The 1,153,433-nt window shown below is 33.3% G+C and overlaps 12 protein-coding genes, 2 long non-coding RNA genes and 1 pseudogene across 35 annotated transcripts in view; 8 read left to right on the top strand and 7 right to left on the bottom strand.

Annotated features, from left to right (window-relative positions):
* Positions 1-39,909: 39,909 nt before the first annotated feature.
* Positions 39,910-55,507, top strand: LOC126884574 (uncharacterized). 3 transcript variants are annotated; one of them, XM_050650556.1, is made up of 3 exons: positions 39,910-40,331; positions 54,619-54,872; positions 54,993-55,507. In XM_050650556.1, exons 1-3 carry the CDS (start codon positions 40,169-40,171, stop codon positions 55,134-55,136), a joined length of 561 nt encoding a protein of 186 aa, XP_050506513.1. In that variant the 5' UTR covers positions 39,910-40,168; the 3' UTR covers positions 55,137-55,507. The 3 variants fall into 3 exon arrangements, with proteins under 3 accessions (XP_050506513.1, XP_050506512.1, XP_050506514.1); XM_050650555.1 differs by having other exon boundaries at positions 39,924-40,331; positions 54,619-55,507; XM_050650557.1 differs by lacking the exon at positions 39,910-40,331 and adding an exon at positions 40,402-40,465 and having other exon boundaries at positions 54,619-55,507.
* Positions 55,508-106,540: 51,033 nt separating this feature from the next.
* On the bottom strand, positions 106,541-109,374 carry LOC126884573 (uncharacterized). Its single transcript, XR_007698097.1, has 2 exons — positions 107,248-109,374; positions 106,541-106,920 (listed from the first exon to the last, which is right to left on the bottom strand). It is a non-coding gene; the product is annotated as an uncharacterized LOC126884573 (long non-coding RNA).
* A 588-nt stretch (positions 109,375-109,962) lies between these two features.
* Positions 109,963-120,448, top strand: LOC126884572 (uncharacterized). Its single transcript, XM_050650554.1, has 2 exons — positions 109,963-110,249; positions 118,528-120,448. Exons 1-2 carry the CDS (start codon positions 110,102-110,104, stop codon positions 119,226-119,228), a joined length of 849 nt encoding a protein of 282 aa, XP_050506511.1. The 5' UTR covers positions 109,963-110,101; the 3' UTR covers positions 119,229-120,448.
* A 35,041-nt stretch (positions 120,449-155,489) lies between these two features.
* LOC126884571 (interferon regulatory factor 2-binding protein 2) lies at positions 155,490-224,774 on the top strand. 2 transcript variants are annotated; one of them, XM_050650553.1, is made up of 4 exons: positions 155,490-156,505; positions 204,708-204,974; positions 211,885-212,165; positions 215,536-224,774. In XM_050650553.1, the coding sequence occupies exons 1-4, from the start codon at positions 155,692-155,694 to the stop codon at positions 215,659-215,661; spliced, it is 1,488 nt and encodes a 495-aa protein (XP_050506510.1). In that variant the 5' UTR covers positions 155,490-155,691; the 3' UTR covers positions 215,662-224,774. The 2 variants fall into 2 exon arrangements, with proteins under 2 accessions (XP_050506510.1, XP_050506509.1); XM_050650552.1 differs by having other exon boundaries at positions 155,495-156,505; positions 211,882-212,165.
* A 19,877-nt stretch (positions 224,775-244,651) lies between these two features.
* Positions 244,652-312,768, bottom strand: LOC126884570 (histone H2A deubiquitinase MYSM1-like). Its single transcript, XM_050650551.1, has 8 exons — positions 312,582-312,768; positions 311,739-312,150; positions 290,674-291,102; positions 271,167-271,541; positions 262,079-262,235; positions 251,917-252,463; positions 247,793-248,162; positions 244,652-244,908 (listed from the first exon to the last, which is right to left on the bottom strand). The coding sequence occupies exons 1-8, from the start codon at positions 312,641-312,643 to the stop codon at positions 244,795-244,797; spliced, it is 2,466 nt and encodes an 821-aa protein (XP_050506508.1). The 5' UTR covers positions 312,644-312,768; the 3' UTR covers positions 244,652-244,794.
* Positions 312,769-319,335: 6,567 nt separating this feature from the next.
* On the top strand, positions 319,336-484,566 carry LOC114342691 (dedicator of cytokinesis protein 1). 12 transcript variants are annotated; one of them, XM_050650541.1, is made up of 26 exons: positions 319,336-319,574; positions 363,162-363,430; positions 366,073-366,345; positions 379,126-379,356; positions 381,338-381,579; positions 383,501-383,618; positions 385,237-385,443; positions 386,529-386,979; positions 392,522-392,813; positions 395,117-395,440; positions 397,869-398,043; positions 418,006-418,116; positions 420,004-420,159; positions 424,388-424,444; positions 426,605-427,031; positions 429,194-429,639; positions 430,329-430,577; positions 439,293-439,629; positions 444,680-444,868; positions 449,059-449,262; positions 449,617-449,879; positions 452,840-452,934; positions 455,691-455,798; positions 473,031-473,274; positions 475,977-476,127; positions 480,747-484,566. In XM_050650541.1, exons 1-26 carry the CDS (start codon positions 319,529-319,531, stop codon positions 480,998-481,000), a joined length of 5,919 nt encoding a protein of 1,972 aa, XP_050506498.1. In that variant the 5' UTR covers positions 319,336-319,528; the 3' UTR covers positions 481,001-484,566. The 12 variants fall into 12 exon arrangements, 10 of the variants coding, with proteins under 10 accessions (XP_050506498.1, XP_050506501.1, XP_050506499.1 ...); XR_007698095.1 differs by lacking the exons at positions 475,977-476,127; positions 480,747-484,566 and adding an exon at positions 460,001-460,144 and having other exon boundaries at positions 473,031-473,163; XM_050650544.1 differs by lacking the exon at positions 418,006-418,116.
* Positions 484,567-494,401: 9,835 nt separating this feature from the next.
* Positions 494,402-503,536, bottom strand: LOC126884569 (cathepsin L-like proteinase). The gene is made up of 5 exons (XM_050650540.1): positions 503,482-503,536; positions 502,411-502,501; positions 501,938-502,267; positions 496,525-496,810; positions 494,402-494,769 (listed from the first exon to the last, which is right to left on the bottom strand). Exons 2-5 carry the CDS (start codon positions 502,489-502,491, stop codon positions 494,510-494,512), a joined length of 957 nt encoding a protein of 318 aa, XP_050506497.1. The 5' UTR covers positions 502,492-502,501; positions 503,482-503,536; the 3' UTR covers positions 494,402-494,509.
* Positions 503,537-534,375: 30,839 nt separating this feature from the next.
* Positions 534,376-549,279, top strand: LOC126884568 (cathepsin L-like proteinase). Its single transcript, XM_050650539.1, has 5 exons — positions 534,376-534,431; positions 536,997-537,087; positions 537,246-537,575; positions 545,064-545,349; positions 548,898-549,279. The coding sequence occupies exons 2-5, from the start codon at positions 537,007-537,009 to the stop codon at positions 549,161-549,163; spliced, it is 963 nt and encodes a 320-aa protein (XP_050506496.1). The 5' UTR covers positions 534,376-534,431; positions 536,997-537,006; the 3' UTR covers positions 549,164-549,279.
* Positions 549,280-557,102: 7,823 nt separating this feature from the next.
* Positions 557,103-913,037, bottom strand: LOC126884565 (C-terminal-binding protein). Of its 7 annotated transcripts, none has more exons than XM_050650537.1 (7): positions 912,757-913,037; positions 643,991-644,650; positions 627,769-628,078; positions 597,746-598,051; positions 587,462-587,637; positions 570,961-571,008; positions 557,103-570,898 (listed from the first exon to the last, which is right to left on the bottom strand). In XM_050650537.1, exons 2-6 carry the CDS (start codon positions 644,471-644,473, stop codon positions 570,967-570,969), a joined length of 1,317 nt encoding a protein of 438 aa, XP_050506494.1. In that variant the 5' UTR covers positions 644,474-644,650; positions 912,757-913,037; the 3' UTR covers positions 557,103-570,898; positions 570,961-570,966. The 7 variants fall into 7 exon arrangements, with proteins under 7 accessions (XP_050506494.1, XP_050506490.1, XP_050506489.1 ...); XM_050650533.1 differs by lacking the exon at positions 570,961-571,008 and adding an exon at positions 675,885-675,934 and having other exon boundaries at positions 587,452-587,637; positions 912,757-913,033; XM_050650532.1 differs by lacking the exon at positions 570,961-571,008 and having other exon boundaries at positions 587,452-587,637.
* LOC126884566 (aurora kinase A-A-like) lies at positions 563,899-564,821 on the top strand (annotated as a pseudogene).
* On the top strand, positions 697,977-699,466 carry LOC126884567 (uncharacterized). Its single transcript, XR_007698094.1, has 2 exons — positions 697,977-698,145; positions 699,152-699,466. It is a non-coding gene; the product is annotated as an uncharacterized LOC126884567 (long non-coding RNA).
* Positions 913,038-913,496: 459 nt separating the features above from the next.
* On the top strand, positions 913,497-1,021,535 carry LOC126884564 (WD repeat and HMG-box DNA-binding protein 1). Its single transcript, XM_050650531.1, has 15 exons — positions 913,497-913,809; positions 918,206-918,449; positions 929,360-929,609; positions 945,880-946,164; positions 948,691-948,921; positions 960,267-960,549; positions 973,136-973,425; positions 985,947-986,119; positions 998,576-998,833; positions 1,002,862-1,003,041; positions 1,008,914-1,009,042; positions 1,014,400-1,014,441; positions 1,019,432-1,019,515; positions 1,021,107-1,021,259; positions 1,021,316-1,021,535. The coding sequence occupies exons 1-15, from the start codon at positions 913,733-913,735 to the stop codon at positions 1,021,409-1,021,411; spliced, it is 2,775 nt and encodes a 924-aa protein (XP_050506488.1). The 5' UTR covers positions 913,497-913,732; the 3' UTR covers positions 1,021,412-1,021,535.
* Positions 1,021,536-1,025,567: 4,032 nt separating this feature from the next.
* On the bottom strand, positions 1,025,568-1,090,244 carry LOC114336651 (mitochondrial enolase superfamily member 1-like). Its single transcript, XM_050650530.1, has 7 exons — positions 1,089,971-1,090,244; positions 1,074,851-1,075,069; positions 1,061,453-1,061,726; positions 1,039,524-1,039,681; positions 1,034,872-1,035,178; positions 1,032,796-1,032,977; positions 1,025,568-1,025,755 (listed from the first exon to the last, which is right to left on the bottom strand). Exons 1-7 carry the CDS (start codon positions 1,090,070-1,090,072, stop codon positions 1,025,633-1,025,635), a joined length of 1,365 nt encoding a protein of 454 aa, XP_050506487.1. The 5' UTR covers positions 1,090,073-1,090,244; the 3' UTR covers positions 1,025,568-1,025,632.
* A 16,527-nt stretch (positions 1,090,245-1,106,771) lies between these two features.
* On the bottom strand, positions 1,106,772-1,136,494 carry LOC114336645 (uncharacterized). Of its 2 annotated transcripts, none has more exons than XM_050650528.1 (8): positions 1,136,358-1,136,494; positions 1,130,754-1,131,000; positions 1,124,790-1,125,037; positions 1,124,677-1,124,736; positions 1,122,300-1,122,388; positions 1,121,069-1,121,252; positions 1,113,524-1,113,786; positions 1,106,772-1,106,877 (listed from the first exon to the last, which is right to left on the bottom strand). In XM_050650528.1, the coding sequence occupies exons 1-7, from the start codon at positions 1,136,419-1,136,421 to the stop codon at positions 1,113,536-1,113,538; spliced, it is 1,143 nt and encodes a 380-aa protein (XP_050506485.1). In that variant the 5' UTR covers positions 1,136,422-1,136,494; the 3' UTR covers positions 1,106,772-1,106,877; positions 1,113,524-1,113,535. The 2 variants fall into 2 exon arrangements, with proteins under 2 accessions (XP_050506485.1, XP_050506486.1); XM_050650529.1 differs by having other exon boundaries at positions 1,130,754-1,131,060; positions 1,136,358-1,136,479.
* A 16,170-nt stretch (positions 1,136,495-1,152,664) lies between these two features.
* LOC114336646 (uncharacterized) overlaps positions 1,152,665-1,153,433 on the bottom strand; it is a 23,978-nt gene continuing 23,209 nt past the window's right edge. The window contains exon 4 of the mRNA XM_028287008.2: positions 1,152,665-1,153,433. This exon is cut by the window's right edge and continues 9,500 nt beyond it. The gene's annotated coding sequence lies outside the window, so the exon portion shown is untranslated.

Genomic DNA, 1,153,433 nt, shown 5'->3' with positions numbered 1-1,153,433 from the left:
TAATAACTTTTTTGTAAAAGCTTATTGTTTTTTAATTATATGTACGTGAAAACACCTTTAAAACATGCATTTTTTTTGCGAAAAAAATATCTAAAAAGTATTGATTTACATTAATAACTTTATATAACAAATTTTAATAAGAATTTATCCCTCTACCGATTTATGGTATTATTTTTAATAAAATAATTATCACCCACAAGAAGGGGTGACAGCCACCCTCAGGGTAAAAGCGCAAGTTGTTGTCATGTCACCTTTGTTCCTTAAGGTATTTTCTAACTAGTCACCACTTTTCATGAAAATCGATGAAGGTTCAACGAAATCGGAGGTGAAAACCTTCAGTGACTGCACTCGACTTATTATATTCAATCTGCTAAGACACATTTGCTTTGTGGCTTAAAAAATAGTTCAAATTAGGAAACATGATGTTTTTGATATCTTATGATAAATATTTCATCTTCAAATTGTAATTAAGCTGATGTACATCGTTTGTTACCTCTTCAGAGTTCTTAGCATCAAGAAATGCTTTCCTGTTCCCTTTATTTCACTCTCTACTCCACAACCATTCAGTCGACCTAAAATAAAAAGCTTTTTTCGGATCAATACCTCGTGGACCAGACGCCACTCCTCAGAGTAGTGCAAACGTATTGATTTTCGGATGTGTAGCAGCACTCACACACTGTGAGCACGACTACGTCGTCGTGGATGCGATGGGAAGGACCTACCCCTATAGCTTTCCATGCCGGCGAAGGAATCGATTGCGAAGGACATTTTCCCTCTTCACTCTATATTTCAATGAAAACACCCATCGCTGATCGTGGCAATTTGATAATGTTGACGTGAGCGTTGGAAAACAAATCTTTCGATGTACAGAACATTGCACTTTTTCGCACTCAACGACGAGTTCAGATATTTTTAAAAAATTATAAATAGTTTTTATTTGCTAGTTTTACTTAAAAGTATGAATTTTTATATATGTACTATGCTTGAAAATACATCGAAGAGTGCAAAGCTTTTTCTTCTTCTTTGTCAGCCATTTTCCATTCACTCCTGAATGTAGGTCTTTCCCAATTACTTCCATCTTTCTTTATCTTGCGCCAATATAATTCACTGTTTGGCTGCCACTGCTCTTATGTCAACTATCCATCTCTTTTTAGGCCATTCCATGCTTCTTGTCGTCCTCCTTGGTCTCCGTCAAATCTAGTCATGTAACAGACCCAGCGCCATTCCATTTATGAAATTTCTCCCACGATATCCCTGATCTTCGTTTTAAGTCTTATTTGGTGTTTCTGATCTTGTCTCTCAGTGATATTCCAAGAAGTATGAATAATTCCTTTGTCCCCTGCACCGTTTCTAGTTTTTTAGCAGATTTTCTGATAAGGACTACAGTATCCAGGCCATAGGTACATGGAGACTGTAGTCTATGTCCTCTCCTGCGTCCTGTCTTGAGGAACCTTTCTTTCATCGATTACTTTAATAAATAAAACATTTTTTAATACCTGTTTGTTTCATTTTTCTTCCATCAATTTTCAACATTTCATCCTCTTCCGAACATTATTAGTTTTAGTTGATTTAGGGTCAGAAGTTTTAAGAAGGCTACAAAAGGATTGCGAGGTCAAAAAGAAGATAAAAACAAGAAAAAACAGAAATATTCAGGCCACTTTACCAGAGGTGCGAAATATGAGATATTGCTCATAATAGTGTGACCAACTCTAGTTTAGAATAGAAATATAATAGAAATATGCTTTATTGTCACTGAAAATTTTTACAATTTTATGGACAAAGCTTACATACAGTCAAAAGAAAACATAATATCAATAACAAATAACAACTACAATTTACTAAAATTAGATAAATCGTCAATATGTGTTCAGTATAATATAAGATATAAAAGCCAATACAAGACAAAAACAATTTATTGCAAAATTTATATAAATTGCAAATTGAACATACTTACAAATAATAAAATACAACATAAGGAACTGACAAGTTTATGCTATAGCGTATGAAATACAATTTTTTTTTGTTATTCATTAAGAAATTCTTCTATTGAATAGTATGGTCTTTTAGATAGATAGGCTTTTGTCATTTTACAGAACTTTAGGAAAGATGTTACAGATTTAAGTTGTAAAGGGAGGTGGTTGTAAAGTTTTTTTGCGGAATATAGTATAGATTTCTTTACTAACTCAGTGGATGGGATCGGTAAATAAATATCAAAGATTGAATTTCTGGTGGAGTAAAGATGATTGGGCCTTGCTGGAAAGGCATGAAGGTGTTTACGAATTAAACAAACTGTTTCTAGAATATATAAAGATGGAAGTCAAAAATGAATAACCATTTTCAATTTCGTTGCAAAACGAAAATACAGCCGAACCATATTCTAGTCCAGTCAGAGAGTGCAGCAAGCACCTCTACCGGTTTCGAAACTTATTAGTCTCTCATCAGGAGGCACATATGCTGCTCTCTCTGATCCAACCAAAACAAACCCCAGCGTGCAGTCCCGGATTGCAACGAACGAAATGGCATAGATGCCCTAGTGGCAACTGCTAGCAAAAAGACTATAACAAGCAACTGCTAGTTATATGCCACTAGAGTTTTCACTCTAATGGCATATAAAACAACATAATGCTATTCTACATCCCACCAGAGAAGGTTCCCATTGTTTTCATTCTGGTGGGATGTAGAGTAACATTATGTTGTTTTATATGCCATTAGAGTGAAAACTTAGTCTTTTTAAAGATGGAAGTGTTAAAATTCCGTGATCTCTGAAGTAACTTCTGCAATGTGTAGATATTCTGAGGCCAAACAGATATCTTCTTGCTCTTTTTTGCAATTTAAAAATAACATCAAATTGGGCAGCTGTACTAGAACCCCAAAAAGGAAGACCATATCGAAGATGAGACTCGAACAACGAAAAATATGTTATTTTAGAAGATGCTAAATTGAGTTCCCTTGAGACAGATCTTATTGCATAGCAAGCTGAGGCGAGTTTCTTACTTAACGAATCGATATGAAGTGACCATCCCTCCATCTCCATCCAGTTCTCCACGGCCATAGCTTTCATTCAGGTCTCGTGCTATATTATCTCGCCACCGGAGTTGAGAGGGCGTCCACGTGCTGTTCTTCCAGTTGGGACTTCTTCCCATAGAAGCCTTAGGGTAAAAACATGCCGAAGATACATGGATGAGCGCGGTGTACGTCGCGATCGCGGTCGAGGTTTACAGTTCATACGTTTATAACGATCGTTTCCACCTCCAGTAGTTTCATCTCTTTTTGTTTCGCAATGTATTATGTTTTCCATCTTTTGCGCTATTTTGCCGGTTATTAGCGTACTTATCACTGTATATTCTATTGTATAAAACAGCAGATCATCTGCATACATTAAGCACCAAGGTATGTTACCCTGTAGTTTCGCTGTTATCGGATCTAAATCTAATGATAATAAATAAGGACTAACCACCGAGTCTTGGAGCAATCCTACGTTCACATGAAATTTATCAGTCTCTCCCACACCTGTCTTAACACTAGTTGTTACTCCCTCTAACCATATTCACAATCTTTACATATTCACCGGAGACTCCTTTCTTATTTAAAGCCCAGCACATAATCTCTCGAGGAACTCTATCATACGCTTTCTCAAGATCAATGAATACCAAATGAGCGTTTGTTTCTTTATTCCTGTGTTTTTACATCACTGCCTTCTAATGAAAATTGCATCTCTGGTTGATTTGCCCTGCATAAAACCAAATTGATTATCGGATATTTCGGTTTCTTCACGTGTCTCCGCGTGTCCGTCTATCAATTATTACTCTTTCCTATATTTTCATGGTGTGACTAAATAGTTTTATGGCCCTGTAGTTTGTGCATTGTTGTACATCTCCCTTGTTTTTGTAAACAGGTACTAATATACTGCTTCTCCATTCGTCTGGCATTTGTACAACTTCCATAATTCTATTGGATAAACTGTTTTTCGACTAACCCGAGTGGACTAAATGAACTAGTGCCAGTGGCGGATTTACAGGGAGGGGAATGGGGAAATTTCACCCCTAACAAGGTCCAAAATTAAAGAAAAAAATTGTTGAAACATAAAAATATATTAGCTGACATGAAACTTAAACCACAGAGAGACAAATTCAACCCACTAAACATGCTAGTTAGGAAAATCAGGAGAACTTATTCATTAAGTTATTATTTATGTCTTTTATGTAGTTTGGGTTTACCTTTTTTATGTCTTTTGGTTGGTGTTTCATTGGAAGTTCCCCTCTAAGGCAAATGTTTCTCCTCCCAAGCCAAATGTCTAGATCCACCACTGACTGGTGCAAAGTAAACCTCATTTGGCCTACTTTGCATCACATTTGAAATTAACCCGTATTCTAAACCCCGGTCAATGTATTATTTCTTTATTAGGTGGATATGTACTTTAATCCATCTAGTATTGATTTGTGCAATCACAAAATCTTTTGGATTGTAAGCCAAACATTGAATAGCAGTCTGCGTGTTATTAAAAAAGGATACGGTACAAATTGGGGAGATGATTAATTGATTCTCGACGCTATTGTTACTTCTACATTGACCTACAGCATTTTCTTTTTAATTAGATCCGTCTATCTTCCATCCGCAGGGGTTATATTTAGGTGCTTCTAGGTATATCAGGTTCACAATTATAGTGCCTAGACTTAAGCCACTAGGTGGATTAATGTCCACCATTAATCTTTTGGCGGCCTTTGAAATTTGGCTGCACATACGTACACTAAAAATACCATGGACGGCTATGCTGACAGTCCCTAAGAGAGCAAAGTTGGAAAGAAATTGGATGCAAAGTGCTCAAAATAGAGCACAATGGACAAAAATGAGGGAGGCCTATGTCCAGCAGTGGACGCAAAGGGCTTGATGATGAAGAGAGCAAATGCTACTCGCGAGCTGCTGGATAATACCAAATGTAGAAAGATGGTCTATTTAGGACACGCAGTAAGGGGAGACCGATATAATTTATTTTTATTACTTTACCATCATTTTTAAGAGGCCATTAGGGTAATGAAGCCACTATATTTGTGAACCTTCTATACAATTCCTTTGGCATCAACACAAATTTAAGACTCGATGTTTGTTCATACACATACATGAGTGTTGATCCTTTCTTTCCGACACTATAATCCGTTTGAAAATTATTGATAGCACAATTTTTACGACGCAGGTCATTTGTATTGTATGTTGCATTGTATTCGAAGTAATGCAACTGTACAATACAAATGACCTGCGTCGTAAAAACTGTCCTTATTAATAATTTTCAAACGAATTGGAGTTATATATTAGTTATTTATTAAATTATTCTTTCTTATAAATTTATTAATATATTAAATATTAAAAATAAATTCTTTCCAGGTGAAAAATACCAGAAATATTTATATCAGCTGTAATAATAAGAATAAGACTAATAAATCAACAACGGACCAAATCTTTACACTGAGGCAAATTCTCAAATTCTTGAAAAATAATCCTAGAGTTCGGCCTCGATACCCACCACATATTCGTGGATTTCGAAGCCGCGTGCGACTAAGTTAATAGATATAAACTTCTTATGGCTGTGGTGGAATTCTATATACCGTATCCTCTTATCCAACTAACTGAACTTACATTCATAGGAGCAGCGAGCATGGTCAAAATCCAGATTTCAATATCCTTCCAGAAGATGGACTAACACCGGGTGATTATTTAGTCTTACACTAGAAAAGTTAATTCGAGACTCTCCGATTAACACAAATAGCAATATCTGAAACAAATATGTGCAAGTTGTTGGATATGTTGGTTATGCACATCGATCAGGGTTGGTCAGGGTTTTTTTTTGCCGATTATGACGATATTAATTTCATGCTTTTATGTTTATTTAATGTTTTTACGTTTTTTAATGTTTTTACGTTTTTACATAGTGTGTTAAATTGTTTAAATTTGTTAGTACCTGTTTGTATATCTTTTCATTATAATTTATAATATTTATCTTTTAAATTTTGTTTAAGTTTTATAATGTACGTACTCTTTTGACTTGTCAAAAACAAAAGAAATTTTGTATATTTGATTCAATAAATTATATTCTATTCTATTCTATCATACTTAGGTTCACACAGAATCTCTGACTGATGCATTTTGGTCGTTATTGTCTGTTGGTCGTATTATGGTGTTATATCTGGATTTTTGTACATCGTGAGAGAAATTTTGACTTCTTTAGATATTGCATTGCAAAGAAAGATCTGTTGATGATGAAAATATCTCCTACTAAGCAATTACAAGAGCGATTCGGCGGAATGGAGCAAACGAAACAAGCTACAGCTGGTGCTGAAGGAATGTGTAATACACGTAACGTTATACAATAGCTTCTGCCTGTAGTTACATAATTAACTTCACGTGCAGGGAAGGAATTAATTCATCATAAGCAGACATTTAAAGGAATTAGGTCATTTAAATTTTAATGATATTCCAAATCTGATGAATGAACTGAAGTACCTTATCAGGTACCATTTTCAAATCTCAAAAAATGGACTAAGATGGGCTATTGTGTCTTTTCTAACTCTCGACATCATGGCTAGGTTTACACAATCACTGACTGAAGCATTTCGGTCGTTAAGAGCATCTGAGCATCTTCACAAAGAATGGGACTAAATATAAATGCCCAAAAGCCCAAATATATCTGTTATACTAGGTCAATCAAACGGACATCTAGAAGAATAATAATTGACGATTTAAAACTGAAAGGTGAGGACACCTTCACATACTCGCTCGCTGTTGACTAAAGATAACAACGTCAATGCAGAAATTAAAAGAAGGATAATGCTTGCCAATAAGTGTTACTGTTGCTTGAGAGGACAAATAGCCTCAAAACTATTCAGAAAAGTTAAAGTGGCTCTATATAAAACACTAATACGACCAGTGCTAACATATGGAGCAGAAACGCGGTCACTTACACAGAAGGACTAAGAAGTGCTTAAAAAATCCTAAGAATATATGGAGGAATAAAAGAGCAAGGTTTGTGATGCGGGCGTTGCAACTTTGAGTTGTATAGAAGTTTCGGGGAACCTGACGTTGTAAAATGCATTAAGAAAGCACGCCTTAAGGCACGTATCCACTATGTTCGCGCTCCTCTTGCGCTCCGCGCTCCTGTCACTGCTCCACATAGTGGATACTTTGGCGCTCCCGGACCGTGCAACAGTGCGAGTTTCGCCTCGGCGCTCCAATCGGTGGCGGTTTATATGTAGAGGAGCGCATGCCGTATCCATTGGAGCAGTTGCAGGGATCGCGAATCTCAAGAGGCTCGCAAACATAGTGGATACGTGCCTTTAGATGGATAGGACATGTAATCACTTAATCAGGCGAGAAGAAGGTTTAAGTCAAAAAAGTTTTTGAGCGAAGAGGGTCAACTGCACAACGAGCCAGAAGGAGACGAAACCTAGGTAGACAACTTCTTCTTCATGTACCATGTATATTTTAAAATAGTTACTTCTTCATGTACCATGTCCTTTGGTACGTTGGTAACGTAACGTTGGTTACCATCATAGCTATCTTAATTTTATTCGCTGTCACCCTAAATAGCATGCTTGTATCAACACCATACCAATCTCGCAAGTTCTTCAACCATGAGGTTCTTCTTCGTCCTGGACTGCGTTTACCTGCTATTTTTCCTTGCATAATTTGCAGCAACCTATATTTGGGACCTCTCATTACATGTCCGAAATACTCCAGCTTTCTCTGCTTGATGCTTTTTATGATCTCAGTAGTCTTGCTGAGACGTTCTAGTATTGTGGAGTTTCGAATCTTCTCCACCCAGAAAACTTTTAAAATTCTTCTATAGCCACCACATTTCGAAAGCCTCAAGGCGATTTAGGTCGATTTTATTCACAGTCCAGGACTCTACACCATAAAGTAAGACCGAGAACACGTAGCTGCGAAGTAGGCGGATCCTCAATGATCAATGCCAATTTTAGGTCTCTGTTACACCTTGGACATCCTTCTAAAAGCGGCTCTGGCCTGCTCTATCCTAGATATAATTTCGCCGTGACTTCCTGCGTTACAATTTAATTGCTGTCCAAGGTAAACGATTTTATCAACTTGCTCAAGTTTAATATTATTTACATATATAGACGGTTTTATATGCTATTGTTTACTTATTACGAGTATTTTGGTTTTCCGTATGTTCAGATCCAGACCTGCCTCCCTACAACTCTCAACGACACTATCAAGTAGTGTTTGCAGATCTTCTTGACTAGAAGCTAAGAGTATTGTATCGTCCGCATATCGCAAATTATTGATGACTTCACCGTTCACACTTATTCCTTCTCCTTTTTCAGAAAGTGCATTTCTGAAAATTCTTTCGGAGTAAACGTTGAAAAGCAGGGGTGACAAGAGGAATCCCTGCCGTACTCCTCTTTTAATATTAATAACGTGTGATTCCACACCATCTACTAAAACTGATGCTGTTTGATTCCAGTACAAATTTGCAATTATGCGAACGTCTCTGCCATCCAAGCCGGTGTCTTCTAGAGCTTCGATCAATATAGAGTGCTTAATACGATCAAATGCCTTTTGGAAGTCAATAAAAAAACAGTATATATCTACAGATATATCTCGACATCTTTGAGCAAGTACGTTCATCCCAAACAATACCTCTCTCGTTACAAACCCGTTACGGAAACCAAACTGTGTGTCACTTAGGTATTCCTCGCATTTATTGTAGATACGACCATGTATTACCTTCAGAAAAATTTTCAATAAATGGTTCAACAAACTGATGGTTCTATAATCAGCACAGGTTTTTGCTGTTGTCTTCTTAGGTAGAGCTATAAACAGTGAATTGGACCAACCACTAGGTAGTTGTCCGCTGTTAGAAATGGTATTGAAAAACGAAGTTATAGCCTCTAATACATTGCTATCGTTTATAAGCTTGTATATTTCAGTTGGAATTTCATCAGAACCTGTCGCACTGCTATATATTGGAGTTAGAGCATGGGGAGGAGTTGCCACAGACGGGAGCCAATCGAGGATTGTTCTGAAGAAGGCTTTGGCTCATAACGAGCTGTGATGCCACTGATAATGATGATCTTCCACTACATTGTTTGATTTGCTTGTCTGGATAATGTTCAGAAGAAATGCGTTCAATGTGCTTCCCCGTTTAGGATTTTGTCCTCTTCAGGGTTTGAGGTGAATGTATTGTGTTGGCAGCAAAAGCAAACAGTCCGAAAAACACACTGGGGCAAGCGCCGTGTCCTGGTGTTCTTGGATCCTGGGTTATGCCGGACGGTGGTGTCCAGAAGGCTAGAAGTCAACAGAGAAGAAAGTTTGATGGATTGTTGTTGGTTCCATAGACATTTACGTGTACTGTCCGTGCTTTGCTCTCGACCAGTCTCCCTAGAAACCATTGTACAACGACAGGCGAACCTGCGTCCCTCGTCGGCGGTCAGGAGGTGGCTTTGAGCGCAGCGTGGACAGTGTGCGTTCGAGTGGAGAAAATAGTTGCGGCTATTTTCTTGGGACGAACAGGTATAATTGTGCAATGAAGTTGGGAAACCGCAAAAAACCAACTTCTCCCTGTTCGGGGTAGGGAAGAGGAAATGTTAGAGGTGGGTACGGTAGGCTAACGGGGTAGCCTCAAGGATGTTTTCGTACTCCACCGGGAGTTCGTCAATGCATGTTTGCATTAGAGCGGACGGTACATGAATCTTTTTGCGTTTGGGCTTTCGGTGGAGTACGTGGCCGGAAGATGAACAGGAACATTTGAGAGATTCTTGTGTGTCGGAAGGGGGGCCGTGAAGTTCCTGTTCAGAGAGTTTATTCTCTCGGTGATTTTAGGGGTGTTCGAGATGTTATGGATTTCGTTTGAGGGATATCGCCAGTGCTCATAGTTACATCTACGCAAGACTCTACGTTCTGTCCTCAACAACCTCTCTTGTTTTTGTCTTGAACAAAGAGAGTAGATACATGATTTGTACTCCATGACGGGTCGAATAAAGGTCTTGTAAGTGTGAATGAGAGTCTTCTTGTGTGTCTTGCCAATTTTTCACGAGAGAGCGTTGAGAAGTCTGGCCCTGTTCCTTACCCTATCTAAAGTTGCCTTTAGATCTGCGTCCCAGTTGAGAGTCCTGGTAAACAGTACTCCCAAATAGTTCGCAGTCGGGCTAACAACAAGCCTTTCTCCCAACAGTCTCAGTGGATATTGGTCGTCATCATTGCGTATGATTCTATTTGACACAGAAGGGGCGCGAAACACAATTGTTGTTGTTTTGTTCGCGTTCAGCGTGACTCTCCACTTACAACACCATTCGCCGACGCCGTCCAACAGAGCCTGGGCTCTTCTGAAGAGGAGTCTTGGGTTGTATCGAGAGGTTGTTGAGAGCAGAGTCGTGTCGTCCGCATAGAGAAACAGCCGAGTACCTGGGATATTTTGGTTAGTGATGTCGCTGTTGTAGATGATGTACAACAGCGGTGCTAGGACTGAACCCTGGGGAACTCCAGCTTGTGGAGTGAAGGGGGTGGACCTTTGATCGCCTATTTTAACTCTGACAGTACGGTTGTGGAGGTAGGAGTGTACAATTTTGGTAAATTGCAATGGTAGCCCGATGTCCAGAAGTTTCCGAACAAGCCCGTCGTGCCAGACCTGGTCGAAAGCCTTCTGCACATCCAGAAATGTGGCTATGGCGAATGAACCATCGTTGATGGTTTGAGTAACTTTGGTAATGAAATCTATTAATGCATGTTTAGTAGATTTACCTGACTGGAATCCGTATTGGAATTTTGGTATGATATTGTGGTTTTCGAGAAAGTCATTGAGCCTCTCTTTTAGGATTAGCTCAAGAACTTTACCCAGAGTATTGATTAATGAAATTGGTCTATAGGATTCCACGTCGGTTGGGGGTTTGCCTTTTTTCAAAAGCATGATGGTGTTGGCCACCTTCCAAGGAGTAGGAAAGTGGCTGTTTTTGAGACATGCATTGAATATTTTAGTTAGAAGAGGAATGATACTCTCTGGAAGTTTTTTGAGGCACCTTCGGTTGATGCCATCAGGTCCGGGAGCGCTGTTTTTGCCGATTTGGCAAAAGCTCTCCGTTTCCCTGTCTGTGAGGGGGTCCATGATAGGATCATAGACTGGAATGTAGTGGTTGAGAGTAACATTTACAATGTATTCTGTGTTGAATTTAAATATGCGATCAAAGTTCGGGTTGTCTGGGGTTTGAAAATTGTTTTGAAGCGAATTTCTGAATGCTTCGGCTTTCCCTTCTGGGGAATTGACTATGTGATTATTGACCAACAGATGGGATGGTTGAGATACTTTTTGTTTTGTTAGGACTTTGAATTTTTGCCAGAATTTACCTCCGTCTCTGTAGTCCAGTTTTGAGGTAGCATCTTCCCACCGGCGAGCCGTTAGGACAGATATCTCCCTCTTTATCCTGGCACAGATCCGGTTGTACTCTGTTTTGATTAGTGGGTTTCTGTTGGCCTTGTATTGACGTAGAAGACGTCGTTTTTGTTGGATTTTGGCAATGATGTATTGTGGAAGTGCCGGTGATGTATAGGTTATTTGTTTGAGTGGAATTGCGTGCGTGATCGCCTCAGTGATGAGGTTCTCGATATCGGTTGCACTGGTGTCGATACTATCGTTAGTATCGAGTTCGCCTAACATAGGGAGATTTTGTGTGATGAAGTTTTGGAATTCAGTCCAGTTAGCGTGACGATAGTCTCTTATAGATCTTGGAGGGTTTGGTTGTTTTGGAATTAGTATGTCGGTGTCGACAAGAAGAGGTAAGTGGTCTGACGTTATTGAATCGCCTATGTGGCATCTATCCCCGAACCGATCCAGAATGTTACTAGTAACTAGGATGTGGTCGACAATAGAGGCCCCATTGGCGTTCATAAACGTGAATTCAGTGTAGGTGATTCTTGAAATGGGAAGGTCTAGTAGATAATCCGTGAGGCGGATGCCTTCTGGGTTTTGACGGTGATCACCAAACTGTGTGTGTCTACAATTGGGATCGCCCATCAACACAGCTTTGCCGAGCCTCGAAAAGTACTTTAGCAAATGCCTGTTGAGTGGTTGATCCGGGTGTTTGTAGTAAGAGACTATCGTGAGGGTTTCGTTATTGGGGATATGCACGTCAATTGCCAGGAAGTCCACATCAGGTGGACGAAAATTTTGTGGGAATGTGTGTGTGTTGTGCGGTATTCCGTGTTTCACGAGAATACCATTCCCACGTGAAACCTGACAGCGGCTTCGATGGATGATCGAATATCCTGCGAAGTGTGGATCGTTTTTCGACAGAGTATCTGTGAGTGCGAGGATCTGGATGTTATGCTTCGACAGGATATTCTTGATGAGGGGTCTCTTTTTGGAGAGACCCTGACAGTTGACTGTGCCTAGGGTGAAATCCATAAAGGGAGGGTGTTTAGTGGTTGGAGCGGAATGTCACCGTGACATTGCTCCCGTACCCGTGGACCACTGTCGAGTGGTCGTAGACTTGGCTAATCAGATTAGCCGTGATTGCAGCGATATGTTCACGAAGTTCGGGCAACAAGTTAAGCAACAGAGCAGTCTGAATCGACAAGATGTTCTTTATTTCTGTAGGGAGTTCGAAAGGGGGGAATGATCTTTCGATCGTAAGTGGCTGTATTTCGTGTTGGGCGGAGGGGATGGTGTGTCTTTGTGGACACTTGTTGGAGTATGCGGGGTGGTCACCGCCGCAATTCGGGCATTTGGGTTTCTGCTGTTTGGTGCAGGCGCTGGATTTGTGGTTGCCGCCGCAGTGGGGGCAGACGAATGCTTTTTGAGGGCATTCGTCGATGGAGTGTCCGTTAATGCAGCATTTGCTGCAATATTTTGGGGTGGGGATTGTAGGGTCGGAGCCATGAGGAAGTTCGGCATTGTAGATTTCACCATCTAGAGTTATGCCTCGGCTCAATGCTGACGTGAATTTCTCCAAGGATTTGGTCACCACCTTGATCACTTAAGAGTCCTTGCCTGTTTTGTAAGCTTTGACTCTCCACAGTCTTTCGACTGGGAATTGCTGTTCTGTGAGCAAGTCGGTGACCTCCTGCTCGGAGTAATCCACGTCGATACCAGTAATGCAGAGGAGGTAGGTGGGCTCTTTTGTGGAAGTGTTAGCATTTCTGCTACGGCTGTGAACCGTAACCATGGTTTGGCCAGTTGCTGTGTGGATAGCTTTTTCTATATCCCCTGCATTTATCGGATTGAAAAGTCGAAGGTGTGCGATTCCATGTGAGAGTACTTTGCAAGAATGAATTTTGTTGGATAAGAGAGTGGTGGCATTTATTTGCCGAAAGAAGGTGCGTTTGTTACAAAGATCTTTTGGGAGATCCTTGATTAGATATTCGGACAGTGTAGGATCGTTTATGGCGTTAATGACGTTTTGGTTTCTGGCTTGGGTTTTGGGGCGTGGATTGGCTGCGGCATTGGCGTAAGACATTTGTCTTAGTTGTCTTCTTTGGAAGACGAAATCGTTGGGTTCAGGATTGTTTGAAGTGCTGATGGATGCTTGTTGTTGAGAAGAGGGTTGCTGTTGAGAGGGTTGTTGTTGAGAATGTTGGGGTGCTTGTTTTGACGGTTGGGTTGGAATTTTTGGTATAGCACCATGTCTATTCCGAGCGCTCTGACGCTGAGGACCAGCCTGTGCTGGTGTTACTAGAGGCGGAAACTCGTTTGCATATCGCTGCAGAAGGGGGTTGGAGGCGTCGTCCCGCTCGATGCGGAGGTAGGCCTCGCGATACTTATCGCGGACGATTTGCATCTCCGCGCTAAGCGTCTCGAGGTCCAGCTCCGCCGTGACACGGTTGTAGCCTCTGGATGGGGGTACAGTGCCTTCCTGTTGCAAGGAAGAAAACTGGTTGGCTGTAGTGGTGGTGGTAGTGGTGGCAACGCTTGTCGAGGTCGTCGTCCGAGGACGAAGCGACCGGGTGGAACTGACGGACCTTACAGATGAAGGCATGACAAATGGGAGGATGCAAGTCTAGCGATCGGAGGGCACCTCAGCCTCAAGGTGTTCTGGGGGGTAAACCCCAGGGATAAAGGTGGCTTGTCCACCCCTCCGTGCTTTTCCGGCGTTTGACAGTGACTATAACTACCTGATGGGTGCAGTTTACCCTGCTGCTGGTGGGTCCCTCGTTGTAAGCCTTTTTCGCGATTAGTTTGGCCCCCTTACTCGCACTTGTTCTTGGAACCGTATGTGAACACTAGGTAGAGTTCGGGGCGAGCGAACTCGCTCGAGCCCAGGGCCAGAGTATTCCTCTGAAACCCCGCAATCCGTCTACCTTTTTGGTTTACACGGCCAAGCGTCGTTGGTTTTTCACACTGGTTCCAAACTAATCGCTTAGGGCTAACCGTGCGCCGCTTCTTCAGCACTTGGTGCTCTCAGGCTTCTCGCTGTTCGTCGGTAAGAGTGGGGTGTGCTAGCAGTGACCTTACTCTTCGACGTCCGGGACGAGAATGATGATCTTCCATCCGCGGGGCAAGCAAGCAAGCAATTTGATTTAACCCGACCTGTGGGAATGTCCACCCTCTCGAAAGAGTACATTCGGGTGTAACAATTCATTGGGGCGAGGTGTTTTGACCCGAGTATATACATGGATCACCCCACCTCGCTCCAATGCCCCAGGCCATCCCTTTCCCCCCCCATAGCACGCTGATGCGCGATGGGGGCACAACTATCGTAGCCAAATGCTCTTCACAATGGAATCCTGGGTAATAAGATTCCAATGTGGTACCCTAATCGAATGCAAAAACTAGGCCAGCGTGATGCGCTCTATGCCTTTATCTTCTTTCTTACTTATCCGCGGAACTAAAAATTGCTTGCTTGGGCCCCGAGTCATCGTGCTGAGCCCTAGTGGGCTCCGCCCGATGACTCGTTGCTCGAGTTTGTATGTGTTTTATGGTTTTTTATAATTTTTTTGGGGGCTTTCGCCATTTTTTTATTTTATTTATATTTTTTTGGGGGCTTATGCCCTTCTGTAATTTTCTAAAATTCTCTTACCTTAGAGGCGATCGTGGTACTTGATCTTCGTATGTAACGCTGTCTTCGGCACTTGTTTTCGAGCTACGAACTCACTACTATCACTTATCACTTTTATACTCTTATCCCACTATTTGTTGCTTCGGACGTCTGTGCTTCCATCGGTGGAACTCATCATACCTTAGCGTCTCTCGCAGTATGTAATTTGGGTGGTGCTCCAGTTCCGCGAATTTGGTCCTTGCCTTATCTGTCATGATTTCGGTGACTCTCACCTGTTGGAGTTCTCTGAACAAGAATCTTTCAGCTACATATCTTGGGACTCTGGCGGCCTCCCTCAAGCTGTTGTTGTGGGCTGCTTGGATCTTCTTCTTGTGTGTGTTACTTACATGTCCCCATGCGAGAGACGCGTATGTTAATACCGGTAGGATTATACTATTGATCAGTCTTAACCTTGTTTTCAGTCTTAGTTTGCTTTTCCTGCCTGTGAGTCCTCTTAGTGTTGCTTTTGCTATGTTGGCCTTCCGGACTGTGGCTTCTATGTGTTGTTGGAAGGTTAATCCTTTGTCCATGATGACTCCTAGGTATTTAGCTTCGTTTTTCCACTCGATGGGTCTGTTCTGCACCGTCAGCTGTTCCTCTGGCTGTTGTCTTCCTTTCTTGTATAGAACCGCTTGCGTTTTATCTGAGTTGATGGCTATCTTCCATTTTATACTCCATTCTTCTATTTCTTCTAACGCTGTTTGCAGGTTGGTCACTGCTATATCTACATTTCTATGTTTGGCCGCTATCGCTGTGTCGTCGGCGTAGAGGCTCATGAGGGTACCTGGTGTTCTAGGTACATCAGCGGTGTATATCGTGTACAGCAGGGGTGACAGGACCGCTCCCTGGGGTACCCCAGCTTCCGGGTTTCCGAGCTCGGACATGACTTGTCCTATCCGAATCCTGAAAGTCCGGCCGCCCAAGTACGACGAGATTAGTCTCGTCATCGCCCCGCTGTACCCGTAATCACGCATTTTGTATAAGAGCCCCTTGTGCCAGACTCTATCGAACGCTTTACTTACGTCCAGGAACGCTGCTCCAGTGTACTGCTTGTCGTTGAAACCAGCTGCTATGTACTCGGTTAGTCTGAGTACTTGTAGCTCGCTGGAGTGCTCTGCTCTGAATCCGAATTGAGCTTCTGGGATGATATTTAGTCTGTTCGTTTCTGCTTGCAGTCTGCTTAGAATGATTCTTTCCACTATCTTGCTGATCGCTGGAAGTAAGCTGATTGGCCTGTAGTTCTGCGGGAATGTGTGGTTCTTGCCAGGTTTTGGGATCATGATGACATGGGCCTCTTTCCATCTGTTTGGGAATATCTTGTATCTTAGTATTGCGTTCACTATATTTGTGAAGTACACTATAGCTTTTCTGGGCAAATATTTTAGGGCTCTGTTTGTTATTTCGTCTAAGCCAGGCGCTTTTCTCGGCGAACTGTTTTTGATGTGTTCGTTGATTTCTTCCGGTGATGTTGGGGGAATGAAGTCCTCTGGGTCTTCTGGTCCTTCTTCTTGTTCTTCAACTTCTTCCAGGAAGTCGTCGTCTTCGTCTTGGTGGTAGTTTAGGTCGCATTCCCTTTCGAGTGTAGCCCTCATCGCTTCTGCTTTATCCACTATGGTGTATACCATACCGTATCTTCCATGTAGTGGGGGGATGGGTTTTCTGTCGCTTCTCAACATTTTCTGTAGTTTCCACACATTTTTCATGTTTGAGTCTTGTTCTTCCGTCTCTTGTACAAAGTTGTCCCATTTTTTACTACGGTGGAGTTGTAGGGCCGTTTTGACCTCTCTGTTTAGAATATTTGCCCAGGATTTGTCTACTCGATTTCTTGTTCTTCTTGCTGTTTGTTTTGCTCTATTTTTTTCCCTTATCAAATCTTGTGTTTCTTGTGGAATATCTTTGAACCTTCCCATGTAAATCTCGACTTCTTCCTCTGTTGTGCTGCTTCTGATTGCCTCTTGTATGATGTTTTCGAGCTCTAGGACTTTTCCTTCTATTTCTTCTGGATTGTTTATCACTGGCACTATATTTATTCCTTCACTTACTAGTCTTTTGTAGTTTGTCCACTTTATTTTCTTTTTTGTTCTTTTTGGTGGGTTTGTCTCTTCCCATGTTCCGATCTCTAGTAGGATGGGGTGGTGGTCAGTTGATCCTTCGTTCAGCGTAATTAATTCTGATTGCAGTCCTAGGTTTTTGGCCACAACTATGTCGATATGGGTTGGAAGTCCATTTCCTGGGTAGTGGGTAGGTTCTTCTGGGCCCATTGCTATTGTGTCTTCATTGTTTTCTATGTATCTATTTAGTAGTCGTCCGTTTCGGTTCGTAGCTCTGTCATTCCAGATGGGGGATCTTGCATTCAGGTCTCCTATTATGATGGATGGTTCGGCGATGTTTAGGAACGCATCTAGGTCATCGTCCATTAAAGGGTCTTGTGGTCTTACGTAAGCTGATCTGATTCTTACTGCTCCTTGCCTCATTTTCACTTCTACTGTTGTAGCCTCCATGTTGACCAGTGGTGGAGTCGTGAATCTGGTGTGTCTGATTCCCTTTTTTACTAGGATGGCCGTTCCTCCTGATCTTCTGGTGTGGTCGTTCCTGTATACATCGTATCCAGGGAATTTTAAGTTAAAGTTGTTAGTTAACTTGGTTTCCTGGATTGCTACGATGTCCATCTCGTATCTACTTGCGATTTCATCCATGATGTTCTGGTTTGTTGATATTCCTCCTGGATTCCAGGAGCCTATCCTCAAGTATCCCCTGTCTGTCAGCATTACTTCTGCGCTTCCCTGGTGCCTTGTATAACTTCTCTAACTACCCTAGTCACTATTCTGACTATGTAGTCTTCATCAGGGATCGCTGTTTGGTGTTGGTTGTTTTGCGTGGTCTGGGCGTAGGTGGTGCCGGTGGCTTGTGGTCTTCTTGCCTGTGGTTGTTGTTGTTGCGGCCTCCTTGGTGGGGGTCTTCCCCACGTAGGGCATCTTGGGCATCCTCTGTAGCTGGCTGGATGGCTGCCTTTACAGTTGGCACATGTAGCTTTAACTTCTTTGGCCCTTTTGCACATCTTAGTGGGGTGATCCTCACCGCATTTGACACACCTGGGGTCCTTGTGGCACGCGTTCTGGGCGTGGTGGTAGCCTTGGCAGTTGAAACACTGCGTGGGTCCTGTCGCTTTTCGGAGATCCTCTACCACGACCTTCATGTGGCACAGGTTGGTTATGCGTCTCGCCGCCTCGACGTCCCCCTGATCCAGAGTTATGACGAACATAGGTAGCTGTCTTCTTGGGCCGGCTCTTGTCGACATATTCTTTGCTGCTTGGCAGTCAATGTTATATTGATCTGCCATGTCATTCTTGATCTCTTCCTCTTTGGTATTCGTTGGTAGCCCTCTTATTACCATTTTAGGTTTTACTTCTTCCTCGAATGGGAAGGCTATCCATTGTAGTCTCTTCTTGGGATCTTTTAGGGTCATGTTCTTTGCGTAATCCTCAATAATGTGTGTCATCTTTCGATAATCTTCCGGGCTTTTCGCCTGGATGAGGGTTTCCCTTCCGCTTCTGGAGATCTTATTTGTCGTGATTACGCCTTGTTTCTGGGCTATACTGAGGATAGCCCCTGTCTCGCTCACGCTCTGTAATTTAATTACAGGCGGCTTACGTTGACGGGTTACCTGTTGTTCAGGTAACGCGGCAGCTTCTTCTTGCTGGTTGGTCTCCATTTGGTTCGACTCTGAATCCTTGGGATGCCGTGCGGCAGGCGCATTTCCACCCGTGCTCGTAGATGGATGTATTGGTGGGGTATTTCCTCGGGGTAGGTTGAAGGAATCTTCTGGTGGGGGTGAAGCAGCTCTCATGGCGTTTCTAGCTTGATTTTCCCATGATGTCGTCTCGTCTTTTGAGATGGGTGACTTCAGTTTTGGGAAGTCTTCTTTATTTTTTGGATTCTCTCGTATTTTTCTTAGTCTCTCCTCTGCGGGTGACCTTTTGGCTTCAGGGATTGGCTGCGATTTCTCGACTTCAGAGACTGGCATCTGTTGGAGATTCTGTAGGAGTCCGTTCATCTTTATTTGTTGTTCTGTCATTGTTTTTTGTTGTTCTAACAGATATTCCAATTGGGCTTGCAGTTGTAGCATCGTTTCTTGTTGTTGAGAGATTTTGATTAACAATTTCTCGTTTTCGGCCTTTTGATGGTCTCTCTCTGCCGTCATCGCCTCTAGCATCTTCCTCATTTCTTCTTGCTCGTTTGTCTTGAGTACCTTCTCTTTCTTGTTTTCTTCGGCTTCACTCTCTTTCGGCTTCGTTCGTTTGGTGGTGCCTCTGACTGCCTGCTCTGCCTCATCATCCATGGGCTCTGCTGTTGGATTTTCACCGTCCTTCTTCGCTTGAATTTCTCAATCTACTGACCTAGGGGCCGGGGCTGCATCAATGTAGATTCTCAAAAGCTACACCCTGCAGTGTCGAGGTGCAGTGTTTTAAACTACACCCTTCCCTTACGGAGGCACAGTAGATCCATCCGCGGGGTTATATTTATACTGTGATTTATACCGTTCTTCTAGGTAAAATCTCTCTTGCGTCAATACAAAAGGACTCGATTTTTGTTTATACATGTATTGATCCTTTCTTTTCGACACTAGTTAATTTTAAAAATAAATTCTTTTCAGGTGAAAAGTACCAAAAAAATTACAGCGTGTCTACTTAAGTTGGAAACATATGAGAAACTTTTTATTATTAATTTTACGAAAAAAAGTTATTTTTCATGAAAAGTTCTGCATACTCTAAAACCTTTGATTCAATCATCAGATATAAAATTTTATCAATATTATACGAGGTAGGTATGTCAAAAAATGTGAATTTCGTTCAATAGTAAAGTATGGTATGTTAAACAGTAAATGGTTAAGTTCAATTAGTTACCACTATAAACAGCCCGGATTAACCGATAATAGTATAAAAGGCCCGGTTTCAGGTAAAATTTATTTTAGGCTTTATTATGGGAGTACCGTCTAGTCAGTGTTAATTGCAAAAGACCAACTCTGTCTACCTCGGTGGTTTATCGCTCCGGGTGGGTCTGAACAATGGGCCAGGTCAGATAAATTTAATAATATTTACGACCGCACTAATTGAACTCAAACCATTTACTGTTGAACAAACCATACCTTTATTTCTCTCAATATCGAAAATTCTTATTATGAAAAGTTGTTTTGAATTAAAAACTAAGATCAAAAATATGCAATTACATGCTTCTAATTGAAAAAAAAAATTCCCAAATTTTTCTCAAATTTATGGATACTTAACTTCGTTTTTATTTATTACACATATGATAACTCTTTTATTATTAATTTTACAAAAAAAGTTATTCCTTATAAAAAGCTCTGTATGTCCTAAGACCCAAGATGAGATATCACATTTCATTAATTTTATACGAGGTATGTCAAAAAATATGAATTTCACTCAGGAGTAAAATACCTTTATTTTTCACAATATTGAAAATTATTATTACAAAAAGTTGTTTAGAATTAAAAACTATGTTTCAATATGCAATTGCATCCTTCTAATTGAAATATTGTGAAATATAAAGGTACTATTATTATACTCACGAGCGAAATTCGTATTTTTTACACACGTCGTATAAAATTAATAAAAGTTGATATATCATGGTTGTATCTTAGATTTTAGACCATGCTGAGCTTTTTATAAAGAATAACTTTTTTTCGTAAAATGAATAATAAAAGAGTTATCATATTTGCAATAAATAAAAACGATGTTGGGTAGGTATTCATAAAATTGAGAAAAATTTGTAAAATATTTTTTTTAATTAGAGGCATGTAATTGCATATTTGATCTTAGTTTTTAATTCCAAACAACTGTTCATAATCAGAATTTTCGATATTCAGACAAATAATAAGGTGCTTTACCCTTGAACGAAATTCATATTTTTTGACATACGTCGTATAATGTTGACAAAATTTGATATCTGATGATTGAATCTTAGGTTTTAGAGTATGCAGAACTTTTTATGAAGAATAACTTTTTTTCGTAAAATTAATAATAAAAAAGTTTCCCATATGTCTCCAACTTAAGTAGACACGCTGTATTGTATCAGTATTGTATGGTATCAGCTGTAAACAAGTAGGTATATTTATGACTTACATATAATATGATTAGATAACGAACACTTAACACGAATGAATGAAATTGAAATAATAAAAGTACAAAGTACTACAGGCGATATATCACCTAAGAACATCAATTTTCATAACACCCAGGTGCCCAACCAGGTATAAAGCTTAAACAATACCAAAAAGAAGAAATGTTTTCCAATAGGCATGCAAAATTTAAGTTATATTTTCTTGGCAATAATTGTGATTGTGAATATTCATCAACATACTACGTGTAATGGACACTCCTTGGAAAAACATATTTCGCGGAAAATGGGAGAAATCTATTCGCAGATTCTCTGGCAACACGGCATCAGCTACAAAACCAGTCGGATTTTTATTGCAGCAAGTAAAACCAGAATGGAGTTCAAGGACTGATGACGTATATCATGCCGTGTTCCACCCGCACTTGCAAACTTATTAAACAACGTTGCCAAATGCGGATAAACTTCTAAACAAATAACTCGGCTGATTTGTTGGGCTGTTATTCAACTAAAAATAAATTTATTCATTTAAATTCCATAGGCATAGATGTTTCACCCTCAACTGGTGTGGAAGAGGCGTGCTTGATATAGTCGGGTCATCTATAAATAGTCAAGGCGGGATCTGTTTTGAATTGGACAATTTCCATAGCAGTTTATTTTTTTTGAAATCACTTCAGGATGTATGCAATAGGGCTTTTCATCGATTGTCATTTGTTTCGAGCTTCTGTCATGTGTCACATAATATTAATCATGGACGTATAAACACAGATCTGTGTTTATACGTCCATGATATTAATATATCTACGTCATACGTCTTTGGTTTGTATCATTGGCAATACCAATAACGTATGACGTAGATATATTAATATTATGTGACACATGACAGAAGCTCGAAACAAATGACTGTGAATGAAAAGCCCTATAGATACCTTCTATCAATAATCAAATCACAATATGCGCTAGTAACTAGCACACTCTGTGCTTAATTTTATATTAAACAAAATCGAGAATTTTTGTCTCTTGCGCCCATATTTTTGCCTATAACTCCAGAGATATTGCTCCAACAAAAAAAGTATAGAAGGTAAAAGTGATATTTATCAATTATTACTTTAATTTTACAATTACAATATAGCCTAATAAAATAAAAAAAGTCAAAATGTAAATTCGTACAGGTTAAAACAAATTTTATATCAAAGTTTAGGTGGGTACAAAAGAAATTTTCAAGAAAGTATCCAAATCATACAAGGGGATCATTGTTTAAATAATTAAAAAGGGGTTATTTTTGCAAAAAAAAATACTTTTTTAACTGCTGAGGTAACTCACTTATTAGTGAAGGTCTATGGGATTTTTGTCTGCAAAGTTAAAGAGAAAATCTTTCACATAAGACTTACTAAATTAAATTTGACCCCCTATTTATTTAAATAATTTTATATAAAACTTTAAAAACAAATTTGCAAAAAAATATTTTTAGCGTTTTAAATAAGCACTATAAAATATCTCTTTTACAGACTAAGTTGCGCTATGTTACCAGTATTAATCAAAACAAAATTGGTCAAAAAATATTTAATATTTTTTGAGATATTGAATTTGTTTATTAAATGTTACTATATTTTCAATTTCAAAAACGCGGTTGTTGCCAAAGAAATATTCACCTCCTTAAGATCTCATTATTTTTATTTTTATGTATTTTTCGATAAATGTATTGATAAATTCAAATTTCAATTAAACTCCCCCCTAAAATGGCATTTGAAAATTATTCAAATTTGTTTATAATTTGTTTTCTTAATAACGTCACGGGGATTAAGTATTTTGAAATGCCGTTTCGATAATTGGGTTCCTGGGAATTTTTTACTAATTAACAAAATTTTTTGTCGTTTTTTCGTCTTCTTTTTTTTGGTGTTATATTACTACGGGCCCTTTTAGGGTTAAATTTTATTAAGAATGCCGAATCTCTGAGTTTAGATTCTAGATCTAAAAATATTAAGATTTAACTAAAATCTCTTAAATAAAATGTGGCTACTTACTGAGTTACAGGGTGTTTTATTTAAAAATTTAAAAATTATTTTTACCAAGTACTTTAAAACTATTTGACGTATCCTTATCATACTTGGCAGAAAGTGTAGCTATTATACACCCTACTAAATTTGATTAATAAACGTTTCTAGCTAGTGCCAGAGGCGTACGACATGGTATAGTGAATGATTGACCCTTCCCAAATTCTACGCCACTGAGTGAATTACTATTTTAGCGAAATTTTTCGATTCTCCAATACTTTGTATGTAAATAACTTTATTGTTATCGATAAAGTCATCAGTTTGAGAGATATTGGAAGTTTAAAATGAATGAATGAATGAATTAAAATAACTATGCCGTTTCATTTTTAACGTCCTATATCTCGAAAACTAATGACTTAATCGTTACCAGTAAAGAGTATATTATTTACATAGAAAGTATTAGAGAATCGAAAAATTTCGCTAAAATAGTAATTCCCTCAGTGGCGTAGAATGTGGGAAGGGTCAACAGGGGAAGGATCCCCTGTCGTACGCCTCTGGTAGTAGCTAGAAACTTTTGTTTATCACAATTTAGTAGACTGTATAGTACCCACACTTTCTGCCAAGTATGATAAGGATACATCAAATAGTTTGAAAGTAGTTGGTAAAAATAATTTTTAAATTTTTAAATAAAACACCCTGTAACTCAGTAAGTAGCCACATTTTATTTAAGTGATTTTAGACCAATCTTAATATTTTAAGGTCTAGAATCAACAACTTAGAGATTCGACATTCTTAATGAAATTTAACCCTAAAAGGGCCCGGAGTAATATAACTCCAAGAAAAAAAAAAGAGGAAAAAAAAAGACAAAAAAATTTGTTAATTAGTAAAAAATTACCAGGAATCCAATTATCGAAACAGTATTTCAAAATATTTAATCCCCGCGACGTTATTAAAAAACAAATTATAAACAAATTTGAATAATTTTCAAATGCCATTGTAGGGGGAAGTTTAATTGAAATTTGAATTTATCAATACATTTATCGAAAATATACAAAAAAATAAAAATAATAAGATTTAATACAGGTGAATATTTCTTTGCCAACAACCGCGTTTTTGCAATTGAAAATAGAGTAACATTTAATAAACAAATTCAATATCTCAAAAAATATTAAATATTTTTGGACCCATTTTTTTTATTAATACTGATAACATGGCGCAACGCTAAAAATAGTTTTTTGCAAATTTGTTTTTATAGTTTTATGTATAATTATTTAAATAAATAGGGGGTCAAATTTAATTTTGTAAGTCTTATGTGAAAAATTTACCTTTCAACTTTGCAGAAAACAATCCTATACATCTTCATTAGTAATTGAATGACGTCAACAGTTAAAAAAGTAAGTTTTTTTGCAAAAATTACCCCTTTTTAATTATTTAAACAATGATCCCCTTGTATGATTTGGATACTTTCTTGAAAATATCTTTTGTACCCACCTAAACTTTGATATAAAATTTGTTTCAACCTGTACGAATTTACATTTTGATTTACATGTAGTGTAAATTTATTTTACTATACTAATATTTAACTAGCTAAAAATGAAAATTTAATGTTTACTGTGTGAAACAGCAATAATTGGGAAAAAAGTGCAAAAATGGAGTTTTTGCTTTAAATTTTTTCGACTCCTTTCGAACATAACTTATACCCTTCATATCCCGCCTAGCGAAATACGACTGACACGTGTACCTACCAAATGTTGTTAGGATCGGCTTAATAGTTTTTGCACAATAATTTTGCAATCCAAAATCTGCAAAAAATTGCAAATTTGCAAAATTATGTTAGGTCCAAAGTAAGCACTTTAAATAGTCGAAAATTGTTTTACATATTACATGAAAGGCTCATAGTCGAAAGTTGTCGAAGCAATAAAGCACTGAACCTCCGAAAAAAAAAAAAGGAGAAGACGGACATTAATAATTATTTTTGCATTTGATTCGTGAATGCGCCAGGAAACTTTGTGACCCCGAGCCATAATATAATATTGAAAAACTGCATACAAAGAATGCATTCTTAAAGTGCATCTCAAACAGACAATAAAATAATTCAGAACTCGTCAATTATCGGCGGAAATGAGTTCAATATTGTTACTCTGAGAGTTTTCGGGGTCGCTGAATACGAATGTGACGTCGTAAGTGATCTCCGGAGTACCTGGTGCCAAGGGTACCTACTGTTTACCTCGTCATTACAATTCATTAAAAAATTAATCAAAATCATTACTCTGGGGGTGTTTAGGGTCACTAACGACAAATATGACATTGGAAGTGATCTACAGAGTACCTGGTGCCCAGGGTACCTACTGTTTACCTCGTCTTGTGGAGTTTTCGGCAAACAAATTATTAAAAAACTAGTCAAAAATCATTATTCCGGGGGTTTTGGGGTCGCTGACCACGAATATGACATCGGAAGTGATCTCCGGAGTACGTGGTGCCCATGGTACCTACTGTTTACCTCATTTTGTGAAGTGTTCGACAAAAAATTTATTGAAAAACCAGTCAAAAATCATTACTTGGGGGGTTTTTGGGGTCGCTAACGACGGATATAACATCTGAAGTGATCTCCGGAGTACCTGGTGCCCAGGGTACCTACTGTTTATCTCGGGACTAATGATTTTTGACTAATTTTTTAATGAATTTGCCGAAAACTTCGGAAGACGAGGTAAACAGTAGGTAGGTACCCTGGGCATCAGGTACTCCGGAGATCACTTCCGATGTTATATTCGTCGTCAGAGAACCCAAAACCTCCAAATAATGCATTTTACCTAATTTTTTAATGAATTTGCCGAAAACTCCAGAAAACGAGGTAAACAGTAGGTAACCTGGGTACCAGGTATTCCGTAGATCACTTCCGATGTCATATTCGTCGTCAGCGACCCAAAAACCCCTGAGTAATGATTTTTGACTAATTTTTTAATGCATTTGCCGAAAGAATGATTTGGTTGGGTGTACTCATAGTTATAACAAAAATTTTTAGATTCTTCAATATAGAAGCCGATACATATTATATTTTATTGCTATAGCCAGTAAACACATTACTATTCATTGGTCGATCTGACAGTTCAACTTTCCAATGTTCACAAACTTGTAGATAACTTTTTAAAAAATTATGGTTCAATTAAAATCAATAATCAAATCCTCACTGCCCGCAAACTAATCACTCCAAGTCAGAGAATTGTTTTATCCAATGTGTGCCCTAGCACACCACATTCCATTTTAGAAGCCGAGCTGATAAAGCTAGGTCTAAATCTGTTATCACCTATCAACTTTCTTAATAAATGCCTCTCGTCCAGAATTTAGTCATATTCTTAGTTTTCGTCGACAAACGTATATTACTCCATTAGAAAATATTGCAACATTACCAGCTTTTCTCATAAATTTTGACAATACATCATACAGAATTTTCCTAGCAACCGACAATCTCGAATGTTTTTCTTGTAAAAAATCAGGTCACTTAGCTGCAGTATGCCCACTTCTACCACATAACGAGCCAACTTCATCAGATATTTTCACCCAATGCACAGAAGCAACCAACACTATAGGGTTTAATGATGAATCTCACCAAAACATAAGCGCAACTCCAGTCAATCAAGATATCAGTGTACATTCCAAAGAGCAAAACGAAGAGAATACTGAATTCACGAAAACATCTGAAACGGTAGCCCAAGAAACTCCAACGGTTTCCGTTAAACGACAAATGTCAGAATCCACACCGCCGCACGAAGACCTCGAAAAACAACTCACATTTCAAAAACCCAAAGCTAAGAAAATAAAACCAAACAAATCCATTCACGATGAAATGCAACCATTACAACGAATTTTTAAAAACAACAAAAACAATTTTACACTGAACTTTAACCAGACTTTAAATTTCTTTGAAGCAGCTCCACAAAATGCAAACATACTGGATCTTTTTAAAACATATACAGACAATGTACCAGGTTTTATTAATGATCTTGACACTATTATACCCTCAATGCTCAAGAAAGTTGAAAACAAAAATCACAAACATTAAACGGAAATTACACCATCAAATTTATCAACCCGATAAACCGACACCAAGGGACAACGAACTCTCATCTTCACAAGAATCCTTAAATACTTACCATTCACATCTATAATACAATGGAACCTTAACGGGTACCAAACCCGTTGCGAAATGTTACAAAAGCTAATTGCTCAACAAAAACCGTCAGTTATTTGCCTCCAAGAAACTCATTTCAAAGATTCTTACCATGCTAGGTTAAAAGGTTTTAAATGCTTTTACAAAAACAGGACCAATAGAGATAAAGCAAGTGGTGGAGTAGTAATCTATATCAACCAAATTTGCGAAGCAGAACCAATACATTTTAAATACATCTTTAGAAGCTTCAGAAGCTTTAGAGGAAGGCACTTTAGTGCCTTCTAAAGATGTATTTAAATGTATTGGTTCTGCTTCGCAAATTTGGTTGATATAGATTGCTACCCTACCACTTGCTTTATCTCTATTGGTCCTGTTTTTGTAAAAGCATTTAAAAAACCTTTTATCCTAGCATGGTAAGAATCTTTGAAATGAGTTTCTTGGAGGCAAATAACTCACGGTTTTTGTTGAGCAATTAGCTTTTGTAACATTTCGCAACAGGTATGGTACCCGTTAAGGTTCCATTGTATTATAAATGTGAATGTTAAGTATTTAAGGATTCTTGTGAAGATGAGAGTTCGTTGTCCATTGGTGTCGGTTTATCGGGTTGATAAATTTGATGGTGTAATTTCCGTTTAATGTTACATTCGTTGTAATGGTTGCATTTCATCGTGAATGGATTTGTCCGGTTTTATTTTCCTAGCTTTGGGTTTTTGAAATGTGGGTTGTTTTTCGAGGTCTTCGTGCGGCGGTGTGGATTCTGACATTTGTCGTTTAACGGAAACCGTTGGAGTTTCTTGGGCTACCGTTTCAGAGGTTTTCGTGGATTCGGTATTCTCTTCGTTTTGCTCTTTGGAATGTACACTGACATCTTGATTGACTGGAGTTGCGCTTATGTTTTGGTGAGATTCATCATTAGATCCTATAGTGTTGGTGGCTTCTGTGCATTGGGTGAAAATATCTGATGAAGTTGGCTCGTTATGTCGTAGAAGTGGGCATACTGCAGCTAAGTGACCTGATTGTTTACAAGAAAACATTCGAGATTGTCGGTTGTTAGGAAAATTCTGTACGATGTATTGTCAAAATGTATGAGAAAAGAAGCTGGTAATGTTGCAATATTTTCTAATGGAGTAATATACGTTTGTCGACGAAAACTAAGAATATGACTAAATTTTGGACGAGAGGCATTTATTTTAAGAAAGTTGATAGGTGATAACAGATTTAGACCTAGCTTTATCAGCTCGGCTTCTAAAATAGAATGTGGTATGCTAGGGCACACATTGGATAAAACAATTCTCTGACTTGGAGTGATTAGTTTGCGGGCTGTGAGGATTTGATTGTTGATTTTAATTGAACCATAATTTTTTAAAAAGTTATCTACAAGTTTGTGAAAATTGGAAAGTTGAACTGTCAGGTCGACCAATATAATAGTAATGTGTTTACTGGCTATAGCAATAAAATATAATATGTATCGGCTTCTATATTGAAGAATCTATAAATTTTTGTTATAACTATGAGTACACCCAACCAAATCAGAAATATAAACTTCGATATATTCATATATATAACAAAATAATAACTTTTTCTTTCATATCGACTTCAAAAGTTATCAACAAAATATAACTTCTTTCGTTCCTCTCACTGTAAAATTCTTTAGTTGTCTTCATCATTTTTGTATCCTCAGTTACATTTATGTGTCTTGTTCGTTATGTTGTGTGTCTGATTCTATACCTAATATATTCATCAAAATATGTCTTCTTATAAATATATCTTATCTGTATCCTGTCTTATTAGATTTATTAAGTTTTCGGTGTCGTGTCCTTACTCAGATGTTGGCCGTTATTATGTTTACAAGTTCCGGAAACCTTTCTATATCGGCTATTATTATCTATTGACTATTGTCTAATATTACGCAACCATGAAAGTTTCTTTCGACCAATCATTGTCTTTCCCTCCACTTTTCCTTGTATTATAAGGCGAAATAGATGGTATTTAGGTCCTCTAATTATGTGGCCGAAGTATTCTGTTTTTCTCCTCTTTATGATGTTTATGATGACGTTTACCCTTGTTATATTATCATCATCATTCTTCTTATTCTCTTCAGAAGAAAGAAGGCACTACCAAAAGAGACATCGAAAACATAACGCAGCAGCGCAAAAAAGCCGTAAACATTCTAAGCTCTTTACTATGGTCCAAAGATATAGGTAAGACACAAACCGAAATTGACAATCTATCGAACCTTGCTAGAGCCTATTATGACTTATGGGGCAGAAGTTTGGCAGATCACGAAAAAAGATAGAAAAAGAATAGAAGTAGTAGAAATGGATTATCTAAGGAGAGCGTGTGGTATGTATATCCAAAAAAGATCACATCAGGAATGAAAATATTAGAAGGAGGACAAATACTGTATATTCCAGTGTAGCTGGAATTGAAACGAAACAACTAGTGTGGTATGGTCACGTGAAACGAATGAAGGAAGATAGATGGACAAAGAAAGCTTTAAATTATATACCACAACAAAGAAGAAGAAGGGGAAGGCCTTCAGTTGTGTGGGAAGAAAATGTACGGCACATAATGAGAGATAGAGCCATCAAAGAAGACGAATGGATGGACAGAAAACGATGGCGGTCGAAATGCGAGAAGCGTCAGTGGACGTAGGAACGTCGCTTATAAATAGGGAGATATCATCATCATCAGTAGTGCTACAGCTCTAGTTCAGCCTCGGCCTTTTCCCAGTCTACTTTCATTCGAATTTCATATAATTCGAAATTATATCGCCTTCTCAAAATACCATTCTCGCAGATTGCGCCCATTATTCTTCTTAGTATCTTCCTTTCGAAGACAAGCAGGCGATTTGCGTTTATTTTGGAGATACTCCATGTTTCTCACCCATATGTCAGCACTGGTAGGATTGTTCTTATATGTATATTGTTACTTTAGTTTTTTGGTTAAATATCTGTTGTTTAGCTGCTTGTCTAGACCAAAATATCATTATTTGTTCTCTAGCAGTATCCTTCGTTTTACTTCTTCATATGTGTCGTTATGGTGCCATTATCGTGTATTATATTATAACCCTTGTTTTACTTGTAGTTTGTAAAAATATGTCATCATCATCATCATCATTCTCTTTGCCTTATCCCTATGCGGGGTCGGCTTCCCTAATTGCATTTCTCCACACAATTCTATCCTGGGTCATATCAATATTAATCCCCTTTACCAACATGTCCTGCCTAATCGTTTCCCCCCACGTCTTCTTTGGTCTTCCTCTCCTACTCCTTCCAGGAATCTGCACTTCAGCTACTCTTCGTATTGAATGATTAACGTCTCGACGCTGAACATGGCCAAACCATCTCAACCTATGCTCTCTCATTTTGGCATCAATTGGTGCCACACCTAGACTTCTCCTAATATACTCATTTTTAACTTTATCCTTTCTTGTCACTCCACTCATCCATCTAAGCATTCTCATCTCCGCCACATGCATTCGTTGTTCCTCTTTCTTTTTCACTGCCCAACATTCAGTTCCGTACATCATAGCCGGTCTTATGGCTGTTTTATAGAATTTTCCTTTCACCTTCATTGGAAATTTTCTGTCACACAACACACCACTCGTTTCCTTCCACTTCATCTATCCAGCCCTAATTCTACTGCATGCATCTCCATCTATTTCTCCATTACTCTGTAATACCGATCCCAGGTACTTAAAACTATTGCTTTTTCAATCAGTTCATCATCCAAAGATACCATTTTATTTGTAGTAACTCCATCTTTAAATGAACATTCCAAATACTCTGTCTTTGTCCTACTAAGTTTTAACCCTTTTTCCTCCAGAGCTCGTGTCCACTGTTCCAGTTTTTGTTCTAAGTCTCTTTCACTATTTCCTACTAACACGACATCATCAGCATACATTAAGCACCATGGAATGTTACCCTGTAGTTTCGCTGTTATCTGGTCCAAAACTAATGATAATAAATACGGACTAAGCACCGAGCCTTGGTGCAATCCTACTTTCACATGAAATTTATCAGTCTCTCCCACACCTGTCGTAACACTAGTCGTTACTCACTCATACATATCCCTCACAATCTTTACATATGCACCAGGGACTCCTTTCTTATTGAGTGCCCACCACAGAATCTCTCGAGGAACTCTATCATATGCTTTCTCAAGATCAATGAATACCATATGAGCGTTTGTTTCTTTACTCCTGTATTTTTCCATCAACTGCCTTATAATGAAAATTGCATCTGTTGTTGATCTGCCCTGCATAAAGCCAAATTGATTCTCGGATATGTCGGTCTCTTCACGTATCCGTCTATCAATTACTCTCTCCCATATTTTCATGGTGTGGCTAAGCAGTTTTATAGCCCTGTAGTTTGTACACTGCTGTATATCTCCCTTGTTTTTGTAGACAGGTACTAGTATACTGCTTCTCCATTCGTCTGGCATTTGTCCAACTTCCATAATTCTATTAAATAAACCTGCTAGCCACCTTCTTCCTGTCTCTCCCAATGCTCTCCATACTTCCCCAGGAATATCATCTGGTCCTGCCGCTTTTCCTTTCTTTATTTTTTGAAGCGCTTGAGCCACTTCCTCGTTTGTTATTTTGGTGACCATTGCTGCTACTGTCTCCATTGACTCTACAGGCTGTCTGTCATATTCTCTATTTAATAAGCTGTCAAAGTACTTTCTCCATCTCATTTTGACATCCTTTTCGTGAACTAGTATTTTATTATTTTCATCTCGGATACATCTAATCTGATTAAAATCTTTTGCTTTCTTTGCCCTCTGTTTGGCTATTTTATATATCTTCGTTTCGCCTTCCCTGGTATCAAGTTGATCGTATAGGTTTGAATACGCTTCTGCTTTAGCTTTTGCTACTGCTACTTTCGCTTCCTTTTTCGCGACCATATAGTTTTGAAGATCTGTGTTGGATCTGGTTTCTTGCCACTTTTTATATAATTTTCCCTTCTCTTTTATTTTTCCTTGAACTTCGTTTGACCACCACCAAGTCTCTTTATCCTCAAACTTTTTTCCTGACGTTTTCCCCAGTAGGTATTTCAATAGCAGTCTCTCTAATACTACTGGCCATTTTTCTCCAAATTGTAGTAGGGCTTCCTTTCATGTTAGGGTTTCCTTTCATGTATGTAAAAATATGTGAAATGTGAAATATATTTTTTAAACTTGTCCTTGGATCTTATATTTAGATTCATATTTACGTTATTACATGGAAAAAATCAATCAGCGGCAACATTGTCGTGATACGAAATTCGTAGTCTACCTCAAGAATATAAACGCGAATGTTTCTGGGAGCCATCGTTGCCAATTTTACGCAGACAATGGGTTATTTATATCCCGTCTAAAGTGATTTGTGTAAATTTAACATTTTGGAAAAGTGAGCCTCCCATTGAATGAAAATGAATTTCGCTCGTTTTCCAGAGGAGCTCATACGTACATACGTGTGTGAGGGCGTTGTTTTTTTGGAATTAGGTACGGGATAAAAATAAAATGTGTTCAGTACCTAAATTCAGAAAGTAATAAACCGAGAAATTGTTATTGGAGTCTGCTTTTTTATATGTAGTAGACGTATATTAGCTGATATGTTACTTTATACTACTCTTATTTATATGATTTCGGTAAAATTTCATTTTCGCAGAAGAAATATCTATTATAATACAAAAAAGAGTACACGAACAACAAAAAAAGCAAAAGTAGAAGAGGAACTAACTGACCCAATTGAAGTCGGCAATGGGATAAGACAGGGGGATTCCTTGAGTCCTTTATTGTTCAACCTGATTATGGATGAAATAATAAAAAAGTAAGAACTAAAAAAGGATACCAAATGGGAGAAAACAACTTAAAATAATCTGCTTTGCAGACGATGCAATACTAATCTCTCAAAGTGAAGATGATTTACCTACAACGTATGCTGCACCAATTTAACATGATAATTTCCCCAAAAAACCAAAATGCATGGTTATGCCACCAAATCCAATAAGATGTAAATTGGAGCTGGAAGGTCAGATAATAGAACAAGTGATGGAGTTTAGATATCTAGGCATCACACTAGCTACAGAAGGCTCGAAACAGAAGTGAAAGATCAAGTGAATAGAGCAAACAGAGCCGCAGGTTGCCTGAATGACACAATATGGAGAAATAAACATATCGGAAAAGAAATGGAAGGCAGAATTTACAAAACAGGCATCAGACCAATAATGACATACGCGGAAGAAACATGGCCCGACACAGAGAGGACAAAAGATGACTCAGCGGAGATGAAAATCCTCCGAAAAGTCGATGGTAAGACTCTATGGGACAGAGCTAGAAGTACAGATATACGACGGAGATGCAAGGTGGACAACATTAATAATTGGGTAAGAAACAGAAGATAAAGATCGAGAAGGCAAGATCAGCCTTCGTCAAAATGAAAAAAATCTTTAACAGCCACGATATAAAATTGGAAATAAAAATTCGTTTACTAAAGTGCTACGTATTCTCCGTTCTTTTATATGGCGTGGAGTCATGGACCTTAACTGAAGCATCACTGAAGAGACTCGAAGCATTTGAGATGTGGTGCTATAGACGCATGTTGAGGATTTCCTGGATAGACAGAGTTACCAACGAAGAGGTTCTACATAGAATGGGTAAAGAGCGCGAACTAGTCGTAACCATAAAACGTCGCAAACTGGAATACCTGGGCCATGTAATGCGCAATGAACAACGATATGACCTACTTCGGACCATACTTCAAGGTAAAGTGCATGGGAAAAGAGGTCCAGGACGAAGAAGAATATCCTGGCTGCATAACCTGCGAAAATGGTTTAACTTAATTACTACCGGACTTTTCAGGGCAGCAGTCAACAAAGTCAGAATAGCCATGTTAGTGTCCAACATCCGTAACGGATAGGCACCATAAGAAGAAGAAGAAACAGAAGAATGGAATGGAATGACCACATAAGCTGAATGACAATAAATAGAGTAGTAATGACAGCGAGAGACGGTTCCCCAATAGGAAGACGATCAGTGGGAAGACCACGAAAACGATGGAACGACAACTTACTAGAGGCACATTGAAAAAACAGACAAAGTCATGTCTATACAAAAAGAAGAAGAAGAAGAAGAAGAAAAAATAGTAAGAGGCTATGAAACAAAGATCTCTTTTAAGCCACTCAAATCTTCACAAAGAACTTCATGTCAATTCACGATATCACGATTAAACTATAAAAAATATTTACGAATGAACCCCATTGCTCTTGGTCAAGGGTTGGTAACAAGGCTTATACAAACAGAATACACTGTATTAAAAGAAGCAATAACGCCAACTCAATGCTTGTTTGGTACTTTGAAATATTTTGCGTCTGACTTATCTTAGTTATCTTAAAAGCTTTGTTTTTTTTTTGTGTGAATTTGATGGCCTTATCTGAGCCAATTAGCCAGACATTTTATTTTAAAAACAAACATTTTTTTTTCAATCAGAGGAATTTTTTCTGTATTTCTAACTCTAAATATATGTACATAATAAACTAACATACTACTATCTCAATAAATACATTGTTTTGGATGTAAATATTTTTTTGTATATATTTTTTTATTATATTTTTAATTTGTTTTTTTTTTCTAAACCCGGTTCAACTTCTCGGAGGTTTACATCTTCTTCGTTTTTTTCCTTTTTTCTCTTTTTTTTTTCTTTTTTTTTGCACTTTTTTTTTCTTTTTTTTCTTGTTCTTTTTTTTTTCAATTATAATATACAATAATTACTTAAATCTACAGGGTTAAAAAAAATAACAACAAAACAAACATGTTTGTTTTGTTTTAACAAACATGCCTGTTTTGTTTTAACAAAATTACTTAAATACAGGGTTAATTATATTGCTACAATTTATATTTACAGTTTTTGATATAGTCCAGAAAGCCACTGCGCATCCGCTAGGAAAAATATTCTAATTCGGATTTTTTGCACAGTCATACTCAAAAAGGACTCCTTTTAACAAATTTGCATGTTGCCAGGACCAAAAGGTGGTCAAAAATTTTTTAAACGTTTTTTTTTGTTTTTTCCTAAAATTATCTTTTTTCCATGGAAAAAAGTTTTTTTAGGTTTTTTGGATTATTCCAAACAGAAAAGGTCTTTAGTGACTTTTCTCTAAAAATTATAGTTTTTGACATATAAGCGATTAAAAATTGAAAAATTGCGAAATCGGCCATTTTTAACCCTCAAAAACTATGTGAAAATCTAAAAATTTGAATGTTGCCAAGGTAGGCAGATATTCTTTATACATCGATTGATGAAATCCTGAAGAGTTTTTTGCAATACAATATTCAAAACTCCTTTGTTTTTTGATTGCTAATCAAGCATGCGCGACACTATTTTCCACCGACAGTATGGCGCAAATGAAAGGAATAAATTCGTTCTTTCGTAAACCGGCGACTTTAAGGAAAAATCCCGAAACAGGTCGATTTTTATTTTTAAGTTATGATATTGTGGCATATATGGTATACTAGTGACGTCATCCGTCTGGGCGTGATGACGTAATCGAGGATTTTTTTAAATAAGAATAGGGGTCGTGTGGTAGCTCATTTGAAAGGTTCTTCAATTCTCTATTTAGTAATGTAAACATTTACATAATTATTTATACAGGGTGTCCTTCTACTTCTTTTTTCTCAAATAATTTAATTTAATAAAAATTTTTTGGACACCCTGTATCATTAATTATGTAAATGGTTATATTACTGAATATAGAATTGAAGAACCTTTCCAATAAGCTAGCACATGGCCCCTATTCTCATTTAAAAAAATTATCGATTACGTCCAGACGGATGACGTCACTAGTATACCATATATGCCACAATATCATAACTTAAAAATAAAAATCGAACTGTTTCGGGATTTTTCCTTAAAGTCGCCGGTTTACGAAATAACGAATTTATTCCTTTTATTTGCACCATACTTTCGGTGGGAAATAGTGTCGCGCACGCTTGATTAGCAATTAAAAAATAAAGGAGTTTTGAATATTGTATTGCAAAAAACTCTTCGGGATTTCATCAATCGATGTTTAAAGAATATCTATCTACCTTGGCAACATTCAAATTTTCAGGTTTTCACATAGTTTTTGAGGGTTAAAAATGGCCGATTTCGCAATTTTTCAATTTTTAATCGCTTATATGTCAAAAACTATCATTTTTAGAGAAAAGTCACTAAAGACCTTTTCTGTTTGGAATGATCCAAAAAACCTAAAAAAACTTTTTTCCATGCAAAAAAAATAATTTTAGGAAAAAAACAAAAAAAAAACGTTAAAAAATTTTTGACCACCTTTTGGTCCTGGCAACATGCAAATTTGTTAAAAGGAGTCCTTTTTGAGTAAGATTGTGCAAAAAATCCGAATTAGAATATTTTTCCTAGCGGATGCGCAGTGCCTTTGTGGACTAATATGTTCGTAAATTGTTTTTAATGTATTAATATCTTCAGAAAAAATCAAATTGTTTAGGTAGGCGGGAAGTGGAATTTTTAAAATATTAAGATTATCATAAAATTTGTTTATATTTACTGATTGATGGGAACATTCGAGGAGAATATGTAGTAAGATCACCTTCTTTTCCACACTCACAGTTTGGTGACTCTGTGAGATCCAAACTGAACATAATGAAGGGGAGTAAGAGCGTGATTACATCTCAATATACTTATAACTCTTATGAAACCATCTTTTTATGGGAATTTCAGGCTACATTTGTTTGTAATTACTTCCAGTTCTGGTGTTTCGATAATACGTTTGCCAGTTTTCTTTTTGATGTCGTTTACTAATAATATCAATATCCGAAATGGGTAATAAGTTCAGGGGAGGTTCTTCTGTCTTCTGTTTGAAACAGCGAATATACTCAAAAGAAACTGCAATTTAAGCGTTTATTTGAAAAACAACACTTGTGTAAAAATTAAAATTTTGACAAATCAAGAAAAACTTCCCAGACGTCTGTTGTTTTGCTAAAACTATGCAAATGTTCTATGTAGTTTACTCCGGCCATCTGAGATTTTTGAAGCTATACTTCTTTACGATCGAAAGTGAAATTTTATAATGCCGGGCGCATGCGCACACAGACAGTATGTAGTTGCTAATCTTTCAAGATATGTATGTATCAGCGCTGTCAGCGCAAATAAGTCATTGAAAGGATATATTAGTGTTTTTAGTAAATGTATGATTTATTATAATTTTTGTGTCTTTGGATTTGTCTTCCTCGGGAATAAGATATTTTATAATAATAGTAAGTACATATATTTAAAGTATTTTTGTATACTTCACTTGGTCTATTAAATTTGTCAGTATGTATGAGAAATCTTGTAACCTGTCAAAGCAAAGAAAATATAGCTCAGGGGAAGAGCGTTTGACCGGAGATATAGAGATCCGGGGTTCAAATCCCGGACGATTCATCTTCTTTTTTTTTATTTTTGGTATCGTTTTAATAAAATTTTTTTAAAAGTGGTAGGTAAGAAAGTTAGTTTAATATTTAAATAAAATACAAATAACCTGTTAAGTATATTTATTTCTTTGAAATTATATAATAGAAGTATAACTTCTTACGTGCGTACAAAGTACACACACATTCTTTTTACACAACCGAATGTGTCAGATGGATGAAGAAACTTGTAATGATCTTGTCCAATGCGAAGCTCTCGAGTAACAAAATAAAGTCGAAGACAAGGTTCATTTCATCATCATCATCCAGCCTTCTGCATCCAAAGTTGAACATAGGCCTCCCCTAATTTCTTCCAGTTTTGTCGATCTTGGGCTTTCTGCAACCAATTCCCAGCAATACTTTTGACGTCGTCTGTCCATCGTGTAGGTGGTCTACCTCTACTTCTTCTGTCTTCTCTTGGTCTCCACACTGGAATTTTTTGGGCCCACCTCCCGCCCTTTATTCTGGCTACATGGCCTGCCCAATTCCACTTCAGCCATGCTACTCGCTCTATGACATCTGTGACGCCTGTCTTTCTTCTGATTTCTTCTTTTCTGACCCTGTTTCTGAGAGTCAGTCCAAGTAGTGACCGTTCCATTCTCCTTTGGGCCACTCTAGCACACATTGGTTGAACGTCTTCCTTTTCAAATAATTTGGCAAGTTGCTCTTGAAAATGTCTGATAGAGCTCCATATGCGGCCCATGCTAAGGTGATCCTTCTCTGTAATTCGGCACTTTGATTGTCCCTGGCAATTTGGATTTCATGCCCTAAGTATTGATATTTATGGACCAATGCTATTTCGTTGACGTCGACTTTTGGATTTTCGTTTGGTACCAGGTTTGTCATGTGTTGTGTCTTTCCAAAATTTATGTTTAAACCAACTTTTTTACAGGCGGCATCTAACTCAGTAAGCCTAGTTCTAATCTCTTTTAAGTTGCCAGTTATAAGAACTATGTCGTCTGCGAATCGTAGGTGGGAGAGCCTTTCACCGTCGATATTTATTCCTTTGGCGTCCCACTCCAATTGATTGAAAGCATGTTCAAGTACTGCCGTAAAAAGTTTGGGAGATAACGTGTCTCCCTGTCTAATTCCTCGTTTGATTTTTATAGATTTGGTAACTTTGTGTAGTCGGACGGTCATGGTTGCATTATTGTATAATATGTTCGCTATCAGTTTGGAGTACCGATAATCTATGCGACTTTCCTCCAATGCTCTCATTATGCTGTTGATTTCTATCGTATCAAATGCTTTGCGAAAGTCTACAAAAGCCAGGACCAATGGTCGGTTGTATTCGATAGATTTTTCTATAATTCCTTTTATGCAGTGTAGGTGGTCGTTAGGGCCAAAGTTTTTCCTAAAACCCGCCTGTTCTCTAGGTTGGTAAAAATCCAATTTTGTTTCCAGTCTATTTGTTATTATTCTTGTGAATAACTTGTAGAGGTGGTCTAATAGGCTTATGGGCCGGTAATTCTCGAGGTCTGTTGGATCTCCCTTTTTGTGTAATAAGATGGTAAGTGCACTGTGCCATCTTGTAGGTGTTTCACTTTGGTGCAGACATAAGTTGAACAATTCCTTTATGTTGTTTAAAAGTCTGTCTCCTCCAATCTTTACGGCTTCTATAACGATATTGTCTTCTCCCGGAGCTTTATTTCTTTTCATTTTTCTCAATGCGTTCCTGATTTCGTCTGTTGATATATCAGGCATCAATTCCGATCCTTGGTTAACTAACCTTTTTCCTGAATCTTCTAGTGGCTCATCATGGTTTTGTTGGCTGTTATATAGTTCTGTATAGTATAGAAGTCTTCTACTACCCTCAATAATTCATCTCTGTTGATGATGATGTTTCCATCTCTATCTGACATTAAAATGACAAAAATAGAGAGGGGTTGTCTAAAAATGTGACGTTTCCGGTCAAGGGTTAAAAACAGATTCAAAAACTTCCAGAGATATAGTCGACACGTACCACGTACCTATTATTTCATCATAGAAATTGAATGATGATATTTGTGCAAAAAACCAACGGACCGGCTATAATATAGGCATAATAGACAATAATATTTATATTTTCGTAGTTTATTACTTATGTATAAGGAGACTTAAAAAATATGTACTGTATGTCATTGATTTTTTTCTTCACAAATTCGTAGTAGGTATTACCTTTGTTTTTTTGCTTGACCCTTTAGTTACAGTTCTTTTACGGCGTAGGTAAACGAGCAGTACCGCGTCGGCGCCACCCGTGATGTAAACAGGCCGTGCTGATCGTACCGCCTTCGGTCGAAAGACAACGCTTTCTCCGCATCTCCGCCGTGTTTTCAACGCTGACGCCAGTACATGCCAACCTGTTGACATAGAGGCAGGTACGACTCAATAAGCGGTTCTAGCGTCGTGTCGCCAAAATCATGGGGGAAAACATGGATTACGATATGAAATTAATAGAGGAAGTGAAGAGATATCCCGAATTGTATGACAGTTCCCAGAGAAACTTCAAAAATAAAGTTCTGAAGGCGGCGTTGTGGAAAGACATCGCTTTCAAAATGAGGAAACAAACGGACGAGTACTCAAGTAAGTATTGCTGATAAAAATATTCTTTGTATTTCTTCCAGCGTGTATTTAGTTATTAAATGTGGTGGTGGTTAAACGTTTGGTTGCTGCTTACGACGAGAAAGTGTGCTTATAGCTGTAGCCTGCCTACCTGAGTACGTACGTGGATGTTGTAAACCGGATAACTGTTTTATTTTATTTTTGCATGGAGTTGTTTTTGCAAAAGACATCGAGGTGGGACCGCTTACGTGAAATTGGAACCGTGATTTAAATGAGCCGTTATTTTTCCACAGTTTGTATTTTATACAAACTGTGGAAATATCACTATGGGCCAATATTAACCGGCCACCTTAAAAATGAGTCATTTTTTATGTCTTATATCTCATAAACCTGTTGTCCGATTTAAGTGATTTTTTTAATATGTTATAGCCTTCTTCCTTGACAATATCGTTATAATAATATTGTTGCTAAATAGGTAAATTTTCATTGTATACTGGGTGTATGAATCAAACTGTGTTTTTTTCTTAAAGTTTGCATCACCCTGTGGAATATTCTAGCATTTGTAGAATACTGAAATTACAACCTAACTATAGCCTCATGCTTTCTCAACGTTTTCTTGTTTGATTGATTCGCTTATGTTGGATAATAAAAAATTTAGGTGTTTTAACAACTAGACAAGTTTTTATCAATACAGGATGTTTAAAAAAAATTGGCAAAGTTTAAGGGGTAATTCTGCATGAAAAAATAATGTCAGTTTGCTTTATAAACTTATGTCCGCAAATGCTTCGTTTCCGAGATAGGGGGTGTTGAAATTTTTCTGATAAACTGACGATTTATTTATTGTTTTAAAACCGGTTGAGATATGCAAATGCAATTTGGTGGGTTTTATGACGTAGTTATTGCATATTTTTTGACATACAATTAAGAATTTAATATTTACCACCATTGGCGCGCGCAAAAAAATGTGCAATAACTACGTATTAAAACCCACCAAATTTCAAGTGCATGTCTCAACTGGTTTTGAAGTAATAAATAAATCGTCAGTTTGTCAGAAAAATTTCAACACCCCCTATCTCGGAAACGAAGCATTTGCGGACATAAATTTATAAATCAAACTGTCATTATTTTTTCATGCAGAATTACCCCTTAAACTTTGCCAAATTTTTTAAAAGACACCCTGTAATGATAAAAAACATGTCTAGTTGTTAAAGCACCTAACTTTTTTATTATACAACATATGCGAATCAATCAAAAACAAAATGTTGAGAAAGCATGAGGCTATAGTTAGGTTTTAATTTCAGTATTCTACAAATGCTAGAATATTCCACAGGGTGATGCAAACTTTAAGAAAAAAACACAGTTTGATTCGTACACCCGGTATACAATGAAAATTTACCTGTTTAGCAACAATATTATTATAACGATATTGTAAAGGAATAAGGCTATAACATATTAAAAAATCACTTAAATCGGACAACAGGTTTAGGAGATATAAGACATCAATAATTATCCATTTTTAAGATGGCCGGTTAATTTTTGCCCAGAGTGTATTAATTTGAATTATGTACATATTTTGTATAGGAGTATACAATGTACAGTGAAAGTTTTTATTTATTAGAATTCCTCTTTGTTAAGCAATTCTGCTTGTGCTTTGGCGCATTGATACCTGTATGGAAGTTTGTTACCCCATCCCATCTGTTATTCCATACTTCTGCCGATTGATGATTTATATCTTCCTATTTTGACCACACGGGTCTCACCCATTCTGCGTATGTGATTATTACATTCTTTTTTCTATTTAGGGTCCATTCGTTTATACACTGTATGTTACATCCTCTTCTAATGTCTTCATTCATTTTTCGATCTCTCAGCGGATTGCCTGTAATTCTTCTCAGTAAAATACTTTTGTACTCTCGTCTCTGCTGTTTCCAGTAGTCTTTGTATTGTGGCTGTATTGGATTTTGTTTCTGATTCATATGTCATTATTGGCCTTACACCTTACGCTGGATTTATAAATTCTTGACTTCCATCTTAGTGTTAATATGACGGCTTCGCCATATACCTAGTGTTATTAAGGCATTCTATCAGTCTACTTTCTTTTTGTACTTGATCTCTCACTTCTTTGTCCAGGTCTCCATAGCTGGACACTTGGACAGAGTAATTCCAATAAGGTATTTGATTGCCATTACTTGTTCAATACCAATGCCATCAATTTCTGTTTTACATCTGATTGGTTCTTTGCTGATTACTATTGTTTTAGTTTTCTGAGATGAGATTTTCATATTAAATTCTTCTGCTCTTATGTTAAATCTATGGACTAGTCCTTTCATCTTTGGCTATCAATATTGCGCCGTCTGCGTAACAAACTATTTTTTACTTCTTTGTTTCCCATGATGTATTCTCTCCCTTTGTTGATACTTTTGATGATTTCATCCATGATTAAATTGAAGAGCATAGAGCTCAATGAGTCCCCATGTTTTATTCCGTTAGGTACTATGTCTAGTATGTTCTGTAAGCCCATCTAGTCTGACTTACATTTTGTTGTTTTGGGAGATGTTTTCAACAGTTTTTATATATAGAGGAACTTCACTATAATATAGAAGATGGATTACTACCTCTTTGAGTCTTACTCTGTGAATTGCTTTCTTCAAGTATGAAAACCCTGTTGTTCATCTGCTAAACTTATCCTCTGATTTATTAGTTCTTGTAAAATTTTTGTTGTCAGTTTTAGGGTAGTGTTTAACCAGTTTATACCTCTGTAGATTTCTGGTTCATTTTTATCTCCTTTTTTGAATAGTAGAATTAGTTCGATCGATCTCCATTCTTCCGGTATTTTACTGTTAATTTTGTTAATTAATGTTGTCAATCGTTCTGTCCTTACTGCTCCACAATATTTCAATAATTCGTTCGGTAATCCGTCTTTACGTGCAGTTTGCCGATAATTTTTGTGATACCTACCTCCTACCTATTTTCTTTTAATAACTGCGGTCCCACCTCTGTATAATATGCTGCATGACATACTGACGCCCTGTGTACTTTTCTTATGTGGTCTCTTGTTGTTTCTCCATTCTCCTACCATTGTTAAAATACTTTTCATACTTTTGTTGGTGGATATTTTTTTATTTTAGTAGTACCTATGTATTAGCATTTTTGCAGCACATAGGTATAGGTCAGTATCAAAAGTACAGCTGCAATATATTGTTTTTATTCTTGTCTTTCATTATTTTATTTAGTTTGTTTCGTTTCAAAAATTTACTGCTCTAACAAATATATTTTCAATTTAAAAAATATATGAAAATATCATTCATAACATCAAGAAAATTCTCGCTTACTATTGTTTTCATAATCTCTCTTACGAATTTCAAAATGCTATCCAATTATTTCTTCTTCTCTAAATCCTCTTCCTCTATATTCTTCTGCTCTTATGTTAAATCTATGGACTAGTCAGAGTCCTTTCAGACTATCTTCATCTTTGGCTATCAATATTGCGCCGTCTGCGCAACAGACTATTTTTTACTTATTTGTTTCCTATGCTGTATTCTCTCCCTTTGTTGGTACTTTTGATGATTTCATCCACGATTAAATTGAAGAGCATAGAGCTCAATGAGTCCCCATGTTTTATTCCGTTACTATGTCTATTAGGTTCTGTAAGTCCATCTAATAGTCTGACTTACATTTTGTTGTTTTGGTAGATGTTTTCAACAGTTTTTATATTTAGGGGAACTTCATTATAATATAGAACATGGATTTACTATCTCTTTGAGTCTTACTCTGTGAATTGCTTTCTTCAAGTACGAAAACCCTGTTGTTCATCTGCTAAACTTATCCTCTGATTTATTAGTTCTTGTAAAATTTTTGTTGTCAGTTTTAGGGTAGTGTTTAACCAGTTTATACCTCTGTAGATTTCTGGTTCATTTTTATCTCCTTTTTTGAATAGTAGAATTAGTTCTATCGATCTCCATTCTTCCGGTATTTTACTGTTTTATAATTTTGGTAATTAATGTTGTCAATCGTTCTGTCCTTACTGCTCCACAATATTTCAGTATGTAATTCGTTTGGTAATCCGTCTCTACGTGCAGTTTGCTCAGTTTGTTGCTAATTTTTGTGATACCTACCTATTTCCTTTTATCTGCGGTCCCACCTCTGTATAATATGCTGCATGACATACTGACGCCCTGTGTACTTTTCTTGTTGTTTCTCTTGTTTTTTCTCCTACCATTGTTAAAATACTTTTCATACTTTTGTTAGTGGATCTTTTTTTATTTTGGTAGTGCCTATGTATGTATGTATTAGCATTTCTGCCGTACATATGTATAGGTCAGTATCAGAAGTGCAGCTGCAATGCATTGTTTTTATTCTTGTCTTTCATTATTTTATTTATTTTGTTTCGTTTCAAAAATTTACTGCTTTAGCAAATATATTTTCAATTTAAAAAATATATGAAAATATCATTCATAAATTCATAACATCAAGAGAATAGGGAATATATTTTTAAATATTAAAATAATATTAAAAAATATAAGGTAACATGATCTTAAAACGCATGCATGCAAAAAAATCAAATATTTTTAACTCATACGCTTATTACGTGGCTTTGAAAATGCTATAAAATTCAAATTTCTTCAGAGACGCGTAAACGGGTCTGACGTCACGACCCACGGTCTACCTGCAATCGACAACAAAACCGCTAGGATATTTCGAAAATATTACATATTTACAAATTCATTCACATTCACTTAAAACTCTTATGTAGAAGTCGAGTGTATAAATAAAAGTTCAAAAGAAATAAAGGTTGTTTTGGGGATTGTATTAACTCCATTTTAATCGTATTTAATTGGAAATTCCAAGGTATTATTTGTGTTCTTGTAGGTATAGTTCATAATCAGTTCATTTAGTTTCAAACTAAAATTGATCAGGTGTTAAGACAAATAAGTAAGAATTATTAATAAGCATGTTTATAACAATAGGTTTTAGTTACTCTTACTTTTATTACAAAAAGTATAATATTGTATTGTTTATTTTTAAGTTTTTTGTTTCTTCTTTGTTATGAATCTAAAATATTTATAAATGATAGGTTTTAGTTTTGTTTATTACAAAATATTACGACTGAAATATATTATGTATTCGGAAATAGGGATGTTCACAAAAAATTAAAAAGTCATTTCAAACATGTAAAACGATTAAGAAACACCCTAGGAATAATTGTCGAAAATTTCAACAAAATTGAAAAAGCCTTTCTATAAAAAATCTTTATTAGAAATCTAGCATTATTTTAAATTTCAAGAACGCTTTTCTATTGGCCTGACGTCACTAGTTGCATACCGCAAGCGCGCGCCATTCTCATAGTGTTACTGTTTACCTGTTTGACGTTTCAGGTCATTTTATTTTGTTCTCTTCTTGTTTTATCAGGGTTAAAGTTGAGTTTTATAGTGAATTTGTTTAGTTTAAAGTGGATAGACTGTTTGTAAGGACATATTTTGGGTTTTACAAAAATAAACAAATAAAATGGAAGAAGGTTTTCAGAAAGCCGATTCGTATAAACTACCGACTGTAGTGTAGATGTAACAATGGTGTATGATTTATTGGCATCTTGTAAAAAAATAAATCTACCACAGCTTTACTGAGTGTATATTCCATATAATTTTCCATGTCTTCTTTAAGCTAAAAAAATAAATGCTTAATACTCCACAAAAAAAAATAGAGAAAGTTGTATGCATGCATTGTACGCATGCATATTGTATACATACATACATTGGCTGGTTATTACTTTACCTTGGTTAGGTGTATTAAAAATATTTTTATTCTTCTTCATGTGCCTTGTCCGTTGTGGACGTTGGCTATCATCATGGCAATTTTAATTTCATTTGAGGCGTTTCTGAATAACTCGATCGATTTTTGTCCAAATCATTGGCGTAAGTTTTTAAGACATGAGTGTCTTTTCTTCCGGGTCCGCGTTTGCTCTCTATTTTACCTTGCGTTATCAGTTGGAGTATACGATATTTATCATGCCTCATGATATGACCGAAATATTTAAGATTTCGTTTCTTAATTGTAAAAGAGATTTCTTTTTGTTTTCCCATTCGACGCAATACCTGTACGTTGGTGTGGGTGGCCCAGGATATTTTGAGGATACGTGGGTACACCCACATCTCGAATGCCTCTAGCTTTTTCATTAATGTTTCCATTATTGTCCAGGCCTCTGCGCCATATAGCAAAACCGGAAATAATAACATTTTAGCAGCCGCATTTTTAGTGGGAGAGATATTATGTCGCAATGGGTGAAAATATTTCTCATGCATATTGTTAAATGTTATGTCCTTTTCAACTCTAGATCTTATTTCGGTTGTTTCGTATTTCGAGTTGACAACTGTTCCAAGGTAAAAAATATTTTTAAACTTGGGTATTATACATTTTCATTTCAAACATCTTTTCACTAAATTATTAATGATTTTAATATAATATAAAGTCATACCTACATCCACATGTAGTTATTTCAAGGTTTACTTTTACTGTATGTATTATTAGAATCCCGTTTTTAGGAATATCCCAGTTTAAGGAATACAAATTTGAGGTCCCGAAACTTTTTCATTTACTCTTTAAGGGGGTAGGTGCAAAATCTTGGTCCACTGCTATTTAAATTCATTCATTTTTTTCGAATCCTGAGAAAACTAATAAGTATTTTTGAAAAATGTAAATGCAAAAAGAACAATTACATTATTACTAAGGGCCGAAAGTCTCTGGAAAACTTCTATAATGTTTATTTTATTAAGTTAGTTCTTTAAGTTAGTTATTTTAAGTTCTAGCTGCAACAAACCATTTCTTTTTCTGTTTTAAATTAGCTGGAACGGTAATAAAAATCTTGTCAGAACTGTTTTTTGATGTATTTACACACCCAGGAACAAAACACCACTTATTTGGCTTTATTTTTAATAATTAAATACGTAAAAAACTGCGCACATTCAAATACACTGAGTAAATAAGTATACAAAACTAGTCGTCGATCAAAGACGTTACGACTGCTGACGTCACAGACCGTAGCCTCGCTGCAGGGTACCGTTTTTCTAGCCTCCAAGAAAATCAACATTATGAACTCATTTATCTTAAAAAATATACATTTTTAAACAGTTTTATGATTGTTACGTTTTTATATACCTTGTAATCTATTGAATTTAACTATATTTAAAAATTAGTGAACATCCCTATTATAATAAGAATAAGGGACGAACGTTTTGGATTTAAAACGTTGTGTTGGTAGAAAATCGAGACCGAGGGCTAAAATCTAATCTATCAACCAAATAACCAATGCACATGTACAGTTGCAAATGTTTCTATTTAGGGCCGGTTGTTCGAACGCTAATCAACAATGATCATTATCAAATATTTAATTACTGTCACCAACTGTCAATGTCAACTTTGTTTGGGTTGCTGAAAACATAATTGATTACAATTATGAAATTACTTAATCAATTGTGTTAATCATTGTTATGTTAATCTCATAATTATAATCAATTATGTTTTCAGCAACCCAATAAAAGTTGACATTGACAGTAGTTGGTGACAGTAATTAAATATTTGATAGTGATCATTGTTGATTAGCGTTCGAACAACCGGCCCTTAATCTAACAATAAAACACTGGAAAGGTTTGTTTTCTATACTTCCACAAAATTTATTACAACTAAGTGACTACAGCTGTTTCGGCAGAGTGCTTTTCTCAATGAGACGTTTGTTTTGAGAAACAAAGTTTGTTTTGAGTGGCTTTTTTCATCGAGAAAGGCATTCTGCCGAATCAGCTGTAGTCACTTATATAAATTTTGTGGAAGTAGGTATAGAAAACAAACGTTTTCAGTGTTTTATTGTTAGATAAAATGAACTTCCATCAAGTAACGGTCGAATCCATCAATTGTTTCTATTTAAAAAATAAGTGTTTTTTGCGTAGCAGATACAGACTTTGAAAGTAATTTAAAATTTACTTATAAATATTTGGATAGAATATGGCGCAGGTCTTATCGACAGTTTGATTAGTATTATTGCAATAGCACAAGACTTTTGAAGTGTAAATATTTTCCCCCATCTATTTGGCTCTGCTAATAATTATTAAGAATAAATGGAATAAAACTTTGATAAAATAAAGTTTTATCCATAAAATATTTTTTATTTCTTTATGTGAGAATGAAATTCAAATTTTAAACTAAATATACCTATGCCTATTTATATATTTTAATAAAACATTTCTTTTTATATGTAATTTTTTAGTAGTATGTATCTATGTACGTACTTACATAACTTTATAATGTAATTTGGCATTTGAGATACATAGGTTGTAAAATAAAAATGTATTTCCGTAAACTAAAAACAATATTATAAATAAATGAAAATCTGGAAATAAATGAAAATAAAATAAAAAAAAATAAATAAAATTTCAAAATATTGTCTTCACAGTGCACGTCTGGCACTAGCCAAACGAGAACATTGGCAAATATCATGGTTGGTGACGTCAGACCCAATCGCAGGCTTTTGAAGTTGTTTGAAATGGTAAATTAGGGCGCGCAACTATTATAAGTTATTGTACGTAAACTATTAATTATTAAGACGTAATATTTTGAACATAATATTTTTAAACATAAATTAACAATTTTATGCAAAAATATTTTTATGTGCAAGTTCCCTATTCTCGCCTGCTATTATTTTCATAATCTCTCTTTCGAATTTCAAAATGCTATCCTCTAATTTTTTTTATTAATTATTTATGTTTACATTGCATATCTAAAAACGGATCTTATTTTATTTTTGTTGTTTTACATACTTATTAATGTCTTGCTTCGCGACAGATTTGTGTTCACGCCGTATTCGCTGCGTGCATGACTGACGCGACACCTAACGTAGTCGCCACGACATCTTTGACGACCACAATTTGACGTTAAACATAATATGATACACATATGACATATTTGACGTTAATATGTAATACCTATTTATTTACCATTTTTGATCAAATTTGTTATACAAACAATAAGTAGTGTGTTCGCGGAGACAGTCAGGGACGAAATAGGTCCAGATGCGGTCGTTGCATATGCGGTCAAGGTAATTTTCGTTGCAAAAGCGGTCAATCCAAAATATTTTGGCAGGTAACGTTGCACTTGCGATCAGACATTTTACTTAAAAGCTAGAAATGTAATGGAGAAATCTTACGACTAGGTCGAAGCGCGTGAAGCGACATTCTGAGTGAAATAAAAAAATGTAACAGAAAAAGATACAAACTGAAGACGGGATTCAACCCTACGTTAAATACAGTAAACGCAATTTGAAAAAGAGAAATTCCTCTCAAAATTTTGTGATTTACGATCCTTGAACAAATACATATAGTTATTTATGGTGAGCGTTGAGTGACATGGGTTGGTGGTACAGGTATACATTTCAAAAACCCTTTCAGCTGGGCAAACCAGGGAATACATCAGTGTCGTCGTAATTTTGTGGTCTAATTACGTTGGGTTTTAATTTTTATCATTGTGTGAATTAACCAACTACTAATATTTTTAACGGCCCCACTGGCGCGGTGTAATAAATATTCTTGAAGGTAGGATGTCCAACCATGTGTGTGACCCATCTTATCACAAAGTAAATATTACTAATTTTACAGTCCTGTGGAGTTGTACTGTGCTCTCTGTCGTTCTCACTATATTATATTATTATCTCTCTTTGCCGACGTCTAAATTTTTAAATACCTGAAGCTCGTATCAACACGCGCTTCGACCTAGTCGTCAGATTTCGTCTTAAGAAGGTCGTAAATTAGTCACCACCCGAGTTATTAGCAGGCCCGGTCGATCCTATTGAAATATTTTAATCCGCTTATCTATATTTCGAACAATAGGTAATGAAAACAGTAATGACTAAACCACAATAATCCCCTCATTACGGATTTTTGGAAAGTTTGTATTTGCTTAATTATAAAGGTTGGGGGGAGAATTGCCAAAATCTAAATATAAAAACAAATGCATATTATTTGTATATTGTTAGTTTGAGAGATTGTTTAGTGCAGTACGTAACAACTTTTAATAATGGAAAATTTTGAAATGATTGAAACCACCAAGGGAAAACCTTCTGCTCTTCACGCTGGATATGAGTATCGAAAATATAGGAAGAATAAGGAAGATGTTGTAACTTGGGTATGTGTAATAGAACGTCATGTCACCACAACTGTAAAGGGAGGATGAAGACAAAACTCACGCAATTACTCGAAGTCAACCAACACACTTGTGTCCCCGATGTAGCTCTCTTAGAAGTAAAAAAGGCTACGTACATTTCAAAAATAAAAAAGGCTACGTACATTATTTCAAAAAAGAGAGCTCGAGAAGAAGACACTCCAACCCCAGACATTTACAGGGAAGAGTTCGAAAAACTATTTACAAAAGAACTCGATTTTGTAAGTGAAATTCCTTTGTATGCCTCATGTAAGTCTACACTTTGTCGTTCAAGACATTTACAAACTGGTGTCGGACCAGAACCAGCGTCGTCTATTGAAATAGATATCCCACTGGAAATGTTGACATTAGAAGGTGGTCACTGTTTTTTGTGTTTTGACGGTACTGAAGAAGGAGAAAGAATTTTATGTTTTTCGAATTCGAAAGCAAAGGAAACGTTAGCAACAAAAACAGATTTTTTGTCGACGGTACATTTAAGAGCTCCTCCAAACAGTTTACACAAATATATACCATGCATGTTGATATGGGCAGCACTAACGACGAAACAAGAATTGTTCCTGTGTTGTATGCGGTTCTACCAAACAAAAAAATGAAAACGTATAGAAGGCTGTTTACAATACTGACAAAAAAACTAGGCGGATGGAAACCAACAACAGTGACGCTTGATTTTGAAGATGCTGTTATTCAAGCTCAAAACTGTTTCCCAGATGTTATACTGCATGGATGCAACTACCATTTTAATCAGTCGTTTTGGAGGAACATTCAGTCGATCGGACCGACAACACAATACAATAACGTTAGACTTTATTTAAGAATGTGTTCTGCATTGGCATACTTACCTTTGGAGCAAATAGAAGACGGGTGGCTAATTATTCAATCCGATTCTCCGGAAGATGAAAATTTGACAAAATTTTATGATTACTTCGTTAACTAATGGCTAGAAAATCCAGTGATTAGCATGAATATGTGGAACTGCCATGGCCTCCGACACCGAACAAATAATGCCGTGGAAGGATGGAACAACCGGTTAAACAGAATGTTAAAGAAACTTCATCCAAACATATAGATTCTCATAAAAAATTTAAGAAAAGAAGCAGAATATTTCGATTTCATATTAAATAGAATGGACCTAAACCTAGAAAATAATAAACGAAAGAAAATGTATATTCAACTGGATAATAGGATAAAGAGTGATAAACAGAACTATTGCAGCGCTCTTGTGTTTCATTGAGAAAGTAACATACGTTAACTGTAGAAAGAGGACACTTAGGCAGTCTCAAAAATACCATACTTAATGGGTCTTATTCCATTCATAACAAAGATACTGGGTGTTTAATCTATATTGCCATTTTCTTAATTGGTTCATAACTTTTTAACCACAGTGTATATTTATTTTATATTTGGCACGCAAATATCATTTAAGTTGTACAAAAAACTAATTTATTTACAATTGTAAAAAATCCAGGTCCGGATTAAAAAATATTGGAAAAATGTTCCGACCCAAAAACAACACCGGTTTTTAATCCGGTCCTGGATTTTTTACAATTGTAAATAAATTAGTTTATTGTACACCTTAAATGATATTTGCGTGCCACATATAAAATAAATATACAGTGTGGTTAAAAAGTTATGAACCAATTAAAAAAATGGCAAAATACATAAAACACCCAATATCTTTGTTATTAATGGAGTAAGACCCATTAAGTATGGTATTTTTGAGACCACCTAAGTGTCCTCTTTCTACAGTTAACGTATGTTACTTTCCCAACGAAACACCCTGTATAAAATCAATTTTGGTGTCCGTGGCAAATATTTATAAATTTCACTAAAAAAAACATTAAAATAAAAAAATTACAAAAAAACAAAGATAAAAAAATAGATAAAAAAAGTTAAAAAAAAAGATAAAAAAAAACAAAAAAAAATAAACATGCCTATGATTTATCATAGCCAGCCCTACCCATTTTTAAATTTATAATACTTTTTAACATTTGACACAAACAGTAAGGTAGCTAATTTATATAGAAATAATCAACAATTCGCTAATATTTTATTTATGTGACACTAAGGTTTATTAAATCAACTATCTTCACTTTTTTAATTAGTTCACATAATCTCACTAGACTCTCAAAAGGAGCAAGTTTTTTTATATCAAAATCCTTTTTGCCGTAATAAAATTATTAGTAAGCATTTTCTCCTCTTATCAACGTCTATGGTAAATATTATTTAAATCTTACAAAAAATTTGGTTATAGAATTATTAATGTGATAGTGGTAGAAAAAGGTAAAAATATTATTTGTTTATTAGGCAATGACCGCACATGCAACGATAAAATCAACATATTTTTGTATGACCGCAAATGCAACGATAATAGCCGTGATCGCAAATGCTACGACCGCATCTGCAACGACACCGTCAGGGACTGTATGTACCTATTGTTAAATCCAATGGGGATTATGTTGAAGGGTGCCACTAGCAGAGCTGGATGACGAAGAATAAAGCATTTCAACGTAAGAAAGAAGATTATCAAGATCGTATACTTTTGGGGCATGTCTCTTATTATATCACTAATTTTTTAAGTGACTATTTGTGAATTTGGTAACTAATTTTTGTTAAACATGGAATAATCTTCGTATTTGCAAAATTTTTGATTTCCTTTCCTTGGTAACTTTCGTTGGAATTAACAATGTTGTTTCTTTGTTTCTACAATCTTTCATTTGGTACATTATAATTAAATATACAGTGAGCACGTAAAGGTTGGAATAAATTCATTTTCTCGAGAATGGACGATTTTGGAAACAAATCCTGAAACAGGTCAATTTTTATTTTTAAATTGCGACTTTTTGACATATGTGTCATACTAGTGACGTCACCCATCTGGGCGTGATGACGTCATCTATAATTTTTTTAAATGAGAATAGGGGTTGTGTGATAGCTTATTTGAAAGGTAATTCAATTCTCTATTCAGTAATATAAACATTAACATAATTAATTAACAAATTGAGTACAATATAAACATTAACATAATTAATTAACAAATGTACCAGTAAGAACTTTCAACACGAAAAATCTCAGTTTTAAAATACTATTTACCATTTTTAATTCTTATTAAATTGGTGGATTCTGCATCTGAGATTCTTCAATTTGTTAGTAGATGTCGCTGTATCGCGTCTGATGGGAAATTTGAATTATTTTTCAGATTCCCTTTAAAATGATGGTAGAGCTGTTTTTCGGTCCAGAGGTAGGCACACTAACGAAAGCTACTGAGGACGCCTGAAATGGTAGAAACAGCCTGTCTAGCTGGTGTGCAACCCTCTGAATCGAAAACAAGCAAAACCATCATTTATTATATTTATTATTAACATAATTATTTATACAGAGTGTCCAAAAAAATATTTTTTTAATTAAATTTATTGACATAAGAAGAATGTGTGTAATTTATTTAACTTAACATTTTACTGCTATCAGAAAACAGGAAGTAATGTTTATTTAACAAATAAATATCGTTTTTTTTTTGTTTAAATTCAATATTAAAGCCTTGACACTTTCTTGAATCATTGTTTGACAGTTTGAACATTTAATTTAAGGGAAAAGCAATGATTATTTTTCAGATAAACATTTTTTTCTGTTTTCTAAGAGCAGTAAAATGTATTTTGGACTAAATAAATTACATACATGCATTCTTCTTTTTATGTCAATAAATTTAATTAAAAAAATTAGACACCCTGTATAAATAGTTATGTAAATGTTTATATTACTGAATAGAGAATTAAATTACCTTTCAAATGAGCTATCACACGACCCCTATTCCCATTTAAAAAAATCATCGATGACGTCATCACGCCCAGATGGGTGACGTCACTAGTATGATATATATGCGAAAAAGTCGAAATTTAAAAATTAAAATTGACCTGTTTCGGGATTTTTTCCCAAATCGTCCATTCTCGAGAAAATGAATTTATTCCAACCTTTACTTGCTCACTGTATACATAGTTAGAAAGTTTTAGCAAATAAGGCAGCTGCAGCTTTTCCCTTATTATTTATTTATCTATGTTACCATATAAATCGATTTTAGTATTATAGTATAAAGTGTCGTTATTTTTCTTTTTAGTTAAAACAGTCCGCATGAGATGGAAAAGCCTACGAGACTCTTACGTCAAAGAAATTAAATACAAAATGGCAGTCAGCAGTGGACATATCCTTAAGCCTCGTAAAAACTGGCGTTACAGCAACTGTATGACATTTCTTGCTCCGTTCCTAGCAATAAGTTTTCCAAACACCAGCAAAATAAAAGACGAATCCTGCGAAATAAAAGAAGAAGTTAGTGATCAAAGTGAGCCAACCGATCCAACATATTTCTTGAATGTAAGTTCGGGCCCAGAGGAAAACTACGGCCATTTTCTAAGTGCTTTATTGGACTATTCTAATAATCATAATTCTACTGTGTTCAAAACTGATGATGGTGATATCGATTCGTTCTTTAAGGGTGTTGCTGATACAGTAAAGAAGCTTAGTGCTGTCAACCAGGTTTTTATCCAGAGGAGTGTAGTAAATATGGTATTGGATATTAAACTTAGAGAAGCTCATGAAAAAGCAAATATTCTTAGAGAATCTGGCGACAATGATTAACTTGCGTTTAGATCCCGTTGATTAAACAAAATATCTAAAGGTAATTTACCTATCTAAATAAAAATATCTGAATCAGATTTTCTAAAAACTTTAGATAAAAAAATCTCAATATCTAAATATTTTAGTAGATATTATTGTAACATATAAGTTTTTTAAATGCCGTTCATTGCTGAATTCTATAGTATTGTAAACTTTTGTACATTTTGTACTCAGTTTTGTATTTTGTTCCTTTGGTATTTTTCTCATGTACTTAAATTGTCTGGCTAGGTTGTCAGATCTATGCAACTTTGTTTTATGTAAACTACAGTGCGTCCATAAAGTAACGCATAAATTCATTATTTCATAAACCGGTGACTTAAATAAAAAAAATCCAAATTTTGGCATATATATCATACTAGTGACGTCATCCATCTGGGTGATGACGTAATAGATGTTTTTTTTAATGAGAATAGAGGTCATGTAATAGCTAATTTGAAAGGGTATTTAATTCTCTGTTTACTAATGTAAACATTAACATAATTATTTATACAGGGTGTCCAAATTTTTTTTAATTATATTAATTGACACAATAAAATGAATGTATGTAATTTGTTTAATTCTAAATACATTTTAGTGCTGTCAGAAAACAGAAAAATGTTTTATTTAAAAAATAAACATTGATTTTCGCTTAAACGAAATGTTTAAATTGCCAAGAGACAGGTGGGTGGCAGCTTTAACATTGAATTTAAGCGAAAAGCAATATTTATTTGTCAAATAAACATTTTTTTCCTGTTTTATGACAACAGTAAAACGTATTTTGAATTATATACATTCTTCTTTTTGTTTCAATTAATTTCAATTAAAAATTTTTTTTAACACCTGTATAAATATTTATGTTAGTGTTTATATTAGTGAATAGAGAATTGAATACCCTTTCAAATAAGCTATCACATGACCCCTATTATCATTTAAAAAAAAATCATCGATTACGTCATCAATCCCAGGTGGATGACGTCACTAGTATGATATATATGTCAAAAAATCGTAATTTACATGTTTTGGGATTTTTCCTTAAAGTCGCCGGTTTACGAAATAATGAATTTATGCGTTACTTTATGGGCGCACTGTATATTGTCTATTTTTCCTGGATTATATTCAGTAGATTTATATTTTTTGCCATCATTATCATACAATCTTACTAATAATCATCTTTGACTGCTCTTCTTCATTTAGTTAATTTTCTAATCAATCTGTTATTCAAGTCTGCCTAAATCAGGTTGTTCCGTAGTTTCAAAATTAGCATGCTTTTTGGAACTAGAGATCGTAAGTTTATATTTACTATTTTCATTGTTTTCTTTATCATTATATCAACATTCTACCTTATAACTGATAATTTTTAATTACAATTGCTAATTCAGTTAATTGTATTAAGTATTACATAAATAATATATATCCCATTCTTCATTTCACCTGAACTTTATTTTTCATTACTTTTGTTTTAGTCTAAGAGCTAGTGAACCCTCCGACTAACGGTCGTCCTGTAAGGCTAGAAATTTTTCTAGTGATAATTCATAGCACACCAAGGCTAAAAACCATAATCTGGCAGGCATCAGCGGTGCACGTGCATCTACCAGGTGAATCGAAAAGTGCAAATTTAGGGGTTAAAATAAACTTTCTCCTGTAAGGTTTAAATTTAAGTATGTGTTTGAGTAAGTCATTTAGAAGAAATGTGTACAATGACAGGCGATTCTGAAGAGCATAAGACCTTGCCAGGCGAGGGGAAAGATTAGGGGTTTTTCCTAAAATAATTTTTTTTGCATCGAACAAATTTTTTTAAGTTTTTTGAATCATTCCAAAAAGAAAAGGTCTTTAGTGATTTTTCTCTTAAGTTAATAGTTTTTGAGTAAAAATAAATGAGGATGGCAAGAGACTCGAATTGAATCAAAACGAAAACGATTCTTTTCTTTTTAATAGTTTTTGTTATATAAGCGATTGAAAATTTTGAAAATTGCGAAATCGGCCATTTTTAACCCTAAATCGGACATTTATCTAAAAATTTCAAATTTGCCAAGGTTGGTAGATATTCTTTAAACATTGATTGATGAAATCCCAAACAGTTTTTTGCAATACGATATCGGAAACCCCTTTGTTTTTTAATTGCTAATCAAGCGGTCGCGACACTGTAGTGTGAGGACGTTTGAGTTGGCATAAATTCATTATCTCGAGAATGGGCAAATTTCAAGAGAAATCCTCAGACAGGTCGATTTTTATTTTTAAATTAGGACTTTTTGGCATATATATATAATACTAGTGACGTCATCCATCTGAGCGTGATGACGTAATCGAGGATTTTTTAAAATGAGAGTAGGGGTTGTGTGATAGCTCATTTGAAAAGGTATTTAATTCTCTATTCACTAATATAAACATTAACATAATTATTTATACAGGATGTACAAAAAAATTTTTTTTATTAAATTAACTTTGATTAAATTTGACAAATAGAAGAAAAAAATTTTTTGTACACCCTGTATAAATAATTATGTTAATGTTTATATTACTGAATAGAGAATTAAATAACCTTTCAAATGAGCTATCCCACAACCCTTACTCTTATTTAAAAAAAATCATCGATTACGTCATCACGCCCAGATGGATGACGTCACTAGTATTATATATATGTCAAAAAGTCCTAATTCAAAATTAAAAATCGACCTGTCTGAGGATTTCTCTTGAAATTTGCCCATTCTCGAGATAATCAATTTATGCAAACTCAAACGTCCTCACTTATACTACACAGTGTCATGCCCGCTTGATTAGCAATTAAAAAAACAAAGGGGTTTTCGATATTTTATTGCAAAAAACTCTTCGGGATTTCATCAATCAATGTTTAAAGAATATCTACGTACCGTGGCAACATTGAAATTTTTAGATAAATGTCCGATTTAGGGTTAAAAATGGCCGATTTCGCAATTTTCAAAATTTTCAATCGCTTATATAACAAAAACTATTAACTTAAGAGAAAAATCAATAAAAACCTTTTTTGTTTGGAATGATTCAAAAAACCTAAAAAAAATTTGTTCGATGCAAAAAGAATAATTTTAGGAAAAACCCCTAATCTTTCCCCTCGCCTGGCAAGGTCTTATGCTCTTCAGAATCGCCTGTCATTGTACACATTTTTTCTAAATGACTTACTCAAACACATACTTAAATTTAAACCTTACAGGAGAAAGTATATTTTACCCCCTAAATTTGCACTTTTCGATTCACCTGGTAGATACACGTGCACCGCTGATGCCTGCCAGGCCATGGTTTTTAGCCTTGGTGTGCTATGAATTATCACTGGAAAAATTTCTAGCCTTACAGGACGACCGTTAGTCGGAGGGTTCACTAGCTCTTAGACTATTTGTGTTGTTTTCGGGTGTAATTGATACCGTTGTTAATGTATCATGTAGTGTGCTCATCATGAAGACTGCTTAGATAAATCTTCCAAGTTGATTTTCTGATTATCTTCAGATTATCATAAGGATAATCACATTTAACCTTTTGTCTTGCCTTGATACTGTACCTATATGTTCGTTTAGTTTAGTTATTTCATCGCTAGTAGAAGTAAATCAAATAAATGGTTTACCAGTTTCAAAGTTTCCGGATGACTGCTTTGTTTGTTTTTTCCTGGTCATTTCTTGTTCCATCGTGTCCCACATACCCGAAGAAGGCTAATGAAACCTGGATGGCATCTGATAAAGTTAAGTTATAGTTATTAAGTAAACGTTACCTTCCACTATTTTTCAAACCTTTATTATCAACCAAAACCGTACATGAAGAGCCCTTCTACCACGACAATGTCTCACGATTTTTAGTAGTGTTGTATAAACTCTGTAAACGGTTGTAACATTTTTTTTCACATAATTTCCACCAATATTAAAATACAAACTGATCTTATTGAACAACAAATTTTTGTATTCCATCATCATAGAGGTTTCCTGCATTATTTGGTAGCTATTGCAACATGGTCGTGTTAAGACTAGCGTCTTCGTAGGTTCTTCATTTGCAGAAACACTGGGTGCTAAATCGAGGCTATATGGAGGATGATCAAATTTTTCTCATCCAAATAATTTTGAATTTGCTTATGGGCATCAACATTAGTTTTTAAAAATTTGAAATTTGTAAATGTCAAAATGAACGAGAAAAATTTCCTTCTACTCGTTCAAAAGACTATCACTAATAGTAAAGGCTATCACAAGAACTTACAGCAGTATTCAACTTATATGACTGAGTATATTGTATTCTGCTGAATTAATATTTGCAATATTATCTTTAAATACTTACATTTTTAAATAGCTTTACTTCAAAATAACGTAAGATAACTCACATCAAATTGAGATAAAATAAGAAAAATGATCTGCTGCCTACTATTGCAAAGAGCGATAATCGAAATCCATATGTTTTTAGTAAAAATACAGTAAACATATGTTTTTTGTTAACATTTATTTGGATATTAATAAAGTATTGTTATATGTATTAGAAAACTATTATAATAAAGAGACTGATCTCTTTTTTGTGATTTAGAATTGTAAATGTTTTATTTTTTGTATTTTTATAACTATTTTGAAATAAAATGTTAATAAATAATTTTTTTGATATAAAAATGTTTTTTCTTTCCTATCTCTGATTTTTACTTTGATTGAACCAGTGGGGGATCTACGGGGAAAGAAAAGAGGAAAATTCCCCCCTCCCCTAACAAGGTCCAAAATCAAAGAAAAAAAATGTTGAAACATAAAAATATATTAGTTGACATGAAACTTAAACCAGAAACACAGACAAATTCAACCCAATAAACACGCTAGTTAGAAAAATTAAGGGAACTTAATGCATATAAGTTATTATTCATGTCTTTTATGTAGTTTATGTTCATCTTTTTTATGTCTTTTGGTTGGTGTTTCATTGGAAGTTCCCCCTAAGGCAAATGTCTAGATTCGCCACTGGATTGAACTGTCGTCATTACCATTTATTGCCATTTTTGAACGTAGACCTGATTATAATTTTGGTAAACGTAAAATTATTAATTAGCATAAAAATGCACTCGTAGATCCTATTACAAACTCATCACCTCAATAAATCAAGGATTTTAAAATAGACCCAGAGAGATTTGGAAACTGATCACTGACCTATCAAATCGCCGAGGTTTGATAATTTGAAAGAAAAATCCAAATCTTCAGTGGCGTAACAAGAACTTCCGTCGGGCCCGCAGAATTTGAAATGGGGCCCCTTTAAAAAAATTACTAAATGCAACATGTGTAACAAATACCTATATATGTGTTACAGTCCAGTAAATGAACGAAAAATATGGCGATACCGTGTAAGTTTCAGTGTCACCACCGAAGTGGTCAACTCAAGTCTTTTTGAGTTACTTATGAGTAAAATGTTTATTGTTCAACAAAAAACCACGTTGTTAGGCGATTTTTCGCAAATAATTAAAAGAGTAAGTATTTGCTTATAAAAAAATGAAACAAAAATGAAGTCTATCGACCCAGTAATAGAAAAGTTGTAGCTCATGACAAGATTTTCTTATTCGTCAAATTCCAAATCGAATATTTCAACGTGAAATACTAAAAAATGAAATACTTTTCGGGGAAGCTCATTAGAAGTTTTTTAAAGTGTTTAAAAGAAGCTTTATTTTTTACAAAAGTTTCTAGCATCAAAACTAAGCCAGTTACGCTTAAAATACAGTTAGTCCCATTTTTTGGTAAAAAAAATTGTGAAAATCTCCCCCTGTTTAGCACCCCAAACGAAACTATAATCATTATCGCCTTACAAATTACTAGACTTAGGCAAATATGCAAATAAAAACATATGAAATATGCGCATAAATTTGCAGTATTTTATACAAAAATATGCATGTTTATCTAGAAAATATGCATATAAAAATAAAAAATAAAAAATACTATATTTAAACAACTCAGAAAGTATTATCCATTTTATTTATAAACATATTTAAAATATCTTCATAATTTATAGTAATTAATATTTTGTATTTATTTTGCAAACTATGCTTCGGTATTTACCTATTTAAGTATTTTAACAAATAAAGATATTACGAATTTTTTTAACAAAAACTTATGGCTTCTGAGTAGGTACATATTACAATATATTTTTTAAATAAAAAAACTTCTTTCTACATCAACCGATGTTACTGGGGCATTTTTCAAATTTACGGTAATCTTTACTTTCACATTAAGAGTTTCCTAACTAAGAGTGTCCCACCTAGTACCTACTTGAACTAAGTACTTCAAAAAGGACCTGGTAACTATTCTCATAACAATTAAAATCAGGAATCTTGAAAATATCGAGATAATATGACTGTGAAAGCAGGAAGGTCCCCCAAATATGTACAGGAGTTTCTTGGTTTTTGTTTGTTTATCTAAGAAAAAATACTACGAGCCTAAATCTAAGCACACAACTAAAGGTTATTGTACGAGAAAACAAGGTTAAGCGACTTTTCAGTACATTATTGAATGATTTGAATTTTTAAGATGCTATTTTTTCATTACAAGAAATAAAAAAAATGCCTAAGAAAATAAGAAATATATCGATTTATTGCGAAGTTGCCTTGTGTCAGCACATATTAGAAAATATTCTCGTATAAAATAATATAACACACAATTATGTAGTACTTCCAGTTTTACCACAAATTGAGCAGTAAACTTTATCCTTATCCGTAGATGTAGGTTTTATCCAAATTTGAAGCATTGTTTATTTTCGGTAGTTTCAAATTGCAATTCACAATATTATTACAAACAAAGACAGGTGTTACCGGTTCCAATTTTACAACATAATTGATTTGTAAAACAGACCATCTCACGAAAAGATTTTACCTAGAGGTATAAACTAGCAGATTTTGGAACCCTTATTCAAGGACAAAAATACAACAAATATCTAGAGATATTGAAACAAAATTAAATATTCGGATTTCCAAGCTCTTGATTTATTTGATGAATATCTATACACCTAAAATTTCAAGTTATATGCACTTTATGCACACTTCTATAGAAATATACAAAATTTGACATTTTTGTATATTTTATGCATAATATGCAATTTGCATATTTGCCTAAGTCTACAAATTACTTAACTTTTTTATATGATCTGTAAGTTTCGCCGGTTCAAAGTGCTTATTTTTAAAAGGATTCTAGTTGAAAGGGTTTTAATTAGTCACTAATCACGAGTATATGCAAATTTTAAACAGCCGTATCTTAACCAATTTTTGTCTTACAGAAAAACAAAATAAAGCCAAAATATTTATAAAAGCAAGACCTACATTTCTTTACTCTTTGAGATCTTTCGTATCACTAATACTTACTTTTTAAGTTATTTTTAAAAAAAGGCATTTTTCCAAAATAAAAAAACTTTTTTTACTATGAAACCAAATTTTTTTTGACCAGTTCAAAGAACTTTGAACTGGTCAAACTTACCTACAGATCATATAAACAATAAATATTTAAATGAAGTAAAAGTCAGACTTACTCTCATTTAAAATGAACTTTCACATGCAACCCATTCAAGATTTAAATAAATATTTAAAGTAAATGGTAAAGCGCTAACGATAAATTTTTTTGGGGTGCGAAATAGGGGCAGATTTTCACAATTTTTTTTACCAAAAAAAGGGGTCAACTTTATTTGTGCGTAACTTGTATAGTTTTTGTGCTAGAAACTTTAATAAAAAATGAAAATAAAGCTTTTTTTGAAACATTTAAAAAAAGTTTTAATCAAGTAGTTTTTCCCGAAAAGTGCTTCATTGTTTGGTTATTCCAGGTTGAAATATTCGATTTGGAACTGGACAAATAAGAATAATTTTTCATGAGCTTCAACTGTGCTTTTACTGTGTCGACAGACTTCATGAATAAGTACACCATTTTTTTGTATCTTATAACTACATTTTTGCTACAAATATTTTTTCGATATCTAATATTTAATTCGATAAATACTTATTTTTGAGTTATTTGCGAAAAACCCGTCTGAAAACGTTGTTTTTTTTTGTTAAAAAATAAACATTTTCATTCGCAAATGACTTTTCCATTTCCGGACTAAACGTACCTATGATTTTCACCCCAAGGAGGGGTGTCACCCCCTCCTGGGGGTCCAACTTTGAAGTGGAGTGTACTAGAACCAAATCCAAATTGTCAAGCAAATACGTCCATCGTGACGTTGATAATTTCACTCCAAAACTGCCATTTACTGAAACTTCATTTTCAATACTGCACTGCTTAAAAAACGTATGTATACAAATAATATAACAACACATTTTTACATATTTATATTACACGGCAAGATTGGGCCCTTGACATATTGGGGCCCCCATAAGCTTGGTAAGCTTAGGGCGTGGGGGTCTCTGTTACGCCTCTGGAAAAGAGAAAACCCATTTCTAGATTTAGAAATATTGTTCTAAAATTCGGCAAATTGCAATTCTCAAATCTTACAATAGTCACGTACAAAGCATTATAGTTTATTGTCGTCACCATAAAAGTTCTTGAGACCGGAAAGGAGTAAGTTTCTAGATATGAGATAATTCACTTGCCGAATACGCCTATTTAGAAATTTACGTTTTTAAATTCAAACACACAAAGTAAAATCATATACCTATAACAGATTTTTACATAATATCAGACGACAAGATGGGACCCTGATCGATTGGGGCCCCCGCAAGCTTCACGCTGCGGGGGCCTCTGTTACGTCCCTGCAAATCTTGATGTTTTAAATACATTGGTTGGTATTTGGGAACTCCACTCAGTTCTATTGATAGCTACCTAAAATTATAAAAGAAATTTCTCTTCTTTTGCCCTTGTTCATTCAACATGGATAGTGAACTGCTCATTGATTACATTCTGAGTTAACGCAGACGAAAAATAATTTCAATAATTGCGAAATACTCTAAAAGGGAATTGACTTATGAGTTTTTTTTTTGTTTTTTCACACTGGTATTCGTGGACCATTATTATCAAACAGAAAAAATTAGCTTAAGTTCTTTATGTCCAGCGCTGGAATGCCACTGGAATAATGTGAATCTGCACTGGAATGTACCATTCCAGAGATCAATCCAGTCCAGTTGACTGGAATGACGGTCTCAGTGGCGGCTGGTCAGAGTCGGCAGTGCCGACCTACACATTTATGGACACATTATATATTTTTTAAATATTTAATTTAATCAGAGTTGATGATATTAGTTTCTGTGAAATAAAAAAAATATCTGTGGGATAATACAGACTAAATTTTATTCATTGTTTTTATAAGAATTCGATCGATCCCATACGTTAAGCGTTAAGTGATCCCTGTGCGCTGTGCGTAAGAGACTTTTCAAAAATGATCCTATAGCCTTGCACCAGATTGCGATTGTGTGTTTTCGGCAAGCCGTTCCCAGATTAAAGATTTTCTTGTAATAAGAAGCTATGGAATATTAGCCGATAGGCAACCAATTATACATTTCCCGTATTTATTTGAATGGCAAGTACGGCAGAAACCAATCTGCCGAGCGGTGATCTGCAAACGGTAGCAAGGCACGTACCTAAGCGCGCCCGGGATAAAATTATGAAATAGGTAAGTAGGTAGTTTTACGTCGGTTAATGATTGATATTGTAATTTTTTTAAGTTGTTAGGAATTACCATTTAGGGGACAGGATGAATCGGTGGATTCATTACATCAAGTTAATTATAGAGAACAAATAAAATTGTTTAACAAATTTGCTAATTTACTTTCTGACTAGAAGACATTTAGCGACGTACCTAAAACAGAACAGAGTGAAAGAATCAATTAGTAGTTACATTTTGATGCTTTTCGGTAGAAGTAGACGAAACTACTGATAGAGGTAACATGTCATTCACAAGTATCAATTGTTCTTCGATACGCGTTACGTCTAATATTTATGAGAGGTTTTTAGGTTTTCAGACGTGACTAGAAGCCATAAGACAGAATATATTTTTGGTGTTTTAAAGGACATATTAAAATTTTTTGATATCAAAAATAAATTGGTAGGGCAAATTTATGACGGCGCTGCCTTGATGTCCGGTGAATTGTATGGTCATATTGCACCAGGCAAAACTATTATTTACTCACTGTTATAAATCATTGACCTCTTTGACGATTCAAAATTTAAAAGTTACGCCAAAAAATTTTCAAAATATCTATATTAGACAAGTTCATTAAAAATTATCCATCATTCTTTAATCAAATAAAATAAGAAAATGGATTAACAGGTTTATATGCTGATCCAAATATTTTCGGAAGGTGGGATAAGTTACAAAATATGTATAATTTTATATACTGCAATTCATTAGGTACAACAAACTGTTCCCGAAATTAATAAATTATTGTGCTCAAATGTGGGCAAATTCTGCCTCATAGTATAGTACATTCTTTCACGGTTTTTGCTGTAAATTTTAAAGAACCACTTGGATTGACATAAAATTTGGCATACGCATAGCTAACATGTCAAAGAAAAAAAGTGATATGGTGCCAATGTGTGCTTTTGCCCTGGGGGTGAGTTTCACCCCATCTCGGGGGTGAAAAAATACATGTCCAAGATAAGTCCCGAAATGGATAAACTGACTAATTTTAAGCAACTTTTGTTCTATAGAGTTTTTCCACCAAATCAATACTTTTAGAGTTATTTGTAAGTGAATATATTCATTTTTCAACAAAATAAGTAACCAAGTTTTTAGACGGTTTTTCGCAAATAACTCAAAACGTAAGCATTCTGTCGAAAAAGATGTTCTTAGCAAAACTATAGCCTATAAAAAGGTGAAAAAAACGGTGTATATATTAGGTCTCCATACCTAGCAAAAGCAGAGTTATAGCCAATGAAAAATAGGTTCATATTCGAAAAATTCCAAATAGAATAATTCAATGTGAAATATCCAAATACTGAAGCATTCTTGGGGAAAACACATTACAACTTTTTTAAAGTGTTTAAAAAAGCTTTATTTCTGTTTTTATAAAAAAATTTCTAGCATCAAATGTAAGCAAGTTACGCTCAAATTAAAGTTGGTCCCTTTTGTTTTGGAAAAAAAATCGGGAAGATCACCCCCCAATTAGCAATTTAAATGAAATTAATCGTTACCGCTTCACAAGTTACTTTACTTATGTTATGTTTATATGATCTGTAAGTTTCATCGATTTAAAGTGCTTATTTTTGAAAAAATTTGGTATTAAAGTAAAATTTTTAAAAATTTTAATTTTGAAAAAAATGCTTTTTTTCAAAATAACTTATAAATCGTTAGAGATACCAAAAGATTCGGTGTTTCTAAATTTGCATACACTCGTGATAAGTGACTTGTTCAAGCCCTTTTAACTACAGCTCTTTCAAAAATAAGAACTTTGAACCGATGAAACTTACAGATCATATGATCAATACATACGGAAGTAAAATCTTGTGAAGTGGTAACAATTAAGTTCATTTGAAATGCTAATTAGGGGGTGGTTTTCCCGATTTCTTACCAAAAAATAAGTAACTTATTTACTTTTGGTGCTAAAAATTTTTTTCAAAAAAAAATAAGCATTTTTTAAGCAAAAAAACACTTTAAAAAAGTTAAAATGAATTTTCCCCACAAAAATGCTTCGTTTTTTGGTTATGGCACGTTAAAATATTCGATTTGGAATTTGACGAATATGAACCTATTTTTCATTAACTCTGCTTCTACTAGGTATACTGAGCTAATATATACACCATGTTTTTCACTTTTTTTATGTGCTATATTTTTGTTAAAAATTTTTTTCGACCAATTACTTACTTTTTGAATTATTTGCGAAAAACCGTCTGAAAACGTGGTTATTTTGTAGAAAAATTAACATATTCACTCGCAAATAACTCGAAAAGTATTAACTCAGTGAAAAACATTATAGAACAAAAGTTGCTTAGAATTAGTCATTTTATCCATTTCAGGACTTATTTCGAACATACATTTTTCACCCCAAAAAGGGGCGAAACGCACCCCTAGGGCAAAAGCACACATCGGCACAATATCACTTTTTTTCTTTGACTTGTTAGCTATGTGTATGCCAAATTTTATGTCAATCCAACAATCCAAGCGGTTCTTTAAAATTTAGAGGTTTTGCAATATTTTACCTTTAAAGTAATTTCTCTTGTCTCAAAAGAGTCAAAACGTATTGTTGAAACACCATGAAACAAGAGAGAATGTCAAACTTGTCTCAAATTTCAAATGTCAATAGAAAAAACTTTTAAAATCTCTCCAAAGCAATAATAAATTTTACAATGACGTTATAACCCATTTTGCTACTTCGAAACAACATAGACTAAATAGACTTAATTTATAAACAGGTTTAGGTTCTAAATTTACAGGACAAAACAAAAAAAAACAAAAAAAAAATAAAAAAAAACAAAAATTAAAAATCTCCTAATGAAATTGAAGCCTTTTAATTAGATTTCATACCTATCTGAGGAGACAAAAGCTTGCCGACCCTGTCCCTAAAGCCACGAGCCGCCACTGGACGGTCTATTTTTCATTCCAGCTTGCCCATTTCAGCGCCACTGGAGTATTATGAACAGCCAATCCAGTGCAGGATTATTGCATTAAGATTAAAGCATTATTACTCTAGTATTACCGATCTTACAGCTTTCGAAGCACTGAGTCTTAGTGATGTTGAAAAAGTAACTATTCGTTACAAAGTACTCGTTACTTACGAATACCGAAAGTAACGATTACTATACAGAGAGGCAAATCGTTACTTTGATTACTCTGATTACTTCGTTACTCCGTACCAATCGTATCAGAGCTAGTAACGACTATTGTATCTACTTTGATTACTCTGATTACTTCGTTACTTCATACCAATCGTATTAGAGCGAGTAACGACTATTGTATCTACTTTGATTACTTTGATTACTCTGATTACTTCGTACCAATCGTATCAGAGCGAGTAACGACTATCATATCTACTTTGATTACTCTGATTACTTCGTACCAATCGTAACAGAACAGTAACGACTATTGTATCTACTTTGATTACTCTGATTACTTCGTACTTCGTGAAGGTCGTTATTATATCGGAATACCTATACAAAATACCTACTTACTGAGAAATATTTTTCTCAATATGATTACCGGTACTCAAATGCAAAAGTAATCATAGTAATCAAATCATTTTTATCCCTTCCTTAAACAGATTGGTGAAGGTCGTTGTTATATCGGAAAACCTATACAAACCTACCTACTGAGAAATACGATTCTCGATATGATTACCGGTACTCAAATACAAAAGTAATAAAAGTAATCATAGTAATCAAATCAGTTTTATCCCTTAAACAGATCGGTGAAGGTCGTTGTTATATTGGAATACCTATACAAAATAGCTACCTACTGAGAAATACGATTCTAGATAATGATTACCGGTACTCAAATACAAAAGTAACAAAAGCAATCATAGTAATCAAAGTAACGAATACTGTAAATGATTACTTTATACAAAAGTAACGATTTGTGACGAATACTCGAAAGTAACTATAATCAACATCACTAATCACTACTGAGTCTATCTCATAGCACTGTATTCGATAACTCGCTGGATTTAACGCTGAAGTTAAACTGTACACGATGCTTCTTGTACATAGGTTGTAGCAAGGTATAATAAAAAAAAATATTACTTTTTTGTCTTTTTTCGATCTCATTTTTAGATTTCTGATTACATTTTGAAATGCACATATACATATGTGGAGTCTTAGTTATATCATTTCAGAGTTATGTGCTTCACATAACCAAAAAAGTGAGTATGTAATTCTAATTTATGGATTATCTCAATGAGTAAGCCACATATGGTTGACGTTTCACCTATGGATATGGCGCAAAAGATTTTCCTTTTTTTGGATTTAATTAAGTTTGATTGTTAGTACACTTATTAGATTTGAATTGCAATAGAATAAGAAAATGAATATCTACAAAACACTTGGTTACAAACCAAAGATCTCGGGTGCCATTAAGAGAGAAAGATCCGATAACAATTAAATTAAATTATAATAAGTAATTTAACAAAAATTGGTAATGTGAAAATTCCAAATGAATTATGAATTACTAAAATTCACAAGTATTACGGTATAATAATTTAATTACTATTACCACTATTACCAGTATATGTTTTCACATTATTCATCTTATTCACCTTATTCTATAAAAAGGACATAACTTACTATCGGAGTGGACAAAAGCACATATTAGCAACTTCAGAAAAGATCGAAAGAATTATACAAACTACAAAGTGTCATAAACTCACTCTCAAGACTCTATAGAAAAATAATAAAAAATAAAATTGATGACAGATGTCGAAGAACAAAATGGCTTTCGTGCAGGCATATCCTGTATGGGTATGGGCAGCATAATTTCTCTAAAGCAGGTTATTGAGGAAATAATAGCTCACAACCTTTCAACTCATGTGCAGTTTTTATAGATCTGACAAATGCATAGTGCATACAATAGTGCACCAATTTTAATGCTCTAGGTAGATATGGAAAAAGAAAGAATAAGCAAAAAAATATACAAGCAGTACAACAGCTTTACAAAAATATGATACTAAACATTAAAAGTGGAAACAAATTTACTAGAGAAATGCCTATTAATAGTAAGTGCATAAAGCAAGGCTGCTGCATAGCATCTACCTACACCCTTCAAAATACTTATATGTGAATGAGGCGCTCTCAGTGTGGAGAAGAAAGTGCTGCAATGTGAGCATGCCGATCAAAAACGAGAAATTGTACACGATACACCTCGCTGACGACCAAGTCATTCTAGCTGAAGACTAGGACTAGAATAGTGATATGATATAAACTACATGCTTAGAAAACTGGAAGGGGAGTACCCCAAGTGGGGCCTCACAATTAATATACAAAAACAGTTGTATCTACTCAGTTGCAGAAAAAACAGTCAGAAACCTACAAATTGAAATGAGATAAATTACTTTTAATGGGAAATAAGCCACAATGTTACCAAAAATAGTACATTGTTTACCGGGTAGGAAAAGCTTAACATTCCTGGACGACTGTGAAGATTGCTAAGTCGAGGCGCAAGCCGAGACTTAGCAACACAGAGTCCAGGAATGTGGCTTTTCCTACGAGGTAAACATACTATTTTTCCGCAAATCGTTTAAAATTCGACAGATATTGATTGATTTAAAAAAAACGCGATAATTTTATTCCCAAATAAATGGTGCTTTGAAATTCCTAATAAAATTACTTGGGTTACTATGGAAACGTATTGAGGTTGAATTGTCAAACTAACAACTGTACGAAAATATCATTTCCTTACAGTAAGGAAATGACATTTCCTTACAGTAAGGAAGTCCTGACTTTTTCTTCAAGAAATTTTGACAGGAATGTCAAAATTTCCTGGCGATTTGCGGAAAAATGATTTTATTAACGTTTCGAAGCCCAAATCGGGTTTCGTTGTCAAAGTACAACGTATTTGGTATTTTGACAACGAAACCCGATTTAGGCTTCGAAACGTTAATAAAATCATTTTTTTGGTAAAATTGTGGCTTCTTTCCCATTAAAAGTAATTTATTATAAAAATTCCACAAGAAAATAGCTTCAGAACAACATTGAAATGAGAATTATAAAACGAACTGAAATCTTCAAATACTTGCGAGTCCAAATAATATCAAAAGCAGGGAGTAACGAAGAAATACACTCCAGGATTGGCCAAGCAAGATCAGCCATAGACAGGCTTCACAGACTACTGTGGAATAATAAAATAACAAAAGAAATTAAATGAAGCATATATAAAACAATAAAGGAAAGTATTGGGTTGTACGGCGGCGAACTCTGGTAAATAAATTAAATAAACTAATTAAAAATTAAGGCCATGGAAATGAACTATTGGAGACGATGTTGCCGTCTGATTAACACTCACCGAGGACTCTTGCTATTAAGCGGCCACCATAGAACATCTCGAGGAACTCTATCATATGGTTCCTCAATATCAATTAATACTATTTGAGCGTTTGTTTCTTTATTATAGATACTGCCTTATAATGAAAATGGCATCTATTGCTATTGTTGATCCGCCTTCCTGCCTTGCATAAATCCAAATTGATTTTTGGATAGTTCGTTATTTTCACGTATATCTACGGTGACCATATGTACTTATTTAAGTAGGACAGTACTTATTTTTAAATATTGTCCTAATGTACTTTAAAACCTTTCTAAGGACACACGAATGTACTTATTTTTTCTAAAAAATTAATATTTTTATGTTTTACTACTTTTAAATAAATTTCTTTGTGTACTGTTCCAGGTATTGCAGCTTTTGTGTCTTGATGGTTTCCAGTATTTCCATTCTTTTGTTGACTCTTCTCATGACTTCGTTGTTTGTTACCGGCTCGGTCCATGCTATCTTCAGGTAAATACCTTCACCCACAGTTCAAATGATTCCAACTTTTTAGTAGTCGTCACGTTAATTGACCATGCTTTTATCCCGTAAAGCGGAGTCGAGAAAATGTAACACCTTGCCAGCCTAACTCTCAAGTCTTAATTATTTCAGTTCTCTTGCACAAACTACCTTTTTCATTTTATTGAAGTTGGTTCTTGCCTTCTCTATTCGAACTTTGATTTCTTTGGAGTAATCGTTTTTGTGTGATTAATTATTGTGCCAAGATAGTTGTAGTTTTCAACTTGTTCTAAAGATTTACCTTTAATTGTCAGGCTTGTATCATTATTTTGGGTTTTGATATCCTCATAAATTTAGTTTTCTTGATGTTTACTGATAATCCATATTGTTCTCCATACTCAACTATCTTTTTCATTAGCTTTTGGAGGTCTTGGAGGTTGTCTGCTATTATGATAGTGTCGTCCGCATATCTAATATTGTTAATTGGCGTTCCATTTAGGTACCTTTATTCCTGCTGTTTTTCCCTCAAGAACTTTTTTCATAATTTCTTCAGAGTATGCATTTAATAGTAGTAGTAACAATTAATACACACCCCTGTCGCACTCCTCTTTTAATTTAGAACTCTTCTGATGTGTGTTCGTTAATGCGTATGTGTGCCTGCTGTTTATAATATAGATTTGATATAATTCAAAGGTCATTGTATTGTAATTGTTTTGCTTTGAGGACGTCCATTAGCTCTTTGTGGCGGACTTTATCGAAAGCCTTGTTGTAATCTATGAAACAGACGTACATATCCTGGTTCACATCCAAGAATCTCTGAATTAGTAGTGTAACTCCAGAGTGAGTTTCTTCAACATCCATATCAAGTGTTTGGTAAATGCGTTTATGAATGATCTTTAAAAACATTTTAAGTGTGTGAGACATCAGGCTTATGGTGCGGTGGTCTTACACAAAACTTCACTGCACAAGTGAAACATTTTTACACAAAATGTGTAACCTACCTAGAAAACCGAAGTACAAATTTTCGTGAATTTAAACTATTCAAAAGCATAGATCTAAAGCGGGCTCCACACTCTCGGCGAAGTTACTTCGCCAAAGTTGACCGAAGTTCGAAGTACCCTCTCTACACACTCGTTCTACTTCGCGAGGAAGTACGATACCGACACAGAGCGGTGCGATACCGACAAAGATCCCTTTGACCAAACCGACAGATAATGGAAGTAGAACGAAGTGAGGCAAAGTTACACAAGGTGGCCGTCTCCACTCTCGTACTTGTTGAACCTCGATCGACTTCGGCGAGAGTGTGGAGCTCGCATAAGAAGTGAAATAACATGGAACGATGTTTGTTATTCTCCCGAGAAGCTTTTCTCTGCTAAACAGAGGAGAAAAAGATAGTCAGGATCGATGGCTTAAAGTTTGTGTAGATCAATTCAAACTGAAAAACTTACAAATATTATGCGCATTTATTTTTTGTCTTCCGGGTACTAGTGCGGCTATCGAGCGTTTATTTTCTGTAATAAATAATTATTATTGGACGTCGGAAAAGTCACAAATGTCCATATCCACTCCCAAGGCAGCGATGCTGGTGTACGCAAATCTTGATGAGATTCGTATGAAATGTTTCATTTACTTCAGTAGAAGCCGGACATTCTTAAAATAATTTTAAGTTCAGAAAAATAATGTAGCGGAAGAGAAATCTTGGCCGATCCCCGTATAACAGTAAACACCTCGAGAATGACGTAATCGGATGTGCTAGGCCTCGCCGGAGAATTCTGGAAGGTACGTCACGTAGGCGGAACAAGCCGATAGCTCGAGATGGGAGTCGATTGTTCCAGAATAACAACTGGGTATAAATACGGGCATATTTTGTGAATAAGTTTAGTGTATAAGATAAATTCGTCTGTAACTTATATAAATAAAGTCGTATATAAATTACGAACCGCTAGTTTTATTGTAATTAGAAGTAATTACACTAATCACGCTACAGTTGGTGTCGGTGTTCGGTTAACTTAGTGCGATATAAATAAGTGAATTACAGAGAGACTTTAAAAGACTTTTGAACTTTATTCGTCGGGAATAACCGGAGTGCGTTAATTGTTCGGTATTCGGAAAGACTTTAAAATACTTTTGGACTTTATTCATCGGGAATAGTTAAAGTGCGTTGATTGTTCGGTATTCGGAAAGACTGTTAAAAGACATTTTGGAAAGTACGTGTGTGCCGACCAAATATGTTGCTACAAGAACTTACAGTAAAACAGCTCCGTGAACAGCTCGAGGAACGGGATCTGGACAGCAGTGGGCTCAAGATAGTCCTACAAGCACGACTCGAGGATGTCCTCACGAAGAACGGAGAAGACCCAAAGACGTTCCACTTCCAGTCAGCAGAACAAGCAATCTTATCGAAATTAAAAACTGTTTCTGAAACGATCGATGATACTTCTAAGATAAATAATGAGAAATTCGAAACCATTTCTCAAAAGATCGATGAAACTTCTATAAAGAACAACGAGAAACTTGAAGAAGTTAGTAGAAAAAGCGACGAGAAATTCGAAAATGTTGCTAAAAGATTCGATGAGACTTCTCAAATAATTAAAGAGGTCTGTAGGCAAAACAACGAAAAACTAGAAGAAGTTTGTAAACAGAACAATGAGAAATTTGAAGAAGTTTCTAGAACATTCGATAAGATGCAGAAAAGTGTAGAGACCGTAGAAGAAAAGATCAAACAGCTAGAGAGCAGGATAACCGATACAAAAGTACAACCATCAGTTAATGCAGCAACGTTAGATCCTTTAGTGAAAGATGAACTACCGAGAGACGAAACGTCGCATAATATGAGATTCAAATTACCACCATTTGATGGAAAGTCCTCTTGGTCCATATATCTTAGACAGTTTGAAGCTATTGCGACCGCCAATCATTGGACCGAACAAGAAAAGGCTGTTTCCTTGACTGCTGCTTTGCGAGGTGATGCTGCAGATATATTAAGATCAATTCCTAAGGGTCAAGAAAAATGTTACCAGACCTTGTTCACTCGTCTAGAAAAACGCTATGGAGATGCCCATCTACAACAAGTATACAAAGCACAACTGAGAAATAGAAGTCAACGAGCAAGTGAGAATCTGCAAGAATTTGAAGCAGATGTGGCTCGTGTGGTGCGGTTGGCTTATCCGGAGGTGCCAGACAGCGTTTTAGAAGAAATTGCGGTAGATACCTTTGTCAATGGGCTGAAAGATAGTGAACTACAGAAAGCTTTACGACTAGCAAGACCGAAAGTTTTAGATGAAGCACTTGCTATTGCCTTGGAACACGAAGCAGCTAGCCAAGCTTCACGAAACAATCGAGTAATAACCGTGGAAAAAGGCGATAAGAGAAAAGATGAACGTTTGGTGGAAATGGTACGGAGGGTGATTCGTGACACGATGCCGAAGAGACGCATGAAGAGGGCTGGAAGAGTTGGTTCAAATACAGATGCTTCCTCGATACGGCCATGCAGTGAAAGTTGTAATCACCGGCTTAAAGTAGATGAACAGCTTTGCCCTGTGAGACGAACTACCGTCGTTAATGAGCAATGGCAGCCACAACAGTTACAAGAAGCCCAAGGAGACGATCCATGTATAAAAAGAGTATTGGATTGGATGCGTCGAGGTGAGAGACCTAGTTGGCAAAACATTAGTGCATGTAGTCCGGAAGTCAAGGCCTACTGGAGCCAATGGAATTGCCTGATACTAAAAGATGATCTTCTGTACAGAACCTTTGAGAACGATGATGGTACAGAATCTAAGCTTCAGTTGATTGTACCTAAAAGTAAAGTGTCAGAAGTATTGCGTCAGTTGCATGACGGTACATCAGGTGGACACTTTGGTATTACGAAGACTCTGCAAAAGGTTCGAGAACGGTTCTATTGGGTGAACTGTAAAGATGATGTAAGAAGATGGTGCCAGAAATGTGAACTGTGTGCATCCGGTAATGGTCCAGTTGGTAAAAAGAGAGCACCCATGAGACAGTACAATGTTGGCAGTCCTATGGAAAGAGTAGCAATCGACATTGCAGGTCCATTTCCAGAAACTGATGCTGGAAATAAATACATCCTGGTAGCCATGGATTATTTTACGAAATGGACCGAGGCCTATGCATTACCAAATCAAGAAGCTGCTACCGTTGCAGAGGTACTTGTTAAAGAATTCTTCAGCCGATTTGGTGTTCCCTTGGAGATCCACTCCGACCAAGGGCGAAACTTTGAGTCAGCTCTTTTCCAAAACGTTTGTAAATTGATTGGTGCCAATAAGACCAGAACAACACCCCTGCATCCTCAATCAGATGGGATGGTCGAGAGGATGAACCGAACGATGGGTAAACACTTGTCCAAAGTTGTATCTGAACATCAGCGAGATTGGGACCAACACATTCATTTATTCCTGATGGCCTACCGCTCGGCCGTAAATGAAACTACAGGTCAAACACCAACCTGCCTGATGTTGGGTCGTGAAGTTCGGTTGCCCTGCGACCTAGAGTTTGGCTGCGGACCTTCCGAGGAACATGTTGCAGGCGAAGACTACGTTGACCGCCTGAAATTACGAATGAACAACATTCATGAACTTGCCCGACAACACATCCAGATAGCCAGTGACAGAATGAAAGATCAATATGATTCTCGATGCAAGAATGAAAGCTTCGAAGTAGGTGATCTTGTCTGGCTTTATAATCCGCAACGTCGTCGAGGCTTGTGTCCTAAACTGCAAAGACAATGGGAAGGTCCGTATGAAGTTAAGAAGAAAATAAATGACGTAATATATAGAATTAAGAAGTTGCCAAACGGTAAACCAAAAGTTATTCACATAAATCGTCTTGCACCATATGCTGGCTCAAATGAAACAGAAGAAGCACGAGTCCTCCAACAGGAGATGAAAGATGTCGCACAGCCAAGTTTTAATCAATTTATGTCAAATTACGCAGCGAGAAAGAGTGCTAGATTCGGCGTGACCACAGAAGTTCAGCAAGATCTGTTTGGTGTTCCAGAAAACGTCTCTCTGGCCCACTGTGTTGCCCAAGACCTCGAGATGACTAAAGGAATATCGTCCGTATTCAATAGAAAGTTCGGCCGCCTGGACGAGTTAAGAAATCAGCAGCCTAAAATTGGAAGAGTACTGCGATTGGAAGATGGTCCTCGATCTTTGCTGTATATGGTGACCAGAAAGTCTTATACGGACACGCCAAGCTACGAGAACATATGGCGTGCTCTAACTAATTTGAAGAAAATCGTGTGTAATTATGACATCAAAAATTTGGCTTTACCAAAAATAGGCCATGCAGTAGAAAATCTGGATTGGAAGATTGTGAGAAGCATGCTTGAAGTGGTCTTCAGAGGAACTGGTGTACAAATCACTGTGTGTTGCATGAACCCGAAGATGTCGTACCCTTCAAAGACAGTAGACTGTTATTTCTTCTTGAAGGGTGTATGCAGAGCTGGAGAGTCGTGTAGATTCCGCCATCCTGGGCCTTCATTTAGAGTTGCTGATCGAGACGCTCAGATCTTAAGAGGGGAGCAGTGTAGCGGAAGAGAAATCTTGGCCGATCCCCGTATAACAGTAAACACCTCGAGAATGACGTAATCGGATGTGCTAGGCCTCGCCGGAGAATTCTGGAAGGTACGTCACGTAGGCGGAACAAGCCGATAGCTCGAGATGGGAGTCGATTGTTCCAGAATAACAACTGGGTATAAATACGGGCATATTTTGTGAATAAGTTTAGTGTATAAGATAAATTCGTCTGTAACTTATATAAATAAAGTCGTATATAAATTACGAACCGCTAGTTTTATTGTAATTAGAAGTAATTACACTAATCACGCTACAATAAGAATGATGCAAAAAACCGGAAGAAGATGAGGCTATTCCAGGTCCCTCATCTAAAACCTCTTAATTACAGGCTTGTAACTTTTTCAAAGTTAATGAAATGTGTTATGTTTAGTTTAATTGATATAATTTTTTATGTTCAGCTACATAGTTTATTTATTTTTAATGCCAAAAAGTTATATTTGCCCAATAACAAGATACATTTTGCGTTTTTAATACATTTTTGTTTTTTGTACTTTTTTTTCTTTAAAAAGATATGGTCACCGTACGTATATCGCATATCCATATTTAGGTATTAAAAACGTAATCTTACATATCTATACCCACTAAAAATGCTTTATTGTTTGAATCAAATCCTCCTTCACATTATCTTTATTATTATTTCCAATTACCAAATAAATCAAACAACTGTTGTTTATGTAAAATTTAGTAATAACATTGCTGTCATAGATTACAAATTAAGGCTGCTATTTATATTTAAATACTTATGTAAGGTTTTTGCCAGTTTATTTTGACTATAGTTGTTTTCTTCTTGTGTAAATCATATTATCACGTATACATTTGATATCTAAATCACTGTAGAAATGAATGTCTGCTTCACGTGATTTTTGTTCCAAGTTTAAAAAAAATACAACAGACGAATGAACCCAGATAACAAAAATCATTGTGAGTTGATAATTTATTATTAATAGTACAGTAAATAGTAAATACGTTGTTATTAAAAGTCCAACCTTACGATTTTAAAGGTAGTTCAGAGAAATAAGGAAAAAAATAGCCTGTTGGTGACACAACCCCCTCCAGGCCGAAACCAAATTTTTTGAGTAATATGGACATCTATAATAATAACCTATATATTTCCTGCAGCCGATTTTGATGATATATATAGTTATAAACAAATGAAGATCAAAAAACGGTAAATTTTCGCTTTTTTCGTCTATTACTAAGAAAATAGGCATTTTTAACAAATTTGAGAGTAAGAAACTCATAAACGGTATAAAAAACTTCAATATGGCGTTCGCTTAATATGTCTATCCTTATTGGTTGCTTAGAAAATTGCAAAATAAATCATAAATTTTGACTTTTTATAAATATTCATAACTTATGTAAAAATTAACTTAGAACCTTCTTATTACACAGAATGCTGAGACTTATGGTGCTTAATTCATGCCCTACATTTCGAAGAAATTGGTCAAATAGTTTAAAAGTTATTTAATTTGTTTATCCCAAATTTATTTTTTTTTGCAACACTGTAAGTCAGAAAATGATGAAGCTACAGTAATACTTTGGAGAGTTTATGGAAGAAGGAAATTTACAGTATTAATTTAATTAAAAAAAATTACAAAAAATAATTATAAATATTGCAAAATTATTTTGCAAAAACATGTGAATTAAATAAATGGGGGGGCTAACTTTGTCCCTAATTGTTCTAGGACAGTTGTTTTTCTTTCTAAATGTGTATAAAAATTCAGTCTTTCTAAATATGAAAAAATAATTTTTCTACAGGTAACGGTTAAAAAGTTATTCTAATTGTTTATAAGTAAGCAAAAAATCGACATGTTTTTTCAAAATAATTTTACACTGTTTAAAATTAATTTTTGTCATTTATTTTTAATAATGGTAATAGTATAAATGTTCTTCTTTCATAAACTGTCCGAAGTATGATTGTAGCCTCATAATTTTCTGACTTGTAGTGTTGCAAAAAAAATGAGTTTGGAATAAACAAATTAAATAACTTTTAAATTATTTGACCAATTGCTTTGAAATTTAAAATATAATTTAAGTACAAGAAGTATCAACATTCCGTGTAATAAGAAGGTTCTAAGTTAATTTTTACGTAAGTTATGAATATTTAAAAAAATTCAAAATTTATGATTTATTTTGCAATTTTCTAAGCAACCAATAAGAATGGACATATTCAGCGAACGTCATATTGAAGTTTCTTATGCGATTTATGAGTTTCTTATACTCATATTTGTTTAAAGTGCTTAACTTTTTGGTAATAGACGAAAAAAGTGAAAATTTAGCGTTTTTTGATCTTCATTTGTTTATGACTATGTATATCATCAAAATCGGCTACAGGAAACATATAGGTTAATAATATAGATGTCCATACTATTCAAAAAATTTGGTTTCGGCCTGGAGGGGGATGTGTCACGAGAAAAATCTTATTTCTCTGGACTAAGGTAGCGAGTTTTTGTTTTATGCATGCTGTAGAATTAGCCAGAAGCCTTATGCTGGGGCCACAGTAACGTTAACGTCTAACGTCCATTATCGTATTAATTAACACACCAAAAATAATGGAATAAACTGCGCGTTAAAGTGACTGGCCACACTTATTTTAGCGCGTAGTCAGCAGAAAACGCGTTTTTTAACCCAATAATTTCAAGATGGAAGTGAAGCTGCTACGCTGTTATATTTTATGAGTGCTAATTATTATTTTATGAATTCGTATTATATTCGTACACTGAAAAAAATATTGTACATAGTACCAATGAACGCCAATCATTGACTTTTTTTACATTGATTCAATGAAAATTTCGTTAATACTATAAACATGTAGTCATTAAGTAACGACCATAATCATTATTACAATGTAATTCTATTCATTAAAAAATAATGAATAGAATCATTATTCCAATGAATCTTTTTATCTATCCAATGACTTTTTTCATAATACTAATAATTTGTTCATTGTATATATAAAATTATACATCAGGATTATGCGGTTAAATTAATGAATATAAAACGTTGCACTAATGTACAGTGTTCTTTAAATTACGAACTCGTTTATTGAATGAATGTTTTCGTAACATCAAATCAATGTTTTCGACTTTGATTAATAACTCGATACATTGTTTTGATGTAACGCAATCATTGTATTGATGTAATATACCTGAATCAATGATCAATTCATTGCAACAATGATCTTGTACATAAACCGATACATTTCTTAAAACTCTATAAGTGTTTTTATTGGTGTAAAAAATCACGTGACAACAGTTGCAACCTCCTAGCAGACAGTCACCCTGCAGACTCTAAGGAGCGGTGTTTGGCACTAGTGATTTGGTTGATTTTTCTAAGGTATGTATTTACATATATTTTTAACTATTTATAAATTATTTTGTTGGATTTCTATAAAAATAAGTTGTAGTTCTATTTCCACTTTTGCAGATTGATATGGACTTTGGAGTGGCATTTGGAAATGAAAATGGACTTATTGATGGATGGGACAGCAATAATTTCGAAAGAATTATCTCCTTTCTTCGGTGTGAAAGTCATATCAAGAATAAAACAAATAAATTTTTATTTGAAAAGATTACCCATGAAGACATTACGGAATGTAAGTACCTATTTCATTATTCAATCCTGCATATTTAGTATTAATTAATTTTTGTTCTCTGTAAATTTTTCAAAAGCTAATTCGACACATAGGTAAAAGAAACTATGAACCATTTGAAAATATTTCTAAATGGTATAATCTTATAAAAGATTAGTTAATTAAATCTTTAGGTGATTAAACCGTAAATAATTAAAAAATATTATTAACTCTTGCAGTCGGTAGTATCTGTCAAAGTAAAAATAAACATCTCAACATCTAGCAATTTTTTTCAGGATAAATTAAAATATTTCTATAAAAAAAGTGATACCCAAAAATACAACTATGTTCACTATTTAGATTTATTTTTTTATAATAATTATTAATATAAATTGTAGATGGCTAACATGCAGTTATTCTTTAGGTTCTACATCGATATTTTGTACGAACTAATAAAATATACCATCAGAGATTTCCAGTAATCATTCTTACATCGGGAAGACCCAGCAAGAAGTCGAAGATCATATTAGATTTTTGAAATCAAAGAAAAATGCCATTCAACCATTTGTTTTTTGTATGGGTGGTTATAATTAATCCCAGAGAGATGTTGTATTTATGGAGATGTTATTGTAGATGTATTTATTTTCACGATATCAGGTATACATTTTTTATATAATATAAATATATTTTTATATATTTTATAAGAAGAATCAATTTCTGTTGTATTTATTTATTCAGTCTTTTCCAAATTACATTATAAAAAGTTGTTTGTGTTAATTAAAAATATATGTTTTTTTTTCTTTAAACTTATAAATATTATTTAACATTATTTTGAGAATCAGCAAAAAATCGTTGCTTCAACCTATATTTGTAATATTTATGTAGATATTAAGTCGTCATTTTGTTTACTTATTAACTATTTGTATGTTATATACAAATATACACGAAGATGACATTCACTGAACCAAAAAAGTACGTAAATATAATGAAAAAAACATTGATTCAAAAACGGGGAGCATTAATTTTCGTCCAATGATCAGTATCGTTGGTCCAATGTATGTAGATACATTAACTAATGCTCAAAAACATTAATCTTTATGAATTAGTACGTTCATTCAATGTACTTTCGAGTTAAGAAATAATGTACCGATACATTGATTCAATGTACCGATCCATTGATTCAGTGTACCGATACATTGATTCTTAACTAGAAAGTACATTGAATGAACGTACTAATTCATAAAAATTAATGTTTTTGAGCATTAGTTAATGTATCTACTTACATTGGACCAATGATACTGATCTTTGGACGAAAATTAATGCTCCCCGTTTTTGAATCAATGTTTTTTTCATTAAATTTACGTACTTTTTTGGTTCAGTGTATATAGGTTTAAGAAAACTATGCATGGCATCAAATGCAAACCAGCTAACCAGCTTGTTTTATATAGGTACCTCATTCGTTCCCATGCCAGATTTTAACGATTTTTTATATTTATTTAAATGGGTCCTATAGTAACCCATAAGTGTGTCTTTTCTTTTTCAAATCTTCTACCGTCGCTGGAAAAGATAATGATCGCACAATTCGACGCCAAGCGTTACCATGAACACCACAATTTTTATGTGATTTTTGTCGGGGATCCCATAAACAAGGTTCCGTTTCAAACAAGTTTCAAACACTTAAAAATTCAATTATTTTCTCATTACTCCACTACATTTTCGTAGAATAGTGTGTACCTATTTCACAAAACAAATTACTCTGATGCGCTGCAAGCTAGAACTTGTTGAAACAGTGTAGCAAGTGTAGCCACAACAACGCGATAAGTAACGGAGTAACTCCTTTTAAGTGTCGAAAGAAACCGCCACTCGATCTATCGCCTAACGTTTAACGGCATTAATAATGGCAATAACAAATTAGCTCGCGAAGTCGTGGCCAGTGGCGGATTGTCCTATGAGGCAGGTGAGGCAGTGCCTCACCAGTATATCAATCGACTATTTACGTTATTTCGTTGTTTTATAATCAGTTTTTTAAATATAATTTAGCTTTTTGAAATTTCCTAAATACCTTTATTTTTATGAAAAAAATTAAAATCGGGACGGCCCTGACTCTTTATCTTCTTTATATATCCGTCTTCCACGTGCAATTCCAACTTTCTCAAACCATTAGCCCAGCCGCACACCAAAGAAACATGAAACGAAAAACATGAAACATGAAACGAAAAACATGTTTCATGAACCTAAAACACTGCTAAACAAATCTCAAAGTCCGCCTACCAATGAAACGAGTGTGATTCATGCTCATGACACATTTTTATTTTCGGAGAGTTTCATAAATGGGCGGACGTTTATTTGTTAAGCACTGTTTTATTTCCATGAAACGTAATTTACGTTTCATGTTTCTTTGGTGTGCGGCTGGGCTTACAGTTGAAGCTAGCCTCACACCATCTGCAACAGTATGGGACAACGCCAACAGTAAAACCGGGAAAATTTGAAAAATGTGCCACCGATTCTAGGAACAAAATTCATCCATCCTTGAGGCTTGCCTCAGGCTCCGCGGAACGGAATATGAATAGCCGAACGGCCTCAAGCTCCGCGGAACGGAATGGGAATAGGCGAACTGAACCGACTAGTACAAGCACAAGTCGATTGCAGATCATAGCTTTCTATGTACACGCGGTTTATACGAATGGATTATTATATTTTAGAAGTTTATGGATATGTATTTAAAACAGTGTTCATTTTAAATCATTGTTCATCATCACCTAATATATTGTTCTGAAGCTATTTTTTCTTTGTGGCATTTATGTAATTTATTATTCTACATGAGACATAAGATTATACAATTTAACTTAAAAAATTATTTTATTAACGTTTCCACTTCCACATCGGACGTTTACATACAAAAGTAGTTTTTAAGTGTTTCAAAAATATTGTATTTTGTGTTTGTGTTTTTTTTTGTAAAATTTTTTTGAACATACTTATTCAAATCAGAGTGAGCAAAAGATTTAAGCGAATAATATTGCAACATGATTTCCACAGCCTTAGCTCATTCCCTGTATATCTTCCACGATTTTTGAAAAAACGCACACTCTTTTGTTACCTATGTAAAATTTGAAGTTTTCAATATGGAATTGGAATTCAAAATAACTCTAGGCGCTGAGGCTGAAAGCATTTGAACGATCGCATTCACTGGAAAAGTTTTAGAGAATTAATCGACAGCAAATATTGCTTGAGGATTTTTTGTCCGGAATTCTTTGTGGGGATATTTTGAATAAAAAATTTTTGTAGATTATTTGTCCGGGATTTTTTGTGGGGATTTTTGATCCGGGGATTTTTGTGGGCATTTTTTGTCTGAGGATTATTTATCCGGGGATTATTTGTCTGGGGATTTCTTGTCCAGGGATAATTTGTGAGGATTTTTTGTCCGGGATTATTGGTCCTAGATTCGTTCTAGCGTTATGACGTCATAAAATCGACCTTCTGGCCATTAAAGAGAAGCTAACCATAATATAAAATTCCTCAGGTGTAGTGTGCCAAACCCAGGGGCGTCATTTGATAGGGGACAGGGGGGCATTTGCCCCCCCTGACCCTGAAAATTACTGAAATTTACAAAAAATAAATCAATTTTGTATTATGTTTGCATATAAATGTATTGTATATAAAATGCTTGCCCCCCCCCCTATCAAAATTTCAAATGACGCTCCTGGCCTCACCACCTTATACTATCACGAGCCGCCCCTGGTCGTGGCTACACCTCTCTTTAATGTCAAATAACGCGTTAATTAACGGCATTAGACGTTACTGTGGCCCTAGCATTAGGAAGAAATCGCCAAATCTATAACCATACGGGAAGAACAACAAGGTTTCCGGAAAAATAGATCTATCATTGATGCAATATTTGTTATCAGACAGACAGCTAGCGGAAAAATCCGTAGAATTTAATAAACCTGCATATACAGGGTGCGCCAAACCTCTGGTTTTCTTTGATTACGGCTAAATTATGGGATATACAAAAAAATGTTTTTAACAAAATTAATGTATATCGAAGCCGTCTATAATTTAAAATTATTTTCGATTATACAGGGTGAGTCAGAACGACGTTACAAACCAAAGTTTTGTTTTTTTAAATGGAACACCCAATATATTAAATAATTTTTCAATATATTTTTTAAAAATGTTAAGAATTTATATAAGTTATTATAGGCCTAAAGTTAACAATTTTCGAAATATTTACACTTTTATTGAGAAAAATGGTAATATTCAAAGGGCTGTGAATTAGGCTTTCAAGGTAATAAATATTTAAATGACATGTCAAAGTTTTTTTAGTATACTGTTATTTTTAAATAAATTAACATATTTGACATATAGCCATAAAATATACAGTGTGATCACTATTTGCAAATACAAAATTTTCTCATTTTTTTTAATGGGACACCCTGTATATTAGTATTGACTTTTGTAGTAAATATTACAACCTTTCTTTTGGTATAAGGTTGTATCTACCTAGCATGTTTCGTTTTGTAGATATTAAAAAAAAAACTATAGATTTTACGTTTTTGCGGATTTTTTATTAAAAATTGTTTTTGCAAAAAAAATAATTAAATCTGGTTTTAGAAACATACATCAAAATATCAAATATGAAAATAAAAACGTAATTAAAGATTAAAATAAATCGTATACTAGTACAATTCAATTGAATTTAATAATTTAAAATTATTTTACAAAAAATAGTTTACCGTACTAATGAATGCATAAATTAGTTACTAAATTAAATAAATAACCAAATTTGATATCTACCCTAGTAATTTTTCTACCACAGCAACTTTCCTGTACCAAATTAATTGTTAGGTATATTGTATTTACGAGTAAGGTCAGTTAAACTTTTAATTTACCTTTTAAATTTACTTACATCTTAAGAACATAATTATAAAGTATGCTTTGAAACAAATGAATGTTAAATGTATTAGACAAATAATTTATTAATATAAATAGTATTAACTGGTGTCACAAAAACTGGTAATACTTTTCTAGTTGAAATTTTTGTAACAATTTTTTATATTTTAAATTTTAATTTTTCAACCGAACAATTGATGAATATGACATTTGTTTTGGGCGAAACCATTCGAAATTATTACCAGCTTTTGTGACACGAGTGCATAGATACTATTTACTTCGTAATATACTTTCTTCTATAACGTTCATTTGTTTCAAAGCATACTTTATACGTTCTCAAGGTGTAGGTAAATTAAAAAGTTATTAACTGATCTTACCCATAAATACAATTTAACTAACAAAATTGGGTACAATAAAGTTACTAGGGTAGAAACATTTCTAGCGTGGATTTTAAAATTGGTTGTTTAATTTAATAATTAATTTATCCATATTAAATACTTATTAGTAGGTATGTAAAACAATTGTTTGTAACATAATTTTACAGTTATTAAATTCAATTAAGTTGCACTTGCATACGTTTTATTTTAATCTTTAATTACGTTTTTATTTTTATCTTTGATATTTTAGTGTATGTTTCAAAAATCAGATTATAATTTTTTTTGCAAAAAAATTTAATTAAAATTATCGCGGATATCAAATATCCGCGAAACGTAAAATCTATAGTTCTTTTTTAAATATTTACAAAACCAAACATGTTATGTACATACCAAAAGAAAGGTAATATTTACTACAAAATACAATAATAATATACAGGGTGTTCCACTTAAAAAAAATGAGAAAATTTTGAATTTGCAAATAGTGATCACACTGTATATTTTATGGCTGTAAGTAAAAGATATTAAATTATTTAAAAATGACACTATATTATAAAAACTTTGACCTACTACTTAAATTTTTATTACCTTGGAAACATAATCCACAGCCCTATAAATATTACCATTTTTCTCAATAAAAATGTAAATATTTCGAAAATTATTAACTTTAGGCCTATAAGACCTTTTACAAATTTTTCATATTTTTAAAAACTATATTCAAAAATGATTTAATATATAGGGTGTTCCATTTAAAAAAATACAACTTTGGTTCATGCCGTCGTTCTCACTCAAGGTTTTGACAGAGTGCGATTAAAGGACGTGTTAGAAATAATGGGAGAAAAAGGGCTAAACCACAGTATGGTTTATCCCTTTAGCCTAGTAGCTTTAGAGTCGTTTGCTACTCTGACGATGCTGTCCTTATCACCGATTCTGAAGACAATCTCCAACCAAAGGCTACTGCATGCATTTAATACTAAAGCTAAAGAACTAAATATGCTCATCAACACCGAGAAGAGTAAGTGCCTAGTATTTTCCAAAGAACCGATAAGATGCAAATTGGAAATTGACTTCAAAACTGTGGAACAGGTGAATCACTTCAAATATCTTGGAGCGGAAATAACAAGCTATGGAAATCTCTCAAAAGAAGTCAGAGAACAAACAATGAAAGCAGCTAGATTCTCGGGATGCCTGACAGAAATCGTAAGGAAGAACAAATATCTAAATACTGAAAGCAAAGTAATAAAGTAAAAATAAATAAAACAACAATAAGACCTATTATAACAAACATATGCGGCCGAAACAATACCAGACACAAATAGAACGTTACAAATGAAGAGAACAGTTGAAATGAGAACACTAAGAAGTATATAAGACAGAATAAGAAGTGACGACATCAGACAAAACCGCGGAATACAGGACATAGGAAGATGAGTCAGACAGAGACGAATATATTGGAACAAACATAGAAAGAGAATGGAGGACAGCAAAACGAATAACCCAGTAGGTAAAAGACCACAGCGTAGACCACCGAAACGATGGCGAGAATGCTGGACCTCATCGTCCGAGGAAGACTTGATGGCAATGAACAGGCTGTAGCCTACTAGCATCACCGATCATGTTAGAAAGAAGAAGAAGAAGATCAGGCAATTTCATGAAATAATAAAGTTTTACAATGGATAAAAGTTTAAAACGAGCACCACACTCTCGGCGAAGTTACTTCGGCAACGTTGACCGAAGTTCAAGTACCCATCATCACTACACACTCGTTCAACTTCTCGAGGAACACATTCAAGCGGTGCGATACCGACTTTGATCCCTTTGACTCGGAAGCGCGAAACCGACAGAGAACGGAAGTAGAACGAAGCGAAGCAAAGTTGCAAGAAGTGGTTGTCTACACTCACACTCTCGTACTTGCTTAAATTCGATCAACTTCGCCGAGAGTGTGGTGCTCGCTTTTTACAGTATTACCTAACCCCATGTTTGAAGAAATTTATCAAATCAATAATAAAATATAATTACATACACATAACTATGCAACAATTAAAATGCTGATTGATTTGTTACCAATGATAATCAGAAGTGGATGACGAAGTAGTCATTGTAGAGTAATGTAAATATTTCAAACTTAAGACCTAGAGATTATTGATTGGAATAATACAATTAAAAAAAACTTCTTTCTTATTAACATGTTATATACATATCGAAAATATCTACCAGAACAACACTAACACAATAAAAGTAAAAGTAGAAGGAGAATTAACTGACTCAATTGAAATTGAAACTGGCAATGAGAAAAGACATGGGGATTCCCTGAGTCCTCTAATATTCAATCTGACCTGATCATGGATGAAGTAATAAAAAAAAGTAAGAACTAAAAATGGATACCAAATGGAGAAAAATAACAAAAATAATCTGCTATGCAGACGATGCAATACTGCTCTCGAAGTAAAGATGATTTACAACGTATGCTGCACCAATTTTATAACCGCCAAAAAATTTAACATGTTAATTTCTCCAAAAAAGTCAAAAACTGCATAATTATAACTGCAAATCTACTAAGAAGAAAATTAAAGCTAGAGGGTCAGATCATAGAACAAGTGATGGAGTTTAAATATCCAGGCTTCACATTGTAGCTACGGAAAGCTCGAAACAGAAGTGGAAGTGCCGCAGGTTACCTGGCACACAGAACCAGGTAGAATGGAAAAGAAATGAAAAGTAGAATTTACAAAACAGTCATGTAATTAGCGTCTGGATGTTGAACATGCGCGAACTATCTTAATCATCTATGTTCTCTCATCTTGGCAATTAATGCCACCCCTAAGTTCTTTTTTATAGTTCTATTTTATCCTTTTCTGTGACTCCACTCATCCATATAAACAATCTCATTTCCGGCACATGCATTCGCTGTTTGCTTTTCTTCTTAACTGTCCAACATTCTAACAATAAAACACTAAAAACTTTTGATTTCAATACTTCCACAAAATTTGGTCAAAAATGACGTCGGTCAAACTGCTAGAACCTTTGACAAACGGATAGCAGAACACAAAAGGGCTTTCAACAATAGCAAAACAGATTCTACATACGCACTTCACCTTCTAGATCTAGATCATAATCATTCTTTTAATGGGCAGTTTCAAATCCTTCATATTCAAAATAAAGGCCATAAACTATCTTCATTAGAATCTATGGAAATTAATAAATTGCAAAATACAGATATAATTCTTTCTGAGTGACCAACTTGAGACAAATACCTATTCAGTTGGAGTTGGAGACTTTAAAATGCAGAATCACATAGTAAAATAAATCACTTGAGAAAGGCGCTCTGCCGAAACAGCTGTAGTGACATTAATTGGTAATAAATTTTGTGGAAGTATTGAAAACAAAAGTTTTCAGTATTTTATTGTTAGATAAAATGAATTTCCATCACGTAACGGTCGAATCCATCAATTGTCTAACATTCATGTCCGTACCTACATCATAGTAGAGTTAGTCTTATAAGATATATGTAATATATTATAGATATATGTAATATATGATCTCGTTGAAGACTCCATCCTATCCACAAAAGCCATTTTCAACAAGGTGGAAGGAGCAACAAGCGAAGTAGGGCTGAGGATTAATGAAGAGAAGACAAATATATGTGTATGAATAGATCGACACGAAGAAACAGGATAGGACAAAATGTGACGGTCAACACCTTCAATTTCGAAAGAGTACAACGTTTTAAGTATCTGGGGGCCGTAATTACAGCTGACAACGATGTTACTGAAGAAATAAAAGACAGAATCCAATCATCAAATCGCTGTTTACTCGCACTGGATAAGCTTATAAAATCAAAAAATCTTACAAGAAGTTCCAAGATCAAAATCTATAAATCCATCGTCAGACCTGTACTAACATATGGTTGCGAAACGTGGACCATGACCAAATCAAACGAAGAAAAGCTCAGACGTTTTGAACGAAAAATACTTAGGACCTCACCACGATATTAACACAAACCAGTATAGGATCAGAACCAACTTCGAATTAAAAGAACTCTACAATGACACCGATATTGTCCAAGAAATTAAATCACAACAACTAAGATGGGCAGGCCACGTGCACAGACTTCATAACGAGAGACTTGTAAGACAAGACTGGTATGGGAGGAGATTCCTACAGGCAAAAGACCACTCGGACGTCCCAGAATGCGATGGAGAGATAACATCCAAGCAGATCTCCGAAAAATGAACATCCCATTTGACCCTAGGTTGATGGAAGACCGAACAAATTGGAAGAAAGTTGTACAGTCACCCAGGACCCACCCAGGATTGTAGTGCTACGTGATGATGATGATGAATATATTATGGCAGTTTTACAGAATTTTCTTCCAGAATCTTTCTGTCACACAGCATATCACTTGCTTCTTTCCACCTCATCCATCCTACCCTAATTCAACTGTATGCATCTCTATTCTAATATCATTCATCCTATCATATAGATTTTTAGATGTTTCTGCTTTAGCTTTTGTTACAGCTATCTTCTCTTCCCTTTTTGAACGGATGTATCCGACATAGGCGTAACCAGGGGGGCTTTGGGGGATATAACCCCCCATTCGGATGTACTTTGAGCTCTATACGCTTAACACCATTACTATTCCATATCCCCCAGAGACTATAAAGTAGTTGTAACCCCCCCTAGGATCATCCTGGTTACACCTCTGGTATCCGACCTATTTTCTCGCCACTGTATATATAGTTTTCTCCTCTTCTTTATTTTTATTGAACTTCTTCATTTGACTGTCAGAAGGTTTCTTTATTCTCAAACTTCTGTTGTTCCAAGTATTTACATTACCAATAACTATAATAATATTGACCATATTCCTCCAAATGTTATTAAGTAGGACTCCGTTTCACGTTCCAGCATATTTTTTCTACTATGTTTGCCCTGAATAGACCTTCTTACAACTTGTACTGGGTTATCCTTCATTTGTCTATCAGCAATTGTACCATATCCATTCCTAGTATTACTTTTCCCTACATAGCAAAATTTGTATCATTCACACATTTTCCTCCTTTGTACTTTCCACCTCGTCTCTTGAATAGAAGCAATTTATGCTCACCTTATTTTCCACGCATCTACCAACTCCACCCTTTTACCTGTAAGACTTAAACTCCAAGATTCCAACCTGTAAGATTTCAAGACCCAATCTTGATTTTTGTAACCTGTAATGGCGTTTCCCCTGACATGTTCCTCGCCCAGGCTCAGTTTGCTTCCAGAACATTTTATCTCGGGAGATGCCACCATTTCAGTATAATGTTTGTTAAATTGGTTGTATTGCAGAAGGTCTTTACTTTTTGACCTGAATAGATTTTCGAACATTTAATGCCTGATTTTCTTTTCAGTACCTATCAGTATTTACCTATCATGTTCTGCACGATTTTGCCAACATACCACCAATGCAACCAAAGTGCAGTATTGTAAGGACTGCCCTATAAGCCAATGTATTGTTGACCGTATTCCGCTAGTAATAGGAGGCACGTAGTTCATATACATAGTATGCTGAAGGTATTCCACCTCAATTCCATCATCTTCCAGCTTTGGATGATTCTATATGGAGTTAAAAATATAATTAGTAAAACAAATTTTTGGTGTATTAAGTATGAGATTGGACCCTTTTATATGAGAAAATCAAAAAATTATGTAACATTTAATAGTAGATTATACCACGAGTCAATAATGATGGCTATTATTCCCGAGGAATATTTACGAACCGAGCCGCGTTAGCGGCGAGGGAGTAACATTCCGAGGGAATGAGAGCCATTATTGCGAGTAGTATACTCTACTTTATCTACGACAAATTAATTAATTTAAGATTTTTAATGAACAACTTTATTTGTTAAAAACATTAAAATTAGTAATAGTACAATTAATAAACTGAATTGGTTGAGAATCATCATTAACTTTAGTAGAGTTTTTAATACAAATATTTGGGATCTCGATTGCTGTAGAACAAGAAGATGGTACATTACTGTTTATCTCTTTAGCGATAGTATCTGCTGTAGTTGCCTTGTTTCTCATAGACTGATCAATGTATCCTTCAGCTACCTGTGTTGACTTCGAACACGCCATTCGTTGAAGGTTGCGTACGTTTTATTATAAATGGATTTCGATGTTTCAGGTATTAAGGTAAGTGCCGACCACTGGACTGGTAACACGCGTGCGAGCGGAGCGGAGCAGAGAAGCAGCGAAGAGAAGCCAACGAGTAGTGGGGATTGCTCGGCTGGGGACTTTTTAGTCCTACCTTGAATGTAAGCGAGGTAACAGTTGAGCGTTTTCACTCTCCGAGGCGAGAAGACGACGAGGAGCCAACGGTGAAAGAGGTTGTACGACTAGCAGGAATTTTCATTCCATCACGAATGTAAGCGTGATAGCGAAATCGTGCACTTCTAAGCCTTAGGCAAGAAGGAGAGGCAAAGGCCGATCGACTGGATGTGGTGAAACTTAGGGAATTTGATTTTGTTGGATTCTCTGAGACGCCGCAGCTAGAGATCGGTTAGCAGAAGAAGCAAAGCGGGCTCGACGGGAGCCCGCTACGGGATATCTACTGTGCCTCCGTAAGGGAAGGGTGTAGTTTAAAACACTGCACCTCGACACTGCAGGGTGTAGCTTTTGTGAATCTACATCGATGCAGCCCCGGCCCCTAGGTCAGTAGATCGAGAAACTCAAGTGGAACCCGTACCCAGTTCTGTCTGGGTACGTGAACAACCGCGAAATTGTGCAGGGAGCCAACCCTGAAACCGATGTGGTGTCGGGCCAATCGGTAGACAAAAAGGCTTCATCCAAAATTAGGACCGTTCGCCCCCAACCAATTGATCGAGCTAGGTCTCGATCACCGCCCCGATCCATGGCGCAACCCCCGCCAATTAATGAGAGCCTACGCAAAGTGGGCTCTAACCTGTTTCAGCACCTGCAGACTGATAACGAGGGGTACTCATCCTCATCCATGGACGAGAAAGACGGCTTCAAACAGCCTAAGAGCAGCGACAGGAGGAAGAAGAGGGAAAAGAAGAAAAAGAGCGAGGAAGAAACGAGGAAAGAAGAGAAGAAAAAAGAGGAGCCCATGGAAGACGAGATAGAAGAAACCAACAGAGGTACCACCAAGCGTGGAAAAGAAAGCGACGGTGAGGCAGAGGTTATGTCGGAGAAAATAACAAAGACGAACCAAGACGGCGATTTGAGGAAACTCCTGGACGAAGTGACCGCACAGAGAGACCAACAAATGAGTGTAATAAACGGAATGAATACCGAGATGGCCAGGATGTCTGAAGAGATAAAACAATTGAGGGGAGAATTGACAGCCCAAAGAATATTCTTCGAGGACCTCCTCGCACACGCACGGAGCCAAATTCCAGTGGTTTCCCAGCCAGTTGCTGACACTACTCAGCAGAGGCCAATCGCTGAAACCCAACAGAAGCCAGTTTCTGAAACTCAGCAGCCGATCCCTGAAGCCAAAAAGCCGTCAGCGGGCGAAAGGATCCAAAAAATCAGAGGCCAAACTCCACAGAACAGAGAGGAATTCCCACCACTCCCAGAAGAAGAGAAGAGAACATGGGAAGATAAAGCCAAATCCGCCATGAGTGCCGCTTCACCAAAAGTGCAGGATTCCTATAATCTGCCCCGAGGACCACCCCCCATCCACCCAACTACAGGCACAGGTGGAGATGCGCCTGCCGTACGGCACCCCAGTGTTACAGAGACGAACATGGAGACAAATCAGGAAGAAGAAAACACCGCGTTGCCTGAACAACAGGTAACCCGCACAAGAAAACCGCCTGTAATAAAATTACAGAGCGTGAGTGAAACAGGGGCTATCCTCAAAATAGCCCAATCACAAAAAGTGATCACTACCAACAGGATCTCCAGGAGCGGACGAGAAACCCTCATCCAGGCGAATAGCCCAGATGACTACAGAAAGATGACGCATATCATCGAAGAATATGCAAAGTCACTGAAAGACAGGAGACTCCAGTGGATAGCCTTCCCATTCGAAGAGGAAGTCAAGCCAAAAATGGTAATAAGAGGGCTACCCACCAACACGACAGAAGCGGATATCAAAAACGACATAGCATAGCAGTACAACATCGACTGCCAAGCTGCAAAAAACATGTCGACGAGATCAGGTCCAAGACGACAACTCCCAATGTTCGTCATAACCCTGAACAAGGAGGACGTCGAGGCGGCGAGGCGCATCACCAACTTGTGCCATATGAAGGTCGTGGTAGAAGACCTTCGAAAATCGACAGGACCAACGCAGTGTTTCAACTTCCAGGGATACCACCACTCCCAGAACGCGTGCCACAAGGACCCCAGGTGCGTCAAATGCGGTGAGGACCACCCCACGAAACAATGCAAGAGGGCCAGAGAAGTCAAAGCCACTTGTGCCAATTGTCAAGGCAGCCACCCGGCCAGCTACAGAGGATGCCCCAGGTGCCCTACATGGGGAAGACCCCCACCAAGGAGGCCACAACAACAGCCACAAGCAAGAAGACCGCAAGCCACCGGGATATCCTACGCCCAGGCCGCGCAGAACGCACAACAACAACAAACAGCGATCCCTGACGAGGAATACTTAGTCAGACTAGGGTAGTCAAAGAGGTCATATTAAGCACCAGGGAGGCACAGAAGTAATGCTGACAGACAGGGGATACTTGAGGATAGGCTCATGGAATCCAGGAGGAATATCAACAAACCAGAACATCATGGATGAAATCGCAAGTAGATACGAGATGGACATCGTAGCAATCCAGGAAACCAAGTTAACTAACAACTTTAACTTAAAATTCCCTGGATACGATGTTTACAGGAACGACCACACCAGAAGATCAGGAGGAACGGCCATCTTAGTAAAAAAGGGAATCAGACACACCAGTTTCACGACTCCACCACTGGTTAACATGGAGGCTACAACAGTAGAAGTGAAAATGAGGCAAGGAGCAGTCAGAATCACATCAGCTTACGTAAGACCACAAGACCCTTTAATGGACGATGACCTAGATGCGTTCCTAAACATCGCCGAATCATCCATCATAATAGGAGACCTGAATGCAAGATCCCCCATCTGGAACGACAGAGCTACGAACAGAAACGGACGACTACTAAATAGATACATAGAAAACAATGAAGACACAATAGCAATGGGCCCAGAAGAACCTACTCACTACCCAGGAAATGGACTTCCAACCCATATCGACATAGTTGTGGCCAAAAACCTAGGACTGCAATCAGAATTAATTACGCTGAACGAAGGATCAACTGACCACCACCCCATCCTACTAGAGATCGGAACATGGGAAGAGACAAACCCACCAAAGAGAACAAAAAAGAAAATAAAGTGGACAAACTACAAAAGACTAGTAAGTGAAGGAATAAATATAGTGCCAGTGATAAACAATCCAGAAGAAATAGAAGGAAAAGTCCTAGAGCTCGAAAACATCATACAAGAGGCAATCAGAAGCAGCACAACAGAGGAAGAAGTCGAGATCTACATGGGAAGGTTCAAAGATATTCCACAAGAAACACAAGATTTGATAAGGGAAAAAAATAGAGCAAAACAAACAGCAAGAAGAACAAGAAATCGAGTAGACAAATCCTGGGCAAATATTTTAAACAGAGAGGTCAAAACGGCCCTACAACTCCACCGTAGCAAAAAATGGGACAACTTTGTACAAGAGACGGAAGAACAAGACTCAAACATGAAAAATGTTTGGAAACTCCAGAAAATGTTGAGAAGCGACAGAAAACCCATCCCCCCACTACATGGAAGACACGGTATGGTATACACCATAGAGGATAAAGCAGAGGCGATGAGGGCTACACTCGAAAGAGAATGCGACCTAAACTTCCACCAAGACGAAGACGACGACTTCCTGGAAGAAGTTGAAGAACAAGAAGAAGGACCAGAAGACCCAGAGGACTTCATTCCCCCAACATCACCGGAAGAAATCAACGAACACATCAAAAACAGTTCGCCGAGAAAAGCGCCTGGCTTAGACGAAATAACAAACAGAGCCCTAAAATATTTGCCCAGAAAAGCTATAGTGTACTTCACAAACATAGTGAACGCGATACTAAGATACAAGATATTCCCAAACAGATGGAAAAAGGCCCATGTCATCATGATCCCAAAACCTGGCAAGAATCACACATTCCCGCAGAACTACAGGCCAATCAGCTTACTTCCAGCGATCAGCAAGATAGTGGAAAGAATCATTCTAGGCAGACTGCAAGCGGAAACGAACAGGCTAAATATCATCCCAGAAGCTCAATTCGGATTCAGAGCAGAGCACTCCAGCGAGCTACAAGTACTCAGACTAACCGAGTACATAGCAGCTGGATTCAAAGACAAGCAGTACACTGGAGCAGCGTTCCTGGACGTAAGTAAAGCGTTCGATAGAGTCTGGCACAAGGGGCTCTTATACAAAATGCGGGGCTACGGGTACAGCGGGGCGATGACGAGACTAATCTCGTCGTACTTGTACGGCCGGACTTTCAGGATTCGGATAGGACAAGTCCTGTCCGAGCTCGGAAACCCGGAAGCTGGAGTACCCCAGGGAGCGGTCCTGTCACCCCTGCTGTACACGATATACACCGCTGATGTACCTAGAACACCAGGTACCCTCATGAGCCTCTACGCCGACGACACAGCGAGAGCGGCCAAACATAGAAATGTAGATATAGCAGTGACCAACCTGCAAACAGCGTTAGAAGAAATAGAAGAATGGAGTATAAAATGGAAGATAGCCATCAACTCAGATAAAACGCAAGCGGTTCTATACAAGAAAGGAAGACAACAGCCAGAGGAACAGCTGACGGTGCAGAACAGACCCATCGAGTGGAAAAACGAAGTTAAATACCTAGGAGTCATCATGGACAAAGGATTAACCTTCCAAAAACACGTAGAAGCCACAGTCCGGAAGGCCAACATAGCAAAAGCAACACTAAGAGGACTCACAGGCAGGAAAAGCAAACTAAGACTGAAAACAAGGTTAAGACTGATCAATAGTATAATCCTACCGGTATTAACATACGCGTTTCTCGCATGGGGACACGTAAGTAACACACATAAGAAGAAGATCCAAGCAGCCCACAACAACAGCTTGAGGGAGGCCGCCAGAGTCCCAAGATATGTAGCTGAAAGATTCCTGTTCAGAGAACTCCAACAGGTGAGAGTCACCGAAATCATGACAGATAAGGCAAGGACCAAATTCGCGGAACTGGAGCACCACCCAAATTACATACTGCGAGAGACGCTAAGGTATGATGAGTTCCACCGATGGAAGCACAGACGTCCGAAGCAACAAATAGTGGGATAAGAGTACAAAAGTGATAAGTGATAGTAGTGAGTTCGTAGCTCGAAAACAAGTGCCGAAGACAGCGTTACATACGAAGATCAAGTACCACGACCGCCTCTAAGGTAAGTGAATTTTAGAAAATTACAGAAGGGCATAAGCCCCCAAAAAAATATAAATAAAATAAAAAATGGCGAAAGCCCCCAAAAAAATTATAAAAAAACCATAAAACACATACAAACTCGAGCAACGAGTCATCGGGCGGAGCCCACTAGGGCTCAGCACGATGACTCGGGGCCCAAGCAAGCAATTTTTAGTTCCGCGGATAAGTAAGAAAGAAGATAAAGGCATAGAGCGCATCACGCTGGCCTAGTTTTTTGCATTCGATTAGGGTACCACAATGGAATCTTATTACCCAGGATTCCATTGTGAAGAGCATTTGGCTACGATAGTTGTGCCCTCATCGCGCATCAGCGTGCTATGGGGGGGAAAGGGATGGCCTGGGGCATTGGAGCGAGGTGGGTTGATCCCTGTATATACTCGGGTCAAAACACCTCGCCCCAATGAATTGTTACACCCGAATGTACTCTTTCGAGAGGGTGGACATTCCCACAGGTCGGGTTAAATCAAATTGCTTGCTTGCTTGCTTGGTATTAAGGTAGATGCTGTTGCTGTAGCTAGTTCTACAATTTCTGGTGGTGTACAATTAAAAGATTCTTCATTTTCGTCCATCTCAACACAAACTGTCAAATATACTATTCGTTTGACAGTGACACTTTTTGAGGTTGATTATTTTGTTTCCGTGATTTTGTGATTGTTGTGCCAGAGGGATTAATAGCTATTAATCCCGCATTATTAATCCCTAAGGGATTATTATATGGCATTATATTGCAAACACCACAAGTATAATACATATATTATGTATCAGTCGTAGATAAAAAATGTAAATCCACGATCTGATGTCGGATTAACTGCACTAATTTTATATTACCTATGTATTTTTTTCGTATATTTTACGAAGATCTTTACAAATACATATTATAAAAAAATACAGATACTGACGAGGATCAATATGAAAACAATGCATGTGCGTCATTAACGCTGATAATTCGTGGTTATTAATAATATTTATCTAATCTGATAACAAGATCAGTAAACATATTTTTTGTGTCAAATAGATGATAATGTTATATGGAGATTTTGTGTGCGCAACTTTATCTACTTAACTTTATACTTTTATGAAAGGAGATAATAAAAACAAACTTTATAAAACGTCTAAAATTATATTATGGAAATATTTTGCTTTATTCTTATTAAATATTGGGTGTGAATTTGGTTCTTGAACCTTAATATATTTTTTTACAAATGTTCTTGAGCTTAGGCTCATAAAAAAGGTTGTCTATGATATTATGACATTTTTATTCACTTTTTTTCGAGGTTTGGGCAAGATATCCCTGCCTTTTTCAAGAAATATTATTGATTCAAAAACAATTTATCAAAAAAATATAATATATATTAAAAAGAAACTTTTACTTGCCAAGCATGCAAAAGTTGGTTGCGAAAAAACAGTTAAACATCACAATTAAAACAATGTTAAAAACATAGGACAGACCCACTAAGTCATATTGTTCACAATATATTTCAAAATTAGTGTGGTGTTCGTTGATGATTGATTTATAATTTAAACTTAAACAATCAATTGTTTCCATATTATCATAGACCTGTTGAAATTATTCTTTTGTGTATTTTAGATTAAATTGAAATATATTTTGTTTAAAATGTTAACATCTTTTTTATCATTTATTGTATAATTTTTTTTAATAGGGAACTTGCATAAAATTTTAAATTCGAAAAAAATGGTATAAATCACAACAGAACATTAATTTAGAACCTGTATCAAAGATAAAAAAGTTTTGTTTGTCTTTCGTTTGGCCCTTAAAGACGACTAAAAATTCAACTTATACCAGCCACCCCAAAACGCGTCGTGACGTCACGGGGTTGTATGTTTACATTCTACACCAATTGTATGTTTACATTCTACACCAATTGTATATATAATTTTAAATTAGACATTATAAACGTTAGTAAAAAATACAGTTATGTGACGTTAAGTGTTTTTGATCGTTTGAACTATTCATAGAAAATTTGTACTTTTACAAAATGGTTTTATTTTCAATAGTAAACCTTCTTTCCATTCCTTCAAAAACTGTATCAAACTCCAATCTCAACAAACTGGTATATATTATTACAACGACATACGATAAATGTCATTAGAATATAAATATTTTTCCTTTATTCCCCGACGACGAGCTGGCCAAATACCCAAGTAGGTAGAGGCCAATAAACTAAAGAAGAAGAAGAAGAATATACGTAAATATAACCATAAACGGAACCACATAGTTAAACTCTGTGACGTCACGGGTCGTTTGAACTATTTTAAGATAAAGAAGACTTTAAATTTGTACTTCTAAGTTATTATGAGTTTTTGAAGAGTGAAATTTTGTAAATCTCATTTTTAGACAAAACTGAACATTATTATGTACCTAATAAAAAAAATGTGCAAGTTCCCTATTCTATTGATTCCAGGAGCTTCCTCTTTTTTCTATTGTGTTCACTTTTTAGGATTTTAGTTTTGTCAAAATCAAATTTATGTTTCTTTTCGTTTTCATGTTTTGTGAGGGCTGTTGATTTTTTTGTCATATTTGTGAAAATGCAATTTTGAGTTTGAGTTGAGTAGATGACTGGTTTCTCCAATATATGTATAACCGATCACAATTTGAGCAGGGGATTTCTAGTTAACACATAAAAGGGAAAATACTAGTTAACAAGATAAAAGTTTAAAATTAAAATTAAACCGTATGTTAAAACCAGATCTTAAAAGTTTATATTATTTCTTATTTATATTTCTTAAGAATGGCCAAATTCTGTTGCCCTTTATTGAGGGTGCTTTTATCATTGACGGGTATTACGAAATTTCGATGATGAATGCCCGCGGTCGTTTAAGAGAATGGTAGGTATAAAGAGATATAAAGAACGGGTATTTATATCTCTAATGAGATGGAAATAATGAGCCGGGATTCAGAATCGGTCGTTATATGCAGGTGGTCATTTTATAGGAGTGGTCGCTTAAAGAGGGTTTACTGTGTTATTTTTCGGTATAGGTGTAAACAATAAAATTAGCCATTTTGAGGTATTCTCTTCTTCACGTGCTATATCAGAATTATCCGACGTTGGCGATCACCATTGCGAAGGATTCTTGACATTCTGCATTCTGCAATAAGGAATAATTGTCCTGCATATGATATCTGAGTCTAAGAACTAAAACTTTGGTTTTGTTTGAGTTTATTTTAATTTTTAATGCCCATTTCCTCTCCTACCTCGTGAATACGATTTAGACCAGTAAGGATCTGCGAAAAAACGTCTATTTTTGGATGTGAGAGGTGGCATTCGGATTTTTGCAGATAAAGTTAGGTGACACCTTTAGTAATAATAATTGACTTATGCTCCTTCTCAAATATGCCCGGAACATTAATAAAAAAAGAAACTTAAAATATTTAAAAATTTCGAAAAACATCGATTTTTTTCTGCTTTCTTTGCTTATAAATTTAAAACGATTCGTTTTGGAACAAAATCGTAGAAAAATAAAATAAAGATAATTGAATTTTGTATGATATACGACTGGTAAAAAATGTCTTAAGGTATTACCTTTTCTGCAATATAGCAATAAATACAAAATAAGGGGGCAAAATAAGTGTTGTTATTCAATATTTTTTAACCACTTTGGTGGCACTTAGAACCTTAGTAATTCGCTTAGGAAATTCTTTGTAACATACCTAAATCGTGTATTACATTAAAATCGACGTAATAAATTTTGCATAATAAATTTGCAATCTAAATGTTTTTAAAAAAGTTCAAATTTTTTAAAATTTTTCTGAACAAAAAGTAGACCATTTAGAAGTTGGCTAATTTTTTTACATATAAAGAGGCTACCTATCTAATACACTTTACATAATTAAAATCGGATTATTTAAGGGGCCTCAGCAATGTTTTAAATTTATAAACAATTTTTTGGCTTATAAACAAATAGCTTTGTTTAATAATAAAAAAAATTAATTTTTAGCAATGCAAATAATTAAAACCGGTATAATTTGACTTAAACTTTCAAATGCTGTCAGCAGAATTGCTATTTTATTTTTGAAGTTATACTTCTTTACCGGCGATAGAGGGTGATTTTTTTATATGTTAAAACCTATCAGCCCGGCGCATGCGCATTATAACTTTGTTCTGATTGGATGTTCAAATGACATGTCAAAAATTATCCGATATGGCAGCTGTGGTTTGGAGGTAAAGGTAAAGGTAAATAAATGTATAATATATTAGTTTTATTGTTGTGAGGACAGAAACAAAAAAGTTTATAATATTGTAGTGACTTTTAAATAGTTTTTAAAAGCAACAGGTACGTAATAATTGTTAATGTATCATGGGTATAAACCTACCTATTTGATCTGCCAAAATACATAGTATGTAATACTTTTATTTATATAATTTGATTACCATCAAAATTTCTATCAATATTCACCTAATATATTGTTTTTTTACTCTATGTTTTGTTGTATTTTGTCAATTCTAAATCATTTCAATTCAAAATTAAAATAATTTGATCAATTTTCAAAATATCACAAGTTTATTCCGTTTAGTTAGTCGATCTTCGTAAATAATGACACATAGTGTCCGTGGCTAAGCGGAGAAGGCGAGTGAATTCCAATACCAACCGCTCTTGTCAGCGCTGGTTCGAGTCCCAATAGAAACTTTCTTTTTTGTTTTTTTTAATACATTTTATGATTGTAAGTATATTTATTATATCATTGTATTTTCAGAAAATACGTATTTAGTTAAAAAAATTTTCGACAATTAATGTTCAGACATCATTTGTGGCTTGTTTAATGTGTTTGTGTGTGTTTTATTCTTTTATTATTTTAATTTTTGGCACTGTTCTAATAAAAATGTTTGAGAAGTAGTAAGTATAAATTAGTTTAATATTTAAACAAAATATAAATAAAAAGTATATTAATTTCGTTTAAATCATATAATAGAAGTATAACTTCTTACGTGCGTACAAAGTACACACACATTCTTTTTTAATCAAACGTTATTCGCGTTCAAAAATTGCAATTTCTCGATTTTTTGAAAGTTCCACCGCGTTTATCTCGAAAACTATGAATCCTACGAAAAAACTTGTAAGAACATTTTTTGCTTAGAATTACCCAAGAAATACAAAAAAATGTTTTATTTTGCGAAAAATCGATGTTATGTAATTCCTCAAGTTTTTTGTTTATAACAATCTTATCGACATCCGGATCAACTGTTACCCAAAAAATTCGTGTTCTACGGGTCAAAATACATAAAAAACTTGGATAAGTCCATCTAAATAAAGGAGCCCGTAGCACCCCCTCCTGGCCACAGCACTAATTTGTTTATAAGCCAAAAAATTGTTTATAACTTTAAAACATTGCTGAGGCTGCTTAAATAATCCGATTTCAATTCTGTAAAGTGCATTAGATAGATGGAGTAATTCTTTATATGTAAACAAATTGACAAATCTTTGTATGTTCTAGTTTTTGTTGTGCAAGATTTTAAAAAATTTTAATTTTTTAAAAAAAGTTTAGATTGCAAAATTATTATGCAAAATCTAGTAAGTCAATTTTAATGAAATTTGGTGTACGGTTTTAACACATTACAAAAATTTTCTAAGCGAATTAGGAAGGTTCCAAGTGTAACCTAAGTGATGGAAAATCATTGAATAAAGACAGGCTTGTTTTGCCCCCTTATTTTATATTTATTGCTATTTTGAAGCAAGGGTGATAAATTAAGAGACATTTTTAACTAATCGCGTCTGATAGAAAATTTAATTATATTTGTTTTATTCTTATACGACTTTGTTCTAAAACGAATAGTTTTAAGTTATAAGCAAAAAAAGTAGAAATAAAAACGAAATTCTTTGAAATTTTTAAATATTTTATTTTTTTTATTAATGTTCCTGGCATATTTGAGAAGGAGCATAAATCAATTATTATTAACGAAGTTGTCACCTAACTTTATCCGCAAAAATCTGAATGTCACCTCTCACATTCACCTAAAAACAGATCCTTACTGGTCTAATTTGAGGTATGTCCAATGTCCATTAAATATGGTTGTATGTATGTATTTCTAAATGCTCATATATATGTTCCTTCCATTAAAACTTTTGCTCAATGTTGATCCATCCTTACAGGTAAAGATCTTGTGTTAATCACGCTTTATTTAAGTTGAAAAATGATGTCGTATGCGGTTTCTCTTTGTGTTTTATCACTGTTTTAAAAATAATTTTTTATACAAGTTCTTAAGTAGATAAGGATTCGGTTTTTCGCATGATATTCTTATTTTTATGTCGAAATGTTGGTTAATAGTAGCCAAGTTACACATAATTTGATTAAGATTAACTTCAATTCTCATTATTAAGGAAAATTTTTGGTTTCTAGAATTGGTTTACTTACTATAAAGCCATGGTTTATAGTAGCTAGTTTTTTTTTATAGCCATGCATCAGAACCAGGCACGTAGCCAGGAAATGTTATTGAGGGGGGTCCAAATACAACTCAAATTCTATGTTAGGTTAGACGGTAAGGTATTGAAAAAAATATTCAGAATACATTTTAGATCCATATGCAAAATTTGAAAAACTATTTTAATATTTTAAAAATTGCAAATAACAAGTGTTTACTACTTTACTAAGATATAACATCTATATGACGACAATTTCACCCTAGTAAAGAAAGTTGTTTTTAATAGCTAATTTCACCATTGTATCTTTAATATCATTTTAGCTTCTCTGATGATGTTAGTGACTACTAACGAAATATAGAATTCCTTAGAAAAGAGTATACTTATGGTCTTCTATTCAGCTGTCTACTCAATAATTTTAGGTTATTTGATATATCATCATCATCCAGCCTTCTGCATTCAAAGTTGAACGTAAGGCCTCCCCTAATTTCTTTCAGTTCTGTCGATCTTGGGCGTCCAGCAACCAATTCCCAGCAACCCTTTTGACGTCTGTCGATCGTGTAGGTGGTCTACTTTTACTTCTTCTGTCCGTTCGTGGTCACACTGTAATTTTTTGGGTCAACCACCGTTCTCCATTCTGGCTACATGACCCGCCCAATTCCACCTCAGCTATATGCTATTCGCTTTATGATATCTGTGATGATGATTTGATATCTATATATCTGGCTTTCGACGTTCCAATGAATGGAACAAAGAGTCAATAAACTGAGTTTTTCGTTTCCCATCTTGTTTCTGAGTAAAATTTTTTGCTCGTTTCATTGTTGAGAACGAAGGTTCTACACTGACCGTTGTGACAGGTATAGTTGCCAAAATTCTAAGGAATTTGTAAATGTTTAGAGAACAAATCTTTATTACAATGTTTCATTACATGGAGAACTTAGGTATTTGGTTCCAAAGATGATATTGTATATTGTATTACAGTTACACCATAACATATACATATTCAGCTTTTATTGCTGCAAGGGAAGTGTCGCGGGTGTAATAGACAGCCAAATTTTCTAGCAATTTTGCTTTTTCTCTAGAGGCAAATGCATTTGAAAGACTTTGAAATGCCGATAGAATATTTTCGTTTTTGCTAAATCTGATTTTTAAATTGGATGTAAGTTGATCCGTACACTGAATAAAAACAGAAATAATCCTAGTAAAAAATAATAATAATTACGTTCACTTTTTCAAAAATGTTAGTAAAAACTTGGGAATAAACTTGCTGCCTTGGTACAAAAGCCGAGGTAGTTTTGGGAGGGGTCCGGACCCCATGGACCCCTCCCTTGGCTACGTGCCTGATCAGAACGTTACAAAATTATGTACTTAGTTGTTAATAAAAGTTTAGAGTGGTTTGAGGAAGGCGTAAACAAGTGTGAATCTTTTTCTGTTATAACGCCTCTTCATTATTTATATTTCATTAGTTTTCTGAATCCACTATCTAGCTGTATTGGTCTGTAATTCTCCTTATTATTATCCTCTCCAGGATTCTTATTTTTTTTTCATATTTTTGTGGTTTCAGCACCATATCTACCTACTGGTCTGATTGTTGCTCTATTGATTGTGGTGAGTTATTTGTTTTTAAATAAGAAGTCGGTCTAGCTAGACGGTCCAGTTAGCTGAGGCGCAGTCGATCGACAAGTTTAGTGGATTTGCGATCGCTGGTTATCGCTGGTTCGATCCTCAGCTAGGTCATTTGAAATTAATAAAAGGCCAACGCCATAGTATAAAACTCAATAGAGTCAGAACTAACAAGAATTGTTAATCACATATACGAAACTTGAATGATGTCACAGATATGGTTAGAGTCTACATTTATTCCAGTCCCAAAGAAACCTAATATATCATCATGTAAAGACTTTAGACTAATTAGTCTCATGAACCACTCTTCAAGGCACTTCTTAAGGTAATTCTTTATAGAATCAAGCAAAAATGTCAAGAGACAATGGGAAACCAACAATTCGGTTTCAGAGAAGGACTGGGACCAAGGGAAGCTTTGTTCTCAATGCTAACATTACTTCAACGATCATGGATGTACAGAAACCAATTTACGTTTGCTTTAGAGATTTTGAGAAGGCGTTTGATAGGGTTCAACATAATAGGCTGTTTGAATATCTAGAAATGATTGGAAGAGATGATAACGATCTGAGAATTTTACATCTATATTGGAATCAAGAAGCTTCTATTCTGGTAAATGGCAAAGAGACAGACAAATTTTGGATTCAAAGAGGTGTCAGACAGGGTTGTGTGTTATCCCCAACTTTATTTAACGTATACTCAGAAATAATTTTTAACGATGCCTTGGAAGGGCAATGTAGAGTTCGAATCGCGGGAGAAACTATTAACAACATCAGATATACAGACGACAGCTTGATCATGGCTGAAAGTATTGAAGATCTTCAATTCCTTATAGATCGAGTCACTAGAGAATGCTCCAATAACGGACGTAGCATAAATACAACAAAGACAAAGTTACTTATGGTTAACAAACAAGACGTCGCGCGTCGGCCCTATGCTACTAATTGCCAGTAATGAACCGATAACAAAAGTTAATCATTTTTAACCCCACGTTGGGCGCCAAGTGTAACCTAGTGTAACCCTTACAAAGGTTATTGGCTCTAGCTCAGCCTGGCGTAGGTTCTGCGCTGTGCAACAATGAATCACTCTTCCAAGGATCTAAGGGAGGTTATTCAATAAAATTCGAAAGGTTCACATTTCATTTATTGACCTTATTAAATCAATTAAATACACATTATCGCCATTCAAAATACTGAATAAAGGAAAATTGAAATTTATTAACAAAAAAAATAAAAACTTATTGTCAAGGAACTAGTTCGTTTAGTAGCACTTTGCGAACACCTGACTGCAAGAGGCTACTTATCTTATGCGACCGTCGAGGCGTCGAGGGATCTCCGTTGCTGTCTTCAGGTCTTGGAGGGACTTCGGCTCCACGTGGCCTCTGTTGACTGAAGGTGGAGGTGTTCGGGTGCAGGCCCTTACTGTAGTTTCATGGTCACCGGTGCAAAACGGCGGCTAGATGGTATTTGATTTATATAGCCTGGTACATGGGCTCTCCCCAGCGACTAATAAAAAAACAGTGCGTATTACTAGGTGTCAATAGCACATATGAGGTCCACGTTTGGCAAGGAGACCCAGTTCGCGTATAAGTAGACCGTCCTACCAAAGTCAAACGGTCGCAACTAATACCACTGAACATAATCTCCTTGCCAACGAGGGTACACAAAGGAAAAAAAATTGTAATTGAAAACTGAATAAAGTTAATAATGGCAATAAGTGTAAAAAAAATAAAGATAATAATAAATAAAAAAACTCAAGCATTTCTAAGGATCGCTCACCAAAACATTAGCCGAAAAGCACAAGGTAAATTATAATCAAAAAAAAATACTCACCCCAAATAAGTTGGGAAACACCTCTTGTTACAGATAATATTACATTGGTTTTACTTATTTCAAGTTTTATTCAAAAGAGAGCAAATTTTCCGAAGGCACTCATTTTTAAGTGGATAACATATTGGAGAAAAACTAGTACTGACGAATATTTTAATACTCGCTAATTACAATAAATAGTTCAGGTTTCAGAAAATTATTATTTGAAGTACGTTAAGGGAATAGGACAGGAGCTAGAACAATTGAAGTGCGGAACTTAATTTTTGCATAGCGAATGGGAACTTAATTTGAATGGAAAGACTGTAGAATGAAATGTTAACTAAAACGAAAAGGCTTGGAACGAAAATTAACTCAAATGTCAAAGAAACAAAATAAAGAGAAAATCTATATATGAGAAGTAAAACACAAAGGAAGACAAAAGGACGAATTATAGAAAGGAGATGGAACATTGTAACGTTACAAAATACCTAGGATGTTGGATAAACGAGACACTAAATCCGGATGAAGAAATTAAAGCTCGTATAGAAATTGCAAGAGGAACATTTACGAAACGTAGATCTACTCTGAGCAACTCTCAGCTGAATTTACAACTAAGAATCAAGTTCCTAAAATGTTATGTGTATCCTGTATTATTATATGGATGTGAAACTTGGATCTTGAAGGTTAACATGATGAACAAATTAGAAGCCTTCGAGATGTGGTCATATCGTAGAATGCTCAGAATATCTTGGGTTCAACGCACTTCAAACAGAGAAGTCTTAAACAGAGTAGGTCAAGGCGAAGGTGACTTAATCAAGATGATAAAAAAGAGAAAACTTGAATATCTCGGGCATATATGAGAGGTAGCAGATAGAGAATGCTGCAGTTGATACTCATAGGAAATATCGACGGAAAAAGTGGAATTGGTAGGAAGAAATATTCATGGATCCGAAACCTTCGTCTTCGTCAATGGACTTGCTTATCAGCAGATCAACTATTACATGCCGCGCAAGATCGAGAACGATATCGGCAAATTGTCATGGAAGCTACCTACGCCAAAAATTTGGGCACGGTACTTAAAGAAGAAGAAGACAGATCAGAAAAGTTATTTCATTTAATAAATACATATTTTTGTTATAAACAGACTTGGGTCTCTAACGACAACTCCACACGAAACCAAATTAATCACCTAGTTGTCGATGATAGACATGGAAGTAACATTCTGGATGTAAAAAGTCCCAAATTACAAAAAATAATAACTCTTATATCGAATTAAGAGAAAATAGTAACAAAATAGTCAAAAGTGTAATAATCCGTACACATAAAAGGGGAAACAAAACCAGGTGCAACAAATAAATAGAGGAATTTTCCTACTTAATACGGCGTACAAAACCTTATCGAATAACCAACACTTTCAGCTCCGGGCCAATATCAGATATCAGATATTTGTCTCATTCTCATGTGCCCATTTTTACAGTCATTGAAAAATTGTTGAAATGTAAAGAGGGTAGCCTTGTCGGTGGTCAGGGTCGGGCCCCTGGAATGAGACCGGGCCGCCCCCCCCCCAAACCCAGTTGAACGAAAATTCTCAAAAATCTGATAACTCATAAACTGGGATATGTAATAGTGAACACTCATGCTATTGACACAGGAAGGAAGAAAATTAAAACAGTTTTAACAATTAAACTTTGTTTTTAATTATTTACAATAGAACTGTTAGTTACAACATAACTTTTCTTGCTTTCATATCCGCAAAGTTTTGGATCACGTGGTCGAAATTAAGAGTTTTTGCAAGTTTCGACTCTATGCTTAACAGTCCCAAATCAGATAATCGTTGTTGACCCATAGTAGATCTTAAACTTATATTATTGCCTTATTGCCTTTTCCAAATGCATAATATTCCTTATAATAATTTCATAATTAAAACCGCAAGCAAATTCAATCTGTTGTAAAATATTATAATAAAAGGAATTTTTTTTAAATTTGCTAACGGCCGGGCCCGGGCCCCGGGGATTTTGCCCCCCTGCCCCCCCCCCCCTCTGGTCGGGCCTGTCGGTGGCACCTAATTGACAACAGTGTGAACACGGGAGTCGTGAAAGACACCTACTAGAAAGTAGACTAAAGGTCGCTGCATATTATCATGCACGTACCTTTTCCAGCACGTAGCGTTTAGTTTCCGAAAACTATGATTAAATGGGAAATAAGCCACAATTTTACCAAAAAAATGATTTTATTAACGTTTCGAAGCCCTAATCGGGTTTCGTTGTCAAAATACAAAATACTACTCATTAAAATAATTTTTTTAGTAAAATTGAAATAGAAACGTTAATAAAATCATTTTTTTTGGTAAAATTGTGGCTTATTTCCCATTAAAAGTAATTGATTATAAAAATGCCACAAGAAAATAGCTTCAGAACAACATTATCATTAATTGGTTTTAAATATGAACAATTCACACTGTCTGGAACGTATCGCATCAGACACCTTTCAGTAAAATAAAGTTTTTCGAAGTCTACGCTACGTGCTGGAAATGCTACGTGCATGATAATATGTAGCGACCTTTACACCTTTTGTGTAAAATTTCATAGGGGAATACCCGCCAATTTAAACTCAAAGTATGTACATTCAAATGGGGGGTATAACCCCCAAAACTATCACCCTGGTTGCGCCACTGGTATGGTGACCGTGTGGCAGGTAGAATTGCTTGACGTGTTTGTAGTCGCACGTATCGTATAAGGTCGTAGCGGAGTGGTGGTATTTTGGAAATGGCGTGGCGCCAGTCTCTTGCCACTAATCGACAGTCGGTTAGTAATTTTCGAGTGGTCACCACGTTGAGTTTGTGTTGCAATTTATAGGAAGTACTTAAAATTTTAAAATCATGCAAGACGATCAACAATTTAACATAAAATTTGTAGGCCTTGTAGAGGCTCATCCATGTCTTTATGACAGTACACTGGATGAGTATCGCATGAGTCATTTGCAAGAGCGAGCCTGGACAGAAATTGTTAAGAACATTGGAGAAGGAGGTAAGTAGAAAATACAGTATATTTAAAATATATTTATGCGTTTATTAAAGTCATATTTTTTGATATGATATCGCCCAGAGAACGGTAGTTCTCGCCAGTGGCGCACAACCCCCTACATGCGACACTATATATATATATATATATATATATATATATATATATATATATATATATATATATATATATATATATATACACGAAATTTTCGATGTTCTAAATCTGACTGAATTGAAAATTTGGACAAATCCCATCTTAGGAACAGTGGCGTAACTAACGCCAATGCAACCAATGCGGTGCATTGGGGCGCAGGCCTTAGGGGGCGCCAAAAACTGACAATGACCTCCAAACGCAAAAGAAAAGTAAAGACTTTTTTTGACGAACTTTCTAGTGACTATGAGCATTGATTAATAAGTACAGGAATATTTATAATCAATGCTATGAGTTTAGTGATCCTGTGCATTGCTTTAAAGTTAAGGTATTTCTGAAAGCTGTTGATATTCTTATTTCACAGTTAAACGAAAGGTTTAAATCTATGGTATGTATAACTGACACGTTCAGTTTTTTAAACCCAGATAATTTATTATATTTTTCTGACGAACAACTTGTAAAGTCAGCCTCTGAGTTTTGTAAAAAATATGAATCTGATGTGACTCATGCTTTGACCAATGAATTTGCTTTAGAAATGTAGTCAAAGACGATATCAAAAGTAATAAAATAAGCAAAATCAGCCACTTGGTTGATTATCTATTGATTAGGAAATTTATTGCATCAAGTGTCCCAAACGTAAGTAAAGTATTAATAATGTTTCTTACATTACCCGTAACTGTGGCAAGTAGTGAAAGATCTTTTTCTAAACTAAAAATAAGAAAGAACTACTTAAGGAACTCTATGTCCAATACTAGACTGTGTGATCTTAGTGTAATTAGTAATTAGTATTGAACATGAAAGAGCTCGGTCTTTAGATGTAGAAAAGTTAGCAAGACTGTTCCTAGAAACAAAGAGCCGCAGAGGCTTTGTCAGGGAATAGGAATTAACGTACAGTGTTGTTCCAATAAGCTGTAGGTAGGTTTGACTGTAAGAATGCATCATCTAGTAAAATTAATCAAAGTTTGAGAAACGGAATATAAACATTATATTGTTGCTTGCGATATCATGTATACTATATTGTATAGGGCACTAAATAAATAAAAAATGTTGAGTAAAGTAAGTAGTGTATATTTTATCGTCCTAAAAAGTACATTAATTAATTGTAAGGATATAATGTGATCCTTACTTCAGTTATATTATTGGTATTTGGAAATGTTCAGTAACTTAAAGGGCTATCCTAGTGTAAAAGTACGAAATTCATATAAGTACTTTTTTTGGGAATTCCTAATATAAAAAGTACTGTGCCAATTGTTTTGAAAATTGGCATAAGCATGTACTATAAAAAGAAGTAAAACAATTTTCATTAAAAAATATTAAAAATTAAACGATTTATGCGCCAGATACTGGCACCGTGAAAATAAAAACATAACCTATTTCCTATCTATACCATCAACTATGATTTTTGAAAAATATTAAAATTTGGGAAAATGACGAAGTGTTGAATTTTTTTTAAATTAGCTAAAACATTTGCAGTTTTAGAAACCGCCAAATTGACATTTTTTATCCGATCAAATACCCCTAGTTGATGGTATAGAAAATAACTTATATTTCAATAATAACTTTGAAATGTCATGTTTCAGGGTCTCTATTAGTCCCAATCACTGCAGCAGTGGAGCTATGTTTTTATTTTCACGGTGCAATGCTCATGCAAATTTTCAAAAAAATTGGTACAGTTCTTTTTATTTTAGAAATTAAAAAAAAGTATGTGGATTTCGTACTTTTACACTAGGATAGCCCCTTAATTTTACTTTCAATTAATTTTTTGAATAATAACTTTTTAATAATTAACTTTAATAAAATTACTGTTATATGGAGAAATGTTGTTATTCGTTGGAGGTTGGGGGGGGGGGTGGAGAATAAGTCTGGGAATAGGGGCGCACGAGGAATACTTGCATTGGGGCGCAGGTCAGACTAGTTACGCCACTGCTTAGGAAAAGACTTGCCCATCCATATGTCAACAATCCATTTTGGTCCAAGGGTATGGATTTTACGGCCCTTCCGATTTAGGGTCTGTTTTTCCGAAATTTAAGTCCGACCTTTGCTGCTATAGATAGAACTTATCATCTCATTACCTTTCAAACGCATATCTAATTTTGAAAATCGTTTACATCATTCAAATGTTACCGAGCTCAGAAATATGACTCAATTTCTATTTAACAAGGGGAAAATGTTTTTGGGTAGATATGTAAGTAGGTATGTATGTACCTATGTGTGTGGAAAAGTTACACCGATCTGAATTTTTTTCTATGTTTCAAGAGGGGGTCAAGGCCGATTCAGAACCGGTGTAGTTTGTAACTTTTGACCACCCATAAGCCAGCTAGAGGACTGGGTAGGTACAAAATGACATATTTTTTGGGGGTATATATCTTAGGTTCAAGGAGAGACAGGAAAACCGCAAATACACCAAATCAATAGCGTTGAGTTAAGCTTTCAAATGGTGCCTAAGCGTTCAGGATCGGACATACACACGGCTCAGTATAGCCGAAAAACTGAAAAATTGAACTTTAAAAATTTTTGTTTTTCGACAATTACTCAAAATTTCAACCTACAAATTGCGCCAATAACTGAAAGTTTGTAGGAGGACTTTAGACGTGTCTAACGGCATATACCTCATATCTTGGAAAATTAGAATTTTCAAGTTATAGGCCTCATAAGTATGATCAAATCCAGTTCCATGGGGAAAACGGTTTTTCAACCTCACTAAATCCTAAAATATCTTCAGTGATCATATTTGACCTTAGATGCATCAGACACTACTTGTCAATACCTTTCTAACTCATGTTAAGTGATCAAAATCGGTTAAGCCATATAGAAGTTATCGAGCTCCAAAGTATAATCCCCATTTAACCATTATCGTAGAAATGTTCTAGTTGTAGTGGTTACGACGCTAAATTTGATCGGGCAATCCGAGTTCATTTGTCAGCAATCACAATATTTTTTCAATCTTTTTCGAATAGAAAAAAATCTAGTGTATATTCGATGCACACAAAGAATTATATTGAAAAAAAAAGTATTGGAATCGCTGGGATATGAACTCGGATTGCCTTATCACAAGTTTAGTGTCGTAACCACTAGAACATTTGGACGATAATGCAACGAAGGCGACCATTTTTAATGCTTAACGTGTAATCGAGAAACATTACATTTAAGTTCATACATATAAAAAAACTTTGAAGAACTCCTGATACAAGAATAAAAAACCGCTAAACGCCGTAAAAATGAGTGGCGCAAACAATATTCCAGCTACAAAAGAGCTGATATGAATATTACGTGGCGCAAAAATGTTTTATTTTTAAAGATTTTTCCATAATATTTGCTAAATTTGGAGTAAAACACGCCACAAAAGAGCTTCAAAATGCAAACTGTATTAAAGTTACTCTTTTATGGCACGTTTTGCTTCAAATTTAGCAAATATTATGGAAAAATCTTTCAAAATAAAACTAGAATTTTATTTTTCATCAAAATTAAAATACATTTTTGTGCCACGTAATATTCATATCAGCTCTTTTGTAGCTGGAATATTGTTTGCGTAACTCATTTTTACGGCGTTTAGCATTTTTTAATCTTGTACCTATATATACATACACTGCGAGGCATATTTTAGGGATATAGAAAATTATGCTCATTTTCATAGTTGATTTTTTCGTGAACAGATTAACTGATTCCGCTAATATTTTTTATTATTTTAGATTTTTCTTTAGTATTTACACAGTTTTGAAAAGGTTTACTCAATCTTCTTTTTTGTACTTATACCGGGTGGAAGAAAAGAAGTATTTTTCTTATGTTTAGTTTGAGGCACTCTGTAGGGAGGACGAGGTATCAGAATCGTATTGTAGTCTTATGTTTTGTGAACATTTTGGTTTTGAATGAATAATTCTGATATATTTAAAAACAAAGAAAAGATTATGTGGTTTTACTCTTTAACATGTGTTTTAAATGAAACAAAACTATATTAATCATAAAAATAACAGTTAACACAACTTTAAAAACAGAAAGGTACAAAGGTAAACACCTATGAGTTATTTGTCGACCTGGTAAGCGGTATGCACAGCGCAACATAAAAGAGACGAGATTGTTTAATGGGGGCTCTGTGATGTTTTGGGGTGGAATTTGCTTGAAAGTAAGTACGGATTTGGTGTCTACGTGGAGGCTCTTTAAATAACTAGAGGTACATTACACAGCTTTTTTTTCTTTGAACCACTCTGTTCCTTTCGCACTATACATATACAGTGTGTCTACTTAAGTTGGAAACATATGGGAAACTTTTTTATTATTTATTTTACGAAAAAAATTTATTCTTCATAAAAAGTTCTGCATGCTCTAAAACCTAAGATCCAATCATCAAATATCGATTTTTTTCAATATTATACGAGGTATGTCAAAAAATATGAATTTCGTTCAAGGGTAAAGTACCTTTATTTCTCTGAATATCGAAAATTCTTATTATGAAAAGTTGATTGGAATTAAAAACTAAGATCAATGCAATTACATGCTTCTAATTGAAAAAAAAATATTTTACAAATTTTTCTCAAATTTATGAATACCAACATCGTTTTTATTTATTTCAAATATGATAACTCTTTTATTACTCATTTTTCGATAAAAAGTTATCTTTTTAAAACGCTCAGCATGGTCTAAATTCTAAGATGCAACAGTGATATATCAAGTTTTATTAATTTTATACGAGGTGTATCAAAAAATATGAATTTTGCTCATGAGTATATGTAGTACCTTTATATTTCACAATATTTCAATTAGAAGGATGTAATTGCATATTATAACATAGGTTAGCAGGTTATTGCATAATAACCTGCTCGGATCACAGAACAATATCTTTAGTGAGTCACACACTTAAAACATTTTTGAAAATAATACACAGTAGAATTGTTAAAACTCTCGAATATGAAATCAGTGACACACAATTTGGCTTTAGAAATGGTATGAGCACACGAGATGCTTTGTTCGGCTTGAATGTGCTGGCCCAGAGATGCATGGACATGAATCAGGATATGTACTTATGTTTTGTAGACTTTGAAAAGGCATTTGATAAAGTTCAACATAAAAAGCTTGTAGATATATTAAAAAGCAAAAATATTGACAGTCGTGACATGAAAATTATATCTAATATATATTGGAATCAAACTGCCAAGATAAGAGTTGACAACCAGGACACCCAAGATATCAAAATACAGAGAGGAGTCCGTCAGGGTTGCGTGCTGTCTCCACTACTTTTCAATGTCTACAGTGAAGCGGTATTTCAAGAAGCGCTCTCAAATTCAATAGAAGGTATATCTATCAATGGAGAAGTTTTGAACAACTTACGTTTTGCAGACGATACAGTAATAATAACAGATAACAACAATGATTTACAGAACGTAATGCAACGCCTTAATGAACGCTGTCATGAGTACGGACTGAAGATGAATTTAAAGAAAACTAAATGCATGATCATAACTAAATCGGCACACGTAAACATCCAATTAACTATTGAAGATACTGTGATTGAGAGTGTGGATAACTACAAATACTTAGGAACATGGATAACATCAAATGTAGACCAAACCAAAGAAATTAAGACACGTATTGAAATAGCACGTGCATCATTCATTAAACTTAAAAAGTTTCTTTGTTGTCGGGATATAAGGTTAGAACTACGCCTAAGGATGCTTCGATGTTACGTGTTCTCTACTCTTCTTTATGGCTTGGAAGCGTGGACGTTGAAACAAGTCCATTTGAATAAGTTGGCCGCCTTTGAATTTTGGTGTTACAGAAGAATCCTACGAATATCATGGATTCAAAGAATGTCGAACGTGGAAGTAACTAGAAGGATAGGAAATCAACCGGAAATAATACTAACTATCAAAAGACGAAAACTTGAGTACTTGGGACATGTGATGAGAGGGCAAAAATACTCATTATTACAACTTATTATGCAAGGCAAAATCCGAGGAAAGCGAAATGTGGGAAGACGAAGAACATCCTGGCTTAAGAACTTACGGGAATGGTTCGAATGCAGTAGTGCAGAGATATTTAGAGCGACAGTCAACAGGGTCCGCATTGCCATGATGATTTCCAACCTTCGATAGAAGATGGAACTTAAAGAAGAAGAAGAATTGCATATTGAAACATAGTTTTTAATTCTAAACAACTTTTTGTAATAACAATTTTCAATATTGTGAAAAATAAAGGTGCTTTACTCCTGAGTGAAATTCAAATTTTTTGACATACCTACCTCGTATAAAATTAATAAGATGTGATATCTCATGGTGGATCTTAGATGTGAGGACATACAGAGCTTTTTAGAAAGAATTTTTTTTTCGTAAAACTAATAATAAAAGAGTTATCATATGTGTAATAAATAAAAACGAAGTTACGTATCCACAAATTTGAGAAAAATTTGGAAATTTTTTTTTTTTTTAATTAGAAGCATATAATTGCATATTTGATCTTAGTTTTTAATTCCAGACTACTTTTCATAATAAGAATTTTCGATATTGAGAGAAATAAAGGTACTTTACTCTTGAACGAAATTCACATTTTTTGACATACCTCGTATAATATTGATAAAATTTGATATTTGATGATTGAATCTTAGGTTTTAGAGCATGCAGAACTTTTTTAAAAAATAACTTTTTTTCGTAAAATTAATAATAAGAAAGTTTCCCATATGTTTCCAACTTAAGTAGATGCACTGTATAATATAATATAGAAAATAATTTCATCTTAGCGGTATGATAAGACCTGCCCCCTCACGTATTGCATGTCGTCAGTTAAAAACACATGGAGTAAAACCGTCTAGTTTCTTTGTTATTAAAGATATTAGAGAAATTAAAAAAATAAAATGTTCACAAAATATGAGACTACAACATAATATCGATGTATACCCACATTTGTACGTTTTCTTCCCTACAGGGTGTCTCAAACTTTTGTATCGGAAACATTTATATTCAAGAATAAAACCGTCTGTTTTTTTTTTTTTGTTTCTAAAGATATCAGGGACATTCAAAAACAAAATGTTCACAAAAGATAACCTGCCATTGAACACTCTCTTCCTATTTGTTAAGCCTCGTTTAGGGTACGGCTTCATGATGTTACACATCAATGAAAAAGCTTCGGCTGCAATAAAATAAAATGGAAAATCTGTGTATTGTCCACAGACAATTTTTGTTCCTTGATATTTTCATAACTTTGGTTCTCGCAGTATTGATCTTCATCCCCATTTTTTCACAACTCTCATTAACCCTATTTAACAGTATCTGAAGACTATGGTCCGAATCGGTCATTAAAACCGTGTCATCTGCATAACGGATGTTATTTACTCTTTGACGGTTTATCCTGGTTCCTTATGAAGAGTGCGATAAAGCGTTCGCAAATATTACCTCAAAGTAGACGTTAAAAAGTATCAGTGACAGCACACAACCCTGTCTGACACCTCGTTGTATTTCAATTGTCCTTGACGTGTTACCACTGGTCTTTATGATTGCTGTCTGATTCCAATAAATGGCTTCTATAATTTAGAGTCTATTTTGTCGCCTCCGATGTCGTTCAATCTTTCTCTCAAGGTACTGTGATGCACTCAGTCGAATGCTTTTTCGAAGTCCATAAAACATACAAAAAGGTCTGCTTGCTGATCTTTGCACCTTTGTGCCATAGTTTGAAGACAGAATATTGCTTCTCGCGTCCCCATACCTTTCCAGAAGCCAGATTGTTCTTGACCACTGATCTCCTCACATCTTCTATATATTCTGTTCTATACGATTCGCAAGAAAAGTTTCAGAATGTCATTTAGTTGACTTATAAGGCGGAAGTCCTGGCGTAATTTGGGGTTCTTCTTTTTAGGCAGTGGTATGAAGACGGATTCACGCCATCTTTTAGGGATCGCTCCTGTACTGTAAATATCATTAAATAGTCGAAGGAGAAGGCCTAAATTTCTCCTTATGTTCTTGTCATTAATTGATTTAAATTTACTGGGTTTATTATCATTTTTTTAATTTTAATAGGAGAAGGCTAGTCGAGAAATAGTCGAAGGAGAAGGCCTAAATTTCTCCTTATGTTCTTGTCATTAATTGATTTAAATTTACTGGGTTTATTATTATTTTTTAATTTTAATAAAGATTTATTTTATTTCCAGCTACTATCGCAGAATGCAAAAATAGATGGAAGAATCTACGAGGAAGCTACACCAAACATTTGAAGAAATGTGTAGCATCTGAATCTGGCGTATCAGTACCACGACCCTACTATCTAGCAGAATATATAGGGTTCATTTTACCCTTCACAAAGACACGCCAAGCTAAACCAAACAGTGCTGTACCGAGCAATACAGAAAGCTGCTCAAGCAATACATTTAATGAACAATTTTATACTCAAGAAATTTTAACCGATGAGTCTTCACATAAATCTGGAGAAGGGGAAGAAGAAGAGAGAGAAGAAGTCAGCCAGTATGATGAGCCAGAAATAATTTTATCGAACCCACAACTTGTCTTGGAAAAAGACTATTTTCTAGAAGATCTTGAAAAAAGGACTCTTTCAAAATCATCAGTGATTACTGAAAGCAAACTTAAAAAACTTAAAACTGCTCACGTAACATTAGAAGATGTTAATAAGGTTGTATTGGACTATTTCGAGGAGAATAAAAAGAAGCAATCAACTAATAGACCATTTGATTCAGCGAACGATGATGCAGATGTTCAATTTTTGTTGAGTTTATTGCCAGACTTGAAAAAAATGACGGACAGACAGAAACGCAAATACAAAGTCGGAGTTCTAAATCTTGCCGGTCAAATCTTGGACGAATCTGAAATAGCCAATACTGCAGTGAATCAATTTTGACCAACATAGAGCAGCTACTCGTCGACACATGTTCACGGTATACCATCTAGCCGGCGGCCCTCACATCATGCAACCTCTTATGTCCACTGCTGGACATAGGTCTCTCCCATTTTCTCCACTCTCCACGGTTCTTTGCGTCTTGTTGTCATTTCTTGGATATTCGTTTAATGTCGTCCATCCAGCGTGTTGGTGGTCGTCCTCGGCTGCGTTTGTCCTCTCTTGGGCGCCAGTCAATTAGTTGTCTGGTCCATCCAGTCCGAGTCTTTTAGTCTCGTTAAGTGACCTACCCAATTCCATTTCAGCTTGTCTATACTCTATACGTTCGACGACATCAGTGATACCTGTTCTTTTCCATAGGTCTTGGTTCCTTATTTTGTCTTTTTTTGTCACGCCGAGAATCGGTCTTTCCGTGCGCCTTTGTACCGCATTTTTAGTGCTGTTGTTTTTGTGAGCGTGAGAGTTTCTGCTCCGTATGTCATAATAGGAAGAAAACATTGGTCAAATGTCTTCCGGTTCATAGCTATCGAGATGCGTGATCGGGATGTTGCTCTTAAAATAAAGATGTCTCTTAGTGAACCATGCGCGCCGCCCAAGCAAGTTTTATTCGTCGTTGAAATTCACAGGTCTGATTATCCTTGTTTATTCAGATTTCATGACCGAGGTTTAATGTACTTTTCTGTCAATTCTACCACTTGATTTTGGATGCATGTACCAACTAATTATATTACACCTGTATCTCAGGCAGGCTGCTCATTTACGATAAAACTATCCAGACGTTTCGTTTCATCATCATACAACCTCTTCTGTCCACTGCTGGACATAGGTCTCTCCCATTCTTCGCCACTCTTCACGGTTATGTGCTTCTTGTTGCCATTTCTTGGATATTCGGTTAATGTCGTCCATCCAGCGTGTTGGTGGTCGTCCTCTGCTGCGTTTTCTTCTCTTGGGCGCCAGTCAATTAGTTTTCTGGTCCATCTTGAGTCTTTCAGTCGCGCTATGTGACCTGCCCAATTCCATTTCAGCTTGGCTATACGTTCAACGACATCAGTGATTCCTGCAAGGAAAAGAACAGGACGTTTCGTTTACGACAGGGTATTTAGCACCATCACCAGTAGAAAAAGAAACCGTAATAATAAATATTCAGGATACTTACCAAATAATTTTTAAAATAATAAATTGTTTCTATCTATTTGATTAATAAATACTCGTATGCTAATTAACTTATTGTTTACTATATACTTAACACTTAACGCAATGTTATTAGAAGTATTTCTTCAGGAGAAACACAATTCCTAGTATCTGTTTTTGAAGGGTAGGTCGCAGTTTACTCGCCTGATTATCCAAGGTAAAGTTGAGAGCGAAAGATGAATAGGAAAGAAAGAATGAGTAATTATTTTTCATGAACAAAATGTGCAGGTACTACAAGTTAGTTAATATAACTATTAGCCCAGTCGGGATAGCATTTGACCTTGCATTAGGAGCTGCCCCAAATTTTATTTTTCTAATCTTTAGGGAGGATCAATATTAGTATAAATTTAAAATCTCGACTGAATTCCACCGTTGTGTTAGCCGCCATCTTGATTTTAAACGAGCACCGTTTTTGCTCAATATCTCCGCCATTTTCAATTTTTTGACAAAAAGTGTAGAAACTGAAATTGTTGAAAATGCGATTTTCTATAATTTCATTTATTATAATTTTTTTCGTGCGATCGATATTTTCCGAGTTATGAGGGGAAAATAGTGACAGTTGTAGCATAATTATTGAATTATCTCGTTTATTATTAGTTTTACAACAAATATTTACCTATACAAAAATGAAGAGAATTAAATTTTGTACAATTTTGATACCGTTCATTTTTTTGATAAAATCAATATTTAAGGTATTACGTGTGTGGTAAAGGTGCGAGCGTAAGACATGATTGATTTTGTAGCAATTGTTTTTGTTCAATATCTCCGCTATTTTCAACTTTTCGACAAAAAGTGTAAGAACTAAAATTGTTGCAAATACGTTTTACTACAATTTTTCGAGAGAACCAGTGGCGGGTCTACAAAGGGGGAAATGGGAAAATTCCCCCCAACAGGGTACAAAATTTAAAAAAAATTGTTGGAACATCACGATATATTAGCTGACATAAAACTTAAAATATCAACAGACAAATTCAACCAATAAAACCCGCTAGTTAATAAAATTAAGTGAACTTAATGTATATAATGTCTTTTTATGTCTTTTATATACTTAGTTTGGTTGATGTTTCATTGGAAGTTTCAAAAATTGTATAAAATATAATTCTCTTTATTTTTGTTTATGTACAATTATGTCGTAAACTTAATAATAAATGAGACAATTCAATAATTATGCTTCCCCTCCGATTCCATTATTTTCCCCCTTAACTCGGAGAATATTGATCGTATAAAAAAATTGTGCCAAAGAAATTGTAGGAAATTGTATTTCCAACAATTTTCTTTCCCACCATTTATGTCGAAAAGTTGAAAATGGCGGAGATATTAAGCAACAACAGTTATTATTTAAAATCAATATGGCGGCTAATGCAACCGCGGAATTCAGTCGAGATTTTAAATTTACACTACTATTGATCTCTCCTAAAGGATATAATTATAAAATTTGGGGCAGCTCGGATACAAAATTCAATTCAATAAATATGCTCCCCCCACCACTTTTTATTATTTTCCCATGTAACTCGGAAAATATCAACCGCATGAAAAAAATTGTTAAAAAGAAATTGTAGGAAATTATATTTTGAACAATTTTAGTTGAAAATGGCGTAGATATTGAACAAAAACAATTGCTATAAAGTCAATCCGGTCTTACGCTGCTTACATTAAAAAGTTTTATAGAGTTTTTCCCGAAAAGTGCTTAATTTTTTAGTTACTCCAGGTTGAAATATTCGATTTGGAATTTGACGAATAAGAATAATTTTTCATGAGCTTCAACTGTGCTTTTACTGTGTCGATAGACTTCATGAATAAGTACACCATTTTTTGTATCTTATAAGCTACATTTTTGCTAAAAATATTTTTTCGATATCTAAGATTTAATTCGATAAATACTTATTTTTGAGTTATTTGCCAAAAACCCGTCCGAAAACGTTGTTTTTTTTTTTTTGTTAAAAAATAAACATTTTCACCCCAACGAGGGGTGTCACCCCCAGAAGTAAAAGCAACCAACGGCAAAGTCCATCTTTGAAGTGGAGTGTAACTAGAACCTAAATCCAAATTGTCAAGCAAATACGTCCGTCTTGACGCTGATAATTTCACTCCAAAACTGTCATTTATTGAGCTATTGGTACATTCATGCATTGTTTATGACGACTTACATTTTTCATCTTTATTGGTATAGAATAAAATAGAACAAAAATTACTAAATTATTACAATAGTACATAGTATTATTCTATGAGATGAACAATTTTCTTCGTGCACTACAATCAGCGAATATACAATATTATATTATTATACAATTTTATTAATTCGGATGAACTTCATTTTCAATACTGCACTGCTTAAAAAACGTATGTATGCAAATAATATAACAACACATTTTTACATATATTAGACGACAGAATGAGGCCCTTGACATATTGGGGCCCCCTGTAAGCTACATGCCGTGGGGGCCTCTGTTACGCCTCTGGATAATTGTATCGAAATACTAAACGTAGGTAAATATTAAAGAGAAAACCCATTTCTAGATTTAGAAATATTATTCTAAAATTCGGCAAATTGCAATTATCAAATCTTTCAATAGTCACGTACAAAGCATTATAGTTTATTGTCGTCACCATTAAAGTTCGTGAGACCGGAAAGGATTAAGTTTCCGGATATGCCGAATACGCCTATTTAGAAATTTACCATTTTAAATTTAAACACGCAAAGTAAAATCATATACCTATAACAGATTTTTACATAATATCAGACGACAAGATGGGGCCCCTGATCGATTGCGACCCCCGTAAGCTTCACGCTGCGGGGGCCTCTGTTACGCCTCTGACTGTGGATCCACAAAGTGGCTGAAACAGGCGATTTTTGTAGCCCCAATGATTTTGTAATGGACGCCACAGTGCTCGGCGACCGTGGCCAGCCACTGTCGTTAGCCATTGTCGCTCGTGTGGAATGGCACGTTTAATTTACATAAGAATTTACGGGTAATCATCGAAAACTACTTTGTGGACCCACAGAGTAGCACTGCAGAGCGGTTCGTCTGTTTTTGCCCTACAGATATTAACAAATCGCATAACAGAAGTCAGTAACAGATACGGACCACTGACTAGCTCTTAACGTAAAGTATAAAGAAGACCAAAATGACAATAATTAGTAAAAAACAATACTAAACGCTCAACTTACAATCAACCAACAGAATATCGAAAGAGTCTAGCAATATACATATCTGAACACCAATTTAAATAGCCAATGGGACCAGTCAACAGAAATTAAACAGCGAATAATAAAAGCAAAAGCAGCATTTGTTAGAATGACACCCATTTTCAACAGTCGAAACATATCATTAAAAACAAAATACCGTTTGCTGAAATGCTACATACTCACAGTTCTGCTCTACGGAATGGATGCGTGGACACTAATTGTTGCATCTATGAATCGGCTCGAAGCTTTCGAAATGTGGTGTTATAGGAGCATCTTACGTATATCCTGGGTTGACCGAATTACTAATGTGGAAGTCCTGCGTAGAATGGGGAAAGAGTGTGAAACGCTCATGACCATCAAAACTAAAAAATTATACGACCTTCTCCAACTGATCCTCAAAGGGAAGGTAAATGGTAAAAGAGGACCGGGAAGAAGGCGCATTTCCTGGCTTCAAAATTTACGATAGTGGTATAACACGACTACCACTGAACTGTTCCGAGCTGCAGTAAACAAAGTCAAGATAGCCATGATGATCCTCAACATCCGGAACGAAGAGGCACTTTAAGAAGAAGATATTATTTAAAATGAAGTAAAAGACAGAGCTACTCTCAATCATTTATTGTAACTTCCGACGACCGGTTTCGCTCTCTAAAGTATGCAGAGCATCTTCAGGTCAACGGTTACAAGTCACTAAATGATTCGGATACAAGGAGCTACTACCTCAGTATTCATTAACATGATGTTTTTGCTTAAGTTATGCTAACGGGATATGGTGGAATAGACGGAGAATGTTGCAAAGGTAAACAAGTTTATGGGATTTGAGAATTCTTGAGGGTGAAAAGATTGTTGTCGAAAAACAACCAACAAATATGTGCCTGTTGTTATGTTTGTGAAGTAAGTTTTTTCAACAACTATCTCTTCACCCTCAAGAATTCCCAAATCCCATAAACTTGTTTACCTTTGCAACATTCTCCGTCTATTCCACCATATCCCGTTAGCATAACTTAAGCAAAAACATCATGTTAATGAATACTGAGGTAGTAGCTCCTTGTATCCGAATCATTTAGTGACTTGTAACCGTTGACCTGAAGATGCTCTGCATACTTTAGAGAGCGAAACCGGTCGTCGGAAGTTGCAATAAATGATTGAGAGTACGTCTGTCTTTTACGTCTTTTACTTCATTTAAAATGAACTCTCACATGCAACCCATTCAACATTTAAGATATTATTTCTCTCAGCAAAAAAATATCTATTCGTTATGTTATCACTAATATACATAATGAAAAACCAGATAAACATTAACGTAGTATCAGTAGACTGACGCACGTGTAAACATCAACTGGAAGGACTGTTATGATCCAATAGCCTAAAAGTGGAAAAGATATGTTCAACACGTGCATATTGGTCGAAAATATGTGGCAATAACTCGTTATGATAAATAATTCGTATAAATAATACATAATATTTTGTATATTCACTTTGCATTTATTTTTAATAGATTATAAGGTGATAACCTAATAACCTAAACGAATAAAAAGTCTTTGAAACAAGGCAATTATTCAACACAGTATAAAAATAATGCTGATACCAGTTCTCCTAAATTTTACGTTGTCACTGCCTTGGTTGTACTGCTATAGATGGATCAACAAATGTGAACATTATAGTTTTGAAACATGTTCTTGTGGAATTTCTGTAATCTATTAATAAACATACTAGATAAATGTGAGCAAATATTTTTATCAGACTAAATATAATTTTATCTTGCTTTTCTTATAACTCTTCGTATGCATGGCTGCAGTTCAATTGCCCAATATTACTGAAGATATTATTGATTATTTCATACCAATATTTCATTATTTCATACCATATTCCATAAGGAATAGTACAATATGTACATACTAGGATGAAGCTACACAAGTGGTGTATTTTATTAACAATTTTCTGCTACTGGTGAACATAAAGTAGCTGATGATTTGCTCCAGATCCTAGATGTTGGCTGCTAGAGGCGAAAGCTGGATTGAACTGTTAAACAAGTTAATTTGTAAAAATCTAGCATATAATATATATTATATAGCCCCTAGAAGTGCCTGGCTAAGATATTTGCATTCACCAGTAAAGAGGTGAAACTTGGCAAAACCCCAGGTTTGAAGGTATCCATACTTAGTTTCTCATCGACTGTGGAAAATACGCTAGAGAATGCTTCAACACATTTTTACACCACCATACTGAAAACGGTAAAATGCTTCACACACTGAACTCAATACTGTCAAAAACGTCGCAATCCTAAAACTGGACAGATCCAACAACATTCTTAAAAAATAACGCTCTGTTGAATCCTGAGCACGATGTACAAAAGGTTAGAGAGTTGGAAGCGAAGAGTTTTAAAATTGGAATCGGCACAATTGACACACTTCACAAGCTCTGCTACTCTTGGAGAGGTATCCAGAGGAGAACAAAACAATGAACTAGTTTTTCTCGATCTAGAAAAGGCCTTCGACCTAGTATGCACTCATATCACACCACGTTCCTGAAGCCTACGTATTCTGGGTAAAACTTCTTTACACTAACGTCACAGGCTCCGTCCGATGCTTATCAGGAATATATTTGCCTTTCCCTATCTATGTTGGTGTCCACCACATGGATCGGCTCTATCCCCGCTCCTCTTTGTAATGTATATGGACATGCTCACTGCGGACCTTCAAGAATCACATACATGGTCGCTGTTGTTTGCCTACAACGTCTCCCTCGACGGCACCGCCAGGCACGAATTGCAGCAGAAAACGCAACAATGGAAGGCACAGCTCGACTAACAATATATTGTTATATAGGACTCAAGTTTCTTTACCCACAAAAATACGCGGTCACTTTTCCGTTGGTCCACTTGTCAAAATCGCCAAAACTTGTCTGAAGAACTTTGACCCTGCGTCAGTATCTATCCTTTTTTCTGTTTCAGAGTCCATTGTCCAACTTTCGCAACCATGCGATAAGACAGAAAAAATGGAACATCTGATCATTTGAATTTTGAGCTCTAGACTACGTCTGATCTTGTAAAAAATATATACTTTCATGTTCACGAGAGATTTCCTCGCTTGTTCGATTCTTGATAAAATGTGTTTTTTTGGTTACACTGGCTGTTAATGTCCAAATATTTTATGGAAGGTCTTATTAGGTATTAAGGTATTATATTATGGTGTGGTAGTATTATTGTACCAATACACAAGAAAGGAAAAAAGGAATTATGCATGAATTACAGAGGAATCTCATTCACTTATCAACACTATGTATACAATATTGGCTTCGATATTATTAAAAAGATTAGTACCATACGCCGAAGAAATAGTTGGTGACTACCAGTGTGGTTTCAGGCCTGGCAGATCGACTATTGATCAAATATTTACAATAAGAGAAATGCTTGAAAAGTATTGGGAATATAATCAGGACGTTCATCAGATCTTTATAGACTTCAAACAGGCTTATGATTCAATTAATCGTGCAACATTATGGAAGGCAATGATCGAGCTCGGCGTACCCAAGAAACTAGCTGCGGTAACACAAATGTGTGTAAGTAACTCCTTTGTACAAGTTAGAATAGGGGGGGAAATATCAAATGCTTTCTGCGTAAATTCTGGACTGAGACAGGGAGATCCGTTGTCCCCATTGTTGTTTAACCTGGCCTTAGAATATGCCATGCGAAAAATTTATCCAAAAATCAAACCAGACAAAACTGCTCGGGAGCAAAAATCCTACTCGCCATTGTCGATGACGTAGACGCAGTCAACACAATCAACAATCAACATTAGAAATTAAGGTCTCGAGCTTTGAAGAAGCTGCATTAAACACAGGTCTAAAAATAAATGAAGACAAAACAAAATACATGGTCGTCTCAAAACAAGAACGACGGCGAATAAGGAAAAATATTACTATAAACGATCATTACTTCGAAGTGGTTAAAGAATTTAAATATCTAAAAGCAACAATCACAAATGACAACAAATTAGAGCGAGAAGTTGAAACGCGAATAATGGCAGGAAACAGATCTTTCTTTGCAATGAAACATCTAATGAAGTCAAAACTTCTTTCACGAGGTGCAAAAATCCAGATATATAAGACCATAATACGACCAGCAGTCGCGTATGGAAGCGAAACATGGACGCTACCAAAAAGAGAAGTAAATAAATTGCTGGTGTGGGAACGTAAAATCCTTCGAATGATATAATATGGCACTTGCAGAAACAGCGTGACAAACGAATGGAGGCGCAGATACAATAATGAGCTTGAGTCTCTATTCGGAAAAGAAAATCTAGTCAGATATATAAAGGCTAATAGACTCAGATGGGCAGGGCATGTGATACGCAGTAACGACAATCCCTTATAAACAATGTATTCTGGGAAAGGCCAGATGGAAGAAGGTCTGTAGGGAGGCCTAGAAATAGGTGGAAAGATGCAGTCAAAGAAGATCTAGAGAAAATGGGAGTGCGACAATGGGAATTAGTGGCACAGGACCGACAAACATGGAAGGCAATAGTAAAAGCGGCAAAGACTCACGAAGAGTTGTAGCGCCATTGATGATGATGATGTATTATTATATTATGATGTTTGTTTATGATTTACCACTTCTTGTAAATTCCTACATGGATGATTCAGAGGAAAGTTTTAAGGCAGTGAAACATCAAGCTTAATATTCGATAACTATCGAATTGTGAAGAATTGGGTTTTTTTTTTTTGGTAATGTTGCGAATGTTGATTTTAGCCAGTCTGATATTTTGTCTGTGTCGTATTGTTGCTATAAAACTCAACGCAACACAACAAGTTTTTTAAGGACTTTATAATATAAATTAGCTAAGGGAAGAACTAAATTTAGAAGTTTGAATTGACTAGCTGCAACAGTTAAAAAAAATAATAGATGCATGGTTTAAACAGCTCCTACCGTATACCATTACGGGTTCTCCATAACTATGTAAGTACTTTTCATAGAACCATTCCGTGAATATTGCCGTTGCCTCGCATCTTTTTACAAATGCTTTTTTAACCCGCATATCTTGACTCTACTATTACACTTGGTACAATTTGAGAACCTGATTATATCTGGGGAAGGTCACGTCTCGTTAAATAAAGAACTGGTTAACAGAACAGTCATGGCGTCGACGTATCAAATATAACACATCCGAAGCAGACCATGCGTAACCAAGCGTAGCAACAACTTTCCCATGGCTGTTTCCGACTTATTTTCTTTAAAAATAGTCCTTTGGAAAACGGGAGGTATTAATAATCATTTTGCATTATTTGCATTCTTCAGTGGGAAACTATACTCCAAAAATCGAAATACCTAGCCGTAAAACAATAGGGATGTTCACTAATCTTTAAATATAACCAGAACGCAGAGTTAATATCTAATGTTGTAAAGTAATTACAGTTTACTGTTTTTATTATTAAATCTTCTATCAATGGAAAAGGCTGTGATCGAGGTGTGACTATTTTGTTAAGTTCTCTAAAGTCTATACACAGTCTTGATTTTTTCCCCTCTTCTTTTTTATATGCCAATGTAACAGGAGCAGCAAAAGGACTATATGATTCTTCAATTAAACCCTTTTCCAATAATTTTGCTACTTGATTTTCTATCTCTTTTCTGTCCTCCATTGTGCATCTGTAGGGGCGTTTGTAACAGTATTTTTCTACCATTAGATCAATGTGGGCTTCATAATCTTTAACTGTACCAACATCATATTTATCCTTGGCAAATACCGTTGCATATTTATCAATTATTTCTTCAATTTTAACTTGTTTATCTAAATCTAGATGATTTTTTTCTATTTCAAATTGATCAATATTTAAATTTTCATTGAAATTAATTTTATATTCTTTTTTGTTTATGTCACCTAGTACATCAGGAATTTTGACATAATATTTACCTTTTTCTGGTGATTCTATATTTCTATCATTGTTATGTATAATCTCTAGTCTCTCATTGTGACTTATATTAAATTTTAAACAACAGTCCAAACCAGCTAAAAAATCATACTTAAATTCTTCATTTTCTATAACAAAAACATTCATTTCATTTTCAACGTCTAAAATTTTTAATTTTAATGTAACCATACCTTTTGTTTTTGAACTACCATTAATTGTGTTTAGATTAACTGAATGTTTATTATTCCATTCCTTCTGTTTTATTTTCAATATTTTTGAATTTATCAGTGACACATTGGATCCTGGATCATACAGTGCATTCACATTCAGTATGTTGTTTATTTTTACGTTGAACACAATTAATGGTATTATTGTAAGTTTTTTGGATTCTCGTTGCTCAATTCCACTTCTAACATTGCATTGTTATTTATTGTCCTCACTTGACCAGCTTTATCTTTTTTTTCTTTAAACCAGCAATTCTCCTCAAAATGGAACCGTTTTCCTCTATTTGCATTTTCACATATTTTACAAGGAGTTTTTTCCTCTGATTGTTTGAATTTATTTTCTGCATATTTTTTCTTTTTCATTAGACTTCTAGTTGCAAGGTGTTCAAGTTTACCTATCTCATTGTACAAATCTTGGGTACCTTGTAATATTTCTCTATCAATTTTATCTGCAACATTATTTGGTAGGCCAATGGCTATTAAATCTATTAATGTGCTTGTGTCAATGGATTTACTCACCTGCAGTAGTAGCTTTTCCTTTTTTATTGCATATTCTAATAAGGAACCAGTCTGGTATTTAAATGTGTGAGCATATCGGATTTGACACCACCCTTTACTTCCAAAAGTTTCACAAAAATTATTTTTCCAGTCTTCCCAATCTGATTCTACTGTAAATTTTAGTATCATACAGCTGTACCAGTCTATACTTGCCTTTTCAAGGAAAAATTTTAAAATTTCAATCTTTTTCTTTTCTTCTAGAATTAAACAACGTTCGCATTCTCTTTCAAATTCAGATAGCCATTGGTTTGCGTTTATATTTTTTCCATCAAATTTTTCAATCATAAAATCTTTTGCTATTTTGCTTAAATTCTGAATTTCAGATGTTTGTTCTTTATTTTCCATCAGTTTTTCCAATAGTTTTTGTATTGTGTCAACTTGAACATCTGATGTGGGTTCACTATCACTCTCTGTCAGTTCTTCTAAATATTGATTCTCAAAATATAAATTTTCATCTTCATCTAGATAGATTTTTGATAATTCTTCTGTTAAGGTTATCCACACTTTTCTAGATTTATTTCTTTTCTTTATAGAGTTTTTTATTCTTGCATATACCTGTGTTTTGCACACTTCTTTGTGCAAATTCGCTGGCTGAAACTCATCTGGTAACAAAAAGGTTTTTCCATCTGGTGTGCCAATTGAAGTTATACACATCATATTTGTTTTTCCATCTTGTGCTCCTACCATTTTAAAGTCAAACCTTAATTTTTCCATTTTTAAGTGTACTTAAGCAAAATTGTTGTTTTGTAATATGTTACTTTTTACACCACTATAGACTGGGACTTGGGACTTTTGACTTTTTTTAAACTAAATTGATGTTGCTCTGAAAATACAAAGTTTATTAATTTTACAATATTTACAAACTTAAAATTATACTACCTGAAAATACAAAGAAACAACAATTTAAGCTAATTATTCTACGTTAAAAAATTCTTAATCATTTATGACATTAAGTAATTTTAAGAAAGTTTATTCATGACATTTTGTCACTGTCACTTCACTTTATCTTGCTACTTGGCTAGTGTCTCAGCTACTTGCTTTAAACTTAAATTAAAGAGAATCTTGACAGCAGATATTGTATGTCGGGATTTCTCTTTACATATAGTTAAATTCAATAGATTATAAGGTATATAAAAACGTAACAATCATAAAACTGTTTAAAAATGTATATTTTTTAAGATAAATGCGTTCAAAATGTTGATTTTCTTGGAGGCTAGAAAAACGGTACCCTGCAGCGAGGCTACGGTCTGTGACGTCAGCAGTCGTATCGTCTCAGTCGTATCGTCTTTGATCGACGACTAGTTTTGTATACTTATTTACGAAGTGTATTTGAATGTGTGCAGTTCTTTACGTATTTAATTAGTAAAAATGAAACCAAATAATTGGTGTTTTGTTCCTTGGTGTGTAAATACCTCTAAAAACAATTCTGACAAGATTTTTATTACAGTTCCAGCTAATTTAAATCGTAAAAAGAAACGTAAAAAAGAAGTATATGTATCAATAAATCCAAGCTTTTCTCTTGCGAAGATCACTTATTTATTGTAGGTTATGGATCTTTTCCTAAATAAATGGGTTTTTAAATTAAGTACTCATTTCTACCCAATTATATGATATGTTTTAGATTTAAGTTAGCTTGGTTATGAAAAAAATAAATTATAAAAATTCTTAATACCTACAGTCGAAAACTTCGTATTTTGGACTTCTAAATATATCTGTTTCTAAATATTCAGGCAACGAAATAGGTTAGCAAGAAAATTTTTACAAAAATAAAAAGTATTACCTACCTTTATAGTTTATGATCTTTCAATTTGTCTGGAGGTTTAAAAGACTTGGTGTCCATATCAGAGTAATAAAGTAGGTATCTATTTATTACCGACAGACCCTACAAAGTAGACATCATTTAAATTAGTAGGGCAAAATCTATGCAAATTCAATTTAAATGCATTAATTTTTTCGAATCCTGAGAAAACTAATAAATATTTTTGAACAATTTGAACGCAGAATTAAAGATTACATTATTACTGAGGGCCGAAAGTCCATTAAAATAAACAAATAGTTTTCTTTGAATGAAATATTTGAAATTAAAAATCACACTAAATTTTCTCTTTTTTTTTCACCCCTGTACCTTATTAAAATAAACATTCCGCTACTCTGTGGTTGATTTATTTCTTTACAAGACAAGAAATCAGACACCGTTGTTACATGTACAGTACGTAGGTTAAGCGAATCAGCTATTTTAAAACCTCTCATTGTATTTATTTATTTGTACCACCCAAAATATGTCCTTAGAAACAGTCTATCCACTTTAAACTAAACAAATTCACCATAAAACTCCACGTTAGCCCTGATAAAACAATAAAATAAGAGAACAAAAACAAAATAAAATGACCTGACCTAACGTCAAACAGGTACCCAAAGATAAAGAATACTGTGGACATTGGACATGGCATGGCGCGCGCTGGAGTATACGAGTACGAGTACGACTAGTGACGTCAGAAGCGTTATCTTGAAATTTAAAATATAGGTAGATTTCTAATCAAGTTTTTTCATAGATAGACTTTTTTAATTTTCTTAATATTTTAGACAATTATTTCTAGGATGTTTCTTAATCGTTTTACATGTTTAAAATGACTATTAAATTTTTTGTGAACATCCCTAAATTAAAAAACTGAACTAATTTGTATTTAATTAGAAATCAGATTTGGTCATTGTCGTGCCTTAAAATTAATCTACAGACAAGTAGAAAAATAAATAGAAATGGATAGTTTTATGCCTTTACCTTTTAGAGTTCAAATAGGTCAAGAATCACCAAAGAGATCACTCTGGATAGATTCTTGAGACTCAGTACATAGTTCCTTTGGAACATAAATACACGGTGTGTTATTTCGGGTAAAAATGTAGGTACAGAATTTATTAAAAAATATGCTTTACACCTTCTAAGGGTAGGTTGTATGGGAAAATTATTAAAGAAAGATTGGAGGAACAACTGCGATCTTCCGAAGAACAGAGTGGTTTTCGTCCCGGGCGCTCATGTACTGATAATATATTTACATATTTTTTATAAAACAGCTCATAGAAATAACAATATCATTCAAAGCTGAAATGCACATTGTATTTGTTGCACATTGTATTTGTGGACGGGAAAAATTACGTCGGAAAAGGAAAAATGGGAAAAATTACGTCTTTGGTCTGTAAAAACTGTCTGCAAAAATATCAGTTAGGTCACATACGCTAAAAACCCTCTTTAGAGTCAGACACTTCAACCAGAGTAAATTCCAAACTAGAATTACACATAAGTGACAAACAGTTGCGTTCTATGACCTCGTAGTAACAAGAGGAGTATTATCTATTAATATTCTTATTTAAAAAATGGCAGATATTAATTATCTCATATACTTCATATATTAAAAAAGCCTTTGGTATGTTTGAACATGATAAACAGATAGAGATTATCAGAAACAAAAACCTAGACAAGCGAGATACATAATAAGATAATATATCTCGCTTGACGTAACATGAAAAAAACATTAGGCTTCTGAAATAAAAGTTAGAATTGAAAAAACACGGTCCAACTTTATGAAAAATTAAAATGTTATTTACAGCAAAGATTAAAAAAAACAGTTAACTAAATTTTACGTAAACAGTGCCCTATATTATGGAATTAAAAGGGGATAAAGTGGTGGCAAGAAGATTTCTATACATCTAGCAAAATATGGGTCAAAAGATGTGTGGAATAAGATGAATACAATAGCTGAGGAACTTCAAACAATGTATGGTTGCAGCTCAAAACAATTTTTTTTAGAATAGCTGTTTCGAATTAATAGGTTTCGAAAGTTAGAGGAGCCATGATGATTGCCAATTTCCTTAGCGAAGATTGTGGTACTTGAAAAAGAAGATGGCATAAATCCCATTAGAAACTTGTAGGATATACTTGATCGACATATTCGCAATTGTTCAGCAACGTTAAATTATACGTAATATAATTTGTACCCAATAAGAATGGCCCTCGGCCATATCTCAGGAACCGTTTATAGTACAGCTTTGAGAAAAAAATATTTATAACAAAAGTTGCCTCAGGAAAAGCCTGGAAATTTTTTTCATAATTGTAGGTCCACCGCTAGAGGGCGTAATTGAATATCAAAAATTAAAAAATCAAAATTTTACAAAATTTGCCTAATGAAAGGGCACTGGAAATCCCATCATCGTATTCTTCATAAAATTCTGCGCATATTTGATTTGACAAGTTTAAGTCTCCGTTTTGCAAATAAGAGGTGGGGGTGAGTGGGAACCTTCTTATGAAAAAATGGCTGTAAGTCCGGTTCTGCTGAATCGAATTTTGCATACTTGGTCTTGTTGAAAACAGCTCTTTTTCATCAATGTAAGTGTCTTACCTTCAAAATAGCCTAATAAGTAATATGCAAGCTAGGAGGTGTTATTTAATTATTTTTAGAAATCTAGTTTTCTTTCGAAAATATTAAATAAAGTATGCATTTTTAATCCTGTATTACAAAATTAGACCAAATTAGCAACAGAATACCGAAAACCGCATGTCGATACCTTTTTTCTATCTCGAGATATCTTAAGAAATGTGTAAATATTAAACAACTGTTGTTACTGTCACCGGTAAACGAGGTTAAGGAAAAGTAGTGTGCTATGGAAAAAACAAATAAACATTTAATAACAAATAAAAACAAATAAACAACTACTTACTTAGTACTTAGTGACTGCCTAAATGTTCAAATTGTTGCCCATCATTTTCAATGCAAGCATTTACTCTTTCAAGAGTAGATTGAATAGCAACAGATTTAACTGTTTAGATTTTTATTTATGGGGAGGGATTAAAGATCTTGCTTTTTCCGCTAGGCCCACTACTCGAGAAAACATGATCTAGAAAATACGAAACGCCATTCAAAGCATTGCGAAAGCTGAAATTGAGACTGCTGTTCAATCTACTCTTGAAAGAGTAAATGCTTGTATCGAAAATGATGAGCAACAATTTGAACATTTAGGTCGTCACCAAGTAAGTAGTTGCTTTTATTTTTCTTTGTTATATTTTATAGTGTTGTTTGTGTTATTGTTGTTTTAATTAATTATAACTATATATGTCTATATCTAGGAAATGTTTCTTTGTTTTTTCCATAGCACACTACTTTTTCTTAACTTCGTTTACCGGTGACATTAACAGTTGTTTAAAATCTACAAGTTTCTTAATATATCTCGAGACCGAAAAAAGATATCGACATGCGGTTTTCGGTATTCTGTTGCTAATTTGGTCTAATTTTGTAATACATGATTAAAAATGCATACTTGTATTTAATATTCTCCAAAGAAAACTAAATTTCTAAAAATAATTAAATAACGCCTACTAACTGGCATATTACTTAGGCTATTTCGAAAATAAGACTCTTACATTGAATAAGAGCTGTTTTCAACAAGACCAAGTATGCAAAATTTCGATTTAGCAGAACCGGACTTACAGCCATTTTTTCATAAGAAGGTTCCCACTCACCCTCACTTCTTATTTGCAAAGGTAGACTTAAACTTGTGAAATCAAATATGCGCATAATTTTATGTAGAAACGATGATTGGATTTCCAGTGCCCTTTCATTTGGTAAATCTTGTAAAATTTTGATTTTTTAATTTTTGATATTCAATTACGCCCTCTAGCGGTAGACCTAGAATTATGAAAATAATTTCCAGGCTTTTCCCGAGACAACTTTTGTTATAAATAATTTTTTCTCAAAGCTGTACTATAAACGGTTCCTGAGATATGACCGAGAGCCATTCTTATCGGGACACCCGGTACAAGCGTGAGATGTGCTGGGCGTTTAACAAGAAGAAACAATGCCAGAAGAATGGAAAGAAGGGATTATTGTACCAATTTACAAAAAAAGAAAAAAAAAGGCAATATATTGTCGGGGAATAACGCTCCTAAATATCATCTACAAACTCTTTGCAAACATCCTGTTAGAAAGAACCAAAACATACACAGAAGAAATCGTTGGGGATTATCAATGCGAATTTAGACCGGGCCATTATACTATTGACCAGATATTCACAATAAAACAAATACCTAGTGGAAAAATGGTGCGAGTTTGATCGCGAGCTTCATCAACTGTTCAAAAATTTTCAACAGGCATTTGATAGAGTATGCAGGGTTAGACTGTGGACAGCAATAAGAAACTAGTCAATTTGATACGATGTGTAAAGAACGGTTACGATGTAATATGAGTAATGGACAACAATACTCAGAGACATTTGAAATAAACGATGGACTAAAACATGGAGATGCACTTTCCCCCAACTCTTTAACTTAACTCAGGAATAATCAGAAGTGCAAGAATCGAAAAGCTGACTACAGTGTTTCATCAAGAAGGACCAAACTTATTGATATTTGCAGACATTATCGATCTGATAGGAAACACCAGAATAAGGATGAAGGAGATAGTGTTAGTGAGCCGCAATAATCAGAACAGATAGAATCGGACAGTACATCACCATCGAGGACTTTAACCTTGAGCGCCTCAGAGAATTTGAGTATCTTGGAACAACAACAATAACTGAAGACAATAACGGATCACACGAAATCGGGGAAGTCGGGGAATAACACTCCTAAATACCACCTACAAAGTCTTTGCAAACATCCTACTAGAAAGAACCAAAACATGCACAGAAGAAATCGTTGGGGATTATCAATCCGGATTTAGACCGGGCCATTATTTATACTATTGACCAGATATTCACAATAAAACAAATACCTAATGGAAAATGGAAAAATGCTGGGAGTCTGATCGCGAGCTTCATCAACTGTTCAAAGATTTTCAACAGGCATTTGATAAAGTATGAAGGGTTAAACTGGTAAGAGCAATAAGAAACTAGTCAATTTGTTACGGATGTGTAAAGAACGGTTACGATGTAAGATGAGTACCAAATAAGGACCAAACTTATTGAAATTTGCAGACATTATCGATCTAATAGGAAACACCAGAATAAGGATGAAGGAGATAGTGTAAATGAGCCGCAATGATCAGAACAGATAGAATCGGACAGTACATCACCATCGAGGACTTTAACTTTGAGCGCGTCAGAGAATTTAGTATCTTGGAACAACAACAATAACTGAAGACAATAACGGATCACACGAAATAAACAATGATACAAGCCAGCAACAAATGTCTTTGTGCCCTTCAAAACCTTATAAAATCGAAACAACTAACAAGACATACAAAGATACAACTATATAAAACAATCATGCGACCCGTAGTAAAGTGATATATGGTAGCGAAACGTGGACGATAACAATGGCAAACGAAGAGAGACTTCTCCTTCTTTAGGCGCCGTGTCTGTATTCAGACGTTTTCCGTCATCATGTTTACAATTTCCTGAAACCTCTCTCTAGCGGCTGCTGCGCGAAATAATTCTTCTACTGTGCAGCCACACCATTGTCTAATATTACGCAGCCATGCAAATTTCTTTCGACCAATCCATCTCTTTCCCTCCACTCTTCCTTGTATTATAAGGCGAAGCAGATGGTATTTAGGTCCTCGAATTATATGGCCGAAGTATTCTGTTTTTCTCCTCTTTATGATGCTTATGAGCAGACGTTCTGAATTCATCATTTGAAGAACATCTTCATTGGAAGTGTGCGAAACCCACAATATATTCAGGATTCGTCGATAGCACCACAATTCGAATGCTTCTATTTTGTTTAGCATTGTGGTTTTTAACGTCCATGTCTCACAACCATACAATAGGATAGACCACACATAACATTTCAGGACCTTCTTTCGAATATTCATCGACAGGTTTCTGTTACATAAAACTGGTTTCCAGGTCATAAAAGCCTTCCGTGATATTTCGATCCTAGTTATTATCTCTTCATCAGAGTCACAATTTACATTTAACCAGCTGCCAAGGTACTTGAAATGCTTCACCCGTTTTAACTCCTCTCCATCAAGAGAAAGCTGAACTTGATCTATATTAATCTTTCCAACTACCATCCACTTTGTTTTTGAAATGTTGATTTTAAGGCCTCTCCGATAACTTGCTTCACTGACTAGATTTAGTAGTGTCTGAAGATCTTGTAAATTTTCAGCAAGAATGGCTGTATCGTCAGCGTATCTAATATTGTTGATTACTTCTCCGCCTAGCCTTACTCCCTCTTGTCTGTCATCCAAAGCCTCCCTAAAGATTTCTTCAGAGTACAGATTAAAAAGGGTGGGTGATAAAACACAACCTTGTCGTACTCCACGTTTTATCGGTAGTTTTTCAGTACCACTGTCTCCTATTTGGATAGAGGCTACTTGGTTGTAATATAAGTATTTCAGCAGTCTTATATCGTAGTGGTCAAGTCCTGCTACCTGCAGACAATCGAAAAGTGTATCGTGTTGTACTCGGTCGAATGCCTTCTCGAAGTCGATGAAACAAACATAAACGTTCTTTCCGAATTCACAACTTTTTTGTAAGAGAACGCGCATACAAAATAGTGCTTCTCTAGTTCCTAGACCATTTCTAAATCCAAATTGCTTATTACCCATTCTAGTTTCGCATAGAAGGAATACTCGGTTTTGTATAATACGTAAAAGTATCTTGAGTATGTGACTCATCAAACTGATTAGTCTAAAATCGCTCCATTTGGTGGGCCTGCTTTTCTTTGGTAATGTTATAAACAGTGACTCCAACCAATCATCTGGTATTTTTCCTTTGTTGTGAATTTTGTTGAAGAAAGTAGTCAAGTAGGTAATGTTTTCCTCATCTAAAAGTTTAAGTAGCTCAACAGGGATTTGATCTGGTCCAGGTGCTTTATTGTTTTTGGCTTGTTGTATTGCTTTTATGACTTCCAACTTCAATATACTGCGACCTCTGTCTAATTGGTTGTCGCAGGTAGTATTTGGAGCATTTTCTCGAGAAGCATCGTCAAAAGGTCACTGATGTGTCTCTCCCATTCTTTGCACTGTTGTTCGTGATCACAAATTTTTCCGTCTGCGGTTTTAAGTACGTGAGCATTTTTCTGTTTTCTAATTCCGGAGGTATATTAAGTTTCTTGTGTAGGTTGAAACTGACATGCTTTTTTTGGAGGTCTTCTATTTCTTTACATGAATTCTCGAGCCAGGATTCTTTGGCCTGTTTAATTTTTCTTTTTATGAGTTTGTTGATTTCACGGTATTTGATAATATTTCTATTTTTGTATTTTCGTCGAACTTCCATCAGGTCAGGTCAGTTCTTTGAAGAGAGACTACGTGTTAGGAAAGAAGAATCCTTAGGAAGATCTTTGAGCCTGTGTTTGATGAAGCAACAGGATAATAAAGGATAAGAACTAACAAAGAACTCGAAGAACTACATCCAGACGCTAACATAAAAGAAATAAAGTCCAGAAGACACCAATGAGCAGAACATCTCAGAAGACATTCTGACAAAAAAAATAGTAAGGCTAATATGGAAAGAAGTTCCAACTAGAAGAAGACCACGTGGACGGCTTCGACTCCGGTGACAAATTAATATAGATAGCAGGAGACCTTATGGGCGTGGAGAATTGTATGGAGATTGCTCAAGACAGAGAGGAATGGAGGCATGTTGTCTAGTCAGAAAGCCACGAAGGGTTGTAACGCGATGGAGTAAGAGTAGGTAATTAAAAACTGGATAGAATTAAATCGAAAACTTTAAAACGTTTAGTTAATTTAAGTAATTTATCTAGTAATGGCCCTCAGGCACGTAGCCAGGAAAAGAAATGTTCTTGAGGGGGGTCCAAATACTTACAACTCAAATTTTTTGTTAGATCACACGGTAAGGTATTGAAAAAAATATTCAGAATAAATTTCAGATCCATATGCAAAATTTGAAAAAACTATTTTAATATTTTAAAAATCGCAATAACAAGTGTTAGTGACTACTAACGAAATATAGAATTCCATAGAAAAGAGTATGTCTTCTATTCAGCTGTCTACCCAATAATTTTGGGCTATTTGATATATCATCATCATCCAGCCTTCTGCATTCAAAGTTGAACATAGGCCTCCCCTAATTTCTTCCAGTTCTGTCGATCTTGGGCTTCCAGCAACCAATTCCCAGCAACCCTTTTGACGTTGTCTGTCCATCGTGTAGGTAGTCTACCTCTACTTCTTCTGTCTGTTCGTGGTCTCCACACTGTAATTTTTTGGTTCCACACCGTTCTCCATTCTGGCTACATGACCCGCCCAATTTCACTTCAGCTGTGCTATTCGCTCTATGACATCTGTGATGATGATTTGATATCTATATATCTGGCTTTCGACGTTCCAATGAACTTAACAAAGAGCCAATAAACTGAATCTTTCGTTTCCCATCTTGTTTCTGGGTAAAGTTTTTACTCGCTTCATTGTTGAGAACGTAGGTTCTACACTGGCCGTTGTGACATGTATAGTTGCCAAAATTGTAAGGAATTTGTAAATGTTTAGAAAACAAATCTTTATTACAATGTTTATAATTGTAATATATTTGTAATTACGTGGAGAACTTCGGTATTTGGTTCGAAAGATTATATTGTATTACAGTTACACCATAATGACCATAACACATAACATTATATACATATTCAACTTTTATTGCTGCAAGGGAAGTGTCCTGAGAGTAGAGGTAATAGGCAGCCAAATTTTCTAGCAACTTTGCTTTTTCTGTAGAGGCAAACGCAGGTAAAAGAATTTGAAATGCTAATGGAATATTTTCGTTTTTGCTAAATCTGATTTTTAAATTGGATATAAGTTGATCCGTACACTGAATAAAAACAGAAACAATCCTAGTAAAAAATAATAATAATTACGTTCACTTTTTCAAAACTGTTAATAATAACTTATGGATAAATTTGATGCCTTGATACAAAAGCCGAGGTAGTTTTGGGAGGGTTCCGGACCCCATGGACCCCTACCTTGGCTACGTGCCTGATGGCCCTATTTTGATAAGTATAATCTTATATTGATTGTGACCTTTCCTATGATATTTAAAATTTTATATAATAAATATTACTTTAACACTATTTGACAGTTAATATTGAATCCGCTGGTATCAACTGACATCCATAACTTCCGTGAGATGAGGGCTCGGGAATAAAATAGTGCAGCTATTCTCCAACCGGAATTAACTTGCTTCTGCAGGAGTTAATTTAGTGCCCGTTTGAAACGCTCTTTATTCATTCCAAGATCGGTCTCGAAATGAAGGAAAAGCGGGGATAATATTTGCATTACAGGGTGCAGTGAACGAGCATTGCTCAGTGTGTAAGTGGTTAACTCCGTCAGATCGATTTAAGGCTAGTCTCTGTAAATATTCATGATGTAATCGTAATGCTCATGCGCTGGCTTGTGTTCCCTAGAGCTATGTCAATTAGAGCCTGCTGGAGCAGTTGCCAAGTTTTCAGTTCGCAGGAATTTTTGCCCAAACTATTATATGTTTACCATACATACGTAAAGTATAAAATCTATATATGGGCACTTTATAGATAATGAGTAAGCACAGTAGACTATTTCTCATTAATAACGTTAATCCTTGCCTACTGTTATAAGCCGTGAATGTGTCTTTCTTCTGCCAAATACTACAGTTTGTTTTTAAACCAGGAGGAGTAAACTGTAAACTAAAAAGACATATTCACACCCAAGAAAGTCACTAGAACAATTACAAAATACATCTTCTTTTTTGGTTGATCATGTCGACCTTCGACGGTAATCCATAAATATTATATTATACTAATACGCCGGTAAAAAGTTCTAAAAACAAATGTTTTTTATATAAAAGCAGACTAAAAATCTAAAGGAATAACGCAGAAAACACAAAAAATCGCGGATATAACTTAATTAACCTATGAAATGTCTACTGTCAAAATTTTATAAATGTCATTAGTATCACAATTTGATAGCAGTGGAGTAATCTTGCCTTGCCTGAGTTTGGACCAATTACAAACAAGCATTACGGAGCGGTAAATTTGAATTACTGGTCTTGGTATAAAAACAGGCCATAACAAAAGCAAATAATAAATCAGAATAATGGCATACTAACTTCCATTCTTCCCCAGATCCTTGTCTATGGATGTTCTTTATAGAGTTACCTGTAGTAAATTAACGTTCTTCTTTTTGTCTAGAATGACTGTCTGCTTTTCATTGTGCCTCCAGTAAGTTGCCATTTCATAGTTTTCGTGACCTTCCCACTGATCGTCTTCTACCTCAGGAGTAAAACTACCTCAGGACTTCGATTGGGCAGGAACGACTATCAGATTTGTCGTTGATGGCTATAAAAGCGAAAATCTAGAGAAATTTAGCTAGCTACGCCACTGGGTCTGATGACTGTTTTTTCAAAATTTGCCTTTCATGTCGTTCTCGATATTTTGATTTCTCCATATTATAATATTATTATAGTATGATACAATTGATCCAAATAATGGCACAACCCAGACATCCAAAGTGAAAATTATCCTTTAACACCACATTGTTCTATATGGTCCACATAATGTTCAGAAAAAAGTCACACCATTTTAGCGTCGGGTTTGGGGGGGGGAGGGGGGGGGGGGAGAAATCGGTAAATTCGTAGTTTTTTACGTTTATCGTCAATATTTCTAAAACTGCGCAGTTTAGCATGAACATAATGAACAACCTTCTATACAAAAATGTTCTGCATTAAATTTGAAATAAAAAAGGCCCTATGCATAATCCTAAAATAAACGGTTCCAAAGTTACGGAGGTAGTATAGTATAATTGGTCCAAAAAAAGGCCTAACCCAGACATCCAAAGTAAAAGTTTTCCTCTACCATACCAAATTGTTCTAATATGGTCCACATATTGTTCAGTAAAAAGTTACACCATTTTGAGCGTCCGGTTTGGGGGTGGGGGAGATGGGAGAGAAGTCGGCAAATTATTAGTAGTTTTTTTAAGTTTTTCGTCAATATTTCTAAAACTATGCTTTAGCGTAAATAATGTTCTACACAAAAATGTTCTACATTAAATTTAAAACAAAAAAGGTCCTATACATAATTGTAATAAAATAAACGGTTCCAGAGTTACGGAGGGTGAAAAGTGGAGGTTTTCGATAATTTTTATATTATTTGGCCAATTGATGATGCTTTTGGGTGTTGAGGTTGACGTTTCTTCAAGGGCTTATCACTAACATACCATCGGCCACTGAAATTGCAAATTTTATTTACAAACACAATCCTGTTAAAAAATATTTCTTTCATCAGTAATAATATTGCCCAAAAAATATAAAAAGTGTCGAAAACCTCCACTTTTCACCCACCGTAACTCTGGAACCGTTGATTTTATAACAATTACATATGTATAGGACCTTTTTTTATTTTAAATTTTATGTAGAACATTGTTTACGCTAAAGCATAGTTTTAGAAATATTGCCGAAAAACGTAAAAAAACTACTAATTTACCGACTTCTCCCCCATCTCCCCCCCCCCAAACCGGACGCTCAAAACGGTGTAACTTAAAGTTTTCCTCCAACACCATATTGTTCTATATGGTGTGACTTTTTTCTGAACATTATGTGGACCATATAGAACAATTTGGTGTTGAAGGATAACTTTCACTTTGGATGTCTGGGTTTGGGTTTAGTTATACCATACTAATATTGTTCCATTCAGGCGTACTGCGGCTCTGTTTGCTCTATTCACTTGACTTTCCACTTCTGTTTCGAGCCTTCCGTAGCTAGATACTATGATGCCTAGATATTTAAACTCCATGCCTGTTCTATTATTGACCCTCCAACTCCAATTTACATTTTAGTAGATTTGCTGCTATAACAATGTATTTTGTCTTTTTTTGGGGAAATTAACATTTTACCCTAAAACTTACAACTAAAATTTTATAAGAACTAATGAATCAAAAGTTTAGCAGATGAACAACAGAGTTTTCGTACTGGAAGATCGTGTAAAGATGCAATATTCGTCATAAAACAAATTACTGAGAAATCACTAAAGTATAATAGACCAGCATTTCTATATATAATAGAAAAGTTCCCCTAAATATCATAAAAACTATTGAAAACATCTACCAAAACAACAAAATGAAAGTCAGAATAGCTGAATAACTTACAGAACCTATAGACATAGGCAGCGGAATAAGCGGTATCGCTATCCTCTGCTTTTCGATTTAATCATGGATGAAATCATCAAAAATGTTAACAAAGGAAGATGTTACAGAGTGGGAAATAAAGAAGTAAAAACAGTCTGATACACACACGGCGCAATATTGATATTCCAAGATGAAGGGAAGGTAGTCTGCAAAAACTAGTCTATAGATTACAGATTTAACATACGATCAAAAGAATTTAATATATCGTCGTCGTCGCTGCAAAAGTCACTAAGTCCAAAATAACAAATCTGAGAAAACGAACATTTAGTGACTTCTGACTGACAACAAAATGGTAATTTTTTATTTATGCATATTCAGTGACTTAGGGGACCATCTCTACGTACTTTCTAGGACTTCGTTATTTCTGCCAGACTATGAAACTTGATATTGTGAACCGATTAGGATACTTAACTCAATTTTAACAATTCGAGCTAGGATTCTGAGATTCGGCTATGGAGAAAGCATTCTACAAAGTGCGACATGAACAATTAATGCATGTCCTGGAAACAAAGAAGCTGGACTACAATGACCTCAGGATTATATCGAATTTATACTATAAGCAACGAGTACGTGTTAACGACCAGCTGTCAGAGAAAATTGAAATCAGACGTGGAGTGAGACAGGGATGCATGTTGTCGCCAATTCTTTTTAATGCCTACTCGGAAGAGATCTTGAAAAAAGCTCTTGAGGGTGAAACAACTGGAATAAAGGTAAATGGAGTTCCCATTAACAACATTAGATATGCGGATGACACTGTCATCTTAGCTGAAAATATTGGGGATCTTCAGAGGCTGGTGACCAAAATAGCAGAGTTTGGACAAGAATACGGGCTAACAATGAATGTCAAGAAGACAAAGTTTATGAGAATATCGAAAACTCAAATAAATAACGAAAATCTCTTCATAAACGGATCCAATATCGAACGAGTCGACCAATATGTATACCTTGGAACAATGATCAACTCCACAGGAGATTACTTACAGGAAATCAAAATCAGAATAGAAAAGGCTAGAGCAAATTTTAACAAAATGAGAAAAGTGCTCTGCACAAGAGATTTGAAGTTGTAGCTAAGAGTTAGGTTGGCTAGGTGCTACGTTTTCACGACTTTGTTTTATGGAATGGAAGCTTGGACCTTGAATGCTGCATCAATGAAAAAACTAGAATCAGTCGAGCTGTGGGTGACCAGAAGAATTCTGAAAATATCGTGGACAGAACACGTCACAAACAAAGAGGTTCTGAGAAAGATAAATAAAGAAATGGAAATCCTAAATACCATCAATCAAAAAAAGAATATGTGTGTACTTTATACGCACGTAAGAAGTTATACTTCTATTATATGATTTAAACGAAATTAATATACTTTTTATTTATATTTGATTTAAATATTAAACTAATTTATACTTACTACTTCTCAAACATTTTTATTAAAACAGTGCCAAAAATTAAAATAATAAAAGAATAAAACACACACAACACAAACACATTAAAAATGCCACAAATGATTTCTGAACATTAATTTTCGGAAATTTTTTTAACTAAATACGTATTTTCTGAAAATAAAATTATATAATAAATATACTTACAATCATAAAATGTATAAAAAAATAAAAAAATAAAAGTTTTTATTGGGATTCGAACCAGCTATCAGCGCGGTTGGTATATTGGGGTTCATTCGCCTTAAACGCTTCGCCACGGGGGCAATGTGTCATTATGTGAGAAGATCGACTACTAAACGGATTAAGCTTTTGACATTTTTGAATTAAATTAAATTATTTTGATTTTGAATTGAAATGATTTAGAATTGAAAAAATACAACAAAACATAGAGTAAGAAAACAATATATTAGGTGAACATTGATAGAAATTTTGATGGTAATCAAATTATGTAAATAAAAGTATTACATACTATGGATTTTGGTAGGTTCAAATAGGTAGGTACCTATGATACATTAAATTTACAATTATTACGTACCTGTTGCTTTTAAAAACTATTTAAATGTCACTACAATTATAAACTTTTTTGCTTCTGTCCTCACAACAATAAAACTAATATATTATACATTTGTTTACCTTCATATTGAACAATTATTTATTATTGACAGATCATTTCAACACCCAATCAGAGCCCGTATAACGACTAATACCATACTGTCGGTGCGCGCATGCGCGCAGATCAATATAAATTCAACCTCAATCTCAATCGCGCCTAAAGAAGTATAACTTCAACAAGAAAATTGGAATATCTCGGACATATTGCACGTGGAGAGAGATACAGCTTGCTCTAATTGATTATGCAGGGAAAAATTCAAGGAAAGAGAAGGATAGAGAGACGCAGAATATCGTGGCTGCGCAACCTGAGAGAGTGGTACGGATGTATATCAAATGAACTTTTCAGAGCAGCCGTCTCTAAAATACGAATAGCTATGATGATTGCCGACCTCCGCCGCGGAGATGGCACTTAAAGAAGAAGAAGCTATGGAGATCTGAACAAAGGAGTGAGGGATCAAGTACTAGAAATAAATATACTGGCAGGGTGCTTTAATAACAATATGGCGAAACTGCCATATTAACACTGAGATGAAGTCGCAAGAATTTATAAAGCTAGTATAAGACCAATAATGACATTGCATCAGAAACAAGACCCGAGAGAGCAACAACACAAAAACTACTGGAAACGACAGAGATGGGTGTACGGTGTACTGAAAAGAATTACAGGAAATACGCTGAGAGATCGAAAGAAAAGTGCAGACAGTAACGCACAGTGTATGAACGAACGGACACTAAATAGAAAAAAAGAATGGATTAACCACATCTAAATGGAGGGACGCGTGTGTTCAATATTACAAGAGATAAATCACCAATCGGCAGAAGTAAATTATTATAGAAAGATGGAGTGCCAACCTTCCATAGAGGTATCAATCCGCCAATCAACAAGCAGAATTATTGCTTTTAAATAGGAAGAAGACTATTTTGGAAAGAGTGGCAAAAGAAGTCCGAGAATGACGAGGAGGTAGACTGCATTAGAGGGTTTAAAATGGTTGTTAAAAAGGCAACTATTAATATGAACTAAGGTATAAAACTATGGATATATGGATTTAGGGAGGCTGACAGCTACACCAGGTATGAATTAAAGAAAAGAAATTGATGATAATCTTTAAAATTAATGTAGAAAAAATTTGTTTGTATAGCCGCCACTGTGACTAACTCTTGTGAGGTAGTTTTAAATTTTAAATGCACTAAACGTAAAATATTTAGTTAAATAACAGAAAAATAACAGATAAGAAACCAAACTGTTGATTAAGAATCATCATGTCCACCTAAACTGATTAGACTAAACATTAAACTGATACGAAATTTATTTTATATATTTGTCGAATATAATTCAATTCTGGGTACAATAACATTTTTGGCGTTATTCCAAAGTTTGTTTAGTTCATAGTACATAATATAACCTCTTTTGGTTTGCAAATACCTTGTTATTCAAACATGTGTGTGTGGAAATTATTCATACTGCTCATTGTTTATATTGATTACATTTACATAGCTCTTTCTATTGTTGTTTTGAAATACATACCTGATTTGCTGGCCTATCTGAGATTTTTTCCAATTATGCATTTGAAATAAAGAAAAAATATTCTTAGTCATTATCGCTCCTTTTGTTCACGTGGAAATAATAGCATTATTTAGCTATTAGACAAGGCGAAAACGGCGGGTTCGTTGTAAAAAATATTCCCATGAGATTTTTTTGCATAATCACATTTGTAATACACCCCAGAGTAAGGTTCCAGAAGTCGCCCTCGAGAAAAGTGGAAAAGTGGTAAAAATTTTTTTTAACAATTTTTTTTAATCAAATTGCAAAAATTATTATTTTTCGTCTGGACAATTTTTTTTAGGTTTTTTAGACCATTCTGGACAAAAAAGGTTTCTTGTAATTTTTCTCTAAAGTTGATGGTTTTCGAGTTATAAGCAATTTAAAATTTGAAAAACGCAAAAAGAGACTTAATAACTCGGTTAAAAATTATTATTATGAAAGTCAGAAAGTGACTAAATCAAAGTTTAAAGCCCCCCCCCCCCCTACATGATCCTGAAGAAATTTGTGTCATTATTTTATTACTAAGCTGTTATTTTTAATTATTAACAATAAGCCATAAGAGCGTATTGACGCGGCTGTAAATGTGAGTGCGAGCAAGATGCCCCATTGGACTACCGGAATGGCATCTCTCTCGCACTCACCATAGACGACCGCCTAATACGTGCTGGCGCTCATTATTATTACTTAAAAATAACAGCTTGGTAATAAAATTATGACACAAATTTCTTCAGGATCTTATAGGGGGGTTTTAAACTTTGATTTAGTCACTTTATGACTTTCATAATAATAACTTTTAACCAATTTATTAAGCCTTAAAAATCGCCAATTTTTCGTTTTATCAATTTTAAATTGTTTATAACTCGAAAACGATCAACTTTAGAGAAAAATTACATGGGACCTTTTTTGTCCAGAATGGTCCAAAAAACCTAACAAAAATGTATTTGTACGGGGCAAAAATATTGATTTTTGCAATTTGATTAAAAAAAATTGTTAAAAAAAAATTGGACCACTTTTCACGTGGGCGACTTCTTGAACCTTATCCTGGGATGTCTCACGAATGTGATTATGCAAAAAAATCTCATGGGAATATTTCTTCTAACGAACCCGCCGTTTTCGCCTTGTCTATATATACACATATGCATTTATTGACTGTATTATTATAATCATAATCTATAATATACAGTATGTCCCTGTAAGTTGTATCCATATGGAAAACTTTTTTATTATTAATTTTACGAAAAAAAGTTGTTCTTTATAAAAAGCTCTGCATGGTCCAAAACCTAAGATTTAACCATCAAATATCAATTTTTTTGAATATTATACGAGCTATGTCAAAAAGTTTGAATTTCACTCAAGAGTAAAGTAGCTTTATTTTTCACAATATTGAAAATTGCTATTATAAAAAGTTGTTTGGAATTAAAAACTGTATTCTAATATCTAAGTACATCCTTCTAATTGAAAATTTTTTTTTTTGAAAAATTATGGGTAACTAACATTATTTTCAGTTATTTTAATTCAGATAACTCTTTTATTATTAATTTTACGAAAAAAAGTGATTCTTAATAAAAAGTTCTGCATCGTCCAAAATCTAAAATACAACCACCTTTTGTCAAATTTTATCAATTTTATACGAGGTATGTCAAAAAATATGAATTCGCTCAAGAGTAAAACACGTTTATTTTTCACAATATCGAAAATTGTTATTAGGAAAAGTTATTTAGAATTAAAAACTATGTTTTAGTATGTAATTACATCCTTCTAATTGAAATATTTTGAACTATAACGGTACTTTACTTTTGATCTAAATTTATCTTTTTTGACATACCTCGTATAAAATTGATAAAATTTGATATAAGATGGTTGTATTTTAAGTTTTAGACCATCCAGAACTTTTTATTAAGAATCACTTTATTTCGTAAAATTAATAATAAAAGAGTTATCAGAATTTAAATAACTGAAAAAATAATGAGTTACCCATAATTTCTCAAAAAATTTTTTTTTCAAGTAGAAGGATGTAATTGCATATTAGAATATAGTTTTTAATTCCAAACAACTTTTCATAATAGCAATTTCCAATATTACGAAAAATAAAGCTACTTTACTCTTGAGTGAAATACAAACTTTTTGACATACCTCGTATATTATTCAAAAAATTTGATATTTGCTGGTTAAATCTTAGGTTTTGGACCATGCAGAGCTTTTTATAAAGAATAACTTTTTTTCGTAAAATTAATAATAAAAATGTTTTCCATATGGATACAACTTACAGGGACATACTGTATATGTATTTGGCTTTTGATGTAGAACTTTTTAATACCTACTTAGTATTTTTGCAAATTTCTGTTCCGTTATTACAAAGTTGACACGTTACGAAACTAGTGGTCAAATAAAGATTTTGGTCGCGACATATTGAAAGAATTATGGAAATATGTATAAAAATGACTAACTAGTTTGATGGAACCGAGCCGGAAAAAACCCTAAATTAGAGTTTTTTCGGAAGTCGTCTGTTATAAACCACCTTCCATTTGTTTATTATACTCATTCCAGAATTCTGGAACCTTGATACAGTGGGTTGGTACCATGTGTTTTAGGGTCATTTGGCAGTGTTCCAAAAAGAGTTTGAAAAATAAGTCGTGCGAAATATAGTTGGATGTTTAAGTTCGCGGACGGTGCCTACTTTTGGCACTCCTACAACCTACTCTGGACTCTGTTAGGTTTCGCAAGTCTATCGCCAACGTTCAATAATCGAACAGGGTACTGAAAGAATACGGTAAGGATCAAAATTTTCTCAGCATTCCCAGACAAGCATAGAGTCTAACTTAAGGTTCCTGTAAGCATCGGCTTGACTATCTACTGCAATATATGTACTGATCCGCTTAAGTTCGAAAACCTTCATGTCATGTTAATTTCTCTTGCACAATGCAAGTTTGTATAAATCACTGCCTGGAATACAGAGGCATATTCTCCTAATGGAATAGAAATGTTTACATTTCCACCACTACAGTTTTAGACCAGATGTTCAGATTACTTTGTCTGCATTAACGTTGATACTTCCCTTAATGTGTGCTTGGATCTTGATATCATTACGAAATAGTCAACGTACGCCAGGATTTGGTAACCCTTTGTCTTTAAAGATTAAAGGTGCTGTTCTATTTAGTCCACTCTTTCCTATTACTCATTGTCTCATTATATTGAACAGAGCTGTAAATTGGCGATCCCCTTGTTTTAGTCCCTATTTTGTTTTGGAACGATTGGAAAGCTGTTGCAGACAATTATGTTCTACTTCTCAGAGTTCTCTCTTCTGAAGCTCCAAGAATGTTTTTGCGCACCGAAGAAAAGGTTGTAAATAGTCTTTGGCTTTTTGGTCTGTAATATTTTCCCAGTAGGTTACACAAAGTTCCTTTTCCCATTTTCGGACATCCTCCTCTATGTAAGTTTTTGGTACACTGCAGAATGGTTTTTGTCCCATAATAGGAGTTTACCGTCATACCTGATCTTTCATCGCAATAAACGGACACATTTTAGAACAATTCAATAGATTTAAGTATGTACCTGGGATGTTGGATCCTGGATCGATAGCCTAAATCTTGATATAGAAATAAGATTGAGAATAGAACAGGCCAGAAAATCTTTTGGAAAAAGATATAATGGTCCGTTGGTGTATGTTGACTGAAACAATTATTTGAAATAATAAAAATAAGTGTAACAAACGAACAGTAAAACATTTATTTATTTTGGTAACAAAAAAAGGTGTTTGCTTAGATCTCGGAAGAGGGTCCATTGTTAGCGAGCTGAGGGTTTGTCTGCATTGTTCGCATGCTGTGAAGAGACTGACTAAAACCACAACACTATTATATCGATGTATGCCTTTCTACAATATAGCCCGAAGAGGGCAATAAATTATTTAGATCTGGCGTTTAAAAAAAGAAACACTTCTGCAGTTTTAAGAAACGTCTCGAATGCATGTCCTTTGTGAGTTGTTGACACATATGGTCTGATATGGTAATTCATTTATGGGGAATTCATTTTGTTAAACTGAACACACCAAAAACCATATGGTTAGGGATGCATTTCGTTTCGTAAAACCGTGTCTTTCTTAGCATCTGGTTTGTATATTAAATGTGACTTTTATATGACCCATATTATTTCGTTTTGAGAAAAATTATTAAAATTAAAATGAGCAAAAATAGTAATTAAAGCGTATCGCTATAAAGACAAATGTGATTCTTGATTCTCTAATAAAACTAGAAATTCTTATCAAAATGCTACTACCTATTGTACCTACGTCTGGTCAACTCTTCTCTATGGAGTTGAGATGTGGACTCTTAAAACATCAACCGTAAATAAATTGGAGGCCTTTGAAATGTGGATTACCTCAAACGAAGAAGTGCTGCATAGAATATGCAAGGAATGAGAACTTCATCAGAGTGAAAGTTAGAAAAACATCATACCTATTGTAGGCCATATAATATGTAGGTACTGAGAAACAGTAAGTAGGTATAAGTACCAATATGCTCAACTAATAGTGAAAGAAAAGATCGAGGGAAAGAGAGAGAGAACATCAGACAATGGACAGGTCTAAATTTTGAACAGCTGAAGACGAATAATATCTTCTTCTTATACTTGCTGTAGATCTGTCGGTCTGTTAATTCCGACGTTGAAGTATTTCTTGAGAGGTAGACTGCCAGCTATCTCTCCGTCTTTTTGTTGGTCTCCCCGATGGACGCTTGCCAGCTGCTCCTCCATTCTTTTTACGTGACTGAACCATTCTCTTAGTCTTTGCCTGCCCCATCTTATTACATCTTGCACGCCACATTGTTCCCTGATGATGTTCCGTATTCTACCCATCTTTGTCTTCCCTGCTATTCGTCTTAGTGTCTTCATTTCGACTGTTCGTAGCATGCTTTTGGTTTTATTGGTGTCTTCTCTTGATCTGGTTTTCCTTCTAGCGCAATTCTTGGTAGTCTATGCTCCTCCATTCTTTTTACATGATTGAACCATTCTCTTAGTCTTTGCATACCCCATATTATTACATCTTGCACGCCACATTGTTCCCTGATGATGTTGTTCCGTATTCTACTCTACCCCTCTTTGTCTTCCCTGCTATTCCTCTTAGTGTCTTCATTTCGGCTGTTAGTAGCATGCTTTTGGTTTTATTGGAGTCTTCTCTTGATTTAATGCCATAGGTCATTGATCAATAATAACAGTTTGCAATACTTATTGTAGTAGAGTAGCGTAGCCAACCTTCATTGAGGAGATGACACTTTAAGAAAAAGATCATAAGCAGTCACTATGCTATTATTTCTAAAATCAACTTCAGACTAACACTATGTCGTAGAAAAAAAAAGGTTTCCCAGGGCCTATTTTACCACTAGGCCAGTGAGGCACCTGCCTCGGGCCCGCATTTTAATGGGGCCCGGAAAGATCATCAAAAAATTTTTATTGCAATAAAACAAGATAAATTTTCAAATTTGTCAACTGTGGTCTTAGAACCACATGAGCCACACTTTGAAAATCTTTCTACGTATCACCCACAGTAGGATCAGAGATAAATGTGAAGAAGACCAGGATGAAACACAATTTGGCTTCAGAAATGGACTGAGATCCCGGGTCGCACTCTTTGCACTAAATGTATTATTGCAGAAATACCTAGATCAAAGAAAAGACGTGTTTGCTGTATTTATTGACTATGAGAAGGCCTTTGGTCGAGTACAACATCACAAATTAATTAAAATATTAACGGATTAAGGAGTTGACAGTCAAGATGTACGAATCATAGAAAAATTATACTGGCGTCAAACAGCGACAGCTTGCATAAAAAGAAAATTAACAGAAATATGCAAAATACAAAGAGGTGTCAGACAGGGTTGTATACTGTCCCCACTGTTATTCAATTTATATTCAGATATTTAAAGAAGCGCTCCATATTTTGGAATGGAGTGTGAAAGTTAAGTAATGGAATTCTGTTAAATACAATCAGATATGCAGACGATACAGTTATTTTAAGTGATGATATGAATACATTACAACACCTTTTAAATGCCATTGACACAGTGGGAAGAGAGTTTGGCCTAAACATAAACTGTTCAAAAACAAAATACATGGTATTTAGCCGTTTGGCCCATCAAGATTCACAGTTATATGTTGATGGTCATATAATTCAAAGAGTACCCACTTTTAAATATATTGGTTGCCATACTGAACAACTAGATCCAGATAAAGAGATAAAATGTAGAATCCAGATAGCCCACACGACATTTTAAAACATGAGGTCATTCTTCTGTAATGATAACTTGCAACTTAATTATCGAAAGCGCATGATTAAATGTTACATTTGGTCAGTCCTCTTGTATGGTGTCGAAGCATGGACATTAAAAATATCGACCATTAATCGTTTGGAGGCCTTTGAAATGTGGCTGCACAGACGTACACTGAAAATACCATGGACGGCTAATCTGACAGTGGCAGTCCTTAAGAGAGCAAATGCTGCCCGCGAGCTGCTTGATAAGATAACATCAAATATAGAAAGCTGGCCTATTTTGGACACGTAGTAAGGGGAGACCGGTATAATATTCTTCAACTTAGGTATTATGATGGGTAAAATCGAAGGACGCAGAGGAATTGGTAGAAAGCAGGCCTCTTGGTTGAAGAATATCCGGGAGTGGACAGGAATAAAGAAAGCAGAACAACTATTTAGAATAGCTAGAGACAGAGACAGTTTCGCCATGTTAATCGCCAACGTCAAGAGGACTTGATAGGGCACGTTAAGAAGAAGAAGGTCTTAGAACAATTAAAAAATTTGATATCAATATTAACTAATTAACTTAATTAATATTATTATTAAATTATATTAAGCGGCCCGAAAATTATGTAGTGCCTCGGGTCTGATTTTAAGTAAAATAGGTTCTGAGGTTTCCTTTTCTATGACCCAACAGTAATCAGAATATAAATTTTAATGCTAAGCCTTGATAATAATATGACATTCATGTCTTTACTCCTCGCCCTCGTAATATTGTAACTACAAACTACATACATAAATAATATAACAATACCAGAATGAGAATGGTAAAGAAGCATAAAAATAATTAGCTATTATAAAAGATTAGGTTGCAATGCTGGAATGCACATACGTTTAAAGGTATTTTCTACATAACCTTGTGTATTTTAAACAAAAAATACTTTATAGTATTTTTTCTGTTTACCATTAAGCGAATCAATATTTCTACTCTCAAAATAAACCTAAATAACTGTTTATATCCCGCTTGACTTGAGCCTACAAGACGGGTTTAATCTTTTAATAAAATAAACAAACATTTTTACTGGTTAACTGGAATTAGAATAGAACGAGAACGATACACACGATACACAACGGAATACTCCGCTCCGCTCCTGCTATCATCCATTGCAGCGCGCGCAAATAGTGACGTAGTGCATATCGCCATTGGTCTTCCTTACAGCGTGACGTCATCGGTATAACGATTACCAAACCAGACCCCATAACCCCGCGCTTCCGCTCGTTCCCCGCGCGTTTAAACCGTTTGTTGGGTTGGATGAGGCCAGGCCAGTGCATAACGCGAGAACTAGCAGAGTGAGGTGAGGATTCAATTCAGTTAGGTATAACGCTTTGTTTAGTGTGAGTTCCGTTATGGCGTAGTGTTTCAAAACGCGAAATTTAGTGACGATATTGTTTAAGTGTGTAAAGAGATTGAATATTAATGGTGAAGATGTCGGTAATGCAAATTCAGCAGGCCAAAAGGCAACAGTGTTATCTTTGTGACCTTCCGAGAATGCCATGGGCAATGGTACACGATTTTTCTGAAGCAGTATGTAGAGGATGTGTTAACTATGAAGGTGCTGACAGAATCGAAATAGTTATAGAAACTGCTAGACAAATGAAACGAGCTCACGGATTTCAGGAGCAGCGATCCGCTCATAATGCAAAGACCCACAGAAGTACCACTTCCTTAGAACACCAAAACGGTGAAGTGGTAGCCTCGTCCAGCAGACAACAAAGTGCTCCTCATCATACTACCACTTACGGACTTCACCATTCGAGGTCGAATATATTGGCAGAGTATCAAGCTGCTCAACAACAAGCTCCTGTGCCTCCCAGAGGGAGAACACAGCTAGAAGCTACACAAGAACACGAAATTGTTGCACGAACCTCAGTGAGATTGCCAACGGCAGCCCATTTGGCTGCTCATCACCAGTTGCAAACTCATCATCATTCTAACAATAGCAGGCCCGGTACGATACCCCAACAGGGAATTAAAAGGGGGTTAGCTTCGACAGATGACGATGATCATCATGGTCATCATCATTCCAACGGAGATATCGGCGGGGCTAAAAGAATGCTTTCAGTTGACGAGCACGGTAATGCCGTCAGGCCCCCATTAACTAGGGGAGACTCCCTTCCTGCTGTTTCACTTGCACAGCCTTTTGTTATTTCGACGGAAAGAACTTTTAAACAAGAGAAACACCCCATTCGAACAGCTTCCTTTGACGCAGGGACTGCATTTAAACCTAATGGTAAGTCATTACGTCAAAATTTTGCTTAGAATGGTATTTATAACAGACCAGCTGTCGAATTACCTAATATATAAACATTTTTCTGAATATAATGCGTATTTCGAAAACTTGAGAATGTGCATATCCAGCCAATTCCTTTAAAAACATATGTATAAAGAATGTAGAGATAGTGAGTTGCCAGTGTTGTCATATTTTTATTTTCAGACTTGATTTTTTTCATTACAGTAACTCCAAGAAACTGATTAGTTTGTTAATTTGTATTATATTTATATGAAGGAAACACAGACAGAGAATTGTTATGAAAACTATTTGTGTAAGTTCCATATTTGTATATCTCCGTGACTTCCGCTCCCTTATCAGCAACAACTGAAAAAATCTACATTTTATTCTAGACAGAAAAACCCAAATATACAATCATTAACCATCTTTATAACCAGCAGCACACGGGATGTAGATGATGAAAGTATGTAGTTAAGTGCTGATTAAAAACATTTGGGCGATAGCAGTTCAGCTACACAAATATAACAATGACGTTAGCGTCATCCTTACGTGTCTAGAATAGCGTGACGTCATAGCACTGTTTTAAAGGAATTGATATTGGCTGACTGGTGTATTATTTAAGTTTATTCACTCCTTTCAAATTTAAGCATTCGTAAATTATGATGATTGCTAAACGACTGTTGCAATTAGGATGAATGAGATTATCTAGATGTAACATCCTTAGTTATAAATATTAGATGTTCATGTTCCAACAACTTTCTAAAGTTTTTATTCATGAATAAATGACGTAAAAATGAACAGGTGACTAGGTCGGTCTAACGGCAAATTGTTGGCTTCCTTAATTAGTTCTAATGCGGTATATTATATGTTTTATTTTCTACTTTTTGAGCTCGATCCTGTCTTCAGTTAACCAAAAGCAATATTTTCATCGAATAAACTTTTATAAGATGTTAACTATTATTATTTTACAACTTTTATTTTAATTGACATTCATCATCATCATTCTCTTTGCCCTATCCCTATGCGGAGTCGGTTTCCCTAATTGCATTTCTCTACACAATTCTATCTTGGGTCATATCAATGTCAATCCCCTTTACCAACATGTCCTGCCTTATCGTCTCCCCCAGGTCTTCTTTGGTCTTTCTCTCCTACTCCTTCCAGGAACCTGCACTTCAGCTATTCTTCGTATTGGGTGATTAACGTCTCGACGTTGAACATGACCAAACCATCTTAACCTATGCTCTCTCATTTTGGCATCAATTGGTGCCACACCTAGACTTCCCCTAATATACTCATTTCTAATTTTATCCTTCTTTGTCACTCCACTCATCCATCTAAGCATTCTCATTTCCGCCACATGCATTCGTTGTTCCTCTTTCTTCTTCACTGCCCAACATTCAGTTCCATACATCATAGCCGGTCTTATGGCTGTTTTATAGAATTTTCCCTCCAGCTTCATTGGAATTTTTCTGTCACACTACACACCACTCGCTTCTTTCCACTTCATCCATCCAGCCCTAATTCTACTGCATGCATCTCCATCTATTTCTCCATTACTCTGTAATACCGATCCCAGGTACTTAAAACTATTGCTTTTTTACAATCCGTTCACCATCCAAAGATACCATTTTATTTGTAGTAACTCCATCTTTAAATGAACATTCCAAATACTCTGTTTTTGTCCTACTAAGTTTTAAACCTTTTTCCTCCAGAGCTTGCCTCCACTGTTCCAGTTTTTGTTCTAAGTCTCTTTCACTATTTCCTATTATGTATCAATAATTTTGACATCACTCTGATTCTGATCATTCTGACATCATTCTGATTTCCTATAATTAAGGACTCGCAACGCAACAGAAAAAATAAGCCACTTAATTGGCAACCTTAAAATTACCATTCCGAAAGTAAATACACGTTGAACAGATCCAAGAAATAAGTACTTTCCATGAGTTTTGTTGTTTATTCAATACCTACATCAGTTTTGACAATGCTTCTTCTTTAAGTGTCATAATATCAGAATTATGCGATATGGCGCTCATCATTGAGAAGGCTTCTCGATCTTGTGGCAACTTGGAATATGTAATTATTCTGAATTTGACATCTGGAGTCCACTCACGAATGTTTTTACCAAGAAACTTGTTTTCTTCCTGACCGCCTTCTATTGTGTCTTTAAGGATCAGTTGTAGTATTCTATTACATATATCGATTTCCCCTGGGCCCCGGGCAGATATTATTTCAGATTTTTTGGATCATTTTAAACAAAAAAGGTCTTTTGTAATTTTTCTCTAAAGTTGATCGTTTTCGAGTTATAAACAATTTAAAACTGAAAAAAGAACCAAAGACTTTCATTCTTCAAGTTAAAATATATGAACAAAGAAAGTTTTTGCTAAAAAAAGTGTTATTTCAAAGGATAGAGTATGTGTTTTTATTTTGCAATAAACAAATTTATTTATTTATATCGAAATGTAATAAAAATGAAAATGTATCAATCATTATCAAAGGTCATTGAAATGCCCAATCAGAGCAAACTATCCGCTGTCCTGCGTGTAGCACCAAAAATTAATGTTTATTTAAAAAAATTCCTGACGCCGTGGTAGTTAATTGATTTTAATTTTGCAAATTGCAAATGAAAGGTACAGTACACTTCTATACGCACAAAAAATTAAAATTGCTAGCTGCTTTATTTTCAGTCCTGTAAAATTTTGAAAAAATGAATTTTTTTGGCGAAAGCTGGATTGCAAAATTTATTTTGCAAAATCTATTGAACCGATCTTAATGAAAGTTACAGTATTGTTTTACTGTATCATAAAATTTTTCTGGGTGAAATATGAAGGTCCTAAGTGTAGCATAAATGGTTGAAAAACGTAAAATGCGAATACTTGTTTTTGTATGGTTTTTTCGCAATTATTGCTATGTTGCAACAAGGGTGACTATTTTTTAAATTTTTAACCAATTGTATATTGTAGAAAGTTTAATTACGCAACTTGTATGTCAGTACAAATTTTCTCGGAAATGAATACTCTTAACGTTATAATCAAACAACGAAGAAAAAATCGATTTTTTCGAAAAAAAAAAATTTTTTTGCAGAAATTGCTTGAAAATAACTCAAATAATAATATTAGAGTTTTCCTCCCTCTCAAAAAGGCCCGGAACATTGTTTAAATAATCAAAATGCCAAAAAATAAAGGAAAAATTCGATTTTTTCTTCGTTTTTTGATTATAACGTTAAAAATATTCATTTCCGAGAAAATTTGTACTGACATACAAGTTGCGTAATTAAACTTTTTACAATACAGAATTGGTTAAAAATTTAAAAAATTGTCACCCTTGTTGCAACATAGCAATAATTGCGAAAAAACCATACAAAAACAAGTATTCGCATTTTAGGTTTTTCAACCATTTATGCTACACTTAGGACCTTCATATTTCACCCAGAAAAATTTTATAATACAGTAAAACAATACTGTAACTTTCATTAAGATCGGTTCAATAGATTTTGCAAAATAAATTTTGCAATCCAGCTTTCGCCAAAAAAATTCATTTTTTCAAAATTTTACAGGACTGAAAATAAAGCAGCTAGTTGAATTTTTTTGTGCGTATAGAAGTGTACTGTACCTTTCATTTGCAATTTGCAAAATTAAAATCAATTAACTACCACGGCGTCAGGAATTTTTTTAAATAAACATTAATTTTTGGTGCTACACGCAGGACAGCGGATAGTTGCTCTGATTGGGCATTCCAATGACCTTTGATAATGATTGATACATTTTCATTTTTATTACATTTCGATATAAATAAATAAATTTGTTTATTGCTAAATAAAAACACATACTCTATCCTTTGAAATAACACTTTTTTAGCAAAAACTTTCTTTGTTCATATATTTTAACTTGAAGAATAAAAGTTTATTATTTTTAAACATATGCAATTGTTTAAACAATATTTCACAAACAATAATAAAATTAGTTTGATTTTTGTGGAATTAAAATATTAAAATACAACAAAATATAGAGTAAGAAAATAATATATTAGATAAAGATTGGAAGAAATTTTGGTGGAAATCAACTTGTGTGAATCGAACACCGCTGTTCTGTGCGTAGCACCAAAACATTATGTTTATTTAAAAAATTTCCTGACGCCGGCGCCGTGGTAATTAATCGATTTTAATTTTGCAAATTGCAAATTGAATGGTACAGTACACTTCTATAAGCAAAAAAAAATTCAACTTGCTATCTGCTTTATTTTCAGTCCTGCAACATTAAAAAAAATGAATTTTTTTTGCGAATTTTTTTTGCGAAAGCTGGACTGCAAAATTTATTTTGCAAGATCTTCATGAAATTTACATTGTTGTTTTACTATATCATAAAGTTTTTCTGGGTAAAATATGAAGGTCCTAATAAGTGTAGCATAAATGATTGAAAAACGTAAAATGCGAATACTTGTTTTTGTATGTTTTTTTCGCAATTATTGCTATTTTGCAACAAGGGTGACTATTTTTTAAATTACTAACCAATTCTATATTGTAGGAAATTTAATTATGCAACTTTTATGTCAATACAACTTTTCTCAGAAATGAATAGTTTTAAAGTTATAATCAAAAAACCAATAAAAAAATCGAATTTTTCCTTCATATTTTGACATTTTGATTATTTAAACAATGTTCCGGACCATTTTGAGTGGGAGGATAACTCAAATATTATTATTTGAGTCATTTACAAGCAATTTCTGCAAAAAAATTTGAGTCACCTCTCAACGTCCATCTCAAAACAGATGCACCCTGGACTACAGCCCAACTAACAAGTCTACTTGCGTGTCCCTTCTACAAAGTACCTTTCTCAGTTTGATGACGTTTGTTTATGCTTTTTCTGTTCATATGAAAATATACTTTCATAGTAATGTTTTTGATTGATTATAGTGTCAAGGTTAGGTTAATAGTCAAGGTGACTGTTAATGTTTACTTGTTCAAAACTCTTGCTGTTAATTATCGTGTGTGTGATTTTTTTGGCCAAATTTTTCTTAAGGTCTATCCATATTTGTAGATATTGGCAATTCATCTATGCGTCTATTGTCCGGAAAGAACCGTTTTGAAGAAATCGCAGTTTATACATTGCTCAATGAGTGTAGGCTAAAGGCTGATTTATCTCAGGACGGAACGTGGATGACACACGGCTGTCTTACGGGGCACGTTGAAAAATCGTGTAATATGAAAAGCATTGGCTAGTTTATAGTACAACGGAATGGGACGACAACGGGGACATCTATTGTTCTACGGCCCGTGCCGTCCACGTCCCGTCGTAGATAAATCAGGCAAAGGCTAAGCGTACGGCTCCACGGGCGAGAAATTGACGCTAGTAGTAGCAGTAAAATGAACTTAAGGTTCCTATTCCGTTCCGCGGAACCTAAGTTCATTTTACTGCTACTGCTAGCGTCAATTTCTCGCTCGTGGAGCCGTTCGCTTAGGCCGGACACGCGATAATTTACGGCGCCGTAAGAGCCGGAAAATCAAGCGCAAAAATGGGTCCCACGCTGAGAATAGTAGATGGCCAGACTGAGCTGTAAAATATCGCGCAGCAACATCGAACATCTTTGGCGTCGTGTCGCAAACGAAGGGACGAATTCATTTTATTAGCCGTCGCGTAGTACACGAAACAAAAAATAAGCATCAAGATACCTAGTATGCAGTGTACTAAAACGAAATTTGTAGCTCATCTAGCCACAACAACGACCAAAACGTTGTATTTACACCTCGCGGCACGCGCCGTAATTTACATCCCCGTCTGGCCATGCTTTTTACAGCTCTTACTGCCGCTTAATTCTACCAGCGCTTAGGCTACGGCTCCACGGGCTGGAAATTGACGCTAGCAGTAGCCGCAAAATGAACTTAAGGTTCCGCAGAACGGAATAGGAATAGCCGAACTGTACCGACTACAGGACTTGTGCGTAGTCGGTTCAGTTCGGCTATTCCTATTCCGTTCCGTGGAACCTTAAGTTCGTTTTACGGCTACTGCTAGCGTGAATTTCTCGCCCGTGGAGCCTTAGCCTTACTGCTCTGGCTAAAGCCACACGGGCGATAATTTACGGCGCCGTAAGAGCAGTAAACCTGACGAGGCATTGGTTGACTAACTCCTATTATTTCATCTACAATTGGTGGAGTTAGTCAACCAATGGGTTTACTGCTCTTATGGCGCCGTAAATTATCGCCCGTGTGGCATTTCGCTAACGACGCCGTAAATTATCGCCTGTGTGCCCCTAGGGTTAATATAGCCGGTGTTTTCTAATCGTATACTATTAGTTACATGGTTTTAAGTAGTGGTCTATTAGAATTATGTCTTTCTGGCGTTTCATCTGCAATTGCTGCAGACATGATGCGACATCCGTTGTCGCATCGCATTTAATAATGTATGTCGCAGTAGCAAACGAAACTTCCGGAATAAAACAGACCACAGCTTAAACCCCGAAAACCAAAAATGTACTTTTATAGATTACTGCGGTTAGATTAAATCATAATTGCAGAATATATTATTATTATTGCCGACCTCAGACATAATATGATTTAAATTAAGTAAACTCTCTGTAACTTAATAAACAAGTATGCAAATAATATAGGAGAAAAACGACTGACGACAATCCTGTACTAAAATGAACAACTCTTGGTGATAAATTATTTATATATTTCATCATTTTATGGAACTATAATCTTTTATCTGAAATACCACATTTGTATAATGATAAGATATGATTTATTTTTAGATTGGTTGCTATTCTAATAGAACATCTTTAAATTTTACTGTATATACACATTGATTGGGTAAATGAGGTGATTTATTTTAACTCTTGCTACAATACTCCTTTTTGATAGATAGATACAGCTAAAGGCGCCAAAGTCTCTCATACTTCCACGTTCAGCTTTGTCCTAATGATAATAGTAGGTTCTTTAAAGGTAAAATATTGCAAAACCTCTAAATTAGTTTAAATTTTAAAGAACTGCTTGGATTGACATAAATTTGGCATACACATAGCTAACAAGTCAAAGAAAAAAGTGATATTGTGCCGATGTGTGCTTTTGCCATAGGGGTGAGTTTAACCCTCTTTTGTGGGTGAAAAATATATGTTCGAAATAAGTCCGGAAATGGATACAATGACATTCTAAGCAACTTTTGTTCTATAAAGTTTTCTCACCAAGTTAATACTTTTCGAGCTATTTGCGAGTGAATATGTTAATTTTTCTACAAAATAACCACGTTTTCAGATGGTTTTTTCGCAAATACAGTACAACCTGCCATATCCGGACCTGTCATATCCGGACCTCCCCATATCCGGACGGTTCTGCGCCGTCCGGATCTACCGAAATCTACCAAGAAAGGTAGTCCTGCTGTTGGACAACGCACTAAAAGAAGAACTAAAAGATGGCGAAATAATGTATTATATAATCTATAAAACGTGTCTATCGACAAAAGTTATTGACGGCGTTGATTACTGAAATGTATGAAGGAGAAAACCTTTCAGAGACTGTAAAAGAAGTAGTGGTCTTGATATCCGGATTTTTTCATATCCGGATCGGTCTGTCGCCACATTGATCCGGATATGGCAGGTTTGACTGTAACTCAAAAAGTAAGTATTTGGTGGAAAAAAATTCTTATCAAAAATATAGCACGTAAAAAAGTGAAAAACTTGGTGTATATATTAGGTCACTGTACCTAGTAGAAGCAGAGTTATAGCTAATGAAAAATAGGTTGATATTCGTCAAATTCCAAATCGTATATTTTACCGTGCCATAACCAAAAAACGAAGCCCTTTTTTGGGGAAAACTATTTAACTTTTTTAAAATGTTTGAAAAATGCCTATTTTTGTTTTTTAAATAAATTTTTTAGCATCAAAAGCAAATAAGTTCCGCTCAAAATAAAGTTGGTCCGTTTTTTTTGGAAAGAAATCGGGAAAATCACCCCCTAATTAGCATTTCAAATGTTATTAGCATTTCAAACTTAATTGTTATCACTTCACAAGTTTTTTACTCGCGTATGTATTGATCATACGATCTGTAAGTTTCATCGGTTCAAAGTCCTTATTTTTGAAAGAGCTGTAGGTAAAAGGGCTTGAACGAGTTACTTATCACGAGTGTATGCAAATTTAGAAACACCGAATCTTGACCAATTTTTGTCTTACAGAAAAACAAAAAATACAAAATATTCAGAAAAATAAAGCCGACTTTTTTTTTTATTGTTGAAGACTTTTGGTATCTCTGACAATTTTTAAGTTATTTAAAAAGAAGCATTTTTTTCAAAATTAAAATTTAAAAAAAAATTACTTTAAAACCAAATTTTTCAAAAAGAAGCACTTTGAATCGATGAAACTTACAGATCAAATAAATACAACATAAGTAAAGTAACTTGTGAAGCGGTAACGATTAATTTCATTTAACCTTTTCGCCACTGAATGTATTTTTACATGTAAGAGACTGAAACTATTCAGTTTCAGTCAGAAACAATCAAAATGATTAATTTAGATAAATATATAATTAGTCGTAAAATTCTCATTTGTCCATTATAAGGAGGTGGGAACTTTTGGCCCCAACAGTAGTTTTGACTGGGATTTTAAGGTCCCATCAGTAATAAAAATGCCATGCACGTGTCAAAATACATGATGTTAGCTTAGGAAATTCAATCATGTTATGACACCAGTGCGATTGTCGAGGGTAGACTATCAATTACTGAAATATTATTTCATTTGCACATAAAAGCGGTTATATTTATAGCCATCAGTAAACCTGAACTAGGGGCCAGGAACTATAGTTCCCCGCAGTGGCGAAAGGGTTAAGTTGCTAATTGGGGGGGTGATCTTCCTGATTTTTTTTTGCCAAAACAAAAGGGACCAACTTTATTTTGAGCGTAACTTGCTTACATTTGATGCTAGATTTTTTTTATTAAAACAGAAATAAAGCTTTTTTTAAACACTTTTAAAAAGTTGTAATTTGTTTTCCCCAAGACCAAGAATGCTTCATTATTTGTATATTTCACATTGAATTATTCTATTTGGAATTTTTCGAATATGAACCTATTTTTCATTAGCTATAACTCTGCTTTTGCTAGGTATAGAGACCTAATATATACACCGTTTTTTTTTTCGCTTTTTTCTAGGCTATAGTTTTGCTAAGAATATTTTTTTCGACAAAATGCTTACGTTTTGAGATATTTGCGAAAAACCGTCTAAAAACGTGGTTATTTTGTTGAAGAATGAACATATTCACTTGCAAATAACTCGAAAAGTATTGATTTGGTGAAAAAACTCTATAGAACAAAAGTTGCTTAAAATTAGTCAGTTTATCCATTTCGAGACTTAACTTGAACATTATATTTTTTCACCCCCTGAGATGGGGTTTAACTCACCCCAGGGCAAAAGCACACATCGGCACCATATCACTTTTTTTCTTTGACATGTTAGCTATGCGTATGCCAAATTTCATGTCAATCCAAGCGGTTCTTTAAAATTTACAGCAAAAACCGTGAAAGAATTTACTATAATGGCCTTTCAAATAGCCTGACGTTTCCGGTTTTTCTCAACAGAGTATTAAAAATGGCTGCCTTGACCTGCCTTCACAATGGTATAATTCTATAATTTACGTAATACCGTTTCAATTTCTTCTAAACACAACCGATAAATCATCCTCTCTTGTCAAGCCTTCTTCATCTTCTAGTACTATTTCCGCGACGGAGGTAGGCAATGCTCATAGCTAATTGGACTTAGAGACGGCAGCTGTGTACATCCGTACCATTCTCTCAGGTCTTTTTCTCAGTCTCCCTATGCTTCTTTTTCCTTGGATCCTTCTCTGCATAATGATTTGGAGCAAGTTGTATCTCTCTTCAGGTGTAATATGTCCGAGATATTACAATTTTCTGGTTTTGATTGCATTTAAAACTTCCATTTCTTCATTCATCTTTTTCAGACCTCTTTGTTTGTGACATATTCTGACCATGATATTTTCAGAATTTTTCTATACATCCATAAATCGAATAATTCCAGTTTTTTCATTGATGCCGCATTCAAAGTCCAAGCTTCCATTCCATAAAACAAAGTCTAGAAAAAGTAGCACCTAGGCCAACCTAACTCTTAGCTCTAACTTCAAATCTCTTGCGCAGAGCACACTTCTCGTTTTGCTAAAATTTGTTCTAGCCTTATCTATTCTAATTTACTGGAAGTAATCATTTGTAGAGTTGATATTTGTTTCAATATATGCATATTGGTCTACTCCTTCGACATTGGTTATGTTTATGAAGATTCCCTCTAAATCCCTTTAATTCCTCCTGGTAAATTTTATGATTTTGGATTTAGAGGAGGCTTATGTTAGCCCTACATTTGAAGTTCCTTTTGTAACCACAGTCAGAGCCTGTTGGATTATATCTTTGACTATGCTGTTAAAGCCATGGGCATAATGACCATGGCTCTATCGTTGCCGAATCTAGCTATCAAGTCATCCATGCCATGACCATATTCCACAAGAGAGAAAATATGACTCCCTGTGTCCATTATTTGGCTACCTGTGCTGCACCCAGCATCATCTCTTGATTTTCCGGAACTGACACCACCCTCCGTATGGAAAGATGCAGTGCCATTTCTGTAGAGAGTCCTGCTGGATAAGAATACTACACTGGCCCTGGTGTATCAGACTTTAAACCAATACACTATCTCTAATGTGCCAATCAAGCAGTTTTCTCAGAGTCTTCCATATAGAAGACACAATGTATATACATAAATGACACCAGACTTATCGACCTCAGAGACTCAGCTTTTTTCTTATCTGGTTTTGCCAGGATTTGGTATAAAAGCTCCCTTTGGTATGTACCTAAATCCTAAGCTAGTCTGAAGTAGGTATCACACATCACACCTAACTTTTCATACAGAATGCCAATTCCCTTCTGTAAGATTATGGACAAGTCCTGTCTGGATTCAGTGATTTATATGGCTCAAATGAGACTATTGCCCATTTGATTTTGTTCTGATCTGCCACTTTTTTGCCACACGCCAGTTCTCCTAGAACCATATGTTAGTGCTGCCAAGTGCCCAGTAGAATCAGTTGGAAAATTTACTCTGAAAAGTTCCTTCATGGTCCCTTTACCAAAACAAGGAGATGAACTGTATCAAATAGGTTTAGTGATAAACATATTAGTTTAAAAATAAACTGCTTTGGTTTAAAAATAAACAAGTTTCTATTAGCAAGATGAAAATTGTGTGCTATAACACGAATTTATTTTTAAATTAATTTTTATTCATACCAGATTGATATGGTGTGCTGTAGGTGGTAGTAATATCTTGATTTGTTTTACTGCTTGGTTGGTCTGTGGTAATTGATCTGACTTTGACCTTTGCTTTTGCGATTTTTTATTTAATATTATGCCCACTGGGAATTCTTGGTTAATATAAGGAGACTCATATATATTTGTTAAGATTATTTTTTATCCTCTGTTCATACATTTTTCTTACGTAATGAGTATAGGTAGAACAACAAAAATAAGAAAAGGAAATATTTGACCAATGTTGACCAACTTAAAAATACTATTTTTTAGGCAAATTACAAACAAACTTCTCTTTTTTTTTTCATTTTTGTAATCTTTGTTTCAGAACAGAATCAGGGAATACAATGATTTACACTTTTTCTAACAGATGCACCTTTAGTATCAGTGTTTTTACTCTTTTTAAGATTCCGTCTTCTTTCGAAAGTTCTGGATCGAAACTGATATTTTGTTCCCTTGTGGCATTGTAGTTTAAAATTTCATTATTAAGTTCTGTTTTTCTTCTTCTTAGACTTCTTAATTCGTAACTGTCTAGGTAAAATATTCACAGGATTCTTCTATAAAGCCACATCTCGAAAACTTACACTTTTCTCATTATCGCTTTAGCCAGAGAGGCTGCCTTGATCGGAGGATTCTAGAGATGCGCACTTTTATGTTAGTAGTAAAAGTTCTGTTGCAATGTTCCCGGTTGTAAGTTCATTTGCAAAATTATTATTCTCGTCCATTAAAGTTCCATATTTATACACACGTAGCCATTATTTTACCTATTTGCCTTTATTTTTCCTTTTGTATATGGTATTCCTTGATCCCTTCTCAGCAGTCCACACAGCTCTATCTACACATCATTATGGAATTATCACATCAATATGGAATGGCTGTATGGAGGTCATACATAATAGGTACATAATAGAACATTTTCCTGAAAAGAACATCACATAAGATTACTCAGTAACCAATCTATAAAAAAACACCCCAGATGAAGATATCAAATTATTTTCATTAACAAAACCTAGTAATTGCCTTAAAACTGAGTTAAAAAAAAAGTTATAGACTAAGAGCCGCTATAGGTGAAATTTCTTAATCATTTTAGGCACGATGGGACCCTATAACTTAAATAGTAGAACCTAAAAGAAAACGTTTGAACACTGTGCCGTCACTTTTCAGAGGCACATGCGTCGACAGTGGCGCATCAAACTTTCCACTTATGGACGGGATAAATAAATTAAAAGTTAACAGAACTTACTAACAGAATTTATTTTTTTTTATTTTTTTAAGTTATATGTGATTAACACATAGGATTTATCGTGATTTTAACCCACCACCCCCTTCCCCCTGCCCCCACCATCAAACACTTCATTTTTCGTTTTTATTTTTTTTTTGGTGGGATGCAATCAATTTTAAAATTTCAAAAAATTCACACGCATAGTTGAGGCTTTTATAAAACATGCCTATTTTTTATAGACCCATAGGTAGAGTGTACATAACCTCAAAAAATTAAAAGAAATTTTTTTTTTTTCAAAAAAGCGTATAACTTTTTTTGAGGAATAGCTGCCGGTCTAATTTTTTCTTAATCTTGTGTATTTTATCAAACACTATATTTTAAATTTTTTTCAGATTTTTTCGTAAGTCTCCCCACCTTCAAAAATCCGAAAAACTGTTTTTTGGGGGGTTTTGGGGGATTTTCCCTATTTTATAGACTTCATAATATATCAAATCAATTTTGTTTTTATAGGTTATATGTAACTTGAAGTAACTGAGTTCTTTAGAATATTTAAAAATCATAAAAACACGTTCAAACCCCCCAAAACCCCCTTAAAAAACAGTTTTTTGGATTTTGAAGGTGACCAACGTTACAGAAAAATCTGAAAAAAATTAGAAATATAGTGTTTGATAAAATACACAAGACTAAGAAAAAATTAGATCTGCAGCTATCCCCAAAAAAAAGTTATATACTTTTTTTCAAAAGAAAAATTTTAAAATTTTTTTGAGGTTATGTACACTCAACCTACAGGTCTATAAAAAATAGACGTGTTTTATAAAACCCTTAACTATGCGTGTAAATTTTTTGAAATTTTAAAATTGATTGCATCCCACCAAAAAAAAATAAAATCGAAAAATAAAGTTTTTGATGGTGGGGGCAGGGAGAAGGGGGTGGTGGGTTAAAATTACGATGAATCTTATGTCTTAATCACATAAAACTTAAAAAAATGAAAAAAATTAAATTCTGGTAATTAGGGAGGGTATTTTTTAATTTATGTATCCCGTCCATAAGTGGAAAGTTTGATGCGCCACTGTAGACGCATGTGCCACTGAAAAGTGACGGCACAGTGTTCAAACGTTTTCTTTTAGGTTCTACTATTTAAGTTATAGGGTCCCGTCGTGCCTAAAATGATTAAGAATTTTCACCTATAGCGGCTCTTAGTCTATTAACTGAGAAAAAGTCTGGCAACACGTTATTTTCTCGGATACCGCTGAAACGATTTTTATAGATTTTGGTAGGTAGGGGGTCTTTTAATGCGGCCGATATTATAGTGGTAATAACATTGTTGTCAAATCTTCCTTTTTTCTGGAAATCTAATGAACTTTCTTATTTCAAATGGAACACCATGTATATTTTTTAGGTTTTGGAATCCTTAAGGGATACTGATTATTTTTCATATGATATTCCCTATACATAAATTACATTAAAAAAAATTTAAACAATAATTTATAAAAATTAATTTTTTCGACCCGGATAGACATTACATACTTTAGGTTCTTTAGATCATTGGGAACAAAAAATGTCTTCTGTAATTTTTCTCTAAAGTTAATCGTTTTCGAGTTATAAACACAAGTAAAAAAAAGAATGTGTGTGTACTTTGTACGCACGTAGGAAGTTATACTTCTACTACATATTATGTGATTTTTAAGACAATACCAAAAATTTAAAAAATAAAAGAATAAAACGCACACAAACACATTGAAAAATGCCACAAAGAAAAAATTATTTCTGAACGATAATAATTGTTGGCAAAAATTTTAAATAGGTACGCATTTTCTGAAAAAAAAAATTATATAACAAATATACTTACAATCATAAAATGCATAAAAAAATAAAAACTTGCATCGGGAATCGAACCCGTGAATTTCGGGGCGCTTTGATTCGTAATCGAAGCCTAGTCTCACTCGTCCAATTCCACATTATTTGTCATGTGGAAAAATAGGGTAACTGAACGTTTTACTGTTTGACAGTTGTTTTGAATATAATTAAATTATGTAGTTTAAATTTTGTGGATGAAAATATTAAAATACAACAAAACAGTAAGAAAACAAACAAAAAAACAATATATTAGATGAAGATTGGGAGAACTTTTGTTGGTAATCAAATTAAGTCTGTAAATCAAAGCATTACATACCTACTAGATAAATAAATCTACGCCAACAAATCATAATTTAAAAATAAAAATCGGACCTAATTTGGGATTTCTCTCTAAAATCCCCATTCTTGAGAAAATAAATGTATGTATTCCAACCTAATCCAAATGTATAATTACAATATGATTATAATAAAAACTACTTACCAAATTAGAATGAGTTTTCCTTGTCCAAAATAGTCCAAAAGTTCAAAAATATAGGTATATGAAAACTATTTAAAAAGGCAGTATAACTATTAACTAACTTTGTTTCTTTTCCCACAAATTTCAAAACGCAACAACCATAAATAATCAAACTACGTACAGCTGTGCCACAGCCGCCATATTGAATAATTTTTGACATGTCATTTGAACATCCAATCAGAACAAAGTTATAATGCGCATGCGCCGGCATCATAGGTTTTAACATATAAAAATTCACCCTCATATCGCCGGTAAAGAAGTATAACTTCAAAAAATAATTTTTGAAATTACAAAGTACCTAAATTCAAGATCAAGCCTTCTTCGATCAGATATCTATAAAAATGATTGGCACGTTTTATTCTAACATATATTTTTTTAATTATTAATGAAGCGCATATGATAGAACTGGCGATCGCATTAACAACTAAAAAATAATATTTTTAAATGAAAAAAGATCAAATTGCTTATCGGTAACTGATAAAAGGCTTGAACTTGAATTTAGGCACTTCGTAGTTTCAAAAGTAATATTTTATACTTGTGGTTTTGAACCTAGAAAATGGTCATTTTTCGATATTTTTTCTGTTTTAAATTGTTTATAACTCGGAAACGATTAACTTTAGAGGAAAATTACAACAGACCTTTTTTGTTCAGTTATCCAAGGAACCTAAAATAATGTCTACCCGGACCGAAAAAATTGATTTTTATAAATTGTTTTATTTTTTTTTATAAATGTAGCGATAACTCCGAAATTATGGCACCTAGGTATAGGGAATATCATATGAAAAATAATCAGTATCCCTTAAGAATTCCAAAACGCAAAAAATATACAGTGTGTTCCATTTGAAATAAGAAAGTTCATTAGATTTCCAGAAAAACTGAAGATTTGACAACAATGCAATTGCCACTATAATATCGGCCGCATTAAAAGACCCTCGCCCACCAAAATCCATAAAAATTGTTTTAGCGATTTTCGAGAAATTACCGTGTTGCCAGACTTTTTCGCAACCCTGTATAACGCAAATATGCGAAGCAAGTCTTGACAATTTGGCATTAACGGGCAGTATGAAATAACATGTAAACGTGAACATGTCAACGATCACGTTAGTACGACGGAGAAAGTGTTTCCGTTGTAGCAGTTTCGCTCAGCCTAATCAGTGGCTACGTAATAATAACACAATTTGTCACTACGTGTTCCAGTAATGGGACTTGTTGAAAACTTGTAACTAAATTTGAGGTGTTCCAGCACAGTTAAAACTGAGCAGAGAATTTACAGCCGCTTTATGATGTATTTCGAAATCTACTGAACATTTTATACAAAATGGAGCATTCTCCTCTAGATCCATAACACGCTTTTGAGAAAATAAAAAGATACCGATTAAAAATAGCTAAAATAGTAGATATTTTCAGTTAATATGCAAGATTTGCATAGGAAATGTCTGCTTCGCATAACATACGGCCTAAAAGTGAACCTAAAAATAAAAATATATGATAATTACAAAAAAAGATGAGATCAAATGAGTTGGAGGACCAAACAACGGACGTGTACTAACTCATCATTTTATAGCACTCCAAAATTATTAGACCCTCCGAGATATAGCTAACTCGTCACCGGCATCCTTTGGAGACCCGTAAACTGATCACCGCAGAAAGGTGTTCTGTTGGTGGTTTACGCAAAAATAATTATGAAATTAAAGTAAGTGTAAAACAACGAACAGTAATATATTTATTTATTTTGGGTAAACAAGCGTGCTTCGTAAGGGTTTGTTATTTTAGCGAGGGTGTGACTGCGCTGCGTGCCCGCTGTGTCGATACTGACCGAGACCACAACACTATTATGTCATCATGTATGCGGTTCTACCATGTGGCCAGAAAAGGCGATAAATTACTAAATCTGGCGTTGTAAAAGCTGAGAACCTTTCTATGGTTTTTAAGAAGTTGACATAAAGAGCGTGGCCAATCTGGCAATTTGTGTTTCCCTGAAAAAACATTAATTTTATACAATCTGGTTTTGTATTTTAGGAACGAAAACACATGTGAATTTAACATGAGACATATTCTTTCGTTTTGAGAAAAGTTAATACATATTTAAAATTAGCAATTAAAAAAATAATAAATGAAGCGTGTCGCTATATAGGTAAACTCATCACCGGCATTTTTGCTCCAATGCGCTGGTTTCTATTTTGCAGAAGATTGCCTATTACTTGTTACACTTCTGGTTTACGTGGTAATCAATTAAATTCAGAAATTATTTTAAGCTGATTGCTTAAAAATTTAACTGTTTATAGGCCTGGATCCCGCCTACCAAAAAAAAGTTTATTAATAGCAAGCTGAAAATTTGTTAATAGCCTAACGGTGCCTAGTCGGACAAACTTTGATGTATGGGAACACTAGAACATATGAAGTTTTAATTGTGGAACAGGTTACAGGTTTGGAACATCAGACAGGTTTCAAACTCTCATGCAAAAATCAGACTGTTATTTATCACCAACTGGGCATTTTAATAAGTCCGACACGTAGACCATGTTAAATGACAGGAATTCTGTTGGTGATAAGTAGCAGTCTGATTTTTGCATGAGAGTTTAATGAAAGGGTAACAAATCAATAGGGCTTTTCATCGATTGTCATTTGTTTCAAGCTGCTATCATGTGTCACATAATATTAATATATCTACGTCATACGCCTTTGGTTTGTAACGTAGATATATTAATATTAGACGACACATGACAGAAGCTCGAAACAAATGACTGTGAATAATCCCTATTGCAAGTTCTGTCCGACAAAATACATGTGACGTTTTCGTAGTCTGACGTTCGAAACCTGTAACCTGTTCCACAATTAAAACTTCCCCTGTTCCAGTGTTCCCGTACATCAAAGTTTGCCCGACTAGACACCGTTAAGCTATTAAATAACAAATTTTCAGCTTGCTATTAATAAACTCTTTTTTTTTGTACGCGGGACCCAGGCCTGTCATATCGGGTGTCCCACGATGTGTGGCCTATTGACGTATCTGCGAATCTAAACCTATTTGAGATCTGAAAATTCAGCTGCATAGATTTTCGATACTAAACTTTTTATTTTTGGTCACGTGCTTTTCCGGTTATAACTTGTAAGTATTCGGTATAATGTATAGTAATTTTTTATTAAGTAAACTCTATTAAATTTACAATCAAGATGCAGTAGAAATAAACAAACCAATACACGTTAAATGCTACTTAGGAGCACTCCCGAATCATAATTTACAATGTGTAAACTTGGAAATCATGATTTGGGATTTACAATGTATATACATTGTAATGGACCAACTAGCAACGTCGGAAAAAAAATCATTTTAAGACGGCTGATTCTTTCATATATTGTTCTATCTATATGCTTCCTCGAACACCGTACCGGTCATCGGGCTACTGATACAGGTTGCGTTCATTACTGCGCAGCACACTTGTACACGTAAACGTATCGAATTTAAAATTATTGAAGACGAAAAATTTTTTTGTCATTACTTTTTAAACATTATTAGAAATATGAACTGTAATTGCCAGACATTTCTGTGGTTTAAAAAGTAATGAGAAAAAAATTTTCGTCCTAAAATAATTTAAATTAATATACAGGGTGCTTGATGAGTGTGATGAAGCTCAGTAGATCCGCTATAGCAATAGATAGCAATAAAAGTTAATAATAAAAATTGTGGCCAACTTTCAGCTTACATTACCAAATTTATTAGATTGTTACAGGGTGTTGATAACATAGTGGCAGACCAAACTTATGTTTTTTTAAATGGAACACCCTATATTTTATTTTATATTTGAAATCCTCTTAACTTGCCCATCACAAAAATATAAAGGTTTGTTATGTTATATAGGGCTTTTACAAAGTTATAACCATTTTTTTATGAAAATCGTAACAAGTTCAGCTCCCTGTTTAAATAAAAATAGCACAACAGCGATGGTTTATTGGTGCCATATTTTTTTTTTATTGTGAAAATTTTTAAGAATTGTTGATATTGCTAATTTTCTTTATATCGAATACAGGGTGAGTCAAAACGCAAGTACATTCTTTTCTCAGAAATTTTAAATGAAACACCCTGTATTTTATATTACTATCGAAAAATATCATTACCGTACTTTAATTTTTGTATAATATTCCCTATGCCTAAATTTGTCAGTTTTCGAGATATTTTCATTTTTCAGGGCAAGTTATTAATTAGGATGTTCAAAATTACTGTGAAAATAATGTACTTGCGTTTTGACTCACCCTGTATTCGATATAAGGAAAATTAGCAATATCAACAATTCTTAAAAATTGTCACAATCAACAAAAAAATATGGCAACCAATAAACCATTGCTGTTGTGCTTATTTTTATTTATACAGGGAGCTGAACTTATTACGATTTTCATAGAACATTGGTTATAACTTTTGTAAATACCCTGTACAACATAACAAACCTTTATATTTTTGTGATGGGGAAGTTAAGATTTCGAATATAAAATAAAATATGGGGTGTTCCATTTAAAAAAACAAAAGTTTGGTCTGCCACTATGTTATCGAACATCCTGTAACATTCTAACTAATTTTGTAATGTAAAGCGCAAAGTTAGCTACAATTTTTGTCATTAACTTTTATGGCTATAGCGGATCTACTAAGCTTTTTCACACTAATCAATCATCCTGATTTTGTGTTTACCTGTACAGGTGTGCTACGCAGTGATGAACTCATCCTGTATCAGCAGCCAGATGGCCGGTACGGTGTTCGAGGAAGCATAGGGAACAATATATGAAAGAATCAGCCGTCTTAAAATGATTTCTCGAAAACGTTGCTAGTAGACCATAAATTATGATTCGGGAGTGCTCCTAGTAGCATTTAATGTGTCTTGGTTTGTTTATTTCTACTGCATCTTGATTGTAAATTTAGTATAAACGCCTTCATTGACACCAACACAATCTGATGTATAAAACAAGATACATTTAAAAAATGACTTAGGTACTACATGTAAAGTGATAATGTTTCCGTTTCTCTCTTCGAACTTCCGCGACCACAAACAAGACACCTGAATGGCATTTTACTACACCTGGAGATTTTTCGTTGCTTAATGATTTGGAATATTAGGTATTTTTCTCCTCTCATCACATGTCCCGTATATCTCAGTTTTCTTGTCTTAATTGTTAGAAGTACTTCTCTTTCCTTATGTCTCATTACCTCTACGTTGTTTATTTTATCTACACATGAGATCTTCAGTATTCTTCGGTACATCCACATCTCGAATGCCTCCAGTCTCCTCACGTCAATTTGCTTCAGTGTCCACGCTTTCATCCTGTAGTATAATACGGATACAACATAGCACCTCAACAGTCTAATTTTGAACTTAGGTTTAAGTCCCGACAGCAGAGGAGCCTCTTCATTCTTATAAATGTGCTTCTGGCCTCTTCGATTCTGATTCGTATTTTTTGAGAGCTGTCATTGTTTTCATTAATGGTTGTATTACCTAGGTATTTGAATTCTCGTACTCTTTCTATAGGTTGATTCTGTACATATATCTTACGAATGGCTTGAGTTGTCTTTGTTATTATCATATATTTCATCTTGCGTATGTTGAGTGTTAGTTCACTTATATTCTTCACTTTACCGCGGTCACTTTATTAAGCAGTCCCTGTAGGTCTTATCCCCTATCTAAGCTTACGTTTAGTTCATCCATTGTCTTACTTAATATGTCTTTCGAGTATATATTAAATAATATTGGTGAAAGTATACACCCTTGTCGAAAACCTCCTTGTATTTCTATTTCTTCTGATGTTATGTCTTCTTTTTTCTAATGCTTCAATCAGTTGGTCATGCCTAACCCTATCAAAAGCCTTATAGTCTATAAAACACACGTATAGTTCTTGATTCATATCTAGAATAAGCATAGCATGATATTCTAACAAACAATAAATGGTGACAAACACAACCAATGACGTAAGATCTTTTGATTACATGTGTTAGTAAAAAATCGTGAACGTTTGGTGCAACTTGGTACAAAAACATTTATTTTATTTATTTTTTTATTTATTTATTATTTATACATATGACCTGGCCTCTAGTGACTAATCCAGGTCGTTTTTTCCTGATGGGATTACAGATATTTTTTTTTTATATTTTTACATTTTTTACTCAACTATTAAATCTATTTTTACAATTAACAATTTGCCATAATCTATTAATTACGTTTAACAAACAAATTTAAATAAACAATTTAAAATATTTTTGGTACTATCAACTCCCTTCTAAGCTATAAAGACAGTCCCTCTATTTTCAGAAGAGAGTTGGTAGTTTTCTTTTTTTTTTTTTTAATTTCATGAATTATGTATTGAATTATTATTTTTATTTATTTATTTTATATTGAATTATTATTATTATAATTGTAAATATCTATTTTTGAATTTATATTTTATTTTATTTATTTTAACTTTATCTTACTCAACTTCATCAGGGTTGGATTATTGGTTGTCTTCTTCTATTATTATAGATTTCTTGTTGTTTTTTAGATATTATTTGTGTGAGATTGTTTAATATTTCACAATATTCTTCATTTTGTAATATATCTCTTATTTCAATTCTTTCTAATTTTCTTCTCATTTCTCTATGTTCTTCATTTTCTATAGTATTTTCACAATGTAACACTAACACTATATGTTCTGGTGTACCTAGTTCTCCACATTCACAATATGCATCATATTTTAAGTTAAATCTTTCCAAATATGTTGGGTACGGTCCATGTCCTGTTAAAAAGTGTATTAAACCTTGTTTTGGATTAAAATAATTTGGAATGTTTTCTAATATTGGTATAAAATTGTATAAACGTCTAGATTTTGTTGAATTTTCCCATTCATTTTGTCTTTTTCTATTTATTATTTCTTTTAATTCTCTTTTATTTCTTATATCTAATCCTATTATTTGTATTATTTTTTCATATTTTTCTTTTTTTAGCCAATAATTACATGCTCTTTTTTGTGTTTGTAAATGCATTGGCATTACTCCAGTTAAAACTGTGAGTGCCTGTGTTGCAGTTGTTCCAAATGTTCCCGTCATTCTTACAAGAAATCCTCTCTGAGCTCTATTTAATTTTTCTACATTTTTTTATTTATTAATCTATGTGCCCATACACTTGAACCGTACCCTACAATTGATGCAAGATTGTACTTAGGTATATTCTCATCTGTCGGAACGAAATTCTATATTCCTTCTGTGCTAGACTAGCAATGCTATGCATGATCTTTGTTGCCTTTTCACAGACACAATTAATGTGTTTTGTAAATAATTTTTGTTCGTCTATTATAATACCTAAATATCTTGTTTCCATTTTTCTTTTTATTGTTTTCCCTCTAATTTTTATAATTGGATCTCTTTCTAAATTTCCTTTTATTAAACTATATGTTGTTTTTGAAAAAAATAACAGTAAAAAAATAACAAAAACAGTAAAAAATAACAAAGGGAATCATGTTTGTGACACTTTATACACCATTAGCTGGGTCCTACATGTTATACGTCATAGGTAGTGTGACCAACTCCAATTCAGTCGATTTCGGAACAAGGCTGAAAAAAATATCTGAAATCCGGGACTTTTCAATGAAAATCCGGCCATTTTTTTTATAGAACTTTAATATCATCATTTGGTTGATATGATGACAAGCCACAATTGGTTGCAATGATAATTACATTTTTGTTATTTTTTTGACGTTTTGACTTCCAATCCGGAAATCATTCTCAAAATAGGAAAAGTTAGAAAATCAACTGATGTTGGATTTCTATGTAAATATTATAACCTTGGGTTAATATAAAAATGTAATTATCATTATAACATAACCAGCTGTGGCTTAATGCCATCAAAAATATAATTGTCAAACATGCCACAAGAAAACAGCTTCAGAAGATTTTTATGTTGATTACTTCTTATCATTATATTAATACCTTCAATCGAACGATTAAATTTTCGTAAAAATAAGAAGAAAACCTTTAAAAATAAATCCATTAATGTGAATTTTTGGAAAAAATAACGTATTCCAAGGGACACCGCACCATCTTATGGAAAATATAATGTCACTCAAATTTAATAAAATTTATACGAATAGATTCGTTTTAAATTAACGGCCAATTCTTATCATTGCGCCAACTCTTAATTATGATTAATTACGGCGCAAATTACAATTAAAGTTTATCGAAATCACATTTTTGGAGTCCATAAAATGTCAGTTACAATAACTATTGCTCTGGGTGCTATTCAAAACAGCTTCAATCCCGCTGGGCCTAAGCGGATTAGTGAAACTAATCCGCTGATTTATGGAGTACCGATAATTTGGGTACATATTTTAAAATATTTTTTCTCTCTCTAACTTATGTACGCACCCATTTGATTTCATATTTATTTATTTCAATTTCTGCTCTTATTATTGAAAATTCAGAGTTAGCGCAATGATAAGAATTGACCGTCATTTTAAAACAAATCTAATCGTATAAATTTTATTGAATTTGAGTGACATTATATTTTCCATAAGATGTGTGCGGTGTCCTTTCAAAATAAAATTTTACCAAACGTTGAAAATTCGGATGGCCCGGAAACCTTGTCCGGGACGCCGGGACACGACTTCGTAATTCGGGCCATGTCCCGGATTTTTCGAATTAGTTGGTCGCACTAGTCATAGGGTATAATCTGTTTCAAAGATTGTATTGAAGTAGGATATATTCTGGCTCCATACACCTACGAAAATGGTTGAATAAAGTCAGGATAGCCATGTTAGTATCCATCAGTCTTAACAATAGGCAGGACAAGAAGAGGAAGTTAACTTATTTGTGGAATCTGCCAAATAATTAATATTTAAAATTTTATATTGTTGATGGGTCCGCTCCTGTACGTGACGTCAGTCAGTCATACCAAATAGTTCGCCAAGTGTGAAGTTAATACTGAAACCGGTTTTAAAACTGGTCATTTGACCAGTTGTTTCATCAATTGTACCTGTTCCTATACATGTCTGCTACGTCACGCGCGGCGTTGTAATATTGTTGTAAGCTTTCACATCCTATGTTGCCCTACTGGTTGTTATGACAGAAGCCAACTAGCCTGGCTCTCTGTACTTTAAACATTATGTTTGTGTATCAGGCAATAATAATTTCAATGATTATAAAATGTTTCTGTTCATAGATCGACCTTGAAATCTACTTTGTACTGAATTTGATTTTGTATTTTATTAATAGAACAATTATTGTTTTTTTTTTACATATCCGCTTCACAAAATGTTTTGTACTAACTGAAAGACGTACTCTATTAGATTAAAAACAAAAATACACTAAGCATGAAAATAACGCACCACCTTAAAAAAGGTACATTTTTGATAACTCATATTTTCTAAACCTGTTGTCCGATTTGAGTGATTTTTTTTAGTATAATATAGCTTTGTTCTTCAAGAATATCGACGTAATAATATTATTGCTAAAGAGGTAAGTGTCATTGTATACCGGGTGTAACAGTGATAGTGTGTTTTTTCCTCAAAGTTTGGAACACCCTGTGGAATATTTTAGCATATATAAAATATTGAAATTAAAACTCAACTGTAGCCTTAGGCTTTCTTAACATTTTGTTTTTTGATTCATTCGCTTATGTGGGATAATAAAAAAGATAGGTACTTTAACAACTAGCAATGTTATTTATCAATACAGGGTGTTTCTAAATAAGTGCGACAAACTTTAAGCGGTAATAAACATATGTCCGCAAATACTTTGTTTCCGAGATACGGGATGCTGAATTTTTTCTTACAAACTGACGATTTATTTATTGCTCTAAAACCGGTTGAGATATGCAAATGAAATTTGACAGTACATATTTAAGAGGCAGTTATTACGCATTTTTGACATACAATTAAGAATTTTATATTCCCCATAAGTTTGTCTCACTTATTTAGAAACACCCTGTATTGATGAATAACATTGCTAGTTGTTAAAATGCCTAACTTTTTTATTATCCAACATAAGCGACTGAGTCAAAAAGCAAAATGTTAAGAAAGCCTAAGGCTACAGTTGAGTTTTAATTTCAATATTTTATATACGCTAGAATTTTCCACAAGGTGTTCAAAACTTTGAGGAAAAAACACACTATCATTGTTACACCCGGTATACAATGACACTTAGCTTTTTAGCAATAATATTATTACATCGATATTTTCGAAAAACAAAGCTATAATATACTAAAAAAATCACTCAAATCGGACAACAGGTTTAGGAAATACGAGACATCAAAAATGTCCCATTTTTAAGCTGGTGGGTTAATTTTGATGCTTACTGTATAAATTGTAGACACTTTACACTGACAAAGACTTGTCTGTAGATACTTGATTAGATTTGTGGTATTGTCCTTTTCATGAGCATTTTTCAGTGCGTAACAAATGATAGGAAAAAGGGTAAGTCCGTGATAATACACATTTATGACATTTATTCTAACATGACATTTTAGTTAAATCTGACAGTTGTCACATTTTATTTTCAATTTGGAATAAAAACAAATCAAATGTGTTTCTTGCATTTATAAAATGGTATTTTCTTTGATTTGTATAGTCTTATAAATTATACAGATTATATTTGTAATATTATTATCTAATTAAAAAAAATATTTTTTTTTATTATGGCGCCATCTATCGACAACTAGAATAACTAGAATAAATGTCACCGACGAAATGTAATCACCGACGTGCCTTTTTTTCTGTCACATACAATTTAATGCGTTAGAAAGAAATCGAAAAACTGTGACGCACTGAAAGATGATCATGAGAAAAAGAATAATATGTTCCCACATCAAAAAATTGTGTTGAAACAAATGATGAATTGAAGATTTGTGGTATATGTTCCCACATCAAAAAATTGTGTTGAAACAAATGATGAATTGAAGCGTTTCTTTGAAAAACAACACTTGTCCAAAAATTAAAATGTTGGCAAATCAAGAAAAACTGCCCAGCTTCAATTTATTTCAAATCTTACATTTACTAAGATATTCATTGGAAGGAATGTGGATATCAAAATAATGTAAAAGCTGGTTTCATATTTTTATTGATATTTTAAGTAAAAAGAGGTACAAACTTGGCAAAATATATTGGAAAATATAGAGGTGAACAGTTTCCGCCACGTTGAATCATTCGTAATACAAAAGAAACAAACATCACCTGATACTAACGAAGAACGCAAACAACTGATAAATTTACGGATAAGATCATTCACGCTTAGCGATGACCGTTGACTAAAATGGGACAAGTGTTGTTTTTACAAAAAACCGCATGGACATCTGTTGTTTTTCTAAAACTATCAAATTTTCTATGTAGTTTACTCCGGACATCTGAGATTTTTACACAACTGAATGTGTGAGATGGATAAAGAAACTACTGTTCTATGAGAGCAATACACAAAGTCGAATTTGCGAAAAATGGACATGTCTGTGTTGTTTTTCAAATAAACGATCCAATTGTTTGCGAGTCCATTATTTGCTCTGTTTCTTTTTGCGTAGCCATGACTGTCTGATTTTCAATGTGCTGTTTTCGGAGTGGAGATCGAACCGTCAAACATCAAACATTAGTTCATTAAAAATGTAATTTTCATTTCAGCAATAATTGTGGCGTAATCCCATATAAACATAATACATACTTAAATTATTTTTTTTATTTCAATACATTCACTTCTGTTTTAATTATGTGTAAGTATAGTACACAAATAGTGTGAAGAGCCATTGTAATGTACCTCTTATGAAGTCTTGTGGTGAGACGAACACTCCTTCCTATTTATTATAGCTCCCAACTCGTTAGCTTCCATAATTTTCCCACGTGTGCGTAGTAATTTTTTTTTAAACACCGAATATGCTCTAGACTCATTGGTTCCCAACCTTTTATGTCTGACGACCCATCTTCTGATGTTTTTTCATATTCGCGACCCATCCCTCACCTGCATCGGTTGTACGCCAATGTACGCCCGACACATTTGGACCAATTAATTCCACTTTCGCGAATAAAACTATCCAAGGAACCAAAAATGTCTTGGCCAGTTGTAGTGGTGTTTAGAAAATAACATAACTTCTCCAACTGATCCATTGAAATTAAACCTCACTAAACATAACAAATTAACTTTGTCAAGGTCGCGGCAGATTATCATGCACGCATCGTTTCCAGCACAGCACATATCGTAGTTTCCGAAAAACCTGATTTTACAAAGAGATGTCTAATACGATACGTTCCTGACAGTGTGAACTGTTCATATTTAAAACCATTAAAATCAATATTTTTCGGAAACTAAACGCTACGTGCTGGAAATGATGCGTGCATGATAATCTGCCGCGACCTTTATCCTAGTCGTATCATAGGCTTGCTTATAATCTATGAACAATGCATGAAGGGTTACCTTCTTATTCTATCATACGCTTGTTTAAAATCTATGCACAATGCATGAAGGTTACCTTCTGTTCATCGCAGGTAGTCTGGATTTGTTAAATTATGTAAAAATCTGATCTCTCACTGATCTAATAACTCTAAAATCGGCCAGATACTCGCCTAGTTTATCTTCAGCAAATCTGTTGAGTCTCTCTCTTAGCATCTTTGCTAAATCCTTGTAACAAGTATCCAACAGAGCAACATCTTTGTAATTTTCACATAATCCCCCTCTTTGTATATGGGGCATAATAAAGCTTTGGTCCAATCTTTGGGCATATTTTCCTCTTCATACATTCTTTTTTGTAGTTCTTCCACTCCATTCTTTAGCATTTCCGCAGCAATTTCGTTTTCGCCCGGTCTTTTGATATTTTTGAGCCCATTAATTAGGTATACTTTCATTTGGAAGTACTTAAGTGTAGAAAATGTCTTCTTCTTGTAATAGGACTACGTCCTGTTTCTTCTGTTACAGTCTCTGCTGCGATCCGGAGCACCAACTCTCGTACCATGGTTTTTTGGGTCTTCCTATGGATCGCTTGGTGTTGGGCTTCTGTGTCTTCGCCCATTGCGCCATACGTTCAGAGTCCATCTGATCTACGTGGTCTCTCCACATGCGTCGTCGTGCTCTTGTCCATCTCGCTACCTCTTGAACGCCTAGCTCTCTCAATGTGTCTTCGTTTCGTATTCTATCTCTGAGTGTGATACCTCTTATGGATCTTAGGGTTTTCATCTCTGTTGTTCTCATTATTTGTTTGGTCTTTGTTGTCTGACCTTGTCTCAGCTGCGTATCATTATATCAGTACACATGTCTTATTAAGGCGGACTTTGCTTTCGGTGTTCATATATTTATTCCGCCAGATTATATCCCTCAGAAAGCCAGATATTCTCGCTGCTTTCGTTGCCTGCTGTTTTGTTTCTTGCCACAGATGCCTGTCGCTAGATATTTCCACACCCAAGTTGACCTAAGTATCTTCAATACATTATACCTGTTCGATTATATGGTCGTCCACTACTAATTTACATCTAATTGGGTTCTTGGATATTACCATCGATTGGGTTTTCTCTGTGGATTGTGTCAGGTTATACTTTTCAGCGGTTATTTTAAATTGTTGTAGTAGGCGTTGTTTCTTCGTTTTCCGCTATTAAGATTGCATCATATGCGTAGCAAAGTATTTTCATGGTTCGGTTACCTACCCATTTTGTATCCCTGATTCATTTTGTTAACAACATGTAACACATTTTGCAGAAAATGTGTTACAAGAAAAACTGGCACCGCTGCTGGTACTTCAATCGGTATTCAATTAACAAATGTAAATCCATTACATTTAAATTTAAAAATTTGTTGTTTGAACTCGGTTGTCCGATAATAATTACGTCATCGTCTATTTATATTTAATATTGGTTGAATTTTCGAACTAGAGTAAAAATAGCTGTATTTATTACTACTTGTTGCTGATTGAGTACATTTTTATACTCTTCTGCTTATCCTAATGGCGCGAGTGGCTAAAAATATGCCCCATTAGCCCCACACTGTAAAACATTCGATTATTAACATTGATGTAAATTTTGGTTGACCGGCGAATATTCAATAGTAGGTAAAAACGTGATATTAACAGATCATAACGGTACTATTAACTGAACTTACTGGTTATGGCCAACGTAACAGTTAAATGGGCAATGCCGCGCAACCATGGCCCAGGTTGAATCCTTTCTGATTATGGTGATATTTTTTACCTGGGTGAAACTGGTACTACTACTATTATAAAGATAATTAACATCTCTTGTATCTTTTACCGTTAGAGCGATGTTTTGGTACTTCTACTGGTTTTTATTTTTGGACAATTTGGCAGTTCTTATTGGAAATAGTGAATATAGTGGGAACAATTTTAAATAGGGATTGAAGGTTTTTTTTTCGAAATATTAATCCCTCCTATTTTAAACTTCTAGATTTTCTTTTTTACCTATTATTGGATTCAACAATTTCCGTCTGTATTTCCATGCAATATATCGTCTAATGATCTTTCTTATCCTTTCACTTTACTACTAGAATTACTCCTCCGTCGTATATCTGTACTTCTAGCTTTATTCCATAGTGTCTTACCATCGATTTTTCGAAAGGTTTTCATCTCCGCTGTTTCGAGCAATCTTTTTGTCCTCTCTGTATCGGGTCGTGTTTCTGTCGCGTATGTCATTATTGGTCTAATGACTGTTTTGTAAATTCTTCTTTTCATTTCTTTCCCGATATTTCTATTTCTCCATATTGTTTCATTCAGGCAACCTGCAGCTCTGTTTGCTCTATTCACTTGATCTTCCACTTCTGTTTCGAGCTTTCCGTAGCTAAATAATGCCTAGATATTTAAACTCCAGGACTTGTTCTATTATTTGACTCCTCAGCTCTAATTTACATATTAGTAGTTTTGCTGTTATAACCATGCATTTTGTCTCTTGTGGGGAGATTAAAATGTTCAATTTTCTGGCGGTTATATTACATAAATTGCTGCAGCATAGTTGAAATACTCTTCATTTTGAGAGAATAGTATTGCGTCGTCTGCATAGCAGATTATGTTAAAGTTGTTTTTTCTCCCGTTTGGTATCCGTTTTTAGTTCTATTTTTTTTATCATTTCATGATCAGGTTGAACAATAGAGGACTCCGGCACCATGTCTTATCCCATTGCCAGTTTCAATTTAGTGCGTTAGTTCTTCTACTTTTACTTTTATTGTGTTGTTCGGGCAGATATTTTCGATCGTTTTGATTATCCTTAGCTCTTGTTTACACTAAGTGGATAACGTCCTTTAATTTGACCATGTCAAATGCCTACTTAAGGTCAACTGCTCAACAAAAAGCGTTTAATTTCGACAGAAAAATCAGTCTATAGATAATTTAAGAAGTGAAGCTGAAACAACTAATAAAAAATACAACAAGGATCAACCAAGGTTCCATTAACACTATAAAAGCATGTGATATTTATTCTAAAAAAAAATGATTTTTGGTTTACTTTCCTTTTTTATCAGCATCACTGTATAGAAGAGCATTAGTTGCGGGAAATTGGGATCTTTTTAAAGACCCGATATAATAGCCCTGAGTCAGTAATCCGGGTTTCAGGCCTTTCGGATCTTTACTGATGGATACCATCTGCAGACTTCATTATTAAGGAATAAATGGATACTTGAAGGCTACTAGTGATAGCCTTTTAATGATTCAAAGGGAGATTTAATTAGGTAAAAAGGGTATTAAATCGTAATAAAATAATATAAGGCGAATAAAAGCCAAAAGAGTAATAAACATAAAATTTTTAGATGTCTCTGTCTTCGATCTGGCAATCTGGTCCGATCTGGTTTCATAAGCCTCAATAACGGCGAAACATACAGTGTGTACTAAAATAGACTTTTAGAGAGAATATAGGCGTTAACGCTTTCTGGCACATAATAACTCTAAAGGTAGTAGGTATTTCATAAATTGTTTCTGGAAAGAGGTATTTTCAAACAATTTTTTTTATTTGATTAATGCCTTTATATTGCCTTTTTTAAACAAACGTCTGCAAAAATAAACTAAATACGAACGTCACATTGAATATTCTCATTGCAAAGGGACAGATGCAAAATACGATAAAGTATTGTATCTGTCTAGTGAACTATTCTATCCAGATACTCCCTTATTTTCGTTAACTGTGCTCTTATTATTTCTACTCCCATTGAAGTACCTACATGTATCGTCTATATTTTCATTCTTTCACTACCAATACTTCTGCATTTCAACTTCAGGTATGTTATTGATCATAAAGCAAATCCATCAATATCCTGTTAGTGCTCTCTGCATTTGTTCCGAAAATCAAGAAACCTCCAAGGCACTAGTGTACTATAAATTGAGTTCCGCCTTGGTGCTATGATGTAGGACGAAATACTTAAAACGGGTCAATACCAAAATGGTGAATCCTTGCTTTTCGGAAGCAGTATGTTATAAATCGGTATTACTGCTGACAACTAACTTCTGTACCCGCTTATACAAGTTCAGCACAGTGTTGGTATTACCATATATATTTTTGGAGCCACTCGATAGGCTTCAAAAAGTGTTTGTCGCCTGCGATCACTTGCCTCGCAGTCATGCAAGGTATGGTTCACTATTTCAAGTTTTCTGCTATAGCCTCTGCGCCTTAAACCATATGAAACAGGCTCATTGCATGCATGAGTTCTTTCACTGGCACATGTCCAGTAAGAAAGCCTGTTATGATTCTGAGCAGATTCATACTTGTTTCCGCAGTAAGTACATACTCCAATCCTTTTCGACTGAAAAAGTTATATATTCCCAGTGAGAATTATGTTCAGAGTCATCCGATTCTGGATCAAAGTATTTTGTAGCTGATGCTGATCCTCACCTGGAAAGGTCATCGGCTAATCGGCTCGTTCATTGCCATCTATTTCCGATGAGGTGACACCCATACCAGGTGACACTGTTATGGTCTGACAGCCTATTTAGTTCTCGCCACTGTAACACTAGCCTAGAATTCACCTTAGGGCTCACAAGAGCCCCCATAGTCGCATGCTTATACAATCATCTCCATATATTGATCTAAGTCTGTTAAGTTTCTTTCTAGATTTCTTTGTTTCATTGTTCCTGTAAGTAGTACCAGATTTCTAAGAAACTCATTAATATGCATCTCAGCGGTGTGCAGTTGTTTGAGGTGTGGAATTCCATAAACAAGGGATCTACCTGTTATTAAATGATCCCTTGTTGATATAATTTCACACCTCAAACAATAGCACTCCGCTTAGCTGAATATTAATGAGTCTCTTAGATAGCTGGTACTCTTATTTATACGTCGTGATTGTTTGTACCTACTTACTTGGTTATAATTACATAATTAGTTATTCTCCTTTTCGTGTTGAAGTTACAATGAACAATAAAATTATAAAACTTCAGTTTACCCTGTTTTTAAAAAGATACTAACAATTTTTCAATTACGTAAAAATATAAAATTGCAAGGTGCAGAAATGTCGGCCTATAAACAGAAGTGTCTACATTTTATAATATTATAAAAACAATTTATCGTCCATTGACGAGCGACTCAAAACCGGCAACGTCGAACTCACATGGCCTGTTGGCCGCGATCTTAAAGCAACAAACAAATTCAACATAGCAACACATTTTACAGTTGAGACGGCGATAGATTTGGCAACGCCGGCCGTGACGACGTACACTCTGTTAAAAATACAACGTAACCGAGAAAAAAACTCGCCGCGGTCGCATTCTCGTAGTACGGATGCTGTCGATTCGAGACGAACCGAGCCGAAGTCTGTATTTGTCACAGTCTACGTCACGAGACGTAGAAGGAGGTCACGTGAATAGCTACAACACGACCGTAGACAAAGGGGCGGAGGTGGACGAATATAAATATAGAGATAACAAAATCATAAATGGTGTTTCAGTATATTGAGTGAGTAGGTATTATATCTTTATGCTCTGGTTGGTTCTCTTTGGATAATTATTTTATAAAGGTTACAATGTACATGTATACTAAAAACTATTTCTGTAGCGCTATTAAATTTATAATCTGCTGCAGACGAAGTTTATAAGTCAGTAGTTTTAATCACATAAGGAATAAATTCTCAAGTGACTATACAGAACTACAATACGGTAGTTTGTCAGGCTAGAGTTTTCTAAAGTGATCTCCTTTATATGGACAACTTACAGAACCTATAGACATAGGCAGCCGAATAAGACGGAGACTCATTGAGCCCTATGCTCTTCAATTTAATCATGGATGAAATCATCAAAAGCGTAAACAAAGGAAGATGATACAGAATGGAAAACAAAGAAGTAAACATACTCTGTTACGCAGACGACGCAATATATATAGCTCAATAATGGAAATAAAATATCTTGGAATTACATTGTCCAGCTATGGGATCTGGTCAAAGAAGTGAGAAATCAAGTACAATAAGCAAATAGACTGGCAGGATGCATCAATAATACTATATGGCGAAACCGATATATTAACACTGCACTGAGATGAAGTCAAGAATTTATAAAACCAGTGTAAGATCAATAATGACATGCATCAGAAAGAAGACCCGACACAGCTACAACACGTGCATAGACTACTACTGAAGACAGCAGATAGACCAAGACATTTTAGCATTAAAAACACTTAGAGACTTACAACTTTTTGCATTGTGTTCAGGATGACGACAGGGACTACGCTATCAGAACCGACCTGCGGATCACCTGGTGCCCAGGTCACTGCTAAGGCCCATCATGTGGAGTTTCGTGAGTTATCGGTATTAAATTGATGCAAACAGATTACTTGGAGGTTTTTAGAGTCGCTAAATACGAATGCACTATCAGGACCAACTCTTGGAACACATATTCGGGAGTATTGAGGGTTTTCGGCAATAAATTGATGCAAATAGATTACTCGGGCGGTTTTTGGAATAGCTGAAAACGAATACGCCATCAAAACTGACACCCGGACCGCCTAGTATCTAGGGTCACTTCATCTTCTGGAGTTTCAATGGATTTTGGCACTAAATTGAAGCAAACAGATTACACGAGGGGTTTTTGGGGTTACCGAACACCAGTACGCCATCAGAGCTGACCCCCCGTAGCCACTGGTGCCCACGGTCACTGCTAAGGGATGTCTGCTTCTGAAGTTTCAAATGTTTTTGGAGTCGCTGAATACAAATACGCCATCAGGACCACCTGGTGTCCCAAGGTCACTGCTAAGGAATGTTATCTTCTGGACTTTAGAGGGTTTTTAAACACCAGATGCTCCGGGGGGTCGTTCTGATGGCATATTCTTGTTTAATGATCACAAAAACCCCCAAGTAATCTGTTTTCATCAATTTAGTACAAAAAACCCTCTAATGACGTGTCTTTGCAGTGGCCCTGGGCACTAGGTACTTTGAGGGTCGGTTCTGATAGCGTATTCTTCTTTAGCGACCTCAAAAACTCTCCGAGTAACAAAATCTGGTCCTTAATACACTTGGCATGTTTATATACTTTTGGATAAAGAGAAGTGAAGACATTAGAAGAAAATGCAATGTATAGTGTTTAAACGGATGGACACTGAACAGAAAAAAGAATGGAATAGCCACAAAATCATAACGGAGGAGACCTTGTAGTCAAGAGATAAATCACCAATCGGCAGAAGAAGTATCGAACGACCACCCAAAAGTTGGAGTGACAACCTTCCATAGAGGTACATAACTATCAATCTGCCAATGTACAAGCAGAATTGATTGCTTATAAAGAGCAAGAAGAAGAAAATAGCTTCCGAACAACAGCAAAAGTAGAATTTCAGTAGATTCAAAATGTTATCAAAAGGAGTCAAATGAACATGCATTGCAACATATTAAAATAATCAAAAAAGCACTGTAATATATATTTTATGTAAAACTATAGAGCCCGATAACATAAAATTCGCTGATGATAATTATTGTTTTTACAACTTACGTCGGTGCTGATTTATCTTCAGCTCATAACCGTCACTTGTGTGCGCAGTAAATTCACATTTAGCATTATCTCACGTCCTTGGGATAACAAAAAGTTTATCACGGGATACGAAGAATATTGCGAAAAATGTAAATATGACCCGAAAACAATAAACGTAGTCGTGGTCGTGATTATAATAATCGCAGCTACATAAATCATCAACCCGTAAAAAATGCGTAGAATTAAATAGGTATTGTTTTGAGCAGAAATCTGAAAACAAGTACTGTCTAGAGTAGAGGAAAACTATGTACTTCATTAATAAACAACGCACATATTGTATGCTGTATGCGTGTGAGGCCAAGACTTTACTGTTATAGAAGCAATACAGAAAATAAGAGAAGGATGGGTACCTATTCATTTTTGAACAATACAACACTTGGAGGAATAATAAGCCCCAAACTGTCTCTGAATTGTAGAAAGGGAGACAGTAACAAACCAAAAAAAATCAGAAGTCCTGATGAGAAACAAGAATGTGTGTGTACTTTGTACGCACGTAAGAAGTTATACTTCTACTACATATTATGTGATTTTTAAGACAATACCAAAAATTTTAAAAAATAAAAGAATAAAACGCACACAAACACATTGAAAAATGCCACAAAGAAAAAATGATTTCTGAACGATAATAATTGTTGGCAAAAATTTTAAATACGCATTTTCTGAAAAAAAAAAATTATATAACAAATATACTTACAATCATAACATGCATAAAAAATAAAACCTGCATCGGGAATTGAACCCGTGAATTTCGTGGCACTTTGATTCGTAATCGAAGCGTAGACTCACTCGTCCAATCCCACATTATTTATCATGTGGAAAAATACGGTAACTGAACGTTTTACTGTTTGACAGTTGTTTTGAAAATTAAATTATGTAGTTTAAATTTTGTGGAAGGAAATATAAAAAAACAGTAAGAAAACAATATATTAGATGAAGATTGGTAGAACTTTTGTTAGTAATCAAATTAAGTATGTAAATCAAAGCATTACATACCTACTAGATAAATAAATCTACGCCAAAAAATCATAATTTAAAAATAAAAATCGAACCTAATTTGGGATTTCTCTCTAAAATCCGCATTCTTGAGAAAATAAATGTATGTATTTCAACCTAATTCAAATGTATAATTACAATATGATTATAATAAAAACTACTTACCAAATTAGAATGAGTTTTCCTTGTCCAAAATAGTCCAAAAGTCCAAAAATATAGGTATATGAAAACTATTGAAAAAGGCAGTATAACTATTAACTAACTTTTGTTTGTTGTTTCTTTTCATACAAATTTTAAAACGCAACAACCATAAATAATCTAACTACAGCTGTGCCACAGCCGCCATATTGAATAATTTTTGACATGTCATTTGAACATCCAATCAGAACAAAGTTATAATGCGCATGCGCCCGGTCGCTAGGTTTTACCATATAAAAAATTCACCCTCTATCGCCGGTAAAGAAGTATAACTTCAAAAATCTAGAAAGCAAACAAGAGTAACTATTGGCGACAAAAGCTGCTGTACATAAATAACTTGTTTAGTATGCACGCTGAAGAAAGCAAAGAAGGAAATGATCAACAAAATAATTTTAATATGTAGCGAAGCCACCACTGATAAACATACAGTGTCTCACAGCTTAAATGATGCAATGACTACTCAATAGGGCTTTTCATTGATTGTCATATTTGTTTCGAGCTTCTGTCATATGTTGTATAACCTGTGTATATTAATATACACAGATTATTCAGTATATGACAGGAGCTCGAAACAAATGACTGTGAATGAAATGCCGTATAAAACTAGCTTGTGCCAGTTGCTCAATATGTATTAAAAAAAAATTACGTACTGAAAACTGAAAGTAAGTTAGTATGTCTTTTAAAATAGCATAAGCTGTTTTGGAGTTCAAATATACCATACTTAAATTGTAGTTGTTATTTGTTATTTATATTATGTTTTTCTTTTGACTGTATGTAAGCTTTGTCCATAAAATTGTAAAAATTTTCAGTGGCAATAAAGCATATTTCTATTCTATTCTATTCTAAATAACAAACAGTAAACCTTTGAAATAAATTTAATGATTTGGTACTCGCCATAGTAATGAATATAGCTAAAGATACATTTATCCAAAATGGTAAATAAATGTTCATCAACAGTAGAGCACATTATTCAGCGTTACCAAAATGAAAACTAAAATGAAGAACTAAAATTAAAAAATGAAAGCACGTAGGAGGTGGAGTGATGATGTGGGGGTGTATATTGTCCGCAGGAGTACCTAACATGCATTTTATTGACGGTAATATGAGCCAATACATGTATTTTGATATACTAAGACATTTCATCAGGACATTGATTCAAAACATATTATGTTAAGTATATCGTTTTCGTACTTGGTTGCTTTAAAATTATGTATCGATGATAATTACCAGTTTTATCAGGACATTGATCCAAAACATACTGTTCATATTGTCATTAAAATAGCAGCCCAGTCATCAGATTTGAATGTTATTGAAAATTTGTGACATTAAAAAATAAAGTAAATAGTACCCAAACTGTACCCCAATTTGCAACGTTCAGCAATTAGAAGCTTTTGAATACGAAGGAAAACATAAAATATATCGCCAGTCTAGAATCCAGTTTATTCTTTTTCTTCATGAGCCGCATCCTTTAAGGACATTGGCGATCGTCATGGTCTATTTCAGGGCTTCCGAAACTGTGCGTCGCGACGCCCTGGGGCGTCGCCGAGTTGTCCCAGGGGCGTCGTGTGTCAGAGCGGACTTACAGAAAATATATTTATTACAATACTCATATCCTGCAATTGTCAGATAAAATTATTGGGATTCAGAAGAAGTTGCTCTTATGGAAAGAAAATTAGAAGATCAAACAGACTGTTTCTCAACTTTACAAGGTATTCTACAATAAAAATCGATAGAAATCCTCGATCCCTCTTTAAAAAATATGTTTACACAACACATAATATGTTATCATTGAGCGAACACTTTGAGAAATATTTTCACGAAGATCTGGAGTAATATGACTGGGTCAGAAACCCGTTCATTATCCACATTCCCCATTATCATTGACACTTTCAACAGAGGAAGAAGAACAACTGACAGAATTGTCCTGTGATTCCAGCCTAAAGCTTCAATACGACAAGGACAAACTGTTTGAATTTTGGAGCTCAGTTTCTCATGCATATCATGCCATCAGCACTGCAACATTGAAGGTTTTATTACCATTTGCGACTTCGTACTTGTGCGAAACGGACTTTTCTGCAGTGACAGTAATTAAAAACAAGTACAGGTCAAACATAAACTTAGAAAAAGAAATGAGAGTGGCAATTTCCAAATTGGAACTCCAGTTTCATAAGACGTGCTCAAAAAGCAAGCACATCCCTCACATTAACTAGCTAGTTACATAAAAAAATATCCCTTTTTCTACAACCACTATTCAAAGTGCACTTTTCTGCACGGTTTTATGTTAGCAAACTTGATATTTTCTCACAGTATAAGATATTTGACATTAGTGTGCAGAAAAGTGACGTTTCTGTGCCGCAAAGTGACGTTTCTGTGCCGCAAAGTTCTTTTCTGCACAGTTGACTACCTCATTCTGAGTAACGTTATATTCTGTTTACATCCGTGGACTACCGCATTCTGAGTAACGTTATATTCTGTTTACATCCGTGGTTAAACTTTAGATAAATATATAACCTATAAGACAATTATTATATTTAACTATAGCATAGAAACTAAATTATGGATGTTACAACTGTTTTATTTTACAATTTTATTCTTATTAAACATTTTATAATTATCAAATAACCAATAAGGATTTAGCAACCTGTGCAAGAGACGTCGAATGAAGTAGGTTTTGTGTAAATCCGTGACTGGATAAATATAATGTCAATAATGTGTAATAATTGTTTAAATTTAAACAAATTAAGGCAGTGCATTAATTTTTTAACTGATTTCTGTGCAATTTATTTAGGTATAAGGAATTTAAATTGATTAGTAGGTATTAATTAAATACAGTTTAAAATTTATCACATAGGTACCTATTATAATTAATCGTCGTTTGGAAATTGTGATTTTTATTTTTAGGAAAAACTGTGCTTGTAGAAAAAGTATAGTGTGAAACACGTGCAGAAAGGTAATTTCTCACTCGTTTGAATTGCGGCACTCGCTTGCGCTCGTACCGCAACTTTTCAAACTCGTGAGAAATTAGTACCTTTCTGCACTTGTTGCACAATATACTATTTTATTATGTTTTCGTGCTTAATTTCTATTAAAAATATAAATGTTTTAAATGCTTTAAATTTTTCAACTAGTAGGTGTGTCGTCTTCCCGCTCCTCTTTTTCCTCCACTTTCCCTTGTATAACCAATCGCATTAACTCATATTTTTCATTTCTTTAGTATGTGACCAAAGTAGCTCATTTTTCTTTCCTTCATAGTATTTTTTTTTCTTTTTTCATCCTCCGTGTTTGTTATGTACTGTATATTTTCCACATTCTTCGATAACACCACATCTCAAAGCTGGCAAGTCTTTTTTCAGTTACGCTCTTAATAATTGTCCAGGCTTCAACTCCATACAAAAGGACAGAGAATACGTAACATCTCAATACTCTAGTTCTAATTTCTATTCCTGGTTTTCCATTGAATAATACTGTTTTCATCTTATTGAAAGTACCTCTGGCCATTTCAATGCGTCATTTTATTTCAAGGCAGCGGTCCAATAATTTTGTGAATTTCGCTAACATCCCAAATAATAATTATTGTAATGTCGGTTCGCTAAACTCGATCGTTGATCGAGTTTCGAGTTTTCTCTAGCGTCTAGTGTCAGTTAAAGTTGATCGTTTTCGAGTTATAAACCATTTAATACTGAAAAAATAACGAAAGATGACAATTTTCAAGGCTCAAAAACACAAGTAAAAAATATGATTTTTGTAATTATCGAGTACATAAATTCAAGTTCAAACCTTTTTCTATCAGGTTCCGATAAGAATTTTAGCCATGTTTTATTCTAAAACATATTTTTTTAATTGTTAATGAGGAAGGTTTCTTATGGGGAGACGGGCATTAACAACTAAAAAACAATATTTCAGAATGAAATAATTCCAAAAGCCTTATCAACAGCTGATAGATTAAGGTTTGAACTTGAATTTAGGTACTTCGTAATTTCAAAAATGATATTTTATACTTATGTTTTTGAGCCTTGAAAATCGTCATTTTTCGTTCTTTTTTCAGTTTTAATTTGTTTTAATCAGTTTAACTAGAAAACGATCAACTTTAGAGAAAAATTACAAAAGACCTTTTTTGTTTAGAATGACCTAGAAAATCTGAAATAATATCTGCCCGGGTCGAATTTTTTTTAATTTATAAAAAAGTGTCATTTTTTAATTATTAATTAATTAGAGTTAGAACAAGATTAGAACGGACAGCCCTTGTTTTTTGTAATTGTTAACATGCTAAATTACATTTCCAATAATTTTTATCCATTAAACAGATCGGCAAGGCGGATCCAGGACCGATTTTCGGGAGGGGCCATTAACCTTTTTTTCGGTGGAGATACCGGGGGTCTGGGGGTAATTTTTTAAAATTAGAGTTAAAATGGTTAATTTTAAGGCACTTTCACACACTTTTAACTTATCCTTATTAAAGTATTAATAAAGTCACTACCGATTCCTACACATTTCTTCACATCCAAGTGCAGTTCTTTTAACAAGTTTAATACTATTTTTTCCAATGCTTCTCCTGTCAGGCCTTGTTCTTCCCCTCTTTCTTGATTTTCACTAATTATTTTTATGTTCTCATAAGAGGCAATGAACTTGACCGATCTTCACTAATGTTGTTATTGTGTGTACCTAGCTCAAATTCAGAGAAAGCTGTTTCACGTGAGATACGTGGGTCGTTTTGTCAAATATGACAGAGTAATAATCTGCACTTTGAACCTGATTCATTATTTGTTCAATAATTTCTTCACTTCAACATTTTATCTATCGATTTTGACTGGTGTTACTAATGTATGTTGCTCGGGAAGATGCTGTGGATACGTGTTGTTTAAGAGTCTTATCTCCTGATGTGATTTTAAACCTTAACAATTCCCCTCATTGCTACATCCAGCATCTTCGGCCAGAAGTAGAAGGCCACCCACAGGATGGCCTCTTAGAGGAATATTTTGTCGACCTAAGAACATTACTATTGGTCGTAGTCTTTCTCTATTTTCTTGTATCTGCTTAGACCTCTGAGAGTCTATCTGGATAATGACTTACTTTTGCGGGTTGCGATAACTTTGGAGAAAATCTAGCTCAACCTGAAGGCACTGATTGTGGTCTAATTGATGTTTTTTCATGGGATTGTATCGCTTCGTCGTTGCCCATTACTTTGGCGAAAGATGTTAAAGGTTTTGTGACAAGGCTTTAGGCTGTCATCCCCTTTATTATGACCATATATTTTTTCATTAGAAAAATAAAACGCAATGCTTGCAAAACAATCCTTTTTGAATGTGCGAAAGTACCAATCAACTCCTTTGTTCTAAGTGCTGGTGACCCAAGTAACGTTTCTTTTTTTTTATTTGTGTGTACAGAGTATCGAAATTTATACGAATTTGATGTCTACCAAGGTCGTTCTAACCATTGGCACTTTGTAAAATTATCAACATTTAGATTTACACAGCATCCTATGTCATTCTTGAATCTTCTGTTACTGCTTTCATTCAGTTCTAGTCCAGAAGATATAGTTATCCCCTGTTTTGTACATACATAATATATATGTGTTTGAAACTGAAAACATTTGAACTACAAATATTTAAATTTATATTTTTTTTATTCTCGGAGGGGGCCACGGCGGCGGATCCCTGGATCCGCCCTTGCAGATCGGTGCAAATCGACCTTATATCGTATCTTAGACTATGGGACTTTTCATTTCTCTCTAAATAATTTATAATTCACATTTAATAATTAACTTATTTGAAGATTGAGTGATAAAATTAGTCATTTGCAATGAGCAATGGGCAATTAAACGTGCTTATCTTTGAAACATAAAGAGTTATGATGTTCAGAATCTTTTTGATCTGTACTTTATGATTTATATTGTATTTTACACTTTGCTTAGAACATGACTGCTGTCAAGGTTACTTACGAAATGTTTTGTAATAAAAACTAGATTTATATGCCACTAAGCTTAAATAAAAACGTTTTGGTAGGTCGGAAAAAATTTCACTTTTGTTTGTTTCAGTATGGATTAGTTTTTCTTCGTTTTATCAGCATAAATCCTGATACCAGTGGCGGCTTGTCACAGGAGGCTTAGTCTCCCCATAAATTTTTTACACACGCTACGCTGTTTTCTTTATCTTGAATCGCGAAAAACAACAAGTATTCTCACTATTATAATATAACGTGTAAATTCCATATTATCACTAAATATCTATACCCACGGAGCATTAGCATTAGAACGCATGATTGCGTCTCATTTTTTTTTATTATTATTGTAGGCAGGATCCTGGGTTATCCCGAGATGCATGAACGGAGCCGAGAAGCCGGCCAGCCTCCGTTGCTAATGCTCCGCGCAGCGCAACGGGCGTTTAAGGTGACCCGGTCTCCTAAGGCTAAGGCTCCACGGGCGACAAATTTACGATAGCAGTAGCCGTAAAACGAACTTAAGGTTCCGCGGAACGGAATAGGAATAGCCGAACTGTACCGACTACAGGACTTGTGCGTAGTCGGTTCAGTTCGGCTATTCCTATACAGTTAGAATAATATTTGGAACAACTTGTTCAAATAACTTTTTCCGATATTTGTAACGCAAAGCAAAATATCAGTCATTTATCATGTTTTTGGATTCGCAGTAGGCCGCGTTTAGAATTAAAAAAATTCAGTTGAGTATCTTAAAAAATGTGAACCTTTAACCTGTATGGACTGCAAAACTTCAAATCTGTATTTATTTATTTTGATATGCATATCTACTTACAAAGATGGAATTGTTAACAAATAAACGACAAAAACTTTGGTATTAAACTTTTACAATTAGACTAATTATTTTTAAAATGATATGATATTTTGAAATAATGAATTATGCTTGATGATGTTATGAAATGTAAATAAAAAATGGGTCCTTAGCATTTTTTTGCTAGTGCAAATTTGTCTAGATATTTTACAGTTAGGTATAGCCTCCCCTGTTGTAAAAATCACGAGCCGCCACTGCCAGATACCTTTATAATAAGGTTCTGAAACTATTTTCTTGTGGCATATCTAAAACGTCGTATTGACGTGTTCAGGAATGCATATTTTAGATTCCTCATATCCGTGCATTTATCGCCCTTTTTCTTTGCAAATTATAGGACAGGGTATAGGTGAGAGTCAAAATTGTTTTCCGACCTAAGAAATATTTTAGATTTTTATTTTCAATTATTTGGAAATGGAGGTCTCTTAGGTTTCACCTATCAAAAGAAATTATAAAGCTAAGTATTTCCTCTGTCATTCACCCCTGTTTTCTTCTTGTTTTTACATTTGTGCACCCGATCTTGTTATTCCTGAATGTTGTTTAAGAGCATACAGTAGCGATCAACAGGTAGCAACAAACGCGGTCCAAGATTGCGGCTGTAATTTTGAATATTTTGTAGAGATATTTGGCACACATTATTCATAATATAATAATGAATGGCGGTACAGAGCCAAATTTCAGAAATATGTTAGTATGTGGAAATTACTCGATAAATAAATAAAATATTGCAAAAAGGAGCCTAAACCGCCATTAAGAAAGACAAAAAAATACACTTTATTCAAATAAACTTTTTTATCCCATGCCTAGATTTTGTGTCACATTGGATCTAGTAAAAATCGATTTTCTATAACAAGAAATCGAACGTGACTGACTCGGCAACATTTCGCGCCTATGAGTATAAAAATTATTGTTTTTGATAGCATAAAAATGTCATTGTCAGTGTCGAATTACCGACGCACTGTTGCCTCACTGTTGAAAGTTCGCAGAACTTTCGAAAAACAAGAATATTGATGACGCCCTACTGTTTACTCTTAATATTAAATTTGTAATTCTCTTTTAGCGTTCCTCAATACCTTCCCTCTCTGCTTGGTGTCCACTCAATTTTTTGTTCTAGTATGCTGTTATTTCTTGTTTTACAATAGCACGTGTCATTTCTTCTCTATCAATAATAACTATTTGCTTTGTCACCCATATAATCTTGTTTAATCTCAGTCTGATTTTTCCTACAAAAATATGGTTTCCTACAAAAATGTGGTTTCCTTAAATAGTGCATGATCTTCTCAGTTGGTTTTTGAGATATTATTTGCATCAATTGTAATTTCAGGTGAAATATTATCAACTTTCATATTGGTAGGGGAGCCCAAGCGGGGATTTTTGCAGTTACTCGAGGGCGTCAGATTATCATATGGGGAGAAACCTTGTACCCTATAAATGTACCCCTACCATATAATGGATCTCAATACAGGGGTGTTTTACCTCGATCTCAATACCCGAAAAAAAATCTATCCTTAAAAAACTCGAAATCGTCAGATTAAGATAAGGTAAGTTAAGCACATGCAGAACAGTGTATATTTAAAAAATCTGAAGGTGTGAGCAGGGCGTAAGGAAATGGGCGAGTCACAAAGTTTCACAAGAAAAAAAGCGACTAATTCGAGAAATAAACGTCAGATCGAAAAACTAGAAAATACTTGTTCAATATTTTTCAAAAATTTATCGAATGATACCAAACACGACCCCCCACGGCAAGGGGTGGGGGGTCAATTTAAAATTTTAAATAGGAGTCGCGCGATATTTCGCGAAATGAACATCAGATCGGAAAACTGCAAAATACAAGTATTCAATATTTTTGAAAAATCTATCAAATCACACCAAACACTGCCCCCCACGGAGGCGGGGTGGGGGTTACTTTAAAATCTTAAATAGGAGCCTCCATTTTTTATTGCAGATTTGGATTCTTTATGTAAAAATAAGTAACTTTTATTCGAGATTTTTTCGAATTATGGATAGGTTGCGCTATAATCGGAAAAACGATTGTTGAAAATGGAATATTAAATTAAAAAATGGAAAGTTCCCACTTAAATGGAAAACTTTACTTAACTTTTTTTGGTTTTAGGACCTACTCTTCACAACCCAATAGGTTCCCATAACGCTCGAGTAACTGCAAATTTAGCATACTTTCCTCCCCTACTATTTTGTAACGCACTAGATTTTTCAGTCATTTTTAAAAATTTTATTAAACTTTTTTTATATATACTATATTAAACTTATTTTATTAAACCAGGATGTCGCATTTATATCTGATTCCAATAGCTTTGTTGGTTAACTGTTTCCCTTCTCTTTTGAAGATTACTCTGCGATTTAAAAATATATTCCGGTGTACATTACTTTACGATTTGATAGACAAACAAGAAGATGAAGAGGAAGCTGTCAAAACTTTAAACATGTTTTTCTTAAAACTGCTTTTCAATGGCGGTGGACATTGTAACACAAAAACTGTTTGACCAATCCACTTGAAATTTTGCTAACATTATCGATATATACATATTTGTTTTTATGCTTATTTTTTGTTAAGTAATAGGTACATAATAAATATGTTGATTTTCACCCTTTTGTTACACAGAATTTCGTTTTTTTTTACTTTCGAGTGATACCAAGAACTCAAAAATAGTTAAAAATAAAAAAAAAATTTCACATGATGCAGTGACGAGTTCTAATGTCCACCGCAAAATCCATTTTTGTCTGCAAAAATTTGCCACCGTTGGCTTATTTTTCAATTTTTTTGTATTATTCTTTGAATTGTAGATACTTGATAAGCTTATTTAATTTAAAAAAATTACCATAGTTTCAAAAAAAAATCATAAAAATGTGCTTGAAATGTTGATTTCAAAACCATACCCCCTTCCCCCGCTCCCACATACCATACCGAATAATAAATTAAAGTTAAGGCTGATAATGTGATTATACGAGGTCAAGTTACCTTTTCTTAGAGATATGAATAGATTTGGATTTTAATAACCTAATTTTATAATATTATCTTCAAATTATTTTTTTCCTGATGTCGGATATGCGAATAAGGATATGCAAAAATATGCGAATATTCACGAATGCGAATACATATTCGTTAAATCACTAAAATAATTATAGGATTTTATAAATAAGAAAAGTGTTTTAGAATAAAATAGTCTACCTCAAAAGTAAGAATTTTTAGTTTCTATTTTTAAAAATGGTATCAATGGTCGTGAAAAAAACCGTATTTATGTAAATTTGCGTAACTGCTGTTCTAAATAGGTTATCAGTTTGTTATCAACCCTAAAGAAATTCCCATCTGTGTCTTTATATTGTGTGTTACGTTAAAAAGGGGCTAGGGCTAGACGATAGAGCAGATGTTTTCCGCTATTTCGATAGTAAGATGCAGATTCTCGTCCAGGTGCATTGTCGTCTTTTATATTATTCCTTAACAATGGCCTTTATTATTATCAAAGACTTTTTATTTACGATAACATGGATTTTAGAGCAATATAAAATATGAAATACCTAGAGGTTTTAAGTTTTAACAGAGAGTACCTAAGTATACTTTTAACATTATCTAAAAAAAATAAATAATATAATTATAGGTACGTCTAGTTTTCAAAAACCGAGTTGGTTTTCATTTGTTCTAAAAGGTCTTTTGGCTTCTACTAAAAAAGGAAAATATCACCCATATAAAATTTATAATGTCCAACATCAATGAGGATGATTCAAATCGCTGAATGCAGTTTGGCGAAATAATGTAAGATTTATGTAATCAAAATTCGCGCTCATTCGCCAAACCTTTTTTTCTGATGAAGCAACCGCGTGTTTATATGAAACGGTAAATAAATCAGCAAAACTGTAGGTCTACCCCCTACATCTCTAGATCTTACACCACTTGGTTTTTTCCTACGGGGTTACTTAAAATCAAAAGTTTACATCGATCGACTACAAAATTTAAGAATTAGTTAGATTGGACATTCGTAATATAACTCTAGAAATATGGTCCATAACGTTCAAGAAGATTGACCGCTAAAATGCAAGTGGGAGGCAATATTAACTTTTAAATCAAAATCAAATCGTAATTAGTCAATTTTTCAGTATTTTTTATAAAGCAGTAAAATGTATTTTATGTTGAACAAATTAAATATATAAGAAGTATGTAATTCAAAAATTAAATATGTTTTGGCCACCCTGTAGAAATAATTATGTTAATGCTCATATTACTTAATATAGAATTGAATAACTTTTCAAATGAGTTAGCACAAGACCCCTATATACCAAATAGTCATCATTTAAAAATAAAAATTGATAATTTCATCCCATTTTTGTCGCAGAAAAGAATATGGACCAATCATATTTTTGTCATAACTCCCTTGGGATTGGTGCTAAAGACTTTTATCATCATCATCATTGACTGGATAACCCATGGTGGGTCTTGGTCTGTTCCAGAAGACTTTTATAACAAATATAAATAAAACATTTTTCAAGCACTATAAAAAAGGTCTATGAGTTTTCCAAGAAAAATGCCTGGGTTTCTTCATATTTCACGTTGAAACTTTCAATTTTTGGCGTTTCATGAAGAACAACCAACTTTCAATAAGCTATTTCTCCGCTTTTATTGAGGCTACAGACACCGTAAACACCTTTTTGTTTTTTTATAAGCTACATTTTTTATAAGAATGATTTTTTTGATGAATAATACACATTTTTTGAGTACCTTGCAAAAAACCATTTGAAAAGGTGCTTTTCCTGGGGGTGGCATCCCCCCAGAGTAAAAGCACTCTACGGCACAGGTTCAGCTTTGAAGTAGAGTGTAAGTAGATCCTATTATATAGCCAAATTTTGGTACAAATCAGTGCAGACTCACAAAATTATAAGGGAAATGGATTATCCACTGGACTATAACAGCAATTTGCAAATATTCGTTGGTTCCAAATATTATATGCTCTGTTTTTAAACCAGGAAGAGTAATTCAAATTTTCCGCGCCGTAATGACTGTTTGTAATTGGTCCAACCTCAGGCAAGTTTACTTCACTGTTATGAAATTTTGACACTACGACACTATTGAAATTTATGAAATTTCGACACTATTGGCATTTGGCATTTCATAGGTTAATTAAGTTACATCGGCAATTTTTTGTGTTTTCTGTGTTATTCCTTTAATTTTTAGAATTTTAGTCTTAAAAAAAGATGTATTTGGTGATTTTTTTAGTCACTTTTTTGGGCGTCAATCTGTCTTTTTAGTTTACTCCTACTGGTTTAAAACAAAGCATAGTCGCTAAAACTTGTTTGCTTCTTACTTGGCAAATGTTTAAATTTGAATTATTAAGTACATACTTGCACTTATTATTAATACTAAATTACCTTTTTACGTTTGATCTTTTTAATTTACGCATAATTTCTTTCCAGCTCCCGTCTCGATAGCAAGTGCGAATGGGACCTCTTCGAATTCTCCATTAAATAATAGAACCGGTTCCCCGCCAGAAGCTAACATGGCTGGTGCGACACCCCAGGCTCAACCTACTACCGGTTCTGGCCAAAGTCCCATGGCAGCTTTGATATCAGTAGCAGACAATCTACCACCCGGAAGTCCTCGATCAACTGGAGGAAGTCCGCCTACAAACGTTGCCCCTCGGTCTGCATCGAGAGGATCTCAACATTCGCCTAATTCAACAGGTAATCATTTTTTTAATAAAAAGTGAATTTTTCAAATTTGTATTACAAAATAACTATGGTTCATACAATATAAATACCGTTGCACGTCATCCGCGTCATAGCAAGTGACGTCGCGTGATACCAACATAAAATATTTAAGTCGTAGGTGTGTTTCTTTTTAGAATCGTTTAGCCAAGTACACTGAAATTACAGTCACTAGACATATTTTATTACATAGGCTTAGAAATAATACACATATGTCCAAAAGTTTGGAATATTGGAATATTTCATCTTTTTATTGATTTTTATATATAAACTGTTCTAAATAGTTTAACATCATTTTGTTTCAATTCTCAACAATACTAAATACATTTCAAAACCAGATAAACTTACAATGTACAACTTACATTTAAAAATAAATTAGTATAGAAAAAAATAATTTTTAATAAAACTAATAATTAGTATTTCCTCCATTGGCCTGTATGCATGCCTGTAGGCGATTTGGCATGCTGCCGATTAACTGGTCGAGCTGGGCTTGCGGAATTCTCTCCCATTCTTCACGAGCAACATCTTGTAGTTCTCGAAGTGTAATAGGAGGATTGTTTCGCTTCTTGATGCGTGTTATCAGAATGTCCCAAGCATGTGCAATAACGTTCATGTCGGGGGAATTCGAGGGCCACTGTAATGTAGATATTCCTTCTTCTTCCAGAAAATTTTGTACTGCTGCTGTTCGATGAGGAGGTGCGTTGTCATGCATAAACACAAATTCATCCCCTACTGCCCCTCGGAATAGACGTACAATAGGATTTTAAACTTCCTCGATGTACACAGCACCAGTGACTCCTCTCTCCAGAAATAGCAGTGGCGCCCGAGTACCACTCATAATACCACCCCAAACCATAATACTGCCACCTTCAAATGGGGCAGCGGTTGGGCTGTTTCTAGTCGGGCTTGTCGTCCTGGGGCCCTCCAAAGCAGTGTCCTTCGCGAATCAGATACCAAACCAATTTTTGACTCATCAGAGAACATCACGTTATTCCAGTTAAGACCATGATGCACCATTTCTCTAGCCCATTGCAATCTTACTATTTTGTGTTGGTAGGTTAGTTTAGGAACATGTAGGTGTCTTCTACGATACATATTTACCGCATTTAGTCTGCGTATTATTGTTTGCCGTGAAATATTCAGTCCTTGAAGCCTAGAAATTTCTCTGGATATACCACTTGTAGATTCCAGACGATTTCTACGAGCTATCAATGTTATCTATCGGTCTTGCGCTGCTGTTGTACATCGACTTCTACCACTTCTGGGATCCTTGACGTCATTTGTATCTTGGAATTTTTTTTTAATTTTCGGTACAGCACTCTGAGTAACATCAACAATATTCGCGATACCACTTTGACTAAAGCCCTGGTTGCGGGAGCACGCCAAATAGAATTCTATTTTAGTGACGTCAAGTTGCCTAGCAACCGTCGATTCTCCCATCATGAAATTCTACTTTGTGACGTCAGCAAAATAGAATTCTATTTGGCGTGCTGTAGTGGGAGCACGCAAAATAGAATTCTATTTTAGTGGCGTCACGTTGCCTAACAGCCGTCGATTCTCGCATTGTGAAATTCGATTTTGTGACGTCAGCAAAATAGAATTCTATTTGGCGTGCTCTCACTACTGGCCCTGTAGTAACAAAGCAATTACTCTAGATCTGTCAAAATGAGATATCACGTTTCTAGGCATTTTTAAACGGTTCAATTCAACTTTAAACAAAGAAGGAAATAATGTGTAAATACGCTAATCAGTTGAATGTGACCAAAATGATACAAAAACGATTGAAATTTTTTGCCATTTTCATTTAAAAACGCTCTAGAATGAATATCAATAACAGTTTTGAAACCACCATAGGCGTAGATATATTATTTGTACTTATTCCAAACTTTTGGACATTGTGTGTATTTGAAGATTTCTATTAATGTAAACTTAAAGGAAGTGCACCATAACTTGTTGCATTTAATTATTTTTATAAGTAGATTATAAAGCGTTTTTATGAAGCACATTTGTCTGGATAACACTATAACTGCGATCGAACGAAGGTAACATTTTGCAACCAATAATAATTTGACAGATGCGGTATTGACCCTCCAGATTTGTTTTTATTATTTACTATGTAGGTATGTAGAGGTATATTGAATATTTTATATATTGTTTTATAGTTTATTCTTTTTATTTATTTACATTGAATAATAATTTGTTTAGTTGTATAATCCACTTCTAAAATAATATGTGATAATTTGATTTAAAATGAATTCAGGGTTTTTTTTTGTAATTTGGCAACAATGTCAACTTAAATCTCTGGCATAGATAATGACGTGCAACGGTATTTGTCCTGTACCAACCACAACCAACCATACCTTTGTATGTCTATGCACCTCTTGGCTGAAGTTTATTTTCCACGTGTTGCGAATGTTTGTAAAATTAGTATACAGTATAGTCTCCCTGAATACCTATACGCTTCCACAGCTGTTATAGCCTCATAATTTAATAAAAAAAAAATTCACGCATGAATTTCTTTATGTACTGAAACAGATCGAACAGAAACAATTCCAACTTTAATGTATAAATACCATAGATAGACCATGGTTAAAATGCTCATATGACACAGTGCATTGTCCTGATAAAAAAGGATATTTTCCTTCTGCAATGCAAACCGGGCCTTTTTCACGATTTTTTTTCTTCAGCTGGTCGAAAAGGTTACAATAATATCCAGAATCCACAAACAAAATTTCTTCTTCTTGCAGTGCCGTCTCCTATCGGAGGTTGGCTACCATCACAGCAATTTTAACTTTGATGGCTGCAGCAAAATTCCTCTCGCATTCTAAAAAACTTATGCTAACAAATTCTTGGCCGATTTCTGGACACAAACTCGTTTCGGAGCCGAAGAACCAGGTTTATACCACTCTTTAACCTCTTGTTTTGATTCAGGATCATGGTGATAGACCCAAGTCTCATCTATGGTGATGAATCGATGCACAAAATCTACTTTATCCTTTCGAAAATTCTCTAAATGTTGTTGAGAAAGTAACGTTCGATTGTGTTTTTGTTCCTTTGTTAGCGAATGTGGCAGCCACTGTGAACACAGCTGTTCATTTGAAACCCAATACTTCAGTTAAAATATTGCTTACACTGCCAAAATGAGATGGCTAGGCCTTCTACTAAATCTCTTTCAGTCACTGGACGATTTTCCAATACCATATCCTGTATTTTTTCTACGATTTCTGGTGTTGTTGCTGTTTTTTGACGTCCTTGACGTGGATCGTCTTTAAGGCTTGTACTTCTTCTTCTTGCAGTACCGTCTCCTGTCGGAGGTTGGCTACCATCACAGCAATCTTAACTTTGTTGGCTGCAGCTGTGAACAATTGTATTGAACTGCACTCTCTTAAATTTCGCAATCAAGAAATCCTCCTACATCCCACATTTCTCTTTCCCGAGATTTTTCCTTGGATTATGAGCTTTAGCAGGGAGTAGATACTTTTCCCTCTCATTATGTAACCTAGATATTCCAGTTTTCTCGTTTGTGTGGTTTTTAGACTTCGCATTCCTTCCCCATCTTCAGCAAAACATCTTGATTAGACAAGGCGAAAACGGCGGGTCCCAGAATAAGGTTCAAGAAGTCGCCCACGTGAAAAATGGTTCAATTTTTTTAACAATTTTTTTAATCAAATTGCAAAAATTAATATTTTAGGCTCGGACAAATTTTTTTTAGGTTTTTTGGACCATTCTGGACAAAAAAGGTCTCTTATAATTTTTTTTCTAAAGTTGATCTTTTTCGAGTTACAAGCAATTTAAAATTTCAAAAACTCGAAAATGACCCTTTTTAAGACTTAATAACTGGTTAAAAATTATTATTATGAAAGTTAGAAAGTGACTAAATCAAAATTTAAGGAATCCTCTACTTGATCCTGAAGAAATCTGTGTTATAAATTTATTACTAAGCTGTTATTTTTAATTAATAACAATGGGCGGTTAGATCGTATTGACGCAGCTGTAAATGTGAGTGCAAGTAAGATGCACAATTGGATAGACTACATTTTAGGCACGATGGGACCCTACAACTTAAATAGTAGAACCTAAAAGAAAACGTTTGAACACTGTGCCGTCACTTTTCAGTGGCACATGCGTCGACAGTGGCGCATCAAACTTTCCACTTCTGGACGGGATAAATAAATTAAAAGCTACCCTCCCTTACTAACAGAATTAATTTTTTTTTTATTTTTTTAAGTTCTATGTGATTAACACATAAAATTCCGCGTAATTTTAACCCACCACCCCATTCCCCCTACCCCCACCATCAAAAACTTCATTTTTCGTTTTTATTTTTTTTTTGGTGGGATGCAATCAATTTTAAAATTTCAAAAAATTCACAAGCATAGCTGAAGATTTTATAAAACATGCAAATTTTTTATAGACCCATAGGCAGAGTGTACATAACCTCAACAAATTAAAAAAAATTTTTTTTTTTCAAAAAAGCGTATAACTTTTTTTGAGGAATAGCTACAGGTCTAATTTTTTCTTAATTTTGTGTGTTTTATCAAACACTATATTTTAAATTTTTTTCAGATTTTTCTGTAAGGCTTCCCACATTCAAAAATCCGAAAAACTGTTTTTTGGGGGGTTTTGGGGGATTTTCCCTATTTTATAGATTTCATAATATATCAAATCAATTTTGTTTTTATAGATTATATGTAACTTGAAGTAAGTGAGTCCTTTAGAATATTTAAAAATCAGAAAAACACGTTCAAACCCCCCCAAAACCCCCTTAAAAAACAGTTTTTTAGATTTTTAAAGGTGACCAGCGTTACAGAAAAATCTGAAAAAAATTAGAAATATAGTGTTTGATAAAATACATAAGACTAAGAAAAAATTAGATCTGTAGCTATCCCCAAAAAAAAGTTATATACTTTTTTCCAAAAAAAAAAAATTTTAAATTTTTTGAGGTTATGTACACTCAACCTACAGGTCTATAAAAAATAGACGTGTTTTATAAAAGCCTTAACTATGCTTGTGAATTTTTTGAAATTTTAAAATTGATTGCATCCCACAAAAAAAAAATAAAATCGAAAAATAAAGTTTTTGATGGTGGGGGCAGGGAGAAGGGGGTGGCGGGTTAAAATTACGATGAATATTATGTCTTAATCACATAGAACTTAAAAAATGAAAAAAATTAAATTCTGGTAATAAGGGAGGGTATTTTTTAATTTATGTATCCCGTCCATAAGTGGAAAGTTTGATGCGCCACTGTCGACGCATGTGCCACTGAAAAGTGACGGCACAGTGCTCAAACGTTTTCTTTTAGGTTCTACTATTTAACTTGTCCCGTCGTGCCTAAAATGATTAAGAAATTTCACCTATAGCGGCTCCTAGTTTAGGACTGCCGGAATGGTATCTCTCTCGTACTCAGCAGTTTCGGCCGCGTAAAACGTGCATGGCGCTCATTATTATTACTTAAAAATAACAGCTTAGTAATAAAATAATGACAAAAATTTCTTCAGGATCTTGTAGGGGGGCATTAAACTTTGATTTAGTCACTTTCTGACTTTCATAATAATAACTTTTAACCGAGTTATTAAGCCTTGAAAATCGCCATTTTCCTTTTTTTTTCAATTTGAAATTGCTTATACATAACTCGAAAACGATCAACTTTAGAGAAAAATTATTATAAGAGACATTTTTTATCCAGAATGGTCCAAAAAACCTCCAAAAAAAATATTGTCCGGGCCAAAAATATTAATTTCTGCAATTTGATTAAAAAAAAAATTGTTAAAAAAATTTGGACCACTTTTCACGTGGGCGACTTCTTGAACCTTATTCTGGGACGTCTCACGAATATTATGCAAAAAAATCTCATGGGAATATTTTTCCCAACGAACCCGCCGTCTTCGCCTTGTCTAGATAGGCTTATACTACCAGGGCCTAGATTCCGTGCACTGTAGATATCTACATGTCGCTTTCTATCGATATTTGAATATCAAAATATATGAATTTTTAGCTTTAATTGAATTATTTTCTAGTTTTGCTCTAGTTTATCAATTAGAGTATAACCTAGCAAAACTAGAAAATAATTCAATTAAAGCTAAAAATTCAAATATTTTGATATTCAAATATCGATAGAAAGCGACATATAGATATCTACAGTGCACGGAATCTAGGCCCAGGTTTAAATTCAGCAACCCATCTGTCTACTGCACTAATTGAAAGCGAAGAGTCCTTATACACTTTCAACATTCGTTCATAAATTTCCTTTGCTTTTAAACCTTTCAAAAATAAAAATTCAATCACTGTAAGTACGATACTTCATTATTTCCATTGTAAAAAATACTGTGACGCGTCGATAATTAATGGCTTGTAAGCAAAAATGAATTGACAGATTGAAATAAAACTTCACACACGGTCATATTATGAAGAGTGTACCAATTAATACTTCTTAATACTCTTCATACCATAATATATTTTGACCAATTTGTTGATTTGAAACCTTTTCATACCAGGAAATGAAATCAAACGTGAAAGTACATCATCCTATCTAACTCCTCTCTTAATGGGGATGAGATTTGTATTTTCGTCTAGAGTTAGAGGGAAATGCATCGGAAAAAATAAGTATTGTAGAAGTAGTGAGATAGGATGATGTACTTTCACGGTTGATTTCATTTCCTGGTATGAAAAGGTTTCAAATCAATCTTGCATAATGTAAAAAAGCACGGTGTCATCGTTTAAACAAACCATTACTGTGTTTTATTATGTATCTTCTTGTGTTTTGTTTTCGTTATATTAATAAGTTGACTTATGATACTGACTCCGTATTTGTTCCGTGACTAATATATCAGCCGTACAAAAAATATAAAATACCTTTATTTTACCAGTTTATTAATTTTGTTAGCAGGTTCTTCTAGTGGTAGACGTTCGTCTGGATCAAGGCATGTTTCTTCGACGACAGTAACATCTACAGAAGCTGGCACCATGTCGGCGAATAATAATGAAACTTTAACCGGTAGCGGCGACAATGTGGCCACTACTCCTACGGCGACAGCAACTTTGAAATGTACATTGTGCCAAGAACGGTTGGAAGATACACATTTTGTTCAATGTCCTTCAGTGCCACACCACAAATTCTGTTTTCCCTGCAGTAGAGAAAGCATAAAACGACAAGGAGCAGGATCAGAGGTAAAACTTTTCAAATAAAATATCTTTTTAAGTCGTTCAAGTCTTTCAAAATATATTTGAAAAACTGTCCTCCTCCTCCTCATAGACAAAGCACACATACAGCCGTTTTTGAACCTCAAGGTACCTTTCTGCCATCACTGTCAATCCCATAATTGCTTCTCTGGTGCCAGTATCTTTTTTAAAACCATATCTTAGCGGCATGACTCATTAGGGATACAGTGCGATTGTCTTCACATTTCCTTGTTTCTTGTTTTTTAGGAAGAGCTACGTATTCTCTTCTGTTTTATTCCTTCAAAATTTCATCTATAAGTCTTTTCCATTTTTATCTATTTCTTGCTTCCTATTTGATTTCTCTCCATCTCACACCTATTCTTTCAGGGTCTCTTACAGTTCTCATCCAGCTTTTATCTGGTCGTCCTCTTCGTCTTCTGTGTATGTGATGTTCGAGTGCCTGTCGGGTTATATTATTTTGGTATTTCCTTAGTGTATATCCTCTTTTAATCGTGACTGATATTTTCTTTCATCTTGTTCTTCTCCATAGTTCTGGGTTTGTTATTTTATCAGGCCAGTATATTTTTCGAATTTTTCTTAATGATTTATTTATAAACGTTTCTAATTATTTGGTAGTTTTTTTTTGGGCCCCCAAAATTCTGCTCTATACAATAATAATATACTCTTAATAGTCTTAATACATCAAATCTATTAAATAATATTTTGATTTTGGTTAATTCTAATATGTATATCATGCGTGTTCCAAAATTTCTTTAAAGAGTTATATGCATGTTGCTTTTACTATGCTTTTTCTACATCTGGTCTACTACCGCCTTTTTTCCATAACTGATCCCAGATATGTAAAGTTATCTACTTCCTCTATTTGTCTTCTATTTATTTTAAGTTTAGTGTCTTGGCTGTTGTTTTTTAAGAGTTTCATTTTTTCTGTATTTATCTTAAGGCTAATTACATTGGAGTATTTTGCAAGCTTGTCGATCTTCAGTATGTCTGGTGTCTGTTAAATACCAAATTATTATTTTGCATCTAACACAGCTACTCAACATTAGTTTTTTATTGTCGCATAAGTGGAAGATTTAGAATCTTTACAAATCATTTGTCTTATCAATTTTTTATTAAGTAGCTATTTTCACTTGTTTCCGGAAGCTTATCCGTTTCTGGTTTCTTCTATTCTTTAAATAGTTGTTAATATCTCTTGTTTGTTGAACCATTTTAGTAAAACGTTTTCAAATCAGTTCATGTATTCGTTCAAAGTTTGCTAGTAAATCACCTTGTATTCATTCTACAACGAAAATTCAATTTACTTTATATTCAGATATAAATGGGTAGTTATCAAGACAATGAAATACCTAATACATAAAATCAACAATCATGGTAGCATAAAAAAATACTCCAAATTGCTAACACCTGGTGTGATGTCTCGGTGCTCCGATAAAGAACATGTATTCACCCCTCAATCAGGTCAAAGGAAGCTTCTTATAAAGACAACAAAAGATGAAGAAAGGAATAAATTATCGATTTTTAGAGGGTTAAAGTGTGATGAAAAGGGTGCAAGAAGTCTCTTTATTGCACACTTAAATATCTTACTCAGTGAATGTATGTATAAATGACTGCCATTTAGTATGACGTCACAGTACACACGTAGGAACGATGATCAGGGTTTATGTTAGCTGACAATGTGCTTATTAAAATTCGTTACTTAATTAACTGATGATACAACGCACTATTGAAGCCTTTGCCAAACATCTAACCGATGTTAATCAAGACTTCAGAGCGTAGGGGCAAATATTTTACGGCTATTTCTTTTTCTTTCTTTACACGGCAAATTACATGTAGTAAAATTCTCACTGGTATGGAAGCTGCAGGAGATGTACACATTAATTGACAATAACATTGTTATCAGCAACATAGAGATGGCTATTTCATTTAGTTTTTGAATGTTCTTGGATAACCGTTACTTGTATAATCGCTTAAATTATTATAGTCCTGTCGCCAGGAGGGGTACAACGGCCTCCTTTATTCAGATGGACTTACCCAAGTCTTTTTTATGTATTTTGACCCGTAAAACACGAATTTTTTGGGTAACAGTTGATCCGGATGTCGATAAGATTGTTATTAACAAAGAACTTGAGGAATTATATAACAGCTATTTTTCGCAAAACAAAATATTTTTTTGTATTTTTTGGACCATTCTAAGCAAAAAATGTTCTTACAACTTTTTTCGTAGGATGCATAGTTTTCGAGATAAACGCGGTTGAACTAAAAATCGAAAAATTGCAATTTTTGAACCCAAATAACTTTTGATTAAAAAATAAAATAGCAATTCTGCTTACCGCATTTGAAAGTCAAGCCAAATTATATCGGTTTTGATTATTTGTATTCCTAAAAATTAATTTTTTTATTGTTAAAACAAACTATAAACACATAGTGCTTGAGTGATGTTTTCAATGCATCTCCCATATAAAATCGAACGAGTAGGCGCGCTTACAAACAAGCAATTTGTACGTAGCATACATTAAAACACTATATGTTTATAGCTTTGTTTGATAATAAAAAAATTAATTTTTAGCAACGCAAGTGGCCAAAACCGATATAATTTGGCTTGAACTTTCAAATGCGGTAAGCAGAATTGCTATTTTATTTTTTAATCAAAAGTTATTCGGGTTCAAAAATTGCAATTTTTCCATTTTTTGAAAGTTCAACCGCGTTTATCTCGAAAATTATGCATCCTACGAAAAAACTTGTAAGAACATTTTTTTCTTAGAATGACCCAAAAATACAAAAAAATGTTTTGTTTTGCGAAAAATCGCTGTTTTGTAATTCCTCAAGTTCTTTGTTTATAACAAACTTATCAACATCCGAATCAACTGTTACCCAAAAAATTCGTATTCTACGGGTCAAAATACATAAAAAAAACTTAGGTAAGTCCATCTGAATAAAGGAGGCCGTTGTACCCCCCTGGCGACAGCACTATTAATTATCTTAATTCTGTAGCTTGGTTCTAAAAGGACCAATGTCAATATTTCACTTTTTTGTACAGCTTTATTTAAAATTTAATATTGACAAAACAAAACGCAAAAAATTGACTTTGGCCATTTTAACAGCAAGCCACAGCATGTAACTTTGTGTTAAAATGGCCAATGCCAATTTTTTGCGTTTTGTTTTGTCAATATTAAATTTTAAATAAAGCTGTACAAAAAAGTGAAATATTGACATTGGTCCTTTTAGAACCAAGCCACAGAATTAATATGATCATTTTGCTTTGTAGTTTACCCAAATTGCATGTAGTCTACCATAACATTATGTTTATTTTACATTATCTTTGTTGATTCAAAGCTGATTAAATACTCTTTTGTTGCAGGTATACTGTCCTAGCGGAGAAAAATGTCCATTGGCGAACTCGAATGTACCATGGGCATTTATGCAGGGAGAAATAGCCACGATATTGGGTGAAGATTACAAAGTGAAGAAAGAAAGGGAATCTTAAAGGCAAGCGAAGTCATGTTGAGCGTGAAACTCTTACTCGATAGAAGTCGAGGAAAAAATCTCTTGACCAGAGATCGAAACCTAATGGAAAATATTGATGAAGGCAAGAATTTGGGAGTCAAGATGCCGAAAGGATTGTCTTGTACATTAAACTGGAAAAGGCTGTGTCAAAATGTTTAGTTCTTAAATAACGGATGGTACGCGAATCTGTAAAATCCGTCTTATGATTGTATACCTACCGAATTATAACAAAAAAAATGGCTAATTTCGCCGAATATTTGTAAATAACGACAGCGACCATGTCTGTAGCTTTTAAAATGATTTGTTGTCTCGGGTTTTTGCGATTATTTACTGGTCTCTTTTATTGTAAACGACTTTTTGTAAATATTGTACAATAAGCAAAAAAAAATTGGAAGAAGTGTATAAAATATATTATGCCAGATAGATTTAGTTGTAGAATTTTTGTATTCGAGATAGCGTGATTTTCTCAAAGTAATTTGGAAAAGTTGGATTCGCAGTCGATGTCACGACTTGATTGAGCAGTCGTAACTCTAACGTAAAACTCCTTGTTCCCGCTAAGGGAGAGGCTCGTGCATTTTCTACAAAGCTGTAAATATTGTATATTCATCAGCTGATTATAATAAACAGTATAAAAGTCGGTTTAGATTTTGAATATTTAAATGCCGTCTTAGGCTGTATTGTATAATGATTTTTGTGGTACATTCGGGCCATTGCTTTTATTTATGGAAAGTACACTAGTCAACAAGTGAAGTAATACTACTTCATTAATAGGAACTACAAAACTCGCTGGTAATGTAAGAACGATATAAACACTTTTTCATTAATAACTATCTGTCTACTTAAAGCGTTCGTCTTCTTTGCTACTCGATCCTCTGAGTATCGAGTATGTGTAAGACTCTAGATGAATCTTTAGACCTGTATATTTATACAATATTTAATATTAAAGGTACTTTCTGTAGAAGCTATGCGTATATCTTGTTATGATATCTACAGAATTTGTTTTTGAATAGTTTGCTATTTTGTATTATATTCATGGATGTTTTTTTATTAAACTTATATCAATCCAAATTTAGTTCAGTTTGAGAAAATTTTGACATGTTTTAAAATACTTTCAGAATCTTTAGAACCGAAGTTTGTTCCAGAAAATTATCATTAATGAAACGTTGACAATCACCGTAACTCAAAATATATTTCTTTTCGTTTTTAAATACCCTTCAATTAACAAATGCGGGCAATACATAGTTATTTAGAGTTTGTTAAACACAGAAATCAACTGCCATATATCCGTACCGACAAATTTCAAAAGTCTTAAGTACATTTTTTTATTAATTGCGGCTGTGAAAGGTAAAGTGGCGCAGTCACCTGAACATCATTTTGGTATATTTAAAAGTTTAGGGCCAGAACCCACGGCCCGACTACTTTAACCTTTAGTCTCCCATCACTTTTAGATTTTTTTGACAGTTACTTCCCGACGGTACTTTTAAGAACTTATTTTTTCAGTCATAACTTTTTAAAATAAGCTAAAAGCATGGCTTTTTTCCAACGATCCTTTAGACACTTTAGAGTACCTATAAATCTTATTGTGTATTTAACACGAAATCGTTTGAATGACATTTGAAGTATTAAGCATCAGCTGATAACTAATAAATGATATTTAACAGAACATTTGTAAAAAATCTACTTCAACACTTGGGATATAAGGGTACCCGAATTTGGTGGTACTTAAAAGTACCGTCGGGAGACTAAGGGTTAAAACTACGTTTTATTTTCCTGTCACCTACCTTTAACATATACAAGTTATTGAGTTAGGTTAAACCACCTTACTGCCTCAATACATAATACATCTAAATACGTATATGTATATTGTTTTCCACCAATGCAAATGTTCAATATTCTTCTAACTGGGCCAGGTTCTCGGTTGTACTGTTCTGCTGAGGTTTGGTTATGTAAGTGTGTGTAGTAAGGGGGTGAATAAACAATTTACACAAACAATTTAATATTTCCAACAAGAGCATTATTTAAAATTCCTTGTTCCCGCTAAGGGATAGGGACTTCACATCCTAGCAGGGGGCGTTAAGACGCTAGAAAACCGGAAGATAAGTATAGCTATCACAGAAGATATCGGGGAAGAACAGGTATGTACATCGGTTATGACTATAAATATCTGAAAAATACATAATACATACTTGTAAAGTAAACACCACTCTTACCATTTTCTAATATTATCTAAGTATTGACTGGACTTTTCTATCTGCCTCATGAATAATGAGATAAATTAGAATTTCATTTATTTTGCATAAAAAATACATGTAATTCCGTTATCATAAAATAATTATAGGAATATCTACCAATATTATTACTCTGGTTCCGTTATATCTATCCTTTTTTTCTACTTTTCTACTATTGGATGAGAAAATAAATTGAATTTTAAAAACAATTTGTTGTTATTCCTAGAGGAAATATTAAATTTTATCTACACATATTATTATGTATGTGTAGGCGTAGTAGTTAACATATTATTATTTGTTGCCAATTATAAAAATATCATTAATTCTGATAGTAAATATTGTTATCCTTCACGGTCATCTTTATTTTTATATATTTTGTTTTGATTGCAGAATTATGTTTATATTGCGCATTATAAAATTATGATTATAATATAAAACTTTACCTGCCATGTAACACAAATCTGGCTTAGAGTTCAATATTTGCTTTGATAGTAGAAAGAAAGCAAGTACATTCAAAATAAATTCAAAGTTTGTACTGAGTAATAAGTGATTATTTTCTGGGACAAGCTTCACAAAAAATTTTTATTGTAGAAATTGAATTTTTGAATATTGAATTGAATCGATAAATGTCATAGAATTTTTAAACCTGATATATAGGAGTATATATTATACTTCTACAAACAATTTTGTCCTAATACCACACTAATATCTTACGATATTAGTTTTTTGTCTTTGTGAATAATTGTGCTTATACGCAGTTTGATGTCTTGAATAGATTTGTTTCTAAGAACACCAGTTGTCATTTTTTTAGAAAAACAGTTAAATTGACCTACCGGCAAAAAGTCAACCCCTATTTTATGTCTTAAAAACAGGTTCTATATTTACAAATCCATTTTTTGATAATTTTGAAACTGAAAATTAGTGATCAGATTCTATACTTTAATTTTTGTTTATCATTGAAATCATCTACAGTCGGAAAAATGAAAGAATACCCATTAACAAACATATAAAACACGCTGTATTTTCCTGTCACCGTGTCACAAAGAAAATTGTCCAGTGCAAGTACATGTAACAATAATTATTACAATAATAATTATTGTTACATGTACTTACACTGGACAATTTTCAATAATTATTACAATAATAATTATTGTTACATGTACTTGCACTGGACAATTTTCTTTGTGACACGGTGACAGGAAAATACAGCGTGTTTTATATGTTCGTTCATGGTACTATCAAGCATATACTAAATAGAGGCAGCTTTTCAATTTTGAGTTAGAGGCGTACCAACAGAGAGAGCGAATAAAACTACATGCGCTTTCTGGCAACCCATCGGTTCGACTTTTGTACAGAAATATAGAGGTATTTGAGACATGTCAATCAGAACGAGGTGCAAAGGAGATAGCATGTAGTTTTACTTGCCCTCTCTCTTGCGATACTCATCACACACTCAGATCATGAAGGCTGCCTCTAGTTAGTATCTGCTGGAAGAAACTTACTAATTGAGTTTATTGAATATATTCTTAAATGACCTTCTAGTAATTTGCTGTGAAGGAATCAAGTAAAATTGACCAATTTCAAATATCTTAATAAAATATGGAAGTGACTTTTTCCCAGTGTGGGTAATTTTTGGATGGCATTAAGCGGTAAAAAGTAGATATAGAAATTAATAATTTGAATATAAAAAATATTTATAAATTAAATAATTATCAACATTTTTTTTTGAAAATATAAAATATTTTTGAAAATAAGTGTATACTTTACATATTATGCATATGATTGTGGTTTATTGAGTAGTCGATATCACGTTTTAGTACATAATTTGGTTAAAAAAATAGGATAAATGATAATTTTAATGATAATGTTAAAAATAATACCATGAACTTATTAAAAAATTGTAAAATAACTGTTCCCTCGAAATTTTAATTCAAAAAGCATAATAGCTGAAGTTAGATAAAGCTAAGGTTTTTAAAAGTATGTAACGGAAAAGGCATGGGCTGAATTTATATGAAGAGATACTTGGCTTTTTGTTTCGATAGATCTCTTATTTTTTGTTACTTTTACATACAGGGTGAGGCAAATAAATGGCCTATTAGAAATATCTCGAGAACTAAAGGCAAAATAATCATGAAAATTTAAATTAAGGGGTTTTGAAGAGTCATCTATTTAATGAAAATATTTTCATCTATTTGCTTATACCGGAAGTTGCTTATAACTTCGTTTTTTTAAATGGGACACCCTGTCTTCTTTCTTAAAATATGAGGTTTTGTAATGTTATACAGGGTATTTTAAAAGATAATTACGTTTTTTTATTAATTTCGTAGCAACATTCACACCCTGTAGAATTGTAGTAGTTTGACATCTAAAACTCTACTTACGTTCAAATGATTTTTAGTATAGTCTACTATTGTTAAGAATCATTAGTATAGCTAAATTTTTAATTTTAGTATACAGGGTTGGTCGAAACTCAGAATGAGTATTTTCTGAGTTTTCTTAAATGGAACACCCTGTATTTTAGTATTGTAATGAACTGATATTTTATGGTACTCTTTTATTTCTTAAGCATTCCCTATACCTAACTGCTTTAATTTGTGCTTAATTGTTAATCACACCAACAATCTTAACTACGTAGGTATTTTGATAGCTAAACCATTATTGGTAATTTTATGGATCAGTCTGGATTAATATGTATTTATTTCTGAAAAATTATTTGTGATTGAATTTTTTCACGGCCAACCTAATAAAATTTTACGTATTTTTTGTTGCAATTAATGTTTAGCTTGAATCACCAATAACTCACAAATTAAAGCAATTAGGTATAGGGAATACTTATAAAATAAAAAAGTACCATGAAATATCATTTCATTACAATACTAAAATACAGGGTGTTCCATTTAAGAAAACTCAGAAAATATTCATTTCGAGTTTCGACCAACCCTGTATACTAAAATTTCAAAATTAGCTATACTAATGAGTCTTAACAATAGTAGACTATATTAAAAATCACTTGAACGTAAGCAGAGTTTTTAATGTCAAACTGTTACAATTCTACAGGGTGTGAATGTTGCTACGAAATTAATAAAAAAAACGTAAATATCTTTTAAAAACCCTGTATAATATTACAAAACCTCATATTTTAAGAAAGAATATATTGATGAGAATCCAAAAATGTAAAAATATACAGGGTGTCCCATTTAAAAAACGAAGTTATAAAGAGATGAAAATATTTTCATTTAATAGATCATCCTTCAAAACCCCTACATTCCAATTTTCATGATTCTGTTGCCTTTCTCGAGATATTTCTAATAGGCCAGTTATCTGTCTCACCCTATATACTTTTGGATATAATGTCAGGTAATTAGAAGCAATAAAAATATCAGATTTTAGATAAAATGGCGGACAAGATACATAAATAAAAACAATTATCAAAAAATTATAATATAATACATAATATATTTAATAATCTAATATTAAAATACTTAATATGAGTATAAATTTGTTGGTCGAACTGTTAAAGTTGTCTTTATGTCTTTGTTAGAAAACTATAAAAATATAAATTACAAACGATAAATATACAAATTTCATAAAACTATATTTGTCCATTCCTTTCACAAAAGATTACCGTCCTCTCCTCTACATATATTAAGCCGAGATTCAACGGAAGGTGAAGCGACGGTCTTCATCGTTATAACAGTTGGAGAAAATAGGTAATAGAAAAAGACAAAATTTAAAGACGGGAATCGACGAAACGTGGAATACCGTTCCTCCCCTTAATATTTGTGGTTTACGACCTGTGGAATAGGACAGACCTGTCGGATTTATGGTCAGCGCGTGCGGTCCCGTCATTTGTCACGTGTATCAACCCAGTTCAAAGGAAAGTCAGAAGCTGATGCGCAGGTTTACCCCTCTAACCCTTCTGACAAGGCTAGGCGCAGGTATTGTCAGGTTCATGGTAATTTTACTATGGAGTGGTCTAACGACGTTGTGTTGGATTTTTTTTCATTTTGTGAGTTAACCAATTTACTAAAATTCCGATCGCCAACAGTGGTGGCGTACAACAGCCTAAACTAAACTTTCGAAATTCGAGGGGACACGCTCCATCGGAATGGTCCGACCACATTTTGGGGTAGGTGGAGTGAATTTATCAAAAAGTAAATCAAAAAGTGCTGTCTTTTCTTTTCACTATTATCTATTTTTCTTCGCTGACGTGAACTACGTGTAATGTGAAAGCCGCTCACAATCCGTGGGATATCGGCTTTAAAAGGATTTTGAGTAGAATTGTTGATCTCTTTGTGCATTGATAGGTCAATTTTGCAAACAGTCTTTATAATTTAATGAATTTAAGTTTTTGTTACACTAATTCCTGGACAGAGAAAACACACAGAAAGGGGACATATTAAAAAAATATATTTAAATTCAATTAAAAAAACCTGTTATCTGACTTCTTCTAAATTGCTTAAAATAATTTAGTAGCAATTATATAATATAAAAATAACTAAGAAATCATTTTGTACTAAAAAATTGTATTCGCTAAATTATGAAGAACGAAAAGTAATACTGTGTAGATTGACTGTTTTATTAGAAACATATTCAACAGGAAATATTTTTTTTCTTATATCACGAGATAGACCTGGCCGTCACATTTACGTTCCCCAAATATAAATTTTCAGAATATTATATTTTATCCATGAATAATAAATTTTGATTTTAACGAGTATATTCTTTCATATCCGTGCCCCTAGATAATTATTACTTAAAACACATTTCAGGTGTTATACCTTCAGTTCTATCTCTGGCCCTTTCGATTTTCATCGCTTTTCATCGAGTCCTTATTGAGGACTTCACGAGATGATTGTGCCGTTTTTGAAAATCTATGGTTCTTTGAGTTCCATGGTTAATAAATGTTCGTTCCAAGATTTTTGCATCTCAAGCGAGGGTGTATTTTGTTTCTATAATTATGTTCAGCATCAGTAATAGAAACATCCATCTTAGATATACTGATAACACGTTTATTCGCATTCCTAATTAACAACATAATTTATAAAAAGCAAATACAGAGTTGTCTGTAGAATATATCATAGCAGTCTTAATTTTAACAAAAACTGAACTCCCCATAGAAATGTCTGTTTACCATTCTACTGAAGTGCTTGTTTCAGAGGTGATTTTCATACTAAAAATACAAATATGTAAAGTTTGTTTAGCAGTAAATGGTTGACTTCAAATAGTACCCACTATAAACACCTGAGTTAACCGATAATAGTATAAAATGCCCGGTTTCAGGTAAAATTTAAATATGTTTGAATGTTTGTTTTTCTATAATCTTAATTAAAATAGATTTAATTTATTTGAAAACATTAATTTCGAGCATATAAGGCAAAGCAATATATTTTACATTCGTTTTTTTGTTTTTGTCGTCATAATTATTGTAAATTTTGTGGATCCTTTGCTTTATTATAGGAGTACAGTCTAGTCAGTGTTAATTGTCAAAACACCAACTCCGTCTACCTAGTTTGCTTATCGCTCCGGACTGGTCTTAACAATGAGCCAAGTCAGATAAATTTAATAATATTTACGGCCGCACTAATTGAAGTCAACCATTTACTGCTAAACAAACTTTACATGCATGTTTGAAGAGAAGTCCTTCATTACACTTATTAACTTATACTTTCATCTCTTGTTTTTGTTCCGTATTGAAACAAAACAACCCTTACAAAGAACTTCTTTATTATCTGAAATAAATTAGCAAGTAGTGCAAAAATTAAATATTATTAAATAAATTAAATAAAAATCAAATGTCTTCCAGTGTTTTAAATCCCATATGACTTATATTTAAAAGATTATGCCAGATATGTTTTATAGAAACAATATTTATTTGAATGCATGACTCCTCCTTGTACCAATTTTATCAGGAAATATTTCGCATGGAGTCAGTGAAACTATAGGAAACTCGGCATTCATTCAGTAGCGTATTTTCAACAGGGTACGCCACGAAACTTCACCATAATTATTGGCGTTTGCGCTACAAATAGAGTAAAATATAGAGATAATTTATTTAAAATATAAATTTAATCTTGTCCTATAAATGTAACATATATTAGCTCAGATAATCAGATTAAGTGTAGCAAGGTTACACTTTGGATAGCAGTAATTAATCTGTATTTTAAACCCAAAATTTGGAAGAAAAAAAAGAGCAACAAACTTTTAGTTACGTACTAAAATTTTTGTTGGGATAAATTTGTTCTTATAAAGTAGTAAACGTGATCGTATATGTACTAAAAAATAATCTGTGTTGTATGCAGTATTACTTTGTTTTAAATTGTTTTTGTTGTTTCAATATATTCGTAATTTTCTTTATCTGCATTCTGTTTAGACAGAAGCAAAGGACTTTATTTATGTAACAGGAGATTCTGCATTAAATGTATAATTCGAATTGACATCACCGAACTAAATATTTCTAAAAATTATTTCAAAATCATACAACGTTTTATTGTATGAATGTAGTCTCATTTTGGTGATGAGATTGGGCGAATACAAGGTATTTAGTTGTGTAACATTTGTCTTTTTAATTTCTTTATTGTACGTTTGTAGTTGGGTGATTTTGAAATATTTTTGGTCTATGGATTATTCATTTTAATTGATGTATTTATATTATAGGAAAATCAGTCTTAATTTTTTAGATTTAACTTATAACCATGAGTTTAAACAATTTGTGACTTGTATTCACAGACAGAACTGTATTGACAATGTCAGATTTGTAAATTGTAGTTGTTAATTTATATAACGAGGACATCTTCTTGTTTAAAGCTTGTACAATCTATGCTGTTGATGTCAAAATAAACTGAAGGTATATTACATGTAAAAAGCGTTTTATTTTATTTTTGAGTAATTCCCCAAAATAAATAATATAAACACTGAAAATATTATGGTAAAGTAGAAGGAATATATATGTTTGAAGACAAAAATATAAGTCTTGAAAACGAAAAGATAATGCATCTTAAAAGTATATAACCTCAATAAAGAATTAAAAGAACTAAAAAGATTGATAATGGTAGAAAAAATGCAATCTTTCAGCAATATTTGCAAAAACTAGATGCAACCATACCACTGACTACTCGTTATGGAAGGCTACAAGTACCTTAAAAAAGGCCGAATTCCACAGTAAGAACACAAACAGGAAAATGGACGAAAATAAAAAGTCGAAACATTTGCGACACACCTTCTTAAAAGGTTTTTACGCCAAATGACGGAAAACACTACAAACTCAAAAAGATTCCAGTACGTACTCACAAAACCTTATCAACTAGAACTTTCTGAAAAAATGAAGTAGAAATCATTATACAACACAACATTGATCCAAAAAGACCCCAGGATACGACCTTTATTATTACTAGAAAAAGTTTTCAGTAACTCCAATTTCTGACACAGTTATTTAACTCTATAATGAGATTACGTCATTTGCCAGCATAATGAAATTAGCTCAGATAACGATACTAAAGCCAGAAAAGAATCAGAAAATGTCCAGTCCTACCATCCCATTAGCATTCTTATTAGCCCATTACCCACTAGACTAGCATTACCCAGCGGTATTTCTGGTAAGCCTGGCATAAAGGTCTTGTATAAACTAAAACAGAATTTACCAACAATTACTATATAATCTTAAAGTTTTGTATCATCAAGCATACAACAAATTCTCACTGGGGTGCCCAAGGAAGCATCCTAGGACGACCCATATTATACTTTCTAGTCACTGCTGGCCTACCGACAGATACCACAGATAATATCACGCACAGCTACATTTACGGATGATACGGATATTATCGTCTAACAAAAATCCCAAAATAGCCTCTGAAATACTACAAAATAATTTAAATAAAATACAACAATGGATGACAAAATGAGTCAAAATTAATAAAAATAAATCCAGTACACCTAACATTTACCACGCGTAGGGAAATATGTTTGACTGTATATAAACGCTGTACGTAGCCTACGGCGTCTATTGGATACCACCGGCTAAGTTGGTGGTCACTACAATTCACCCCATAATTTGAATTTGTTTTAGAATTACTCTTTTTTAACTATTTTCGGTTGTAAGATAGTTTTTGTCCTTTAAAGTTTACTGAAAGTAACGAAAATGAACAACTTTCCTAGGGCGTGACGCTGTACTCAGCCTACAGCGTCTATTGGAGACCACCGGCTAAAGGAATCCCACAGAGGGATGGAGTCGAATATTTAGGTATGTACTTGGACCGAAGATCAAAGTCTAAGATCGAAAACAACTTGGTCGTAAGTTGAGGAAATGTATTGGTTATTTGGCAAACACAACTATCAAATTAATGAAAATATACAAATCCAGTTTTGGATTATGGGGAACCGTCGAACATTCCAACATTGAAACTATACAAAGATTTCAATCAAAAACATTAAGATCAATATTAGGAGTTCCCTGGTTTATAACCAATGAAGCCGTCCATCAAGACGTCGGACTAACATACGTCGAAGATGATATCAAAAAGTGAGCAAAAACACAGAGAATTAAAGTGATTTGAGTGTGCCCTCAAAAAGTTAAGCGAATAAACTGCATACAGTTCCAAAGATAAAACGAGAAAAGTTTCATTAGAGTTAGTTAGTTTCTGTCTCTATCTCTCCTATGGCGCTACAGCCCAAATCGGGCTCTGGCCTTCCCCAGCATCTGCCTCCAAGTATCGCTGTCTCTGGCTGCTCTCCTCCAGTTGTCCACCCTCGATATCTCTGGAGCATCGGTTCTCACTTTATCTATTCACCTCTTCCTACTGGCCGACGCCCCACCATAGTTCCGCTAAGTGTTTTACTAGGTATCATGTCGGTTTTCATTCTTATAAAGTGACCTGCCCAGCGCAATCTTTGTATTTTTGCATAACTTGCTATAAAGGATTCTCTGTAATATTGGTATAACTCGCATATCGTATAACTTATTCTCCATATACCGTTGTCGCAAATGGGTCCCAGTATCCTCCTTAATATCTGTCTTTCAAAAGTATTAATAAGGTTTATTGTTTTTTTCAGTCATGTCATGATCCACGTTTCTACACCATATGTTGCTATTGACCGTATGATGGTTTTAAATAGTTTAACCGCTGTTATACCGCATTTATACTCAGTCCTGTTGGACAGGGAAGTGGACAGCGTGAACGTGTAAATAGCTCACTCGCGCTGCTGCTGCTCATGCTACTGCCGTTGCACGTCGCTCCCTCAAAAGTCGGTTTTCGAGATGGAAGTCAAAGGACTGGCAGCGCGAGCGAGAGTAAGCATTCACATTCAACTACTCTCTCTCTCTCACTTGCCGCCGGCAAAGCGGCAAGTGAGTAAGGGAGCAAGACGATGCTGTCGTCACATTCATTCTTGAAAGTCGTTCGGTAAATGAGTTGTGACGACATTGGCGAGGAACTGATGTGAACACCTCACTCGCGTTGATATCATATTTCGGGCAATTTCCGGCAACTGCAGCAGCAGTGGCAATGGCTGAGTAACACTTTCCATAAACGTCGAATTTTACCACAGTAGGGCGGTGTGGTATGCAAGCGACAACCGTCCGTCTATGATTTCGGCATGTGCTATGTGTATTAAAATATTTTAACTTAGTAAACATAATTTTCAGTTTGAGACTTCAACAGCAATGTTGTAGCGCCGACGTTGATAGTTAAATATAAAGAAATCGGTAAGTAAAAACATGTATTTTGCTATAATATTTTCAGAATACATTTAGGAAAGGTCTATTTACAATTTAGAAGATACAGTTACTTTCTATTTTGAGAAGTTTTAGCAAAAAATTTCACCTAAAAAGTATGTTGCTTAGAATCAACGTTGAGGCTAAGTGGTAATGGTAAACACATCAATTTTCTTTTCAGAAATATGGATATGTCGACCACATGATATCACTAGGAAAGACAAGGTATTACTCTGGCTTATCTATGTACCAAAAGGAAGATGCAGATTTTACAAGAACGGCTAAACGACAATTCTGCGTCAAAAATGTGACATAAGACTATGGTTTACACCGACCAAGAATTGTTTTTTTAATTTTCATAACTCTCCATAAATTTTTATCTTTCCGTTTTCTTGTAACTTTGTAAGTATTAAAGTACAAGTTTGTTTATTTCTGTAGTTTTTCTTACATATTCTAAGCTCTCTTTTCTTAGTAGTGATCCCTCGTTTGCACGATACAAAAATTTTAATCTCAAACTCTTAGTGTTGCTTTGGAGCAACGTTCTCATTATACCGCTCAGTGCCGGCGCTAGGGTATAAGGCGCCCGCCTGCAAAACTAGCACAGGCGCCCTACATTTTTTAAATTTAATTAGATTTAGGTATTTCATTTTTTGGCAATGGTACAAAATTTAAATGAGATGTAAATAGGTAAAAAATATATTCTCCTTGTTTCAATGTTTACAAAATTATCAATAAGATTAATATCTAATTTATTACCAAACACAATTTACTACAGTGAATGAACGTAAAAATCAAAAATTTGTTACATCCGATTTCGGTGAATCTTCATAAAATTTCATGAAAATTGGCGAGTAGTTAGAGGATACCTAAAGAAACAAAAGTGATATGGTGCCAACTTGCGATTTTACGCTGGGGATGAATGCCACCCCTTCTCTGAGGTTAAGATTGTTTTATTAAAAATAAGGCCAGAAATCGATATAGAGACAAATTCTAATCAAAATTTGGCTATATAGCTATTAAAATAAATCTTTAAACTATAAATACAAAAACTATAAAGCTTTACAAAAATTCAAGCTAAAAAAGAAATTAATTTCTTACTTGAAAATTCTTTTACTATTGAAGCTATCAACTTCTTCTGAAGCTCATTTCATAGGTATTTCTGAGTATTTTGATAAGTGTTTAGTAAGTATATTTTATAAAATGTATCGTTTTCCGTTATTTAAACTTGAACACTTAAATTCTCAAGTAAGGAATGTTTTCGATTTTTTATTACCATAAATTTGATGGGAACGGGTAATGATACTTACTTTGTAAAAACTTTTGAGTTATTTATGAAAAACCGCTTTAAGACACGCAACTTTTTCACGAAAAATTAAAATCTTAAATAACTCAACAAAAATTGATTTATTTTAATAAATTTATATGACAAATTTTAGTTAAAATTTATCCCTCTATCGATTTATGTAGCTATTTCTAATAAAATAATTTTTATCCCCGAGAGAAGGGGTGGCATCCACCCCCAGGGTAAAAGAGGAAATTGGCACCAACTCACCTTTGTTTCTTGAGGTATCCTCTAACTACCCATCAATTTCAATGAAAATCGATTGAGGTTCAACGAAATCGGAGGTGAAAACCTTCAGTGACACAACTAATTTTGTATTGAAATTAATGCTAAACTATCAAGTCTAAACCAGATTTTCTTTTCCATTTCTTCTTTTTCGGCTCTCGTTTTTCGATTTTGCACCCTGGATAACTTTTTTTGAATCAATTTTTATTTAACTACACACTACTTAAATTAGATAGGCCACAGGGGACAGAAACAGCTTCAGAACCATGTTTATTTTACCACAAATCATTAATGTACTCTCCTATAACTGCTGACACAAAGATTATAAACAACTTGAAAGAAATTTGAAGAAAATAAACAAAATATCTTGACCAATAAATTTTATTACGATAACGTAGGAATACAATTCTATGCGTTGTATACGTTTATATATTTACGTGTGTGAGGTGCAAAAATAACAATCAAGGTTAGCGATATCTGGAACTTCAACCATATTTAAAAAAATAATTTTTATATTTTAGTTTATTATATGATATCAGCAGAAAAAAGCTCATTTTGGCGCCCCCCAAACAGTGGCGCCCGCCTGCAGTGCATCCCTTGCAGGCCCGCTATCGCCGGCCCTGTACCGCAATACCGCTAATGGACAATGTTACTTGAGGGCAACATTTTCAAACTCCACTTTTTATACAAAAATTGCATATACCAACCCCACTGATGCATTCATAGTCGCTTAAAAAACACACTAATTTTTAGAATTTTATTTCAATGATTTTAAGGTGTGAGGGTTACAGTTACCTGCGACAAAGAGAAGTATGCTTTATTAGCAAGCATTATCCGTTTCCGTATTTCTTCCTCCTCGTTGCCATTCTCAGTTATCTGTACACCCAAGTATGTGAGCTGTTCTACTATTTCTACCAGTTAGTTTCTATAGTTGCATAAATAGTAAAAAAGCGATGTATTATTCAGACGAGAACAAAAAATATATTATACCTCCAGTTTTTATCACTTCCGGTTAAAAAGTTGTAAGCAGAAGTGAAACATTATTCGCGGTGTGCAAGTACTTGGAAGGGAAACGAGAAACGACCGTGCGCGAGTCGCGGAGAAATATTGCAACTATCTTAAATAATTCATATTGTCAATTGAAATTGTCAAATTGACGTATATTTCATACCTTCTGTCATTGAAGCAGAAAAATTATATATTGCTCCACAATATTGATATGATATGCAATTATTATACAGGGTGTAACAAAAATACAGGTCATAAATTTAATCGCATATTCTGGGACCAAAAATAGATTGATTGAACCTAACTTACCTTAGTACAAATGTGCACGGAAAAAAAGTTACAGCCCTTTGAAGTTACAAAATGAAAATCGATTTTTTTCAATATATTGCAAACAATTAGATATTTTTTATTAAAAATGGACATGTGGTATTCTTATGGCAGTAGTATTTTAAGAAAAAATTATAATGAAATTTGGACACCCCATAAAAATTTTATGGGGGTTTGGTTCCTTTAAACCCCCCCAAACTTTTGTGTACGTTCCAATTTAATTATTTTTGTAGAGCCATTAGTTAAAGATTCTCATCCAAATCTCAGTATTCACTGATTCAACCTTCTGTTCCAAATATATATTGGTTTAAAAATTACGTAGTACCTCGAAGATATATAACAACATTAATTAGAATGAAGTTTGGACATGCATGTTTCCCTCTACATCTAGCAAGAATTAAAGTTTTTGATTCAAATCTTTGTACAGAATGTCAGAAGGTTGGTGACTTAAATCATACTTTCTTTGAGTGCGCAAAATATATTCCATGCACATACCGGGTGGTGAATTGGAACACGGGCCATAGGAAACTCAATGTAAAATTCTAAACTGTTGAATTCCTGCTTCCCTAATTATTTGACATCAAAAGTCATAAGAAACTATTTGTAGAGAATTGAAATCTGTATTGAAAACAACTGTTAATATTGTTCTATGAACAATAATTATTCAAAATTTTGTAAAAATATAATACAATTTTCAGAGAAATACGCCAAAGTTACGCCACACACAGTGCAATAATGTGTATAAGATTGCATTCGGTGACAATGAATTTATTATATTAACAATTTGAACTGTCAATTTCTTTATTTATTTTATCATTTATTGTTTAAAACACAATAAAGTTGATCAGATATCCTCAGTTAAGGAGAAAGTATGAATAATAAAGATATTTTCTTCAGTCAATAGTGTGCTCACTGTCAGTTAAATAGTAACGTGTGGCTTAACATGCCCACACATACCTACTGCGGTAAATACATTATATTTTTCAAAATTTTGGAATGTGTTTAAATCGTAGAACAATTGTAACTTCTGTTTTTAATACACATTTCAATCCTCTACAAATAACTTCTCACGACTTTTGATGTAGCATAATTAGGGAAGCAGGAATTCAACAGTTTAAAATTTTACATTGAGTTTCCTATGGCCCGTTTTCCGATTCACCACCCGGTATAATTTAATCCAAGATTTAATAAAATGTAATGTTTTTCCACCTTTCAATGTATCCTATCTATTGTCTCTGAACAGCAAGAACATATATGATTGTTTAATGAAATTTATCTGCGAAACTAAAATTAATCTCTAAACTTGTCAATCCTGATAATTTGGTATATTATGTACATATGAAAAAAGAAGAAGAAGAAGAAGATACATAATGGAAAATGTGGTGAGCAACTTGGACAGTCCATATACATATAATGTTCTTGAACTCCTAAGTGGAGCATAGAGCTTCAGTGAAAACGCGCCATCGGGTTCTATTTTGCGCTAGGGCCTTCACCTCATTCCAAGACTTTCCTTGACTTCTTATCTCGTCCATGATGGATCTTCTCCAAGTTTGTGCTGGGCGACCTCTTTTTCTCTTTCCTTGGGGATTCCACTCTAGGGCATTTTTTGCAATACTGGAACTATCTTTTCGGAGTGTGTGACCTATCCACCCCCACTTTCTGTATTTTATTTCATTTTCTACCCTCTTTTGTTGGGTCAGGTGTAGCAGATCTTCGTTTCTGATGGTGTTTGGCCAGAAAATACGAACAATTCTTCGTAGACATTTGTTAACAAAGACCTGCAATTTGTCTGTAAGGTATTTTGTCACTTTCCAGGTTTCACATCCATAGAGTAGAACAGACATAACATTTGACTGGAATATTCGGATCTTTGTCCTTGTAGTATATTCTCCAGACCTCCAAACAGGGTTAAGCATGCTGAAAGCTTGTTGAGCTTTTCGTATCCTCATACGAATATCATCTTCTGTACCTCCGCTTTCTGTTATGACACTTCCAAGTTACGTGAAGTTCTCCACATTTTCAATCTGCTTGTTGTCGATATTAAATAGCGTGTTGTTCCTTGCATTTATTCTCATCGACTTGGTTTTACCAATATTGATTTTTAAACCTATTTTATTGGCCTCAGTGGATAGTGTTTCCAATTGGTCGGCCACATCCTGGAACCTTTGTCCTAACAGGCAGATATCGTCGGCGTATTCCAGATCACTTAGGCGTGTGGTTAACGTCCATTGTATCCCTTTTGTGTCGAAGTCTAGTTTGGAGAGAACATAGTCCAGAGCTATGTTAAACAGAAACGGAGAAAGCACACATCCCTGTCTGACTCCAGTAAGTACGTCAAATTCGTCACTGTTGACCCCATTGTGTGTCACGCTGCACGTCGCCTCAGTGTACAGTGACTTTATAATGGAAATTATTTTATGAGGAATGTTTCTTAGCTCTAAAATTTTCCATATAGCAGCATGAGACAGGCTGTCAAAGGCACGTTCGAAATCGACAAAGACCATGTATAGAGGTGTGTTCCATTCAACCGATTGTTCCATTATTACCCTCACTGTATTAATGTGATCTATGCAGGAAGATTCTGGTCTAAAACCTGCTTGATTCGCTCGAAATTCAACCTTGTTTGTTAATCTTTTATGTATGATGATCGTAAAAATTTTATTTATGACGGTAAGCAAGGTTATTCCTCTCCAATTTTTGCACAGTGTGAGGTTGCCCTTTTTTGGAAGCTTAATAATATTACCTTTTTTCCAGCCCGCTGGAATGCGGTTTGTTTCCCACACCTCTCGGATTATGGGGAGCAAAAGTTCAGCGGTTAGATGCGGGTCAGTTTTAAGTAGTTCGGCAGCAATGTTATCGATTCCCGGGGACCTGTTATTTCTCAGAGATTTGATAGCTGTTATTATCTCCATTTTGGAAGGGGGCTCGCAAGATATATGCAAGTCTACATTCTGCGGGTTTTCGACAATTTCATCCGCGTTATCCCTGGGCGTGCCTAGCATCTCCTGAAAGTGCTCTTTCCATCTCTCTACTTGATCATTCGTTGTAGTAAGTAATTCACCTGTCTTGGATCTTACAATGTTCGAACAGTTGGGCCCATTTTTTGTTAATCGTCTGGTAATTTGGTACAGCTCTCTAGTCCTGTTGTGTTGTGCAGCTGTTTCTGCTTGTTTTGCCAGTTCTTCAGCCCACCTTCTTTTGTCTCTTCTTGCATTCCTTTTAACTGCTTTATTTAGTGTTTCGTATTCTTGTTGTCGGTTCGTTCTTTCTTCTACAGTTCTTGCTTGCAAGATATCTTTTTTTCGTTGTTTTCTTTCCTCGATAAGATTCCAAGTTTCATCTGATATCCATGTCCTGATATCCAGTCCATAGCGGCCAGCTTTTGAACTGAGTAGAGAGCTGTAGAAGAGTTTGCTATGGAACTCTAAGGACCTCATTGCCTTCCTTATGTATGAACAGAAAACAAAAAAAAAAGTTGTGACTGGCTAAATGACACCCAAGTCAATGCCATAAAAAACAAAAAAAAAAAAAAAAAAAATTAAAGACAAGTTTTTAAAAACTTTTTTGTCTCCTAGTACTTTTTTCAAAAGTCAGTTTTTATCGAGATATTTGAATATTTGTCAAATCCACCACATATTTGTATATGGTAAAGTACGGTTATGGAGACTTGGTAATAATAGAAAATTTATTTATGATTTACATTTTTAAGTATATTTTGAACCATATTAAAAAAGAAGCCACACTCGATAAAAGATGCTTTATCAAAAAAATACACAGAGGCAAAAAAGTTTTAAAAACACTGTGTTTAACTAATGGTACCGCAGTAATAGTTTAATTGGAACGTACACAAACATTTGGGGGGTTTAAAGGAACAAAACCCTCATAAAATTTTTGAATTTAACTAATGGCACCACAATAATAATTTATTTGGAACGGACACAAAAGTTTGGGGGGTTTAAGGGAACAAAACCCCCATAAAATTTTTATGGGGTGCACAAATTCCACTATAATTTTTCTTTAAGATGTTCTTTCCATAAGAATGCCACATGTCCATTTTCATCAAAAAACCTCTAACGGTTTTCGATATATTCAAAAAAATCGATTTTCATTTTGTAACTTCAAAGGGCTGTAACTTCTTTTGTGTGCATATTTGTACTAAGGTAAGTTAGGTTCATTCGAACTATTTTTGGTCCCAGAATATGTGGTTTAATTTATGACCTGTATTTTTGTTACACCCTGTATAAAGGTAAATTTAATTAATTGTATTTTGCTTGCAGTACTGCATTTTAATAACTAATTTTATTTACTACATACAATTGTTTACGTTTGCATAACATAACCTGCATCTTATTTTTTCTTATTATTTTTTTGGACTATGGCCTTGACAATTATCCAGCAACCAGGACTAGTATAATTGGCCAATATAATAATTAAAAGTGCGAATAAAAGTACAGAGCGTAAAAATAGAGGTCGCTTTGCCGAACTTGCACGGTCCCAATAGTCGAAGAAATGGTGCAACGCGTATTGAAAAGTCGAGATTGAATATTTAGTATTTGAGTGTGTGTTTTTATGTGATCTTTATGACTGCGGATTACTTAATTCATTCGTTTAATTACAAACAAAATGTAGAATCGTTAATTTGAATAATGGTGATACATATTACTGTTTTCATTTTTATTCAAATTCGATTTCATTTTTACTCAAATTAGACGGTAGAAGTTCATTATAAAGGCAAATAAATCGATATACACGTTTATTTAACATTTTAATAACATATTCATTTCATATGCAAAAATAAATAATTATTTAAATCTAACAAATTACATTTTTAGACAATAAATTCATATTATTTAATTAGTGAACAATACATATTTCCCAAAATCAAATGATGTCAAAAACAAAAATATACTTGAAAAGTGATGATGGATGGAGTTGAAATATTGAAGCTAATAGATACCATCTAGAAACATAAGGGTACTAGAAAAATAAAGGCTGTGTAACCGATTACTGCATATATCTTGTAGAGATAATAATATATCGAATACTTAAGTTTTCAAAAGACAAACATGAGACATTTTGCAGCCCATTTTTTCTGCTTCATATCGATACACCAATTCCAAAGAGTAATAAGTCTGAATTTTAGTGATTTGGAGTTAAGTATTGGAAAGTGCTTCCATAACCAATATTTACGAGTTCCAAAGGATAACAACTCGATAATAACGTCCTGTGAAGATGTCATATTTACACATATTTAAGAACACATATTTTGTCATAAAACGGTAATTATTTCAGTTCCAAAGTATAACAATTCAAGTTGTTCCCCAGTTTTCTCGCAACTAATGATTTTTGACTTGTTACACTTTGGAAATGGTGTATCGAATGACTCCACCGTCATCTCCTTGACCGTATCTAATTTTTTAAAATTTCCATTACTACCGTGTAATTTATTCGAAAATGAATTTTGACCTACTTTGAATTTTGACCTTTTGAACTTTGACCTACCAAAACACAAATATTTTACGATTTCTACTGATCTTGTTAAAACATTTATTCCATGTTTCATATCTATATCCGCTATAATTTGTTCTTTATATCCAATTCTTTCCATTTCAGACAGTTTTTCGTGTGGTTATTTATTTATCGTATGGCATAGATACAACAAGAACACATAATTTAAAAAAAAAAAGTATATAAAACACTACATGAAGTATCACAAACGAACATCTAATGTATTAATATACTGTAAAACATTTTCGGTCGCATTCAGGAACTCATCGAAAACTCCAGGGTATCGCCTTCGGGGGCATTCCTCAATAATGTGGCGGATGGTCTGCCGTTGCGCACCACAATCACACTCAGGAGTAAGGGCCTTTCCCCATCTATGCAAGCTGTCAGCACATCTACCGGTCCTTGTTTTTATTCTGTTCAGCGCCGTCCATGTATTGCGGGGCAGTTCAAAGCCTGGCGGTTTCTGATCGATACAGGCCATTTGGTGTGATTCCTGTGGTGAGTCGCTCTCCCATTGTCTTCTCCAAGCGTTGGTGAGGTCGAAATGTTCCTGATGTAGGGAGGTGGCCCTTAACAATGGGGGATATCTGGAGCGCAGTCTTTTCATTTCGATATCAAGCTTATCATGGTGGATGGGTAGTTGATGGTTAGCCTCGATTTTTCGATATTCTCTGAGAAGAGAATGACTTCTTCTTAGTTTAGGCGGTGGAATGTGACTCAGAATGGGAAGCCAATAGTTCGGTGTTGGTCGAATTGTACCTGAGATCATTCGCATTGTCTGGTTTAATTGGGTGTCAATGATCTTCGTGTGTTTGCTATTGAGCCATACCGGCGAAGCATATTCAGCCGCCGAGTATACGAGTCCGAGAGCGGATGATCTGAGTACGGAGGCTGAGGACCCCCATGTGGTGCCACATAGCTTTTGGATTATATTATTTCGCGTCTTCAGTTTTTCTGCCGTTCTTTGTAGGTGTTCCTTAAAACTTAAGGTTCTGTCAAGAGTCACTCCAAGATATTTTGGTGTTGAGTTATGAGCGAGTAGTCTGTTTTCAAAGTGAACGGAGAGTTTTTTGTTGGCTTGGGCATTATTAAGATGGAAACAGCACACTTCAGTTTTCGTTGCATTGGGCCGTAGCCTCCATTTGCGAAAATATTCACCCATAACAGCAAGGTCATCCGTCAGTATTGTCTCTGTAACATTCATGTTATTATGTCTTGCTGCAATGGCCCAATCGTCAGCGTACCCAAATTTCTGCGAAGTTGTCCTAGGTAGGTCCGCGATGTATAAATTAAAGAGTAAGGGTGCCAAAACAGATCCCTGTGGCAGTCCATTGCTGAGCTTCATTTGGACACTTCTTAAGTTGCCCATTGTGACGTGAAAAGGTCTGTCGGTGAGCATGCTATCAATGAGTTTGGTTACCTTTTGGCACGGGATGGCACGGATCAGTTTGCAGATTAGTCCTTGTCTCCAGACGGTGTCGTATGCAGCTGATAGGTCAATGAAAGCAACGGATGTTTTTTGCTTTCTTTGAAAACCTGCTTCGATATGTGTTGTTAGGGATAGGATCTGATCTGTGCAGCTGCGGTTAGGTCTGAACCCTGCTTGCTCAATAGGTATCACCCCCAATATGGTGTTACTAATTCTGTTGTGGATTAAGCGTTCCAACAGTTTATAGACACAGCTCAGCAGTGCAATCGGTCGGTAGTTTTGGGGTTGATCATTTGCTTTTCCTGGTTTCAATATGGCTATAATGGAGGCCTTTTTAAGGAAATGGGGGATTTCTCCTGATTTTAATATATCTGTGTAGAAATCAGCCAGCCATTTCCTAGCATATTTGCCACAATGGAGTAAAAATTCTGGATGTATTTTATCGGAGCCGGGTGCCTTTCCAGATTTAATTTCTGATATTGCTGAGGTAATTTCTTCTGGAGTAAACTCGTCAGAGTATTCAGATGTAGGCGGGCATGCAGACTTTAATATTTTTAGGTCTTGTTTTACTTTGGTGGTGTGGTCACGATCTCTAGGTGCCCTTGAGTTTGCTACAATGTGGGAGGCCACTCTGTTGGGAACTATTGGTACTTTGTCTCTAGTTGAGTGTCTGCTACTACCAAGTTTTCTAAGTAAGGACCACGCTTTTCTGCTTGATTTACTAAAGTCTAGTTTTTCCACAGTTTCCATCCATTTTTGCCGTCTGGCTGCATCCAAACTGTGCAGCAGTTCGTCCGCAATTTCTCGGTCTTGGCTTTCGTTGTATTCTTGATACAATTTTTCGCATTTTTCATCCCATCCTGGGACATAATCTCTACGATATCCTCTGGGTATAGTTTTCTTCGCTGTAGATATAACTGCGCCAACAAACCTCATATAGTTTGTACGTGTTGGGGTTATCCATCCGAGACATTTGTCCAATCTCGCAGTAAAAGTCGCCCAGTCTGCTTTTTTAAAGTTCCACCTAGGTCGAGGGAAAGATGTTATTATTGGTATTTTGATGCCAACTTCTATTACAACTGGTCTATGTTGGCTATGTGGAAAATCTGGGAGCACTGTACGTGAAGCTGCCAGGGGTTGATTGTTTTCGTTTGTGGAGACAAAGGATAGGTCTGGGTTGTATTCTCGCCTCCAGGCTGCAGATCGAAAAGTTCCCCTATCTTTAGCGTCAAAGACTAAATACGTCTTTGACGCTAAAGAGGTGTAAAGGGGTGTAAAGCTAGTTCGCGTCCGTAGTAGAATACTACACGTGCACCCTGGGTAATGCTAAATGAACTAGCACAATAGGCAGCCAGACAATCTATAATCTCTAGATCTCCTGGCAAGGAACACATTAAAATAATTTCGTGTGGTTTCTGCATGTTTCGTGTAGATGTAAGGTTTTCGATAAGTTTCCCCAATTTTTAAATCCTTCGATAAAACTACTAGATTTTGCAGAGGCAAAAACTTAACAACAAAAGCAATAAACAGAATTTAAATCTACAAGGACGAACTTTCTGTAATTGGCTGTATACCATTAATTACAAGTGAAATTTAATAAAAAAATTTCTTCTTGGTAAAAGGTATATTAGTTTAAAAAGCCCTAAAGGGCTACAAACATATGAACAAAACGTTTTCGCTCTGTAACAAGAGCATAATCAGTGTTACCTAAAATAAGTATAACCACATTAATTAAGCAAATGAAGGGTACAGGGGAAGAACGGCAATAGTCCATTTGGATTTTTCTCGAGCGGTAAGGTTTATTAACTTTTTATAAAATCAAATTTAAAGAAAAATAATCAGTCAAATTTAAAGAATAATTGTTATTCTTTAAATTTGACTGAATATTTTTCTTTAAATTTGATTTTATAAAAAGTTAATAAACCTTAGAGTTCAGTGTGCTCGAGAAAAATCCAAATGGACTATTGCCGTTCTTCCCCTGTACCCTTCAAATATTAAAGTTAAAATGATGACCAAGCTAAAAGGAAAGTTTGGTTATACTTACAAGAACATGGTGAGCCAACCAAAAAATACAAAGGTCAAAGCCTTTCAAAAAACAGACAAAAGTCTTATATAAATGAAAACATCGAAAGATCCAAAGGATGGATAAAATTCCTAAGGATACGGCCCTAGGGCAACACATGACTCCCACACGTTGTAAGTGGGTCAAAAGGTAACTAGGTCATTCTGTTATAAGAGATGGCAGGCAACTAATAGATGAGGATGAGACTTCAAATGCGAATCTGTCTGATGTCAGGACGACAATTGTCAATGATTGAAGTTTTATGAAATTTTTTTTACGCAGCTACTAAATTTAAAGTAATTTATGGTACAAGCAATGATAACAGCTAAAATCAGTGTGTTGGAATTATAAAATTACAAGAACTTAGTGCGAATAAATTATCTAAGATTTATAAAATAATGGGCGAATTTGAAATTCCAAAATCATCAATGAGGTGTATATAAATTGATGAAGTGAAGATAGGCAAACCAAAATACAGGTGGCATGTTTTGCTGTTTGTGTTAAAATTAGATAATTAATACTTGTGAACCAACACAAATGATGGTTGATAAAAAGGCTGCATGAAGATGAGACAAGTGAATAGGGGTTGTGATCTCAAATGCTGAGGAATATTGTAAATGCAAAAAATGATTGATCAATTTCAATTCAATCAAATTTCTCACATCAAGTTATTCTATCAACCCACCTTCTACTCACATCATCAGGTTTGTTTGGTCGTTGGGTCTCTTGAGTTCCCAGTCTCTCAATAATTATAATCATTAATTGTCATAATTGTGATATCAAACAATTTTTTATCCACAACGTCATTTATCTATCAACCGTTCTTTTATTCTATTTTACCTTTTAATTTAATTAAACTAAACACATTTTTAAAAAAAATTTCCCCATTTACTCAACACCTGACTTCATCTGACCTCACGTTAGACATAGCCTAGATACTTTTATCCAATTTTATTAATTTTTCTTTGCCCTAGATGTTATTTTACATAAAAGGACAGAATAAAGAAATTCGGACTAAGCTTTAAAACAACCTTTTCAGTCATTTAAATTGGTGTTGATGAATCCATCTATATCCTATTAACTATAAACAAGTTTTTTTTTGCATTTACAATATTCTTCAGCATTTGATATCACAACCCCTATTCGCTTGTCTCATCTTCATGCAGCCTTTTTATCAACCATCATTTGTGTTGGTTCACAAATATTAATTATCTAATTTTAACACAAAACAGCAAAACATGCCACCTGTATTTTGGTTTGCCTATCTTAACTTCATCAATTTATATACACCTCATTGATGATTTTGGAATTTCAAATTCGCCCATTATTTTATAAATCTTAGATAATTTATTCGCACTAAGTTCTTGTAATTTTATAATTCCAACACACTGATGTTAGCTGTTATCATGGCTTGTACCATAAATAACTTTAAATTTAGTAGCTGCGTAAACAAAATTTCATAAAACTGCAATCATTGACAATTGTCGTCCTGACATCAGACAGATTCGCTTTTGAAGTCTCATCCTCATCTATTAGTTGCCTGCCACCTCTTATAACAGAATGACCTAGTTACCTTTTGACCCACTTACAACGTGTGGGAGTCATATGTTGCCCTAGGGCCGTATCCTTAGGAATTTTATCCATCCTTTGGATCTTTCGATGTTTTCATTTATATAAGACTTTTGTCTGTTTTTTGAAAGGCTTTGACCTTTTTATTTTTTGGTTGGCTCACCATGTTCTTGTAAGTATAACCAAACTTTCCTTTTAGCTTGGTCATCATTTTAACTTTAACATTTGCTTAATTAATGTGGTTATACTTATTTTAGGTAACACTGATGATGCTCTTGTTACAGAGCGAAAACGTTTTGTTCATATGTTTGTAGCTCTTTAGGGCTTTTTAAACTAATATACCTTTTACCAAGAAGAGAATTTAAATATTGGGAATAGGGATGGACTCGAGCGGAGCTTTTGACAAGCTTGAGCTCGGCCCGAACATATATTTTAACATATTATTACATATTTTTAGTATGAATTACTTATTCTCAAACAAAAGTATCAGTCGTAGCAGAAATAAAATGAATCAGAAACAGTATAAGTATTAGCTGAAATATTGACAAGCTCGTTAAGAAAAGCTCGGCTCGTTTGGAATTTAGCTCAGCTCGACTCGAAAAAAATTTTATTCGGCTCGCAAGAAACACACAGGCTTGAGCTCGAAGCTTGGCTCGTTAAACGAGCCGAGCTAAGCTCGAGTGACCATTCCTAATTGCGAATATGTCAACCATGTTCTTAAGACAATATCTTCACTTTCCGATGGAAATAAATATTGTTGAATTTTCGTCCTTTTGATATTTGATCAATTTAGCTTGGAAAGTCTTTTGTCGATTAAAACTACTGTGATTTTTTGGTAACTTTTGGCCATTTCCCGATATCGTCTAAAATTTCCATTGATTCTTGAGATATTTTATGGTCTGTAATAAATAAATTTATGGTTTTTCTGCCAATTTGTAACACAATATTCTGGGTATTTTGATTTGGAAAGAGTAACATCTTACAATTCCAAGAAGAACTGTGAGAGAAGTTACTGAAGATACTAATAAAGAATGGCTTAGCTCAAAGGAAAAAAACGGCCAGAGAGACACAAAATCTAAAGGGAAGATTCGGGCTAGCTTTACTAAATTGAAGTTTGAATTTTGAGATAGGAGGAAAGAGAGGTTGGATATCAACCATATCTGTACTGTACATAGAAGTGATTGGATGTGAATGTGGATGCCTCCGGTTCCCCCGATACATAAGTTTTTGTTGACAAAACCTTCAATATGTCATTGTCATTACTCAATTCGATTAGTTGGTCTCCGCCTCTCACCATAGCACCACCTGCATTTCGAGCAGGGATGTGTACATATCCCCTTAATAATTTTAATTCCTTTAACATCAACTCAATGTCGTTACGTTCATTAATTTAAATACTTAAAAAATGTAATTTAACGGTCTTTTGGCCCATTTCTGTGGCTTCCAATTACCGATGTACTTAGACGTAAGTAACCACATTTTTTGTAACAGTCAAAGCTTTACCGGTTGCTCTAACATAAAGTGATTTTAATTATTTCTAGGTTCGCATTGATGATGGTCTGATATGACCAAAAACGTTCTGTGATATTTTTTACTAATCCATTAAGAGCCTTATAAGCACCATATATACAGGGTGTCCGCGAAAATAGTGCGTTCCTTTAAGGTATGGATATAATACACAATGTAGAACAAAAAAGTCCTATAACATTTTTTGAAGTTATACTTCTTTACGCGCGATATGAGGGTGAATTTTAATAGGATTAAAACCTTTGATCCCGGCGCAGTCGCATTACAACTTTGTTCTGATTGGATGTTCAAATGACATGACAAAAATTATCCAATATGGCAGCTGTGGCACAGCTGTGGGACTGTGGTTTGGTTATGTATGGTTGTTGCGTTTTAAAATTTGTAGGAAGAGAAACAACAAACAAAAAGTTAGTTAATGGTTATACTGCCTTTTTAAATAGTTTTCATATTATATTTTTGGACTTATTAACATAGAAGAGATGATTGTTGCATGCCAATGTGAAAGCCCATCAAACTGTGACTAGTATGAGTGCCGCAAAATTACTAATAAAAAACCTATTAGCTCGAAGGCGTAGAGAACTGTGGATAACAACAATCAACCGGGACGATCTACGATCTCGCTTATTCAAAGCTGAAGAATCTTACACTGGAAGTGTTTTAAAAATAGTTGATCAAATTTTGTTATGATATTTGAACATAGCCACTTTGCACGATGCAAGTGATTGCGAAATTTATTAGTCGTTATACGGGCTCTGATTGGGTGTTGAAATGATCTGTCAATAATAAATAATTGTTCAATATGAAGGTAAACAAATGTATAATATATTAGTTTTATTGTTGTGAGGACAGAAACAAAAAAGTTTATAATTGTAGTGATTTTTAAATAGTTTTTAAAGCAACAGGTACGTAATAATTGTAAATGTATCCATAGGTACCTACCTATTTGAACCTACCAAAATACATAGTATGTAATACTTTTATTTACATAATTTGATTACCATCAAAATTTCTATCAATATTCACCTAATATATTGTTTTCTTACTCTATGTTTTGTTGTATTTTTTCAATTCTAAATCATTTCAATTCAAAATCAAAATAATTTGATTTACATAATTCAAAAATGTGTTTAATCCGTTTATTTAGTCGATCTTCGCACATAATGACACACTGTCTCCGTGGCGAAGCATTTAATGCGAGTGAACCCCAATATAACGCCAATACCAGCCGCGCTGGTAAGTTGGTTCGAATCCCAATAGAAACTTTTATTTTTTTTATACATTTTATGATTGTAAGTATATTTATTATATAATTTTATTTTCAGAAAATACGTATTTAGTTAAAAAATTTTCCGACAATTAATGTTCAGAAATCATTTGTGGCATTTTTGATGTGTTTTTGTGTGTTTATAATATATATAATCATATAATCATATAATAGAAGTATAACTTCTTACGTGCGTACAAAGTACACACACATTCTTTTTTTCTAAAGTTAACCGTTTCCAAAAAAAAATTACATTGTTCTCCATATAAGCGAACTTTTATTTTCATAAAATTAACTAATTTGGCATCACTGTACAAGAACTGTTTGTGATTTAGTTTATTGACACCACAAATGTAGGTCAGACAGGTACACCTGCAAAATAATTGTACCACAACATGTTTGAAAATCCAACAAAACAAGAATTTGTTTGTTTGTTCATGATGAAGACAGAGTTTAATGTAAATACTTATGGCTAAAATGCTGCAACTATTTTTGAATTGTTATTATCTATGTTTAGATTTTTGTATACATAGTTGTCAGATTTCAATTTGCATACCAAAATGTATTTTGGTTTTTTAGCCAAACAGTTGCATTTAGAAAAAAAATGTTATAAGATTTTTTTGCTCTACATGGTGCATTCTACCTATACCTTTAAGGAACGCACTATTTTCGGGGACACCCTGTATAGTATGTACAGGTAGGAGATAATAGTTATTGTCCTCAAAGGTGATAATACTGTGTCAAATTACACGAAAGTTACAATTAAAAATAATTTTCCGAGTATATTATTGCGTTATTTATTTAGAATTTGAAAAAACGCACTTATAAACTAAAAAGCAAATGAAGTGGAAATGAAACAATGAGTATTCTTGCATATTACAAAACAAAACGAATGAATAACGAATTACTTAAATTTCATTTTGAACTATGTTCCATGCATATTGAAATTATTCCATTAACGGCGCTTTCGCACGTCGATTTGGACAATGTTCCCAATTTGGCTAGATGCATTCGGACGCTGGTGATATACTAAAAATAAAAGGCATAGGTTAATTTTTAATATAATGGAGTATAAAAGATAATAGTTAAGAAATCAATTAAATTTCACATTAAATAGGCAGACATTAAATATTTGTTGTGTGTGGTTTGATAATTTTTAACTTTGGGAGAAACGAGTCTCAGAACCAACGCAAAAATACGTTTTTCTATTTACCATAAAAGAGACTAGAAAGATTATTTAAATCTACAGACCCCGGGGGAGTAAGTCAGGCCAAGTACTTGGGTGCAATATTTGACCAGAAACTGATGTGGAATCGACACACAGTCGATGTATTAACAATATCCCACAGAAGACTACAATGGCCATTAGCAGATGTAAACGACTGTGTGGGAAGAAATGGGGACTAGCCAAAAACAAACATACGCATGCTAATACACGGTCAAGCTCCTATAAACATAAAGCAAGAATCCGATCAAACAAGGCTAGTAAAGCTATCAAGTTACAGGCGGGCCCCGTTCTGGTCATGCCTGTAGACAGAATCAAAGGTACAGCTTTGATGAACACTTTAATATCATAGTACCAAAGAGCGAAGATTAAGAAACAGGTCCGCCAGTTATGACAAACTCAAGCTGGTATACAGACGGCTCCAAAACTGATAAAGGTACAGGGGCTAGTAAATACACCGTATTTACCAGGCAGAAGTTGCCACTAGAAAAGGTCCTATGGAACTAATATGTCGGCAAGTGGAGAATGACTCAATCGTGATCTAGACCGGTAGTCAAGAAGCTCTAAAAGCCACCAGTCCTATGCCTGTTGATTCAACACTTTTATTAACTTTTTGGGTACCCCCTCCGAGGATGCAAGTCGGAATAGACTAACACTAGCCTGGTTTCCGGGACACAAAGGCTACGTTGTATACGAGAATTGCTTTGTGGTTGCGAATACACACAAAACAGCAGCTATTTATAAAAGAGTATAAGGAAAGTCTTTGGAATGGTGGAAAAATGTACCAGGACAAAGGTTAAAGAATTTATTAAGGGAATTCACCCAATCGAAAGACTCTCGAGGACGATAGTGGGGCTGCTGACTTTACATTGTAGGCTCAATAAGCCTTCGAGTCGTATGAACTCGACGGGAGAAGATAATTATCAGTTTCAGTGTCAGCCTCAACATGAGAAGCTCATTAAGAGAGTAGGGCTGGATGAGGACCTTTAATTGATAAAGGAAAGAATAATAGCAGCCCTAGTTATAATCTACTATTAATTTTCAATGGGAAATAAGCCACAATTTTACAAAAAAAAAAAGATTTTATTAACGTTTCGACGCCTAAGTCGGGTGTCGTTGTCAAAATACAAAATAATACTGATTATTATTTTGTATTTTGACAACGACACCCGACTTGGGCGTCGAAACGTTAATAAAATCATTTTTTTGGTAAAATTGTGGCTTATTTCCCATTGAAAATAGTTGATTATAAAAATGCCACAAGGAAATAGCTTCAGAACAACATTAGTTATAATCTGTAATGAGGCCCATTCCTTGTAATCGAGTCCTAGGTAACCTGGTATGCCGGATTATCTCCAAAAAGTCTTACGCATTAATTATGTCTTACGCATATGGATGTTGAGAGTAGTATCGCTTTGGGCATGGTCTTATAAAATTGTTGATACCCAATTCTGCTATGGTCTCTACGAGGTTCTTCTGCATGACACCAGTCTATGTTCTGTATTTGACTGTCCATCTCGTTCCATCTTTAAATGCTAATACATCCCAAAGGAATGGGAGGGACTAAACTACGACATCTTAAGATATATCTGTTGTATATTTATTCTTTGGAATTCCTACTTCGTATGAGCTAACAACTAATTTATATAGAGCACATATAAAGAATGAAAGAACGAATGCAAAAGAAAACGGCAGTCAGTTAAACCAATTAAAATAACGGAAAGAGGAACCGTTGTAATTAAAAACATCATCGTGAAATAATGATAGAAGCATAAAACCCCAAAAAGGACATATACCTATGCATGGGGTACTGAAAAACTTTCTTATATGCGCTTAAGAAAACTCAAGAGTAACAAATACAACATGTTTCATTTATTAGCTGGGTCCTATCAATCTTACGCTATGATCGAAGGTATGGTATCTATCTATCTATTTCATCAGGCCTCCCTGTTAATCTCCATTGATCTCTATTCTGGGCGATCTGCATCCAGTCCTTCCTGCCGTTCTCTTAAGGTCGTCCATCCATCTCATCTGTGGTCTTACTCTTTCTTTTCTGTTCCCATAGTCGCCAGTGTAGAATTCGCGTATTCCACCTTTTATCTTTTTGCCGCAGAGTGTGGCCGGGAAAGTTCCATTTAAGTCTTGATACATCGTTCACCTTTGTTTTTTCTTTGATCCATGAGTTTTTTTTTCCTGTCTTTAAGACCGATGCCCAGCATCCATATCCCAATACCCAGCTTTCCATTGCTCTTTGTGTTTTGGATATCCTGTCGATGTTCTCCTTTGTGAAGTCCATGTTTGTGAGCCATATGTGATAAATGGTAATATGCACTAGTTGAATACTTTCGTTCGCATATATTGAGGGTACCAAATGAACAGGAATTACTTATTAGAAAGAATCAGTTTGAATAATTTGGTTCTGGCAAAGTTCTTTCCATTTTAAGAAACCTAATCTGGTATGAAGGAGACATTAAACATTAAAAACATTTTACAGATTTTAGAACTACATACCGTCTACACCTAGGAGAATATGAACTTTCAAAAGTTTTAGATGACGATAATGATGAATTAATTTCTAAAGTAAATTGGCTTTTACTATTTATTCGATATACATATATTATATACCTTTCATTTTAATATCTTTCAGTGTATATTAACTGAGAGAAAGAACTATATAAATTAACATACCTTTTCTAAAAACGTAATATTCGGACTCTGGAAGCAGGGTTTGAGAAAATCAATTCTATGCGCTTCTCCAGAACCTAAATTTGTTCTAAGAATTCTCCTCAAGTCAACAAAGAAATTTTCTAAGTGAAAATCGTCGGCTACAACGTCAACCTTAAATTTATAAGGTACTAATTGGTCTTCAAAGTTCACTTTTTTATCGACGATCAAACATCTAAAGGGCGAAGCAATAAGTGCACCGTTTAAGCTGAAAGGGGACATAATCATTCCAATGCAGGGTTTATTTTGTCCAATCCACTGTTGAACATATTGCTGCGTTTCCAGATCTTGATTGGATGGTTCAGGTGCAAATGTAGGGTGAGAATGAAACCATCTAAAATGAAATAGACACAATAAAAAGAGTTTTTTAAGAATAAAATGAAAATGGTACATTTCATATCAATCACTCAAACAAAAACTTGAGGATCTCCGATTTGTCTAATGCCGCGTCCTCACTGGTAAAAATTTGAGTCGAACCAGCTGTTCGTCGCAAATATTTGCGTGCTCGAGGTAAATTGTGCTAATGTGGACGTGTACGACGCACACGCTCCATCGGTTGTCGGTTTTTAGCTGCGTCCTCATTGGTAAAAATTTGCGACGCAAACTCTTGCGACGAACCATTAGTTCAATACGCACGAAAAATTTACCAGTGAGGACGCGGCTTAAAACTTGGTGTATAGCATTGTTTTAAGTATAATTTTTAGCGATTTTACAGTGATTTGGTATTGATTTAAATAAATTTGTATATTTTATCATAATAATATTATATATCAGTGGAAAAAATAACGTTTAAACAGAAGGGACTCAAAAATGTACGGCATTAAAAATACGGCATTGTAACAAGTTATTTTAATGTTTTCGATGCAATTTTTGTGTAGAAAACGTTAAACACCATTTCTTACTTTTTCTCAATTCTCAAAATACATCCTTGGATTTGGCTGAAAATTTGCCCACAGATAGCCAAAATACAGGACTTTAGGTGATTAACCTTCCGATGACCAACCTTTTTTTGTTACACGGATGACCAAGGGGGGGGGGAAATGACCCCAGGTCAAAAATGTCTAAAAATGACAATTAACAAAAAAATGAAGTTTTTTTTTTATTTTTTTTTATGGCATGGACTTTATGTCATTCAGCCAGTCAAAACGTAAGTATTAGTGTCATGTGTAGTGTGTATGTTGAGTAAGTGTCTTGTTACTTTGCAAAGTCGACGTCATTAGCGTAAAACTACTTGGAATTACACGTAACAGACGGTATTTTACTAAACATCAACTCCAGAATATATTTTTTATTCGTAAAATATAGCGAATTTTTTTTATTTCAAAATATGAGGATATCTAGAATGATATTAAAGTCAAATAAAAAAATAATGAGTTAAACATTGAAAATACTTTTGAATTTATTAAAGAAAAACATACGCTGGGGTCACAATTTCCCCCGCTTGGTCATCAGAAGGTTAAAAGGATTTTTATGTTTTTACAATAAAAAAAGTTTCAAAAATATAGGCGTCTACTGTAAGTACAATTAACTCGGAGAATATCGACCGTACGAAAAAAATTGTTAAAAAAAATTGTAATAATAATTATTGTAAATTATTGTACAATTATTGTAAATGCGATTTATTTGGAATAATTTCAGTTCCTACCATTTTTGTCAATTGAAGAGATATTGAACAAAAACAACTGATATAAAACCAATCAGGTGTTACGCTCGCGTCTTTACCGCATACGTACTACCTTAAATATTGATTTTAACAAAAAAATGAAACAGATCAAAATAGTATAAAATTTAATTCTCTCCATTTTTGTACAGGTACATTTTTGTCATAAAACCAATTATATATAATTTAATAATTACGCTCTGTCACTATTTTTCCCCTTAACTCGGATAATATCAACCGCACAAAAAATTTGTGGAAATTATTATATTTCCACATATATTATATATAATTATATTATATATAATTAAAGAAATTATAGGAAATCGCATTTTCAACAATTTCAGTCCTCACACTTTTTGTCGAGTTGAAGTTGAAAATGGCGGAGATATTGAGCAAATACGGATCTCCTTTAAAACTAAGATGGCGGCTAACGCAACGGCGGAATTTATTTTAAATTTACACTACTATTGACCCCCCCTAAAGATTAGAAAAATAAAATTTTGAGCAGCTCGGAATGCAAGGTCAAATGCTATCCCGGCTGAACTATATATTTTTTACTCTGATATTATTGCATGTTAACTTTTTTATCGCAAAAATATAAAAATCCTTTAACCACTTACAAGTCCTGTAATTTGGCTATCTGTGGGCAAATTTTCAGCCAAATCGAAGAATAAATTTTTTGAGAATTAAGGAAAATGTAAATGAGTTTCTTCTGTTGAAATATTATTTGCCATTGATACTTTATGATAAAATATATAAATTTATTTAAATAAATACCTTAAAAATGGGACATGTTAGATGTCTCGAATTTTCTAAACCTGTTGTCCGATTTGAATGATTTTTTAGTATGTTATAGCCTTATTATTTAAGAAAATCAATGTAATAATATTGTTGTTAGACAGGTAAATGTCATTTTATACCGGGTGTAACAATCATACTGTGTTTTTTCTTCAAAGTTCGGAACACCCTGTGGAATATTCTAGCATATATAAAATATTAAAATTAAAACTTAATTGTAGTCCTAGGCTTTATTAACATTTTCTTTTTTGGTGCATTTGCCTATGTTGAATAATAAAAAATTTAGGTACGTTAACAACTAGCCATGTTTTTCATCAATAAATCCTCATTTTCTGCTTAGTTTAATAGACAAGCCTAAAGTAGGCTATGAGAAATTACCAATTTAATAGATGTCAAATTATTAACAGTCAAATTGTGTCTGGTTTGTCGTAAAAATTAGTAGATTTATTATTTAAAGATTCAATTAAGTCCGTTTTTTCTTGTTCGGTGGAAATGGAACGCGCTACAAGGAATTTGACCCGCGATGAGTGTGTTTAAGCAGTAATCTTACACAGCGAAGGACTTAGCTACCACGCTATCGGCTAAAAATTTTTTGCTAATGCACGATAATGCAAGACCTTCACAAACTGTAATCGAATATTTACAATTCGCGGTGTGCAAGTACTTGGAAAGGGAAACGAGAAACGACCGTGCGCGAGTCGCGGAGAAATATTGCAACTATCTTAAATAATTCATATTGTCAAATTGACGTATATTTCATACCTTCTGTCATTGACGCAGAAAAATTATATATTGCTCCACAATATTGATATGATATGCAATTATTATATAAAGGTAAATTTAATTAATTGTATTTTGCTTGCAGTACTGCATTTTAATAACTGATTTTATTTACTACATACAATTGTTTACGTTTGCTAAACATAACCTGCATCTTATTTTTTCTTCTTAATATTTTTTTGGACTATGGTCTTGACAATTATCCAGCAACCAGGACTAATATAATTGGCCAATATAATTAAAAGTGCGAATAAAAGTACAGAGCGTAGAAATAGAGGTCGCTTTGCCGAACTTGCACGGTCCCAATAGGTAAATCTTCGGACTTTGAATCGGCCATCGCATAGTCCAGATCCTAACCGATCGAACGTTTGTGTGACATAATTGGCAGAAGTCTACGACAGCGTTTGCCACCTCCTAGAACCTTACAAGAGGTAGAAACAGTAGCTCTCGAGATTTGGAATAATATTGATCAAAACGAAAATGGCATACCTCATTTGTAATTTAAAAGTACATAACTCTTTTATTATCGAACATAAGCGAATGAATTAAAAAAAGAAAATGTTAAGAAAGCCTAAGGCTACAATCGAGTTTTAATTTCAATATTTTATATATGCTAGAATATTCCACAGGGCGTTCCGAACTTTGTATGATTGTTACACCCGGTATAAAAGATATTTATCTGTCTAGCAACAATATTATCACAACGATATTCTTAAATAATAAGGCTATAACATACTAAAAAAATCACTCACGGAAAACAGGTTTAGGAAATTCGAGACAGCTAACATGTCCCATTTTTAAGGTGTTCCGTTAATTTTGCCGCTGTGTGTAGAATCACCCAAATACATACCCCAGAAGATCCAGTCCTTTTCCGTGTATGGCATCGGCTGCCTTAGCTTGCGAAATTGGACACATATCACAGTGAGTCGTAGAAGATGCCATATTAAGGCAAGGTTCATAATGGCATATGACCATAATCTTGTTTTGGGAAGACCAATATCCAGCAATGAGGCCCATAACTTCGGTAAAACACGTATGAGCATGCAAGTCCATTATTAATAAAGTTGATAGACTGATCCTGATAGTGTAAGGTTGGGTTATTTCATCTCTAAAAGGTCGGCAGTATATTAATCTAATTGGTGGTTTCTTTATATATGCTTTTGGTTTGGCTACAGGATCTTCATTAATGACGGTGTGCTTTATAACTTGACCATGTTCATCGTGCGACATAGTGTATCCGCCCTCGCCGTCATTAATAAACTTCGGTTTCATTCGGATTCTATTAGTGGAAGACGGTATATCTTTTGAAGCTAACTTTATTTCCTGCCGTTTCTTTTCTTTGGGTGCCAATCTTTCTTGCAGAAGTTCTAGTAGAGGTCGTTCATAACTGACTTGTTCTGAAAGCAGATGAATACATTTATAAAAAATACTAAAAACAAAATAACGGATTTATATTGGCAAATATAACCATGGCAAACTACCATCGTGAGAATTGTTTACATGAATTCCCCGAAAATGACAAATATAATAAGCTTCGTTGTTTTGGGGAATGTCAGCGAAATGTCTGTATGGAATGTTCTGGAAACAACAAGACCATCACCAAAACTCTCCTGGACCCAAAAAATTCAAATTTAAGATTTTTCTGTACACTATGTGATTCGCCTAGCCTCAGATATTTAAATGAAAAAACAACAAATCTATCAAAAAATCAGATACCACAAGAGAACTTTAATGCCTTAATTCAACTAACTAAAAAATTGACTGATAATTTGCCCGTTTTCATGGAGACATACGATTTATTAACAAAAAAAGATGGCAAATTGGATTACCTTAGAAAAAAAATTGACGAGATCCATAAATTAAATAGCCTGATGAATCCTGAATATCTTTTAAAATCGGTACGGCAAATGCAACAAGATATCTTCAATATATCGTCAGTTTTTTTCGGCTGTTCCAATGATACTATTAAGGTTCAAGTTGAAGACTCAAATTCATCCGAGATAAAATTGGGATTACAAAGGCTATCTGAAAACATCAGCGAAATATCTAATCAGATAAGTAATCTTTCCAACAAACTACCTGCGATACAAACTGAAAAAGAGGTATTTAAAAAAAAGATAGTATATGTCACTTCAAGCACCCAAACTGAAGACCCTCAACATTTCCAAACCTATCCAGAAAGAAAATCAAAAGTATCAGAAGATAAGTGTCATTTTGTTGTTAACAGTAATTTAACCCCAGCATACACCCCTATACAAATAGTTCACTACATTAAAGAGAGACTAGGTATTAAGGATTATATTAGATGTTACGCTCTCCTTAAAGACGCAAACACAGCAACTGGTTCCGCATTCAAAATAGGCATACAATCCAAACCATCTATCGACTTATTATTTAATAAGGAAATTTGGCCACCTGGTGTCAACATTAAATGGTCTACAGAATCACCACACTCTGAACCAAAGACTTCATCTGAAGAAACTATGAATCCGAAGTACATCAAAAGCCAGGTTAGCTTGCAAAACCCAATTACCATTCCAAGCAACAACAAAAATGAAGTTGAAGACACCAATATATTTACAGACAAGCAGGCCATCACAATTTGCAAATCTCAAGAGCCTTTCCGTTCCCATATCAATTTTGTTAAGAAAGATACTTTGGAACCATCCATAAATTTGGATCTTTTAACACCACCAAGAGTTAGACTAACTAATAACTCGAACAGTCGATATCTTCTTGCAAGATTAAGGGAACCGGACATCTTAAAGGCAATTAAACTACATCTTGCTTTTCTTCACGATCAGCCTGCTTCTGTATTTTACGACGGATATACCAACACCAGCGTGAAACTCTTTTTGGCTTCCGAAGGACTACCTACTAAGACTGAAGAACTACGAAAAGTTCTTCTAGAATTTAACCATGCCTATGGAATTGGCCTAGCTGAAGTGGAAGCTGATCTTGCCGCTTATAGGTCCTATATCACTTCGGAAAGAATTATACACCTACAAAAGTCAAGAGAATGTCACCGAAGTTATTATTCCACTGGCTCTTTAAAGCGAAATTTTTAAACAACACGACGTGTTCTGAGGAACTAGAAACCTCAAATTATTTTAGTGATGACAACTTTGGCATGGTTCTGATTAATATTCGGTATATAAGAAATAAAACTGATGAATTATTTTTGTTTCTGGAGGAATTAGGATTTCCTCCGATAGTTGCGGTTACAGAGCACTGGCTTGAAGTTAACGAGCCTTTTTTGTAGAAAAATTTACCACAATTGCCAGGTATGATCGTCCAAGTTCGGCTCATGGAGGCACCCTGATTCTCTCTAGAAATAATGATTTTTCTCGGGTAACAAAATATGACTTTTTGTTAAGTGAATCCTTCTTTGAGTTTTCCTTAGTTTATAATAAAAATCTTAATCTTTACATTATTTGCATTTATAGATCACCTGATTCTACCGTGGAACTATTTTTTCAGAACGTGCTAAATTTGTTAGATGACCTGCCTCAAAAAAGCAGAAAAATTCTATGCGGTGATTTTAACATTAATTATGCTGCCGCTAGTGCTACCCAAGTGTCCCTGGCAAACATATTTGAATCGTATGGTCTCTCAATGCACGTTAATTCTCCTACAAGGATTACAAAAACTACATCTACCATAATCGATTATATTGTCTCAGATTTCTCACCCCTTGATGTCTGCTCTACAGTTATTAATGCGGGATTGTCTGATCATGAAGCAGTGTATACGAATTTTAACATCTTCAGCAAACCCTCCTCAAAAACCCGACGTTTAGGTAGGATTTTTTCCGCCCAGAATTTTCGTAAATTCCAAAATTTATGCTTAACTTCTGAGTGGCAATTTCCTTCTATGGACGTGGACTATAATTTCAGTGTTTTTCTAGATAAGCTTCTCCACATCTTCAATAAGGCATTTCCTTTAATTCCTATTAAGCCAAAACATCGGAAACCTTGGGTTACGAAAGGTATTCGCATATCAGCTAAGAATATGCGTTCACTACTATACATCAAGAAATTTACTACCAATGTTGCTGTCACTGAATATATCTTGAAGTACAGGACAACATATCTAAAACTTGTCAGGTCAGCTAAAAAAGCCTATTATCAAAATCGTCTGGGAAGCTCTAAAAGTGTTGCAAAAGAAACTTGGTCTATAATAAACGATCTTCGAAATAAAACTCACACAGCTCAATCCTTTTCCCTTCCAAATCCTGAAAGTCTAAACGACTACTTCGTTAATGTGAGTAATAATATAACATCAACAATTTTGCCGCAACAAGATCCCATTTCCTACCTTCCTAATTCAAGAAAGGTCTCGAATTCATTCTTTTTACGACCAGTCGATAACTCTGAACTGATCCAAACAATCAATAGTATCTATCAAAAGCAAATCATCCTGTAGTACTGATGGACTATCTATAAAAATTTTCTCTAATCTCACAGAAAATGTGTTGGAAATCCTCCTCTCACTAATTAATGATTCCTTCGAAAAAGGTAAATTTTTAGAGTGCCTAAAGACAGCCATTATTATTCCTCTTCATAAGGGTGGCGAAAAATCTGATGCCTGCAACTATAGACCTATTGCCTTACTACCGGTGCTCTCCAAAATTATTGAGACTCATTAAAACTCGACTTATGTCCTTTATCGTTGATAACAACATTTTATCACAAAATCAGTTCGGCTTTTTAACAAATAAATGTACCACTGATGCCATGTTTTCTGTACTACATGAGGTTTACCAAGCACTAAACAATAATCTTTATACTGCCACTGTTTTCTGCGACTATGCCAAAGCTTTTGATTGTGTAAATCACGACATCTTGATTACAAAACTAAATTTCTATGGAATTCGTGGTATTTCTTTGAATTGGTTCCAATCCTACTTGAATAATAGGAAACAACTAGTTAGAGCAAATGATACTGACTCTAGTCTCAAAAACGTTGTATGTGGAGTACCACAAGGTTCAGTATTGGGTCCTCTACTGTTCCTTATCTTTATAAATGACATCACTAATTTAAAAATCAATGGGAAAATTTTTCTTTTTGCTGATGATACCAGCATCACTTGGAGCAACTCAACTATTGCATCTCTTCATGAAACTATAACTTCGGATCTACTGACGATAAAGACCTGGTCTGACTCTAATTTACTCTCTTTTAACGTAAATAAAACAGTAGCATTATCCTATAAAGGAGCTCTTCAACCTTTGCCTCTTAATAACAGCCAGATCAGTACCGTTGATTCTGTAAAATTTCTTGGTATTTTTTTAGACAGCAACCTCAAATGGTCCCTTCACATCGATTCGTTAAGTAAGAAACTCGCCTCAGCTTGCTATGCAATAAGATCTGTCTCAAGGGAACTCAATTTAGCATCTTCTAAAATAACATATTTTTCGTTGTTCGAGTCTCATCTTCGATATGGTCTTCCTTTTTGGGGTTCTAGTACAGCTGCTCAATTTGATGTCATTTTTAGATTGCAAAAAAGGGCAATAAGATATCTGTTTGGCCTCAGAAGATTACACATTGCAGAAGTTACTTCAGAGATCACGAAATTTTAACACTTCCATCTTTATATATTCTAGAAACGGTTTGTTTAATTCGTAAACATCTTCATGTCTTTCCATCAAGGCCCAATCATCTTTACTCCACCAGAAATTCAATCTTTGATATTTGTTATGTTCGTGTAAAACTCCCTTAACCATGAATGTAGGTTGGTACTACTGTCATCTGAACGACAGCTGTCACATACTTAATACTGCGATAGAAAATGGAAACCATGTGCATAATTCTTTAAAATAAAGTATTTTACATCGAGTATTATTTCATTACAAATACTTACGTCCTTTAAGTACAAAGGACTTGACATTTGGCGACGAGGATAATGGATACAAATATTACAGACACTACATCAACTACAACGTTCCAACTACAGCCGGTACAAACACGAGTTCCTCGACTACAACTGCGATAGTTGCACCTGCTACAGCTCCAGTAATGTCTACACAAGTTTCTACATTCCAGTTTTCCGTTGAACCTTTTAACCAGACAGCTACAAAATGGTCCAGGTGGGTAAAACGGCTGGAAGGAGCATACAAAGTTTTTAAAATTCCAGAGGAAATGAAATTGCCCTATTTACTACATTACATGGGGTCGGAAGCATACGATACACTGTGCGATAAACTAGCTCCAGAGGTCCCTGAAGACAAGTCATATGAGGATACAGTTAAGTTAATGGATAATTTTTACAACCCTGCACCACTTGAAATTGCTGAAATATTTAGGTTTCAATCAAAAAGACAAGCAGAAGGCGAAAGTATACAAGAATACCTACATTCTCTACAGAAACTTGCCATAAACTGCAACTTTTCCACATATTTAAAAAGTGCTATACGAAATCAGTTTGTTTTTGGTTTACAGTCAAAGAGGATTCAAGCCAGACTATTAGAAACAAAGGGATTGGACTTGGACCGAGCCGTAGAAATTGCAGCAAGCATGGAAACTTCAGAAAAGGATAGTAATCAATTTTCTCACAACAATAATTACAATCAGGCTAGTATAAATGTTTTAAATGCGAAAGCAAAAAGTTTTCATAAAAATACAAACACTAGTAAATTTAATGATAATAATACAGTAAATAATCATAGTAGCTCTCCTAATAATACTTTTACAATGTCAAATAACCGTAATAGGGCTTGTTATAGATGCGGAGACACCTCGCATTTAGCCGATAAATGTAATAAAAAGCATTTAATCTGTAACTTTTGTAAAAACGTCGGACACATTCAAAAAGTTTGTTTAAAGGCACAACAAAATTCACACAGGCAAGTAAATTCAGTAAACTCTGCTCAAGAGGTCTTAGAAGTAAATGCTGGAAATTGCAAAGATAAATTTTTTATAAATTTAAAAGTGAATGGTAATATTTTAAATTTTGAAATTGATTCTGGCGCTGCTGTTACAATCATAAATAAAAATATATTTGAAAAATATTTTCCTGCATTACAATTACAAAAATCGGATGTTAAATTAACTACATACTGCAAAAATAATTTGAATGTTTTAGGTTTAGTTTCAGTGGAGGTTGAGCACCAGGAATTAAAGCACACTCTAAAGTTGTATGTGGTGGATGGTGATGGCTACTCACTGGTTGGTCGAGAGTGGATACATGCTCTGGAAATCAATTTACATCAGGTAAATACAATTCTACATGAAAATTTTGAAATTGCAACTTTGTTAGATAAATATAAACATTTATTTGAAAAGTCAGTTGGTGAAATAAAAGGGTTAGAGGCTGAAATTTATCTAAAACCTGGTACTAAAGCAAAATTTTGTAAGGCCCGTCCTGTAGCTTTTGCATTACGCCCTAAAGTTGAGGCAGAATTAGAGTCCTTAGTAAATCAGGGAGTCTTAAAGAAAGTAGCATTTTCGGACTGGGCAACTCCTATTGTTCCTGTAGTTAAACAAAATGGGGACATACGCATTTGTGGTGATTTTAAAATCACATTAAACCATTGCATTGAAGTGGATGAATACCCTTTACCTACACCAGATGACCTACTTTCCCAATTAGCAGGTGGGGACAAATATACAAAAATAGATATTACGAAAGCTTACTTACACTTGCCAATAAAAGATGAAATGAAACATTTACTTACATTAAACACCCATAAAGGTTTATTTCAACCAAATCGATTAATGTTTGGAATTGCTAGTGCTCCTGCCAAATGGCAACGTTTAATGGAGCAAATGCTACAAGGAATAGATGGTATTTCAATATTTCAGGATGATATAAGAATTACAGCTCCAAATAATACCTTACATTTACAAAGACTTGAACAAGTTTTAAAGAAATTATCTGAACATAATTTACATATAAATTTGGATAAAAGCGAATTTTTCAAAGACGAGATTGACTACTGTGGATATAAGATGAGTAAAACGGGTGTGTCTACTAGTGCAGATAAGGTAACTGCAATTGCAAATGCTCCAATACCTACAAACAGAACTCAAGTTCGGAGTTTCTGTGGCCTAATTAATTATTACAGACGTTTTTTAAAAGATACTTCTACAATTTTACAACCATTAAATAATTTACTTAAAAAGAATGTCAATTTTAAATGGTCGAATACTTGTCAAACTGCGTTTGACAAAGCAAAAAAACTCATTTGTTCTAGAAATGTTTTATGTCACTATGACCCAAATTTACCATTAGTACTAGCAACTGATGCATCACCCTATGGGGTAGGTGCAGTACTTTCACATATCTTTTCAGATGGTACAGAGAGACCCTTACAGTTTGCTTCTCAAACTCTTACTACTACACAGCAAAGGTACTCACAAATAGACAAAGAAGCTTACAGCATAATTTTTGGAGTAAAAAAATTTTACAATTATTTATGTGCTAGGAAATTTACTTTGCTCACTGATCATAAACCGTTAGTTCAAATTTTTGCACCTGATAAAAGCCTACCAGTTTTAAGTGCAACAAGAATGCAACATTATGCAATTTTCTTACAAGGTTTGAATTATGACATTCGTTACAAAAATACAGATTCTCATCTCAATGCTGACGCACTTTCACGTCTACCTATAAAATCAGAACAAAATTTCACACATGATGAGCCAGATATTTTTGAAATAAATCAAATTGAAACTTTGCCTACAAATATTAGAGATCTAGCTTTTCATACAAAAAATGATCATACCTTAAAAAAATTACTTGTTGGGTTAAAAACAGGAAAACCTGTTGATAAACGATTTAGCTTCAATATAAATCAAGCTGAATTTTCATTACAATCTGATGTTATTATGAGAGGACAAAGAGTAGTTATACCTACTAAATTGAGAAATAAAATTTTGACAGAATTACATACTGCACATTTTGGAATAGTTAGAATGAAATCTTTAGCTCGTAGTTATTGCTGGTGGCCTCACATAGACCAGGATATTGAGTCACTTTGTAAAAATTGTTTAGAGTGCAATAAGCACAAGAACAACCCAATTAAAGATAATTCTCATATATGGGAGCCACCAAAATTTTGTTTTGAACGAGTGCATGCTGATTACGCTGGACCTTTCAATGGAGGTTATTATTTTATATTGGTAGATTCCTTCAGTAAATGGCCTGAAATTCATTTTACAAAAAATACTACTACAAAAACTACTATTGAAATTTGCCGAAAAATTTTTACAACTTTTGGTATTCCTAAAGTTTTTGTTACAGACAATGGTAGACAATTTGACTCTCATGAGTTTAGAACTTTTATGAAAGATAATGGAATTACACAAAAATTTACTGCACCCTACCATCCTGCAACTAATGGACAGGGAGAGAGATATGTCCAAATACTAAAAAAATGTTTAAGGGCTATGCGAAGTGAGGGAAATGACAGGGAGTTTGAATTATGTAAGCTACTTATGCAATACCGCAGAAGCCCACATACAGTTACAGGTAAAAGTCCCTCAGAACTTATGTTAGGAAGACAAATAAGGAATAGATTAGATTTACTTAAACCTTCATGTAGTGATAGAGTTACCTATACTGATATGAGTCTAAGAAACTTTGATATAGGAACTAGGGTTTCCGTGAGGGATTATTTTCATTCTAAATGGCAATTTGGCATTATTGTACTCAGATTAGGGTTATTGCATTATTTAATTCAGTTAGATGATGGTAGAACATGGAAACGTCATGTAGACCAAATACGGCAAATTGGGGAATATACTCCATCTCAAAATAATCCAACATGTTACATTCCGGATACCATTACTCACAATTTGATTCCGAGGGAGGCATCAATTCCAGAGCACAGTGTCTCACCACCACCTACCGAAGTGATTACTGATGAATCCGAAATTTCAAACAATATGGAAAGTTCGAATAGTGTACCTGGGGCTCAAACTGAAACTGAGGAACCCATTTTAAGGCGTTCCACTAGAGTAAGGAAACCTGTTACCAGACTGAATTTGTAAGTACTTTTACTTCTAGTTAACTTTTGTAATTCATGGTCAAGGGAGGAGGTGTTATGTTCGTGTAAAACTCCCTTAACCATGAATGTAGGTTGGTACTACTGTCATCTGAACGACAGCTGTCACATACTTAATACTGCGATAGAAAATGGAAACCATGTGCATAATTCTTTAAAATAAAGTATTTTACATCGAGTATTATTTCATTACAAATACTTACGTCCTTTAAGTACAAAGGACTTGACAATATTTATTTACCGATTCCATCCACTGAGTTAGTAAAGAAATCTATATTATATTCCGCAAAGAAACTGTACAATCATCTTCCGTTACAACTTAAATCTGCAACATCTTTCCCTAAGTTCCGTAAAATGACAAAAGCCTATTTATCCAAAAGACCATATTATTCAATAGAAGAATTTCTCAATGAATAACTAAGAAAATTGGGTTTCATACGCAGTAGCATAAATTTGTCAGTTCCTTATGTTGTACCTATTTTATTTTATTTTTTGTATGTTCAATTTGCAATTTATATAAATTTTGTAATAAATTGTTTTTGTCTTGGCTTTTATATTTTATACTGTACATTATTGACGATTTATCTAATTTTAGTAAATTGTAGTTGTTATTTGTTATTTATATTATGTTTTTCTTTTGACTGTATGTAAGCTTTGTCCATAAAATTGTAAAAATTTTCAGTGGCAATAAAGCTATGAGTTACAAAATTTTCATTAAAACTATGTGAAAGATATGTACTACCATTAGAGTTATATTTTTAAATGGTTTGATGATGTATCAGTCTGTATTCAACAGTTGCATTAAATACATGTTAAAGGCAATTTATTATAATTGGTTTAAAAAATGTTATAAATAAATAGGTTGCCAAGGAAAATTTTCTCCATGGCCCTTTTCTGACTGTTGCACCTTCTTCTCGCCAGATTGCATGTGATTACACTATATTTTAAATTTTGTATATTAACATTATTTGTTTCCATAATTATTATGAGTGTTAGATAACTTACCACATCCAAAATTGATTGCACCAATCTGTTCCAAAAAGTAATGAACCCTTCCAAAACAATTGACATCACCAAAATTTTTCAAACCCTGACGACTTATAGTCTTATTCAAGTATTTTGGTTTTCGTTTTAACCAACCATTGAGTATATGGGTACGGATCTAAAAAAAGTTTTCTTAAATACATACAACTATAGCGGACTCGTATATAAAATAGAGTAAACAAAACATGTAACAGGTATTCCGATGAGGTTTGGTTACTATAAAATAAATCTGAGTTGAACCGCGAAGGTTCAATGTCCAAAAAGAAGAAAAAAAAAAGAAGAACTGCAGAAAAAGCTATCGGACCTAAATACAAAATAAAAAGAAATATGATTAAAAATAAGTCTAGCGAAAACTAAATATCTGACAAACGAATCTCTAGATATAACTAAAGATATAACTCTTGACAATAATAATACAGAAAATATTGAGGGCCGGTTTCACCAACAACAAATAGTAGTTTATTCTATGAATAAAGTTATTCGACCAATAAACTGACATTTCTCCATTTTACTAACGTCAAATAAGAATAATTATTTTGCTTATTTATCAAATAAATACTTACTCTTCGAATAAATTGGCAAGTTAATCTCGCTGTAAATATTTATAAGAAAGTAAATTCGCCAGTTTAACTTTAAATCATCAAAACTATATTGACACAAAATATAAATATAAAAGTCTAATAAATTTTATTCGACGAATAGCTATATAATTAGGGCAAAAAATTGAACTATCAAAGCCTAAAGGCTGATTTAAATAGAAGATGTTACTTAGCATCAAAAGTATTCAAATCAAACTTAGCAAATACTTTAAAAGCAAAAACTTTCGATCAGTACATATTTAGTGTAGGAAATAGAGGTTGAACCTTGCAAAATGGACACAAGTCCGGTTTTATTTTTTTCTGGTATATCAAGGGTGCTTAATATGAGACTAACTTTTTCTTAAAAAATTTCGCCCCGGAACCCCCCTTTTCACCCCTTTAAAGGGGGTAATTTGTGGTTTTTGCGGAACGTAGTCCTTCCTGTACCTTTTGCAAAAAATTTATTTTATAGAAATATGAAGAGGACTATATTTTCTACGATTTATTTCCCAACAGCATATGTCTATCACCCACCGTTTAGTGGGGGTGGGGCCCCAAAGTTGACAAGTTTTTAAAAAAGATGTTTTTTAAAAAATTATTTTTCCCAACTGTAGTGGAAATTAAGAAGAAATCCTGCGGCATTTATTCACAAATAAGTGACTGATTTTTTGGTATAGGTTTCACTTAAGGGTAATTGCCCTTTTTGTAATCACAGGGTGTTACATTTGAAAAAACCCCTCTTTATACCATCTGAACCGTTTATGATAGAGAAAAAAGACTTTCAGCGATTACCCATGTACTGGTGCTATTTACAAATTTGTATAATGCACCCCCATTTTTCCCCGGAACCACTCCAAAAAAAAAAGAAGAATTAGTAACGAAAGTGATTTTCTTGGAATCTTTCACACACAATGCCCTTTATTAATATACTTCATATATCATTTTGTGCATGTTATTATTACCCATGCATGGACACCAAAAGCAATTTCCTAGTGCAATCCCTGTAGCCAAAAAAAAAAAATAAATAAAATGGGGGGTTGAAAAAAACATTTTTGTTTGCTTTTTGATCCATATGGACATATGCTTCATCAATAGAGTTTTTCAAAAATATATATGGTTATTGCAACATCCCTGCGGAAACCACCCCTATCCTTGAAAATATACTGCAGAAGCTACCCCTATCCCTTGGCGAGCATGTTTTTACGATTATCTCATTACCTATGCATTCTTTACTATGCACTATTTACTCTAAAAATTAGGTCCTATTCATTTTTTTCGTATAAGCAACCGTTACGGCACAGTGGCTCCGTAAAACTCAGATATGCTTTGGCGGGCTCCAGTTTTTGTTTTTTTTTCGTCAACTGTTCGTTTTATTGATAAAGTACTTATGTAAAATAAAACAACACAGTGTAACCTACAAATTATGACCTATGCACATTTTACATTTTTTGCGCCCCAAAGCCACAGTGGTGGCCCAAAATCAATGTTTCCATATTTTCGCCACCTACACATTTTATTGCATTAATGCTACCTTAATAGCACAATACTCACCCTTAAGTGGTCGCTAAGCAGTGGCGGATCCAAGGAGGGGTGATGGGGGCGATCACCCCCTCCCCTCTCAAACCAAGTGATATTATATTTAAAGATTATAAAAATATTCATTTATTTTTATAAAAATTTAGCCAATTGGCACCCCCCTCTTAACGATGCTCGATCCGCCACTGTCGCTATTCGAAGCATAAAAAGTATGCCATTCTTATAACAATAATAATATTATAAGTATTTTTATAAAAATAAATGAATATTTTTATAATCTTTAAATATAGTATCACTTGGTTTGAGAGGGGGGGGGGTGATCGCCGCCATCACCCCTCCCTGGATCCGCCACTGCTTAGCGACCACTTAAGGGTGAATATTGTGCTATTAAGGTAGTATTAATGCAATAAAATACGTGTAGGTGGCGAAAATATGCAAAAATTGATTTTAGGCCAGCACTGTGGCTTTAAGGCGCAAAGAATGTAAAATGTACATAGGGGCTGTCCATTAATCACGTGAGGCTCGAAAGGGGGGGAGGGGTCCATAAAAACATCACTAAATGTCCCAATACACGTGATATAGGTGGCCTTAAACCTCACCAAGTGGGTGGGGGGGTTAAAAATTGCCAAAAAAACATCACGTGATTAATGGACGACCCCATAGGTCATAATTTATAGGTTACACTGTGTTGTTTTATTTTACATAAGTACTTTATCAATAAAACGAACAGGTGACGAAAAAAAAAAACAAAAACTGGAGCCCGCCAAAGCATATCTGGGGTTTACGGCGCCACTGTGCCGTAACGGTTGCTTATACGAAAAAAATGAATAGGACCTAATTTTTAGAGTAAATAGTGGTCTTTAACCTTCTATAAGTTTTGTTTAAAAAGAATGCATAGGTAATGAGAAAATTGTAAAAACATGCTCCCCAAGGGATAGGAGTAGTTTCTGCAGTATATTGTCAAGGATAGGGGTGGTTTCCGCAGGGATGTTGCAATAACCATAGATATTTTTGAAAAACACTATTGATGAAACATATGCCTATATGGATCAAAAAGCAAAAAAAATTTTTTTTTCAACCCTCATTTTATTTATTTTTTTTTGGCTACAGGGATTGCACTAGGAAATCGCTTTTGGTGTACATGCATGGGTAATAAACGTGCACAAAATGATATATAAAGTATATTAATAAAGGGCATTGTGTGTGAAGGATTCCAAGAAAATCACTTTCTTTATTAATTCTTCTTTTTTTTTGGAGTGGTTCCGGGGAAAAATGGGGGTGCATTATACAAATTTGTAAATAGCACCAGTACATGGGTAATTGCCAAAAGTCTTTTTACTCTATCACAAACGGTTCAGATGGTATAAAAAGGGGTTTTTTAAAATGTAACACCCTGTAATTAAAAAAAGGGCAATTACCCTTAAGTGAAACCTATACCAAAAAATCAGTCACTTATTTGTGAATAATTGCCACAGGATTTCTTCTTAATTTCAAAACATCTTTTTTAAAAACTTGTCAACTTTGGGGCCCCACCCCCACTAAACGGTGGGTGATAGACATATGCTGTTGGGAAATAAATCGTAGAAAATATAGTCATCTTCATATTTCTATAAAAGAAATTTTTTGCAAAAGGTACAGGAAGGTTGGGAAATAAATCGTAGAAAATATAGTCATCTTTATATTTCTATAAAAGAAATTTTTTGCAAAAGGTACAGGAAGGGCTACGTTCCGCAAAAACCACAAATTACCCCCTTTAAAGGGGTGAAAAGGGGGGTTTCGGGGCAAAATTTTTTAAGAAAAAGTTAGTCTCATAATAAGCACCCCTTGGTATACCAGAAAAAAAAATAAAACCGGACTTATGTCCATTTTGCAAGGTTCAACCTCTGTTTCCTACACTAATTGTCGGTTCTGACAGATGGAACTGAAGCATAGGCTTTTTACAACTGCATAGTCCACAAACTTGCCTCAGAGAGACTCAAAGTGACTCAGAGAGCTATGGAACAGAGAATGCTCACCATTAAGCACAGCGATCGTAAATACAATGAGAAAATGGTCTTCTTGGTCGTCCATAGACGACCAAGAACAAATAAGAGAAGTAGAGGAAGACCTCAAACCAGATGGACTGAAAAACGATGCAAAAAAACAATGAACATAAATGAATGGACAGATCTAAGGTAGGCCTACATTCGACGACTGATGGAATAGCTGTTGATGATGATGATGATGAGTTGGCAACGGTGCTAAAAAGAATGTAAGTAAAATAGTTACGCCTCTTTCTTGGTGGCTCAAAGTCGCGGTTCAACTCAACTTTGTCATATACCAGTCTCTCTTTGATATAACTATTATTTCTATTTACTAATTAATATAATCATCAAATAAATATTATTAGAAATAGTCCAGTCGGGTTAGATGAATAACAGGCCTAACCTTGCATTAGGAGCTGCCCCAAATTTTATTTTTCTAATCTTTAGGGAGGGTTAATATTAGTATAAATTTAAAATCTCGACTGAATTCCACCGTTGCGTTAGCCGCCATCTTGATTTTAAACGAGAACCGTTTTTGCTCAATATCTCCGCCATTTTCAATTTTTTGACAAAAAGTGTAGAAACTGAAATTGTTTAAAATGCGATTTTCTATAATTTCATTTATTATAATTTTTCGTGCGGTCGATATTTTCCAAGTTATGAGGGGAAAATAGTGACAGTTGGAACATAATTATTGAATTATTGAATTATCTCGTTTATTATTAGTTTTACAACAAATATGTATCTATACAAAAATTAAGAGAATTAAATTCTACACAATTTTGATTTCTTTCATTTTTTTGCTAAAATTAATATTTAAGGTAGTACGTATGCGGTAATGGCGCGAGCGTAAGACCGGATTGATTTTATAGCAATTGTTTTTGTTCAATATCTACGCCATTTTCAACTAAAATTGTTCAAAATATAATATCCTACAATTTCTTTTTAACAATTTTTTTCATGCGGTTGATATTTTCCGAGTTACATGGGAAAATAGTAAAAAGTTGTGGGGGGAGCATAATTATTGAATTGAATTTTGTTTCCGAGCTGCCCCAAATTTTATAATTATATCCTTTAGGAGAGACCAATAGTAGTGTAAATTTAAAATCTCGACTGAATTCCGCGGTTGCATTAGCCGCCATATTGATTTTAAATGAGAACTGTTGTTGCTTAATATCTCCGCATTTTCAACTTTTCGACATAAATGGTGGGAAAGAAAATTGTTGGAAATGCAATTTCCTACAATTTCTTTGGCACAATTTTTTATACGATCAATATTCTCCGAGTTAAGGGGGAAAATAATGGAAGCGGAGGGGAAGCATAATTATTGAATTGTCTCATTTATTATTAACTTTACGACATAATTGTACATAAACAAAAATAAAGAGAATTATATTTTATACAATTTTTGAAACTTCCAATGAAACATCAACCAAACTAAGTATATAAAAGACATAAAAAGACATTATATGCATTAAGTTCACTTAATTTTATTAACTAGCGGGTTTTATTGGTTGAATTTGTCGGTCGATATTTCAAGTTTTATGTCAGCTAATATATCGTGATGTTTCAACAATTTTTTTAAAATTTTTTACTCTGTTGGGGGGAATTTTCCCATTTCCCCCTCTTGTAGACCCGCCACTGGTTCTCTCGAAAAATTGTAGTAAATCGTAATTGCAACAATTTCAGTTCTTACACTTTTAGTCGAAAAGTTGAAAATGGCGGAGATATTGAACAAAAACAATTGCTACAAAATCAATCGGGTCTTACGCTCGCACCTTTACCACATACGCACTACTTTAAATATTGATTTTATCAAAAAAATGGATGGCATCAAAACTGGACAAAATTTAATTCTCTTCATTTTTGTATAGGTATATATTTGTTGTAAAACTAATAATAAACGAGATAATTCAATAATTAAATAATTATGCTACAACTGTCACTATTTTCCCCTCATAACTCGGAAAATATCGACCGCACGAAAAAAATTATAATAAATGAAATTATAGAAAATCGTATTTTCAACAATTTCAGTTTGTACACTTTTTGTCAAAAAATTGAAAATGGCGGAGATATTGAGCAAAAACGGTTCTCGTTTAAAATCAAGATGGCGGCTAACGCAACGGTGAAATTCAGTCGAGATTTTAAATTTATACTAATATTGACCCTCCCTAAAGATTAGAAAAATAAAATTTGGGGCAGCTCCTAATGCAAGGTCAAATGCTATCCCGACTGGGCTAAAAAGAATTCAAACCGAGAATCAACTATTGTAATGATAAGGAAGGTAACTTACTTACCAACAAAGAGGATATCCTGTTACGATGGGTAGAGCACTTTCGAGAGTTACTGGAAGGGGAACCTACTAACAATATAGAGCTAGAATACCGAAATGAGGAACTCGTGGAACCCCCTCGGTAGAAGAAGTGAAAATATCTATAGAAAAACTAAGAAACCACAAATCCCCAGGCAGCGATGGCATCCCAGCAGAGTTATTTAAGCACGGTGGAGAGCAGCTCACCAAGGTGATGCGAGAAATTGTTTGTAAAAAAAATTTGGTCTGAGGAGCAAATGCCTGAAGAATGGAGCTTAGGCTTAATATGCCCGTTACACAAAAAGGGAAACCAACTGGAATGCAATAATTACCGCGGAATAACTCTCTTAAATACATCATACAAGATATTGTCAAACATTTTGCACGAGAGATTGAAGCCTTATACCGAAACGTTTTTAGGAGAATATCAGGCAGGATTTAGGCGTGGACGTTCAACCATTAACCATATCTTTACACTACGACAGATCCTGGAAAAAGCGCAAGAGTTTAACATAGATATGTACTGCAAGCGCCAGTTAACTTGGCGACAGCGAATACGCACAACGACACTGAGACTGATGATCATCCCATAAGCCACTGTGCAATGCGTCTCGCCAAGTTAACTGGCGCTTACTGTACCATATTTTTGTCGATTTTAAAGCTGCTTATGACAGTGTATTAAGACCAAGTCTCTACAACGCTATGAATGAGTTAGGAATTCCAAAAAAACTCATATGCATGATAAAAGTGACAATGGCGAAGATGATATCAGCAGTAAAAATTCAAAACGACTCGTCAACCCCATTTAAAATACATAGGGGGTTAAGGCAGGGAGATGCGCTGGCGTGTCAAATTTTTAATGTAGCATTAGAAAAAGTCGTACGAGACGCTAATATAGATAGCAGGGAAACAATATTCAATAGATCTGTCCAAATTCTAGCATAGGCAGACGACGTGGACATTATAACAAGAACCAGAGCGAGAACTGCGGAAATCCTAACCGAGCTAGTAGCAGCAGCAGAACAAATGGGGTTACATATAAATCGAAATAAAACAAAATTCATGGCGACTAACACAAACACAAGAGCTGGAAATGTTGACGCAGATCTAATCATCAATGACCAAAACTTCGAAGCGGTCAAAGAGTTCATATATCTAGGGACATCGGTTAACCCCAATAATAACACATCAGAGGAAATAAAAAGACGAATAATAATTGCAAACAGGTGTTAGCATAGTCTATCAAAGTACTTAGCTAACAAACGTCTGTCTCAAAAAACTCGTATAAAATATAGAACATTGATAGTCCCCGTTCTCACATATGGATCAGAGGCATGGACGCTAACTAAATATCGATTTTTGAAAGAAAGGTGCTACGTAAGATATTAGGAGCGGTCTGTGAGAACGGAATATGGAGGCGTAGATATAACTTTGAACTGCAGAATATCTACAAGCATACGTTAGGTGGAAAAGATATTATCAGTAGTAATTGCACAAGAGCTCTGAAATTATTGAATTTTTCCCGAGTGACACTTTGACATTTTTAATTTCACGAGCCGAAGGCGAGTGAAATTATGTCAAAGTGTCACGAGAGCAAAAATTCTATATTAATTTCAGAGGTCGAGTGCAATTTGTTGCGATTATTTCATGAATAAAACTGTTCAAAACCAAAATTTTACTGTAATTTATTTATGTAAGTACCATTAAACACACAGTTTTTATAAATATTTGACGATTGAAAGTCATCACTTTTATAATTTTTAAAACATTAATTGTCATTAATGTCACTGAATGTATTTTTTCGTAGCAACGAAGGGCATCTGACGTAATATACTTAACGACGGGAGATTATCAAAAATTATCGATTTAATTCAGATTTCTGTAGCTTTCTATTGGTCAGAATCTCCTATGAATGAAATAATCAGTAGTAATTGCACAAGAGCTCTGAGATTCTATATTAATTTCAGAGGTTGAGTGCAATTTGTTGCGATTATTTCATGAATAAAACTGGTCAAAACCAAAATTTTATTGTAATTTATTTATGTAAGTACCATTAAACACACAGTTTTTATAAATATTTGACGATTGAAAGTCATCACTTTTATAATTTTTAAAACATTAATTGTCATTAATGTCACTGAATGTATTTTTTCGTAGCAAACGAAGGGCATCTGACGTAATATACTTAACGACGGGAGATTATCAAAAATTATCGATTTAATTCAGATTTCTGTAGCTTTCTATTGGTCAGAATCTCCTATGAATGAAATAATCACTATAATTAAGCGAAACCGCCTGCAGTGGGCAGGACATGTAGCCCGGGCCCCTGAATCGAACATGATAAAAAAAGATTCTAACAGCGCAACCCGTAGGAATGAGAAGACGGGGTAGACCAAAGCTGACGTGGATGGACGGGGTAACACAGGATGCCGAGAAGATCGGAGTCGGCAACTGGAAAATGCAAGCAAGGGACAGAACAGAATGGCGTAGAAAGCTTGAGAAGGTCGAGGCCCTCTAAGGGCTGTAGCACCAAGATGATGATGAATTAATATAATATTAATGACTAATTATTACTTAGTAATCTTTTATTTTTTTACCTTGAGATATCTTTCAGGTGTTTTGTAAGAGCTGCCTGAAAAATATTCTTTATTGAAAACTTTCTCCAATTCCATAATACAATTGTCTTTCAAAAAGATCTCCTTTTTAGGTTCTTCAGTGCTCTTCAGTATATTCACAACTTCTATACTCATCCCAGATAAATCAACAGTATGTATTGATTCTGTCTGTAATACAGGTTGCTGAAAAGTTTCTTTAAGTTTTACTTCTGGATTATTCTTTGGAACTGCTGGTTTTTGGAATTCTGTGGCAGATTTGGGTGGTTTTTGTTTGTTCGTATTGGATTCTTCATCAGACATTTCTACATCTATATCCACATCTGTGTCAGAATCTTCGGAAGTATTTTTTATTTTAACCTAAAATAATATTTGATGAAAATAATATTTAACAATGATAATTCCTATTTAAAGATATAGTTTTCAGATCGTCGCATTACAAGAAACAAAGCAATTAGGGCAATACAGTCAGGAAATAGAAGATTACTAATTCTTTAATAGTGGAGGGCAAAATAGAATGCTAGGTACAGGCTTTTTAATACATAAAAACTTTAGAGCATCAATTGTCGAATTCAGAGCAATATCCGATAGACTTAGTGTTATTAGAATAAAGGGAAAATTCCAAAAAATTTCATTTGTAAATATTCATGCACCTTCGGAAGAAAAAGATATAGAGGTAAAGGAAGAGTTTTATAACCTAATGGACCAAGTAAATGAACGCATCTCCAAATATGATCTCAAAATAGTCCTTGGAGATACCAATGCCAAAATAGGTAGAGAGGACATATTTATGCCTACTATAGGAAAATACAGCTTGCATCCAACAACGAATCAAAATGGACACATGCTCATCGACTTTGCAAGGGAAAAAACCTTTTAATAAAAAGTACCTACTTCCAAAGAAAGGAGATACACAAGGGCACTTGGAGATCGCCGGACGGTCAAACGGTAAACCAAATAGACCATGTTTTAATAGAGAAGGATGTAGAAAAAAAGCATAATGCATATACGTTCATATAGAGGGCCAGATATAGATTCAGACCACTTTTTAGTGGGAATAAAGATGAACCAAATAATACCTATAAATAGACACAGAAACAGAGAAAAACGTATGATGAACAAGCTAGTCAGGTTACTAACAGAAGAAGAAAAAAAGGTATACCAGTTGTCACTTAACAAGAAACTGGAACTTATTACAGAAAATGACAATGTAGAACAAACATGGGACTTAATTAAAAATACTTTAAAAGCCGTAGCAGATGATACTGACAAGCCAATCAAGAAACAACAAAAAGCATGGTTCGATGATGAATGCAAACTAGAAATAGAGAAACGGAACAAGCTACGATTAGAAAGTCTAAGACTGAAATCAAAAACAGCGGAAACACTTTACATAGAGCAAAGAAGAAAAACCAGCGCAATTTTACGAAATAAAAAGAGAAAATTTTATGAAGATAAGTTGAAAGACATTGAAGAGAATTACAAAAATAATCTTATTAGAAATTTATATCAAGGCATTCAAAATCAAAAAAGAGAATATAAACCACAGCCCATTTATTGCAAAGATAAAGAAGGCAAAATGATATTTGATGACCAAGAAATATTAAAACGATGGAAACAATATTTTGGTGAATTGTTAAACGGGGAGTACACAAATAATCACAATGAAGAAGACACAGATAATGGAAATGAAGAACACATAAATCACGATGATGAAGGATACACAGACGAAATAATGAATATGCAAAGAGACAGTACGGAAGATCTAGCACCATCCCTAAATGAAGTTGAAATTATTATTAAGAATCTAAAAAACTATAAATGTCCTGGAAGTGATTCTATAACAGCGGAAATGTTAAAATATGGAGGAGCGCAGCTGACAGACAGAATACACAAATTACTAAAAAACATATGGGAAAAAGAAGAACTACCAATGGAGTGGAAGCAAGCAGTGATATGTCCTCTTTATAAAAAGGGGGACAAAGCAGAATGTCAAAATTATAGGGGTGTGGCACTATTAAATGTAATATATAAGATATTAGCAGTCCACATTAAAAACAAGCTAGCAAGAAGTCTTAACAATAGCATAGGTGAATACCAGTGTGGCTTTAGAAAAGGGAGAAGTACTATAGACATCTTTACTTTAAGAGAAATACAAGCTGAGAGCTATGAATATAATAAACCAACAATGGCACTCTTCTTAGATTTTAAGCAAGCTTTTGAAAGAATAAAAAGAAAAGAAATATATAAAGCGTTAAAAAATTTAGAAGTTTCACCAAAAATAATAAGAATGATAAAGCTTACACTTACGAAAACAGAAAATAGAGTAGAAGTAAATAACAAACTAACAGAAAATTTCGAAGTGAAAGAAGGAGTACGACAGGGGGATCCGTTGTCATCACTGTTATTTAATGTGGTATTGGAAATGATAATAAAAGAGGCTAATATTAACAGATCAGGACATATATATCATAAAAAACATCAATGTTTGGCATTCGCGGATGATGTAGTAATTCTATCCAGAAGCAAGGAACAATTAAAAGAGGTAGTAGAACGACTAGAAAAGGCAGCTCGAGAAAAAGGACTTTATATAAATGAAACAAAAACTAAGTACATGGAATGGACCGACAAAAAATTTGAACAAGGGCAATATTTAATGATAACAACGAATGAAGGAACAATGTATAAATTTGAAAAGGTAGAGGGATTTGAATATGTAGGGACCTTATTTTCTAGTAGACCAAATATCCGGGAAGAAATACACAAAAGACTAATGTCAGGAAATCGTTGCATGTATGCACTCAATAGAATACTCAGAAGCAAAAATATATCCAAAGCAGCTAAATTAAGAACATAAAACTGTGATACGACCAATAGTTACGTATGCCTCAGAAACCTGGACTATGACAAAAACCGAGCAATCAATGTTACAAGTATGGGAAAGAAAAATACTTAGAAGGATATTTGGGGGAAAAATAATCAACAATCAGTGGACACGAAGAACAAACAAGGAGTTAAAAGAATTGTATAAGGAGCCTAATATAATTGCAGTTGTAAGATCACAAAGACTTAGATGGTTAGGACATGTCCAAAGAATGGCCCAAGTTAGAATGCCTAAAATCATGTTAAGAGCTACAATAGGTGGTAAAAAGAGAAAAGGAAGACCTAGGACCAGATGGAGCCATGAAGTTAATGATGACCTGAGGTATCTCAATGCAATAAATTGGAAAGAAAAAGCGAAGAACAAGCAAGAATGGAGGAAGATTGTAAACCAAGCCATGAGCCTACTTGGCTCGAAGTGCTAATGTATATAATATATATATATATATATATATATATATATATATATATATATATATATATATACAGGGTGAGTTTTTAGTGCGGGATCGGTCGATAATTCCATTACGGTATAGAATATCAAAAAAAGTTATTTAGAAAAAATGTAGGCAATGATATTCTCCACGCTTGGAAAATATGTCCATTTCTACAGGGTGATCAATAACAGCGTGGTATATCAAACATATAATTTTTTAAATGGGGCACCCTATATATTTTTTCATATTTATATTCCCCTCATAATTCTTGTTCATATTATATAGGGTTTTGCATTACTGTACAGAGTATTTAACAAGTTATGACCATTTTTATTTCGAAATCCCTATGAGATTAACACCCTGTATTTAAAGAAGTAATTCATAGACAATAATTTGTTTTATGTAGTAAGATAAACAATATACTGTAGTTTTTAAATTAAGTCCAATTGAAATCATTGACGAATGTTTATATACAGGGTGAACTACAAAACCAAATTACGATTTTCTCTATTTTTTTAAATGGATCACCCTATATTTTATTTTTCAAAAATATTGTATTTATTATACTCTTTCATTTTTATATAGCATTCCCTATATCTAAACTTATTACTTTGGGAGATATTTTTAGTTTTCTTCAACTTTCGGGAATACATTCAATTTTTCTAATAGAAATAAGTTGGTATTGAATGATAATTAAACAAAATTATTTTTATTCAATAAATAACTAACCCAAAATATAAACCATAGCAATATGCAATGATCATAGCAATATCATATTTCCCTAATATACAAGAATCATACAATTCCTACAAAAAAATATAGGTATCTTGTGTATAATAAAATTACAAGATTATTTTTATTTAATAAACAACTCACAAAACATAAATCAAAACAATATACAACTAGTTTAATAGTTTTTAGATTATTATATCAACAGCATTCTAAGCCAAGAAGTTTTTAGTAACACATTCCTAATTGCAGATTGTGACCCGCAGTTATTAATAATATAATTTTCATATTAAATTTCATTAATATGCATCAAGAAATCCCTACTTTGTTAACACTCAAACTAGGTGATCTATAAATGTTTAAGGTTAGAGATTGATTGGTCCACATTTTTTGACGGTTGAGGTTTTTATACGACGGTGCTCCAGTTCTTCCAAAATTGATTTTTTTAAGTGGGACTATATAAAAAAACCTTGTATACCAGAAGCATCCAACAACGCTTGATGATATGAAAAATAGAATAAAAGAAGCTTTTAATAATATTGACTTACAAAAATGTTAGAAATGTGGCTCGGTCATTTGAATATCGGTTACAAAATTGCATAGACGTTGAAAGTGGTCATATTCAACATTTACTTTAGACTTATATCCTTAAGATCACATTAATTGGTACATTCATTAAATTTTGTTATGGTTTATTATTTTTTTGTTAGTTATTTATTGAATGAAAATATTTGTTATATTATTACATAATACTTATTTGTTAAGTTATTTATATTTATAAGAATTGAATGTATTCCCGGCAAATGAAGAAAACTAAAAATATCTCAGAAACTAATAAGTTTACGTATAGGAAAGCTATATAAAAATGAAAGAGTATCATAAATACAATATTTCAAAAAAAAAATAGAATATAGGGTGATCTATTAAAAAAAATTGAGAAAATCGTAATTTTGTTTTGTAGTTTTGTTTTGTAGTTTAAAACTGCTATAAAAATGAATGTTCTACTAAAAAATTCTTGGCTTAGAATGCTGTTGATATACCAATCTAAAAACTGTTACATCAGTTGTATATTGTTTTGATTTGTGTTTCATGTAAGTTATTTATTAAATAAAAATAATCTTGTTATATTATTATATACAATACAAAGTTTTTTTTGTAGGAATTTTACGATTCTTGTATATTAGGGAAATATGATAATTTCTTAATATCACATTTATTGGTATATTCACTGCATATTGCTATGGTTTATATTTTGTGTTAGCTATTTATCTAATAAAAATAATTTTGTTTAATTATCACTCAATACTAACTTATTTCTACTAGAAAAATTGAATGTATTCCCGAAATTTGCAGAAAACTAAAAATATCTCGTAAAGTAATCAGTTTAGATATAGGGAATGCTATATAAAAATGAAAGAGTATATTAAATACAATAATGTTGAAAAATAAAATATAGGGTGATCCATTTAAAAAAATAGAGAAAATCGTAATTTGGTTTTGTAGTTCACCCTGTATACAAATATTCGTCAATGATGTGAATTGGACTTAATTTAAAAACTACAGTATATTGTTTATCTTATTACATAAAACAAATTATTGTCTACGAATTACTTCTTTATATACAGGGTGTTAATCTCATAGTGATTTCGAAATAAAAATGTTCATAACTTGTTAAATACTCTGTATAGTAATGCAAAACCATATATTATATGAACAAGAATTATAAGGGGAATATAAATATGAAAAAATATATAGGGTGTCCCATTTAAAAAATTATATGTTTGATATACCACGCAGTTACTGATCACCCTGTAGAAATGGACATATTTTCCAAGCGTGGAGAATATCATTGCCTACATTTTTTTTAATAACTTTTCTCGATATTTTATACCATAATGGAGTTATCGACCGATCCCGCACTAAAAACTCACCCTGTATATATATATATATTTTCTGCTACCCCAATATTTCAACCTTGTTTTATATATATATATATATATATATATTGTTATATTTCTATTTGATATAAAAATTAAAATTTGATAATTATAAACAAAATTCACTTTAATATAAAATATTTTTAATTTTCTCAACCACGGGCATATAAATTTAAAACAACCTGTATACAACAAATTGTTATATGTAATTTTAAGAAGTGATTAGAATAAGCGTACGAAACTCGGAACAATGTGCTTAGATAAACAAAGTGAATGACGCGTACCATTATCGTTCTTCTCGGAAGGTCGATCATTAGCCTATGCTAAATAAAACTCAGTGAAATAGATGATAGTTCATTATCGTTTTTCGCGGAAGGTTTCGATCATTAGCCGATGCTAAATAAGACTTAGTAGAAATAGAGAATAGGTCATTAAAATTTTGTAATTAGTAGAAAGTAATTTTAGAATGGGAATTAACTATTTTTCTTTTGAAATCCATTAAGCATATTTAGAAAGTTTAAAAATTGGTTTTGAGGAATACTGCGAATGAGAGTTGGTGGTGGAAGATTGATTTGTGAATTTGGAAGGGATATTTAGAAAGTAGGGGAATGAATGACAAAGTGAGATGAGAATGTTTTGAGCTGTCGAGAAGTGAAGTCGAGTAGTAGACGGTAGTGTTCGAGGAGTGAGAAAGCCGGTGTGGTTCCGTGAGTGTGGAGTATCTATCGTGGAACGAGAAGTAGGCCAGGTCGAGAGTAAAAGAACCTCCTTGAGCCCAGAGTGTCCCGGTAGCTGATAGCAGTTTCGAAAAAGGTAGAACACAGCATCACGACAAAAGCAGGAACGAGAGCTATTCGAGCTAGTTTTTCAAAGGAGAACATCACTGGAAGCCAGGACGAGGTTTGATCGCAGCCAAGGATAGCAGGAAAGGGTCTTGTGTGAGGACATTTTCAGTTCACCAGGAAAAGGTCAGTCTCATTTGTTTGGACATGAATGTATGGGTTTTCGTATTAAATTCCACATAAAAAATTGAATAACATAATCAATAATATCAGAAAAGCTTCATCAAACTTAAATAGAGTTGTTCCTAATAACTCCTAATAGTTAAATGTTAATAAAAACTTTGAATTGAAAACCAAAAGGAAATAAGATTCCCATTTGTAAATGTTATGTTTAAGAATAATAAGAAATAGCAAATATTAAGCATTGATTGCCTTTTTAAATAAAATAAAAAATATTTTGATTATAATTGTAACCCATATGTGTATTTTTTTTTACTCTTTTCTTTTCTATCCCGATTAGGAACCATTAAGAAATATTTAGAAGCCACGGAAGTAAGTAATTAATTTATAATTCGCCCTGAGATTGAAAACATATTGATATGTGATCTGGTTAATTAATTAGATTAGTATTAATACATTGATTAAATTAAGTAACATATAAGAATATTATCTCATATCAATAATAAAGATCACATCAACTGTCGTCCAACGTGGAAAGCATTGTAAAGTATTTCTAGTGGCAAATTTGAAGGATAGAAAGAGTAAAGCCGGTATTTGAAAATTTATATGCCTGTGGTAAAAAGTGAGATACTTACATTTGATAACATAAAATTTTAGATCTCTTTAGGTACAAATTTTACATAACTGATTTAATATTTTATTTTTACGATATTTACATTTGATATATTTATTGACAATTTATAATATTTGGGTAAAAAAAAAAGTCGTCTTGGTAACATACTAGTAAAATTTCATATTTGGCGGGGATAATACTTCTTGAAAACAAATGTCTGTGACAAGAAGCCAAAGCAAGGACAACAAAAAACAAAAAGAACATTCAGACCAAGAAGATATTTTAGACACGACAATCATGGCATCAGAACAGCAAGAATTATCAGGAATAGATAAACTATTACAACTGATGCAACTCCAGTCACAAAAACTGGATGACAATCAACGAAAAGTGGATCGAAAAATGGATGAAACACAACAAAAATTGGATCAGAAAATGGATAAAGTGGAGAAAAAAATGGATGACAATCAACAGGAAACAAAACAAGCGATAGAAGAGAACAATAAGAAAATAGAGGAACGCATAGAAAAGTATGAAATGAAAATTAAAGATCACATGCAAAAACAAGAAATGAGAATGAAGGACCACATGAAAGAACAAGAAATGAAAATTCAAAATAAAATAAAGGAGTTAATGAATTGCCAGAAAAAAGAAATAGAAAATTTGAAAAACAAGTTTGAAAACGCTATTAAAGCAGACAGAGAAGAAGTGGAAAGAAAGATTGCGGAAATCAATATTCAACAAAATGTCGGAGAAAGAAGAGAAATGGTTATACATAGCATAGATGACGTGAAGATAAGGTTTGGCGGGGATGTAAGAAGATTACACCCAGTGCCGTTCATAAATAGCCTGAAAAAGAAAATACAGCACATCGGAAATTTCGAAACAGCAAAAGAAACTATCAGAAACCATCTCAAAAATGAAGCAAGCCTATGGTTCGATTGCAAAGAAGAAGAATTTGACAGTTGGCAACAATTTGAACAAAAATTTTTGAATTATTTCTGGGGAAAAGTCCAACAATTGGAAATTAACAAGGAATTGCAAAATGGGAAATACAATGATAGGATGGGTATATCAGAAAGGACATATGCATTACAAATTTACTATAACGCAAAACATTTACAATATAATTACTCATCGGAACAATTAGTCGAACTGATTGCAAGACATTTCGAAGAAACGCTGGAAGACCATATCACATTGCAAAACTACAAAGACATAGATAGTTTATGCCAATTCCTACAAATAAGAGAATTACGTGTAAGAGAAACAAAATCAAGAAGGTCGCGAGAAGATTACAGGCCCCGAGAAACACAGGATTACAGAGATAGAAATCAAAATAGGAGGGACTATACAAGACGAGATTTTAATCCCAGAAGGGAAAACGAAAATAGAGACAACGGAAGAGGAAATTATGAACAAAGAAATAGGCAATGGAATGAGGACAGAAATCGAGAATACCAGAATAGAAACACCACACGCTCAAATCAAGAAAACAGAAATAATGGTAGACAAAATGAACAGGGATATCAAGAAAACCGAAACAGATCCGACAGACCAAGAGAAAATAGAAGAGAAGTAAATAATACCCAGACAGATGGATATGACGGAGAGAGACATTATGACGAAAATATAAACAACGATGAGCAACCGGCGTTTTTTCACGACGGCGCTCACTAAAAACCAAAAATCAAACAGGAATCTTTTGTAACCCCAAGGAGTTTATTAAATTGGCAAGAAACAACGAAAAGAAAAATGGAGTTAATTTAAAATTTGTGGATGGATTTATCAACGAGAAACCAATTAAAATTATGATAGACACTGGATCTGAAATAACATTGGTCAACAGAAAACTAATAGAAGAAGTTAACTTAACAAATTTAATTTACAAAATACCTAGGGTAAATTTAGTGGGCGCAAACAAACGGACATTGGCAACTATAAATGAAGGCATACGAGTAATGGTACGACTGGGTAAGAAGATGTATGCACTACAATGTGTAATAATGCCAAACATGTCACATGACATGATAGTAGGAGTTGACGAATTGGCAGAAAAACATGTAGTGATAGATTTTAAAAATAATACGATGAATCTAACAGAAGAAAAAGAAGAAGAACAGGACAAGGAACAGGAGAAACAAAATACGGACGAATCAGGTAAAGAACAAACAGTGGAAATGAATTTGGCAACGAAGCAAGGACAAAGAAGAAAAGGGAGAAAAAGTCAGAAAAAGACAACAGAAAATGAAACCTGTGGCTCCTCAAAAGAAGAGTTGAGCCCAGAAGAAGAAAATTTGAGAGTATCAGAAACAAAGGAAACCTGGGATTCCTCAAAAGAAGAGACGAGCTCAGGAGAAGAAGAAATAAAGCAAAAAAATGAAAGCGAAAAAGATATGATCGAAACAGTGGCATTTGAAGAGGAGGCATATGAAAACGAGGATGCAGAATACACGATAAAAGTATGTGAAGAATCTGAGGAAAAAGACAGAAGATTAATATGGGAAAAAGGGAAAGACAACATAATAGCCGACACTCTAACACAGGATGAGGACACTGAAAATAAGGAAACAATTACTCTACAGGTGGGACTAATTAGAGTAATACAAGAAGAAGGGGTATAAGACGTAGATTAAAGTAAGGAAATATACAGGGAGTTGGTTTTGCCTCGAGAAAATTTATTTAAAAATGCAGATAAATTTTATCGAATACAAGGCGGGGATTTGTTATATTTCTATTTGATATAAAAATTAAAATTTGATAATTATAAACAAAATTCACTTTAATATAAAATATTTTTAATTTTCTCAACCACGGGCATATAAATTTAAAACAACCTGTATACAACAAATTGTTATATGTAATTTTAAGAAGTGATTAGAATAAGCGTACGAAACTCGGAACAATGTGCTTAGATAAACAAAGTGAATGACGCGTACCATTATCGTTCTTCTCGGAAGGTCGATCATTAGCCTATGCTAAATAAAACTCAGTGAAATAGATGATAGTTCATTATCGTTTTTCGCGGAAGGTTTCGATCATTAGCCGATGCTAAATAAGACTTAGTAGAAATAGAGAATAGGTCATTAAAATTTTGTAATTAGTAGAAAGTAATTTTAGAATGGGAATTAACTATTTTTCTTTTGAAATCCATTAAGCATATTTAGAAAGTTTAAAAATTGGTTTTGAGGAATACTGCGAATGAGAGTTGGTGGTGGAAGATTGATTTGTGAATTTGGAAGGGATATTTAGAAAGTAGGGGAATGAATGACAAAGTGAGATGAGAATGTTTTGAGCTGTCGAGAAGTGAAGTCGAGTAGTAGACGGTAGTGTTCGAGGAGTGAGAAAGCCGGTGTGGTTCCGTGAGTGTGGAGTATCTATCGTGGAACGAGAAGTAGGCCAGGTCGAGAGTAAAAGAACCTCCTTGAGCCCAGAGTGTCCCGGTAGCTGATAGCAGTTTCGAAAAAGGTAGAACACAGCATCACGACAAAAGCAGGAACGAGAGCTATTCGAGCTAGTTTTTCAAAGGAGAACATCACTGGAAGCCAGGACGAGGTTTGATCGCAGCCAAGGATAGCAGGAAAGGGTCTTGTGTGAGGACATTTTCAGTTCACCAGGAAAAGGTCAGTCTCATTTGTTTGGACATGAATGTATGGGTTTTCGTATTAAATTCCACATAAAAAATTGAATAACATAATCAATAATATCAGAAAAGCTTCATCAAACTTAAATAGAGTTGTTCCTAATAACTCCTAATAGTTAAATGTTAATAAAAACTTTGAATTGAAAACCAAAAGGAAATAAGATTCCCATTTGTAAATGTTATGTTTAAGAATAATAAGAAATAGCAAATATTAAGCATTGATTGCCTTTTTAAATAAAATAAAAAATATTTTGATTATAATTGTAACCCATATGTGTATTTTTTTTTACTCTTTTCTTTTCTATCCCGATTAGGAACCATTAAGAAATATTTAGAAGCCACGGAAGTAAGTAATTAATTTATAATTCGCCCTGAGATTGAAAACATATTGATATGTGATCTGGTTAATTAATTAGATTAGTATTAATACATTGATTAAATTAAGTAACATATAAGAATATTATCTCATATCAATAATAAAGATCACATCAATATATATATATATATATATATATATATATATATATATATATATATATATATATATATATATATATATATATATATATATAAATTGTTTAAGGAGGAGAAAATAATTGGGTAACCAGCTGAATATGGACAAAGTGTACTCTTTTTACTTATTCCAATATATTTCGCCCATTTTCATGGGCATCATCAGGGAAAGCTACAATGTTGGTTATTAGGTAGGTACATAAGATGAATTAGCAGTATACTTACTAAGTGAGAATTGTTGTCACGATGTTTTAAAAGAAGCAAATATAAATAAAATGATAAAAAACTAAAATACAGAAATAACATATCACAAAAGTCCATAATTTAAAATATACATGATGATAGATAAAATTTATATATTGACACAATGAATTGAAAACAAGGTCTGACATTATTTATTTACTTTTATGTTAATTGTCAGTCAAATTTTTTTGGTCATTATCCTATTAAGTTAAACAGTTAAAATAGGTTATCAGCAATCAATATTATTAATTATTTAAGTGAGAGATATTAGCTAAACCTGTTAAATTTTGATTATTTTTATTTTTGTCTAAGAATAGTAAATAAGAGTATATTTCACTCAGGTGATTAATGTCTGATTTTTTGTTGATGCAATTAAAATTTAACAGGTTTAGCTAATATCTCTCACTTAAATAATTAATAATATTGATTGCTGATAACCTATTTTAACTGTTTAACTTAATAGGATAATGACCAAAAAAATTTGACTGACAATTAACATAAAAGTAAATAAATAATGTCAGACCTTGTTTTCAATTCATTGTGTCAATATATAAATTTTATCTATCATCATGTATATTTTAAATTATGGACTTTTGTGATATGTTATTTCTGTATTTTAGTTTTTTATCATTTTATTTATATTTGCTTCTTTTAAAACATCGTGACAACAATTCTCACTTAGTAAGTATACTGCTAATTCATCTTATGTACCTACCTAATAACCAACATTGTAGCTTTCCCTGATGATGCCCATGAAAATGGGCGAAATATATTGGAATAAGTAAAAAGAGTACACTTTGTCCATATTCAGCTGGTTACCCAATTATTTTCTCCTCCTTAAACAATTTAAATTGAGTCAGCTATTATTAAACCAAGTTTTCTTTCTATATATATATATATATATATATATAGTATGTCCCTGTAAGTTGTATCCATATGGAAAACTTTTTTATTATTAATTTTGCGGAAAAAAGTTATTCTTTATAAAAAGCTCTGCATGGTCAAAAACCTAAGATTTAACCATCAAATATCAAATTTTTTAAATATTATACGAGGTATGTCAAAAAGTTTGAATTTCACTCAAGAGTAAAGTAGCTTTATTTTTCACAATATTGAAAATTGCTATTATGAAAAGTTATTTGGAATTAAAAACTGTATTCTAGTATGCAATTCCATCCTTCTAATTGAAAAATTTGTTTTTTGAGAAATTATGGATAACTAACATAATTTTCAGTTACTTTAATTCAGATAACTCTTTTATTATTAATTTTACGAAAAAAAGTGATTCTCAATAAAAAGTTATGCATGGTCTAAAATCTAAAATACAACCATCTTTTGTCAAATTTTATCAATTTTATACGAGGTATGTCAAAAAATATGAATTTCGCTCAAGAGTAAAATACGTTTATTTTTCACAATATCGAAAATTGTTATTATGAAAAGTTATTTAGAATTAAAAACTATGTTTCAGTATGTAATTACATCCTTCTAATTGAAATATTCTGAACTATAAAGGTACTTTACTTTTGATCTAAATTTATCTTTTTTGACATACCTCGTATAAAATTGATAAAATTTGATATAAGATAGTTGTATTTTAAGTTTTAGACCATCTAGAACTTTTTATTAAGAATCACTTTTTTTCGTAAAATTAATAATAAAAGAGTTATCAGAATTGAAATAACTGAAAAAATAATGATAGTTACCCATAATTTCTCAAAAAAAAATTTTTTTCAATTAGAAGGATGTAATTGCATATTAGAATATAGTTTTTAATTCCAAACAACTTTTCATAATAGCAATTTCCAATATTACGAAAAATAAAGCTACTTTACTCTTGAGTGAAATTCAAACTTTTTGACATACCTCGTATAATATTCAAAAAATTTGATATATGATGGTTAATTCTTAGGTTTTGGACCATGCAGAGCTTTTTATAAAGAATAACTTTTTTTCGTAAAATTAATAATAAAAAAGTTTTCCATATGGATACAACTTACAGGGACATACTGTATATATATATATATATATATATAATTTATATTTTGAAGCTATGCAAATTGTTATACAGGGTGTTTCATTGGGAAACGGAAATACTTTAATGGTGAATAGAGGTCACCGAGCCGGTTCTAGATATGCTACATTTTTTGCCCTACCGACTTTTATAACCGAGTTACAGGGTGTTTTATCGATTTTACCCATTTCTTTCCTAAGCCATAAATTTAGAACCACCCTTGAGTTTTTTTTTATATTTGGTACACATATGTCTCATTTAAAACCCAAACGACCGACATACTAACCATAAGAAAAATCCAGGTACGGATTAACAAAAAATTATAAAGTAATAGTGACCTTAAAACAACACCCTATATATTCAAATTTTGAATTGAAAAGAGCACAAAAAAGTAAGTTTAATGGTTCGCTTCAATTTTTCGACCAGACAATTTTATGACTTTAATTTTGAAATTACATTGAATTTTTAAGAACTCTGACATTAAAAAGCAGGTATTATTAACTTTTAGTTATAAATTATTAAAGTTAATGAATAAATACTCATTTTAAAAATAATCAATACTTATTTACCACATTGGAACGACCCAATTACTAATCACAAGAAAAATCCAGGTCCGGATTAACAAAAAAAATATAAAGTACATAATTGTGACCTTGAAACAACACCCTGCATATTAAAATTTTGAAAATTTGTTTGCATATTGTAAAAGAGCATATATATACGTAATAAAACAGACACACTCCTCACTATTAGCACTTTCTTGAATAGTGATGATGTCTTGAATCAGGGAATAAGAAGATTGAAAGAGACTAAGAAAGGCTATTTGTAAAGACATAAAGTTCAATTCATCCAAAATTAATTATGAGCGTAGGCGCAAATATCAGACATTGTTCTAAGTTTTTTGTCATTTGAAAAAATGTCCGTATGGATTATTTTATCAACAATTATTATTTATATGGTCACATTAAATACTAACGAAAATGCTTTTTGAAACACAAACAAATATGATTGATTTTCATATATCATCATGAAGGCGTTAAATAATGCTAAAAAAGCAAATGATATTAAAGTATCAGCTATTTTTAACTGCTATTTTTATTTAGCAGTAGCAGAAGCAACTGCTATATCAAAATAGCGGGTCGGACACATCTCTACTTGTCACTGTCTTGTCATCACAATGTATGACAAAGATAGCCAATGTTCGATTTGGAAAATATCAGCAGTGGTGTTCATTTTTTTCAAATCCTGAAAAAACTAATAAATATTTTTGAAAAATTTAAAAGCAGTATAAAAGATTACATCATTACCGAGGGCCGAAAGTCCTTTAGAACAAACAACAAGTTTCTTTTGAATGAGATATTTGAAATTAAAAACCACACTCAATTTTCTCTTCTTTTCTTCCCTGTAACTTATTAAAATAAACATTATACAGGGTGTCCAGAAACTTTACCGAAATACGAAGACAGGATATTCCTCAAATAATTTTAAGACAATTTAACCCAATTCACTTAAGAGTAAACAGTAGCGATCAACAGGTAGCAACATAATAAACTTCGGGAGATAGTATTATAGACTTTGGCAACAGTGGTAATCTTTGACATTATATAAGATTAATATTTTGACAATATCATAGTCGCGCTAAATGGAAGTAATAGATTATTAATAAATAGATATTTATAAAAATAAACCAAAACGGGTGAAAATTTTATGTTAAGGTAGGTATTTAGAAAGATATTTTCATGAAATATCTAATAATTAAACAATAATAAATAATCATTTTTTGTTGTGAAGCGAAACAAATTTCGATTTTCGCATAATTTTGGCACGCTTTTTAATGGACTTTTTCGTTTGATTTATTTTTCCATTTTGTTAAACTATTGATAATATTTTTAGAATAAAAAATCCTCCTAAAACTTTATACACTGTGTCCGTAGAGTATGGAACAAATTCTTTTTTAGCTAGAGCATTTTAAGAAATAATCCTGAAACACGTCGATTTTTGATTTTAATTTACCGTATTTTAAAATAATATTCTAATACACAGGGTGAATTACTTTGGAACACCCCCATTTTGTCTTAATTTTCGGATTACTCTAGCTAAGCTGATTCCAAAAATGTATCACATATTGATTCAAATTGGTACAGGGTGGATAAAAATACAATAGCTTTTTGTGTGTTCATAAAGTAACGCGTTAGTTAAATTAACAATATTATCAAAAATACTTATTGTATTTTTGATATTTTAATTAATTTTTGATTTTAATTAATTTTTGATATTGCTTAATTTAATATTTTAATTTAATATCAAAAATTAATTAAAATTTAATATTATGAGTACACACAAAACTATTGTATTTTTGTCCATCCTGTACAATTTGAATCAACATGTGATACATTTTTGGAATCAGCTCAGCTAGAGTAATCCGAAAATTGAGACAAAATGGGGGTGTTCCATTTAAAAAAAATGACGGTGACGTCATTACTCGAAAGTAATTCACCCTGTATATTAGAATTTTATTTTAAAATACGGTAAATTAAAATCAAAAATCGACGTGTTTCAGGATTATTTCTTAAAATGCTCTGTTTAGCTAAAAAAGAATTTGTTCCATACTTTACGGACACAGTGTATACTTGCATTAGAATTCGAAATATTTTTACGTAAAATATACTTACCTACCTACATATAACTAAAACTCACAATTAACAACAATCTCTTCATTCAAAGAGGCCAACAACTTATACAACAACAAATATATAATAAATTAACTATCAATAAACACTACATTCCTATGAAAAAACAATAACGAATTTTTAAATTAACACACTACTGCACTGAACAGATATCGATAAAGATGACAGAACAGATTAGAGAAAATCTGACGCAGGTTGGTCAAAATGACAGTGATAATTTCTTTATGTTGCCTAATTAGTTATTTAGTTATAATATGTTCGATTTCTTGTTAGAAATAAAAAATTTTAGTAGTTCCAAGATTACACAAAATCTAGACATGGGATAAAAAAGTTTATTTGAAGAAAGTTCATTTTCTTTTTCTTCTTAATGGCGGTACAGGCTCCTTTTTTCAATATTTTATTTAGTTATAGAGTAATTTCCACGTACTAACATATTTCTGAAATTGGGCTCTGTACCGCCATTCTTTATTATATTACGAATATGTGTGCCAAATATCTGGACAAAATATTCAAAATTAGAGCCGCAATCTTGGAACGCGTTTGTGGCTACCTGTTGATCGCTACTGTAGCCTCTTAATCCGAAAATGCTTCCTAAGGGAGCTAGAGCTATTTGAAGATATCGTCTTGTAATTAGTTTTTCTTAAGAGGAAACAGTAGCGATCAACAGGTAGCGAAAACGCGTTCCAAGATTGCGGCTGTAATTTTGAATATTTTTCGAGATACTTGGCACACTTATTCGTAATATAATAAAGAATGGCGGTACAGAGCCCAATTTGAAAAATATATTAATATGTGGAAATTACTCTGTAATTAAATACAATATTAAAAAAACGAGCCTGTACCGCCATTAAGAAGAACAAAGAAATACACTTTCTTCAAATAAATTTTTTTATCCGATGCCTAGATTTTGTGTCATTTTGGAACTACTAATATTTTTTATTTCATTAATAGTTCCAAAATGACACAAAATCTAGGCATCGGATAAACAAGTTTATTTGAAGAAAGTGTATTTTTTTGTTCTTCTTAATGGCGGTACAGCCCCTTTTTTTTAATATTGTATTTAATTACAGAGTAATTTCCACATATTAAAATATTTTTTTAATTGGGCTCTGTACCGCCATTCTTTATTATATTACGAATACGTGTGCCAAATATCTCGAAAAAATATTCAAAAAACAGCCGCAATCTTGGAACGCGTTTTGGCTACCTGTTGATCGCTACTGTATCACCTTAAATACCTCCAGAACGCTTCTATTTAGAAAAACGAAAATTGGTACGCATATTTATCTTCCACAGGTAAATCGATTCCATCTATTGCGAATTTCTAATACCTGTCATAGGCGGCCGTTTTGGGTAGGGCAATAGTTATTTTCTAGTATAACTTTTTTGTATATAATTTTTAAGCATTTTTGACTCTGGATTATTAAATTGTAAGGTATTCTAGTACTAAAAGGTAATTTTGCTTTAAGTCGATATTATACACCGTTTTCTAGAAAAATCAATTTGAAAATTTTTCGTTTTGTGAATTTGAAAAAAAAAATTAAAAAAAAACTATTTAGACAAACGAAAACTGGTACGTTTATTTATATTCCAGAGATGAGTCGATTTCATTAATTGCGAATTTCTAGTACCGGTCATAGGCGTCCGTTTTGGATAGGTCAACGGTTATTTTATCGCATAACTTTTTTGTCTTTAATTTTTAAGCATTTTTGTCACTAGATTATTAAATTATGAGGTATTTTATTACTAAAAGTTACTCTTGCTTTAAGTTGGTAAAATACACCGTTATTTAAAAAAAAAAAAATTTTTTCAAATTCAAAAAACCAAATATTTTCAAACCTATTTTTCTAGAAAACGGTGTGTCCTACCGACTTAAAACAAAAGTACCTTTTAGTACTAGAATACCTCATAATTTAATAATCCAGAGTTAAAGATGCTTAAAAGTTAAAGACAAAAATGTTATGCGATAAAATAACCGTAGCCTTACCCAAAACGGACGCCTATGTCCGGTACTAGAAATTCGCAATAGATGGAATCGATTTATCTCTGGAAGATAAATATTCGTACCAATTTTCGTTTTTCTAGCTAGAACGGTTTTGGAGGCATTTAAGAAAAACTAATTACAAGACGCCATCTTAAAAGAGCTCTAGCTCCCTTAAGCGTCGTTTAAACACAACGATAAGTCACAGCAACTAGTTGTGATGACAAGTTGAAACGCTGTTTAGACGCTGCGATTCAATGCGATACCACCTTCAACCCAACTCCAACTTTGATAAGTTGTGCGATGCACCGTTTACACACAATGATAAGTTGCAACAACTCGATTGACCTTGATAAGTTGTTTGATTTATCGCTGTGTTTAAACGACCCTTTAAGAAGCATTTTCGGACTAGGTGAATTGGGTTAAATTGTCTTAAAATTATCTGAGGAATGTCTTGTCTTCATTTGTCGGTAGAGTTTCTGGACACCCTGTATAAGTTTTCAGCGACTTTCGGCCCTTGGCAATAATGTAATATTTCATTCTGCGCTCAAATTTTTCAAAAATACTTATGAATTTTCTCAGGATTCGATAAAATTTTAAATAGCATTGGAGCCGAAAGTTTGCGCCTACTTTTAGAACTTACAAAATTGGGTATCATGGATATTATTTTTTTATTTGGTCATAATATACAATGTAAATTGAAATATAATAGCAAATATTATGATAAACCATACAACACAACAAAAGCTATATGGCCAATTGGTACTTTTAAATGTAGCTTACTGAAGAAAGGAAAATGAACAGTGTCTGCAAACATTTCTATTAGACTAGATTACAAACATGTACTTACTATTTCCTCTCCCTCACAAATAGGTACAGCCAAACCATGCCCAGTAGTTATTTCAACCCTCTTTATTTCATTTTCATTATTTTTTGCATTAACAATCTTCACAGTTTTCTGTCTAATCACCTTGTTATATTTAGGAAACGGTGCCTTTAATTTTGACTTGATTTTAAACTTGACAGCCTTAGGAGAGGTCATTTTTTGACTTAATACTGAATTGGACCTTTTACGATTCTTTATACCTGCAGAATCAATGTTGGTCTTCTTCTTTATAGGCATTAGGGGTGATCTATCTCTAATAATTTCTCTGTCGCTGACATCAGACGCAATTGATGTCGAATTGCTCTTTTTTCTTGATCTGTGATTATTGTGCATTTGAACAGTTGGTTTTGCTGTGCTCACGGCTGCTATTACTTCCTCAATACTAGCAGGTATCTGAAAAGGAAATATCGGTTATTAAGAATTGTAAAAATTGACGGATTGAATGCCATATATACAAAAACTAATAGACGGAGAGGCAGCGCTGAAAAATCTCTTTGAATTTACTAAAGCTAAATTTTTCACAGTTGATTACTGTGATTGTGTAGAGAAACATACTGCGGTCGGTCAAGCGAAACGTAGAACAGGGGATACTGAGAGGGTATCAAAGTTGCTTTCCTACGAAGGTAATTAAATCCATTTACTAAGGCTGAAAATCAGTACACACATTCTAAATTAAATATAAATAAAAGTTATTATAGTCGGTCAGCTGTATGACGGGACAGAGCCGGTGGGTTGACCCCAGTGAATGTACAGGGTTATTCACTATATTTTGACCCCCTTGAAGAAACAGAATTTATTTACAGAATTAGAAAAAAAAGAATGTGTGTGTACTTTGTACGCACGTAAGAAGTTATACTTCTATTATATGATTATAAACGAAATTAATATACTTTTTATTTATATTTTATTTAAATATTAAATTAATTTATACTTAATACTTCTCAAACATTTTTATTAAAACACTGCCAAAAATTAAAATAATAAAAAAATAAAACACACACAAACACATAAAAAATGCCACAAATGATTTCTGAACATTAATTGTCGGAAAAATTTTTAACTAAATACGTATTTTCTGAAAATAAAATTATATAATAAATATACTTACAATCATAAAATGTATAAAAAAAATAAAAAAATAAAAGTTTCTATTGGGATTCGAACCAACTTACCACGCGGCTGGTATTTGCGTTGTATTGGGATTCACTCGCATTAAAACTGCGCCACAGAGACAGCTTGTCATTATGTGCGAAGATCGTCTAACTAAACAGATTAACCTTTTGACATTTTTAACTTATGTAAATCAAATTATTTTGATTTTGAATTGAAATGATTTAGGGCCGGTTGTTCGAACGCTAATCAAAAATTATTATTATCAAATATATAATTACTGTCACAACTGTCAATGTCAACTTTGTTTGGGTTACTGAAAACATAATTATTGATTACAATTATGAAATTAGTTTATCCTTTAGTGTTAATAATTGTTATGTTAATTGATTAACTAATCTTATAATTATAATCAATTAGGTTTTCAGCAACCCAACCAAAGTTGACATTGGCAGTTGTGACAGTAATTAAATATTTGATAGTGATCATTGCTGATTAGCGTTCGAACAACCGGCCCTTAGAATTGAAAAAATACAACAAGACATAGGGTAAGAAGACAATATATTAGGTGAATATTGATAGAAATTTTGATGGTAATCAAATTATGTAAAAAAAAGTATTACATACTACTTATGTATTTTGGTAGGTTCAAGGTAGGTATCGGAGCCCGTATAACGACTAATAAATTTCGCAATCACTTGCGTCGTGCAAAGTGGCTATGTTCAAATATCATAACAAAATTTGATCAACTATTTATAAAACACTTACCAGTGAAAGATTCTTTAGCTTTGAATAAGCGAGATCTGCGGCACTCATACTAGGCACAGTTTGATGAGCTTTCACATTGGCATGCAACAATCATCTCTTCTATGTAAATAAGTCCAAAAATATAATATGAAAACTATTTAAAAAGGCAGTATAACCATTAACTAACTTTTTGTTTGTTGTTTCTCTTCCTACAAATTTTAAAACGCAACAAGCATACATTATAACCAAACACAGTCCCACAGCTGTGCCACAGCTGCCATATTGGATAATTTTTGTCATGTCATTTGAACATCCAATCAGAACAAAGTTATAATGCGCATGCGCCCGGTCGCTAGGTTTTCCCATATAAAATTTCACCGTCATTACGCCCGTAAAGAAGTATAACTTCAAAAATGTAAAATACAAAAAGTTATTCGATTTTTTAATTATGATTTTTTGACATATATATCGTACTAGTGACGTCATCCATCTGGGCGTGATGACGTAATCGACTATTTTTTTAAATGAGAATAGGGGTCGTGTGCTAGCTCATTTGAAAGGTTATTCAAATCTCAATACAGTACTATAAACATTAAGATCATTATTTATACAGGGTGTCCAAACAATTAATTTGGAATAAATAATTAAACAATTAATTTAATTTAATTTTTTTTGACACCCTGTATAATTAATCATATTAATGTTTATATTACTGAATAGGGAATTGAATAACCTTTCAAATGAGCTAGCACTCGACCCCTATCCCCATTTAAAAAATAGTCGATTACGTCATCACGCCCAAATGGATGACGTCACTAGTACGATATACAGTGATGAGCGTGCTAATAACTGGCAAAATAGCACAAAAGATGGAAAACGTATTAAGTTGTGAGATAAAAAGAATTGAAACTAGTCTAGCTGGGAAATTTAGCGATATTAACTTATAAATTTACATTATATTGATTGTTTCCCACCTTTAGACGTACCTGATATGTTTGACAACTACCACTGTCACAGTGACAGTTTTAGCTGACATACTCCTCTGATACGTGTAAAGGTGGGAAACAATCAATATAATGTAAATTTGTAGGTTAATATCGCTAAATTTCCCAGCTCGACTAGTTTCATTTCATTTTATCTCACAACTGTACGTTTTCCATCTTTTGCGCTATTTTGCCGATCATTAGCGCGCTCATCACTGTATATGTCAAATATTCATAATTTAAAAATTGAATAACTCTTGTATTTTACATTTTTTCTAATTCTGTAAATAAAGCAGTTTACAAGGGGGTCAAAATATAGTTAATAACCCTGTACATTCACTGGGGTCAACCCACCGACTATAATAATTTTTATTTATATTTAATTTAGAATGTGTGTACTGATTTTCAGCCTTAGTAAATGGATTTAATTACCTTCGTAGGAAAGCAACTTTGATACCCTCTCAGTAACCCCTGTTCTACGTTTCGCTTGACCGACCGCAGTATGTTTCTCTACACAATCACAGTAATCAACTGTGAAAAATCTAGCTTTAGTAGATTCAAAGAGATTTTTCAGCGCTGCCCCTTGGACTATAATACGATTTTTTTAATCAGAGTTTTTGCTTCTTTAGTGCTTGTACAAAAAAATAATAAAGCAATAGTTGAACTTTACTTTTCTTAAAAGTTCCTTTTCCCATCTAAGGTTGGAAACTTATATGGAAATCATATTAAACCATCTTCATCATCATTCTGACCTTGGAAGCCTGATTGGGTCCTAGCAGCCTCAAGAATTTCTCTCCAGTCTTCCCTATCCGTCGCCTTGACCTCCTATCGTGTATTCCCATATTTCTCAAGTCTTCGTCGATGTTATCACAGAATCTAGCTCTGAGTAGGTTCTGGGTCTTCCTAGCATTTTTCTAGCTGGGTCATTTTGAATGTCATCAGATTAAACCACTCTCTTAAATTTCTCAGCCAAGAAATTTCTCCTCCTTCCAATACAGCCCTAGCCCTTTACCTTTCCTTCCATTATTAGTCCTAGCATTGCATATCAGCTTCTCTCGTTATATGACTATTTTTCATTGTTTACATTAATTCTGTTATTTGCTCATTCTTCGGAATGGTATATCCATGGTATACCTAAACATTCTGTGATATCACCACCTAACACAGATTATTATATAAATAGAAATTTTATATTATGGTCTAAGAGCTAGCAATGTTTTCGAGAAATCATTTTAAGACGGCTGATTCTTTCATATATTGTTCCCTGTGCTTCCTCGAACACCGTACCGGCCATCTGGCTGCTGATACAGGTTGCGTACAGGCGCAGCACACCTGTACAGGTAAACACAAAATCAGAATTAGGGTGATTGATTAGTGCGAAAAAGCTTAATAGATCCGCTATAGTAATAGATAGCAATAAAAGTTAATAACAAAAATTGTAGCTAACTTTGCGCTTCACATTACAAAATTAGTTAGATTGTTACAAGGTGTTCGATAACATAGTGGCAGACCAAACTTTTGTTTTTTTAAATGGAACACCCTGTATTTTATTTTATATTCGAAATCTTCTTAACTTCCCCATCACAAAAATATAAAGGTTTGTTATGTTATACAGCAGGGGCGGGCAAACTTTTTTTAGAAAGGGCCACAAAATGTTTTTGGTCTATTGTCGAGGGCCGCAAGATTTGTTACCTTAACATGTTCGAATTTTTAACTTTTTACTAATTTTGTTTAAGGGGTGGGGGAATCAACATTTAAAAAACCTTTTTGAATTTTGTTTGAAACTACGCTAGAATTATTTTATTTTTAAATTAAATAAACCTATTTACCACAATTCAAAAAATACTCAAAAAAAATCAAGGCAAAATATTGAAAAATGAGCCAAGAGTGGCAAATTTTACAGACACCTCGAAAAAAATTTTTTTGCAGTAATCAGAACTTGTAATTGGATAATATGAAATAAAAAATTCAAAAATATTTTATTAGCCTGAGTTTCTTAAGGTAACGCTCCAGAGTTTTTTTAGTTTTAACGATTTTTGAGTTTTTTATATCACCCATAAGTGAAAATAACGACGTTTTTTGTAGAAAGGGTGAATATCAAACAATTTATTATCGTTAAACAAAAAACAAGCCCAAAACAAAAAATATCTCGAAAGAGTTACCTCAAGAAATGTCTAAAGAAAATAAGATGTAAATTGGAGCTGGAAGGTCAGATAATAGAACAAGTGACGGAGTTTAAATACCTAGGCATCACACTATCTAGCCACGGAAGGCTCAAAACAGAAGTGGAAGATCAAGTGAGTAGTGCAAACAGAGCCGCAGATTACATGCATGAAACAATGTGGAGAAATAAAAATATCGGAAAAGAAATGAAAGGCAGAATTTACAAAACAGTCATCAGACCAATAATGACATACGCGGTAGAAACACAACCCGACACACGAGAGGACAAAAAGATTGCTCGAAACAGCGGAGATGAAAACCGATGGAAAGCCGATGCTCGAAAAATAGATGGTAAGACTCTATGGGACAGTGCTAGAAGTACAGATATACGACGGAGATGCAAGGTGGATAACATTAAGAACTGGGTAAGAAACAGAAGAATGTTGTTCTGAAGCTATTTTCTTGTGGCATTTTTATAATCAAGTATATTTAAATACTTACGATGTCGGGATAGTATCACGAGGTTTTTCCTAGTTTTCCCTCGTGATTTACTATGGAATCTCTAACGCGAGAATTTCAGGCCACCGTTGCATTTGGTTGTCTTTTTAAAGACAGATCACATGCTATGATTTTTTGTGGCGGATATTCTTGAGTTGGGATTGATTTCATGTAATCGAATGAATTATCTTTTAGTAAAGTCGTCCCAGGAACGCAACTCATCAATATTGGCAATATCATTTTAAAGTCGTCTACTTTAAATATAATACGTGTCTGAATTGCCGATATAAATGAGTCAGATTTAATAAATTATTAGAAGAATTTTTTACTAAGCAACAACATTTTTTTTATTTAGTATTGTAACAAAATAATTATTGACCTACCCTCGTATACCAGCTCCCGTCTCCGGACAGACAGAACACTATCGATGTTTCGAGATACGCCGATGCAGCGCCGATGACGTCCAAGCGGTCGAGTCACATGGACATAGCTGGAGATATATAGATATTTCTGGAATATCTGTATCGCATATATAAATAGGACATATTTGTAAATAGAGTTAGTCTTAAGCTAAAGTTTGTAAAGAAAACTTGTATAAATAAATAATAAAGTCGTATATAAATTACGAACCGCTAGTTTTATTGTAATTAGAAGTAATTAAACTAGTCACGCTACAGTTGGTGTCGGTGTTCGGTTAACTTAGTGCGATATAAATAAGTGAATTACAGAAAGACTTTAAAAGACTTTTGGACTTTATTCGTCGGGAATAGTTAAAGTGCGTTGATTGTTCGGTATTCGGAAAGACTTTTAAAAGACATTTTGGAAAGTACGTGTGTGCCGACCAAAGATGTTGCTACGAGAACTTACAGTAAAACAGCTCCGTGAACAGCTCGAGGAACGGGATCTGGACAGCAGTGGGCTCAAGATAGTTCTACAAGCACGACTCGAGGAAGTCCTAACGAAGAACGGAGATGATCCAGAGACGTTCCACTTCCAGTCAGCAGAACAAGCAATCTTATCGAAATTAAAAACTGTTTCTGAAACGATTGATGATACTTCTAAGATAAGCAACGAGAAATTTGAAAGTGTTTCTCAAAAGATCGATGAAACTTCTAGACAGAACAACGAGAAATTTGAAAGTGTTTCTCAAAAGATCGATGAAACTTCTAGAAAAAGCGACGAGAAACTTGAAGAAGTTAGTAGAAAAAGCGACAAGAAATTCGAAAATGTTGCTAAAAGATTCAATGAGACTTCTCAAATAATTAAAGAGGTCTGTAGGCAAAACAACGAAAAACTAGAAGAAGTTTGTAAACAGAACAATGAGAAATTTGAAGAAGTTTCTAGAACATTCGATAAGATGCAGAAAAGTGTAGAGACCGTAGAAGAAAAGATCAAACAGCTAGAGAGCAGGATAACCGATACAAAAGTACAACCATCAGTTAATGCAGCAACGTTAGATCCTTTAGTGAAAGATGAACTACCGAGAGACGAAACGTCGCATAATATGAGATTCAAATTACCACCATTCGATGGAAAGTCCTCTTGGTCCATATATCTTAGACAATTTGAAGCTATTGCGACCGCCAATCATTGGACCGAACAGGAAAAGGCTGTTTCCTTGACTGCTGCTTTGCGAGGTGATGCTGCAGATATATTAAGATCAATTCCTAAGGGTCAAGAAAAATGTTACCAGACCTTGTTCACTCGTCTAGACGAGTGGAGCTATGGAGATGCCCATCTACAACAAGTATACAAAGCACAACTGAGAAATAGAAGTCAACGAGCAAGTGAGAATCTGCAAGAATTTGAAGCAGATGTGGCTCGTGTGGTGCGGTTGGCTTATCCGGAGGTGCCAGACAGCGTTTTAGAAGAAATTGCGGTAGATACCTTTGTCAATGGGCTGAAAGATAGTGAACTACAGAAAGCTTTACGACTAGCAAGACCGAAAGTTTTAGATGAAGCACTTGCTATTGCCTTGGAACACGAAGCAGCTAGCCAAGCTTCACGAAACAATCGAGTAATAACCGTGGAAAAAGGCGATAAGAGAAAAGATGAACGTTTGGTGGAAATGGTACGGAGGGTGATTCGTGACACGATGCCGAAGAGACGCATGAAGAGGGCTGGAAGAGTTGGTTCAAATACAGATGCTTCCTCGATACGGCCATGCAGTGAAAGTTGTAATCACCGGCTTAAAGTAGATGAACAGCTTTGCCCTGTGAGACGAACTACCGTCGTTAATGAGCAATGGCAGCCACAACAGTTACAAGAAGCCCAAGAAGACGATCCATGTATAAAAAGAGTATTGGATTGGATGCGTCGAGGTGAGAGACCTAGTTGGCAAAACATTAGTGCATGTAGTCCGGAAGTCAAGGCCTACTGGAGCCAATGGAATTGCCTGATACTAAAAGATGATCTTCTGTACAGAACCTTTGAGAACGATGATGGTACAGAATCTAAGCTTCAGTTGATTGTACCTAAAAGTAAAGTGTCAGAAGTATTGCGTCAGTTGCATGACGGTACATCAGGTGGACACTTTGGTATTACGAAGACTCTGCAAAAGGTTCGAGAACGGTTCTATTGGGTGAACTGTAAAGATGATGTAAGAAGATGGTGCCAGAAATGTGAACTGTGTGCATCCGGTAATGGTCCAGTTGGTAAAAAGAGAGCACCCATGAGACAGTACAATGTTGGCAGTCCTATGGAAAGAGTAGCAATCGACATTGCAGGTCCATTTCCAGAAACTGATGCTGGAAATAAATACATCCTGGTAGCCATGGATTATTTTACGAAATGGACCGAGGCCTATGCATTACCAAATCAAGAAGCTGCTACCGTTGCAGAGGTACTTGTTAAAGAATTCTTCAGCCGATTTGGTGTTCCCTTGGAGATCCACTCCGACCAAGGGCGAAACTTTGAGTCAGCTCTTTTCCAAAACGTTTGTAAATTGATTGGTGTCAATAAGACCAGAACAACACCCCTGCATCCTCAATCAGATGGGATGGTCGAGAGGATGAACCGAACGATGGGTAAACACTTGTCCAAAGTTGTATCTGAACATCAGCGAGATTGGGACCAACACATTCATTTATTCCTGATGGCCTACCGCTCGGCCGTAAATGAAACTACAGGTCAAACACCAACCTGCCTGATGTTGGGTCGTGAAGTTCGTTTGCCCTGCGACCTAGAGTTTGGCTGCAGACCTTCCGAGGAATATGTTGCAGGCGAAGAATACGTAGACCGCCTGAAGTTACGAATGAACAACATTCATGAACTTGCCCGACAACACATCCAGATAGCCAGTGACAGAATGAAAGATCAATATGATTCTCGCTGCAAGAATGAAAGCTTCGAAATAGGTGATCTTGTCTGGCTTTATAATCCACAACGTCGTCGAGGCCTGTGTCCTAAACTGCAAAGACAATGGGAAGGTCCGTATGAAGTTAAGAAGAAAATAAATGACGTAATATACAGAATTAAGAAGTTACCAAACGGTAAACCAAAAGTTATTCACATAAATCGTCTTGCACCATATGCTGGCTCAAATGAAACAGAAGAAGCACGAGTCCTCCAACAGGAGATGAAAGATGTCGCACAGCCAAGTTTTAAGGAATTTATGTCAAATTACGCAGAAAGAAAGAGTGCTAGATTCGGCGTGACCACAGAAGTTCAGCAAGATCTGTTTGGTGTTCCAGAAAACGTCTCTCTAGCCCACTGTGTTGCACAAGACCTCGAGATGACTAAAGGAATCTCGTCCGTATTCAATAGAAAGTTCGGCCGCCTGGACGAGTTAAGGAATCAACAACCTAAAATTGGAAGAGTATTGCGATTGGAAGATGGTCCTCGATCTTTGCTGTATATAGTGACCAGGAAGTCTTATACGGACACGCCAAGCTACGAGAACATATGGCGTGCTCTAACTAATTTGAAGAAAATGGTCTGTAATTATGACATCAAAGATTTGGCTTTACCAAAAATTGGCCATGCAGTAGAAAATCTGGATTGGAAGATTGTGAGAAGCATGCTGGAAGTGATCTTCAGAGAAACTGGCGTACGGATTACTGTGTGTTGCATGAACCCGAAGATGTCATACCCTTCAAAGACAGTAGACTGTTACTTCTTTTCTAGGGGTGTATGCAGAGCTGGAGAATCCTGTAGATTCCGCCATCCTGGGCCATCTAGAGTTGCTGATCGGGACGCTCAGATCTTAAGAGGGGAGCAGTGTAACAAAATAATTATTGACCTACCCTCGTATACCAGCTCCCGTCTCCGGACAGACAGAACACTATCGATGTTTCGAGATACGCCGATGCAGCGCCGATGACGTCCAAGCGGTCGAGTCACATGGACATAGCTGGAGATATATAGATATTTCTGGAATATCTGTATCGCATATATAAATAGGACATATTTGTAAATAGAGTTAGTCTTAAGCTAAAGTTTGTAAAGTAAACTTGTATAAATAAATAATAAAGTCGTATATAAATTACGAACCGCTAGTTTTATTGTAATTAGAAGTAATTAAACTAGTCACGCTACAGTATTATTTTGTATTTTGACAACGACACCCGACTTGGGCGTCGAAACGTTAATAAAATCATTTTTAGGTAAAATTGTGGCTTATTTCCCATTTAAATATACTTGATTATAAAACAGAAGAATAGAATGGAATGACCACATAAGCCGAATGTCAACAAATAGGGTAGTCAGGACAGCGATGAGAGACGGTTCCCCAATAGAGAGGCGATCAGTGGGAAGACCACGAAAACGATGGAACGACAACTTACTAGAGGCACATTGAAAAAACAGACAGAGTCACGTATATACAAACAGAAGAAGAAGAAGAAGAAGAAGAAGAAAAAGAAAAATATTTATGAAACACACTATTTGTTATCTACAAAATTAACAATAATATTTATTAAAATATGAAAAACGAAACTTAATGGCTTTAATAAAGTTTTAGTTTAGTTTTATGTCCTCGTTCATGATTCATTCTATTTCAGGTGTAGGATGTATTTTTATTTATGTTCATTATTCAAAATGTTTGTTCGCAAAAAAATGTCGAACTACAAATTTAGCTATGTACTTTCGGACATTTGCAAAGATTTGCAAAATGCAAAAATATTTCAAAAACATGCAAATTAATCCATAATTTCTAGTTGAATGTAAACTGGTACGCAATCAATTTGAACTGAAAAATGATTTCTTAGAAGTTAGAAGTGATAAGGAAAATGATATATCTTCAAAATTTTTGAAACGGTTTTCAAATTCCGTCAGCAAATTACAAATTTTTTCTTCATAAATTTTAAACTTATTTTATGGTACATTATTTAATGATTTTAATGAGGGAAATAATTGAACTAATTCTTTCTTTTTATATGATAAATATAATATGTAAGTATAGTTTGAGTTTCATTTTAAAAGTCTCATTTTGGGTTAAAAGTTTGTAAATTTAGCAAATTTCTAGCAGTTTTTCATTTCTAAAATAAAACAATTTCCTCCCCTAATTCACAGCATCTTTTAAGAACCTTTTCTCAACTTAACCATCGAATATGATTGTGGTATAAGACATCAGTATGTTTTGTTTATAACCCTTCCAAAAATGCTATGAATGCACGATGAATTAATCTTCTTGAACGAATAAAATTACCAATATTAGTTATAATTGAAATAACGTTGTCTACTTGCAAAACATTTTTGCATAATACCTGTTCTCATGAACGTAATCTAAGTTTTCTCAACATTACAATATTTGCTCCTCTTAAATTTGGTGCTTCGTCAGGTGTTACACTTACTATAGGTGGTTAGGGGTTAATTTAAAACTCTACAAACAGTTCGTGATTACTTATTTCAAAAATATCGTTTCCATTTGTAGAAATTTCATGGATTTCATTGAAGGAGCCGGAAAATTATGTGCCGGAAGCCCAAATAATTGCCTGCATTATGTTGAAAATTTGCGGAAAAATCACCTGCTGCGAAAGTGTTAATTAATAGCTGCATTATCTATATTTATTTATTAATATTAACAATAATTTTGAAAAATCTTTAAATGAAAATAATTAACTTTTTTCCGCGGGCCGCAAAAAAATGTATAAAGGGCCGCATGCGGCCCGACGGCCGCACTTTGCCCACCCCTGTTATACAGGGTATTTACAAAGTTATAACCAATGTTCTATAAAAATCGTAATAAGTTCAGCTCCCTGTATAAATAAAAATAAGCACAACAGCAATGGTTTATTGGTGCCATATTTTTTTGTTGATTGTCAAAATTTATAAAAATTGTTGATATCGCTAATTTTCTTATATCGAATACAGGGTGAGTCAAAACGCAAGTACATTATTTTCACAGTAATTTTAAATAGAACACCCTAATTAATAACTTGCTCTGAAAAATGAAAATATCTCGAAAACTGACAAATTTAGGCATAGGGAATATTATACAAAAATTAAAGTACGGTAATGATATGTTTCGATAGTACATAATATAAAATACAGGGTGTTCCATTTAAAATTTCTGAGAAAAGAATGTACTTGCGTTTTGACTCACCCTGTATTCGATATAAGGAAAATTAGCAATATCAACAATTCTTAAAAATTTTCACAATCAACAAAAAAATATGGCACCAATAAACCATCGCTGTTGTGCTTTTTTATTTATACAGGGAGCTGAACTTGTTACGATTTTCATAAAAAATTGGTTATAACTTTGTAAAAGCCCTATATAACATAACAGAGAGAGAGAGAGAATATATGTTTATTGTCTAAGAAAAAATCTTGTTGACAAACACTGTTTAAGAGTTTTAAATAAATGAATTAAATTAAAATATGACTAAATATAAAATACAACACATAACACATTTACATTATATAACAACTACAAAATATGTAGTATTATCAAATATAAAAAACAAACAAACTACAAGCTATAAAACTAAATCACAAACAATAATGACAAACAAATTGACAAAAAAAAAATATACACAAGATCACAAATACATCAGCTCCAATGGTCCTCAAAAAATTCTGTCATATCATAATAGGCCCTCTTAGCGAGCAGTCTATCTAATGAATTTCTAAACTTTCTAATAGTTTCCAAATTTTTTATTTTACTAGGTAGTTTATTAAAAATTTTGATGCCGTTAAAAATAAATGAGTCTTTGACTAGTGTGCTTCTAGGTGTAATCAAAGCTAAATTGCTAGCAAATCGTCCAGATCGATTATTATTTTCATATAGATGTTTATTCTTAAAAATAATACTTGCCGTTTCCAAAATGAAAAGAGATACAAGTGTAAGGATACTGTGTTTAATAAATAAAGGTTTACACGTTTCTCTAGAATTTACCTGGCACAACAGGCGTACTGCCTTTTTTTGAAGCAAAAACACACTACTGAAAAGCTCCTGACTACACGCTCCCCAAAACTGAATTGCGAATCTAAGATGTGACTCTACTAGTGCAAAGTACACAGTTCTTGCTTGGGCAAAACCAAGCTCCCTTCTAGTCGACCGTATTGCATAGCATCCAGATGCAAGTTTTGAATTCAAGGCTTCGATATGCGATTTAAATTTAAGGTCAGGATCAATATTCAGGCCAAGAAACCTGACGGACAGCTGAGGTTCAAGTTCCAGATGTACACCTCCAGATGATAACAAACCTTTATATTTTTGTGATGGGGGAGTTAAGAGGATTTCGAATATAAAATAGAATATAGGGTAAACAAACTGGAACATGAAGTAAAAACCACTTCTATGTAAAAGGTATATTTACTAAAAATTTTTAGAATCCCAATGGATTCAATAAAATGAGTTCATCAGAACGTTTTCAAACCTATCGGTTCATCATCAGTGAATTTGAATACTTGCAAAATAGCCCCAGAACCAAACAATGGTTGTGATTATAAATAAATCTACATTATGTTGAAATAAATTTAAAATGGCTAAACGCCGATGTTCAGGGATTAAACCTCTGGGAACATGGTGAAACTCTACCCGAGGACCCAATCAACCATCTTCGGTCAACGATGACTACTAAGTCAATCCAGGGAACTACCCCTTTTTAGAATATAGGGTGTTCCATTTAAAAAAACATAAGTTTGGTCTGCCACTATGTTATCGAATACCCTGTAACAATCTAACTAATTTCGTAATGTGAAGCTGAAGGTTGGCCACAATTTTTATTATTAACTTTTATTGCTATCCAATACTACAGCGGATCTACTGAGCTTTATCAAACTCATCAATCACCCTGTATATTGAATTTAAATTATTTTAGGACGAAAAATTTTTTTGTCATTACTTTTTAAACCACAGAAATGTCTGGCAATTACAGTTCATATTTCTAATAATGTTTTAAAAGTAATGACAAAAAAATTTTTCGTCTTACAATAATTTTAAATTCGACATGTCTACCTGTACAAGAGTGCTGCGCAGTAATGAACGCAACCTGTATCAGTAGCCAGATGGCCGATACGGTGTTCGAGGAAGCATAGGGAACAATATATGAAAGAATCAGCCGTCTTAAAATGATTTTTTTTTTGACGTTGCTAGCTCTTGGTCCATTACACACACAATTAACATGTTAATTATCTAATAAAATAAGAGAGAAATGAGAAGTTCCAGATCTAAACACTAAATCTGAAAATTCTCTTGGAACCACTTTCTGGTAACATCCTTAATCTCTGAATACAGAAGGCGAAAGGGACTCTACAATATGCAGTCACATTCCGTCTAAATTGAAAAATTAAAAAAGAATCTGTGTGTACTTTGTACGCACGTAAGAAATTATGCTTCTATGTATTATATGATTTCGACGAAATAAATATACTTTAAACAGTTTATTTGTATTTTATTTAAAGATTAAACTAATTTTAATACTTACCACTTTCAAAAAATTTTTATTAAAACAATACCAAAAATTAAAAAAAAAGGAATATTAATAATCCGGATTTGAACGCGGGACCTTTCGATCTCTAGTCGAATGCTCTACCAATGACCTACCATCTGCTTCTCGGACATAGGATTACAATCACGGTGACAAATAGATCAAGTGAAGTATAAAACAAAAATCATAAAATCCTTTATAAAAGGTATATTTGTTAAAATCCCTATACAGGGCTACATCAAAGACATAACTAGTTTTCAATCGGTTGACCGATCATCATCAGTGTATTCCTAAAATGTGTATAACCAGATAAAATGATGCAAAGTATTTAAAATTTTGACTACGGTTATAAAAAGTTATAGGCTATACTCACTCAGAATCTAACGTGCTAACCACCAAAGTAAAAAATATTTGGGTATAAACCCTTTATAATTAATCCATCATAGGAACATATGAAAATTATGTGGTTTTGAACATGGATGTATAAAATATCCAATGTTTCACGCTCGAGGTGCCATGGAGCTCAATTTGACTAGTTCACATCATGACTGTATGGAAGCAAGTGACTTTGATAGGGAAAATTTTGAATGATGACATGACAGGAAGGAAAGTTACACAGGAAGTTATAATTTCCCTGTTGGTTTTGTGATATTTATTGTAAAGTTTGTTAAATTATTAACAATAAAAACAGTCGTTCCCACTGTGGTAAATAGTCTATTAAAATGAAAATAGACTTGATGTGAATGTTAGAATATTGTAATGAAAGAAATAGGCAAACCACATTGCACGTAAGACCGAAAACTTAACAAACGTTATCAAGCCCTTTATATGTGAACATTTAGGGCTTAGAAAAGCAATTTTATGTTTATTTAAAGTTATCAGTTTTATTAGAATAATTGGAAGTTGTTGTAGTATGTGGAAGTACCGTAAAACATCACTATGTGGGTGACAGAGGTGTAGAACTGTTTTCTGATCTAGGAGGGATATATAAGACAAACTCAAATTCATGTGACCATTTCTCAAGATCCCTGCAGGCTACCTGGAACTCTAAGGGTTCGACAAAACAGACCATCATATTATGATATAGTTAGTGTAGAAGAGTACACAATATCCCACAAAAAGACTTCTTAAAGTTGGAGTTGTACGAGGACCTAGAAATAGTCAAAGAAAAACAAAAAAGTCCAAATTTTGTCAACCGCTATGTTTCGTTCAACCGGGACTTCCATCCACTTCATCGACAACTTTTTTCTTAACTCCTTTTTTAATAACAATATTACTTTCCACCTCTTTATTACTTCCTTCACTTCCATACAGTCACATTTACAGTTGATTAGACACAATCCATGATTTCCTTTCATCTCTATCCATTAACCACTATCATCTATCTATCCAATTATACACACGCAAACCAACATCGGTTATCATCACCCACATACATATTCATCTCTAAATTTTCATCCATACTTTTTCTAAGACTATCTTCACCCCATATATTCATACTGTAACTAAATTTAATAGTCGCACATAATAGTTGCTCATAAACCTCCAACACCAACCCTCTTCCCTATGTTTAACTATATCATAATATGATGGTCTGTTTTGTCAAATCCTTAGAGTTCCAGGTAGCCTGCAGGGATCTTGAGAAATGGTCGTATGAATTTGAGCTTGTCTTATATATCCCTCCTAGATCAGAAAACAGTTCTACACCTCTGTCACCCACATAGTGATGTTTTATGGTACTTCCACATACTACAACAACTTCCAATGATAGATGGAGACAGTGCCGGTTTAACACAGTCTGCCGCCCGGTGCTGATACGGATGCCGTGCCCAGGCTCAAAAATATTTCTCAACTTTATTTCAATTCAACAAAACATATTTTGAATATAAGTTTATTAAAATAAAAAAAAACAATTACAACTTTTTTTGGTTTCCAACTTAAATGAAAACTAACAATATACAAGGAAAAAATTAAGGGCGAACTTTTCACAAAGTAAAATAAAAATGTACTTAATAACATTCAAACAGGTAACATCAGGTAGGTAAGCAAATACCTTTACTATTGAAAAGCTTGTTTTCTTGATTTTACTAAAGCGAAGTTTTCGATGATATCAGTTATATTTAATTCATTTAGCAGGTCCTCGTTAATGGATAAGACTGCTAAGGACTTCAAATTTTCTTGGGAAATTGCATTTCTTAAGTAGGTCTTTACCCTTTTTAGTGTCGAAAGAGAGCGTTCGCCACTTGCATTTGCGACCATTATGGAGAAAAAAATACGCAGGCAAATATTAACGTTTGGAAATGAAGATATTAATTTATTTTTGTATAAAGCCTGTACCAATTCTAAAGGAGTGTCTATTTTTAATTGGGGAAGAGACGTTAGCAATTGATTTAAATGAACACATTCTTGGGGAAAATACTCGTCCAAATCCTCCTTGTAGTTTTGTTGTAATTCGGTTGCCGATCTGAAAATATCTTCATCTTCCGTAGCTTTTAGTTTAAACAAAAATTCAAATGCTCTTGAACAAGATTTATAACTATCAGATCGGCGAATAATCTCCGACTTAAGATTGTCTATTATACAAACATAACATTGTGTTCGAATTTTTTCTCTTTGGCTTAAGCTTACCTCCGAATTCATTTCTCCTAATTGCAATTTTTTTTTTGATAATCCTCTTCTCAGCATAATTTTCGTTCCCTGTTAACAACATTCCTAAGGCCTCGTAGTGATCAAAACGATCACGTAAGAAATCAAAGTAATCTGCCAAAGATGATAACAGATGAGCGGTTGTGCTTAAATCCATATTTTCCTTTTGTACTGATTTATTCACTTCATTAACCCTTTGTAAAACGTCAAGCCAAAATGATAAAATTATTCCGTTTTCCAACAAATCAAGTTTTTCCGATAGAGAAGCTGCTTCAACTCTTACTATGTTTTTCTCATTTATATCCGTTGATATTCCAATCAAACATGTTTTAATCAAACCGTAATTGCTTTTTAACGCTTTTACGGCATCAAAACGAGAAGACCAACGGGTTGTATTCACTCTCTTAGGTAACAGTGTCTGCCCCGACTCAGCCGAATCCTTTATTGCACGAGACAATAACTCCCACCTATGTGTAGACACGGAGAAAAAATTGTAGATAGTTTGTACCAACATAAAAAAAGATGTTGCTTCCAAACAACAATCTGCTGCATTTTGGACAACCAAATTTAAAGAGTGAGCAGCACACGGCACAAAGAGAGCTAAATCATTGTAAGCTTTAATACGTGCTTGCAAACCAGAATACTTTCCACTCATATTACTGGCATTGTCGTAAGACTGGCCTCTACAGTTCTTAATATCTAATTTCAAAGACTCTAACATCCCAATAACTGTTTCCTCAAGTTGTTGTGAGCTATGCCCAGTGTTTTTATAAAATCCCACGAATCTTTCCACGGGATTCCCTTTATTGTCACAATATCTCAAAATCACTGTAAGTTGGTCATGGTGTGTTATGTCAGGTGTTGAATCTACACTTATAGAATAGTATTTGTTTGCCTTAATTTGTCTAACAATTTCATCAATGACTCGATTGGATAAAATATTCAGTAATTCGTTACATATATCTTTTGATAGATATGACGTTTTGCCCTTACCTAAATTTGCTCGTGTATTAATATGATCTTTCAAAAATGGATCATATTCTGACAATAGTTCCAGTAAACCTAAGTAGTTTCCATTCCGTTTTTCGCCAATTCTTTCATGAGTACCTCTAAATGCCAATTCCCTGGTAGCCAGAAACTTTATTACACTTATGATTCTTTCTAGTACTTTCACCCAATATTCTTTCGCAGTGCTAATTTCCTTTTCGAGTTCTACATCAACTCTTCCTTGCTTTAATAAGCGAGTCATCAGATTATCTATATGATCATTGGATCTTTCATGTTTGTCTAATCTTTCCTTACTTGTATTCCATAATGAAAATCCTGTTTTAAATTGGTTCTTTTTATTTCCAAATAATACACAATAAAGACAAAATATATTGCCAGTGCTCTCCGAGTAAATTGCCCAATCGCGGCGAACCACTTCTCCATTAACAAGTCTTTTATAAAATATTTGCTTACCGGCATACCTGTGTTGTTCCCCGAAATTTCTTTTTGACATTGAAAAGTCCATATCTGTAAGATTCTGTTCGACCTATTTTTCTAGAATCATTTCTGCTTAATTATGGGAATCTTGCCAAAGTGCCGGATCTTTAAAATTAAATAAATCCTGTTTTGGATCTGAAAAAAAAATAAAAAAAAATATTTGTCATTGTCCTGTTTTATTTACCATTTGTAAAGGCACCGTTATCTTTTTGCATTTTAGCCTCGTTAAAAAAATTTAAATATGCCTTACCCGAGTTACTGGTGGTTACTTCTTCATATTCTAATACTTTTGAAACACGTGATACTAAGTGCTCTGGCTCTGGCACTAATTCTGAAGTCTCCAAAATAAGTTCATGTGGTTGAATATGAATATATTTATCACTAGTAGCACTAGAGCTACTACCGGGTTGGGAAATATTTGTAGTGTCGTCTTCTTGATTTCCATCAGGTGTAAAAAATGATTCATTTTGGGTATACCTTAAAAATTTTATTTTGTCTTTCTTGCTTTTCTTGTTTCCTTTTACGCCAGAAAAATCCAGGTTGTTTCCGCCCTTCCATATTTTTCTATTGAATATTGATTATATTAATGTTTAATTTACAAATTATAATTACCTATACAGTTTCAAACATCTTACCTTAGTTTAGTTGTACGTTTGTAGGTATTTCTCTTTCTACTCGTATTTATACAACTGCCTGGTCTGTATTAATAGGATAGAACAAATTTTACTAATCAACTCTACAGACCTACGCCTTATTATTTTCTGGTTCAAGTGTTCAAGTAGTAAGCAGTTTCTGTTTTATTATTTCGGCGCGGCGCGCCGGCCGGCGCCCGTCTGCCAACCCAAACGTGTATTTTGCGGTGTTCGCACATTATTCTTAAACGCTGTAGAATGATATAATTTTACGGCGCACGGCATGTTTGTACGTTATCTGACATTTAGATAACATAAACTGAACACAGTGCATAAACCATATAGGTACGTCGACGTTAATAATAGTAATTTATTTATAAATTCTTGTTAAGTTTTCAAGTTAATGATAAAACTGAAAAATTTTTATTAATATATCATGTGGATTTGTATGCAAATTTTATTTTACCATAATCATATAATTTCGGAACAGCACGCGCTTCGCGCGTACCGCCCTAGAACCTTCAACCGCCCGGTGCTACAGCACCCAAAAGACCCCTGGTTAAACCGGCGCTGGATGGAGATGTTCAGATATAGACAATAGATGTTCACATATAAAGGGCTTGATAACGTTTATTAAGTTTTCGGTCTTATGTGCAATGTGGTTTGCCTATTTCTTTCATTACAATATTCTAACATTCACATCAAGTCTATTTTCATTTTAATAGACTATCTACCACAGTGGGAACGACTGTTTTTATTGTTAATAATTTAACAAACTTTACAATAAATATCACAAAACCATATAATAAATATCACATATACAGTCATGATGTGAACTAGTCAAATTGAGCTCCATGGTACCTTGAGCGTGAAACATTGGATATTTATACATCCATGTTCAAAACCACGACATCATTTCCATATGTTCCTATGACGGATTAATTATAAAGGGTTTATACCCAAATATTTTTTACTTTGGTGGTTAGCATGTTAGATTCTGAGTGAGTATAACCTATAACTCTTTATAACCTTAGTCAAAATTTTAAATACTTTGCATCATTTTATCTGGTTATACACATTTTAGGAATACACTGATGATGATCGGTCAACCGATTGAAAACTAGTTATGTCTTTGATGTAGCCCTGTATAGGGATTTTAACAAATATACCTTTTATAAAGGATTTTATGTTTTTGTAATGGTATACAGCCAACTATAGGAAAATTTTTTCCTCGTGGAAAATAAAAATGTTTTAATAATACTTATTATCTTACTCCCGAGGAAGACAAATCCAAAGACACAAAAATTATAATAAATATATTTACTAAAAACACTAATATATTCGTTTTGCACCTTAGTTGCACTGATACATACATAACTTGAAAGATTAGCAACGAACTCCATACTGTCTGTGTGCGGATGCGCCCAGAATAATAAAAATTCACTCTCAATCGCGCCTAAAGAAGTATAACTTCAAAAACAGCTTATATTTCTACATATTATAGAGTCCTTTTCGTCTTCTTTATTCGTCGTCCTTTTCGTCTTCTTTATTCGTCGTCCTTGCCTTATAAATTGTAAAAGGCAGAGATTAATGATGTTATCAGAAAGTGGTTCCCAAGAGAATTTTCAGATTTATTGTTTAGATCTGGGACTTCTCATTTCTATGTAATATAAGTCAGTACTGGTAGAGCGTCAGATATGCAGAATTATTTTTACAAGTCTGCTTAAATAGGCAGCTTGGCTTCATTTCGATTCAGAGGTGCTCATGCAGCCCCACTGAAGACGTCTAGAGAGACAGAAACATGCATATGAAGATGGTGGATCACATCTGAACCGAAATTAAACATAAGTTGTTTTTTAATTTAACTAATAAAATAAGTTATCAATTACCTGAGCATCATCTAACACGTCACCTTCTAAAGCACATTCACTAGTTTTCCTGATAGAATGATTCTCCAAATAAAAATTTTTCAAATAATACTTTACTTCAGGAGCTGATTTTGACCCAATAAACTGTGATAATCTTACACTGCTCTTTCCAAAAATCTCCATCCCTCTTTCAAGCAGATTTTTCTCTTTTTCAGTCCAACCACTCTCATCAGTGATACAGTTTTCTGTTGACAAATGTCCTAAAGCATCGTTTTCAGGGGTTTGCGATTTCTCAGTTGTACTATTGAATACATTTGTGTCATACCAATTGTCTGGATTGGTACTTGGTCTGTCAAGCAACCATTGAGGATGAATGGTGTAATCAAAATTGAGTAGCTCTGAATTTTGGGATATTAGGGGACCTCCATCATACCTACAATAAAATATATTATCAAAATGATATTGATTGAGTAATTTCATGTTAAGTGAGTAAAGACAAGAATGCTCTGCTTCAATTTTTACGATTTTACATACTTATTCTTTATCAGAAAAAATAACTTATGCAAATTTATAATCCGTTTGGTCAATTAATGGCCCCCCAACTCCTTAAATTAAAATTATGTTGAACATGAAAAAAGTAAAAAAAGTTCCTTCTGACAAGTGTCACAACCCATAAGGTCCCCAAAGCGCTCGAGTGACTGCACATTTAGCATACTTTCCTCCCCTACTATAATAAACTTGGCACATAAAATATTTAATATATCAAAATCAGAGTTACCTAAGGAAAAATTTGTAAATATGGCCCACATAAAATATCATATTGATGGGGTATCAAAATTATTTTTTTCTTAAAATAAAACTTACAAATTTGAATCTGTATCCAGTTGGAAATCTCCCAGAATATCAATTTCGTCTTCATCAGCCATATATCCTTAAATCACATGTGTTTTTCTAAAAATTAGTTTTATTATTTTCTATTTTCTCTGTCAAAATTATTTTCTAAAAACTCGCACTACGGGTTGCCAATGACGTTTTAACAATAATGCAGGATGGCAACTGCCAATCTCTGAAAATGTGGTGTTAGAAGGAACTACAACTAAAACGCATCTGTTTAAAATATTTATAAGGGCCGGCTCACCTCAACAGTAGGTAACAAGAAAAATATAAATAAACGAAAAAATATGAATATACTGAATACTTCTTAATATACAATAATAAAAAAGAATAAAATTTCAATCAAAATAGTGGTTAATAATTTGTCTTCCATATTTTCCCTTTAGTTTTATTAAGTCTAATAATCTATCTTTGTTGTTTTGTAATCTAACTTTAGGTACGAATTTAATAGCCCACAGTGTAGAAATAAATGTCATTCAATGAATATAACGAATTCATATTTTCAAATTATATCTATTACCCGTATACGCATCAATGGTGAATATAAAATTCTTAATTTTATGTCAAAAAATGCACAATAACTACCTCTTAAAACCCATCAAATTTCATTTACATGTTGTACAATTTCACAGTATTGTGTCCAGAGACATGTTAACAATAGACCAGGCTAGTTATATACCAAGAGGTGGGAGTAATGGAACGACACAGACACAGCAGCAGCGGCCATCATATGCTAGAGAGAGATAGATAGACCACCGATCCTAACTGCTCCGCGTTACGCTATTTTTCGGAACTGGCCTAATCTACTTGTTATTATATCTATGATTGTGTCAGTGTTGTGTCAAAACAGTAGTTTCAGTTGCAACTCTGGAACCGGAAGTTTGAGGTTAAATTTCTCATCTTTGAGTTATCCTTGAGTTATAAGCATAGAGGTATATATTAACATAGAGTGAGCCTACCTTTCGCGCTTCCTGACGACAAGATCTCATGGACTGATTTGCGGCATCTCTTTCTAACACATTGTATCGAGAAATTAAGATGACATTAAGTGTGAGTATAGGTACGGAAGGGGAGGACAACTGTCGCAGCTTTACTATGCGTAAGAGTGAAACAGCACTTATCCAAATAAAAAAGATGGTGTCGTCACTTCGCTCTTAATGACACTCTCTCTTTGCTAATATATAACTCTATGGTTATAAGCTCTCACTCGCCGCCCCATTTGTCATTCTATCAGTTCTATGGTTTGTTTTTAAACCAAGAAGAGTGATTCGAATTTACCGCGCTGTAATGCTTGTTTTAATTGGTCCAACCGCAGGCAAGTTTACTCCACTGATATAAAATTTTGACACTAATGAGATTTATCACATCTTAACACGATTGACACATTTCATAGGTTAATTAAGTTATATCGGCGATAAAATATTTGTTCTCGTCTTACTAAGGCGCGTCAAATAATATATTGCTTGTACAATTTCGGCGACTTTAAAGCAGTACTTCCGGTTGAAACTTTAAAACCGGAAGTCCGAGGTCAAATTTATCACCTTTAATACCAACCTTGGGTTATAAGCTTTCATTCCACACCTAATTTGTCATTATATCTGGTATAATGACGAAGGAGTTGTGTTTACAAAGCCTGGTGCATACGAACTTGGATAATTCAACGTTTTCACGTTTAAAAAAAAACAATAATTATTGCTTAACTGCTCTATTCGCGGTGTGCAAGTACTTGGAGGGGATACCAGAAACGATCGTGCGTGAATAGCGGAAAAATGTTGCAACTTTCTTAAATAGTTCATATTGTCAATTGAAATTGTTAAATTGACGTATATTTCATAACTACTGTCATTGAAGAAGAAAAATTATATGTTACTCCACAATATTGATATGATATGGAATTATTATACAAAAGTAAATTTATTAATTGTATTTTGCTTGCAGTACTGCATTTTAATAATTAATTTTATTTGCTACATACAATTGTTTACCTTTTAATAACATAACCTCACTTTTTCTTCTTATAATTTTTTTTGGACTATGGCCTTGACAATTATCCAGTAACCAGGACCAATATGATTGGCCAATATAATTAAAAGTGCGAAAAAAGTTGCCGAGCTATGAAACCAGGTGTCGCTTTTCCGAACTTGCATGGTCCCAATAAATGGAAGTGTCAGGTTTAAGCTTTAACACGTAAAGCGGGGTAAAATAAACCAAATATTATTAAATTGTGTAAACTCTACTTTTAAAAGTCTCTTAGTATTCCAAATTAGAATTTTTCTATGGTTAACTTATAACTTACTATGGAAAGAAAGCTTACTATGGAAAATAAAACCATTTTGTAAAAGTACAAGTTTTCTATGAATAGTTCAAACGATCAAAAACACTTGTGACGTCACATAACTGTATTTTCCACTGACGTTTGTAATGTCTAATTTAAAATTATATACAATGTTGTTTACTTTGTTGGTGCAGAATGTAAACATATAATCATATGATGTCACGACGCGTTTTGGGCTAGTTGCTTTAATTTGAATTTAGAATCGTCTTTATAGGGGCCAAACGGAACACAAAAACAATTTTTTTATCTTTGATACATGTTTTAAATTATGTTCTGTTGTGATTTATAACATTTTTTTTCGAATTTAAAATTTTATGCAAGTTCCCTATTCCGAAATGGCAGGCGGTGGATCTGTCTGACTCCTTCAGCATTCCCCATTTGTACGCATCTGATCTGGTGGCGTTATAGTCTGTTTTTAAACCAAGAGGAGTAATTCAAATTTCCCGCGCCGTAAAGCTTGTTTGTAATTGGTCCAACCTCAGGCAAGTTTACTCCACTGTTATCAAATTTTGACACTAATGACATTTATAAAATTTTGACACTGTTGTCATTTCATAGGTTAATTATGTTATATCAGCGATTTTTTGTATTTTCTTCGTTATTCCTTTAACTTTTAAATTTTTAGTCTGTTTTTATATAAAACAAAAGTTGTTTTTATAACCCTTTACCGACGAATTAGTATATTATATAATATTATGAATTACCGTCAAATGCCGATATGATCAGGCAAAAAAGAAGATGTATTTGGTGATATTTCTAGTGACACTTTGGGTGTAAATCTGTCTTTTGAGTTTACTCCTCTTGGTTTAAAAACAAAGCTTAGTTCTGGTGAGTGTCAAATCCAGTGATATGGGAGCATAGAGTTAAATATTAGCATAGAGAGAGTGTCATTCAGAGCGAAGTGACGACACCATCTTTTTTATTTGGATTAGTGCTGTTTCACTCTTACGCATAGTAAAGCTGCTATAGTTGTCCTCCTCTTCCGTGCCTATATTCACACTGAATGTCATTATAGATTCTCGATACAATGTGTTAGAAGGAGATGCAGCAAACCAGTCCCCTGAGATCTTGTCGTCAGGAAGCGCGGAAGGTAGGCTCCCTCTATGTTAATATATACCTCTATGTATGGGAGAGAGGGGATACGACATAAGGGATGATTTTGTATTTACTAAATGGGACCACCTGATTTGGCACTTTTGTGCTACATCCAATATGGCGACGGGCAGGTTTTTATACGTTATATGTGGAATATGTTATTAATTAGTTATTAAAATTATTAATTATTTATATATATTATATAATATAATATAGTTTTATAATTATATATTTTATATAGAGCAGAATATACTACCAAAAAGTTGTTCCGCCATATTGGATGGAGCGTTTTTGCGAGTGAAACCGAGCCCATCTACTTCACCGTATGCCGCATCCTCTCCTGCCGCAAAAGTATTCGAAGCATAGAGGTACATATTAACATAGAGTGAGCCTACCCTCCGCGCGTCCTGACGACAAGATCACATGGACTGGTTTGCGGTATCTCTTTCTAGCACATTGTATCGAGAAACTAAAGGCCCCGTCTCACCATCAAATAATTGACAGTTATTTGATCAAACTTGACAGTCAAACTTGACTAGTGACACAAACTATACATACTAACTGTCACTTTGTGTCACTAACTGTCAAGTTTGATCAAATAACTGTCAATTATTTGATGGTGAGACGGGGCCTTAAGATGACAATGGGTGCGTTCAGCACCTGAGTAAGTCAGCCGCTGAGAGATTTACTAAGCTTTCCCTATCACGGCTGGATACAACCACTCAGCCGATTTCTGCTGACAGTCAGCCGCTATGGTCGTCCGAATGCACCCATTAAGTGTGAGTATAGGCACGGAAGGGGAGGACAACTGTAGCAGCTTTACTATGCGTAAGAGTGAAACAGCACTAATCCAAATAAAAAAGATGGTGTCGTCACTTCGCTCTGAATGAGACTCTGTCTATAATAATATATAAGTAAGATAATCTGAAAGTAAATAAATAAATAAATAAATATATATCTATGATTCGAAGAGACTCATTTTATTTTTATTTTATTTAATAATCATACGGGAAAACCCATTAAAAGTGTAATTATAAAGTCAATAATAATAATAACTAGCATCAACACAAAAAAGTAGTACACATAAGAAGATACAATACAATAATACAAGCAATCACAATATACCTAAAATATCAGATGTAACAAATATATCTAACATACAACACTAAATTTAACAAGGCGTATTAACAATAATGAAACAGACATTTTTGCAACAATGAACATCATAAAGCCAGAGATCTCTTCAGTTGATCCAATGAAATATTGAAAACATCGACATTACTAACATTCAATAATCCCATATACCTATCGACTGGGCTATGAAAACCATAGGACGTTCTGTGGTAAGAGACATTGAATATTTTATGATAGCGAAGGGCTCGATTGGGAACATTAAAATCAATTTGGCGCAAGAGACTTGGACAATCAATTTGTGCGTTAATCAACTTATGCAGAAAGACTGCACCAGAGATGTCACGACGTAATCTGAGAGGAAGTAGAGAGAGATGGGACTCTACAGTTGAGTAATCATGGTTAACTATAGTTAGATAAGATTTGAATGCGCAGTAACGTAAAAATTTATGTTGGATCCTCTCGACCGTATCGATATGGTTTTGATAGTAAGGGGACCAAACTACCGAACAGTACTCAAACAAGGATCTAACAATTGAGCAATAAACCAATCTCGTTGCTACCACAGAAAAACACTTACAATTTCTCATAATAAAACCTAGAAGCTTAGATGCCTTTACAGAAATATAATTAATGTGTTCTATAAAAGAAAGTTTTTCATCCATAATGACACCTAAGTCTTTAATAGGGCTTTTCATCGATTGTCATTTGTTTCGAGCTTCTGTCATATGATGTATAATCTGTGTATAATATTAATATACACGGATTATACAACATATGACAGAAGCTCGAAACAAATGACTGTGAATGAAAAGCCCTATGGAAGAAACGCGATTGAGTTGTTGATTACATATAGTACTCCCAATCTTATGTGTAAAACTTATGAAAGAGCACTTATTGGTATTTAAATTAAGTCTATTTTGAACACACCAGGCATGTAAACAGTCCAAATCCTCCTGCAGCAAATCTTGGTCTCTAATTGTTTCTATAACTGTCCAGAATTTTAAATCATCAGCAAACATTAGACACTTACTATTACGAAAGCTGTCAGTTATATCATTAACAAAGATGTTAAAAAGGATAGGTGAAGTATGACCACCCTGAGGAACTCCAGAACTTACTTTTATTTCATCGGAGAGATGACTACCAATCTTCACCCTTTGACTGCGACCCGTTAAGTAATTTTTTATCCACTCCACAAATACAGCATGAAAACCAAACAAGACCAACTTACACAAAAGAACTTGATGATCCACACGATCAAAGGCCTTAGAGAAATCTGGGTATATTGCATCGATTTGCTTACCATCCTCGATCTGAGTTAGAAGGTCAGACTGATAGCATACCAAATTTGTCGCAGTGGACTTATTTTTGCAAAAACCATGTTGTGACTCAGATAGTAAATTTCGACAAGACCAAGAAAGCTGCTTAGCTACAAGCTACAAGGCAGTCAAACAGCTTAGGAATAGCAGATTGGATGCAGATACCACGGTAGTTTTCAACATTATCCTTCAGACCACTCTTAAATACAGGTACAATATAACTTTCCTTCCAGGCTATCGGAAACGTCGAAGTTTCCAACGATTTATTAAATAATAAAAATAATGGTACAACAATCGTACCAATCATTGGCAGTGTGACAGGTTGTTCCGTTCTGCTGAAACCATTGTTGATTTTAAGCTTGGACCATTTTCGTGACATTTTCCGTATGACCGAAAATAGTACTCTGCCATAAAAAATTTTTCTGCAAAACTGAGAACCATTCTGAAGCACCTGACATTATCACAACATTCACATACGTTATAACGACGTTCGGAAACAACTCAGTACGTTTCGGCACCTGACACATATGTACAAATTTGAGGCATACGAATTTCAGTACATACTGTTTATTTTGCCGCATACTGTACTTCTGAAATCTGAAAGTTCTACCCTGTACAAGGAAACATAAAAATCGGATGTGTTGATTATTTGTGTTCAAAATCTAACACCAGAACATTTTTAGCCAAACATTCAAACAATTCTTTACAGTTGCCCAGTAATTTATTTACAACCTATTAAACCTAAGTAATAGTCAACTATTTGTTTGACTAAGCAATACGTACTATTCAGAGCGTCTCACTACGTGTTCTCAAGTACAAAAATAATTATCGGAACCGCACAAGCCTCGAGTTCTAGCACTGCTCTAGTGTTGTTTTGTGATCTTGTAGATGACTTGAAAACTTGAATCATTCATGTTGATTGTTGAGATTGAGTTTGAGTTGAAGTTGAAATCATAATTCAACATGTCTTCCAGTGTTTTTGTTTGTGATTAGTTTTTGTGTAAAAATAACTTCAATTTTAGAATATTATTACCATGAGTAGTTGGAAGCCAGTGAGTGATGAAAATAGTTATGGAATAGGTAAATATTTACAAAATCAAATATTTATGATAAATCAAAGCTTGTGCATTCAATTATTAAGTGCAACTTGTTGAATTTTATCTCTCCTGCCAAGATGTTTATTTAAAGTTATTTTTCTATTTTACGTACAATTTAATAAATTGAGTACAAAGTAGTTTTCTATCATATAAATGCCATATACGTAACATCTAAAGCATATTAATTAAAAGAGACATTGAATTTGCCCCTCCCTCCTGCATATCAAAAGGTTGATGAGTGTATCTTCCTTGAAAATTTTAAAAATTGTGTGAATCACTACTGCAAATAATAATTGATGGTCAATATTATCACTTATATTGTCAATTAAATATAATTTTGGGAGGACACAGGAGTTAAGTGTTTTAACTATTTTTAAATACCTCCAGATGATGAGATAATTACCAGAAATAGGTACATTCTGTTATTATGGTATTTATATTTAAGTATTATACAATTTTAATTTGCAATGCTCATTGAGATGATTAATGAATGGGAGATATAATTAACCTATGAGAATAATGTTTCTGGCATATATGCTGCAAATGTTTTTAATATAAGATTACTAAGTATTTAAGTTAATAATTTCTTAGTTATTTGAAGAACTTACAAAATAATTTCTTGTTATAACAATCAATATAACTTTATACTTCCTAAATGATTGTGATGTGTAAAGATGTATCACCATAGAAAAAAACAATTATATAGAGTCCATAGTTCACAGTTGATTTTGTTTATAAACTATAATAGTGTGAATAAGAAATTAATTCGATTTTGCAGTAGAAACAATAAGTCAGCAATATTTACATACAGTGGAACCTCGATTATTCGGATTAATCGGGACCGCGGCCGATCCGGGTTATCGAAAACGCGGGTTAGCCGGAGAGCATTGTAAAAATTAATAAAATACGGTATATTTATAGATAAAGTCCGTTATAATTAAAACAACATGAAATATATATGCACAGTACACATCTAACTTACCTATTATAGTTGTAGTATAGACAGTATAGATAGAGTATTGTTCATTTCTAGGTAAAAAAAACTCAGTCAGTTTCGGTTGTGTCAATTTCGTCTGCCATCGGAGCGATATTATGTTATTTAAGAACAGTGGCTCTTTCATTGTTTAAAGTTTAAAAGACCATTGTTCTAAAAATAATTTTTTAAAAGACAGTTGAAAATAAATAAAGGAATAAAAGGTGCCTGTTGTTTGCGATAGCCCGATAATGGATAAAGAACGTCGCTCTGCCGCCGCTGTCGCCATGTGCCATGAGTCATTTTTACCGTATAGTTCAAATTACACAAATACCCATTATCTCTCAAATATTATATTATGGTCGAAGCCAAGTTTTATCAACGAAACTCGATATTTTTAAGACATTCCAGAAGCGGCTACAGATAAAATGGTATTAACATAATACATACATTTTTATTGTTGAAATGTTTGTCTGATGAAAATCGGTCCGGGTTAGCCGGACTTCCGGGTTATCGGGGGCCGACTTATCGAGGTTCCACTGTATTGCCATGTGTTTTTTAATTATTTGACAAGATGATTCAAAATTTTGTTTAGTGTATAGTGTACAAAAATGTTATAAATCACAACAGAACATAATTTAAAACATGTATCCAAGATAAAAAAGTTTTGTTTGTCTTTTGTTTGGCCCCTAAAGACGATTAAAAATTCAAATTAAAACAGGTGGTCCAAAACGCATCGTGACGTCACTGGGTTGTACATTTACATTTTTCCAATAAAGTAAACAATTTTAAATTAGACGTTATAAACGTCAGTAGAAAATACATTTATGTGACGTTACAAGTGTTTTTGATCGTTTGAACTATTCATAGAAAATTTTTACTTTTACAAAATGGTTTTATTTTCAATAGTAAACCTTCGTTCCTTTCCTTCAAAAACAGTATAAAACTCCAATTTTAACAAACTGGTATATATTATTACAATGACATATACGATAAATGTCATTAGAATATAAATATTTTTGACTTATTCCACGACGATGAGCCGACCAAATACGTAAGTAGGTGGAGGCCAATAAACTAAAGAAGGAGAAGAAGAATATACCTAAATATAAGGTTGTGTCTAGGTATACGCTAACGTGTATGCAAATAAAAAAGTTAGAGTGTCAGTGATTTCTTATTTTTTATTTGTTTAGTGTTTGTTTTTAAATTAACTATGGAGTGTGGACAATTATTTAGTTCTTTTAACGAGTTTAAGAACATTTTAAAACAGTACGAAAAAGATAAGAGACTATAAATTAATATATATTTTTTTACATAGTTATAAATGAAATAGTATTACCATCCAAGATTAAAATAAAAGAAAGACCTAAAGCTTTCACAATAATAATTAACTTGTTCTGAAGCTATCATCCTTGTGGCATTTTTGTAATCAACTATTCTAAATGAGAACTAAGCCACAATTTAACTAAAAAATTGATTTTATTAACATTTCAACGTCTAAACCGGATGTCGTTGTCAAAATACAAAATATTATTAAATTAAACAAAAATGTTGTTGCTTAGTAAAAAATTTTTTCTAATAATTTATTTAATCTGACTAATTTTTGTATTTTGACAATGACATCCGATTTGGACGTCGAAACGTTAATAAAATAATTTTTTTAGTTAAAATGTGGCTTATTTTGCATTTAGAATAGTTGATTATAATATTTTACTTACGTATAAAAATTATTTTAACAATATTTTGTACCTACATGTCATGTCAACTAAATACATATAATTATTTTGCTAACCTAAATATATACTTTTATATATATACATTGATTTATTACAATTAAGTTTGAAACATCTGAATAGTTCTGCTTCCCTTCCCTTAAGGTTGATATGAACCCTTAATTAATTTGTTTCTGATCCTAGAGATGGCTCTACTGTAGCATACCATTGTGGTAATATTTTCAACTTAATTGTAGATTTCTACATGATGACTCAGTAATATGTAGAAATCTGAACACTTTTTTATCCTTACACCTGGCTCAATTGGCTATGTTGCCAAATTGTTTAAACACTAATTTTATCAACACCTAATAACAATGTTAATAGCAAGAAACATTTAGTCCATGTTGTGAAGCCGCTCCCGTCTGAAAGAAAATTATGTTTCGGTTTCTTTGCGGATCCCTATTCAAAAATGTCCCCTTTAGGGAAATCTGAGGGCGAAATTTTTCGCCAGAAATTGTTTAAACAATTTTTTTAAATAAATTTAAAAGATCACCATTATTTGCTCCGGAAAATGTTTTTTTAGGTTTTTTGGGCCATTCTAAACAAGAAAGGTATCTTGTCATTTTTCTCAAAAGTTGATAGTTTTCGAGTTAGGGGCGATTTAAAATCTGAAAAATGCGATAATACGCATTTTCGAAGCTTAAAAGCTCAGATTTATATTAATATATCGCACATCCCATTCAATACCGATACAACTGCGGTTTTCTTCTTCTACAAAATAGATATTTTAAGACAAGTAATTGAATATTAGAATATTAGTAATTCAATAGCACACGAATGGATATCTTTTTTTAAAAACAAGCAATATTTAACCGTTATAAATATTTGTAAGTATTGCATTATCTTTTTAAATAACTCATCAACCATAACTGCTACGATTATACAGATTACCAATGAAAAACCAGACAAAGTTATAAATGGTAGTTTATTAGATAAATTTAATAATCATAATTGTATATTATAAATCACTTACAAGAAATTAACTCAACAAATTGAAATAAAATGATTGCTGTACATTTGCAATAAGATTTTTTTGCATAATTCCAGTAAATGCTCTTTTGTTTTCTCTCCTACAGTAGGAGGCTTTTCGTAGGCTGGTTTTGAGTTATATTGCTCTAAAATATTATTATTATCAGAAAAACGACGAGTAGAAAGGTCAATAGTTTTATAGGCTATATAGTCAAAGTTAGTTTTGTAAAAAACTTTTGTAGGATAACACTTTTCTACTTTAATAATTTGTATATTATTCCATATTACTTTCTCGTTATCCGAATTTTTGGTGAATTTTTGCCCAAAAATTTTTGAAAGGTACTTGAAGTCAAAAAAGTCTTCAGTGTCATTTCATTCACGATAGCTAGAGAGGCATGTTGCAATTTAATTTGCTCCTCGCATAGCAATGGCTTCGTGCCAAAAAAAGCAGGAACCGTTTGCGATGCTACTTCGAAAATCTTAAAATTAAAGCAGTTGAGGCAGGACTTACAAAAAAATGTAGAAATATCTCCGCAATGTGTAGGTATTGCTGTTACAAAATCTCGTGAACCTAATTCATTAATTTGGTGACGTCAATATACGAACGAAAAGAGTGAATTCGACATTACTGAAAATATCAGGGTGCAGATGGGACCCTGTCGCGTAATTCACAGCAAATAAAATAGTCGTATGTTTTTAGGCTTCATTTTATTTCGGTTATACATACGCATTTTCAAGGTTCACGAGGTTTTGCACCAACTCTAATACTGCTTGCAAATCGAAGCAAGCTACTATGAGTTTATTATTTTTTATGTAGGCTTTGTAATATCTTTTGCTTTTTCTTCTCGGCTTCTTTATTTACTACGAAAGTGACGTGTGTATTGTTCTTGGCCTTTGTATTTTTCTTCTTGATTGCATTGTTTATACACCTCATAAGTTGCGCACTGATCTTTTGTCGGTTTAAAAAAAGAGATATTACATTCTTTTGACAGATGGCAACTGCTTTTCTTCTCGTTACTCTTTGTAGTATCTACACATCTGAGCTAAGGTTAATGATCCATCAAGATCAATTCTCTATCAGTTTGAGCTCTTAAATAGTGAGACTCTACGCGCTCAAATCTATTTATGTGTTTTCTTACGGCGACGGTTTCCTTAAGTTTCTCGTCTATAGTTGTGCGTTTTTGATGATTTCCTCTATGTATTACCTTTCTGAACGATGTTATAATCTTTTGACTTAGCCCAACTTGTTCGAATAAATCGATCTCCAATAATAATGGTAGGGGAGCAAAGTATGCTAAATGTGCAGTCACTCGAGCGTTTTGGAGACCTAGTGGGTTGTGAAGAGTAGGTCCTAAAACCAAAAAAAGTTAAGTAAAATTTTCCATTTTAGTGGGCGCTTGACATTTTTAAATTTAATTTTCCATTTCCAACAATCTTTTTTTCCGATTATAACACCATCTATGCATAATTCGAAAAAATGTTTCCAATAAAAGTTACTTATTTTTTCGTGAGAAATCCAAATCTGAAATAAAAAATAGGGGCTCCCATTTAAGATTTTAAAGTAACCCCCCACCCCACCTCCGTAGGGGGTCGTGTTTGGTGCTATTCGATAGATTTTTTAAAAATAATAAATAAGTGTATTTTACAGTTTTTCGATCTGATGTTCATTTCGCGAAATATCGCGGGATTCGTATTTAAAATATTAAATTTACCCCCCACCCCTCTCCGTGGGTAGTCGTATTTGGTATCATTCGATAGATTTTTAAAAAATATTGAGTGCATATTTTTTAGTTTTTCGATCTGTCATTCATTTCGCGAAATATTCGCTTTTTTCTTGTGAAATTTTGGGACTCATCCATTTCCTTACGCCCGGCTCATATCGTCAGATTTTTGAAATATACACTCTTTTGCATGTACTTAACTTACCTTATCTTAATCTGACAATTTCGAGCTTTTTTAAGGATAGATTTTTTTTTCGGGCCCCCCTTAACGAACTCCCCTGTGTTAAGAGCCAATATATGGTAGAGGTACATCTGCAGGATACCAGGTTTCTCTCCATATGATAATCTGACGCGCTCGAGTAACTGCAAAAATCCCCGCTTGGGCTCCCCTACCATAAGGGTATTCATAAAAAGAATTTTGCATGCTCTTCTCCTTAATTTGTTTATAGTTAAATAAAAACATAAATTGTTTGTCCTATTACTTCCTTCTACAACTCTCCCATACTTCGGAATATTGTGCAAACGTTTCTGTAAAAGACCCCTAGAACTCGCAACATGTGGCGGTATTACATTTAAACATATTATATTCTCCGTGCAATATCCATACATGAAATAGTTACGGCGCTACAAACTACGTTTTTGAAGTTACGTCACTAATGTTCTCAGCAAGCGATGTGTATTCTCGCAATTTTCAGATTTTAAATCCCTTGTAACTCGAAAACTGTTAACTTCTCAGAAAAATGAGAAGATATCTTTTTTGTTTAGAAGGAGCCAAAAAACCTAAAAAATTACAGGGCAAAATAGGAGATTGTTGAAATAGAGCCTGCCACATTGGCATTAAAATCGGATGGACGCGCATAATTAATTAGCAATTAAAAAACAATGGTCTAAATTGAAGTTAGACCCGATTACTACTCAGAATTTCAAAAATGAATGTTTAAACTTCACTTTAAGGACTTGTCAACCTTAAATATAATAATTTAAATATGAGTTTTTACGCCTCGAAAATGTGTATTTTCGCATTTTTCAGATTTTAATTCACCTCGAAAACTATAAACTTTTGAGAAAAATGACAAGATATCTTTCTTGCTTAGAATGACCCAAAAAACAAGAAAAAATATTTTCCTGGACAAAAAATGTTAATCTTGTGAATTTGTTTAGAAACATTTTTTAAACAATTTCTGTCCAAAAATTTCGACGGCACCCTTATGATTTATTTAAAGGGGACATTTTTGAATAGGAATCCGCAAAGAAACCAAATCAATTTTTTTTCAGACGGGAGCGGCCTCACAACATAGACTAATTACATATTATGTTTCTCTGTAACTAAATACATATTCCAGTTTGTCAGGCATTCATCTTATCTCACACTGAACTGAAAGATGGTAGATGGTAATAAAATTTTACGACCTCTTCCATTCCCTGTCGACAAATCATGTAAAAATGTATTGCATTGCACAAATTTTGTTTATACACATAAACCTTTTAACACGTTGACGGACAGTGCGTCAAAAGTATAATCAAGTGTTGTGACACTATTATGAATTTTGCAAAGTAGAATAGGGAAATTGCTAAATTTGTTTTAGCGCTTATAGTTTATGGAAACAATATGTTTTTTGTAAACATGGGGACGACGACCATGGATGTAGTATCATATTTCATATGCATCTGTAGATGTAATAATAGGATTTTGTTTTAAATTCAGCAAAAATCTTTAAGCAAGGCGAAAACCTAGCGTTTCTTGGGAAAAATATTCCCATGAGATCTTTTTGCGTAAGGGACCGTTCAAGTATTACGTAAAGCAGGTTAGGGGTGGGTCAAAAATCTTCAAAAATTGCGTTACGCAATAGATAAACTCCCATAAGAGTGCGTTACGTAGGGGGGGGGTTAAAATCTTCAAAAATCGCGTTACGTAATACTTGAACGCACCCTAATCAGTTTCATGAGATACCGCAGAATAAGACCCAAAAGGTTATAATAAAGATATTAAAAATGACTGTTAACAGAAAAAAATACTCAAAACTATTTCACTAACACCAAAACTAGTTCGTCTCTGTCTTGCTAAGAGAACCGTCGATTTATTGCATTTCGATTTAATGTCCATGATTCAGCTCCATAGTAAAGCACACTGTGTACATAACATTTAATTAGCCTTATTCTGAGGGCCAGTATCAGATCTTTGCTGCATAAAATCTTTTTTATTTTCACGAAGTTGGCACATGCTTTTTCAATTCTCTCTCTTATTTCTGCAGTCTAATCGTTATTTTCTGTGATTATCGTTCCCAAGTAAGTATATTTTTTTACTCTATCAGACTGCTGGCCGCCTACCGTTAATATTTCATTTGTATTGTTGTTCTTGCTATTTATTTGGGTTTTTTGATGTTAATAGAGAGTCCGTATTCTCCACCACATATATCTTAATATTTTGTTCATTATTCTTTCTTAGTCTTCCAAGTTGTCTGATATTATGACTGTATCGTCGGCATACCTAATGTTAATAATTAAATTTTCAATTACTTTTATGCCGACTGTCTCCTTTACCAAAGCTTCTTGTGTGATTTCTTCAGAATAAGCACTAAACAATAACGGCGACAGTATGTAACCTTGCCTGGCCCCTCTCCTTATCTCCATTTCTTCTGTCACTTCTCTTCCAAATTACACATTTGATCGTTGGCTGTAGTATAAATGGTATAGTTTATTACTAATGTTATTATTATGGTATGGTTTATTACTAACGAGGAAGTTATAAATGCCTTAAATCAAATGAAAAATGGAAAATATAGAGACGATGGAATAACAAAAGGGATGATTAGAGCTGGAGGTCAAACTACCTTGAAGGCAGTTAAAATACTAATGAAGAAGTGCCTCTTTGATATTGCTATTCCAACCACTTGGCAAAATGCGCAGCTACTTCTACTACAAAATAAAGGAGGCAAACACAAACTCGAAAATTACAGACCAATAAGTTAGAATATTAAGACAATAGAATATAGAATTATTTACTCTTGCATTAGAAGATGCCTTACGTCTTAAAAGAAAAAGTTAAATTGTCACTTAAATTTTTAAGTCATCTAAGATTTGCCGATGACATAGTGCTCATAAGCAACAATACAGAAGAACTAATCTACATACTAAAGATGCTTAAACAGGAATCTGAGAAAAGCGGTTTAAAAATAAATTTAAATAAAACAAAAGTGATGACAAATCAAAATATCAGAATGGACTTAGATGCAAATGAGATCGAAACTGTCGAAGAGTCACACGATCAAGCTAAGCAAACATAATCAAACGGCAGAGATAACTAGAAGGATTTACTTGGGCAGCAGTTGCAAGGCTCAGTGATGTGTTGAAAAACAAAAAGATACCAATAAATCTAGAAAAAAGGGTATTCAACAGTTGTATTCTACCAGTTATGACTGATGGAGTGGATACCGTGACACTTACAGGGTTATCAGCCAATAGATTAAGAACACAGAGGGGCATCGAACGGGCTATGCTAGGAGTATCTCTGAGATAACATATTCGAAATGGGACGTACGAAACAGAACGAAGGTGGAATATGTAATTGGAAGAATTGCGCAAATGAAATGGAACTGGATAGGACACGTGGCACGGCAAAACAACGAAAGGTGGACGAGAACATTGTACATTGGAGACCACGCGAGCATAGTAGTAGCAGAGGAAGACCACAAAAACGATGGCTAGATGACTTCAAAGCAAAAGTGGGGAGAAACTGGTACCAAATAACACAAAACAGATAAGAGTGGATAACTCATGGGAGGCCTTTGTCGAGGAGTGGATGCAAACAGGCTAAAGAAGAAGTTATTGTTTTCTTTAGGGACATTCACTTGACAAGCTACATATTTTTATGGATTTGGCTGTCTCTAGAGGTGTATATTCTCGGGCTGAATACAGTCACTTAACTTCCACAATCTTATTATCACCTACTAACCCGTCCGGGGATCCGGGGAAGCTCATAAAAACCGATAACCTTTTTCCAAGCACACAAACAATCCACACTGATTTACTATATTTTTTGTTTTGATAGCAATTTCTGGCTTTTCTTCGTGTCTTATCAGATAAAACTAGATATCGTTATCGCGTTTCCTTTTTACTTCTTTATCGATGATTATTCTGCCGCGCCGTTTTCATTTTCTAATATTCCATACTCTTTCTCTTCCTGCTCTCAAAGAAACTGTTTATTAGATTTTTTTCTTTCTCATCTAATTTATACCGATCCAGATTAGCTCCATATAACAGTTCTAGTTCTACTTGCATCAGACTAATGACTAATCAATACGTTTATTTAACATATTATTAAGTGTCAACACATTTTTTCTTTTGTCTTCGCTAATATTTATTTATTTCTGTTGTTTTTGTACATATGTAGAAGAAATCAATATAGATGTAAGATTTTTAAAATTGATTGTTATTATTCCTTTTATATTGATCCTTTTTTTATTTTTAATATGAAGGTGAAAATATTTTTTAACCTACCCTGAATTAATTTCAGAAGTGGTTATTTATTTACTCTTACTCCAAATCTATTTAAATATCGTCCAATTGTTTTCCTTTAAATTTAGCTCACCACAAATGCAAAAAGTAATGAACAAGGAAAATTTTAAAGATAAAATAATGGTTTAAATTAAAATCTTTAATAAATATAAGTGTGACAAAAGAGAAACACCATGGATGGTAGTTATTAGAAAAACTGTTTGACAAAAGAAGACTATTTATGCTCCAATTCAAAATATAGTCAAATACAAAGCTTCAGAGATACATGAAAAAATACAAATAAAAAAGACAACTTATGTTACTTAAAAACATTAAAAAGCCAACTCGGGTTTAATCGAGACAGAAAGTACCGGCCCCAAATATATCAAATACGGCCAAGGGGACTGACAATATTTCAGGAACAGTAGTTAAATTAATTTCAGAAGGTCACGTTGATGCGTTATAGTAGGCTTATATCTATATTATATTACGTACTAACTATAATACAATAAAACATTTTGTTGTACAAAGTAATTGATATGGCAACGCTGCTAGGATAAAGTTCTGTTTGACGCGATTCTAGCAGAAGGTACTGCTATCTATCGAACATAAATATTACCGATGGTGTAGGTGGAGCCACGTCATGGCGGCACAAATTCACAGCGGCAATTCAAGATATAATTCTTGTTTAACGAGATTTTTCATATGTTTAGGAAAATATATTGAACATTTTATTGCAAATATTTTCCACTCTTACAGTTTTATATATGTTGTTATTAAAATTTTGTCCGATTTCTTACCGGTAGCTTTATTATAAGATTATAAGCCAAAATATAATATTTTTTCCTATTGTGGCAAAACTGTAAGATCAAAAATTTTCAAAAAATTCATAAGCATTTCTTAGGATTATATCTTTATCCTGTAAGAAAATTAACAAAATTGTATGTTTATTTTTCCCGTTTTATACTTGAAAAAAAAAGAGTATTTTTGAGTTTTTTCGAAAACGAAAACATGAAGTTTGCTCAAAATTTGTCAAAATACTTCTAGTAATCACATACACCTTCTCAAATTTTTTCAAAATTTTTGAACTTCAAAATTTTTCTTGGGGGGGTTCAGATCAACCTTAACAAATATTTTTCTATCAAACAAACACTAAACATATCAAAATAGCATGTACCAAAATGTATACCCGTGTTGAGCTGGCCCCCCCCACTTGCAAAAATTAAAAAACAAATAGCCCTGATTTATGAGCTATTTATGAGCTCTCATATTCCGCAAACTAAAAATTTTGAGCTCTTTCCACTGAGTAGGAATTTAATACCCTAGTGGGGGGGGCTGAGTCAGCCCCCCCCCACTACTTAAAAATAGGAATATTGAATCGGTTTTTGCGGCAGAATTACGAGCTATTTATGAGCTCTTGAAATTATATAGTTTCGATTTTTGAGCTCATCCCCTTCACCCCCAAACAACCCTTTAATTGATTTAACTTAAGAGAAAGATGCTGAGAAAACTTAAAATATATCGTATTGCGAATATAATTCCTATAGCTTATATACTCTAAAAATAAACTATTAAATCAAGAGCATTTCGATTATTGAGCTACAACCCCTTCGCCAGAAAACCACCCTATCTTCCCGGCTTAAGAGAAAGTTGTATTTAAAATGCGTTAAAGTGATTATTTGGCGACTACATATCATTTAATAATTTATAAGCTTCCAAATTACGCGCATTTAGATCAGTAAATTGCAATTTATTTTGTATAGTGCAGTCACTGAAGGTAAAAATCAACGATTACCTTCAATTTCGGTGAACCTTCATCGATTTTCACGAAAATTGGTCAGTGGTTAGAGGATACGTCAAGAAACAAAGGTGACATGGTACCACCTTGCGCCTTTACCCTGAGGGTGGATACCGCCCCTTCTCGGGGGTGAAAATTATTTTATAAAAAATAAATGCACAAATCAATAAAAGAACAAATTAAAAGCAAAATTTATTATATAAAGTTAATAAAATAAGTCAATACTTTTTAAGTTATTAAAGATCAAAGATTTTAATTATTTGTGAAAAAAATGCATGTTTTGAAAAGGTTTTTTGTAAATCACTGAAAAACTTTAAGTTTTTACAAAAAAGTTAATAGTAGTTTAATTTGTATAGCTTATATTCTAAGAATAAACTCTTAAATCACGCGTCTTTCGATTATAGAGCTACAACCCCTTCGCAAGAAAACGACCCCATATTCCCGGCTTAAGAGAGAGTTGTTCTTAAAATAATTTAAATTAATTATTTGGCGACTACATATCGTTTAATAATTTATGAGCTTGCAAAATATACGCATCTCAATTATTGAATTGCCATTTTCTTTCTATAGTGCAGTCACTGAAGGTAAAAATCAACTAGTACCTTCGATTTCGGTAAATCTCCATTCATTTTCACGAAAATTGGTGAGCGGATTTTGATACTATCAACTTTTTCTGCATCTTATTTTTCATAGGTATTTCTAAGTACTTTGACAAGTATTTAGTACCTAAGTGTTATAAAATGCATCTTTTTCCCGTTATTTAAGCTTGAACCCTTAGATTTTAACAGTCGCGGAAAAAATATACATTTAATTACCAATAGCTTACTTTAAATTAACATTAAAGGGTTTTTCAAGTAAGCAATTTATTATATTTTTTATTAGCTTCAATTTTAGTGATGAAAACTTTTTTGTAAAAACTTACAGTTTTTGAGTCATTTATGAAAAATCGCTCTAAAGCATGCATTTTCTTTCCAAAAATTAAAATATTTGATCTTTAATAACTCAAAAAGTATTGATTTATTTTAATCACATTATATAACAAATTTTGCTTACACTTTGTCCCTCTCTCGATTTGTGGGGTTATTTTTAATAAAGTAATTTTCACTCCCGAGAAGGGGTGACATATACCCCAGGCTAAAACCCCAAGTTGTTATTGTCAATTCGTGAAAATAAATGGAGATTTACCGAAATCGAAGGTACTAGTTGATTTTTACCTTCAGTGACTGCACTATAGAAAGAAAATGGCAATTCAATAATTGAGATGCGTATATTTTGCAAGCTCATAAATTATTAAACGATATGTAGTCGCCAAATAATTAATTTAAATTATTTTAAGAACAACTCTCTCTTAAGCCGGGAATATGGGGTCGTTTTCTTGCGAAGGGGTTGTAGCTCTATAATCGAAAGACACGTGATTTAAGAGTTTATTCTTAGAATATAAGCTATACGAATTAAACTACTATTACCTTTTTTGTAAAAACTTAAGTTTTTCAGTGATTTACAAAAAACCTTTTCAAAACATGCATTTTTTTCACAAATAATTAAAATCTTTGATCTTTAATAACTTAAAAAGTATTGACTTATTTTATTAACTTTATATAATAAATTTTGCTTTTAATTTGTTCTTTTATTGATTTGTGCATTTATTTTTTATAAAATAATTTTCACCCCCGAGAAGGGGCGGTATCCACCCTCAGGGTAAAGGCGCAAGGTGGTACCATGTCACCTTTGTTTCTTGACGTATCCTCTAACTACTGACCAATTTTCGTGAAAATCGATGAAGGTTCACCGAAATTGAAGGTAATCGTTGATTTTTACCTTCAGTGACTGCACTATACAAAATAAATTGCAATCTACTGATCTAAATGCGCGTAATTTGGAAGCTTATAAATTATTAAATGATATGTAGTCGCCAAATAATTAGTTTAATGCATTTTAAGTACAACTTTCTCTTAAGCCGGGAAGATAGGGTGGTTTTCTTGCGAAGGGGTTGTAGCTCAATAATCGAAATGCTCTTGATTTAATAGTTTATTCTTAGAGTATATAAGCTATATGAATTATATATCCGCAATACGATATATTTTAAGTTTTCTCAGCATCTTTCTCTTAAGTTAAATCAATTAAAGGGTTGTTTGGGGGTGAAGGGGATGAGCTCAAAAATCGAAACTATATAATTTCAAGAGCTCATAAATAGCTCGTAATTCTGCCGCAAAAACCGATTCAATATTCCTATTTTTAAGTAGTGGGGGGGCTGACTCAGCCCCCCCCACTAGGGTATTAAATTCCTGCTCAGTGGAACGAGCTCAAAATTTTTAGTTTGCGGAATATGAGAGCTCATAAATCAGGGCTATTTGTTTTTTAATTTTTGCAAGTGGGGGGGGCCAGCTCAACACGGGTAAAATGTATAGTCACTACGCAAGCTAAATAATGACGTTACTGTCTTGATGAAGTTTAATTCGCGTCTACCTATGCTTAAGTTACGAATATCGGGAGAGTGATTCATCGTTTAAATGCGGAATATCCTCAAATTTAAATTTACACAGCGGCCCACGAAAACTACCTGTTCAATTTTGCGTTTCCTCATAAGAAATCAGAGAATGTATAATTGCTACATTTATTTGTGCTTCTCTATAGAAAACTTACCCACCGGCTGTCATACAGTGTAGCCGATTGTTGTTCACAAGAAGCATTTATGGTCATGCCATACAGAATCTGAATTCTAGACGCAGCTCATGCAACGATTATTACTGTCATAAAAATACCAAAAAACATGATTTGGCAACTTACAAAATATTGCAGGGTTCCCTCACAGCCGGCCACAAGGTATAAAACAGGAAATCCAAAAAAAACCAGTTTGTTCTCGGCAACAAACTTGCAATACATTTCATATATGCGTTCATTTACACTGGCGTTTCTAGCGGGAATTGGATCGTTGTATTTTGTGATTAGATTTAATTTGTGTGGTATAAGTTTATGTACATACTTATTTTAAAGTGAATTTTTAGTCATATTCTGCTTCTGGTTCATTTAAGCGGACGTAAAGTTAGCCCGAATTAAAAAATAAAAAAAATAATTACAAATAACAGGGGGTTGGTTTCGCACTTTAAGGGGTTGGACAAACGTTGCGAAGGGGTGGACAAACGGGTAGTTGGGATTTTGTTCCCGAATTAACGTTTAAACAGGCACTCTGCAGGTTGAGAAAGGCACTCTGCCGAAACAGCTGTAGTCACATAGTTATAATAAATTTTGTGGAAATATAGAAAACAAACGTTTTCAGTGTTTTATTGTTAAATTTAAGGATGAACAAAAAGAAACAATAATGACGATGATAGAAAATTTCAAAGTAGAATACATAATGAAAGGGAAATGAAGTGGAAGAATAAAACAAGAAAGTCTGGCCCATATAATGTAATAAAAAAATTAAACATTATACAGACATTAATGACAAAAGAGGATACAAACAAAGAAAAAAATATACAAATACTTAATGTTGAAGAATCACCGCAGTATATTAAAACAAGAAAGATTTGTAGATAAAATATTCTAGTTTTTAATAAAAGAAATGTCCCTGGTAAATATTTATTATGTTAAACACATTGAAATGTGAATGTGTTGTTTTAAATTTTATTGAAATGTTGAATTTATTTCCTCTCCTTGTAATTTAAAGAATAAATGATTGTATTTAAAAAAAGTTGTATAGTAGGTGGTAAATACTGTAGACTAGCGCGAAACTTCATAATATATTCTCTGTATTATTAAAATTTAAATATTTTTAAAATGTACAAAGTAATTATATTATTTATTTATTATTATTCTTAATTAATTCTAAAAGAATAGCTGCTAGTTATTCTGTACAGGTAAAATATTATTTATTGGTTAAAAGAAGAAGTATTACAATAAAACGTTGTTTAAGTTTGAAAGTTTAATGTATTTCTTAATTAGTTTTGTTATTTGAAAAGTAAGAATCTAGTATTTCAGTGAGGTGTTTTCTTGATATCCTGATATCTACGGTAAAAAAAATACATTGGACAATCGCAGCACCAAGAGGCTACTAAGAGATGATCCACCTGAACCATCCTTATTGGACAACTCGCTTGGAGAGGATACTGGTGGCTCAAACCACGAAGATTCTAACCAGCAACTATAATTACCATGTCAGAATAGCATCATGAGTTTTTTTTCTTGGTTTCTTCTCATGATTTATAATGAAAGTATTGAGAGAATTTTACTCTCATAATTGGGTGTTAAATCACATACTATCATTTTTTTGTCACACAACAAAATAACTTGTTTAATGTAATATCTTATTCTTTGTTTTCTTTTGCAAGTTCGATCTTCTATGCTGCTACAGAGGTTTGTTGACCACTGCCCTAAAGAGCTCTGCGCTGCTGCATCAAAAAATTCTTTCATGTTTCTAAACTGGGATAAGCTTCACCCTTTTCGTACATTTCGCCTTCCTAAAATTTTGATGTGCATAATAAGTTGTAATAATGTGTATTTGAACCTCTCCTCACAATGGTCTCAAATATTTAAGATTTCTTCATTAATAATGAATACTATTTTTGATTAATTTCCTATCCTCCTAATTACTTCTACATTTGACACTGTTTTCTGATATTCGTAAAATTCTTCTGTAGCAATATTATTGAAAACAGATATTGGATAGAAACAGATAACAGATAACAGTTGGATAGAAACTGTCGATAGCATGCACTGAGGCGTTGCATTACCTGTGTGTCATTATATTTATGCGGCATAGTACAACAGTTTCCTTTCTGTATTTTCATGCCTCCGGTGTTTTGGATGTCAACTCATATCTTAGCAGTTTGATTCCAATTATAGTTAAAAAGTAAAAGTAAATATGTACTAGTGTTTACAAAAAACTAAGTTTTCAATCTAATAGCACCTAATAAAACAATACCAAAGATATTACTCTACATCCCACCAGACTGAAAACAATGCGAACCTTCTCTGGTTACACCTCTGAGGATTCTAAAATTTGCAATCACAGCATCCGTTATGGCTTGCAAATTTTAGAAGCCTAGGAGGTGTAACCATAGAAGGTTCCCATTGTTTTCAGTCTGGTGGGATGCAGAGTAATATTTTTGGTATTGTTTTATGTGCTATTAGATCGAAAATTTAGTCTTTTGCTAGCAGTTGCCGCTAGGGCATCCCTGCCATTTCGTTCGTTGCAATTCGTACTGCACACGGTGTTCAAGAGAAAATCTAAATAAAAGTTTATCGAACACCCTATTTTTTGCTTTTATGCTTGCAGTATCCTCCTCCTCCTCTATCTGTTATCCTTCGTAAGGATGTAGTGGCGTCATGTAAGTCGTTTGACTATGTCTATCCAATCCTCTCTCTCCTGTGCGGGTTGTTTTGCTTCGGAGAACGAGTAACCAGTCATGTCCCTTATTTGGTCCGACCATCGTAATGGAGATCTTCCTCTGGATCTTCTGTCCTCTACGTTGCCTTCAACTATCATTCGTTCCATGCCTTCCCTTCTTCTAGTTATATGTCCAAAATATCTCGGTATATTTTGGTTGATAGTTGTGCTGAGTCTAGTTTTTATGTTAAGTTCGGCCAATATTGAATTATTTGTGCGACGTGCGGTCCATGGTATGCGCAACATTCTCCGGTAGACCCCCATTTCAAATGCCATTATACGTTTTGCATCTGCTTTTTTGATGGTCCAAGTCTCTGAAGCGTAGGTGGCGATAGGAAATATTAATGCTCGAACAAGGCGTAATTTTGTGTTTTTTGTAATGTCAGTATTCTTCCATATTTTTGTGAGTTTGGCTGTTGCCGATCTGGCCATTATGATGCGCCTACGGATCTCGTCTTCGTATCCTCCACTGTTAGTAAAAGCGGAGCCTAAGTAATTAAATTGTCTGACCACTTCGTAACCTGCCAAGTCTCTTATCTCCGGTTGGTTGTTTCGGATTCTATCGATGATCATTACTGGTTTTCTGTATATTTATTTTCAAACCATATTCTGTACTCACCGTTCCTAGCCTATTCATAATTTCTTCCAGTTCTTCTGGTGAAGACGCCAATATAACAGTGTCATCAGCATAACGCATTTTTTTATTTTTCTTCCTCCTATCGTTGCTCCACCTTGCCATTCCTCAAAAACTTGACGCATAATGTGTTCACTATATATATTGAATAGAATGGGGGATATTATACATCCCTGCCGCACTCCAGATTTTAATTTGAAGTTTTTCGAAAATACATTATTAACTCTTACATTAGCGGTGTTATTTACATAAAGTGCTTGTAATAGATAGATTAGATGTTCTGGCGTACCCCCCATTTCTCTAAGTATATGCCACATTTTATCCCATTTTACGTTATCGAAGGCCATGGAGTAGTCAACAAAGCACAAATATGTTTCTATGTTAAACTCTCGAGATTTTTCGATAATTTGACGAATATTAAGAATGTGTTCTCTTGTTCCCCTACCTGGGACGAATCCGCATTGTTCTTGTGGAATTTGCGGTAAGAGAATGGATTTTAATCTTTCATTGATTATTGTTAGAAGTACTTTGCTCGCGTGAGATATCAACGCTACTGTACGGTAATTACTGCAATCTGTCGGAGAACCTTTTTTGTATATGGGGATAAACGTGAGTTTACCCCAGTCATTTGGCCACTTTCCGGTATTCCAGATCTCATTGCAAATTCTAAGCATTACTTCCGTCCCTAATTCTCCCATTTCTTTGAGTATTTCAGCTGTTATTCCATCCTCTCCTTGTGCTTTTCTACATTTTAGCTTTTTTATTGCCGACTCAATTTCAGATTTCAATATTTGAGGTTCTTTTTCATAACTTCTTTTCTCATTATTATGTTCTGGGTCGTTGTTAGAGAATAGTATTTCACAATATTGTTTCCAAATCTCTACGATACCGTCTGAGTTTGTTATGGTATTTCCACTATTATCTTTGATGATCTGTGTCTGTGGTTTAAATTCTCTCGCTAGATATTTGACTTTGGAGAAAAGTTCTCTAGATTCTTGGCGGTCAGCATGTTCCTCTAGTTGTTCACATATGCTTTTTATATAATTATTTTTGTCCCTTCTGCACAAGTGTTTTATAGTTGTATTTATGGTGCTTATCTCTATTTCTTTTTGTATTGAATTTGACGTGCCGTTTCTAAGTTTTCGTCTTTCTTCTACAAGGTTGAGAGTTTCTTCAGTCATCCAATGTTTTTCCCTATCTATTTTTTCTTTGGGATTTGTGTTGTTGATGGCTTCGGTGATCAACTTCTTTGTGTATTCCCACGTTTTCTCAGGGTCTCCGGTAGTAACTGGTAGGTCAGCTTTTGCTAGTGATTTTCTAAACTTTTCCGGGTGATTTGGAACCAATTTTTGTCTTTTTTTTGCAATTGTTTTACTGTGCAACTTAATGCGAAATTCTGCTTGTAGCATTTTATGGTCCGAACCACAGTCTGTAGCTGGTTTTGTCTTCACATTGGTTACAGAGCTCCTCCATCGTTTAGTGATAAGAATATAATCTATTTGGTTCTTGTATCGTCCTCCAGGCGAAGACCATGTTGATAATCTTCGCGGATGATGTTTAAACATTGTGTTTACTATACTGAGATCCATATCGATGGCAAATTGAAGGAGCCGTTCACCTCTGTCGTTTCGCTCGCCTAAACCATGCTCACCTATCGTTCCTTTTAAATGTTCGTCTACTTTCGTTCTTCCTATTTTTGCGTTCCAATCTCCTATTATCATCATTGGTTCTTTCTTAGGTATATTAGAGATGGTTTCATGTATCAGATGGTATGTTTCTTCTACTATATCTTCTGTCGCTTCGGATGTTGGCATATATACCTGTATAATGTATCCATTGTAGATCAAATATACGTCAAAATTAAAATCCGCTACGGGGCACTTTTTTGCGCATGCATAATAGAAGATTTTTTCTATTTATTATTTTGTTTTTTATTTTTCTTTGTCTGTATAATTGGATTTTCATGTATTTTAATATATTTGATGTCTACATACTCACACATATACACACAGACATACACATACACACACAAATATACCGGGTGTTGAATAGTCAAACGGGCCATAGGAGACAATGGGCAATTCTAGACTGTTGAATTCCTGCTTCCCTAATTATTTTACATCAAAAGACATGAGAAACTATTTGTAGAGGATTGAAATCTGTATACACGTTGAACACCGCGCGAATCGTATACGATTCACGCTTATTTTACTTAGAGGGCCGCGCGAATCACACTTGCTTCGCAGTGACTGCTATACTGTATGGACCACGGCTCAGAGTGAAGTCGGCCCAGAGAGCCGTAATATTATATACATTGCGGTGTCAACGTATTAAAAACATTTGTTAAAATTGTTCTATGAATTAAACACATTCCAAAATTTTGCAAAAATCTAAAACAATTGCCAAAGTATCTAATCCCATCGACCACTAAAAATCAGATTTTACCTCTAAAAATCATACGAAACTAGCTGAATTTTTCTAAGAATATCAATTCTGGGACCCCAAAAAGATGCAAAAAGATTGCCACTCCTACCCCCGGGCTTCCCCCTAAAACCACCCCTCGTAGAGGAGGAAATCGAAAACTTCATATTACCAAGAATATGTTTACGCCGTAAAAAAAATGATTTAAACAAAATATAGCTGAGATTTTGAACAAAAATGTTTGATAGCCGTTCTTTCAGAAACAACGCGCGCGAACTCAATTTTTTAAATAGAATTTGTATAATAAACATAATATTGTTTGATCAGAGCGTGCTTTTGACAAAAATTCAAATGCGTTTTAAAGATAAAATATGTTCAGCTTTGGTGTCTAATTTTTGCATTTTGTAGCAAATTAAGTCAGTTTCTGTATATCTGTTAAATAAATAAACATTACTCGATTTTTGCCACATTTTTTACGATTCTCATGAGATCAATACAATTTATTATTTCCATTGGCTGGTCGCTTTGGAGTTTCCATTATTAGAGCATAATCTTCAAAACATATAACAGGATATTTCGATTTTGAGTTTTGGCAACAAATATGAGGCATTTGAAATATGACTAAAACACGCTGAATTTAAACTTTCACGTTACAAACGATCTAAAATGTTGTAAACTGCTTCTGTTCGATAGCACAAGTAAGTTTTTCGAAATTGAACAACTTTAAATACAAATTAAACTCACTTCTTTCTTCGTGGAAGCATTGTCCCTGGCGTGGGATCACCTGTAATGTGATTTAGACATATTTCAAATGCCTCATATTGGTTGAAAAAACTCAAAATCGAAATATTATGTTACAAGTTTTGAAGACTCTGCTCTACTCTAATAATGGAAACTCCATAGCGACCAGTAAATAAAAATAATAAATTATATCGATCTCATGAGAATCTTAAAAAATGGCAAAAATTACTTAACATTAAATTTATTTATTTAATATTTATATAGAAACTGACTTCATTTTCTCAAAATGCAACAACTGGATACCTACCAGCACATTTTTTATCTTTCAAACGCATTTTTATTTTTGGTAATAGGACACTCTGAACAAAAGATATAGAATTTTTACCATCGAGTTGATACAAATTCTATTTAAAAAATTGAGTTCGCTCGTAACTGACATTCAAAATCGCCGGTCGCTTCAAGCGTTGTTTTCGAGAGAATGGTTCATTCTGCACAAAAAAAGTCTGACAAACATTTTTGTATAAAATTTGAGCTACATTTGCTGTTTAAAACATTTTTTTTATACGGCATAAACATATTCTTGGCAATATGAAGTTTTCCGTTTCCCCCTCTACGAGGGGTGGTTTTAGGGGGAAGCCCGAGGGTAGGAGTGACAATCTTTTTTCATCTTTTTTAGGGTCTCAAAATTGATATTCTTAGCAAAATTTAGCTAGTTCGTATGATTTTTAGAGATAAAATCTGACTTTTAGTGGTCGATGGGATTAGATACTTTGGCAATTGTTTTACATTTTTGCAAAATTCTGGAATGCGTGTAATTCGTAGAACAATTTTAACATTTGTTTTTTATACAGATTTCAGTCCTTTACAAATAGTTTCTCATGACTTTTGATTTAAAATAATTAGGGAAGCAGGAATTCAACAGTTTATAATTTCCCATTGTTTCCTATGGCCCGTTTGACTATTCAACACTCGGTATATTTGTGTGTGTATGTGTATGTCTATGTGTATATGTGAGTGTGTATACATATCATATACATAATCAAACATATTAAAATACATGTAAATGCAATTATACAGATAAAGAAAAATAAATAATAATGTGCAAAAAAGTGCCCCGTAGCCGATTTTAATTTTGACGTATTTTTAATCTACAAGGAATACTGCAAGCATAAAAGCAAAAAAAATAGGCTGTTCGATCAAATTTTATTTAGATTTTCTCTTGAACACCGTGTGCACGCCGGGGTTTGTCCTGGTTGGGGCAGAGAGAGCAGCATATGTGCCTGCTGATGAGAGACTAATAAGTTCCGAAACCGGTAGAGGTGCTTGTTGCACTCTCTGATTGAACTAGGATATGATGCGGCTGTATTTTCGTGTTGCAACGAAATTGAAAATGGTTATTCATTTTTGATTACCAGTGTTTACCTTCAAGTATCTTTGTTCCAACACATTCGAACTAAAGAAAACATCTGTTGTGATGATAACGTTTCTAAATCTAAATTGGTTATCACTAACTTCGTTTTCAAGACTTATAAAGTTATATTGTACATAATTTTCAAGAATGTTTTAAGGCTGTTATAAAGTAAAGCTATTGTTCTGTAGTTTGAACAGCTTTTTGCTCGTACTTTATTGTTCGATTACAAATTCTTTTTGATAAAATTGGCATCACTAGTGTTGGAAAATTCTCGAGAATGAAAAATCAGAGAATATTCTCGAGAATATTCTCGATATGGAGAATTTTCTGAGAATAAACCCTGCGACGCACTTAGGGATATTGTTGAAGATGAAATAGGGTATTAAAAATCATGAAGTTATATACAAAATTATGAGACTAAACAACAGTGTTCTTTATACAGTGCGTCCATAAAGTACCGCATAAATTCATTATTTCGTAAACCGGAGACTTTAAGGAAAAATCCCGAAACAGGTCGATTTTTATTTTTAAATTAAGATTTTTTGGCATACATATCATACTAGTGACGTCATCCATCTGGGCGTGATGACGTAATCGATTATTTTTTTAAATGAGAATAGAGGTCATGTAATAGCTCATTTGAAAGTTTATGTAATTCTCTATTCAATAATATAAACATTAATATAATTATTTATACAGGGTGTCAAAAAATGTTTTTTAAATTAAATTAATTGGTACAAAAAGATGAATGTATGTAATTTGTTTAATTCTAAATATATTTTGTTGGTGCCAGAAAACATAAAAATGTTTTATTTAAAAAATATACATTGATTTTCGATTAAGCGTAATGTTAAACTTCCAAGAGGCAGGTGGGTGGCAGCTCTAACATTGAATTTAAGCGAAAAGCAATATATTTATTTGTCAAATACACATGTATTCCTGTTTTCTGACAAAAGTAAAACGAATTTTGAATTAAATAAGTTACATACATTCTTCTTTTTGTCTCATTTCATTTAATTCAAAAATTCTTTTTGAACACCCTGTAGAAATAATTATGTTAAAGTTTGTAATAGTAAATAGAGAATTAAATACCCTTTCAAATGAGCTATTACATGACCCATATTCTCATTTAGCAAAATCATCGATTCGGTTATCAAGCTCAGATGGATGACGTCACTAGTATGAAATATATGCCAAAAAATTGTAATTTAAAAATAAAAATCGACCTGTTTCGGAATGTTTCCTTAAAGTCGCCGGTTTACGAAATAATGAATTTATGCGTTACTTTATGGACGCACTGTATATAAACAAAATACAAAAACAACAAAGAACACAAAATTTATTTGATAAAAAAATGAAAGTTTCTGCTTAACAACAAATAACGCAAGTAATGGATGTGGAGATTTAATCAGAAAAACATGAGGTCTCAGGTTCAGAATCTATTTCTATCATTAGCTCATCCTGGTCATCTACATTCTGCATTTCAATGTATTGATGAGGAGTTGTGGGATTTTATTTTTCACGAGTCGTCAGCTCAGTCATGGATTGGTCTACGTCTAAAGGGACATTTAGACGGGCCAGTTTTTGAAGCAATATGTTGCCGAAAATATATATTTGGTACGTTTCTGGCAATATTACAGCCATCTAATGAAAATATCGCCGTTTGGCTGAGCCATGTTGCCGAAATTTTACTGGTATTTGAACACTATTGCAGTGCCTGATGCGTTGCCAATAAAGTCGAACTGCTGTGGAAAATTTTGCATGTAGCTCTGTATTTCCCCTTTATTTCCTGTACTCTGTTGAAATTTAATTTGGTTTTGTCAAAACATACAAAGAAAAGATGAATACGTGGTCAAATGAAATCGCAATAAGGTTTATTAATGCAGTACATTTATGTCCAGAGTTGTGGAGCTTGGCATACTTCTGGAACTATGAGACAAATGGAAGAGTAGTGCACCCTGAATAAATACATTAAACTAAAACTGTTAGTATATTTAAATAATACTTGCTAATCTTGTTGATATTGGTATTGCGTTTCTCATGTTTGATATTTCTTCTCTATTCTTGGCCCTATCATTATTTAATAGTTCGAAATCACTTTTTGACATTCTTGTAAAGTTCTCAAACAAATAATTGTCTAGCGTTATTTCCATAGTTAAATTACTCATTGTTTCGCGTTTACTTAAAAAGCCGTATCCACATTTTCCGTTTTTCATTTTTCTTTTTTATGAAATGAGAACGAGAATATTCTGGCTGAGAATATTCCCATTTTCGAGAAAATTCTCTTGAGAATATTCTCTTCTTACATCACTAGGCATCACCGCGCTAAAAACTCTCATAAGTACTACATTGCCTGTGTTCCTTATACTGTAAAGTCAAGGTGGGACGGACTATAGTGAAATTGTAATACATCTTGATAAATATGTTAATAATCAACAGTAGCTGATATTATCATAAATGAAACACCTCTGTTAATTGATCTAAACCTAAAAGGCACTTAAAAAATTGTACGCTCTCATTTCCATTATATAAGCAATGTTTTGCATATAAAGTATCCTGCATATAAAAATTAAAAACAATTGTTGTGTAATGGTTAATGCGAACCTTAATAGTCCAGACTGTATGCTAGCCCCCGTTAGGTAAATTATTCGGATTCGTTTTTTGCACAAACTTACTCAAAAAGAGGTCCTTATAACACATCCACAGGGTGCTAGGAGGTGCCGCGGTGAAAAAACAATTTTTTTTAAACAAATTCAAAAAATCATTATTCACTTTGGACAATTTTTTTATATTCTTTGGATCATTCTGAGGCCATTTGCAAGGCTTAATAACTCGGTTAAAAATTATTATTATGAAGGTCAGAAAGTGAACAAATCAAAGTTTAAAGCCCCGCTACAAGATCCTGAAGAAATTTGTGTCATTAATTTATTTCCAAGCTTTATTTTTAAAAGATAAAAAAGGGTTCAAGGCAGGTTTTGTTTATATTCGATTCAGAGTTGGACCACCATCTCCATATAGTAACTATTTCAGCATCCTTATGCATCATCAGTGAAGATTATGCAGTCACAACTCTGAAGGGAATACAAACATTCTGCCTCTTTTAAAGCAAACCATCGCGATGCGATGAACCCGCCTTTTGAGACGCAAAACAGCGACATCTCTCGTATTACGAGGAAAACGAAAAGCCCTAGATACAAAGTTTACTACTTTTTAAACAATTAGAATAATTGAAATAAAAATACAATAAACAATATTTTAAATCCAAGACTTTTCGTTAATAAACTGCTTTCTGGCTGCATCCCATATCTCCGGATTTTACAATATATAATCACATAGAGACGACGAAATAGGAGAAAGCAAATAGAGGACACTTAGGCCACGCATTTACCTTCTCTTCGTCTAGGAAAAGGACCGAAAGACAGTTTCTAAATACTCACAAATTGAGTAAAAATGAAAAAGATAAAAAAGGGTTCAAGGCAGGTTTTGTTTATATTCGATTCAGAGTTGGACCACCATCTCCATATAGTAACTATTTCAGCATCCTTATGCATCATCAGTGAAGATTATGCAGTCACAACTCTGAAGGGAATACAAACATTCTGCCTCTTTTAAAGCAAACCATCGCGATGCGATGAACCCGCCTTTTGAGACGCAAAACAGCGACATCTCTCGTATTACGAGGAAAACGAAAAGCCCTAGATACAAAGTTTACTACTTTTTAAACAATTAGAATAATTGAAATAAAAATACAATAAACAATATTTTAAATCCAAGACTTTTCGTTAATAAACTGCTTTCTGGCTGCATCCCATATCTCCGGATTTTACAATATATAATCACATAGAGACGACGAAATAGTAGAAAGCAAATAGAGGACACTTAGGCCACGCATTTACCTTCTCTTCGTCTAGGAAAAGGACCGAAAGACAGTTTCTAAATACTCACAAATTGAGTAAAAATGAAAAAGATAAAAAAGGGTTCAAGGCAGGTTTTGTTTATATTCGATTCAGAGTTGGACCACCATCTCCATATAGTAACTATTTCAGCATCCTTATGCATCATCAGTGAAGATTATGCAGTCACAACTCTGAAGGGAATACAAACATTCTGCCTCTTTTAAAAGCAAACCATCGCGATGCGATGAACCCGCCTTTTGAGACGCAAAACAGCGACATCTCTCGTATTACGAGGAAAACGAAAAGCCCTAGATACAAAGTTTACTACTTTTTAAACAATTAGAATAATTGAAATAAAAATACAATAAACAATATTTTAAATCCAAGAATTTTCGTTAATAAACTGCTTTCTGGCTGCATCCCATATCTCCGGATTTTACAATATATAATCACATAGAGACGACGAAATAGGAGAAAGCAAATAGAGGACACTTAGGCCACGCATTTACCTTCTCTTCGTCTAGGAAAAGGACCGAAAGACAGTTTCTAAATACTCACAAATTGAGTAAAAATGAAAAAGATAAAAAAGGGTTCAAGGCAGGTTTTGTTTATATTCGATTCAGAGTTGGACCACCATCTCCATATAGTAACTATTTCAGCATCCTTATGCATCATCAGTGAAGATTATGCAGTCACAACTCTGAAGGGAATACAAACATTCTGCCTCTTTTAAAGCAAACCATCGCGATGCGATGAACCCGCCTTTTGAGACGCAAAACAGCGACATCTCTCGTATTACGAGGAAAACGAAAAGCCCTAGATACAAAGTTAACTACTTTTTAAACAATTAGAATAATTGAAATAAAAATACAATAAACAATATTTTAAATCCAAGACTTTTCGTTAATAAACTGCTTTCTGGCTGCATCCCATATCTCCGGATTTTACAATATATAATCACATAGAGACGACGAAATAGGAGAAAGCAAATAGAGGACACTTAGGCCACGCATTTACCTTCTCTTCGTCTAGGAAAAGGACCGAAAGACAGTTTCTAAATACTCACAAATTGAGTAAAAATGAAAAAGATAAAAAAGGGTTCAAGGCAGGTTTTGTTTATATTCGATTCAGAGTTGGACCACCATCTCCATATAGTAACTATTTCAGCATCCTTATGCATCATCAGTGAAGATTATGCAGTCACAACTCTGTAAAAAGTAGTAAACTTTGTATCTAGGGCTTTATTTTTAATTGTTAACAATGAGCGCTAAGCGCATATCGATGCGGCCAGGCCCGGCCCTAGGGATTTTGTCGCCCTGGGCAAGATCGGCGACCTCCGCCCCCCTTGGTAGACCCATGAGATGCCATATTACCACAGAGCAAAGAAAAGTCAAATCACGGATTTGTTTTGCCAAACTGCTTGCCTCATGAGCAACCATTTTATCGTTGTTTTTTTGAGAGTGATTTCTACAAGATCATCGTAGATCTCTTTAATTTGGTATCTGATGGTAGTAATTGTATCAATTCTACTTTCCCATCTAGTTTCGTAGTTTGTTTCACCTTTCGTAGTTTGAACCACAAAGGTTTCAATGTTAGGCTAGAAATATGATTTTGCAGTATAGCCCAATGATGAATAGATGCTGCAAGAAGTTGTCAATTTTGTCACTAGGATGAATAAACAAACTGCAAACTGTGAGGCTTCAGCAGTATCGTTCACGACTAAGTTGTGTGAATGGCTAGAACATGGGATAAAAAATGCTCTAGGATTCATTTTCAAAATTCTGTTTTGAACACTTCTTCCCTTTCATGTTTGCCAATTATCATACCCTTGTTCTCCCATATCTTCCAGAGGTATTCCCAGTTCATTCAGTTTTTGCAAAATAACTTCTGTAATCCCAAGTCAGTGGTTTCCAGTACAGGCACAAATGCAAGAAAATGTTCTGTAATTTTAACATTTTGTGAACAGGAACCTAAATTGACAAAACGTACAACAATAGTCATCTCTTTCACCCCAGAAATATCAGGTGTACAATCTAAAATTATACTATAATACTGTTCTGATTTCAAAAAGTTTAAAATTTTATTTTTGATTTGGTCATGGAGAAGCTGAATAATTTCGTTTTGAATACGTTTTCCCAAGTAGTAATGCTGCTTGTTACTACCATTCGTTGTTCTCCTAATGTGCTCTTGTAAAACAATCAGTTTTTCCAAAGAGCTCCACAAGCTTTAAAAAATTACCATTGTTGTGACGAAACAGTTTTATCACAATCGCCCCTTAATGGAAGACATTCTTGTGCTAAGAACTGTATTATTGATATAAGCCGTTTTATTACATTTTTCCAATGACGAGTGTCTGAATTAAGAACTTTTTGTGTTTCTTCGTCTATGGTTTTGCCCGATTCTAGTCTAATTGTTCGTTCTACCCACTGTCGCTGTGACTGTAGATGAGCTGGAGACTTAGCGTGGCTGGACAAAGCTTCAGCCATATGCCATATGTTTCCAATTATTTATCCATTTTCAGTTAATTTAATTTTGACATTGGAAAATATTTTACAGAAAAAACAATACACAGAATTGTTTGTCTTAGAATAAATTAACGACTTTCTCTCAACATTTTCACCATTGCACATTTTGTAACTGTAGTAGTTAGTTGTAAATATATATGTTATCTTTTATCTGTTATGGTGTTATCATCTGTTATCTGTTAATCTATGATTATTATTTCTTCAATTTAAAATTTAGGTGTCCTCTAAAATTTGCCGCCCTGGGCAGCCGCCTAGGTCGCCCACCCCTGGGGCCGGGCCTGGACGCGACCATCAATGTGAGTGCGAGTGAGATTCACCATTGGACGGCCGGAATGGTGCTTAGCGCACCTTGTTAATAATTAAAAATAACAGCTTAGTAATAAAATAATGACAAAAATTTCTTTAAGATCTTGTAGGGGGCACTTTATTTGATTTGGTCACTTTCTGACTTTCATAATAATAATTTTTAACCGAGTTATTAAGCCTTAAAAATGGCCATTTTAGCCTTTTTCAAATTTTAAATCGTAGGTATATAACTCGACAACAATCAATTTTAGAGAATAATCACGAGAAGACCTTTTTGATCAAAATGACCCAAAGAATCTAAAAAAAATGAATTGTCCGAAGTGAAAAAATTTATTTTTTGAATTGTTTAAACAATTTTTCGACCGCGGTACTTCCTGGCACTCTGTTGATTTGTTATAAGAACATCTTTTTGAGTAAGTTTGTGCAAAAAAAAAACAAATCGGAATAATTGAGGGGGCCAGACGTAAAAGGGTTTAAGTGCAGTTTTGATAGTTCGGAGATAATCAGCTTCAAAGTTGTTTGAGTTTTATATATTCTAGGAGTCATTAAACTAAAATATGTCCAGTGTACAATATACTATAAAATGATAAAAATATATGGGTATATTGTTACTCTTACTATATCCTTCCTTTTTTTCAATTATTAAAAAAATATACTTGAATCGGTACATGTTGTTGATAAATGTTACTGGTAAAACGGTTTAAGTGCAGATTTGAACTACATATTACTAATCATTTTTGTCCCGGCTGTTATCCACAGTGTAACTAAAACTAGCACGTTGCATAATACTTAATTAGTCTTCAAAATTGGTCACAAATCTAATATTTATTTACTTGAAATTAATCCTGTATTAACATGTGTTTACACATTACAATTACAGAATACTAAAAATAGTTTTGTGGTAAAATGGTTCAAGCGCACTTAAACCCGTTTATTACTATTTTTTTTACATAATATGTACTAAAAATAGTTTTGTGGTAAAACGGTTCAAGCGCATGGTTAAACCTGTTTACTACCAAAACAAACTGTTATTGTTTTCAGTGAACTAAATGTAAAGGCGATAGATTGACGAAATATGCTTAAATCGTTTTACCACCAAGTTCTAATACCATTTAAGTATGCGAATCTGTACTTAGAGTAAAATTTAAAAAAAGTGCCCTTAAACCCTTTTACTTCTAACCCCCTCAATTTACCTAACGGGGGCGAGCGTACAACCTGGACTAAATGTTTAATGCGAACCTCAACAGCTATTGCAAAAAAGGAACACAATCATCGCTTTTTTTGTAGTGGTTATGGTGTTATCATTTACATCCTTATTAATAAATGGTTTCCCCCATTTCATATGCTAATGATTATCTCTGAAATAAGGTTAGATAACAATTACTTCTTGTTTAAATGTAAACATACACTGATTGCTGTGTGTAATAATAATAATAATAACATTTTACTCTCTTTATCGTTGTTTATTTAATGTTGGTTCATTAGAGTCTTATTATCTGACCACCGATAGATAGGAATTTTTTGTGTTAAAATATGGATTTATTATTTAAATGAATATTTGAAATTATTGTGTATTTCCCTAAATTAAATAACATTTTTCTACAACCGTGTTAAAATGCAATTTTTAGCACTCCATAGGAGCGTTAAAAATGCTACTTTAAAGCACTAGTGCTTTAAAGTTTTTAAGGCACTGCAGTTATGAATTGTCAAATTGTGACACGTCAAAATATTTATATTTTATTTATTAACATTAATATTAATAGTACAACTTGCGCAATTTGAAAAAGGTGGTTTAAAAGGTTTTTTAAAATTTAATTTAAACTGTATTATTGCATTTTTAACACGTTTGTAGAAAAAAACTATTAAAATTTGTTAGAATATACAACAATAAAAGTAAGATGTTATTCTATAGTTATTATGATTTACTTATTGACAGTATTGGGACCGTGCAAGTTCGGCAAAGCGACCTCTATTTCTACGTTCTGTACTTTTATTCGCACTTTTAATTATATTGGCCAATTATATTAGTCCTGGTTGCTGGATAATTGTCAAGGCCATAGTCCAAAAAAATAATAAGAAGAAAAAATAAGATGCAGGTTATGTTATGCAAACGTAAACAATTGTATGTAGTAAATAAAATTAGTTATTAAAATGCAGTACTGCAAGCAAAATACGATTAATTAAATTTACCTTTATATAATAATTGCATATCATATCAATATTGTGGAGCAATACATAATTTTTCTGCTTCAATGACAGAAGGTATGAAATATACGTCAATTTGACAATTTCAATTGACATGAATTATTTAAGATAGTTGCAATATTTCTCCGCGACTCGCGCACGGTCGTTTCTCGTTTCCCTTCCAAGTACTTGCACGGCAGTTTTGATGTAATGTCAAGAAAAATATAAAAATGGAATGTCAGTCAAGTTCAAGTAAGTTTTTGTAGATATTGTCCTGTAATTGAGAATAAATAAATTATAATTGTTGATATATAAGATGTAGGATTTATTGGTCTTCTTGTTTATCTCTCGGCTTCCTACTTTCTACCATTAAATAAAATATACCATGCTAAAAACAGTCTTTATTCTTCATACCTCGTGTCCACGGTTATTAGACTTTATTACGGTTGTCTTGTCCGACGGTGGTGGGGAGACTTATATTTTTGACTTTACGTCACAAGAGTTTACATTCCCATATTTTTAAATTATTTTCGATCATTGAATGTGTGTTATTGTGTATATATGTGTATTATTTGTGTTATTATGAAATAATAAGACAAATAGTACACATTTTATCTTATACCGGTGAATCGTAAAAAGGGCCATAGGAAACTCAATCTAATATTCTGAATTGTTGAATTCCTGTTTCCCTAATTATTTTACATCAAAAGTCATAAGAGAATACTTGTAGAGAATTAAAATCTGTATTAAAATCAAAAGTTAAAATTGTTCTACGATTTAAATGCATTTCAAAATTTTGAAAAATATGATACATTTGCCACAATAGGTATGCGTGTAAAAGTAAGGCCACACGTTACTATTTAACTGGCAGTGCTCATACCATTGACTGAATAAAAAAATCTTTATTATTAATCCTTTCTCCACAATTGAGGGTATCTTATCAACTGTATTGTTTTTAAACAATAGATGATAAAATAAAAATATTGACAGTTAAAAAATGTGAACATTATTGCATTGTGTGTGGCCTAAGTTTGGGCTGAAAACTAAAATGTATTACATTTTTACAAAATTTTGGAATATGTTTAATTACGTAGACCAATTTTAACAGTTATTTCCAATACAGATTTCAATCATCTTCAAATAGTTTCTAATGTCTTTTGATGTAAAATAATTATTAGGGAAGCTGGAATTCAACAGTTCAGAATTTTACATTGAGTTAATGCAAAACTTTGACGCATGTCAAAATTCTCAATGAGTTTTAATTGTATTCATTTTTTTTTAATCCTGAGAAAACTAATAAATATTTTTGAAAAATTTAAACTCAGAATGAAAGACTACATTATTACCGAGGGCTGAAAGTCCCTGAAAAGTTCTATAATGTTTATTTTAATAAGTTACAGGGCTGAAAATAAAAGAGAAATGTGATATTTAATTTCAAATATTTCATTCAATAGAATCTGCTTGTTTATTCTAAGGGGCTTCCGCCCTCGGTAATAATGTAATCTTGCATCCTGCGTTTAAATTTTTCTAAAATACTTGTTTTTCTCAGGATTCGAAAAAAATCATATTACGATTCAAATGACAGTAAACTCTCGTGACGTAATCTCACCCTTAATGTTCATTGGTTAGTCGATTTAGGCAACCGTAGTAATGTCTAAGAACCGTGCCTCGTGTCTAACATTCTTACATCTTGTTACATAACCTTAATCTCTCTACTTCTACAAAACTAAAAACTTCTTCTCTTTTATTTCAGTGTCTATTCCCTAATAAGGATTTTAACGCAGACTATATATCTCTACACCCCTCCTCGTTAAAATCCTCACAACAATATAAACGAAAAACTTAAGCTAACCCTAACAAACTACAGTGTTTTAAAAATGGAACAATAGACAGACCCTTTGTCAAAATGTCCGCCTGGTTGTCACACGATTCAATGTAACACAAATCAAGAAATCCCTTTTGCAAATGCTCACATATAAAGTTAAATTTCAAATCTATATGTTTGACTCTTTTATTATTTAAAGGATTTCTGATCAAAGCAATACAACCCTGATTGTCTTCAAAAACTGTTAACTTACTAATATTTAAATCAAAATCATTCAACAATTTTTTACACCATAATCCTTCACTCACTGCTGCACAAAGAGCAACTAATTCCGCCTCTGTTGTCGACAAAGAAACACAGTTTTGCTTTTTAGTCACCCACATAAAAGTACAATCAAAAATCTTGAATAAAAAACCTGTGACTGACTTTCTGTCATAACAATCTCCTGCCCAGTCAGCATCAACATAACAAAGAAAGTTTGTTTCAAAATTATTACAACGTTTAAATTTCAAAAATATATCTTTTGTACCATTCAAGTACCTGAGAACTCTTTTAATATAAGTCCAAGCTTCGTCTGATGCCTTATCTTGATATCGGCTAAAATAGTTAACTGCATAGCAAATGTCAGGTCTAGTACCTAAAACTAAATACATTAAGCATCCTACTAGTTCACGAAAAGGTTTCTCAGTTACTTTCTTATCAATATATAAATCAAATTTTAATTTTGGATCTGTAGGTATCAATGATGTTTTGCAATTTTCCATTCTAAATCGTTTGATTAAAGTTTCAATATATTTATTTTGATTTATCTCTAAAATACCACTTTTACGATCATAACATATTTCAAGTCCTAAAAAATATTTTAATTCACCTTTATCTTTTTTCATTAATACCCTTTTTATTTCTGTTATCAGTTCCAAATTTGGACCAGCCAATATAATATCATCCACATAAATCAGTAGATATAATATTTTGTTTTCCAATTTCAATGTGTACAAACAAACATCATTTTCAGAGCGTTTAAAACCTAATTTTAACAAGTAATCATTTATCTCAATATTCCAGCATCTCGAGGATTGTTTTAAGCCATAAAGAGACTTTTCAAGTTTAAAAACATTACCATTCATGCACTTTACACCCTGTGGTGGAAAGATAAAGACATCATCCTCTAACTTACCGTTCAAAAAAGCTGTTTTTACATCTAATTGATGGAAAAAAATATTTGTATTGATTTCCTATAATCAAAAGTATTCTGATAGTAGTCATCTTTGCAACTGGCGAGTAAACATTGTATAATTCATTATTTTGTGCAAAACCTCGAACAACCAATCTTGCCTTATATTTGTCAAATTCATTTTCCTCAAAATTCTTATAGGTAAATACCCATTTTGTATCCAATATCTTAACATTTTCTGGTTTCTTCACTTCTATCCAAGTGTTATTTTCTCTTATGGACTCCAATTCTCTATCTACAGCGTTTAACCAATATTTTCCATCTGACCTGTTTTCTAAATCTGAAAAATTTTCAGGAACATTATTAATAAAATTCATAGCACTAAATGCCATATATAATTCATAATCATCAAATTTTCTTGGAATTGTTACAACTCTTTTCCTCTCATTTATAACATTATCTCCTGTTAACTGGTCATCACCTTTGTCTTCTTCAATTTCACATTGTCTCTCTGATTTGTCCTTCATCTCTTCATCTTCATTTACTTCTGGAATATAATCATTGTTTGTAGTGTTAACAATTTCTGTTTTAAAATAACTGGTATTCTCATCAAACTTGACATCTCTAGATATTATAATCTTTTGCTTTTTTTTATTCCATAATCGGTATCCTGTAGGAGCATAACCTAACATTATACAGTCTTCAGTTTTAGAATCAAATTTTCCTCTAAACTGTTTCGGTAAAAGACTATATGCCTTACATCCAAAAATTCTTAAATTACTTACATCAGGCTTGGTGCCATACCACTCTTCTGCTGGTGTAACTCCTTTCAAATTTGCTGTAGTACCTCTGTTTATCAAATAATTTGCTGTTAATATAGCTTCATCCCAAAATTCTTTAGGCATATTTGCATCTTCTAACATTGCTCTACTCCTCTCAACTAAGCTACGGTTTTTTCTTTCAGCCTTACCATTTTGCTCTGGCGTATATGGTACAGTATAGTCTAAGATGATTCCCTTATCTCTACATAACCTAGTTATATCATTAGATATATATTCAGATCCATTATCACAACGCAACTTGGAAATTTTATTATTAAATTTTGACTCAACCATGTTAACAAATTCTCTAAACTTTTCAAAAACTTCAGTTTTCCTTTTTAACAAATAAACTACAGTGAAATTAGAAAAATCATCTATAAAAGTTATGAAGTATTTATTACCACCAATTGATTCTGGAGTTATCGGACCGCATAGATCCGAGTGAATAATTTCTAAAATTCTAGTACTCTTTCTCCTAGTGCTAAAAGGAATTCTAGACATTTTACCTTTTATACAAGGTTCACAAAACTCTACTTCTTGAACTTCTACATTTTCTATACCTTTAACCATTTTTGATTTAATAATCTCTTTTAAACCCGAAAAACCTATATGACCATATCGTTTATGCCACTTCATGAAATCATTATCAATTAATTGAACATTTAAACATTCTGACCCATTTACTTTAAAATATATTTCATACAAATTATTTCTTTTTCCTAAACCAATTATAGCATTACTCTGATCCAACAATTTAACCATACCTTTATCAAATAATACTTTAATATTTGAAGCTTCCAACTTCTTCACTGATAACAAATTTTTCCTTAGATCTGGTACATATAAAACATTTTTAATATTATTTCTAATTTTACAATCATTCACCATACTCATGGCTTCAATATTACCAACTCCCACGGCTAATAAATAACTGTCATCCTTTGCAACTGCAATTTTTATAGGTTCTTTAAGCATTACTAAATTCTTAAAATAATGTTTTTTATTAACCATGTGATCTGTACACCCTGAGTCAATATAAAATATTAAATCATGTTCATCAACAATATTTTTTGTTTTGTCTAAAGTTGTATCACCCATATAACATATGTTTCATTTGCATTATCATTATTACAAGTATCTACATTACCTTGACTGTCACCTGTGACCTCTACGTGATTAACATTATTATTTACATATCTACCCCTACCTTGAAATCTGCCTCTGTAATTACCATAACCTCTATTAAAACTTCTAAATCCTCTACCACGGTTATTTGGTTGAAAACCTCCTCTGTAAGGTCTTGAACTTCCTTCGACTTGCCCTCTAACGCTGTTACTCCCTTGAAAGCCACCTCTGTATTGCCTGGAAACTTCTTGACTTGGATTTTTCATTGTACAGTCCCGTTTGTAATGTCCTGCTTGACCACATCCAAAACAGCTACCTTGTACTGCGAAAGCTGTTGGAGTTCTACTTTTTACATTTGAACTGGCACTGCTCAACTGACGTTTATCATATTCGGCTAGTAGTTTTGATTTTACAATTTCATAGGTTACATCTTTAATATATTCAATTACTGTCACAACAGTTTCATATGTGCTTGGTAAACTTAGTAATAACGTACATATTAAATCTTCATCTTTTACTTCTGCTTTAGCTGCCTTTAATTGCCGTACTACTTCTTCAAATTCATCTATAAATTTAAGTAAATCATCATTTTCGCTTAATTTCATACCCAATAACTTCTTTCTTAGATATAACTGTCCAGGAAGACCAACTTTTTCGTATTTACTTTTCAGTACATTCCACATTTTACTTGCTGTTTCGCATGTTCTTAAACTTTCTAACTGATTATCATTTACACATTGTACTATCAAACACATGGCTTTTTTATCACCTTTTACTTCGTCGGCTATACTCAAATCTGGTTCTTTTTCTGTAAAATCTTGTACACCATTTTCTGCTAAAATTAACTCCATCCTGAACTTCCAATTATGATAGTTGGAACCATTTAAAGGTGTAATAATATAATTCTTACCGGCTTGCGACATCTTGTAACCTCTATATATTTTTATTTATAACTGATATTCTGCACCTCCGGGACAATAATTACTGCTGTACCCATAACCTGTAGGATTTATTGGTCTTCTTGTTTATCTCTCGGCTTCCTACTTTCTACCATTAAATAAAATATACCATGCTAAAAACAGTCTTTATTCTTCATACCTCGTGTCTAACATTCTTACATCTTGTTACATAACCTTAATATCTCTACTTCTACAAAACTAAAAACTTCTTCTCTTTTATTTCAGTGTCTATTCCCTAATAAGGATTTTAACGCAGACTATATATCTCTACATAAGACGTTTGTAGAAAAAATATTGTATGATATACGTGTTAAAAAGTACATTTTTAAGGCACTCGTGTGAATTGCAGAATTCGCTTCGCTCATTCTGCAAACTTTCACACGCGTGCCTTAAACGTGTACTTTTAACACTTATATCATAAATAACTATTAAATTTCATGATTTTGGACTTCTTGTGGCTTATGTTAAGCCCTACATTTGAAGTTGATTCTGTAACAACTACAGTCAGCGCTTGTTACATTCTCTCCGACAATGAATTCAGTGATTTATATGACTAAAATGAGTTTATTGCCCACTTGATTTTGTAATCAACTATTCTAAATGGGAAATAAGCCACAATTTAACTAAGAAAATGATTTTATTAACGTTTCAACGTATCGGATGTCGTTGTCAAAATACAAAATATTAATAAATTAAATAAAAATGTTGCTTAGTAAAAAAATTCTTCTAATAATTTAATTTAATCTGACTCATTTATACCGGCAATTCAGACATACATTATACATTTTAAAGTAGAATACTTTAAAATGATACTGCCAATATTTATGAGTTGCGTTCCTGGGACGACTTTACTGAAAGAGAATTCATTCGATTACATGAAATCAACCCCAACTCAAGAATATCCGTCACAAAAAAATCATAGCATGTGATCTGTCTTTAAAAAGACAACCACATTCAATGGTGACAGTAAAATTCTCGCGTTAGAGATTCCATAGTAAATCAACGAGGAAAACCAGGAAAAAACCTCGTAATACTATTCCGACATCGTCAGTATTTGGTCTTACATTTACTTTACTCTCAAAACTAATGCCAAATTCTGACTTTAATACATAGTATGTAATTATATAATATTGTATAATATTTTATACATAGATATATAAATAATACTAAAATATAAAATATGTACTATCCTCGATAGGCTATTGACTTACTAATCGTGGTATTTTCTTTCTATTGACTTCATCTTTGAGTATGGGTAACCACATCCTATATTCTACCGAGTATTTTGCGGCATAATTGGAAACATTTATCATAATTAGAGGATCGTTTCTTTGATTTTTCTCTTTTTACTATCTGTTTCTTTCAGGACTATACTTGAATCTCTCCACTGAACTCTATGTTCATTATCCCATGCGTGTTGACATATTTGAGATCTATCAAATTCTCTATTTTTAATATAAGACTGATGTTCACTTATTCTAACGTTTAATGGTCTTCATGTTTCACCTAAATAAAATTGTTCGCATTCACATCGTATTTCGCATCTTCTAAAGGTATTTTATACATACAATTCTTTGTTCTTTCTTGTTCATTGTTAGGTTTAGTTTTAGATAAAATAGTGCATATTTATTGTGATTTTAGTATAAATAAGTGTTAAAAATTAACACACTACTTTTAGTCGAGGAAATGAAGCATTTTGGCTCGCAATTTTTTCGTCCAGCATGGATTTACTTGAAATTTTAACAGAAGGTAGGAAATAGCCCAAGAATCATTTTCTATATCATGCCGCTGTACGCTAAAACCTTGGAGGTAGTTGCCACCCCATCTCAGGGGTGGCAATTTTTTATTACACTTTAACCATGTAAATCGATGTAAAGACTAATTCTAAGAAAAAAATGTTTTTTACGTTTTCTTCGTAAAACTAATATTTTTCGAGTTATTCGCGCTTGAAAGTAACAGTTTTTCGTCGAAAAAATCGACCTTTTAGAAGGTTTTTTGAGAATACTTCGAAAAATATGCATTTAATCGAAAAAACTGCAAATATCAAAATTGTACCTTTTAATAACACAAACTAAATTATTTTTCTATAATATCTTTAAGACCAATACAAACCGAGATACGGCATGTTAAAGTTAGCTTTTTTCGTCAAATGCATAATTTGAAATATTCAAAGCCAAATAACGGGAAAAATTTGCATTTTTCGAAGAAAACTTAAATGAATTTTTTTCAAGTATACAACTAAAAATTTTAAAAAATAATAATACAAAATTTCTAGCATGAAAATAGAGCGACTTATGATCAAAAGAAGGTCGGTACCTGCTTTTCTCTACGAAAAAATCAATGAAAATAACCCCCTAACTACCCTCCTAATTAAAAACTGGTCTTCACCGTTCTGTAATTTCTTGTATATTTGTATTGTCAATACACCCAAGAAGTTTGACCTATTTAAAAGGCCTAATTTTAGAAAAATTGGAGTTTAAATAAAAATTGATTTTTTGCAATTTCGTATTTTTCACCTTTTACTTCAAACTATCTCCGAAAATACTGGAGATACGAAAAAAACGATAGAATACTAAATTGTAGATTTTTTAATAACTAAAATTATATTGTCCATAGATTTTCATCACAGGGAATACTTAGCGAGATATAGCTGTTTAAAACCTCTTCTTCTTCTTCTTCTTAACTCAGGCGAGACTCGTTAGTCTCTGGCACTTGGTCATAAGACCTTTGTACCAAACCCTGTTCTTCTCCTTAAACTTTAATAAGTCCTGTGGCCTCAACGAAGGCCAACAGTTTTCTTATTGGTAGTTTTAAGATCTCTTCTGGTTCAAACCTCATTTGACCAGTGAAGTTCTGCCTTACATCACCTAGCACACTGCAATAGCATAGTATGTGTATGGCAGTTTCTTCTTCCATTTCGCACTTTCTGCACCATGGTTCATTCACCTTACCTAGTTTGTATAGGTGATTTCTTAAATGACAATGTCCAGTCACCATTTCAGTGACCGTTTTGATCTCTCGTTTATTGAGGTTCATCAAACTGTTCGAGAATTTTTTATCAATATTCTTGATTATTTTTTTAGTCTGGATTTGCCCTTGAGTGGTTCTCCATTTATTTTGATGATTCTTTATCAGCCATTTCTGAATCTCGTTTTTCATAGCATCTTTAGTGATGCCACAGAAAGGTTCTGGGCCTTCAAAAGTTTTTCTCGAGCCTTGTTTCGCTAACATATCTGCTCGTTCGTTCCCATGCACCCCTTCATGACCCGGCACCCATATTAAAGACACTTTGTTGTCTTTTGCCAGGTTATTGAGGAGATCTTTGCAGTTTCTCACCAGTTTTGATTTGGTGAGAGGGTTCTTTACAGCCAGAATAGCCGATTGGCTATCTGTGTAAATGTTGATTCTCTTAGCTTTAGGGTCCTCATCAATTATTTCATCAATGCAGGCCACCAAAGCAAAAACTTCAGCCTGGAACACCGTTGTATGTTGACCTAGGCTGTAAGATTTATTATAGTTACATGTTTGCCCAAAGACTCCTGATCCAGTACCATGGGCAGTTTTAGATCCATCAGTGAACCATATTAAGTCTCCATTAATGTTTGGGACTTTTTGTTCTCTAGATGGTATAATTGTGTTAATCTTCTCAGTGAAGATTAGTTCTGGTGTCATCATATCTAAGTTGATCATAAAGATGTATTCCTCAAGTATAGTCCCAGTAATGTTTGTGTGGCTATTCAATACATAATTTGGCCTCCAAGTATTGTTTGCTTTGAGCCTCAGGATGGTCATAAAGGCTACCGCCGAAATATACAATTCCAGCGGAGGGAGACCTGTGATAGCCTCTAATGAAGCCGTTCCTGTACTATTCAAGGCTCCTGTTATATTTAGAAGCGCTTGTCTTTGTAGGGTGGTGAGAGTGGTCACACAAGATTGCAAAGCCGTCTTTCTCCACCAGAGTACTGACCCATAAGTAACTGTCGGTCGTATCACTGATGTGTACAACCAACATATCACCTTTGGTTTCAATCCCCAGGTTTTACCTACAACTCGTCTGCAGTTCCAGAAGAGTCGCTTAGCCCTATTGGTTATATTGGTAATATGAGTATTCCAATTGAGTTTCGAATCCAGGGTTACCCCTAGATACTTAACCTCATTGGTTCTTTCCAGTACATCTCCAAATAATTTCAGCTCACTCAGTCCAGTAAGCTTCCTCTTATTTGTAAAGGCTACCAGTTTAGTTTTAGAAGGGTTCACGGAGAGGTTCTCTTTCAGACACCAGTTCTCTATGTAGTGAAGGGCATATCGCATCTGATACGCAACAGTGCTGGGAAACTTTCCCCTAGTTACTATCACGATATCATCTGCGAAAACCTGGACCCAGTTTCCTTGGGCGCTTAGCCCATGAATCAGATCATCGACAACTATGTTCCATAATGACGGTGACAATACACCGCCTTGAGGGCATCCCTTAGTTGCCCTCAGATTTATGGTATCTTCATGCGTATCTGTGGATATTATTCTGCTCTGAAGCATCTGAATAATCCACTTGCATGTTGTGTTGTTGATTTTCTTCCTCACCAGTGCGCTTTGTATAGACTCGATTGAGGTATTATCAAATGCACCTTCTATATCTAAAAATGCAGCAAGGGCGACTTCTTTCTGATGCAGACTCCTTTCGAGTTCCGACACTAGATTGTGCAGGGCGGCTTCACCTGATTTCCCTGCCTGATACGCCCATTGCCGTTGGTGCAGTGGATTTTCATTTAAATTGTTTTTCTTGATGTGTTCGTTCAAGATTTTTTCCATGGTTTTTAACATGAATGAGGTCAGACTTGTAGGCCTGTAGGATTTTGCTAAGGTGTAATCTGTTTTTCCTGGTTTGGGAATAAACGCCACCCTTGCCCTTCTCCAAGCTTTGGGAATGTATCCCAGAGCATGGCTAGCTCTAAATATTGTGATCAGGGGACCCATGATTATTTCCAGACCCTCCTGGAGAAGCTTAGGAAATATACCATCCGGTCCCGCAGTTTTATAAGGTTCAAAAGTTTCAATAGCCCATCTGACCTTGTGAGAACCAAAGATCTCGTCAGAGGTCAGCCAGTCCCTTTTGGTTGGGCTATTGTTTGCTTGATGATTGTTATTAGCAGTCAATTGCGTCGACCCTGGAAAGTGAACACTTAAAAGATGCTCTACAGCCTCCTTCTCTGTGTCCGTATACTTCCCATTGGGCAATTTCATTGACTTGGGTTTGTTAATGTTATCTCTATTTACCTCTATTTACGAGCAAACACCCTCTTATTCGAACCCTTTAAACCCACCCCAATTAAAAAGTAAGGGATCTAACGGAATTTAATTTACACAGTCTTATAGTTCTACAAAAATACTACAAAATCGTTTTCCAAGAAACTTTTTATCGCCAAAAATGAAGGAGTTATGAATAAAAAACGAATTTTTTTTTTTCGAAATATTCGAATAGTCCGCTTATGGAACATTTTCAATGCATGTATAATACCACATAACTGGTTCGTATACTGGAAGATGACTTAAAAACTATTTGTATCTGTACTTCTACATATTTGTAAATTCGTATTTTTGTGTAAATAAATGTTTTTGTAATTCATTAACTCTACTTTTTTTCTGTATAGATCTATTAAATTATCTACTTTTAAAAATTGTAATGTTCTTAAGGGTGGTTTTTAAGGGTTGAAATATTATGATATTACATCCTAAAGCATAAAACAATCATTATTTTTAGCCAATCAAAACCAAATTTTACCCATACATATTACAGTTTACGTTTTTATATAATTTTTGACAATAAGGGGTAGTTTACACCCCTAAAAATAATCGACACCCTTGAGCATGTTATAGAATATGAAGTACATGGTGAGATGATCCTAATCACAATTTTTTATGTAAATCGATGCAAGCCGAAATTATTCTTTTAGGATAAGTGATTTTTTTATATATAGCTCCAAGAAGGGTGGTTTTAAGGGTTGAAATATTATGATAGTATATCTTAAAGCATAAAACACTCATTATGTAACTAATTAGAAACAAATTTTGACAATATTAAAGTTTAAAATATTATTTTATAATTTTCTACAATTAGGGGTAGTTTTCACCCTTAAAAAGCCAAAAGCGTACAACGGCTCAATATAGAAAATGAACTAGAGGATGTAATGAGCCTAATCCCAAGTTTTTGTATAAATCGATGCTGGACGAAAAAATTGCGAGGTTTTGCCATTTTTTCAGCTTCATTTCCTCGACTATGTTATTTAAAAAACATTTTATTAGAAAGAAACATTATTCCGCTAATTTCTTTTTGGTTAATATATTTTTGTAACATCGAAAAAATGTGTTAATTATAAGTAAAAAACCACAAAGAAATATGTTCAGAATCGTATGTAACATTTTTTTTGTTTTCAGTCATTTACAATTTCATCTGTCCAGAAGATTATAAGCTAAATTTAACAGTAGGAGATGCCATCCATGTGTTGGAGGAAGAAGCCAGCTGGTACTACGGATATGTTGTCAGTAACAGAGATGTTAAGGGTATATTTCCCAAAAGCTACGTACACATGAGACCTTGCGAAAAGGTTGATGCCTTTGGTCCAGTCTTAAAAGAGCCGTCCATTACGAGAGAAATAACTCTGGTACTCCGAGAATGGGGGATTCACTGGAAAAATCTCTATGTGGTAATATTTACAAATAAAATTAGTTCTTTAAAATAATAATTCAAACCATTGGTCCTTTCAGATTTTTAGTCTGGTTGTTTTTTGGTTTAGTTCTACATTTATTCTTATTTTCAAACATAAGCGTACCTTCTTGTCAGATGATATCGTCTGAAATTAAAAATAATTTTGAGATTTTCAGCACAATATTTTTATTTATATATCAATCATATTATTTATAGTATAAAATATTTCTATACATACTTGTAGTCCAGGGCGCATCTGTTTTGAGATGGACGTTGAGAGGTGACTCATTTTTTTTGCAGAAATTGATTAAAAATAACTTAAATAACAATATTTGAGTTATCCTCCCACTCAGAATGGTCCGGAACATTGTTTAAATAATCAAAATGTCAAAATATGAAGAAAAAATTCGATTTTTTTATTGGTTTTTTGATTATAACTTTAAAACTATTCATTTCTGAGAAAAGTTATACTGACATAAAAGTTGCGTAATTAAATTTCCTACAATATAGAATTGGTAAAAAATTTAAAAAAAATAGTCACCCTTGCTGCAAAATAGCAATAATTGCTAAAAAAAGCGTACAAAAACAAGTATTCGCATTTTACGTTTTTCAACCATTTATGCTACACTTAGGACCTTCATATTTTACCCAGAAAAACTTTATGATATATTAAAACAACACTGTAAATTTCATTAAAATCGGTCTAATAGATTTTGCAAAATAAATTTTGCAATCCAGCTTTCGCAAAAAAAATTCATTTTGAACTGAAAATGAAGCAGATAGCAAGTTGAATTTTTTTTTGCTTATAGAAGTGTACTCTACCTTTCATTTGCAATTTGCAAAATTAAAATCGATTAATTACCACGGCGTCAGGAAATTTTTTAAATAAACATTAATTTTTGGTGCTACGTGCAGGACAGCGGTGCTCGATTCACACAAGTTTATTTCCACCAAAATTTCTTCCAACCTTTATCTAATATATTATTTTCTCACTCTATATTTTGTTGTATTTTAATATTTTAATTCCACAAAAATCAAACTAATTTTATTATTGTTTGTGAAATATTGTTTAAAAAATTGCATATGTTTAAAAATAATAAACTTTTATTTTCTAAGTTAAAATATATGAACAAAGAAAGTTTTTGCTAAAAAAAGTGTTATTTCAAAGGATAGAGTATGTGTTTATATTTTGCAATAAACAAATTTATTTATTTATATCGAAATGTAATAAAAATTAAAATGTATCAATCGTTATCAAAGGTCATTGGAATGCCCAATCAGAGCAAACTATCCGCTGTCCTGCGCGTAGTACCAATAATTAATGTTTATTTAAAAAAATTCCTGACGCCGTGGTAGTTAATCGATTTTAATTTTGCAAATTGCAAATGAAAGGTACAGTACATTTCTATACGCAAAAAAATTTCAACTTGCTATCTGCTTTATTTTCAGTCCTGTAACATTTTGAAAAAATGAATTTTTTTTGCGAAAGCTGGATTGCAAAATTTATTTTGCAAAATCTATTGAACCGATCTTAATGAAATTTACAGTATTGTTTTACTGTATCATAGAGTTTTTCTGGGTGAAATATGAAGGTACTAAGTATAGGATAAATGGTTGAAAAACGTAAAATGCGAATACTTGTTTTTGTATGGTTTTTTCACAATTATTGCTATTTTGCAACAAGAGTGACTATTTTTTAAATTTTTAACCAATTCTATATTGTAGTAAATTTAATTACGCAACTTTTATGTCAGTACAACTTTTCTCGGAAATGAATACTTTTAAAGTTATAATCAAAGAACGAAGAAAAAAATGGAATTTTTCTTTCATTTTTTGACATTTTGTTTATTTAAACAATGTTCCGGACCTTTTTGAGAGGGAGGATAACTCAAATATTATTATTTGAGTTATTTTCAAGCAATTTCTGCAAAAAAAATTTGAGTCACCTCTCAACGTCCAAATGTACTAATATTTTTACAGATGCGCCCTGGTCTATTGTATGTATGCAGTGATGAATGCGCTAAGAACTGGCAAAATAACACAAAAGATAGAAAACATAATAAGTTTTGAAATAAAAAGAGATGAAACTAGTGGAGGTGGGAAATTCTCGATATAAACCTATAAATTTACATTACATTACAAGGAAAGATTCAAGGAAAAAGAAGCATAGGGAGACGCAGAATATCGTGGCTGCGCAACCTGAGAAAATGGTACGGATGTACATCAAACGAACTTTTCTTCAGAGCAGCCGTCTCCAAAGTCCGGAGAGCTATTATGATTGCCGACCTCCTTCGCGCAGATGGCACTTGAAGAAGAAGATTCCCAAACAACAAACTGATATTACATGTATGTCGCAATTTCTCTAATAAATTATTAAAGTGTCAACCAGACAAGACGATTTTATAAAGACGCATTTCCCGTCGGAATCCTGCATTGGGCGTAATATTATCAAATTTAATTAACATTGTTTTCTGTAGTACACTTAAAATATCTTTACCATGTATGTTAGATTAATAAAAGTAGGAATTTTGGTTACTATAATAAAAAATAATTAAATTATTATAAAAATTAAGTATTATTAGTTTAGGAAAAGTATTACATTATAGTTTTAAATTAATGAGAATGACCTTTTTTTTTCAGAATCACAACAGAAATTTCGAACAAATGAAAACACAAATCTATGACCTGCTATCACATCGAAGTAAAATCATTAGCGGCACACTACCCGTGGACGAATTAAAGAGGGTGATAAAGCAAGCGGTGGAAGAAATAGACATAGGAAATAAAATTTTAGGTTTAGATTTATTAGTAAGAGACAAATGTGGCAATTTTATGAATCCTAAAGAAATTAGTACACTTCAACTGTATTACCTGCATAAAAGTGCGACACAGAGAATGAATAATAGATCGAAGGTATGTTTTAATATATTTTATCATTTTTTACGTAAACCGTTAACACTAATAAGTTTATATTTTTGAAATTGTTTTTGTCCTATATACTCTATGACTATTGCCCGTAATATATGTATGCAACAAAAAACTGCAAACGAGGAGCAAACTTTCAAATTACACTTTGTTTATATTTTACATTTTTCAGGAAATCAGAAAAACTGCCACTCCGTTATTAATAAGTTAAAAGACACAAAATACATATGAATAATTACACTTTTATAAAAAAGAACTTTTTTTTTATTTAGAAAGTACAGCCGCATCCACCTTGATGGTGATTAGCGGCGGCTACAGAATACAATGCTAAATTCTATAAAATATTCCTGTGGATTTTAGAAATTTTGCAATATTGTCCGTTGAACAATTAGTGCCCAATAAATTACTTATACAGTTAGGTATGTTAAACATGGCGCGATAATTGGCAAAACGGGGGCATACAATTAACAAGTGATTAACAGTAATTTGTACATTACATATTTCACATACAGGTGGATCGCTTTTAGACAGTAAATATGAATGAGTAAGTCTCGTGTGTCCAATTCTCAATCGAGTTATCACCAGCTGTTCTCTTCTGTTACGAGTTGACGGTTCCCAGGCTGTAATGTCATTTTTAATTAGTCTCAGTGAAGTTTGAGACGATTGCCATTCGTTTTTCCACTTGCACAAAACACGATTCTTAAAGTAAGCTTTTATATCACTCGCGTTATTTCGACACTCATCTTTTTCTATATCGGCACATACGGCAATTTCACTCGCGCACTGGTCAGCTTTTTCGTTGCCTGCAATGCCAATGTGGGATGGTATCCATATAAATCTGATTCGTCTAGCGTTTTCTTGAGCCTGCATGAGTTCGAATTTAATGTGTTTCTCAATAGGACCTTTAGGATAGATCTGTTTAAGGGTTTGAAGAACTTTTTATAATAAAACGTTTTCATTATTTATAGGACCCAATATAAAATTATAAACTCATATAAATCAAAGAAAATATTTAAAATGGTATATATATATATATATATATATATATATATATATATATATATATATATATATATTTATATATATTTGAAAAACAAAAAAAAAAACAAAAGATGTAAATCTTTGAAACACACTCAGTGATCAAAAGATCTAAGTTATTGGTTTACCATGGTGGATGTGTGAATTGTTCGTAAGGGGATTTTTCCACATTCTCTATTTCATTTGTTTGATTTAGTTACAATTGGTCAGTAAACCAATAACTTAGATCTTTTGGTCACTGAGTGTGTTTCAAAGATTTACATCTTTTGTTTTTTTTTTGTTTTTCAAACATATATTTTACTTATAGTAATTAGGGAATTAAAACGTGAGACTGTCATGGTCAGATTATGCGGCGTAGATATATGCTCCTGCTATGTCTGGGTCTCGAATGTTGTTTTTTGATGGAATGTGTCTGAAGATATTCAACCTCTCATCTTTACTGATGAGCCCAGAGAGGTTGAAGAGGGCGAAACACATTTCTAAGAACAGGTGTTCGGATCTTTGATTCTTTTCAAAAAATTTTTCCCATCCTGAAATGGTGGATGTGTGAATTGTTCGTAAGGGGATTTTTCCACATTCTTTATTTCATTTGTTTGATATAATATTTATATATACATACATAATAATTAACTTTATATAACATAAAATATGAATTTTTAGTATATTAACTTTTAATTATTTATTAAAAAAATTAAAAAAAGATACGTACAGCCGGGTTCGAACTCGGGACCTCTCGATCTGCAGTCTAATGCTCTACCACTGAGCCTCCATCAATTTGTTGATATCGATTTGTTGACATACTTTAAAATGGAATCTAAATGTCATTGCATTAGTCACATCAGTCACATTTTTAAAATAGTTTGAAATTAAAAAAAATCGATTTATCCATATAATAGCAGTTAAATATTGCATTGTTAGCTAGTTCTGAGCTATTCTGAAAATTTCACTTGCCTAGATAGCCTAGAAGTATTTTTAAGATGGATTACAAAAGTTGCGGACATAGTGACATATGTAGTTAGACCAAGCCAATAATATAAGAACGTTTTAAAAAATCTACTTCTTTATTATTAATTTGTTTATTAGTTTTTTCAAAATTTTTTTTTGGTTGACAAAACGCTATTTGATTGTCTTTAAAGGACAAAATGAAAATTTTGAGAACTGAAAATGCATTTCTGCGTGTTTGAAAAGCAATATAGTAAATTTAAATCATATGACATGTATGTTGTCCTCCAAAAGGCTCAACATTCTTCTCCATATTCACATTGATCGCAGGTCCGGTCTTTTTCAATTATATTTTCACAATACTGATCTTTCAAATTGGATCTAACCAATTTAACTCTGGATCTAATACCCATTCTTTGCCTGATAAACTAACTAAAAATTGTGATAAGCTATCCGATTTTTTCTTCTTAAAAGCATGCTTCATTGGAAATTCCGGCAGTGCTGTTACTTAGTTTTTTCTTTGGTTGAAGTAAACTTGAAATTTTTTAGAAGAGTCATCATTTCTGTACAAAACCTGTTTTGTACAAGATTTTATTTTGCCTCGCGTTATGATTATAGTACGAGATCCGAATATAGGTCGATCTGTACCCATCTGCTTGCCGGATGAAACATTTTTTTTTATGAAATTTCATACATAGACAAATATTTCTAGCATGGGTTGCCTATCAAAATCGTGTCATAGCTATCCTTAAGGGGTTAAGGGTTGAAATCAATATTTCAATCACATTTTTTTTAGAGTATGGTAGAATTATTTTATTTTTAAATTAAATAGGCATATTCAGTACAATTCATAGATTATTCAAGAAAAAATTCAAGGAAAAATATTGAAAAATAAGCCAACGGTGGCAAATTTTTAAAGTCACCTCAAAAACAATGGATGTTGCAGTAGACTCATGAGAACTCATCATTGGATAATGGTTAACAAAAAATTCAAAAGGATTTTATTAGCTTATCGATGGCTTAGTGTGAAAACCTCGTATCTCATTTTTTTTTTCGAAAATGACATTTTGGTGGTTTTAGTTTGAAAACCTTGTATCTCACGATTTACAACTGTTAGAAAAAATCCAAATACACTAGACTATTTTCTACAGCCGAAAAAAGAAACAACGTATATCAATTGCTCTCTTGATTTAGTGTGAATACCACATATATTTATAACTAAGAATTTGGTACTTAATTTAGTGTGTTTGAGAGATTCGACTTGCAGAAATGTTTTTTGTGAACAACAAAAGGTAGTCCGGCATATAGAAACATTTTATGAACCTTAAATCAAAAGATTTGTATTGTATCGACCTAGTATTTGGAGGTGTGCAATAAGCTATGAAAAATGAAAACCTCATAAATAATAATAAACACAACCTCATTTGAGATAAAAACACGTATATCAAGATATACGAGGTTATCATAGTTACTTGGGCAAAGGCTCTATATACTGCAAGGATATTTACGTGTTTTTCATAGTTAATATTTGTATTTCCAATTTAATAGCAATATTTAACACTTTTAGCTCTGGGCCAATATCAGATATTTGTCTCAATGTGCTCGAATTAAAAATACGTAACGTAATTTTTGTCTTTAGGTTATATTATGCAGAAAAACACTTTTTTGCCTCTCCTGTAAACTTCCGTGCTAAGCCCAAAGGCGGTAACTGATTTTTTATCGAAAATAACATTTTTGTATTTCTAGGTAGGTTTCATTATATTATAATGCTTCTACAACTCCAAAGACTTTGTAAATATATTCTAGATACCCATTATAATAGTTATACAACTCTAAGGACTTGGTAAAAATATTCTAAATACCTATAATCTACGTAGAAATACAACAATCTCATTTTCGATAAAAAATCAGTTACCGCCTTTGGGCTTAGCACGGCAGTAAAATTGTAATTTATTGAGATACGAGGTTTTCACACTAAGCCATCCTTATGAGTTTCTCTAGGCAACGCTGTCGAACTTTTTTAGTTTTATCGAATTTTGGCTTTTTGATATCACTCAGAAATCAAAACAACGAATTTTGTTTTGCAAAAAAGGGTGAAAATCAACCTATTTATTATCAATCAATCAACAAAAAAAGCATAAAACAAAAAACATCTCGACAGCGTTACCTCAAGGAGCGTCTAAAGGAAATATATACAAAATTCCAGGTGGGTTGGTAAAATAGTTTTTGAGTTATAATGTCTACATCGTTTGAAAAGGCAGTTTTGAGAAAAACGCGTTGAAAGTATTGTCAGTTTTTTTCAATACCTTTTTTGTCTGTCAAATCGTAAAGTGATGCACACCGGAATATGTTCTTGAATCGCGGAGTAATACAAAAGAAAATGAGAACAGCTATTGACCCTTTCGAAGCGAATCGAAGTAGGAAGGTAAGGAGATAGTGTTGAATATCCCTACCTTCTACTCGCTTTGCAGCAGGTTCGCGCCAGCACGCTTGAACGTAGTGAACAACGGTCAACAGCTGTTCTTATTTTCTTTAGTAAATTACTCCGCGATTCAAAAATATATTCCGGTATGCATCATTTTACGATTTGACAGACAAAAAAGAAATTGAAAATAAAAGTTGACAATACTTTAAACGCTTCTTCCTCAAAACTGCTTTTTTCAAAGGCTGTAGACATAGTAACTCAAAAACTACTTGACCGACCCACCTGGAATTTTGTATATATTTTCTTTAGACATTCCTTGAGGTAACGCTGTCGAGATATTTTTTGTTTAACGATAATAAATATGTTGATTTTCACCCTTTTTTGCAAAAAAAAATTGGTTGTTTTGATTTCTGAGCTATATCAAAAAGTAAAAATTCAATCAAACTAAAAATCTCGACAGCATAACCTAGAGAAACTCATAATCTAATAAAATATTTTTTAATTTTTTGTTTACCATGATCCAATGATTAGTCTGATGAGTCAACCGCAAATCCATTGTTTTTTGGGGTGTCTTTAAAAATTTGCCACCGTTGTTGGCTTATTTTTCAATACTTTTCCTTGAATTTGTTCTTGAATAATCTATGAATTGTACTGCTTATTTAATTTAAAAATAAAATAATTCTACCATACTTAAAAAACAATGTGATTGAAATATTGATTTCAACCCCTACGCCCCCCCTTAAGGATAGCTATGACACGATTTTGATAGGCAACCCATGCTAGAAATATTTGTCTATGTATGAAATTTCATAAAAAAATGTTTCATTCGCCAAGCAGATGGGTAAAGATCGACCTATATTCGGATCTTAGACTATTATGAAAATGAAGATTATGGGTTATGAAAAGTCTAATCAGAGCCCAGCTTGTGGACTTGTCCTTTCTTAGAATATATTTAATAATATTTGTGTGGTGACTTTTATATGTAAAAGTACACGTAAGTCTAGCTCAACTTGACCAAAAACTCGATCAGCTGGTGTAAACGAATGACCACGAACGGAAAAAGTCATCGTAATTGTTTCAATAGTTTTTGGGGTATCATTCAAAAGCCACAAGGTGAGTGCATGTACCATGTGGGAATTTTTATTCTGACCCCCACATCCGTCTGAAAACAATCTTTAATAATGTTTAATATCTGAGTCAAAATCAGTCTTTTTAGAAAGTCAGTCAACGCGGAATTTATTTTTACCACACCTCTTCCTGCTTCATGCTCAAGCCATGTAAAACAAAACAGGAGATTTTCTTAAAATATCTGCCACACAAAATGCAAAATAAAGTCGTTACATGGTAAAAAACATTGCAAGACAGCCGAATCGCATTTTGTCCAAAATAACGCTGTTATTTGTTTGTCTTTCGCTAATGGACAAAATGCGTTTGTTTGTCTAGGTGATTTTTGAAGCCAAAAAAATATAAAGTAGGAAAAATGAAAGAATACCCATGCGTCATCGATGATATGCATACGAATCAAATCAAAAATTTCTAGTCAAAACAACGTCTAAACTAAGTTAATACTGTAAAAAAGCGGACGTGACTACTACCCCACCGTACGATTTTTCGCTACGTAAATGTGTCAAAAATTTTTTGTGATGTTATTCTTTTTCTGATAATACCTACAGTAGGAAAAATGAAAGAATACCCATGAACGAACATATAAATCACGCTGCATTTTCCTGTCACCGTGTCACACAAAAAATTGGCCAGCGCAAGTACATGTAATAATTATTATTACATGTACTTGCACTGGGCAATTTTCTTTGTGACACGGTTACAGGAAAATACAGCGTGATTTATATGTTCGTTCATGGGTATTCTTTCATTTTTCCGACTGTATATAGGGTGAGGCAGAGATAACTGGCCTATTAGAAATATCTCGAGAACTAAAGGCAACAGAATCATGAAAATTGGAATGAAGGGGTTTTGAAGGATGATCTATTCAATGAAAATATTTTCATCTCTTTGCAACTTCCGGTTATACCGGAAGTTGCTTATAACTTCGTTTTTTTAAATGGGACACCCTGTATATTTTTACATTTTTGGATTCTCTTCGATGTCTTCTTTCTTAAAATATGAGGTTTTGTAATATTATACAGGGTATTTTAAAAGATAATTACTTTTTTTTATTAATTTCGTAGCAACATTCACACCCTGTAGAATTGTAGTAGTTTGACATCTAAAACTCTACTTACATTCAAATGATTTTTAATATACTCTACTATTGTTAAGCATCATTAGTATAGCTAAATTTTTAATTTTAGTATACAGGGTTGGTCGAAACTCGGAATGAGTATTTTCTGAGTTTTCTTAAATGGAACACCCTGTATTTTTGTATTGTACTGAATTGATATTTTATGGTACTTTTTTATTTCTTAAGCATTCCCTATACCTAACTGCTTTAATTTGTGAGTTATTGGTGATTCAAGCTAAACATTAATTGCAACAGAAAATACGTAAAATTTTATTAGGTTGGCCGTGAAAATACTCAATCCCAAATAATTTTTCAGAAATAAATACATATTAATCCAGACTGGTCCTGAAAATTACCAATAATGATTTAGCTATCAAAATACCTACGTAGTTAGGATTGTTGGTGCGATTAACAATTAAGCACAAATTAAAGCAGTTGGGTATAGGGAATGCTTAAGAAATAAAAAAGTACCATAAAATATCATTTCATTACAATACTAAAATACAGGGTGTTCGATTTAAGAAAACTCAGAAAATACTCATTCCGAGTTTCGACCAACCCTGTATACTAAAATTAAAAATTTAGCTATACTAATGATTCTTAACAATAGTAGAGTATATTAAAAATTATTTGAACGTAAGTAGAGTTTTAGATGTCAAACTACTACAATTCTACAGGGTGTTAATTTTGCTACGAAATTAATAAGAAAACTTAATTATCTTTTAAAATACCCTGTATAATATTACAAAATCTCATATTTTAAGAAAGAAGACATCGAAAAGAATCCAAAAATGTGAAAATATACGGAGTGTCCCATTTAAAAAATCTAAGTTATAAGCAACTTCCGGTATAACCGGAAGTTGCAAAGAGATGAAAATATTTTCATTTAATAGATCATCCTTCAAAACCCCTTTATTCCAATTTTCATGATTCTGTTGCATTTAGTTCTCGAGATATTTCTAATAGGCCCTTTATTTGCCTCACCCTGTATATTTATTGGTAATAAATGGTACTTTTACTACCGTAATTAATTATTTGATATAGATTAATAATACAAAAATATTAAGTAAGCAAATATAGCATTATGAATTCCTCCATGTTAAAGTTGCCAGACGTAAATAGTAACAGGAATTTAAAAAATGTCGTTTATGTCAGCTGCATTAAAATTAAAGTAAACTTAATGAATTCAGATCATTTTGGTATCCAGGTCATTTTCCAGACATTATCTGCAAGTAAATGTACATTCGTAAAAATATACTAATCTGTAATTTTATACACTATGATTGAAAAGTCAGAGTAATATGTACACGTTTGGCAAACTCATAGACAGAACTTAACCATATTGACAGATGATTACATACAAATTTTATTGACTTATTTTAATTAAATAAATACTTACCAAACCAAAAATACAATATAATATCAAAATAGCTTTTAAAAGAACTGAGTTTATTCAAGTAGATACGACTGATTATTAAAATTTATAAACTCTACCGAACCTAACCCAGTTTCACTGTCAAAGTGACAGAAATTGAATCTGTCAGATTATAGTTGACCAGCACGATTACTCGAATAGTAGTTTATACAATCATTATCTCTACTGATGTTGAATGTTTTTCTAAGAATGACATTAGAAGTACAGAAATAGTCAAGTGTGAGTTTAAATTTTCTACTAAATTAATATAACTACGTTGAACAATTGTATCGCCGTCTCACTCTGTCAATTATAAAGATGTAACTGCGTATGTTTTGGATAACGTTTTTGCTTTGTAGAAAACACTTAATAATCTATCTCTCTCGTTTGTTATTTACAGAAAAAGGCAGCAAATCCAAAATATGTGCTTAATATGATCGTTTATGGGTATTCTTTCATTTTTCTGACTGTACGTGAAATATTACGCTTAAAATGTCTAGGAGTATGTAAGAATAAATCGCACTTCCGCTCAAAGAGTGTTATAACTAAAAAAATTTTAAAATCGGTTTTATTGCACCAACAGTTTAATAAAACTATAAACTATCTCACAAAGTGTCACATCTATGGGTCAAGTATTTATCGTTAGATGACACTAGTATCATTATACGATTATCCAAAATCAACGACGCACCGAACACACAGTGTCACATATCGAATTGTGCAAAGCATTTGTCCATCTAAGATGTGTATAAAGCGTCGTTTGTCGAGTTAAGACAGTATATAATAATAATATAATAATATTTATTCATCCTTTAAGACATACAATGTATAGGACATGCCATTAGTTTTACAAACAAACAAACAATAAAATTAATACATTTATAAATTTTATAAACATTTAGGTAATATTTCTGTCCGAAACAAACTCTTCCACAGTATAATAACATTTGGTAAGCAATAAGCTTTTAATGGATTTCTTAAAGAAATATTTATTCATTGTTCTATATTTTTTTGGTAAAACGTTAAACAATCTAATGCTCATATACTTTACTGACATTTCAAATTTAGTCGATCTATGACCAGGTACACTCAGCAAGTCGCCACCTCGCGTCGAATAATTGTGGAAACTAGAATTTCTGTCATACATATGAATATTATCAACAGCATATACAGTGAAATCTCGATAACTCGGATTAATCGGGACCGCGGCCGATCCGGGTTATCGAAAATCCGGGTTAGCCGGAGAGCATGGTAAAAATTAATAAAATACGGTATACTTATAGATAAAGTCCCTTATAAGCAAAATAATATGAAATATATATGCACAGTTACCTATAGTTGTATAGAGTTTAGTATAGACAATATAGAGTATTATTAATTTCTAGGTAAAAAACCTCAGTCAGTTTGGTTGTGTCAATTTCGTCTGGTCTGCCATCGGAACGACGTTATGTAATTTAAGAACAGTGACTCTTTCATTGTTTAAAAGACCATTGTTTAAAAAACAATTTTTTAAAAGACAGTTGAAAATAAATAAAGGAATAACAGGTGCCTGTTGTTTGCGATAATGAACGTCGCTCTGCCGCCGCCGTGTACATGAGTCATTTTTACTATCATATACATAGTTCAAATTACACAGATACCCATTATCTCTCAAATATTATATTATGATTGAAGGGAAGTTTTATCAATGAAATTCGATATTTTTAAGACATTCCAGAAGCGGCTGCAGATAAAATGTTTTAACATAATACATACATTTTTATTGTTGAAATGTTTGTCCTGTCCCGACACTGAAAAGTAAAAGGGACTTAAAAGACTATATGTTTGTCCGATGAAAATCGGTCCGGGTTAGCCGGACTTCCGGGTTATCGGGGGCCAACTTATCGAGGTTCCACTGTAGTAACATTCTGAAGATATAATTACATGGAAAACTTAAAATATTATTCTTAATAAATATGGGCTTACAGCTCTCAAGAGATCTAATTCCAAACATTTTTCGTATTATACGTTTTTGTGTTATAAATATTCTGTCACTGTTGACTGCATTCCCCCATAAAACTATGTTGTAACAAAGTCTACTATAAACAAGGCTATAGTATACATTTAACAGCGCAGAGATGGGCATAATATTTTTAATACGGGATAATGCATAGTACGGACTTATTAAGGGACTTACTGAGCATGTCTGTGTGAATTGACCATTTTAATTTTGAGTCGAGATTGATACCTAAAAATTTTGTATGATTTGAGGAATCCAGTAGTACATTGTTAAAACTTAGGTGTAGTACAGGATTTACAGAATTTAAGTTATTAAAATATATTACTTTTGTTTTGTGTACATTTAAAATTAGGTTATTAGATCGACACCAGTCATTAAATCGAGCTAAAAAACTATTGCAAGTAGATGCCAATTTCTCATAGGTCTGTGCTGAGACCACAAGTGAAGTATCATCTGCAAATAACGTCAGGTCCAAAACATCAAACTGGTTAGATGCATCGTTAATAAACAACAAAAAAATCAGGGGTCCTAATACAGAGCCCAGAGAGTATATATGTGATTACTTTATTCAAAACAATCTGCGTGTATGTGCTCAAGAAAAGTGACACATTTATCACTTCTTTCTTTTTGGATTATTTTGTGTTTAATCTTGTTACTTGTATTTAAAGTTACATCATTAAAAAGTATAAGGAAGTCTGTTAACCAGATAATAATAATATTATATTCTGTACTGCAAGTGTCACTTTTGATAAATAATATTTCGTAAATTTTTCGTTATTTTATCTGTATAGTGTCACAGCTCAAAAAAATGTTTTTAATACTTTTAATATATTTAATACGCTATTTTATAGAGCTTCAAAAACCATTGTAACTCACTAAAATAGTTTTATTCTAATTTTAATAGTTTTTAAATTAAACCCGAAAATGTTGTAGGACAAACTTTAAACTTTGTTTTCTCGAAACTTTGCTTTTTTTGACTTATGACACTCTTTGAGTGGAGGTGCGAAATGATGTTTTGACGAATCCAACGCCACCTCGAAGTCATGTGAAAAGATGTACAAAGTGCGAATTGAAAGCCTGCTCCTCAAATATGCTTATATATTCGCACAAAATTGGCGAAAATATGTAAACATGTTTAAAAAATATGCGTAATACAATACAGTAGACTCGCGATTATCCGAGGTAATTGGGACCGTGACTACCTCAGATACGAACAAAACTCAGTTAACACCGATATTAGCTGTACTGATAAAAACTATAGTACTGTATACGAATAATAAAAACATTTATCTTATCAATATTATTGTTCAAAAAGGCTTGCTTGATTTTTGCGTAAGCTTCATTCCTCTTTTTGAGACGGCGATGTTGCTCCAACGTTGAAAATGAAGGACGTCTACTGGCGTCGATTCCTGTTGCTGCTCGATATATGCGAGAGCTGCTTCAAGGGCATTCAACACATCGGAATGAGCAATCTTTTAAGGTATCTCACCTGTAACTTCTTCATGATTGATGTTTAGAACTAGATCAGCAATTGCGTTATGTCAGTTTTATTTCTTAATCTTCATTCATCCAACCGATGACGCCGCAAATATGCAATTATCGGATGCCATGTTTCTTCTTCCATGAGTCAATCCATCCGTCACTAGCACAAAAGTTTTCTCCTCTATATATAAACGTCTTGTGGAATTCATTAGCTTTTGCTTGGAGTATTGGGCCACTTATCGCAATTCAATCCTCTCATTTGTCAAAACCACAAGAACAATGCCTCAGAAGTTTGTTGATGGTCTCCTTTCTTCATGGTCTTCCGCGCCAATCCACTCCTACCACCCACACTTCGGTTGACCCACTGTTCGATTACATTCCACTTACGCTTCCAATCTCCAACAGTTGCTTCTCCAACACCTAAATCTGAAGCCACCTTCTTTATTGATTCACCCTTGTTCAACCGTTTAATTGCATTCACTTCTATTTCCAAAGATACAACTGTGTACTCTCTTCCGATTTCCGCTCATATTGCACAGTAAGATGCTCTCTCACACTCGCAAAAATGAACTTATAAAAAATGAATTTATGAAACTGAAACTAATAAACTCGATAACATTATGACGAAATAAATTTAAAACAAGACAGTTGCGGCTCACCAGCTACGACTTTACCTCGGTTAATCCAGAGGCTCAGATAACCTAGACTTGGATACTCGCGAGTCTACTGTATATGCAAATTCAAATAATAATAATTGAACAAAACGTGTTATGATTAAATTATTGTTTTTCTCCAATTGCTTTGACGCAATAAGGTAATATTTATTTTTTACATCTTCGTGTAAAACGTCTATCATTAAATGCGCCATATAGCGCCCCGTGAATCAGTACCTACTTTCGTCAATTATAAAATTGGTCGAGTTATCGGCAAGAATTTTTTGAATTTTTCTTATTGTCTGATCGTAGCAAATCTCGATATATTTTTTTCTTGGGGTACTTTGATCGGGAATGTTAAATTTACAATATGTTTGTAAATATGAAGATGCAAATGATATGCAAAAAATGCATTTTGCATATATTCCAGTCTCTGGTAATCAGTATAACAGTCTGCAAATTGTTATTTTTTAGTACATTCTGTATTTCTATTACTTGTAATATATTTTATCACTTATTCTTAAACTATCAAAGATACCTTAAATATATCGTTTATTCTGTTACATTTTTTAGAAAGAGGTTAAAGATGTTCAGCCTAAAACGGCAATCCAACAATATTCGAATATATTTCTAGTTGCTGTAAGAAATTTTACGTTCAAAATGACTGAAGATGCGGAGTTACTGATGACTTTATACGATGGAAAAGAGTTTAAATCTTTTACAGAGAACTATGTTGTGCGATGGACGAAGGAAGGGCTGATGAGTGATTTGGACCAAATGCATAATTTAAGGGTTATGTTTACGGTAAGATGTAGGATTATCTTTTTTACAGCCTTGAAAAATGGTTGTCTAAAAATATTTGGATCATGAGCTTTTATAATTTAGTTGAAAGACTGATAAATTTGTATACACTTGAATGAATCAAGTAAGTGAAAAAATAGTAAGGCCACAGAATAAATAACCATACAGAAGCGAAACTCCTGCCGAAAACGGTAACATAATTTTCATGCTCATGTGTCAACGTAACTGGTGCAACCTCACTTTTGCGACTGACGTGGCAGTTGTTTATAGTGAAATTTTATATTTCATATTTAATTAATAACAACTTGTAAAAAATATTACCTAATTTGGAATGGTCTATTCCTTAGAACATCAAGTTCTATTCTGTAACTGGTGCACAAGGTCAAAAATTTTCGGTCCCAACAAAATCAATGGAAACGACAGTCAGATTCGCTTCGGTGTGGTTATATATTCTGTGGTAAGGCAAAATGAGATTATTTGTGATTATTTCCTTAGCTAAGCGCTTTCGACAAAGTTGTCATCATCGGAGCTAATGTTCAATAGAAAAAAGCACCACTACTGAAAAATATATGTGTGAGCATCTTAATATCTAGCTCCATTACAATATAATATAATCGTGTATGCTTGTGCAGTATATTTGTCCTCCGTACAACCCCCAAACAGATAAATCGACGACACAAACGTTACAAATACATTAAAACTTTTTTCATGGCGTGGGTGTATCACCCAACCATTACGGCCTAGGAGAGACAGCTGACTGACCTGTCAGTCTGACTATCATCGGACCTATCAGCTGTCAACTTCTTACGCATAACTTGGAGATCCTTTTAATACATTCATCCATCTTCTTCTAGTTCCTTGTAATTTCACCAACTAAGAGGACAAACCGTTAATATTCTTTATCATTGAATAAACAATATGGGAGTGATATTTTCTGCCTTGGTTTATATTATGAATAATATGCAGATTTGTTGGAACAGTTGAGTGTTTCTCTCTAAAGCTAAACTGATAAACAGGTATCCATTCTTGACTATCAGGATCAAAATTTATTTTTTTGTAGCAGCAGTCTTGTTAAGTATTTTGGAGGTAACAGGTAGTACACTTGTTGGTCGATATGTGACATTATTTTTTGGATTTTTGGCAGGTTTCAGAATGAGTATTATTTCTGCGGATAGAGTCTACGACTTAGATCAGTAGTTGGGTTTTAGGATAGCGTTAAATATGTATCTGATAAGAGCTATTCCCTCTCTAGACAATTTCCAATCCATAATTTTTCTCAGTCCTCTTTTCTGTTATGAAGTCTAGTGGTCGGTAGTCTGTTTATTACAAAGTAGCTAATTATTGCAATTATGGGCGAATGATAGATCTATTGAAAGAGATTTATTATCTCTTAACTTGGTACATCGGTTCCATCGGTTGTCCGATGAAACCGATGGACAAAACGTGTTGTCGAGTGGAGGCCACGAGAAGAAGCACTACGGAACAGAGGACGACCACCAACCAGATGGAAAGAGCTGAGGGGGACCTATGTCCAGCAGCGGACGCGTACGGGTTGATGATGATGATGATGAACTTGGTACAAATTTCATGTAGTCGGACGAGATACAGTTTGATGAAAAGGTCTGATAAATCAGGAGTTTTGTTGGGATCGGTTGACCAATATGTAGGTGTACCAGGTGGGAGGAAGAGGACTTCTTTTCTTGCATAGTTCTGACTAATGCACTTCCTTGAGTAGTTATGAGGCGTGATCCATAAATTGTATGCTTGCAGTTGTAGTCTCCTCTTACTATACGTTTGTTTCCAAAGGATTTCAAAGAAGACATTGAAGTCCTCCTTTTTTATATTGTGTCGTGGAAGACTGTATAGTTGTAGACTTTAATTAATATCTTATTTGTATTTAGTTATTAGATTCCCTGTGATTTGTATTTGGTTTTCCTTTATTGCCCAAAAATAATTTTTTAATACTGGTTATTTTTTGTCATAGGATTTAGGTAAAAGAGACTTGGAACGGGAGAAAATTTACCTTGTGTGTCTTGTGATAAGGATAGGCGCAATGGACACCAAAGAGTTGGACCATAGACGGAGTTCAGTTAGTACAAATAACAAGAAAAATTACAATGAAAATATGAGGCGACCATGTGGAGTAGCGGCTTTCGATATAACGACGTTTATGAACGGCAGACGGGAAACGGACCTGGAACAAGAATATGCCATACCTTTCATTAGGTAAGATTTTTAATCTTATATTTTTAAATAATCATTAGTTGAAAGTCTGGATTACTTTTTAATGAAATGTAAGTAATATATTCTTAGTTTAACGTTTCACATCTGAGTGCATTGCTGACTTAGTCTTTCTCAGGGCTACATGACAAAAAACGACTAAATTTTTCATACTTGTTAGATCTTGACAGAAAGCATTGACAGAATGTCAAATGGACCTTCGCTACACTAACATAATCAAATATATCTACCAAAAAGGAACGGCTAGCGTAAGACTATCTGAACAAGAAACAAATTATGTACGCAGCGAGGAGTACGGCAAGGAGACACCATCTCACCAAAGCTATTAACGATGCTTTTAGTACACATTTGTAAGAAGGCAAATCTGAATGAATATGGTATCAACATAAATGGAGAGAATCTCAGTCATTTGAGATTCGCAGATGATATCGTCTTCATAGCTGATTGTAACGATTAGCTATAAGGACTAATTATTATATCACGCTTCCTTAGAGGTTGATTAACATATTAACAGAACAAGACGCAAATAATGACTAATCTAGTGGTAAATCGTAATATTGTTATTGATGGAAGGGATATTGAGCAGACTGCATCTTATTAGTATTTGCGACATGAAATTCGGTTGGGCAGATATGACCAGACATGTGAACTCTCATATCGCATAGTATTAGCCTGGGCAGCGTTTGGTAAATTGAACTGTGTACTTAAATCGGACTTACCCATAGGCCTAAAAATGAAAATATTTGACCAGTGTGTGTTACATGTAGGTACTCACTTATGGGGCGGAAACATTAACACTCACAAAAAAGCTAGTGAACAAGATTCGCGTAACTCAGAGGGCTATGGAGCGCTAGATGTTAAATGCTAGATGCCCAAACGAAGAAATAGGTACATCATACAACAAAAACAACAGATGCTCTCGAAAGAATCGCATCGCTAAAGTGGAATTGGGCAGAACACGTCGCCAGATTATCAGACAACCGATCGACAAAATGTATTGTCGAGTGGAGGCCACGACAAGAAGTATTACGGAGCAGAGGATACAAACCAACCAGGTGGACCGACGACTGAAGCGGGTTATAAGTAACTGGATGCAAGCCGCACAAGACAGAGACAGGTGGAAAGAGCTGGAGAGATTTATGTCTAGCAGTGGAAGCGTACAGGTTGATGATAATGATGAGATTTTGAAGTGTGTGTGTTTTGTGTTTTATTGGCACTGGTTTTCACAACCAACTGGCCAGTCAATTTCATAATGATTTTTTAGACTATAACTTATCACTAACTCGGGGGAGTAATGTGTAGTGTGAGTGTGTGTGTTAAGTAAGTATCTTGTTACTTTGCAAAGTCGACGTCATTATCTTTGCAAAGAGACGCTAATTGTATCTTGAAGATATTATTAAATGTGAATGAATACCTCTGAAATACAGTCTGAAATATATACTCTGAATACTCTGAAACAGAATCACACTCACGAAAAATATCTCACTACTTCGATCTAGAGGAACTATTGATGCCTTCAACATAGTTGGAGCAATGTATCACCCTAAATATGACACAGCTACTTACCTCAAGGTCCTAACTTTACAATGTTAAAGTTTTATCTACTGTGAAAGGAACAACGAAGATGCAATGGATATACCAACGAATAGTACTAACGGCCAAAATACATCTCTTAAAATTAACAGACAGGAAAAACGTGCATTGTACAGTGCTATAAACATAGGCACGTTCAAATCTACCAAAGGGAGCTCTGAAACTAATTAGGACCTCTGTTTTGCCTCGTCAGATGATTGTGTTCAATAAATAAGTGAAATATTATACCCCATATTCCAAAAAGATCAATTCTTACATTGAATTTATTATTTTCATGTTATTGCTCGAGTATTACTATTGTTTTATGTTTCAGTTGTGAAAAAGATAATCTAGAACAAACTTTAAGGAAAACAATAACCAAAGAAAAGCCAGAACCCAAAAACCATTCTTTATTCGTGAGCATGAAGCTTTTAAGAGGAGATTTAAAGCAGGTTAGTTCACATATACATTCAAAACAATATTTGACTTTCTATTATGTATTAAGTTTTCCAAAATATTTCAAATTGGTTGTTAATTTAATGTTATCCTCTATCAATAATTACTAAAACCTCGAAACATGATTAAGTTAACATTAGCCCAGGGCCTCCGCTACTATGTGTGCAAAGTGTGCATCGCACACGGGCGGCCGATTATAGGGGCGGCCAAAAGCAGTCCACTGATGATATTTTTTTTAAACGAAACTAAATTCAAAAAACAAATAGTAATAATTCAGATATTTCTATAAACTCTAATATTCCAAACAATCTAAACAAAAATGCCAGAAAATGTTATTTATTTTATGAACTGCCCTTTTGCAGCTGTAGTCATAAAGTAGTTCCGGGAATGCTTTTTAATTCAAAGTGGCTGGCGGTTTTCGGACTTTAAGGATATTTTTATCTACGTGGTCCATATGCGAATTTTTCAAATTCTGAACATTTATGATTTGTTAAGAGAGTACGACACGACAATAGGATACTTTCCGAGAATTTAGATAAGTGCTTGTTAAGTTGCTCTCATTGAGTAATAAAAAACTCTTTTTTATTACTCGATGGTTGCTCTGTTATAATATTGTTCCTTTATGCTTATGTATGGTAATAGATGGGTTATAGTTCAGTCTAAAATGATTTTAGACACGCTTTTGATAAACGATTTTGTTTGTAATAGAAATAGATGTATAGTAGTGTGCCCGTTTCTTTTGCACACTAGTGTATTTCAAATAGGCCTGGAACCCGCGTGCCAAAAAAAGTCGATTAATAGCAAGCTAAAAATTTGTTAATAGCTTAACGGTGTCTATTAGTCGTGCAAACTTAGATGTACGGGAACACTGGAACAGGGGAAGTTTTAATTGTGGATCAGTTTAAAAATTTGGAACTTCAGATTACCATGTCCCATGTATTTTGTCGGACAGAACATCCAATTGATTTGTTACCCTTTCATTAAACTCTCATGCAAAAATTAGACTGCTATTACTAACCAACATGATTCCTGTCATTTGACATGTTCTTCATGTTTCACTCATTAAAATGCCCAGTTGGTCACAGACACCAGTCTGATTTTTGCATGAGAGTTTAATGAAATGGTATCAAATCAATTGGAAGTTATGTCCGACAAAATACATGGAACGTTTTCGTAGTCTGATGTTCCAAATTTTTAACCTGTTCCACAATTAAAACTTCCCCTGTTCCAGTTTTCCCATACATTAAAGTTTGTCCGACTAGCTTTGTCCGTTAAGCTATTAACAAATTTTTTTTTGGTACGCGGGATCCAGGTCTAAAAATAACGTCGAGATCAGAACAATTATTTTTTATATACCCGTTACGGTTACGATGTATCTCCTGCACATTTTTTTAAATACTAATACCTATGTTGAAACGACTAAAGTGTTAAAAGGAAGGGCGGCAAATATTAAGTTGCACACGGGCGGCCAACACTTTAGCGGCGGTCCTGATTAACCTATTAGCGCACAGCATCCACTTTTGAGGACAGTTTCCTTGGGGTACTTTTACCTCTACTTAACTATATTTATTTTTAAATTATCAGTGTTTTATATTTTTATATCAATATCTGTAGGTCCGAGAGGAAAATCCACATCTAGTTTTGGGCAATGTGTCCGTAGCAAGGAAAATGGGTTTCCCCGAGGTAATACTTCCAGGCGATGTTAGAAACGATTTGTATCTAACAATATTGAGTGGAGTATTCAGTAAAGGGAATAAGAAAAGCGATAAAAACGTCGAAGTAATTGTTAGAGTATGTAATCACAAAGGACAACCCATACCGGTAAGTAAAGTTTCCAATAGTAACCAATATGTATTAGATCCTAATATCTAGTACACTTAAGCGATGATATTTTGGTCTTTTGTGCTAGTTATGTTCAATGCAAATCAGACATTCTAATCTGAACTATCTACCCTCCTCTCTATAGGATGTAGTCATGTAATCCGGTTGAATATTGCTGTCCAATTATCTCTCTCCTGTGCTTGTTGTTTTGCTTAGGAGAATGAGTAACCAGCCATGCTCTTCATTTGGTCCGACCATCGTGCTAGAGATCTTCTCTGGTTCTCTAGTATTGAATTCAACTCAAGTTCCAGTATTTAATTATTTGTGCGATGTTCGGTCCATGGCATGCGCAACATTCTATCGCAGACCCACATTCAAATGCCATTAAACGCTTCGAATCGGAAGTTTTGATTGTCCATGTTTCTGAAGCGTTGGTGGCAATAGGAAATATTAATACCCGAGTAAAGCGTAGTTTTGTGTTTTTTGTAATGCACCCTCCGCTGTTAGTGATGACAGAGCCGCCTAAGTAATTAAATTGTCTGACCACTCCGTATCCTGTCACGTTTTTTATCTCTGTTTGCTTATTTCTGTTTCTGTTGATGATTTGGTTTTTTGTATAATATATATTTTTTGTATAATATATTTACTTTCAAACCGTATTCCTTACTGACCGTGCCCAATTTATTTATAACTTGTTCCAGTTCTTCTGCTAAAGACGTCAATATAACGGAGTGGTCAGCAAATCATAATTTTGGATTTTACGTTTAGTGCTCCACCTTGCCATTCTTCAAAAACTTGACGCATAGTGTGTTCACTGTCTATGTTGAATAGAATGGGGGATATTGTACATCCCTGTCGAACTCCAGATTTAAATTTGAAATTTTTCGAATGTTCGTTATTAATTCTTCCATTGGCGACACTATTTACACACAGTTCTTGTAATAAATAGATTAGATCTTCTGGCCTAACCATTTCCCTAAGTATATGCCACATTTTATCGCATTTTACACTATCGAAGGCCTTGGAATAGTCAACAAAGCACAAATATTAATTTTAGTTTACTGATACATATTTACATATTTTAGGGAGTGATAAGTATTGGTGGCGGAGTATCGTTGATAGACGAGTACAGATCTGTTATATACTATCACGAAGACAAGCCTCAATGGCACGAAACTTTCAAAGTAGCTATACCCATAGAGGAGTTCAAAACTAGTCACTTGAAGTTTATATTCAAGCACAGATCATCAAACGAAGCTAAAGACAAGAGCGAGAAACCTTTCGGCATGTGTTACGTTAAGCTGATGGAAGACGACGGTACGACACTCAAAGACTCCAAACACAATCTAATAGTCTATAAATTGGACCATAAAAAATTCGACGAGAATAATTTGGACTATTTTTTGTTGCCTTCAAAGTATGAGGATGTTAAAGATCATCAGAAGGACTCGACCCAAGTGCCTGGTTTGAGCATGTCTACCAAGGATTCTTTTAGCATATCTAGTAATATTTGTTCGACAAAATTGACCCAAAATGGTAAGTAAATGGTTATGTTTAAATTAGACAATATGTACTAATAAGAAAGTAAAATATAAAATCGTAAGGGTTTATTTACGAATATTTTTTTACCATTTTGAATTGAAAGATAATTATAAATACAAAAAATTTTATTTAAAAAATCCTCTATAAAAGTATATTAATTTAAAACATCCTTTCGGCCTAAATTACAGAACGTTTTCGAAATGTATATTCCATCTTCAGTGATGCTACTAGGTCTACATGTTTTAAGCTACTAAATACATGGGTGAAAACCCTTTAATTGTTATTAAATTGGTATAATATTACATTATTGCTGATAATTTTATAGGATGTTAAAATTTTAAGTAGATTCACTTCATGGCAACATAAAACTCCCAAAAGACCAAAGGGTTTGTTAGCCAGGAGACGTTGTCTCTGTATTATGTATCTATCTATCCATGTAATCATAAACATTAACTAACTAGAGAACAACGTTACATACTAGTGTTGCCCAAAATCGGTCTTGGTCTTGCACTCTTGGTCTTGTTCTTGCGTTTTTGCAAGACCAAGACGAAGACCGCCTAATTTGAGCAAGACCAAGACTTACAGTGCAAGATTTGAGCAAGAACAAGACTAAGCCTGCAAGACTCTTGCGTCTTGCAGTTAGAACTGAAGGGTCGTTTTAGAGAGTAGGTATATTAGTTCTGGTATATTCTTAGATACTCTATGAGAGACAAAAAAATTTTAACAAAAATTTGGAAAATTTGACTTATGCGCATTAGGAACAATACCACAAACATACATAGCGAATCAAAATATCTATTAAAATAACACTTGACACATTTGACACGTACTCAGAGATCATTATTACAATGCAAAAAAAAATATTTTACATTCTTTCCCAGCAGACGACATCTTCGCTCTGAAATTAATTGTCCAGGTTTTGAGAATAGCCGGCCTTTATTCATAAATTGATATTCTTGCGTTGCTACCTTGCGATGACGACAATAATGTCGTTAAAAATCTGTAGCTGATAAAAAATATATCTATTACATCTTATCGGTATATAGAATAGTAAGACTATTATGTATATTTTTTCTGTTGATTGTGCAATGACCTCATTCAGTTAGATAAAATTTGCTGAAACAATGCGGCTAATACTTAAAAGTATTAATAACGAGACACATTAATGCAGATAATGCCGGCTATACATACCGTGTAAACAAAATAACGAAATATTTAATAACGATATACTGTCTACCGAGGCATTGAACAAAGAAATATTACAGTGAAATGTATGCAAGACAAAAGCACATTTATAGCAGTTTTTTCTGTAGTTAAATTAAATTGGTCATTTGTTTTATCAATCGACTGTTCTTTTGTTACTCTTTGTGTTTGGTGATATACACTACTCCAAGAAATTAACGCACCACCTTAAAAACGGGTCATTTTTGATGTCTTGAATTTCCTAAACCTGTTGTCCGATTGAAGTCATTTTTTTAATATGTTATAGCCTTATTCTTTAACAATATCGCTGTAATAATACTATTGCTAGACAGGTAAATTGTCATTGTATACCGGGTGTACGAATCAAACTGTGTTTTTTTCTCTCAAAGTTCGCATCACCCTATGGCCTATGGAATATTCTAGCTTATAAAATATTAAAATTAAAACCCAACTAGCCTCATATTTTCTTATCATTTTGTTTTTTATTCATTCGCTTATGTTGGAGAATAAAAAGTTGCGTACTTTTTTAGCTAGCCATGTTTTTCATCAATACAGGGTGTTTTTACGTCTTACACTTATTGTAATTTCATTTAATTGTTTCCGTAAACCACCAACGGAACTCATAGACTTCGCAAAAACTTTTGATAGAGTAAGACACAACCTAGTATTAGAGCGTTTGCAAGAAGGCGGTTTATATGGGAAAGGCATCAAATTTCTAAAAATCTTGTACTGGATTCAAAACGCTTGACTTAATATTGAAGGTTCCTTGTCCGCAGAAGTAGAAATTAAGAAAGGAGTTAGACCAGGATGTGTTCTGTCGCCCCTACTATTTAATCTTTATTCCGGGTTTCTATTTAAAGAGGCACGTGAGGATGCCAACGATGGAGTCAATATGAATGGCGAAAATATCAAACATCATCAGATACGCCGATGATACGGTGTTGAATGCGAATTCTGACTTGGTCCTACAACGACTCACCGACAGGACCAACTTTATATGTGAGTCATTTCATATGAAAATAAAAATTAAGAAAACCAAAGTGATGTCAATCCAAAAAAACCAAAATGTACCTCAACCTTGTACAATAAACGGTCACATTTTAGAACAGGTCAAGTTCAAGTACTTGGGATCCTGGATCGATAATAGCCTACTGATCTAGAAACAAGATTGAAAATAAAAACAATCAGAAAAATCTTTCGAAAAAAATCAGAAGACTGCTATGTAAATTTCGAATAAAATTCGACTACGTTTATCAAAATACTATGTCGACTCTTCTCTATGCAGTTGAAACATAGACCCGTAACCCCAACTTATGGTCGACCACCTGGTCAACCATAAATTTGACGCCTTTGAAATCAAGGTTAATCAAGATTTCATGGACATCGCATACCTCAAACGAATAATAGTGCTGCATAGAATAGGCACAACTATTAAAACCAATACAAAAAATAATAGAACAAAACAAAATACCACAAGAATGGAGATCAAGCATCCTAATACTTCTCTTCAAAAAAGGAGACAAATCGGACCCGGAGAATTACAGAGGAATTAATTTATTAAAACAACATTAACATTAACAACCAAAGTGATCACAAACAAATTGAATGAAATTATAACATTAACAGAAGAACAACAAGGTTTTAGGTCGGGAAGTTCATGCACTGACGCTATATTTATAATGAGGCAAGTTTAAGAGAAATCGTTTCGTGGACCTTAAGAAAGCATTTGACAGGGTCACATTAAAGGACGTTATCCATTTGTTATACTCGAGAGAGGTACCTATAGGAATAATTAAAACGATCGAAAACATCTACCAGAACATCACAATAAAAGTAAAAGTGGAAGATGAATTAACTGACCCAATTGAAGCCGGCAATGGAATAAGACAGGGGGATTTCTTGAGTACTTTATTGTTCAACCTGATCATGGACGAAATAATAAAAAAAGTAAGGACTAAAAAAGGATACAAAATGGGAGAAAAACAACTTAAAATAATCTGCTATGCGGACGATGCAATACTAATCTCTCAAAGTGAAGATGATTTACAACGTATGCTGCACCAATTCAACATAATCGCCAGAAAATTTAACATGTAAATTGGAGCTGGAAGGTCAGATAATAGAACAAGTGATGGAGTTTAAATACCTAGGCATCACACTATCTAGCTACGGAAGGCTCGAAACAGAAGTGGAAGATCAAGTGAATAGAGCAAACAGAGCCGCAGGTTGCCTGAATGACACAATATGGAGAAATAAAAATATCGGAAAAGAAATGAAAGTCAGAATTTACAAAACAGTCATCACACCAATAATGACATACGCGGCAGAAACACGACACAGAGAGGACAAAAAGATTACTCGAAACAGCGGAGATGAAAACCCTTTGAAAAATCGATGGCAAGACTCTATGGGACAGAGCTAGAAGTACAGATATACGACGGAGATGCAAGGTGTATAACATTAATAACTGGGTAAGAAACAGAAGAACAGAATGGAATGACCACATAAGCCGAATGACAACAAATAGGGTAGTCAGGACAGCGAGAGACGGTTCCCCAATAGGACGACGATCAGTGGAAGACCACGAATACGATGGAATGACAACTTACTAGAGGCACATTGAAAAAACAGACAGAGTCACGTATATACAAACAGAAGAAGAAGAAGCATAAGGAAGGAACCTTTCCATATAATAAGAACCTTGCCTTGAATAAGTACCAATATGCTCAACTAATAGTGAAAGGAAAGATTGATGGAAAGGGAAGACTAGGAAGGAAAAGACTATCGTGGGTAAGAAACATCTGACAATGGACAGGGCTAAATTTTGAACAGCTAGTAAAAACAGCTGAAGACAGAGAAAAGTTTGCATTTGTAGTGGCCAATCTCCATTGTGGAAAGAGCACCTTAAGGGGCTATCCTAGTGTAAAAGTACGAAATTCATATACTTTTTTGGAAATTTCTAAAATAAAAACTACTGTACCAATTATTTTGAAAACTACCATGATCATTTATGTATTATAAAAAGAAGTACATATTTATAAAACAATTTTCGGGTATAATATCACAAGAGAGTGAGAATAAATTGAAAATAATGCGACAGTTTTTCGAAAATTTGTTGTCTGGCAATAGACAGGAGAGCCCGCAGGGCTCGAGTGGCTATTGCCCAATGACAATAAATTTGAGTATAGTATTTTTACTACAAAAACGTTATTACGTAGGTCAAAATTTTTGACGTAAGAGAACTGTCAAAACATTAGAATGTGACTTTTCAGTATTGCTATGTTTATTATAAACACGGCGATAATGAAAAGTCACATTCTAATGTTTTGACAGTTCTCTTACGTCAAAAATTTTGACCTACGTAATAACGTTTTTGTAGTAAAAATACTATAGAAAATGAAGCATTATTTTCTTATTTATTCTTACTGTCGTGTGATATTCGTAAGATTATTTTTTAATACGTATATTATGGATATTTTCTTAAATGTGACAGTTGTCAAAACTAGGAAATTGGTAAACAAAAAAATTCTATCGGGAATTTTCTACAGTAGATAATTCTCAGTATAATTTTAATCTGATTGGACAGAATTAAACGTGATCAAATATCTTACTATACGATTGGAAGTTAAAATCATTAAAAAATAATCATAAAGAAATATTGAAAATTAAACGATTAATGCGCCATCTACTGGCACCGTGAAAATAAAAACATGGATTAGCTAAAACATTTTAAGTTTCAAAAACCGCCAAATTGACATTTTTTATCCGATCAAAAAAGTTGATGGTATAAAAAATAACTTATATTTCAAGAATAACTTTGAAATTTTGTGTTTCAGGATCTCTATTAGTCCCAATCACTGCAGCAGTGGAGCTATGTTTTTATTTTCACGGTGTCAGTAGATGGCGCATAAATCGTTTAATTTTCAATATTTTTTATAAACATAGTTTTACATGTATGTACTTCTTTTTATAATAAATGCTCTTGCGAATTTTCGAAACAATCAGTACAGTAGTTTTTATTTTAGAAATTTCCAAAGAAGTATATGAATTTCGTACTTTTACACTAGGATAGCCCTTTAAAAAGAAGAAGAAGAACTTTTGAAAATACTTAATAGTTATTTATGTACCAAGTCAGTAAAGTTACTCTTTATTGAACGAGTCTGATATTATGAGCAGAGCGAGCCTAGCGAGCGTGGCGAATAACAGACGAGTTCGATAAAGAGTCTTTACTGACGTGGTGCATGCAAAATTTTATCGCCAGCAATTTGATACTTACTTACTTACAATTTACAATTTAAGAATTTTTTAAAAATAATCAATTGTTTTTTTTTAGTAAAATTACTTGGTCTTCTAAATTGGGCTTCCCACAAAGAATCGCTCCTAGAATCTCTTAAAGCTTTGAAAGAGGTTGACGGCGAGGAAGTGGTAAAGTTCCTGCAAGACATACTCGATGCCTTATTTAATATCCTAATGGATAACCCAGAGACTGATACTTATGATAGTCTAGTTTTTGAAAGTTTATTGGAAATAATTAGTTTAGTAAGCAACGACTGGAAATATCAACATTTTGAACCCGTCCTGGATTTATACATCAAAGAAAGTTTTAGTGCGACGTTAGCCTACAAGTAAGTATGCATTCCTTCTTTGAGTGTTTCCTTTCCTCACATTTCCATTGGTTGATCCCTCTTTTGTTTTTCCATATATTTTAGGTTTAATTACTTTTCTTACTTAAGTGTTTAATTTACTTGAACGTCGGAGTGGAAAATGTTTTAATTTTTTTATCCCATCCGAATAGTACTTTTGCTCGAGCTCTTCAAAATAGGCCGAAGTTTCAGCGATGACTTCATCATTTGTTGCGAAACGGCGTCCTCCGAGCCATTTTTGTAGGTTTGGAAACAGGAAAAAGTCGCTGTCGGCAAGATCTAGGGAATACGGTGGATGTTCAACCAAATGAAAGAGCATTTTTTTGCATGCCAAAGAGGGAAGTTTTCGATACAATTCGGTATCGAATCGATCTAATAATGCTGCGTAGTACTCGCCATTTATTGTTTGTCCTTTTTACAAGTAGTCTATGTGGATGATGCCCTTCGCATTCCAGAAAACAGTCGCCATCACTTTTCCGGCCGAATGTGCACTTTTTGCCTTCTTCGGCGGGCCTTCGCCGCGTTTGCGCCAATGTTTCGGCTGTTCTTTGGTCTCCGATGTGTAATAATGCACCCAGGTTTCATCAACGGTAATAAATCGGTGAAAAAAACCTTCGGATCGCGCCGTATCATCGCCAAAAGCGTCTCAGAAGTGGTCACATGTTTTCGCATTTGGTCGATTGTCAGCAAACGTGGCACCCGTCGCGCGGATAGCTTTTTCATGTCCAAATGATGGTGACTGATGTTGTGTACGCGTTTTTAGGAAATGGTTAGGGCCTCTACTAACTCACGGAGCGTGATTCGACGATCTATCATAATCATGTCATGGACTTTGTTGATTTCCGGCGTGCTGACTTCATTTGGCCTCCCCGGACCCTCATCATCAAAAACACTCGTACGACCACGAACAAATTAAGCTTTCCAAAATGTTACTGTTGCTAACGAAGGTGCAGCCTCACCGTATACTTCGTCCAGGTCCCAGGTCGGCTTTGATTTGCACATTCGTTTTCCTCTTTTTGTGGAGGAACTTAATCACCGAACGATACTCGATTTTTTTTTCGTTTTTCCGAAAACACAAAAGTTGTTTGCTTCTGACGACTGTAAAAACCAAACTAATAGTTTTTTGGCTTAAAATTTTGACAGGCGTCATGTCATGAATGGCAAATGTCAAAACCGAGAGCAATTCGGTATCAAGTAACGCCATCTTTCAAAGGCTAGTAGACACCGTTTTGTAATTTTATCCAGTATTCAATCATTTGTCTTCAATTTAGCAATTCTGACTTTAAATTAAACTTTAGCGGCCTAAAAAATCTTGTAATATTGTTTTCTCATGAAATTTATTAAAACTTTATAATATGTTGTCGCCATATTGGATCCGCATTTACCAAAAGTCGTATAATACTGTTTTCCCCATGTGAATTATTAAAACTTAATACTAAAAGATGGAAAACATAATACATTGCGAAACAAAAAGAGATGAAACTAGTGGAGGTGGAAATTATCGTTATAAACGTATTAATTAACATTAGATTACATAGTTTCCCACCTTTAGACGTCTGTGACAGGAATATTTTATAAAATTCTACTGTCACAGTGACAGTTGTCATACCCCTCTGGTACGTCTAAAGGTGGGAAACTATGTAATGTAATGTTAATTTATACGTTTATAACGATAATTTCCACCTCCACTAGTTTCATCTCTTTTTGTTTCGCAATGTATTTCAATGTTTTCCATCTTTTGCGTTATTTTGCCGATTATTAGCGCGCTCATCACTGTATATGGTCGTCATATTAGATCCGCCATTTTGAATTTTACAATTTTAACATATGTATTCGTCATCAGCGATCCCAAAATTTTATAATACCGTTTTTTCCATGAGATTTATTAAAACTTTATATATATGGTCGCCAAATTGGATTTGCCATTTTGAGTTTTACAATTTTGACATCAGATTCGTCATCAGCGACCCCAAAACCCTTGTAATACTGTTTTTCTCATGAGATTTATTAAAACTTTACATATATTGTAGCCACATTGGATTAGCCATTTTGAGTTTTACAATTTTGACATCAGTTAGTCATCAGCGACGCCAAAAACCTTATGACTCACATTTTTGAGTGTTTTCTAATACTATTTAGAGTTTTGGTCAGATTTTTGGCATTCTGGCCCACTGTGTGTCTCTAATGATTGTATCAACACTGTTTACGTCCATATCTCCCCTTTTCCAATTCTTTCAAAACTATACATATTATGTATTTATTAATATTATTTTTATTTATTTTAGAAAATTAATATCAGTATTAAAATCAATAGTGGGAAAAGCTAGTGATGACTCATTAGTTTCAAACAGTCTGATCTTCAAAACCATGAAGTGCCTACAGTATTTTATGAAGTTCATTGCCAGGAGTAGAATTCTATATAAAGAACTTTACCCGGAATATGACTCCGAGGACGATTTCGAAGAAAGCATGCGAGATCTCTTACAAAACATTATCTTCATGATGTCTTCTAGTATAGAATCCTTGATTCGGGAACAAGGAGCTTGCCTTAAGTATTTGCCAAGTAGTATACCAGATATGTTGTTAATTTTTGACCCTAAAGAATTAAGGTAAGGGATTTTATATTATTTACATATCTACTAATAGCATTATTACACCTCGTATAGTTTAAGTTAACTGCTACTCATTAAATCTATATACAGTACTAAACTGAATATAACACACACACCTGATTTTTTTTTTCGTTAAAAAAAAAGTGTTTTTATTTTAATAGGTGTTCTATAGAAAATGGGGTATACTGATTCCGAATATGTCCTTAGTTTTTTCTAGCACGTCCGGTTTTCAGAGAAAATGTGTTTGAAATTTTTCATAGAAACTGCAAAATTGAATTGTTCATAAAAAAACAATATCAAATATATCTTAGACAATCGTTGATTTTTTGAATAAAATTGTTCTCTTTTTCAGTGAAAACTGCGTTTTGTAGTTTTCTTTTTGGAGATTTTTGTGTGTGTCCGTCTTCAAGATCCAGCAGTAATCAGCCACCATTCAAATATCCCATCTTCCTTGGTAACGTCTCTTCATCTCCTTTCTTTTGATGGAACCTCTCTCCCTATTCCTCGCTTACAACTCTAAGATTTTCGGGAAAACAGTCAACGGGAGAATCTACAAAATGAAGTTTGACGTACATATTGCATCCCAGTTTTTTAGAATTTTCAACCTTGTTGGCTACAATTTCTTTGTAGTTTAGAGACTTCTTGTTTCCAACGAAACCGTCTTTGACTGCTACGAAAAAACTTCATGCTTCAGATTCATCTTGGGTCATTACATTCTGATGTTAAGGTTCGAACTTGAGGGCCTACAAAACTTCTTTCTTAATTTTAGCTTCAGACAATTTTGTGTCAATTAATGCAACGTGCTGCACATTTTTTTGTTGTAAATGAAAGTGCATAACATCAAGAATCCTCTCTGAAAATTTCAGATTAATCGGGGTAAAATTACTAGAGATACAGCATGTTGGATATCCCTACCTTTGACTCGCTTTGCCACGGTTTCGCGCCAGCACGCTTGAGCGTAGTGAGACATATTCTTTAACTGTTCCCCATCTTTTTTGTTGAGTACTCCGCGGTTCAAAAGTATATTACGATGTGCATCACTTTACTATTTGACAGACAAATAAGAAGACGAAGACGTAGTTGTCAAAACTTTAAATGCGTTTTTCTCAAAACTGCTTTTTCAAAGGCGGTGGACATTGTAACTCAAAAACTGCTTGACCGATCAACCTTAAATTTCGCGTAGATTTTCTTTAGACATTTCGTGAGATAACGCTGTCGAGATATATTTGTTTTTATGCTTATTTTTTGTTTAGCAATAATAAATATATGTTGATTTTCACTCTTTTGTTACAAAGAATTTCGTTTTTTGACTTTCAAGTGATACCAATAACTCAAAAATTGTTAAAAATAAAAAACTCGACAGCGTTACCTCGAGAAACTCATAAGCTAATAAAATCTTTGTGAATTTTTTGTTTCACATAATCCAGTGACGAGTTCTGATGTCCATCGCAAAATCCATTTTTTTTTTGGAGGTGACTGTAAAAATTTGCCACCGTTGGCTTATTTTTCAATGTTTTTTCTTGGCAATTTTTTTCTTGAATTGTACTTAATATATGCTTATTTAATTTAAAAAATAAAATAGTTATACCATACTTTCTAAAAAATCACAACAATGTTCTTGAAATGTTGATTTCAAGCCATACCCTCTCCTTAATGTAAATTTCGTGTTCGAGTGTCACATTCGCACAAAAAACATGGACACTTTGTGAATCCAGACTGCTGACACAAAAGCATGGATATTATTTTGAGATCTCCACAGAGTTGCCAACAATATTCGCTATATACTCCTTCTCAGAGGCATCTTTCATTGCGTCACAGTTTTTCGATTTCTTTCTAACGCATTAAGTCGGAAGCGATAGAAAAAAGGTACGCCAATGATTAAAGTAATTTATAACATTTATTCTAGTTGATGTATTATTATACAAAAAATGATTTATGTATTATTTATACGACTATAATCTGTACAATTTATAAGACTATACAAATCAAAGAACATACCTTTTTATAAATGAAATAAACACAATTGATTTACTTTTATACCAAATTACGATTACGATTCTGACAACTGTCAGGTTTAACTAATATGTGATGCTATGATTCTCTACATTCTTAAAATCATATATTACGTCATTAATGACACACTAAAAGACTGAGAAGAACTTTAAATTATAGTCGTATAGATATGTAATAGGTAAATAACGGGTAAATACCTAAATAATTTCTTTTCCGATTATAGCGCCATCTATCAACAACTGGAATAAATGTTATAAATGTGTATGTATCACGAACGTACCTTTTTTTCTGTCATTTGTGTCACATTGAAAAAGGCCTCTGAGAAGCACCATACTTTATTTTATTGAGCAACAGCTCAAGATACTCTTATGTTTCCATGAATTGATTTTCATATATTTCTTTGTTGTTACAGTACAATTTTATACGATATGTTAAACAATATGCCAGTGGGTCGTCTCACCAAACAAAAGATGATGACCATCAACGAGATCATCCACAGTAAGCTATTTTTATATCCGGAATGCCGGAAAATCTTGCTGCCAATAATAACTGACCAAGTAAAAACGTTATTTACGACCAAGGAGGAGGTAAGTAGCGATAGCTGTAAGATTGCTTCTAATGCTTTTTATACCACGTTGATATGTACCAGTGGAGACTCGTTATCTACGAATAAATAGGGTCAAAATGTACAAGTTAAACTAAATTATTATTTTTTATAGTCCTCGAATTAATGTGCTCAATATTATTTTCATTGAAGTACCGGTCTTGTTTTTAAGGAAAATCTCATCGACTTGTTTCTTTCCATTCCATATCAATTGACTTTTTTATGTAGTGGTGTAGTAAATTATTACGATTTTTTTCACAGAACATTATTTTAATAATGGTAAGGGTTTAAAATAAAAATAAATAAATTTAAAATAAACATAAAAATAAGGCAATAACGCTCTGTTAAGTAAAACATGCTTTGAAGAATTTTGACAGCCTTCCCATTTTGTCCTATTATTGACTGGATACTACTAAGTTAATCCAAATTGATAGAGACAACCAAACCACTGAACTTCAAAGAAGAATCACTTTAACATGGGCTGCATATTGAGTTCTGTCACTTCAAGAGCAACATGTCAAATTATTTGAAATAGAAGACGTTCGAACAGTCACAACTTACTGCGTCAAAACATTTTTCTCAACCCAGACCACAACACATAACTCAGTGTAGCCCCAAGAAGGGTTCGTTGGATTGACTCTCAGACACAGGGTTAGATTCCATCAACAAATAGAGAAAATTATTTTGACAAATTATTTTGGCCGACTCACATTCAATTTCTATAAAATGGGCTTTAAAAATATGTGATTATTTGGTCGCGTCCGTATTATCAAGATGACCGTAAATAGCAGGTCATAAATAAGGGAATATACATATAATTGGTTTGGGGAACTTTAAAACCGGCCGTAAGTACAGGTGGCCGGTAACACAGGTTTTACTGTAATCAGTATAACACCACTCACACTGATTAATTTTATTGGCTTTTAAGATAACTATTTTTTCAAAGTTTCATCAGTTCTTTAGAGCATTTCTTCGAGGGCTACTAATTATTATGGCATAAGAGAATAGGCGTTTGCTTGACTTTGCGAATGGACTGACACTAAAAACGGCTTTTTGCGTGTTGCTATTAATTTGCTGTCCCACATGCAGCGACAAGGTTTAGACTTGCAAAAAGTACTCGTATAATAAACGCGGGTACCGGGTATTTTACCCATACGCTACGGGTACTGGGTACTGAGTACCCAAAATGTACTTAGAGTACAAAATTCGAGTACTTGTACCCGGGTATTGCCCAGCTCTGGAGGTAGACCACCTACACGATGGACACGTGTCGTTAAAAGATACACTCAGGTAGCTCAAGACCGACATAACTGAAAGAAATTAGGGGAGGCCTATGTTCAACTTTAGACGTAGAAAGCTGGATGATGATGATGATGATGGCTACGAAGTAACGGAGCTCAAGATAGATAAAAGTTGTCAACCACACTAAACAAGTTTTTATCTCTCGAGAAAGTTTAATTATAATTAAATATCACAAAGGAAGCGAATATTCTATGCCGGGCGGTGAATTGGAAAACGAGCCATAGGAAACTCAATGTAAAATTCTAAACTGTTGAATTTCTGCTTCCTTAATTATTTTACATCAAAAGACATTAAAAACTATTTGTAGAGGATTGAAATCTGTATTGAAGACAACTGTTGTTAAAATTGTTCTACGAATTAAACATATGTCAAAATTTTGTAAAAATGTAATACATTTTTCAGTTTTTCAGCCCAAAATTAGTCAACACATAGTGCAATAATGTGTCACAATGAAGTTATTATTTTCACATTTTTGAACTGTCAATATTTTTATTTTATCATTTATTGTTTAAAAACAATACAGTTGACAATATACCCTCAGTTGCGGAGAAAGTATTAATAATAAATATTTTTTATTCAGTCAATGGTGTGAGCACTGTCAGTTAAATAGTAACGTGTGGCCTAACTTTTACACACATACCTACTCTGACAAATGTATTATATTTTTCAAAATTTTGGAATGCGTTTAAATCGTAGAACAATTTTAACTTATGATTTCAATACAGATTTCAATTCTCTACAAATATTATCTCATGACTTTTGATGTAAAATAATTAGGGAGGCAGGAATTCAACAGTTTAGAATTTTACATTGAGTTTCCTATGGCCCGTTTTACGATTCACCCGGTATTGGCGTTGTATTAGTTTTTCTCTCTAGTAAAATGCTGATGCGAGGCTGACGCCATTAAATACACATACATAATAACTTGAATGAATCGGAGTGATTTTTTAAATATTGTTAACTTTTGTTTAACAGAAACAAAACTAAACAAAACAAAAATGTTGTTTCAGAAAACATTGTATGAAGCTTCGCGCTACTGTAGTCTACTTTACGTTTTTTTTTCTTTTGTAATCTTCACACTCCTGGTAGTCTTTAATAATTTTAAAACTCCTGGTAAATCAAATAACTTTAATGTTTCGATTTGTGTGATAATATATTATTGTTACCTCTGGTATATTGTAAACTTTATCGAAGGAACGGTAAAAGACGCTGATGTTAAATCATTTTTGCAAACAAATTAAAAACATGCTAGTTGTACTCCATCTTAATTCGAATTTAGTTGGGTTGGAGTACGTTGTGCTGAATGGTGAAAGGCCATTTTTAAACACTTTTATTTAGTTCAATAGTTTGCGTCAAATTTTTAGACGTTAATTTGAGTGCCTTTTCTCCAATGCAAATGAATGAAAATTTGCAGACAAACGTATTCGCGGGAACAATACACGAATAGTCAATAAAAATTTGTTTTTTATGTTTAATAATTGTTTAAATAAAAAAAAACGGTTTTAATGGAAAATGATTAAATTCTCGTTTTTTACAATGTAAAAACTTGAAACTTTTACGTGTTGTAGCTAATGAGATGAACTATACATAATTTCACTTTTTACGTTAATTGTTAACGTTATGCTTTATAAATAAACGAATTTCAAATTTTTTGCTGATTCCGACTACTTTTTATGTTAGTACATCGTATGTTTTATACATATTTTAAGAAACATGACGATATATTTTAATGTTTGAAAAGTGTAAGACTAAAAAGTAAAAAATTAAAAAATATGAAAAAAAAAATTTTTTAGGAAACGCTTTTCTTTAGTTACGAGTGACTAAAATTACAAATATAAAAAAAATCAACTAAAAAGCAAAAAATAAAAAAAATTGAAAAAATCTAACACATTCGTTAAAGAAAAGCGTGGGGCGAAAACCGTTTATTCGATGAAGACGCGCCACGCTTTTCTTTGACGAATGTGTTAGATTTTTTCAATTTTTTTTATTTTTTGCTTTTTAGTTGATTTTTTTTATATTTGTAATTTTAGTCACTCGTAACTAAAGAAAAGCGTTTCTTAAAAAATTTTTTTCATATTTTTTTTTTTTTTTAAATGAACCACCAGCAGCAATACAATAGAAATTTGTCATGAGGTGACTGTATTAGAATCGTTACTTTTCGCGAAGAAGGATACCGTCAAATTAAACTCGCTGAACGGTTTAATGTCACAACCATTTTAAGAGTGTTAACAACACATTTTAGTGTCACTGGAAGTAACTCTAGAAGACCCGGTCAAGGCCGCAGAAAGGTCACAACTCCTAATCAAGACCGGTTTTTGACACTTCGTACAGTGAGACAAAGGTTTGTTACCAGTACTTCTCTACAAAATTACTTTGGATCCTTATAACTTTGGAATCAACCAAAATACGATAAAGAGAAGACTTGTCGCAAACAATCTGCGCCCTGGAAGGGCACCCACTGGTACATTATTGACCAGATTATCATAGAAGGCAAAGATTGTATTTTGCTCGTGAACATGTTTCGAATAATGATTGGGGAAGAATATTGTTTACCGATAAATCCAGATATTGTGTTTTTTCTGATGACAGGCGAACAGAGTGTACAGAAGGCCTGGAGAACGCAATGCACAATGTAACACTGTAGGGCGTGTAGGAACTACTGTTTAGTGGCAACTCGGTAATGGTGTGGGTTGGGATTAATTTGGAGGATCGTACGGAATTAGTTAGAATAGGTCACGGGCGTCTTACATCACATAGATACATTACAGACATTTTAGAAGAGCGTGTCGTGCCATTTGTACTATATTTTGGGATAATTTCATGCTTCAGGAGGTTGGTGATTCCAAGCCATGGTTTGGCCCTGATAAGTCCCGACCTCAACCCAATGGAGCTTGTTTGGGACATCGTACGGATACGACTTCGAAAGCTACCTAATGCACCAAACACATTAAGGGCCGGTTGTTCAAACGCTAATCAAAAATGGAATCAACTGATCATTATCAAATATTTAATTACTGTCACCAACTTTCAATGTCAACTTTGATTGGGTTGCTGAAACCACAATTGATTACAATTATGATTACAATTATGTTAATTATCATGATGATATTTAACATAATTGATTACAATCAACTGATTGGCGTACTAACAACGGATTTTGTTATTTGATGGTTGTTAAGGGGACTTGATTATAATCAACTTCTTGATTAGCGTTCGAACAACCGGCCCTTAATCAATTGTTTTTGCGAATTAAAAACCTCTCGGCACGGGTGGCTACTTGACTGCCGATATACGATTAATTCTAATGATTATGGTGCGGAGTGGCATCAGCGCGCTTCTTCGTCCATAAGAAATACATTGCCTTATCTAAACAACGTTCCATTCTTAACGTGAAACGCTGTATAGTTTAATTTTTTTGAACTGTAAAAATGTTCAGTTCCGTCATTTATTGATGATGTTAGGTAGTTTTATTGCAACACATTTTTCGTAAAAAAAAGAAAAGTTTTTTGTTTCAGTTGTTCTAAATGCAACCTTAAAGAATAAAAGAACAAACAATTTTTTTTTTCATTGCCACTGAAATTATGATTTTAAAATTATGCAGTAATATTCGCGCGCAGTGTAGTTAACGTAACGAATATTCTGTTGGGAACAATCGCGTTAGTACTCTGGTATTGTTTAGAAACAAGATGGTGTTGATTAGAAACAAGACCGGCATGAAGATTTGAAAAATTCGAAACGAGTTTCCACTGTTATAAACCTAAAAAAGAAACAAAAAAATCACGCTAATTTGTACAAATATCGCCACGTCGTTTTGCACAATATACAACTGAACATTTTATCCTGTACATACATTTTACATAGTAATATTCATCGGATGTACATACATATATCATGGATGTCTTGCATATTTGAATATTTTCTGTTTTCAAGCAACTAGAATTGTTAATAGTATCTTCGTAGCTGCTAGGTATTTTTAATTTAAGTACAATCAAATTAAGTGTTTTAAAGAATATTGTCGATATTGCATTATGAATTATATTCTAATCTAAATATTTCAATATTCAACTTTTAGGCTATTGATTATGTCCAAAAAATAAGGCTAAAAGGAACTATAACGTTCAAGGGGTTTTATTGTTTCATATATTCAATGGACCCCCAAATATGAAAACACCGACGAGTGCTACCATAATTTTTTTTACAAAAATATATTCAAACAACAAAGAAAAAAAAAACACTAAGGAACGCGATTTTGTTTTTTGTCCCATTACTTTTTTCAACGGGATATAGGTATCGGCATTGCTCACAGAAAAATGTATATCCTTCCTTTTCAAAATGATGTTTGGTAGAAATCTTTAGGATTCATAGTATTCGAGATACGATTTTTCAAAGTTCGCCACTCACACATTTTTGGACCATTTTTCCTTGCTACATTTCCCAATTTTTTTGAATTCATTTTTTCTCTAAATTTTCACAATGTTAAATCATTTTAGTTTTCTTTATATGACACATGTCAGCTGTCATTTTGAAAAGACTTTTGGGAAACCACATCCCGTTCAATCTGTCAATTCATTATGTCAGCCATCTCCACTCCAGATGGGTGTTCACACCTTCTATCTATCTAATCAGCCCTAAACATCCATCCTTGGATATAGGCCTCCTCTTCCTTCTTCCATGCCTCTCTATCTTGGGCAATTTGCATCCATTTTGACCCAGTGTGTTTCTTCAGGTCATCTGACCATCGCATCTGTGGCCTTCCCCTTTTTCGTTTGTGGTTCCATGGTCTCCAATGTATTACCATCTTAGTCCATCTTTCATCCTTCTGCCGTAGGGTGTGTCCGGCGAACTTCCATTTAACTTCCTACGGATCCATTCGTTTCTTTTCCTGTCTGATAATTTAATGTTCAGCATTTGTCTTTCCATGGCTCTTTCTGTCTTTGCTATTTTTTCCATGTTCTCTTTTGTAAACGTCCATGTCTGAGAGCCATATATTAAAACAGGGAGTATACATTGATTGAAGACTTTTGTTTTTAGGTATTGCGGGTATTTTCTGTTCTTTAGAATATAAGACAGTTTTCCGAATGATGCCCAGGCCAACCTTATTCTTCTCTTTATTTCTTTGGTCTGATTTTCTTTATTTAATCTAGTGATTTGTCCTAGATATATATATTCTTTTACTTGTTCTATTCTTGTTTGTGCCACTGTAATTACTAGTTCTTCTTGTTGATTGGTCATGGTTTTTGTTTTACTGTAATTCATCTTCAGTCCTATCTTTGTCGATTCTCTATCTAGTTCTTCCATCATTCTTTGTAATTCTTCACTTCTTTCTGCTATTAATACAATATCATCAGCATATCGTAAGTGATTCAGATATTGCCCGTTTATGTTTATACCCAAACCATCCCAGTGCAGTTGTTTGAACACATCTTCTAGCGCTTGGTTGAATAGCTTGGGCGAGATGGTATCTCCTTGTCTTACTCCTCGGTTTATTTTAATAGGCTCCGTTTGTTTCATTAGCTTGATAGTTGTTGTTGCCTTATCATATATATTTGTAATTAAGTCGGTATATCTGTAGTCTATTCTGCTGTTTTGTAGGGAATTCTTTACTGCCCAGTGTTCCACACTATCAAATGCTTTTTCGAAGTCAATAAATGCCATGTATAGCGGGATATGATATTCGTTAGCTTTTTCGATTAATATCTTCATCGTTAAAAGGTGGTCACTTGTACTGAAGCTTTTTCTAAATCCGGCTTGTTCTCGTGCCTGGTATCCATCTAATTTAGTTGTTAATCTGTTTGTTAATATCTTGGTTAATAGTTTGTACATCACATTTAGTAAAGTTATGGGTCTGTAATTCTTTAGATCCTTTTTATCTCCTTTCTTAAATAGTAACAATGTTACTGCTTCGTTCCAAGTGTTGGGTATTTGTTTTGTCATTAATATTTTATTCATAAGTGTGTACAAAACTTCTCTAGTTGTTTTCCCACCATTTTTTAGCATTTCTACAGTTATCCCGTCTTTTCCTGGCGATTTATTATTCTTCATCTCCTTGAGTGCTCTTTTTATCTCATTCTTACTGATTTCTGGTTGTAAGTCGGAATTGACATTTTTTATTTTTATTTGTAATTGCTTAAGGATTTCTTGTGTTGGTTTCTGTTTTGTATTGTAGAGGTTTTTATAATATTCTTGTGTTATTTGTATAATTTCTTCTATATTATTGGTCTCTATGCCTTCTTTGTTCTTTATACTATTAATCTGAATGCTTCCAAGCTGTGGTTTTAAGCACTTCATATTTTTATTTTGTTCAATGGTTTTTTCTATTTTTTCTTCCTGTACTCTCCTTTGACTTTCCTTGATGTTCCTTCTGATAGCTTTGTTTACCTCTTTGTAATCTACTGTGTTTCTCTTATCTTGTTCTATTAATGTTTTTCTTTTGCTCATGAGGTTTTTTGTTTCCTGGGATATATAGTTTTCCTTTTTTATTCTTGTTTGTGCTACCTCTTTTCCCACCTTTGCTAATGTATCGGTTAATAGCTGATTTATTTCATCGAAATTTTTGTTTTCCAAATCTCTAGTGGCCGGTATACTTTCCCTTATTTTTTGTTTATATTCCTCTTTTGCTTTCTTAAGTTTTCCCATATCTAGTTTCGATCTATTTTCCATTTTCTTTTTTGTTTCGAATTGGCTATTAATGCTGAGTTTGGCTCTGACAAGTCTATGATCACTACCGGTTGAGAAACGATTCAGCACTGTAACATCTTTGATGATGGCTTTTTCTGTTGTAAGGATGTAATCTATTTCGTTTTTAGTATTGCCGTTGAGACTTATCCATGTCCATTTTCTTTGCGGTTTTTTGTTAAAAAACGAGTTCATAGCAAAAAGTTGTATTTCCTCCAAGTAGTTCATTAATGTATGTCCTCTATTATTTCTTTCGCCGTATCCATATTGTCCTATTCTGTGTTCGTCTTCGTCTATTCTTACCCCTAATTTGGCATTGAAGTCTCCAATTATTAGCGTCAATTTAGTTTTCTTTTCTTCCACAGCGAGTGTTATTTCTTCGTAGAAGTTTTCAATATCTTCATCTTTATATGTGCTTGTTGGTGCGTATACCTGTATAATTTTCAACGACGTTCTTTTTAATTTAAGCATAATGTAGGCTACTCTGTCTGATATACCCTTGGTGGATTGTATGTATCTAACGATTCTCTTGTTTATTATAAAACCAACTCCGTTGTTGGTGTTATCTTCATTACCTTTGTAGTACATCATGTTTCCCGAGTTTAATAGTATTTTTTGTTCTCCTTTTCTTCTTATCTCTGACAGACCGATGACATCCCATTGTATATGAGTTAGTTCTTCTTCTAATTCGTGGAGTTTAGTGTCTTCATTCATGGATCTGATGTTATATGTACCTACGTTTAGTTTAGTCGAATGTTTGCCTCCCCCAGAATCCTTGAGGCGGACCGGCTTGTCGGTGTGGGACTGTGAGTTGTTATCTCTACCCACCTGGGGTAATATGCCGTTTGTTTTGTGATTGGACATGTTTTTCTTTGAAGAGGGTTTTTTGACATTAAAACGCCACGCTTGTCAGGCGGGTTGGCGAGTTTTCATTCAGCCGCCCATTCTGGGTCAGACGCTGTTGTCAGCCGCTCATTCTGAGTCAGACGCTGCGCTGTTTTGATTCCATACAAACCCTAAAATCAAGGGGTTGCCACGTCCGCCATCCATACCGTACCGAAGGTGTTTTTCTCCGCCATGGCTGCCGTTGTGGACTTCATCCGTAACCCTGGACAAGGGACCCTAAACAGGTACTAGTTTCCCGGGTCAGGAAACCCCTGGAATCTACGGAGGGCAGGGATTGATTCATTTTCCCTGGTAGGACTATCCAAAGGAGTTCCTATCCGCTACCCATGTTCCGTGCTCAAAATTTTTAACGTGTTTTTGTGAAGCCCTAATGTGCCTGCCTTTTTTAGATGTTTTTTCCAGTATTTTCAAATTTAAATGAACATTTTCAACCATTATCCACGTTTTGTTAACTTTGAAAGAAGGATTCTATGAGAAATTTTTTCAGTGAAATTGTTTACAATAAAGGGATCTTTTTAGTAGTGGTACTTATATAAAGTGATTTTATTGTAGCATAGCTCTGAAGATGGCTTTTGTAAGCCGAAAGCGCTCAGCTAGGAAGTAAAAAACTTTACACACTTCGAAAATACTTTTTTTCTCATTCATTCATTTCTCATAAGCGTGTACAAAAACATATCAGTCTTTTTCAAATAATTACGAAAAAGCTATTAATTTCTTTTGCTACACAATGTAAAAACAAAAAATACAAAAATGAAGTAGTATAGACAGCAATACAGAGTGGGCCAAAGAAAACAGTCCACCTCGATATTTGGCAGTATTTATTAGATTTTAAGGAAATGACGAAACAGGTCGATTTTTGATCTAAGGGGGACACATTTTTACGGTACATACATTTGTCATTTGTCAACTCCCTCCCTTCGACTTCCCCCACCTCTTATTTTTAAATACGGAATAGGGGTCGTGTGCTAGCTCATTTAAAAGGTTATTCAATCCTCTATTCAGTAATATATACATTAACATAATTATTTATACAGGGTGTCCGGAAAAAATATTTTAATTAAATTAATTGGCACAAAAAGAAGAATGTATGTAATTTATTTAATTCAAAATACATTCCACTGCTGTCACAAAACAGAAAAAAATGTTTTTTGATGAATAAACAATTATTTAATTTCAATGTTCAATCTGCCACCCATCTTCCTCTTGGGAGGTAGAATATTGAATTTAAGCGAAAAACAATATTTATTTGTCAAATAAACATTTTTCTATGTTTTCTGTCAGTAGTAGAATGTATTTTGAGCACATTGGCTGCCACCATAAGAGTTTAGGTACGTTCACCAGGTGCCAAAGTGAAAAATGCTTACAAAACAATATTTATTCATACAAATGGTTAATAATACAATGTAAGTTTACATTCTTACAAATTTTTTTGAAAAAAATAGCAAGATCACGGGTGATCCTAATGGCACTGCACTAACATATTACACACGTATGTGCCACTAGTATCACCGGTGATAGTGAACAACTTAATGCTTTTTAGTGAAACATGTCACACAGTAAAATTTTTCACAAACATTACAAAATGTAGAAACAAGTTTGGGTTTCTTTTGAGCTTCTTTGCTGCCTTTTGTTGCAACTGTTTCAGTGTAACATTGGTTACAACTTTTTCTCTTCTTCCTATTGTTTGTAGTTTTGGCGTCAACTGTAACAAGCATATGCTTTACAGTAGTAATAGGCTCAGGCATCGGACTGTAATTGACTAAACTTAGGATTAGCATTTCCCGAAATGAGATAACTTGTTGTTTTGGTGTGTTGAAGGAATTATATATTATCAAACTATTGATGACAGCCGTATTCAATAAAACTTCAATTGCAGCTTTATGGTACCAGCGAACACTTTTTCTCAGAGGTGAGAAATAGCTTGCGAGTTGATCTGAGACATCAACACCATCTTTTCCTTTGTTGTAGTCTATAATTGCTTCAGGTTTAATTATAGCTGCACCATCTTTCTTATGTTTACCTGTCTCTTTCATGTCGATTCCATGTCTGGTCGTCAAGAAGAGGACATCACGTTTATCGTGCCATTTGCCTATTACAATGCCATCACGATGTTCCTTTCCAATTATCTCTCCTTTTTTTAATTTTGCGGAAAGTATATCTTCTGGAATATATTTTCTATTTTTACGTAGTGTCCCTAATAAGTGCCTATTAGCATCTAATAATTGTTTTGCTAAAGGCACAGACGTATAGTAATTATCTGTTATTAAAACTCTTCCTTTTTGTAGATAGTCGTTTGCTAAATCTAGTACAATTTTTCCCGATAAATCCTGCCCTTTATTAGCCATTTTTCCGGTATACATAATCATTTTTAGAGTATAACCTGCAGGATTACATAATTTAAACAGTTTCAAGCCATAGCGGTGACGCTTTGAAGGTATATATTGTTTGAAAAGTAGTCTTCCTCGAAAGGGAATCATACTTTCATCAACAACTAGTATTGAGCCAGGATTACATTGTTGGGCAAAACGTAATTGTGTCATTTCAAATAATTTTCTAATTTTATGGCAACGATCGTTTGGTAAAGCAGCCGTGTTATCAGCAAAATGCAAGAATCTCAAAAGAAGCTGAAATCTGTTTCTAGTCATTACAGAAGAAATAAAAGTAAAATTATACAATGGTGACTTACTCCAATAATCAGCAATTTTGGGAAGCTTGACAACTCCCATATACATAACACAACCCAAAAATTTTAAAATTTCTTCTTTATTGGTAGGTTTCCATGCATGAATTCTGGATGATCTGCTATAACGTTGTGCATTTTTTACTTGCGCAGCATTTCTGTTAGTCTCCTCTACAATAAGTTGTAAAATTTCATCATCGACCAGTTTCCTGTATACATGAAAAGGAGTTAGTTCGGTTCTATTTTGAGGATACCTATCATGATAGACATATGATTCATTACCAGGAAACTGTATATCGAGACGTAAATGAGTACAGTCAACTTCGTACCATTCATCGTCATTATTTTGCTGGTCGTTAGATTTTACCGATTGTCGTGCATTTTCATCTAATAAGCTTGAATAACTGTTAGATTCATCTTCTATATCAGATTCTTCTTCGTCACTCGGGTTGTACTCTGAACCGGATAACACACATTCATCAGAATCCTCCTCTAACAATTTGAGCAACTCCGCCTCTGTCAACTTTTTATTTTTATTTGGCAGACGCTGCATTTTACTTGTACTTGGTAAATTATCCATGATCTGAAAGACAAATTCCAATTAAAAAAAGTAACTTTACTATCACCATTTTTCATTAATTAAATGTAAGCAAAAACATTTGAGGTTATGTAAAATAAGTACTGTAATATTTTGTTTATCCTTACAAATATTCAAGCAACAAGATTTTAAAACGAATAAAGTACATATACTTACTTCATATAATTTCAAATTCACCAAAAAAACTGCTAATTCCGTAGAAAAACTTGATAATGAATGCCACTAATCGTTTCTACAACGCCTTATTATCAACTGTCGTTACAAGCTATTTACGACATTATCGCGCCTAACAAAATAACATAAGCTAGCTATGGGTTCCTAGTGTGCCACAGTAAAACTAGTTGAGCGTCCTCACAGTGCCGACCGTTATAATAATTCTGAAAGTTAAATACGCACAAGTAACACCGGTGATCCTAATGGCACAATTGTAATCTGTTAGTTAGGATCGCCGGTGATCCTTGTGGCAGCCAATGTGTTAAATAAATTGCATACATTCTTCTTTTTGTGTCAATTAATTTAATTCAAAATAATTTTTCTTGGACACCCTGTATAAATAATTATGTCAATGTTAATATTATTGAATAGAGGATTGAATAACCTTTCAAATGAGGTAGCACACGACCCCTGTTCCCTATTTAAAAATAAAGGGTGGGGAAATGGAAGGGAGGGGGTTGACAAATGACAGATGTATGCACCGTAAAAATGTGTCCCTCTTAGATCAAAAATCGACCTGTTTCGTCATTTCCTTAAAATCTAATAAATACTGCCAAATATCGAGGTGGACTCTTTTCTTTGGACCGCTCTGTATATACAGATGCAATAACAAGTTTTAGTTGAATTAATCAAGTTGAAATAAAGTTACTTTAAATCATTATTCAGTTCAAAACATATTTTTAACCAAATCAAATATTATGTTGAAAACAGAAAATGACACGATTGCAATCTACTGCACCAGAGACACCTTGGCCACCGAATGTTTCAACAAAAAAAGAAATTAGGTACTTTTTCTTGTAATTCTATTTGCATCCACTTTTCTGAAATCCTTTTTACTGACCAAACTACCACACGCTAATTAGGGATTTCACAAAAGTTAATTTTCTATAGTTGGAATGTGCTAAAGTTTTATTGCATGTTTTCTTTCAGTTTTTTGCTTAAATTTAAAATGGTAAGCACGCTGGGATGGATACCGAAGTGGATTTGAACATAAAAATATGCGTTTTATAGTTAGTTAGAACTTCCCTAAGACAAGGTACTCTTGGTACTACTACTGTTTCTATGTGTCTACCCTCGTAAAAAATTTTATCTCAGCCTGTTTCTCTTTTATCTTTATTTACTTCTTTTCATCGGTCCCTTTTTTACTTTTTTCCTTCGATGAAATCATTGGGGCATCTTACTTTTAATTCTTTAACATCTCCATATTATCTTCCTTCCTGCTCTATATTTTAAGAATGTAGTGGCGTCATGCAATTTGTTTGACTATTTTTGTTCAATTACCTCTCCCCTGTGCGTGTTATTTTGCTTCGGAGAATGAGTAACCAGTCATGTTCTTTATTTGGTCCGACCATCGTACTGGATATCTTCCTCTGAATCTTTGCCCACAACGTTGCCTTCAACTGTCATTCGTTCCGTACCTTCTCTTCTAGTTATATGTCCAATCAGTATATTTTGGTTGATAGTTGTGGTGAGTCTAGTTTTTATCTTAGTTCCACTAGTATTGAATTATTTGTGCGATGTGCGGTCCATGGTATGTGCAACATTCTAAGGTAGACCCACATTTCAAATGCCATTATACGCTTTGAATCGGCTTTTTTGATGGTTCAAGTTTCCGAAGCGAGGGTGGCGATAGGATATATTAATGCTCGAACAAGGCGTAATTTTGTGTTTTTTGTAATGTCAGTGTTCTTCCATATTTTTGTGAGTTCGGTTGTTGCTGATGTGGTCATTGTGATGCGTCGACGGATCTCGTCTTCGCATCCTAACGGAGCCTAAGTAATTAAATTGTTTGACCACTTCGTAATCTGCCATGTTTATTATCTCTGGTTGATTGTTTCTGTTTCACATATTATCTTATTAATGCTGTTTATTCTACCAAGATTCGAAAATACCATTTCTTATACTTTTATACGTTATTTTTATCCTCTCTTTATGCTCTATTTATTTTCTGGGTCGTTGTCTATCTGAGAGTATTTTATCGCCTTTCTACCTCATTAGTTCCTTCTATATACTCAAATCTTTTATACATTAATCCATTTTACCATCCCTTATATTTTCCTTGCTGCTAAGAAAAAGATAACAGAAAGTTATCTCTACGTAAACCAAATCTCAGTAAAAAGAATGACGTACTGCAACTACCTTGGCACTATAATAAATGAAGAATTGAACAACCAAGAGATAAGAAATAGATCCACCTTCAACCTGATGGGGGCTTTCTTCAAGAGCTACAATATCTATTTTGGTATAAAAGTAAGAATGCTGCAATGCTGCGTCTTAAGGCGGGTATACATATGCGCTCTGCTCGGTGTGCGAGCCGCTCGCGCGCAGCATATTTGTTAGATTAGTACGTGTTTTCAAGTGGCACACAAACGGCTCGCACACGGCGCACCACGATCTAACTTCTGTCGGCTTTTCAACAAATGCTTTGATGGTTCGCAATACGTATTTGGACGGGTTTGCGAGTGGTTTGTTGGTTTTGGGGCGCCTGAGTTGAATATTTGTTAGTAATGGAGTGGTCGGAAGGAAATATCAAACTTATTGATGTTTACCGTGGAAAACGAAAATGAGATGATTACATTGAATATATTTAAACATGTTAGCTTGCAACCCCCAACTTGCAACCATCTTGCAACCAACTTGCAACCAACTTGCAACTCAACTTGCAACCAATCGGAATGAAACCAAACACTTCTCGATGAGAATAGGAGAAGCTACTTCCGACGTCGGCCGATATCGGATCTGATCTGATCGGAGAAAAACGGATCCAATGTAGGCACCCACATTTAATACTAATTATCTACAATTACTAAATGTTCGTAAATTTCCTCTGGATCGCGGAAGGTTCGTCAAAATGAAAAATTTTAACAAACATTAACCGCGCCACGAACGCGCGGCGCGGATATGTATCTCCGCCTTTAGATATATGCAGAAAATTGAAAGCATTTCAAATATGGCTATATCCGAAAATTCTTAAGATCCCTTGAACTGACAGAGTCACAAATGAGAAGGTCACCGGAAGATTGAAGAAGAATCGAGAGGTACTGACCAATCCAGATATACAGTGTGAATACAACCAATGAACATCAGAGCGTATGGAATAAAATTAGAATTAGTCTACAATATTACCTATATCACCTTAAACCTTAAAGCCAGATTAATACGCTGCTACATATTCTCTGTTCTCTCTTGATCGAATAACAAATGAAATAATTTTACACCGAATGAAAAAGAGCACAAAAATAAAATAAAAATTCGAAAGTTACAATATTTCGGCCATGTAATGATACAGACTGAAAGGCATAACCTTCTAAATCTCATAATACAGGGCAAGCTCGCCGCAAGAAGTGGCCCAGGCCGAAGAAGAACATCCTGGCTCCGAAATCTCCGAGAGTAGTATCAAGAGAAATACGCTAATCTGTTTCGAGCTGACTTAAACAAAGTTATTATTTAATAAAAATAGACGGTTTCGTTTTGATTCAAATCGAGTCTCCTGGCACGTATTTCTAAGTTTACCCCTTATCAAAGAGGCTTTGCAAGAAGACTGAACTGATTCAAAACGCACCGACTGGTTGGTAAATATATCTCTTCTACCAACGTATGCCTTTAGCGACCTCTAACGAGGTAAGATGAAGTTGGTGCCGATATCGATTAAACTAAACTGTGAACCCGAGGCATATCCATGCCATGGTACGATGCTAGGAATCTATTCCACTAAAGTTATTATTGTCAATATGATCGCCAACGTTCGATAATCGGGCGGGTACTGAATAGGCCTGGATCCCGTCTACCAAAAAAAGTTTATTAATAGCAAACTGAAAATTTGTTAATAGCTTAACGGTGTCTAGTCGGACAAACTTTGATGTACGGAAACACTGGAACAGGGGAAGTTTTAATTGTGGACAATACCCAACATATTTGTCGGACAAACATTTTTTCATATACATATTATTATATAAAGTTTGCTATGGAATAATCTTAAAAATAACCTGCTAGTTTTCACAATCATAAACTTGTCAGGATGGCACGTTCCACAATAAAAATCACGTTCCAACAAAACACATCAAAGTTTGCCCGACTAGACAGGTGTCTAGTCGGACAAATTTTGATGTATGGGAACACTGGAACAGGGGAAGTTTTAATGGTGGAACAGGTTACATGTTTCGAACGTCAGACTACGAAAGCGACCTATGTATTTTGTCGGACAGAACTTCCAATTGATTTGTTATCCTTTCATTAAACTCTCATGCAAAAATCAGACTGCTATTTACCACTAACATAATTCCTGTCATTTGACATGTTCTACGTGCCGGACTTAATAAAATGCCCAATATATTTGTCAGACAAACATGTTTTCATAGATTATATAAAGTTTGCTATTGAATAAACTTAAAAACAACCTGCTAGTTTTCACAATCATAAACTTGTCAGGATGACACGTTCCACAATTATTAAAATCACGTTCCACAATAATTAAAACTTCCCCTGTTTCAGTGTTCCCATACATCAAAGTTTGTCCGACTAGACACCGTTAAGCTATTAACAAATTTTCAGCTTGCTGTTAATAAATTTTTTTTGGACGCGAGTTCCAGGCCTAGAAAGAAGAAGTTTAGTTTTTGGTTTATCTGGTTTGGGTTTACGTTTGGCCGTACGAGTTCTTGAAAGTTACCAAGTGAAGTTAGTTGTATACCAAGGATATCTTGGAGATTTTATGGCTTTATTTCGAGTTCTATATTTATCAATTTTGTCTGTTTTCAATTACTGTCTCATTCGTTTTGTGTATACTTATTTGGTAAATATCTGTAATGGTAAACATCCCTCTTTGGAGCACTTTAAGTAGAATTAATTACACCACACATTGCATGAGTAGATAGTGTGCGAGATTTATAGAGTAAAATAAGATTTTTTTCTAAATTATTGAACTGTTTTAAATAATTGTGTTTTGATTGATACTACTTTAATAACTACACAAGTCCAAGTAATACCAATACTAAAATATTCAATACATATTTGATATTTTATTAATACTTTTGAGTAATCTCAAATTAATTAGAGATTTTTATTTAATTTCGAAGCTATTGAATTGGTAATGAAATTTTCTCTAATTTTTTTGAGTACTTTATGTTTATCCACATTGCTACGACATCTACACAATTTTTTATAAAAAAGTAAATGATTTGATTGACCACTTTTTCCATTTTTCTACTGGTGTGGATATTTTTTCTTGTAGCAGTATTTTCTTGAAATATTAAAGTTTCAATTGTTGACAAAAAACATTAATTTTGAATATTAACAGTACACAAGTGATGGATTCGACCGCTAGTTGATGGAAGTTTATTTTATTTAAGAATAAAACATTGAAAACTTTTGTTTTCAACACTATCACAAAATTTATTACAATTTATTGTTTTGTCAAGTGATATTTTTACTAGGCGTCTGCACTTTAGTCTTTAACTGAATAAAAGACCTTTATTTTAAATATGGAGAATTTGAAATTGGTCATTAAAATAATGATTATGATCTAGAGAAGGTAAAGTGCGTACGTAGAATCTGTTGTTTTATTGTTAAAAACACTTTTGTGTTCTGCAATACGTTTCCTAAAGGCTCTACCAGTTTGACCTATGTAAGTTTTTGAGCAATCACTACATGTAAGTTTGTATACCAGGGATGATGGATTCTGTATGGTTGTGTCTATATGGGTAGGTTGAACTCATGTTTGTTTTTAAGTCTGATTTTGTAAATCTAGAAAATTTATGGATTGATTATGTTCTGTTTCTATTGTAAATTCAATATGACTATGGAGTGAATTACATACATACATACATAATCGGTTGCCTCTTTTACCATTAGGTGTCGAGGATAGGAGTGAATTAATGTAACATAAAAATCAAAAATTTCATAAAATAACATAAAAAATCAAAATTGATCAAGTTGCCTGTTAGTTCCTGTGAAGCCTACCAGTATGTCGTCCACGTATCTCCACCAATATAACAGGAACTAACAGACAACTGAACCACTTCTTATCAGTCATGTTGAATATACAATAGAAACAGAACAGAATCAAGCCGTAATATTTTTAGATTTAAAAATTATTTATCAGACTTGAAAACAAATATGAGTTCTCCGTATTTCATAAACTTACCCATACCGACACAACATAAGTTGGCAGCTTACCATAGCATGTTACATAGAATTAACAGAAATTCCCATGTCAAAAAATAACTTTGAGATAGAATTGAATATCATTAAGCAAATAGCAGTAAACAGTGGGTACAGCGAACAAACCAAAAACATAAAAAGCTCTGAGATTAGTCTTTCCGCCAGAGAAAAACCCAGTACCTTCTGCTTGATTGCATATACAGGCACGACATCGACAAAAATAGGCTACACACATAAAATAGAAAGAAATAACACCAGCTTTCAGAACAAGCAACAACTTCAGCAAATATATTAAGAACAACAAGAGCCAAAAGAAAAAACACACAGTGCTTTATACAAACTTACATGTGAAAATTGGCCAAAAATTTATACCGGTCAAACTGGTAGAACATTTAACAAACGTATATCAGAACACACAATGGCTTTCAATAATAGAAAAACAGATTCTACGTACGCACTTCATCTTCTAGATCACAATCATTCTTTTAATAACCAATTTCAATGTCTCCATATTCAAAATAAAGGCCTTAAACTATCTTTATTAGAATCTATAGAAATTAATAAATTAAAAATTACAGATATAATTCTGAATGACCAACTTGAGACAAACAGCTCTCCCCTCCACAACTTATTCACTTAAAGATTATAAAGTGTAAACGCGTAGTAAAAATACATTTCTTGAGAAAGGCATTCTGCAGAAACAGCTGTAGTGAAAATAAATTGTAATAACGTGTAAGTGTTGAAAACAAAAGTTTTCAGTGTTTTATTATTAGATAAAATGAACTTCCATCAAGTAATGGTCAAATCCATCACTTATATAAAATTATTACTATATAAGAGACTCACTCACATTCATTTTTGCAATACTCCGACGACCGGTTTCGCTGTCTAAGATTTGCACAGCATCTTCAGGTCCCGGTTACAGTAAAACTAAATGATGCCGATACAAGCAATGATTTGTAAAGTCTTCACTATCATACCATCTTGCTCAATTTCTGCTAATAGGGAACTGGTGGGAAAGATGGAATAAGCTGCATTGATTAGCAAGCATTTGGGCAATTTCTTGAGTAGGGAAACTGGTGAAACTGGGACCTGAAGATACTGTGCAAATCTTAGACAGCGAAACTGGTCGTCGGAGTATTACAATAAATGATTGTGAGTATGTCTCTCTGTTTTATTCATTTACCATAAACTCTCATTTGCGACCCATTCAACATTTAAAACAATATTAATTTAAGATAATACTGAAGCTAGATCCTCAGAAAACTGAAGTTTTGCAACTGAATTGTTTTTTGTCGACAAGTAAACTGTCTAATTTAGTATGACAAAACTATTTGTGCTAACCTCTATTATTATCTGTTAGTTGTTTTTTGCGTACTGTTTGTTAGTTTAGTGGTGCAATGGGTATATTATAGGGTGTAACGAGACAAGACGGAAGGAGGCAAAACAGATCGGTGGCCAAGGTGGCTCAGCTGCTTGGTACAACGGAACATTGCGTCAACCAACATGTCGGATATCCAGAAGAGGTGAACTTATTTAGAAAATAGTTACAAATTTTCAATTTCTGTTTCATGACTAATAATTTTGTGACAATTTTGCTTCATCTTAAAAATCAGTTAACCTTACACATAAATCATAGGTATATTTGTATTTAGCATTACCTTAAAACTGCAAACACTAGGAACGTTAGCGGCAGAGGCAGGTTTAAGATATATTTTGAAGATACATTCAAAAAAATATTATTCAAAAAAAAATTAAATTTTTCTTCGTAAAAGGTATATTTAAAATTCCTAAAAAGGGCTACAACACAACAGAACGTTTTAAGTTATAAATTGATTACATTATATTATAAAAATTGATGCGATGTTAGAAATATTCCTGGATTAACTCCCGGCATCATACAACTCTACACATGCTGGTTGTAATGTCCAGAGGTTAGACATCACTTTTCGACTTTAGGTGACAACTGAACTTGTCATTCCGAACGATGTCAGAACTAGACTGCCAATGTACCTTGAAAAACTGTATTTGTATGTATAGTTACTTCAGCCAAATAATACAGGAATTTATTTTCCTTGTGGATCTTATTATTCGCTCTAGTTTCGGGTTCTATTTTGTGATAGCCTACATACACCACAAATAGATTGCTCATAAACTACGTCACGATAGTGATCGATAAAATCCATATCCATAACTCCAAACCTGGTTAATTCTACAATTTTATTCCAAAAAGCTATTTAACTCCAAAAAGCTTTTATCAGCTTACTATTACAATTACAAACTTTAGATGCCTTTTGTGCCAGATATATGCACCTTTCTCGTTTATTTTTGAATCGGTTTTGAAGTAATTTTTGAAGTGTATTGGTGTCAAATTAAAAAGTGCTAAATAGCAACCCGTAGCTATTACGTTCTGTTTCCATATATGTACTACAGTTAATAATGGACAACATAACTAGAAAAGTACAAGAATGCATGTAGAATGATAATAAAGATAATAGATCAAAAGTAGTAGATATATGGACGGTTCAAAATATAAGTGAACCAAGTCCACTTTTGTATTTTTGGGGCAATGACATGCAATTTGTTCGAGTAGGAGTTGTTTGAGACCAATAAAAGTAAAAAAAAGTAAATGTTTAAAGTACTCCTTGACTTTCTTAAGTGGAATATATACTTTTAAAAATTTTAACATATAATTTTGTTATGAAGCTTTAACTTTAATCTTCTGTAACTCAAATTTAGCTAAAATGGACTTGGTTCACTTGTATTCTGAACCCTCGATATATTGTCTGAAAATCAAAATAATCATGATGATAACATGAACCACCAACCCTAAAAAAGTTTTTTACTGCCAACAATTTTAAAACCAATGTAACGTTTTCATAATATAAATATATTTTTATATGCAACATGTTTTTTAGTTAATAAAAGTTTAAAATAATGCTAAATACCTATATACTTTATATTCTTTTCTATATAACACGATTATTTTCTCACTTTTTTAAATTTCAATATTTTTATGTGTTATATATAGTTAACTATAGTTTGCTAAACAAATGTTACAATAGTATCATTCACTGATATTTAAAAATGTTATAAAATACAAATAAAAAACCTAGATTTTTATGTGTTTTCCGATTTTCCATAATTTTTATGAAATGTATTACAAGTAATAAGTATAACTTAAATATAAACGTATATTTATCCGTATATAACAAAATAAGCACTCATTTTCGAATCAGTCCATGGAAAATTAACAAAACTCAGTGTATAATTATTTCTGTACATAAGATATTCAGATTTATTTCGTTAATTTCTCATGGAAGCTTTCTGTTTACATATTTTCATGGTCTATGTGTATAATGTATACTATACATACTATCCCTTGTAATGTTTTTTCAATTTTTATTATCTAGGTTGAATGGTGTATAAAAAATATGAGCGATATTATGGAATTGTTGTTCCGGAAAGATGTAGGTTCGACGTTTAATGACATATCTGAGATTATTCAATCAGCTTTGAGGACTGTCGTGCAGAGTCATATAAAAATGGAGAAAGATAATCCACATGCGGTAAGTATTAGTGCCTATAGAAGCATATATATACAATAAGTTAAGTGTACATTGAGTATTACAGTGAACTTATATCTTCGACCATACAGGGTGTCCCAGACTAATTTAGCCACGCTATATCTCTTAAACCAATAGAGATTTTCGAATGGAACAAAAAGTGATCTATTCTACTTGTAATACACTTTAATATGGCGTAGAAAAAAATCATCCTCTAAGTATTCATCCCTTAGTTACAACCCCTAACTTTAATTTTTTTAATAGCACCCTGTATATTTTTTTACAGTTCTATCGTCTATTCAATAAATGTTCTGGTTCAGTTCTGGTTCAATGTTCAGTTCTGGTTCGTAAATAATCAAGAAATCAATTTATTTTTTATTTTTGTTCATTAAGTGTCCCAGACTAATTTATCCAGGCTATATTTCTTAACAAAATAGAGATTTTTTAAAGGGACAAAAACTGATCTATTCCATTTTAATATTAGACTATTTCCACTTTAATATGGCGAAGAAAAAATCATTCCCTAAATATTCATCCCTTAGTTACAACCCCTAACTTAAAATTTTTTAATAGCACCCCGTACATTTTTTATAGTTTTGGATGAGGTCTTCTATCGTCTATTCAACAGATTATTTAAAAATAAAATGGGTTTGTAGGGTATCAAGAAAATATCAGTTTATTTTTGTTAATTAATCAAGATAGCCTTAAAAAATTGAATAGAAAAGAAATATGCTTTATTGTCACTGAAATTAGATAAATCGTCAATATTACAAAATAAAAGAATGAAAGTAAAACAAAAACAATTTATTGCAAACTTTAAATAAATTGAAAATTGAACATACTACTCGTACAAATAAAATACAACCTTAGGAACAGTAAAACTTTAAAGGGACAATAAAAATAAATGCAATAAAAATTACACGAAAAAAATATAAATCAAAACACCAACTAACTAACTAATATTATTTACATTAAATGTTCGAATTTTAACCCACCTGTTGCAACACACATTTCGAATCGTTCCAGAAGATTTCTGGTACATATGGCTCGAATCATTTCGGGAGTAATTTGGCGACATGCTTGTCTTATGTTTTCTTTTAATTCCTCTACATTTTGCGGTTTTGATTGATAAACAATATCTTTTATCGCTCTCCAAAAGAAAAAGTCCAGAGGTGACAAATCAGGTGAACGTGCAGCCCACATAATTTCTGGAGAGTTGGTTGCTATTATCCAGTGGTTATCAAAACGGTTTTGTAGGTGGTCGCTAACGATTCGCGCATTATGTGGAGGACCGTCTTGTTGCCACCACATTTCTTGACGCTCATGAAGAGGAATATCTTCTAGCAAATCGGGTAGAATGTTTTCTAAAAAGTCTAAATATCGAACACCTATTAGAGTGCAGTTAAAAAAGTAAGGACCAGAACACGACCATTAAATAAACCGCACCACAACTGTATACCCCAAATATTCTGAAATCGTGTTTCAATCATCCAATGTGAGTTCACGGGAGACCAATAATTGGAATTGTGACGGTTGACAACACCATTATTGTGAACTCTAGCCTCATCGCTCTACAATATTTTTGATAAAAAAAGTGGATCATCGTTGATTTTTAACATCATTTTTGCAATAAAATCAAGACGTCTTTGGTCATCACCAGGCTGTAATCCTTGAACTAGGTGCACTTTAAAAGGATGGTACTTAAAATCTTTGAGAATTCTTTGCACATAACTTCTTGAAATGCCACATTATTGGCAAGGGTTCTAACAGACACCTTGGGATTAAAATTAACATAAGCTAGTACATTAATAAGGTTTTGGTTACATCTTACTGTGCGTTCAATTGTACCTCGTTTATTATTTGGAAAATATCCATGTCTAAGTGAGCGTTGCAAATTCTTAAATGTTGCTTCACTTGGAATGTTTCGATTTGAAAACCTTGCTTAATGTTATAATTGTCGAGAAATTCTCCTATTTTTTAGGCATTCTCCATAAATCAGGATCATATCAACGTACTCTTCAGGCGAAAATAAATAAGGCATACTGAAATGTTGTACACAATTACAACACATGTAATTATTACTGGTCTAATACCAAACGTCGAAAATAATAATTGTTGATTAAAACTATAAAAACATGTACGGGGTGCTATTAGTAAAATTAAAGTTAGGGGTTGTAACTAAAGGATGAATATTTAGGGAATGTTTTTTTTCTGCGCCATGTTAAGGTGTATTACAAATGGAATAGATCAGTTTTTGCCTTATTCAAAAATCTCTATTCGTTTAAGAGGATCGGTACGTATTTTCGGCTGCAATGCTATTCAAATGGGGATTCATTTTTTTTCGAATCATGAGAAAACTAATAAGTATTTTTGAAAAATTTTAACGCAGAATGAAAGATTACGTTATTAGCGAGGGCCGAAAGTCCCTGAGAACTTCTATAATGTTTATTTTAATAAGTTACAGGTGTGAAAAACTAAGAGAAAATTTAGAGTGATTTTTAATTTCAAATATATCATTCAAAATAAACTTTTTATTTATTCTAAGGGACTTTCGGCCCTCGGTAATAATTTAGTCTTTCATTCTGCGTTTAAATTTTTCAAAAATATTTATTGGTTTTTCAGGATTCGAAAAAAATGAACACAATGCCGTGGTAATATTTTCCAAATCTATCTTTGTCTTACAACGCACTCAGCCGAATATAATATTGTCAGCATATATTGTCAGTCAGACACTGACAATCAGTGACAATTTTAAATATTTGACATTGCATCGGGAATATTTTGAGTTATTGATTAAATATTATTGATATATAGTGTATTTGATAAATAATTGATTTAAGACGTGAACTTTATAAAAAGTTATTTATTGTGTATTATTTGTGGAAGATCCAAGCAGAGAATACATCAGGATAATATATTCTGTGATCCAAGTATTTTGTTGTTAAAGATGTTCAAAATTGTAAGCGTTCCATAACAATATATTATTAAAAAATCACTTTAACACTTTTCCTCTTTTCTTGATTGAGTATTAGTCTTTGTTGTACAAATAAATTATTACAATCACTGAATACATAGTTAGTGAAAAAATTATCACATTTATTAACTGAATTAATAATTTGCAATTATAAAAATAACAGTTATCCAAGAACATTCAAAATCAAAAGCCATCTCTTTAAATTAATGATGACATTTTCAAGTAGAATGACATTCTAGTAATGTTTACATATCCATACCAGTGTGAATTTTACTACACGTAATTTGCCGTTTAAAGACAGAAAAAGTAGGGATACACGTAAAATATTTGCGAATTATGTACCCATAGCCTTAAGAGATATATCCTAGAAAAATTAGTTTGGGACACATAATTGACAAAAATAAAAAATAAACTGATATTTTCTTGATTACTTACAAACCGATTTTATTTCTAAAAGATCTGTTGAATAGACGATAGAAGACCCCAACCAAAACTATAAAAAAATGTACAGGGTGTTATTGAAAAAATTTAAGTTAGGGGTTGTAACTAAGGGATGATTTTTTCTTCGCCATATTAAAGTGTATTACAAATGGAATAGACCAGTTTTTGTCCCTTTAAAAAATCTCTATTTCGTTAAGAAATATAGCCTGGATAAATTAGTCTGGGACACTTGAATTAACAAAAATTAATAACAAATAAATTGATTTCTTGATTATTTACAAACCGATTTTATTTTTAATAAATCTGTTGAATAGACGATAGAAGACCACATCCAAAACTATAAAAAATATACAGGGTGCTATTAAAAAAATTAAAATTAGGGGTTGTAACTAAGGGATGATTTTTTTCTACACCATATTAAAGTGTATTACAAGTAGAATAGATCACTTTTGGTCCCATTCGAAAATCTCTATTCGTTTAAGAGATATAGCGTGGCTAAATTAGTCTGGAACACCCTGTATACTAGCTATATGGTCAGTATAAGAAAAATTCCACAATTCCAGCGGCGTCATTATTTCATTATTTTTTTAGACTTTAATTATTTTATTAAAAATTAATTCTATCGTTATATCTTTGTATGTGCGTTTGTCGTTCTGTGAATTTCGTAATTATCCAAGTTTTGCCCGGAAATTACACAGTTGGTAAATGATCAATCGGTGCACATGTTTTTAACATGCGAACAGTTTTTTCATTCAGTGTTTAACTTATCGTTGATGTTATAGTATCGACTGTTAAATTTGTGTTTTTTTTATTTAGCTTAATGCCTCAACAACTTATGGCCATTGGCATGGTACAGTGAATTTATGGAATCAGGTATCTAGTGTCATGTGTAGTGTGTGTGTTGCGTAAAAATTTGTGTTTAATTGCTTCGTCTTAATAGTTTTCATACTCACTTTAATCAGTTCTTTATTCTGAAATAAGACACAATATTATGTTAAAGTAAGACGATTTGGCGTATATTCCATTAGTTTTTCGTGGAATAACAATGGATATAATCAGTGGTATAAGTAAAAAAGATAACCACGTCATAGACCCGTCCCACAAGAGGAAAAACAAATTATCTGGAAGGTATATGGCCGGGTGGGTTGTGATTGCGCGCAGCGGTCAGATACCTCCTGGGGTACTGAAATTGACCTTTAAGAGGGTTACTGTGATTGCGCGCAACGGAAGGATTAAGGCAGGTAAACAAAACGGTATATTGTGATTGCGCGCAGCGGTCAAATACCTCCTGGGGTACTCTACACTCTAATACCCGAAAGTTAGGTTTGGACCGAAGGGTTAGGTCTTCCTCCTTTGAAAATTGTACTGTATAATATATAATATATATAATATTTGTATTTATTTAACCTCCGTTGCAGTAGTCGACGAACTTATGAGTACCCACCAAAGTATTACCACAAACTCAATAGTTGTCCCTATCAGGCGACTTATTACTCCAGCTTACATTTCTGAATCTACAAGATTTCCTCCAGAGATGTGGGCTTCATGTAGCCCAAGTCGAGAACGGACTACCAACGCCTGTGAATCTTTTCATAGCCATTTTAACAAAAGATTTTATTCTCCGCATCCTAATATTTTTGTATTTTTAAATGAATTAAAAAATGTTCAAGTAGGATCTTATGTGCAATTAAATAGCTTACATTTACAAAAAAAAAAATTAAAAATATTAATTATGAAAGAACATTAAAATATGTAACAAATTTGATAGAGAAATTTAAAAATAAAGAAATATCCAGAATAGAATTTGTTAAAACTATATGTTATAAGGCATGTTCAAATTAAATGTCTACATATGTACATTATTTAATACAATAAATATTAATTATAAAAGAAACACTATTTAGTTTTTTTATCACAACTATTTCAATGTATTTCACTTGTTATTATCTTAATTTTTTTAAATTAGCAAAATTTCCGTTCAAAACGAATAAGAAGTAAATAAAACTTCCGTTTACTATAATTTACGACTTTGCGCGCAATCACAGCATACCTTTTTAAAGACGTGCGCGCAATTGCACCATTGGCTTAGACACCCTGTTGAGACTCCTGACCGCTGCGCGCAATTGCAGTCTGCCCATATCGCCGCCGCCTACGAAAAGTATAACTCCGAGAAAAATGCCGTTAAGAGTAGAACTTTCAATGAACGCCGTGAAAAATATTATTTTGAATTATGTGATTGTGAAAATTATAATCCCTAATAAAGTGTTAGCGAAAAAATTCATTTTTTGAGGAGTATCAGCAAAAAACATAATTTCTTCTGTGGGTCCACGAAAATTATAATTACTAAAAAGTTCTCAGAAATAATTGTTTTCGTCTCCAGAAATAGAATGGGAAATAATTGTTTTCGTCGGCATCTATTATGAACTAAATCTTTTCGTTATAAATATTTTGGGAGTTATAATCTTCGCGGACACGCATATAAAAAAGAATTGTATCGTCAACATTTATCAAAGAGTTATTATTTTCACTGGAAATGTATTTGGAATCACACTAATCATAGGTACCAGCGATATGATGTACTAAAAAAACACTATCTTTAACGGAAGCTGTTAGTCGTTGTTGTTTTTTAACAGGAGTATCAGTAGTAACAGTTGAACGTATTATGCGCGAGAAAAAACTAGTAATTGTTTTTAAACCTCTATCTACAAACCAGCGCGGACGAAAACCTATTCGAGTTAGCTGAAACCCATCACAAATATATCCATTATTTAAATTATTCACCAGCTTGATTCGCAATAACAAAATGACAAATCATTGATGGCTTGTTCTTTCTTCATATGTTCTTGGGAACATTTGAATGCTCACTATCATTATTATATGCTGTCCATTATTATGCTTTTTGAGATAATTAATTAGGATAATTTTGAGAACCTACAGTAGAAGATTGTACGACGAAACTTTATGCTATAATTGACGTTTGCTGTATCTTCTTATCCTATTTCTCGTTCTAATTTTAATGTTTTTGTATTTTAGAGTAATTTAGTCGCTGTGATGATCGACATATTTAGACAAATGACCAATGAGCATTACAACAATTACATAAACAGTTTCTCCACCAGCTTCGACATTCTCGACTTCCTAATGGAAATCCTGGTGGTCTTCAAAGAACTCGTCAGTAATTCCGTCTTTCCTAAGGATTGGTGCGATATGATCATGCTGCAGAATAGTATAATCCTTAAATCGTTGCGATTTTTTTCTCATACTATCCGAGACTGTTTTTTCCAAAAATTCGAACACGACGCCTGGAACAATTTTTTCCATTGTGCCATAGCCTTTATGACCCAAGAAGCCCTTCAGTTGGATAATTTCTCGCTGAATAAAAGGATTCGCTTATTGGATCTTTTCAAGGACATGAGGGTAGAAATGGGCTTTGAAATCAAGTCCATGTGGTTTAACTTAGGTAAGATTTAAATAATATGTAGTATAGGATACGTCGGTCAATAATCCCCGGGACTAACCATAAGATGACGACTCTAATGAATTTTTCATATGGCATCTCAGTAATCCTAACCTTCAAAAACATAGTTTCGTGGGCGTACTGGGAAAATCCACGAACTCCATTTTTTTCAATTTTGACATTTTAATACCATTAAATCCACAAACATCAATATGTTAATAAGAAAAATCGTATATCTCCAAATTCGTCATCCACCGTGCTTAAATCGGTACATTCAATGATAAAGAAAATCAACTCCAAAACTCCACCTTTTTCTAAGTTTTCATGAATAAAATAATGTATTTCCAAATTTTTATTTGTACATGTTTGTGCACCCCACCTGTGGTTAACATCCTTCAAAATCATATCCAGGTACCAAAACTTGAACAGCCAGTGTACCCGATTTTTAATAGGTAAGCCATAAGGTATAATAATGTTTAAATGCGTTTTTCTCAAAACTTTACTTTTGTGAGTTAGTGGATTTTTCCAGTACGCCCACGGTTTCAAAATTTCATGTCATGCGTGATAAACCAAAGAAGATTGTGTAATGGTCGGCAGTTGCTCCTGAGCGAGAAAAGTTTTTACCTTGGTTGTATTTGTCCCATATCAACTCCAAATTGTAGGTGAATAAGAGATTTTTCCCATATTCCTCGACGATGAACTGGCCAAATACCCAAGTAATGTGAGGCCAATAAACCTAAGAAGATGATTATTTAACAAGTTACAGTGCTTGAAGTGACGCTATTTTTATGATTTTTGTAAACAATGGATTCGAAGTAATTTCGTTTGTTTATATATCACTGTTATTTGATGGGAAACAATACCGTCCAAACTGAGAAATGTCTCAAAAAGTTTTTAAACGGCGGTTTGCTGAGTTAAAACGCCGACACCAATGATGATGAGTGCTCTTGAAGGCCAAATGATGATGCAGTTATTCCCGAAAAACACCAAAAATTTTTATTTATGGAAAACCGCAAAGTGAAATTGCGAATCAAAAGCTGACACTCAAAGCAAAGGGTAGCGTTTTGGCTATTATATAAGAACATTTGGGTACTGTTTTCCAAATAGGTGCCGCGTTTCTCACACCAGAGCAAAAACAGCAACGGATTGTTGAATCTCGGCGCTGTTTGGACATGTTTGATCGAAGTCGAAGTTTTTGCGTCCTATATCACTATGTATGAAACATGGATCCATCACTTCACTCCGGAATCAAATCATCGGCTGACATCTGAATGGACAGCACAATTCCAACAAACCTGTATGATCCAACAAAGTGTTGCTTCTGCATTACAACATCCTGACGTATATTGTAACGGGTAGCTCTTTCAAGACGGCAAAATAAAGTAAATATATTTAAGATAATTATATACAGTTTAAAATGAATAAAATAAAATATATTTCTATCTTCTGCAAATGAAAAGCAATATTATACTTCTTACTGCCATCCGAACATAATAGTAATATTAAAATGATACGATAAACAATACAATATATACAATAACAATCTCGCTACGTTAAATGAATATAGCCATCTATCCCGACACGGAGACACCGCATTTCACTTCAATGCGGCACGGTTGAACAGCGACACGCAGTCACTCGTTCCTCGCTACTACCGCCTACTGCGGTAACGGTAACCTCAAATACGGTGCATCTCTGCCAATCGAGCTATTGCTAATTCAACACGTTAGCAACAACTGATTTTCTCATTCTCCTGGCTCGTCTTAAATATGCTCTCGATGCCACTTCTCCTTCAGTTTCCCCCAGCGGTGTTATGAAGAAGGAATGCGCCAACACGGACACTTCTACGGTCGTCCCTGGTAGACCAGCTCATCACTTGCCGTGGTATCATATCGTTACAATATAGCTGCGAAAACGGAAGAAGTGCCAGCAAAAATGCACGAACTCTTCTTGTACACCTTCCAAACAAACCAAATCTTGCTTATATCACTTAAAATCTACGGCAAGTTTTGTCGATGTTGATCAAGCAAAGCAGTTCGATTGCAATAGTTAAAGACAAGGCCAAAAATATATTCACAAGGAAGTCATATGTTTTTTTTTTTATTTATAAACCTTGAATTTTGTTGAAAAAGCTAGGTAATTATAAAAACTCTCGTTTCTTGCAGGTCAAAATAAAGTTCAATTTGTACCATCCCTAGTAGGCCTCATTTTAGAAATGACTCTCATACCTGAACCGGAACTTCGTCAAGCCACTATCCAGATATTCTTCGACATGATGCAATGTGAGTTCTACTCCTCCAGATATGCCATCGAAAGCTACGGAGACACCAAGCGAGATTCCTCACATATAAAGGCAAACTTTTCAGACTTCGAGAACGAAATGATCGTCAAACTGGACGCACTATTCGAAGGAGGTAAAGGAGACCATGACTATAAGAAGATGTTTCACGATATAATGGTTGATCTGTGTTCAAAACATACCACTATGAACGAGGAGGGGGTTAAATTTGTTAAGATCGTTTCGAGGTTGATGGAGAGTTTGCTAGAATATAGGAATATTATTACTGATGAAAATAAGGAAAATACTATGAGTTGTACAGTTAATCTATTGGTAAGTAGAGAACTATTTCACTATTAATTACCATCGTTTCGGTTTTTCAAAAGTTACATTTATTATATTATAGCTGTAGACTTTTATTTAATATTAATAGATTTTAATACAAATCTTCTATAAGACTCCTACGATATTATATCTTCTCAATATTATACCACGGAGTTGAATCCTGGACACTCACTGAAGCGATGAAGAAAAAACTTGAAGCCTTCGAGATGTGGCTATACAGGCGAATCCTAAGGATATCATGGACGGACAAGATAACCAACGTGACCGTACTACGAAGAATGGGGAAAGAAGGAGAAGTGATGTATGTATACGATTAAAAGGAGAAACTTAAAATATCTCGGACACATAATGAGAAACGGCACTAAATACAGATTACTGAAAATAATCATTCAAGACAAAGTATTCGGAAAGCGAGGAATTGGGAGAAGAAGAATATATCATGGTTAAAAAATCGTGCATTTGTTGCAAAATGTCATCGTGCATCTCAACCATCGCACGTTTAAAATTCTTAGTGTGTGAAACCGGACAGGAAAGGTTTTCGGACAGCATGATCAAGCTTTAGTTTGGAAACTGGAAAATAAACTAATTGTTTCAGTATTTCAGTAACTTATATTGTTTTTTAACATTCTATCACAGCATCTTCAATACAATAATGAGTACTCTTTTTTGTCTTTTAGGATTTTTATTCAGAAATAAACAAAAAAGAAATGTATATAAGATATTTGAACAAATTATATGATCTCCATTTAGACTGTGATAACTTCACCGAAGCTGCATATACACTGGAACTACACACAAAACTCTTGAATTGGTCGGACGAATCTTTAAGTTCGTTGTTGAAGGGTGATAAAAATAATGCCAAAACGCACAGACAACTTAAAGAAGAATTGTATTATAGAATAATTGAAAATTATAGTAAAGGAAAGGTAAGATAATTTTCATTTCATGTTTTCTTAATTTACACTTTAATAAACTTTCAAACCAACTTCCTTACAGGTGGCATTAACTCAGTAAGCATAGTTCTAATCTCTTTTAAGTCATCTGTTATCAGAACTATGTCGTCCGCAAATCGTACGTTCCAGAATTATGACCGTAAAGAGTTTGGGAGATAACGTGTCTCCCTGTCTAATTCCTCTTTTGGTTTTTATACATTTTGTATCTTTGTGTAGACAACATCAGGTTCGCTGATGATAACGTCCTAATAGCAAGCAACGCACAAGAACTACAGAATATCAATGCGGTAGTTCGTCATAGGGCGGAAGGAGTATAGGAAGAAGGAGAGTGTCATGGTTGAAGAATTTAAGGGACTGGTTTAACCTCCGATTAGGAGACTGCATTTAAAGAAGAAGAAGAGGTTCGTCATAACGAAATGTTCGGTTTAAGTACACCTAAGCGTTTCCAAAACTAAAGTTTTAGTATTTTTAAAGGCACCCATAAACGTACATTTGTATACCAAGTAGACAAGGCGTAAACGGTGGGTCCGTTGGGAAAAATATTCCCATGACATTTTTTTGCGTAATCACATTCATGAGACATCCCAGAATAAGGTTCAAGAAGTCGCCCACGTGAAAAGTGGTTCAATTTTTTTTAACAATTTTTTTAATCAAATTGCAAAAAATCAATATTTTTGGCTCGGACAAATTTTTTTTAGGTTTTTTGGACCATTCTGGACAAAAAAGGTCTCTTATAATTTTTCTCTAAAGTTGATCTTTTTAGAGTTATAAGCAATTTAAAATTTGAAAAACGCGAAAATGACCCTTTTAAGACTTAATAACTCGGTTAAAAATTTATGAAAGTTAGAAAGTGACTAAATCAGAATTTAAAGCCTCCGCTACATGATCCTGAAGAAATATGTGTTATAAATTTATTACTAAGCTGTTATTTTTAATTAATAACAATGGGCGGTTAGATGGTATTGACGTGGCTGTAAATGTGAGTGCAAGTAAGATGCACAATTGGACTGCCGGAATGGCATCTCTCTCGCACTCAGCATTTACGGCCGCCTAACACGTGCATGGCGCTCATTATTATTACTTAAAAATAACAGCTTAGTAATAAAATAATGACAAAAATTTCTTCAGAATCTTGTAGGGGGGGCATTAAACTTTGATTTAGTCACTTTCTGACTTTTATAATAATAACTTTTAAGCAAGTTATTAAGCCTTGAAAATCGCCATTTTTCGTTTTTTTCAATTTTAAATTGCTTATAACTTGAAAACGATCAACTTTAAAGAAAAATTATAAGAGACCTTTTTTATCCAGAATGGTCCAAAAAACATTAAAAAAAATTGTCTGGGCCAAAAATATTGATTTTTGCAATTTGATAAAATAAAACAATTGTTAAAAAAAATTTGGACCACTTTTCACGTGGGCGATTTCTTGAACCTTATTCTGGGATGTCTCACGAATGTGATTATGCAAAAAAATCTCATGGGAATATTTTTCTCAACGAACTCGCCGTTTTCGCCTTGTCTAAAGGGACAAATAATAGAGCAGGTAACTTCCATAAAATATTTGGAAGAAAACGTCAATAGCCAGTGTAAAGCAAGAAACCCATTATGAACGGCCAGCACGGCACAGCCCGGCACGGCACAGCACAGGCCGGCCCGTCCAAAAACCCATTTGTAACGGCCAGCGCGGCACGGCACCGGAAAAATGATCATTTGCCATAAATGATAATGTATTTTTATTAATAAAATATATACAGAGAGGGGCTAAATTATCGAATAAATTCGTTTTCTCTAAAATGGACGGCTTTGGAAGAAAATACCAAAACAGGTCGATTTTTACTTTTAAATTACAATTTTTTGGCATATACAGTGGAACCTCGATTATCCGTCACCTCTGTTAACCGTCAGGGTCCATTAAGTTATATTGTATACACAAGTAAAAATTGAGTCATCAATTCATTTTGTTTGAGCATTGCGATAAGCCAAACGAAATTCATTGAAATGTACACGTGCAGTTATGCCATCACCGCATTTTTTTATGTAAATAATTTTTGTTCTTATTCAGGGCTCTGGATTAAATTTCAATTTAAATAGGTAATGATAAATGATACCATACAGTAAAACCTCGATAGAACGGACCTCTATTTAACGGACTTCGGATATAACGGACAAAAAATCAGATCAAATGTAAAAAAAATTGAATGCAAAAAAAATCGAATTCTAGAAGGAAAGACAACAAGGACACGAACTCGGCACTGCTTTGTGCTAATGCCAATGGACCGCATGGATTGACTACTATAATTGTTGGTAAATCTCTTAAACCTAGTGTTGTCAAAGATATAATCATCAAAAGGCATCATCTGCCCGTTTCGTATTATAGCTCTAATAGGGCATGGTTCACCAGATATTTTTAAAAATTTCTTTTTAAAGGATTTGTACTTGCAGTGAGAAAATTTCAAGAGAAGAAACTGGTAACACTGCCTAAAGAGGTGAAATGTTGATTGCTTTTAGACAATGCTCCTGCTAATCCCCCTGAAAGTATTCTAAATTCCGAAGATCGCAACTTTAATTGTATGTTTTGCCAAAAAATACATCGCTTATTCAACCCATGAATCAGTGAATAATTTCTTCAACCAAATGAAGTATATTGTAGAAAGTTTTTAGATCAAGTAGAAAAGTAAAAAAGTAGTGAACAAAACTTTATTCCTTTTTTAACTTACAGATTTGTATATACAGTACCCACATAATTAAAAAAAATTTTGATTGATTTTAAACCTATTTTTATACAACGGACTTTCGGCTTTAACGGACATCCCGTTCCCCCAATTAGTCCGTAATATCGAGGTTTGACTGTACTTTTAGAGTTCTATTTTTAGAATCGCAAGCCGAAAATAAAAATGTACATCACACAAATTATTAGTTAATATCTGTGTGTCACCATAGCAGTATGATTTTTATTTTTTTAATGTTCTGTTAACCGTCTTCTCGATTATACGTCATACCCTTGGTCCGGTGCCCTGACGGATAATCGAGGTTCCACTGTATTTCATACTAGAGACGTCATTCATCTGAGCTTAATGATGTAATCGATGATTTTTTTAAATGGGAATAGGGGTTGTGTGGCATCTCATTTGAAAGGGTGTTCAATCCTCTATTCAGTAATATAAACAATAATATCATTATTTATACAGGGTGGCCAAAACAATAATATTTAAATTACATTAATTGACGCAAAAAGAAGAATGTATGTAATTTATTTAACTCAAAATACATTGTACTGCTGTCAGTAAATAGAAAAAAATGTTTATTTCACAAATAAACATTTCGTTTCACTTAAATTAAATCACAAACAGCCTCCCACCTACCTCTTGACAGTTTGAACATTTAATTTAAGCGAAAAGCAATGTTTTTTTGCCAAATAAGCATTTTTTCTATTTTCTGACATCATTAAAAAGTATTTTGAGTTAAATAAATTGCATACATTCTTCTCTTTTCGTCAATTAATTTAATTAAAAAAGTATTTTTTGGCCACAAATGAGATGCCACACGAACCATATTCCCATTTAAAATAATCATAGATTACGTCATCACGCTCAGATGGATAACGTCACTAGTATGAAATATATGCCAAAAAATTGTAATTTAAAAATAAAAATCGACGTGTTTCGGGATTTTTCTCCAAAGCCGTCCATTTTAGAGAAAATGAATTTATTCCATAATTTAGCCCATCTCTATATAGGAGAAAAATGTTATGTATTGTTTTAATTTTATTTTAGAAACGCATCATGTCATCTATGATATATTTTAAAAACTATCGTAAAATAAAAGTTTTTAAAAGACATAAACTACACAATTTTAATGAATATATGCATCATGTTAAAAAAACGAATTCATGGTTAAAAGATAATGTACGTACCTGTCCATTGATCAAAATGTTCGGATATTTGTACCTATGCATTGTCCTTTTTCTTGCTATCGTGATAACCTGGGTCCGATGCATCATACAAAAATGGGTATTCTCTGACACTCTCAATTAAAAGTTCGTCCATATTATTTCAAAAGAAACAACGCGCTTTCAATTAAAAAATCAACAATATAATATTTTATAACAATTATGACACACTGGCGCCGACTGGCCGTTCAGAGGCCGTTCGACTCCAACGGATTTTATTCTACTCGGAGAATTTCGGCCGTTCCGTTTGCGTGCTGGCCTGTGCCGGGCCGGGCTGGCTGCTCATAATGGGTTACGTTGCATTTAAAACTATACAAATGAATTTGGACTGTCCTGTGCCGTGCCGGGCTGTGCCGTGCTGGCTGTTCATAATGGGTTTCTTGCTTAACCCAAAAAAAATTCTATCAAGAATCGAACAAGCGAGGAAAATACTCATGAACATAAAAATATTTTTTACAAGATCAGACCTTAGTCTGGAGCTCAGAATCCGAATGATCAAATGTAACGTTTTTTCTGTCTTGCTGTATGGCTGTGAAAGTTGGACAATGGACTGTGAAACAGAAAAAATAATAGATGCCTTTGAGATGTAAACACACACCCAAACTTATATGGAATCACCATGTATTTCAAAGTAATATTTATTTCTTTTGAAAATGTACTTGTTATTGTTGCGAAGAATAAAGGTTTTTATTGAAAATAAACAAATATAGAAGACAATCGGATACTGTCGGATAGTACAGCTCTGTACGATATAGGTTTTTTGCTTGAACTAAAATAAATAAACTAACTTTTGCGTCCAAAAACGAAAATATGCCTGATGTGGGGTTATAGAACTTACAACGAGGAAGGATTATTGGTCTTGTGGAGAAAGTAATGTTCTCAGAGGGACATAGCTGTAGAGCTAGGCGTAATACAGGGCGTTCTGTCCAAAACCTATGCTAGGTAACAGGGACTAGGAAAGCTCAAAAATAAAGCAAGGAAAAGTGGCCAAAAGTAATAACGGCTCTCCAAGATCGTTTAGTTGTCCAATCAGCTGGAAGACACCCAACCATTTCTCACCTGCAGCTCCAAAGGCAGCTTTTGAAAGCTACAGGTGTAACTGTTTCAGTTGAAACGATAAGAAGAAGAGTTCGTACCAAGAAGTATACAGCAGGAGACAGTTATGGGTTCCCGAGTTATTCAGGCAGCACAAGATCACCCAAACTTATATGGAATCACCATGTATTTCAAAGTAATATTTATTTCTTTTGAAAATGTTCTTATTATTGTTGCGAAGAATAAAGGTTTTTATTGAAAATAAACAAATATAGAAGACAATCGGATACTGTCGGATAGTACAGCTCTGTACGATATAGGTTTTTTGCTTGAGTTGCAAATTGAACGAAAATAAATAAACTAACTTTTGCGTCCAAAATCGCAAATATGCCTGATGTGGGGTTATAGAACTTACAACGAGGAAGGATTATTGGTCTTGTGGAGAAAGTAATGTTCTCAGAGGGACATAGCTGTAGAGCTAGGCGTAATACAGGGCGTTCTGTCCAAAACCTATGCTAGGTAACAGGGACTAGGAAAGCTCAAAAATAAAGCAAGGGAAAGTGGCCAAAAGTAATAACGGCTCTCCAAGATCGTTTAGTTGTCCAATCAGCTGGAAAACACCCAACCATTTCTCACCTGCAGCTCCAAAGGCAGCTTTTGGAAGCTACAGGTGTAACTGTTTCGGTTGAAACGATAAGAAGAAGAGTTCGTACCAAGAAGTATCTAGCAGGAGACAGTTATGGGTTCCCGAGTTATCCAGGCAGCACAAGATTGATCGCCTAAATTGGTGTCGTCACCACCAAAACTGGAACATTCGGAATTGACAAAATGTGCTATTTTCGAAAAAAGTCAGGATTTGTGTAAAATCAGATGACCCATGAAATCGTATACTTAGAGGTCGAGGAAGACAGGCAAGAACGAAAACTGTCAGATCTGTTTACAAATATACAAGGGAAAATGTAATGTTCTGGAGAGGAATTGTGATCCGTAAAAAAACTCCTTTAATTTTCATCCAATCAACTTTAACTGCTCACAGGTATGTTGATAACCTGTAGTCAGGCTCTGGAGAGGTGCAACAGGAGAAAATTTAATTTTATTGTATGATAATATACCTCTACATACCATTAGAGTGACTACAGACATCATTGAAGCAGAAGGTATCCCTTGTTTGGAGTGGCCTGCTTGCTCACCCGAGCTTAATTCTATAGAGTATTTGTGGGATATGCTTAAAAAATAGAGCTCGCTAAAAAAAATGTTGATAACTTGATTAGGAGCGTTTCTACGCAAACTGAAGCTTGCATAAGGACTAGAGGTCACTAACACTGACTACCAAAAAATAATAAAAAAAAATAAATAAAAACAATTTAAACATTATTCGTTTTACATTGAAATTTTGTATGGTATTGACTTTAAAACAACTACTTTCAATTTGTTTGTTAAATACTTTATTTCACAATAAAACACTGAAAAACGTTTGTTTTTCTATACTTCCACAAAATTTATTACAACTATGTTATTTCTACAGCTGTTTCGGCAAAGTGCCTTTCTCAAGTGATATATTTTACAATGTGTTTGCCTTTTTAAGTCTTTAACTGAAGAGGTTGAGGAGTGGGGCATTCAGAATTATATCTGTATTTTTCAATTTATTAATTTCCATTGATTCTAAAAGTGATAGCTTAAGGCCTTTATTTTGAATATGTAGAATTTGAAACTCTTCATTGAAAGAATGATTATGATCTAGAAGGTGAAGTGCGTATGTAGAAGTGTCTGTTTTTCTATTGTTGAAAGCCCTTTTGTGTTGTGCTATCCGTTTGTCAAAAGTTCTGCCAGTTTGACCGATGTAAGTTTTCGGACAGTCACCACAAGTTAGTTTGTACACACCACTCTGTAGTTGCTTTCTCTTTCGGCTTTTATTGTTTTTAATGTTTGCTTAAGTTGTTGTTAGTTCTGAAAGCTGGTGTTATTCCTTTCTTTTTTATGTATCTGGCTATTTTTGTTGTTATTTTGCCAGTATATGTGAGAGAGCAGAAGGTACTGGGTTCTTTCTGTGGTGGTGGATACACTAATTTCAAGGCTTTCTTATGGAGTTTTTGGTTTAAAATGTTGTTAACTGTTTGTTCGTTATAGCCATTGTTTACTGCTATTTGTCTAATGATATTTAGTTCTGTCTCGAAGTTATTTTTTGTCATAGGAATTTCTGTCAGTCTATGTATCATGCTATGGTAGGCTGCTAATTTGTGTTGTGTAGGATGGGATGATGAATTGTGTATAGTTGTGTCAGTATGGGTAGGTTTATGATATACGGAGAACTCATGTTTGTTGTGTAGTCTGGTAATCGTTACATCTAAAAAGTTTATGGAATTATTCTGTTCTGTTTCTAGGTACCCCGTCAAAATAGCCCCGTCAAAAAAGCTCCGACAAAATAGCCCCGACATAATATCCCGCACACAAAATAGCTCCGACAAAATAGCCTGCAGACAAAATCGCCGCGGAATAATAGCCCGCCGACAAAATAGCCCCGACAAAATAGCCCCGACAAAATAGCCCCGAAAAAAAAGCTCCCTTCAGAATTCATCATGAAATAATTCATTAAAAATACATTTTTTCGGAAATGGTAATTATCCTCTATTCAGATGTTTATCTTAACCACATTAAATAAAAATTGTCTTTTCAGAGAACTCGAGTCCTGTCTTTCCTGCCTCTTGGAAGTTTGAACAATAAAGTTAAGCAAAAATCAATGTTAATTTATGATATAAACATTTTTTTCTGTTTTCGGGAAACAGTAAAATGCATTTTAAATTAAATAAATTAAATACATTCTTCCTTTTTGTCAAATAATTTAAATTAAAAAAAAGTTTTTGGACACCTTGTATAAATAATTATGTAATTGTTTATAAGAGGCTGTTTTAGCCGGGGCTATTTTAGCCGGGGCTGTTTTGACCGGGGCTATTTTGTGTGCGGGCTATTTTGTCGGGGCTATTTTGTGTGCGGGCTATTTTGTCGAGGCTATTTTGTGTTGAGGCTATTTTGACGGGGCTTTTTTGACGGGGCTGTTTTGACCGGGCTATTTTGACGGGTCACGCTGTTTCTATTATGAACTCAATATTACTATGAAGTGAATTAATGTATGATAGAAATTGGTCAAGTTGTCTGTTAGTTCCTGTAAAGCAGACTAGTATGTCATCCACGTATCTCCACCAATATAAGAACTGTTTAAATACGGGGTGTTTAGAAATTGTTGTTTCAAGTTGGTTCATAAATATATCTGATAGTAATGGGCTTAGAGGAATGATCAACTGACTAGAGAACTGATCAACATGATGAGAGAATGACCAACTCGAGACAAACAGCTCCCCACTCCTCAACCTCTTCAGTTAAAGACTTAAAAAGGCAAACACATTGTAAAATATATCACTTGAGAAAGGCACTTTGCCGAAACAGCTGTAGTAATAACATAGTTGTAATAAATTTTGTGGAAGTATAGAAAAACAAACGTTTTTCAGTGTTTTATTGTGAGATAAAATTAACTTCCATCAAGTAACAATCGAATCCATCAAATACTTTATTGTTTTATTTAATTGTTATGAGTTAATTGTTATGAGTTATAATTTGTTTAATTGTTATTCAGAGTAAAATAAACAAATGAGTGTTGCTAATATGTTTTTTTTAAACGTAATTATATTTTATTGACATTTGTGTTTTAGATGTGGGAATGTGCAATAAAGAAGTGCCAGGAATTAGCAGAGCAATACGAACAAGAGACGTTCGACTACGAGCGTCTTAGCGATCTCCATACCAGAATGGCTGTGTTTTATGATGACATAATGAAGAAAGCTCGGGCTGAGCCTGAGTATTTTAGAGTCGGGTATTACGGTAAAGGATTTCCGCAGTTTCTCAGAAACAAAGTTTTTATCTACAGGGGCAAGGAGTACGAGAGATTGGCTGATTTTAATGCTAGGATTTTAAATGAGTTTCCCAAAGCTGAACTGTTGAATAAACTGACGCAGCCCGGGGAAGAAATCATTGGATCTGATAAGCAATGTATCCTTTTTGCAGACAAATCTTTTGAACTGTAGTTAACTGTTATGAATCTAGTTTATCATATTTTACAACAAAGTGATATACAGTCGGAAAAATGAAAGAATACCCATGAACGATCATATCAAGCACATATTTTGGATTTGCTGCCTTTTTCTATAAATAACAAACGAGAGAGATATATTATTAAGTGTTGTCTACAAAGCAAAAACGTTATCCAAGACATACGCAGTTACATATTTATAATTGACAGAGTGAGACGGCGATACAATTGTTCAACGTAGTTATATTAATTTAGTAGAAAATTTAAACTCACACTTGACTATTTCTGTACTTCTAATGTCATTCTTAGAAAAACATTCAACATGAGTAGAGATAATGATTGTATAAACTACTATTCGAGTAATCGTGCTGGTCAACTATAATCTGACTGATTCGATTTCTGTCACTTTGACAGTGAAACTGGGTTAGGTTCAGTAGAGTCTATAAATTTTAATAATCAGTCGTATTTACTTGAATAAATTCAGTTCTTTTAAGAGCTATTTTGATATTACCTATATTGTATTTTTGGTTTGGTAAGTATTTATTTAATTAAAATACGTCAATAAAATTTGTAAGTAATCATCTGTCAATATGGTTAACTTCTGTCTATGAGTTCGCCAAACGTGTACATATTACTCTCGACTTTTCAATCATAGTGTATGAAATTACAGATTAGTATATTTTTACGAATGTACATTTATTTGCAGATAATAGGGCTTTTCATCGATTGTCATTTGTTTCGAGCTTCTGTCATGTCACATAATATTAATATATCTACGGCATACGTCTTTGGTTTGTATCATTGGTATATGCCAATAACGTATAACGTAGATATATTAATATTATGTGACACATGACAGAAGCTCGAAACAAATGACTGTTAATTAAAAGCCCTGTGTCTGGAAAATGATCTGGATACCTAATGATCTGAATTCATTAAGTTTACTTTCATTTTAATCACTTAATGCAGCTGACATAAATGACATTTTTTAAATTCCTGTTACTATTTACGTCCACTGGCAACTTTAACATGGAGAAGTTCATAATACTATATTTGCTTACTCATTATTTTTGTAATATTAATCTATATTAAATAATTAATTACGGTAGTAATAGTAACATTTATCACCAATAAATATATATATTATATATTTATATTTAAAATAAATTAAAATGTATTTAAAATAAATTAAATTAACACATTCGCTGCGCATGACTCCGATCAGGGACAGTAATCCGTTGATTTTTAAGAGGGTATATTTTTGCTGCTCCTGGATAACAACTCTCACCAAAAGTCGCAATGTGTTAAACTAAATTAAGATAAAATAGAGTATATATAAAGATCCATCGCTCCGTGCGTAGACAATAAGACAGAAATATGCTTTATTGTCACTGAAAATACAAATTTTATGGACAAAGCTTAATTAAAGTCAGAAAAAATAAATAAATAATATCTAACAATAACAAATACAAATAACGGGATCGGTAAATAGACATCAAAATTTGAATTTCTGGTGGAGTAGTCATGACGAGGCCTTGCTGGAAAGACATGCATGTGTTTACGAATTAAGCAAACAATTTCTAAAATATATAAAGATGTAAGGGTTAAAATGCCGTGATCTTTGAAGTAACTTCTGCAATGTGTTGTTCTTCTGAGGCCAAACAGATACCTTATTGCTCTTTTTTGTAATTTAAAAATAACATCTAATTGGGCAGCTGTACTGGAACCCCAAAAAGGAAGACCATATCGAAGATGAGACTCGAACAAAGAAAAATATGTTAGTTTAGAAGATGCTAAATTGAGTTCTTTCGAAACAGATCTTATAGCATAGCAGGCTGAGGCGAGTTTCTTACTTAACAAATCGATATGAAGGGACCATTTGAGGTTGCTGTCTAAAAAACTACCAAGAAATTTTACAGAATCAACGGTAGAGATCTGGCTGTTATTAACAAGCAGGGGTTGAAGAGCACTTTTATAGAATAATGCTACTGTCTTATCCACGTTAAAAGAGAGTAAATTAGAGTCAGACCAGGTTTTTATCGTAAGCAAATCAGAAGTTATAGTTGCATGAAGAGATGCAAAAGTTGAGTTGCTCCAAGTGATACTGGTATCATCAGCAAAAGGAAAAATTTTTCCATCGATTTTTAAGTTAGTGATGTCATTTATAAAGATAAGGAACAGTAGAGGACCCAATACTGAACCTTGTGGTACTCCACATACAATGTTTTTGAGACTAGAGTCAGTATCATTTGCTCTAACTAGTTGTTTCCTATTATTCAAGTAAGATTGGAACCAATTCAAAGAAATACCTCGAATCCCATAGAAATTTAGTTTTTTAATCAAAATGTCGTGATTTACACAATCAAAAGCTGTGGCATAGTCACAGAAAACAGTGGCAGTATAAAGATTATTGTTTAGTGCTTGGTAAACCTCATGAAGCACAGAAAACAAGGCATCAGTGGTACATTTATTAGTTAAAAAGCCGAACTGATTTTGGGATAAGATGTTATCAATGAGAAAGGACATAAGACGGGTTTTTATGAGTCTCTCAATAATTTTTGAAAGTACCGGTAGTAAGGCAATAGGTCTGTAGTTGCTCTATGCACTCTCTCTCTCTCTCTATGCTCTCCCTCCTCGGTCATTGCCAGAGTGCCACAAGGATCTGAATATTGTCTGTAGTAGCAATACAATCTCACTATAGTAAGCAAGAATGTCTGATCTGAGATACATCGTCTACCATAATACACAATACATATGCAACACACAAACGCAAAAAACAATAATGCAGAAACACAGAATAACCAGAATTTGATGCCCCCAGGGCAAATAATCCACCCTCAGATCTTTTCAGCCAAAGCATGGTTGTTGCCTACAACACGGCGGCCAAGTAAGTAAACGTTTCAATTTGAAAAAATACATAACACATAACCCCTTCAACAACTTTGGCGGTTATACTCTCTATTTAACACAATTCTTAAATAATCTTTTTTGATAACAAAAATAGAAAATAGACGGTTTTGTTTTGATTTAAATCTGTCTCCTTCCATCCTCCGATAACTATTTCTAGGTCTATCCGTTGTCAAGGAGGCTATGCAAGAAGACAAATTTACATCAAAACTTCCGATCTTCTTGGTATAAAATAATAGTATATTATTCAACGAGCATGTAATGATGGCTATTACTCACGATGATGAAGTTTGCGACACGAGCCGTAGGCGAGTGTCCTAATTCATCAGAGTGAGTAATAGCCGTTACATGCAAGTAGAATACTATACTTTTTCTACGACCTTTTTTTATTTTAATTAGTAAAACAATATAATTATCAACTACTCGAGATTAAAATTATAATTTACAAAAATAAATTTTGTTTACTAATTGTACACGGCTGAATAATTGGTTGCTTACTATTAATTAGCAATGCTGTTTTAATTATGTATTGTAAAAGACACAACAAGAAATAGTCAATTCAAATTATTTTCATTTCCGAAAAATTATAAAGTATTTGGTACCTACTGTCATTGTAATAAATAGGAAATGGCTATTACCGGTTCGTGGACGTATTTTTAAAAAGTTATAATGCACATTTATATGGGATATTCCACGAATATACTTGGATTATCGCGACAACGAATATTTTAGTGTGCAATATTCCAATAAACAACAATGTATTTTGCAATTTACTTTCGTTCTTCATAATTTGCACAGTAAAATATTCGTTGTCGAGATAATCCACAACAGTCGTATGTTTGTGGAATAGGGTATATTTAACTATACATAATATAATAATATAACTATCTATTTTTTTTTAATTTGATTTAAAAAAAATAACTATCTATAATATTATGTTATAATATATTTAGAATATATAACACAAGATAACTTTATAAAATAGACACAATCTAAGTTTTAAATTCCAATAAACACAGTATAAACAGTATAAAAGTAAAAAAATAAACTAACGCATTGTTACAGTTAAAAATCCTTTAAAATTTTTTCGAAGTTAATTATTGATATACATTACAATAATTATTGTGTTAAATAAACAAGTTTAAGTAATTCTATTTGCAGTTTATATAAGACTAATATTAAAAGTGACATTCGCCAGTTGAACCTAACTTCAGCCCGTGAGCCGTGAGTAACTTCAGCCCCTGAGTAATGAACTATTACTCACGGGTAAAGTAATGGGTGTTATTATCTATTCAAAAATAGCGAATAATGAGCATATTATTAAACGGTCGTAGAAAAAACTATTTATACCGTAGTAAGGTTAAAACGCTCTATTTTTTGATAACATTTTCCGGTGTGGAAATCTTTGATAAATAATTCCCCTTTTGTTATTTATGTTGTGTTTTGAGTGTAATTTAAATATCTGTTGGTGTCTGTTGGTTTTCTGTAAATTTTGGTTGCATGTCATGTAAACTATTTTGTGATTAACACATCCAGAATGGGAAGTGAGTTATTCTTAGCTTTTTCCATGTTGAATTTTATTGATTTTTATTTATTGTTTATATCCATGAGAGATTTATTCAATGCTTCTGTCCGTGAGGCCAAATGGAGGACACCTCATCTAAATATCTCCACCACACTGTGGGTTGTTGGCCATCTTTATGTACAATGTTTTGTTCGAAATCCTCCATGAAAATATTTGCTAATAATGGAGATAAGGATAAGCCCGTGGCTAATCCAAAATCTTGTTTATAAAGATCATCAAGTAAAAATAGGTATAGCTCCATTATAGTTGATACGTTTGATTTGGTTTTTGTTGCCAAGGTATCAACCCTATCTAATTTAACTATTATTATTTTTAAGGTTTTCTCCAATGGCACATTGGTGAAAAGGCTGGTGATATCGAAACTAACTAAATCTATTTCTGCTAGTTTTAATATAATTTATTAGAGTTACTTACATAGTTTAGATTAGTGTGATTTATTTTTAATATGATTAGTGTTTACCAAAAATTTAAATATATATTTATTTTTATAATATATAATTTTCCTTAATGCTGCTTAGACATTCAAATAAATAAGGTGGACCCCGTTATGGATGAGAAAAAACAAAGGTTTTCAGGAAAGCCGATTTCAGATCAAATAGTGAAATTCTACAGAGTGAACAATATACAAAAATTCACATTTTCGAGACCGTTTACCAGGAAGGATTCTCTGATTGAAAGTACAAATGAATTTGCCCATCTTTGGTTAGGTATGTTTATATATTTTTTAAAAATACTTTTAAAAATAACTTCAAACTCACAAAAATTGTTTTCGTTTGATGAGAAAAGCTTTGACAGATTGATATGATTGAAATGTTGACTGTTGTTTTTCTTTTCCTGTTGTTGGATTTCAATAAGTAATCACATACTTCGGCCGCTCTCATTCGTAGTGATACGATTCTGAGAAGATATATGCGTGTATAAAATCCATAGAAACATATGCAGCAGTGTGTGGTCTCGAACCTCGATACGTTTATGTAGTTGTGGTTGTGGTGTCTGTACAACTGAATATTCGTGTAGAACAAGTCCTCCTTTCTCTTCATGTAATATAAAATGGATTCAAAATTTGGCATATAGCTATAATACAGGGTGGCCAGAAACTCTACCGACAAACGAAGACCGCAGATTCCTCAGATAATTTTAAGACAATTTAACCCAATTCACATAGTCCGAAAATGCTTCCTAAGGGAGCTATAGCTCTTTTAAGATGGCGTCTTGTAAATAGTTTTTCTTAAATGCCTCCAGAACCGTTCTAGCTAGAAAAACGAAAATTGGTACTCATATTTATCTTCCAGAGATAAATCGATTCCATCTATTGCGAATTTCTAGTACCGGACATAGGCGTCCGATTTGGGTAGGGCCACGGTTATTTTATCGCATAACTTTCTTGTCTTTAACTTTTAAGCATTTTTAACTCTGGATTATTAAATTGAGAGGTATTCTAGTACTAAAAGGTACTCTTGCTTTAAGGCGGTACGACACACCGTTTTCTAGAAAAATAGATTTAAAAATTTTTCGTTTTTGGAGTATAAAAAAAATTTTAAAAATTTTTCAAAAAAAAAGGTGTATTTTACCTACTTAAAGCAAGAGTAACTTTTAATACTAAAATACCTCATAATTTAATAATCTAGTGTCAAAAATGCTCAAAAATTAAAGACAAAAAAGGTATGCGATAGAATATCCGTTGATCTATCCAGAACGGACGCCTATGACCTGTATAGAAATTCGCAAATAATGAAATCGATTCATTTCTTGAATATAAATAAACGTACCAGTTTTCGTTTCTTTAAATAGTTTTTTTTTATTTTTTTTTTCAAATTCACAAAACGAAAAATTTTCAAATCGATTTTTCTAGAAAACTGTGTATGATATCGACTTAAATCAAGAGTACCTTTTAGTACTAGAATATCTTACAATTTAATAATACAGAGCCAAAAATGTTTAAAAATGATATACAAAAAAGTTATGCGATAAAATAACCGTTGCCCTACCCAAAACGGACGCCTACGACAGGTACTAGCAATTCGCAATAGATGGAATGGATTTACCTCTGGAAGATAAATATGCGTACCAATTTTCGTTTTTCTAAATAGAAGCGTTCTGGAGCTATTTAAGAAAAACTAATTACAAGACGCTCTCTTCAAATAGCTCTAGCTCCCTTAGGAAGCATTTTCGGACTAAGTGAATTGGGTTAAATTGTCTTACAATTATCTGAGGAATATCCTGTCTTCGTTTGTCGGTAGAGTTTCTGGCCATCCTGTATTTATCTCTCATTTTCCCTCTCTTTCTTCTTCGAAGCTAAAATTGTAAGTTCTAAGAATATGATTGACTTATTATTGAGTAAGTTTCTTTTTATTTTCGTCTAAAACTGTTTTTTATTATTATATTTTAAAAACTATTTTTTTTTTCTTTTAAACTCTTTTCTTTTTTTTGTTTCATTTCTTATTTTTTTACCGTATCTGCTTATTTACATTCAGAGTTTTCAGGTCGTCTTCCTGTCGGCTTCCTTTGTAATATTTTCTTTGTTGATTTTCTATCTTTTTGTCTCTGGACATGTCCCAGTCGGTACCCCGTCAAAATAGCCCCGTCAAAAAAGCTCCTACAAAATAGCCCCGACATAATATCCCGCACACAAAATAGCTCCGACAAAATAGCCTGCAGACAAAATAGCCGCGGAATAATAGCCCGCCGACAAAATAGCCCCGACAAAATAGCCCCGAAAAAAAAGCTCCTTTCAGAATTCATCATGAAATAATTCCTTAAAAATACATTTTTTCGGAAATGGTAATTATCCTCTATTCAGATGTTTATCTTAACCACATTAAATAAAAATTGTCTTTTCAGAGAACTCGAGTCCTGTCTTTCCTGCCTCTTGGAAGTTTGAACATTTAAGTTAAGCGAAAATCAATGTTAATTTATGATATAAACATTTTTTTTCTGTTATCGGGCAACAGTAAAATGCATTTTAAATTAAATAAATTGAATACATTCTTCCTTTTTGTCAAATAATTTAAATTAAGAAAAAGTTTTTGGACACCTTGTATAAATAATTATGTAATTCTTTATAAGAGGCTGTTTTAGCCGGGGCGATTTTTTGTGCGATCTATTTTGTCGGGGCTATTTTGTTTGCGGGCTATTTTGTCGAGGCTATTTTGTGTTCGGGCTATTTTGACGGGGCTTTTTTGACGGGGCTGTTTTGACCGGGCTATTTTGACGGGTCACGGTCCCAGTCATGACAGTCACTGACTGTCTTAAAAACAAATCTTAGAATATCGTGCCCTTCATTCAATTCATTAATTTCTTCGTTTCTCCTGAGTCTCAATACACCGTATTCCTCTTGCACCGGGCCATATACTTTTTTCATTCATCATCATCAACCCGTACTCGTCCACTGCTGGACATAGGTCTCCCTCAGCTCTTTCCATCTTTCTCTGTTTTGTGCGGCTTGCATCCAGTTGCCGACAATATGCTTCAGATCATCAGCCCATCTGGTTGGTGGTCGTCCTCTGCTCCGTAGTGCTTCTTCTCGTGGCCTCCACTCGACAATACGTTTTGTCCATCGGTTGTCTGACCATCTGGCGACGTGTCCTGCCCAATTCCACTTGAGCGACGCGATTCTTTCGACGGTGTCCGTTGTTGTTGTTCTACGACGTGTTTCTTCGTTTGGGATTCGGTCCCTCAGGGAGACACCCAACATCTGGCGCTCCATAGCCTTCTGAGTTACGCGAATCTTGTTCACTACCTTTTTTGTGAGTGTTAATGTTTCCGTTTCATAAGTGAGTACAGGCAATACACACTGGTCAAAAATTTTCCTTTTCAGGCATATGGGTAAGTCCGATTTAAATACATAGCTCAGTTTACCAAACGCTGCCCAGGCTAATCCTACGCGACGTGGGGACTCGCACGTCTGGTTATCTCTTCCCAACCGCATTTCATGTCCCAAGTACTTATAAGATGCAGTCTGCTCAGTATCCATTCCATCAACAACAATATTACGATTTAGCACCAGATTAGTCATTATTTGCGTCTTGTTGATGTTAATCTTTAGTCCGACCTCTAAGGAAGCGTGATATAACTTGTTCAACATTATTATTGAATCATCCATACGATCGGCTATAAGGACGATGTCATCTGCGAATCTCAAATGACTGAGCTTCTCTCCATTTATATTGATACCATATTTGTTCAGATCTGCCTTCTTAAAAGTGTGTTCTAAAAGGGTTGTGAACAGCTTTGGTGAGATGATGTCTCCTTGCCGTACTCCTCGCTGCATACAGAATTTATTAGTTTGTTGACCAGAGAGTCTTTTTTCATTATCTTTTTCTTAAATGTTCTTAGCCGGGCTTCATTTTTTTGTCATTACCCCGAGTCTCACAACCATAGGTTTCTACAGGTATAATTAATGTTTTAGAGATAGTCATTCTTGTTCTTTTGTTTAAAATTGCGATGTCATCAATCTCTTTAAAGCATAGTATGCACGATTCTGCCAAGGGCAGACAAGCGAAGTCGTGGAAGACCACCTACCAGATGGACCGACGAAATTAAAAATAATAACGACACACTGGATTGCAGCTGCGCAGGACAGAGAAGGGTGGAGACATCTTGAGGAGGCCTATGTCCGACAGTGGACAAATTTGGCTGTGTGATGATGATGATGATGTCTGTGTCCAGACATGTGAAGGCATCCACACGTTCGATATTCGATGGGTATAGTTGTCTAATCTGCTGAACTCAGTACTATCTGCTGTTTTGGTTTTGCGTCTTGACCTCGTTTTAATTTGAATCTTTTTTTTCACTTTTGATTTCTTTTTGTTGAGAAAAACAAGTAGTTATATTGAAAAATTGTTGACCGTTTTATTTATATAGATCAATAATTAATCATGAGTATTTGTTTTATCAGAGAGAACAGACTTAGTTACCACGTATCCTCTTCCTGGAATCTTGCGATGGTTTCCTGTAGAACATACTCAATTACATGAAATTTCCCCATTAAGAAACGCCATAGAAACAATGGAAAGAACCAATAAAACTCTGATGAATTATGTAATACTTTACAATAAAGATAAAAATATGCAGATAAACCCGCTGAGTTTAACATTAAATGGTAAGTTAGAATTACTATTCAGATATTTTGGACATTTTTGTACATGCATCTGACAAGTTTGCTTGCCAACAAATTATTTAATGAAATTGTATCTTAATCCTATTGCAAAATCATTTGTATTTTAGTATTATGGTTAAATTTCGAGAGGTAAACAAACTGAATAGCAGATATAATAATTAAAAGTACAATAGATTATCAATAGATTAGTTTCTACCTGTACCGGAAACTTAACCACACCATCAAATACAAATGACTTTGTAATAAGCTTAAGAATAAGGTTTTCTCAAATATTGTGATGGGAAGTATACTTAAATAAATAACAAAAAGAAAACTGATGGGAAAATCATTTTTTAGGTATTTTGGATGCTGCTGTTATGGGTGGAATTAAAAATTACGAAGATGTATTTTTTACCTCTAACTACGCAACTCATCATCCTGAAGATAAAATATTGAATGAAAAATTGAAAGATTTGATAGCGGATCAGATTCCTCTTTTGGATCTTTGCGTACAAATACATAAGCAGAAGGTTCCTGAAAATCTTAAACCTTTGCAGAAGAGATTAGAGGAATGTTTTGCCCAGATGAAAGAGGCTGTGGAGGAAAAATATGGAAAAAGGGTATGTACATTTTTCTTAACTGTGACATATACACAGTGTTTACTTTTTAATTAGATATACCACAGTGAAGGAAGTGCTAAAATCGGCAACATTGCTTATTATTCCACTATAGCATCGATGCGTAATCGTCCATCGGCAGGTTCAAACAAATATTTTAAGTTCTGAAATGACTAATGCCTGTCAGTTTGAGGCCAAGATGAAGACCACTTTGTAATACCGTTGCAATTTAATTTCTTGTGACATCGACTTATTGTCGACATTTTTGTAGCCTAAATGGCATAATTATTATTACATTAAGGTCTTTTGACCTAAATATGTAGCTAGTTCCAACTACTTTGGATCTGAAGTTTCTACCACCTGATGATGGACTGATTGGTCCGAAAACGTTTGTGATTTTATCCATCTTGGATCATTTTTAGAAAAAAAATTTTTAATAAATTATATACCACCTACCTACATGTGAGGTTTTTACTTCATTAGTAAGTTTTTATTATGGTATACAGCCAATGAGAGGAATCTTTTCCTTTATATTTGACTAATTTACAAGTAGTAAATAATACGATTGTTAAAATACCGACAAGTTTCCTATATAGCGGCTTTTCAAATTTCGTAAACATAAAAGTTATCTAATCGTTCCGATAGTAACAGTATCTTATTAAAATCACTTTCATCAATTTTTCTATTTTCTCTATTATTAATTTTTATTGCATAGTATGTAAATTATTGTAATCACTGAATACATTGTTGGTTAAAAATAATCCTATTAATTAAATTAATGGTTAATTTAAGCAATTAACAAGTAACGATTTTCCAAGAATATTCAACAACTAAACGAAATAGCTCTATTTTGCAGATGAAATTGATACTTTATGACTATATGCCGCCTACACTCTTAATGTGTATGTCTATAAATTATTATAATAACAAAGCATGGCAGCTTTGCCATCTTAAGTCCGTATATTTAATTGAAAACTGAACAGAGTGTATGATCCCTAAACCTAATAAGCGGTGAGTGTTCATGCAAAGGAAACCTACTATCAGTAGCTAAGATGTTAATTGATTGCATTGCAATTGAATAGCATTTATGAGAAAAAATTATTGTGATATGCTCTTTTTCGTCAAGTTTGACTTTTGTTGCCTAAATTTAAATCGTGTTTTATCATTTGTAATTTCTCCTTAAAGTTACAAATCCATTATTTGAAAGAGCGTTTGTTTCCTATTACATTGGTTTTTCAAATGGGTTACACTTCTTTCATCCCAATTGTTTTTAAGTTCTTTCGCCATATTTTTCAGATTTGTGAATGATTTTATAGGCTTTAGTTCATATTCTTTGTCTTATCAATATATTACATATATTTTCCTGTTTCTAGCGTTTCGTGAGACCCTATTTGTATATGGTGTATATTGTTTTTAGTAATTTATTTTATTCTTCTTATTACTTGTCGAAGATTGACGATCCAGATCGCAATTGTAGCTTTAGAAATTAGAAAGGTAAAGTTTTCAATCCTAATAGCAACATTAATAATATTAAAAAATATTAAAAATATGACTAAAAGATTTTTAAATTGAAAACTTATTGGTCCATTTCCCTGGCTTCTAAAAGGTAACACCTCCAAGGCTTCTAAAATTTGCAAGCCAGATGGATGCTGCAGTGAAGACAAAGGGAGGGAATTCTAAAAAGTTACAACCCCCGTCTGCAGCGTGGTAAAGTTCCAACGGAAAATGGACCTAGTTACTCTATAGGAGTAATACTAATATAAACTAAAATAAAAATGTATACCATTTTTGTTCAGTTGCAATGCGAAGGCAAAACAATCTTATTTTTCACTTAAAACAGGGAGCGAAATCCAGCACTCTGAATAGACGATTTTCGACTTCAATATAAGATTGTTTTGACTTCGCATTGCAACTGAATAAAAATGGCATACATTTTTATTTTAGTTTATATTAGTATTACTCCTATAGAGTAACTAGGTCCATTTTCCGTTGGAACTTTACCACGCTGCAGACGGGGGTTGTGAATTGCAACTTTTTAGAATTCCCTCCCTTTTTCTTTACTGCAGCCTCCATCTGGCTTGCAAAGTTTAGAAGCCTTGGAGGTGTTACCAGGGCAATGGACCAATAAGTTTTCAATTTAAAAATCTTTTAATAATATTTTTAATATTTTTTTTCAATATTATTAATGTTGCTATTAGGATTGAAAACTTTACCTTTCAATTGCCAGATGACGCTAGTCACCTAATCCATACACGTCAGTTGCAATGTGGGGATAAACTTTCAAGGTTTGGTCACTTCGAGCAGAGAGCAGCAGGCCTACGCCTCTCCGATGATGACTCCAATAAGAGTCGAAAATCGTCGATTCAGAGGGCTGGACTGCGCTCCGTATTCTAATTGAAAAATAAGATTGTTTTGCCTTCGCATTGCAACTGAATAAACATGGTATACATTTTTATTTTACTTCAGGAAATTACTACACGAAAGAGTTCTGCGGATGAGCTGTTAAATAGGAAGTATTTTTTTGGGTTAATTTTGTAGTTCTTGTGCGTTGCTTGCTATTAGGACGGTATCATCAGTGTACCTGATGTTGTCTATGGTGGTTCCGTTAATCTTGATTCCTTGGAAGCTTGGACCTGCTCTAATGGTTCTCCGAATATAGCGTACGAACACAGATTAAATAACAGAGGTGATAAGACGCAACCCAGTCGCACTCCTCGTCGGATTCGTATATCTTCGAATGTTGGTGCCCATATAGTTCTGAGATAATTCAAGTCTTGTTCGTCAATCCCAGTTATTATCAGAATTTAGATTAGCTTTTGATGGTTGACGCAGTCAAATGCTTTTCGGTAATCAATAAAACATTCATATGCATACACATTCAGGTCTCTACATCGTTGTTTTATCACATTTAAGAAATTTTTATTTCATGTTTTTAATAATAATTGTATAATACTTATTTATAGGACTGTGATGTAAAATTAGAAAATGAAGTACAAATGAGACGCCACTATAGTATAACTAGTGACAGCAGACTTTCAGATATAACTATAACACCTGAGTGAGTATAACGTCAATAATGGTAATATGCTGCACGTTGAATATGTTTGGGTTTAGAAAAAACATGGAATACTATTATTTTGTCCATTATCCTTTTTCTTTTAATAAGAAACTAACTCGGTTATAATATTGGCACCCCAACTGCGGAATATAAAATAAAAAAAACAATTCTCTATGTTTTAATTTCTTTCTTCGCATAACTTTTGGTTTGTTTTCTCATTTGTCACACTAAGTAAATGATACAATCTAAACACATAAAAAACTTGAAATTAAAGTGAATGATGTTGGGTCTCGGTAATGTGAGAAAAATTTGCAAAATTTTTTATTATGAATTTAATTAGAAGGATGTAAATGCATATTAAAACGTAGTTTTTAATTTCAAATGACTTTTAATAACAATTTTTGATATTGTCAAATATAACGGTACTTTACTCTTAAGCGAAATTCATATTTTTTGACATACCTCGTATAAGATTAATAAAAAATTTTATTGGTGGATGCATCTTATGTTTTGAACCAAGCAGAGCTTTTCATGAAAAATAACATGTTTTTGTAAAATTAATAATAGAAGTTTCCCATGTGGTTCCAACGCAAACACACTGTATATACTGTACTAAAGATTTTTGTATATCAACTCGATTGTTGCTCAATACATTAAGTATTGCTTAAATTTTTTTGGAGTCAAAAACCTTTTATTCCTAAAAAAATTAACTTTTTTACCCTGTTTTAAGTGCACAACTACCAAGTAATGTTATCTATATCATAATCGATAAAAAATTGTAATAAATATATAAGGAAGTTTATAAGGAAAGATTTACGATACTTTTGCATAATTATTTATTACTAATAAACGCATTTTTTATTCGCTTTTTTTAAACCAAGTTGAAAATATAACTCATGCTCTCTCATTTGACATCTGTGGGATGGATCTAACGGCATTTTTTTCTGACTTATGTTATTGCAAAAAAATGCTCTCTGAGATAAACAATTTGAATAAAATTTAAACAATTGAATAAATCGCTTTGAAATTTTTATCACATATTAAGCACCAAAGAACTCTTATATGACAAAAATTTCAAAGCTGTGCACTAATTTTTACAATAGATATTGCGAAATTATTTTTTCGCAATTATATTAACAATAAATGAGTATATCAAACTTTGTAATACGTCATTTTAAAGCTTTTTCCATAATCTCAAAGATATTTGTACCAAAAAAACCATAAGTTTCACTGTTTTCCATTGATTTGAAACAAAAAGGGAAAAATGCCATTTTTGACACTTAATTGTTTATAAATAAAAATGGCCGCCAGAACCTACGCAGGAAATAGTTACAATTTGCTCTTATAGGTATTACCTGTCGAAAAAACGCTTCAGTTCCCTGGCTGCTCGAGTGTCTTGGAAAAAACCTTATTACCCTGGACTAAAGACTGATAACAGGCTAATGGGTCTATTAGTTTCTAATTTATATTTATTTCCCTTTTTAAATATGTACCAGTATTATAAGAGCATTTAACAAAGCTGTGGGTACTTACTTATTTCTATCCATTTATTAAATATAATTTTTAGCATTTTTATGATGTGTTGTCATCCATGATCATACTTTATTATATCTAATACTACTCCGTCTTCACCTGGACATTTTTTATTTCGTATAGTGCTCATTGTGTTTCTTATTTCGTCCTCTGTTATATCTGATATCTTCAGATCCAACATTCTTCACTATTTTTCGTTGTTTTTTGTCTTTACTTTGTGGTGGTTTTGCTTTTGACTCGTATAATGTTTAGTAGTAGTTTTCTTTCATGATGGATATTTTTTAAATTTCTGTAATTTCCTCGTTTTCATCATTATTAGTTTTATAATTAGATTTCTACCTTCGCTTGTTTTCTTCTTCCAAATGATTTTCTTTTCTTGTATTATTTTATACAACTGTGGTATTTTGTATTTTCTTATGTTTTTCCTAAACTTTTTTTTAATTATACTGTTATTTCTATTTTATTAAGTGTTCTGTCTTACACATCTCTTTTTTATTAAATCTTGTGTTTAGTTTTTGAACTTAATCTGTTGAGACGATTATTTTCCTATTACATATATGATATTAATGGTATTCATTAATTTTTATTCGATTTCAAGGGTTGAATCTGTGTTTATTATAATAGTTCAGCAGTTGTTCGTATTCGATTTTTTTCTGTTTTAGTTCATCTAGATTTATTGTTTATTTGGTGTTTGCATGGTATTTGCATGGTGTTTAAGTTTTCTTCTTTCTGTCTTGTGTTAATTCGTATTCTTGGGCTTAGCAATCTGTGATCGGTACCTGTCTTTATCATGTTTATCATAACACTACTGTATCTAATATTATGTTTCTGTCGTTGCATAATATTAAAGTTATCATTAGATATATTGGATAATGTAGAAGTGTCACAAGAAAATACTTTCAAAATCGATATGAGAATTCGTAATTCCTAAGTAACATACCCTTAAAGTTACATGTGGAAGATAGTAAATCATGCAGTATCTCCAATGATTTATGATACTGAAAATGGAAGTATTCCACATAAAAACTTACTTCATATAGATAAATTTATATTTTGTTTCTTAAAAAATAACAGTATTCCAGGTCTAGTAGTAACTGCTTGTATACATAAATGTTTTTTGTTATTGTATGTTATTATTTGGGCTTTTTCTTTGTGTGCTGTGTAATAAATAACTTTTTATTTATTTTTAATTTCTTTTGTTTTATTTGGTCATTTTTATGTAGTAACGTTGGCAGTCGCAGCCGGGTTTCCAGTTTAACTCGAAGCCAAGTGGCGTCCTTACGAAATTTTACTGCAAACTTTAATTTTGCCGCATCGCCTATGGTTAATAGGTTTGTATCTGCAGTGTGCTTAGAGATAATGAGTAGTTATAATACTTGCAACGCAGGATTTGTCCAAAAGTAAAAACTTAGTCGATCAGTTCTGTTTAAAAATAATTTATGATACGCTATCAATATTCAGATTATTATCCTTAAGTATTATTTTGCCCAGGCGAGAACCCTGTAAACTTTGAGTTAAATTTTTATACATCCAGTATGTTACCATGTACGTATGTCAGAGCACAATAAAAAACAGTGTGAACTCACACTCTATCGATCAATATTTACCGCTATGATTTACCAGCGACCAATCTATTTTATTCAACAATTTATACATATTTTTTTGGTCTTTCGAGCCGGATTTTAGAAAACATTTTATGCTGATCTTGTGTTGATTCAAATAATCCCTTTGTTGATTGGACAAAATCATCATCAATATGACTGAAATGAGAGAAACGTTAAATACTAATAATATTTACTTGTTAATTACTGAAGCAAAGATCGTCCTCTATATGAAATTAGGGAAACATTAAATCAGAGTAAACTACACTTAGAGCAAAATAATCGACTCACTTGCTGAATAATTGTACACGTGGAATTTCCTAAACCTGTTGTCCGATTTGAGTGATTTTTTTAGTATGTTGTAGCCTTATTATTTAAGAAAAATCGATGTAATATTATTGTTGCTATACAGGTAAAGGTCATTTTATACCGGGTGTAATAATCATACTGTGTTTTTTCTTAAAGTTCGGAACACCCTGTGGAGTATTCTAGCATATAAAAAATATTTAAATTAAAATTCAATTGTAGGCTTAGGCTTTATTAACATTTTCTTTTTTGACTCATTTGCTTGTGTTGAATAATAAAAAAGTTAGGTACCTTTAAGAAAAAAACACCCTATGATTGTTACACCCGGTATAAAATGACCTTTACCTGTCTAGCAATAATAATATTACATCGATTTTCTTAAATAATAAGGCTGTAACATACTAAAAAAAGAATGTGTGTGTACTTTGTACGCACGTAAGAAGATATTCTTCTATTATATAATAGGTAATTTAAACGAAGTAAATATACTTAAAAGGTTATTTGTACTTATTTTATTTAAAAATCAAACTAACTTTCTTATCTACCACTTTCAAAAAAGAAGAATATCTTCAAAAATTATATAATAATATACTTACAATCATAAAATCTATAAAAAAAATAAAAAAAGAATGTGTGTGTACTTTGTACGCACGTAAGAAGTTATACTTCTATATGATTATATGATTATAAACGAAATTAATATACTTTTTATTTATATTTTATTTAAATATTAAACTAATTTATACTTACTACTTCTCAAACATTTTTATTAAAACAGTGCCAAAAATTAAAATAATAAAAGAATAAAACACACACAAACACATTAAAAATACCGCAAATGATTTCTGAACATTAATTGTCGGAAAATTTTTTAACTAAATACGTATTTTCCGAAAATAAAATTATATAATAAATATACTTACAATCGTAAAATGTATAAAAAAAATAAAAAAATAAAAGTTTCTATTGGGATTCGAACCAACTTACCAGCGCGGCTGGTATTGGCGTTGTATTGGGGTTCACTCGCATTAAACGCTTCGCCACGGAGACAGTGTGTCATTATGTGCGAAGATCGACTAACTAAACGGATTAAACTTTTGACATTTTTGAATTATGTAAATCAAATTATTTTGATTTTGAATTGAAAAAATACAACAAAACAGAGTAAGAAAACAATATATTAGGTGAATATTGATAGAAATTTTGATGGTAATCAAATTATGTAAATAAAAGTATTACATACTATGTATTTTGGTAGGTTCAAATAGGTAGGTACCTATGATACATTTACAATTATTACGTACCTGTTGCTTTAAAAACTATTTAAAAATCACTACAATTATAAACTTTTTTTGTTTCTGTCCTCACAACAATAAAACTAATATATTATACATTTGTTTACATTCATATTGAACAATTATTTATTATTGACAGATCATTTCAACACCCAATCAGAGCCCGTATAACGACTAATAAATTTCGCAATCACTTGCATCGTGCAAAGTGGCTATGTTCAAATATCATAACAAAATTTGATCAACTATTTTTAAAACACTTACCAGTGTAAGATTCTTTAGCTTTGAATAAGCGAGATCGTAGATCGTCCCGGTTGATTGTTGTTATCCACAGTTCTCTACGCCTTCGAGCTAATAGGTTTTTTATCAGTAATTTTGCGGCACTCATACTAGTCACAGTTTGATGGGCTTTCACATTGGCATGCAACAATCATCTCTTCTATGTTAATAAGTCCAAAAATATAATATGAAAACTATTTAAAAAGGCAGTATAACCATTAACTAACTTTTGTTTGTTGTTTCTCTTCCTACAAATTTTAAAACGCAACAACCATACATAACCAAACCACAGTCCCACAGCTGTGCCACAGCTGCCATATTGGATAATTTTTGTCATGTCATTTGAACATCCAATCAGAACAAAGTTGTAATGCGACTGCGCCGGGATCAAAGGTTTAAATCCTATTAAAATTCACCCTCCTATCGCGCGTAAAGAAGTATAACTTCAAAAATAATAACTTGCTTGGGGCTTGAACCCACTTCACGTCTACCGCGCCGTACGAAAGTTGACGCCATTTCAAACTGCACCAAACTCTCGTATACGTCATGTGGGAATATACACAAACTAAACGTTTACACCATAAATTTATATGAATAATAAATTAGTTTGATTTTTGTCGAAATAAAATACAACAAAATATAGAGTAAGAAAACGATATATGAGATGAAGATTTGTAGAAAGTTTGTTCGTAATCAGATTATGTAAATTAAAGCATTGCCTACTAATAGGTAACTACATTATTTTGTTTACATTTTCCAAATAGATAGGTATTGAAACTATTAGGTATTTCCAACTGAAACATTTAGAATTACGTACCTACAGCTTCTCAAAACTATTTAAAAAGTCACTATAATTATAAATTTGATTTTATTTCTGTCCACACATCAATAAAAACTAATATTATACAATATTTTTGTTTACCGATAACCTCCATATTGAACAATTATTGACAGATCATTTCAAAATTTCAACACCCAATCAGAGCACGTATAACAACTAATACCATACTGTCGGTGTGCGCATGCGCGCGGATCAATCAAATTTTACCCTCAATCGATTCGCCGCTAAAGAAGAATATCTTCAAAAATCACTCGAATCGGACAACAGGTTTAGGAAATTCGAGACTTCTATCGTGTACAATTCAGCAAGTGAGTCGATTATTTTGCTCTCAAGTGTAGATAAAAGTTTGAATTAAATAAAAACAAATGTAATACAATGACATTTCCTTTTTAGTACTTTTAATGGCACTACATGGCTTCAGGTCATTTCTTCTTCCTAAGTAAGCAGACAAATTATTTGTCTCTGGCTCTTGATCATGAATAGGCCTGGATCCCGCGTACCAAAAGAAGTTTATTAATAGCAAGCTGAAAATTTGTTATTAATAGCTTAACGGTGTCTAGTCGGACAAACTTTGATGTATGGGAACACTGGAACAGGAGAAGTTTTAATTGTGGAACAGGTTAAAAATTTGGAACGCCAGACTACGAAAACGTCAGATGTATTTTGTCGGATGGAACTTCCAATTGATTTGTTGCCCATTCATTAAACTCTCATGCAAAAATCAGACTGGTGTTTATCACCAATATAATTCCTGTCATTTGACATGTTCTACGTGTCGGACTTATTAAAATGCCCAACATATTTGTCGGGCAAACATTTTTTCATATATTATTATATAAAGTTTGCTATTGAATAAACTTAAAAACAACCTGCTACTTTTCACAATCATAAACTTCAGAATGCAACGTTCCACAATTAAAACTTCCCCTGTTCCAGTGTTTCCATACATCAAAGTTTGTCCGACTAGACAGCTTTCAGCTGGCTATTAATCAACTTTTTTTGGTAGGCGGGATGCAGGCCTCGAAACTTTGATACCAAACTTTGTTTTTTCATCAATTTACATTAAGAAGACTTAAAAAGCCAGTAACATTACAGTACAGAACATTCAATAAGTTTTACTTTTGATATAAATCCTGAAGCACAAATGAGTATTTTGTAAAGTTATTAGTAGATTTGAAGCGATAGCACTAACGATATTTTTTGATTTTCAGAAAAAATCACTATTTGGCGAATAGCAGAAGCACATTTGCTTAAAATAACCCTCTATTTTAAGATTACATTCCTAATATTATTAACAGTTTTTCTATTAGCTTACAAATAATAATGGTTTAAAATCTGGGATTTAGGTTTTTACGGTAATTATGCCATCACTACTAACTGCATGTTTTCTTTATTAGCATGATATATTGTTTTAATCAATTACTAATACCAATAAAATATTAACATCAAATTATATACAATGTTTCATTGAATTTCGAAGACTACAATGTTTATGTCTGATAGTCAAGCCATTTTCAAAGAGTTGCTCTGGTTTAATATTTAATAGATGTCTTAAATATATTAGACGAACAACTATTGTTCATCGTATCTCATAATTGAGACTGCGATTAACAATAATGGATCTATATGATAAAAACCTGCGATTAATAAAATGATCAATATAGCTCCCAGGGAACCATTGGAGTGTTTTAAGCCTTGGCACAGTATGGGTACTGCAACTGCAATTGTCCTGCTAGAGACACTGCATAAACTGTTACTTCTTGTGTGGCAAAATGAGACCATACCTTGTAAATGGTCTCAAGGCGTAATATGTCCGTTACATAAAAAAGGCGATCAGCTCAAGTGTGATAATTGCTGAGGTATAGCCGTGTTAACAACTACTTACGAAATACTATCAGGTATTCTCTCCGAAAGGCTATACACAGTAAGCATAATTGGAAAATACGAGCTGGATTCACTGTAGAAAAATCAACAATTGACCAGATTAAATAAGACAGATCCTCAAGAAAACATTAGAATTGAACTAGGTGATTAGATGGAGTTGATACCGATACGGATATTAAAAATCAGAAGATGGCGACAGGTCACTAGAATCCGAACAGAATGGCGACTAATCTTGGAGCAGGCCAGGATTCACAAAGGATTTCCAAGTCAAAGATGATGAATATGACGGGAAGGGGCATACTACTATTAGTCTAAGAGCTAGTGAACCTTTTGACTAACGGTCGTCCTGTAAGGCTAGAAATTTGTAGAGTGATAATTCATAGCACACCAAAGCTAAAAACCATGACCTGGCAGGCCTCAGCGGTGCACGTATATCTACCAGGTGAATCGAAAAGTGCAAATTTAGGGGGTAAAATAAACTTTCTCCTGTAAGGTTTAAATTTAAGTATGTGTTTGAGTAAGTCATTTAAAAGAAATGTGTAAAATGACAGGCGATTCTGAAGAGCATAAGACCTTGCCAGGCGAGGGGAAAGATTAGGAGTTTTTCCTAAATTTATTTTTTTTTGCATCGAACAAATTTTTTTTAAGTTTTTTGAATCATTCCAAACAGAAAAGGTCTTTGGTGTTTTTTCTCTTAAGTTAATAGTTTTTGTTATATAAGCGATTGAAAATTTTGAAAATTGCGAAATCGACCATTTTTAACCCCAAATCGGATATTTATCTAAAAATCTCAAAGTTGCCAAGGTAGGTAGATATTCTTTAAACATTGATTGATGAAATCCCAAAGAGTTTTTTGCAATACAATATCGGAAACCCCTTTGTTTTTTAATTGCTAATCAAGCGGACGCTTCACTGTAGTATAAGTGAGGACGTTTGAGTTGGCATAAATTCATTATCTCGAGAATTGGCAAATTTCAAGAGCAATCTTCAGACAGGTCGATTTTTATTTTTAAATTAGGACTTTTTGGCATATATATAATACTAGTGACGTCATCCATCTGAGCGTGATGACGTAATCGATGATTTTTTTAAATGAGAGTAGGGGTTGTGTTATAGCTCATTTGAAAGGTTATTTAATTCTCTATTCACTAATATAAACAATAACATAATTATTTATACAGGGTGTACAAAAAAAATTTTTTTATTAAATTAACTTTGATTAAATTTGACAAATAGAAGAAAAAATTTTTTTTGTACACCCTGTATAAATAATTATGTTAATGTTTATATTACTGAATAGAGAATTAAATAACCTTTCAAATGAGCTATCACACAACACCTACTCTTATTTAAAAAAATAATCGATTACGTCATCACGCCCAGATGGATGACGTCACTAGTATTATATATATACCAAAAAGTCCTAATTCGAAAATAAAAATCGACCTGTCTGAGGATTTCTCTTCAAATTTGCCCATTCTCGAGATAATGAATTTATGCAAGCTCAAACGTCCTCAATTATACTACAGTGTAGCGCCCGCTTGATTAGCAATTAAAAAAACAAAGCGGTTTTCGTTATTTTATTGCAAAAAACTCTTCGGGATTTCATCAATCAATGTTTAAGGAATATCTGCGTACCTTGCCAATATTGAAATTTTTAGATAAATGTCCGATTTGGGTTAAAAATGGCCGATTTCGCAATTTTCAAAATTTTCAATCGCTTATATAACAAAAACTATTAACTTAAGAGAAAAATAACTAAGGACCTTTTCTGTTTGGAATGATTCAAAAAGCCTAAAAAAAATTTGTTCGATGCAAAAAGAATAATTTTAATAAAAACCCCTAATCTTTCCCCTCGCCTGGCAAGGTCTTATGCTCTTCAGAATCGCCTGTCATTGTACACATTTCTTCTAAATGACTTACTCAAACACATACTTAAATTTAAACCTTACAGGAGAAAGTTTATTTTACCCCCTAAATTTGCACTTTTCGATTCACCTGGTAGATACACGTGCACCGCTGAGGCCTGCCAGGTCATGGTTTTTAGCTTTGGTGTGCTATGAATTATCACTCTACAAATTTTTAGCCTTACAGGACGACCGTTAGTCAAAAGGTTCACTAGCTCTTAGACTATATGCTTGACACAATTTTTTTATTCATAACTCGTGGGAACCAAATCGACACGGAGACAAAAACATATGCCAGAAGAGGACTCGAAAATGAATAACTCTTCTAGAGTCTAGAAATAAAAATTAAAAATAAAATAAAAAACTCCAGCTGTTTTTCCAAAACTTTAATAAAACGATACGGAAAAATATAAACTACATACACAATAACAACTAAGAGAAAATCACAAATTCAAATAATTGACAGCATCTCAGACAGGGTTTCGTACATGATTTTAAAACTAAATCCAAATACCAAATTAAAGATTGTCCAAGTTTATGCTCCAACTGAAAAAGCAACTGATGAAGAAATAAATACTTTTTACGTAGATCTTAAAAAAGCTATAGACACCAACAGAGAATCCAAAATAATAATAATGGGAGATTTTAACGCCAAAATTGGAAGTAAGATTGAAGACTCTGAAAGCAAGATTGGAAATTTTGGATTCATCACAAGAAACACAAGGGGAGAAGAACTTATGGTATTTCTGGAACAAGAAAACGTGTATGTTATGAATACCTTCTACAAAAAGAAACCTATCAGAAAGTGGACATGGGTTGCACCTAACGGAACCACCAAAAATGAAATAGACTATTTTCTCTCAAACAACAAAAGAATATTTGAAGACGTAACAACAATAAACAACGTAACAAAGGGTAGTGACCATCGTATAGTTAGAGCAAAAATAATTATTAACATGAAAGAAGAGAGAAAAAGAATATTTAAAAAACAACGCGGATAGATGCCTTTAAACTAAAAATAAATGAAGAGCAATTCCGAGAGATCTTAGCGGATAAGTTCGAATATGATCCTTCACATAATTAAGATCAAATTAAAGAAATTAACAAAAACATAAATAAGAACCTTCTCGAAGCCGGACTACAGGTCGCAAAAAAAACAAGGACTAAAGAAGACAAAATAAGCAACGGAACCAAACAACTAATGACGGAAAGAAGACAACTACTAGCGCAAAACAAACGCCATACTGAAGAATCCATCCATCCAATGGCACTACAGCCCAAATCGAGCCTTGGCCTCCTTCAATAAGCTTCCCCAATCATTTCGATTTACCGCTTTTCTTTTCCATGAACGCGTTCCCAGGAAGTTCCTGGCATCCTCATCGACTTCGTCTTCCCATCTCTTTTTAGGTCTTCCAACAGGTCTTCTTCCCTGCATTCTTGCATTCAGCAATTTTCTGGGGATTATATTCTTATGCATGCGGACCACGTGCCCTGCCCACCGTAATCTCTGCAGTTTAGTGTGTTGTGCTAGAGTTGGTTCGCTATATTGCTCGTATATTTCTCTATTATACCTAATTCGCCAGTTGTTATTTTCACTTATTGGGCCCAGTATCCTACGTAATACTTTTCTTTCAAACACATCTAATGCATTGGCAGATTTCTGTGTCACCACCCATGTTTCGCAGCCATAACTTACTATGGGCCTGATTATTGTTTTATATACCCGGAGTTTTGTTTTCCGGTGTACGTCTCGCGATTTGAATATGTGGCCCATCGCGAAATAGGCTTTACTTGCCAGCACAAGCCTTCTACAGTAGAGCGTCGATAATCCGAACCCTGGTAATCCGAACGATCGCTAATCCGAACGCAAAAAAATTATAAAATTAAAAAATATGATCGCGGACCGAAGTTTTTTATTTAATATGACAATATGGGCAAAATATGACCGCGGATTTTTGTTTTGTTTATGCAGAAATACATACAATATATTTGTTTATTATGCAGGTGTTTTATTCCTTGTAACTAAAACGTATATGTGCATATGTACATATGTACTATGTTTATGAACTTTGTATGTAATTTGAACATATGTTCGATAATCCGAACAATTTGATAATCCGAACTACCCCTGTACCAATTAGTTCGGATTATCGACGCTCTACTGTATTTATTTCCGGTTCTTCTTCATTGCTTGCAACCAGATCCATTCCTAGGTACGTGAATCTATTCACATGTTCTATATCGTCAATAAAGTGTTGTTGCGCCGGTCTATTTGATCTGGTTTGTATGAGTAGTTTTGTTTTATTTGTGTTTATTGCTAGCCCTACTGCTTCTGCACTCTGTTTCAACTCAACGTAGGTTTCTTCCGCTGCATTCATTGTTCTGCTCATTATGTTTATATCATCCGCGTATGCTGCTAATTGGGTAGATTTGTTTGTAAGTATGTTATTTCCGCTCACCGTCAACCGTCTAATTACATATTCAAGAACAAGATTAAAAAGCGTTGGAGCCAGTCCGTCGCCTTGTTTCCGTTCATACTCAAGAATACATAGAACTTAATAAAACAATTAGAAAAGAACTAAAACGCGACATACAAAAATGGAACGAGAACTTAATAGAGCGAGTCATTGAAAACAACAGAGGCTTAAAATGTATAAGACCCGCACTGGGCGTTCAAAAAATCATCAAAATTAAAGACGCCAATAATAAGGAAGAGAAGGACAAATATAAAATAATAAAAATAGTCGAAGACTTCTATAAAACCTTATACAGCTCGCAATGCCAGCCTAATGAATCAACAAAGGGGAGCGTCAAAAGAAAAATAAAAAACGTGGGATCAGAAGTACTACCAAATATAAAGGGATTCGAAATAGAAAGAGCTTTAAAAGAACTAAAAAACAATAAAGCTCTAGGATATGACGGTATAATTGCCGAGCTCTTGAAAACAAGCAAAACAGTAACAATCCCCATATTAACAGAGCTATTTAATAAATGTCTCCATAACAGCAAGATCCCTAAAGACTGGAAAGAAAGTCTAGTAATACAGTCTAGTAACAATCCCCATATTAACAGAGATATTTAATAAATGTCTCCATAACAGCAAGATCCCTAAAGACTGGAACGAAAGTCTAGTAATACTTTTACACAAAAAGGGGACAAATGTGACCTACTGAATTATAGACCTATATCGTTGCTCAGTCAAGTATACAAACTATTTATGAGAATTATTAACAACCGGTTGACCTACAAAATGGACAGTTACCAACAAGTGGAACAGGCTGGCTTCCGCAAAGGATTAGTACATCAGACCATCTGCTGACAATGAGAACAATGATAGAGAAGGCAAATGAATACCAGCTATGTACCCGTATTTCTTGCTTTCGTAGACTATGAAAAGGCGTTTGATAGTATAGAGATGTGGGCCTAGAACAAGCTATTAATAATTGTAGAATAGATTCAAGATATAAAATGCAACTATGATAATACAACTAGACGAAAATATAAATCCCATCTCCATTAAGAGAGGCGTGAGACAAGGAGACGTAATATCGCCAAAGCTTTTCAACCTAGCCCTAAAAGACGTCTTCAAAACGACAAATTGGTCAACCTATGGCATTATCGTTAATGGCAAGAAGCTAAACCACCTCAGATTCGCTGACGACATTGTGATTATAGCGAGCTCATTCGAGCAACTGCAAATTATGATGGAGCAACTCGCAGGCAGCTCCCAATACGTCGGCCTGAAAATGAACATTAGAAAAACAAAAATAATGACAAACACGGATGACCCCAGACGTATAACTATAAATGGCAGTGAGATAGAAAAAGTCCAGGAATATATCTACCTAGGCCAAATCCTGAAACTTGACAAAGAGAACCAAAGTGCGGAAATTACTAGGAGAGCAAGACTAGCATGGGCAGGATTTGGAAAACTTAGTTGGATACTTAAGAACCGCAAAATACCCCAATACTTGAGGAGCAAAGTGTTAAACCAGTACATCCTTCCTATCATGACATATGGATGTCAAACCTGGACCCTAACCAAGGCAAATATGAATAAACTAGCCACAACAGAAAGAGCAATGTTAGGTATACATACAACTGTCAGATAAAAGAGGAACGACTGGGTAAGATCAAAAACAAAAGTCGAGGACATAACAACAAAAGTTGCCAAACTTAATTGGAGCTTCGTAGGCCACACTGCTAGACAAAAAGACCAACTTTGGAATGCAACAGTACAACATTGGAGACCATACCAAAGTAAACGACCGAGAGGAAGACCAGAGATGAGGTTGGTTGATGATATTAAAAGAGTAGCCGGAACAAATTGGAAATATGTTGCTCAGGATAGAGACCGATGGAGGGAGTTGGGAGAGGCCTATGTCCAAACGTAGACGATAGAAGGCTAAGAAGAAGGAGACATACACAATGGCACATTTTACTCTGGGCTAATTAGCAAAATACAAGGAAAAGTTATTTACCAGCAATTTTATTGCTGGAATCGAATCTTATTATTGTATGTATTAATAATATAGATATGCAAAGTCCGCAGATAGTGTGCTACTTTTTTTATAAACAAAATGGCGCCCGAAAATCGTGTTTTTTTTCAATTTTTGCTCTATAACTCCAAAGATTTTAACTTTAGACCAAAAACACCCAAATAAAAATTCACCGCAATTAAATTCTGCATAGAGACGTGTTTTTTCCGATTTACTTCGACGAAAACTTTCCCCGGAAAAAGCGGGTTTTTCCAACAAAATCTTTAATTTTCGACTAAATTTAAAAGCCCCTTCCGTATATATTATAATTCCAGAAGTCTATGGAAATTGAATGAACAGTTTAGCAACAATTAAAATGTTAATTAAAAATTTACGGTCGCTATAATAACGACAATAATTGTGATGCATAAGAATAACTATGATTTTTTCATAAAAAGACACTATACCTATCTAATGTACTCTACAGAATTGATATTGGACTATTTAAGCGGCCTCAGGAATATTGTAAAATTATAAACAATTTTTTGGTTTATAAACAAATAGAATATCTCGGGAAATATTAAACTAAATTAAATTGCGAAAACGGTATTCGAAAGACAGCAGCAGGATGCTTCTTTTAAAAGAAAAAACGTTTAATTATGACGAGTGGTTCCTGAGATACAACCGGTCAAAGTTGACCGGAATTTACGGCAAAGATATAAACAATAGGATCATAATTTTCAAACCATCACCTTTTTATTTTTGTCCTCTTTCTCCACACCAATTTTCATATCTTTAAAATCCTCATAACATATATTATTATAATAAAAACTATCGATAATACGTGTGAAAATTGCCAAAAATAGCAAAATTCCAATCAAAAATTAGGTTGGAGAAAATGTAACCCTCAAAGTTCAAAATCGGTATACGTTAACAAAATGCATTTTCTCGGCTTCCCATGGAGCAATTTCCTTCATTCTTTTTTTGTTCCCTAATAACTCGAGTAGAGCCATCGAACTAACGCATTATTAAATGTCAAACTTGCTTTTGTTTTGTTATAATAGATTAATTTATTTATAAGAACAGAAAATTACATATTTTTTCCAGTTGTAGGCTTTTTTTTAGATAAACTTACTACAAGTGTACCTTTTAAAGTTAAAAACATAAATATTCTCATTTGAAAGCTGTATAATTATTTAAACAATTTTTATTTAAACAAATTAAAATATTGTGTTATAATAAATAAATAAATTTATTATAACAAAACAAAAGCAAGTTTGACATTTAATAATGCGTTAGTTCGATGGCTCTACTCGAGTTATTAGGGAACAAAAAAAGAATGAAGGAAATTGCTCCATGGGAAGCCGAGAAAATGCATTTTGTTAACGTATACCGATTTTGAACTTTGAGGGTTACATTTTCTCCAACCTAATTTTTGATTGGAATTTTGCTATTTTTGGCAATTTTCACACGTATTATCGATAGTTTTTATTATAATAATATATGTTATGAGGATTTTAAAGATATGAAAATTGGTGTGGAGAAAGAGGACAAAAATAAAAAGGTGATGGTTTGAAAATTATGATCCTATTGTTTATATCTTTGCCGTAAATTCCGGTCAACTTTGACCGGTTGTATCTCAGGAACCACTCGTCATAATTAAACGTTTTTTCTTTTAAAAGAAGCGTTCTGCCTCTGTCTTTCGAATACCGTTTTCATAATTTAATTTAGTTTAATATTTCCCGAGATATTCTATTTTTTATAAGCCAAAAAATTGTTTATAATTTTAAAATATTCCTGAGGCCGCTTAAATAGTCCAATTTCAATTCTGTAAAGTACGTTAGATAGGTATAGTGTCTTTTTATGAAAAAATCATAGTTATTCTTATGCATCATAATTATTGTCGTTATTATAGCGACCGTAAATTTTTAATCAACATTTCAATTGTTGCTAAACTGTTCATTCAATTTCCATCGGCTTCTGGAATTATAATATATACGAAAAGGGCTTTTACGTTACCAAGTTATTTAATTATTGATTAACAACTACTTATCTAAAAGTTTAGTTGAAAATTAAAGATTTTGTTGGAAAAACCCGCTTTTTCCGGGGAAAGTTATCGTCGAAGTAAATCGGAAAAAACACGTCTCTATGCAGAATTTAATTGCGGTGAATTTTTATTTGGGTGTTTTTGGTCTAAAGTTAAAATCTTTGGAGTTATAGAGCAAAAATTGAAAAAATCACGATTTTCGGGCGCCATTTTGTTTATAAAAAAAGTAGCACACTATCTGCGGACTTTGCATATCTATATTATTAATATATACAATCATAAGATTCGATTCCAGCAATAAAATTGCTGGTAAATAACTTTTCCCAAAAATGGCCTATTAGGTCTGGATCCCGCGTATGAAAAAAAAGTTGATTAATAGCAAGCTGAAAATTTTTTAATAGCTTAAGGGTGTCTAATCGGACAAACTTTGATATATGCGAGCACTGGAACAGGGGAAGTTTTAATTGTGGAACAGGTTAAAAATTTGGAACAGTCACACCACGAAAACGGCACATTTATTTTGTCCGACAGAACAGACTTAAACTCTCCGAACAGAGATTAAACTCTCATGCGAAAATCAAACTGCTATTTATCACCTGTCATAATTCCTGTCATTTGACATATTCTACATGTTCCACGCATTAAAACGCCCATTTGGTGACAAATAGCAGTCTGATTTTTGCATGAGAGATTAATCTCTGTTCGAAGAATTTAAGTCTGTTCTGTCGGACAAAATACATGTGCCGTTTTCGTGGTCTGACCGTTCCAAATTTTTAACTTGTTCCACAATTAAAACTTCCCCTGTTCCAGTGCTCCCATATATCAAAGTTTGTCCGACTAGACACCCTTAAGCTATTAAAAAATTTTCAGCTTGCTATTAATCAACTTTTTTTTCATACACGGGATCCAGACCTATATTCTCCGATAATCAGCCCAGACTATTTAACTTATACATATAAGTCTGTCGCCTTTACAGAATGATGCTCGATTTAAGTCTTCAAGTATTACCATATCTAGATGGGCCAAAACCAAATGGGCTGTCAGCGGTGAAAGGGCGAAGGGACACGCTATTCGCTCCATAAGAGATAATAAACTTCGAAGAAGTGTAATATTGTGTTGCAGACGTCTATCAACAGTTAAACACCAGCTCAGTCGCGGACGCTTTCTCAAATAAGTCTTAATGGCTTTAACCAGGTTTCTGCAGACGAACCTTCAGCATAGTAGTGCAGCTTTGACAGACCTTACGAACATTCGATTTGACCTTCATATAACAGCCACTGGGTGTAGCAGGGCCGAATTAATAATACTTTAGTCAGATCACCGTGTCAAAACTATGGAGTGGAGGAAGAACTAAACTACTAATCTAGAGGGAGCAACGGAAGAAAAGAGAACTAAAATGAATAAAAACTTCGCGATATGATTTCATATGAATATGAAAGAAAAATCCCCGGATTCGAGATAAACTCAAAAACTTGGGCAGCAATGATCGTGTTAATGTTATATTTGTAATAAGTTATAAAAGGGTGCTTTAAAAGTATTGTTTGATATTTAGATATCCCAAGATAAAGCCTGCTTCGCTTTTCAGCAATAAAAACCTTTTTAGTTTAGGCAACGCAGACACGTCAATAAAATTTCTCTATAATTTTTACAATAACTAAATCAACTTATTTCTTGTGGTATTTTTGTTAGCCACTATATTTCATGGGAATTAACCACAATATACATATGTCACTATATTTGACATATGTGTACATAATGTAAAAAAACTGTATAACTTTATTGAGTACTTTGAGTTGCTGCTTAATTACTTTATTTCAATTGATTTAAATTCACTATTGGCGTGTTTGCTTGTCGCAAAGTTGACGATTGACAGTTATTTTTAAAATTAAGACTGTATCTTGAGATTATTAGGTTTAGCTGTTTAGTTTATTTTGTGGTGAAATTGTATTAAAGCTATGGTATGCTATAGTTATGTCTCTAGATACCTCAAAGGAATAACTGTGTAGAACTTAAATCAAAAATATCATAGGGTCATTCCATTTCAAATCACTCAATTTTGGAGCAAAAAAAATTTTGGACCTCCGATTTGTCTGAAAATTGGTATATAGCTTCTGCGGGACGTAAAAATAAGATATTTAAGGTCAAAAAATCTTCTTCTTTTTTTCTCAAAATGTTATTTTATGCGATTTTACAGTGATTTGGTGTTTATTGATTCAAAACAAGCTTTTGATCAAATTTTATAGTGTAGAAAATGTTAAAATACCGTTTTTACATTTTTCTCCATTCCCAAAATACATCATAATCGATTTGGCTGAAAATTTGCCCACAGATAGACAAAATATAGAACTTTAAGTGGTGAGAAGGATTTGAATTATATTACAATACCAAAAAAAGTTACATGCAATATTATAGTCAAAAATACAGGCGTCTACTGTAAGTACAATTAACTCGAAAATATCGACCTCACGACAAAAATTGTTAAAAAGAAATTGTAATAATTGTAAATACGATTTATTTGGAACAATTTCAGTTCCTACCATTTTTGTCGAAAAGTTAAAAATGGCGGAAATATTGAGCAAAACAGGTTCTCCTTTAAAATCAAGATGGTGGCTAACGTAACGGAGGAATTCATTCGTGATTTTAAATTTAGGCTACTATTGACTCCCCTAAAGATCAGAAAAATAAATTTTTGGGCAGCTCGGCATTCAAGGTCAAATGCTCTCCCGACTGGAATAATATATACTTTTGAGTCTGATATTACTGCATATAACTTTTTTGATATTGTAATATAATTCAAATCCTAACCACTTAAAGTCCTATCTTTTGGCTATATGTGGGCAAATTTTCAGCCAAATCGATGATGATATATTCTGGGAATGGAGGAAAATGTAAAAAACGGTATTTTAACGTTTTTTACACTATAAAATTTGATCAAAAACTTGTTTTGATTCAAAATAACTTATTATAATGCCATATAATGACATTTTTGAGTCCTTTCTATTAAAATATTATGTTTTTCATTGATACTTTACGACAGAAAATGCAAATTTGTTTAAATAAACACCAAATCACTGTAAAATCGCATAAAATAACATTTTGAGAAAAAAAGAAGAAGATTTTTGACCTTAAATATTTTATTTTTACGTCCCGCAGAAGCTATGTACCAGTTTTCAGACAAATCGGAGATCCAAAATTTTTTGCCATGGAGTGATTTGACATGGAATGTACCCAAATGATTAACCAACAACGCACAGAAAAATAAAATATGAAAAGAAACAAATGGTAAACTACAAATACCAACATTAAAATTTTAGACCCCAACGCAGCAGTTTTTTATTCCCATTCTGTCGTTTCTATTTCCATTCTGTTCCGATTTTTTTTTTTTAATTTTTGACACAGTCAAAAGTTAATGAGACCTTCTAAGGCTCATTTGTATGCGTAGAAGCCGAGATATGATCGATAAAGCTTCGAAAAATATTTATTTTGCAATTTGCATTGTGCACTAATTTTACAATATCTTGAGTTCTAATTGTTGGATTTACGTTTAGTAAACGTTTTTTCTTCGTTTTTTATCAACGAACAAATTTTATTTGAAACATTCTTTTTTATCTCTTTTAGTTTATGAGCCAGAGCCTTATAAACATTAAATTGTTTATAACAATTTTTTGACCACTCGTATCGAAATCCACCCTCGAAATTCGTAATCAGCAGGCAAAAATCCATAAGAAACCGTTGAGTTTGTCCATCAGAATTGAAAAGGACACGGTGACCTCTATTTGGCGCCTAGACTAAAATTGTTGTTACCATTATCTTTATCTTGTAAAATATATAATCCTTTAAAAGTAGTGTGGAGACAAAAATACTTTCACCATAAAATACCCGACTTTACGTACCGATACGTAATCATAGCATACATCTATTTCAGTAAATCCGCTCACAACAGTCACAGCAAGAGCATAAGTTACTCACCTTCGAAGAGTTTGACAGGTACTCCAAGTCTGGGTGTCAAGAAGTCGCACAAACTTTCAAAGGAGAAGCGTAGGTCCAGTAAGACTGACCTAATCAGCCCTCCAGTCGAAAAATGCGCTACGCAGTGGTACACTTCCGATAGTGAACTGAATAATGTTAATACAACGAAGCCGAATACTGTGTTTGAATTAACACAAGAGGTAAGTCACGATAGATTTAGATAGAGGTTTTGTTGCTTGCATGCAGTGTATGTATATTTGGTCTGAATTGTTTATTAGCTTTCAATGTTTTTGCTAAATGAGTATGCATTTGAGTTTTTGCATTTTATGTATTCTATGTAATCTGACAAATATTTGGATGATTTGTTTGTCTAATCCTAGAATAATCTACTCTCGATTTCACATAAATTGTATGTTTATATCTTTTGGCGATGGTTTTGTGCATTTTTTAGATGGTGTGAATTAACACTTTTTGTCACTTCATGGCAAATGGTATCTCGTTTGAAAGATATTAAAAATACCTATTACCTATTCAATTAATACTAATTTTGTTTGGGTTTCATTTTGATGAATAAATTAAATAAATATAAAATTGTAGTTTGGCATTAAATTAATAATTCGTCAAACGTCCGCCTATGGTTATTTGTCATAAAGTCGACGTTGACGTAAAAACAACTAGAGAATTGAAAAACGTCTACTTTTTTGACAAATAACCATAGGCGGACGTTTGAATCTTAATCTTAATTAATTGAAATTAATTTATCGGACTGGTTATCTGATACCCAATTTTTATCCGATAGTTCTATATTTGTACAAATTACCCTCCGATCTATCACTTGTGATTCGTATCCAAAATTTTGTAATCATGAAACATAATCTGTCATAATTAACATATTTACGTTGTCGGACTTAAGCAACGAGGCTGTAAATTTGTCGGACAAGAGATCGACAATATTTTTAATTACTTAATTATAAGTACCAGTATCTAATTATCTATAAAATTATCTATAAAAGTCAAATTCCGCCTTACTACAGTGAAATGACAAAAACATTATCTTCTAACAAGGTTAAAACATATTATTTAAACTCACATTTACCGCCAAATATGTTTGATATACTTATTAGAGAAAAATGGTCAAATTTTCAGTACATATTTACCGATGGGTCAAACGACGCAAATGGAACGGGCTGTGCAGTGTTCCACGAAAAAATTACCATCATCAGTATAGTTTACCCGTTGAATGCTCAATATACACAGCAGAAATGATAGCAGTAATGTTTGCTCTTCATTATGTACTACTGAATCCAACTAACAATTATGTTATATTTACTGACGACTGACAGTAAAAGAGTGGTGGACAGATTTAGTAACATTCAAACAGTCAAACATAAACCACATTGAATTGAATATTCTTAAAACTCTGTTTGAAACTATACAATTAGGAGTAAATGTAACAATTGCTTGGATTAAGCGTCATTCGGGAATAAATGGCAATGAAATAGTTGACGAATTTGCTAAATCAGCTTATATAATCGGAGAAAAAATAAACAAAAATTGAATTCCAGTTTCAGATATTGATACTTTTAAACTTAAAAATAATTGGCAATTGCATTACAGAGAATGTAATACTGGCTCAAATTTTGCTCATTGTAACCCTAGGATATCCTCAAGAAGATGGTTTTACACATAGACATTTTATAAAGACCATTAATCGGCTGAGAGCAAATCATGCTCTTACTCCATCTTACATGCATAGAATCGGCTTAGCAGATACTCACAATTGTACTTGTGGCAAAATCGGAGATCTAACACATGTCATATTAGAATGTCATTTACAGATAAATAACATAAACGACTTTTATAAGGAATTAAAAAAATTAAAATGTTGTTTCCCAGTAAACCTTAATACTTTAATATTTACAAATGATATGGAAATTCTTCATCTCATTTATAAACCTGTTAAATTATGTAAATACAAGTTGTAAACTAGGAATTATTTGTTAATTTGGTTTGAAAAAATTAAAAAGAAAAAAAATAAGATATAAAAAAAGAACATATAATAAAATAATAATAAAAAAATAAATAAAAAAAATTGAAACAAACAAAAAGAAAAAAAAACAAGTAAAAAAAATAGAAGTAAAAAAGTGATTACCACAAATTAAAATATATAATAAAAAAAATATAATATAATAATACGTTGTATCAAAAAAAATAATATTGTAGTACTTACGTTATGAAATAAGAAATTTATGACTATGAATCTGTAATCAATCAAAAACAAGTCTGGCTAATTGGCTCTGCCAAAGTCATTTTTCAAGCAAAAAAGAAAGTACCAGTAATTGAAAATTAAGAGTTTTGTAATAACAAAACTGTGCCGCGCTAGTGTGATATCTTGTGTATCATCGCTCCCTCTTTTTTTTTCCGTCAAAGATAATTTATTTTAGTTTAACGTACTTATAATATTTTGATTAAAATTAAAAATTATAGTTTTGCAATACCAAAACATAACCGTGCTAGAGCTACAGGTTTAGGTGTTGTGCGTGCGGAAACGCGTACAACCTGCACTCTGAAAATTTTCAGAAAGTGGTAGACTCGCGCAAACTAAGCAGTTAAAACCATTTTTAAGACTTTTGTAATAATTTTCAAAAATGGACGGTGTACTGGGGACTATTCAAATCGTATTAGAGCAAAAAAATTGTTCTGTCATTCATCAAGATTTAATTTAGATATATGCATGTATTTTATTTATGCAAGTAGCATGAATATTACTTTGGACACGCCTTTCTGATCTCTTGTTTGTATGTTCCTAATCACAACCGCCTTCTTTTTTTCTTAAAATTGCATGTAGTAGTTCGTAGCACTAAAAGTCACAAAACGTTTAATTCGTGTTTTTTCGTTTTAGTTACATCCTAAAAGACCTCTTCGATCCGAAGTAGAGAAAGAGAAAAGGTTAAGTCGTCCATCAAGTGGCCAGTATTCACGACCTAACAGTCTTTCTATTACTATTAGAGGAGCAGGAAGTTCTGGAACTAGTAGTAATAGGGATTCTATAGGTAAATTATCAACTGATATGATATTTAATCGATTAAACGTAATTACACACACACACACCGATTTTGGACGGCCGATTTTATACCGGCTGTCCAAATTCCAATAGTGAACCACATGTTATAACGGGACATTGCACACACGCCGACCGCTGATCGGTGCCGGTAAAATACCGGTGAGCAGCCGTACACTGCCACTGTATCACTGGCACTGGCACGACCGAGAAGTATTGGCGTATGTGACTAAATACAGTATTGCACATACATCGATATTTTATCTGATAATTCCATATAATTACGTTTGCACTGGGTGATTTTCTAGATAATAATGTTCTTATTTCGTTAGTGGAGGCAAGACCTGTTTTGTGGGATAAAACTTTAGATACATTTAAGGACAGGAATCTTAGAACAGATGCATGGAGAGAAGTTTGCTGCGTCCTGAAAAACGATTTTGAGATTATGAAGGATAAAGAAAAAAATTTGTTTAGGATTCATTATTATTCAATAACCTCGTGTCACGACAACAAAACAGTCAATTGTTTGACCCACAAACCATACATACTCTACTCTAGACGGTCCACGGCCATGTTAATCTTTCGGATCGAATTAACGCCATCTCTTGATTGGAATGAGAACTAAATTGACAAATTATAGTTACATGGGTATTTCAAACTATAAGTTTTTCGGGATTTTTGATGAAATTTCGCAGGAAATTTAAACAACAGAAAGACAATTTAATGTTTTATTCAATAATAATTATACTATAACTTAAAATTGCCTTAAAGGTTCCATCTACATAAAAAATACTAAAAGTCTTGTCTAAAAGTTATGTCTAAAGTTATGGTAGAGATAGTGCAAACACTCCTGACCATGGAGCTTCGCGAAGGCGGATATTTTCACGTTGAGTACAGTGCGTTTCGCATGGAAGTGGTCATGAGTTTTTGCACTACCTCTATTAGTAGGTAATCGGGGCTGAAATACCAATATAAACAAAAACCATAGTTTTACTGAAAACTACAAAAATATATAAAAAATTCTAAACATATTTATGTTATGTGAAAGCACTGTTTTTGTAATCAATCATGTTTAATATTTACCTAGTTAAATGAAAATTTTTGAATGATTGTTTAGATAAATACCTTATAATCTTTTACAAACGTCCGAAAAATAATATAAGCCCGAAATGTTGAATACACTCTTCTACAGTTTCAAGATCCATTATATTGTTTTTTAAATGTGGAGAAACACAGCACGGGATCATTAAACGTTCAGTGTAAATTAAAAACCCAACTCATAAAAACAGAGATGAGGTTAATAAAATTGATTAAAATTGTGATTAAATCTGATTAAAAACGTAACACAACTATAATAATTAAACCACAAATTGTAAAGTAAAAAGTAGATACAAAAATAACCCATTAATTTAATTGTCAACTGTCAATTGCTAAATGTGACAAGAAAATTGACTGAAGACGACATCTCTGGATTGGAATGGTAACTAATTTGCTGTCTTGACCTTGACCATTTACGTGAAAGGCCTAGAGTATGTATGGTTTGTGGTTTGACCGGTTAAAATTTGGTGAGTCTGCATGCACCTGCTACCAGTATAGCTATATACCAATATAGGCCGATTTTATACTGGCCGTCCAAAATCGGTGTGTGCGCAAATACCGTAAGGCATCTGTTTATCGGCGCAAAATAATATTTTACAAACATTGAATTCCGTTCAAATTATAAAGGAATATTTTAATCTGAAAGTTGATGCAGTAGTATATCCCTCCGTTTGAAAATAGATCAGCATCAACAATATCTAATGGGGGTTTTCCACTAAACGGGCAAAACAAAAACAAAACACAAACTCGTGTCGAATTTTTGAAGACTCGCGTGTTTTGCGACAGTAAGTTTTGTTTTTTGGAATGGAAAATAAAAAATTATGCGCTTTAACAACTAGCTATGTTTTTTATCAATAAAACCTCATAGTAGGGGAGGAAAGTATGCTAAATTTGCAGTTACTTGAGCGTTATGGGGACCTATTGGATTGTGAAGAGTGGGTGTTAAAACCAAAAAAAGTTAAGTTTTCCATAAGGTGTGAGACTTTCCATTTTTTAATTTAATTTTCCATTTCCACCTATCGTTTTTTCCGATTATAGAGCCATCGATCCATAATTGGAAAAATGTTGCGGAATAAAAGTTGCTTATTTTTACGTCCAGAATCCAAATCTGCAATAAAAATTGGGGGTCCTAAGATTTTAATGTAACCTGGCACCAAACACGACTCCCCTGTGAGGGGTCGTGTTTGGTGCCATTCGATAGATTTTTGAAAAATATTGAATACGTGTATTTTGCAGTTTTACGATCTGATGTTCATTTCGCGAAATATCGTATTTAAAATTTTTAGTTTACCCCCCACCCCTCTCCGTGGGGTGACGTGTTTAGTATTATTCGATAGATTTTTGAAAAATATTGAACACGTATTTTTTATCAAAAATAAATAACCATTTTCAATTTCGTTGCAAAACGAAAATACACCCGCATCATATTCTAGTCCAATCAGAGAGTGCAGCAAGCACCTCTACCGGTTTCGAAACTTATTAGTCTCTCATCAGGAGGCACATATGCTGCTCTCTCTGATACAACCAAAACAAACCCCGGCGTGCAGTCACGGATTGCAACGAACGAAATGGCATAGATGCCCTAGCGGCAACTGCTAGCAAAATACTAAGTTTTCAATCTAATGGCATATAAAACAACATAATGTTACTCTACATCCCTCCAGACTGAAAACAATGGGAACCTTCTCTGGTTACACCTCCGAGTCTTCTACAATTTGCAAGCCATAACGGATGCTGAGACTAAGGAAGATGATGGAATTTTACAATTTATAATTCACGTCCCATCTGCTCAGCGCGGTAAAGTTCCAACGACAATGGTTCACTTCATACTCCAATCAGAGTAAACATGTAAATCAAAAATGAATAACCATTTTCAATTTCGTTGCAAAACGAAAATACAGCCACATCATATTCTAGACTTAGACCAATCAGAGAGTGCAGCAAGCACCTCTACCGGTTTCGAAACTTATTAGTCTCTCATCAGGAGGCATATATGCTGCTCTCTCTGATCCAACCAAAACAAACCCCGGGTGCAGTCACGGATTGCAACGAACGAAATGGCATAGATGCCCTAGCGGCAACTGTTAGCAAAATACGTATAATAACGTATTTTTTAGTTTTTCGATCTGACGTTTATTTCGCGAAATATTCGCTTTTTTGTGAAACTTTGTGACTCGCCCATTTTCTTGCGCCCCGCTCAAATCGTCATTTTGAAATATACACTATTTTGCATGTACTTAACTTACCTTATCTTAATCTGACGATTTCGAGTTTTTCTAAGAATAGATTTTTTTTTTCGGTCTCCCCTTAATGAATTCTCCGGTGTTAAGAACCAATCCAGTGGAACTTGGATATTACGGCCTCGGTAGTTACGTCATCTCGGTTGTAACGTCAATTTTTAATAGGTCCGGCCGAAACCTATTCGATAACAATATTAAAAACCCGGTTTTATCGGCTAAAAATAAGGTAACCCTCGTCTATAGCGTCATAAAATTTTACAGACGGTTGTCATTTTTTTTATTTTATGAAAGATAAAATGCAATGGGTTTCCGGTTTGCAAACTTTATTTTTCGGAAAGGGTTGTGCAGAAGAAAATAATTGACTTTTTTCAGCATTAGAGAACTTTTTCATAAAATGTAAGTTTTATAGGTATACATTATAGGTTTTACTTCTTATTTTTTTATCCTAAATGCAGCAATAATGCTGTAATCAAATTTTGCCTCGTTAAAATCTCATTTTTTTCTACCTCTTGTATACCGTCACTCTGATATAGCGTAATTTTTTTACTGGACCCTTCAATGACGCTATAAGCAAGTACCACTGTATATGGTATAGGTAAATTTACAAGATACAAGGTTTCTCTCCATGTGATACTCTGACGCGCTTGAGTAACTGCAAAAATCCCCGCTTGGGCTCCCCTACCATCATTATCTGCTTAGTTTAATAAACAAGCGTAAATTAATTCAATAGATGTATTAAATAAATAATATATAAATAATAACAAATGATATTTATCTGTCTAGCAACAATATTATCACAACGATATTCTTAAATAATAAGGCTATAAAATACTAAAAGAATCACTCAAATCGGACCAATGGTTTAGGAAATTCGAGACATCAAACATGTCCAATTTTTAAGGTGTTCGGCTAATTTTGCCGGTGTGTGTATTTAGTCATTAGTTTCAATTCAATTCAAGCAATATTTCAGAAACCTGCTTCAAAAGCTATGTCTAAACCCGTGGTCTGCGGAAAACTTTTGAGAACTATTCGGCAGCAAATATTTCTTGAGCATTTTTTGTCTGGAATTTTTTGTGGAGATATTTACTCCAAAACAATATGCGAATTATTTGTCTGGAATTTTTTGTCCGGGGGTTATTTGTGAGAATTTTTGTCTAGGAATAATTTGTGGGGATTTATTGTCCGCGATTATTTGTCATAGTTTCAACTGTGCTGTATTCCCAACGAAATATTTGTCAGTTAAACTCAATTTAAATCTATATTCTCTTTTTAGGAACAACAGACTCGAGTATAAGTGAAGAAGATATAAATCCTCCTCCGCTGCCAGTGAAGACCAATCGAGATAGTGAGAATAGTAATGTATTACCTTACGAAAACTACAGTTTTCTGTACTCGCACAGGAATTCCACACTCAGAAACACCTTGACGTACACGGAGGAGGCGCTAGACATAGAACTTGAAAACGTCCCACCGACTCCTCCACCCAAACCGCCGAAAAAATCAAATCCAGTTGCACTTCCACCTTAGTCTCTCTTTCGAAACGTACAAATCATATCTTAACGACTAAAAACTGATTTATGATAGCACGGGACGTGTAATACACGGGCCGCGGAACAACCTGGCTCCGCACGGGGTTTTGATTTATGCTACGGCGACGGGACGCAAGTTGTATTTGCGAGTGTCTTGAGTGGGTTTCAAAAATTAATTTTACAAACATGGAATGGCTAGCGGTAGCTGTAGCTTTGGTTGAAGCACTTGATTAAATGTTCGTCATTCATTGTAGAATGTAACTTCTTCTTATGTAGCAGCTTCTTCTGCTCCAGTTGTGGACATATGTCTCCCCTTGTGTTTTTCATATTCGCCTGTCTTCTGCTATCTGGTGCCAGTTTCTTCCCGCATTTTCTTTAACGTCATCCATCCATATTTTTGCGGTTTTCATATGGGTCAATCCATGCCAAGTGGTCCAATATAAATTAAGTTGTTTGCTTAACTTTTTTAATATTTTTTATTTTTCTACCTTATAAACTTCTCTCTATAGAGAGTACAAAATCGCATTCATTGTATTTTTAAAAAAATGTTTTTGCCGATGGCGGCCATTTTTGTTAAAGCGTATCGATCATTTTTACGGAAAACATTGCTTCGCTTTTTAGCCAATATTTTCACTGAGGTTTGTCCTAGAACAATAAATCAAAAACCAAACTTTTTAGAAAAGTATGCTCTAAAAAAGGCCTATACCATTATTTAATTTCAAACCACTCAAATGAACCTCAAAGTTTGAAAAGGTAAACTGATAAAATGCCATTTTCAGCATTTTTTAACAGCATAAGGCAAGCCGATAATGGATTGTAATTTTTTTCTGGAAAAGACATAGGTAGATGCTTTAAATAAAAAATTTTTTTCAAAAAAAATCTCAAAAATGTAATTTTTTTGCAAAATCTCAAAAGTTTGACCCCTTATATCTCTGATGGGCACGGATGAAAAAATTTGAAATTTGGCTGATTGTTAGGCCGTAGCAAGTATGACTTACGTCATATAGGAGTTACAGGCCTGAAAAAATGGCCAAAAATCAAAATGGTCAAATTTGAGCGTTTGCGGGCAGGATAATTAAAATTCAAATAAACTGTCTAATGAAATAAAAATTAATCTAGTTTCACCAGATTTCACAATAAATAAAAATTTATACAGGGTGGGCCAAAGAAAAGAGTTCCCCTCGATATTTGGCAGTTATTAGATTTTAAGAGAATGCCGAAATAGGTCGATTTTTATTTTTAAATTACAATTTTTTTTATATATATTTCATACATTGTATATAGTGACATCATCCATCTGGGCATGATGACGTAATCGATGATTTTTTTTTAAATGGGAATAAGGGTCGTATGTTATCTCATTTGAAAGAGTGTTCAATTCTCTGTTTAATAATATAAACAATAATATCATTATTTGTTGAGAGTGGCCAAAAAAATAATTTTTTAATTAAATTAATTGACAAAAAAAAGATGTATGTAATTTATTTAACTCAAAATACATTTTATTGCTGTCAGAAAATAGAAAAAATTATTACTTGGCAAATAAACATTGCTTTTTTGCTTAAATTTAATGTTCAAACTGTCAAGATGTAGGTGGGAGGCTGTTTGTGATTTAATTTAACCGAAAAGATATGTTTATTTATGAAATAAACATCTTTTCTATTTTCTGACAGTAGTAGGTACAATGCATTTTGAGTTAAATAAATTACATACATTCTTCTTTTTGCGTCAATTAATTTAATTGAAAAAAATTTTTTTAGTCACCCTGTATAAATTATGATAATAATGTTAATATTAATGAATAGAGAATTGAACACGCTTTCAAATGAGATACCACACGACCCCTATTCCCATTAAAAAAATCATCGATTACGTCATCACGTTCTGATGGATGACGTCACGTAGAATGAAATATATGCCAAAAAATTGCAATATAAAAATAAAAATAAATCTATTTCGGCATTTCCTTAAAATCTAATAAGTAACTATTTCCAAATATCGAGGTGTACTCAATTTTCTTTTCTCTGTATTTTGTATTAATTGTGAAATTTGGTGAAAATAGATTAATTTTTATTCCATTAGACAGTTTATTGGAATTTTAATTACTCTGCCCGCAAACGCTCAAATGTTTACTCCTTATTCTACTTGCTAGGGGCTAACATTCAGACAAATTTCAAATTTTTTCATCCGTGCCCATCTGAGATATACGGGGTCAAACTTTGAGATTTTGCAAAAAATTACATTTTTAATATTTTTTTTTTGAAAAAATTTACTCAAGTCTCAAAGCTCAAACTTTTTTTATTTAAAGTATGTACGTATATCTTTTTCAGAAAAAAATAACAAACCATTATCGGCTTGCCTTATGCTGTTAAAAAACATGCTGAAAATGGCATTTAATCAGTTTACCTTTTCAAACTTTGAGGTTCATTTAAAGCCTTAAGCGTAGTTTAAAATTAAATAATGCTATAGGCCGTTTTTTAGAACATACTTTTCTAAAATCGATACGCTTTAACAAAAATGGCCGTTATCGGCAAAATAATTTTTTAAAAAATAAAATAAATACAATTTTGTGCTTTCTATAGACTGAAGTTTAAAAGGTAGAAAAATAAAAAATATTAAAAATAGTTAAGCAACCACCTTTGGACCACTTGCTTGGATTGACCCATATGTCTCGTTTATGTGCTCTTGGTCGTCATTGTATTAGTCTCTTTGTCCACGTCGCTTTCTCTTGTCACATATTTTACCCATTTCCATTTAGATTTTGCGATAACTTCGATGACATATTTTACTTTGAGATTGGTGATTGGTTAAGGACATAGGCGCAAAATGTCACCTGTCAAAATGTTCAATGTGTTTTAAATGTATTCATTTTTTTTTCGAATCCTGAGAAAACTAATAAGTATTTTTGAAAAATTTAAACGCCGAATGAAAGACTACATTATCACAGAGGGTAGAAAGGCCCTTAGAATAAACAAAAAGTTTCTTTTGAATGAGATATTTAAAATTAGAAATCACACTCAATTTTCTCTTAATTTTCACCCCTGTAACTTATTAAAACAAACATTATAGAAGTTTTCAGGGACGGAGTGGGTCGAGCACGGGGAAAGAATCATCATCCACGGGGCGAGCACGGCCGGTAGACGGCGCCCTTCCCCGTTGTCATTCCGTCTCGTTTTACTATAAACTACCCAATATCTTTCATATCACATGATTCTTCAACGTATCCCGCAAGACAGCCGTGTCGTACACGGCCCGTTCTAACATAAATCAGCCTCTAGTCTCTCTTTCGAAACGTACAAAGCATATCTTAACGACTAAATCTTCCACAAACGTAGTTATATATATTTTTTATACCTGAGCAATTGTAAAATCTTATATTTCGAAGTGCTTTTAAAGTTCTAGAGTAGTTACCGTAAGTGCCATTACATTTAACATATTATATTTTACAGTACTCATTGCCAAAATGGTATTGATTTTTAGATTTCTTTTTGTATATTAGTATTTATATTTTAAATTTTATGTGAACCAAAGAGTATATTTATTAGATGAATATGTACAAATATATTTTTGCATTTTTTACTATACCTTCATTCTATTAACGATTATTCATTGCTTGTGGACTTTATTCGATACAACTCGACAACAAACTTAGTCTCATAATGAACAAAATATCAGAGGAAAGAAACTACAGCGTATCACAGCAGTGATACAGCCCTTGTAACTCAAGAATCTAAACAGAATTAAGATTTAACGTGCTACTGAATTCTATGCTACAAATGGAAAGGCAGAGAGCATATTTTTATCGACAACAGTACTACGTTATAAAAAACAGCAGATGCCTAACTGTAAGACATGAGCCTCATGACATAGCAGAATCTTTCAGTCAACATTTTTCGAATTCCGTAAAAAATTTAATTAGTCAAACTTCACCTGACTATAATCCTAAGAATCTTTCTTCGCCTATACACTCCCTTTTCCTTTATCCTGTTAGTGACGAAGAAATAAAAAGTATAATTAAAGACGTCTCAAAAAAAATCCTCGGCTGGACTGGATGAGATCCCGTATTCTATGTTAACACATGTATCTCAATAACATATATAAACAATTAACATTTCTAGTAAACCTTTCATTTCAGGAAGGGATTTTCCTCAAATTCTAAATACTGCTTTAGTTGTGCCTATACATAAAAAAGGTGACAAATCAAAATTCGATAACTATCGAGGCCTATCACTTTTATCTGTGTTTTCAAAAATATATGAGAAGGCATTTCATACACGTCTCCTCTCGTATATTAACAAGCACAACATTACACAAAAGTCTCAATTTGGTTTCCGTGAAGGAATAAGTGTGCAAGATGCACTACTAGCGCCGTGCAATCATATTTTATCGAACTTTGATAAGGGTAATAAAGTTATCTGTTTGTTTTTTGACTTAGCACGAGCTTTTGAAACTGTAAATCATCCAATACTGCTGGAAAAACTTTATCATAGTGGTATTAGAGGAACTGCGTTAAAGTGGATCCACACCTTTTTATCGAATAGGTTTCAAAAAGTTAAGGTCAATGTGAATGGAAATATAATATTTTCTTCAGAAGAAAGTGTCCTCTCCGGAGTTCCACAGGGAAGTATCATTGGCCCTCTTTTATTTTTGATTTTCGTCAATGATTTAAATCAACTGATAAACGATAGCTCAACATGTTTGGTTCCCCATTCATTAGATAATTTTTCTGATGCAATAAGCGTTCGGGTAGAAAACATGGAACAGCAATCGGGCTGTTATGTCACTCAATTTGCTGACGATACCACAGTTGCACTAAATTTCAATAATGTTTTTCATGTAGTACAAAAAGTAAACTGTCTTGTGAAAAGTATGACTCATTACTGTTTAAATAATGCCCTAATCTTAAATGGATCAAATACCAATATGGTAACCTTTTCACCTTCTACTATGCAGATGAGTCCATTAGTAAAACTTGACAATGGGTCAGTGGTAAATAGGCACTAAGTTGTTAGGTGTTTACCTGGATTCTAATTTGTCTTGGAGCTCTCACGTTGATTATGTAGTGGGAAGATTGTCTGTGCACTGTTATGTTCTATGGCAACTTAGGAATTTTGTCTCCCTAGATATCTTAAAACTTTACTATTTTGCTTAGTTTGTTGGGGAAATTGCTCACGAATTAATGAGGTGCTTGTTCTTAAAAAAATTATCCGTACCATGACGTTTAGAAGGCGCTTGGATTCCTGTAGACCAGTTTTTAAACAATTAAATATTTTAACTGTAATTTCGCTGTATATTTTCAGTTGTGTTGTTTATGTAAAGTCACATAGAGACAATTTTGTTTGCAGAAATTATGTTTCCTTAATGAGTGGCTACAATTTTCGTTACAGAAATGATTTGGTGACCCCTCTTCGCCACTTGACCGTTGTAGGCAAGGGTCCTTACCCAACATGCGTTCGTTTGTATAATAAATTACCTAATTATGTTAAAGAGTCAAATATTTATGTGTTTAAGAGAACAGTTAAGGACTTACTTTTGGTAAACACTTTCTATTCGTTAGGGTCCAGTTCAGGTTAGTTATGGGTCCAGAAAGAAATGGACAAAATCGATAAAACACCCTGTAACTCGGTTATGAAGTCGGAGGAGCAATAAATTTAGTATGTTTAGAACCGCCTCATTCACCATTCAAGTATTTCCGTTTCCCAATGAAACACCCTGTATACTACTACATCTTAATTGCGGCCCGCAAGCTGTGGCAATAGCTACTATGTGGCCCAGGAAAGAAAAAGGTTGAATAATTTGATCACAGGGCTCTTTAATTAGCCTTCGGGCCGCATAAAAAACGCTAGAGGGCCGCATGCGGCCCGCGGGCCGCAGGTTGAGTATCACTGCGTTAGAGGAATACTTGCAGGCATCTTTTTAACAATTTGTATGTTTTTGTGTATATTTTATAGGTTTTTATGTTAACTGTTTTTATGTAAATGCTTATAGTTTTTACTCATAGATTGTATTTGACGCATTTCAATACTTGTAAAAGTCAGATGAAATAAAGAATATTGATTGATTGATTGATTGAAGAGGTTTATAAATTCTTTTGAGTTTTGTGTTTCAGTTAACATGCTTGAGTAAAAAGGGTATTATTGATTGAAAAAAAGAGCGTTTATATCATCAAAAGTTCTTGTTCTCTTAATTTTCGTTTGAAAATCAACCCATTCCCGGTCGTACAGTAATTAGTAAAATAACACAATTCGAAAAATTTGATTGTGGAAGTTCGCTATTCTATAAGTAAGGTCTAGTAAAGCTTTACATGAGGAACATCATGAGGAGATGTAAACCTGAGAATTTTTGGGAAGAATTCAAATATCTAAAAAATCGTGAAACAGAACAGTTATGCTCCAAGCCATGTCAAGATATACGTTCAAAATAGTCAAGTCCAAATATCCAAAAGAGTCGTTTTCCACATCCGGAATATGCTGCATTTTCTGTAGTTGTGGTTCGATGTATATTTGAAGAACAAAGCGTAGTGTAAACAATTGGTTGTCTGAACACAGCAGGAACTGTTGCCTTGATCAGCGTGATAAATCAGCAGTTTCAGAACATGCCATCATGCTTTACTATATTTATTGGGAATAGACCACAAAATTGTGTTATACCGCAAGAAAATAGCTTCGGAACAATATTAAAACACCATCAGGCAAGAAACGACCGAATTTTATTTAAAGAAATACTAGTTCTTAATATAATATCACACGTTAGGGTGGACAGCTACACATACCTTGGTACCAATATAAACAGCCAATAGGATCACACAAGTGTAATAAAACAACGCCTAGGAAAAGCGAGATCAGCGTTCCATAATGATGAAGTCTCTTTTCAGAAGTTACGATTTACTACTTGCTACCAAAATCTCTATCATCAGATGCTATGTATTTTCTACGTTATTATATGGAGTAGAGGCATGGACACTTTCCGAAGCTTCTTTAAGAAAACTCGAGGCATTCGAAATGTGGTGTTGACGCATTTTAATAATTTCGTGGGTGGATTGTGTGCCTAATGTTGAGGTCCTACGTAGAATAGGCAAGGAATGCGAGATTATTAACACCATCAAAGATTTCAGATTTTGGGTGGCGGAATTTTGTGCCGGTGGCACAAATTTTTGATTAAGTTTGACAATTTATAACTTTATTATTTGTACTCCGATTTTCAAGATTCTTGCATCAGTTTGTAGGTACATGTATTCATATCGTTTGCTATTATTCCGGTAATTATATTATGGCATTATACGGGAGTGAATGGAAACGTTGTTTTTTCTCCTAACTTTAAAAAATTCTGTGGAAAAATTGGAGGGCTGATTTTGTTTCATACTCCTTTTGTATTATTCTGGAGGTATTACTAAGGTTTTGTTTTTTGAATTATCCGAATATATCTTTTCTTGTAAGAGATATAAACACTGCTTTGAAGGTTTATTTAATTAGAAATATCAAACGCACTAAAATTAACAAAACAAAACAATTCAATAGCGGGTATGTCCACTTCTTGCAGCAACGACTGCTCGCAATCTGTTTAGCATCGAATAAAGATGTGTTATCCTTGATTGAGGGATAGCCCGATATTCCTCTACCAGGGCCATAACTGTACCAAATTTTCTGGAGGTCTAGGATGACGGCGAATAGCCTTTTTTAATTCATCCCATAAATGCTCAATAGGATTGAGATCTGGGCTGCATGCGGGCTTACTAAAAGCGTAATATGTTTGTCCTGCTTACACTCGTAACAACTTACTAGCGCTGTCATGAATGTGGTTGTATAGGGCTTTTCATTCACAGTCATTTGTTTCGAGCTTCTGTCATATGTCGTATAAACCGAGTATATTAATATTATATACAGATTATACAACATATGACAGAAGTTCGAAACAAATGACAATCGATGAAAAATCCTATAGGGAACTGTGGTAATCTGATTAAAAATTATCACCAATATACCTTTCCTTACCCTACTGAAAAGGTAAGTAAATACAGCCCTTAGTTTTCTTGAAGTCTCAGTGTTTATTTTTACGTATGTTTTAGATACTATTAAAGGTTAAATAATTCATATTGCCAGACTTATTTCGTTAACTTTTAACAGACGCTTTAAAGCTTCGAAAAAAATAATGTAACTACGTATTATAATCTCACTCTTGATTTTTATACAGAGTTGGGATAAAGTATGGAACCAAGCAAATATCTTTGAAACGAAAGGAACAATATTTATGAAACTTTGCATGCACGCACAGTGATGCAAAAGTCATCTGATGCCATATTTTTTGTTACTACTCCACTTCCGGTTTCACGGGAAATACCCTTAACTTATTAACTTTAAATGGGACACCCTGTGTATTTTTGCAGATTTTAAAAGAATTTGTTATTTTTAATTCATACATACCAAGTTTGGAAGAAAAGCTATTAAAACAAGAAATAAATCTCTTTACAGTTAAAAAATAGGTTAATTTATTTACGTTAGAATAATCATATTAAAAATTAAAAAAAATAATTTCAAATGTTGAAAATGTTTGCTGTTCACCTCCTGACAACGTGCAAGCCTATAAATAAATTCGTGAATCACTTTTTGCTAGATTTCTCCACGTATTAGTTCACATTCATCAATTATTATTCTTTGTCTCAAATCCTGCAAGCATGTTGGTCGCCTAACGTAAACACGTAATTTTAGATAACCCAAAGAAAAAAATCTAACGGGTTGAGGTCCGGAGAACGAGCGGGCCACTCTATGAATCCTCTACGTCCAATCCATGGATTTGGAAAATTCACTTCCAAAAAATGAAAATTCACCAACCTATTTAATATTTCAATACGATTTTTTCCACTTAAATAAACCATTTTTAATACAACTTATTTCTGTCAATTAGTTCAGTAACAGTTTTACCTACTATACTAAATTCAAATAAGTCATGCAGTGCATGTAAACAACAATTTTAGTCTACCGTATAGATGGTACTCGTTTATTTTCTATTACATTGTATTAATATAAAAAATTATCTACAGACACTTTTTAACAAATTTTCTCTACCAAATTTGGTATGTATGAATTAAAAACAACAAGTTCTTTTAAAATCCGCAAAAATATATAGGGTGTCCCATTTAAATTAAATAAGTTAGGGGTATTTCCGGTGAAACCGGAAGTGAAATAGTAACAAAAAATATGGCAACAGATGCCTTTTGCGTCACTGTACTTACATGCAAAGTTTCATAAATATTGTTCTTTTCATTTCAAAGATATTTGCTTGGTTCCATACTGTATCCCAACCCAGTATATGATATTCAGGGAAGGAATCCAATAATTTTTGTAAAGACCAATTGGAAGGGCCAAACATTTCCCTGACACACACAAATGCTCGCTTTGTGTATGAGCTCGTTATTACGAGCCCTAACACCTAAAAATGTTCGGACAAATAATGAAAATTTATTGAAAACGTTGATTGTGAAGATAAATGTTTTCAATAAATTTTTGTTTGCCCTAACATTTAGTTGTTAGGGCTTGTAGATAATTAATTGTAATGGAAAATGTAAACGTTTCAGCCTGTCTTCAAGTCCTCTTGAGCTTTATAAATAAATAAAATTTATTAGAAATAGTTTAATTATCGTTTAATAGCGTAAGACTATCTGATCAACAAACAAATAAATTCTGTATACAGCGAGGAGTACGGCAAGGAGACACCATCTCACCAAAGCTGTTCACAACCCTTTTAGAACACAGTTTTAAGACGGCAGATCTGAACGAATATGCTATCAACATAAATGGAGAGAAGCTCAGTCATTTGAGATTCGCAGATGACATCGTCCTTATAGCCGATCGTATGGATGATGCAATAATAATGTTGAACAAGTTATATCACGCTTCCTTAGAGGTCGGACTGAAGATTAACATCAACAAGACGCAAATAATGACTAATCTGGTGCTAAATCGTAATGTTGTTGATGGAATGGATATTGAGCAGACTGCATCTTAAAAGTACTTGGGACATGAAATTCGGTTGGAAAGAGATAACCAGACTTGCGAGCTCCCACGTCGCATAGGATTAGCCTGGGCAGCGTTTGGTAAACTGAGCTATGTATTTAAATCGGACTTACCCATATGTCCATAGGTCTCAACGGCAAAGAAGTCGAACTTGCTGAAGAATTCGAGAAACATCAAATAGACTTGGTGGGTATAACAAAGACCAAAAAGAAGGGAAAAAACACACACTTTTTAGAAAATGGACACTTCCTCATCACCAGTGGAGTGTCACTTGGCGAAAGGGCAAAAGAAGGGGTAGGCTGCCTGATACACAGCAACCTAATAAAGAATATTAAAGATTGGGAATGCATTTCCGAAAGAATTATAAAGATAAGACTGTTAACCGAGGAACACAAACTAGTCAATATCATCGTTATGTATGGAATAAATGATGACGAAAGAGCAGCTAGCAAAGACATATTCTGGGACAAGGCTTCAGAAATAATAGACAGTTTAGAAGGCAATACTATAGTACTAGGGGATCTAAATGGTCGAGTGGGTGTAAGAGATGAACATACCCAAGATGTATTAGGACCATATGGAGAAGAAATAAAAAATGACAATGGGGAACGTATCATTGATATATGCAGAGAAAATAATTTAATAATAATGAACACATTTTTTAAACACAAAGATGCACATAAATATACAAGGGATGTCAAAAGTAGAGGCGAAAGATCCATCATAGACTATGTGTTAGTAAATAGATCATCGAGGCAATGTATTAAAGACGTAATAGTAAAACGAGGAGCTGAATTATATAGTGACCACTATCTAGTTGTAGCCAGGACCAGCTTGGGAGTGCGACAAGAATTAATAACGAAAGAGACCAAGAAAACAAGTAAATCTCATGATACACCCAATATAGAAGTAATCAGGTCACATAAGCTAGCAGACAAGGAGACAGCAAACAAGTTTAAAAACTACGTTAATAACTACTTAACAGAGCACGCTGAACATGACGGTGACTTAGACTAAACTTGGCAAATACTGAAAGAAGCACTCCTAAACGGTGGTAAACAAGTATGCGGAATAACAAGAAATAACAGAAGAAAAAAGTGTACAAACTGGTGGAACAATGAAATAAAAGCAAAAGTGAAGTCCAAGAAGATAGCTTGGAAAAATTATTTAAGGAACGAAACCGCAGACAACTACCAAATATACAAACAGCAAAGAATCAAAGTCAAAGATATGGTACTAGCAGCGAAACGGAAAAGTTGGGAAGAATTCGGAAACAAGATGGAAGAAGACTACCACTCTAACGAAAAGTTATTCTTTAAAACCCTGAAGAATTTAAGAACCGAAAAGGCTCCACAAACACCAAAGCAAATAAGGGACAAAGAAGGACACTTACTTCATGACAATGACCACATCCTAGATAGATGGAAGCAATATTTCGAGGATCTACTGAATATCCAAAACGATGTTGACATTATCACAGAAGAACCAGAAGAGGTAGAGCAGGAAGACCAAATTCAAGACGAAATAACAATAGCGGAAACAAAGGAAATCATACAAAAGCTTAAGAAAGGTAAAGCGGCTGGATTTGATAAAATCACAGCGGAAATTCTTAAAAACATGGGCGACAAGGGCATTGAACTGCCAACAAAAGTGTGTAATAGGGCATGGAGTGAGAGCCAAATACCAAAAGATTGGGAAGTGGGAGTTATTCTATCCATTTTCAAAAAGAGAGACAGACGCGAATGTAGCAACTACAGAGGAATAACACTACTGAGCATCCCGTCCAAAGTATATGAGAGAATACTGGAAAAACGTCTTTTACAAGAAGTTGATTCTAAAATGGAACAATCACAGAGTGAATTTAGAAAAGGCAGAAGCATCAAAGATCACATTTTTACTATCAAGAAATTAATACAAAATGCACGGAACTCAAGCACCGAGTTATACCAAGCCTTTATAGACTTAGAAAAGGCATTTGATAGTACTCCAAGGAAGGTGATTGACATCTGTTTAAAAAAGAAAGGTGTGAAAATCAAACTCAGGCAAGCCATTATGAGTATATATAGACATACAAGGAACAGAATCAGAACCGATAATATGGAATCCGAAGAGTTTCTAGTAAATGAGGGTCTACGTCAAGGAGGAGTCCTAGGCCCCATACTGTTTAACATTGTCTTGGATGACATAATTAAAGAAACTAGAGCAGAAACATTGAAGTTATATGCCGGACATAGAAATTTAGAAGCAGTGTGGATCTGAGAGTGTGCATACGCAGACGATCTAGTGATATTTGGGAAAAATGAAGAAGCACTCAATCGAAATTTACAAGTATGGAACGCTGCACTAATTAAACGAAATCTGAGGATCAATAATGAGAAGACGAAAGTAATGGTATGTGGAAAAAATAGAAAACAAACGAAGATAACAATTAACGGAAATACACTTGAACAAGTCGATACTTACAAATACTTGGGAGTACAAATAGAGAGCAGAGGAACTGAAGAAACTGAAATAAGTTCCAGAATAGAAAGTGCTGTTTGGATGTACCACGCAATCAAAAGTACGTTTCTGTCAAAAAATGGAACGCCAGATGTTGGGTGTCTCCCTGAGGGACCGAATCCCAAACGAAGAAATACGTCGTAGAACAAAAACAGCGGACGCCGTCGAAAGAATCACGTCGTTCAAGTGGAATTGGGCAAGACACGTCGCCAGATTGTCAGACAACCGATGGACAAAACGTATTGTCGAGTGGAGGCCACGAGAAGAAGCACTACGGAGTAGAGGACGACCACCAACCAGATGGGCTGACGATCTGCAGCGTATTGTCGACAACTGGATGCAAGCCGCACAAAACAGAGAAAGATGGAAAGAGCTGAGGGAGACCTATGTCCAGCAGTGGACGCGTACGGATTGATGATGAGTTTAATTATCTATTGGGTTTTTGGAGGTGTTTAGCCACTATATCATCACAATTGACACGACAATCCTTTATAAGTTAGAAAAGTTAGCTACCTGGGACATGTAATGAGAAACGAAAAGTACCGCCTCGCGCAATAGATCATCCTTGGTAAGATTGAAGGAAAAATAGGATCCCGGTAGGTGTCAGATTTCATGGCTTAAAAATATGAGACTGGACCGGCCTTGATTCAATGTCTTTCTTTAGAGCCGCATTGGACAGAGATAGATTTGCCAGTGTAGTCACTAATCTACTAAAGGAGACAGCACTTCAAGAAAAATTATTTATGCATCTTGGCCTGCTCGCAGAGAAGTCGCCTTTATTGGAAGTTCTCCCTATATGACCATTATGTAATAGACATACATTTGACTTATTGTTCCAATGGAAGAAACGTATTGTTAAAATAACTGGGATTAAGTAAAAAAAAACAAAATAGTCAATACTATTATTTTAATTGAACCATTAAATTAAAACAAGAAACGTTTTCATATTAAATACATTTTAACTTCATATAATATACAGAAACTCCTTAACGTTTTATTTACACTAAGGGATAGGATACTTCGTATGTGAGACCACATTGGTTGACTCCTCTTTTTATTCTGAAAAATCCGTTCTCACCAAATGAACTACCCCATGAGTTTTTAACAATCCAATAATCTTCGCCATTTTCTGATCCATAACCGACAATAAGAACACCGTGATCAATAGCTTCAGGATCACAGTCACCGTCAACTATTCCACCTGCGTAGAAATCGAGAGGCGAAGAATTTAGAGCCATAGAGACAGGGCCAACAGTAGCTAAAATTAAAACATGTAACTTTAATTTTTTACATTCATATACTTTTAACTGAATTTAAAGCAGCGTAACTTTACATTTGGCTACAGTGTTGAGTTGTAAAAATAAATCTAGTCAGTAAGTAATACGGTAACTGTAGCACTTGATACAAGCAAAATTCAAATTATCTAGGTACGGTCAAAGAATAATGAGAAAGCAAAAGAAACTAATGTGGATAAAGTAGGTCAGTTAAAATCACAATAGACTTGGAATCTACAAAAGAGAATTAAAACATAAAATTAGAGGAAGAACGAGTTAGATAATATCAGTCAGTTTGTTTTTGATAGAGAATTATTGAATATGTTGTATTTGCAAATCAACTGATATAACAGAAATACGATGCTTAATTGTATAAAGATTATATAAGAAAAATTTGTATATCAATTTTAATTATACTCAATTATTACTTACCAAGGTTCAGAGAATATTCCCGATATATCAACGGTTGAAATATATCATGCTTTAAAGAAAATTAAAAATAAAGCACCAGGAGAGGACGGAGTAGTGTCAGACGAGCTTAAAATCGGAGGTTCTGCTCTCATCAGGGCAATCGAATACCTCTTCAATATATGCTGAGAAAACCAAGCCATACCAGCTGAATGGAATAATTCTATATCGCTCCTCATACATATGAAAGGAGATCAAACAGACCTCGAAAACTATAGGCCAATCAGTCTTCTAAACCACCTGTATAAATTATTTGTTCGAATAATCACTGCCAGAATTGAGAACAAACTAGAAACATGCCAACCAAGAGAGCAGGCGGGTTTCCGCCCTGGGTATGGTACAAATGACCATCTAACTTGTCTAAAGGTCCTAATCGAAAAAACTGTTGAGTACAACCGGCCGCTAGTTTTAGTATTTGTTGACTACAAAAAAGCCTTTGACGCTATGAGATGGTAGCCATCTTAAGAGCTTTGAGAGATTATAGAATCGACTACCGATATTCCAATAAACCTCCACACCCAAACTCAAAAAAAAAACTAAAAAGGAGAGTTAGACAAGGAGACAACATGTCAGCAAAACTATTCAATGCCGTAATGCAGCATGCATTCCAGATGTTAGAATAGGAAAACAGAGGTTTGAATGTCGATGGCGAAAGGCTGAACCACCTACGATTTGCAGATGACATAGTTCTAACAGCCGACGACTTAAAGGAAGTCCGCGAAATGCTGGAAGAACTACAACGAATTTCCCAAAAAGTAGGGTTGAAAATAAACTTTGGGAAAACTAAAATGATGACCAATTTAGTACCTAGCGGACCATTGAAACTAAAAAACTGGCATATCGAAACAGTTGACAAATACATCTATCTGAGCCACGAAATCCAATAGGTAGAGACAACCAAACATGCGGATTCTCTAGAACAGCTTTAGGATGGGCAGCGTATGGCAAACTAAGAGACGTGTTCAAGGAAATCATCCCAATAAAGCTAAAAAGAAAAGCATTTAACCAGTGCGTACTTGAAGTGGAAATGGTCAGGACACGTTGCAATACAGAGACAACAGATGGACAAAGAAGATTTTAGAGTGGCGACCAAGGGCAGATAAGCGAAGTCGTGGAAGACCACCTACCAGATCGACCGACGACATTAAAAGAATAGCGACAAACTGGATTGCAGCTGCGCAGTACAGAAAAGGGTGGAGATATCTTGAGGAGGCCTATGTTCGATAGTGGACAAATTCGGCTGTGTGATGATGGTGATGATGATTACTTACCGACTGCTTCTTTAATAATATTCTCATCGCGAGCCAACAGTTTATATCCATCAATATGAATTGCTTTGGGACTTTTTACTCTACATGAAGATTTATAGTCGTCATATGGATACTGATCTTCTTTATCAAGACCTTCATGTTTGACGTACTCAAAGGCTGCAAGCATGTCTCCTCCAATTACACAGTCACTTTTTTTAAAAGCATCTGAACAATCTACTAGTTCTTGAGGACTAAGTAGATCGGATTTGCCGTTGACGATGAAGTTTTGACCTTCAAGAGCCCCTACCTTAAACAGAAGATCGGTGTAAATATTGTTTAAAAACGAAAAACAGTAAAGGAGGGTTTAAAATTGGTAAAGACATTTTAAGACTTGATTCCGTGTATATGTATGTTACCGGCAATCTGTGTAATTAGATAGATATTCTATACAATATCTAGGCAATGTGTAGAATGCGTAAAACGTTGTAATGTATGAATTATTATTAATTTTATACTTTGCCTAGACACAGTTTAATGCTTAAAGAATTCTTTTAGCTATACCTATACTGTAGCCTAGATATTTTATACAATGCCGAATGCGCTGCCGATAATGTGTGTAGAAGAAGAGAGTGAGTAGGTAAGAGTGAGATACGCGAGTGAATTAAACCAACTCTTCTTCAGCAGCCCTAACATTATTGTCAATATAATGGAATAATTTGAAGCAATATCATAAAAGCGATAAGTATTAAAAAATATATTAAAATCCTTTATTAAACGTACCTACTTATATATTAAAATCCCTTAAAGGTCTACATCAAAATCACAGAACGTTGTAGATCTGAACAGATCATCATCAGTACTGATACAGGTTTATCACATGCTGAGCCACCAAAAATAGATGGGTAAAAAGGTTTACTGTAAAGAGACCGAAAGCAGTAGACCGAAAAGCACTTTACCGAAACCTCACTAGACCGAACAGTAGGAGACCGAAAAGCATTAGGTACATAATACAGGGTGCTCAAACAGGATTGTAATTTGGCCAAGGGTAACATCAACCTCCCTTCACCCTTTATCCAGGCATAGGACTGGCAGCACAAAGTACTGGCGAGTTTAGGAGGTTGTTTTTTTTTGCTTTGTTTTTGTTTATTTTTTTGTTTTTGAAGTTATACTTCTTTAAGCGCGATGGGAGTGAAATTTAATATGCGCGAATTCATCAAAAACTTTGTTCCCTGGCGCAGACGCATTATACCTTTGCTCTGATTGGGTGTTCAAATGACATGATAATAATTGTTCAATATGGAGGTTATGGATAAACAAATATTGTATATTAGTTTTTATTGTTGTGAGGACACAGAAAAAAGCAAGTTTATAATTGTAGTAACTTTTTAAAGTTTTTAAAAGCAACAGGTAGGTACTTAATTGTAAATTTTTCAGTATTGTAATAAAAAATTACATAGGTAGGTACTTACCTATTTGGAAAATGTATGTACCTATCTATTAGTAGATAATGCTTTGATTTACATAATTTGATTACCAACAAAATTTCTACCACTTTTCATCTAATATACCTATTGTTTTCTTACTCTATGTTTTGTTCTATTGTAATATTTTAATTCCCTTTGTGAACACACACACACACACAAAATCAAACTATTTTGATTAAATTCAGAACTGTCAAACAGTAAAACCATTGTAAAACGTTCAGTTAGCCCATAGAGTGATATATTAGCATAGAGAGAGTGTCATTCAGAGCGAAGTGACGACACCATCTTTTTTATTTGGATTAGTGCTGTTTCACTCTTACGCATAGTAAAGCTGCTACAGTTGTCCTCCTCTTCCGTGCGTATATTCACACTGAATGTCATCATAGATTTTCGATACAATGTGTTAGAAAGAGATGCAGCAAACCAGTTCATGAGATCTTGTCGTCAGGAAGCGCGGAAGGTAGGCTCCCTCTATGTCAATATATACCTCTATGAGTTAGCCTACCTTCCCACATGACAAGTACGTGTAAGTGGTCAAGTCGGGTGACAGGTGTGCAGTGGTGGATTTAGGGGGGGCTAGAGGTGCTGTAGCACCGGGCCCCCAGGTTGAAGGGGCCCCCAGAAGACCTACACATTTGTTACGTATTTGGCATTCTGACGCGCCGTCGTACTTACCCTACCAAACTCTTCTTATTTATTGTAAAAATTACTTTGAAATTATTGTTGTATTGACAATTTCATATAATCTTTTTTCTGTGAGAAGAGAAAAGGAACACCCGATAACCACCCTTATATGACATGACATAAATGGCAACAGATTACCAGGTATACTTTTACATCTCCTTTTCGGAAATCTTACAATACAATGCTTTTAAATCGCTCTGAAAGTTAAAGGGACACGCGCCAACTCATAACTTTTAATGACAAACATTTTCAAATCAAAATGTACACCGGCCAATTCGTAACTTTTCTTACCTGACCTGCCAACTTGAAACTTTCTTCAGGTGAATTCGGAACCATTGATTAAATCTAATACCTTAAATCTAAACCGAATGTTTCTTGGTTTGCTTAAAAACATTATATTTGTATTCTATGTACCTATAAAAATTGGCAAAAATTGAAATATCTTAAGGTGATACAGTAGCGATCAACAGGTAGCCAAAACGCGTTCCAAGATTGCAGCTGTAATTTTGAATATTTTTTTGAGATATTTGGCACACGTATTCGTAATTTAATAAAGAATGGCGGTACAGAGCCCAATTTGAAAAATATATTAATATGTGGAAATTACTCTGTAATTAAATACAATATTAAAAAAACGAGCCTGTACCGTCTTTAAGAAGAAAAAAAATACACTTTCTTCAAATAAACTTTTTTATCCGATGCCTAGATTTTGTGTCATTTTGGAACTACTAATGAAATAAAAAATTTTAGTAGTTCCAAAATGACACAAAATCTAGGCATCGGATAAAAAGTTTATTTGAAGAAAGTGTATTTTTTTGTTCTTCTTAATGGCGGTACAGGCTCGTTTTTTAAATATTATATTTAATTACAGAGTGATTTCGACATATTAATATATTTTTCAAATTGGGCTCTGTACCGCCATTCTTTATTATATTACGAATACGTGTACCAAAATCTCGAAAAAATATTCAAAATTACAGCCGCAATCTTGGAACGCGTTTTCGCTACCTGTTGATCGCTACTGTTTCCTCTTAATAAAATAATTGAAACAATATTATAGTGTTTTATTAACACGTGTTATAAATATTATTTCCATCAAGTATAGCTCTACACGAGCTTGGTTTTTATCAAGTAATTGTAAATTTAATATTTAGATGTTTCGCAATGATAAATTATTTAAATCCATCTGATAATTTAAAAGCAAAGACATTTTCCATATGTTTATTTCAAGTCTAAAAGATTATACTATACCTTTATTTAGTTACGAATTCACCAGTAGTTTATCGGTTACCGAAAAATTACCTGAGGGTCAAAGTTACCAATTGGCCTGTAATTAGGATGGGGGATTAAAATAGTTACGAATTCACCGGGACCCAGTTAAAGGTGTTTGACAAAAATAGATGTCTTTCAATACCTATCACGAACTGCGAATCCGAAAGATCATTTTCAAAATTAAGCTTTATTAAAAATAAATTAAGGTCATCAATGGGCGAGAACAGATTAGTTTCGTTATCGATCTGCTCTATTGAGAATGACGTATTGGGGAAATTGATTTTGAAAGTGTCATAAAAGCATTTGTTGAAAATAAACAAAGAAAAAAAGCGTTACCTTGTCTTAGCCTTGTATCTTCTGCATAATTTTAAATGTACTGAAGTTTATACACTGTGTCCGTAAAGTATGGAACAAATTCTTTTTTAGCTAAACAGAGCATTTTAAGAAATAATCCTGAAACACGTCGATTTTTGATTTTAATTTACCGTATTTTAAAATAATATTCTACTATACAGGGTGAAGTACTTTCGAGTAATGACGTCACCGTCATTTTTTTTTAATGGAACACCCCCATTTTGTCTCAATTTTCGGATTACTCTAGCTCAGCTGATTCCAAAAATGTATCACATGTTGATTCAAATTGGTACAGGGTGGACAAAAATACAATAGCTTTGTGTGTGTTCATAAAGTAACGCGTTAGTTAATAACAATATTATCAAAAATACTTATTGTATTTTTGATATTTTAATTAATATTTGATTTTAATTAATTTTTGATATTGTTTAATTTAATATTTTAATTTAATATCAAAAATTAATTAAAATTTAATATTATGAGCACACACAAAACTATTGTATTTTTGTCCACCCTGTACCAATTTGAATCAACATGTGATACATTTTTGGAATCAGCTCAGCTAGAGTAATCTGAAAATTGAGACAAAATGGGGGTGTTCCTTTAAAAAAAATGACGGTGACGTCATTACTCGAAAGTATTTCACCCTGTACATTAGAATATTATTTTAAAATACGGTAAATTAAAATCAAAAATCGACGTGTTTCAGGATTATTTCTTAAAATGCTCTGTTTAGCTAAAAAAGAATTTGTTCCATACTTTACGGACACAGTGTATTGTTTTAATTTTTAAAGTGCCTTGTCAAAAAAGAGTTGGGTAGGGCCCTCTACAAGAATTAGCACCGGGCCCACTAATGAATAAATCCGCCCCTGCAGGTGTGTGTAAGTGGATTTTAACTCTAAGCACGCGGGTTTGACAATAACAACTAAATGTTATTTGGTTGGTTATTAGAAACAGTTAAAATGGTGTTAACGTCACTCTACCCTTCATTTATTTTTACCTTCACTAATTTGTTTAACGGATGAAAATTATTTCATACCAGACTGTACAGAGTAACAATTTACACAGTCATAATATAAAATAATACAAAAAAATACAATAAACAAAATGACAGGTATACAAAATCTTAGCATATTTTACTGCAATATTTTTTAATTTATGTACCATTTCGGTCTAATGCTGTTCGCTCTAGTGAGGTTTCGGTAAAGTGCTTTTCGGTCTAATGATTTCGGTAATTGTCGTGTACCAGTTAAAAACCCTTTAAATGTTTTAAAATTATGACAGATTTACTTTTTATGTATAGGTATATAATTTTTATGCAGCCCTTTAAGGGATTTTAATAAATGTATACCTTTTATAAAGAGTATAAATTATAATTTAATAAAATATTTTAATATAATATATTTTAATAGAATATAATATATTGATATAATACATTTTAATAATTTTTTTGTGATTAATGGTATACAGCCAGCTACAGGAAAAAGTTTCCTCGTGATTTTCAATAAACATTGTTATAGTGTAATTTTTAGTACGACTGTCAGGAAATGCCATAAAGTTATCACATTTAATTTAATTTCAAGTCGCATGTACTTGATAACAAGTGTACGATATTAAGTACCAAAGATAGTAATACTTACAGCGCTGTGAGCCCAACAGGAACCACAGGCAATTTGATGTCTGACTGCCAAAACAGCTCCTTTTTCTCTCCAATCAATAGATTCGGGAACATCCAAACTATTATATTTGTACAATTCTACTTCACTGGTCCTGTTTTTTGGTTTATATCCTAACAGTGCTGAAAATTCTGCCTTGGTAAGATCTGCAAATTGATTGACGGCTTTGAAGTATAATACTTCTCCTGCTTCGTATTTTTTATTGTGTTCTTCGATAGCTTTTAGATTATTACGAAAAATTTCGAAGCGGTAGTTTTCTTCAACATGGTTGATGTAGTTTTTATTATGTGTAACCTTTAGGAGAACATAACAAATTAGTAACAAATTAAAAGCAAAAAAGCTGAAAAATTATTCAATATAGAAACCAAACAATGCAGTAATTGAATATAAACGGGCAAATTACAAGCACCTGTAAAACTTTTAATAATTTGACTTACTTTAAAATTTTCCCAGTGGTCTTTTGCTGACAGTGCGTTAACAGCCAGAATGGTGGCTGCAAAGATTATTGCTAATTTCATTTTAATCTATCTGAAAAAAAAAACATATAGTATCGTTAATAGCAGAGTTATACTAGATCAAATTATAATTATCTAAATCTTATAAATTCAATTTGCCACTGCGTATCTTAATAAGCGATTTTGTTTCGGAAATTGAAGAAAAGACTTGGAAAATTAAAGAAACTAAAGAATTGTTGGATGTTGTGTGTATATGTGTATGTTCCTCAAATCAGTCTGAGAGAGAATGAGAGAAAAGCTTTCTATGATAAATTAGGAGATATACTTGGTAATATTCCATCAGAGTTGAGAGTCATACTGGGAAGAATGTTAATGCACATGTAGGCCTATCCAAGACAGGATATGAGGCAATCCATGGAGGACTAGGCTTTGGACCTAGAAATGAAGCTGGGGATGATGTGCTGGAATGAGCAACAGCAGAGGCGGATTTGAAGATTTGCCGCCCCTGGGCTATCCACAATTTGCCTCACTACCCCCACCATTTTTTACTTTTTTACCAAAATTTGCCGCCCCTTGAATTCTGCCGCCGTGGGCGATATGTAAATCCAGCCTTGAGCAACAGTATTAGATAGATGATTGTTAATGTTAACACATTCTTTCAAAAGGGAGACAGTTAACTTATTATACAAAAGTGGAGATAATCATTCTTAATTGGACTATTTTATCACAAGAAAAGCAGATATATATATATGTCAATCTAAGGATTCCAAGGTAATAGTGAGACTCTGAGCCAACAGCATAAGCTACTTGTGCTGGTAGTCAAAGTAAAAAACGAAACTAAGTCGAAATATCGGAGAGAACCTGGTAGAAAAAATGTGCTTGAACATGAAAGAGAGTTATAATACAATTTGGAGGAACATGGTCAATATTATTAAAGATAACGCTATTGAAATACTTTGAAAAACTTCAGAAAACAAGTTCGAGAATAAAGACACCTTGTGGTGGTCAAACAATAATGCTGAATAATATATATGTATTATAACAAATTCTTACCGTTACGGGATCAACAATATGAAACTACTATCCCAAATTAAACACAAATCTGTTTATATACGTTTTGATATAAAAATCCACTTAAAACTATATTTTTTTTATATAAAACTATCTTTTATTAAAATCGGATAAGCTGCTTTTTTAGTTTAAATCATCAAAAATAGACCTAATTGTAATATAGATAAGAGTAAAATACACGCAATAAAAATCCCCTTTTATTATGCAAAAATATTGACATAAATGAATAAACAAAAGTGTAGGGACAAAAATGGACATGTAATTAGTACCAGTGACGCAGTACAAAGCAGATGGTTAAGCATTTCAAAGAACTATTTGGTACTGAAGTGGAAAATGATGTGTCATCCCAAAGACCAAGAAATAACACCCACTTAGAACCTCCTTTAGTATTGGAAGTGAGAGACGCAATCACACGACTCAAAAGTATCAAGTCCCCATGAGTGGACTGTATCCCTGCAAATCTCATCAAACATGGAGGTACATAACAGAACTATGCAGTAAATTCACAGCATAATAATCAAAGTCTGAGAAGAAGAACAAACGCCAGAGGAATGGTGCACTGGAATCCTATATCCACCGTACAAAAAGTGAGATTTGTTGGAATGCAAAAATTACAGGAATAACTCATTCTGAACTAGTGGCGTAGCTAGGGTGGGGAGGAGGGCGCGGCCCTCACCCGCTCGGGGGTGACACCCGAGAGACCCGATCACAAAAAAATAAATCGTTAATTTGTAACTTTACCCACTTTACAATCAAAATACAATTCGATATTATTTCTTGGATTTTTACCCGTTGAAATGAAAAAAGCACTTGATCTAAGTAACAAAACTCTTAAGAATCTTGAAATTGATGATTTATATTATTATGAAGCGCCTTTTACAGGGATACGATAATGAGGCTCTTATAAGCGGCATACATAGAGAAATACAAGCTAGTATTAAAGGCGTAAGAGCAAAATTTCGCGCCAAAAACTCCTGAGAAAACTAATAAGTATTTTTGGAAAATTTACACGCAGAATGAAAGATTGTATTATTACCGAAGGCCGAAAGTCCGTATCTTCTATATGTTTATTTGAATAAGTTACAGCGGTGAAAAAAAAAAGAGAAAAAGTGTGATTTGTAATTTTAAATATCTCATTCAAAAGAAACTTTTTGGTTAGTCTGAGGGACTTTCGGCCCTCGGTAATAATGTAATATTTCATTCTGCGTTTAAATTGATCAAAAATACCAATTAGTTTTCTCAGGATTCAAAAAAAAATGAATGCATTTAAAACACATTGGCGTGAAATTTTGCGCCTACGCCCTTAAAGCAAAAAACAAAAAGGCCATTTTCGTTGGATGTATTGATCGTTTAACTAATTTATGTGGCCAGCACTCTTTTGCACACCATACATCTTGAGTAGGTAACCTTTTTCGGAACTGTAGAGGCAATTTTTTTCTGCTTCCACTAGCCTGTTGAGAAGTGCTTATTAAACACAGCAAAGCATCTGTTAAACGACTTCACAACACGTTGGAGTGCTAACTATGCTGCAGTTAAAGTATTGGCAGAATAAGTATAGTTTTGTTGCTGCAATTGAGAAATTATGTCTCAACATGAAAAGTTAGACACCAGAGGTGTCCACATAACCTTATGCCCGCTGTGTGTAATTTGACATTTCTTTGTTATCTTTTCTTTGGGAGTGATGTTCTAAGAGAAATAAATTTTTTCAGATTGAATTGGAAAGTAAAGGCATAACCGTTGATCAATCAGGGATCAAAATAGCTGCACTTTATATTGAAAAAAAGTGGTCATATTATATGAAATAATAGATTTTGCCACGAAAAATAAGAATACGACGACATACCCACCAAAAAACGAATTCGACGTCAAAAATGAATGGATAGTGACTTAGCTACCGATACAGAACTCACATTGCTTCGAGCCGAACTTCAGAAGGATATGTTGGACTGTTTTGCTGCATAGAATAAGCAAGGAAAGAGAACTTTTTCGCACAATGAAGTTTAGAAAAACATCATACCTAGGCCACATATGGAGAAATAAAAAGTACAAATATGCTCAACTTACAGTGAAAGGAAATATCGTGGGATAGAGAGAACTAGGAAGAAAAACAAACTGTGGTACAAAAATCATTAGCATTGAAATGGGAATACGCTGGACATGTAGCTAAGAGCGATCTAAACAAATGGCACAGAACAATTCTAACCTGGCGACCTGTGACGATAATATAATTTTATCGTCTAGAGAGTACGCCAATGAATTAAGTAAAACGTGTTTTTGTACCGTCTCGTACGATATAAAAGTCGGAACGAAAAGCCTAGTTGATTATTATTCTTGGAGCGTTGATCGAAGAATAATAAACAACAGCGAGGTATAAGAGGTGAGTTATCCCGACTATTTTCCGCCGTCGTTTTGGTGTGTTGAACGAATCCGACGGTTTTCCTTTTAACTATCCTTTTACGAGCGTTGATCGTATTTCCCTACATGTCTTTTCCGTTGGCGAGCTGAGCGAGCTTTCCTCGCCTTATATGTCCGTTTCATATTAATAAATGTAATTCCTAATCCACGCGATCGTCGGTAATACTCATTCATGTAACAGATATCGTCACATCAACCTGAACCTAATGTTCGATACGTAGGTTATAAATATATTTTATTAACGAAATTAACGAGTAGTAATTAAGGCTAATTATCTGATCATTTGTAATGTTTTGATTCTAAATAAATGTCTTCAAAAGCGAACCTTCTGTCTTCGGCTGAGTTTTTATTACCTGGAGCAACAAACGCAACGACCTCGTTACAGACCATACCAACACAAAAGACCCAGAGGCAGACCTCCTATGAGATGGACAGATGATCTGAAACGGACTGCAGGAAAAAATTGGCTACAAGTAGCGTACAACAAAAAACAATGGAAAGGAAGTCTTGAAGAGGCTTATGTTCAGATGTGGACGTGAATGGCTAGACGAAGAAGAAAGAAGAAAAACACTATCGTGGCTCAAAAACATCCAACAATGGACAGGGCTAAATTTTGAACAGCTAATACGAACAGCTGAAAACCGAGAAGAGTTTTCAATCATTGTAGTAGCCAACCTTCATTGAGGAGAGGGCACTTTAAGAAAAAGAACTGTTTTGACCTATTCAATTTTGAACTCGAAACCAAATCAAGGTCCATTTATAATGTGGCTGCATTCAGTGAACAGTTGAAATTAGCTGTTTCAACATTTTTGACTTTACCATGAAGAGGTATCAGAAGCAGACCTCTTGCTAGAAATACCAAGGCTCAGAAGACATTTACAAGCGGCCAATATTACAGCCTATATAATATGGTTAGCTGTAGACTTTTTAAAATTCATTGTGGAATGGAATTTCATCGAATCTCTCCCAAACTTAATGCTCGCATTAAAATTATACACTTATAAATTTATAACCATTTGCTTATCGGTTGCTTCATGTGAGAGAAGTTTTAGTAAGCTAAAATTAATCAAGAATTACTTTCGAGCAACAATGGCGCAAACAAGGCTAAATAACCTCGGTTTATTATCTATACTTAATTCTTATTTTTTTCATTATTCAAAACATACGTGTTTCAGATTTTCGTTGATTTTAACAATCTTTATTTTTAGGATTTGGGGTGACAGCATAGATTACCGCCCCGGGTGTCACCCATGCTAGCTACGCCACTGTTCTGAACACAACACACAATTCGTTGGTATTACTCGAGGTATTGGAAATAACTCGATTACGTTGGTAATCAAAGCGGTTTTAATCCAGGTAGGTCAACAATTGACCAGATTTTTGTGCTACGTAAAATCTTAGAAAAAAAAACGAATGAATTTAATATTATTAATGTAATCACAAGAAAATCGAATAAAATACATAACCATCCAAAGGCAAGTTCGAAATGAAATAAAGAAATGCAAGAATGAAATGTGGTCTAGGAAGTGTGCTGAAGTAGAAAGCAAATTAGGTAGGTAGCACCCAATCGACAGAAGCCTGGAGACTATTACGAACGATGAAAACTAATAAAACAGATAGACGCCCATCCATAATCCGAACTCAAGACTGGAAAGAATACTATCAGGCCTTAGTGAAGATCGACAAGAATTTATGGAGCAGGAGAGATAGGTTATACGTCGAGAAGAAGATTGCCTTACGAGTATAATGAGGCAGAACTAGTTAAAGCACTTAAATCGATGAAAAACGGCAGGGCTCCAGGCGCAGGAGGAATCATAACAGAGATGATTAAATATGGAGAGAAAATGCTTATAGAACGCTTAACTAAGTTAATGAATAGAGGTGTGACAACTAATTATTTTCCTCGAGAATGGAAAATCTCCTACATTTCGAGCATCTACAAAAAGGGGAAACATAGTAATCCGTCTAATTACAGAGGCCTTAGCGTTAACAGTACTATTAGTAGACTATTTAGCAGAATAATAAAGAACAGATTAGACATAGAGACAAGAGGGAGAATAAGTGAAGATTAAAGTGGTTTTACGGCGGGACGCTCATGTGTGGACAACCTTTTCGTCATCCAACTTGTAGAGAAAAGAACGAGTGTAAATGAAGAAACCCTTCATAGACTTGGAAAAGGCATATATCTCCGTTCCTAGAAACAAGTTGTGGCATGCCCTTGCTGAAATGAAAGTGAGTCTGGCTATTATACATATTATCGAATCATTGTACCGGCGCTAGGGTATAAGGCGCCCGCCTGCAAAACTAGCATAGGTGCATTTAGGTTTTTTAAAATTAGTATTTTGTATAACACCAGAAGAAAAAAGCTCATTTTGGCGCCCCCCAAACAGGAGCGCCCGCCTGCAGTGCATCCCTTGCAGGCCCGTTATCGCCGGCCCTGAATGTACAGCGATAATGTAGGATTAGTATGATAAGATTGATCCAAAAGATGGCATAACCCAGACATCCAAAGTGAAAGTTCTCCTCCAACACCAAATTATTCTATATGGTCCACATAATGTTCTGAAAAAAGTCACACCATTTTGAGCGTCGGGTTTGGGGGGGAGAGGGGGGAGAAATCGGTAAATTCGTAGTTTTTCGCGTTTTTCGTCAATATTTCTAAAACTATGCGGTTTAGCATGAACAACCTTCTATACAAAAATGTTCTACATTAAATTTGAAATAAAAAAGGTCCAATGCATAATCCTTCTAAAATAAACGGTTCCAATGTTACAGAGGTAGTATAGTATAATTGGTCCAAAAAAAGGCCTAACCCAGACATCAAAAATAAAAGTTTTCATCCAACACCAAATTGTTCTATATGGTCCACATATGGTTCAGTAAAAAGTTACACCATTTTGAGCGTCCGGTTTGGGGGGGGGAGATGGGGGAGAAGTCGGTAAATTAGTAGTTTTTTACGTTTTTCGTCAATATTTCTAAAGCTATGCTTTAGCGTAAACAATATTATATACAAAAATGTTCTACATAAAATTTAAAACAAAAAAGGTCCTATACATAATTGTTATAAAATCAACGGTTCCATAGTTACGGAGGGTGAAAAGTGGAGGTTTTCGATAGGAGGATACTTTTTATATTTTTTGGGCAATTGATGATGATTTTGGGTGGTGAGGTTGACGTTTCTTCAAAGGCTTATCATTAACATACCATGGGCCACTGAAATAGCAAATTTGATTTATAAAACCAAATCCTGTTAAAGAAAATCAGTAGGAAATTGCCCAAAAAATATAAAAAGTATCGAAAACCTCCACTTTTCACCCTCCGTAACTCTGGAACCGTTAATTTTATAACAATTATGTATAGGAGCTTTTTTGTTTCAAATTTTTTGTAGAACATTTTTGTATAGAAAATTGTTTACGCTAAAGCATAGTTTTAGAAATATTGACGAAAAACTACTAATTTACCGACTTCTCCCCCATCTCCCCCCGAAACCGGACGCTCAAAATAGTGTAACTTTTTACTGAACAATATGTGGACCATATAGAACAATTTGGTGTTGGAGGAAAACTTTTACTTTGGATGTTTAGGCTAGGCCTTTTTTTGGACCAATTATACTATACTACCTCCGTAACTTTTAAACCGTTCATTTTAGAAGGATTATGCATAGAACCTTTTTTATTTCAAATTTAATGTAGAACATTTTTGTATAGAAGGTTGTTTATTCTAAATCGTATAGTTTTAGAAATATTTACGAAAAACGTAAAAAACTACGAATTTACCGATTTCTCCCCCCTCTCCCCCCCAAACCCGACGCTCAAAATGGTCTGACTTTTTTCTGAACATTATGTGGACCATATAGAACAATTTGGTGTTGGATGAAAACTTTTATTTTTGATGTCTGGGTTTGGGTCTAGTTATACCATACTAGGTATGTCAAGATTGGCACACTACTATCTGAAGGAATAAAAATAGAAAAAGGACTGAAGCAAGGGTGTAGCTTATCACCGTTGCTATTTAACATATACTTGGAAGTCGCTTTAAAAGAATGGAAAAGAAGTTGTGGACTAATGGGAATCATGATCGGAGATGACTGCCTGTTTAACATTCACTTTGCTGAAGATCAAGCAGTACTGGCACAAGATTCGTATGACATGGAATTCATGTTAACCCGCCTGTATTCAGCCTACAAAAAATGGGGATTAAATATAAATATAGAAAAAAACAGTAGTCTGTACCGTATTCTACGTTTCTACCATGTATGATAACCTAGAAAATATATAGTATCTGATGATACCAAGTGGTATCATCAGATACCTTCTGAAAAGAGACCATCACATCACCATCAAGATATGTTTAACTATTTGGGTTCTCTCATAACAAGCGATAATCATCTCATAAAAGGCGACATGTCTGAAGAAGTAAAATGAAGGATACTACTACCGAAAAAATGTTATTTTGGACTTAACAAGCAGCTAAAAAGAGAAATTTATGCCAAAAAACCAAACTAACCATATATAGTTACGCTCATCCTACCAGTGCTAACATATGCACCAGAAACATGAGCGATATCCAAAATAAGCGCAAATCGTCTGCTCGTCTTCGAAAAGAAGATACTCAGAAGAATTTTGACCGAAATATTTGGTTTCTCTCATAACAAGTGATAATCATCTCATAAAAGACGTCATATCTGAAGAAGTAAGATGAAGGATACTGCTACCGAAAAAATGTTATTTTGGACTTACCTAACAAGAAGCTAAAAAGAGAAATTTAAGCCAAAAAATGCTAACAATATATTTATAGTTACACTCATCCTACCAGTGCTGACATATGCACCAGAAACATGTGCGATCTCCAAAATAGGTGCAAATCGTCTGCTCGTCTTCGAAAAGAAGATACTCGGAAGAATATTGACCGAAATACTTGGGTTCTCTCATAACAACTGATAATCATCTCATAAAAGGCGACATGTCTGAAGAAGTAAAATGAAGGATACTGCTACCGAAAAAATGTTATTTTGGACTTACCTAACAAGAAGCTAAAAAGAGAAATTAAGCCAAAAAATCAAACTAACAATATATAAAAAGACTAATTTTCAATCTAATAGCACATAAAAATAACATTAAAACTATTACTCTGCATCCCACCAGACTGAAAACAATGGGAACCTTCTCTGGTTACACCTCCGAGGCTTCTAAAATTTGCAAGCCATAACAGATGCTGAGACCAAAGAAGATGAGGGAATTTTACAATTTATAATTCACGTCCCATCTGCTCAGCGCGGTAAAGTTCCAACGAGAATGATTCCCTTCGTACTCCAATCAGAGTCAACATGTAAATCAAAAATGAATAACCATTTTCAATTTCGTTGCAACACGAAACTACAACCGCATCATCTTCTAGTTCAATCAGAGAGTGCAGCAAGCACCTCTACCGGTTTCTAAACTTATTAGTCTCTCATCAGGAGGCACATATGCTGCTCTCTCTGACCCAACCAGGACAAACCCCGGCCTGCAGTTACGAATTGCAACGAGCAAAATGGCAGGGATGCTCTAGCGGCAACTGCTAGCAAAAGACTAACTTTCAATCTAATAGCACATAAAATAACATTAAAAATATTACTCTACATCCCACCACACTGAAAACAATGGGAACCTTCTCTGGTTACACCTCCGAGGCTTCTAAAATTTGCAAGCCATAACGGATGCTGAGCCTAAAGAAGATGAGGAGTTTTTACAATTTATAATTCACGTCCCATCTGCTCAGCGCGGTAAAGTTCCAACGAGAATGGTTCCCTTCGTAGTCCAATCAGAGTAAACATGTAAATCAAAAATGAATAACCATTTTCAATTTCCAATGTGCCTCCTGATAAGCGACTTATAAGTTTCGAAAGCGGTAGAGGTGCTTGTTGCACTATCTGATTGGACTAGAATATGATGCGGCTGTAGTTTCGTGTTGCAACGAAATTGAAAATGGTTATTCATTTTTGATTTACATGTTTACTCTGATTGGAGTACGAAGTGAACCATTCTCGTTGGAACTCTACCGCGCTGAGCAGATGGGACGTGAATTATAAATTGTAAAATTTCCTCATCTTCTTTAGTCTCAGCATCCGTTATGGCTTGCAAATTTTAGAAGGTTATTTTTCGGAGGTGTAACCAGAGAAGGTTCCCATTGTTTTCAATCTGGTGGGATGTAGAGTAATATTTTTAATGTTATTTTATGTGCTATTAAATTGAAAATTAGTCTTTTGCTAGCAGTTGCCGCTAGGGCATCCCTGCTATTTCGTTCGTTGCAATCCGGGACTGCACGCTGGGGTTTGTTTTGGTTGGATCAGAGAGAGCAGCATATGTGCCTCCTGATGAGAGACTAATAAGTTTCGAAATCGGTAGAGGTGCTTGCTGCACTCTCTGTTTGAACTAGAATATAATGCGGCTGTAGTTTTGTGTTGCAACGAAATTGAAAATGGTTATTCATTTTTGATAACAATATATATTTACACTCATCCTACCAGTGTTGGCATATGGACCAGAAACATGAGCGATCTCCAAAATAGGTGCAAATCGTCTGCTCGTCTTCGAAAAGAAGATACTCGAAAGAATATTGGCCGAAATTTGTGAGAATGGTATTTGGAGAAGGCGATATAATTGCGAATTGTACGAGAAGTATAAAGAAATAGTATATGGTAGAGATGTAATATCTTTCATAAAAATAGGTATGCTTAGATGAGCTAGACAAATGGATATAGGCAAATGGAACTTGCGCATTCAAACGAACCCTATTGGCGGTACCAGTAGTGAATAGAGTAGAGGTAGACCAAGATATCTGGAGGGACGGTGTGGACAAGGAGGTGAGGAAGATCGGCTCAGTAAATTGGCAACGGTTAGCGATGAACAGAAACTACTGGCGAAATAGACTGGAGAAGGTCGAGGCTCAACTAATTCTGTAGAACCACTAATGATGATGAAATGGGATGAAATTAATATTAATAAGTGTGCTTCCTCCTACTCCTAAGTGCCTTCTCTATTGAGGTTGGAGATCAATATGGCAAATTTCTCTCTGTTCTGGGCTTGATGGATTAAGTCATTCCCTGTCGTGTGGGTCCAATCTCTAATGTTTCAAAGCCAGGATTTTTTCTTTCTTCCTATACCCCTTTTACCTTCGATTTTACCTTCTAATATTGCCTGGAGCTGCTCAAATTCCCTATGGCGCATTACGTGTCCTATATATTTGTTAAAATATTTTTGGTACTATCAACTCCCTTCTAAGTTATAAAGACAGTCCCTTTATTTTTATTATAATTGTGAATATTGAATTATATTGAATTATTATTATTATAATTGTGAACATCTATTTTTAAATTTATATTTTATTTTATTTATTTTAACTTTATCTTACTCAACTTCATCAGGGTTGGATTATTTGTTGTCTTCTTCTATTATTATAAATTTCTTGTTGTTTTTTAGATATTATTTCTGTTAGATTGTTTAATATTCCAAAATATTCTTCATTTTGTAATATATCTCTTATTTCAATTCTTTCTAATCTTCTTCTCATTTCTCTATGTTCTTCATTTTCTATAGTATTTTCACAATGTAACACTATATGTTCTGGTGTCCCTAGTTCTCCACATTCACAATATGCATCATCTTTTAAGTTAAATATTTCCAAATATGTTGGGTACGGTCCACGTCCTGTTAAAAAGTGTACTAAACCTTGTTTTGGATTAAAATAATTTGGAATGTTTTCTAATATTGGTATAAAATTGTATAAACGTCTAGATTTTGTTGAATTTTCCCATTCATTTTGTCTTTTTCTATTTATTATTTCTTTTAATTCTCTTTTATTTCTTATATCTAATCCTATTATTTGTATTATTTTTTCATATTTTTCTTTTTTTAGCCAATAATTACATGCTCTTTTTTGTGTTTGTAAATGCATTGGCATTACTCCAGTTAAAACTGTGAGTGCCTGTGTTGCAGTTGTTCCAAATGCTCCCGTCATTCTTACAAGAAATCCTCTTTGAGCTCTATTTAATTTTTCTGCATTTTTTTATTTATTAATCTATGTGCCCATACACTTGAACCGTACCCTACAATTGATGCAAGTATTGTACTTAGGTATATTCTCATCTGTCGGAACGAAATTCTATATTCCTTCTGTGCTAGACTAGCAATGCTATGCAATGCATGATCTTTGTTGCCTTTTCACAGACACAACTCATGTGTTTTGTAAATAATTTTTGTTCGTCTATTATAATACCTAAATATCTTGTTTCCTTTTTTCTTTTTATTGTTTTCCCTCTAATTTTTATAATTGGATCTCTTTCTAAATTTCCTTTTATTAAACTATATGCTGTTTTTGAATCTGATATTGTTAATTTTACTTTATTCATCCAATCATTTACTCTTATTAATACTTCATTTGATTTATTTTCTAATTCTCTTCTTGAGTTTGCATCTATGATCAACAACAAATCATCTGCATATGCTATGCTTCCAAGCACTTCAGGATCTATAGTCAATTGTTCCAACAGTTCCTCTAGCATTACATCCCAGAACATAGGTCCACATACTGATCCTTGTGGACATCCTTTTGTGATATGTTTTGTCTTTTTTTCTGTAGGACAGCTTAGGCTTGCATATCGGTCTTGACAGTAGTTTCTGAGACTTCCGTACAGATTCTTTGGACATCTCATTCTTCGAAGTCTCTCAAAGAATGACGGCCACCAAAGATTGTCAAAAGCCCCAGACACGTCTATAAAGATCATTAAAACATACTTTTTTATGCTTTCATTTACTATTTCAAATACTTTATTTATTGCATCTTCTGTTGATCTACCTTTCCTAAAACCATACTGACCAGGATGTCATCCAATTTCTGTTCTTATTTGATTTAATTTTTTACATAGTAATTTTTCTTGTAATTTTCCCATTGTATTCAATAAACATACCGGTCTATATGATTTCGGTAAGGCAGGATCTTTATCTTCCCCTTTATGTATTATTATAACTTCTGCTTGTTTAAAATTATTGGGAAACCTTCTTTGTCTAAGACATTAATTATATAATGATGTTAGTACTGGAATTATTTGTTCCGACAATGCTTGAAGTATTTCAACATGAATATTATCCGGTCCATGTGCCTTCTTTCTTTTCATTTCTCTCATACTTTCATATACTTCTTCTTTCTTCTGATAGTATGTTCATCAATATTTTTAGTTGGTCTTCTGTTTCCGCTAATACTACGGTGTCATCTGCATATCTTACATTTTTAATGATAATGCCATTGACTCTGGCACCTTCAGGGCGATCTTCAAGTGTGGTTAGTCAGGTGGAATAATTAGAGGAAAAACAGAGTAAAATTTTAAATGTTTTTCTTAGGTTAAAATTTGGAAATTTCGTACGTCATGGGGGAGATTTTCTCTGCGTTATTCCGTAAATTTGAGGTTTTTAATCTGCTTTTATATAAAAAAAAAAACAGTTGTTTTTAGAACTCTTTAGCGACGTATTTAGTATAGTTATGGGTTACCGCCGAAGACCGACATGATCAACCAAAAAGAAGATGAATTTGGTGATTTTTCTAGTGACATCATTGGGTATGAAACTGGCTTTGAGTTTACTCCTCCTGGTTTCTTTTTGTTTATTGATACATAATATATTTATACAATGGATTTTATTTTTGAAGTGAATACTTCCTATCGCTCGATATGGTGGACGGGACTAAAATCCTATTTGATGTCATTCGAAAAATCGAGACACGTATAGTACCTTGCAGTATACCGTAATATACAGGGTGTTTCATTGGGAAGGTAACATACGTTACCTGTAGAAAGAGGAAACTTGGGCGGACTCAATAATACCATACTTAATGGGTCTTACTTCATTAAGAACAAAGATACTGGGTGTTTTGTCTATTTTGCCATTTTCTTATTTGTTTCATAACTTTTTAACCAGACTGTATCTTCATTTTATATTTGGCACGCAAATATTCTTTAAGGTGTACAATAAATTAATTTATTTAGTTGTAAAAAATCCAGGTCTGGATTAAAAAATATTGGAAAAATGTTCCGACCCAAGAACAACTCCCTGTACATTAAATTTTTTTAAAATGAATTTTGCATTTGAAAAGAGGATTAAAAACTTTGAATATACTTTGAATTTTCGGCAAAATGATTTTTCTGGTACAATTTTGAAGTTGAATTCTGAAATTATGTGAATTGCGAGAGCCCTAAGTAGAAAAAAATTGAAATACGACTTACAACTTGTTAACCACACTGTATATTTATTTTATATTTAACACGCGAATATTCTAATCAATTAATTTATTTACAATTATTAAAAATCCAGGGCCGGATTAAAAAATATTGGAAAAATGTTCCGACCCAAAAACAACCCTGTATGTATATTATTTTTTTTAATGGATTTTACATTTGAAAAGGGGATGAAAAACTAAATTTAGTGGTATACTTAGAAGTTTCGACAAAATGAATTTTCGGGTAAAATTTTGAATTTTAATTCTGAAATTATGTGAATTGCGAAGATCGAAGTAAAAAAAATTAAAATATGACATGATTTTAATTATTACCAATATTTGATCTATGATCTATGATTCATAAATTGGTACAATATTAACATTTTGACACATAACAATAATTTTTGATGGTGGTAATTCTGAATAAGTACTTTAGTTTTGAGTAGTTATTATCCCGCAAATTTTCGCTGTTTTGTTTTAATTTTTAAATACTTTGTTGATTAAAGTGATGTATTTTTTATTGACTCTTTATTATTTATTCATTACTTATTTAAAGATGAATATTCGCAATAAACTATTTGTCACAAATAATAAAAGAACACTGAAATGTTAGCATTTTACCAATTTAGGTTGAATAATGGTATTAATTAAAATTACGTCACATTTTAATTTTTTTCTACTTAGAGCTCTCGCATATCGCCTAGTTCCAGAATTCAAATTAAAAATTTTACCAGAAAAATCATTTTGCCGAAAATTCAAAGTAGGTATACCACTAAATTTAGTTTTTCATTCTCTTTTCAAATGCAAAATCCATTTTAAAAAAAATTAAGTTACAGGGTGTTTTTTTGGGTCGGAACATTTTTCCAATTATTTTTAACCCGGCCCTGGATTTTTTATAATTGTAAATAAATTAATTGATTGGACACCTTAAAGAATATTCGCGTGTTAAATATAAAATAAATATACAGTGTGGTTAACAAGTTGGAAGTCGTATTTCCATTTTTTTCTGCTAGGGCTCTCGGAATTGACATAATTTTAGAATTCAAATTCAAAATTTTACCAGAAAAATCATTTTGTCGAAAATTTAAATTATACCGGTAAATTTTGTTTTTCATTCTCTTTTCAAATGCAAAATCAATTTAAAAAAAATTAATGTACAATATGTTGTTTTTGGATCGGAATATTTTTCCAATATTTTTTAATCCGGACCTGGATTTTTTACAATTGTAAATAAATTAGTTTATTGTACACCTTTGTACACTGTAAAAAGTTATGAACCAAATAAGAAAATGGCAAAATAGATAAAACACCCAGTATCTTTGTTATTAATGAAGTAAGACCCATTAAGTATGGTATTTTTGAGACCGCCTAAGTGTCCTCTTTCTACAGTTAACGTATGTTACTTTCCCAATGAAACACCCTGTATATACAGATATTTTAACTTTCATTTTAGTAAACTAAGTACAGATCCCGAATTTTCTATTGTTTGACTGATTAGAATTATAGGGATTATACATCCCGAATTTCAAATTATTGACTGGGTTTGGAGTGGTTTTAGCCCTATAGGATTGAATAGTTGATGTTGATATTGTTCAGTTTTTCCAAAAAATAAAGTGCGACACATATTTTTATGGTAAAACTAAGTATATATTCCGAATTTTATATTATTGATTGGGTTCGGGGTGGTTTCAACCCTTTGGAGTTAAATTAAATAAAATAAATTGAATCGGATCTAATCGAATATATACGAATTATTCACTTCTGTCGGCACTCCACAAGTGCCACACTCTTTTTTTATGTAACTTAAATCTCCTAAGCCATGTTAGGACGTCCTATACCATATATACCTATATACATATATACCTATAGGCACGATGTCTCTTGTCGCTTCGCAGAAACTATCAAGCAAGCAATAGTACATATAGTCCAGAGAAATAAGGTTTTTGTCTGGACATTTGAGCAGCCAGGTTGGAAATGGATTTTTTGGGTACTATATACCTAATACATTATAAATACAAAAATGCCCGTCACAGTTCGGACGAGAATTTTAGTTATTAACAAATAAGTGTCAAAAATGGCAGTTTTTTCGTTTAAATCGCTACAGGTAAAAATAGGGTAATTAAATATCTTATTTATAATATTTTTCTTTTTGTAGATGAGCCAAGGTTTAACAGGTTGACTGCCAGGGCGGGCGTATACGCCCGCTACCTAATTTTCCCGATATGCCCCGGCGGGCGTATACGCCCGCTATGCACTCGACAAAATTGTTTGTCTATATTTGTCAGCGGTCGTATTTAGAATGGTTTTAGATACAGTATACGACCGCTGTGGCATAAAGGCTCGCATATAAATGCGAGTTATAGAATTGCTAGACAAATATTGAAGAAAACTATAATTTTTATTTATTTTTATTATTTAATAAAAAATTAAAGTAAATCTACTACACACAAGAAAAAAGGCTACATTATACTATGAACAAATTATTATAACTACTTTGAATGTATATTATAACAATCCAAACAAAAGTTAGGCTTGTCCTCGCAAATATCGCAATAGGTCACAACTTTTTTTACACGATTTTTGGATATTTCTCCACGAAGTTTTTTTGCATAACAGCCTCTACAATATCTTCTGGCTTTATTAAAAGGCCCTTCTTTTTTAAGTAGCTTATGAATTTGTGCTGATTTCGTTGACGTCGATTGTGTTGTTTCACTTTCATCATCATTTATCTCATCATAAGTTAGCAGGGATCTCACTAATTCTTCCCGAAACTCTGTAATTTTTACTTTTTTGTTAGCAAGTTGGTTGTATATTATGTGAGAATTTACAACCGCTGTCCCCAGAATGAATTCTATCGCTAGTTTTCGATACCACTTTAGTGATTTTCTTAACGATGAATTATAAGAGGTCATCTGATCAGATTGATCAATAGATGACTTTCCTTTATTATATTCAATTATTGCCTTCGATTTATGAACCACACCACTGCGTCGCTGTATGGCTACGGTTTCTGTAGTGTGCTTAGTAGTGAGAAGAAGAACATCCCTCTTATCTTTCCACTTCAAGACGCATACACCTTTTTCGTTTTCCTGTCCAAATACTTCCCCTCTTTTTAACTTTTTGAGTATGACATCTTTCGGATTTCCACGCCGGTTAGCTCTCAATGTACCAATATAATGTGTTTTATTTTCCAACAAAATATTTGTTAGTTCAAGACTTGTATAATAGTTATCAGCAATAATAGTTCGTCCTGAATTTAGTAGGTCCTTTGAGAGATTAATGACAATGTTAGTTGGTACAGAAGCGTTGCCCTCCCTTGTTTCCTTTCCAGCATATATGCGTAGATTCCATGTACATCCATTGCCACCGCATAATTTAAAAAGTTTTACTCCGTATTTGTGCGTTTTCTGGGGAATATATTGTTTGAATATCAATCTTCCTTGAAATGGAACGATAGACTCATCTACACAAAATGTACGACCTGGAGTATAAACTTTTTGAAAATTTTTGATAAGTTTTTCTAGTAATGGCTGCACCTTGAATAAACGATCTCCTTCTGGACATCTTTCATTATCCGAAAAGTGCCACATTCTAAGAAGCAGCTGAAATCTATTTCGGGACATAGTTTTTGGTATAATAACATTTTTATATAGGTCGTCGTTGCTCCAATACTTTTCCAAAGAAGGCATTTTTACCAGACCCATGTAAGCAACTATACCAAGAAATCTAATCATTTCTTTTTTATCGGTTGGAATCCATCTCTGTAGTCTTGAATCATTGGTAATATCGTTGGAATCACACAATATTTGAGTAGCATATAAGTTTGTTTGATTTACAATCTCGTCAATTATTTCATCATCAACGAAAGTACGAAAACACTTATAAGGCGATAAATCATTTATAAGGATTGCAGCGTAATTGCCACATAATCCATCTTCCGCAGAGTATTCAAATTCGTGATGATTTCCAATTGGCTGCGTCCACGTATGTTCTAGAACATTTTGATTTGCTCCAACCTTATTTTCCTGGATATCGTCAGTATCTGCTAATTGAGTTTGAGCTAAAGTTTCAACATCAAAAAATTCTTCCAATTGTTCAGATGAAATATTGTTCTGTTCCCTTTCCAAATTTTTAGATAACATATTGTCGTCTGTTGCTGTAAATGGAATTCTGGCTGTAGCATCAGCAACTTCTTCTTCCTCCTCAGAGGCATCATCGGGCAAGAGTGATGTAGAACAGCTTGGTTGTTCCAAAACATTCCTCGTACACAATTTCTTTGAAGTGATTTTGGATGATTGCAATTTGCGTTTAATATTTGACTTGGGTTTGGACAATGTTATTTTCTGAGAAAACATGTCTGAAGTTGCTTCTATGTCTGAGAAATCTGAACTGGATAATATTTCTTCATCACTGGTTGGCAAAAACATGGGATCAAGATCGGAATCAAGTGAACTAAAGGGGTCAGATTCGTCACCTGAAATAATAAAAAATACGAAATATAGTAACTATGCTTTTTCTCATGAGCATTTTTCAGTGCGACACAGTTTTTCGGTAACTTTCTAACGCATTAAGTTGTATATGACAGAAAAAAAGGCACGTCGGTGAATACTTTGGTAATTATTCTAGTTCTGTGATTATTCTAGTTGTCGATAGATGACGCTATAATAGAAAACAATTTATTTACTAATTATATAATATATCTACGAATATAATCTGTACAATTTATATTTATAAGAATATACTAATCAAAGAAAATACCATATTATAAATGCAATAAAGACAATTGATTTGTTTTTATGCCCAATTGCAAATAAAATTTGACAACTGTCAGATTTAACTAAAATGGCATGTCACTAAAATATATATTTTCAAGGACTTACCTTTTTTTCTATCGTTAGTGACGCACTGAAAAATCCTCATAAAAAGAACCATAACAAAAAAATTAAAAATCCGTGGATTTCAAAAAAATAATATCTATTTCAAAAATGAATATCGTTATTAAATGACATTTCAGCATCTCTCAAAGCAAGTTCAACAATTTTTCTGCTTCGTTTACTCATTGTTACACAACACATACATCAAACAACAGTCAAAGATATACTGAGTAGGCTGGTCTGGCACTGTGGCACTTCTTTGCTTGACAAGTTCAGACTCGAATAAGCGACCGCCAGTACGACGCCCGCTGGCACCACGGGCATAAATATGCCGCCTGTGACCGGGCGGGCGCATACGCCCGCTAACGGTTTTTTTGAAAAATTTTCATTATTCTGATTTTTTTTTTATTTAAATAAAGAGTAATTATTTCAGAAAGGCATGCTTAATATTAATATATGCTTGGCATATGGGGCAATTTTTTTTATTTATACATGGGCAGTCAACCTGTTAAAATGGCACTTTTTGAATTTTGGTCCGATCCTTTTTTGTTTCGGAAAATGCAAAATAAGACTAAAATTTCAAAAATAAAAAATGTACTATAACTTTTGCGAAAATGGCCTTAAGACTTTCATATTGCACGAAAAGTTGAGTCAAACATTCTATATAATGCACAAAAAAAATTTAAGACGATTCGTCAATTAGTTTAAATTTTATTCAATTTGTTTATCGCAAAGAGTTTTTTTTTCGTAATGTTATTGTTCAGAAAATAATGACATAGCAATTCTGTGGAAACCACATGCAAGAATAATAGTTATATTTTTAAAGTATTGAAAAAAAATCATTAAAAACTCGTTTTTATCAGTTCGAAAAAAGTTTAGTAAAATAGAGTTTTTGGCTTCTAAACAATTTGAATAACTCTGCTAATATTGCCTATAGAGTAAATCTACTTTAGGATTTCAAAAGCTGGTATTTTTACACGAATTTTTAGAAAAAAAACTTTTTGCCTAGGTTAATTAGGTTCAAAGTTAGCCACTTTTATTATTTAATTCGCAGTTACTTCTATATACCGGGTGTCCCAATAAGAATGGCTCTCGGCCATATCTCAGGAACCGTTTATAGTAGAGCTTTGAAATAAAAAATTTTATAACAAAAGTTGCCTCAGGAAAAGCCTGGAAATTATTTTCATAATTGTGGGACCATCGCTAGAGGGTGTAATTGAATATCAAAAATTAAAAAATCTAAATTTTACAAAATTTTCCTAATGAAGGGGCACTGGAAATCCGATCGTCGTATTCTTCATAAAATTCTACGCATATTTGATTTGACAAGTTTAGGTCTACCTTTGGAAATAAGAGGTGGGGGTGAGTGGGAACCTTGTTATGAAAAACTGGCTGTGAGTCCGGTTCTGCTTAATCAAATTTTGCAAACTTGGTCTTGTTGAAGACAGATCTTTTTCGTCAATGTAAAAGTTATGATTTCGAACCAACTTACTGAGTAATATGCCAGCTAGAAGGCGTTATTTAATTTTTTTCAGAAATCTAGTGTTCCTTGGAAAATATTAAATACAAACATGCATTTTTAATACCATATTACAAAATTAGACAAAATTAGCAACAGAATAGCGAAAACCGCATGTTAATACCTTTTTTCTATCTCGAGATATCTTACAAAACGTGTAAATTTAAAAACATAACTGTTACTGTCACCGGTAAACGAAATAATTCATTAAAAGTAGTGTGCTATGGAAACAACAAAGAAACATTTTCCAGCTGTCAACGTATATTAGGTCTTTTCAACGCTTCTCATTTGTTTCGAGCCTCGTTCATATCTCGTATATTAATATTATACACGGATTATACGGCATATGACAGAGGCTCGAAACAAATGAGAAGCGTTGAAAAGCCCTATTACAAAGAAATAAAAACAACTATTTAGTGATGACATAAACGTTCAAATTTTTCCCCATCATTTTCGTTGCAAACATTTACTCTTTCAAGAGTAGATTGAACAGCAGTCTCAATTTCTGCTCTCGATATGCTTTGAATGGCGTTTAGTATTCTCTGGATAATGTATTCTAGAGTAGTGTATGATGGGCAACAATTTGAATATTTAGGTCGTCACTAAGTAGTTCTTTTTGTTCTGTGTTATATTTAATTTTAATAGTATTGTTTCTCTTTATATTGTTGTTTTAATTAATTATATTTTTATACGTTGACATCTGGAAAATGTTATTTTGTTTTTTTCCACAGCACACTACTTTTTATTAACTTAGTTTACCGGTGATAGTAACAGTTATGTATAAAATTTACACGTTTTTCGAGATATCTTGAGATAGACAAAAGGTATCGACATGCGGTTTTCGCTATTCTATTGCTAATTTAATCTAATTTTATAAAGTATGATTAAAAATGCATACTTGTATTTAATATTTTCCAAAGAAAACTAGATTTCTGAAAAAAATTAAATAACGCCTCCCAGCTGGCTTATTACTTATTAGGATGGTTCAAAATTATCACGCTTACATTGAAGAAAAAGATCTGTCTTCAACAAGACCCAGTTTTCAAAATTTGATTTAGCAGAACCGGAGTTACAGCCATTTTTTCATAACAAGGTTCCCACTCACCCCCACCTCTTATTTGCAAAGGTAGAGTTAAACTTGTTAAATCAAATATGCGCAGAATTTGATGAAGAATACAATAATCGGATTTCCAGTGCCCCGTCATTAGGAAAATTTTGTAAAATTTAGATTTTTTTATTTTTGATATTCAATTACGCCCTCTAGCGGTGGACCCACAATTATGAAAATAATTTCCAGGCTTTTCCTGAGGCAACTTTTGTTATAAAATTTTTGATTTCAAAGCTCTACTATAAACCGTTCCTGAGATATGGTCGAGAGCCATTCTTATTGGGACACCCGGTACATCAAATTCTCCTGTAACAGTGTTAGTTACCATACTACTCCGAAACGGCTTGGCCGATTTTTATAAAATTTTACACTTTTATCCTGTAGGACGTTGAAGAGGTTTTAATCTATTTTTTATACCCATAAGTTATAAGGGGGGTTGCCCCCTGACATTTTTTTTTATTTTTTTGGACAAAACTATCTACCTTAATTTTATATGATGTAGAATTAAAAAATACATACAATCCTTAATTTTCACTCTTCTATCACCAACCCCTATTTGTTAATAGTCATCTATATATTGCATCTATAAAATTCTCCTGTCACAGTGTTAGTTTCCATACTCCTCCGAGACCGCTTGACCGATTTTTATGAAATTATATATGTATATTTGGTAGGTCTTAGAATCGGTCGTAATCTATTTTTCATATCCCTGAGTGATAAGGGGAGTTCCCCCTAACATTTTGTAATGTTAGGTGGGGTTGTGTGTACATAACGTACTCTATAAGACTACGAGTACATACAAATTAAAAAAATTATGATCAAAATCCATCAACAAGTTCCAGCAATATTAATCGCAGCATATGTTTGCAGAATCAGTTTCATTTTTTGAGTGCACGTATTTTAGTAATTCCCCTCCACCGACCACGAATTAATTCCGTTCGGACGCCATTTTTAAAGCTTTATTAATCGCTGTGTTGAGGTTCAAAGTTAACTCAAACTTTTACACATAACCTATATATCTTTAACTTCAAAATGGCTCTAGTTAGGTTAGATAAACAAAGTAGCCGTCAATTAAATAAAAAAGGTGGCTAAATTTGACCGTAATTAACCTCGGCGAAAAGTTTTTCTTTGAAAATTCGTTTAAAAATACCAGTTTTTTAAATTCCACTGTAGTTTTAGCCTACAGTCAATATTAACAAAGTTATTCAAATTGTTTATAAGCCAAAAATGACTCTATTTTAGTAAAATGTTTTCTGAGTGATAAAAATGACTTTTTAAGGATTTTTTTTAAATGTGTTGAAAATATGACTATTCTTCTTTCATGTTGTTTTCACAGAATTGCTGTATCATTATTATTTTCTGAACAATAACATTGCGAAAAAAAAGCTCTTTGGGATAAACAAATTGAATAAAATTTAAACTAATTGACGCATCGTCTTAAAAATTTTTGTGCATTGTATGGACTATTTGACTCAACTTTTTATGCAATATGAAAGTCCTAAATTCATTTTCGCAAAAGTTATAGCAAATTTTTTGTTTTCGAAATTTTAGATTTATTTTGCAATATCCGAAGCAACAAATAATCGGACCAAAATTCAAAGAACGCTATTTTAAACCTTGGCTCATCTACTAAAAGAAAAATATTATAAATAAGACATTTAGTTACCCTATTTTTACCTGTAGCGATTTAAACGAAAAAACTCTCATTTTTGACCCTTATTTGTTAATAACTAAATTTCTCGTCCAAACTGTGACGGGCATTTTTGTATTTATAATGTATTAGGTATATAGTACCCAAAAAACCCATTTACAACCTGGCTGCTCAAGTGTCCCTAACATGGTATATTTTTGCCTTATTTTCCTGGTGTAATAGTTAACTATCTTAACTTGCTATTTTAACTTGTCCTCGTAGTATTTTTTTAGTGATTTGTTAGTGGTCTCTTTTTACTCTGTTGTATTAAAACCTCTTTTATTTACTTTTCTTACTCTGGGTTACCTTCAGTATTCTCTTTTCAAAAGCGAAAGTACCTAAAATTTTCGATTACATTTTCTGGCTTTGTGCATAATTAATATAATTATTGTTTTCCACTATTATGCAGCTTTTTTTATCACCATTGTTTTCTGATGTACGCCCAAAACAGTAATATTAGATTATTTTGAGTACCACTCAACTATAATGACATTTCGTTTTCTATCAATTAATTCATGTAAAACACCCTGAATTGAATTAGCTCTCTACAACTATACTTATAATTATCCACTTCAAAAAGTAGATTTGTAGAGAAATAAATTTCGATAAGATTTTTTGTAATGACGTTAAATAATTAGTAACTCTGGTTGTGTGTGGCGTAATCCTTTCTATTAAGTTTCTAGAGTTAATGATGAAGCAGTTGTATGCTATCTTGATTTATTATAACCAAAGTCGAACTTCAATATCGTAGTAAAAGTTAATACAAGAATAAAAAACCGCTAAACGCCGTAAAAATGAGTGGCGCATAAAATATTACAATTACAAAAGAGCTGATATGAGTATTACGTGGCGCGAAAATGTATTTCCATTTTGATGGAAAATAAAATTCTAGTTTTAGGTATTTTGAAAGATTTTTTCCATAATATTTGCTAAACTTGAAGTAAAACGCGCCACAAAAGAGTAACTTTGATACAGTTTAAATTTTGAAACTCTTTTGTGGCGCGTTTTACTTCAAGTTTAGAAAATATTATGGAAAAAATCTTTCAAAATCAAACTAGAATTTTATTTTCCATCAAAATGAAAATACCTACATTTTCGCGCCACGTAATACTCATGTCAGCGAGTCAGCTCTTTTGTAGCTGGACTATAGTATGCGCCACTCATTTTTACGGAGTTTAGCGGTTTTTTATTCCTGTATCAGGAGTTTTTCAAATTTTTTTTATAAATTAAATGTATGAAGTTAAATTTAATGTTTCTCGATTACACGTTAAGCGTTAAAAATGGGCGCCTTTGTCGCATTATCTCGCAAATGATCCAGTAGTTACGACACCAGACTTGTGATGAGACAATCCGAGTTCATATCCCAGCCATCCTAATAATTATGGCCGACAAATGAACTCGGATTGCACAATCAATCTTAAAGTCATAACCACTACAACCTTAGACCATAAAAACTGATAGACACGCCTTGTACCGAACCGTTGAAGCAAAGACCTTCCGCGAAAGTGACATCACAATACGGCAAGAACTCGTTTGGATTCTTAGCAAAGCACTAATAAAATTACCCAATTTTAGATTAATTATAGTATAACTTTTGTAATATAAGTAGTTTTGTAGTATAACTTAATATTTTGTAAAAAATATGGAAGAAAAATCATTTAGCAAAGTAATTAATAAATATTTTTGACTTAAAGTAATTTTGTAAAAATAAATGTTTTATTTGAAATTATATCGTTGGTATATCTCTTCTTGTTTTATAATCAAAAATAAATTTAAAGGAGAGTAATTTTCTTTTGGGTGTTAGTTTCACGTTAGGTGAAAAAATATGTAGGAAATCTATTAATTAATGACCACAAAACAAAATAGCTTTTGTTAACTTACTTCTAACTCTTATTACATTATTTAGTTTTTCACCTTCGTGGTACTATCTGATGTATCAATAATGCGAACAAATTATCTTTATTCGATTAAACAAATGGTTTGTTTCAAAATCATGATCAAACATGTTCTTTGTATTCGCTAAACACAGAACCATGCACGTTTAAGATCAATTTTGTCAATAATTTAGAATCGTTCAATTTTTTTAAATTGTACCTACATAATTCTAATTTCGCTTTCAGCAATTTTGCAAATATGAATGACGTCTTTAGAAGGTTGAATTAAAAATTTTTTGATATGCTATAATTTTTGTGTTTATGAATGGACATTGTAAATTATCACATTCAATTGCACACAAACATATATGTCACAATGTAATGTTTTCTTAACTTTCTTAACTACAAACCCAGCGATATAGTCAACAACATCACAAACATAAGATGACTCTTTTTGAAAAACTTAAATTATTTACAGTATAATCATGGTTACTAGTTATTATTTCCCTATTATTTTCATCAGTTCTAGAGTTGTCAATGAGTTGATGATCAACAGTTTTCATTTTCACAGTATTTGTTGTGCTCATTGCTAAAATTGTGGAAGGTGCCTGTTCTATACAATTAGCCTGGGTAGATCCTGTAACACTTGTGTGCATTAAGAGTCTTTTATATGCATCTTCAAATTTTTTTGCCGTTGGGTTGTTGTTGTAACCTCCATGACTCCTATAATAGAACTAAAGAAAACTTCTAAGTGATACTGAGAAAGTTTATAGGCCGAAAGATACTTCAGACCTCCATCCATATGATCCTTCACGTAATTTTTCCAAATTCGCATTCGCATCATACCAATAAAACCCGTTTATTTTTGGCTTAGATGCAGTGGTTCACCATTGTTGGAATATTTGAGTGAATTAAGATACTTAATAAATTCTTCAATTTTTTGAAAAATCGCTTGTTTATAATGGATTTTATGTGTTTTATAAACTGGATTTTAGGTGTTTTCCCCTTTTTTGTCGCTGCGTACAATTAAATTCTCTGCAAGATAACACCATAATTAAAAAATTAGTGTATTGGAAAAATTTTAAATTGGAACACTTTAAAAAGTTTACAACGCCTTTAAAACACTTCTAATCTCTAACGTTTTCTGCCGTAAACTGACGTCACGCACAGCTGTATGAATCGTTTTATGTTGGCTTCACTCTTCGAGACGAGAGAATAGCATTACGGCGTGTCTATCAGTTTTTATGGTCTAAGACTACAACCATATAAACCATTTCGGCAATAATGGTTAAATGGATTATATTTTGGAGCTCGATTACTTCTGAACGGCTTAACCGATTTTAATCATTAAACATGAGTTTGAAACGTATTGATAAGTAGTATCTGATGCATTCAAGGTCAACTATAATAATTGAAGTTATTACAAGAATTATTGAACTTAAAAAACCGTTTTCCCCATAGGAAATAGATTTGATCATACTTATGAAGCCTATAACTTAAAAATTCGAATTTTCCCAGATATGAGGTATACACCGTTAGACGCGTTAGAGTCCTCCTATAAACGCTCAGTTATTGGCGTAATTCGTAGGTTGAAATTTTGAATATTTGTCAAAAAATCAAAATTTTCAAAGTTTGGTTTTTCAGTTTTTCGGCTATAATGAGCCGTGTGTATTAGGGTGCATCGAAAAAATAAAAGTTGGAAATGTTATATGTAATAGCGTGAAAAAGTTGCTAGTGTTATTTTTTAGCATACTAGTATTTTTAAATTTTTTTTCTAAACGAATCTTCTGCCCCCCTTCCCCCAACGACCTTGAATTTTATTAAATATCTGATTTTTACGGAAATTTAAATTTATATTTGGAATAAAATATGTGCTAACTCGATCTAAGATCAATTAAAGAAAACATAAAATATTGTCAATTGCAAATTTAAACGATATTTAAAGTTTTATTTGTTTTTTCAGTCTCCCCAACCCCTTTGAAATTTCCCGCTTTGTGAGTCCGTGCGTGTAATTTTCGCTTATGTTTGGTGCGGTGCGTTACTTTGTTAATATTATTGTTTGTAAATTAAAGATTTTTAAAACAGATAAACCAGGACCTTGGGGTATAAAATCAAGATGCGCTGTGGACCGCCTTATTTTTGGGGCGGTCCACAAAATATATTTGGTACCACTAAATATACCTGAAAATGTTTTACCGAAATATAAACAAGTGATGAAGTTTTCTGGTTGATTGAGGATAAAAAACTACTCATCAAGAAAGAGCCAGAATTTTCTGGTATTGCCGAACAGGTTGCAATTAAATTGGAGGAAATATGGAAAAGACTTTAATTCCAATAATTTAACATACAAGAATTATTCAGCTTTTAAAAGCCTATCATGACAAATATATGAAACTTGTGAAACCGTTTAAGAACATGCAAAGCAGTAAATTTTACAAAAATAAAATTCAATGCTTTGAGAACAAAAGTAAAACTTGCAGCAGGCAAATGTGATACTCTGATTAATTGTCTTTGTAGCAAATCTCAAAAAGTGCCTCTGGATGACCGCGAATTTCTATTAAATCAAAGAGGTCCCAGAAAACTGGTGATAAGCTCGATTGATAGGGAAAACAAAAACAAATATAATCAGAGAGAACAACGGTAAAAGAAGAAAGTTACCGACGCAAAGACAAAACTTTAGCTCAAGTAAAAAACAGTACAAAGTTTAATGGTCAATCGATCGTGGAAGAACACATAACACTTGTGCATGAGCCAGGGTGCAAATATTTCGGATATGGGTATCCGCTGTCTGGTATATCAGAAAGTATCAAATCCAGCTGTTGCATGTGACGAAACAGTCGTAAATACTGGCGTTAATGGTGATGTAATACGGCTATTAGAAGAACATCTTAAAAAACCGCTTCAGTGGTTTGTATGTCGGCGACATTCAAATGATCTACCCCTTGGACATCAAAAGAAGTTTGCCAATGACCAAATCAAAAAACGTTTGGGTCTTCAAGCTTTCTCCTATAAAAATTTTGATTCAAACGACTACTTTGAGTTAATTAACTAACAAGAATATCACCTTACAGAACCACCTATATTTTCTAGATTTTCGAGTGACAATCTGCGAGATTTTATTAAGAATCCTAACTTAGACCCGTTTAACATTGAGATTGAGAAATATCACTGCCACAAACAATGTGTAGAACGATGTGTCAAGCTTGTGACACAAGCTTCTCTAGCAGTTTGTGGAGCGTATTCGAGGGATGGATTTATAAAAACTCGAATTGATTCCAGAAAAACTATGCCTCACTTTAATACTAAATCGGAAGACATCTTCGAATAGAATGCTTTTACCATATTTCTTTTGTAATATTTATATACCTAATTTTGTACTTTGCTTTATATTTATTTTAGTATTAAAAAACTTGGGTGACGTCAGGGAGACGGAAAAGTTAGGGTATTTTGTTATAAAAAGAATGTTTTACTATACTTTTCTTAAGTAAAATTTTTAATTGCCTTGTGAAACCAGAAAATATTTTCCAATTTAAACCGAATTTATTTATTCAAGTTCTATAAGGTATTACATTTCCCTTACAAAAGAAATTTGCATATTAATGTATTTTTTCTAATTTTTAGTTGCCGTGGGGGGCAGAAAATATTTTTTTATTTCAAAGCAATTTTACTAAAATACGAAATAGTGTGTTAGGCAACTTTTGTGAGCTATACATTTTCGTTTCGAAATAAAATTTTTTTTCGTCTGTTAACATTTTTTCAAAATTGTTATTGTCTTGGGGGGGCAGAAGTATTTTCCAATTTCAAAAAAATTTTACCGAAATACTTAACAGTTGATTGGGCAACTTTTGTGAGGTATTACTTTTCCATCGCAAAAAAAAAATTTTTCCGTCTTTTTCGATGCACCCTAGTGTGTATGTCTGATACTAACCACTTACCTTAGGCACCATTTGAAAGCTAAACTCAACGCTATTGATTTGGTGTATTTGCGGTTTTCCTATCTCTCCTTGAACCTAAGATATATACGCCCAAAAATACGCCATTTTGTATCTACAAAAACCCTATAGCTGGCTTATGGGTGGTCAAAAGTCACAAACTACACCGGTTCTGAATCGGCCCTGACCCCCTATTGAAACACAGAAAAAAATTTCAGATCGGTTCAACATACATATCCACATACATTTTCCCCTTTTTAAATAAAAATTGAGTCATACTTCTGAGCTGGGTAACTTTTGAATGGTATAACCGATTTTCAAAATTAGACATGCGTTGGAAAGGTAATGATCAGTAGGTACTATCAGAAGCCGCAAAGGCCGGACTTAAAATATTGAAATTTTTGGGAGTTTTGGAGACGAGAACGAAAAACAGACCCTAAATGGGAAGGGCCGTAAAATCCACACCCTTGGACAAAAATGGACAGTTGACAGATGGATGGACGAGTCTTTTCCTAAACTTTAAGATGGGATTTGGTACGATTTTCAATTCAGTCAGATTTAGAAAATCGAAAATTTCGTGTATACATATATAGTGTCGCATGTAGGGGTATTGTGCGCCACTGATGAGAACTGCCGTTCTCTGGTAATGATAGACATATGATGATATTGTAACTGAACCCCTCACAATTTAATACAGACTAGATTAGGTTATTTAGACTAAAATATGATTATTTGACCTGCTATGACTTATAAAATGTTGCAGTGTAAAAACGTTCAGGGTGTTAATTTTTTTCCGTTCTTTGCTAATAATTACACTGTGTATGTATAAATTGCTTAATTGTTATCAAAATGGACCCAACATCAGTTCAGTATTCACAGTCGAAAATGTCACTCTACCTCTAAAAATCATACTAACACGCTAAATTTATTGAGAATGTCAATATTGAGATCCCAAAAAATTTGCGACTCCGACCCCCGTTTATTCTCACATGGTGAGACTTTATGACATTTAGAATAGCACAATACGTTAGACATTAATTTTGAAGAGTATTTTTTATTCCAGTAGCATTTTATAAAGCCTTGTCCCTCAGATTTAGAATATTTTGCACTGATTTCCTTAAGAGGTTAAAGAAAGTTAAACGTCAGGCACATCTTCAAAACAAAATTCTTTTTGTATTATTTTATTTGATTCCTCGAAAAAAGTGTGTTTATTATTCCGTGTTTTGTACCTACCTACTCTGTATAAACCGTCAACTGTTTTATCTTGTAAGATACCCAAAATATTTCGATAATCTCCTTTGGCTCAATCAAAGCTGGGGATTAGGTAAATATCTTACATTTAAAAATAAATTAATAAAGAAAAAAATAATTTTTAATAAAACTAATAATTAGTATTTCCTCCATTGGCCTGTATGCATGCCTGTAGGCGATTTGGCATGCTGCCGATTAACTGGTCGAGCTGGGCTTGCGGAATTCTCTCCCATTCTTCACGAGCAGCATCTTTAGTTCGCGAAGTGTAATAGGGGATTGTTTCGCTTTTTGATGCGTGTCTTGAGAATGTCCCAAGCATGTTCAATAACGTTCATATCGGGGGAATTCTAGGGCAACTGTAATGTAGATATTCCTTCTTCTTCCAGAAAATTTTGTATTGCTGCTGTTCGATGAGGAGGTGCGTTGTCATGCATAAACACAAATTCATCACCTACTGCCCCTCAGAATAGACGTACGACAGGATTTAAAACTTCCTCGATGTACACAGCACCAGTGACATTTCTCTCCAGAACCAGCAGTGGCGTCCGTGTACCACTCATAATACCACCCCAAACCATATTACTGCCACCTTCAAACGGGATACGCGGTTGGGCTGTTTCTAGTCGGGCTTGTCGTTCTGGAGCCCTCCAAACCAGTGTTCTTCGCGAATCAGATACCAAGCCAATTTTTGACTCATCAGAGAACATCACGACGTTATTCCAGTTAGGACCATGTTGCACCATTTCTCTAGCCCATTGTAACCTTACTATTTTGTGTTGGTAGGTTAGTTTAGGAACATGTAAGGGCCTTCTATGATACAAATTTACCGCATTTAGTCGGCGTGTTATTGTTTGCCGTGAAATATTCAGTCCTTGCAGCCTAGAAATATCTCTGGATATACGTGGATTCCAGACGATTTCTTCGAGCTATCAATGTTATCTGCCCATCTTGTGCTGCTGTTGTACATCGACTTCTACCACTTCTGGGACGATCCTTGACGTCATTTGTCTCTTGGATTTTTTTTTTAATTTTAGATGCAGCACTCTGAGTAACATCAACAATATTCGAGATATCACTTTGAGTAAAGCCCTGTTGTAACAAAGCAATTACTCTAGATCTGTCAAAGTGAGATATCACGTTTCTAGGCATTTTTAAACGGCTCAATTCAAATTTAAACACAGACTGAAATAATGTGTAAATACGCTAATCAGTTGAATGTGACCAAAATGGGCAAAATGATACAAAAACGATTCAAAGTTTTTATCATTTTCATGCAAAAACGCTCTAAAATAATTATCAACAACAGTTTTGAAACCACCATAGGCGTAGATATATTATTTGTACGTACATATTCCAAACTTTTGGACATGTGTGTATTACTGTAATTATCTCCAACTTGACCAAAATTGCACTTATACACCTTGGCTTTTAGACGCCTCATTTGTTGTCATTCGGCTTATGTGGTCATTATGTTCTACTCTTCTATGTCTCACACGAAACACATTTATAACCAAAGACCGGATGGAGTGAAGAGAAAAAGCAGGCCCAGAGTTCAATTTAAGGACCAGGTGGAAGGATAGAAAAGAATGGAAGCTGGGCCTGAAACAGAACAAGGTCCAAGGAAGTGGTGTATCCAAAATGAGAAAAAATACATATATACCTTGACCAATTGCTAAAGACATATATTTATTTATTGAAGATGATCGTTACTTTTGATTAGGTAGTACATGAAGATGATAATACTTTTTGTAACACCTGTGTTTATTTATTATGCCAATATTTTTTGCACAATAAAAGGGGATTTTTATTGCTTGTATTTGATTCTTATCTATATTACAATTAGGTCTATTTTAGGTGATTTAAACTAAAAAAACAGCTTATCCGATTTTAATAGGATGATACATTTAAGTAGTTTTATGTAAAAAAAATTATAGTTTTAAGTGGATTTTTATATCAAAACGTATATAAACAGATTTGTGTTTAGTTTGTGATATTAGTTGCATATTGTTCGTCCCGTAAAGGTAAGAAATTGTTATAAATACATAGGTATATATTATTCAGCATTATGTATTGTTTGCCTACCACAAAATCTCTTTATTCCCTAACTTTTTTCAGATGTTTTTAAGGTCGCTGCATATTATGTACGTAGCGTTTCCAGCATGTAGCGTTTAGTTTCCGAAAAATATGATTTTAGTGAACGTAAATGTAAGGTGTCTGATACGATACGTTCCAGACAGTGTGAATTGTTCATATTTAAAACCATTAAATCATATTTTTCGGAAACTAAACGCTACGTACTGGAAACGCTACGTGCATGATAATAAGCAGCGACCTTTAGAAGTATTTCAATAGCAGTACCTATTTCTAATAAGAGATAAGGCCATATTCCTCGAAACTGAATAGAACTTCCTTTCATGTTCCAGCACATTTTTTCTATTACGTTTGTGCTGAGTAGATCTTCTTTTTCATATTTTAACATCCACCACTTGATTTTTTGTGCTCCTCTTAGATATTTCGATTTAGTTTCGCTCTTTTACTTCGACTACCAGCACAAAGCAGGGTATGCCGTTGGTTCAGAGTCTCACTATTACCTTGAAATCCATAGATTGACATATATCTGCATTTCTTGTGATAAAATAATTAATTTAAGAGTGATTTTCTCCAGAGTAGGTATGTAATAAGTTGACTGTCCCCCTTAAAAAAAGAAAGAATGTGTGTGTACTTTGTACGCACATAAGAAGATATTCTTCTATTATATAATAGGTAATTTAAACGAAGTAAATATACTTAAAAGGTTATTTGTATTTATTTTATTTAAAAATCAAACTAACTTTCTTATCTGCCACTTTCAAAAAAGAAGAATATCTTCAAAAATTATATAATAATATACTTACAATCATAAAATCTATAAAAAAAAAATAAAAAAATAATAACTTGCTTGGGACTCGAACCCACTTCACGTCTACCGCGCCGTACGAAAGTTGACGGCATTTCAAACTGCACCACATTCGCGTGTACGTCATGTGGGAATATACACAAACTAAACGTTTACACCATAAATTCATATGAATTTAATAAAATTATTAGTTTGATTTTTGTCGAAATAAAATACAACAAAATATAGAGTAAGAAAACGATATATGAGATGAAGATTTGTAGAAAGTTTGTTCGTAATCAGATTATGTAAATTAAAGCATTGCCTACTAATAGGTAACTACATTATTTTGTTTACATTTTCCAAATAGATAGGTATTAAAACTATTAGGTATTTCCAACTGAAACATTTAGAATTACGTACCTGCGGCTTTTCAAAACTATTTAAAAAGTCACTATAATTATAAATTTGATTTTATTTCTGTCCACACATCAATAAAAACTAATATTATAGAATATTTTTGTTACCGATAACCTCCATATTGAACAATTATTGACAGATCATTTCAAAATTTCAACACCCAATCAGAGCCCGTATAACCACTAATACCATACTGTCGGTGTGCGCATGCGCGGGGATCAATCAAATTTTACCCTCAATCGATTCGCCGCTAAAGAAGAATATCTTCAAAAATGTATTTACATTATAGGTCTGGATCCCGCGCATGAAAAAAAAGTTGATTAATAGCAAGCTGAAAATTTGTTAATAGCTTAAGGGTGTCTAGTCGGATAAACTTTGATATATGGGAACACTGGAACAGGAGCAGTTTTAATTGTGAAACAGGTTAAAAATTTTGAACGATCAGACCACGAAAACGGCACATTTATTTTGTCCGACAGAACAGACTTAAACTCTCCGAACAGAGATTAAACTCTCATGCAAAAATCAGACTACTATTTATCACCTGTCATAATTCCTGTCATTTGACATATTCTACATGTTCCACTCATTAAAACGCCCATTTGGTGATAAATAGCAGTCTGATTATTGCATGAGAGTTGAATCTCTGTTCGGAGAGTTTAAGTCTGTTCTGTCGGACAAAATAAATGTGCCGTTTTCGTGGTCTGACCGTTCTAACTTTTTAACCTGTTCCACAATTAAAACTTCCCCTGTTCCAGTGTTCCCATATATCAAAGTTTGTCCGACTAGACACCCTTAAGCTATTAACAAATTTTCAGCTTGCTATTAATCAACTTTTTTTTCATACGCGGGATCCAGACCTATTAACAATCGTCATATCTAATGATGTTGCTGATTCCAGCATATCATCCCCAGCTTCATTTCTAGGTCCAAAGCCTAGTCCTTCATGTATTTCTTCATATCCTGTCTTGGATTGGCCCACATATGCATTAACATTCTTCCCATTATGACTCTCAACTCTGATGGAATATTACTAAGTATATCTCCTAATTTATCATAGAAAGCTTTTCTCTCATTCTCTCCCAGACTGATTTGAGGAACATACACAAATACACATACACACACAACACTCAACAATTCTTTAGGTTCTTTAATTTTACAAATCACTTCTTCAATTTCCAAAATAAAATATAAGCTACGCAGTGGCAAATTGTATTTATAAGATTTAGATAATTATAATTTGATCTAGTATAACTCTGTTATTAATCATGATATATGTTTATTTTTTCAGATATATTAAAATGAAATTAGCTATAATTTTTGCAGCCACCATTCTGGCTGTTAACGCATTGTCAGCAAAAGACCACTGGGAAAATTTCAAAGTAAGTCAAGATTGTTAAAAGATTTGCTTGTGAGTGTGCTTGTAATTTGCCCGTTTATCTTCAATTACTGCATTGTAACTTGTTTGGTTCCTATATTGATATGTTTTCCAGCTTTGTTTACTTTTAATTTATTATTTATTTATCATGTTCTCTAACAGGTTACACATAATAAAAACTACATCAACCATGTTGAAGAAAACTACCGCTTCGAAATTTTTCGCAATAATCTAAAAGCTATCGAAGAACACAACAAAAAATACGAAGCAGGAGAATTGTTATACTTCAAAGACGTAAATCAATTTGCCGATCTTACCAAGGCAGAATTTTCAGCACTGTTAGGATATAAACCAAAAAACCGGACCAGTGAAGTAGAATTGTACAAATATAATGGTTTGGATGTTCCCGAATCTATTGATTGGAGAGAAAAAGGAGCTGTTTTGGCAGTCAGACATCAAATTTACTGTGGTTCATGTTGGGCTCTTAGCGCTGTAAGTGTTACTATTTTTAATACTTAATATAGTAAACTAGTTATCAAGTAAATGTGACTTGGAATTAAATTAGATGTGAAAACTTTATGGCATTTCCTGACGATCGTACTAAAAATTAAACTATAACAACATTTATTGAAAATCACGGGGAAAAATTTTCCTGTAGCTGGCTGTATTCTAGTGTTTACTATTAGGTTTGTTCGTAGAACAATCAGCAACCGTTGCCAACCATCAGACGCATGCGCGTTTGTAGTCTACGATCTCTAATTGGTAACTGCGCAACGCTAACAGTTAACTGCGCATGCGTCTGATGGTTGGCAACGGTTGCTGATCGTTTGGATCGTACTACGAACAAACATATTAATCAATGTTGTAGTGTAATCACTATTTACATCTAAGGTTTACTATTATAAAAAATTTATTAAAATCCTTTCTTCTTCTTAACGTGCCCTATCAAGTCCCCTTGACGTTGGCGATTAACATGGCGAAACTGTCTCTGTCTCGAGCTATTGTAAATAGTTGTTCTGCTTTCTTTATTCCTGTCCACTCCCGGATATTCTTCAACCAAGAGGCTTGCTTTCTACCAATTCCTCCGCGTCCCTCGATTTTACCCATCATAATAAGTTGAAGAATATTATATCGGTCTCCCCTTACTACGTGTCCAAAATAGGCCATCTTTCTATATTTGATGTTTTTAAGCAGCTCGCGGGCAGCATTTTGTCAGCATAGCCGTCCATGGTATTTTCAGTGTACGTCTGTGCAGTCACATTTCAAAGGCCTCCAAACGATTAATGCTTCGACACCATACAAGAGGACTGACCAAATGTAACATTTAATCATGCGCTTTCGAAGTTGAAGTTGCAAGTTATCATTACAGAAGAATGACCTCATTTTTAAAAATGTCGTGCGGGCTATCTCGATTCTACATTTTATCTCTTTATCTGGATCTAGTTGTTCAGTAATATGGCAACCAAGATATTTAAAACTGGGTACTCCTTGAATTATATGACTATCAACAAATAACCGTGAATTTTGATGGGCCAAACGGCTAAATACCATGTATTTTGTTTTTGAACAGTTTGGGCCATGTTTAGGCCAAACTCTCTTCCCACTTTGTCAATAGCATTTAAAAGGTGTTGTAATCAATTCATATCATCACTTAAAATAACTGTATTTTAAATCTGATTGTATAACTGTATCTGCATATCTGATTGTATTTATCAGAATTCCATTAACTTTCACACCCCATTCCAAATTATGCAGTACTTCCTTAAATATTCTATCTGAATATAAATTGAATAACAGTGGGGACAGTATACAACCCTGTCTGACACCTCTTTGTATTTTGCATATTTCTGTTGATTTTCCATTTATGCAAGCTGTCGCTGTTTGACGCCAGTATAATTTTTCTATGATTCGTACATCTTGACTATCAACTCCTTTATCCTTTAATATTTTAATTAATTTGTGATGTTTTACTCGATCAAAGGCCTTCTCATAGTCAATAAATACAGCAAAGACGTCTTTCCTTTGATCTCCGCATTTCTGCAATGATACATTTAGTGCAAAGAGTGCGTCCCGGGTTCCCAGTCCATTTCTGAAGCCAAATTGTGTTTCATCCTGATCTTCTTCACATTTATCTCTGATTCTACTGTGGATGATACGTAGAAAGATTTTCAAAGTGTGGCTCATAAGGCTTATCATTCTATAATCGCTACAGTTTTTCGGACGTTGTTTTTTTGGTAGGGTTATGAATTCGGACTTTAACCAATCTTCAGGGATATCACCAGTCGAATAAACATCGTTGAAAAGTTTGACTAGTATTCCAATGTTTTCCTCATTTATGAGCTTTAACATTTCTGTAGGTATGTTGTCAGGACCAACGGCTTTCTTGTTTTTTGCCAATTTTATAGCATGTAGTATTTCTGATTTTAGTATTTCTGGTCCTTCACCTTCATCTAAAGTCTCCAGTTCTTCGGGTCTATCATCATTATAAAGTTCATTTATATAATTATACCAGGTAATTCGAATTTCGTGTTCGTCTATTATCATTTTTTCCGACGAATCCGTTATAGTATGTGGAGTTTTCTTATGATAAAGACCAGCTACTTCTCTAACTTTTTTAAACATATTAAACGTATCATGTTTTTCATTTAACTTTTCTAATTCCTTGCATTTATCCACCATCCATTTTTCTTTAGCTACCTTTATTTTTTTGCTTAATTAGTTCCTGTTTTTGTTTGTATTCTGTCTTGTTATCTTTCAGTTTTCTTCTCTGCTCCATCAACTCCAGGATTTCATCAGTCATCCATTGTTGTTTTTTGTGCCTCTGCATCGTTGTTGTATATTTTTCCATTACTTTCCAGGTAAGATCTTTAAACGTGTTCCATATTTCTGTATTGTTTTCATTTGTTGAATTCTTTAGCTGATTATTCAGGTTATTTTCTATTAGCGTTTTGTTGGATGCTGAGATATGTAATTTTGGTGTTTTGGGGCTTTCTTCGACTTTTTTGAGCTTCACTTAGATGTCAGCTATTAGAGGGTTATGGTCTGAACCGATATCTGCACCAGGATATTTCGTTGATCTCTTGACACGACACCATTCTTAAATCTCTTGTTTACTAGAATATAATCTATCTGATTTATAATTATATGAAGTGAGAAAAATCCTTTATAAAAGTTATATATTTATTAAAGTCCCTTAAAGGCTACATCAAAATCATATATCTATACATAATAATGTAAATCTATTATAATTTTAAAACATTTAAAGGGTTTTTACCCACGTATTTTTGGTGGCTCAGCATATGATAAACCTGTATCAGCACTGATGATGATCTTTTCAGATCGAAAACGTTCTATGATTTCGATGTAACCCTTTAAGGGATTTTGATAAATATATACGTACCTTTTATAAAGGGTTTTAATATATTTTCTAATATTTATTGCTTTTATTATATCTCTTCAAATTATTCCATTTATATTGACAATAACGTTAGGGTTGCTGAAGAAGCGTTGGTTTAATTCAGCGCCTTTAATAGGGCTTTTCATTCACAGTCATTTGTTTCGAGCTTCTGTCATATGTCGTATAATCCGTGTATATTAATATTATACCTATTATACACAGATTATACAACATATGACAGAAGCTCGAAACAAATGACAATCGATGAAAAGCCCTATTGTCGGCCCGCGTAGCTTACTCTCGTCTTCTACACGCGAGATTTCAGTTTCTCCAGGACTTGTGTTATGGGAAATTTTGGACCAATCACGAGACACAGATTTTCGATGTGACACTGACACTTGAACAGCTGTTGCTGTTGCTCATCATATCCATAGATTAGGGGGTGAGGTAGATAGGGAACTCTATAGGCCAAATTGGTCCCATATTCCAACGCCGTCGATATTTTTGGAAGCCAACTAAGCCTTTACAGTTGGAAGATTTCTGTAACGATTTGGAAGATCTCTGTAACATTTTGGGAAGATATCTGTACCGTTTTGGAAGCTTCGCTATTCATACCAAATTCTATAATGTGCACGTTATTAATTTTTAGTTTTTGCAATAAAAATATTTTTATTACAGAAACCATAAAAATAAAAATAATTATTGCAAAAACAAAAAATTAATAACATACACAAACATAGAATTTAGCATGAGCAGCGATTATATTTAAAAAATGATAAGTATGTATGTAAGAACAATAATGAAACCAACAAATGACAGTAATAATTATTATTTATATAAATTTTGACATGAATTCATTGTTTTCATAACATAATGTAAAATAATTGTCTTTCTACCTTAGGAATTATTAACATTACCTGGAAACAACTAGGCACAGTTGAGGGAAGAAAAATAATTTATACACTGTAAAAATGTCTATTAATAACTAAAATATGAAACATTCACTTCACTAATCACTTGGGTACGGGATAAAAACTTAATACACAAATATTGTATAAAATTGATATAAAACGCATACACAACACAACAATTACAAAATGACGCACTCAATTCAATACAAGACAACGTTGCCGTATTTTATTTAGGAAATATATTGCATGCTTGGCTAAAATCTACTAAATCAAGAATTAAAACTTTATTAACTTATTTGAATATAATTTAGGTTTTTTTATTATAAAAACAGCAGCTAACTTAACTAGAAATAAATAAGTATAACGTGAATGTAAAAAAACCAAACTTTTTTTATATTTTAACAGGGAAACAAAATGACCTAGGTACTTAATTAATTTTTATCAGTTTTATATTTAATATTTTTATATAATATTTTGTCATCCATTGATTTTAACATATGCATGTCTGGATCAAATTTGGTACAATTCCCAACCTCATTCATACCTTCTTTGACAAATAATCATGAAAATACATTTTTTTCTACAACCGTGTTAAAAATGCAATTTTTAGCACTCCATACGAGCGTTAAAAATGTTACTTCAAGGAACTAGTGCTTTAAAAATTTTAAGGCACTGCAGTTCGTATTGACCGCAATACGGCAATTTGATGTAATGTCAAAAAAATATAAAAATGGAATGTCAGTCAAGTTCAAGTAAAAGTTTTTGTAGATATTGTCCTGTAATTACGTTTGTAGAAAAAATATTGTGTGATATGCGTGTTAAAAAGTACATGTTTAAGGCACTCATGTGAATTTGCAGAACTCGCTTCGCTCATTCTGCAAACTGTGTACTCACATGCGTGCTTTAAACGTGTACTTTTAACACTTATATCATAAATAACTATTTATTCAAAAGTTTATTGCGATCATCAGTTGTAATACGATTAAAACCGGAAAAAAATCTTTCTCATTTTACGTTAATAGAAACGGGTAAACACATTATTTTTGCAAAGTTACATTTTACATACATATTTTAGTTTTCCGTGGTTAGCTTAATTTTAATAGCCTCACCGAACCGAATGTCAAAACTCTTCGTTATATAAATATTATCCGAAACACTACTGCACTGCTGCTTGAAACAAGAAAGTTTGGTATCAGACTCCAGTTTCATTTCTCTAATCTCTGTATTCATACCTACGTCCTGAATCTTATTTTCAGTAATGACATTAGGAAATTGTAACAAGATGTGAAAAATGTAAATACTATTAAAGAGTTAATTTCATTTTAGTCATAATGCATATAGCACAGAAAATGTTGATATACAGTGATGAGCGCGCTAATAACCGGCAAAATAGCTCAAAAGATGGAAAACATAATACATTGCGAAACAAAAAGAGATGAAACTAGTGGAGGTGGAAATTATCGTTAAGGCCGCGTCCCACGATCAAATAATTTGATCAAACTGGTTTGAGCAAACTGAAAGTGACAGTTAGTGACGTCACATCCTGAGTGTTCATTGAGGATAATAATGAAAAATTTTAATTTTAAATAAAGTACAAACAAGTTAGACAACTCAATACAAAAAATTTGATCAAACTAGACTGATAGTGAGAGCACAGATTTTTAGAATTTCAAAAAAACTGCAATTGTGACGTCACTTTGACGTACTTCTTCAAGTACGTCAGGTTTGCTCAAACTGTTTGATCAAATTATTTGATGGTGAGACGCGGCCTTTATAAACGTCTAAAATACCATTACATTACATAGTTTCTCACCTTTAGACGTATCAGAGGTATGACAACTGTCACTGTGAGAGTAGAATTTTATAAAATACTCCTGTCACAGACGTCTACAGGTGGAAAACTATGTAATGTAATGTTAATTAATACGTTTATAACGATAATTTCCACCTCCACTAGTTTCATCTCTTTTTGTTTCGCAATGTATTATGTTTTCCATCTTTTGAGCTTTTTTGCCGGTTATTAGCGTGCTCATCACTGTATACCAAAAACCTACTAAAAAATATTGCTTACTAGAATTAAAAAAAAATATATCAAAAATCTATCCAAAAAGTAGAAATCTGCTGAATGTGGCAACGCTGTTACAAAATAAACACCACTGTCCAACTCAAAATTCAATTGTCAAATATTCTTCTTCTTTTCAATTAGCCTTGTACCACATATATTAGCGATCTACATTATGTGTCGCCATCTCTAATTCCGGAAGCTCACTATATATATGGAACCAATTTTTTCCATTGAGTTCGCAGCCCATGATCATATCATTCTTTATCAATTTTGTGTTGACACTTTACTTATTAGAATATAATAATAAATAATTTGGGTAAAATAAGGATTTAGAATCATATTTATGTGTTTATTTCATTTTAGGCTTTTTTGGCCACTTTTTAAATGTGTGTAGGTATGTACCTTTAACGGTTTAATGGGTAATGTGTGTGATTATATCTGGCGCGTGTAGATTTAAATTATTGTTTTACAAGTTAAGGCAATTAAGAATTATTCATTTAAAGTCTTAAATATTTATGCTATGTACTGTAGGGAATACCATAATAAGAACAAAATGATATTGGTGTTTTTCTATAAAGAATTTATAAAAAATCAAAAAGTATTAATTTACCCTTTTTTTGTGTGACTCCAAGCATAGAAAAATGTTATATTAAGGTAAAATAAATACTAGGAAATTAATCCTAATTATTTTATTTCTTTGATTGTAAGGCCCGGTCTTTTCACCTCCGAATAAAAGTTATTCGTAGGTCTATTTGACAGATTTACATGTAATCTGCCGGATAAACTTCCTAATAAATAGTTATTCGGAGGTGAAAAGACCGGACCTAACTTGTCTTTTTGGAAGTTAGATCTAACAAAATACCTCATTTATTATTTAAAAATTTGTTTTGATAATTTAAAACACTTTTATTCATATTTAAGGTGTATTTATTTTGCAGTTTATAGTACATAACATTATTATCATTATTGCATATAACATTACACTACCTATTCTGAATTTGAAATCATTTTCAGAGTTCACTCTATTTTGATAAAAATGAAAATCCAATTAACCTAAAAAGATCAATGAAAGCACAGAACAAAATAAAAATGGATAAAAATAACAAAATGAAAGAGGTAAACACAAAGTAATAAAAATAAATTTGTTTACTGTGCTTACTGTGATAAAAGGGTCTATAAGGTCTATTTTCGAAAGTTGACAATCGACTGTCACGTCGCTCAATCGCAAATCTGTGACCCGTGATTGGTCCAAATTCTCCCATAACACAAGTCCTGGAGAAACTGAAATCTCGCCTTCTACACACATATATTCAGCATTCAGCTGCGCATTTGGCATTGCATAAAATATCTAGGCCACAGTATGTAGCTAAAGAATTCTTTGAGCATTAAACCGTGTCTAGGCAAAGTATAAAATGAATAATATTTCATTTAACGTTTTAGGCATTCTACACATTGCCTAGATATTGTATAGAATATCTAATTATACAGATTGTACGTAACATACTTATATACAAGGAAATCTAGTCTTGAAAGGTCTTCATCAATTTTAAACTTTCCTTTAATACTTTTCGTTTTTAAACAATATTTACACCGATCTTCTATTTAAGGTAGGGGCTCTTGAAGGTCAAAACTTCATCGTCAACGGCAAATCCGATCTACTTAGTCCTCAAGAACTAGTAGATTGTTCAGATGAATTTTTAAAAAGTGACTGTGTAATTGGAGGAGACATGCTTGCAGCCTTTGAATACGTTAAACATGAGGGTCTTGATACCGAAGAGCAGTATCCGTATGACGACCATAAATTGTCATGCAGAGCAAAAAGTCCCAAAGCAATTCATATTGATGGATATAAACTATTGGCTCGCGATGAGAATATTATTAAAGAAGCAGTCGGTAAGTAATAATTGAGTATAAAATAAATATTACAGGGTGTCCCAGACTAATTTAGCCACGCTATATCTCTTAAACGAATAGAGATTTTCGAATGGTACAAAGAGTGATATATTCTACTTGTAATACACTTTAGTATGGCGTAGAAAAAAATCATCCCCTAAATATTCATCCCTTAGTTACAACCCCTAACTTTAATTTTTTAATAGCACCCTGTATATTTTTTTATAGTTTTGGATGTGGTCTTTTATCGTCTATTCAACACATTTTTTGAAAATAAAATCGGTTCGTAAATAACCAAGAAACTATCAGTTTATTTTTGTTAATTGTGTGTCCCAGACTAATTTATCCAGGCTATATTTCTTAAACGAATAGAGATTTTCGAATGGGACAAAAACTGATCTATTCCATTTGTAATAAGTACACTTTCATATGACGTAGAAAAATTTCATCCCCTAAATATTCAATCCTAACTTACAGGGTGCTTTAAAAAATAAAGTTAGGGGTTGTAATTAAGGGATGAATATTTAGGGGATAATTATGCCATATTAAAGTGTATTACAAATGTAATAGATCAGTTTTCGTCCCATTCGAAAATCTCTATTCGTTTAAGAAATATAGCCTGGATAAATTAGTCTGGGACACATAATTAACAAAACTAAACTGATATTTTCTTGGTTATTTACGAACCGATTTTATTTTCAAAAAATGTGTTGAATAGACGATAGAAGACCACATCCAAAACTATAAAAAAATATACAGGATGCTATTAAAAAAATTAAAGTTAGGGGTTGTAACTAAGGGATGAATATTTAGGGGATGATTTTTTTCTACCCCATATTAAAGTGTATTACAAGTAGAATAGATCACTTTTTGTCCCATTTGAAAATCTCTATTCGTTTAAGAGATATAGCGTGGCTAAATTAGTCTGGGACACCCTGTATATACAGGGTGGGGCATTAGTGTGACAAAGTCCAATTACTCGTTTGCCGTAAGAGATACGAAAAAAAGTTATTTAGGTAAAAGTTGGGGTAGACATAGTATCATATTTTAAAAATATTTTCAAATATACAGGGGCATCCGTATTGACAGGGTGACACAAACTTATGTTTTTTTAAATGGAACACCCTGTATATTTTTACATTTTTGGATTCTCCTCGATGTTTCCTTTCTTAAAATATATGGTTTTGTAATATTATACGAGGTAGTTTAAAAGTTAATTAAGTTTTTTTGTTAATTTCGTAGCAAAATCTACACCCTGTATAATTGTAGTGATTTGACATCAAATTTTCTATTTACATTTAAACGATTTTTAGTATAGTCTACTACTGTTAATCATTAATAGTATAGCGAAATGTTTAATTTTAGTATACAGGGTGGGTCGAAACTCGGAATGAGTATTTTCTGAGTTTTCTTAAATGGAACACCCTGTATTTTAGTATTGTAATGAAGTTACATTTTATGGTACTTTTTTATTTCTTAAGCACTCCCTATACCTAAGTGCTTTAATTTGTAAGTTATTCGTCATTCTTTAAGCAAACATTAATTGCAACAAAAATTACGTAAAATTTCGTTAGGTAGCCATGAAAATATCCAATCAAAAGTAATTTTTCGAAAAAAAAAATACATAATAATCTAGCCTGATCCTTAATTTATTAATATTGGATGAGATATCTAAATAGATTCGTAGTTAAGGTTGTTGGTGCTTAAAATATGAATCAAACATACAGAATTCTGCCTAGTTGGCTATGACACAAAATTTGCTTAAATATTTGACATTATGCTATTTATATAGTTCCAGTTGATTTGATACCATTACTAATATTAATTTTTCTAATGAGGAACGGATTAAAATGGCTTTGTGCTAGGAGAGTATAACAAAAATGAGCTACTTGCAATAAAAATTTATCATCAGCAATTCCCTGATAGACGACAACCAAAAAGAGTAACTTTTGAAAGTATACTAAAAGGGTTTCAACAGACTAGATACTTAGATTGTAAGAACGATTGTACTAATATGCAGATCCTCAGTGACACTAAGGATTACATTTAATTGCTGTTTTCTTCACTTACAATAGTTTTTATTCGAGCAGATTTATCATAATCTAAGTGATCAGTCCGTTGAAACCGTTCTAGTATATTTTTAAACGTTTCTCTTCTTAGTTGTCGTCTATCAGGGAATTTCTGATGAAAAATTCTTATTGCTAGTAGCACATTTTTGTTATATTCCACTAGCACCAAAATCTTATTAATCAGTTTCTCATAAGAAAAATACATATTAGTAATGATAACAAAGCAACTGGATCTATAAAAATAGTATAATGTCAAATTTTTAAGGAAATTTAGTGTCATAGCCGACTAGGTAGAATATTGTATGTTTTTATTAATATTTTGCGCACTAACAACCTTAACTACGAATTTATTTGGATATTTCATCCAATAGTACTAAATTAAGGATCAGACTAGATTATGATGTATTTTCTTTTCCAAAAATTATTTTTGATTAAATATTTTCACAGCCACCTAATAAAATTTCACGTAATTTTTCTTACAATTAATGTTTGGCTTAAAGAATCACGAATAACTTACAAATTAAAGCACTTAGGTATAGGGAATGCTTAAGAAATAAAAAAGTATCATAAAATATCATTTCATTACAATACTTAAATATAGGGTGTTCCATTTAAGAAAACTCAGAAAATACTCATTCCGAGTTTCGACCCACCCTGTATACTAAAATTAAACATTTCGCTATACTGTTATTGTTTAACAATAGTAGACTATATTAAAAATCGTTTGAACATAAAATAACAATTTGATGTAAAATCACTAAAATTCTACAGGGTGTAGATTTTGCTAAGAAATTAACAAAAAAACGTAATTAACTTTTAAACTACCTCGTATAATATTACAAAACCATATATTTTAAGAAAGGAAACATCGAGGAGAATCCAAAAATGTAAAAATATACAGGGTGTTCCATTAAAAAAAACATAAGTTTGTGTCGCCCTGTCAATACGGATGACTCTGTATATTTAAAGATATTTTTAGATTATGGCACTATGTGTGCCCCAACTTTTACCTAAATAACTTTCTTTCGTATCTCTTACGACAAATGAGTAATTGGATTTTGTCACACTAATGCCCCACCCTGTATATGTACAAAATTTTCTTTACAATTAAGCATCTTCGTATTTCTGTTCTATCAGTTGATTTGCAACATTATCAATAATTCTCTATCAAAAACAAACTTACTGATATTGTAACTCGTTCTCCTTCTAATTTTATGTTTTGATTCTCTTTTGTGGGTTCCACGTCTATTGTGATTTTAACTGACCTACCTTATTCACATTAGTTCCTTTCGCTTTCTCATTATTCTGTGAACGTACCTACATAATTTGAATTTTGCTTGTATCAAGTGCTACAATTTACTTTACCTGACTAGAATTATTTTTTCAATTCAACACTGTAACCAAATGATAGGTTACGCTGTTTTAATTTTAGTTAAAAGTATATGAATGTAAAATTAAAGTTACATGTTTTAATTTTAGCTACCGTTGGCCCTGTCTCTATGGCTCTAAATTCTTCACCGCTCCGTTTCTACGCAGGTGGAATAGTTGACGGTGACTGTGATCCTGATCCTGAAGCTATTGATCACGGTGTTCTTATTGTCGGTTATGGATCAGAAAATGGCGAAGATTATTGGATTGTTAAAAACTCATGGGGTAGTTCATTTGGTGAGAACGGATTTTTCAGAATAAAAAGAGGAGTCAACCAATGTGGCCTCATATACGAAGTATCCTATCCTATAGTGTAAATTAAACGTTAAGCAGTTCTTACATATTATATATATATATATATATATATATATATATATATATATATATATATATATGAAGTCAAAATGTAATTAATATAGATTTTTGTTTTAAATTGTTGTTATTTTTTATGGTAGGGGAGCCCAAGCGGGAATTTTGCAGTTACTCGACCGCGTCAGATTATCATATGGGGAGAAACCTGGTACCCTTCAGATGTACCTCTACACAGGGGAGTTCGTTAAGGGGGCCCGAAAAAAAAATCAGTCCTTAAAAAAACTCGAAATTGTCAGATTAAGATAAGGTAAGTTAAGTACATGCAAAATAGTGTATATTTCAAAAATCTGACGATTTGAGCCGGACGTAAGAAAATGGGTGAGTCCCAAAGTTTCACAAGAAAAAAGCGAACATTTCGCGAAATGAATGACAGATCGAAAAACTAAAAAATGTGTGCTCAATATTTTTTCAAAATCTGTCGATTGATACCAAACACGACTTCCCAGGGAGAGGGGTGGGGGTAAATTTAATATTTTAAATACGAATCTCGCGATATTTCGCGAAATGAACATCAGATCGAAAAACTGTAAAATACACTTATTTAATATTTATGAAAAATCTATCGAATGGCACCAAACACGACCTCCCACGGAGGTGGGGTGGGGGGTTACTTTAAAATCTTAAATAGGAGCCCCCATTTTTTATTGCAGATTTGGATTCCTTACGAAAAAATAAGTACATTTTATTCGAAACATTTTTTCGAAATTATGCATAGATGGCGTTATAATCGGAAAAAACGATTGTTGGAAATGGAAAATTAAATTAAAAAATGGCAAGCGCCCACTAAAATGGAAAACTTTACTTAACTTTTTTTGGTTTTAGGACCTACTCTTCACAATCCGATAGGTCTTCATAACGCTCGAGTGACTGCACATTTAGCATACTTTGCTCCCCTACTTTTTTTAAATTATTAATATTTTATGAAAATACGTTTTAATTTTCAACTTCTTCATCCGACAACACAACTTCATTCAATGATGAGAATATTATTCTGGAATTTCAGTTGTCTTCTTCTTTCTCGTCGTCATGTCTCATCTGTATTTATATTTGTATTTTTTGGATATTATAATAAGTAGATCTTGGATATCTGTGGGAAGTTATATTTTATTTTTTGAATTCGCAGATGAGACTAGAAGATACAACAGAAATTATATTCATAGTAAAACGCACAAATTCTTCAAAGACAAAGATCCTTGTGATTACAAGTAAAAAAATGCAATATCAAAGACATTTAGTATTATTTAAAATAGTTATTTATGAAACAGTTCGTGAAGTATGCTTTTTGCGAACGCACGCGATGTTTAGAGGACGAGCGACAGCGGAGCGAGTGCTATACATCGCGTAAGGACGCAAAAAGTACTTCACGCACAGTTTCATACAATATTTCATCTACGATAAACAAATAAAAAAAACTGTAACTTTTTCGTCACTGGAACTCATTTCTATTCTACAATTCTAAGGACTTTTGACATTTAAAAATTTTAACTTCTTTCAGACCACAAAATTGTCAAAACTTTTGTTGAAATTTATTGCTCACATATCATCACCATGGCAACGCGAAAGTTAAGGATATTTGATTATATGAAAGTGTGCCAAAAAACAGTGCGAAAAAGTAAATCCTATTTAATTTACATTGTTACTTCACGCACACTTTAAACCCTTCACGCACTGCTATCTATAATGACAGTTTTCACAAACTGAAAACTTATACATATTATGAGATAGAGTAGATAAAATAATTTTCCAGTTTCGAATTTTAGGATAAAAATATTAATGACAATTTTGGTGAGAGCGCTTTTGGCAGTTTAAGATTTGGCGAGAGCGCAGTTTAGTTTTAATAATATGAGAAACACTAACTAGATGTCGCCACATGTTAGTGTATTACTAATTGCATAGCTGCAAGGAACTGGCATGTATCTAATGTTAGGATATAATAACTATTATAGTAGATTAGGAAATGTATGGGCCGCTCTGTGCATCGAGGTATAACGCCAATATTAAGGAATGAGTGGTCTAGCCATCTTTGTCTGTCAAATATGCGGGATCGCTTGGTTAAAAGAGATAGTAGATATACCACCGATCGACTGCTTCTGCGTTACGCTTTTTTGCTCAGTATGCCTTGTCTACCCTTAATATGTCTATGGTTAGGACTTCCTCTAAACTCCTTCTTCTTTACGTGCGTGCCATCTCCGCGACGAACGTTGGCAATCATCATTGCTATTCTAACTTTTGACACTACAGCCCGAAAGAGTTCAGTTAAGCTGCATTCTAACCATTCTCTGAGGTTTCTCGGCCAGGACATTTTTCTTCTACCTATGCTGCGTCTGCGTCTTCCTTGAATCTTTCCCTGCGTTACTAATTTTAGTTCATATCTGTCTCTATCACCTCGTGTTATATGACCAAAATATTGTAGTTTTCTTATTTTGATGGAATCCAGTATTAACCTGCTGTTCTCTATTCTTCTTAGTACTTCTTCATTGGTTATCCTGTCTCTCCAGGAGATTCTTAGCATTCTCAGTGCCGCGCCAGCACATGGTAGCGCCTGTGTGCAAAACATTTAATGGCTCCCAAAATGAACAATTATTTATTGTAACAAAAAAAAATAACTAAAAATTCTTACACATGCAACAGGAAAATAAAGTTACTCTCATACAGAGTATGGCATTAGTAAAATTTTTTACTAATGCCATACTCTGTATGAGAGTACAAAGACTCGTTTCATATAGGTCCTCTGAATCGCATTTTTGGAATATTTTCCTAGCGGTGCCTTTTGATATTTTCATATCTGGGTTAACAGAAAACTTGAATCGAGTCTCATTCCATTATTTTTAGTACTATTCCCCCACTTCTTCCCAAGTTTTTTTTATAATCTCTGTTGCTATTCTATCCACTCCAAGAGCTTTTCCATACTTCAAAACGTTTTTATTGCTTTTTTTAGTTCTACCTCGTTTATTGAGTTTTCTGTTACCTTCCAATATATGCTGTTCTGAAGCTATTTCCTTGTGGCATTTTTATAATTAAGTATTTTCGATGGGAAATAAGCCACAATTTTACTAAAAAAATGAATTTATTAACGTTTCGACGCCCAAATCGGGTGTTGTTGTCAAAATACAAAATAATACCAAATAAACAAAAATGTTGCTTAGTAAAAAATTCTTCTAATAATTTATTTAATCTGACTCATTTATATCGGCAATTCAGGCATGTATTACACATTTTAAAGTAGAAGACTTTAAAATGATATCGGCAATATTGATGAGTTGCGTTCCTGGGGCGACATTACTAAAAGATAGTTCATTCGATTACATGAAATCAACCCCAACTCAAGAATATCCGCCACAAAAAATCATAGCATGTGATCTGTCTTTAAAAAGACAACCAAATGCAACGATGGCAGTAAATATTATATATTAAATTTCTCGGTAGAATGCAGTAGGATGTGATTACCCATACTAAAAGAGGAAGTCAATAGAAAGAAAATACCACAATTAGTAAGTCATTAACATATCGAGTTAGTACATATTTTATATTTTAGTATTATTAACTACGAAGCAGTAACATCTAGAATAATTACAGCCCAAATAGAACTAAAAGATAAGATAGGGATAATACAAATACACGGACCAACAGAAGGTAGTGAAGAAGAGGCTATGATAGAATTCTACAACGAACTCCAATATACATTAGATAAGTTAAGAGAGACAGGAGAAAAAATAATAATTTTAGGAGATTGGAATTCTAGAGTAGGTAAGGACGTTATTAGGGGATTAGGATGTATTGGACAATATGGGGAAGAAACATTAAATAGAAATGGAATTAAAATGCTAGAATTCTGCCAAACGAATGACCTGATAATAGGAAACACATTCAGTGAACGAACCATTGAAGACAAATATACATTTGTGGCTGAAGAGAGAAATGTAAAGAGCTTAATCGACTATATAGTATATACGAGAAATTTGGAACAAAAATACAAAATATCTTAACGGAAAAAGAGCCAGAGCTGTCCACACAACACATGCTTGTTACTGCAAAACTGAAGGATGAAAAATTACAGGAGGTGGAAAGAAAAGAGTACAAGAAAGTAAAAGTAAACAAATTAAAGATAGAAATAAGATAAACAAGAATATTACAAGCAGAGACCATTGGTAAAAAAGACAGTCACACAAGCAAAAGCAAAATCATGGAAAGAATTTGGAGAAAAACTACAAGAAGGATATAGAACAAACAATAGAAACTTTTGGACGACAATACGACAAATGAAGGGGGGAAGACGAAAGGAGATAAATGCAGTAAGAGATGTATCAATGCAAATTCAAATAAACCCGGAACAAATAGCTAGGGTATGGAAAGAATATTACGAGGAAAAATTTGATACCGAAGTAACACAGGTTGACAATGTAATAAATGAAGGCCAAGAAAACACAGAGATAGACCAAATAAGTAGAGAAGTAATAGAAGGAATATCAAACATAAAAATAGACAAGGCAGGAGGAGATGATGAAATTGAACCGGAAATTTTAAAATACATGCGAGAAGAGGGAATAAACTGGCTCTGGACAATATATAAAGAGGCGTGGGAAAACAAGCAATCCCTAGAGACTGGCAGAATAACATAATTGTACCAATATACAAATAAAAAATGCGAAAACATTTTTAGGAAACGCTTTTCTTTAGTTACGAGTGACTAAAATTAAAAATATAAAAAAATAAACTAAAAAGCAAAAAATAAAAAAAATTGAAAGAAAAAATCTAACACATTCGTCGAAGAAAAGCGTGGCGCGTCTTCATCGAATAAACGGTTTTCGCTCCACGCTTTTCTTTAACGAATGTGTTAGATTTTTTCAATTTTTTTAATTTTTGCTTTTTAGTTGATTTTTTTATATTTATAGTTTTAGTCACTCGTAACTAAAGAAAAGCGTTTCTTAAAAATTTTTTTTTCACATTTTTTATTTTTTACTTTTTAGTCTTACACTTTCCAAACATTAAAATGTATCGTCACGTTTATTAAAATATGTATAAGACATATGATGTACTAACATGAAAAGTAGTCGGAATCGGCAAAACATTTGAAACTTTATTGTTTATTTATGAAGCATAACGTAAACAATGAACGCAAAAAGTGAAATTATGTATAGTTCATATAATTAGCTACAATCCTTAGAAGTTTCAAGTTTTTACATTGTAAAAAACAAGAGAATTTAAGCATTTTCCATTAAAATTGTTTTTTTTTATTTAAACAATTCTAGAGTGCTATGTATTAAGAGTATAAGTCAAAAATGAAAATTTTTTATTAGGACTTTTCAAAGTCTTTTTTACCACTGATGAAATAACTATTAGAACTAAATATGAAAATGGTGACGAAATATGATTAATAAATTAGTAATTAACTATTTTACTTTCTACTTTGGTAATACCTTATTAATTATATAATTCAAAATATAGAAGAATCCCGAAAAATCTTTTTTATGACTTATACTCTTAGTACATAGCACGTTAGAATTAATAAACATAAAACAAATTTTTTTTATTGACTATTCGTGTATTGTTCCCGCGAATGCATATATCTGCAAATTTTCATTCATTTGCATTTTAGAGAAGGCAGTCAAATTAACGTCAGAAGATTTGATGCAAACTATTGAACTAAATAAAAGCGTTTAAAAAGGAGAACATATAAACTGCGAAAACTACAGAGCTATATGTCTGTCATTGGTATGCTTTAAAGTGTATGCGAAAATAATAGAGAAAAGACTAAGGCAAGAAGTAGAAATGAAATTGGGAGATGAACAAGCGGCCTTTAGACCAGGAAGACAAACAAATGACAATATATTTACCATCAGGAACCTAATCGAAAAATGCTTAGACACGGGGGGAAAACTGGTATTAGCATTAATAGACCTAATAGCAGAATTTGACACGATAGAAAGACAAATTATGGGGGAATGCTTGAGGAAAATAAATGTACCAAACAGATTGATAAAAATTATAGAAAGTACTTACAAAGAGGTAAAAGGAAGAGTACAAATAGCAGGGGAACGATCAGAAGAATTTAATTGGAATAGAGGTATTAAACAAGGAGATAGTCTCAGCCCTTTGCTATTCATAATCGTAATGAAGGAATTAATAAGAAAAACTAGAGCAAGAACCAACTAACTACAGACAATAATAGGATACCATAGATTACAACCGGTAACAACAGAGTCCTTAATGTATGCGGACGACAGTGCTAATAGCAGATTCCAAGAACAAAATGCAGAAACTAATGGATATATGGGTAGAGGAAATAGAAGAGCTAAAAATGGAAATAAACGAGAAAAAAAGTAAGATAATGATAATCAACGGCAAAGAAGATAATGAAATAAAGATAAAATGCAAGAACTCAGAACTGGAAATAGTTACAACTTACGAATACCTGGGAAGTATCATTACTAACGACGGAAAAATAGACTGGGAAATAACAAATAGAGCAAAGAAATCAAAAAAGTTATACCATGCCTTACCCCAATACTGGGGAAAAGAGAACTTGCAAGAGATACCAAAATAAACATATATAACACAATAGTGATACCGACTGTGCTCTACGCAAGTGAAAACTTTACAATTCTGGAAAAACATAAGAGCAGAATAAATGCAATGGAGATGAGACATTTAAGAAGGATAGTTGGAAAGACAAAATGGGATAGATTAAGCAACGAGACTGTTAGGAGAATGGCCAACCAAGAACCAATAATGAATAAACTAAAAAAGAGACAAATTAATTGGTATGGGCATTTGATGAGGATGCAACCCAACAGAATTACGAGAAAAATCCACGAGCAAGGAACATTGCAAAAAGAAAATGAGGCAGACCAAGAAAAAAATGGATACAGCAAATATTAGAGGCGGGAAAAGTTAAAGGAAAATCACTAGAGGAATTAAAAATAATGGCGAAAAACAGAAAAGAATGGAAGAGATGGATGATTGTAAATTAAAATAGCGATCCCAAATCTGACACCCTGATAGGGTACAAGAACGGGAAGAAAGAAAGTATTATTTATGTATCTATGTAATATTATTATTTATAATTTAAAATAGCATATATACATTAAAGTCAGAATTTGGTATTAGTTTTGACAGTAAACTAAATGTAAGTCCAAATACTTACGATCTCGGGATAGTATCACGAGGTTTTTTCCTGGTTTTCCCTCGTGATTTACTATGGAATCTCTAGCGTGAGAATTTTACTGTCATCGTTGCATTTGGTTGTCTTTTTAAAGACAGATCACATGCTATGATTTTTTCAAACTATCTTTCAGTAAAGTCGTCCCAGGTACGCAACTCATAAATATTGGCAATATCATTTTAAAGTATTCTACTTTAAAATGTATAATATATGTATGTCTGAATTGCCAATATAAATGAGTCAGATTAAATAAATTATTAGAAGAATTTTTTACTAAGCAACAACATTTTTGTTTATTTAGTATTATTTTTTATTTTGACAACGACACCCGACTTGGGCGTCGAAACGTTAATAAATTCATTTTTTTGGTAAAATTGTGGCTTATTTTCCATCGAAAATACTTAACTTCCAATATATGTTCTTCAATAATGTCGCTTTAGTTTATATTCATTAATAGTTATTCAAAGTGTTGTTTCCAACTTTTAAGTATTTCTTTTGTATATGTTATTACTGCTCCATTTTTATCTTTGAGGCTGTATATTTCATGTTTTTATTTGTGTTCTTATCGTCTTAGGGGTTCTGTAGAATGGCTTTTAGTTACTTTTACTATTTTCTTCCATACTTCCTATGAAATACATCGTTCTTGTCTTAGAATTCAACTTAATACCAAATTATTCTATTAAAAAACAGTGACACAGGGAACAAATAAATAAATAATCACATAAGTTTCAAGATATTTATTTGAAAATTTTGTGGAAGTCCAATAGCCCTACAATTTTCATTTCACATGCTGTACTATTGTGTTCATAAAAACGTTATTGCGTACTTTCGTCTCCCAAATCAGATTTGCAGTTGGTGAACCATTTTCTACAATTTGTAAATCATTTTTTCCTTTCAATTTTTTTTATAAAAATATACTGAGCAAATAGTACACCACTAAGATCTCTTTGAATAAGGCTGTATAACAGAAAATTTCATAAACATATCGAGCACATTTTGCCTAATTTAAATTGTATTTTATAGTAGAAGAACTTTACTCAATTACATTGCATTTGAGTATAATAGCGAAATAACTAAACACAACTTATTGATTTAAATAAAATAGAAATATAAAGGATATACAAAATCACACTTTTGGTCTTAGATAATTGAGTTGTTATCATATTTTTTGCAATTTTTACTTAATGTTAGTTACAGTTCAAAACATATTTTAAAATACTTTCTTATATTCACTATAAAAATAAATGGTAGTAATTGCAAAGGGCTTAACCAGGTAAGATGATGAAAAATGCCCTTAACTCGATTCAAATATATAGGCCACTTTTTAGCACATGTAAAGAACCACTTTCTGAAATTTTTAGCCCCCTAGGTGGTCAGTGACCCACCTAGAGCCTAATTAGGCTTTTTACGTTTTTATTATTCTATTTTGTTAATATTTTATTTTTTGCATGAAAAAGACGCGTCATGAAAAAAGGGGAAGATAGATTTTTTATCACAAATTGAACGAGGAATTCAAAAATGATTTTTATTTTGAAATATCTCAGTGGCATACTATTTTTCTTTTTTTAAAAAGTTCAGACTATTACCCCTATGCGCGCCAATGATGAATATAACATTCTAATTTGTACAAAAAATGCACAATAACTACCTCTTAAAACCCGCCAAATTGTATTACAATGTTGCCAGTAGTTTCAGCAAAATCGTAAAAAGGGTATAAAATTTTGTTCTCTTCAACAAAAATTTTTTACTAAGCAAACCCCAATTATTTTTCAGTTATTTACCTATCCTAGAGGCGGTGTTAGCTTTTTTGAGATGACATCTATAAAATTTTACCTAAAATGCGGAAAAAGGGGAAATATGCGGATTTCTATTTTTAAGAGTTATGTTTCACCAATTTTAAAAAAATCAGGATGAAATATTTCGTGAGAACGAGTGTCTTAGTTTTTTTTTACTCATTTGCAATTTTAAAATCCGTTTAAAAACTCAAATTTCTCGTCAAAAATAAATAAAAAAAAATTTTCACTTTTTGAAAGCTATAACTTTTTTATTTGAAGTTTTTCTCTAGCTCTCGATGCGGCTGAGATAAAAAATAAAAACATAAAAGCCTAATTAGGCTGTTGGTGGGTGACGTGAGTACCTAGGGGGCTAAAAATTTCAGAAAGTGAGTTTTTCCATATTATGTGCTAAAAAGTGGCCTATATGGAATTTGAATAGAGTTGGGGGCATTTTTTATCATCTTACCCAGCTATAGGCCCTTTATTGTGATACCTCAAATTATTACTGACTAACATATATTTAATACTGAGGCTTTCAAATATCAGGCAACTGTTCATAAAAGTAGACTTACATCATATATTATAACAATGTTATTTAAGTAATACTTTTTTGTAACATATTTTTTTGTAGCTCATAATCAACTCATAGTAGAGAAAAAGCGCGCCTAAACAATTAGACGTTAACAAATTGGCTGAAACGCAAGTAAAAACAAACCTCTACCATAAATGTATCATCCTTCGATCAATAAATATGTCGTTGGAAAGATGATTACATGGTAGTCGTGCATTTCACTCACTTTTTCTTGGCTGTGAATATATTAATTTATAGATACTTTTTGAACATTGTCTATTTCAAAATATGTTCGTATTTTTAATATCCATACAATCATCCAAGACCAAAATTTGGTACAACACGTATATCAGGGGATTTTCCATTTTTGTCGAGAATTCAGTTCAAGCTGCCTGTCAATTTTGTGGTACACAACCTTATCCAACCCGTTTTTGTTGCTAAACCAATGTATGGAATGTAGTTTTTATTACTGCAAATAACAACAACAAAAAAATATATGTGTATAGTCCTTTAACAAAAATACGCAATAAATCATAAGCATTTTGTATGTTACTGAAATTAGTCACAAATATCACTAATATTCTACAAATATGAAATTTATTCGTACGCACACTTCACCTCAAATTGTTTCTTAAGTCCACTTTTATTCACCATCCTTCCTCACTGGTTGTTTTCAACAATGTCTCAGCTTATAGTTTATTCTCATATAATTTATAGTATATTTTGTCTAAAAACGTCTTAACTCAAACATTTTGGGCTATTAATCATTCATACAACATTGCAGCATTTCCTAAATAAACAATAGGTATTGTAACATGTACAGGTTCAATACTACAAAAATCAACTGTTGAGAATGCAGCAAAAATATTTTTTTTAACATTACCTACTACTTACTGTTTAGTATATTAAAACATTATGTTTTAAATGGGTGTAATGGGTTAAAAACTAAAACGTTTTATGTTGTGAAGCAGTATTCACATTTTCATACTTTACATGAGTACAATCACTGCCCAATGAAATCGATTAGAGGAAATATGTAAAGTAAGAATCTTCTCATACTGCTTTCAAAAATTCTATAGACTTTTTCCTTATTACAAATTTTATTTTACAAAAAACTAATATTTTCTAAGACAACTGGGCTGGTGGTATCCAATAATTCCTCTGGTTAAGTGAATGTGTTTTTACATTTGTTTAACTTTCAATACTTTGGAGTTGTACTACATTTTGGTGTTTTCTAATCAGATGCCCTATAAGTTTTGTGCTTTTAGTTTTTTTTATATTGGATTATTTATAGGGCAAGTAATAACTGATGGTTAGAATCACAAGCAAGGCAGTCGATTATATGTTTATTGACAAACTATCAATTATAATTATTAAGGTACCAAGGGTATTATCCATAATACCCGCGGTGCCTTCAACGTCTAATATCCGACAAAATATTCTTTAAATGTAAAAAATTAATTAGTTTTCAAATAAGTACATTTACCAGCAATAGTCGTAACCACAGTTTTACTTAGGTTGTTATTTGTCAACTTGACAGTATCTAACTAGTTATTTAAACCCCTAGGTTGTTATTTTGAAAAACAACGCCCTAGGAAAAAATTTATTATATTTAACTGACTTTGAAATCATGTCATTCTTTGTCAAATAATATACCAGTCGGACATTAGATCATTAATTACTGGTGCATGATGTGATTGCAAAACATGTAGCACAAAATAGCGACATACTCTAAAAAATAGACATGATTATTATAGAAAACTATGAGGGACGAATGATATAGCTGTTAGCTGGTTGGTGGAAGGAGAGGTAGAGGAAAACGAAGAAGATGGAAGGACTGGCAGAGAACTTGACGGAGAAAGGTTTAGATGAGGAAGTGCAAGTAACCAGATTATACATTAGTCTTAAAATATACTGGTCTCTGGTCTAGGCTGCACATTCAATGCAAAACGGTATCATTTCTTAAAATAAAGAACCTAACTTATAGCAGCTACCAATTTATCTTAAGAAACATCTAGCCTCTTGTTCTGACAAAATCTGGACAAAATCTTTTGTCCATTATCTTTTGTCTGGAATAACTCAGGCAGACTGTGAAAAACTAAAAAAATCTGCATTATTGGAAATATTGACAGGAATCCGGGATGAAGAATAATCTGACTTGTGAATTCACTTAAGTAATTTGGAACAATATCAAATAAAATATTTCACAGTTTAACAAGAAAATCCATATGGCATTGACGATTTCCTATGCATGTAATGGATAGAGTACCCCAATAAGAAGAGATCATCAACAATTATCACCGGGTGTAAGGTATATGCAGAATATAAACCGCCACTACATTGGATTAATAATTACAGTGGAAATGAAATTGTGTAGAAAAGAACTACTATGAGATATTCAAGATAACACAAAAATGTAGCCATTAACACTTTCAGCTCCGGCCTCCGCGCCGGGACAATATCAGATATTTGTCTCATGTGCCCATTTGTACAGTTATTGGAAAATTGTTGAAATGTAAACACGGTAGCCGAGTCGGTGGCACCCGATTGATAACAGCGCAAAGAATATATACTCTCCTAGAAGAAGCGTTTGAATGGAACAGATGTCACGTTTATTTGTCCCTTGAAAATACCATAGTCGTTGTCAGGCCACATGCACCTACACAGTAGGAACACAAAATCCTATGCTGAAACGTTACAGGGCAGTACCCTTCTAACAGTGTGAACACGGGAGCCGTGTTGGCGGAATTGAAAATATTAAATGGGGTATTCACTTATCACAGTGTTTTATTAAATGTTAGACAGTAAATACGATTTTTATTCCTTTTGTAAAGTTAAATTCATACATATTTTTATTTTTAAATTAAAACATTTAAATATTTGTTACAATTTTATACACATTTGTAAATTTTTTTTATAATTTACACAACTGAAATATTTCAGTCTTCAACCTTCTATTAGTGTACACTTATTTTGCTGCTTTCTTAACAGTCAGTTTCAGAATACAGCCCTTGACGGTGACAACTAAAACTTAAAATATATAATTATTCTTGTAAAAAATACCGCACTTTAGCTTTCTTCTCAACATAATAATGCACTTAGTAATAAAGACACAGAAATAAAAATTAAAAAAGTGTATGTGATCATTATGATCTGCACTAGACATACCTGAATATGTTTTTTAATCTACAGCATACCAAATGGGTCAACAGTAAATCTCCTTGACAAATACGTGACAAAGTAACACTCATTCTAGATAAAAGATCTCGAGAACAAAATTTTCGGCATTTTTAAATGATCGGATTTACCATAGACCTATTTTATAATTTTTTTTTATAAAAAAACTTTACCAACAAAGTATTTTGCAGTCAACGCATTTTAAGATAATACTAAAAAAAAACCAAATGATGGTTTCCCACTACAATATTAAGCAAGAAAAAATACATAAAAATATTTCTCTTGGCGATAAAACATCTAAATATACAAATGACAAACCAAACATGAATAGATCAGAAAATATAGTAATGAAACTAACAGGCAGAGTCAATTGAATGCTTTGGAATATAATTTCTTCGCTAAAATTTTTTTTGCAAGTATATGTCTAATAAAAATATATTCAAGTATATTCAAATGGGAAATAAGCCACAATTCCCATTTGAATATACTTGATTATAAAAATGCCACAAGAAAATAGCTTCAGAACAACATAAAAATATATATTACTTGGCATTTTCTCTAAATATGTAACTGATCAGTAGTCACTTTTAATGTTTTGTGTAATACTACATCACAGAGAAATTTGGCTTCTTCTCCCATGTCAAACATTAAATGGCATTAATTTTATGATTTTTGAGAGTCACTATAGATGTTGCAAACTTTGATGACAATTCTAGGCACATATAAACCAAATTAATACGATCCTATAGAGTAAAACTCATAGAAAAAGACAAAAATGGGGAATCCAGAAAGGGCACTATGCATAATCTATAAAAAGATCTATGACATTCAGAAAATCAAATGTATTTGGTTCTTCTTAACCCATTCGCTGCCTATCAAGACACTAGAAGTCAGCTAGGAGCCATTCTGTTGAACAGCACCTGACTGCAGTAACCATATCACTCTACGGCGCGTGAACGGCACCTGACTGAAGTAACCACATCACGCGCTGGCGATTGATTGGCAGCGAATGGGTTAAGTTCATTATGTAATATTAATTATCTAAATTTAGAAATTGTGTCATATTAATGTAGAAGATTTAGCTGTTTAACAAATATTAAAAGAATCTTTTAACAACAATGGCAATAAGTTGATTTGCCATAAAAAACCAATCTGGAAATGTTACAATCAAGTGCCATTGATTTCCACAGATCATTTTTAGGATTTGAATTTGTACAAAAATATACGTCTTCATCTATGGATTATCTATATTTTGATATTTATATTAGTAACATTTTTGTTAAAAAAAAGTAAGAACTAAAAATGGATACCAAAAGGGAGAAAAACAACTTAAAATAACCTGCTATGCGGATGATGCAATACTAATCTCTCAAAGTGAAGATGATTTACAACATATGCTGCACCAATTCAACATAATCGCCAGAAAATTTAACATGTTAATTTCCCCACAAAAGACAAAATGCATGGTTATAACAGCAGATCCAATAAGATGTAAATTGGAGCTGGAAGGTCAGATAATAGAACAAGTGATGGAGTTTAAATACCTAGGCATCACACTATCTAGCTACGGAAGGCTCGAAACAGAAGTGGAAGATCAAGTGAATAGAGCAAACAGAGCCGCAGGTTGCCCGAATGACACAATACGGAGAAATAAAAATATCGGAAAAGGAATGAAAGGCAGAATGTACAAAACAGACATCAGACCAATAATGACATACGCGGCAGAAATACGACCCGACACAGAGAGGACAAAAAGATTGCTCGAAACAGCAGAGATGAAAACCCTTCGAAAAATCGATGGTAAGGCTCTATGGGACAGTGCTAGAAGTACAGATATACGACGGAGATGCAAGGTGGATAACATTAATAACTGGGTAAGAAACAGAAGAATAGAATGGAATGACCACAGAAGCCGAATGACAACAAATAGGGTAGTCAGGACAGTGAGAGACGGTTCCCAATAGGAAGACGATCAGTGGGAAGGCCACGAAAACGATGGAACGACAACTTACTAGATGTACATTGAAAAAACAAAGTCATGTCTATACAAAACAAAGAACATTTTTGTTATATTGTTCACTCGAAGAATGGCTCAGAAAACCAACTATGAAAGAAAATGTACACGATAAGGATGGTAAAGTAGAAAATAGTGGCAAACAAAACTCAGATGGAGCGGCTAGGCAAGAAAAAGAAAAATGGACCTTAAGAAATTTTGATATTGGTAAACCTTTAGGAAAGGGCAGATATGGAAATGTTTACTTAGCTTGTGAAAAGAGATCTAAATTTGTAGCAAGTTCTTTTCAAATCTGCTATTACCTAAAGAGCTTAATAATGAACATCAAGTTAGGAGGTAAATTGAAATTCAGACCCATTAGGGGCATCCTAATATTTTAACAATGTATCGTTATTTCCATGATGAGACTAGAGTTTATATAATTCTTGAATATGCCCCTAATGGAGATGTTTATTCTAAATTATCAGCAAGTCCAAACAAGAGATTTTCAGAGGCTGATTCTGCTGCTTATATAGAACAAATTACCCGAAAACCTCCTTCTTGGTGCCAAAGGGGAAATAAAAGTAGCAGATTTTGGTTGGTCAGCTTCATCTTCAATAAGATCAACTCTATGCGGCACTTTAGATTATTTATCTCCTGAAATGGTAACAGGCAAAACACATAACAAAAAAGTAGATCTGTGGAGTTTCGGGGTACTGTGTTATGCCTGACTGGGCAACCACCTTTTGAATGTGAAAGTTATGACGATACGTACAGAAGGATAAGCAAGGCCCAATTTACAATTCCACCTTATGTATCAGCAGAAGCAGGAGGTCTTATTAAGAAATTGTTGGTTGTGAAACCAGAACTGAGGCTCGAACTAGGCCATGTACTAAACCATCCTTGGATCTTGAAGTACAAATAGTTTGGTATAACCAGACCCAAACCCAGACATCCAAAGTGAAAGTTATCCTTTAACACCAAATTGTTCTATATAGTCCACATATTGTTCAGTAAAAAGTCACACCATTTTGAGCGTCAGTTTTGGGGGGGAGGTGTGGGAGAAGTCTGTAAATTAGGAGTTTTTTTTTACGTTTTTCGCCAATATTTCTAAAACTATGCGGTTTAGCGTGAAGAATGTTCTATACAAAAATGTTCTACATTAAATTTTAAACAAAAAATGCCCAATGCATAATCCTTCTAAAACGAACAGTTACAAAGTTACGGAGGTAGTATAGTATAATTCGTCCAAAAAACGGCCTAACCCCGTCATCCAAAATAAAAGTTTTCCTCCAACACCAAATTGTTCTATATAGTCCATATATTGTTCAGTAAAAAGTTACACCATTTTGAGCGTCGGGTTTGGGGGGAGGTGGAGGGGACAAGTCAACAAATTAGTAGTTTTTATGTTTTTCGTCAATATTTCTAAACCTAAGCGGTTTAGCGCGAACAATATTCTATACAAAAATGTTCTACATTAAATTTGAAACGCATTCGCATTCAAAAGGTGGTCGCCCAGTCAGGCATAACACAGTACCCCTAAACTCCACAGATCTACTTTTTCGTTATATGTTTTGCCTGTGAAAGATATTCATGCGACATTGTCCATAGAAAGTTCACATTGGGTTTCTCCGCACCAGAGATTTATATGGCCTAGGCCTGTAGAAGCCTCTTGGTGAGGTTGACGTTCCTTGAAGGGCTTATCAGTAACATACCACCGGTCAATGAAATGGCAAATTATATTTAGAAAACACAATCCTGTTAAAAAAGTCAGTTTCTTGAGTCAAACAATATAAAAAATATGGAAAACCTATACTTTACACCATTCGTAACTCCGAAACCGTTGATTTCAGAACAAATTATGCATAGGAACTTTTTCGTTTCAAATTTAATGTAGAACATTTTTGTATAGAATATTGTTCACGCTAAACCACTTAGGTTTAGAGATATTGAGGAAAAACGTAAAAAACTGCTAATTTACCGATTTCTCCCCCATCTCCCCCACCCAACCCGACGCTCAAAATGGTGTGACTTTTTACTGAACAATATGTGGACCATATAGAACAATTTGGTGTTGGAGGAAAACTTTAATTTGGGATGACAAGGTTAGGCCTTTTTTTGAACCAATTATACAATACTACCTCCGTAACTTTGGAACCGTTCATTTTAGAAGGATTATGCATAGAACCTTTTTTGTTTAAAATTAAATGTAGAACATTTTTGTATAGAACATTGTTCACGCTAAACCGCATAGTTTTAGAAATATTGACGAAAAACGTAAAAAAACTCCTAATTTACCGATTTCTCCCCCATCTCCCCCTCAAACCCGACGCTCAGAATGGTGTGACTTTTTACTGAACAATATGTGGATAATATAGAACAATCTGGTGTTGAAGGACAACTTTCACTTTGGATGTATGGGTTTGGGTTTGGGTCTAGTTATGCCATAACTGTATCATACTAAAACAAAAATAGGAATAATTTGTGATGTTACATAAAATGTACTGATTTCTATAGACTATCTGGTATAGGTAAAAGATTTATTTATAAAATTGTTTTTTAATAAAAATTGAGAAAAAAAAAAGGTGGGGACAGCATATCGTCTGTGTCGTTCTAATACCTCGTAACTCACAAAAATTGGAAAACGCGTTTTTTGCAAATTTGTATAATGTAAAACTAAACTTGCATGTTCAAAAAACCTTGTAAGCCATACTTCATTACTTATATTATTAAATGGGTTTCTAATAGCTCATATCCCCATTGCGGAGTGTATGAATAGCAATAGTTTTTCTTGTCTCCTGAACAATCGTGATTTTGGGGTTACGAGGTATTAGAAAGACGATATTTCAAATTGAGTGAAATATTCTCCTATCTTGTTATTGAAAAAGATCTGTGTAGATTTGGGGAACTGTATTACAAATTACTATGGTATATTCTACAAATTCGGGTGTATATGTTTGATTTTGCATCCTTTTTCAAGCATTTTGTTCGAGGTTTTGTGATTTTGGCGAAGTCTCAAATTAATTTTCATATAATATCCCAGGAGTCCAAGAAATCCTCTTATTTCCTTTGCTGTTTTCGTAATTGGATATTTTTCTATCGCTTCAATTCTCGCTGGATTCGGTTTTATTGCTCCTTGTGTGACTATATCCCAGAAAATTAACTTCCTCTTTTAAAAACTCATATTTTGCGACTTGACTTTTTAATCAGGCTCCTCTTAGTCGTTCATTGCCACCAGTTAATTACTTGTGCATCAGCTGTGCCGCCCACCTTTTTTTTCTGGTTTTTATATTGAAAAAAAAGTCCCGACACTGAAAAGTAAAAGGGACTTAAGAGACTATATATTATACTATTAAATGATATCCCAAAATGTTTCATTTTAGTAACACTGTTCAGAAAGAGCCAATTGTGAAGATTACGAAGAGGTGAGTTTCTCTGATAAGGAAAATTGTCTTAAAATGTGCGTTAAGCACATTTGTAGCAATATCTAATGGAGGAGCTTTCTACCAATTAATTTTTATTCTAGTATATCTAACAAATTAGTTTTTCCAGAAAGCGCAAGAAAACGGAATATATGTTCAATTATGACTTAGTTTTTAAAAAAAGATTTAGCTGGTAAACAAAACATATAGTCAACAATCTTATAGGAACATTTGACGATTTTGAACAACTTAAAATACGAAATCGATTTTAAAATATTGAAGTCTACTATAGTATGGGGCCTACCGTCGCGTTTATAAACGCATAAATAAGAAGAATTAATATTTTAATTTTACAAATAATCCTTTGTGATATATTTGTTTACTGTTTAGGTTGGAAATAAACTAATTTTGTAGCTTATTCCCAATGAAAATTTTAAATTAATATGACAAAGTATACTTTTTATAGAATTAAAATGGGAATTCTTCTGATTTATGCGTTTTATTCACGTTGTAAATATTTTCATTATAGTGTGCAAAACCCTTCCGAGAAAAGATTAAAAAGATTATGGTATATAACACCACACATGTAGGTATACAGTGCCAGCAAAAAAAAAATTTTACAAAGTGAATAAGGCGCATAAATCAGAAGAATTATTGTTTAAATTTTGTAAATTGATACTTTGCCGTATCAATTTACTATTTTAGTTAGGAATAAATTGGCTTATTTTGCACACTATAATAGATAGAGACAGGTAGACCGCATTTTAAAGTAGCACCAATTTAAGTTCACTTTGAATAGCTACAGTCGGAAAAATTAAAGAATAGGGCTTTTCATTGATTGTCATTTGTTTCGAGCTTCTGTCATGTGTCACGTTACGTTATTGATATAACCAATAATACAAACCAAAGATGTATGACGTAGATATATTAATATTATGTGACACATGACGGAAGCTCGAAACAAATGAGTGTGAATGAAAAGCCCTATACCCATGAACCATCACATCAATCAGATATTTTGTATTTGCTATCTTTTTCTATAACAAACATTTATTTATAGAAAAAGACAGCAAATACAAAATAAGTGATTGATGTGATTGTTCATGATTCTTTCATTTTTCCGACTGTAAGTAATTTTTTAATAAGGCCCTTTCAACGATCCAACTGTACTTAAAATTATTGACGAGGTGGGTTTTCGATTTTCTGGCAGAAAATCAGAAGATAATCGTTTCAAAATGTCTTAAGCACATTCGGAGCAAAAAGCGACTATACTATAAATATTACTATGTATTTTTGTCAGCTTGTTGATGATATAAATTGTTTATGAATATGTTATGAAGTCTTCTCTAATATAACATGTAAGGCAAAGTTAGGTATCTTGATGATGGTAATTTTGTGATAAAAATATAACAACTTATTATGATAACATACCTATTGAAATATTGAATTAATATTGCAAGACGTCATTTGTAACATTTATACCAATCACAAACAATTAGAAAGCCAGTAAGCAGAGATTTTCAGACAAAAATGATAATAATCCTAAAAAAACATAAGGAAGTCATTTGCTCTGACAAGTCTTTCCACAATTATAGAATGATATAATAATAATAAAGCAATAACTCTGCCTAACTCAGTCTAAGGAGGCTTTGGAATCAAACTTTGTATGAGATACTCGATTTCGTCAGTAAGTTGTGGTGGGGTGTGGACTGTATTTCTACAAGTGGCACATAACTGGACATTTGACCATTTTATAAGGAAATATTGGGCAGATTATAAATAAAAAAGGCTGGCCATTGTGTTATATGACATTAATTATCAAAAAGAATTTTCTGAAGGAAACATTCATGTGTGAAACACCATACAAGAAATGATGAAATAAATGTTTATTTTAATATTTCTTCAAAAAGTAAGAATCTGCCTTATTATGACTCATGACATGAAGCACTAAAAAAAAACATTTTTTTTTCTAAAGTTTTGTTTTTATTCCAAATAAAAACTGGCAATCATTGCATACAGTAATACATTTTACTAGAATCCAAAAATATAATAAACATCAAAATTACCAAGAAAATACCGTATTTTACCCTACATTTTTTAAAATTTAACATATTTGCAATAGTTTTTAAAAATTTGTTTTAAAAAAATACATTGGCTAGTTTGAGATAATGATATACCATTCACACAGATCTTTTTAAAATGGTACTGGTTATATTAATTCAATTTCTGTCAAAATAGGTGTTAAATTGAAACAAATACATTGATGTGTAGTTTCTGTGATTTAGGGCCGGTTTCACCAACAACAAATAAATCAGTGAATAGTTATTCGTCCAATAAAATTTATTAGTTGATTATATTTTTATTGTGTTTCTTTTGATAATTTAATGTTAAACTAACGAATTTACTTCTTTATAGATATTTACAGCTTATTAATTTGTCAATTTATTCGAACAGTAAATATTTATTTGATAAATAAATAAAATAAGTCTTAAATGAATAACCATTTTCAATTTCGTTGCAAAACGAAAATACAGCCGAACCATAATCCAGTCCAATCAGAGAGTGCTGCAAGCACCTCTACCGGTTTCGAAACTTATTAGTCTCTCATCAGGAGGCACATATGCTGCTCATAGAGACTAATAAGTTTCGAAACCGGTAGAGGTGCTTGCAGCACTCTCTGATTGGACTGGATTATGGTTCGGCTGTATTTTCGTTTTGCAACGAAATTGAAAATGGTTATTCATTTTTGATTTACATTTACTCTGTGTGGAGTATGAAGGGAACCAGTCTCGTTGGAACTTTACCGCGCTGAGCAGATGTGACGTGAATTGTAAATTGTAGAATTCCCTCATCTTCCTTAGTCTCAGCATCCGTATGGCTTGCAAATTGTAGAAGCCTCGGAGGTGTAACCAGAGAAGGTTCCCATTGTTTTCATTCTGGTGGGATATGCTATATGCCATTAGAGTGAAAACTTAGTCTTTTTTTAAAATAAGTCTTATTTAACGTTGGTGAAATTTAGAAGTGTCAGTTTTATTGGTTGAATAACAATAATGTGTCATTGGTGAAATCGGCCATTAGTAATGGACAGAAGATATTTTCCAAAGTTGACTCTCACTCTGTACATCCTCGACCCACCTGAACACCTTATCACGAAACCAAGATGAAAGTTACATAAGAAAGTCATTTAGATAAAAATATATAAAAAACGTTTATATACACATATTTTGATTGTTGAAAAAAGTCACAGTAAAATTATCCTAAGCATCACTAAAATATTAGAGTAAGATATTTCAGAGTGAGTCAAGCATGTTGGTAATAATTTTGCGTTTTCTTTCTTTTTGTATTCATAAGGCATGTGATGTAGAAAGTATTTTTTCATTTTTTACGATATGTATACCTTAAAGAGTTGAAAGAACATGAACTTATTTAAATGATGTGATTCGACATGCATTCCACACATTCCTAGCAGTACTTTGCCCTTCAAGAAACTCTTATCTGGGTTGTTGAGACACCGTTAGTGGACTTCCGACGGTTCCGGTTTGGGTGCGTGGTGATTCGCTGGATCTGGAGTACTCATGGGCTGCAAAAAAATCAAATCATGGAATCTACATCATTCATTTATGTCGCTACTGTTATTCTTACGCTATGCTACTTTAATAATCCTACTGCTAAATTAAACTTTACTTCATTCTAAAACAACAAGAAAGTTTGTTAAAAAAGTCAAGTGATTTTTTTAACAATCAGCAGATATATCCCATTGATAAGAAGAATACTAGAGCTATTTTAAATAGGTTGATGTACTTTTATTTTAAAAAGGTACTGTAACTGTTTTCTTGTGTCATATCTGACTTAAATAGTATTAGACGGAAAGGCAGCGCTGAAAAATCTCTTTGAATTTCCTAAAGCTAAATTTTTCACAGTTCATTACTGTGATTGTGTAGCGAAACATACTGCGGTCGGTCAAGCGAAACGTAGAACAGGGGTTACTGAGAGGGTATCAAAGTTGCTTTCCTACGAAGGTAATTAAATCCATTTACTAAGGCTGAAAATCAGTACACACATTCTAAATTGCATATAAATAAAAGTTATTATAGTCGGTCAGCTGTATGACGGGACAGAGACGGTCGGTCGGCCCTAATGAATGTACAGGGTTATTCACTATATTTTGACCCCCTTGTAAACTGCTTTATTTACAGAATTAGAAAAAAATGTAAAATACAAAAGTTATTGAATTTTTTATTGATTTTTTGACATATACATCGTACTAGTAACGTCATCCATCTGGGCGTGATGACGTAATCGACTATTTTTTTAAATCAGAATAGGGGTAGTGTGCTAGATCATTTGAAAGGCTATTCAATTCTCTATATAGTACTATAAACATTAATATCATTATTTATACAGGGTGTCCAAATTTTTTTTAAATTATTAATTAAACAATTAATTTAATTAAAAATTTTTGAATTGAATTTGAGAAATTGAAATTTAATTTGAAAATTTGAGAATTGAATAACCTTTCAAACGAGCTAGCACTCGACCCCTATTCCTGTTTAAAAAAATAGTCGACTACGTCATCACATCCAAATGGATGACGTCACTAGTACGATGTATATGTCAAAAAATCATAATTAAAAAATCGAATAACTTTTGTATTTTACATTTTTTTTCTAATTCTGTAAATAAAGCAGTTTACAAGGGGGTCAAAATATAGTGAATAACCCTGTACATTCATTAGGGCCGACCGACCGGCTCTGTCCCGTCATACAGCTGACCGACTATAATAACTTTTATTTATATTCAATTTAGAATGTGTGTACTGATTTTCAGCCTTAGTAAATGGATTTAATTACCTTCGTAGGAAAGCAACTTTGATACCCTCACAGTAACCCCTGTTCTACGTTTCGCTTGACCGACTGCAGTATGTTGATCTACACAATCACAGTAATCAACTGTGAAAAATCTAGCTTTAGTAAATTCAAAGAGATTTTTCAGCGCTGACTCTTGGACTATATGTCTATAGAAGATTGACACAAATGGATGCTTCAGAAGTCAAACGGTGTAAGTCAAGTTTCCCCTAAAAATGACTTGAGATGTAACACTAAAGAATACACCAACGACAAATAGCTTGTCCTTGTTTGTATTTATGAATATAATACCCTAATGGCTCCTCATTTTTTCTGCACCTATTTTCACAAACATTTTTTTATCTCATTTCAAACATTTATTGACTTACACCGATTGGATTCTGAGGCAAGTGATGTAATAAAAATTAAATTTTTCGATTTTGATTACCATTGTGCAACAACAATCATGACCAAGTGCAATGGAAACATGAATCAATAGTCATGAGAGAAATAGACATCAAAAAGAGAAAAATAAAGAAGCAGCTCTCATCTTACTTAATAAAAAAAATGTGTAGCAAACTCATCAGCAGAATGTATCAATCTTTGGTTGCCGGTAGTTAATGAAGTCAGTAACAAGAATATACCAACATTAGGGGATTAACAGAAAGTCAGATAAACATCATCTACAATTATACATAATACACATACAACACAATTATTGCCAATAGTTAAAGAAGTCAATAACAAGAATATACCAACTTTACGGGATTAACAGAAAGTCAGATACACATCATCTACAATTATACATAATACACATACAACACACAATACATAAATATATATCTAATACATAAACACATAATACATGAACACACAAAATAATCAGAATTTGATATCGTTCTGAAAGCACAAACATCACTCTCGGAATTTTCAACTAAAATTATGGCTATTTGCCTACAAGATCGAGACCACATTATTCAAACGTCAATTTGGAAAACAATAACCGCCAAACAACTAGAGATTATTCGCAAAATTAAATTCCGACAGAGGGCGCTCAAAATTTCAAAGATGGATGATAACTCTAGGAAAACAATTCATTTTGTCTTTTGACCTCACAGTTCTAAAACGTTAAATTAAAATCATTTACACGAGTGTTTTGCCAAAGTAACCACTAAGTTTTGCCACTAAGACATCTTATAGGTTAAAGACGACTTAAAATTATGTTTCATCTGTATGCTTTCATTAAAATTTGATGCTACCCCCCCCCCCCCCCCCCCCGATAATTAATCATACAGCGTTTTAAAAATGATTAATCTATCTTAGAATTTCTAATTTTCTTTTTAATTTAGTTAATAAGTATACTACAATTTATTTTACACCAACAGATAAAAACTTTTAATTAAATAACAACTGGAAACTAAGTAGGTGAATTTATTTTATAATAATTGTGTTCTGGAAATTATGAGGTGGTCGGAATATTTTGCATAACAATGTACATTCTATGTACAGAATATATACTATATTTTATTTCGCCGCCGCCTACGAAAAGTATAACTCTGAAAAATGCCGTTAAGAGTAGAACTTTCAATGAACGCCGCGAAAAATATTATTTTCGAATATATGATTGTGGAAATTATAATCCCTAATAAAGTGTTAGCGAAAAAATTTATTTTTTGAGGAGTATCAGCAAAAAACATCATTTCTGTTTGTGGGTCCACGAAAATTATAATTAGTAAAAAGTTCTCAGAAATAATTGTTTTCGTCGACATCTATTATGAACTGAATATTTTCATTAGAAATATTTTGGGAGTTATAATCTTCGCGGACACGCATATCGCCAATACTTATCAGAGTTATTATTTTCACTGGAAATGTATTAGGAATCACAATCATAGGTACCAGCGATTTATTTAATTTTGCAGTCGCTTAAACATTAAAAAAATACTACGTTTAATACAAACGTTAAATTAACAAAATGTGTGATTTGGCATTGGTTAGTTTACGTCATTATGTAGAGTATAATAGGAATGAATACTGAGGAACACTGCAATAGTTTTTTTTAAGTCGAAATCATTGTTAATTTCAACATAAACTGACCGCAAATATGTACACAAATTAATGACAAAGTCAATGTTTTCCTAGAGTTGGTGCTTTCCAAATTCGCCACCAGGCGTCGCCCACTTTGCGGTTCCTCGCCAATAAATACCAGCTTACTATTTTAAAATAACCTTTTTTGAAAACGATTTTCAGATTGAAACGACAAATAACAATTAAAAAAGGAAATTTTCATTACAATCAATTGCGGCTTAAATCAATATCAAGACTATACCTAGCTTTAACGTGCCATAAAACAGCTTCAGAACCATATATGTTCTGAAACTATTTCCTTGTGACATTTTATGTAATTTAATATTTCATTTGGAAAATAAGCCACAAGTTTGAAATTAAATTTATTTGACTTTATGACTTTCACATCCGAAATAATACAATACATATTTAAAAGTTATTATTTTGATAATGATTTCCGAAGTGGAAGTCAAAACATCAAATAAATTTAATTTCAAACTTAAATTGTGGCTTATTTTCCAAATAAAATAGTAAATTGCATTTATATTGACCTTTAGTTCTACATCTTTAGCACACCTCACTTCTAACGTTCTATACAGTAATGAGTGTGTTTAGAACCAGCAAAATAACGCAAAAGATGGAAAAAAATAATATGTTGTGAAATAAAAAGGGATGAAACTAGTAAAGGTGTAAAATTATCGATAGGAACCTATAAATATATGTACATTACATAGTTTGCCACCTTTAGACATCTGTGACATATTATCACAATATTAGTTGTCATACCTCTCCGATACATCTAAAGGTGGGAAAATATGTGATGTGATGTAAACTTATAGGTTCCTATCGATAATTTTACACCTCTACCAGTTTCATCTTTTTTTATTTTGCAATGTATTATGTTTTCCATCTTGTGTTATTACACCATCTCCCACCACTGTATAATACATATGCTAAAGGTTCTTACATTCTTCAGTTTCTACAAGATAAACTACAGAGGCGAGGTTTTTAATGATTTCCTGTGTGTATAGATACTTTTTTACTGAAAATCTACTATGCATAATGACTTTTCAAATATATATGTATGTATCATCTTTTAATGACAAGTGTAGGTAAGAAAGATAACACATGCTGCTATAAAAGTACATAGCTGGCTGTTGATAGAAATTTTAACCATCAAATAAAATCATTATAAAAATTTCAATAGTTAATTTAGTATCCTACTTGTTCACAAAACATTTTTAGGGTATTCCCCTACCATTGGAATTGGAGATTGTAAAATTAGGATGCAATAGCATTATGATAAGAACTAAATTAGTATTCTCTATTAAGTTTTCTCATGTTCTCACTACTAACTTGATGCCAAACTGTGGAACTGTGGTTTCAAACTTTTGTTTTTAATTTAGGTATAATTAGTTATATCTCTAGTAAAGAAATAGTTCTTTACATTTTCTAATGTCGGTCCCACCTTGACTTTACAGTACACGAACATACGGCAATACAATCCTTATGGGAGTTTTTAGCGCGGCGATGCCGATTTTCTTCCAAAAGAATTTTCAATCGGACATTATGAAGGTCCTAAAAATGTAGGTCCCTAAAAATGTTAAATTAAAACTAACCCGTTACAGTCAAGTAAAACAATATTTTTCATTGTTTTTTGTGAGTGATAGTCATTTTCGAAAAGTAATCAGCAATTTTATAATCGATATGCGTAATAACTTTTTTGGTTAAGAATGTTAGAATATTCAACATTAAAAGTGGATGTTGTTCTATGGTTGTTCATTTATGTATTGACAGTATAGACAGTTCTGAAGTAATGTCAAGAAGAATGTAAAATAGATTGTCAGTCAAGTTTAAGTAAAGTTTTATATTGTCCTACCAGGTCCTACAGTTGAGAATAAATAAAGTATAATTGTTGATGGTCGGTTCACCTAAATTAAATTATAACAAAGAATATTAAATAAGCTTAAAATTATTACTGATAACATTGTATTGAGTAACTCATTGCTTATTTGCAAAATTTGGATCCTAATTGCAGTTTATTGTTATCCTTAATGACTGATTTCCAACATGAAATTAATGTACTTTTAATGTGTTTACACCCTACGACAGTGGCAGTGAAAGTGAGGAAGACGGGATTATAGAAAGAAGCTAAAATATATAGTTTAAATGTATTTTAATTATTTCTGTAGGTTTAACATATTTATGCGCTTAAATACATTATATAAATGTTTTATAAAAAATATTTTTATTTTGTTCACATAAAGGTATTTTTTGAAAACAAAATGTTTTAGAACCCCTGACAGCCACAAAATGTCAATAATATTAATTAAAAAGTTATTATTAGTTATCCTATAGAAAAAAGTATGTTTGCTTAAAACCTGTTTCTGATAAAATTTCGCATCACTGTTGGTCATAAGAACCTGTACTGTAAAGTTAAGGTGGGGCGCACATTAGTAAAGAAATAGTTCTATTATATAATATTATATTTAATGTGAAGTGTTTCTATTATGAGAATTCTTCCTTTTTTACTTGTCTGCTACTTTTATTATTTTCAATGACAAAATTTAGATTTTTAAGACATTTTATTTGATCGACAATATTACAAAAATACAAAACATATACTTTCATTTACACAATTTAGAAAATTATAAAGGGAAACCAACATTTTTCCTTTAAAACAATTTACTTTTTATGTTGGCAAAACTTAACAAAACATTTTAATATTTCAAAAAAATATTATGGCTGTTAATCATGTTACATAATTTTGTCACATATGATTATCAAGAAAAGCAAAAATACAAATAGGCATGAAATTAAATTAACAATAGAAATACAACTCAAAAGTTTGACATATTAACAAAATTTGATATGTTTTAATTAGGTAGTTATGTTACTTGAATCTGGAATTTTTTTAAGTGCATCAAAAGGGTATACTTTATATATTTTATACCCTACTTATTCTTAACATTAATCAATAATTTGAATGTGGCTGAGCCACTTTTTACTTAGATTCTAGAATGTTTATTTTTTGTCTCTATCTACTTGAATTAAAAGATTTAGTACAATATTAGTCACACTTCTACTAATGACATATTACTCCAGCGAAATAAGTACAATTTAACAGTGTTCAGGACTTTGCAATAGCCAGGTATTTGATGAATTTGTCCATTAATATAGTAAGCAAACATACATATAGAAAAGACACAGCACACAATTTAACATGAATATAAGAGAATTCGTCTCAAAATTACAATCATTTCATAACATTGAGAAAACTCTGAATTTTGATTAATAACGGAATAAATTGATATAAATATATCCAAAATCAAATGGGTATGTATATTTGATAGAGAGAGAAAAGAGATTTTGTGAAAAGGAACTTCATAAATCTTCTGTAGTTATTAACCCCTTATGTGCACGCTCGAATTAACTCGAGCGCGCTAAACTGGCCAAACTGCACACTCGAGATAATTCAAGCGGCGTTGTACTTTATGTTGCTATAATTTTTCACATTCGAATGCAATTTAAAATTGAAAATAATGTGAAAGCGAAAAAAACAATCGTTTTATTGATATTTATCATTTATACGGGATTGTAAGTTATAACACTTACTTATTCTAGTATAACTGATTTAAAATTTATTGGAATTAGAGCATGGAGAAGAGTTGCCAGAGACAGGGGCGAATGGAGGATTGTTCTAAAGAAGGCTTTGGCTCATAAAGAGCTGCAACACCACTGATGATGATGATTCTAGTATAACATACAGGGTGATTGATTAGTAGGGTAAAACTCAATAGCTCCGCTATAGTAATAGATAGCAATAAAAGTTAATAACAAATATTTTAGCCACCTTTAAGCTTCACATTACAAAATTAGTTAGAATGTTACAGGGTGTTCGATAACACAGTGGCGGACCAAACTTATGTTTTTTTAAATAGAACACCCTATATTTTATTTTAAATTCGAAATCCTGTTAACTTCTCCATCACAAAAATATAAAGGTTTGTTATGTTATACAGGGTATTTACAAAGTTATAACTAATTTTATATGAAAATCGTAACAAGTTCAACTCCCTGTATAAATAAAAATAAGCAAAACAACAATGGTTTATTAATGCCATATTTTTTAACGTATTGTCAAAATTTTCAAGAATGGTCGATATTGCTAATTTTCTTTATATCAAATACAGGGTGAGTCAAAACGCAAGTACATTATTTTCTCAGTAATTTTAAATGGAACACCCTGTATTTTATATCACTATTGAAAAGTATCATTACCGTACTTTAATTTTTAGATAACATTTCCTATGTCTAAATTTATTAGTTTTCGAGATATTTTCATTTTTCAATGGACCAGTAGCGTGGCCACACAAATCACCAGAATTTAATAAACTGGACTGATTTTTTTGGGGTTACGTTAATAATGAAGTTTATAAAATACCTCCAACAACAAGGGATGAGATGAAAAATAGAATACAAAGTGTATTTCGATGTGTTCATTTACAAATGCTCCGTAGAGTAAATAGTTCATTTAATGATCGTTTTTAGGCGTACATAAATGTGTTAGGAGATAATTTTGAACACCTTATGTAATTAAATATTAAAAATATTTTATTAAAAATAGCTTCTAATTTTTTCAAACATGTTTTTTTGCAAAATGTATTACTGATAAATTATGTTTCATTCTTTATTTGTTACATTGTGACATTTACATACAAAAGTAGTGTTTAATTGTCTTCACAAAATATTGTTTTTTTTTTGTTTGTGTGTTTTTTTGTAAAATTTATTACTAATTTTCTTTGTTTATTTGTTGCATTTACATAAAAAGATAGTTTTTAATTGTTTCAAAAATGTTGCATGTAGTGGTTGTGTTTTTGTTTGTAAAATGTATTACTAATAAATTATTTTTATTTCTTTATTTGCTACAGTGTAACATTGATTACGGGATTGAGAATCGGTAATCTTCAATTGTCAATTCAGTCATGGCTTATTTAAAATTTAGATAAATTTAAACACCTAAAATAATTTGCTCTGAAAAATGAAAATATTTCGAAAACTAATAAATTTGGGCATAGGGAATGTTATATAAAAATTAAAGTACGTTAATGTTACTTTTCAATAATGATATAAAATACAGGGTGTTCCATTTAACATTACTGAGAAAATAATGTACTTGCGTTTTGACTCACCCTGTATTTGATATAAAGAAAATTAGCAATATCAATAATTCTTAAAAATTTTGACAATAAATAAAAAAATATGGCATTAATAAACCATTGCTGCTGTGCTTATTTTTGTTACGAACTTGTTTTGTTTTGTGTTGAACTTGTTACGATTTTCATATAAAATTGGTTATAACTTTGTAAATACCCTGTATAACATTACAAACCTTTATATTTTTGGGATGGAGAAGTTAACAGGATTTCGAATATAAAATAAAATATAGAGTGTTCCATTTAAAAAACATAGGTTAGGTCTGTCACTGTGTTATCGAACACCCTGTAACATTTTAACTAATTTTGTAATGTGAAGCTCAAAGGTGGCTAAAATTTTTGTTATTAACTTTCATTGCTATCTATTACTATAGAGGAGCTATTGAGATTTACTCTACTAATCAATCACCCTGTATAATCCTTTTTCTAGGATTTATCTCCACCATCCACTTACGACTTATCTCGTCCTTGTGAGCAGCTTTCTAACAAATTTTCGTATTCATATTTTGATTGGCTCATTTTTACAGTAGACTCTCTCTATAACGAACACGGTTATTATGAGGTTTCGCTTATAACGAGGTACACTAGATGTCCCATGAAATTCCTGAAGAACTATAACACCTCTATAACAAGGCATATTTGGTTATACGAGGAAAAATGAAATCGAAAAATATGTTTCTTTACCGGTTTTTAGCGCAGTAATGGCTGTAACTAAAAACCCCAACTGCCTGTATGGGCCATTCCACGAACATACGCCTGTTTTGGATTACTTCGACAACGAATATTTTACTGTGCAAAATAAGAAGAACGAAAGTAAATTGCAAATTACATTGTTGTTTATTGGAATAATTATTAGCGCCATTTACTTTCGTACTTCTTATGTTGCACAGTAAAATATTCGTTGTCGAAGTAATCCAAAACAGGCGTATGTTCGTGAAATGGCCCATATATAGAAATCCCCAACATCTGTGTGGTTATCGAGGCTAGGGCTGTAATAAACTTCACCGCCTATAAAAAACTTTTTGTTTTTATCTATCAACCGATAATGAATATTGTAGGAAATTTACAATTTATGATGGCGAAGTCTTATTGTTGAAGAAACAATATTTAGCATCTTATATTGTTCCGAATGGCTTCACTATAGGAAGTTAATGTTTTAGAAAACTGTATATTCATATGTGTGCACAATATTTCTGTTGTCTGATATGACGAGATCTGCTTATAACGAGGTAATTAGTCCGTCATTGCACTTCTTGTTATAGAGGGAGTCTACTGTATATATCACGCTACTGCGCAGTAACCAAAATACATTCCAACAAAAAAAATGATCGTTCATCGCATCATTCTTCAGGTTATTCCAACAAAAATTGTAATGGTCCAGTGACAGTTTAGTGATGATTATTTCAGTAATCGGATAAATGCAAGTACTAATTGGGCTGACCTGCGCACTAAGATCGCTTTTTACATTAAAAATAAATTGATTTTTTTCAAAAAAAACTCGGTTTCAAAAAAATTGTGGAAATTCAGCCTCATCCTGGGTTGAGCTGTTTTCAATATATTTTAGACTAATAGTAATTATGAATGGCATTTTTATGGACTGAAAATGTAATTACAATTTACGCCTTTATTAATCAATATTCAGAGTTGGCGCAATGATATTAAATGATTGTAATTTCGATACAAATCTACTCATGTAAATTTTATTCTATTTGAGTAACATTAAATTTTCCATAAGATGTGTGCGTCTCCTTTGTGTAATTTTTTTTTAATTATCAATTTAGCATGAAAAATGCAGTTTTTCTAATTGTCGCTTACCATTAAAATACCTGGCTTTTGTGGAGTAATACTTATTTTTCTGGACTATATGTAGATTTCCCAATTAACACCTTGTACAACATCTTACATATATAGAATAGAAGATAATAATCCTGCATAGTATGCAATTTTTGCTTTTGGCATATTGGGTATAGTACTTGATTTTGAAATTCCACAGTTCAAAAATATATTATCAATGGGATATTATCAATTTTACACACCATGGACTTGTCCCAAATAATATATTTATTATTCAAATGAGTTTCATTATATACAGTGCTAGTCAAAAGTCCGTACCCCCCTCGTATCTTTTGAACGGTTATACCTATATTAGTGAAATTTGGAGGGAGGAAATAAACGGACGTAAGCTTCTTAACTAGTCATGACAGTGACAGATGATGTTACAGAGCCACTGTGACCGATAATTTTAAATGGGACCTTATGGCAAGTAATACCTCGTTTGAAAGGTATACAAAATACCTATTCAGTCGTACTAATTTTTTTGGGTTTTAGTTATTTTGATTTTGGTGAATAAATGAAATAAATATAATATTGCAGTTTCGCATTTAATGAATAAAAATTCAAATGTTCGCCTATGGTTTTTTTGTCAAAAAAGTTGACGTCTTTCAATTCTCTCATAGTTTTTACGTCAACTTCAACCTTTTTGACAAGTAATCATATGCGGAATTTTGAATTTTTATTAATTAAATGCGAAACTATAATTTTATATTTATTTCATTTATTCATCAAAATTAGCTTAAACTCAAACAAAATGAGTATGAATGAATCGGTTTTTTCAATACCTTTCAAAGTATCACTTGCCATAAGGTCTCATTTGAAATTATCTGTCACAGTGGCGCTGTAAAGTCATCTGTCATAATTACGTCACCTGTCATGACTAGTTAAGTTATTTCCTCTTTCCAAATTTCACTATTATAGGTATAACTGTTCAAAAGATACAAGGGGGTACGGACTTTTGACTAGCACTGTATACTTGATATGAATTAAATGAATTGTCTAAAATTTGCAATATTGGGACACTCCCATTATTTTTCAAGCCAGCACCTAAGTTAAGCAAAGACCCAAAGCATACCAAGCATTTATATAATACAGTACATGAAATACTGACGTTACTACATCAGAAACATTTTAAACTGATAAAACAATAAAAACGGTTTAATAAAATATATCAATAAAAATGTTAATTTAGCAAAAAAAAATGATGTCTTTAACCAAATTATGTGATAATGGAAAGAACAGAAGTTACTTTCCTTTTTTTTAATTAAGTAATTACTATTAGTATTGTTGCATCTGTTCTGGGAAATATTGAACTTTAGATTTTTGATTATTTTACTATTGTTGTCTGGTGATTTGTATTCTTTTTTTATAAATGTTTGCAAAAGTACTCCTGATATGTTTATATTTTGATACAAACTACATGTAATATAACAATGTAAATGAAAAATTAATTATAATTTAATATTTATTTCATAAAAATTTGCTTCAATGAATCATCTTATCGACTTTCCAGTAGTCAAAACATGGTCATCAGTTCTATCATATTTGCCCATAAAACATACACAAAGGCACCTGCATAAGTCCTGGAGGTGATGAGACCCAAATAGACCATGTATTTGATAGAAAAGCGATCGGCAACAAGCATATTGGACGTAAAAAGTACATGAGGAGCATGCTGTGCAAGCTGTACAGCACACATGCAAAGGAAAAATTACTGAGAAAAGAAGTTCCTGATCTGAAAAAACTGAAAAGACCCAAACTCCAAAAAAATAAAGAGGAAGATGACTGAGTATGAAGAAGAATCCTAGAAGACCATTGTGACATAATAAGTAAGAACCACATGTACTGCAGAAAAATCGATACTAAGAAATCATAATCATCATCAGTAGTTCGACAACCCTTTTTGGGTCCTGGCTTGTTCTAGGATTTTCCTCCATTCTGTTCTGTTCTTTGCTTTGTTCTTCCAGTGGGTAATCTCAAGTGTTTTCAGATCTTGTTCCACTTGTTCCATGTATCTAAGTTTGGGTCTTCCCTTTGACCTTTTCCCTACTGGTGCTTGCCTCATTATATGTTTTGGTGTTTCGTTCTCTAACATCCGTTCAACATGGCCCATCCAGCGCAGACGTCCGATTTTTATGGATGTTATGACGTCGGGGTCGTTGTATGCTGCGTATAGTTCAAAATTATATCTTCTGCGCCAAACGACATTTTCTATCACCCCCTTATATATTATGTGTCTGAGGATTTTTCGTTCAAACGTACCTAATAAGTTCTCATCGCTTTTCGACAGTGTCCATGTCTCTGATCCATATATAAGCACCGGTTTTATCAGGGTTTTGTATATGATACTAAGAAATAAAGAATGCAAAAATGACCAATGGTTTGATGGTGGATGTAAGACAGCAATTGAAGAACCAAATAAAGCGGCAGATATATAATATAATAGACTGGACAAACAGATGATGATAGAGAGGTTGAAAGGGTAATCAAACTGTAGAGAAATAATGTGAATGAATATAATGTGGCCCCTGGATGTGAATACTCGCAGAATTGTTTAAGTCGGGAGGAAGGGAAATAATGAAAAGAAACAATCGAGGTCATACACATAATATGAAGACAAGAGAAAATGCCAAAAGAGTGGAATAAGAGCATTATATGCCCAATCCAAGAAAGGATGACACACTCTTCTGTCAAAACTATAGAGAAAGCTGTATTGTCAACATACAATATTTACTAGTATATTTAACCACAGATATGTAAGTGATTATTGGAGAAAAAATCATAATTGAATATCAAGCAGGATTTAGACAAGAAGGATCCACCATCATTGAATATCAAGCAGGGTTTAGACAAGAAGGATCGACTGTTACCAAATATTCACTTGTTATGGAAGTTTTAAGCAAAGCCTGGAAACACGACATCTACGTCTATAATACACTGTGGTGCAAAAAAATCGATCCACTAAAAATTTGGTCATTTTTATGTTTCGAATTTCCTAAACTTCTTGTCCGATTTAAGCGATTTTTTACCACGTTATAGCCTTATTCATTGACAATAACACGGTAATAATATTGTTGCTAGACAGTCAAACTGTCATTGTATACCGGATGTACGAATCAAACTGTGCTTTTTTCTCAAAGTTCGCATCACCCTGTGGATTATTCTATCATTTATAAAATACTGAAATTAAAACCCAATTATAGCCTCAGGTTTTCGTAACATTTTGTCTTTCGATTCATTCGCTTATGTTAAATAATAAAAAAGTTAGGTACTTTAACAACTGTCCATGTTCGTCATCAGTACAGTGTGTTTTCTAAATAAGTGCGACAAACTTTAAGGGGTAACTTTACATGAGAAAATAATGACAATTTGCTTTATAATCATATGTCCGCAAACGCTTCGTTTCCGAGATACGGGATGTTCAATTTTTTTTACAAACTGACGATTTATTGTTTTAAAACCAGTTAAGATATGCAAATGAAATTTGGTGGGTTTTAAGACGTAGTTATTGCACATGTTTTAACATACAATTAAAAATTTTATATTCACCATAGGCGTGCGTACGGGTAATATTATCGGTCATAATACCCGTTTGCACGCTAATGGTGAATATTAAATTCTTAATTGTATGTCAAAAAATGAGCAATAACTACGTCTTAAAACCCACCAAATTTGATTTGCATATCTCAACTGGTTTTAAAGCAATAAATAAATCGTCAGTTTGTAAAAAAAATTGAACATCCCGTATCTCGGAAACGAAGCGTTTGTGGACATATGATTATAAAACAAATTGTCATTATTTTCTCATGTAAAATTACCCCTTAAAGTTTGTCGCACTTATTTAGAAACACCCTGTACTGATGACGAACATGGCCAGTTGTTAAAGTACCTAACTTTTTTATTATCCAACATAAGCTAATGAATCGAAAGACAAAATGTTAAGAAAACCTGAGGCTATAGTTGGGTTTTAATTTCAGTATTTTATAAATGCTAGAATAATCCACAGGGTGATGCGAACTTTGAGAAAAAAACACAGTTTGATTCGTACACCCGGTATACAATGACAGTTTGACTGTCTATCAACAATATTATTACAGCGATATTGTCAATGAATAAGGCTATAACGTGGTAAAAAATCACTTAAATCGGACAACAGGTTTAGGAAATTCGAACCATCAAAAATGACCAAATTTTTAGTGGATCAATTTTTTTGCACCGCAGTGTATTTTCGTTGACTTTAAACAAGCAGATTCAATAAACAGGGCACGTTCATATAAAATACTGTGAATTTGAAATACCATCCAAATAGAGTAGACTCATCCGAATGATGATAACAGATTCAGTGACTCAGCTCAAAAATCTGTAAACCACATGTGACATTGTTGAAGGTAAGATACTGAGATGAATACAACAGTGTCTTCAATGGATAGGCCATGTATTTAGAAGGGGCCTCCAAACAGGCCTCCAAAAATGCAAGAATACACAGGAAGAGACCTATTAGGAGGCCGAGAAAGCGATGTGGGATGAGGATGCAAAACTACAGTATGTAATGAATGGAGATCTTTGCTTCAGAGACCAGGGCTTAAATTGGGTTGTGGAGCTATAGGATGGATGGAATGAGATTATTTATATTAGTTAATACTTCTGAACTATAGTTTCCTTAAAGAAGTTTACTTTGAAATGATGAAAATGAATTTTAGTGAAATAAATCTATTAAAATATCTATCCCTTTATATAATTTGATTCATTACGAAAATTAACAACATTTAGCATAGTAGGTACATTAAAATATTATATGTTAACAATGGTTCATCCAATTAATTTCATAAATTTAGAAAAATTTGCCAAGATTAAATGTTATATAAAATAAATAAAATTTTAATGATATATACAATATTAAAGAATACAAAAAAATATTGTTTTATTTTTTAAATTTATGGAATTTTAGCTTTACATTTTACATTAGTTAAAGTAGTTTAAAATAATAATTTCTAGAATTTAAAATAAATAGTATTAGGGCGGTCCGATAAGTACTTAGCCTCTAAAAGAATAACAAAAATTTTGGAGAAAAGTTGCTATTTATTTTCAATATTGATGCTCCAACTTCTTTAACCTGTCTGAAAAATACATTTTCTCAAGAACTGCAAAGTAGGCTTCCTTCGCGGCGATGAACTCATTCAACTTAAATTTCTGCATGACAAGTGACTTTCTCAAGTTTGGAAACAAAAAGAAGTCGTATAGGGCCAAATCTGGAGAATATGATGGATGGGACAGTAGTTCGTAGTCCTAATTCGAGTATTTTGGCGATGGCGACGGCGGAGGTGTGAGCCGGTGTGTTGTCATGGTGGAAGAGCATTTTCCTTCCTCAATTGGGGATGTTTTCTGCAAGTAGGCGTCAAATCGACCCAATAATGCGGCGTAGTAAAGCCCTGTGGCCGTTTTGCCCTTGTTCAGGAAGCTGATATAGATCATACTTTGTAAATACTAGAAAACGATTTTTTTGTCAACGGTTATGAAGTAACATAAAAACTCCTACAGATTAAGCAGGCACCCATCGCGCGGACTGCTATCTCACGCTCAAAATTTAATGCAGGATATGACTCACGCGATGTTTTGAGATGCATATTGTCTCAGCTATCTCGCGAACCTTCAGTCGACGGTCTGCCAATAGCCGATCATGGATTTCACGTTATCCTCCATGGTAGTTGTTTTCGGGGCACCTGAGCACGACTTACAAAAAACCGACATGCAACCACGTTGAAATTTGATAAACCAGGTTTTGTCAGTTGCCATAGAAGGAAAAGAGTCACCGTATACAGCATTGAAGTGCTCTTTGATTTCATTGTGCGGTTTCCCTTCCAAATACAAAAATCGAATCATCGGCCGATATTGCTCGCTTCCACACGCAGTCAAAACAAAACAACGAGTTTGATTCGGCTGAGATTTTGACATAGGCAGTCTACAAGAATGTATTATACGATAATATATTTCTCTTGCGATAGTGGCGCCATCAGGCAGAGAGGCTAACTACATATCGGACTACCCACGTATAAATTGACAATATTAGAAAAAATTTTTCATATAAATGTCAGTCCATAATTTTTTTACAATTAGAAATAACTACAGCATTTCAGGCACTGTATTTTTAAAATAAACATCATAGAGCGACTTACGAGTACTTACAATAGCGTGGGGCGGTACTGGTACTGGTCCCACGGGTGGCGCTGGTTGAGGGGTAGGTGGCGCTGCCGCACTTGGTGTAACTGTGTGAGGTGCTTCATGAGGTGTTGTTGAATGTGCCTGTTGAACTGGTAGGGCGCCACCCTGGTAATAACCACCATTTACTCCAGCTGGCGAAACTAAAAAAAGAAAGATTATTAGGCAAACTAAAAAATAAAGAACATTATTGGGGCAATGGAAGACCATCTAATAAAAAATAGAGACCATCTAATAACAAATAATAAAATAACGTGATATTATATTTGATATGATACATTATTTCCCGGTTATCCTGATACAGTGAGATATTAACTACAATAATTTAGTAAGTTCTTTCACATCCTTTGACTTAAAAAAAATCAATGAAAGCATTATTAGTAAAGATAAATAATAAATGGATTTGGGTTTTTTGATCCACAAAACAGTTATAATAAAGATATTATCAAATATTATCAGTAATAATTACACGAGAGCTCTAAAATTATTGATTTGTATCACGAGTGACACCACTTTGACAGTTTTAATTTCACGACCCGAAGGGGAATGAAATTATGGTCGTGAAATCATGACAAAGTGTCACGAGGGATGTATCGCAGAATCTTGAGAATATCATGGACGGAGAGAGTCACAAACGTTGAGGTCTTGAGAAGAATGAATAAAGAAAAGGAAGTCATATTTACGATCAAAAAAAAAGGAAAACTGCAATACTTGGGACACATTCCAAGAGGTGAAAGATATGAACTGCTTCGAATAATTATGCAAGGGAAGATAGCAGGAAAAAGGTCCATAGGAAGAAGACGAAACTCCTGGCTAAAGAATCTACGGGAATGGTATAGCTGTAGCAACAACGAATTGTTTCAGTCAGCAGTTTCGAAAATACGTATAGCCCTGATGATCGCCAACCTTCGGAACGAAGATGGCACTTGAAGAAGAAGAAGTCACGAGGGCAAAACAAATCGATAATTTCGATACTCGAGTTCGAGTGTAATTGGATAAGATTATTTCATGAATAAAACTGCTTTTAAATCATTTTAACTAATATTTTATTGCTATCTTCGCCTGCATATTTGCTAAACCTGTTTCTTGTGTTCTCTTTGACAAGTTGTAAAACATGAATCGTCATTAATGTCACTGAATGTTCATTTTTTCGTAGCAACGAAGGGCATATAAAGTAATACTTGACAACAGGAAATTATCAGCTTTCTATTGGTCAGAATCTCTATGAATGAAATAATCTCACCCATACTATGTAAATGTTAATTGACTCATTGCACAAATGAGTCACAAACTTATTCCAGATGATACTTTAATTTGGTTTGAAACTTATATCAAGAAACATAATTTTGTTGTTTTCTTCTAATTCATAAGCAAATTAAATGTATAATATTATTGGACTTATTCAGTGTATGTACTTAAATCAATCTAATTCTGATACCAAACTAAAACCTAAAACAAACCCAAACTATACCCAGCAATAATAATAGTAATACCACTGATTCAAACAAGTACAATTATGAATATATCCTTACCATAAATTAATGGATTCTCAAGATTCTCCGAGCAAATGTCGAAAATGTTTTTCAAAATTTAAACCCAATCTTACTAATGATCATCAGTCAGGTGTGGTTAAAAAGTATATTTACATATGAATTACTATTATAGCTTTGTTTTTACTACCGTCATATTTTTGTTTTCTTTTAATCTACCCCATATAATCTATACTACTTATACGCTGAAACATGAAAACAAAATAGCTTATAAATAAAGTTCTATAATTGAAATGTTTCAAAATTATTTGTGCCTCCACCTTCCCTAAATGTTAGTAATAATGTTGCTAAATAGATCTGTATGCTTCATACATAATCAATAAAATAATATCAAACAAATACATAATACAAAGTAGGAAGAAGTTATCATAGGTGTCTCCTCTCTGGAATTACACATTACAACATTTTTGATCACCCTAAGACTAAAAGCTAACAGCAAATGAAGACCAACATAATGTGTTGAACGGTCACAAAAACTGACTAGCACCTCTTGAAGCACCTATATTTGAAAATAGACGGTTTCGTTTTGATTTAAATCTGTCCTCCTGCCATCCTTCGATAGCTATTTCTAGGTCCAGGGCCGCCGAGAGGAATGAGCGTGCCCCGGCAAGAAGTGACGAACGGGCCCCCGGCAAGAAGTGACGAACGGGACCCCCGCAAAAAGTGAGGAGTGAAAAAAAGTGTTCAACTTTTATCGAAATAAAAGTATCAGTGGTAAAAATAAGTAATAAAAAACATTTCAAATATAAATTTTATTAAATTTTGATTATATTTATAATAGTGAAAATGTTTATAATACAGGTGCTTTTCGAGTTTTCTAATTGGAAAAGATGTCTATACTTTCGAAAAAATTTTATTAATAGGAAACAGTAGCGATCAACAGGTAGCGAAAACGCGTTCCAAGATTGCGGCTGTAATTTTGAATATTTTTTCAAGATATTTGGCACACGTATTCGTAATATAATAAAGAATACAGAGCTCAATTTGAAAAATATATTAATATGTGGAAATTACTCTGTAATTAAATACAATATTAAAAAAAAACGAGCCTGTACCACCATTAAGAAGAACAAAAAAATACACTTTCTTCAAATAAACTGTTTTATCCGATTCCTAGATGTCATTTTGGAACTACTAAAATTTTTTATTTCATTAGTAGTTCCAAAATGACACAAAATCTAGGCATCGGCTAAAAAAGTTTATTTGAAGAAAGTGTATTTTTTTGTTCTTCTTAATGGCGGTACAGGCTCGTTTTTTTAATATTGTATTTAATTACAGAGTAATTTCCACATATTAATATATTTTTCAAATTGGCTATACCGCCATTCTTTATTATATTACGAATACGTGTGCCAAATATCTCGAAAAAATATTCAAAATTACAGCCGCAATCTTGGAACGCGTTTTGGCTACCTGTTGATCGCTACTGTATCGCCTTAAGTAAATCTATTGGAGAAATTGCAGGGAAAGATTCAAGCAAGGCGCAGCATAGGTAGAAGAAAAATGTCCTGGCAGAGAAATCTCAGAGAATTGTTTGGATCCAGCTCAACTGAACTCTTTCGGGCTGTAGTTAGTGTCAAAAGTTAGAATAGCAATGATGATTACCAACCTTCGTTGCGGAGATGGCACGTAAAGAAGAAGATTGGAGAAAGTTGAGATTTACCAATATTATCCTTGTATATCGCTCTCAAATGAAAAATTTCATCTATTAATTCTTCACTGATGTCTTCGGAATGTCCACAAAATGGAATGTCTTCACTCGGAATGTCCACAAAATGTTAAATAGCGAATGAATTTCATTTGCCGCATTAAATATTCTGGCTAAATTGCTTATTATTTGGCAATATTAAATAGTTCACAGCAAAATATTGCTTCGGGCTGAAAATTATCAGTCGCATCACTACTAGGCGCAGGCAATCATCAAAAAATCTCACAGGCTTCTTGCGCCGTTTTTCTTTATTTGATGTAAATGCTGGATTTATTCCATAATTGCTGGTAACTAATTTAGATTCTTCAACAATGGAAGACCTGATCCCTTTAGATTCTGACCCTTTATATTCTTCAATCAATTTCTGATTTTTTGTAAATCTTCTAGAAGCCCTAATATATTTTTAATCTCCATATCCATAGTTATCTGACTGAACTGCAGTATTTGACTCCTGTGATTTATTGCTGTTAAAATTTTACACCAAATTAACTAAAGGTCATGTTAAAAATAGCCGAGGATTAATTAAACATATTATGGACATAAAGTGAAGAGCAAAAAACGGGAAAAATTACGTCTTTGGTCTGGTCGAGGCCGGGCCCCTTACATCGCCGGGCCCGGTAAAATGTACCGGCTGTACCGCCCTCTCGGCGGCCCTGTCTAGGTCTACCCGTTGTCAAGAAGGCTATGCAAGAAGACAAATCCAAATCAAAACTTCCGATCTTCTAATCTATACAATCTAGATAAAATAAACGATTTATATCGTAGTAAGGTTAGAACGACCTCTGACGGAGAATAAATGAAATAAATGTCGACACGAATCAAGTTTTCTGTTAACCCAGATATGAAAATATCAAAAGGCGCCGCTAGGAAAATATTCCAACATGTAACCTCAGAGAACCCATATGAACGAGTCTTTTGTACTCTAATACAGAGTATGGTATAAATAAAAATAGACGGTTTCGTTTTGATTTAATTTGATTGATTTTAATTCGTGTTAACATTTATTTCACTTATTCCCTGTTAGAGGCCGTTCTAACCTTACTACGTATAAAGTTTATTTTATACCGAGAAGATCGGAAGTTTTGATTTGGATTTGTCTTCTTGCAGGAGACAGATTTAAATCACAATGAAACCGTCTATTTTCATTTATACCAGACTCAGTATTAGAGTACAAAAGACTCGTTTCATATGGGTTCTCTGAGATCGCATATTGGAATATTTTCCTAGCGGCGCCTTTTGATATTTTCATATTTGGGTTAACAGAAAACTTGATTCGTGTCGACATTTATTTCACCTATATTTGACATGAACTGAGATATGACGATACTAAAACTTATCTACTAAAATATGGTTCACTGATAGTTCAAAAACTGGTCACAGAACTGAAACAAGGATTTTGGACAATCTGACTACAGTTTGGAATAATAATTACTCTAATAAAAAATATTTTCACTGATAACCTTCACTGATAAAATCATTATAAGTGATTACAGGAAGAAAAAATATAATTATACACTAAAACTGTAAGGATCTTTAGAAGGAAGTAAGTGTCTAATATGGATTCTGAGTAATGAAGGAGTCCAAAGATACCAACCAGCAGACTTGCTAAAAAACTCAAGGCTTTGGAGGAATCTTTAAAATTAAGAACATTCTGAGGCGTCACAAACTAGGCTATTAGACATGAAATTCAAAAGTGCCTGGAACACACTAGCAAAACAAATATAAAAATCCAGCAAAGTTCCTATAAAAACGTTGCAAGCTTTTATCAAGAATCCACGGCTTCTTAGTTGAGTTTGTACTGTAGCAGGATTTAGTCTAACGAAAAAGTACTAGCAGTAGTAATGCCTTCCCGTGATGTAAGAAGAAAAACAAGGGAAAGCTAAGAAATAATAGAATTTTTTTGTGATGTTATTTTTGTCCCTTCATCATTATTTTTTAACTTCTAGTATCTTACATTTTTAATTTATTCAGTTAATTATAAATTACAGTAGACTCGCGATTATCCAAGTCTAGGTTATCCGAGCCCCTGAATTAACTGAGACAGAAGTCGTAGCTGGTGAGCCACAACTGATTTGTTTTAAATTGTATTTATTCGAGTGTATTAGTTTCAGTTTCATAAATTAATTTTTGAAGTTATACTTCTTTAGGCACGAGGGTGAATTTTTACATTCCCGCGTGGCGCATGCGCACACCGACAGTATGGTATTAGTCGCTACATCTTTCAAGTTATGTAGCTCAAATAAGTTGTGCGCGAAAAGAATATATTATTAGTGTTTTTAGTGAATATATTTATTATAATTTTTATGTCTGTAGATTTGTCTTTTTCCTTATAAGTATTATTGAAAATGATTATTTTCAATTAATGTATCTGTCACCGTGATTGTAATTATGTCCGAGAAATGATCGACTGAATATAAAAGCGGTGGTAGCTGATCGGTAGAGCATTCGCCTAAGGATCGAGAGGTCCCCTGTTCGAATCCTGACAAAGTCGTATCTTTTTTTTTAATTTTTGGTATTCTCTTTGTTTTTTCTAAAATTAGTTTAATATTTAATTACAATACAAAAAACCATTAGACCACGAAAACGATGGAACGAAAATTTACTAGAGGCACATTGAAAAAACAGACAGAGTCATGTCTATACAAAAAGAAGAAGAAGAAGACAAAAGAACTGTTTAAAGTAGATAGGTATATTGATTTCTTTGAAATCATAATATGAAGTTAGATTATATTATAATAGAAGTATAACTTCTTACATGCATACAAAGTACACACTTCTTTTTTATAAGTTGATCTTGTGAGTGTGAGAGAGCATCTTACTGTGCAATATGAGTGAATGAGTGGAAATCGGAAGAGTAGTTGTATCTTTGGAAACAAAAGTGAATGCAATTAAAAAGTTGAACAAGGATGAATCAATAAAGAAGGTTGCTTCAGATTTAGGTGTTTGGAGATTGGAAGCATAAGTGGAATGTAATCGAACAGTGGGTCTACCGAAGTGTGGGTGGTAGGAGTGGGTTGGCGCGGAAGACCATGAAGAAAGGAGACCATCAATAAACTTCTGCTTTGTTCTTGTGGTTTTGACAAATGAGAGGATTAGGCAACCCAATAAGTGGTCCATCACTCCAAGCGAAAGCCAAAGGCACATACCCATATTATATGTATGTTGATGCACATATTATCTTGGTGCTCCGCATTCCTGCAACTTCTCCACATAGTGGATACGTTGGCACATTAGTGCAACATTGCTCGATCCGCCTCAGTGCTCCAATCGGTGGCGGTTTATACGTAGAGAAGAGCATGCCGTATCGATTGCAGCAGTTGCACGGAGCACCAACATAATGGATACGTGCCTTAATGAATTCCACAAGACGTTTATGGATAGAGGAGAAAACTTTTGTGCTAGTGAGAGATGTATTGACTCATGGAAGAAGAAACATGGCATCCGACAATTGAATATTTGTGGCGAAAAAACGTCATGGGTTGGATGAATGGAGATTAAGAAATAGAGCTGACAGATGAGATAACTTAAAAAATTTCTCGTTCCGATGGAAGGCCCTGAAAGCAGTTCTCGCATACATCGAGCAGCAAGACGAATCGACGTAAGTAGACATCCTTCATTTTCAATGTTAGCACCTCAAAAAGAGGAAAGAAGCAAACGCAAACATCAATCAAGACCTTTTTAAACAGTAATATTGATAAGGTAAATGTTTTTATCATTTATATACAGATTAATTATTTATATGGGAAATAAGCCACAATTAAAATGAAAAAATAATTTTATTACGTTTCGACGCCCAAATCGGGTGCCGTTGTCAAAATACAAAATATTACTAAAATAAACAAAAATGTTGTTGTTAAGTAAAAAATTCTTCTAATAATTTATTCAATCTGACTCATTTATATTGGCAATTCAGACATATATTATACATTTTAAAGTAGAAGACTTTAAAATGATATTGCCAATATTTATGAGTTGCGTTCCTGGGACGACTTACTGAAAGACAGTTCATTCGATTACATGAAATCAACCCCAACTCAAGAATATCCGTCACAAAAAAATTATAGCATGTGATCTGTCTTCAAAAAGACAACCAAATGCAACGACAGTAAAATTCTCGCGTTAGAGATCACAAGGGAAAAACAGTTACAAGTCAGAATTTGGTATTATTTTTTGAGAGTAAATTAAATGTAAGACCAAATACTTACGATGTCGAGATAGTATCACAGGGTTTTTCCTGGTTTTCCCTTGTGATTTACTATGAAATCTCTAACGCGAGAATTTTACTGTCGTTGCATTTGGTCGTCTTTTTAAAGACAGATCACATGCTATAATCTTTTTGTGACGGATATTCTTGAGTTGGGGTTGATTTCATGTAATCGAATGAACTATCTTTCAGTAAGTCGTCCCAGGAACGCAACTCATAAATATTGGCAATATCATTTTAAAGTCTTCTACTTTAAAATGTATAATATATGTCTGAATTGCCAATATAAATGAGTCAGATTGAATAAATTATTAGAAGAATTTTTTACTTAGCAACAACATTTTTGTTTATTTTAGTAATATTTTGTACTTTGACAACGGCACCCGATTTGAGCGTCGAAACGTTAATAAAATTATTTTTTCATTTTAATTGTAGCTTATTTCCCATATAAATAATTAATCATACAAATGCCACAAGGAAATAGCTTCAGAACAACATTTATATACAGTACTATAGCTTTTTTATCAGTACAATCCATCTCAGTGTTATTGTACCCTCGGAGATCGCTGGGAAAATTTACACTCAAAATAACAAAATTCAGTTTGGCAACACTGTGTGAATGTTGATAGTAACATATCCCTTTTTAGATAAACAGAACTGTAATTTAGTCCAGACAAATTAATATGTTTTTTTGCCAACAAAAATGAGATTTTTCAACCAAATAATGTTTCAAATATGATGTGCAAAATAATTTTTAATTGGGTTCTGTTAATGAGCTTGCTTTTTTTGCCATTAAAGTAGAAAAAACTTGAAATTTAACTCATTAAATCATTATCATCCACCCATCTTCGCTTCGATCATAACCAAGTTTTTTCCATATCCGAGGTAGTCTACTGTATTTAGTTTGATAAAAATTTTCTATGTAACATACTCTCCAAGTACAAATATTTTGTAATTATTTGTCAAAACTATAGGTTTCTGAAAAAGAATTACAATAGCAAACAAAATAGTCTATAATCTTTAAAGATGGTTGGTTACTTTTTACAAAAAAATATACTAGGTATATGGGATATTTAATAAAAAAGGAAGACACATCTCAGATTCTAAAAATCCAAATCAAATTAAAGTGGAAGATATTCAAATAAATAAGCATACAACTAGATATGTCGAAACATTCTGCTCATTAGTTTAAACTGAGGTTTTTAGACTAAAACGCTTAGTGGAGATTGCAGCAACTATCAGCAATATCTTTAATGTACGTCAAGAGATGATAAAAATTCTGAGATTAGCCAAAATGGACAAGCAAGAGTAACTAACATGTTATCACAGAACTTTACTGGAATCAAATGGAAAGAGTAAAAAAAAAGAATGTGTGTGTGTACTTTGTATGCACGTAAGAAGTTACACTTCTATTATATGATTTCAACGAATTTACTTTAAACCGTTTTTTAGTATTATATTTAAATATTAAACTAATTTTAGAAAGAACTAAAAGAATACCAAAAATTAAAAAAAAAATAATATGAATTGTCCGGATTTGAATGCGGGACCTCTCGATCGATAGGCGAATTCTCTACCGATGAGCTACCACCCTTCTGTATCCATACGATCATTTCTCGGACATAATTACAATCACGGTGACAAATAGATCAAGTGAATAAACATTTTCAATAATACTTATATTATCTTACTCCCGAGGAAGACAAATCCAAAGACACAAAAATTATAATAAATATATTTACTAAAAACACTAATATATTTTTTCATATCTTACTTGCGCTGATACATACATAACTTGAAAGATTAGCAACGAACTCCATACTGTCTGTGTGCGCATGCGCCCAGAATAATAAAAATTCACTCTCGATCGCGCCTAAAGAAGTATAACTTCAAAAAACAATATTTTCAGTAGATAATATGTATAAGGCCAGGATTGAGACAGGATGTGTCCTTTCGCCAACTCTTGTTTATTCTCTACTAAGAATCTATATTCAGGATAGCATTGGACTCGGCCGTAAGTGGAATCATGATAAGCGGAACTACGATAGATAGCAACAGCTACTCTGATGACTCCATCCTAATAGCTAACAACGTGCTAGAGCTACAAAACATAAATTCCGTAGTCCATCTAGTGGTAGCAAATAATAGTCCTTTTAAAAATTAGTAATAGAAACACATATTTATGTGCCAAGAACAAAAAATATCACTAAAAACCTTTATAACATAAATTTGAGAGATAATATTGACAGTACATGTAACATATTATCAAGAATTGAACAAGAGAGGAAAAATTCATGAGTATGAAGAGATTTTCTTAGAAAAAGAAGCCATCGAAATGTACATATATTACAGAAGGAAGATGATACTATGAATAGATAAAAAGAACTATAAAAACTATTAAACATCAACAAAAAGAAAAATTATTGGAGTAATGTATGAAGTTGATTTATATTAATAAATTAATAAAAGGGCCTAATGGAGTAAACTAGTATTGGTTAAAGAAACATAGAAAAAATTTTAAAAATTCGAATTACTAATAAGACTTATAAAATATGGATATCAGTAAGACCACAAGTCAAAAGTAAAATGTTACAAGATGGGGACCCTAGTATAATGAAAATATTACCATTTAAAACTTTTTTATAAATACTTATTCACAATATCTGGGAATAACTTCAATAATATAGTTATTAATAATTAATGGTTAACCATAAAATATACACTATTTTGTTTTTGTCCCTTAAAACATATATAAAGTGCAAAATAATGTTAGTAACACTTGGTATTACCTGTACCTTCAGGGTATGCTCCCGGTCCCATAAAATATTCTTTGTTGACACAATTCCTCAGACACTCTGGTATCCTGCCCATGATTGCCCTTCTGATTTCTGACGCTGCCATCTCTCTGAGTTCTGTAGCCGACGCATCACTGTAGAAAGCTGCGTGAGGTGTGCACAGTAAATTCGGACATTCTTTTAGTGGACCTGTATACACATTGTATGGCTCATTTTCGTGTACGTCTAGGGCTGCAGCTCTTATTCTACCTTGTTTTAGGGCTTGTGCTAGGGCGTCATCGTCAACAAGACCTCCACGGGCTAAAACATATTAATTATCTAAATTAGACAAATCAGTAAAATCCAAGGGTGGATTTAAAATCTAGTTATTCTCTAATATAGAACTATGAAAAAATTGTAATTACTGTTGGTAATGAGTTCTCTTATTTATACAGCTTGTTAGTAGCGTAGTCGCCATGCTGAATGGCGTGACATTTATGGCTTGACATTGCCAATATAAAGTTTGGTTACATCTATATTATTACATTTTTTTTTGAGAAAATGTAGCCAATTATAAACATTTATAACAAGGTAAATTATAAACATTTACAGGTTAACATCATGCATAACATTATTTTAGAATTTATTGAAAATATTTTCCAGTTCTGAAATCAAAACGTAAAAACAGTTTTTCCTTTAATAAAAAAGTGTACTTTAATCGGTACATGGTGTTGATAAAAATGTTACATAATATGTTAACACAGTGTAATGATTTTATTAACGTTTCGACGTCCAGATCGGATGCCGGATCTGATTTGGACGTTGAAACGTTAATAAAATCATTTTTTTTAGTAAAATTGTGGCTTATTTCCCATTTAAAATACTTGATTAGAAAAATGCCACAAGGAAATAGCTCCAGAACAACATTACTTAAACGAATTATGTTATATTCAAATAATAATAAATTATAAGATTTGTGTGTATCAGCAAAGCATACGTTATTAAAGTTTGAGTTTGACAGATCCGTCAAAGTCAAACTAAATTTTGAATTTCATATTAATACAATATAATGGCAAATATCATTATTGATAGTATCATGGACGACCGTCCGAAATAAGGGCTTGTCCATAATATGAGGGCGGTTTGCCAACGTCGACTGCGCGGTTTACCAGTTTTCTCCCTGTTTTCCTTGGTAACTTCAAAGGCGGCATTAGGGTGAGATCAAGTAAAACAGGTAAACCGCGCAGTCGATGTTGGCAAACCGCCCACATATGGACAAGCCCTGAGGCCTCGTACATATAAGGGCCGTTTGCTAACGTTGACGTCGCGGTTTACCTGGAAAACCCAACCGCCGCGGTTCAAGTTAGTGCTGTTTAACATTTTAAGAATTTTGAACGTGCGAGGGTTTTCTCGTGCGATAGTTTTGACGCACTTGTCCTTTTCACACAATAAGAATTGAGTCGCATGAAGATATTTTGCTGTGTTGTTTGGTATATTATTTTTATTTACACTATATTATTATTATTATATCGAAATATATAAAGATAGAAACTTGACGAGAAATGCTTGGAATGGTGTATGTATACCGTGCACTTAACAGTGAATTTGACGAATTAGGTGATAAAGAAAAAACACATTTGGTAAGCACAGCAAAATTAATTATATGTGTTAGGTACTGATAACAACAGTAATTAAAACTGCTAAGTATATTATAATAAACTTTATTTTACATAGTTGCAATAATTAACGTTGAGTATAGAGGGTGTTCCATCAATATGTGTGAATATAAAAATCTATAAATCGTATCTTTTTGCGTTCATAGGATGGACCCAATGAACTCGGCTCATCTTATTTCTCTTTCTTCAACAATAAAGTAACCACAACACTATAATGTGATTTCGCTCCATATAATATAACTATAACTTTTATTCTACGAAATTATATTTAGTTTTATAGGGTAAACGACTCGGAAGACTGGAGTATGTCGGCCGTCGCGTCTTGCGTGAAATTATCTAAAAACAACATTTAAAACGAGGGGAACAACATTTAAAAACGAGTGAATGACGGAGGGTCTTTTAAATTCTGTACATGAAAAACAAAGATTGTAATATTGTTCTGAAGCTATTTCCTTGTGGCATTTTTGTAATAAACTATTCTAAATGGAAAATAAGCCACAATTTAACTAAAAAATGATTTTATTAACGTTTCGACGCCCAAATCGGATGTCAAAACGTTAATAAAATACTTTTTTTAGGTAAATTGTGGCTTATTCCCATTTAGAATAGTTTATTATATATAGGGTGAGGCAGATAACTGGCCTATTAGAAATATTTAGAGAACTAAAGGCAGCCGAATCATGAAAATTGGAATGAAGGGGTTTTGAAGGGTGATCTATTTAATGAAAATATTTTTATCAATTTGCCACTTCCGGTTATACCGGAAGTTGCTTAAAATTTCGTTTTTTTAAATGGGACACCCTGTATATTTTTACATTTTTAGATTCTACTCGATGTCTTCTTTCTTAAAATATGCGGCTTTGTAATGTTATACAGGGTAGTTTAAAAGCTATAATTACGTTTTTTTATTAATTTCGTAGCAACTTTCACACCCTGTAGAATTGTAGTAGTTGAATATCAAAAACTCTATTTATGTTAAAATGATTTTTAATATAGTCTACTATTATTAAAAATTATTAGTATAGCTAAATATTAAATTTTAGTATACAGGGTTGGTTGAAACTCGGAATGAAGATTTTCTGAATTTTCTTAAATGGAACACCCTGTATTTTAGTATTGCAATGAAAAGACATTTTATGGTACTTTTTTATTTCTTAAGCATTCCCTATACCTAAATGCTTTCATTTGTGCTTAATTGTTATTCGCGCCAAGAATGTTAACAACGTAGGTATTTTGATAGCTCAACCATTATTGGCAATTTTAAAGATCAGTCTAGATTAATATGTATTTATTTTCGAAAAATTATTTGTGATTGAATATTTTCACGGCCAACCTAATAAAATTTCACGTATTTTTTGTTGAAATTAATGTTTGGTTTGAATCACCAATAACTCACAAATTAAAGCAGTTAGGTATAGGAAATGCTTAAGAAATAAAAAAGTAGCATAAAATATCATTTCATTACAATAATAAAATATAGGGTGTTCCATTTAAGAAAACTCAGGAAATACTCTTTCCGAGTTTCGACCAACCCTGTATAGTACAATTGAACATTATCTATACTAACAATTTTTAACAATAGTAGACTATATTAAAAATCATTTGAACATACATAGAGTTTTTGATGTCAAACTACTACAATTCTACAGGGTGTGAATGTTGCTAGGAAATTAAGAAAAGAAACGTAATTATCTCTTAAACTACCCTGTATAACATTACAAAACCTCATATTTTAAGAAAGAAGACATCCAGGAGAATCCAAAAATGTAAAAATATACAGGATGTTCCATTTAAAAAACGAAGTTATAAGCCACTTCCGGTATAACCGGAAGTAGCAAATCGATGAAAATATTTTCATTAAAGAGACCACTCTTCAAAACCCCTTCATTCCAATTTTCATGATTCTGTTTCTTTTAGTTCTCGAGATATTTCTAATAGGACTTTTATCTGCCTCACCCTGTATATATTGTATGAGCTAATTAGATGAGCTAATCCAAGATCAAGATCCCACAAATAACTTAGTAGAACAACGATTATAAAAACGAATTAAGACTTTTAATTAAAAACATGACAAATAATAACTGACACAATAGAAATTGCAAATGAATTAAATACGCATTACAGTACATTAGGACAAAAGTATATACAAAAAATACCCATTTGTAATGATACATCGTAATGATACATATCAGACATCGTATCGTGTATCAACCTCAGCCACAAAGTGTAAATAAAACTAATATACCAAACAACACAGCAAAATATCTTCGTGCGACTCAATTCTTATTGTGTGAAAAGGACAAGTGCGTCAAAACTACCACACGAGAAAACCCTCGCACATTCAAAATTCTTATAATGTGAAATAGCACTTAACATAAGAAACAAATGCAACCGCTCATCATCTATGCAACCGCGAGTTTACCAGCGTTTAAACTGGTAAATCGCGGCGTAACCGCCTGCATTTGTACGAGGCCTAAGCAAGTTGTGCAGTTAGCCAATACCCCAATACTCTCCCGGGTTGTAGTGCTACGGAACGTTAAAAAAAATTAACAAAAACCTTCCCCAGTAAATTTTTAATTCCAAAGATATGTTTTGATATAAAAGTTTTTTTATCTCAAATCGTATTCTACCCTTTTCAGATCTGAATTTTTGTTGAATCATCCATCCTATATAGCTAGTGATGCCTGGTATTTACTACTTGCATTGAAAATATTTTAAACGTGTTTTATTCATCAGACATAATTCTATTTAAAATAATAGTAGCTATAAAAGTAAGTTAGTGCATAATAAAGTACATAATCAGCTACATAGTTTACATAATATTAATTTTAGCTTGAAATTAGTTTTATATGGTTTTAAAACAGTTGTTTCTTTAAATTTAATTGAGCTGCCAAGGATACAGTTATTGGAAGCGTATGAATGGATAATATTATTATGTATCATCACCAAATACACCCGCTGTTATTAGAAAACATTAGGCCTGGATCCCGCGTACCAAAAAAATAATAGCAAGCTGAAAATTTGTTAATAGCTTAACGGTGTCTAGTCGGACAAACTTTGATGTACGGGAACACTGGAACAGGGGAAGTTTTAATTGTGGAACAGTTTAAACATTTGGAACGTCAGGTTACGAAAGCATCCCATGTATTTTGTTGGACAGAACATCCATTTGATTTGTTACCCTTTCATTAAACTCTCGTGCAAAAATCAGACTGCTATTACTAACCAACACGATTCCTGTCATTTGACATGTTCTTCGTGTTCCACTCATAGTTGGTGATAAATATGGTCTGATTTTTGCATGAGTTTCAATGAAATGGTAACAAATAAATTGGACGTTCTGTCTGACAAAATACATGGAACGTTTTCGTAGTCTGACTTTCAAATTTTTTAACCTGTTCCCAATTAAAACTTCCCCCGTTCCAGTGTTCCGTACATCAAAGTTTGTCCGACTAGACACCGTTAAGCTATTAACAAAGTTTCAGCTTGCTACTGATCAACTTTTTTTTGGTACTCGGGATCCAGGTCTATGTTTAAATCTCCAGTAAGAATAACACAATAATTGTGTGTTGTAATTATTACAATGAAGTGAAAAGCTATCAGTTTTTATTTTCGGTGCTTGTTACACATTTAATTTTTACTTATATTATTATTAGTCCAAGTAATGAAGCTTAAAATAGGACAAAACCTCCCAATTTTTACAGAATGGATCGATTTACTTGAAAATTTGAGAATAAGTAGTGGATAGTCCAAGGATCAAAATCTATATCATGCCGAAAGGCGCTTTTACCATGGGGGTGGTTACCACCCCATCTCGGGAGTGGAAATTTTTCATTATATTTTAGTCGCAAAAGTTGGTAAAAACGTTCATTCTAAGCAAAAAACATTCTATACATTTTTTTGATGAAATTGATAGTTTTCGATTTATTCGCTATCGAAAGTGTTAGTTTTATATCGAAAAAATCAATGTTTTTAATAAGTTTTCTGCTAATAACTCCAAAATCTTTTGAAAAAATAAACAAAGACTTTAAGACCAATAGTAATCGAGCTATACTTTATTATATGTTGGCTCTTCTTCCTCAAATGCTAAATATTGTAGTTTCAAAGTCGAAATACGGGAAAACTATGCATTTTTCGAGGACAACTTGTTCAAATTAATTTAAGTAGTTGGTTCGTAACCTCTCACCTGAACACAAGTATTTACCTTGTGCAATTTTCGAGCAAGGATGAAATACATTCACATATAATCTTTAAATCATAAGACATCGACTTAATGTCGACCACTTTTCATTATAGAATGTAACAAAAATGTATTTTTAAGGTTTTTATACCTATTGAAGTGGCTAGTTTCAATTACTTGTACACTGGACGTTTACACTGATGATGGTCAGTTTGACCGAAAACGTTTTGTACTTCCACTCCTTCGTGGATAAATTTTAAGGATTTTTTAATAAATTCATATATGCCTACATACAACAGAAGTGTTTACTTCATTCCACGTTGTTATATTGAAGGTATACAGCCAACTACAGGGTTTACTCCCTTTTTAAAGTTTTAAATTAATTTAAAGTACTTAAAAATATCTATCTCCAGAAATAAAAAAACTCTCTAGCTCAAAAATTAAGTGACTTACAATGAAAAGAATGTCAGTCCCTATTTTTTTCAGCGAAAAAGTGATCATTGACCTTATTTGGTCTTTTTTATTTATGTATTATTAATAGGTTCTAGAAGTTTGACCGGCTTAGAATGATTAGTTTTAAAAAAAATGGAGTTAAAAGCGTATAACGAACTTTTGTAGTTTGGAAAAAAATGGCTTTTTCTTCAGAATAGCAAGATTAGCATCAGAGATGCGAAAAAATGTTTAAATATGAAATTGTAGCTTATTTACTTCTCAAGAACCTGGTTTGCAAAAATTTTTTCTACGGCAGAAATTGAGTGAGCTATTGACAATTACAACTTGTAATAACATGCTAAAACCACCTTTACCAACCCTTTCAAAGTCACCTCTTTTTGCAACTGAGGATTTTAAAAATATTTAATATTAATAGGCTTATCATCATCATCAATGGTGCTACAGCCCTATGAAAGAGCCTCGACCTTCCCAAGTCTATTACGCCAGTCAGTCCTATCCATTGCCAACCGTTGCCAGTTTGCTGCACCTATTTTTCTCCCATCCTCATCTACACCATCTTTCCATCTAAGTTTTGGCCTACCCCTATTTCTACTTCCCACAGGTTGTGACATAAGGATTCTTCTAGGAGGGTTGTTATGCTGTGATCTTGCTAGATGTCCTGCATATCTTAGTCGTCCTATTCTTATAAGAGATACTACATCTTTTCCACCAAATATATGTTTATATCTGTGGTATACCTCGTAGTTGTACCTCCTCCTCCAAATACCATTTTCACAGATGCCACCGAATATGCCTCTCAGGATCCTTCGTTCAAATATAAGCAGAAGGTTTTCATCTGCCTTGGAGATGGTCCATGTCTCCGATCCATATGTCAACACTGGTTGTATAAGGGTTTTGTATATGGTTATTTTTGTTTTTTGGCTTAAGTTTCTGCTTCTCATATGTCTACTCAGTCCAAAATAGCATCTGTTCGCTAGGATTATCCTTCGCTTGATTTCTTCTGTCATGACGTTTTCCTTGGTGATCAGGGAGCCTAAGTATGTGAATTTGTCCACCACTTCAAAGGTAGAGTTATCAACAGAGAATTGGTGACCGATGTTTCTGGCTCTATTGTTGGGTGTTGATGCCACCATCTTAGTTTTCTCCTCGTTTACTGTCAGGCCCATATTTTTTGAGGCATTTGAGAAGGTGGTATACATTTCTTCTAGTTTGCGTGTTGTGCGGGCAACTAGGTCCACGTCATCGGCATATGCCAAAATGTGGGATGATTTATTAAAAATATTTCCTCTGTTGTCTATTCGGGCATCTCTGACCGCCTTTTCCAGAGCTATGTTGAAGAGGAGACACGCCAGCGCATCTCCCTGTCGCAGCCCAATATTCGTTTCAAACGCCTGTGATTGTTCGCCCTGTATTTCGACTTTGCAAACGACTTTACGCATTGTAGCCTTAACCAATCTTATCAGTTTGTCAGGGATGTGGAATTCATCCATGGCTTCATACAATTTATTTCTTAGGACACTATCATAGGCCGATTTAAAATCTACGAAAAGATGGTATGTGTCGATATTGAATTCATTGGTTTTTTCCAGTATTTGTCTTAGCACAAAGATCTGGTCTGTTGTTGATCGACCAGGCCTAAAACCACTTTGATATTCTCCAAGAAGCTTGAATTGGGATACACAGCATCTCAGTAAACATCATATTAAAAATAAACCTTTTAATAATTAAATGCCCGTGGTAATGGTTGTTTTAATAAATACGATTAACCTAGTTTTTGCATCGATGCATGCTAGTATTTGATACAAGGTCGAGTTGCAATAATATTCAGTGGGTGTTTATTAACAGTCAGCACTTTGAATCACGGTCACCTCGGCTTACCAAAACAGTAAATAAACAATAACCGACTTTAATTATATTTTTACGAGAACAGATAAATCAATTAGCAGTTGAGATTCGACGGGGTAACATCGATTTCAAGTAAATAATATACCACCAGTTACTTTCTGTGATATATTTAACGTGTAAATAAATGTCTTAACAACGAACTATATTTACTACATCAACCCTCATAGTCGGGGTAACCCCCCCTAAGTATCCAGGGTGGCTCAGAGGACGGGAGCCACCATAAGCTCCTCTGAATATGCACTTAGGCGACCATATAAGATGCTCGAAAATATTTTGTAAGCTGTATTAAGGAGGGTTATTCCCCTATAGTTTCTACATTCCAATTGATTAATAGGCTTATAGATCTTGTAAAAAACTACAAAATTATTTTTTACCAAACTTTCTAAGATAAAAAATAAAAAGGTTACGGTGAAAAATCAATATAATTTTTTGAAAAAAAAAGGAGCAATCCAATTGGAAGCATAATATTGTAAGTTAGCGGTGTTATTAGTCATTGGCCTTATTCATGCTTCTTTATTTATGTATGTATTAGTAATAGATTCCAGATTGACTGGCTTAGAATGATTAGTTTTAAAAAAACTGGAGGTAAAAGCAAATAACGAATTATTGTAGTTTGGTAAAAAAAGTCATTTTCTTCAGAATAGAAAGATTAGCATCAGAGATACGAAAAAATGTTTCAATATAAAATTGTAGGTTATTTAATTCCCAAGAACTTGGTTTGAAAAAATTGTTTCTACGGCAAAAATTGAGTGAATCGTAAATGATTATATCGAAAAACATTGATTTTTTCTATACAAAACTAACACTTTCGATAGCGAATAAATCAAAAACTATTAATTTTATCAAAAAAATGTATAGAACATTTTTTACTTAGAATTAATGTTTTTATTAACTTTTGTGGTCAAAATTTAATAAAAAAATCCCCGAGATGGGGTGGCAACCACTCCCATGGTAAAAGCGCCTTCCGGCATGATATAGATTTTGATCCTTGGACTATCCACTACTTATTCTCAAATTTTCAAGCAAATCGATCCATTCTGTAAAAATGCGAGGTGAAAAGCTTTGGTTCCTGGCCATGGGCGCCCATACCCATGGGCAGGTGGGCCGTGGCCCCACTAGCTTCTCGGGTGCTTTGTGCTTTAAACCAGCGGTTCTCAAACTTTTTGAGTCATGTACCACCTACAGTTCTTTTTATTATTTTTGGTACCACATATACAGGTTGTAACAAAAATACAGCTCATAAATTAAATCACATATTCTGGAACCAAAAATAGTTCGATTGAACCTAACTTACCCTAGTAAAAATATGCACACAAAAAAAAGTTACAGCCCTCTGAAGTTACAAAATGAAACTCGATTTTTTCCGATATATCGAACTATTGGAGATTTTTACTGAAAATGGACATGTGGCATGACTATGGCAGGAACATCTGAAAAAGAAATTATAGTGAAATTTGTGCACCCCATAAAAATTTTATGGGGATTTTGTTCCCTTAAACCCCCCCAAACTTTTATGTACGTTCCAATTAAATTATTATTGTGGTACCGTTAGTTAAACACAATGTTTTTGAAACTTTTTTGCCTCTTAGTATTTTTTAGATATACCAGTTTTAATCGAGATGCAGCTTCTTTTTTAAAATGTTAACATAACAATTTTATGGAGATTTTGTGCCTTTACACCCCCCAAATGTTTGAATATGTTCCAATTAAACCATTATTGCGGTACCATTAGTTGAAAACAGTGTCTTTAAAACTTTTTTGCCTCTTAGTATTTTTCCGATAAGGCACCTTTTATCGAGATGTGGCTTCTTTTTTAATATGGTTCAAAATATACTTATAAAATCTGTAATTTATAAATAAATTTTCATATTATTATAGGGTCTCTATAATCGTACTTAACAGTATACAAATATGTGGTGGATTTGACAAATATTCAAAATATTTCGATAAAAACTAGTTAGAAAAATTACTAAGAGGCAAAAAAGTTTTAAAAACATTGTATTTAACTAATGGTGCCACAGTGATAATTTAATTGGAACGTACACAAAAGTTTGGGGGGTTTAAAGGAACAAAACCCCCATAAAATTTTTATGAGGTGCAGAATTTTTTTAAATATTTTGCTGTCATAATAATGCCACATGTCCGTTTTCAATAAGAAAACTCAAATAGTTTTCGATATATTGGAAAAAATCGATTTTTATTTTGTAATTTCAAAGGGCTGTAACTTTTTTTTGTGTGCATATTTGTACTAGGGTAAGTTAGGTTCAATCGAACTATTTTTGGTTCCAGAATATGTGATTTAATTTATGACCTGTATTTTTGTTACACCCTGTATTTTTAGAGTGTATTATGAAGACTTACTACTATTACTACTATTTTAATTTTTTTTGTGTTTTGTGTACCACCGCAAGTAATGAACTGTACCACCAGTGGTACATGTACCACAGATTGAGAATCGCTGCTTTAAACTATATATGGGTATCTAAAATATACAAAATATAACGTGCAACATCCCCCCCCGAAAATTTTTATATGGGCGCCGGTGTTCCTGGCCTATATCGTAATGGAGAAGCGATTGAAAACAATATGCGGGAATGCGGGCTAGTGCAATGCTTTGAATTATGTTGCAGTTCTTATTCTCTTTTGATATGCCATTTTTGCAAATGATGGTAAGATAAATTTCTTAGTTGTGTGTAAAAATCTGTTAATCATAAAAGTAATTAATAATATGGTGGCCCGACCAAAACGAAATAATAGAGGCATTATCAGAAACTAGGACATTTTTTAAAAAACAAAGCGACAGGTCCGTATTTGGTTAGCGGTGGACACATTTTTCCGATATTTTCGATTATTTTATTACTCTGGCTTAATAGAATAGAAAATGACGGATAAATGTATCCCTCTTTAATCAAAAGTTGACACGTCGCTGGGTTTTGCAAAAAAGTTGACATATATTCTGATAATGTCTGTTTCGTTTTTATCCATTATTTAAAATTAATTTTTCAATTCGAATTATAAAAAACCGTTTTCGTAATCTCTAGCTAAATATTTCACGCTGGTAGTATATTTCACTTTAACATATACATATTTAATGTCATTAATTAAATTTATTAATTAACATTAATTTAAATTATAAATACAATGAAAAGTAATAAAAATAATAATCTGTTTGATCTACTTTTCGCTATTAGTAGCCTGAATGGAATTCTATATGAAATATATGGACTTGCAAGAAGTACTTAATGTATTATAAAATACAAGGAAAACAATAGTAATGGTCGTCCAGCCCATATAACCACAACGGCTCTACACTGTATACAACATCCAAATAGATTTCATATCAAGTTTCTGTACATTGTCTTCTGCATAATAAACATTATTGATTATGGGGTTGAAATAAGAGCGTGAATAGAAAACTCCAGATCATCATTTCAAGGAAAGAAAATATTCCTCACAACTTTCCCACATTCACGTTACATATTCGATACCAGGTCGGTCGTAAAAACTTATTATTCTGTGTTCTGTATTATTCTATAACTACTGTGGTGAGTGAAACTATACTTTATGAGTATACAGGGTGAGGCAGATAAACGGCCTATTAGAAATATCCCGAGAACTAAAGGCAACAGAATCATGAAAATTGGAATGAAGGGGCTTCGAAGAGTGATCTATTTAATCAAAATATTTTCATCTATTTGCTACTTCCGGTGATAGCGGAAATTGTTCATAAACTTTGTTTTTTAAATAGGACACACTGTATATTTACACATTTTTGGATTCTACTCGATGTCTTTTTTCTTAAAATATGAGGTTTTGTAATATTATACAGGGTAGTTTAAAATATAATTGCGTTTTTTTCTTAATTTCGTAGCAACTTTCACACCCTGTAGAATTGTAGTAGTTTGACATCAAAAACTCTATTTATGTTCAAATGATGGTTAATATAGTCTACTATTGTTAAAAATTATTAGTATAGCTAAATATTGAATTTTAGTATACAGGGTTTTTCAAAACAAGGAATGAGTATATTAAGTTTTTTAAATGGAACACGCTTTACAAGAACCCACAACTATTTATAAAATACGAGGTTATCTGGCAATATTGTGAAAATTATTAGTCCTCAAGTACTTAATATCGATTATATGGGTTAATAACGGGTTTAATAGTACAAATACCTGTAATCATATCGCCATAATTATAGACTGTAAGAAGAATATTTTATAACTTGCTAGTCTATATATACACAAACAGATAGTTCACAGTGTGAACAAGACGTACATAATTACAATGCCTATCATTTGCGAACTTTCTCTCAAGTTTATTCTTGGTGCCGACTCGTTAAGGACAGCATATTGTATTAAATTTTAAATTGCTGAAGATATTTTAAAGTAAATTGAAGAGCTTAGCCTACTCACGAAGTGTGGCGCTTGTTATACTATTTCGTTTCATGACGAAGGTTTAGATTAAAATTTGAAGTTGAATACATACTTCTATTACATTCTTTGAAATAATCTTTGCGATATCACCGGCAACAATTTGATTCAAAATTAGTACCCTGTTTTTATTTGAAGTGCTCTGTATACACTACTCTAATGGCTCGTCTTAAGTTTACTCGAATGTTTTAAATTTTAATCCGCAAACGTTGGTCAAAGTGATGACTTATTTATTTTAATTAAATGAATCAATGAATGAATTTTCATCAATAAATTGAAGACCTGCCCGGAAAAACGTTGTAAGCGACAAATTTTTATAAAGTAATGTTTTAGTGGAAAAACGTTCTTTATGCGTTAAGCAAACTAGTGACGCTATTTTATTAGCATTAATTTCAATTCATTAATAGTCAAGTAATACAAATAATCAACACTTAAATTCATAAAATTTGGTGAGTAATATTATCAAAACAGTTTTTTGTTATGTATTGATATTAACAAATTTCATTACGGCGTTTGCAACGTTTTTCCGGGCAGGTCTTCAATCGATGAAAACAGTTGGAGGTTTTTGGAGTCGTTGAACACGAATACGCCATCAGAACTGATCCCCGGAACACCTGGTGCCCAAGTTTACTGCTAAGGCACGTCATCTTCTGGAGTTTCGAGGGTTTTTAGCATTAAATTGATGCATATACAGTATGTCCCTGTTAAGTTGTATCCATATGGAAAACTTTTTTATTATTAATTTTACGAAAAAAAGTTAGTCTTTCTAAAAAGTTCTGCATGGTCCAAAACCCAAGATTAAACCATCAGATATCAAATTTTATGAATGTTATACGAGGTATGTCAAAAAGTTTGAATTTCACTTAAGAGTAAAGTAGTTTTATTTTTCACAATATTGAAAATTGCTATTATGAAAAGTTGTTTGCAATTAAAAACTATATTCTAATATGCAATTACATCCTTCTAATTGAAATTTTTTTTTGAAAAATCATGGATAACTAACGTTATTTTCAGTTATTTAAACTCTGATAACTCTTTTATTATTAATTTTACGAAAAAAAGCGATTCTTAATAAAAAGTTCTGGATGGTCTAAAACCTAAAATACAACCGTCTTATATCAAATTATATCAATTTTATACGAGGTATGTCAAAAAACATAAATTTAAAACAAAAGTAAGTACCTTTATAGTTCAGAATATTTCAATTAGAAGGATGTAATTACATACTGAAACATCGTTTTTAATTCTAAATAACTTTTCATTATAACAATTTTCGATATTGTGGAAAATAAACGTATTTTACTCTTGAGCGAAATTCATATTTTTTGACATACCTCGTATAAAATTGATAAAATTTGACATATGATGGTTGTATTTTAGGTTTTAGACCATGCAGAACTTTTTATTAAGAATCACTTTTTTTCGTAAAATTAATAATAAAAGAGTTATCTGAATTGAAATAACTGAAAATAATGTTACTTATCCATAATTTTTCAAAAAAAAAAAAAATTCAATTAGAAGGATGTTATTGGATACTAGAATATAGTTTTTAATTTCAAACAACTTTTCATAATAGTAATTTTCAATATTATGAAAAATAAAACTACTTTACTCTTGAGTGAATTTCAAACTTTTTGACATACCCCGTATAATATTCAAAAAATTTGATATTTGATGGTTAAATCTAAGGGTTTGGACCATGCAGAGATAAGAAAAATAACTTTTTTTCGTAAAATTAATAATTAAAAAGTTTTCCATATGGATACAACTTACAGGGACATACAATGCGACAAGCGAGAACTGGCGGCTGACCTTCTCGTATTCTGCATTTGTCGCTGTGTATTTTTGCTCAAGGTCACGCGCCACCTCTGGCTTGTCGGATTGTACTGTATATTACTCGGACAGTTTTTGGGGTTGCTGGAAACGACTACGCCATCAGAACCGACACCCGGAGCACCTGGTGTCTAGGGTCACGTCATGTTCTGGACTTTCGAGTGATTTCGGCACTAAATTGATGTAAACAGATTAGACGAGAGGTTTTTGGGGTCGCTGAATATGAATACGCCATAAGAACCGACTCCCGGAGCACCTGGTGTCCAAGGTCACTGCTACGGCATGTTATCTTCTGCAGTTTGGAGGGTTTTTGGACACCAGGTGCACCGGGGTTGGTTCTGATGGCGTATCCTTGTTCAGCGACCGAAAACCTTCCGAAATTTAGTGCCGAAAACCTTCGAATCTTGACGAGCTTTAGTAAGGAACCTGGGCACCAGGAGCTCCGGTGGTCGGTTCTGATGGCGTATTTGTCTTCAGAGAACCCTAAAACCACCCGATTAACAAAATCTGGCCATTAAACACTTATTTTGACATGTTTATCCACATTTGAATGCATTTTATGCACTTTAAAATGCAACTATGCCCTTACATCCATTTTTCTATAGTAGACGTTTTCCTGACATCATTCTGAACGCAATACAAACGTATACTAAACAGATACGAAACGAATACGTTCGATAACGAAGCGAAGGGTCAAAAATCGAGGCCCAGGTCTAGTAAAAATATATTTAAATCAACCATCAAATATAAGAATAGAAGATGAAGTTTCCGATTTAATAAGAGTAACACTGGGAGTGAGACAGGGATGTGCAAGTGAAGGAATGATCATCAATTGGGAACTGATAATAATTAGATGCAGACGGGTCATTCCATATCAACTCAACACACCTAATTTCCACCCCTCTTCAGATTTCGTTATAATTTGGAATACTCATAGTGGCTAACAAGTGAAACAAAAATACAAAATTTTAAATTTTTATCTCAAACCGTTTCCGAAATATAGTGGAATCACTGAAGGTTTTCACCTCCGATTTCGTTGAACCTCCATAGATTTTCATGAAAATTGGTGAGTAATTAGAGGATACCTCAAGGAACAAAGGTGACATGATGCCAACTTGCGCTTTTACCCTGGGGGTGAATGCCACCCCTTCTCGGGGGAGAAAATTATTTTATTAAAAATAATACCAAAAATCGATAGAGGGATAAATTATAAGCAAAATTTGTTATACAAAGTTATTAATATAAATCAACACTTTTTAGTTATCAAAAACCAAAGATTTTATTTTTTCGTAAAAAAATGCATGTTTTAAATCGGTTTTTCACGTATAACTCAAAAACTGTAAGTTTTTACAAAATAGTTATTATTACTGAAATTGATGATAATAAAAAACTAAATACATTCCTCACTTAAAGAACTAATCTAATGTTAGTTCAAAGGGCGTTATTGGCAATTGAATGTGCATTTTTTTCGACTAGTACTCAAATCTAAGTATTCAAGCTTAAATAACGGGAAAACTATGCAACATATAAAATATACCCGCTAAACATTTGTCAACGTACTTCGGAATACCTATTAAATTAGCTTCAGAACAAGTTAATAGCATCCAAATTAAGCAAGTTATGATGAAAATAAAAGAACCCTTTCGAATTTTTTAGGAAAAAGTGAAAAATAAAACATACGCCATTTCCACAAAACTTAAAATTTATAGTAATCCTTACAAGAACACTTCTTTACATTATAGTCTAGGCGCCAGAGGGGTCACAGTGTCATATTCAATTCTGATAGACAAACTCAACGGTTTCTTATGGATTTTTGGCTGCTGATTACGAATTTCGAGGGGGGATTTCGATTCGAGTGGTCAAAAAATTGTTATAAACAATTTAATTGTTTATAAATTGTTTATAAGGCTCTGGCTCATAAACTAAAAGAGATAAAAAAATGTTTCAAATAAAATTTGTTCCTTAATAAAGAACGAAGAAAAAACCGTTTACTAAACTTAAATCTAACAATTAGAACTCAAGATATTGTAAAATTAGTGCACAATGCAAATTGCAAAATAAGTATTTTTCGAAACTTTATCGATCGTAACTCGGCTTCTACGCATGCAAATAAGTCTTAGAGGGCGTTGTTTTAAAGCTTAATTAACAGGCTTCTAAACAAAGTTTGATAAATTACTTGATCTTCATTTGTTTTAAAGTTATACCCGTTTGAAGTTACAATTTTCTTAAAATATTGTACATTCATTTGTTTATAAGGGTTCCAAGCAAATTTGAGCTATAAACATTTATACTTTAATGAACAATAATGATAGAAAAACTCAAAAGGAACAATTTGAGGTTATGAAAATGTTCATAAGTTTATTTTTGGCCAAGATGTCGATATTTGAATGGCGCGCGCTATGAGGCGTAAGATCGGCTCACCGCGTAAAGGTTCACGCGCTAACTTCTCGATGCAAATTATAATTTCTATGTTTACATACGTTATCTTCATTTTTCATTTTTGAAGATCCTAATAAAATTTTATCATATAATTCTTATAATTAAATCATCGTATCACCTTTCATTCTATTTACATTGTCTTCTATTTTTTGCAATAAATGAGAAAAAAAACATTAAAAACTAATACTTCAGAAGTATAACTAAAAAGTAAGTTGATATTGTTTATTAATACTATTTTTACAACCATTTTTTTCATGCATCTGCAAATCTGCATAGAGATATACAGGGAATATCAGCTTTTTTACATCTGCATAAGTTCTTAGCGAAATTTTAACAGTTACATGGTGGTACAAGTCTGTTCTTGTAGGCAGTAAAACTAAAACTTTTTGAGGCTTCAGAGTCTAATTATCTATATGATATCCATATAAAGTGGATCTAGTTCTTTTGCAGCATCATCAAGTCCCGTCAATTGTGCCGCCACATCATAAATGCTCGTTTTATATGCAATGATGATGCTGCAAAAGAACTCGATCCATTTTTATATGGATATCACATATTGGCTCATTTTCATGCGTAGAAGCCGATTTACGATCGATAAAGCGTCGAAGAATACATACTTACTTGATAGTCCTGTCGCCAGGGGGGGTACAACGGCCTCCTGTATTCAGATGGACTTACCCAAGTTTTTATTATGTATTTTGGCCCGTAGAACACGAATTTTTTGGGTAACAGTTGATCCGGATGTCGATAAGATTGTTATAAACAAAGAAGTTGAGGAATTACATAACAGCGATTTCTCGCAAAACAAAACATGTTTTTGTATTTTTTGGGCCATTCTAACCAAAAAATGTTCCTACAAGTTTTTTCGTAGGATGCATAGTTTTCGAGATAAACACGGTTGAACTTTCAAAAAATCGAAAAATTGCAATTTTTGAACCCGAATAACTTTTGATTAAAAAATAGAATAGCAATTCTGCTTACCGCATTTGAAAGTTCAAGTCAAATTCTATCGGTTTCGAATATATACATTGCTAAAAATTTATGTGTTTATTGCTAAAAAAAGCTATAAACACATAGTGTTTCCCGTGCCTAATACATGCGTTTACATGCATGCTACGTAGAAATAGCCTCGCTTGCACTTGTACCTACTCTACCTACTCGTTCGAATTTAAATGAGAAATCATTGAAAACATCACTCCAGCACTAGGTGTTTATACTTTTGTTTAACAATAAAATAATAAATTTTTAGCAATGCAAATAACTAAAACCGATATACTTTGACTTGAACTTTCAAATGCGGTAAGCAGAATTGCTATTTTATTTTTTAATAAAAAGTTATTCGGGTTCAAAAATTGCAATTTTTCGATTTTTTGAAAGTTCAACCGCGTTTATCTCGAAAACTATGCATCCTACGAAAAAATTTGTAGGAACACTTTTTGGTTAGAATGGCCCAAAAAATACAAAAACATGTTTTGTTTTCCGAGAAATCGCTGTTATGTAATTCCTCAACTTCTTTGTTTATAACAATCTTATCGACATCCGGATCAACTGTTACCCAAAAAATTCGTGTTCTACGGGTCAAAATACATAAAAAAAACTTGGGTAAGTCCATCTGAATACAGGAGGCCGTTGTACCCCCCCTGGCGACAGGACTATGACTGTGAGCCAATCTTGCGCCTCATAGCGCGCCATTAAAATATCGACATCTTAGCCAAAAATAAACTTACGAACATTTTCGTAAGCTGAAATTGTCCCTTTTGAGCTGTTTTATCATTATTGTTAATTAAAGTATAAATGTTTATAGTTCAAGTTTGCTTGAAACCTTTATAAACAAATTAATGTACAATTTCTTTAAGAAAATTATAACTTCAAACGGGTATAACTTAACTAAACGGGTATAACGGGTATAACAAATGAAGATCAAATAATTTAACAAACTTTGTTTGGAAGCCTCTTAATTAAGCTTTAAAAGGACACCTTATAAGGCTCATTTGCATGCGTAGAAGCCGAGTTACGATCGGTAAAGCTTCGAAAAATACTTATTTTGCAATTTGCAATTTGCATTGTGCACTAATTTTACAATATCTTGAGTTCTAATTGTCGGATTTAAGTTTAGTAAACGGTTGTTTCCTCGTTTTTTATTAGGGAACAAATTTTATTTGAAACTTTTTTTTTCTCTTTTAGTTTATGAGCCAGAGCCTTATAAACAATTTATAAACAATTAAATTGTTTATAACAATTTTTTGACCACTCGGATCGAAATCCCCCTCGAAATTCGTAATCAGCAGCCCAAAATCCATAAGAAACCGTTGAGTTTGTCCATCAGAATTGAAAATGACACGGTGACCTCTATTTGGCGCCTAGACTATTAGCATAAGTAATGATTTTAATAATTTTGACCGGTTTAGAATGCATATTTTTGAAAAAAAGATATAATTTAAAAAAATCATAATTTTTAAAATTATTGTAATTTTCATATTCTTTTGATAATAACTCCAAAAATACTCAATATACGTAAAAAATGATATATACCCAAATTTTAGTTTTTTCTGTGACAAATATTCTACCTGTTTTACTATTTCCATAGGGTAAAAAATAACCGAGATAGAAACGTTTAAATCTTAAATTTTGCTGTGAAAACCATGCAACCGGGGCCATTTAACCTTTTATTTTTAAAAAAGTAAGGTGTCTAAAAGATTAAATTCAACGTGGTTAAATAGCCCTTGGAATTAACTTTCAAACGGTTTTTACATAAAACTGATATCGTGAAAACAAACGGAGTTACATATTAAAAAAAAAACAATAACATTTTTTGGAAAAATTTTTAAAAGATAAATTTTGAAAAAATTTTGGTGCATAAATTTTACTGCTATCAGCATGTTCTAGGGCTTATTTGATAGATATTGTTAAGTACTTTGACAAATGTTTAATAAGTTTATGTTACAAAATGCATCATTTTCCCGTTATTTCAGCTTGAATACTTAGATTTTTTTACTCGCCGAAAAAAATATATATTCAATCACCTATTACTCACTTTTAGTTAAAATTAAAAGCTTTTTCTAGTAAACGGTTTATTTCGTTTTTTATTAGCTTCAATTTTGGTAATAATAACTTTTTTGTAAACTGCCGTCCTAACATAAAAGGTCCTATCTGCAAAATTTCGTAAATTGACTTTATTGGCTCACGGTATGCGTAAACATATTATCTATGTATGTACAAAATGAAATTGCCGTATAGGCATCTTAAGTGCCATATTATAATATAATAAGGCACTTAAATTACCAAGCGTTATATGTAATGAAAAGAAACGAAATCTGGATTTGCTCAAAACCTAAATTTGGCACATAGGACCTTTCATGTTAGGACGGCAGTATAGTTTTTGAGTTATTGATGAAAAATCGGTTAAAAACATGCATTTTTCTCAAGAAAAATTAAAATCTTTGATCTTTAATAACTTAAGTTTTTATTTAGTTTAATAACTTTAAATAACAAATTTTTCTTAGAATTTGTCCCTCTATAATTATGAGGTTATTTTCAATAAAATAATTTTCACCCCCGAGAAGGGTGGCATCCACCCCCAGGGTAAAAGCGCAAGTTGGCACCATGTCACCTTTGTTCCTTGAGATATCCTCTAACCACTCACCAATTTTCATGCAAATCTATGGAGGTTCAACGAAATCGGAGGTAATAGCTCATATCCACCTTCAGTGACTGCACTAATATGGTTATGTAAAGTTTTCCAAAAAATTCCAAAATACCGCGACCATACTTTTTTGGAATGGTTATAGAATCTGTCCTAATTGAGCTAGAATGCTCGGAGAGGTGTCATTTTGCAGCATTTTTAAAGCTCTTTACAGTGATATATTTATATACATGATGTTATGAAAAAACAAGTTTTTTTCAAACAAGAAAAATATATTTTGATTAAGTTTTTTTCCAAAAAGGCTCATGGTATGGTGATGGGTTCATCATAAAAAAAATTAATTTCACACATACAGTATGGTGTATGGTGCAAATGAAAGGAATAAATTCGTAATTTCACAAACTGCCAAGGAAAATACCGAAACAGGTCAGTTTTTATTTTTAAATTGTAATTTTTTGGCATATATATCATACTAGTGACGTCATTCATTTGGGCGTGATGACGTAATCGATGATGTTTTTAAATGATACTAGGGGTCGTGTGCTAGCTCATTCGAAAGGTTATTCAATTTTCTATTCAGTGATATAAACATTAATATAATTGTTTATACAGGGTGGCAAAGAGTTTTTCAATTAAATTAATTGACACAAAAAAAAGAAGAATGTACCGCTGTAATTTAATTAGATTAAAATATATTTATATATTTATAAATCTAATTAAGTATTTTCTATGGAAATAAGCCACAATTTTACTAAAAAAATGGAATTTATTAACGTTTCGAAGCCCAAATCGGGCTTCGTTGTCAAAATACAAAATACTACTTTAATTATAAATATGCCACAAGGAAATAGCTTCAGCACAACATTTATAAATCTATTTTAAATTAAACAAATTACATAAATTCTTGTTCATTTGTCAAATAATTTAATTATAATAACTTTTTTTTACCACCCTGTATATTATTGACACCCTGTATATATTATTAATATAATGTTTATATTATTGAATAGAGAATTGAATAACCTTTCAAATAAGCTAGCACACGACCCCCTAGTCTCATTAAAAAATCATCGATTACGTCATCACGCCCAGATGGATGACGTCACTAGTATGATATATATGCAAAAAAAAAATACAATTTAAAAATAAAAATTGACCTGTTTCGTAATTTTTCCTTAAGGTGGGCAGCTTGTGAAATTACGAATTTATTGCTTTCATGTGCACCATACCATACTGTATGTGTGAAATTAATTTTTTTTATGTTGAACCCATCACCATCCCATGATACAATTTTTATGTTATTAACAACAGTACTATGTATTTGTAGGAATATTATGAAAATTTTAAATTTGTACTTTTTGGAAAAAAAACTTACATCAAAATATATATTTTTTTTTGTTTGAAAAAAACTTGTTTACCATAACATCATGTTGTACCACTGTAAAGAGTTTTAAAAATGCTGCAAAATGACACCACTCACAGCATTCTAGCTCAATTAGGACAGCTTCTACAACCATTCCAAAGGAGTATGGTCGCCGTGTTTTGGATTTTTTTGGAAAACTTTACATAACCACATTTCGGAAACGGCTTGAGCTAAAAATTTAAAATTTTGTATTTTTGTTCAGCTAATCATCTACTATGAGTACTCTAAATTTTAACAAAATCTAAATAGGTCAGGAAAAAAATTAATTCAAAGTGTGTTGATTAACCTGGAATAGCTCAGACGATACTATGCTGTTAGCAATAACATCAGAAGAGCTTCAATTTTTACTAGAGAATATGAAGAGTTGACGAGTAGCAAATGAAGAAGTATTACGGGGAACGGACAAAAGATCCGAAGTAAAGAAAGAGAAAATGGGAATACATGGGCCATCTAACGCGGGGACAAAAACGCACATTTATACAAAATATGGGAAGATAGAAGGACGAAGGAATTTAAAAGAGTAGTTTGGTTGCGTCATAAACGAACCGTTTAGAATAGCTGTAAACAAAGTTCAAATATCCTTGATTATATCCAATCTCGCATAGGAGAGGCAACAGAAAAAAAAAATATTAAGAGTATTTTTTGAAAATATTTACAAAGATGTTTTCCAAAATTTGAAATTTTGGAAATACATTTAACGTATTTCCGTTCTCGTCGAGTGAGTTTTGTATTATTTTATTATTTAATGTGTTTGTCCTATGTATTTTCAGTCATTAAAAGATAATCAGTCTAGCAATGTTTGGTATGCAATAGATAATTTAGTATTATTTGTGATCAATCTTTGAAGCAAAATGATAACAGAAGGTGAACTGGGAAGTATACATTTCAAAATGCATCTGTTATTTCAGTCATAGGTAAATATTGGATTACACCTTTTAAATGTGTCACCGCTTTAAATTATTTGTAAGTTCCTCAATTTAATACTGGAATGATGATGGATTACATAATTTAATATTGGAATGATGTAAAGGAGTTAATTATACAGTGTGTCCCAAAAATATTGCTCATAAATTATACCATAGATACTGGGGTCAAAAATAGGTTGATTGAACCTCACTTACGTATAATATACAATAGTGCACACAAAAAAAGTTACAGCCTTTTTAAGTTACAAAATGAAAATCGATTTTTTTCACATATCGAAAACACTTAAGATATTTTTTATTGAAAATGAACATGTAGTATTCTTATGGCAGGAACATCTAAAAAAAAAACAACAGTGAGATTTGTACACCACAAATTTTATGTGTTTTGTTCCCTTAAACCCCCCCAAACTTTTGTGTACGTTCCAATTAAATTATTATTGTGGTACCATTAGTTAAACACAATATTTTTAAAATTTTTTTGCATCTTAGTATTTTCTTTCGATAAGCCAGTTTTTATCGAGATGCGGCTTCTTTTTTAATATGTTGACATTACATACAAATTTTATGGGGGTTTCGTTCCTTTAAACCCCCCAAATGTTTGTGTACGTTCCAATTAAACTATTATTTCAGTATTGTACTCTCGGAAATCAGTGGAAAAAATTTACACCCAAAATAACAAAATTCAGTTTGGCAACACTGTGTGAATGTTGATAGTAACATATCCCGATTAAGATAAACAGTACTGTAATTTAGTCCAGACAAATTAATATATTTTTGTGGCAACAAAAATGAGATTTTTCAAGCAAATAATGTTTTACATACGATGTGCAAAATAATTTTGAATTGGTTTCTGCTAATGAGCTTGCTTTTTTTGTCATTAAAGTAGAAAAAACTTGTTCTCGTCTTATTCTTATTTTCACTGTACTAATATCCATCGACTAATTTACAATTATTAATGCGATGTTAAAATATTTTATCGTTAGCGGCTTCTGGAGTGTCTGAGACGTATCTAATTTCATTGATAAAATGCACAGTCCCACCGATTTCCACTTGAACCATACCATTAGTTAAACACAGTGTTTTAAAACTTGTTTGCCTCTTAGTATTTTTTCGATACGGCACCTTTTATCAAGATGTAGCTTCTTGTTTAATATGGTTCAAAATATACCTAAATTATAAATAAATTTTCATATTATTACCAGATCTCTATAATCTTACTTAACCATATTATACATACAAATATGTGGTGGATTTGACAAATATTCAATATCTCGATAAAAACTGGCTTTTCGAGAAAGTACTAAGAGGCAAAAAAGTTTTAAAAACATTGTGTTTAACTAATATTACTACAATAATAATTTAATAGGAACATACACAAAAGTTTAGGGAAGTTTAAGGGAACAAAACCCCCATAAAATTTTTATGGGGTGCACAAATTTCACTATCATTTTTTTTAAGATGTTCCTACCATAAGAATGCCACATGCCCATTTTCAACAAAAAATCTCTAATAGTTTTCAATATATTGGAAAAAATTGATTTTCATTATGTAACTTCAAAGGGCTGTAACTTTTTTTATGTGCACATTTGTACTAAGGTAAGTTAGGTTCAATCGACCTATTTTTTACCCCAGAATCTGTGGTATAATTTATGACCAATCTTTTCGAGACTGTATATTTAGTATTTTCGATATTATTACTAAGCTTTACAATGTTTATTAATTGATTTATTATTACACTTACATTTATAAGTATTTACAATCATTTATGATGTATGATGTATGAAAGACAGTTTAAGATTTAATTTCGTTTCAGAGACCACCACCATCTGTTTACGAACGTTTCATCCTTTTTGATTCCTCAGAGAATCCCGTGGTGTGCTCTAAATCGAAACCAAATGTGACTGTCAAGTAAGCAAATTAATAAAAAATAATTTGCTAAAAGACGCAATAGCGACATCTATTTAAGCAATGAGAAATATAAAGCATAAGAGAACTAAAGATTTCTTACGCTGGAAAATAAAATTCTGGTAACACCTGAATCCGATCTTTCTACAATTTACAAGGCATACGAACGACAAATGAATAGACATGGGGAATCTAAAATATGCATTCTACAACACGTCAATTTTACTAGCTAAAAGCCAACGAATTTTAATTCCTAGTACTCAATTTGTGAGTAGAACTAATAGGCGAGCGGGAGATACCACTAAAATGGCCAGGTACTGACCACGCAGATCTGAATGGCTAATTTTATTCTTACTTTATATTTTTGAAGTTGCTGAAAACGAAAATGAGGTTTATATTGAATTTTATGTGGGGAAACATTGTCAAAATCGTATTTTACCATAAAAATAAAAAAAAAAGTGAAATCACGTTTTTTGCTTTAACTCGTTACAACTCTGGTCGATTTTAATATTTTTGCCTAAGGTTTGTACACTATATGTTGCTCACTTTTTTAAGACAACGGTATCTGTTTTAAGATTTTAGTCTTATTTTAGTAAAAGTTATGAATTTTTTAAAGTACAAGGTGCAGATTCGTGAATTGCAAAGTTTAATCCCATAGTTAAGAGGCAAAATTTAAAATTTATCTTATTAATCACGTTTATGCTATAAAACATAGAGTACAAAGAAATTTTCTGGAAAGTTTTAGTTATAAATGTTTAATAGAAAAAAACTGGCGCAACTTTTAATATAGACGTTATACATCTCCAAAATAACGCTTATTTTTCGAGATACTGACCATGGGACCACATATTTTATGTTTTCGATGGTGCTGACAATGAAAAAGAGGTTTATTTTGAATTTTATGTGACGGAACATTGTCAAAATCGCAATTTTAACCTAAAAATAAAAGTGAAGTCACGAATTTTTACGTTTAACTCGCTACAACTCTGTTCCATTTCAATATTTTTTTCTAAAATTTCTACGGCATATATTTCTTACCTTTGTGAAGGCTATGAAAGTAACTGTAGTCTTTCAGTCTTTTTTATAAAAGTTATGAATTTTTAAAAATAAAAGGTGCAGATTCGTGAATTGCAGAGTTAAATCGCAAAAATTAAGTGACAAAATTTAAAATTTATCTATTTGATTACGTTTATGTTAAACCATAGAGTTCAAGGAAGTTTTGTGGGGAGTTTTAGGTCTAGATATGTTATAGAAAAAATATGGTGCAACTTTTAATTTTAAGAAAAACGTCGTTTAACTTTTTTTTTTTTTTTAGGGCAAAATTGCGATTTTGACAATTTTCTCCCACTTAAAATTCAAAATAAACTTGATTTTCGTTTTCAGTACCATCAAAAACATAAAGTACGACCAAAATTAGCTATTCACCACCAATGATCAGTATCTCGAAAAATTAGCGTTATTTTGGGGATTTATAACGTAGATAAACGTTGCACCATTGGTTTTCTATAAAACATTTTGATCCAAAACTTTCCAGAAAACTTCTTTGTACTCATGTTTTATTTTTGAATTTGATTTAAAATCTATATTTCAAATTTTGTCAGTCAAATTTTGCGATTAAACTTTGCAATTCATGAATCTGCACCTTGTACTTCTTTTACTAGAATAAGACTAAAAGCTTAAAGCAGAAACCATTGTCTTCAAAAAAGGGAGCGATATACAGGGTGAGGTAAATAAAGGGCCTATTAGAAATATCTCGAGAACTAAAGGCAACAGAATCATGAAAATTGGAATAAAGGGGATTTGAAGGATGATCTATTAAATGAAAATATTTTCATCTCTTTGCAACTTCCGGTTATACCGGAAGTTGCTTATATTCGTTTTTTTAAATGGGACACCCTGTATATTTTTACATTTTTGGATTCTCTTCGATGTCTTCTTTCTTAAAATATAAGGTTTTGTAATATTATACAGGGTATTTTAAAAGATAATTATGTTTTTTATTAATTTCGTAGCAACATTCACACCCTGTAGAATTGTAGTAGTTTGACATCTGAAACTCTACTTACGTTCAAATGATTTTTAATATACTCTACTATTGTTAAGAATCATTAGTATAGCTAAATTTTTAATTTTAGTATACAGGGTTGGTCGAAACTCGGAATGAGTATTTTCTGAGTTTTCTTAAATGGAACACCCTGTATTTTAGTATTGTAATGAAATGATATTTTATGGTACATTTTTATTTCTTAAGCATTCCCTATACCCAACTGCTTTAATTTGTGCTTAATTGTTAATCGCACAACAATCTTAACTAAGTAGGTATTTCGACAGCTAAACCATTATTGGTAATTTTAAGGACCAGTCTGGATTAATATGTATTTATTTCTGAAAAATTATTTGGGATTGAATATTTTCACGGCCAACCTAATAAAATTTTACGTATTTTTTGTTGCAATTAATGTTTAGCTTGAATCACCAATAACTCACAAATTAAAGCAGTTAGGTATAGGGAATGCTTAAGAAATAAAAAAGTACTATAAAATATCATTTCACTACAATACAAAAATACAGGTTGTTCCATTTAAGAAAACTCAGAAAATACTCATTCCGAGTTTCGACCAACCCTGTATACTAAAATTAAAAATTTAGCTATACTAATAATTCTTAAGAATAGTAGAGTATATTAAAAATCATTTGAACGTAAGTAGAGTTTCAGATGTCAAACTACTACAATTCTACAGGGTGTGAATGTTGCTACGAAATTAATAAAAAAACGTAATTATCTTTTAAAATACCCTGTATAATATTACAAAACCTTATATTTTAAGAAAGAAGACATCGAAGAGAATCCAAAAATGTAAAAAATATACAGGGTGTCCCATTTAAAAAGACGAAGTTATATATAAGCAACTTCCGGTATAACCGGAAGTTGCAAAGAGATGAAAATATTTTTATTTAATAGATCATCCTTCAAAACCCCTTTATTCCAATTTTCATGATTCTGTTGCCTTTAGTTCTCGAGATATTTCTAATAGGCCAGTTATCTGCCTCACCCTATATAGTGTACAAACTTTAGAAAAAAATATTAAAACGGACCAGAGTTGCGAGCTAAACGCAAAAAAACGTGATTTAATTTTTTTTTTATTTTTAGGGTACAATTGCAATTTTGACAATATTCCCCCACCTAAAATTTAAAATAAATTTCATTTTAGTTTTCATCACGGCCAAAAACATAATCTAAGACCAAAATTAGCCATTCTCCACCCATGGTCAGTATCTCGAAAAATAAGCGTTATATTGGGGATTTCTAATGTCGACATTAAAAGTTGCACTATTTTTTTTTCTATAAAACATTTTGATCTAAAACTTACCAGAAAACTTCTTTGTACTCTCTACTTTAACATAAACGTGATTAAAAGGCTAAATTTTAAATTTCGTCACTCAACTTTTGCGATTAAACTTTGCACGCACCTTTTCCTTTGAAAAATTCATAACCTTTATCAGGATAAGAATAAAAGCTTGAAAGAGGTACCGTTGTCTTCAGAAATGTTAATACTGTAAAAATTGCAGAAAAAAATATTAAAATCGAACAGAGTTGTAGCGAGGTAATCGCAAAAAAACGTGATTTCATTTTTTTTATTTTTAGGTTAAAATTGCGATTTTGACAATGTTCCCCCACATAAAATTCAAAATAAACTTCATTTTCGTTTTCAGCACCCTCGAAAATATAAAGTATGAATAAAATTAGCCATTCACCCCTCCGTGGTCAGTATCTCGAAAACTAAGCGCTTTTTTGAGGGTGTCCCGCTCATGTATAAGTAATGAAAGACAGTCATAAGATTTAATTTCATTTCAGAGACCACCGCCATCTGTTTACGTACGTTTCATGGATTCTTCAGAACAGCCCGTGGTGTGCTTTGAATCGAAACCAAATCTGACTGCCATGTTAGCAAATTAATAAGAAATAATTTGTTAAAGGACGCAATAGCGACATCTAATAGATATGACAGTCAGATTTGGTTTCGATTCAGAGCACATCACGGGCTGTTCTGAGGAATCCAAAATGATGAAACGTACATAAACAGATGGTGGTGGTCTCTGGAACGAAATTAAATCTTGTCTTGACTGTCTTTCATTACTTAGTTCTACTCACAAATTGAGTACTAGGAATCAAAATACGTTGGATTTTTAGCTAGTAAAATTGACGTGTTGTGGAATGCATATTATAGATTCCCCATGTCTATTCAATTATCGTTCCGTATGCCTTGTAAATTGTATAAGGATTGGATTCAGGTGTTACCAGAATTTGGTTTTCCAGACAGCTTAAGAAATCTTTAGTTCACATTTTCTGTAGATTTGGGAGCATCCATAAACTACGTCGTAGAAAACGGGGAGGGGGCCTTTGCTTATTACGACGGTATACGACAGGGAGAGGGGGCCTTTGCTTATTACGACGGTATACGACAGGGGGGAGGGGGCCATGAGTGCACATCCGACGGCGTCGTTTGGTATATTTTGTTGCCTTTGGACCAAATAAAGCTAATTAGGTAGTTGTGAATGAATTGAGGGAAAAAAAGTATTCGATATTAATGAACTACATATTAGTACTGATTTGGATACATTCGTAAATAAAGTTTGAGAATTAACTTTAAAAAATCCAGAAATAACATGAAATTAAAAAAATCATTAAAAGGGGGGGGGGGTCATGAGTTGCAATTACAAAACTGTAAACTGTAAAACTGAGCGACTGTAAATCACGCTTTACGACGGAAGGGGGGAGGGTGGTATTAAAAATTCCAAAATTTTTACGACGTAGTTTATGGATGTTCCCTTTCTAGTTAAATTTGTTTTATTTGGTTGTTGTTAACAGTTTTACTTAAATATAACTGTCGCGATTATCACAGAAGGATTTTAGGAGAATTTTACGAGAATGGCTGTTGTTTAAATGCAAACCTATACTAAATTTACAATCAAGATGCAGTAGAAATAAACAAACCAAGACACGTTAAATGCTACTAGGAGTACTCCCGAATCATAATTTACAATGTATATACATCGTAAATCCCAAATCATGATTTCCAAAGTTTAGACATTGCAAATTATGATTCGGGGGTGCTCCTAGTAGCATTTAACTTGTCTTGGTTTGTTTATTTCTACTGTATCTTGAATGTAAATTTAGTATAGTTACTAACTGTTGGTTTGAAATAACAAAACACTCTTACCTGTATTAACTAAAAACGCTCCTGGCCTCATCTGTTTAATAGTAAACTCGTTGATAAGGTGGTGATTGTGTTCGTTGAGTGTACAGTGTAGCGACACGCAGTCTGATTGGAAGAGGAGATCTTGAAGGGTATAGACACGCGTCAAGCCCAAGCTCTTCTCGATGCCATCGGGGAGGTACGGGTCATAAAAAATCACGTTAAAACCAAATACTTTCGCCCTCAGTGCGACCGCTGAGCCGATTCTTCCTAGTCCTACGATTCCCAAAGTATCACCTCGTATCCTGGCACAGCCCGCCGCCGCTTCTCGAACCTAGGGATCATCGAAATCCATAAATAATATGTAATATGCTTTTCGGAAGTAAATGCCGGTTTAGGGTACACCTATATTGGAACCGTATTTCTCCCGATCGAATCCGATGTACTATCATTGCACTATCGAATCGGGCTTTCCAATGCAGTGTAGGCACTACGCTTTAATACCTTGGTTTGTTTTCAATCCGATATCATTCCGGATCGGGAGAAATATGGATCCAATGTAAATCCAAGGGGCTGCGATAAATGCGAGCAATTTATTGTAACTACTAGTGTTGCCCAAATGCAAGACCAAGACGAGACTTAGACAGTCTTGGTCTTGCAACAGTACACCTGGTCTTGGTATTGCGCTCCAGGTCTTGGTCTTGCAGCAAGAGTCTTGCAAGTCTCGCAGTTTCCCATTAGCCTATTACATATCGTAGAACAACGTAACAGAGTAGGTAAATTTTAAGCTTGAATTATTTATTCGTTAACAATATCGCTGTAATAATATTGTTGCTAGAAGGTAAATTCTGTGGCTTGGTTATAAAAGGGCCAATGTCAAATTTTTGTTTTTTTTTGTACAGCTTTCTTTTGAAGTTAATATTGACGAAACAAAATGTAAAAAATTGAAATTGGCCATTTTAACACAGTCACATAATGAGGCTTAATGCTAAAAGGGCCAGTGTCGATTTTTTGCATTTTGTTTAGTCAATTAAATTCAAAAGAAAGCTGTACAAAAAAAACAAAAATTTGACATTGGCCCTTTTAGAACCAAGCCACAGAATTGTCGTTGTACCTATAGGTACCGGATACCGTACCGGTACCAATGAGTGTACCAATCAAACTGTGTTTTTTCTCAAAGTTCGCATCATCCTGTGGAATATTCTGGCCTTTATAAAATACTGAAATTAAAACCCTACTACAGTCTGATATTTTCTTAACATTCTGTTTTTTATTCATTCGCTTATGTTGGATAACAACAAAGTTAGGAATTTTAATAACTAGCCATGTTTTTCATCAATACAGGCTGTTTTGAAATAAGTATGGCAAATTTAAAGGGGTAATTCTAAACAAACCGGTTACACGTAGGTATGCGCGCCATTGGTGAAAATTAAAATCTTAATTGTATGTCAAAAATGCATAATAACTACCTCTTAAAACCTACCAAATTTCATTTGCATATCTCAACCGGTTTTAGAGCAATAAATAAATCGTCAGTTTGTAAGAACAATTTTAACATCCCCTATTTCCGAAAAGAAGTATTTGCGAACATACGTTTAAAAGCAAACTGTCATTACTTTTTCGTGCAGAGTAATTACCCTTTAAAGCAGCGGTTCTCAATCTGTGGTACATGTACCACTGGTGGTACATATCATCATTTGCGGTGGTACACAAAACACAAAAACAATTAAAATAGTAATACTTAGTACGTCTTGATAATACAATCTAAAAATATAGGTGGTACCAAAAATAATAAAAAGAACTGTAGGTGGTACATGATACAAAAAGGTTGAGAAACGCTGCTTTAAAGTATACTTATTTATGAAAAACATGGCTAGCTAAAAAAGTATGTACCTAACTTTTTAAAATGTTAAGAGAATATGGGGCTATAGATGGGTTTTAATTTTAATATTTTATAAGCTAGAATATTCCATAGGGTGATGCGAACTTTGAGAAAAAAAAACACAGTTTAATTGGTACACCCGGTATAGAATGACAATTTACCTGACTAGCAATAGTATTATTACAGCGATATTGTTAAAGAATAAGGCTATAACATATTAAAAAAATCACTTCAATCGGACAACAGGTTTAGGAAATTCAAGACATCAAAAATGACCCGTTTTTAAGGTGGTGCGTTAATTTCTTGGAGTAGTATATATCACCAAACACAAAGAGTAACAAAAGAACAGTCGATTGATAAAACAAATGACCAATTTAATTTAACTACAGAAAAAACTGCTATAGGTAAGTAAATAATATGCTTTTGTCTTGCATACATTTCACTGTAAATATTTCTTTGTTCAATGCCTCGGTAGACTGTATATCGTTATTAAATATTTCGTTATTTTGTTTACACGGTATGTATCTGGTTGTATCTGCAATAATGTGTCTCGTTATTAATATTTTTAAGTATTAGCCGCATTCTTTCAGCAACTTTGCAAGAATGTAAAAATATTTCATTTTTGCATTGTAATAATAATCTCTGAGTACGTGTCAAATGTGTCAAGTGTTATTTTAATAGATATTTTGATTCGCTATGTATGTTTGTGGTATTGTTCGTAATGCGCGAAGTCCAATTTTCCAAATTTTTGTTAAACATTTTTTTGCCTCTCATAGAGTATCTAAGAATATATCCGAACTAATATACTCTCTAAAACGACCCTCAGTTCTAACTCCAAGATGTATAGTCCTGTCGCCAGGGGGGTACAACGGCCTTCTTAATTCAGATGGACTCACCCAAGTTTTTTTTATGTATTTTGGCCCGTAGAACACGAATTTTTTGGGTAACAGTTGATCCGGATGTCGATAAGATTGTTATAAACAAAGAAGTTGAGGAATTACATAACAGCGATTTCTCGCAAAACAAAACATTTTTTTGTATTTTTTGGGTCATTCTAACCAAAAAATGTACAAGTTTTTTCGTAGGATGCATAGTTTTCGAGATAAACGCGGTTGAACTTTCAAAAAATCGAAAAATTGCAATTTTTGAACCCGAATAACCTTTGAATAAAAAATAAAATAGCAATTATGCTTACCGCCTTTAAAAGTTTGAGTCAAATTATATATCTGCTTTGAATATTTGCATTGCTAAAAATTTATTTTTTGATTGTTAAAAAAAGCTTTAAACACATAGTGTTTCCCGTGCCTAATACATGCGTTTTAATGCATGCTACGTAGAAATAGCCCCGCTTGCACTTGTACCTCTTCTACTTACTCGTTCGATTTTAAATGAGAAATCATTGAAAACATCACTCAAGCACTAGGTGTTTATAGCTTTTTTTAACAATAAAATAATAAATTTTTAGCAATACAAATAATTAAAACCGATATAATTCGACTTGAACTTTCAAATGCGGTAAACAGAATTGCTATTTTATTTTTTAATCAAAAGTTATTCGGGTTCAAAAATTGCAATTTTTCGATTTTTTGAAAGTTTAATCGCGTTTATCTCGAAAACTATGCATCCTACGAAAAAACGTGTAGGAACATTTTTTGGTTAGAATGGCCCAAAAAATACAAAAAAATGTTTTGTTTTGCGAGAAATCGCTGTTATGTGATTCCTCAACTTCTTGGTTTATAACAATCTTATCGACATGCGGATCAACTGTTACCCAAAAAATTCGTGTTCTACAGGTCAAAATACATAAAAAAAACTTGGGTAAGTCCATCTGAATACAGGAGGCCGTTGTACCCCCCCCCTGGCGACATGACTAGTAAGAGTCTTGCGGGCTTAGTCTTGTTCTTGCTCAAATCTTGCACGGTAAGTCTTGGTCTTGCTCAAATTAGGCGGTCTTGGTCTTGCAAAAACGCAAGAACAAGACCAAGACTGCAAGACCAAGACCAATTTTGGGCAACACTAATTGTAACGATCGGGTTGTTTTATTATTTATCGTCGTGTGTAAACGGGATATCTCAGCGATTTATCGAAATTGGAGTTGGATTGCATGGTTGGCCGTACCCGGAATAAATTTCGGAGAATCGTACCGACTTGTCTAAACGAGTGAACAAGATGCAGTGATTTTTTGCTACAATTTTCTGTTTGTTTTATTGCCCAGTCAGAGATACAGATGTTCCGTCTGTTTTGTTAGTTTTCAAGGCGAAATGGCAGGCGTATCAAGACAAACTCATCGGGAGCTTTTGAGTGAGTCCATTGAACTTTATAAAAGTCACACGTATTTGTGACTCGTTAAGAGCAAAGAATATTCCAACAGAAATAAAAAAAAAAGATGTAGCAGATATTGAGCTCGTAAAAAATACCGGGAGTTTGATCCATCGGCAGATCGAAACACCGTTGTAAAAAAAATTTGTGCATTTCTTACGGAGTACAAGAAAGAACTGTCGAAAGTTTGCAAATCGGAAAAATCCCGAACGGGCGTAGATATAAACCTACTTTGTGGGACTTAGATAAAAGAAATGAAACTAGTCGAGCTGAGAAATTTAGCGATATTAACCTAAAAATTTACATTATATGTGCATTATATTGATTGTTTCCCACCTTTAGACCTATCGGGCGAGTTTGGAAACTACCATTGTCACAGTGACAATTTTAGTTGACATACACATTGATACCGGTAAAGGTGGGAAACAATCAATATAATGTAAATTTATAGGTTAATATCACTAAATTTCCCAGCTCGACTAGTTTCATTTCTTTTTATCTCACAACTTAATACGTTTTCCATCTTTTGCGCTATTTTGCCGGTTATTAGCACGCTCATCACTGTATATACTTTTACATTATAAATTCTTTATGTAGACATCGGTCTAAATAAAGATGGACGGAAATGTTACGGATTTCCTAAATCTTATATAAACAATGATCCTTAATTTACCTACCTATTAAAACGTATTAAATTACATTAGTGGTGCTGCTACTGTACACCCTACTAAATTATTGTAGCGGAAAAGAAATCTTGGCCGATCCCCGTATAACAGTAAACACCTCGAGAATGACGTAATCGGATGTGCTAGGCCTCGCCGGAGAATTCTGGAAGGTACGTCACGTAGGCGGAACAAGCCGATAGCTCGAGATGGGAGTCGATTGTTCCAGAATAACAACTGGGTATAAATACGGGCATATTTTGTGAATAAGTTTAGTGTATAAGATAAATTCGTCTGTAACTTATATAAATAAAGTCGTATATAAATTACGAACCGCTAGTTTTATTGTAATTAGAAGTAATTACACTAATCACGCTACAGTTGGTGTCGGTGTTCGGTAAACTTAGTGCGATATAAATAAGTGAATTACAGAGAGACTTTAAAAGACTTTTGAACTTTATTCGTCGGGAATAACCGGAGTGCGTTAATTGTTCGGTATTCGGAAAGACTTTAAAAGACTTTTGGACTTTATTCGTCGGGAATAGTTAAAGTGCGTTGATTGTTCGGTATTCGGAAAGACTTTTAAAAGACATTTTGGAAAGTACGTGTGTGCCGACCAAAGATGTTGCTACGAGAACTTACAGTAAAACAGCTCCGTGAACAGCTAGAGGAACGGGATCTGGACAGCAGTGGGCTCAAGATAGTCCTACAAGCACGACTCGAGGAAGTCCTAACGAAGAACGGAGATGATCCAGAGACGTTCCACTTCCAGTCAGCAGAACAAGCAATCTTATCGAAATTAAAAACTGTTTCTGAAACGATTGATGATACTTCTAAGTTAAGCAACGAGAAATTTGAAAGTGTTTCTCAAAAGATCGATGAAACTTCTAGAAAAAGCGACGAGAAACTTGAAGAAGTTAGTAAAAAAAACAATGAGAAATTCGAAACCATTTCTCAAAAGATCGATGAAACTTGTAGAAAAAGCGATGAGAAATTTGAAAGTGTTTCTCAAGTAATAAAAGACGTTTGTAAACAGACCGACGAGAAATTTGAAGAAGTTTCCAGAACATTCGATAAGATACAGAAAAGTGTAGACGACAATAAAGAAATGCTAGAAGAGAAGATCAAACAACTAGAGAGCATGATAACTGATACAAAAGTACAACCATCAGTTAATGCAGTAGCTTTAGATCTTGTAGTGAAGGATGAAACACCGAGAGACGAAACATCGCATCATATGAGATTTAAATTACCACCATTCGATGGGAAGTCCTCTTGGTCCATATACCTTAGACAATTCGAAGCTATTGCGACCGCCAACCATTGGACCGAACAAGAAAAGGCTGTTTCCTTGACTGCTGCTTTGCGAGGTGATGCTGCAGATATATTAAGATCAATTCCTAAGGGTCAAGAAAAATGTTACCAGACCTTGTTCACTCGTCTAGAAAAACGCTATGGAGATGCCCATCTACAACAAGTATACAAAGCACAACTGAGAAATAGAAGTCAACGAGCAAGTGAGAATCTGCAAGAATTTGAAGCAGATGTGGCTCGTGTGGTGCGGTTGGCTTATCCGGAGGTGCCAGACAGCATTTTAGAAGAAATTGCGGTAGATACCTTTGTCAATGGGCTGAAAGATAGTGAACTACAGAAAGCTTTACGACTAGCAAGACTGAAAGTTTTAGATGAAGCACTTGCTATTGCATTGGAACACGAAACGGCTAGTCAAACTTCACGAAGCCATAGAGTAAGAACCATTGAAGAAAGTGACGAACACAACGATGAACGTCTGGAGGAAATGATACGGAGAGTATTGAGTAATCAGATGCCAAAGAGACGCGAGCCTAGATGTTGGAATTGCGGAGACGTAGGCCACATTCGACGTAATTGTAAGAATATCGTACAGCCGTCGGAAAACTAGAGCGGGTCGACACCAAGGGGCAACTGCCGACCTCGAGAACTAGAGCCCCCATAGTAACTGTCAACCTTACGTCCTCCGGTGGAATCCACAACTTATACATCGAAGGTCGTATCAATAATAGATGTAGATCATTTTTGGTGGATACAGGTGCAACGAGAACTATCGCACGTCCAGATGTAGTACGAGACCATAATAAATTATCACCTGCAACAGTAAAGCTTAGAACAGCAACTGGTGAGCTAATTAATACATATGGCGAGGCTAATATGTCAGTATCCATTGGCCAGACCACAGTTGAACATCAAGTATTAATTGCCGAGATCTCCGACGAGTTCATATTGGGGATGGACGTACTACGAAAAGTGGGGGCAATATTGGATGTTCAAAATGGAGTTCTCAGGATCAACGGTGAAGAGTTGCCCTTTCACGACGACAAAGAAGATGTCATCCGCTTACTAACTACATGCGACGTAACCATACCCGGTAATAGTGAGAAAATTCTGATGGCCATGCTTGATGGACACTGCCGAGAGGGAAGTTTAAGGATGGTCGAAGATGTAGAAAATGTCGAGTTCCTAACGGCGAAAACTTTGGTAAAAGTTCGAGATGTCATCCCTGTAAGAGTTATGAATTTAAGGGAAACTGCTATTAAGTTAAGTAGAGGAGCTTTGATCGGACAGTGTGTTCCCGTGGCTTCAATTTGCTCTATGAATACCAATGAGAAATCATCAAAGTCAAAGTATCCAAAAGACCTTGTCGAGATGATCATTGAAAGATGCCAAGACCTTGACTATGAACGAACGGAAAAAGTAAGGTCTATGCTGATAGAGTATCAAGATGTTTTTGCTATTGATAAGAAGGATAAGGGCAAAACAAGCATAGTAACGCATAAAATAAATACCGGAGACGCTCAGCCAATCAGACAACGGCCTAGACGACTTCCATTTGCGAAAAGAGATGAGGCCGAAGAGATTATCAAGGATATGGACAAACAAGGAGTAATTGAACCATCGAACAGTCCATGGACATCACCAGTAGTTCTGGTAAAGAAGAAAGATGGTTCAACGCGTTTTTGTATCGACTACCGCCAGCTCAATGCGGTAACAAAAAAAGATAGTTATCCTTTGCCCAGAATAGACGATACATTGGATACTCTCTCCGGTTCTCGTTGGTTTTCCACACTCGATTTAAAAAGTGGATATTGGCAAGTAGACATGGAGCCAGCCGATCGGGAGAAAACCGCATTTTCGATAGGATCAGGGCTTTGGCAGTTCACGGCTATGCCGTTTGGTTTATGTAATGCCCCTGCCACATTTGAAAGATTAATGGAGGCCGTTTTAAGAGGTCTAACATGGAAAACATGCCTGGTTTACTTGGATGATGTAATTGTGGTTGGAAGGTCCTTTGATGAACATGCCAAGAATCTAATAGACGTCTTTCAACGATTGAGGGCAGCGAACTTGAAGTTAAGTCCGAAGAAATGTCACATGTTTCGACGAGAAGTTAGGTACTTAGGACATATTGTATCGAGTAATGGTGTAACAGCTGATCCTGAAAAGATTGATGCAATTAAAGATTGGCCAGTACCAAAAGATAAACATGAAATTAGAAGTTTCCTTGGCCTATGTACATATTACCGACGATTTGTCAAAGGATTTGCCAATATCTCCAAGCCCCTAACAAAGTTGACGGAGGAGGGCAAAGAATATACATGGAGTGAAGAGTGCCAAAAAGCTTTCGAACAACTACAAATGGCTCTGATCAGTGCACCGATATTAAGCTACCCGGGACAGGCAGGAAAATTTGTTTTGGATACCGATGCTAGCAACAGTGCTATAGGAGCTGTTCTCTCCCAAATCCAGGACGGACAGGAAAAAGTCATCGCTTATTTCAGCAAAGTCCTGTCGAAACCGGAAAGAAACTATTGCGTTACCAGAAGAGAACTGCTGGGTGTAGTGAAGGCTTGCGAACATTTCCATAAATACTTGTATGGCAGAAAGTTCCTTCTTCGCACCGATCACGCTGCTCTAAAATGGCTCATACAATTCCGTAATCCAGAGGGCCAGATGGCAAGATGGTTAGAACGATTACAAGAATATGATTACGAGATAGAACACAGGGCCGGAAGAGTTCACTCAAATGCTGATGCCCTTTCGAGACGACCATGCAGTGCGAATTGTAATCACTGTGCCAAATTAGAGGAACGATTTTGCCCCGTGAGACGAACCACCGTAATTAATGAGCAATGGCAGCCCCAACAGTTACAAGACGCCCAAGAAGATGATCCATGTATAAAAAGAGTATTGGATTGGATGCGGCAAGGTGAGAGACCTAGTTGGCAGAACATTAGTGCATGTAGTCCAGAAGTCAAGGCCTACTGGAGCCAATGGAATTGCCTGGTACTAAAAGATGATCTTCTGTACAGAACCTTTGAGAACGATGATGGTACAGAATCTAAGCTTCAGTTAATTGTACCTAAAAGTAAAGTGTCAGAAGTATTGCGTCAGTTGCATGACGGTACATCAGGTGGACACTTTGGTATTACGAAGACTCTGCAAAAGGTTCGAGAACGGTTCTATTGGGTGAACTGTAAAGATGATGTAAGAAGATGGTGCCGAAAATGTGAACTGTGTGCATCCGGTAATGGTCCGGTTGGTAAAAAGAGAGCACCCATGAGACAGTACAATGTTGGAAGTCCTATGGAAAGAGTAGCTATCGACATTGCAGGTCCATTTCCAGAAACCGATGCTGGAAATAAATACATCCTGGTAGCCATGGATTATTTTACAAAATGGACTGAGGCCTATGCATTACCAAATCAAGAAGCTGCTACCGTTGCAGAGGTACTTGTTAAAGAATTCTTTAGCCGATTTGGTGTTCCCTTGGAGATCCACTCCGACCAAGGGCGAAACTTTGAGTCAGCTCTTTTCCAAAACGTTTGTAAATTGATTGGTGCCAATAAGACCAGAACAACACCCCTGCATCCTCAATCAGATGGGATGGTCGAGAGGATGAACCGAACGATGGGTAAACACTTGTCCAAAGTTGTATCTGAACATCAGCGAGATTGGGACCAACACATTCATTTATTCCTGATGGCCTACCGCTCGGCCGTAAATGAAACTACAGGTCAAACACCAACCTGCCTGATGTTGGGTCGTGAAGTTCGGTTGCCCTGCGACCTAGAGTTTGGCTGCGGACCTTCCGAGGAACATGTTGCAGGCGAAGACTACGTTGACCGCCTGAAATTACGAATGAACAACATTCATGAACTTGCCCGACAACACATCCAGATAGCCAGTGACAGAATGAAAGATCAATATGATTCTCGATGCAAGAATGAAAGCTTCGAAGTAGGTGATCTTGTCTGGCTTTATAATCCGCAACGTCGTCGAGGCTTATGTCCTAAACTGCAAAGACAATGGGAAGGTCCATATGAAGTTAAGAAGAAAATAAATGACGTAATATATAGAATTAAGAAGTTGCCAAACGGTAAACCAAAAGTTATTCACATAAATCGTCTTGCACCATATGCTGGCTCAAATGAAACAGAAGAAGCACGAGTCCTCCAACAGGAGATGAAAGATGTCGCACAGCCAAGTTTTAATCAATTTATGTCAAATTACGCAGCGAGAAAGAGTGCTAGATTCGGCGTGACCACAGAAGTTCAGCAAGATCTGTTTGGTGTTCCAGAAAACGTCTCTCTGGCCCACTGTGTTGCCCAAGACCTCGAGATGACTAAAGGAATATCGTCCGTATTCAATAGAAAGTTCGGCCGCCTGGACGAGTTAAGAAATCAGCAGCCTAAAATTGGAAGAGTACTGCGATTGGAAGATGGTCCTCGATCTTTGCTGTATATGGTGACCAGAAAGTCTTATACGGACACGCCAAGCTACGAGAACATATGGCGTGCTCTAACTAATTTGAAGAAAATCGTGTGTAATTATGACATCAAAAATTTGGCTTTACCAAAAATAGGCCATGCAGTAGAAAATCTGGATTGGAAGATTGTGAGAAGCATGCTTGAAGTGGTCTTCAGAGGAACTGGTGTACAAATCACTGTGTGTTGCATGAACCCGAAGATGTCGTACCCTTCAAAGACAGTAGACTGTTATTTCTTCTTGAAGGGTGTATGCAGAGCTGGAGAGTCGTGTAGATTCCGCCATCCTGGGCCTTCATTTAGAGTTGCTGATCGAGACGCTCAGATCTTAAGAGGGGAGCAGTGTAGCGGAAAAGAAATCTTGGCCGATCCCCGTATAACAGTAAACACCTCGAGAATGACGTAATCGGATGTGCTAGGCCTCGCCGGAGAATTCTGGAAGGTACGTCACGTAGGCGGAACAAGCCGATAGCTCGAGATGGGAGTCGATTGTTCCAGAATAACAACTGGGTATAAATACGGGCATATTTTGTGAATAAGTTTAGTGTATAAGATAAATTCGTCTGTAACTTATATAAATAAAGTCGTATATAAATTACGAACCGCTAGTTTTATTGTAATTAGAAGTAATTACACTAATCACGCTACATTATGTTAAACCAACGTTTTTGGCTACTACCAGAGGCGTACGACGGGGGAACGTGAATGGTTGACCCTTCCCAAATTCTACGCCATTGGCGGAATTTCTATTTTAGTGCAATTTTTTTATTCTCCAGTACTTTCTATGTAAATAACATACTCTTCATTCGTAACGATAAAGCCATTAGTTTTGGAGATATTTGAAGCTAAAAACGAATGAGTATAATACATTAATCAAAATAAGTGTGCTTTTTCATTTTTAACTTAAAATATCTCGAAAACTAATGACTTCATCGTTACGAATGAAGAGTAATTATTTGCATATAAAGTATTGGAGAATCTAAAAATTATGATAAAATAGCAGTTTCACCAGTGACGTAGAATTTGGGAAGGGTCAACCATTCACTTTCCCCTGTCGTATGACTCTGGTGTTAACCAGAAACGACAATTTAACATAATTTAGTAGGGTGTACAGTACCTACACTTTCTGCCAAGTATCATTATAAGGATCTGTCAAACAGTTTTATAGTACCGGGCACACATAGTTCTTAAAGTTTTAAATAAAGAATAAATTATTAAAAAAAAAAGAATATGTACTTTAAAATTATTTGACATATCCGTGTCATACTTGGCAGAAAGTGTAGGCACTGTACACTCTAATACTAAATTATGGTAAATAATCGTTTCTGGCTACTACCAGAGGCGTACGACAGGGGAAAGTGAATGGTTGACCCTTCCCAAATTCTACGCCACTGATGAAACTGCTACTTTAGCATAATTTTTAGGTTCTCCAATGCTTTCTATGCAAATAATATACTCTTTACTCGTAACGATAAAGTCATTAGTTTTCGAGATATTTGAAGCTGAAAATGAAAAGGCACATTTATTTTGATTGATGTATTATGCTCCTTCGTTTTTAGCTTCAAATATCTCGAAAACTAATGCCTTTATTGTTACGAATGAAGAGTATGTGATTTACATAGAAAGTATTGGAGAATCAAAAAATTGCACTAAAATAGCAATTCCGCCAGTGGCGTAGAATTTGGGAAGGGTCAACCATTCACGTTCTCCCGTCGTACGCCTCTGGTAGTAGCCAGAAACGTTGGTTTAACATAATTTAGTAGGGTGTACAGTAGCAGCACCACTTACCAAATTTCGTGTTGTTGTCCCATGCCTGTCAGGAAATATTCAAAAATAAATAAAAGTTTAACTTTGACACCCTGTATTTCGGTTATTATTATCTTTTGTACTAAGCTCTTTAAGTTAGCTTAAATCGACCTGTTTTAACCTCAGGAATCTGAGGTTAAGCTATGGCCCATTCTTTACCAAACACCCTGTATTTGTCAGAATAATTGTATCATATTGTATCTTTAATGATCCATGTAAGACTCTTGTGTGTCAGTACTTGTTAGTAAGTAAGTAAAGTTGGCTTCATTCTCTTAAAGAGCCTCCTGTTATATCCGAACGACTGAGACAATTACATCGGACTCGGTGGAGCATCGATCTAATGAACAAGACAATTTCTCCTTTTTATTTAATAAAGAAATTCCCATGATCGGCTATATTTAACTCATCGAGCTTTTACTCGATAATCCCATCTTTATGTTTTTATTTTCAAAAAAGGAATAATACAAGCTTAATCAAGTAGGTAACTTAATCCCAGTACTTTATTTGCTTGATTTGTGTAAAGCTGGGATCCAACGGAACTAGACGTGGCACGCCTAGAGAAATCGAAAATATGTACCTAATAGAAATAGATAAAACTAAAGACGAGAACCAACGCAATGTGAAATGGCGTTATTTTCCCCAAAATTTGTGATTTACAATCCTTGGGCTGGGAACGAATCCTCTCTTTATAGTTATTATGGCCGGCCTGGATCGGCGCGAAGTCTCCCATCATTTGTTGGTAAATGAACATGGTTTCAAGGAAATCAGAAGCTGATACAAACCCTTCAACAAGGCTAAAGACAAGTATGATCAGTGCCGTGGTAATTTTACTATTGAGTGATCTAACGACGAAGTCGATACAACGAACTTTATCAACTTCCTCAACAGAGGAAGCACCTCTGTCAGACTTCATTAGAATACAAAGACTGCAATGGGCCGGACATGTATTTAATAGGGTCAATCCATGCCAAGTGGTCCAATATAAATTAAGTTAGTTGCTTGACTATTTTTAATATTTTTTATTTTTCTACCTTTTAAACTTCAGTCTATAGGTACAAAATAGCATTCATTTTATTTTAAAAAAAATTATTTTGCCGATGACGGCCATTTTTGTTAAAGCGTATCGATCATTTACACGGAAAACATGGCTTCGCTCTTTAGCCAATATTTTCACTGAGGTTTGTCCTAGAACAATAAATCAAAAACCAAACTTTTTAAAAAAGTATGCTGTAAAAAAACGGCCTATAGCATTATTTAATTTCAAACTACCCTTAAGGCCTTACATGAACCTCAAAATTTGAAAAGGTAAACTGATAAAATTCCATTTTCCGCATTTTTTTAACAGCATAAGGCAAGCCAATAATGGTTTGTAATTTGTTCTGGAAAAGACATGCGTACATACTTTAAATAAAAAAAGTTTGAGCTTTGAGTAAATTTTTTCAAAAAAAATCTCAAATATGTAATTTTTTGAAAAATCTCAAAGTTTGCCCCCTTATATCTCTGATGGGCACGGATGAAAAAATTTGAAATTTGGCTGAACGTTAGCCCCTAGCAAGGTGTAAAAATTTGGAGTTGCAGACTTGCCTCATATAGGAGTTACAGGCCTGAAAAAATGGTCAAAAATCAAAATGGTCAAAATTTGAGCGTTTGCGGGCAGGCTAATTAAAATTCAAATCAACTGTCTAATGAAATAAAAATTAATCAATTTTCACCAGATTTCACAATGAATACAAATTTATACAGGGTGGGCCAAAGGAAAGAGTTCAACTTGATATTTGGCAGTTATTGGATTTTAAGGGAATGCCGAAACAGGTCGATTTTTATTTTTAAATTACAATTTTTTTATATATATTTTATACGTCTCTATGACGTGTCATTGTCAGTGACGTCATCCATCTGGGCGTGATGACATAATCAATGATTTTTTTAATGGCAATAGGGGTCGTATGTTATCTCATTTAAAAGAGTGTTCAATTCTCTGTTCAGTAGTATAAACAATAATATAATGGGTGGCCAAAAAATAATTTTTGAATTAAATTAATTGACACAAAAAGAAGAATGTATGTAATTTATTTAACTCAAAATACATTTTATTATTGTCATAAAATAGAAAAAAAAATTAATTATTACTCAAATAAACTTTGCTTTTTGCTTAAATTAAATGTTCAAACTGTCAAGAGGTAGGTGGGAGGCTGTTTGTGATTTAATTTAAGCGAAAAGAAATGTTTATTTGTGAAATAAACATTTTTTTCTATTTTATGACAGCAGTACAATGTATTTTTAGTTGTCACAAAACCCCTATTCCTATTTAAAAAAATCATCGATTACGTCATCACGCTCTGATGGATGACGTCACGTAGTATGAAATGTATCCCAAAAAGTTGCAATATAATAAAAATGGACCTATTTCGGCATTTCCTTAAAATCTAATATGTAACTATTGCCAAATATCGAGGTGGACTCTTTTCTTTGGCCCACCCGGTATAAATTTGTATTCATTGTGAAATCTGGTGAAAATACATTAAGTTTTATTTCATAAGACAGTTTATTTGAACTTTAATTACCCTGCCCGCAAACGCTCAAATTTTGATTTTTGACCATTTTTTCAGGCCTGTTACTCCTATATGACGTAAGTCTGCAACTCCAAATTTTACTTCTTATTCTACTTGCTAGGGGGCTAACATTCAGCCAAATTTCAAATTTTTTCATCCGTGCCCATCAGGGATATAAGGGGTCAAACTTTGAGATTTTTCAAAAAATTACATTTTTGAGATTTTTTTTGAAAAAATTTACTCAAGTCTCAAATCTCGAACTTTTTTTATTTAAAGTATGTACGTATGTCTTTTCCAGAAAAAAATTACAAACCATTATCGGTTTGCCTTATGCTGTTAAAAAAATGCTGAAAATGGAATTTTATCAGTTTACCTTTTCCAACTTTGAGGTTCATTTAAGGCCTTACGGGTAGTTTCAAATTAAATAATGCTACAGGCAATTTTTTTAGAGCATACTTTTCTAAAAAGTTTGGTTTTTGATTTATTGTTCTAGGACAAACCTCAGTAAAAATATTGGCTAAAGAGCGAAGCCATGTTTTCCGTGAAAATGATCGACACGCTTTAACAAAAATGGCCGTCATCGGCAAACTAAATTTTTAAAAAATAAAATGAATGCAATTTTGTACTCTCCATAGACTGAAGTTTAAAAGGTAGAAAAATAAAAAATATTGAAAATAGTCAAGCAACCACCTTTGGACCACTTGGCTTGGATTGACCCAATAAGAATGGGAGAGGATAGGCTACCAAAAAGAGCACTGAATGCTAGAATGCAGGTAAAGAGACCGGTTGTAAAGCCAAGAAAGCGCTGGGAAGACACAGTAAACAGCGACGCACAAGCCATTTTAGGAGTCCGTGTATGGAGAAGAGCAGCCACAGACAAGAAAGGGTGGAGGCAAAAAGTAAAGGAGGCCAAGGCTCAATTTGGGCTGTAGCGCATTTGGGCCGTAGTATAGAAGAAGAAGAAGATCTAACGACGTTGAGTTGGAATTTTTATCATTGTATGAATTAGCCAGCTTACTAAAATTTTTACCGCCAACACTGGTGATGTACCCTCGATACTCGAGAAGACAAGCATGGTCCGACCGATTTTATCAAAAAGTAAATACTTTTCACTCTTATATATTCTATTTCTCTTTGCCGACGTAAACTGGTGAAGAGTGCCACGCCACACTCCATCGGATCCCGGCTTAAAATGTTAACAGCAATAAAAGATAAATACATTACCTGTTCTGGTCCTGTGAATTTTTTTCCTTCCCGCACCATATTAGCCAACCAATATGTTCGCCTGTATAGGTTTAATATGAGACACATCGTCGTATCGGCGACTTCTTCTACACCGTATCCCGGCACATTGCACACCGCTATACCCAGTTCTCCTGCAGCCTTTACATCAATATTATCTACACCGCTTCCTATACGCACTATAATACGCAGAGTCTTGAATTTTTCTAAGTCCTCCTTAGTCAAGATAATGGTGTGCCACATGAGCGCGCCCACCGCCTCGTTGAGCACTTTCTCGTGTATTTCGCTGGTACTTTGCGCGTCGCAAAACGCCACCGTGGCCACGTCTTTTAAAATTGGCATTTCTATCGAACAATCACGACCGTCCAACAAAGCTACGAGAGGCCTCGTCTGCATGGGTCCGTTGGAAATTGGGCCGCGTGGCTCAAACCTAGGCCTTTTGGGCATCATTTTTCTCTTGTCCATTGGGTGCAACTAACCACACATGCACAAATTGGTGCCACTGCCACGCACGCGCACAATCACACCACCTAGCACTTTGGGTTCCGAATGGGTTCTTCTACTGACCACAGCGTCCGCGACTTGACCCTTCGGTTACCTTTCGCGGTTTAGGGTGCGCTTCATTGTCGCACATGAAGATATCTGTAACAAAAAAAAACGATTAGAAAATTATATTCAAATTAAACAGAACACTAATCTACCCTACATCTAATTTTTTTTTGAAGAGTTTCTAATATAAACTTCATGAAAATAGGGGTTTATGTACGAGGGGAAATATTTAATTTAAAAGTTAGCAATACAGATTATATTACCAGAACTGTTCGATATATAGTAGGGGAGGAAAGTATGCTAAATTTGCAGTTACTCGAGCGTTATGGGGACCGATTGGGTTGTGAAGAGTAGGTCCTAAAACCAAAAAAAGTTAAGTTTTCCATAAAATGGGGGACTTTCCATTTTTTAATTTAATTTTCCATTTCCAACAATAGTTTTTTCCGATTATAGAGCCATCTATCCATAATTCGAAAAAATGCCTCGAATAAAAGTCGCTTATTTTTCCGTAAAGAATCCAAATATGCAATAAAAATTGGGGGCTCCTATTTAACATTTAAAAGTAACCACCCCCAGTAAAATACGTTGCTCATTTCTCGAAATATCACGGGGTTCGTATTTAAAATTTTAAATTTACCCCCCACCCCTCTCCGTGGGAGTCGTGTTTGGTATCATTCGATAGATTTTTGAAAAATATTAAACACGTATTTTCTAGATTTTCGAGCTGACGTTTATTTCGCGAAATATTCGCTTTTTTGTGAAACTTTGTGACTCGCCCCGCCTTTTGCCGATTTCCTTACGCCCCGCTCAAATCGTCAGATTTTTTAAATATACACTCTTTTGCATGTACTTATGTTAATCTGACGATTTCGAGTTTTTCTAACGATAGATTATTTTTTCGGACCCCCTTTAACGAACGCCCCTGTATTAAGAGCCAATATAATATGGTAGAGGTACATTTACAGGGTACAAGGTTTCTCCTCATGTGATAATCTGACGCGCTTGAGTAACTGCAAAAATTCCCGCTTGGGTTTCCCTACCAATAACAATCTGACCTAACAAAGAAAACGAAAGCTTTTCGACAAAAACATTTTAATTGTTAATAAATTAGTCTCTTATTCATTTAAAACACTTATTATAATAAGAATGTATTATTATAAATTACCAATGCCTCCATTGAAGGTCTGTCTTGAAAACTGGGAGCCAAATCTGGAGATGGGGAAAATATGTGGCACTAATTCAACTGTGTAAAACAATTCATGAATCTGGATAATTGCACCTTTGTGTCATTCTGATCACAAAATAGTTCTTTACGAAATAGAATTGTTTGTGCGTGATTTTATTTCTAAATTATTACAAACAAATACTAGTCAATTATTGTTTTATCTTTTTAAAGTCATCACAATAATTTCATAAGGATTCTAAAACACAATTCCCATAATCTGATTTTATTTCGACTTTGACCGTTTTTTCACAAAAACTTCGCCTAAAAACATGCAAAAAACGACACCCATTAGGCGCCAATATCTCAAAAAGTATTAACTGTACAAAAAATTCTTACAAAACATTGTTTGAGTGACTGTACTGTTTGTTAAATGATTAAATCTAATAATAAAACACTGAAAAGTGCGTACGTAGAGTCGTAGAATCTGTTTTTCTATTATTGATTCCCTTTCGTGTTCTACTATACATTTGTTAAGGGTTCTGCCAGTTTGACCGATGTAATTTTATTGACAGTCACTATATGCCAGTTTGTAACTTATGTCGTAATGTTTGTAACAAGTCAGTTTGTATTAGTGATGTAACGAATGTTATTTTTTGAACATTCGCGAATACGAATGCGAATATTTGCTACCGACATTCGCGAATGCGGATGCGAATGCGAATATTAAGTTTTTTTAAATTTTGTTTGTATTTTTGTAATGTTTTCTAAAGTTTTAATGAGAAGTTAATTGATATTTAGTTTAAATCAATCTGAATCTTAAGCTTTAATACATAATAACAAATAATAAAATAACGTGAAGGCTGATAATGTGATTATACGAGGTTAAGTTACCTTTTTTTAATAAAAATGAATGTTTGTGTACTTTGTACGCACGTAAGAAGTTATACTTCTATTATATGATTTCAACGAAATCAATATACTTTAAACAGTGTATTTATATTTTATTTAAATATTAAACTAATTTTAATACTTACTACTTTCCAAAGTTTTTATTAAAACAATACCAAAAATTAAAAATATAAAACAATAAAACACACGCAAACACATTGAAAAATGAAAGAAAGAAATTATTTCTGAACACCGCACGCAGAATTTAGCTACCGAGACATGAATGATGTGGGAAGATATAGCAACTAAATGTTTTAAACTTTTTTGACAGTTGCTTATTCTCTTAGTTTAATCAAATAAGTTTGATTCTTATGGAGTTAAGATATTAAAATACAACAAAATATAGACTAAAAAAGCAATATATTTAGATGCAGATTGGTAGAAATTTTGTTGGTAATCAAATTATGTAAATCAAAGCATTACCTACTAGCTAGGTACATTTTCCAAATAGGTATGTAATTTTTTATTACAATATGTACTAAAACATTTACAATTAGGTACGTAACTATTTAAAAAGTCACTACAATTATAAACTTGCTTTTTGTCTCTGTCCTCACAACAATATAAACCAATATACACACAATTTGTTTACCCATAACCATTGACGTATTAATAAAATAACCGACATATTAAACAATTATTGTTGACAGGTCATTGTAATTATGTAATTACATCAGAGAACGTATAACGTTTAAGCTGCACCCAGGACCAAGACTTTTGATGAATTCGCGCACATATACCATTTACTCCCAACGCGCCTAAAGAAGTATAACTTCAAAAAAGATAAGATTTGAATAGATTTTGATTTTATTAACCTAATATTATCCTCAAATTATTATTTTTTTCTGATGTTGATATTCGCAAAACATTCGCACAAATCTCGCGAATACGAATGCGAATATGCAAAAATATGCGAATATTCGCGAATGCGAATACGCTCGAATATTCGTTACATCACTAGTTTGTATACATCACTGTGTAATTGGTTCCTTTTGAGTTTGTATTTGCTTACGTTGTTTCTTCTGAAAGCCTATGTTATTCCTTTCATTTTTTATGTGTTTGGCTATGTTTGTGGATATCTTGTCTAAGATGTAAGAGAGCAAAAGGTACTGAGTTTATCTCATGTGGTGGGAAGACTAATTTCAGGGATTTCTTATTCAGTTTTTGGTTTAAAATTTTTGTTTGTTTGTTGTACCCATTGTATACGAATTCGCATCCATCCCTTATTTAAATGATTAAATATATAATTTGGCATTTTCGTTGTTTTATAAATACCAGAGCCACACAAAAATGTAATAAAACCATGTTTACTCTTCCAATGTAGCTAAATCCAAGGTATACTCGAACGGAAATAATAAATTCTATGAAACACAATTCTACCGACATTTTTTATTTACAATATTCGAAGAGTTATTTCCCATTATATTCAAAATATATACGATGTTCTGTTTTATTGCTTTGAAATAAAACGAAAACGAGAAACAATTGCATATACGTACGTAATGTAATGGTTTAGCTGGAACAGCTAGCTAGTTTATAATAAGTACCTGTTGGTGCTTAATCCTAACTGTACTCGTACAATATGAATATGGACATCATTACAATTCGATACATCGCTGGTAACTAATAACGTTGGTTAAAGGAAAGGTTTGTAATACAAGGCGGCTCTCGCATTATTCTGATAATGAAACTAGTAAACGTATTTAGTTTTAAATTGCAAAATTTGCAATATTCGATATATCAAAATAACTGTCAAAGTTGTTTTAGTTTTTTTGGATCTCTTCCAAAAATATTAATTTTTGGTAGATACAATACTATGTATTTACTTTGTTTAATGTTACATTTTTCTTTGTTTCGTTTTCTGTTCGTTCATTCGTTCGAAAGTGCAAAATAATTTGTTATTCTGTGGAGTGTGGAGTCACCGGGCGAACCCCCCGATAAAGTACCTTGGGACGAGGATGCGATGGATAGTCGCAGTGATTTAAATGGTTTACATGGATTTCCATCTAAACAGCTAGAAAACCTGATAAGTAGCGATTTTACCCATTTAAAACACATTGGACTTTTGATTTTCCAATTGGGACCATGCAAGTTCGGAAGAACCTGGTTTCATAGCTCAGCAACATTTTTAGCACTTTTAATTAAATTGGCCAATTATATTAGTCCTGGTTACTGGATAATTGTCAAGGCCATAGCCCAAAAAAAAATAAGAAGATCAAGTAAGATTGACGTTATATTATTAAAAAGTAAACATTGCATTCAAAGGTAAACAAAATACAATTAATTAAATTCACTTTAATAATTGTATATCCAGCATATTACATCAATATTGTGGGGCAACATATAATTTTTACAATTTATAACACAGCATTTGCGAAATCCCATTTTCTTCAATGACAGAAATATACGTCAATTTGACAATATGAATTATTTAAGAAATATTTAAGAAAGTTGAAAGTTTTCTTCGCAACTCGCGCACAATCGTTTCTCGTATCCCCTCCAAGTACTTGCACACAGCGAATAATAAAGAGTGGCAATTTATGGCTTCTACCAGAATTAACACAACATATATGTAATTGTCAATCTGTCCTTTGGAACTTTTCCGCCTACAGCTTTGTCCCCTGGAAAACAAAAGGTGTCGTCTGGAACAGCTTAATAATAAAGCGCAGTTTCGTCATAATTGTACACGAATGCTGGTTCATAATTTTTAATCAATGAAGGTAACGTATCCGTTATCCATGCCGAACAAGTTCGCATTACGCAAATATTCGGCCATTTTTTCAGGTTTTGCTTTTAAAACTGGATCGCTGATAGGAACATTTCGGGACCTCTTCTCACCCACTCGCCTAATGCCTGTTCGACGTCTCACTCTTTTCCATTGCGTTTTCCTCTTTGGGTTAATTTTGAATTAGCTTGCCAATCGTTGATAAAACTTTTGGTTTTTTAAAAGTTTGCTCATATGAGCTTGTAAAATCATAACCTTTTAGCATTTTCGATTTTACTGCAATTTGATTGTTTCGCGTATTCAAATACAGATCATCCCAAACCCTTTTTTCAGTGTGTCACAGATTATCGAATTCTCTCTAACGCATTCCAGTTGGAAGTGACAGAAAAAACGTACCTCTGAGATTATTACACATTGAACTTAGAAAATTATGTATTCCTTGCAGTGGCGGATCCAGCATCGTCAAGAAGTGGGCCGATTGGCTAAATTTCTATGAACAATAAATGAATAAATTAATGTTTTTATAATCTTTATATCGCCGCCGCCTACGAAAAGTATAACTCCGAAAAATGCCGTTAAGAGTAGAACTTTCAATGAACGCCGCGAAAAATATTATTTTCGATTATATGATTGTGAAAATTATAATCCCTAATAAAGTATTAGCGAAAAAATTTATTTTTTGAAGAGTATCGGCAAAAAACATTTCTGTTTGTGGGTCCACGAAAATTATAATTAGTAAAAAGTTCTCAGAAATAATTGTTTTCGTCGGCAGAAACAGAAAGGGAAATACTTGTTTTCGTCGGCATCTATTATGAACTAAATCTTTTCATTATAAATATTTTGGGAGTTATAATCTTCGCGGACACGCATATAAAAAAATTGTAATCGCCAATACTTATCAAAGAGTTATTATTTTCACGGGAAATGTATTAGGAATCACATTAATCATAGGTACCAGCGATATAAAACTTGGTTTGAGAGGGGGGGGGGGCAATCGCCCCCATCGTCCTCCCCTGGATCCGCCACTGATTCATTGCCGGGCATTTGCATATTAAAACGACATAGTCATAGATATATAATTGGTTGGTGATTACAATACTCTAAATAAATAACCAACCAACGATGCGAATAAAGATAATTTGACACAAAAGTAATCGATTGTTACAGTATTTTCACAATATCATAATGGTAAAATGACAATTGTAATTTCTAGGTTATGACGTTTATATAAATATTCTGACAACTGTCAGATTTAACTAAAATGTCATGTAATGATTTACGACATTCTTAAAGTCTTATATGGCGTCAAAATTAATGATGCACTAGAAAAAGGGTTTGGGATCAGCTGTACATTAACTTTTTCTTGTAAAATAAGATATTTTCTCTTCGAATATAACAATGCCATGATTCACTTATTGCAAACACGTATTCTCAGTTTGAAAATTATTGATAGCACAGTTTTTACGTATGTACCTACTCGAACTCATAAACTTCGAATACAATGCAACATACAACACAAATGCCCTGCGCCGTAAAAACTGTGCTATCAATAATGTTCAAACGGAGTATTCGCTGTGTGCATGTACTTGGAGGGGATACGAGAAACGATCGTGCGTGAGTAACGGAAAAATCTTGTAACTTTCTTTAATTCATATTGTCAATTGAAATCGTCATATTGACATATTTCATACCTACTGTCATTAAGAAAATGGGATTTCGCAAATGCTGTGTTATAAATTGTAAAAATACAACAAAAAATTGTCATTTAAGTTCTATTCGTTTCCTACTTGTTCCAATACAATGTTTACCTTTTAATAACATAACCTCAATCTTACTTTTTCTTCTTATTCTTTTTTGGGCTATGGCCTTGACAATTATCCAGTAACCAGGACTAATATAATTGGTCAATATAATTAAAAGTGCCAAAAATGTTGATGAGCTATGAAACCAGGTGTCGCTCTTCCGAACTGGCACGGTCCCAATAGTCTCTGGTTGAATTCTAAATTAACTGTTTCTAAAAATTGATTAACAGTCTACAAAGTGGGATAGACATTTTTAGACAAATGAATAATTACTTTATTACTTGTGGATGTTTCGACAAAGGGTGAAGTGGTGGTCATAACAAAGTAATAAAGGAATTTATTAAGGAGGGGGTATGGTTTGAAATATTTAAATTTTTTTATTATTTCAAATAAAAGTACATGCTTTCAAGAATACTCTCTGAAAATTTCAAAATAATCGGAGTAAAATTACCAGAGATACAGATTGTTGAATATCCCTACCTTCGACTCGCTTTGCCGCGGCTTCGCGCCAGCACGCCGGAGCGTAGTAAGAAACGTTAAACAACTGTTCGCCTTCTCTTTTGTAGATTACTCCCCAATTTAAAAAACATATTCCAATGTTCATTACTTTACGATTTGGCAGACAAATAAGAAGATGAAGATGCAGTTGTCAAAACTTTAAACGCATTTTTCTCAAAACTGCTTTTTCAAATGCGGTGGACATTGTAACTGAAAAACTACTCGGCCGATCTACCTGATATTTTGCACAGATTTTCTTTAGACATTTCGTGAGGTAACAACGTCGAGATATTTTTCGTTTTGTGCTTATTTTTTGTTCAACAATATTAAATCTGTTGGTTTTCACAAAATTTTTGTCAAAAATTTCGTATTTTTGACTTTTGAGTGATACCAAAAATTCAAAAATCATTAAAAATAAAAAAACTCGACGTTGTTACCTCGTGAAACTCATAATCTAATAAAATCTTTTTGAATTTTTTGTTTCGTATAATCCAGTGATGAGTTCTGATGTCCACCGCAAAATCCATTTTTTTTGAGCTGCCTGCCAAAATTTGTCGCCAATGGCTTATTTTTCAATATTTTGGATTGAATTTTTTCTTAAATATTCTTTGAATTGTACTTAATGTGTTTATTTAATTTAAAAATAAAATAATTCTACCATAGTTTCGAAAAAAATTCACAAAAATGTGCTTGATATGTTGATTTCAAACCATACCCCCTCCTTAATACAGACCTAATACCTAATAAACCAGACATCATTTAAATTTTGAGGAAATTGTACATAAAAAATTATTCGTTTAGTCGCGTGAGCGGTATTATTGCATACGTATTCCTATAAACGAATAAATTGATTAAGGAGTAAATGGAAACGTTTCGGGACCTCACATTTTTTATATTCCATAAAACGGGATATTCCTGTAACCGGTAGTCTAATAAGCATGTTCTGTAAATATAAGTCCGTGCCGAACCCTTACAGTTTTCCCTAAAAGTTTATAATCAGCAAACAATGGAGGGAAAATCGTCTTCGAACGTAAACCTATATAAAGCCAGCAGCAGCAGCAGCAGCCAGCTAGTCGCCCAGCGCCGAGACCGTGCACTCGAAGCAGGGTTGCCAGATGAAATTTCAGAATATCCCTAGACTGGGGCTTCAATTTCCCCTAGAAATCCCTAAATCGTATTTATTCGACCTAAAAAAGAAGAAATTGACAGATGACAGCTGTCAATTTAATTTAGAACCTATTAAACACTTTAGTTTAATCCACTTTAATCATTGATTAGGTAATATTTTAATGTTTACTTAGGAATATTTATGTCAGGGAACAATAAATAATGACAATAATAATAATATTTGAACAAAAAGATATTTAATAACAACAAAAAATGGCGCCAGCACAGTTTAATAAATCCCTAGATTTAAAAAAAAATCCCTCCAGAGCTCCAAAAGCTTCAAAAAATCCCTAGATTCGGGGAAAATCCTTAGACACGGTAACCCTGACTCGAAGTTGCAAAACAAAGATAAATGTCGTTATGGCAGTAACAAAGTTTCGGGATGGAGAAGGCGGTTACATGCACCAGTAATTGGAGTTAGTTTCCTCGGACGCATAACTTCTTTGGACCAGTAGCGGTACGAACGGCAACTTAAATGATCCATTTAAACTTTCGGTAATTTAATTACTCGAGTAATCAAAAAGAAATAGATTTATGAGTTTTCCTAATACATATTATGTATATTTTTTAAAATACAATAGCGGTAAGAATAATTACAACAAAAACTATCTGTTTGACCCACGATTAGTTTACCGTGAGTATATGTCATATGTTGCTATAAAATATTACTTTAGCAAATAGAATAATATGCGACGAAACTTTTCGATAGAACTCTTTATTGATTGCTATACGTGTTTACAGGTCTAATTTTCGCTCGCTACTACTACTACTAAAATTACAAAACAGCTCTCGACCAGAAATCCCGGGTGGCGGGGAAACAAAAAATGTCTATATCTGTCCTACAAAATTTCACTTTGGAAAAAACGTAATTAACTAATCGTCATCACTGTCCTTCTCAGAAGCTGACAATATCGCTTCACTCACATAACTTTCCAAATACCTACTTTCTAAAGAGGATTATAATAAATGTTACCCAGAAATTATATGAGTAAGAATGAATGTATTTTAATCTTTTAAGAGATTTCTGGAAAATAATTTACCCTAACTTTAAGAATGGTCTGATATGAATTTACATCGTAAAATAAAATCGAAAAAACTAAAATTAACTAAACTATAAGGAGGCGGAACACTATCATCAAAGTTTTTCATTCCGGGTGGAATGTGTGCCGCTCTTACTTAGAGCTCTCTGATTCGCTTATTGCGGTGAATCACTCCGCATTCTTCTTATGTCAAATCTTGTTGTATGACTTGGCTTTCGTTACAATTTTCTTCCACTCATTTCGGTATGTGCATAGTTCCCTCTAGTTTCTAACTTTCAAGATTTTGATGTCTCTCATGACCTGGTCCTCCCATCTCTCTCTGGGTCTTCCCATTGGTCTTTCAGTTTCTGGCTTCCATCTGGTGACCTTTCAAGTTTTTCAAATTCAAAAAACAAAAAATTTTCAAGTCGATTTTTCTAGAAAACGATGCATTCTACCGACTTAAATCAACAGTACCTTTTAGTACTAGAATACTTCACAATTAATTAATCTAGTGTCAAAATGGTTAAAAGGTAAAGACAAAAAAGTTATGCGATAAAATAACCGTTAGCTTACGCAAAACGGACGCCTATGACCAGTACTAGAAATTCGCAATTAATGGAATCGATTTATCTCTAGAAGATAAATAGGCGTACCAGTTTTCTTTTTTCTAAATAGAAGCGTTCTGGAGATATTAAAAAAATTAACTACAAGGCGCCATTTTCAAAGAGCTCCATCTCCCCTAGGAAGCATTTTCGGATTAGGTGAATTGGGTTAAATTGTCTTAAAATTATCTGAGGAATCCCCGGTCGTCATTTATCGGGAGTTTCTGGACACCCTGTATATACAGTATGTATGGTGCCAATGAAAGGATAAATTCGTTATTTCGTAAACCGACGACTTTAAGGAAAAATCCCGAAACAGGTCGATTTTTATTTTTAAATGATATTTTGGCATGTATGTCATACTAGTGACGTCATCCATCTGAGCGTGATGACGTAATCCATTATTTTTTTAAATGAGAATAGGGGTCGTGTGCTAGCCCATTTGAAAGGTCATTCAATTCTCTATTCAGTAATATAAACATTTTCATAATTACTTGTACAGGGTGTCCAAAAATATTTTTTTTAATTAAATTATTCGACAAAAAAAGAAGAATGTATGTAATTTATTTAACTCAGAATACATTTTACTGTTGCCCGAAAACATAAAAAAATGTTTATTTCAGAAATAAACATTGCTGTTCGATTAAATTCAATATTACAGCCAGCTCCCGCGAGCCACCTGACTCTTGGAAGTTTGAACATTCAATTTAAGCGAAAAGCAATGTTTATTTGTGATATAAACATTTTTGTCTGATTTCTGACAGCAGTAAAATGTATTTTGAATTAAATAAATTGCTTATATCCTTCTTTTTGCGTAAATTAATTTAATAAAACAATTTTTTTTGAACACCCTGTATAAATAATTATGTAAATGTTTATATTACTGAATACAGAATTGAATAACCTTTCAAATGAGCTAGCACACGACCCCTAGTCTCATTTAAAAAAATCATCGATTACGTCATCACGCTCAGTTGGATGACGTCACTAGTAGGAAATATATGCCAAAAAATTACAATTTAAAAATAAAAATCGACCTGTTTAGGTATTTTTCCGTAAAGTCGCCGGTTTACGAAATAATGAATTTATTCCTTTCATTTGCACCATACTGTATACATATTATACAGTGTTCCAACGAAAATTTGAGCCCCACCCCAGTAACTCAGAAACCAAGAGTTTTTTCAGAATATTTAAAAAAAACATGTGAATTTTCCTCTTTCCTTGTCCCGCATCAGCCCCCCAGTTTTTTTTAAATAGCAAATGTAGTCGAGTGGCACATTATTTGAAAGGTATTTGTTTTCTCTGCAGGATCCTCTAAGTTTTTTTAATTTGCGGAATAACCTTAAAGATAATTTTGGATTTAATTAATTTATAATAAATTTGTTAAGTCCAAAATTATCTTCAAACTTATTACGTAAATTAAAAAAAAATAGAGCGTCGTTTAGAGAAAAAAATTAACTTTCAAATGATGTGCCACTCGGCCACACTTGCTATTTAAAAAAAGTGGAGGTCGATGCGGGGCAGTAGTGTCTTACATTTGAGGGCATGAATTTTGCATGAACATTCGTCCCCCTTCCATTAAAAATCGACGTGTTTTTTTTTTAAATTTTGAAGAAGCTCTTGGTTCCTGAGTTTCTGAGGGGGTCAAAATGACACCTCTCCCACCATTCTAGCTCAATTAGGACAGCTTCTACAACCATTCCAAAAAAGTATGGTCGCGTTGTTTTGGAATTTTTTGGAAAACTTTACATAACCATATTTCGGAAACGGTTTGAGATAAAAATTTAAAATTTTGTATTTTTGTTTCCCTTATTGGCCACTATGAGTATTCCAAATTATAACCAAATCTGAAGAGGGGTGGAAATTAGGTGTGTTGAGTTGATATGGAATGACCCATTACAGTAATGTACAAGTAACCAAACTTATCTATAATCTTAACAGCTTAAACCTATTAGTTCCTATGTCTGTATTTTACTTTGTTGTATGTTCACTTTGCAATTTCTATTAATTTTTGCAATATATCGGTTTTGTTTTTTTTTCTATACTTTATTAAACTTGTATTTTTTTATATTGACGATTTATCAAATTTCAAAAAATTGTATTTGTTATTGTTATTATTTTTTTTCTCTGACTTTATGTTAAGCTTTGTCCATAAAATTTGTATAATTTTCAGTGACAACTAAGCATATATTTCTATTCTATTCAGTCGCTTCGATATATTTCGGTATATTTCGATACCCACGAGATAGTACGTCTTTTTTACTGACTTCCCACAGATATTACAGTTAAAAAATAGCAGGCCGTAATTTATCGATTTTTCAAGTGCTTTTCGGCTTCGTTTCCTGGGGTAAATGATGCTTCTGGATTAATGTTTCAGCAAAATTAGATCCCATGAGGGAATCACATATTTAGATAAAATTTATCTTTAACTATATCCAAGACAGCAACAAAGAAGGGGGAATAATATGGAAATTCACAGAAATATTTATTAGGAGCTTTTACAAAAATGTATTTATTGTACTGGAAACTTGTAATTAATCTGCCAAGAAGTTTCTGAAAAACAAAGTATTATTGCCAAAAATGTTTTGGCGCTTTGGTTTTATGATATAAGGCTTTTTATTATGTATTATAAAGGCAAATCAGGTTATGTATATAGCTTGAAATTGGAAGAAATATATTGTTTTTTAGATGTAATCAATTGAAGGGCTTATTTCCAAAATCTTACGTTTTATATTAAAAAATGTAATTAAGATTTTAAGATTTTAGAAAGAGGTCTAATGTTTTACAAATTATATTGTCAATCTTTAGACGGGCGTACACAATCTTAAGAGGCAACAGTAGCGATCAACAGGTAGCAACAAACGCGGTCCAAGATTGCGGCTGTAATTTTGAATATTTTGTCGAGATATTTGGCACACATATTCGTAATATAATGAAGAATGGCGGTACAGAGCCCAATTTGAGAAATATGTTAGTACATAAATATGTGGAAATGACTCTATAACTCAATAAAATATTGCAAAAAGGAGCCTGTACCGCCATTAAGAAGAACAAAAAAATACACTTTCTTCAAATAAACTTTTTTATCCCATGCCTAGATTTTGTGTCACATTGGATCTACTGAAAATTGATTTTCTATAACAAGAAATCGAACGTGACTGACTCGGCAACATTTAGCGCGCCTAGAGTATAAACATTATTGTTTTTGATAGTATAATGTCACTGTCAGTGTCGAATTACCGACGCACTGTTGCCTCACTGTTGAAAGTTCGCAGAACTTTCGAAAAACAAAAATATTGATGACGCGCTACTGTTTACTCTTAAGCTTCGTAAGTGCTAAAATTAAAATCACATAACCTGGACTTAAGACGTTTTGGGAATAACAAGGTATTAAATATTATTAATATGGGGTAAATTTTAATTAAGAAACTCAAATATTAGATACAGTCGGAAAAATGAAAGAATACCCATGAACGATCACATCAATCACTTATTTATTGTATTTGCTGTCTTTTTCTATAAATAACAAACGTTTGTTATAGAAAAAGATAGCAAATACAAAATAAGTGATTGATGTGATTGTTCATGGGTATTCTTTCATTTTTCCGACTGTAATTGATCAAAACTGGATATTTGCTCTTAGTTTACAATAATTATTGTGAACAGCTTTTAAAACTTCTTCAATCATCATCGTCATTAAAGTTTTCAGCAGCATGACTTTTATCAGCCGATAAAACTTCTTGCCGAAATGACACGGCAGGATGCTCTTCGAAAATACCTATTAGCTTATAATATATAAAAGTAATTTAACATATTTCAACTTCTCTTTCTCAATTAAATGGTCTAAGACCTTTCTGTTAGAATTGAGACGTCTATTTTATGTGCCTCAGCAGTCCTCGCCGAGAACAAACACATATCCAAAGTTTTCAAATATAATGTGGGGTACCCCGTCAAAATAGCCCCGTCGAAAAAGCTCCGACAAAATAGCCCCGTCGAAAAAGCTCCGACAAAATAGCCCCGTCGAAAAAGCTCCGACAAAATAGCCCCGTCGAAAAGCTCCGACAAAATAGCCCCGAAATAATATCCCACACACAAAATAGCTCCGACAAAATAGCCTGCAGACAAAATAGCCGCGGAATAATAGCCCGCCGACAAAATAGCCCCGACAAAAAAGCTCCCTTCAGAATTCATCATGAAATAATTCCTTAAAAATACATTTTTTCGGACATGGTAATTATCCTCTATTCACATGTTTATCTTAACCACATTAAATAAAATGGTCTTTTCAGAGAACTCGAGTCCTGTCTTCTCTGCTTCTTGGAAGTTTGAACATTTAATTTAAGCGAAAATCAATGTTTATTTATGATATAAACATTTTTTCTGTTTTCATGCAACAGTAAAATGCATTTTAAATTAAATAAATTAAATACATTCTTCCTTTTTGTCAAATAATTTAAATTAAAAAAAGTTTTTGGACACCTTGTATAAATAATTATGTAATTGTTTATATTACTAAATAGAGAATTAAATAACCTTTCAAATGAGCTTAAAAATAAAAATCGACCTATTTCAGGATTTTTCCTTAACGTCGCGGGTTTACGAAATAACGAATTCATTCCTTCCATTTGCACCATACTGTACGTCTGAATTGCTGATATAAATGAGTCAGATTAAATTAAATTATTAGAAGAATTTTTTTACTGAGCAACAACATTTTTGTTTAATTGATTAATATTTTGTATTTTGACAACGACGTCCGAAGTGGAAGTCGAAACGTTAATAAAGTAATTTTTAAGTAAATTGTGGCTTATTTCCCAATTAGAATAGTAATTTAAAATAAATGGTACTCCGTTAAAAGGTAAAACTTTTTATTGGAGGTGTTTTCTAAGAGGCTGTTTTAGCCGGGGCTGTTTTGACCGGGGCTGTTTTGACCGGGGCTATTTTGTATGCGATCTATTTTGTCGAGGCTATTTTGTTTGCGGGCTATTGTGTCGAGGCTATTTTGTGTCCGGGCTATTTTGACGGGGGCTTTTTTGACGGGGCTGTTTTGACCGGGCTATTTTGACGGGTCACGAAAATGTGGTCATCAGTCAAAGCTTCTTCAGTTTTCTGTAATGTTTTTTCTACTCTTCCCGTTTGCTATGCCGTATGATGAGTCTAGCCAAGTGGATTTAAGACGGTTTGCGAACAAACAAATGTGGAGATAAGACGTACTGAAAATAAATACAATTTTAAAATGGGACTTTTTGCAACGACACGACACATCCACCGATGGATGAGTTTACCTTGGGAATGAACGTAGTATCGACCTGAAGAAATCTACAACGTTTTCAATAAAATAAAAACATCGAAAAATCGAAATTTTGGATTTAAGACAATTTGGAAATAAGCTCTTCAATTAGCCTTTCAGTGCTAACGCATGGTCTCATAGACGGAGCTAACCTATTCATACCGATAATTAACGATCTATTTCGATATTCGGGCTAGGTCATTCAATAGCTTCATATTTTACCTAACCGTTGATAGTATTAAAATATTGTTGAACGTAGATACATAGTTCGTTCGTTACACAAGATTTCGGTCTCAGAGACGGATGTTAGCTTTTGCGGCTGTGCTAAAGGTAAGGATTGTAACTTTTAGCGTTGTATTTTTAGTGAATAAAAAATTATTTTTTTTACTTTTTAGAAATAGAAATGAACTACGAAAAGTCGAAAAACAAAGTACAGTTGTTACTCATGTAATAAATTTATGTGCTTAGAACACATAAAGGGTATATGTGTAGAATGTTCAGAAAAAGATTGACTTTTTTTAAGTGTAAAGTTACTTCGTATTATTAGAATTGCTTAAGTATGGTTATTATAAGTGGATAATTTCATCTTTAGTTTAAAAATAACTCAGCAAATTTTTTGTTTAAATTAAGATTTTAGGGTTTTTTTTCTCACTTTTTAGAATAGTTGCTTGTTTTTGTTAAGGAATTATTTTTGTCCAAATAAATGTTTATAAATATAATTTTTAAATAAAACTGCATTTATTTTAAATAAAAAAGTATTTAATAAAACCCTTAAAGTAATTAAATTTAAAAAATTTGTAAAATTTACAGTACTAGGGCATGTAAAAACATACGGTCCCAGAGACGGACGTTAGCACTTATGTCAAAATACTTCACGTTAGCACTGAAAGGTTAACGGCAGAAAATATTCCACATAATATATCACCATCATCATCAAGGCCTTTCATTCCGGTCGGACTGGATGGAATATTTTGCTTCTCTTACTTAGAGCTCTCCGATTCACTTATTGCGGTGAATCATCCACATTCTTCTCGTGTGTTGTTAAAGTTTGTTGTATGACTTAGCTTTCGTTACAATAATTTTCTTCCACTCATTTCGATATGTGCATAGTTCCTTCCAGCTTCACTTTCAGAATTTTGATTTCTCTCATGAACTGGTTCTCCCATCTCTCTCTGGATCTTCTCCTTCCGGTGATCGTCTTAATCAGTACGTCGTTTTTCCTTCTCTCTATGTGTCCCAGTCATCTCAGCCTCTGTGCTTTAATAAATCGAACTATCTTCTCCCTTCATTATGTCTCTTAGTTCATAGTTAATTTTTCTCATTTCTCGTTTTCCATTATTCATCATTCAATCTTCGCTTGTCCACTGCTGGACATAGATCTCCCTCATAATTTTCCATCTATTTCGATCGTGTGCCTCTTGCATCCAATTCCTATGACGACGTTTTAGATCATCAGTCCAACGTGTTGGTGTGGACGACCTCTGCTTCGGTAGGCATCATCTCTTGGTCTCCATTCCAGTATCCGTTTTGTCCATCTATTATCTGTCATTCGAGCCATGTTTATGAGCTATATTTCCATTATTATCCGGCCCATAATCCGTCTCTCAAATAATGGAAAAGATTCGCAAATTCGAGGAGGATCATCGTTCTGACGGACAGCGACGTAAACATTGCGGGAAAGTAACGATAACGATAATACATATTTTTATGAGACTGAATAATCATTTTTTATATGATAATAATTATAAAATGATATCTTCTACAACTCTCCCAATGTCACAACTTTCGTAATTCCACCCGTATACATCGACAAAGCAAACCAACCACTAAATATCGATGTTAATATTAACAACATACTTCAGGTAGTAAATTTAGCCTTGACCATTAAAAAAGTTGTTACTGTGAGCATAACTTTCTTATTTTGACATGCCCCCTACGACGAATAATTAGGATGCGCTTATTTGTTTTAGATTAAATACAACGGTACAATTCATAAATAAGAAATGAACATGGATATACGATAAATACAATACAATGTAATGCTGAGTTTATGACATCTTATATTAATGACCATTTCTTAGATAGTGGGCGCATTCAAGAGATGATATACCATGAAATAATTGTCGACATTAAGATGTTACACCTAAAAAGTAATACGGTCATCATCATCAGCATCATCCAACTAATTTACGTCCACTGCTGGACATAGGTCTCCCCCAATTGTTTCCACACTTCCCGGTTTTGTACTGATTGTTGCCAGTTTTTACTAATCCGCCTGATATCTTCTGTTCACCATTGGTCTCAATTCTATTAGCTTTCGTGTCCATCTTGAACCCTTCAGCCTGGCGACGTGTCCTGCCCAGTTCCATTTAAGCTTGGTCACACGTTGCCAGTTCCGTTTAAGCTTGGTGACACGTTGTATAACATCTGTGATACCGGTTCTTTGTCTGAGATTTTCATTTCTTATCAGCATGGATCTCTTCATACGCTTTTGAGCAACCCTCATTTTCGACACTGTTGCCTTGGTTAGAGTCAGTTTCTCTGCTCCATATGTCATTACCGGTAGCACACATTGATGAAACACTTGTCTTTTTAAACTAATCGGTATACTGCTCCTAAATATGTCTCTCAATGCTCCGTAGGCTACCCAAGCAAGAGTTATACGGCATAAAGTAATACGATAGGTTTTTATATTGATTGTCCTTGTCCTTATTGGTCTTTTCGCTTTTGGTGTCTTGTAAAATTTGAGTTGTACCTTTTTAGTCGACTGTTATTAATTTAAGCCACGTTCACATGACAAGAGCTTAACGCGTTCACATGTTAACGCGTTCACATGTTAACGCGCGTTTAACCATCATGGCTATTCTGACCTTCGAGACAGCTCTTTGAATAGTTGCCTTGAGCTGCAACCAAACACTTCTCTAAACTTCTCCTTCCTACGCTTCTCATACCCTCTATTTTTCCTTGAATGAGTCTCAAAATGTTGTATCTTTCACCTCTCATCGCATGTCCGAAAATTGCAATTTCCTTTCTTTTATTGTGTTTGCCATTTCCCTCTCTCTGCCTATATTCGTGACTCTACCTACCCATGAAGTGTAGTTATCAAAACACGCGTTATGCGCTTGCCATGTGAACGTGGCCTTATTGCGATCGTCGATACTTAGACCACGTTACATGACAACCACTTAACGCGCGTTAAATGCTTGTCATGTGAACGCGACCTTAGAGGTGTAGCCCAGAACATTTAGAACAAAAAAGAACCGGAATAAATGCACCTATCGAATTATACTGTTTACATTGTGTTCAGGATGACGCCAGGAAAAAAATCTACAATAGAAAAATGGGTAGAAATGCATAATAATTGCATTTTAACCTTTAACTACCCGCGCATCAAGATATAACATAACTACACGCGTGGCGTACTTTATACGTCACACGAAAATACACTTAAAAACAGCGGATTTGTTTATTTTTTTTTGAAAAAATACACTTAGTTGTTTGTTATAAACCTTATTCGGCATCAGTGAATACTTGGAGTTCCTTGTCAGTAAGCCAATTGGGATTTATAACTACTGGAATCATGGAATAACTGGATTCCATGATAAATAAAATTACTAATAAAATTTTTTTTTGAAACGTGATTTTTTACAGGAGAAAAAGTATTGTTTATAAAGAAAAATATATTTTGTGCCATAATGATTAAAAAACAATTGAAATATGTACTTATATTACTACTTATATTAATATAATCGTGGCGTATATTGTCCACCACCGGAAACAACAAATAATAAACTGTAAATTACGATCTTCCCAGAACGCCGATTATAACGAAACTAAAATCAAATTGTAAAGCACATTCCAGTGATAGGTTAGAGAGGTAAACAAGGTCAAAAACAAATTTTTAAATATACAGGGTGTTTCTAAATTCATGCGACAAACTTCAGGAGGTGATGAAATTAATGGGTATGAAAGGTATAAAATTAATATGGGTTCTTCCTATAACAAAATTTCCTCAGCCCAACCCTTAAGGGTGATATCACCCATAAAAGGTGGTAACTAAAATTGAGTTTTTATTTTTTTTTTAAATTTCAGTAAAGCTAAAAACTTGAAATTCTGTAATTTTCGTGCACTCGCAAAGGACTAACCACGTGTATTTTTTCAATATTCCTATTACATTATACGGGGGTGAAATTAGCAACCCTTACTTTATTTCATATCAAAACTTTTTTTTCGAGACGAAGTTGTATGAAATAAAATTTAACTTAAAATCCTTGTTTTCTTTAAAACGTTTTTTTATTCTTAAATTTTTTTCCCAAAACCAATAGCTGCAGAGAAAAAAAATAAACATCATAATTTATAATTTTTTTTAATAAATTGAGTGGAAAACAGTAAAGATGTAAAATGTGGATACGATTCATAATAAATGCTGGAAATGACCACCTCTACCTTAATGTTTTTAATTACAAAGTTTTAGAATAGTAGGCTGCTGTCACTTCGACATTTACCGTGTTTACTTAATGTTTATTCAAATTTTAGTAGACTGATGTCAAACACTGTTGTTGGTAGTTACCAATCGAAGTTTACTTGTAAGTTTGTAGGTTGTTATTTTTGCATTATCTGTGTATTGTTTATTTTATAACATGTATACAAACGCTGAAATGGCCGACATGCATTTTGTGTATGGTATGGTAAATGGTAATTGTCGACAAGCTAGACGTCTTTATGCTGAAAAATATCCGCAACGAATAACGCCTCATCATTCCGTATTTGCACGTATTCACAACCGCTTATCCGAAACTGGAATGTTAAAAAGAAATTCAAACAGTACTGGTCGTTTCCGGAAATGTAATGGTAGAACAAGCAATTTTAGATGAAATTGATGTACACCCGGAAACAAGCACTAGAATAATTGCCAACACCTTAAATATCAGCCATTCATCTGTGTGGCGAGTTTTAAAAGAGCAGCAGTTATATCCTTACCACATCCAACGGGTTCAAGCTCTTTTACCTAGAGATTTTCCTCAACGAGCTAGATTTTGTGAATGGTTAACACACGAAATGCGACAAAATCCTCAATTTTTAAATAATGTATTGTTTACGGACGAGGCACATTTTTCAAGAGTAGCTATCATAAATTTTCACAATAATCACGTATGGGCAGACGAGAATCCCCATGAGATTATAGAGCACCATTTTCAAAATGTTTTTTCAGTGAACGTATGGATTGTGTGTGTGTGGTTGGGATATTGACTGCGAAACCTAAGGCTTCATTCGCCTAATCATATTTACCTTTGATTCTTGTAACAAAATATAAAATTTATTAACATTTTATATCAATAATATTAATGTTTTTAAACAATATCAGTATGGTAAAAAATTCTACATTCTACAATTGGCAAACTTGCAAATCACATAATATTAATGTTCGTACACAGTTTTCTAATACTATCCAGTTCCATATCTAGTTCCGAATCCAGTGGTTATATTTCTCCCGTATTGTCCAGTGTCGCTCCCAGTGATTGATTTTTTTTTTTTTTTTGGTTTGGTTTTTTTTTTTGAAATATTTTTTTTATTATTTTATTATTATATTTTTTTTATTGTGCTCATAATTCTTTTTTTTTTTTGTTTATTGATTTTTTGGTCTTTTTTTTTTGTCTTATTTTTTTTTATTTTTTTTTTTTTTTTTATCTTTTTTAACCAATATTTTTTTTGTATTAAAATGATTTTTTCTTTTATTTTTTGTTTACTTTTTTTTTTCTATCTTTTCCAATTATGTACAATTTTGGTATACATTTTATTTATAAACTAATACTTCAAATTCTTATATTTAAACTGCTTATGTGTTGATATAACAACTTATAAACTTCTAAATTGTTAGACACTATTAATTCATAAAGATTGATTGGTTTTACTAAAAATTTCATTTTCATAATTAATTCCATAAACATATTGATCTTCGTTCTATTTTTATTACAATTTAATATCATATGTTCTAGTGTGCTATATTCTCCACATTCGCAGTTTGGGGAATTTACCATTTTTAATTTAAATAAGTGTGAAGGTGCTAGTGAATGATTAAATCTGATTCTACAAATAATTCTAATTACATCTTTTTTTACAATGCCATTAGAGAACCATGGTTTAGTAGGAATTTTCGGCTGAATACTTTTATAAAAAAGTCCTTTGGTGGAATGACTATATATATCCATCCATTCCTGCCTAATTATATTTTTGGAAATAGTATATAGGTCTTCTGGAATGAACGAATATTTCACAAAATTATCAGAATCTAATGCTTCCTTGGCGAGCATGTCTACTTTTTCATTATGGATAATCCCACAGTGAGCTTTAACCCAAACAAACTTAACTATTTTTCCTTCTTCGTGCAAGTTTTTAAAATTAACTAAAATATTTAGTAAGAGATAATTAATATTACAATTAGTTGATATGTTTTTAAGTTTATCTAAAATACTTTTACAATCTGATATTATTAAAAAATTTTGCTTACTAAATAAGCTATTTTTTATATATTTTAAGGCTTCTAATATACCGATTTGCTCAGCTGAATAACTTGAAAATTCACTCGGAAGTTTTTTTGCCTCGAAATAGTTTTCTATAGGGTCCCAAAATGCACAAGACGTTTTATCGTCTTTTTTAGATGCGTCTGTAAATACGATATGATGATTTTTAAAATAATTTTCTATGTCTGAGTTAAACATCATATTTCTCAACGAATTCGGATACATGGAATAATCTCTTAGAAATCGTATTTCTAACTCAGGCACATCAGTTAAGTTTGTTTGGTATATTGGTAACATTTCGTTTCTATACATTGTGTCTTTATATTCTAAACAGTCTTTATATGATTCACATAAAATAAGTGATTCCTTTTTCTTCCAGTACTTATTAGTCAAATCCATTATAAATAGGTTGTGAAGTTTACTAAGTAGACTACTATTTTTAGATAAAATTTTCCACAAAAATTTATTACAGAGATATTTTCTTCTTAACTGTAAAGGCATTTCGCAGCATTCCACGTAAAGATTTGAAACTGGTGTACTTTTAAAGGCTCCAATGGACAATCTTAGGCATTTATTTACTAAATTATCTATCTTTTTTAAGTTACTGGAGGCTGCTTGGGAGTACAGAAAGCTTCCGTAATCAAGAATTGATCTAATAAATGATCTATATAATAACAGGGACATTTCTGGATCGGCTCCCCAGCTGTAAGAACTTACAGCCCTTAATATATTTAGTCCTTTTTCGGCTTTTTTTAATATTCTTTCTATGTGTTCTTTCCAGAGTAATTTTCTATCAATAGTTACTCCTAGGTATGTTACGTGAGAAGTAACGGGAAAGCTATGCTCTTGTAGTACAATCTGGTTGGGAACTGCGCGTTTTCGTGTGAATATACATGATTTTGATTTTTTTAGTGAAATATTTAAGCCTTTCTCATGACACCATTCGTTAAATTGAAGAAAAAATTGGTTTAAAGAACTGTAACCAGATTCAAGATCACAATTATCAATGTAAATGCATATATCGTCCGCATACTCCAGTATCTTAATGTCCCTAAATTCGTCTGACAGCCTTTCTAGGTCAAAAGTGTAGATTGTGTATAAGAGAGGACTTAAAACGCTGCCCTGAGGTAATCCCAGACTTGTTGTTCTTGTATCTAAAATTTCCTCGTTTACTTTAAAGTTAATTATTCGATTCCGGTATAATTTTATTATTTTTGTAGAGAATTCATAACTAAATCCAATTCGTGTCATTTGTCGATGTAGAATTTCAAGATTTACTTTATTGTAGGCTGCCTCTATATCCATAAATAACGCTATAGTGGAACGATTTAAAGAGAACGAAATATTAATGTCAGCTACTAAATGAGTAATATTTTCTATTGTGGAATGAGCTTTTCTAAACCCAAACTGATATTTTGGTAGCTTGAGGTTGGATTCTAGCCAATATTCCATTCTTGTTTTGATCATTCGCTCGAATGTTTTTAGAACACAGGAAGCCAGTGATATACCTCTGTAGGATTCTGCTAAATTTGGATCTTTTTGTGGTTTCAACATTGGGATCATAATGTACTTCTTCCAATCTTCTGGATACTGCGTAGTTTCCCATATATTATTTAGTATTTCCAACAAAGTAATTTTGCAGGACAATGGAAGGTTGTATAACATTACATAATGAATGTTGTCCATACCAGGAGCTGTATTTTTGTGTTTTTTAATACTGTTCTGCAACTCTTTTAGACTAAATTTCTTTAGCAGACTGCCCATTTCAATTGTATTGATGTTTTCTACTTGACGAGGATAAGCTTCTTCTTCTTCTGCAACCCATGGCGGCGTGACTTGGTTTATAAAAATTGTTGTCCACTCCCCTGCTACTACTTTACTGACTGGTTCTTTATAAATATTTTTTAACTTTCTAACCTCTGTCCATATTTGTGTTATTGGAGTATTTTTATTTATAGAAGTACAAAAATTCTTCCAAGATTCTTTTTTGCGCTTTTTTATTAGTCTTTTACATAGAGCCATTGCTCTTTGTAGGCAAATATAATTTACTGCATTTGAATTTTGTTTAAATCGCAAAAGAGCATCTTTTTGATTTTTCATTAATATGTCACATTCTTCATTCCACCAATGTTTATTAAATTTCGAATTGATCACTTTTTTCTTTTTGGGTATTGAATTGCCTGCAGCTTTGTTTACTTCTGCTATAAACTTGTCATATCCTTTTATATTATTTTGATTAATACCTTGTTCAATACTTTCAGAAAAAAGCGACCAATTTGCCTTGTTTAAATTCCATCTGTTTTTATTTGTGTTTATAATATCATTATCACTTTTAATTTCTATTAATATGGGAAAATGATTAGATCCTAAACTAGTTATTTTTGTTTGCCAATTGCACAATGTAGCCAAATCAGGGGATACAATAGAAATATCTATTGCCGATTTATTCTTTTGATTTAATGTAGGAATGAGAGTTTCTGCACCGTTATTAAGAAAAACTAAGTTGCAATTTTCAATTGCTGAAAGTAAATTAATTCCTGCTCTATCAGTAATATCACAACCCCACACTTGATGGTGACAATTAAAGTCTCCCGCCAAAATAAAAGGTTTTTCCAAGCTTTCAAAAAACAATGTCCAATTTCTTTCAGATATATTTAATTTCGGTTTAGCATATATCGAATAAACATTTAGCGTAAATGAGTTACTTACTTTAACACTTAGAGAAACAGTCATTAAATTTTCAATACTCTTAAAAATCTTTGTATTATTAAAAGCAATATTTTTCTTTAGAAGAATACCAACGCCACCGAAACCGTCCTGGCGATCAGAACGAAACAAATGATACCCATTGAAGTTTGGTCTCAAATGTTTCTTCAACCAAGTTTCACTTAAAATACTCAAATGTATATTATTATCAAACAAAAATTTTTCTAGTAACCCTTTATTGTGTATTAATGACCTTATATTATACTGAAGGATATTGAATTTACCTATTTATTGTTTTGTTTAACTCTTTTATTAATGTATCTACTAACATTGAATCCTCTGCGGATTGTAAATTCTTATTTGTTAAAAGTTCTTTAAATGAGGTTAAGATAATAGAGCACAACTCTTCTATTTTTGACTTTTGTTGGTGTATATTATTTTGAAATTGTGTAAAATTTTGTTCACTATATTGTGGAATATTCGGATATTTTTCATATACAGGGTGAGATGTTATTTTAGGAGTTTCCAAAATTGATTTGTGTTGCTGGGAATATCCCGACGATTCTGCATTAGATGTGATATTTTTATATCTATATTGCGATTTGTAGGAAGTAAATCGATGTCCTACGTTTGAAGTTCGGTCTAATACTACATTAGCATAACTTTTTTCAACTTTCTCTTTTGCTTCATTATATGGTATGGTTTCCGTTACCATAATCTTTTTTATTTTTTTTTGGGTATCGAATTCTGGGCAATTTTTACGATCTGTTGCTGAATGATCGCCTCCGCATAAAATACAAATTGGTTCACTTGTTTTTTCACATACATCCGTTTCATGATTTTCTCCACAGTGTCTGCAACGCAGAGTTCCTCTACAGTTGTCCATTACGTGTCCGTATCTCATACATTTGATGCATTGAATGACTCTTGGAACATATAGTTCAACGTTGTAAATCAATTTTTCTATTATTACCTGATTTGGAACGATTTGACCTCTGAATGTCACAATTATAGTAGAAGTTGGGACCAATTCGTTATCTTTCTTTCGTACCATTCTTTTTACATTTAGAATTTCTAAATTATTTCCATATCGAGATTCAATAATTTTTGCTAGTTCTTTTTCAGATAGCTCAAGGTCAACCTCCTTAATAACACCTTTACGTTGGGTTAAAAAAGTTGGTATGTAAGCCTCGTATCTTTTTTCTTTCAAAATTTGTGAATTGACTAAAATGTTTGCGCTTTTAGAAGAGTTTAACTCTACCTTAACCCTATTTTTTCCTACGACTGTCATATTAATGATGTTATTTTTAATTTCTGGAGCTGAATTAATAATCAAACGAGCAGTCCCTACCTTGTGCAGCCTCCCGATGTTCCCCTCCAGGTTTTGTATAAATACAAAATAAGGTCCTTGGTCTGTCTCAGCATATTTATTTTTTTCTTCATTTTTTTCAATACTTACCGATGCCTCATTATTTGGATTTTCTATTAGTTTTCTTCTTTTTAGTCTCTCGTTTTCCTCTTCGGTTTCCTTATTTCTTTTTCCATTGATCTCCGTCTCCATAATTTCCTCATCCTGTTCACTCCTTTTTGATTTACCCCGATCTGGCGGGATACTTTCTTTTTCCATTGTCACTTACTTCACAAAAATGCACATAAACCAAACCACTGTTATTATTTTTTCAAACTATACACTAAAACTATTATTAAAAATATAACTTATACACTAAAATTTACTTATTTTAAAGGTACGTATTTGTTTTTGTAATCCTCAAACTACGGCGACCGTAAAAACTTGAAACACTATAGTCGTTAGCAATTTTTACCGTACATCCGAATCGATTGGGTTCCAACACATTACTGAACGTATGGATTGGTATAGTAGGGGATAACTTAATTGGGCCACATTTTCTGGCTCAGCCATTAAATGGAATTTCTTACACCAGTTTTCTACAAAATGATCTCCCTGAACAACTTGAAGACATCGCACTGAATATCAGACAAAACATGTGGTTCATGCACGATGGTGCTCCAGTACACTTCTGTCGGACTGCTAGGCAACATTTAGATGTAACATATCCCAACCGTTGGATTGGCCGAGGAGGGCCCCAACATTGGCCTCCTCGATCTCCAGAGTTAAATCCTTGTGATTGCTGTTTTTGGGGTTACCTTAAATCATTAGTCTACACGACACCCATAGTTGATATCAACGATTTGAAGAATCGTATTCAAATAGCGTGTGACACCATAAGAAATACACCTCAAATCTTTGAACGTGTACGGCAATCCATAACACGTAGGCTACGTTCATGTATTTTGGCTAGAGGTGGTCATTTCCAGCATTTATTATGAATCGTATTACATTTTACATCTTTACTGTTTTCCACTCAATTTATTAAAAAAAATTATAAATTATGATGTTTATTTTTTTCTCTGCAGCTATTATGATGTTTATTTTTTTTTCTCTGCAACTATTGGTTTTGGGAAAAAAATTTAAGAATAAAAAAAGTTTTAAATAAAACAAGGATTTTAAGTTAAATTTTATTTCATACAACTTCGTCTCGGAAAAAAAGTTTTGATATGAAATAAAGTAAGGGTTGCTAATTTCACCCCCGTATAATGTAACAGGAATATTGAAAAAATACACGTGGTTAGTCCTTTGCGAGTGCACGAAAATTACAGAATTTTAAGTTTCTAGCTTTACAGAAATTAAAAAAAAATAATAAAAACTCAATTTTAGTTACCACCTTTTGTGGGTGATATCACCCTTAAGGGTTGGGCTGAGGAAATTTTGTTATAGGAAGAACCCATATTAATTTCATACGAGCAATCACCTCCTGAAGTTTGTCGCATGAATTTAGAAACACCCTGTATTTGCAGTAGAATTCTTATATCTGGCGTATAAAATACGCCAGCGCGTGTAGTTAAAGGTTAAAATGCATTAAATGCATCCAAAAGTGCATATATACATGTCAAAATCAGTTATATTAAGATTTTGTTACTCGAGTGCTTTTGGGGTCGTTGAACAGAAATACGCCATTAGAACTGACCCCCGGATCACCTAGTGCCCAGGGTCACTGCTAAGTCACCTGAAGTTTCGAGGGTTTTGCACCAAATTGATGCACCAAATTGGTTGGTAACGTTGACTACCACAATAGTAGAGAAGCTGATATTTTTTAAGATTGGTTTGACAAGGCACTATCCCAAACTTGGAGCCAAATAGTGTCGTAGTGCTTATAATGCTTCCTATCATTCCCGACGGCTCACTAAGATACCAAATACATCTTCAAAGAAAGCTGAACTGCAAATCTTTTTAATGGAAAATGACTTGTATAGTGCAAATCATCATCATGGCATCCACACTCCTAGCGGAGTGATTGCCGCCCTCTTTGGGCTCTTCCCATTCGTTTGTCGCGGTGAATCAATCCGCATTAACATTTTGGCTTTACAATTGGTTGTGTGACTTGGCATCTTCTACAATTTTTCTCCATTTGTTCCTGTTTTTGCTTGTGGTTGCCCATTCTCTGACTCCCATCTTCTTAAGGTCCTCGACTATCTGGTTCGCCCATCTAGTTTTGGGTCTTCCTCGTGGTCTGCCTGATACAGGTCTCCATTGAGAAATTTTCTTGATGATGGCTTCTGGATTTCTCCTTTCTATATGTCCCATCCATCTGAGTCTCTGTGCCTTGATAAATCTGATGATGTCTTCTCCTTTCAGAAGTCCTCTTACTTCGTGGTTCATGAGTTTTCTAAATTCATTATTACCTAAATCTAGTGGACCTGCTATCCTCCGAATTATTTTCCTCTCTAGGATCCTCAATCTTTCTTCCTCTTTCTGGGTCAGACACATTACCTCAGCACCATATGTGATTACTGGTCTAATTGCTGCTTTGTAAATCTTCAGTTTAGTATTCTGAGTAAGCTTCTTATCTTTTAGGAAGTTATTGTATTTCCAGTAGGCTCTATTTCCTGCCTGGATTCTTTCACTGATTACGATGCTTCTATCATTAGTTCCATTAACTGAGACTCCAAGATATTTAAAGTGTTCTACCTTTTCAAACTTATATTCACCAATATTTAAACTTGTCACATTATCTGGATTTTTTCTTGAGCATATTAGGTATTTTGTTTTGTTTTGATTTATTTCTAAACCCCTTTTGGATGCTTCCTTGCATAACTTCGTAAATTCTTCCTTAAAGTGTTCAGGTTTCTGCTAATTAAATAGTGCAAATACATTTACTAAATTTGATAAGAAGGTAATTGAGGTAATTAAAAAAGAAGTATCTACTATGTATTACCAAAGACAACTGGCAGAAAACAATCGCCAAAGTGGCCAAAGTTGAAGAATACTGTAAGAAGATTTGGCACTTCTGGGCAAACTCTGCTCGCGCAAAGAACGTCGACGTGGCTCTAAATGAAACGGTTCGTATAATATTGGTTGCCTGAACCCAACACCTATCGAAGAGGTCTACTCTATAGTTAAGATTGCTCCACTAGCTATCAGGAGACAGGTCACGTAAGAGGCAGAACGAAAGAAGCACGAGACGGACCAAAGACACCCCTTGTATGACCACCAGACTTAGCCAAGTACACTAAGATCTCGGAAACCTGCGACTGTGACGCGGTTCAGAATAGTCACCATCTACTATCATGCACAGAGATGAGAGTGACCTGCTCAGAGGAAGACTTAATTTTAGCAAATGACAGGGCAATCTATGTGGCCAACCATTGGAAGTACATAATTTAAAGTTGCTGGTATTCCGGACACGGAAAAAAGAAGAAGAAAGTTTTTCTGTTACGAAACCTACAGTTTTGCGGGAAAGTTAATTATACTTTAATTTTAATACGGTCAACATTCATATTATGAACAAAGTCATGATGATTTCGTAACAAATAAAAAATAAAACAAAAAATGGAATAATTACAGCATGGCCTTTTAATTTTATGGTCTCTGACTATACTGCTACTACTATTTCGATCGACCAGGTTTACCGTTATAAATACATTTAATACACTAACATTTAGAGATAAAGATAAGGAAACCCTTCGCAATAATTTCTTCTCTACGGCGATGTAGATAGACAAACTAACTCAACTACGACCCAAACACCAAAGCTGTGTGTAACTATTATTACCCAAAGTTTAATTTTGATAAAGTTACGAAATGTGTTTCGGAATATGGTAAAATATCGTCAAGCTGGATGGGCAACTCTAAATATTGATTAAGAGCTACAATGTGGATTCGAAGTCAGTTGTAGTAAAATTAGTTCTTGAAGAGGCGTATAAACTTCTGACCGGATAAACGGCATTAACTGGATTAAATGCTAAAACTATTGTGTTTTAACGGCAAATGCGATCTGGAAAAGGGATTTCGTTCTAAAGATAGTGATTTTGTGGCGTAATAAAAACTTTATGTAACACCAGTTAATAGCTTATCTCATTGTTGGTAAATTTTTATGCATCGCAATAATTTCCATAGGATAAAAGACGGTGTGACATATAAATTATCCACAGCAAGAATACAGAACCAAAAAAATGCAGGTGTAAAATTATACCGAACTTCTTTAGCGGGCACAAAGAGCTATTCCTGTGAATATCGTTAAAAGGAAACACTTTTCATCATTGTATAGGTAGACTGATAACTCAGCAAACATTTCAACGTCAAAAGAGTATATGAATTGGTTTGAAATACACTTCGATACCACACTACTCCAATAAATTAACGCATCATTTTAAAATTGGAACATTTTTGATGCCTCGAATTTCCTAAACCTGTTGTCCGATTTGAGTGATTTTTTTAATATCATGTTATAGCCTTATTCTTTAAGAATATCGCTGTAATAATGTTGTTGCTAGACAGGTAAATGTTTTTGTATACCGGGTGTTAAAATCATTACTGTGTTTTTTTCTAAAAGTTCGAAACACACTGTGGAATATTCTAGTGTTTATAAAATGTTGTTATTAAAATTAAATTGTAGCCTTAGGCTTTCTTAACATGTTGTTTTTTGATTCATTAGCTTATGTTCCATTATTACAAATGAAGTTTGCTATTTGGTCTTGATCAATATCATTCCAAATCTCGAGTGAGTAATCCGAGGCTATACTTGGGTCTTAATTTCAGTATTTTATAACTAGAACATTCCACAGCATGTTGCGAACTTTAAGAAAAAAACATCTGATTGATAACCTGGTATACAATGACAATTTACCTGTTATTACAGCAAAATTATTAAAGAATAAGGAGAATAAGGAAAAAAAATACATAAATCGGACAACAGAATTAGGAAATTCGGGAAATCAAAATAACCGATTTTTACGGTGGTGCGTTAATTTCTGGAGAAGTGTAGGAAACATCATGAATTCTTTTAAAATAAAGTTGATATTTTAAAGACTAGTTTTTATATGAAACACACTCATAATTTAAGAGATTTAAATTTAAAATTTACATGTAATTTAAATTTCACTCGTATTACCAAAAACGACAGTTATTTTGTTACAATTATTATTATAAACGTTAAATAGTCATTAAAAGAGGAAGGCAACGTGAAATTGTAACGTTAAAAGAAAGAGGTAAAGATCGAAGATAACTAGAAAAATTTCTATGATAGTAGAATGAACTGTCCTCAGAAACAAACTAAGAGAAATCAATTTTTTTAATAAAATTTTTATCAACTCAACGGTAAAAATTCGATATTTTTTGACCAGAGTGTCGTATCGAAAAAACTCACAATGCGTTTTAAAAGAGAAGAGTGCCGTTTTCTTATACAATTTTTACATTTTGCCACAAAGGAAGTCAGTTTCTATAAAGCTGTTAAATAAATAAATATTGCGTGATTTTGCCATTTTTTATGATTCTCATGAGATTACTAAAATTTATGACTTACATTGACCGATCGCTGTGGAATTTTCATTGTTTGAGCCTAATCTTCAAATCCTATAACATGAAATTTCGATTTTGAGTTTTGGCAACAAATATGAGACATTTGAAATATGCTTAAAAATGCCGAATTTAAACTTTCATAAAATCCTTAGAAATTATTAAACAAATTACCTATATACTTGAACTAAATTAAATCATCTATTGTTATGTCACAATTTATAGCATATACCTAGTATTTTGTTATGCATTCATCATAACACCCCGTATAATTATTATTTATTTAGAAGTGTTTATTGTTTTAGATCCTAACTAGATTATACAAATTAAACTTCGTGTAAGCACGCACTAACAATAAATTATTAACCATTTTAATACTTACACCCCATTCCACGAATATACGACCCTCTTGGATTATCGCGACAACGAATATTTTACTGTGCAAAATATGAAGGACGAAAGTAAATTGCAAATTATATTGTTGTTTATTGGAGTAATTATTATAGAAAAATACTTTCGTACTTCTTATGTTGCACACTAAAATATTCGGCGGGTGTATTTTCCTCACCAAAATATTTTTTTACCTGCGTTTGGAAGATTGTCATAATCCCACAGGTATTTTCCTCACCAAAACCGAAATGGTTCTTTCAGGTAGATTTTACTATTATAAAAGGCGTTCAAGGGAATTATTTTTATTACTATTAATTATAGTACAGTAGAACCCCGCAAATCCGAACTAATTGGGGGGACAGCCTGTTCGGATTCCGAAAAGTTCGGATTATCCGAAAGTTAGCCTAAGAAGCTAACGAAGATGATTTTTAAAAGATTTGGACGGCCACCGATCCCTTTATGAAACTCTATCCGCACGTTTATGCCTCCAATATTCTAAAGCTGAAAAATATTTAGATCATTGAAATATTAAATCGCTAATGCCAGTAGTTTTGTTTCGTCACGGGACATGGGAATTCGGCCATGTAAATGATTCATTTAATTTGTAATCTGGATATTGATTACACTATGTTTCTCATGTTTCTTATCTTTTTCAATGTTTTCGTTCATAGTATACCATGGAAAATGTGTATTATGCACATTCCTTTATTGATTGTGTTTAGTCTAACTCCACGCTTTTATTCACCCATTAGTGTTCCAGTGTTTAACACTGTAGCTAGCATCTTACGTAATTATTTTCTCACATAATAAACATGTTTTTAAATTTTTATTTTGAATTTTTAAAATTTTTTTTCCCTTTCCGTTGGTTCGGATTTGCCGAAACATTTTTTTTTATTCTCTGGCAACAATAGAATGTATTTTGAGTCAAATAAATTAAATACATTCTTATTTTTTGCGTCAATTAATTTAATCAAAGAATTATTTTTTTGGCCACCCTGTACAAATAATTATGTTAATGTTTTATATTGCTGAATAGACAATTAAATACCTTTCAAATGAGCTATTATAATACGATCCCTATTCCCATTTAAAAAAATCATCGACTACGTGATCACGTTCAGATGGATGACGTCACTAGTATGAAATATAGGCCAAAAAATTGTAATTTAAAAATAAAAATCGACCTGTTTCGGCATTTTTCTCAAAAATCGTCCATTAAAAAAAATGAATTTATTCCATAATTTTGTCCCTCTCGTATGTATGTATGGCACATTTCTTACTGTACCACATATTATTTGCAATTATTCACTAGTCATGGGCTAATTAATGGGCATTATATTTCTTTATTATACTGTTTACTGCCAAACAAAAAAACAAAAACTTATTTTTTTATTTGTTAAAAACAGAAATTTTCAAAGCTCTGAAAATTGAGTTTAATCCTAGTAAAATTTTTGTAGATTTTGAAAAGGCTATACTAATGCAATAATTCAAATGTGTCCGAACACTGAAATACATGGTTGTAGATTTCTCCTACACCAAGCTTGGTATAGAAAAATTCAGTTTCTTGATTTAACATCAGAATATACAAATGATTCTGAAATAGGTAAGTGGCTCAAACAGACTTTGGCCTTACATAAACCAGAAGACGTATCAGATTGTTTTGTGTTTGATTTAATGTCATGCAAACCAGAAAATGAAATTTTAAATAGATATGTTGATTATTTAGTTGAAACTTATATAGACGAAATTACCACATTCTCCCCATATTTGTGGACAGAGGCGAATTCTTCTGTTATTCGTATCACGAACGCTTGCGAATCTTTTCATTCGCATTTTAATTTATCGTTTTATAATACGCATCCATCCATCTAATATAATCTTCTTAGAATAAATTAGGGAATATCAGATATATACGTATGTTAAAATTTAAAGTTTGCATATTGCAAAACCTATCAAAGATAAAGAAGTTAAACTGAAATTAAAAAATAAATGTATTAAAGATATCAGTCTAATCGAATGAAATGGATTTTGTAAAGTGTGTCTCTTAGTATAATAATAGTAAATATTAAATAATAATTTATACATTTTGAATATTATCTATATTATAAACTATTACTATAATGTAAGGAATTTAATGTCTTTTATTCGGATTTCGGATACTTTCATAAAAATCATTCTTAAATTACATCTACATTTTTATTTTATTACCTGAGTGAGTTGGTGAGGAAAATACCTACCGGATTAATAGAAACCCTTAAATTTGGTGAGGAAAATACCTGTCGGATTATATGTTTTTACTGGTTGGTGAGGAATTTACCTCCGCCCAAAATATTCGTTGTCGCGATAATCCAAAACAGTCGTATATTCGTGGAATACACCATACTTACATAAATAATAAATATGTCTTCTTTGTTTAACTTTGTCGGTTCATTGTTGGTTGTCTCGACTGAAGTACAATGGGTTAGTAATATCAATGACATTTATTGTTTCAGTTTGTTTATAAACAAAAATGTGTGAATAACCAATATCTATTATTTTAGACTCTTAAGATTCATCGATACTTTTTTTCTTAAATGAAGAGACGAAGATTCAATCTAGACCTTAAAACGATAAAGGATATATGTAACTTTACCTTTTAAGAGCGACTAAAAAATGTTGAAAAAAGTTATGAAAAGTCTATGGAGACCTGTAAGAAGGAGTGGAAACGCAATGCATCGTTTGTGGGCTAACTTTTCAACCTCTAATTCAACTTTCAGCAATCGCCGCTAGAGGCGCAAGTGTTCGAATAGGTGCTACAAATACATTAGCTCTTATGGACTTATTTAATATTTAACTCATTTTATTTTTGTTTTTAGCGTAATTAGACATTAATTTATTGGTGGATTGTAGCTGAATATGTTTTATGCCAAAAATAAATTATTTTAACCTTATAACATATCGACGTGTGGTAAAAAGTGTACTCTTTATATACCATTGTAGATGGAGATGTGACATCAAATTTAAATTTGTCATTACTTTAATATGTAGGACAGCTTATTTTGAAGCGGAAATATTTTGTCACATTATCTAACTGCCACATTTATATACCAATGGTATTTCAACGGCAAATTAATTTTTTAATATCTTTGTAACTGATATCAAAAAGTTTGTTAGTTGAAAAAATTGACTTAACTGTACGTAATTGTTTTTAAAAAGTTTAAAAAGTTATTTAAATAATTTGAAGTTTATTGATCAATTTTTTTTAATTAGGTATTCTTTTTATCAAAATTTAAACTGCTTTTTTTTAATACTTCATTTATCTATATTCTGAAAGCTTACCTATCAGATGTTTAAATTTAGTTAATAAAAATATATGTCTATAAACTACGCAGACGATAGTCTGACTTTTATAAAATTAATGGTAATTTTTGTGAAATATTTTGTCTCAAAAAATGCATTGTTTCGACAGAAAAACTTTCAAGATCGTCCTACTATTATCACTATAATTTTCAGGTTAAAATAAAAACCAATAATAGGCACAAATTTTATTTACACCGAAGGAAATAACATACAAACGAATAGGTTTAATCCACGAACGTTATAAATAACATAAAGACAAATCTTTATAAAAAGTCTTTATTAACTTCGTTAAGTTCCCTTTTGAATTTTTTATCGGAACGATAACTCGATATAAATCCCGGTACGAAGCAAGTTCTTTTAGTGTAAGCTTTCTTGGCACTCATATTTAAATAATATTAACCACCAAAACCAATAATCTTATATTAACTACGAATAATTAATTATTTTCGAAATTTTCACATTCACTCCAATGCAAAAGTAGCATCTATTTCTACGCCACCGCCGCCCTAGCGAGAAACCAAGCAAACAGGCAAAATTGTGTACAAAAATTTCAAGGTCGTCCTATCTCGATTCCTCTCCTCTGTGTAGGTCTCCATAGAAAAGTCCTAGCGAAATATCACAGGATTTTTGGAAAGACTGATCATTATATTTATACAGGGTGTCCCCGAAAATAGTGCGTTCCTTAAAGGCATAAGTAAATACATGCATCAATTTCTATGTGGGAGAAACCTCAAGAACACTAAGAGCTAGGATACACGAGCGTAAAACATACATCAAAAATAGACACTTAAACAAATCGCATAATATGTATACGCACACATGCCTCAGACAATGAGCACAGAGTACAATGGAAATAATAATTATGAAACAAAGACATGAAAAAGGGACAAATCAAAAAGGCAGCTCTCATTCTATTGAATTAAGAAAAATGTGTAGCAAACTCGTCAGAAGAATGTAGCAAGGTTTGGTTGTCAGTAATTAAGTAAGAAATTAAAAACAAGAATATACTAACACCAAGAACACACAAAGTGATCAGAATTTGATGTCCCGAGGGCACAAAATCCACCCTCAGATTTTTTCAGCTAAAAACATGGCTGTTGCCTACAAGAGATTAGCCAACGAAGTCAATCGTTAATTTTGAAAATACATAACTTCCTCAATAACCTTGGTGTTTATATAATCTTTTCACACAAATTCTAAATATTTTTTAAACGATTTCCGATGTGGAAATCGAAACATCAAATATTAGTAAAAATGTAATTTCCATTACAATCAATTACGACTTAATCCCATTAAACACAACTTAAACATGCCACAAGAAAACAGTTTCAGAAACTTTTACAATCTGTTGTTGCTTGTTATCTATCATATCCTAGTGATCCGTTAGTATACAGAGTGTCCCCGAAAATAGTGCGTTCCTTTAAGGTATGAATATAATACACAATGTAGAACAAAAAAGTCCTATAACATTTTTTTCTAAAGTTAACCGTTTCCAAAAAAAAAAATACATTGTTCTCCATATAAGCGAACTTTTATTTTCATAAAATTAACTAATCTGACATCACTGTACAAGAACTGTTTGTGACTTGGGATATTGACGCCACAAATGTAGGCCAGGCAGGTAATAATTGGCAGGCAAAATAATTATACCACCCTATGTGTGAAAATCAAACAAAACAAGAATTTGTTTGTTTGTTGAGGAGGAAGACAGGGTTTAATGTAAATACTAAAGGCCCATGGGACAACTATTTTTGAATTGTGACTGTGTCTATCTTTAGATTTTGTATACATAGTTGTCAGATTTCTATTTGCATACCAAAATGTATTTTCGTTTTTTTGGCCAAACGGTTGAGTTTAGAAAAAAATGTTATAAGACTTTTTTGCTCTACATGGTGCCGTTTACTTATGCCTTTAAGGAACGCACTATTTTCGGGGACACCCTGTATAAATATAATGATCAAAGTCTTTCCAAAAATCCTGCGATATTTCGCTAGGACTTTTCATAACTTTTTTTCAACATAACTGTTCCACGTCAGTTTTTGATCCAGGATCTTCATAGATATTTAGTCGCTCTTAAAAGGTAAAGTTACATATCCTTTATCGTTGGAAGGTCTAGATTGAATCTTCGTCTCTTCATTTAAGAAAAAAAAGTATCGATGAATCTTAGAGTCTAAAATAGATATTAGTTATTCACACGTTTTGGTTTATAAACAAACTGAAACAATAAATGTCATTGATATTACTAACCCATTATACTTCAGTCGAGACAACCAACAATGAACCGACGAAGTTAAATAACGAAGACATGTTTATTATTTATAGTGCTCCCAAACAAAATTATCACCAGCCGCCACTGCTGGTTTAAAATAAGGTTTAGCAGAAATATGAAATGAACTTATGAACTACAAAAAACTTTTGAAAAAAAGTTGAAGAACTTTTCTGAATCTTTTATTTATGAAATTGAAACTTCAATCTGGAACAGTTTTCAAAATCGTTTAGAAAAAGCCGAATGTAAAGTGATATTTGTCGTTCGTAGGATCTTTACTTGCATGTAATTGTTATAGTCATATTGAATAATTTACGGATTGAATTTATACTGTATGGGTTATCGATTTCTACCAAACTTTCACAAGAGTTTAATTTCTGATTGAGTCTACAATTCACACAATCAAACGCAGTCGAAACTATCAATTTAAATTAAACAAAACTTCGGCAAACAAAATTGACTTTAATACAGTAACTTTTTGTCAAGCAGAGAATGAACTTTACAACATCAGTTGTCTGGCTGAGAACAAGGATTAAATCTAAAATAGGAGTTGAAGCCAAACAAACTAAAACTTTACTAGAATTCCGCTAACGAACTTCTTCGAATCGAACTTTCACATATCGACTTAATTGAAATTTAATTACATTCGGTATTGCCGAAATAGACGTGAAACTAATTTTCTTGGGAAAATGTAACAAAGAAAAAATGGAGAGGATATTTTTATACTATTATATTTTCTTATTCTCCTTCATAGTTTAGCTCGCCTCGATTTAGTAATTACTATTCTAACGGACCACGAGATCAGGAATATGATAAAGCAGGTAAAAGAAAAATACTTTTAGATCAGAGCCTTTTAGACAAGACGAAAACGGCGGGTTCGTTGGAAAATATAATCCCATGAGATTTTTTTGCATAATCACATTCGTTAGACACCCCGCAATAGGGTTCAAGAAGTCGCCCCCGCGAAAAGTGGTCCAAATTTTTTTAACAATTTTCAACGAAAACTTTTCGTTTATAAATTTACAAAGTCTGTGTGTTATTGCGTTGCCGCTCCCACCTACCAAGATGTACGGTAAACATAATATGTACCTTCAATCAAAAAGAGGACATTTTAAACACTTATCTGCAGGGTTGGCAGGTTTAAACCAACATGGTTAAAACCTTGGTTTAAACCAACTGATTTTTTTATTGCGTCTCCAAACTGGTGTTTTTATTTAAAGTTTTTAATACAGTTGCTGCAAATGAAGAAAATTAAGATAATTTTTACTTTCAAACTTAGTTATTTTGAATAGTATTACGTTTGAAGAAGTTTGAAGTTTTTTTTATATTAATTTTTTGTGTGTGTAAATAAAAATAAAAGTTTATCATTTTTTTCATTGTTTATTACCATTATTTTTTAAAATAATTTATTCATTTTTAAAGTATTATTTAGATTTATTATATTCTTTTTCTCATGATCACCTTTCAGTGCGTCACAGTTTTTCGATTTCTTTCTAACGCATTAAATTGTATGTGACAGAAAAAAAGGCACGTCCGTGATTACAGACAGTTACAACATTTATTCTAGTTATTCTAGTTGTCGATAGATGGCGCCATAATAAAAAAATAATTTTTTTTTAATTAGATAATAATATTACAAATATAATCTGTATAATTTATAAGACTATACAAATCAAAGAAAATACCATTTTATAAATGCAAGAAACACATTTGATTTGTTTTATTCCAAATTGAAAATAAAATGTGACAACTGTCAGATTTAACTAAAATGTCATGTTAGAATAAATGTCATAAATGTGTATTATCACGGACTTACCCTTTTTGCTATCATTTGTTACGCACTGAAAAATGCTCATGAAAAGGACAATACTTTGTATCAAATAAACCTGGTTTTAAACCAATTAAACCTGATTTAAACCAAAAAACCTGGTCTTTTTGGTTTTTCTTGGAATAAACCGTGGTTTTTGTCAACCCTGCTTATCTGAACATTTGTTATAAAACGTTCTTAGAAACGGTATAAGCAATAAATCGCAAGAATCAAGATTCATATTTGATGTCGAGACAAAATTTTCCCCGAAAGTAACGTTGAAAACGAAACAAAGATATCCCATTAATTAAACTATATCTGATGAGATATTAAAGTTCGGCAAAGAAGAAGTTCCCAAGTGGAACTTGCGAGGAGAGTCTGGTATCGAAAGAAGGGCGCGGGGACAGGCCGAAAAGCGAACGAAGACGTCGGAAAAGTTTTAAGAACTCCCGCAACTCCCGCCAGCGTCCGCGACATTCTCGCCGAAAAGTTCGCTCGAAGAGAACTAAAGTTGTTACAAAAGTGTAAGTTTATATACTTTATGGCAGAAGTTAGTTCACGAGAACTGGCGGTCGATTCTCTCGTTTTGGAAGTTTTAGTAGAACTCCCCGTGCCCGGCCGGTGGAAGTTGCAAGTTTAAGGAGAAGTTAGAAGTTTTTGTGTTGTGTTCCTCGAAGAGGGTTAATCTTTATTTTTTCCGAATATCGAATGTAATTAAATTTCAATTAGTGGATATGGGAAACTTCGATTTGGGAAGTCCGTGCTTGGAATCGGCGGAAAGTTTTCGATTTTAGTAGAGAAAAAAAAAACACCGAATAAATGACCTTAACTGATCTACTTGTAATTAATGTATTAGTCTATAATACGATATAAGGTCGAACTGCACCGATCTGTCTAGTGGATAAAAATTATTTGATATGTAATTTAGTATGTTAACAATTATAAAAAACAAGGGGTGCCCGATATAATTTTGTTCTGACTATAATTAATTAATAATTAAAAAATGCCTTTTTTATAAAATAAAAAAAATCGGCCCGGATAGATATTATTTTAGATTTTTTGGATCATTCGAAACAAAAAAGTCTTTTGTAATTTTTCTCGTAAGTTATCGTTTTCGAGTTATAAACAATAATTTAAAACTGAAAAAAGAACCAAAAATGAGGATTTTCAAGGCTCAAAAACATAAGTCAAAAATATCATTTTTGAAATTACGAAGTACTTAAATTAAAGCTCAAACATTCTATCAATCGTTGATAAGTTTTTTGAATCTATTTCATTTTAAAACATTGTTTTTTTCTTGTTAAGGGGGTAGACGCAAAAACTCCGACAAATGCATTTTAAATGCATTCTTTTTTTTTGAATCCTTAGAAAATTAATAACTATTTTTGAAAACTTTAAACGCATAATGAAAGATTACATTATTACAGAGAGCTGAAAGTCCCTTAAAATAAACAAGTTTATTTTGAATGAGATATTCGAAATTAAAAATCACACTAAATTTTCTCTTTTTTTCACTCCTGTAACTTATTGAACCAGGACAAGAGAAGTGTAGGAAAGAGAAGAATCTCATGGTTGCATAACTTGAGGGAATGGTACGGATGCACATCAATCGAACAATTCAGAGCAGCAGCATCTAAGATCAGAATAGCCATGATGATTGCCAACCTACTTGGCGGAGATGGCACGTAAAGAAGAAGAAGAAGAACTTATTAAAAAAACATAGAACTTTTTAGGGACTTTCAGCCCTCGGTAATAATGTAATCTTTCATTCTGCATTTAAATTTTTCAAAAATACTTATTAGTTTTCTCAGGATTCGAAAAAATGAATGCATTTAAAACACATTGAGATTAAAAAATTGAGATTAATTTTTTTAAAGCATTTCTCCAATTCTGTAGCTTAAAAATGTCTTTGTATCTACACTGGCTGGCAAAAAATTTAGGTCAGTTTTAAATTTTGCGTTTTCAGGTAATATTAATTTTGTTTTCGGTTGTATCGGTTTCTTAGTAGACGCTGATATTATTGCTTTCCGAGAAATGATGTGTCATTATTTGTTGTTGTTATCTATCAGTTCAGTTACTGTATTTACGATGTTTACGACTTTTTTTATGGAAAATCTGCATTCACTCTAGTGTTTAGTGGAATCTTTACAGTTAATTGCCAACTTTTCAATTAAGTGTTATTTTTCTTGTGTAAAACCCGTCGGTGGTACAGTGTATTGTTGATGGTCTATATCTAATGAATCATAATGCCCTTACACCCTGTTACTGTGGCAAGAATTGTATAATTGATACAAAATGGCTGCGGATAAAGTGAAAGTGCAAGAACTGTTGGAAGGAATCTAGGTGCAGATCAAAATGTTGACCATCCCTTTGGGGAGGACTATTAACCAGAAGGCCAGATCCAGGCGAAATCGAATCACCCACCCAAAGAGATGATCGGTTTGTGGTGTCCGTAAGTTTGCGGAATAGAAAAGTCTCTGCGGGTTTCTTATGAAATCAACCTCAAGAGGTGAGAAATATTCTTCTTCTTGATGTGCCTATCCGTGACGAATGTTGGCGATCATCATGGCAATCTTCACCTTATCTGCAGCAACGCGGAAAAGCTGCACATATGTTGTGTTGAACCAGGTTCTGAGGTTCTTTAACCAGGATGTTAATGATGGCGAATGAACCGTTAGCAGAAGGCTTCGAGCTGCTGGATTATCTTGCAGAAAGATGACTACAGGCGTACCATTACAATGCCGCCATCGGCACCATTGGAATAACGTAAATTGCAGCAACGTAGGTACTGTTTTAGCAATGAGTCGCGTATTTATATCAATGGGTCAGACGGATGTCGTCGAGTATGGAGAAGATCCGCAGAAAGGTATGCTGTGGCTAGTATTGATGAGCGACTCCCATTTGGCGGTGGGTCGGTTTTGGTGTGGACAGGAATTACTTCACAAACACTCACAGAGTTATTCTTCATACAAAATGGCTCCCTTGCGACTCATAGATACATTACAAAAGTTTTAGATGATCATGTTATGCCTTTCATGACTATTTAGGGCTAACATGGCATTCACATTCACTTCGCCAGTTGTTGCCAGTTTTTATGTAGATATCAATCATTTTGTATTCTTGTACCTAATATTTGTTTTTACTGTATTTTACAAATAAATAATTTATTAAATCCATTCGACTGGAATAAATTATTTTTTACGAATCAACTTTTCATTAAATCCATTAAATCGGAATAATATTATTTAGATCATTTTGTAACAATCCTTTAATATAAATGAATTAATGCTTTTATGTAAAAGGTTTCTGAACTCCGTTATGTAAAGAGACTGACAAATCTATTTTAGATTACTTACAAAATTTCCGTATTTAATTTAAATATCAATTAAGTAGATTAATAAGGTTTGGTGTGGTTTAATGTTCCTTAATGTTTAATGCCGGAAAAATTTACACGTTAATTCCCACAAACCCAAGTAGCACCGAACGGGTTTATTAATTATTTTAAGGATGCTTTAAAACTGTAGAATAAAACTAAAATTAAAACCAACTGGTTTTTAAGTAAACCTTAAGGTTGCAATAAAACCGCTTTCAGCATAAAAGGGCCCACACTGAAAGAGGTCAATAAAACCAAAAATAAAAACCTTCTTAAAACTTTGTTTTCTTAAGCAAGTGGTTTTAAAGCTACTTTGAAGGTGCTTTTAAAACCATGTTAAAAGACACTTTAAGTGCAGGCAGTTTTATAGCAAACTTAAAAAGGTTTCTTAAATGGAGACTTTTAAAGACAATTTACCATATTAAATGATTCTTTAAAATCCATATAGGCCAACACATTTTTAAATGTGTTATGATAGGTACATACGTATTTGTAACCATAAAATAATAAAAATTACTTGGTTATTTCGGACTGTCAAGGTAGAAAAATACTCGCGCACCCAACTTTATTGGTAATGTTAACAAAAATAGGTCTAAATAACTCACGTGCCCTAAAATTTCTGACTTTTCGCGATTAAAAAATTATAAAAAAAAATTTAAATCCGAAAAATATAAATTTGAAAGAAAGATAATTTTCTCTACAATTTTAATGTTTTAATGTTAAAATAAATCGAATTTATGTCTTTCAAGTCGCTTATTTATACTTTTTATGTAAGCCTTATATTGTAATCTATCATGGCTTTCAGCATCTCCAGAAAGCAATATGGCCGAAAACCAAATATAACTATTTAATCTATCGACAGAGAATTGCTAAGATCAAATGGTTTTATTTTATACCTTTCCAAGAGCATATATCCTACATAAAAGCAAGGTTGCCTTGGAATTAAAACCGTTTAATTTTAATGCTGCTGTAAATAATGCCACTCGGTTTTCATGTGAATCTAACCTTAAAATCGAGGCGCCGGCTGTGTGTGTTGTATTCTTTGAAAAATAAGCCGTAATGACCAGTTCGTTTATATTTTAAGTACTTGCGACTTATTTCTTCCATACTAATTGTACTTCCACTTTTTACAACACACTACACCACTCTTTCGCTCTAAAACAAATGGCCAACCATTTTGGAAATGAAAGAAGAGGGGATAAGTTTAGTTTTATTGTTTCTAACAAGAAACATAGTTTAGTCTTGTCTTTACTATAAACAAATTGATTCAGCAAGAGCGTTTGGTTTTAATATAGCCTAATAATTGCTTTAAGAAAACAACTTTAAAGAAAACTAAAAAAATAGTTTTAAGGCATATTCACAAACTAGAATCTAATAAAACCAAACAGTCCGGAAGTTCTTCATAAAACTGATTAGCTTTAAAGTGAACTGAGAATTAACCATTTTAAAACTACAACAAGACATATTATCTATTAAGATTAATTAGTCTTATTTGATACTCTTATTAGATTTAAAGTTCTGGCAGTATATATACAAGGTAACTTTAAAACCATTATCTTCTTATTTACCACAAATAAACCTTAAATAAAACTAAAATGTTTTTATTGTGCTACTTGGGAAATTGTTAACTTACTCCGGCCAAGTTATGTACACATCCGAGGTTACAAAAATTCGCAGCTAGCTGAAAATTGGCAGGACTGTTCAAAATACCATCATAAATAGAATCTAAAAAGTCCTCATCGATCCGACCTGAGGAAAAAAGAATTACTCGAGGTCAAAGGTCACAAAAACCGAACCTGTGATGTATCCCGAAGCGAACTGAATCCAAGACGGCTCTGAAGACGCTGAAAAGCAGAAACCATGGTCAGTCGATGGTGGTGGCTCTGAATCGAATTTAATCTAAAGCTGTCTTTCCTTATTCACCTTACTCATACTTGAGTACTAAGGATGCAGAATTCTGTTGGAATTTTTATCTAGATAAGCGGCCAGGTGATGAGTGTATATTGTAGGCTCTCCCATGTCCGCTATTTATCGGCCTGTATCTTATAAATTTATAGAAAGCTCAGGCGACAGATAGTTACCAAGCATTCTGCACTCCGACTGATAGAGAGTTTTCTCTGTTTTATTATTATTCAAATAATAGTATGACAGAATTGATCCAAAAGATGGCATAACCCAGACATCCAAAGTGAAAGTTATCCCCCTACACCAAATTGTTCTATATGGTCCACATAATGTTCAGAAAAAAGTCACACCATTTTGAGCGTCGGGTTTGGGGAGGAGAGGGGGGAGAAATCGGTAAATTGTGCGGTTTAGCATGAATAACTCTCTATACAGAAATGTTCTACATTAAATTTGAAATAAAAAAGGTCCTATGCATAATCCTTCTAAAATGAACGGTTCCAAAGATACAGAGGTACAGTATTTCTCATGATCATCTTTCAGTGCGTCACAGTTTTTCGATTTCTTCCTAACGCATTAAATTGTATGTGACAGAAAAAAAAGCACGTCGGTGATTACATTTCGTCGGTGACATTTTTATAACATTTATTCTAGTTGTCGATAGATGGCGCCATAATAAAAAAATATATTTTTTTTAATTAGATAATAATATTACAAATATAATCTGTAAAATTTATAAGACTATACAAATCAAAGAAAATACCATTTTATAAATGCAAGAAACACATTTGATTTGTTTTTATTCCAAATTGAAAATAAAATGTGACAACTGTCAGATTTAACTAAAATGTCATGTTAGAATAAATGTCATAAATGTGTATTATCACGGACTTACCCTTTTTCCTATCATTTGTTACGGACTGAAAAATGATCATGAGAAATACTGTAGTATAGTATAATTGGTCCAAAAAAGGCGTAACCGAGACATCCAAAATAAAAGTTTTCCTCCTACACCAAGTTGTTCACATGGTCCACATATGGTTCAGTAAAAAGTTACACCATTTTGAGCGTCCGGTTTGGGAGGGAGATGGGGAGAAGTCGGTAAATTAGTAGTTTTTTTTTACGTTTTTCGTCAATATTTCTAAAACTATAATTTAGCGTAAACAATGTTCTATAGAAAAATGTTCTACATGAAATTTAAAACAAAAAAGGTCCTATACATAATTGTTATAAAATCAATGGTTCCAGAGTTACGGAGGGTGAAAGTGGAGGTTTTCGATACTTTTTATATTTTTTGGGCAATTGATGATAATTTTGGGTGGTGAGGTTGACGCTTCTTCAAGGGCTTATCACTAACATACCATTGGCCACTGAAATAGCAAATTTGATTTATAAAACACAATCCTGTTAAAGAAAATCAGTAGGGAATTGCCCAAATAATATAAAAAGTATTGACAACCTCCACTTTTCACCCTCCGTAACTCTGGAACTGTTGATTTTATAATAATTATGTGTAAGACCTTTTTTGTTTTAAATTTTATTTAGAACATTTTTGTATAGAACATTGTTTACGCTAAAGCATAGTATTAGAAATATTGACGAAAAACGTAAAAAAAAACTACTAATTTACCGATTTCTCCCCCATATCCCCTCCAAACCGGACGCTCAAAATGGTGTAACTTTTTACTGAAGAATATGTGGACCATATAGAACAATTTGGTGTTGGACGAAAACTTTTACTTTGGATTTTTAGGTTAGGCCTTTTTTTGGATCAATTATACTCATAGATTTATAATACTCTAGATTGCGCCTTACGATCTTAAAATGGGTGACGGTTGCGACAGAGATAAATGAGCCTATTTGGTCGGTAGTCTCTTTCTAATTCAAGGGGAGTATTGACGACGTCACTATCCTACTCGGTCGTCGAGTATTTTAGATGGTTTGACAGTTCGAGCGGATGGCGACGAGAACTGGTCGTTTGTCTTCGGACGTGGATAATCCTGGTTCGAATCCCATACCAATCTTTACTTTTTTTATTTTTAATTTAATCAATATTGCGTTTATTAGATATTATTACATCTCTAAAATAAATCTATGCAAAGAAATATATAACAAATAAGAAAAACTGTGTAGGTACCTATAGATTTTTAAAAATACAAAAGCCAATGTTATTTTTTTAATAAGTTAATGGTAGAATAGTATAAAGTAATTAAAAATATTCGTAAAAAATTACCAATAATTAATATCAACATAATGTACCATCGATTTATTAATTGAATCGGTCATTTCAAAAACAACACGAGTCACATATTCCTAATTTTACAGAAGAGCAAAGAAAACTTAACTATATAGTCGAAAGATGCATGAAATGGATGACATCAAAATTCAGAGTTATATTGTAGTTTTGTTCCTAATGTTTTTACTGGACTGGTGTCGTTTTTGCACACAACGTTTATCTTAAAGGAGTATATTCCTCTCAAAAAGTTAGTTTCTGAAAATTGTGGACTTTGCTGTTTTTGAAATGACCGATTCAATTATAAGTAATTAGACATTATTTTTATTTATGAAACTATTGTTACAATTTTTTAAAAAAGTAGAAGCAAAACAAATATTATTCACATCATTCGAATAAGGACGAATTTATATTAATAACGAATGACTTATTTTACTATGCAGTTCACAAAAAATATGTATTCCAATATTAACTTACTATACATAGGTACATTTATTATCTGCTAGATTTACTTAGGTCCATTTTTCAGATGTAAAAATATCTAATAAACGCAATATTGAGTAAATAAAAATAAAAAAGGTAAAGTTGGTATGGGATTCGAACCACGATTATCCACGTCCGAAGACCAAAGACCATTTCTCGTCTCCACCCGCTCCAACTGTCAACAAATATTACTCGATAAAGTGGGATAGTCACGTCGTCGATATTCCCCTTAAATTAAAAAGAGACTACCGACCAAATAGGCTCATTTATCTCTGTCGCAACCGTCACCCATTTTAAGATCGGAGGACGCAATCTAGAGTATTATATATCTATGATTATACTATACTATTGCCCGGTTATAGATAATTGAGAAATTTAAAGAGATAGACCAATTGGTGTATTTAAAATTTAAAGAGATAGACCAATTGGTGTATTACCACTTTAAATACACCAATTGGTCTATCTCTTTAAATTTTTCATTTATCTGTATTGGCCGGTTATGGATAAATGATAAATTTAAAAGAGATAGACCAATTGGTGTATTTAAAGTGGTAATACACCAATTGGTCTATCTCTTTAAATTTCTCATTTATCTGTAACCAGACAATATCTCAGTAACTTTGAAACCGTTCATTTTAGAAGGATTATGCATAGGGCCTTTTTTATTTCAAATTTAATGTAGAACATTTTTGTATAGAAGGTTGTTTATGCTAAATCGTATAGTTTTAAAAATATTTACGAAAGACGTAAAAATCTACGAATTTACCGATTTCTCCCCCTCTTCCCCCCCAAACCCGATGCTCAAAATGGTGTGACTTTTTTCTGAGCATTATGTGGACCATATAGAATAATTTGGTGTTGGAGGATAACTTTCACTTTGGATGTCTGGGTTTGGGTCTAGTTATACCATACTATAAGTATACCAATTTATAAAAAAGAAATTTTTATACTACTTCGGTTAATTTTTTTAAAATTATTGTATACAGCCAGTCACTAGGAATTTTTCCTTAGTAAATTTTTAAACATATAGTACCACGCATGTAATAGACCTGGATCGTAAGAAAGAAAAGTTTATTAATAGCAAGCTGAAAATTTGTTAAAAGCTTAACGGTGTCTTATAGTCCACTATTAACTATAATAGTCCAGAGAAATAAGATTTTTCTCGTGACACATCCCCCTCCAGGCCGAAACCAAATTTTTTGAGTAGTATGGACATCTATATTAATAACCTATATATTTCCTGCAGCCGATTTTGATGATATACATATATAGTTATAAACAAATAAAGATCAAAAACGGTAAATTTTCGCTTTTTTCGTCTATTACTAAAAAGTGAAGCATTCTAAACAAATTTGAGAATAAGAAACTCATAAATAATATAAAAAAACTTCAATGTGGCGTTCGCTGAATATGTCTATCATTATTTGTTGCTTATAAAATTGTAAAATAAGTCATAAATTTTGAGATTTTATAAATGTAAAAATTAAGCTAGAACCTTCTTATTACACGGAATGCTGAGGCTTCTTGTGCTTAAATTATATTTTAAATTTCAAAGCAATTGGTCAAATAGTTTAAAAGTTATTTAATTTGTTTATCCCAAATTAATTTTTTTTTGTAACATTTAAGTCAAAAAATTATGAGGTTACAGTAATACTTCGGACACTATTAACTTAATTAAAAAAAGTGACAAAAAGTAATTTTAAACAGTGTAAAATTATTTTGCAAAAACATGTCGAGTTTTTACTTACTTATAAACAATTAGAATAACTTTTTAACCGTTACCAGCAGAAAAATTATTTTTCATATTTAGAAAGACTGAATTTTTATACACATTTAAAAAGAACAACAATTGTCCTAGTAGGACAATTAGGGACGAAGTTAGCACGTTAGGCCCCCCTTTTTTTAAAATAATTTTTATTTTTGCAAAATAATTTTGCAATATTTAGAATTATTTTTTGTCATTTTTTAAATTAAATTAATAGTCTAAATCTCCTTCTTTCATAAACTATCCAAAGTATTACTGTAACTTCATCATTTTCTGACTAGTGCTGAGGCCGCTTAAATAATCCGATTTTAATTCTGTAAAGTGTATTACATAGGTAGAGAACCTCCTTATATGTAAAAAAATTAGCAAACTTCTAAATGGTCTACTTTTTCTTCAGAAAGCTTTTAAAAAATTTGAAATTTAAAAAAAAAAGTTAGATTGCAAAATTATTCTGCAAAATCTATCAGGTCGATTTTAATGAAATTTGGTGAACGATTTAAGTATGTTGTAAGAATTTTTCAAGCGAATTACGAAAGTTCTAAGTGCAATCAAAGTGGTTGAAAAACATTGAATAAAAACAGGCTTATTTTGCCCCCTTATTGTGTATTTATTGGTATTTTGCAGAAAGGGTAATAATTTAAGACATTTTTAACCAGTCGTTTATCATACAAAATTCAATTATCTTTATTTTATTTCTGTACGACTTTGTTCCAAAAGGAATCGTTTTAAAGTTATAAGCAAAGAAAGTAGAAAAAAATCGATGTTTTTCGAAATTTTTAAATCTTTTAATTTTTTTATTAATGTTCCGGGCATATTTGAGAAGGAGCATGAGTCAATTATTATTGTTGAAGTTGTCACCTAACGTTATCTGCAAAAATCCGAATGCCACCTCGCACATCCAAAAATAGACGTTTTTTCACAGATCCGCCCTGGTCTATATAGTCCAAGCTACAGAGACTAAAAACTGTCACTTTTGACAATACAGTGGAACCTCGATTATCCGTCTCTCCATTAACCGTCACCTCTGTTAACCGTCAGGGTCCGTACATAAGTTGTATTGAGTACATAAGAAAAAATTTGAGTCATCAATTCATTTTTTTTAGCATTACGATAAGTCAAACGAAATTCGCTGAAATGTACAGTGCGGTAACGAATGAAGTTATGGCTGAATCATCTGTTGTGTTTTCGTTGCCTAAAGATGACTTAAAGGGATGGTTAATTTGTGATGAGGACGCAAGCGGCTATCAATTGCTGACAGATGATGGAATCGTTGAAATGGCAAAACAGAGCCTGACAAAGCAGCTTCAGAAGCTGCTTACAGCTTTTTTACAATTAACAAAGATTTGCCTAAAGAAGCTAGAGAAGCTGCATCGCACATGCAACCATTTATCGAGTGGTATTCTCGACAAGAAGAATCCAATAAAGTAGATTGCATGGTCTTACGCCGATTAAGAAATTCAGCCCTTGCAAAATGTGAAGCATCAGTAAAACAAACAGGACCAAACAAGACCAAATTCGACAATATTAACACGAACACAAATTCCTCTTATTGTATTATTAAACAAAACAAACAAATAAAATTTAAGAGTTATATTATCAATTTTTAACTTTTTTAATGTTCTGTTAACCGTCTTTTCGATTATCCGTCATACCCTTGGTCCGGTGCCCTGACGGATAATCGAGGTTCTACTGTAATTCATAATAAATGACAATCGTAACTTCAAATTTAAACTAATCGATTTATTTTTGCAGCAAATTATTTCTAGCCATGACATATTACATTATATATTTCATTATTTGTAGAAATTTTAGAAAAATTACGATATAGAATTTTAATAAATATATTATTTGGGTACCCTTCTTCAATCAAGCCCTTTTTAACTCAAAAAGCATTATAGCACGAAGAATTATATCCAATAGAATTTTCACAATTATCTGGCAACTAAACCTCATTGAATTGATGACTAAGTTTTTTACGAACTTTGTAAAACGTTCGACAATTATTACTCAAACTGTTCCGTTGAATTGTTTTTTTTTCTTTTGCATTTGGTGGCTTAAAATTTAAACTCTTCACACTCAAAAATAGACACAAAAACACTCCATAGTTATTATAAATTTTAATTTCCAACACACGAGGCAAACAGAAAGTCACAGATCATGTACTTTCAAATACTACTTTGTATACTTAGTATTAGTATATAGAGCACGAAGTGTCACACAGACAAATGCAGCCTTCTACATACTTCTAAGCATGTCATATTTACGTCTATGCTTATAAGCACCGAATTTTTACACTCTTCACATTTTTCAACGTCGTTTACAGTGTTAAGATTTAATTATGGATGTATACAACGTTTTTTGTAGGAAATTTTCCAAACTTTCTGAAGCGCCTAATTAGAAAACCCTAAGAGATTGCTTTCACATGTTATATGACATTTTTTATTATCATTTTGAGAATTCTAGAACAAATTCCACCCAAAAAAATATTTTTTTTTGCAATATACATGCATTGATACTTACCTCACTGTTTTTGGAGTGTGCATGCATGTAACTATAATATACAAATGCAAGTATGTGAATATACATAATAATATACACAACTAAAATAGCGTTATCAATATGCGAGTAAGTCATTCTGAAAAAATGATTTTTTATTTATTTCCTTCGATTTTCCCAAACTTTTTGCGTTACAAAATATAATTTGTACATTAAAAATCAAAATTAGCTTGCTATATTTATCACCAGCATTTTTGTCTATTATCATGTTTAGAAAGTCGGACTACGAAAACTTCCCATTAATTTTGTCGGACAGAACTTCCAATTGATCTTTTAACCTTTCATTAAACTCCCATGCAAAAATTAGACTGCTATTTATCACCAACATAATTCCTGTGATGTGACATGTTCCACGTGTCGGACTCGTTAGAATGCCCACCATTTTGTCGGACAAATATTTTTTCATATATTATATAACGTTGGCTATTGAAACTTAAAAACAACTTGCTATTTTTCACAATCATAAACTTGTCAGGACGACTCGTTTATCATGCTCCACAATTAAAACTTCCCCTGTTCCAGTGTTCCCGTGCATCAAAGTTTGTCCGACTAGACACCGTTAAGCTATTAACAAATTTTCAGCTTGCTATTAATAAACTTTTGTTTCTTACGCGGGATCCAGGACTATAAGCCATCAGTTTTTATAGAAAATATTTTTTTAGGACAAAGCAACGTTTCACTTAAACGGTACTATCAACTGGCAGAATTGTAGTTATTGGAGCAGAAAAAATTCGCCTTAGAAGTGAAATTGACATTATTGAAAATAATATTATTGTCTTGATTTTTGGCGACTCCCTAAGTCTAAGATCTATTAAATATAGCTGAACAATATTTAGATTCTTTTGACAATTTTTTTTTCATAGTCAATTTACAATAATTACATTTTTTTAACCCGATAATAACGATTCATATAAAATAGATAACTTCTGGACAACAACAAACAAGTTCGATTCCAACAGGATGGTGCTATACCGCATTTTCACGTACAATGAAGATCTGTTTGAATAAAGTGTTTGTTTATAAAATTCAGATTGGTATTTTAGACATGGGACACATATTGAATGGCCACTCCTATCTCCCGATTTAACGCCGCGTGAAAGGTTATTGTGACTTAACGAATAACTTTTAATTGAAATAACTTTAAACATACAAATATGTAATTGTTGTTTCTTGAATACGAATGTACAAATCAAAAATTCGTATATGTATTTCTAAATAGGAAATTAAAAACCCTTTTTATCCCAAATGGGTTGAAGGGGATGGTAAATAATTTTATTCAGAAAGTACAATGTTAGAAAAACTGTTTGAATTATTAAAATGTATGTAATAATTAATAAAACCAATATAATGTAGACACAACAAAACCATAAGTTTTCCACCATCTTAATGAAATATGTACTTAAATAATTACAGAAAAATTTTTCCATGCAACACAATCAGATATTTTTACAATAATTTAAGTAGGTAATTAATTGGCATAATATTAATACTCATTTGTAGATGAAAACTAAATTTTGACCATTAGTTTGCGTTATAAAATGTTTCATTACATATCCAACATACAAAACTGGTTCTACTAGTTATACTTCATTCATATTAAAAATATTCCACAATAATTATAAAACACAATCGTCTAATCAAACTAACAGTAATATATTTTATAAACTCTTATAGTAGAAGAGCTGGTAGATATTTTTGGATGGGTATTTGAGAGCATTCTGAAAAATTTTCAAAGAACTCATCCATAATATCCTAATACAAAATGCAGATCTGGCTGGAGTGTAACGATAAGGGTTCTAATCGTTACTAAAATATTTATTCCGATAGGAACTAGGTATACAACCAACTATACAGCTAGTTGTTTGAAGTGTTGCGTTGATTTTCGGTGCGACTTGATGGAATATCTGGTAACATTGGAATTATTAAGTTGGCAATCTGTCAAGGAATTTCCGCCGAACGTGGTTGACAGAAGTGAAAGACTTCACTCTTTCGAAGGATTTGGTAGGAATAACATCTCCAATGACCGGTGATTCTATCTAGAATATAATTTATGTTAAAATTTGGTTTTATGTGAATGCTGAATAAGTTGTTTTTTTTTTTGGGTTTAGGTGAAGTATAGGAGCGGAGTTTCGTTGCTTTTTACAGCATCACCGGGTATGTAGAAATATCTTTCTTCTATTTTTTCCCTTTCTAAAAAAACCATACCATCTTTACCTTTTCCTAATACTAGATTTATATCATATTAAAATAAATGTTACACTTCAATAAGTAGATTTTCCATGCTTCACTACGTCTAATCTATGTTCTACAGATTAAAAAATTCTGAAAATTACATTTTCACTCCAAATAAGTTTAAAATCCATGACATTTTCATTCTCTCATTTATCTAATTCTGTAAAGTAATCTTTTATTACAATATTAAAATTTATTTGTTCAAATACATACTTCCTTACATGTGTTCAAAAGCCTATTTCAAGTGAAAGTCGTACCAAGGTCAATGATATGGCACGTATACGCTCTGAGCTTCGCTGGTGTCGCTCCTGGCGGATTACTAATTCAACTTTCACCGGTAATTTTTAAATTTATTATTTAATTGTTATCGCTTAATATTTACAACGCTAAAAAGTAATTAAATTGTTAAGAATTAAATTGTTAAATTGTTAAATTTTTAAGATTTTGCTAATCATTTTGACGTTCTATTGATGAAATATTAATTTCTTACTTCAGATACTTTCACAATTATCGTGTAGATGGCGCTAAGATTAATATAGATTAATTTTTAATTACATATTACGGAACATTAAAAAAACGTAAATTCAGTATTTAAGTAAGTATATTTAAGGTAAAAATATATACCACAGCTTTGACCAACTAATATTTTTTATAATTAAGTTCTTAATTTTAATTTTAAATTAATCACTCACTTTGACATTTATGTCAAATTTCCGGTAATCGTTTACAGACTTGCCACTACTGGCGCTCGCGAATTTATAAATATCCCCTCTACGTACGAGCCCACAGCGTATACACATCAAAACGTCACTTTTTATTTAGTTTTTTTCCTGTCAAGTTCGGATAAGGTTTTATGCCTTTTTGTAAAGGCCCCTGTCATGTGTACTAAAAAGAAACCAGCTAATCAACGGTTTTTGTTTTCTTTTAGTCATTGGAGAAGAAGATAGAGTCCAAGTTGTCATTAATTTTTTCTTTTAAATGGAAAAGTAATAAGTTGGGAATTTTGGGTCAATTTTGTTGGATATGGGCATGGAATTTTTGTTGAGTTTCTGGTACTAGGAAGTACATCCTCGTCGAGACAAGTACTAAGGTTGGGAAAACCTGGAAAATACCGTACTTGGGTCTCCAATCATCACCCTCGAAGGAGGTTGGATGAGAAACACACCTTCACTTGTGTAGAAGCGACAGGTTTTTATAATTAAAATTTGCATGTCAATTTGTTTAATAATACCTTTAAATTTTACTCTTCTTTTTTGTCAATAACTGTTAAATTACTTTAATAATAATATATCTTCATTTTTCTTAAAACATAATTAATATATAATATTCAATATTTTTCAACAAATTTTATATTTCACCTTTATATCATTCATTTATAATAGTCTGGGGATTATAAACTATCTGGGAAGGTCCTGTGCACAATATCTCGGTTTATATCCTATTTAATAATATTTATTTCATTGGTCAGGTATTGTCAGGTTTATCACTTCCGATCAGATGTTAGATTGTCAGCCACTATTGTATTCCTCAGTTATAATAAGTTGTACACCTCTTTAGATCAATTAACTGGCTGATATAATAAATTCATTATATATTTTTTTCATATTGTAAAACCTGCGTTATCGACAGGAGCGTACTAGCCTAGTACGTTGGGTAGTTAGCTAGTGTATAAAATTGTATATAGTGTTTATAGGTATTTTTTTTTAAATTTGGTTGTACATACTCATATGTTTTATTGTCCCTCCATTTTATAGTATCTATTAAAAGTATTAGTTAGGTGCAGCAATGTAAGTCACTCGGCGAAGCATTGGGTGCGTTCGGACGACCATAGCGGCTGGCGGTCAGCAGAAATCGGCTGAGTGGTTGTATCCAGCCGTGATAGGGAAAGCTTAGTAAATCTCTCAGCGGCTGGCTTCCAGCGGTGACGTCTGACAGCTACTGCTGGCTTAGCTATCCAGCCGCTGTGGTCGTCCGAACGCACCCATTTATTAAATCCGTCCCTGGCGCCCTCATACGTTCTCAGTAATATCTTCTCGGTCAGTAGTTCTCTTTCTTTTCATCACTCCTTATATTAATTTATTTTCTTTAATCATTCAAGTATTTCAGTAGGTACCGTCTTATTAGGGCATGCAAATTGGCCTAATCCTCCCCTGAGCCCTACTGAGAAAGTCTCTTAAATATCCAGCTAGCCTAGTTTCATAAAACTTCCATAACTAAGTAAACTACCCCTTTAAAGCTATATCTATTCTGTAACATCACACCTATTTGTTACAGGAGGATGGCGGTCAACCCCTAAATAAAAATGCATGTAAACATTTTTATTACAAGAGATATCTTGGCAACTTTTGGTAATTTGTGCAAAATTTTTGAAATAGTACTGTGTTTATGTATTAATGAATTTTTTTAAGCATTTTCGCACCCCAATTCTTCCAAAGTTTCAAAAATTTCATTTCGCGATCATCATCGGTAACTGATCGAGAACGTCAAAAGCTATCGATAGAAGCCACGGCCACGGTGAGCTTGAAACATGTTATTATCTAATTTACGATATCTTCAACTTTTTTGTTGGAATATCTTCTACAACTCAAAAGTAAACAATACAAGACAAAATTTAAATCCGCTAAGCGTCCCTTTTTGAAAAAAAAAACATTTTTTCTAAAAAAAATATAAATTTCAGAAATTTCTGAAGAATTTCTTGAACCCTCCCGCATATCCTCCACCCGCTGCATTTTTTTTATTTTGCAAACTAGTGGATAAAAGAAAAAAAATTAGATACGTATTTATTTATACAGGGTGGGCCAAAGAAAAGAGTACACCTCGATATTTGGCAGTAGTTATTAGATTTTAAGGAAATGCCAAAACAGGTCGATTTTTAAATTACAATTTTTTGATATATTTCATACTAGTGACGTCATCCATGTGAGCGTGATGACGTAATCGATGATTTTTTAAATGGGAATAGGGGTCGTGCGGTAGCTCATTTGAAAGGGTGTTCAGTTCTCTATTCACTAATATAAACAATAATATCCATATTTATACAGGGTGGCCAAAGAAATTATTTTTGGTTTAAATTAATTGACACAAAAAGAAGAATTTATATAATTTATTTAACTCAAAATACATTTTATTGCTGTCATAAAATATAAAAAAAAATTAATTAGGCAAATAAACATTGCTTTTCGCTTAAATTAAATGTTAAAACTGTCACAAGAGGTAGGTGGGAGGCTGTGTGTGATTTAATTTAAGCGAAAAAAAAAAGATTATTTGTGAAATCAACATTTTTTTCTATTTTCTGACAGCAGTACAATGTATTTTGAGTTAAATAAATTAAAAGTACATTCTTCTTTTTGCGTCAATTAATTCAAAAAATATTTTTTTGGTCACCCTGTATAAATAATGATGTTAATGTTTATATTACTGAATAGAGAATTGAACACCCTTTCAACCACACGACCCCTATTCCCATTTAAAAAATCATCGATTACGTCATCACACACTCTGATGGATGACGTCACTAGTATGAAATATATGCAAAAAAATTGCAATATAAAAATAAAAATCGACCTGTTTCGGTATTTTCTTAAAATCGAATAACTACTGCCAAATATCGAGGTGGACTCTTTTCTTTGGCCCACCCAGTATTTATTATTGCTGTGTTCATGTACTATTAATATAGAAGTTTGAATAAACGTTTCTTTCATTTTGAAAACGATTACAACGATAGTTATTACAAAATAATTATACAAAATGTTACTCTTCAGAAATTTATATTTTTTTAGAAAAAATCGTTTTTTTTTTCAAAAAGGGACGCTTAGCGGATTTCAATTGTGTCTTGTATTGTCTACTTTTGAGTTGTAGAAGATATTCCAACAAAAAAAGTTGAAGATATAGTAAATTAGATAATAATGCGTTTCAAGCTCACCGTGAAGCTCTTTCTCACGTTGCAGCTTACCTACAGCGTTTTTCATTCACATGCACACCTAGTTTTTTGTATTTATTTATTTTTTCAAAACATCCCTCGCAGATCGCATGGCTAGTTTAGTTTTGAATATTTAAATTTATTTTAAAAAATTATAAGTTGCCTCGAAAGATATTTTTTGTATAAGTTAAGTTTTGTATAAGAGGCGGAAAACTAAAATTAGTATTACTGTCCTCTGATGCATTTTAAGATGTAAATATAAAGCAAAACAGAGTGATGAATTAGTCGACAAAGGAATCTAAAATTGCATTCACGATTCGTCGTTCACCGTGACAATAATCTTTAGGGAACTAGTTCCTTTATACTCACAAAACTGAATAAAAATAAACTGAAAGTAAACATAGGAATTTTTGAAACCTACCAGGTGTTGTAAAGGACGATGGCAGGAATATCTTCGACTAAAATGTAGCCAAAAATTTTGTGCCGTTTTTATTTATGACGTTTTTTATTTGTTAAATTTGCAATTATTAAAGATTTTTAATTTTGCAGCTTAGGATTTTCATTTTAGAGAAAAACTTTGAATAGAAAATTGTAGTAAATTAAAAAACCTACAATTTGAGCTATGTTTATGAGTTTAATTGTGTTAATAAGTTATTGCAAAACAAAATCCACGAGGAAAATAAACTTCCTGTAGCTGGCTGTATACCGTAAATCACAAAAATACCAAGTTTCTTGTAAAAGGGATATATTAAAATACCCTAAATAAGGGTCCCTAAATTAAAATACCCTAAATAATGTATTGTGACCCTTATTTAGGGTATTTTAATATATACCTTTTACAAGAAACTTGGTATTTTTTTTTTATTGCAAAACAGCCGGCGAAAGGTTTAAAATGGCCGTTTTTTGAAATTGCATTATTTATTGTAAAAATAACTTTTATGTATTTTTTAATGCTTTAAAATAAAGATCTTCTAATACCAAACATAAAAAAAATTGTAGAGCCCGATTGGTGAACTTGTTAATAATAAAAATGTTTACATATTTCTTAATTTAGGGGGTTAATTTTAGGGATAAATGACCGCTACCCTCCAGCCAGGTCTGAATTTCTGTTTTAGGATATTATGGAAGCGTTATCTAAACCCAAAATGTCTACCAGCTCTCTGACCATTAATCTAGTGAATTAGAACAATGATAACAGAACTGGTGTAATTCTTATCAATGGCTAGTGGAAAAAATTTATTTTTAATCTGAAAATAAATTAAAATTGGTACCTGCTTTAATTTATATCTACTGATCAGACTAATAAAATATAAATAACTAAGCCAACATTTTTTTATCTGGTAATCTTGTTTGACACTGACCAAGGACATCTCGGGTTGTGTTGTTACTAACAAGTAATTGATTACTGGTGATTATACACTAATCCAAAAAATTAACGCATCACCTTAAAAATTGGTCATTTTTAATGCCTCGAATTTCCTAAACCGGTTGTCCCATTTAAGTTATTTTTTTAACATGTTATAACCTTATTCTTTAACAATATCGCTGTAATAATATTGCTGCTAGACAGGTAAATTGTCATTGTATATCGGCTGTACCAATCAAATTGTGACTTTTTCTCAAAGTTCGCGTCACCCTGTAGAATATTCTAGCATTTATAAAATACAGTACAACCTGCCACATCCGGACCTGTCATATCCGGACCTGTCATATCCGGACCTCCCCATATCCGGACGGTTCTGCCGTCGGCATCTACCGAAATCTACCGAGAAAGGCAGTCCCGCTGTAGGACAACGCACCCTCTCATCCCGACTCAAAAGAACTAAAATATGGCGAAATAAAGTGTCTTTTTTGCCCCCAGATGTGACATCCATCTGTCAGCCTATGGATCAAGGCATTATAGAATATATAAAACGTGTCTATCGACGAAAGTTATTGACGGCGTTGATTACTGGAAAGTATGACGGAGAAAACTTTTCAGATACTATAAACGAAGTGGTCTTGATATCCGGATTTTGTCATATCCGGATCGTTCTGTCGCCACATTGATCCGGATATGGCAGGTTTTACTGTACTGAAATTAAAACCCAACTACAGCCTAAGGTTTTCTTAACATTCTGTTTTTTGATTCATTCCCTTATATTGGATCATAAAAAAGTTAGGTACTTTGACAACTAGCCTTGTTTTTATACAGGGTGTTTTAAATATGGCAAACTTTATGGGGTAATTCTGCATGAAAAAATAATGATTGTCGGGCCATGTACATCGTCGCACAGATTTCTGGTTTCTGGGCTTTGCCAGACCAGATGAAGTTCAAGAAGTTTTTTTATATAGTGCAAAAGTGAGTGCCTGGTGTGCAGTTTCGGGACACGGAATCATTGGTCTGTACTTTATCGAAGAAAATGGTACTATCACACTTAATCAACAGAGGTACATACAAATTTAACACGCTTTATCCCTGATTACGTCAATTCTGTAGTGCACGTAATTTGGCATTTCGAGACAAATTTTCCAGCAGGACGGGGCAAATTGCCATAGTGCTGTCGTAGTTCGTCGATTTTTTCAGGGACATTTTCCAAGCAGATTCATTTCACGATTTACTGACTTCCCTTATCGTTCGCATTCTCCAGACCTCACATCTTTAGACGCATACATTTGCGTTAGTAAAAACTGCCGTTTTTAAACGGGCACCACAAACCATCGATGAATTAATGGATGCCGTTAGAGACTTCTTCGCGGACCTGAGACAACCCTTATTCCATAACATGACCAGAAACTTGGAACATTGGTATGAAGTATGTCTTGAGCGAGGATGAGCACATTTAGAACATGTAAAAAAGTGTCAATAATATGTTTCTTTAAACAATATAGTTATTTTCCTAACAAGTGCAGAAAGTCATTCTTTTCCGCACGCGACTGCAGTTTGCCGAACGACGCGAAGAGGGAGTTCGGCAAGCAGTCGAGTGCGGAAAAGAGACTTTCTGCAAGAGTTAGGAACAATATTTTTTCTAAGAGTCTTTAAAAAATTACCAAAATTAATTTAATCAATATGAAAATACATACACAAATTAATTCTTTGACAAGGTTGTCAAAACCAAACTTTCAATATAATTAGTTAGCATGAGGACGATCTTAGTTTCCATGACGATGATTCAAAACGACTGTTATTGTCTACCGATTTGACTTTCGAATATTATGTCAAAATAATTTTATTTCATCGAATTGTCGCGGTAATTTCATTAAAACAGGAACACAATAAGATATATTTGAAATAAATTAGTAAATAACATCTAAATATTAGTTTATTGCATGTATTATAATTACTTTAAGGCCATATTAACATATCTAAATTAACACGCTTGCGGAAAAGTAAAAACCGCGTGCGGAAAAGTGAAACTTTCTAAACTAAAATGCGTGCGCGAAAGTAGACATTTTTGCACGCTCGTAGAAAAAAGTAATTACAAGTTCGGTACTGTTTATTTTGGGCTATACTGTACGTAAGTTTTAATTGTACGAGCATTTTGCCTGTCATGATATAATATAAAATATTACGTTTCTTCCACGGGGATCTGGAAAAATGTAGGACACATGTGCCCAATAAAAAGTCCATTTTCTTTTTTTTCTGTGTGCAATTAAGCTCCATACAAAGATACAAATAATTGGATAGTCTTTTCGCACAGTCCGTTTGAGAATTGTGGGTAAAATTTATCTTATTATTTTTATCTTTCTATAAAATGAAGTTAGAAACTTGTTCAAATGGTTCTAGGCCTGAATCTCGCGTTCCAAAAAAATTGATTAATAGCAAGCTGAAAATTTGTTAATAGCTTAACGGTGTCTAGTCGGACAAACTTTGATGTATGGAAACACTGGAACAGCGGAAGTTTTAATTGTGGAACGTGATTTTAATTGTGGAACTTGTCATCCTGACAAGTTTATGATTGTGAAAACTAGCAGGTTGTTTTAAAGTTTATTCAATAGCAAACTTTATAAATATAATATACAGCGTGTCTACTTGAGTTGGAAACATATGGGAAACTTTTTTATTATTAATTTTACGAAAAAGTTATTCTTTATAAAAAGTTCTGCATGCCCCAAAACCTAAGATTCAATTATCAGATATCAAATTTTCTCAATATTATACGAGGTATGTCAAAAAATATGAATTTCGGCTAAGGGTAAAGTACCTTTATTTCTCTCAATATCGAAAATTCTTATTATGAAAAGTTGTTTGGAAATAAAAACCAAGCTCAAATATGTAATTACATGCTTCTAATTGGAAAAAAATATTTTCCAAATTTTTCTCAAATTTATTGATACTAACTTCGTTTTTATTCATTACACATGCGATAACTCTTTTATTATTACTTTTACGAAAAAAAGGTATTCTTTATAAAAATCTCTGTATGTCCTAAGACCGAAGATTCAACCAACATATATGACATTTTATTAATTTTATACGAGTTATGTCAAAAAATATGAATTTCACTCAAGAGTAAAGTACCTTTATTTTTCACAATATTGAAAACGGTTATTAAAAAAGTTGTTTAGAATTAAAAACTATGTGTCAATATGCAATTACATCCTTCTAATTGAAATACTGTGAAATATAAAGGTGCTATAATATTGAGCGAATTTCATATTTTTTGACACACCTCGTATAAAATTAATAAAAGTTGATATATCATGGTTGTGTCTTAGATTTTAGACCATGCAAAGTTTTTTATGAAGAATAACTTTTTTTCGTAAAATGAATAATAAACGAGTTATGATATTTGTAATAATTAAAAACGATGTTGGGTATCCATAAATTTGAGAAAAATATTTTTTTTTCAATAAGAAGCATGTAATTGCATATTTCATCTTAGTTTTAATTCCAAACAACTTTTTATCATAAGAATTTTCGATATTGAGAGAAATAAAGGTACTTTACCCTTAGCCGAAATTCATATTTTTTGACATACCTCGTATAATATTGAGAAAATTTGATATCTGATAATTGAATCTTAGGTTTTGGGGCATGCAGAACTTTTTATAAAGAATAACTTTTTTTCGTAAAATTAATAATAAAAAAGTTTCCCATATGTTTCCAACTCAGTAGACACGCTGTATAAAAAAAGTTTGTCCGACAATATGTTGGACATTTTAATAAGTTCGACATGTAGAACATGTCAAATGACAGGAATTATATTGGTGGTAAATAGCAGTCTGATTTTTGCATGAGAGTTTAATGAAAGGGTAACAAATCAATTGGAAGATCTGTCCGACAAAATACATTTGACGTTTCCGTAGTCTGACGTTCCAAATTTTTAACCTGTTCCACAATTAAAAATTCCCCTGTTCCGAGTGTTCCCATACATCAAAGTTTGTCCGACTAGACACCGTTAAGCTATTAACAAATTTTCAGCTTGCTATTAATGAACTTTTTTTTTGGTACGTGGATCCAGGCCTATTCGTCAAATTCCAAGAGTTTTTCATTTTAGATTTTCTTTTTTAGTGCTTCTTATTCAATCTCTGTAGTGAAATTATTTACAGAATTATATTACAACGAACGGTAATATTGTGGAAATCCGTCGCAAAAATCTGAAAGCGATCGATTAGCTACATCATTTATCACATTGAAAACATTAAAGATTCTCACAAACTCCACTGATTGCAGCATCAGTAGAAGGAGAATGGAAGCAGGCGTTCTACAATCTAATAATCAACTCTGCTAACTTCCCCGGCACGTCAAGTCGACCGCCCCGCAGAGCCGCACCAAAACAATCAAGAAGCAAAAGCAGAACGTACTTTAAGTCACCCGAAGTCAGGCAGGGTCGAACAGACAGCGATTTAAAATATTAAACTAAAACTTTACTCTGGATAACGTATTAAAATGTGACACGTAAATTGACAGGAAATCTCGATCAATAATAAAAGAGAACATTGATTCAAACAATTACTAATTAATTATCCAGGGTGGTTCTACTTCTTTTCTACTTCTTCTTTCTCTTTAAGATGTTCATTTTACATGTTACGCCATCTTGATTAAATCTATATAGTTCTAATTTTAGAAGCATGGTCTATTCCGTATTGTAACGATGGCACCGCCAGCACTTACTATCTCTTTGTATGCCCGCACTCCCACCGACAGCCTACCGCTACCATCGATGTGCGGTGGAGATAAAAAACCGCCAAAAATATAAAACGCCGTAAACCGAGATAAAGAACCGAGTTCTATCCGGAGTATTGATCTGGTAAGATCTCTTTCTGGTAAGTCTTTCAAAAAATTATTTATCAAAATGGATGTTCTGTTAGGACAACGTTCTGTCCTACCAAGGGAACTATTCGCAATTTGGTGCATGATACTATAAATAACAAGATAGCATCTTCCCGTAGCGCAAATACGTTCGCGCATCGCATGATGGAACTGGAGACCGGAATTTGAATTCTTGTTGTTAGCTTATAGTCCAGTCTGTATCGTCGCCCCCGTTAGGTAACATATTCCGATTCGATTTTGTTGCACAAACTCACTTAAAAAGAGTTCCTTATAACAACTATACAGAGTGCCGGGAGGTGCCGCGGTCGGAAAATTGTTTAAACATTTTTTTAAACAAATTCAAAAAATCAAATTTTTCACTTCGTATAATTTTTTTTTATTCTTTGGGTCATTATGAGCAAAAAAAGCCTTTTGTAATTTTTCTCTAAAATTGACTGTTATTGAGTTATACTCGATTTAAAATTTGAAAAACGCGAAAATGGCCATTTTCAAAGCTTAATAACTCGGTTAAAAATTATTATTATGAAAGTCCCCCCTACAGGATTCTGAAAAAATGTTGTCATTATTTTATTACTGAGCTGTTATTTTTAATTGTTAACCAAGAGCGCTAAGTGAGGCGGCCGTCTCTTTCGCACTCACTATTGAGGGCCGCCTATATGCAGTTAGCGCTCATTGTTAATAATTAGAAATAACAGCTTAGTAATAAAATAATAATAAAAATTTCTTCAGGATTTTGTGGACTTTAAACTTTGATTTGGTCACTTTCTAACTTTCATAGTAATAATTTTTAACTGAGTTATTAAGCCTTGAAAATGGCGATTTTCGCGTTTTTCAAATATTAAATCGCGTATAACTCGACAAAAATAAATTTTAGAGAAAAATCACAAGAGACCTTTTTTGCTTATAGACCTGGGATCCCGCTTACCAAAAAAAGTTGATTAATAGCAAGCTGAAAATTTGTTAATAGCTTGACGGTGTCTAGTCGGACAAACTTTGGTGTATGGGAACACTGGAACAGGGGAAGTTTTAATTGTGGAACAGTTTAAAAATTTGGAACATCAGATTACGAAAACGTTCCATGTGTTTTGTCGGACAGAACTTCCAATTGATTTGTTACCATTTCATTAAACCCTCATGCAAAAATCAGACTGGTGTTTATCACCAACTGGGCATTTTAATGAGTGAACATGAAGAACATGTAAAATGACAGAAATCATGTTGGTTAGTAATAGCAGTCTGATTTTTGCATGAGAGTTTAATATGAAAGTGTAACAAATCTTTAAACTGTTCCACAGTTAAAACTTCCCCTGTTCCAGTGTTCCAATGCATCAAAGTTTGTCCGACTAGACAATGTTAAGCTATTAACAGATTTTCTAACTTCCGTTCTTTTACCAACATCACCGAATTCAGGTTGACGTGATAACCCTGCAAACACTACCAGTGACTCAAAAATGAAGTGCCACATCAGCCTGTAAAATATCAATCTTTGTAATTACAATCACTTATACTTAGAACGAGTACTAAATTTGTTAAGACTTCTTCTTCTTGTAGTTCCTTCTCCTATCGGATGTTGGTTATCATCACAGCTATCCGTAACTTATTGGCGGCTGCTCTGAAAAGATCTACTGAGCTGCAACCATACCACTTTTTTAAGATTCTCAGCCAGGAAATTCTTCTTCTACTTATGATCTTTTACCCTGCATTATGAGCCTCAGTATCTCATATTTCGCACCTCTGGTAATGTGGCCCAAATATTCCAGCTTTCGTGTTTTGATGTTCTTTATCACCTCGCAATCCTTTTGCAGCCTTCTTAACACTTCTGCATTTGTAACTCGTTGGATCCATGGTAATTTCAAAATCCTTCTATAGCACATCTCAAATGTTTCCAACTTCTTTGTTAACGACGTTCTACACCTTCGTTGCGGGGTATGCCTCTCAGAGGAAAGGAACTTATATGCAAGCGAATGTTGGTAACAATGCATTTATAGCAAAATACTCAAATCATATGTTTCAGTATTTAATACTTTATAAAAATAAATTATAATAAATTACGGAAATTACGGAATAAATTATGGAATTAATTATAATAAATAAATTAAAAATAAATGGTACGGTAAAAAATCCTCATTTTTTAATATGTTATTCCTTACAAAAAAAGCTTTAATTTAAACACAAATAATTAAAAATCGTAAATTTGGGTCAAAAGTTATTAACTTTTTAAGAATTCTCATAAGAGCCCATGTTAAAACCTAACTTTGATCCTTAAGAGGAAACAGTAGCGATCAACAGGTAGCGAAAACGCGTTCCAAGATTGCGGCTGTAATTTTGAATATTTTTTCGAGATATTTGGCACACGTATTCGTAATATAATAAAGAATGGCGGTACAGAGCCCAATTTAAAAAATATAATATGTTGAAATTACTCTGTAATTAAATACAATATTTAAAAAACGAGCCTGTACCGCCATTAAGAAGAACTAAAAAATACACTTTCTTCAAATAAACTTTTTTATCCGATGCCTAGATTTTGTGTCATTTTGGAACTACTAAAATTTTTTATTTCATTAGTAGTTCCAAAATGACACAAAATCTAAGCATCGGATAAAAAAGTTTATTTGAAGAAAGTGTATTTTTTTGTTCTTCTTAATGGCGGTACAGGCTCGTTTTTTAAATATTGGATTTAATTACAGAGTAATTTCCACATATTAATATATTTTTCAAATTGGGCTCTGTACCGCCATTCTTTATTATATTACGAATACGTGTGCCAAATATCTCGAAAAAATATTAAAAATTATAGCCGTAATCTTGGAACGCGTTTTGGCTACCTGTTGATCGCTACTGTATCACCTTAATAGTAATTAAACGGCACGGTAAAACAATTTTTAAAAAATCAAGTCTTAGTTTTTTTAAGTAAACTATAACATACTAAAATTTCATGCAAATCCTTAATTCTTTGCCGAAGGTGTAGAACGTCGTTAAGGCTGCCCCCTTATTATTGTGAATTCAATCCCATTGAACATATTTGGGAATATGCGAAACTTACCTACTATGATAACTATATTGGAGGTAATAGTTACAGTGACGCAACCGCAACAGTTTTGGAAACATGCCAAGAAGCATTAAGAACGGCTACTTCTGCAATTTGGGAAAAATTGTGCGGAAATGTGAAAGTTTAAAATAGAAGAATTTTGGATGCATGAAAATCACATCGAATCAATTAACCCAGTCATCATTTACAATCCAAATGAAGATACCGACGACAGTGATTATGAGTATGGATCTAATACTTGATTACACTGTAAGGTCTTCTTCTTCTTCTTTTTGTATAGACATGACTCGTGTCTGTTTTTTTATGTGCCTCTAGTAAGTTGTCGTTCCATCGTTTTCGTGGTCTTCCCACTGATCGTCTTCCTATTGGGGAACCGTCTCTCGCTGTCCTTATTGCTCTATGTGTTGTCATTCGGCTTATGTGGTCATTACATTCTATTCTTCTGTTATTACCCAGTTATTAATGTTATCCACCTTGCATCTCCGTAGTATATCTGTATTTCTAGCTCTATCCCATAGAGTCTTACCATCGATTTTTCGAAGGGTTTTCATCTCCGCTGTTTCGAGCAATCTATTTGTCCTCTCTGTGTCGGGTCGTGTTTCTGCCGCGTATGTCATTATTGGTCTGATGACTGTTTTGTAAATTCTGCCTTTCATTTCTTTTCCGATATTTTTATTTCTCCATATTGTGTCATTCAGGCAACCTGCGGCTCCGTTTGCTCTATTCACTTGATCTTCCACTTCCGTTTCGAGCCTTCCGTAACTAGACAGTGTGATGCTTAGGTATTTAAACTCCATCACTTGTTCTATTATTATTATCCTTCCAGCTCCAATTTACATCTTATTATATTTACACCGTAAGGTAATAAATATGTTTTATTTTCTCATTAAGAAATTTAATTTAATTTTATTAGTAAATAATTAATCATAATCTCCCGTTTTATACCGCTGACGCGGATTTGGGATTATAGCAGAGTAGTGTGCTATATCTAGGGCCTACGGTATACAAGGAAGGTATAAAAATGTCGGCGGTGGGATTTGAACCCGGCCTACCAGGCCGCTACAATTAGACCACTACAATTTAGAAACAATCTTCTTTTTAACGTGCCCTGTCAAGTCCCCTTGACGTTGGCGATTACATGGCGAAACTGTCTTTGTCTCGAGCTATTCTAAATAGTTGTTCTGCTTTTTTTTATTCCTGTCCACTCCCTGATATTCTTCAACCAAGAGGCCTGCTTTCTACCAATTCTTCTGCGTCCTTCGATTTTACCCATCATAATAAGTTGAAGTACATTGTTTCAATGTACAAGGTGTCCCAAAAGTAGTGGAACGGTCGAATATTTTGCGAACTAAACATCGGATCGAAAAACTAAAAAATACGTTCAATCATTTTCAAAAATCTATCCAATGACACCAAACACCAACCCCTACTACACCCCCTGGAGGTGGGGTGGGGGGTAACTTTAAAATCTTAACTGGAAACCTTCAGTTTTTCTTGCAGATTTTAATTCGTTACGTAAAAGTAAGCAACTTTTATTCAAGACATTTTTTCGAAATGTGGATAGATGGCGCTATAATTGGGAAAAACGATTTATCCTGATACCATAGGTAAATTATAGAAACGGTCTAATATCTCACGAAATACACTTCCAAATGAGAAACTAAAAAACATTTAATCTTTTTCGAAAACCTTTCGAATAACACTAAATGTGACCCACCAACCCACCCCCTGGGAGTGGGGTGGGGGATAACTTTAAAATCTTAAATAGCAACCCCCACTTTTTATTACAGATTCGGATCCGTCACGAAAAATTAAGCAACATTTATTCGAAACATTTTTTAGAATTGTTAATAGATGGCGCTTTAATTGGAAAAATACGATTTAATAGCGTGATCTATCAAAAATTTTAAAAAATGTTTCGAATAAATGTTGCTTAATTTTTCAGGGGGTAGGTTGAAGGGTCATGTTTGGTGTTATTCGATAGGTTTTCGAAAAAGATTAAAAATCTGTTTTTTGGTTTCTCATTTGGAAGTGTATTTCGTGAGATATTAGACCGTTTCTATAATTTACCTATGGTATCAGGACAGGTCGTTTTTCCCAATTATAGCGCCATCTATGCACAGTTCGAAAAAATGTCTTGAATAAAAGTTACCTACTTTTCCGTAACAAATCCAAATTTGCAAGAAAAACTGGGGGTCTCCATTTGAGATTTTAAAGTTACCCCCCACCCCACCTCCAGGGGGTGTAGTGGGGATTGGTGTTTGGTGTCATTGGATAGATTTTTGAAAATGATTCAACACGTGTTTTTCAGTTTTTTGATCCGATGTTTAGTTCGCGAAATATTCGATCGTTCCGCTACTTTTGGGACACCCTATATAGCAGGGGTGGGCAAATACTTTTAAGCGCGGGCCAAAATGACATTTTCAACATATCTCCCGGGCCGGAAGACTATACCGTGAATGCACGCTGTGTACGCATCTTTTTGGTTGAGTTTTTCCCTGAACTGCCCAAGAAATTTTTTTGGCACAAACGCTATAAATATTATTTTAAAGCATTTAGACAAAGAAATTTGACGAAGAAGAATTTATCAACGGGCTGGATAAAGTAAGCAAAAGGGCCGGATCCGGCCCGCGGGCCGGCTTTTGCCCACCCCTGCTATATAGTATTCTTCGATAAATAGATATGAAACAATAGAATTTTTAATTTTCTTCTAGATTTGGACGAATAGTTTTAATTTCTCTAAATTAATGTGAAATACATTATCAGTTGTAACCGTATTTTTGCTCGTCTTCGACAGTGCTTCAAATATTGGGGAGAATTCGCTAGTAACTTCTCAGCACAACGGACAGTTTAAGTCAAAGCTTTCATTCCAAATCCAAAATAGTGACATATTCGGGAAAGATACTGTAATTATTAACCACTTTTAGTTTACATGTATGTAAACACTAATACACGAATTTAAAAAACGAAGACAATTTGATGTTATTGTTTCAAAAGAGCAAAATGAAGCACGGAACTCTCAATATAAATTTAACTTTATCTAAGAATAAGATGGTTCTGATGAGGAGTCCCTTAAGGCAACTCTGTCTCTTTTAACGTTAAGCATTCCGCAGATCGCCCTTTTGTCGCCAAATCCGATGAAGCGACCCTCCACCCTTCTCCAACAGGCAACTCTGCCGCCCCCATCCAAAGACTCATCGACACCCGACACCGCGCTACTCTTCTATCGAAGCCCCTCGAGCTAGAACAGGACAAGAAGAAAGATACGCCGTCGGCGGGCGACGTGTTGGAGGGAGTCAGGCAAAAGGATAAGGTTTGTACATTGGAGTGGTGTACTCACGGAGAGGACTAGTTACCTAATCCAGACCAAATTGATTGACTAAGAAAATAAGAATGTAATAGGGATCTCGTAATGGAGGGGTGAGATTTTTGTGAGCCTTTTGTTCAACTTAACCAGAGGATATTTTAATTAGTTGATTTCAATGTTACTTAAACAAAAATATAGTTCATTTTAGGAATATGCGATAAATTAGTGTGTCAACACGTGGATTTATGTTCATTTCGTTTACAAAATATGCTCTTTTATTTAACAGGTACACATTTCTTATGAAATTGGATCTATTTTATGTATGTTATTTATACGTTAACCTTTAATCACTATCTAAAATTTCTCTTCTCTTTTTGATACATTGTTAACTTGTACCATTGGTATTTATAACAAAACAAAAATATGTTTTAATGGAAAGAGCTGACTGTAAGATAACAAGAATTATATGGGTCCAAAATAACAAAAAAGAACTTGAATAGACTATATGGACCCAAAACTAAATTAATACACAAAAAATACGGGCGTATTTAGACGAAAAAAAAAAAAAAATTCTTAGAAAAGTGTAGCTTATAAAAAAAACTAAAAAATGCGATAAGTAAAGTCTATAAACCGAGTAAAAGCAAAGTTGTACTCATGAAAAATACGTTCTTATATTCCAAATCGAATATTTAAACGTGAAATCACCGAAATATTAAGCAATTCTCGGGAAAAACTGATTTAACATTTTTTAAAATGTTTAAAAAATGATTTATTTTTATTTTTTACAAAAGTTTCTAGCCACAAAAATAAACGAGTTACTCTGAAAAGTTGGCCCCTTTTTTGGTAAAGAAAATCTCCCTATATTTAGCACTCTAAATATAGGGGTTTATATTATCTGTAAGTTTGACCGGTTTGAAGTGCTTATTTTTGAAAAAATTTGGTTGTATAGTAAAAAAATTTTGTCGAAAAATTTCCTTTTTTCGAAATAACTTAAAAAGTATTAGTGATAAGAAAAATCTTAAAGAGTAAAAAAATGTAGGTTTTGCTGTTATAAATGCTAGTTTCATTTTGCTTTTCCGTAAGACAAAAATTGGTTAAGATATCGCTGTTCAAAGTTTGCATACACTCGTGTATAGTGACTCGTTCAAGTCCTTTCAACTATAACGCTTTCAAAAATAAGCACTTTAAACCGGTGAAACTCACAGATCATATAAAAAATAGGTAACTAAAGTAAATTGTTTGTAAAGCGGTAACGATTAATTTCATTTGGGGAGCTAAACACGGGGAGATTAGCATGATTTTTTTTACCAAAAAAAGGGGACCAACTTTATTTTGAGCGTAACTCGCTTATTTTTAATGCTAGAAACTTTCATAAACAATTAAATGAAGCTTTTTGTAAACATTTAAATAGTCCATGTGGTGAGACCGCTCCCGTCTGAAAAAATTTCTGATTCGGTTTCTTTGAAGATTCCTATTCAAAAATGTCCCCTTTAAACAAATCTGAAGGGTGCCGGCAGGAATTTTTGGGCAGAAATTATTTAAACAAATACAAAAAATCACCTTTTTTTGCTCTGGAACATATATTTTTTAGTTTTTTGGGTCATTTTAAACAAGAAAGGTAACTCGTAAATTTTCTTAAAATTGATAGTTTTCGAGTTATAGGCGATTTAAAATCTGAAAGATGCGAAAATACGCATTTTCGAGGCTTAAAAACTCATATTTAAATTAGTATTTTTGAGGTTGCCAGATACTTATGTTGAAGATTAAATATTCAGCTTCAAGATTCTGAAGAGGCATCGCGTTCTATCCTTACTTTATACCGTTGCTTTTTAATTGTTAAATATGCGTGTTTATCCGATTTTTTTGCCGGTGCTGGGAGCTCTATTTCAAAACTGTCTAATTTTCCTCCGAAAAATATTTTTTCTAGATTCTTTCTGATATTCTTAATAAAATAAGTTTCTTGACATTTTTCTCAAAAGTTAATAGTTTTAAAGTTATAAGCGATTTAAAATCCAAAAAATGCTAAAAAACGCATTTTTGGATTTTAAATCGCTTTAACTTTAAAACTGTTAACTTTTGAGAAAAATGTCAAGAAACTTATTTCATTTAGAATGTCCCAAAGAATCCAGAAAAAATATTTTTCGGAGGAAAATTGGAGAGTTTTGAAATAGAGCGCGCCGCGCCGGCAAAAAATCGGATGGACATGCATATTTAACAATTAAAAAACAACGGTTTAAATTAAGGATAGACGTAATCACTCTTTAGAATCTTGAAGCTGAATGTTTAAACTTCAATTTAAGTATCTGGGAACCTCAAGAATACTAATTTAAATATGAGTTTTTAGGCCTCGAAAATGCGTATTTTCGCATTTTTCAGATTTTAAATCGCCTATAACTCGAAAACTATCAATTTTTGAGAAAATTTACAAGATTACCTTTCTTGTTTAGAATGACGGTCAAAACTTAAAAATATATGTTCCGGAGCAAAAAAAGGTGATCTTTTGTATTTGTTTAAATAAATTGTTTAAACAATTTCTGCCCAAAAATTCCGCCCTTCAGATTTGTTTAAAGGGGACATTTTTGAATACGAATCCACAAAGAAACCGAATCAGAAATTTTTTCAGACGGGAGCGGTCTCACCACATGGACTAAAAGGTGCTTATAATTATAAGCCCGGAAATGGATAAATTGACTGATTATAATCAGTCAATTTATCCATTTCCGGGCTTATCTTGAACGTATGTTTTTTCACCCCCGAGAAGGGGTGACTCACCTCCAAGTAAAAGCAACCAGACACAAATTCAACTGTGAAGTGAAGGGTACGTAGAACCTAAATCCAAATTTTCATGCAATTCGGAGTTCCCCCTGAAAATTACACGGTATTGCCGTATTTCCCGTTCATTTACTGGGCTAAATATCAAAATTTCTGCTATTCCTTTCTCATACGTTTTTATGAGTTTTTTGTCACTCTATCTTCTTCTTCATGTGCCGTGCTCGATTATCGAACGTTGGCTATCAAATTGGCTATAGCAATTTTGTTAACGGCAGCTCGGAAAAGGGATGCAGAGGATCTAGTATACCATTCTCTCAAAGGGGATACACAGGCGAGTAAGTACGCGTACTTTAAGTCCGCCGAGTAAGTACGCCGTCGATCCAACAAGTTTGAAATCTTACTCGTAACCCGTACGTGTATCACTTCCACGAGCCGCGAGCGTCGAGCCATCATGTTATTGCGTTTAAAGTTACACTTATATTTTCACTAATTAAGCAAATTGTCTAGAAACAATTCAATTGTTTATTGTTTAAAGGAGACAAGTTACATTTTAAAGTTTTAAGAAAACCGTAAAATACTATTTTAAGCTATACTAAATTATTTTTGATTATTTGTTTTTAAGTAAACCTAATTATTTATAGGCTGTTTTATCCTCCTGATAAAAATATTACCCTCTTATCTATGATATTTTGTTTGTTACCCATACTTTTCGATTTCGTTTTTTTTATTAGTATTAAAAATATATAATACGATAGGATACGATACGAAGTATATAATACGATAAAATTCCTAAATAGCACAAACCACCGACGGCGACCGCGATCTTTAAAACCGCGTACTTTACGGCGAGCCGAGTAAGTCCGCGATCTTTAAACCCGCGTACTTAAAGATTGCGTGTGTATCAGGCGCTTCAGGTTTTTAAGCCATGACGTTCTTCTTCGACCTGGCCCGCTTCTTCCGTCTACCTTGCCTTGTATTATTAAATGGAGTATATTATATCTCTCTGGGTGTCGCATAACATGGCCAAAATATTCAGTCAAAAACATTCACTCTATACACTTTTTAAACAAAATATTTTTGAACTTTGAACAACTCTCAGTTTATATATGGTATTTTTGTTTGCCACAGAACCTTCCACTTTAGCCCCTGCAAGTTCAATAAGGTTTAGCTTGCATTAGTAGGAAGGAATTCGAATTAGACTTTTCCCGATGAGAATAAGACTTTTTAAAAGTAGGCTGTGCTGTTTGGCAGAGAAATAATAATTAGATAATGACGGAGTAGAAAAGATATGCAAATTCCAAATAAAAATTAGTACTTAGTTCCTTTATACCGTATATTAGCTTGATCTATAAAGAAGACTAAATTGCCTTGAAAACTCTATTCGCATTGGGTTATTAATAAAGGAACTTTCTTTCTAGTATAATTTCAATTAAAATTTTTCCATTTAATCGTTTCAATATTCCCATCCTGTATCTCTCTCTCTCGTTCCATCCCTCCTTGTGGAGTATTGGGCGCTTATGCGTTTCTTGGCCAAAAGTGTAAGATTGCTGTCTGGCCGGGACAGCGCATCTTCTTTTGTTTTATTCTCTGGATAAATTGTGAACTAATTCCCTCCACTCTCTTCTATCTTTTGCTCTCTTTTTGACTTCGCCCCATCTTAGTCCAATTTTTTCGTGTTCTCTCGTTGTTGTTCTTTTCCAGCTGTTGTCTGGTCTGCCCCTCTTTCTTTTTCCCTCTGGTTGGTATTCAAGTGCTTGTCTTGCTATGCTGCTTTGGTCTTTCCTTAAAGTGTGGCCGATCCATTTCCATTTTTTTTCCTTGACTGTAGTAGATACGTTAGTTTGCTTTGTCCTTTCCCATAGTTCTGTATTAGTTATTTTATTTGGCCAGTATATTTTTAGGATTTTTCTTAGAGATTTGTTTACAAATGTTTGTAGTTTTTTAGTTGTATTTTCGTCCTGTTTCCATGTTTCTGCTCCATAGAGCAGTATACTTTTAATGCAACTGTTAAAGATTTTAATTTTTGTTATTTCCGATATTTCGTTTGTTTGCCAAATTTTATTTAAAGCGTTGAATGCGTGTTGCGCCTTTGTTATTCTCGTCTGTATATCCTTTTTACACCCCCCGCTCCTTTCCATGACAGATCCCAGATATGTGAACTTGTCTACCTCTTCTACTTCTTTACCGTTTATCATTATTTTATTATTTGGATGGTTATTATTTTTTAGAAGTTTAGTTTTTTCTGTGTTTATTCGAAGTCCGATCGTGTCGGAGTACTGTGCCAATTTGTCAATTTTTGCTTGCATATGATTTCGGTGTTCAGTTATAAGGCAGATGTCATCTGCAAATTCGAGATCTTCTAGCTGTTTGAAAAGGTTCCACCTGATGCCTGTTCGATCGTCGATTACTTTCCTCATTACCCAATCTATCATAATAAGAAATAGGGTAGGGGATAGTACACAACCCTGTTTGACTCCACTTTCTATGGATATCTCTTCTGTTACTTCACCTGAATGTTCTAGTTTGGCTTTGTATCCTTCGTAGAAGAGTTTAATAAAGTTTATGATTTTTTGTGGTATCCCATATAATCTAAGGATTTTCCACATCTGTGCCCTATTTACACGGTCAAAGGCCTTTTCGAAGTCGATAAAACTCACATCTATATCTTTATTCCATTCATTTGTTTGTTCCAAGATAATTCTAAGGGTGCAAATGTGATCAATAGTGGAATGGTTGGAACGGAAGCCTGCTTGGTTGTTTCTCAGTTTTTTATCTAGTTCCGGCTTCAATCTTTCCAAAATGATTTTGGTCAGCACTTTGGATGTGGCACTTAGTAGTGTTATTGCACGCCAATTGTTGCATTTGCTCAGGTCTCCTTTTTTGGGTATTTTTATAATCAATCCCTCTTTCCACTCCTTTGGCAATTCTTCGTCCGTCCATATTTTATTCAAAAGTGTATGTAGCATCTCTACTGACTGCTCGGTGTCTGCTTTTATTATGTCAATGGGTATATTGTCGATTCCTGCGGCTTTGCCATTTTTTAGTAGTTTTAGAGTGTTTCCAATTTCTTCCATTGTAATTTCTCCAATATTCACTTCTAGCTCTGGTGATTCTACTTCATCTTCTATGATTTGAGTTATTTCATGCTTAGCATATATCTCTTCGAAGTATTCCTTCCATCTTTGTATTATTTCTTTCTCATTTTTTATTCTATTTCCTTGTTTATCCTTTACTTCTCGTATATTTCGTTGTGCTTTTCCTGTTAAGTTTCGTATGATTGTATATTGTGTTCGTAAGTCGTTTTCTTTCGCTGCTTCTTCTGATATATTTAGCATCTCATTTATATAGTTTCTTTTATCTTTTCTGGCTTGTTTTTTTACTTCTGCGTTTTTTGCCTTGTATTTCCTTTCAAGTGCCCTCTCTTCTTCCGATCCTTCCTTTTGTAGAATTTCTTCTTTGATCTTTTTTCTTTCTTCTATCAGTAGTAGAGTGTCTTTGGTAATCCATTTTTTATTTTGTCTTCTTTTTAATCCGATTGTTTCTTTTGCTGTATTCATCATCACTTCTTTAAAATATTTCCATGTTTCTTCGACTGACTCTCCAGTTTGTTGTGATACTGTTCGGTTAATTGCCAGTTTCTCACTAAATTTATTTCTTATACATTCTTGTTTTAGGGCATCAACGTTGTACTTGTTCCTTCTGCTGATTTTTTGGTTTTTATCTCTGGCTAATTTCATTTTTAGTCTCGCTTTGATTAGCATGTGGTCTGATCCCACATCAGCACCTCTTAAGCTCCTGACATCTTGCAGCCAGCTTCTCCATTTATATTCAATTATTATGTGGTCTATTTGATTCTTGTATCTCCCTCCCGGTGATTTCCATGTTTCCTTATGTATCCGCTTATGTTTAAAGATGCTTCCGCCTATTAAAAGTTCATTTTGCTCACAAAATTCGATTAATCGATTTCCATTGTCGTTTCTCTCTCCGATTCCCTCCTTTCCCATCACATGTTCATGTCCTTTATTATCATTTCCTATTTTTGCATTAAAGTCTCCGATTACTATTTTTATATCTCTTCTATATTTATTATTAATCTTATTAAACGTTGTTTGTAGTTGCTCGTAAAATTCTTCCTTCTCATTTTCGTCGTTTTTATTTGTGGGAGCATATACATTTATTACTGTACATATCCTGTATAGTAAAATAATATTTGTACAATATTTCTAGGTGAAATTACAAAAATTCTGACCACTTGTTATAAGAAATATTTTATTTCGACACTTTTATTCAGAAATAGACACTTTATTATTTAATTCTCCACCTATAGTGTGTATTAGTCGTAAAAAACCAATAAAATAAAAGGTATGACTATAAACACGACATAAAATTTGACAATAATTTATACTCCCTGTCAATGGCAAATAAATTTAAATGATACACAACTAAAAGGCTGATTTTTAGCAAAAATTTCTACTTTGTTTACGAGCATTAAATATTTGATATTTTACATATCCAACACATGTGATGTGGATAACAAGGATATGCAAAGAAAAGCATATGCAGGATATGCATTTTTTTATTGACAGAGATGTTTATCAAAACAACTGTTTGCTGCTAAAACGACCTGGTCGACTTTCATTATGCCAGGAGAACTAAGGAGAAGGCCGGAACAGAACAGCTTAATTATTATATATTCACTACTATGGTCACTTATCCAAAAGTCATTGTTATATTTGGTCCAAGTTTCGATTATTTTATTAAATTTTATAAAAGTATTCAGTACATAACTTTAATTACTATTAAAATTTCAAGAAATTATTTTAGGTCTCTACTACTTTTAAATAGGTATACGCTATTCCACGAACATACGTCTGTTGTGGATTATCTCGACAACGAATATTTTACTGTGCAAATTATGAAGAACGAAAGTAAATTGCAAAATACATTGTTGTTTATTGGAACAATTATTAGAGCCATTTACTTTCGCACTTCTTATGTTGCACACTAAAATATGCGTTGTCGCGATAATCCAAGACAGTTGTATATTCGTGGAATAGCCCATAAACCAATTGTTAAATATGTTTACCCTCTCAAAGGGTGAGACATTTTTTATACCTTTTTTCTTTATATTCGTATCTGTTGCTTCTTCGCATGTTTCCCAGTTAGTTAGTGCCCCAGTTTATACCAGGTTGTACCAGGTTATCCCGCTGGGAATCCATTTTTATCCCGTTTTGAGTCTCCAGTGGTCCTGTTGGAAATCCAAATTTTCCATGATTGGGAATCCCAATTTCACCTGCACGTAAGTATGGAGTCCCCGTTTTATTATTCTACCAGCCAAATCCCCTGATTTGGCTGGTGCCAAAGTAAACATCAAGTAGTTGGTGTCATTAATAGCTTTATCTTTTTTATTGTAAATACTTTTCCTTCTATTTTCAGCCAATTCGAGTGATGTTTAAGTTAAGAAAGTTCATATAATAGTTAGATACTCTAAGGAACTGTAATGAGTTACATATTATGTGATACAATTTAATACATATTTAATAGTTATTTATGATATAATTGTTAAAAGTACAATTTTAAGGCACGCATGTGAAAGTTTGCAGAATGAGCGAAGCGAATTCTGCAATTCACATGAGTGCCTTAAAAATGTACTTTTTAACACGTATATCATACAATATTTTTTCTAGAAACGTTATAAATTTATAAAATACAATATGTATTTTTGTTAAATGCTGAAACCATAAAACCTATGATCCGTAAAAGGTGGAACTGGTTCTCTACACTCGAGGGGAATGTCTAAAAATTCTTAGCGAAAATATTATACCGTCACATAAACTTGTTTTTTCTACAACCGTGTTAAAAATGCAATGTTTAGCACTCCATAGGAGCGTTAAAAATGCAACTTTAAGGTACTAGTGCTTTAAAATTTTTAAGGCACTGCAGTTAAAAGTGAATTGTCAAATTGTTAAACGTCAAAATATTTATATTTCATTTATTAACATTAATATTAATAGTACCTACAACTTGCGCAATTTGAAAAAGGTGGTTTAAAAGGTTTTTTAAAATTTAATTTAAACTGTATTATTGCATTTTTAACACGTTTGTAGAAAAAAACTATTAAAATTTGTTAGAATATACAACAATAAAAATAAGATGATATTCTATAGTTGTTATGATTTACGTATTGACAGTATAGGTAGTTTTGATGTAATGTCAAGAAAAATATAAAAATGGAATGTCAGTCAAGTTCAAGTAAAAGTTTTTGTAGATATTGTCCTGTAATTGAGAATGAATAAATTATAATTGTTGATATATAAGACGTTTGTAGAAAAAATATTGTATGATATACGTGTTAAAAAGTACATTTTTAAGGAACTCATGTGAATTGCAGAATTCGCTTCGCTCATTCTGCAAACTTTCACATGCGTGCCTTAAACGTGTACTTTTAACACTTATAATATAAGTGTTATCATAAATAACTATTTTATATACATTATTACAGTGTATACTTCATTATTAAATATTTATCATTTAATTGCGCGTTTTGTTTGATTTTCAACATAGTTAAAACACTGGAAAGAGGGCCTATGTTAGCAAGACAGTAGTTCTCATACTGTTTATGAATATATAACTCTATTGTTATTTGATACATTTATTTACTTTGATTATCTTACTGGAAATATCTTATATTTTGTGATATTTATTGATATTTGCATTTTTTTTGTGTTTTGCGAATATCCCATTTCTGTTTTTTTATTCAAACATATAAAATCAGTGGCACCCAATTAAAGAGTTGTACTCCTCCCTGTTTCTTTCTTGTTGTTTGGATCACATGTATGAAACACGCCCCAGTTGCCTTACGGCCCTTGTAGAACTCGGCCTTCCTTAACCCATTAACCGCCAAGCAAAGAAATACTGCAATAATATGTAATATATTTGATTAACTAGAGTAAAATAAACTTAAACATTCGTAAAAAAATTATTTTACACTTTGATAATGGCAGGTGTCACAACAACAAAATGGTTCGTTTTCGAACCTTTGGCGGAAATGAGATATAAAAATTGAAATACACAATTTTATATTTTTGTGAAAAGTCTCAAAACATTTAGAGTGTAAATGGACCTGGAAGTTTTGATAAACAAAAATAGTATTGTTAGAACATTGTCTACACCTTCTTCAGCTTCTTTATCAAAAACGAAGTCGAACGGCCCTCTATCTTTTTTAGAAATTATTTTAGATATTTCCAGTTTACACTTTCCATTCCTGTATCTTGCACTGTGCTAGTTGCATAAATTCTACAAATCGACATATTGTCTACAACACTACGCAACCTCCCTTACGTAGCCCCCTCCCCCACCCTAGATTTTAACAAAACTGAATACCAGAATACCCGTCTTTCTAAAGGTACGTATCCACTACGTTCGTAATATTGGACCACCGAGGCACTGCCGCACGGTCGTTGGCGCACTGTTGCACGGTCCGGGAGCGCCAACCATCCAATATGTTCACAAACCTCTTGCACTCCGCGCTCCCTGCAACTGCTCCAATCGATACGGTATGCGCTCCTCTACATATAAACCGACACCAATTGGAACGCCGAGGCGGAGCGCGCACTGTTGCACGGTCTGGGAGCGCCAACCATCCACTATGTTCACAAACTTCTTGCGCTCCGCGCTCCCTGCAACTGCTCCAATCGATACGGTATGCGCTCCCTTACATATAAACCGCCACAGATTGGAGCGCCGAGGCAGAGTGCGCACAATTGCACAGTCCGGTAGCGCCAAACGTGTCCACTATGTGGAGCAGTTGCAGGAGCTCGGAGCGCAAGCATAGTGGATACGTGTTTTTACACATAATAAAGAAATATCCCAACAAATTACTGCCTGTGCATCACCTTGAACTTATTCCTGATCAGACAGGATTATATGTCGACTTCCGCCAATGGTTCGTTATCGAACCATTATTTTCAAACACGAGATTTGATGACTCAGAAATTATTTTTTTTGTATTTTTATAACAATTGGTGTACAAATAGGTTAAAAAAATAATGTTTTAATTTATTTGACCACAAAAGTGTTATGCCAATAAAATTACTACAGTAAAAATAAAGTTGTGTCGAAGGATTGAAAATGTCGGACATTTAGAAAATATTTTTGTGATGAAAGCACGAGTTTGGAAATTAAACAAAATTAAATTTAGTTACACTTATATCTTGTGGTTGCTTAAAAAATACAAAGATTTAAAAAAAAATAACGAATTGTCAAAAAAAAATTCTACAAAAAAATGGTGCGTTTTCGCACCTTTGGCGCTAAATGGGTTAATCAAGCTCTTCTAAACGTCTTGGTCGTGTCCAGCGTCACAACCCCGTTACTTCTCTATCCCTATTGTTTTATAATGAATAAAGATCCCAAAATCAATAAACTAAGATCCGCTATAGGTGAAATTTGCATAATTTTAGGCACGATAAAATCCTATCTATAACTTAAATAGTAGAAGCTAAAAGAAAACCAATGAACACTATGCCGTCACTTTTGGACGGGATAAATAAATTAAAAGGTACCCTCCATCACTCTTAGAATTCATTTTTCTTTCATTTTTTTAAGTTCTACGTGATTAAAAAATAAGACTCAGCGTAATTTTAACCCACCACCCCCGCTTCCTCCTCCACCAAAAAATTCATTTGTCGTTTTTATTTTTTTAGGTGCGATCCAATCAATTTTAAAATTTAAAAAAATTCATAGGCATGGTTGACGCTTTTACAAAACATGTCTATTTTTTAAAGATCCGTAGGTTAAGTATACATAACCTCAAAAAAAATTTTGAGTGCACAGTGTTCATATGTTTTCTTTTAGGTTGTACTATTTAAATTATAGGGTCTTATTGTGCCTAAAATGATTAGCAAATTTCACCTATTTAGTCCAGGGCTCATCTGTTTTGAGATGGACGTTGAGAGGTGACTCAAATTTTTTTGCAGAAATTGCTTGATAATAACTCAAATAATAATATGTGAGTTATCCTCCCACTCAAAATGGTCCGGAACATTGTTTAAATAATCAAAATGTCAAAATATGAAGGAAAAATTCGATTTTTTTATTGGTTTTTTGATTATAACTTTAAAACTATTCATTTCTGAGAAAAGTTTTACTGACATAAAAGTTGTGTAATTAAATTTGCTACAATACAGAATTGGTTGAAAATTTAAAAAATAGTCACTCTTGTTGCAAAATAGCAATAATTGCGAAAAAAAAAACATACAAAAACAAGTATTTGCATTTTACGTATTTCAACAATTTATGCTACACTTAGGACCTTCATATTTTACCCAGAAAAACGTTATGATATAGTAAAACAACCCTGTAAATTTCATTAAGATCGGTTTAATAGATTTTACAAAATAAATTTTGCAATCCAGCTTTCGCAAAAAAAATTCATTTTTTTCAAATGTTGCAGGACTGAAAATAAAGCAGATAGCAAGTTGAATTTTACTTATAGAAGTGTACTGTACCTTTCATTTGCAATTTGCAAAATTAAGATCGATTCATTACCACGGCGGCGTCAGGAAATTTTTTAAATAAACATTAATTTTTGGTGCTACGCGCAGGACAGCGGTGTTCGATTCACACAAGTTGATTTCCACCAAAATTTCTTCTAATCTTTATCTAATATATTATTTTCTTACTCTATATTTTGTTGTATTTTAATATTTTAATTACACAAAAATCAAATTAATTTTATTATTGTTTGTGAAATATTGTTTAAACAATTGTATATGTTTAAAAATAATAAACTTTTATTCTCTAAGTTAAAATATATGAACAAAGAAAGTTTTTGCTAAAAAAGTGTTATTTTAAAGGATAAAGTATGTGTTTTTATTTTGCAATAAACAAATTTATTTATTTATATCGAAATGTAATAAAAATTAAAATGTATCAATCATTATTAAAGGTCATTGAAATGCCCAATCAGAGCAAACTATCCGCTGTCCTGAGCGTAGCACCAATAATTAATGTTTATTTAAAAAAATTCCTGACGCCGTGGCATTTAATCGATTTTAATTTTGCAAATTGCAAATTAAAGGTACAGTACACTTCTATACGCAAAAAAAATTCAACTTGCTATCTGCTTTATTTTCAGTCCTGTAACATTTTGAAAAAACGAATTTTTTTTGCGAAAGCTGGATTGCAAAATTTATTTTGCAAAATCTATTGAACCGATCTTAATGAAATTTACAATGTTGTTTTACTATATCATAAAGTTTTTTTGAGTGAAATATGAAGGTCCTAAGTGTAGCATAAATGGTTGAAAAAACGTAAAATGCGAATACTTGTTTTTGTATAGTTTTTTCGCAATTATTGCTATTTTGAAACAAGGGTGACTATTTTTTAAATTTATAACCAATTCTATATTGTAGGAACTAATTTGTAGGATTCAATCCTAACTATTGTAGGATTTAATTATGCAACTTTTATGTCAGTACAACTTTTCTCGGAAATGAATACTTTTAAAGTTATGTATAATCAAAAAACCAAGAAAAAAATCGAATTTTTCCTTCATTTTTTGACATTTTGATTATTTAAACAATGTTCCGGACCTTTTTGAGAGGGAGGATAACTCAAATATTATTATTTGAGTTATTTTCAAGCAATTTCTGCAAAAAAATTTGAGTCACCTCTCAACGTCCAAATGTACTAATATTTTTACAGATCCGCCCTGGTCTATATTCTCTCCTAGTCTAAAAGGAGATAATTGGTAATGTACATTAAAAGAAAAAGTGGAATAAATATTTTTTAAATTAAATCTGCTTAGTTAATTACAATGTAAGACGGTCTTTATTATCTGCACCTACATTCATGTTTTTAGGTCTTTGACTTTTAGATTGTTTTACACCTATAATCTCCCTTGCGGGCTATATATTCAGGCATTAATCGGCACGTAATGACACTCTTGACGGTTAGCATTGAAGAGAGATTAATGGATTACAGTTGGAAAATTAAAGCCATAAAAACAATGTATACAACTTCATTATGCATATAGTATTTAGCCCGTGGTGTTTGTCTTATTTGTTGCAAATAATAATTGTAGTAAATACAGTGCGGTGGAATAAGTGTTGCCCCCCTTATTAACTTATTTGTTTTTAGCACATAAGTAAAACGCTCTGACAGGTCGATTTTTAAAATGAGTCTATCACCTTAAAAAGGATTAAAGTATTATACATTTTTGTAATCAGTATGTCAAAAGCTTTTAAATGAGGTGTCACATGATGTACTTTCCCATTTAAAAAAATCAAAGTTGTGCCTGTCACCTGAAGAGGGATCGCGTAAAGTTCGAAACATTGATGCTATAATATACTATGATTATTTTAAAAATCGACCTGTCCGAGCGTTTTGCTTATGTGCTAAAAATAAATAAGTTAATAAGGGGGGTAACACTTATTCCAGCGCACTGTATGTGCAATAAAGAAATGACAACATACATGTACTCGGAACAAAATTTTTCCAATAAAATCATAAGCCAAATGTATCTTACCCCTTTGGTAATTAGTTATCCCTTTGGTATAAGCGCTACTCACCTGCAACAGTAAGAAAACCAAATATGTAAAAATAGAGTATTATAAGAATATAAATTTATTATACACAAATATAGAATCATGAATTATTAATGATTATAAAACAACCTACAATAAAAAATCTTGCATAGAAATTATATTTTGTATAAACTTATTATACAAAACTAATTCATGTTACGACACATTGACAGTGAGGAAAATGGAAGACAGAATGGCTTTTTAGCGAATGGGAGATTCCAGTAAATGCATTTTTAAATTGTATGATGTACCGGAATAAAAAATCTACAGATTACTGAACCAATTGTTCGAATAAATACATTCGGACATTAAAAAATATTTTTAATTTAGTTATAAAAATATGTAACTTCACTTTTGAAAAAATTTCCCAACGTGGTAAACACATAAATGTCAATGACAACAGTGTAGTAGTCCGTGTGCATAATAGTTATTTATGTACCAAGTCAGTAAAGTGACTCTTTATCGAACGAGTCTGATATTACGAGAAGAGCGAGCGTAGAGAGCGAGGCGAGTAACAGACGAGTTCGACATGGAGTCTTTACTGACGTGGTGCATACAAAATTTTATCGCCAACATATATGTTTTAAATTTAATGTCGTCCGAACCACTGGGGTTATAAACGACAACAATGGAAAACACATATTAAAAATAAAAAGAGATTGTAATATTAAGTAAATACATATGTACCAACTAAAAGTATACCTGAAAATTTTGAGATACAATTAAATGTCTTTAAGAATATTCCTATTTCCGTTAAAAACTGTATGATATTGTTGATATTTGTATTGTCTCTAAGAAGCTCAGATAGGTCCCTGGGAAGGTTGAGTTTACTTCTCGTTTGCTGGTATATTTGACAATCGGTTAAGATATGTTTTATTGATATAAAATAATATTTATCAACATAATTTGATATTGCTTTTAACTTTTAACACTTACTTGCAATTTACAATTTAAGAACTTTTTAAATTTTAACGTGCTAATAATTTCATGACAGTGATGACAGATAACTTGCAAGATGGCCGCTTTCAATTTGTAATCGATAGTTATCAATATTGAATAATTACTAAATCGGTAAAGTTTTAATTTATTTTATATGAATATAATTACAAAATACGACAGAATTTTGACTTTTTGACATAAATTTAATTATGCAATTTGCAATATTTTATGCATAATTTAATATCGCAAATTGCGTACAATATTTTTAATAATTAAAGTAAATAAATTGTAAGTCCACTCAACTCGCCATTCGATTACTGCCATCGACCACTTACATTCAATCTTGGTTAATTTGCTTAATCGCGGCAGATAAAGTAAAATTCTTCTTTCAGTACAATAAAGTGTTACTTTACTGCTGCAAATGAGGGCAAATGAGTAAATTATGAATGACTTTAGTGATGGTTGGCGATAAAAGACATTTGTGTAGTTTTCTCAAAACTCCGCCAACACCAGGTACCCGCCTACGAATCAGAGCAAACTGAGATGAGGTCGAAACAACATCCCTGTTGGCACTTGGCAGAACCCCTTTAAACATCCGTCAAAGATTTATTCCATACAGTTATACAGTGCTCTCCAATCTGTCAAATTATTGTCCCGTTCTTGGTATAAGAACAATTAATTATAAGTTTTGTAGAGCTCTTTTTGTGTAAACGAGTAAGTGTTAGAAATTAGCATCGTTTCTTGATAGCCTAGACCCGAGGGTTGCCACATCCCTGCACCTCTACACTCTACAGCCAGGATCTACGTCATAGTGATTTGGACGGAAAATAGTGCCAGATGATGGCAAGAGACTCGAATTGAATCAAAACGAAACCGTCTATTTTTATTTTGTTTCATATTCATGATTCAATTTAGTCTTCTAGTAAAGCCTCTTTGATAACGGGTAAACCCAGAAACACGTTCAGAGGATGGCAAGAGACTAGAACCGAATCAAAACGAAACCGGTATATTCTTTAGTAATATTGTAGTTCTAGGATTTTCTTGTATGTTTATTTTGTTTCTATATTCTGTTCTAGTTTTGTCTGATGTCTTTTTTGTATTTCTCTCTAATAATAAATTATTCTTAGTACCTTTGGATATCCGTTTGAACCATTAGGGATTAAGAAATTCCTAAATTATATCTAAGAATTCTCATATTTGTTGTACACTCCTATCTTTCTCATTTAGGACATTCTTCATGTTTGTCCTATTGTGTGTAGATATTAATTTTATCTACACTCTACACCAATATAGTTTTAGTTAAAAATATTTTATAATAAAATTAAATGAAAGGACACCGTACATATTTTATGGAAATTGTAACGTCACTAAAAAGAAATAAAATTTACATGAATATATTTGAAATCACATAAATTCTATTAGTCTAGTCGCTATTGAAAACAGCTTAAACCAGCGTGTACTAAGCCTATTAACCCTCTAACTGGCAAGATTCTAAAAATTATTCTATTTAGCTAAGGGTATATATTTAGCTATTTACGGTATTTTTTCAAGTTTAATAATGTATTTAGAAACCTAGAAATGCTATTAAAATTTAATTATCAATTTTTGTTTGGCTCCCAGGTAAAATCAAGTAAAGGGGTCCTCAGGTGCCGGTTTAAGTGAAAAATATAAAGGTTGAACGGAACATTGATTTGAACGGTTTTTACTAAAATAAACAAACCGAACAGAATAGTTGTAAACTATTTTTATGGTGACAATTATAAAAACAGTCTTTGGCATTAGAACAACATAAAAGAATATCACATTTGCTACACACACATTGAATTTTCAACACTTTGCAAAATTTACATTTTTTTACCACCATATTTGCTGAGGTAAAGTGGAAAGTGATTAATACTGTCGACGCGAATGTCATCAATGGGATGTCTTGCTTTTTTCCAATTCGTTCCAACGTTCTTGGATTTCATCTTCGGTCATTACCGACAAATCAAACTTTCTCTTTCTCAAGTTGATATTGAATGCCATTTCAAGAAGCAAAATATACAAATAAGTGATCAAATGTTGGAAAATAATAGCACAAGAACACACAACAATCACAACAAATTGAGACGAAATTTAACATAAACCGGCAAGGGGTCCTTAGGAACTCTTTCTATTTTCGTTTCTAAACCACACTCAGAATATTTGTTTTGTAATAATTCCAGTATATAGTGAAACTCAAAGCTGTAAACCACTCATAAAAAAATGTTTGCACTAAATTCAGATTACTTGCAGTATCAAAATATTACTTCGAAAAAAAATTTAACGAGAGATATTTGTTCTGCGTTCACCTCAACCTGTCGCACAAAACTGAGGCAGAAATGTAATTATATGACGTAATGAATTTAGAATGCGTTTGAAAAGTCTCTAGAAGAACTAGAGAAGAAGATTCAAAACAGTTTGTGGCTATATTTATTTTACCTGTGGTTTAAATAAATATTAAGCGAAGGGGCCCTCAGGCACCTCTTGCCAGTTAGAGGGTTAAAGGAACTATGTACTTTGGTAGGACAGCGACTGACACAAATTATACGTACTTTATTATCTATATGACAAGCGTACGCCTCTGCTTTAATACCCGCAGAAATATTTATGAACTGTCGAATCACAAAATCCTCTTTTCTCACTCTAACTCACGTACCTATATACTAGAGCGGAGTAATTTATATGACAAAAAAAAAGTCATCGGGTCACAATCAGTTTCTGATTCTACAATGAATTCTGTGAAAAAAAAACTTAACACCATAGGTATCTGATGAATTTCGAGGCGCCACATTTTTCATGTTAGTTTTGAGGTACATCAGAACTCGTCATTTTACGACTTCTGATGTACATTGAGGTTGATTGTGGACAAAATTTCAACTTTTTTTATTACGGAAAAGTTTATTTTAGTAGATTTTGAGACGAGGAATCCATTTTTAATATCTATTTTTACCAAAATTACTCACCAGGGGGCGCTACAATGCAATTTTGTGAACGTCAGAAGTTGTCATTTTATGACTACTGATGTTCATTGCGGTTAATTGTGGACAAGTTTTAAACTTTGTTTACGGAAAAGAGAATTTTAGTATTTCTTGAGACGAGAAATTTAAATTTAATATGTTTTTCTACCAAAAACACTCAATAGGGGGCGCTACAATACAATTATATGAATATTAGAAATTGTCATTTTATGACTTCTGATCTACATTGCAGTTGATTGTGGACAAACTTTAAACTTTTTTTACGGAAAAGTGTATTTTAGTAGCTTTTGAGACGAGGAATCCATTTTTGATATCTATTTGCACCAAAACCACCCACCAGGGGGCGCCACATTGCAATTTTATAATTATCAGAAGTTGTCATTTTATGACTTCTGATGTACATGGCGTTTGATTGTGGACAAATTTTATTTACGCAAAAGTGTATTTTAGTAGTTTTTGAGACGAGCAATCCATTTTTGATATGTATTTCTACCAAAAACACTCACCAGGGGGCGCTACAATGCAATTTTATGAGCATCAGAAGTTGTCATTTTATGACTACTGATGTAGATTGCGGGTGATTGTGTACAAATTTTAAATATTTTTTTACGAAAAAGTGTATTTTAGTAGTTTTTGAGACGATTAATCCATTTTTGATATGTATTTCTACCAAAAACGTTCACCAGGGGGCGCTACAATGCAATTTTATGAACATCAGAAGTTGTCATTTTCTGACTACTGATGTAGATTGTGGGTGATTGTGTACAAATTTTAAACATTTTTTTACGAAAAAGTGTATTTTAGTAGTTTTTGAGACGAGCAATTCATTTTTTTATCTATTTGTACCAAAAATACTCACCAGGGGGATACAGCGCAATTTGCGTCATTTTCTGAGTAAAACAATGTTAATATTATTATTTTTTCTTTTATTTTTATTTAGTAGATATTAATTCTGTTTTATTAAAAATATTTAACATTAACTTGATAATTATAAAATTTTAAAAAATTAATAATTCTGTTAATGAAATTTATTAAAATATAATAATTAACTAGACCTTAAGCAATTACTTTTATATTGGGTAGGTACTTTATGAGATCAAAAAACTAAAGAATACGTGTTCAATATTTTTTAAAGATCTATCAAATGACATCAAACAAGACCACCCACGGTGGTGGGGTGGGGGGTTACTTTAAAACCTTAAAATAGGATTCCCCATTTTTTTATTGCAGATTTGGATTTCTTAGGTAAAAATAAGTAACTTTTATTCGAGACATTTTTTCGAATTATGGATAGATGGCACTGTAATCGGAAAAAATGATTTTTGGAATTTAAACTAAAAAATGGAAAGTCTCCAGTAAAATGGAAAACTTCACTTAAGTTTTTTTGGTTTTCGGACTTAATCTTCACAATCCAATAGGTCTCCATAACGCTCGAGTAACTGCAAATTTAGCACACCTGCCTCCCCTACTAATACGAACGTATTACATACTAAAAATACATACAGTTCATTCCAAACCCTTCTTTCAGTGCGTCAACGATAAAATGTCGAAATATGACAATTGTAACTAACCTAGAATGACAATTGTAATTTCACCTCTTGACATTGTGAAAGTATGTAACTATTCTTCAATGAATACATAATTTTCTGACTTCTATCTATAATAATCACGATCCAGAGAATTCGACAAACTATGATGCACAGAAAGAAGGGTGTGGTATTAGATTTAGTTCAGTTAACCAATTCAAATTTTAATTTGACTGTCAAATAAGCGTCAGATCGTTTAAGTACCGATCTGAAAATTAGTGTCGATTTTTGCTATTATTACCTTAAATACTAGTTTATAGTACTATTTACTCATCAGATAGTAAGTATTAACTGTTGTGTAAAGTGTTAATCATCAAGAGAAAATTGTAACCTCGATCAGTAATACATGTTTACCTAATAATATTCTATGTTATAGTGTTACAGTGATGTTTTTGCCGTGGCTGGCTACATTCAATGGCACAAAAACATTAACGCTACAAATTAGTCCAGTACTTTTGACTATATAAGTAACAGATAGCAACATGTCTGAACTCAACTCTACCAGTAATATTTCTAGTTCACATGCAACTGTTACTATGTCAAAGCCGAAACCTAAATGCCTATCCAAAAAAGAGCAAACCGTAGGTACTAATCAATGCAGAACCAAATTTACTACTACTCGAATATGTCAAGTACATAGGTAACATTGTTAGTCCCACAAACATTTGCTTAGCCTCAAGAATCTCCAATAACAGAATATGCATCTACCTAATAAACTCTGAGCTTGCGGAACAAATTATAACTGAATATCCTACGATTACAAAACTACTGTTGAAGTACTAGTAAGAAGACTAGTAACCCACGCTAAAATACTTATAATTTTCAACGTTTGCCCATCAATATTTCACGAGATTACATAGAAACATCTCTAAGGGCCGGTTGTTCGAACGCTAATCAAGAATGATCATTATCAAATAATTAATTACTGTCAATGTCAACTTTGTTTGGGTTGTTAAAAAGTCTGTGGAGTCTATAATCAATTAATATAACAATCATTATTAACATAATTAATAATAAATCTCATAATTGTAATTAATTATGTTTTCAGCAACCCAAACAAAGTTGACATTGACAGTTTTGGTGACAGTAATTAAATATTTGATAATGATCATTGTTGATTAGCGTTCGAACAACCGGCCCTTAAGGTTTACAACTTGCTTCACCAATGTCAAATCTAAAAGCCGTAATCCCCGGTGATGTGTTTGTGAGATTTTTATGATTTGGGCGCGGAAATTGATAAAAACTTCAACCAATTTTAATATTACTTGTAGCGGTTTGCGATGTAACAAATATTGTCTAAAATCGTTTTAAACAATTATTATGTATAATTATAAGTTATAAAAATCAGCGAAGGAGATTTAAGAGCCCGCAGTCATATAACTCCAAGACAAAAAAGGTATAAAATTCTTACAATTAAGATAAAGGCGGAAGTGAGCGCTCTAAAAGTATACAGGCCTGGATCGCGCGTACAAAAAAATAGTTGATTAATAGCAAGCTGAAAATTTGTTAATAGCTTAACGGTGTCTAGTCGGACAAACTTTGATCTTTGGGAACACTGGAACAAGGGAAGTTTTTGTGAAACAGGTTAAAGTTTGGAACGTCAGACTACGAAAACGTCCCATATATTTTGTCAGGCAGAACTTACAATTGATTTGTTACCCTTTCATTAAATACTCACACATTTGCGAAAATCAGACTACTATTTATCACCAACTGGACATTTTAATAAGTCATAAGTCGGATACGTAGAACATGTCAAAGGACAGGAATTATGCTTGGGAAAATATTGCCAAGATGATCAGCAAAATCGAAGTATACAATATTTTGGGAATGGAGGAAAATGTAAGAAACGGCATTCTAACGTTTTCTACACCAAAATTTGACCAAAACCTCGTTTTGAATCATAATAATTTGTTATAATGCCTTATAATGACATTTTTGAGCCCCCTGGTATTAATACCTTATATTTTTTCCTTGATACTTTATGATAAAATATACAAATTGGTAAAAAAGAAGAAGAATGTTCGGGCTTAAATGTTTCAGCTTGAGCTTATTTTTACGTTCCTCAGAAGCTATACATCAAGTTTTAGAAAAATCGAAGATCCAAAATTTTTTTGATCCTAAATTGAGTGGTTTGGTTACTCAAAAACATCTAATTTATTATATTTCAAATAAATTTAATTAAGCAAAATATTCTTTAGTAAAGTTTATAATAAACTAATTAATATTACCTATTTTTTGTAACATAAAATCAGGACCTATTAAATAAAAACGTTGAAAAAATAATATTAACACTGTTTTATCCAAAAAAAGTAGTCGTAAAATGACAAAAATTGCATTGTAGCGCCCCCTGGTGAGTGTTTTTGGTAAAAATAGATATCAAAAATGGATTCCTCGTCTAAAAAGCTACAAAAATACACTTTTCCGTAATAAAAAAAGTTAAAATTTTGTCCATAATCAACCTCAATGTACATCAGAAGTCGTAAAATGACGAGTTCTGATGTACCTCAAAACTAAAATGAAAAATGTGGCGCCTCGAAATTCATCAGATACCTATGGTGTAAAGTTTTTTTTTCACAGAATTCATTGTAGAATCAGAAACTGATCGTGACCCGATGACAAAAAAAATTACTCCGCTCTACTATATACCCATTTGATGTTAGATTTATTTACATCAATTTACGCCGTTATTAAACGAAATTCAGAGTTGGCGCAATGATATGAAATTATTGTAATTTCCGGACTAACCTATTCATGTAAATTTTATTGCATTTGAGTGACATAACACTTTCCATAAGATGTGTGTGGTGTCATTTATCAAATAAAAATAAGTATATGTTTTCCATTCTGCAATCATCTGTTGATTCGGACAACACAATTTATTTAGTTTCCACAAATATTTTCCAAGAGTTGTGTTCCATTCACACCCGTCGTGTCTTACCCTGATGAAGATATTAACCACGAACGAGCTAAGGGAACGGAATCGCAAACCGGTATCGAATCTTCTCGTCACCGTCGATTCGAGAGCATTTAACGGAGGCCAAAGCAAGAAAAGCAAAAGCTGGAGCGCCATGGAATGGATGGAAACTGGGGGCTGTTTCCAGCTAGCCAGCCAGCCTTCGGCATCGACCCCGTCCGGCAGGGCACCCTCTACTTATGTAATCGGTTCGGTATTCCGCTTCTTGCTTCTATGCTTTCTCTGCAAAAATCTCTCACAATCACAGAGATCTATTCGGCCAAATTGCAAGACGTTCGTTCTTTGGCCATTCAGGATAATTTCACGGACAATTGAGCAAATAGCGTATTATTTTCTATATTATTTATTCTCCAGAATTCTATGGAAGACCTTTAAGTAACAAATTAAGTGTCGAAATATTTTACATCTCTCGTCATGTTTGTGCAAAAACTATATATCCCAAAACTTTTAATTTTTGTGCGTCACAAATACAGTTTGTCAAACCTACGAAAAAGTTAAAATTGAAAATCTAAAGGCGGATCCACCGACCATCAATAAAAATTTGTGTGTGTGTTGTACCGCCCTGAACTTGGCACCCTTAATGATAGCACCCTTCCAAATTTTTAGAGTTCTGAGCTCTTTTTGAAGAGTTCTATAGTTCTCGCCGGGGTGCAGAAAGAGTTCTGCAGTTTAAATGCCGTTTTTTTTAAAACCAATTTTGGGGTGCCAATTTCAGGCCGCACCCCTTTTGTGCGGAAGGGTAGTTCCAGGTGCACAATTTGGAAGAAAATAAAGAGTTCTAGAGTTCTCAATAGTTTTTTTTAAGAGTTCCGTCATAGTACGCGAGTTAGGGGCATTTGAAAAAAAAGCGAGGATTTGCCGCCGCATGCGTATTGAACGATACTTGAGAATTATTATAGTTTAATATTATTATAGTATAATATTATTATAGACTAAAAATAGCTTTTCATGGAGCAAATCGAATCAAAAGGAGCAAAAAAATTTGTAAGACAATATTAACATTTAAACAATCGATGCATATTCCCTTTTTTTATCAAAGTGTACTAAAAATTTAATGTATATTGAATCTCGAATTAGTAATTATTTACATAAGAATTTTTGTCTTTAATTATACAAGTTTATGAATAATTTATTCATAATTCATAAACAATAAATTAGAGTTGTTATATTTTTGTTAACCGCCCTGAGCTTGGCACCCTTAATGATAGCACCCTTCATGAATCAAAGGATTATTATTAACCATTAAACTATATCTGCATATGTGGAGGTTGTTCGAGATTAATATCAAACCAGTGCAATTAGTATAACAAATAAAAAATAGAAAACAGGTTACACGTCGATTGGTCATTTGGGAATAATGACTCTACTACTCGTAAAGTAGTGCTCATTTTAGTTCAAATTCGCTCATTTAGCATTCTTTTTAATGAGAAGTACAATTAGTTTAATAAACCAAAAAAATGCATTATCTATTATTGATTTGCAAATATTTAGTATAATATTGTATTTCTGTTTATCGATATTAGAGTTTGCATAACCAGCATCCTTTTTCAAGGAGGTTTTTCTAGCGCAATATAAAACTATTACAATCAGTTTAATAGATAAATAAATATGTTGTGCATCGATTGCTCATCAGTAAAAATCGATTCTAATATTCTTTACGTGCTCGTTTTCGTTTACATTTGCATGATTTTCATCCTTCCTAATTTATCTTGAGCTAGCACAACTTGCGACATTTTCACAAATATTAATTATTACAAAATGACGATTTTTGAAGGTAATAAAATAGTGAATTGAAATATTTTTTCGTTGCTCAAGCTCAAAACTTAAACTCTATGTTTTTACGGAATTTCTCATGTGCCTTCAATAGCACAACAGTGGGTAGCGAGCTTCGCTATTTTCAGTTGTCGCGGAGGTCCCGGGTTCGAATCCCGGGAACGGCTTCAGAATATTTTTCTGACACAGATTTCATGGAAAATGAATCAAAGGATTATTATTAACCACTAAACTATATCTGCATATGTGGTTCATCTTTCTTAAAGAAAAAATATTTTTTGCCTTTTTTTTTATTTATTAAATAAAAAAAATATTTTTTGCCTCCTTTTTATTTATTAAATAAAAAGGAGGCAAAAAATATTTTTTCTTTAAGAAAGATGAACCACATATGCAGATATAGTTTAATAAGTGGGTACCCAGATATAGTGGGTAGCGCGCTTCGCTATTTTCAGTTGTCGCGGAGGTCCCGGGTTCGAATCCCGGGAACGGCTTCAGAATATTTTTCTGACACAGATTTCATGGAAAATGAATCAAAGGATTATTATTAACCACTAAACTATATCTGCATATGTGGTTATTTATTAAATAAAAAGGAGGCAAAAAATATTTTTTCTTTAAGAAAGATGAACCACATATGCAGATATAGTTTAATGGTTAATAATAATCCTTTGATTCATGAAGGGTGTTATCATTAAGGGTGCCAAGCTCAGGGCGGTTAACAAAAATATAACAACTCTAATTTATTGTTTATGAATAAATTATTCATAAACTTGTATAATTAAAGACAAAAATTCATTTGTAAATAATTACTAATTCGAGATTCAATATACATTAAATTTTTAGTACACTTTGATAAAAAAAGGGAATATGCATCGATTGTTTAAATGTTAATATTGTCTTACAAATTTTTTTGCTCCTTTTGATTCGATTTGCTCCATGAAAAGCTATTTTTAGTCTATAATAATATTATACTATAATAATATTAAACTATAATAATTCTCAAGTATCGTTCAATACTAGTGTGACCAACTAGCCCGAAAAATCCGGGACATGGCCCGAATTACAAAGTCGTGTCCCGGCGTCCCGGATAAGGCTTCCGGGCCATCCGAATTTTCAACGTTTTGGTAAAATTGTATTTTCAAATTTTGAATATGTTATTCTTCTAAGACTTCACATCAAATTGAATTGGTGGGACGAAAAAAAGTCGACAATTTCTAGAGTGTAATACTAACACCACATTCAAAACACATGCATTTTATGTCGTGGTATTATAGTTCTACGAAAACTCAAACTCTGGACTTTTTCCCGTTTCTGTATTTTAATTATCGTCTTCTGAAAAGATGATGTAAAAACATGAATATGTACTAATGATAACTATATTTTCATAAGTTTCTATTTACATGGAAGTCCAACATCAGTTGATTTTATAATTTTTCCTTTTTTGAGAACGATTTCCGGATTGGAAGTCGAAACGTCAAAAACTAACAAAAATGTGATTATTATTACAACTCATCCCATCAAGAAAATTTTTATCAACATAAAAATGTTAAGAGGATCGGAACGTATTTTCGGCTGCAATGCTATTCAAATGGGGATTCATTTTTTTCAAATCCTGAGAAAACTAATAAGTATTTTTGAAAAATTTAAACGCAGAATGAAAGATTACGTTATTAGCGAGGGCCGAAAGTCCCTGAGAACTTCTATAATGTTTATTTTAATAAGTTACAGGGGTGAAAAAACTAAGAGAAAATTTAGTGTGATTTTTAATTTCAAATATCTCATTCAAAATAAACTTTTTATTTATTCTAAGAGACTTTCGGCCCTCGGTAATAATTTAGTCTTTCATTCTGCGTTTAAATTTTTCAAAAATATTTATTGGTTTTTTCAGGATTTGAAAAAAATGAACACAATGCCGTGGTAATATTTTCCAAATCTGTCTTTGTCTTACAACGCACTCAACCGAATATAATATTGTCAGCATAGTTTATATTGTCAGTCAGACACTGACAATCAGTGACAATTTTAAATATTTGACATTGCATCGGGAATATTTTGAGAAATTGATTAAATATTATTGATATATAGTGTATTTGATAAATAATTGATTTAAGACGTGAACTTAATAAAAAGTTATTTATTGTGTATTATTTGTGGAAGATCCAAGCAGAGAATACATCAGATATATCCTGTGATCCAAGTATTTTGTTGTTAGAGATGTTCAAAATTGTAAGCGTTCCAAAATAACAACATATTATTAAAAAATCACTTTAACACTTTTCCTCTTTTCTCGATTGATTATTAGTTTTTGTTGTACAAATAAATTATTACAATCACTGAAAACATAGTTAGTGAAAAAATTATCACATTTATTAACTGAATTAATAATTTGCAATTATAAAAATAACAGTTATCCAAGAACATTCAAAAGCCATCTCTTTAAATTAATTATGACATTTTCAAGTAGAATGACATTCTAGTAATGTTTACATATCCACACCAGTGTGAATTTTACTACACGTAATTTGCCGTGTAAAGACAGAAAAAGTAGGGATACACGTAAAATATTTGCGAATTATGTACCCATAGCCTTAAGTAATCAATAAAATGATAATATAGTTCTATATTAAAAAAATAGCCCGATTTTCATTAAAAAGTCCCGGATTTCAGGTATTTTTTTCAGCCTTGTCCCGAATTCGACTGAATTGGAGTTGGTCACACTATTCAATACGCATGCGGCGGCAAATCCTCGCTTTTTTTTCAAATGCCCCTAACTCGCGTACTATGACGGAACTCTTAAAAAAAACTATTGAGAACTCTAGAACTCTTTATTTTCTTCCAAATTGTGCACCTGGAACTACCCTTCCGCACAAAAGGGGTGCGGCCTGAAATTGGCACCCCAAAATTTGTTTAAAAAAAAAACGGCATTTAAACTGCAGAACTCTTTCTGCACCCCGGCGAGAACTATAGAACTCTTCAAAAAGAGCTCAGAACTCTAAAAATTTGGAAGGGTGCTATCATTAAGGGTGCCAAGTTCAGGGCGGTGTGTGTTGTATTTTAAAATACAGAAAAAATATTTGCGGCCCAAATTTAAACCCGGTTAAGTATTTTTACGACGTAAATATTTATTTTGTGTGTTGTACCGCCGAATCCACTTAGCGACAAGTGGATAACCAAGTCCACACTAACATCGCTGTGCGGCGAAAATTTCCTTTGAAGTCGACTGAAAAACCGACAGCACGACCGATAGCGTGTTGTTCGTCACGAAAATATATTTGCATAAAAGCCTTGCGGCGCAAAGTCCACATCAACAAAAATTTCAACGCACACGAGCAAATTTGTGTCAAATACAACGTACAACATAAATTTATTGGTGTGGATCCGGCTTTACAATCGCCATAACGCCACATGGCGATTGTAAGATTTTCAAACGGGTTCCTAGTTTTGACAGACTTTATAATAACCCAAAACAGTAAAAAATTAAAACACTTAAAAATTATTATAATAGTTTCCAAAAAATGAATATCCCGTAAGCAGACAAAAACGTTTTATTTAAGATGTCAAAATTATTAAAAATAGGTACTCATGTTTTTGCACCAAGGGACCGTTCAAGTATTACGTAACGCAGGTTGGGGGGGCAAAAATCTTCAAAAATTGCGTTACGCAATAGTTAAACTCCCATAAGAGTGCGTTACGTGGGGGGGGGGGGGTTAAAAAATCTTCAAAAATCGCTTTACGTAATACTTGAACGCTCCTTAACCCTTAAACGCCCAACCTTTTTTAGGTTCCATGTACGCCCAAGGGTGGGTAAAAAATGTCCACCTCGAAAATAGCTAATATATTTATTGAGAGTTGTTGGAAATGGATTAAACTTAAGAATCTTATGCTTAATAAACACACCATCTTCTAAAATATTAATATAAACAATTTACAAACCTTACAACAAAATTACAATGTTCATCAAAATTAACATACCAGTAAAAGCCAGTAATTCAGATTTGTCGATTTTCTCCACATTCTTCCTTTCAGCCTCTTAATTGGCGGATAATTATGTGGATTATGTAATTAAACGTCGATAAGTATGTGGATTATGTTCCTACCAACGAGAAATTAAATAGAAACCTTTAGTAACAAGTTTTACCAAGTGTGTACTTTTATGCCCACCCATATTTAACTTTTATTTTCAAAAATATCTGTAGAACCAATTTAACATTCGATAAAAGGCTGTCTTTTTAACAATAAATAATTTTTGGAAAATTTTTAAACACGTAATAAATATGTTACAAGGGAATACGCATTCGGTGGACATTTTTTACCCACCCTTGGGCGTTTAAGGTTATAATGGACACGATTTATTAATTTCAAAACATAAAACTATATAATAATATTAATTATTTCATCTATCTCTTTTTCGACCGTTTTGTCTTTCTAAACGGGAATACAGTAACAGTACAGTACAACCTGCCATATCCGGACTTGTCATATCCGGACCTGTCATATCCGGACCTGTCATATCCGGACCTCCCCATATCCGGACGGTTCTGCGCCGTCCAGATCTACCGAAATCTACTGAGAAATGCAGTCCTGCTGTTGGACAACGTACCCTCTCATCCGGACCCAAAAGAAATTGAAGTTGGCGAAATAATGTATTATAGAATCTATAAAACGTGTCTATCGACGAAAGTTATTGACGGCGTTGATTACTGGAATATATGAAGGAGAAAACGTTTCAGAGACTATAAGAGAAGTGGTCTTGATATCCGGATTTTTTCATATCCGGATCGGTCTGTCGCCACATTGATCCGGATATGGCAGGTTTTACTGTACTTACAGTGTATAAAAAGTTCAATTTTTCAAAATGTGAACACGAAAATAACTTCCCATATTGTTTCGATGTTTTTAGTGTGTGTTGTTACTCTTGTTAATTATTGATAATATGTTTTCTTTTCGTTTGGAGTATTTTTTGTGTTTAAAAAGTTCAAAAAAAAATTATTGAATATACACAATACTCACATAAAAATATACAACAGCTATTTTCTACTGTTTATTTCGACACTGCCGTTACATATTATACAATGCTAGTCAAAAGTCCCTTCCCCCTCTATCTTTTGAACGGTTATACCTACTTATAACTTATAATATAATAGTGAAATTTTGAGGGAGGAAATAAAACGGACGTGGGCTTCTCAAATAGTCATAACAGGTGACGTAATAGTGACAGATGACGTTACAGAGCCAATTTGACCAATAATTTTAAGTGGGATCTTATAGCAAGTGATATCTCGTTTGAAAGGTATCGACAATGCCTATTCAATTATACTAATTTTGTTTGGGTTTAAGTTGATTTTGATGAATACATTAAATCAGCGATACTCAACCTTTTTCTTTCCTGGGCCACATAATAGCTATTGCCACAGCTTGCGTGCCGCAATCAAGGTGAAGTAGTATACAGGCTGTTTAGAGGTAATGGTGAATAGAGGTAAATGAGGCGGTTCTAGACATACTAAATTTATTGCTCCACCGACTTTATAACCGAGTTACAGGGTGTTTTATCGATTTTGCCCATTTCTTTCTGGACCCATAATTTTAGAACCACCTTGTATATTTTTTTGATATTTGGTACACATGTCACATTTACAACCCAAGCCACCCAACTACTAATCACAAGAAAAATCCAGGTCCGGATTAAACAAAATTATAACTTCATTTTGACCTTGAAACAACATCCTGTATATTGAAATTTTCAAAACCCGTTTGCACATTTGAAAAGAGCTTTAAAAGAGCTTCCATTTTTTGCTCAGACAATTCAATGACTTTAATTTTGAAATGATGTCGAAATTTTTAAGAACTCAAACTTTCAAAACAAAAAATTTCGATATTATTTCAAAATTAATGTCATTAAATTGTCTGCGCAAAAAATTGAAGCGAACAATTAAACTTAGTTTTTGTGCTCTTTTCAAATGTGCAGACGAATTTTGAAAATTTTAATATACAGGGTGTTGTAAGGTTACAATTATTTTAAATTTCTTTTGTTAATCCGGACCTGCATTTTTCTTGTGATTACTAAATAGGTCGTTGCAACGTAGTAAATAAGTATTGATTATTTTTAAAATGAGTATTTGTTCATTAACTCTAATAATTTATTATTAAAAGTTAATAATACCTTGCTTTTATTCAGAGTTTTAAATTGTCTGCCTCACTCCCAAACATGCCTCAAACACATCGGCACACTATCAAATAATTTGAAAAAACACGTGAAATTTGACAAATAATTTGATCACAAGGCTCTTTAGTTAGCCTTCGGGCCGCATAAAAAACGAGAGGGGGCCGCATGCGGCCCGCGGGTTGAGTATCACTGCATTAAATAAATATAAAATTGTAGTTTCGTATTTAATTAATAAAGATTCAAACGCCAGCCTTTGGTTATTTGTCAGAAAAGTTGACGTCAAGGTAAACACAACTAGAGAATTGAAAACGGAGAAAAATTGCGAAACTATAATTATATTTATTTAATTCATGCATCAAAATCAACTTAAACCCAAACAAAATTTTAGTATGGTGAAAGGTATTTTCGATACCTTTCAAACGAGATATCGCTTGCCATCAGGTCGCATTTAAAATTATCGGTCAAAGTGGTTCTCTAACGTCACCTGTTATGACTATTTGAGAAGCTTACTTCCATTTATTTCCTCCCTCCAAATGTGACTATTATACGTATAACCGTTCAGAAGATAAGAGGGTGGGACAAGACTTTTGACCAGCACTGTATATGTGTAGTCATTTGGTTCCTACGCCGCAGTTACTTGGGAGAATCAAGCAAATAGTGTGCTGACTTTAAACCTATCGTCTTCTACCGTTATTGGTAAGTAACCTTTTATCGTGGACCCGAAGATGGGCAGAAATTCGAGTCCGAAAGCGGTCGTCCATGTGGTCGTTGTTCTCTGTCCAGATTATGATAAAATCAATTGTATTTCTCTTTTGACAGCTGCATAAAGCTGACGTGTTTACCCAAATGATGCAGATGGAGAAAAACGATTTTGGATGTCTCATTACACATGGTTCTTTGAGAAATAAAACGAGCAAGGAAAATGTAAGTCCAAGAAATGATAATTAATCTGCCGATGGGTGCCACTTTTTCTAACCATTGACCAAAAACATGATCGTATGATCACTTCTTAGCAAAGTTTGAACCTTATAAAGCGCAATCCGCCGGACTTTTGGCGCCGATTGATAGCTGCAGATGGCATCTGGATCTAGTTCTACATATCAGAGAAAAAAATTAACGCACAGCATTGGACTAAAACCAGCAAAGTTGCTCCGAAGCCACCAATAATGGCTCAATGGCTAATTATTGGACAAATTGAAGCAGTAACCCAATGAGAAAGGGCTCCAATGCATAAGAAAAAAGTATTGTTTCTCTAAGTGTGCTTTCGCATCCGGCTAATTCTCCTGATTTAGTCCCTACGATTATTATGTGTTGTCAAATCTGAGGATATTGGGATTTTAACAGATTATACGAAGATTTAAATTGTATGATCTATTTTGTAGATAAATTATACCGAGAAGGCGTTAAAAGGCATAACCCGTTAACGTGATGGTACTCGTAAAATACCGCCTGTCCGAGCCTACGAAAATTTACAATAAGTATCTCGATTTCTAGGACACACAGAAGCTTGATTTTGAACTGCGGTAGCTCGATAAAATAAAAGGGCTGTCCTATTTTAAATCTCGGAAAAAATTAGAAAATCCCAGAAAAATCAATTAGTTAAATTTTTCCACAAAAATGTTAAATTAACACACCACCTTAAAAACGGAACATTTTTAATGTCTCGTATTTCCTAAACCTGTTGTCCGATTTAAGTGATTTTTTTAGTATATTATAGCTTTAGTCTCCAAGAATATCGATGTAATAATATTATTGCTACACAGGTAAGTGTCATTGTATACCGGGTGTAACAATAATAATATGTTTTTTCCTCAAAGTTTGGAACACCCTGTGGAACATTTTAGCGTATATAAAATATTAAAATTAAAACTTAACTGTAGCCTTAGGCGATTTTAACATTTTGCTTTTTGATTCATTCGCTTATGTGGGATAATAAAAAAGTTACGTGCATTAACAACTAGCCATGTTATTCATCAACACAGCGTGTTTCTAAATAAGTGCGACAAACTGTAAGGGGTAATTCTGCATGAAAAAATAATGACCGTTTGCTTTATAAACATATATGTCCACAAATGCTTCGTTTCCGAGATACGGGATGTTGAATTTTTTCTTACAAACTGACGATTTATTTATTGCTCTAAAACCGATTGAAATATGCAAATGACATTTGGTAGGTTTTAAGAGGTAGTTATTGCGCATTTTTGACATACAATTAAGAATTTTATATTCACCATTGGCGTGCATACGGGATGTATCTACAATGTTTATACCCGTATGCACGCCAATGGTGAATATAAAATTTTTAACTGTATGTCAAAAAATGCGCAATAACTACCTCTTAAAACCTACCAAATTTCATTTGCATATCTTAACCTGTTTTAGAACAATAAATAAATGGTCAGTTTTTAAGAAAAAAATCAACATCCCGTATCTCGGAAACAAAGCATTTGCGGACATATGTTTATAACGCAAAAGGTCATTATTTTTTCATGCAGAATTACCCCTTAAAGTTTGTCGCACTCATTTAGAAATACCCTGTATTGAGGAATAACATTGCTAGTTGTTAAAGTACCTAACTTTTTTATTATCCAACATAAGCAAATGAATCAAAAAGCAAAATGTTAAGAAAGCCTAAGGCTACAGTTTAGTTTCAATTTAAATATTTTATATAAGCTAGCTGCTAGAATATTCCACAGGGTGTTCCAAACTTTGAGGAAAAAACACACTATAATTGTTACACCCGGTATACAATGACACTTACCTCTTTAGCAATAATATTATTACATCGATATTCTTGAAGAATAAAGCTATAATATACTAAAAAATCACTCAAATCTGACAACAGGTTTAAGAAATACGACACATCAAAAAAGTCCCATTTTAAGGTGGTGCGTTAATTTTGATGCTTAGTGTAATATTACGTAATAAATAATAATATATTGTCAGTAGTAATTCCACGAGAGCTCTAAAATTATCAATTTGTTTCCGGAGTGACACTTTGACAGTTTCAATTTCACGACTCGAAGGGGAGTGAAATTATGTCAAAGTGTCACGAGGGCAAAACAAATCGATAATTTTTAGGAGCTCGAGAGTAATTAGCTGAGAATATTTCATGAATAAAACTGTCTTTTTAAACCATTTTAACTAATAATTTATTGATATCTTCACCTGAATATTTGTGTTTCTTGGTGTTCTCTGTGATAAGTTGTAAAACATTAATTGTCATTAATGCCACAGCATGTTCATTTTTTCGTAGCAACGAAGGGCATCTGACGTAATACTTGACGACGGGAAATTATCAAAAATTATCACCGTATTTCTATTTCACGTTTATGATTGAACTGTACACGAATAATCATAATTCAATTTCGATTACATGACCCAATTTCCTCCCGATCCAACCCTGTGAATCTCTACCAGTCGCCATTCTTCACCAGACCAGACTAAGTGGACTTCTCTCCTAGGACGAAGGAGAGAAACGGGACCCGGTTAATAGAAAACCAACCGGGGCGAGGGGAGAAGGTGCAAAGGCCGACAGAGAAACCTGACAAGAGTTATTGTGCGTAGAAGAGAGATATAACAATGTCGAATATCGGATCAGAAATAATGTTTCGGCGGTTTAGAAAACCCATTTGTTCAAGGAAAGACCAAATGGCAAAGGGATTCCCTAACGCTCCATATTAGGCAGGCAAATGAATGTTATTATTATCCCTGATTAGCTTTGAGGAGAAATTTTGGGAATTTAGCGATAAGGGATTACGAAGAAGTGATACCGTTTTTGCTTATAAACGACGGCACTTCGTATGAATTAACGATCTACAATATTAGTTAATCAAAGCATTATGTAAGATGTAGTTTTAAGATTAGTTCATAATCGTGCATTAATCATTAAATATATCTCTATATAGTTGATCTAGTTTTAAAATTATTACTAGTCCATTCACTCACGGTAAATATTGCAAACCCTCCAAATTATAAACAACCTCCACTTGGATTGACATGAAATTTGGCATACACATAGTTAACTTGTCAAAGAAAAAAAGTGATATTGTGCCGATGTGCGCTTTTGCCCTGGGGTGAGTTTCACCCCTTCTCAGGTGAAAAGCATACGTTCAAAGTAAGTCCGGAATTGGATAAACTGGCTAATTCTAAGCAACTTTTATTCTGTAGTCAATACTTTTCGAGTTATTTGCGAGTGAATATATTCATTTTCAATAAAAAAACCACGTTTTTAGACGGTTTTTCGCAAATAACTTAAAAAATAAGTATTTTATCGAAAAAATATTCTAAGCAAAAATATAGCTTATAAAAAAGTGAAAAAAAGGTCTATATATGAGGTCTGTATACTGTAGACGCAGTAGAAGCAGAGTTGTCTCTAATGAAAAGTTGGTTCATTCGTCTGATTCCAAATCTAATATTTCAACATGACATTACCAAAAAATGAAGCACTTTTTGGCGAAAACCCATTACTTTTTTTTTAAACTGTTTAAGAAGTTTCTAACATCAAAAGTAAGTAAGTTACGCTCAAAATAATGTTGTTCCCTTTTAATTTTTGGTAAAAAAATCGTGAAAATCACCCCCTAATTAGCATCTCAAATGAAATTAATCGTTACCGCTTAACAAATTACTTTACTTATGTATTGTTTATATGATCTGTAAATTTCACTGGGCGATGAATTGAACTCGCATTCATCACGGCGATGTGAGAGCCACCTGTCGTCCCGCTAGACCAGGCTGTCCGATAGACTATCCGCTATATCCTTCATAATTATTATAAATTGTCCTCACGCTTACTAATAAAAAGATCTAACAACAATATTAAACAACATACAATACTGCTATTTAATTTAAACTGAAATCCTTTAAAAACGAGCTAAATAATAGGAATGTGAATTAAGTCTTCAAAAATCCAAAATGTATAAAAAACACAATGGGATTAAGGTACATACTACTTTTCCGTTTTCTTATATAAACCTATTTTCAAATTTGCTAAAACAAAAAAAAATAAAATATACATGCACTGCTTTTTTATTGGTGTGTTTATACCGGTGGGAAATATCCATTGCGATAACTTTCACATCTCTTGTTTTCAGTCAATTTACACATTAAAATATGAATATCTTTTCACTTGGATGCATATTTTATAAGGTTGGTACTATATAACTATTCTACGAATATGCAAATAATTGTTGAATTGTTGTGATAAGAAATGTTTATCTGTCATTAGAAAATATTAGTAAAGTATATCAAATACACAATAGATTATTATACATTGTAAAGTAAGTGTAGATATACAATACAGATAAAATTAATACAATTTGTAGTAACATTAGTCAGAGGAACTATAGAAAATGTAACGCAAGAATCAAGGCAACGTTTTATTCCTTTTATATTCAACATCCATTTTTAAATACATACTTGCCAGCGGAAAATGAATTTAAATTCAAAAGATATGCCTTTTTAAAGAAAAATATTTACAGAGGGAAACCGTTACTTTGGTGTGTGTGGTCAAAAATTAAGACACAACTGGTAGGGTGCTTCATACGGTAGGTATATTTTTCGGAACTACATATTCTATCTAAGGAAAGGATTTTTTATAATATGTAAATAAAAAATAAATAAAAATCACGCTGAAACAAAACCATGCAAATATAGTTAAACTAGAAGTCAAACAATAAGGAATGCACGTAATTTTTGCCTTGTTGCCATATTCTAAATTTGAAAAAATATATATAGACAAGGCGAAAACGGCGGGTTCGAAGGGAAAAATATTCCCATGAGATCTTTTTGCATAATCACATTCGTGAGATATCCCAGAATAAGGTTCAAGAAGTCGCCCAAGTGAAAAGTGGGCCAATTTTTTTTTTAATTTTTTTTTAATCAAATTGCAAGAATCAGTATTTTTGGCTCGAACAATTTTTTTTTAATTTTTTGGACCATTCTGGACAAAAAAGGTCTCTTATAATTTTTCTCTAAAGTTCATCATTTTCGACTTATAAGCAATTTAAAATTGAAAAAAACGAAAAATGGCGATTTTCAAGCTTAATAACTCGGTTAAAAGTTATTATTATGAAAGTCAATATATGACTAAATCAAAGTTTGAAGCCCCTCCTACAAGATCCTGTAGAAATTTTTGTCATTATTTTATTACTAAGCTGTTATTTTTAAGTAATAATAATAAGCCCCATACACGTGTGCGGGGCTGTAAATGCTGAGTGCGAGAGAGAAGCTATTCCAGCAGTCCAATTGTGCATCTTACTCGCACTCACATTTACAGCAGCGTCAATAGGATACAACCACTCATTGTTATTAATTAAAAATAACAGCTTAGTAGTAAATTAATGACACATATTTCTTCAGGATCATGTAACGGCGACTTTAAACTTTGATTTAGTCACTTTCTGACTTTCAAAATAATAATTTTTGACCGAGTTATTAAGCCTTAAAAATGGCCATTTTCGCGATTTTCAAATTTTAACTTGCTTATAACTCGAAAAAGATCAACTTAGAGAAAAATTATAAGATACCTTTTTTGTCCAGAATGGTCCAAAAAACCTAAAAAAAATTAGTCCGGGCCAAAATATTGATTTTTGCAATTTGATTAAAAAAAAATTGTTAAAAAAAATTGGCCCACTTTTCTCGTGGGCGACTTCTTGAACCTTATTCTCGGATGTCTCACGAATGTGATTATGCAAAAATATCTCATGGGAATATTTTCCCCAACGAACCCGCCGTTTCCGCCTTGTCTAATAGGAAATAATCAGATTTCTTTGACATGCCATTCCTATTACAGTGAGCATTTTATTGGCTAGAAGTAGTGACGATTATATATATGACGACATTATTATATTTGGTCAGATGGTAAATGGGTAACTGACGTCTGTCATAATATTGGAGATGTAATGTCAAATTATTGTTTTCAAATTATATTTTATTTATTTAGTTTATATTTTACACAACAGTTTATTTTTTCACCAACTTCACTTTCTCTGCCCTATCCTTGATTGGCCTTGTATGGTAGGTTTAATTAGGTGTTAATTTTAAGAAATGTTATAGCAGCTTTGTTAAATACATCATATGTGTTTTTTATTTGTCAACAGCGCTGTCCTGCCAAACTTGACGGTAGCGAAAAAACTAATATACAGTATCCGCCAAAATAAACTACCGAATATAAAAAAATATATTTATGAATTAATTTTTATAATACATGGTGCAATGGTGCATCATGGCGTTCAAAATGTGCATCATGGCGTTGCAAACAAGCTTTATAACGTTTCTGAAGATCATCAAACATATTAAGGGAAGTGGTTGCTGTAAATGTTGAAAGTAATAAGTTATTATTCTTTGTCGTAGTTCTCCAACAGTTTCTGGCGGATTTTCCGAGCGAAATATGGAATTCTTCTTTATACCCCAAGTGTAGGCATCAGGTGGTGTTAAATCCGGTGAATGAGTTGGATAGGTACTCGAAATCTGTGCGACAAGAAATTATTGTTACAAAAATGTTCACGAAGCAAATTTATGGAGGGTTCGGCTGTATGGCTTGTTGCGCTATCCTGTTGAAACCATGGCTTACGCATTCTTAATTTACGCGCACGACAAAAGGTCTTTAAATCTTGACAAAAAGTATCACAATATTAGGTCTGTACCGCCTTGTTAAAATGTGGATAATATCTTTCTGATACTTGTTTTAAACATATGCCCTTATTCCGACCAATTCCGTATGAGCGAAAATAATGTTCTATGCACTAAAAAAATTTTTTTCTTCGGTAGAAAGAATCATAATGACAAAGATTTTATCCGTAACGTAATGTCAAGTTGACAACTAATGACAAGCATAGCAAATATGATAAATGCAACTTGCGTGCTCAATTTCACAGCCTTCTTAATTTCGGTACTGTTTATTTTGGCGGATACCGTATTAAGGCCCATTTATACATATCAGGGCCGTGTCCGTTCCGTGTTAAGACAGGGCCCGGTCAAACAAAAAAAAAAACAATATGTACTCTTGAGTATATTTACACATTGGCGTTTCCCGGATGGGGCCCGTCCGGGCCCGGTCTGAAATTAATCCCAGCCGATATTTTTGCTGTCGGCACTGGCGATGCACGAAAATGACACGGATCGCAGGGACTTGTATAAACACGATTTTATTGTTTTGTGAACGCGACTGCTGGAAAAAAGACAAGCAATAGATATTGTGAGGTGAGATCTTCTATCCAAGCCGAAATATTTTCAACTATCTTTTACACAGAGATATGTAATAACGTTTTCCTCTCTTATTCGGCCCGGTACGCACACTGCCACAACCCGGTTGTATGTAAATATTGCATTAAAAATACCCGGACTCGGCACTGACCCGGAACGGACACGGCCCGGGTATGTATAAATGGGCCTTTAAGGCCCATTTATACATATCAGGGCCGTGTCCGTTCCGTGTTAAGACAGGGCCCGGTCAAAAAAAAACAATATGTACTCTTATGACTTATGAGTATATTTATACATTGGCGTTTCCCGGACGAGGCCCGTCCGGGCCCGGTCTGAAATTAATCCCAACCGATATTTTTGTTGTCGGCACTGGCGATGCACGAAAATGACACGGATCGCACGGACTTGTATATCGGTATTTTCCAAAATGTAAGTTGCTTCTCAAGACGGTATTTAATTTTATCCAATAAAATATTAAAAGAGTACTGCGACATTCTAAAATATTTATTAAATATTTTGTTTCATCGTCCACTAATTCTCTGTATATTTTGAATTCTCCTTGAGTTTGTCTTTTTTTCCATATAGGATGGACACTCCATCTTCTTTGCTTTCGCCGTTTCTGCTCTTGCTCTTCCTCTTCATCGAGTAGTAATGCCAACACGGTGAGATCTTCTATCCAAGCCGCCATATTTTCAACTATCTTTTACACATATATGTAATAACGTTTTCCTCTCTAATTCGGCCCGGTACGCACACTGCCACAACCCGGCTGTATGTAAATATTGCATTAAAAATACCGGGACTCGGCAGTGACTCGGAACGGACACGGCCCGGGTATGTATAAATGGGCCTTTATGGGGGAGCCTGGGGAAAAATTTGTTGAATTTGTTTGCCGTTAAGTTTGTACCGATGGGTTATGATGTCATTAAATCTATGACGTGCATTCCTAATTGTTTGACTTCTAGTTTAGTATGCTAATTATATAATCATATTTAATCCTAGATATTTTTAAATTTACCTACATTTAAAATTATTCACGATACCGTCTTATTTCTCTATAAAAGGAAAATCTTAATTCTCATGTCGATTACTAAACAAATTAGCATTTTCTTTAACATACCTGACGGGACAATTAACATTTGGTGCATTATTTCAATGTCATATGTAGATTTGTTCATTTTATTACGCAAATATCCAATTATCCGTTATGCAGTAATAAAACATATTTTTAAAATATAATTGATTCACATTTTTTTTAACCATGAGTAGTACATAAATTATTAATAAGATAACTATTGTAATAACAAAAGTTGTGGCCTACGTTTTCAAAGAATCACTCTGTATAAAGGTCGGTGCATATTATCATGCACGTATAGTTTCCGGCAAATAGCGTTTCCAGTCCAGAAATCGGACGGCGCGTTCACATTTTCATACATAGAACGTTTCAGTTTGGTCCGGTGAAGATGTGTTCTTGCTTTTCGCGAAAAAAATTTGTGCAATTGCTCTTCTACTTGACGGTGAAGAAAGCAAGTCTGTAGTACAAAGAAGGTTTGCAGTACACCCAATGCTAAAAGAAAGAAAAAAAGAAGGCGAATAATACTGGACTTTATACAAAGAACTAATTAATGACGATGAACAATATTATGGATATTTTACAATGAATAGGATTCCGTTTGAATCATTTGAGCATTTAACATTGTAATACAAGATTTCTTTACGGCGCGGCGGAGGAGTTAATCAATTAATTTTTCCAAATCCAAATTCTAAATTGTACTAAATATCAAACCAAAGAGTATTTTTTTTAAATAAGAGATTTCACTTCCGTGTGAAGTCCTATTGTTAAAATTTTAGCCACAAAATAGCCTTAAAATAGTTAACCCTCGTAAGGCGGTGCTTAGATTCTTACGTAAACAACGGTGCGGGGTGCATTTGCACCCCAACTGTATAACCCTTTTTTTGTATGTAAACGTCGGGGAAATTGATTTGAAAGATAATTAGGACTTATTTATTATAGTATGAAACAAAATTTTACAAAAAAGTACTCATTTCTTCTTAAAAAAAAAATATTATCTTTGCAAGACAAATACATGACATTTTTCAAAGAGTGACAACACAAAGTTTTTTTCACATAATACAGTTATGTCGGGACTTTCGGTCTTTTTTCTCTGACATAAGTAACACCGACCTTGCCCCTTAGCTCTGTTAGCTCCATGTGGAACATCAGAAACGTCCAATTCAGGATATGAAATTTCCATCATTTGCAATCTAGTCATTTTTCTAAAAAAAAAAAACACGTAAACGCAAACAGTTTTAAATGCTGTAATGGGTAGAATGCGTTTAGAATTGAATTAAATGCGAATAAAAAAATGGACAAAAATAAAAAAAAATATTGTGAGAAAAACGAGGTCTGGGGTGCAGCTGCACCCCGCACCGCCTTAAGAGGGTTAATATTTTTTAAAATCTGTATCAAACATCAAACAACCACCTGATTACGACTGGAAAACGACGGACCTTAATTCACATTATCCGTATCAACAGGTTCCAACTCGTTCCGTACCGTTCGGCATCCGGAAAATACTGAACCGAAACGTAAGGTGCCTAATACGGTACGTTCCCGACAGTGTGAATTTTTCATATTAAAATCATTAAATCATATTTTTCGGAAACTAAACGCTACGTGCTGGAAACGTTACGTGAATGATAATGTGAACCGACCTTTAAGGTTTCTACATATTATCATGCACTCATCGTTTCCAGCACGTAGCGTTTAGTTTCCGAAAAATATTGATTTTAATGGTTTTAAATATGAACAATTCATACTGTCCGAAACGTATCGTATCAGACACCTCTTTGTAAAATCAGGTTTTTCGGAGACTACGCTACGTGCCGGAAACGATGAGTGCATGATAATATGTAGAAACCTTTATACTTACTATCCGAGCCTATAGCTGACCTTGAATCATCTCTGTCAAAACGATCCTTAATAAATGTGTGTAGTAACAGAAACAGAAATCGGTCAGAATGCGCAACAAAGTAGCGGTATCAATGTTTGGTATCAATTAAGAAATTCGAGAAGCCGCTTTAAATATAAGATATTTTAACATCCCATTAATGATTGTAAATTGGTAATTTTAGAACTTAGAGCAAACACTTGGATATTGGTATCTACAGTCTCTGGCCATATTATTATGACCACCTATGAATTTTTACAAAAATCAACTATTCACTAGGTAAGTTTTGTTTAAAATATTATTTTTAAATTTAGTTTTGTTATGCAATGGTAATGTTATGCATTAACTATACTATATTTAATAATAAACAACAATAAAATATTTGAAAATATTACATATTTATCTTTTTTTAATATTTTGTTTAACTTCTGACCTTAATCAGATGGAAAATATTTGGGGGCTTTTAAAACGAGAAATTTCCGATGAAAAGGTCACTAGCGAAATTGTTTTGATTAAAGAACTAATATTTCATTGAAACTGCAATGACAAATTAAAGCAAAAAACATTTAACTGCATTCAAAGTATGCCAAGACGGGTACTAGCGGTAATCAAAGTTAGAGGGGGCTCAGCAAAATATTTAAAAAATGCAAATATGTGATATTTTCAAATGGTTTATTGCTGTTTATTATTAAATGTATTATATTTGATAATAAACACCAATAAAACATTTAAAAATATCACATATTTTTATTTTTCCAATATTTTATTGAGTCCCCTTTAACTTTGATTAGCGCTTGTATCCGTCTTGACATACTCTGAATGCAGCTAAATTTTTTTGCTTTAATTTGTCATTGTTGTTTCAATGATATATTAGTTCTTTAATAAAAAAAAATCGTTAGTGACCTTTTCATCGGAAAATACTCGTTTTAAAAGCTCCCAAATATTTTCCATCTGATTAAGGTCAGAAGTTCAACAAAATATTAAAAAGTATATAAATATGTAACATTTTCAAATGTTTTATTGGTGTTTATTATTTAATATAATATAGTTAATGTATAACATTAACATTACATCACAAAATTTAATTTAAAAATCATACTTAAACAAAACTTACCTAGTGAAATAGTTGATTTTTGTAAAAATTCATAGGTGGTCATAATAATATGGCCAGGGGCTGTATATTTAAAATAATGTAGTTAGAAGATAAATTTTAAGCAAGAGAAATTAACATACCATATTGTTTATCCTTTTTTAACTTATTGTGGTTTCTATGGACATGATACTAGTTACTGTGAGCAAAAAAGAGACCTAGTATAAAAAGTAATTCGTGAATAATTTCATGCATAGGAAAAGTTACAGTGAAAGAACTGTAACTCTTAATTGAATTTGTTTTAACGTGTCTCATTTATGTCCAAATTTTCAAACAATTTCCGGACAATATTGCTACATTTTGTTGGTCGCCAGGCTGGACACTTTTCTTAGTTTAGAACATTGTTGAAACAGAAAAGATGTGATACGATATCGACATATTAAGGGTATGTTCTCATTACTGCTTCATTCTCGGTTTGGTACCCTCGATTTTTATCACATTTAAAAAAAATTAAAATTCATACTTTGATATAAAAGATAACATTCGAAAGTTTTAAACGAAAATCGGTTATAGACTGATTTATATATCAAGGTTTTATCAAGAAAAATATTATTTTTAACGAACAATAAGTAAATATTATTATTTATTTCTAGATATAAGCCTACAGCTTAAAGTTTGACCCACTTACAAGTATTTTTCTTTGAAATGTATCGATATCGGGCATCGGGGCGTGATTAGAACAGGAGCGTCATTTGAAATTTTTATAGGGGGGGGGCAAGCATTATACAGGGTGTAACAAAAATACAGGTCATAAATTTAATCGCATATTCTGGGACCAAAAATAGTTCGATTTAACCTAACTTACCTTAGTACAAATGTGCACGGAAAAAAGTTACAGCCCTTTGAAGTTACAAAATGAAAATCGATTTTTTCCAATATATCGAAAACTATTAGATATTTTTTATTGAAAATGAACATGTGGTATTCTTATGGCAGTAGTATTTTAAGAAAAAATTATAATGAAATTTGGACACCCCATAAAAATTTTATGGGGGTTTGGTTTCTTTAAACCCCCCCAAACTTTTGTGTACGTTCCAATTTAATTATTATTGTAGAGCCATTAGTTAAACACAAGTTTTTAAAAACTTTTTTGTCTCTTAGTACTTTTTTCAAAAGTCAGTTTTTATCGAGATATTTGAATATTTATCAAATCCACGACATATTTGTATATGGTAAAGTACGGTTATGGAGACTTGTAATAATATGAAAATTTATTTATGATTTACATTTTTAAGTATATTTTGAACCATATTAAAAAAGAAGCCACATCTCGATAAAAGATGCTTTATCAAAAAAATACAAAGAGGCAAAAAAGTTTTAAAAACACTGTGTTTAACTAATGGTACCGCAGTAATAGTTTAATTGGAACGTACACAAACATTTGGGGGGTTTAAAGGAACAAAACCCTCATAAAATTTTTATGCAAACGTATTAAAAAAGAAGCCGCAACTCGATAAAAACTGCCTTATCTAAAAAATACTAAGAGGCAAAAAAGTTTTAAAAATATTGAATTTAACTAATGGCACCACAATAATAATTTATTTGGAACGGACACAAAAGTTTTGGGGGGTTTAAGGGAACAAAACCCCCATAAAATTTTTATGGGGTGCACAAATTTCACTATAATTTTTCTTTAAGATGTTCTTTCCATAAGAATGCTACATTTCCATTTTTAACAAAAAACCTCTAATAGTTTTCGATATATTCAAAAAAATCGATTTTTATTTTGTAACTTCAAAGGGCTGTAACTTCTTTTGTGTGCATATTTGTACTAAGGTAAGTTAGGTTCATTCGAACTATTTTTGGTCCCAAATATGTGGTTTAATTTATGACCTGTATTTTTGTTACACCCTGTATATATAATACATTTATATGCAAACATAATACAAAATTGATCTATTTTTTGTAAATTTCAGTAATTTTCAGGGTCAGGGGGGGGGGGCAAATGCATCAAATGACACCCCTGGATTAGAACCAGAACACTAATGTCAACATGTTTATTTATTATTCACGAAGACAAATTACACCCGAGCGTATCGAGAGCATAGCGGTAGTGAGTACAGGCCCTAATGATATGATCTTCAATGTTAGTCTGTTTTGAATATCCCGTTCGAATTTTGATCCTATCAGATTTTATCGCTGCTAATTTATAATTACATCTTTATAATTTCCATTCAAAAAAGTAACGTGAGTCGGGCACGTACACGTCTGCTGAATAAATAAATGGGCACCCCTATAAGGTTGATTTTGTTTTGCAGAAAACAACGATTAGTCTATTTACTCACGGTATTAGCTCCGGATTAGATTGGACCGCTTGGATTGACATGAAATTTGGCTAACACATCTAACATCCAAAGAAAAAAAGTTTTATTGTGCCGATGTGTGCTTGTGACCTGAGGGTGAGTGTCACCCCTTCTAGAGGATGAAAAAACATGCGTTGAAGGCAAGTTCGGAAATGGATAAATTTACTAATTCTAAGCAACTGTTATTTTAGTCCTGTCGCCAGGGGGGGTACAACGGCCTCCTTAATTCAGATGGACTTACCCAAGTTTTTTTTATATATTTTGACCCGTAGAATACGAATTTTTTGGGTAACAGTTGATCCGGATGTCGATAAGATTGTTATAGACAAAGAACTTGAGGAATTACATAACAGCGATTTCTCGCAAAACAAAACATATTTTTGTATTTTTGGGGTCATTTTAAGCAAAAAATATTCCTACAAGTTTTTTCGTAGAATGCATAGTTTTCGAGATAACCGCGGTTGAACTTTCAAAAAATCGAAAAATTGCAATTTTTGAACCCGAATAACTTTTGATTAAAAATAAAGCAGCAATTCTGCTTACCGCATTTGAAAGTTTAAGTCAAATTATACCGGTTTTGATTATTTGCATTGCTAAAAATTAATTCTTTTATTGTTAAACTAATCTATAAACACATAGTGTTTCCCGTGCCTATTACATGCGTTTTAACGCATGCTACGTAGAAATTGCCTCGCTTGCACTTGTAGCTACTCTACCTACTCGTTCGATTTTAAATGAGAAATCATTGAAAACATCACTCACATACTAGGTGTTTATAGATTAGTTTAACAATAAAAGAATTAATTTTTAGCAATGCAAATAATCAAAACCGGTATAATTTGACTTAAACTTTCAAATGCGGTAAGCAGAATTGCTACTTTATTTTTTAATCAAAAGTTATTCGGGTTCAAAAATTACAATTTTTCGATTTTTTGAAAGTTCAACCGCGTTTATCTCGAAAACTATGCATTCTACGAAACAACTTGTAGGAATATTTTTTGCTTAAAATGACCCAAAAAATACAAAAAGATGTTTTGTTTTGCGAGAAATCGCTGTTATGTAATTCCTCAAGTTCTTTGTCTATAACAATCTTATCGACATCCGGATCAACTGTTACCCAAAAAATTCGTATTCTGCGGGTCAAAATATATAAAAAAAAACTTGGGTAAGTCCATCTGAATTAAGGAGGCCGTTGTACCCCCCCTGGCGACAGGACTATTTGTTCTATAGAATTTTTTTACTAATTCGATAGTTTTCGTGTTATATGTGAGTGAATACGTTCATTTTTCAACAAAAAAAACAACACGTTGTTAGACGGTTTTTCGCAAATAATTCAAAATCTAAAAATATTTTTCGATAAAAATCAATTTTATCGAAAAAATATTCTTAGCAAAAATATGGCTTATACAAAAGTGAAAAAAATGGTGTGCGTGTGTGTGTGTGTGTTGACACACACACACACAAGTCTGTAGACCCAGTAGAAACAGAGTTATAGCTAATGAAAAGTAGTTAATAAAAGTTATAGCTAATAAAAAAAATATTTCAACGTGAAATAACCAAAAACCAAGAACTGAAGTACTTTTCAGGGAAAATTCATCACAACTTTTTAAAGTGTTTAAAAGAGCTTTGATTTCTGATTTTTTTTTTAAATTCTAGTATTAAAAGCAAGCAAGTTATGCTCAAAATAAAGGAGGTCCCTTGTTTTGGTAAAAAAAATCGTGAAAACCACCCCCTAATTAGCATCCCAAATGAAATAATCGTTACCGCTTCACAAGTGACTTTACGTATGTGTTGTTTAGTGACTTTACGTATGTGTTGTTTAGTGACTTTACGTATGTGTTGTTTATATGATCTGTAAGTTTCATTGATTTAAGTGCTTATTTTTGAAAAAAAAACCTTTTTTTCCACATAACTTAAAAATTATGAGTGATACCTACCAAAAATGTCAAGGAGTAAAAAAAATGTAAATTTTGGTTTTCTAAATATTTTGGATTTTTTGTTTTTCTGGAAGACAAAAATTGGATAAGCTATGGTTGTTCATAATTTGCACACACTTGTGATTAGTGACTCGTTCAAGCCCCTTTCAACTACAGCCCTTTTAAAAATAAGTACTTTGAAGCGATGAAACTTACAGATCATATAAACAATACATAAGCAACTTGTGAAGCAGTAACGATTAATTTCATTTGAGATGCTAATTAGGGGGTGATTTTCATGTGTTTTTTTTAGAAAAAAAAATGAACCAACTTTATTTTGGGCGTTACTTGCTTACTTTCGATGCTAAAAAAAAAAAAGCTTTTTTTAAACACTTTAAAATAGTTTTGATGATTTCCCCCCGAAAAGTGCTGATTTGGAATTAATTTGATGAATAAGAACCCCCTTTTCGTTAGCTATAACTCTGCTATTTTTTATAAGCTATATTTTTAAGGTACTAGTACACTTTAGAAGACCAAAAATAATCATTTTTTTCAAGAATTTTTTTCTCAGAACCTTTATCAAAAATAAACACAAAACTTTTTACATGTACTCTTAGAGAGTACAAAAAATATATCCTTTTTCATTTATGCATGTACACTAATATTGTAGAGAGCGCAACAGTTGAGTCCTCTATAAATTATGGCGGACAGTTAATCTCAGGATTGGGATATCAGAAACAAAAAAAGCGTACTGCATTTGAAAAAGGAAGGTTTCTTACGTGACAATTTACCACAATTTGACCAAAAAATAAAAATTTTTTAACCATGAAACACTTAAGAAAAACGGGCAATTTTTTCTCAAAAATTTTTCAATTTCCGTAAAATCTTTTTTTTGCGGAATTTTTCACAAACAGTGGTTAATTGTCACGTAAGAAACCTTCCTTTTTCAAATGCCTTACGATTTTTTAGTTTCAGAGATCCCAATCCTCAGATTAACAACTGTCCGCCATCGGAACTACTTTTTTTTGACGAATCGACTTTGGCCCCCTCTACAATATTAGTGTACGTGCATAAATGACAAATGATAAATTTTTTGTATTCTATAAGAGTTGGACAATAATATGTAAAAAGTTTTATGTCCATTTTTAATAAAGGTTCTGAGAAAAAAAATCTTGAAAAAATGCTTTTTTTTTGGTTATCCAAAGTGTACTAGTACCTTAATAATAATTTTTTTCGATAAAATACACACTTTTTGAGTTATGTATTTGCAAAAACCGTCTAAAAACTAGTTTTTTTGTTGAAAAATGAACATATTCACTCGCAAACAACTTGAAAAGTATTTACTTAGTGAAAAAACTCTATAGAACAAAAGTTGCTTGGAATTAGTCAGTTTATCTATTTCCGGCATATTTTGAAAGTACATAATGTATGTCTTTTCACTCGCGAGAAGGGGTGGTACTCACCCCCAGGGCAAAAGCACACATCGGCAAACTATCACTTTTTTCTTTGACATGTTAGCTACGTGTATGTACAATTTCATGTCAATCCAAGCGGCTGTTTAAAATTGGGAGGTTTTGCAATATTTTACCGTGAGTGAATGGACTATGGCTGATTTCGTTTTGCAGAAAACAACGCTGTGCAGTGAACGTTTCTCTGGATTTATATTTACAATCAATCTCACTTGATTTTCGATATACCGGCAACCGTATTCAAATGTCAAAATGGATATTGTCTGATAGGCGGAACAAAACAAAGACCTCATGTTGTGCCAAAATCTACTCAACATACGAACTCTCACACCTGTTTTCGACAAATAGAATGATTTCAATTTCCCCGCGGACAATTAAAAAAATATCCGCAGGTTTACCCGTTATTGTTTTCCAGTCGTCGCAATTTTTTACCAGGAATTCGCAATTCAGCTGTGCTGTTTCATTTTTGTAAAGAAATATTTAATTTGTAGCTTTACTGGAAAAATACCTTGTGTAATTCTATTTATTTTAATTTTTGTTGCCGACCACACTATTTAACAATGTGCAATAGAGCGCTACTGAGTAAAAATTGTTTCGTGTAGAAAAATAAAATATAAAGTGATTTCATACGTATAAAAGGAAAACAGATAAAAAAGGAATATTACAAAAATAAATGATAATTTGACAGGTAGGTAGTGATGTTGAAAAAGTAAATATACAAACCGAAAGTAACGATTACTAATACAGACAGGTAAATCGTTACTTTGATTACTCTGATTACTTCGTTACTTCGTACCAATCGTATCAGAGCGAGTACCTATTTTGATTTTGAGTATTGTATCTACTCGGTTGATATCGGAGTCGGACCGGTATTCCACGAGTGGTCGATATCAGTACAGTTAACTAAAATTTTGTCTATAGGGCTTTTCATCGATTGTCATTTGTTTCGAGCTCCTGTCATGTGTCACATAATATTAATATATCTACGTCATACGTTTTTGGTTTGTATCATTGGTTATATCAATAACGTATGACGTAGATATATTAATATTATGTGACACATGACAGAAGCTCGAAACAAATCACTGTGAATGAAAAGCCCTATGAAGAGTTTTACAGAATTACAGGACGCTGAGAAGTAGCTGAAATAGAGGGAGGTATATCATTTAACAAAGCATGCAACCAGAAACAGATGTCTATACGATTTGTCGAGGTATATAATTCACAGAATTTCACAGATGTTAGTTTTTTTGAAAATGAAAATGCAACACATTAGATTTTAATAATAAATACACACTATTCTTATCAGGCCTAGAAAAAAATAGCTTAGATTGACCGGAAAATATGTAGAAATGTAAAAACACAGGAATAAATCTAGGTGCATAGAGACTTGCAACTTTTTGCATTGTATTTAGGATTAGGATGACGTCTGGAAAAAAGTCTACAATACAAAAATAGGTGGAAATGCATTATTACATTTTAAAGTATATAAAACGCATCAAAAAATGCATAAACATGTTAAAATCAGTATATTAAGGGCCAGATTTTCTTATTTCGGAATATTTGGGGTCACTGAACACGAAGTTGCAATCAGAACCGACCTCCGAAGCACCTGGATGCCCAGGGTTACTGCTAAGGTACGTCATCTAGAGTTTCGAGGGTTTGTTTTTGGCACTTAATTGATGCAAACAGATTACTCGAGATTACTGATATTGTGGAGCAGCAATGACAGAACAATTACATATATCATTTAATTTCTATCCATTAAATAAATCGGTTAAGGTCGTTATATCGGATCTTTACTGAGAAATGCGATTCTCGATATGATTACCGGTACTCAAATACAAGAGTAATCATAGTAATCAAAGTATCCTACTACTACTACTACTAATACTAATACAAAATATGTACTGAGAAATGCGATTCTCGATATGATTATCGGTACTCAAATACAAAAGTAACAATTTGTAACGAATACTCGAAAGTACAGTGGAACCCCCATAAGTCGGCCCCCGATAACCCGGAAGTCCGGCTAAAACGGACCAATTTTCATCAGATAAACATTTTGATTTTCAGTACATATTTTTTATTTTGACAACGGTACCCGATTTGGGTCGAAACGTTAATAAAATTATTTTTTCAATTTAATTGAAGGAATATACGATAGTAAAAATGACTAATGGCACACGCCGGCAGTCTCGGATCATCGGAAACAACAGGCACCTGTCTGTAGTATTCTTTTATTTATTTCAAACTGTCTTAGCATTGCTTAAAAAAGACTAAAAGACTATTTAAAAAATTCTTTTTTAAACAATGGTCTTACTTTTCACTGTTCTTAAATAATCCACCTTCGTTCTGATTGTAACTGTATTGTGTGTAGTACAGTCTTGTAGTGTTCGCTTCCGTTTGCGTGTTTTTAGTAATTTAGATGTGTAGGTACTGTGCATATTTATATATATTTCATGTTACTTCAATTCTAACGGAGTTTATCTGTAAGTCTTAACTATTCGTGTAAATTTTTGAAATTTTAAAATTGATTGCATCCCAACAAAAAAAAAATAAAATCGAAAAATAAAGTTTTTGATGGTGGGGGCAGGGAGAAGGGGGTGGTGGGTTAAAATTACGCTGAATCTTATGTGTTAATCACATAGGACTTAAAAAAATAAAAAAAATTGAATTTTGTTAGTAAGGGAGGGTAACTTTTAATTTATTTATCCCGTCCATAAGTGGAAAGTTTGATGCGCCACTGTCGACGCATGTGCCACTGAAAAGTGACGGCACAGTGTTTAAAACTTTTCTTTTAGGTTCTACTATTTAAGTTATAGGGTCCCATCGTGCCTAAAATGATTAAGAAATTTCATCTATAGCGGCTCTTACATTTTTAAGAATAATGACGTCTGGAAAAAAGTCTACAATACAAAAATAGGTGGAAATGCATTATTACATTTTAAAGTGTATAAAACGCATCAAAAAATGCATAAACATGTTAAAATCAGTATATTAAGGGCCAGATTTTCTTATTTCGGAGTATTTGGGGTCACTGAACACGAATTTGCAATCAGAACCGACCTCCGAAGCACCTGGGTGCCCAGGGTTACTGCTAAGGTACGTCATCTAGAGTTTCGAGGGTTTGTTTTTGGCACTTAATTGATGCAAACAGATTACTCGAGATTACTGATATTGTGGAGCAGCAATGACAGAACAATTACATATATCATTTAATTTCTATCCATTAAATAGATCGGTGAAGGTCGTTATATCGGATCTTTACTAAGAAATGCGATTCTCGATATGATTACCGGTACTCAAATACAAGAGTAATCATAGTAATCAAAGTATCCTACTACTACTACTACTAATACTAATACAAAATATGTACTGAGAAATGCGATTCTCGATATGATTATCGGTACTCAAATACAGTGGCGGCTGGTCAGAGGAGGCAAGGGAGGCTTAGCCTCCCCATAAATTTTTTACACAAGCTACACTGTTTTGTTTACTTTGCTATTTTGCTTCGCGTTAGAGATATCGCAAAAAGTTATTTGAACAAGTTGTTCCAAATAATATTCTAACCCCACATACCAAATTTCAGCACAAAATTCGCACTTTTAGTTTTTTCATTATTTGTAGTCGGGATCCTAAAATCGCAGAGGAGGCTGCTGGCCGGAAAATCTCACTTGCTAATGCTCCGCGTAGCCCAGCAGCGTTTAAGGATGGTTTAAGGAGACCCGGTCTCCTTAGAGCTGCACATCGCTTAACGCACACGCTGCCCGGAGATCGGGCAAGTGAGATTTTTATGTCTATTAAGCTAGAAAGACCATTTCATAAGGGAGCCATGAGACATACCCCATATTTTTTTGCTATTTTATTGCTAATTTATTACGCAAATTAAAAATTTATTGCTTCATCCCCTTCAGAGAAACAGGTGGCCATTCCAGCTTAATATTAAGCTAGAAAGGCCAACATTCATATATCCGAAACGAAAGTAGATAGAGAGTTGCTTCCGGTGGTCTATTTTATTGCTAATTAATTGCTAATTTATTACGCAAAACAAAAATTTATTGCTTCATCCCCTTCAGAGGTGGCCATTCCAGCTTAATATTAAGCTAGAAAGGCCAACATTCATATATCCGGAACGAAAGTTGATAGAGTGTTGCTTCGGGTGGCCTATTTCATTGCTAATTAATTGCTAATTTATTACGCAAAACAAAAATTTATTGCTTCATCCCCTTCAGAGAAACAGGTGGCCATTTCAGCTTAATATTAAGCTAGAATAGCCAACATTCATATTTCCGGAACGAAAGTAGATATAGGGTAGCTTCCGGCGGCATATTTTATTGCTAATTAATTGCTGAAAGATTGAGTTTACAAGAATTTACAAACTCACCCCCTTCAACCCCTACCGTTATCATCATTCCCCGGAATCCACAAAAAGTGAAAATAACCAGTTTAAAGAGCTAAAACCAAGTACGAATTTTTTGCTCATTAATTACTACATGTCTAAGCCAAAAATGCATGTTTTGCTTCCTCCCCTAACGAGCCACAATGGCTGCAGCGGTTTAATACTTAAGGTTGCAATACTCAACACTCCTATTTCAGGAAAGAAAGCAGATAGAGGGTCGCTTCTGGCGGCATATTTAATTTTTAATTAATTGCTGAAAGATGGGTTATACCAGTATTTACAAACTCACCCCCTCTAACCCCTACCGTTATCATCGTTCCACGGATTTCACAAAGCGTGAAAATAATCAGTTTAAAAACTTAAAACCAAGTGGGTATTTTTTTCTAATTGACGGCTGCAGGTCTACGCCAAAAACCAATTTTTTGCTTCATCCCCTAACGAGAAACAATGGCTACTGCGGTTTAATTCTTAAGCTACAATACCCAACACTCCTATTTCAAGAACGAAAGCAGATAGAGCTACCCTCTATCTGCTTTCGTTACTGAAATAGGAGAATTGAGTGTTGTAGCTTAAGTATTCAACCGCAGTAGCCATTTTTACTGGTTAGGGGATGAAGCGATAAAATCAAATTTGGCGTAGACCTGCAGCAGTTGCTTAGGAAAAAAATACCCACTTGGTCTTAGATTTTTAAACTGGTAATTTTCACTTTCTGTGAAATCCGTTGAGCGATGATAATGGTAGGGGTTGGACGGGATGAGTTTGTAAATTCTGGTATATCCAATCTTTCAGCAATTAATTAGCAATAAAATATACCGCCGAAAGCTACTCTCTATCTACTTTCTTTCCAGAAATATGAATGTTGGCTCTTCTAACTTAATATTAAGCTAGAATTGCCACCTGTTTCTCTGAAGGGGTTGAAGCTATAAATTTGTAATTTGCGTAATAAATAAGCAATTAATTAATAATAAAATAGGCCGCCAGAAGCGACGCTCTATCTGTTTTCGTTACTGAAACAGGAGAATTGAGTGTTGTAGTATTCAACCGCATTAGCCATTGTTGCTCGTTAGGGGATGAAGCAATAAAATCGTTTTTGGTGTAGACCTGCAGCAGTTGCTTAGGAAAAAAATACCCACTTGGTCATAGGTTTTTAAACTAGTAATTTTGACTTTCTGTGAAATCCGGGGAATGAGAACAACGGTGGGGGTTGGAGGGGGTGTGTTTGCAAATTGTTGTATACCATATCTTTCAGCAATTAATTAGCAATAAAATATGCCGCTGGAAACGACCCTCTATCTGTTTTCGTTCCTGAAATAGGAGTGTTGGGTATTGTAGCATAAGGATCAAACTGCAGTAGCCATTGTTTCTCGTTAGGGGATGAAGCAAAAAATTGGTTTTTGGCGTAGACCTGCAGCTGTTAATTAGAAAAAAATACCCACTTGGTTTTAAGTTTTTAAACTGATTATTTTCACTCTTTGTGAAATCCGTGGAACGATGATAACGGTAGGGGTTGGAGGGGGTGAGTTTGTAAATTCTGGTATACCCCATCTTTCAGCAATTAATTAAAAATTAAATATGCCGCCAGAAACGACCCTCTATCTGCTTTCTTTCCTGAAATAGGAGTGTTGAGTATTGTAGCCTTAAGTATTAAACCGCAGTAGCCATTGTGGCTCGTTAGGGGAGGAAGCAAAAAATTCATTTTTGGCTTAGACCTGTAGCAATGAATAAGCAAAAAATACGTACTTGGTTTTAGCTCTTTAAACTGGTTATTTTCACTTTTTGTGGATTCCGGGGAATGATGATATCGGTAGGGGTTGAAGGGGGTGAGTTTGTAAATTCTTGTAAACTCAATCTTTCAGCAATTAATTAGCAATAAAATAGGCCACTGGAAGCAACTCTCTATCTACTTTCGTTCCGGATATATGTATGTTGGCCTTTCTAGCTTAATATTAAGCTGGAATGGCCACCTGTTTCTCTGAAGGGGATGAAGCAATAAATTTTTGTTTTGCGTAATAAATTAGCAATTAATTAGCAATAAAATAGGCCACCGGAAGCAACTCTCTATCTACTTTCGTTCCGGATATATGAATGTTGGCCTTTCTAGCTTAATATTAAGCTGGAATGGCCACCTGTTTCTCTGAAGGGGATGAAGCAATAAATTTTTAATTTGCGTAATAAATTAGCAATAAAATAGCAAAAAAATATGGGGTGTGTTTCATGGCTCCCTTATGAAATGGTCTTTCTAGCTTAATAGACATGAGATTTTTCGGCCAGCAGCCTCCTCTGCGGATTTTAGGATCCTGACTACAAATAATGAAAACACTAAAAGTGCGAATTTTGTGATGAAATTTGGTATGTGGGATTAGAATAATATTTGGAACAACTTGTTTAAATAACTTTTTCCGATATCTGTAATGCAAAGCAAAATATCGGTAATTTACCGTGTTTTTGCATACGCAGAGTAAGCCGCTTTTAGAATTAAAAAAATTCAGTTGAGTATCTTAAACAATGTAAACCTTCAACCTGTATGGACTGCAAAACTTCAAATCTGTATTTATTTTGATATACATATCTACTTACAGAGATAGAATTGTTAACAAATAAACGACACAAACTTCGGTAATACACTTTTACAATTATACTAACTATTTTTAAAATGATATGATATTAAGAAATAATTATGAATTATGATATTATAAAATGTAAATAAAAAATGGTCAAAAAATGGGGCCTTAAATTAGATTTTTTTTGGCGGTTTTTTTGCTAGTGCAAATTTGTCTAGATAATTTACAGTTAGGTATAGCCTCCCCTATTGAAAAAATCACGAGCCGCCACTGCTCAAATACAAAAGTAACAATTTGTAACGAATACTCGAAAGTAATTATAATCAACATCACTACAGGTAGGTAGGGAATAGTAAAATCTAAAGTTAAATAGAGAGAAGAGAGACAATGCCCGATTTCACAAACGATACCTACATTTTTAAGAATCACCAAGTCGGCTTAGGTAGTTCCTAACTCTAAAATGGATTTAACCACACGCTAAGAATTGCCTAAACCTAAATTTTATATGAAATAGGAGTTAATCGACCAATGCCTCGTCAGGTTTACTGCTCTTACGGCACCGTAAATTATGGCCCGTGTGGCCTTAGCCTACGGCTCCACGGGCGAGAAATTGACGCTAGCAGTAGCAGTAAAATGAACTTAAGGTTCCGCGGAACGGAATGGGAATAGCCGAACTGAACCGACTATAGGACTTGTGCGTAGTCGGTTCAGTTCGGCTATTCCTATTCCGTTCCGCGGAACCCTTAAGTTCATTTTACTGCTACTGCTAGCGTCAATTTTGCGCCCGTGGAGCCGTAGCCTTAGGCTGCGCAAAATTGACGCTAGCAGTAGCGGTAAAATTACGGCAGCAGCGCAGCTGTAAAATCTTGGCTCCACGAGAACGACAATTTACAACATGCATAGCGCCGCATCTTCGTTTGTGGTGGCTCCATGCAGGGTCGGCGATAACGGGCTTGCAATGGATGTACGGAACCCTTAAGTTCATTTTACTGCTACTGCTAGCGTCAATTTTGCGCCCGTGGAGCCGTAGCCTTAGGCTGCGCAAAATTGACGCTAGCAGTAGCGGTAAAATTACGGCAGCAGCGCAGCTGTAAAATCTTGGCTCCACGAGAACGACAATTTACAACATGCATAGCGCCGCATCTTCGTTTGTGGTGGCTCCATGCAGGGTCGGCGATAACGGGCTTGCAATGGATGTACTCCGATCAACTTACGCATCCGAGGCTACAAAAATTACCATCAAGCTGAAAATTGGCAGGATTGTTAAAAATACCATCATAAATGAAATCTAAAAAGTCCTCATAAATCCGACCCCTGCTAAAAATTTTACGCGGGGTCAAAGGTCACCAAATATGGTTTTTAGCGATTTTCAGCGAAACGGTAAGTTTTATGGTAAAATTAGTGCTAACAAAAAATGTAGATTAGATAATTGTTTATAAAAAATGCCTTATTACTTTTTTCCTGGGAGCCACCGCTTTTGAGATATAACGATTCAAAAAGTGGTAATCGTCATAATATGCGCACACGTTTCCACACCACCTTTGAGGTAGTGTACTTAGCGCGTTTTTTAACATGGTTTCCCCAGTAGGCCTATTCCACGGATCTGTTATGATTCTGTTTAATTTAAAGCTATTTAATAATTGATATTGGCAAGGGTTAAAAATGATTAAACTTTAATAAATGATATAAAGTGGTATAAATTAAAAAAAAAAGGGAAATTTATCAAACTGGTTCATAATTTTCTAATACTTCTGCTTCCCTTGCTGTTCTTCCTCTTCTTCTTGTTCTTCTTCTTCTTGTTCATCCTGGGTGCAAGTAAATTGTCCCAATAATGACACATCGCATGGCTCCTCGATAGAATCAAATGAATCCTCAATTGTTGGCGATTCAACATTGGAGCACGACCGATTTTGACAATTAGTGCATGCTACCGAACAAAACAGTCCCACTTTTTTGCAACCACATTTAGCGCTACATCCCTTTTTACAGTTGCAAAAAATTGTGTTCAGGAGTTTTTCCGGCACAGGGGGAGTAAAGTTTGAATTGGCTCTAATGAACTTTCGACTAATTTCCAATCCCCAGTCTTTTGGATCTAGTTGATAGCCAAGCCACACTTGAACTTGGTAATATACCCGAAAAAGATGTTGATGAGCAGCCGCTGAGGTTGGAGGAAGACAAGATAACTGCACTTGTTTTTTGTTTCGAGTACTTTTAAAAAAACATGCATATCGAAACTTATCTAAGCACGTAGTTTTCTTAGGCGCTCCATACATAGAGAGAGAAGAGATGGCCATTTTTTTTCACGCTCTTCATTACATTCCTGGCCGCAAAATAAGCATTGTTTTTTAAAACAAAAAGCTGGTTCACTTACACGTGCTCTAGTAAGAGGAGGACTTTTGGTCGATGTACTGGCTTCTTGTTTTTCATATTGTCTTTTAATAGCTGCAGCAATAGAACACTTTCGAGTATAACTTTTACGACACTCCGCATGTATGGTCACAGATTTCTGCTGTTTAAGAAATTCTAAAAATCCATCAGCTCTTTCAGTACTTGCATTGATTAATGTTTTTATACCACGTTCAACGGTAACAATTTCACCTTCAGTTAAAATTTTAGAGCAAATAAAACAATATTAATAAATAAAACAAAATAACACGAAATACACGATAAAAAAAATATAGGTTTAACACGTATTTTCACTCCGGAGTAGTACTCAAGACTAATTAATACCTCGAGGGTGTCATCTACCTGAAGGATTTCGCCACCCAGGAAAATTACGGTGTAATTTGCATAAGTATTTATTAGTACTTAGCAATAAACATTTTGCCTAGAAAGTTGTCTTTCATTATTATGTTCAAACCCTTCTGAGAAGAGAATGGGTAGGGTGATTAGATTAGCTGACGAACGTGTTTATTCCGACAAAACCCATCTTTGCAAATTGAACTAAGGCGCATAAATAAAAAGAATTATTATAAGTTAATACTTTGTCATTTGTTGTATTTTGTTGTGTATTTTTGTTGGGATTAAGCCGTAAAATTCAAATAATTCTTATTATTTTCGCGTTACATTCACTTTGTAAAGATTTTTTTGTTGGCACTGTAAGATAATACAGCTTATGGATTGCATCCCTCGGTAGACCGCAAGCTGTATAGTAGAAACATTATCATATTTATAATCTTATATTATTATGTGTAATATAAGTTAAGTTGACCGTAGAATATTATGTTTACTTGTATTACAGCTTCAGTGATGTATATACCTGGTGTACTAATACATATATTATGACGATTAGAAGTCTTTCAACTCTTTGAATCGTTGTATCTCAAAAACAGTGCCTCTTAGGAAAAAAACTATTAAAATATTTTTTATAGATAATTATCTAATCTACATTTTTTGTTAGAGCTAATTTTACGATAAAACTTACCGTTTCGCTGAAAATCGCTAAAAACCACATTTGGTGACCTTTGACCCCGCGTAAATTTTTTAGCAGGGGTCGGATTTATGAGGACTTTTTAGATTTCATTTATGATGGTATTTTGAACAATCCTGCCAATTTTCAGCTTGATGGTAATTATTGTAGCCTCACTCCTATTTTTGAGTCTAACTAGACCGGTCTAATGCACTGTAGGCGGGCGCCCCTATTTGAGGGGCTCCATAATGAGCTTTTTTCTGTATACATGTTAAACAAAATATTGTACTAATAAAAAACCATAATTTCCGTCACTACGTTGTCCCCTTGGGTTTTTAAAAATGCTTTACATTTTTCTTTCGTCTGCGCACAACAAATTCAACGCTTGTCATCATGCCGTCATTTTTTAAAGATTTGTGAAAACGACATTTGAAGCCATTCAACACAATCAATTGTTTTCCTTTTTCACTAAGAACAACTTTCACAGAATTCATTTTGGCAATCAATTCAAACCGTATCGTATACAGATAGATCGCGCTCTATAGTGTTACCCTTCCTTATTAACTTATTTATTTTTAGCATATAGGCAAAACGTTCGGACAGGTTGATTTTTAAAATAATCATAGTATATTGTAGCATCAATGTTTCGAACTTTACGCGATCCCTCTTCAGGTGACAGGCATAAATTTGATTTTTTTAAATGGTAAAGTACATCATGTGACACCTCATTTAAAAGCTTTTGAAATACTGATTACAAAAATGTATAATACTTTAATCCTTTTTGAAAGCCTAGGTGCAAAATTTCGATCGAATTCTTTTTAAATGCATTCATTTTTTTCGAATCCTGAGAAGACTAATAAATATTTCTGAAAAATTTAAACGCAGAATTAAATATTACAGTATTATCGAGGGTCAAAAGCCCCTGAGAACTTATATAATGTTTATTTTAATAAGTCACAGGGGTGAAAAAAAGAGAAAATATAGTCTGATTTTTAATTTCAAATATATCATTCAAATGAAACTTCTTGTTTATTCTAAGGACTTTCAGCCCTCCGTATTATGCAATCTTTCATTCTGCGTTTAAATTTTTCAAAAATACTTATTGGTTTTCTCAGGATTTGAAAAAAATGAATGCGTTTAAAAAGACTTCGATCGAAATTTTGCGCCTACGGTCTCAAATAGGATTAAAGTATTATCCATTTTTGTAATCAGTATTTCAAATGGTTTACATGAGGTGTCACATGATGTACTCTCCCATTTAAAAAAATCAAATCTATGCCTGTCACTTGAAGAGGGATCGCGTAAAGTTCGAAACATTGATGCTATAATATAATATGATTATTTTAAAAATCCACATGTCCCAGCATTTTGCTTATGTGCTAAAATAAATAAGGTAATAAGGGGGGTAACACTTATTCCAGCGCACTGTATGTATTACATTTTATATATGATTATCATAAATGCATAACCAATAAAATACTTACAAATTAAAAGCTATTAAAAGGTAATTAGAAGGATTACGATGCCCGAGATTCAATTCGACCATCTAAATATTTTGACCCTTCTTAATTTAGATATATGTATGGGACTCAATTTACCTACGCCCCTGTAAATTACTGTAAAATCTGCGACCTTATCCATCTGCGACATGACATTGACGATGCGTCTTTTACCGATCTTGAGCGACAGTTTACAGCATCGTGGAGCCGTCCAGTATTATCGCTGTTGGTTTCATTTATCACTCTTCATTTTACCGCTACTGCTAGGTCAATTTTGCGCCCGTGGAGCCGTAGCCTTAGGCTAAGGCTCCACGGGCGACAAATTTACGCTAGCAGTAGCCGTAACGCAAACTTAAGGTTCCGCGGAACGGAGTAGGAATAGCCGAACTGAACCGACCACAGGACTTGTGCGAAGTCGGTTCAATTCGGCTATTCCAATTCCGTTCCGCGAAACCTTAGCCTACGGCTCCACGGACGAGAAATTGACGCTAGCAGTAGCAGTAAAATGAACTTAAGGTTCCGCCGAACGGAATAGGAATAGCCGAACTGTACCGACTACAGGACTTGTGCGTAGTCGGTTCAGTTCGGCTATTCCCATTCCGTTCCGCGGAACCTTAAGTCCATTTTACTGCTAGCGTCAATTTCTCGCCCGTGGAGCCGTAGCCTTAAGTTCGTTTTACGGCTACTGCTAGCGTAAATTTGTCGCCCGTGGAGCCTTAGCCTTAACTTGTTTCATTTAATTTGTATACGTGGAATATAAAGCGTTTTTATAAAGCACACTTTTTCGGATTACACTCTAACTGCGATGGAACAAATGTGACATTTTGGCACAAATTGGTAACATTTATTTGACAGTTGCGGTGTTGACACTTCAGATTTGTTTTAATTCTTTACTATAGATAAGTATATGTTTTAGTATAATTATTGTTTTTATTAAGTATTCACTTTAATGTAACATTTTAACTTAATTCTTGTTTTCTATTTCTAATGTTTCTATTTATTTACATTGAATAAATAGAAACATTTACATTTGTTTTGTTGTAGAATCCACTTAGCAATAACAATGTTAACTTAGATCTCTGACGTAGTAATGGCGTGCAACGGTATCTATATTGTACGGACTGTATTCTAGCATTTTGGTACTTGAACAGTTTGCCAATATCACACCAAACCGTTTACGTATATTGATACACCTTTAGCAATTATGTAATACTTGTGGTTATTCGTCTGTGTCAATATTAGGATTATTAGAAAGATAAGATCAAATATTACGAGTTATTTTTAGACAGGTATTTACGGTTTTATTTAAAAAAAATTAACTAATAAAATTCTCAGATCACCTTATCGCAACAAAAACAAACAGTTGTTTAACGTTTTGTTTAAGATTATGAGTATGTATTAAAAAGTAGTTTGTTGTTTGTGAATTACTGCATTTAATAGAAATTATTCCAAATATAAAAGGATTTACAGTTCCACAACTTTAAATACTATTACTAGCTAGTGCTAAACTCACACAACTAGCTAGTGATTTTAGTAGGTAACTTTTTTGTTTTTGGCCAATTTTGCCAAAATTGGCAAAATTACTAACTATTTAGTAATTATTAACTATTTAGTAATTATTTTTTTGCCAATTTTATCAAATTGGCAAAATTACTTACTAAAATCACTAGCCAGTCGTGTCTTAGTTTAGCGAACCGACTATACATCATATTTTATTATTAAAACTAAGTAATAATTCGTTAAGTCGGAGCACACTTACTTGGATATGTCGATAAGACTTTTTAGATAGATTTTTAGATACCTACCTACTACAAATTAAACATAAAAAGCCCTAAAACAATATAATAGTGAAAACTAAGACCTTGAGATAAACATTAAAAACAAAGAATGTATGTAATATTTTATGTTATAATACATAATGTTTATTATACATATATGATTATCTAAGATTCGATGCAAATATTGACTAATGGTTAATAAGACAGTAATAATGGTTCAAATAAGTGACAGAATCACTTATTAGAACTGTCAAAAACATAGGAGAGAGTAAAAATAGGGCTTACTGGACCTAAACCCAGAGTCAGTATCGGAAAAAACGCATGAATTCCACCAAAACATGTATTGCGTCGACAGCAAGCTGCATTGAAAATTCTGAAGTCATCTACAACAGCACTACACAGAGGTACTTGGCTTCGGTAGTATCGACTAATTTCTTCCACTTTTTCTGACCCTTAACTTGTTTTCTTCAATCCCTTGTTCCCATTTCTTCTATACAAGTCCTGACCTCATCAAACCACTTCCTCCGTGTCTCCTTCTTCTTTTCTTCCCTTGTTTTCCGGCTCTTGGGACGTTTCTTTATTTTGGTGTTCGTAAAACATGTCCCAACTATCTAACTCCCTGATTTTCTTTGTTATTTTGGATCTCTTATACACCTCAATCAGCTACTGATTTGTTCTTCTGCGCCACTCTCGTGTCAGCCTCCTTTATATTACAAAAAAATTTTCTCAATATTTTTCTCTCGTACTGCTTTTCTACCTTTCAATAGTCGTTTATCTGTTTTTTGTCTTCGGCTCATCTATTTGGAACTGTTACTCCAAATTACTCAAATTTACTTTCTCTCATTCGTCCTTGAGTTATCTATTTATTTTTTCTGCATTTTCACCTTTCATTTGCATTTACCGTTTTTTTCTTGATTTACAGTAATGCCATATTTTCTAGCTTCTTCTTTAAATTGTGTGAATATTCTTCGAAATTCTATTCTTGAATGTTCAGAAATATCAAGCCATCTGAGAAACCTACACTTTGTTGTATTTTGTTCAAGAGTCTTGCCGCTTATTTGGATTTTGGCTCCTCTAAATATTTTTTCTAGCACTAGGTTGAACAGGGGTCTCCTTGTTTTCACCCTCTATTGACTGTTTTTATTATTTAGCGTTATTTTTAACTAATCGTATCAGTTTACCTCATTCCTACGTAATTTTCACAAATAATTTTATCATCTGTCTTGTGAATTTTGAGCAGATGAGTGTTGTGTTCCAGTGCTCTGACATTTTTTTTTTCGTTTTCATATATTTTTATAAGTCGAGCTGTTTAGTTGCAGTACCTACAATACACGCAACCAAACTTATATGGAATCACCATGTATGTATTTCAAAACAATATTTATTTCATATAATAAATGATGGTTTTGCTTGTTTTCGATTCAGAGGTATTCACACCCGCTGGACAGGCTGTTTCTACCATAGCAGGCGTCATCAGCAGCGTTCGTTAGCGTGCACTCCTCTGAATCGAAAAACAGCCAGACTATCAATTTAAAGGGAATCTGAAAGATAATTCAAAATCCCCATTAGGACGCGATACAGCGACATCTCTTAACAAATTGAAGAGTCTCAGATGCAGAATCCACCAAAATGGTAAATAGCTATTTAAAACTGAGACTATTCGTGTTGAAAGTTCTTTCTGGTACATCCTTAATCTGCGACTTTTTCAATTAATAAGACCGCAGACGACGAATATAGAAAACGAAAAGGAAACGATCACATTCCGTTTTCACTCGTCTAGGAAAAAAGGACAGAAGAGAAACTTTAAAAAAGTGATATCCACTACAACTCGAATAAGGTTAAAAAAAAAGAAAAAAATTGACAATTACACACGATTTATAAAAATAATTACACTTTTATAAAAAAACAACTTTTTATAATACCACGTTTTTATTATTTATAGGACACAATATAAAATTATAAACTATTTTGCTGTTTCAATTACGATGTCCATGAAAGAATTTTGTAATCGATTTTAAACTCGAATAATTGTGATATACCTTAATATAGCTTATATTATATTAACTTAATAAAATATGGCATATTAATATGCTATATACCTAATTAAAGTAAACTAAAATAAATAAAAAAATTGAACACCCGAGTTTGAACCGAGGACCTCTAGTCCAGGGTAATAAGGTTTTTTCCATGACACTCGAGCAGCCAGGGTACTGAAGCGTTTTTTCGACAGGTAATACCTACAAGAGCAAATTGTAACTATTTCCTGCGTAGGATCTGGCGGCCATTTTTATTTATAAACAATTAAGTGTCAAAAAATGGCATTTTCCCTTTTTTTTTCAAATCAATGGAAAACAGTGAAACTTATGGTTTTTTTAGAACAAATATCTTTTGAGATTATGGAAAAAGCTTTAAAATGACGTATTACAAAGTTTGATATACTCATTTATTGTTAATATAATTGCGAAAACAGGTCGGAATTGCAAAAAAAAAATTCACAATATCTATTGTAAAAATTAGTGTACAGCTTTGAAATTTTTGTCATATAAGGGTTCTTTGGTGCTTAATATGTGATAAAGATTTCAAAGCGATTCATTTAATTGTTTAAATTTTATTCAAATTGTTTATCCCAGAGAGCATTTTTTTTTACAATAACATAAGTCAGAAAAAAAATGACGTTAGAACCATTCCACAGGTGTCAAATGAAAGAGCATGAGCTATATTTTCAACTTGGTTTAAATAAAAAATGCATTTATTAGTTATAAATAATTATGCAAAAGTATCGTAAATCTTTCCTTATAAACTTTTTATTTTGTTATATAAGAAATTATATATATTTATTACAATTTTTTATCAATTATAATATAAATAACATTACTTGGTAGTTGTGCACTTAAAACAGGGTAAAAAAGTTAATTTTTTTGGAAAAAGTTATTCAAAAAGTTTATAAGGAAAGATTTACGATACTTTTGCACAATTATTTATTACTAATAAATGCATTTTTTATTCGCTTTTTTTAAACCAAGTTGAAAATATAGTTCATGCTCTTCCATTTGACACCTGTGGAATGGTACGTAATTTTTTTCTGACTTATGTTAGTGCAAAAAAAAATGCTCACTGAGATAAACAATTCGAATAAAATTTAAACAATTGAATGAATCGCTTTGAAATTTTTATCACAAATTAAGCACCAAAGAACCCTCATTTGACAAAAATTTCAAACCTGTACATTAATTTTTACAGCAGTTATTGCGAAAATAATTTTTTTTTTGCAATTCCGACCTTTTTTCTCAGCTATATAAACAATAAATGAGTATATCAAACTTTGTAATATGTCATTTTAAAGCTTTTTCCATAATCTCAAAGATATTTGTACTAAAAAAATCATAAGTTTCACTGTTTTCCATTGATTTAAAAAAAAAGGGAGAAATGCCATTTTTTGACAGTTAATTGTTTATAAATAAAAATGGCCGCCAGATCCTACGCAGGAAATAGTTACAATTTGTTCCTATAGGTATTACTTGTCGAAAAAACGCTTCGGTACCCTGGCTGCTCGAGTGTCACGAACAGGGTATATTTTTGTCTTATTACCCTGGCCTACTCTCGATCTGCAGTCGAATGCTCTACCACTGAGCTATATCCGTTGTTGACTAACGTATTTTACAACAGGATCTATGTCATTGCATTATTTGGATTTAAAATGGCTTAAAATTCAAAATAAAACTTAATGCATCCATGTAAAATCTGTTGAATATTGCATTTTCATCGAGTTGAGCTTTTCTAGAAATTTCAGATGTCTAGCTAGTCGAAAAGTATGTTTAAAATTAATTATAAGATTTCCCGGACGCAGTGACAAGACGAAGAACAAAAGTGAAGTATATAAAAACGTTTTAAAATGGTTTAAGCTCAAAGGGAAATCAATAACACAATGTGAAATGACAAAATAATGTCAATTCAGTACATTAAACACTGCTTTTAAAACTCACCACTTTTGTACTAGTCTTTTTTATTCGTTTCACTTTTCACGTTCCCTAAGTTATTTATTGTCTTTGATATAAATTGATTTTCGAATTTTTTATAAAAATACTTCGCGCCTTCGCATCACTAAATAAAAAAAATCCTCCAAAGAAAGCAGAAAGGCTTCAAAAGGATGTCGAGTCTTAAGATTAGTAGATGACTCGTCGATATACCCGCAGTTATTTTATGCCGTCTCGACGCCAAAGTGTCTGGACGAACTTCGACTTTGTTAAACCCGAAAAGAGGATTTAGTGCCGTCGTTGTTTGTATGTATTTTGGTAACTTTCCATTCCGATAAATAAATCGTACGAAACATACATTGGGATTTATGTCATGTGTATTTCGCCAAAATTTGCATTATATTCGTCAAAACAGCCATTAGAGCCTGTCAAAACACGTAAATGGAAACAGCAAAGCTTTCGTTATAAATGGTGTGGAATAACATTAAAAGAGGAGATATATTACTAAAATTGGTAGAATTTGGATTCGAGGATTCTTCGGTACAAGCAAGCAAGCAATTTGATTCAACCCGACCCGTGAGACTTGTTCACCCCTGTGCTACAATTCGAAAAGACGTAATTTTTTTCATTTCGGTAAATATAGAAATAATTTTTAATATTGTAGGCGGGTGGCTTTTCTTAAAAAATTTCCATTTCATATCGACAAGCGAAAATTTGTTTCAATCGATATTATGTATTATGATATCAATAGGTCATGTTGAAAAGTTGACCGAAAATTTTCCACGACAACCATATTTATTTATAACAATTTTTAAACAAATGGATGAACAAAGCATCAAAAGCATTTTTTTAATAACTTGGGTTATTTTGAAACAAAGTTATTCTTATTATTCTTGTGATTTTTTCGTAAAATGTTTACTTTAAGTTTAAAATTTACAAAATTAAAAATGCCGAAAAGCCAATTTTAACGTTTTCGAGGCAATTTTTCAATAGGCTGGAGCGGCTGGAGATCGAATTTAAAAAAATAAAAAATATGAAATAATAATAATAATAATGGGAATCTACATATTTTTAACAATTTTTCGACAAATAAAAAATATCTGTTTTGTCAGGGGAGGAAAGTATACTAAATTTGCAGTCACTCGAGCGTTATGGGGACCTATTGGGTTGTGATTATTAGGTCCTAAAACCAAAAAAAGTTAGTAAAATTTTCCATTTTAGTGGGGACTTTCCATTTTTTTAATTTAATTTTCCATTTCCAACAATCGTTTTCTTCGATTATAGCGCAAAGCGCAATCTATCCATAATTCGAAAAAATGTCTCGAATAAAAGTTGCTTATTTTTACGTAAAGAATCCAAATCTGCAATAAAAATTTGGAGGTCCCATTTAAGATTTTAAAGTAACCCCCCGCCCCACCTCCGTGGGGTGTCGTGTTTGGTACCATTAGATAGATTTTTTAAAAACATTTTGAAAGTGTATTTTACAGTTTTTCGATCTGATGTTCATTTTGCGAAATATTCGCTTTTTTTGTGAAACTTTTTGACTCAAATCGTCAGATTTTTGAAATGTACACTCTTTTGCATGACCTTATCCTAATCTGACAATTTCGAGATTTTGAAGGATATATTTTTTTTCGGGCCCCCCTTAACGAACTTCCCTGTGTTAAGAGCCAATATATGGTAGAGGTACATCTCCAGGGTACCAGGTTTCTCCCCATATGATAATCTGACGCGCTCAAGTAACTGCAAAAATCCCCGCTTGGGCTCCTCTATTTGAAACTAATTTATTCTTTCGTTTATAACAAGCAGGTTCCCGTCGTAAACTTTGGGTAAACTTTTTACTGAAATATTATAGCATCATATTCTTTCGACCAAGATAAGTAGTACGTTCTTTAAAGGTATAATATTGCAAAACCTCTAAATTTTAAAGAACTGCTTGGATTGACATGAAATTTGGCATACACATAGCTAACAAGTCAAAGAAAAAAGTGATATTGTGCCGATGTGTGCTTTTGTCCTAGGGGTGAGTTTCACCCCTTTTGGGGGTGAAAAATATATGTTCGAAATAAGTCCGGAAATGGATAAAATGACTAATTCTAAGCAACTTTTGTTCTATAAAGTTTTTTCATCAAGTTAATACTTTTCGAGTTATTTGCGAGTGAATGTTAATTTTTATCACTTTCTTTCTTTGACTTATTAGCTATGTTATGCCAAATTTCATGTCAATCCAAGCGGTTCTTTAAAATTTACAGCAAAAACCGTGAAAGAATGTACTAAAGATTTAGCCTGTGGATAAGAAATAATCAATGTATTTGGAACATTCAAGTTCAGAAATCTAAATTCAAGGCTCTATGGCGAAACGCAAGGATATCTCAATTTGTTTATGGAGTTTTAAACAGACTTCTGCAAGATAATATCAAAATGGAATTAGGCATTTTGAAACTACTTGACTGAAAGCTTTCATCTTATATCTTTTGATTTTATAATTCATGTCCAACCTATTTAAGAATGTTCTTGAAAAAACGCTAAAATTGGCTTTTTCCGGCATTTTAAATATTTGCATTTTATGCTTAAAGTAAACATTTTACGAAAAAATCGCAAGAATAACTTTCGTATAACGCAAGTTATCAACAAAAAAATGGTTTTGATGCGAAGGAACAATTTTTTCATAATTTGGTCATAAATTGTTATAGATATGAAATTTTACAAAATTTTCAACATAGCATCATTAGTCCTGTCGCCAGGGGGGGTACAACGGCCTCCTTAATTCAGATGGACTTACCCAAGTTTTTGATGTATTTTGACCCGTAGAACATGCATTTTTTGGGTAACAGTTGATCCGGATGTCGATAAGTTTGTTATAAACAAAGAACTTGAGGAATTACATAACAGCGATTTTTCGCAAAACAAAATATTTTTTGGGTGATTCTCAGCAAAAAATGGTTTTACAAGTTTTTCGTAGGATGCATAGTTTTAGAGATAAACGCGGTTGAACTTTAAAAAAATCGAAAAAGTGCAATTTTTGAACCCGAGTAACTTTTGATTAAAAAATAAAATAGCAATTCTGCTTACTGCATTTAAAAGTTCAAGTCAAATTCTATCGGTTTTGATTATTTGCATTGCTAAAAATTAAGTTTTTATTTGTTAAACAAAGCCATAAACACACAGTGTTTCCCGTGCTAAATGCATGCGTTTTAATGTACGTAATCTACGTAGAAATTGTATGTATGCGCGCCTACTCGTTCGATTTTAAATGGGAAATGCATTGAAAATATCATTCAATCACTATGTGTTTATAGCTTTGTTTAACAATAAAAAAATCAATTTTTAGCAATAAAAGTAATCAAAACCGATAGAATTTGACTTGAACTTTCAAATGCGGTAAACAGAATTGCTATTTTATTTTTCAATCAAAAGATATTCGGGTTCAAAAATTGCAATTTTTCGATTTTTTGAAAGTTCAACCGCGTTTATGTCGAAAACTATGCATCCTACGAAAAAACTTGTAAAAACATTTTTTGCTTAGAATGACCCAAAAAATACAAAACAATGTTTTGTTTTTCGAAAAATCGCTGTTATGTGATTCCTCAAGTTCTTTGTTTATAACAATCTTATCGACATCCGGATCGACTGTTATCCAAAAAATTCGTGTTCTACGGGTCAAAATACATAAAAAAAACTTGGGTAAGTCCATCTTAAGGAGGCCGTTGTACCCCCACTGGCGACAGGAATACATGCACATCTCACTGCAATCGAATTAACTGAATAATAATTATTCGCAGTCTAAATATTTATTGGGACCGTGCAAGTTCGGAAGAGCGACACCTGGTTTCATAGCTCAACAACATTTATAGCACTTTTAATTATATTGGCCAATTATATTAGTCCTGGTTACTGGATAATTGCCAAGGCCATACCCCAAAAAATAAGTGGCAACAACGCATTGTGCGAAATAAAAGTGTTAAACATTTTCACCAGAGTTTATTCCGATTTTTGAGGTAATAGTGCGAAATAAAATATTAACTATATGCGAACATTTGTATAAGGTCATAAACTATCTAAAGTGCAAAAAATAGTGGCAAAAATCGGCCTATAAGTAACTTATAGAACATTTTATGTTAATCAAAACAAACGACATTTTATAAATTCCAGTTCTTTTGACAACAGATAAGAGAACAAGTCTTGATCAAATTAAAAGCGACGTTGCCGGTTTTCCAAAAAGTTTTAAAAATCCAAGAAAGGAAATCAATCAATTAATAATAAACTAAGTAAACAAGATTTCGAAGTAAAAAGAATTTTAATATATTTAAAGTCATACTCAATTATTGCTTGAGAAGTTCTAGAGCCTTCGCCGGGTCGACTGGGGAACTAGAGCTTATCGCTTGCTTTAATATAGAGTACAAATACATAAAAAATGGTGGATAGTGATAATGATTACACCTCAGAAGACAGTAAAAAGAGAAGTCTAGAGATAGATGCAGACAATATTTTTAACAAGAGCAAGAAACTATCCAGAACACCAACCAAACAACAGAAAGATGAAAACAAAATTGATCAGCTTTTAAAAATGATGCAAAATTTAACAGATCAAACACAAAGTTTAACATCGGAGGTAAAAGGAATAAAAGAAGAACAACGAGAATATAGAAATGACCTCCGAGAATTAAGAAAAGAAATAAATGAATTCAAACAAAGTAACCAACAACTACAAAAAGAAAATGATGAAATGAAACAGGAACTAAAGATGGTGAAAATGAAGGTAGAAAAGTTCGAGAAAGAGAGAAAAGCTAACAATGTTATTGTCCAGGGTCTACCGATGGATACAAAGAACCCAAATGTAGTCAATGAGGTTATGGCAGATTTCGTGGAAAGAGAATTAGGTATTAAAGTAGAAATAGAAGAAGCTTATAAAATAGGGGACAAAACATGTCTTGTAAAACTAAAAAACAAAAATGAAAAAATAAAAATTATGAAGAACAAAAACAAACTAAGGAATTCAAAGCCGGAAATATATATCAATAACGATCTAACGCAAGAAGAGATGAAAATACAACAAGAAATACGGAGAATTGCAAAATTTCAAAAAGAAAACGGTAAGAACACTAGAGTAGGTTATCAAAAATTAATTATTGACGGGACTGAATGGAAATGGAACAAAGAGAAGAATGAACTGGAAAGGGCAAAGCAGGACACGCCAAAAAACTGATAAAAAAACAAATATTGGATACAACACAAAAAACGGACACGAAAATGGCAAAGGAAAAGGACCTGAACAGATTAGATAAAATAAAACATACGAACACAAAAAAATATAATAAAAAGCCGAAAAAATGTGATCAACTAAAAATAAGTACGTGGAACATCAGAACAATGCTTGAACCAGGAAAAATGCAGGATATCGTCTCAGAACTAGAAAGATACCAAATTGATATTGCAGTGATTCAAGAAATCAGATGGGCAGGTCAAGGAGAAATAAATAGAAAAAACTATACACTACAGTACTCGGGACATGAAAAACAAGGTCAATATGGAGTTGCTTTCATAATTATGGGAAAAATAAAAAATAACATTATGCAATTTAAACCAATAAATGAACGTATGGCTTACCTGAGAATTAACGCCAAACCATTTAATATATCAATCATAAACGTATATGCCCCAACTGAAAGTGCTACTGCGGAGGAAAAAGACAAATTGTATGAGGAACTCGAACGAGAAATGGAGAAGTTACCTAGAGAAGACACAATACTGGTAATGGGAGATTTTAATGCCCAAATAGGTAAGGAAGACTACATTAACCAAGTAGCAGGTAAGCACACAATACACGAAAAAACTAACGACAATGGCCAACGATTATGTAATCTAGCATCTAGTACCAATATGATTATCGTTAGTACAAAATTCGAACATCCCAAATACCATAAAGTGACGTGGATTTCCCCAGACCAAAAAACATGGTCACAAATAGACCATATTCTGATTACAAGAAGGAAGCAAACATCGGTAACAGACGTGAGGTCCTACAGAGGTGCACATGCAGACACAGACCATTTTATGGTGACTGCAAAAGTAAGACAAAAAGTCAAAAGAACACTAAAAAACACGACAACAAAAAATAAATGGCACGTAGAAAAACTGAATACTCCAGACATAAGGATTAAATATGCTGATGACATGAACAAAAAACTGAAGGAACAATCTAAACCTACAAAGGATATAGAAACAGAATGGAGAAATATAAAAAAATGTATAAATGAAACAGCGGAAGTACACGTAGGGATAAAAAGAAACAAAAAAAGACAAGAATGGTATAATGAAGAATGCCATAAAATGTTAAAAAAGAAGGTAGAAATGAGACAAATGTGGATAAGAACAAATAGACAGGATTATAGGGAAGAATACAATATAATAAGGCATGCATGTAAGAAAAAAATAAGGAAATTAGACGTGAGTGGTTGGATGATAAGATAAAAGAAATAGAAAAAGAGAGTAAGAACAGAAACACAAAAGAATTCTATAAGAAAATTAGTGAGCAGAACAAAACGTTTAAAGGAAAGATAAAAAGCATAAAAGATAAAAATGGAAAAGTATCAGAAAACGATGAAGAGTATAAAGAAATTTGGACTAACTATTTTAAAGAATTATTAACAGAACAACAAGATCAAGACCTAAATGAAAACAGAGGAGAAGAGACAATGATGTTAGGAAACCAGCTACAAATACCAACAAAAGAGGAAGTTGAGGAAATTATTAATAGCAGCCGTAATGGTAAAGCCTCAGGATCGGACTGTATCAATATGGAGCTTATAAAATATGGTGGTGAAGAATTAAAAGATAGATTATACAATTTAATAAAAGACATATGGGACGAAGAAAAAATGCCGGAAGAATGGTACAAAGGACAAATTATCACGATTCATAAAAAAGGAGATCAACAGATGTGTAAAAACTACAGAGGACTGACGCTATTAAACACAGCATATAAAATCATGTCCGCCTTAATACAACGAAGACTGACCGAAGCTACCACGAATATCATAGGACACTATCAATGCGGATTTGTTAAGGGAAAGTCTACAACAGATGCCATACATACAGTTAAACAAATTATGGAAAAAGCTCATGGATATAAAATAGAAATTGAACTGCTTTTTATAGATTTTCGACAAGCATTTGATACAATAAATAGATCAAAACTAATGGTAGCTCTGAAAGAAATGGGAATACAACATAAATTAAGAAGATTAATACAAATGACAATGAGTAGAACTGTAGTTAGTATAAAAACTCAAGTAGGCGACACAGAAGAATTTGTCATCAATAAAGGGGTGAGACAAGGAGATTCATTATCAGCAACTCTGTTTAATCTTGCCCTAGAATACGTCGTCAGGAAGATCAACAAAGGCACCCTCCGAACGAGAGAAGGACAAATAATAGCATACGCTGATGATATTGTGCTAATAACAAAAAATAGAAAAACAATGGAACGAATGTTAAACGAAATGGTAACAGAAGGAAAAGTAATGGGATTAAAAATAAACCAAGAGAAAACCAAAATAATGAGATTTGACAAAAACTTTGAAAACAGAAAGGTTAGAGTAGGAGAATACACTTTTGAAGAAGTCGAAAAATTTAAATATTTAGGAATATTAATAACAAACAATGGAGAAAGAGAAACCGAAATCAAAGAAAGGATTATTACAGCAAATAAGAGCTTCCATGCAAATAAAAAATTACTTAAAAATAAGTTATTGAGTAAGAAATCAAAAATGAAAGTATACAAAACAATAATTCGACCGACGATGATGTATGCAGCCGAAACTCTTAGCATGACAAAAAAACAAGAGGAAAACCTTAGAATACAAGAAAGAAAAATACTAAGAGCAATATTAGGACCAATAAAAATAAATGACAATGAATTTAGACAAAGAACGAACCTTGAGTTACTGGAAGAAATTGAGGAGGATATAGTATGTAAAATAAAACAGCAAAGAGCAAAATGGCTAGGACACATATGGAGATCCGGATCAACTACGACGATATACTCAATATTGGAATGGACACCAGCTGGCAAAAGAAGACGTGGAAGACCAAGATCTACATGGTTACAAGAAGTAGTAAGTGATCTCAACAATGCGGGCATACGACATTGGAAAGGGAAAACCAGAGACAGGAAAGAGTGGAGAAAAATAACAGAGAAAATTAAATAACGAACATGAGGACTGATCTACCTCAAAACATAGATCTAGAGAGCGTAAGCGGCGTAACCCCTAAAGGGGTGTTTAGCCACTATATATATATACCCCAAAAAAGAATAAGAAGAAAAAGCAAGATTGAGGTTATGTCATTAAAAGGTAAACATTGTATTACAAGCAAAATACCATTAATTAAATTCACTTTAGTAATTGCATATCATATCAATATTGTGGAGCAACATATAATTTTTACAATTTTTAACACATCATTTGCGAAATCCCATTTTCTTCAATGACAGTAGGTATGAAATATACCTCAATTTGACAATTTCAATTAACAATATATAGGGGAGTGCAATTAGAACGAAAACATGCATTGTTTCGGAAAAATTCAAACAAGCTTATATTTTTCTAAATTTTTTTTTGTTAGTTTATATACATGTTAAAGTAAAAAGTTCTACTCGCGGATTTGGCCGCTAATTGTTTATTCATTGTTTAAACAATAACAATTGTTTTGTATTAATAATTTTAAAAATATCGTTAAATTCATCATTTTACTTTGATCAAATATGTTTCTATTTTGTTTTTGATTATACTGAATCCGAATATGGCATTGCAATTTGAAAATTCTTATACAGTATGTCTGCGTAGCTAGGAACCACATGGAAAACTTTTTTATTATCAATTTTACGAAAAAAAGTTATTCTTCATAAAATGCTCTGGATAGTCAAAAATCTAAAACTCAACCATCAGATATCAAATTTTATCAATTTTATACGACTTATGTCAAAAATATGAATTTCGTTAAAGACTAAAGTACCTTTATATTTCAGAATATCAAAAAATGCTATTATGAAAAGTTGTTTGAAATTAAAAACTATGTTTAAATATACAATTACATTATTCTAATCGAAAAATTGTTTTTCAATTTTTTCTCAAATTACGGATACTCATATTCATTTTATTACAATTATGATAACTATTTTATTATCACTTTTACGAAAAAAAGTTATTCTTCATAGAATGCTCTCCCTGGTCTAAAATCTAAGATACAACCATCAGATATTAAACTTTTTTAATTTTATACGAGGTATGTAAAAAATATGAATTTTTCTTAAGAGTTAAGTGCCTTTATTATTCACAATATTTTAATTAGAAGGATGTAATTGAACACTAAAAGAAATTTTTTAATTCCAAACAACTTTTCTTAATAACAATTTTCGATATTGTGAAATTTGACGATACTTTACTCTTGAGTGAAATTCATATTTTTTGACATCTCTCTCTCTTCAATCCTGACCCCCCGGAGGGAGTGTAGTGGTCGACGTGATGTCGTGTATTGCCCGTCTCCAAAGATCTCTGTCTCTGGTCATTTCTTTTAACTTATGCATAGGTCTTTTGCATATTCCTGTAATCTGATCGATCCATCTTGTTGGGGATCTTCCTCGTGATCTTCGGCCTTCCACCTTTCCTTGTATAATGAGTCTTTCCATGTTTTCTGTGTTGGCTCTCATAACATGTTCAAAGTATTTTAATCCTCGTATTTTTGACATACCTCGTATAAAATTAATTAAATTTGCTATTTGATGATTTGCTAGACGTCATATCATTTGAATTAAATTTTTGAGATTTTTTTTGAATGAAACATAATTTAGTACGATGCTTGAAAGGTAAGTTGTGCAAAATTGAGGGTTTTATAAGAAAAATTGCATTAGTTACACTTTTTAAATCATTTTTAAACAAAATTCATGTAAGGCTCACTTTCCGCCCCCACCGTACTTATGCCCATACATGTTATTTATTTTTATTATAACCATAAGATAGCTTAACTATTCTTTCATGTTCAATTTATAAAATTTTATTTGATCCATTAGTTAAAGAATTACATTAAAATAACTCAACCGTGCACTTCGCCGTACGCTAGTTTACAGTGCGCCAATGTTTGTGAAAAGGGCGACTTTAGCGTTATAAATAAAAAATTATAGAAGATACAGATTTAATTTTAGAAAATTCTTTATATAAGGTTTTTTTGTCAAATTTTCTGATTTTTTTAATGGTCAAGTCAGTTTTGTTCTAAAATTTATATTTTCGGAGTTATTTAAAAAAAAACATCAAACTTCGTAGTTCATTTGTTTAATAAAAAATGAAGCACCCACTTCTCGAGTAGAACTTTTTGATATGTTGTTTATTAAACATTTCTTAATGAAATTACAAAAAATTCTACCTTGTTTGATTTTTTCCGAAGTGAAAATCTATATGCACTTCCCTTTATAAATTATTTAAAAAATATATGTTAAGAAAGTTGCAAGATTTCTCCGTTACTCGCGCACGATCGTTTCTCGTATCCCCTCCAAGTACGGTATGCGGCAAAATAAACAGTACTGAAATTCGTATGCCTCAAATTTGTATGTGTAATGTGCCGAAATGTATCGAGTGGTTTCTGAACATTGTTATAACGTTTGTCAATATCATGTTATTGCTAGATACTTCAGTATGGTTCTCAGCTTCGCAGAAAAATTTTTTATAGTGGAGTACTATTTTCGGCCATACGGAAAAGGTCACGAAAACGGTCCAAGCTTAAAATCAACAATGGTTTCAGCAGGACGAGATATCCTGTCACACTGCCAGGGAGTCTCTTCGAATACTGTGCGATCATTTTTGGAGCTGTCACTCACCAGAACTAACGCTACCAGATGCGTACATATGGGGAATGCTGAAGGGACCACCGTCTGCATTTCGGAATTGAGGACTAGAATTAAAGATTTTTTCATGCCAGAGGCAGTGGCGGATCTAGAAATTTGCCTTGGGAGGGGAAATTTGCCTTAGGTGGGAACTTCCAAGGAAAACCAACCAAAATACATAAAAAAGATAAACTTAGATTACATAAAAGACATAAATAATAACTTATAGGCATTAAGTTCCCTTAATTTTCCTAACTAGCGTGTTTATTGGGTTGAATTTGTCTTTCCGTGGTTTCGGTTTCAGTGAGCTAATATATTTTTATGTTTGAACAATTTTTTTTTCTTTAATTTTGGACTTTCTTAGGGTGGAAATTTCCTCATTTTCCCTCCCCGTAGATCCACTGGCCGGAGGGCATCTTTAACATCTATTTTTTGGAAACGTGCGTCGACGTGAATGATGTTTGCAAAACTATATCATGTATTATAGATATATAAATAATCATCAACATTTCAATATTCATTTCAGTACTGTTTATTTTGCCGCATACTGTACTTGCACACAGCGAATACTACCAAAAAGGCAATCCCGAAAAATCTATATAGCTTTAAACTCGACAGTGTTCTAAATATTTCATTTTAGATTGTTAATTTAGAAGATATTAACCAAAGCTGATACCGGAATGGGATTTTTGAATGGAAATTTTATATAGCGATCAACGAAATTGGCGCAAAGTTTGATGGATGGCAGTAGTAATAAAACGAGAAATATGTCGTTTTGACCTAATAAGAACCAACATTTAGGTCTCTGAAATAAAGCACATGAAATTTTATAAACTGCTTCCGAAATAAGTTGCTACAAAAATTTAGTAATTATTCATGTCAATACCAGACTGAAAATAAGTTTTCATATAAATAGTGCTGAAGTAATGTGCCTGACACTACTAGAGAGAAAAATCATTCGGAGCATAGCATCATCATCATCATAGTCATTAACATCTTAGTAGATGTGTTGTGGTTCATAATTGGGCTTCAGCAGCTCGGACAGTGTGATTGGTAATATTTCTCCACTGGTCGCAGTCATCAGTTACATGTATTGCCTCAGTATACTGTTTGTTGAGAAGCTTTTTAGTAATGTCCGCCCATCGCTGTGGAGATCTTCCGCGTTGGCGTTGAGTCTGAGGCCTTCCTTGGACCACCAACCGCTCCATTTTGTGATCACTTCGATGGATATGACCAAAGAACTTTAAAATTCTAGAGTAAACGGTACTGGAGAGACGCTGATCCGGTTTAATTTCATCCAGAACCGAGATATTTGTACGGCGAGCCGTCCATGGAATTCGAAGCAGGCGTCTCCATGTCCACATTTCAAAGGCGTCTATACGTCGTCTATCTGATTCTTTGACTGTCCATGTCTCGCATGCATAGTAAAATATGGAAAAGACCAGAGTTGAAACGAGTCTCTTTTTGTTTTTGTCATAGTAATGTGACGATCACGCCAGACCCCGTTTAGTTCACTCATTGCTGCTCTTGCTAGTTGAATGCGTCTTCTAATTTCGGGTTCACAACTGCCTGTGTTGTTAACTAGAGCTCCAAGATATATCATAGATGAGACTACCTCGCATCCCGCAATAGTTTGGGTTTCAGGAAACTGTTGTTGGCGATCAATAACCATGATTTTGGTTTTGTTGTAGTTAACCATGAGTCCAAATTTAGCACTTTCTACCTCGAGTTTTTTTAATAATTCAGTAATTTCTTCTGGAGTAGAGGCTAGAAGTGTAGTGTCGTCTGCGAAACGCAAGTTAGATATCTTAACACCACCTAGGTTTACTTCTCCCTCCCAACCATCCAAGACTCTGCGCATTATGAACTCCGAATAGATGTTAAATAATAAGGGAGATAAAACGCATCCTTGGCGTACTCCCTTCTCCAAAGTGCATTTGTCAGACAGGTATCCGTCCATTCGAATATATGCCAGGTTATCTTGGTACAGTTTGCTAATAAGGTGAGTCAAGTGTTTAGGTACACCCATTGTCGTCAATATGTTCCATAGTTTGTCCCATCTAACATTATCAAAGGCCTTTGTATAATCGACGAAACATATAAATATAGGATCTGGTATTCTCTGGCTTTTTCTATGATGTTTCTTACATTAAGGATTTGTTCTCTAGTACCTCTGCCCTTTACAAATCCAACCTGCTCAGGTGCTATTTGCCAACTTATGAAGTTTTCTAGACGCCGTTGCAGTATGTAGAGGATCACCTTACTGGCGTGTGATATTAGAGCTAATAGCCTGTAGTTGTTACAATTATTTGTTGAACCTTTCTTATGAAGAGGTATGATTATGGTCTTTCTCCAATCCTCAGGCCAGACGCCTGTGTGCCATATTTCATTACACAATCGATGTAATATTTTCACTCCACATTCCGGAAGATGCTTCAAGACGTCTGCAGTAATGAGATCATATCCTGCTGCTTTGTTTAACTTAAAGTCTTTTTAAAGCGAATTCCACCTCGGAAAAAAGTATGTCAGGTTCAGATTCAAAACTAGTGTGGTGTGTCTCTGTTGAAGGAGAATGGAAAGTGGAGGTCTGGCAGTCAGGTACAAACGGGGTGTCCGCTGGCATCTGGTCCGTATTGGCGTATAAAGACTTACAATACGCCCTCCAAACATCAATAACCTTGTCCAAATCCGTCTGTACATTACCTTCATCATCTTTGATAGACCAAGATTTCTGCTTGAATTTACGTGTGAGTAGTCTGACTTTATCAAAGAGTTCTTTGGTGTTATTTGTGTCGGCATGTAGTTGAATTTCTCTGCAGATTTTCTCTATATGTTTGTTTTTGTCTCGTCTACAAGCAGCCTGAATAGCTCTAGATAGCTGTCGGTACTGGGAATTCCTGAGAGGGTTCTCGATTCCAGCAATTTTAAGTTTTCTACGTTCTTCAACGAGGTCAAAAGTATCTGCAGACATCCACACTTTTTTTGGTCCGGTTGAGACGGCATTAGACTGTGCCTCGCAGTCAGTCAAGGTCTGTATCAAGGTATTTTTAAAAGATAACCAAATCTTTCATTACATTGGCTTTTAAATTGTTGTGTATCTTTTATTTTTGATATCCTCTTGTTTCGGATCCTAGCACATGCCTTGAATTTTTGCTTTAGCGTTGCAAAAAGAAGTTGGTGGTCAGAGCCGCAGTCAGCGCTAGGTCGTGTTTTACATTGGCTAATAGATGTTTTCCAGCGATGTTTAATCATTATGTAATCGATTTGATTTCGGTGTCGTCCGTTAGGTGAGATCCAAGTGTACAATCTTCTGGGGTGGTGCTTATACATAGAGTTCATTATTGTCAAGTCATTGTCAACGCAGAACTGGATAAGGCGGTCTCCCCTTGAATTACGTTCACCTATTCCATATCTACCCACAATATTTCGTATATGTTCGTCAGCCACAGTAACTCCGACTTTTGAGTTTAAATCACCCATGATGATAGCGATTTCTTTATTTGGGATATTTTGCAGATATGATTCCAGTTCGTTGAAAAAAGATTCAGTTGTATCATCATCAGCAGTTGAGGTAGGCGCATAGACCTGAATCAAATGGACAATAGAGGGAGATCCATTTAGTTTTAATGAAATTATACGATCACTGATAGCTTGATATCCCAGTATATAAGGAGAAAGAGATTTTGAAACCCAAAAGCCAACACCATTGATACTTTTGTTAGTGTTGCCGGAAAAGCACATGAAATGTCCCAAATTAGTTATGTAGTGCCCCTCGTTACGGAAGTGGAAGTGAAAGTTCAGAGAGCCCGGCCACAGAGATATTGGTTCGTTCCAGTTCCTTCTCCAGAATAGCTTGTTTGCCCGGTTGTAAAAGGCCACGGACATTCCATGTAGTTATGTTGTATGGTTTGCGGTTATTAAGTTTTTGTTTTTCACCAGTAGCACATTTCGCATGTAAAGCCTGATGAATCACGTCTACATGCCCGGTAACTGATTTCACACATTCCTCCCCGGACGAGAAGATGCGCCGGGTGCCATCCGGATCGCGAAGCTCATCATCCGAGGCCTCACAGCTATTGCTCATATCATGAACTTTCGTGGGTGAAATAAAGGGGTGGTTTCCCGTTGCCTTCCCCTTTGGTTGGGAGTGCTAATAAGGAAATTTGTTTAAACAGGGTTAGTAGGAAAGGACAATAGTATCTACTGTTTGGACTTAGTAGATATACCAAAGCTCGCGTGGGCAGGGTCGCATACCTGAAGTAGGACTATCACCCATTGGGTTTATAGACGAGTCTCTACCCGCTACCCTGAGGAAATTAGGAGTGTGTGAATGGGGAGAGGCGCAAGTTACGCAGTTTGTGTGTAGGGTGCGCGACATGTATATGCCACACACCCCCCGCGCAAAAAGGACCTCTTCCACTCAAACACGGTCAAGAGGACTCATCCGACACTCGGGGTGTGGCTGAGATAGGTTCTTGGTAAATAAATGGGTATGGGACGAGATGGAATGTTGGGTAAGGACAGCGGTCAGCTGCTCCTGCGTTCGCCTCTTACGACCAGTAGGAGATACTGTGGGTGTATTCTTTTTAGCGGCCCGCATCCCACACGGGAGGTATTATCTATAATCATTGCATTATTGCATTATCTGATATACAACACTAATTGGCAAGAATGTATCAATTCAAATTCAAATAATCAAGAAATATGTGTCAATCAATTTTATAATACTCTTTATCATATACTAGATCAATATATTCCACATCGGAGCATAGCAGGCCCACCAAAATTGGTAATATGAATTTAGAAAACTGACGAAATACGAAGTAACAACTTTTAAAAGGAGAAGACATCGTCAGATTTATCAAGGCACAGATATTAAGGAAGATGGGACATCTAGAAAGTAGTTGGGAGAAAACAAGATGCGAGAACCAGATAATTGCGGGTCTTAAGAAGATCAAGAGTTGGAGAATGGAAAACCATAAGCAATAACCGGAAAGAATAAATAAATATTGTAAAAGACGCCAAGCCATACAAACATTTATTATAAAACCAAAATGTTAATGCGGACGGGTTCTCCGTAACAAATCAATCGAAAGAGCTCAAAAAGGGCAGTAATCATTCCATGATATGATTAATATACATAATTAACTTTCGGATGACCTAGGGGGGTAAATCTTGACCCTAAGGTATGTTTTTATTCAATAAATTCAAAAATATTTTCAATTTTAAACTAATTATTTTTTTTTATTTGAGTTTAATTTTATTCCAGATACCTCATATTTTGTAATAAAAAAATTCTCTATACATATTTTACTAAAAAAAAATTCTGAATTTGGGGTCAAAGACGAACTCCCTTGGCCTTCCCATGTTCCAATTTTATATTAAGTAAATACCGTCTATTACGTGGAATTGTTTGTAGGAAACATTCCAATTTTAACTATTTATAGTGGGAAATAAGCCATAATATTATTAAAAAATGATTTTTATTAACGTTTCGACGCCCAAATCGGGTGCCGTTGTCAAAATACAAAATACTATTAACATAAACAAAAATGTTGTTGCTTAGTAAAAAAATTCTTCTAATAATTTATTTAATTTGACTCATTTATATCGGCAATTCAGATACATATGATACATTTTAAAGTAGAAGACTTTAAAATGATATTGCCAATATTTATGAGTTGCGTTCCTGGGACGACTTTACTGAAAGATAGTTCATTCGATTACATGAAATCAACCCCAACTCAAGAATATCCGTCACAAAAAAATCATAGCATGTGATCTGTCTTTAAAAAGACAACCACATGCAACGGTGACAGTAAAATTCTCGCGTTAGAGATCTCATAGTAAATCACGAGGGAAAACCAGGAAAAACCTCGTGATACTATCCCGACATCGTAAGTATTTGGTCTTACATTTAATTTACTCTCAAAATTAATACCAAATTCTGACTTTACTATAATTTTGTTTAAATTATAAATAATATCAATAATACATGGATATATAAGTAATACTAAAATATAAAATATGTACTAACTTGACTATTGACTTACTAATTGTGGTATTTTCTTTCTATTGACTTCCTCTTTCAGTATGGGTATCCACATCCTACTGCATTCCACCGAGGAATTTGCGACACAATTGGTTTCGTTTAGCATAATTAGAGCCGCTTCTTTGATTTTTCTCTTTTTACTATCTGTTTCTTTCAGGACTATACTTGAATCCCTCCACTGAACTCTATGTTCATTATCCCATGCGTGTTGACATATTTGAGATCTATCAAATTCTCTATTTTTAATATAAGATTGATGTTCACTTATTCTAACGTTTAATGGTCTTGATGTTTCACCTATATAAAACTGTTCGCATTCACAAGGTATTTTATAAATACAATTCTTTGTCCTTTCTTGTTCATTGTTAGGTTTAGTTTTAGATAGAATAGATCTCAATGTGTTGGTTGTTTTGAATGTTGTTGAAATGTTGAATTTATTTCCTTTATTTATAAAAAAAATTACAACGGCACCCGATTTGGGCGTCGAAACGTTAATAAAAATCATTTTTTAATAATATTGTGGCTTATTTCCCACTATAAATAGTTAAAATTGTAAAAATGCCACAAGAAAATAGCTTCAGAACAACATTAAACATTCCAATCTTAAAAAAATTGTTTGTTAAGCCTGTGGTGACGTAAATTAGTGTACAGTATAACCTGCCACATCCGGACCACGGTACACAGAGAACCGGTATGTTCGCACGCATGGAAGGCGAACGCGTGACGTCATATGGGAACCTTAATTTTCATCCGGCAATGCTAAATGAAGCGCTAATTTTGTTAGAATTTTAAAATTATGTACCTATCATCGCTTTTTAAATAAGAAATTGTATTTTATATTTTTTTTACTGTTATTTTCAAATATGCATTTAATTTAAACATGAATTCCCATTGGAAAATAAAGATTTTAGGTATCTGTTGTCCAATATACATTTACCATAGTATATTAAAAAAAATAAAACAGAAATAATATAAAAATTCACTTTACTTCTGGGTCTGTAAAGATGTTTCACATAAAATTGTGTCTACTTACTGTTATTCTAAATTGTTGAAAAATATTTAACTAAAAATAAAAACTTAACTACAAATCAATTAAGAAATTTTAAGTTTTAGATGAAGTTCTTAGAATCAATTACTTGATGACTTTCAAATTTTATTTACAAAATAGAAAAATGTTGATTTTAAGTTAAACCAGGTTAGGAATCTAAAAATTTCAAGTGCGAACATTTTATTAGACACATACATATTATACAGAGTGGGTCAAAGAAAACAGTCCACCTCGATATTTGGCAGTATTTATTAGATTTTAAGGAAATGACGAAACAGGTCGATTTTTGAATTTTTGATCTAAGTGGGACACATTTTTACGGTACATACATTTGTCATTTGTCAACTTCCTCTCCCTTCCACTTCCAACACCCCTTATTTTTAAAAAAGGAATAGGGGTCGTGTGCTAGCTCATTTAAAAGGTTACTCGATTCTCTATTCAGTAATATAAACATTGTTATAATAATTTTTATACAGAGTGTTTAAGAAAAATATTTTAATTAAATTAATTGACACAAAAAGAAGAATGTATGTAATTAATTTAATTCAAAATACATTCTACTGCTGTCACAAAACAGAAAAAAAATATTTTTTGATAAATAAACATTGCTCTTCGCTTAATTTCAATATCCAAGCTGCCACCCATCTGCCTCTTGGTAGGTTGAATATTGAATTTAAGCGAAAAACAATATTTATCTGTCAAATAAACACTTTTCTCTGTTTTCTGTCAGTATTAGAATGTATTTTGATTTAAATAAATTGCATACATTATTCTTTTTGTGTCAATTAATTTAATTCAAAATAATTTTTCTTGGACACCCTGTATAAATAATTAAGTCAATGTTAATATTACTGAATAGAGAATTGAATAACCTTTCAAATGAGGTAGCACACGACCCGTATTCCCTATTTAGAAATAAGGGGTGGAAGAAATGGTAGGGAGGGAGTTGACAAATGACAGATGTATGTACCGTAAAAATGTGTCCCCCTTAGATCAAAAATCGACCTATTTCTTCATTTCCTTAAAATGTAATAAATACTGCCAAATATCAAGGTGGACTGTTTTCTTTGGCCCACTCTGTATATGTATGTATAAAATGTTCGCACTTTAAATTTTTAGATTCCTAACCTGATTTAACTTTAAATCAATTATGTATATTAATATATAATACATATTATTATATGTATATTAATAAAAAAACAAATTTGCGGGAAAAGTTTTATTAATAATATTAGAATTAGTATCTATAATTAAAATCATTTTTAAAATTAGAAAATTTTTAGATATCTTTTGTCAAGTGCTCTCTGGTAGTTTTTAAAACTTATTTTTCTGTTAATATCCCTCATTCTAATATAAATGTTCGTGTTCTGCACATGAATAATATCACCTCAAATGGCATTATAGTCTCGGTTTTAATAAATTACTATAAAACTAATAGTTATATAATAATAGTTTTAAAAATACACAGTTATGGTAATAAACAACAACTTGTAACTAAAATAATATAGAATTACTTCAATCGTTAACAGCTTAATATTTCAAAACCGCCTCAATCTATTCATTTTCAACGCCACCACATAAGAAATAATGCATCCAAACAATAAGCAAATATCTGTTAGGTTCCCACGTGACGTGCTGCGCGGCCGAACCAAATTTAGCGACGACAATCGGCATACCGGTTATCTGTGTATCGTGATCCGGACGGTTCTGAGCCGTCCGGATCTACCGAAATCTACCGAGAAAGGCAGTCCTGCTGTTGGATAACGCACTAAAAGAGAAACTAAAAGATGGCGAAATAATGTATTATAGAATATATAAAACGTGTCTATCGACGAAAGTTATTGACGGCGTTGATTACTGGAATATATGAAGGAGAAAACGTTTCAGAGACTGTAAAAGAAGTAATGGTCTTGATATCCGGACTATTTCATATCCGGATCGGTCTGTCGCCACATTGATCCGGATATGGCAGGTTTGACTGTACCTATATATATTTTAAAATTTCTTTAGTTCTATGTTCAGAATGATGATTCCTATTTTTGTTCAGTTGTACTTAAAATATGTTTTACTAATGTCTATTTATCATTTATTGATACAATACTAACATTAACATTACGAATACATTATTTTATTTCTTAAAACAACTTAATTTTTTTGTTGGTCATCCATGTAACAAAAAAGGTTGGTCATCGGAAGGTTAAAAGCTGTTAGTAAATGTCATTTCAAGTGGCCAAACAAAAGTAAGCCAATTTTTTTCGCATGTTTAACAATAATTCAAAATATTGTAGGTATTATTACCTGTTAACATCAATAAACTAAAAACCGCCGTTCTGTTATGGTGATTGATTTTTCATTTCAACATAATGTTTTATACATGACCGACTATCACCATAATATTTTTGTGAAGCAAACTATGCGTGAAGCCCAGTTTATTGTAAATGTCCTCATACAATAAATTATTAATTAGGTTCTAATTGTTTTGTAATTTATCATATCTGTGAAAAATAAAACATTCAAAGAAAGTCATCAACCTAAATTAATTCCATAGAAATCTCCCCCGTTTCTTTTTAAGCGTAAATATTCACTTTACGAATTTTTTGCATTAGGGTAATCAATGTTGTTTTATATTATAATCCATACACATTCATCGAAAACAAATCATAATTAAAAGGCATTCAAAATATTATGAGCTAATTTGTTTACAAATGTTTCTTTTAGAAAATATAATCACTTTTGCAATACATAATATAAAGGAGAATTATTTGTCAATAAAGTAATAAAAAAACAAACAAGGTGATTCCCAGCCAAATCATTTGACTGTATGTGGCCTATTTTAAACATTTTGTAAAGTTCTGAAGCATACTATGGAAATCGTGCAAAATGGACGAAAATAAGAAACTAAGTACTTTAGAATCGAGAATTTCGGTGAACCAGTTCAAAACGCGCCCTCATGTTCAATGTCGGCGCCATTAATTCATTACGTTTGATATTCGTTTACTTGTAGTCATTTTATGATGTAGACCACTTTTATAAATCTTTAGATAGTTGCTGTGAACTATATAATATGTATATAAAAATAAAAATGTATACCATTTTTATTCAGTTGCAATGCGAAGGCAAAACAATCTTATTTTTCACTTAGAATACGGAGCGCAGTCCAGCCCTCTGAATCGACGATTTTCGACTCTTATTGGAGTCTCATCGGAGAGAACGTAGGCCTGCTGCTCCATACTCTAAGTGACCAACATCGAGAGTTTATCCCCCACACCGCAACTGACGTGAATGGATTAGGTGACTAGCGTCATCTGGCAATTGAAAGGCAAAGTTTTTCAATCCTAATAGCGACATTAATAATATTGAAAAATATTAAAGATGTTACTAAAAGATTTTTAAATTGAAAACTTATTGGTCCATTTCCCTGGTGACACCTCCAAGGCTTCTAAAATATGCAAGCCAGATGGATGCTGCAGTGAAGACAAAAGGGAAGGAATTCTACACTATGCAATGCACAACCTCCGTCTGCAGCTTGGTAAAGTTCCAACGGAAAATAGACCTAGTTCGATTCACAATTCAATACTATCTCTTCAAAAACTGTATCAAACAACAATGTAAACAAAATGATTTATACTTTTATACGAGACAAGAGATCCGTCAATACAGAATATAACATATAACAATATAAAATATAACTTGGTGACGTCACAAGGGTTCGGGCGCTTTTTCGATCATTTGAAATGATTTAAATACACAGAAGATTTTAAATTTGTAGTTATAATGCTTGAAATTTTGGAAACTTTATTTTTAAACGAAATTGAACATTATTATGTAATAAAACAAAAATGAGTCCTCTATTAGAATAGTCACAATAATTTTCAAAATTCAATGCAGAGATGAAGAGCAGAATTAAACGGAACGCAATAAAGTTTTAATCACTCCGGCGATCCTTCTCTTGTAGCTTGCCGCGGCCACGGCCCAACGCGGAGAAGTATATTCCTGTTTTAAAAAACGAAAAACATAAAAATAAATCGGCGAAAAAGTTTTCAATCTGATGAGATAAAAAGTTAGAGAACAAACTTTCTTCTCTATTACTTCGACGACAGAACAACTCTCCGATTTGCCTTTTGATTTGTGTTCCCGTGCTCCCTAAAAAGTTCCTGCTCAGTTTCACCATAGCCTCGCATTTCTGGCAGAAAGGGAAATATATTACTAGGTAATCCAGATGTTGTATGAAGTAAAGCGAGTTCTAACAACCGCGTAAAGAGTGTTAGGTAGTTTATATTTCACTCGTTCCTGTGCGTTTTTGTAATAAAAAAATCGATTTAAAAACTTTATTGCTTAACTCACAAATTATGTAGCTATTGGAAAGCATCAATGGTAGCTGAAGGAACTGTAAATATTTACTTAAAGAATAAAAACAAAAATATACAGGGTGTTTCATTAAAAATAAAGATGAATTACAATTAAAAATGAAGATGAGCAAATCTAGCTACGCTAAATTTGCATGAATCACTCTGTACCGGGTGTCCCAATAAGAATGGCTCTCGGCCACATCTCAGGAACCGTTTATAGTACAGCTTTCAGAAAAAAATATTTATAACAAAAGTTGCCTGGGGAAAAGCCTGGAAATTATTTTCATAATTGTATGTTCACCGCTAGAGGGCGTAATTGAATATCAAAAATTAAAAAATCAAAATTTTACAAAATTTGCCTAATGAAATCGTATTCTTCATAAAATTCTGCGCGTATTTGATTTCACAAGTTTAAGTCTACCTTTGCAAAAAAGAGGTAGGTGTGAGTGGAAAAAACAAAGAAGCATTTTCCAGATATCAACGTATATAATTAATTAAAACAACAATAAGACAAACAACACTATAAAATATAACAAAGAAATAAAAACAACTACTTAGTGACGACTTAAATGTTCAAATTATTGCCCATCATTTTTGATTCAAGCATTTACTCTATCAAGAGTAGATTGAACAGCAGTCTTGATTTCTGCTGTCGAAATGCTTTGAATGGGGTTTCGTATTCTCTGGATCATTTTTCTCGAGTAGGCCTAGCTGCTAAAACAAGGTCTTTAATCCATCCCCATACCTAGATAAAAGTGAAATACCAAACCGTCCCCACACCAAACAGTTAAATCTGGTGATAGTCAGATAATTGGACCCTTTCTTTTTGATAATGCTATTAGAGCCAAACCACACGGACCACGCTGCAGCGCTACTCTGTGGATCCACAGAGTGGCTGACGATGATTTACCGTGGGCTCTTATGTAGAGTGGCCGGCGCACCCCACACGAGCGTTTGTAGCCGGCCACAGTCGCTCGCATAAGAACCCACGGTAAACTACTTTTGTGGATCCACAGCGTAGCGCTGCAGCGTGGTCCGTGTGGTTTGAGGGTTATTGATGAACACTATCTAATTTTTTTAAGGAATGAATTGCCTCTTCTTCTGGAAGATGTACCGCTAGCATTTCGTAGGTCCATGTTGTTTCAGCACGATGGTTGTCCCGCGCATTTTCCAGAGTAGTAAGAGATTTTTTAGATGAGTCATTCGCTGATAGATGGATAGAACGTGGAAGCCTATTTTTTTACTAGCCAGATCACCAGATTTAACTCTTTTAGACTTTAATTTATGAGGGCGGATTAAAGACCTTGTTTTTGCCGCTAGGCCCACTACTCGAGAAAACATGATCCAGAGAGTAGGAAACGCCATGCAAAGCATCGCGAGAGCAGAAATTGAGACTGCTGTTCAATATACTCAAAGAGTAAAATAAAACGATCAAAAACATTTGTAACGTCACGTAACTGTATTTTCTACTGACGTTTATAATGTCTAATTTAAAATTATATAATACAATTGATGTGGAATGTAAACATACAACCCCGTGACGTCACGACGCGTTTTGGGGTGGCTGGTATAAGTTGAATTTTTAGTCGTCTTTAGGGGCCAAACGAAAGACAAACAAAACTTTTTTATTTTTGATACAGGTTCTAAATTATGTTCTGTTGTGATTTAAAACTTTTTTTCTCGAATTTAAAATTTAATGCAAGTTCCCTATTTTCAGTTTATTAAATGATTAAAATAGTTTGACTTAAAAAAAAGTACTTGTACGCTCGTGACCGAACTCAGTCTAAACTCTAATCAAAAGAAAAAGTCTTGGATCAGAGTCGCTCCTCCGCAGCGCTGTTTATAAAAGTTGTGCGCTCTTTCTCTCTGCTTGTACAAACTAAAAACTTTTATAACAATAATTTTCTGCGAGAAGGATAATTTTCAAAGTAGAAACATTTTAATTGGATTCGCCGTGGAGTTTGGATTACGTCAAAAGTTTGTTGGAAACTTTCATAAAAAGTTTATGCCTACAGAAGAGAAGAGTCGAACGACTTTTATAACAAACTATTTATGTAACCAAGGCTTATGCTAGATACCCGAGTTTTTATTTCTTGTTCGTCATCGAATTAATATATTATTATTTATACCATATTTAAATTTGGAATAATTTTTCTTCTTCTTTTTTTGTAGACATTACTCTGTTTGTTTTTTCAATGTGTCTTAAGTTGTCGTTCCATCGTTTTCGTGGTTTTCCCACTTATCGTATTGGGGAACCGTCTCTCGCCGTACTTACTATTCTATTTATTGTCATTCGGCTTATGTAGTCGTTTCATTGTACTCTTCTGTTTTTTTACCCAGTTATTAACCCTGTAAGCGCGCTTGTTGCTTTTAAGCAACGTTGACTTCAAACTGCAAAATTTCCATATAAGGCGAATTTCAACACAGTAGGAAGGTGTGGTATGCAAGCAACAACCGTTCGTCTATTGTTGTGAAAACAACAGTTATTTACATTAATTTGCTTTTATAAAAATATCTCTCTGTAAATCTGTTGGGACAATCTGTATTGTGTTTAAAATATTTAATTCTCTGAAAAACTTGAGTGTAGCGTTGTGTGTTTCATAAAATAGACATCTGCATTTTTATCGTTTCGGGGTAAAAGCAGGTCATTTTGCCAAAGAAGTGTAACATGTGTTTTGCCCTTTTCAGGGCGAATAGTGTAAACTAAACTATCAAAGATAATAGTGCAGAGATTTGAATAGAATTTCAGTAGTCTCTTTCTGCTCTCAGAGTTGAACACTCTGTTCGCTTGTGCGTCTCTTTTCGCCGTAAAAATACTCTCTCCGCAATAATTAATAGATTAAAAAGACTCTTACGTTCTCTCGTTCGCTATTAAGACTATAATTTATCGTTAAGCCGCTTATTTGTTAAATTCGTTGTTTTTTTGTTAATAAATGTTTTGTTCGCTGAATACCTGTATTTCTCGCTAAAACACAACCCTTACTGTCGTGTTAATTAGTAACTTTAAAACCAAACCAAATTAAATATTAGAACCAGTTCTCCTAATAGTTCACTGTTTTGTACAATCGAAGGACAATTACATTACTTTGGGGACATGCGTATGGTCCAAAAATATTTACGTATGTCCAATTAGGCAAAAGGTAAAATTAAACCCCTTTTGCCACGGTGGGGTGAGATTCAGTAAAAACTCACACCATCTATGATTTCGGCATGTGCGCCACCTGTATTAAAATATTTGAACTTAGTAAACATCATTTCGACTGTAAGATTTCAACAGCAGTGTTGTAGTTCCGACGTTGATTTAAAAACACGTATTTTGCTGTAATATTTTCAGAATACATTTAGGAAAGGTGTATTTATAATCTAAAACATACAGTTTAAAACTTCAACTAAAAAGTATGTTGCTTCGAATCAACGTTGACGCTAAGTTGTAATGGTTATAAAAACATCAATTTTCTTTTCAGAAATATGGATATCCCTCCTCTTACCTGTTAATATGGAGTTAGTAATAGAAGAATCTGATATTGAGCCGTAAGAAATAGCTTTGGAAGAGCAACAACCCAAGAAAATGAAGAGGAAAGAAACCAGTAGTAACACATACTTGGTCTGAAGAAGACATACGATATTGAGCCGTGAGAAATAGCTTTGGAAGAGCAACAACCCAAGAAAATGAAGAGGAAAGAAACCAGTAGTATCACATATGTACTTGGTCTGAAGAAGACATACGCACACATTATGTTCCAGATTTACCTCCACCTGAAATAACTGAAATTTTATCAACACCGGAATATTTCACACAGCTTTTCTCTTTGGACATAATGGCTGATACTGTGCACCAAACTAATATTTATTCGACTGAAAAACAACTTTCCTTCTACAACTAACTAATGCAGAACTTACAGAATATATTTCTATAACTCTTACTAAACATAGAAGACTGACCTGTCTAAGGATCAAAAGGAAGATGCTGCTTTTGCATACAATGTACATGAAAAATTTGTGTAAAAAATGTGACATGAGACTATGTTTTACACCGGCCAAAAATTGTATTTTTTTAATTTTCATAATTCCCCATCAACTTTTATCTTTGTTTTTTCTTGTTACTGTGTAAGTATTAAAGTTCATGTTTGCCTATTTCTGTAGTTGTTCTTACATAATATTGTAAGCACTAAAAAATTACTTTTGTTAGTGGTCATCCCTAGTTTGCACAATACAAAAATTTTAACCTCAAACTCTTACTGTTGCTTTGGAGCAACGTTCTCAATATACCGCTAATGGACCATGTTACTTGAGAGCAACATTTTCAAACTCCACTTTTCATACAAAAATTGCATATACCAACCACAGTGATACGTTCATAGTCGCTTAAAAAACAGTTACACGAATTTTTATTATAATTTTATTTCAATGAATTTAAGGTGTGATGGTTACAGGGTTAATGTGGTCCACCTTGCATCTCCGTCGTATATCTGTACTTCTAGCTCTATCCCATAGTGTCTTACCATCGATTTTACTACGGGTTTTCATCTCTGCTGTTTCTGGCATTCTTTTTGTCCTGTCTTTGTCAGGTCGTGTTTCTACCGCGTATGTTATTATTGCTTTGTAAATTCTGCCTTTCATTTCTTTCCCGATATTTTTTATTTCTCCACATTGTTTCATTCAGGTAAACTGCTGCTCTCTGTTTGCTCCATTCGCTTGATTTTCCACTTCTAGACCGGGCAGTATCGTCGCCCCGCTAGCGAAATTATTCCGATTCGATTTTTTTGCACAAACTGACTCAAAAAGAGGTCCTTATAACATATCCACAGGGTGCCGGGCGGTGCCGTGGTCGAAAAATTGTTTAAACAATTTTTTTTAAACAAATTCACAAAAATATTTTTTTTATTGCGAACGATTTTTATTAGATACTTTGGGTTATTCTGCGCAAAAAAGATCTCTTGTAATTTTTCTCTAAAATTGATTGTTGTCGAGTTATATGGCCATTTTCGCATTTTTCAAATTATAAATCGCGTATAATTCGACAACAATCAATTTTAGAAAAAAATCACACGAGACATTTTTTGCTCAGAATGTCCCAAATTATCTAAAAAAAATTTGTTCGAAGGGAAAAAATTATTTTTGTGAATTTGTTTCAAAAAATTGTTTAAGCAATTTTTCGACCACGTCACCGCCCGGCACCCTGTGGATATGTTATAAGGACCTCGTTTTGAGTAAGTTTCTGCAAAAAAATGGAATCGGAATAATTTCACTAACGGGGGCGACGATACATCCTGGACTAAAGCACTAATTGTTAATAATTAAAAATAACAGCTTTCTAATAAAATAATGACAAAAATCTCTTCAGGACCTTGAAGAAGGGATTTACAACTTGATTTGGTGACTTTTTGAATTTCACAATAATAATGTTTAATCGAGTTATTAAACCTTGAAAATAGCCATTTTCGCATTTTTCAAATTTTTAATCGCATATAACTCGACAACAATCAATTTTAGAAAAAAATGACAAGAGACCTTTTTTGCTCAGAATAAGCCAATTTATCTAAAAAAATTTCGTCCGAAATGAAAAAATTATTTATGTGAATTTGTTTAAAAAAAATTGTTTAAACAATTTTTCGACCACGGCACCGCCCGGCACCCTGTGGATATGTTATAAGACCCTCTTTTTGAGTAAGTTTCTGCAAAAAAATGGAATCGGAATAATTTCACTAACGGGGGCGACGATACATCCTGGACTAAAGCGCTAATTGTTAATAATTCAAAATAACAGCTTTCTAATAAAATAATGACAAAAATCTCTTCAGGACCTTGAAGAAGGGATTTAAAACTTGATTTGGTGACTTTTTGAATTTCACAATAATAATGTTTAATAGAGTTATTAAACCTTGAAAATAGCCATTTTCGCATTTTTCAAATTTTTAATCGCATATAACTCGACAACAATTAATTTTAGAAAAAAATGACAAGAGACCTTTTTTGCTCAGAATAAGCCAATTTATCTAAAAAAATTTTGTCCGAAATGAAAAAATTATTTATGTGAATTTGTTTAAAAAAAATTGTTTAAACAATTTTTCGACCACGGCACCGCCCGGCACCCTGTGGATATGTTATAAGACCCTCTTTTTGAGTAAGTTTGTGCAAAAAAATCGAATCGGAATAATTTCGCTAGCGGGGACGACGATACTGCCCGGTCTATTCTGCCTCAAACGGGGTCCGGACAAATAATCCCGGACATTTTGGACAAAATATCCCCACAAAAAATCCCGGACAAAAAATCTCCAAGAAATATTTGCTGCCGAATAGTTATCTAAAAGCTTTCCCGAAATTTTACGAGTAACAAATTTCCCGTAACAAATTTCGAATTCCAATTCCATGCTGAAAACTTCAAATTTTACATGTCAAAAGAGTGTGAGTTTTTTCAAAAATCGTGGAAGATATGGGGAATCAGCTAAGGCCCCGTTTTCATGTCAGGCGCTTAACGCCCGTTTTGATAACGCGCGATTACATCTACATACATTTTATTGAAGACCGTTCTGGGCCTTAGCTCATTCCCCATATTTTCCACGATTTTTGAAAAAACACACTCCTTTGTCATGTATAAACAAATAAAGTTAACAAAAATATAACAACAATAAAGTTTACAGCATGGAATTGGAATTCGAAATTTGTTAAAATTTCAGGAAAACTTTAAGAGAACTATTCGACAGCAAATATTTCTTGGGGATTTTTTGTCCGGGATTTTTTGTGGGGATATTTTGTCCAAAAAAAATTGTGGGGATTATTTGTCCGGGATTTTTGTGGGGATTTTTTGTCCGGGGACTTTTTGTCCGGGGATTTTTTGTCCAGGGATAATTTGTGGGGATTTTTTGCCCGGGATTATTTGTCCGGGGATTATTTGTCCTAGCTTCGCCTCAAACTTTCCGTAATAGTCTAAGATACGATATAAGGTCGATTTGCATCGATCTGTTTAATGGATAAAAATTATTGGATATGTAATTTAGCAAGTTAACAATTACAAAAAACAAGGGTTGCCCGATCTAATCTTGTTCTAACTATAATTAATTAATAATTAAAAAATGACATTTTTTTTATAAATTAAAAAAAAAAATTCGACCCGGGCAGATATAATTTCAGATTTTTTGGATCATTCTAAACAAAAAAAGTTTTGTAATTTTTCTCTAAAGTTGATCGTTTTCTAGTTATGTATAAACAATTATTTAAAACTGAAAAAAGAACGAAAGATGACGATTTTCAAGACTCAAAAACATAAGTATAAAATATCATTTTGGAAATTACGAAGTACCTAAATTCAAGTTCAAACCTTATTCTATCAGTTCTTGATAAGTCTTTTGTACTTATTTCATTCTGAGACATTGTTTTTTAGTTGTTAATTCCCGTCTCCCCATAAGAAACCTTCCTCATTAACAATTAAAAAATATGTTTTAGAATAAAACGTGGCTAAAATTCTTATCGAGACCTGATAGAAAAAGGTTTGGACTTGAATTTATGTACTTGATGATTACAAAAATGATATTTTTTATTTCTGTTTTTGAGCCTTGAAAATTATCATCTTTCGTTATTTTTTCAGTTTTATATTGTTTATAACTCGAAAACGATCAACTTTAGAAAAAATTACAGAAGACCTTTTTTGTTTAGAATGATCCAAAAAATCTGAAATAATAACTTCACGGGTCGATTTTTTTTAAACTCATAAAAAATGTCATTTTTTAATTATTAATTAGTTAGAACAAAATTAGATCGAGCAACCCTTGTTTTTTTGTAATTGTTAACATGCTAAATTACATATCCCATAATTTTTATCTATTAAACAGATCGGTGCAAATCGACCTTATATCGAATCCTCTACTATAACTAGATAGTGCGATGTCGAGATATTTAAACTCCATCACTCGTTCTATTATCGGACCCTCCAGCTCTAATTTACATCTTAGTAGATTTACTGTTATGACCATACATATTGTTTTTTGTGGGAAAATTAATATGTTAAATTTTCTGGAGGTTATGAAATTGGTGCAGCATACGATGTATATAATTTTCATTTTGAGAGACTAGTATTGCATCGTTTGCGTAGCGAATTATTAGTTGTTTTTCTCCCATTTGGTATCTTTTTTTAGTTCTTACTTTTTTTATTATTTCGTCCATGATCAGGTTGAATAGAGGACTCAGGTAATCTCCCTGTCTTATCTCGTTGCCAGCTTCAATTGGATCAGTTAGTTCTTCTACTTTTACTTTTATTATGTTGTTCTGGTAGATGTTTTCGATCGTGTTAATTATTCCTAGAGGTACCTCTCTTGTGTACAATAAATAGATAAATTTGGAATATTAACTCGTAAAATAACGAAAGATACTGTTGCCCCCTATTCTCAATGAAATATTTGATGATCTATTCTTAACCTTTTGGAAATATGGTTGAAATTGTGAAAATTTGATATCAGTAATTTTTGCTATTTCAAAGTGGTATTGGTATGGTAACTATATGGTCTAACCTTGGAATATAATAGCAAATTCAGGAATTTTATTAGAATAAAATTTTATATTATTTTTATTAGATTATTCTTACCAGTATAGTATGTAATGTTTAGACAAATCCGTTAACTAACCTGCAACAAAAAATATAATTATTAATCAAGTGGAGCATATTATGTTGATAAGATAATGCTGTAAATTATACAAAAAATAATACTGCTTTTTATACTCTTACCCTTGTTGTGTAAATTAGGTAAAATTAAATATTTTTTGACCACCCTGTACGTAAATAGTTATGTTGTTTATATCACTGAATAGAGAATTGAATAACCTTTCAAATGAGCTAGCACACAACCCCTATTCCCATATACAGTAATATCTAGACTTAATGCTGATTAAATCTTACGATACTTACTTACTGTCTTACGGGGCACGTTAAAGATTCGTGTGATATGAAGCTAGTTTAGCTAGCATTAGCTAGTTTATAGTATAGTGAAACTTCTCCATAACGGACACCAGCGAGGAAAAATAATTGTCCGTTGTGCTCTCCATACTGCCACAATCCAAATTAAGACATTAGCAGTCGTTATGGATTTCTGCAGTTCAGCCGTTGATAAAGAACATTCTGTAGATCAGGGGTGGGCAAATACTTTTAAGCGCGGGCCAAAATGAAATTTTCAAAATGTCTCCCGGGCCGGAGGACTATACCCAGTATGTACGCTAATGTTTTTGGTGGAGGTTTTTCTCTGCCCAATAAATTTTTTTGACAAAATACTATAAGTATCATTTTAAAGCATTTGGAGAAAGACATTTGACTGTTAATAATAATAAATTGTCTTTCTGGTGTGTACATGCGAACAATTTGTTCCCAGTAAAATTACGAAATTTTTAATATGGTCCATTATATTAAGCGACGACAAGGATCCAGATAAAAAATGAACTTCAGAAATTCGATCAAGAATAGAGTAATCAAGAGCAGCCTTTTTGAAGATGAGGAAATTTTTGAGTAACCAAAGATTCAATCTGCAAATCTGATATCGGATGGTAAAATTTTATGTCAAGTCAACCATCATAGACGAAATTCAAAGGAGGCAACTGATCTGGTATCGTCATGTACGACGTCAATGGACGACCACAGGCTGCCAAAACAAATTTAAAAATTGACGCCAAGGAAAAGAAAGAAGAAAGGAACGCCAAAACAATCCTGGCTAGGCGGTATTCAGAAGGCAATGTCGGAAAGGAACATTCACCCTGACGAATGCAATGACGGACGAAGCTGGAAACTGGCAACCGCAAGGCGGAAAACGCTATAAATAACAGGGATAATAATAAAAATGTCCACTCTATTCTTCTTTATTGGATTGTTAATGCTGACTTATTGAAAAAGCTGCAAGCTTTTGAGATGTGGCTTTTTAGGGGAATTGTGAAAATACCATGGACCGATCACATTACGAACGAAATGGTGTTGGACAGAATGTAAAAGGAACAAAGAACTTTTGACCATCATTAAAAGGAGAAAGATAGCCAGATACTGAGAAATGTACATAGGTATATGGTCCAGTACAACATGACGATGGTGCATGGATAATAAGAAAAAACAAAGAAAAAAAATACTAGATTTGTTGTAAAAGGTATATTTTAAAATACCCTAAATAAGGGTTACATTACAATAAAACGTTTTCGGATTAAGAAATCCATCATAAGTGTTTCTAAAAGCCAAAAAATAACATGCCTGAGCCACCAAAATGTTTTGGGTAAAAACCCTTTAAATGTGAACAATAAATCTTTTTAAAAAAACAATCTTTTTCAATAAATTTTTTTGATTTTTGTCCATTTTTTTATTCGCATTAAATTCAATTCCAAACGCATTCCACACATTACATTGCGTTTATTAGTTGCTTTTTTTGGAAAGATGACTGTAGGGTGCAAATGATGAAAATTTCGTATCCTGAATTGGACGTTTCTGATGTTCCACCTGGAGCTAACAGAGTTACAGGACAAGGTAGGTGTTTTTTATGTCAGAGAAAAAGGCCGAAAGTCCCGACATAACTGTATTGAGTGTAAAAATTTTGTGTTGCTTGTTTGTGAAATTATGTTTCATAGTATAATAAACAAGTCATAAATTATCTTTCAAGTCAATTTCCCCGACGTTCACATATAAAAAAATGGGTATACAGATGGGGTGCAAATGCACCCCGCACCGTTGTTTACGTAAGAATCTAAGCACCGCTTTACGAGGGTTAAGGATGTTGCAGCTATGCCTGGATATCACCCAGGGCAACACAGGACTCTTCCCACGTGGTTGGAATTTTTTTGGAGAATTATAACCTCACATATTGGATTTCAATGGCCAACTCAGTTCAATGGCTATTGAAATCCAATATGTGAGGTTTTAAATATACCTTTTACAACAAATCTAGTATTTTTGTCATTTAAGGTATACAGCCAGCTACAGGAAGTTTATTTTCCTCGTGGATTTTAAAAAACAAAGACATGAATGAATTAACTAAAGGATATGAGATTGTAAAAGAACCTACATGACTGGGACACGTCCAGAAGTTAGAAGAGACAAAAGATTAAAGAAGAGATTAAAGAGGAAAATGGTGCAATGGAAACCAATAGATAAATGAAAGACCTAGAACCAGATGATTTTGATGGAGAAGGAGGGCATAAGAGAGACCTGAACCATGGGAAATATCCAGACAGACCAACAGTCACGTAGGACGTAGGGTGATAAAGACAAAAAAGAAGAAATAAACTGTTTGGTTGTAAACAGTCTCCATTTTGACAAGAAGATCTTTACAAACTTCTGAAACTTGTGTTTCGTAATTTTTTAAATTATTAATTAGATCTTTAAAATCAATTAATCTTAGCTTTCCACATGTACGAAAATTGTGTTTTCATCGTTTTTATGATAAAAAAAATTATCGATGCATGAAGTAGTAAGCGTTTCCGTAATTTTTTCTGGACAGTATAACATCGTTTCACATCGCATGCATTCCTGTATATACATTCCCATCCTCATCCCACTTTGATTGCAACCTGTGTATCATCACTGTACAATTTCCATTGGAGAAAGGAACTTTTTAAGTTGTGTTTTGAAGAGAGAATTCCATATAGGCGAATTGTTGTACAACTTCGGGAATTCTACCTAGGAGGAATTCAGGCATCATTATATACCTTCCGAAATAGTTTTGTTCATTGTTCGCGTATGAAATTATACGGTTCCGTTACGCGCTTCGGTGTCGGCTTCACGGATGCGGCTCATCGACCGAAAGTTTGTTGTTGGTGTTGTCTAAGCCTCTATAAAGATATATGTTTTTAATTGCATAACTGCTTTCGAAAAATTACTTTCTACAGGGTTGCGAATAAGTCTGGCAACACGTTATTTTCTCGTAAACCGCTAGAACGATTTTTTTTTTATTTTGGTGGGTAAGGGTCTTTTAATGCGGCCGATATTATAGTGGTAATTACATTGTTGTCAAATCTTCCGTTTTTCTGGAAATCTAATGAACTTTCTTATTTGAAATGGAACACCCTGTATATTTTTTAAGTTTTGGAATCCTTAAAGGATACTGATTATTTTTCATATGATATTTCCTATACCCAATGCCATACTTTCGGAGTTATTGCTACATTTATTAAAAAAAAAATTAAACAATTAATCAATTTTTTCGGCCCCTGTATACATTATTAATTTGAGGCTCTTTGGATCATTATGAACAAAAAAGGTCTTTTGTAATTTTTCTTTAAAGTCAATCGTTTTCGAGTTATAAACAATTTAAAACTGAAAAAAACGAAAAATGACGATTTTCAAGGTTTAAAAACAAGTAAAAAAATAATTTTTGAAATTACAAAGTACCTACATTTAACTGAAACCTTCTTCTATCAGATACCTATAAGAATTTTTGTCACGTTTTATTCTAAAATATTGTTTTTTTTTTTAATTATTAATGAAGCGAATATTATTATTAATAACATTAACAACTGCACTAACGACTAAAAAATAATATTTTAAAATGAAACAAGACCAAAATTGCTTATCGGTAACTGCTAAATTAAGGCTTGTACTTGAATTTAGGCACTTCATAGTTTCAAAAATAATATTTTTGACTTGTGTTTTTGAACCTAGAAAATCGTCATTTTTCGATTTATTTTTCAGTTTTAAATTGTTTATAACTCGGAAACGATTAACTTTAAAATTCCAAAGGACTTTTTTGTTCACAATGATCCAAGCAACCTAAAATAATGTCTACTAGGGCCGAAAAAATTTATTTTTATAAATTGTTTAAATTTTTTTTTTTAATAAATGTAACAATAACTCCGAAATTATGGCATTTAGGTATAGGGAATATCATATGAAAAATAATCAGTATCTCTTAAGGATTCCAAAACTTAAAAAATATACAAGGTGTTCCATTTGAAATGAGGAAGTTCATTAAATTTCCAGAAAAACGGAAAATTTGACAACGATGTAATTACCACTACAATATCGGCCGCATTAAAAAAACCTCACCCACCAAAATCCATAAAAATCGTTCTAGCGGTTTCTGAGAAATTACCGTGTTGCCAGACTTTTTCGCAACCCTGTATATGTGTTTTAACCAACAAAGGAACAATATATTATATTTTACGAATAAGCGGGTTATTTTCGATTAGGGATGAAAGCTTTAACTTAAACGGTTCACTGCTAAGGAAGTGAATAACAAAGTCTCCCAATAATTGAAGATTATTGAATATATTAGTGCAAAAATAAAAGAAAATTACAAATTCTAGTTTCTAGAATTTTTTCCCTCAGTATCGGTGTGTTTTATGCTCAAATTTTATACTCAAATAATTTCGATCATCACCATTAAATCGCCAACAGTTTTTATTAAATTAATTTACACAAAAAGAAGAAAATTTTTTTGCACACCCTGTATAAATAAGTATGTTAACGTTTATATTAGTGAATAGAGAATTGAATAACCTTTCAAATGAGCTATCACACAACCCCTACTCTCATTTAAAAAAAATTATCGGTTACGTCATCACGCCCAGATGGATGACGTCACTGGTTTTATCTATATATGCCAAAAAGTCCTAATTTAAAAATAAGAATCGACCTGTCTGAGGATTTCTCTTCAAATTTGCCCATTCTCGAGATAATGAATTTATGCAAACTCAATCGTCCTCACTTATACTACAGTGTCGCGCCCGCTTGATTAGCAATTAGAAAACAAAGGGGCTTTCGATATTGTATTGCAGGAAATTCTTCGGGATTTCATAAATCGATGTTGAAAGAATATCTACCTACCTTGGCCACATTGAAATAAACTAGTTTTGATGGTAAATAAGCCACAATTTTACTAAAAAAATGATTTTATTAACGTTTCATTAATATTTTTTGTATTTTGACAACGACACCCGATTTGGGCGTCGAATCGTTAATAAAATCATTTTTTTAGCGAAATCGTGGCTTATTATCCATCAAAACAAGTTAATTGCAAAAATGTCACAAGAAAATAGCTTCAGAACAACATTGAAATATTCAGTTAAATGGTCGATTCAGGGTTAAAAATGTCCGATTTCGCAATTTTTAATCGCTTATAATATGTCAAAAACTATCAACCTAAGAGACAAGTCACTAAAGACCTTTTCTGTTTTGAATGATTCAAAAAACCTAAAAAAACTTTCGATGCAAAAAAAAATAATTTTAGGAAAAAAACCTAATATTTCCCCTCACCTGGCAAGGTATTATGCTGTTCAGAATCGCCTGTCATTGTACACATTTCTTCTAAATGACTTACTCAAACACATACATACTAAATTTAAACTTTACAAAGTTTATTTTTCCCCTAAACTATGCACTTTTCGACTCACCTGGTAGATACACATGCAGGGCTGATGCCTGCCAGGTCATGGTTTTTAGCCTTGGTGTGCTATGAAATTTCTAGCCTTACAGGAAGGCCGTTACTCGGAGGGTTCACTAGCTCTTAGACTATATTTGCTCTTGAATATTTTTGGAGTCAACATCCAAAGTAACATTTTCATTTCAGTAACCTCCATTTTATTTCCCTGGACCTCTTTTACGCTTCACAGCCGTACATCAACGCAGGCTACACTACACTCTTGTATATCTTTCCTTTCACTTCCCCGATCCTTCGGTCACAGATCACTGCTGACCGTAAGTCCTCCGTCTTCAATAGCGTTTCTCCAATTTCTCCAACATTTCATTGCTCTCTTCCACTAATACGATAACATCTGTAAAGAGGATGAACCAAGGAGCCCCTCCTTGCCTTCTCTATCAGTACGTTCATAACATGATAAAACAGGTAGGGACTGATTGAAGAGTCTTGATGTAAACGTAAACCAACCGTCACTGGAAAACTTTTCGGTCAATGCGACACAAGTCCTTAGAGACTGGAAAAGTAAAAAATATGCAATGTTCCGTATGAATTGTGAAGTAAAGAGCATCTATCTTCTCACAGATTCAAAAAGAAAAGAGACAATTTACGATTAACTTCTCAACAAGGGTAGCGAAACGATGGATCCTAACACGAGTACCTACTCCAAAAAAGACACGGTGAAGAGTACAAGTAGTTAATTCAATAAAAAATCTTTGTTCATCGATTAGTCACTCGTTATGCAAAGTATATCGAATACATAATATGTAACTTAATAATTTCAAGAATAGATAAAACATATCAAATTATACCCACAGGCCAGACAAGGCTGCAAAAATTTTATACCCTGTATGTCAGTAATGCGTTTATAATTATATCGATTAAGAATATATTATGAATATTGCATTTTCACCAGTGAAAACAATAAAATCATCAATAATTACATTTTTAATTAACGAATGTCTAACGTTTCGATTTCAACTGAACAAATCGCCCTCAAAAAGATTATGTACCTAATAAATCTAGTTTATACAATCTTCCCCGAATCTTTAGAATAATCTTCTTTTGAGAAAATTTCCAGAATGGAGATCGATATACATATTATTAGTTGATCAAAAATGAATTTTTATTAAGTACACCAATACGAGCCCCTTCCCATTTCAGTTGGCCTACCTTTGAAATTCGCAGTATTTTAAACAATAATAATAAAAAACCGCTAAATCGTGGCCTTTGCATCACTTACATCAACATACATTTATTTTTTTCATAATTATCTTAAAATCAGAGCTAGCTGTGGAAAATTATATCAAAACAATTGCCAATTAATGTCAAATAGATTTTGTAATATTATAAAGCCTACTACCGTTTGTCGAGATAAAATTATCAATGGGAATGGGTGGAGATAAAGTGATGGATGAAAACATTTTTGTTCAATCATCAATAGATTTTTGAATTCTGGAAAATACAATTCGGAAATCGCGAATATGTTTCAATTGTTACAGTGCAGTGTAAGAAATATAGTTAGGAGATACAAAACCTCAGGTTTTGGTATTACCAAACCTATAAATGCAGGAAAAAGTAAAATAAACGAAGCAGATCGAAGGGAATTAAGACACATTATAGTGAAAAAACGACGTGCAACTTGAGACTAGATTTAAGTGTTTTGTGGATTAACCTCGTTGGAAGACACGTTTATAAATCAACATATCACCGAGAGGCCTACAAATTGGGGCCTCTCGGCCCCAATTGAGATTTGCTTACTTACAAATTAATTGATAAAGTTGAAAAAATCAATATGAATTGTTTTTGAAAAATTTCATTTTAGTATCTCAGACTAATCCAGTCTTAACATTACATCACAACAAAAATAGATTAATTTTATCGATATACTTTATCGAAATATATTTTAAATACGGGCAAATAATATTTGAAGGTTTTAAAAATAATCTCTTACAGATTTTGGAAGTCATTTAAACAAGTTAAAATCAGCGAAACATTTTGTCTTCCAATGGGATGGCGTAGGTTGCCATAATACTCTGGGCTAATTAGCAAAATTCATGGAAAAGTTATTTACCAGCAATTTTATTGCTGGAATCGAATTATAAGATCGTATATATTAATAATATAGGTATGCAAAGTCCGCAGATAGTGTGCTACTCTTTTTATAAACAAAATGGCGCCCGAAAATCGTGTTTTTTTCAATTTTTGCTCTATAACTCCAAAGATTTTAACTTTACACCAAAAACACTCAAATAAAAATTCACCGCAATTAAATTCTGCATAGACATATGTTTTTCCCGATTTGCTTCGACGAAAATTTTCCTCGGAAAATGCGGGTTTTCCCAACAAAATCTCTAATTTTCAAATAAAGTTTTAGGTAAGTAATTATTAATTAATAATTAAATAACTTAGTGAGATCAAAGCTTTCTTGGTATAGATTGTAATTCCAGAAGCCGGTGAAAATTAAACGAATATTTTAGCAACAATTCAATTGTTAATTAACAATTTACGATCGCAATAATAACCAAAATAATCATGATACATTGATCAAACTTATAAAGATGAGATGCTTATTTAATATTTTATCGACAAAATATTTTTCGTTTTTTTGCATAATCTTTAAATTTTGAAAAAAAAATAGTTATAATACGCTGGTCTAATTAGTAAAGTACAAAGAAAGGTTTTTTACCAGCAATTTTATTGCTGGAATGGAATATTATGATCCTATATATTAATAATATAGCTATGCAAAGTCCGCAGATAGTGTGCTACTTTTTTTATTAACAAAATGGCGCCCCCAAATCGTGTTGTTTTCAATTATTGGTCTATAACTTCGAAGATTTTAACTTTACAGCAAAAACACTAAAATAAAAATTCACCCCAATTTAATTCTACATAAAGGCATGTTTTTCCCGATTTGCTCCAACGAAAATTTTCCTCGGGAAATGCGGGTTTTCCCAACAAAATCTCGAATTTTTAAACAAATTTTTTGGGCAAGAAATTATTTATCAATAATTAAATAACTTGGTGAAATAAAAGCTTTCTTGGTATAGATTATAACTGCAGAAGTCGGTAAAAATTAAACAAATATGTTAGCAACAATTCAATTGTTAATTAATAATTTACAGTCGCAATAACAACTAAAATAATCATGAAACATTGATTAAACTTAGAAAGATTATAAAGATGTGATGCCTATTTAATATTTTGTCGACAAAATATAAATTTTTCATTTTTTTGGATAATCTTCAAATGTTTAACAAAAATAGTTATAAACAAATTAACATTTCTCAGAAATTGTTTATTATATTATAATTCTAAAAAATGCTTAAAATGCGTATTTCAAAGGTCTTGAAAACGAATGATTTAATATTTTTTTCCAACCATTTGCAAAAAAGTTATGAAAGAGCAAAATAAACATACGATTACTCCGTTTTTTATAATATGTTTTAATTGTTTCAAAGCTTAAAAATGAGTTTGTGGTACAAACTAATTACCCTCAAAAAATATCAAACATTAGTTCAATGGTTATATATTAATCAAAGATTAAAAATGTCTTTTTTTGTAATTTTTAGCGCGAAAATAGGCTTGATACAGAGCCGATGCTTAATTTTATTTATTAACTACTGTACGTCGCGGGTGGTTGTCGCTTCGAGTGAAAATGTTATTAGCTACGGTACTGTATTAGTCTGCTTTCGCGCGTGTACATTACAAAAAAAAATATTTATAATCTTTAATTAAAATGTAACCATTAAACTAATAATCGATATTTTTTGTAAGTAATTAGCTTGTACTTTAAACTCACTTTTACGCTTTGAAAGAATTAAAAAAAAATATAAACAACATAGTAACCGTATGTTTACTTTGCTATTTCATAACTTTTTTGAAAATGGCTGCAAAAAAGTTTTAAACCATTCATTTTCAAGATGTTTGAAATACGCGTTTTACTTATTTTTTAAAATTGGAATATAATAAAAACTTTCTGAGAAACGTTAATTTGTTTATAACTATTTTTTTTAAACATTTAAAGATTATTCAAAAAAATTAAAAATTTATATTTTGTTGACAAAATATTAAATAGGCATCTTATATTTATAAGATTTCAAAGTTTGATTAGTGTATTATAATTATTTTGGTTATTATTGCGACTGTAATTTATTAATTAACAATTGAATTGTTGCTAAAATATTCGTTTAATTTTTACCGGCTTCTGAAACTATAATCTAAACCAAGAAAACTTTTATGTCACCGAGTTATTTAACTATTGGTAGATAATTTCTTATCTAAAACTTTATTTGAAATTTAAAGATTTTGTTGTGAAAACCCGCATTTTCCGAGGAAAATTTTCATCGGAGCAGATCGGGAAAAACATGTCTATATGCAGAATTTAATTTCGGTGAATTTTTATTAGGGTATTTTTGGTGTAGAGTTAAAATGTTCGGAGTTATGGAGCAAAAATTGAAAAAAACACGATTTGGGGGCGCCATTTTGTTAATAAAAAAAGTAGCACACTATCTGCGGACTTTGCATACCTATATTATTAATATATATAATCATAAGCTTCGATTCCAGCAATAAAATTGCTGGTAAATAACTTTTCCCAAAAATGGCCTTTTCTCCGATAATCAGCCCAGACTATAAGCCAAAAGAGTTTAAACTGGATTGGAGACCACGATATTCTACTTCTGGAATACGTTTCTAAGAGTCCCGACTTGTCCCTGAGAGAAACTTTCACGCCTCTGTGGCGCGAAATAAAAAAAAACATCGGGGAAACATCCTGCTAGGTCCGTCAAAGAATTGAAGCAAAACTTACAAAAAATATGGGATTCATTTACACCAGAGTGTTGCCAGAACATTGTAAAAACTATGCCTCGAAAATTTTTGAATCTAATTAAAAATAAAAGGATTGTCACTCAGATGTAAACTTTCACATTTGTTTTGTTAAAATTAGATATGGTTTACGTTTTTTTTTAAATTGTTGTTATTCTGTTCAATTAATCGTTTTTATTAATTTAAAACATATTTTGTACACTTCTGGAAATCCACAAATTATCGTTGAATTAAAACTTTTAAAGTTTAGGTATGCTTGACTTTTGTTTTTGTTCTATAAAATTGGATTTTCTTTTCAATCTGCATTGGGTTAACTGATATGGGAAGGGGTTCGTAGACATGCCACAAGAAAGCGGTTTCAGAACATTGTTAAATATTTTTTGTTCATCGATTAGTTACTCATTATGCTAATAATGCTAATAAAATATGCAAGTATGTAGATCAGAATACATGTAACTTAATAATTTAAAAATCCATGAGAAAAAAGTTTTCCTATAGTTGGCTGTATACCATATATTACAAAAACGATAAAATCCTTTATAAAAGGTATATTTGTTAAAAATCCCTAAAAAGGACTACATCACAGAACAGAACTAGTTTTCGATCGGATGACCGATCATCATCAGTGTTTACGTGAATCTAACAAGCTAACCACCAAAATAAAAGATATGTGAGTAAAAACCCTTTACAATTGATCCGTCATAGGAACATAGATGAAAAATGTGGAATTAAACATGAATGTTTAAAATATCCAATGTTTCATGCTCTAGGTACCATTGAGCTCGAGTATGACTTGTTCACATCATGACTATATGGTAGCAAGTATCCCTTCCTTGCATCAATCACTTGCTACGATATAGTCATGATGTGAACAAGTCATACTCGAGCTCAATGGTACCTAGAGCATAAAACATTGGATATTTTAAACATCCATGTTTAATTCCACATTTTTCATCTATGTTCCTATGACGGATTAATTGTAAAGGGTTTTTACCCGCATATCTTTTATTTTGGTGGTTAGCATGTTAGATTCACGTTAACACTGATGATGATCGGTCATCCGATCGAAAACTAGTTCTGTTCTGTGATTTAGCTCTTTTTAGAGATTTTAACAAATATACCTTTTATAAAGGATTTTATAGTTTTTTAATAATTTTAAGAATAAGTAAAAGATATCCAATTACATAGACCAGACAAGGCTGCAGGCTGCATACATTTTATACCCTGTATTAGGAACATTAATATTGCATTTTCACCAGTGGATAGAGTCATAAATCAATAAAATAATCGATAAGCATTTTATTGCTTTACAATAGTTATCAATTTCATTATAAAATCGATTTGAGCAAAAGTTTATTCATCCAAATAATATTTTCATAAATAATAAATACCAACAATATACTTATTTATTATATAAATGTTCTCATTGATTATAGTTCTTTAGTTTGTATTAACTTGCAAAAATAAACATGTCTTTCGGCATAAATTGTTGATAGTGCATTTTTGTTTACTATGCATTAAATGTTCAAATAATTAGAAGCTTCAACAGATAAACTTATCTTAGGTAAACAAATTGTTCGTTTTTTCTCTCTCTACACGATACTAAATGTACATCAAAAAGATAGCGAGCTTCTGAATGAAATTTTATACAAAGCCATTACTCTTTCAGACCTTAACTTGTTTGTGTAAATTAATTTAATGATGTTTGTTTTATTTTAATTACCAAAGATCTCTTTAATTGTTATAAAACCATATCATACACGTTATAAAAAACTAGCAGTCTCACAAAAGCTTTTAGAACCGAACACATCGAAGAAATCAAAAAAAGTTAAGCTATATGTATTTTGTATGAGAATTTGTTTTATTATTTAATACTTTGAGCACCACCTCTGAATATTTTTTTTTGTTTTTGCGGTGTTTTAGAGGAGAACTTTTAGTAGGTATGTATGTAAACCACTATTGGGCGTACACTTAAAAAATATTTCCTCCCTCAAAGTCGAGGAAATAAAGCTGGAAAAATGGCAAAATCTCGCAATTTTTTCGTCCAGCATCGATTTGTACAAAAATTTGGGATTAGGATCATTTCACCCTCTAGTTCATTTTCTATATTGAGCCGTTGTACGGTTTTGGTTTTTTAAGGGTGAAAACCACCCGTAATTGTAAAAAATTATAAAATAACATTTTAAACTTTATTTTTGTCAACATTTGCTTCTTATTACCTACATAATGATTGTTTAATGCTTTAAGATATAATATCATAATATTTCAACCCTTAAAACCACCCTCTTTGGAGCTATATATAAAAAGTTTACTTATCCTAAAAGAATAATTTCGGCTTGCATCAATTTACATAAAAATTTGGGGTTAGGATCATCTTACCCTGTACTTTATAGTCTATATCATGCTCAAGGGCGTTGATTATTTTTAGGGGTGTAAACTACCCCTTATTGTCAAAAATTATATAAAAACATTGTAAACTTTAATATAGGTAAAATTTGGTTTTGACTGGTTAAATAATGATTGTTTTATGCTTCAGGATATAATATAATAATATTTCAACCCTTAAAAACCACCCTCAATAACATTGCAATTTTTATAAGTAGACAATTTAATAGATTTATACAAAAAAAAAATAGAATTAAAAAAATACAAAAACATTTATTTACACAAAAATACAAATTTACAAATAGTTTTTTAGTCATCATCCAGTACACGAACCAGCTCTGTGGTATTATATACATTGAAAATGCTCTATAAGGGGACTATTCGAATTTTTCGAAAAAAAAAATTAGTTTTATAAACATAGCTCCTTTATTTTTGGCGATAAAAAGTTTTTTCAATAATGGTTTTGTAGGATTTTTGAAGACTGTGTAAATTAAATTCCGTAAGATCCCTTAATTTTTTATTGAGATGGGTTTAAAGGGCTCGAATAAGGGGATGTTTGCTCGTAAATAGATGTTTTAAACAGCTATATCTCACTAACTATTTTAGTTATTAAAAAAGCTACAATTTAGTAGTCTATCATTTTTTTCGTATCTCCAGTATTTTCCGAGATATTTTGAAGAAAATGATAAAAAATGCGAAATTGCAAAAAATTAATTTTTCTTTAAACTCCAATTTTTCTAAAATTAGGCCTTTTAAATAGGTCAAACTTCTTGGGTGTATTGATAATATAAATATAAAAGAATTACAGAAAGGCAAAGACCAATTTTTAATTACAATGGTAGTTAGGGAGTTGTTTTCACTGTTTTTTTTTCGTAGAGAAAAACAGGTACCAACATTTTTTTTTTCATTAATTGCTCAATTTTTATGCTAGAAACTTTTTATTATTTTTCTTGAAAGATCTTATTGTATGCTTGAAAAAATGTCATCTAAGTTTTTCTGGAAAAATGCAAAGTTTTCCCGTTATTTAGCTTTGATTATTTCAAATTATGCATTTGACGAAAAAAGCTAACCTTTAACATGCCGTATCTCGGTTTGTATTGGTCGTAAAAATATTATTATAGAAAAACATTTTCGTTTGTGTTACTAAAAGATACAATTTTGATATCTACAGTTTTTTTGATTAAATGCATATTTTTCGAGTTATTCTCAAAAAACCCTTTAAAAAAGTCGATTTTTCCGTCGAAAAACTGTTACTTTCAACCACGAATAACTCGAAAAATATTAGTTTTACGAAGAAAATGCAAAAACATTTTTTTCTTAGAATTACTTTTTACATCGATTTACATGGTTAAAATGTAATAAAAAATTCCCACCCCCCAAGATGGGGTGGCAACCACCCTTAAGGTTTTAGCGTACAGGCGACATTGATATAGAAAATGATCCTTGGACTATTCCCTACTTTCTGTGAAAATTTCAAGTAAATCCATGCTGGACGAAAAAATTGCGAGCCAAAATGCTTTATTTCCTCGACTATCATGAGACTTTTTTTATCACTTTTCTAATAGGGAAAATCTTCAGGAGGGGGACGTTTCGTAAATATATAGAGGTTTCTAAGCTTTGGTGCGTCCGACAACTGGAGTAACCTCGTTTTGCTCTCGACTCTGTTAGTTTGCTTGCCCATTTAATTTTTCGATTGTTTTGCCACGTTGGGCCTAACGCCATTTCATTTTTTGTCACTTCTCTTAATTATATTTGAGATTTTGGTTCTGTTTTTGATCTCCTCGTTTCGCATTCTTCTTCGTTTCATAATTGTTTGATCCACAGGTCTATGTGATGCTCTAAGCCAGCGGTTCTCAATCTGTGGTACATGTACCACTGGTGGTACATATCTATCATTATTAGCGGTGATACAGAAAACGCAAAAACGGCCAAAATCAGCACCACTATTATAGTTAATCAGATTACCTATAATAGTTAGATAGGTATTTCCGTTAGGTGGTACCAAAAATAATAAAATGTATTTTATCTACTCTATGTCATATTATGTATAAGTTTTTAGTTTGTGAAAACTGTCATTATAGATAGCAGTGCGAGAAGTGTTTTAAGTGTGCGTGAAGTAACACACAGTTTTTGACACACTTTCATATAATCAAATATCCTTAACTTACGCGTTGTCATGGTGATGACATAATGAGCAATAAATTACGACAAAAGTTTTGACAGTTTTGTGGTTTGAAAGAAGTTAGAATTTTTAAATGTCAAAGTTCTAAAAATTGTAGAATAGAAATAAATTCCAGTGACGAAGATGTACAGTTTTTTTATTTGTTCATCATAGATAAAATATTGTATGAAACTGTGCGTGAAGTACTTTTTGCGAACTTACGCGATGTATAGCACTCGCTCCGTTGTCGCTCGTGCTCTAAACATCGCGTGCGTTCGCAAAAAGCATACTTCACGAACTGTTTCATAAATAACTATTGTGATACATGACTCAAAAAGATTGAGAACCACTGCTCTAAGCGTTATCGCATAGTATTTAGTAAACGGTGCGATCTCTAATCTATATGTACATTTCCAAATGTAAAATTGTTTATCTTATCAAGTTTTAAGGAATCCCGTTATTCTAGTCATTTTCTTCAATTTCCCAAAAGCTATTATAGCTGGACACGTTTAGTAATCTCCTTTTGCAGGATTGTTTGATAAAAATATTTACAATTAAAATAGTTATTTTCCTAACAAGTGCGGTCCGCAAGAGTTAGGAACAATATTTTTTCTACGAGCGTTTAAAAAATGACCAAATCTTAATCAATTGATTGATTTAATGAAATATGAAAATACACAAATTAATTCTTTGACAAGGTTGTCAAAACCAAACTTTCAATATAATTGGTTAGCATGACGACGATGTTGGTTTCCATGACGACTCAAAACCACTGTTATAAGTGCGTTCGCGGGTGCCTATCGGCGAAAAATTAGCAGCAAAACGCATGCGCACTTTAAAATGATATACATAAATAAAATTGTTAATAGATAAATATACAAGGTATGTTTACCTATTATAATTTAATAATTAGTTATTAATATTAATTAAATGTAAATATACTTTGTATATTTATCTATTAACGGTATTATTCATATTAACACATTCGCGGACACGCTGTCATTTTATACACGTATTCTCATGGAGTAAATGACTTCATATGCAGTCATGACCGCGAATGTGTTAAGTGAGGTTAGAAGTTGTCGGCGACAATTTGTCAACTGTATCCGCGAACGCAACTGATTTGACTTTCGAATATGATGTCAAAATAATTTTATTTCATTGAGTTGTCGCGTTAATTTCATTAAAACATGAACACAATACGATACATTTGAAATAAATTAGTAAATAATATCTAAATATTAGTTTATTGCATGTATTATAAATATTTTAAGGCCATATTAAAATATCTAAATTCAGTGCGGAAAAGTAGACATTTTTGCACGGTCGTAGAAAAAAAATATCTGAACTACTGCAGTAAAGAAAATCAATAGGTAAAGCATTACTATGACGGGGAGAATAAGATCAGTGAAAAGACTAAGAGCCCGATCAGGGAACGCAATATTTTACGAAAACCTCCAAAAAAATAAAGGAAGGATGAAAATTTGGGAATAGGTAGTTGAAATTGTCTATTATTATATAAGAAAAAGTTTACAATTCTACATCCCCTCCATTTTACAAAAATTGGAAAATTCGTGGTGAAAATTTTTTTCTCGGGGGTGAAAAAATATACGTTCAAAATAAGTCCTGAATTGGATAAAATGACTAATTCTAAGTAACCTTTGTTCTATAGAGTTTTTTTACTGAGTCAATACTTTTCGAGTTATTTGCGAGTGAATGTGTTCATTTTTAACAAAAAAAAAAAAAATGTTTTTGGACGGTTTTTCGGAAATAACTCAAAAAGTAAGTATTTTAGCGAAAAAAATATTCTTAGTGAAAATATAGCTTATAAAAATTGAAAAAAATGATGTATGCTGAGGTCTGCAGACCCAGTAGAAGCAGAGTTGCAGCTAATGAAATGTAGGTTCTTCTTCGTCAAATTCCAAATCGAATATTTCAATGTGAAATAACCAAAAGCATTTTTCGGGAAAAATTCATTACAACTTTTTTAAAGTGTTTAATTGTTAGACAAAAATTGGTTATGCTATGGCTGTTCAAAATTTGCCTAAACTCGTGATTAGTTACTCGTTCAAGCCATTTTAACTACAGCTTTTTCAAAACGAAGCACTTTGAACCGATGAAACTTACAGATCATATAAATAATACATAGACAAAGCAACTTGTGAAGTAGTAATGTTAAAACGTATGTGATGCTAATTAGGGGGTGATTTTCGCGATTTTTTTACCAAAAAATAAAAGGGACCAACAATATTTGGAGCGTAATTCACTTACTTTCTATATTACAAGTTTTTTTTAAAACAAAAATAAACCTTTTTTTAAACACTTTATTTTCAATTTTTGATGGGCTATATTTTTGCTAAGCATATTTTTTTCGCTAAAATACTTACTTTTTGAGTTATCTCCGAAAAACCGTCCAAAAACATGTTTTATTTTGTTAAACATGAACATATTCACTCGCAAATAACTCGAAAAGTATTGACTTAGTGAAAAAATTCTATAGAAGGAAAGTTGTTTAGAATTAGTCATTTTATCCAATTCCGGTCTTATTTTGAATGTATTTTTTTCATCTTCGAGAGGGGGGTATTCCCCTCCATTTTTGTAAAATGGAGGGGATGTAGAATTGTAAACTTTTTCTTATACAGGGTGTCCCGAAAAGAATGGTCATAAATTATACCACACATTCTGGAGTCAAAAATAGTTCGGTAGAACTTAACTTACCTTAGTTCAAATGTGCTCATAAAAAAAGTTACAGCCCTTTGAAGTTACAAAATGAAAATCGATTTTTTTCAATATGTCGAAAACTCTCAAAGATTTTTTATTGAAAACGGGCATGTATCATTCTTATGACAGGCCCACCTTAAAACCAAATTATAGTGAAATTTTTCCACCCCATAAAAAATTTATGGGGATTTTGTTCCCTTGAACCCCCCCCCCCCCCAAACTTTTGTGTACGTTCCAATTAATTAATTATTGTGGTATGTACCATTAGTTGAACACAACGTTTTTAAAACTTTTTTGCCTCTTAGTATTTTTTCGATAAGCCAGTTTTTATCGAGATGCGGCTACTTTTTTACTATATTTACATAAAAAATGTATGTAGGTTTTGTTCCTTTAAACCCCCCAAATGTTTGTGTACGTTCCAATTAAACTATTATTGTGGTACCATTAGTTAAACACAGTGTTTTTAAAACTTTTTTGTCTCTTAGTCTTTTTTTGATGTCAACTTTTATCGAGATGTGGCTTCTTTTTCAAAATATACCAAAAAATTTAAGTTATAAATAAATTTTCAGATTATTAACAGGTGTCTATAATCATACTTAACCATATACAAATAGGTAATGGATTCGACAAATATTCAAAATATCTCGATAAACACTGCCTTATGAAAAAAGTACTAAGAGGCAAAAAAGTTTTAAAAATATTGTGTTTAACTAATGGTGCCACAATAATAATTTAAATGGAACGTACATAAAAGTTTGGGGGGTTTAAGGGAACAAAACCCCCATAAAATTTTTATGGGGTACACAAATTTTACTATAATTTTTTTTAAGATGCTGCTACCATAAAGATTCCTCATGTCCATTTTCAATAAAAAAACCTCTAGAAGTTTTCGATATATTAAAAAAAATCGATTTTCATTTTGTAACTTTAAAGGGCTGTAACTTTTTTTGTGTGCACTATTGTATATAGGTAAGTGAGGTTTAATCAACCTATTTTTGACCCCTGAATCTGTGGTATAATTTATGACCAATCTTTTCGGGACACCCTGTATAATAATAGACAATTTCAACTACCAATTCCTAAATTTTCATCCTTCCTTTATTATTTTTTTTTGGGGTCAGATTGTTCTTTGATCGGGCTATAAAGACAGAAACGCACTAGAGAGTCGCGGACGCGACTCGTCGCGAACAAGACAGTGAAGACTTGAGATTCTCATTAGAAAATTAATTAAGTCCTCGTCGCGTCCGCGACTCTAATGCGTTTTAGCCTTTAGATGCGGCCTATGTCCAGGAAAGGGATAAATATGGACTGAAAAAAAAAGAACCTATTGTTTTACAGATCATCCATCCGAAGATTATGTATAAGAAAGAATTCATAATAATATATATTTGATGTTTAATATTCTGTTCTTTAAATTTATTCAGGTATGCAGTGAGAAGTCGTTGATATTATTTATTCCCAAATAATTAAGATCTTGCAACAGTTATGAGTGTATTTATTTATTTATAATAATTATACATGTCATTATTTGATTGATTTATTAAACATTGCAATTTTAGTAAACATTGCAAGTAAAACAGTATTTTTAGCTTATATTTATAAATAAGAAGCTTATTACAACACGTACATTTATTGTTTATAAAAAACACAAACACCTTGCTCTCCAGAAATATCAAATCAAATCAAGGTTTATTTATACAAACCAATAATATCTACATTATTAGCAATAACATTCTACAAATCAAATCGTGTTTTAACAATTATTAGATTAGCATAGGATTAGATTATGTTAAGCCAACTCTGTATTTATAGTCTGGTCAAATTATCTAATAATGGCCATTTTTGGAGAAAGTTATTTACCAACAATTTTATTGCTGGAATCGTATTTTAAAATTGCATATATTAGTAATATAGGTATGCAAAGTCCGAAGAAAGTGTGCTATTGTTTATAAACAAATTAGCGCTCCGATATCTTCTTTTTTTCAATGATTTCTCTGTAACTCAGAAGCATTTAACTTTAAACCAAAAACACCCAAATAAAAATTCACCGTAATTTAATTCTGCAGAGAGAATTTTTTTTTTCGATATCCTTCAACGAAAATTTCCCTCGTAAAATCCGGGTTTTCCCAACAAAATGTTAATTTTCAAGTAAAATTTTAGGAAAGTAACTATATAAATAATTAAACAACTTGGTGGCATAAAGCTTTTTTGTAGTAGATTATATTTCCGGAAGCCGGCGACAATCTAAGGAATATTTTAGCAACAATTAAATCGTTTGCGATTAAATAAAAATTTACTGTGGCCATAATATTCAGATTAATTATGATACACCAGATTAACTATGATTTTCATATAAATAGGCACTGTACCTATAGATCTAACGTACTTTACATAATTAAAATTTGACTATTTGGGCGGCCTCAGGAATGTTTTAAAGTTATAAACAATTTTTAGGCTTATAAATAGGGCTTACAATACCGAACTAAAATCTGAATACCGGTGTTTGATATTTGAAATATCGGGATGCCGGTATTAAAACCGGTATTCTTATGCCTAGTCTAATTTCTAAAAAATACTTTTGTCTGAGGTTTGTTAACTGCTCAGACTTTGAAAATACTCTTTCGGAAGGTACTGATGTGGCAGGTATTGACAAATAATATTTTATAGCCAATAATAAAGATCAGAGAAAGTGGATTTGTTTTTTTCCAAAATTCCATCGGGTTAATTTTTCTTGCAAAATGTGGCATTTCGAAAGAAAATTGGGTAATAGACGTAAAACATAAACAATCGCTTTATATTGCCGACACCGCCGCTTCTCGATGGTGCCATACTTGGCTCGGTATAATATTTATATGTGTAATAAATATGCCTGATATATATTTTAATACAACGAAATTGATTCTTTATCTTCAATAAAAATTCTTGTAATTAATTAATATTATTTTAAATTAGATTTATATTGTGCATAAATTCAATTTTTATCAACTAATGTAATACCAAAATACCGGTATTTTTTAGATAAATACCGGTTTTTAATACCCAACAAAAATCGTCCGTGATTCCGGTATTCGGGATCCCGGTATTGTAAGCCCTACTTACAAACAAATAAAATATCTCCGTAACTATTAGATTAATAGACCAGTAAGGATCTGCGAAAAAACGTCTATTTTTGGATGTGAGAGGTGGCATTCGGATTTTTGTAGATAAAGTTAGGTGACACCTTCAGTAATAACAATTGACTTATGCTCATACTCAAATATGCCCGGAACATTAATAAAAAAATTAAAATATTTAAAAATTTCGAAAAACATCGATTTTTTCTGCTTTCTTTGCTTATAACTTTAAAACGATTCGTTTTGGAACAAAGTAATACAAAAATAAAATAAAGATAATTGAATTTTGTATGATATACGACTGGTAAAAAAATGTCTTAAGGTATTACCTTTTCTGCAATATAGCAATAAATACAAAATAAGGGGGCAAAATAAGTCTGTTGTTATTCAATATTTTTTAACCACTTTGGTGGCCCTTAGAACCTTATTAATTCGCTTAGGAAATTATTTGTAACATACTTAAATCGTGTACCAAATTTCATTAAAATCGACCTAATAAATTTTGCATAATAAATTTGCAATCTAAATGTTTTTAAAAAAGTTCAAATTTTTTAAATCTTTCTGAACAAAAAGTAGACCATTTAGAAGTTGGCTAATTTTTTTACATATAAAGAGGTGCTCTACCTATCTAATACACTTTACAGAATTAAAATCGGATTATTTAAGGGGCCCCAGCAATGTTTTAAATTTATAAACAATGTTTTGGCTTATAAACAAATAGCTTTGTTTAATAATAAAAAAATTAATTTTTAGCAATGCAAATAATTAAAACCGGTATAATTTGAGTTAAACTTTCATATGCTGTCAGCAGAATTGCTATTTTATTTTTTAATCAAACGTTATTCGCGTTCAAAAATTGCAATTTCTCGATTTTTTGAAAGTTCCACCGCGTTTATCTCGAAAACTATGCATCCTACGAAAAAACTTGTAAGAACATTTTTTGCTTAGAATTACCCAAAATTTTATTTTGCGAAAAATCGATTTTATGTAATTCCTCAAGATCTTTGTTTATAACAATCTTATCGACATCCGGATCAATTGTTACCCAAAAAATTCGTGTTCTACGGGTCAAAATACATAAAAAAACTTGGGTAAGTCCATCTAAATAAAGGAGCCCGTAGCACCCCCTCCTGGCCACATCACTAATTTGTTTAGAAGCCAAAAAATTGTTTCTAACTTTAAAACATTGCTGAGGCTGCTTAAATAATCCGATTTCAATTCTGTAAAGTGCATTAGATAGGTGGAGTACTTCTTTATATGTAAAAAAATTGACAAATCTTTGTATGTTCTAGTTTTTGTTGTGCAAGATTTTAAAAAATTTTAATTTTTTAAAAAAAGTTTACGATTGCAAAATTATTATGCAAAATCTAGTAAGTCAATTTTAATGAAATTTGGTGTACGGTTTTAGCACATTACAAAAATTTTCTAAGCGAATTAGGAAGGTTCCAAGTGTAACCTAAGTGATGGAAAATCATTGACTAAGGACAGGCTTGTTTTGCCCCCTTATTTTATATTTATTGCTATTTTGAAGCAAGGGTGATAAATTAAGACATTTTTAACCAATCGCATCTGATAGAAAATTTAATTATCTTTGTTTTATTCCTATAGGACTTTGTTCTAAAATGAATAGTTTTTAAGTTATAAGCAAAAAAAGTAGAAAAAAAAACGAAATTTTTTGAAATTTTTAAATATTTTATTTTTTTTATTAATGTTCCGGGCATATTTGAGAAGGGGCATAAATCAAATTAACGAAGTTATCACCTAACTTTATCCGCAAAAATCTGAATGCCACCTCTCACATCCACCTAAAGACAGATCCTTACTGGTCTATAAATTAAATTAAGAAAACGGACTTGGAAAGAACGCGGTAGGACGCTTCTCTAAAAGAAAAAAATGTTGAATTGCGAGGAGTGCTTCCTGAGATACAACCGGTCAAAGTTGACCGGCATTTGCGACGAAGTTATAAACAATAGGATGGTAATTCTCGAACCATTTTTATGCAGTGGCCAAAAAGACCACCTTTTTCTTTCGGACTTCTTTCTACATACAAATTTTCGTATCTTCAAGAGGCTCATAACATATATTATAATAATAAAAACGATCGGTATTATGCGTGAAAAATACAAAAAAAAATACCAAAATCCCAATCAAAAACTAGGTTGAAGAAAATAGAATTTCAAAGTTCAAAATCGGTATACGTTAAAAAATGAAATTTCTCGGCTAATCTATTAGAAAAAAGCTTTTGCCACCAAGTTATTGAATTATTAATAAATAATTAATACTTAAATAAGAATTTTCGAGGGAAAAACCCTCGAGGGAAAAATTGGAAAAAAATATTAATTTAGTTAAAATTTAGTTAAAAAATTAAGTTAAAATCTTCAGAGTTACAGACCAACAATTGGAAAAAAATTCGGAGCGCTAATTTGTTTATAAACAAAATGGCACACTTTCTGCGGACTTTGCATACCTATATTACTAATAATATATGCAATCTGAAGATTAGATTCCAGCAATAAAATAGCCGGTAAATAACTTTTCCTTGTTTTGTTCTTAATTTGCCCAGAGTATTATTGTTTTTCTTTTGTGTTTCAGATAAACGCTTACATGCAGTCCCAATTAAAAACGAGATAAGTATAAATAGATCATATTCCAAATTAGGTTTGACGTAATCAAGTTTTTTTGTTTGTTGCAACTTCTTCGAATATCCAGTGTAATCTACATTCAGAGAGACAAAGGCAACAAGCTAGGTCAGCGAAAAACTATTGTCTTTCGATAACATTAAAGCTGATAACCGAGTGACCGAGTAGGTATGTTGAGTTGAGACATGAATTCAGGATGATGGTTTGTCAGGACATTACAAGTAATCGCTAATAAGAGTTATTGCTTTAATTTTGTGATAAAAAAGAAACAAACATATGGAGGGGTTCGAGCGAAAACCCGATAAATACCAAAATTATAAAATCAGGTATTTTTATTTCTGCTGTATACTGCTGTAAAACCACGTCTCCTACCACTGATAAATGCTCTTATTTGATATTAACATTTTTAAGCACAATAACTAATAAAAACCAAACATGGTAAAAACCGTTACTCCTATTTTTAAATACCAGCAAACCGATATATAACTTTACTAATAAAAATACACTCTGGGCCAAAATTAACCGGCCACCTTAAAAATGGGTCATTTTTGATGTCTTATATCTCCTAAACCTGTTGTCCGATTTAAGTGATTTTTTTAATATGTTATAGCCTTATTCCTTGACAATATCGTTATAGTAATATTGTTGCTAAACAGGTAAATTTTCATTGTATACCGGGTGTACGAATCAAACTGTGTTTTTTTCTTAAAGTTTGCATCACCCTGTGGAATATTTCTAGCATTTGTAGAATACTGAAATGAAAACCTAACTATAGCCTCATGCTTTCTCAACATTTTGTTGTTTGATTGATTCGCTTATGTTGGATAATAAAAATTTTAGGTGCTTTAACAACTACTATAGATGTTTTTTTTATCAATACAGAGTGTTTTTAAAAATTTTTGGCAAAGTTTAAGGGGTAGTTATTACTTTATAAAATTTGTATTCTATAAATTATTTTTATGTTTCATCCCAAATGTCAAATTAGCGTTAACGTTATTACCGTCCCTTATTTCGACCTAAATAGCGGGACACGTTATCCGGTATTAGCGTAACATTCACTCTGCGCTTGCGCATATGTCAAAATACCGTATTCCGCTATTAGCGTACAATAAAAATGCCTTTGCGATCTCTCTAATAACTTTTTAAAGCAGCTCTAAACAGAATAAAAATAGTCGTGATGATCACCAACAATGCAACACTCAATCCTGAGAATATAGAATCTCGAATAAAGACAGAATCTCGAATAAAGAAGTCTTGCCAAGAAACAGAACTGAATAAGGAAATAAAAGCTTTGTTTGCGCTGGACATCCTGAATGTACCCAGCCAGAGGGAGAACGCCTGCGCATTATAAAATTGAGCATTCGCGGAGGTCGAATTTTTCCCTCTGAACAACCTTTTTTTAACAATCAAAAAATAAATTTTTAACAATGCAAATATTCAAAACAGATATAATTTGACTCAAACTTTTAAAGGCGGTAAGCAGAATTGCTATTTTATTTTTTATTCAAAGGTTATTTGGGTTCAAAAATTGCAATTTTTTGATTTTTTGAAAGTTCAACCGCGTTTATCTCGAAAACTATGCATCCTACGAAATAACTTGTAGGAACATTTTTTGGTTAGAATGACCCAAAAAATACAAAAAAATGTTTTGTTTTGCGAGAAATCGCTGTTATGTAATTCCTCAAGTTCTTTGTTTATAACAATCTTATCGACATCCGGATCAACTGTTACCCAAAAAATTCGTGTTCTACGGGCCAAAATACATAAAAAAAACTTGGGTAAGTCCATTTGAATTAAGAAGGCCGTTGTACCCCCCCTGGCGACAGGACTACATGTGCCGCAACCTATCAAATTCAATACAACATATATCAAAATTGGAAATGATTGCTTTACTAAATTATTTCTTCCTTCAGATAATGTTCAACCCCCAGGAAGTTAAAGGTAATTTTTATATCTAAATAACGAGCTGCAATTTCCAAGTAACTCAACAATCTTTTACTCTTACAAAAATTTAAGCCGGATTACAGCGTGGCGGGCGTGGAAATACCAAATTATATTGTCGAAATAATAAAGACGCTAATCAAATTTCTAACTTCTAAGAAAGGCATTGAATAGAAAGTAAATCCTTTGCCTGTTGCTGTTATTTTCTTTCTCTTTGTTGAAATACAAATTTGTTACATTTGCTTTGCATTTTTTGTTGACAGTTGATTTCGAATTAAGAAAGGGACAAGAAAAGGTTTCCTTCTCTAACCTTAATGTATGCACACCCACACATTACAGGGAAGACCAGTGTAACCCTCCTGGACGACGCAGCAGGCTGTGGTCACCGCGCTCTGCTAGTGACATGCAAACTGACAAAGGACAAAAAAGCCCAAAATCGCGCCCCGCGCTGGAATTTTAAAAAGGCGGATTGGAAAAAGTACAGGGAATGCACAGATGAAGTCCTACTCAACTAACACTACAAGAACCAGAAGAAGCAGCAAAGAAAGTAACCGAGGCCATACTTAAATGTGCAAAAGAGTGCATACCGCGAGGTCAAATTAAGGGGTATAAGACTTTCTGGTCCCCAACGCTATCCAAATTGAAAGCTGCCAGAAATAAAGCCAGGGGCAAAGCTGAAAAATCCAGACAAATGAACGATTGTGTAGAGCTTCGAAAGAGACAAGCGATCCTAACTCAAGCCATTAAGTCAGGGAAAAGAGAAGCTTTCAAATCCTTCCTTGCTAAGCTCGACTTCCGAAAAGACGGCGTCAAAGCGCACAGGTTCGTTACTACGCTAAACAATGATGGAAACAAGCAACAGCAAATGCCAATGAGAGGCATGGCTAGAGAACTCACTACACATGCCGATATAGCAAACGAACTCTGTAAACACTACACAAAAGTGAGTAATATTAAGATAAATAAGAGGGAGAGAGCAAGACTGTTGCGCTATCCCCCTCCCCGTCGGATGAGCAAAAGTATAAAGGACATCTGTACAGAAGATTTCTCGAATATCAGAGCTGGAAGCGGCTCTCTCTGACACAAAAACGAAAAAGGCAGCAGGGATTGACGAGTTGTACCCGGAAATGCTTAAATATCTGGGAGCCGCAGCCAAAAACACCATTCTGAACTTGATTAACCTAACATGGAATTCAAGAGTCCCAAGTCAATGGAGGAAGAGCGAGGTCATACCCACCCTAAAGAAACAAAAAGACCCGAGCCTGACTGATAGCTACCGGCCAATATCCTTACAAGCTCCTTATGCAAAGTAGCCGAAAAAATGGTTCTGGACAGACTGAACCGAGCCATAACCCATCTTGAACTGATTGACGACGCACAAGCTGGCTTCAGGAAACACAGGAACACCATGGACCATGTAGTCGAGTTTGCTCAAAAAGTCAAGGATGCTTTCCACCGTAAGATGTCAACAGTTGCAGTGCTAGTAGACCTCAAAGCTGCATACGACACAGTATGGAGAGGTTTGCTGTTACACAAGAAGTCTGGAATTGACGGTAAACTGTTCAATTGGATAAAATCTTTTCTCGGTGAAAGGTATCAGAGAGTCAAATTTCACAACCATTGTTCCAAATTCAGACTACAAAGACAAGGGCTGCCACAAGGAGCTGTCATCAGCTGTCAATTGTTCAACCTAATGATAAACGATGTGCTCGCAATGATTAGAAAGACACCTGGTGTTGATGCCCTCCTGTATGCCGATGACCTCCTAATATGGGCATCAAGTAGCAGTCTGAAAGCGCTCGAGGGAGTAATGAACCAGGCTCTCAAAAATCTAGAAAAATGGGCGGATAAAAACTGCCTAACTGTCAGTACAACCAAAACCGTATATCAAGTACTTACCCTTTCAACAAAGCAGACTGCTGTCAAGCTGACATACAAAGGAGTCGACCTGGAAAGAGAGGATGTAACAAAATACCTGGGGGTGTACATAGATAAGAAAATGACGTGGAAACCTCAAATCGACGACATTGCAGAGAAAGCCACAAAGAGATGTCGACTGCTCAAACGTCTCACAGCAACAAAATGGGGCGCCACGCAAGATGTCTTGGTAGCAACATACAAAACCTATGTCCGGCCGATACTAGAATATGGGAGTGAAGCTACAATAACTGCGAGTACAAACACAACCTCCAAGCTTGAAGTCGCCCAGAACACTGCCCTTCGCGTCATCACCGGTGCTCCAAAATCAACACCGATTACATCAATGGAAGCCCAGACCGGTATTGAACCAATACAATGCCGCAGAGAGCAACACGCGTTAACCTTCTGGGAAAGGCAGAGACGAATACTTCCACAAAAATGGGACGAATATAGACAAGCAGCCTCACGTCTTAAAACACAAACCACTCCGCTTATAGTAGCAAATCAAATCATGGAAAAATACCACATTGACCTGTCGAAAGCCGCACCCTTCCCAGCGCAAACTACACTCGCCCGCTGTCTACCAAACACAGAATTGCGTCTTGAAAACCATAACGATCCGAAGCACTTATCGTCAGACATTGTCCTAAGGAAAGCCGCCCTAGAGACGATACACACCAATTACCCAGCGCATGAGTGGCTCCACATCTACTGCGATGGCTCCTCGATGCCGGACTCGGGAAGAACAGGAGCAGGATATGTCTCAACGTTCTCCAAAGGCTCCATAGCTGTGGGTGCCCCTCTCACCAACTATGATGGCGAAATTGCTGCTATACACGAAGCCGCTAAAAGTCTCGAGAATCTCCAACACCCCCAAAAAGTTGCCTTCTTCATCGACTGCCAAGCCGCAATCCTCGCCCTGTCGACAAATCGATATACCGACTGTGCCCAAACAATATCTTGCCGCGTCCAACTATCGAACTTGCTGGAAAAATGGTGGCTGATTACTTTACAATGGATCCCTAGTCATGTCGGTGTTGAAGGAAATGAAGCGGCGGATGAACTTGCAAAAGAAGGCACTACTCTTCCACAGTCCCCTAGCTTCCAATCGTACACATCAGCAAAGTCCACCATTAAAAGAGGAATCAAAGCGAAGATAAAAGACCAGCAAATACAAGCCGGTGCTGGAAAATCTTGGGCCCACCTAATAGAGTCACCAATCCCTCACAACTTGCCGAGACCCATCAGTGTAGCCGCGTTCAGAACAACTACGGGGCATGACTACCTGGCCTCCCATCTACATCGCATCGGCGTCCGTGAAAATGACAACTGTCCACTATGTAATCAGCCCCAGATGGATGCTGCTCACCTCCCAGAGTGCCCAGCCCTGATAACAGACCCACCCGAGGAGGATGAAGATCGCATACGAGAAACGGCTCGTCTATACTGGTCAGCGCGCCGCCAAATGGCTAACATGCCAAGGGTGGGCGTTGGCTAGTAAGTAAGTAAGTAAGTAAGTAAGTAAGTAAGTAAGTAAGTACCTTAATGTATGCGGGTCCCGGTGAATTTGTAACTATTTTAATCCCCCATCCTAATTACAGGCCAATTGGTAACTCTGGCCCTCAGATAATTTTTCGGTAACCAATCAACTACCGGTGAATTCGTAACTAAATAAAGGTATAATCTTTTAGACTTGAAATAAACATATGGAAAATCTCTTTGCTTTTAAATTATCAGATGGATTTAAATAATTTATCATTGCTAAACATCTAAATATTGAATTTACAATTACTAGATAAAAACCAAGCTCGTGTAGAGCTATACTTGATGGAAATAATATTTTTCTACGAGCGTGCAAAAATGTCTACTTTCGCGCACGCATTTTAGTTTAGAAAGTTTCACTTTTCCGCACGCGTGTTACTTTTCCGCACGCGGTTTTTACCTTTCCGCACGCGTGTTAATTTAGATATGTTAATATGGCCTTAAAGTAATTATACATGCAATAAACTAATATTTAGATATTATTTACTAATTTCATATTAATTAAATTAATTGATTAAGATTTGGTAATTTTTTAAAGACTCTTAGAAAAAATATTGTTCCTAACTCTTGCAGAAAGTCTCTTTTCCGCACTCGACTACTTGTCGAACTCCCGCTTCGCGTCGTTCGGCAAACTGCAGTCGCATGCGGAAAAGAATGACTTTCTGCACTTGTTAGGAAAATAACTATTATAACACGTGTTAATGACAGACGATAATATTGTTTCAATTATTTTATTAAGATATTTCAATTTTTGCTATTTTTTATAGGTGCATATAGATAATACAAATATAACTTTTTTAAACAAACCAAGAAACATTCGGTTTAGATTTAAGGTATTAGATTTAATCAATGGTTTCGAATTCACCTGAAGAAAGTTTTGAGTTGGCAGGTCAGATAATAGAAAAGTTACGAATTGGCCGGTGTACATTTTGATTTGAAAATTTTTGTCATTAAAAGTTACGAGTTGGCGCGTGTCCATGTATGCAACCCGTCATTACATTACGAATCCGAAAATTGTTCGTGGAGCGAAAAATCCTGCAGGATAAGTTTACGTTGACGCCTGCGCCTTGGAAACTAATCCCGAACTTACTCTGAATCCATTCGGGTTATACAGCGCGAATACTACTAAAGATAGTTGGCAGGTCAGGTAATAGAAAAGTTACGAATTGGCCGGTGTACATTTTGATTTGAAAATTTTTGTCATTAAAAGTTACCGAGTTGGCGCGTGTCCATGTATGCAACCCGTCATTACATTACGAATCCGAAAATTGTTCGTGGAGCGAAAAATCCTGCAGGATAAGTTTACGTTGACGCCTGCGCCTTGGAAACTAATCCCGAACTTACTCTGAATCCATTCGGGTTATACAGCGCGAATACTACTAAAGATACGAAAACTACAATACCTTGGTCACGTGATCAGAGGAAGAAAATACCCGCTTCTGCGGAATATCATACAAGGAAAGATTTTAGGAAAGCGTAGAGTTGGAATGCTACGAATATCATGGCATGGCTGCGCATTCTCAGGGAGTAGTTTAATTGGTCGTCTATCCCGATTTTTTGGGTAGCAGTAAACATAGTTCAAGTAATCATGATGATCGCCAACCTTCGAAAGAAGACGGCACCTTAAGAAGAAGAAAAAGAGCTATAGTAGGCCTGGATCCACGTACCAAAAAACAGTTTATTAATAGCAAGCTGAAAATTTGTTAATAGCTTAACGGTGTCTAGTCGGACAAACTTTGATGTACGGGAACATTGGAACAGGGGAAGTAGTAATTGTGGAACAGTTTAAAAATTTGGAACGTCAGATTACGAAAACGCCCCATGTATTTTGTCGGACAGAACTTCCAATTGATTTGTTACCGTTTCATTAAAGTCTCATGCAAAAATCAGACTGCTATTTATCACCAATATAATTCCTGTCATTTGGCATGTTCTTCGTGTTCCACTCATTAAAATGCCCAGTTGGTGATGAACACCAGTCTGATTTTTTGCATGAGAGTTTAATGAAATGGTAACAAATCAATTGGAAGTTCTGTCCGACAAAATACATGGAACGTTCTCGTAGTCTGATGTTCCAAATTTTTAACCTGTTCCACAATTAAAACTTCCCCTGTTCCAGTGTTTCCATACATCAAAGTTTAGCCGACTAGACACCGTTAAGCTATTAAGGCCATCGGTACATAATTCGCAAATATTTTACGGGTATCCCTACTTTTTCTGTCTTTACAGGCAAATTACGTTTAGTAAAATTCACACTGGTATGGATATGTAAACATTACTAGTCATTCTACTTGAAAATGTCACCATTAATTTAAAGAGATGGCTTTTGAATGTTCTTGGATAACTGTTATTTTTATAATTGCAAATTATTAATTCAGTTAATAAATGTGATAATTTTTTCACTAACTATGTATTCAGTGATTGTAATAATTTATATGTACAACTAAAACTAATACTCAATCGTAAAAAGACCAAAAATGTTTAAGTAATTTTTTAATAATATATTGTTACTATGGAACGCTTACAATTTTGAACATCTTTAACAACAAAATACTTGGATCACAGAATATATTATCCTGATGTATTCTCTGCTTGGATCTTCCACAAATAATACACAATAAATAACTTTTTATTAAGTTCACGTCTTAAATCAATTATTTATCAAATTCACTTAGGTCTGGATCCCGCGTATGAAAAAAAAGTTGATTAATAGCAAGCTGAAAATTTGTTAATAGCTTAAGGGTGTCTAGTCGGATAAACTTTGATATATGGGAACACTGGAACAAGGGCAGTTTTAATTGTGGAACAGGTTAAAAATTTGGAACGGTCACACCAAGAAAACGGCACATTTATTTTGTCCGACAAAACAGACTTAAACTCTCCGAACAGAGATTAAACTCTCATGCAAAATCAGACTGCTATTTATCACCGGTCATAATTCCTGTCATTTGACATATTCTACATGTTCCACTCATTAAAACGCCCATTTGGTGATAAATAGCAGTCTAATTTTTGCATGAGAGTTTAATCTCTGTTCGAAGAGTTTAAGTCTGTTCTGTCGGACAAAATAAATGTGCCGTTTTCGTGGTGTGACCGTTCCAAATTTTTAACCTGTTCCACAATTAAAACTGCCCCTGTTCCAGTGTTCCTATATATCAAAGTTTATCCGACTGGACACCTTTAAGTTATTAACAAATTTTCAGCTTGCTATTAATCAACTTTTTTTTCATACGCGGGATCCAGACCTAACTATATATCAATATTATTTAATCAACAACTCAAAATATTCCCGATGCCATGTGAAATATTTAAAATTGTCACTGTCTGACTCACAGTATGCTGACGATATTCTATTCGACTGAGTGCGTTGTATGACAAAGATAGATTTGGAAATATTACCACGGACATTGTGTTTATTTTTTTCGAATCCTGGAAAAACCAATAAATATTTTTGAAAAATTTAAACGCAGAATGAAAGACTATATATTATTACCGAGGGCCGAAAGTCCCTTAGAATAAATAGAAAGTTTATTTTGAATGAGATATTTTAAATTAAATGTCACACTAAATTTTCTTAGTTTTTCACCCCTGTAACTTATTAAAATAAATATTATAGAAGTTCTCAGGGACTTTCGGCCCTCGCCAATAACGTAATCTTTCATTCTGCGTTAAAATTTTTCAAAAATAGTTATTAGTTTTCTCAGGATTCGAAAAAAATGAATCCCCATTTGAATAGCATTGCAGCCGAAAATACGTACCCATCCTCTTAACAAATTTTCAGCTTGCTATTAATCAACTTTTTTTGGTACGCGGGATCCAGGTCTATAGTGTTGTCACATTTCGATATTAAAACAGCAACCTCGTAATAATTACTCAAGCAGTAAAGCTTAATTTGATCTACAAGAAAGAATACAGTAGTTATTTGTTTACAAGTAATTTGATAAATTAATGTCATTAAGACGACATGTTAATGGGTGATTATTTCAAATCACTCAATTTTGGATCAAAAAACCATTTGGATCTCCGATTTGTCTGAAAATTGGTATATATAGCATCTGCGGGATGTAGAAATAAAACATTAAGGTCGAATTATCTTCTTCTTTTTCTCAAAATGTTATTTTAAGCGATTTTACAGTGATTTGGTATTTATTTAAACAAATTTGCTTTTTCTATCGGAAAGTATGAATGGAAAACATAATATTTTAATAGAAGAGACTCAAAAATGTCATTATAATATGACATTATAACAAGTTACTTTGATTCAAAACAAGTTTTTGATCAAATTTTATAGTGTAGAAAACGTTAAAATACCGTTTTTTACATTTTCCTCCATTCCCAAAATACATGATAATCGATTTGACTGAAAATTTGCCCACAGATAGCCAAAACATAGGTTAGAAGGATTTGAATTATATTACTACATCAAAAAAGTTACATGCAACATCATAGTCAAAAATATAGGCGTCTACTGTAAGTACAATTAACTCGGAAAATATCGACATCACGACAAAAATTGTTAAAAAGAAATTGTAATATGTATGTAATAATTGTAAATACAATTTATTTGGAACAATTTCAGTTTCTGCCATTTTTGTCGAAAAGTTAAAAATGGCGGAGATATTAAGCACAAACAGTTCTCCTTTAAAATCAATATGGCGATTAACGTAACGGAGGAATTCATTCGCGATTTTAAATTTATGCTACTATTGACCCGCCTAAAGATTAGAAAAATAAAATTTTGGGCAGCTCGACATGCAAGGTCAAATGCTATCCCGACTGGACTAATATAATTGCATGTACCTAACATTTTTGGTGTTATAATATAATTAAAATCCTTCGAACTACTTAATGTTTTGGCTACCTGTGGGCAAATTTTCAGCCAAATCGATGATGTATTTTGGGAATGGAGGAAAATGTAAAAAACGGTACTGTAACGTTTTCTACACTATAAAATTTGATCAAAAACTTATTTTGGATCAAAATAACTTGTTATAATGCCATATAATGACAATTTGAGTCCCTTCTATTAAAATATTATTTTTTCCATGAATACTTTACGATAGAAAATGCAAATTTGATTAAATAAACACCAAATCACTGTAAAATCGCATACAATAACATTTTGAGAAAAAAAGAAGAAGACTTTTTGACTTTAAATATCGTATTTTTACGTCCCGCAGAAGCTGTACGTCCGTATACCAAGTTTCAGAAAAATCGGAGATCCAAAAGTTTTTGCCTGAGTGATTTGACATGGAATGTACCTAATATTTCTACCTACATAATTATTGTGACCACTAGAATTGTTAGTATTCTTCTTTGAAAATACTTTGAGAACATACTTACATAATTGAAATTAGATAATTAATTGCACTGATTACGATTAACAAGTTGAGATTATTAAAAAAGTTATTAAAGTCCGCGTTCAGATTCTCTTAAATGATTTATCTCAGATACGATTCTCGAAACCGGAAAAGTACAAAAACGAAACACTTCCTTTCTTCGGATACGTTTTTTTCCGATACGGTAACCGAAGTTCATTTAACGTTTAATTAACTTAAAAAAGTTTGTTCATTAAACGCACCGCATAAAACGGTAAAGTTCAATCCGAATATTTCTTATTCCGAGGGACTCGGCCGTTCACAATGCATTTTAAACGACATTTTCTTCGGGGAACCAGGTCCGGGCTATTCAAATTTGAACGTGTAAAAGCGAAAGAACCTTCTAAAATTCCAGATTTAGATTGAACCAATTATTTAATTTTAACTATCTTGGCAGCAACGTCTGCAACCTCTGGGATCATTTGATAGAAATAAAGTAGAGGAACTGGTCCGAATATGGGCTATGTATTTAATATGGGCCACCACACTACCTAGGAAACAAGTAGTGCTATCTGTTAGAAAGTGCCCAAATATACTAGAGGACCCCTCTCTTGTCATATATTTACAGATTCCTCCACCAGTGCATATGTTTTTGTTACACAGTGTAGACCGTTTGATTTTGACTCTTGAAAAAATTTTATTGGGTAAGTTTATATAAAGTGATATTTGTGTTTATGGACATTATTTCGGAATTGATATATTTTGCTTGTGCGACAGAAAGAGGAAGAAAAGGGTGTTAATGTAGATTATGGCCAAAAAGCAATTACAAAATCATAAGCTAATATTTTTCTTGAACGTACATATTTTGAAATATGGGCCCCTTGTGTGACGTAAATATGGGCTAGGGGCTCATATTAAGACCGCCCGCATTGATATAAAAGAACTATTGGAAAAAGCCTTTCTGAAATGCCAGACGGCAGAAATAGCTAAGAATGGGTTTAAAGTAACAGGACTAGGGACAATAAATATAACCATTTTTTCTGATGCTGATTTCGGTGCTGAGAAACTTGAATCTGAGAAAACTTGTAACTCGACTGGAATTTATTTGGAAGGATTGACAGGTCACCTTGCAGAAACGATTTCTTTAGAAAATATAACAGTTCGTTCAGAAGATCAAGGACCAAGTTATTTTAAAGACCGAGATCGACCATTAAGGAACACAGCGAACGCAACAACTAAGTATGCCAGAACATTGTTCAAAAATATTCATCAGTCCATTCGTTCATTCACCTGCCCCATCAGTTACGAACCGAGCGTTTTTAAGAGGAAGGAAAACTTCTCGGTTCTTAAGTTATAACTTTATCTCCGTATAAATTGGTTCGTAAATTATCAATTGAGAATATAAGACAATCAAAAGAAGGGAAGGAAAAAAGAACAGTATTTTCAGTTGAATTAAAAGAAAATGTAAAGATAAAGGAAGGAAAGGGGAAGCTAATAGGGGAAAAATATAAAGAAATCCAAGAGAAAAAACAAAACCAAATTCAGTTCGGATGAAGAAGATAAAGAGGAATTTTTGCCCGCTGATGAAGACCTTGTCATAGCGCAGATAGGACAGTAATCTCCTGAAAGCAGTGGAGCCACATGTCTATTATGTATGTAAAAAACAGTTTTCTGATGATATTAGATAATGGAGAAGAAACTGGTTCAATGTTTAATGTGCAAGCTTTGGGCACATGAACAGTGTTCCGGAGCAGAAAGAGACTCTTATCTACGTTTGCGATTTTTGTAGATAATTTTATTTTATTTTTCAGCGAGATATTTATTATTACTTAAGCATGAATTGTTGGCTAAGTTATGTCGTATTTTTATTGTAAAAAGAAAATTTTGATAGTTTTTTAATGGGGCCCATATTTCAGACAGCCTGGCCTGGTTAGAAAAATATGCCCCACTTCATATTATTACCTGTAAAATAATTAAGCTTTATAATAAAAAATACATAGTAAGCAGTCTTATTTCTAAGGTCTTATAGCATGTATACATGACATTTAAACAGTATTATCAAAATATAATAAGCAAGTTTCAATAAAAAAACAAATGAGGGGCCCATATTCGGACCAGTTCCTCTAACTACAAACTTGAAAACTAAATGCTTTAAGTGGGTACCCCGTCAAAATAGTCCCGTCGAAAGAGCTCCCACAAAATAGCCTGCAGACAAAATAGCCTCGGAACAATAGCTCGCCCACAAAATAGCCCCGACAAAAAAGCTCCCTTTAGAATTCATCATGAAATAATCCCTTAAAAATACATTTTTTCGGAAATGGTAATTATCCTCTATTCAGATGTTTATCTTAACCACATTAAATAAAAATGGTCTTTTCAGAGAACTCGAACCCTGTGTCGAAAAACCAAGAAATAAGTTTCCTTGGGTGTGGCTGTCCTTTTAAAGACGGATCACATGCTATGACTTTTTTGGAACGGATATTCTTAAGTTAAATTATTAGAAGAATTTTTTTACTAAGCAACAACATTTTTGTTTAATTTAATATTTTGAATTTTGACAACGACGTCCGAAGTGCACTGAAAAAAATGTTGTATAGTACCAATGAACGCCAATCATTGACTTTTTTACATTGATTCAATGAAAATTTCGTTAATACTATAAACACGTAGTCATTAAGTAATAACCATATTCATTATTACAATGTAATGCTATTTATTAAAAAATAATGAATATAATCATTAATCCAATGAATCGTTTTATCTATCCAATGACTTTTTTCATAATACTAATAATTTGTTCATTGTATATATGAAACTATACATCAGGATTATGTTATGCTCTTTAAATTAGGAACTCGTTTATTGAATCAATGTTTTCGTAGCATTAAATCAATTTTTTCGACTTTGATTAATAACTAGATACATTGTTTTGATGTAACGCAATCATTGTATTAATGTAATATACCTGAATCAATGATCAATACATTGTAGCAATAATCTTGTACATAAACCGATACATTTCTTAAAACTCCATAAGTGTTTTCATTGGTGTAAAAATCACGTGACAACAGTTGCAGCCTACTAGCAGACAGTCACCCTGCAGACTCTGAGGATCGGTGTTTGAATGTACCGATACATTGATTCAATATACCGATCCATTGATTCAATGTACCGATACATTGATTCAATGTACCGATAGATTGATTCTTAACTAAAAAGTACATTGTATGAACGTACTAATTAATAAAAATTAATGTTTTGAGCATTAGTTAATGTATCTACTTACATTGGACCAATGATACTGATCTTTGGACGAAAATTAATGCTCCCTGTTTTTGAATCAATGTTTTTTTCATTATATTTACGTACTTTTTTGGTTCAGTGTGGAAGTCGCAACGTTATTAAAATAATTTTTTAAGTTAAATTGTGGCTTATTTCTCAATTATCTATCTATAAGCGAGGTTCCTACAGCCTCTGCCGCTTCTCGCATTTCGACCGCCATCGTTTGCTGTCCATCCATTCGTCTTCTTTGATGGCTCTATCTTTCATGATGTGCCGTACATTTTCTTCCCAGGCAACTGAAGGTCTTCCCCTTCTTCTTTGATGTGGTATGTAATTCAAAGCTTTCTTTGGCCATCTATCTTCATTCATTCGTTTCACGTGACCATACCACACTAGTTGTCTAGTTTCAATTCTATCTACACTGGAATATACATTATGTGTCCTCCTAATATCTTCATTCCTAATGTGATCTTTTTTAGATATACCACACGCTCTCCTTAGATAATCCATTTCTACTACTTCTATTCTTTTTCTATCTTTTTTGTCATCTTCCAAACTTCTGTCCCATAAGTCATAATAGGCTCTACCAAGGTACGATAGATTGTCAATTTCGTTTTTTGTCTTATATCTTTAGACCACAGTAGAGAGCTTAGAATGTTTACCGCTTTTTTGCCCGGCTGCGTTCTCTTTTCGATGTCTCTTTTGGTAGTGCCTTCTTTAGATATTATAGATCCGAGATATTTATATTCATTACATCTTTTTGTGGTTCTAATTTCTAACTCTGGATCTTCTTCATCATCCCCTATTTTAAGATACTCTGTCTTTGACATATTCATATTGAGGCCCCATTTTTCATATTCTTTCTTTAGTTTTCTAAACATGTAGTCCATGTCTTCCTCATCATTTTTTTATAATAGTGATTTAAAATAAATGGTACTCCGTTAAAAGGTAAAACTTTTTATTGGGGGTGTTTTCGTCGGGGCTATTTTGTGTACGATCTATTTTGTCGGGGCTTTGTATCCGGGCTATTTTGACGGGGCTGTTTTCACCGGGCCATTTTGACGGGTCACGCTTTAAGTGTTGTGTTTTCAGTTCTTTTTACGGAGTGGAGGCTTGGATACTTTCTCGATTGTAGGCTAGATGCACATTTGCGTATTTTCAAGTTGCGTGCACACTGCGAGCAAGCAGCTTGTTTTCAAGCCAAGTTTCCCGTCAACACACATTTGAACGGTTTCTCGGGGTCAATACACGCCACAAATAAATAGCTCTGTATCTACGTTGAAATCGATCGCGCGGTCAACGTGTACTGAATGATTGCCGATCACAGACTGCCAAACCGACTGACTTGTTTTCAAGCGGCGTGCACGTGGCGGTGTAGCATAAACTGGCGTGCTCTCGGCCCACGCCGCTTGTAAGTCACTTAGGGTCGATTTCTCATTGCACGTTCATGTCAGTGCACGTTCTACAGCTTTCGAGAAATGCCAATAGATGGCAAAAGGTAAAAAACTGTTGCCATTTTGAACTACCTTTTTTATGCTGTTTTTGAATAAAGTTAAATTTAAGTATTTATAAGGTATCTAAAGGTAATATCGCCACGTAAAGGTTTAGATTTTTTTTGTTGAATAGTGCGTCATTTTAAAAAAGATGTCACAACTTGAGCTATTCAATGAACTACTTGAAATTACGTAGAATCCACTAAAATAATAACTTGGGTATTTTTACACGTTTACTGGACAATTTAAAAAAAAAAGTCATCTTTGGCGATATTTCCAACCCATTGTTGGTAATATCGCCAACCTATTATTTCGAATGCAATACTGTCTAACAATTGAACATTATACTTCAAAATGATATATTTGCTAAAAAATAACAATAAGTAAGTATGTAAGAACAATAAGATTTTTGTAGCATAATCTGGAGTAGTCAGCATATCTGAAAATGAAGTGTCATGTTTTTCTTCATCTGATGTTTCCATCTAACTTAACTCTATATCATCAGAATCACTATTGCTTGTCGATGACTCTACGGCAGAGCGCTTTTTAATTTTTCAAACCTTCGACGTATCTGGAGAAGGTTGCCAAGGCAACCTTCTCCAAGTAGGGATGGTAACGCCAAGGCGTTATTACCATCATACCATCCATTAGACTTGTCGATATTACTGACATATGCACATAAATGTTTGTAATTTGGTTTTCGAAGATAAGCAAAACTATCTTAAAAATCTGAATGCATAATTTTATTCCTTAGGAAACAAAGTACAAATCACTGAAATCAAATAATATTGAGAAATCACGAGTTGGCGATATTACCAAGCTGGCGTTATTACCTGCACATACCTTAGTCAAATAGTAATTTTAATAATTATAAATAAATGTTATAAAAACAAAAATAACGTTATCTTTTATCGTTAGGCTTAATATAATAAAATAGGTTATATTTATATTATGACAGCGTTTCGTGTTAACACAACGCATGCGTAATCCATGAAATCATCTGAACTGGGTTCAGAAATCTTTGAACGGCCGAATTCCAGCGTTCAAGCATCGTTCAAGTTTAAACTGCCAACAGAAAGACGATTTTGACTTAAAACTGACGTTCACTAAAAGTTCAGGTTAAACTGGAGTTGAACTCGATATGAGAAATTGGCCCTTAGTGGATAACAGGGTGGTGGTTCGTCAAGCAGGGCGCTAAGAAAACACTGTCTTGATTTCAGTCTGCCATGATATGGTTCGTGGCAAATAAAAAAAAGTTGGTGGCGGTTGTCGAAGGTGTGTTTGGATCTTTCGGTGAATTCGTGGGCTGTTCTACGGGAATCAGGATACGAGAGGCCAGAAATTTTGTACAGTTTATCTAGAGGTATTGGTCTCATAGAGCCGGTAATGAGTCTGCACATTTGCTAACTGCGCAAATCTCTTCCATATCGGGCATGCGTATTCCGCTGTTTTTGTTGCGCGCATCCACCTTTTTTCGAGTCTTTTCAGTGGAACCTGTATGATGACTCATGTATATTGGCTTTTCGATGTACTATCGCAAGGTGTTGCTCCAGGTGCTATTAAGTTTCCCTTTGACAAGTCCTGATTTGACATCAAATTCAGGATAGCTTCCCATTTTTGTTCGACCTCTTCAAAGCTTAATCCTTGGGCTGTGATGAATAAGTCGTCTGAGTATAAGAAGTTTCTAGTAAAAGTTGACGTTAGTTGATCATTGCTGTAAAGGTGCTAGTCCGGTACTCCGAGCCAAGCCGTTTGCTTGGGTTCGCCAGCGACTTTTTTCTCCTGAACTCACGTAGAATAGTTTATTTGTAGTAGTGATTCTACTATTTTAACGAGTTGGTAGTCCTTAAGAATGGCGTAGAATTTCTGCAGCAGGTTTCTGTGGTTGACATGGCGCTTAGGGCAACGATGGTTAGGCCTGTTTTCTTTTTTTCTTCTTCAAATTATGAGGTCTATTATCTTTTTTTCTGGAATATATTTGACATATATGGCCATCGTGGAGGACTCGGATGTAGTCCAATCCGGACTTCAAATTGATGATCACTTTATGCAGCATTTACTGTCACATAGACGTAATAATGCAGAAAATGTACCCTTTCAAGTGGTCAATCATACCTTCACAAAAATAAGACCGCAGGTGTTAAATTACATAAGCTTCAATTCCAATTCACAGAATTCAAAGGTCCAAAAGGCGAAATTATGTGCTCACCATAAGTTTATTTCAATAAATCGATTTTGGCATGTGCTTCGCTGCTTTGGCACAACTCCCCCTATCAATGCGATTGAATTTAGGAACAAAGAAGTAAATAAAGAGATCAGTCGACGACTGTCATCGTTTTTGAACAGCTAAACAACCATGAATCCACCATAGACCACATTAAGCAAAAGCAACCAATTGTTCTGAATGCAAGGCGGAGAATTGCTTGGGGATTACTCGTATCTTCGTATTAGACGCATTTCATTCACGAAGTGTACGGTGGTGGTAGATGATCATGAAGCTTCATTTCTTACATGAGTTGGATTTTGAAGTCCCGCAAACGTATATGTCCGCAAAACCTTCCATAATTGATGTAAACAGATACAATTGTCGTGCAATGCTTTTCAATAACGAAACTATGTTTTTCGAAGTGAATCTGCAGAATTTGCAAGTGTTGTTCAGACGTCAGTTTATTCATAATGAAATAGCCAACAACACTGAATACAAATCGGCTGAGTGCTAAAAGTTGTTGTCACTAAATACAGTGTTGTCAACTTAAAGTTCTATATATCAAAAATACCAATTACATTACCCGTGGAGATAGATACACCTTGCCCCAATTGATTATACAGGAAAAGATTCAAGGAAAAAGAAGCACAGGGAGACGTAGAATATCGTGGCTGCGCAACCTGAGAGAATAGTACGGATGTACATCAAATTAATTTTTCAGAGCAGCCGTCTCTAGAGTCTGAATAGCTATGATGATTGCCGACCTCCGTCGCGGAGACGGCACTTGAAGATTTATACACCCATCCCATTAATATAAATATCATTTCAATACGACTTTTTTTTAAAGAATTTAAAAAAATAGTTGACTATTAAACTGTCACTAGACATTTTAGTCAAATACAATAAAATTCTTCTTTGCTTTAACTCTTTATCTGATACAGTAAGTAATACCTCGACTTACGCTACCCCGACTTACTAACCCAGAGTTACGCGATTTTCAAATCTTGTCGATTCATTATTTAAGCGCCACACAATCGTTTAGTTATCGACAAGACAGAATTACCACCCACACACTATTGCTCATCCAATGTATTATACATGTTTGGACTTTTCACACGGAATCAGTGATTTTATTTTGTATTAGGTATTTCTTACTTTTATAAAGGGATTTTTTGTTTTATATTCTAAGAAGACTTGAAAGAGTAATAATGTCATCCAAACGTACATATGTATATACGAAATTATACCCCGACTTACGCGAATTCGACTTACGCGATTATCGCTCGGTCCCACCTATCGCGTAAGTTCGGGGTATTACTTATAGAAAAACGTCTCTTCTAAATAGCAGTACAGGCAACTAACCAGCACTATTAATAGCAACCTAAATTTATATATTTCTAAAAAAGCGCCGATCCACCACTGCACTTCTCTCTTCTACTTTCCTTCTGATAGGCCAAAAACAATTAAACTTTTTTCGTCATCCCAACGTTGGCGAGTTTCAGAAACTCGGATTTATAAGTTTGTTCATACTTGGGGGATAAATTTTTAACGAATTAAAAGTTTTTATATGGGGACACAATTTAAACTTAGTAACTACCTAACTGGCTGCAGGATAAAACCACAGGTTCTTTCAGTTAACTCGAACGTCAGATTTTAAATTAGCAAGTTGTTGATTTTTGTTTTTTTTTTATACAAAAATATGATTATGATAAAATTTATAACACGAGGAAAAATTTGACCCGAAATTTTATTTATTTTAATTTTAAACATTGATACAGTTATCACCATCATCATCAGCTGTTTTGAGTCCACTGCTGGACATAGGCCTCGCGTAAATAATTCCATTGCATCCTATCTTGAGCACCCTGAATCCAGTTCGGAGGACATCCTTGATTACGACAAGCATCGTGTCTAGGTCTCCATTCTAGAATTTTCTTTGTCCATCTTCTATCTTTGAATCCGGCAACATGTCCAGCCCAGTTCCATTTCAATGTTGTAATCTTTTGAACTCTGTCCGTAACACCAATTTTTCTCCTAACGTATTGTATTTGAAACTCTTGCTCTCATGGATATATTCAGGATTGACCTCTCCATCGCTCTCTGTGCCACTTGTATTTTATTGATTACTTTTCTTGTAAGGGTCAATGTTTCTGCTCCATATGTTAGAAGTTATAGCTAGCTCCATTCTCCCGTTAGAGATTCCATATAGACAAGGCGAAAACGGCGGATTCGTTGGGAAAAATATTCCAATGAGATTTTTTTGCATAGTCACATTCGTGAGACACCCCAGAATAAGGTTCAAGAAGTCGCCCATGCTAAAAGTGGTCCAAATTTTTTTTATCAAATTGCAAAAATCAATATTTTTGGCCTGGACAATTTTTTTTAGGTTTTTTGGACCATTCTGGACAAAAAAGGTCTGTTATATTTTTTCTCTAAAGTTGATTGTTTTCGAGTTATAAGCAATTTAAAATTTGAAAAACGCGAAAATTGCTTTTTTCAAGACTTAATCTCGGTTAAAAGTTATTATTATGAAAGTCAGAAAGTGACTAAATCAAAGTTTAAAGTCCCCGCTACATGATCCTGAAGAAATCTGTTTCATTAATTTATTACTTAGTCGTTATTTTTAATTAATAACAATGAGCGGTTAGATCGTATTGACGCGGCTGTAAATGTAAGTGCGAGTAAGATGCACAAGTGGACTGCCGGAATGGCATCTCTCTCGCACTCAGCATTTACGACCACCTAACATGTGCATGGCGCTCATTAGTATGGTTCTTTTCATGAGCATTTTTCAGTGCGTCACAAATGATAGAAAGAAAGGTTAGTCCGTGATAAATACACATTTATGACATTTATTCCAACATGACATTTTAGTTAAATCTGACAGTTGTCACATTTTATTTGCAATTTGGTATAAAAACAAATCAATTGTGTTTATTGCATTTATAAAATGGTATTTTCTTTGATTTGTAGTCTTATAAATTGTACAGATTAATTTTTTTTAAATAGAATAATATAATATATTATTAGCGCCATCTATTGACAACTAGATTAAATGTTATAAATGTCACCGATGAAATGTAATCAGAGACGTGCGTTTTTTTCTGTCACATACAATTTAATGCGTTAGAGAGAAAAACTGTGACGCACTGAAAAATGCTCTTGAAAAGAACCATATTACTTAAAAATAACAGCTTAGTAATAAAATAATGACAGAAATTTTGTAGAGATCTTGTAGGGGGGACTGTAAACTTTGATTTAGTCACTTTCTTACTTTCATAATAATAACTTTTAACCGAGTTATTAAGCCTTGAAAATGGCCATTTTCTCGTTTTTCAAATTGCTTATAACTCGAAAACGATCAACTTTAGAGAAAAAATATAACAGACCACTTTTGTCCAGAATGGTCCAAAAAACCTAACAAAAATTGTCCGGCCAAAAATATAAATTTTTGCAATTTGATTAAAAAAAAATTGGACCACTTTTCGCATGGGCAACTTCTTGAACCTTATTCTGGGGTGTCTCACGAATGTGATTATGCAAAAAATCTCATGGGAATATTTTTCCCAACGAACCCGCCGTTTTCGCCTTGTCTACTAGTAAATTACGAGGGAAAACCAGAAAAAAACCTCTTGATACTATCCCGACATCGTAAGTATTAGGTCTTACTTTAGTTTACTATTAAAACTAATACCAAATTCTGACCTTAATATGTACACCTGGTTCCAAAAAAAACTGATACGACTCTTGACGCGTATTTTGTAGAAAATTGAGCAGTGTATTTTGAAGGATAAATACTTAATATTTACATACTGTCAATGTCACTGCCAAATCTTAAAATTTGTCAGATAGCTTATTCTGTTCCACGGTTATTAGACTTTATTATTAATACTTTCTCCGCAACTGAGGGTATCTTATCAACTGTATTGTTTTTAAACAATAGATGATAAAATAAAAATATTGACAGTTCAAAAATGTGAACATTATTGCATTGTGTGTGGCCTAAGTTTGGGCTGAAAACTGAAATGTATTACATTTTTACAAAATTTTGGAATATGTTTAATTACGTAGACCAATTTTAACAGTTGTTTTCAATACAGATTTCAATCATCTACAAAAATAGTTTCTAATGTCTTTTGATGTCAAATAATTAGGGAAGCTGGAATTCAACAGTTAAGAATTTTACATTGAGTTAATGCAAAATTGTGACGCATGTCAAAATTCTCAATGTATTTTAATTGTATTCATTTTTTTTTTTCGAATCCTGAGAAAACTAATAAATATTTTTGAAAAATTTAAACTCAGAATGAAAGACTACATTATTACCGAGGGCTGAAAGTCCCTGAAAACTTCTATAATATTTATTTTATTAAGTTACAGGGCTGAAAATAAAAAAAGTGTGATATTTAATTTCAAATATTTCATTCAATAGAAACTGCTTGTTTATTCTAAGGGGCTTTCCGCCCTCGGTAATAATGTAATCTTTCATCCTGCGTTTAAATTTTTCTAAAATACTTATTAGTTTTTTCATGAATCAGTTGTTTGTTGTTTGTTTATTTTATTAATTGTCTGTCATAATCAATATAATGTCAGATCAATCAAATACACTGCTCAACATGATCAAATCTTACTAAGAGTCGTATCAGTTTTTTTAGGAACCGGCTGTACATATGAATTATAGAAAATTTTACTGTCACTGTTGCATGTGGTGGTTGTCTTTTTAGAGACAGATCACATGCTATGATTTTTTTGTGACAGATATTCTTTTGTTGGGGTTGATTTCGTGTGATCGAATGAACTATCTTTCAGTAAAGTCGTCTTAGGAACACAACTCATAAATATTGGCAATATCATTTTAAAGTCTTCTACTTTAAAATGTATAATATATGTCTCCCGATATGCCGATATAAATGGATTAAATAAATTATTAGAAAATTTTTTTACTAAGCAACAACATTTTTGTTTAATTCATTAATATTTTTTGTATTTTGACAACGGCATCCAATTTGGATGTCGAAACGTTAATAGAATCATTTTTTTAGTAAAATTGTGGATTATTTCCCATTAAAAATAGTTAATTTAATCAAATAAATCTGCCACAAAATATCTACTAAAAAAGTGTAAAACAATCAATGTTTATACACCACTTAGAATAAAAATTAATAACTTAAGGTCAGTGGTCAGTGAAAAGTTAAATATACATAAGTACATATGTACGTATATTTTTAAAATAGATTTTTACAAACAATAGGTTAAAATTTTATTGTAAATCAAGTTTAAACATTATTTTTAATTTTACAATCAACGACAATTCGGTTATGTTAATGGCTATAAAATATTAAAGTTTTTAGTATTAAAAGTAAAGGTTTTAACTGCACAAATTGTGTAAATATAATTTTATTTGATTATTACAATATTTTATATTTTATTAGAATATTGCACAATAAGAGTAATTTTTATATGTATTATCTATTCAACCTGAAAAATTATCTTAGAGTACGGCCAAACAAGCGACAGTTTTTGCTATAAGAGCAGTAAAATGAAGAGCGGAAAATTGGTCCTATCCTATGTTGCAGCGCGATGTTTTACAGCTCTGTCTGGTCATCCACTAAACTCAACGTAGGACCCATTTTCCATGCTTCCTTTTACTGCTGTTACAGCTCTGTAAATTGTCGCTTGTGTGGCTGTAGCCTTAAGAGTATTCTTTCCCCTTTCTGTTTAAGTATATCTGTATATCGGAAGCATACTGTCCTAAGTCCAATTTATTGATTTTACAGGAAAACGAATTAAAGGTTTTCGGTGAATATTTAGAATTATTACAGATATAAATAAATAATGAATAACCAGTTTTATCTAAGCAATTAATAGTACAGGTAGAGTATTATAATCCACCAATTTCAAATTTTTGTAATATTCTAATTTTACAAAAAAAATGGACTTAAGACAGTATGCTTCAAAGTTGTATTTTTTTTCCCAAAAATATTTTTTATCTTAAGTCACCTGTCCTTATTACCAATAAGTAAAACGAAAGTAGATATACTACTTTCAATTTATTAAGATTAAAAACAAAGTTAAAACAAGGGCAGTTTTAATTGTGGAACAGGTTAAAAATTTGGAACGGTCACACCAAGAAAACGGCACATTTATTTTGTCCGACAAAACAGACTTAAACTCTCCGAACAGAGATTAAACTCTCATGCAAAATCAGACTGCTATTTATCACCGGTCATAATTCCTGTCATTTGACATATTCTACATGTTCCACTCATTAAAACGCCCATTTGGTGATAAATAGCAGTCTAATTTTTGCATGAGAGTTTAATCTCTGTTCGAAGAGTTTAAGTCTGTTCTGTCGGACAAAATAAATGTGCCGTTTTCGTGGTGTGACCGTTCCAAATTTTTAACCTGTTCCACAATTAAAACTGCCCCTGTTCCAGTGTTCCTATATATCAAAGTTTATCCGACTGGACACCTTTAAGTTATTAACAAATTTTCAGCTTGCTATTAATCAACTTTTTTTTCATACGCGGGATCCAGACCTAACTATATATCAATATTATTTAATCAACAACTCAAAATATTCCCGATGCCATGTGAAATATTTAAAATTGTCACTGTCTGACTCACAGTATGCTGACGATATTCTATTCGACTGAGTGCGTTGTATGACAAAGATAGATTTGGAAATATTACCACGGACATTGTGTTTATTTTTTTCGAATCCTGGAAAAACCAATAAATATTTTTGAAAAATTTAAACGCAGAATGAAAGACTATATATTATTACCGAGGGCCGAAAGTCCCTTAGAATAAATAGAAAGTTTATTTTGAATGAGATATTTTAAATTAAATGTCACACTAAATTTTCTTAGTTTTTCACCCCTGTAACTTATTAAAATAAATATTATAGAAGTTCTCAGGGACTTTCGGCCCTCGCCAATAACGTAATCTTTCATTCTGCGTTAAAATTTTTCAAAAATAGTTATTAGTTTTCTCAGGATTCGAAAAAAATGAATCCCCATTTGAATAGCATTGCAGCCGAAAATACGTACCCATCCTCTTAACAAATTTTCAGCTTGCTATTAATCAACTTTTTTTGGTACGCGGGATCCAGGTCTATAGTGTTGTCACATTTCGATATTAAAACAGCAACCTCGTAATAATTACTCAAGCAGTAAAGCTTAATTTGATCTACAAGAAAGAATACAGTAGTTATTTGTTTACAAGTAATTTGATAAATTAATGTCATTAAGACGACATGTTAATGGGTGATTATTTCAAATCACTCAATTTTGGATCAAAAAACCATTTGGATCTCCGATTTGTCTGAAAATTGGTATATATAGCATCTGCGGGATGTAGAAATAAAACATTAAGGTCGAATTATCTTCTTCTTTTTCTCAAAATGTTATTTTAAGCGATTTTACAGTGATTTGGTATTTATTTAAACAAATTTGCTTTTTCTATCGGAAAGTATGAATGGAAAACATAATATTTTAATAGAAGAGACTCAAAAATGTCATTATAATATGACATTATAACAAGTTACTTTGATTCAAAACAAGTTTTTGATCAAATTTTATAGTGTAGAAAACGTTAAAATACCGTTTTTTACATTTTCCTCCATTCCCAAAATACATGATAATCGATTTGACTGAAAATTTGCCCACAGATAGCCAAAACATAGGTTAGAAGGATTTGAATTATATTACTACATCAAAAAAGTTACATGCAACATCATAGTCAAAAATATAGGCGTCTACTGTAAGTACAATTAACTCGGAAAATATCGACATCACGACAAAAATTGTTAAAAAGAAATTGTAATATGTATGTAATAATTGTAAATACAATTTATTTGGAACAATTTCAGTTTCTGCCATTTTTGTCGAAAAGTTAAAAATGGCGGAGATATTAAGCACAAACAGTTCTCCTTTAAAATCAATATGGCGATTAACGTAACGGAGGAATTCATTCGCGATTTTAAATTTATGCTACTATTGACCCGCCTAAAGATTAGAAAAATAAAATTTTGGGCAGCTCGACATGCAAGGTCAAATGCTATCCCGACTGGACTAATATAATTGCATGTACCTAACATTTTTGGTGTTATAATATAATTAAAATCCTTCGAACTACTTAATGTTTTGGCTACCTGTGGGCAAATTTTCAGCCAAATCGATGATGTATTTTGGGAATGGAGGAAAATGTAAAAAACGGTACTGTAACGTTTTCTACACTATAAAATTTGATCAAAAACTTATTTTGGATCAAAATAACTTGTTATAATGCCATATAATGACAATTTGAGTCCCTTCTATTAAAATATTATTTTTTCCATGAATACTTTACGATAGAAAATGCAAATTTGATTAAATAAACACCAAATCACTGTAAAATCGCATACAATAACATTTTGAGAAAAAAAGAAGAAGACTTTTTGACTTTAAATATCGTATTTTTACGTCCCGCAGAAGCTGTACGTCCGTATACCAAGTTTCAGAAAAATCGGAGATCCAAAAGTTTTTGCCTGAGTGATTTGACATGGAATGTACCTAATATTTCTACCTACATAATTATTGTGACCACTAGAATTGTTAGTATTCTTCTTTGAAAATACTTTGAGAACATACTTACATAATTGAAATTAGATAATTAATTGCACTGATTACGATTAACAAGTTGAGATTATTAAAAAAGTTATTAAAGTCCGCGTTCAGATTCTCTTAAATGATTTATCTCAGATACGATTCTCGAAACCGGAAAAGTACAAAAACGAAACACTTCCTTTCTTCGGATACGTTTTTTTCCGATACGGTAACCGAAGTTCATTTAACGTTTAATTAACTTAAAAAAGTTTGTTCATTAAACGCACCGCATAAAACGGTAAAGTTCAATCCGAATATTTCTTATTCCGAGGGACTCGGCCGTTCACAATGCATTTTAAACGACATTTTCTTCGGGGAACCAGGTCCGGGCTATTCAAATTTGAACGTGTAAAAGCGAAAGAACCTTCTAAAATTCCAGATTTAGATTGAACCAATTATTTAATTTTAACTATCTTGGCAGCAACGTCTGCAACCTCTGGGATCATTTGATAGAAATAAAGTAGAGGAACTGGTCCGAATATGGGCTATGTATTTAATATGGGCCACCACACTACCTAGGAAACAAGTAGTGCTATCTGTTAGAAAGTGCCCAAATATACTAGAGGACCCCTCTCTTGTCATATATTTACAGATTCCTCCACCAGTGCATATGTTTTTGTTACACAGTGTAGACCGTTTGATTTTGACTCTTGAAAAAATTTTATTGGGTAAGTTTATATAAAGTGATATTTGTGTTTATGGACATTATTTCGGAATTGATATATTTTGCTTGTGCGACAGAAAGAGGAAGAAAAGGGTGTTAATGTAGATTATGGCCAAAAAGCAATTACAAAATCATAAGCTAATATTTTTCTTGAACGTACATATTTTGAAATATGGGCCCCTTGTGTGACGTAAATATGGGCTAGGGGCTCATATTAAGACCGCCCGCATTGATATAAAAGAACTATTGGAAAAAGCCTTTCTGAAATGCCAGACGGCAGAAATAGCTAAGAATGGGTTTAAAGTAACAGGACTAGGGACAATAAATATAACCATTTTTTCTGATGCTGATTTCGGTGCTGAGAAACTTGAATCTGAGAAAACTTGTAACTCGACTGGAATTTATTTGGAAGGATTGACAGGTCACCTTGCAGAAACGATTTCTTTAGAAAATATAACAGTTCGTTCAGAAGATCAAGGACCAAGTTATTTTAAAGACCGAGATCGACCATTAAGGAACACAGCGAACGCAACAACTAAGTATGCCAGAACATTGTTCAAAAATATTCATCAGTCCATTCGTTCATTCACCTGCCCCATCAGTTACGAACCGAGCGTTTTTAAGAGGAAGGAAAACTTCTCGGTTCTTAAGTTATAACTTTATCTCCGTATAAATTGGTTCGTAAATTATCAATTGAGAATATAAGACAATCAAAAGAAGGGAAGGAAAAAAGAACAGTATTTTCAGTTGAATTAAAAGAAAATGTAAAGATAAAGGAAGGAAAGGGGAAGCTAATAGGGGAAAAATATAAAGAAATCCAAGAGAAAAAACAAAACCAAATTCAGTTCGGATGAAGAAGATAAAGAGGAATTTTTGCCCGCTGATGAAGACCTTGTCATAGCGCAGATAGGACAGTAATCTCCTGAAAGCAGTGGAGCCACATGTCTATTATGTATGTAAAAAACAGTTTTCTGATGATATTAGATAATGGAGAAGAAACTGGTTCAATGTTTAATGTGCAAGCTTTGGGCACATGAACAGTGTTCCGGAGCAGAAAGAGACTCTTATCTACGTTTGCGATTTTTGTAGATAATTTTATTTTATTTTTCAGCGAGATATTTATTATTACTTAAGCATGAATTGTTGGCTAAGTTATGTCGTATTTTTATTGTAAAAAGAAAATTTTGATAGTTTTTTAATGGGGCCCATATTTCAGACAGCCTGGCCTGGTTAGAAAAATATGCCCCACTTCATATTATTACCTGTAAAATAATTAAGCTTTATAATAAAAAATACATAGTAAGCAGTCTTATTTCTAAGGTCTTATAGCATGTATACATGACATTTAAACAGTATTATCAAAATATAATAAGCAAGTTTCAATAAAAAAACAAATGAGGGGCCCATATTCGGACCAGTTCCTCTAACTACAAACTTGAAAACTAAATGCTTTAAGTGGGTACCCCGTCAAAATAGTCCCGTCGAAAGAGCTCCCACAAAATAGCCTGCAGACAAAATAGCCTCGGAACAATAGCTCGCCCACAAAATAGCCCCGACAAAAAAGCTCCCTTTAGAATTCATCATGAAATAATCCCTTAAAAATACATTTTTTCGGAAATGGTAATTATCCTCTATTCAGATGTTTATCTTAACCACATTAAATAAAAATGGTCTTTTCAGAGAACTCGAACCCTGTGTCGAAAAACCAAGAAATAAGTTTCCTTGGGTGTGGCTGTCCTTTTAAAGACGGATCACATGCTATGACTTTTTTGGAACGGATATTCTTAAGTTAAATTATTAGAAGAATTTTTTTACTAAGCAACAACATTTTTGTTTAATTTAATATTTTGAATTTTGACAACGACGTCCGAAGTGCACTGAAAAAAATGTTGTATAGTACCAATGAACGCCAATCATTGACTTTTTTACATTGATTCAATGAAAATTTCGTTAATACTATAAACACGTAGTCATTAAGTAATAACCATATTCATTATTACAATGTAATGCTATTTATTAAAAAATAATGAATATAATCATTAATCCAATGAATCGTTTTATCTATCCAATGACTTTTTTCATAATACTAATAATTTGTTCATTGTATATATGAAACTATACATCAGGATTATGTTATGCTCTTTAAATTAGGAACTCGTTTATTGAATCAATGTTTTCGTAGCATTAAATCAATTTTTTCGACTTTGATTAATAACTAGATACATTGTTTTGATGTAACGCAATCATTGTATTAATGTAATATACCTGAATCAATGATCAATACATTGTAGCAATAATCTTGTACATAAACCGATACATTTCTTAAAACTCCATAAGTGTTTTCATTGGTGTAAAAATCACGTGACAACAGTTGCAGCCTACTAGCAGACAGTCACCCTGCAGACTCTGAGGATCGGTGTTTGAATGTACCGATACATTGATTCAATATACCGATCCATTGATTCAATGTACCGATACATTGATTCAATGTACCGATAGATTGATTCTTAACTAAAAAGTACATTGTATGAACGTACTAATTAATAAAAATTAATGTTTTGAGCATTAGTTAATGTATCTACTTACATTGGACCAATGATACTGATCTTTGGACGAAAATTAATGCTCCCTGTTTTTGAATCAATGTTTTTTTCATTATATTTACGTACTTTTTTGGTTCAGTGTGGAAGTCGCAACGTTATTAAAATAATTTTTTAAGTTAAATTGTGGCTTATTTCTCAATTATCTATCTATAAGCGAGGTTCCTACAGCCTCTGCCGCTTCTCGCATTTCGACCGCCATCGTTTGCTGTCCATCCATTCGTCTTCTTTGATGGCTCTATCTTTCATGATGTGCCGTACATTTTCTTCCCAGGCAACTGAAGGTCTTCCCCTTCTTCTTTGATGTGGTATGTAATTCAAAGCTTTCTTTGGCCATCTATCTTCATTCATTCGTTTCACGTGACCATACCACACTAGTTGTCTAGTTTCAATTCTATCTACACTGGAATATACATTATGTGTCCTCCTAATATCTTCATTCCTAATGTGATCTTTTTTAGATATACCACACGCTCTCCTTAGATAATCCATTTCTACTACTTCTATTCTTTTTCTATCTTTTTTGTCATCTTCCAAACTTCTGTCCCATAAGTCATAATAGGCTCTACCAAGGTACGATAGATTGTCAATTTCGTTTTTTGTCTTATATCTTTAGACCACAGTAGAGAGCTTAGAATGTTTACCGCTTTTTTGCCCGGCTGCGTTCTCTTTTCGATGTCTCTTTTGGTAGTGCCTTCTTTAGATATTATAGATCCGAGATATTTATATTCATTACATCTTTTTGTGGTTCTAATTTCTAACTCTGGATCTTCTTCATCATCCCCTATTTTAAGATACTCTGTCTTTGACATATTCATATTGAGGCCCCATTTTTCATATTCTTTCTTTAGTTTTCTAAACATGTAGTCCATGTCTTCCTCATCATTTTTTTATAATAGTGATTTAAAATAAATGGTACTCCGTTAAAAGGTAAAACTTTTTATTGGGGGTGTTTTCGTCGGGGCTATTTTGTGTACGATCTATTTTGTCGGGGCTTTGTATCCGGGCTATTTTGACGGGGCTGTTTTCACCGGGCCATTTTGACGGGTCACGCTTTAAGTGTTGTGTTTTCAGTTCTTTTTACGGAGTGGAGGCTTGGATACTTTCTCGATTGTAGGCTAGATGCACATTTGCGTATTTTCAAGTTGCGTGCACACTGCGAGCAAGCAGCTTGTTTTCAAGCCAAGTTTCCCGTCAACACACATTTGAACGGTTTCTCGGGGTCAATACACGCCACAAATAAATAGCTCTGTATCTACGTTGAAATCGATCGCGCGGTCAACGTGTACTGAATGATTGCCGATCACAGACTGCCAAACCGACTGACTTGTTTTCAAGCGGCGTGCACGTGGCGGTGTAGCATAAACTGGCGTGCTCTCGGCCCACGCCGCTTGTAAGTCACTTAGGGTCGATTTCTCATTGCACGTTCATGTCAGTGCACGTTCTACAGCTTTCGAGAAATGCCAATAGATGGCAAAAGGTAAAAAACTGTTGCCATTTTGAACTACCTTTTTTATGCTGTTTTTGAATAAAGTTAAATTTAAGTATTTATAAGGTATCTAAAGGTAATATCGCCACGTAAAGGTTTAGATTTTTTTTGTTGAATAGTGCGTCATTTTAAAAAAGATGTCACAACTTGAGCTATTCAATGAACTACTTGAAATTACGTAGAATCCACTAAAATAATAACTTGGGTATTTTTACACGTTTACTGGACAATTTAAAAAAAAAAGTCATCTTTGGCGATATTTCCAACCCATTGTTGGTAATATCGCCAACCTATTATTTCGAATGCAATACTGTCTAACAATTGAACATTATACTTCAAAATGATATATTTGCTAAAAAATAACAATAAGTAAGTATGTAAGAACAATAAGATTTTTGTAGCATAATCTGGAGTAGTCAGCATATCTGAAAATGAAGTGTCATGTTTTTCTTCATCTGATGTTTCCATCTAACTTAACTCTATATCATCAGAATCACTATTGCTTGTCGATGACTCTACGGCAGAGCGCTTTTTAATTTTTCAAACCTTCGACGTATCTGGAGAAGGTTGCCAAGGCAACCTTCTCCAAGTAGGGATGGTAACGCCAAGGCGTTATTACCATCATACCATCCATTAGACTTGTCGATATTACTGACATATGCACATAAATGTTTGTAATTTGGTTTTCGAAGATAAGCAAAACTATCTTAAAAATCTGAATGCATAATTTTATTCCTTAGGAAACAAAGTACAAATCACTGAAATCAAATAATATTGAGAAATCACGAGTTGGCGATATTACCAAGCTGGCGTTATTACCTGCACATACCTTAGTCAAATAGTAATTTTAATAATTATAAATAAATGTTATAAAAACAAAAATAACGTTATCTTTTATCGTTAGGCTTAATATAATAAAATAGGTTATATTTATATTATGACAGCGTTTCGTGTTAACACAACGCATGCGTAATCCATGAAATCATCTGAACTGGGTTCAGAAATCTTTGAACGGCCGAATTCCAGCGTTCAAGCATCGTTCAAGTTTAAACTGCCAACAGAAAGACGATTTTGACTTAAAACTGACGTTCACTAAAAGTTCAGGTTAAACTGGAGTTGAACTCGATATGAGAAATTGGCCCTTAGTGGATAACAGGGTGGTGGTTCGTCAAGCAGGGCGCTAAGAAAACACTGTCTTGATTTCAGTCTGCCATGATATGGTTCGTGGCAAATAAAAAAAAGTTGGTGGCGGTTGTCGAAGGTGTGTTTGGATCTTTCGGTGAATTCGTGGGCTGTTCTACGGGAATCAGGATACGAGAGGCCAGAAATTTTGTACAGTTTATCTAGAGGTATTGGTCTCATAGAGCCGGTAATGAGTCTGCACATTTGCTAACTGCGCAAATCTCTTCCATATCGGGCATGCGTATTCCGCTGTTTTTGTTGCGCGCATCCACCTTTTTTCGAGTCTTTTCAGTGGAACCTGTATGATGACTCATGTATATTGGCTTTTCGATGTACTATCGCAAGGTGTTGCTCCAGGTGCTATTAAGTTTCCCTTTGACAAGTCCTGATTTGACATCAAATTCAGGATAGCTTCCCATTTTTGTTCGACCTCTTCAAAGCTTAATCCTTGGGCTGTGATGAATAAGTCGTCTGAGTATAAGAAGTTTCTAGTAAAAGTTGACGTTAGTTGATCATTGCTGTAAAGGTGCTAGTCCGGTACTCCGAGCCAAGCCGTTTGCTTGGGTTCGCCAGCGACTTTTTTCTCCTGAACTCACGTAGAATAGTTTATTTGTAGTAGTGATTCTACTATTTTAACGAGTTGGTAGTCCTTAAGAATGGCGTAGAATTTCTGCAGCAGGTTTCTGTGGTTGACATGGCGCTTAGGGCAACGATGGTTAGGCCTGTTTTCTTTTTTTCTTCTTCAAATTATGAGGTCTATTATCTTTTTTTCTGGAATATATTTGACATATATGGCCATCGTGGAGGACTCGGATGTAGTCCAATCCGGACTTCAAATTGATGATCACTTTATGCAGCATTTACTGTCACATAGACGTAATAATGCAGAAAATGTACCCTTTCAAGTGGTCAATCATACCTTCACAAAAATAAGACCGCAGGTGTTAAATTACATAAGCTTCAATTCCAATTCACAGAATTCAAAGGTCCAAAAGGCGAAATTATGTGCTCACCATAAGTTTATTTCAATAAATCGATTTTGGCATGTGCTTCGCTGCTTTGGCACAACTCCCCCTATCAATGCGATTGAATTTAGGAACAAAGAAGTAAATAAAGAGATCAGTCGACGACTGTCATCGTTTTTGAACAGCTAAACAACCATGAATCCACCATAGACCACATTAAGCAAAAGCAACCAATTGTTCTGAATGCAAGGCGGAGAATTGCTTGGGGATTACTCGTATCTTCGTATTAGACGCATTTCATTCACGAAGTGTACGGTGGTGGTAGATGATCATGAAGCTTCATTTCTTACATGAGTTGGATTTTGAAGTCCCGCAAACGTATATGTCCGCAAAACCTTCCATAATTGATGTAAACAGATACAATTGTCGTGCAATGCTTTTCAATAACGAAACTATGTTTTTCGAAGTGAATCTGCAGAATTTGCAAGTGTTGTTCAGACATCAGTTTATTCATAATGAAATAGCCAACAACACTGAATACAAATCGGCTGAGTGCTAAAAGTTGTTGTCACTAAATACAGTGTTGTCAACTTAAAGTTCTATATATCAAAAATACCAATTACATTACCCGTGGAGATAGATACACCTTGCCCCAATTGATTATACAGGAAAAGATTCAAGGAAAAAGAAGCACAGGGAGACGTAGAATATCGTGGCTGCGCAACCTGAGAGAATAGTACGGATGTACATCAAATTAATTTTTCAGAGCAGCCGTCTCTAGAGTCTGAATAGCTATGATGATTGCCGACCTCCGTCGCGGAGACGGCACTTGAAGATTTATACACCCATCCCATTAATATAAATATCATTTCAATACGACTTTTTTTTAAAGAATTTAAAAAAATAGTTGACTATTAAACTGTCACTAGACATTTTAGTCAAATACAATAAAATTCTTCTTTGCTTTAACTCTTTATCTGATACAGTAAGTAATACCTCGACTTACGCTACCCCGACTTACTAACCCAGAGTTACGCGATTTTCAAATCTTGTCGATTCATTATTTAAGCGCCACACAATCGTTTAGTTATCGACAAGACAGAATTACCACCCACACACTATTGCTCATCCAATGTATTATACATGTTTGGACTTTTCACACGGAATCAGTGATTTTATTTTGTATTAGGTATTTCTTACTTTTATAAAGGGATTTTTTGTTTTATATTCTAAGAAGACTTGAAAGAGTAATAATGTCATCCAAACGTACATATGTATATACGAAATTATACCCCGACTTACGCGAATTCGACTTACGCGATTATCGCTCGGTCCCACCTATCGCGTAAGTTCGGGGTATTACTTATAGAAAAACGTCTCTTCTAAATAGCAGTACAGGCAACTAACCAGCACTATTAATAGCAACCTAAATTTATATATTTCTAAAAAAGCGCCGATCCACCACTGCACTTCTCTCTTCTACTTTCCTTCTGATAGGCCAAAAACAATTAAACTTTTTTCGCCATCCCAACGTTGGCGAGTTTCAGAAACTCGGATTTATAAGTTTGTTCATACTTGGGGGATAAATTTTTAACGAATTAAAAGTTTTTATATGGGGACACAATTTAAACTTAGTAACTACCTAACTGGCTGCAGGATAAAACCACAGGTTCTTTCAGTTAACTCGAACGTCAGATTTTAAATTAGCAAGTTGTTGATTTTTGTTTTTTTTTTATACAAAAATATGATTATGATAAAATTTATAACACGAGGAAAAATTTGACCCGAAATTTTATTTATTTTAATTTTAAACATTGATACAGTTATCACCATCATCATCAGCTGTTTTGAGTCCACTGCTGGACATAGGCCTCGCGTAAATAATTCCATTGCATCCTATCTTGAGCACCCTGAATCCAGTTCGGAGGACATCCTTGATTACGACAAGCATCGTGTCTAGGTCTCCATTCTAGAATTTTCTTTGTCCATCTTCTATCTTTGAATCCGGCAACATGTCCAGCCCAGTTCCATTTCAATGTTGTAATCTTTTGAACTCTGTCCGTAACACCAATTTTTCTCCTAACGTATTGTATTTGAAACTCTTGCTCTCATGGATATATTCAGGATTGACCTCTCCATCGCTCTCTGTGCCACTTGTATTTTATTGATTACTTTTCTTGTAAGGGTCAATGTTTCTGCTCCATATGTTAGAAGTTATAGCTAGCTCCATTCTCCCGTTAGAGATTCCATATAGACAAGGCGAAAACGGCGGATTCGTTGGGAAAAATATTCCAATGAGATTTTTTTGCATAGTCACATTCGTGAGACACCCCAGAATAAGGTTCAAGAAGTCGCCCATGCTAAAAGTGGTCCAAATTTTTTTTATCAAATTGCAAAAATCAATATTTTTGGCCTGGACAATTTTTTTTAGGTTTTTTGGACCATTCTGGACAAAAAAGGTCTGTTATATTTTTTCTCTAAAGTTGATTGTTTTCGAGTTATAAGCAATTTAAAATTTGAAAAACGCGAAAATTGCTTTTTTCAAGACTTAATCTCGGTTAAAAGTTATTATTATGAAAGTCAGAAAGTGACTAAATCAAAGTTTAAAGTCCCCGCTACATGATCCTGAAGAAATCTGTTTCATTAATTTATTACTTAGTCGTTATTTTTAATTAATAACAATGAGCGGTTAGATCGTATTGACGCGGCTGTAAATGTAAGTGCGAGTAAGATGCACAAGTGGACTGCCGGAATGGCATCTCTCTCGCACTCAGCATTTACGACCACCTAACATGTGCATGGCGCTCATTAGTATGGTTCTTTTCATGAGCATTTTTCAGTGCGTCACAAATGATAGAAAGAAAGGTTAGTCCGTGATAAATACACATTTATGACATTTATTCCAACATGACATTTTAGTTAAATCTGACAGTTGTCACATTTTATTTGCAATTTGGTATAAAAACAAATCAATTGTGTTTATTGCATTTATAAAATGGTATTTTCTTTGATTTGTAGTCTTATAAATTGTACAGATTAATTTTTTTTAAATAGAATAATATAATATATTATTAGCGCCATCTATTGACAACTAGATTAAATGTTATAAATGTCACCGATGAAATGTAATCAGAGACGTGCGTTTTTTTCTGTCACATACAATTTAATGCGTTAGAGAGAAAAACTGTGACGCACTGAAAAATGCTCTTGAAAAGAACCATATTACTTAAAAATAACAGCTTAGTAATAAAATAATGACAGAAATTTTGTAGAGATCTTGTAGGGGGGACTGTAAACTTTGATTTAGTCACTTTCTTACTTTCATAATAATAACTTTTAACCGAGTTATTAAGCCTTGAAAATGGCCATTTTCTCGTTTTTCAAATTGCTTATAACTCGAAAACGATCAACTTTAGAGAAAAAATATAACAGACCACTTTTGTCCAGAATGGTCCAAAAAACCTAACAAAAATTGTCCGGCCAAAAATATAAATTTTTGCAATTTGATTAAAAAAAAATTGGACCACTTTTCGCATGGGCAACTTCTTGAACCTTATTCTGGGGTGTCTCACGAATGTGATTATGCAAAAAATCTCATGGGAATATTTTTCCCAACGAACCCGCCGTTTTCGCCTTGTCTACTAGTAAATTACGAGGGAAAACCAGAAAAAAACCTCTTGATACTATCCCGACATCGTAAGTATTAGGTCTTACTTTAGTTTACTATTAAAACTAATACCAAATTCTGACCTTAATATGTACACCTGGTTCCAAAAAAAACTGATACGACTCTTGACGCGTATTTTGTAGAAAATTGAGCAGTGTATTTTGAAGGATAAATACTTAATATTTACATACTGTCAATGTCACTGCCAAATCTTAAAATTTGTCAGATAGCTTATTCTGTTCCACGGTTATTAGACTTTATTATTAATACTTTCTCCGCAACTGAGGGTATCTTATCAACTGTATTGTTTTTAAACAATAGATGATAAAATAAAAATATTGACAGTTCAAAAATGTGAACATTATTGCATTGTGTGTGGCCTAAGTTTGGGCTGAAAACTGAAATGTATTACATTTTTACAAAATTTTGGAATATGTTTAATTACGTAGACCAATTTTAACAGTTGTTTTCAATACAGATTTCAATCATCTACAAAAATAGTTTCTAATGTCTTTTGATGTCAAATAATTAGGGAAGCTGGAATTCAACAGTTAAGAATTTTACATTGAGTTAATGCAAAATTGTGACGCATGTCAAAATTCTCAATGTATTTTAATTGTATTCATTTTTTTTTTTCGAATCCTGAGAAAACTAATAAATATTTTTGAAAAATTTAAACTCAGAATGAAAGACTACATTATTACCGAGGGCTGAAAGTCCCTGAAAACTTCTATAATATTTATTTTATTAAGTTACAGGGCTGAAAATAAAAAAAGTGTGATATTTAATTTCAAATATTTCATTCAATAGAAACTGCTTGTTTATTCTAAGGGGCTTTCCGCCCTCGGTAATAATGTAATCTTTCATCCTGCGTTTAAATTTTTCTAAAATACTTATTAGTTTTTTCATGAATCAGTTGTTTGTTGTTTGTTTATTTTATTAATTGTCTGTCATAATCAATATAATGTCAGATCAATCAAATACACTGCTCAACATGATCAAATCTTACTAAGAGTCGTATCAGTTTTTTTAGGAACCGGCTGTACATATGAATTATAGAAAATTTTACTGTCACTGTTGCATGTGGTGGTTGTCTTTTTAGAGACAGATCACATGCTATGATTTTTTTGTGACAGATATTCTTTTGTTGGGGTTGATTTCGTGTGATCGAATGAACTATCTTTCAGTAAAGTCGTCTTAGGAACACAACTCATAAATATTGGCAATATCATTTTAAAGTCTTCTACTTTAAAATGTATAATATATGTCTCCCGATATGCCGATATAAATGGATTAAATAAATTATTAGAAAATTTTTTTACTAAGCAACAACATTTTTGTTTAATTCATTAATATTTTTTGTATTTTGACAACGGCATCCAATTTGGATGTCGAAACGTTAATAGAATCATTTTTTTAGTAAAATTGTGGATTATTTCCCATTAAAAATAGTTAATTTAATCAAATAAATCTGCCACAAAATATCTACTAAAAAAGTGTAAAACAATCAATGTTTATACACCACTTAGAATAAAAATTAATAACTTAAGGTCAGTGGTCAGTGAAAAGTTAAATATACATAAGTACATATGTACGTATATTTTTAAAATAGATTTTTACAAACAATAGGTTAAAATTTTATTGTAAATCAAGTTTAAACATTATTTTTAATTTTACAATCAACGACAATTCGGTTATGTTAATGGCTATAAAATATTAAAGTTTTTAGTATTAAAAGTAAAGGTTTTAACTGCACAAATTGTGTAAATATAATTTTATTTGATTATTACAATATTTTATATTTTATTAGAATATTGCACAATAAGAGTAATTTTTATATGTATTATCTATTCAACCTGAAAAATTATCTTAGAGTACGGCCAAACAAGCGACAGTTTTTGCTATAAGAGCAGTAAAATGAAGAGCGGAAAATTGGTCCTATCCTATGTTGCAGCGCGATGTTTTACAGCTCTGTCTGGTCATCCACTAAACTCAACGTAGGACCCATTTTCCATGCTTCCTTTTACTGCTGTTACAGCTCTGTAAATTGTCGCTTGTGTGGCTGTAGCCTTAAGAGTATTCTTTCCCCTTTCTGTTTAAGTATATCTGTATATCGGAAGCATACTGTCCTAAGTCCAATTTATTGATTTTACAGGAAAACGAATTAAAGGTTTTCGGTGAATATTTAGAATTATTACAGATATAAATAAATAATGAATAACCAGTTTTATCTAAGCAATTAATAGTACAGGTAGAGTATTATAATCCACCAATTTCAAATTTTTGTAATATTCTAATTTTACAAAAAAAATGGACTTAAGACAGTATGCTTCAAAGTTGTATTTTTTTTCCCAAAAATATTTTTTATCTTAAGTCACCTGTCCTTATTACCAATAAGTAAAACGAAAGTAGATATACTACTTTCAATTTATTAAGATTAAAAACAAAGTTAAAACAGCAAGTAAAATAGTGATAGGGGAGCAAAGTATGCTAAATGTGAAGTCACTCGAGCATTACAGGGATCTATTGGGTTGCGATTATTAGGTCCTTAAACCAAAAAAAGTTAAGTAAAGTTTTCCATTTAGTGGGGACTTTCCATTTTTAATTTAATTTTTCCTTTCCAACAATCGTTTTTTTTAGATTATAGCGCCATCAATCCATAATTCGAAAAAATGTCTCAAATAAAAGTTACTCGTTTTTACGTAAGGAATTCAAATCTGCAATAAAAATGGGGGCTCCCATTTAAGATTTTAAAGTAACCCCTCACCCCACCTCCGTGGGGGCCGTGTTTGGTGCCATTCGGTAGATTTTTTAAAAATATATAATAAGTGTATTTTTCAGTTTTTCGATCTGATGTTCATTTCGCGAAATATCGCGGGATTCGTATTTAAAATATTAAATTTACCGCCCACCCCTCTCCTTGGGAAGTCGTGTTTGGTATAATTCGATAGATTTTTGAAAAATATTGAGCACATATTTTTTAGTTTTTCGATCTGTCATTCATTTCGTGAAATATTCGCATTTTTCTTGTGAAATTTTGGGACTCAACCATTTTCTTACGCCCCGCTCAAATCGTCAGATTTTTGAAATATACACTGTTTTGTATGTACTTAACTTACCTTATCTTAATCTGACGATTTCTAGTTTTTCTAAGGATATTTTTTTTCGTCCCCCCCTTAACGAACTCCATTGCATTAAGAGCCAATATATGGTAGATGTACATTTTCAGGGTACAAGGTTTCTCCCCATGTAATAATCTGACGCGCCCGAGTAACTGCAAAAATCCCCGCTTGGGCTCCGCTACCATAAACATGAACTAAAAATTTTGAAGTACGTATTAGCTCAAATAAATTTTATGGATCAGCATCTCCCTCTAGATAATCGTTCTGATTTAGAGCATGTGGTAAGCTTCGATAGTGTTCGTGAAACTCCGATGGTACAAAAGGCAATAAATCCATGAGGTCATTATTTTACTGTTGAAATAGGCACTAGCCTTTTATTTATTTGGTCCAGATCCATCGGTAAGGTAAGTTCAGTTCTTGTGTTTCTTCTCAAATCTACTTCCTCGTAATTCGTTGCTTGAAATAATGTTTTGTAGTACATTATTCCTAACTGGTCTTTTCTATACATACTGCAAGTGAACTACTTTAGACAATAGGAACGGCTGTTTATTACGATTCATTTTTCGAGCAACGAAAGGTGCAGCATTTGAAGAACCCTTTGCAACGGTATACATTGGATCAAAAGATGCTAATAAAGTCCGCCAATTCTAAGTTTATTACTTTAAATTTTGAGGAACAGTGACTGATAAGTTGCTTCCAATCCCACGGAGTTACAACTGTCATTGTAGGGTTTTTTTCGCTGTTTTTCTATTTGTGCAAGAACGGTGTCAGCTTCCATGTGACTATGTGCTTTTAAAAGACATTTTTGATCAATGGTTTTAAGCTGTGGATATTTATTTAGAATGAAATAAAAGCCCATTACGATGCTGTTGTTCTTATTTGGCCAAAGCAATTATCAGACCAAAGCGTTATGTGCTCTATATTGGATCCTGGTAAGTTTAGATCTGCCCATTTTACCAAGGCTGATGGCAACTTATTCCCACCTCTCTTACCTTTTGATTCGTCCCACATCATTCACCAGGCTGAATTATTTGAGGAATCAAAAATTGTATAATTTAAAGTCCAAAGCTTTCTTTTATAAAAAGTAAGCGAATTGGTCAACAGTGGTGTAGGTAATCATTTTTTAAGATCTGCTGTGAGTACCTTATGTTTGCCACTTTCTTTTGTTTCATTTGTGTCTGAGGATTTGAGATTGTACCTACGTTCTGCATCTTTCAGATGTAAATTTCTTTGGGAGCTGTTCGTTTTACATGGACTTAAACTACCATTGTCGGTTTACATAAATAGAGGAATACTGTCCTAAGTCCAACTTAGGATTATATTCCTGTAAGGAGGTACGGACTTAAGACAATGTTATTTTAACTATTTTCTTTTTATATTTAAAATGGACTTGGCATTATATACCACTAAATAGATTGTAAAAATGTAAATAAACCTACATAAATAAGTCCAATATGTAAAAATTGGACTTAGGACAGTATGCTTCCGACATACAGATATTATATTCTGTTGAATTAAAATGAGGAAAATTTTCACAAGTATCAATTTTTCTTTTGCTGTGGTATGTTCTTCAACACGTCTGATGCATATGTATGAGCTAATACTTACACTCTGGACTGAAACTTGTTTTCAATATAAGGCCGGTTTCACCAATGACAAATAGTAGTTTATTCGATGAATAAAGTTATTTGACCAATAAAACTGACAAATTCTACGTTTTACTAACGTCAAGTAAGACTTATTTATTTACCAAATGAATATTTACTCTTTGAATAAATTAACAAGTTAATCTCGCTGTAAATATCTATAAGAAAGTAAATTAGTCAGTTTGATTATTAAAATTCTATTGAAACACAATAAAAATATAATCGACTAATAGGTAAATTTTATTCAACAAATAACAACTATTCAATGATTTATTTGTTGTTAGTGAAACCGGCCCTCGGGGGTGCATATTACAGTAGACTCGCGATTATCCGAGTCTCGGTTATCCGAGCCCCTCGGATGGTGTTATGACACCCCCTATGACAAAAGTCATAACTGGTGAGTTACAACTTTCAACCTTGGCGCAACATCGCTGCCTCAAAAAGAGGAATGAAACTTACGCAAAAATCAATCAAAGACGTTTTTTAAACAGTAATATTAATAAGCTAAATGTCTTTATCTTTTATAGACAGTACTGTATTAGTTTTGTCATTAAAATATCCACAGTTATGGTTATTTACGTGTTTTTCTATCAACATAACCAATCTTAGTGTTAACCGAGTTTTTCCTTATCCGAGGTAGTCACGGTCCCAGTTACCTCGGATAATCGCGAGTCTACTGTATATCCAATGGCATATTTATATGCATCCTCATATTGGTGGAGGCACTACATGTATGTCATGTCATCAGCACTTGAAGTTAAAAACCGGAGAAGTCAAAATAGAATTGGGAATTAAAATGTTCATTTTATACTTCCACATAGCAAATTGCTTTGTTCTTCCAATATACCAATAGATTCCTCCTTTGGATCGATGATACTTGTGACTACTTTTCAAAAATAGATTTCCAGCTACAGACTTTTCTTCTGTTTTAAATAAACCACGCACAAATGTTCAGCTAAGATATTAACATTTCTATAGGCTTTAAAACGATTTCTTATTCTTCTTTTTGTTTTAATGACTTCCATGCTGTGATAGTACACCAGCTCAATTTGGTAGTGACCACCGAGAAGTCTGGTTATAAACCAACTAAGGCCAATTACTTGGATTTTTAACTGCTGACGAAATATGTCTAACACAACCTGGGTGCTAACTCGATTTTTCACTGTAAACAAATGTTGCGCATAGGACGCCTGAGCACTATTGTGCACCTGATAGTAGTAAAGGTTTAAGATTTTTAGGCGTCATCAGTATTCAAAGGGTTAATTTGGTTTGACAATTACACATGTCACCTTCAAAATATCAAACAATTTACAAGGCTTTAACACAAAAACAGGATACAAACAACATGTATTTATAAAGAACATTGTCAATCTGAAATCACGATAAAAACTATTCTAAAAACTGAAATTGATTGATAAATAACTGATGAATGTCTGAATTATCTCTGCTTCACTTATAAAAATATATTGAAGATGTAGACATATTATGGGAGTCATGAAGTTATAAAAAACCCTACAACATCAAACTTTTTTGTTAAAAGATTTAATATGTATGAAAAGCATCTTGTTTTATAACCAACCAAACCTTATTTAATGTAGATCTGAAAATCACATTAATGAAAAAGTAATACAATGCAAATATAGAACATAAAACCTTGACAGAAAGGTATTGAGTAAGATCATGTTAGGAATAATGACAGCAAAGGACTTCTTCTATTGATGAATTTATTACTAAATTCAGTATTATTAAAACAAATAAATTGCCTTGCGATCATTCTCAATGTTAAAACAGAGTAGATTTAAACACTATTTATCATACAAAATTGAAATTTAAAAATTGTTATTGTTCAGAGGCTACATCAGCGTGTCATCAATATTTTTTTTTTCGAAAGTTCTGTGAACTTTCAACAGTGTGTCAGCGGCATGACGGTGACATATACAATCAAAAATGAAGACACAATATTGTGTGTGTGTGTGTGTGTGAAAAAATGGCTTGGATGCTGGTCCGTTAGCCACAGATTTTTATTTTATTTTTACCTCAATTTATTATATTGTGATTTGTGATAACAATAATTATACTTATAGGCACGCTAAATGTTGCCAAGTCAGTCAAGTTTGATTTCTTGTTAGGTATTTATAACACAGGCCTACAGAAAAAAAAATGTTTTGGTGCCGTGAATCTTTAAGCTGATTTTTACTATATTAGGGGCGATAAATCGAAATAACGATTTCGTTTTTTTGTATCAGCTCTAGTTTTATGGATATGGCAAATTCCGAAATTATGAGTTTTAATATTTGAGATAATATTTTATTTTATTTTATTTATCAACGGGCAATCACCCAATTAAAATACAGTATAAACATTAATCACAGGAGATTTATAACCTAACCTAAAGTAAATTTAAAAATTTTAATCATACAAACTAGGAACATTAAATAAATAACAAACATTAACAAAAAATGTACAAAACACAAGGATATCAAGTTATCACGCACAGTTTTTAAGCTGAGCTTTAAATTTATTTGGAAAACTGTAACAATCTAAACCTTCCGAATATTGGTTAGCAAATCTAGGTGTTCTGGACATGAAGGAGTTGTGTCCGTAGTTAGTGCGATGCGGTCTAATGTAAAAAGGTTGATTTAGCCTCGTTTGTCTACTGGGAACATGGAGGCTAATTTTCTCCAATAGTTGAGGACTAAAATTATTGGAGTGTAGTATATTATAAAACATTGTGAGATCCTTATGCATGCGTCGGATTTGGAGAGAGGTTATGTTGAGTGATTTTTCTATATTAGAATAGTTAATTTCATCAACCCTCTGATTTTGTTTAAATGCAACAAATCTTAAGAACTTGTGCTGAACTCTCTCAATAGCTAGAATATGGGTGTTATAGTGTGGAGACCAAACACATGAACAGTAATCTAGGTGAGGTCTCACAAGTGAACAATACAATACTTTTATGGATGGGATATTTAGAAAGTCTTTTGCACAACGTTTGATAAACCCTAAAAGTTGAAGTGACTTTGAGACAATAGATGAGATATGGGGGATGTAGGATAAGCTGGAATCGAGCACAACACCAAGGTCTTTTATCTGAGATACAGAGTCTAAAGGACAATCCTTAATAGTATAGATATGATTTGCAGGAGTTCTATTTCGACCAAAAACCATTAAATGACACTTTTTAACATTAAGTTCCATTCCGTTGTTATCACACCAATAGCTCAACCGATCCAAGTCAGATTGTAATTTTTGACAGTCACCATCATTCTCGATTTTCAAATATAATTTTAAATCGTCAGCAAACATTAGGAAAAAAGCAAAGTGGAAACAGGAGGCAATATCATTAACATAGATATTGAATAGAAGGGGTCCAAGGTGTGACCCTTGTGGCACTCCTGAAGGTACCTTAATTTCAAACGATTGAAAACCCTGAACACACACTATTTGTATTCTTTCAGATAGGTACGATAACAACCATTCTAAAAGTTCACCCTGGATACCCAGACCTCTCAACTTATTGATTAAAATCTTGTGATTTACCCGGTCAAACGCCTTTGTAAAGTCTGTGTATACAGCATGAACCTGGAAGCCACCCTCAAGAGATTCCACAAGGAAGTCAGTAAATGACAATAAATTAAGTTCAGTGGAGCGGCTAGAGAGAAATCCAAATTGCTGGTCGATAAAACAGCATTTTAAACTTGCTGACAAATAGTCACAAACAAGACTCTCAAAAACTTTGGGAATACAACTCAGAATGCTAATAGGACGATAATTGTTCACTTGAGACTTATCTCCAGATTTTAGTATTGGGGTAATAAAGCTAGTTTTCCAGTAGTCTGGGAACATCCCGGTCTTTAATGACAGGTTAAAAATGTGAAAAAGAGGTCTCGAAAGTAAAAAGCTTAAGTGTTTAAGAAAAGAAGGTGGAAGACCATCTGGACCTGGCCCCTTGTTGCTATCCAAAATGGAAAGTTTTTCATATATAGACGAAATAGAAATGACAAATTGAGATATAGTAAATTGTGATAAGTTGATGTCACCAGAATCTAAAATATTATCCTGTAAATCTCTATCACTATAAGTTTTTGAAAAGTATTCAGCAAACAAATTAACAATTTCTGTACCACTAGAACCAGTGATATTATTATAGTGTACAACTGATGGTATATTAGGTTTGCTATTTTTATTACTAACAAATTTCCAAAAATTTCTAATATTATCCCTGAGAGATGATTCAGTTAATGCAATGTAATTACGATAACATTGTTGTTTTAAGCGTTTACATTGAGCCCTTAATGCAGAAAACTCATTAAAGAGAGTGGGGGATTTAGTTCTTAGATATTCTTTGTGAACTTTCTTTTTCTGAATAATTGTAACTTTGAGATCAGGAGAAAACCACACCGGAAATTTCTTTGCTGAATACTTTTTAACAGGAACATAAAGATCAATTGTTAAGTATATAATATCGTAAAAAATACTGATAATGAAGAATATGCTATTCAAAGGAATATACATTGTTAATTAAACTTATTCCTCAGTATATATTTGTTGTTCTCACTGTATTATGCCTTATTTATGCAAGAAATAATGCTTTAATGTCGTTACATTACTATTTTATAAGGAAATAAAACAGCTTGGAGAGTATTTTTAAACTTTCAAAATGATACATTTACCATTTGTAAACCCATTCAGCCTCCACCTAATAATGGCTCATAGCCCATGGACCATGCTTCGCCTACATAGGAAGGAAACTGGCCCAGATAAGTATGGAAAAACTTAAAGCTGAAATCTTTGATGGACCACAGATCAGACTTCTTACAAAGGATCCGGCTTTTGTGGGGTCAAAGAATAAGGTAGATAAAAAAGCTTGGCTTTTGTGGACATTATGAAAAATTTTCTGGGAAATCACAAAAGTGAAAACTATGCTGAGCTGGTAAACCATTTACTGAATAACTTCCAATCACTTGGATGGAATATGAGCATCAAAATCTTCACAGCCAGCTGGACCGTTTCCCTGAAAACTTAGGTGACATAAGTGAGGAGCAAGGTGAGAGACTTCACCAAGAGATAAAAACCATTGAGGACCGCTATCAAGGAACATGTGACACCCATATGATGGCAGATTTTTGCTGTGATTTGAAGAGAGACTGTTTAAAAGTTCATTCCAGGAAATCACGCAAGCGAAGCTTTCGTTACGCCAAGTAAAGTTTTTTTTCTATTTTGTTAGTTTTTTTCTTAAAACTTATTGTATATCTGTTTCATTGTTCAAAGGGTTTTATTGTAGTTAAACGGCTTAATTCGCAGACGACATAGTTTTGTTCTCTGACAACCTCAAGGAGATATGTGCAATGCTACATGAACTTCAGTTACTGTGTGCCAGTGTAGGTCTTAAAATAAACATCTCCAAAACAAAATAATGACAAACCTATTACCTAGCCGAAATATCAATATTGGAGACAACGAAGTAGAGCTAGAGGAAAAATACATATACCTTGGACACGAAATAAAGATCACAAGTGACAACCTAACATGCGAACTACGAAGAAGAATAAACCTAGCATGGGCAGCCTATGGAAAACTCAAAAACATCTTTAAAAGCGATATATGTATCAATTTCTTTAAAACGTAAAACATGTCACCAATGTGTGTTGCCTGTGGTGACTTATGGTGCCGAAACTTTGACATTGACAGCTACAAATAACTCAGAGGAAAATGGAAAGGTCAATGCTGAGTATATCGCTGAGTTGGAAATTAAGACTTAAGACTAATAACGTGAGTTACCGATGTAATTTCCCGAATTGTCACCCTGAAATGAAACTGGGCCGGGCACGTCGCCTGAATCAGTGATGGGAGGTGGACGAAGAGATTACTTGAGTGGAGGCAGAGATTAAACAAAAGTAGTAGAGGAAGACCCCCTACTTGTTGGACTGACGATCTCAAGAAAATGTCAAGAAATTGGATGCCAAGTGCTCAAAATGGAGCGCAATGGACAAAAATGAGGGAGGCCTATGTCCAGCAGCGGACACAAAGGTCTGGATGATGATGATGAAATGGCTTATAATAATATAATATACGTATTTTTTAATTGTGTGGTTTTTATTTCAATTTAGTATATATCCATATCAGCATATTCGTATTTTAATGCATATAAAAGCTGGCATGACCTACGTTATCTTGAAAACTAGAGCTGATAGCGCAAAACGAAAGCCATATTCGGAATCAGCACTCCAAATATACCTAATATCAGCTCTTAACACTTTGGCACCAAAAACACTGTAGGCCTGTGTAATTGAAGACCTAAGTGGAAGAAGGGGGTATGTAACATTTTCTAAAATTATGAGTTTCTCAGTGAATGAAGGTGGTATGTAACTTGACTATCATATTATACTGTACCTCTAAAAAGCTTAATAAGAGATATTCTAGAGGATGAAGGAGGTATGTAACATGCTCTTTTTTTTTAAACATTTATTAACAATCAGAATTACATAATTCTATGAGTTAATTTGATAGGTAACAAGTACAATAACTTACATCAACTATAGTATTGTACACTAATATGGCGTTATGAGGTACATCACCCAGCGGTTTCACCGAAGATCTATGGGCCATAATCTTCGCAATCTTCTGTGGTTTAGTGGCTGCAGTAGTGGTAATATTAATTGGTTGGGGTGGTCTTCCAATTTCTCGTGGTGTCTATTGGCTCTTTCTTGAATTACTGTGCTGACTAACGGGATGTTTAGGTCTCTATGAAGGGTTTGGTTGGAAATGTACCACTGGGCATTTGCGATGGTGCATAGAATTTTTGATTGAGTTCTATGGATAATTTTTGTGTTTGATTTGCTGGCACAACTCCATAGTTCTATAATGTACGTCCTTATAGGTTTGATGACTGTTTTATAAATGAGCAGTTTGTTCTCAATTGAGAATTGAGATTTTCGACCTATAAGCCAACTATTTTCTTTCACTCTCAACTCAATTTGTTTCTTCTTCTTTAAAATGTGTTGTTTCCAGTTTAATTTAGAATCAAGATGAAGCCCCAGGTATTTGAAGATATTCTGTTGAGGTATGTTGACTTGATTAAGGCTAATATTTGGGCATTGGTCTTTCCTTAGTGTTAAAAGTTATATGTGTTGACTTAGTTTCATTAGCTTTTATCTTCCATTTCTTTAACAACTGTCCAATTTGGTCTAGGTGTTCTTTGAAGTTTTAATACTGCAGCTGTTGGATCGTCTTCAGTTGCAAATATTACTGTGTCATCAGCGAAAGTTCCAATGGTGGTTTGTGGAGAGGTTGGTAAATTGGATGTGTACAGCACATAAAGAAGTTGACCCAGTATACTACCTTGTGGGACTCCTGATTGAATTTTGTTATGGTTTGATAGTTCATCCTCCACTTTAGTTTCAAATTCTCTGTGATTTAGATATGGTTTTAATAAGTCAAAGTGTTTGTTGGGTAGAGATTTTTTGATTTTATAAAGTAATCCTGTGTGCCATACGCCATACCTTATCAAATGCTTGGCTGATGTCCAGAAAGGCTGCTGTGCAATATTGTTTATTGTCCAAAGCTCTATTAATTACATGTGATATGCGATGGCATTGTTGCACTGTAGAATGAGCTTGTTGGAATCCATCCCTTTACCGAGCTGCCATTAACAAAATTACTATAGCCAACACTCAATATAATCGAGCACGGCACATGAAGAAGAAGATTACAGTAAAACCTCTGTTAACCGAAACAAGTGGGGGGTAGACTGTTTCCGATAACAAGAATTTGGGTTAAAAATAACATTGTTTTTTGTATTCTTCTTGTATCAAATTACATGGTATCAGAGATATATAGCTGCAAAACATTGCTGTCAAAGGAAAATACAACAGAAAATCGAAGATTTCTTTAAAAAAACACTCTAAATATGTTGAGTTACCTTAATTTTATTGCTTTTTTGAAATTTACATTTTATTGACAAAATTATGGAAACTGTCAGCCATTTCGGTTAAAAAGGTTTCAGTTAACATAGGTTTTACTGTATTTTGTGTTCAATTACATAAATTTCTGTAAAACTGATTATAGAGTATCATAGGCGCAACCAGCGGGTGGTTTTGGAAGTTATAACCCCCCCCCCCCCATTGGGATCTACTTTGAGCTCTACACGCTTAACACCAATATGTGTTGTTGACAAATCAAACCATTTTGAAGTTGTAACTCCCCCCCCCCTTAGGATCATCCTGGTTACGCCATTGTAGAATATTATTTCATGCCACATACCCCCTTCATCCCCTTCAGATAAAGGATAGTTATACAATATACAAACTAAAATTAATGAAAGAAGGTGGTATGTATAGTTTTTATTTATTTTTAGAAAACATACTAAAAATAGAAACAAATTACCAACATGTAAAGGAATGCTTGTAGCAATATAAATAAAACTAAATAACACAAACAATATTTTCATGATAAAAGTAGAGGAATAAAAACTGCCCATATCTCAAAAGGTAAAGCTTTGTAAGGCTTAACATACCTCCTTTTTCCACTTAGGTCCTCAATTGATTTTTAGTAATTCCAATGTGACACAAAATCTAGGCATGGAATAAAAAATGTTTATTTGAAGAAAGTGTATTTTTTTGCTTAATGGCGGTACAGACTCGTTTTTGTAATATTATAGAGTACCTAATTTTATTTTATTTTTTGTTTTTTTTTACTGTTTTACTGGACTTTACTACTACTACTTTTACTTCTACTTATTGTTTATATATGTATATTTTTTATGAAATTGGGGAAACCCGTACAAAAAAAAATTAAAAAAAAAACAATAATTTCCACATACAGTGCAACCTGCCATATCCGTACTTGTCATATCCGGACCTCCCCATATACCGAAATCTACTGAGAAAGGCAGTGCTGCTGTTGGACAATGCACTAAAAGAAGAACTAAAAGATGGCGAAATAATGTATTATAGAATCTATAAAACGTGTCTATCGACGAAAGTTATTGACGGCGTTGATTACTGGAATGTATGAAGGAGAAACCCTTTCAGAGACTGTAAAAGAAGTAGTGGTCTTGATATCCAGATTTTTTCATATCCGGATCGTTCTGTCGCCACACTGATCCGGATATGGCAGGTTTGACTGTACTAACATATTTTTCAAATTGGGCTCTGTACCAGCATTCTTTAATATATTGTGAATATGTGTGCCAAATATACAAGATATTCAAAATTAAAGCTGTAATCTTGGAATGCATTTTCCATGTGCTAATGTTGCCTCTTACCTTGGAACTAAAGGGACTTGGAACCTAAAAGTCCCTGAGGTACAAGAAAGATTTGAGAGAACAGTGGATGAAAAATTACTAGAAGAAAACAGAGCAGACTCCACAATAGAAAATCAATGGAACACCATAAGCAGTATCATACTAAACACAGCGAAAGAAGTCATAGGAACAAAGACACAACGGAGAGAAGAAACATGGTTCGATGAAGAATGCAAACAAGCTATACAGGAAAGAAATGAAGCACATAAGAATTACATACTCAGACGTACTAGAGAGAGAAAAACAGAATTTGAGAACAAAAGACGAAGAGCAGATAAACTGTGCAGGCAGAAAAAGAGAAAGTACGAAAACCAACGGATACTAAACAGAGAGGGAGTTTAAGGAAAACGAAACACGTAGTGCATACCAACTTATTAAACATTTAAGACAGGTTATGTTTGCGAGTTGTTTTGTTTATTTTTTCTTGAACAGTTTTTCAAAAAAACATTAAATTAGAGGTTTTTAAATACCTGAGTTGATGTCTAGTAGTTGATCAGCGATAAATTTTGTTGTTGTTACATTGGATTCTTAGTTTTTAAGCAGTTTAAGTGGAAAAAATCATAAAGCAGAAAAGTGAGGTTAACCATGCCAGCAGATTGTAAACAATTCAACTTGGAGATAACATCCCAAGACAAGCATATATATTGTGATTGCTGTAGGACGACTTTTCATCTGACAGAGGAATGTTCTGGAATGTCAGCATCTGAAATGAGGGCTGTAGTGCTTCAAAAAAGAACTTTAATGTTTCTATGCTTGGAGTGCCGAGATGCCTTCAAATCGGCTCCAATGGTAGTAAGAAAAATGAGTGAGTTACAAGATGAAGTTAACAGTCTTAAAAGGGAACTGCAGGAACTCAAATCTTCTCCAGTATCATCGAACATCGAGTTGATTTTAAGTGAAGCCCATGAACGCTCCATTAGGGCAAACAACCTTATGGTATATGATGTTCCCGAGTCTTCTGCTATTGATTTTCAGGATAAGATTAGACATGATACTCAGATTGTGCATCAGATTTTTGAGAAAGTAGGGCATCAAACCAAGGTACCAGATATTGTTAAGGTACTCAGAGTAGGTCAGAAAGGAAGAAACAACAAACCTAGACCAATCAAGATAATTTGCAATAATTCTGAAACTGTCAAGCACATTTTTCGTTCCAAAAGACGTCTAGAATCATTTAAAATATCATATGACTCAACAAAGCTACAACAAAATGCTTTTAAGTCAGCTAAGGAGGAATTGCAACGCAGAATAAGCAATGGTGAACCTGATCTTCAGATTAAATATATAAACGGGATACCAAAGGTTATAGCTAAAAGAATTAATCATAGAAATCAGGAAAACTAATCAATACTCCATTGATAGCTTACTACCAAAATGTGGGAGGACTTCGTACTAAGTTAGATGCTCTAAAAGTGGCTGTGAATAGTTCCTCCTATGATATTTTAGTATTAGTTGAGAGCAACCTGTGCTGTGACTATTTGGATAGTGAATTGGAATGTCAAAATTACAATATATACCGTAATGATAGATCAAGTTTAACTAGTCAAAAATCACGAGGTGGTGGCATTCTTGTTTATGTACGTAAAACTATATCTTCTGCTAGAATCCATATAGAACAGGTAACTGTGGAGCAATTATTTATTTCTTGTAATTTTAAAAGTATAAAATTCATAATTGGAGGTCTGTATATTCCACCTAAGATGCCTGAAATATATTACAATAAACATTGTGAAGCAGTTGAAAATATTTTGCAAAGGTTTCCATTGAATAAAATATATTTATTTGGTGACTATAACTTACCAGATGCTAGGTGGTTTAATGACGATTATGGAGTTCGAGTAGTGTCCTGGTACATTGAATGCAGTAGGACTTGCTCAACAATTTGGTTTTTTGCAACTGTATCAATTAAATGAAATACCCAATAGTAGGAATATATATTTGGATCTGTTGTTTACAAATGACAAAAATGTACAACTTAGTAAATCTAAGGATTTTATTTTTGCTGATAGTTTGCACCATTTTAGTTACGAATGTACTTTAAACCTATTTTCTAACAATCAAGACTCTAGTACCTTATATCTACATGATTTTTACTATGATTTTAAGAATGCAAACTATTTTGGTCTTAATAATTTTTTAGCAAGTGTACGGTGGGAACAATGTTTCTCAAATAATATTAATGATTCAGTTAACAATTTTTATGAAATCTTGGGTATGGGAATTGCTCTTTTTGTACCTTTGAAAAAATATATATCTAGCAGTTTTCCTAAATGGTTTTCACCAGAATTGCGATACATAACATCTCAAAAGAGAAAAATGCATAAAACTTACAGTAAATCACAATTACATTCAGATTACCTAAGATTTTGTCAACTACGTACAGAATGCAAACGAGTCAGAGAAGTATGTTGGTCTCAGTATATATCTCATGTAAATAATGAGTTCAAAACTAATCCTAGGTACTTTTGGAAGTATGTGCGCGACCTAAAGTCTAATCACTCACTACCTCACTCAATGCAGTATAATGAAGAGTTGGCAGAAAATGGCCAAGACATTGTGAACCTTTTTAAAGAATACTTTCAGACAGTCTACACTCCTGGAGACCAAAATAGTTCTGTGGATAGTTTAGTTTTACCTGTAAATTGTTCACAAAATATCGACTTTGCAGACATTTCTATACAAGAAATTTATAATAAAATTTTGCGTTTACCTAGTAAAACCACATTAGGTCCTGATGGAATACCCAATATTCTACTTAAAAGGTGTATCTGTACTCTTACAAAACCATTGCATGTTTTATATAATTTGTCCCTAACAACATCTGTTTTTCCTGATTACTGGAAAAATAGTTATATTATGCCTATTTACAAGAACGGAGATAAAAGCAATGTTAAGAACTATAGAAGTGTTTGCATACAGTCATCTATTCCCAAACTTTTTGACAGCTTGGTTTGTGGTCAGTTAAGTTGGTTATGTCGAAATTTAATAAATAAGAATCAGCATGGGTTTTTTTCGGGTCGATCTACTATTACCAATTTAGTTTTATATCAGAATAGATTAATAAATGCTATGGAAGACTTTAAACAAATTGATACAGTGTATACAGACTTTTCTAAAGCTTTTGATCGAGTTGACCATAGCATTTTCCTTAAGAGGCTCATCGATATTGGTTTTGGCATAATCACAGTCACCTGGGTCAAGAGTTTTCTGTCTGGCCACCAGCAGAAGGTTAAGGTTGGATCCTTTCTGTCAAACTCTATTGCAGTTACATCGGGCGTTCCTCAGGGTGGGCACTGCTCACCGATTTTCTTTGATCTGTTTGTGAATTCTATTTTCGACTGCTTTGAAAACAGTGATGCTTTAGCTTTTGCTGACGATTTTAAAATATCAAAGATAATTTCTAGTCCTTTAGACCAACACCTTCTGCAGGAAGACCTGGATAGATTGACACATTGGTGTACAGTAAACAAACTCAACCTAAATGTCTCAAAATGCTGTTACATTAGTTTTTTCAAAGGTAATAGGAAGATCAATACTTCATATAAAATAAATAATGAAGATCTGAAATATGTTTCAAAAGTTAAAGATTTAGGAGTGATTTTTGACGAGAGTTTGAGTTTTGTTGAACACATTAATTACATAACAGTTCAGTCTTCAAAAATGTTAGGATTTATTTTGAGACACTGTAGTAATTTTTCAGTTGACACTGTAAGAGGAGTTTATTGTTCTTTGGTGCGATCTAAACTTGAATATGGCTCTATAGTATGGTCTCCATACCATGCAGTTCATAATATGACTGTTGAAAAAATTCAACACAAATTTTTGAGGTTCTGTGCATTTAAATTAGGTCAAACTATTGTAGATCACGATTATACATTAATAGAAAACAGTTTAAAACTTAATACACTGGAAAATAGACGTAATCAAGTAGGATTAGTATTTTTGTATAATTTAATAAATGGAAATTTAGATTGCTGTGATCTGTTACAGTGTATTAATGTTGATATACAAACTAGAAATCGAAGAGGTGATTTTATAACATTTTATATTCCTTTCCATCGCACAAGTTATGGCCAAAATTCACCTATAGATCGTTACTGTAAACTTATAAATGACAAACACATTGAAATTTTTGATATATCTCTGAATATGTTTAAAAATAATTTAAATAGAGTATTTATTTAATTTTTTTTTTGTTAGTTCTAAGGTTACAAATACCTACCTATTCTTATTCTAATATTTGTTATCTAATTATAATTATTAAATGTTAATCTAATTATAATGTTAAAGTATTATTAGTACATATTTAGCTCGTAAACTTATTATTGTTAATTGTATAACTTTTAATGGGGTAATCCCGTCAATAAATAAATAAATAAAAGACAGGGATACAAACCGAAGACTAGCCTCTGCAAAAATAAGAAGGGTGAAATCATTAGCGATATGGACGAAATTAAGATAACCTGGATGACATATTTTAAGGAAGTATTAAACAAAGGGGCACAACCACCATTACAACAACAGAGACAGCAGCAGGCACGGCAGGAGGTACAACAACAAGAGCTGGGGGAAGATGGAGAAGAAAATGAATTAACTAGACCCCCAACGCTAGAGGAGGTCCAAACGGCAATCCACATACAAAAAAGCCATAAAGCACCGGGAATAGATAAAATACCGGCAGAACTACTCAAGCAAGGAGGAAGGAATTTGACACAACAGATGTATCAGCTAATACGAGAGATATGGATAGAAGAAATTCCCCAACAATGGAAGAAAAGTATAATCTGCCCTATTCATAAAAAAGGAGACAAACTGTTGTGTCAGAATTATAGAGGCATCTCTTTACTTTGTTCGGGATACAAAATATTCACAAACATCCTTAATCGAAGACTTCAACCTCTCACGGAAAAAATCATCGGGGAATATCAAGCAGGGTTTAGGCAAAATAGATCTACCATTGACCAACTATTTACAGTTAAACAAATACTAGCCAAAGCATGGGAATATGACATGGACGTTTACAATCTCTTTGTAGATTTTAAACAAGCCTATGATTCAATAGATAGAACAATTCTACCTAATATATTGGAAGAATTTGGCATACCATCAAAATTAATACGACTAGTGCAAATGACAATGACAGAAACTGAAGCACAAGTATGTATTCAAGGACAGATCACTGATGCGTTTACGATAACGCAATGACTGAAACAAGGCGATGGACTGGCTCCAACGCTTTTTAATCTTGTTCTTGAATATGTAATTAGACGGTTGACGGTAAGCGGAAATAACATACTTACAAACAAATCTACCCAATTAGCAGCATACGCGGATGATATAAACATAATGAGCAGAACAATGAATGCAGCGGAAGAAACCTACGTTGAGTTGAAACAAGAGTGCAGAAGCAGTAGGGCTAGCAATAAACACAAATAAAACAAAACTACTCATACAAACCAGATCAAATAGACTGGCGCAACAACACTTTATTGACGATATAGAACATGTGAATAGATTCACGTACCTAGGAATGGATCTGGTTGCAAGCAGTGAAGAAGAACCGGAAATAAATAGAAGGCTTGTGCTGGCAAATAAAGCATATTTCGCGATGGGACACATATTCAAATCGCGAGACGTACACCGGAAAACAAAACTCCGGGTATATAAAACAATAATCAGGCCCATAGTAAGTTATGGCTGCGAAACATGGGTGGTGACACAGAAATCTGCCAATGCATTAGATGTGTTTGAAAGAAAAGTATTACGTAGGATACTGGGCCCAATAAGGGAAAATAACAACTGGCAAATTAGGTATAATAGAGAAATATACGAGCAATATAGCGAACCAACTCTAGCACAACACACTAAACTACAGAGATTACAGTGGGCAGGGCACGTGGTCCGCATGCATGAGAATAGAATCCCCAGAAAATTGCTGAATGCAAGAATGCAGGGAAGAAGACCGGTTGGAAGACCTAAAAAGAGATGGGAAGACGAAGTCAATGAGGATGCCAGGAACTTCCTGGGAACGCGTTCATGGAAAAGAACAGCGGTAAATCGAAATGATTGGAGAAGCATATTGAAGGAGGCCAAGGCTCGATTTGGGCTGTAGTGCCATTGGATGGATGGAATGTTGCCTCTTAATATCATTTTCAATTTCCCTGAACTAGATCAGAAAGGAAAAATGGTAAACAGGACAATATTATGGACACCTATTATGAAGTTTTACTAATACTATGTAGTAGGGAGCATACAGTCTATTCCATGAATATAAGGCTGCTTTGGATTACCTTGACAATGAATATTTTACTGTGCAAGTAAAAATTTTTTTGTCATTACTTTTTAAACATTATTAGAAATATGAATTATAATTGCCAGACATTTCTGTGGTTGCTAAATGCACACCAGACGCTATTTATTATAAATAATAATAGAAAAGTTTACATTTTTGTAGTATGTCTGTAATTTTAATATTATATTATTAACACATAAATAAATGCAAAATGAATTTGCCAGACATTAACTCGGTTGTAGTCATCAGCCAGATGGATTTAAAATCATTAGAATGATATATATTTTCAGCAAAACGTACGCTGGCTGTGTTAAGAAATAAGACAAACAAAAGATACAGGTATCGTACAGGCATTGTATTTTATTTGCCATTATATTGTATCACAATTACTTTTCACTAAATAGAAATTCGACAAGAATCGTTAACAAACTGTGAATTGTGACTGACCCATCTTAATACATGTGCAGACAACATTCACCCCCGAAATTGTTGTATCTTTTGTTTGTCTAGTTTCTTAACCCAACCAGCAATCGTTTTGCTGAAAATACACATTATTTTTATGATTTTAAATCCATCTGGCTGGTGAATGCAACCGAATTAATGCCTGGCAAATTAATTTTGCATTTATGTATGTGTAAATAATACAGAGAGGGGCTAAATTATGGAATAAATTAATTTTATCTAAAATGGACCACTTTGGAGAAAAATCGCGAAACAGGTCGATTTTTATTTTTAAATTACAATTTTTTTGCATATATTTCATACTAGTGACGTCATCCATCTGGGCGTGATGACGTAATCAATGATTTTTTTAAATGGCAATAGGGGTCGTGTGGCACCTCATTTGAAACGGTGTTCAATTCTCTATTCAGTAATATAAATAATAATATCATTATTTATAGAGGGTGACCAAAAAAATAATTTTTGAATTAAATTAATTGACGCAAAAAGAAGAATGTATGTAATTTATTTAACTAAAAATACATTGTATTGCTGTCAGTAAATAGAAAAAAATGCTTATTTCACAAATAAACATTTCTTTTCGCTTAAATTAAATCACAAACAGCCTCCCACCTACCACTTGGCTGTTTGAACATTTAATTTAAGCGAAAAGCAATGTTTATTTGCCAAATAAACATTATTTCCTATTTTCTGAAAGTGATAGAATGTATTTTGAGTTAAATAAATTGCATACATTCTTCTTTTTTCGTCAATTAATTTAATTCAAAAATTTATTTTTTGGCCACCCTGTACAAATAATGATATTAATGTTTATATTATTGAATAGAGAATTGAACACCCTTTCAACATCATCTGTCAAGGTTAAACATTTCAATTTTCAATTTTCGTAAGTTTGTGTTTATATCATTTTAAGAAGTACTTTTATAAAAATACTGTGCAGTTTGTATTGTTCGGATTCTATATTATCTTTTCCGATAATAAGAACGACGAAAAATCTGTGGATTGAAGATATATTTGAAGATTTCGTTTTGAGGTTAGGATGGATAACAACATGTGTAGTGCTTGCTCCCTTGATTTGGGCAATGATGAAAAGCAGATTATTGCCTGCGACAGCTGTAGATCTAAATTACATCTGGCTGAAAAATGCTCTGGTTTATCTACATCTGAGACAAGAGCAGTGGTTCTTCAGAAGCGACTTCTAATGTACTTTTGTAGTGACTGTCGAGATGCTTTTAAAAATGTGCCCATTTTTGTGAGGAGGTTTATGATGCTGGAAGAAGAAATAACCAGCTTAAAGAATAAAATTAATCAGCTGGAAAATAATAGTTCTCAGACTTCTGCCAACTCAATCTATTATGAGGTTCAGCAGCGCATTGAACGAGCTAACAACCTAATAATCTATAAGATGCCTGAATCTAATTCTAATATCCTGTCAGAACGTATTAATCATGATAAAGGTAAGGTTAATGAGATTTTTCGTTTACTCGGTATACAACAACAAGAGTCCAGCATTGAGCATGTAGTTCGCATTGGCAAATCATCAGATTCTAATAGAATTAGACCAGTCAAGGTAGTATGTAACTCTAATACTGTGAAACTAGCCCTTAAATCAGGCAATAAACTTAGGGGGTCAATCTACAGCATCTCTAGAGATCAAACCAGAATGGAAATAGATGCTTACAAGGCAGCAAAAAGAGAACTGGAAGAAAGAAAATCTGCTGGTGAAGTAAATCTGGGCATTATATATCAAAATGGGGCCCCAGTAGTTAAAGAAACTAAGCAAAAAAACTAGTTTCATCCCCATTAGCAGTATTTTATCAAAATGTTGGGTGGCCTGCGAACCAAATTATTTGATGTGATAAAGAGTATTTCATGTTGTTCGTATGACATTATAATATTTGCTGAAAGTAACCTTAATGATAATATAACCGATTGTGAGATTACATGTGTTGGCTTTAATATCTACAGATTTGACAGATCTTTAAGGACGAGTCCCAAACAAAGCGGTGGTGGTGTTCTGGTTTTTGTGAGCAAGAAGATACAATCTCAACGTATCTCTATTAATGAAGACAGAGTTGAGCAAATCTATATCCTATGCCAATATAAAACAACAAGGTTTGTGGTGGGTGGAGTATACATTCCTCCACAATCTTCACGAGATACTTACAGTTTGCATTGTCAATCTATAGAAGATATTACCATACGTTACACTTCACTTAACATATACATATTTGGTGATTACAACCTACCCAATGCAACTTGGCTGAATGACGAGTATGGATTAATGGTTCAGTGTCCTGGAGGGGATCCTGCAATAGATGTTGCTCAAGAGTTAGGGTTTTTAAAATTCTTTCAACACATTAATGTTCCTAATAATCGTAATGTATTTTTAGATTTGGTTTTTTCAAATGTTAGGGAATTAAATGTCTTGAAAGCAAAAGATCCTTTGGTAGACCCTAGCCAACACCATGTGGGTTATGAGTGTTTTTTAAACTTAGATTTAACTGATTCAAAAAATTTAAAATATGATGAATTTTTTTATGATTTTGTAAATGGAAACTACGCTGAACTCAATAACTTCCTTGCATCCATAGATTGGCAGAACTGTCTGGTTGAGGGTGTTGATAATTCTGTGGGTTTGTTCTATGATGTTCTGTTGACGGGGATAGCATTGTTTGTACCATTAAAAAGATTCAGAACATCTACCTTCCCTAAATGGTTTTCCCACGAACTCAGGAATTTAACGCAGGAGAAAAAACGTGCCCACTCTATGTACATGAGAAGTCAGTCTGATGCTGATTATGTTAGGTTTTCTCGCCTTAGGGCTGAGTGTAAGCGTTTGTCTGATACATGCTTTAGTGGCTATATGGGTGGAGTAGACATTAGCTTAAAAAATAACCCTAAATCATTTTGGAAGTTCATTAATGACAAGCGATCTACTCATAGCTTACCGAGCTCTTTATTTTATTTAGACCAATCAGCATCTAACGGTCAAGATATAGCAAATTTATTTAAGAAGTTCTTTCAAACTGTTTACTTGCCTAATAATGGTCAGCTCCGGGTGCCCTGCTACCCTGAGGGTAGCAATGTAAGTACATGTATTAGACCTGCTGCGATATCCATAATTGAAATTTTTGACAGTATAAGTGATCTTCCCAATAAGCTGTCAGCTGGTCCTGATGGTGTGCCTAATTATCTTTTGAAAAAGTGTGTCTGTACTCTAGTCATACCTTTGCATTTACTGTTTAACAGGTCTTTAGCGACATCTATGTTTCCGGCTGCTTGGAAGGAGAGCTACGTTATACCTGTATATAAAAATGGGCAAAAGGATAACATTGAAAATTATCGCAGCATATGCATTCAGTCTGCAATACCCAAGCTTTTTGACAGCCTGGTGGCCAAGCAGCTTTCTTGGTTGTGTAACGGATTAATTTCCGATTCGCAGCATGGCTTTCGCATAAAAAGGTCTGCTGCGACGAACTTGGTGAGTATCAGTCTGACTTATTGTGTCAAATGGAGGATCGTAAACAGATAGATGCCATATACACGGATTTTTCGAAAGCGTTTGATCGTGTTGATCACCAAATACTCTTGGAAAAGCTGGTGTCTGTGGGTTTTGATGTTAACTTTGTCGAGTGGATTAGGAACTCCTCATCGGGGCGTACTCAACGAGTGAAGATTGGTAGCTATTTATCTGACATTATTACAGTAAGCTCCGGAGTTGCTCAGGGTGGCCATACTTCTCCGCTTCTATTTATCATCTTTGTTAATGATATAAATAATTGCTTTTTGAATAGTAAATGCTTAATGCTAGCTGATGATTTGAAATTCTGGAGACCAGTGGATGGTTTGTTGGACCAGGCGTTGTTGCAGGAGGATCTTGATAGACTGCAGGAGTGGTGTGTTCGAAACAAACTTTTCTTGAATGCCAGGAAATGCTGTTTTATAAGCTTCTTTCGGAAAGTCAGTAGAATTGAAACAGATTACATCATTAATAATCAGCCACTTGAATATGTATCTTCCGTTAGGGATTTGGGTGTTGTTTTGGATGAGAAGCTTTCTTTTGTGGAGCATATAAATGCTGTATCTGTGAAGGCAGCTAAACTTTTGGGATTTGTTACAAGAAATTGCAAATTCTTCTCTATTGAATCTACTAGGCTTGTTTACTGTAGCTTAGTAAGGTCCCTCTTGGAGTACAGTTCTGTGGTTTGGTCACCCTATTTCCAGACTCATATTGATACTATCGAGAGAATACAACATAGATTCTTGAGATCATGTGCTTACTATACACAAACTATCATTGTCAATCACGATTATTCTTTTCTTGAACAACAGTTGTCCCTACCTCCACTTAAGGTACGCCGTGACATAGCAGGTGCTGTTTTCATTTTTAGGATCATAAATGGACTTATAGATTCTCCCAATCTTTTAAGTCAGATTAATTTTAATGTTCCTTATCAAGCTCTCCGTTACCATAATATGTTTAAAATACCTTTCCATAGAACATTGTATGGCGTTCACAACCCACTTGATAGGTATATGGGATTGTTAAATAATTACGAACTTGATTTATTTAATATAACTCTAAATCAATTAAAAAGATCTCTTGCTCTGTGATGTTATTTTTATACTCTTAAGTGTTATGTTTGTATGTTGTATATTTTTTTGTAGTCAATATTTATGTTATATATTAATTTTTGTGACATGAAATTTTTCAGTGTTTTTATTTATTTATTTATTTTACGGGCAAGCCCAATTCTACAAAAATACATAGTGTACAGAAAAAAAAACAATAACATAATATAATATAAAAAACAGACATACAGAAATATAAATATAATATTAGAAGTAAATATGTACTATGAAATAATATCATAAAACCAAGTTAACAAATTACAAAACCAAGTTAACAAATTACAGACGCTTCACTCAAATATTGATCCCATCTAAATTTCTTTTAAAACGACTGATGGAGTTGTCGAACAGTTGTAAATTGCAAAGGGAGTTTGCTAAATTCAAGACTCTGGGTACGAATGAAAAAAGTGAATAATTAAACCTGTGGAATGGTATATAAAATGTTCGCACTTGTCTAGTGGTGCGAGGTGGTACAAACAGTGCGATCTTATTAAGTAGTTGAGAACAACTGCATATACCATTTAAGATCTTGAATAATAGCAAAAGGTCCCTTTGTTTTCTCCTGCTTGCAAGAGAAGGGACCTGCAGTTGATGCTGCCATACAGCGTAATCTTGATAGGTATGAAGCTTAAAAGCAATGTAACGGAAGAAACTATTTTGGACTTGTTCAAGTTTCCTAATGTAGACCAAGTAGTGTGGGGACCACACTGAAGAACAATACTCAAGGTGAGACCTGACCAAAGAGAAGTAAAGAACTCTAATACTGGATATGTTTGTAAAATCACGAGTTGTTCTTTTTACAAAACCCAGCATTTTCATAGATGTTTGAATGACATTGATGATGTGAGTATTGAAACAAAGAGAGTTTTCCAGTGTAATCCCCAAGTCCTTGATTCTATTAACAGTGTTGAGCAATTGGCCATCAATGTAATAGTTTGATAATATTGGGTGGTGAGTACGGTTAAAGTTAATTACATGACATTTGATTGAATTAAGGTTCATACCGTTAAGTGAACACCATGCAGAGAGGTTATTCAGTTCTGATTGCAATATGGCAGCATCATAATGATTTTTTATAACTTTAAAGCACTTCAAGTCATCAGCAAATAGCAAGGCGTTACAATCGTGAAAACAGTTGGTAATATCATTAATAAATATATTAAAGAGTAATGGACCCAAATGGGACCCCTGTGGTACACCTGACTTAACTGGAAAGGTTTGTGAGTAAAAGTGGTTTACTCGAACTTGTTGAAATCTTTCGGTTAAATAACTCTGTAACCACTGCAACAAAGGTCCACTTATGCCATAGGAGCTAAGCTTTTGAATCAGGAGTTCATGATTTACTCTGTCAAAGGCCTTGGAAAAGTCAGTATAAATTGAATCAACTTGAAGTCCCTCCTCCAAGGCTTCAGACAGAAAATCAACATAGGTCAACAAACTCAGTTCAGCAGACTTACCTGTAGTAAAACCAAATTGCTGAGAGTTTAGGATCCCGGAGCTATCGAAGGTGAGGAAATCAGTTATAATACTCTCAAACACCTTTGGTATAACACTAAGAATAGATATAGGGCGGTAATTACTAATATTAGATTTATTACCAGATTTATATATTGGTGTGACATAAGAAAGTTTCCAAAAGTCCGGAAACTGACCTACATCCAAAGATTTATTAAATATATGAAACAAAGGTCGCGATAGTACAAAACTGAATTCCTTAAGAAAATTAGGTGGTATACCATCAGGCCCAGGACCCTTGTTGACACTTAATGATGAAAGCTTTTCGTAAATTTTGGAAATCTGGATACGATATGATGAGATATTGAGTTGAGACTGAATATGGTCAACATTGCAATTTAAAGTAATATCACTATAAACTGATGAAAAGTGATCTGCAAATAAGTTGGCAATATCATTGCCACATGAAGCTACAGAGTCATTCAGGGTCATTGAGTCAGGTATACAATTGTTTTCACGCTTGCTACCTACAAATTTCCAAAAATGCCTTGCGTTATTTTGTATAGAAAATTCGGTGAAACGTATGTAATTGTCATAACAGCATTTAGATAGATTTTTACAATTTGTTCTCAGATGACAAAAATCAGCATAGCTTTCAGGAGTCTTTAAGGTTTTATAAATTTTATGAGCTTTTATTTTTTCCTTTAACAATTGCTTAAGCTCAGAAGAATACCAACAAGGAAATTTCTTAGTACTAAAATATTTAACTGGAGTGAAATGTTCAATGAGAGAGTAAATAATGTCATAAAACATAGCGATCATGTCGGAAAGATCTCTACCACGAAACAGGTTATCCCATTCTATATATTCTAGACATTGGTGAATTGCTGGAAAGTTTGCATTACGGAAATCATAATAATATTCGTTACCAGAAATTGACCTATCAAAAACATTAAGCTGCAATGATGTTAACAGAGGAGGATGATGAGAGTCAGGTGAAACCAGAGCATCGTCAGCTTCAGAAATGACAAGCTCTTCTGGGGCCAGGATAAGATCCAGAATAACACCCCTGCTATTAAATATAAAGTTACATTGAAAAAGATTATGATAAGCACACATATTTGAAACAACCTCAATGGCATCAACTACAGCTAGAGGTGATGAAGTTTGTGAGGTTGCAGAAGAGCAATAATCTTCAACTCTCCACCTAGCTGAGGGGAGATTATAGTCACCAAATAAGTGAAATTTCAGGGATGAAAACTGTTCACTTAGAAGCATCAGTTGGTCAGCATGAACTTGATAGGTGTAGGCTGGAGATTGAGGTGGAATGTATAGAGCTCCCAGAATAAGTTTGCCGTGGAACCATACAAACAGCTGTTCAATAGAAGGATCAGATTGGATTCGTAATGATGAATATTTCTTTAAAATAGCTATTAATACTCCACCCCCTCTAAGAGATGAACTAGAGGCAGGTGTACGATCCTGTCTATAGATATTGTAATTGACAAGACCAATTTCAGCATCAGCAATGTCACTATTGAGCCAAGTTTCTGTAAGAATGATAATATCATAGGTACAATTAAAAACATTGAGGCTTAATTCAGTAAGTTTTGTTCTGAGACCCCGGACATTTTGGTAATAGACTGTAAACTTGCCCAAGTCAGTAGAGTTTAAAGGTTTTTTTGAATGATTTTAGGTATGTTATTGAAATACTTAATCGTGAGATTAACCTCTCCAGCATTTTGTCTCTCTGAAAGCTCGGACCTAAGACTATCTAAAAGCTTTCTTTGGTTAGGGGTTTGATCTAAAATAAAATATATCTTTTTTTCACGACTAACTGTTTGTTTGTTTTTAATAACATGAAGAGCATCACTTGCTGAAGAAAAAATTACTTTAATGGGACGATGTCCATTCTTGTTCACATTTCCAAAGCGTAAGATTTTGACTTCATTTGTGTTGATGGAGGCATGGGCCTTTGATAAAATAGATTTTACTTGGGAAGCATCTTCAGAAGTGTTACTTAATTCAGGAAGATTAAAAATGAGGATGTTTTTAGATCTTTTTTCCCGTTCATGAAGCTCGTTTACCACATCATCAACAGAAAATGAATTAGCACCTTTTTCAGCCTTAAGTTTTAACATGTCCTGTTTCAAAGCACTAAGTTCATTTTTAAAATTGTCAATTTCCCTAATAAGTTTGGGTACACTTTTAAAAGATAAACGACAATCAGCACAAAAATACATTAAGGTTCTTTTTTGGATAACAACAGCGCGTAGTTCAGAGGCGCATAAACCAGTACAGTGTTCAGACTGGTGCACAGTAACATGGCAGCTATCACATGCGACAAACTTGTCAAGAAGATCATCATTACAACTGGAACATTTGCTAACCATTTTAAAGTTGAATTGGAGATATTAAGTTCACTAATGAAGCAAAATCAAATTAACACCTGGCCTATAATGAGTAAAGGTTCTGCTTGCTTAAATTAAATCCATATACAAGCCAAACTCATTAACTGGCCTATCTTCAAATTACCTTATCAGAACTAGTTTTTTGTAGAATTAAAATTTTTAGTATTTTATTTTTAGCAGTATATTGCAAATTACACAAATACCTCAAAAATAGGACAAAAACGGATACAGCCACTGTATAACTCACAACTTTGTCCACAAAATGATATTATTTTCAAAATAAAAGACTCACTTTAAACTATGAAATTCAAAGAATTTTTAGGAGCAGATGTTTTGTGTCTGTTGTTGACAATTAGTTTTTTGTGCAAAAAAAGATACTTTTCTATACTTTTCTAATTCTCTATTTTTTAGATTAATTAAGTCATATTTAACACATTGAATTTATTATTACCTTTTGGAAATGTATTAATATTTAATCTCAACGTATCTCTATTAATGAAGACAGAGTTGAGCAAATCTATATCCTATGCCAATATAAAACAACAAGGTTTGTGGTGGGTGGAGTATACATTCCTCCACAATCTTCACGAGATACTTACAGTTTGCATTGTCAATCTATAGAAGATATTACCATACGTTACACTTCACTTAACATATACATATTTGGTGATTACAACCTACCCAATGCAACTTGGCTGAATGACGAGTATGGATTAATGGTTCAGTGTCCTGGAGGGGATCCTGCAATAGATGTTGCTCAAGAGTTAGGGTTTTTAAAATTCTTTCAACACATTAATGTTCCTAATAATCGTAATGTATTTTTAGATTTGGTTTTTTCAAATGTTAGGGAATTAAATGTCTTGAAAGCAAAAGATCCTTTGGTAGACCCTATCCAACACCATGTGGGTTATGAGTGTTTTTTAAACTTAGATTTAACTGATTCAAAAAATTTAAAATATGATGAATTTTTTTATGATTTTGTAAATGGAAACTACGCTGAACTCAATAACTTCCTTGCATCCATAGATTGGCAGAACTGTCTGGTTGAGGGTGTTGATAATTCTGTGGGTTTGTTCTATGATGTTCTGTTGACGGGGATAGCATTGTTTGTACCATTAAAAAGATTCAGAACATCTACCTTCCCTAAATGGTTTTCCCACGAACTCAGGAATTTAACGCAGGAGAAAAAACGTGCCCACTCTATGTACAGGAGAAGTCAGTCTGATGCTGAATATGTTAGGTTTTCTCGCCTTAGGGCTGAGTGTAAGCGTTTGTCTGATACATGCTTTAGTGGCTATATGGGTGGAGTAGACATTAGCTTAAAAAATAACCCTAAATCATTTTGGAAGTTCATTAATGACAAGCGATCTACTCATAGCTTACCGAGCTCTTTATTTTATTTAGACCAATCAGCATCTAACGGTCAAGATATAGCAAATTTATTTAAGAAGTTCTTTCAAACTGTTTACTTGCCTAATAATGGTCAGCTCCGGGTGCCCTGCTACCCTGAGGGTAGCAATGTAAGTACATGTATTAGACCTGCTGCGATATCCATAATTGAAATTTTTGACAGTATAAGTGATCTTCCCAATAAGCTGTCAGCTGGTCCTGATGGTGTGCCTAATTATCTTTTGAAAAAGTGTGTCTGTACTCTAGTCATACCTTTGCATTTACTGTTTAACAGGTCTTTAGCGACATCTATGTTTCCGGCTGCTTGGAAGGAGAGCTACGTTATACCTGTATATAAAAATGGGCAAAAGGATAACATTGAAAATTATCGCAGCATATGCATTCAGTCTGCAATACCCAAGCTTTTTGACAGCCTGGTGGCCAAGCAGCTTTCTTGGTTGTGTAACGGATTAATTTCCGATTCGCAGCATGGCTTTCGCATAAAAAGGTCTGCTGCGACGAACTTGGTCGAGTATCAGTCTGACTTATTGTGTCAAATGGAGGATCGTAAACAGATAGATGCCATATACACGGATTTTTCGAAAGCGTTTGATCGTGTTGATCACCAAATACTCTTGGAAAAGCTGGTGTCTGTGGGTTTTGATGTTAACTTTGTCGAGTGGATTAGGAACTCCTCGTCGGGGCGTACTCAACGAGTGAAGATTGGTAGCTATTTATCTGACATTATTACAGTAAGCTCCGGAGTTGCTCAGGGTGGCCATACTTCTCCGCTTCTATTTATCATCTTTGTTAATGATATAAATAATTGCTTTTTGAATAGTAAATGCTTAATGCTAGCTGATGATCTGAAATTCTGGAGACCAGTGGATGGTTTGTTGGACCAGGCGTTGTTGCAGGAGGATCTTGATAGACTGCAGGAGTGGTGTGTTCGAAACAAACTTTTCTTGAATGCCAGGAAATGCTGTTTTATAAGCTTCTTTCGGAAAGTCAGTAGAATTGAAACAGATTACATCATTAATAATCAGCCACTTGAATATGTATCTTCCGTTAGGGATTTGGGTGTTGTTTTGGATGAGAAGCTTTCTTTTGTGGAGCATATAAATGCTGTATCTGTGAAGGCAGCTAAACTTTTGGGATTTGTTACAAGAAATTGCAAATTCTTCTCTATTGAATCTACTAGGCTTGTTTACTGTAGCTTAGTAAGGTCCCTCTTGGAGTACAGTTCTGTGGTTTGGTCACCCTATTTCCAGACTCATATTGATACTATCGAGAGAATACAACATAGATTCTTGAGATTATGTGCTTACTATACACAAACTATCATTGTCAATCACGATTATTCTTTTCTTGAACAACAGTTGTCCCTACCTCCACTTAAGGTACGCCGTGACATAGCAGGTGCTGTTTTCATTTTTAGGATCATAAATGGACTTATAGATTCTCCCAATCTTTTAAGTCAGATTAATTTTAATGTTCCTTATCAAGCTCTCCGTTACCATAATATGTTTAAAATACCTTTCCATAGAACATTGTATGGCGTTCACAACCCACTTGATAGGTATATGGGATTGTTAAATAATTACGAACTTGATTTATTTAATATAACTCTAAATCAATTAAAAAGATCTCTTGCTCTGTGATGTTATTTTTATACTCTTAAGTGTTATGTTTGTATGTTGTATATTTTTTTGTAGTCAATATTTATGTTATATATTAATTTTTGTGACATATGAAATTTTTCAGTGTTTTTACACTTTTCTAATTCTCTATTTTTTAGATTAATTAAGTCATATTTAACACATTGAATTTATTATTATTACCTTTTGGAAATGTATTAATATTTAACTGTAATTTTTCTGTTAATGGGGTTATCCCGTATAATAAATAAATAAATAAAATAAAGATTAACAACTAAAAAAAAAAAAAAAAAACTGTAATTTTTCTGTTAATGGGGTTATCCCGTATAATAAATAAATAAATAAATAAATGAGGTGCCACACGGCACCTATTCTCATTTAAAAAAATCATCGATTACGTCATCACGCCCAGATGAATGACGTCACTAGTATGAAATATATGCCAAAAAATTGTAATTTAAAAATCAAAATCGACCTGTTTCGGGATTTTTTTCCAAAGTCGTCCATTTTAGAGAAAATTAATTTATTCCATAATTTAGCCCTTCTCTGTATAATATTAAAATTTCAGACATACATAATGATTTAAATTTTTCAATTATTATTTATAAAAAATAGCCTCTGGCGCATATTTAGCAATCACAGAAATGCCTGGCAATTATAATTCATATTTCTAATAATGTTTAAAAAGTAATGGCAAAAAAATTTTTCGTCTTAAAATAATTTTAAATTCGATATATTTACCTGTACAGGTGGGCTGCGCAGTAATGAACGCAACCTGTCTCAGTAGCCAGATGGCCGGTAAGGTGTTCAGGGAAGCATAGGGAATAATATATTAAAAAACCAAGTGTCTTAAAATCACTGTTTTCCTGATGTTGCCTAGCTCTTGGTCCAATACCCTCATTACTTATTCTTTCTACTTTATTTGGTACTTTAATTATTTGTTTAAACTCTCACTTATTTTTGTATGAATCAAACTGGGTGTAATGGAAATTTCTGAATATTTAATGTAAAATAAGAATGAAATTTACCCATCTAACTCATTACCATAATAACCACAAAAGTAGTTATCATGTATATTAATCAATTCATATGAAAAAATAAACTATACCAAACATATTCAAAAACAATAGAAAGCTTTTTACACTAACGTGTTTACTAAATAATTTTAAACAGATAAGGAGTTTATTCATTTATTAGAGTAAACAATTTTAGTAAATATATAATACAAACGAAAAGTAATAGCTTACAGCTAACAATTACAATTTATAGATTGCAAAAGTGATAGTACTTCAAGTGAAATGCGGGTCATTGCCATACCTCGGAGTAACCAAATAGAAAATTACTTAATTTTACAAAAACCAAAGCCGCAATCAGGCATTTTTGTGAGCATTGGATAGTTTCGACTTTTTTACAAAAGGTTGTCTACACATTTTGCAAATGTCCAGCGAGTATCTATTTGAATAGTAAATGTAAACATGATTGGCATATCTTGGCGAGATTAGGTACTAACAGCTCAATCCGCCAGACACAAGGAATAAAAAAAACGGGCAAGTGACAGCTAATGATTTATGCCTCTTTGATTACCAGCTTGCAATACATCACTAAAGAGAGTAAATGTGATGAAGGACAGTGAGTTTTCTTGATTCACAGGTATCTTTTAATCAGCATTATAATTCAATTATTACTTATTAGTAAATTTTTTCAAATACTTAGTTTACTTTTGGGTAATTCAAGGGGGTCTATCCATTAATTCAACAAAGGTAGTGTACAATGCATTGGTTAGCTCAACTTTACAGTATGACTCTAATGTATTATCTCTGTTCTACGGTCTACCAGATTCATCTTAATGCCATTGAAAAAGTTCAGCATAAATTTTTACAGTTTATAACATACAAATAGTGTGGTCTACCATTAGCAGTAATGAACTAGGTAAATTTTAAATAGTTACTGGAATAATGAGATAAGCTCAATGCCTATCAATATTGAAGAATAGACTAATACAAGTGCATGAATGGTGTTCTAATGATGAATTCATATCTATGCAAGATGGAGCACCACTTCATACTGCTAATTCAGTGAAAAAATTTTTGGTTGAGAATGGTATTCCTCTCTTGGACTGGCAAGGCAATTCTCCTGACCTTAATCCCATAGACAATGTTTAGGAATTTCAAAAGCAAAAAATTTCCAATGAAACAGTCATCAACAAAATTGTTTTAAGAAAAATTAATATATCCTTGGAAATTGAAGCAAAGTGCCTTTAACCCCATTCAAAGTATGCCAAGAAGGGTAACAAGCAGTAATCAAAGCTGAAATTTAAAAATAAATTTTAAAACAAAAAAATATTGGAATATGTAGATGATTTTTGTAAAAATTCATTTTTTGTGGTCATAATAATTTGGCCAGGGACTGTAAAATATTGTAAACTATATTTTCACCCTAATATCCCCTTAGTTATTATTCTTTCTACAGCACTAATTAATATTAGTTTAGTACTTTAATTACTTGTTTAAAATCTACACTAATTTTTGTATGAAAAGAACTAAGACCAATGGAAATTTCTGAATTTTTAATGTAATTCTACTCGTTTAACTCATTACCATAATAGTAACAAAAGTATTTATCATGTATATTAATCAATTCATATGAAAAAATAAACTATACCAAACATATTCAAAAACTACACAAAGCTTTTTATACTAATGTGTTTACTAAATAATTTCAAACAGATAACAAGCTTATTTCATTTATTAGAGTAAACAATTTTAGTAAATATAGGTATAATACAACTGAAAAGTAAAAGCCTAAAGCTAGCAATTATGATTTATAGATGAGCAAAAGTGATAGTACTTCGAGTAAAATGCGGGTCATTGCCATACCTCGGAATAGGCAAATAGAAAATCACTTAATTTTACAAAAACCAAAGCCGCAATCAGGCATTTGTGAGCATTCGATAGTTTCGACTTTTTTACAAAAAGTCATCTACACATTTTGCAAATGTCCGGCAAGTATCTATTTGAATGGTAGTAATGATTGGTATATCTGGGCGAGATTAGGCACTAACAGTTCAATCCGTCAGACACGAGGAATAAAAACACTGGCTAGCGGCTGCCTCTACTTCATATCTCTTGAAGATACCTTTGAATCAAAGAAAACTCACTGTCCTTCATCATATTTACTCTACTGATGTATTGCAAAGCTGGTAATCAATCAGCATTATAATTCAATTATAAGTCATTTTTTTCAAATGCTTAGTTTAGTTTTGCGTAATTCAAGGGGGTCTATCCATTAATTCAACAAAGGAAGTGTACAATGCATTGGTTAGCTCAACTTTACAGTATGACTCTAATCTCTAATGTATCATCTCTATTCTATGCTCTACCAGATTCATCTTAATGCTATTGAATAAGTTCAGCATAAATTTTTAGTTTATAACATACAAATTGTGTGGTCTACCATTAGCAGTAATGAACTTGGTAAATTTTATATAGTTAATGGGATAATGAGATAAGATCAATGCCTATCAATATTGAAGAATAGACCAATACAAGTACATGAATGGTGTCCTAATGATGAATGCATATTTATGCAAGATGAAGCACCATTTCATACTGCTAAATCTGTGAAAAAATTTTTGGTTGAGAATGGTATTTCTCTCTTGGACTGGAAGGGAAATTCTCCTGACCTTAATCGCATAGACAATGTTTAGGAACTTCAAAAACGAAAAATTTCCAATGAAACAGTCATCAACAAAATGGTTTGAGAAAAATTAATATATCCTTGGAAATTGAAGCAGTGCCTTTAACTGCATTCGAAGTACAGTCAAACCTGCCATATCCGGATCAATGTGGCGACAGAACGATCCGGATATGAAAAAATCTGGATATCAAGACCACTACTTCTTTTACAGTCTCTGAAACGGTTTCTCCTTCATACATTCCAGTAATCAATGCCGTCAATAACTTTCGTCGATAGACACGTTTTATAGATTCTATAATACATTATTTCGCCATCTTTTAGTTCTTCTTTTAGTGCGTTGTCCAACAGCAGGACTGCCTTTCTCGGTAGATTTCGGCAGATCTGGACGGCACAGAACCGTCCAGATATGGGGAGGTCCGGATATGACAGATCCGGATATGGCAGGTTTTACTGTATGCCCCAAGAAGGGTATATGCCTGGATCCAGCGAACCAAAAAAAAGTGATTAATAGCAAGCTGAAAATTTGTTAATAGTTTAACAGTTTCTAGTCGGACAAATTTTGATGTATGGGAACACTGGAACAGGGGAAGTTTTAATTGTGGAACAGTTTAAAAATTTGGAACCTCAGATTACGAAAACGCCCCGTGTATTTTGTCGGAGAGAACTTCCAATTATTGATTTGTTACTGTTTCATTAAACTCTCATGCAAAAATCAGACTACTATTTATCACCAATGTAATTCCTGTCATTTTACATGTTCTTCGCGTTCCACTCATTAAAATGCCTAATTGGTGATAAACACCAGTCTGATTTTTGCATGAGAGTTTAATGAAATGGTAACAAATCAATTGAAAGTTCTGTCGGACAAACATGGAACATTTTCGTAGTCTGACATTCCAAATTTTTAACCTGTTCCACAATTAAAACTTCCCCTGTTCCAGTGTTCCCACACATCAAAGTTTGTCCGACTAGACACTGTTAAGCTATTAACAAATTTTCAGCTTGCTATTAATAAACTTTTTTTGGTATGCGGGATCCAGGTCTAGTAACAAGCAGTAATCAAAGCTAAAATTTAAAAATAAATTTTTGAACAAAAAAATATTGGAATAGGTAGATAATTTTTGTAAAAATTCATATATTCTGGTCACAATAATTTGGCCAGGGACTGTAAAATATTGTACCTAAACTTTATTTTCACCCTAATACCCCCTTCAATTATTATTCTTTCTATGGCACTAAATTAATATTCGTTTAGTATGTACTTTAATTATTTGTTTAAAATTCTCACTAATTTTTGTATGAAAGGAACTAAGACAAGACCAATTTAAATTTCTGAATTTTTAATGTAAGTCTACTCGTTTAACTCATTACCATAATAGCAACACAAGCAGTTATCATGTATATTAATCAATTCATATGAAAAAATAAACTATACCAAACATATTCAAAAACTACACAAAGTTTTTTACACTAATGTGTTTACTAAATAATTCCAAACAGATAACGAGCTTATTTCGTTTATTAGAGTAAACAATTTTAGTAAATATATAATACAACTGAAAAATAAAAGCCTAAAGCTAGCAATTATAATTTATAGATGTGCAAAAGTGATAGTACCAAGTGAAATGCGGGTCATTGCCATACCTCGGAGTAGCCAAATAGAAAATCACTTAATTTTACAAAACCCAAAGCCGCAATCGGGCATTTGTGAGCATTCGATAGTTTCGAGTTTTTTACTAAAGGTTGTCTACACATTTTGCAAATATCCGGCGAGTATCTATTTGAATGGTAGTAATGATTGGTATATCTGGGCGAGATTAGGTACTAATAGCTCAATCCGTCAGACACGAGGAATAAAAACAATGGCTAGCGGTTGCCTCTACTTCATGCTTTTCTGTTCAAAAGTTGGAGAGAATGCAAAGATGGTTCTTTATGCACTGTGCTTTTAAATTACACAGACCTTATTCATGTTCTGATATGATGAGATACTTAGAACTTGATCCTCTGTCTACTAGACGAGTTAATTTCGATCTCATCTTCATTTTTAAATTGGTTAACTGAATTATACATTCACCTGAACTGCTTCAATTGGTTTGTTTCCACATTCCTTCTGCAAATTCTGCACATTCCGTTTCTTCGTGAGAATACACTATTTCATATTCCTTTTCGTTGAACTAATTGTTCTGTGAATATAGGTCTGGTCAGACTTCTTGCTCATGCTAATCGGTTGCCTCATGGGACAGATTTTTTTAACCTGTCCTTAAGTGCTTTTTAACAATCTCTGAAGCATTAAATTTAATTGTAATTCTATGTACATATTTATTTTATGATTTTGTATTTTATTTAGTATTTGTTTGTAATTTTTATAAATGTTGCTTAATTGTATATTTTTTGTCAATGGGCTGCCTCGTTTATTAACAATAAATAAATAAATAAATGCCTCTTGAAGATACCTTTGAATCAAAGAAAACTCACCATCCTTCATCACATTTACACTCTATACTGATGTATTGCAAAGCTGGTAATCAATCAGCATTATAATTCAATTTTAAGTAATTTTTTTCAAATCCTTAGTTTCGTTTTTGTGTAATTCAAGGGGGTAGGGGGTCCATCCATTAACTCAACAAAGGTAGTGTACAATGCATTGGTTAGCTCGACTTTACAGTATGACTCTAATGTATCATCTCTATTCTACATTTTACCATATTCATTTTAATGCTATTAAACAAGTTCGGCATAAATTTTTACAATTTATAACATACAAATTGTGTGGTCTACCATTAGCAGTAATGAACTTGGTAAATTTTAAATAGTTACTAAAATAATGAGATAAGATCAATGCCTATCAATATTGAAGAATAGACCAATACAAGTACATGAATGGTTTCCTAGTGAAGAATGCATCTTTATGCAAGAAGGAGCACCATTTCATACTGCTAAATCAGTGAAAAAATTTCTGGTTGAGAATGGTATTTTTCTCTTGGACTGGCCAGGAAATTCTCCTGGCCTTAATCCCATAAACAATGTTTAGGAACTTCAAAAACTAGAAATTTCCAATGAAACAGACCCCAACAAAATTGTTTGGTTTGGTTTGAAAAACTAATATATCAATGGAAATTGAAGCAGAGTGCCTTTAACTGCATTCGCAGTATGCCAAGACTGGTAATCAAATAAAATACAAGCAGTAATCAAATCTAAAATTTAAAAATAAGTTTTAAAACAAAAAAATATTGGAGTATGTAGATGATTTTTGTAAAAATTCATTTGTTGTGGTCATAATAATTTGGCCAGGGACTGTAAAATATTGTAAACTTTATTTTCACCCTAATACCCCCCTTAATCATTATTCTTTCTAACAGCACTAATTAATATCAGTTTAGTACTTTAATTATTTGTTTAAAATCTTCACAAATTTTTGTACTGACCAATGGAAATTTCTGAATTTTTATTGTAAGTCTATTCATTTAACTCATTACCATAATAGCCACAAAAGTAGTTATCATGTACATTAATCAATTCATATGAAAAAATAAACTATACCAAACATATTCAAAAACTACACAAAGCTTTTTACACTAATCTGTTTACTAAATAATTTTAAACAGATAACGAGTTTATTTCGTTTATTAGAGTAAACAATTTTAGTAAATATTAAAGCTAGCAATTATAATTTATAGATGTGCAAAAGTGATAGTACTTCAAGTGAAATGCGGGTCATTGCCATACCTCGGAGTAGCCAAATAGAAAATCACTTAATTTTACAAAACCCAAAGCCGCAATCAGGGATTTGTGAGCATTCGATAGTTTCGACTTTATTACAAAAGGTCGTCTACACATTTTGCAAATGTCCGGCGAGTATCTATTTGAATAGTAAATGTAAACATGATTGGCATATCTGGGCGAGATTAGGTACTAATAGCTCAATCCGTCAGACACGAGGAATAAAAACACGGGCAAGCGGCAGCCGCTACTTCAAGATCTTGACGCGGCATTTGATTATTTTTCGGCCTAGCCGCGCTATTAAACAATAAGAAATGTATTATCATAATGCGTACCTTACACTTTCCCTGACAGAAAGTACAGAAACAAAGAGAAGCCAATGGAGCCACGCTGTTAGATTCCCAATGCAGCAAGCTTTCTTTACTCCAAAATCACAAAACACTATCACTTTTTGTTAAAGGTCCGAGTAACTGAATTTTATGTTTATGTCTGTAATTTACACTAATTTATTAAAAATATATTCAAATAAAACGCCACTTTCGTAAATTTCTTTCAATAAGAACGCCAGTTACCGTATCCCCACCTCGGCAATGTAAAATGGCGGTCCGGTCATAAGAAACTCGCAGAGTATCGCTGCGTTCGTTTCGGTGATCTTACCTCTGTTCGTTTAGCTTATTACAACTTTTATTATTATACAATATTTCGCTTTTCAGAAATATTTTACATAAAACTAACAATTATTTTTATATATTACGTTGAAATAATTTTTGTAAATATAATTAAATAGAAAAAATAATAAAATATAAACATTGTACACAATTATCAATAAAATTTTAAACAAACATAAAAATTTTACACATAAAATCAATAATTAAATTCCTAACGCAACTTATTTAATTCAATGATATTCATTTATAAATTATTATAAATAAACGAAATTTTAGAAAATTTGAAAATTAATTACACTGGTGTAATAGAAGATTGAAGAAAGGATTGAAGAGAAAGAGTCATATACCTTACTACAGTGAGTAAGTGAGAAACAAAAGCATATTCTGTTCATCGTCTAACACGAAAGCAAATGTGTTTGACTTCGTCTATCCATACTTATCAGATAAGGCTAGCACTAGATCATAACAAAGTCGGCTGAAAAATAAAGAAAAAAGTCCCTAGTTTACGCTACATTATTTTCGCGGGTTTTTTATTGTCAAAGTCAAAAACAAGTGTAGTGTAGGAAAAGTTTTTAACTTATTGTTTTGAAGAAAATATATTTATATTCACAATTATAATTCGATAACTGTAAAAAAATTAAAAATGACAATGAAACATGAAGAACTGAGATATGCACATGATGAAGGTCACACAGATGTCTGTTTTTCTGAAGATGGAAGGTAAATTTTTAAATGATAACTATAAAACAAAATATATTTAGGTTATCCCAAGAAAGTTCCAATAAATTGTTTTTGTGGCTCTTATTTTAACAAATTATTACTATTGTTGGGTCTTTCCTTAGTCAGATATTTATTCTAAAGGTGTCATATATTCTAAATTATTCTATGAGACATGATAAACATCACTATCATTCTTCCCTTTTTCTATTTCTAAAGCTATCTATCTAATTATCCTTCTTCGGTCCATCTTTGGACATGGGCCTCCCCAATCCTTTTCCATTATTCTCTGTCTGTCATTACAGTCATCCACCTAGAGAGCCCATGTGCTTCTTGATATCATCTGCCCATCATATTTGCAGCATTTCTCTGCCTCTTCTATATTCCCAACCCAAGGTTTCCAATTTATACAAATTTTGTTCCATTAGTCTTCTTTTTGTCTTATATTGTGTCTGGCAAATTTCAATTTTGCAACTTCTTATCGTAACTTCCCACACTTTTGTTTTCTCTCTTATCGTTTCTCTTTTTATCCATTAGTCTTATGGAAAAAATGTATGTCCAAAATAAATCCGGAAATGGGTAAACTGACTAATTTTAAGTAACTTTTGTTCTATAGAGCTTTTTTGCCAAGTCAATACTTTTCCGGTTATTTCCTAGTGAATATGTTCATTTTTCAACAAAATAACCACAATTTTAGACGGCTTTTCGCAAATAACTCAAAAAGTAAGTATTTTGTCGAAAAAAATGTTCTCAGCAAAAATATAGCCTGTAAAAAAGTAAAAAAAAAATGGTGTACGCATTAGGTCTCTGGACCTTGTAGAACCAGAGTTATAGCCAATGAAAAATAGATTAATATTCCCCAAATTTCAAATAGAATATTTCGACGTGAAATATCCAAAAAATTAAGCACTTTTGTAGAAAACCCATTATGACTTTTTTAAAGTGCTTAAAAAATCTTTATTTCTGTTTTTATAAAAAGGTTCTAGCATTAAATTTAAGCAAGTTGTACTCAAAATAAAGTGGGTCCCTTTTGTTTTGGCAAAAAAAATCGGGAAGACCACCTCCTAATTAGCAACTTAAATGAAATTAATCGTTACCACTCCACAAATTATTTTACTTTTTGTTGTGTTTATATGATCTGTAAGTTTCATCGACTCAAAGTGCTTATTTTAAAAAAAATTTGGTTTTAAATTAAAATTTTTAAAAATGTTAATTTTGAAAAATATGCTTTTTTTCAAAATAACTTAAAAATTGTTAGAGATACCAAAAATCTCAAAAAACAAAAAAGTCAGCATTGCTTTTCTGAATATCTTGTATTTTTTGTTTTTATGTAAGACAAAAATTTTGATTAAGATTTGGTGTTTCTAAATTTGCATACATTCGTGATCAGTGACTCATTCAACCCCTTTTAACTACAGCCCTTTCAAAAATAATGACTTTGAACCGATGAAACTTACAGATCATATAAAAAATATATACACGAGTCAAAAAACTTGTGAAGTCGTAACAATTAAGTTCATTTGAGATACTAATTAGGGGCTGATTTTCCCGATTTTTTTACCAAAAAAAAGGGACTAACTTTATTTTGAGCGTAACTTGTTTACTTTTAATGTTAAAATTTTTTTTTATAAGACAAAAATGAAGCATTTTTTAAATACTTTAAATAAGTTTTAATAAGTTTTCCCCGAAATGTGCTTCATTTTTGGTTATTTCATGTTAAAGTATTCCATTTGGAAGTTGACGAATATGAACCTATTTTTCATTGGCTATAACTCTGCTTTTACTATGTATACAGAGTGAGTTTTATATATGGAAACACTCAATTATCTCAAAAACGGCTCAAACGATTTTTATAGATTTTGGTAGGTATGGGTTTTCTAATGCAGCCGATATTATAGTGCTAATTACATTGTTGTCATATTTTCCATTTTTCTGGAAATCTAATGACCTTTCTTATTTCAAATAGAACATCCTGTATATTTTTTGTGTTTTGAAGTCCCTAAGAAATACTGATAATTTTTCATGTTACATTCCCTATACGTAAATACCATCATTTCGGAGTTATTGCTACATTTATTTAACAAAAAAAAATTTAAACAAATTATAAAAATCATTTTTTTTGACCCGGGTAAACACTATTTTAGGTTTTTTGGATCATGGGGAACAAAAAAGATCTTTTATAATTTTTCTCTAAAATTAATCGTTTCCGAGTTATAAATAATTTAAAACTGAAAAAAATCGAATAATGACGAATTTCAAGGTTCAAGAACACAAATAAACAATTTAATTTTTGAAACTGCGAAGTATCCAAATTCAATCTCAAGCCTTATTTTATCAGATACCGATAAGTAATTTAAGATTGTTTCATTTTAAAACATTGTAATTTTAAATGTTAATGCAGCCCGATCGCCCGTCCTCTCATATGCACTTCATTAAAAATTTAAAATCAATGATTTAGAATAAAAAGAGACAAAAAATCTTATGGCAAGCTATCAGAACAAGAGTTAGGCTTGAATTTAGGTACTTTATAGTTTCAAAAATTATATTTTTTACTTGTGTTTTAGAACCTTAAAAATCGTCATTATTCGATTTTTTCAGTTTTAAATTGTTGATTACTCGAAAACGATTAACTTAAGAGAAAAATTACAAAAGACCTTTTTTGTTCCCAATGATCCAAAGAACCTAAAATAGTATCCACCTGGGCCGAGAAAATTGATTTTTATAATTTGTTTAAATTTTTAAAAGATTTTTTTTTAAAATAAATGTAGCAATAACTCCGAAATTATGGCATTTAGGTATAGGGAATATAACATGAAAAATAATCAGCATTTCATAGGGACTTCAAAACGCAAAAAATATATAGGGTGTTCTATTCGAAATAAGAAAGTTCATTAAATTTGCAGAAAAACAGAAGATCTGGCAACAATGTAATTAGTACTATAATATCGAATGCATTAGAAAACCCCTACCTACCAAAATCTATAAAAATCGTGCAAGCCGTTTTCGAGATAATTGAGTGTTTCCATACATAAAACTCACTCTGTATAGACGTGAAATATACACCATTTTTTTTTTAAATATTTTATGGGCTATATTTTTGCTAAGAATGTTTTTTCGACAAAATGCTACAGTAGAACCTCGATTATCCGTCAGGGCACCGGACCAAGGGTATGACGGATAATCGAAAAGACGGTTAACAGAACATTAAAAAAAATTAAAAATTCATAGTACAACTCTCAAGTTTCATTTGTATATTTTGTTTGACAATATAAGAAGGATTTGTAATTGTGTTCGTACAATCGAATCAATTTAAAATATTCTGAAATCTTTGTTTGTTTTACTGTTGCTTCACATTTTGCGACAGCTGAATTTCTTAATCGGCATAAGACCATGCAATCTACTTTATTGGCTTCTTCTTGTTGAGATGACTCGATGAATTATTCCATGTGCGATGCAGCTTCTCTAGAATATTTACGCAAATCTTTGTCACTTACAATAGGTTCATCAACATATCTACAGTCAAATTCCAAGTCTGTCTCAACTTCTGAATCTTTTTGGTCCGCCTTTGTTGCCATTTCAACGATTTCTTTATCTGTCAGCAATGGATAGCTGTTTGTGTCCTCATCACAAATCAAATTAACTTTTTTTTATTTTTTTACATTAAAATTTTTGCTTATGTAGTCAATACATCGTCTGTATTTACCCTGACGGTTAACAGAGGTGCCGGTTAATGGAGAGACGGATAATCGAGGTTCCACTGTATTTGAATTATTTGCGAAAAACCGTTGAAAAGCGTGGTTATTTTGTTGAAAAAATCAACATATTTACTGGCAAATAACTCGAAAAGTATTGACATAGTGAAAAAACTCTATAGAACAAAATTTACTTAAAATTAGTCAGTTTATTCATTTCCGGACTTACTTTGGACGAATATTTTTTCACCCCCAAGAGGGGGTGAAAACCACCCCCAGGGCAAAAGCACATATCGGCACAATATCACTTTTTTTCTTTGACTTATCTATGTGTATGCCAAATTTCATGCCAATCCAAGCGGTTCTTTAACATTTAGGGGTTTTGCAATATTTTGCCATTAAAGAACGGACTAGTCCTGTTCTTTCATCATTTCAAATAATTCTTCTTTTTTATTGGTTATCAATACAATGTCATCAGCGTACCTTAGATGGTCCAAGCAATGTCCACAAATTTGTATACCTTTTCTTCCCATTCTAATCTTTTAAAAATATCTTCCAGAGCCTGATTGAAAAGTTTCGGTGATATTGTGTCACCCTGTCTCACACCTCTATTTATTTGTATTGATTTTGTTCCTTCTAATACTTAAATTTTTATTTCTAAATTTCTAAATCATGTAAGAAAAATATTTAATATGTTTAACTTTCAGTAAATTTGTGACATGTGGAGCTGACGGAGACATTCGAATATGGTCTACAGATGAAGGGGAAGACCCAATCCATAACTGTGTTGGGGAATGGGCCTTATCTGTTGCACAAAAGGGTGACAGCATATATGTGGCTACTGGGAGTAATGATATTCAAATTCTCTCTTTAACAGATGGTGATAGAAATGGAGTTTTAGAGAGATATGTTGCACCTGTAAACCATATAGCAGTAGACAGACACAGCAAGGTAATTTTTGATTAAATTTGAGGTCATGAGAGCCAGAGTGGCCTAACTGATTTGAACATTACTTTACATCAGTGGCGGCTGGTCCTATGAGGCAGGTGAGGCAGTGCCTCACCAGTATACCAATCAACTATTTACGTTATTTCGTTATTTCATCATCAATTCTTTAAATACAATTTAACTGTTTGAAATTTGCTAAATAACTTTATTTTCGTTATATCATCATATCATCAATAATTCTTTAAATAGATACAATTTAACTTTTTGAAAATTGATAAATAATTTAATTTTTATTATAAAACTTTTTTTATTAACTTTATTTTTATGATAAAAAAAAATTAGTACGGCCCTGACCCGTTCTTCATAACACACCGATATACCTACTCTACAAGGTACCATTAGAGGCACTGCCTCTGATGGTACCTCGTCTAGCATATTACGAAGCCGACGGAGATCGGCCGGCAGCATGACTGAGAATAATTTTTGGAAGCGGGAAGTATCCTTTCAGAGGCAGGCAAAAATATGCCTCTAGCGTGGTTTGGCAGTTTTAGGTAGTTTGTTAGAGCAGTTTGTTCTAGTTACGTGTACTTACTATTAGTATAAGAGATACAATAGATGTTTAGAATATGTTATTATGCTCTGACTGGCTGAAAGTCATTTGCCAATGTCAATTAAATAAATAAATTAATAAAAAAATTAGAAATTATGATTTCTTTCATAATAATTCATTTACTTTTAAGTAGGTACGCTGTTTATAAAATAAATAAAAAACCAAAAAAATAAAATTTAACCCTTAGTTTATTTAACATAAAAAAACAATCTTATAATATAACCGTAATTTGCTTACTTGCTTGTTTCTATTTGCATATATGCAATACATTTACAATATAATAAAATTGGTTCTAATGGTAGGGGAGCCCAAGCGGGGATTTTTGCAGTTACTCGAGCGCGTCAGATTAGCATATGGGAGAAACCTGGTACTCTGCAGATGTACCTCTACCATATATTGGCTCTTAACACAGGGGAGTTCGTTAAGGGGGCCCGAAAAAAAAATCTATCCTTAAAAAAACTCGAAATTGTCAGATTAAGATAAGGTAAGTTAAGTACATGCAAAAGAGTGTATATTTCAAAAATCTGACGATTTGAGCCAGGCGTAAGGAAGTGGGCGAGTCCCAAAGTTTCACAAGAAAAAAGTGAATATTTCGAGGAATGAATAACAGATCGAAAAACTAAAAAATATGTGCTCAATATTTTTTAAAAATCTATCGAATGATACCAAACACGACTTCCCACAGAGAGGGGTGTGGGGTAAATTAAATATTTTAAATACGAATCCCGCGATATTTCGCGAAATGAAATCAGATCGAAAAACTGTAAAATACACTTATTTAATATTTTTAAAAAATCTATCGAATGACACCAAACAAGACCCCCCACTGAGGTGGAGTGGGGGGTTACTTTAAAATCTTAAATAGGAGCCCCCATTTTTTATTGCAGATTTGGATTCCTTACGAAAAACTAAGTAACTTTTATTCGAAACATTTTTTCGAATTATGCATAGATGGCGTTATAATCGGAAAAAATGATTGTTGGAAATGGAAAATTAAATTAAAAAATGGCAAGCGCCCACTAAAATGGAAAATGTTACTTAACTTTTTTTGGTTTTAGGACCTAATCTTCACTACCCAATAGGTCTCCAAAGCGCTCGAGTGACTGCACATTTAGCATACTTTGCTCCCCTACCATAAAATGAAATTATCACGTGTTTGCAGGTATATTGTTTGCGTACCATAATTTCATTTTGGCAAGTGATTAATAATAACAGAATCAGTCAACGGCCAAACCAGAATGATCCTAAGGGGGGCTACAACTGGTGGGTCTCTGGGGGTATGGATTTAAGGCTTTAAGGATTTAAGGCATTTAAGGCTTATAACCCCAACCCCCCCCCCCCCAGTTACGCCACTGGAATCAGTTGTCCGTTGTTTTCATGTAGTATATAATGTAAATTTTGCTTAATATGGCTGTTCAAGTGTTCAACGCTGATGAGCCAACGACGAAACATCTGATTCATGCTGTTTTGATATGTGGTATCATATTAATTATTATTTTTAGCAAAAAAAACAGCTACTATGAGTATGAACCTGTTAGAGACTTAGAACTTTCGTAGCTATTCTTTTGCGAATAAAATTGTTATTTAATATCGTTTGCAAGCCTTAAAATAAATACGGTGCCGTTCTGTGACGTTATGACATCACAAAATCGACCTTCCGGCTATTAAAGAAAATCTAACCATAATAATAATAATCCTCAAGTGTAGTGTGCCTCACCATCTTGTACTATCACGAGCCGCCCCTGCTTTACATAATCAAAGAAAATGATCAGAAGCCATCCATATACGATTGTTTTAGTAATTATGTGTTGACCAATAATGATTCTTGATCAACATGCCATTACTAAAACAATCGGATATTGTTATCTTCTGACCATTTTCTTATATATAAAAGGACTATCCGAGAAACTTAAAACAATAGGAAATAAATTAAACATTTCAACAACATTCAAAACAACAAACACATTGAGATCTATTCTATCTAAAATTAAACCTAACAATGAACAAGAAAGAACAAAGAATTGTATTTATAAAATACCTTGTGAATGCGAACAATTTTATTTAGGTGAAACATCAAGACCATTAAACGTTAGAATAAGTGAACATCAGTCTTATATTAAAAATAGAGAATTTGATAGATCTCAAATATGTCAACACGCATGGGATAATGAACATAGAGTTAAGTGGAGAGATTCAAGTATAGTCCTGAAAGAAACATAGTAAAAAGAGAAAAATCAAAGAAGCGGCTCTAATTATGCTAAATGAAACCAATTGTGTCGCAAATTCCTCGGTAGAATGCAGTAGGATGTGGTTACCCATACTAAAAGAAAATAGAAATAGAAAGAAAATACCACAATTAGTAAGTCAGTAACATATTATCAAGTTAGTACATATTTTATATTTTAGTATTATGTATATAATATCTATGTATTATTAATATTATTTATAATTTAAAATCATCATCATCATCATTGGCTCGACAGCCCTTTCTGGGTCTTGGCCTGTTCCAGGATTCTTCTCCACTCTGATCTGTTTCGTGCTTTTTTTCTCCAGTTTTTTATTTTTAAGGTTTTTATATCATTTTCTATTTGTTCTAAATATCTCAGCTTCGGTCTTCCTCTTGTTCTTTTTCCTACTGGCATCTGTTTGAATATTTTGTTTGGTATTTCGCCTTCTTCCATTCTTTCTACATGTCCCATCCAACGCAGCCATCCTATTTTAATGAATGTCATGATATCTGGATCCTGGTATATTTCGTATAGTTCAAAGTTGTACCTTCTTCGCCAAATTCCATTTTCTTTTGTGCCCTTATATATGTGTCGCAAGATTTTTCTTTCAAAGGTGGCTAGCAATGTTTCCTCTCTTTTAGTGAGTGTCCAGGTTTCTGAGCCGTATGTGAGTACCGGTCTTATTAGGGTTTTGTATATTTGGCATTTTGTTTTCCTTGCGACGTTGTCTGATCTTAGTTGCCGAATTAAGCCATGATAACTTTTATTGGCAATAAATATTCGCCTCTTCACTTCGTCTGCTACGTTATTATCAGATGTGACTAGGGATCCCAAGTATGTAAAGTTTTTTACCCCCTCAATGTTGTATTCTCCTATTGTTATATTTTGTGGCTGCCTTATTTCTGTGTTTTTACTTACCTGCATATATTTTGTTTTGTTCTGGTTGATTTTCAGGCCACTATTTTGTGCAGCTCGTTCTATTTGATTGAATGCCTCTATCATTTCTCTTCTTGATCTTGCGATTATGTCAACATCATCTGTAAATGCTAGTATTTGCACGCTTTTATTAATTATTGTTCCTCGAGTATTGACTGTTGTGTCCCTCATTATTTTCTCGAGTACAATGTTGAGCAAGATGCATGATAGAGCGTCTCCCTGGCGTAGTCCCTTTTTCACATCTATTGTTTCCGTTAGTTTGTTTTGTATCCGGATTTTACTTTCTATTTTTAGAGATTCTTTTATCAGTTCTATTAGTTGTGTTGGTATATTAAATTCTTTCATTGCTTTTATTAAGAATTCTCGGTTTATATTGTCATATGCGCTTTCGAAGTCTATGAAGAGATGATGTGTGTCGATGTTATGTTCACTTGTTTTTTCAAGGATCTGTCGCAGAACAAATATCTGGTCTATTGTTGACTTCTGTCTACAGAAGCCACTTTGGTACCTGCCAACTATTTTTTCAGCGTGTGGTCTAAGTCTTTCATAAATGACGTTGGACATTATTTTGTATGCTGCATTCAGCAGCGTGATTCCACGGTAGTTTCCACATTCTAACTGATTCCCTTTTTTATGTAATGGTACAATAATACCACTATTCCACTCCGCTGGTAGCTGTTTATTTGACCATATCTTTGTTATCAATACATGTATTGTTTTCTGTAGTGCGTCTCCTCCTTCCTTCAGTAATTCCCATGCTACTTGATCCGATCCCGGTGATTTATTGTTCTTTAATTTGTCTACTGCTGTTCTAATCTCGGCTATTGTTGGTGGACTCTTTTCTCTGTTGTCTGCTTGGTCTAATGGTATATCAGGGTTCGTCTCACTCCCATCTCCTTCAAGCTTTTCCGTAAAATGTTCTGTCCATCTTCTTAGTATCTCTTGCTGTTCTGTCAATATATTACCTTCCTTATCTCTACACATCGTCGTTCTCGGTTTGAAGTCTTTTTTGCTTTTGTTCAGTTTCTGATAAAATTTTCTTGTCTCTGTCGATCTACTTAGTTCTTGCAGTTCCTGAAGTTCTTTGTTCATATATTCTCTCTTTTTTCTTCGGTGAGTTTTCTTTTCTTCTCTGCGTAGTTGTTTATATTCTTCCTCTGCTTGTCGGGTTCTGTGCCCCTGTTGCATCAGTAAATATGCTCTGTTTTTTCTGTCTGTTATAATCTGACATTCTTCGTCAAACCAGTCATTCGTTCTTGTTCTTCTTTCTTTACCTTCTATGCCTAACACTTCTTTAGCTGTCTCTTTTATGATTTCTCTGCACTCTTCCCACTCCTTATTTGGGTTTTCATGTTTTGGTCTGTTTTCTAGTTTGATGCTTATCTTTTCTTTATACTCTTTATTTTTGTTTGTTTCTTTGAGTCCTTCTACCTTGTATCGTTCATGTTTAGAGCCTCTTTCCTTTTTGATGTTTGAAATTCTAGCCCTTACTCTACTTTCGACCAGGTAGTGATCAGAATCCGCATTTGCCCCTCTTCTGGTGCGGACGTTTATTATATTCGATTGGTGTCTCGAGTCTACAATAACATGATCTATCATATTTACTGTCATTCCATCTGGGGACTTCCAGGTACCCTTGTGTATATCTTTGCGAGCGAAGTATGTGCTAGCAATCACCATGTTAAGTGATCTTGCTAGGTTTATTAACCTATTGCCATTGTCATTTGATTGCTCATGGAGACTGTGCCTACCTATTGGGTTGGAATTGCTGTTCTCTTCCAACTTTGGCGTTTAGGTCTCAATAGATTATTTTTATATCATTTTTTGGGCATGACTGATATGCGGACTCTAGTTCATCATAAAACTCTTCTTTAGTTTCATCTTCTTTTTCTTCTGTCGGGGTATGCGCATTAATTAGACTGTAATTAAAGAAACGTTGTTTAACTCTTAAAATGCACATTCTGGGGCTAATTGGTCTGAAATCTCTTATAGTATGTTTTACTCTCTTGTTTACTATGAATCCAGTGCCCAAGACGTGATCTTTAGGATCGCAGCTGTAGAAAATCGTGTGGCTTCTTTTTTCCATTATATTGTTTCCAATCCACCTCATTTCTTGTATGGCAGTTATGTCTATTTTGTATCTATTTAGTTCATTTAAGAGATTTTGGAGAGCTCCCAATCTATACAAGGTTCGAATATTCCATGTCGCAACCCTCAAATCGTATTCCTTTTTCTCGCACAGTCGTCGTCGTTTGATCAGTCCGGCTTTTCTTCCTTTCACATTCATAACTCGTAGTTTTTCTAGGAGGAGGTAGTTAACCTTCAGCCCAACCCCCTATTCATCGGAGGACCAGGACTCCCGTCTTCGTCAGCCCTGACCCCACCTTCCACTGGGGTTGGTTACCCAATCTCCAGTGGGGTTGCTCAGGTTACCGGTGTGTACCAGCTTGGAGGTGAAGATAGGAATTGAGTAGGAGAGGCTAAGTGATGCCAACAGGATACGACATCATGTATTGCGCTTCACTACCCCTTTACACACCATAATTTAAAATAGCATATTTAAATATTAAAGTCAGAATTTGGTATTAGATTTGAGAGTAAACTAAATGTAAGCCCAAATACTTACGATGTCGGGATAGTATCACGAGGTTTTTTTCCTGGTTTTCCCTCGTGATTTACTATGGAATCTCTAGCACGAGAATTTTACTGCCACTGTTGCATTTGTTTGTCTTTTTAAAGACAGATCACATGCTATGATTTTTTGTGGCGGATATTCTTGAGTTGGGTTGATTTCATGTAATCAAATGAACTATCTTTTAGTAAAGTCGTCCCAGGAACACAACTCATCAATATTAGTCCAGGGTAATAAGGTTTTTTCCATGACACTTGAACAGCCAGGGTACTGAAGCGTTTTTTCGACAGGTAATAACTATAAGAGCAAATTGTAACTATTTCCTGCGTAGGATCTGGCGGCCATTTTTATTTATAAACAATTAAGTGTCAAAAAATAGCATTTTTGACTTTTTTTTTTCAAATCAGTGGAAAACGGGGAAACTTATGGTTTTTTTAGTACAAATATCTTCGAGATTATGGAAAAATCTTTAATATGACGTATTATAAAGTTTGATATACGTATTTATTGTTAATAGAGAGATATCGAAACCGTCGTTTGGTAATAAAAGATCCTTTATTTTGACACTTTTGACATATAAGCATGGTTATTTATGTCAAAATAAAGGATCTTTTATTAAAGGACGATGTTAAATAGGGTTTCGATATCTCTCTAATATAATTGCGAAAAAAGGTCAGAATTGCAAAACAAAGTTTTTTGCAATAACTTGTAAAAATTAGTGTACAGCTTTGAAATTTTTGTCAGGGTTCTTTGGCGCTTAAGGTGATACAGTAGCGATCAACAGGTAGCCAAAACGCGTTCCAAGATTGCGGCTGTAATTTTGAATATTTTTTCTAGATATTTTGCACACGTATTTGTAAAATAAAAAAGAATGGCGGTACAGAGCCCAATTTGAAAAATATATTAATATGTGGAAATTACTCTGTAATTAAATACAATATTAAGAAGAACAAAAAAATACACTTTCTTCAAATAAACTTTTTTATCCGATGCCTAGATTTTGTGTCATTTTGGAACTACTAATGAAATAAAAAAATTTAGTAGTCCCAAAATGACACAAAATCTAGGCATCGGATAAAAAAGTTTATTTGAAGAAAGTGTATTTTTTTGTTTTTCTTAATGGCGGTACAGGCTCGTTTTTTTAATATTGTATTTAATTACAGAGTAATTTCCACATATTAATATATTTTTCAAATTGGGCTCTGTACCGCCATTCTTTATTATATTACGAATAAGTGTGCCAAATATCTCGAAAAAATATTCAAAATTACAGCCGCAATCTTGGAACGCGTTTTCGCTACCTGTTGATCGCTACTGTTTCCTCTTAATATGTGATAAAAATTTTAAAGCGATTCATTCAATTGTTTAAATTTTATTCAAATTGTTTATCTCAGAGAGCATTTTTTTTGCAATAACATAAGTCAGAAGAAAATGACGTTAGAACCATTCCACATGTGTCAAATGAAAGAGCATGAGCTATATTTACAACTTGCTTTAAAAAAAGTGAATAAAAAAATGCATTTATTAGTAATAAATAGTTATGCAAAAGTATCGTAAATCTTTCCTTATAAACTTTTTATTTTGTTATATAAGAAATTATACATATTTATTACAATTTTTTATCAATTATGATATAGATAACATTACTTGGTAGTAGTGCACTTAAAACAGGGTAAAAAAGTTAATTTTTTTGGAAAAAGTTATTCAAAAAGTTTATAAAGAAAAATTTACGATAGTTTTGCATAATTATTTATTACTAATAAATGCATTTGTTATTTAATTTTTTAAACCATCTTGAAATTGTAGCTTATGCTCTTTCATTTGACATCTGTAGAATGGTTCTAAGGTAATTTTTTTCTGACTTATGTTATTGCAAAAAAAATGCTCGCTGGGATAAACAATTTGAATAAAATTTAAACAATTTAATGAATCGCTTTGAAATTTTTATCACATATTAAGCACCAAAGAACCCTCATTTGACAAAAATTTCAAAGCTGTACACTAATTTTTACAACAGTTATTGAGAAAATTTTTTTTGCAATTCCGACCTTTTTTCGCAATTATATTAACAATAAATGAGTATATCAAACTTTGTAAAACGTCATTTTAAAGCTTTTTCCATAATCCCGAAGATATTTGTACTAAAAAAATCATAGGTTTCACTGTTTTCCGTTGATTTGAAAAAAAAAAGGGGAAAATGCCATTTTTTGACAGTTAATTGTTTATAAATAAAAATGACCGCCAGATTATATGCAGGAAATAGTTTTATAATTTGTTCCTATAGGTATTACCTGTCGAAAAAACGCTTCAGTACCCTGGCTGCTGAAGTGTCACGAACAGGGTATATTTTTGTCTTATTACCCTGGCCTATATTGGCAATATCATTTTAAAGTCTTCTACTTCAAAATGTATAATACATGTCTGAATTGCCCATATAAATGAGTCAGATTAAATAAATATTAGAAGAATTTTTTACTAAGCAACAACATTTTTGTTTAATTTAGTATTATTTTGTATTTTGACAACGACACCCGACTTAAGCGTCGAAATGTTAAAATAATTTTTTTGTAAAATTGTGGCTTATTTCCCATTGAAAATAGTTGACCATTTTTTTTTATTATTATGTAAAGTAATGTTCAAATCAGTTACGCCTCTTTGGCTCTCATGGCCTTATTTGTGAACCTCTATCTGACTCTTAACATAATGTTTTTATAGTCGGTTCGCTAATCAAAGACCAAATTGTCTAGCAAATTTAGTAATTATTTTTTGCCCAGTTAGTTACATTTTGACAGACTAGAAGTGGATGGAAATTACTATACAACCAAGCACACATGCTCCCAGTCAATACGAACCCTTAACTGCTGAGGTGGGTGTTTCAGGACATAGACTCTGATATGTGGTTTCTCAGACCGTTGCCCATTCTCCTTTGTTTTTAAAATGAATGTGTCTTATATCATTGTACTGTAGAACCTAGATAAGTTGGATTAATCGGGACCGTGGCCGATCCGGGTTATTGAAAATTCGGGTTAGCCAGAGAATATGGTAAAAATTAATAAAATACGGTATACTTACAGATAAACTCCATTAAAATTCCAAAAAAATGAAATACATATGCACAATACATCTAAATTACGTACAGTTTTAACAGTATTGTTCATTTCTTGGTAAGAAACTCAATCAAACTGAAACAATGTTTGTTTTGTCTTGTGAAAATCGGTCTGGGTTAGTTGGACTTCCAGGTTATCGGAGGCCGACTTATTGGGGTTCCACTGTAATTGTTGTTTTACATAAACTTCGGAATGATTCTTCACCCTGCTGTAGAATAAAATACTGCTGGAAATTAAATCATTATTTTTTCAAGAAAATTATGAACCCATGAATATTAAAAAAATGGTGGAGGTTTTACAAAATTCTTTATAAACTCAATTACAAAAGAACTTGAGTATTGGTAACTAAAAAATAGTAAAATGATGTTGGAATCAGTTTATTTATTTATTTATCAGTTGAGAGTAGAACACTGGATGAGCTTGCTGCCATACTAATAGAAAAGAATACACTGGACTGCTTTTAACTATAGAAACATACGTCAACATAGCTCCAAGACTAAACCATACTAAAACTGATGAAAGAATTATGCAATGGCAAGTTGATTTGAACTGTTAATAGCGTGAGGTAGAAATTTTTGTGTTGTTGGTTTTCTATTATGTATCTGTCAAAATTGGTCTGAGATGAGTAAATTTAGTTTCATCATCATCAGTAGCTTGACAACCCTTTTTGGGTCCTGGCTTGTTCTAGGATTTTCCGCCATTATGTTCTGTTCCTTGCTTTGTTCTTCCAGTGGGTAATCTCAAGTGTTTCCAGATCTGGTTCCACTTGTTCCATGTATCTAAGTTTGGGTCTTCCCTTTGACCTTCTCCCTACTGGTGTTTGCCTCATTATATGTTTTGGTGTTTCGGTCTCCAACATCCGTTCAACATGACGTTATAATGTCGGGTTCGTTGTATGCTGCGTATAGTTCAAAATTATATCTTCTGCGCCATATGTCATTTTTGCGCCATACGTCATTTTCTTTCACCCCCTTATATACGTGTCTGAGGAGTTTTCGTTCAAACATACTTGAGTATTGGTAACTAAAAAATAGTAAAATGATGTTGGAAGCAGTTTATTTATTTATTTATTTATTTATCAGTTGAGAGTAGAACACTGGATGAGCTTGCTGCCATACTAATAGAAAAGAATACACTGGACTGCTTTTAACTATAGAAACATACATGCAGTATGTGATACCTCAAGAAAAATTTACGTCAATATAGCTCCAAGACTAAACCATACTAAAACTGATGAAAGAATTATGCAATGGCAAGTTGATTTGAACTGTTAATAGCATGAGGTAGAAATTTTTGTGTTGTTGGTTTCCTACTATATATCTGTCAAAATTGGTCTGAGATGAGCGAAACTTTACAAGTGTAGTATTGCATATCATAATTACTCTAATGATCATTTTTAGATGTTAGCATTAGCTGGAGAGGATATGGAAGTGAAACTTATCAATTTGGAAAATACTGAAAAGGAAGTGACAATATTTGAGGGAATGTCAGGGCCCTGCTTAAGTGTTTCTGTATCATCAAAAATAAAGAAGGTTGCAGCTTCATCTGGAGATACTAAATTGAGAGTGTGGGATATAGAAAGTAAAGAATTAATAAAAGAAATCATCTGTTTCCCAAAAACTAATAGTTTCTCCAATGCCAAAGGACTGTGTAAGTAAAAAAGGTGGCACTATAGTATACGGTCTACCATCACGTTTCTGCTATAGCTTGCAGTCTTAGACCAGGGCGGATCTGTGAAAAAACGTCTATTTTTGGGTGTGCGAGGTGGCATTCGGATTTTTGCAGATAAAGTTAGGTGACAACTTCAACAATAATAATTGACTCATGCTCTTTCTCAAATATGCCCGGAACATTAATAAAAAAATTAAAATATTTAAAAATTTCAAAAAAACATCGATGTTTTTCTACTTTCTTTGCTTATAACTTTAAAACAATTCATTTTGGGACAAAGTCGTAGGGAAATAAAATAAATATAATTAAATTTTGTATGATAAACGACTGGTTAAAAATGTGTTAAATTATTACCCTTTCTGCAAAATAGCAATAAATACAAAATAATAAGGGGGCAAAATAAGCCTGTTTTTATTCAATGTTTTTCAATCATTTCGCTTGCACCTAGAACTTTCGTAATTCGCTTAGAAAATTCTTACAACATACTTCAATCGTTCACCAAATTTCATTAAAATCGACCTGATAGATTTTGCAGAATAATTTTGCAATCTAATTTTTTTTTAAAGTTCAAATTTTTTAAAAACTTTATGAAGAAAAAGTAGAAGATTTAGAAGTTTGCTAATTTTTTTGCATATAAAGAGGTTCTCTACCTATCTAATACACTTTAAAGAATTAAAATCGGATTATTTAAGCGGCATCAGCACTGTTTTAAAGTTATAAACAATTTTTTGGCTTATAAACAAATACAGTGAGGACGTTTGAGTTGGCATAAATTCATTTTCTCGAGGATAGATAAATCCCGAAACAGGTCGATTTTTATTTTTAAATTCTAATTTTTTGGTATATATATCATACTAGTGACGTCATCCATCTGGGCGTGATGACGTAATCGATGATTTTTTCAAATGAGAATAGGTGTCGTGTGATAGCTCAATCGAAAGGCTATTCAATTTTGTATTCACTAATATAAACATTAACATAATTATTTATACAGGGTTTGTATTGAAAAAAAATTTTTTTTATTCAATTAATTCATTCATTAATTGATGGATGACGTCACTAGTATGATATTTATGCATAAAAATTATATGTAATTTAAAAATAAAAATCGATTTGTTTCGGGATTTATCTCCAGAGTCGCCCATTCTCAAGAAAATGAATTTATTCCAACTCAAACGTCCTCAGTGTATTTGTTTATAAGCCAAAACATTGTTTATAACAGGGGTGGGCAAATACTTTTAAGCGCGGGCCAAAATGAAATTTTCAAAATGTCTCCCGGGCCGGAGACCTATACCATACCCAGTATGTACGCGCACACGCTAATGTTTTTGGTGGATGTTTTTCTCTGTACAAGAAATTTTTTTGACAACAATACTGTAAGTTCACGAGGAAAATAAACTTCCTGTAGCTGGCTGTATACCATAAATCACAAAAATGCCAAGTTTCTTGTAAAAGGTATATATTAAGGGTATTTTAATATATACCTTTTACAAGAAACTTGGCATTTTTTAATACTGTAAGTATCATTATAAAGAATTTGGACAAAGACATTTGACTGTTAATAATAGATAATACTAATAATAAATTGTCATAGTTGGTCGTGGGTGTACATGTGAACCATTTGTTCCCAGTAAAATTACGAAATTTTTAATGTGGTCCATTATATTAAGCCATAACAAGGATCCAGATAAAAAATGAAATTCAGAAATTCAAGAGCAGCCTTTATGAAGATAAGGAAATTTCCGAGTAACCAAAGATTCAATCTGGAAATCTGATATTGAATGGTAAAACGTTATGTCAAGTCAACCATCATCGACGAAATTCAAAGGAGACAACTGATCTGGTATGGTCATGTAGAAAGAATGGACGACGACAAGCTGCCAAAACAAATTTTAAAATTGTCGCCAAGGGAAAGAAGAGAGGAGGGCCGAAACAATGCTAGCCCTGTGGCATTCAGAAGGTAATGTCAAAAAGGAACCTTCAACCTGGCGAACGCAACGACGGACGAACAAAGCTAGAAACTGGGAACCGGAAGGCAGAGAACCCTATAAAAAACCGGGATAATAATAAAAATGGTATGTCCACTTTATTCTTGTTTATTGGATTGTTAATGCTGACTTAATGAGAAAGTTGGAAGCTATTGAGATGTGGCTTTTTAGGAGAATTTTGAAAATACCATGGACCGATCATATTACGAACGAAATGGTGAGAAATCATTAAAAGGAGAAAGACAGCAAGGAGAAAGGGCACATACTTAGAAATGATAAGTCTTCTTCTTCTACGGCACTACAGCCCAAATTGAGCCTTGACCTCCTTTATTTTTTGCCTCGAGCCTTGCGTGTCTGTGGCTGTTCTTCTCCATACACGGACTCCTAAAAGGATTTGTGCGTCGCTGTTTACTGTGTCTTCCCAGCGCTTTCTTGACTTTCCAAGCGGTCTCTTTCCCTGCATTCTACCATTCAGTGCACTTTTTCGTAGCCTACCCTCTCCCATTCTTATCACATGTCCGGCCCATTGCAATCTTTGTATTCTAATGAAGTCTGACAGGGGTGTTTCCTTATAAAATTGATAAAGCTCGTTGTTGTATCGACTTCTGAAGATTCCGTTTTCCCTCACAGGTCCTAATAGAAATGATAAGTACGTTGTTGTAAGTTGTTGCAGCAGCTGATTGTGAAGGGTAAAATCGAAAGAAAAGGGTCCTGGTAGACGACAAATACCCTGGCCGAAAAATATTCGCGCCTGGACCGGGTTAAACATAGATGCTTTTAAGAACAGCATAAGATAGAGATTCATTTCATTGAACACTACGAACACTAATACTGTTGATTTCAACACAATCGCATAAAAGAGATGAAGAGCGTAGGCGCAAAATTTCGGAGCAATGCTTTTTAATGCATTCCTTTTTTTCGAATCCTGAGAAAACTAAAAAAAATTAAAAAACACATTAAATTTTCTGTTTTTATTACCTCTCTGACTTACTAAAATAAACATAGAAGTTGTCAGGGACTTTCAGCCCTCGGCAATAATGTAATATTTCATTCAGCGTTTAAATTTTTCAAAAATACTTTATTGTTTTCTCAGAATTCGAAAAAAATGAATGCATTAAAAAAGCGTTGCGCCTATGCTCTTAAAAAAAATTGCTTGAGGGATTTCTCAACGGGCCGGATAAAGTAAGCAAAAGGGCCGGATTCGGCCCGCGGGCCGGCTTTTGCCCACCCCTGGTTTATAAGTTTAAAAGAGTGCTGAGGCCGCTTGAATAATCCGATTTTAATTCTGTAAAGTGTATTAGATAGGTAGAGAATCTCTTCAGAGAGATTCTCTACCTATCTCTTCTTTTGTTCAGGGAGACTTTAAAAAATTTGAACTTTTTAAAAAAAATTTAGATTGAAAAATTATTATGCAAAATCTATTAGGTCGATTTTAATGAAATTTGGTGGACGGTTGAAGTATGTTGAATAAGAATTTTCTAAGCAAATTATGAAGGTTCTAGGTGCAAACAAAGTGGTTGAAAAACATTGAATAAAAACAGTCTTTTTTGCCCCCTTATTTTCTATTTATTACTATTTTGCAGAAAGGGTAATAATTTAAGACATCTTAAACCAGTCGTATATCATACAATATTCAATTATCTTTATTTTATTTCCCTACGACTTTGTTCCAAAATGAATAGTTTTAAAGTTACAAGCAATGAAAGTTGAAAAAAATCGATATTTTTCGAAATTTTTAAATATTTAAATTTTTTTTATTAATGTTCCGGGCATATTTGAGAAGGAGCATAAGTCAATTGTAATTATTGAAGTTGTCACCTAACTTTATCTGCAAAAATCCGAATTCCCCCTCAAAACAGATCTGTCCTGGTCTATCTACCTGTGCATCTAAACAACATACAGGCTCCGGGCTTAGGTGACTGGCGCCCTGGGCAAATGGTCTACTGGCGCCCCCTTTATTACTATAATGTAAAAGCAAATAATCTATGTTACTTATATTTTATGAAGTAAAGTAAATAACAAGAAAACATATTCTTCTTGGGTAGGGTGCTTGCATGACTTTTTTATGCTAGACTTTCTCTCTTAAATTAAGGTGCATGATTTTTGCTTTAATAATAATTAGGCTGTATCATTTTGTAAATAATTAGTAGACCGGGGCGCATCTGTAAAAATATTAGTACATTTGGATGTTGAGAGGCGACTTATATTTTTTTGCAGAAATTGCTTGAAAATAACTCATATAATAATATTTGAGTTATCCTCCCACTCAAAAAGGTCCGGAACATTGTTTAAATAATCAAAATGTCAAAAAATTAAGGAAAAATTCAATTTTTTTCTTGGTTTTTTGATTATAACTTTAAAAGTATTCATTTTCGAGAAAAGTTGTACCGACATAAAAGTTGCGTAATTAAATTTCCTACAATATAGGATTAACTGAAAATTTTAAAAATTGTCACCCTTGTTGCAAAATAGCAATAACTTCGAAAAAACCATAAAAAACAAGTAAGTATTCGCATTTTACGTTTTTCAACCATTTTTGTGCTACACTTAGGACCTTCATGTTTTACCCAGAAAAACCTTATGATATGATAAAACGATACTTTAAATTTCATTAAGATCGGTTTAATAGATTTTGCAAAATAAATTTTGCAATCCAGCTTTTGCAAAAAAAAATTCATTTTTTCAAAATGTTGCAGCACTGAAAATAAAGCAGACAGCAAGTTGAATTTTTTTTATGTATAAAAGAATACTGTACCTTTCATTTACAATTCGCAAAATTAAAATCGGTTAACTACCACGGCGTCAGGATTTTTTTAAATAAACATTAATTTTTGGTGCTACGCGCAGGACAGCGGATACGTTCGCTCTGATTGGGCATTCCAATGACCTTTGATAATGATTGATAAATTTTAATTTTTAGTACATTTCGAAATAAATAAATAAATTTGTTTATTGCAAAATAAAAACATATACCTACTCTGTCCTTTGAAATAACACTTTTTTGGCAAAAGCTTTCTTTGATCATATATTTTAACTTAGAAAATAAAAGTGTATTATTTTTAAACATATGCAATTGTTTAAACAATTTTTCACAAACAATAAACAAATTAGTTTGATTTTTGTGGAATTAAAATATGAACATACAACAAAATATAGAGTAAGAAAATAATATATTAGATAAATATTGGAAGAAATTTTGGTGGAAATCAAATTGTGTGAATCGAACACCGCTGTCCTGCGCATAGCACCAAAAATTAATGTATATTTAAAAAATTTCTTGACGCCGTGGTAGTTAACCGTGGTAGTTTAATTTTGTAAATTGCAAATGAAAGGTACAATATCCTTCTATATGTGAAAAAAATTTCAACTTGTTATCTGCTTTATTTTCAGTCCTGCAACATTTTGAAAAAATGAATTTTTTTTGCGAAAGCTTGATTGCAAAATTTATTTTGCAAAATTTATTTAACCGATCTTAACTAAATTTACAGTATTGTTTTATAATATCATAAAGTTTTTCTGGGTGAAATATGAAGGTCCTAAGGATAGCAGAAATGGTTGAAAAATGTAAAATGCGAATACTTGTTTTTTTATATATTTTTTTTCGCAATCATTGCTATTTTGCAACAAGGGTAACAATTCTAAAAAATTTGACTAGTCTTATATTATAGAAAATTTAATTACTCAACTTTTATTTTAGTGCAACTTTTCTCGGAAGTAAATACTTTTAAAGTTATAATCAAAAAACGAATAAAAAAATCGAATTTTTCCTTCATATTTTGACATTTTGATTATTTAAACAATGTTCCGGACCTTTTTGAGTGGGAGGATAACTCAATTTTTATTATATGGGTTAATTCCAAGCAATTTCTGCAAAAAAAATTAGAGTCACCTCTCAACGTCCATCTCAAAACAGATCCGCCCTGGACTATAATAGTACATATAAGTCAAAGTTATACAGCCTTCAATCCGATAAAATATAAAATAATATTAAGTTGAAAACCTTATTTGGACCATTTTTTTGGTTACACCTCCGTGGCTTCTAAAAACGCATTCCAAACGGATGATGGAGCAAAATTCTACAATTTACAATTTCACAACTCATCTGTCCAGCGCGGAAAAGTTCCAATGAAAAATGGACCCTTGTAATCTATAGGAGTAAACTAATGAAATAAAAATGAATAAACATTTTCATTTAGTTGAAAACATTCAAAATGAAACCAAAGTCGCCTTATATTTCAGTTCGTTCAGAGCACACTATAAGCACCCCAACCGGTTTCAGAACTTTTTAGTTTATTATCAGAGGTTGCATATGCTTTGAAACCGGTAGGGTGCTTGTAGCGCTCTGAACAAACTGAAATATAAGTCGGCTTTTTTTTGTTTTGCAACTAAATCAAAATGTTTATTCATTTTTACTTCATTAGTTTACTCCTATGATCCATTTTTCATTGGAACTTTTCTGCTGTGGACAGATGAGTTGTGAATTGTAAATTGTAGAATTCCCTCATCGTCATGCTCCAGCATCAGTTTGGCTTGCATTTTTAGAAGCCACAGAGGTGGTAACCAAAAAAAAAAAAATGGTCCCAATAAGGTTTTCAACTTAATATGATTCTATATTAATTTATTGGATTGAAGACTTTCTAACTTTGACTTGTTTCTTTCTAGTAGATGTCACTTTGACACCCCTGCCATTTCGTTAGTTGCAATCCGAGGCTAGTGCGCCTGAATTATTTTAGTTTGCTCAGCGATAGCGACATGTGCATCCTCTGATGATAAACTAAAAAGTTTTGAAGCCGGTTAGGGTGCTTGTAGCGCTCTCTGAATGAGCTGAAAATATAAGACGGTTTTGGTTTCGTTTTGCAACTATGTAAATGAAAATATTTATTCATATAAATTTTTTTGTAAATAGTTGGAGTGAATTTTTTTTGTAAATTGTTAGTGTTAGGCTCCTTTCATTTTACATTTATTTTTCTCGAAATGTTTATTACTTGTGAATAAATGTTTTTTTCTACAAGGGTTTTCTTGCATCAATACAGTCTATTCCTTGAATAAATAATGTTTTGAATTTGGTATGAAAGTATCGATTTAAATGGTCCAATGTGCTGAACTGTACAATAGGGAATTCTCCCAATTTTTAAAATATGGTTGCAAGTGATGAAATTGTGTACATTTATTTAATAGTAGACAAATTATTTAAAGCATGTCTCAGCATTTTTGGCTTATGCAATACACAAACACACTCTTTGAAATTAGAATCCGTACTAAATTATGTCAAACTGACAGTTGGAATAATATTCGGTCTCGCCATAATCCAAAACAGTTGTAGTCCAGGAACCGAAGCTTTTCACCTCGCAATTTTTACAGAATGGATCGATTTGCTTAAAAATTTTAGAATATGTAGTGGATAGTCCAAGGATCAAAATCTATAGGATGCCGAAAGGTGCTTTTCCCATGGGGGTGGTTGCCACCCCATCTCGAGAGTGGAAATTTTTGAAGTGAAAACTTCTTTAGGGACGTTGTGCGATTTTTGGATAGGGGAAAAAGCATTGAATTCGCGACCGTCATCGCGACCGTTATCGCGACCGTCATTGCGACCGTCATCGCTTATGCTATATAGGGTGAGGCAGATAACTGGCCTATTAGAAATATCTCGAGAACTAAAGGCAACAGAATCATGAAAATTGGAATAAAGGGGTTTTGAGAGATGATCTATTAAATTAAAATATTTTCATCTCTCTGCAACTTCCGGTTATACCGGAAGTTGCTTATAACTTGGTTTTTTAATGGGACACCCTGTATATTTTTACATTTTTGGATTCTCCTCAATATCTTCTTTCTTAAAATATGAGATTCTGTAATATTATACAGGGTATTTTAAAAGATATTTACGTTTTTTTTATTAATTTCGTAGTAACATTCACACCCTGTAGAATTGTAATAGTTTGACATTAAAAACTCTACTTACGTTCAAGTGATTTTTAATATAGTCTATTATTGTTAAGAATCATTAGTATAGCTAATTTTGAAATTTTAGTATACAGGGTTGGTCGAAACTCAAAATGAATATTTTCTGAGTTTTCTTAAATAGAACACCCTGTATTTTAGTATTGTAATGAAATAATATTTCATAGTACTTTTTTATTTTATAAGTATTCCCTATACCTAACTGCTTTAATTTGTGAGTTATTGGTGATTCAAGCTAAACATTAATTGCAACAAAAAATACGTAAAATTTTATTAGGTTGGCCTTGAAAATATTCAATCACAAATAATTTTTCAGAAATAAATACATATTAATCCAGACTGATCCTTAAAATTACCAATAATGGTTTAGCTATCAAAATACCTACGTAGTTAAGATTGTTGGTGCGACTAACAATTAAGCACAATTTAAAGCAGTTAGGTATAGGGAATGCTTAAGAAATAAAAAAGTACCATAAAATATAATTTCATTTCAATACTAAAATACAGGGTGTTCCATTTAAGAAAACTCAGAAAATACTCATTCCGAGTTTCGACCAACCCTGTATACTAAAATTAAAAATTTAGCTATACTAATGATTCTTAACAATAGTAGACTATATTAAAAATCATTTGAACGTAAGTAGAGTTTTAGTTGTCAAACTGTTACAATTCTACAGGGTGTGAATATTGCTACGAAATTAATAAAAAAACGTAATTATCTTTTAAAATACCCTGTATAACATTACAAGTCCTCATATTTTAAGAAAGAAGACATCGAAGAGAATCCAAAAATGTAAAAATATACAGGGTGTCCCATTTAAAAAAACGAAGTTATAAGCAACTTCAGGTATAACCGGAAGTTGCAAAGAGATGAAAATATTTTCATTTAATAGATCATCCTTCAAAACCCCTGTATTCCAATTTTCATGATTCTGTTGCCTTTAGTTCTCGAGATATTTCTAATAGGCCAGTTATCTGCCTCACCCTGTATATTATTTGTATGTATGTGTATATAAATTGTGTAGAAGTATTTAAATTTAAAATAAATGTAAAACTTATTTTAGGATGGGGAAAAAGGATTTATTTCGCGACCATCATCGCGACCGTCATCTCTTCTGTGAAATAAATTTTGTACGTATCTATATTATGTGTATCTATACATAAATTGTATAGAAGTATTTAAATTTAAAATAAATGTAAAACCTATTTTTGGATGGGGAAAAAAGATTTATTTCGCGACCGTCATTTCTTCGGCGAAATAAATTTTGTACGTATATGTATTGAAGTGAAAACTTCTTGAGGGTCGTTGTGCACTTTTTGGATGGGGAAAACGTATTAAATTAGCGACCGTCATCGCTTCGACGAAATAAATTTTTGAAGTGAAAATTTCTTTAGTGACGTTGTGGACTTTTTAGATGGGGAAAAAGTATTGAATTAGCGACCGTCATCGCTTCGGCGAAATAAATTTTTAAAGTGAAAACTTCTTTTGGGGACGTTGTTCACTTTTTAGATGGGGAAAAATTATTGATTTAGCGACTGACATCGCGACCGTCATCACTTCCCCAAAATAAATTTTTGAAGTGAAAACTTGTTTAGGGCGTTGTGCACTTTTTGGATAAGGAAAAATTATTAAACTAGCGACCGTCATCAGTTCGACGAAATAAATTTTTGAAGTGAAAATTTCTTTAGGGACGTTGTGCTCTTTTTGGATGGAATAAAGTATTAAATTAGCGACCGTCATCGCGACCAACATCGCTTCGATGAAATACATTTTTGAAGTGAAACTTTTTTAGGGACGTTGTGCAGTTTTTCGATGGAAAAAAAGTATTAAATAAGCGATCGACATCGCTTCGATGAAATAAATTTTTAAAGTGAAAACTTCTTCAGGGACGTTGTGCACTTTTTGGATGGGGAAAATTATTAAATTACCGACCCTCATCGCTTCGACGAAATAAATATTTGAAGTTAAACTTCTTTAGGGACGTTGTGCACTTTTTCGATGGAAAAAAGTATTAAATTAGCGACCGTCATCGCTTCGATGAAATACATTTTTGAAGTGAAACTTCTTTAGGGACGTTGTGCACTTTTTCGATGGAAAAAAGTATTAAATTAGCGACCGTCATCGTTTCGATGAAATAAATTTTTTTGAAGTGAAAACTTCTTGAGGGACCTTGTGCTCTGTTTGGATGGGGAAAATTATTAAATTAGCGAACGTCATCGCTTCGACGAAATAAATTTTTGAAGTGAAAATTTCTTTAGGGACGTTGTGCACTTTTTGGATTAGGGAAAAATATTGAATTAGGGTCCGTCATCGCGACCGTCATCGCTTTGACGAAATAAATTTTTGAAGTGAAAACTTCTTTAGAGACGTTGTGCATTTTTGGATGGGAGAAAATATTAAACTAGCGACCGTCATCGCGACCAGCATCGCTTCGATGAAATAAATATTTGAAGTGAAAACTTTTTAGGGACGTTGACGTTGTGCACTTTTTTATGGGGAAAAAGTATTAATTTAGCGACCGTCATCGCTTCAACGAAATAAATTTTTAAACTTAAAATTTCTTTAGGGACGTTGTGCACTTCATGGATGGTGAAAAATTATTGAATTTGCGACCGTCATCACTTCGCTGAAATAAATTTTGTATAAATTATGCGTATGTATACATAAATAGCATGAGGCAAACGCATCCCGTATGTGATATAAGTAGATATAGCACTTCTTTTTGGATGGGGAAAAAGCATTTAGTGCAGTCACTGAAGGTGAATATGAGCTATTACCTCCGATTTCGTTGAACTCCATAGATTTGCACGAAAATTGGTGAGTGGTTAGAGGATATCTCAAGGAACAAAGATGACATGGTGCCAACTTGCGCTTTTACCCTGGGGGTGGATGCCACCCTTCTTCGGGGGTGAAAATTATTTTATAAAAAATAACCCCACAATTCGATAGAGCGACAAATTATAAGCAAAATTTGTCATATAAAGTTATTAAAATAAATCAAAACTTTTTGAGTTATTAAAGATCAAAGATTTTAATTTTTCGTGAGAAAAGTGCATGTTTTTAACCGATTTTTCATAAATAACTCAAAAACTATAAGTTTTTACAAAAAAGTTATTATTGTCAATATTGAGGCTAATAAAAAATCAAATAAATTCCTTACTAGAAAAATCTTTCAATGTTAACTGAAAGTGAGTTATAGGTAATTGAATGTATATTTCTTTCGCCGAGTACCAAATCTAAGTATTCAAGCTTAAATACCGGGAAAATGATGCATTTTATAACATAAACTTATTAAACATTTGTCAAAGCTCATTGAAATATCTATCAAATAAGTGCTCGAACAAGTTGATAGCATTAAATTTTATGCACCAAAAATGTTTCAAAATGTATCTTTTAAAAAATTTTCTAAAAAATGTTATTGTTTTTTTGTAAATAACTCCGTTAAATTTTAAAGTAGCAAGTTCATCTAATAACTGGTTAAAATTTTATTCTAAGAGCTATTAAAAAACGTCAAAATAGTCATTTATACCTCTTACTTTTTTAAAAATAAAAGGTTAAATGACCCCGGTTACATGGTTCTCGCAGCAAAATTGAAATTTTAAACGTTTCTATCTCGGTTATTTTTTACTCTTCGAAAATAGTAAAATGGGTAAAGTATTTGTTACAGAAAAAACTAAAATTTAGTTATTTATCATTTTTTACGTATATTGAGTATTTTTGGAGTTATTATCAAAAGAAAATGAAGAGGACGATAATTCTAAAAATTCTGATTTTTTTAAATTATATCTTTTTTTCAAAAATATGCATTCTAAACCGGTCAAATTTGTTGAAATAATTAACTATGATAACATAAAGAAATTCTTGTGAGGATTACTACAAATTTTAATTTTTGCGGAAATGGCGTATGTTTAGTTTTTAACTTTTTCCTAAAAAAATCGAAAGGGTTCTCTTATTTTCATCATAACTTGCTTAATTTTGATGCTATTAACTTCTACTGAAGCTCATTTGATAGGTATTCCGAAGTACTTTGACAAGTGCTTAACAAGTATATTCTATAAAATGCATCGTTTTCCCGTTATGTAAGCTTGAATACTTAGATTTGAGTACTCGTCGAAAAAAATATACATTCAATTACCCATAACTCACTTTAAAATAACATTAGTTTAGTTCTTTAAGTAGGGAGTGTATTAAATTTTTTATTATCTTTAATTTTGGTAATAATAGCTTTTTTACAAAACCTTATAGTTTTTGAGTAATACGTGAAAAACAGCTTTAAAACATGCATTTTTTTAAGAAAAAATAAAATCTTTGATATTTAATAACTCAAAAAGTTTTGATTTATGTTAATAACTTTATATAACAAATTTTGCTTAGAAGTTGTCTATCGATTTCTGGTATTATTTTTAATAAAAAAATTTCACCCCCGCGAAGGGGAGGCAACCACCCCCAGGGTAAAAGCGCAAGTTAACATCATGTCACCTTTGTTCCTTGAAGTATCTTCTAACTACTTACCAATTTTCATGAAAATCGATGAAGGTTCAACGAAATCGGAGGTGAAAACCTTCAGTGACTCCACTAATTGAGCTCGTAATTTATATACATACTATAAGAAGTTTTCACTTCTGTCGGCACTCCCACGAGTGCATTCAATTTTTTATTATATTTTGACCGCAAAAGTTAATAAAAACATTCATTTTAAGCAAAAAATGTTCTATACATTTTTTTGGTAAATTTAATAGTTTTTGATTTATTTGCTATCGAAAGTGTTAGTTTTATATCGAAAAAATCAATATTTTTTGATATTGGTACTCATTTACGATTCACTTAATTTTTGCTGTAGAAAAAATTTTTTCTACATTCTTTAATTTTTTTCTATTCTTTCATTTTTTCTGCTGCCAAGTTCTTGGTAATTAAATAACCTACAATTTCATATTTAAATCTTTTTTCCTTTCTATTCTGAAGAAAAAGGCATTTTTTATCAAATTACAAATTACCAAATTCGTTATTCTCTTTTAACTCCAGTTTTTTAAAAACTAATCATTCTAAGGCAGCCAAACTTCTACAATTTATTAATAATACATTCATAAAGAAGACTGAATAAGGCTAATGACTAAAACAATGGCGGCTGGTGGGGTAAAATTTTGGGTAGGCCACGACAGCAAATTACAAATAGCTATGTATAATTAGTGTGACCAACTAGCCCGAAAAATCCGGGACATGGCCCGAATTACGAAGTTGTGTCCCGGCGTCCCGGACAAGGCTTCCGGGCCATCCGAATTTTCAACTTTTTTGTAAAAATCTATATTTTCGTTTTTATTCGAAGAATTTATATCAAATTAAATTGTTGAGACGAAAAAAAATTTTTATCGTGGTATAAATTTTAATAGTTCTATGAAAGAAAACGAAAACTGTGGAATTTTTTTTATTTGTGTGTTTTAATTATCGTCTTCCGAAAAGACCATTCAAAAACAATAATAATTCATGTCACATGAATCATGCCTAGGCACGCATGCCGCATCGAACGATGTACGTAATGTAATGATTGCTGATGCATCTTTTTTTTTTCGGTTTTGTCAACCACTTTAAGTAGATAAACCTCTTGAGTTCGTTGGCGAAATATGATTAATTTCCAAACCGTTGCATGCTTTGTTGAGCCAAATTCAAATCTGCTGCGTTGCAATATGATTTTTTTGTCTAAACATTTATTTTATTGTCAGTACAATACAAGCACAGTAATCAGTTTGAATCCGAAAATCGATTACTTAGTGACCATCTCGGAATGATTGTTTTTGACCTGACTTTTTTATTCCAATATTTATTATTGTTAATATGAATATGGAACCAACACAAGAAAGTAAAAACAGAAAACGATATTGCACTTTCAATAAAATATTGGAAGAAGAATTTCTATTTTTGAAAAAAAAGTAACAACAGTGACATGAAGTGTGATACTTGTGGATCGGAATTTTCGATCGCCCACAGTGGTAGAGCGGATATACTAAGTCACATCCAAACTGAAAAACACCGAAGGGGTATCTGCTCCGCGTCCAGCAGCAAAAAATTGACTCAATTTTTCAAGCCAACAGCTTCATCGAGCATTGATTTAGAGACAGCAGCTCGGGAAGGTGTTTGGGCGTATCATTTGATTAAGCCCATCAAAAATATCATTGTCAACATAAAAATGTTAAATAACCAATAAAATGATGATATTAGATTCCTATAATTAAAAAAATAACAAATGGCCCGATTTTCATTCAAAAGTCCCGGATTTTAGGTATTTTTTTCAGCATTGTCCCGGATTCGACTGAATTGGAGTTGGTCACACTATGTATAATACATAATATGCAAATAAAAATTTATTTTTATTTATAAAAATACTTAGAAAGTAACTGTAACAGATTTACATTTAATTATATTTTTAAAACTAAATAAAATTATGAACTAAAATATACAAATAGTTTACATATTTTATTATTTATAGAGCAGGTTTATTCTTCTCTCTTTGCTTTGTGCAAATTTGTCAGTTACAATTCGATAATTATGTTACAAGTGGCAACAAGGCTTGGCGAAGGCCCGTTTCAATCGGGTCTATACACCAAACATAACACGGCAATATAAAAATCATTCTCCGGCAAGCTGCTTAACTTCAAACGCTTTTTGTACGGAGATCTTATTTGAGCGAGGTCGGCCAGGTAAGAGCGGGCCTATAATGATATTTAAAATGCCTGAATACGATTCGATGCTTTCTATAATAATATATAACAAAGTTGTCTTAACGGACGCTGATGTATTGAGTGATTTAGTACATTTAAAAGATATTTACATGCTTTAACATAATTTTTAAATATTTATATCTTTTTCAGTTTTAAAGCTCGTAAAATTATTGGGTAGGCCCGGCCTATCCTGCCTACCCCCAAAAGCCGCCACTGGACTAAAAACATCGCTAACTTACATTATTGTGCTTCAAATTGGATTTCTCCATTTTTTTTTTCAAAAAAATATATTGATTTTTTAACCGTAACTTTTTTATTTTTTATCTTAGAAAGTTTGGTAAAAAAGAATTTTGTAGATTTTTACAAGATATATAAGGCTATTAATATCAAATTCTTTTAAAAACCTGTCGCAAAAAGAGGTGACTTTGAAAGGGTTAATAAAGGTGGTTTTTGCATGTTATTACAAGTTTTAATTGTCAATAGCTCACTCAATTTTTGCAGCAGAAAAAATTTTTCCAAACTAATTTCTTGGGAATTAAATAGGCTACAATTTCATATTTAAACATTTTTTCGTATCTCTGATGATAATCTTTCTATTCTGAAGAAAAGGGCATTTTTTACCAAACTACAAAAATTGGTAATTCGCTTCTAACTCCATTTTTTTTAAAACTAATCATTCTAAGCCAGTCAAACTTCTAGAACTTTTTAATAATACACAAAGAAAGAAGAACAAATAAGATCAATGACAAATTTTAATTAGGGTGGTGATTAGGAGGTTGTTTCCGATCACTTTTTCGCTGAAGAAAATAGGGACTAATATTCTTTTCATTATAAGTCACTTAATTTTTGAGCTAGAGACTTTTTTTGTATTTCTGGAGATAGATATTTTTAAATACTTTAAATTAGTTTGAACAAGTTATCCTCGAAAAATGCATAGTTTATCCGTCTTTTGACTTTGAAACTACAATATTTAGCATTTGATGAAGAAGAGCTAACATATAATAAAGTATAACTCGATTACTATTAGTCTTAAAGAAAACTAAAAAAAAACTGTTTTGTTTATTTTTTCAAAAGGTACTTTTTTGTCAAGTAAAGTTGTTTTGATAAAACGAAAACTGTTTGAGTTATTAGCAGAAAACTAAAAACATTGATTTTTTCGATATAAAACTAACACTCGATAGCGAATAAATCGGAAACTATTAATTTTAACAAAAAAATGTGTGGAACATTTTTTGCTTAGAATATTTATCAACTTTCGCGGTCAAAATATAATAAAAAATGTCCACCCCAGAGATGGGTTGGCAACCACCCCCATGGTAAAAGCGCCTTTGGCATCATATAGATTTTGATCCATGGACTATTCACTACTTATCATCAAATTTTCAAGCAAATCGATCGATTCTGTAAAAATTGCGAGGTCTTGTCCTATTTTAAGCTTCATTACTTGGACTATTGTATATTCATGGAATGGACTGTAGAGCTATATGCACAGGTAAACCACATCCTCTGGGTAGACCTCATACTATAGTAGCATTGTAAAACAAATGTAGATAATAATTGAACAGAATATATTTTTTGATTTTTAGGTCGAATTGACTTTGAACCAACAGAAGGAAAGTATTTAGCTTACCCCGATAAAAGTACAGTTGTAGTACTTCAGGTTTCAGACTGGTCCGAAAAGGCGAAACTAACTTCAGACAAAGTGTCTTCACAATATTCAATTGTAACATTTTCTCCTTGTGGAAAGTACATTTTGTCTGCTTCACTTGAGGGAGATTTTGTCATCTGGAATGTAGCTACTGGTGAAGTATTAAACTTTAGTAAACATGAAAAATCTATAGCTATATGTGGTTTAACATGGAATCCTTTAGGTATGAACATAATCATATATGTTTTTAATTGTTATACATTTGTACAAAGTTTTTTGACAGTAAGGAATATATTGTATTATGATGTATTGTAATGTAATGTATCATAATGTACCATAATAACATGAGGGAAACACAGGGCCCCGCTACCATATGTCCAAAGTGACGGGCGCCATCCTTTATGGGCTCCAAAACCAAGGGTCAAAAATTGAAAAAAAAATTGCAATTAAAACAAAAAAAAAACAATATTCCAACTCCAAAAACCGTTTCAGATATTAGACGTTTAATAGGTATGGCAAGCTGGTATCGTCGTTTTCTTCCAGATTTTTCTTCACTTGTTGCTCCACTTACAGCTCTAACTCGTAAAAATATACAAGGTTTGTTTGGGATGAAGATTCTTCTTCTTCAGGTGCCGTCATTCAGACGTTGGCTGTCATCGTGTTTACAAGTTACTGAAACCTCTCCCTATCGGCTGCGGATGAAGATTGCGAGAAAGCTTTCCAATCTGTTAAAGAAAATCTTGTTAAGGCACCGGTTCTTTCGTGTCCGGATTTTAATTGTCCTTTTGTGGTTCAGTGTGATGCTTCACATTTTGGTTTAGGTGTTGTACTCAGTCAGGAACAAAACGGCGAGGAAAAAGTTATCTGTTACCTCAGCAGATCACTGACTTAAACAGGAAAGACGTTATTCTGGTACGGAGAAGGAAACTTTGGCCGTATTGTTTTAAATAGAGAAGTTACGTCCTTACCTTGAAGGTACTAAATTTACTGTCATCACATATCACTAAAGTCTAAAATGGCTGAATAGTATCAAAGACCCTGTTGGTAGAATTGCGCGCTGGGCGGTGAGACTTCAACAGTACGATTTTGACGTCGTTCACCGCCCAGCAGCAATCAAAGATTGCGTGGGCAATATTAGCAATTGAACAAGAAATTTTTGATTTTAGCAGTGTAATTAATCAATTGGCAACAGCAAAATCTCGGAAAATATCGCTACTACAATAGCTATTCTTTTATTTATCTATTGTACCTATAGCTCAGTAAATGAACTTAAAATACGGCGATACCGTACAATTTTCGGGGTCACCAACGAATTACGTATTTACGCCTCTACGTATTTCTATGGGATTAGTTTTGTTCGTTTTATTTTCCCATTCGACTGTCATAGTTGCTGTTTTATAGATCTTATGTAAGAGTTCCCTGTATCTGGAGTCTATTCTGCTGTTATTTAGAGCTTTTATATCGCCCATATCTCGACACTATCGAACGCTTTTTCATAGTGTACAAAGGCTAAACATAAATCTAGGTTGTATTCGTTGGCCTTCTCCATCAATATTTTCATAGCGAGGAGATGATCTATGGTACTAAACCCTTTTCTGAAACTTGCTTGTTCAACTGGCTGATAACTGTCCATTTTATTTGTTAGTCTATTGGTTATAATTTACCATTATGACGTTTTTTCCTAGTGATGGGTTTATACATTTTACTCCGCGATACCTTTCCATTACTTTCTCTACTTCTGTTTCATTATATTTTCTGATGTCTTCCGTTACCTTCCTTTTAATGGTTTTGTTTAATTATTTATATTCTGTGCTGTATCTACTGTTTGTTGCTAGAAGTTGTTGTCTTTTTTCCATAAGTTTTCTCGTTTGAAGGAATCCGCACTGTCATTTATATAGAACAATTTTTTTTATATCTTTTGTTTTGTTAGGTGTTGGGTCAACACTTAAAAAAATTATGATTACCTCCCTCTTTTCTAATACGGAAAATTAAATTCTGGTAGACCAAGATTAACAAGAATAAAGAAAATATTTTAAATTTCTCGATCAAGATCCAACAGTTAGCGTAAGGAATATGGCAAGACAAACAAATACGTTTTCTTCAAGTACTTGATGGATACTTAAAGAGCAGAAACAACATCCTTGTCATTACAGACAAGTCCAAGAGCTCTTGACAGACGATCTACCGGTTAGAGTGAACTACTTCATAATTTTCAAGTCAAAATATTCTGAAAACGGTACACAGTATCAAGTTTTACCAAGAGTACCTTTTTAGTCTAAAATTGTATGATTTTTAAGTTAACTTGGAATTTTGATTAATAATTATATCCTTAAAAAAGTTATGTTGAATAATACTTGGTATGAACCTTGCAACTAGCGCCCTCTATGAGAGTCAGATATAAAAACAAATTCGTGGAATGTATCAGCTTCCAAAACATATTCGCATAAAATTTCGTTACAATGTTGCCAGTAGTTTCGGCAAAATTGTAAAAAATGTGTAAATTTTTGTTTTTACAACGCCCTTTATCTCGAAAACGGATGATGTTACAAAAATTTTTTACTAAGCAAACCCCAATTATTTTTCAGTTATTTACCTATCCTAGAGACAGTATTAACTTCTTTTGAAATACCCTGTATTCACTACATATTTATTATTGCTTTAAGATATAATAACATGGTATTTTCCATTTTATAATTCATCATCTTAAGGTAATTATTTATTTACATTATTTCATTTTCTTAAATTTTAGGAAATGGTCAAGTAGTATATACAGATGTTGAAGGTCAGTTGGGCGTTATGGAGTGCTCAGTAAAAAGTAGTCCGACTAATCTAGAAGATGACGCTTTTAATGATGATGTGAACTTTGATAATGTTCCATTTGATGATGATGACGACGAAGATGATGAAAATGTTTTCTCTGTTAGTAAATTGAAGAAGCAGTATATGGGAGATGATGAACAAGAATTAAAATCTATTGCGGGTAATAACAAACAAAATTGTGTGATAATCTCAGTTTACAAAATCAATCGAAGACAAGATTCGATTTTATTAAGACAAAAAAAATCACTTCTATTTAATAGGTATATTTATTAAAAATTTTAAAAAATCCCAATGGATTGAATAAAATATGTCCAATTCAGAACGTTTTCGGACCTGTCAGTCCATCATCATGTCATCAGTGAATTCAAATACTTGCTAAATAGTCACACCCAGAACCAAACAATGGTTGAAATTATAATTCAATCTACATTATATTGAAGTAATATTGATCAGGCTAAACGCCGATGTTAAAAGATATAACCTCCAGGAACATGGTGAAACTCTATCAAGGAGAACTCTATTCACCATGTTCCCGGAGGTTATATCTTTTAACATCGGCGTTTAGCCTGATCAATATTACTTCAACATAATGTAGATTGAATTATAATTTCAACCATTGTTCGAAAACGTTCTGAATTGGACATATTTTATTCAATCCATTGGGATTTTTTAAAATCTTTAATAAATATACCTATTACATAAAAGTGGTTTTTACTTCATAGAGTTTCTTAACTATATGGCATACAGTCAACCTACGGAACTACCCCTTTTTAGTTTATTGAGACAGTTATTTTGAACCAGACATAAGTGGTGATTCATTTAGAGGTACTTTTTTCAAAAAGAAAAAACAATGAGAAAAAAAAATGAATTTTATTTGAAACGCTTTATTGTCATATCAAAGAACTATTCTCTACAATTACTTCTTAAAGATAATTCCTTTCAAATGTTCATCTTTTAAAGATGGTCCATTCTGAAGTTCCAATTCTCGATGATGCGTTCGAGCAATTTGATTTATAGTCCAGGGCGGATCTGTTTTGAGATGGACGTTGAGAGGTGACTCAAATTTTTTTGCAGAAATTGCTTGAAAATAAATCAAATAATAATATTTGAGTTATCCTCCCTCTCAAAAAGGTCCGGAACATTGTTTAAATAATCAAAATGTCAAGAATTAAAGGAAAAATTCGATTTTTTTCTTCGTTTTTTGATTATAACTTTGAAAGTATTCATTTCCGAGAAAAGTTGTACTGACATAAAAGTTGCGTAATTCAATTTACTACAATATAGAATTGGTTAAAAATTTAAAAAATAGTTACCCTAGTTGCAAAATAGCAATAATTGCGAAAAAACCATACAAAAACAAGTATTCGCATTTTAAGTTTTTCAACCATTTATGCTACACTTAGGACCTTCATATTTTACCCAGAAAAACTTTATGATACAGTAAAACAATACTGTAAATTTCATTAAGATCGGTTCAATAGATTTTGCAAAATAAATTTTGCAATACAGCTTTCGCAAAAAAAATTCATTTTTTCAAAATGTTACAGGACTGAAAATAAAGCATATAGCAAGTTGAATTTTTTTTTGCTTATAGAAGTGTACTGTACCTTTCATTTGCAATTTTCAAAATTAAAATCGATTAATTACCACGGCGTCAGAAAATTTTTGAAATAAACAATAATTTTTGGTGCTACGCGCAGGACAGCGGTGTTCGATTCACACAGGTTGATTTCCACCAAAATTTCTTCCAATCTTTATCTAATATATTATTTTCTTACTCTATATTTTGTTGTATTTTAATTTTTTAATTCCACAAAAATCAAACTAATTTTATTATTGTTTGTGAAATATTGTTTAAACAATTGCATATGTTTAAAAATAATAAACTTTTATTATTTAAGTTAAAATATATGAACAACGAAAGTTTTTGCTAATAAAAGTGTTATTTCAAAGGATAGAGTATGTGTTTTTATTTTGCAATAAACAAATTTATTTATTTATATCGAAATGTCATAAAAATTAAAATGGATCAATCATTATCAAAGGTCATTGGAATGCCCAATCAGAGCAACCTATCCGCTGTACTGCGCGTAGCACCAATAATTAATGTTTATTTAAAAAAATTCCTGAGGCCGTGGTGTTAAACTATCTTAATTTTACAAAATTGCAAATGAAAGGTACAGTACACTTCTATATGCAAAAAAATTTTCAACTTGCTATCTGCTTTATTTTCAGTCCTGTAACATTTTGAAAAAATGAATTTTTTTTACGAAAGCTGTATTGCAAAATTTATTTTGCAAAATCTATTGAACCGATCTTAATGAAATTTACAGTATTGTTTTACTGTATCATAAAATTTTTCAGGGTGAAATATGAAGGTCCTAAGTGTAGCATAAATGGTTGAAAAACGTAAAATGCGAATACTTGTTTTTGTATGTTTTTTTCACAATTATTGCTATTTTGCAACAAGGGTGACTATTTCTTAAATTTTTAACCAATTCTATATTATAGGAAATTTAATTACGCAACTTTTATGTGAGTACAACTTTTCTCGGAAATGAATACTTTTAAAGTTATAATCAAAAAACCAAGAAAAAAATCGAAATTTTCCTTAATTTTTTGACATTTTTATTATTTAAACAATGTTCCGGACCTTTTTGAGAGGGAGGATAACTCAAATATTATTATTTGATTTATTTTCAAGCAATTTCTGCAAAAAAATTTGAGTCACCTCTCAACGTCCAAATGTACTAGTATTTTTACAGATGCGCCCTGGTCTATTATATTTGATTAATGACTCGAGTAATATTGGCCTCCAATGCCTCAATCGTAGCCGGTTTATTTGTGTAGACTTTTACTTTTAGACGAGCGGCACACCCCCAAAAAACGCTTATTTCTCGAGATACTGACCACGGAGAGGTGAATGGCCAATTTTAGTCATACTGTATGTTTTTTATGGTGCTCAAAACGAAAATGAGGTTTATTTTGAATTTTCTGTGGGGGAACGTTGTCAAAATCGCAATTTTACCCTAAAAATAAAAAAAAAGAAACCACGTTTTTTTGCGTTTACCTCGCTACAACTCTGTTCCATTTTAATATTTTTTTCCGAAATTTTTACAGTATATATTTCTAACATTTCTGAAGACAACGTTACCTGTTTCAAGCTTTTAGTCTTATTGTGATAAAGTTTATAAATTTTTAAAGTAAAAGGTGCACATTTGTGCATTGCAAAGTTTAATGGCAAAAGTTGAGTGACGAAATTTGAAATTTAGCTTTTTAATCACGTTTATGTTAAAATATAGAGTACAAAAAAGTTTTCTGGAAAGTTTTAGATCAAAATGTGTTATAGATAAAAAATAGTGCAACTTTTAATATCGCCATAAGCAATCCCCAAAATAACGCTTGTTTTTCGAGATATTGACCATCAGTGGTGAATGGCTAATTTTGGTCTTACATGATTTTTTACGGTGTTGAAAACGAAAATAAAATTTATTTTAAATTTTAGATGGGGGAATATTGTCAAAATCGCAATTTTGGCTGAATAATTTCTAGACGTTATATCGAGCTAAGTCTTTCCAGGATGAAATGTCAAACAATATTGAAAAAAAAAACGCAACGTCCCCCCAAAAAAGTACCTTTAAATGAATCGCCCTTTACAAAAGAAAAGATAATAATTGTTGTTAATTATTACTTGTTAATTTCGTTATTTAAATATAATTACAATCTACATATAGGACTTTCGTAAATCTGGGGTTAGTGTGACGATATTTCATATATGATTAATAACCGACGATCGAGGGAATTCTGAATCGCATTTATTCCTCAGTGCGAAATAAATGCACAAAGAGAGGAAGTATCTCGCTCAGCGATCCAGATCGTAAAATATGTAATGATGGTTACGCTCAACTCGCATAACTGTTGTAGGAGATCGAGATTTGTCGATTTCGCTCAGCTCGCCAAATCGACGGAGTTCGGAAGGTTTCGGAATACGTTCAAGATACATTCAACTCACCTGTCCCTGGTTGATTATCGTCCGTTCAACTCACAGAGAATGCACTAATGGATTTCTGTTCGGTTTTTTATACTGTCATAGATGGTATAATAACACGTTTTGTTCAATACATAGGCATACACTAGACGATAAAATTATATTATTGTCACAATAGGGAACTTGCATAAAATTTGAAATTCGAAAAAAATGTTATAAATCACAACAGAACATAATTTAAAACATGTATCAAAGATAAAAAAGTTGTTTTTGTGTTCCGTTTGGGCCCTAAAAACGATTATAAATTCAAATTGTAGCACCTAGCCTAAAACGCGTCGTGACGTCATATGGTTATACAGTATGTCCATGTAAGTTGTATCCACATGGAAAACTTTTTTATTATTAATTTTACGAAAAAAAGTTATTCTCTATAAAAAGTTCTGCATGGTCCAAAACCCAAGATTCAACCATCAGATATCAAATTTTATGAATATTATACGAGGTATGTCAAAAAGTTTGAATTTCACTCAAGAGTAAAGTAGCTTTATTTTTCACAATATTGAAAATTGCTATTATAAAAAGTTGTTTGGAATTAAAAACTATATTCTAATATGCAATTACATCCTTCTAATTAAAAAAATTTTTTTTTTTGAAACATGGATAACTAACATTATTTTCAGTTATTTGAATTCTGATAACTCTTTTATTATTAATTTTACGAAAAAATGGATTCTTAATAAAAAGTTCTGAAAGGTCTAAAACCCAAAATACAACCATCTTATATCAAATTTTATCAATTTTGTAAGAGGTATGTCAAAAAAGATAAATTTAGATCAAAAGTAAAGCACCTTTATAGTTCAGAGTATTTCAATTAGAAGGATGTAATTATATATTGAAACATAGTTTTTAATACTAAATAACTTTTCATAATAACAATTTTCGATATTGTGAAAATAAACGTACTTTACTCTTGAGCGAAATTCATATTTTTTGACGTACCTCGTATAAAATTGATAAAATTTGACATAAGATGGTTGTATTCTAGGTTTTAGACCATGCAGAACTTTTTATCAAGAATCAGTTTTTTTCGTAAAATTAATAATAAAAGAGTTATCTGAATTGAAATAACTGAAAATAACGTTAGTTATCCATAATTTTTCAAAAAAAAAATTTTCAATTAGAAGGATGTAATTGCATACTAGTAGTCTAAGAGCTGGGAGCGGATTTTGTGCGTGGTAAGTAATATGGAAAAACTATACGGGGATATGTTGAATTAGTTGTGTACATGACTTTCACCAACGGCCGGAAACCAGAGTTGGGGCCGAGGGTAGTTATAAGGGGTCAAAGTCGCGGATTTTATTATTTTTTTTTATGACGCTCATGATCGAGATAGTGCACCAAAATTTGGGAATAAGTAGGTCATGACGTACCTAAGTAAAATCTCTAGGGGCTCAACGCTGCGTGGCCGACAAAGGGGTGGGAGTAGGGGTGAATATAAAAAATATAAGGGGTTTTTTGCGACATTCGTGATTGAGATAGTGCACCAAAATTTGGGTATAAGTAGACCATGACCTAAATAATTAAAATCCCCAGAGACGGAACACAGAGTCGGGAAGGAAGGTTATAAGGGGTCAAAATTCCGTTTTTTATTATTTTTTTTTGTGACGCTCATGATCAAGATAGCGCGCCAAAATTTGGGAATAAGTAGGTCATGACGTAACTAAGTAAAATCTCCAGGAGTGGAACGCTGCGTGGCCGACAAAGGGGTGGGGCAGGGGTGAATATAAAAAAATGTAAGGGCTTTTTTGCGACGTTGCGACCATGACATAACTAAGTAATATTCCCAGAGGCGGAAACCAGAGTGGCGGACGAGGGTAGTTATAAGGGGTAAAAGTCGCGGTTTTTATTATTTTTTTTGTGGCGCTCATGATGGAGATAGTGCACCAAAATTTGGGAGTAAGTAGGTTATGACGTAACTAAGTAAAATCTTCAGGGGCGGAACGCTGTTTGGGGTACAAAGGGGTGGTAGGCAGGGGTGAGTATAAAAATATATGGGTTTTTTTTGCCGTTCGTGATCGAGATAGTGCACCAAAATTTGGGAATAAGTAGATCATGACATTACTAAGTAATATCTCCAGGGGCGGAACTCTGCGTGGGGGACAAATGTTGTGCCGAGTCACAAAAAAATAATACACACTGCGACTTGGACCCCTTAAAACTAACCTCATCTCCAACTCTGGTTTCCAGCTCTGGGGCTTTTACTTAGGTAAGTCATGGTCTACTTATTCCCAAATTTTGGTGCACTATCTCAATCTAGCACGTCGCAAAAACCCCTTATATTTTTTATATTTACACCTACCCCCACCCCTTTATCGGCCACGCAGCGTTCCACCCTTGGAGATTGTACTTAGTTGCCTCATGACCTACTTATTCCCAAATTTTGGTGCACTATCTCGATCATGAGCGTCACAAAAAAAATAATAAAAACGGCGATTTTGACCCCTTATAACTACCCTCATGCCCAACTCTGGTTTCCGGCTCTGAGCAGTTTACTTATTTATGTCATGGTATACTTATTCCCAAATTTTGGTGTACTCCCTCAATCACGAACGTCGTAAAAAAACCCCTTATATTTTTTATATTCACCCCTGCCCCACCCCTTTGTCGGCCACGCAGCGTGCCACCCCTGGAGATTTTATTTAGTTACGTCATGACCTACTTATTCCCAAATTTTGGTGCACTCTCTCGATCATGAGCGTCACAAAAAAAAATAATAAAAACGGCGATTTTGACCCCTTATAACTACCCTCATCCCCAACTCTGGTTTCCGGCTCTAGGGATTTTACTTAGTAATGTCATGATCTGCTTATTCCCAAATTTTGGTCCACTATGTCAATCACGAACGTCGCAAAAAACCCTTTATATTTTTTATATTCACCCCTACCCCCACCACTTTGTCGGCCACGCAGCGTTCCGCCCCTAGAGGTTTTACTTAGTTACGTCATGACCTACTTATTCCCAAATTTTGGTGCACTGTCTCGATCATAAGGGTCATAAAAAAAATAATAAAATCCGCGACTTTGACCCCTTATAACTACCCTCGGCCCCAACTCTGGTTTCCGGCCGTTGGTGAAAGTCATGTACACAACTAATTCAACATATCCCCGTATAGTTTTTCCATATTACTTATCACGCAGAAAATCCTCTTCTATCTCTCCGACTATAGAGTATATTTTTTAATTCCAAACAACTTTCTTAATAGCAATTTTCAATATTGTGAAAAATAAAGCTACTTTACTCCTGAGTGAAATTCAAACTTTTTGACATACCTTTTGACATAACCATTTGATGGTTAAATCTTAGGTTTTGGACCATGCAGAGCTTTTCATGAAGAATAACTTTTTTTCGTAAAATTAATAATAATAGCTATTTGTATAACAAGGGAGGAAAGTGCTACTTTTCCTCCCGAGAATGAAGTTTACTGCCCGACGCGTAGCGGAGGGCAGTAATCATTCAAGGGAGGAAAAGGCACTTTACTCCCATGTTATACATATGGTTTTTCCACCTTCCTCAAATAACAAGTCATTTTTTCGTTTTTACTTAATTTATTTATGTAACTAACCAACAAAATTTACTAGAACTAAAACTAACAAGTAGGTACGGTACAATATAACTGTCAACTGTCAGATATAAGTCAAATTATTAATGTAAACACTGTTAAATCAGAATAACAATTTACTCTTTTTTACCATTCTGCAAAATACAGAGTGTTTTTAAATAAACGTTAAAATGTATAGATACTTACGTAATAGAAAATAGATATTGTACAGGGCGCCAATAAGTTATATTTCATGAATGAAATACCATGACGTCACTTTTACTTTTCCTCCCTAGGGAGGAAAAGTACAACTTTGCTCCCTACAATCAGGTCCGGAAAAGTATACTTTCAGTAGAGGTAGGTGGAAAAAAGTTTTCCATATGGATACAACTTACAGGGACATACTGTATGTTTACATCCTGCACCAACAAACTAAACAACATTGTATATAATTTTAAATTATGACATAAACGTCACTAGAAAATACAGTTATGTGACCTCACAAGTGTTTTTGATCGTTTGAACTATTTTAAATACATAGAAGATTAAAAAAATATAAATACATACTATCTCTTCAAATACTGTAGGTATCAAACTCCAATCTCAACAAACTATAGTCTATTTTTAAACTAAAAGGAGTAATTCAAATTTCCCGCGCCGTACAGCTTGTTTGTAATTAGTCCAACCTCAGGCAAGTTTACTCCACTGTTATCAAATTTTGACATTAATGACATTTATAAAATTTTGACACTGTTGGCATTTCATAGGTTAATTAAGTTATATCAGCGATTTTTTGTATTTTGTGCGTTATTCCTTTAATTTGTAGATTTGTAGTCAGCTTTTATATAAAATACAGTTGTTTTTAGAACTCTTTAGCGACGTATTAGTACAATATAATATTTATGGATTACCGTCGAACGCCGATATGATCAACCAAAAAAGAAGATGTATTTTTTGGGTGTGAATGTGTCTTTTTAGTTTACTCCTCTTGGTTTAAAAACAAAGTTTAGTATATATTATTACAATCACATACTATAAATGTCATTAACATATACAGTGATACAATAACGCAAAAGATGGAAAATATAATACATTGCGAAACAAAAAGAGATGAAACTAGTGGAGGTGGAAATTATCGTTATAAACGTATAAATAATTAACATTATATTACATAGTTTCCCACCTTTAGACGTCTGTGACAGGAGTATTATAAAATTCTACTATCACAGTGACAGTTGTCATAATCCTCTGATACGTCTAAAGGTGAGACACTTAATGTAATGTTAATTTATACGTTTATAACGATAATTTCCACCTGCACTAGTTTCATCTCTTTTTGTTTCGCAATGTATTATGTTTTCCACCTTTTACGTTATTTTGCCGGTTATTAGCGCGCTCATCAGTGTAAATATTTTCCCCTTATTCCGCGACAATGAGCTGGCCAAATACCCAAGTAGGTGGAGGCCAATAAACTAAAGAAGAAGAAGAATATAAATATTTTTTTTTATTTAAGGCTATGGGTACATAATTCGCAAATATTTTACGTGTATCCCTACTTTTTCTGTCTATATACGGCAAATTACGTGTAGTAAAATTCACACTGGTATGGATATGTAAACATTACTAGAATGTCATTCTACTTGAAAATGTCATTAATTTAAAGAGATGGGTTTTGAATGTTCGTGGATAACTGTTATTTTTATAATTGCAAATTATTAATTCAGTTAATATATTCAGATAATTTTTTCACTAACTATGTATTCAGTGATTGTAATAATTTATTTGTACAACAAAGACTAATACTCAATCGAGAAAAGAGGAAAAGTGTTGAAAGTGATTTTTTAATAATATATTGTTATGGAACGCTTACAATTTTGAACATCTTTAACAACAAAATACTTGGATCACAGAATATATTATCCTGATGTATTCTCTGCTTGGATCTTCCACAAATAATACACAATAAATAACTTTTTATTAAGTTCACGTCTTAAATCAATTATTTATCAAATACACTATATATCAATAATATTTAATCAATAACTCTACATATTCCCGATGCAATGTCAACTATTTAAAATTGTCACTGATTATTGAAAATGTTGACTGACAATATAATATGCTGACAATATTATATTCGGCTGAGTGCGTTGTAAGACAAAGATAGATTTGGAAAATATTACCAGGGCATTGTGTTCATTTTTTTCGAATCCTGAAAAAACCAATAAATATTTTTGAAAAATTTAAACGCAGAATGAAAGACTAAATTATAACCGAGGGCCGAAAGTCCCTTAGAATAAATAAAAATTTTATTTTGAATGATATATTTGAAATTAAAAATCACACTAAATTTTCTCTTAGTTTTTCACCCCTGTAACTTATTAAAATAAACATTATAGAAGTTCTCTGGGACTTTCGGCCCTCGCTAATAACGTAATCTTTCATTCTGCGTTTAAATTTTTCAAAAATACTTATTAGTTTTCTCAGGATTCGAAAAAAAATGAATCCCCATTTGAATAGCATTGCAGCCGAAAATACGTACCGATCCTCTTAATTTGATGGCTTTGGTAAAGACCAATTAGCCAGACAATTTTTACATTTAAGTATAATATTACATAACTAGAATAGGTATATGATGTAACTATAAAATATTTACATATATTTAACTAACATAATAAAAATATATTATACCTAGATACAGTGCTGTTTTTGTGACGGTACGCGCCGGTACGCCGTACCGGTACCTCTGGGACAAAAATAAAAAAACAACAAAATTATAGACAAATTCCTGAATTTTTTCCTTGCTCCCAAATAGCTTTAAAACGCCCTTACTGAGCTAAATTTAAAAAGTTTTCGCCGGGGCGGACTACTCTTATGAACACTCCCCAGATCCCCCGGAACATTGCGTACCGGAACCTCTATTGTTACAAAAACAGCACTGCCTAGATATATATGCACACAAATAAGTACGCATATTACATACATACACATATATAAACACACATACATATTTTTCTAATTAATTTTTTTTTCATCCTTCACGATTATATAGTGGATAAATTATTAATTTGGTAAAAGTTAATGTGTGCAATTTTTTGTTTTGTGTTATAAAATGGAATTATGTATTTGCAGAATTGCTAACGAAGACATTATTATCAATTTACAATTTCATTTTGCACCTCTTGGTGTGATTATATAAACAATACAGTATATTAATATTCTTATTGAAAATTATACAGTTTAAATTTTGTTATTAATTTGTTATTAATTACTTCACTATAAAATTTATCTGTGCTTTCACTATTTAATGGACAATCAAGTATAATGTGTGTCAAGTCTCCCAGGTCACCACATAAGCATGAGGAATTATCAACTAAACCAATTTTACATTTATAGCTTGGCGACATTGCATGATTTGTTCTTATTCTGTTAATAGTACCTAATAATAAAATTCCTGTTGTTTTGGTTGTGGAACCATCTTAGCCTTGGGATTTGAACTTGACATGATTTATAATTTAATCCTGTTTGTTTGCTGTCATACAGTTCTTGCCATTTATTTTTTAGCTTAATTTTAAGTGTGGCATTCAAATCAGTATATGGAATACACGGATTAATAAAATCTCTGTCTAAGTCTGAGGCAGATTTTGCAAACTTATCGGCAATTTAGTTTCCTTGAACACAAATATAACCATTTCCTTGAATATAAATATAACCATAAACATAAACTTAAATAAAGTATAACTATGTGACGCCACAGGTCGTTTAAACTTGTACTTCTAAGTTATTATGAGTTTGAAGCGTGACATTTTGGAAATTTAATTTTTAAACAAAACTGAAGATTATTATGTAATAAAAAAAATGTGCAAGTTCCCTATTGGATAGACATCTGACACTTTTGTAAATATTCATCATTTTGTAGGTTCTTCTCGTGCTGCAAGTCCGAGACCTCGCACTCCAGAAATTGCTCTCCAACCTCCATTTATGCCTTCTTCTACATCAGAGCATTTAGATCCTAGATATATGTGCTGGAATGATGTTGGTATAATTAAGTGTTATGGAAACAACTCGGATGAATCAGCTATAAAATCGATTGAAGTAGATTTTCATGATTCTAGTTTTCATAATAGTATGATGATGCAAAACTATCAAGAATACACTTTCGGATCCGTTAGCAGGAGTGCTCTCGTAGTTGCTAATTCTAGGTAAGTGTGTTTAAGGCAGGTCCAGGCGAAAAAGAGGAAATTACAAAAAAGTGGGAAGATAAAAGTGGAAACGGAAAACGTCGATTTACCAAGAATCTGTACCCGTAGAAAAAAAGAATGTGTGTGTACTTTGTACGCACGTACGCACGTAGGGTCAGGCCATGGAGTTGGAGTATCTACATTGTAAAAATGTCGTGTACCCCATCCTCCATGCTATGGCATGCTGGACGAGCCATACAGTCTGTAGTCAACACCCCGAAGTATGAGCGGGAACACAAAATGTATTAATACTCATACGCTTATGAAACGCACCTGGCGGATCATAAGGGCCTTCACATTTTACTCTCTTTCAACTTGTCTTGAGTGAAATGTCTTTCAATCTTTCCTATCAGCCTCTCTTGGCTAACTCTTGTTTCTTCCGACCCCGAATGGCCATTAGGTTTCCGAAGGCAGACGGGTCACTATATTTCCTGCTACTACACCCTCTACTAACCGAACGATTACCGGTATAAGTAATCTCCCATTTGTTGGTCAACAGCTACGGGTGGAAGAACCGACATTTGGTAGGGCACTTCATTGCCCTGGAGCTGGGAAATTGACTCCGAAGACGGATGAGCTAAATTAGCCAACGGCATTGAGATGTGGAAAGCCACGGGATGACTACCACATTAAAGATCCATAAGGATATCCCCAGGACACCACAATGGCTGAAAACCCAAAACAAACGGCCCTCAGTCCCGGGCAACCCTTAAATGGGGAGAGGGTGCTAAGAATCCCCCGGTCAGCCAATAATGTCCCAAAAGTGAAAAAGATCGGTACGTGGAACATTCGAAGCATGTATCAAGCAGGCAAGGCAGCAAATATTATTCAAGAAATGACTCGCCTAAACATAGATATTTTAGGATGCAGTGAAGTTCGATGGCCAAATTCTGGCATACAAATTATAGGTGAACACCATATCTATTATTCGGGAGATGACACAACAAGAAACAGAAATGGCGTAGCGATGATAGTAAAAAGGGAAATAGCCAAAGCAGTAATAGGATTTACGCCCATATCAGATAGAGTTATACTATTGAAGATTAATTCAAGTCCCTCTAATATAAATATCATTCAGGTCTACGCACCGACATCCGAATCAACCGAAGAAGAAATAGAAAATTTCTACCAGACTCTAGAAAACTCTCTAAAGCTGACAAAAAAACATGAGATAACTATCATCATGGGCGATTTCAACGCCAAAATAGGACAAGGTACAGTCGAGAATGTTGTGGGGTCATATGGTCTTGGCACAAGAAACGAAAGAGGAGAAAGACTGATACAATTCTGCCAAGAGACGGATATGGTTGTAATGAACACATTCTTTAAATAACATCCAAGAAGGCTTTATACATGGAAAGCACCCGGTGATACCCCAGGGAAAATCATAAGAAACCAAATTGATTTTATTAACATAAGCAAAAGGTTTAGAAATTCGGTCACCTCAACAAAAACATATCCAGGCGCCGATGTCTTCTCAGATCATAGTCTGTTAGTTGCAAATATCAACATACGACTCAAAATAATTCAAAAGAAAGTAAGACCCAAGATAGATATAAAACTACTGAAAGAAAATAGCATCCAGGAAAAAGTAAAAACAGAGATTAATAAGAATTTTGCGAAAATAGTTGAAGACCCTCCTAGTGGCGTAGAAGAACAATGGAACGAAATGAAGACATCTATCAACACACTTTCGCATGAATATCTTAAATCAAAAAGAGAAAAGAAGCAAGAATGGATGACAGATAAAATATTGCAGATGATGGAAGAGCGAAGGAAATTAAAAGGTAGAAATGACAATGAATACAAAAAGTTGCATAAGAGTATACTAAGAGAAATAAAAGGGGCAAAAGAAGCATGGCTGATGGAGAAATGTACAGAAATTGAAACACTACAACGCAAACATGTCGATTTCCATATGCACAAAAAGATTAAAGAAGTACAGAACATCAGAAAACAACGCAATATAGGCATAGTCGTAGACGTCGAAGGTCAAATTTTGACTACAATTGAAGATAAATTAAGAAGATGGAAAAAATATATGCAAGAATTATTCGAAGATGCTGCACGAAGTCCGTATGAAATAGACAATCCCTATGGCCCAGAAATAACAAACGAAGAAGTAACTATGGCCATTAAGCGGATTAAAGATGGGAAATCACCAGGACCTGATGAGGTGCATGGTGAAATTTTAAAGCTATTAGAGGCACAACAAATTACAGCTCTTACGAAGTTATTCAACAACATATACGAGACTGGTTACTTACCAAAAGACTGGCTACTATCAATATTCATTCCACTTCCCAAAAAAGCCAACGCTAGAAAATGTGAAGAACATATATTAATTAGTTTGATGAGCCATGTACTTAAAGTACTCCTTACTATCATTCACTCGCGCATATACACCAAATTAGAAGAACAGCTGAGTGAAGTTCAATTTGGATTCAGATCAGGACTCGGAACGAGGGAAGCACTTTTCAGCTTGCAAGTTCTAATACAGAGAGCCAGGGATGTCAATTGCGATGTGTATGCATGTTTCATAGATTTCGAGAAGGCATTTGATAAAGTCTCACATGGAAAACTAATCGATATCCTAAAAACATCAGGACTCGATGGTAAGGATATAAGACTCGTTTCAAACTTATATCTCCAACAAAAAGCAACAGTTCGATTCGAAAATGAACTGTCCGAAATCTTCACGGTTGAAAAAGGAGTCAGACAGGGTTGCATAGTGTCACCAACATTATTTAACATATACTCTGAAAACATCTTTAGAGAGGCCTTGGACGAATCAGAAGATGGTATTGCAGTAAATGGACAACTTATAAATAATATTAGATATGCAGACGATACAGTATTGCTGGCGGATAGTGCGCAGGGGCTCCAAAGGATCATGGATAATGTTGTAGAAGCATGTAACAAATACGGCCTAAAACTAAACTGTAAGAAGACAAAAATAATGATCATTAGTAAAAACACCAACATAAACGCCCAAATTACAGTAAACAATACACCTCTAGAGAGAGTACAGAAAATATGCTACCTGGGCTGCAACATTAAGGATACTTGGGATAATAGCTACGAAATAAAAACTCGTATTGAAAAAGCCAGAAGCTCTTTTAACAGTCTTAAGAAAATTCTCTGCAACTTGTCTTTAAGTATCAATATACGCATAAGAATTCTTAGATGTTACGTCTTTAGTGTCCTCCTATACGGAGTTGAAAGCTGGAGCCTGACAGAAGATACCATAAAACGGTTAGAGGCGTTTGAAATGTGGTGCTACCGACGAATGTTGAGGGTCTCATATATACACCACACAACTAATATAACTATTCTCCAGAGGCTAGGAAAAGACAAAGAAATAATTAACACCGTAAAGAACAGAAAATTGGCTTACTTCGGCCACATTATGCGTAATGAAAAATACCGACTGCTGCAGTTGATTCTACAAGGCAAGATTGAGGGCAGGAGAGGCCCTGGACGTAGACGTATATCCTGGCTGGCCAATCTTAGGAAGTGGACTGGTCTAACGTCAACTGATCTATTTCGAGCTGCCGTAAATAGAATAAGATGGGTCAATGTGGTCGCCAACATCTCCAGAAGATAGGCACTTTTAGAAGAAGAAAGAAGTTATACTTCTATTATATGATTTCAACGAAATTAATATACTTTGAACAGTTTATTTATATTTTATTTGAATATTAAACTAATTTTAATACTTAGATACTACTTTTCAAAAATTTTTATTAAAACAGTACCAAAAATTAAAAATATAAAAGAATAACACACAAAAACACATTTAGTCCAGGAACCCAAGCTTTTCACCTCGCAATTTTTACAGAATGGATCGATTTGCTTGAAAATTTGAGGATAGGTAGTGGATAGTCCAAGGATCAAAATCTATATTATGCCGAAAGGCGCTTTTACCATGGGGGTGGTTGCCACCCCATCTCGGGGGTGGAAATTTTGATTATATTTTGACCGCAAAAGTTGATAAAAACGTTCATTTTAAGCAAAAAATGTTCTATACATTTTTTTGATAAAATTAATAGTTTTCGATTTATTCCCTATTGAAAGTGTTAGTTTTATATCGAAAAAATCAATGTTTTTGGGTATTATACTCATTTACAATGCACTCAATTTTTGCTGTAGAAAATTTTTTTTCAAACCGAGTGCTGGGAAATTGAATAACCTACAATTTAATTTTTAAACATTTTTTCGTATCTCTGATGATGTTTCTATTCTGAAGAAAATGGCATTTTTTGCCAAACTACAAAAATTCGTTATTCGCTTTTAACTCCTTTTGTTTAAAAACTAACCATTCTAAGCCAGTAAAACTTCTGGAATATCTTAATAATACATAAATAAAGAAGAATGAATAAGGACAATGACTAAAAGCACCTCTAACTTACATTATTATATTCCAAATGAATTTCTCCTTTTTTTTTTAAATATATTGATTTTTTAACCGTAACTTTCTTATTTTTTATCCTAGAAAGTTTTGTAAAAAACAATTTTGTAGGCTTTTACAAGGTTTATAAGGCTCTTAATATTAAATTCTTTTAAAATCCACAGTCGCAAAAAGAGGTGACTTTGAAAGGGTTGGTAAAGGTGGTTTTTGCCTGTTATTACAAGTTTTAATTGTCAACAGCTCACTCAATTTTTGCTATAGAAAAAATGTTGGCAAGCCAAGTTCTTGGGAATTAAATAAGCTACAATTTTATATTTAAATATTTTTTCGTATATGTGATGGTAATATTACTATTCTGAAGAAAAAGAAATTTTTTACCAAACTACAAAAATTCGTTATTTGTTTTAACTCCATATTTTTAAAAACAAATCATTCTATGCCGGTCAAACTTCTAGAACCTATTAATAATACATAAATAAAGAAGACCAAAGAAGGTCACTGACTAATTTTAATTAGGGTGGTGAGCAGGGTGAAGTTTCCGATCACTTTTTCGCTGAAACAAATAGGGACTGACATTCTTTTTATTATAATTGACATAATGTTTGAGCTAGAGACTATTTGCTTATTTCTAGAGATATATATTTTTAAATACTTTAAATTATTTTAAACAAGTTATCCTCAAAAAATGCATAGTTTTCCCGTCTTTTGACTTTGAAACTACAATATTTAGCATTTTACGAAGAAGAGCAATATATAATAAAGTATAGCTCGATTACTATTGGTATTAAAGAAAATTAAAAAAAAAGGTTTTGTTTACTTTTTCAAAAGGTACATTTTTGTTAAGCAAAGTTCGTTTGATAAAACGAAAACCTTTTGAGTTATTAGCAGAAAACTGATTAAAAACATTGATTTTTTCGATATAAAACTAACACTTGCGATAGCGAATAAATCGGAAACTATTAATTTTATCAAAAAAATGTATAGAACATTTTTTGCTTAGAATGAACTTTTTTATTAACTTTTGCAGCCAAAATATAATAAAAAATTTCCACCCCCATGGTAAAAGCGCCTTTCGGAATCATATAGATTTTGATCCTTGGACTATCCACTACTTATCCTCAAATTTTCAAGCAAATCGATCCATTTTGTAAAAATTGCGAGGTTTTGTCGTATTTTAAGCTTCACTACTTGGACTAATTGAAAAATGCCACAAATGATTTCTGAACAATAATTGTCTGAACAATATAAAACAAATTATATAATAAATATACTTACAATCATAAAATGTATAAAAAAAAAATAAAAAAATAAAAGTTTCTATTGGGATTCCAACCCGCTTATGTTTGCGCAGTTAGTATTGGAATTCATTCATCTTACACGTCTACCCACGGAGACACCTGCATCATGTGGGAAGATCGACGAACTATACGGTTTAAACTTTTGACAGTTCTGAATTTAACCAAATTATTTTGATTTTTGTAGAATATTGAAATATTAAAATACAACAAAACATAGAGTAAGAAAACAATATATTAGGTGAATATTGACAGAAATTTTGATGGTAGTCAAATTATGTAAATCAAAGCATTACGTACTATTTTCGTAGATTCATTTTAAATTTTCCAAGTAGGTAGGTACCTATGTAATTTTTTATTAGGATACCGAAACATTTACAACTATTACGTACCTGTCGCTTTTAAAAACTATTTCAAAAGTCACTACAATTATAAACTTGCTTTTTTCTCTGCCATCACAACAATAAAAACTAATATACACAACATTTGTTTATTCATAATCTCCAACAATTATTGACAGATGATTTTAACACCCAATAAGATCCCGTATAACGTTTGAGCGACTAATACCATACTGTCGGTGTGCGCATGCGCCCAGGAAAATAAAAATTCACCCTCGTGCCTAAACAAGTATAACCACAGAATAAATAACCACACAGAAGCGAAACTCCTGCCAAAAACGGTAACACAATTTTCATGCTCATGTGTCAACGTAACTGGTGCAACCTCACTTTTGCGACTGACGTGACAGTTGTTTATAGTTAAATTTTATATTTATACAGTGGTACCTCGATATACGAGCGCCCTAATATACGAGTGTTTTGAGATACGAGCCGCCGAGCGAGCAATGTTTTGCTTTGAGATGAGAGCAAAATTTGAGATACGAGCAACCACGTTTTATTAAAGTTCATGTCTCTTTTTGACTACCTACTTCTAACTTGAAGGAGGTGATAAAGGGTATAATGCCAGCTAAGGGTGTTACAATAATTTCCAAGCTCCGGACCTCTCTCCATGAAAAGATGGAGAAAATATTGATGGTGCGGGTGACAGAGAAGCAGCTTCAAGGGGGAACCTCAACACATCATCACACGAGCATCATATGTGAGAAGGCACGAGCGATTTATGAAAGGGAGGAAGAAACAAATCTCTTTGGACAGTTTTTTTTAAACGAGCTGCAGATGAAAATGAGCAAAGTGTGACGAAAAAAGCAAAGACCACTGACGAAAATTAAGCGCTTCCGTAAGCACCTCACTTTTTCTTATGTTTGTACAGAGTATGTATGTATTTTTTGTTATTTATAAATAAATGTGTCTTCTTGTAAAAACATTTTTCTTATTTAAAAACACTTAACAAAAACAACTAAAGTGATTTTTTTGGGACTGAAACGGATTAATGACTTTTCAGTTAATTTCAATGGGGAAAATTGATTTGACATACGAGCAAATTGACATGCGAGCAAAGGTTACGGAACGAATTACCCTCGTATGTCGAGGTACCACTGTATATGTTTTATTTTATATTTTATTTATATTTTATAGTTAAATTTTATATTTCATATTTAATTGTCAAAAATATTACCTAATTTGGAATGGTCTATTCCTTAGAACATCAAGTTCTATTCTGTAACTGGTGCACAAGGTCAAATATTTCGGTCCCTACAAAATCAATGGAAACGACAGTCAGATTCGCTTCTGCTGTGGTATAATTTCAAAAATGTTTTAAACAAGAAATGTAGCTAACATAATTTTTTGAACAAAAATGTTTATTAGCACTTTTTGTGTAGAATAGGACGGTAAAAATTCCATATCTTTTGATCAGAGTGTCATGTCGTCAAAAATCAAAATGCGTTTTAAAGGTGAAGGGTGTAGCTTTCGTATGGAATTTTTGCATTCTACTCCAAATGAAGCCCGTTTCAATAAAGCTGTTAAATAAATAAATGTTGCGCGATTTTCCCCAGTTTTTACGATTCTTATGAGATCAGTGAAATTTGCCACTTCCGTTGACCAGTCGCTGTAGAATTTGCATTGTTAGAGCTTAATCTACAAATCTTTTTAGAGCAGCAGTACCGATTTAGTGTGCAAGTACAGATTGCCATGATGGTCGCCAACATCCAAAACGGATAGTCACTACAAGAAGAAAAAGTTTTAAATTGTATAATAAGAAGTAACATTATTATTATTATATTTATATAGGTACCAATGAAAGAATTAAAAATATAGTTATATATTTCATATATAGGGTGAGGCAGATAACTTGCCTATTAGAAATATCTCGAGAACTAAAGGCAACACAATCATGAAAATTGGAATAAAGGGGTTTTGAGGGATGATCTATTAAATGAAAATATTTTCATCTCTTTGCAACTTCCGGTTATACCGGAAGTGGCTTATAACTTGGTTTTTTTAAATGGGACACCCTGTATTATTTTACATTTTTGGATTCTCCTTAATATCTTCTTTCTTTAAATATGAGATTTTGTAATATTATGCAGGGTATTTTAAAAGATATTTACGTTTTTTTATTAATTTCGTAGCAACATTCACACCCTGTAGAATTGTAATAGTATGACATTAAAAACTCTGCTTACGTTCAAGTGATTTTTAATATAATCTATTATTGTTAAGAATCATTAGTATAGCTAATTTTGAAATATTAGTATACAGGGTTGGTCGAAACTCGGAATGAATATTTTCTGAGTTTTCTTAAATAGAACACCCTGTATTTTAGTATTGTAATGAAATGATATTTCATAGTACTTTTTTATTTTATAAGTATTCCCTATACCTAACTGCTTTAATTTGTGAGTTATTGGTGATTCAAGCTAAACATTAATTGCAACAAAAAATACGTAAAATTTTATTAGGTTGGCCATGAAAATATTCAATCACAAACAATTTTTCAGAAATAAATACATATTAATCCAGACCGATCCTTAAAATTACCAATAATGGTTTAACTATCAAAATAGCTACGTAGTTACGATTGTTGGTGCGACTAACAATTAAGCACAAATTAAAGTAGTTAGGTATAGGGAATGCTTAAGAAATAAAAAAGTACCATAAAATATCATTTCATTACAATACTAAAATACAGGGTGTTCCATTTAAGAAAACTCAGAAAATACTCATTCCGAGTTTCGACCAACCCTGTATACTAAAATTAAAAATTTAGCTATACTAATGATTCTTAACAATAGTAGACTATATTAAAAATCATTTGAACGTAAGTAGAGTTTTAGTCGTCAAACTACTACAATTCTACAGGGTGTGAATATTGCTACGAAATTAATAAACAAACGTAATTATCTTTTAAAATACCCTGTATAACATTACAAATCCCCATATTTTAAGAAAGAAGACATCGAAGAGGATCCAACAATGTAAAAATATACAGGATGTCCCATTTAAAAAAACAGAAGTTATAAACAACTTCCGGTATAACCGGAAGTTGCAAAGAGATGAAAATATTTTCATTTAATAGATCATCCTTCAAAACCCCTGTATTCCAATTTTCATGATTCTGTTGCTTTTAGTTCTCGAGATATTTCTAATAGGCCAATTATCTGCCTCACCCTGTATATGTATCTATCTATCATTTTTATAATATTATTTCTTCAGAAATGAGATTTCACATATAAAAGTTTATCAAGAAAAACAAATACAGTGGTAAATAGACTGTATATTATAATGGTAATATTATTAAATTGTTTTCTGTCAAAATTTAATACAAGTTACGTAAACATTTTCCGAGCGCAAAAATTCCGATTTGCAAAATTCGGCCGCTGCGCTCTCAAAAGCACCGATTTTAAAAATAATTTTTAATATTTAAATGTAATTATATTTTATAATAATTTTTATTTTAAGATAATATAAGTCTTTCTTTAGTCAATGACTGTAAAATAATTTCTTAATTGTTATAAATAAAGGCACTACGATTTAAGAAAAAAAAAAAACAATTATCTCGGCTTCAGTTGGTCGCAGAAAGTTTTTATTTTTTTATAAATCTTCGTTTCGTCTTCAGCAACAATAATTTGTAAGTTAAAAACTCATAGGATGTACACGGCCGCTTCAGCTCTAAATGTTAATAACGAAATTTGCCCCCTTATTTTCAAACCCAAAAATTAGAGGTTTAAAAATGTTTTACGCATTTATTTATATCAGAATATAAAAACATAACTCTTTAGAAGGAGATTCGATGTTTCACCAACTCTCTACGATTTTTTTTTAAAGTTATAGCCTTCGGCATTTGACCTCTTGGGATAAACAATTTATAATATCTAAGCAACAAATTCGTTAATCTGGCTTTACAATTTTTTTTATGTTTAGAATTGAATCTTCAGTTTAAAACTTTAAAAAATAAAAAAAAAATATTTGTACAATAAATAATGCAATTGTAAAAAACGGCCATTTTGGAGCTTTCGCAGGCTGTTTTGCAATAACCAATAAACGAAATTAAACTTACCATAGCTCAAATTGTAGGTTTTTTAATTTACTCCAACTTTCTATTAAAAAGTTTTTCTCTAAAATCAATATCCTAAGCTGCAAAATTAAAAATCTTTAAACATTGCAAATATAACAAATGAAAATCGCAATAAAAAAAAGCGCACAATATTTTTGGTTACATTTTAGTAGAAGCCTTTACAACACCTGATAGGTTTCAAAAATTCCTGAATTATATCCTGAAATCGACCCATTTTTCACCCACAGCCTGAGGTATATTGAAATTTTTAACTTTCCCTCAACACATTCAGCAAACGTAAACACAGCACCTCCCTGGTTAATACCTTTGCCTACTTTAAATTTACAACTATTATCATACCATAAATCTGAAACCAATCCACAAATATTTATAAGCAATTATAATAGAATACTTTCTTCTTTCCCTGAATATATCCAAGTTTACACAGATGCATCTAAAACAACTTCTGGTGTAGGATAGTCATTTGTTATAAGAGACATAATAAAAAGCATCAAATTGCCCAGAGAATCCACTGTGATAATTGGAGAAATGTATGCAATATACAGAGCTCTAAATCATATACAAACAGTCGAATCAGATAAATTCCTTATTATTACTGACTCGAATCAATTTCCTCCATATACTATCAAAAATGTAAACCTGCAACCCGATTGTTAAATTAATTAAAAACAAGATGCGGCAGCTGAAGAACAAAACATTAGTCTTCGTGTGGGTACCGTCACATATAGGCATTAAAGGAAACGAACTAGCTGATAAAAATGCTCGAGAAATGGCAAATTCTCCTAATATCAGACCGATAATGAAACCACTAGCAGAAGATCTCAAACCGTATTTTAAACAAAAGTTTATATGTAATTGGACTAAATGTTGGGAAGAAAAATCTTCAAAGTTAAAAGAAATAAAACCAAATTTTGGACGATGGAATAACAACTCCGCTAGCCGTTTCTTTCAGGTAGTATTAACCAGGCTTCGATTAGGACACAGCAAACTCACACATGAATATCTAATGAAGAAGGAACCTCAACCAAAATGTACGAGTTGTGATGTGCCGTTAACAGTGAAACATGTATTAACAGAGTGTCCCAAATATAGTGCTGAAAGATTAACTTATAACATCCCATCAGTTATAACGGAGATTTTTAGTGTCTGTACTAGTGAAAATATTGTGAAATTTTTAAGAGACTGTAACATATTGTACCACATATAATTATGTTATTTATAGTCATTATTGTATACACTAAATCCATCCGCTAATAACCAATATGGTTGATGTTGCTTACTTTAAATAAAAAAAATTTCAGGTACTTTCGGCCCTCGGTAAAAAGGTAATCTTTCATTCTGCGTTTAAATTTTTCAAAAATACTTAGTTTTACCTAGTTTTCTCAGGGTTCAAAAAAATGAATACTTACATTTAAAAAGCATTGGAGCCGAAATTTTGCACCTACCCCCTTAAGTGTTGTTTCTGACATAACGGTTTATTGTACATAAAAAGTGCTATCCTCCTTCTCAGAGGCATCTTTCAGTGCATCACAGTTTTTCGATTTCTTTCTAACGCATTAAGTTGGAAGTGACAGAAAAAAGGTACGTCCGTGATTAAAGTCCTTTATAATGTTTATTCTAGTTGTTGATAGATGGCGCTATAATCGAACAAAAAATGATTTATGTATTATCTATACGACTATAATCTGTACAATTTATAAGACTATGCAAATCAAAGAACATATCTTTTTATAAATGAAATAAACACACTTGATTTGTTTTTATACCAAATTACGATTACGATTCTGACAACTGTCAGATTTAACTAAAATGTCATGCTATGATTCTCCACATTCTTAAAATCATATATTAGGTCATTAATGACACACTGAAATACTGAGAAGAACTTTAAATTATAGTCGTATAGATATGTAATAGGTAAATAATGGGTAAATACATAAATCATTTCTTTTGCGATTATATTGCCATCTATCAACAACTGGAATAAATGTTATAAATATGTATACCTTTTTTCTGTCACTTGTGTCGTCGCACTGAAAAAAGCCTCTGAGAAGCACTATAATAAACATTTTTATTCAAAATTATCTCAGCTACATTTTTTGTTTGAAACATTTTTACGGTGTAGAGATTCATGGTAAATCGATGTTTTCCGTTTTCCTCCTAGGGCGGGGGTTTTAGGGGGAAGCCCGAGGGTAGTATTACAAATTTGATAAATAAGGCGAGACTACCAATGTCTATAGTTACTTATTTAACAAACTTTTTCTTTCTAGTATAATGCTCCAGTTCTCAAAAATGCTTTAAATGCGTGCTCATTAATTAATTAATTTATTAAATATTATATTTAATGTTTAACATTTTTCAGTCAAATTCATGTAGTTCCATTAAATGCCAGCTCTAAAGAGTGGATGTTAAAAATGGAAGATGATGAGGAAATAGTTCTTGTTGCTGCTTCTGAAAACCTTGTTTGCATTGCAATGGCTAACTACATAGTAAGGATAGCATCCGCTTTTGGTACTCAACGGGGTGTTGTTTCAATACCTGGTCCAGTAGTATGTATGACAGCATTCAAGGATTTACTTATGGTAGCTTTTCATACATCGCCAGTCAGAAAAGGAGATCAGTGTATAAATATTAGGTTGATTAAGTTTGAAGGTAGGATATATGTATATTTCTACAACATTTTGCATGTCAAACATAAATTTGTATGTCAAACTATCTTGAAACCACGATGATTTGTCGATCTTCACGCATTCATGTTCAATAATAATCAACGTCTGAGTAATGTTTTGTGAAACTGGCTATCCTCCATTTTTCTTTTACGGTGCTTCTCTTATGGAAATTTTGCTATTATCTCAGCTATTCTTATTTTATTCTTATTTTAAGGCGCACTTGGAAAACTAGAGACCAATCAGTTTATTGAGCCATATCTATAAAATGTTTACCCGAATAGTTACAAGACTAGAAAAAAAGTTAGATTTCTACCAGCCCCGAGAACAAGCTGGCTTCCGCTCAAAATTCGGAATAAACAATCACCTACAAGCAGTAAAAACCTTAATAGAAAAATCGATAGAATATAGCAGATCACTGGTACTTATCTTCGTAGACTTTCACAAAGCCTTCGACACCGTGGAACTATGTAGACAGCATTATAACTGCTCTGAACAACAGTAGAATAGACAAAACCGTTTTACAAAGTTAGTACAAACATTGTATCAAAATGCCAACTACAGGATACCACCAGAGAAATACATATCAAGCGAGGTGTGAGACAGGGCGACACTCTCTCACCTAAATTATTTATAACGGTTCTCGAATTCACCTTCTAAAGTGCGAAATCATCTGCGTTTTGCCGACGATATAGTACTTATCACCGAAGATCTGGGTAAGCACAACAAATGCTACAAGAATTAGAAAACGTATCTTCAACAATAGGTCTAAAAATGAACCTCAGTAAGACCAAATTTATGACAAATTTAGTTCTCGGAGAACACCTAACCATTCAAAATCAAGTGGTCGAATTGACAGAAAGTACATATATCTGGGTCATGAAATCAGAATAATCAAGGATTCAACGACGAATAACACTTGCTTGGGCGGCGTATGGTTCACTAAGAGACATCTTTTAGAGCAACATCCCGATAGCTATGAAATGGAAGACATTTGAAAAATGCGTTCTTTCTATTATGACATACAGAACAAAACTCTCACACAAAAACAACAGCACTGAAAATGCGAGTGGCACAAAGGCGCATGGAAAGGTCGATTCTCGGGGTGACAAAAAAGGATAAAATATTGAAGCAAGACCTGAGGAAAAAGAACAGGTATCACTGATGTCGTCGAACCCATAGCCAAGCTGAAATGGAATTAGGCAGGTCATATAGCGAGACTAAAAGACTCAAGATGAACCCCAAGAGAAGACAGACGCAGCAGAGGACGACGAACACACTGGATTTACGACATTAACCGAATGTCCAAGAAATGGCAACAAGACGCACAGAACCGTGGAGAGTGGCGAAAAATGGAAGAGACCTATGTCCAGCAGGGGACGGAAGAGGTTGCATGATGATGATGATGATTTTATTTGCCACCGGTCTGTAAAGCTCTAATGAGGTACAATTTTACCCTTTACTGAGCTTTCTCAGCCAGGAAATTATTCTTTTTAATATGTACTCACATGCATGCCTATTCTGTAACTCATTTCGATATGGTCATCAAAATCGGTATTCCATAACTCCCTCGGAATCTCTACAATCGGTATAGTGAATAGAAATGACTTCGACAACATTTACCCTGTCGAAATTAGATTTCGATAATCGGAATTGTGCTTGACGCAAGCGCATTGTATTTTGATTTGACGTTTATACTTTATATCTACTAAAAACAGTTTATTACTACTTATTTACAGTATTTTTACATTTTGTATCTGCTTAATTTTTTAGTCTGTGGTATTATTTACTTAGAAAATTGTATATTTAATTTAGTTGAATTTAATTTTTATTTATTTAATTTTTACGAGTATGCATTGAACCTAACCCCATTTTCTCTGGCATCTGAATCTGAATGCTGAATGTTGGCCAGTCACAGTTCACAGTGTTGCCATATTTTTATTTGTATATTTCTTGTACAATTTCAATCAATGGCATAATGATTGTACAAGACCGTTTAAAATTATAAAGATAGACTTGTATTTTTATCAATCAACGCTTATAGAAAAGAAAATAATTATAGAAAAGACGCCATTTTTGGGAAAAGTTGTTTATCAGTTATTTTAGCTGGAATCAAATCTTAAGATTGTATATTATTAGTAATATTTTACATCATACGAGTGCATCTTATCTTCATTTATCTTTTTTATTTATCAGTTGATCTTCTTTTTTATAACAATTTTAATTAACTTTGATTTAAAACCATTTATCATCTTTTGAGCTTTTTGTGTAGAATATTTACACTAATATTTTGTTATTTACTTTTCAAAACTTTTCTTTTTTGTTATTTGAAAACTATTTTTTAAATGCAACTGTATGTAATGTGATAGTATGAAAAATTGAAGATATGGCAACGGTGTCGTATTTCAAATTTAGAACCAGTAACAAGCAGGCCACAGAACACTAATTTCACTTGACAATGCGGGGTTGCCACCCCCTCCTGACCACGTGAAATAGAAATTGCCGATTTCGATTTACCTTTATTTCGATGTGAGTTACAGAATGCCAATCCAAACACGAAAATGACGCGATATATATCAAACATTCCGATTTCAGGTAATTACGATTCGACTTGGTCATTTCTATTCGATTTGTTAAAAGTTACAGAATAGGGCTGATTACCTCAGATTGAGTTGTAAAACCAATCGACTGGACGTTGACCTTGTGTAGAGAACTTTCTTATGATGAAGGAATTTTTCCTTCTTTCCATGGGTCCATGGAATTTTCTGCGGCAGCGAGGAGTACGGGTCTTAATTTTTGAAGAAATTTGCTTGTTACATCAGTAAAATCCTGAATCCTATAATACAGTAACAATGAGTGTAGGATCGACGGAGAGACGAAGAATAAAGTAAACGTTTGAAAAGTGAAAATAAGAAAAGTAAAAAGGATGTATTAAGAAATAAATACATTTCACTTACCAAATTAAATTGAGTAATTGAACTAAAAGGTGGTGACACAAATATTGCAACTTCATCCGCAGCGGGTGAAAACAGATCTTCACAACTAAATTTCTAACGGGAAATTAATAGAATAGCCGGAGTAGGCCTATTTATAAGAACATAGTCAAATAAAAAAAATACCGTTGAGTTGTTGTGTGGTCTAAAAAGGACTTCATCTAACGGTAGTACGTTCTTTACAGGTAAAATATTGCAAAACCTCTAAATTTTAAAGAACCGCTTGGATTGACATGAAATTTGGCATACACATAGCTAACACGTCAGAGAAAAAAAGTGATATTGTGCCGATGTGTGCTTTTACTTTGGGGGTGAGTTTCACCCCCTTTTGGGGGTGAAAAATATATGTTCGAAATAAGTCCGGAAATGGATAAAATTACTAATTCTAAGCAACTTTTGTTCTATAACATTTTTTCACCAAGTTAATACTTTTCGGGTTATTTGCGAGTGAATATGTTAATTTTTCTACAAAATAACCACGTTTTCAGACGGTTTTTCGCAAATAACGCAAAAAGTAAGTATTTGGTCTAAAAAAAATTCTAATCAAAAATATAGCACGGAAAAAAGTGAAAAAGTATATATTAGGTCACTATAACTAGTAGAAGCAGAGTTACAGCTAATGAAAAATAGGTTCATATTCGTCAAATTCCAAATAGAAAATTTTAACGTGCCATAACCAAAAAACGAAGCACTTTTTTGGGGAAAACTCATTTTACCTTTTTTAAAGTGTTTAAAAAATGCTTAACTTTGTTTTAAAAAAAAAATTTAGCATCAAAAGTAAACAAGTTACGCTCAAAATAAAGTTGGTCCCTTTTGTTTTGGTAAGAAATCTGGAAAATCACCCCGTAATTAGCATTTCAAATGAACTTAATTGTTACCACTTCACAAGTTTTTTACTCGCGTATGTATTGATTATATACAATCTGTAAGTTTCATTGGTTCAAAGTCCTTATTTTTGAAAGAGCTGTAGTTAAAAGGGCTTGAACGAGTCACTTATCACGAGTGTATGCAAATTTAGAAACACCGAATCTTAACCAATTTTTGGTCTTACAGAAAAACAAAAAATGTAAAATATTCAGAAAAGTAAAGCGGACTTTTTTTATTGTTTAAGATTTTTGGTATCTTTAACAATTTTTAAGTTATCTTGAAAAAAAGCATTTTTTTCAAAATTAAAATTTTTAAAAATTTTACTTTAAAACCAAATTTTTTCAAAAATAAGCACTTTGAATCGATGAAACTTACAGATCATATAAACACAACATAAGTAAAGTAACTTGTGAAGCGGTAACGATTAATTTCATTTAAGTTGCTAATTGGGGGGTGATTCCTGATTTTTTTTTTGCCAAAACAAAAGGTACCAACGTTATTTTGAGCGTAACTTGCTTACATTTGATGCTAAAAATTTTTTTTATAAAATCAGAAATAAAGTGTTTTTAAACACTTTTGAATTATTATATTTGGAATTTTTCGAATATTAACCTATTTTTCATTAGCTATAACTCTGCTTTTGCTAGGTATAGAGACCTAATATATACACCGTTTTTTTCACTTTTTATAGGCTATAGTCTTGCTAAGGATATTGGTTCGTCCACATAAGTAGGAATAACAATTTTTAATTTTCTTGTTTTTGTAAAGAATATTTTAATTCATTTTCTTTTCAATATTATGGGACACCCCGTATATACGAGTAGGCCAATACCTAATTCAGTGAGTATGTATTAATTTTTATCATTATTTTCAAGTAAAAACCTTAAAGTTTTTTGTATGTAATTACCTGCCTACTCGCCTCATTTTAAAAAGACAATTCGCCAACCAACTCTCTTGGTTAACAGTCACTTACAATTATTCCGAAAAGTGTATAGAAACTCAATATAGTCCTCGCGAGTGATATATACTACTCAGCAATAGCAGTACGAACAATAGCAGGCCTGCTCCAGCTTGTGCAACGAGAAATGACAAGGTAGGAAATATTTTTATTACAATTTACTTTAAGGTCTGGTTTTTTTACTGTTATTTTTTTTATTCTATTTTAAATTCACCCTATGCTAAACAGTCCACTAATAAAGCTCTCACTGAGTTAGTAGTCTCCTCCAAGATGATTTATTGGTCCTTCGAGCCGGATAGATCCATTTTCTATATTTTTTTCTTGCATTTTTCATTTTTCTAAGAGGGTAATATAGTCGGGGAAAGTTTCTTTTAAACCTGAATTGTTTGATTTTATTGTCATACTTTGCTAATTTACAAAGATCAGAATCAAATTCAGGTTATTTAACCGCATTTCCTTTGACTTTATTTTTTGTTATTCTTTAACATAAGGCGATAAAATATTCTTTACAAAATTAAAATCACGTATCAATTAGTACATTGGTTTTTTTTTGTGCCGATCGTTAGTGGTACCTATACCTCAGTTAATGTTGTTTTTTAAGTAAAAAAGGAACACATTAATGTAAAAGTAATTATTATTAAATTGTCAACGTCGGCCAATAGACAAATTTTGTTATAATAATTATTATACAGGTTGACTCTGTTATAGATGAAACTGTGTGTTTATTTTACACAGTAATTTTTATTTAAAGGGTTTATGTTTTATAATTATTTTTTGTCTATAAATATTCAAATAGCAGAGGACATAGTTTTCTATTTTATTAGCACAAAGTTCGGTTGTATTTTATTAATTTTCGTGTGGTGGACCTATTTTATTTCCTAACGCTAGTTTCATATTTTTCTAAATTTATTAATTCTACATTTAAATTTACAAAATGGCAGATAAAATTAAAAAATATCAATCTTTAAGACAAGTTGAAGTGCAACAAATGACTGAAATTCATGCTGTTGCTTTAAAGGTAGCTGCTGACGATAAGAATTTTTACCCGGTTTTGGAAGTTATATATGAAGGATTGGAAAAAATTCGTGACAATTTTTATGATCTTCATAATAAAATAATTATGTTAGTTTCTGAGCAAGATAATGAGGACGCGCTATTTAAAGTCGAAGATGATTGCCGTAGTAATTTTGACAAATTATATTATAAAATTAAATTAACATACGTGCAAGCCTTTAGAAAATCTTCAACATCAAGTCAGCAAACTACATCAACTTCACAGTCTCAAAATCCTTTACCTATAAATTATTTTAATTTACCGAAACCGGAATTGCCATCTTTCAGTGGAAAAATAACTGAATTTAGAAGTTTTATAGATCAGTTTGATGCTCGCGTTCATACTCTTACTTACTTACAACCAATTGACAAATTTAATTTGTTACTATCGTGTTTAAAGGGTGCAGCGCGCGATGCTGTGGATCATATTGACATCACAGCAAACAATTATCCAATTGCCTATGATCTGCTTTGTGAAAGGTTTAATAATGTTAGGGTAATCGCTGCCAATTTATGGAATAACCTTGAAAGTTCACCACAACTGACTTCAGAAGATCCAAAAGAACTACGCAAGTTGTTAGATACATTTTCGAAAAATGTGGCATCTCTAAATAAGCTAGGACTACCCACAGTACATTGGGATTTTATACTTGTTCAAATGATTTTAAAACGATTAACTGTTTCTTTAGTAACACGTTTTGAGCTTTTTCATAATAATTCAACCATCCCAAGCTATAAAAAACTGATTGATTTTTTAAATCAAAGTTGTCTCGCTTTAGATAATATTGATTTTCACACTAAACCAAAATCTAACTTTTCTAAAAAACCTAATTCTTCCAAATCTACATCATTGCTTGCTCAAACAGAACCTGAACCAAAATGTTCTATCTGTAAAACTAATGATACCCATGCCATTTATAAATGCTCCGTTTTTTTGGCAAAATCTCCTGTAGATCGATTTCAATTAATGAAAAAGAACAAGATGTGTATTAACTGTCTTGGATCACATCGTTCTAGCCTATGCAAATCTACATGGACTTGTCACTCGTGCCATAAAAAACATCATACACTACTTTGCTTCTCCTCTTCTAAGAAAGAAGAGAATGTTCAAGATTCGGCGGCATCCACTTTAAATTCAACGACTGGATCATCCGTTTCTGTGTGTTTTTCTTCCGCTGATAAAAGTACTTTGCTTTCCACTGCATGTATTGAGGTGCTTGATTGTCACGGTAACTACCAACCTGTTAGGTGTCTGTTAGATTCGGGAAGCATGACGTCCTTCATCTGTCAAAAGACCCTTAGGCGTTTAGGTTTACGTCCCATGAAAACTTCAGCTAACATCCAAGGATTAGGTTCTATGCAGTCTAACACTAATTTAGGTGGGGTTACCATTTCTTTTAAACCAGTACGTAAATCTTCTCCTATTTTGACAACCGATGCGTTAGTCTTGACAAAAATATGTGAGGATCAGCCTTTATGTAATTTAGAAGTTAATACTTGGCCCCATATTGCTAATTTAAAGTTAGCAGATGATAACTTCTTTCGTAGAGGATCCATAGACATTCTTTTAGGAGCTGATGTATTCTCTACAATTCTTTTGGATGGACGTATTTACGGCAATCAAGATGAACCTGATGCAATTAATACTATATTTGGCTATGTGCTTATGGGAAAAGTAAATATTTCAAAGGCACCTACTCTTACGTCTTTATTTTGCCAAGTTGAAGATACGGTTTCTTTGGATCAGCAAATAAAGAAATTCTGGGAATTAGAAGCAGTCCCTGAAGTTTTTTGCTTAGCTCCTGATGACGCTAAAGTGGAAAATATGTTTATGAATACTTATACGCGTGAACATTCAGGACGCTTTGTAGTAGATCTACCTTTTAAGGAAGAAAATCCTGTCTTTCCTAATATTAGATCACTTGCTCTTAGTAGGTTTTATTCATTAGAAAGAAGGCTTCAAAAATCTCCTGAACTTTATGACCAATACCGCACCTTTATGAAGGAATTTGTTGAGCTCGGTCACATGAAACCTGTCCCATTGAATAACTTCGATTCACCTTATGTTTACTATTTATCGCATCATTGTGTTTTAAGACCTGAAAGTCTAACAAGTAAATTAAGGGTCGTTTTTAATGGTTCCGGGCATCTTCCAAATCAACCCTCACTCAATGACAAATTATTCACTGGTCCTAAGCTTCAGACTGACATCTGTACAATTTTGATTAATTTTCGATTGCATGGTTATGTAATTACGGCCGATATTTCTAAAATGTATAGGCAAATTTTAATTAATCCTACTCAAACAGATTATCAAAGAGTACTTTGGCGTTCTAATAATTCTGAACCTGTTCGAGATCTTCGTATCAACAGAGTTGTTTATGGTCTCTCTTGTTCTCCTTATCTTGCTATTAGATGTCTACATCAGTTGGCTAATGATGACGGGGATTCGTTTCCTCTAGCAGCCGAGGCACTTAAAACTGGAACCTACGTTGATGATATCGTTTCTTCCTGTCCTAGTTTCGAAAATGCCTTAGCACTAAGAGACGAACTTATTGCCTTACTTGCCAAAGGAGGTTTTGAGTTGAAAAAATGGTCCAGTAATGTACCCGCTTTATTGAAAGGATTAGCTGTATCAGATTTAGCAATAAAACCTCTTACATTTAATGATGATATTTCGTCCAAAACACTTAAAGTATTAGGGTTGGAATGGGACGCTTCTTCGGATACATTTGCTTTTAAAGTTCAAGTTTTAGACTCTTCTTGTACAAAACGTCATCTTTTGTCCAATTTAGCAAAAATATTTGATCCTCTTGGATTTTTATCTCCAATAACATTTCTAATTAAACACCTTATTCAAAGAATATGGACTCAAAAGATTGGTTGGGATGATGCTCCATCAAAAGAAATTATCCGTTTGTGGAAAAAATACATTGATGATGTAGCATATTTGAGTAAATTAAATTTACCTCGTCGTTTATTAATTGACGATATTTTACGCTTAGAAGTTCACTGTTTTGGTGACGCTAGCGAGAAAGGTTACTGCGCTGTCTTGTACTTTCGATGCTTATCACCTTCAGGCCAACCTTTTGTTTCTTTTGTTATAGCTAAATCTAAGGTCGCACCCATTAATAAGGGACTTACTATTTCCAGATTAGAATTGTCTGCTGCGGTTTTAGTGGCTCGACTAGTCTCCTTTGTTTCTTCTGTTATTAAAGATAAAGTAGAAATCAAGGAAATATACTGTTATTCTGATTCTGCTGTTACATTACGTTGGTTACAATCTTCCCCTCATCAGTGGAAAACTTTTGTGAGCAATAGAGTAGCTTTTGTGCAGGATCGAGTAACTTCTTCATGTTGGCACTATGTTCCTTCTGAAGAAAATCCTGCTGACATTGGTTCAAGGGGTTGCTTACCCTCTGAGTTAATTAACTGTTCCAAATGGTGGGTGGGGCCAACCTTCTTACAATCTGATCCGCTAACGTTCTTTGAACTTAATTCAAAGGAGTCTACTAATGTAAATTTGGAAGTGCGGACTGTCGCATTGATTGCTGAAATTCCCAATAATTTTTTAGATATTTTATTGGATCGTCATTCGTCTTTAAATAGGTGTGTTCGATGTTTGTGTTACATTATTCGTTTTTTCCATTATGTAACCAAAAACCGATATGGTAATCTGGAAATAGGTTGTTTAAGTTTATTGGAGCAACATAACTCCTTACTGGTTTTTGTTAAACGAACACAGCTTACAGCAGGAAATGGTGGGTGGGGCCAACCTTCTTACAATCTGATCCGCTAACGTTCTTTGAACTTAATTCAAAGGAGTCTACTAATGTAAATTTGGAAGTGCGGACTGTCGCATTGATTGCTGAAATTCCCAATAATTTTTTAGATATTTTATTGGATCGTCATTCGTCTTTAAATAGGTGTGTTCGATGTTTGTGTTACATTATTCGTTTTTTCCATTATGTAACCAAAAACCGATATGGTAATCTGGAAATAGGTTGTTTAAGTTTATTGGAGCAACATAACTCCTTACTGGTTTTTGTTAAACGAACACAGCAGATCTTTTTTAATACTTTAATAAATTTTATCCAAGATAAACAGCTGCTTCCAAAAAATTTAAGAAAGCTTTCACCTTTTATCGATGCAAAGGGAATTCTACGTGTAGGTAGTCGCCTAGCTAATGCGCCCATTTCGTATGATCGCAAATTTCCGGCATTACTTCCTAACAGTTGTAAATTAACTGATATGATTATTGAATCTACTCGTCTGCAATATCTACACGCCGGGCTTCAAACTGTTCAATACCTAATTTCTCGGCGTTTTTGGATTATATCTTCCAAACGAGCCATTCGTAGAGTACTGTCTAAATGTGTTAAATGTTTTAAGGTGAATCCTTTGTCTCCAGTTCCGTTAATGGGAAATCTACCGCTAGCTCGAATATCTCAACTAAAACCTTTCAGTAATGTTGGAGTTGATTTTGCGGGCCCTTTTCCTATAAGAGCTTCCAAACTTCGAAAGTCTCAAACTCTTAAAGCGTATTTGTCGCTTTTTATTTGTTTCTCAACAAAAGCTCTTCATTTAGAGCTCGTATCTGATTTATCCACTGACGCGTTTTTAGCTGCGTTTAAGCGATTTGTCAGTCGTAGAGGCCGATGTCAACATGTTTATAGTGACAATGGCACTAACTTTGTTGGAGCCAGAGCAGAACTTAACAGATTGGCATCACAAGCTGCTTCTCATGAATCTATTCAATGGCATCTCATTCCCCCTTCTTCTCCACACTTTGGAGGTTTATGGGAATCTAATATTAAGACGGTAAAGGGTCATTTAATTCGCACAATTGGAGAACAAGTACTAACTTTTGAAGAGTTATATACTATTTTTTCTCAAATTGAGGCCATCATGAATTCGAGGCCAATATGCCCGTTAAGTTCAGACCCAAACGATCTTAGTGCGTTAACTCCAGGACATTTTTTGACCATGGAGCCTTTGAGTGCTCCGCCCGAAGAAACGTTGCTCGATGTTCCGCACAATCGGTTGAATCGTTGGCAATTATTAAATAAGTTGCACCAACAGATTTGGGAACGGTGGTCTAAGGAGTACCTCCAAACTCTTCATCAAAGGGCTAAATGGAATTCTCCGTCTCCAAACGTCCAACTAGGTACCTTAGTGGTAATCCGTCAAAATAATATTCCCCCGCTACAATGGCCTTTGGGCCGTATAATTGAGGTTCATCCTGGATCTGATGGTATAGTTAGAGTGGCCACAGTGAAAACTAATAGTGGTATATATAAACGCTCTATAGTAAAATTATGTCCTTTGCCTTTTGAGCCGTAACAATACTGCGTATTGTGGTGGGCGGTTGTGGTTCGTCCACATAAGTAGGAATAACAATTTTTAATTTTCTTGTTTTTGTAAAGAATATTTTAATTCATTTTCTTTTCAATATTATGGGACACCCCGTATATACGAGTAGGCCAATACCTAATTCAGTGAGTATGTATTAATTTTTATCATTATTTTCAAGTAAAAACCTTAAAGTTTTTTGTATGTAATTACCTGCCTACTCGCCTCATTTTAAAAAGACAATTCGCCAACCAACTCTCTTGGTTAACAGTCACTTACAATTATTCCGAAAAGTGTATAGAAACTCAATATAGTCCTCGCGAGTGATATATACTACTCAGCAATAGCAGTACGAACAATAGCAGGCCTGCTCCAGCTTGTGCAACGAGAAATGACAAGGTAGGAAATATTTTTATTACAATTTACTTTAAGGTCTGGTTTTTTTACTGTTATTTTTTTTATTCTATTTTAAATTCACCCTATGCTAAACAGTCCACTAATAAAGCTCTCACTGAGTTAGTAGTCTCCTCCAAGATGATTTAGATATTGTTTTCGACAAAATGCTTAAGTTTTGAGTTATTTGCGAAAACCGTCTAAAAACGTGGTTATTTTGTTGAAAAATTAACATATTCACTTGCAAATACATAACTCAAAAAGTGTTGATTTGGTGAAAAAACTCTATAGAACAAAAGTTGCTTAAAATTAGTCAGTTTATCCATTTCGGGACTTTCTTGGACATATATTTTTTCACCCCCGAGATGGGGTGAAAGTCACCCCCAGGGCAATAGCACACATCGGCACCATATAACTTTTTTTCTTTGACAAATTAGCTATGCGTATGCCAAATTTCATGTCAATCCAAGCGATTCTTTAAAATTTACAGCAAAAACCGTGAAAGAATTCTTTAGACGCCTTTTTTGAGGGATTATCTTCTATATTTGCAAACAAAAACCATCGACAACTTTAGTCAAAACAATTACGTGGTAATTTTAACGGGGAATTATATTATGTATAGCAGCCCTGCGGAAATTTTTTAAAAAGTTTACTATAGTTGAACCTAAAGGCTGTTTTATTAAAAATTAAAATCATATACTGGATGTTTTTTTTAAGTTTAATAAAATAAACGAACATGTTAACCTTTGAAAATATCTTATTTCTATTAGCTGCTATTGGTACTGATTACTGAATCGTCACACTTAAATTCTAGTTTATTTCATTTTTTTGTCATACATTACTGTATTATCAGATTTTCCTTATGTTTATTTTTATTATGTTAATTTTCAGGCACTTCGATTGTATGTAAAGACATCGGCTCAGCCTTGGGACCTGAATCGACATTGATGTGGTTGGGATTCTCTGATGTTGGTACACCAGGAATGATGGATTCACTGGGCATGTTGTCAATGTACCCACATAACACAAATACTTGGATACCTTTCTGTGATACTACCAAACATGTAAGTTATATCAAAGAAAAACATGTTGTTCTGAAGCTATTTCCTTGTGGCATTTTTATGATTAACTATGTATATGGGAAATAAGACACAATTAAATTGAAAAAAAAATTATTAACGTTTCGACGCCCAAATCGGGTGTCTTTGTCAAAATACAAAATACTACTAAATTAAACAAAAATGTTGTTGCTAAGTAAAATATTCTTCTAATAATTTATTTAATCTGACTCATTTATATTGGCAATTCAGACATGTATTATACATTTTAAAGTAGAAGACTTTAAAATGATATTGCCAATATTTATGAGTTGCGTTCCTGGGACGACTTTACTGAAAGATAGTTCATTCGATTACATGAAATCAACCCCAACTCAAGAATATCCGTCACAAAAAAATCATAGCATGTGATCTGTCTTTAAAAAGACAACCAAATGCAACGATGACAGTAAAATTCTCACGTTAGAGATTCCATAGTAAATCACGAGGGAAAACCAGGAAAAACCTCGTGATACTATCCCGTCATCGTAAGTGTTTGGTCTTACATTTAATTTACTCTCAAAAAACTAATACCAAATTCTGACTATAGTTTAAATTATAAATAATATTAATAATACATAGATATACAATAAGTAATACTAAAATATAAAATATGTACTAACTCGATATGTTATTGACTTATTAATCGTGGTATTTTCTTTCTATTGACTTCCTCTTTCAGTATGGGTAACCACATCCTACTGCATTCTACCGAGGAATTTGCGACACAATTGGTTCCATTTAGCATAATTAGAGCCGCTTCTTTGATTTTTCTCTTTTTACTATCTGATTCTTTCAGGACTATACTTGAATCTCTCCACTGAACTCTATGTTCATTATCCCATGCGTGTTGACATATTTGAGATCTATCAAATTCTCTATTTTTAATATAAGACTGACTTATTCCATTCACTTATTCTAACGTTTAATGGTCTTGATGTTTCATCTAAATAAGATTGCTCGCATTCACAAGGTATTTTATAAATGCAATTCTTTGTTCTTTCTTGTTCATTGTTAGGTTTAGTTTTTGCCCAGTCGGGTTGGACTAATAACAGGCCTAACCTTGCATTAGGAGCTGCCCCAAATTTTATTTTTCTGATCTGTAGAGGGGGTTAATAGTAGTGTAAATTTAAAATCTCGACTGAATTCCGCCGTTGCGTTAGCCGCCATTTTGATTTTAAACGAGAACCGCTTTTTCTCAATATCTCCGCCATTTTCAACTTTTCAACAAAAAGTATATCAACCAAAATTGTTAAAAATGTTATTTTCTTTAATTTCTATTATTATAATTTTTTCGTGCGGTCGATATTTTCCGAGTTATGGCGGAAAATAGTGACAGTTGGTGCATAATTATTAAATTATCTCGTTTATTATTAGTTTTACGACAAAAATGTACCTATGCAAAAATAGGGAGAATTAAATTCTACACAATTTTGATTTCTTTCATTTTTTTGCTAAAATTAATATTTAAGGTGGTACGTATGCGGTATTTGCTCGAGCGTAAGACCTGATTGATTTTATAACAACTGTTTTTGTTCAAAATCTACGCCATTTTAAACTTAAATTGTTCCAAATATGATTTCCTACAATTACTTTTTAACAATTTTTTTCATGCGGTTGACATTTTCCGAGATAAGTGGGAAAATAGTAAAAAGTGGTGGGGGGAGCTTAATTATTGAATTGAATCTTGTTTCTGAGCTGCCCCAAATTTTATAATTCTATCCATTAGGGGAGATCAATATTGGTGTAAATTTAAAATCGCGACTGAATTCCGCGGTTGCATTAGCCGCCATATTGATTTTAAAGGAGAACCGTTATTGCTTAATATCTCCGCCATTTTCAACTTTTCGACAAAAACGGTAGGAAATAAAATTTTTGGAAATGCAATTGCCTACATATTCTATTGCACAATTTTTTTATCCGATTAATATTTTCCGAGTTAACTGGGAAAATAGTGGAACCAGAGGGGAAGCATAATTATTGAATTGTCTCATTTATTATTAACTTTACGACATAATTGTACATAAACAAAAATAAAGAGAATAATATTTTACACAATTTTTTAAACTTCCAATGAAACACAAACCAAACTAACTACATAAAAGACATAAATAATATCTTATATGCATTAAGTTCACTTTATTTTATTAACTACCGGATTTTATTGGTTGAATTTGTCTGTCGATATTTTAATTTTCATGTCAGCTAATATATTTTTATATTCCAACAATTTTTTTAAATATTGGACCCTGTTGGGGTGAATTTCCCCATTCCCCCCCCTCGTAGACCCGCCACTGGTTTTCTCAAAAAATTGTAGTAAATCGTAATTGCAACTATTTCAGCACTTACACTTTTTGTCGAAAATTTGAAAATGGCGGAGATATTGAACAAAAACAATTGCTATAAAATCAATCAGGTCTTACCCTCGCACATTTACCGCGTACGTACTATCTTAAATATTGATTTTAACAAAAAAATTAAAGAGACCAAAATTGCAGAAAATTAAATTCTCTTCATTGTTGTACACGTACATGTTTGTTGTAAAACTAATAATAAACGAGATAATTCAATAGTTCCATAATTATGCTCTGTCAGTATTTTCCCCCCATAACTCGGAAAATATCGACCGCACGAAAAAAAAAATATAATAAACGAAATTATACAAAATCGTATTTTCAACAATTTCAGTATGTATACTTTTTATCGAAAAGTCGAAAATGACGGAGATATTGAGCAAAAACTGTTCTCGTTTAAAATCAAGATGGCGGCTAACGCAACGGTGAAATTCAGTCGAGATTTTAAATTTACACTACTATTGACCCCCTCTAAAGATTGGCAAAATAAAATTTGGGGCAGCTCCTAATTTAAGGTCAAATGGTATCCCGACTGGGCTATTTTAGATAGCATAGGTCTCAATGTGTTTGTTGTTTTGAATGTTGTTGAAATGTTGAATTTATTTCCTATTGTTTAAGTATCTCGGATAGTCCTTTTATATATATGGTATTGATATTTTCCTTGTATTATTTCTTGTGAATGTTGTAGGATCCCGTTCTAAGTTGTTCTGTTCCATTCAATCCAATCTTGACAATTCCTTATGTATAAACGATAAAGGAATTTTAACGCGAGAATTTTACTGTCATCGTTGCATTTGGTTGTCTTTTTAAAGACAGATCACATGCTATGATTTATCTTTCAGTAAAGTCGTCCCAGGAATGCAACTCATAAATACATATTGGCAATATCATTTTAAAGTCTTCTACTTTCAAATGTATAATATATGTCTGAATTGCCAATATAAATGAGTCAGATTAAATAAATTATTAGAAGAATATTTTACTTAGCAACAACATTTTTGTTTAATTTAGTAGTATTTTGTATTTTGACAACGACCTCGATTTGGGCGTCGAAACGTTAATAAATTTTGTTTTCAATTTAATTGTGGCTTATTTCCCATATAAATAGTTAATCAAAGAAAAACATGATATTTAGTCTTAATATTCCTAAAGATTAAAATATTACTAAATATTAAAATGTAAAATGCATCTAATCTAGGTACGAGCCATGCCAATTTTAGTGCTTTAGTAGTGCTTTTTAACAGCAACTGTGAAAAGTGAGTAGTCGGTAGACCGAGATCCCATTCTCTTCTACTCCAAAATTCTTATAAGCCCCATTAAAAAAAGTTGTTTGGTTTTTTTACTATAACTCCATTCATTTTAAATATACCTTATCCAGTCAAAAAACATTTTATAGGAAATTTCAAGTACTATAAAACTATATTGATCACATCTATTCAAAATCTTCACTTTTTAAAAGGTAAAGGGTTAAAAGGTGCAATAAAGGTGATACTCGCGCTACCAACCTAACTTAAAGTAGTGATATCTCTAAGAATTTTTATGCTACAGTAATGAAAATCAACCAAAATTTGTTAGAAACTATCCTACATTTTTGTACTGTATCATTTTTTTCGTATCTCTTATCATTTTCAAGTTACATGGAGGAAAAGGCAGATTTTTTAAGAAAATTTAAAAATGCGCTCTACAGGGTGATTGATTAGTGTGAGGAAGCTCAGTATATCTGTTATAGTAAAAATTGCAAAAAAAAGTTATTGACAAAAATTGTAGGCAGCTTTAAACTCCACATTTTAAAATTAGCTGCAATCTTACAGGGTGTTCCATAAGATGGTGGCAGACCAAACTTATGTTTTTTTAAATGGAACACCCTGTATTTTATTTTAAATTTGAAATCTGCTTCACTTCCACATCATAACAATGTAAACTTTTATTATGTTATACCGGGTATTTAAAAAGTTATAACCAATATTACCTGAAAATCGTATCAAGTTTAACTCCCTGTATAATTAAAAAAGAGCATAGGAACATTGATCTATTGCAACCATAGTTTTTTAATAATTGTTAAAAATTATAAAACATATTTGTTTTCATAATATTCGTTAAATCAAATACAGGGTAAGTCAAAATGCAAGTACATTATTTTCTTGGTAATTTTAAATATAACACCCTGTATTTTATATCACTATCGAAACGTACTAATATCGTACTTCAAATTTTATGAAGTACTCCCTATACCTAAAGTTATCAGTTTTCTAGATATTTTTATTTTTCCATCAAAGAATTAATTTGGTAGATATTTTAACGTTAACCCATAATTATTGTGAGTTGGCCATGATTGATTTGTCAGAAACTGACAGTTTAACATTATTGTTTATTAATTCAGTATTGCCGTACACCGTAAATTAGCAACAATCATTATTTAGTAATTCAGTAATTAATTCAATTTAAATTAGCAATAATGAATTTTACTACTGATGAAATGGTAGATATGATCTGGATTTTGGGGGAATGCAATAAAAATTCATTCCTATCAGCTAGAATTTATCAAGAACGGTTTCCAGATAGGCGGCAACCTAGACAAGATACATCTGAAAAATTGAAAGATCGATTTAACCGCACTGGTTCAGTGGATTATGAAAAACATGAACGAACAAAAACTAGTGTGACAGAGGAAAACGAAATGATTGTGTTGATGGCAGTTACAGAAAACCCACACACAAGTATAAGGAGTATTTCCAATGAACAAGAACTTAGTTACTACTCTGTTCAAAACATTCTATCTAAAAACAAGATGCACCCTTATCATATTCAAAAGCACCAAGAATTAAATAATGATGATTTTCAGAAACGAATAGTATTTTGTGAATGGGCTTTAGAAAAAATTAATGAGCAGAGAGATTTTTTTGATTATGTCCTATTTGGTGATGAAGCTACATTCCATCGAAACGGTTCTGTTAATAGGCATAACTTTCACTACTATTCAACAAGTAATCCATACCACATAGTAACACATAGTCAAACAAGATGGTCTCTAAATGTGTGGGGAGGTATCGTCGGTAACCATGTAGTAGGACCATATTTTTTGAAGATAATTTAAATGGTGAGATTTATTTAGATTTCATCGTAAATCAGTTACCGATATTATAAGAAGAGGTTCCACTTAATATACGTGAACAAATGTGGTTTCTACATGACGGTGCTCTTGCGCACCACAACGAATTAGTACGTGGTGAACTTAATGATCAGTTTGGTGAAAGATGGATCGGAAGGGATGGACCAGTAAGGTGGCCCCCAAGGTCACCAGAGTTTAATAAAATGGACTCATTTTTTTGGGGTTACATTAAGAACGAAGTATATAAAATACCTGCAACAACAAGAGATGATATGAAAAATAGAATCCGAATTGTATTTCAAAATATTTCTTTACAAATGCTTAGTAATGTAAGCAACTCTTTCAATGACCGCTTTAAAGTATGCATAGATGTTTTGAGAGGTCATTTTGAACACCTTACTTAAGTAAGATAAGTTATAATTACTGTTGTTTTTTATTTTTTTGTGTTGTTATTTTTTTTAATTTTGCGTCGGTTATTTTTTATAAATGTTATTTAAAATAAATTGTTTTCTTTTCTGCGCCGTTATTTCGTTACTGAATTAATAAACAATAATGTCAAACTGTCAGTTTCTGACAAATCAATCATGGCCAACTCACAATAATTATTGGTAAACGTTAAAATATCTACCAAATTAATACTTTGATGGAAAAATAAAAATATCTAGAAAACTGATAACTTTAGGTATAGGGAGTACTCCATAAAATTTGAAGTACGATATTAGTACTTTTCGAGAGTGATATAAAATACAGGGTGTTATATTTAAAATTACCAAGAAAATAATGTACTTACATTTTGACTTATCCTGTATTTGATTTAACGAATATTATGAAAACGAATATTTTTTATAATTTTTAACAAATATTAAAAAACTATGGTTGCAATAGATCAATGTTCCTATACTCCTTTTTAATTATACAGGGAGTTAAACTTGATACAATTTTCAGGTAATATTGGCTATAACTTTTTAAGTACCCGGTATAACATAATAAAACTTTACATTGTTGTGATGTGGAAGTGAAGCAGATTTCAAATTTAAAATAAAATTCAGGGTGTTCCATTTAAAAAAACATAAGTTTGGTCTGCCACCATCTTATGGAACACCCTGTAAGATTGTAACTAATTTTAAAATGTGGAGTTTAGAGCTGCCTACAATTTTGGTCAGTAACTTTTTTTTGTAATTTTTACTATAACAGATCTACTGAGCTTCCTCACACTAATCAATCACCCTGTATAATTTGATCTGATTTTTTTAAAACCAAGCTTTTGAACCAGTCCAACTTTTTGAATATAGAAATAACACTATTATACATAATAAAAGGTATTGTAGAAGGAAAACGATGCATTTAAATTCTGTTGGATGAGGGGTTAAATAATATACTTCTCATTTTTTCTTAAAATACGTTAGTCATCATTTTTTGCACCATATCTCGCTTAGTTTAAATGTAATCGACATTTAACAGTGCTCATTTTAAAGGTCTTTTCAAGCCTACAAAAGGTATTGTTAGCATTATACCCCTAAAATCGACATTTCTCTGTTATTTCAAATTGCATACACTGATTTGAGCATGAACCAAACAAAAAAGAATGTGTGTGTACTTTGTACGCACGTAAGAAGTTATACTTCTATTATATGATTTCTTAAAAATAAATATACTTTAAACAGTTTGTTTTAATTTTTTTAAACACCAAACTAATTTTGTGCTTACCGCTTTCAAAAAAATTAAAAAAAAGTATAGGATTGCTCCGGACTCGAACTCAAGACCTCTCGATCTCTGGCCGAATGCTATATCAAATACGCTACGAGGACTTTGTCTGTATCGGTTCGGGCGTACCTAATGACACTTCACGGTAACAAACAGACAACTAGGTATAATAAATATACAATAAAATGTTTTAATAATACTCATCTTACTCCTGAGGAAGACAAATCCAAAGACACAAAAATTATAATAAATATATTTACTAAAAACACTAATAAGTATATTCTTTTCACACCTTTTCTTGCACTGATATATTTATACATAACTTGAACTATTCAGCAACTAAACGCCATACTGTCTGTGTACGCATGCGCACAGTATTATGAAATTTTACTCTCAATTGCGCCTAAAGAAGTATAACTTCAAAAAATCTCTTTTCATTTGCCATATATCTTTTTGTGTTACAACTAGAATATTATTATTCTTACAACTAGAATTACAACTAGTTACAACTAGAATATTAACTCTGCGTGGGGGTTGTGAGCGCGAAGACTGAGTGGATTGAGTAGCTCAGAAGTCACGTTCACACTCACAGCCGGTCCCAAGCCCGGAAAAAAAGAGGAGGGTTGATGGGCCAGGTTAGCATCCTACCCATTATAAAAGAAAACAAGGCTCAAAGAACCGATATAAAGCCTCGGAACCCGACGGAACCTAAGATGACGAACCACGCAAAGAAAAGGAAAACGAGAAGGAAAAAGAAGCCAACAATCAGATTAGCAACATGGAACATAACTTCGTTCAACAACAAAGACCAAGAGATAATCGAAGAACTGATAAACAAAAACATAGACATTTGTGCAATCCAAGAAACCAAGAAGAAAGGTAAAGGTCAAAGAGACTATAACCAATATATTTTAGCATATAGTGGAGTGTAGAAAGAAGAACGAGCACGAGCAGGTGTAGGTATACTTGTCCATAAAAAATTTAAAGACAACATAAGTAACTGCCGTTACATCTCCGAAAGAATAATACATATGAACATCACAATGGACTACCAAAAATTAAATGTTATATCTATCTATAGCCCCGAGGACTGCAAACCTAAGAAGGAACGAGAGGCATTCTACGAACAGTTGGAAACCATCCTGGACGACATACCTCATGAAGAACACTTAATTCTTATGGGGGATTTTAATGCACGAATCGGAAATTAAATAGTTCCAGGAGTAAGACAAAGATTCAATGAAAACCATGTCAACTCAAATGGAGAACTCATGGCTAATCTCTGTGCTTTTAACGAACTGCGAATCAATAATACATTTTTCGACCATAAGCTTCAGTATAAATATACGTTTGAAAACTCCAGGGGGCACAAATCTATGATTGACTTTATAGTCACTAATAGAAAAATCCACCCAGAGCAGATTCTAGATATTCGAACTTTAAACTCAGCAGACGCAGGGAGTGAACACAAATTAGTCCTAGCAAAAATAAGAATGAAACTAACACCAAAACATTTTCCACAGGAAATCACCGAGGAAAAATTCAATGTAGAATCACTGTGGAACGATTCTACCAAAGAAATGTACCAAAGGAGGCTACCACAGAAGATACAGCTGAAGCAGATAGACGACATCGAAGATATAAACGCGAGCTGGGAGAAAATTAAAAACAATATTGAAGAGGCAGCAACAGAAGCTCTAGGAAAACGCAAAGTCATACTGAACAAAAGTAACAACAACAATACACCATGGTTCAGAAAAGAAATAAAAGACAAATGTAAAGAGAAGAGAGACGCCTACATGAAGTATAAAACATCAAACACTCCAGAATCCAGAGACACCTATAGAAGAATACGAAATGAAACAAAGCAATTGGTAAGAAGAACAAAAAATGAACACTGGGAACAGTTTACAAAAAGGATGGAAAGCGACTTCTACGGAACACAAAAACAAATATGGAGATTCATAAGAAACTAACGGAAAGAAATGGCAGAATTGAAGGAATACAATAACATACCAGCAAACGAATGGGAAAGATACTTGACGGAACTGTTTAAAGGAAAGGAAAATCATAATCAAAATTATAACCTACCTGAATTAAGACACGAAATTGAAATCAGTTTTCAGGAAGTAGGGGTAGCCATAAATTCACTCAAAAATAGGAAGTCACCAGGACCAGACGGAATAACCAACGAGCTTCTAAAATACGGAGGAGAAAGTATAACCCTAGAGATGACAAAACTTATACAAAAACTAATATTGCACTGCAAGATACCAGACGCATGGAGAAACAGCATAATGATACCAATGTTCAAAAAAGGAGACAAAGAAGATCCCTTATAGAGGTATACTAAACACCGCACTTAAACTAACCACAAAAGTCCTAACCAACAAAATCAATAAACTAACAACTTTATCAGATGAACAACAAGGATTCAGATCCGGAAGATCCTGCGTAGACGCCGTATTTGTACTGAGACAAATCACAGAAAAGGCCATTGAGTACAATAAACCAGCATATCTATGTTTTATAGACCTGACAAAGGCTTTCGATCGCATCCAAGTCGAAGACGTCTTACATTTACTGTATGGAAGAAACATACCAATAAATATTATACAAACCATCGAAAACATCTACTTTCATAATCGAATACAGGCAAAGATAAATGGAAAACTAACGCAGTTTATACCAGTACAAAGTGGAGTCAGACAAGGTGACTCATTAAGCCCACTGCTCTTTAATATAATAATGGACGAAATAATAGAAGCAGTACGTAAAGGTCGTGGTTACAGAATGGGGAATAAAGAAATCAAAGTATTGTGTTATGCAGACGACGCCGCATTAATCACCGAGACAGAAGACGATCTCCAAAGATTAACACACATCTTTAATACAACAGCCAAGAAATACAATATGATAATATCAGCAGAAAAAACCAAATGTATGACAACATCTAAATACCCACTACGATGTAAAATCGAAATTGATGGGAAAATAATAAAGCAGGAAGCAAGGTTTAGATATCTGGGAATTGATATAACCAGTTACGGAGATGTTGAAGAGGAAGTACGACAACAAAGCTTAAAAGCAAGTAAAGCGGCGGGATCTCTTAATGACACAATCTGGAAGAACAAACACTTAAGACAAGACACAAAAGCAAGAATCTATAAAGCAGCAATTAGACCTATATTAACATACACGGCGGAGACAAGGCCTGACACATCTAAAACGAGACGACTACTAGAAACAACAGAGATGAAAATACTCCGACGAATATCAGGGAAAAGTCTGTTGGATAGGGAGAGGAGCGAAAACATAAGAAGATCATGCAATATAGAAGACATAAATGGATGGGTGACAAAACGGAAACAGGAGTGGAACGAACACATTAGTAGAATGGCAGAGGATAGGATAGTACGAATAGCACGAGATAAGTCACCAAATGGACGAAGAAGTATTGGCAGACCAAGAAAAAGGTGGTGCGATAACCTAAACAATTTAGGAGGATAATATTGAAGAAGAAACAGGCTTTAAAGCCTACATACAAGAAGGAAGAAGAAGAACTAGAATATTTATGAATAAGCGAATCTTTTTTGATTGTCATGAGCTACAAAAATGTTTTATAGTTTTTTTCGTTAAATGCGTCGTTTTTAAGGTATTCGCAAAAAACCATCCGAAAATATGTAATTCTTCAATAAAAATGGCAAATTTTCAACCACGAATAACTCAATACGTATTGAGTTTTAAAAAAATATAGAACAGTTTTTGCTCAGAATTAGGTTCTCTAGCCACTTCCGTGGTTATTTTAACCTAAAAAATTTTCCACCCCAGATAAAAGCGGGATATGATACAGGGTAGACTTTATTTCTTGAGCTATTCCCTACTTCTGTGAAAATATCAAGTAAATTGCTGCAATAGGATGGAATTCGTAGTCAAATACCCTCATTGACTGCACTAAGACTAAATAGCTTTCCTTCGAATATCTCAATACGCAAATATTTTTTAGATAGAGGAACATAATTTTATGTATACTGGGCTTGACGAAAGTGCTAAACAACGACAAAAAATGAGTTACTTGTTTCTGAGCAAGACGGGATTAAAACAAAATTGAGAAAAGTCTTTTTAGTCCTGCCGCCAGGGGGGTACAACGGTCTCCTTTATTCAGATGGACTTGCCCAAGTTTTTTTTATGTATTTTGACCCGTAGAACACGAATTTTTTGGGTAACAGTTGATCCGGATGTCGATAAGATTGTTATAAACAAAGAACTTAAGGAATTACATAACAGCGATTTCTCTCAAAATATTTTTTGGGTCATTATAAACAAAAAATGTTCTTACAAGTTTTTTCGTAGGATGCATAGTTTTCGAGATAAACGCGGTTGAACTTTCAAAAAATTGAAAAATTGCAATTTTTGAACGCGAATAACTTTTGATTACAAAATAAAATAGCAATTCTGCTTACCGCATTTGAAAGTTCAAGTAAAATTATATCGGTTTTGATTATTTGCATTGTTAAAAATTTATTTTTTTATTGTTAAACAAAGCTATAAACACATAGTGCTTGAGTGAAGTTTTCAATGATCTCCCTTTTAAAATCGAACGAGTATGTAGAGTAGGCACAAGTGCAAGCGAGGCTATTTTTACGTAGAATGCATTAAAACGCATGTATTGGGCACGGGAAACACTGTGATTATAGCTTTGTTTAACAATAAAAAAAAATAACATTTTAGCAATGCAAATAATCAAAACCGATAAAATTTGACTTGAACTTTCAAATGTGATAAGCAGAATTGCTATTTTATTTTTTAATCGGAAGTTATTCGGGTTCAAAAATTGCAATTTTTCAATTTTTTGAAAGTTCAACCGCGTTTATTTCGAAAACTATGCATCCTACGAAAAAACTTGTAAGAACATTTTTTGGTTAGAATGATCCAAAAAATACAAAAAATGTTTTGATTTGCGAGAAATCACTGTTATTTAATTCCTCAAGTTCTTTGTTTATAACAATCTAATCGACATCCGGATCAACTGTTACCCAAAAAAATCGTGTTCTACGGGTCAAAATACATAAGAAAAACTTGGGTAAGCCCATCTGAATAAAGGAGGCCGTTGTACCCCCCTGGCAACAGGACTATTTGGATCGTTAATTATTAAACGTCTTTAGCTTTCTACTTTATGACCTTTGTAAAATAGTGTGTTTCTGTTTCTTGACTTTAGTTTGAAAATATTAAATATTACCTCAATGTTACTTTTAGCGACAAAGGCCAGGCGATGGTTTCTTTGTAACAACTATCTTCGAATCCAATAAGACAGTGGGCGGAATCAAATGCAGAGGTACTATGTATCCTGGTTTCACACCTCGTCCAACAATGTGCGAAATAAACATAGAGCCATCATTTGCGGAAACCACCAATGACAAAACCCAAATGGAGATGAACTTATTCACATGGTCGATGTTGCAGATACCCGACACTGACAAGATGTATAAAGAGACAGCTATAAAAATATTTGCAGTAAGTAAAACAAAACGAAATGTGCCAAGATCTTTATCCACAAGGAAAAACAGCTTTATATTTAAGAGATTCCGACCTAAAAGATAATTTTCTCTATTCTCTTTTGTTTAAACAGATGTCGCTAATGCGTCCAATAGCAAATAAGTGTTTATTAGTTTGGTTAGTATAGTCCTTTTCATGAGCATTTTTCAGTGCGCCACAAATGATAGAAAAAAAGGTAAGTCCGTGATAATACACATTTATAACATTTATTCTAACATGACATTTTAGTTAAATCTGACAGGTGTCACATTTTATTTGCAATTTGGCATAAAAACAAGTCAATTGTGTTTATTGCATTTATAAAATGGTATTTTCTTTGATTTGTATAGTCTTATAAATTGTACAGATTATATTCGTAGATATATTATATAATTCCTAAATAATTTGTTTTTCGATTATAGCGCCATCTATTGACAACTAAAATAAATGTTATAATGTCACCGACGAAATGTAATCACCGACGTGTGTATTTTTCTGTCACATACAATTTAATGCGTTAGAAAAAAATCGAAAAACTGTGACGCATTGAAAGATGCTCATGAGAAAAAGTTTAGACAGCCAGATTTAGTTCACTTTAGGGTACACCACAGGCAGTTTTGATAACTCTAAAAAGGAGAAACATAGTCAACTGATGGTGGTGGCCCCTGTATCGAATTAAATCTAAAGCTGTCTTTCCTTATTTTATGCTGCTCATATTTGTGTATCAAGGATGCATAAACCAGGGCGCATCTGTAAAAATATTAATACATTTTAACGTTGAGAGGTGACTCAAATTTTTTTTGCAGAAATTGCTTGAAAATAACTCGAATAATAATATTTGAGTTATCCTCTCTCTCAAAAAGGTCCGGAACATTGTTTAAATAATCAAAATGTCAAAAAATGAAGGAAAAATTCGATTTTTTTCTTCGTTTTTTGATTATAACTTTAAAAGTATTCATTTACGAGAAAAGTTGTACTGACATAAAAGTTGCGTAATTCCTACAATCCTACAATATAGAATTGGTTATAAATGTAAAAAATAGTCACCCTTGTTGCAAAATAGCAATAATTGCGAAAAACCATACAAAAACAAGTATTCGCATTTTACGTTTTTCAACCATTTATGCTACACTTAGGACCTTCATATTTCACCCAGAAAAACTTTATGATACAGTAAAACAATACTGTAAATTTCATTAAGATCGTTTCAATAGATTTTGCAAAATCAATTTTGCAATCCAGCTTTTGCAAAAGAAATTCATTTTTTCAAAATGTTACAGGACTGAAAATAAAGCAGATAGCAAGTTGAAATTTTTTTGCGTATAGAAGTGTACTGTACCTTTCATTTGCAATTTGCAAAATTTAAATCGATTAATTACCACGGCGCACAGTGGTTCCAAATGCCGAAAACGTGGTCATGGACCTTTAAAAGCGTATATTGTTTATACATATTGGAATTACTTTCGTTCTTAAGGGTTTTTGGCATCGCTGATTACGAATCTGGCATTATTTTTTCTTAAAAACAAAATGGCGGAACCAACATGGCGGAAAGAAATTGAAAATATCAATCAAAAAGAAAATTTTTTTGTCAGATTTGGTAGGTTAAGGTAGCTGCTTACAAATCTAACATTACTTTTTTTTAAACAAAATGGCGGATCCAATATGGACGAAACAAGTTCTAAAATTTTATTTTAGCCGCATTTTTGTTTAAAATGTTATACTATAAGGGACTTTTGAAACTACTGATTACCAATGTATTTTCTTTATAAAGTACAATATTCAGAAGATATTACTTATGTACAACTGCCCATACATACTCCACAATCGCCAGAATCATGTAATATGAGTCCTTTCCCACTTTTGTACTCAAACAACTGCCAGTAATGCATAGGCAGTTATAGGCAGCTAAACCAAAGTGATTCTGTATCTCCTTACTGTATATTTTAAGATTAATAAACATTAGTCGCAGAATTATGCAGAATTTTGTACTTTTGGAATGCATCTTTACAAATTTTTAATTATTTTAAGTATATTTTCACTATTTATGCATTAACAATTTTAAGGCATTTATTGTTAATAAATGTTGATTTAGGTTACACCTTACATTACTACATACTTAAAAAAGAAGAATGTGCTTTACAGCGATAAAATTGATAAACTACAAAACGTTTTACAGCGTTTTCAATATACGAGTTCTTGTTCACTTTCTCTGCCGGCCAAAATAACCCCGGACATGGTCCACTTGTTCATGAGTTGTGAACCAGAATACATCCAGTCTGATCCTCATATCTGCGTATTAGGACTCTACGATAGTTTGAAAAAACAACTGTAAACGTGAAAATCAATAAATAGGGACTCCTTTTTTCGCCTCATGACCACGTTTTCAGCATTTGGAACCACTGTGCGGCGTCAGGAAATTTTTTAAATAAACATTAATTATTGGTGCTACGCGCAGGACAGCGGATAGTTTGCTCTGATTGGGCATTCCAATGACCTTTGATAATGATTGATACATTTTAATTTTTATTACATTTCGATATAAATAAATAAATTTGTTTATTGCAAAATAAAAACACATACTCTATCCTTTGAAATAACACTTTTTTTAGCAAAAACTTTCTTTGTTCAAATATTTTAACTTAAAGAATAAAAGTGTATTATTTTTAAACATAATATGCAATTGTTTAAACAATATTTCACAAACAATAATAAAATTAGTTTGATTTTTGTGGAATTAAAATATTAAAATACAACAAAATATAGCTATCTTTTTTAGAATCTATGGAAATTAATAAACTGAAAAATACAGATATAATTCTGAATGACCAACTCGAGACAAACAGCTCCCCACTCCTCAACCTCTTCAGTTGAAGATTAAAAAGGCAAACACATTGTAAACTATATTACTTGAGAAAGGCACTCCGCCGAAACAGCTGTAGTCATTTAGATATAATAAATTTTGTGGAAGTATAGAAAACAAACGTTTTCGTGTTTTATTGTTAGATAAAATGAACTTCCATCAAGTAACGGTCGAATCCATCAATTATTAACAAAATATAGAGTAAGAAAATAATATATTAGATAGAGATTGGAAGAAATTTTGGTGGAAATCTTGTGTGAATCGAACACCGCTGTCCTGCGCGTAGCACCAAAAATTAATGTTTATTTAAAAAATTTCCTGACGCCGTGGTAATTAATCGATTTTAATTTTGCAAATTGCAAATGAAAGGTACAGTACACTTCTATAAGCAAAAAAAATTCAACTTGATATCTGCTTTATTTTCAGTCCTGCAACATTTAAAAAAAATGATTTTTTTTGCGAAAGCTGGATTGCAAAATCTATTAAACTGATCTTAATGAAATTTACAGTGTTGTTTTACTATATCATAAAGTTTTTCTGGGTAAAATAAAGTCCTAAGTGTAGTATAAATGGTTGAAAAACGTAAAATGCGAATACTTGTTTTTGTATGTTTTTTTTTCGCAATTATTGCTATTTTGCAACAAGGGTGACTATTTTTAAAATTTTTAACCAACTCTATATTGTAGGAAATTTAATTACGCAACTTTTATGTCATTACAACTTTTCTCAGAAATTAATAGTTTTAAAGTTATAATCAAAAAACCAATAAAAAAATCGAATTTTTCCTTCATATTTTGACATTTTGATTATTTAAACAATGTTCCGGACCATTTTGAGTGGGAGGATAACTCAAATATTATTATTTGAGTTATTTTCAAGCAATTTCTGCAAAAAAATTTGAGTCACCTCTCAACGTCCATCTCAAAACAGATGCGTCCTGAACTAGCAGAATTATGTTGGATTTTTATCTAGATAAGCAAGGTGATGAATGCAAATTGTAGATTCTCCATGTCCGCTATTTATCGGTCTGCATGCTTTATAAATTGTAAAAAGCTCAGACAATAGATTGTTACCAAGGATTCTGCATTCCGACCTAAAAGAGAATTTTCTTTTTTATCTTTATTCACGTTTATAGCTTTTATTTTAGATAGCCTGCAAGAATAATTTGGAGGAAAGAGCTCTAGAGTTAATGGAGATTCTTTTGAATCCTCAAATAACAACTTTTGCTCTAAAATTGGCTTCGAAGTTGAATAGAAGACGGCTAATAGAAAAGTTAACAGATCTGTTAGCTCGACTTTCCGAAGAATCAAATAATACTGATGAAAAAGTAAGTAACGATGTTTTGCCATATGTTATAAGAAATAATAATGCATTTAATGAACGTTGTATTCTCCCTATTTCGCGAAAATTTGTTTAGAAAACTAACAACAATCGAGCATCATTTATAACATATTTTATTCTCTTTTGCCAGATTTTTTGAGTTGTCCTGTTTTTGCAGCCTTCAAATTTTTTTGAGGTTTCCCGTTTCAATTCTCATTTTCTCATTCTGTTTGGTTTTGTGTTTGATGTTAAACATCCTTACATGTAGCATATTATAGCATAGCATACTTTCCTATGTTTCTCCGTATTTCTCTCAGTTATGGGCGTATACGCAATAAATAACGACGCATTAGACAACGTAAAAGACGTTTTTTGCACTGCTTCACGAAGAAATATCAAAAATAAGCCAATCGCGGGAAATAATATTAATGAGGGATATTAAGAGTAGAGTGGGAAGAAAAAACGGGGATGAAATAGTAGAAAATACGGAGAAGATATCACGAACAACAATCTGAAGACAATTGAGAGAAGCTTAGATGGAGAAAATACCAAATAATGATTCAGAAAAAGAGTGGATGAGAAGCTACAAATTCCCGTCCCTAAGTAGAGAGATAATTATACAAACATCTAAAAAACTGTTTAAACGAACCTGCATTTCAAGTAATGGGATACTACATAAAATCCTAAATAAACCATACTGGTGGGATAGAACCAGGATATAAACCATATCCGAAATAGAGGAAGTTATCAAATCTAAAAAACAAATATACCGACAATCTTTAAAGTTACCAATTATTACAAGACAGAACAAAATATAAAGGAGAACAATCAGACATACGAAGAAAAATTTCTAAGAAGAACGATTCTTGGGAAGGAAACTGCCCACTTATAGTCCAGGGTAATAAGGTTTTTTCCATGACACTCGAGCAGCCAGGGTACTGAAGCGTTTTTTCGACAGGTAATACCTATAAGAGCAAATTGTAACTATTTCCTGCGTAGGATCTGGCGGCCATTTTTATTTATAAACAATTAACTGTTAAAAAATGGCATTTTTCCCTTTTTTTTCAAATCAATGAAAAACAGTGAAACTTGTGGTTTTTTTAGTACAAATATCTTTGAGATTATGGAAAAAGCTTTAAAATGACGTATTACAAAGTTTGATATACTCATTTATTGTTAATATAATTGCGAAAAAAGGTCGGAATTGCAAAAAAAATTAATTTCGCAATATCTATTGCAAAAATTAGTGTACAGCTTTGAAATTTTTGTTATATAAGGGTTCTTTGCTGCTTAATATGTGATAAAAATTTCAAAGCGATTCATTCAATTGTTTAAATTTTATTCAAATTGTTTATCCCAGAGAGCATTTTTTTTACAATAACGTAAGTCAGAAAAAAATGACGTTAGAATCATTCCACAGGTGTCAAATGAAAGAGCATGAGTTATGTTTTCAACTTGGTTTAAAAAAAGCCAATAAAAAATGCATTTATTAGTAATAAATAATTATGCAAAAGTATCGTAAATCTTTCCTTATAAACTTTTTATTTTGTTATATAAGAAATTATATATATTTATTACAATTTTTTATCAATTATGATATAAATAACATTAATTGGTAGTTGTTCACTTAAAACAGGGTAAAAAAGTAAATTTTTTTGGAAAAGTTATTCAAAAAGTTTATAAGGAAAGATTTACGATACTTTTGCTCAATTATTTATTACTAATAAATGCATTTTTTATTCGCTTTTTTTAAACCAAGTTGAAAATATAGCTCATGCTCTTCCATTTGACACCTGTGGAATGGTTCTAACGTCATTTTTTTCTGACTTATGTTAGTGCAAAAAAAATTCTCACTGAGATAAACAATTCGAATAAAATTTAAACAATTGAATGAATCGCTTTGAAACTTTTATCACATATTAAGCACCAAAGAACCCTCATTTGACAAAAATTTCAAACCTCTACACTAATTTTTACAGCAGTTATTGCGAAAATAATTTTTTTTTGCAATTCCGACCTTTTTTCGCAATTATATTAACAATAAATGAGTATATCAAACTTTGTAATATGTCATTTTAAAGCTTTTTCCATAATCTCAAAGATAATTGTACTAAAAAAATCATAAGTTTCACTGTTTTCCATTGATTTAAAAAAAAAAAGGGAAAAATGCCATTTTTTGACAGTTAATTGTTTATAAATAAAAATGGCCGCCAGATTCTACGCAGGAAATAGTTACAATTTGTTCCTATAGGTATTACTTGTCGAAAAAACGCTTCAGTACCCTGGCTGCTCGAGTGTCACGAACACGGTATATTTTTGTCTTATTACCCTGACCTATTAGGAGGAACTAAAAGTACAGAAAGCTGGACATTGTTAAAAAAGAATATGTGTGTACTTTTTACGCACGTAAGAAATTATACTGCTATTACATATATGATTTCAACGAAATAAATATACTTTAAACAGTTTATTTGTATTTTATTTAAATATTAAACTAATTTTAATACTTCCCACTTTCAAAAAATGTTTATTAAATTTTTTTAAAACAATACCAAACATTAAAAAAGCAGTAGGAATCGTCCGGATTTGAACCCGGGACCTCTCGATCTGTAGTCGAATGCTCTACCAATGACCCATAATCGCTCTATTTACATGATTTCTCGGTGACAAATAGATCAAGTGAAGTATAAATATAAAAATCTTTTAATAATACCTACTTATTATCTTACTCTCGAGGAAGACAAATCCAAAGACACAAAAATTATAATAAATACATTTACAGAGAGAATTATTACAATAGTAGGTTCCCCACGTCCGCCACCTGGGGACAAGCTCTCTGGAGCTTAAATACTCTCCCGATGGATTATTCTTACTTTTGATTTTTTTTATTATTAAAACGTTTTTATATACTTGGCTTGATCTTTGTCAGTATGTCACTATGTGCGGCAAATTTTGTAATCTGATTTACATACTTCTAGGCTACCTAGGCACCTGAAATTTTCAGAATAGCTCAGAACTAGTTAACAATGCAATATTTAACTACTATTATATGGGTATATCGAGTTTTTTAATACTAAACTATTTTAAAAATATGACTACTCCAATGACATTTAGTTCCCATTTTAATTAAAAGTTAACATATTAAAAATTCATATTTTTTTATTTATATGAGTTTAAAATCGATTACAAAATTCTTTCATGACATAGGGATTGAAACAACAATATACAATTATAAAATTACAGTTAATAATAATATAAATATTTAAATTGTAAAAATTATTGTAAAAATGGATAAAAACATTTAAAAAGTAATGATAATTCAGTTAGAAAACGAAGTCTCGCCAGAAGAGTCCCATAGGAAATGTTTTACCATACTTTCCTGAATTGTATGAGATATTTTCATAGGCCCGATACACAACATCAAAAAGTAACTAAATTAGTAAGAAGAGGAGCCCAAATTTGGAGACCAATGAACGAAAAAGACTTTATTTATTTGATTCCTTTTTGTAAATTTTAAAATTAATTAGTATTTAATACAATCAAAATTTAACTCTCACGCACAAGTTGTAATACCTACAACTTCAGTGAGAAACTGAGTTTATTTTGTTATGTATAATTTATTTACTACGAATAAACTCTATTATTATTATTATTATTATATTATTATAAAATTATAGTTAATTATTATATTGTGTCCTATTATAACAAAACCGTGGTATTATAAAATATACTTTTTTATAAAAATGTAATTTTTGGAATGGATTATTTGAAATCTTAGGGCAGGTATTTCAATGGCTACTTAAGCTTTTGCTTAGCTAAGCCTGTGTCAAAAGTTAAGGAGAAGCTTAAGCCGGGTGCCGTATTTCCATCATTTCCTTAACTAAACTGATGCTCAACTGTAAAATTAATTGGTTTGGTACCTCTGAATACGTCAAAATGCCAAAACTAACTGTTCTGAAGTAAAAACGACTACTGTTGACGTTTAATTTTATCTTGTCATCGGTATCAATGTCATTTACTTCACTTAATTTTGTGTACATGGTGCATGTGTTATTAGTTTATTTTATTGTCGATATTTTCTCTGTTCTCTGGTTATATTGTTATTGTTATTTTGCATAAGCAATATTGTAATTTTGTTTATTGGGTATATTCCTTAAAATGTCAAATTCGAATGTAAGTTTATTTTTGTAAAATAAATATACCTACCAAGCATTGTAGAAATAAATAATTTTCATTTGCCTACACCTTCCAAAAGTAGCAAAAATTTTAATACCTAATTGTTATTACGATTAATAAATAAATAGATTATTTAATAATCTATTAATAACGTTATTACTCAAAAGTTCGTTTTCAAAATAACTCTCTAATTAATAATCTATAGAAATAACCTCAAAAAACAGAAAACAAATTTTAAGCAAAGGCTTAAACCAACTCCTGCGCGAGCTTAAAATTATTTGGTTTAAGCCTAGGCCTAAGCCTCAAATTGAAGTGGAAATACAGGCATCTAAGCTTAAGCAAAGGCTTAAAGTAAGCTTTGGCTTAAGTGAGGTTGGAAATACCGGCCCTAAATGACGCAATGACATTTAGATTAAACCTATACGTCAAAAATATATATCTCAATGGTCTAGTTCATAAGATACCGGGCTTTAAGAGGATCGGAACGTATTTTCGGCTGCAATGCTATTCAAATGGGGATTCATTTTTTTCAAATCCTGAGAAAACTAATAAGTATTTTGGAAAAATTTAAACGCAGAATGAAAGATTACGTTATTAGCGAGGGCCGAAAGTCCCTGAGAACTTCTACAATGTTTATTTTAATAAGTTACAGGGGTGAAAAAACTAAGAGAAAATTTAGTGTGATTTTTAAATTCAAATATCTCATTCAAAATAAACTTTTTATTTATTCTAAGGGACTTTCGGCCCTCGGTAATAATTTAGTCTTTCATTCTGCGTTTAAATTTTTCAAAAATATTTATTGGTTTTTTCAGGATTTGAAAAAAATGAACACAATGCTGTGGTAATATTTTCCAAATCTGTCTTTGTCTTACAACGCACTCAACCGAATATAATAATATTGTCAGTCAGACACTGACAATCAGTGACAATTTTAAATATTTGACATTGCATCGGGAATATTTTGAGAAATTGATTAAATATTATTGATATATAGTGTATTTGATAAATAATTGATTTAAGACGTGAACTTAATAAAAAGTTATTTATTGTGTATTATTTGTGAAAGATCCAAGCAGAGAATACATCAGGATAATATATTCTGTGATCCAAGTATTTTGTTGTTAGAGATGTTCAAAATTGTAAGCGTTCCAAAATAACAACATATTATTAAAAAATCACTTTAACACTTTTCCTCTTTTCTCGATTGATTATTAGTTTTTGTTGTACAAATAAATTATTACAATCACTGAAAACATAGTTAGTGAAAAAATTATTACATTTATTAACTGAATTAATAATTTGCAATTATAAAAATAACAGTTATCCAAGAACATTCAAAAGCCATCTCTTTAAATTAATTATGACATTTTCAAGTAGAATGACATTCTAGTAATGTTTACATATCCACACCAGTGTGAATTTTACTACACGTAATTTGCCGTGTAAAGACAGAAAAAGTAGGGATACACGTAAAATATTTGCGAATTATGTACCCATAGCCTTAACCCAGGAGGCCCGGGTTCGATTCCAGGTATCGGAAATCCTTTTTTTATTTTTAAAATTGACATTTTGATTTGGAAAATGATGGAAAACGTGGTATTATAAAAAGTTCTTCTTTATAAAATTGTAATTATTTATTATTTTTATAATGTAAATAATTTTTCATATCGATTTTATATCGATTTATTATTGTACTATTTTAGGAGACTGAAAATTTAGCAACAACTTCCGTAGAGAAATCAGAAACACCAATCGTGAAACCAGGCTATAAAAAATTAAGTTTAAATTTACATAAACGTACTCCGAAAATGAAAAGTAATAAATCAGAAGAGGTAAATGATTTCAGATATTTTTTAATTTAAATATTATATGTATTTAAATAATGACAATTAAGATTTAATTTCGTTTCAGAGACCCCCACCATCTGTTTACATATGTTTCAATTTCTTGATCTCATTGGAACAGCCCGTGGCTCTTCTCAGAGCACACCCAGGGCTGTTCTGATTAGATGGTGGTGATCTCTGAATCAAAATTAAATCTTAACGTTGTCGGTTTGTCCCAAGCGGTGCATTAGAACTGGATTTAAGAATTAGCACTGAAATATACGCGCACACAACAATCGCCTACAGTTGTATACACGCACCTATAACTGTGCCGACATGAGCGGCATCCATGCGCACCGTAAGACTAACACTGCATTCTAATTCTGGCTTTTACTATATAGACCAGGAAGGATCTGTTTTTAGGTGGATGTGAGAGGTGGCATTCGGATTTTTGCGGATAAAGTTAGGTGATAACTTCGTTAATAATAATTGACTTATGCTCCTTCTCAAATATGCCCGAAACCTTAATAAAAAAAATAAAAAATTTCAAAAAATTTCTTTTTTTTCTACTTTCTTTGCTTATAACTTTAAAACGATTCATTTTGGAACAAAGTTGTATAGGAATAAAACAAAGATAATTAAATTTTCTATCAGCTACGATTGGTTAAAAATGTCTTAATTTATCACCCTTGCTGCAAAATAGCAATAAATATAAAATAAGGGGCCAAAACAAGCCTATCCTTATTCAATGTTTTTCCATCACTTAGGTTACACTTGGAACCTTCCTAATTCGCTTAAAAAATTTTTGTAATGTGCTAAAACCGTCCACCAAATTTCATTAAAATTGACTTACTAGCTTTTGCATAATAATTTTGCAATCTAAACTTTTTTTAAAAAATTTTAATTTGCACTTTACAGAATTGAAATCGGATTATTTAAGCAGCCTCAGCAATGTTTTAAAGTTATAAACAATTTTTTGGCTTATAAACAAATTAGTGCTGTGGCCAGGAGGGGTGCTACGGGCTCCTTTATTTAGATGGACTTACCCTAGTTTTTTTTTTATGTATTTTGACCCGTAGAACACGGAATTTTTTGGGTAACAGTTGATCCGGATGTCGATAAGATTGTTATAAACAAAGAACTTGAGGAATTACATAACGTCGATTTTTCGCAAAATTAAATTTTTTTTGTATTTGTTGGGTAATTCTAAGCAAAAAATGTTCTTACAAGTTTTTTCGTAGGATGCAGAGTTTTCGAAATAAACGCGATTAAACTTTCAAAAAATCGAAAAATTGCAATTTTTGAACGCGAATAACTTGATTAAAAAATAAAATAGCAGTTCTGCTGACAGCAGTTGAAAGTTTAAGTCAAATTATACCGGTTTTAATTATTTGCATTGCTAAAAATTAATTTTTTTATTATTAAACAAAGCTATTTGTTTATAAGCCAAAAAATTGTTTATAATTTTAAAACATTGCTGAGGCCCCTTAAATAATCCGATTTTAATTCTGTAAAGTGTATTAGATAGGTAGAGCACTTCTTTATATGTAAAAAAATTTGCCAACTTCTAAATGGTCTACTTTTTGTTCAGAAAGATTTTTAAAAATTTGAACTTTCTTAAAAACATTTAGATTGCAAATTTATTATGCAAAATCTATTAGGTCGATTTTAATGAAATTTGGTAGACCATTTAAGTAAGTTATAAGAATTTTCTAAGCGAATTACTAAGGTTCTAAGTGCCACCAAAGTGGTTAAGAAACATTGAATAACAACAGGCGTATTTTGCCCCCTTATTTTGAATTTATTGCTATATTGCAGAAAAGGTAATACTTTAAGACATTTTGGACCAGTCGTATATCATACAAAATTCAATTATCTTTATTTTATTTCTTTACGACTTTCTTCCAAAACGAACCGTTTTAAAGTTATAAGCAAAGAAAGCAGAAAAAAATCGATGTTTTTCGAAATTTTTAAATATTTTAATTTTTTTATTTAGTGTAGGAAATAAAGGTTGAACCTTGCAAAATGGACACAAGTCCGGTTTTATTTTTTTTCTGGTATATCAAGGGGTGCTTATTATAAGACTAACTTTTTCTGAAAAAATTTCGCCCCGGAACCTCCCTTTTCACCCCTTTAAAGGGGGTAATTTGTTGTTTTTGCGGAACGTGGCCCTTCCTGTAACTTTTACAAAAAATTTCTTTTATAGAAATATGAAGAGGACTATATTTTCTACGATTTATTTCCGACACCATCTCTCTATCATCCACCGTTTAGCGGGGGTGGCGCCCTAAAGTTGACAAGTTTTTAAAAAAGATGTTTTTAAAAAAAATATATTTTTCCCTAACTGTAACGGAAATTAAGAAGAAATCATGCGGCAATTATTCACAAATAATTGACTGATTTTTTGGTATCGGTTTCACTTAAGGGTAATTGCCCTTTTTTTAATAACAGGGTGTTACATTTTAAAAAACCTCTTTTTATACCATCTGAACCGTTTATGCTAGAGTAAAAAAGCTTTCAGCGGTTACCCACGTACTGGTCCTATTTACAAATTTGTATAATGCACCCCCATTTTTTTCCCGGAACCACCCCAAAAAAAAAGATGAATTAATAAATAAATTGATTTTCTTGGAATCCTTCACACACAATGCCCTTTATTAATATGCTTCATATATCATTTTGTGCACGTTATTATTACCCATGCATGGACACTAAAAGCAATTTCGTAGTGCAACCCCTGTAGCAAAAAAAAAAAATAAAATGGGGGGTTGAAAATTTTTTTTTGTTTTTTGCTTTTTGATCCATATGGGCATATGCTTCATCAATAGTGCTTTTCAAAAATATATATGGTTATTGCAACATCTCTGCGAAAACCACCCCTATCCTTGAAAATATACTGCAGAAACTACCCCTATCCCTTGGCGAGCATGTTTTTACGATTTTCTCATTACCTATGTATTATTTTTAAACAAAACTTATACAAGGTTAAAGACCACTATTTACTCTAAAAATTATGTCGTATTCATTTTTTCGTATAAGCAACCGTTACGGCACAGTGGCGCCGTAAACCTCATATATGCTTTGGCGGGCTCCCGTTTTTGTTTTTTTTTTTTCGTCATCTATTCGTTTTATTAATAAAGTACTTATGCAAAATAAAACAACACAGTGTAACCTACAAATTATGACTTATGCACATTTTACATTCTTTGCTCCCCAAAGCCACAGTGGTGGCCCAAAATAAATTTTTGCAAATTTTCGCCACCTACATGCATTTTATTGCATTAATGCTACCTTAACAGCACAATATTTACCCTTACGTGGTCGCTACGCAGTGGTGGATCCAGGGAGGGGTGATGGGGGTGATCACCTCCCCCCCCTCTCAAACCAAGTGATATTATATTCAAAGATTATAAAAATATTCATTTATTTTTATAGAAATTTAACCAATTGGCACCCCCCTCTTAACGATGCTGGATCCGCCACTGTCGCTAAAGCATAAAAAGTCATTCTTATAAAAATAATATTAATATAATATAAGTATTTCTGTAAAAATAAATGAATATTTTTATAATCTTCAAATATAATATCACTTGGTTTGAGAGGGGTGGGGGTGATCGCCCCCATCACCACTTCCTGGATCCGCCACTGCTTAGCGACCACTTAGGGGTGAATATTGTGCTATTAAGATAGCATTACCGCAATAAAATGCGTGTAGGTGGCGAAAATATGAAAAAATTTATTTTGGGCCACCACTGTAGCTTTGGGGAGCAGAGAATGTAAAATGTGCATAGGTCATGATTTGTAGATTACACTGTGTTGTTTTATTTTACATAAGTACTTTATCAATAAAACAAACAGATGACGAAAAAATAAACAAAAACTGGAGCCGGTCAAAGCATATATGAGGTTTACGGCGCCACTGTTCCGTAACGGTTGCTTAAACGAAAAAAATGAATAGGACCTAATTTTTAGAGTAAATAGTGGTCTTTAACCTTGTATAAGTTTTGTTTAAAAAAAATGAATAGGTAATGAGAAAATCGTAAAAACATGCTGGATAAGGTATAGGGGTAGTTTCTGCAGTATATTTTCAAGGATAGGGGTGGTTTGCGCAGGGATGTTGCAATAACCATATATATTTTTGAAAAGCACTATTGATGAAGCATATGCCCATATGGATCACAAAGCAAAAAACAAAAAAAAAATTTCAACCCCCCATTTTACTTATTGTTTTTGGCTACAGGGGTTGCACTAGGAAATCGCTTTTAGTGTCCATGCATGGGTAATAATAACTTGCACAAAATGATATATGAAGCATATTAATGAAGGGCATTGTGTGTGAAGGATTCCAAGAAAATCACTTTATTTATTAATTCTTCTTTTTTTTTGGGTGGTTCCGGGGAAAAATGGAGATGCATTATACAAATTTGCAAATAACACTAGTACATGGGTAATCGCTGAAAGTCTTTTTACTCTAGCATAAACGGTTCAGATGGTATAAAAAGGGGTTTTTTAAAATGTAACACCCTGTAATTAAAAAAAGGGCAATTATTCTTAAGTGAAACCTGTACCAAAAAATCAATCATCTATTTGTGAATAATTTCCACAGCATTTCTTTTTAATTTCCGTTACAGTTAGGGAAAAATATATATTTTTTAAAAACATCTTTTTTAAAAACTTGTCAACTTTGGGGCGCCACCCTTGCTAAACGGTGGATGATAGAGAGATGCTGTCGGAAATAAATCGTAGAAAATGTAGTCCTCTTCATATTTCTCTAAAAAAAATTTTTTGTAAAAGGTACAGGAAGGGCTACGTTCTGCAAAAACCATAAATTACCCCCTTTAAAGGGGTGAAAAGGGGGGTTCCGGGGCGAAATTTTTTCAGAAAAAGTTAGTCTTATAATAAGCACCCCTTGATATGCCAGAAAAAAAATAAAACCGGACTTGTGTCCATTTTGCAAGGTTCAACCTCTGTTTCCTACACTAATTAATGTTCCGGGCATATTTGAGAAGGAGCATAAGTCAATTATTATTACTGAAGGTGTCACCTAACTTTATCTGCAAAAATCCGAATGCCACCTCTCACATTTAAAAATAGACGTTTTTTTACAGATTAGTCCTGGTCTAATAGGAATCAAATTTGTTTGATCTTTACCTAGATAAATTGACGTGTTGTGGAATGCATATTTTAGATTCCCCATGTCTATGAATTTATCGCCGTTTTCCTTGCAAATTATAAAAGAACAGGATATAGGTGAAAGTGAGAATTTGTTTCCGACCTAAGAAATCTTTTAGATTTTTATTTCGTTTATTTGAAATGGAAGTCTTAGGTTTCGCCTATTTATTATATGTATGGTTCGTATGTTTCAGGTGCCTGATACTCCGGACATAAGTGAAACGTCACAAACTTCCGTAAGTAGAATATTCAATGTTTTTGATACGCGTCTCATATATTATTTTATTACATAAATAAAAATGGGTATAATAAATGAGCTCATCAGAATCAAAACCTGCTAAATCCTCAATTTTTCGTTTTCACTTTTATTACACAGTTTCAAAGTTCAATTATCTATTAAACTACAGGCAGAATGTTTCGGCTAAAAACCGTCCTAAATCCTCTTCAAAATACCACTGATATGTTAACATACAGAGTGAGTTTTATGTATGGAAACACTCAATTATCTCGAAAACGGCTTGCACGATTTTATAGATTTTGGTAGATAGGGGTTTTCTAATGCGTTAGATATTATAGTGCTAATTACATTGTTGTCAGATCTTCTGGTTTTCTGCAAATCTAATGAACTTTCTTATTTCAAATGGAACACCCTATATATTTTTTGCTTTTTGAAGTCCTTAAGAAATGCTGATTATTTTTCATGGTATATTCCCTATACCTACTCTATACCTACTACTACTACTATCGGTTTACAGTGTTCTCCGACGCCTTCCGACTCCTAACCGCCATTCTTCTCTGTTTAACCATAGACCTGGAGGGATTTCTCTTTCCTCTAGTTCTTTTTCAATTCCCTCCCTCCAGCTTCTTCTCGGTCTTCCTCTTTTTCTTCTCCCTTGTGGTGTCCATGCCAAAATCTATTTAGGGATCCTGTCATCTGGCATTCTCTGTACATGGCCGTACCATACCAGTTGTTTTGTTTTTATGTCATCAATTATTGTATGTGTTACTCCCATCATTTCTCGTATTCTCTCGTTCGGTATCTGATCTCTTCTTGATTTGCCTGCTGCTCTTCTCCAGAAGTCCATTTCTGTTACTAGTAATATTTTCTGCGCTCTTTGTTTCAGTGGCCAAACTTCACTGCCATATGTGATTATACTTTTAAGTATGCTATTGTATATAAGCTGTTTGTTCGCTTTAGTTATTGTCTGGTCCCACAGAATGCCGTTCATCATGGAGATGGCTTTTCTACCCTGTATGTTTCTATCTTTTATAGCAGCATCGAGTGTTCCATCTTGAGTTATCTTCATGCCCAGGTATTTGTATTCATCGCAGTGTTTAATTTCTACCCCATCGTCTGATGTAATGGACTGCTTTGTTCCTCCAATACACATGGCTTCAGTTTTCTTAATGTTGACTTTGAGGCCCCATTTGTTATATTCTTCTATTAGCTTCCGCGTCATGTAACTTAGTCGTCATGATCTTGAGCAATCAGAATTTGGTCATCAGCGAAACATAAAGTGTATAGTGTTGTGTCGTCATTGAGAGAGATTCCCATGCCATTACATTTTCTTTTCCACAGCTTGAGTGCTTGTTCCAGATAAATTTTAAAAAGGGTAGGCGAAATACAACAACCCTGCTTCAATCCTTTCGTGACCTTAAATCCCTCAGACATCCTTGATCCAGTTTTAATTTTTGTAGTCGTTCCATTATACAGACTTTGGACTGTTTTGATAAGACCATGTTTAATGTTGGTTATTGACGGCTGTTTTTTTTTCTCAATAACTTGCGTAATAGAGTACAGGTGGTCTACTGTGGACCGCCCAGCTCTAAAGCCAGCTTGCTCCTCTGCTTCGTAATCTCTATAGTCATTTTCTATTTTGTTCTTAATAAGTTTCCCATGCATCCTACTTATTGTGCTGTTTACCGCAATTCCTCTGTAATTTTGATATTGATCCTTGCTCCCCTTTTTGTGGATTGTTGACATGATAGATAATTTCCATTCTTTTGGTAATTCCGCACCATTTAAGCAATCTTGGAAGAGTTTTCTTAGCTGTTCTTGAAGTTTGTCTGTGCCGGCTTTCACTAATTCTGCAGGGATGTCACCAGGACCAGGGGATTTTCCATTTTTCAGGGATTTGGTTATTTCTTCCATCTCTGATTTACTTATTTGTAATGGTGATGAATTTATATGTATACCTATCGTGTTGTCTTCTATGTTAACAAATTCTGTCTTTGTTCTGTTAGTAATTTTTTGAAATATTCTTCCCATTTTTCCGTTGTTATTGGTGATATAACGTCTTTTTTCTTATTAGTTCTCATATTTTTAATTAATCTCCAACTCTCTGTGCTTCTTCTACCTCCTATGTCCCTATACCTAAATACCATAATTTCGGAGTTATTGCTACATTTATTTTTAATTTTTTTTTATTTAAACAAATTATAAAAATCAATTTTCTCGGCCCAGGTGGATATTATTTTAAGTTCTTTGGATCATTGCGAACAAAAAAGGTATTTTGTAATTTTTCTCTAAAGTTAATCGTCTTCGAGTAATCAACAATTTAAAACTGAAAAAAAATTCGAATATTGACGATTTTTAAGGTTCTAAAACACAAGTAAAAAATATAATTTTTGAAATTATAAAGTACCTACATTTAAGCCCAACTCTTCTTCTGATAGTTGCCATAAGATTTTTTGTCTCTTTTTATTCTAAAACATTGATTTTTAATTTTTAATGAAGTGCATATGAGAGGACGGGCGATCGAGCTGCATTAACATTTAAAATTACAATGTTTTAAAATGAAACAATCTTAAATTACTTATCGGTATCTGATAAAATAAGGCTTGAGGTTGAATTTGGGTACTTCGCAGTTTCAAAAATAAAATTGTTTATTTGTGTTCTTGAACCTTGAAAATCGTCATTATTCGATTTTTGTTTAGTTTTAAATTGTTTATAACTCGGAAACGATTAATTTTAGAGAAAAATTATAACAGATCTTTTTGTTCCCCATGATCCAAACAACCTAAAATAAAGTTTACCCGGGTCAAAAAATAGATTTTTATAATTTGTTTAAATTTTCTTTAAATAAATGTAGCAATGACTCCGAAATTATGGTATTTAGGTATAGGGAATATAACATGAAAAATTATCAGTATTTCTTAGGGACTTCAAAACACAAAAAATATACAGGGTGTTCCATTTGAAATAAGAAAGTTCATTATATTTCCAGAAAAACGGAAAATATGACAACAATGTAATTAGCACTATAATATCGGCCGCATTAGAAAATCCATACCTACCAAAATCTATAAAAATCGTGTAAGCCGTTTTTGAGATAATTGAGTGTTTCCATACATAAAACTCACTCTGTATAATCAAACCCTGTTATGTCCATAGTTTTAAAAACAATAAAATACTTCTGTTTCTTGTATAGTTTGTATGTTCTCTTACCAAAATGGTTCAATACCTACTTTTAGTGCAGTAATTGCGCCTAAAAGCAGTTTAAAATGAGCAATATTAAGTGGGCTAGAATCAAAATCTGCTTAGTCCAAACTAGAAGTGCAAATTTCTGATGATGTAAGGGGCATGCAGAAAATGACTCTATAGCAAATTATTGTGCCATTTTATGACATTTATTGATACCACTTTGATTAAATTAAAAAATGCCGTATACTTTTTGGGAAATTTACATTTTTAATGTTTTTTAGTCTCCTGAAAAATCTCAAAAAATTGATCTAGCAGGTTTTGATTCTATAGGCTTCAAATATTCTTTTTCTCGTGTCATCTTGTAACTAAGGTTGGCAAACAGGTGAGTGACTTTTGTCGAAAAACATCGATTTTTTACTCACAAGCTGAAACTGTAAAATTTTCAGTGGCAATCTATTTATTTATAACAGTTTTTAAACAAGTTATAAAACATTACCTTCTGCAATTTAGTATTTTTGGTGGCAGTAAACCACAATTTTAATCAAATTTCATCCCCAATTTTTAATGAGTTTATGTTACAATTAACAAAAATATAATCTACGGTGCATCCCAAACCATTTTTTCAGTGCGTCATTAATTTTGACGTCATATAAGATTTTAAGAATGTCGCGAATCGCTGCATGACATTTTAGTTAAATCTGATAGTTGTCAGAACATTTATGTTTATGTTTATGTAAATATTTGCCAGAATATTAATATATAAAACATTTTAAGAAAAAAAAAATATAAAATACAATTTTACTATGTGCATTCATAAAGTGTGGAAACGGTCTATCATTTCATGATTTAATTATTTTCAGAGTTAAAACTCCGACAGGTCGATTTTTATTTTTAAATTATGATTTTTTGACGTATACATTGCTTTTCGCTTAAATTAAATGTCAAACAGCCACACACCTACCTCTTGGTAGTTTGAACATTTAATTTAAGCGAAAAGCAATGTTTATTTGTCAAATAAACATTTTTTTCTCTTTTCTGACAGCAGTAAAATGTATTTTGAGTTAAATAAATTACATATATTCTTTTTTTGCGGCAATTAATTTAATTCAAAAATTATTTTTTTGGCCACCCGGTATAAATAATGATGTTAATGTTTAGATTACTGAATAGAGAATTAAGTCACCTTTCAAATGAGCTACCACACGACCCCTATTCCCATTAAAAAAAACATCGATGACGTCATCACGCCCAAATCGATGACGTCACTATTATGGGATATACGTCAAAAAATAATTTAAAAATAAAAATCGACCTGTCAAAGCTTTAACTCTGAAAATAATTCAGTCATGAGATAATAGACCGTTTCCACACTTTATGAATTCACTGTAGAATGTCCGAATATACCAATGACATAAAATATTTATATTTACGTCGTTAAAAAATTTCTAACCTAGAATTATAATAATTATCATTTTATACGTTAACATTGTGGAAGTAGTCACAATAGATTACTTTTGTTTCAAATTATCTTTATTCGCATCATGGATTGGTTACCTATGTAGAGTATTGTAATTGTCAGCCAATTATACATGTATAAGTATAAGTCGCTTTACTATGGAAATACCCTTCAACGAATACATAATTTTCGAAGTTGTATGTATAATAATCACGGACGTACGTTTTTTTCTGTCACTTCGAGCATAATGTGTTAGAGCGAATTCGACAAATCATGACGCACTGAAAAAAAGGGTTTGGGATCATCTGTATGTAGTTTATAATATTTTCTTTTGATTTGGTTTTAGGATGTGCAAACCCCTCAGACCGAAACAAGTATAAGTAACAGTACCTTCGACAATACCTTCAACGAAACCGTTGTGGATACTCAGGTATTTATTTATAAAAAAATTTATACTACCAGTATTTTAATATTAATTAACCCTCAAAAATTTCTCTGTTTAACTTCTTTTTAATACATAGACCTTGGGCACATACTTAAAAAAAATTTATTACCTCCCTCATGCGATTTTTTTTTATTCAGTTATTCATGTTGAGTCGGACAACTTTTCTATTTCGGAAAATTTTCGGGAGGAGGTGTTTTGTAAATATAGAGGTTTCTAAACTTTGGTCCGTCTGAGTAGGTACCCTTAAAAATTTGTCGAACAATATTACCATTGAATTATAAGTCTTTTTATCCAACTATCCTGCAAAAAATCATCATTTATGACTCCATAGTGCGCCCCCCCCCCTATGAGCGCACTTATAATAGAGAGTCATGAAATTTATATCCTCACAGGTGATTTTTGCAGGGAGCATTTTTTCGGGGAGCAAAAATCATACTCGCTTTTGCCGATGAGGTAGATGCAGTGGCACAATCAACATTAAGGCCCGTTTTCACGCTACGTTTTCTTGTACGTTTTGTGGGTCATACAAAACGTACGTTTTGTCAATAAGCGGATTTAATTTTTTTGATTCGACAAGACGTACGTTTTGCTGTTTTCACGCTACGTCTTATTGTACGTTTTGTATGATAGAACAAATCCTATACATTTTTCGATTCGACAAAACGTACGTTTTGCTGTTTACACGCCACATTTTATTGTATAGGATTTGTCCTATCACACAAAACGTACAATAAGACGTAGCGTGAAAAAGGATATTTTCTCGAACTTTGAAGAAGCTGCATTAAACATCGGCCTGAAAATCAATGAAGACAAAACAAAATACATGGTCGTCTCAAAACAAGAACGACGGCAAATAAGGCAAAACATTACTATAAACCATTATAACTTCGAAGTGGTTAAAGAATTTAAATATCTAGGAGCAACAATCACAAATGACAACAAAATAAAGCGAGAAGTTGAAACGCGAATAATGGCAGGAAACAGATCTTTCTTTGCAATGCAACATCTAATGAAGTCAAAACTTCTTTCACGAGGTACAAATATCCAGATGTATAAGACCATAATACTACCAGCAGTCGCGTATGGAAGCGAAACATGGACGCTAACAAAAATAGAAGTAAATAAATTGCTGGTGTGGGAACGTAAAATCGTTCGAATGATATATGGCCCTTGCAGAGACAGCGTGACAAACGAATGGAGGCGCAGATACAATAACGAGTTAGAGTCTCTATTCGAAAGGAAAATCTAGTCGAGTATATAAATGCCAATAGACTCAGATGGGCAGGGCCTGTGATATGCAGTAACGACAATCGCCTTATAAACAATGTGTTCTGGGAAAGGCCAGATGGAAGAAGGTCTATAGAAAAAGGTGGAAAGATGCAGTCAAAGAAGATCTGGAGACAATGGGAATTAGTGGCACAGGACCGACAAACATGGAAGGCAATAGCAAACACGGCAAAGACTCACTAAGAGTTGTAACGCCATTGATGATGATGATGATGATTGCAGGATTGTTTGATAAACAATATTGATAAAAATATTTTTGTAATTTATGCACACTTTATATTTCTTGTAGAAAGTAGCACAGATGGAAGCAAATGCAAATCCTTTCTTGAAACGTTTACAAGCTCAGAAAGATAAAACTAACAACCCCCTTAGCTTGACTGACAAATTTGCCGGTATTGAGTATGAAGTACAAACCAAAGAGAATAGGAATAAAAATACAGAGGTAACTATTTAATCCACGTATTATTTTGCAATTAACACTACTAGCATCTTTTTTAGAGTAAAGAAAAAAGAAAACTTGATAGCTCTGGCACTGAGAAACAGAAAGGAAAACAAATTAAATTGGATATGTTTAAGTTTAAAAAGAATTCTTAGGGTTCTTAGAATATTTATTTTATTTTATACGTGTAAGAATGTTTTTTATTTGTAAGATTAAACAGAACTCTAAAATTATGTATAATAGATAAATAATACTTTCCGCAAAAATTAAAAATTAAAATGTTTTATATAAAAAGGAATTTTATTATTAATGTCCTCCTCAAATACTTGGGAGTTCAACAGGTCATAATACAAAGTTTTTTGTATATAAAATAAAAACAACGATATATCACGACTAATTACTCCAAACGTTAGACAACTATATTATGGTCATAGACAAAAATGTTATGTACTGTTTAACAAGACACTTACGGACGTACTGTCAAAAATAAAGTGCCCGATCTCCTGGACGTTGGCGTTACTAAAGTAAATCCTTTAAATACCGTCTTCTTCTTTTTTTTTATATAAACATTACTCTGTCTGTTTTTCAATGTGCCTCCAGTAAGTTGTCATTCCATCTTTTTCGTGGTCTTCCCACTGATCGTTTTCCTATTGGGGAACCGTCTCTCGCCGTCCTTACTACTCTATTTGTTGTCATTCGGCTTATGTGGTCGTTCCATTCGACTCTTCTGCTTTTCACCGTTATTAATGTTGTCCACCTTGCATCTCCTTCGTATATCTGCACTTCTAGCTCTATCCCACAGCGTCTTACCATCGATTTTTCGCAATGTTTTCATCTCTGCTGTTTCTAGCATTCTTTTTGTCCTTTCTGTATCAGGTCGTGTTTCTGCCGCGTATGTCATTATTGGTCTGATGACTTTTGTAAATTCTGACTTTCACTTCTTTTCCGATGTTTTTATTTCTCCATATTGTTTCATTCAGGCAACCTGCGGCTCTGTTTGCTTTATTCACCTGATCTTCCACTTCTGTTTCGAGCTTTTCGTAGCTGCATAGTGTGATGCCTAGATATTTAAACTCCATGACTTGTTCTATTATTTGACCCTCCAGCTCTAATTTACACCTTATTAGATCTGCTGTTATAACCATGCATTTAGTCTTTTTTGGGGAAATTAACATGTTAAATTTTCTAGCGGTTATATTAAATTCGTGCAGCATACGTTGTAACCCATCTTCACTTTGAGAGATTAGTATTGCGTCGTCTGCATAGCAGATTATTTTAAGTTGTTCTTCTCCCATTTGGTATCCTTTTTTTGTTCTTACTTTTTTTATTATTTCGTCCATGATCAGGTTGAACAACAGTAGGAATAATTAAAACGATCGAAAATATCTACCAGAACAACACAATCAAAGTAAAAGTAGATGAAGAACTAACTGACCCAATTGAAGCTGGCAATTGAATAAGACAGGGAGATTCCCTGAGTCCTTTAAATACCTGAATGGTAAAATCTTCCTTTTGTTTTGCTCTCAGGTCATTGCACGATACATCTGACATTTTGTTTCGAAATACTACAAAGTGGTAGACCGTTTAATTTCATCTTACTTAACTTTCCGTCGGGCGGATTGATACAACGGAAATGTTTTGCTCTAGTACTTTCGACTCGTAAATAGTCGGGGATTTCCGTGACCAATAACTTCCTATCTTACGTTCTTCTACGTATCTCCGAAAAAACTTTAAATAAGTTGGGCATAGGCTATGGTGACAATCTAAAGTGGTAGCTATATTAAAACCAGAGAAGGATATAGAAAGCTACCGCCCTATCTCTCTCCTGTGTTCAGCATTCAAGCTCTACGAAAGATTGATATTGAGTAGAATCTATCCATAGAAGAAAAAAACCTTATAGAGGAACAGTCTCCAGGCTTTAGAGCAGGAGGGTCATGTACTAGCCAAATGCTTAATCTTACCCAGCACATCGAGGATGGATATCAAAAGGGATTAAAGACCGGAGTTGTATTCATTGATCTTACGGCCGCATGATACTGTTAATCATGGAATACTGTGAACAAATGTACAAAATAACAAAAAGGTCTAACAAAAAATCCACCTGACGGAATGGCTATGGTCACTTTGTTGGCTGCTGCTCTGCACTGGCGAAGCGTCCATGTAACCATTGTTACCATTGGTAACAGTTAAAATTTGCAAATAAATATTTTATGACTACTATGAAATAATTCCATTTATATTTTTTAAAAATAGAAATATTTGTTAATATTATCTACCTAATTCATTAAATAGCCAACTAGACGCACGAAAATATCAGCGAGTTTATGTAAAATCGGTTGCACGTTATTATAATACGCCGCGCCGTTCCCGTGTGCTGTTATCACTTCTGTGAGTGACAACGATGGTAGGATCTTTGTATCGGTCAGGACTGGATCGTCTCTGAAAATTTTGCAGGCACGATGGCTCTGAAGCCGCTGTGGATTAGTATTCGTGTTACCAAATTTTAATTTGGTTACGCTAGGTAAGGGCCGGTACTTTATGTCCCGGTTGGCTAATCGGGACATAAAGTAATAGTCTATCGTGACAGAAAATACCGACCGTAAGAATATCAGACTTAATAAATGCAATTTTAATTATTATTATAATTATGGGTAATAATTATAATTGCATTTATGAAGTCTGTTATTCTTAGGGCCGGTATTTTCTCGATTAAACTCCGGTTAGTTAACCGTACCGGCCCTTTGGATTCGATTATTGCATAATATGCATTATTAATTATTAGTTTATAACTTGTACTGTACTTGCTTACTATACAGATAACATATCTATACCTTTTTATCCTAATTAATCATATCAATCGATTTTAATTACTTGTCGAAATATATTAATTAACATCAATATTATTATATGACATAATAATATTGATTATATAGTACATTGTAGTGTATAATCAATAAAATAAAAATTATTTAATATTTTAGGCTAAAAATGACAAATGAATGTACTGATTAGTATACTAATTATACAATTTGGATTTTTTAATAAAGTATAAAGGTGATATAATACATATTTTACCTAAAAACAACAAATATCTATGTTTTTAGTTTGTAGATACTTTATATAATTTCTTAAATCACGCGTTCAATTTTTTAATTTTATTTCTGTATTTCATATATTTCTATAATAGACCTGGATCGCGCGTACCAAAAAAAGTTGATTAATAGCAAGCTGAAAATTCACGGTGTCTAGTCGGACAAACTTTGATGTATGGGAACACTGGAATAGGGGAAGTTTTAATTGTGGAGCAGGTTGAAAATTTGGAACGTCAGACTACGAAAACTTTCCATGTGTTTTGTCGGACAGAACATCCAATTAATTTGTTACCATTTAATTAAACTCTCATGCAAATCTCAGATATATCTGGTTTTGGTAACACTTTAGAAAAAGTCACGCGTCGCCACTGCTGCTCTGAATAGTTGTAATGAATTATAGTTAAATCATTCTCTAAGGTTCCCCAGCCAGGAGATGCGTCTTCTTCCTATGCTTCTTCTTCCTTGGATCCTTCCTTGCATAATAATTCTCAGCAACTCATATTTTTCTCCTCTGGTAATGTGACCCAAATATTCCAGTTTTCTAGTTTTTATACTCTTCATAATTTCTAACTCCTTATTTAAACGTCGTAGCACTTCAACATTGGTAATCCTTTGAACCCACTGAATTTTCAATATTCTTCTGTAACACCACATTTCGAAGGCTTCTATTCTTCTTATGTGTTGTCTCTTCAATGTCCAAGCTTCCATTCCGTATAGAAATATAGAAAATATGTAGCATCTTACAGCCCTCAATCTGAGAGGCAATTGAAGGTCTTTGTTTGTAAGCAGTGTCTTCATTTTTATAAATGCTTGCCTTGTAGTTTCAATTCGGACTTTAATTTCTTTGCTTTGGTCATTTTTGTCATCGACCCAAGTTCCCAGATATTTGTATTTGGTCTTTACTTTTTCTATTTGGGTTTGCTCTATCATTAACCATTCATTTCTATGTTCTGTTTTTGAGACAATCATAAATTTAGTTTTTTTCTTGTTTATTTTTAGTCCGTATCGAATGCAATAATCGTTAATTCTATTTAGCAATTCTTGTAGCGATTCCAGGGTGTCTGCCATTATAACGGTGTCATCGGACGGAATGGCAGAAAATAGGAAAAACTACTTTTTTGCAGTTAAAAAGTTCTATCTTTGTAAAATGATTTTAACGGTTTAACAAAATTTAGAAAAAAAAAAGATATTTTGCATATTGAATTAAAAAACAACAAAATATTTATTTATAGTTTATTTCTTCATAAAAACAGAAGAGTAATATTTTCTAATGTACTTTTTAATTTATTGTGCTTTTCTTGGATCATGGAATATTCCTTTGGCAAACATGCTTTCCCATTCTTTTCCGTTGGGGTAAACGTAGCCTTCAAGTGCTTCTTTCTTTAGTTCTGTGTTATAACCGGGAGCCTAAAACAAAAAAAGCAAAAATGTATAACATGATACAATTAACAAATACAAAATCACAGTTATATGAAATTGTATACTGAGAAATCTATTATTTACTTTGACAGCGGATTTGTATCATAGTGCCACGTTTATACAGGGTGTCCCGGAAAATAGTGCGTTCCTTAAAGGTATAGGTAGAGAGCACCATGTAAAACAAAAAACTCTTATAATATTTTTTCTAAATGATACCGTTTGACCAAAAAATTAAAATACATTTTGGTATGCAAATTTAATTCTGGCAACTCTGTGAGGTACGAAAATTTAAACGTATAAATAGACAGTTCCATGTTTAGTAAACAGATAGTTTGGAAGAATCCTGTTTAGTGTCAATGCCTAAAATGTTTTCGAATCGTGAATTCATTACCTATTATGTTATTATGTTGATTATTTATAGCAGATCACTAGTGGACCAAGAGCTAGCAACGTCGGAAAAAAATCATTTTAAAACGGCTGATTCTTTCATATATTGTTCCCTATGCTTCCTCGAACACCGTACCGGCCATCTGGCTATTGATACAGGTTGCGTTCATTACTGCCCAGCACACTTGTACAGGTAAACATATCGAATTTAAAATTACTGTAAGACGAAAAATTTTTTTGTTATTACTTTTTAAACATTATTAGAAATATGAACTGTAATTGCCAGACATTTCTGTGGTTTAAAAAGTAATGACAAAAATATTTTTCGTCCTAAAATAATTTAAATTAAAAATACAGGGTGATTGATGAGTGTGATAAAGCTCAGTAGATCCGCTATAATAGTAATAGATAGCCATAAAATTAATAATAAAAATTGTGGCCAACTTCAAGCTTCACATTACGAAATTAGTTAGATTGTTACAAGGTGTTCGATAATATAGTGGCAGACCAAACTTATGTTTTTTAAATGTAACACCTTATATTTTATTTTATATTCGAAATCTTCTTAACTTCCCCATCACAAAAATATAAAGGTTTGTTATGTTATATAGTGCTTTTACAAAGTTATAACCAATTTTTTATGAAAATTGTAACAAGTTCAGCTCCCTGTATAAATAAAAAAAGCAGAACAGCGATGGTTTATTGGTGCCATATTTTTTGTTGATTGTGAAAATTTTTAAGAATTGTTGATATTGCTAATTTTCCTTATATCGAATACAGGGTGAGTCAAAACGCAAGTACATTCTTTTATCAGAAATTTTAAATGGAACACCCTGTATTTTATATTACTATCGAAAAATGTCATTACCGTACTTTAATTTTTGTATAATGTTCCCTATGCCTAAATTTGTCAGTTTTCGAGATATTTTCATTTTTCAGAGGTTGTTAATTAGGGTGTTCTATTTAAAATTACTGTGAAAATAATGTACTTGCGTTTTGACTCACACTGTATTCGATATAAAGAAAATTAGCAATATCAACCATTTTTATACATTTTGACAATCAACAAAAAAATAAGGCACCAATAAACTATTGCTGTTGTGCTTATTTTTATTTATACAGGGAGCTGAACTTATTACGACTTTCATAGAACATTGGTTCTAACTTTGTAAATACCCTATATAACATAACAAACCTTTATATTTTTGTGATGGGCAAGTTAAGAAGATTTCGAATTTAAAATAAAATATGGGGTGTTCCATTTAAAAAAACAAAAGTTTGGTCTGCCACTATGTTATCGAACACCCTGTAACATTCTAACTAATTTTGTAATATGAAGCGCAAAGTTAGCTACAATTTTTGTTATTAACTTTTATTGCTATCTATTACTATAGCGGATCTACTAAGCTTTTTCACACTAATCAATCACCCTGATTTTGTGTTTACCTGTACAGGTGTGCTGCGCAGTAATGAACGCAACCTGTATCAGCAGCCAGAGGCCCGTACGGTGTTCGAGGAAGCATAGGGAACAATATATGAAAGAATCAGCCGTCTTAAAATGATTTCTCGAAAACGTTGCTAGCTCTTAGACCATAGAGACATACTATAAATTTCTTTCAAAACGTTTTGCCGGTATTTCTCGTATGAATGTATGTGTTCGTGAAAGTGAGTTGCTTTGAACATTTATTGGGTGTAATAGTTATTTTCAAGTTAGTACAACTTAATCTGGTGTATTTAATTTCCACTGTAAGCTATGTTAAAGCCCTCAGCATTCAACGCATTTAAAGCTTACTAAATACATAATACTAGTGCAGTTAAAAGATGTGTTTTATGTTAAAAGATGTATAATTCGTTTAAAATTATGCAATAAGTATTTCAATACATTAAAAAATAATAATTATAGTAAACAAATAACAATAGTCCAGAAAGCCACTGCGCATCCGCTAGGAAAAATATTCTAATTCGGATTTTTTGCACAATCTTACTCAAAAAGGACTCCTTTTAACAAATTTGCATGTTGCCAGGACCAAAAGGTGGTCAAAAATTTTTTAAACGTTTTTGTTTTTGTTTTTTTCCTAAAATTATTTTTTTTTGCATGGAAAAAAGTTTTTTTAGGTTTTTTGGATCATTCCAAACAGAAAAGGTCTTTAGTGACTTTTCTCTAAAAATGATAGTTTTTGACATATCGTCGCTTGAAAGACATAACGGCGTAACTGCCAAAATTGGCTTTTTGAGTTTTTAGTGCATCCATAATGTTCTCAGCGAGCTCTATCCAAAAGTCTAATCGGCGTATCTGTATTTCTACCTGTTACAGTGATATTACAATTTCATGCTGTGACGTAACTGTGAATTTTTAGGTTTTTGAAAAGTCATAGTGGCGTATCTTGACTTACGCCATTATGTCTCGAAACGAATTTTGTGATAGACCTTTTTTTAAAAAGACATAGTGGCGTAAGTTAAGATACGCCATTATGTATTTCCAAACAAAGCAATGTTACACGATTTTCTACTGTGACGTATCTACAAATCTGACGTATCTACGTAAAAATCAAAAGAGAATATATTGCAAGATTTGGTCAAACAGCAAAACAAACAGAAACGAAAAGAAAAACTACTTCAAATAAATCGTCAAGAAGGAAGTACACAGTTAAGTATTATTTACCGAAAGGAAACCACGAAATTTCTGTTTGTAGAAAAATGTTCCTAAACACCTTATCAATTACAGAGAGAAATGTACGCACTGCAATTGAGAAAAAGAAGGAAACAGGTGTTTTAAAAGATGAAAAAAGAGGTGGTCGATCTGAGAAACTAAAAGAAAGTGTTTTGAAAATTCGTGAAGCTATAACAGCTCACATACAGAGATTTCCAAGGATGGAGTCTCACTACTGCAGAACTACTTCCACTAAAGAGTACTTGCACCCTGAGTTGAGTATAAAAAAAATGTTTTTTATGTTCCTGGAAGAATACGAGCCTCAAGGAATCCGTTGCAGTATTGCGACTTACAGAGATGTTTTCAACAAACTTAACCTGGGATTTTATCATTTAAAAAAAGACAGTTTGTGTATCGTTTACAGAACTGGAGATGATAAAAAGAAGGAGGAACTCAAAGAAAAATATCAAAATTCTCCTACCAGTGTCAAATGAAAGTCAGTTATTTTATCATAGACGACTTGCAAATTTCAACTTAACCATCTATAACTTGTCTTCAAGTGACTGTAACTGCTATCTTTGGCACGAAGGCCTAAGCAGACGTGGTGCTTCAGAGATCTCGACTTGTGTTTATCTCTTTTTAAAAGAATTAGATGAAAGGGGTATTGAAGAAGTGTTTTTGTTTTCAGAAGGCTGCAGTGGCCAGAACAAAAATTCAGGTATGGCTACAATGCCATTAGACTTCGTCTCTGCCTCCAAAAACATTTTGAAGGTATCCTTAAAATTATTTGAACCATATCATGGACAGAACGAAGGGGATTCTGTGCATAGTGCAATCAACACTGCTCTGACAGCTTCTGGTAACATGTACGTTCCATCACAGATCGCAACTACCATCAGACTTGCCTGTATGAAAAACCCTATAACGTTTTTGGTCTTGAATCTAAGGACTTCCTAGATTTTATGGGTAAAGCGAAACAACTAAGAGTGCTAAGTGTGAGGCAAGACGATGAAGGAAGCAGCGTCAACTGGCCACGAATGGTTGAGTATTTGGTGCTAAAGAAAGAGCCAGAAAAAATATTTTTCAAAACAAGCCATTGCTCTTAACTATACAGAAGCATCACCCTTCCAAGAACAACCGATGAACCAAAGACAAAACCCAAACTTCTGAACAGTCTGAAGAATAAAAAAGTTGTGTTGCCAAAAGAAAAATTTGACTACCTGTTATCGCTCTGTTCAGACAAACTCCAATCGTACGAAATGAGGAACATGTTTTGTTTTATAAGAATTTACCCCATGCTTAAGGAAACCCATTTAAAGAGACTGCACAGAGCATTAGCTCAAAATGTTGCTTAGACTAAATAAATAAGAGAGTGTCTGTGATCGAATTGATCTCAAAATGTAATATTTAAGAAAGTAACTGTGATCAATTTGACCTCAAAATGTATATTAGGATAATGTAGTTATTTTGTGACCACTTGTTGACATTTTAAAGTGTAACAAAAGTTTTACTTTTATGTTATTTAGACATGAGATGATAATTGTTTTTATATCTTTAATTTTTACATTGACTTTTAAGTGATGAAATACTTTTTTAGAATCTCAGTAGTTTTATTGTTACCTCTTTATAATTAATAAAGTTTTATACATTTAAATTCATTAGTGGTTCACTAGTTTTGCAGTGTTAAGTTTTATGTTTGAACAATCATGGCAACTTCTATATCCATGTTACTATTACATAACAAAGTTCCAACTTTTATTTAGGTCAAGTTTTGTAATTAGTTGTAGTTTTGAGGCAATTTTTGTGGAGTAATGTTATACTATTTAATTTGAGAAAAGAGGTACATGTTTTTAAATATTTGTAACTAAACATTACACTGAATTTAAGATTAACCTCTTCTTGGAACCTCACACTAAATTTTTTAGGCTTTATCATATTCTTTTTAGGTTTAAAAAAATTGTGTACTATTCTAACAATATTAATATTACTTTTAAGGTTATTTTATCATTTAAAGTACAATGATCCTTGTTGTGGAACTATTTCATTCCTAAGTTTAGAATTTCATTAAAAAAACATTCACCATTTTTAAGTGTTTACTTTATGACCCCCAATGAAGTATTTAAGCAAATATATAATAAAAACAGCCTTCTACAAAAGATTCAAAGCAAATACAAAAAAAACAAAGTAATATTTTGGCGTAAGTGTTTGAGAAAAGTTCAAAGACAAAAACACATAACGACGTATCTGCTTTGGGGGGGCTGTGGGGGGGAGCCGGAAGCAGGTAAAGCCTAAAAAACAATAAAACCTATTAAAGTAACTCTTTAACTATCTATATTCATATTTTCATTTACTTATCACTCATACTTTTTGATATCTGAACATAAACGTAACCATAGAAAACTTTAAACTGCTCTCCTGTAAAATAGTAAAAAAGCAGTTACGTCGTTATGACTTTCAAGTGACGATATAAGCGATTAAAAATTGAAAAATTGCGAAATCGGCCATTTTTAACCCTCAAAAACTATGTGAAAAACTGAAAATTTAAATGTTGCCAAAGTAGGTAGTGATGAAATCCCGAAGAGTTTTTTGCAATACAATATTCAAAACTCCTTTGTTTTTTAATTGCTAATCAAGTGTGCGCGACACTATTTTCCACCGACAGTATGGTGCAAATGAAAGGAATAAATTCGTTATTTCGTAAACCGGCGACTTTAAGGAAAAATCCCGAAACAGGTCGATTTTTATTTTTAAGTTATGATATTGTGGCATATATGGTATACTAGTGACGTCATCCATCTGGGCGTGATGACGTAATCGATGATTTTTTTAAACGAGAATAGGGGTCGTGTGCTAGCTCATTTGAAAGGTTCTTCAATTCTCTATTCAGTAAAGTAAACAGTTACATAATTATTTATACAGGGTGTCCTTCTACTTCTTTTTTTGTCAAATAATTTAATTTAATAAAATTTTTTATAATAAATAATTATGTAAATGTTTACTGAATAGAGAATTGAAGAACCTTTCAAATCAGCTACCACACGACCGCTATTCTCATTTAAAAAAATTATCGATTACGTCATCACGCCCAGACGGATGACGTCACTAGTATGCCATATATGCCACAATATCATAACTTAAAAATAAAAATCAACCTGTTTCGGGTTTTTTCCTTAAAGTCGCCGGTTTACGAAATAACGAATTTATTCCTTTCATTTGGACCATACTGTATACACATGCAACGGTGTCGCGCACGCGTGATAGAAATTAAAAAACAAAGGAGTTTTGAATACTGTATTGCAAAAAACTTTTCGAGATTTTATCAATCGATGTTTAAAGAATATCTACCTACCTTGGCAACATTCAAATTTTAAGTTTTTCACATAGTTCAAAAACTATCAACTTTAGAGAAAAGTCACTAAAGACCTTTTCTGTTTGGAATGATCCAAAAAACCTAAAAAAACTTTTTTCCATGCAAAAAAAAATAATTTTAGGAAAAAAACAAAAAAAAAAACGTTTAAAAAATTTTTGATCACCTTTTGGTCCTGGCAACATGCAAATTTGTTAAAAGGAGTCCTTTTTGAGTAAGATTGTGCAAAAAATCCGAATCAGAATATTTTTCCTAGCGGATGCGCAGTGGCTTTCTGGACTACAAAAAAAAACAAATACATAAGTACTATTAGGTTGGATTACATATTTTAAATATGTATTGCAAAAATCACAAACAAGTTCTTATTATCTGTTATTATTCCGTAGTGCGTACGATGTTGCCAGGCTATTTCAATTTCTAAACATTAAAATACAGGTATATGGAAAACAATGTAATCTTTTTTTTTGAAATGGTTAACTTTAGAAAAAAATGGTACCTACTGGACTTTTTTGTTCTAAATTGTGTATTCTATCTATACCTTAAAGAAACGCACTATTTTCCGGGACACCCTGTATACTTATTTTAGTTTTTTTTTCTGTGAAAAAAGGATATATAGAAACTTACCCTTGGAGCTAAATAATGGGCGTTTTCAATTATGGTTGGGTGCACAAAGTGCTCGTGCTGCTGATCGACGTATTCTACCCATTTACCTTCGGAGGTTCCAGACAGGGAGACGTAGTCCCACATTTGTAGATGTTGTACCATTTCGCAGAGACCAACACCGCCAGCGTGAGGACATACTTTTACTGAAATAAAACGAATGCTTTTAGGTACAAACCATTAAGAGCAAACAGTAGCGATCAACAGGTAGCAACAAACGCATTCCAAGATTGCGGCTGTAATTTTGAATATTTTTTCGAGATATTTGGCACACGTATTCCTAATATAATAAAGAATGGCGGTACAGATTAATATGTGGAAATTACTCTGTAATTAAATACAATATTAAAAAAACGAGCCTGTTCCGCCATTAAGAAGAACAAAAAAAATACGCTTTCTTCGAATACATTTTTTTATCCCTTGCCTAAATTTTGTGTAATTTTGGACCTACTAAAATTTTTTTATTTGTAACAAGAAATCGAACATATTATAACTAATAACTAATTAGGCAACATAGAGAAATTGTCACTGTCATTTTGAAAAACCTGCGTCAGATTTTCTCTTATCTGTTCTGTTATCTTTATCGATATCTGTTCAGTGCAGTAGTGTATTCTTTTAAGAATTCGTTATTGTTGTTTCATTTGAAAGTCGTGTTTATTTATAGTTAATTTATTATATTTTTGTGTAATAGAACTGTTGTTGGCCTATTTGAAAAATAGATTATTGTTAATTGTGAGTTTTAGTTATATGTAGGTAGGTAAGTATATTACGTAAAAATATTTCGAATTCTAATGCGAGTACCTATATAAAGTTATATAGGTACTAATGGTTATATAGGTACTATATGAACTAAATAAAATAAGATGGCTCTTGTTTCGCTTCACAACGAAATGATTATTTATTATTATTATTTCGTGCAAATACCTATGTTAACATAAAATTTTCACCCATTTTGGTTTATTTTTATAAATATGTATTTACTAATAACAAAATTGTTTTTTATTACTTCCATTTAGCGCATCTATGAGTATAATTGTCAAAATATTGATCTTAGATAATGTCAAAGATTACCATTGTTGCCAAAGTTTCGCAGACCTTACGAAAAAAGGTATGATACTATCTCCCGAAGTTGTATTGATGACGATTTCAGGGCCCGTTTCGCCATTTACCTGGACAATGTTATTTCTGTTGTTCTCAAACATCTCTCTTATGTATTCACTCCATATATTAATTTTCTCTGTTAAATCTATAATATTTCCGTCTTTGTTCTTAAGCAAACTTATTTGATGTCTTCTTTGGGTTCCTGTAATTTCTTTTACTTTTTTGTTTATATTGAATGTGTCATACTTTCTTTCATAGTCTTCCATTTCTACACATTGTTCTTTAATCCATGATTCTTTGGCCTTCTTTATTCTTTGCTTTATGCTCTTATCAACCTCTCTGTATGTTTCTGCATTATTCTTCATTTTACGTCTTTCATCCATTAGTTCTAGTATGTCTGGTGTCATCCACACCTTATGTTTCTTTGCAGATTTGGTTAGGTGTTTCTTTCCCGTAGTTCTTATTATAGTGTTTATATACTTAAGTTTTTCATCTATGTTGCCTTTTTTGCGGATTTGACTTTTTGCTACACTGAGGCTGGTATTTATTTCTTCTCGCACTATTTGTCGTAGGTGTTCACTTTTAAGCTGGCTTAAGTCTAACGCTAGGATGATAGTTTTTCTCATTTTCTTTGGTCCAGCTTCTAACACAGATACTACTGGATTATGATCCGAACCGATATCAGTATATAAAGTATAGTAAAGTATAGTAAACTAGTATATATTAGTCAAAGATTACCACTGTTGCCAAAGTTTCGCAGACCTTACGAAAAAAGGTATGATACTATTTTTTATCTCCCGAAGTTGTATTGATGACGCGCTATTGTATGCTCTTAAGGATGTACCCAGAAATTGGTTCCACGAGAGGTTTCAGATTCATTGTTTACATCTGGGAAGTTTCATTTCTTTTAGTAAAATTATAATTGTATTTTAAACTAACCTCCTAATTTTTGAGCCATCAAGTACACAGATAGAATCTCATTGACTCCACCAATTCTAGCGGAATCGATCTGGCAATATTGGATGGCGTCAGTTTGTAAGAACTGTTTGAATAATACTCTGTTACAACACATTTCACCGGAAGCGATGCTGATTCCAAGGGGTTTGAGGGCTTTGGAAATTTCGGCGTGACCGAGTACGTCATCGGGTGATGTAGGCTCTTCAATCCAGAGTGGCTTGTATTTGGCCAATTGTTTCATCCAGTCAATGGCTTCCTGTACTTCCCAGACTTGATTGGCGTCCACCATCTATATTTCAAAATTTAAAAAATCTGGATTAGTTAATAAAAATCTAAGAAAGTATGTTATCTATGAAAATGTTATGATAGACAAAAACAATTTTTGTTTATCATAACATTTTCTTTTTATTTGTAAAATAAGGATTGAAATGACTAAACTATGACAACTTACTAAACTTATGACTATTTCTCGAGAACTATTTTATATGGCTCCACATGAAAAAATCAATTTTTGACAATTGCGGTGATCGCGGTGGCTAGTTGATCCTCCAGTGTCTATCCACCTCACAGGAAAGCTATTATTTATATTAGATGATTGTTAATGAAGAGCAGTATGATGAACTGGATCACCGTCGTGTAAAAACCATATTTTGTAGTATTAATGGGAAATTTCTATTCAGAAAATCCAGATATATAGCACCATTCACACGGGCGTCTACAAAATGTGGGCCAACCACATAGTCCCCAACAATACCACTCCAAATACAGTTGAGTCCGCGAATCTTTACCCGTGCGTCATCATTTAAAGCATACGAAATAAGTCGATGATAGGTCGGAAATTGAAATTTACTAAACGCAACAGCAAGTGACAGTAAGTGACTTGCTGTTGCGTTTAGTAAATTTCAATTTCCGAATTATCATCGACTTATTTCGTATGCTTTAAATGATGACGCACGGGTAAAGATTCGCGGACTCAACTGTATTTATAGACCACCTAGTTTGACTATGACTGTTGATAAATAATAAATCCCACCATAGTGGTTGGGATGTCAGCCAGCAGGAAGACCAAGGAAGAGGTGCAGGGGCGTCCTTTGATAGGGTCAGGGGGGCATTTGCCCCCCTGACGTTGAAGATGACTGAAATTTACAAAAAATAGATCAATTTTGTATTATGTTTGCATATATAATGTATTGTATATATAATGTTTGCCCCCCCCCAGCAAAATTTCAAATGACGCTCCTGAAGAGGTGGATAGACGAAGTGAGAACCGATACTAAAGAGATATTTGAGGGTGCATATTTGGAGCAGAGCAGTCAGGGCAGTGGCGTAGCTAGCCCCACGGGGGCCCCATATCAATGTTTGTCGCTTCCCCCGCGACAAAAGTAGCAAATACGCTTGTATAGAATGGAATAGAAATATGTTTTATTGTCACTGAAAATTTTACAATTTTATGGACAAAGCTTACAAAAAGTCGGAAAAAAACAAAAACAAATACAGTGTACTGAAATTACATAAATCGTCAATATTAGTACAAAATAAAAGATAATGAAATAAAACAAAAAAATATATTGCAAAATTTAAATAAATTGCACACTACGTACATAATACAACCTTAGGAACTAATACGTTCTGCGCATAACACCCAAATATAGATAATAATAATAAACCTAATAAACTCTTATAAACCAAAGTAGGTAGAAAAATAGATTTGAATTGTCGAGACTCATTGTTTGAAAACAGATTCAGTTTTTCAATCCAAGGATGAATGGACATTGAAAATGAGCTTAAACAAAGAAGCTCTGTTCTGATGGTATAACGACGAGTGGCGGGCAAATACATTTCTCCAAGAAATTAACGTATCACCTAAATGGGTCATTTTTGATGTCTCGAATTTCCTAAACCTGTTGTTTGATTTAAGTGATTTTTTTAATGTGTTATAGCCTTATTCTTTAACAACATCGCTGTAATAATATTGTTGCTAGACAGGTAAATTGTCATTGTATACCGGGTGTGCCAATCAAACTGTGATTTTTTCTCTCAAAGTTCGCGTTACCCTGTGGAATATTTTAGCATTTATAAAATACTGAAATTAAAACCCAACTACATAATTATAGCCTCATATTTTATTAATATTATGTTTTTTGATTCATTCGCTTTTGATTCATTCAGTCTTATGTTGGATAATAAAAAGTTAGGTAGGTACTTTAACAACTAGCCTTCTTTTTCGTCAATACAGGGTTTCTTTAAATAAGTATGGCAAACTCTAAAGCTGCCCATAAATTGCGTTCTTGCTCGACAGTTTTGTTCGACGAGCAAGTCTGTTCGAACAAAAATAATTATTGCATCATTTTTGCAAGCGAGCAAGAACGACAGTTTTCAACCTACACACTTCCGTTTTGCGTCATTTTTGTTCGAACAGACTTGCTCGTTCAACAACGCAATTTGTGGGCCGCTTAAGGGGTAATTCTGCATGAAAAAATAATGACAGTTTGCGTTTGCTTTATAAACGTATGTCTGCAAATGCTTCGTCTCCGAGATAGGGGTGTTAAAATGTTTCTTACAATCTGACGATTTATTTATTGCCCTAAAACCGGTGAAAATATGCAAGTAAAATTTTGTGGGTTTTAAGAGGTAGTTATTGCGCATTTGTGATATACAATTAGGAATTTAATATTCACCATTGGTGCGCATACGGGTAATATGACCCTTATGTGTGACAAATAGTGAACATAAAATTCTTAAATTGTATGTTAAAAAATGCACAATAACTACCTGTTAAAACCCACCAAATTTCATTTGCATATGAGGCCATAAGAGCCAGAGTGGCCTAACTGATTTTGACATTACTTTACATAATCAAAGAAAATGATTAGAAGCTATCAGTGTCCGATTGTTTTAGTACCTAATTGTATGTTGACCAATAATGATTCTTGGTTCTTCATAAAACTATTAAAACAATCGGACATTGTTAGCTTCTGATCATTTTCTTTGATTATGTAAAGTAATTTTAAAATCAGTTAGGCCACTCTGGTTCTCATGGCCTCATAATATATCAACCGGTTTTAGAGCAATAAAAAAATCGTCAGTTTGTAAGATAAATATTAACACCCCCTATCTCGGACATACGTTTATAAAGCAAACTGTCTTTATTTTTTCATGCAGAATTAACACTTACTGTTTGCCATACTTATTTAAAAACACCCTGTATTGATAAAAAATAAGGCTAGTTAGTTTTTAAAGTATTAACTAACTTCTTTATTATCCAACATGAGCGAATGAATCGAAAAACAGAATGTTAAGAAAACATGAGGCTATAGTTGGGTTTTAATTTCAGTAAGTATTTTATAAATGCTATAATATTACACAGGGTGACGCGAACCGCGAACTTTGAGAAAAAAATCGCAGTTTGATTGGTATACAGCCGGTACACAATGACAATTTACCTGTCTAGCCACAATATTATTACAACGATAGGTATTGTTCAAGAATATGGCTATAGCATATTAAAAAAATCACTTAAATCGGAAAATAGGTTTAGGAAATATGAGACATTAAAAATGACCAATTTTTAAGGTGGTTCGTTAATTTCTTGGAGAAGTGTAGATATACATAAATACATACAATTATAGATAAAGAACAGATTATACGAAAATATACCCAAACAATACATACTATTTCAAATATTCAAAGATAAAGCGATTACAAAAATTGCAATTTGGCATTATATATTATACAATACCTCACACACAGCCAACAGAATTGACAATGAGAGGTAGCTTGAAAACAAAAAAGCTCTGTTCTTATGGGGCAGAGAATAGATAATAGATAAATATGATTTATATAGGTATAGATAAAGAATCCACTACACCAAAATGTTGATATCCAAACATCATACATTGTTTCAAAGCGTTTTAATAGTGAAATAATTGTAGAACACTTTGTTCAATTTTTGTAAATGGAATTTTGTTTCGACATGCCGCGGTGGGGCCCCCGAATGTCGGGGGGCCCGTATAATTGATACGGCGATAGCTACGCCTCTGAGTCAGGGACAGAGATACTTGGAGGCGCATGCTGCGGGAGGCCAGGACCCGACTTGGATTGTAGCGCCATAGGAGAGACAGAGAGAGAATGAAGAGCAGTGTGATGAACCGAAGGACCGTCGAGTAAAAGTCACCTTCTTTGTCCAATATTAATTGGAACATTTTGCAGTATTGATGGCAAATTATTATTCACTCACGCAATGCATGAGTAAGCTGGAGGAGTTTGAGACGTGAGCATATCAAAGGATATTGAAAATCTCCTGGAAGGACAAAATAACTAACCAAATAGTACTGGACAGAAGGGACAAACAAAAAGAGGTCGTATCGACTATTAAAATGAGAAAATTACGATACCTGGGGCGTTACATGCAGTTATAAATGTCAAATGTTAAAAAAAGTGATTATGCTTGGAAAGATTGGAGGTAAGCACAGTATAGGAAGTAGAACAATGTCTTGGTTGAGAAACCTCATGTAATGGTTCAATTGCAGTACTATTCCTCTGTTAAGAATAGCAGCCTCTGGGGTCATAATTGCGATGATAATAGCCAACCTTTCTAGCAGAGATGGAATTTTTTCATTGAATACGATACTTACCAAAGTTTTTTCCCATCCAATAATGTTCCTTATATATTCCAATCTTTTGCAATCGTCTTTTAGATTCTTGCCTACTTTTACTTTGAAAGCTGTGAATCCGGCATCCATGTATTTTTGTGCTAATTGTTGAATTTTTTCGTTTGAATATCCCAACCAACCTAAAACAAATTGTAGATGATATTTTAAGTTTTTACGGTTAAATAAACTCTTTTTTATATTTCCCAAATACTTTAGAACAAATCCATAAGGAAAAGTTTCCTGTAGCTGGCTGTATACCATTAATTACAAAAATTGAAGAAAAAATCTTCTGTGTAAAAGGTATATTTATTAGAAAACCCCAATAAAGGGCTACATTAACAAACAGAACGTTTTCGCTCTGGAAGAGAGCATCATCAGTGTTCTAAGCAAGCTGCACATGCTAAGCCACCAAAAATACATGGGTTAAAACCCTTAAAATGCCGACTAAAAGTCTTACATTGATGTGTTATAAATATTAAATTCTGGCGATTGATGAAATTCAGAAAGATACCTCAAAGTATCATATGACTATTCCACGAGCATGTGGGTGGTTGAGTTGATTTCTCTGTCTTCACAATGAGAAAGGTGAAAGCCAACTTTAGAACAGAGTCAAAATTAAAACTATGTGACTTTTTCATAAATAATATTATGATGTGATCGGTGATCGATACATCGTAATATATCATAATATTATGATGTGATCGGTTTCGCAGCAGTGTACTTTAACTGTACAATGAGAGAAAACACTAGATTTTATGAATTCTCTCATTTCTTTGATTTTGTTTTTAATTGGACTACCAGTTTTACCGATAAATATGTGGCCGGCCGAAAAAAAAACGTTTAAGGATAAAATATAAGAAGAAAGAGACGGTATTGTACATACATTTGAGTCCGGGAATCTTTACCCGTGCGTCATCATTAATTTAAAGCATACGAAATAAGTCAATGATAAGTCGGAAATTGAAATTTACTAAACGCAACAGCAAGTGACAGTAAGTGACTTGCTGTTGCGTTTAGTAAATTTCAATTTCCGACTTATCATCGGCTTATTTCGTATGCTTTAATTAAATGATGTCGCACGGATAAAGATCCTCGGACTCCACTGTACCTACCGAATTTTTATAGTGATAGAAGATTTCATCAATTTTTTGGGAAGGTTCTAACTTGTTCTATATCAGTTTTTTGTAAATTTTGTTTGTTATATCTGTGATAGAATGCATATAGATAGGTTCAGTGAGGTGGTTTTTGGCCAATTCTACTGCGACCTTTTTCAGATATCTTGTGGTCTTCTAGTCCTAGATTACATTCTCTAGCCTAGGGGTCTAATAACTTCGAGACTGAACATTTCATTTAGCTCTTTGTCAGTGGCTTTCCTTAATGCAAAGAATAAAGAATCGCTTATTTGCTCTGCTGTGCTCTGCTGTTTCTTCTTCTAGGTGACAGAATCTGCATAAGTCATAAGATAATTAATCATTTCTCGTAGCTTTTAATAGATGTTACTATTGCGTTGCGTCCTTTTGCAAATGATTTATTATTAATTTGCTTACACGACATACAGTGGAACCTCGATAACTCGGATTAATCGGGACCGCGGCCGATCCGGGTTATCGAAAATCCGGGTTAGCCGGAGAATATGGTAAAAATTAATAAGATACAATATATATATATATATATATATATATATATATATATATATATATATATATATATATATATATATATTTTGTTATATTTCTATTTGATATGAAAATTAAAATTTGATAATTATAAACAAAATTCAATTTAATATAAAATATTTTCAATTTTCTCAACCACGGGCATATAAATTTAGAACAACCTGTATACAACAAATTGTTATATTTAATTTTAAGAAGTGATTAAATAAGACTCAAGTGAAATCGATAATAGGTCATAATCGTTGTTCGCGGAAGGTTCGATCATTAGCCGATGCTAAATAAGACTTAGTAGAAATAGAGAATAGGTCATTAAAATTTTGTAATTAGTAGAAAGTAATTTTAGAATGGGAATTAACTATTTTTCTTTTGAAATCCATTAAGCATATTTAGAAAGTTTAAAAATTGGTTTTGAGGAATACTGCGAATGAGAGTTGGTGGTGGAAGTTTGATTTGTGAATCTGGAAGGGATATTTAGAAAGTAGGGGAATGAATGACAAATAGAGATCAGAATGTTTTGAGCTGTCGAGAAGTGAAGTCCAGTAGTAGACGGTAGTGTACGGAGAGTGAGAAAGCCGGGGTAGTTCCGTGAGTGTGGAGTATCTATCGTGGAACGAGAGGTAGGCCAGGTTGAGAGTAAAAGAACCTCTTTGAGCCAAGAGTTCCCGGTAGCTGATTGCAATTTCGAAAAAGGTAGAACACAGCATCGCGACAGAAGCAGGAAACGAGAGCTATACGAGCTAGTTTCAGAGGAGAACATTACTGGAAGCCAGGACGAGGTTTTGATTGCAGCCAAGGATAGCAGGAAACGGGTCTTGTGTGAAGACATTCTCAGTTCACCAGAAAAAGATCAGTCTCATTTGTTTGGACATGAATCTATGGGTTTTTCGTATTAAATACTACATTTAAAATTGAAGAAACATAATCAATAATATCAGAAAAGCTTCATCAAACTTAAATAGAATTGTTGCTAATAAATCATAATAGTTAAATGTTGTTCTGAAGCTATTTCCTTGTGGCATTTTTATGATTAATTGTTTATATGGGAAATAAGCCACAATTAAAATGAAAAAAAAAAAAAAAAATTTATTAACGTTTCGACGCCCAAATTTTCGACAACGGCACCCGATTTGGGCGTCGAAACGTTAATAAAATTATTTTTTTTTTCATTTTAATTGTGGCTTATTTCCCATATAAACAATTAGTTAAATGTTAATAAAAACTTTCAATTGGAAACCAAAAGGAAATAAGATTCCCATGTGTAAATGTTATGTTTAAGAATAATAAGATATAGCAAATATTAAGCAGTGATTGCCATTTAAATAAAATAAACAATATTTTGATTACAATTGTAACCCATATGTGTTATTATTTTACTCTTTTCTTTCCTATCCCGATTAGGAACCATTGAGAAATACTTAGAAGCCACGTATGTAAGTAATTAATTTTATAAAAAGCCCTGAGATTGAAAACATATTGATATGTGATCTGGTAAATTAATTAGATTATTATTAATGCATTGATTAAATTAAATGACATATAAAAATATTATCTCATATCAATAATCAAGATCACATCAACTGTCGTCCAACGTGGAAAGCATGGAAAAGTATTTCTAGTGGCAAATTTGAAGGATAGAAAGAGTAAAGCCGGTATTTGAAAATTTATATGCCTGTGGTAAAAAGTGAGATACTTACATTTGATAACATAAAATTTTAGATCTCTTTAGGTACAAATTTTACATAACTGATTTAATATTTTATTTTACGATATTTACATTTGATATATTTATTGACAATTTATAATATTTGGGTGAGAAAAAGTCGTCTTGGTAACATACTAGTAAAATTTCATATTTGGCGGGGACAGTACTCCTTGAAAACAAATGTCTGTGACAAGAAGCCAAAGCAAAGACAACAAAAAACAAAAAGAACATTCAGACCAAGAAGATATTTTAGACACGACAATCATGGCATCAGAAAATCAGGAATTATCAGGAATAGATAAACTATTACAACTGATGCAACTCCAGTCACAAAAACTGGATGACAATCAAAGAGAAACACAACAAAAAATGGATGAAAATCAACGTGAAACGAAACAAGCCATGGAAGAAACATCAAAGAAAATGGATAAAGTGGATCAAAAAATGGATGAAACACAGCAAAAAATGGATGACAATCAACAGGAAACAAAACAAGCCATAGAAGAAAACAACAGAAATATAGAGAGTATTAAGAAGGAAATGGTTAAAAAAATAGAAGAGATTGCAGAAAAGAGCGAGAAACAGGAGTTAGAGATTAAAGAAATCAAAATCAAAATAAAGGAGGTAACGAATTGCCAGAAAAAGGAAATAGAAAATTTGGAAAACAAGTTTAAAAACGCTATTCAAGCAGACAGAGAAGAAGTGGAAAGAAAGATTGCGGAAATCAATACTCAACAAAATGTCGGAGAAAGAAGAGAAATGGTTATACATAGCACAGATGACGTGAAGATAAGGTTTGGCGGGGATGTAAGAAGATTACACCCAGTGCCGTTCATAAATAGCCTGAAAAAGAAAATACAACACATCGGAAATTTCGAAACAGCAAAAGAAACTATCAGAAACCATCTCAAATATGAAGCAAGCCTATGGTTCGATAGCAAAGAAGAAGAATTCGGAAATTGGCAACAATTTGAACAAAAATTTTTGAATTATTTCTGGGGAAAGGTCCAACAATTGGAAATTAACAAGGAATTGCAAAATGGGAAATACAATGATAGGATGGGTGTATCAGAAAGGACATATGCTTTGCAAATTTACAATAATGCAAAACATTTACAATATAATTACTCATCGGAACAATTAGTCGAACTGATTGCAAGACATTTCGAGGAAACGCTGGAAGACCATATCACATTGCAAAATTACAAAGACATAGATAGTTTATGCCAATTCCTACAAATAAGAGAATCACGTCTAAGAGAAAGAAAATCAAGAAGGTCGCGAGAAGATTACAGGCCCCGAGAAACACAAGATTACAGAGATAGAAATCAAAATAGGAGGGACTATACAAGACGAGATTTTAATCCCAGAAGGGAAAACGAAAATAGAGACAACGGAAGAGGAAATTATGAACAAAGAAATAGGCAATGGAATGAGGACAGAAATCGAGAATACCAGAATAGAAACACCACACGCTCAAATCAAGAAAACAGAAATAATGGTAGACAAAATGAACAGGGATATCGAGAAAACCGAAACAGATCCGACAGACCTAGAGAAAATAGAAGAGAAGTAAATAATACCCAGACAGATGAATATGACGGAGAGAGATATTATGACGAAAATATAAACAACGATGAGCAACCGGCGTCTTTTCACGACGGCGCTCACTAAAAACCAAAAATCAAACAGGAATCTTTTGTCACCCCAAGGAGTTTATTAAATTGGCAGGAAACAACGAAAAGAAAAATGGAGTTAATTTTAAATTTGTGGATGGATTTATCAACGAGAAACCAATTAAAATTATGATAGACACTGGATCTGAAATAACATTGGTCAACAGAAAACTAATAGAAGAAGTTAACTTAACAAATTTAATTTACAAAATACCTAGGTTAAATTTAGTGGGCGCAAACAAACGGACATTGGCAACTATAAATGAAGGCATACGAGTAATGGTACGACTGGGTAAGAATATGTATGCACTACAATGTGTAATAATGCCAAACATGTCACATGACATGATAGTAGGAGTTGACGAATTGGCAGAAAAACATGTAGTAATAGATTTTAAAAATAATACGATGAAACTAACAGAAGAAAAAGAAAAAGAACAGGACAAGGAACATGAGAAACAAAATACGGACGAATCAGGTAAAGAACAAACAGTGGAAATGAATTTGGCAGCGAAGCAAGGACAAAGAAAAAAAAGGAGAAAAGGTCAGAAAAAGATAAAAGAAAATGAAACCTGTGGCTCCTCAAAAGAAGAGTTGAGCCCAGAAGAAGAAAATTTGAGAGTATCAGAAACAAAGGAAACCTGGGATTCCTCAAAAGAAGAGACGGGCTCAGGAGAAGAAGAAATAAAGCTAAAAAATGAAAGTGAAAAGAATATGATTGAAACAGTGGTATTTGAAGAGGAGGTATATGCAAACGAGGATGCAGAATGCACGGTAAACATGTGTGAAGAATCTGAGAAAGAAGACAGAAAATTAATATGTGGAGAAGGGAAAGAAAAAGAATTGCGGTTGATGTTAAGAAACTACGAAAATTTGATCAATGAGGAAAACAGAGTGGCTAAAAAGTACGAACATTCATTTGAGGTGAAAAACTTGGGAAATTTTCGATCAAAGACTTACCCCATTCCATACAAGTATCGACAAGAGGTGAAAGAAGAAATAAATAAAATGTTGGAAGATCAAATCATCGAAAGATGTGATTCACCGTATGTTAACCCGATTGTGATATTAAAGAAAAGCAATGGAGAATTGAGATTATGTTTAGATGCCAGGAATATTGTTACAGTCAAAATTACTGATTAATTTTAAATCATCTCAGGTACATGATTAAAGTATTTATAAGCTAGAACATTCGTTGTAATAAAAACAATTTCATCAATTTGATTAAATATAAATAGCGTAAATTCATTAATTCGATTTGTAGGTATTTTATGTTTTTTATTGTCATTGAAATTGGTCATTTACTCTATAGCTGACGTTTGTTTGATTCTAGTTGAATACATAGCGTTGACAATTCTTCCTTTTCGTATCCAATATGGTACCGCTTCTGGTTATCGTATTTTTGTTCGTGTTTTATGTTTTGACAGACTTTTAAATCTGTCAAATCAAAGTTCTATTTTTAAAAGAAGAATGTGACGTAGTTGGTCACTTAGCAGCTTGTAAAATCGAAATTGTTGATTTGAACGTCACCGCCGAAGTTTTTAAATGTCTGATTTTTGAAAATAAGGATCTATCTGATCCATCCATTAATTTGGGATCTATAAATCAGGCTTTTGAACAAACTAGTAATTATTGGAGTTAGTAAAATTCATTTTGAGGATATATTACTAGTTTAGTCCAATTTTTGGGATAACATACGGCTGTGGTGTCATTTCTTCGATTTGGTAAGTGATATTTGCATATTGGGTGATCGATTATGTGTGACAACGAGTCAATTGTTCTAGATACGAATGAATGTTTGGTTTGAGGCTAGAAAACGGGTTTCTTTATCGAAGTTGTACTGAAGACACGTGATCCTCTGAACGCTGGAAGACCCCATCGATTTTGGGTAAGTTATGCTATATTACATCTCATCTCGGGGGTTTAAGGGGTACTTGTGAATTTTAATAGTGGGATTAATGCTTGTTTTGTTTTAGGGTTTTTTCCACGTGGTTTTTATTTTGGGGTTTGAATCTCAATAACTGGATTTCAGATGAGTTACTTTAATGATTTTGATTTGTAACCATTTAATTTGCTGATCTTTTTTTTTAATCTGTAGAATTTGATAATTTAGGTTGCGGTAATTTATTTGTATATTTTATTTTTTGAATTCAGGTATCTACATTAGGTTGGTTTTTTTTTAATTTATTAGTATTTTCTTTTATAATTTCTTATGTACACGGCTCTTGATCGGATAGTCAATTGTTTATTTTCCGCTACGCGTACTCGACCTTACCATTCGCAGAGCTCTACGATTGCGTCTCGAGATTTATAAATTGCATTTTTTTTATATACGTTTATATATTTATTTTTGTTGCTACCCATATTTAGGTAATTTACCCAGTGATCAGGGGTCGTTGTTTGGTTCAGTTTGGTTAGTTTTAGTAGTTAGTTTAGTGTAATTTTTAAAAAAGTGTTCAATATATTATGTGTTCAATTAAAGTGTCAAAGGTGTAGTATTATTCCGATTCTTTTGGCAAATTCGGGAATTTAGGTACACTGGATTGGTGTTTGGGGCATGAATTTGTCTGGCGCCCCCTTTAACAACAAAATAGTAAAATTGGGAATCCACCCCATCTCCACTGTATAAAAGCTAGCCCGCAACACCTGTGCTCTCACCTCCAACGAATTTTGTGTTGCGTTGTGAGGTGGTGGCATTTTTGGCGCCCAACGTGGGGCGATCTTGAAGATCTTCTTCTTCTTTGACACTTGTGGAATATTGGACAATTTTTGAAGACCTGGAAGAATATTCGTTTGGGGATATTTGGTGAAGTGAAGTTTGTGTTATTGTGAAAGTGAAGTGAATGTGAAAGATGCCTCGTAAAATTAACGTGTATCGATTGAGCCAAGATGAACTCACCTATGAGTTGAAGATTAGAGGATGTGCCACTGGAACGGTGGAAGAGATGCGCCATGCACTGACTGCGGCACTTAGGTTGGAGAAGAGTGGAGACAGCATTAGCTACCCTCCGTATCCTTTTAATACTGAGGAGGATGTGTCTGCTGTGAACTTAAAACTCAATGAGCTCGATCCGATGATTTCTGCCTTTACTGGCACTACAGCTAGTAATGATTATAACAAGTTCACATATAAATTACATTGTGTGTTGAACAGACTGGAGCATATACCGGAAGGTACCGAAGAGAGACCAGCATTACTTTCAAGAGTATTTGACTTTATGGGTCGTCTGCAGTCAAGAGCCGAAGAATTGGAGAGAACTATGAGTGTACCAGTCCATCTGAGTTTGCTGGCTGACCAAACTGAAAATCTACATATAGAAGGCGTAACAGCACATACATCAAGCCTGATAGCTTCAAGGGTTCCATGTACATCTTCTCAAATTCAGTGCATACCTCCCTCAAAATGGAACTTGAAGTTTTCTGGTGACCGGAATGGCACATCGATAAGCGCGTTTCTCGAAAGAGTAGAAGAACTTAGAATGGCGAGACATGTCACGAAAGAGACTCTTCTGGAATCTGGCATAGATTTGTTTGATGGCAGGGCATATCAATTCTATTTGGCTTATAGAAACCAGATCGCTAATTGGGATGAATTTGTGGAGCTCTTAAAAGAAGAATATTTGTCTCATGATTACAACGAAAAATTGTTTGATGAAATTCGTAGACGCACTCAAGGACCTGATGAATCGATTGGAGTTTATCTAGCAGTGATGGCTGGATATTTTAGGAGATTGACTTGCCCTATTGATGAACCGACCAAATTGAAGATATTAATGAAAAATATTGCACCATATTACCAGACACAGTTGGCGTTATTAGAAGTTGATTCTATTGCAAAGCTTCGTGAATATGGAAAAAAATTAGAAGCCAGGAAGGAAGCCGTTGAAAGCTATGTTCCACCTAGCAGACGAATTGGCAATGTTTTAGAACCAGATTTAGCTTATGTAGCGGTCGACTCGTCTAGCAGCGTTAGTGTGGATAGTTGTCAGGATCAGTCGACTACATCAAGTGTAGTTCGTGGTGAAGTGAAAAACGCAAGACCTCCGAAAGATATCGTTTGCTACAGATGTAATAAACCAGGACACCGAGCTATTGGTTGCACGGCACCAAAGACCACCCGTTGTTTTAAGTGCAAAAAGGAGGGCTACACCGTTAAGACATGTCCTGATTGTTCAAAACGAGCTTCGGAAAACTAGTTCCACTGCCTTTGGCTGATCGAGGAAAAAGCAGTGGAAATGATGAAACCTCGATCGACAAAATACAAGTACTATTAGATTTTGTTTTAGAAAATGCTGTTGGTGACGAGAGACCATACCTGACTGTTGATATACTTGGAAAATCTGTTTTAGGATTGCTGGATTCTGGAGCAAGTAGGACGGTGTTGGGGAGTAAAGGATTAACTATGATTAGAGAGTTAGGTCTGCCCATGGATAACAATCGCCTAAATAGCTGCACAGTGGCAAATGGTGTTAGTTGTCGCAGTGTCGGCATGGTGGAATTGCCTGTTAAGTTGAGGGGTAGATTTAGATTGATTGAGGCTATGGTGATTCCAGACCTACCGCACCTGTTAATTTTGGGAGCTGACTTCTGGCGTATTATGGGTATAGTTCCGGACTTGCGTAGGAAGGAGTGGTGTTTTTCTAGTGAACCGGTGTTAGTCAACTCTATCGACCAGATGAGTGGACAGACGCGACTTAGTTCTTTCGAAAAGAGCAGATTACAGTCAGTTATTGATAGGAATATGGTACTTATTGGAAACGAACTTGGTTGTACAAATGTGGCAGAGCATACGATTGTCACGAATAGTCAACCCATTAAACAACGCTATTACAGAGTCAACCCTGTTGTCCAGGAGCAAATTGATAAGGAGCTTAATGAGATGTTGAAGTTAGGGATAGTTGAAGCTTCTAACAGCCCTTGGTCTTCGCCAATACTTTTGGTCAAGAAGAAAGATGGCTCTTATAGGTTTTGTGTTGACTACCGCAAATTAAACTCAGTGACAGTTAGAGACAGTTACCCATTGCCACAAGTTTCTGATACTTTGGATAAGCTTCGAAATGCCAACTATTTGTCAAGTCTTGATGTGAAATCGGCTTACTGGCAGGTGCCAATGGCTGAAACATCCAAGCAATTTACGGCATTTACAGTACCGAACCGTGGGCTTTTTCAATTCAAAAGGATGCCATTTGGTTTGCATAATGCCCCTGCTACCTGGCAGAGACTTATTGACAATGTGTTGGGTCATGATCTGGAACCACATGTCTTTGTATATCTTGATGATGTGGTTATAGTAAGTCAAAGTTTCGAACAACATCTGGCCATATTGGAGGAGGTGTTTCGGCGATTAAGGGAAGCTAACATCACGGTCAGCCTTGATAAGTGTCAGTTTTGTAGACCGCAGATGAAATACCTTGGGTACGTTATAGATCGGAATGGGTTACATGTAGATCCAGAAAAGGTCAGGGCAATGTTGGAGATAGCAACCCCAAATAACGCTACCGAAGTGCGTCGTATAGTTGGAACATTTTCGTGGTACCGAAGATTTGTACCAGATTTTTCAACCATTATTGCCCCAATAACAGCGTTGATAAAGAAGAAAGCAAAGTTTCTATGGACCGAAGAGTGTAGCAGATCTTTTAGAAAGATCAAGGAGTGTTTGGTAGCCGCACCAGTTTTAACATGCCCAGATTATACCAAGCCATTTACGGTTCAGACAGATGCGTCAGGTTATGGGATTGGAGCAGTACTAGTGCAACCGCATGAAGATGGTGATAGAGTGGTGTCTTATATTAGCCGTTCCTTAACTCGCCAAGAGCGTAATTACACTACTACAGAGCGTGAATGTCTAGCTGTATTGTGGGCTATTGAAAAATTGCGCCCTTACTTAGAAGGTGTACCGTTCACGGTCATAACCGATCATTATAGTTTGCTTTGGCTGCAAAATTTGAAAGATCTGACTGGACGATTAGCACGATGGGCTGTAAGGCTACAGCAGTACGACTTCAAGGTAATCCATAGGAAGGGCAAAGAAAATATCGTACCAGATATGTTGTCCAGAGCTGTTCCAATCGTCGATTGCATAGAGACCGAAGAGGTTGATGAAACAAATTGTGACAAGTGGTATCAGAAAATGCTGATGAAGGTTCAAGGATGTCATAGTAAGTTTGGCAGTTGGAGAGTCGAAGGAGGTAAACTGTGGAAACATGTGGCCAATGAGTATCCTGGGTTGTCATCCATTGATGAAAATTGGAGGCTGGTAGTACCCAAGAAAGATCGGCTTAACATAATCTTAGCAGCTCATGAACCTCCTTAATCAGGGCATACTGGTGTGTTCAAGACTTATTCTAGAGTGGCTGAAAAGTATTACTGGCCTAAAATGAGGAATGACATAGCAAATGTTGTACGAAGATGTAAAACCTGCGCTGCTTACAAGCCGTCTCAGCAGAAGCCAACTGACAAAATGGTATCTCATCCTAAGGTTGACCGCCCTTGGGAAATGATCTCGATGGACTTGGTAGGTCCACTACCAAGGTCAAAGCAAGGCCATACATATATTTTAAATGTTACTGATTACTTGAGTAAGTTTACCCTATTGTTTCCCTTGCGGAAAGCTACAGGTGATACGGTGGTGAAAAAGGTGGAAAATGAAGTTTTCTTGATATTTGGAGTGCCTAGGATTGTAATATGTGACAATGGTCCTCAATTTAGATCCACCCAGTTTGGAAAATTAATGCAGACTTATAAGTGTTATGTGAAATACAGTGCTGCTTATCACCCCAGGGCTAACCCAACAGAGAGGGTAAATCGAACATTTAAAACTATGTTGGCTATGTATGTGTCAGATAATCACCGAACTTGGGATGAAAACTTACATAAAATTGCTTGTGCTCTTAGAACATCCACTCATGAGACTACTAAACTAACACCCTACTTTGTCAATTTTGGTCGGAATATGAAATTGTCTGGACAAGATTATGCTGCTCTCACTGGGATAAATGACGAAGATGGAACTCAGACCGGGGATCTATCCAGAAATGAGTCATTTAGAAAAATGTTTTTGGATGTTAGGAACCGTCTGGAAGTTGCTGGGAATAAGAGTTGCGATGATATAACTTGCGTTGTCGTCATGTCGAGTACCTTCCAAACCAACTTGTCTGGAGAAGGAATTATGCCCAGTCTGACGCGGCAAAATATTTTTCGCATAAACTAGCCCCTAAATTTGTAGGCCCCTTTTGTGTGAAGAAACGGATATCACCGTGGACTTATGAGTTATGTGACGACAAGGGCAATAGCAAAGGTGTGTGGCATGCGAAAGATCTTAAACCGGGACCGACTGAGGAGTAGTATATTCGCATTCGTTATGTCTTCCATCATCATCCCGTGTAACACACCGGGTGGTGTTATGTTTATTATTTTTTTTGTTATTGTTTTTTTTTCTTTTCCTTTGACGGAAAAGAAGGATGACTGTAATCGAGTGAATGGTCAACCTTGAAGTATGTCTGGATATCGTGGCTGAATGATTGTAGTTGTGATCAGATGTGCACTGTGACGCTGAGCTGATTTGTTTTTTTTTTCTTTCAGAAATTTACTACGTAAATTTCTTGAAGTAGAGGGGGGATTTGTTACAGTCAAAATTACTGATTAATTTTAAATCATCTCAGGTACATGATTAAAGTATTTATAAGCTAGAACATTCGTTGTAATAAAAACAATTTCATCAATTTGATTAAATATAAATAGCGTAAATTCATTAATTCGATTTGTAGGTATTTTATGTTTTTTATTGTCATTGAAATTGGTCATTTACTCTATAGCTGACGTTTGTTTGATTCTAGTTGAATACATAGCGTTGACAATTCTTCCTTTTCGTATCCAATATGGTACCTCTTCTGGTTATCGTATTTTTGTTCGTGTTTTATGTTTTGACAGACTTTTAAATCTGTCAAATCAAAGTTCTATTTTTAAAAGAAGAATGTGACGTAATTGGTCACTTAGCAGCTTGTAAAATCGAAATTGTTGATTTGAACGTCACCGCCGAAGTTTTTAAATGTCTGATTTTTGAAAATAAGGATCTATCTGATCCATCCATTAATTTGGGATCTATAAATCAGGCTTTTGAACAAACTAGTAATTATTGGAGTTAGTAAAATTCATTTTGAGGATATATTACTAGTTTAGTCCAATTTTTGGGATAACATACGGCTGTGGTGTCATTTCTTCGATTTGGTAAGTGATATTTGCATATTGGGTGATCGATTATGTGTGACAACGAGTCAATTGTTCTAGATACGAATGAATGTTTGGTTTGAGGCTAGAAAACGGGTTTCTTTATCGAAGTTGTACTGAAGACACGTGATCCTCTGAACGCTGGAAGACCCCATCGATTTTGGGTAAGTTATGCTATATTACATCTCATCTCGGGGGTTTAAGGGGTACTTGTGAATTTTAATAGTGGGATTAATGCTTGTTTTGTTTTAGGGTTTTTTCCACGTGGTTTTTATTTTGGGGTTTGAATCTCAATAACTGGATTTCAGATGAGTTACTTTAATGATTTTGATTTGTAACCATTTAATTTGCTGATCTTTTTTTTTTAATCTGTAGAATTTGATAATTTAGGTTGCGGTAATTTATTTGTATATTTTATTTTTTGAATTCAGGTATCTACATTAGGTTGTTTTTTTTTTTAATTTATTAGTATTTTCTTTTATAATTTCTTATGTACACGGCTCTTGATCGGATAGTCAATTGTTTATTTTCCGCTACGCGTACTCGACCTTACCATTCGCAGAGCTCTACGATTGCGTCTCGAGATTTATAAATTGCATTTTTTTTATATACGTTTATATATTTATTTTTGTTGCTACCCATATTTAGGTAATTTACCCAGTGATCAGGGGTCGTTGTTTGGTTCAGTTTGGTTAGTTTTAGTAGTTAGTTTAGTGTAATTTTTAAAAAAGTGTTCAATATATTATGTGTTCAATTAAAGTGTCAAAGGTGTAGTATTATTCCGATTCTTTTGGCAAATTCGGGAATTTAGGTACACTGGATTGGTGTTTGGGGCATGAATTTGTCTGGCGCCCCCTTTAACAACAAAATAGTAAAATTGGGAATCCACCCCATCTCCACTGTATAAAAGCTAGCCCGCAACACCTGTGCTCTCACCTCCAACGAATTTTGTGTTGCGTTGTGAGGTGGTGGCAATATCAACCAGCACACTGTATCACAATATGAATCACCTCTAAACATCGAGGCCATTTTTGGAAGAATCACCGGGTCACACATATTTTCGAAAATTGACTTAAAACACAGTTTTTGGTTGATACCGTTAGCTGAAAAGTGTAGAAACTACACCGCTTTTTCTATTGATGGTATTGTCTACCGGTTTAAGGTAGTGCCATTTGGATTGCAGAGTGCTTGTGCTGCACTCGTCCGAGCTCTACATACCATTTTGAATCGCCATGAAGATTTCATAGTTCATTATATCGATGATTTATTAATTTTTTCACAAGATACTCAGAGTCATCTGGAACACATAGAAATAATTCTGGAAGAATTGGACACAGCGGGATTGAAATTAAACATTGAAAAATGTCAATTTTTTCAAAAAGAAGTCATTTATTTGGGTTTTCAATTGGACACCAAAACAGTAAGATTAGCGGAAGACAGAGTCAAGCTCATAGATGAATACCCAAGACCAACGAATTTGAAAACATTGAGAGGTTTTCTTGGCACGATTAATTATTTTAAAAAGCTGATTCCCGATTTGAGCCAAAAGGAAATCCCTCTGATAAAATTGCTTAAAAAAGGAATAAAATGGAATTGGAAAGAAGAACAGGAGGAAGCTTTCGAAACATTAAAACGAGAATTCGCAAAAGGAACGAAAATATACCACCCTATTTACAATTTACCTTTTATACTCCGAACTGATGCGTCCATACAAAAATTTGCAGGAGTTCTGTCTCAAATACAAAACGACCAAGAAGTGCCGATATGTTTTATATCTCGAGTGACTAAAAAACATGAGAGAAAATATAGTGTTACAGAATTGGAGTTTGCCAGTGTACTATACTGCGTAAACAAATTGAGGTTTTACTTATTGGGAGCAAAATTCACAATCGAAACAGACCATGCAGCTTTAGTACATATCATGAAGAATAGATTAGTAAATAATAGAATACATAGAGGCATTCTATTATTACAGGAGTATGATTTTGAGTTCCGATATATAAAAGGGAAAGACAACATAATAGCCGACGCTCTAACACGGGATGAGGACACCGGAAAAAAGGAAACAATTACTCTACAGGTGGGACTAAATAGATTAATACAAGAAGAAGGGATATATTCGTTAAATGAGATAAGGACAAACCAGGAAGACCTAGAGGAAAGAGAAAAAAGAAGAGCGGAAGTAGAAAATAACATATATTTTAAGAGAATAGATGGAAAGGAACTATATTTAGTGACACAGACATTGGCCGAAAAGATAATAAAGAAATTACATGAGGACAATGGGCATATCGGTAGCAGAAAAGTTTGGCTCGTTTTTAGGGAAAATTACATCAGCCGACAGGATTACCGCATTGCAAAGGAAATTACCCAGAAGTGCGATGTATGTCAAAAGTATAAGAGTCGGAATTTCAAAAACGAAAATGTTGCCAAAAATATTGAAGCCCGAAACAAACTAGACATTGTAGCAATAGATATGTTAAGCGATCTAATTATGACCACTAAAAGGAACAAACATATTCTGGTAATGGTGGATGTGTTTTCAAAATACGTAAAATTATATAGTTGCCGCACCACAAAGGGGGAAGAAATATTAAGAAAAATCGACAATTTTATAGCCATAGTAGGAACACCAAAAAAGATTCTACTGGACAATGCAACGTATTTCCGAAATGATCGTTTCAAGGGACAACTTCGAGAACGAGGAATAGAGACAAATTTTGTCAGCATCAGGCATCCACAGAGTAATCCTTCGGAACGATTCATACAGGAAGTGACGAAATTTCTTCGCATTGCAACAGATGGTCAACATCGCCACTGGGACAGGAAAATGGCGGAAATAGAAAGGTATCTAAATACAATTCCGAGCACAGTAACAAAAGAGACCCCAGAATACATCATGAAGGGTGTACTGCCGATAAGGCCATGGGAAGACCAAGATCCAAAAGAATATCAACAGGTGATTGAAACCGTACAGAGAAGATTACGGCGAAGCAACGAAAAATATATCCAAAGACAGGAACAAAATAGAAAAAGAAGACCAGTGACTTTCCAAAAGGGTGAAAAAGTACTCGTGAGGGCATTACGAGTATCAAATCTTCCTGGTGGCATTTGCGCAAAGTTGATGCCTGTTTTCGAAGGCCCGTACATCGTGAATAATGAAAATGGGATAAATAGTTATGAGTTGAGGCACAGGAACTCGGAAAAGATCCGAGGAATTTATAATATTCACGATGTATACAAATATCACGAATAAAAGACAGAATTACATGAAGTAGATAGTAAGTTAGGGTATAAGACGTAGATTAAAGTAAAGAAATATACAGGGAGTTGGTTTTGCCTCGAGAAAATTTATTTAAAAATGCAGATAAATTTTATCGAATACAAGGCGGGGATTTGTTATATTTCTATTTGATATGAAAATTAAAATTTGATAATTATAAACAAAATTCAATTTAATATAAAATATTTTCAATTTTCTCAACCACGGGCATATAAATTTAGAACAACCTGTATACAACAAATTGTTATATTTAATTTTAAGAAGTGATTAAATAAGACTCAAGTGAAATCGATAATAGGTCATAATCGTTGTTCGCGGAAGGTTCGATCATTAGCCGATGCTAAATAAGACTTAGTAGAAATAGAGAATAGGTCATTAAAATTTTGTAATTAGTAGAAAGTAATTTTAGAATGGGAATTAACTATTTTTCTTTTGAAATCCATTAAGCATATTTAGAAAGTTTAAAAATTGGTTTTGAGGAATACTGCGAATGAGAGTTGGTGGTGGAAGTTTGATTTGTGAATCTGGAAGGGATATTTAGAAAGTAGGGGAATGAATGACAAATAGAGATCAGAATGTTTTGAGCTGTCGAGAAGTGAAGTCCAGTAGTAGACGGTAGTGTACGGAGAGTGAGAAAGCCGGGGTAGTTCCGTGAGTGTGGAGTATCTATCGTGGAACGAGAGGTAGGCCAGGTTGAGAGTAAAAGAACCTCTTTGAGCCAAGAGTTCCCGGTAGCTGATTGCAGTTTCGAAAAAGGTAGAACACAGCATCGCGACAGAAGCAGGAAACGAGAGCTATACGAGCTAGTTTCAGAGGAGAACATTACTGGAAGTCAGGACGAGGTTTTGATTGCAGCCAAGGATAGCAGGAAACGGGTCTTGTGTGAAGACATTCTCAGTTCACCAGAAAAAGGCCAGTCTCATTTGTTTGGACATGAATCTATGGGTTTTTCGTATTAAATACTACATTTAAAATTGAAGAAACATAATCAATAATATCAGAAAAGCTTCATCAAACTTAAATAGAATTGTTGCTAATAAATCATAATAGTTAAATGTTAATAAAAACTTTCAATTGGAAACCAAAAGGAAATAAGATTCCCATGTGTAAATGTTATGTTTAAGAATAATAAGATATAGCAAATATTAAGCAGTGATTGCCATTTAAATAAAATAAACAATATTTTGATTACAATTGTAACCCATATGTGTTATTATTTTACTCTTTTCTTTCCTATCCCGATTAGGAACCATTGAGAAATACTTAGAAGCCACGTATGTAAGTAATTAATTTTATAAAAAGCCCTGAGATTGAAAACATATTGATATGTGATCTGGTAAATTAATTAGATTATTATTAATGCATTGATTAAATTAAATGACATATAAAAATATTATCTCATATCAATAATCAAGATCACATCAATATATATATATATATAAAATATATATATATATGCACAGTACACATCTAAATTACTAAAAACACGTAAACACAAACCTAAGGAAACGGAAGCGAACAATACAAGACTGTACTACACACAATACAGTCACAATCGGAACGATGTTACACATGTTATTTTAGAACAGTGAAGACTAAGACCATTGTTTAAAAAAGAATTTTTTAAATAGTCTTTTAGTCTTTTTTAAACAATGCTAAGACAGTCTGATTGAAATAAATAAAGGAATACTACTACAGTTGTTTCCGATAATTCAAGATAATGAACGTCGCTCTGCCATGCCGCTGTGTGCCATGAGTCATTTATTTATTATTATTATCGTATCGGTCAAATTACACAAATACACATTATCTCTCAAATATTATATTACATACATAAATTTTTATTTTGAATTGTTGAAATGTTTGTCTGATGAAAATCGGTCCGGGTTAGCCGGACTTCCGGGTTATCGGGGGCCGACTTATCGGGGTTCCACTGTACAGTCAGATTCGGTTTCGATTCAGAGCACACCTCGGGCTGTTCTGAAGAGATGAAGAGATCTAAATATGCATAAACAGATGGTGGTGGTCCCTGAATCGAAAATTAAATCTTAGTTTTACTCACGAATTGAGTATTAGGAATCAAAATTCGTTTGATCCTTACCCAGGCAAGCAAACGACGTTTTTATAACGTAGTTAACACGTCATAAAAATGACCAATTGACGTGTTTCTATGACGTAGTACTGACGTTAAAAATCACGTGTATTTGTCTCATCGATTCGACGTCATAATTGTGACGATTTTTAAAACGTAATCGTATCTACGTTTTTTTCACGTCGAGATTGTGACGATTTTCAAACGTCAAAAAGATGACGACCTTTAAACGTCGGTAAAATCACGTCTTTAATACTTTCAAAAAGTGACCTCTTTCAGATGTTTCAAAATAGTATAAAAAATAGGTAACATGAAACCTATAGGCCTACATCCCATGTGTCGAAGATATACTACCACTTGTTTAAGATCGCTTGTTGCTTGTGCGCTAGAAGCAACATTTATTCTGCATGATTGCACCAGCCCTCACATTATAAAATTTTCACTAGTTATATATACCTACTTACTGTGTCAAAACTGAAACAACATATTTATGAAACTAATAAATAATTTATTGACAAATTTTCCAGCATACTTAATATCTTAATTTAACGCTGTCTTAATATCTTCATTTAACGCTTAATTAAAAACAAATAAACATAACCTTAAATAGTTGTCAAGAAGAATTACTGCATTAAACTAACTCACTTAGCAAAAACGCATAAAAATCTCTTAACACGTTTCTTCAACTACATATCTAAAAAAAAGTCTTATTTTATCACACAATACACAAACCGCGCAAACAATAAATGACAAATTTCTTATGAACATTTAGCGTTATACCTAAACGAAATTATTTGGAGTCAATACAAACAAGCAAGCTCCTCCCAATTTTGTGACGTCAGACTTAGGCTGTCTGAAATTAAAACGTTTTTTAAACGTAATTTTAACGTCATTAATCTTACGTATTTAAAATCACCTACAAATGACGTATATATGACGTAATGTTCAAACACGTGTTATATTCAACCAAAAACTCACGTTTTCTCAACGTTATATGACGTCACTTGGTTGCCTGGGTACCTACATAGATAAATTGACGTGTTGTGGAATGCATATCATAGATTCCCCATATATATTCATTTATCTTCCGTTTTCCTTGTAAACTGTAGAAGGATCGGATACAAAAGAGCAGAATTTGTTTCCAGCGTAAGAAGTCTTAGACCGTCCGCACACGGCGACTCTAGCCCAGTCGCGTACGTCTCTCCCCAACACTCAAGTTCTTTCGTTGTGGTGTTGAGCTCCGTAGACGGGGCATTTAGTGGTTGTCCAGGATTGCAAATCTCCTCGTCTTGTACTACTTTCGTCCCTTGCGATCGGTAGCGCATGAGAAAGTTCGAGTGAGATGCACGTTTCAGTAATGGAGGTAAGTTTATTTTATTTGTTTCCTTCGTTTTTTGTTGATTTTTGCGCTAAATTAAATTTTAGTTTTTTTAAGATCGGTGAACGTAATGTTCGTTGATTGTAGTATTAGCAGCTTTGTAGAAGTATATTGTTTGTAATATAAAATTCTGAAAACATTGAACTTCTGTTTCTAGGTGTTTATTATAAAATTTTTTGGGGAAGTAGAAAATACCCTCAATTGTATAATGCCCATTGTATACAAATTATACTAAAAATGTAACAACATCGTACTTTTAACAGAACGAAATAGGCGTTTTGGTTGATATATAAAAAATGCGTTCTTCCTGGTTGGTAGATGTGAGCAAACTGAATCGACTAGTGTGTGGAGAGCGATCGCCGAGCAAGACGCGCGAACTTCGAGACGTGTATTTGATCGACCCATGTGCGGACGGCCTTAGATCGTCCGCATACGGGTTGACGCTCGAAGTAGTCGACTCGATTCCAGTCGCGTAGGTCTCTCCCCAACTCAAGTTCCTTTGTTGTGGCGTTGAGCTCCGTAGACGAGGCATTTAGTAGTTGTCTAGGATTGAAAATCTCCTCGTCTTGTAAGACTCTCGTTCCTTGCGATCGGTAGAGCATTAGAAAATTCGAGTGAGACGCAAGTTTCAGTCATGGAGGTAAGTTTATTTTGTTTGTTTCCTTCGTTTTTTGTTGAATTTTGCACTAAATTATATTTTAGTTTTTTTTAAGACCGGTGAATGTTATATTCGTTGATTGTAGTGCTAGTAGCTTTGTGGAAATATATTGTTTGTGATATAAAATTCTGAAAACATTGAACTTCTGTTTTTAGGTGTTTATTATAAAATTCGTTGGGGTAGTAGAAAAATACCCTTAATTGTATAATGCTCATTGTATACAAATTATACTAAAAATGTAACAATACCGTACTTTACACAGATCGAAATAGTCGTTTTGGTTGATATATAAAAAAATGCGTTATTCCTGGTTGGAAGATGTGTACAAACAGAATCGATTAGTGTGCAGAGAGCAATCGCTTGTGCCGCAGGGTTCGTACAAGACGAGCGAACTTCGAGCCGTGTCTTCGATCGACCCATGTGAGGACGCCTTTGAGTTTTCTGGTTCTTTAGATTTCTCGTTGCTTTTAATCTAAAATCCTTAATTATTGCTTATAACCTATCCATTTAGGATCTATTAATAACGTACTTGGTGACAATAATTTATTATATCAAATTAACTTAAGTTTTACCCACTCTTATCATTTTGATAAAGTTCAATGTTAATTTCATAAAGAGGTAAAAGTTGAGCTTCTGTTTGGTTCAATTTTATTTTTAGACCAAATTGCGTAACTTTTGTATACCGAAGGTGTAAACAATTGTAAATTCTTTTTGTAATTTTTTTTATAGTAAAGGATTTACTAATCATACAAATGTAATTATTATATAACTAAGAGGGATCAGTTGGAAAATTAAAATGATTAACGTGAGTTTTTTAAGAGTTGTAATTTTTTATGTTGAGATTATGCGGAAATTTTTTTCTGTGGTCAATGATGACAAAGGGAGGTGACAAGACATAACAATAATTAAGAGTGATACCGATTCTCATTCTCGTCATATTTCAAATATATGAAATTCTATCTTGTTTATACGAAAGTCTTTCTAATCTTTTATTGTTGTCTACATTCGAATTTATACAGTATCAACGGTTAATATTAATCATTAATATTCCAAATCATCTTTGGAAACGAAATTTTTATAGATGTCATTGTTTTTATTTTACATGATTATTAGGTATGATTATTTTATTTCGGTTCTTAAGAAAATAAGTTAAACTGAAGAAATTGAAGAAATCAACATTTATTTCACCAAAATATTTGTTTATTAGACAAAACACGTACCTGCTTGAGTTGTGTAACAAGGATAACCTTTTTCGAGCAACTTATTTATTCTCTCTTCTCTACCCTCTCTACCCTTTCTGAGCATTTCAATGGCTTCTTCTTTGGTCACGACGTTTGTGAGATATCTGAAATCGATACAGGATACTAGTTGTTCTGGTTCCATATCTGCCAAGAGTTGCCACACTGGTTTCTTTACAAGTTTACCCCAGAGATCCCATAAGGCGTTGATTATGGCTGCGGTGGCTAAATGGGTTACTCCTTTCTCTGGACCAATCTACAAGAATACAAGACATGGTAGAAGACATGTTAATGAAAATTCATTGAGCTTCATAGAAGAACCAAAATCAGTAAAATACTACAGTAAAACCTATTTATCTGCAACTGCGAAGAGAACACTGACGAAGCGTCCATGTAACCATTGTTACCATTGGTAACAGTTAAAAATCTTGCAAATAAATATTTTATGACGATGAATAATTTCATTTACCAATATTTTTACCAATAGAAATATATTATTATATTATGTGTTAATAGTACCTAATTCAGTAAATAGCCAACTACTCGTAGACACACGAAAATATTGGCGAGTTTATGTGACTCAGTTGCAATTTATTATACTTTGTTACCAGTTTCATTTGTGGTTACAATGGTTACATCCTCGCTGTCGCTCGGGACCGGCTTGTGTCTGAAAATTTTGAAGGAGCGACGGCGTAAGCGCGCTGTGTATATCAGTAGCCCTGTTACCAGATTTAAATTTGGTTACAGTGTCTATAAAAAGTGTGCGTGCAGTTAACCATGGATGAGTGTGGCTGCGTAATCGATCAACTACTTGAAAAGTAATTCTCCTTGTATAATTTTGAAGAAAAAAATGAGATTATTGAAAATGAAAGACCTGTTTTAAACAATTTAAAAAAGGAATCAAAAAAGTACATAGTTCGATATTTTAAATTTAGTTGGTACAGTGAAAATCCTTGGTTATGTGGTTGCAAGAAAAATAGATTGTATTGTTGGCCATGTCTTCTGGTTTCTACAGAAAAATGGGTGGACCAGGTTCACGATTTAAATAGTTTTAGAGTTTTAAAAAGGAGACATGAAATTTCTCCGTTACCTACATGTAAGATGTATACCCAATTTGATTCAGTTTGGCAAAACAAGAATCGAAAGTTCTCTTAACCAAGCTTTTAAAGCAAATATTGCTAAACATAATGAGTTTGTTAAAAAAATAGATAAGTATATCCTTAGCATACTTGTAATAGATACCGTATGTTTTTTGGCCAAACAAGAATTAGCGTTTCTTGGTCATTTTGAGGGCGACGACTCTGACAATCGAGGCAATTACAGGGAATTGTTAACATTAATTGCCAAAAAAGATCAAAAATTTTGCCAACATCTAGAAACATCAACTGTTTTTTCGACAGTTTCAAGTGATATACAAAATGATATTATTGAAGCTATATATACATTTTCATTTTTTTTTTAATAAGATTTTTTGCATCTGGTTTTGGTAACACTTTAGAAAAAGTCACTCGTCGCCACTGGAAGAGAAGACACGACAGACATTTGTTGATGCGGTGCAAGTGACCTTGAGGGTTTCAGTTAAATATGTTCAGTTATACTAGAAGAGCGGCAATCGAACTGTGCCTGCACAGAAGGATTTAATCATAAAAGTTATAAACAAAGGCACATAAAATATAAACAACTGAAGTTATACGGTTACATTCAGAAAATGGGAGATCAATTATAAAAGCAGATACTAGACTGGACACAATAGCATCGGAATAACATTTTTTAATGTTTCCCTATCAAAAAAATCAGATCCCATATTCGTGTTTATTGTGATTCTTCTTCAAGTGGCATCTCCGTGACGGAGGTCGGCATTCATAGCTATTCGGACTTTAGAGACGGCTGCTCTGAAAACTTCATTTGATGTATATCCGTACCATTCTCTCAGGGTGCGCAATCATGATATTTTACGTATCCCTGCTTCTTTTTCCTTGGATCTTTCCCTGCATTATGAATTGGAGCAAGTTGTATCTTCTCCACGTGTAATATGTCCGAGATATCCCAATTTTCTGGTTTTGATTGTATTTAAGACTTCCATTTCTTTATTCATCTTTCTCAGAACCTCTTTGTTTGTGATGTGTTATGTCCACGATATTTTCAGAATTCTTCTTTATACCTACTCACAACTCGAATGATTCCAGTTTTTTCATTGATTCCGCAATCAAGATCCAAGCATCCATTTCATAAAACAAAGTCGAGAAAACGTAGTACCTGGCCAACCTAACTATTAGCTCTAACTGCAAATTTCTTGTACAGAATGCTCTTCTCATTTTGTTAAAATTTTCTCAGAATATTGTAATTCAGATGCCGCATATTGAATGTGTAGAATGTTACGTTTCCAAATTCATGATTTTGAAAAATGGACTACAAACCGCTCTTTGAAGGTCTATAACTAAAGATGGTAGAGCTGCAGGACCAGATGAAATTCCTGTAGAATTGTTGAAACTTATAGACGACGACACACTTGAAATAATGGTGAACGGTATAATGGTAATAATGGTAAAGAAATGGCTCTCCTCTACTTCTGTCACAATCCCGAAGACGAAAACGCCAGTGAGTGTTCAGACCACAGGACTATAGCATTGATGAGCCACACATTGAAAGTATTTTTAAAAATAATTCACAAAAGAATATTTAATAAATTAGAAGAGGACATAAGTGCCACACAGTTTGGATTCAGAAGTGGACTGGGCTGACTGGGAACAAGGGAAGCTTTGTTTGGTCTGAATGTGTTAATGCAGAGATGTTTGGATGTAAACCGAGACCTCTATGTAGGTTTCATATATTTTGAGAAGGCCTTCGATAAAGTCAGACACAAAAAACTGTATCAAATCGTAAGAAGCAAAAACATCGATAGTCTAGACATTAACATCATATCCAGGTTGTACTGGGGACAAACAGCAAAAATCAAGGTTGATAATGAGTTAACCGAAAAAATTGAGATTCGACGAGGTGTGCGTCAGGGTTGTGTGCTTTCTCCACTACTATTTAATATATAGCGAAACAATGTCAGGAAGCGCTTCTAGAGCAAAACATTGGTATGAACATTAACGGAGAGTTAATTAACAATATACAATACGCTGATGATACGCTAATAGTAAGAGATAACCTAGCAAATTTACAGTATTTGCTGGAAAACATAAACACTCATACCAACAAGTATGGTCTGAAACTGAACATCAAAAAGAATAAATTATGATTCTAACAAAGAAGCTATACACCAATGTGAATTTAACCATAAATAATAAGCAAGTTGAAAGAGTTACGTCCTACAAATATTTAGGCGTTTGGTTCACTGATACTAATGACCAGAAAAGAGAAATTAAGAGGCGAATAGAAATAGCGAGACAATCATTTATCAAAATGAAAGATTTCCTATGCTACCGGGACATAAATCTGAAATTAAGAACGAGAATGTTAAGGTGCTATGTTTTCTCCGTTCTGTTGTACGGCATGGAAGTTTGGACACTGAAAAAGATAAACATCAAAAACATTGAGGCAATCGAGATGTGGTGCTACAGGAGAATGTGGAAAATACCATGGACAGAGAGAGTAACAAATCAAGATGTTTTGCTGAAGATGGGGAAGGAATGCGAAGTCATAAAAACCATACAAACGAGAAAACTGGAATATCTAGGCCACATAATGAGAGGGTAAAAGTACTTCCTGCTAAGATTAATAATCCAAGGAAAAATCTCGGGTAAAAGAAATGTGGGACTAGGAGGATTTCCTGGTTGCGAAATTTAAGGCAGTGGTACGGGTGCAGTTCAATACAATTGTATTGAAGTGGTACAGAGCTGCAGCCAACAAAGTTAAGATTGCTGTGATGGTAGCCAACCCCCGATAGGAGACGGTACCGCAAGAAGAAAAATAGCTAAGAACAATTGATTTCTGAGTGTTGGGACACTGATAACTTTTGATCAGCAAGAAAAGTGCTGGGTTTTTTTAGTTAACACTAACTGAAAATGTACAGTAACACAATCTTTAAAAATTTAGAATAAAGTAGGTATATTGGTAAGATACAATTTCTTTTAGCATGATACATTTTTATAATTGTCGACATCTCCTACCTTGATTGTTGGAATGAATCTGTAACAAATGTACAGAAGAAAACAAAATTTTAGAAAATATCCTTTGTGGTCTATTTGGATTTAAAATCGAGATATTCAGTATATTGCTTAATCACGTGATAAGGCTTATATCGCTCCGTGGAATATTTGTTAGACTTATTACCATATTTACATAAGTGCATAAATCATTAACGAACGTGATATGATATCAGTTTTAAAATAAGTTGTGTGTGTGTGTGAGAGAGATCCTGGCATCAGACAAAATCTATTTGCCACAAAACATGTAAATTCTTAATTACATTAAATGATTTCATATTGTCTATTTCTAAACTATACCGCTATTTTTGAATTTCTGATAAAATTAATGATGGAATCTAGTACCGCTTTATCTGGGGAAGAAAGGAGAGCTGTAATATTTAGTGGCAATGGACACTCGTGATGAATTAGTTCTTGATACAGAATTGAAGAAGATTGAGAGTTCAGAGAACATTCTAGAAATATATGATTTAGATCACCAATGGATACATTGTCACAACTACAGACAGGAGAGTTAAGTATTCCAATTTTATATAAGTGAGATGGAAAGCGAGCATGATTCAATTTTAAACGAGTCAATACTGACATTTGTGCTCTATTATAATTAAAGGTGAAATGAGGAATGTCTTTTGGAAGTGTAGGGTGAATTCTGAAATAAGGGTTTGTAGATTTATTTGCAATTCTTTTGTAATCAGTTTCCCATTTCCTTCTGATATTAGGTTGGAGAGCATTATTCAAATCTTTTAAATTAAATACTTTGTCCATATGGTGGCAACTGTGACTACTTTTTGCGGCTATATCCGCAATTTCATTACCTTCGACTCCGCAATGTCCTTTCGTCCAAATAAACGAAACAGTTACATTATTTTGTTTAAGATCCATAATTAATTTTTTAATGTTCAAAATTAAGGCATTTCGGAATTGGTTTATTGGGTGACCGCTAATAGCTTGTAATGCTGATTTTGAGTCTGAAATTATTGCCACATTCGTGCATGTTTGAGTTGCACACCATTTTAGTGCCTTTTCAATAGCAAAGGACTCGGCGGTAAAAATGGAACAATAATTTGAGATTCTGTACTTTTCAATATGATTTATGTTTGAAACAAAAAATGCCGAACCTGTGTTTAGCTCCGTTTTTGACCCATCTGTATATATTTTAGTTAAGTTCGACCCGAGACCATTTACAATGGATTTTATCATGGCTTGGTTTAAGATATTACAATCTGAATACCGAGGGAATATGGTGATAGGTTTGTCAATTATAGAATCGAAACTGTGTGCATACAGTGGTATTTTATTAAATTTAACAATATCACTTTGAAATAAGTTTGTATCAATAAATGCATCTGCCAAAGGAGGAGAGTTTTTCTTTTTCCAATAATGATTTGTCAAATTCTCAATTACAAGAAAGTTAATTTTTGCGATCAAATCACTGTTGTAACATCTATATTTTAATAGACTTTTATTTGCTAAAAACTGTCTTCGAAAACTAAGAGGAAGTTCTTGAGACTCTGCCAGAATGGCATGATTTGGTGAAGATGCCATTGCTCCCAAACATATTTTCAGAGCTCTATATTGTATTCGATCAAGGGTAAGTTGGTTCGTATTGGAGGTAGAACCATAGAGAGTACACCCATAATCCAAAATCGAGCGAATATAAGACTTGTAGAACATTAAGGAAATTTGTTGATCCGCGCCCCAGCTCTGTTTGGAGAGGAAGCGCAGAAGATTAATTCCCTTTTCACATCTTTGTTTGACATACTTAATGTGACTGGTCCATAGAAGTTTACTATCTATAATTATACCTAAATATTTATATTCTTTTACGATAGGAACAGTGTAATTACCTATAGAGAAATTATCGACTAACTGATATCTGTGCCTTGTGAAACACATCACAGCTGTCTTTTCTGGTGAAACACTAAAACCCATATCGTCGAACCAGTTTTGTAACCTGTCAAAAGTACGTCTTAAGTCTATCATGCAGCGATCGTAGGTATTATGGGTGACATAAATGCATAAATCGTCCGCGTATTGAATAATTTGTATGCCATCGCTCATCAAATCATGCAAGTCTGCAGTGTATAAGTTAAACAAAAGGGGACTTAAAATAGAGCCTTGCGGAAGCCCGTTGTAAAGTACTCTTGGACCATGTAAAACGTTATGACTATCTCGCAAAAATACTTTTCTATTAGCAAACAAATTTAAAATATTTATAGAGACTCTTTTATTGATGCCAAACGTTACCATTTTTGAATATAATATTTCCAAATCTACCACATCATAAGCCCCTTTAAGGTCCACAAAAAGACACAACATGTAATTATTTTTTGATAGACACAATTGAGCATCTGTAACTAAATGGGAGATTGCATCAATTGTGCCTATACCTCTACGAAATCCATACTGATTTTTTGGTAAAATTGATCTGTTTTCGACAAAATGTTCGAGTCTAAATTTTATAAGCCTTTCGAAAGTTTTTGTAATACACGATAACAATGAAATAGGTCGGTACGACGAAGGTAAGTCAGGTGGTTTCTTAGGTTTCGCTAGAAGACACACAATTATATTTTTAAGACTATCTGAATACTTTTGTTTCAACCACCAATCATTAAAAATTTCTAAGAGAAGAAGTTTACCACTTTCAGGCAATTTATTTATTATCGTATAAGTAAACCCGTCAAGTCCAGGTGCAGTATTTTTTGATTTTTTTAAGGCTAATTCTAATTCCGAAAAGCTAAAATTTTTTGAGAAGGTGTCTGAGTCTTGATGGAAGTGAAATTGATTAATGTTGTCGTTAAAAATTGGACCTGCAGCAGATGAAGGAGCCAATGTATCAAGAACTTTTTGAATAAGGCTTTCGTCTAATTGTGGTTTTCTTTTTTGATGGTGTTTATTGCAAATAGATCTTACAGTGTTCCATATCTCAGTCAGAGGAGTGTTTTTATTTAATTTATTCAAAAACATTTTCCAACTGTTTTTTTGTTTAAGCTTGAACGTACGTTTGACATTAGCAGAAATGTCTTGATATTGTAGATAATTGATAAAATTACCTTGTTTTTTAAACTCGCTGAGAGCTTCTTTTCGTTTTTTAACAATCGCAGAACATTCCTCATCCCACCAATAAGGTCTTGGTACAGAAGGTGTGAAAGATTTCTTAATAGGCATAGATTTCGATGCTGCGACCGTGATTGCATTGAGGAAAAATTCGATTTTGTCTACCGAAGTTGAATTCCTATCTAAATTATTGAGCTTACTAATTTCTAATTCAAAAATATTTCCAAAAACAGACCAGTCAGCACGAGAGTCATTCCATTTTGTTGATGGGTTGATGACAAAGGAGGAGGGATTGATTTGAATTTCTATATTGATTGGGTAGTGATCTGAACCTAATGAATCTGAATCTACTGACCAAGCTATACGGTCGGCTAAAAGGGGAGATGTTAGAGTTAAGTCAACGGCTGAATGATTACTAGTTGGGGATATTCTTGTTGGTGTTCCGTCATTTAATGTAATTATTTCACAATAATCCATGGCCTCCACTAATATTCTACCATTTCTGTCGTCTGCAATTGGCCCCCACATACCGTGGTGAGCATTAAAATCTCCCAGAAAAATAGTTTTTGCAATATTAAACTGAAGGAATAGGTTGATCCAGTCATTTATTTCTATTCTAACATCTGATGATCTATAGATTGATACTAATGAGAGATTAATTTTGTTCAAAAAAACTGCGCATGCTTCTATACTGTCATCGAAATTATTATTAATTTCGGATTCTTGGTAATCTATTCCCTGTCTGATGAAAATACCTACCCCACCGTAACCATCTTCACGACATTTATTGATAAAGTTATATCCGTTAAGTCTAAAATGATGACCGGATGTGAGCCATATTTCTGATAGAACTATTATATCTGTATGGTAGTTGTTAATATGATGCATAAGACTGCCTTTGTTACTATAAATGGATCTACAATTCCATTGTAATATAGTTAGTTTTTCTGTAATATTTTTAGTAGCCATTTTCACTATCTGTGAGAATGGATTCTAAATTATCTTCATTATTATCGAATATTGTAATGATATTGTCCCTGATTTTATTTAATTCAAATTTTCCTTGATTATTAATTATATTTGTAATTAATGAATATATCTGTGAGATAAGTTTATCTCGACAAAACATGAAATTATTCTGTTGTGGAGCGGGTGTATATGGAGGAAGAGAAATTTGTCTTTTTTGATGGGAATTTTCTAAATCTGAATTACTAGTGCTTGGAATCTGAGAAGAAGTGTCAGTTCTTCGCCTTTTAATTGTTTTTGATTCTAATGCGGTTGAATTTGATTTTGGTTTATTTAAAGGAGCATAATAAATTGTTTTGTTTGCTGGTGCTAAATCGGGAAAATTTTCAAGATTATTTAATATATCAAACCTATTGTTGGTATTCATTTTGGCATAAGCTGGATTGTTAATCGATAATTCGGCATCCTTAAAACTTTTATTTTCGAAAGCCATTACTTTTTTTATGTCGTGTTGTTTTTTGTACATTGGGCAATCTCTTGAAATTGAAGGATGATCAGAAGATTTACAGTGAACGCACATTTGCAACTCGGAATTACATTCAGCGGAAGAATGCTCATTTGCACATCGAGAACAACGAGATTTGCCTTTACATTGAACGATATTGTGTCCGTAACGTAAACATTTTCCACATTGGACAACTGGATGGATGTATGGTTCTACAGGGAAATTAACCATATTTATATTAATAAAGGACGGAATTTTATTACCTTTAAAATTTATTACTACCAATTGTCTATTGACAAATTCTTCTTGTTTGGTTTCAGGGTTTATAATTTTTCGTTTCATTCTTCGCACTTCCGCCACTGGAACTATAGAATTAATTGCTTTTTTCAAGTATTCTTCAGTAAAAAAGGTATCAACGCCACGTATTATGCCTCGTTTATGCGTGAAAAATTTTGGAATATAAGCAATCAACTTATTTTTTGTTAGTATTTCGTGATTAATTAATAAATTAGCGATTTTGTATGTTCTAAAAATTACCTTAACACGTTTTAAACCTACAGAATGAATATCAATAACATCATTTCTAAATTCAATTACTTGTTGTAAATAAAAGCCAATTCTGATAGGAAAAAGACGACCAAGATTCTTATCGGTATGTTCCAAAAATACCTGATACGGACCTGCATCCGTTGGTTGATATTTATTATCAAAGTCATATTTTTCGAAACCTGAGGATACTGTATCCATTGAAGAAACATTAATTTGATTATCATTATTAATTATTTGAATATTATTATTTAAATTAACCGAGGGCGGACCAGGACCGCCCCCGTTACCTGACATTTTCTGTACAGCAAATCTGTCTTCAAAACTCTAGTTTTCCGCAAAGTACCACAAAACAGAAACTATTGATAAAACTCTGCACGTGGAAACAAGGCCGGAATGTACCAAAAAACTGCCAAAATTAATAATTCTTTGGGACGAACTCCAAAAAACGAACACGACTTTGACAGTTATTTTGACGGAATGTGTTTAAAATAAGTTAAAAATACATTTTTTATTATTAACGTAAACAAACATTTTAACACGATAAAAAACAAATAGATTGTGTGAAACAATCTAGAAGTCAAACAAGTTCACTCTACCACTGTGTTAATATATGAGTTATTTTAAGAACACATTTTGAAAGATATTATAATGAAAGATATTATAAACACAAAATATTGAAAATAATTCAATTGTTCTACAAACTTACGGCCCCTGTATCCTAAGTTATCTCATCTAATTCCCTTTCACTTTCATTCTTTTTAATTGATGGTTCTTTATAGATCTCCAACTTTACAAAAAAAACTATCCTAGGGCAGATCTGCATTCTGATAATAATTTGCTCTGCTCAGCACTAAACGCAAAACTTAAGAACAAACAACCGAAGCTATTTCCTTGTGGCATTTTTATAATTAACTCTTTAGATGGGAAATAAGCCACAATTAAATTGAAAAAAATAATTTTATTAACATTAATATTAAAACAGTAATAAACATACAATTATGCCACCATCCCTTGAAAACAAAAGCATCGAAGAAAACTGGCGTGACTTCAAAGCCTCAATGAAGAATAAAAGAAATGAAGAAATCCAAAGAAGCAAAACCAAGGAAAGAATGGATGACACAAGACATATTAAATCTAAAGCAGAAAAGACGAAATCTCAAGAGCAACAATCATGAAGAATACATAAGAAATCATCATTTAATTCTCAAAAAGATAACAGAGGCAAATAGATACGGCTACGGGAATTGTGTAAAGAAATTGAGCACCATCAAAATATTCATGATGATATGGTGAAACGTTTCGTTAAAGTAGGTACACGACAACTCGAAATTACTGTTCAAAAGTTATTACCAAAAAAATTATCAGTCAAAATTCATAAACTCACCTTGTATATTAATAAACTATGGGAGAAGGTGCTTTTTAATAGTCATTTGACATTGCCCATAGGGCTCATGATTCACCCTGTACCTATATAACTTAACTGATAAAGTCTTTTTGGTGAATATTATCACTTACCATAATCGATATGTCAACCAAATACCAACAGAAAGAGTGCCACAGTACAACTACGTCGGCACCGGCAACATAATAAATGAAGAATGGACAAACAACCAAGAGATAAGAGCGTGCATCGGCAAAGTTGGATGCACCTTCAACTGGATGGAAGCCTTCTTCAAGAGCCACAACCTCTGTCTTGGTATAAAAATAAGAATACCAACTGTAATGCTACGTCTTCTATGTCCTTTTTTATGGTGTTGAATCGTGGATCTTGAACGAAGATATGCGCAGAATATTGGAAGCATTTGAGATGTGGCTATATCGGATAATACTTAAGATCCCGTGGACTGACCTGAGTCACAAAAGAGGAGCTCCTCAGAAAAATTAAGAAGAATAGAGAAGGACTGTCCACCATCAAATCTTAAAAGTTACAATAGGTACTTCTGACACATTATGAGAAATGAATCCAAAAAATATTTGAAAAGCGAGGTCCAGGAAGAAGAACTCCTGGTTGACTCGTTCAGTGCCCCGACACGAGGGTTTCATCAAGGGGGCCGACGACGCACGAGTATCGGCGCCGGCGGTGGTATTTCATTACTAAATGGACCGTTTAAGTACGCGGTACCCCATGTGATGTTTTAGGCCTGGATCCCGCGTATCAAAAAAAGTTGATTAATAGCAATAGTGCAGTCAGTAAGGGTATTTGGCTCCGAATTCCATCCTACTGCATCAATTTACTTGATATTTTCACTGTAAGTAGGGAATAGCTCAAGAAACAAAGTCTACCCTATATCATATGACGCTTTTTATCTTGGGGGTGGTTCCCACCTCTTCTAGGAGGTGGAACATTTCTGGGTCAAAATAACCACGGCAGTGGCTAGAGAACTTAATTCTAAGCAAAAACTGTTTTACAATTTTTTTTAAAAACTCAAAATGTGATTTCGCTAACCTTTAATTACAATTAACGCCCTAATTAAGCAAAATACAGAGTTGGCGCAATTATATAAAACAAGACGAATCTAGTCATGAAATTTTATTAAATTTTAGTGACATTATATTTTCCATAAGATGGGTGCGGTGTCCTTTCGAGAAAAAATAGAATAGAAAACTCGTGAAAATTTTCGTTCAACGTTTTTAAAGCTGGCCTAACTAAATAACCATGCGCCGATTGACTTTCTTGGTTTTCGCTATAAAGCACAAGGCCCAAAAACTGTTCACAGATGGTTTAAAGAACTCAAATATGGACGCGCTAGCCTCAGTGACGAATTTCGTGAAGACCACCTGGCCATAACTGTCATACCGAAAAACATTGATACTGTGCGCGACATGATTACAGCAGGTCGACATGTTAGCCATGTAATGAGATTCGTTCACTGATTCACTGGTTATTATGCATGGGCATTTGGCAGTAAGAAAGGTGTGCAGTCATTGCATTAGATTCCTCATAACTTATCTGCTGCCAATAAGAAGACAAATGTTGATTGGTGCCGCGCCATACTCACATGCTTCAACGGAGGCACTTCAAATATGATAAAATTCACAAACATTGTGGCGGGTGATAAAACATGGATATATTGCTATGAGCCCGAAACTAAAACCAATCAGTGGTATGAGTGTTTCAAGACAAGCCAAAGCCAATAAAACTAGCCCGGGTTCGCATCGTTGGTAAAAGGTCGCCATTTTTTTTGGAAAAAAGGAACATTTGTTACGATTTTATTAGAGAATGGTCCAACCGTCAATACTAAATTGTTTACCTATATTTATTTGTTTGCGAGAAAAAACTTTGATTTGGTGAGCCATCCTGGATACAGTCCTGACTTGGCTCCGTGTGATTTCTTTGCGCATCTGAGAATAAAAAACAAACTACGCGATAAATATTTTTCAATGTGATACCTAGTACCAAAATGTTTTCCTTCTATTATCTGTGCAAAACTTTTTTTTGGTGCAAAACTTATAGGTCTGGATCCCGCGTATGAAAAAAAAGTTGATTAATAGCAAGCTGAAAATTTGTTAATAGCTTAAGGGTGTCTAGTCGGATAAACACTGGAACAGAGGCAGTTTTAATTGTGGAACAGGTTAAAAATTTGGAACCGTCACACCACGAAAACGGCATATTTGTCCGACAGAACAGACTTAAACTTTCCGAACAGAGATTAAACTCTCATGCAAAAATCAGACTGCTATTTATCACCTGTCATAATTCCTGTCATTTGACACATTAAAACGCCAATTTGGTGATAAATAGTAGTCTGATTTTTGCATGAGGGTTTAATCTCTGTTCGAAGAGTTTAAGTCTGTTCTGTCGGAAAAATACATGTGTCGTTTTCGTGGTCTGACCCTTCCAAATTTTTAACCTGTTCCACAATTAAAACTTCCCCTGTTTTATTACATTAACAAAAATTCAGAAATTCAAAATTTTATTATTCTATTAACAAATTTTCAGCTTGCTATTAATTACCTTTTTTTTCATACGCGGGATCCAGACCTATTAGTTTGCATCTCTTAAAACCTATGCACATAAATATTTTTGAATGTGATACCTAGTACCAAAATGTTTTCCTTCTATTATCTGTGCAAAACTTTTTTTTTTGTGCAAAACTTAGTTTGCATCTCTTAAAACCTATGCACATACCCTAAACCTAAATTTCTACTTACCCATCTTATTTGACTTTCGCTGGTTAAAGATCTCCAGAACACACCGAATTCTTTGTAGATGTCCGTTACAACTTGGCCGACGACCAATGACTTTAGAGATTCAACGGCTGCTACGATAACTTCTGTGCCTCTACCACAAGTGAAAGTTAGTCCGTATCCTTCTAATCCCGATTGGAGTTTTATGGTGACGTAGGCGCAAGAGTAGTCAGGATCGGTGTGCTGAAAAAAAGTAAAAATATATATTGAAAATATAGATGAAAGTAGGTGAATCATTTTTCTAAACGATTTAAATCTAATCAAATCAAATCTAATAATCATCTATAATTACTAGGGGAGTGCATATAGATTTTCACTTCGGAAAAAATCAAACAAGATAGAACTTTTTGTAATTTCATTAAGAAATGTTTAATAAACAACATATCAAAAAGTTCTATACCCTATTCCACGAACATACGCCTGTTTTGGATTACTTCGACAACGAATATTTGACTGTGCAAAATAAGAAAAACGAAAGTAAATTACAAATTACATTGTTGTTTATTGGAATAATTATTAGCGCTATTTACTTTCGTACTTCTTATGTTACACAGTAAAATATTCGTTGTCGAAGTAATCCAAAACAGGCGTATGTTCGTGGAATGACCCATACTCGAGAAGTGGGTGCTTCATTTTTTATTAAACAAATGAACTAAGAATTTATATGTTTTTTTAAATAACTCCGAAGATATAAATTTTAGAAAAAAACTAACTTGACCATTTAAAAATTCAGAAAATTTTACAAAAAAAAACTTTTATAAAGAATTTTCTAAAATTAAATCTGTATCTTCTATAATTTTTTATTTATAACGCTAAAGTCACCCTTCTCACAAACATTGGCGCACTGTAAACTAGCGTACGGCGAAGTGCATGGTTGAGTTATTTTAATGTAATTCCTTAACTAATGGATCAAATGAAATTTTACAAAATTGAACATGAAAGAAGAATAATTAAGCTATCTTATGGTTATAATAGAAAGAAATAAAATGTATGGTCATAAGTAGGTACGGTGTGGGCGGAAAGTGAGCCTTACATGAATTTTGTTTAAAAATGATTTAAAAATGTGTAACTAATACAATTTTTCTTATAAAACTCTCAATTTTGCACAACTTACCTTTCAAACATTTTACTAAATGATGTTTCATTAAAAAAAAATCTCCAAAATTTAATTCAAATGATATGACGTCTCAAAAAATGTAATTTTTGAAATCTTCGTAGTTTTATAGAATTACCACCACTTTAAGACGGTATTACTCAAGTTTTAACAGATCTATTACAGTTTTATAACTACTTTTTTAAAACTTAGGATGTAATCTTTAAAATGCACTAAATTATTTGACTTTAGAAATGAAATAGACTATTTATTTTTGAGAAAATTAAGAAAGATAACAAAAATGTAATACAAAAACCGAAAATTACCAGCTAAAAAAATGTTTATACAAAGTGATCAAAATTTTTTTCTGTAAAACTTACCTAAAATACATTTAATAATAAGCTTCAACAATAATAAATATTCAGTAAAAAATTTTTTTTTAGCTCTTATACAGTATGATTAACTATTTAGTGGGAAATAAGCCACAATTAAATCGAAAAAATAATTTTATTAATTATGATTTTTTTTGTGACGGATATTCTTGAGTTGGGATTGATTTCATGTAATCGAATGAACTATCTTTTAGTAAAGTCGTCCCAGGAACGCAACTCATAAATATTGGCGATATCATTTTAAAGTCTTCTACTTTAAAATGTATAATATACGTCTGAATTGCCAATATAAATGAGTCAAATTAAATAAATTATTAGAAGAATTTTTTTACTTAGCAACAACATTTTTGTTTATTTTAATAGTATTTTGTATTTTGACAACGAAACCCGATTTGGGCTTCGAAACGTTAATAAAATTATTTTTTCAATTTAATTGTGGCTTATTTCCCACTAAATAGTTAATCATAAAAATGCCACAAGGAAATAGCTTCAGAACAACTTATGTCTGCGTAACTTGGAACCTATTGATAACTTTTTTATTATCAGTTTTACGAAAAAAAGTTCAAATCAATTATTCTTTATAAAATATTCTGCATCGTATATAATCTAAGACGCAATCATCAAATATCAAATTTAATTAATTTTATACGAGGTATGTCAAAAAATATGAATTTCACTCAAGAGTAAAGTACCTTTACATTTCACAATATCGAAAAATGTTATTAAGAAAAGTTGTTTGGAATTAAAAAATTTGTTTTAGTGTTCAGTTGCATCCTTCTAATTAAAATATTGTGAATAATAAAGGCACTTACCTCTTAAGAAAAATTCATATTTTTTACATACCTCGTATAAAATTAAAAAAGTTTGATATCTGATGGTTATATCTTAGATTTTAGACCAGGGAGAACATTTTATGAAGAATAACTTTTTTTCGTAAAAGTGATTAAAATAGTTATCATAATTGTAATAAAATGATTATGAGTATCCGTAATTTGAGAAAAAATTGAATTTTTTTTCAATTAGAGTGATGTAATTGTATATTTAAACATAGTTTTTAATTTCAAACAACTTTTCATAATATCACTTTTTGATATTTTGGAATATAAAGGTACTTTACTCTTTAACTTAATTCATATTTTTGACATAACTCGTATAAAATTGATAAAATTTGATATCTGATGGTTAAGTTTTAGATTTTTGACTATCCAGAGCATTTTATGAACAATAACTTTTTTTCGTAAAATTGATAATAAAAAAGTTTTCCATGTGGTTCCTAGCTATAAGAGCTTCTGTATAAGAACTTTCAAATTACAATGCCATATGCGGATTCAGCATAATGAAAAACAAAATAGAAACATATTTGATCAAAGTAAAATAATGAATTTAACGATATTTTTAAAATTATTTATACAAAACAATTGTTATTGTTTAAACAATTAATAAACAATTAGCGGCCAAGTCTGCGAGCAGAACTTTTTACTTTAACAAGTATATAAACTAACAAAAAAAGTTTTAGAAAAATATAAGCTTGTTTGAATTTTTCTGAAACAATGCATGTTTTCGTTCTAATTGCACTCCCCTATACAAGTAAATAAATATCTTTCCTCTCTCCTTTATCCTTCTCTCTCTCCTGCGCATGATGTGGTGCCTCAGAGAGAGATAGAGATAGAGAGAGAGAGAGAGAGAGAGAGAGAGAGAGAGAGAGAGAGAGAGAGAGAGAGAGAGAGAGAGAGAGAGAGAGAGAGAGAGAGAGAGAGAGAGAGAGAGAGAGGAGAGAGAGAGAGAGAGAGAGAGAGAGAGAGAGAGAGAGAGAGAGAGACAAAACAAACTTTTTAGTGTTTAGTCTCGTGACTCACATCCCGATGTAAAGCTTCAATTAAACGGAGTCCAAGTTGAGAAAGTTCACAAAATGACATATTTGGGAACTGTGATAACGGACCAACTAGATCCAGACATAGAAATAAAACGTAGAATAGCAATGACTAAAACTACTTTTATGAAAACTGAATTTAAAACATTCGTTAAAAAACATTCGTGAATGAACTCAGATTTCAAATGCAGGACAATTATTCCATATTGCAGAAGATCGAGAAGCCTTTGCAATGGTGATCGCCAACGTCGGATAATTCTGATATGGCACGTGAAGAAGAAGAATAAAAAAATTATTTAATTTAAAATATTTTCAATAAATCAATGCAAGACATGTCTAAGAATAACCTTTGGCTCTGTCTTACCAATATAAAAACTATTATATCTTAAAATATTTCTTATCACAAAATATTACATAAATATGACACAAAATAGTAAAATTTGCGTTAAACAATCCTACTCGACGCTACTTTAACTGTTTAATATAACACTTGCTGAGATTAGATATGTACTGCAAAATGTAAATAAACGATCGCTTCATATCAGTTAAATTTTATTTGAATACAGGGTTAAAATATATGTTAAAGTGTGTGGCATGTGCTTGAACTATTAAAACACTCAAGAAATTAAAAGTAATTAAACACCACTGAGATTAAACTTAAAGATTTTTTTCCTGTTTTCAATTCAATACGATAAGAGAAGTAAAGTATTATGTAAATACTGATATAAGTTGCAATATTTTGAGGACCTGTTAAGATACTTGTCAGACTCTACAGTTATTTGTACACTTTCATTCAAATAGCAAGAAATTAAAAAAAATATTCAAGTTTATGCTACAACTGTGGACAAACTAGAGAGTGATATTGAAAGTTTCTACGAAGACGTAGACCAGTGATGTAACAAAATCCGTCGCCCCCCCGCCTCGAATTGTAAATGGGGCTCTTTTTAAAAAATTACTAAATGCGACATGTGTAACAAAAACTTATAAATGTCAGTCAATACTTTTAGAGTTATTTACGAGAAAAACCACGTTTTCAGGCGGTTTTACGAAAATAGCTCAAAAGTAAGTATGAGTAAGTACCAAAAATGTAGCTCATACAAAAATGAAGTCTATCGACTAGGTAAATGCAAATTTGTAGCTCATGAAAAATTGTTATTTTTCGTCAAATTTCAAATCGAATATTTTAACGTGAAATAACCAAAAAATTAAGCCTTTTTCGGGAAAAATCAATAAAATTTTTAAAGTGTTTTAAAAAAGTTTTAGGCATTTTTACTTTTTATAAAAATTTATATCATCAAAACTAAGCGAGTTACGCTCAAAATACAGTTAAAGACTTTTTTGGTAAAAAACATTGTGAAAATCTCCCCCTATTTAGCACCCCAAATTAAACTAATCATTACCGCTTTACAAATTACTTAACTTTTTTCTATGACCTGTTAGTTTCACGGGTTCAAAGTGCGTATTTTTGAATGGGTCTTATTTGAAAGGGTTGCAACGAGTCTGAAAAACCGCCTGAATACGTGGTTTTTTTGTTGAAAAATAAACATTTTCACTCGCAGGTCAATTGAAAAGTATTGACTTAGATAAAGAAGCTCTATAGAACAAAAGTTGCTTATAATTAGTTAATGTATCCATTTCCGGACTTATTTGAAACGTATATTTTTCACCCCCGAGAAGGGGTGACTTTCACCTCCCAAAAAAAAGCAACCGACGGCACAACTCCAGATTTGAAGTGGAGAATAGGTAGAATCTAAATCCAAATTGCCAAGCAAATACGTCGTGACGCTGATGACACCCCAAAACGGTCATTTACTGGGCTATTAGTGTATTCGTGCACTGTTTATGGCAACTTACATTTTTCATCTTTATTGGTATAGAATAAAATAGAAAGAAAATTAATAAGCCACTATATTATTACATAGTATTATTCTATGAGATGAACAACTTTCTTCGTATATTATTCATAGTATTAGTATTATTCTATGAGTTGAACACCTTTATTTTCAATACAGCATTGCTTAAAAAACGTCGCCTATGTATGCGCACAATAATATAACAATAATAAGACTAAGTTTTCACTCTAATGGCATATAAAACAACATAATGCTATTCTACACCCCACCAGAATGAAAACAATGGGAACTTTCTCTGGTTACACCTCCGAGGCTTCCACAATATGCAAGCCATACGGACGCTGAGACTAAGGAAGATGAGGGAATTCTACAATTTACAATTCACGTTCCATCTGCTCAGCGCGGTAAAGTTCCAACGAGAATGGTTCCCTTCGTACTCCAATCAGAGTAAATGTAAATCAAAAATTAATAACCATTTTCAATTTCGTTGCAAAACGAAAATACAGCCGAACCATATTTTAGTCCAATCAGAGAGTGCAGCAAGCACCTCTACCGGTTTCGAAACTTATTAGTCTCTCATCAGGAGGCACATATGCTGCTCTCCCTGATCCAACCAAAACAAACCCCAGCGTGCAGTCCCGGATTCATTTTTGATAACAATAACACATTTTTACATTATATTAGACGACAAGATGGGGCCCCTGACATATTGGGGCCCCCCGCAAGCTTCATGCTGCGGGGGCCTTTGTTACGCCCCTGACATAGACAATATTTTACAATCCATTAAAAGGCAAGATGTTACAATAATTATAATGGGGGATTTTAACGCATAGGTTGTGGAAGAAAAAGTAGAAGAATGTGGGTATAGGAGGATATGGTCCGGGAAACGGAAACGAAAGGGGTAATAGAAATGACATGATAGTTTTAACACACAAGTAAATTTAAGAAATACCTTACAACCATAGAACAAGAAAACCGGGAATAATGAAAGATACAAACAAATGGGAAACTAGTGTTGAATATGAGGAATAAAGAGATGAACAGAATACATCAATGAGTTGTTCAAATGCAATAGAACAGAACAGTCGGAAGTAGAAGTATGGAAGTCGGAAGTAGAAGTATGGAAGTCGGAAGTAGATGGAAGATGGCGTGGATTTACAGATATTAAAAGAGGAAATTAAAATGACATTAAAAACAGCAAAAATGACAAAGCTTCAAAGCAAAAAAGATCTCAGTGTCCCAAGACTCAGAAATCAATTGTTTCTGAGTTACAGGACAGGGGTTCAAGTTGTCGGTTTTTAGTCAATTTGAATAATACATATGTGTATAATAGAGTGTTAATAAATAATTACAGCAAACTTCAGAGAGTGAGAGTGATTCTATCTACTTATCAGCAAGTGTTAAGAAGGAGATACAAACGACATCAATATAGAACGTGGCGTAAGACAAGGAGATATGCTGTCAACCTCGCTAATCAGAGACACAGAGCTGAAAAGTCAATCATTCAAAGTTTAACACAAATCATAGAATACTAGGACGATCTAGCATTGGTAGTGCGTGACAAAAGCTAGAAGAAACACTTCTAACATTGATTAAAGAAGCAAACAACAGGGAACTACCAAACAATCAGAATAAAACAAAATACTTAAATAAGTATAAGAGACGAAGTAAACGAATAAATTCTAGAGGTTTGATTACTTTAAATTATTTGGGAGTGTCAGTCCACTGCATAAATGGAAAGAGTGCAGAAATAAGAATGAAAGCGCGGAAGGGGTATATTGGAATTAACACCGACTACTCAAAGATCAAAAAACAGAAACGCAGTATCAGATCAGATATTATAAAGTAGCAATCAGATCCGTGATAATACATATAGGGTGTCCCAAAAGTAGCGGAACGGTCGAAATAAACATGGTATCGAAAAACTGAAAAATACGTGTTCAATAATTTTCAAAAATCTATCGAATGACAAAAACACGACCACCCACCACCCCCTAGAGGTGGGGCGGGGGGTAACTTTGAAATCTTAAATGGAGACCCCAAGTTTTTATTTCAGATTTCGATTCCTTACGTACAAGTAAGTAACTTTTTTTCGAAACATTTTTTTGATCTATAGAAAGATGGATAATCGAAAAAAATCATTTATCCTGATGTCATAGGTAAATAATAGAAACGGTCTAATATCTCGAGAAATACACTTCCAAAGAAAAAACAAAAAAAAATATATTTAATATTTTTCAAAAATTTATCGAATGGCACTAAACACGACCCCCCACTCCACCCCACTCCACAACCTGGAGGTGGGGTGGGGTTGGTAACTCTAAAATCTTAAATAGCAACCCCCATTTTTTATTGCAAATTTAGGTTCGTCATGAAAAATTAAGCAACATTTGTTGGAAACAATTTTTAGAATTGGTATTACAATAAATTGTCTTTTCCGATTATAGCGCCATCTATCCACAATTCGAAAAAATGTCTCAAATAAAAGTTGTTTACTTTTACATAAGGAATCAAAATCTGCAATAAAAACTCACGGTTTCTATTTATGATTTTAAAGTTACCTCCCACCACACCTTCAGGGGATGGAGTGGGGGATTGCGTTTGATGTCATTGAATAGAATTTTAAAAATTATTGAAAACTTGTTTTTCAGTTTTTCGCTCCGATGTTTAGTTCGCGAAATATTCGACAGTTCCGCTACTTTTGAGACACGCTGTATATGAAGCGGAAGTAATGTATCTTACGAAAAAAGATGAAGAAAACTGAGAATAATTGAAAGGAAAGTTATGAGAAGAATACCTACCCGGCCCAATAAAGAGAGAACAAGGAGAATATAGAAGCCTGATGAACCATGAAATGGTCATTCCAAAACATTCAAAAGACAACAAAACACTCCATATTAATATTAATAATATCCAGATAGAAAGGGTAGACAAAAACAAATATCTAGAAACATTTGTTATAACCCGGTCTATATAGACATTTCAAATAACAAAAATTGCCGGAGAGCCAAATTTTGGTGGAGAGCTAGGGTATACCATAACAAATAAAGTTTAAAAAGTCCCCATCGATCCCATGTGTGCGTCAAAAGTTATTCGGGGTCAAAGGTCAAAATTTGAGATTTTTTGGATTTTTTTCGAAAACGGTAAGTTTTCTCAAAAAAAAACCACCTTAAACCAAAGTTGTAGATCTTAAAATTCTCTACAAAAATAGTCCTTACTATTTTTTTTCTAAGAGTTGCCATTCCTGAGATATCGCGATTCAAAGAGTCACATTATACATGATATGCACACGTTTCCACACCACCTGTGAGGTAGTGTACTCGGCGCGTTTTTGTACCGTGGTTTCCCCTGTAGGCCTACTCCACTAACTGTTTTGACAATTTTAGGATAATTTAAGGAAACAATACCGGTCAAGTTCTAGATATTACCTTATTATTGATATTGATTATTGATATTGCTATTGATTATTAGGTTAACTATTGTTTTGATTTCTTTAGATATTTTAATCAGGGCCCGGATTACGTACACTCGATACGCATCGTATCCGCCATGTTTTCCCATAAGGCGCTACAGTAAAACATGGCGGATACGATGTGTATCGAGTGTACGTAATCCGGGCCCTGATTCATATTCTTGACAGTCTACTTCAACAGTCAAGTCTTCTTCGATTTCATCTTCTTCCTCTTCCTTTTGCTGGATGTTCAAAAATTGTTCAAATGTGACTGAGTCATTGGTCTCTTCATTAAAATCACAGGAGGCTTCCTCTGTTGTACTAAATAAACTGGACATTTGAGCAAGACTGACCTTGGCAGTTGGTACACACTAGAGAACACAGCAACCCGACTTTTTTACATCCACATTTGGCACTACAACCTTTTTTGCAATTGCAAAAAATAGTGTTAAGGAGTTTTTCTGGAGCAGGTGGGAGTAAGGTTTTAATCGGTTCCAGAGTATTATCTATTAATTTCCAACCCCAGTCTTCTGGATTCAGTTCATTGCCTAGCCATGTTTGAACTTGATAATATACTCGATACAAATGTTGAAAAGCAGATGCTGATGTTGGAGGAAGACATGATAGTTGTAATTGTTTCTTGTTTCGCGTATTTTTTACAAAACTTAAGTATCGGTATTTATCAAGACAAATAATTTTTTTTGGAGCTCCATAAACCGCAAGAAGAGAGCGAATTCCTTCCGTAATTATTGTTTGCGGTGTAGAATCAAGTTCTGTAAAAACTTTACAGCAGTCAGTCAAATCTTTTTTTTCGAATAATTTAAGTACTGACGTTTTGTCCCTTCTGTACATTGCGGACGTAGTGTCGCAGCCGGTTATCGCATGTAAAAATAAAATGTACTTTTGACATTTGGGATAAGCCGATAAACTATTCGAAGAATATATCTCTGTTCGCTGTTGAGCCCTTCCAGGTTTCAGAAAATAAATAACTTTATCCACTGGAGTCCTTGCAGTAATCAGTACCAACTACCAACAAATCAACATCTTCACCAACTACAATTGTTGTGTTTGTTGCCTTAAATTTTTCAATTGCTGTCTCAATTATAAGGACATCTGCGTCATTTTTAGCTTGTTTCACTTCAATATTCGCAGCTGTTAATTTGTCAGTTAACATGGAAATGAAACGAGATTTATTATTAATGTTGGCGAAAAATTGTTGTTGATTCGCTGGAACTGTTATATTTCATCAAAGATAATCTCGGAACCCGATGATGTTTTTGTAGTTTGACGACGTTGTTCTGCAGCTTTAATATTTTTTGTCGAGTCATTGCAGCCGTCAAATACCACTGTCACTGTAAGCCCGTAATGTCTGCGTAGATACTGAACATATTTATCAAAAATAACGCTAAAGGTTTCTTCTCGATCCCACACAACGTGATGTAGTAGGTACCTTCCATCAATAATGTAAGTAGCGTTTCTACGATCAACCTCAGTATTGACTGATTCAAAGCAATCATAAATTGCTGACTTTGTTGTTTTACGCATTCCAGCTGCATCGAAAAGTGATAAGGGGTAAGGAGCTAATTCATACTCAAAAAAAATTTCAATCTCATCCTCAAAAGTTTCAGTGATACTCATGCGTTGAAATAATAATACAGGATCTATAGCTACTTCTTCTTCGTGAACTTTCACGGTGCTACTGAGACATTTTTAAAACTATAAAATTGTACAAATAACGGTAACGGTACTAAATGGTAGACGCTTGTAATAAGTACTTATATTCACTTGAACTGAACCTTTAGCACTAAAAGAAACAGATAATATTATGAACCAGACCTACGGACAATACTGTAGCCATTGCCTATAATAGACAATCTGTTCTTTTTTAAACAATGGTATAGCCAAATGTTTTTCAAGGCCACGTGGATAGAGGAAATTAAGTTTGGGACTGATTACCTATTGAAGAAATATTTTCAGAATAGTATAATATACTATATAAAAGAGACACAAATAGGCATTTATACTTGTCTTAAGGGCCACATATGTATATACGTGGCTTATTATGTGCATATAATGTATAAAGTAACTTTTAAAATCGCGATATCTCAGGAATGGTAACTCTTAGGAAAAAAATTGCAAGGACAATTTTTGTAGAGAATGTTAAGATCTACAACTTTGGTTTGAGGTTTTTTTTTGATAAAACTTACCGTTTTCGAAAAAAATCCAAAAAATCTCAAATTTTGACCTTTGACCCCGAATAACTTTTGACGCACACATGGGATCGTTGGGGACTTTTTAAACTTTATTTGTTATGGTATACCCTAGCTCTCCACCAAAATTTGGCTCTCCGGCAATTTTTGTTATTTGCCAAGCATTTTGATGTCTAAGTTGACCGGATTATTAGTCAAAATGCAGATCAAATGTAAGAGATTAAAAGCCGTATAGAAATAGCGAGGGCATACATTTGTGATCATGAAATATCTATTGTATAAAAGAGACCTAAGAATGGATCTAAGGATAAGATTGTTGCGCTTTTACGTTTTTACAACTTTGTTCTACGGATCTGAGCCTGGATATTGAAGCAATTAGAGATTAAGAAATTGTTTTGAGCGTTGGTGTTATCGAAGAATGCTACGAATATCATAGGTAGACAAAATTAGCAATATCGAAGTCCTTGATATAGTTAATAAGAAAGAAGAAATTGTACAGACAATAATTAAGAGGCGGAAGGTTGACTATTTCTGTCATATAGTAAGAGGTCCTCGTTATAGTTTGCTGCGTTTGATTATAGAGGGCAAAATAACAGGTAAAAGAGATGTAGGAAGACGATGAACCTCCTGGTTACGAAATCTAAGAGAATAGTTTAGTCTGAGCTCTAACCAACCATTTAGAGCTGCTATAAGTGAAATGACTATGAGCTCTGTGTTCAAGAGCCATGACATCACTCTAAAAACAAAAATAAGGCTCCTTAAATGTTACGTGTATCAGTGCTTCTATACGGAGTAGAAACGTGAACATTGAAGGCAGAAACTCTATCGAAACTTCAAGCTGTTGAGCTATGGTTGTACAGAAGGATCCTGAAGATACCATGGACAGACAAAGTCACCAATGAAGAAGTACTACGGAGGATGAACACAACCGCAGATTTAGTCAACATCGTGAAGGGCCGTAAGCTGCAGTACTTGGGACATATAATGAGGAATCAAGGCAGATACGAGCTACTCCAGTGCATTTTACAAGGTAAAATTGAAGGAAAAAGGGCCCCAGGACGAAGAAGAATATCCTGGCTTGCTATCCTGAGAGCATGGTATAGAAAGACCTCAACACAACTATTCCGTATAGCAACCAACAAAGTCATCATAACCAGAATGATCGCCAACGTTCGGAACGGACAGGCACCCTAAGAAGAAGATAAGTAAAATAAGAATTGCCATGTTGATATCCAACCTTCGATAGAAGATGGAACCTTAAGAAGAAATTGTTCTGAAGCTATTTTCTTAAGAAGAAGAACCATGAAATAATAAATGTAACCGAAGTGGAAGCAAGCATGCTAGCTAGGAGTAACGGGTATATGGTAGCAGAGAAGGGTTCGTTTTTAAAGTTAGAAAAAGGAAATAGCAAAGAATGCTAAAACTATAGAGGAATCACACTTGGAAGCACAGTAGAAAAACTTTACGCTAGAAAACAGGCTAATAGAATAACTAGAAAACAACTTTGAGGACAGCCAGAGTGGTTTCAGAAAAGAAAGAGTGACGAACGACCAGATTTTCATAATGAGGCAAATAGTAGAAAAGGTTCTTAACCAGACAAAGAAATACATGCATGTTTCATAGATATGGAAAAAGCTTTCGACAAAATTAAAAGAGAAGATATTTGGAAAATACTAAAGAAGAGAAAAATTGAACAAGGTCTAATAGGATGCATCCAGAGTTTATACGAAAAAACGAAAAGCTATGTACTATTTAAGGGCAAGAAATGAAAAATCAAAAATATTCGCCAGCAACATTGGATTAAAACAGGGTTGTGTCCTGAGTCCACTACTCTTTAACGTAGTACTAGATGACGTAATAAAAAATCCAGACACAAATTGAGAAAATATAACGTAGGACAGAGGTCGGCAACGCGGCGCCCGCGGGCGCCACTGCGCCCTTCAATGAATTTTAGTGCGCCCTTTAACTATTGTTAATTTAGACAAAAAATTCAAAACGCATATTTTTTATACGTTTATATTTATATATTTGTTAGGTCAAAAAATAGTTGGCGCCCGCCATGAATTTTTAATTTAGTATTTCACTCTTTACATTAAAAACGTTGCCGACCTCTGACGTAGGATATTGGAGGTTGAGAATGATACAAATAACAGAAATATGCTACACAGACGACCTGGTGATCACTGGGAATCAGAAAAACAATTACAAGAAAATATAAACATACTGTATGAATGTTGTTCTGAAGCTATTCTTGAGTTGGGGTTAATTTCATGTAATCGAATGAACTATCTTTCAGTAAGTCGTCCCAGGAACGCAACTCATAAATATTGGCAATATCATTTTAAAGTCTTCTACTTTAAAATATATCATATGTATCTGAATTGCCGATATAAATGAGTGAGATTAAATAAATTATTAGAAGAATTTTTTTGCTTAGCAACAACACTTTTGTTTATTTTAGTAATATTTTGTATTTTGACAACGGCGCCCGATTTGGGCGTCGAAACGTTAATAAAATTATTTTTTTCATTTTAATTGTGGCTTATTTCCCATATAAATAATTAATCATACTGTATGAAGAGCTAAAAATCAGAAACATGAAAATAAATAAAGAAAAATAAAAAACAATGATATAATTGGAAGACAAAAAGAAAAACATATTAAAATAGATGTAGATGGCAAGCAACTTGAACAGGTAGACAGATATATGTAAGTATGTACAGTAAAACCTCGATAGAACGGACCTCTATTTAATGGACTTCGAATATAACGGACAAAAAATCAGATCAAATTAAAAAAGATTTGAATGCAAAAAATATGAAAACTCGAATTCTAGAAGAAAAACAACAAGGACAGGATCTCGGCACTGCTTTGTGCTACCGCCGATGGATCGCATTGTTTGACTACTATAGTTGTTGGTACATCACGTAAAGCTAGTGTTGTCAAAGATATTGTATAATCATCAAAAGGCATCATCTGCCCGTTTCATATTATAGCTCTAATAGGGCATGGTTCACCAGAGATATTTTCAAAAATTGGTTTTTAAAGGATTTGTACATGCAGTGAGAAAATTTCAAGAGAAGAAACTGGTAATACCGCCTAAAGAGGTGAAATGTTTATTGATTTTAGACAAAGTTCCTGCTAATCCCCCTAAAAGTATTCTAAATTCAGAAGATGGCAACTTTAATTGTATGTTTTGCCAAAAAATACATCGTTTATTCAACCCCTGAATCAGTGAATAATTTTGTCAACGAACTGAGTAGGTATATTGCAGAAAGTTTTTAGATGAAGTAGAAAAGTAAAAAAGTAGCGAACAAAACTTTCTTCCTGTTTAACTTACAGATTTGTAGACTGTATCTAAATACAGTACCTATATAATTTCAAAAAATGTTGATTGATTTTAAACCTATTTTTTTACAACGGACTTTTGGCTTAAACGGATATACCGTCCCCCCAAATAGTCCGCTATATCGAGGTTTTACTGTATTTGGGAGTAGATAATCATAAGCCGGGATGAAAAATTAGAAAATGATATAAATAAAAGAATAATATCAAGACCAACTTTTTAAATAAGAAATACCTAAGAATGTAAAATCGGAAATAGTGAAAAATATTGTGAATCTCTAACTCTGTGAACTCTGTGATCTCTAACTCTTCTTGTGAACACTCTAACCTATAATTATGAATCTTGCGCATTATCAAAAAGACAAAAGAATAGATTAGTAAGCACAGAAATGAGATTTTTGAGAACAATAGAGGGAAAAACAAGGTAAGATAAAATTAGAAACCAAATCATTTAAGAAAATCTGAAAATACACCCAGTTTCAACAACAATCGAACAAGGACAACACTTGAGAAGACGGATCGGACATGTACTCAGAAGAGGAGAAGAAAAAAGAGTAAGACAGATATATGAAACGAAAGATATGGGACGAAAGGAGAGAGGAAGACCAAGAAAGACGTGAACAGAAGAACTGAGGGAAGTGGCCGACAAAAGAGGAATAAAATGGGAGGAAACAAAAGCATTGGCCATGGATAGAAGGAAAAGGAAGTAGAAGAAAATGACGGAGAACCCAACTCCACAATAACTCACACCGAAAGGTAGACGAGTTCTGGATTAAGTAAGTTCAATTTTTTGATACATAAAATAAGTACAATGATTTAGTTAAAATTGTATGGTATTGATTCAAATCAACTAACAAATAAAGTACTTACCATTGCATCGGATCCATCAGCCTGGAGAGAAGTTGGAAAGCGCACATCCTTGACATCCAAAGAGACGATCTTCAAATTTACTCCCGTCAGTGACTTACTCATTTTCTTTAGCCTGCAGATGATCTGTCACCTTGCAACTCTACGGCAGCGAAATGGTTATCTTTTTCAATTAACAACACTTTTATAATATATACAAATTTATCTCGTCTCTATGATTACAAGTTTCGTTTCAAGGATAAGTCATATGAGGTGAACTGTTTTTGTTTAAAGTTTAAGCATATGATTGCTAGCGCAATAAGATTTTAAGTACCTTAGTTATTTAAATATTACTAACGTAATATAATATAATAACTATAAGTGATCAATATTTTTTTTAAATATTCAAATGTTGCAGTTGCATTAAAAACTGTAGTTACTTATCCGTTTCTCGAGTACCTACATACTTAACTGTTTATTTTTTGAATAGTTTTACAATTTATTTTTCATAATGGCAATAATATCATTAACATATAATACTTGGGTCACGTGTTGAAAGGTAAAAGATATGAATTACTTCAAATCATATTGGAAGGTAAAGTATAGAGCAAAAGATTAGTAGGACGACGCCCAGCCCCGGATTAAGAATCTTGAGGCCCCTAGACAACCCAATCTGTGAGGCCCCTTAAGGCATCCGCCTTCTCCCTCCAAAACCACTTCGAATAACCCCCCATCACCATCCTCCATCTGCAGTTTCAAGTTCAATCTCTTCTCTCTGTAATGATTTATTGACAGCGTTGGTGCGTTCTAAAATTGTTGATCAAAACTCATTCATTACGAATGTTTCTTTTTTTGACATTTTTTTCAACAAACACTTAGCCTCTTAAACTGTTTCATCCTTTCGATTAGTGTTTTCAGCAAGAGAATGCACAGCAGATTTAAATACGTTGTAACCTTTAGACCAAGCTCTTGTTGTGTCAGCCCTTGCACTCTATCTAATGCTACTTGTTCTTTTAATGACTAGATCGTGGCGAATGGGATCGTTTAGTGGAGTTTCATTTAAGCATTTGATCATAACTTTCCAACGGTGGGTAGAGGCTGAAAAAAAGTTGTACACGGACTGAACAAACCCAAAATACGATATTGCTCCAACGCAACTTTCAGCAGCACTTAATCCAACTAAATTAAGCTAGTGTGCAGCAAAAGGAATGTAAATTGCAAGTTTGTAAATCTTAGATAAATGAGCCTGGATACTATTATATTTGCCTGACATGTTTGCTGAATGATTGTCCCCTCATGTTGTTTACATCATTGATACAGTCGTTTAAAACGATTAAAACAGCAAAAGAAAGATTTTCTCCAGTATGGCTACATATGGGTATGAATGTGAGAAAACCCTCATACACTTTACCATCAGCTGAATTTACATATCTTAATAAATAGTCAACTGGTCAATGGAGACAAATCTGGTAGTGAATCGACACTTAGGTAAGGAGTAGCATTTAGCTACTAGCTACTTAATTTCCTTTACAATTCCTTAATTTCTTTAACAATTGTATTCAAAACCGTCAAAACGTGTTTTCGCGTTACTTTTATTATTTCTTCCCAGATCTTTAAAGATAAGTAAGAAGGCTTTCCAGTACCCTTATTGCTATACTTAGCTAAATGAGAGTTTAAAGAGAATCGTACTCTGCAAGTAGCTCTAAAATGCCTAAGTAGTTCCCATTATTTTGGGAACGAAGGATCTCTGTATCACTTCTAAACGCTAATCCGTGAGAAGATAGAAACTTAACCACAGAGACTACTCTTTTCAAAACTTGAATCCAGTAATCTCGTTCTTGATTAAATTAAATTTCCAAAGAGCTGTCTATTCGACCATGAAGGCGCTCGCTGCCTGTCGATGAATGTTCGCCATGTTCGCAAAAAAATACATGGAAAACAGTAAACATTTCCATTTGAGGGAGAGTACGTTCTTTTAATTTTTGTTACACTGATATACACTCACCGGCACGAAAAACGGGCACCCCTAAAAAGGGTCATTTTTGATGTCTCGTATCTCCTAAACCGATTTAATTAATTTTTTTAATATGTTATAGCCTTATTCTTTAACAATATCGCTGTAATAATATTGTTGCTAGACAGGTAGATTTTCATTGTATTATAGGTGTACCAATCAAACTGGTTTTTTTCTCAATTTTCACAACACCCTGTAGAATATTCTAGCCTTTATAAAATATTGAAATTAAAACCCAAATAGCCCCAGGTTTTCTTGACATTCTGTTTTTTTATTTATTGGCTTTTGTTGGATAATAAAAAACTTAGGGACTTTAACAACTAGCCATGTTCTTTATCAATACAGGGTGTTTCTAAATAAGTGTGACAAACTTTAAGGGGTAATTCTGCATGAACAAATAATGACCGTTTGCTTGATAAACCTATGTCCGTAAATGCTTCATTTCCGAGATACGGGATGTTGAATTCTTTCTTACAAACTTAACGATTTATTTTTTGCTCTAAAATCGGTTGAGGTATTCCAATGAAATTTGGTAGGTTTTAAGAGGTAGTTATTGCGCATTTTTGACTGTCCCGCGTCCCGCCGATTTTTTAAAATGTCCCGCTTTTTAGAAAATATCTGCATTTCTTATTTTAAATGTACTGTAAATGGTGCAGTGTGATAAATGCAATGTTGAGTTTTCAGTCTCACGTGGTGGAAAAAAACGATGGTAGTAAACGTCTAGCGACAAGGAGACGCAAAAGATTTTTGAATAATGCCGTTTCCTCGTCTAAAATGGAACAGTTGTTCTACAATACAAGTATATTATGAATGTATACAATAAAATATATAGGTATAACTAAGTTGTAATTCTCATCTGCTCATCTCATACCATTTGACCCGCTTTGTCTCTATGAAAATTTGGTCATTACCATTACAATAAATATCAGAAGATATTTACTGTAGTAAAAATTAGTCGCCGGCAGTGGGATATCTAGCTAGAGCCTAGACAAACCAAAGCTACCCTGCTAAACGTCAGACGTATTCTATTGGAGAAACCAGAGCAAACTAGCTGAAGATGTAGACCAAAGTTGAGATAGATGAACGGTCTAGATATGATTACCAGGAAAGTCGGCCAATTGGCATAAAATTTAAACGAAGTGGACGTGGACCCAAGGAATATACAAGCTTGGAAGTAGACCAGGGCGCATCTGTAAAACTATTAGTACATTTGGACGTTGAGAGGTGAGTCAAATTTTTTTGCAGAAATTGCTTGAAAATAACTCAAATAATAATATTTGAGTTATCCTCCCTCTCAAAAAGGTCCGGAACATTGTTCAAATAATCAAAATGTAAAAAATGAAGAACAAATTCGATTTTTTTCTTCGTTTTTTGATTATAACTTTAAAAGTATTCATTTCCGAGAAAAGTTGTACTAACATAAAAGTTGTGTAATTAAATTTTCTACAATATAAAATTAGTTATAAATTTAAAAAATAGTCACCCTTGTTGGAAAATAGCAATAATTGCGAAAAATCCATACAAAAATAAGTATTCGCATTTTACGTTTTTCAACCATATAATATGCTACACTTAGGACCTTCATATTTCACCCAAAAAAACTTTATGATACAGTAAAATAATACTGTAAATTTCATTAAGATCGGTTTAATAGATTTTGCAAAATAAATTTTGAAATCCAGCTTTCGCAAAAAAAAATCATTTTTTCAAAATGTTTAAGGACTAAAAATAAAGCAGATAGCAAGTTGAATTTTTTTTTCTTATAGAAGTGTAGTGTATCTTTCTTTTGCAATTTGCAAAACTAAAATCGATTAACTACCACGGCGTCAGGAATTTTTTTAAATAAACATTAATTATTGGTGCTACGCGCAGGACAGCGGATAGTATGCTCTGATTGGGCATTCCAATGACCTTTGATAATGATTGATACATTTTAATTTTTATTACATTTCGATATAAATAAATAAATTTGTTTATTGCAAAATAAAAACACATATATGCTATCCTTTGAAATAACACTTTTTTGGCAAAAACTTTCTTTGTTCATATATTTTAACTTAGAGAATAAAAGTTTATTATTTTTAAACATATTCAATTGTTTAAACAATATTTCACAAACAATAATAAAATTAGTTTGATTTTTGTGGAATTAAAATATTAATATACAACAAAATATAGAGTAACAAAATAATATATTATATAAAGTTTGGAAGAAATTTTGGTGGAAATCAACTTGTGTGAATCGAACACCGCTGTCCTGCGCGAAGCAACAAAAATTAATGTTTATTTAAAAAAAATTCCTGTCGCCGTGGTAATTAATCGATTTTAATTTTGCAAATTGCAAATGAAAGTACAGTACACTTCTATAAGCAAAAAAAATTCAACTTGCTATCTGCTTTATTTTCAGTCCTGCAACATTTAAAAAAAATGAATTTTTTTGCGAAAGCTGGATTACAAAATTTATTTTGCAAAATCTATTAAACCCATCTTAATGAAATTTACAGTTTTGTTTTACTATATCATAAAGTTCTTCTGGGTAAAATATGAAGGTCCTAAGTGTAGCATAAATGGTTGAAAAACGTGAAATGCGAATACTTGTTTTTGTATGTTTTTTTTTCGCAATTATTGCTATTTTGCAACAAGGGTGACTATTTTTTAAATTTTTAACCAATTCTATATTGTAGGAAATTTAATTACCTACGCAACTTTTATGTCAGTACAACTTTTCTCAGAAATGAATAGTTTTAAAGTTATAATCAAAAAACCAATAAAAAAATCGAATTTTTCCTTAATATTTTGACATTTTGATTATTTAAACAATGTTCCGGACCATTTTGAGTGGGAGGATAACTCAAATATTATTATTTGAGTTATTTTCAAGCAATTTCTGCAAAAAAATTTGAGTCACCTCTCAACGTCCATCTCAAAACAGATGCGCCCTGGACTAAAGGCCAAAGCACAACAACATAAATGATATTCATGGTGTAACAATGAAAGACAATAAAATTATACAAAATATACTACATAATAATGGACACAATTTTAACACAATACTTCAGTTGTCAACTGGCACAACCTCACCCTGTTATTCCCAGTGGTGTCATGGTGCGGGAACGCCGTTCCGGCACTGGTTAAGAAAAGAAACAAAATAAATAGAGAATTTAGGTTTTGTAAACAAAAATTAGCAGTGCGTTCCGGCACTGCTAATTTTACCATGACACCACTGGTTATTCCCCAGTATCATAAAAATGAAATTAACAAATAAAATTCTGATTAGGCATTACTACTAGACACTAGATAATATAAAAGTATAAACAAAAACTATAAACTTACCACAAAATAAACAATAACAATATCGTAGGTAATCAGTACATTTTTGTTTTAACTCAAAAAGCGTTTAGACATTTAAATACCTATATATACGATAAAAGGTAATGAGCTATTTTTAAAAACGTTAATAAACAAATTATTTGTATATTGATGATTAATAGCTTTCAATAAGTCATTTTTAATATCAATAAAACTAACGACTAAATACATATACCTACACAAAATAACCAACATATTGTTTATAATATAGTTTACAAAAATATATTCATAATTAAAAAAAAATACAATATATCATTATTTTCCTTGGTCTTGACAAGTATCGAAATTCATCAATATTTTCTGTACATCGTTCATTTTCGTAATTTTTCATAATAAAGATGATAAATAAAAGTTTGTCAAAACATAGTCATAGTTTTCCAAAGTCATATTCTACCGTAATCGATGTTGCAGTTCCAAGTACCAAATTTTTGAAATTTATTTTTTGGTGGTAAACGGTTTTTTATTCAATGTATCGACTCTTGTATTTTTATCTTATTTATCGATGATACTCGAATATGGAAAATTCTATATTAGTCCAGAAAAGTAAGGTATTTCCGTGACTTTGACCCGGCCAGATATGTGAGAATTTTTTTGAGTGTGCTGTACCTCGATAACCAAAACATCTATGTTTCATGCAGTAGGTACGGTGGAGATTTTAAATTATTAACAATATAAAGCCACAAATGCACCATTTTCACAACTTTCGTCTACCAGTAAAGCATAAAGTATTTTGAACGGATTTGGGGGTAACTACATGATCAAACACGTTTAAAGCTTTAACATCGCGATATTTGAATGTTGATTTAGGTACTAATTTGTTGATTAGAGAACTTTAAAAAACCTAATAATTCCTAATTTTCAATAAATTAATAACTGTTGTAAAAATTAAACTACAATCTTGATATTACCTACCTCGAAATTTAGGTCTTGCTTTGTTAAAAATGTGGTTAAAATATCCACACAAACAACTTTTTTTTCAATAACATAAGTAAGAAAAAAAATGAACTTACAAAACTTCTACGGGTAGCATAAGAGTAAGAGAGAGATTTATTTTATAAATATGATTAAGTTTATATTTATAAACTTACCTGCATAGAAATCGGTCCATTTAAAAATTGATGTCTCATATTTCCTAAATCTGTTGGCCGATTTAAGTGATTTTTTGAACATGTTATAATATGATTCTTTAACAATACCACTGTAATAATATTGTTGCTAAATAGGTACATTTTCATTGTATACCTGGTGTGCCAATCAAACTGTGTTTTTTTCTCAAAGTTCGCATCATCCTCTGGAATATTCTAGCATTTATAAAATACTGAAATTAAAACCCAACTGTAGCCTCAGGTTTTCTTAACATTCTGTTTTTTGATTCATTGGTTTATGTTGGATAATAAAAAAGTTAGATACTTTAACAACTACACATGTTCTTCATCAATACACGGTGTTTCTAAATAAGTGCGACAAACTTTAAGGCTTAAGGGATAATTCTGCATGAAAAAATAATGACAGTTGGCTTTATAAACGTATGTCCGCAAATGTTTCGTTTCCGAGATACGGGATGTTGAATTTTTTCTTACAAACTGACGATTTATTTTATTGCTTTAAAACCAGTTGAGATATGCCAATGAAATTTGGTGGGTTGTAAGATGAAGTTATTGCACATTTTTTGACATACAATTAAGAATTTAATATTCACTATTAGCGCGGTTACGTGTAATATGACCGATCATATTACCCGTATGCACGCTAATGGTGAATATAAAATTATTAATTTTATATAAAAAAATCCGCAATAACTATCTCTTAAAACCTAGCAAATTTCATTTGCATATCTCAACTGGTTTTAAAGCAATAAATAAATCGTCAGTTTGTAAGAAAAAATTCAACATCCTGTATCTCTGAAACGAAACTTTTGCGGACACACGTTTATAAAGCCAACTGTCATTATTTTTTCATGCAGAATTACCCCTTAAAATTGGTCGCACTTATTTAAAAACACCGTGTATTGATGAAGAACATGTCTAGTTGTTAAAGTACCTAACTTTTTTATTGCCCAACATAAACGAATGAATCAAAAAACATAATGTTAAGAAAACCTGAGGCTATAGTTGGGTTTTAATTTCAGTATTTTATAGATGCTAGAATGTTCCACAGGGTAATGCGAACTTTGAGAAAAAAACAAAGTTTGATTGGTACACCCGGTAAACAATGAAAATTTACCTGTTAAGCAACAATATTATTCCAGTGGTATTTTTATAGAATCAGGCTATAACATGTTCAAAAAATCACTTAAGTCGTAGTATATAGAAACCGAAGCTTTTCAACTCGCAATTTTTACAGAATGGATCGATTTGCTTGAAAATTTGAGAAGTAGTAGTGGATAGTCCAAGGATCAAAATCTATATGATGTCGAAAGGCGCTTTTACCATGGGGATGGTTACCACCCCATCTCGGGAGTGGAAATTTTTTATTATATTTTGACCGAAAAAGTTGATAAAAACGTTCATTCTAAGCAAAAAATGTTCTATACATTTTTTTGATAAAATTAATAGTTTTCGATTTATTCGCTATCGAAAGTGTTAGTTATATATATATAAAAAAAGTAAATGTTTTTAGATATACTCATTTACGATTCACTCAATTTTTGCCGTAGAAATTTTTTTTCAAACCAGGTTCTTGGAAATTAGATAACCTACAATTTCATATTTAAACATTTTTTCGTATCTCTGATGCTAATCTTTCTATTCTGAAGAAAATGGCATTTTTTACCAAACAACAAAAATTCGTTATTCGCTTTTAACTCTAGTTTCTGAAAAACTAATCATAAGCCACTCAAACTTCGAGAATCTATTAATAATACATCAATAAAGAAGAATTAATAACGTCAATGACTAAAAACATTACATTATTATTAGTCTAGTCCAGGAACGAAAGCTTTTCACCTTGTAATTTTTACAGAATGGATCAATTTGCTTGAAAATTTGAGAATAAGTAGTGGATAGTCCATGGATCAAAATCTATATGATGCCGACAGGCGCTTTTTCTATGGGGGTGGTTGCCACCCCATCTCGGGGGTGGAAATTTTTTAATATATTTTGACCGCAAAAGTTAATAAAAATATTCATTCGAAGCAAAACATGTTCTATACATTTTTTTGATAAAATGAATAGTTTTTGATTTATTCGCTATCGAAAGTGTTGGTTTTATATCTAAAAAATCAATGTTTTTCGATGGTATACTCATTTACGATTCACTCAATTTTTGCCGTATAACAAACTTTATCAAACCGAGTTCTTGGGAATTAAATTACCGACAATTTTATATTTAAACATTTTTCCGTATCTCTGATGATAATCTTTCTATTCTGAAGAAAATGGCATTTTTTACCAAATTGCAAACATTCGTTATTCGCCTTAAACTTCAGTTTTTAAAAACTTATCATTCTAAGCCAGTCAAACTTCTAGAATATATTAACAATACATAAATAAAGAATAATGAATAAGATCAATGACCGCTAACTTACATTATTATGCTTACAATTGGATTTCTCCTTATTTTTTCAAAAAATATATTAATTTTTTAACCGTAACTTTTTTATTTTTTATCTTAGAAAGTTCGCTAAAAAAGATTTTGTAGGTTATTATAAGATCTATAAGGCTATTTATATTAAATCCTTTTCAAATTCTCAGTCACAAAAACAGGTGCCATTGAAAGGGTTGGTAAAGGTGGTTTTTGCATGATATTACAAGTTTTAATTGTCAATAGCTCACTTAATTTTTGCCGTAAAAAAAATTTTTGCAAACCATGTTCTTGGGAATTAAGTAAGCTACAATTTCATATTTTAATATTTTTTCGTATCTCTGATGCTTATCTTTCTAGTCTGAAGAAAAAGGCATTTTTTACCAAACTACAAAAATTCAATATTCGCTTTTAACTCCATTTTTTTAAACTAATCATTCTAAGCCGATTAAACTTCTAGAGCCTATTAACAATACATAAATCAAGAAAACGAAATCAGGTCAATGACACATTTTAATTAGTGTGGTGATTAGGGGGTTGTTTACGATCACTTTTTTGCTGAAAAAAATAGGGACTGACCTTCTTTTCATTATAAGTCACTTAGATTTTTTATCTAGAGATTTTTTTTATTTCTGAAGATACATATTTTAAATACTTTAAATTAGTTTCCACAAGTTATCCTCGAACAATGCATAGTTTTCCCGTCCTTTGACTTTGAAACTACAATATTTAGCATTTGACGAAGAAAAGCCAACATATAATAAAGTATGGCTCGATTACTATTGGTCTTAAAGAAAATAAAAAAACGGTTTTGTTTATTTTTTCAAAAGGTACATTTTTGTTCAGTAAAGTTGTTTTGATAAAACGAAAACTTTTTGAGTTATTAGCAGAAAACTGATTAAAAATATTGATTTTTTCGATATAAAACGAACACTTTTGATAGCGAATAAATCGAAAACTATTAATTTTATCATAAATATATATAGAACGTTTTTTGCTTATAATGAATGTTTTTACCAACCCTTGCGGTCAAAATATAATAAAAAATTCCATCCTCGAGATGGGGTGGCAACCACCCCCATGGTAAAAGCGCCTTTTGGCATGATATATATTTTGATCCTTGGACTATCCACTACTTATTCTCAAATTTTCAAGCAAATCGATCAATTCTGTAAAAATTGCGAAGTTTTGTCCTATTTTAAGCTTCATTGCTTGGACTATATGCTTCCAATCGAATTTCTCCTTTTTTTTTCAAAAAAATATATTGATTTTCTAACCGTAACTTTTTTATTTTTTATCTTAGAAAGTTTAGAAAAAATTTTTTATAGGTTTTTACAAGATCTATAAGCCTATTAATATTAAATCTTTAAAAAATCTTCAGTCGCAAAAAGAGGTGACTTTGAAAGTGTTAGTAAAGGTGGTTTTTGCATGTTATTACAAGTTTTAATTGTCAAGAATTCACTGAATTTTGCCGTAGAAAAATTTTTTGCAAACCAGGCTCTTGGAAATTAAATAAGCGACAATTTCATTATTAAACATTTTCTCGTATCTCTGATGCTAATCTTTCTATTCTGAAGAAAAAGCTTTTTCCAAACTACAAAAATTCGTTATTCGCTTTTAACTCCTTTTTTTTAAATCCAATCATTCTAGGCCGGTCAAACATCTAGAACCTATTAATAATACATAAATAAAGAAGACTAAATAAGGTCAATGACTAATTTTAATTAGGGTGGTGATTAGGGCGGTTGCTTCCGATCACTTTTTCGCTGAAAAAAATAGGGACTGACATTCTTTTCATAAGTCACTTAATTGTTGAGCTAGAGCAGGGGTGTCAAACTCAATTTTGCAGAGGGCCATATATTAAATTCAGAATGTGTCGGCGGGCCAGATTCAAATAAAAAAAAATGTACTGAATTATTATAACATTTTATTTAATAGTATACTTATAATATACGGTTGTTAAAAATCATATCAAAGTTATAAAAGAGGGTAATTATTTTGAGCTCGAGGATCCAGATACCTGACTTCTCTTGTTTTTGACAAGCTCATTGATGTCAGGTATCATATTCGTTGTATTTATTTTAAGAATTGATTGGAGATGTTCATTTGTAAGTCTTGTGCGATGTTTGTTCTTATTTATTTTCATGACGGAAAACATCTGCTCACATAAATAGGTGCTACCAAACATGCACAGAATGCATGCTGCATGCTTTTTTAATTCCGGGTAGTTATCCAAACTCTTGAAATATTGTGTATAAAATGTAAGTGCGTTAACCTCTTTAAATTTTTCTTTCAAAATACTGTCCGATTGAAGATCTATCAACTCCATTTACAAATGAACTGGTGCCTGTGAAGCTTCAAAATTGAATGGATTGTTGAAAATTGGGAATTCCATTTCATTCATTTTGTGGAAGTCTTCAAAACGATTGTTGAATTCCGTGATAAGATTTTGCAGAAGTTGAGAATATTGATCCAATTTTTTTTGATCCACTGTGCCAAATGATTTTAAATGAGGGAAATGATCCAAAGTTTGATTTTTTACCTGATTTTCCCACAGCCTCAACTTTGTTTCAAAGGCTTGAATACATGAGTACATTTGAGTGACAATCAGATTTTTACCCTGTAACTTTACATTCAGATCAGTCAAGTGTTTATTCATATCTACCAAAAAGGCACAATCAACCCACCAGTCATTGTCATAATCAATTGGGTTGCCTTTTTCTAACATGAAAGCTTGAATAGGGTCACGTAATGCAAAAAATCTTTCTAAAACTACTCCTCGACTGAGCCAACGAACTTCGGTGAAATAAGGGACATCAGAAAACTTTTCGTCCAAATCTTGTAAAAACTGCCTGAACTGTCGGTGATTTAGTCCTCTGCTCCTTATAAAATTTACTATTTTAATTATAGGTTGCATGACATGGTCCATTTTTAAATGTTTGGATGCCAATGATTCCTGGCAGGCCCGGTCTGGCCAGGGCGGCTGGTCGGCAAACAAAGCAAAAGAAATTTTAAAAGACCGTGAACTCGATTCGGAACCTGAATCAGAACAAGACAATTTTCGTGGTTTCTGCAATGACAGCAAAAAATGTTTCAAGTGTTTGTCATGTGCCTTCTCAGTTCTTTTTGAACTCTCTGGATCAGGATTGTTCACTAACTTATATGTAGTTTATAAATTTATCCTAACGATACCCTGTACACAGGTTACATGTAAACGGGTTTTTTCTAAGCTAAAAATAATAAAGAATCGTCTTAGGGCTAGTTTAGGCCAAGACCTTATGTCTAGCCTTATTTTTATGAACATAGAGAGAGACTTGTTTTCTGACATCGACAAAGAAGAAATCATTAATGTCGTGGCTAGTAGTAGTGACGAACTTAAAAGAAAACTGATGGGATAGGCTAGGCAATCGTTGATAAGGCTACTATCACTATGGTAGGAATTTTTGTCGTGTTTATACGGTTAACACATTTTTTTTTAACTTCTTTATGTAATAATTATTTATGTTATACTTATACTTCTATTACACTAGGCCATATTTTAGTATCAACGTACACTAGGGCGTTGCATTAAAGTTTTGTTTAATATAATGCAGCGTTTTTTTAATCAAGTATATTCAAATGGGAAATAAGTCACAATTTTACCTAAAAATGATTTTATTAACGTTTCGACGCCCAAGTCGGGTGTCGTTGTCAAAATACGTTTTGTTGTAGTTTTTGTGTTTTTGTGTCAGCGTTTTTTTGCCTTGTGTTTTTATCGACACTAGGCCATATTTTAGTATCAATGTACACTAGAGTGTTGCAATAAAGTTTTGTTTAATGTAAAATGCAGCGTTTTTTTCATTGTGTTTTTATTGTCATGTTAGTAGTTGACCTTTCATTTAACTATCGTTCTGTTTTAGTCAACCATTCTTAAACAGTACTGCATTTAAAATTGATTTTTGAAGTAGTTACATTTATTAATAAATTAAAATTTGGTGCTGATGTAAAGGTAAAATATTTTAATCATTTTAGCCTCTGGATTGTTGATATACAATGTCAATGTCATTTAGAGGTACAGAATTACCTAACCAAATAGAATCGCTAAGATCTTCAAATTGCATTGTAAAATATTTAGCAATTATTCAATTTCAACCAAATTATTAAAAATTTAAAAGCATTTAAAACCACGTTAGCCGCATGCAGCAAACATAGGCTAACTATTGTTGCCGTGAGAGGACCCCATGGTCCTCGTTCTATTTCCGGGGGGGGGGGGCTCAAATCACCATCTAGCCGAGGGCCTCCAATGGAGCCAGACCGGGCCTGATTCCTGGTGAATTATACAGTGAAATCCCACAAAATTTCCTGATGTTTTCTGTTTTAATTTAGTTACAACGCCCGAATGTTGGCCAACCATGGCAGGAGCGCCATCCGTAGTTGTGCTGCTAAGTATATTCCAATCGAGTCCATATTCTGCCATCAAATGCTCCAATGCAGAATAAATATCATTTGCTGTTGTAGTACCTGTCAATGGAACGCACTTTAATAGTTCTTCAGTTATTTCAAAGTTACTGTTAATACCTCGTATAAAAACAGCAAGTTGAGCTGTATCAACAGTATCAGTGCTCTCATCAACAGCCAGTGAAAAGTTTGTAAATTCCTTAATTTTCTCCTTCAGTTGAAGAACCAAATTTTGAGATAAATCATTTATTCTTGAAGCAACAGTGTTTCTTGACAGCGAAATATTTTGAATTATTGACTTTTGAAATGGAAATGAAACATCGGCAACTTTCAACATACAGTCTTTAATAAAATCACCATCAGTGAAAGGTTTTGATCTCTTCGCGATTTCTAATGCAATAATAAAACTTGATTTCAGGGCATCTTCGCTCTCAGTATTAGCTTTAGTAAACATCGATTGTTGACCTTGAAGTTTAGATTTTAAAGATGACAATCTGTCCATTCTTATTTTTTCAGTGTAACAATCGAATTTTGATTTATGATTCGTATCATAGTGTCTCTTCAAGTTAAACTCCTTACAAACAGCAACTGTTTGATTGCAAATCAAACACAGTGGTTTACCTTTCCATTCTATGAAAAAATATGCATTTTCCCATTTAGACTGAAAAACTCTACGTTCACTATCAACTTTACGTTTTTGTGACATTATGCCGAAATCGTAACAAATATGGAACTCGACACAATTATGGATATCGCACACGCACGACACAAACAAATGTACAATACCTTCTCAACCACTACTTCGCAACTGACTCACGTGACACGTCGACGCACTTCTTTTATATCGATAAGGAAGGTTCTAGTCTAGACTCGAAGCGCATGGAAGATTCTATTGTTCTCAACAAAAATAATAGGGTGTTTCCGCTAAGAGATGGTGTTACTGTCTATCTCTCTCGCTTGTCTAGGCACGCGCTGCCTTTGAAATGACTTATAAATGTAGTGTAGTGTACGCATTTTAAAACTTCCGTAGAGCAATCGAGTGAAGTCTAAAAGCTCTAAAAAACATGATTCTTCTTTCTGTGACACATTGCGATCGCGGGCCGTATTGGTATGGCCCGGGGGCCGGATGCGGCCCGCGGGCCGTATCTTTGACATGACTGAGCTAGAGCCTTCAGTATTTAAAAGAAATAGAAATAATAGATGATAAAGATATTAACTTGTAAAATTACAATAATGATTCTTCTTATTTATGCGTATTATTAACTTTGTAAAGAAGGATTTTGTTGGCTATGTACACGTTCTATCGGTACGTCTGCTAATCACCATAATCTTTTCTCAGAAGGCTTTGAACACAATAATGAAAGGCTCCAGTAGGTACTAATAAACATTACAATAAAATATAATCTTTATTATAATGCAAATTACACCGTAATCTTTTCCAGGATATACGAAATCCTTCGATTACAGGTAGGTAGATCAAACCCACGGGGTAAACCGTATACTATAATAGAATGGTACCAAACTATTGTTATAAACGGTTGTTATATATCAATTTCAGTTTAAAACTAAGCTGATTGGGGAACTTTTTATTACAATATATAAGATGAATATAAATAATACCTAGGAATTTTTCATTAAAGACGATTAAAATGTAATATACCCGTGATACCTACCCTAATCGCGTTGTTTCCGACTGCTAGCCCAGTTGAGCGTGGCCCGTAACGTCGGACCAATAGAAGGACGTTCAAGAGCCTCCTAAGATATTTGAATTTTATAGCATTTTCAAAGCGTCGTAATTAGCGTACGGGTTAAAAATATTTGTTTTTTTCGCATGCAAGCGTTTTAATATCATGTTACCTGATGTTTTTTAATATCATTTTAATATTTAAAAATTTATGCAAGTTCCCTATTGTTTACGTTTTAATAACATACATTGAATCTTATTTTTTCTTCCGATTATTTTTTGGACTGTGGCCTTGACAATTATCCAGTAACCAGGACTAATATAATTGGCCAATATTAAAAGTGCGAATAATGTTGCTGAGCGTAGAAACCAGGTGTCGCTTTGCCGAACTTGCACGGTCCCAATAGAAAATCTAAAAATATATAAAAACACGTCAAATTTATTTTTCTACGAGCGTGCAAAAATGTCTACTTTCGCGCACGCATTTTAGTTTAGAAAGTTTCATTTTTACGCACGCGTGTTACGTTTCCGCACGCGGTTTTTACTTTTCCGCACGCGTGTTAATTTAGATATGTTAATATGGCCCTAAAGTAATTATAATACATGCAATAAACTCATATTTAGATATTATTTACTAATTTATTTCAAATATATCTTATTGTGTTCCTGTTTTAATGAAATTAACGTGACAATTCGATTAAATAAAATTATTTTGACATAATATTCGAAAGTCAAATCGGTAGACAATAACAGTCGTTTTGAATCATCGTCATGGAAACCAAGATCGTCGTCATGCTAACTAATTATATTGAAAGTTTGGTTTTGACAACCTTGTCAAAGAATTAATTTGTGTATGTATTTTCATATTAATTAAATTAATTGATTAAGATTTGGTAATTTTTTAAAGACTCTTAGAAAAAATATTGTTCCTAACTCTTGCAGAAAGTCTCTTTTCCGCACTCGACTACTTGCCGAACTCCCGCTTCGCGTCGTTCGGCAAACTGCAGTCGCGTGCGGAAAAGAATGACTTTCTGCACTTGTTAGGAAAATAACTATTGTGAGGGGGACGTTTTGTAGACCAGTTTTCAACTAAATTACATTAACCCTCTAACGGGGGTGAACACAACCTCCAAAATCTTTAATGGAAAGGGGGGGGGGGTTGAGTGATACCTCATTTTAAAGATCGTTCGATTACCATTTCAAAAATAACACATACAATATATTTATTTTCAGTACTTTTGGAAAAATCAAGTGAAACCATACAGAGTTTAAGTATCGAGTTCAGAACTCCAAAACTTTTTTTGGAGTAATGAACTCCAAATTGAATTTTTTTGGGGTATTGGAGTATTTAGAGTATTTTTTTGGAGTATTTTTTGGAAAAATCAAGTAAAATCGTAAAGATATTAAGTATCAAGTTCAGAACTCAAAAAATTTTTTAGAGTATTGAGTCCAAGATTTTTCCAAAAGTACTGAAAAGAAATATAAGGTATGTGGTATTTTTAAAAAAGTATTTTTAAATGACCTTTAAAATAAAGTATCACTCAACCCCCCTTTCCATTAAATATTTTGGGGGTAGTGTCCGCCCCCGTTAGAGGGTTGATGTAATTTAGTTGAAAACTGGTCTACAAAATGTCCCCCTCATAAATAAATTTGACGTGTTTTTGCATATTTTTAGATTTTCTATAGGGACCAAATTATAGGGGTGGTAACTTTTCAAATTGACGCACTGTATATTAAAATAGGTATAGGCACTGGTATAGGTAATAAGTATGAACATTCTACTTTCAACTTACCTTAATTATATGATATACTTATATGACAAAATATTGTTTCAATACAGCTGGCAAAGCACAAATTTTAGACGAAACGTGTGAAAAATAGTACATTTTTGATTTCCAAAGTATACTAAAATAGAAGTGACTCAAATAAATTACGTGTATTAATTTTACAAACTGTTTTTGGGGACAGTTGTGATAGTTGTAAATAACGTTTATAAAAAACTTTTTTTTACCAACTCTGTAAAGTATACGCTAAACGTCAATGGCGGCTCGTGATTTTTACAATAGGGGAGGCTATAACTAACTGTTAAATATCTAGGCAAATTTGCACTAGCAAAAAAAAATCCGACAAAAAAATTTATTTTAAGGCCCCATTTTTTATTTACATTTTATAATATCATCATAATTCATAATTTCATATCATTTTAAAAATAGTTAGTCTAATTGTAAAAGTGTATTACCAAAGTTTGTGTCGTTTATTTGTTAACAATTCTATCTCTGTAAGTAGATATGCATATCAAAATAAATACATATTTGAAGTTTTGCAGTCCATATAGGTTGAAGGTTCACATTTTTTAAGATACTCAACTGAATTTTTTTAATTCTAAAAGCGGCCTACTGCGAATTCAAAAACACGGTAAATTACCGATATTTTGCTTTGCATTACAAATATCGGAAAAAGTTATTTGAACAAGTTGTTCCAAATATTATTCTAAGCCCACATACCAAATTTCATCACAAAATTGGCACTTTTAGTTTTTTCATTATTTGTAGTCAGGATCCTAAAAGTGTAGAGGAGGCTGCTGGCCGGAAAATCTCACTTGCAATATGCAAATTGCATATTTTGCATATTATGCATAAAAAATGTAAAATTTCCAATTTTGCATATTTTTATATAAGTGTGCATAAAGTGCATATAATTTGGAATTTTGGTTGTAACTATACTTATCTCTTCATATTCAGATAACAAATAACTTGGAAATCTCAATATTTTATTTTGTTTTATAATCTCTAGGTATCCAAATTTTTGATATCGCAACGTACTAACTAATAAAAGATACCGGCTTATACATTTTGTCACGTTTTGTCATTGATACAAGGTTTCCAAAATCTGCCAGTTTATACCTTTAGGTAAAAATTTTTATTTTGACGATTTCATTTTTGTTGTAAAATAAGCAGTGTCTTTGTAATTGTGAATAATTACGGTGCTTTGAAAATGCCGAAAATATACAGTTCAGTACCATTCATAAAATCAAACTATAGTTTTGTTCGGAAAACTATTACCCAATTATGTAGAATCTTCCAAATTATCGTTGTTAGACAGTATTTTTTAATAAAAGAATTAAAATCATTGTGTCAAAACATTAAAAGTAATACATATTGGGAAGGAAATTTTCCAAAAATTTAAAGCAACCATGGAAATAAACAGTAGTTACCAGGTTCTTTCTGAAGTGATTCAAGTAGAAGCTGGGACATTTTCCGAACCACTTAATTTAGAACCACTTATTATATTCAATTTGAAAAAAAAAAAATTGAAAATTTTGAACAGCATTTGATAATTATTTATTGTTGTTATAATATGTGAAGATATTGTAAATATTTTTGTAAATAAAAAAATATTGTAAATATTGCTTTTATTACATGCATATTTTCTAGATAAATATGCATATTTTTGGGTGAAATACTGCATATTTATGCGCATATTTCATACTTTTTTATTTGCATATTTGCATATTTCCCTAAGTCTAATGATGATGATGATGATGAACTGTCATGGGGAGGGGCTCGTACGCTGTTATATTGATGTGGAAGCCAGGTAATGATTAAAAGAGGTAACTCTAGAAAAAAAAAACAAGCAAAATGAGATTTCTCAGAAGAGTGAACGACATTACAAGACTAGGTAGACAGAGAAATGAAGATTCAAGATGACGATCTAGATTCAAGAACTGAATATCTACTCGACTCATGAGAAAATAGAATACATAACATAACAAAATGGAAACACCGAAAATAGAATAAATATGTAAAAAGCGACTACTTAACTAAATATTAAATTGCAAACCGAAATAAAAAAAAATAAGTGTAGGACATGGTGTTCCTTAACTACTATGGAATAAAGAAGACAAGAAGCAATTCAACGACATTTTTTATTAGTATGTATACTAAAATCACAATAAAGATGCACTAATGTTGTTCTAAAGCTATTTTCTTGTGACATTTTTGCAATTAACTAGTTTTGATGGGAAATAAGCCACAATTTTACTAAATAAATGATTGTATTAACGTTTCGACGCCCAAGTCGGGTGTCGTTGTCAAAATACGAAAAATATTAATGAATTAAACAAAAATGTTGTTGCTTAGTTAAAAAATTCTTCTAATAATTATTTACTTAATCTGACTCATTTATATCGGCAATTCAGACATATATTATACATTTTAAAGTAGAAGACTTTAAAATGATATTGCCAATATTTATGAGTTGCGTTCCTGGGACGACTTTCTTGATAGATAGTTCATTCAATTACATGAAATCAACCCCAATCAAATCAAATCAAATCAAATCAATCAAAGACGGAAGTATCATGCTTTCATTTAAACAACAGATTGGCTATAATTATCAATTAAAAATCCACTTTGAAGACAATCATACTGAATACCCAAAATATCTAGGTGTGACACTCGATAGAACGCTAAGCTTTAAAGAACATCTTACAAAGACGACTGCAAAACTTAGAACACGCAACAATATTCTACAAAAGTTATGCGGTACCACATGGGGTTCCTCAGCGACTACACTTAGGTCGACAGCGCTGGGACTCGTGTACCCCGTTGCAGAGTACTGTGCACCAGTATGGCTCAACAACCCACACACCAAACGTGTTGATGCCCAACTAAACCAGACTTTGCGTATTATATCAGGTACAATCAAGGCCACGCCAACGTATTGGCTACCAGCACTAGCCAATAACCAAGCCACATAGCCCCCTCACACATCCGTCGAGAACATGCCCTTGTCAGGGAGTATTAAAAAATTAACGTCGGTCCTGTGCTCCGCTCTGACGTTGGTATTAACGACAGATACATAAGTAGGCTTCGCTCAAGAAAAAACCCTCTTAGGTAATTGAAAGGAATTTCGAAATAACCGACCGTCGGCAAGAAGATTGGGAGACGAATGCTCCACCTGACATCCGGAATATGCCATGTATTTCAAGCAAGCCAGAGGGATCCAAGACGGATCTGGACGACACTTAACAGAATTAGAACCAACTGTGGTAGGTGCTCTGATTCACTTTTTAGATGGGGAAAAATACTTTCTCCAAATTGCGATTGCGGTGCTGAGAGACAAACGATTAAGCATTTGGTGGAGGAATGTCCCATCAGATCGTACAGTGGCAATCGGTCAGATTTTTTAGTGGCGACCAATGAGTCAATTGAATTTCCCAACTAAATTTTCTTTTATAAAAAAGAATGTGTGTGTACTTTGTACGCACGTAAGAAGATATTCTTCTATTATATAATAGGTAATTTAAACGAAGTAAATATACTTAAACGGTTATTTGTACTTAATTTATTTAAAAATCAAACTAACTTTCTTATCTACCACTTTCAAAAAAGAAGATAATCTTCAAAAATTATATAATAATATACTTACAATCATAAAATGTATAAAAAAAAATAAAAAAATAATAACTTGCTTGGGGCTTGAACCCACTTCACGTCTACCGCGCCGTACGAAAGTTGACGCCATTTCAAACTGCACCAAACTCTCGTATACGTCATGTGGGAATATACACAAACTAAACGTTTACACCATAAATTTATATGAATTTAATAAAATTATTAGTTTGATTTTTGTCGAAATAAAATACAACAAAATATAGAGTAAGAAAACGATATATGAGATGAAGATTTGTAGAAAGTTTGTTCGTAATCAGATTATGTAAATTAAAGCATTGCCTACTAATAGGTAACTACATTATTTTGTTTACATTTTCCAAATAGATAGGTATTGAAACTATTAGGTATTTCCAACTGAAACATTTAGAATTACGTACCTGCGGCTTTTCAAAACTATTTAAAAAGTCAATATAATTATAAATTTGATTTTATTTCTGTCCACACATCAATAAAAACTAATATACAATATTTTTGTTTACCGATAACCTCCATATTGAACAATTATTGACAGATCATTTCAAAATTTCAACACCCAATCAGAGCCCGTATAACAACTAATAGGGCTTTTCATCGATTGTCATTTGTTTCGAGCTTCTGTCATGTGTCACATAATATTATTATATCTACGTCATACGTCTTTGGTTTGTGTTATTGTATATACCAATAACGGATGTTGTAGATATATTAATATTTGATGACACATGACAGAAGCTCGAAACAAATGACTGTGAATGAAAAGCCCTATACCATACTGCCGGTGTGCGCATGCGCGCGGATCAATCAAATTTTACCCTCAATCGATTCGCCGCTAAAGAAGAATATCTTCAAAAACTTTGTTATTATTTATAATGTATTGTTAGATATCTTTATTTGTATACAAAAACTGTGATATAGCCATACGCTAAATAAATAAATAACCCCAACTCAAGAATATCCGTCACAAAAAAATCATAACATGTGATCTGTCTTTAAAAAAACAACCACATGCAATATATAATATATGTCTGAATTGCCGATATGAATGAGTCAGATTAAATAAATTATTAGAAGAATTTTTTTACTAAGCAACAACATTTTTGTTTAATTCATTAATATTTTTTGTATTTTGACAACGACACTCGATTTGGGCGTCGAAACGTTAATAAAATAATTTTTTTAGTAAAATTGTGGCTTATTTCCCATCAAAACTAGTTAAAGATACACTAAAAATAAATAAACCAAGACACGTTGAATATTACAAGGAGCACTTCCAAATAGACCTTCGGGTAAATTTATTCACTTAATAGATATATGTAAATATTGAAAAATTTGTACCTATTATCAATGAATAAATTCCAGATTTAGCCATACGGCTCACACTTCCTCTAAGGGGAAAATTGACTCATCCCAGATACCTACGGTATCAAAAAGATTGAGCTCTGGTGGGACTCTTTCCGTGTTATCGAACCCTAGGTGACTTGGTATGCAGGCGTATCTCCCAAAAATTTTCGTACACATCTGGCCGTTGCGAGTAGTACTGCTTTCTGCATGGTCTTATAAAGATGTTCATTAAGACCCAGCTTTTTTATGCTTTCGAGGAGGGTCTTCGGAATGACTCCAGTAGTAGACATAATAATCGGTATCGTCTGGGTACTTTGCATTCTCCATTGTCTCCGTATTTGAATTTCCAGATCTCTGTACTTAACGATCTTTTCAGTAAATTTAGTACGTAGATTATTGTTGTTAGGAATCGCCACGTCAATGAGGGTTGTTTGTCTCGTTAATTTATTGACTAATACGAGATCTGGTCTATTATGCGCCACTGTTTGGTCTGTGAGCACAGTGCGGTCCCAGTATAGCTTGTAGTTGCCATCCTCAAGCATACTTTCAGGGACGTATTGATAATATGGGAGATGGTCGGTTTTGGAAAGTCCCAGCTTGATAGCTATCTCTTGATGAAGGATTTTTCCCACTGCGTCATGCCGTTCCTTGTACTCAGTTGCAGCAAATGCCTGGCAGCCCCCTGTAAGATGTTGGATGGTTTCTTGGGTTTGACATCCATATCGGCATCTATCGATTTGAACATGAGGGTCTTTGATGATATATTTCAGGTAATTTCTGGTTGGTATAACCTGATCCTGAATGGCCAGTAATGAACCCTCCGTTTCAGGGAACATATTTCCTGATGTCAACCAGTAGTTCGACGCTATATTGTCGACATAATCTCGGCTGATCTCATTGGGATGTCGACCGTGCAGAGGTTTACCCATCCAGGCGCGCAATTTTTCGTCCTTAGTAAGGTGGTTTTTGCGCAGTTCTGCTTCCCTCAGTTTTATCGGCGTTGTGTCATCTACTGCGCAGATAGCGCGATGTTGAGTAGATGTTTCAGCCTGCATCTGAAAATAAGATCTTAAATTAGCAATTTGTTTGTCTAATTGCTCACCTATATCCATAAGTCCTCTTCCTCCTAAATTCCGTGGTAATGTCGTTCTTTCTACTGCACTTTTTGGATGGTGTTTTCGTGCCTTTGTGAGGTGCGTTCTTACTTTTCGCTGAAGATTTTCTATGTCCGTTTTTGTCCACTTAACAATGCCAAATGAATAGCTAAGCGCGGAACATGCGTAGGTGTTTAGTGCCTTAAACAAATTTCTACTATTAAGGTGTGAGCGAAGCAGCTGTTTTACCCTTCGTATAAACTCAGTAGTTATCTCTGTTTTCATTTGTTTATGGTCAATTCTCCGCGCTTGCTTTACTCCAAGATATTTATACATATCGTTTTCACCCATGGCCTCGATGTTCTGGCCATTTTGCATATCGAATCCTCCGGGCTGTACTTTTCCTTTGACTATGTATATTTAAAATACGGCACTTGTCTAGTCAAATGAATAAATTATTATTATTATTATTAAATCATGATTTACAAAGTTTATACATTGTAAATCATGATTCGGGAGTGCTCCTAGTAACATTCAACGTGTCTTGGTTTGTTTATTTCTAGTGCATCTTTATTATGATTTTAGTACAGTTGTATTTATATAGTGAAAGATTTTGTTTCATGAAGTTATCAATTTATGCATTGAATGTCTATTATAAGATATTTAACAATAAGAATTTACCATTAACAATAATTAGCATCTGCAAATGACGTCCGAATCGGATGTATACTCGTATGAATCGGTATCTTCATATTGCTGTTTCTGTTGTGTTTTCTTTGTTTTCTTTTTATTTTTTCCTTTGGAGGACGCTGTTTCAGATTTGCCAGTAGTAGTATTGTCATTTGTATCTTTCTTTTGCGATTTTCTAAAAAACTTTTTCACTTTACTTGTAGATGTGTCGTCGGTATTACTACCTGCTTCATTAGATTTGGTATCAGGTTTATCTATAAAAAAATTTATGTGAACAATAATTGGAGTCCATAGGAAACAAATTAGGGCAGTCAATGAGGGTATTTGGCTCCGAATTCCAGCCTACTACATCGATTTACTTGATATTTTCACAGTAAGTAGGGAATAGCTCAAGAATCAAAGTCTACCCTATGCCGATGTGCGCTTTTATCTTGGGGGTGGTTCCCACCCCTTCTCGGGGGTGAAAAATGTTTTGGTTAAAATAGTCACGGAAAAGGCTAGAGAACTTAATTTTAAGCAAAAACTGCTCTATGATTATTTTTTGAAAGCTCAATACTTTTTGAGTTATTCGTGGTTGAAAATTGGCCATTTTCATTGAAAAATGACACCTTTTCGGACGGATTTTTGCGAATACCTTAAAAACTATTCATCTATCAAAAAAACTATATAAAATATTTCTGTAGGTTATAAAAAAACAAAGAGATTCGTTGCTTCATAAATCTTCCAGTTAAAATGCAAAGAGGGATATGGTAGGTAAGAAGAGTTTGTTTTTTTTTGCTGCATGCTCAAATCGGTGTATTCAACTTGAAATAACAGAGAAACTGTCGATTTTAGGTGTATAATGATACTAATAACTTTTGTAGTGCTTGAAAAGACCTTTAAAATGAGCAATACTAATTGTCGATTACATGCAAACTAAGTGAGATATTCTGCAAAAAAGTTAATGACTAATGTATTTTAAGAAGAAATGAGAAGTGTATTTAACCCTTCATCCATCAGAATTTATATACATCGTTTTCCTTCTACAATACTTTTTATTATAGTGTTATCTCTATGTTCAAAAAGTTGGGCTGGATTAAAATGAATGGTTTTTGAAAAAAAAATAAGATCAAATTATAGAGCGCATTTTTAAATTTTCTTAAAAATCTTCCTTTTCCTCCATTTAACTCAAAAAAGATGATACGAAAAAAAATACCACACAAGAATGTAGGGCTTTTTCAGATAAAAATTTCCTTTTTATTTTTCATTACTGTATCTCTTATCATTTTCAAGTTACATGGAGAAAAAGGAAGATTTTTAAGAAAATTTAAAAATGCGCTCTATAATTCGATCTTTTTTTTTTTTTCAAAAATCATTCATTTTAAACCCGTCCAACTTTTTGAACATAGAAATAACACTATAATAAAAGGTATTGCAGAAGGAAAACCATACATTTACATTTTGGTGGATGGGGGTTAAAATTACTTCTCATTTTTTCTTAAAATACATTAGATAACAATTTTGTTTGCAGTATATCTCGCTTAGTTTTAATGTAATGGACCTTTAATATAGCTAGCTCATTTTAAAGGTCTTTTCAAGAACTACAAAAGATATTGGTAACATTATACACCTAAAATCGACCGTTTCTCTGTTATTTCAAGTTGAATACACCAATTTGAGAATGTACCAAAAAACAAACTATTTTCACCTACCATATCTCGTTTTGTATTATAACTAGAAGATTTTTGAAGGTAAGCGTCTCTTTTGTTTTTTTATAACTTACAAAAATGTTTAATATAGTTTTTTTGTTAGATGCATAGTTTTTAAGGTATTCGCAAAAAACCGTTCGAAAAGGTATTATGTTTCAATGAAAATGGCCAATTTTTCAACCACGAATATCTCAAAAAGTATTAAGTTTTCAAAAAAAAAAATTATAGAACAGTTTTTCCTTAGAATTAGGTTCTTTAGCGAATTCCGTGGTAATTTTAACCAAAAATTTTTCCACCCCTAAGAAGGGGTGGCAACCACCCCCAAGATAAAAGCACACATCGGCATAGGGCAGACTTTGAATTAGGAGATAAGTAGAGGCTAGGCCCAAAATGTCATTAAAATCCATGCAGTAGGATAGAATTCGGAGGTAATATCCTATTCTTGCTCCCATTGACTGGCGTAAATGTATCTACAAGGACAATGATCTGAATTATGCAATAAATAAAAATTACTCCAAATATTCCTAGGATTCATTGAACTAGAACTAGGAATAGAATTTTCTTAATTTCGATGTTTTAAATAGTAATCTTCTTCTTCTTCAAGTCACTTCCACGACGGAGGTCAGCAATCATCATAGCAATCCGGATTTTAGAGACTGCTGTTATGAAAAGTTCATTTGATTGTACATCCATACCATTCTCTTAGGTTGCGCTGCCATGTTAATCTACGTCTCCCCATGCTTCTCTTTCCTTGAATCTTTCTCTGGATAATTAGTTGAAGATAGTTTTATCTCTCTCCACGTGTAATATGTCGGAGATACTCAAATTTCCCTGTTTGATTGTTTTCAATATTTCCATTTCTGGATTCATCCTTCATAGAACATATTTGTTTGTGAAGTGTTCTGTCCAAGATATTTTTAGAATTCTAGTATACACCCACAACTAGAATGATTCCAGTTTTTCATTGGTCGCATTCAAGGTCCATCTTTCCGTTCCATAAAATAGGCATATTAAACAAAGGGCCTAGTCGGGTAAGATGGTGAAAAGTGCCCCCAGCTCGATTTAAATTTCATATAGGCCACTTTTTAGCACATATAGAGGAACTCACTTTCTGGCCCTAGGGCCTAATTAGGCTTTTTATGTTTTTATTTTTTCTCTCAGCCGCATCAAGAGTTAGCCAAAAACTTTATTTAAAAAAGTTGTAAGTTTCAAAAAGATCTATATGAAATTTTTTTTTTTATTTTTTTGGCGGGAAATTAGAATTTTTAGAACAATTTTAAACTTTTAAATACCTCTGAAAAAAAAACTAAGACACTCATTTTTACGAAAATTAATTATAATGTGTATTTTTGCACAGTCTTTCACCCTTAATTTTTTCAGATTTTTAAAATTGGTGAAACGTACCTTTAAAAATAAAAAACCGCATTTTTTCGGTTTTTTTTTTCGTTTTTTGATACAATTTTATACATATTTTTCAAAAAATTTAACACCGTCACTAGAATAGGTAAAAAACTGAAAAATAATTGGGGTTGGCTTAATAAAAATTTTTTGTAACGATATCCATTTTGGACAATGATACAGGGCGTTGAAGAAAACAAAATTTTACATATTTTTTACGATTTTGCCGAAACTACTGGCAACATTGTAATAAAACTTGGCGGGATTTAAGAGGTAGTTATTGTGCATGTTTTGACATACAACTAAGGATTTGATATTCATCATTGGCGCGCATAGGGGTAATAGTATGAACTTTTTAAAGAATAAAGATAGTACGCCACTGACATATTTCAAATTAACAATGGTTTTTGAATTTCTCGTTCAATTTGTGACAAAAAATGTATCTTCTTATTTTTTCATCCGACGCGCCATTTTTATTCAAAAAATAAAAGATCTTAACCCTTACAAAATATTCGAACTTCTAGTACTTTCTACATCTACATTATAAACTCATACATCCATTATTATCAAAATTAATTCGAATACTTTGGAAGCGTTAAGATATTTTATTTTTTGCAGCCAAACGGCGCGTCGTATGAAAAAATGAGAAGATAGATTTTTTATTGAAAATTGAACGAGAAATTCAAAAATGATTGTTAATTTGAAATATGTCAGTGGCGTACTATCTTTTTTTCTTTGAAAAGTTCAGACCATTACCCCTAAGCGCGCCAGTGATGAATATCAAATCCTTAGTTGTATGTCAAAACATGCACAATAACTACTTCTTAAATCCCGCCAAGTTTTATTACAATGTTGCCAGTAGTTTCGGCAAAATCGTAAAAAATATGTAAAATTTTGTTTTCTTCAACGCCCTGTATCTTGAAAATGGATATCGTTACAAAAAATTTTTATTAAGCAAACCCCAATTATTTTTCAGTTTTTTACCTATTCTAGTGACGGTGTTAAATTTTTTGAAAAATATGTATAAAATTATATCAAAAAACGAAAAAAAAAACCGAAAAAATGCGGTTTTTTATTTTTAAAGGTACGTTTCACCAATTTTAAAAATCTGAAAAAATTAAGGGTGAAATATTGTGCAAAAATACACATTATAATTAATTTTCGTAAAAACGAGTGTCTTAGTTTCTTTTTTCAGAGGTATTTAAAAGTTTAAAATTGTTCTAAAAATTCTAATTTCCCGCCAAAAAAATAAGAAAAATTTTTTTCATATAGATCTTTTTGAAACTTACAACTTTTTTAAATAAAGTTTTTGGCTAGCTCTTACTGCGGCTGAGAGAAAAAATAAAAACATAAAAAGCCTAATTAGGCTCTAGGGGGGTAACGTGACCACCTAGGGGGCTAAAAATTTCAGAAAGTGAGTTCCTCTATATGTGCTAAAAAGTGGCCTATATGGAATTTAAATTGGGTTGGGGGCACTTTTCACCATCTTACCCGGCTAGGCCCTTTGTTAGTTAAAGTGTTACGGGTGTTTCATTGGGAAAGTAACATACGTTAACTGTAGAACGAGGACACTTAGGGGGTCTCAAAAAAACCATACTTAATGGGTCTTACTTCCATTAATAACAAAGATACTGGGTGTTTTATCAATTTTGCCATTTTTTATTTGGTTCATAACTTTTTAACCACACTGTATATTTATTTTATATTTGGCACGCAAATATTCTTTAAGGTGCACAGTCAACTAATTAATTTACAAAAATGAATAACCATTTTCAAGTTCGTTGCAAAACGAAAACACAGCCGAACCATATTCTAGTCCAATCAGAGAGTGCTGCAAGCACCCTTACCGGTTTCGAAACTTATTAGCCTCTCATCAGGAGGCACATATGCTGCTCTCCCCGATCCAACCAAAACAAACCCCAGCGTGCAGTCCCGGATCGCAACGAACGAAATGGCATAGATGCCCTAGCGGCAACTGCTAGCAAAAAGACTAAGTTTTCACTCTAATGGCAAGTTGGAACACTTTTCAAGTGGCAAGTTCACTCGTTGGAACTTTACCGCGCTGAGCAGATGGGACGTGAATTGTAAATTGTAGAATTCCCTCATCTTCCTTAATCTCAGCATCCGTATGGTTTGCAAATTGTAGAAGCCTCGGAGGTGTAACCAGAGAAGGTTCCCATTGTTTTCATTCTGGTGGGGTGTAGAATAGCATTATGTTGTTTTATATGTCATTAGAGTGAAAACTTAGTCTTTCTGCTAGCAGTTGCCGCTAGGCCGCCATTTCGTTCGTTGCGATCCGGGACTGTACGCTGCGGTTTGTTTTGGTTGGATCGGGGAGAGCAGCATATGTGCCTCCTGATGAGAGACTAATAAGTTTCGAAACCGGTAGGGGTGCTTGCAACACTCTCTGATTGGACTAGAATATGGTTCGGCTGTGTTTTCGTTTTGCAACGAAATTGAAAATGGTTATTCATTTTTGATTTAAATTTACTCTGTGTGGAGTATGAAGGGAACCATTCTCGTTGGAACTTTACCGCGCTGAGCAGATGGGACGTGAATTGTAAATTGTAGAATTCCCTCATCTTCCTTAGTCTCAGCATCCGTATGGTTTGCAAATTGTAGAAGCCTCGGAGGTGTAACCAGAGAAGGTTCCCATTGTTTTCATTCTGGTGGGGTGTAGAATAGCATTATGTTGTTTTACATGCCATTAGAGTGAAAACTTAGTCTTTTAATTAATTTACAATTGTAAAAAATCCAGGTCCGGATTAAAAAATATTGTAAAAATTTTCCGACCCAAAAACAACACCCTGTACATTAATTTTTTTTAAAATGGATTTTGCATTTAAACGGAGGATGAAAAACTAAATTTAGTGGTATACTTTGAATTTTCGGCAAAATGATTTTTCTGGTAAAATTTTGAATTTGAATTCTGAAATTATGTGAATTGCGAGAGCTCGAAGTAAAAAAAAATTAAAATGTGACTTAATTTTAATGAATACCATTATTTAATCTAAATTGGTAAAATGTTAATATTTGAGTGTTTTTTTATTAGGGCGACAAATAAAATTCATAACAAATATTCACCTTGAATTATTGAATAAATAATAAAGTTCCACAAAAAATACATAACTTTAATCAACGAACTATCTTAAAAATTAAAAAAAAAACAGAAAACAATTTCCAAAAAAAAACTTATTAAAACTATAGTAATTGTTCAAAATGGCCACCACCTTGTTGAAGAGAAAGTCATGCTCTTTTTGTCATTTGTCTGACTGACTTCCTAATCTCGCCAGGGTTATTCTTCGTTTCTTGGAAGGCGACTCGAATTCGGTCAAGAAGTTCTTCCCTACTATTTATTTCCTCGTTATAAAATTTGAATTTTTGATATCCAAAAGTTATTTTCAGAAATTATTTTCTGTTTTTTTTTTTAATTTTTAAGATAGTTCGTTGTTTAAAGTTATGTGTTTATTGTGGACTCTTTATTATTTATTCATTAATTAAAGTTGAATATTTGTTATGAATTATTTGTGGCCATAATAAAGAAATCCTAAAATGTTAACATTTTACCAATTTAGATTAAATAATGGTATTAATTAAAATTAAGTCACATTTTAATTTTTTACTTCGATTTCTCGCAATTCACATAATTTCAGAATTCAAATTTAAAAATTTACTCGAAAAATCATTTTGCCGAAAATTCTAAGTATACTACTAAATTTAGTTTTTCATCATCTTTTCAAATACCAAATCCATTTAAAAAAAAATTAATGCACAGTGTGTTCTTTGGGTCGCAACATTTTTCCAATATTTTTTAATCCAGCCCTGAATTTTTTATAATTTTAAATAAATTAAATGACTGGACACCTTAAAGCATATTCGGTGTTAAATATAAAATAAATATACAGTGTGATTAACAAGTTGTAAGTCGTATTTCATTTTTCTTCTACTTCAAGCTTTCACAATTCACATAATTTCAGAATTCAAATTCAAAATTTGACCAGAAAAATCATTTTGCTGAAAATTCAAAGTATACCACTAATTTCAGTTTTTCATCATCTCTTCAAATGCAAAATCTGTTTTAAAACAATTTAGTGTACAGGGTGTTGTTTTTGGGCCGGAACATTTTTAAAATATTTTTTAATCCTGAATTTCCAATATTTTTAGACCTGGATTTTTTACAATTTTAAATAAATTAGTTGATTGTACACCTTCAATAATATTTGCGTGCCAAATATAAAATATATATACAGTGCGGTTAAAAAGTTATGAACCAAATAAGAAAATGGCAAAATAGATAAATCACCCAGTATCTTTGTTATTAATAAAGTAAGACCCATTAAGTACGGTATTTTTGAGACCGTCCAGCGTCCTCTTTCTGCAGTTAACGTATGTTACTTTCCCAACGAAACACCCTGTATATAACTATAATGATAAAAAAGTTGTACCTTACCTTTAGGACATAAACAAGGGAGCCAAACTTGTTCCGATTTTTCTGCTGTATTTATCTGTGTACAACTAGCAAATGTTACAGCTTTCTTTGTCTGCTCGTCTGAACAGCTAGCTGGTTTGTCCAGAATATCAGCCACATGCTGTTGAGGATGGACTGCTGTTGCCTTCAGTCTTAGTGTTCGTGGCTAAAATATGTATGGATATCTTTCACCAATTTGTTAAAGTATCTGCACACTGAAAAATCTTAAGTACAATATTTTATACAAATCTTTAGTTGGGAGACTTCGATGAACACACAGGCTCTAGACTAGAGGTGTGCGACACACTGGTGTGCCCTGAAGTCCCTGTAGGTGTGCCGCGAAATTTGATTATTCTTACTATCATTATAGAGATTATTTACCCAAGTGTACCGTCGCTGAACCAGTTTTTAAGTTAGTGTAGTACCTCACTGTAAAAAAGGTTAAAAACCGCTGATTTAGACGAAATGACGCCATTGTCGGACCGCATGGAAAGAAGGAGTTGATAGACTCATAGAAATGTGTCGGCAATATTCATGCATTAATTCTTTGTCTCCTAGTATTTTTTCGATAAGCCAGTTTTTACCGAGATCTGGCTTCTTTTTTAAAATGTTTCAAAACCCAAAAAGTAATTATAAATAAATTTTCATATTGTTACCAGGTCTCTATAATCTTAATCTCTATCCATAAATATGTGGTGGATTTGACAAATGTTCAAAATATCTCGATAAAAACTGGCTTATCGAAAAAGGACTAGGAGGCAAAAAAGTTTTAAATTGGGTGCGTTCGGACGACCACAGCGGTTGGACAGCTGAGCCAGCAGTAGCTGTCAGACGTCACCGCTGGAAGCCAGCCGCTGAGAGATTTACTAAGCTTTCCCTATCACGGCTGGATACAACCACTCAGCCGATATCTGCTGACAGTCAGCCGCTATGGTCGTCCGAACGCACCCATTGTGTTTAACTAATGGTATCACAGTAATAATGTAATTGGAACTTAAACAACCGTTTGGGGAGGGGGGTTTAAGGGAACAAAACCTCCATAAAATTTTTATGGGGTGCACAAATTTCACTGTTATAAGAAAGCCACATGTCCATTTTAAATAAAAAATCTCTAATAATTTTCGATATACTTATTGAAAAAAAATCGATTTTTTGCACTATTAGAATTTCCTTATTCTAAAATCTAAATTGTGTAATGAAAATTGATACTTACAGATCTGGAAAGGCAAGGATCTGGAGAGATGTCAGAAAAGAATCCATAATTAGTATTTTGTAAAGCACCAGTAGTTCTAGTGTGATAATCTAAAAAATTTGAACAAAAATTGAAAATTCAAAATGTTTATGTAATGTGTATAGTACACACCAGGTCAAAAAATCGGGACATTTGCATTTTGTATGTATTTTTAAATTATGTACTTGATAGACGGTTTAAATAGGGAGGAATTAAAAATTAATTTAGTTGCGGTATATGTTCCCATTCATCATTCAACGCTATTTTCTTGAATCGTTTCTGGCTAAATTTCTGCTTCCTTTTATTCTTTTCCCTAAAATGTCCCATAAATGTTCTAATGGATCATGTCAGTACTACAATCCAAAACGGGAATTTCGACAGTATTTAGATAGTCCATGATGATTCGCGCCGAATGTGGACGCGCATCATCCTGCATAAATAAGAAGTTATCCCAAAACGAGAGGGGCGTAGGGGGACAACATTGTCCTCCATACACTGTCGTATGTAACTGTCTACTATGGTCGATGAAAATTAATTCGGTGCATCCGCTGAAAAAACTACCTGTTGGTACCATATATCACCTTCGCCACCAAACGGCGTTCTGGTTGAAATAAAGGAAGGTGTAAATCGTTCTCCGGGTGTCCTCCATGCACGTTCGCGTCCGCCTGGAGGTCTTAAGCAAAAAAACGGAACTCTTCAGAAAATATTACAACACTCCATTGCAGAACAGTCCAGTCTCTGTGATCATTCGTAAATCTCATCCAGTTAGCTCGATGAGCGATGAGATGCTGTTTTGAGGTATGCTAATGGCTTCTGAGAAAGTAAAACAACTTTTATACAGGACTCTTCTTAGAGTTCGTGCAGAAATACGAGTTCCTTGAGCTTCTATTGAACGACTAGCGAGAATATTTGACGTTAACGAGCTCTTCCGTAATGCGGGAATCTTAAAAAAACGTACATCACGCTGATCTCTGCACCTTTTTCTGCCTGATCCTGGTCTTTGAGTCAATTCTAGTGTATTCTCCAGTTTGACGATTCTTTGTAAGAGCATCATGAACGGCATTTTTGGCAATATTTTTTCGGGAGTCATGCTAACACGATTTGAAACAGTAACGAGCAGTGATTTTATTTTAAAGTTTACTAATAGATAATATTTGACAATATGAAACGGTGAACCTAACAGAAAACCTAATTAATTTTCGACACTGACGGACCCTAATAAAAGAGCTGCATCATTTTCATGGCATATCTTCATTTCCGGAGAACAAGTTTCTGTTAAAAAGTTTTTTTAAAAAAGAGGAACAATAGTTGTTTTCGATTATTCTCTAAATAAATGAAAAGAAGACGATACATGTACATGCTAGTAACCAAAAATCCAAGACCAAGAGTTAGACAGAACATAACTATTAATGACCAACTTCGAAGTACCTAGTAAAAGAGTTTAAATATCTGGGGGCGGGGGGCCTAAGATATTTATATAAATACAATACATAAAAAAGAGTTAACAGCAAGGATAGCTACAGGGAATAGAGCATTATACTCCCTATCATCATTATTAAGATCTAAGCTGCTAAAAAGACAATCTAAATTTACACTGTACATGTCAATTATTCGCCCAGTTGTTACATATGGAAGTGAAACATGGACTCAACATCAGCGGGAAATAAATAAGCTAATGGTATTTGAAAGGATGAAGGTTCTCAGAATGATATTTGGGTCTCAAAGAGATGAATTGACAGGAGTGGAGAAGGTGCCGTAATGCTGAATAATTGATGACTCTGTATGGTACTGAAAACATCGTCAGACATATAAAAGCTCACCGAAGAAGATGGGTAGGCCATGTGGTAAGGTCAGAGGAAGACAAAGTATTAAAGACAGTGTTTTTTGACACACCAGACGATAAAAGATCAGTAGGTCGTCCCAAAAAAATATGAAAGGATGATGATGAAGCCGATTTAGGCTGCACCTACATTGGATCCGTATTTCTCCGATCCGATCCGATTCGACGTCGGATTGAAAACAAACTCAACGTATTAAAGCGTAGTGCGTAGTATTATGTAAAGCGTAAATCGCCCGATATTGGATCCGGCTTCCCACTGCAGTGTAGGCACAGGCACTACGCTTTAATACCTTGCGTTTGTTTTCAATCCGACGTCGGATCGGACAAATAGACAAATACGGATCCAATGTAGGTGCTCACTTATCTAGGATTGGGATACAAACATCGGAAATGGAAGCGCAAAGTCGTAGAAGATGAAGGGAATACATAGTGGATGAGGAGAAGAATCACTCTGAGTTGTAATGCCAGCCAAGATGAAGAATAGTTGTTTCTTAGATATTTTTAATGTATTTACAATACCTGCTAATTGTGCCTGCTGGTACAATGCACCGCAAAAGTTGCTTAAATCAGGAGCACCTCCTTAAAAAAATCAATATTAGTATTAATCACTCATATGAGTTCTTAATACATACTACAGCCAGGTACTTGCTTGGTTCCTGGCAACAAATCGAAGGAAGTCGTAGCTTTATCATAGTGGAATGGAAGCGGCTGGTTTTGCAAGTAAAACGGATTTTGGGACATCTGCTCTTGATTCATTTGGGGCATTTGCGGATACATCGCTGGTGGGAGAGAATCCATTGGTGCTTGTGGGGGAGATGGGGGAGGATAATTGGCCGTTGGGATCATTGGGTTGGGGCATGGCCTTGCCATGCATGGATAACTGTAAAAAACTCTAACTTATTGATATTGCTACATATAATGGAGTTATAACGTTACTTAAAAAATACTGTTCTGAAGCTATTTCTCTGAGGCAATTTTTGTAATTAACTATTCTAAATAAATTAATATTTTGTATTTTGACAAAGACGTCCGATGTGGACGTCGAAACGTTAATAAAATCATTTTTTTAGTTAAATTGTGGCATATTTCCCATTTGGAATAGTTAATTAAAAAATACTATTATTGTTTGTACCCTTAAATGTTATCAAAATGTATACTGATGGCCAAAAATAGCCAATACCTAGAAGGATAAACATTTTTTTTAATATTCAGTTATGAAAGTAGATATATACATTATAATGGTAGGGGAACCAAAGCGGGGATTTTTGAAGTTACTCGAGCGCGTCAGATTATCATATGGGGAGAAACGTGGTACCCCGCAGATGTACCTTTACCATATCTCAGGCTCTTAACACAGGGGAGTTCGTTCAGGGGGGCCCGAAAAAAAATCTATCCTTAAAAATACTCGAAATTGTCAGATTAAGATAAGGTAAGTTAAGTACATGCAAAAAAGTGTATATTTCAAAAATCTTACGATTTAAAATGGGAGAGTACGGAAATGGGAGAGTCAAAAAGTTTCACACAAAAAAAGCGAATATTTCGCGAAATGAACGTCAGATCGAAAAACTAAAAACTACGTGTTCAATATTTTTCAAAAATCTATCGAAAGATACCAAACATGACCCCCATGGAGAGCGGTGGGGAGTAAATTTAAAATTTTAAATACAAATCCCGCGTTATTTCGCAAAATAAACATCAGATCGAAAAACTGATCGGTTACTTTAAAATCTTAAATGGGAGCCCCATTTTTTATTGCAGATTTATATTCTTCGCGTAAAAATAAGCAACTTTTAATCGACACATTTCTTCGAATTATGGATAGATGACGCTATAATCGGAAAAAACGATTGTTGGAAATGGAAAATTAAATTTAAAAATGGAAAGTCGCCACTAAAATGGAAAATTTTACTTAACTTTTTTTGGTTTTAGGACCTAATAATCACAACCCAATAGGTCCCCAAAACGCTCGAGTGACTGCACATTTAGCATAATTTGCTCCCCTACCATATTTTTATTATTTGATAACCTTATAAACAAATTTGCAACGTCATTTTCGTAAAGAAATTAATAAGGAATAGCTCCTCCTTGATCTTCTATGCACTCAGTTACTCTATGGTGCATTGATCGAATTAAGTGGTCTGTATCGTATTGCGAAATACCAATCCAGATTCTTCTTGGCATGCAACAGGTTTTTTAAGTTTGCTGGAGGACGTGGCAATCGATTTAGGTGTCACATATTTTCGATGGGTAACAAACCAGCTGATCTTCATGGCCACTATAAAGTGTTTATACCAGATTCCATAGTTTCACGGGCAATGTAGGTTCTTGCGTTAATCTTGTTGAAAGATCGCATTTGGAATAGTTTGTAGATAGGGATGCAAAACTGGTTGCAGTACTTCACCAATATACCGTCGAGCTGTCAAAGTGCCATTAGTAAGAACTAGAGGTGATCTGCTTCCCATACTTATCTCCATACCATAATGCTTGGTTGTCTTGCTGTATGACGTTCAACAGCCAAGTCTACATTCGTCTCTCTTACCGTCTTACCCTTATGCGCCTATCAGAGCCACCCAAACAGAATCTAGATACATCACTGGAGTAGACAAAATTCGATTGGCCATTCCAGTTTTGCCGAGTTCTGCACCATTCTAAGCTAAGAGCCTTATGCTGTTGTGTCAAAGGTAAAACCAAAAGCGGACGGTAAGCTCTCAGTCTCATTCCAAGTTATCTTTGATTAACTAGGCCTCCTAAGTCTACCCTTCCTCTAGCTGCAACTAAGTCATTTCTGACTTGACGTACATTGTCCCGTCTATTTCTGAGAGCAAGAAGTCTAAGACAGCTCAAATCACGGCCTTGCAATATTCTAGGACGTCCAGACACTCCACGATGTCGATTAGTTTCACCATTGGACCACCTCCTCCAAACTCTTAACACCGTTAATGGATTAGCTTCAACTCTTCGTAAAATTTCCCGTAAACTAATACCGGCCTCTTTCATCTTTCATGCCTACAATGCGTCATTTTTCGAAGTCGCTTAAATGACGAAATTGCCGACAACATCGGGGTAAAAACTTCATCACATATATATTTTTATATAAGACTTCCAAAAGAAATACTTTTAATCCAATAAAAAAATAACCCTATAAAAAGTGTTGCATTTTTTGCCACCAGTATTGTAACAGAAGATTACTTTTGACCAACCCTCGTATAACAGGTCCCATCTCCACACACACAGAGCCACATCGATGTTTCTAAATAAGACGCGATGCAGCGCAAGACGCGGCGGAAGACGAGCAATAAACCGAATGTCGCTAGTCGCGACAATAACTAGAGATGGGCAGAACCTTCCAGAAGCAACTGCTGGTGTATATAAAGGAACGAATTTTGTAAATAGAGTTAGTTTAAGCTAGAGTTTGTAAAGTAGACTTGTATAAATAAATTAATAAAGCCGTATATAAATACGAACTGCTGGTTTTATTGTTAGAGTATATTATGCAGTGAGTACGTAACGGTTGGAATAAATTCATTTTTTCATGAATTGGTGATTTTAGAATAAAATCTCGAAACAGGTCTTTTGAATGGGTGATTTTTTATTTTTGTATTACGATTTTTTGGCATATATTATATCAAACTACTGACGTCATCCATCTGGGCGTGATGACACGATCGATGATTTTTTAAATGAGAATAGGGGTCCAGTGATATCTCATTTGAAATGCTATTCAATTCTCCATTCAGCAATATAAATATTAATATAATTATTAATACAGGGTGTCCAAAAAAAATCTTTTTTGATTAAATTAATGAAGACAAAAAGAAGAATGTAATTCAAAATAATTTTTTCTGCTGTCAGAAAATAGAAAAAAATGTTTATTTGATAAATAAAGATGTTTTCTGACAGCAGTAAAATGTATTTTGATTTAAATAAATTACATAAATTCTTCTTTTTGTCTCCATTAATTTAATTTAAAAAGAATTGTACACCCTGAATAAATAATTATGTTAGCGTTTATATCACTGAATAGAGAAATAAATACCTCTCAAATAAGCTATCACATGACCCCTATTATCATTAAAAAAATAATTGATAGTATGATATATATGCCAAAAAATCGTAATTTAAAAATAAAAATCGACCTGTTTCGGGATTTAATTCCAAAGCCGACCATTCACGAAAAAATCAGTTTATTCTAACCTTTACGTGCTCACTGTATAATGCTGAAAAATATAAAAAAGTTTACAGTAGGTACTGACCATGGTTGAAGTAGTCCAGGAGCTCCTGTCGAAGGACGAACAACTTGAGCAGGAAACGTAAATATTACTTTAGAAGGACCAACGTATCCTTCTGCTTGTATAAAATTTGGAGGTGTAAAAATATTTAATGAATGAGAATAGTTCACGGAATGGAATGGCCATCAAGATCAGCTGATTTGTCACCCATCGAAGATAATGTGGGATATGGTAGATCCAAACCAAAATAGATTCCCACTTCTTCCATCAAACTTAGAAGACATAAAAGCTTAGAAGACATGTGGCATGACATAAAAAGAATCTGGATGAGTATTCCGCAACCGCAATATGCTAATAGACACTTAATTCGATTCATAGACTCCATAGAGAACTGAGTGTATAGAGTATAGAAAATAAAAAAAAAATCAAGGAGGAGACACCGAGCGGCTCTTTATTAATTTTTTAACGAAAATGACGTAGTAAAGTTCATAATGTTATCAAATAATAAGAACAAGAATAAAAAACCGCTAAACGCCGTAAAAATGAGTGGCGCATACAATATTCCAGGTACAAAAGATCTGATATGAATATTACGTGGCGCGAAAATGTATTTTCATTTTGATTCAAAACAAAATTCTAGTTTAATTTTAAAAGATTCTTTCATAATATTTGCCCAATTTGAAGTATTGGTGTGTGTGCGCCACAAAAGAGTAACTTTGATACAGTTTGAATTTTGAAACTCTTTTGTGGCGCGTTTACTTCAAATTTAGCAAATATTATGAAAAAATCTTGTAAAATAAAACTAGAATTTTGTTTTGCATCAAAATGAAAATACATTTTCGCGCCACGTAATATTCATATCAGATCTTTTGTAGTTGGAATATTGTATGCACCACTCATTTTACGCCGTTTAGCGGTTTTTTATTCTTGTATCAGGAGTTTTTCAAAGTTATTTATAAATTAAATGTATAAAGTTGAATGCAATGTTTCTCGATTACACGTTAAGCTTTATAAATGGTCGCCTTTGTCGCATTATCTCCCAAATGATCTAGTGTCCATCGAATGTACACTAGATTTTTTTAATATTCGAAATACATTGAAAAAAATATTGGGATGGCCGGTAAATGAACTTGGATTGCCCGTTGCCAGATCAAATTAGCGTCGTAACCACTACAACTACATAAACCATTTAGGGAATAATCGTTAATTGGATTATACTTTTGTAGCCTAATAACTTCTAAACGGCTTAACCGATTTTGTTCACTAAACATGAGTTTGAAACGTATTGACAAGTAGTATCTGATGCATCCAAGATTAAGCATGATAACTGAACGTATTACAGGAATTATTGAGCTTGAAAAACCGTTTTTCCATAAGAAATAGATTTGATCATACGGGAATTTTCCCGGATATAAGGTATACACCGTTAGATTCGTCTAGAATCCTTCTACAAACGCTCAGTTATTGGCCTAATTCGTAGGTTGAAATTTTGAGTAATTGTCGAAAAACCAAAATTTTCAAAGTTTAGTCTTTCAGTTTTTAGGCTATACTGAGCCGTGTGTATATCTGATCCTAACAGCTTAGACACCATTTGAAAGCTTACCTCAACGCTATTGATTTGGTGTATTTACTGTTCTCCTGTCTCTTCTTGAACCGAAGATATATACCGCCAAAAAATATGCCGTTTTGTACCTACCAAGTCCTATAGCTGGCTTATGGGTAGTAAAAACTCACAAACTACACCGGTTCTGAATCGACCCTCACCCTCTCTTTAGACACAGAAAAAATAATTCAGATCGGTTTAACTTTTCCACACACATACATACATATATCCACAAACATTTTCCCATAAAAATTGACTCATATTTCTGAGCTCGGTAGCTTTTGAACGGTGTAACCGATTTTCAAAATTAGACATGCGTTGGAAAGGTAATGATCAGTAAGTACTATTAGAAGCCGCAAAGGTCGGAGTTAAATTTTCGAAGTTTTTGGGAGTTTTGGGGACGAGAACGACCCTAAATAGAAAGGGTCGTAAAATCCACACCCTTGGACCAAAATGGATGGTTGACTTATGAACGGGTGAGTCTTTTCCTGAACTTTAAGATGGGAGTTGGCCCAATTTTCAATTCAGTTAGATTTAGAAAATCGAAAATTTCGTGTATATATGTATAGTGTCGCGTGTAGGGGGTGTAGGTGTGCGCCACTGGCGAGAACTGCCGTTCTCTGGTAATGTTATAATGTATAATTCCATAAATAAATACTTATTTAAAAAAGTATTTATCCTTCTAGATGTTGCATTTTTTTGGACATCAGTATATGGAAAGTTATGAAACATATTTTTATTAGAACAAACTTGATTGTACTGACCATGGTTGAGGTAGTCCAGGAGCTCCTATCGAAGGACGAACGACTTGAGCAGGAAACGTAAATATAACTCCGGAAGGACCAACGTATCTTTCTGCTTGTATAAAATTTGCAGGTGTAAAAATATTTAATGAAGGAGGAGAGTTCGCAGGCGGTGCTAATCCAACTATTGATGTATTCAGTGTATCGTGCATTTTTCTTTGTTTTTCTTGAGATAAAAATACATTTTGGCCGTTGATATATGTAGGCGCTGCAACAATAAATATTTGAAGGGGCAAGTTTTTAAAACTACTGACAACTCACTTGCTTGCTGAAAAATTGAAAAATACTACTAGACGGGGCTGTATCGTCGCCCCTGTTAGCGAAATTATTCTGATTCGATTTTTTTGCACAAACTTACTCAGAGGTCCTTATAACAAATCCACAGGGTGCCAGGCGGTACCATGGTCGAAAAATTGTTTAAAATTTTTTTTTAAACAAATTCACAAAAATAATTTTTTCATTTCGAACATTTTTTTTAGATAACTTCATTCTAAGCAAAAAATGTCCTGTCTTTTTTTCTTAAATTTATTTTTGTCGAGTTATACGCGATTTAAAATTTGAAAAATGCGAAAATTGCCATTTTCAAGGCTTAATAACTCGATTAGAAATTATTATTATGAAAATCAAAAAGTAACCAAATCAAAGATTAAAACCTCTCCTTCAAGATCCTGACGAAATTTTTGTCATTATTTTATTACAAAGCTATTATTTTTAATTATTAACAATTAGCGCTATAGTTCAGCCTGTATCGTCGCCCCCGTTAGCGAAATTATTTCGATTAGATTTTTTTGCACAAACTTACTCAAAAAGAGGTCCTTATAACAAATCCACAGGATGCCAGGCGGTACCTTGGTCGAAAAATTATTTAAGCAATTTTTTTAAACGAATTTACAAAAATAATTTTTTACTTCGAACACATTTTTTTAGATAACTTGGGTCATTCGGAGCAAAAAAGGTCTCTTGTCATTTTTTTTCTAAAATTGATTGTTGTCGAATTATACGCGATTTAGAATTTGAAAAAATGCGAAAATGACCATTTTTCAAATTTTAAATCGCGTATAACTCGACAACAATCAATTTTAGAGAAAAATCACAGAAGACCTTTTTTAATCAAAATGACCCAAATTATCTAAAAAAAAAAAGTTTTTGGTAAAAAAATTATTTTTATGAATTTGTTTAAAAAAAAAATGGTTTAAACAATTTTTCGACCAAGGTACCGCCTGGCACCCAGTGGATTTGTTATCCTCTATTTGAGTAAGTTTGTGCAAAAAAATCTAATCGAAATAATTTCTCTAACGGGGGCGACGATATATCCTGGACTATATCGCTAATTGTTAATAAATAAATATACATAACAGCTTTGTAATAAAATAATGACAAAAATTCCTTCAGGATCTTGAACGAGGGGTTTTACGTTTTGATTCAATCACTTTCTCACTTTCATAATATAATTTTTAATCGAATTATTAAGCCTTAAAAATAGCCAATTTTACATGTTTTAAATTTTAAATCGCGTATAACTCGACAACAATTAATTTTAGAGAAAAATGACAAGAGACTTTTTTTACTCAGAATGGCGCAATCTAAAAAAAAGTTGTTCGAAATGAATTTATTTTTTGGTGAATTTGTTTAAAAAAAATTTTTAAACAATTCTTCGACCACGGCACCGATTGGCACCCTGTGGATTTGATATAAGGACCTCTTTTTGAGTAAGTTTGTGCAAAAAATCGAATCGGAATAATTTTGTTAACGGGGATGACGATACAGCCCCGTCTATACGGAGACTCCTATTTAGATTTAAAAGCAGAGTAAAAAGATGATATCTGACCATAGATACTGTAATTGCTCAATCCACTCTACCAACGGTTTCTCCCCGTCCGTGTTCTTCTCATGAAGGACATTGTTGTGTGCCTCCTGAACTAATTGAACCCTATCCAAAGGCATCTGCTAGACCAGGGGTGTCAAACTCAATTTTGCAGAGGGCCATATATTAAATTCAGAATGTGTCGGCGGGCCAGATTCAAATAAAAAAAAATGTACTGAATTATTATAACATTTTATTTAATAGTATACTTATAATATACGGTTGTTAAAAATCATATCAAAGTTATAAAAGAGGGTAATTATTTTGAGCTCGAGGATACAGATACCTGACTTCTCTTGTTTTTGACAAGCTCATTGATGTCAGGTATCATATTCGTTGTATTTATTTTAAGAATTGATTGGAGATGTTCATTTGTAAGTCTTGTGCGATGTTTGTTCTTATTTATTTTCATGACGGAAAACATCTGCTCACATAAATAGGTGCTACCAAACATGCACAGAATGCGTGCTGCATGCTTTTTTAATTCCGGGTAGTTATCCAAACTCTTGAAATATTGTGTATAAAATGTAAGTGCGTTAACCTCTTTAAAATTTTCTTTCAAAATACTGTCCGATTGAAGATCTATCAACTCCATTTGCAAATGAACTGGTGCCTGTGAAGCTTCAAAATTGAATGGATTGTTGAAAATTGGGAATTCCATTTCATTCATTTTGTGGAAGTCTTCAAAACGATTGTTGAATTCCGTGATAAGATTTTGCAGAAGTTGAGAATATTGATCCAATTTTTTTTGATCCACTGTGCCAAATGATTTTAAATGAGGGAAATGATCCAAAGTTTGATTTTTTACCTGATTTTCCCACAGCCTCAACTTTGTTTCAAAGGCTTGAATACATGAGTACATTTGAGTGACAATCAGATTTTTACCCTGTAACTTTACATTCAGATCAGTCAAGTGTTTATTCATATCTACCAAAAAGGCACAATCAACCCACCAGTCATTGTCATAATCAATTGGGTTGCCTTTTTCTAACATGAAAGCTTGAATAGGGTCACGTAATGCAAAAAATCTTTCTAAAACTACTCCTCGACTGAGCCAACGAACTTCGGTGAAATAAGGGACATCAGAAAACTTTTCGTCCAAATCTTGTAAAAACTGCCTGAACTGTCGGTGATTTAGTCCTCTGCTCCTTATAAAATTTACTATTTTAATTATAGGTTGCATGACATGGTCCATTTTTAAATGTTTGGATGCCAATGATTCCTGGTGAATTATACAGTGAAATCCCACAAAATTTCCTGATGTTTTCTGTTTTAATTTAGTTACAACGCCCGAATGTTGGCCAACCATGGCAGGAGCGCCATCCGTATTTGTGCTGCTAAGTATATTCCAATCGAGTCCATATTCTGCCATCAAATGCTCCAATGCAGAATAAATATCATTTGCTGTTGTAGTACCTGTCAATGGAACGCACTTTAATAGTTCTTCAGTTATTTCAAAGTTACTGTTAATACCTCGTATAAAAACAGCAAGTTGAGCTGTATCAACGGTATCAGTGCTCTCATCAACAGCCAGTGAAAAGTTTGTAAATTCCTTAATTTTCTCCTTCAGTTGAAGAACCAAATTTTGAGATAAATCATTTATTCTTGAAGCAACAGTGTTTCTTGACAGCGAAATATTTTGAATTATTGACTTTTGAAATGGAAATGAAACATCGGCAACTTTCAACATACAGTCTTTAATAAAATCACCATCAGTGAAAGGTTTTGATCTCTTCGCGATTTCTAATGCAATAATAAAACTTGATTTCAGGGCATCTTCGCTCTCAGTATTAGCTTTAGTAAACATCGATTGTTGACCTTGAAGTTTAGATTTTAAAGATGACAATCTGTCCATTCTTATTTTTTCAGTGTAACAATCGAATTTTGATTTATGATTCGTATCATAGTGTCTCTTCAAGTTAAACTCCTTACAAACAGCAACTGTTTGATTGCAAATCAAACACAGTGGTTTACCTTTCCATTCTATGAAAAAATATGCATTTTCCCATTTAGACTGAAAAACTCTACGTTCACTATCAACTTTACGTTTTTGTGACATTATGCCGAAATCGTAACAAATATGGAACTCGACACAATTATGGATATCGCACACGCACGACACAAACAAATGTACAATACCTTCTCAACCACTACTTCGCAACTGACTCACGTGACACGTCGACGCACTTCTTTTATATCGATAAGGAAGGTTCTAGTCTAGACTCGAAGCGCATGGAAGATTCTATTGTTCTCAACAAAAATAATAGGGTGTTTCCGCTAAGAGATGGTGTTACTGTCTATCTCTCTCGCTTGTCTAGGCACGCGCTGCCTTTGAAATGACTTATAAATGTAGTGTAGTGTACGCATTTTAAAACTTCCGTAGAGCAATCGAGTGAAGTCTAAAAGCTCTAAAAAACATGATTCTTCTTTCTGTGACACATTGCGATCGCGGGCCGTATTGGTATGGCCCGGGGGCCGGATGCGGCCCGCGGGCCGTATCTTTGACATGACTGTGCTAGACAGACCAATAATAAATGAGGTGGAAAGCCAGGTTTGCTACAGAGCCCGAAAAACTTATTTTGAAAGGAAAAGCCACACGAAGGTCTGCTGTTGAAATAAAAAATAATAATAGAAAATAGTGTTGCAGGATTCATCGAATTCTGTGAGTAAGGTGGATCTTGTGTACTCTTTATCTGCCGGCAGTTTGGATTTAGAGGAAGAACAGATAGAAACACAGTTTCTAGAGGAAATTACGTTGCTACTAATTTCTATAGAAAGGCTTATGTTCTACAATAGTTGCACTGGTTGATAAAGTTTATGATAAAGAATATGAAGTCATATTTCCAAAGAAATATTTACCATCGAATAGATTCAGTTTTACTTCCGAGGCTCAGCTATAGTAAATTTAAAATATATTGTAGCTCTTTTACCCATTTCTATCCTCTTCTTGTGGTGCTGTCTCCTTTAGTGGAGGTGAAACAACATAAATAAGGGCCAGGATAGAAAATAGAAATAGCAAGTAATGCGTTTGTTAAAATGAAAACCATTCTCTGCAAAAAGACCTTAGATTTGAACTGAGATGCTACGTGTTTTTGATACTGCCATTTGGACTTGAAAGCTGGACATTGAAGCAAGAACGCATTAATAAGCTTCAATCATTTGAAATGTGGATGCTACAGGAGGATGCTTAGAATAGCATGGACACAGAAGAAAACAAACACGGAAGTATTGCTAGAAATGGGCAAAGAATACGAAATAATAAACACAATAAAAATAAGAAAGTTACAATATCTGGGACATGTAATAAGAGGACAGCGATATGAAATGCTAAGACTGATAATACAGGGAAAGATAAGAGGCTGAAGGAGTGTAGGAAGAAGGAGAGTGTCGTGGTTGAAGAATTTAAGGGACTGGTTTAAATGCAGTTGTATAGAACTATTCCGAGCAGCAGTAGATATGATAAAGATAGTGATGATATCCAACCTCCGATTGGGAGACGGCATTTAAAGAAGAAGTTAATACTGGAATGTTAACTTCTTTTATAAACTTAGTAAATATTTTTGGCGTGACATCACTGGATACTAACATCTATTGTTCAAAATACTTTTATAGTTCATAGTTGTTAATATTTTGCAGTTCCCTTATGAATATATAAATGGCTTAAGTATCTCATATTTTCAGTTAAATAACAACATACTTACTTGTTGAATAAAAAGTTTCATCGAGTGTGTTGGTGTTGTTGGCAAGAAATGGATAGTTGTTCATGAATAACAGAAATTTAGATGAGTTATGAGTTGACTGAAAGAAATGATATGGTTTTGATGTAAATTTTGACGTTGTCAAGACTAGAAGCTTCAGAAGTCAGAATTACAAAGTATCTTTCAAATAAATTATTTGCGTATTTTGATGTTTTTAATTGTACGTAATAACAAATAGCGTCTCTTTGTAAAGACAATGAAGTCGACTTTACTAAGTAACAAGACATTTACTCAACACACACACTACACATTCTGAAAAACACCTAATTTTACCATAATTTGTTAATAACAATTAAACGGACCACACTTGTTCTTCCAGACCACTTCCATTGGATTCAGCGACCCAAAAAAAATATAATACCACCTCAAATCGCGGCGAACTAAAAGTGTCCACGGGACCCCCTATGTTGCGACTAGACTATAATGTCTCGACAACCAAAGGCCATTGACATGGTACAGTGATTTCTCAATCAGATATAGACCTGGATCCCGCGTAAGAAAAAAAAGTTGATTAATAGCAAGCTGAAAATTTGTTAATAGCTTAACGGTGTCTAGTCGGACAAACATTGATGCACGGGAACACTGAAGCAGGGGAAGTTTTAACGGTGGAGCATGATAAACGTGTCGTCCTGACAAGTTTATGATGGTGAAAAATAGCAAGTTGTTTTTAAGTTTATTCGATAGCCAACGTTATGTAATATATGCGAAAATGTTTGTCCGACAAAAATGTTGGGCATTTTAACAGTCCGACACGTAGAACATGTCACATCACAGGAATTATGTTGGTGATGAATAGCAGTCTGATTTTTGCATGAGAGTTTAATGAAAGGTTAAAAAAGCAATAGGAAGTTCTGTCGGACAAAATGAATGGGAAATTTTCCTAGTCGGACATTCTAAACATGTAAGATATAGACAAAAATGTTGGTGATAAATAGCAAGCTAATTTTGATTTGTTTATGTACAAATTATATTTTGTAACGCAAAAAGTTATATGTCGGACAAAAGGTTTGGGCAAATCGAAGGAAATAAATAAAAAACATTTTTTCAGAATGACTTAGTCACATATTGATAAAGTTACTTTAGTTGTATATTATTATTTATATTCACATATTTGCATGTGCATATATATACATGCACACTCCAAAAACAGTGAGGTAAGTATCAATGCATGTATATATTGCAAAACAATTATTTTTTGGGTGGAGTTTGTTCTAGATATTCTCAAAATGACAATAAAAAATGTCAAAGAACATGTGAAAGCAATCTCTTAGGGTTTTCTAATTAGGCGCATCAGAAAGTACGGAAAATTTCCTACAAAAAACGTTGTATACATTTTTTTCCATACTCAAATCTTAACCCTGTAAACGACATTGAAAAATGTGAAGAGTCTAAAACTTCGGTGCTTACAAGAATAGACGTAAATATGACACATTATGCTTAGAAGTATGTAGTATAATTTAGTATTCTTTTGTCATTGTTTATTTTATTGATTAATTGTTTTGTCATTCAAATTAATTCTACTGTCAAGTTTTATGTGAATAAAAGCCTAATTTTGTAAAAGGCATTTTTACTACAATTTTATTCACATAAATATACCAAATATACAATGGAGAAGTACTTTAGACCTGATAAACTAGAGGCTGATCCAAACTCCCAAACTGCCACCAAAGAATTTAAACACTGGTACGAAACATTTAAGAATTTTTTGGAAAGCAATAAATCTACAGAAAAATCGCTAGAAGATAAAGACAAGTACATGCTTTTAATCAATTTTGTCTCACATTCAGTATATGATTACATAAGCGAAGCAAAAACATACATTTCTGCTATCAAAATTTTGGAAGAATTGTATATTAAACCTACAAATGAGATTTACGCAAGACATATTCTAGCTACAAGAAAACAACAAATAAACGATAGATCAGTATGCTCAACAGTTAAAGATTTTGGCTAAAAATTGTAATTTTAAAGCAGTTTCTTCAGAAGAAAATAAAAATGACTATATTCGTGATGCTTTTATTAATGGTCTCGTTCAATCTAATATACGTCAAAGATTACTAGAGTTTAGTTCTTTATCTTTGGACGAAGCATTATCTAAATCTAGATCTTTAGAAGATTCTCAAAAACAATCTGATACATATCATGCAGCATTAAATAATATAGCATCTTGTAGTCATCCAAATTCAGAACAAACTACTTTAGCTTCTGTTCAAACAAAACCTGGTCAGACTTGTTATTTTTGTGGACATCCAAGACATCCTCGATCTGTATGTCCAACAAGGGCTGCGATTTGCCAAAACTGTCATAAAATTGGACATTGGTTTAAAATGTGCATGCAATCAAAGAAAAGTCAAACGAGATCAACTTATGCATCTACAATGGTAATCGCTTCTTCAATGGAAACACCTCAATCGCTTTCAAAATGTATAGCCAAAGTAACAGTTAACCAAATTGATGCCAACGCTTTAATAGACACTGGAAGCTCAGATACTTTTTTAGATCATGAATTCGCTATTGAAAATAAGCTTAAAATTTTTCCAATACAAGGGGTCCAAGTTTTTATGGCATCTATGTCATTCTCAGCTAATATTCAAGGCTATTGTTTAATAAACATTCAGGTTGATAAAGAAAAATATGATCAAACAAAAGTTTTAGTTTTATCCAATCTTTGTACAGATGTGATTTTGGGTCAAGATATTATGAAACAACATGAAAGCTTAGAAGTTAAATTTGGAGGACCAAGAAGACCTCTTAAGATATGCTGTCTTACTGAAGCTAAAATTAAGCCACCTTCGTTGTTTGCCAATTTAACAGAAAATTGTCACCCTATTGCTACTAAATCTCGCAGGCATTCACAGGAAGATGAAGAATTTATTAAACAAGAAATAAAACGTCTCCTTAAAGAAGAAATTATTGAAGAAAGTAAATCACCTTGGAGGGCCCAAGTGTTGGTAACTAAAAACGAAAATCATAAACGTCGGATGGTAGTTGATTACTCTCAAACAATAAATAGATTCACATTACTTGATGCTTATCCGTTGCCGAATATTGATTCACTGGTGTCTAAGATAGCAAAATATAAAATTTTTAGCTCAATTGATTTAAAATACGCATATCATCAAATACCAATTTACGAATCTGACAAACCATTTACAGCTTTCGAGGCAAGTGGAGGCCTTTACCAATTCCGTCGTATTCCTTTTGGAGTTACCAATGGAGTATCATGTTTTCAGAGAGCCATTGATTCTATCATAAAAAAAAGAAAATCTACAAGGTGTTTACGCTTATTTAGATGATGTAACAGTTGGTGGTGAGGATCAAGATAGACATGATTTAAATTTACAGAATTTTTTAAATGCTGTTAAAAAATATGGGTTAACTTTAAATCAAAATAAATGTCACTACAATCAAAAAATTATAAATATTTTGGGATATACAATAGAAAACTCTACAATGAAACCTGATCCAGACAGATTGAAGCCTCTACTAAATTTACCAGTTCCGAATGATTCTAAAAGTCTTCAGAGGGCACTTGGAATGTTTTCACATTACTCAAAATGGGTTAATAATTTTTCAGCAAAAATTAGAGGTCTTATAGATTGCAAGAAATTTCCATTAGGTCCTGACTTGGTATTTGCTTTTGAGGAGTTGAGAACTGATATAGCTAATGCACTTCTATGGACAATTGATGAAAAAGAAATTCTCATTGTTGAAACTGATGCTTCTGAATTTGCTATTGCTGCCACTCTAAGTCAATCTGGAAGACCCGTTGCTTTTTTCTCACGTACCCTTACAGATTCTGAACGAAAACATTCTGCAATTGAAAAAGAAGCATATGCTTGTGTTGAAGAATTGAAAAAATGGAGACACTATCTTTTAGGAAGACAATTCAAACTAATCACATATCAGAAATCAGTTTCGTTCATGTTTAATACAAACCATACAAGTAAAATCAAAAATGAAAAAATTTTGCGTTGGCGTTTGGAGCTTTCTTGTTTTAAATATGATATTATCTATCGTCCAGGAAAGGCTAATGATGCAGCTGATGCACTATCAAGAATATGCAATAATATAAATAATACAAGCAAGTTATATCAATTACATTCAGATTTATCGCATCCTGGGATTACTCGTATGCACCATTTTGTAAAAATTCGAAATTTACCTTATTCTTTAGATGAAATTAAACACGTAATTACCTCTTGTCCAATCTGTGCAGAAATTAAACCCAGATTTTATAAGAAAGAAGATGATACACATTTAATTAAATCAACAGCTCCGTTCGAAAGATTGAATATTGACTTTAAAGGTCCAATACCCGGTTCTTCTAGAAATTCTTATATGCTTACAATCATTGATGAATTTTCAAGATTTCCATGGGCTTTTCCATGCTCAGATACATCCAGTCAGACAGTAATTGAATGTTTGAATCAAATGTTTTGTTTATATGGAATGCCGGCATATATACATTCTGACAGGGGAACTAGCTTTACTTCACAAGAATTTATTAATTATCTACACTCTAAAGGAATATCTTCAAGTAGAACAACACCATATAACCCTGGAGGAAATGGTCAAGTCGAGAGATACAATGGAATTATATGGAAAGCAGTGAATCTAGCATTGAAAACCAAAAATTTAGACATCACTAAATGGGAGACTGTTCTACCAGATGCTCTGCACTCTATAAGAAGCTTATTGTGTACAGCAACCAATTGTACACCTCATGAACGTTTGTTTACGTATCAGCGAAGATCAACTAGCGGAACTTCTATTCCATCATGGCTTAAAGATTCAGACAAAGTATTACTAAGAAAATTTGTACGAAAAAGTAAGTTTGATCCTTTAGTTGAAGAGGTTGATCTTTTAGAAGCCAATTCAGATTACGCCTTAATACAGTATCCAAACGGAAAGAAAAGTACAGTTTCAACGAAGCATTTAGCTCCTAGAGGTGACCTGAAATTATTGAATCAAGATAATGATGAAGATGAAAATGAAAGTCCAAATAATACACTAGAGAATTCCACTACTGAATCAATACCAGAGGACATAGAAAATTTATCTATTCAAGAACCCAATCAAGTACCTGATGATAATCATGAACCAAGATTGGAAAATTCAGATTTTCAATCTAGCCGTAAATGGATCTATTTTTTATGGCTCAGCATCAAACTCTGTACTCCAAAAAATCGAGAGGATCAAAAATAAGGCACTTAGGTTATGCACTGGTTATCTTCGTAGCACACCTATATTGGTCATGGAATGTGAGCTTAATGAACCTCCACTTTCATTACGCAGGGAATACCTAAGTGAGAAATTTATAGTTAAAACAGCGGTTAACGATAAACTGCTATTAAATAAAATTGTTCATTTAACCACCTCATACCTAACTCATTATTACTGGGAAAAAAAGAAACTGCTTTTAGTTGTGGAAAGCTTCCTCAACGTTTCTAATTCCATTGGCGACATACACCAAATTGAACAAAGCTCGTCTCGAAAGCTAAATTATGAAGATTATTTATCTCCAGTTAACTGTCATTTAAGTAATATTCGTGCGACAGACTTCCTTACTAAAATAGACCACCTTCAGTGTGTACAAAAAAACTGGGGGAGTTATCAGAAATTATATACGGATGGTTCAAAAATGGAAGGAAAAGTTGGATATGCTATATATTACCCACAAAAAAGTATAAAAATAAACAACAGATTACCTGATAAAATGACAATTTTCACAGCTGAACTCATTGCAATCAAAGAAGCATACAAAATATGTATTAATCAAAAAGAACTCAATTATGTTATATTTACAGACTGCCAAAGCATTGTAAAGACATTGAAATATAATGTACATAATTTTGCAGAAAATTATATCATCAGTGACATCATAGCAATGAACAGTGAAGCTTTGAAATCGGGCAAAAATATAATATTGTGTTGGATAAAAGCACACATTGGTATAAAAAACAACGAAATAGTAGATGATCTGGCTAAAAAAGCAACAACGAAGGAATCCACTCTGCATACTTATCAACTTCCTATGGGAGACATAATTTCTATTATGAGATCTATCAAACGGACGAAATGGCAGGAACAATACAATAATTCAGACAAAGGAAATTATTACAAAAAAATCCAGCCTACACTTCCCATCAAGACATGGTTTAATCAAGTTTCCAACAAAGGCTTTATCAAAACTATTTGTCGAATAAGAAGTAATCACTGTCTGACTCCAGTCTACAAAAGAGAAATAGGACTTGTAGATAATGATGAATGTTTATGTGGAGAGCTAGCTGATCTACAACATATGCTGTTAGAATGTCCTTTACATTTTATTGAAATATCAAACTTTTTTGCCAATCTAGTTCAAGTTAATGTACAATTTCCTTTTAATCTTATATACCTTTTGCAATCAAACAATCTAGATGTTTATAAAATTTTGTACAACCATGTTAATTGTTTAAAATTAAAGCTCTGAGAAAAAAAAAAAAATAAAAAAAAAAAAAAATAATTAAATAAAATAAAAAGTTACTAAGATCTAAACCTCCGCGAGGTTGAATCGGGTTTAGGTCTTAGCGCGATAAAAAAATATACAAAAAAAAATAAATAAATAAAAAAAAAATAAAAAAAAAAAAAAATAAAAAATAAATAAAAAAAATAAAAAAAAAAAATAAAAAAAAATAAAAAATGTAATAAAAAAAATGTTAAAAAATATAATAAAAAAATAATAAAAAAAACAGAGTAAAAAAAAAACAGTAGTACTAATAGTTTTAAATTTAGATACTAAGCATATATTTTGTAAAAGAGAGAATTCAAAACACATTGACTGGCCAGTTGGTTGCTTAAACCAGTGCCAATAAAACATAAACACACACACACACACAATCTAGCCGTAAATCAGCTAGAACTAAAAATAAACCACGATATTTGCAAGATTTTGTTGAAAAATAGGGCCGGGTGAATGTAGTATAATTTAGTATTCTTTTGTCATTGTTTATTTTATTGATTAATTGTTTTGTCATTCAAATTAATTCTACTGTCAAGTTTTATGTGAATAAAAGCCTAATTTTGTAGAAGGCTGCATTTGTCAGTGTGACACTTTGTGCTATACAAAGTAGTATTTGAAAGTACATGGTCTCTGAGTTTCTGTTTGCCACGTGTTGTTGGAAATTAAAATTTATATTAACTATGGAGTGTTTTTGAGTATATTTTTGAGTGTCAACAGTTTAAATTTTAAGTCGCCAAATCAAAAGTGAAACCATTCAACGGAACATTTTTGAGTAATTTTCGGAACATTTTACAAAGTTAGTAAAATACTTGGTCATCAATTCAATGAGGTTCAGTTGCCAGATAATTGTGAAAGTTCTATTGAATATCATTCTTCGTGCTATAATGCTTTGCTTGATTGAAAAAGGGTACCTAAATAAATTATTACTAAAATTGTATAACGTAGTAAATTTTTCTCAACTTTCTACAAATGAAATAATAATGCAATTAATATGTCACATGGCAAGAAATAATTTGCTGCCAAAATAAATCGATTAGTTTAAATTTGAAGTTACGATTGCAATTTATTATGAATTATTGTCAAAAGTGACAGTTTTTCTTAAATGGAAATGTATTCATAGACATAAGCGTAGACAGGGAATACAGTGCAAAAAGTCGATAGGTGGTCTATCTATCTCTTTTAACCAAGCGATCCCGCGCATGTGGCAGACAAAGATAGCTAGACCACTCAATCCATAATATAGTTTGCCTGATCTACTATAAATGTATTACAGTGAGGTATCTAAATGATGTTGAGATAAATCGAAAGATATCGATTGTAATTGATTGCAGGTACTTTTGACATAGAATAATCACCCCTTATTGAAATTTCAAAAATTATTTTTTTAAATTGTCCGACTACAAAATCTACCCCTTATTTTTTTCCGACAACAGTCATTCTTGGCAAGGACTAATTTACTTAATTAAATTTCGTCTTTGTCGGAAAGCTATTTATCACCAGCATTTTTGTCTATATCTTACCTGTTTAGAATGTCCGACTACGAAAACTTCCCATTAATTTTGTCGGAGAGAACTTCCAATTGCTTTTTTAACCTTTCATTAAACTCTCACGCAAAAATCAGACTGCTATTCATCACCAACATAGTTCCTGTGATGTGACATGTTCTACGTGTCGGACTCGTTAAAATGCCCAACATTTTTGTCGGACAAACATTTTCGCATATATTACATAACGTTGGCTATCGAATAAACTTAAAAACAACTTGCTATTTTTCACAATCATAAACTTGTCAGGACGACACGTTTATCATGCTCCACAATTAAAACTTGCCCTGTTCCAGTGTTCCCGTGCATCAAAGTTTGTCCGACTAGACACCGTTAAACTATTAACAAATTTTCAGCTTGCTATTAATCAACTTTTCTTTCTTACGCGGGATCCAGGTCTAGAAGCCCTGTAAATAAATTGATATTGTTAAGGTTTTCTCTGGTGTATTTTTGGTCGATGAATCGAATGTGACCAGTCGCGATTACTCAAAATATGTTGTTATTTTGTTAATAACAAAATAATAGTTTATTCGCCGAAAGCTCGAAATGCGCTATCTACAGCAAGTTTGCAGTCTTTTTTCATAGTATTTTTATATGCTAAATCGATTGCTGCTAGTGGTGATAGCTTAAACCACGTTTCGACTTTGTTATTAATAAATTATTGCAAAAATAACGGTTTATAGTACGTTCACTCACGGTTTTTGCTCTAAATTAAAAAAAAACCACTTGGATTGACATGAAATTTGGCATACACGTCGCTAAGTCAAATAAAACAAGTGATATTGTGCCGATATCTGCTTTTACCCTGGGGGTGAGTTTCACCCCTTTTCGGGGGTGAAAAATAAACCTTTAAAATAAGTCCGGAAGTGGATAAACTGATTAATTCTAAGCAACTTTTGTTCTATACAGTTTTTTCACTGTCAATACTTTTCGAGTTATTTGGTTTTTTTGTTGAAAAATGAACATATTCACTCGCAAATAACTCGAAAAGTATTGACTTAGTGAAAAAACTGTATAGAACAAACGTTGCTTAGAATTAATCAGTTTATCCAATTCCGGACTTATTTTAAAGGTTTCTTCTTTCACCCCCGAAACGGGGTGAAACTCACACCCAGGGTAAAAGCACACATCGGCACAATATCACTTGTTTTGTTTGACATGTTAGCTACGTGCATGCCAAATTTCATGTCATTCCAAGTGATTTTTTAAAATTTAGAGCAAAAACCGTGAGTAAACGGTTTTTTTTTTATTTTATTTAAAATAAATTTTAAAATTTATAGTCCATATGTTCCTCTAATAATGAATCTTCGGAATGTTTATCCTTATTTTTTTCTCAGGTTTTTACAGACGAACCAAATGACACCATTCCTCAAATAATGAGTCCACGTCTCCTTACAACTCTTGATAATATCTCTTTCACTCCAGATGTTATTAAACAACATTTGTCGAAACTACGCAATAATTCATCACCTGGATTAGATGGACTAACTTCCTTTTTCCTTAAACAGTGTGCAGAGTCTGTAGCCATTCCTATATCCTTTATAATGAATACTTCTTTTAATCAGGGCTCTCTTCCCTCATCATGGAAATTGGCTTCGGTTACTCCTATATTCAAGAAAGGAAATAAACTTGACTGCAATAATTATCGTCCAATCAGCCTAGTTCCTATTGTCGGCAAGGTCATGGAATCCATTATTTCTGAAGCTATGTCTGAATTCCTCCTTCAAGAAAATGTCATCCCTCACCAGCAGCATGGTTTTATCAAGGGTCGTTCAACGATCACAAACTTACTTCATTGTATATGTGACTGGTCTTCATCTTTAAACAATCGACATCCTGTTGATGTAGTCTATTTAGATTTCTCCAAAGCTTTCGATCGTGTTCCCAAACGTCGATTACTAGCTAAATTGGATCACTATGGTATCCGCGGAAAGTTAAACTTTTGGATTCAAAATTTTCTATCAGACAGGTACTTCCGAGTTCGTGTTGGGGAAGCTTATTCACTGGACAAACCAGTCAAGAGTGGAGTTCCACAAGGATCAGTACTTGGACCGCTACTATTTTGTATATACACTAGTGATCTTCCTCTTGTTGTATCCAGTAAGGTTTCCATTTACGCAGATGATACTAAATTATATGTGAATCCAATTATTGACCAACATGTTCTTCAAACCGACCTTGACGCAATATTCAAATGGTCCTCAGAGTGGTTACTTCCACTGAATATTGAAAAATGCGTCATACTACATATTGGCAAAAATAACCCATTACTACCGTACTTTATTAATGGGCATCCCATAGAGTCAGTAACCTCCCACAAAGATCTTGGAGTGATAGTTAACAGTAACTTAAATTGGTCTGACCATATAGTGTCCGTGTGTAAACGTGCAAATTCCAAACTGTTTCTAATCCGCAAATGTTTTACACGAATATCTAACCTCAATGAGTAAACTTTACTCTATATACGTCAGACCTATTCTTGAGTTTGCCGGACCAGTGTGGAGTCCAGATCTTAACCGTGATAAAGTCTTACTTGAAAATGTTCAACGTAAAGTCACAAGACTGGCATTTGGCCGTGTAAGACCTAATTATGAAGACAGACTATCCTTGGCTCATCTAACAACATTTGAACATCGACGTCTTCGAGGTGACCTAATTATATCCTTCCGTATTTTAAAATATAATTTTGGAAACCTTAACACAATATTTACGCTAAATCTAGACGAACGATTAAGAGGTCATCGTTATAAATTAAAGAGGGAACAGACGACAACAAGATCCAGAATGAACTTTTTACCAAACAGAATATTAAACATCTGGAATAACTTAGATGAAGACACCATATCGGCAACTAGTGTTAACATTTTTAAAAATAGACTTGATAATTCTTTATTTTCTTTGCAAGACTGAATAATTTTAGGACGGCATTATTTATCGTTTCAAAATTTTGTTTGAAATTGTAATCTTTAAAATTTTTATTAGTTTTATAACGATATTTTTCTTTGTTTTGAACAGTATGGGAGCTTTACAGGATTGAATTGTTTTAGGGCGACATTGTTTTATTGTTTCAATATTTTTATTTGATGTTTGTTAATTTTTAACTTTATTCTTAATTTGTATTAGTTGTAAAATGATATTTCTCTTTGTTTTTGGGCATAATAGGAGCTCGCTCCTCTGCCCTTATTTGATTTATAATAATAATAATAATAATAATAATAAACGTACTACAAACCGTTATTTTTGCAATAATTTATTAATAACAAAGTCGGAACGTTTTTTAAGCTATCACGACTAGTGACAATCGATTTAGCGTATAAAAATACTAAGTATGAAAAAGACTACAAACTTGCTGTAGATAACGCATTTCAAGCTTATCGGCGAATAAACAATTATTTTGTTATTAACAAAATAAGAACACATTTTGAGTAATCGCGACTAGTCGCATTCGATTCAGCGACCAAAAATACACCAGAGAAGACCTTAACCCTATCAATTTATTTACAGGGCTTCTAATAATTCCTGAAAAACGCCTAATTTTACCACAATTTGTTAATATCAATTAATCGCACCACATTTGGGCTTCCAGATCACTTCCATTGGATTCAGCGACCCAAAAAACCTATAATACCACCATCAAATCGCGGCGAACTAAAAGTGTCCACGGGACCTCCTATGTGTTGCGACTAGACTATTAAGCTAAATAGAAAAAAAATTACGTAATTGAAAAATTTGTAGCTTTTATATAACTTAACTTGGGCGGGATGTCCCAAAAAATAGAGATACAGATTGTCAAGTTGAATACTTTACAGCTTTTAAATTCTTCTTCCCAACTGTTTTATAATGTAGACGATGTCGTATGTGTCTTCTGCTAAAAGTATTCATCATCGGCAAACATAAGGCTATCAATACAGTTGTTGTCAATTATTACTCCTATCTGTTCACATTTCTTGTTCCAGTTTTGTAGTATTTTATTTATATAAAGTTTAAGTAAGGTTCGTGTCCGACAGCATCCTTGTCGTAGTCCTTTATTGACTTGAAACGGTCCTGAGTATTTCTGTCCGACTTTTATTCTACATTCATTGTCTTCGTAAAGTGATTTTACGGCTTTATATAGTAAGTGTAATCTACTCCGTGATTGCCATTGTTTTCCACAGGTTGGTGGCTGAGACACTATCTTAGGCCTTTCGAAGGTTCACGAATACAATGTGCAATTCAGCGTTGAATGCTATTGTTTTTTAGCTGTTTTATAGAAAATATATTATCAGTACATGAAAGTCCGGGACGGAAACCAAGCTGTTCTTTTGAAGTTCGCAGCTGTTGCTCCATCCTTCCTTTAATGACTTTCCCATACAACCTACCCACAGAAGGTGTCACGCATATTATCCTAGGCCTATAATTATCGGGGACTTTTTTGTTTGCCTTTTTATGTATGGAGCTTAAACAGTCCATTTTCCATTTCTTGGGTATTTGTCCAACAAATAAGCATTTGTTAAATATTTGTTTTAATTCTTGTATTAAGGCAGAGGGGCATGTTATAGCAGTTCTGCAGGTAGGTCTCCAGTGCTGGCTGTTATTTTTCATAATTTTTAGCGCATTTCTTATTTGGTTTTCAGATATATAGGTACTCAGTGACATTAGAAGTGTTAAACCCAGAAGGAATCATTTCTTGAACTTAATTTTTTGGCAGCACAATGATATTTAAAGCATGCTATGATAACAATATCAATGTTTTATTTTTTATAGTTTTTGTAAAAATAAAGTTTTATCTTTAAATTTTGTTGTGAAAAGACCAATTTATGAAGACCGGTTGGTACAGAAATTTTTAGTTATTATTCTTCAGTCTAATTGTACTCAGTGCAAGAATATGCCCCGAGTTCGAAGACACCAAAATTACCACCATTTTAGCGATTTTGACAGGGGTTGAATTATTGCTTATAGAGATATGGGTTTGTCGTATCGCGAAATTGGCCGTCGTGTTAATTGTACGACAATGACAGTTATGCGAGTGTGTCGTGTGTGGACAAACGAAGGTAGAGAAACACAAAGATGACCAACTGGTCAACCGAGGCGTACCACAGGGCGTCAAGATAGGCGCTTTATATTCCTTACTCTGAGGGACCGTTTTGCTACTACGCGTCAAATCGCTGACCAATAGTTTGGAGTAGAAGGTAGCCTATACGTAACCTAGACCGTAGCATTCCAGCCTTTGGACTGGTTTCATTCCGCCCACGACGAATGCATGCTTCCTTTGACTGCGGACCACTGTCATCAACGTTTGAATTGGTGCAGAGAATGGCAGAATGTAGCATTCAGCGATAAATCGCGATTTTGTTTAGGTATGCATGATGGTCGTAAGGTGATAAGACGCCGCCGTGGAGAGCGACGAGATATCGGGTTTGCTGTTGAGAGGCATCCACACAGGACAGTTGGAGTAATGGTTTGGGGTTATTGTAATACCACTTTTGTTTATTCGAGGCAGTATGACAGATGCGCGTTATGTTGATGACATCTAAACAAACAACTTTAATGTCTTATCTAGACGGCCGTCGAAACGCCCATTTTCAGGGAAACAACGCGCGTCCCCATATTGCTCGTCGAATTATGGACTTTCTCCAAGAAGCTGGCATTAATTTTTTGCCGTGCCTATCCCGTTCACTGGGTTTAAATCTTATCGAACATGTGTGGGCTTTGATGGGGAGGAGACTGTCCACTTTGCACCATCCTCTGGCACAGTTCATCAATGAAATTCAAGTTGCTTGGAACTATAGGTGCCACAACCCAGGCAACCAAGTGACGTCATATAACGTCGAGGAAACGTCAGCTTTGGTTGAATTTATACACGTGTTTGAACATTACGTCATATAAACATCTTCTGTAGGTGATTTTAAATATGTAAGATTAATGACGTTAAAATTACGTTTAAAAAATGTTTTCACTTCAGACAGCCAAGTCTGACGTCACAAAATTGGGAGGAGCTTAAAAAGCTTGTTTGTATTGACTCCAAACTCCAAACAATTTCGTTTATAACGTTGTCCATAAGAAATTTCTCATTTAATGTTTACGTGGTTTGTGTCTTGTGTGATAAAATAAGACTTTTCATTTAGATATTTAGTTGAAGAAACGTGTTAATTGAGAGATTTTTATTCGTTTTTGCCCAGTGAGTTAGTTTAATGCAGTAATTCTTCATGTTAACTATTTGAGGTTATTTTTATTTGTTTTTGATGTATATTTTCTGTTAATGAACTAATCATGTGTTACTGAGTTTAATTAAATTAATTTTTAGCCTACATTTCCATGTTACCTATTTTTATACTATTTTGAAACATCTGAAAGAGGTCACTTTTTGAAAGTATTAAAGACTTGATTTTACCGACGGCGACGTGTAAAAGTCGTCATCTTTTTGACGTTTGAAAATCGTCACAATCTCGACGTGAAAAAAACGTAGGTACAATGACGTTTTAAAATCGTCACAATTATGACGTCAAATCGATCAGACAAATACACGTGGTTTTCAACGTCAGTACTACGTCATAGAAACACGTCAATTGGTCATTTTTATGACGTGTTATCTACGTTATAAAAACGTCGTTTGGTTGCCTGGGAAGCAGTCATCGATCATCTCATTTTGTCAATGCCTAGACGTGTACAGGAGTGTATTCAGCTAGGGGGTCGCCAAACACATTATTAATTTTTTTTTATTACATGTCAATAAAAAGTCTTGGGAATGTTATCGTTTCATTCTTAATGAAAATGTCCCATGTTGACAAAAAAGTAAGAATTGATTCCTTCTGGGTGTAACACTTCTAATGTCACTGAGTATATATCTGCAACTTGTATTTGTCTGTCATTTATTTCGTAAGTTGGGAGAGTATATATCTTTTTTCTTGTAATATGTCCGAATAATATTTTACCCATTCGATCATTTGTATTGGTTCTATCTTTGCCCTTTCGTGGATATTCTATCTGAAGTTTCTCAACGTCTTCCATGTCTCCCTTGACTTTGAGCTTCCCATTAAGCTGTATTTACCTTTACATTTTTGAAGTTATACTTCTTTACCGGCGATAGAGGGTGATTTTTTTATATGTTAAAACCTATCAGCCCGGCGCATGCGCATTATAACTTTGTTCTGATTGGATGTTCAAATGACATGTCAAAAATTATCCGATATGGCAGCTGTGGTTTGGAGGTAAAGGTAAAGGTAAACAAATGTATAATATATTAGTTTTATTGTTGTGAGGACAGAAACAAAAAAGTTTATAATATTGTAGTGACTTTTAAATAGTTTTTAAAAGCAACAGGTACGTAATAATTGTTAATGTATCATGGGTATAAACCTACCTATTTGATCTGCCAAAATACATAGTATGTAATACTTTTATTTATATAATTTGATTACCATCAAAATTTCTATCAATATTCACCTAATATATTGTTTTTTACTCTATGTTTTGTTGTAATTTTTTCAATTCTAAATCATTTCAATTCAAAATTAAAATAATTTGATCAATTTTCAAAATATCAAAGTATCACAAGTTTAATCCGTTTAGTTAGTCGATCTTCGTAAATAATGACACATAGTGTCCCTGGCTAAACGGAGAAGGCGAATGAATTCCAATACCAACCGCTCTTATCAGCGCTGGTTCGAGTCCCAATAGAAACTTTCTTTTTTGTTTTTTTTTTAATACATTTTATGATTGTAAGTATATTTATTATATAATTGTATTTTCAGAAAATACGTATTTAGTTAAAAAAATTTTCGACAATTAATGTTCAGACATCATTTGTGGCTTGTTTAATGTGTTTGTGTGTGTTTTATTCTTTTATTATTTTAATTTTTGGCACTGTTCTAATAAAAATGTTTGAGAAGTAGTAAGTATAAATTAGTTTAATATTTAAACAAAATATAAATAAAAAGTATATTAATTTCGTTTAAATCATATAATAGAAGTATAACTTCTTACGTGCGTACAAAGTACACACACATTCTTTTTTTGTCAACATTGTCATTTTCAGCTCTTTTTTTTTTTGTTTCATAAGTTTCCTTCTGTCTTCTTGATCTCTTCTAATGAGCTACTTTTGAAGAGTTTTCTTCTTTTCTTTTGACAGCTACATGTTGTTGGCAGCGAGCCAACAACATGAAGGAATGGTGATATGTTTGGTGAGGCAGGCTGAGAACTTTGAGGGGCTGAAAACACTCATCTCAGTTATTAAAAAAATTTATTCACTTATAAAATGTACAAAAATAATATACCTATTTTAAAGTCGCGAACTATAAAATCTAACTAAGTAATCTAACTAAGAAAATATTCCAATTACAGGTATATACTAAATTAAATTACTCCTTCAATCACTGCACTCCACACCATCAGTTGATTGAAACCAATTTTTACAAGACATAAATATTTACAAAAAAACTAAACCCACCACTACAATTGAGAGCCAAATAAATTATTTGTCATCTATTTAAAACCAATTTGTTTGAATCATTTAACATAAAAATAAAAGCTATCATTTCAGCTTTTACGTGTTGCAGACAGTCAGTACAATCGGTGAAACGGGGCTATTAAAGGTTGATTCAGACCAACAGTTAAGTCACAGTCAGATACGGTACAGTCAAGATCGCTTTTGTGGTTTTCAAATGAAGTAATACCCACGCAGGGGTACCGTAAGGTCACAGTCACGGTACAGTCAGTCACTGCCCGTCCGATAGATCTGCCAACGACCAAAGCTGTGACTGGACTGGACCACCGGCCGGGCTGGTGTGAATACGACAGTCAGTCAGTAACCTGTTTTCAGTGGATGTACCGTATTTTCGTAGCTTTTGTTAACAATGGAGAACGAAAAATTAATTGAGTGCTTTCGTGAATAAAAATTACCCTACGATTTATCGATTAGAAAAATGACAGGAAACTACAGTTTATTCACATGCCACAAGAAATTATGTTCAATTATAGAAGGAAATATATTCA

This window comes from Diabrotica virgifera, chromosome 5 (genome assembly GCF_917563875.1).
Source record: "Diabrotica virgifera virgifera chromosome 5, PGI_DIABVI_V3a".
Taxonomy (NCBI): domain Eukaryota; kingdom Metazoa; phylum Arthropoda; class Insecta; order Coleoptera; family Chrysomelidae; genus Diabrotica; species Diabrotica virgifera.
This window is presented reverse-complemented; position numbering and strand designations above follow the sequence as displayed.

Excerpts from the sequence above, each read along its gene's own strand:
- LOC114336645 (XM_050650528.1), bottom strand. The coding sequence starts at position 1,136,421 with ATGAACAACTATCCATTTCTTGCCAACAACACCAACACACTCGATGAA. Across the intron at positions 1,131,001-1,136,357 it reads TGAAACTTTTTATTCAACAA|CGCCTACATATATCAACGGC; the intron begins GTAAGTATGTTG and ends TTATTGTTGCAG. Across the intron at positions 1,124,737-1,124,789 it reads CAAGCAAGTACCTGGCTGTA|GAGGTGCTCCTGATTTAAGC; the intron begins GTATGTATTAAG and ends GATTTTTTTAAG.
- LOC114342691 (XM_050650541.1), top strand. The coding sequence starts at position 319,529 with ATGAGTAGTTGGAAGCCAGTGAGTGATGAAAATAGTTATGGAATAG. Across the intron at positions 392,814-395,116 it reads AGTGCGACGTTAGCCTACAA|AAAATTAATATCAGTATTAA; the intron begins GTAAGTATGCAT and ends TATTTATTTTAG. Across the intron at positions 424,445-426,604 it reads CAGTGAATTTATGGAATCAG|AGTAATTTAGTCGCTGTGAT; the intron begins GTATCTAGTGTC and ends TTTGTATTTTAG.
- LOC126884565 (XM_050650532.1), bottom strand. The coding sequence starts at position 644,473 with ATGGACAAGAGAAAAATGATGCCCAAAAGGCCTAGGTTTGAGCCACGC. Across the intron at positions 628,079-643,990 it reads AATTCACAGGACCAGAACAG|GTTCGAGAAGCGGCGGCGGG; the intron begins GTAATGTATTTA and ends GATGATCCCTAG. Across the intron at positions 587,638-597,745 it reads AGCATACCCTGAAGGTACAG|TTTCGCCAGCTGGAGTAAAT; the intron begins GTAATACCAAGT and ends TTCTTTTTTTAG.
- LOC126884568 (XM_050650539.1), top strand. The coding sequence starts at position 537,007 with ATGAAATTAGCTATAATTTTTGCAGCCACCATTCTGGCTGTTAACGCA. Across the intron at positions 537,576-545,063 it reads CATGTTGGGCTCTTAGCGCT|GTAGGGGCTCTTGAAGGTCA; the intron begins GTAAGTGTTACT and ends CTTCTATTTAAG. Across the intron at positions 545,350-548,897 it reads TATTATTAAAGAAGCAGTCG|CTACCGTTGGCCCTGTCTCT; the intron begins GTAAGTAATAAT and ends TTTTAATTTTAG.
- LOC126884564 (XM_050650531.1), top strand. The coding sequence starts at position 913,733 with ATGACAATGAAACATGAAGAACTGAGATATGCACATGATGAAGGTCAC. Across the intron at positions 960,550-973,135 it reads CTCGTAGTTGCTAATTCTAG|TCAAATTCATGTAGTTCCAT; the intron begins GTAAGTGTGTTT and ends AACATTTTTCAG. Across the intron at positions 1,003,042-1,008,913 it reads CAAATAATACTGATGAAAAA|GAGACTGAAAATTTAGCAAC; the intron begins GTAAGTAACGAT and ends GTACTATTTTAG.
- LOC126884571 (XM_050650552.1), top strand. The coding sequence starts at position 155,692 with ATGGTGAAGATGTCGGTAATGCAAATTCAGCAGGCCAAAAGGCAACAG. Across the intron at positions 204,975-211,881 it reads ACATTCGCCTAATTCAACAG|CAGGTTCTTCTAGTGGTAGA; the intron begins GTAATCATTTTT and ends TAATTTTGTTAG. Across the intron at positions 212,166-215,535 it reads GACAAGGAGCAGGATCAGAG|GTATACTGTCCTAGCGGAGA; the intron begins GTAAAACTTTTC and ends CTTTTGTTGCAG.
- LOC126884569 (XM_050650540.1), bottom strand. The coding sequence starts at position 502,491 with ATGAAATTAGCAATAATCTTTGCAGCCACCATTCTGGCTGTTAACGCA. Across the intron at positions 496,811-501,937 it reads CCTGTTGGGCTCACAGCGCT|GTAGGGGCTCTTGAAGGTCA; the intron begins GTAAGTATTACT and ends CTTCTGTTTAAG. Across the intron at positions 494,770-496,524 it reads TATTATTAAAGAAGCAGTCG|CTACTGTTGGCCCTGTCTCT; the intron begins GTAAGTAATCAT and ends TTTTAATTTTAG.
- LOC126884572 (XM_050650554.1), top strand. The coding sequence starts at position 110,102 with ATGCAAGACGATCAACAATTTAACATAAAATTTGTAGGCCTTGTAGAG. Across the intron at positions 110,250-118,527 it reads TAAGAACATTGGAGAAGGAG|CTACTATCGCAGAATGCAAA; the intron begins GTAAGTAGAAAA and ends TTTTATTTCCAG.
- LOC126884574 (XM_050650555.1), top strand. The coding sequence starts at position 40,169 with ATGGGGGAAAACATGGATTACGATATGAAATTAATAGAGGAAGTGAAG. Across the intron at positions 40,332-54,618 it reads ACAAACGGACGAGTACTCAA|TTAAAACAGTCCGCATGAGA; the intron begins GTAAGTATTGCT and ends TTTTCTTTTTAG.
- LOC114336651 (XM_050650530.1), bottom strand. The coding sequence starts at position 1,090,072 with ATGAGTAAGTCACTGACGGGAGTAAATTTGAAGATCGTCTCTTTGGAT. Across the intron at positions 1,075,070-1,089,970 it reads CTGATGGATCCGATGCAATG|CACACCGATCCTGACTACTC; the intron begins GTAAGTACTTTA and ends ACTTTTTTTCAG. Across the intron at positions 1,025,756-1,032,795 it reads CCCATTATTTAGCTCCAAGG|GCTCCCGGTTATAACACAGA; the intron begins GTAAGTTTCTAT and ends TTTTTGTTTTAG.
- LOC126884570 (XM_050650551.1), bottom strand. The coding sequence starts at position 312,643 with ATGGCTGATGAAGACGAAATTGATATTCTGGGAGATTTCCAACTGGAT. Across the intron at positions 262,236-271,166 it reads CACCTGAAAGATATCTCAAG|ATCCGTACCCATATACTCAA; the intron begins GTAAAAAAATAA and ends AACTTTTTTTAG. Across the intron at positions 244,909-247,792 it reads ATATTACGTTTTTAGAAAAG|TATATCACCAGCGTCCGAAT; the intron begins GTATGTTAATTT and ends TTTTATTTTTAG.